The sequence below is a fragment of the Dasypus novemcinctus genome, chromosome 8 (genome assembly GCF_030445035.2).
Source record: "Dasypus novemcinctus isolate mDasNov1 chromosome 8, mDasNov1.1.hap2, whole genome shotgun sequence".
NCBI classification, from domain to species: domain Eukaryota; kingdom Metazoa; phylum Chordata; class Mammalia; order Cingulata; family Dasypodidae; genus Dasypus; species Dasypus novemcinctus.
This window is the reverse complement of record NC_080680.1, coordinates 82,872,227-84,018,700: the sequence shown is the minus strand read 5'-3', so window position 1 is coordinate 84,018,700 and position 1,146,474 is coordinate 82,872,227. Positions and strand designations below refer to the sequence as shown.

The window sequence follows — 1,146,474 nt, the reverse complement described above, 5'->3', positions numbered from 1 at the left end:
GGCCCTTCGCTCTCTATCTACTAAGCCCCGCTGCCCCAATCTCAGTGTGATAGACACAGCCCCTGAACCCTGAAGTGGACAGAACCTTGATGGGGAGCTCTGCTTCCACTGCCATGTCCACTGCTACTGGCTTGTGGGCTGGCAAGCTTTCTTCAGAGTGCCAGCTCTGCATTTGAAACCCATCCTATGACAGCCCTAGGATTCAGGCAACCCCAGAATTATTCGGCAGTAGAGGTGTGTGTGGGGGTGGGGTAGGAGTGAGCAGGGACAGTGGCATTGCTTCATGGTTCAGGACACACTCTGAGCAACCCCTAAGCCCCCAGACCATTGCCTTGTCTAAGCGAGGCCCTTCCGGCCAATGCTGAATCTTTCCCTGGAAGCAGGGATTTCGTGGACTTTCCCACACACCTGCCCACGCACCTGGCCCCCGTCTGTCTCTGCAGTATGCAAACGCACTTCCAGCCCCCGCTGCTCTGAGGCTGCCAGGACACCCCATGCCCACCCCCCCGCACTCAGAAGAGGAGCCAGGCAGCCTAAACCCTAATCACACCTATCTTCAATCAAGGAAGAAAGACACATTGTCTGGCTTTCCCCTTGCAGCTCAGCTTCTCTTCCTTGCCCCAACCAGAAAGAAAAAAAAGTCCTCTGCTGCAGAAGCAGTTAAAATCCAGATATTAGCTTAGTTTTGTTTAGCAAACGAGGAGCATGCAAAGCAGTTCCCTGATCCCTGAAAATGTATGTATGTGACTATGTGTGTGAGAGACGCTGGGCCCCCCCACCCCCCTCTACCCACCCTGAACCCCCAGCACCCACTCTGTGCCCCCTCCCCCAGTACCCACCTGGCACCTACTCCCTGAGCTGGGAGGTGCACTGCAAAGTCCCTCGCTTGAAAGTCAGGAGTCTGTTCCCAGCCTGGTCCCTGGCTGTGTGGCTGTGAACACGTCCTTCCCCTCTCTGGGCTTTGCTGCCCACATCAGCAGGAGGAGAGGCAGGAGCAGGTGGTCTCCCAGGCTTTGCTGACTCTGATGCCGGTAGAGTCCCTCCTCCCCCGGGTCCAGGAGCTGGCCTCTGACCCCTGCAGGACAGGAAGAGGGAGCCTACTGAGGAAGCCAGACCATCCCTCCCGTGCAAATCACAAAGCCCCCCTGACACCTGAGAGGCTTGCCCAGGGAAATTCTGACTAAAGCAAATAGAGAACTCTGGAACAAGGTGTACTGTCAGGGCCCTACCCAGCCAACCCCAGAGCCTGAGGGTCTGGGGACTCACCATTTCCCAACAGGGGCTTACTGGGAGGAAGGGTAAATGGAGGCAACCTCAAACTTGGAATCTGATCCAGAGCCCAGCTCTGCATTTGCCTGCTGTGTGACCTTGGGCAATTCAGCAGATCTCTCTGAGCCTCAGTGGCCCCTTCGGTAAAATGAGGTTTTAACATATGCCATGCAGAGGGCTGTGCAGATTAGAGATGCTGTATGGAAACCCTTAGCCCAGCTCAGTACCTGAGGGCTGCTATTTTCTGGCCTGAGGAAGTCACGCTTCTGAGAACAGGCTCCGGTGCCTTACAGAGAGAAGTGATTCTCTCAGAAGTTTTCACTGCTGTGGGTCAGGGCCTGGGCTTGGCACCAGTGGCTAGTGCCCAAGGAATACCTTCTAGTAGATGGGGGAATGTCACAGCCACAGATTCCTGCCCTTCAGCGTTCACTGGGGTCCTAAGCTGTAACAGAGAAGCCCCAGGACCTCGGTATTCTGAGGAGCGAGAACTTCTGGCTGGGATGACCAAGGGAGCACTTGAGTGGGCCTCGTGGGATAGAGGATTTCAAAAGGGGACATCCATGACTAGTCAGCACTTACAGTGCTGGGCCCTGCACACTGCTTTACACGGAGGGTAGCAGGGAATCGATACGACAACTCCACAAGGCAGGAACTGTTATGCTTATCATTTTACAGAGGAGGAAGCCGAAGTCCAGAAAACTTCAGGGACTTGCTTGAAGTCGCACAGCTGGTAAGCGGCAGGGTCCGTCTTCACAAGGCGTGTCTCTCTTTAAACCTCCAGAGTCTACTCCAGATGGAAGGAACAGGATGGGCAAGGCAGGGGGGTGGAATTAAAAGACATAACTGGAGAATGGTGGCCAGAAACATGTGGCGCTGGAATGGCCACCCAAAGTGGGAGAGAACATGGGTGAGGCGGGGGGAGGCGGGGAGCCCCAAGACCTGAAGGAGTCTTCTAAAGGCAAAGGGAACCGTTGACTGCTTTGGCTTTGGGGCCAAGGGAGGAGCTGAAGAGGCATCAGGGCTGAACTTCAGGAAGATGACCTGTGGTGGGTGCCCGTGTGGACTGGAAGGAGGGGGGGCACTGGGGGCAGGAGGCCTGTTCAGAGTCAGTCTCCGGAGCCAAGGCTGCACCGGCCTCAGCAGCAGACATTGCTGAGCTGAGGAGTCAAAGACCGAGCAGGAGGGGCAGGGCTTCCTGAGGTGGAGGCAGGCGGGAGTGGAGAGGAGGACACGCAGAGGCTGCTCCTGGGCCTGCTTCCCCGGTCCCCTGCCTCCTGGACAAGCAGGAGGAGCTTTCCCATCCTTCCTCCAGAAGCCTTTAGGGAATTCTCAAGGCTATTTTCCACCCTTGTTCCTTTGCCCGTGGTGTTCCCACCACCTGCGATGGCCTCTTGCCTCTCCCGAAAACTCTCAGCCTTTAAAACCAGCTCAAGTGCATGTGAGAGCTTTCAACCTGTGCTCACGCCAGGAATTTCCCTTCCACCACTAGGAATTTACCTTAAGGAAATAGTTATGGATGGGCACACAGATTGAGCTACTAGAGCAGTTTCTGTTTGTAATGGAAACAACGAAAACCCCAAAAAAAGAACCGCCCTAAATGCCCCCGGCAGGAGACTGGCTAAGCCCCTGCACTGGCATCATCCATACAGTGGATGCCCGGGGGTTGCTTTATGAGGGCTGAGCTGGAAAGGAGCTGATGATCATGTAAAGTGAAAATTCGCAAGACATGATATCATGCAAGTTTGGTGAAAACAACCCAATTTATCCTCATATAGGCTGAGAAACACAAATCTGAAGAAAGGACACCAGACTGTTGGTAGCAGTTATTTCTGGCGGCTGCAAAAGAGGGTTGGATTTTACTCTCAAAGCTATCTATAAAAGAGATGTGGATTCTTATTTTAACTGAAAAACTTTAAGGGAAAATAGATTTTTCAGAATAAACATATGGGCATAAGGAGCTGTTCACGATAACCTAAAAATCTGTGCACAGGAGGGAGGACTTATGGGCCGATGGCAGAGTAGGAAGCTCCAGGAATCAGTCCCTCGACCAAGACAACTTGAACTGGCCGGACTGTCTGAATCACTGGAGTTTAGTGGAACACTGTGCAGCACCCAAGGGGGCCTGGACAAAGAGGCTGGTAAATGTCACTGAATTTCACCCTCTGTCTAAGCATGGCCACCTCCCAGCCACCAAATGCGGGCCAGGCAGCAGTGGGGACTGCACGTCGGATCCTGGTGCAGCTCGTTGGTGCCAGGGAGGACTATAAGGACCTAGCCCTCCAAGATCCAAGGGTGAGTAGTCTGATTGCTGATCACTGCTTGACCAGCTACTTCACATCACTGGGAGTCAGCTCTGGGTGCCCTTTGCTCCAACCACCTCAGGCAAAAGAGAAAGAGGAGCCTTAAAGAAGCAGTACTCTATTTGATTTTTTAATTCTCCTTTTTCCTTTCCACTCCCCATTTGGGAGGAAAATAGTTTGGAAAAGTCACAAATTGATTGCTCCAGCCCTCAAAAGCAAAAATGAAATCCAGCAATCTCGGGGATTTGGGAGAACTAGATTTCCAGAGTTTTACCATAATCCTCAAAGTGTCCAGTTTTCAATGAAACTTTACAAGACATACAAAGAAATAGTAAATTATGGCCCATTCACAAGAAAATAAGAATTTTCCAGAACCCATCTCTGAGAAGCTCATATACTGGAACTATTAGTCAAAGACTTTAAATCAATTATTTTAAAAATGTTAAATGAGCTAAAGGAATCCATATACAAAGAGCTAACAGAAATTAGGAAAACACTGGACAAAATAGAGAGTTGTAAATTACAAAAAGGAAACAGGGAAATTTTGGAGCTACAAAATACAGTAATTGAAATTAAAAAAAAAAACTCAGATTCAAAGCAGATTTGAATGGGCAGAAGAATCAGTGAACTTGAAGACAAGACCATTGAAATTACCCAGTTTGAGGAACAGAAAGAAAAAGTAATGAAGAAAAATGAACAGAGGCTGAGGAACCTGTGGGATACTATCAAGAATACCAACATATACATGATTAGAGTCCCAGCACAAAAGAGAGAAAAAGGGTTAGAAAAAGTATTTGGAGAAATAATGACTGGAAATTTCCCAAATATGATGAAAGACATAAACATACACATCCAGGAGACTCAAAGAATTCGAAGCAGGATAGACTCTGGGAAACTCATACCAAGGCACATTACAGCAAAATTGTCAAAGACAGAGAGAGGATTTTGAAAGCAGCAAGACAGAAGCCACTTGTCACAAACAAGGGATCCCCAGTAAGATTAACAGTGGATTTCTCATCACAAACCCTGGAGGCCAGAAGACAGTGGGATGGCAAAATTATCTTTCAAAAATGAAGGAGATAATAAGACAGTTAGAGATAAAACCTGAAAGAATTCATGATCAGAAGACTTGACCCACAGGATGTGCTAAAGGGAGTCCTTCAGATTGAAATAAAAGGGCACTACACACCAACTCAAAGTCATGAAAAGAAATAAAGAACATTGTTAAAGGTAACTAGAGAGGTAAATGTAAAACCCTGTATTACTGTACTTTGGGTTTGTAACTGCTTTCCCCCCACTATATGACTTAATAGGCAAATCTGTAATTCATACATTTTAAATCCATGAACATACTATGCATAAAGATATAATCTCATACAATAACAATATAAAAGGGGGGAAGGAGATATAAGGGACTAGGGTTTGTATACTATAGAAACTAGGTTTGTACTAGTCAAACAAGGCTATTACTAGTTTAAGAGGCTCATTGTAATTACAAAGGTAACCACTAAGAAAATAATTTAAAAATATAGAGAAAAGGAAAGAAGGGAACCAAAAACCAAAATGGTACACTAAAAAATAGTAACTAAGTACCAAAAAAGGCAGTAATGGGGTAATTGAAGAACAAAAAGCATGCAAGAAGTACAGAAAACAACTAGTGAAATGGCAGAAATAAATTCTTCCTTCCTAGATATTGCTTTAAATATCAATGGACTCACCTTTCTCATTAAAAGGCAAAATTTGGTAGCTTGGATACAATAGACTTAGATTTTACACCAAAAGCACAAGCAACAAAAGGAAAAAATAGGTAAAGTGGACTTCATCAAAATGAAAAACTTTTGTGTATCAAAGACATGATCAAGAAAGTGAAAAGACAACCTAGAGAATGGGAGAAAAAAATTATTACCCATATATCTAATAAGGGTTTACCATGAGAATATATTAATAACTCCTACAACTCAATGCAAACAACCCAATTTAAACATGGGCCAAGGGGGAAAAAAAAAGGGAAGAGCACTAGCTTCCCATGTACAAGGTACTGGGTTCAATGTCCAGTATCGCAAAGAAGAAACAAAAACAAAAAGCAAAACAAAAAAAGGCCAAGTATTTATTTATTTATTTTCAAAATACATTATTATTTTTTAAAGATATATTTTATTTATTTCTCTCCCCTTCCCCCCTGTTGTCTGCTCTCTGTGTCCATTCACTGTGAGTTCTTCTGTGTCGGTTGGCATTCTTGTCACATGGCACCGGGAAACTGTGTCACTTATTTTGTTGTTGCTTCATCTTGTTGTGTCAGTTCTCCATGTGTGCAGTGCCACTCCTGGGCGGGCTGTGGTTTTTTTTGCGTAGGGCGGCTCTCCTTGCGGGGTGCACTCCTTGTGTGTGAGGCTCCCCTATGTGGGGTATACCCCTGTGTGGCACAGCGCTCCTTGCACATGGCAGCACTGTGCATGAAAAGGCCAAGGGATTTGAATAGACATTTCTTCAAAGAAGATATTTAAATAGGCAGGTATATTCAAGTATATGATAAGATGCTCAACATTATTAGCTGTTAAAGAAATACAAATTCCTACAATGAGAAACCATTTCACATCTAATATGATACATATGAATTAAAAAATGAAAAATAATAAGCATTAACAAAGATGTGGAAAAATAGAAACCCTCATATATTGTTGATGGGAATATAAAATGTGTGGCCACTACAGAAACAGTTTGGCAGTTCCTTAGAAAGTTAAATATGGAATTACCTTATGACCCAGCAATTCCACTCCTGGTTATATAACCAAAAGAATTAAAAGCAGGGACTCAGATAGATATTACTACACTAAAGTTCACAGCAGCATTATCCACCATAGCCAAAAGGTGGATGCAACCCAAGTGTCCATCAATAGATGCCTGGATAAACAAAATGTGGGCTAGCCACACAATGTAATATTATTCAGCCATGAAAAGACGTGAATGCTGGTACAGGCTGCAGTATGGGTGAACCTTGAAAATATGATGTTGAGAGAAATAAGCCAGCTACAAAAGGACAAATACCATATGATTTCTCTTAAATTAAATATTTAGAATGAGCAAAGTCACAGCAACAGAAAGCAGAATAGTGGTTACCATGGTGGGGAGATAGTGGAAATGGGAGTTACTGCTAAATTAATGAGTTTTGGTTTGGGATGATGAAAATAGTCTGGAAATAGATAGTGGTGAAAGTTACACAGTATTGTCAAAGAATTGTTCACTTAAAATGATTAAAACAACTTTTACATTAACTGTATTTTACCAGAATGAAAATTAATTAAAATTTAAAATTAATTAAAACTTAACATTAATTAATTTAAAAATAAGAAAAACTAAGACTTCCTTTACTAGAAAAATGAGCAAAGTCTATGTGAACAACTGATAAAAGATACATACTTGAAAAAAATAATCTAGAACCTTGGTATTAATGAAATAAGTATAAATTAAAACAATGAGATACCAGGTCCAGATTTAGACACACACACACCCATGCACACACACGCGCGCATGCAGGCACAAATCAGTATCCAGCATATGATTCCATTTTGTTAGTCATATATATATATGTAGAAGGAAGTTTACAAGAATAAAAAGCAGCATATCAATGCTGGCTGTTGCCTAAAAAAGGGGGTTGCATGTATTTTTTTCTTCTTATTTTTCAGCGTGCATGTTTCATTTTTCTGTAATGGGCATGTATGATAACATTATCACTGGCATTATAAAGACTCCCTCGGCTCAGTTATCATTTCCCTGCCTGGAAGCTTACCTCTTCGTCTCCCCTTTCACAGCTATTGGCCCCTCCCAGCTCCCATAGTGCAAAGCTCCATGACATCTGCTTCCTTTCTGCTTCAGGAGCACTGGTTGACTGTCCCCGTCCCCCAACCCCATGAGCCACTTCCTGGCAGATGACGGGTCCCATCTTTTGTGTCCCAACACCTAGCTCAGGATCCAGCACGTAGTCAGTCCCCAGTAAGTGTGGGATGTGCTCCTTCCTCAGGGCCCTGGCTTCGTCTTGGCAGGTGGGCCAGGACCTCCTGGCTTGGGAGCAGGGAGGGCAGACACTGGACATGGCTCTTCCCAGGCGTCACCTCCTGGCCCTGGTCTGGGGTGGCCTGTACCAACTGCCTGGATGTGCAGTTCAGGCTGAGCCCTGGGTGGGAGCCAGGCAGGGCCTGGGGTTCCAATGAAGGGAGTGAGGACCCGGTCCGGGGGCTGCAGGGAGGTAGCAGGAGGAAAATCTGAGGCAGGGGCATGTGCTGAGCAGGCCACTCAGGTTTGGCCTGATAAGTTTATCAAACTGTGCCGTCTGCCAACTGCCAGCATGGAGCAGGCCAGCGGGCCAAGCAGGAGGACTCTCCTGGGCCGATAGCGCCTTCCAAGTGTTATCAGGAACCTGGTGGCCCCGAGAGTGGGAGAGAGGGAGTGAGGGAGAGGGAGAGGTACTTCCAACCACTTCACCCAAACGACAAGAGACAGGGAGGAAGGGGCCTCCGAGCAGTTTCTTAGGGGCCTTGTCTTCCCGGCCGAGCAAATGCAGTGGCCATTAGCCCCACGCAGGTGTGGGCTGAAGACCCCGTGTCCTCCTGGTCTTAGCCTTCCAAACGACAGGAGGGTGCAGATGCTTCCCAGCTCTTCCGAGAGGTCTAAAGGAAAAGTGCCCTTTTCTGGAAGGTTCTAGTTCTCCAAAATGCGTGCAGACAGCTTGTGGGGCAGGTTTTGCCTGTGATTTAGCCCCTTCTTCCTTGTTCTTGCCCCACTCCAGCCATTTCTCTGCCTGCTCCTAAAGTCCTGGGTAAGAGACACTCAGTCAACACTTAAGGAGACTCTACCAATGTTCGGCCTCGCACTTGCCACCGTCCTGGGAGTCACAGCTCTGAGAGACAAGAACGTTAGTATCCCCGCCCTACCACTAAGTAACCAAGATTCAGAGAGCACGTGGGTGAGCAGGAAGGAGACAGAGGACCCAGAAGACCAAGCAGGAGGAGGCAGAGGGGAAGAAGGAGGGACCGGAGCCCCCTCCACCCACCACCCCTACTCCCACCAAGGTTTGGAGAGTTCTCCACGACAGTGCTTTGTGACCTCCAGGGACAAGTTGCTTCCAATGTGACGCTACAGGGGAAAAGCCCAGTTGTAGACACAGCCTGGCCTCAGTGGTGGAGAACCATCTGCCGTTGGGAGAGACAGCCACCGATGTCCACCAAGTCACCTCTGAGTGGTGGTGGCATCGCAGCAGGTTTTTGTATTCCTTTTTTATACTTTTTTTCCAGGTTTTCAACGATTTCCACCATGACAATGGTTTTTTCGTTTTGGTTTTGAGAAAGGCAATTATTGTTTGTTTTACAAGGGAGAGAAGGAAAGAGGATACTGGATGAGGACCTCGGGCTTGCCTGTGTCTGCAGAGCGGGCAGCCATGTCCCCAAGGGTCGTGAGTGGCAGCCGGGCCCAGGAGCCTGACAGAGGTCCTCGGGTCACCCCACGGGCTGGGAAACATTCCTTCATCAACTCTATTTCGTGTGCACCTGCCACACAACTGGCGTTTTAAGAGCTGAGGACCGTGGAGAAAACAGACAATGTCCCTGCCCTCTTGGAGCTCAGGGGGGAAGCAGAGAATAAACAAAGTTCAGACGCGAGAAGGGTACGCAGAGGGAGAGAGTAGGGATGGACATATTAGATCTCCATGTCAGGTGGGATGGCAGGGACGGCCTCGCTGAGAAACACCGTGTCCTCCCACTGGGGAGCGGTGTGGAAGGAGGGCGGCTGGGACGGGGACGTCACCTGCCCCTGCTTGGCTGGGTCACTTTGGTCAGACCCGTCCTTTCTGGGCCTCAGTTTCTCTCATCTGTCAACTGTTGAACAAGGGACAGGAGGGTGGAGGTGGTGACCATGGCAGGAAGCCATGGAGTGTGCACCTGCTGCCCGCCAGCACACGCGTGTACACGTGCGTGTCCGGGCAGTTTTGGTTGCACGGGAACACGGTTTGAAAATTGGGACGAGTGGGACCTGACGCACTGCCGCAGCTTAGGCCCTGCCTGTCGTTATGAACAGCTATAAGCTAATATCTAGTATTTATCGAGAGCTGGTGAAGCACCAGGCACCGTTGCAAGCGCGATACGTGAATTAACTCTTTGAGGGAGGTATTGTATTACTCCCACTTCCTGATGAGAAGCCTGAGACCAGAGAGGCAAAATAACTTGGTAGGTGCACAGATAGCTCCCTGAACCTGCACCTGTCGACACCCCTTGACTCAGAGCCGCTGCTCTTTCTGCGCCCTCTCCCTGGAGGGGCTCTTCTCCAACCACTCTGCTCAGCTCTCAAAATCACGCCGGGCTCAGCTCCAATGCCACCTCCTCCCGATGCCTCCCAGACGGCTCACTCTCCCCTGCCCGTGTCTGTGCCACGATCACAGTGCGCCCCACGGGCAGCGCTCTGTCTGAGGACGCATTATGGACACAATAAATGACATCGATACTGTGTCACAACACGCCGACCAGGAGCCGGTGGGGCCCAGACCCTGCGCCGCGGTCTCAGGGTGTAGGGTCCTTGCAGTGCTGGGCTGGCAGGGAGGGGCCCTGCTACCACGTGAAGAGCTGAGCCCTACTGCACCCATCGGCCGTCCCCACCGACAGCTGGGACCACAAACGCCAGGTTGAAGCTCCGAGCTATTTCTGCAAGGGTGACTTAGGACTTCCTCCCGGATCTCTTAAAAATAAAGGGGTTATCGTGGCCCTCAGGCCCCTTCCTCCGCGTGGGGAACTCTGACATGATTTCTGGGGAAGGCCTGAGCCCCCAGGCCTCGCTCAGCCCAGCCAGGACTTATCTCTGGGCTCAGTTGGGCAGCAGGAAGGGAGCAGAGCGACCACGGTGGGCAGCTCTTCCTGCCCCAGATGCCCCTTTTGGGAGCAGCAGGGGATGTGGCCACTGACTCAGGGGCGTCAATCACCCCTCTTCCAGGGGCTGCGGTTGCCCACCGGCAACAGGGGGGATTCAGAAATCAGTCGGGCAGAGCATCCTGGGGAAGCCTTTGGCACAGTCCAGCCTGATCGCTCTGCTTTGGGCCCTCCCCCTCTGTGCCCGGGGCCCACCACCCTGCGGTCCCTAGTGGGACATCTGTCTCTGCTGGACTGCCAGCCCTGGGGAGACAGGCACCAGGCAGTGATCCGTACAAAAGCCCCCCCCCCCCCCTCCAGAGGCTGGGGGCCGGGTGCCTGAAGGTCAGGCCCACTCTGCGGGAGGAGCGAGGGGCAGGGCAGCTGGAGCCATGGGAAGGCAGCGGAGGGGCTCGGGGCTGGGGCCCTTTTCTCCCCGCTCCTGAGTTCTCTCTGCAGCAGCCCACTCCTTGGGGGATTTCTTCCAATCCGCAGGTCCCAGATTTTTCATCCCAGTAGAGGTTGAACCATCACTGGCGGGTTCATGCTGAGCCCTGGTGGGGCAAAATCTGGCAGAGAGGAAGCCTGAGGGGCTCTGTGAGCCTGAGGGTTCACCAAGCCCACCCCGGGGGGTCAGGGAAGTCTTCCCGCGGGAAGAGGACTCCTGAAAGAGAAAAAGAACGTGATTGGTCAAAAGTGGAGAGGGCCGCCCCAAGCCAAGAAAACAGTCAGTGCGAAGGCATGGCGGAGACGAGAGGCCAGCTCCACTCCCAGCTTGCTGGGGGACTGGGACTCGTCAGCACTCCTCTTGGGGCCTCAGGGCCAATTTGCAAAATAAGGGCTCAGCCAGCAGCCCCCCAGTGCCCTCCCAGGCTCCCTGTCACGTCCCCTCGCTGCCAGCACCTGCCAGCTCATGGAGTGCCCATCTGGGCTTGCCTGGCCCAGGCCATCTGCGGCCCTGGCCCACCAAGACTCCTCTGGGAGGAAGGTTCACGTGCCCCCGTCCCCCAGCCTCCACAGAGCAGCTCTTCAGAAGCCTACAATCTTAGCTGGAAACGGTCACAGTTCGGGGTTTCCTCCCCGAGCCAGCTCCCCAGCACCCCTCGGCCCAGCCTCAGACTTATCACTGCCCTCCAGCTGCCTCACCCCCAACCCCCTCCAACTACCTCCCCCGAATGATTCAGCAAATCTTCCCTCCATTTGGGGGGGCGGAAAACAAGGGTGAAAAAATCACAATGTCAGATTACAAAGCCCCAACTGTAGGGCAGGCCCCACGCAGGGAGATAAGGGTCCTGCTCCCCACCCTCAAAGCCCCTCTGGCAGATAAGCCTTCGTCGAAAGCAGCACCCACTGCTGCAGGTGTAGGGTGGAGAGGCCCGCACACGAAGTCCCAGCTGCGGGGAGAAAGGGCCGTTGCAATGCTGGGGCCGCGGGCCCAGGGCTCAGCCACTGTGCAGCACGCAGGGCAAAGAGGAAGCACCCACAGCTGGCTCTGGGGTTACCATCCCAGCCCAGGCCTCAGAGGGAGAAAGAGAAGGGTGGAGGCCTTCTCAGAAAGTTCGAAGTGAGGGTGCCCCACAAATGCCCTCCGCTCGCAGCCGTGTCTCGCCAGCTCAGCCTGCAAACCATGCTCCGCTGCACAGCTGAGCTGCAGCAGCTCCAGACAGCCCGGCAGCCCAGCCCAGCCTCTCTGTTGAGGAAGCCAAGGCACTGGTCCTGGCAGGAGGAAGGAGGAGCCAGGATGCCTTTCCCAGGCCCAGAGCCTCCTCTGGAGAGGACTGGGTGGGTCCAAGGCCAGCTCAAGAGGAATCCCTCTGTCCTTGTCCATAGGCCCCAGGCCAGTCAAGTTAGACGTGAAGACCAGCCCTGGGACATCAACTTGTGCCCAGGAGACCCTCTGGACCTGGGGCAGAGGGTAAGGGTTGGGAGTCAGACCTCTGGAGAAGTGGGGACAGACAAAGTAGATTTGACATTGAGCCTTGAGCTGGGCTCTGTCCCCCTAGACAAGTCATTTCTCTACTCTGGGCCTTGTGTCATTATCTGTAAAATGAGGGTGACAAAGCCTCCTCTCAGGGGTGTGCTGACACATGATGTGCATGGGCAGGCAGAAGCAGCCCCAGACACCCTCTGTTTCCTGGGCTTGGGGGCAGCACTCTGGTTGGAATGGGGGTGGCCTGGGGAAGTGCTTGTACAATGCATGGTGCACAGACCCATCCAGGTTCTGGAAACTCTCCTCTTTATCTGGGGACGCTTTCCAAGGTTGTCTCCCCAGAAACCATTGGGGTGGCAAGAGTGGAATAATCATAACAGAGAGAACATGCACTAGGCTCCATGGTTCTAAGGACTTTACACATATTTAAGTCCCTGGAGCCAGACTTGGAGCTCCCGCAGTCCTCTGACATGATGGTAGTGAAGTCCTCTTTCCCTTGGCCCCTATTTCCCAAGTTGCAAAAAGAAATGAACTGGCCAAGTCGAGGTCTATAGACCTTCCAGTCTAGAATTTTGTAAAATATGAACTGCTCACGGGGACTGTACTTGGGGTAAGATGCTGGGCCAAAGAGGCATGAAATGCCATGTGGCCTTGGGAAGTGTTGGCTGAAGAAAGGCTGAGAACCAGAGCCCAGCCTCAATAAGCTCCCCGTTCAGGTGGACAGACAGAGCGGACAAGGCTGACAGTGCCAGGGCGCCTGACTCTGGGCGGAGCAGACGGGGACCTGCCGGCCGAGGGAGATCTGGCAGGGAGAGGCCGCTTCTCTATGAGGGAAGCTGTCTGAGCACCCAAGAGGCAGCTGCACCCAGAATCACAGCATCTTTCTCTCCCCTTTTCTTCCGAGCTGGTTTTGCCTGCCTCTGGGCCTCCGAGAATGCCGCTCCCTCTGCCTGGAAGGCTGTTACCCTCAATTCTTCACCAGGCTCACTGCTACTTCATTCCAATCCCAATCCACATGCACCCCACAAGGAATCCCTGTTCCCCAGTTAGAGACTCTCTCAGCCCTCATAGCACCGCTGCTCCCCAGTACTGATCATAATTGCCATTCAATAGCTATTGTGTCATCATCTGAATACTGTCTCTTCCCAGAAAGTTCATTCTTTGAAGATTTCCATTGCTTCCCCAGAACCCAGGAAATAAATATTTTCCAGAGCATGGGTGGGTGGGTGGATGACAAGTTAGTGGGCCTAATTCCTCCCCACTCCAGAGGGGCTGATGCCCAGTGAGGACCCCGGGCTAAGTAAGAGCTGGGGGGTGAGGATGATGAACTGCAGTTCAGAACCACTGTCAGTCCTGTCTGAAACTGGGTGGATTGTGAACCTGTTTGGGAATTGCTTCCGGAGCCATCAGCAACGGGAGGCCAGGGACTGTCCAGAGCTGAGCTTGCAGACCTGGAGGGTGCTGCCCACTTCCCAGGGGAAGAACAAGCCCTGGATTTGGTCTGATGGGCTTAGAAGGTCATCGCCAATGGCACGGCCATGTTTCGAGTGCTTACTGAGACTGGGCTCACTTAAGCACCCATAATATCATCTGATCCTCACCCTGCAGCCAGAGCTACTTATCCTTTACAGATTTGGAAACTGAGGCATGGAGGATGACTTGTCCAAGGTTTGTCTGGATTTAAAGGACCTCTGCCCCAAGGCTTTTTAATCCCAAAGGAATCTGCCCTAAGGAGTCCACTTCTGGGTCCTGGGCCCTTTGGCCCACTCTCCTCCCAGGACCCCAGTCCCGGACAGCCAAGTTCACTTCACGGTGCAGCTGGGCAGGCTGAGGTGAGGCCAGGAAGGGGGTGTCCCAGAGCACCAGCCCTGCCCTGCAATCCCCTCCCTCTCCCCCCTTCACTTTCTTCTCTCCCCATCTTCTTCTCCCCACCTGCTCTTCCTCTTACCTTCCCCCTTTCTCCCCTTTCCTCCTCTTCCTCCTTAACTCCCTCTCCTTATCCCCTTCCGCTCCGCCCTCTTCTCGCTCTTCTTTGTTCTCCTCCATGCCACCCCGCCCCCCTCTCCCACAGCGGGTCGGGTCCTTGGCCCTGCAGGCCCTGCCGCCAAAATTCTTCAACTATTTGATGCCCTTATCCCAGCTTCTCGCGCCCCCTGCTTCTCCTCTGCTGTACGGGATCCAGTCGCTGTGGCCGCTGGGGAGAACCCACCGGTTCCCTGCCCCGCGCGGAGCCCACCCGGCTCAGGGGCCCCAGGCGCGGGGGCAGCGCTCGGGCGCCCCCTGGTGTGGGGCGGGCGGCGTGCCCAGGGCGGAAGCGCCCGTTACTCCTCCGCAGCGCTCTGCGCGCGCTCAGTGTTGTACTCACTCGCTCGTTAACCACAATTTAATTTGGTTTTCGGTCTGTGCTGGGTGCGGGAGCAAGCCCGCCACCGACAGACAGGGCGGGGTGCGGGTGCACTGTGTTGGAGCAGCAGGTGCGCATTGGTGGAGGAGCCTCTTCAAGGCGGGGGAGGGCGGGGAACAGATACACCTCCCTAGAGGCTACCCGGGGCTGAGAGGCGCGCGGGGAGCTGCGAGGACAAAGGCACGGAGGTGCCTGGGTAGGCCCAGCACCCGCAGGGTTGGGAATTTAGAGGTAGGGGGCAAAAGGTTGGGAGGAGGCGAGAGAGGGGTCCGGGGGCGAGGGATCCCCAGGATCTGTGTTGAAGGGTTTGGGTTCCCTCCCCGGAGCAAAGGGGCGCCACGGCCCCGTCTGAGGCTGGGTGGGAGGGATCGGGTTTGAGTTTTAGGGAGAGAAGCGCCCCCTGGCTGCGGTGGCGGGGAGGCCAATCCCGAGGCCCTGGAGGGCGAGTGAAGCCCTGAAACTGAGGGCGAGGGGGGTGGGCAGTCCCTTCAGGACGAAGCAGCCCCCGGTCTAGGGATCGGCGGCGGGTCAGTGCTGGAGCACGATGGCCTGATGCCTCGGAGGCCCTTGTAACCCGGACGCAGGCCCCGTCTCCTGTGGGGAGAGATTAGAAATGGTCGGTGGAAAAACTTAGTGGCGCGTGACAAAATCACAGATGCACATACCTTTGACCCACCAATCTCTCACAGATGTTTAGCCCGTCTGTGAAATGACACAGCCCGATTCATTGCACCATTGTATTTGCAAAAGATTGGAAACAACCTAAGTAACCATCAAAAGGGGCTGGTCAAATAAATCATGATCTAGCCATACAATGGAATAGGGCGTGTCTGCCAGAAGAAATGAGGAAGTGCTCAATGAATTGATTTAGAGTAATTTCTATGATATATTGCCTAGCAAAAAAAAAAGGAAGATATAGAAGGGAATGTGTAGTAAATTACCATTTGTGGTCAATGAACTCATGGTTAATTTTAGGTCAGGGATTCATATTATAATCTCCAGATATACAGCTATTTATCAGAGGGAGGAGAGAATAATAAAAACCATTTTCTGACTCTTTTTTTTTTTTTGAGATGATTATATATAGCCATTTTGCTTATAAATATGTAGCCTGTATCCAGAGAGATAGACAAGAAACTGCTATAACCTCCTGAGAGATCTCAGTGCCTGGGAAAAAGAAGAGGGAGGGAGACTTTTCACTGTGTACCTCTCAGCGTCTTTTGAATTTGGAATCATATACATGGAATTACCCATTCCCATAACAAAAAAATATAAAGGTGGATGTGAGGTGGCCAGTTCACAGGCTGTTCACAGCAGGGAGGCTGAGCCACGATGGAGACCCAGATGAGAGTACAGACGCAGTGGGGAGAGAAGCGTTTGGATACATTTAGGAGATGGAGTGAGTCGTAGGGCAATGGATCCACGGAGCCAAGGTGGGGTTTTGGCGATTCAGGATGCCCAAGTCTCTGGTGCTGCCATTCTTGAGAAAGGGAATCCTCGAGAAGGGTGGGAGGACTATCCAGGGTCCCTCCATCTCCCTTTTGGAGAACCTTGTCCCTGTGGGTGGACTTGGGAGGGCAGTTCTCAGCACCTCGCCTGCCTGCCTGAGTGAACCCTGGGTTCGGATTCTTCCTCTGCCACCCCCTAGGAGGGAACCCCATAACCTACGCCCCGCCCATCAAATGCTTTCCCAGTTCTAGCGGTGAGCGAGGCAAAGCACCTCTGACCTTTGGAACCCCAGGGCCAGCTGTCTTTTCCTCGCCTGATGGGGGTGTGTGAGACTGACCGTAGAGGGCCCCTAAGGAATTCTTCAGGGTGATCAAAATATTCTGTATTGTGACTGAGGTGATGTCTACATTTATATATTTGGAAAACTTATCAAACTGTACATTTAAGATGGGGATATTTTATTGTATGTAAATTATACCTCAGTAAAGATGGTTTAGACTGTGCATATTCACACTTATACATATATACATATGCACAGATCTATTTAAAATACATGGTAATAATAGCACAAAAGGCAGGAGTCTAGATGTGTCATTTATCGTCATGGAAGTGGTAAAAGTACTACTTTATGCTTAACTTTAACAGATCCAGATCTATATTATAATCCCTAAAGTAACCAGCAAAAGCATGTACAAGTATTTTTAGAAGGGAAATAAAAAAATAAATCTTAAAAAAAAAGAGAGAATGGAAAGATAATTCAGTATTTAACATGGCTCATCAAAATTTGGTTTTTGTTATTGCTAGTTAAGAAAAGATTTTTTTCAGCATCACAAGCTATGCTTGGCAATTCTGTGCTAAGACACAATAGATTAGGTGGAGGTGCATAAAGCATGCTACTTTGTACCCAGATTCCTTGCTAGCTATAGTACTGCTACAGATCTGAGCCCTACCCAGAATTCTAATAAATTCATTTTGTGTGACTCCCATCAAAAACGAAAAAAGAAAAAGTAAAATGCATTTATAATTGTACATGCTGCACTCTCACATTTATTCCCAACAGGAGGTAACTTCCATTTTGACTAAGTGTTGATGAGAACTGAATCCTTGGCTTATACTTTGGCACATCTGGTGTTTGGAGGAATTTCCCACAGGCTAGCTTCTGGCCCTGAGCGCGATGCCACCTCTGGCCCTGCACCTTCATGTCACAACACCATGTCAGAGAATGGTAGGTATATTCCTGGAAGCCATTCTTACACAGGATGGACAGCAAGAACCTAACTATATACTGAAATGACTGCAGCTCATGTATATATAGTCCCCTAAATCCAAACTAAATCCATTTCTCAACTCAACTTTCCCTTAGCCAAATTCCCAGGATACCTTTGGCTATTCAATGCCTCTCAACACAAAGGGAAGTGATGGAGAGCCAGCCAGCACCCTTAACCAATTGCAGTTAAATATATTATTTTGTCCATTTTTATAAAGACATATATGCCCATGTGAACACAATCATAAGGCACCTTCTAGGGCCTTGAAAGGACCCCATGCAATTGAGGGAAGTTGACACTTAAATTTTATTAGCTTTATCATAGAGTTGCCTCTGCCTGGCACATTTCTGAAATATTTAACTCGGCAACATAAGCTCTATTTACAAACAACCTTTGAAATTCAGTCCTGAATAAATTTAATTTTGCTTTGAAATGACAAGTTGATTAGGAAGGAGAATGTTCCTTGGGACAGTTTGTCCTACTTGGAAAGATGAAAGAAAATTGTGAAACGTCTGTATAAACCACCATTCCCCATGTCCCGGTCATTTGCCACTCTGGGGTGGGACTGTGTGGGAGGACTCCGTCCTAGGAACGGGGGTGTGGGTGAGGGGAGAAGGCGTGAACACCTGCTCCAGCAGAGACCTTTCGGCAGAGTCTGCTCCCTGAGCCCCCCAGCCGTTCACTCACTCTCCAGAGACTTCTTCGCCCTTTCTTCCAGGATGTCATGAGTACTGACGACCACCAGAGGGCGGTGTTGCACACGAAGGCGCTCTGTCGCCATCTCGTGGTTGAAAGTGAACACTACGCCCTCATTCCGCCCTTAAGGCCCCTGAGGACGTCTGGGCTAGGGAATATTAAATGCCTGCCACGTGCTTCCTAGACTGACCTAACAGCCCACGAAGAAATATTCAGATCCTGGGGCCCAAAGAAAACATTTTCCAAAATCCCCTTTATCTTTGGATAATAGAGGATCAACAGCCCCCACTCGAAGTTCCCTCACACAAGGAGCTTACCAGCTAGTTTTTAGCACTCCAGGCCCTGGACAGGAGTCAGATGTGAGTCTGTGGGGTGGGGAGGAGTGACAGGCTGATTCCCATCCCCACCCCAAAGAATTTGTACTATGAGCTGGAGGGAAGCCAACGAGCCAGCAGCCCCTTTACACTGCTCTGGGACACCTTGGAGGATGCAACAGCCGTGTGTCTGAGATATCAGAGAGCAAGAGCTGGAGTTTGGCTGGACATCAGAACAGCCAAGGGCTAGGTCTAGCACATCCTTAGTGCTTAGGGGCTGGGAAGCAGGTGAAGGGGCATCTGGCACCCTGGCCACCCCACTCACTGGGGTGCCAAGCTGCTCCTGGAAGGAGCTGAGCCTGTGAGGACCTGGATGAGAACTCATGATTTTTCTGGGGTCTGGGAGAATGGGGTGGGGTCATATTGAGGAATGCACCCAGCAGGACCAATTGCAGGTAAAGTTAAAATATACTGGGATTTTGGGAAGCAGCTGTGGCTCAATTAGTTAGGCTCCTGTCTACCACATAGGAGGCCCTGGGTTCGTGTCCTAGGACCTCCTTGTGAAGACAGGCTCACCCGCCAGTGCTGCAGAGAGCCGACCCAGCAAGGTGATGCAACAAAAAAGGGAGACAAGCAAAAACATAGAAGAGTGAGCAACAAATGGACACAGAGAGCAGACAAAAAGCAAGCGCAAGGGGGAGGAATAAATAAAAATAAATACAGACACAAGAACGCACAGCGAATGGACACAGAGAGCAGACAGCAATAAAAAGCCACAAAGGGGGGATAAAAAAATATATACTGGGCTTTATTTTTCCTCACAGTCCTCATCACCTGGCATTAAATTAGATATTGATCCATGTCTACATAAAATACCATGACTTTAAAATGCTGTTTGACCTAAAGTAAGGGGGAAATGGAAAGGAGAAATGAGTTTATATGGCTACGAGTTTCTAAAAAAGAGTCTGGAGGCTGGCAGAAGGTTTGCCCTCATGCACAACTGAGCAGAGTCAGAGAGACAGATAAAGCAGATACAACCCCCAGATATTGGTTCCTTTGAGGGCTAAAGAGACCCATGGGAGTTATGGTCATGGCCGATGGGGTTAACTACCAGGGCAGATGGCCCCTCTTTGGAAATGGTGTTTATGTGTGATGAATCTGGACTCAGATGGGATCTCCCTTCATAAGACTTTCATGCTAATGTGCTGGAGGTGCAGTTAATGTTGGGGTTTAAGATATATTTAGGGGATTTGAATCTCTGGACTGACAATGTGATAGCTAGATCCTGAGCCTCAACAGACTCCAGCACCTACAATCTGATTTATTGGACTTACCACACTCAGCTAAGATGGAGTTGAAGAAGGACAACCACCACACCATGGAGCCTAGAGTGATTACAACTGAAAATGGGAGGATTGCATCCAGCATCCAGGTGGAATCTGAGCCTCCTCTTGACATAGAGGTGCAATGGACACAACCAATCCAATGTCCACATAGAAGAGGTGGCATTGGATTGGGAAAAGTGGACATAATGGACAAAGGGTATGGGGAAAGGCAGGAAGAGATGAGAGGTGGAGGCGTCTTCGGGACATGGAGCTGCCCTGGATGGTGCTTCAGAGGTAATCACCGGACATTGTAAATCCTCACAGGGCCCACTTGATGGAATAGAGGAGACTATGGGCCATGATGTGAACCAATGTATATGAGGTGCAGAGGTGCCCAAAGATGTACTTACCAAATCCAATGGATGTGTCATGATGATGGGAACGAGTGTTGTTGGGGGGGGGGAGAGGGGGGGTGGGGGGGTGGGGTTGAATGGGACCTCACATATATATTTTTAATGTAATATTATTACAAAGTCAATAAAAAATAAAAAAATTAAAAAAAAAATTAGATATTGATTTGTCTTATTTGCTTACTGTCAGTTTCTACTAATAAAATGTGAGCTATGTGAGGCCAGGAACTAGTGGACTTTCACTGCTGCATCACCTGAGCCTGGCACATTGTCCAGCAATAGTACAAAAAAATGCCCAAAGAACATTTGTTAAACGGACACCTGCATGGTGTCCATTGCCTCACATTGCAAGGCACATGGTGGTGAGTGACGGTGACTGGTCAGCTCCTTGGATAGAGCCCCCAGCCTGAAAAGCCATGGTCTCTGACCTCATGAAGGGGTGAGGAAAGAGAGGGGAAACTGCCATGAAGTGAATTACTTTCAGTAACTCAAGAGAGAAGAAAAACTGCCCCATTCATGACAGAAGCCAGAGTCACTCTCAGAAATTATTCCTGAGAATGCTTTAGAAACTCAAGGACACCATGTTGTTCTGTATTAGTTTCCTATGGCTGCTGTAGCAAATAACTGCATAGCTTAAAACAACAGAATCATGTTCTCTTGCTGTTCTGTGGACCAGAAGTCCACAATCAAGATGCTGACTTTCTCAGTTGGGAAAAAATAGTTTCTTCAAAAATAGTCTCTTCAACAAATGGTGCTGGGAGAACTGGATAACCATATACAAAGAATGGAGGATCCCTATGTCACACCTTATACAAAAAATGAACTCAAAATGGATCAAAGACCTAAATATAAGAACCAGGACTATAAAACTCCTAGAAGAAAATGTAGGGAAGCACCTTCAGAATCTTATGTTAGGCTATGGTTTCTTAGACTTTACAACCAAAGCACAAGCAACAAAAGAAAAACTAGATAAATGGGACCTCATCAAAATTTAAAACTTTTGTGGATCAAAGGACTTTATCACATAAAGTGAAAAGACAGCTTACTCAGTGTGAGAAAATATTTAGAAACCACATTTCTGAATGTGGTTTAACATCCACGATATATAAAGAAATCCAACAATTCAACAATAAAAAGACAAAAATCCCAATTAAAAATGGGTAAAAGACTTAATAGACATTTCTCCAAGGAGGATAAACAAATGGCTAAAAAGCACATGAAGAGATGCTCAAAATCACTAGTACTAGGGAAACATAAATCAAAACTATAGTGAGATACAATTTCACATCCATTAGAATGGCTAGTATTTAAAAAAAAAAGAAAAAGAAAATTACAAGTGTTGGAGAAGATATGGAGAAATAGGAACACTCATTCATTGCTCCTGGTTATGTAAAATGGTACAGCCACTGTGGAAGACAGTTTGTAGGTTCGTCAGAAAGTTAAGTATATAATTACCATGTGACCCCGCAATCCCTCTACTAGGAATATACCTAGTATATACAAACTGAAAAGCAGGGACTCAAACAGATATTGGCACATGAATGTTCATAGCAGCATTATTCACAATTGTCAAAAGATGGAAGCAACCCAAGTGTCTATCAATGAATGAATGGATAAACAAAATGTAGTATATACCTGTTTTAGTCTGCTAGGCTGCTGAAAGCAATATGCCAGAAATGGGTTGGCTTTACAATGTGTATTTATTAGCTTACAAGCTTACAATTCCAAGGCTGAGAAAAACGTCCAAATCAAGGCATCATTAGGCGGTGCTTTCTTCCCAAAGATTGGCTGCTGGCAACCCTGGATTCCTCTGTCACATTGCAAGGCACATGGTGGCATCTGCTGGTCCTTGCTGCTTTCAGTCTTGCTTCTGTGGCTTTTCTCTCTTTCTCTCTGTATTCATACTGTTTATAAAGGATACTAGTAAGAGGATTAAGACCCACCCTGGGCCTTGCCTTAACTGAAGTAACCTAATCAAAAGGTCCTACTTATAATAGGGTTACACCCACAGGAATGGATTTGCTTTAGGAACATGATATTCTGGGGTCAATACAGCTTCAAACCATTATAACATATGATGAAATATTACTCAGCCATAAAAAGGAATGAAGTCCTCATACATGCAACCATATGAATGGACCTTGAGGACATTATGCTATGTGAAATAAGTCAGACACCAAAGAATATTGTATGATCTCATGGAAATGAAATAATTAGAATAAGCAAACTCACAGAATTAGAATGTGAAAAATAGGGTATCAGAGGCTGTAGAGAATGGGGAGTTGATGCTTAATGTGTACAGAATTTATAGTCAGGTTGATTGTAAAGTTTTGGAAGTGAATGGTGATGGTAGCATAATATTGTGAGTGTATTTAACAGCTCTAAATTATACATGTGAATGTGGTTAAAAGGAGAAATTTTAGGTTATATATATGTTAGTAGAATAACAATGAAAAGATAAACAGGAATGTAACAACACAGTGAACCCTATTCTAAACAATGGACTAAGCTAATAGTACAACTATAAAAATGTTCTTTCATGAGTTATAACAAATGTACCACACTAATGTCAGGTGTTAATAATGAGAGGTGGATATAGGAAAAATACACCTAATGTAAATTATGGACTAAATTTAGTAGTATAGTTTTAATATTCTTACATAAGTTGTAACAAAGGTACCACACTAATGCAAAGTGCCAACAACAGGGGGTATATGGGGACACTATACTTTGTACGTGATTTTTCTGTAAACCTACAACTTCTATAATTAAAATAAAAAAAAGTGGGGGGAAGTTCATGTGGCTTGGGTAACTGGGCTCCCACCTAACACACGGGAGGTAGCTGGTTCAGATCCTGGTGCCTCCAAAAGAAGACAGTGAACTGGCGCGACGGGCAGGCATGGCAAGATGACACAACAAAAGATACAAAAAGAAAAAACATAATGAGACACAACAAAGCAGGGAGCAGAGGTCTCCGGTGCCTCCTAAAGAAGACAGAGAACTGATGCAACCAGATGATGCAACAAGAGCTGCAGGGAGGAAAAATATAATGAGAAACAAAACAAAGTAGGGAGTGGAGGTGACTCAAGCGATTAGGCCCTCCCTCCCATATAGGAGGTCCCCAGTTGGGTCCCGGTGCCTCCTAAAGAAACAAAGAAGACAAACAGATGCAGCAAGTGAAAAACAACAAGGGGGTGGGGAGAAATAAATAAATAAAATAAATCTTAAAAAAAAAAAAACTAACTAAATGGGGAAACAAAAAGATGTTGTCAGGCCTGCACTTACTATGGAGGCTCTGGGCAGAAACCATTCTTTGCCTCTCCTAGCTCCTGGTGGCTGCTGGCATTCCTTGATTTGTGGCTGCATCACTCCCATCTTTGCCTCTGCAATCCCACTGCCTTGTCCTCTTGTGTCTAATCTCCCTCTGCCCCTCTTGGTTAAGATATGTGTGACAGCATTTAGGGTCCATGCAGGTAACCCTGGATAATCTCCTCATGCATAAATTTTGAAACCAAGCAAGCCAGTGCCCTTGCACCCAAATGAGGACTGGTGGGTGAACTGGGTGACACAAAGGGTGTGGCTGAGCCTCTGCTTCTTGCAGGCTCAAAGTTTTGTGATGTCAAATCTCTTGGCACCTGGGATACCTAAACTCACCCCATGATGCAGCCTGGAGCACTCTTAGCCCAGGCTAAGGCCAAGATTCAGCCCAAGACCCAAGTCATACCTTAAGAGGACTGGTTCCTCAGCTTCTCTCAGAAAAAGGGCATTCAAGTCTAGGAAGCGTTGCTCAGCCCCAAGGGTTGGCAGTGGAAGGTGCACCCCTTCCATGTATTGCACCAGGGGTCGCCACCCTTGCCCTGGGCAGCCAACCCCCATCACCAGCACCCAAGCATCCTTCAGTCTCTCTGCAGCTCTGTGAGGGAGCCAGCCCAATTCAGACCACAGAAGGTAGTAAAGGCTGCTGACTTGGCTGAGCCCTTCTGTTCAACAGGGACAAAACCACCCACCCTGCAGGGGGACGAGGGTGGGGAAAGGATGACCTAAAGCCAGGTGACGGCACCCCTAAGCTCCAAGTAAAAATATTAGGCATTGTTATTGCCTGCTCTCAATGCCATGGTGTTTTGGGGAAAATCCTACAGCTGCTTCTTTTAACTAGGTTCCTGAGCTTTCTCAGCCTCTCTGCTCCCAGCCTGGCCTCACTGCCCCTATCCCCTGCTTCTGACCTCTCTGCCTTGGATTCTGTCCTCCAGAAGCTTGGTCTGATGTCCTAAGGTTGGCCCTTTATCTTCTTCCTCACTGCTGGTCCTTCTCTTCAACCTCTGTATTCTTTGGGAACACTCCTCTAGTTGATGAACTGATGGACTTTGACCCAGTAGCCCCATGACCATGCCCTGACTTAAGAGCTGGACAGAACTGAAAGCTCAGATGAGTCAAGCAGCCTCATTCACTTGTTCAGTAAGTATTTTTTGAGTACCAGACCCATGCCAAAACCTGAAGAGAAAGACACGGTCTGTGCCCTCAGGAAGTCACCACTCCAGTGGAGGAGAAAGGCCTCCACTAGAAAGTATGAAAGGAATGACAAGAGTGCTCCAGGTTCCATCATGGGTGAGTTTGGGTATCACAGGCACAGAGGATGACACCAAACTAGTCTTATGCCATCAAAGAGGACTTCCCAGATAAGGTGAAGTCTGAGCTGAGACCTAACAGCTGGTGAGGAATCAGACAGGTGGTTGTAGGAGAAAGGGGGGAGGGGCGTCACTGGAGGCAGAGACAGAGTGAGATTCCATTCTAGAAAGATCACTTTTGCTTCCCTAAGGAGGACAGAGTAGAGCAGACAATTACAGGGGCAGGGACTCCAGTGGGGAGGGAGGGCGCTGTTGAGCAGTTGAGGAGATAATGGTGGTCTGACCAAAATTGGTGCCAGGAAGCCAGGAAGAGTGGGCATGTGACAGACACGCAGGAAGCAGGATGGACAGGACTTGTCTACTAACTGGATGTGGAAACTGAGGAAAAGTGAGGCACCTGAACAGTTTCTTTCCAGAGCATGACGTGGATGGAGACCAACCACTCACTGAGAAAGACCTGGCTGGCCAACTGGGGGGCGATTTGGAGGGGAGGGGACAGAGTTCCTTGTTGGAGGCACCTGAGGGACATCCAGGTGGCTATGTCCAGTAGGCAGCTGAGGAGAGGCCTAGGGCTGGAGTCAAGGGAACCTACGTGGAAGTCAGGAGCATGGAGGGGTCCAGTGTGAGCCTCAAGAGTGAGACCCAGCCCTGTGGGACACTGACATGATGGTTGTTGAAGCTTTCCAAGGTGTAGGAAACTAGAATTCTTGTAGGAATTGGAATACCAATGGTACAGGGAAAAGATCAATGCAAACAGAGGAATGTTGGCCTCTCAGGAAGAAAGCCATGGGATTGGCAAGGGTGGTGGGGCTCAATATGCTTCCAGATGGTTTGGAATCAGTTTTGTAGTTCAGAAATTCAGTTTCTTCAATACCTAGAGTTAGGGATGTCAGATTTAGCAAACACAAAACAAAACCAAAACAAGATATCTAGTTAAATTTAAATTTCAGAATAACAATGAAATTTTTTTAAAGTATGTCCCAAACTTTGCATGAAATTCAAATTTCACTGGGAATCTCATACTTTACCTTTCAACCATACCTAGAGGTTAAAGAACCATCAGGACTGACTCACATGTACCTAACCCATACGGCTCTGATGTAAAGACATCAACTTATTAATTTACAATTGCAGGCAGGAATAAAGTACACCTGTTATCCAGATCCACCTTTCTGGAAAACTAAACAATTATCAGAAGATTGCTTGGTGAGCACAAGAATAAAGCAAAAGGATAGAAGTTTGAAGGCACATTTAATCTCGAGGTGTAGAAAATTTTGGAGAATTATCCTGGCCCCACTGCAAAGAAGTCTTCTGTAGTGGCAGAATGTAAATATACAATCTTACTGAAGGAGATAAGTCAGGCACTGCCAAACCCTCAGATGCAACTCCCTGTTGAAATGTGTCATTTCTCTAGCTGTCGATTCCTAATTGCACTCTGAGTTTTCCAATTACAATATAGTAAAATATATTTCACATTCAAGTTACACTTTTTTCTTTTTAAAATGTATTTGGTGGTTTTACGATCAAGTAACCAGTCTTGTATCCATCTAGAACAAAGAGGTCATCTTTTGATTCAGATATAATTTCAGAAACTTGGGATACCCAAAGCCAATCCTTCTCTTCCTCTTACCGACTTTTATCTCCGAATACCCTCAAACCCAGTCCCTTCTTTTCATTTGGCGATGTCACTATCCTCTCGCCTGGATTAGGCAGTCTCCTAGTTTCTCCGAGCCCACTTTTGCCCTTTCCAATCCATTCTCCACACAACAGCCAGAGATCCCTGTTTAAATCAGATCGTGGAACTCACTGTATAAACACCTTCCAGGGCTCTACTTCCATGACACTCAGAAAAAGTCAACCCATAGGTAAGGTACCTCCTTTTTATGATGTCTGGCCCAGGTCGACCTCTGACCCCTCATCTTCCCCCACTTTGCTCCCTACAGTTTCTTGTCTTTTATAACTTCTAGAACCAGCGATGCTCTGCTCCTCCTCGCTCCAGGGTCTTCGCACCAGCCATTCCCTCGGCTCCTCTCACACAGCTGCTTACTTAATGTTTTTCTTCCCTGTCAGGGTTCTGAGTAGTGCCCAGCACACAGTAGGCGCTTAATAGCTACCTAACAAACGAAAGATGAACGTCCACATTCTGCATCAAGGTCCCAGGTGAACGGCACTTGGGGTTTTTCTATACACAATTCCCTCGCGCTCGTCACTTCCGGATCGAACGGCGCCAGGCCTGCCCGCCCGGCCCTACGGTAACTGGAAGAACGTAAAGCGGCGCCGGAGGTGGGAGGAAACCCCTTGCCGCGTTTCGGCTCCCGGAAATCAATTCGCCTCTGAAACTTTTCCTCACGAAAGGGTACCGGTAGGATGTCTGTCCTGGGCCCGCCCCCGAATTGTCATTGGGTGGGATCTGAGTTAGGGGGCGGGACCCTCCCTAGTCCAGGTTCACAATTGGCTGAAATCTATAGAAATAGAGGGGCACCTGGGGCCCTCCTGACTTCTCATTGGCTAAAATATAACTCCGACCAGGGGTTTTCATTGGCTACGGTCGTGGGCGGGGATGGTGATTTACAATCCTACCCGTCCCTCGTACGCTGGTGTTGGAGACAAGCCCTTGCCACGCGCCTCGGGCTAACCCTCTTTATTTTAAACAGTTGAGGCCGCCACGGTTGTTTTGCCCAAAGCCCTGACGGCGTCCCTCGGGCGTCTGTTCTCTCGAGATTTTCGGGGGTGGCGGAACCCGGAGGTTTAGGGATACGCGAGCGGTGTGGGAGCCCGGAACGATTCCCTCACGGAACCACTTTAGTGAGACCGTGGAGAGCGCGGAGCCAAGGGCCGCGGCGGGCTCGGCCAGACTGTCAGGGATGGCGGCGGAGGCGGGGCTGGGAGCCGCTGTCCCGGTGGAGCTGCGGCGGGAGCGGCGCATGGTGTGCGTGGAGTACCCGGGCGTGGTGCGCGATGTGTCCAAAATGCTGCCGACTCTGGGCGGTGAGGAAGGCGTTTCCCGGGTAAGGAACTGGGAGGCTTCGGAAGCATGGGGGAGAAACGGAGTTGCGGAACTGCGGCTGCAGGGTAGGGACCGCGGGGAGGGGGTGTGGTTTCCTCGGCAACAGAGAACTAGGCGGGCCCTGAGCAGCCAGTGGGCGAGGCTTTGCCTTCCCGGACTACCGGGAAAGGGCCGCTATTTCCCTGGGAGCGCAGTGGGGGAAGCTGTAGGGGGGATATTTTCCATTCCATTCTCACCTACGAAGCGCACCCTGCCTTGAACGCAGCTCCATTGCAGCTCGGCCGAGTGCCCTGGGATGTCTTGTTCTCCTTCCACGGACTAGAAACCTGAGGCACCGGGTCATTAAGGCCATTGACCTACCTGAGAGAGGGCCGGGTGTTACGTTAGTTAGGATTAAGAGTAGTAATCTTATTCTGAGCCTGGTGAGGATGTAGTTTGTTTACTTTTGGTCCTTGTTAGAACCCTACCCGGTAGGAACTGCTATTATCCATATTTTACCAGGAAATCGAGGCGGCTTGTTCAAGATCACACAGCAAGTAAGGGGGCTGGGATGAGCTCTTACATTGCGCCAGGGTCTGTATAAGTACTTTTTATGTACCAAATCTTGACAGGTCTCTTTTTTCAGAGAGACTTGCCTGGCTACCCTAATGTGGCCTCTAGCAGTTAATACCTGCCTGCTCATCCTGTTAATTCCAATCTGAAATTAAGTTTTAACATATTGTCTGTCTCGGCTCCTTGCCCCTGTGACTAAACACCGCGAGAACAAGGATCTTGTCTGTTTGGTACGCTACTGTACTCCTAACATCCCTAACAGTGCCTCACTACATAAGTATTTGTCAAATGCCTGATTGGGTCTTCACAACAATCTTGTAAGTTAGGTACCCTTATTATCCCCCTACCTCCCCCCCACTTTTTTTTCCCAGATAAATAAACAGGTAATAATGGTTACGCCACACAGACCATACATGATAGAATGAGAATTTGAACTCGTGCATGCCTGGTTATAGAGTCTGAACTTCCTTATCCTTTATGCACATTGAAGAGCCTTGTGCTCATCATTAAGCACAGGATGCCAGGAGAACCCCAGCCCCTTGTGTTTTGTTCTTTTAATGCTGACTTAGTCGCATACCTTGTGCCCTTGACAAGACCCTTATTCTCCCTAACCCCAAGGCTATCTGTACCCAGCTACAGTGTGAGTCCTTTGGGAAGGGAACCTGGTCATTCATTCATTCCACTGTTTTCTGAGTGCCTCCTCTGTGCTAGGCCCGTGTCTGCGGTTATTCCCACCTAGCAGAGCTCAGAGATGTGAGAAGGGGATTTCTGGGGTTTGGGGTTCCTTTTAACCATCATTCATTCACTAGATATTTCTGCAATACCTACTAAGGGTCAGTCCCTGTCCTGGGTATTGGGGAGCCAGCAGACTAGCAAATAGATGATATTGTTGCAGTGCATGTGGTTGGTGCTTTTATACACAGGCATCTGAGGCTCGATGAGTCCCTCTTACCTGGTATAGGACAGGCATTCATTCATAATATACGTGACATGTGTCAAATGTTTACCACAAGGCACCAAGCTAAGTATTTCACCCATACTTCCATTAATCATTGTAATGATGCTGTGAGATCTGTACTGTTCATCTCTCTATTTTAAGGGGAAGGAACCAAGGCATGGGGAGGATAGGTAACAGCTAGTCAGAGACAAAGTGATTACTACTGATTCTTTTAATCTTTGGACCTTGAAACATTTGCATATGAGACTGAATACCAAGACCCTTTGGGGTGGGTAGTTCCTAGAGTAGGTAGCTTTGGCTAAGTCATTCACCTCCCCAATCCCCCACCCCTGCCAAACATCAGTTGTCTCAAAGGTAAATGCAAGGGTAATAAATAATACCTCCCATGAAGCATTGCTAGAGAAGTCACATAATGCCCCACATTGAATAGGTACTTGCTAAGTGGTAGCTTTTACTTTGGTGGTTATTATAGCCAATTGAACCTCTTCAAAGGAAAAGACTATTTGTCCTCATTTTCTCCACTTAGATACTTGGATTTATTTTAAAAAAAGGAAAAAGAATTTTAAAAAGGGGTCTTTGGGAAGTAAGAGCTCAGAATAAAACATGAGCCTTCTGGTGCTTCCTGGGTTACCTGTATCATGATGAGATTTTTGCTAAGAGAGGAGCAGCTCCCTGCCAGGCTCTTATCATGTCACTGCTTCACTCCCATCTTCTTTGGCCTCTTACCATAGATCTACGCAGACCCCACCAAGAGGCTGGAACTGTATTTCCGGCCTAAGGACCCCTACTGCCATCCTGTATGTGCTAACCGCTTCAGTACCAGCAGCCTGCTGCTCCGGATCAGAAGAAGGACAAGGCAACAAAAAGGGGTACCTGGGGCTGAGACCTCCTCCAAGGTCACCTTTGAGATAGAGATCCTCGGCATCATCTCCACTATTTACAAATTTCAGGGTAACTGTGCAATCTATTCTTGCTACATCTGTTTATTTCAGGGTCTCTTGTCCCAGCTGCCTGCAGGAGTTGGGCAGATCATCACCACGAGTGAAGCAGGCTGGGATATGCCCAGGTGGTAAGGGGCAAGGGCTGTGTGGAACTGCAGAGCACAGGCCTCATCCAGGAGGCAGCCTCTCCTCCCTCCAGGCAATCAGTTCCCACGGGGACTTGGGCTTATTGACATCCAATCTTCTTAGTTCTTAGGAGAAACTAGAAATCTAGAGTTCTGTCGGACATCTCCAAATTTGTAATAAAACTGTTGTGAGGGGCCAAATAAAACTAGTTGGCATTCTTTGTGATCTATTAACTTTAATTTAAAAAGTGTAAATAAATAAATAAATTTCATTAAAAAAAAACTGGTTAGCAAACCTCTAATTTTCAACACCTGTTTCTTAGACACCTTCTCTTGGGTTTGACAGCTGCTGATCTTGTCTCCCCTTCGAAGCCTTCCAAGATCACCTCTGCTCCTTGGGACCTATTGTCCTTGGAACGCTTAGCAGACTGGATGTCTCCTGTGGGGTCCTCAGTTGAGTTTGTTACCTACAGAGAGCCCTAGTAAGGAGGCAATAAGGTGGGGCGGGGTAGTGAGGGGTACTGGGGGACATGTGAAAGAGCATAGGCTTTTTGGAGTTGTACCTACCTGAGCTCTGCCTATTTCTTTGGACAGGAAATGTAGCTTCTCTCTGCCTCAATCTCCTTGAGTGTGTATGTGTTTGGTAGGGGCCAAGGAGCCCTGAGTTCATTAGGTCCTCAGGAAGATTCATTGAAATGATGCCCATTAAAGGGCTGGGCCTGGGCACATGAGAGGCACTTGAAAAATTAGTAACAAGTCTTAGAATTGTCTGTGGTGGCCACTGACAGTTCTAAGACAATATAAATACAATAAAGATTGGAAAGGGGAAATAGAGAAGAGAGGGGAGAAGAAAATGGAAACAAAAGGACCTGTGGTCACATGAGGCTGAACATTTTGAATGTCATTTGTTCTGGTGGAAGGTGGTAATCACGAAAGAGGACTCTTTCCCAGTACAGGGGTTTCCAAGTGATTCGTAAAATGTTGTACTTCATATTTTTAACTCTCCAATTGAGCTAGCATCTCACTACCTCACTACCTGGACCAGCAGCTTCAGTCTCACCTGGGTGCTTGTTAGAAATGCAGCCTCTCTGCGTCTGATCATATACACATTACATTTTGAGAAGTACTGACCGAGACTTTATGTTCACGTATCATGTACCTCCCCCAAAAGATTAAGTTGCTTAGAAGGGCATGAGCCATGTTTTCAGAAGCATTTCTGAAGGTAGTGTTTCAGCTCCTGCCCTTGAGTGCCCTGGCATAATCGACCACACCCACTTGCTCAGCACCCTCCCAAAGGAATGTGGGGCTTTATGTGTGGTATTTGCCAATTCCTGGATAGTGTCTCTAAAATGTGGCTTTCCCTGGCTATGGCAAGTACCATCTATCTGCCTCTCTTTCTAGGAATGTCTGACTTCCAGTACTTGGCTGTGCACACTGAAGCAGGTGGCAGGCACACTTCAATGTATGACAAACTGCTCATGCTTAAGCCTGAGAAGGAAGATTTCTTCAACCAGGAGCTGCCGCTCTACATCCCACCGCCTATCTTCTCCCGGTTGGATACCCCAGTGGACTACTTCTATCGACCAGAGACACAGCACCGGTAAGGCCCTCCTACTTCACATTACAGTGTCGGGGCTCAGAGCAAGGGCCCTGGAGTTGGAGGGTCCAGTCTGAGGCTTGACTCTACTACTTACAAGTTGGGAGGCCTCCAGCACACCACTTAGCCTTTTTTCGCCTCAGTTTCCCTGTCTTTAAAAATGCATTAGCAATTCTACCTACCCAACAGGGATATTAGGATTAAATAAAATAAAGCATGCAAAGTTTTCAGAACACAACTGAGTAGAGAAAAAACCCTCAGCAATTGGTGGTCGATGTGAAAACAAACTTGGCTTCATTCCTATGCCCTTTAAAGTACAGAGAACCTGGCTGCAGAAATGGTCACTTTGCCATAATCCTCTGGTCACTGCTGACCAGCTGCTCTCTAGCCTTACTATAATGAGACCAACGAAGAAATGTTACTTGAACCTCCCACATGGACCCCTTTCCTCTCTTGGGGGTCCCATGCCAAGTGATCTCATAGCATGTGTTCTTGGATCCAGCACTTGCCTACCTCCTCTGCCCCTCCTGGCCTTAGGGTCCCCTCTGTCCCCTGGGAGAGATTGCATGACATCTTTACAATCCCTCTGCCCCCTCTTCCTCTGCCACACACACTTGCACAACTTCAGCCCCAGTTCATCCCAGCTCTTTGCCATCTCTTGGTTTGCCTCCATGTAGCCGGAGGTTGCTGCAGAGAACCACCCAAACCCAGACCCATCTCTTGGTGCCATTTCCCTCAAAGTGGTTGTGACTGTGAACAAATCTTGCTTGTTTGTTGTGTGCTTCTTTTTTTTTTTTTTTTTTAAAGATTTATTTATTTTATTTAATTTCCCCCCCTCCCCTGGTTGTCTGTTCTTGGTGTCTGTTTGCTGCGTCTTGTTTCTTTGTCCGCTTCTGTTGTCATCAGCGGCACCCGCTTCTGTTGTCGTCAGCGGCACGGGAAGTGTGGGCGGCGCCATTCCTGGGCAGGCTGCTCTTTCTTTTCACGCTGGGCGGCTCTCCTCACGGGCGCACTCCTTGCGCGTGGGGCTCCCCCACGCGGGGGACACCCTTGCGTGGCACGGCACTCCTTGCGCGCATCAGCACTGCGCATGGCCAGCTCCACATGGGTCAAGGAGGCCCGGGGTTTGAACCGCGGACCTCCCATATGGTAGATGGACGCCCTAACCACTGGGCCAAAGTCCGTTTCCCTGTTGTGTGCTTCTTTATGACCTGTGTTGTCCTCTAGAGCATTAGCTCTGTGAGGACAGGCTCTTGATATCTCTTGAATAAATGGTGGATTTCTTCCACATTAAGGTTTGTGAAAAGCCAGGTATATGTGTATCATAACTCATCTCCCCACCCCCCCTTCCCCAGAATATGCTTACCTAACAAGGCCATAGGCAAGGGTTTGCCTTTTTTAAAAAAATGAAATGAATTATTTAATTTATATAATTGTGAAATAATTAGAGATCCCAAGGGCTGTTAGAAAAGCAGACCTGGACATTGTCAAAAGTTGGTTTTGCATTGGATTCCAGCTACACATACACATGAGGAAATAGGGGTTCTTTGAGTAAAGCCCAAGACCCAATGGTGTGAAAAAAATGAAAAAATTAATTTGAAAATACCTAACTTGATAATAATAACATCTACCCCTTCCACATTCCTGTAAGAGAAATGCTGCACATACATTTTATGCCAGTCCTTACAGTGACTCTACATCCATCCCCATTTTATAAATGAGGAAGCCAAGACCTGGGTTAAGTAACTGACCCAGGTCACATAAGCCAGTACATGAATCCAGGTCCAACTCTGCAGGACTTACTCATTGCTCAATACCACACTGTCTTTACTTTTGTTTGCTTTTCTCAAATTACACATAAAAAGACAAAAATAGAAAATGTCTTAAATTTTAATGTATTCTCCCTGAAGGTCTCTTGTTCTCTGCCATAGCTCTAAACCTAGAACAAGGCCTGGCATGGGAGAGGTCCTCAGCCAGTATTTGTGGACTGAGTGAATGAGTAAAAATAAACAAAAGGAAAAAAGTTTTGAAAAATGGTCCATAAGAGGTGATCTTTGTTGAGGAATTTTACTGTAGCATGTTTTTAGCTTCCAAAAATATGGTGAATTACAGGCCTGCTGACTTGGGTGGCCGTGGACTGTTTCCCTTCTGACTGGCCAGGGACTGCCAGCTCTTCTCAAGCCCACAGCCCCAGCAACCCCATGTTTAGCCCAGTGCTTCCAGAAGCAGAGCAGCTGGTGATAAGGGGTCCTGACTAGACACTTCAGGAGCCAGGCCAAGGCCTTTTGCCTTTCCTTGGTGGCCTTGCTCAGATCTTTCCCCATACTACTGAGAATGAATTGGGGATATCTCCTTTGGACTTGAAGACCCATCCCCAAAAGCACTTACCTAAGGTGTAGAGAGACAGGCATCCTACGGGAATGGGCACCATGAACAAGGTTGACTCTTCAGCCTTTAAGGGAGTCAACTTTATGTACTGACATAGGATGTATCCATGATTCCTTGTCCTATGACTCAGGCAGGTTTTCAAGCAAATGCAATGGTATAAAAAGAAATTGTAGTGTGATAATAGATGTCTACAAAAACCTGGAATGTTAGGCCCTGAACATTTCTCTCTGGAGAGGTGGGAGGATGGGAACTTCTTTCCTATCTAAATATTGCCTTCACTAGTACTTCATGGCCTAGGGCACTCCCTGGAGCCCAGCATGGATAGACAGTGCAACAGAGAAGTTGCTGGTCTGGGGCTGGGAGTTGGGAGTGGACAGAACACAAGTAAGCAGATCAGTGCGTCGTGTCCAAAGGAGTGCCATGGGACAGCAAGCACGACTGGGGCTTAGTGGTGTCAGGGAGGGGCCTCTGAGGAGGTGATATTTGAAACTGACACCTGAATGATGACAGAGTCAGGCAGGTAAAGATCTGAGGGAGAACATTCCAGGTCAGGGGATTGGCACATGCAAAGGACTTGAGATGGAAGTGTGTCTGGCATGTTCAGAGAACAGCAGAAAGGCTCGTACCCCTGGAGCACAGTGGGCATGGGGAGGGTGGTAGAAGTAAGTGTCTTTTAGCCCCTGGAAAAGGGCTTAGATTTATCCTAAGGACAAGGTTTATTCTATACTTAAAAAAAAAAAAAAACTTGCATTATGGCAAGTTTCAAACATAGACAAAATAGAATTGTTTACTAGACCCCCAGGTACCCATCACCAGCTTCAATAATTAGCAGTTTTCTGCTGTTTTGTTTCTTCTTTCCTGATTCTCCCCGTGCAACATCATAGGACCTCAGTGAGAAATGTATTAGTGTATATGTCTAACAGACTTTTATTTTACCAAAATGTGATACTATTAGCATACTGAACAAAATTACAAATGTTCCTTAATAACCATCCAGTACCTGATACTTGTTCAGTTTTCCCCATTTGTCTCAAAAATGATTCAGGAGCCAAACAAGGGCTACAGGGTGCTTTTGATGGCTGTCGCTCAGGTCTGTTTAATCTACAACATTCCCTCTTTCTCCTTTTTTGTTTTTCTGATTGCAAGAGTAAATTATGCTTGTTAGGGAAAAAATAAAAACTTTATAGGTGATGCATGTGACAATGTGGATGAACCTTGAGGACATGATGTTGGGTGAAAATAAGTTAGACACAAAAGGAAAATATTGTATGATCTCACTATTATGAACTAAATATAATGAACAAACACACGGTGTTAATATCTAGAATGTAGGTCGCTGGAAGATAGAACAAGGGTAGAGAATGGGGGCTGGTGCTTAATTTGTGCAGAGTTTGTAAGAAGGTTGATTATAAGTGTTTAGAAATGGATAGAGGTGATGGTAGCATAATATTGTGAGTGTAGTTAACAGTGCCGATACCTAGGTGTAATTGTGATTGAAAGGAAAAATTTAGGGTTGGGTTTGTCACTAGAAAGAAAGCTAGGGGATGAAACATGGGACTGTATAACATGATGAACCCTGTTGTGGACAGTGAGTGTGATAGTACAAATATAAGCCGTGAATTAGAACAAATGTATATCACTCTTATAAGATGTAAATAATAATAGTGGTATATAGACAAAACTACACTGAAAGCAACTATGGATTATGGCTGGAGAAGGACAAAGGGAGTGAGAGGTGACTGCTAAGACTTGGGTGGGGAGGGGTTTTTTTTTTTGAGAAATGAAAATATTCTAAAATTGATAGTGGTGATGAATATATAACTTTATGATTATACACTTTGTTGTACACTTTGGAAGGATTTATGGTATGTGAATATACCTCAGTAAAATTGCTTTAAATAAAAAACAAACTTTATAGAAATGTATACCTGAGAAGAATCAGGTCCTATCACCTCCCTGTGTCTGCACATGGAATGATTCCTTTGGCATTGAATTTCCCATTAACATCTTCCCTAAGCGTGGTACATTTGTTACAATTGATGAACACATATTAAAGTGTCGCTCCTAACCATGGTCTATAGTTTACATGATGGTTTATACTTTGCACCACATAATTTTATAGGTTTTGACAAAATATGTAACAGCCCGTGCCTGTCATTGCAATGTTATGCAGAACAATTCCAATGTCCCCAAAATGCCCCATGTTACATCTATTCTTCCCTCTCCCTCCCCTCAGAACCACTGGCGACCCCTGCCTTTATTTCAGTGTTACAAGTTCTTCCATTACTAGAATAATTGTAAGTCTACTTTAGTCCATAGTTGCACCCCTTCCTTATATTTGTTGATTCCTCAATCTTGAGAATTTGGGGATGGTGATGCCCACTCTGCTTCTGATAAAGCTATGTGTTTCTGAAATGTTTTCATTCAGTTCCCCCCACCCCTGCCCACCCCACCCTCACCCCCACCCCCACAAGCAAATTCCTTTTGTCAGAAACAGACAAAAATGTATCAAAGAAACTAGAGCATCCTTCTGCCCTGCTGGTTTCTGGCACTAGATGGCAGGGTGTGAGACACTTCTCTTCCCCATAGGGCCAGCTGGCAGCTATTCCCAAGCCTCTGGGGTGAAAATGAGGTAGGAGGGCCGGGCTGCCCTTGGGCACACAGGCCCCTCTTTCCTCCCCATTTGATTTATCAATTTTCCAGCATGTGGAAAGAACCTGCCTTTTCTCCCAGGGCTGCTATTGATTTTTCTGCTTTGCTGGCCTTCCTGGGTACAGAAGTACAAGGCAAGGTCTATCTAGGCTTGGCCGCTGCCTCACTGGACCTGCCTCTGTGTCCCCTGCATCTGGATTTCCTCCTTCCACACCTGTGAAAACCCGCTTTTAATTAACTTGCGGGTCGCTGGGACTCCTTACTATCTTTTGGGGGAGAGTATCTGAAAAAGTTTTTAAAAGGATAAAGTAGCATTTTATTTTGTATCATTGTTTGAAACTATACACACAGTTTAAGTTGTTCGTTCTTTTTTTTTATATTAAAAAGCAATGCTATCAGTGCTGGATCCACAGGCTGGGTGGGCAGAGGAAAGACTGGGAGGCTGGCCTGGTCACATCCCTCCTTAAGGCAGTTCAGCCCCTCCTACTCCTCAGGTGAACCCTCCAGGGTGGTCCCGCTGACTTTGCAGTCGGCTCCCCTCACCACCTGCCAGTTCTCTGTGCACTTTAGAATCATGGTGACTGCACACAGATGTCTGAAGCCCAAAGCTGTGGCAGTGGGCAGGGGGCCAGTGGAGGGAGCCCCAGGACCCTGAAACCACAATGCCAGGCACAGGCAGGCTGCCCAGCTCCCTTCTGCTGCTCTACACAGATGGGCTGCTTGGCCCTGAAGCAAGTCACTAGGGGCTTTCCTGCGTGGGGTTGTCTGGGATTTGGGAGAGGTGGTTATTGAAACAACCTCTCCAGGATGGTTTCTCGTGGATTTGCATAAAAGCAAAGACACAGACTTGATCCCATCTTTTTGTTTTTCAATGTGAAAATCACTTTGTTGTTCTAAATGTGAAGATGGTGTGTACTTGTGGGAAATTAAGGCAAAATGGAAACACATTAAAAGTCATATAATAATCACCTGTACATAATTGTATGATGTCCAGGATATACTTTAAAATATACTTGAAAATAATTCAGTGGGTTTGGGGCAGGATATACATAAAACAAGATTAGCTCTGTGATGAAACTTATTGAAGCTGCTAATGAGGTAATGTTTTGTTTTAATATATTTTTCTCTGCTTTTATATAATTTGGTGTTTCTGAAATCCCACCATGAAGAGGTAACCACTATGTGTATTTTGGAAAACATTCTCCTAGGTGGGTTTTGTGCTAACACAGAGAGATAGATCTGAGAATGCCTGAATTTAGAACCCTTGCTTTTTATTTATTTATTTAACCTTTTCCAGAGATTTTTTTTTAATTATCTTTTTTTTAAAGTTAATAGATCTCTCTTTTATGACGATACCATTGGTAATGTCTTTTGTTCATTTAGTCACTTACATGTTGTCAAGATGCTCCCAGACCAAAGACTTGATGTTGTGTGTTTGACAGGTAGCAGGGTGGGTGGGTGGTTAAGAATGTGGACTCTGCAGCCAAACTCCCTGAGTTGGAATCTCAGCTCTTCAGCTTCCTACCTCTTTGAATTTGGGTAGATTTCCTAATCCCAGTGTCCTCAGTTACTTCATTGTAAAATAGTTCTTCCTTATGGGATGATTTTGAAGGTTAAATAAGTGACTCATGTACAAGTTAAGTGTTAGGAAGCTTAGACCTTATTGTCATTGTCCATTTTGACAGCTGACCATCTTCTGTTTTGTGGCTGTGCCGTAATTGATTTCATCATTTCCTGGCCGATGGGCATTTAAACTGTCTCCAGTTTTCACTAGCTGGACAGTACTGTGCATGATCTGATGCCATTGTAAGGCCACCAGCCTTATCTTAGGATGTGCTTCCCCATACCCCAGCCTCTGTGAGGGGGTGAGGGGTGAAGGGGGTAGATTCTGTGGTTCATCCAGATCTAGATGGGAACTTTTGGCCTTGCCCAGCTTCAGAGCTGCAGGCTCCAGAGCTTCTCTGAGCCCACCATTGGTAGTCACTGCCCTGTTCTCCTGCCTGGTCATCAGCCTGAGAATGTAGGCTCCTGCCTTTGGCAGTCAGCTCTGAGATCCTTTCCCTAATCCAGATTGTCAGGAAAAGGCACACAAAGACAGGTCCCTGGTGTGTCAGGCTTGGTGGGCTCCAGTCTGCTCTGGCCAGGCCTGCACTTGTGGTCATCCTCTGTGCTCCAGCCCTCACTGGCTCTCTCTGTCCCCAGGGAAGGCTACAACAACCCCACCATCTCAGGCGAGAACCTGATTGGCCTGAGCAGGGCCCGGCGCCCCCACAATGCCATCTTTGTCAATTTTGAGGAGGATGAGGTGCCTGTGCAGCCGCTGGAGGCTGCAGTCCAGACGTGGAAGAGAGTCTGTACCAACCCTGTGGACCGGAAAGCAGAGGAGGAACTGAGAAAGGTGAGCCCCCCCCCCATCCTGCCCACCCTCTCTATCCTGCCCACCCACGGGTATCCAGCCTCTGGCCACCTCATATTTACTCAGCTGTTCCCTGTCAAACCTACATCAACATGGATTGGCTGTGCTTACTTTTTTTAAACTGGGTTAATTTAGTACGTGGGAAATTTTTACACCCAGATGTCATGTCTAAAAGCCATGTGAAATTAAGCTCTGCATTCCTGAGATTGAAAACACTTCTTAGATTTTTTAAGAGGTCCCTTTGGGATGGTGAAAAAGTTGGTGTATTGTCCAAATGCAACTTAAATTTGGAGCTCTGGAGTCCAGTAAGTTTTCATTTCATTTACCCATTCATTCATTCCAACTAACCAAAGGGAGCATCTGCTGTGGGCCACTCCCTGGCACTATCTTCCCTCTTCAAGTTGGAACTCTGTCCATCTGCACTGCCCTGGGAAAGAAGCAGCATTCTGCCTTCTCTGGCTTGCAGGTTCTGTGAAGACTGGGTTTGAGGGGGGACGGGCGGGTCCTCTCTTCTTTGTGTCTCCCACAGGCCTGAGCAAATCACTGGCTAACTGAGGCATAGGACCCTTATGATGTTAAGTTGAAGTTTAAAACTATTCCCTTAGAAAGGCTTTTATTTTGCAGAAATTCTGTGTGGATACTTTATTTAATTTCTAGCAATCACTCCCAGTTGAAAAAAAAACAAAAGCAATAAAACCCCACTGTCCATGGCTCCTCATTATCCTCTGGACATAGTCTGCATTCCAAACATGGCTCATAATGCCCTTTCTGCACCAGCCGTCTGCTCTCTAGCCACACTGCGCCTTTTGCCCTGGGCAAGGCCGGCTCAGGCATCCTGCCCCCTAGGTTGGGGGCTGCTTGGGCTCCCAAAGCTCCCAGAGCTCCACCACTTCCCTCTGAGGCCCTGCTCTAGCTCCTCTGACTATCTGCCTCCCATGCTGGACTAGGAGCTGCACGAGGACAAGGGCCTTGTCCCCTGTGGTCATTTCACTAGACCCTGGCAGCTGCAACTGACACATCCTGAGAATGCAGTCCCTGTTTCTGAGTGAAGTGGTGAGTGACTAAGTGCCACAGCTATGGAGCGATTCATCCCTGCAGAAGCCTAGGGAGTAGGTTGTTCAGGCCATTCCTCTTCTGAAATTGCCCACATGGGCCCACATCATGCTGGGGAGCCTGGGCAGGGGGCATAGCAGCATGTTCTCATCTTAGCCTCTGTCCTTGACCCTCCCCAGCTGTTTGACATCCGTCCAATCTGGTCACGTAATGCCGTCAAGGCCAACATCAGCGTCCACCCTGACAAGCTCAAGGTCCTGCTTCCCTTTTTGGCCTATTATATGGTGAGTGTCAGCCTACCCCTCCTACCTTGGCTTCCACCCAGATTGTCCTTGATCACTGATGTGACGTCTAACAGTGACAGCAAGAGCAGGTGGTTCTCTGTCCTAGCACCCCATGAGATGGCTTTTTAAAACTAGTAAGATTTTCACCTCCCTGTGTGCTTTTGGAAAAGTTTCAGTACTCTTTCTACCACCTCCTCAGTAACACACTTGGCCATAATTGGATGATTTTAGGATTAAGATGTATTACCTGACTTTTAAGTAAAAGGATTATATGCTTTTAATGGCCTTATATTGAGAACTTCCTAAGAATTAGGCCTTGGGTTAAACACTATATTTGCAGATATTGTGATTTTTACAAATTGAAGCTTTGTGCAACCCTGTATCAAACAAGTCTATTAGCACCATTTTTCCAACAGCATGTGCTTACTTTGTGTCTCTGTGTCACATTTTAATTGTCTTACACATCTTTTCTTCAGACACTAACTTATTGTACACTTAATAGACTACAGTATAGTATAAACACAACTTCAATATGCACTGAGAAACCCAAAAATTTGTGTGACTTGCTTTCTTGTGATACTTGCTATACTGTGGTGGTCTGGAACTGAAGCCACAGTATCTCTGTGGTATGTCTCTACATCATCTCCTCTATTCCTCTCTGGGAAGGTGGTGACAGGATTCTTTTTGTATCTGAGGAAAATCCTAGGTTTAGAGAGGTGATGTGATTTTCCAGGGTTCTACAGTAGTGGGTGACAGAGCCACACAGTGACTCTGGCCTGTCTGGGTTTAGAACCTGGACCCCTAACCATAGTGCCCAGTGGGTAAAGGTTTGGAGGGTGGGGAAGGCACAGATCCACCTTTGATTCTGTCCAAGGGCTCGGGGATAGGTGTGTCGTTACTGAAGTTCCCTAAGTTGCTGGTAGGACAGGGATCCTGTGTGCCTTAGGTCCCTTCACTGGAGTGTTAGGGAGGCCAGCATAGATGTGTACGTGAGGGACGATGACAGGTGGTGGGGCACAAGAAAGGCTTGTCACTTTGGAGATCCCTCTTGTCCTGTCAGACTCCAGACAGCCAACATCTGCCTTTTAGCAATGGCTTTCTAGATAGAAAGACAGGACTTTAGGAGTCCTTTGGGGAGTGGAGATAGCTCAAGCCATTGGGTACCTCCCTCCCACATGGAGGGTCCCGGGTTTGGTTCCCAGTGCCTCCTAAAAAACGGAAAAACTAGCATGCAGTTAGTGGACACAGAGGGTGAACAGCAAGTGCAAACAACAAAGAGGGGGAGAAATAAATTAAATCTTAAAAAAAAAAGAAAAAAGGAGTAGCATTTCGGGGCAGAACATAGTCAAATGATTTATCAAGCATTTATTGTGTGCTAGGTGCCATGGAAAAGACCGCTGGCATTATCTCAGTTAAACCTCACAAAAACTATGAGAATAGGTGCTGTTATCATCGCCATTTGATGGGAAACCCAAGGTCTGGAAAGGTCCAGCAACCTGTTTGAGGTGACAGAATCTGCACGTGGCCGAGCTGGGTGTGATTCTAGGGCTTTGTTACTCTTGGGGTACTTGACCTCTCTGTGGGGTTCTGCCTCCACCTGACCACTATGGGACCTGGGCCTATGTCTTTGAGGAAGCCAGGGATTGGTAGATGTTCACCAGGGACACCTCAGGATGCCATGTCCTTGACCCCACTTTATCTCCAGATAACAGGCCCCTGGAGAAGCCTGTGGATTCGATATGGGTACGACCCCCGAAAAAACCCAGGTGCCAAGATTTATCAAGTCCTTGATTTCCGAATCCGTTGTGGAATGAAATATGGTAAACATCACTAAAACCTTTGCTTTCTATCTCTTTCATTATCTTTCAGTTTCTGGCATTCTCTTTTGTAGTAGGAATATATCCATATAGTGAGAATAAAAAAATCTTTTTCTCTCATGTTGAGAATCTGTTGGCTACAAAGTAGCATAGAAATTAAGATCCAAACTTTATTTAGTCCTGGCTCAACCATTGACCAGCTCTGGGACCTTGCACAAGTTACAAAACCTTTCTGAATCATTCATTCGTTTATTTAACAATTACTTATGGCTCATGTAATATGTGCCAGGAATCTAATAGATTCCTGTCCCTACATCTGTGGGACATTAATGCAGACAAAGCCCTAGCACCCAGCCTGAGGTGTGAAGTGTTAGAAAGTGCTGGCTTTCTGCTACTCCCAGTGGCATGGGAACCTGGAATCCCCTTTCTGAACTGTCCCCACCTCAAACATGAAGCCAGGCTGTTTGTCAGATCAGGGTTCTGTGCCCACTCGCACTTGACACAACCTCCCTCGTATGTAGGTTATGCCTCCAACGACATGCCTGTCAAGGCGAAACGGAGTGCCTACAATTATAGCTTCCCCGTCACTGTCAAGAAGACACGTAAGTGGCTCAAGATTGTTTTGAAGAAGGCCACCCTGCAGATGGAGGAGTGATTTCACCTCACAGTAACACCGAGGAAGCTGGAGCATCTGGATAGCCAGAGGAGGAGAGGCTTCCCAAGGAAGTACCTCCAGGAACCTGCTGGCCAGCTCTCAGCGAGGAGGGGAGGGGTCGGGCAGGGGGGTGCAGGCAGGGTAATGGGGAGGAACACCTTCCACCCCCTAGTCTGCCATATTCCAACAAAGTGCCCTTGTCCCCTCGCAGCCGGTCAACTTGTCACCATGCATAACCTGAAGGAGGGCCTGGACCAGTCAGGAGTGGCTGGTGCATGGAAATCGACCTCCAACAAGTACAAGCTCAAGGTGGGTGCCCCTTCAGCCCTGGGAGATAACTGCTGGGGAGGGAGGCGGGAAAGGGAGAGCCGATGTTGTTCATCTCCTTTGTACAGGGCCGTTCACCCAGTGTCACAGTGCATCCCCGAGAACCTTGTGAATCACACCAGGTGGGGGGCTTTGATGGAAGGTAGCTCTGCCCATCCAGTGCCTATGTATACCACTTCTACCTTCAGGAACAATCACCAAAAACTGAGGGTGAAAATTCAGGTGCAAACCACCTGGGCCAGCAAGTACTGAGACCCTCCATGCAAAGAGGTGGCAAGCCACAGAGAGGGTCTGACACCAGCTGCACTGTGTGGACGCCCTTCATGTGCCTGGCCCTCCATGAGGCACGTGGTTATCACTGGATGATCAGAATTTGGCACATACATGAGGGCAGAGCCAAACCAGACCACCTGCACCCCAGCTATGGGCTGGACATGTGGTGCTGTGGTGGACAAGGAACCTAGGGCCGTGCCCTCTGGGTTCACTTTTCATTAATACAATTGCTGGCAGTAGTTGGCAGTTTCCAAAGGCCTTCCCCACACTTGAGCTCCTGTGAGCTGCCCCAAAGTCCTAGGGGAGGTAGAGCAAGTCTTGTCCCCTGCCCTGAAAGCACCTGCCTAATATATTGGGTGGTACAGAGTGTCAGTGCAGCAGAAGGAGGACAGGGAAGAGCAGAGACAGGCAACATGGATGGACATTCTGTCTTTCAGTCTTATCCTAGGTCCTGTGTCTACTCTCCCAGGTTTTTCAGACCTTTGCTCTCTTCTAATTGAGTAGCTACTGGATCGTTGTTTGAGTGACCTTCCTTCTCTTCATGGACTCTAATTTCTAGGCAGTTATTCCTATCTCTAGTACTACCTATCTGGGTTGGGATAAGAGAACACTGATACTCATTAGGCCCTACTTTCCTCTGGAGAAATATGTCAAGGCAGCTTGCAGGTATACATGCAATGACCAATTAGTAGAAGTTGGCAAGAAATGAAAGGGCAGATGCTGCAGGAAGGCACAGAAGGGGGAACCCAGCATAAGAGTAGTGCCAAGCTCCATCCCATAAACTCCAGAGCCTGCCACACTTGACGGTCTCAAAGCCCCTGGTGGCTCCAGAGGACTCTGGCTACTTCTTCTGCCCCTCCCAGAATCTCCTGGGGGAATTGGTGCTTGTTTACACCGTATCTTCTCACTGACCTCTGGCCCCTGGGACAACCTGCAATTGGGGATCTCCCCACGACCCCACCTTAAAGGAAAATCTGCTTACCTTGCCTGTCTCTCACCCCTCCTTTCCCCAGGACTCCGTCTATATCTTCCGGGATGGGGCCCTGCCACCTTATCGACAGATGTTCTATCAGTTATGCGACTTGAATGTGGAAGAGTACGTATACGAGAGAGCCCTCAGACACTGAGGTGGGGAATGTGGGATGGGGAGTAGTGCTAGGGACTGATGTGTTTTCTAAGTGTTCATTTTCTCAGCTTTAATTTCTCAGCAAGAAGATGCAACTATCTAGGAGTTAGGCTGCTGCTGATAGATTCTGCTGTGTTTGAATTGTTACTGCCCTCAGGAGCAATTTCCAGTGTCTACCTTGAATTGTACAGCTAAGCAGCCAGTTAATTCTGTGTAAAAAGCAGCAGCACTGGGGCTTGGCATAGGCATTTCTTGCTGTTGACTTTGGCCCTGATCTCCTCTGTTGCCACATGAGCATTTGGGGGTGCAAATCCTACTCTTCCCAGGGCTGACTTCCCCTTTGCAGACACAAAAGGGCCTGGGCCAATAGTTCTTAACCTTTTTGAGTCACAGGTCCCTTAGAGAGACTGACATTCATGAACTACTTCCCCACAAAAAAGTATAGATACCCTGCAGGTGGCATATACTTTGGGGGAGTTCATAGACTTCCTAGGGAGAACTCAGCCATGGAGGGGGAGGGGCCTTAAACCTCAGCTGAAATCTCCCTATGTTACTAGAAGATTCTAAGTCAGAATCCCAAGAACTTTTAATTGTTCATAGTGATGTTTTAAAAAATTGGTGGATGGTGATGGATTTGGGTTGGAAGAAAGTGAAGGAGGTGAGAGAGTGTATGAAATACTCCTTAAAAATCTGGTGAATGCTACGAACCTATATTCACCAGAAAAGTGTGCATGTATACACCCCCATCTTTGTATCCAGAGACCACCTAGTGTTAGGACCCATTGGGGGATATAAGCTTGAACAGATGTTCTTCGTAATCATATTCATCTCCATAGACTTCTCTTTGAGTGTTGTTTTCTAAACTCTACCCCACGTCTGCCAAGACCATTTACTGGTACCTATTAGCAGATCCCACCCTGGAATTTCATATCTCAGCCCTTCTCCCCTGCCCTCAGGTTGCAGAAGATCATTCACTGCAATGACGGAGCAGAGAATTCATGCACGGAACGGGATGGGTGGTGTATCCCTAAGACTGGTGACGCCCTGCGGGATGCCATGTCTCTCATGATCCAGCAGACCATTCGCTCCAAGAGGCCTGGTGAGAACTACTTGTGGTAAAGGGAGGCTTCAGAAACCTGGGACCCATTCCCTGAGAAATTGCACCCAGGTGGGACCATCTTACCCCTGACCCTGCTGCGAGGGTAGCCTTGTGAGCTCAGCCCAGGAGCCAACATCCCCTTGAGCTGCCAACTTGTTCTGTCAACTTAGGCTTCCTGAGGTGGGAGTCATGGCATGAGGACCTGTCTTAAGAATGTAGACAGAGGCCCAGAAGAGAGGGACTGGAGCAGAGCAGGTGTTTCGAGCCAGGGCCTCCACTTTTTGCCCTGACACTAGCCCACGTCCTCCAGGTGCATGTGGGCACAGTCTGCCTTTGTCTTCTTCCCCTGGGGAAAAGCAGGGACAGAAGGGATCCGTGGTCCCTGTTGCCCTGAATTGCATAGTGCTGATAAGGGAAGTGAAAAGAGCAGTGAGCAGCTGCTGGGCTGTGGGTATTATGAGGCTGGGAGGAGGGAAAACAGGAGGACCTGTCTCTCAGGGGAGTCCCAGAGCTAGCCATACCTCTGTGCATCTGGCAAAAACAGGAATTCTTAGCCTTGGTTAGGACACAGCCCCAGTTTGAGTCCAGTCAGGGGTATAGATCCTCTACCCAGAAAAATACCTTCATAGAAATGGTGTAGGTATTTTGGGGGGTCATGGAGCCCTTGAAGCCCATTCATGGCTCTCCCACAGGAAGTGGTTTTCAAACCTGTCTGCTTCAGAATCCCCTAAAGTGCTTCTTAAACTAGAGATTACTAGGTTCTACCCTATACATCTCCAAGTAGTTTCTCCAGGGCTTGAGCCCTGACACCTGTTGTTTTAAGCAGGCTCCCCAGACCCCTTGGGGGCATGTTCTAGGGGCCCTGGGGACTGCTCAGGAAACCCTGCATTACTACATACACGACCTTGTGTCCTGGCCCCAGCTCTCTTCTCCAGCCCTGCCAAGGCTGATGGTGGGAAAGAGCAGCTGACGTACGAGTATGGGGAAGAGGAGGAGGAGGAGGAAGAGGAGGAGGAAGAAGAGGAGGAGGAGGAGGAGGAAGAAGAAGAGGACTTCAAGCCATCGGATGGGAGTGAGAACGAGATGGAGACAGAGATTCTGGACTATGTGTGATGGGGACCTGAACTCAAGATTTGGGCCTCCCTACCTGAGCAAGGCAGGTGCCTGGGCCTAAAGTGGAAGCCAGGGTGAGCCATGGGTGTATAGTGCCATCCACCATAGCAGAATGACTTTGGGAGGTCCCTCTCTGAATAGCTGGGGTCCCAGCAGTGGGTACAGCTATCTCTGGCCCTGGCCATGACCTGATGCATGGTGCTTCCCTCTGGCTCTGTTTCATTGGGTACATTCCCCAAAGATTGTGCCCTGGCTTGGCACATCTATAAACCAGCCCATGGTCCTGCTGGCTGAGCCAGCTGAGTTGGTCCAGCTGGGGAGGGTCTGGGTTTGTCTTGGGTCTCCTGCTCAGGTGGCAAGAATGATATGAAGAGCCTGGTCCATAGTAACAGATGGTCAAAAACTGTCCTTGGTTTTGGATCCCATCCATTTGGAGTAGCTTTGGCAAAGGCCAGGCCCAGCTGAAATTGTCTTTATTAAATAAGTTTTCCTTAGAAGTCTTGATGTCTCATTGGGAGTGTTGGAGCCAGAGGAGAGTTTCCTCTTGCCTTGGACCATAGAGCTTCTGTGGTACCATCATTCGTTCATGCTTTCATTCATTCACTGACCTCAGAGTGGACAAGTTGGGACGATGGAGAACAGACCTGCAGCCCCTCCCTTCCAGTCATGTAGCATGAGGTCAGCCAGAACTAACCCCCGATCCCCAGTCCCAGTGAATCCTGCTGCCTTCTTTCACCCCATGCTTTTCCAAATAGGTGAGTTCATGAGCATTTCACTGTGCATCATACTCTGTTGTTTCGTGGATTTCCGTCTAAAGCACAGAGGCATGTGTTCCTTGATGGGTATAAGCTTGCCAACCCCTGGAGACCACTCAGGCCTACAGAGTGGTAATGCCTATTTCCTTGCAGAGGGAGCCTGAGACAAGAGATAAGCCCTTTACCCTCTTCCTCTGTCCAGCAGACCAGGGAAATTTGTGTGACCAAAAGTCTCTTCAGTAGCATGATAAACAAAATAAAGTCATGTTAATACCCAAGTCCAAGAGCCTCAGGCAAACTCCATCTTATTGATGGGTGCTTCCTGGAAGCTCTCTCCCATGATAAGGTCAGGAACCCCAGTAGCTTACAGTCAGCCTGAAAGGACCAGTCCTGGGTACCTGCCTTGGAGAAGAGAAGTTGCTGAGCCTGACAGGCCCCTTGAATGCCCCATGCCCCCTGCTGTTGCCAAGATGATGGGACCTTAGCCAGAAGCAGCTTTCCCTCAAGGAATGCTGGGCCCCCTGCTTAGCCTTGCTTCCTTCTTCATCTTTTTGATGACTTTTCCTGCAGGGACCCACTGGAGTCCTCTCTGCCAGTGGATCTCAGTTTGGACGACTCCCACTCTGAGCCATGCTACTAACACTGAACCTCAGAGGGAGAGTTATCTAGGTTCTAGTCCTGTCTTCCCAGAAGCGCCCATGGTCCCTGTAAATCTGAGAAAGGTGTGTGTGGGACAGGGACACTTCCTCACTTTACCTAACCTCTGCAGCTAACCCTTAGCTTCATCCAGAGTTCAGGACAACGGGTGGGTCCTTTGCCTTAATAGCTACCTAATGAAAAGGACTTCTTGAGCTCTTCCCAGATTTAAACACACACACACGCTGGTTCCCCTGTTAGAAACCTAAATACCTGCATTTTTAATAGCTTTTTAAATTATGGGAAATGTTAAATGTACTGAATATAATGGGCCCACTTTTAACCATTACCCAGCTTCAATAGTTAGTATATTTTCCAGTCTTGTTACATCTATTCCCATGTTTTGTTTTTGTTTTCCTGGGATTGTTTTAAGGAAATTCCATACTTCAGTATGTCTCTCTAATGCATAAAGACTTTTCTTCTAACAGTATCACAGTGCTGTTGTTACACCTAAGAAAATTAACAGTAATTCCTTAATATTTCATTCTGGTCTGCATTCATATTTCCCTGATTGTCTCAAAAATTGTCTTTATGGGAAGCGGACTTGGCCAAGTGGTTAGGGCGTCCATCTACCACATGGGAGGTCCGTGGTTCAAACCCCGGGCCTCCTTGACCCATGTGGAGCTGGCCCATGCGCAGTGCTGATGCGCTCAAGGAGTGCCCTGCCACGCAGGGGTGTCCCCGCATAGGGGAGCCCCACACACAAGGAGTGCGCCCAGTAAGGCAAGCTGCCCAGCGCAAAAGAAAGTGCAGCCTGCTCAAGAATGGCGCTGCCCACACGGAGAGGTGACAACAAGATGACGACGCAACAGAAAAAGAAAAACATTCCTGTGCCGCTGACAACAACAGAAGCAAAGAAGACACAGCAAAATAGACACAGAGAACAGACAACCGGGGTGGGAGGGTCGGGGGAAGGGGAGAGAAATAAATAAATAAATCTTTAAGATTTATATACTTTTGGGTCCGAATTCAAATGGCTCCAGGCCTACCCAACCTTGTTCTACCAGTATTTTACTTTTATAATGATGCACATATATTACTTTGATAAAAATTAAAACTAAAGTAAAAGAAGAGGAAGATTTTCTTCCGAGTAATATCATCTATAACTTTAAGGGTAATCGTTATACATACTTATCTGGCAGGGGAGATACCATGATCACGAAGGTGGTTTTCCCATGGCGGGGCTTAACCTCAGCACTCTGAATGTGCTGACCCTGCAATTTCCCAAAATGTGGGAAACTGTGGGAAACTCGTCTGCATAATTTGTGGTAGTGGGGGACTGCATTTGCAGTCTCCCCAAAAATTTAAAGTTAAAAATAAAAAAAAATAATAAAGGTACTGGTCTACTCAGACATTAATCTTTTGAACACTTGATGACTGTTCAGAAATGACTAGAGGTGAAGAGTCTGACATGTTAGGGCATTAAAGAAAAGTTGGCTTTAAGAATGAAACCATTACATGACTCTTCCAAAAGGCAGAGATCCATTCAAAAGCAACTATCCCAAATGCCTTATGTTAAATAAAGCACTTGAAGGAAATGTTTCAAATTTTATATTTAAGGGGGAAGGGGTGGTGGGAGAGAAGGGGGCAAGTAAAGATTAAATGAATTTAGTAGCAATAACAGTAAATCATGTTTACATATGAGATTTATAGTCATGGGAGGGAATAAAGTTGTTATATTTCCTTGCTCAGGTTTCATACCAGATGCATTGGTCCATAATGGATTTTGTATCACAATAGATGGGACAACCTTCTGCTCTGTTCTAAAAGTAATTCTTTAGAGACGTAAATCTGCTTACCAATACCTGTCTTTCATTCATATTCTACTTTCAATAAAGCATGAAAGTGAAGAACTTGCAAAAAATAGTAATTCCTATGGTCCCAAGCATTACCTTTGCCTGATGTGTCTCTTGCATTTCCTTTAATCTTTGACAGAGCTCCACCCCCCATCCCCGTGTGCATGCCATTTATTAGTTGAACATGCTATTGTCCTCTAAGAACTCGCCCATTCTAGGTTTGGCTGGTTGCTTCCTTCCTGGTGGTGGTTAACATTCCTCTCTCCTCTGCATTTCCTGTGATCGGGGTGGGGGGTGGGGAGGCTTGATCAGATTCAGGTTCAGGAACTCTTCCTGAGTGGTGCTGTGCACGCCACTTGGGGGACACGCAGCACTTGCTCTGTCTCCCTTAGCGAGGGACGGATTGACCAGGGGGTTCAGTGTTGTCAGCTTGATCCATTGGTCTTTTATCTACTGGTTGTTCACAGACCACTGATAACTGCCTGGATCTGATATTTTCTTAGGGACTGCAAAATGGTGATTTTTAGAATTCTGTCACTCTGTGTTTATTAGTCAGAATTATATTAAGGACTTTTCCTCATCCATTTGAATACTCAGAAATACCACTTGAAAAAGAAAGGCAGGAAGATGCTTGACTCCCTTCCCAACCCTTATCAGTTTTCAGGATGATGTGTTGGTATCATAACAACTGCCAGTGATGACCAGTGAGGATTTTTTTTTTCTTTTTAAGCTTCATGATGAACTCATTGATTTGCTTCACTCAGTAGTAGTCATGCGTTTTGTTGCAAAACTTGTCTCATCTTTAGCCAGAAGGTGGCCTTTTGGTTGGCTTCTGTAGTCTTCTGACCCCATGCCTGTGCTCTTGGCTGCCTTCCTTGCTTTCCCCATCCCATGACAGCCCGGGCTCCTCTGGCATATTTCTGCTCCAGTGCTTGACTCAGTCATATCTCCAAGGTACTCTCCTTCCATTTCATGGAAATAGGGTTCAAAGACCAAAATCTGGGCACTAAGGTGGTTGTTGCTACTAGGTTTTCCTTATCTTTAGGTCTTTTCAATAGGCAGAAATAGGAAATATGTATTTTTACAAATAAATTATAAGTTCATACAAGTATTTCCCAATTAAAATGTAAGATTACAGAGCTTTGCTTCTCTGATTTTTATTCTTGTTTCTTTTTTCACCTATAGTGAAAATCTTGATTCCTACTATTAACATAATTATTTTCTTTCTCCTATAACATACATATATTTTCAAAATAGAAAATAATATATAATAAATTATAAAGTATATAAGGTTACATAACTCATAATAAATTATATAAAATAATAAATGAAAAAATAAGACTCCCAAAGATCATTTCTGATTTCTTTGTAGTTTCTTTTTTCTGTAGGATAAATCCTGCTATAGATAGTCATGCTTTCAAGTCACTTGCAGTAACTGTTTTCTCTTTGTGGGTAGGCCATTAGCTTGATAATCAGTTAGGTTCCCTACAACCTTTAAATGGATGTTTCTCCATCTGAAAACAAATTTTAAGTGTTCCTTTTGGAGTCCCTAGTAATCAATAAGAACTATAGATCCTGAAACTTACTGTGCTATGAACTTGTCATACATAGTCTTTCTGGTAACAGTATCAGTGATCCTGTTATATTGATGGAGAAACTTGTGGTTCAGAGAGGTGAAGGCATATGTCTAAGACCACACAGCTGATGAATGGCAGAGTCAGGATTGGACTTGTATCTGTCTCATTTTCAAGGTCTCCCTTTTAAGGTATGTTTGCACTTACAGGATGTACTCCAGGTTGGCAAAAAATTTTTTATTTAAATTCTGTGCTTTTAGGGAAGTGGATGTGGCTCAGGCAACTGGGCTCCTGCTTACCACATGGGAGGTCACTGGTTTGGATCCCAGTGCCTCCTAAAGAAGACGGGGAGCTGGCACGATGGGCAGGTATAGCAAGCTGATGCAACAAGATGATGTAACAAGAGACATGGGGAGGAAAACCAGAATGCGAGACACAACAAAGCAGGGACTGGAGGTGGCTCAAACGTTAGGCACCTCCCTCCCACATTGGAGGTCCCAGGTTTGACTCCTGGTGCCTCCTAACGAAACAAGGAAGACAAACAGACTCAGCAAGTGAAAAACAAGGTGGGGAGGGGCGAGAAATAAAATCTTTTTGTGTGTGTTTTTTTCAAATTTTAAAACATTTATTTCCCACCCCCTTGGCTTGTTTGGTGTCTGCTCTCTGTCTGTTTGCCGCATGCTCTTCTGCGTTTTTTGCTTGTCTCCCTTTTTGTCGTGTCACCTTGCTGAGTAAGCTCTCCACGGCGCTTGTGGGCTGGTGGCACTCTGTGGCGCCTGGGCTGGCTCTCCGGGCGAGCCCGCCTTCACAAGGAGGCCCCAGGACGCGAACCCAGGGCCTCCCATATGGTAGACGGGAGCCCAACTGGTTGAGCCACAGCCACTTCCCAATAAAATATAATTTTTTAAAAATTCTTTGCTTTTAGACCAGTTGGGTTTTCTACTTTGTCAAAACTTTGGTACTTCCCACTGAGACTTTTAGAGAAGGCCAAATAACTCTCCAAGTGTACGGTGGTAGCCATGGAATCTTTCCACAGAAAAATATGCATACACACAAATATGTCCATTCAATCTCAAGTTGAATCACATGCCCTTGAACTTCTGACAGGTTCAGGGACCTGGATTCAGAGCTCCTCATTCTGGGTTTGAATTAAATAGTTTCCACTAGAGTGATGATTAAAGAGTTGACATGTGACCACCACACAGTTCCTACTTTTATCTGATTTCCCCTCCAGCCTTTTGTAAAATCTCAGGAGCCAGAAGATAGCCCAGGAGAGGAAAAGCAGCAGCCGAGGTGGTGGTGTAGCAGCTGGCCCCACACAATGCCTGCAGAAACAGGGACAGTAGAGGCGAGGGACACAAGTTGGCCACCTGGTGCACGTTGGGGTCCCAGGGCTCTGCAGAAGTCACAAGACCTCAGAAACTGACCAATCCTTTTTTGTTGAAATAAATTCCCCTAAAAGTTTACTGAAGCAGAATCTACTGATGGACATGCTTGACAAATGTATCCAGCTGACATTCTATTATTGGATGGACAATGGTCATCTCTCTGGCATTTCTGGGAACACTCGCTGAGTTTTGTCAGTACTGATGGGACTCCTGCGCTGCACAGGATGGGGATGCCCTTAATGGTAAAGTGTTGGCCCCTTCTTTTCTCTCTCCACCCCCCTCTCACCCCTATCCTCCTTCTCAACCCCAGCCTCTCCCCACCTCCTTTCCTTTCCTTTTTTTTAAATTCTTATGCCAAAAAAATGCCCAATGGTCCTTCTATTCTATTCTTTCCTGCCCCTTCCCTCAGGACCTATGGTAACACTGTGTTTCAATTTTTGAAGAATAAGATTCATAGTGACTTGCAAAAATATTGGGGACTTGACATACTGCTTTCCTTTCCCTCTGAGCTATTATAAATAACACTGCATTGAATATCCTTGAGCACAGAGATTTTCCCCCCTTGTATTTAGAATGACTTCCTTTAGAATAGGTTCTCAGAATTGGAATTCCTAGGACAAAAGGTGTGAGCTGACAAATGCCTTTCCTCCTCCAACCCAGTTCCATTTGGGCAGCACCCCTCAAACCCTTTGCTCCTCAGTCTTCACACCCCCAGCTGAACCCACACTTGCCTCACCTGCAGTATATATGGACCCTTTCTTCCTTGTGTCCCCACTCCTCTCCCAGCTCTAGGCTGCCGCACCCCTTGCCACCGTTTCCCAGCCTCTCTCTGCCCACTGTGTATGCCAAAAGATCTGAGAACCTAATGCGGTAGACAGACCATCAGACGAATGTTGACCCTGCCCCTGCCATGGGGGTTTGGTGGGGGCAGGGTGGAGGCGGTGGCACAGGGAGCTGTTGGAGCCCAGCCTGTGGGGCCATTGGTCTGGGGAGGGTGACGGCTGCTCCTGGAGCTGTCACCGAAAACTGCTGTGCAGCATGAGGAGGAGCCGTTTGTATGTCCTCTGGTGAGAGGTGACACTCAGCAGCAGAAACTTGGGATGGGTGTGAACTTGTAACCAATAGTTAAGAATCAACAAATGGCTTTGATGACTGAGTCATGATATAGATGGCTTTTTACTTTCTAATATATTGTAGAATAGCCAAAAGTAAATACCTGAAATTACTGAAACTTGCTAAAATAGAACCCAGATGCCTTGATCTTTAATAATGATTATAACACTAATTAACCTTCATCTTGTGATTGTAAAAACCTTGTGACCTGGCCCCCACTTGTACCCTCTCCCCATCCTTTGAAGTTTTATGATCACAAGATAGTCTCCTAATATAAATCAATGAAGGAACTTGAATCAGCCCAAAACCAACCCACCTCAATTTCTAAACTATCTTACTAGACAAAGCCAGATCTAACTAAAGTTTGTCCGACTGACATGCCCAGTAACTTCATGTGAAACAATCCGTGCATGTTCAATATTTAGATCATCTCTAAATTGAGATTATAAGAATACATGAGGTGTTGGGATTCTTTGATGTATGTTGCAGGATTTTCAGAGAATGAACTTAACTGGTTTTCTTTCTTTTTTTTTTTTTTGACACAGTATCCCTTCAGATGCACACGTGGGATTTTTAAAAAAAATTTATTTATTTCTCTCCCCTTCCCCCCCACCCCGGTTGTCTGTTCTCTGTGTCTATTTGCTGTGTCTTCTTCTTTGTACTCTTCCGTTGTCAGTGGCACGGGAATCTGTGTTTCTTTTTGTTGCATCATCTTGTGTCAGCTCTCCACGTGGGCAGCGCCATTCCTGGACAGGCTGCACTTTCTTTCGTGCTAAGTGGCTCTCTTTACAGGGCGCACTCCTTGCGCGTGGGGCTCCCCTACGCGGGGGACACCCCTGCATTGCACGGCACTCCTTGCACGCATCAGCACTGTGCGTGGGCCAGCTCCACACAGGTCAAGGAGGCCCAGGGTTTAAACCGCGGACCTCCCATGTGTTGACAGACGCCCTAACCACTGGGCCAAATCCACCATCTTAACTGGTTTTCTATCTGACTCAAATCTGAGAGTGAAAAGGAAATGTGTACTTTATTCTTTCAGCTTCTGCTAATTCTCTGAGAAGTAAGAGTGGTGTTGAAATTCGTGTAGAATTAAGAAGCAGAGAGGGATTAACTCTTGTGTTTATGGAGGTGGAGGAGGACATTGGGGATGTGGGAGGACATAGTCCTCATGAATGAGTATGAAGAGGGGAGAAAGAGGCAGAAGATGGCACGGTGGAGAGCTGAGGGGTGGAAGTTGGCGATGAGGGTGAGGACAGAGACAAAGTCGGAGGCACATAGGGAGGGGGTGCAGAATGAGCTTGGTTTGTTGGATCAAAGTTGAGATTTTCAGGAGATTTGGGAGGTGGGTGAGAGGGAGATGAAAGTTTTTGAGGTGGTTTCTGGTGTAGAAGAAGATTTTGGAAGGAAGAGCAGGACTGGCAGAGGGAGGGGCAGTTCACTTACTGGGACTGCAGGCAGAAACAAAGGAAAAGGAAAGCCTGAACGTAAGGAACATCAGACTACCAGCCACTGCGCTGGACATAGTTTTCTAAGTTTTGGAAAATTTGGAAATTGGAAGTGCTGTGTTCTGGCCATTGACTTTCATTGTTTGGCCACACAGAGGTTGAAGAGAAAATGAGTTTTTTAGGTCTGATGTTTCCTTCTGGGTACAGAGTTTTAAGGCTATGAAGGGAAGAGCCCAGAGGTATGGTTTTGGGGGAGGGGGGCAAAATTGATTTCCCTGTTTTAGGTGGTGTAGGCGAGACTAAGGATCTCTAGGAAGGAAAGAACAGGGAGATTTCGAGTGAGACAGGTGTCTCTGAATCAATCAGAAATATCCAAGGAAACAGGAAACCATGTTTGGAACCGGATGTCCCCAGAGCCAAGGGATTTCTTCCCACAAGGACGCAGGCCTCCTGCCTGCTGTGGCCCTTAGCGACAGTGAGGATCACTGAGCTAGCGCTAGATTTTTTTGGTGGGTTGTCCTAGACCACGGAAAAAGGAGAGAGCGTGAGACCAGGATCCTCTGTTGGAGAAATCTTTGACTCACCCAGCTATGATTCAGTGTCTGGTATTGGATGGGTTCTCAGCAGCAGCAGGGGGAGATTTCTTACCAGTCAGTCAGTCTCAATGTGACCCTAGTCCCAGGTTTTCAGCACCAAATGTTAGAGAAAAAAATGGCACTCACTGGGGCATGGAGATTGGCATGATTGCAGGCAGAACGTTTATTGGGAAGCTCTCCCAACAGAGGGGGTCTGAAGAACAGACTTCAGCCCACCTCTGGTAGAGGCAGTCATGAATTTAGACAGTACATCTAGAGGTGGGAAAATATTTAGTCAGTGGGATGGGACTGGGCTTGGCCAATAGGGATGGCTAGGGGGTGGTGGGCTAGGGGTAGTGAATTCTAGGGATGCAGGAGGGGTTGGTGGTGTCATGTGGCTTCTTGGTGTATTCTTGTGAGGAAATGAACTATATCTGAACATGTAGGCTCTGGATGGGGGGCTGCTCTCTGTCATGGGAATGCAAATCACTGTTTGTTAACCACTGTAATCCTTGTCATCAGTTAATTATAAACCTTGTAAAGGAGAGACCTCTAACAGATGTGGTTCAATTTTTCAGTAACCTCTTTTTCTGGTTACCAAAATAATATGCCCTCACAGAAAATATTAATGGATTCTTGCATTTATCTCATCCCTCTGTGCCCAATTCTTCCTTTCCCAGAGTCTTTGCTTGGGTCATTTCTTGTGACCTGAGAGCCCTGCCCTTTTCCTCAGGGAAGTCCTCAAGGCTGGGCTGGACACTGCCCTAACGCCTCATCCCAAGGTCCAGAGCCTCTTTTTTTTTTTTTTTTTTTTAATTCTTTTTAAAAAAAATATTACATTAAAAAAATATGAGGTCCCATTCAACCCCACCGCCCCTACCCCCCACTCCCCCCCCAGCAACACTCTCTCCAATCATCATGACACATCCATTGCACCTGTTGAGTACATCTCTGGGCATCGCTGCACCCCATAGTCAATGGTCCACATCATAGCCCGCACTCTCTCACGTGGTCCAGAGCCTCTTGTCCTTCCCCATTCCAGAACTCTTCGTGCTCAACAGTGACGGCCACCCCACACTTGGAAAGCTCCTTGAAGGTGGCCTTGTCCCCACAGTCAGCACAAACTACCTGCCCAGTGGGCCTTCAATAAATGCTCATTGAAATAATAAGGGCTAGCCCAGTAGCACGCGGCCATCCTGTCCTGGGAGTCCCTCACTGTCCCCACATTTGTGGAATTCCTATAAATGCACAATTGGCTGAGAGGTGGGCAAGGGCATGGAGACAAATCATGTCTGTTTCTCTGTCGGGGACACCAAGACCTTGTAAACTAGCCAGAACTCAGGGTACTGTGCACACTGCCGAGCTGCCAGCCTTTTCACCCCCTCCCACCCTCTACCACCTGCCTCTGCTCCCAGGTAAACAGTCCTGTAGAGGTACACCATGCACACCAGGGTGCTCAGAGCAGCTGGGGAAGTGCAAGTGACCCTGCACAAACGTATGTGTATGTTGGCCCAGCCTGAGGCCCCTCTGAGAACAGCAGCTGTCTCCTCACCCAAGTACAAAGCCTTGGCCTTGGCCAGCCTGGGGGAAGGGGCAGAGTTAGGAAGAGGGGGAAAGCATTCCTCCACAGACGACTGCCAACTCAGGGTCTCTTGGGCCCTATAAATACCTGCAGGTGTGTTTATAGACAGCAGAAGGGCCACCCAAAGGAAAGCACACATCATGGGGCGCCTGGAGCTGGCAGTCTTGAGCCTCACCTGCTGTCTAACAGTGGCGAGTGCAGCAAAGGTAGGCAAGACGGAGCAGGAGGCCAGGGCCGGGGCCCCTCTATTTCCTCCCATTAAATCCGATCTGGAAACTGTGGGAACCAAGCATGGAGGAAGGCAAGATGGAGACACAGGCAGAAAGAGCCAGCCCAACAAACCCCACGGCTGGAATAGCAGCTAACATTTACTGTGCCGTTTTCTAGGGGTTATCTCATCCAGCAACTAAGGTTGCCAGATGAAATATAGGATGATGCCCAATTGAACGTAAATTTTAGGTAAGAGATGAATAATTTTTAGTATAGCTATGTTCCCCACAATATGTGTAACATGCTTATATTAACTACAAAAAAAGAAAGTATTGTTTGTTTATCTGACATTCACAGTTGACTTGGCATCCTGAATTTTCATTTGCTAACTCTGGCAACCCTATCTGTAGATGTAGATGTGGATGCTATTCCCATTTTTCCAAAGGGAAAACAGAAGCCCAAAGCAGATAAGCGATTTGCCCAACATCACGCAGCCACCAAGTGGCTGAGCAAGAATCTGAAACCTGGTCTTCTCCACCGGAATCGCTTCAGCTCCTGTTCCTCCTGAAGGGGTGCTTTCAAGCACCTTCTGGGGTCCTCCAGAGTGCGCGGACCCGGGCCTGGTAGTCAGGAAACCTCTCTCCTGGGGCACCTCTCAATCTCCCCTTTTTAACCATCCTCCCGGGAGGGCGTGAAAATCAGAACCGGTGCGGTGAGGACAGAAACCCCCACAGAAGGCGCAGGAGCCAAGCCCAGTCTCTGCTCCCAGCAGGTGGGCGCCTGCGACTCAGGGCCCAGGAGAGGCAGGGGTCCCAGGAAGAGCCCCTTTGTTCCCAGGTGGAGGCTGCTGCTCCCGGGCCCGCCGGGCCTCCACGCTCCTCCCTGCTCTTCTGGGCCTTGGGCTCCCTCCACCTGGCCTCAAAATGCTGCAGCCCCAGGACCTGCACCTGGTTCTTCTTGAATCTGGAGGTCCAGGCGCTGGCCCGGGGAGCCCTTCTGCCACAGAGCAGAGGGATGCTCACTTTTTTCAGGAGGCAACTTTTCAGGGGTGCCTCCTCTGAGGTAGCCAGGGTCCTCCCACCCTTGGACAACCCCCCTTCCTGGGGCCCTCAGGTCAGTTTTTAATCTCACCAGACATTTCTGGGTGATGAGTTCCTGGTCCCTTGGGCCCTGACCTGGCCTGCCCACTTCCTGCAGAGGAGAGAGCTGGATCAGGAGCTGGACCTGGAGGCCTGGAACCAGGAAGCTCATCTTGAGACCAAAGAGAGGCCTGCCCTGGGCTGCCCTCTGGACCCTCCCCAGCCCACCCCCAAGGCAGCCTGGCAGGGGTTGCTTCTGGGTCCTCTCTCCAGTTCCAGCCCACTCCTGCTCTCCCCACCCCGGAGGGGCTGGGGGCACTGCCAGCCTAGACTTCAGAAGGCAGCTGGAATCCCACCGGGGCCTGGGGGTGTGGGGCTGACATGCCCTTCCCCACCTTGGAACCTGGCACAGGCGAAAGCCAGGAAGCAGTTAACTGCCACGGCCCCTCCTGGGCAAGTGGACCTGCTCCTGTGCCCAAGGGGGCAGCTCTGGGAGGGGGGAAGAGCATGGCTCTGAAGACAAACAACCGCCTTCTTCCCTCTGTGGACAAAGGGCAGGCGAGGGTTCTGACTGCCAGGGCCCTCGGGAGGATGGCATGCCTTTACCCCGGTGAAACCAGCTCAGAGCCAGCCAGGCTGGAGAAACAGGTCCTGTTCTGATGGCTCGGGTGTGGGGTGGCCTTGAGGGAAACCCACATGTTGAGGTCTTTCCCAGGAGGCCCAGGGGCTGTGGGGACTTGGCCATCAGCCACCGACTCTGTGCGGCATCAGCTCTGCACCAGGGTGGGGAGACAAGAGAAGGAGAAAGAAGGGCCCAGTGCTCAGGAAGCTCAGGGCTGGGAGTTAAGCAAACATTCATTCGTTCCACCAGTGGATGCTGGACATCTACCACCGGTGGGAGCTGGCCAAGCCTCCCGTCTAATCACACACAGGCCCACGAGGGAGACAACATTGTGGCGCATCTTACAGATGGGAAAACTGAGGCTCAAGGTGATGGCTAGGCAGCCACAGGCAGCACCCAAACCCACGCCCCACCTCACCAGGCCTTCTCCAGGCTTCACAAAGTGGGAACAGAGGGGTGAACGGTTTCCTGTCTGATTCAGTGAGCAGGACCCCCAGTGGCTGGGGGGAAGTAAGGTCCCTTGATGTGGGCAAGAAGTAGGGGGCCCTGCCTCGGCCTCTGATATGGATTTGCCCCAGCTTCCACCTTCCAGCTGTGTCCGGGGAGCTGCCGACACCCCGAGGCCTGCTCGGGCTGGCCCCGGCCGGTGTGGAGCCTGACTGCCCACGTCTCACTCACAGCTGGGCGCGGTGTACACAGAAGGAGGCTTCGTGGAAGGCGTCAACAAGAAGCTGGGCCTCTTTGGTGACTATGTCGACATCTTCAAAGGCATCCCCTTTGCCGCCCCTCCCAAGGCCCTGGAGAACCCGCAAAAACACCCCGGCTGGCAAGGTGCTCGGGGACGGGTGCTGGGCAGGGCCCTCCGCTGGGGCGTGCAGCACGGCGGTTGTCCTCACGCCAGCCCCTCCTGCCACCTGCAGGCACCCTGAAGGCCAAGGACTTCAGGAAGCGATGCCTGCAGGCCACCATCACCCAGGACGACACCTTTGGGGAGGAAGACTGCCTGTACCTCAACATCTGGGTCCCCCAGGGCAGGAAGGAAGGTCTGTTTCCCCTCCAGCTCCCCGCTCCCTACAGAAATCCCCCTCCCTTCAGAAATCCCCCACCGCCCACCCAAGCAGCCAGAGTCCCGGGCCATGCCCCCCGGTCGGGCCTGGGGGTTCCAAAGCCGACCTTTCCTGAGATCAGCGCAGAAGTGGGGAGGGGGACTCTGCCCCTGGTCCCGATGCCTGCAGCAGGGCAGCTCCTTTGAGCGCCTCCCCCCCCAGGCCTCAACCACGGCCAGGCTGCCCGGAAGGAGGGGTTTCACCGGGGAGCCTCCCGCGCTCACCGGACCCTCTCCTGCCTCAGTGTCCCGGGACCTGCCTGTCATGGTCTGGATCTATGGGGGCGCCTTCCTCATGGGGGCTGGCCAAGGAGCCAACTTTCTCAGCAACTACCTGTACGACGGGGAGGAGATCGCCACCCGCGGCAACGTCATTGTGGTCACCTTCAACTACCGCGTCGGCCCCCTCGGCTTCCTCAGCACCGGAGACCCCAACCTGCCAGGTTTGCTTGACGCCTTGGGGCACGCGGGCTGGGGGGGGCCGTGTGAACCCAATCCCATGAGCTCTGACTCCTCTGTGCCCCTCTTCCCCAAGTGACTCCCCACAGCTCTACAGAAATGCCCGGAATCCTAGTCACAGAACCAGGACGCTGGAGTGGAATTGTGAGACACAGGGGCCCCTGGGCAGCTGTAGCAAGTAAAAGAGGCTGCCAGGGAGCGCGTGGCTCAGGAGGTGGAGCGCCTTCTTCCCCCGTGGGAGGTCCTGGGTTCCCCAGCCTCGTTAAAAAAACAAAACAAAGCATGAAAAAACCGACTCAGGGGAGCCCATTTGGCTCAGTGGTGGAGCACTAGCCTCCCACATACGGGTCCCGGGTTCAATCTCCGGCCCCTGGTGCTTCAAAAGTAAAATAAAATAAAATGGCTGTCAGACAGACAGCAAGCCAGGTCGAGCCCTAGAGAGATACCAAGGGAAGCAGGGACAGTGAAATAGAGACAGAAAATGACCTGCCGAGGTGGAGACACAGAGGCCCAGAAGCCAGCAGGAGAGACAGACGACAAGAGGGGCTGTGGCAGAGAAGAGCCGAGCAGGGGCCCTGGCTGCCCTGCCGCCCTCCTCTGCACCAGCCTCCCAACTGTCGCCGCCCCTGGGGCCCACCGTTTGCCATCCGGGCCTCTGCCAGGGTCTCACGGCCGTTGAAGACTTCTTAATCCCCCAGCCCCCGGCCCCCAGCCCAGGGTGCCTGATGGGCGCGTCCCCCCGCCCTGCTCCCAGGTAACTTCGGCCTTCGGGACCAGCACATGGCCATCGCGTGGGTGAAGAGGAACATCGCGGCTTTCGGGGGGGACCCCAACAACATCACCATCTTCGGGGAATCAGCTGGAGGCGCTAGTGTCTCTCTACAGGTCTGGGGACCCCTGGAGGGGAAGGCCTGCACCCCAGGGTTTGAGAAGGAGCCCATGGGGGGAGGGAGGAGGGCGGGGCTGGAGCTGACTGGCTTTGGTGGCCCCCGCTAAGCGGGGGGCAGAGGGCGGGGCGGAACAAGGGCCTTGGTGACCAGGCTTCTGTGTGTCGCAGACCCTCTCCCCCTACAACAAGGGGCTCATCCGGAGAGCTATCAGCCAGAGTGGTGTGGCTATGTGTCCCTGGGCCATCCAGAAGAACCCACTCTTTTGGGCCAAAAGTGTAAGCACTAGAGCTTTGGTGGGCTGGGTGTGGCGGGGGAGGGGGCTCGGCTTAGAAGCCTGGGTGGAGGACCTTCCTCATCAGCATTCTCTATCCTGGACCCCATCCTTGCCCCCAACTCCTGCTCCGCCCTGAGCACTGGCCTCATTTACCTGCCTACTTCCCGCTTCCCAGATCGCCAAGAAGGTGGGCTGCCCCTTGGATGATACCGCCAAGATGGCCAAGTGTCTGAAGGTTACCGACCCCCGGGCCCTGACGCTGGCCTATAAGATGCCACTGGCCGGCATGGAGTGTGAGTGGGTGCTGCCGGGAGTGAGGGGAGAGGGGCTCCAGGAGCCGGGAGAGGACTGCCGGGCAGGGCCCTGCTCCTGGAGAGGAGAGGTGTCCTGTCTCAGGCTCGGCCTATCACTAACTTGATGTTGTCCCTGGGCAGCTTGATGCCACCACCTCCCTCCAGGTCTCGGTGGTCCCAGCTGTAAGGGGAGGAGAGGGGCCATCTTTGCTTTTTGTCCTCTGTGGGTCAGGGATCCATTTGAGAAACTGATGAATGTTTGGGCCCCACCCCCCAACATTACATACTTATCATTATTGTATACCTATAAAATTATACACAATTTTAGGGAGTTTCATAGGCCCCGAAAACCCACCTGGGACTCCACAGATGGTAGACTGAGAATCTTTTTACTAGATGACCATTCATTCATTCAACAAACATTTGCTGACCACCTACTTTAGGTAGCATGTGACCCTCCGAGCTCTAATATTCAATGCCTCTGGGACCCCATCAGCAAAACCCATGGGTGTCAACCTTGTCAGCCCCGTAGGCTGGAATTCTCTTGCTCATTCTTCTAAGGCAAAGTACAGTGGGGCCCCATCATTTGCTCCTTTAACTTATAGGAATTAACCTATAAGTGCTTGGCAAAAACAAAACAAATAGTTTTCAATCAATATGGCCCCAAATTCAATCCAATAATTTCATTAGAAGCTTAGGCTGTCCTACACCTGATGAAGGAAAACCAGCCATGCACTAATGAAAGCTGGTGCAGCCAAATACCTCAGCAAGCTTTAGGGGTCAGTTGAGGGGTTCTGGGGGGCACTGTGGACTTCACATACATTTTGGCTAACAGATTAGAACTCAGTCTTTCTCCATTGGTCCCCTGAATTGCTTCTAGGTCTTCCTCCTTCCTGATTTTACCCCAGAGAAGAGAGGGAGAGGAAAGGGACTCAGATTGCTGCAAGAGGACAGAACTGGCCTCTAGACAGTGGTTCTCATTGGGGTGATTTTGCATCCAGGGGATATTTGACAATGTCTGGAGACATTTTTCATTGTGAAAACTGGGTGGGGGTTGGTACTGGCATCTGGGGGGTTGAACATCCTACATGCCCAGGAAAGCTCCCTTAACAGAGAATTACCTGGTCCAAAATGTCAGTAGTGCTGAGGTTGAGAAACCCCATTCTAGATCAAAGAAGAAAAGAGGATTCCACTGCATCTCCGTAGGGATGGGATCAACTTGGGCCCCCAGAAGTCTGGGGGAAGTTCAGGTGGATACTGGAAGGTACAAGAACCTATTGGCTCTCCCACCCAGACCCCATGCTGCACTACCTGGGCTTCCTCCCTGTCATTGATGGAGACTTCATCCCTGATGACCCTGTCAACCTGTACGCCAATACTGCTGACATTGACTACATAGCAGGCACCAACAACATGGATGGCCATATCTTTGCCAGCATTGACATGCCAGACATCAACAAGGACAAGAACTCCATCACGGAGTAAGCAGGGGGTGCAGGAGTCAGGGACAGTAGGCATGAGCAAATGGGTGGGAGTGAGGAAGTAAGCAGTGTGTTGGGGGACTGCCTAGCTCCTTCATTACCTTATTCTGCGTGGGTGTGCAGGTACCCCCTTTTTGGCACTGGGTAGAAGGGCCAATGATTGACCTTCCAACCTTGATGGCTGCTTGGTTCCTGCAGGGAAGACTTCTACAAGCTAGTCAGTGGACTCACCATCACCAAGGGGCTTGAAGGTGCCAATTCAACCTACAATTTCTACACTCAGCCCTGGGCCTCTGACTCATCCCAGAAGGCCAAGAAGATGACTGTGGTGGACTTTGAGACTGACATCCTCTTCCTGATACCCACGAAGATTGCCCTGGCCCAGCACAGAGCCAATGCCAAGTGAGGATCTGGGTGAGGGTGTGCCTTCTTGGGGCAACCTGCCTGGGATGCTTCTCCCTTCTGCAGTGCCTTGCCTGAGGGCAGCTCAGAGGTGTCTGTGATGCTCATGAAAGCCTTTGGCAGGTGATCACATGTTCCAACCATATTTCTGCTTTGCCAAGGCCTGACAACACTTGTGAGGGCCCCACTTACCTCCCAGCTTCAGGGGGCTTTACAAAACGCTTCCATGATCTTCCATCTGCCCAGCCCAGTACCCTCTCCTATATCCTACAATCCTTCCCACTGGAAAGTTCTTAAATCGATCATCATCCATCCCTAATGCTGTGCAGGTGGAGAGAACAGTGGAAGATGGCCTCTGTACAATGATTCTTTGGGGGCTTCATCTTTGCCAACTCTCCAAATAACATACACCTGTGATCACATTAAAGCTCTTGATATAATAAGGACCAATTAAAGTAAAATAAAAAATAAGGAAATTTAGGAATGTTTAAATGGTGGGAAGACATAATTATACTTAGACATCTAGGATGAAGGCTTTGCAGCAACTAAGCAAAAAATTTAGCTCTGAGCTTCCGGTCAGCCAGGGCAAGCAGGGAAACATCTGAGGGCATATACCTTGTCCAATCCAATGAAGAAAACCTATTTTCATTTGGAATAAAAAAAGAAGAAAAAACTTTCTTGGTACTGAATTATAAGAAGAACACACCTCAAAATTTTTTTGTGGAGGTGAGGAATAAGTAAAATTAAAATTGTAGAATCCATGAATCCATAAATTTTACCTCAGCTATCCCTTCTACAGGCATAAGAATTGTGGTTTCTTTGTGAGTCTTGTGGAAATTACCCAGAACCTTCCAGGCCCCCTCCATGGCCTCCCTCCCAGGTCCATCTTTGGTCCATCTTCTCATCCTCAGGAGCGCCAAGACCTACACGTACCTGTTCTCCCACCCCTCCCGGATGCCCACCTACCCCAACTGGGTGGGAGCCGATCATGCAGACGACCTTCAGTATGTCTTTGGGAAACCTTTTGCCACCCCCTTGGGCTACCGGATTCAAGACAGGACTGTTTCCAAGGCCATGATTGCCTACTGGACCAACTTTGCCAGATCGGGGTAAGGTGTGGGGGTTGAACCCAGTTGCGAGGCCTTCTGCCCCCTTGGCCCTGCTGTCCTGGGGTTCCAGTCCCCATTCCGTACTTTACCAGCTGGGAGATTTTGGACAAGTCACTTAACCTTCCTGAGCCTCGGTGTCCTCATCTGTCAAATAGGGATATTGGGTCTCTGACTGAGCCCACTCTCTTTTGGGCCCTAGTGTCGCATATATACTCAGGCCAGTGCCCAGTATAAGGCAAGGTGGCATTATTAAGAATTAGCTCAGAGTGGGGAGGACGGCCCCAGGCATGCTGGGGGCAGAGCCAGGCAGGCGCACAGGTCTCCAGCCTCCCATGGTCCCACCGTGCCCAACCTCGGTTCGTTCTGCAGTGACCCCAACATGGGCGCCTCGGCCGTTCCCACACACTGGTATCCCTACACCACGGAAAACGGCAACTACCTGGAGATCAACAAGAAGATTGATGGCAGCTCTCTGAAGCAGCACCTGAGGACCAACTACCTGCAGTACTGGACCAAGACCTACCAGGCACTGCCCACAGTGGTCAGTGGAGAGACATCCCCCCTGCCCACAGTGGACGGCCAGGAGGCCGCAACCCTGCCCCTCACGGATGGTTCCTAGCCTGCACCCCTGCTCCCGACAGAGGAGTCTGAGGGGGCTCAGATGCCCACAGTGATCGGCTTCTAATATTCCATGGGCCTTGGCCCCAAGAGGCCACGACGGTGGGGATCTCAGGGGGCCCCTCCCAAGCTCCTTCTGAATAAAGCCTCATCCTTCTGTTGAGCATCTTTCTTTGCTCCAAAGTCCCAGCTAGAGGAAGAGGGGACTGTCGGTTATAGAGTCCCATAGCATCAGGGGCTGGGCTCAACACCTTACACCAGGATTTTGGTCCATCCTCGAGCTCTCGGGAAGTCATTATGGCTATCCTCAATTTGGAGAGGAAGAAACAGTTTTGGAGAAGAGGCAGACCCTGGATGGGTATTCAGGCACTGGCCCTTCCAAAGCCTGATCTCCGCTCCTGCACCAAACTGCTGGCCCCGAAGGACTGGGCTCTGAGCCCACAGGTTTGGTGGTGGAGGTAGCTACAGAGGAGAGCCAGGCTCTGGCAGGTGGTGGCTTCCTCTAGAGCAAGTGGGATTCAGCCACCCCCAAAGCCCGCTGTGGAGGGTGGGGGTGACCTCTGTGTTCTGCCATAGTCGGGGGAACCAGCCAGGGAGGAGGAATGGATTCAGCTGGTCCAACTAAACCAAGTCAAAGAGAGAATACAAAAACACATGGAAGTTCAGAAGCAAAGGGTGTTCACGGCTGGGTGTTGGGTACCACTGTCAGCTGGCTGTGCATTGGGTGCCCAATCCTCTGGCACAGTCAGAGGGGCAGGTGACAGAGGAAAGAGTTGGGACCCAATGCCACTCTACACCTCATGGGCTGGGGCACTGAGCCAAGTGCTGGACAAGCCTGGCCTCGCTGTAGCCACACGAGGTGGGCACTGAGGTGTCCATTCTGGGTATTTATTGGTATTTAGCAGAGACCAGGTCCTGAGAGAGGCATCACGTGCCCTAGGACACTCAGAGCAAGGATTCGAATCCAGCTCTGAGATACCACAGCCAGCGTGCTCAGATGTCAGGTTCTTCTTCCTCAGACCCTCTGAACAGTCACCCAGCGGGCTGTGGGTACTGAGGGAAGTGGGGGAAGATCCTAGAGTCCTGAGCCAGCTCGGTGTTGGGGGAGACATGAGCACTGTGGAGACTGGCTGGGCCACTCTCCCAGTGGGATTTTCAGATACAAACGCCAAGTTTTAAGTGCCCGTAGTTGATTTCTTAGCATCCTATTCTGCCTTTTTCCTCCCATACCTTAAAAAGTTTCGGTGGCTCAGGACTCCTCTCCTACCTTGGGGATTCCAGCACTAGGCCTTGTTGTGAAAGAGGCAATATGACTAAATGTTCTGTCTTTTTCCCCATAGCTGCAGGGGAGGAGTTCTGCTCTGCCTAATAAACTGCCCTTGTCAATGTCATTCCTAGCCAAGGAGTCCTGTGAGACACTAGACCTCAAGAAGATGGTTACATCCCAGAAAGAAAACCTTTAGCCTCTCAACCACTGTCATTCTAACTAGTTGTCATAACTGCTAACTCGAAGCCCTGGTAATAATATTTAAATTAATATCTTGATTTCTGGAAAGATGCACAGATGTTGAAAAAACACATGGTTCTACTAGATTTTTAAAATTTTAAGTTTGAAGACTTGTCCTTAAGGTGTAAATGGTGCTGTGACTTGCCTCCTGGCAGCAGTGATGTGCTGCCTCCCTGGCTCGTGTCACCCATGAAAAGGCACATGTGACTCACAAGAGGATTCCAGGATTTGCTAAGAGTGATTATTAGCTCCAGATCATTCTGGAGTTAGGAACTGCCAAGAACTGTCCTGCCGGTTAGGCCCTTTGAGGGTAAAAGTGCTGAGCAGGCGCTCCCCTTCCCCTTGGGGACCCATCTCCCTCAAGTTTGGATCCTTTTGATGCCAGTGTGTGTCCTGAGCCTCTTCAGGGACCACATAAGTCTCTTCAGGAGGGTGGAGCAAGCCCCTGCGACCCAGGGCCATCAGCCCAAGGCAGCCAAAGCTGAATGGGCCTCCCAGCCCCAGCTCTTTACAGATGTCTGCTTGGACCCTTTACGAGCAGATGGGAGAGGACACTTTTAAAGCCTTTTGGGTTCACTTACGCCTTCACTGCCCTCTTTGCCCACACCAGTTGGGGAGGGGTATTAGAATCATATTCTAAAGAAAGGGGAAACCGATTGCCAAATTTTTGCAGAAACTAGGCTGACCATGTCACCCACAGCTTGGGACCCAAGATCCACCAGAAATGGGAAGCACCTCTTCCCGTGAAACGCAGCCCCGGGGCCTCACACCACCGCTTCCCATCTGCCAGGCCAACGGCCACTGCCCGGACATCTGCTTTTGCCAAGAAATGACTTAACGCCTTCCCAGGGGGTTGAGGTGCAACCCAGAGTCCTGCTGCCCCCTGCAGCAGGGCTCGAGCTGAGCGCCAAGTCCTCTAACCTCCACCAGCCGAACCTGAAGGGTGGCCAACGGAAGCCCACGGGGTGACCTGAGCCCTCTACTGATAGTCCTCCGCCAACGTGTCTCCCTGCTGGATCTGCCCTCAGGAGCCTCCCAGGCCCCCCAGACACCAGCGCCTTCCTCCCGGCCCTCGACTAGCCCTGGGAGCTGGCACCTCGATTTTTTGGGGGGTGGGGTGGGAAGCTTTCATTCAGCAAGTCTTCCATTTCATGCCTCACACCCTGAGACAGCGGTGCCATGTCGGCAAAGTGCTGGGCTGTCAGGGAACAGGGCTTACGTGCCGCAAAGGCCCCCTTTGTGCCTGGGAGATCCCTGTGGGCGTCGTGAAGGAGGGGGGATAACCCAGGATCCGTCCCTCCACCTGGCTCTTGAAGTTGCAGGAGGGGTCCAGGGATGATGTTCACAGAACCTGACCTGCCCAGGCAGGAGGCTGGTGCGGGGCCTGGGCTGTGCCAGGGGTTAGGCCTTTAGCTCTGATCATGGGGAATCCTGGGGAGGGTAGGCGGGTAGCTCAGGACAGGGCCTGTTCACCGGACAGGAAGCCCATGAGTAATTTAATTTGTGGTGAGGCTCTGTCTGTGCAAGTCTGAGGGTCATTAATCTTTGTAGCAATCCCTGCCCCTGCCCCATCATGCCCTGTCTTACACGCCCCCCCCCCCCCCACAGGAAGAATGGTTTATCCCCCCAGGCCCTAGATGTCGGGCAAAGCACAAGTTTTGGACAATGGAGGCGGCCATCTGGAGGGGTGGGGGCTGCAAGCTCTAAGGGCTTAAGGAACAACTCCCCTTGAGGACAAGTCGGGAACTACACGACTCAGTGTAAACTGGAGATCCCCGAAGATGGCAGACCTCACGCCACCCCGCCCAAGACTTCACCTTGACCCACAGAAAAGAGCACCTGGAGTCTCTGGCTTACCAGGGACGAGTACTCTTGTCTTGGCTTTCAGAGCTCATGCCTGATGCCTCAGGCCCCAGCCAGGGAGGAGCAGCCCCAGGTACCAGACACAGAGGCCAGGGCCTGCCAAGGATTTCCTGGGTTATGAAATTGCACAAGGAATGGCAGGGAAGTGGGAAGACTTGTTCATAGGGAGCAGTCGTGCTTCTGAAAGGGGGCCCAGCCGGAGCCTTAAAAGTTGCACTGGAAATCTTTTTCCTCAGATGTAAACAAGCAGGAAAAGAATTCTGGTGTCAGAAATGGAAGATAAAATTTAAGATAGACCCCAGGGCCCTAGAGGGGCACCGAGGCAACCAAGTCCCGTCTGCCCTTGTACTGTTCGCTAATCAACTTCTTCTGTCCTTTTCCTTTCCACATTGTAAGTTTAGATATAATTTCCCCCTCACTTAGTGCTAATGTAATTCCAGTTTGCCTTTGAAAACTCTAAGTTCCTAACTGGTGGTCAAAAAAACCTCAGCAAGAGAAGCAAAGGAGGTTCCTTCTTCCTGGAAAGTGGCAGCCACTGTCCTATCTTGGGTCAGAAAATGTTAGAGGCAGCGGACTTGGCCCAGTGGTTAGGGAGTCCGTCTACCACATGGGAGGTCCGTGGTTCAAACCCCGGGCCTCCTTGACCCGGGTGCAGCTGGCCCATGCACAGTGCTGATGTGTGCAAGGACTGCCCTGCCATGCAGGGGTGTCCCCTGTGTAGGGGTGCCCCATGCACAAGGAGTGCACCCCGTAAGGAGAGCTGCCCAGGAATGGCGCCGCACACACAGAGAGCTGACACAACAAGACGACACAACAAAAAGAAACAGATTCCCACACCGCTCACAACAACAGAAGCAGGCAAAGAAGACGCAGCAAAAAGACACAGAGAACAGACAACCGGGAAGGGGGGGGGGATAAATAAATAAATAAATCTTTGAAAAAAAGAAAATGTTAGAGATACCCAAATGAGAGGTGGCTGCTGGGCCCTGTGCAAGTACCTCGACATCTAAGTCCAGGGAGTTCTGTCGGGCCCAGCTCCTTGCCTGGTCTATTGACAGACATACACTCTGTGAAAGGGGACTTCCGTGTTTGCTTCACTAAGCCAGGGAAGGGTGGCTGGCTCTTTTCTGCTTCTCCCTTATAAAATAAACTGATGACCCTGCGTGACTTGTTATTTGAATGATGAATGTGAGAGACTGTATCTTGTTTAAATTAACAGAGTAAATGAAAGAACCAAACACGTCAACTTCCAGGCTGTAGTAGAAACAGAGTTTTAATATAATATTCAAGTCTAACATTTGCTATTTACAACAAATAAATATTGCCCCTCCCCACTTGTAAACTTTTTTTTTTTTTTGCTTTTCATACAAAAATTTGATCACCCTCCCAACTCTCCCAAATCCTCCCTCCCATTAACCCCGTCTTGCGAGGTCCCATAAAGCCCAGGAAGTAGTGGTGTGTGGCACTTGCAGTGGCATGAGATTCAACATCGGTGGGATGCAGCTGGGCCCCTCCTCTCTCACTGGGTGAGGAGTGGGTTCTGTGAAACGGGTCTCTCTCCTCTGCCTGGGGTGGAGGTGGGTGGAGACTCCCTCACTCCTGGTAGGCCCTGATGGTGGATCTTTGGTGCAGCCTGAGAAAGGCTAGAGTGGAGGGAGGAGGGGCTGGGACCCCTGGGAATGTCATGGGTGGGCGCCCTCAGGCCCAAGGAGAGAACTGCAGTGGTCAGACCCAGTGGATGAGTGGTTGCCCTGGGGTGCCCATGGGCACAGGGGGCAGTGCCCCGCACCTGGGTAAGTGCAAGGGAAGGGTAGAGAGGGCAGTGCCCGCACTGGGCAGGGCGCCATGCCCGTCGGCAGCGCTCCTTGGCAAAAGTCAGCTAGTCCTCTGGTTCCCACAGGGCAGAAGGCACCTAAGGCAGCAAGTGGTCCACGGGAGTCCAGGTCAGCCTGTTGACAGGCAGGCGTCATGCCTGGTAGGAGGAGAGTCGCTCGGTGGGAAACAAGCCTGGGGTGGCCTCGGCTGGGAGGGTGGGACCTGCCTGGCCACCATCCCAGTCCGTAGGTGCTAGCCGACCCGGCCAGCCACACCCTGGGAAGGGTGGCCCTCTGGCTGGCTGGCACCAGGGGCTGGCTAGAAGATGCCCTTGGCAATCTTGAGTCCCTTCTGCTTCATGCGCGGAAGGGTGGAGCTGGCTCCATGCTTGACCTTGGCCCCCTTGGTGAAAGTTCGTTTTTTCAGGACAAAGTCATAGTTGGCAGTAGAGTTCATGGCGTAGAACACATTGGCGTTGTCAGGGATCTTCAGCTCTGGTGGGTGGGGCAGAGGGCGGTCAGCTGTGCTACCAGGGACCACAGGCCCCCCCCACCGCTGAGAGCCCCCACGAAGGCGGGCCTCAGCCACAGACCTGAGAGCTCCATCCAGCTCCAGGACCAACAACCCTTCTGAATGACTCCTGCCTGTGGCATGACACTGCAGAGGCAAATTAGTCTGGACAACTGTTTAAAAGGGGACTCTGACCCCACAACTCTCAACCTCAGACCCGAGCTGTCAAAGGGTCACCACATCCCGCCCCTGCAACCTGCGCCCATCAGGATCTCAGAGCTGGAATGAGCTTCCTAGAATCCAGACCGTCTCCTCCGAATTCCGTACTACTCAGGATTCCCCTTGGGTATCTGACACCCAGTGAGTGTTTATTCTTTGCTGCCATTTCTGACCCGTGTCCTCTGGCCTGGAGCCTGCTAGAAATCAATGCTAGGCTGGAATCCCTGCTCTGGCCTCAATGGTGTGGATACTCATCTCCTTTCTTAACTTCCCCAGTCTTCCTTTTCCATAGGACAGGTCCCAACTGCCCTATCAATCTGACAGGTCACATCTCTCATTTACCATCATGAAGACAAGAGAGGACTGAAAACTAACTTCTAGGGGTGGTGGAAGTCATGACTATTTGCCTGTGCTGTTCTTCTGGATTCTTTCCCTTTCCCAGTTTCTAGAACTGAGTTGGCTCCTTAGAGTCTCCAAAGGGGATCAAGGAGATTTTGTCTTGTTATCACTGCCATAGAAGCATGGCCAGTAGCATATTAGGTGCTGGTGTCCACCAGTCATGACGCTTTTGGAGGTGCACTCACCCCCTCTGTCCAGAGGACGCACTTCGAGTTGAGCCCCTATCCTTGGCCATCTCGCCCATAGACGGAGGTAAAAAGCCCTTTATGTGGGTACCTCAATGACGTTAGCTTTGCACTTGGTTTCCAATGGCAGAGATTTGTCCAGGAAAGGGTACATAACAGGGGAGGTGGAGCAGGCAGGGAGAAGGTGCTGTGGGCACTAAGGAGCATCGGGGAGAGCTTGGTGTGTGGACAGGGTGCCCACCCACCCTGCTGTCAGGTTCCCTGGGGCCAAGGACCTCGGATCTTTGGACCGGGTGTGTGGTGCTCACACCTACCCCCTCTACCAGCCCCTCTCCAACTCGCCTCCTGACTCACTTCGATCCTCTGAAATAATTTGCACCAGCTCATAGTCCTCTGGCTCATCCTCATCCAGGTGGTGCTTGTCCAAGGCCTTGCGGATCACAGTTGGAGCCTTATCTTGGCTGGTCACCTGGGGTGGGTCAGAGGAGAGACCATCAGGGCATGGGTGCTGGAGCTGGCTCCCCCAGAGTGCAGCTGCCAGAGACCCTGTGGAGCCAGTAGAGGGTAGGGCTGGGTCTAGAGGGGCCTCCCTATCTTCTCCTGCTCCCTCAGGAAGACTTCCATGGATTGAGGGGGGACTTTTCCCATTCCTTACCCCATCTGCTACAAGAACCTACACCTCCTTTCATGCCACTTTGGGAAACAGCTTACCAGGCAGAGAACTGCTTCCCCCAACCTGTCCCTCTAGGATAGATACCTCCAGGCATCAGTGAACCCCAGAACAGACATCTAGTCCAAGCTAGTCCAAGCCCGGATGTCAGAGAGGAGTAGGGGCTAGACACCCATGGGCCTGCCCTAGGTTTGAAGATGCTGTGGTGCTCAGCATGATCCAGACCCCAGCTGCCTCAACCATGCGATCCCGGGCACAGGCAGGGCTCAGGCCAAGGGACGAACAAGGGGCAGCTTAGTACAACCACACCAGCTCCTGGTCCCAAGAGAAGGGTGTCCTGGGGTGGGCGTGTGACATGGCAGCATTGCCAGCCTCTGTGCAGATGGGGCTGGGGTGACTCCATCTGCACGTCACATCCAGGATCAGGCCCTGCTCGTGCCTTCACAGCCACTGCCCAGGAGCAGCCCCCGCCCTCCCTTCTAGGTCACGGCAGCAGCCCCTCACTGGCCTGGCCAGTGTCTCCACACCATGGCCCAACCTCCACTCTGAGGCCAACGTTCCCCAGCTGACCCTGCTGTACTCTGACCCTGCAGTGGCTCTTTTCTCCCCTCATGAGAAAGTCAGTCTCCATCCAGCAGCCCATGGGCCAGATGTGATCCAGCTCCCAATACCTCTCTGACCTCAACTCTCCCCCTTGACCCCTGCTCTTTCAGCCCTGGCCTCCTGGCTGCTCCTCGGGCCGGCCAAGCACACACCTTCCTTGGGGACTGGCAGGCTGTGCACCCCCCTCCTCCTCCCCGGGGCTGCCTCAGCAAGCTCTTCCCAGGTCGTCCTCGCTTGGCGGGCCAGCCTCGGCCCCTCCGTCCACCATCCTGAGCCCTGCCCACCACTGACCACATGCTCTTCTGGCCCTGGTAGTTGACTGTCCTTCCCCACCCACGAGGAAGTCTGCTCCAGGATGGCAGGGAGGGAACACGTCGTTCCTTATGTGTCTCCTGCCAGAAATCTGAGGGGCCAGGGGACGCGCCCACCCGGCTCACCAGGATGCTTTTGTACATGTTGCCGTTGTCCACGTCCAGGCTGACGCGGATGATGCAGCAGTCGCCCACCTGCTGGTTGTAGAGTGGCAGCGAGGAGTTGTAGTTGGTGACCCCTGAGATGGAGCGCTTGTGGGTGCGTGTGGTGGCCACGGGGGTGGTAGAGGCCGAGGAGGAGGAGGTGCTACTAGAGGCTGAGCTGATGCCGGAGGTCTCTGGGGATGACTGGGATGGTGACTCCCAGAACTGTGGGGACATTGAAATAAGCAGAAGCCATGGACTTTGCCGTGCACCCCGGGCTGGTGTAAAGAACTTGGGGGCTTCTGGAAGCTCCATTCTAAAGCCAGAGCTTCTTGGCTCTTTTTGTGGGTGTGGAGAGGGAAACAAAGGCACTGGGAAGGGAGAGTATGGGAAGGGCCGTCAGGGAGAAGGCGTGGGCAGGCACCTTCTTTTCCTGGCCGTCGGGGGACTCTGGGACAAAGCTCATGCTGATCTCCTCCACGTCGGAGTTGGAGGAGCCGGCCGAGTGCACGCTGAGCGCATCGGCTGCATCCCCGCTGCTGAGGTAGGGGCCATACTTGAGCTGGTCACAGGACTTGGAGTGGGAGCTGCCGCCGGTGCTGAAGTCTGTGTTGGGGGCCTGGCGGCTGGAAGGAAGGGCCCGCTTACGCTGAGGGCCTCCCCAGGGACACAGCCAACCCCTGCCCTGCTGCCATTGCACTCTGTGCACAGGCACCCTGCTAAGTGCTCGCTCCATCCACCGCAGCCCCTGGGCTCCCGCTGCCTGAGAGATCACGCGGCATCACCCCATTTCACGGAAGCAGAAACAGAGGCCCAGACACGAGGCAGCTCTCCCCAGTCACAGGACTGGTCAGGAGTGGGGCTGGGACCCCAGGGCCACGCTGTCCGAGTCCCCGAGCCCACGCTTAGTGCGACGCTTCCCTGTGCCTCGGCTGCCTGCCCTTGCTTGTCCTGCCCAGGGGACTCACTCGCTCCAGCGCTTGATGATGGCCGCGTTCTTCTTGGCCTTCAGCGTGTTGCTGGCCGGCTCGGACGGTGGCTCCAGCTCACAAGACAGCTTGTAACTACGGGAGAGCGTGGTGGCTGTGAGGCCCCCGGCTCCCCCCCAGCGTCTACCCAGAAGTTGGTACCCATATGCCCCCGTATCCTGGCAACAGGTGCAGTGCTGACCAAGAAGCCGTGGCCACCACGGCAAGCCCGTCCCTGCCACTGCCCGTTTTCTGTCCCGACCTCACCTCTCAGTCTCGCTGAGCCTCTCCATCACCCGGAACCAGCCCACAAACAGCTCCTCAGGGGCGATGCTGTAGTTGTTGCAGGCCGACTGCAGCAGCTTGATCTGGGCAATCACTTCGAACTCCTGGCCCCGGGAGGAAGGGGCAGGGTGTGGATGAGGCCTGGGGGGGCTCGGTGGGTGGCACGGGGGCCAGCAGCTGGGTCTCGGCTCCCACAGGGCCCCTCTTCCCCACCCTGCTCCCATCCAGGCTTCCCCTGATCTCAGGCTGAGTTCAAACAGCTCGTCCACCAGAGACTTGTTCTTGATCCCACACACTACCCGCCCTCCAGGGGAGGGCCTGCCCCTTCTGTGTCAATCAAATGCTCCCCACAAATCTGAGAGGAAGGGGGATAGTCTCCTGCCCAGCTGGGTCTCCAACTTCCACCACCCCCCCCACAGGAAGTGCCCCAGCTACTCACCTTCCTCCTCTTTTCAAAGTTGATCAGTCTACCCTGGAAGGTGCACAACCGATGTCCATTAGAAAGGGACCCCTTAGGCCATTACCAGACCCCCTCACCTCCTCATGCTGCACTGCCGTGAGGGACCACCAGGGGGCAGGGCAGCACACACGCCAGGCCTTGGATCAGAGCAGGGTTCTGGGCCCAAGCCGGGCACCTGGTGCAGGGGCTAAGGGACCTCCCGGCACAACGCTCTCTGGTGTCAGATGGAGAAAGTGTAGGCTGGAAGGGACTGCTCGGCCACTCGTGGGCTGCCTGGCCTAGAAGGGGCCCTAGTCCACCCTCCTCTTCTGGTCTTGCCTGCGGAGAAGCTGTGCACAGCTCAGCCAGGGCCTCATGCGCTTCAGCAGTCGGGCGGCTCTGCTGCTTTAGCTCACGGGGACCTGAACTGGGGGCTTATGCCCAGCCTCGGTTTACTCATCTGTATGAAAGCCGTGGCCCCCCTGTTTCCGGGGCGGCCGTGAGGCTCCCAGAAGGCGCGGTGTGCCCTCTGCTGAGAGCTCAGGGCTCGGGGAGGGCCTCTCCTCCCAAGCCTCAGGGACCCTTTCCCACCCTGCCCGGCCCCCAGGCTCACTCACATACAGATAATCCTTCATGGCAGTGTCCAGCATCACCAGGTCAGTGAGGAATGTCCCGAGGTAGGGGACAGTGCCCTGGATGACACCCTGTGGCAGGGGATGAGGGTGAGGTGGGGATGAGCACAGGCTCTCAGGTATCCCCAAGACCCTGCCCTGAAAACTTCTCAGCCTCCAAAGAACATACAGGCCCTGACCCTGAGAACGCCTGGGATTCAGCTGCTTCCCCCCGAGTGTCCTGGCTAGCCTTCCAGGACCCCAAACTCCTTCTAAGACTGACTCTTGTGAAATCACCCAGTTTACCCTCCAATCCCCAAATCTATGCTGACTTGGCTTTTCCAGGCTCTTGCTGTGACTGGCTGCAACTAGTCCCCCCAGGATCCCAAGGCTCACAGCCCTAAGGGTTCCAGGGGAGGCGACACTGAAGGGAGGCTTTCCAGGCTCCATGGTGCAGGAGGGACGGGTTTGAGGGGGGCCCCATCCTCACTTGGAAGCCATCCCCCACCCCACCCCGACCTTCAGGCGCACTCACCCTCTCCTGCTGCTGCTGCCTCTTCTGTGCTCTCTTGGGGTTCATCTCCAGGGTAGCAAACTTGGAGGTCCCCTCCTGCCAGGGGTGGGGACGAGGTCAGTGAGGCCCCCTGCCCCTCATCTAGGGTCCCTGCGTCTTGGACATCTGGACCAAGGCGGCAGGTGCCTATCTGCTGCCACCACCAGCGTGCCCCAGTCTCCCCTGCATGACCTGGGCATGCGGCCAGGCCTCTCTGAGCCTGTTTGCTCGTCTGTAGCAGTGAACAGGCACCTGACCCCCTCGTTGGCATCCAGAGGCCTCAGTGCTCCATGCTAGCAGTGCGGGTGCCCTGGCCATCACTGTTTCCCCCACAAGCCATGGGAAAGCTCGCCCATGTTCCTTTTGCGCTTGAACCTCGCTGGCTGCTGTGAAGTCAGCACCACTGGATGGCCAAACCTCCATTCAGCATGAGGACAAAGAGGCCCATGGGGCCTGCCAGAGTGTCCTGGGTCACACAGGGTGTTGGAGGACAGGCTGCTCCCTCCCAGGCGGAGGCCTTGTCTGAGCTGACGTCACCCCACCACCCACTACTACTAACTGGTATCTGGTTCTCCTGGACTCTGAGTGTGTAGGGGGGCCTTGTCATCCCAGTCATGGAGCTTGAGGATGGGGTGTCTCTGGGGGCCTAGTCGAGCAGCTCCTGCCTGCCCGAGCCCAGTGGAGTCTTAGTCCCCAAACTCTGACCGAAGCCATAGCAAAGGCATCCCCTTCCCCTGTAATTCTCAGGAAGTTCTCAGAGCAGAGGCATGAATTCATGAGTCCCTCCAGGGTCCTCATAAGCCATGTGAAGTAAATGACACTGCCTGCTAGGCTCCTTATCAGAATCATGAGGCTGTGATTGGTGGGCAGCTTGTTACGGAGGCACAGTGGGAGAGCTGCAGAATACATGCTCATCTACCTTCCGGGCCTAGCCATTTGCACCCAAGGCTGGTCAGGCCCTTTGGCCACCTGGCTCCTGGGAATCCCCCTGCAATACTCCACAACCACATATTAGGGTGTGCTGCCCCTGCAATATACCACCACCGTGTGGCAGCACCTGCTGCCCTACAGCTGCCCCTCCACCTGCACATGAACCGAATAGATCTGTCTTCCTCTTCATCCACACAAGATGAGGCTGGAATTTTCCAAAGAAACTAAGAAAACCACATTCCGTTCGGATCCCCAGTCTCCTCTTTACCTTGATGAGCAGCTCCCTGCTCAGTGAGTAGTTGTTCTCATCCGAGAAAATTTCAGACAGTTTCTGAAATAGGCGGAAGCTGTCCCTGGGGGAAGGCAAGAAGGAAGAAGAATGGTGGGAGTGGGTGGGAGGGTGTAAGGGCTAATCCACGTTATTTTAGCCACCTAGGAGCTGGACTGCCTGGGTGGGTGGTGCTGAAACTGGGTGGCTCTGAGCACTGCAGGATGTCATGGGACTTGGGCACTGAGCTCTTGTGGGAACAACAGGGATCCCCATTCCCATTTCATGAGCAGCTGGTTTTCACATGTGTAGATTTCAATTGGACAGTGTGTTGCTGAGAAGCAAACACTTGACATGCTTCCATTTGGCTCATCTCTGTCTCTGACTGAGGGGGGAACCAGTGCTGAGGTAGAAAGCTGACCTCAGGTCACGTGGGGACCTAGAGCCCCACCCTGCCAGGCCCCTGCTCGGGAGCCGCTGCCTCCCAGGCTCCCTGGAGGGTGATGCTCAGCTCCCGTGGGGTCCCTGGTCCACCCTGGTGCCCCCTGGGGTGAGGCCTGCCCACCTGGAAACTTCCTCCCACGTCTTCTTCAGACGGTGAATTGAGTTGCTCTGAAGAGCAGAGAGGATGGCGTACAATGAGGAGAAGTTCTTGAGGATTCTGCACTCCTGGGGAGGGAGAAAGAATGAACCGTGAGGTGGGGTTGAGCACCCCCCTGCTCCAGCTTCCACCCCCTCAGCTGACTTCTCCCCTCTTGGATTAGACAGACACCCAGGAAGCCCCCGAGAGCCTGCTGTGGGCCTGGAGAGTGACACCCACACTCAACCTGAGGTAGCAGCCTGGGTGGGAAGTGAGGACAGTGCAGGGCTGTGCTACAGCCAGGGAGAGAGCTGATAAGACAAAGAGGGGTTCTGGGACCCCAGAGAGGGCCCCTGAGCCTACCCTGGCCACCTCGATCCAGTGCTCCACCACCCTGGCCCTGTCCAGGGCCTTCATGCTTCGGTCCCCGAGGCAGGTGGTGATGACGCAGTTGGTCACACGGTTGAACTGGGTGACGGTGGCACGGACGGTGGGCGCCAGGTGCTCCTTGCCTTTCTTGTCGCGCTGGGACCAGATGGAGCCCAGACAGTGATAGGGCACCACCTTCTTGAACAGCTCCTGGGGAAGAGGGGTGTCAGCAGGCCCCACACACCCAGCTCAGACCCCGCAGGCCCTCAGGACGCAGGCCAGGGTCCAGTGGGCAAGCTGGAACTTGGCAGCCTGAGGACAGGGTGAGTTCTCGGCCCCGAAGCATTCAAGTGACCAAGAGCCCAGGGCTAGCAGGGAAGAGAGCGCTACATTTTCAAGTCCATCTCACAGACCCCAGCACCTGGGGGCCTCATGCCTCCAGAGGCCCAGGAGGCACCTTTACACCTCCTGATAACGCTTCCTGTCCCTCTTACAGTCAGGTGCACAGTCCCTGTGGAGACCAGAGGCTTTGGGTGCTGGCCAAAGGATCCAGTGCACATCAGGATTTTATTAGTGTTGATGCTGGTGGAGACCCCCACTCAGAGTGGGCCACCCATGGAGCTGGCTGCACCTCAGTGAGCTGCCTTGGACCCCCCAAAGCCTACGCCCCTCAGGCTTTCTATTTCTTTGCTCTTCTGTGGTCTTCACAGTCAGTGCATGTGGCAGGTAAGGCCAGTGTCCCTTATCTCCCCTCCAGAGGGGCAGTGTGGGCCTGGGGATTAACACACTTGCCAAGGCTTCACTGCTGGGAGTGGAGCCGGGTTTGGACCCAGATCTTAAGAATCTGGATCAGGGGATGGTACGGCTGGGGCGGCAGGTCCTGGGAGGATGATCCACCCAGCTCCACCCTGCCGAGCCCAGGTGCTCACCGCATCCATCCGAGTCAGCTGCTCTGCCACCAGCTCAGGAGGGAAAGCCAGGAGGTCAGCCTTCTCCTCACTCAGTCCATTCTCTGTGGTCACAGGCCAGGGGCAGGAAGTGTCTGGCACTACAGCTGGTACTGGCTCTAGCTCTATCTCTGGGGCTAGTGTTGAGGCTATGTCTTGCTCTGGAGATGGTGCCAGCACTGGCTCTACCTCTGAAGCTGGCACTGGAGCTGCCTCTACTTCTGGAGCTGGCAGTGGAGCTGGCTCTAGCTCTGGAGCTGGCAGTGGGGCTGGCTCTAGCTCTGGAGCTGGCACCGGGGCTGTCTCTAGCTCTGGAGCTGGTGCTGGAGCTGGAGTTGGTACTGAAGGTGAAAGAGGAGAAAGGTTCAACAACAGGAATGGCTTTCTTTGTGCTTTTCCAAACACAAAGACGATCCCACTGCCTCTAAGCTGCCTCTAAGGGAAGCCCCAACCCAAGAACCCACCCACAGGAAGTCTTCCCTGATTGCAGTCCACTGGATAAGTTATCTTAGGCTACTCTTTGCTCCTGGCCCAAGGGCAACCTCTGGAGGTCTGCCCAGTCCCACGCACCTCCCTGCACACTCACGTGCGCCTACACACTCAAAGTGCACCCACACCCAGCCCTCCTCACCCAGTGGTTCTGCCTCGATGAGCTCTGAGTGCTCCAGATGGGCAAGGAGAAGGTGGGCACGGCGCTCCAGGTCTGAGCCAGGCATGTTAAGCTGCACATAGGCTACCAGCTGCTTGAGGCAGGGAAAGTCCGGGGGCTGAAAGAAATCCTCCGAGTACTGATCCAGCCAGGTGCCCAGGATGGACGAGATGGTGCTGGGGGTAGGCAGGCGGGCAGCGGAGTTAGGGAACGGGCCTTTCCTTCCCCACTGCCCTCGGTTGGGGGCTGAGCACCTGCACCTGCCACTGATGCCCGGAGGCCAGGCCCTCCCCACCCCATCCCCCTCGCTCTGTCTTGGCAGTGGCAGGCCGGGTCCGAGGAACTGCTCTTGATCAATGGCCTGACCAACTTCCTGTTCTGCAGGGAAGCCTGTCACCCTGCTCTGTCTGTCTCCCCTGGGACCCAACTCCCATAAACTCCACAAGGTCAGGGAGGGAGCGTGCCTGCTTTGTCCACTGCAGAGCGCCGACACAAAGTAGGAGCTTATAAATATTCGAAAATATCCTCCTGATGAAGGAACAGAGTCTGTCCTCCTGCCCCAGTCTTTCCTGGCCCCTTGCAGCCCCCAACTGTAGCCTCTGCCGCAAGGTGCGGCCTCATTCTCTGCTTGTCGTGTGTGGGCCTCCTCTTCCCACTGACACTGCCCTCCCACAGCACTGTAGCCAGCCCAGCCCTCTCAGCAGGAGGCGGGCGAGTCTGAGGTCCACAGCCCGTTCTGCGTCCCCACAAGGTGGTGGCTGGGGGCCAGGTGAGCTGGGCTGGGGCTGGGGTGGGGGCTGCTTTGCTGAAGGGCCGGCTCTGAGCTCCTAGGGTCCTCTCTGCACCCAGTGCCCCAGGAGCCCATCCACAGCTCTGTTTGACTCTTTTCCGACAGGAGCAGGGGGACGCCCCCTAAATGCAGCCCTCCAGGGGAGCTCATAGGGTGGGTGGGGCCCAGGGTTCTGCCCAGCCCCTGCCACAGGACCCAGGTTCCTCCACTGGTCTGTGGAGACAGGAACCCTCCCCCTTGACCCAGCGTCCACTCACTTTTTCAGCTGGTCCTCAGGTCCACCATCCTCATCAGAATAAGGGAGGATGCATCCATATCTAGAGGAGGCCGTGAGGGCGTCACATCTACCGTACCTGCTTATGATGTCTAGTGTTACTGACCTCCCCACTAGAACAGAAGCCCAGGAAGGCAGGGACTTTTGTTTGCTTTGTTCATTGCCTAGAAAAGCGCCTGCACACAGTGGGTGTTTAATACACATCTGAAGAATGAATAAACCCTAACCAGTCCCTTCCCCAAGAGCTGGCCCCTCTGCCAGCCCCCAGCAATCCCTGCTCGCTGCTCTGGCCACACAAGGACGGGGCTGCCTTGGTGCAATCTCAGACCTCCTTTACAAATGGAAAAGAGGTTTACACAAGGTCACTCTGAAGCAGAGCTTCTGCTTAGAGAAGAGGAAAACAATACTCTGAACAACTCCAGCCCCTCCAGCCGCCCTGACCCTGAGCCAGGCTCTGGGGAAGCACCTCCCATGGATCCTCCCAGTTAGTCCTTACACAGTCACCCCTGGAGGCTGGTCCTCTTCCTGCCCCACCTTTCAGAGGAGCCAACTGAGGCCCGAGGGTGAAGTGACATTCCTGGGACACACGGCTAGAGGGGGGCAGAGCCACCAGGCGCCAGGGGTAGGACGGGCGCTCACCTTTTGAACAGCAGGTCCAGGACCTGCTGGGTGGTGGTGAAGGCGCGGTAAGTGCAGAGGAAGATGGTGACATAGGAGAGGTCGCTGCCCTGGAAGGCGGGCACCAGGTGCTCCACCAGCTTCTCCAGCGTGCCTGCCTTGACCGTCCGCACCTTGCAGGTCTCGTACAGGTTCAGGCCTGGCTCATTTTCAAACTGCAGGGGGGACAAAGGGAGAACACGCGGTTGGCCGCAGCACCGGGAGCCATCAGGAGGCCCTGGGGCTGCAGCTCAGGGCCCTCAGTCTATTGCGGCAAGAGGTGGGACCTGAGGGCCTCCAGCAGCAAGAGATACTCAGCTATAGAAGTGGAAAGGGGAGGGAATGGTTTAAAATATTATTGCCATCAAGTCATATTGTTAGCTGAGCAGTAATAGTACAGGCCTGTGTTGAGAGCTTGTTTTTAGAGCATTATCCCAGTGAGTCATCAAACATCGGCCACAGGTTTGTTTTGTTTTTGAGGCTATGGATGAATTATGATGAAAGCATTTTAATTTGATTTTAGTATCAGTGGAAATTATAGATTTAATTTTAAATCAAGAGTCCTATTATATTACTCATAATTTTTTTTTTTGAGGTACCAGGGCTGGGGATTGAACCCAGACCTTGTATATGGTAATCCAGTGATCAACTATGGAACCACACTGGCGCACCTGAGTTGGCTTTTTAGTTTGTTTGCTTGTTTGTTTTTGTTTTAGGAGGCACTGGGAACTGAACCTGGGACCTTGCATGTGGGAAGGAGGCGCTCAACTGCTTGAGCCACATCTGCTCCCACTCATAATCTTTTAATAAGGACCATTTCTAGAGACAAGGACATAGAAGAAAGCCATTAAACATGAAATACCACATTAGGTAAACTAAAACTAACATGGGGATATTTGTATGAAAATTGACTCTATTTGAAGGACACTCGTGGGGGAAAAAAGCTGGCTCAATCTGTTTTCAAAAAATTTTCTCTAAAATTTTTCTATTCATGGTAACCTGGCCATGACAGGGTATTCAAATATTAAGAAAACAGTAAACAACGTCTCTCTGTCTTTCTGGGAGAGAGCCCGGGGCAGTCACCAGCGTGTGTCTGGCCATCTGGGGACCCTGGGTGGGTGACGGCTGCGCCTGCATGCACTCACCCCAAGCCAGCGCTGGCCCTTGTTGACGGCGTGGTGCACCTGCACCTTGCGCAGGGAGACAGTGTAGATGACCCCGTTGACCAGCTCCTCGCCGATCTCCTGCGTGGAGCTCTGCAAAGACAATGCCCGGCAGCCAGGCCAGGAGGCATCAGGGAGCCGCTGGGCGTCGCCACAGGGGGCGGCCCCATGTGACCCCGTGTACCTCAGGCCCGAGGGCGGCCTGCATCCATCTCCAGCCCGGGAAGAAATGAACCAACAGATCAGGGCCGGCGGGTGCCGCCCCCAACAAGCGCCTTTCTGCCGCGCCAGCCACGACCCGGGTGTCAACATGAAGCGCCCACCTGGCTTTAGCCCGACACCCTGCTCCGGTCAGGGTCAGGCTTGACCCTCACACGCCACCCCACCCCAACGTGAAGCACATCTCGGAGGGGAATATGGAGGGGCCACCTGCCGCAGGTACACGGTGGAGCTGGGATCCCAAGGCCCCAGCAGGGCGAGGGCCAGGCCTGATAGGAAGGCACCTCCCCCACGGCCAGAGGGCCTGAGACCATCTTCACGCTGTCCCCACACCTGCAGGAGCGGGTGGGCAGATCCTACGGGGTCAGGCTCTGGGGTTCTTCCTTCCCTTTCTGCTCATTCATGCCCTTGGGCTCGCTTGGGCAACAGGGGAGTTCCCAGCTCCCCTGGGTCATCACGTGCATGGGGCGGGGAGTGAAACGTGACAGGGCTGGGGTTCCTCTGAACTCCAAACCACAGAGCTGAGACGGGAATGGGGGATCCCCGGCAGAAAAGAAGGGCCCCTGTCTGAGGAGGCAGGGATTCCTCCCGCTGGGCAGGCTGCACCATCAAGCCCTGGCCACGTCCAGGCAGGCCGTGGCTGCTGCGAGCTTTACGGTCCCTTCTCCCGCCTCCCAGAGAAGAGCACGGGGGGTGCCCCAACACAGGGCGAGCGCAGAGCTCAGAGAAGGCGCCAGAGACAGTGCCTTCTGGGCGAGTGGCCGGCTCCCCGTCCTTCCCTAGAGCTCTGGGCCTAGGCAGGGCCCCCTGGGGAGGGAACAGGAGCCCTGCGCACTGTGGGTTGTACCTCCCAGACATGGTCAGCACCGCGGGGGTCAAGCCCCAGGGGCCCGGGCTCCTCGCCCCCTGCCCACCTCCGGGGGCCCTGAGAGGCCCAGAAGCCTTCCTCCGGAAGTCCGTTTCCTCTGACCTGAGGCTGCCCTCCCACTCTGGGCTGCTCACCAACAGGAAAGCCCCCGAGATAACACTCAGGCTCCTGGCCCTGGGGGCCTCTGGAGAGAGAACCAGCCCCGTTTCTTGGAAGCTCGTGAGGAAGCCACAGGCAGAGGTCTCCTGAGCGGCGCCCTCCCACGCACACGTCCCTCAACAGCCCGCGCTCGGCAGAGGGCCAGCTCTTCCACCGAGGCTGGGAAATTCCTCCTTCTGAAGCAAAAAAGCTGAAACAGATGCTGGTGTTCCTTTCCTCACCTCACCCATCCCTCCCCCGCCTAGAAAACCACCCCTCAGAGAAAGCAGCCTCAGCAGCCAAGGGGAGGCCGGGAGGGCTGCCAGGCACCCGCTGGCCCGGGCCCGACCACCCGCGTCTCCTCAGGGCCCGGGCTGGCCTCAGGGCCCCCGGCTCGGCTGGGGGGGGCTTCCCACTCTCCTAGGGCTTCTGGCTGTATCTGAGCGCCCGAGCTCACTGGCAGTGGTTTGGAGTCCCACACAGGACCCACCTGCCACGGAGCACCCGGACCGTAGCCCCACGGGAGCTGAGCACGGGGCCTGGCTCCCAGCCCAGGCTCCATCGAAGCCCATCTGACAGAAGCATTTTCCCGGCCAGGCAGGGCCAGGCCAGCCCACGGGAGAGGCTGGGACCGGGTGGCCTCAGCCACGGCCACGCGGAGCAGGACGGGGGGACTCCTCAGGGAGCCACGGGCCTCAGCCAGCAGCCCAGCAGATGGCCGCCCTGCTCAATGTCATACGAGCCCCACACGCATCCCCCACTCCATGGTGACCTCCTTCTGCCAGGCTGGCGGGGGCAGGGAGGGACGCCAAGAGTTACACGTGTCTGGGATGGGAGAGCTTGGACGGGAATCCCTACCACCCTGTGGCACAGATGGGGAAGCTGTTCTAGTCTGCTGGGAGCTAATCCTGTCCTCTCTGGTTCCCTGTACAGCAGTGGCAGCACCAACGAAAACGTGTCTGTATGGCAATGCTGAGAGCAGGCACCGTTTAACTGTCTTCCCCAGAAGCAAGAAAGGCACCAGGCTCCGGAGCGAGTTGCACCGACATCCATGGACAGAGTGGTGGGGGAGGGGACATCTAGCCCCTGCTCCCGCCCCTTTCCAGGGACAGAAAAGCAATACAGGCAACAGCCCTGGCATCTGCACCCAGACCCCCAGGGCAGGGAGGCAGGGCCCTGGCCCCTGCAGGCCACCCCGGGCCACTGGGCCAGCCTCTACCAGCAAAGCTGAGTGCGGGTGGGCCCAGGAGCAGGCAGCCCATCTGGCCAGTGCCAGGCCCTCCAGGGTGCTCAGGGAGTGGCCAGGCAAACAGCTGAGGCGGAGAAAAGGCCTTCCCGCTGGGGGAGGGGCCCACAGGCAGCCTGCCGAGCTGACTGTGAGGGGAAAAGAATGTCACATGGTCGGTGGGGAGTGTCCTCAGGGGCTGGACCCTCCTGTCCCCCCTCCCCCAGAAGGACCCACTGATGTGCGCTGGGCCTGGGACATGGTGGGCAGCCGTGCCTGGCCTCCAGCCTTTGGGTCAGGTGGAGTGCAGGGGCTCTGGCAAGGCGCTCTGGTGCCCCCACACGCCGTGCTTTCTTGGAGCACAGCCCGGAGCCCCGGGGAGGGGGAGGGGAAGCAGGGCCTGGGTGGTGTCTGGTTAGCGTGTCACAGGATCTGCCTTCTCATGGTGACCGGCCAGAAGGCATGCCGTGCCCCTGGCTGGCAGAGGGAGGAGGCTGCAGGCCTATCCCCAATTCCCTCAGGGTGGAACAGGAAGGTCAGCAGGGGCCCTCACTTCAGGCCAGTCCTGACATGGCCTACGGGCTTCTCCCCCAGAGGGCAGCGCACGTGCCAAGGCAGCATCTCCTGCCCTGATTCATCTTACTGTTCAGGTGGTACAATCAGAGGCCCACTGGGGCCTCCAGACCCACAGGCTCCTCTAGCTGCAGACTGGCTCCTCCTCAGGAGACCTGGCCCTGGGCTGAAGCAGAGGGAGGAGAAGGGCTCGAGCCTCCACTGCAGTCCCCTCCCACTGAGGCCCTTCCAGGGCTGGCGCGTGGGGAGGCTGGGCCTCACTAGGGAGGGACAGCAAGAGGCTCAAATCGAAGAGCCTCCATTTGCATGACCTCGCTGGCTCATGGACCTTGCTGCACCCTGTGCATTTGATGCCCAGGTCACCCAGAGGTCAACCTGGGGCCCTCACCCTGCAACCTGCCAGCACCCAGCAGCTCTGGCCTTATGAGGTCCCTCCCCAGACCCGCCAGACCTCAGAGCTCTGTCGTCCGTGGAGGGCTCTGCCTCCCAACTCTGCTGAGCCCCGAGCTCTCGGCCTCGGTGAGCTCATCTGTGCAATGGGCAGAAGAGCCGCAGCTCTCTACGGGGAGACCATAGGGTCAAGAGAGAACGCGGGCAGCACACCCAGCACGGCAACGGCATACGCAAGTGCCCAGTGAAGAGGACCTCATGGTGGTGGTGGTGCTGAGTGATGCTGACACACCCACAGCCCTCACTAGCTCTGACACCCTGAGAAGGGCAAACCACACAGGTCACCTGTCTGAGACCCTCCGGAAGGCTCCGGGCACCTGGAGGAGAGCCACTTTCAAGAGACAGCACTGTCATCATAAACCACTGCGGGTGGGCAGCTAGCCCTGCAGCTCTGACTTTATAGGCCATTGCTAAAACAAGAAACCAAAACATGAAACCGAGAGGGCTATTTGAACAGACACTCAGAGAAGAGTTTAAACTGGAAGATGTAAACACCCTCCCCATTTTACAGAGGCAGAGATGGGCCCAGGGGTGGTGGTCAAGGAGAGGGTGCCCAAGCTGAGCCCAGAACCAGAACGTCTGAAGTCCAACTCCTGAGTCTCCCCTTAGACCATGAGCCCAGATACAGAGCCGGCCCTATCCCTCCAAGGGGAGAATTAAAATGCCCAGCGTCCTATGCCACCGCCCACTCTTCAGGGTGCTTCCCAAGCCCTGGAGGTCAAGGGCACGGACAGGACCCCAGCCAGGATGTGAGGTCTAGTCCTGGATGGAGGTGGGCCACATTCCTAGGCCCTAGAGGTGGCCTTGGCTGGGAATGGCCCAAGGAGCCTCGTTGCCAGGGAAACCAGAGAGTATGGGGACCCCAGAAACTGGAGTTTAGAGACCAGGCTACGTTGAGCTCCGGAAGAGACTGACCCAAGTCCTGCAAGAATCATCCCTGTCAGTCTGAGACAAGCTACTTGTCACTTCAGCATTTAAAGAAGAGGAAAAAAACACAGCTCCAGTCGGGGAGAAAGACCCATCCCCTCCTGGGTGGCGACTGCTAGGCCCTCTCCACCTGCGCATGACCTGTTGTGCCCCGTTCATGACGGCATTCTGCCTGTCAGGCCAGCAGACCAGCAGGGGACTGAGGTGGGACCCAGGCATGGAAGGGGTGGTGGGTGACGGCTGAGGAGGAGGGTGGCCTGGTCCTGAGAGAGTGTAGGGAGGGACCAGCTGAAGGTCCACCACCACCACCATCAACCACCTGTGTCCAGAATGTGGTGGGCACTTCCTGGGTGCCGGGCCCTTCACACACTCATCCCAACTAATCTGGACAGATAAGGAAATGACCGGTCAGGGAACTCTCCCAGGTCACTGAGGCTGGAAGCAGCAGGCAGTACAGAATCTGAACCCAGACCTATGACTCCATGGCCTGTGGGGACACACCCAGGGGTGGCCTCTGCCTTGCTCTACAGGTGGCTGCCACCTTCACACTCAGAGCAGAGTGCAGCTCAGCACGTGGGTGTGGCCAGAGGAGGGAGGCGGCCACCTCGGATCACACAGCAAGGTGGGAGATGGTGGGGCCGGGACAGAACCGGGGTCTCTAGCAACTGCATCCCTCTGCTGGGAGGTCTGGGGATGTGCCCTGGGAAAAAGTGGTACACAAGGCACCTAAGGGGCTCCGGACAGGACAGGCAGCGTGCCCACGGGCTCTGAGGACAGCTGTGAGAACAGGGCCCACGAAGCACTGTGCTGACCTGGCCAGGCAGCAGTGGCACCAAGCGCAAACTAAGTGCCCCCCAAGCCCGGGGCACCAGGTACTCCCAAGGCGCAGGCCCACCACTCTGCCCACCAGTACTGACAGTTACCACGTGCCAAGGCTTCTGGAACCTAGGCAAAAAACACAACCATGGCAGCCACCACCTGTCTGGCTCTGTCTTTGTACCATGCACTACGCAGACTGCTTGTCATGCTGCTTGCCTCACTCAGTCCCCACCAGAACCCTAAAAGGAAGAATCAGCATCGCGTTTATTTTAGAGGCGAGGAAACCAAGGCTCAGAGAGCTGGAGCAGGGCTAGGCCTGACAAGGGCCAAGCTGGCATTCCAGACCAAGCACTTGACCACCATACTTGACACTGCCTTTTTGATTCAAAAGGATAAAAATATGCCTCTAGATGTGACTGCAGAGAAGGGGATGGAAGTATTAATGATTCCCTGTAGAGAAGAGGAAAGTGCCAGTAACTTCAAATGCAGTCCCTCACTCCGAGGCCTCCTGTTGTGCTCGCCAATGTCCTTCACTCCTCAGCCCTGAGTGCCAGCTGGGAAGGTCTGCTCAACAGTTTGCTTCTCACAGTCAACTCCTGTAGTAAGCTCCTGGTTTTATCTTCTGTCTCTGCAGAATCAGACTGGTGAGAGTTGCTTTGCTGGAGCTGTGTGTCCAGGAACACGGCGTTTCTGGACCTACGAGGCCGGTCCCTGGAACAGGGTGGCCACACCATAGCAGAGCCATGCCGTGGGAGCTGTCTGGGCAGCCAGCCAGCAGCCCTTGGGAGCCAGTCCTTCAACTGCCTGGGTGCAGCCTCCTGAAACCACCCCCACTTGCTCCTTCAGAGCCTGCTGAGTGGTTCCAAATCCTTCTACCGGCAGCAGGGCCAGGTTGAGGGGATGCAGGAGCTCCCGGGGACACCGAGCTCAGACCCCAGTCCAGTCAGTCAGTCCAGCATCTCCCAGCACTGGCCCCCTACCACCCACTCCTGCTGCAGAGTGCCCTGAGCCTCCCAGGAAACAGCCCAGCATGCCCAAGTGTCCCTGACCTAGAGGCTCCTGGACTCTCCAGGAACAAGCCTGGCCCCTGCCCTCCTCTTCTCCTGGGCCCTTAGAGGGGTAACTGAAGAGGGGAGCCTGAGGGGACATGCGGGCCCAGTGGGCAACAGCCCCCACCTGAGCTGGACAGGCCGGGCAGCTCCTGGAGGCTGCCCCTTTGGAGCTGGCCAGGAGGCCCTCCTTGAAGATTACAAAACTTCTATACACACATGCAGGGACACGGCCACCCCTCCTGGGCCTCCAGTGGCCAAGGTGCTCATGAGCTCTGGGAGTTAAAGTGAAGTCCTTGTACATGGTGAGGCTGGGAGACCAGCTAACTGGAATGGAGACCAGACGGCTGAAGGGAGACTCTCTGCCCTGGGCATCTCCATTCTGAAAGACAAAGTAGGCCCCCTCACTCCAATCTACTGCAGACTGTGCTCAGGCCTTGCGGTAAACACTGCCTGGGTTGGAATCCTGCCTCTGCCACTTACAAGCTCGGTGACTTTGTCTAATCTAGTTACGCTCTAGTGCCTCAGTTGTTTCATCTGCTAAATGGGCTATTACTGGTACTGACCTCAAAAGGATGCCAATTGCTAAGTAAATACATGCAAATCACTTAGGACAGGATCTCCCACAAAGTGTCGGATCATATTAGTTATAATTTTTTTCTTTTTTTAAAAATGTGGCTATTTTTTTCTTTTTTTAAAGATTTATTTATTTATTCATTTTCTCCCCCTTCTCCTCCTCCCGCCTTGCTGTTTTTGCTTGTCTGTCTTCTCTTCTCATTTTCTCTCCTCTAGGATTCACTGGGATTCGATCCTGGAGACTCCTGATGTGGAAAGAGGTGCCCTGTCAATTGCGCCACCTCAGTTCCTGGTTTCTGCTGTGCTTCATCTTGACTCTCCCCTGGTCTCTCTTTTGTTGCATCATCATCTTGCTGCGTGAACTCACGTGGGCACTCACGCGGGCACTGGCTTGCTGCACGGGCAGGCTTTCTCTTCTTCATTTTTACCAGTAGGCCCCCGGGATTCAACCCAGGTCCTCCCATATGGTAGGTGGAAGCTCTATCACTTGAGCCATATCCGCTTCCCATTAGTTATAATTTTAAACCTTTTGGGAGCCAGCTGTAAGCCTACCTCTTCTTTTTTTTTTTAAAAAAAAAAAGATTTATTTATTTATTTATCTCCCTTCTCCTCCCTTGCCCCAGTTGTCTGTTCTCTGTGTCTATTTGCTGCATGTTCTTTGTCCGCTTTCTGTTGTTGTCAGTGGCACGGGAATCTGTGTTTCTTTTTTTTGTTGCCTCATCCTGTTGTGTCAGCGGCGCCATTCCAGGGCAGGCTGAACTTTCTTTTGCGCTGGGCGGCTCTCCCTATGGGGCGCACTCCTTTCGCGTGGGGCTCCACTGCGCGGGGACACCCTGCGTGGCAGGGCACTCCTTGCATGCATCAGCACTGCGCATGGGCCAGTTCCACACGGGTCAAATCGCGGACCTCCCATGTGGTAGATGGACGCCCTAACCACTGGGCCAAGTCCTCTTCCCTCTGCCTCTTCTTGGAAGCCCTCTCTGATGTCCTCGGCCGAAAGCACTCTCACTTTCCTTTGGACTATAAACATTCCTACTATGCACCCAACCCACAGCAGTTATGGGCTGCCTCAGCCTGGTTTTGTTTTCCCTGCAGCTCTATGGTCATCCCATGCATTTATAATATCCTTGATAGTGAGTGCGGCCCTATCTTTTTCTGATCCCTGCAGGATTTTGCTCATAGTAGGCATGCAATAAAGAACGCAGCTCCAGGCTCAAATCGTGACTGTTACTTCTTTAGGGCTGGGACTTTTTCTTTCTGACCCCCAGTTTCCTATCACGTAGGATTGGCACCTACTTTGCAGGGTTGGTCTAAGTGAGATGGAGTGAGTTGTAGAACCTGCAGGCAGCGGGTGCTACCAACTTGAGGACTCCTCTCGCCCATCCAAGGTAGTAGCCTGCTCGGAGTTAGGGACACTGACTAGGTCACCTTTAGAAAGCAGAGAATTGTGCATGCCAAGCTGGGTCTGCGGTGCCTTGGCTTAGACTTGAAATGAAGAGCTGATGTCCAGATGTGCGATGACATCTGGCAGTCTAGAGACAGAAGGACTGGGTGGAGGCTTGGTAGGGAAATGGGGATGGGGGTAGGGAAATGGGGATAGAGTAGGGAAGCAAAAAAATGCCTGTTATTTTCCCAGAGAGGACAGGGACCACAAGCAGGGCCGCTTCTGCTCTGGCATGCTACACCAACCAGGAAATCAACTCCAGGATGGGGAGGCGGGTGTTGCTGTTGGCAGGAGGGACAGGGACTTCCCCGCCCCCTTCCCCAGGCTGATGGTAAATGGTCATTGTGTTTAGTTTCCGGCAGTGGCCTCCTCTCCTGCCAGGACCCTGGTTTTCCTGCTCCAGCCAGAAGCTTCCCCTTTCAAAAGAGCGACCACAGCCTGGATCCGGGTGCTGAGGCTAGATGAGGGAGTGCAGCAGCGACAGAGCTGAAAGATAGATCCCTGGGAAGGAATGGGAATCTGTCATTCCTCTAGCCCCTCAGGGATGCAGATGCAGAGAGCGCGAGAAAGATCGAGAGCGAAGGAGAGAGGAAGAAGCGGTAGTCCCACCCGGGTCAGGAACCTGCCTGGCCCCTCTGAAGGTTCAGGCCCAACCTTCCCAGCACACAAAGCCCAAGTTGCTGCCAGACATAATGGAAGCCAGATGAGCCTGAGGCTGGTGTCAGGCCTCCCACCCCCACCCTCCTAGGCTCCAGCGGCCAAGGAGGAGAGCTCTGGGCAATTAGGGCCTGGGGGCGGCGTGGGGGGCACACATCTGGCCCAGCTACCTGCCAATTTCAGGAGGAAAGGGTCTCTTAGCCCCAGGGTTCCCCTAGTAAGAGCCCTGGACACCTCCTGACCAAAAACTCCTCCCATCCCTGCCAGCCCCCCAAGCTGGACAGGGAAACATATTTTAATTTACCCTTCTGCAAATACGCATCTAGGCAGGCAGGCAAGCAGAAGCACGAGACCCAGGCTGGGCCACCTCACCAGGAATTACAATGCACCTTGGCTTAGAGTGGTCAGAGGCGAGGGGAGCACCAAGGTGGGGGGTGCGGGGTGGGAGGGTGTTATTGACCAGCCTAGAGGGTCAGGAAGTTTACTGCTAAGGCTTTGGCCCCTCTTGTCCAGGTTCTATGCCCAGGCAGAGTGGGCAAGAGGGCTCTTTCCTATATTCTGACTCACGTGTTGCACGGAAGTCAGGTGCACTGTTGGGAACCCTGCTCAGGGCACCCTGTAAACAAGAGGCCCGGGATTCACCCAGTTACTCATCCCCTTCCATGGCAGGCACTCATACACCCCCTCTTTTGCCTAGTTCCTCCCAATCCTTACAAATTCAGGGTAGTGGCACATTTTCTAATCGAGCAAAAGTGAATCACTCCCTGCACTTGAGAGGCGCTGGTCCAGCCCTCACCGATGGACACCTGAGCCCACATTTTGGAGTCCTCCCTCCCTCTGAGCAGCTGTTGTCTCCCTGGTCATCAGATCCTCCATGATCCCAACCACTTCTGAGAATTCTAGGATTTTGTCATCCTAACCACTTGTCTCTTCACACCTTCACCGTGAAGTCTAACAGCGCTGGGTGCTGGCCCCCGGCTGGCACCAGAGGTGAAACGAAAGCTGATCTCTGCTGGTGGGAAGTTCAGAGACCAGTGGAGGGGCCACAGACAAAACAGACAACGACGGTGCCTTGGGAAAAGCTCTACGCCAAGGCTGCGGGCGAGGGCTGGCACACCTGCGCTGTGAGGGGACATGAAACCCCCCCCCCCCCCTCTGGTCCCTAACCTGTGGATGGGGCTTGCTGGCAGCCCTCAGGCCGCCTCGCTGCCTGGGGGTCGGAGCGAGGAGCGGGATTTCTGTGGGACTAAGCCGTTAAGGGGGACAGACCCCCAGCCACACCTCGCCCGGGCCCGCCTCGCTCTGCCTGTGGGTCGCTCTGCTCTGGACGCGAGTCCGCCCCGGGTCACCCACCTCCAGACGCGGCAGGTCAGGGTCGAGCTGGGTGAAGCTGTGCAGCACCACCGCGCAGCTGTCGGGGACGCCCACCTCCAGGCGCACGGCGTCCCACACGCTGCGGCTCCGCCGGGAGCCGGGAAATAGCGGCTCGGCGCCGCCCGCAGGCCCGGCCGCCTCGGCCCACATGCGCTGCACCATGGACGGCGAGCAGCGGCGCGGGCGGCCGGCCGGCCGGGGCCGGGGCCGGGGCCGGGGCCGGGGCCGGGGGCCGGGCCGGGCCGGGCCGGGCGCGCGGCGGGGGCGACGGCGCGGCCCGCGCGGGTCGGCGCTGCCAGCGCTCTGCGCCGGCTGCCTGGTTGCCTCTGATGTCAGGCTGGGGGCGGGGCCAGACTGGGGGCGGGGCCGGGCTGAGGGGCGGGGCCCGGGAGGCTGAGAGCGGCACCGCGGAGCCGGTATGTGTGTGTGCTGAGTGTGCGAGCGTGGTTCTGTGTGTCTTATGGAGTAGTCGTGTTGCGTGTGTTGTGGTGGTGTGGATAGCTGTTAGGCACCTAGTATGCGTCTGTGTGCTGGGGCAGCGCATGTGTTGTAGGGATGAGTTGGGTAGGAGTTGATGTGTGGTAAAGCTGCGGCTAGTGCCAAGCCCTGCAGTAAGATAGACTTCACGAATTCCAGTCCCGCCCCTCTGTGGCCTTGGACAAACTGCATAACCTCTCTGAGCCTGTTTCTTCATCTGGGAAATGACTTCCTCACCAGTGTTGAGAGGATCACGAGGAAACTGACGTAGGCACCTCTGGGTGCCTGTGCCTTGGCACTGGAACAGCGACCACGTCGCTCAGTGTCCTTGTGCATCTGCAAGTCCTGAGCCTGATGCCCTGGGTTTGGTGTTGATCTACAGTTCAGGGAGCAGGCAGCTACCCCTGCCAGGGGCTTTACCTGCATTACCTCCTTTCAGCCCTACAGCCACCCTGAGAAGTAGGTACAGGCAGAAAGGAGAAGTGGGGGGAGCTTGGAGTCACCAGGGCTTGGGGCCTACAAGAGATTCAAGGAGGAGGGGAGGGTCAAGAGGGACAAATGCCAGGTGGAGCACCTGGCCACCGGCCTGGTCACCGGAGCCTCTGGTGACCTCGGCACCCACCCACCCTCTCAGGGCAGAGGTGAGGGTGGAAGCGAGGCTGGGAGGGGTGAGAGGAAGCGGGGCTGGGGAGCCTCAGCTACTCTTCCCAGAAGTCAGTGAGGAGAGGAGGAGAGAGCCTGGGAGTTAACAGCGGGGCCGAGAGAGGTGTTTTAAGGATGTCTGCAGAATGCAGGCATGAACGGGGACACTTCTGCACACCTCACCTGCTGCTCAGGCAGCCCTTGGCCTCAAAGAGGTCAGCGACTGCTGGCAATGCCACCAACCTCCCCAGAATCAGCCCAGACCCCTTGGGCCTCAGTTTCTCCATCTGTAAAATTAAGAGCAGGTGCACTTAGGCACCCACCCTGGCAGCTTGAGCACACACTAGGTTTTCTGTCCAGGCATGAGGCAAGACGGGGTGAAAAGAAATTGGCAGTTTATATTGAGTACTAAAAATGCTCATGCCCTTTTACCTGAGCCCACTCTTAGGAATCCATTCTAAGGAAATAATCAAATATTTGGACAGGGATGTCTATACACGATGTTTATAGGACTGATTACACCTCTGCAAAATGGAATCAATTCAAATGCCAACTGACCAACTGATGGAATAAATGGTGGGACCCTAGGTGCTGTTACAATCCGTAGAGAAAAGCACACTTTTGTTATGCAGGAAAATGCTTCTGAACAGTTGTCAGGAGAGAAAGTCAAGACATAGAATATGCTTTTAAAACTACATACTACACATATGCATAAGACTAGAAGGATCTACTTCCAAAAAGTAATGGTTATATGTACATATATAAATGTATTTTTTTCTTTTTACTTCTCTGAATTTTCTAATTTTTCTAAAATAAATATTTTTATAACCAGGAACATTTCATAAATGCAGGGTTTTTAAAAAAAGACAAGACGGGTGGAGTTGGTCTGGGGTGGAGGTCCCTGGGAAGCCCTTCAGGAAACGTCCGTGCCTGCTGCCCTGGAGAGGAAGGTGGATGGGGAATTTAGAGGAAGGAGGTCCTCAAAGAGCCACAAAGGGGTGACCTGGACACGGCCCTTCTGGCTCCAGGCTTCCCCTCCCATTCTTTTTTCCAGGGCAAAGCTCTCAGCACCTCTGGGAATTTAGAATGTGCCGTGGAGAGAACCTGGCAGCTGCCAGCCACTCACCTTTTCCTTCTGTGTTCTCTTTACCTTTCTGCAAATGAGGGGTCTGGAAAGCAAGCTCATGCCCATTTTACAGTTGGGAAAGGTGCACACAGAGGCCAAGTCACTCAGAGGGGCACAGAGAAGTGCTCCCAACACCACTGCCTCTCTAGCCTTGTAGGTTAGTGGTGCATGGTGGGGGGCAGGGGTGGGGGGGGAGAGGATCTTCCCCCAGGAGACTGGAGAGGGGAGGAGCTGGAGTTAATCATCAATTCCTCCACCAACATGGCCGGCCAGCCTGGCCACATCCCTTCTGACTAGTGGACACCACCTGTGTGGTACAGGGATGAAGATGGGGTCTCATCAATTACCAAACCAGACCTTTTGGTCAGTGTCTCTCTGCTTTTAAGAAGGTCTCCTGTCTGCCTCGTTCTTCCCCTTTGGGGCTCCACTTTTGCAAGCCTGCTCAGGGCTCCAGCCTCACGTACCCACGTGCTCCATCACTTTTAGTTCATGAAGGGCAGGATCCACCTTCCTAATGCCTGAGTTTGAATCCCAGCTCTGCCCCAGGCATGTCACCTCACCTCCAAGTTAGGAGTTTTCTCCTTTGTAAAGTGAGAATAATAATGTGACCTAATGAGATGGCACAGGGAAAGCAGCTCCCACAGAACATACGTAGCATGGTGCTTGGTGCCCGCGGTCAGGCAGGTCTGGTGACTCCCCTGTTGGCAGCAGTGGCTGTGACTTCAGGGGCGCCTCCTGCAGGCAAGGCACCCTTCCTGAGCTTCGGCACAACTCACGTCATAAACCCTGGACAAGCTCTGGGGTAGAAAGCTTAACAAGGGCAAGGCCAGCCCCAAAGCGAGAGGACAAGGTCAGTAGCTGTTGCCTGATGGAAGAAAACTGCCATCCATAAGTGCTCTTGCCAAAAACAGAATCTGAATCCAGCCCCACCTCTGTATGTAACTACCAGTCTGGGGGAAACTGGGGACAGAGTACCTCTCCCTGAGGAGTGCCTCTGCCCTTCCTCGGGGGTCATGACAAGCCCCCAAGAGCCACCTGCATGGACAGTTCCACACACAGGACGCTCTTTGCCAAAGCCTGTTAAAGGGCAGGTTGCAAACTGATAGTCAGGGAATGAAAGCCAGGCTAAATGTAGCCTGGAAATATGTTTAGTTTGGCTTGCAAAGTGTTTTTAAGTTTTTGAGCCAACAGTAAAGTCAGGTGATTTCATATAAAAATCCACATTTCTGGATTCTCCTGTAAATTTGGAGGACCTGGCCACAACAGCCTGCTTTCCTGCTATAGCTCACCGGCAGTGGCCCGCTTTAGAAAAGGCATGAGCTTGCAGGTTTGCCATAGACCCCACTGGCACCTCGCAGTTCACATCACTTCCTAGCTCGGAAAGGCACAACTGAGCAGCCACCCCTTGCTTTAGCAGAAAGGTATGCTCAGACCAAACCTCTGTGGTCCCTTTTCCTCCCACCCCCCTCCCAGCATTGTTCCTCCCAGACACAGCAGTCAGAGGGGCCCTGACCCTTCAGTGGCTCCCTGCTACCCTCAAGCAAAAGACCAATTGCCTGGGGCAGCCCTAGCTTATATCTCCAGGCTCTTCTCACCACACCCAGCAGTTCCCCAGAGCGCCAAGTCATCCCCTTTCTGGGCCATTGCTCCCGCCGTCCCTTCTGCCTGAATGGCGCGTCACACCTTCCACCCTTTGCCGGGTACAAAATAGGTGATTCATAATCTCTGTATATACGGATGTTCAAGTCAGGACCCAGCCCCCGTCTGTGCCCAGGACTCCCAGGGAATGGGATACAGTTGTGGGGATGTCTTCCAGGCACACGGAGGCTCAGACCAAGAACTGGGCCCCAAATGATGTCCCGCTACAACACATCTTGGCAATCACCTCTTCTAACATGAGTTTGGCCAAGGCCACAGAGGGAGCTGATGGTTGAGTAAGAAAGAGTAGTCCAGGCCTTGGTGGAAAACCTTTCACCTCCTGTCGGGCAGATGGAGGTCACCCATCTGTCTACTGTGGTCTATATTTAGAACCCAGGGAGGATTTGGGAAGGGTGTGGCCTGGCCAGGCTCCCTGGTCATTTCCCAACACGGACGTCACCATTCCTTGCCTGCCTGGGTCCTGGGGTGGCCCTCTGTGGGCGGGTGAGCACACACCTTGGCAGGAGGTGACGTGCCTCGCCAAGGGTGTGAACTCCTGGCACAGTGGATTCCTGGGAACCTCCAGTGGCCTCCTCCTCTGGGGGCTGTGGTGGTGGGTAGGGATTTCTCCACTGGCTGGAAACTGATTTGAGAGTCAGTCAGAGGGCAGGAAATGGAGCTTACAGCGCTCCAGGAGCCCACACTGGGCAGGAATGTGACATTGTGCATCAAAAATCTCTGACCTCAGAGGGTGTCACTGTCCCAGGACAACCGGAATGAGATGCAGCACAGTCTACAGCAGTGGAAACGGCTCGGGATGAGGACTCTCGGGGTCCCGGCCTGGCTGTGGCCTCGACGCGGGCCCTGCTGTCCTGCCCTGTAGAGCAGTGCTCGTGGCCTCCAGCTCTGTTACCCTCAGGATATTGAGGTGACGGCCCTCAGGGAAGCAAACGTGCAGTGCAGGTTTCATAATGATCAACACCATCCACCGACCAGGTCCTGGGGGCTGCTCTGACATCTCTCACCACCCACTCCCAGAGTGCTCAGTGCCCGACACCCCTGAGGAGTCACCAACAGCCCCAGCACCACCGATTCAACAGGAGTCAGCCCAAGGAAGCAGAAGGAGAGCGGAAGAGAAGCAGAAGGGGACAAAAGCAGACTGAAATGGATACTGAGACTGAAACACAGAATAACAATAGACATAGAAATGGTGAGAAAGGGAAACAGGGTTGGAAGAGATGGAGACAGAGGGGCCTGTCCCTGGCAAAGGCCAGGCTGGTGGCCAGAGCTCTGGGCACTCATGGCCTCTCTGTACATGGCTGAGGCTGAGGATCCAGGAGCCTGGCCCATGGGAAGGAAAGTACCAATGAGCCAGCAGGTCTTTCTCATAGTCTCAGCCCTGCGCTTTTCTCTAAACCTTGCGGCCCCAATGGGGAAACAGCAGAGAAGTCCCACACCTATGCTAGGTGGGAGATACCATACCCTGCCTGAAAAGCTCCCATCACACCTAGAGGACCCAAACATCTCCAGGGAACCCCTGCCTCTTCCTGCTTATCTCCCCATCACTGGTGGGTGGCCAGTTAGCTGCCGGCCCAAGCGCCTCTTAAACATCCACGTAAGTGCTGGCTGAAAACCATCATAGAGCTGTGTGGCCTGGGACGAACTGGTCCTGAAGGGTCACTCTTTCCTGTAAGTTTGGGAAATGCTCGCTTGCTCTCTAAGATTTGGAGTTTAGATTCAGGTTCAAGCTCCTGCTCTGCCCCTTCCTAGCCTCAGTCTATCTCCCTGAGCCTTAGTTTCTCCATCAGTAAGATGGGAATAACAACAGTACTAATAACACCTGGCGCTCAGAATTCTCCAGGCGAGGAGACAGTAGAACAATACACAGAAGTCTTTTGTAATCAGAGCAGCACCACCTGGATGGGAGCAGCTCACAGCCCACAGCTGCCCCCCCACCGACCTGCCCAGCCTTGGGGACAGGAGACGGAACCTGCGCACATCCGCAGAGCAACGCTCAGCCCCGTCTCTGGCACCTGGAATGGGAGCCGGAGACTCCTGGGGCAGCTTCCAGCCAAACTCCTTCAACCAGTTTCTCCAGGGAAGCGGCCCTGACCCTCCCAGTCTTTCCCTGGCAAAGGCTCCAGTTGCTCTGGAAACTCACCTCTGTAGCGGGTGCCGGCAGAGGCGACGGCAAGGGTGTAGGGCTTCGGAGGGTGGCGCGGCGGGCGACGGCCCGTCGCCTGGTGGTCACCACAGAGACACAAGCCAACAGCACCCAGCCCTTCCTCCCCCTGGGCTCGGCAGGCCTGACGGGTGCTGAGACTGCTTCCCAGGCCATGGTGGGGCAGGAGCCAGGCAGGGGGAGTAGGGTCTGCCGGACATCCCCTGTCGGCCTGCCCGCCTGTCTGAGTGGAGTCGAGCACCTGAGTGCCTAGGCAAAGTGTCACCTGCGTGGCTGTCATCGTGCTCCCGTGATGGGCAGGGCCAGGAATTCCCGCTCGGAGCAGGCCACAGGCCAAAGATGTGCGGCCGGGGCTCGGTCCTGAGCCGGGTCAGCAGCTCTAGCTCAGACCCACTCCTGCTGGGGTGCGCCAGCTCTCTCCTCCAATATCCCGAGGCCCCGGCCCCCACCCCCACCCGGGGGCGCCCAGGAATCACCACACAGTCGGAAGGGCAAGCTGGTGCAAGTCAAGTCACTCAGCACGTGCCGCACAAAGCACAAGACTGTCCCAATGGCTTGGTCGGCAGAGGCCGGGGCTGAGGAGCCACCCGCGGTGTGAGCCCGGCCAGGGGCCGTGGGAGGAGCGCACGGCACCTCTGCACCCACCATCTCATTCAGCAGCCTTCCCTGACCACCCGGAGCCCTCGGCTTCGGAAACGTGGGCAGCAGGGTCTCGGCCCTTCTAGGCTCTGGCACCCAGACTCAGGATTTCATTTTAAACTTGGGGGACCAACCAAAGGGTGGCCAACTTCTTATCTTGCCAAGTAAATTAGTAAAAAAAATAAAAAATAAATAACGCTACCAACTAGCATTGCCGTCACTTCAAAAAATAACAAGGAGGCGCACACCATCAGAGGAAAGGGCAGTTGTGAAATTAATACATTTAGCCTTAAGAAAAACTCCCTACCTTGTCCTCGTTTTTCTCACTTTACTGCAAACCAGACAATGGAAGCTACTGACCGAGTCCAACACGTCCATTTTACAAATAGAAAAACCGAGATCCCAAGAGAGCTGTGACTCAAGATCTCACAGAGACAAGCCTGGACCCACGTCCATTGGGCAGCTCCGCAAGGACCATAGGCTCTGGGATCCCGAAGCCCAGAGATCTCGGGGCAGTCGGAGGCCACGAGGCGGCTTCCCTGCCCTGTGTGTGGAGAGCAGTGGCCTGGGGGCTGGGGGGGCGGGCTGTGGAGCCAGGGAGGGGAGGGGGACAGCAAAGGGCTCCGCAGCCGCCCCGCATGGGCCCCGGGGCCTGGTCTGGGCCCAGCATCCTGCCCTGCCGTGGACCCCCGCCAGCCCCTCGCTCTCTGCCCTTGCCCTGCCTCTCGGAGGGCTTCACATCCTCTTCCGATGGCTTTGTGCGGCGCAGGGGACCCAGCTGTGTAGCAGCTCAGAGCCTGGGAGCTGAGGCCTGGTTCCTGTCCCCGCTTGGCGTCGTCTCCCTGTGGGACTTGGGAGCTCCCCCTCTCTCTGGGCCTCAGTTTCCTGATTTCCTGTTATTTCAAACCCAAATCCTTCCCTGCCTCCAGCCCCTCCAGGGCTTCTCTCAGAGCTCTTGACCTTGAACTCTCTCACCTACTGGCCTCCTGCAGAATTTCTTTCCTGGAAGAAAGGATTCAGGGATATGAATTAGGAAACCCCTGGGGTGGGGGTTCTCTAGGGGCCTGTGGGTGGTCCAACCAGGCATGGTGGGAGAGGCCTCGGGAACACCCACTGAGTCAGCCAGGGAAGCCCACAGCTGCACCCGCAGTGGGGGGTGAGGAGGGTGCTGGGGGGGGGAGGCGGGCTCCAGCTGGGCCCTGCAGCAGCCACCTCACTGCCTCCCTGCGCCCACCCTCACCCCAGCGGCCAGATCACCTCTACCCTCTACGAAAACCCCACCTACAGCTTCCATCACACAAGAGAGTCCCAAGTCCTTGCTGGCTCTGCCAGGCCCTGGGGCCCCAACAGCGTCCCTGCCCTCGCCTCCAGCCACCGCAGCCCCTGCTGCTGCTTCCACAACGTCCAGGTGCTCCACCTCGGACCTGTGCGGTGAGTCCCGTGCTCCGAATCAGGCCCTTCCTCAATGTTTTCAGTCTTCAGGTTTTTCCTTAGGATGGTCTCCTGCCTAGTGCCTTAACACAGCAACACCGTCCCCGACTGTCCCCCTGGCCAACCAGGCCTCTCCCCCTTTTTCTCCTTTGCCATATTTCCTGCTCCAAGCCAGGCTCCAAAGCCCTACCCTCTGGGGAGTCAAGTCTCATCTCTGGCTACTTGTCACGTGGCTGATGCTCAACCCTGACCTTCGAGAAAGAGCAGAGCAGACCAGGCTCTGAAACCAGCCCAGACGTTCTAATCCTGAATCTTCCACTTCCTCAGTGCCCTTGGGCCAGTGACTTAGCACCCCTGTACCTCAGTTCCCTCATATACAAGAACTCAGCGTGGGGGCCTGGCTTGTGGTCCCCACTCAGCAGGCATGAGCTCTTTTTTTTTTTAATAATTAATTTATTTTTAAAGAAGTTTTAGATTATATAAATGTAACATAACACATTGTATGATTCAACAACAACAAATTTATAGGTATTCAGTACATTTAATTGAGAAATGTATGTTTTTATTCAATTGTGTTTTCTTTTTAGTTTTTAATTGTTCATATTCTCAATTATGTACAAAATAAAGTTAAAAAACATTACATAAAAAAGGGATTCCCATAAGCCCCACTCCCTCCCCCACTTTCCCACCTTAATAACATCCTTCAGGTGCAGTGCATTTGTTATAACTGATGAACCCATACTGAGGCATTGCTACTAACCATGGACTACAGCTTACATTACAGTTTACACTTTGCCCCGCACAATTTTGTAGGTTATAACAGAATATACAATGGCCTGTATCTGTCACTGCAGTGTCATGCTGGACAAATCCAATGTCCCCCAAATGCCCCCACATTACAGCTTTCTTCCCTCTCCCACCCCTCCGAACCTCTGGCGGTCACTCAGGCATGCGCTCTTAAGATGTCACACGGGTACCTGAGGAGTAGAGGCGGGGACGGGGTAACGTGCCAGCGCCAGGCGCATGACAGAGGCTCTAGCTATGTCGGCAGAGTCTGCCCATTTCCCAGGAGTGCGTGGCGTGGCGCCGTGCCCGAGATGACAGTCTGGGGGTCTGCCCGACACGGGGCATGGGCCTTACAACTGGATCTCAGGAGGAGACGCCTAAGAGTCAGCTGATGTAAAAGCAGCACACGGTGGCACGCTGCAAGCAGCCCTCTGGTCTTCCCCGGGCAGGGCCTGGCACAGCAGCCCTGACGAGGCTCAGCTGCCCCGCCTCCCCCAGCCTTGGTCCCTCACCCCCAGGCCCTTGATCTTGTGGGGAGAGAGGTCCTGGGTGGGCACGAACTTTGAGGAGTAGGGACCGTCCACAACTTTGTCTCCTCACTCCTGTGTTGCCAACTGTGTGGCCGTGGGCACTGCTGTGTGGCCGTGGGCACTGCTGTGACATGTGACACTGTTTGCCGCTGTGCATTCGATGGTGAGTCCTCCTGAGGCCCTGGGGCCGTTATATGAAACGAGGGAGGAGGGAAAGGCCTTCCCTGAGCCTGTCTACTGGTCTGCAAGGTGGGGCTTGCAGGGACCAGAGCAAATGAATGGGAGTTTCCTGCAGGGTGAACATAAGGGTGCAGCATGTTTGTGGGGTGGGAAGGGCGCTTAAAAAGACCCTTGGGATTTGGCTCTGAATGGACTGGGGGGAGAGTGTAAACTACAATGTAAACTATAATCCATGCGGTATAGCAGAGCTCCATAACGTACTCACCAAATGCAATCAATGCACCGCAATGGTGAAAGAGGTTGTTGAGGTGGGAGGAGGGGGGGTGGGGCGTGGGGTATATGGGAACCTCATATTTTTTAATGTAACATTTTTTGTGATCTATGTATCTTAAAAAAAAAAAAAAGACCAAAAAATTGCTAAAAAAAGTCTGTAAAACTTAATATTGCGAGTGAATAATGACCAAGATAATGAACAAAATATATTAGTATTTGAGAAATATTATGACTTAATTGAATAGATTAAAAAAAAAGACCCTTGGAAGAAATGCAGCGGAGGGGGAAGGGGTCGATGGGAAACCAGGCTGCCCTGGGAGGGGGGCTATGTGTTTTCACCTCTTTGATTCAACAATTATTGAGTGCCTACAGGGTACCAGGCCCTGTGCAAGGTGCCACATCTCCCTTCCACAGCTCCCAAGTGCCAAATTTTGGAGGTTTCCTCTGCTCCCCTCTAATGCACCCCTGAACCTCCAGAACCTGTTAATAAACCCACGCTCCCATGCCCGTTGCCCCCCAGCCTCCAGCTGAGCTCAGTGGGGCTGGTAAAGAGCTGACTTCAGGGCCTCCCCCGGGGTCTACACCTTCCCAGGCCGCCCAGAGCCAGGGCCGGGCAGGACAGCCCCGGGCAGTGGGCAGTGAGCTCACCAGGGAGGCCGAGGGCCCGAGCCGCGGGCGGGCAGGACCAGCTGCAGCCCAGAAATACGGGCGGGCCCCGTGAGGGGGGTGGGGCCGGCGGGAGGGGAGGAGCAGGCCGCGTCCACCCCTCCTCCTGCCCACGTGGTCCCCAGCCGCCTGCCCGCCCGCCCTGGGGGCCAGCAGAGGCGCCTTTGTTCCCTACCGGCCATGTCGCCACATGATGCACCGCATCACTGTCACCGCCTGGAACGAAAACCAGCCACAAAGAGCCAGGGCTTTGGGGGCTGGGCGTGAGGACAGCTAGGGGAGCTCCACCAGCACCCCTGCCCCCCCACCATTTCAGAAGCTCTCCAGGGCCGCTCTGCTCGGGAGGGAAATGAGCACAACCACTTCTCGTGCATCTACCGTGCGTGGAGCTCTGTGTGGCCAAAATCCCTGTGGGTGCTCACGAGAGCCCCGAGACAGGGACCGCTGTCCCCCACGCCTCTCCCAGTGTACTGCCACCACACCAGGGGGCCCTGGAGTAACACCTGCCACCCCACACAGGCCCAGACGCACCAAACCCAACTCACAGACACAGGTGTTTGCACAGACACGCACCCGTGCGCCCCTCAGCCTCAGGCTCGAGACCTTTCCGAGTGGAGAGCGGGGCTCGTGGAGGCCTGCTGCACCTGCAGTGCCTGCTGTGTGTGTATGGGAAGGGTCCTTTCATCCTTTCAGGCTCCCTCAGGGGACAGGCCCTGGCTGGGTGCAGGCACACTGTTTATAAACACTGCGTGGCTGTTGCTAGGAGTTGTGACTCAGAGCCAGAGTGGTGACTGGGACTCGAGGCTGTTTACTTAGCATGACATCCTGTACAGGAAGCAGATAGGAAAGGCCGTGGCCCTGGCTCTTGCTCCTCTTTCCTGTAGCCTCCTGACCTGGCTTCGGGTCCTGCTGGGGGGACAGCCCAGCTCTCCTTCCACTTTGTTTCTGGGAATCGGAGGCCATCATCGAGGCGCTCAGCAGGGCCACTGCCAGCCTTCTGTGCACCTGGGTCTGTGCTAGGGTTGCTGATACCACCACGTGCAAGACAGACCAGCCTCCAGAGCTCAGGGTCTGGCACCTTGGCCAAGGCAGCCTGGAGAAAGACTGAGGCCCGGGGTGTATCCCTGCCTGGCACCTCTTCCTCGGCTCTGACTGTGACATTCCCTGCGACTGGGGGCAATGCAAATACCTGCCACCCCACATCCCCAAGGCCAGCACTTGCCCACAACTGGAAGGCTTGGAGGCAGCAGCAGCTCCGGACTCCTTGCCCCTCTCCCCCTGAAACCCCGCATCAGAGAGTCCAGCTCCTCCCTGCCTTTAGCACTCTGTGGTGGGGGCAAGCCACTTTCCATGCAGCATCTGCAAGGCAGATGAAGCCATGGTGCTTTTCTGTTATAAAACTGAGAAAATTGAGGCTCAGAGAGGGCAAATGACTCACTTAAGGTCACACAGCAGGTCAGTGCCAAGGCCAGGAGCGTGCCCAAGCCTGCTGGTCCCCGGGGTTGCATGCTCTCTCCAGTTCTACACCACTACCCCTCCCCCAACCGGTGCCAAGGCCAGAGCTAAGAACCCACCATCACTTCTACTATTCACTGATGTGCTGGTGTGGACATCATCTCATTACCATGCTATGTGAAGTAGGTTTTGCAGGTGAGTTCAAGGACAGACGCTTAGAGACAAGTCAAAAGTAACACAGCAGAACAGGGTGTCCGACCTGAACTGATTATGAGGCCAGTGGCCCCAGCTGCTCCTTTCCATGAACTCCTGGCTTTTCACAAAAAGAGAGCTGAGGGTGGTTTAATCCTCACAACACCCTTCGATGTGAGAGCAAGTACATCAGCTCTGCTTGGTTTACAGGAGGGCCGAGGGGAGCCCAGGGCCCAGGCCCTCAGCGTGACTAGTGGAAGGCCACACACCTGAAGATGGAGGCCATTTCCTCTGCTCCAGGCTGGGGCGAGCTGGGGGCCCCAGGGAATGGCACAGCCACAGGAAGCACCTGCCAAAGGGTGGGGAAGGTGGGCCACTTGGGGACCGAGGGGGAGGGAAATACAAAGAGGGGCCCTGCTTTTTTTGGCAACAGCTTGGCTCCATCCTGGGCAGAACAGTAACTGAGCAGTCTGCTTCTCCTGCCTCTGATTCACACACCGCAGGGCTCCCCTGCACTGACCGCCCGCCTGCCGCTCCTCATTTCCAGTCCATGGAGTCATGCAGTCACGCAGGTTGCCGAGAAGCTAAGGATCCCAGAATCCAGGCCCTGCCCCAGCCACTCCCCAGGGCCTCAGGCCCCAGCAGGATCCTGCACTGCCTGGGGGCCAACGTGCAGTTGAGGACGGTTCCGCCTTCCCTGCCCTGGGCCTGGCGCCACTTCCGGCTCTGCGAGGAGCCCAGCGTCCAACTGTACGCCGTAGGGCGGTAGCTGGGCGCTGGGGCTGTGGGTGGAGGCCAGGCTCAAGTCCCTAGCTGGCCACTGACTGGCCCGTTAGGTCTCCGTTCTGAGCCCTGGTTTCCTGGCCCATAAATGGGGGTGACATCAGCCTCAAAAAGGCTAAAGGATTAAATGAACTATTGGATGGGAAGCACGTAGGACAGGGCCTGGGCATCTGCTACATGTTCAAAATATGCTACCTCAAAGAAACCTGGGGGAAGGAAAATGGGGAAGAACCAGTGCTTTTCGTTTTCAATCCCCAATTCAGGGCAGACTGATAATCTTTGTAAAATGCCATCAAAATGTCACAGCAATGTCAAACTGCTGTAAAAGTTTCTGAACAATTCCAGTTTCTCTACTTACGTTGCTGTGGACCTGTAACAAAGCTTACAGCCTACACCCCCGCAGACCACAGCGTGGCCCTGGGGCACAAACCACAGCAGCCACAATTCAGCCCACACGGGCTCACTGCATACCTAGGACTACTGCATACCTAGGACGTGCCAGGTACTGCTCTAGTGCTGGTAACACACCAGGGAACAAAACAGATAAAAATCGCCCTTGGGCCCTGGAGAAGAATAAGTAAAATATCTTTTTGAAGGTGAGAACGCTGTGGAAGAACAGGACAGAACAGGCTAAGGGGGATTGGGCATATGGGTATGCTAGAGCGGGGCGTGGTGTGGTTGGAAATCAGACAGGCAAGTTGAGAAAGTAGCACGTGAGTGAAGACTGTGTCACGCCCATCCCCCTCCTACCCCCCCCCCCAAATGAAGCTCTGAGCAGCCTGCGGGCAGCAGCCACATCTGTCCTGCCACCCCTCCACACCCAAGTGCCCCGAACAATGCCCTGCCCATCCTAAGTTCCCCTGGCAGCTCATGGGGGGATGAATGGACACCCATCTTGCACACGCACACTAACACGTGTGCACACACACTGTCACACGAGCGGTATCGGGGCTCGGAGGAAAGGTGCTGTTGTTCTAAGTCACGCTCCCCCGCCTTCTTAAAATGGGAAGGGGTGGGGCATTTGAATATAAGTTCCTCAAGCGCAGGGACTCTGTTCCTTGATGCAGCGACACCTAGAATGGTACCTGGCACATAGTAGGTACTTAAATACCTGAACGAAAAAATGAATCGATGGTCCCCATGGCGCTAAAATATTCAGGGAGTTCAGGCCCAGGGGTTCCTTGTGGGGAGGATCACCAGGAAAGCTTCCTGGAGGAGGGGGCAAGGAGGAAGGGCACAGGAAGGGCAAGGCCATTTCTGCCAACCTGCCTCCCAGCAAAGTGCTTTCCAGAGGGCAAGGCTGGGATCAGAGGCGGGAGGCGAGCCCAGGGAGGGGGCAGTGGGGAGCGAGGGAGGGAGCCAGGCTTTCTGGGAAGCAGGAGCCCTTTTTCTTTGAAGCAGGGACCTGGAGGTTTCCAGAAGACAGCCTGCCCCTGGGATGCTGGTGGGGGAAGGCGGGGGGTCAGTTCAACTCTGGGTCGATCCAGGGCTTTTTCCTTTCCTGGACCAATAAAAATTCCTTGGGAACTGGTCTCTGCTCCTCAGGTAAGTCGAAGGTGCTCTGGCTCTACAGTGGTTTGGACTGGGCCAAGAAAGCCCTCCCCAAAGCATGGGCCGAGGCCTGGTGAGGCCGGGGTGGTGGGGGGTGGGGTTAAGCCAAACCCAGGCCCCTGGGCCCAGCAGGTCCTGGCCGCCCAGGGTCCCAGGGAAAGGGGAGTTAGGACAAATGAGTCCTTGTGCGGGAGGCTGCCTGCCGTGCCAGGAACACTGTGTCCCTGGTGCCACCACCCGCCTGCCGCCTGCCTGAAGGGCCGAGGGCCTGGGAAGCAGGGTACCCTTTCAGAGAGGGACCTTCTGAGCTGCCTGGCCTCTGGAAAGGGCCTGGGGCTCCAGGCTGCTGGGGGACACGGGGCTAGTGCCCGCTGCCCTCTTTCCCACAGTCCATCTCCAGCAAGGGCGGGGGGAGGCAAGGCCTTACGCTTCCAGGGCCCTGGGGCTGAGTGATGGTTTCAGAGACACTGCCTTTGCTGCACCCTCCTGCCACCGACTGTCCCTCTGCCAACTCCTTGGGCTTTGCTCTTTCTTTGGTTTCTCCTACAGAAGCCGATGCTCAAGTGTCTCTCCTCTCCATTTTCACTTGCCTATACCTAGGATGCCTAAAAAGGGGACGACAAGTGCTCTCCCCTGCCTGGGACCCTGAAGGAGCGGATCTAGGTCTCCATGCCACTGTCAGGGCAACAGAGTGACCGTGTGTGCCAGGCACCATGCTGGGAGTTTTAAAACCACAATAATCCTGCGGGGTGGGTATGGTTATCAGTCCAGTTCACGGATGAGAAAACCAACACTCAAAGGAGACGGCTGGGCCACAGGCGCTCAGGCCTCCTCATGGTCAAGGCTTCAACCCGGTGCTTCGGGAAAAGCAACATACAAGCACCCATCCCCGCACACCTCATTACATGTGCCCTCCCTCACCCAGGCACCAGCCGTGCGTTGCCACACTCAGCCATGCACGCCCTTTCACACCTGCTTGCTCGGCCACAGTCGGGCTTGTCCTGTCCAGATGCGTGCCTGCCAACGGTCACACAATCACCCACACAGCCACATACCTGCTCAAACGTGAACATGGTCATCCAAAGGTAGGGAGATGCTCCCAAGACAAGTACACACAACTCGTGTTCACGCAACAGGAGACACACACAGCCCACCGTGCAGGCCCAGAAGCCCTCTCCTCGAAAGTCTGCCCAACAGGAAGGCCACCCCGGGGGCTCCAGACCCTAGGGGAGCACGGGTCACTGTGGCCTGGACGCTTGCTTCCGTGCCTGCTCCTGTGCCCATCCCGGGTCTGCTGGTGAGAGGAGCAGGCTGGTGCTCTATGCAGGGATTTCCTGGCCCAAGGGGCTGGGAGGGGAAACTTCTTTTGAAACCCCCACAGAACTGCATCTGCTGTGAGGGGGAAGAAGGGCCAGAGGGGGGCAGACGGGAAGGCTGGCCACTGCTTGCCTGCTCACTCCTCCCCTGCCATCCCTTCTTCCTCCTCACGCCACCGCAGCCCCGAGCCCACAGCCACTTCAGTCGCCTCCCTGGCCACCGAGGCCTCAGGTGAGGTGACCACCTCACCCTTGAATGCCGACTCTGAGCAACCAAGGGTCAAAAGGCACCCCCAGGCCACTTCCTGGTCAGTGCACCCTGTCTGGAGGGAGGAAGGGTCTGGAACCTGGTCTCAGGGAGGAAGGTCTAGGGGGGCTCCCATATGGCTGAGGCAATTTAATCTCGGGCACCATTCCCCACCTGGATAAACCTGTGGAATCCACTCAGGGCCTCAGGTGCCTCAGTCTCCCCACCTCTCGCCCCTGGTCGCTTCCCCATGGGCAGTCAATGCTACCTGACTTCGTGGCTGGTAGGCCACAACGGCCGCGTGCTTTCTGCGTGTGTGTGTACGTGGAACAGACATTTCCTAACATCTCCTGGAGGGCTGCTTGTGCCAAGAACCATGCCAGGGGCTTTGGGAACATTCCAGACATGTTTACATCCAGTTCAAGCCACAGGTGAGGCAACCCAGGCACAGAGGTGCTAAGTCACCTACCTGTCTGGGGTCAGACAAGCCAACAGCAGAGTCAGGATTCCAACCCAGACAGATGCCAGACTTCTCGGTTCCCCTTGACCTCTAGGCAACCCTGACCTTCGACCCCACTAGGGCTCAGGCCCACTAGGGCTCAGAGCCCCTAGGCTCTTTCTCAGGCCACAGTCCAGCCAGGTGGGGGTGGGATGGGGTAAGAATTCCCCCCCACTAGCCCCTCCCCACCCACGTTCTTACCCTCCCATTTTTGAGCTGGACAGTTATAGGTGGAGGGACTGACCCCCCCCCTCCCCACCCCCAGTCTCCTGGGACAGACATTCTAGGGCCAAGATGAAGTCCCAAGAGGGGGTGGGGGTGAGAGGGGTGGCTAAGTTCGGGGACCTAGGGCCACTCACTGGTCACAGGTCCTCTGACTCAACTGGGCAGGACCGTCTACTCCCTGTCCCCACAAACACAAGCCAGGTGGGCACACCTGGGTTCTGAGGTGGTATCCAGAAAAGAGACCCTGTGCCCTCTCGAGGGGAACCAATTTTGGATCTCAACCCAGAAGGGGTGCCCTCCAGCCCCAGGGCAGACCGCTCGCTCTCTTCTCCTGCAGGCTCCTTTCCATGAACTAGGAGCCCGCAGGACAGGGAGAACAGGCGGGGAGGGTGGGGCTGTCCTGGGTGTCCCCGCCACGGCCCATGGGGGACTCTGCCCCCTCTTTGTTCTTCCTGCTTCTGTGGATTCTGGCCCCCTCCTCTCTGCGCCCCAGGCGGGAGCTGCGGGGACCCCGGCCGTGCCTGCCCATCCCGCCCGCTCGCACGCCCACGCGGCTGTCCAGCACCAGCGCCTCGGGCAGGCAGAACGCCGCCTGCGGGGCCGCCCGTCCCCCCAAAGCCTTGGGCTGGGCGGGGTGAGCGGCGCAGCTCGCCGCCAAACGGGCTGCGCGCCCCCGCGCCCCCGCGCCCCCGCGCCCCCGCGCCCCCGCGCCCCCGCGCCCCCGCGCCCCCGCGCCCCCGCGCCCCCGCGCCCCCGCGCCCCCGCGCCCCCGCGCCCCCGCGCCCGCGGAACCCAGGAGACGCTCGCGGCCGCCGGGGCCATTGTCTGCACCGCCTCCACCCCGCCCCCTCTTCCTGCGGCGCTGGGCAGTCGCCGGTGGAATCCACTCCAACCGCCGCAGGCCCGCAAATGAGCACAGCCGCCGGCGACTGAGCAGTCACGACAGGCCAGCACGAGCCCGCGAGGGCCTTCCCCTTCCCCCGTTTGTGAGGGCGACTGAGGTTCAGAGAGGTGAAGTTATGGCCCAAGGTCACACAGTGAAAGGTAGAGGTCAGACTAGAGCCTTGGCTTCCTGAGGGGACCCAGAAACCTCTCCTGGAGGGGGAGGGTCGCCAAGAGGCCCTCCTCTCATGGCCCTCCCAGAGAGAACTTCTGAGAGCAGCTGGGCCTGACAGCCTTCCCCAGGCTCCAAAGTCCACCCCGCCTCACGGTCCGGCTCCCACCTGCCCTCCCCCACTCTCCAAAATGTGCCCTGTCCTGGTGTCAAGAGGTCCATCATTTTGCTCCCTCCCGGGCTGGACACAGCTCTCACTTACTCCGTTGCTCTCTGCAGTGCCCTAGCACCGGGGCCCACAGACTGAAGCAGCCACTAAGGGGGTCCAACTTCCTTAAACCCCAACTATAACTTGGAGGCGGGTATTTTTCTCATAGCTGGGGAAACTGAGGCCAGCGAGAAGGGGCTTAACAAGGTCACACACAGCTCGTGAGTCTCCAAGCTGGCCTAGAACGGCAGTTCCCTATTTCAGAGTTTACCCACCCCAGCCCCACGGTGCCCCCCCCTGCCATCCTGCCTCAGGGCCAAGGGAAGGAAGGGGGGGCTGCAGGGTTCAGGGGTGTGAAGCACTAGGCACTTCGCCTGGCCCCTCCCACCGCGCTCTCTGACCCCACCTTCTCTGACATTCTGCTGACAAGTGTCATTCGGGTATCCAGGAAATGGCTTCTGTTGCTAGGGGGCTGACAGATGCCTGGTGGCTGGTAGGATGGGGTGGTGGGGAGGGGAAAGGAAATGAAGGGGGAGTGGACTGGGGTTTCCCTGAAGAAGGATCCAGGGGGTGGGGGCTGTTAGGCCCTGGCAGGGTGGGGGTGGGAGAATCAACCCAGTGAGTTCACGGAATGACTGTGGCAGCGAAGGGCCACACAAGCTATCAGAAAGCACCTACCCCAGTGCCTTCCTGCAGCAAGTATTTTGGGGGCCCTACTGTTGCTATGCAACTGCTCTGGGTTGCCATGGGAACTCTCCCATCTTCTGGGGCTTGTCACTTTTAGGAGGATGCAGCAGAGCTTCCCATGCCCTCTCTTCTCCAACCCTTCTCCCTGGCTTGGTGGTCCAGGAGGGGATATCAAGGTTCCATAAGCTGTACCCACCCTATCCTAAGGGCACAGCTGTCTATTCCCCTGCCTCTGCATAGAGGGTGGCAGGGAGAATATTTGGGATTAAAAAGCCCAGAATGCCCCCAAAACTGCAGAGACCAGAGTCCAAGTCTTTCTTTAAGGCAGGGAGAGGACAAAAGGGCTCATTATACTGTTGTCATCTTCACTTTCACCCTTAACCACCACCTTGGGCCGCCCAGCCCAGCCCAGCCCCACCCCGCCTGCTGGAAGCCCCTGGTAACTGGGAGGAATGTAATCCCAGCACCCATGCCCAATCCCTCCCAGGCTTGTCTGCACAGGCGAACGTGCCCCCACCAGCCCCTACCACTAACTAGCTGTGGGAGTCCCGTTAGCTTTCAGTGCCTCAGTTTCCCCACCCATAAGCGAAGGAGGTAGTGGTACCTACCTTACAGCGTGCTGGGCGGATGCAGTTAGATACAGGAAGGTAAACACCTGGCACGAGCTGTGTGTGTGGCTTGGGAAGGACTCTGCAGAGGGGGGCCCCATAGCTGGAGGGGTGACAGGGATTCACCTCAACCTGCAGCCACTGAAAACCAGACCCCCAGGCTCCCAGCCCGGGGCCCTTTCCATAATACCTGCTGCCCTCCCATGCCCCTGCTCTTGGCCTTCCTTTTCTATGGCCTCATCTGTCCGCCCCCAGGAAAGCACTGGACTGGGCCAACAGAAGCCCTCAATATGTGTCTGATGTGTGAATCAGCCAGTGAGTGCCTGACAAGGACTAGAGGCTGGTGGGGGCGGGCGGAGGGTCCCAGGAGCTCAGCATGGAAGGGGCCTCGTGGGGCTTAGAAGCACCCTGGAGCTGACAGTAAGAAAGGGCTTCTGTTCCCTAGATCAGAGCCACAGCCAGCACTTTGCTCCATCTCACGGAGCCCACACTGCAGTGGAGGAACCTAGGTGCCCGCTCCTCAGCCCCAGAGTGCCCCTTCTCTCATCTTCATATATCAAAAGACGAGTCTAAGAGGACAATGCTGAACCCCGCTGGGTGCGGCAGTGGTGGCGCGCCAAGCATCCCCGGTCCTCTTATGGCCAGTCTCTTTAGGGAAAGGCATCCCTCCAGCTGCCTAGCACGTGGCCCCCTGACCTGGGGCCCACAGTCTACCTTGTAGTAACAGGAGAGCTGTTTTGAAATCACACGTGTAACCCTAGCTGAAAGGGCCCCAGAAGTCACTGAGAAGGGCCATCTCAATACCCAGGTGAAGAATGAGATGCAAACTTCCGACCCCTGAGGGTCTGACCCCGGCACACCTCCCCAGTGCCCTCTACCACTCTCCCCTGCTTTTCTCTTCATTCCTGACACCTCGTAACTCCATATGTGTTCCTCTTCGTCATTCAGGTGACCCGCTCGAGGACGCCTCCAGTCCTCCAATCCACCGTAGCCACCGAGTTACTCTCCCATGGCCCCACTCTGTGTGATTCTACCCAGAGCATGTGTCGCTCCTAAAATGATTGCTTGCCTAGTCTGTTCACAATTGAGTGTTGTGTCATCGCCTCCTCTCTTTGCAACGATAAGGTGACAGTCTCTCTTCTCTACTGCTGAAGCCTGTGCTGAGAGCAGGGCTTGGCACACAGTAGGTGCTTAATGCAGGGCACAGCATGTTCGTGCAGGAGGTCACAGCACCACCTGCTGGTGCTGCCACCAGAACAGAACAAGGAAAGCAGGGCTGTCCTTCACAGGACAACCCCAGACTCCACTCACACAGCCCATACCCTGGCTGGGAACAGAGTTCCCTGAGACAGTCTCAGGTGCCGACAGCTCTCCCCCACGCCCGGGGGCACTGAGAAGTTGGCCTTTGGGAGAAAAATCACTCCAACACCTCTCCCGAGGCCAACCTGAGCCTCTGCCACCCCCGTCAAGTGCACACAATGCCATGTTCCAGCAGAGCCCCAGGACCAGTGATGACGAGGGTGGCCTCCTGGGGTAGTGAAGCTGGAGCTCCGGGCAGTGTTTATAGCACCAGCCCTGAAGCATATCCTCACCTTCATCATCACACCTTCCCTCCCCATTCGACAGAGACCAAAGAACACCTCCTTCCAGGACCGTGCTCTGCCCTGCCTCCCCACCCCCCAATCCCCAAACGAACACCGTCTCATTCCCTGCCAGCTTTCTGCATTGTCCTTACTGCCCCCTGCCCCACGACTGAGGCAGGAAGCAACCATTAGAGTTCTTTATATCTCCTGCCCCCATCCAAGTGCCAATGGCAGGAACCAACAGATTCTCTCCTCTGCCACTTCTCCACATTCAGAGGTTTGTAAAAATCAGGGGGCAGCAGTCCTGGGGTAAAATGAATCAGGGAGAGTGACCCCCAGTGATCCCAGTCTGATATACACATCCTTGTGTAATCCCCTCCCTTTGAGTGTGGATGAGACTTAGTGACTTGCTGTAATGAACAGAATACAGCAAAAGGGATGGCATGCCCCTTCCAAAACAGAGTTGCAGAAAGCCTGTGACTCCCACCTTGCTTGCTCTCTTTGGTGTTCTCCCTCTCTCGGAGCCCTCACCCTGGGGTAGCAAGCTGCAGTGTCATGAGCTGTCCTGTGGAGAGACCCACAGGGCAAAGAGCTGAGGGAAGATGCTAGCCAGCAGTCAGGAACTAAAGCCCTCCGTCCAACAGCTCACAAGAAACGAAAGCCTGCCAATAATCTAGGAGTTTTGAAGCAGACCCTCCCTCAGCTGAGCCTCTGGGGAGAATGCAGCCCCAGTCCCGTGAGAGACCTTGAGGCAAAGGCACCCAGCCAAGCTGAGCTGGATTCCGTAGCCACAGAAACTGAGATAATAAATGTTTGTTGTTTCAAGCTGCTAAGTTTTGGGATGGTATTTTTGTCCCACAGCAACAGATAACTCACCCGATCCACCTGGTTCCAGGACCTGGCCCTGCCCCCCCCTGCCCCGCCCCTCCTCCAGGGCCGCTCCTCCCATTCCACTGCCTTCCTAACCTCCTCTCTGGTCCAAGTCCCTCTGCCTCCGACTCTGCCCCCACTGTGCCTTTTCCCAGGCACCCTCTTCCCACACGTGCACAGCGCTGGCTCCTCTTGTTGTTCTGGTCGCAGTACGTCACCTTGGTGTGTCCTTCTGAGCCCTCCCACCTGGTGGTCCCCTAGCCCTCCTCCCAGCACCCTGCTTAGCTTTCTCTATTGCGCTTGTTCTTTTCTTGCACTTGTTTGCTTTCACATTTTTGTCCACCTCTCCTTGCAGACAGTGAGCTCCTGAAACGCAGAGCTTGGTGCAGGGTGAGGGCTTGGGGCACAGTTGCTGAATGAATAACTGAGGCGATCTTGGAGGCCTTTTACCAGCCTCTGCCCAGCTCAGATGGTGGAGATGGACTCCAGTTGCTTCAGCTGCTCCAGCAAAGCACAGAGGGCACAGTTGGGAGAAGAGGCTGCCCGCCCCCTGGTGGCCAGAGTTAGCACTGCATACCCAGACAGGAAAACCACAAAACAAAACACACACCTTTGTTCCGGTGTTGTCAAGGCAGCGGCTCTCTCTGGCCCCAGGGGAGCAAAGGAGCAGGACATGCAGGCTCCACTAGTGATGCAAGGGACCTTGGAGGCCTCTCTTGGCCCCCTCTTTGCCTCCACTGGCACTGGGGTGCCGAAATCACTCATGAGGTATCCTCATCACAGCCAGGGCAATGATTTCAGTCTCACACCAAATGGGGACCTCCAGGCTCAACAAGGACTGGCCTACCCGGACTCGTGGTCCAGTGCTCTGCCACCTGCTCTACCCCAAGTCCTTAGTTCCCAAGCCCCCAAGCCTCTCTCTGTTTGGAAGACCTCAAGGGAGTAAAAAAAAAAGGTAGAGTGCAGCGGGTCACTGATGAAAAGCCAAGGACCAGTCATGTCTCTGTGCCTGTGGAACCCGAGGTCATCCGTTCCACCACCCCAGTTTTTACAGAGATGGAATCTGAGACCTCTCCTGTAGCCCTCTTCCACACTGGGGGGAACTCTTCCTAGTTCTAGGTGCCCAGGGCCATGGACAGTATGCCCCAGGCCCTGTCCTCTCATGGGGAGGACATGGGGATGGCCCTGGCCCAGGAGGACCCCCGGAAAACCTTGGGGATCCGCCCCTGCCCATCAGCTTGGCACCTCTCTCCTCCCTCATGCTACAGGGTCCACTGACATGTTGCCAGGGGACTGGATGCAACTGTCCCATGGCAGAGCTGCCTCCAGCCTCTTCTTTCTTCCTTGTCACTTCTCTGGTATCCACTTCTCCTCTGACCCACCCCCGTGGTCCCCGCCTGAGAAATCTTTGTACATGTGTGTGCATGGATGCACCTGAGAATATTTGGGAATGCCAAGAGGAAAACGGCCTCACCTGGAAAGGGGGTGAATAGGGGTCCCCCAGGATGCAAGCAAGCAAACCCTACGGGAAAGCACTGAGCCCAGGACCTAGGAGCCCGGAATCCTACCTCTTCCTCTGGACTCTGCCACCTTGTGCGCCCTGGGCCAGTCTGCCTCTCTCTGGACCTTAGTTTCCCAATTGTACAATGAGGGGTTAGACACGGAATCGGTAAGCACGCACTCAGCGAGGACGCGGTGCCAGACCCCTCCACATTGGATGGCGGGGGGCGGGCACCGGGCATGTGGGCCTCCCCCCATCTCCGACCACAGGCTGGGTCGGGCGGAGTACTTACCTGGCAATCTACCATCATCCTCAGCCTCCGCAGCTCATCGCCGGCCCAAGGGAGGGTCCCCTGACTCTCCGCGGCCGTTCGCCTCGGCCCGCGCGCGGCGCAGCGGGGCGCCCGGCTGCCGGACTCATGGCGCGGCCTCCCGCCCTGGCTGGACCCGGGGCTCAGCGCCCCTCGTCGCAGTCTGAGCCGCCGCGGCTCCCAGAGCCAATTCCATTGTCTGCGCGCCGCAGCCGGTCGCTCGGGCCCCACCACTCGACTCTGCCCGGGCTCCCCGGGCGCTTGCCCGGGTGGGCGGGGAGAGCCGTGGCCCCGCCCCGGCCCCGCCCCGCAGGTGCGGGAGGCGGGGGCCGCGCTGAGCGGACTCCGGGGAGAGGCGTGGGAAACGCGCACGAGCCTCCCCAACGCAGGCACACCGGGTAGGCACCGCGGGTGGGGCATCCAGAGTCTCGTGGCCACAGCTGGGCGCGCAAACGCGGCCGTGAACCAGCCCACGGGCCGTCCGTGGACTTGAGCCCCGCCTCGCTGCGCACGCGCAACGCACCGACCACCGCCGGCGGGTCCCACGCAATCCCTCTGGCCCTGGCCGCTGCCCGCAGTGTCCGCCACACCACCTGGGACTCCAGGGCCACGCCCCACACAGCCAGGCAGGAGCCCCCGGGAGCTGGGCCGGTGGGCCTGGACGGCCTGGAGAAGCCGGAGCGGTCGAATTTCTCCTGCCCCCACCTCGCCGCCCTGGCATTTCAGGGCCACTTGCAGGTGCTGGTGTCAGGGCCGGCTTGGATGCAGGCAGCTGCCAGTGAGTCTGGGCTGGGGACGCCAGGCCGCCCCTTTCCCGCCATTCCTGACAGGACGCAGGGTATGTGAGAGCCAGCCTCTCCATCGCTGAGCCCAAGCTGGTGTGAGAGGGGCTAGACGGAGCCCGGGGTGAGGTAGGCAGGACCACTGGGGCTGAGTGAGCAGTTGGTGGGGGCAGCTGCTGTTTTAGGAAGCCCCTCCTGGGCCCTCAGTGATAGACGCTCCATTTTCTAAGTGGGCCCACGCCCCTCCTGGGCCCTCAGTGATAGACGCTCCATTTTCTAAGTGGGCCCACGGCACCAGCACTCAAGGTCCCCAGATGTGGGACTCAGCCGCCTCTTTGCCCCGTTAACCCTTCCTGCTGCGGATGGTTGGAGGGCTTGTACAGTGGGGTGTGCTTGCTCAGCCAGGCAGACTTCCCCAGGGCCAAGCTGTTTAGGTGCCTCCAGCACATCCCTGTGGTCAGTCACTGACCCCATGTTGCAATCAGGGACACTGAGACATCACAACATTACTTGCTTGTCACAGGGCTATGATGTGGACCGGCCGTGGGCTTGAACCCAGGTCAGTCTGACCCTGAAGGCTCTTTTCCTCAACTGACCTGATGTGGTGGTCTGAGCCCAGCCTTGACGGCAAGTCCAGCATGGATGGGCTTCAGGGAAGAGCAGTGAAGGCTGAGGTGCGCAAGGGCTTGACCTGGTCCCACGGTGAAGAAGGCTCGTGAGTCAGGGGTCTGGGAAGGGCGTCTGGACCAGATCACACAGGCGGGTTCAGAGTGCTAGGCGGAGGCAGGGGGTCACAACCCGGGCTGTCTTGTCAGAGCCTCGGCCTCCCAGAGCAGGCGGTAGCTTAGTGGGCACTCTGTCCCCTGCCAAGCATGGATCCCGAGCACCAGTCGTGGATAAGCAGGCCTGCCCCAGTGTCCTCCTTTTACAGTGTGGGTGCAGTGGTGGCTGTTTGCCTGCTCCCAGGGGTGGGCATGTTGGCCGGAAGGCCCAGCGCTGACTACTTGTCAAAAGAGCTGTCCAGGAAGGGTTGATGCCCAGGAGGCCCCCAGCCCCAGTCATTTAGTCCTTACCCCTGGGACTCAGGGAATGACCCCTAAGTGTGTTTTTCCCCCACAGCTGCCTCACATTCAGTCATCCAACAAACCTTCGTGGAGCGCCTTCTGGGTGTCAGGCACTGTCCATGCCCTCTTGGAGCTGACAGCTGGGAGGGGTAGAGGTGGGCACACCACCCTCCACCTCCTCCTTCCAGTGATGATCCTGTCCCCAGGCAGCCATGCCCTGAAGCCTGCCAGGCAGAACGAACCACTGTGGGCCTCTGAACTCTCTCCTCTCTTCTAATCCTGCACTCAGCACTACCTGGGGCCACACCCACGGGCTTTTATCTCCAGGCAGTGGGTTCTGCTTCCTTTCACTCAGCTGAGAGCCTGGTTAGTCAGCTAGTTTTCACTTCTTCCAGTCCCGCCCGCCCCCAGGCCCAATCAGAACTAAAGCCCAATCAAACAACAGTAAAGCTTTACTGCTTAGCCCAGATTTTCCATAATAACTGTACACCCTCCCCCAACACACACACTTTAGGTTAGCTGCGTTTGAAATCCAGGCTGCCTGTGTCTCCAGTTGCTGGCAGAGCAGACAATCAAATGTAAGGCAGACAAAGCCCCGATTAGGGTCCCTAGCACAGGCCACCTTTATTACAGGTGATGAGGGGATTATCTGCCTGAGCTCCCCTTACAAAGGCAGCGGCTGGTGTTAGGGAGTGTGGGTACCATTGGGTACAGGTGGGACTCGAACCCAAAGAAAGCCTAGACCTTGCCTATTTCAAAGGCTGCTTCCAGGATACTAGGAGAGCAACTGGCCAGATGTAGCTTGGGGCCTCAGAGTTCTCTGGATCCCTTCAGCCAGAGAAGGTGGTCAGGATCCTTTCATACCAAGGCGTCAGAAGTGCACCTAACTTGAAGGTGCAAATGAAGGAGCGAAGTGGATTGTCAGGTACTGTGAGTAGGGCTGGAGGCTGCCCCTGCACCCCGCAGCTGGCACCCCGAGGGCACCGCTGCTCTGGAGGCCTGCCTCCTACCCCCTCCTCCTGCCCAAACATTCTAGTGCCTCATTACTTCTCATGGCCTTCTCTTGTGTGCACAGCCCTTTACAGCTCACAAAGGCCTGTCCACATCCACTTCCTGACACACTGAGAGGCCTGCAGGGCAGGGCCGGTCCCCACTAAGGCTCGGAGAAGCGAGGCATCAGTGCAAGCAGACGTTGCTGGGATGCTCGGGCTACAGTGTTTTGGGTCCCGGCATATGGCAGCCCCTGCTCTGCTGTCAGCTCCTCAACCAGTGGGTCTCTTTGTCCAGTGTGGAAAAGCGGATCAGCTTCAGGCTGGGAGGCTGAGGTTTCTTGTCATCCCAGATGTACTCAGGAGATAGCACCTTGGAGGGTTTGTGAGAGATGAAGCGGCGGTTCAGGTGGCTCTCTTCCTGCCAGGCTGCCATAATGCCATTGGCCTTGTCTGCCAGGATGCCCATGTGGCAGCCCCTGGTAAACTCGTACACGCTGGCCACGCGCCCTCCAAACACTGCCCCGCCATAATAGAAGTCCCCCTCGCTGTCCGCCACAAAGGCAGTGGAAACACGCCTGCGCTCGTAGGGGAACTGCTGGTGGGATACAGCATAGTAGCCAGGGTGAATGGCAGCCACCAAGTCCCCCAAGGTCTCAGCACCCCAGGGGTTCTGGAACACCATGTCCACCGCCAGGCAGAAGAGGTAGTCCACTTCCCGGTGTGCCCTCTTGGCGATGTGCTGGCTGATGGTCCCCATCTGGCGCACCTCCCAGCGAGAGTGGCCCTGGATGGGGACGGTGCTGAGGAGCCGGCCGGGGCCCAGTGCGACGTGGGGAATGGCCTCAGGGTTATCTGTGAAGATGTAGTAGTGCACTCAGTACCCCTGCATGAAGAACTCCTCCGCGGACTCCAGGAAGCGCTGGACGCAGCAGGTGTGCCTGGTCAGAATAGCCCCGTCAACACCCACCGCCCAGAGCTGGACGCTGACTGGGTACTTGCTGCGTGCTGACCCCGTGCTGAGCCCCTCTCCTCCAGGAAGGCCCCCAGCCTCACTGCCCCCACCACACTCTCCGCCTTCCCATGTGCCCAGCACTGGTTCAGAGCCTCCATGGTCTCCTAATGGGGCGCGTGTCCCAGCCCTGTCTGTACGCTCTGGTGACTCAGGAGGGACATCCCCACCAACTGCCCAGGACTCACTTCCCGACAGCGAACGCTATGACTCCAATGGTCAGGTTCAGCAGCTGATACATGTGCTGCAGGAGCTCCGGGTTGAAGGTTCCCTCGGAGACGATCGGTGCTAACCAGGGCATGAGCGTCAGCAGCTCTGCGGGCCTGGCGGCAGGGAGGCCACGGGGAGCTGAGGTCCCCCCAGACCCACCTGTCCCCAGAAACCCTGCGTCTCAGCCTGGCTCTGTCTTTCACGCTCGGTGTGTCCTGGGCCAACTTCGTCCCTGTCCATGGGCCTCAGTTCTCACATGTGGAAAGTGGGGATAATAAGAGCTACTCCTAGCACGGCTGGGAGGAGCAGGAATTAATGCACATACAATGTCTAGAGAGCCTAGCAGCTCGTGGCGCTCATTTAAAGCGTGTTATCATCACCCTGTGGCCCCCACAAGAGGACTAAATGGTGATGCACGTGTTTCACATGCCTAGTAAGTGCTTAATAAATGGGGGTTATCAAAAAGAGCCCTAACAATGTTAATGCCATCATTAACAAGCCACTGAGTAGCTACTATATGGCAGCATTTACCTGGTCTCCTCATTATCTACCTTGTACAGAAAAAGTTCAGAGTAGTTTAGTAACCTACCAAAGATCACACAGTGAGTGGCACAGCAAGGATAGGAGCCCACCCAAGTCCCTGACTCCCACCCAGCCTGTGTCCTTCTACAGTTCCAGACTCCCTGGGCCCCAAGGCTACCCTTACATCTCTGTCTCTATCACCCCAGTTTATAAATCAGAGCTCTGCTGACCCTCATCCTCCCACATTCCAGGACTCACTGTTCAGTGGCCAAGCCCTCATCAGCACCTACCTCTGCTCCAGCAACTTGGGCTGAGGGTACTGTGACCTGCAATCAAGAAGGGCCAATGGTAAGAGGAGATGGCTCTCATCCCCGGGGCCACAAATGGAGAAAATAACTGCCTCCTTACTGTGCCAGGGACTGGAATGGCTTCTCTCCCACGTACTGAAGCTTCATATTGCTGGTAGCAGAAGCAAAAGAGAGATTAATGCAGGGAGTTGGGGGAGATACTCAGCACACAGATAATGGTGTAGCTGAGATTAATCCCCACCTCCCCCCACCGTGGGGCAGGCACCCCAGGTTCCATGTGAACTCTCTTGAACCCTCCACACACTCTTACAAAAGACGGTGAAGTGGTAAGTCCAGGATCACTGACAGTGAGTGGCAGGGCTGTGATTTGAACCCAGTACCATTTGGCTTAAAAACAGATGCTTTGGGGAAGCGGCTGTGGCTCAACCGCTTGGGCTCCCATCTACCATAAGGGAGGCCCTGGGTTTGCATCCTGGGGCCTCCTTGTGAAGGCAGGCTGGGACCGTGCCGTGGAGAGAAGAACATGCAGTGAATGGACACAGAGAGCAGACAGCAAGCAAGCAGCAAGGGGGTGGGGGGTGTAAATAAAATAAATCTTTATAAAAACAAAACAAAACAAAACAAAAAACAGATGCTTTGTCAGCTGTGTTGATCTGTAGGAGCCCAGCATCAAGGCTAGAAGGCTTGAGATGCCGTAAAGGCCCCGTGAGCCTGTTCTCGTTCTTTCTAGCCCAGTTACTTACTCTGACTCCAGATTTCCTTATCTGTAAAATGGGGCAACCATTCTTAACCCTGAGAGCTGCTGTGAGAATTAAACTAGGTACTGAGGAACTCTTAACCCATGCCCGGCATGGAGCAAGTGCTCGGGAAAGCTGGGCTCCCTGACTCCCTCTTGGCAAGCAGACTGCTTTGGTCAGCCCCCACTCAGGCTGACAGATGTCAGACTGACAGCAGAGGAAGTGGGTCCCTGAGGAAGTAGGTGGCCAGGGCTGCAGGGACAGATGCGTGGGCTTGCATCCGGTTCTGCCACCTACTGCAGAGGGACCCCCATCCAGACCTTTGACGTCTCAGCTTTAGCTCCCTTAGCCTTAAAACAGGGACAATAAACCCTTCGGCAGAGTCATTCCACAGTGGGGAAACTGAGGTCCAGGAAAGGGAATGGTCTGCCCAAGTCACCTAGCAAGCAGTGCCAGCCTCAGAAGTGACCTGAGGTCAAGGGTCCCAGGGCAGGTGCTCTCAAGGATTGGACCACCTGATGAGAGAGTTACCTTCAATTTATTTGCTAATTTCCAATGTGTCCTAGATGACGGTGTGATGGATTGAATGTGGTTTCCAAAGAGATATGTCCACATTCTAACTCCTGGAACCTGTGAATCTGATCTTATTTGGAAAGAGGGTCTCTGCACATGTCATTAAGGTCTAAAGATGAGATCATCCTGCATTATCCAGGGGGGCCTAAATCTAATGACAAGGGTCCTTATAAGAAACAGAAAAAGGGAGCGGGTGTAGCTCAGTGGTTGAGGGCCTGCTTCCCAACTATGAGGTCCCAGGTTCAATCCCCTTCAATCCCCTATACCTCCTAAAAACAAACAAACAAACAAAAACAGAAAAGGAGAAGATGCAGAGAGAAGAGGAGAAAGCCATGTAAAGATGGAGGCAGAGTTTGGAGTTGTGTAACCGCAAGGGCTGCGAGCCACCAGAAACTGGAAGAGGCAAGCTTTCTCCCCTAGCGGCTCAAAGGGAGGGCAGTCCTGTGGACACCTTGATTTCAAACCCTTGGTCTCCAGACTATGGGAAAATAAATTAAGCTGTTATAAGCCACCCAGTTTGTGGTAATTTGTCATGGCAGACCTAGGAAACAGATGGGATGGTTTACCACTCCACCTTCTTCAGTGTATACTCTTTTTTTTTTTTTTAAAGATTATTTATTTAATTCCCCTCCCTCCCTCGGTTGTCTGTTCTCTGTGTCTATTTGCTGCGTCTTGTTTCTTTGTCTGCTTCTGTTGTCAGCTGCATGGGAAGTGTGGATGGTGCCATTCCTGGGCAGGCTGCACTTTCTTTCGCACTGGGCGGCTCTCCTTATGGGCGACTCCTTGCGCGTGGGGCTCCCCTACGCGGGGGACACCCCTGCGTGGCAGGGCACTCCTTGCGCGCATCAGTACTGCGCATGGGCCAGCTCCACACAGGTCAAGGAGGCCCGGGGTTTGAACCACGGACCTCCCATGTGGTAGATGGACGCCCTAACCACTGGGCCAAGTCCGTTTCCCAGTGTATACTCTTGAACCAACAATTCTTTTAAAGTCAATTATGAAATTGGCCCTCTGCCCTACTATCACAAACAAGAACATTTTGAGTCACTGTTCTCTAGGGCTCCAGGAAGGTGGTCAGAAGCAAGAAGGGGAAATGGCCCTGGAGGCCAGCCCAGCATTCTACACTTCCCTAGCAATTAGCTGCCCACAAGCCCACACACTCCAGCTGCATTAGAGTTTAAACTTCAACCAACAACAACAACAAAAAATAATCATTCAATTCTGAAGTAAAATATAAACAAACTGGAAAGGAAAAAAAAATTGCAGCCAATATGCTAGGCCAGTGGTGATGATCGAGAACCCATACACATATCAAAGAGAAGGTGGTTGAGCAGGCACATCATTGAAGAGGAAATTCACTTTATGGGCAAACGTATGGGGAAACGAGGAACTTGCTAGCATTCAAAGAAATGGAAGTAAAACAAAGCGGTGCCCTTTCCTGGCTCTCAAATCAGCATGGTAGCTCGGTTTGTTTTCCATGAGGACACCCAGTACCCCCCAGCACTGCCGAGGTGCAATACAGTGGCACTTCCATTCTGACGGGCACTCCTGGGGTGGGCATGGATGTGTGAGTGTGTGATGTGCTAGATCCTTTTAGAAAGCAATCTAATGATATGGCCTCAGATCCTGTCCATACCCTCTGATGCATCTACTGAACAAATCAGAATGACATTTTCTTTAAAATGGAAAAGCTTTACATCCAAACATCTAAAGCTGCCCATCACAAAGTAATTTATAACAATGGAAACTGGAAACAAACTAAATGCCCTGCACTTGGTGGTGGGGACAGGGGTGGGGATCAAGAATCATGACCAGCCCCTAAGAGGAATAAAATGAAGAGTGTGAACACACACCAAAAAAGAAGTCAATTCTGGAAACACAACATAAACATTGCAAAAACAGTATAATCACAACTATTTTGAATAGCAGGCATTTTGCTTTTTGAACCATGTAAATGTATAATCTGTTCAATTAAAAAGTAAAGCAAGCAACAATGAATTTAGGAATTGAAGTGTAAATTAGAGAAGTGGGACTCAGAGTTTGTTGTTTTTTTCTTTCATCTATTCTGTTTTCCAGCTTCCTATTTTACTATATTCTGTATTAATAATGATAAAACATGTTAGTTACTAATCTATAATTCAGATTTTAACTTTACCCTTTAGCTGTCATAAGAAAACAAGGTCATGGGGCCATATGCCCCTTTGCCCTGTTTTTTCACTCTCATTGTCAAAAAGCCAAATCCATTATGTAGGGAGCTCTTTAGTCATATGCTAATTTATTCCTTAAATACACTTAGTACACACAATTGAGCAAAATGGTCTGCTTACTAAGCACGTACTATGTGCCAGGTGCCACACCAGGCTACTTGCACACATCACTCACTCCATCCTCTCAGTGACCCAAGAGATAGACCTCTACTATCCCATTTTATCAGAGCAAAAGTGACACTCAGAGCTATGCAAGGTCAAACTGTGCCTCATGCCTGGAATGCTTATCAGAGCATTAAGGTCACTGGGTGACCTGAAAAACTCTTCTGTCCCAGGCAGTCTGCAGGGCTCCCAATTCTCCCATCCCCATACTCACAAGATCTCTGGGCAGGGGAGGAAATAGGGGACGTAGAAGACTGGAAGCCAGCCCTCAAGGTACATCCTGGGAAAGGAAAAACATTTATTGACTTGACTTCCTGCCCTAGACGTTAAAAATCCACTTAGCACAATCAGTGGGAGTGAAGGCCCCCGAAGGTGCATCTGGAGAGTCCCCCTCCTTCCTTAGGTCTGGCTGAACTCCGAGCCGGCAAAGCCTCCCAGTATTCCCTGCATGCACCCTATGGCCTGGTGCCCAGGCCTGCACTCTCCTGCCAGGCTGTGTTCTTGACACCTGGGCCCAGAGCGCAAACAGAGGGGTGGGTGGGGCATGGGCGTCTCCCAACCTGGGAGTCCCAGGAGGGGCAGCCCCAGGAGCTCCACACACAGCAACATTCAAAAGCAGAAACCAGTTCAGTCTGGCTGGGGCTGGGGGTGGAGGAGGTTGAGCCAGACGAGGTGTGTGGGACCTTGGAATTCCAAGAAGGAATGGAGGTTTGGGGGTTGAGATTGGGGAGAAAGGAGCCCTGAAGGTGGGGGTGGAGGAAAGGGGATGCCGCAGGGTATACTCACCACAGGGCACAGAGGCCCAAGCCAGCCAGCAGGCAGAAGCCCAGGCCCAGGCCCAGCCTCTTGCAGCGCATGGCTGGGAGACCGGAGAGCAGCGCCCGGCGCCCGTGGGATGCCACCCAGCTTGGGCCCACCAGTCTCTCGCCCTCAGGCTCTGAGCCTGCCCCTCGGCAGTTGCCTAAACACCTCCTGCAAAGGAATATTCCTTACCCTGGGGAAGGTGGCCCAAACCCGCCGGTCCCACCCCTGCTGCCCTGCCCCGTGGAGGGAAGGTGGATTCCGGGTCTCGCAAGCTGCTGGACCCCGCACCTGGGCGGGGCTTGGAGGAGGAGTCCCTTCTCCCCCAAGGGGCAATGGTGACGTCACCAGAAACCAAGCCCCCGCGGCCCGCACGGTGAGGACAACTCCGGCCCTGGTAGGCGGGGGCTCACAGGGAGGGGCGCCGGGATTCCCGGGAGGAGTGGAGGTGGCAGCAGCGCCCCGCTCCGGGAGGCGGGAACTGGGCTTGCCCCGGGGCAGCGGGAACAGGTCTCGGCTCTTTCTGTCACGGCGACCGTGGGCAAGTCCCTTTCTGCTTTGGTCCTCCTCGGCTGAAGGCTGAGGGAGGCGGCGTACTGCTCCGGGCCGGTGAGGATGACGCGCGGGAACCGCTTGGAAGGGTTTGGCAGAGGTACCGGTCACGCGGGCGAGGGGCCCCCGCAGCTCTGGGGCTGGCGGCCTGGGACGGAGAAAGCTGGGCTGGAGTGCGCGGGGTTTGCCCCTGCTCACTCAGGCGTCTCTGCCAAGCCGGCTACCCCCGCTCTCCCCTCCGCGGGCCTCAGTTTCCCAACCCGTACCAGCCGGCACAGCGTCCTTCCAGGCCCCACCTCTTCCTTCAGCTCCACTAACCCCGGTCTTCCGTGGGGCCCAGGCCGCCGGGGCCACCCCCGCCGACAGAGTCCGGCCCGCGCTCTCCGCTCCAGCCCGGCGTCCGGAGCCAGAAAGCTGGGGCCACGACGCGCACCTCGACTTCCTCCGGCTCGAGGGGGCTCGGGGCACTCCTCGGCCCCCGCGCGGCGCGGAGGAGGAGACAGGGCGGGGTAGGGGGCCGCCGCCGTCCTCGCGGGTCCTGGGCCTCGCACTGGTTCCGGGCGCGCGGGGCTGCGCCTGGCGCAGGGCGGCGGTGGCGCTCCCCCTCCCGGCGCGTGGGCGGAGCCGGGCGGGGACCGCGGCGGGGAAAGGAATCGCCGCGCGTCGCGCGTCCCGCCTCCCCGGCCTCCGCCTCGGGTTCCCGGGGGTACGAGCCCCCAGCGCCCACCCCTGTGCTCGCCGTGGGGGCGCGGCCTCGGGCGCAGCCGATCGGGGACCCAGGGAGTAGAGAAATGAGCGGAAAGGTCTGGGGGACGGGAGGGGGCGCGGAGATGAACTTTTTTAGTGGTAGCGTTGGAGCAGCCTCGGGGAGGAACGTGCCGGACGTCGCCCTTCCTTTCTCCTTTAGGGTTGTTCCTCGGGGCTGAGGGCTTCTGAGCCTGGCAGCCTCTGCCTGGCTGGCGGACTATGGAAGGTTCCCGGGATCTCCCCGAGCCCCCGGGTCCTGCTCTGTGAAATGGGTTTGGCCTTACTTTCCTCCAAAGAGCCTGTCGGGGTGGCCACGAGTCTTCCACAAAGGGCTGCCTGTCTAATCCCAGGGACCTTGGGGAGCCTCGGGGAGGACCTCCTTCCGTCTCACCTCGAGTCCGGCAAGCGCGGGGGTCAAGGGCGTGGGAAGCAGAGGCCTCTGTGAGGGAGGGCAGAGGACGGAGCAGAGAAAAAGAAGGAGCTCTGAAGGCAAATAAGGGAGGGGGGACATTATCAAGAGTGGGGTATGAAAGAAGCCAGGGACAGCAAGACAGCCTTGGAAGATAAAAACACAGAAATGAGCAACAACAGTGAGGGTCTGAGAGGTAATGGATTTACTGAAAGTCACACGGCAGCTGGAAGTTGCAAACCGGGATCTGCCTGCCCTGGGCACAGACTTTCAGCCTCCTTGGGGTGTCGTTGCCTGTGTCCTGGGGGTTTCCTTTGAGGACTGAGAGTTCCTGCAAGGCAGGGCCTGTTCCCCAGAGTCAGCAGGTGCCTGGCACAGTCCCTGGGAAGCTGGCAAAGCCTAGTTTAAAGGTCATGCTTCCATTTTTAGCTAACATTGGCTCCCTGGGGTCTGGTGTGGGACCAACCAATTTGTTTTCCTTACTCAGTTATGTTTGCAAAGTTCCCTGGTCTACCTGCTGGGTGGCAGTGCCTTCCTGGTAACTGTTCTCTTATAAAGAGAAGAGCAAGAGAGGGCAGACCCATCCATCCCTAAGGCTCTGGCTGGCAAGTGCCAGAACTTCCTGCCCAACATGCATTCTCTCCCCTTCCCACCTCCGGGTGGACAGTCAGGCTAAGGACAGCCTAGGGCTGGGTGGGAAGAGGTTGGGTGAAAAACCAGAGGGAAGACAATAGAGACTTCCACTATTTAAAAATAGAGCAATCAAAAATTGGGAGGGAAAAGGAAGATGGGAGAAAGTGCTGATGTGTGTGTCTGGGCCTCTTTTGCATTGGATAGCATAAGGTGAACTAACAAGGAAAGGAATTTAAGCATATCCTTGAGGGCTCAAGGGAACTCACAAAAGAATCAGGAAAGAACAAAGCCAAAAAACCCCTCACTGGGAGAGAAAGTGGTGGGTAAGAAGTGTGCCAGTCATACATATTTAAAAATTCTTATTAAAGATTACTTAAATATCCTTTAAGGAGGAGGAGGGGGCCACAGAGAGTGGGCCAAGATCCAGAGTTCCACTTAATCAGTTGGATGTTACTCAGATGTTGCTCCATCCATTGGGCTATGAGCTCCCAAAGGCCAGGGCTGGTGTCTGGGCTTCCCCTCTGTGTTCCTGGGGCCTGCACACAACAGGTGACCAGTGTACAGGTGCTGAATGCATGAATGAATGAACAAACAAGCCCAAGATTTGTGTCATCTGTAAAATAATGGTACCTAACTCATAGGATTTTTGGGAGGAATACATTGACTCATTTATCTATTCGATAAAAAATTAAGTGCCTTCTATGTACTAAATACTGTTCTAGGGGACCACAGCATTGAACAAACCTAATCCCGGCTCACATGGAGCTAACTCTAGCAGAGGGTTAGAGTGTGCGCCGTGTCGAGATTAGAGCTCCTGTTACACCATCCTTGTCCAGTGGCTCCGCCAACCCTGGTAGTGCCTGTAGCAGAAGGAACCGGGAATCTTTCATCTGAAATCCCACGCTATCCATGATCCCCATGTGGCCGTTCCCCTCATTGGTCCTCAGTTGTCCCATTTGTCAAAGAGAGGTGTGAGGAAACCTATCCCTTGTCTCCTCTATGAAGGTGATCCTCAGAGGTAAGCAAAGAAGAACTCCCTGTGGTCTGTCTGCCCACTGGTAACACCAAAAAGCCAGGTCTGCATTCACCGAAGGAACTGAGCACTGTCCCCCAGAAAACTACCTAAGGTCCCTGTGGTGGTTTGAAGCTGTATATGCCCCAGAAAAACACATTCTTAAACCTAATCCAGTCCTGTGGGTGTGAACCCATTGTAAGGAGGCTCTTTTGATGAGGCCATTTCAATAAAGGTGTGACCCACCTCATTCAGGATGGAAGTGGTCACAGAAGAACACACAACGAATGGACACAGAGAGCAGACAACTGGGGTTGGGGGGAGGGAAGGGGAGAGGAAATAAATAAATAATAAAAATAAAATAAAATAAAAAAAACACATTGGAGGCATAAACAGGAGACTTGAAATGATAAAAAAAAAAAAAAAATAAGCGATACCAGGAAAAAACAGCTGAAATTAAAGAGAGAAAAAAAGAGAAAAGAGTGGAAAAAAATGAGCAGAGGCTCAGGGAATTGAATGACAACATGAAACACAACAACGTATGTGTCATGGGAGTTCCAGAAGAAAAGAAGGGAAAAGGGGCAGAAAGAGTATTTTAGGAAATAATAGCTGAAAATTTCCCAACTCTCACGAAAGAAATGAACTTATATGTCCAAGAAGAGTAGTGTACCCCAATGGGAACAAATCCAAATAGACCTACTGCAAGGCACATACTGCTCAGAATGTCAAAGGTCAAGGATAAAGAGAAAATTCTGGGAGCAGCAAGGGAGAAACCAAACCATCACATACAAGGGACCCCCAGTAAGACTTAGTGTGGATTTCTCATCCAAAACCGAGAAAAAAGTGGTATGATACACAATTAGGATACTGAAAGAGAAAACTGCCAGCTGAAAATTCTTTATCTAGCAAAAGTGTCCTTCAAATATGAAGGTGAGTATAAAATATTCACAAACAAACAGAAACTAAGAGAGTTCATAAAAAAGAATCCAACTTTGCAGGAAATAGTGAAAGAAGTCTTAGAGCCTGAAAGAAAAAGACAGGAGAGAGAGGCTTGGAGGAGAATATAGAAGAAAGAATAGCAGAAAAGATAACCAAAAAAGGAAAAGGAGTAAAAAATTAGATATGCCATATGAAAACCAAAGAATAAAAAGTTGGAAATAACTAATGCATTTGCAGTAATATCATTGAGTGTGAATGGATTAAACACCCCAATGAAAAGATCAGGCTGACAGAATGGGTAAAAAAACATGAGTCATCCATATGCTGCTTACAAGAGACTCACCTTAGACCCAGGGAAACAAACTGACTAAATGTGAAAGCTTGGAAAAAGATACTCCTTTCAAATAGTAACTGAAAAAGAGCAGGGGTGGCTATCAAAAAAACCAGAAGACTGCAAATGTTGGAGAGAATGTGGAGGAATGGGAACACTCATCCACTGCTGTTGGGAATGCAGAAGGATCTACCATTCTGGAGGACAGTTTGGTGGTTTCTCAAAAAACTAACTATAGATTTGCCGTATGACCCAGCAATTCCACTGCTGGGTATATACCCAGAAGAACTGAAAACAAGGACACAAACAGATATATGAACACCAATGTTCATAGCAGCATTATTCACTATTGCCAAAAGTTAGAATTCTACCCAAATGCCCATCAATAGGTGAATGGATAAATAAAATGTGGCATATATACACACAATACTACTCAGCTATAAGAAAGAATACAGTGTAAACACATGGGTAACATGGATGAATCTTGAGGACCTTATGTTGAGTGAAGCAAGCCAGGCATTGAAGGACAAATACTACATGACCTCTCTGATATGAAATAAGAAACCAAGCTGTCTCAGAGAGCAAGAGACTGGATGATAGGCTTAAAGGAAGTTGGAGGGGAGAGGAAGATTGCGAGCTGACACCTACATGGGTGAAATCTATGATAAGCTGGAGGTAAGTATTAGTACAGAGAAGGGATAAGATGGAGGCATAGGGATACCTTTGGCTGGGGCTTTGTGGGCTTGAGGGGAGCTAGGGTTGGGAGGATGGCTCATATGACCCAAGGAATTGGGGGGAGTGCTGGGGGGGAGCATTGGAACATGGGAGATTTGTCAGGTATGTGATTGAAACTATAATGTTGAGAAAACTCTTTAGAAAATATAGTAAGGAAGGATTACCCATTTAAGATGTTTAAGGGGGGGCATCTGGCACAGAGGCAGGCTTCTAGGGAGTGTGTGAGTGCTCACTTTTTCATAGTGTATTATATCATTGGGTGGAAACCTATACAATAAGTGTGAAGGTGTACCCACATCCTGAGGAGACCTGATGTTCTCAAACAGAGGAAATTGTGTCTCTCAAGATAATTGGTGGCTCCCAGTGGGTTAGGGCAGTCTAGTATGTCAAGCCCTCAGCATTGTTGTGTGTGTCTGTGAATCTGGTCCTTCAAGTAATGAAGACTGATTGTCACTGTGGGCCCTGAGGGGAGGGGAGAGGTATCAAATAGATGGAATCAGGGTAACTGGGGGGGCAGTGGAAGTGTTCCACCAGATCATGCAGTGATGAATATACAACATATTAAATTATACCAAAAAGGTATAAAAGTCTATAGGCTAAAATATAAACCATAATGTAAAACGTAAGGTAACTAAAAATTTTAAAAATTGTACCGTCTAAAATATAAACCATAATGTAAACCAAAATGGAACCATGTTTGAAAGCCATGTTTCAATATCTATACAATAGCTGCAGCAAATGTAACATGAACATGTAAAGGGATCATTGCTGGGGAAGGGGGAAAAGGGTTTGATGTTGGATATATGGGAATCCCCTATATTGCATATGTGAATTATTATGATCTAAACTTTTGTAAAGACAAAATTAAAAATGAGAACAAGAAGAAGGAAAAAAAAAGCAAGGATGTAGACACTGAAGAAGAAATTAAAGAAAGTGCCTTGCCACTGTACCTACAGGGCAACACCTATTGTAGTGATGAAATGCAAAATGTCAAAAACAAACCTTTATAATATTTTCCATTATTTAATACCCCAATTTATTTTTACTCTATTTTAGTTTTTCTGAATTAGGATGTATTCTATTTCTAATTTTTAAACCCATCACTATATTTCATTTTCCTATTAATTGAATTTGGCAATATATTAGGCTTCATTTTTGAAGAAGTATTTGACCACAGAGAGGTTCAACTATGGCAGGGGAGGAACACTGGTGTAGGGTGTTATTGATAGGGGGCACATGGTTGGGAGGGAGTTCTCCAGAGCATGTGTAAAGGGTACACAAAAATGTTTGGATACATGTTAAGTATTTTCATAGTAGTTACAGTTACAAAAGACAGCTAAGGGAGTGCTGAGTTCCTAGCCAGAGGAGCTCTATCACATTCCCCAATGAAACAACAACAATCCCCCAAGTGCAATGGCAAAGACCAACAAAGAAGGGTGGTCCAAAAATGAGCCCTTGATACTGATGACTATGCTTATGAGTCTGTGTGCCTGAAATATGAACTAGGCCTAGAGTTGCAGGGTGCCTAACAGTTACCTCCAGAGAGTCTCCATGTTGCTCAAATGTGGCCACTCTCTAAGCCAAACTCAGCTTGTAAATCTATTACCTTCCCCCCAGCATGTCACATGACTCCCAGGGATGAGTCTCCCTGGTGCCAAGGGATTACTACCAAACACCAGTTGGTAATGTAACTAGAAAAAGACCTTGAATAAAAGGGTCAACTCAGACCAACAGAATATCTCAGCCTACATGTAGGATCACATGTTAAAAACTGCTTTTGACCTTGAATAAAAGGGGGAAATTTTAAAGACAAATGAGTTTATATGGCTAAGAGTCTTCAAAAAGAGTCAGGAGGTCATAAGAGGAGTCGCTCTTACACAAGCCTCAGCAGGACCCCAGAGACAGCCAAAGTAGATACAACCCCAGGTACTGGTTGTCCTGAGGGCTGTGGAGACCCACAGGTTCTATGGTCATGGCAAATGACTCTGGAATTCAGTGCCGTGTCAGTTGGCCCTACTTTGGAATTTCTGTTCCTGAGTATGATGGATTTGGACTTAGAGGTGACCTTTCTACACATGCCTTTTCTGTCACTTTTACTGAACCTGTGGTTGGCGCTAGGGTTGGTGTATACTCAGGAGACTTGAATCTCTGGACTGTCATGTCCATGGGCCAGCTGGACCCTGAGTCTCAGCAGTTTTGCAACTCCTACCCTCTGGTTCATTGGACTTACCCAGGCCAGCTAACAAGGAGGTGAAGAAGGTCAGCCACCACAACAGGGAACCGAGAGTGCCTATAACTCCAAGCATTGGAGAATTGCATCCATCATCCATGTGGAATCTAAGCCCCCTCTTGATATAGAGGTAAAGTGGACATTACCATCCCAGGGTCCACAGGATAGAGGAATAAAGTACAGATTAGATTGAACTTACTGATATTCTACTATGGAACTATTGTGACTAGTAATGGAAGAAATTTTAGTATTGATGACGAGAAAGTGGCCACAGTAGTTGCTGGGGCAGGGAGAAGGAAGAAGAGATGTGATGTGGGGGCGTTTTCGGGACTTGGAGTTGTCCTGAATGATGTTGCAGGGAAGATGCTGGACATTATATATCCTGCCATATCCCACTGGGTGGACTGGGGGAGAGTGTAAACTACAATGTGGACCGTTACGCATGTGATGTGGCGGTGCTCCAGGGTGTGTTCACCAAGTGCAATGAGTGTGCCGGGGTGGTGGTGGTGGGGGTTGTTGATGTGGGAGGAGTGGGATGGGGTGGGGTGGGGGGTATATGGGAACCTCCTTTATTTTTTGAATGTAAAATAAAAAAATAAATAAAGGAAAAAAAACTTTTTCCAGATATTTGTATTACAAGTATTTTTTCCCATCTGTTGCTTGCCTTTTTATTTTCTTAACAGTGCCTTTCAAAGAATAAAACTTGTAAATTTAAAATTAACAAAATTTTTATGAAGTCCAGTTTAACAATTTTTTTCTTTTGTGGTCTGCACTTTTTGTGTTCCATCTGAGAAATCATTACCTAATCCAAGATCATAAAATTTTTCTCCTGGTTCTTTTTCCCTCAAGTTTTAGAATTTAAGATATTAAATTTAGGTAAATGTGTCATTTTGAGTTAATTTTTATATATGGTAAGAGGTAATGGTTGAATTTCATTTTTCCACCCATATGGATATTGAGTTATTGAAAATATTATTGTTTCTCTGTTAAATGACCTTGGAAACTTTGTGAACAAATAAATTGACTGTAAATGTAAAAAAAAAAAACAAAAACTAAATATTGGAAGATCCTACCCATACTGATTTATAGCTTCAATGCAATGCCAATCAACATTCCAACAGCCCACTTTACAGAAATAGAAAAGGCAATTACCAAATTCATTTGGAATGGAAAATGCACCCAAGTAGCCCAAAGCATAATAAAAACGAAGAGCAATATGGGAGGTATTTCACTGCCTGACCTTGAAACATATTACAAAGCTACAGTGGTCAAACAGCATGGTATTTGCATAAAGATAACACATCAGTCAGTGGAATAGAATTGAGAGTCAAAAATAAACCCTCATCTCTATGGCCAACTGGTTTTTGACAAACCTAACAAGTCCATGTTAATGGGACAAAACAGTCTCTTCAATAAATGGTGCTGGGAGAACTAAATCTATAATGAAAGGATGAAAGAGGACTCCAACTACTCCCTCTACAAGAATCAATTCAAAATGGATTAAAGACAAAAATATAAAAGCCAGGACCATAAAACTACTAGAAGGAAATGTAGGGAAACATCTTAAAGACCCTGTGGTAGGTAGGGGTTTCTTGGACCTTATACCCAAAACATAAGGAACAGAAGAAAAAATAGATAAATGGAACTTCCTCAAAAATCGAACCTTTTGCACCTCATCAGGCTTTGTCAAAGGATGAAAAGGCAGCCAACTAATGGGAGAAAATATTTCTAAATCATATGTCGAATAAGGGTTTAATATCCATGATATATAGGGAGATGCTACAACTCAACGATAAAAAGACAAACAACCCGATTAAAACATGGGCAAAAGACCTGAATAGACATTTGTCCAAAGAAGAACTACAAATGGCAAAAAAAAAAATATGAAAAAATGTTCAACATCACTAATGATTAGGAAGATGCAAATCAAAACTTTATCACTTCACACCTATCAGAATGGCCACTATTAAAAAGACAGAGAACTACAAGTGTTGGAGAGGATGTGGCATCATGGGAATGTAGAATGATACAGCCACTGTGGAGGATTGTTTGGCAGTTCCTAAAGAAGTTGAATATAGATTTGCCACATATCCCTGCAATACCACTACTGGGTATATACCCAGAAGAACTGAGAGCAGTGACATGAACAGACATCTGCACACTGATGTTCATAGTTTTGCCATTCATGATTGCCAGAAATTGGAAACAGCCCAGATGTCCATTTATCCAGGTGTTTCATCAGAAGAAATGAAGTTGTAAAGCATATGACAACATGCATGAACCTGGAGGACATTATGTTGAGTAAAGCAAGTCAGATACAAAAGTAAAAATACTGTATGATTGTGCTACTATGAACAAAATATATTGTGTAACATATTATATGATTCCATTTATATAAAATATAAATAGTAATCAAGTTTATAAAGATGAAATAAGAGTAGTGCTTATGTAGAGCTGGGAAAGGTATGCTAAGGGATTCATGCTATGGGGTATAGAGTTTTTCTTCTTGGAGTAATGAAATGGTTCTAAATTTTTTGTGGTGATGAATGCACAACATTGTGATTATACTAAAGGCCACTGATTGTAATCTTTGGATAGATTGTATGGTATGTGAATATATCTCAATAAGACTGCTTAATAAATAAATAAATAATTGTGCCGAATAGCCAGAAATAGCAGCTATGTGCCATAGGGAAAGCAGAGAGAGATTGAGTGGGTAAAGAGTTTTCTTGTTTATTTGTTTGTCTGTTTTACCTTTATTATTATTATTGAAATAATGAACATGCTCTAATAATGACTGAAGTGATGAATGCACAGCTATGTGACTATACCAAATACAATTGATTGTACACTTTGGATGGATTCTATGCTTTATTAATATGTACCCAAAAAAATGGAAGATGAGGAGGAGACACCCAAACAATGAAGTGTACTGGGGCTTTAAGTCCTGGTAGATGCTGATGTGAGGCCAGAAGCTGCTGCTACAGAGAGGGTGGAAACCAAGGCCGGATTTTAAGCTATGACCTCTGTGATCTATTAGACCAGGAAACACCACACACAGAAAGGAGGCAGAAAAAATAGCCAAAGAAGATGTACTCGCTCTTTATGTCCAGAGGTCAAAAGTGAGGCCAGCTTCCATGCTGCTTCCTTAGGGATCTCCAGACTGATCTCAATCCTCAACCCCAACTTTTAGAGAAGGAGGTTTCATCTGCTCATCCTGGTCCCAGCCCGTCCCTTCTGGAATCAGCCATTTCTGTAGCTGCTGCTATGGAGCTGAGCAGTGGTGACTGGTCACTGATTCCTGCTTTTACTTACAAAATCTGAGCTCTCATGGTCTCCCACTTCCTCTGACACTCTTGAAATTGTTCTACATTCCCATTGTGGTTCAGCCATTTTACCCAGTAGTGTGTTTTAGAGATGATCCCAAGAAGCATGTATGAGGAGATGGGGAAAGTGAGCCTGGAAGGAGAAAAACAACAAAAGGTCCTTAAGGAGTGGCCACTGCTCTGGGCAACCAGGCTCCTTCTGTCTTGGAAACCATGTCCCTCCCAGACTGACTTCTGTCTCCACTGGTGGAGGATTCCCCCGGGGCATTAGTGCTCCAGTACCACTGCCTTGTGCTTAACCTCTCATGGTGCCCAAGAAAGCCTTCAGGCAGAGCAGGGAGATGCTGTGGGACAGGATCCCCCAGATGCAGCTAGACTCAGGCCTGCTCAGGGGACATGAGCGTGGCCAAAATTAAGGCTAGGAACCTTTGTCTCACTTTGTCACACCACATTCTTTTCTCAAAGCAACAGCTCCCATCTGCATAGCCCTCTTCAGCTTGCAGAGTGCTCTGCAGGTATGCGATCTAGTTGAGTCCTGCCTGCGTCGGGATGGCCATCACTGTGTGTCTCCTTTTTGTCAACAAAGCAACAGCAGCTCAGAGAAATAGAGGGACATCATTGCAAAAGCCACTCAGCCAGAGAGAGATGCAGCTGTGACTCCAGCCTGTGGTGGTTTGAAGCTATATGGACCCCAGAAAAATGATATTCTTAAAGCTAATCCATTTCTGTGGGTATAAACCTATTGTCAGTGGGAACTTTTGATTAGTTTACTTCAGTTAAGGGCCTTTTGGTGGTTACTTCGGTATAGCATGGTCCAGGATGGGTCCTAATCCTCTTACTAAAGTCCTTTATAAGAGAATGAAATTCAGACTGAGAGAGAAAGTCACAGAACCAAGAAGCAGAAAGTAATGAAACCAGGGAGAGAAGGAAGAAACTAACAGTTGCTGCCATGTGCCTTGTCATGTGATAGGAATCCAGGATCACGGGCAGCAGGTCTCTGTAGAGAAAGCATCACCAGGACCACTTAGGATTACAAGCTCGTAAACTAATAAATCCCTAATTGTAAAAACCAATCCATTTCAGGTATATGGTTGTGAAAGGCAAACAGACTAAAACCCCGCCCTTTGGGCTGCCCCCAGTGCATCCGCCCCCATGACATAGCCTGGGGTGTCTGTCCAGGGTGCTTTGTAAGTAGTGAAGCCCCATGCACAAGGGTTACTGACTCTCCCTCTGCCACAGTGGCAGTCTCTGGACATGTCACACCGTACTGCTGGGCACTGGGCACACACAGAACAGGGACACAGACAGGATATAGGACAGCCTGTGGTCAGTGGAACTTAACCTCGTCTGGTGGGTGAAAGAGGCTGGAGGAAGCAGCTTCAGAGGAGGTTCCGACCAGCTCAGAGGAGAGGGCACTTGGCACCCTGCAAGATAATCCAGGAGCCTGGCCCATCTCAGAGCAGCTTGCTGGGGTGAGGGCACCACTTGGCATGGCCAGACCCTGGGGACTGGAGAGTAATCATACACAGAAGTCATTTAGCCCTTGGTTTTTAAACCCCTCTTTTTAGGGGAAAGAGAGGACAGGGAATCTTTGTTCCAATGATATCCCATGCAGAACCCCAATGTATGAAACACAAGACAGAGGGGTGCCCTGGGTGAAATTGGGATGTGGTCTGGACTCCTTCCTCATCTCACCCTTCCAAACGAATAGCCATACCCCTGGGACTCCCTTAGGACTCTGAGAGGCATAGCTGGACAAGCACTGAAGGAATCCAAAACATCTTTCCCCACCTTTTGGCTATTATGAAGAATTCTGCTATGAACATTTGTGTATAAGTCTTTGTGTTGACAAAGTTTTCATTTTTGAGCATATACCTAGTTGTGGAATAGTTGGATCATAAGCTTTAACTTTTGGAGGAACCGCCAGACTGTTTTCCAAAGTGGCTGTACCATTTGACATTCCCACTAGCATTGAAGTAGGGTTCCAACTTCTCCACATCCTCACCAACACTTGTTATTATCTGACTTTTAAAATATAGCTATCCTGATAGAGATGATATGCCATCCCATTATGGCACTGATTTTCATTTCCATGTTTACTGGTGATAATGAGCATCTTTTCATGTGCTTTTTGGCCATTTGTATATGTTCCTTGAAGAAATGTCTATTCAGATCCTTTGTCTGTTTTTTAAATTTATCTTTTCATTATGGACCTTTAAGAGTTATTTATATATTCAGGATTCAAACCCCTGAACAGATATATGACTTGCAAATGTTTTTTTCTCATTCTGCAGGTTGTTCTTTCATTTTCTTGATAGAGTCCTTTGAAACACAAAAGCTTTAAGTTTTGATGAAGTCCAATTTATCTATTTTTTTTCCTTTGGTCAGTTGGGTTTTTTGGTGTTATATCTAAGAATTCAATGCCAAATCCAAGATCACAAAGTTGTACTCCTCTGTTTTCTTCTGAGTCTTTATGGTTTTGGCTCTTACAGTTAGGTCTCTGATCCACATTGAGTTAATTGGTATATGGTGTTAGGTAGGGGTCCAATTTCATTCTTTTCCATGTGGCTGTCCAGTTGTCCCAGCATCATTTATTGAAAAGACTATTCTTTCCCCCATTGAATTGTCTTGGCACCTGTCTTAGCTTACTATGGCCACCATAACAAAGTACCACAAATTGGGTGGCTTAAAAAAACAAACTTATTTTCTCGTGGTTGTGAAACCCAAAAGTCCAAAATCAAGGTATTATCAGGGCCATGCTTCCCCTGAAATCTGTAGGGTCTGGCACTGGCTGACTGGCAATCCACGGTATTCTTTGGCTTGTGGGATAACTCAATCTCTGCCTCCATCACAAGGTTGTCTACTCTGTGTCCAAATTTCCTCTCCTTATAAGAACACCAGTCATATTAGATTAGGGCCCATAGAAATCCAGTTTGGCCTAATCTTTTTTTTTCTTCCAGAATTAAGCCTGTATTTATTTCAGTTCACTGAAATGGTACAGCACTCTTTGCCAATAAGCCATAATGGAATTATTGGCCTCTAACAGTATATACAGAAAGTTAACACACCCAAGTTTCTCTTTTTCATTAAACCATATCACATTTGGTAACCAATACATTTTGAAAATTTAGACCTTAGTTAAAATTTAAACAAGAACTGAACTTGCACCAGGTTTTCATGAAAAAAATTAATATTCAACCAGTTTATTGCAAATACAACTTATGCAAATATTGTCTTGAAGTTTTAGTATTTGTATACAATTTGACAACTTGTTTACATTGACACCTCTGTACAAATACTTCAGGGACAAATTTTATAAATACATAATGCATCTTAACTACATTTCTTAATGTAGTTAAGAAACTGAAGGGAATATATACGCTTGAACCCAAAACCCAAACCCAACATTATATACATTATATACAACCTATTTACAAATACATACGGACAATGTATGTACCTAGATTATCATAAATACGAAAAATAATATTTAGCTATAAAGGATTAATGCTGTTCTATAATTAACATTACAGTTATAAATGAAACATCCATGAAAGACAGTAATGCAAAATGAGGTGACAAGACAGTGGTTTTAATACTGAAGACTGCTCATTAATGGGAACTCACTGTTTTAAGAAACTCAAAGCAGCAAGACAGCTCCAAGAAAATCATGCACTGGAATTTACCCTAAACAGTTTATTTTGAATGTTAAACAGCAGTTCAGCCTAATCTTAACTAATAACATCTTTAAAGATCCTATTTTCAAGTAGGATCAGATTCACGTGACCAGGGATATATTTTGTGGAACACAATTCAACTCATAAAAGCACTCTTGTCAAAAATCAATTGACTATAGATACATGGGTTTCTTTCTGGATTCTCAATTCTGTTCCACTGATTTGTATGTCTATCCTTATGCCAGTGACATATGTCTTTTTTTTTTTTAAGATTTATTTATTTCTCTCCCCTTCCCCCTGCCCCCGTTTGTCTGTTCTCTGTCTATTTGCTGCATCTTCTTCTTTGTCTGCTTCTGTTGTTATCAGCGGCACGGGAATCTGTTTCTTTTTGTTGTGTCATCTTGTGTCAGCTCTCCGTGTGGGCAGCGCCATGCTTAGGCAGGCTGCACTTTTTTTCGTGCTGGGTGGCTCTCCTTATGGGGCGCACTCCTTGCACGTGGGGCTCCCCTACGCAGGGGACACCTCTGCGTGGCAGGGCACTCCTTGCGCGCATCAGCACTGTGCATGGGCCAGCTCCACACCGGTCAAGGAGGCCCGGGGTTTGAACCGCGGACCTCCCATGTGGTAGATGGACGCCCTAACCACTGGGCCAAGTCCACTTCCCATAATGTCTTGGTTACCATTGCTTTTTGGTAAATTTTGAGATCAGGATGTATGAATCCTATAATATTGTTCTTGTTTTTTAAGACTGTTTTGGATATTCTGGGTTCTTTGAACATCCCTGTGAATTTTAGAATCAGCTTGTCAGTTTCTACAAAGAAGCTGGCTGGGATACTGATAGGGTATGTGTTGAATCTGTACATCAATTTAGGGAGTATTTTCATCCTAGCAATATTAAGTATTTGTATTAGTCAGTTAAAGGGGTCCTGATGCAAAGTACCAGAAATCTGTTGGCTTTTATAAAGGGTATATATTTAGGGTAAAGCTTACAGTTATAAGGTCCTAAAGAGTCCATCTCAAGGCTGCTTTCTCACCAAAGTCTGTTGCCACATGTTGAAGCAAGATGGCAGGCGATCTCTGCCTGGTCTCTAGGGCCTTCTCAGCTGCTCAGCTGCTCTGTTCTTCAGCTGCAAACTATCAGGTGAATGGCTCATCTCTCTTCCCAGGACTTTAGCTATTTGAGCCTTCTCCTTTCTGTCACATGGTAGGACTGAAAGGACCAAGTTCTCTCCTCTTCCATATCTTCTTCTGTGTATCTTAAGTGAGTGTTGTCCATTTATACCAGTCCACCATGGACTCAACCAGAGTCATGCCCTACTGATATTGAGTCAAAAGCCCTAAATTGATTTAATCAAGTAACCTTAAAACCTTTGAATTTAATACAATCAAAGGGTATCATACCCAGAGGAACGGACCAATTTACAAATATAATCTTTCTCTTTTTGGGGATTCATAAATGATATGAAACTGTGACAGTATTTGATCCATGAACATGGGATGTCTTCCCATTTATTTAGATCTTTAATTTCTTCCAACAGTGTTTGGTAGTTTTCAGAGTAGTTTTTCCATTTCTTCTGTTAAACTTATTCTTATAAATATTTCTTTTTCTATTCTATCATAAATGAAATTGTTTTCTTAGTTTCTTTTTTGAATTGTTCATTGCAAGTGTATAGAAATACAACTGATATCTGTATATTGATTTTGTATTCCACAACCTTGCTGAAAATATTTATTCTAATAGTTGTTTAGTGGATTCCTTAGGATTTTCAATATACAAGAACATGTCATCTATGAATAGAGATGATTGTATTTCTTCCTTCCCAATCTGGATGCTTTCTATTTTATTTTCTTAGCTCATTGCCCTGACTAGAACTTCCAGAATTGAAACTGTAAGAGCAAATATCCTTGTCTCATTCCTGATCTCAGGGAGAAAGCATCCAACTTTCACCATTAAATATGATGCTAGCTGTGGGTTTTCTATAGGTGCCCTTTATTGGATTGAGAAAGTTTTCATCTATTCCTAGTTTGTTCAGTGTTTTTATCATAAAGAATACTGGATTTTGTCAAATGCTTTTATTCATTTATTAAGATAATCATGTGATTTTTGTTTTTAATTCTATTGATATAGTATATTTTATTGATTGACTTTCACTCAACAGCATGAAAAATTGATATTTTGGCCAAGGTCACCTAGAAAATCAGGGGCAGAACCAACTTGGGATCCAGAAGCCCCTGGGCAGTGAGGCCGAGATAGGTCGTCAGGGACCTGTTTTCTGTTGCTACTCACCCCAGGCCCCAGTAGGGCCATGATAAATGTCCACTCTAAATTTACCTGTACAGAGATGCCCACTTTGAATCCACAGTGCTGGCTTGGGGACTAGACAGAAGTTTGTCCCTAAGGGAAGAAGGTGAGCCCCATGGTGCTAGGCTAGGACCTTCTTCCTGCAGAGCCCTCACCACCAGAGGCTCCAATGCCAGGGCAGCTCTGACATTCCCTTCCAGATGTGTGAGAAGCATTCACCAACAATGGTCTGGCAAGTCCTGCAGCCCTCAGGGCTCCTAGACTTACTTAACCATGGAACCCCTTATTTCTAGAAAATGCTCTGGCGCATACTCTGGGAAGCCCAAGGTGGGCAAACAGCAGGGGAACTAATTGTGGCTGCCTGCTGAGGAAGGGAGAGCACACGGCTTGAGAGCTGCAGACCAGGGCTCCTGGCCCAGCTCTGCCACTCACCAGGATGGGGACTATGTTAGTGTCCTAGCCTCCATGAGCAAATACCATGAAATGGGTCGGGTTAAACAATGGGAATTTATTCACTCGTGGTTTGGAGGCCAGAGAAACTGTCCAAATCATCATCAAGGCAATGCTTTCATCCCAAAGACCAGCTGCCAGCAGTCCTCAGTCCTGTGACAAGGCACAGGATAGCATCTGCTGGTCTCTCCCTTCTCTTCCAGGTTTTGTTGATTTCAGCTTGTTTCTATAGCTTTCTCTCTCTCTGCCTGAATCGCATTCTTGTTGTGGGAAACTGGCTTACCTGTTTGTTATTGTAAATATTAAACGTAGCAGTTGGTAGATATTGCAGTTGTTCCCTGTTATTGTAAATGATGTTGCAGTTCAGATAGCAAACAGCTGCTTGGTAGTCCCAAGAAATGCGATGGGAAAACTACAGTTGAGGCGCTCAGTTCCAGAAGCTGTGAGTCCCCTAGTCCCAGGTTTGTCTCCCCTCTTGTGTCTCTACCTTTCTTTCTGCATTGCCTTCCCTTCCAGCCAACCTATTCTGAGCTGAATGCAGCACATTCACTTATAAAGGACTCAAGTAATAGGATTAAGACCCATCCTTATCAGCAGCACTGGGAATCTGGAATCTGTGTTTCTTTTTGTTGTATCATCTTGTTCTGTCAGCTCTCTGTGTGTGCGGCGCCATTCTTGGGCAGGCTGCACTTTCTTTTGTGCTGGGCGGCTCTCCTAACGGGGCACACTCCTTGCGCGTGGGGCTCCCCTACGCGGGGGACACCCTGCGTGGCAGGGCACTCCTTGAGTGCATCAGCACTGCGCATGGGCCAGCTCCACACAGGTCAAGGAGGCCCGGGGTTTGAACCATGGACCTCCCATGTGGTAGGCGGATGCCTTATCCATTGGGCCAAGTCTGCTTCCCTCCAATGTGTTTTTGATCTCACCTACCATGTCTTTTGTTTCCATGAGGCCCGTTACTTTTCTATTCAGGTTTTCAAATTCTTCTTTGTGCTTGCTCAATGTCTTCCTGATGTCATCCATCTCTTTAACCATATTGTCTTTCAAATCATTAATTTGATATTGGAAATTTGAGTGCATCTAGTTAATTGATTCTCGCAATTACTGCATCTCTTCTGGGGCTTTGATATATTCCTTTTCTTGGGCCATGTCCTCTCTTTTCTTAATATGGCTCAAAATATCTAGGCATCTGATTAAGATGGTGAGTTTACTCAGATGCTCAATTTCTCTCTCTTTCATAAGGATTTAGTGGTGGGAATCTGTGTTTTACTGCTGTTCCTTAATTCTTGGTTCAACCTCAGTGTTTAGGATTGTCCCTCTTAGTTGCTCAAAACTGGGCTCTGGAACCAGTAATGGCTTGCAGGCCTGTTTCCTAGGGCCTTGGGGAGGGAAGCTATAAAGGCTGGAAAAAGCCTATTTACTTTTTTATATTTTAGTCCCCTCCCCCCCCCCCCCCCCCCCCGTTGTCTGTTTTCTGTGTCTATTTGCTGTGTGTTCTTCTGTGTCTGCTTGCATTCTTGTCAGGCAGCACTGGGAATCTGTGTCTCTTTTTGTTGTGTCATATTGCTGTATCAGCTCTCTGTTTATGCAGTGCCACTCCTGGGTGGGCTGCACTTTTTGCATGGGGCAGCTCTCCTTGCAGGGTGCACACCTTGTGCATGGGGCACCCCTATGCATGTGGTACCCTTGCATGGCACGGCACTCCTTGTACAGGGCAGCACTGCGCATGGGCCAGCTCACCATATGGGCCAGGAGGCTCTGGGTATCAAACCCTGGACCTCCTATATGGTAGGCGGATGCTCTATCAGTTGAGCCACATCTGCTTCCCCCTATTTACTTTTAATTTTCTTACATGTACTTCCTTGGTCTGCCAGCAGATGGTGCGCTTTCACAGCCCTCTCTGTTCAATGCCTGGTCAGACTGCATTTGCTGCAACATGGATTGGATCAATGTGATATAGTTTCCTGACTGTAGGCTAAGGGCCTTGTAATTCAAACTTTCTCAGAGAGAGTTCTCTAGTCTTCACTGGCAGCCTCCTCCCTATTCCCAGGAAGGAAATATTTCCACTCACTTCTCTGTCCTCAACAATAAGTCCTGGTTAGTAGAGAGGGAGATTGAAAGGGTTGGATCTCTTTAGTCCCGAATCTTCCAAGGCAAATAGTGGTGTGGCCCCACCCAGCCTGGAAAGGTGTGGGGCACAGCAGACAAATTTGTGGGTCAAAAGCTGAGTCAGCTTTAGGCTGTGTCCCTTGGGAGGTGGATCCCTGCAGTCCCCTTTGCCTGCAGCCTCCAGCCCAGAGGCCTGAGTATTCAAAAGTGTCTTTAGTAGGGAGGAGGGTGCTGGCAATAGCAGCTGCCACTTTTAACTCTCAGTTTGCTGTCATGGTTTTCCTGTGTCCCCTTTTCTGGGCAGTGTCCAGCCTATCCCTGGTGTCCTAAGCCCTAGAAGAATTTTTTCCAGGCTGTTTCTGCCTGTCCTCTAGCTATTTTTCAGGGCGAGAAGAGAATGCCATGTCTTTCTAGTCCACCATCTTTCTGGAAGTACCTCTCGGTTTCTTCTCTCTTTCTTGTGTTGGTTAGTCTGGTGAATAGGCATGCACTAGCCTCAGTTTCTCTCACAAGCTGCATCTTCTTGCTTTATGCCAGCATCTACAGAGACATAAAGAGCCAGCGTACCTCTTTTTTTTTCTTTTTTTTTTTGGTTGGGTGTTTTTTGTTTCTTCTTTCTCTGCTTTATATTTTTGGGTCCAGTGAATCCTAAGGATGAGCAGGAATAGCGGCCAAGGTTTTGGCCTCAAAAGCAGTAGCTTCTGGGTTCCCACTAAAATTTGACAAGAGACTTGGAGAAGTAGTGCCCTTCATTATTATTTTTTTGCTTCACTGCCCTCCCCACCCTTTTTGAGTGTGGGTGTTTTTGTCTGTTTTTAAAATTATTTTCTCCCCCAATTTCTCTCTCTCTCTCTCTCTCTCTCTCTCTCTCTCCTTATTCTTAGGAAAGTATATCCTGATTACAGGGAAAAGGAATTAGATGGAAAATATTCCAGAGGAAGTGCAATCTCTCAAAAATAGGATCAATGAACTATAGGGCAAAGAATTAAAAGAAATCAGAAAAACAATATATGAACAAAATTAGATTTTCAATAATGAGATAGAAATTATAAAGCAGAACCAAATGGACATTCTTTATTCCAAAGGTACAATAACTGAAGTGAAAAATTCAATAGAAGGATTCAAGAGCAGATTTGATGAGGGAGAAGAAGGGATCTGAGAACTTGAAGACAAAACTGAAATTCAGATTGAGCAGCAGAAAGAAAAAATTGAACAGAGCCTGAGGAACCTGTGGGACACAATCAAGTGTAACAATATATATATGGCATAGGAGTCCCAGAATGAGGAGAGAGATAAAGGGCCAGAAAAAGTACTTGAAGAAATAACAGCAGTAAACTCCCTAAATGTGTTTAAGGATATGAATATACAATTCCAAGATGCCCAACAGATGCCAAACAGGATGAACCCAAACAGATCTATACCTAAGATATATTATGATCAGGGGAGCAGATGTGGCTTAAGTGATTTGAGCACCTGCTTCCCACATGGGAGATCCCAGATTCGGTTCTGGATACCTCCTGTAAAAACAAAAACAAACAACAAGCCAAACAAACAAACAAACAAAAACCAACTCGGAAGCCGATGTGGCTCAGTGGTTGAGCGCTGGCTTCCCACATATGAGGTCCTGGGTTCAATCCCCAGTCCCTGGTACCTAAAAAAAGAAAGAAAGAAACTGTCCAATGCCAAGGACAAAAACAGAATCTTAAAAATAGCAAGAGACAAGCAATGTGTCACATACAAGTGATCCCTAATCAGATTAACATCTGATTTCTCAATAAAAATCTTGGAGGTTAAAAAGCAGTGAGAGGACATATTTAAAGGGCTGAAAGAAAAAATTCCTATTAGCTGAGAATAATATCACCAGAAAAGATGTCTTCAAAGATGAAGGAGAAATCAAGACATTTCCAGTCAAATAAATACTGAGGGAGTGCATTATCACTAGACCTCCTTACAGGAAATGCTAAAGGGAGCCCATATTGAAAGGAAAGGACAATAGACAGTATCTCAATGCTGGATGAAGAAATAAAGATCTCTGGCTAGGTAACTATATGGGTAATTAGAAAAGCCAGTATTATTTCATTTTGTATTTATTACTGTAATGCATTATTTTACTTCATATAAGGCTTAAAATTCAAATACATAAACTACTGTAAATCTTTGTTGCTGGACATATAATGCATGAAGTTGTAATTTGTGACAAGAACACCATAAAATGGAGGTATGGAGAAATATAGGTACTGTGAACATGTAATTAATTAAAGTCAAGTTGGAGTCATCACAACTAAATTATAATAGATTTAATATGTTAAATGTATTCCCCATAGTAACCATAAAGAAAGTATCTAAAAAATCTACAGAAAGGAAAGGATAAGTGATTCAAAATGGCTCATTATAAAAGATCATCTAAACAAAAAGGAAGACCATAATGGAGGAAAGGAGGGTCAAAAAAGGCATTAGGACTGAAAAAAAATGAGCAAAATGGCACAAGTAAATCTTGCCTTGTCAACAATTTCCTTCAATGCAAATGTATTAAACTCTCCAATCAAATGGCAGAGATGGGTGGAATAGATAATGAAACATGACCCAACTATATGCTGTTTACAAGACATCCATCTTAGATCCATAGATACAAATGGGCTGATTGTGAAAGGACGGAAAAAATATTTCATGCAAATAGAAATCAAAAGCGAACAGCATGGCTATATGACTATCAGACAAAACAGACTTTAAGTAAAAAAAACTGTTACAAGAGACAAAGAAGGATGTTAAATATTGATAAAGGATCAATTCAACAAGAGGATTTAACAATTATATTAATATACTCCTAACAGTAGAGGGTCAAAATGTAGGAAGCAAACATTGACAGAATTGAAGGGAGAAATAGAGAGTTCTCTAATAGGTGCTGGAGATTTCAAGACACCACTTTCATTACTGGAGGGAACATCTAAACAGAAGACAAGTAAGAAAATAGAGGACCTGCACAAAGCTAGAAACCAACTAGTTCTAGCCGACATACATAGAGCACTTTACTCTCCATGGGTGGAATACACATTGTTTTCTTTTTAAAAAATATTTTATTTTTTAAAATTTTTTCTTTTTTTCTTTCTTTTGTCCTTTATTTTTTTAATAGTACATTCAAAAAATATGAGGTCCCCTTATACTGCCCACCCCCCTCACCCCACTCCTCCCCTCGTAACAACAATATCCTCCATCATCGTGAGATATTCATTTCATTTGGTGAATACATCTCTAAGCACCACTGCACCTCATGGTCAATGGTCCACATCATAGCCCACACTCTCCCACATTCCACCCAGTGGGCCATGGGAGGACATACAATGTCCGGTAACTGTCCCTGCAGCACCACCCAGGACAACTCCAAGTCCCAAAAATGCCCCCACATCTCACCTCTTCCTCCCACTCCCTACCCCCAGCAGCCACCATGGCCACTTCCTTCGATTACACCAATTACACCAATGCCACATTTTCTTCGATTACTAATCACAATAGTTCATGAATAGGATATCAGTAAGTCCACTCTAATCCATACTGTATTCCTCCATCCTGTGGACCTTAGAATGGTTGTGCCCACTCCACATCTATATCAAGAGGGGGCTTAGATTCCACATGGATGCTGGATGCAATCCTCCTGCTTTCAGTTGTAGGCAGTCTTGGCTCCCTGGTGTGGTGGTTGACCTTCTTCACCTCCATGTTGGCTGAGTGGGGTAAGTCCAATAAACCAGAGAGTAGGAGTTGCAAGTCTGTTAAGGCTCAGGGCCTAGCTATCACATGGTCAGTCCAGAGATTCAGGTCCCCTACACATTCTCTTCAAGTGCACATGGATCATTCTCCAGGATAGACTTTACATTGGGGCATCAGAAGAGTCTAAATAATTTTAAAATATTGAAATCAAAACAAAGGACTTGCTCCCAAGTTCTTGTCTACTTTTGGGTAACCCAAACAATGGGAGGTTCTATGATGGCTGTGTGATTGTGAGCAGGTAGTCCCAATCTTCTGGACTTAAGTCTCCTCACCAGTAAAGTGCGCACAAAAGGCCTAGCTGAGATTGAAGGAAGGGACATTGGCAGCCTGTCCAAATGACACAGAAAGTGACAGATGAATGAGACCCTGGCATGGTTAGGCCTTTTGATGATTGAGGACAAGAAAGATGACAAAGAAGACATTATCATGGTTTGCAAAGAGTATGATCTCAGAGTCAGAGGATTAAAAGAGAATTAAAAGTTAATGACAGAAGCACATGTGGCTCAAGTGATTGGGTTCCCATCTCCCATATGGGAAGTCCAAGGTTTGATTCCTGGGGCCTCCTGGTGAAGGCAAGCTGGCCTGTGTGGTGAGCTGGCCCGTGCAGGGAGCTGGCCAGAGTGGAGTGCTGGCTTACGTGACAAGCTGACCCAAGCGGAGCGCTGATGCGGCAAGATGATGCAACAAAAAGAGACACAGAGGAAAGACAGTAAGAGACACAGCTGACCAGGGAGCTAAGGTGGCACAAGAGATTGAGCACCTCTCTCTCACTCAGGAAGGTCCCAGGATCGGTTTCCCGTGCCACCTAAAGAGAAGACAAGCAGACATAGAAGAGTACACAGTGAATGGACACAGCAGACAGTGAGTGCAAAACAATGAGGGGTGGGGAGAAATGAATAGGTAAATCTTTAAAAAACAAACAAACTCAGGCATAGAGACATTGAGAGGTGATGATTTTTTTTTAAAAGTTAATGAGGCTTGGGAATATTTTTGCCAAAAAGTTATAATTTGTTCAGAAAAATTGTGTCACAAATACCCAATCAACACTGGATTCTTTGCTGGTTCTAGGAATCAGTGCATAGTTGCAATTATAATCCACATTTTGTTAAAAATAAAATACATTTTTTCATATTTTTAATTACTTTATTTTTCAAGATGAAGTGCCCAGCATGCCTTTTCTCTGTTATCCTGTTGAATACTGGACACTTCACACAGCAGGGATCAGTGAATATTTACTGAGTGAATGAATGAGTGAATGAAACCCCAGCAGCATGAGTATCTACAAAATAAGCCTTTATTTGGGCTTGGGCCCCAGGGCGTCACAAGTACAGGCCCCGGATGGTGTGCACGGAGCTCTTCCAGCTGTCTTTCCAGCGCTGAGCTGCCTTCGCCTGGGATGCGTTGTCCTCCTGGATCTTCCTCAGCTCCTCAGCGAATAATGCCAAGTATTTCTGGGAGGAAGGCAGCAGGAGGGGCCACGTGAGGAGGGGTCCTGTGCCCTAGACGGCGCTGTGACTGGCTGGCAGGGAGCTCTCACCCACTCCAGGCACCCAGCAAGAGCTCCACAGTCATTTCTCACACCACTCTCCCAACAGCCGATGGGGAGACAGGCTCAGAGCCTTGCGTGGGGCCACCCAGCTAGAAAGAAGCTGGGTAAGGGCTGACTTTGGACTCTGCGCTCCTTCTTCCTGCACTGCGACCTCTCTGGAGCTCAGGGGTCCTGGCTTCCTCCAGGCCTTGTGCACCCACTGAACTGGCTGGGTGGGCAGAGCTGTCCCCTCTGCCTGAGGCTTGGCGTGGTGGCCCAGGAAGGACCTGCCCTGGGCAATGCAGGTTCTCCCAGCACTGGGACCAGTCTATTTTAGGCAGGACAAGGTTTCTCTCTGGGCACCAGGATCAAAGGTCCACAGGACTGCAGAGTTGAGAGGCTGGTCCCTCAAGCAGCCTTTGGGTGCAGCCCCATAGGGGTCTAATAGGCACTGGGTTCAAATCCTGACTTTGACATTATGTAGTGGCAAGTTTCTTTAGGCCTCAGTGTCCTCCTCAGTGAAATGGGGTAACAGTTCTACTTATGTCTGGAGTTGTTAGGAGAGTCCATGGAGGCCCCTGTAAGTCCTTGAGAACTGTGAGCTGTGACTCCCCTTTCCCCCACTGCAAACCCAAAGGCCTCTATACCTCTGCTGATGCTGCTCCCTAGTTCTGACTTAGCAGATTCTCTGGACTGCCTTTCTTCACCCTCTAGTCCAGGTGGGGCATCCCCCAGCTGGGCTCCTGCAGTGCTGGGGACCATGCCACTGGACACGTGCATGACGTCCTTGTGCCTGGGGACATCCCACTGTCCCAAGGGTTGAGACCTGCAGTACTGGGGTACCCTGATGTGTCCTCTGTTCCTAGAAAAAATGTCAGGGTGCCCTGTGATGGGGAATTCCCTCCTTTTCAAGGCATCTGGAGCTAGGGAAAACGTTGCCTCAACTGGGCTGTTGTATGCTCCCTGGGCACGCCCACCCACCCCTCCCTCCACGTACCAGGTAAACAGCGTCTCGGGCTTCCACGGCTGCCTGGTGGCCCAGGGTCGTTTTGGTGGTGGTTGTCGATGGCATTTTCCGGAGAAGAATCTTGTTCTCGATGGTAACTTCGGTGGGTTTGATTCCCGGCCACTTCCTACCAAAAAAACATACATGTGAAAAGTTCCACAGGCTTGGCTTCATCATTCACAGTCTACCTGCCAAGCCGGGTGGTAAAGCAGAGTATTTCTTTAAAAAAATGACCATGGCTTTAAATGTCATAAAGAAAAGAAAAGAAAACTCCTACTGAATATTTGACTCTGCTTCAAATTGCCTGTTTCATATTTCCATACTGTTTTAATCAGGGTACACAGACAGTCTTGGGTACTGGGTGGAAAGTGGGAATGCCATACCTCTGGAGTCAGCCAGATCTGTGCCTGGGGCAAGTTCCTTCTCTTTTCCGGGCCCTAGTTTCCTCACATGTAAAATGGGGCGACAACAAAACCTTTCTGATTTGGAAGTAACCTGCCAAATACCTAACTTGGTACCTGGCACATGGTAGGAGTTCAGCAACGAGAGTTAGCAACAGCATCAGCATCTGCATGACCCCAAGAGGGCATTTCCCAGCTCAGAGCAGACTCTCTGGTCTGGTCCCAAAGGCAGCCTGCCAGGCAGGCAGCAGGCATGGCCTCTGGGCTGTTTTCCAATGGTGCCATAAACCCCCACGGCTGAGAACATTGCTGGGCAAGCCACTGCTTTGCTTCTTCTTCCAGGGTTGCATTCTTGGGGCAGAGGGAACAGGCACTTTGGTAGCTCTTGCTGCCCATGACAGCAGCTAGAGTGGCACACAGGGCCAGTAGTGACCCGAGAGGGTACCTTCTGCTGTGACAGGACTCCCTTTCTTTGTTGGCCCCTTTGTTGGGTCCTTATTAAGTGAACTAATAGCTATGGAGTGCTAGTATGTGCCAAGAGCATTCCAAATCCAATCTCATTGAACTCATTTTCATGTCATGAAAGGCGGCTGTTATCCCTATCTCACAGATGAGGAAACTGAGGCTCAGAACAGTAACTCCTGTCCAGGGTCTCCAGGCCCTTCTGACCTCAGAGCCTGCATCCCTAACCATTCTGTGGCACTGTTCCCCCACCCCCAGCGAATGGCAGCCATTCAGTGTGCTCCTCTTTGCCCTCCACTCTCACCTGCTCCCCCGCTCAATCAGGGGCTTCTCTCTCTCTTCCTCCAGGGGAGAGCCCAGCAAGTTTCCTCCGTATAAGGACTGATGTTCTCTGCTTGGGAGGCTCCATATCTGGGCAGGCAAGAGACAGGTTACCGACTGGCCTTACCAACAGCCTCAGACCCAATGGACTCCACCTGACCTTACGTTTAGGGAAATGAAGGCTCTCTCCCTTACTGCCTCACTTGGAATCTTGGGCAGAAGACAGAGCCCCCTCCCCCCCAGAAGCTGATTGTGCCTGACATGGGGGCTGGGGGCTGATGCAGTGGTAGTGGCTGAATGAGTGTTTTGGGGCCTGTCTTAGCTCCAAAGCCCTGAGTCTGCTGCTCCAACCTCCTACAGCTTCTGTGAGCCTCCTAATATGCTTCTTAAAGCCCTTTTCTGCTCACACTAGCTCAGGTGGGTTCTGCTGTGTGCAACTAAGAACCTCAACTGGAATGAACACACTTGAGGTTGTCCCCCTAACTCACTGACTGGCTCTCTGAGATGCTTGCTGGTCTGAAAGAAAGGGGCTTGTGTTTGCAGTCAGAGCAACAGCCCAGGAGGGACCCTGACCTATGCCATCATCTGCCGTGGATGGCAGGGCCACCTGGATCTGGTGCAAAGCTGCACTCAGAAGCCTGGTTGACGGAGCAGGCAGAGGCTGGTGAACTCGCTGGGCCTGGTCTCCAGGTTCTTTCCAGTTCTGCAGTTTACTCCAAGGCATGCCCAGTCCCCTCCACTGCCCCCTTGTCTGCCTCTCCTTAGGGCTCAACCCTGACTCCTCTAAAACCCCTGCTTCCTTAAACAAGGCTCAAACTTGACATAGAGACCTCTGTTATGGAAACTATGGCCAAAACCTTAAAAACATGTATACATTTTGACAGAGAAATTGCACTGCTAGGAATCCAACCTAAAAAAAATAGAGATTTATGGATATATATGTACTCTCCAATAAGATCATGGGAGTGAAAAATTAGAAATGGCTCAATGTTCACCAGCAGGGGGGCTGCTTAGTAAATTATGATGTGTCCTAAATGAAGTACAAACATAATCAGTTTAGAAAAGAGTCCATGCCCTGTAGTCCATCCTCCCTATATTGAATTTCTTATTTCGCTATAATAAACATTTATTATCTTTATAATAAAAAACTTAAAAAAAGTAAAAATAATTCAATTTAATTACAGAATAAATTAGAGATAAGTGGATAACATTTAATATGTGATTTAAATCTTTTGTAAACGGAAGCGGACTTGGCCCAATGTAAACGGAAGCGGACTTGGCCCATGCGAGGTCTGCGGTTCAAACCCCGGGCCTCCTTGACCCATGTGGAGCTGGCCCATGCGCAGTGCTGATACGTACAAGGAGTGCCCTGCCATGCAGGGGTGTCCCCACGTAGGGGAGCCTCACATGCAAGGAGTGCACCCCATAAGGAGAGTGGTCCAGTGCGAAAGAAAGTGCAGCCTGCCCAGGAATGGCGCTGCACACACGGAGAGCTGACACAAGAGGATGACGCAACAAAAAAGAAACACAGATCCCCAGTGTTGCTGATAAGGATAGAAGCAGTCACAGAAGAACAGGGGGAGAATGGACACAGAAAGGAGACAACGGGGGGCGGGGGGGAGGGGAGAGAAATAAAAAAAAAAAAAAATAAATCTTTCCTAAGTATAAAAGTTACACACACAGTACAAAGAAATATAATTACCACCTAATGAGGAAAAAAGATTTTGAAAGTCTCCCCTAATCTCACCCACAGTGGTGAACATCATGAACAGTTTGGCACATATCTCTCCAGCACTATCTCTTTCATTTTCTCTCTCTGAATTCTGTCTTTCTTTCTCTTACACAGTCATTTACACATAGGTGTGTATGCATGTTATATCATATATATGTTTTTTAAGGGCTCCTAGGTACATAATGTTTGTCGATTTTTTTTCACATAATAGTATTATTTGCAGCCATTCTAAAAGCTGCCCAGCATGCAACTGTATATTTCTGTAATAATTAAATAATAATAAATAATAATAAATAAATAACTTATTTATCCCATCCCTTGTACATGGATATTCATGATGTTCCCAACTTTTTTTTGTAGTTGTTGTTATTTCAACAAATAAGTGCTGTGATGGATAGTTTTGAAAAGATATTTTTGAAGACGTATGCAAGTATTTCTGCTAGATAAATGCCTTGGACTAGAACTGCTAGGACACAAGTATATATGTTTAGAATTTTCAAAGGCTTAGCCAAACTATTTTCCAAGAGTGTAGTAGCAACGCCCATTCTGCCAAGGGCAGCTGGTGGTAATTTCTTAGATTGGCACCAGGGCTGAGCACCAGTAAGCTTGAAACCCTTGTCAGTCTGTGGGGGAAACAACATCTCCATAATGTTAGCATTTGTATTTTTCACTGTCTGTGAGTTGGGCATCTCTTAAATTTCCTGGCTGTAAGTATTGATTCTCTTTTGAAGTGTATGTATTTGTCCTTTGTTCTTTTCAAAAAAAAAATTTTTTTTTAACCTGTAGGTTCTTGGAACACTTTTACCAGTTTGTGGTTTGTCTTTCCATCTTTCAACTTTTTGTCTTTGGCCACAGAAAAGTGAAAGTTGTTTCCTTCAGGGCTCTCACTCTCATGTCATACTTAGTCTACTCCAAGACTATGAAAATATTTACTCTCAGGGTTCCATTTTTAAAAAACATAACCTTTCAGATATCTGGGAGTTGCCTTTTTAATGAAACATGTTATTTTTAATGAAAACAAATTTTAAAAACCAAAAATTAATCAGTCACTTCAATGGAAGAATCTGTTTGCACTCTGGTAGAGTTTGGTGCAAAGCAGACCTCCCACCCACCCTTCACTGACACCCTGGTCCAAGGCACGAGGATGGCTGTGCTGCTTACTTGCCACCTGGATGTCATCAATGGTGACCACTTCATCCAGTTGCAGCAGGAATTTCTCGGTGAAGGCAGCCAGACTGGTAATGAAAGCCCGGCCGCACCTCCTGGTGGCTTCCTGGAGGAAACATGGGTTAGACAGAGTACAGGAGAGGAAGTCCCTCAAAAGGCAGTCTGAGGAAGTGGCTGGGTATATTCTGAGAGAGACAAGACCAAGGTCCTTGTGTCCAAGTGAACCTAGCACCTGGCCCTTTGCCAGAAGGTGTCTCCCAAGAGGTGCTTGGCTTGAAGATAAGAATTCAGAAATGAACAAGGGACTCAAACAGACATTTCACAGAAGAGGAAATAAAACTAATCATGGATCTTGGACAAAAGATGTTCTCCTCTTTCATAATTTTGCCATTAATTAATTTAGAAATCAAGGAAATGCAAGTTAAGGCAGACAATAATGATCACTTTCACTTGAAAGACTTGCCCTTTTTATGCTCCACTGGGGTGAGTCTGTGCCAGCACTGTGGGTAGGCTGACAACTGGGCAATCTTTCAGGTCTCAGAGTGCAGACCTGAGGAGTCAATGGCACCACTGACCTGCAGCTTCTCCCTGTTCACCCCAATCATGATCTCTAGCTCTTTCTGCCTTTTCTCTTCCTGTTGGCATAGAGACTCCATTTCTTGGGCATTTGTGGGGTGTCCAAGATTTGGATGGAGCTTCTGGGCATTTTCATCCTTAAAGCAAACAATCCAGAAATCAGTGGGAATTTTGATCAGGTCATAGGGTCAGGACCAAATAGTTACTGGCTTATGTCATCTGACATTAACAGCCACAACCAGATTGATATGGCCCCCAAACGGGGTACATGAGGGGCTAAGGTGGGCAGAAAAGCAGTGGAGAAGGCAAGATGGGGGCATGACCAGAGCCAATTCTGAAGGTTGGGGAGAGGGGAAGCCGAATATCTCCCCCAGCACAATCAGGATTTTAGTCCAACAAAATCAATAGCATCCATGTCCCACAGGCTCCAAGGACCATGGGAAATCATCACTGCTCTCAATGTGACCATGGCCCCATGGAGACCAGGAGACCCCACCCCCACCAAGCAATTCAAGTTTAGTAAATAAATGCTATGAAGAAGCTGTTGGCTCAGTTCTCATTTCTCCAATGCCTTGCATCCCTCAACCCACATCAAAAGTCCCAAGCCTGCCCATCTCCTTCTCAGGAACTTGGCACTGCACATGTCTTGCCTCCAATAACTCCCCAAGTCCCTGGTTGGAAGTACCTGGCCCTGGGACCCTCACCTTAGTTTTTTCCAGCTGCTTCTGCTGTAACTGGAAGTGCTTCTGGATCTCATCAATGGAGGCATAAAACTTTTTCCAGTGGTGATCTTTGAACTTCTCCATCACCAAACAACACACCTGAGGCAACAGCTCCTCAAATCTCCTCAGTTGGCCTCGTAATTCTGCAGGAATTGGGGGTAGGGGCATAAGGGAGAGGACAGGGCAGAATTGAGTTGCTGAGGTGATCTTTTCAATGACGGCCCAAAGCAGTTTCCCAAGGAAAAGACTTGGTCTACAGTATGGCAATAGCTATTCCATCAGGTGGTCAGTGTAGAAAATATGAGTTAAGTTCAAAAGGCTTTTCTTCCTCTAGACTCTATAAGACCTGTCAGCTCGTTTAAAATGCATTGTGCCTTTCAGCAGTTCTGGAAGGTTCTCAGTCATTATCTCTTCAAATACTGCCTCAACGCTAGACTCTTCTCTCTTCCTCTGGACATCCAAATAGTGAGTTCACCAATTCTACCTTTGGCTGTGTGTAACCTGGTAGTAAAGTCATTCATAATTTAAAAATTTCAGTTATTCTATTATTCCTTTATAGAAATGATTTGGTTCTTTTTCATATCTACTCGGTCATTTTAATAGTCTCTTGTTCCTCACTTGTGTTTTCAATCCCCTCTTTTATTTTATTTATTTATTTATTTTAAAGATTTATTTATTTATTTATTTAATTCCTCCCCTCTCCCCCGGTTGTCTGTTCTCTGTGTCTGTTTTGCTGCGTCTTGTTTCTTTGTCCGCTTCTGTTATCGTCAGCGGCAGGGGAAGTGTGGGCGGCGCCATTCCTGGGCAGGCTGCACTTTCTTTCGCGCTGGGCTGCTCTCCTTCCGGGGTGCACTCCTTGCGCGTGGGACTCCCCTACGCGGGGGGAGGGGGGGGACGCCCTAACCACTGGGCCAAGTCCGCTTCCCCCCTCTTTTATTTAACTATATTATTTGAGTGTGTGTGTGTGTCTGATACTCTCAACTAAAGCCTTTGCTGCCTCTTGCTCAAGGTGTCTTGTTTCTTTGTGTTTGTTTTTACTCTGAGCTATTATTCTTGGCTTTTTATTTGTGGGAGTTCATGGAGGCCTGAGTTGAAGGTGGGTTTTTTTAGAGAGAATTTGCATATGTCTTTATCAAGCATCTGGTCACTATCAATTAAAGTTCATTTTAGGAAGCAGACTTGGCCCAGTGGTTAGGGCGTCCGACTACCACATGGGAGGTCCGTGGTTCAAACCCCGGGCCTCCTTGACCCGTGTGGAGCTGGCCCACATGCAGTGCTGATGCGCGCAAGGAGTGCCGTGCCACGCAGGGGTGTCCCCGCGTAGGGGAGCCCCACGCGCAAGGAGTGCACCCTGTAAGGAGAGCCGCCCAGCGCAAAAGACAGTGCAGCCTGCCCAGGAATGGTGCCACACACACGGAGAGCTGACACAGCAAGATGACGCAACAACAACAACAAAAAGAAACACAGATTCTGGTGCCACTGACAACAACAGAAGCGGACAAAGAACACGCAGCAAATAGACACAGAGAACAGACAACTGGGGCTGGAGGGGGGGGCGGGGGAAGGGGAGAGAAAAAAAAAAAAAGGTCATTTTAAACCGAAGTATCAGCTTGATGTTTTTGGATATCTATAAAGTATGAATTCAGATTTAGAAGCCATATAAGGACAGGTTTGTGCTATCGATTCTCACTAGAATTTTTTTTTTTTTTAATCTCTTCACCTAGAACCAAAGTTAGTGATTCTGGTCTCAGTTTTCCTTATAGTTCCTGGAAGGAAAGATAGAAGAAGCTCAGTTTAGGTCTTTTCTTTTTTTTAAAGATTTATTTTATTTCATTTCTCCTCAGCTCCGCCCCCCCCACCCCCCCACCATTGTCTGCTCTCTGTGTCCATTCACTGTGTGTTCTTCTGTGTCTGCTTGCATTCTTGTCAGGCAGCACCGGGAATCTGTGTCTCTTTTTGTTGTGTCATCTTGCTGTGTCAGCTCTGTGTGTGTGTGGCACCACTCCTAGGCAGGCTGCATTTTTTGCATGGGGCAGCTCTCCTTGCGGGTGCACTCCTTTGTGCGTTGGGGCACCCCTACATGGGAGAAATCGTGTGGCAGGGCACTCCTTGCGAGCATCCACACTGCACGTGGGTCAGCTCACCACACAGGCCAGGAGGCCCTGGTATTGAACTCTGGACCTCATATATGATAGGCGGATGCTCTATCAGTTGAGCCACATCTGCTTCCCCATTTAGGTCTTATTCATTTTACTCTGCAGGCAGAGCCCAGTGGGGTCCCAGTTTTAAGTAGCTTGTCTCCCTTAGATTTCCCACTTTGTGTGGCCTTGGGCTGTGTCTTTTGTTCCCAGTTTCCTTCAGGTTATGAAAACAGAAGCTTAAGCTCACCTGGGAGTCAGCAAGTGCCCTTAGGGTAAAAGCCAGGTTACTGCTTAATTGCTCTCAGGATTCCTATTTTCACTTGCTTTTTGGCCTTTGATTATTTTTCACTTTGTCCCTAGTGTATCAGTAAAAAGTTTTATCCAGTATTCTCTTAAGTTTTCACTCAGAAAGTTGGTCAGGATACATGGACTGACAAACCTAGGCAAATGGAAGGCTCTACTTAATGTGAATTGTAAATATACCAGAGAGGGACATAATCTGCAGCATTTGCCCTCAGAAACAATTTTTTTTTGTTTTTTGTTTTTTTTAGCACTGAGTTCACCTGGGGAAATCCTGAGCTAGAGAAGAAAATACTGTTAGTAGTTTCAATTCCAGTCATTCAAGAACCACAGTAGTAAGAACTACCACAGATTATTTCTCCTGTGTATGGCTGGTCTGTGCAAGGGCTGAGTCATCAAAAAACCCTTCCACGGTAGGTGTTATGGTCTCCAGTTTACAGATAAGGAACCTGAAACTCAGAGAAGCAAGGTGATTTGTCCAAGATCATACAGCTGGGGAAGGCAGGGAGAAGGCAGTGCAGGGTCTTAAACCCAGGTTCCGCTGGCTCCTAATCCTCTCCTACTTCTACCAGATCTCCTCTCATAAACAGCAGGCCTGTGTGATGGGCTCTGGGGTACCCTCACTAGAAGCAGGAATATTTAGAACTTACAATTGCATAATGCACACCTGGCTGTGGACAAAGGTTGCAGAGGGTCATGGAGAATGGAACTGGTGGTGGGACCATGAGTGTGTTTTCACAGATCTTTTGTCATTATAATCAATATAAATGGCAAGATGCATTCAATCGCCCACTCTTTGGCCCCCATTCTTCTATGGGGTTCATTGTAGCTCAGCTCAGACTTGGCATACAGAAGGTACATAACAAATACCCGTGGAAGGAACAAACTATTTTCAATGGTATAATGTATTTTGCAAGAAAAGTGGACATTTGTTGTTGTTGTTTATTTCATGTTAAATCTGATTAAGGTTTTTACCTATTTCAAGATTTTGGTTTTTCACAGGGAGCTCTCATCTGCCTCCTCCAGTGACCTCCAAGTCAGGAGGGTATTACCCAGGCAGTGAAGCCTCCTCCTAGCTCTACCTGGACACTGGCTGCAGGCCACACTGCACAAGCCGCCTGCTCGCTGGCACTCACCTATGAGGCAGGAGTTGTGGTACTCGTCTGTCTGGTACTGGTAATCCAGGATCTTTTTGTTGATGTTCTCTGCACACTGGTCGAAGGTTTCATACATGCAGTCGGGCCTGGTGACTGGGCGCTTCTCTTTGCGGTAAAATTCCTGCAAGAGGGTTGGACGGTGTGTGAAAGGACCCTCCCCGTGGGACTCTGACCCAGGCTGTTGGCATCCCCCACCCTCCTCTCATCTCAACACCCCTGGGCTATCTCCTAGACCAGGGAAATGCTTTCTTCCCATCTGCCCTTTTCAACACTGTATCCCAGAGACCACCTAGCTGATGCGAAGTCCAGAGCTGGCCTCTCAATAAATCTTGAGTGAATGAATGGCAGATTCCAAGACCCAAATAAATGGAATTTCAATTCAATGGCCAGGTTTGAGAGCTTACTATGAAGCACAAAGCTGGGTTGAATGCCATGGTCCACAGAGGTGGATGAGCTGGAGGATTCTACCCTGGAGGACTCACAGGCAAGGTGAAGGCAGATGGGAAAATGCACAAATACCCTGTGTCGGGGGGGCTGGAATGGGGTGCTGGGCAGCTCCTCCAAGGGCCCCCCAGGGGACTGCTCCCATAGCCCATCTCTCTTCTGTGCCTTGCTGCACCCTACTTGGGACTTGTCTTGTTCCTCTTAGGACACCCGGTATCTGACATACAGTCTATGTCCAAGAGATGTGTGGCAACTGAATAAATGAACAAGTGAATGAATGCTAAATGAATGAGGTTTAGTTTCTAGGATGGAAAAAAACACCCCATGAGGTAAAAGCTGGTAGCTGTGATGGTGGGGTGGCAGGGAGCCCCCTTTCCTCCTTTGCCCCTGCCCTTAGGGGACCTTAGGAGGCAGAGGTAGCTGGCAAAGTGTGTGCAGCGTCTGGCAGGAGGGCAGGCAGAGGCCCACCCATGGCCACCCTCACCTCAGTGATGGTCAGCAGCTGCTCGTTGCTCTCCCAGAGGAGGGTCAGGATGATCCCTTTAAAATGCCTGCAAGACACACGAGAGGAGCCCTGAGGAGCCTTGTCTAGATGCCCCACCATGGACAGAACCAACAGGTCCCTTCTGAGCACTCAGCTGCCCAGCCAGAATTGGAGTGGGCAGTATATCTGCTTCCTAAGGGTGAACCTACCTTACATTTGTCAAGTTTAATGCTTCTTTTAAGTCACAGCCTGGGTCTGGGCCCTTTCAAACTTCTTTGCTCTATTTTGACCTTACTTCAGCCTATTCACTCCCAGTCATTATTCAGTCCTGCCCCTGGGGCTTTGGACTGCTAGCCCCTCTCCAGAAAACACTGCTCAATTCCTCTGGGTCACTTCCATTCCTGCTCTTTCTTGGAGCCAAGCTCAGCACAGCCTCACAGTCCCCTCCTCCCTGCCCCCTACAGGTGGATTTGGGGTTGATTTGTGTGACATGCTGATTCATTTCCACCTCTCCCAGTAGACTGCAAAGTCCAAAGAACAAAGACTGTTGTATGTCTTATTTCTTTGTCATGGTCATGACCTGCAGCCTCCAAGAGCTCAGTATTTGTTGAAAGAAGAAAAAAAGTTTTCTTATAAATATTAATCAAATGGACACTACTTCATGTAGGTCCAAACACCTTCCTTTTAGGAATCCTGCTCTTTAGGCAGACTCAAGTGCACCAGGGCTTCATTAAGCAAATTGGTACAGACCCAGTGGATATTCCAGCGCAGTTAGGGCAGCCATTTCAAAGGTCAGAGTGAAGTAAGGGACAGATGCTCTAGAACTGCTTGTACTCCAGAACACTTAATTTTTCATGATCTCTAATTATAAAGTGCTGCAAGTGACTGCTGTACACACACATCATTGCTGGTCAGATCTCTAAAATACATGTATATAGGTCACTTCATCTTGCATTTTAAAATTCATTCATCATAATTAAAGAAAAGTAGAAACACAAGGCAGGAATACTAATATCAAGAAAAGCTAATTACCTAGAGAAAATTGTGGTTGACATTTAAAAAACTTTTTTTTAAATTTTAAATTTTATTTTTAAAGAAACTAGATAAAATAAATGTTCCATTGAAAATATAAGGGTATTCCCATATGTTCCTCCCCCCCCCCCCCCACTTTTCCCCATCAACAACATCTTTCATTAGTGTGGTATTTTGTTACAATTGATGACAAGGCTGACTTTTTTTTTTTTAAAGATTTATTTATAGGGCAGCTGAGCAAGTCAAGCCCTCAACATTGTTTCAAGTATCTCTGAACATGTCTCCTCAAGAAATGAAGATTGACTGTCACTTGGGCCCCAAGGGGAGGGGGAAATAGATATTGAATAGATGTAACCAAAGTAAATGTGAGGGCAAAAGAAGTGTTTCACAAGAGTACACAAGGATGGATATAAAACATGTAATATTACACTAAAAACATATAGGGGATGACAGACTAATAATGTAAACCATAATGTAAAACAGAGGATAACTAAAAAATTTAGAAAACTATATAGCCTAAAGTATAAACCACAATGTAAACACAAATGTTACCTTGTTTGAAAGCTATTGTCTCAATATCTGTACATCAGTTTCAGTAAATATGATATAAGTTAAAAGATTATCGCTGTGGAAGGGAAAAGGTTTTATAATGGATATGTGGGAGTACTGTATATTGTATATATGAATTACTGTGATCTAAGGCTCTTGTGAAGAGAAGCTCAATAATTAGGGAAAAAAGAAAAGAAAAAGATAGGATGTAGAATTTTTCCAAATCAATATGTATTCTATATCTAACCTTTAAACTCATCGCTATATTCCATTTTACTAGTAAGGGAACCTGACATTATATTGGGCTTCACTTTTCAGGAAGTTTTGGATCACAGAGTGGTCCAACAATGGCAGCGGAGGAATACTGGTATGGGATGTTATTGACAGGGGACATATGGTTGACAGGGAGTTATACTGGGCATGTGTCCAGGGTGCATGGAAATGTTTGGATATACTCATAGTGGAAACAATTAAAAACAACAGTTGGGGGGGTACTGGGTTCCTGGCCAGGGGTGCTCTGTCATGGTCCCTAGGGGAGCAGCGGCAGTCCCCCAGGTGCAATGGTAAGGACCAGGAAGGAATGAGGGTCCAACAGTGAGCCCCTGATACTAATGACTATGCTTGTGAGCCTATATGCCTGAAATAAGAACAAGGCCTAGAGCAGCACTGTGCCTAGGAGTTTCCTCCTGACAGCCTTCATGTTACTCAAATGTGGCCAGTCTCAAAGCCAAACTCAGCGTGTAAATGCAATGCCTTCCCCCCAGCATGGGACATGACACCCGGGGATGAGCCTTCCTGGCACCGAGGGATCACTACCAAGTACCAACTGATGATGCAACTAGAAAATGACCTTGAATTAAAGGTTCAACGCAGACCAGCAGGATATCCCTGTCTACATATAATAACAGGAGTTAAAAATGCTGTTTGACCTAAATTAAGGGGGAAATGGAAAGGACAAATGAGTTTATATGGCTATGAGTCTCTAAAAAAGAGTCTGGAGGATGTCAGAAGGATTGCCCTTATGCACACCTGAGCAGAATCTCAGAGACAGATAAAGTAGATACAACCCCAGGTATTGGTTCTTTTGAGGGCTAAAGAGACCCACAGGTTCTATGGTCATGGCAGATGGGGTTCACTGCCATGTCAGTTGGCCCTTCTTTGGAGCTGGTGTTTCTGTGTGATGGAGCTGGACTCAGATGTGATCTCTTTTCACAAAGCTTTCATGCTACTTTACTGGAATTGTAGTTGGTGCTGGGGTTTAAGATATATCTAGGGGATTTGAATCTCTGGACTAACAATAGGATAGCCAGGCCCTGAGCCTCAACAGACTTCAGTTCCTACACTCTGATTTATTGGACTTACCCCACTCAGCTAACATGGAGTAGAAGAATGTCAACCACCACACCATGGAGCCTAGAGTGCCTACAACTGAAAGCAGGAGGATTGCATCCAGTATCCATGTGGAATCTAAGCCCCCTCTTGACATAGATGTGGAATGGACACAACCAAGCCAAAGTCCACAGGAAGGAGGAATACAGTAAGGATTAGAGTGGACTTAATGATATTCTATTCATGAACTATTGTGGTTAATAATCGAGAAAATGTGGCATTGGTGTGGAAAAAGTGGCCATGGTGGTTGCTGGGTGCGGGGAATGGAAGAGATGAGATGTGGAGGCATTTTTGGGACTTGGAGTTGTCCTGAGTGGTGCTGCAGGGACAATTGCTGGACATTGTATGTCCTCCCATGGCCCACTGGATGGAATGTGGGAGAGTGTGGGCTATGGTGTGGACCACAGGACATGGGGTGCAGTGATGCCCAGAGATGTACTCACCAGATGCAATGGATGTGTCATGATGATGGGGGAGAGTGTTACTGTGGGGGGAGTGATGGGGTGGGGGCGGTGGGGGTGAATGGGGACCTCATATTTTTTGAATGTAATATTTAAAAAAAAATGAATAAATAAAATTTTTAAAAAAAGAGAAAAAAAGATTTATTTTTCTCCCCTTCCCCTACCCCCCACCCCAGTTTTCTGTTCTCTGTGTCCATTTACTGCGTGTTCTTCTTTTTGTCCGCTTCTGTTGTTGTCAGTGGCACAGGAATCTGTGTTTCTTTTTGTTGTGTCATCTTGTTGTGTCAGCTTTCTGTGTGTGTGGTGTCATTCTTGGTTTTGTGCGGGGTGGCTCTCCTTGCGGGGTGCAGTCCTTGTGCATGGGGCTTCCCTACACGGGGGGCACCCCTATGTGGCACAGCACTCGTTGTGCGCATCAGCACTCTGTGTGGGCCCGTTCATCACACAGGTCAGGAAGCCTGGGGTTTGAACCGCGGACCTCCCATGTGATAGACGGATACCCTATCCACTGGGCCAAGTCCGCTTTCCATGGTTGACATTTTATGTATTTTCTTCTGCTATTATTTCAGGCTTTTAAAAATTGGCCCTAATTAGGATATTGTGCATTGAACATTCTGTTTGGCTTGTTTATTAAACTATCTGATTTCTGCTGTGTTATGACACAATTTTAAAAGGCCGTGTAACATGGTCACGTATGTAGTCACCATAGTTTACTGAAACAATCCCATATTTTGGGACCTTTAACTTTTATTCCTACATTTAACTAGCATAAAAAGCATCGCATGGATTATCTTTGTGCAGGAAGTTTTTTCTTCTTGGTGGGATTATTTCCTTGGGAGAGAGACCTAAAAAGTTGCACCAAGGGCATGATCTTTGTGGCTTTTACTATACCTTGCCATACTGCTTTCTGGAAAGATAGTGCACTGTTGACCTCCCACCCAGAGTAAGTGGTAGAGACCCCCTCCACCCTCCCCCACCACCCAAGCTAGGAGTTTCCACTAAAATCCACTCATGTCCAGGCTATTCTCAGGACAAGCATGGAATGGATGTGTTCACCTTTCATTTCTTCGTATCCTAATAAGGCTGAGTGTATCCCCGTGAGTTCCTTCCTAATTGCATTTCCTCCTTTGGGCGTGATCTCAAACCCTCCCTCCCCCCTTGCCTTACTGTGTCCTCACAATTTCCTCAGCAATTTGCTAGGTCCCAATTTGAAAAGGCCCTGATCCTTTGTTGGTCTTATTTACTAGAAATGTTTTCTTTTCTTTTTTTTTTGGCTAGTTATTGACCCATTTTTAACCCAGAGAAATTTCAAAATTTATTTGCCTAACTTTCCATCTTCTGTTTTGCCATTTTGCCCAGTGCTGCTCAGTGTGGCGATCCCGTGTTACTGCAGGGAGCCCAGCATGAGCCGGAGGAATGTGCGGCATCCTCTTCAGGGCTCTCAGGGGAGGCTTTTATCCACTGTGCAGAGGGGGAGGCTGAGGCTTGGGGAGAGGTCACTTACCGGCCGTCGCAATATGGGAATACAAACCCAACTGGTTTGATTCTATTTTCTGAGCAGTTAACCACTGTGCTATGCCAGAAAATCTTTCTGTATTTGTAAATTTAATAAATGCTTAATTTTTTTGGTTTAGCCTCTGATTTTTAAAAAGTCAGCAAACAAACTGTGATAGGTTCATACCATGGAATACTGCTCATCAATAAAAAGGAAGAAACTATTGATACACACAACTTGGATAGATCTCAAGGGCAATATGCTGGGTGAGGAATCAATCTCAAAAGGCACATATTGTGTAAGTCCATTTATGTAACATTCTCAAAATGACAAAATTATAGGGATGTAGCACAGATTAGTGGCTGTCCAGGGTTAGGGATGGTGAGGGGTAGGTGTGGCCCTAGAGGAAGTGCAAGGGAGATCTCTGGGTGATGGGGTAGTTTTGCACCTTGTGATGGTGGCTACACAGATCTACACATATATAATAAAATGACAATGAACAATAAAACATATCCCTAGTCAAGGCTTTGATGGCACAGGGAGATCTTTGGTATGTGGGATGAAACCGAGTCTAGACGCTGGCTTGTACCTGACTGGCAGGGACACGTGCGCACTTCTGGGCCGCCTGGATGTAGCAGCCATACTTCTCTGTGTGGTTCACAAAACCCAACAGACCCACGGGGTAAAAGGGCTGATGGGAAAAGGACTCTCTGACAGTGGGCTTCCTATTTAGAAGGGGTAGGGGCTTTCTTTGTCAGCCTTGACTTTCTCTGATTGTTTTTAATTTCTGTACTTGAAAGTTTGCTTGTTTGCTTGAAATGAAACTTAACTAAGTGAACCAGATTTTTTTTAAATCACCAAAATTTAAATAAAGGAAAATAGAAATGGGGAAAAACATTGAAAAATTTATATAAAACAAACCTCCAAGGGATGTACTGCCCTGTTACCACCTATGAAATGCATAGCGTGGAAAATGGGCGATTTTGGTGAACATGTCACACAACCAATTTGGGTGAATTGGCCCGAGGCAAACTGACTGTGACCCTTAACTGCCCCCGCTGCCCCCCTCTGCTTCTGCACCGGCCCTGTCTTATTTCTCTGCAGCGGAGTCAGGCTTAGCCACCTCTTGGCTGAAACAACAGGTTCAAAGGGACTTCAAGGATAGGGCCCCAGGTACTCACTCAGCTGGAGGAGGAGGCTTCTCCCCGAGCACCTGGTACTTCCTGTCCATCCGGTTGGGCTTGGTGTATCTGGTGATGCTGTGGGACAAAGGCAGGTCAGTGCACTGGGGACTTAGGACAGACCCCAAGGGGATGGGTCTACCCAGGGGACAGCCTGACTCTCATCTTGGGGGGACCAAGCACTTGCTTTGTTGGTCTTATTTACTAGAAAGGTTTATTGCTGTCAGATAAATCTTAATTTGCATTTTCACCGGAGAAGTTAAAAAATTTATTTGCCTAAATTTCCCCTCTTGTCCCTTGCCATTTCATCTACAGTGGCAGGTATGACTGAAGGGAGCCCAGATACCCCCCTACTCTCCTCCCCTGAAGACATCCTCATGGGTAAAGACAAAGCCCTTTTCCATAAACCCCATGGAGTGTAGCTGAGCGTGAGGATTTCGACCTCGCTCAGGCCCAAGAGTCGGGGGGGCTTGCTCCTGCCGATCAGCCGGCGGGGGGTGCCCCAAGAGGGAGCACCGGTTCTCCAGGTGTGGGGGACGCGCGGTTGGGGAAAAACCACGGAGACCGCTTGAGCGCAAGAACAGGTCTGCTTTATTACGGAAGTACACTTAGCTATATAGGGTTGGGTAGAGGGAGGGGCGTGATGAAGGGAGGGTTGGCTAAGGGGCGGCTGTGGACAGGCTGAAGCTGATGGATAGACCTGAGGTAAGCAGTTACTGGGGAAGAGGGCAGATTGTGGGTTGGCAATATGGGCGGGACTGGCGGGAAGGACGGCGGGGGCTGGAAGGGGAGGAGGGGTGGAGAAAGGCGGCAACAATGGAGGCCACTGGGTGGCAGAGGGGCAGAGGAGCTCAGCACCCAGAAACTTGCAAAGAAAAACAAATTGGGTGACATCTAATGTGGCCAGACTTAGCAACGAAAAATACATACAGACTGTCCAATTAGGTGTGAGTTTCAGATAAGCAATGGCTAATTTTTTGTGTATATCCTAAATACTGCCTGGGGAGAAGCCCAGCAGCATGGATTTCATTTTCTAATTGCAGACAGCAGGTGTGTTCACAGAGACCTTCTGGAGGGAAAAGCCAAGCAGGAATTTCTCTTACTTCCATTTCCACAAAACTTTGTGTTAAGTCATGTCAGCCATGGTTTGTAGAAGCCCCATGTCAGTTCAGTTATGGGGCTCCTCTTCCTACCTTCTAGAATCTCTACCTGCCTGGCCCTAAGTCTAATAACCCTGATGGGCTGGGTGGGCAGAGGACAGCCAGAAGCCGAAGCACAGGGTCCTTCAGTGGCTCCTCCTGTCTCCCAAGGAAAAGAGCTGCTTGTGGCTCCATGGTGGCATGTGGGGACGTGGCAGGAGCCTGGATCCACCAGCCATCACCACCAAGAAGCACTAAACTCCCAGACATGTTCTCAAGGCAGGAGCCCTGCATGAAATGTGTTGCTCAGCAAGAATGTGGTCAAACCACCTTGTAATAGGAAATGGCTTCATGAATATCACACCAAAAGCACAAGCAGCAAAAGAACTAATAGATAAATGGGACTTCCTCAAAATTAAAGCCTTCTGCACCTCAAAGGAGTTTGTCAAGAAAGTAAAAAGGGAACCCACACAATGGGAGAAAATATTTGGCAACCATATATCTGATAAGAGACTTATAACTTGCATATATAAAGAACTCATGTATCTTGAAAATAAAAAGATAACCCATTTAAAAAATGGGAAAAAGATTTAAACAGACACTTCTCCATAGAAGAAATATAAATGGCTAAAAAGCACATGAAAAAATGCTCCAAATCTCTAGCTATCAGGGAAATGCAAATCAAAACTACAATGAGATACCATCTTACTCCCATAAGATTGGCAGCTATGAATAAAACAGAAGAATACAAATGCTGGAGAGGATGTGAAGAAAGGGGAACACTCATCCACTGCTGGTGGGAATGCAGAAGGATCCAACCATTCTGGAGGACAGTTTGGCGGTTTCTCAAAAAACTAACCATAGATTTGCCATATGACTCAGCAATACCACTGCTGGGTATATACCCAGCAGAACTGAAAACAAGGACACAAACCGATATATGTACACCAATGTTCATAGCAGCATTGTTCACTTTTGCCAAAAGTTGGAATCAACCCAAATGCCCATCAACAGATGAGCGGATCAATAAAATGTGGTATATACATACAATGGAATACTCCTCGGCTGGAAGAACAAATACACTACAAACACACGTGATAACATGGATGAATCTTGAGAACCTTATGTTGAGTGAAGCAACCCAGGCATTGAAGGACAAATACTACATGACCTCAATGATATGAAATAAGCAAGCTGCCTCAGAGAGCTAGAGAATGGAAGATGGGCTTACAGGAAATCGGAGGGTGGAGGAAGGATGTGAGCCGACATCTGCAGGGGTGGAATCTATGATGAGCTGGCGGTAAGTATGAGCACAAAGAAGAGATAAAATGGGGGCAAGGGGTTGCCTTTGGGTGGGGCTCTGTGGGTTTGAGGGGGGCTGGGGGTGGGCAGATGGGTAATATTGCCCAAAAATTGGGGGGAGGGAGGGGCAACATACGAACATAGTAGAGTGTCAGGTGTTGGTTGAGAGTAAAATGCTGAGAAAACCGTATCAAAATATAATTAGGAGGGTTACCTGTTTAGGATGCTCGGAGGGGATGGTCTGATGCGGGATGGACTCTTGGGGAATGTCTGAATGCTCATTTTGCCAGGGTGGGTTGTACCATTGGGTAGAGACCCAAGTAGTGAGAGTGGGGGTGGACCCACATCCTGGGGAGGACTAATGCCATCAAATAGAGGGAACTGTATCTCTCAAGAGAAAGGGTGGCTCCCAGGGCATTAGGGCAGTTGAGCATGTCAGGCCCTGAACACTGTTGCAAGTATCTCTGGACGTGGCTTCTCGGGAAATGGAGGTTGGCTGTCACTGTGGGCCCCAAGGGGAGGGGAAAATGGATGGTGAATGGATGGAACCAAGGTAAATGTGGGGGTAAGAGAGGAGTTTCGTGAGAGTACACAAGGATGGATATAAAACATGTAATATCACACCATAAACATATAAGGGATGACAGACTATTAATGTAAACCATAATGTAAAACAGAGGATAACTAAAAATTTAGAAAACTGTATATCCTAAAGTATGGACCACAATGTAAGCACAGATGTTACCTTGTTTGAAAGCTATTGTCTCAGAGTCTGTACATCAGTTTAAGTAAATATGATATGAATAAGTTATAAGAATATCACTGTGGAAGGGAAGAGGTTTTGTGGTGGATGTGTGGGAGTACTGTATATTGTATATATGAATTACAGTAATCTAGGGCTCTTGTGAAGAGAAGCTCAATAATTAGGAAAAAAGAAAAGAAAAAGATAAGATGTAGAATTTTTCCAAATCAATATGTATTCTATATCTAACCTTTAAACCCATCGCTATATTCCATTTTACTAGTAAGGGAACCTGACATTATATTGGGCTTCACTTTTCAGAAAGTTTTGGATCACAGAGTGGTCCAACAATGGCAGTGGAGGAATACTGGTATGGGATGTTATTGACAGGGGACATATGGTTGACAGGGAGTTATACTGGGCATGTGTCCAGGGTGCATGGAAATGTTTGGATATACTCATAGTGGAAACAATTAAAAACAACAGTTGGGGGGGTACTGGGTTCCTGGCCAGGGGTGCTCTGTCATGGTCCCTAGGGGAGCAGCGGCAGTCCCCCAGGTGCAATGGTAAGGACCAGGAAGGAATGAGGGTCCAACAGTGAGCCCCTGATACTAATGACTATGCTTGTGAGCCTATATGCCTGAAATAAGAACAAGGCCTAGAGCAGCACTGTGCCTAGGAGTTTCCTCCTGACAGCCTTCATGTTACTCAAATGTGGCCAGTCTCAAAGCCAAACTCAGCGTGTAAATGCAATGCCTTCCCCCCAGCATGGGACATGACACCCGGGGATGAGCCTTCCTGGCACCGAGGGATCACTACCAAGTACCAACTGATGATGCAACTAGAAAATGACCTTGAATTAAAGGTTCAACGCAGACCAGCAGGATATCCCTGTCTACATATAATAACAGGAGTTAAAAATGCTGTTTGACCTAAATTAAGGGGGAAATGGAAAGGACAAATGAGTTTATATGGCTATGAGTCTCTAAAAAAGAGTCTGGAGGATGTCAGAAGGATTGCCCTTATGCACACCTGAGCAGAATCTCAGAGACAGATAAAGTAGATACAACCCCAGGTATTGGTTCTTTTGAGGGCTAAAGAGACCCACAGGTTCTATGGTCATGGCAGATGGGGTTCACTGCCATGTCAGTTGGCCCTTCTTTGGAGCTGGTGTTTCTGCGTGATGGAGCTGGACACAGATGGGATCTCTTTTCACAAGGCTTTCATGCTACTTTACTGGAATTGTAGTTGGTGCTGGGGTTTAAGATATATCTAGGGGATTTGAATCTCTGGACTGACAATAGGATAGCCAGGCCCTGAGCCTCAACAGACTTCAGTTCCTACACTCTGATTTATTGGACTTACCCCACTCAGCTAACATGGAGTAGAAGAATGTCAACCACCACACCATGGAGCCTAGAGTGCCTACAACTGAAAGCAGGAGGATTGCATCCAGCATCCATGTGGAATCTAAGCCTCCTCTCAACACAGACGTGCAATGGACATAACCAATCCAAGGTCCACAGAGAAAATGTGGCATTGGTGTGGGAAAAGTGGCCATGGTGGCTGATGGATGCGGGGAATGGGAGGAAGAGATGAGATGCGGAGGCGTTTTCGGGACTTGGAGTTGTCCTGGGTGGTGCTTCAGGGACAATTACTGGACATTGTAGATCCTCCCAGGGCCCACTGGATAGAACATGGGTGAGTATGTGCTATGATGTGGACCACTGACCATGAGGTGTAGCGATGCCCAGAGATATACTTACCAAATGCGATGGATATGTCATGATAATGGGAGAGAGTAGAGTGTTGCTTGGGGCGAGTGGTGGGGTGGGGGTGGTGGGGTTGAATGGGACCTCATATTTTTTGAATGTAATATTTTTACAAAATGAATAAAAAAATTAAAAAAAAAAAAAAAAAGAATGTGGTCAATCAAACAAAAGCCAGTGCTGGAGTCTCAGAACTGAGCACAGATGATGCATTCAGAGGACAAAGCCTGGGGAAGACATGGGGACTTCTCTGGCTTCTGTTTATGGGGGCCAGGGTGGGGGTCTAGGAAGGGGAGACCTCAGTGTGGATTTGGCCAGGAGAAGGGGCCCGTCACACCCAGTGCACCTACCTCCCAGCTGAGGTGGCGCTGGACAAGGCCTTCAAGGAGTTTTCTGTCCGGCGCCTAGGTCGCTTCAAGCCTTGGGGTGATGAGCACCCAGGATGAGAGCGGAAGACAGGAAGTGAAGGTAGGCTGCACACAGTGCCTGCTCCCCCACTGCTGGCTGCCCCAAGATCTACCAGTCTGTTCAACTTTACCTGTCTGAGACCAATCTTTGTCATAATGCTGAGGTGAGTGTTTTGTGTTAGGAAGTCTGAAATCAAAGGAACGGATGTGAGCTTTGCTGCACTGACCACGAGGACAGCTCAGGTCAGGCAATGGGCCCCATCTCATTAGTTCTCAGCACCCCATGAGTTGGTCTGATCATAACCCATTTCAGATAAGGAAAATGAGGAGCTGAGAGAGGAGCTTGCATGAGGTCTCTGTCTATAAGCAGGGCTTACCTGGGACCACAAGTCTATGGGACCCCAAAGCCACCCTTGCAGGCTCAGGGTTGGGGGCTGCAGTGGCAAAGCCTCTGTGTGCCCCAGGGCCACTCACTGCAGGATCTTCTTCACCACCTCCACGGCTGGGTCTTCAATCAAGGGCTTTCCCATGCGGCTCGGCTGGGCGAAGGATTCAGGGGTGACTAGGTCCAACTTGGCCTCTTCTTCAGGGACTTCTGAGGACACCATGATATCACTCTCCACCTCTAGGACGGCCATAATGTTGTCCTGTGGGGCACAGAGGAGAAGCTGAACATGTGGGAATCGTCCCAGTTGCTGGGGAGGCAGGCAGGCTGGGGTTTACATCCAGCCCCAACATGTGTAAGTGCTGCAGCTGGAGGCAAGGCCCAGTCCTCTTGGTGCCTCTGTTTTCTCTTCTAGAAAATGGTTGTGGTCATACCATCCTTAGAGGATTGTCCTTCCTTCCTTCCCTCCTTCCGTCCCTTCTCCCTTCTCCCTTCCCCCTTCCGCTCTTCCCTCCTTCCTCCCTTCCTTCCTTCCCTCCCTTCCTATATCCTTCCTCCTTCCCTCCTCCCTCTTTCTCTTTAATGCACATGTGAATGCCTTCAAAAATGGTTCCTGAATGTCTCTTTCCTAGCATCTCCTCTCTGCAAGGGTCTGTCCTGGGTTCTAGGGACAGAGTGGTGCAGGGGTCACAGATGACCCTTTTCCTGACAGAGCTGATGGTCTAGTCAGGGGAGACAGACATTTAACACACTTACATAAAGAAACATTTTGTCAGAACTATGGTCAGTGCTACGAAGGATCTGCTCCAGCGTCTCCCAGATATGTGCCCAGAGAAAGGGTTGAATTGGTAGCCCACACATAGTGCTTATTTGCCCTGTTCCCTATTTTATTTTTGTTCCCTTTCAGCGATGGACTGTAAGCCCCTCGGGGGTACCCAGGTTGGACTCCTGGAGTCTCCCGTCTTGTCTGGAGCAGCACTGAGTGCATGGAGGCTTAGTGCTAGTTGCATGGTGGGAAGAGACTCCCCATGGAAGGGCTGGCTCAACCCTGACTGTGAGAGGTCAGGGTTGCAGGGTGGTTGGTGCAGAACTTGGGGAGCATCCACTTGGGTACACCATTGGCTCTGTGGCCCGCCCCTGGGAGACCGAACACCTCCTGTGTACAAAGGCAGATGTGAGCGGCTGGGCGTGGTGTGAGGCAACGAGGGCTCTGCCTCCTGGTGTTCAGTCTCAGGATAGACAGACAGCCCGTGAAATGGAGAATTTACAGCATGGTCTGTGTGGTCATGGGGGGTGTAGGGGTGTCCCCGGGACCAAGAGACCTTAACCCAGACCACTGCATGCGAGAAGGCTTAGAGAAAGTGTCATTTAGGCAAAATTGTGTGTAGGGATGGGGGTGGGGGAGGGGCTGTGGAGAGCAAAACTCTGAGGCTGGGTGTGTACAGTTAAGGGGTTCAAGCTTTAGCCTGAGGCTAGGGGAGGGACACAGTCAGAGCAGCCTTTTCTGGTCTTCCCTCTGGCCACAGTGTGGGAATGACTATGGGGGGATGTGAGAGGACAAGGGCAGCCTCGTGGGGAAGACACGGGGCCTTGGATGAGGTGCTGGTGGGGTGGGGGAGGTAGGGAGAAGAGGGTGCTGCTCATGGGTGCTGTGGGAAGGAAGAGGCCGAAAGTGGGGCTGGCCTGGGAGCAGGGTGGGTGGAGTGAGGTGAGGGCCCTGATGGAGACGAGGAAGGGGTGCTGGGAGGTGAGGGACCTCCTCAGGGCCCCGTGCAGGGAAGTGGCCCATCTGGGAGGTGGAGCTAGGACTGACAGCCTGTGCTCTTTCCATACTTTTGCCTGATGTCCAGCAGGGCCCCTCCTCCCTTAGGCTCTGCCAGGCTCTGCGAGTCTCCTGGTAGGCCAGACTCAACAGCTCATCCTCTCCTTTTCCTTCCACCCCCTCCCGTTGTTTATAGTAAAGACCACTTGAATCACCGACATCGTGTCCAGGCTACAGTTGAGGTATTGAATCCTCTCTCTCAGTTTTTCGATCCAAGTTCGAACAAAGCCAAGGACATCCTCTGTGGTCACTATCTAATGAGAACACAGAGGAGAAAAGCCACAGTGATGCAGCCCTCATGGAGAAGCCCCGTGAACCTGACCGTGTCTGGGTTTCAAGTTGCAGCTGATTGCACCTGCACCGCAGGAAAACGGCTGGTCTAGTGAGCATGCCTCTTGCTTGAAGAGAGCCCCTCACTTGCAGGGAGAGCACTGGGGTGAGAGGGGAATGTCACCTGGCTGTCTCAGGCAGCTGTACTGGGGTAGCAGGGCCAGCACCGAAATGGGCATTGGGAGTTCTATTCCTGGTCTGTGGGCAAATGATTTAACCTAGGTGGACTCAGTCTCTCCATCTGCAAGATGGGGACATAAAATGTTCCCTAGGATCTCTTCCAGCTCTAACAATCTATATTTGTTCTTTCAGTAGGAAACATTTGGCCCAAGGCTGGTGAGGGTGCTTAGTAGTGAAATTGTGACAGGAGAAGCAAGGTCAGATAAAGCCAAACTCAAGGCTCCATACTCAATGTATTCTACATGCTTGCTTGGCTTGGAGGGCAGTGAGGGGTATAGCTGATTTCTCTTCTATGCCTTAATTCCAGGGAATAAAAGAGAGGCTAAGAAGGAAGGCTCAGAAGGTCCTTGGTGCTGGAGACCCTCTGAATACAGATGCAAGTCAAATCTCAATTTCATGATTCTAGCAGAACCCATCATTGCTATTCACAGTTTGGTATCTACCGACCACTTACTTTTTTATCTTCACTGGAGTTACGACAGGTTTCTATCTTGCTTTGAAGTTCTTCCAGAGAAGAATTTAACATATCTGTTTGTGAATTGGATTTTGCCACCTAGAAAACCAGAGGTTCTGAGACTTTGTTTCTCGAATACTTATTTTGATCAGGAAAATGTTTAGCAGAATATGTTATCTGAGAAATGAATTAAGCACTGGCGAGTGTTCAAGTCTGACTAAGCTTCAGGAAAGGGTCTTGGCTGTGTGCCTAAGGAGCCTGAAAGGTGCTCATGGTCAAACGGTAATTCTGGCTCTCAGAAGATATCCTAAGGACATAATCACAGATTCCTGAGCAAGTATACTTATTGCAGCATTAGGTACAATAATGAGAAATTGAAATCAACTAACTTCTTCCAATTAGGCATGGTTACATAAAAATGGCAACATATCCCAAAAAGAGAAGTCAAGAAAAATGGTGCTAAATAAAGATAAAAAAAAAAAAAAGAAATGCGGCACGTTTGAAGAATCTTTAAAGATGTGTAACACTATGACTGGCAAGAGGCTAAGTTTGATAAGTATATGTCTCTCAAATGTATATATTTTCTATTTTTGCATGTATAGGAAAAAATTAAGAGTAAATCAAAATATATATAGGGCTTAGCACCAGGTAGTTAAATTATGGATTAATATCCACTTTATTTAATTAAAGTAGTTATAGGTTTACAGAACAATCATGCAAAAAATAAAGAGCTTGCATACCTCCTGTAACTTTATCATGGTGTATAATTTGGATTTGGTTTGCAAGTATTTTGTTGATGATTTTCTCATTTATATTAACATTGTATATTGGCCTGTGATTTTCTTTTCTTGTGGTATCTTTATTTGGCTTTGGTTTTAGGCTTCAGAGAATGAGTTAGGGAGCATTCTCTCCTCTTCAATTTTCTGGAAGAGTTTGAACAGGGATGGTGCTAACTCTTCTTGGAATGTTTGGTAAAATTCACCTGTGAAGCCATCTGGTCTGGACTTTTCTTTGTTGGAGGTTTTTGATTACTGATTCAATCTTTTTACTAGTTATTGGTCTGTTGAGATCTTAGATTTCTTCTTTTTCTTCTTTTTTTTTTTTAAAGATTTATTTATTTATTTAATTCCCCCACCCCACCCTGGTTGTCTGTTCTCTGTGTCTATTTGCTGCGTCTTATTTCTTTGTCCGCTTCTGTTGTCATCAGCGGCACAGGGAAGTGTGGGCGGCGCCATTCCTGGGCAGGCTGCACTTTCTTTCGCTCTGGGTGGCTCTCCTTACAGGTGCACTCCTTGCGCGTGGGGCTCCCCTATGCGGGGGACACCCCTGCGTGGGGGGGCACTCCTTGCGCGCATCAGCACTGCGCATGGGCCAGCTCCACACGGGTCAAGGAGGCCTGGGGTTTGAACCGCGGACCTCCCATGTGGTAGACGGACGCCCTAACCACTGGGCCAAGTCCGTTTCCCTTAGATTTCTTCTTGACTCAGTGTAGGTAGTTTGTGTGTTTCTAGAAATTTGCCCATTTCATCTAGGTTATCTAATTTGTTGACATGCAGTTGTTCATAGTGTCCTCTTATAATCATTTTATTCTCTATTGCATTGATCTCTGCTCTAATCTTTGTTATTTCTTCCCTCCCTACCTTTCTTTTCGGAATCTGCTCACTTTGGTTTTGGTTTGCTCTTCTTTCCTAGATCCTCCAGGTATGAGGTAAGATCACTGACTTAAGATCTCTTTTCTTTTCTTTTTTTTCTTTCCCCTCCCTTGGAGCTTTTTGAGAGCTGTCTGCTCTGTGTCCATTTGCTGTACGTTCTTTCCCCTCCCCCTTGTGGCTTACTTGCTGTCTGCTCTCTGTGTCCATTCGCTGCAGGCTCTTCTGTGTTCTTGCTTGTCTCCCTTTTTTTGTTGTTGCGTCACCTTACTGAGTTGGCTCTCCATGGCATCTGCAGACTGGGTGGCATTCCACTGCGTGCAGGCCAGCCTACCTTCACAAGGAGGCCCCAGGATGCAAACTGAGGGCCTCCCATATGGTAGATGGGAGCTCCTCTGATTGAGCCACAGCCACGTCCCTCTTTGCTTTTTTAATGTAAGCATTTAGAGCTATAAATTTCCTTCTCAGCACTGCTGTTCTTGCATCCCATAAATTTTGCTATGTTGTGTTTTCATTTTCATTTGCCTCAAGATATTTCCTAATTTCCCTTGTGATTTCGTCTTTGATGCACTGGTTGTTTAAGAGTATGTTGTGTTGTGGATTGTAGTAAAAGCCATTGATTATACACTTTAGACAGATTGTATGGTATGTGAATATATCTCAATAAAACTGCTTAGTAAATAAATAATGGTACAAGAATGCCAGAAATAGCAGCTAAGTACAGCAGGGGAAACAGAGAGATTGAGAGGTGAAGAATTTCTTGGTCTTTTCTTTTTGTTTATTATTATTGAAATAATGAAAATGCTTTAATAATGATTGAAGTGAAATGCTCTAATAATGACTGCACAACTATGTGATTATACCAAATAGCATTGATTGTACACTTTGGATGAAGTGTGTGCCTTATTAATATCTATCAATAAAATTGATACATTATATTAAAAAAAGAATGCTTAGAATCAAAGGTTGGTTTCTTTTTTTTTTTAATTTGTCTTTATTTTTTTTAAAGGTTGGTTTCTGAAGCCATTAAAGCCTACAGTCTACTTCATGTACTTTATATTTAAATAAATACTTCTTAAAGTTTAAAAAAAAGAGTATGTTGTGTAATTTCCACATCTTTGTGAATTGTACAGTTCTCCCTGTTATCGATTTCTAGCTTCATTCCATTATAGTCCGAGAAGAAATGTTGCACAATTTCAAAATGTTTGATTTTGAGACTGTTTTGTGACTTAATGTTTGGTCTATCCTGGAGAATCATCCATGTGCACTAGTGTGTAGTCTGCTGCTGCCTGGTGAAGTGTTTTATATGTATCTGTTAGGGTCTCTTTGGTTTATAGCATCCTTCAAGTCTTCTAATTCCTTCATGTCTTATCTAGATGTTTTATCCATTACTTAAATTGTGTATTGAAGTCTTCTACTGTTTATATCTTCTGATTGAATTGACCCCTTTTTCAGTATATAATGATATATATACTTCTTTGTTCCTTAGTTTGACAAAGGGCTGCTAATGCAAAGTATCAGAAATGGGTTGGCTTTTATAAGGCAGATTTTATTTGGGGTATACAGTTCTGAGGCTGTGAAATGACAAATCAAGGTGCCATCAGAGATGCTTTCTCACAAAGTCAGCTATTGGTGGTCCTGACGTCCTGCCACATGGTGGTCAGGCATATGGCAGGGATCATCTCCTCAGCCTTGAGCTGCTCCTTGGCCAGGCCTCTTGGGGGCCTCTTTCAGTGCCTCTGTGCTCTGCTGATGCTAGACTCCAGGACGTCTCTCAGCCTCGCAGGCTTATCTGCCTTTCTGCAGCTGTAGGCAAACCTGGAGTCCTCTCTTTTACATGGCTGGGCCAAAATGGCAGAACTCCCTTTTCCTGTGTGACTCTTCCTATGTGTCTCTGTTTATATAAGGCCTAACAAAAGGCTGGAAACCCAACTTGTGTCACGTCTCAGTGACATAGTCCAATCAAAAGGGCTCTACACTCACAGGAATGGATTACTTCAAAAGCATAATTTTTTTTTTTTTCAATTCACTAAATTCAAACTGTCACAGTAGCACTTAATAGTTTTTGACTTAAAGTCTATTTTATCTGATATTAGTATAGCTACCCCAGCTCTCTTTTATTATTTGTGATGTATGTATATTTTTTTCCATCCTTTGACTTTCAACCTACTTGTATCTTTGAATTTAGAGTGAGTCTCTTATAGAGAGCATATAGTTGGGTCATGTTTTTTAAAAAATCCATTCTGCCAATCTATACCCTTTGACTAGAGAGTTTAATCTGTTTACATTTAAAGTAACTACTGATAATGCAGGACTTTGTTTTGTCATTTTTCTATTTTGTCTTTGTAAGTCTTTATACTGTTTTTAACATAATTCTTCTAATACCCACTTGCTATTTATTTGACTTATTGTATTATGCCATTTTGAGACCCTTCTCATTTCTTTCTATACATATTTTTCATTTATTTTCCTTGTGGTTACCATGGGTCTAAAATTTAACATCCGATATGTATAATATCACATTTGGTTAAATTATCTTAACTTCAATAGCAAACACATACATTTTCCCTATATACCTCCATCCCCCTGCCTTTTTGTTTTCCTTGCTATAAATGATATCTTTTTACATTGTATGTCAAAACTATAGATTTATCATTATTTTTAATGCATTTGCACTTGAGAACCTGCAAGAAGTAAAAAGTGGAGTTACATACCAAAAAATACAATATCATAGTACTGACGTTTACCATTATCTATATGGTTACCTTTACTGGAGGTCTTTATTTCTTCATGCCATTTCAATCCAATGTCTAGTGCCCTTTATTTTTAGTGTGAACTGCCTTTAGCATTCCTTATACGGCAGGTTTCATGGTGATGAACTCCCTCAGTTTTTGTTTAACTGGGAATATCTCAATCTCACCCTCATTTTTGAAAGAATGTCTCACCAGATGTAAAATTTTTGGTAACCAATTGTTCTCTTTCAACACACTAAATATTGCATCTCAATGCCTTCATGGCTTCTGATGAGAAATCAGCACTTAATCTTATTGGGATTCTCTTGTATCTAACTTATTGCTCTTCCTTTGCAGCTTTCAGAACTCTCTCTGTCCTTGGCATTGGAGAGTATGATTATTATGTGTCTGGGCACGTTTCTTTGAGCATATTGAGGATTGTTTTTAAAAAAAGTCTTTGTCCAGTATACCCAAAGTCAGGTTCTCTTCATCACTGGTTTCTGGATTTTTATCTTGTTCTTTTGGCCAGGCCATCATTTCCTGTTTCTTTGTCTTGTAATATATTTTTTTGTCCTTTTAATATTGTAAAGTGTTAACCCTGGGATTTCAACTCTGGGTTGTCTGTTCCTTAAGTTGATATCCAGCTAGTGATATGTCAGGGAGTTCCTTGAGTGCCAGTAGCTAACATAAACAGACTATACAAAGGAAGAAAAAAAACCCACTTAAATTGGCTCTTCTTTGGTTCCTCTAGAACCTAGCCTTCCTATCAAGAAGATCAGCCTGGGCTGAATAAGAAATTCAGGGTCCTCTCTATCTTATTTGAGCCTATATGGAGCCGGCTTCTTGTCCTGGTCTGATACTTGCTCGTGGCCTCAGGAATTTCCAGTTTATAGGAATTCGAATGCCTCCTCTGCTCCTTTCGAAAAAGAATTTCACCCCATCCTTGGTGCTCTATTGAATGACTTAATGCATGTAATTCTTTGTCCCAAGCTGCAGCAACTTAATTATTTCATTGCTTTAGCTGTCTGCAAGCCGCTATCTGCCTTCAGAACAAATTGTGTGAGGGAGAGCCCGAGACAGATTTCTTAGCTTGGTCTTTTAGGCCTCCACCTATAGTGGATAGGCACTGACATACAGGCACCCCAATATGCAAATAGGGGTTACTCTGTGCTGGCTCCACACTGTGTTGGGGAGGGATTAAGGGAGGGGCTAGCAAGGGCACTACAAAGTTTGCCTACCTTTTTTCAAGCTGCTTTTTCTTGATTTGGCTCTTGCCCTGTTATTGCAACCCTTTAACTGTATTCTGGAGTTTTAAGGAAGATGAGTCTGCCAGTTTGTGCTAGCTGTTCAAAGATCCGTGTGGGAATGATACCCTGGAACACCTTACGTCACCATCTTGGCTTGTCCAGAAATTCTGATATCCACTTTTTGTATATGTTCAATATTTTCAAAATTTTCGACAATGAAAATGTGTTTTATCATAGCTTTAGTATATTAAAAAACGACTGGATATTATTTAATCCAAAATGTCAGCTCAGAGAGGCATTGCAAAAGGAATCTGTGACAGCTGCAGCTGGAGGGCAATCAGGAATGTGCTCCTTAAACAAGGGGGGAAGGACATGTGCTGGAACTTTTGCCTCTCTCCATGAAGCTACCTTTCCTCCTCCTCTTTCCTTTACTCCCTTCCCCAACCCGCTCTTCATCCCTTCCCCCCTTTTTCCTTCCCCTCCTTCTCCTGGAATGACTGATGGCTCCTCTGCCAGGCAAATCGCTTGGATCTCCATATAAGCATTTACTGGGGATTCACTATGAACCAGAGACTGTGCCAAGAGCTTAGCACATTCTAGTCCATATATTCGTGCAACAGGCTTCTAAGCTAGTTTTATGATTCTCTTTTCACAGATGAGGAAACAGAGGTCTATCAGCAAACTGAAAGGTTGCTTGAGACCACAGGGCAGGAGGCTGCACCCCTGGGACTAGATTCCACATTTCTCTGACTGACTCTAAAGTCTGAGACCTTAGCAAACCCTTCTTTCATTTGACTGCATCTGCCTCTCCAGGGAGACCATAAAGCCTGGAGAGCAGGAGTGCCCTGCACATTTCTGCTCATCCTATACCCTCTGTGTCCTCAAACACTGTTTCCTGAATTGTGCAGTGAGCTGGGCAGATGGCCCAGACCTGGAATAAAAGTAGTACTTGCCTCATATGCTTCTTGTGAGGTCTAACACAGCTAATCAAAATATGCCAGGGAAGCAGACATGGCTCAACTGATAGAATGTCCGTCTACCATATAGAGGGTCCAGGGTTTGATCCCCAGGGCCTCCTGACCTGTGTGGTGAGCTGGCCCATGCACAGTGCTGCCTTGCGCAAGGAGTGCTGTGCTATGCGGGGGCACCCCCGTGTAGGGGTGCCCACGTGCAAGGAGTGCACCCTGCAAGGAGAGCCATACTGCATGAAAAAAAGTGCAGCCTGCCCAAGAGAGGTGCTGCACATGTGGAGAGCTGATGTAGCTATAAGACAACAAAAAAGAGACACAATTTCCCAGTGCTGCCAGATAATGCAAGCGGATGCAGAACACACAGTGACTGGACACAGAGAGCAGATAATGGGAGGGAAGGGGAGAGAAATAAATAAATAAATAATAACTCTTAAAAAAAAAAAAGCCAGTTAGCATGATGCACGGTGCACAGTAACTTGACGAATGTTAGTGACTACTATGATTTAACCACTGTCTTCCCAGCTGGTTTGCAAGTGCCAGGGGGCAGAGATCTCTCAGTATTCCCAGTACCTGGGACAGTGCTTGGCTTGCAGGTGGTATGTGAAAAATATCCCCAGGATGAAGAATGAATCTGCCCTACCTCACACTTGATGTTCACTTGAAGATTTGTCAGCAACCGCTGGATTTTCTCTATGAAAATGAGGTCCACAGACAGGTGATGGAATTTACTTTCAAACTTATTGATGACATCAGTGGCCTGTAGAGAAAGATCAAAAGTAAAGAAGAGTGGCTTAATCTGGAATTTTTGTGCTTTGGGAGTTGGAATGGAGATGTTTAATTAATGGTGGAAAAGAGATTTGACCCTCCTCTCACGTACTGGAAAGGGCTAACTACCTGGGGACTGAGTGTTCTGGGACCTGGCTGGAGGACTGGGGGTGGTGCTCACCCACCTGGTCCAGGTACTCGCTCTCCATCTTTTCCATGTTCATCATGATTAAATTTTCAACTAACTCTATCCGGGCAGCTTCCTTCTCCAGTCGATTACACAGTAAGTTGATTTCTTCAGAAGAAAAGTTGCCTCCCTCTGAAAATAATCTGAAAATAAGTTGGGAGAAATAAATACCACTGTTCAGATCTGAACCTTCTCACCTGTCTTGAGGTACTATGGTCATCAAGATTTTATTTAGATTAAAATTATGATAACATGGAAAAATGGGTGCATGTAGGAGCATGAATAAATAAATGATATAGTTTCCATTTCTGTCAGTTTGTTAGATTATATATCCTGACAGACAACTGAAGCAAATACAATGCTGGATCAAATTAAAAGTAATAATAGTTTTCTCTGCTCTGCATGAAGGTAAAAATTCTGCAGAGATCCCAGATGAAATGTAATATTGGAATGAGAGTGGGTGCTAAAACTGACTTTTTGCCCTAAAGACTTTGAGGTTCAGTCTTAATGACTGAACATGTAGAGGAGGATGGTGTAAAGTTGGATTCCAAAGGAATGAAAGAGAAATAAACACCACCAGACAACAAGGAAATTGATCTGTTTGGATCCAAAGGCAGGAGGGACAGAAAGAAATCTCTCACCTGAGAATTCATAATAAAAAATTGTCCTTCATACTTATTTGCAAACTGAATTCATGTTCTCCTGGGTGATCCAAAAATCAAGCAGAGAATTTTAAATCCCCCCTGCCTGCACCCAGTTTCCAGGCAGAGGCAGATAAGAATGCCCTTTGGATGAATTCAATCTCAGTCCAGGCATCAAAGAATCCCACAGAAAAATTCCAAACAAAATGAGTAGCTCATGGGGAAAAAGTCACAAGGAAATAAGATGCCATTGATTGAGAACCAACAGAAACAAGAGAGAGCAGAAACAGACCCACAAAGACCTCAGATGTTAGAATTATCAGACATACTACAAAACAGAAAATAACTAGGTTAAACATCTTTAAAGAAATAAAAGAGAAACTTGAAAATATTTTCAGTGAACAGTTTTTAAAAAAATCAAATGTAATGTAATAGCTAAAGTTAAAAACTCAAGGAATGTATTTATCAAGAAATTAAACACAGTTAAAAAGCTAAGCCATGAATAAGAAGGATGAACTGAAGAAATTATGTAGTATGAGGCTAAATTTGAGAGTGTTGCAGCGATATAAAGGATAGAGTGAGATGCTTAATACATGTCAAATTATAGTTCTAGTTTTCATTACGTTCCAAAAATTTCTACAAAAATCATGCATTTATTTATTTATTGTTTTAGGAGGTACTGGGGATTGAACCTGTGCCCTTGTACATAGAAAGTAGGCACTCAACCACTGCTCCCTCATGTATTTTTTAAACTTTTAAATTTGAAACCATTTCAAACTTACAGGAAAGTTGCAAGCACAATACAGATCCCATACAGAGAATTCCAACATATCTCCACCCCACCACCAAGATTCATCAATATCAACATTTTGCCTTGGCCACTGTCTGTCTTTCTGTCTGTCTGTCTATCTATCTATTTTATGAACATTTGAGAGCAGGATGCACACACCATACCTCTTTTTTTTTTTTTTAAAGATTTATTTTTATTTATTTAATTCCCCTCCCCTCCCCCGGTTGTCTGTTCTCTGTGTCCATTTGCTGCGTCTTGTTTCTTTGTCCGCTTCTGTTGTCGTCAGCGGCATGGGAAGTGTGGGCGGTGCCATTCCTCGGCAAGGCTGCTCCCTCCTTCGCGCTGGGCGGCTCTCCTTATGGGTGCACTCCTTGCACGTGGGGCTCCCCCACGCGGGGGACACCCTTGCATGGCACGGCACTCCTTGCGCGCATCAGCACTGTGCATGGGCCAGCTCCACACGGGTCAAGGAGGCCCGGGGCTTGAACTGCGGACCTCCCATGTGGTAGACGGACGCTCTAACCACTAGGCCAAAGTCCGTTTTCCCACCATACCTCTTGAACACATAATTCTTCCATGTACATTTTCTATGAACAAGGATATTCACTTATGTAGTCACCTTAAGTGCCCGTTAAGTTTCAGAAATTTAATTTTGATATAAAGCTTACATTCTATATTCTAAATTCCTTAGTACCAATAATGTCCTTTTGAGGTTTTTCTCTTTCATTCTTAGATCCCATCCAGTAACGCATATTGCAATATTTTTAAAATTAAACACTTTTTAAAAAAAGATATGTTTATTTATTTCTCTCCCCTCCCCCCACCACCCCACCACCCCACCACCCCGGTTGTCTGTTCTCTGTGTCTATTTGCTGTGTCTTGTTTCTTTGTCTGCTTCTGTTGTTGTCAGCGGCACAGGAATCTGTGTTTCTTTTTGTTGCGTCATCTTGTCATGTCAGCTCTCCATGTGGGTGGCGCCATTCTTAGACAGGCTGCACTTTCTTTTGCGCTGGGCAGCTCTCCTTACTGGGGCGCACTCCTTGCGCGGTGGGGCTCCCCTATGCGGGGGACACCCCTGTGTGGCAGGGCACTCCTTGCACGCATCAGCACTGCGCATGGCCCAGCTCCAGATGGATCAAGGAGGCCCGGGGTTTGAACTGCAGACCTCCCATGTGGTAGGCGGATGCTCTAACCACTGCACCAAGTCCGTTTCCCACATATTGCAATTAATTTTCATTGATTTCTTTAGTTTCTCTTTCTTTTTTTAAAGTTGTGGAAATATATGTACATCATAGATCTTCACATCTCAACCCCTCCCAAGCATACCATTCAGGGGGGTTGATCACATTCACAATGTTGCAGTACCCTTACCACCATCCAGTACTAGAATTTTCCCTTCACCCCAAACAGAAGCCCTATGTTCATTTTCCATTAACTCCCCATTGCCTGCTCTGTCCCCATAACCTGTACTCTACTTTCTGTCTCTATGAGTTTGCATATTCTCTTATATTTTCTTCGTGTTACCATGGGACATAAATTTAACATCCTACCTCTTTAACAATCTCATGTGATACCAACTTACAAATTTAAGAGCATACATAAACTATGTTCCTATACCCCTTCTGTTCCACCACCTTTATGTAGTTCATCATAAATTATATATTTATACATTATGAGTCCAAAACATTCATTTATTATTACGTTTTATGCATTTGCCTTTTAGATCCTGTAGAAATGGGGGATCTTTATTTCTTTGTGTGGAGACTTTTATTTCTTTATGTGGCTTTAGTCAATTGCCTAGGGTCTGTTCCCTTCAACTTGCAGAAATTCATTTAGTATTTCTTGCAAGGCTGATCTAGTGGAGACAAAGTCTCTCAGCTTTGGTTTGTCTGGGAATATCTTAATCCTTCACGTATTTTTTAAAGACCATTTTTCTGGATACAGAACTTTTGATTGACAATGTTTTGCTTTCAGCACTATAAATATTTCTTCCAATTGCCTTCTTATTCCCATGGTCTCAGATGAGAAATTAGCTCTTAATCTTAATAAGGTTCCCTCATATATGACATGTTACTTCTCTCTTGCAGCTTTCAGAATTCTCTATTTTTGGCATGTGACAGTTGTTTGCTTTTTTTTTTTAAATAGTGATGATGTTGAGAAACTCTGCTCTAGGAGTTGTGTGTGTATGTGTTTAAGATTTATTTTATTTATTTCCCCCCAACCCCCGCCACTGTTGTTTGTGCTTGCTGTCTGCTTGTCTTCTCTTTAGAGGCACTGGGAACTGAACCTGGGACCTCCCATGTGGGAGAGAGGCACTCAATCGCTTCAGCCACATCTGCTCCCTGCTTTGTTGTGTCTCTCATTGTGTTTCTTCTTTGCATCTTCTTGTTATATTATCCTGTTGCATCAGCTCACTGTGCCAGCCCATCATGCAGCTTGTTGTCTTGCTTGTCTTCTCTAGGATGCACTAGGAACCAAACCCAGGGCCTCCCCTATGGTAGGTGGGCACCCAAATGCTTGAACCACATCTGCGTCCTGGGATGTGACAGTTTGAGTATAACATGGTGTGGTGTAAATTCTACTTATGTTTATCCTGTTTGGAGTTCGTTGAGCATCTTGGATATATATATTTATCTCTTTTATTAAATTTGGGAAGTTTTCAGCCATTATTTCTTTGACTATTCTCTCTGCTTTGTTCTTTCTTCTTCTGACACTCCCTCAATGCATATATTGGCATCTTGATGGTGTTCCAAGGGTTCCTCAGGCTCTGTTCACGTTTCTTCATTCTTTCATCTTTCTCTTCCTCAGACTGATGATTGCACTTCTTTTATCTTCAGTTCATGGATTCTTTCTTCTGCCAGTTCCAATCTGTTGCTGAACTCCTCAAAGGAATTTTAAGTTTTTATTACTATGATCTATAGCGCTGTTTGGGTCCTCTTCAAAATTTCTCTCTATTGACAGTCTATTTCTGTTCATCTATTATGTTTTCCTGATTTCCTTTAGTTCTTTGTCCATGATTTCCTTTAGTGTTTTGAGCATATTTAGAACTATTTTTTTGAAGTCTGTCTGGAATGCCCCAGGTCTGATCCTCCTCATTGATAGTTTCTCTTTTTTTTTTCCAAAGATTTATTTATTCCCCCTGCCCCCCTGCCATTTTCTGCTCTCTGTGTCCATTCACTGTGTGTTCTTCTGTTTCTGCTTGTTTTCTCTTTAGGTGGCACCGGAACTGATTCTGGGACCTTCTGGAGTGGGAAAGAGGTGCTAAATCTCTTGCGCACCTCAGCTCCCTAGTCTGCTGCATCTCTTATTGTCTCTCCTCTGTGTCTCTTTTTGTTGCACCATCTTGCTGTGTCATCTCTTTGCTCGGGCCAGTTTGCCTTCACTAGGAGGCCCTGAGAATCAAACCTTGGACCTCCCTTATGGTAGACAGGAGCTCAATCACTTGGGCCACATCGCTTCCTGATAGTTTCTTTAATCTCCTTTGCCTGGGTCTTCATTTCCTGTTTCTTTGAATGTTTTTTTGTAATCTTTTGTTGAAGCCTAGACATTTTGATATTTTAGTATATTATCACTGGAATTTAGACTCTGAGGCATCTGTTCCTATATCTTGTATGCGGCTAGTGTTAGACTTTACCTTGACCTCCAAGAGCTAACCAAAAAAATAATAAAGAAAAGAAAAAGAAGAAGGGGAAAAAAGAAAACATCCTTCCAGTGTTTGTAGATTGACTGACTTATGCTCTCCTTCAGGGCTTATCCATACAATGAATTTGGAAAATAGCTCCTGGCCAAAGCTGGACTTGCCTCTTGTTGTCAGCATGCATATGTGTACACCTAGGAATTACCACATTTACACAGATACAAATGTCTCCTCTTCTCCAGGAAACAGCTTCCTCTTAACTGCTCTCCCACTGTATTCTGTAGGAGAGCTCAGTGAGCAGCCTTCCACCTGCAGGTCAAGTTCCAGGTCAGCAAGTCTCTCAGACAACACCAGACAAACTGGGCCAAGCATACATGCTTCCAGTATGTGCATGAGGGTTACTCTGCTCCCTCCAGGTCTATGACGCAGTATTTGCACTGGGAGAGCAGCCTGCTCCTCATAGTACCAGTAAGGGGATGAAGGAGGGTCAGCCATTAACTGTTTTCTGGAGCTTTTAGAAAGATGTTTATGATAGTTCTTGCTGGTGGTTCAAAGTATCTATAGAGGGATGGAAACCTGTAGTGTCTTACTCTGCCCTCTTGATCAGGGAGGGTCTCCATGTACAATTTTTTAAATTTTTTAGGTAGGCCAGTAGTTTATTGAGAAAATGAGAGAAAAGAAAAGAAATGAGAGAAAGTAACAGAATACATATCCCCAGGTGTAGGTGCAGGCTCTTCCAGGCAGAGCATATTATTTTTATAATCAGAAAATTTTCAATGATTTTTAAAACAAATGTGATATTTTTGGATACTGACATAGAAGGTGTCTACCATGAATTGTTGTTGGTGAGCATGTGTACTAAGATTCCATTTCTTGGGAAAACTAACATTTTTTTGTTTAGGTACACATATATATGGGCCCACAGAACACATGCTTAGAGAATGCATTTGGAAGGGCTTCTACTTTTTACTTTGTATACTTCCATGTTTGATTATGCTGCAATGAGTATAAGATTTGTGATTTTAAAAATAATATAACTTTAAAAAATGAATATAGCCTGTCACAAACATCAAAGACTAAACCTAGGATTATTTTCATTTACAAATGAGTTAAGACCATTAGGGCAAAAAATAAAAGGGAAACAAGACCACCTTTCTACAGAGAAATGTGCCCCCGGATACTGGTTCTCACTTGCAGTTCTTGACAAACTCGACGTTGGTATAACGGAGCTTGCTCAAATTCTCCTCCAAGTACTGCCGGAAACTGCGCAGGGACACCTGGATGACATCCACATAGCTGAGCAGCTCCCGCTGCAGTGTGCTGCTGAGAACAACCAGCCTGCAAAGTACAGGAGAGCAAGTGATGTGGACTATGGGTGGGAGGCTCTTTGTCTCTTCAGAGATAACCTAAGCTGTCTGGCTTATGGGTGTGAGATGGTAAGAGGCTGCAGTCCTGTCCTTGGTGACCATGGCAACAACTCCAGTCCCAGGAAACAGTTTAACAATGCAAGGTCTATAAACTTTAAGTATTCAGGGGAAATGCAAAGAAAATATGCTAAAAGCTTACCTAAGATGTGGAAGATATATATGCTAATTCAAGCCTATTGAGAACTGAAACAAAGGGACCATTTAACCTTTCCTCTCTGTATAAACGGAACTCGAAAGTCTTGTTCGGGGCTCTCGAAAGTCTTGTTCGGGGCTCGGGATTGAAACAGAAAGCTCCCAAGTCTGGCCGGCCATCAATAAACCATTTTTCCCTCTCAAAATCATTCCTGGCCTCTCTATACGCAAATAATTGAACCTCTATCAAATTCTACAACACAAGGATGGTGATGTGGGTGGGCCTGAGAGGCCCCCTCCCCAGGCTGCTTCAGCTCCACACACCACCAGTGGTGGGGCCACCAGAACCACAACCTGGCCTCTCTGGATAGAGAGAAGGGCATTAGAAGGAAGCCTGAAAGACTGGCACTGTGTAGGATAAGGCAACTCTCAGCATGCTGGATCAGAGAGCATCTCTGGCCCCTACCACCAAATCTGTAAAAGAATCCCTACATTCTACTAGATCTCTGTCCTTCCTCCAACATGCCTTCTCTTCAACTCTGCCAACATGGCACCTGCAACCCAGGTGCTCTCTCCTAAAACAGTATCCTGGCACCTCCCACTTCATGACGAAGCCTACCTAACAGGCTGTACCTGATGCTGCAGAGACACCTGTGAGGGCTCCCCATGCCTTACCTGGCTGATTCCCCATGGACACTCAAGTCCCTCCAACTCAATTCCCTAAATGGCCTCCCTGGACCCCCTTGATCTACTGTGAGCGTAGCCCTACCTTGAACATTGCCAGTGCTCCTTCTCTGATAGGAAAATTCTGCACCCTTCTCACCTGTCTTCTTCCCACACCAAGTGGTCTTTCATATGCCACATCCTGATTTCCCCTGATGGGGTGTATTCTCTCGCACCATTGACCTTTCAGGGCAAGCTGTTTATACCCTTGTACCCTGGCTATTTGAACCCTGATCTCTTTCCTGGCTGCTTACTCACCTGGTTTACCTCACAGCCTCTGAAAGGCAGATTGTTTGGACTTTCCCTTGGTTCTCCCCAGAGGCCTGCCCCATAGGTTTGCTAAAGATAATCATCTTGGAATCTGGGGGGTGATTTCAGACAGACCCCTGGGGAAAGGCACACATCACATAGGAGTTCACTCTCCTCCTCGTGGCACCTGGAACACTCTGCTACTTTGTCCATTGGGAGCAACTGGTCCCTGGAAAGCACAGCCTACCTGGAATTCTAGACCCATGCTGCGGGGATCCAGACTCCCAGGTCTCTTACTTGTGACTCCTTGTGGCATTCAGGAAAATGTGCTCCATGTCATAAATCTTGCGGCGGAAGTTTTTGCTCCTTGTGTTTTGCTCTTCTTGGAACTGGCAGAACATCATCCTTTCCTTCTTCAGCATCTCGCTCACCCCAGCACAGTGCCTGTCGATCCGCTCTTGATGAAACAAGAGCTCAGCTGAAAACAGGTGAAGGGAGCTGGGTTTCTTGGAGTCCTGAATCACCCAAGGACTTGGTTTCCTGGAACAGTGACCAGCTGCTGCAGGGTAGAGGGTCCCTGATCCTGCCACCACTGCCCTTGCCAAGATTTTGGCCTGGGAATGGCATGGATATTCCTGGCCAAACTGAGCCTACACCAGGGTATCCCATTGGAGAGGAAGCTCTGCCCAACTGTGGGTAGAGAGCTCCCTGTGGTTGAAGAAATTCTGCTTGCATCAGGAGGGAACACAGCCAGGCAGATGGAGAGTCCCCTGGGGAGGCCATGGGAAGGGAGCTGTGGGGGAGGGTTGAGATCCAGGGCAGAGAGGCTGCAGGGATAACAACAAGCACCAGGCTGGGCAGTCTGGATCTCACTCCTTTCTATCAGTGAATATTCATTTTCAATGGGCCAGAATTCTCATGAACTTTCTAGGGAGGGGCAAAAGGAATGAGGCCTCAAGAGGCTCTGCTCAAAATGAGTAGTGGAACTCTGGGAAGGGAACCAACCTTCAGGGAGCACCTACTTGGTACACACATACCTCAGCACATTCAATGCTCACATTTTCCAGATGGGGACAATAAGGTCTGCAAAATGAAGCACCTTGTCCAAGGTCACAGAGCTAGTTGGGGATGGGGTGGGATTGGGATTCAGGGCCTGGTTATCTGATTGCACATTGCTTTCACTGCTGCAGGTAATAGAAAAGTCAGATGGGATGCTGTGAGAGATCTCCAACAGCTCGAAAGGACTATCATGGAGACTGAAATGTGAGTATGATGAAAGGGAAAAAAATGACAGCCATCATTGATAGTTCCAATTAAGATCGTGCCTCCCATCCACAAAAATGGAGCTCACTGTCTAAGAAAAATGGCACATCTTTCTAAGGATCATGGAGCATAAATGGAAAATAATGGCTTCCATTTGTGGAGGTTCCATCTTGCACAAGGTCCTCTTGGATTCCTCACTGTATCAATCCCAGGAGGGTTTATTGTCTGCCCCACATACTTTGGTAGGTGAATGAGGATCAGAGAGGTTAAGTAAGTTGTCCAGAGTCCCTTAGTAAGAGAGGGTGAACTTGACAGTTCCAACCCAAGCTACAGGCTCGCCTCTGAGCACCCACTGTGCAGATGGGTCCGTTAGCAGATCTGGGGTCCTTGGAGCTAAAACACTCTTCATTCCAGCATATGAGACCCTTGTTTCTTTTAAAATATTCTGGAATGTGGATTCTGAGTACCACATTTCTCAGCAAGCCTGGAGGGTGTGAAGCCCCAGAGGCATCTTCACAGTTTAATGACCATGTGCTAAATGCTATGCGTGATGTAAAGAGAGCAGCCCATCAATGTGGAGACACTCTGGTGCAAACCCTGTGGGAGGATCTGGGGCCCCCAGCGGGGTGTGTACCTGCCCTGACGTTGTGGACATCTCTTTCAATGCACTGGGCTCTTGGCTTGTGCAGGTACAAACGCAGCTCCAGTTCTGAATCCACCTCCTCAATCTTGGAGGCCACAAAGACCCGGGAATTGATGGTACACTGGTCAAACCATTTCTCCAGGTGCTCGAAAAAGCCAGCCCGAAGTCTGAGGGAGAGAGACCAGAGGGGTCAGCTTTTCTAACAATCAGGACCAGCAAGAGGTCCTTCCACAAGAGGAAGAAAGAGCTTCCTCATTTCACTCCTATTTTCCCCAACCACATTGTATTTTCATCATTCATTCAACCTGACCCTCCTGGGGGAAACTGGGTTTCCCAACTTTTGCTCTTGCAAAAAAAGTCTGCAATCAATAACCTGTACATGTGTCAAGTGGAGAGGTGTTTCTACCTCAATTCAGTTGGAATTGCTGAATCAAAGGGTAAATACATTTATAATTTTGATAGATATGATGAATGGCCTCCATTAGAAGGCAATTTGTATTTCTGCCAGCAATGAAAAAAGTTCCTATTTCTCAACAGCCCCATTGTATTGTCAAACTTTTGGATTTGATAATTGTACCAAACTATGACTGATAGTGAGCATATTTTGATGTGTTTGAGGCTATTTGTATTCCTTTTTCTTTCAATTGTTCATTAATGTTTTGTCTAGTTTTCTATTGTGTGGCTGCTCTTTTGCTTGTCAATTTCTAGGAGGTATATTTGTTCCTAGTTTACCATTTCTTCCTTTTAAAATTTGTTTTGTTTATTTTGTTGCCATGATGGTGGGTTCGTGTCCTAGGGCCTCCTTGTGAAGGCAAGCTGGCCCGCGCACCATGGAGAGCTGACTGCCTGTGTGCTGCGGAGAGCTGACACAGCAAGATGATGCAACAAAAGAGAGAAAAGCAGACACAGAAAAAAAAAGAAAACACACAGCAAATGGACACAGAGAACAGACAGCAAAAAACAAGCTGCAAGGGGGGGAATAAATAAATCTTAAAAAAAAAAAAGATGTCACTTCTCCCCCAATAGATCTATACATTCAATAACAATCACAATAGAATAGCTCAGCAGACATCTTTTTTGTGGAAACTGATAAGCTGATTTCAAAATTTATATAGAAATACCAAGGGCCAAGAAGAATGAAGACAATCTTGAAGAAAAACAAAGTTGGAGAATTTGTATTATAAAGCCACAGTAGTCAAGGCAGTATGAGGGAGTGGGACAAGGATAGACTCATAGAGCCATAGAATAGAATAGAGAGTCCAACACAGCACCATACATACAGACATTTATGACAAAAGAGGCATGGTGGAACAGTGGGGAGAGGGCAGTCTTCTCAGTAAATGGCCTGGGTCTAGTGGACATCCATTGGGGAAAAAGTTCATCTTGACTCCTACCTCACATAACAAACAAAAGCCCATTCTAGATGGAATTTAGATAGAAATGCCCAAATTTAAAACAACAACATTTCTATTATACCACATAGGAAGGTATTTTCATGACCTTGGGGCAGGCAAAGATTTCTTAGATAGGACACAAAGCAAACTAACCATAAAGACAAAAATTAATAGATTGAACCTTATTATAATGTAGAACTTCTGCTCATCATAAGATACCATTAAGAGAGTAAAAAGTCATGAACAGAATGGGGATAAACATTTATCATATATTTTTCTGACAAAAGACTCATATCTAGGTTATGTAATTAACTTCCTATAAATTAACAAGGAAGAAAGACAGGCAATCCACCAGAAAAATAGGCAAAAGTTTTTAGCAGACCCTTTACTAAAGAGATAACCAAATAGCCAGGAAAACGCACATAAAAACCACAGCGAAATACCAGTATGTACACACCAGATGGATAAGATAAAAACCACTGATAGCACCAAGTGTTGGTGAGGATGTATTGTAGCTGCAACTCTCATACGCTGCTGTGTGTGTAAACTGTTAAAACCACTTTTGATAACTCTTTGGCGGTATCTCCTAGAGATGGATATTCTCTATGACCCAATAATTCCACTGTTAGATACCCAACAGAAATGCATATATGTTTACCATGTACAAATTGGAAACAACTCAAATGTGCATCAAGTGGAGAATGGATAAATAAAATGGGTTATAGCATTTGTAGTGGAATACTGCACAGACATAAAAATGAACCACAGCCATGTTAAAGAGTACCTTGACTCTTACAAACATAATGAAAGAAACCAGGCATAAAAGATTCCATTTAAATTAAGTTCGAAAACAAAATTCAGAGGTTAGAATGTTGGTTATCCTTGGGGAAGAAAGGGAAATGACTTGGGATGAGCATGTGAGGGAGGCTCCTGGAGTGGGTAATGTCCTTTTTCTTGTGAATACTGATTACTGGTATGTTCCCTTTGGATAATTCATCCACTAAACATATATAATTTCCATGCTTTTCTGTATGTCATGCTTCATCACACAAATCCCATCAGACAATTATAAAGTATTTTCTGGTTAGTCCCAAGGCCAAATAGCATAATGGCTGGTACAAGATTCTGGAATTACAGAGTCTGGATTCACATCCTGGATCGAGCCATTTCCTATCTCAGAAATCTTGAGTAGACCTCACTCAAAGATATTGAAATGATAACATTCTTGTTGGCACAGACTGAGAACTCAATAAATAAAATCTCTTTTGGCTGTTCTTGTTCTGCTTTGTGGTATGGGATAGAGAGAAGATAGACAACGCCCTGTGGCTGAGGGAGGAGAAGGATGAGGATGGAGTAAAGAGACATTTTCAGGGTAAGCAGTGAGGGGGAAAGTTCAGAGATGATGCTAGGGTGCAGGAGAGATTGAGAAGGGCTGGTTTTTCCTTCTCTTCTTGTCTCATCCCCTGCCCATGTGTAAACATGGGAGGTGGGTTAGCCAGGTGCTCTCTAGATCTTGTAGCTCTTATAGAGTCAGCAGGCAAGGGACATACCACCCAAAAGTCAAACACACATTTGCCAGTTTGATCCAAACTCAAACACGAAGACCCAGAAACTTGGGAGTTAGGGGAGGTAAATTCTAAGTGGTAGGATTATGGGTCATTTCCTATTCTTATTTGTACTTTTTTCTATTTTCTGCAATAAATGTGTTATTAATCAGAACAAAATAACTAATACCTCTATATCTATACAGTTAAAAAAATAAGAAACTCTAAAATTATAGATGTGTCAGGAACTAGAACCCAGAAAGCATCTGGGCAGGGCAAATATGGATTTTCATGGGCAAGGACCAAGACAACAGGGCCTCTGGGGTGGGCCAAGGGTGTCACCTCACAGAGAAATCAGTGAATTAAAAAAATTCTAGGACATTGGTTGTTGTTGATGGTTTCTTGGCCCTCCTCTCGGTTACCTATATTTTTCTTTTTCCAGATGAACCTAGTTTAATGTTTTGTTACAGTATTTCACCTTGCTAATGAAACCCAGGACAAAAAATTAGAATAAAAGGTTGTCCTACTCACTGTTTCTTAATTTCTAAAATTAGACTGGATGGAATGATGACTTGTTCTTGGAACTTGGTATATGAAATGTTGTCGACGAGGATGGCAGACAGGCTGGAATGAGGCCTCTTGCGATTCTCTTCTTCTTCTTCCAGGGGTAGGAAGACAAAGTACGTGTTCCCACTAGAGGTTGTAAAGGACTCCATGTCCTTGTGGGAGATTTTCCCCAGACTCTCTTCCTTGGATTCAGCCTAAGCAGGTAACAAGCCTTTAGCCTTGATATCATCACATGGACACTGGGATCCCAACCACAAGTTTCTTGGGATCAAAAGTAGATGGTGACCTATGGGCCAAATCCTGCATAAATTTCCCACCCAGTTAGTGCTCTTAAAATGGGGAAATCTCACATGATTCAGATCTCTGGTTTCTATTAAAAAATCAGAAGATCTGGCAATTCTGAGCCTGCATTCCCACGTGTTAATGTTGGCTAGAGCTGACTAAGGATGGCAGTCTCCTCATCACTTTACACTTGGTCTCCAGCCCTCTTTTCTCAAATGTCCTGTGGGCATTTGAATTCAGGATCCTGGATCAAATATAATCCTCATGTACCAAAGCCCCAAAGCAATACAGAAAAAGTAACTTCTGCAATTTCATAATTTTGAAATTTAAGTTACTGTTTTGTGAGTTTGAATGTGTGTTGAGGGCAAGATTTATTATATTAGGGTCACTTCTCTGGTCTCTAAGGAGTGTTCTCCCTGTAGCATGGCTGTGGGTTGTTTGTGTCCTGCAACCAGGAAATGTAAAGAGAGGAGGAATGGTGAGGCTGGGCAGAAGCAGGAGGCTCCCGTTTAGAAAGGCTAAATTGATCTATACAATCAAGAACAGCTGAGGAAGAGAAAGGACCAGGAAAAGATGAGGACAGCCATGGGGTAGCAGGGTGACTCCAGGGTAGGTTGCAAGACGGGCTGTGAGGAGAGGAAGGGAAATTTTTATAAAACATTGCTGTGAGTTAAAAATTGGAACCCTGTTGACAAAAATTAAAAAGTCATAATTACCTTTGGAATTCTTTATATGCACCTCTATGGAGACTGGGTCATGAAGGACCCCAGCTTGTATGAGGGATACAGGAATGAACAGAGCAAAACTTCTCCATACCCAAGAGCAACTCTGCTGGTCTGCCTCATCCATTGACGAAGTCTCCTCTTTTTCCTTTTGATCCTCCTCCTCCTCCTCCTCCTTCTCGTTCTCCTCCTTCTCTTCTTCCTCCTCTGGGACTGTCACATTTTCCTGGGTCATGGATGATTTTAAGGAGCTTTCTCTTTGAACTTGCATTTCCTCTAACTCCTGAATAGATTCTTCTTTGGATTCATCCATCTCATTGCTTGGCAAAGAACTTTCTGGCTGACTCAGGACTTCTTCACTTATGGAAGACAGGATTTCTTGATCTTTTTCTCCTTCCACCTCTTCTGCTGTCTTGGGGGAACTCGCCCCTCTACTTATACTTTCCTCACATTTCTTCATTTCCACCTCAGCCCTTTGTTTTCTCCTCAGTTTCATTTTCTCTCGGAAGTGCTTTTCATGTACTTCTGTTGGTGACAACAGCAGAGCACGAGGAGGACAGGTTACCAGTGTGACCTGGATTGGGCTTCCCCAACCCAGAAAGAGACAAGAGCAAGTCAGTATGAAGAAATGTGAACCGTAAAGGGTTACCTGGTTCCCTGAGTCTGAAAATGACTTCCCCATCCAAGTTCTAAAAAGAAAAGAATGACCAGCATTACCTTTCTCCAGAGGGCCACTTCCAAGGGCATCTTTTTATTCCTAAGTAGAAGGACCCAATCCTCCCCTGCAACATGTGATGCAGGCCTTGTCTGACTTATTTCAGTGTGGTAATCAGGATGTTCCCCACCCAGGGAACCAGATTTCCTTAATCACAAACAGACAAGCAAGCTTATTCAACACACAATGGGCATTAATGGAATAAAACTGCTTTCTAACACTTTTTGTAGTGATCTGGGACAAAAAAGCAAGGAAATATAAACTGAGGGATACAAACAAAGGTGCCAACATCTTCTGTATCTGGAACTGCATATGAACAGACATAAGAATGAATTAAACCATCCTGAGAACTCTTTTTAACCCTACAAGTTTCCTTTATTTACAGCTTGTGGTAAAGTTGTGGCTATACTGTGTTATGGATAACCATGTAGGCTACAGAATCGGCAGGTCAAGATTTGAATCCCAGCTCCCTGGCCCTTAAATCCAATAGTGCCCCGTCCACTCCCCTGTGAAACTGGATCAAAATAGTGCTCAGCCCTTCAGCCCAAATGACCAGAATGGTATAGCTTGAGCCTCGGCTTCTACCCAGAAAGCATCATAGTGAGCATTTATTTGCAATCAGAACCGGGACTGATGCTGATAGGAGGGAATCTGAGAGGAGCTGGGGATCCCATTTATATGGGAAGCCTTGGCCAGGTTGGGTGCCAACATTTTCAGCTGTTTGGCCACACAGGACCTGTGGAAGAAAAAGCCAAACTTTGTAAGAGTCAAACCAGGACGTTTCAGGTGTTCATGCTCTCACCCAGGTACACATATTGAGTCTGAATTGGGTACAAGGCTGTGAAGGGCAATCAAAGTTAAATACAAATTACTAAGGCATACCTGCCTTTAAGGAAAGACATTCTAGTCAGATGCTTGGAATTCCTGTATTTTGACATCAACTAACATACATACATGCTGAGATAGGAGAGGTGTTGGCAGGGCAGGGGGTAAGGAAAGTAAGCTGAGGGGTCAGGCACAGTGGACAGGAAAAGTGCTACTGTAAGTGGACTGGAAGTGGAGGTGGGTATCGGGCAATTGGAAACAGAAGGAAAGGACGACAGGAGAGGGAGCAGGATGATGACAAGCAGGCAGGGGGCATATATGGGGACAGTGATGAGTTTGTTAACTGAGAGTCAAGGTGGAAACCAGAGTGGAGGGCCTGTGTGGTCATCTAGGGGCAGGGAGGGGGATTTGATAGATGCTGGAGATCTGGGGAGGGACTTCTGAGCAGCAGAGTAGGTCAGAGTGGTAATTTAGGAGAGTTATGTGGTAGTGGTGGGTACAAAGAATAGAATTCACAGCCTTTTCATTATCATTCCATTCAAGCCTTCATTCCTGAATGCTATGCCTTTCACCCTCTTTTAAACTGAGAAAGTAACACTGTCTTCTAGAGACATTTTCCATTTCTTGCTCCTTGATGCCCTGTCATGGATTCCAACTGGAGCTGCTAGTTTGTAGCCTAGGCAGATCAGAACAAGAATTCATTCTGTGCCTTTGCAACTTCATGAGTGGTCAGGTTTGCTGGATCCTCTCCATACCTGTTCAAAGATTTCACGGACGAAAAAATGTTGGCTGAGGATGGAGCTGTAGGAATTGAGTTCTTTCAGTATGCCTCCTGGGTACTCCATCACTTCCTTCATCAGGATGACATGAAAACATTCATACCTGTGAGATGGGCAAGACCACTGTCTCAGGCAGGGGTTGTATGGATGAGAGTGGGAGACCTGGTGCCAGGAGTGAGCCCTCTGACTCGAGGACACAAGATGGAATCTGGCATTTAGAGCTGCATAGACCTGTTGCGTGGATTTCCCTTCTACATAACAATCCTTGGTTGTGCTTTGTTCTTTTTCTGATTATTGAAGGAATACTCTCTCAGTGTAAGAACTTTATAAAACACATGTGTGAACTTTTCTGCTTGTTGATATGAAACTCCCATTTCCTGTCCATTGTCCCAAACCCTGTCCTCCAGCTTCATTTACATTAGCCCAGCAAATCCTAAAAACTCCCTAAGACCCGGGCTTTTGTCTGTTTTCCAGGGAAGGGGACCAAGGGCCGGGGTTCCTTATTTGCCTAAAAATATACTTTGAATCTAAATATTTCAGTTTGGTAGAGCAATTCCAATTCTGTGAACAGATCTTACAAATTAGTTGTACAAAGGCACAAAGAAACAAGAAAGTTCACATAGAACTGCATATAATACTGAGAAATTTGGAACCAGTTAAAAAAACAACTAAACAATCAGGAGACAGTTAAATCATTGTGAAGCATCCATAATGGTCATTTAAAAATTGAAATATTACATGTATATTGTATATACACAATTTGCATAATACTATCCAACTTTATTTTAGAACCACTGTACATGTGTATATATCCATGTATATAAACGTTTATGAGCATAAGAAGAAATGTCCAGATAGGGATGAGGAGAAAATTTCTACATGTTTGCATTGGTTAACTTTTTGTAAGTATGTTTTACATTTTTAAAAATGAGGGAGGGAACCATGCTGTTGACCTTTAAATTACATTGCCTTGAAACCTCCTACCATAAACTTTTCAGATCAAACTGGAAAGCTCTCCCCAGAAGTTTCTATGACAGCTGATAACAGAGCTGCAAAGAATCACAACATTCTCCAAGGTTATGGGCAAAATTTTAATCTTGAGCTTGCTGGGCTCACCCTTGGGCTCCTGGCAGGCTGCTTGAACCCTTGAACAGGAATTCCATACCTTTGGGGTCTGGTTTGCCTACCTGGACTTGATATTCTTCAGAAAATCTTTGGTCTTTCCTAGGTACAACTTCAGTGTTTCCTCATGGCTTTGCTGCCTCAGCTGGTCCACAAGCATATCCAGGTGGGCCTCCTGGACCTGGCAGCCACTCCCCAAACAGGAGGAAACAGACATGAGCTAGGGGGCCACAGGAACAGAGACAGGCAGAGAGCCTGCTACTGGAACCGAGCTCCAGCCTCTTGGCCAGGATCCTGCCACACCTTCCATTGGCACCTGCTCCCTATTCTCTTCACCAATCACATTCAAAATCAGATGCTAGGGTAGCGGACCTGGCCCAATGGATAGGGCGTCCGCCTACCATACGGGAGGTCCACGGTTCAAACTCCATGCCTCCTTGACTCATGTGGAGCTGGCCCATGCGCAGTGCTGATGCGCGCAAGGAGTGCCCTGCCACGCAGGGGTGTCCCCGTGTAGAGGAGCCCCACACGCAAGGAGTGCGCCCTGTAAGGAGAGCCGCCCAGTGCGAAAGAAAGTGCAGCCTGCCCAGGAATGGTGCTGCACACACGGAGAGCTGACACAACAAGATGACGCAGCAAAAAGAAACATAGATTCCTGGTGCTCCTGATAGGGACAGAAGTGGTCACAGAAGAACACACAGTGAATGGACACAGAGAGCAGACAACTGGGGTGGGGGGAGAGGAGAGAAATAAATAAAAATAAATCTAAAAAAATAATAAAAACGCTTTATAAAAAAAAATCAGATGCTAAGTGAGGGCACGTAGGGGAGGGGCACCACCATTCTCCTCAGGGGCAGAGGACTGGCTAGCGGCAGATGCTCCATAACCCGTCTGTCATGCACACTCTCCTACAGATACTTTTGGTTCTAGAAACCACTGCACAGCCTGGACCTGACTTTGGGAAACCTCCTCTACTCCCTATCTATTCCCATGACCAGCAGAGCCTCAATTTCTCCATCTGCACAAGTTTTATAGCTTGAGGTTTTACAGTTGGGTTTATGATCCGTTTAGAATTCATTTTTGCTCATGGTGTAAAGTATGGTTTGAAGTTCTTTTTTTCCCTATCTAAATATCCTCAATTTCCCCAGCTTTAAAAGGGGGAACCCTTGATTCTATCACAAAGCTAACTTTTCTCCCTATAGCCTTCCACGATGCAATAACATATTTCTCTTGGATAGAGTGATTTATAGGGGAAAAAAATTACATGAACTCTTAGAATTCATGAAATACCCATCAAGCATGTTCAGATCCTTTCCAACCTTCCTTGGTTTCCTGAGTGGCCTCTGCTGGGAGGAGGCTGCTGGTCACAGTTTTGGGTGTTCTATTCTGGTGGTGACCACTGCCTGCTGTCCCCTGTGTCTGACCCATGCACGAACCACCCCCCTTAAAGGACAAGGCTGCCTAACCCACATGCTCTGGCACTTGTCTGCCTGCTCCCACCTACTTGCTGCCCTGGAGTTTCCCCTGGGCTAAGTGTCCGTCTGGCCCCCAATTCTGTGGAGCTGCCCCAGGTCATGATGGCAGCACCTGGTTCTCCAGGGTGTGTTTCTGCCGCTGCTGTTCCATCCTCTTCTCAAGTTCCAGCTCCTGCACTGACAGTATGCTCTGGTGTGCCTCCCATGGTTGAACGGCCTCCTGGAAGTAGCTGAAGAGATCCAAGCTCTGCCACTCTGTCTGCTTTGCCAGGGCCTCAAAGGATTTCTGCAGAGATGAAAAGCAGAGAAAGGGCTTTGAGAACAACCCAGCCAGGGTGAGGAGGAGGACCCCACTCATGGGGTGCTCTCGCTAGCCAAAGGGAGCCCCATGTCTCCAACTACTGGCCATCACTGCCTAGACACCACCCCTCAAGTCAACTCTGGGCCACACCTTGACTCACAGCCCTCCATACTCAGGGTGTGTCTCTGGTCTGTCCCAAGACCAGGCCCTCAGTCAGGCTAACCCTGAATTCTGGTCTCTAGATTGGTCCCATGTCCCAGTGAGGCCTCTGACACACAGAAGGTGAAGTCTGGGGCCTAGAAGAAAGAAAAACCACTGCCAGAATCCACCCTGGGCACATAGGCATGATCCTGGCCAGCAGCATATTTCCTTCTTTGGAGTTCCTTTGACTGACAACATCTGAACCAAACACCATCACCTGCTATTAAGTCCCCCTGCCCCCAGCTTTATTTTTCTTTTAAATATTATGTGTCTTATGCCCTTACCTGGATCAGGGGTTGGAAAACTATGGCCCACAGGACAAATATGGCCCTCCACCATTTTTTGTATGGCCGTGTGAGCTAAAACATACTTTCCTTTTTTTTTTTCTAAACAGCTTTATTGAGATATAATTTACATATATTACCATTCAACCATTTAAAGTGTTCAACTCAATGTTTTTTAGTATATTCAGAGGTATGTGCAACCATCAGTACATTGAATTTTAAAACATTTTCATCACCTCTAAAAGAAACACCAAACATGTTAGTTACCCACTCCCCTTCCCTTCATCACCCCCAGCACTAAGAAACCATTAATCTACTCTCTGTCTTTACAAATTTCCCTAATTCTGAATAGTTCATGAGTAGAGTCATAAAATATATGACAGTCTTTTGGTACTTGCTTCTTTCACTTCTCATCATATTTTTAATGTTCATTCATGTTGCAGCATGTCTAAGTATTTCATTCCTTTTTATGGCTCAGTAATATTCCACTGCAGGACTACTGCACATTTAGTTTATCCATCCCTCAGTTGATGGGCACTGGTTTGTTTCCACCCTGTGGCTACTGTGCACAGTGCTGCTGTGAACAGTCATGTAAAAATATTTGTTTGAACACCTGTTTTCAATTCTTTTGGATATATGGCTAGGAGAGGAATTGCTGGATCATATGGTGAAACTCTATGTTTAACTTTTTAGGGAACCGTCAAACTGTTTTCCACAGCATTTGCACAATTATACATTCTCACTAGAAATGTATGAGGGCTCTAGTTTCTCCACATTGTTGCCAACAATTGTTATTTTCATTGTGATTTTTAAATTTTTAATTTATTTCTCTCCCCTTCCCGACACCCCCACACACACGGTGTGCTCTCTGTGTCCATTTGCTGTGTGTTCTTCTGTGGCTGCTTGTTTTCTTGTCAGTGGCACCCAGAATCTGTGTCTTTTTTTGTTGCACCATCTTGCTGCGTCAGCTCTCCGTGTGTGCAATGCCATTCCTGGGCAGGCTGCGCTTTTTTCGCATGGGGCAGCTCTCCTTATGGGGTGCACTCCTTGCGCATGGGGTTCCCCTACGCGGGGGCCCCCCTGCGTGGCATGGCACTCCTTGTGCGCATCAGCACTGCGCATGGGTCAACCCACCACACAGGTCAGGAGGCCCTGGGTTTGAATCCTGGACCTCCCATGTGGTAGGCGGATGCTCTATAAGTTGATCCAAATCCTCTTTCCTTCACTGTGGTTTTGTTTTGCATTTCCCTGATGAGAGTGATGCTGAGTATCTTTTCGTGTGCTTAACAGTCATTTGTTTATCTTCCTTGGAGAAATATCTATTTAGAGCCTTTGTGCATTTTTCAGTTGGGTTGGATTTTTATTATTGAGTTGTAAGAGGTCCTTATGGGAAGTGAACTTTGCCCAATGGATAGGGCATTTGTCTACCACATGGGAGGTCCGCGGTTCAAATCCCCGGCCCCCTTGACCTGTGTGGAGCTGGCCCATGAGCAGTGCTGATGCGCACAAAGAGTGCCCTGCCATGCAGTGGTGTCCCCCGCGTAGGGGAGCCCCATGTGCAAGCAGTGTGCCCTGTAAGGAGAGCCGCCCAGCATGAAAGAAAGTGCAGCCTGCCCAGGAACGGTGCCACACACACGGAGAGTGGACACAACAGAAAAAAGGAAAGAATATTCCCTGGTACAAAAAGGGAAAGAGACTTCCTCTTTCCTTCTTTTTCTTACAGCAATTATTTTTAAAACGTATAACTAAGTTTTTTTCTCTGTCCCCTTTGAAACATATGTAAATATTTTCTTCAAATGTTAACCAAGCACCTAGCAAATTTCACCAGTCAAGAATGTTCCCTCGAGTATGGGCCATGATGTGGACCATTGACCATGAGGTGCAGAGGTGCCCAAAGATGTACTTGCTAAATGCAATGGATGTGTCATGATGATGGGAAGGAGTGTTGCTGGGGGGGGGGAGAGGTGGGGTGGGGGTGGTGGGGTTGAATGGGACCTCATATATATATATTTTTTAATGTAATATTATTACAAAGTCAATAAAAAAAAAAAAAAAAAAGAATGTTCCCTCAAGGAAGGAAACCATTTCTCTGAAATGTAATCAAAGAGGGTATCTCTCAGTTTCCTGGAATAGAGGAGCATAACTTTGAAGGAGTGCCTGGATTTAAAATGTAACCCTACCTCTGGTCTTAAAGATATGATATATCCTGACAATACACATGTAATGAGTTGCAAATCCTTAGGTACATAAAAAGGGTCGACTTTCTTCCTGTCTTTACAATTTTATTGGCAGATTGCCTATGATATATCACATCCAGGCTTAATGCTTATTCAGTAATAACATTGTTATTTTTCTTTCTCTTCTACTTTTTGGGTAGGTTTTTTGGGTCGGGGGAAGGTATTGTTTTTAATTATATTTCCGCATTACCTGCATGCCACCACCAGAATGCTACAGACTTTGGAGAAAGCATGGCCTTGTTGACACCTTGATTTTGGGCTTCCAGCCTCCAACAAATTCCGGTTGTCTCAGCCAACCAGTCTGTGGTATCTGTTATGGCAGACCTGGCACACAAAGACTCCATCTTAACAGTATTAAGTCTTCCAATCCATTAACACAGTATGTCCTTCCATTTATTTAGGTCTTCTTTAATTTCTTTCAACGTTTCCTCATTTTCAAGATAATGTTTTCCATTTATTTTCTCAGATTTATTCTTTTGTATGTGTGAGATTAGAATGGTAAGTGATTTTACTAACCATCTTGATTTGCTTGAGCTTCCATTTTATCCAGGGAATTACAGAGAAGAAATGGAGGGTAACTCAAGTAAGCTGACATACCAACAATCCTTTGCAGTGGTGATAAAATCCCCTGCCCCAGCCTGGGAGGAAGAACTGTAACAAAGAGTTCAAACTGACACCAACAAGGCCTCCTGACCTTCACCAGATGATTACAATCTTATAGCCACATCCTGCTTGATTAACAAACTGGGCCTCAAGGACACCCTGCCCAAACAGCCCCCATAGCTCCCGTAGCCCACACACTTTACAGAACACATGTACTAACCATAAATCATGTCCTCTCTCTTCCATTCCTCTACAACCTCTCCTTTGTCTCAAGCAGCCATATAAGCTCCCCCAGCTCACCCTTTTGAGCAGAAACCTTTTTGGTGCTGCTCCTGCATTAATGCAACTTTAGCTCAATAACTTCCTCTGCACCCCTTTTAAAGTCTGTTTGTTTTATTTTAGTGTAACATACGTTATTCATTTTGATGCTATTGAAATTTTAATTGTATTCCTAATTTCCTTTTTTGATTGTTCATTGCTAGTGTATACTACAAGTGATTTTGTACATTGATCTTGTATCCTACAACCTTGATGAATTTATTATTTTCAGTAGGTTTTAGTAGATTTTTTTGGACTTTCTATATAAAAGACCACGACTCTGTGGATAGAGTTTTACTTATCTAGATGCATTTATTTTGTTTTGTTGCCTAAATGCTTTGGCTAGAACCTCTAATACAATACTGAAGAGAAGTTAAGAGAGCAGATCCTTGTTTTATTCCTGATCTTAGGGGAACATATCCAGTCTTTCACAATTAAGTATGATGTTAGTTGTGGGGTTTTCGTATATGCCCTTTATAAAGTTGGTTCCCATTATTCCTAGTTTGTTGAAGATTGCTTTTATCATGAAAATGTTCTGGATTATTGTCACATTCTTTTTCTGTGTCTACTGAGATGATAAGTGATTCTTTTTATTCTATTTATATGATGTTATGTATTAATTTATTTTCTAATGTCAAACCAACGTTGCCTTCCTGGGATAAATCTTACTTGGTCATGGTAATTCCTTTTATATGTTGCTGGATTTGTGCTAGAATTTTGTTGAGGACATTTGTGTCCACATTCACAAGAGATATTGGTGTGCAATTTTCTTTTCTAGGGATGTCTTTGTCTAGTTAAATTAGGGTAATATTGACCCCCCAAAATGAGTCAGAAATGTTCCATCCTCTTCTATGTTTTGGAAGAGTTTGTGAAAAATTGGCATAAATTCTTCAAATGTTTGGTAGAATTCAGCAGTGAAGTCATGAGGCCTTGGACTTTTTTGTGGGTAGCGTTTTTCTTTTATTTCCTTTTTTTTTTAAATAATTCAAAATCTTTCCTTGTTATAGGTCTATTCAGAGATTGTCTATGTCTTCTTGAGTCAGTTTCAGTAGTTTACATCTTTCTAGAAATTTGTCCATTTCATCTAAGTTATCTAATTTATTGACATATATTTGCTCATAGTATTCTCTATGATTATTTTCATTTCTGTAAAGTCAATAGTAATGTTTCCTCTTTCATTTCTGATTCCAGAGAGTTGAGTCCCCTCTTTTTTTCTTGATCATTCTAATTAAAGATTCATCAATTTTGTTGATGTTTTCAAAGAACCAGATCTTGTTTTCACTGATTTTTCTCTATCATTTTTCTATTCTCTATTTATCTCTACTCTCATCTTTATATGTCCTTCCTTCTGCTTGTTTTAGGTTTAGCTTGCTCTTTTTTTCCAGTGTCTTGAGATGGAAGGTTAGGTTATTGATTTGAGATATTTCTTAATATAGGCAATTATAATTATACATTTTCCTCTAAGCACTGCTTATGCCAGATCCCATAAATTTTGGGTTTATTGCCATTGTTCAGAAAGTATTTTCCAATTTCCCTTTTTATTTCATCTTTAACCCATTGGTTAGTTAGGAGTTTGTCATTTAAACTCCACATATTGGAATCTGAGCCTCCTCTTGACATAGAGGTGCAATGGACACAACCAATCCAATGTCCACATAGAAGAGGTGGCATTGGATTGGGAAAAGTGGACATGGTGGACGATGGGTATGGGGAAGGGCAGGAAGAGATGAGAGGTGGGGGCGTATTTGGGACGTGGAGCTGCCCTGGATGGCGCCTCGGGGGTGATCACCGGACATCGTGGATCCTCACAGGGCCCACTGGATGGAATGGAGGAGAGTATGGGCCATGATGTGGACCATTGTCTATGAGGTGCAGAGGTGCCCAAAGATGTACTTACCAAATCCAATGGATGTGTCATGATGATGGGAACGAGTGTTGTTGGGGGGGGAGAGGGGGGGTGGGGGGGTGGGGTTGAATGGGACCTCACATATATATTTTTAATGTAATATTATTACAAAGTCAATAAAAAAAAATAATAATAGTAAAAAAAAAAAAATAAACTCCACATATTTAAGAGTTGCCAAATTTAAAAAAATTACTGATTTCTAGTATTATTCCATTGTTATCAGAGAACATAGTTTGTATTATTTATATCCTTTTACTTTAATTTATTGAGGTTTCTTGTATGACCTAGCATATGGTCTCTTCTAGAGAATGTTCCATATATACTGGAGGAGAAGGCATATTCTTCAGTTACTGGGTGGAGTATTCCACAGATAACTGTTATGTCTAATTGGTTTATAGAGTTGTTCAAGTCTTCTAATTCCTATTGATTTTCTTTCTAGTGGTTTTATCTATTATGGAAAGGGGAATTGAAGTCTCCAACTACTGTTGTTGACCTATTTCTGCCTTCATATTTGAAACTGTGTGCAGGAAAAGTTGGTTTGTGGAGATATCCTCTGTTCCTATACCCTTTTCTTCTGAGCTTAACAGCAGGGCATATAACCTGAGCATGTGCAGAAAACTGACTCTTGTCCTTTAATGACCTTTGAGACATCAGGAACACAGGTCACCTCCCTTGGAACCAAGATTATGAGGACGGGGAGACATTGGAAGTGAATCAAAGGTGAGGTCCTTCAGTAAGGAATACCTGGTCTAAGATTCATTCTATCACTTATGCAAAGCTCTATACTTAACCAATTGGATTATGCTAAGTCAAACCACGCCAATTCTGTCCCCATCTCTTACCTCTCATTTCCAGAAACATTCTCCCTTAACCATTAGATTGGGGAGAGAGCTTTGAGTGTGGCCTCCTGTCTCCATGCTGGTCAACCCTGCATTAAAGCTCTTTCTTTAGTCAAAATCTTAATGTAATTGCATTGGTCTCTACGAAGAATGGGCAACAAGCCCTTGCACGGTAATAATTCCATCAGTTTTTGCTTCATGTATTTTGATTCTGTCATTAAATGCATACGTGCTTATAAAGATTATATCTTCCTGAGGGAGTGACTTTGTTTATACTTATTAAAAAGTCTTCAGTAACATTATTTTGCCTTAAAGTTTATTTTGCCTGATATTTGTATAGTCTTTCCCATTTTCCAGTGTTTGCTGTTTCAATGATACTTTTTGCATTTTTTTAAACATACAATCTATTGGTATTTTGACTCTAAAATGTGTCTCTTGTAGATATCATGTAATTTGGTCTTGTTTTCTTTTTTTTAATCTAGTCTAATGAATTAAATTGTTTAATCTATTGACAATGCTAATTTTGTTTTTATATTCCTCTTTTGCATAAGTGGACATTTACTAATGAAACTTTTACATTTCTTTGATTTCTTTCTCTATATTCAAAAAAAATTTTTAGGGGTTGCTCTAGGCTCACCGTATATTGGCATACCTTGTTTTATTGCACTTTGCAGATACTGCATTTTTCAGAAAAGGAAATCTTGCATCAAGCAAGTCTATCGGCACCAATGCTGCATGGAGCAACTTCTAGTGGCGCCATTTTTCTAAGACCATACTTACTTTGTGTCTCTGTGTCACATTTTAATTAAAGTATGTACATTGTTTTTTAAGACATAATGCTATTGCACACTTACATGCACTGGAAAACAAACTTGTGTGACTTGCTTTATTGAGATATTTGTTTTATTGTGGTGATCTGGAACTGAACCTATTATATCTCTGAAGAATACCTGTACATCTTAACTTATCAGAATCAACAGCAGATTAATATCTGCTTAATTACAATGAGAAATAGAAATGTGACTCTTCTACAGTTTTGCTCTCTTTTTTCTACTTTTATGGGATTATAAAATATTATACATTATAACCCAACAATATAGTGTTATAATTTTTATTTTACCATCTGTAGTCATTTCCTTAGCACAATACAGCTTTGTTCTACCCATTTCCTCTGTGGAATTATTGGCAAGTATATTACACTTCTATATGTTATAGGTTCAGTAACACATTGCACACATATTTTATGACATTGCTCTTTAAATTGGTTAAGAGAAGGAAAGCGAAAATATGAATTTATACTTTTATAATTACATTATTTCATGGTGTTCTTCTGTGTGTGTGTATGTGTGTATTTTAATTACCACCTGGGGTTATTTGCTTTCACCGTGAAAAATTTAATATTTCTTTTTTTCTTTTATTTGAGGTACTGGAGGCTGGGGACTGACCTTGGAACATTGTTTGTAGGAAGCTGGGACTCAAGCACTGAGCCACATCAGCTCACCTGAGTTGCTTTTTATGTTTACTTTGCTTGGTGTTTGCTTTTGTGTTTTCTAGGAGGCACTGGGAATCGAACTTGGGACCTCCCATGTGGGAAGCAGGTGCTTGGTTACTTGAGCCAAATCTGCTCCTCTAATATTTCCTGTAAGGTGAGTGTGATAGCTCCAAACTCTCTTTGTGTTTATCTGAGAATGTCTTTATTTCATAACCATTTTTGAAAGACAGGTTTGCTGGACATCAGACAAATTTTTTCTTTGAGCACTCCATTGTTTCTGCTGAGAAAACAGATGTTAGTCCTATTCAGGTTTCTCTGTTAAGCCAAGAGACATTTTTGTCTTTCAAGATTATCCCCCTTGTTTATTATTTTCGGCATTTGTACTATGATGTGTCTATTTGTAGATCTTTTTATTTATTCTATTGGGAGTTAATTGACCATCTGGATGTGTAGATTATTGTTTTCTCAATAAATCTGGGAAGTTTTCAGCCTTTATTTTTTCATACATGGTTTTCTACTCCTTTCTTTCTTACCTTTCCTTTTGGTTACTCCCACGATATATATGTCTGTATGCTTGGTGTCCCACATTTCTCTGAACCTTTTTTATTTTCTCATTTTCTTTTTTTAATTTTTTTAAAATATATATTTTATTTTTTATTTTATTTCTCTCCCCTTCCTCCCTCCTGCCCCAGTTGTCTGTTCTCTGGGTCTATTTTGTTGTGTATTCTTTGTCTGCTTCTGTTGTTGTCAGCGGCACTGGGAATCTGTGCCTTTTTGTTGCATCATCTTGATGTGTCAGCTCTCCGTGTGTGCAGTGCCATTCTTGGGCAGACTGTACTTTCTTTCACGCTGGGCGGCTCTCCTTACAGGGCGCACTCCTTGTGCGTGGGGCTCCCCTACAAGGGGGTACACCCCTGCGTGGCAGGGCACTCCTTGCACTCATCAGCACTGCATGTGGGTCAGCTCCACATGGGTCAAGGAGGCCTGGGGTTTGAACCACAGACCTACCATGTGGTAGACGGACGCTCTAACCACAGGGCCAAGTCTGCTTCCTATTTTCTTATTTTCTTTTCCCTCTGTTCTTTGGCTCATATAATCTCTATTGATGTACATTCAAGTTTGCTGATTCTTTCTTCTGCCAGTGAAAATCTACTGTTGAGCCCCTCTAGTGATTTTTTTTATTATCAGTTATTGTACTTTTCAACCACAGATTTTCCATTTGGTTCTTTTTAATAGTTTCTATTTCTTTATTTATATTCCCTAGTTCCTGTAACATTGCCATCACCTTCCTGTATATATTTATTCAGGATTTCCTTCTTTAGTTCATTCAGCATGTTTATTTATTAAATCTGACATGTCATCTCTCTCACAGGCAGTTTCTACTGTCTACTTTATTTCCAGAATATAGGACATACTTTGTTTTTTTGTCCATGTCTCATAATTTTAAGTTGGAAATGACATTTTAGATTAAAAAATGTAGCTACTCTGGGTACTGGACCTCATCCCCCAGATTTGTTATCATTTTCTTAATTATTTGTTTAGTGAATGGTTGGATACATTTAGTGAAGTCTATTTTCCCCTACAGTGTTAAGGCTGGGATGTTGCTCCTGAGGGAGCTGCATCTTTGGGTATACCCTCAGTAACTCTTGGAAGACAGTGGTTTAGGTAGGGTTATCTTTGTCTCTTTTACTGGCAACATGCAGCTGTTAAATTCCAGTACTTGCAGGCCGATTGATATATTGTTTTCACCAATTCCAGGGGTACAAGTCATTCATTATCCAGGGCTCCTTGATTTGTATCATTGTTATATTTCTCTACCTTCTGTTGCACATGTGGTCAGTTCTTTTGGGAAGAGTTGAGGAGCTCTCTGCTTTATGGCCAGCTTCTCTCTTCAAACCAAATTTCTGGGACAGGGATCTGAAAATCGGAGTGGAGATAATGGCTCCTCACTTTAGAAGCTGAGCCCCTGTGTATGTGCAGAATCAACCTTAGGTCCTCTCAGCTTGCCTCTCCTAGAATGGAACCACTGACTGATGAGGTGAGGTAAGGGTGGTTGTGAACCCCAGTATTCTCAGCAGGCTGCATTTAAGGCAGAGTCTCTATTCCATGAGTGGGGCCTGAGTGGAAGCAGAGAGCTCCCATCTTTAGACAGCACCTGGAATTTAGCCTCAGCGACAGCAGGTAGCTGGGGGCAATATGAGAAATGCTGACCCTGCTCCTGATAGGGAGCTGTGGGGAGAGGAACTTCTGTGTTATTGGCTCCAGCAGTCTAGAGCAGTTTCCACCTCACTGAGCTAGGCAATGCGAGAAAGTGAGCAAAGACTCTCGGTTTTCTCACCTAATTCTCTCTCTCTGTATATATATATATACATATGCATATATGAAAGAAGTCATGAATTTACAAAACGATTCTACATATTGTGTAGAATTCCCATACAATATCCCTCCATCAACACATTACATTTTTGTGGAACATTTGTTATAGAATATGAGAGAACATCATCAGACTATTACCATTATCATCTATAGTGTACGTTTGGTATATTTTTTCCATACCCCCCTATTATTAACACAGTTCCTTCTTTGACACTGATGCAGGAATATTACAATATTGCTGTTAACTATGGTCCATAAGTTACATTAATGGATTTTCCCCATGTTCTCCATATTCTTACCACCTTGTAATAGTAATGTACATTTGTTCTAGTTCATAGGTGAACATTCTTGCATTTGTACTATTAACCACAATCCTCATCCACCTCCAGGTTCAGTCTTATTCATTCCCTAGATCATTCTCTTGCTTTCTTTAACTGACATTTACATCCCTAGACTACCCCTTTCAGCCACAATTCCATTTATAAACGAGCTGTGTTAGTTATACTCACTATAATGTGTTACCACCAACTCTATCCATTTCTACACTTTTACAATCAAGCTAATTAAAAATTCTATGTACATTAAGCATCAGTATCCCTTCTCAGCCCTCATTCTATTTCCTAGTAAGCTATAGTTTAGGTTTTACCTCCATGTGTTTATTCTTCATATTTAGCTCATATTTTTGTGTCTGGCTTATTTCACTCAGTAGAATGTCTTCAAGTTTCATCCGTGTTTTCATATGTGTCCCAATTTTGTTTTTTCTTACAGCAGCATAGTATTCCATCATATGTACATACCACATTTTGTTTATCCATTCATCAGTTAATAGCCACTTGGGTTGTTTCCATCTTTTGGCAATTGTGAATATGCTGCTATGAACATCGATGTGCAAATGTCTGTTGGTGTCACTGTTTTCAGCTACCGGATCATATGGCAGTTCTCCATTTAGCTTCCTGAGGAACTGCCAAACGTCTTCCACAGAGGCTGTGCCATTTTATATTTCCACCAACAGTAGAGGAGTGTTCCTATTTCTCCACATCCTCTCCAGGACTTATTGTTTTCTGTTTTTTAAATAATAGCCATTCCATGAAGTGTGAGATGATATTTCATTGTGGTTTTGATTTACATTTCTGTAATAGCTAGTGATAGAGTAGTTTCTTATTTAATTCTTGCAACTTTTCCTGAATAGGTATTCCTTTCTTTGTTATCTACCCTTAGTACCAGTTCTAGAGGCTTTAAATAATTGCTTTTATGTAATTTTCACCAGTTTCACTGAGCAGTCTCCCTAGCTCCTTAACCTGTCTACTAGAAGTCTCTCTACACAGAGTTTTTACATTTTTAATGGCTGAAAATATCAAAAGAAGAATATTTCATGAGATGTGAAAGTCATATGAAATTCAAATTTCAATATCCATAGATGAAGTTTTACTGGGAGCACGGCTATGCCTATTTGATTTAGTGCTTCCTATGGCTGCTTTTTGGGACAACAGTAGATTTGAGAAGTTGCAACAATGACCATCTGACTCACAGAGATGAAAATATTTACTCTCTGTACAGAAAGAGTTTGCTGACCCATGTTCTAGGGCATAAAAATATCTTGGTGGTGAGGGCTTAGTGCTACTATATAGCCCTTCAGTACCCAGGGTCAGCAGAGCTGGGGGAACACGCACTGCCTGACATTGTTTCCCAGTCGGCTCTGTGTAGCACAGATAATGGCAGGCAGCTGCAGGAGTCAGAGAGATCAGCCCTGGAGGGCCCGGCACAGAGGGATGGCTTCAAGAAGAGCTGGCAATGACAATGGTGAGTGGACACACTAGTGACACACTGGGTCAGAGGCCCCAGACTCTACTCTCCAACTCCAGTGACCCGAGGTGCCCACCGCCTGCTATGCTGATCCCCAACATGGGTGTCCGCAGCTACATACGTCCATCAGCTCCAGCTCCTCCTCCACCTTGCTCTGGAGCATTCCCACCATCTGGAAGAAGGACGGGCTCACCACGTTCTCTGCCTCTTCCTCTGTGAAGGCTTTCCAGTCCAGCAGCTGCTTCTGGAAGATGGACCACAGCAGAACCTGGCTTAGGGCTCAGAGGTAGGAAGCTTGGCCTTCCCCACAGGCCTGTCCCTGTCCCATTCCTTTCATCCTTCCCATAACAGTACTGGACATAGTCCATCTTTATGGGCTTTGCACACGTCCAGGTGCTGTGAACAGGCTGCACACAGCTGTCTCACTGAATCCCATGGTGGTGTGCGCATGAGCCCTGTTTGCCCACATGACTGGTACGGGGCAGGACTGGGATCTGAACTGGGAACAGTCTGACTGTAAACCCTACAGGCCATAAATTGCTGCCCTACATGGTCTCAGTATTGCTGAAAGTTGGACACAGGCTTACGTTTCCTGCGGCTTTGAATTATGCCAATTGAAAAGTGGGCTCTCTAAATATATCAATTAAACCTTGAGTTATGCACAAATTTAAAAAAGAAGCATCCTTTCCAGGTTAAAGAGTTGGTCCACAGTGACATATTTCCAAAGCGGATGAAGGATTCCCAGAAGAGGGGAATGTTGGGGCTAAACCTGGAGGGATGAGAGGGACTAGCTGGGGTGGGGGTGGGGGGGTGCGGGTGCAGTTTGGGCAGGGAAGGAAGAGCACTCAGACAGAGGGAACAACTCATCAGGAGGCTCAGAGGCCAGTAAGAGCCAGGGTTGGGTGTGGAAGGGAAAGCAGAGGAGTGAGGTGGGCGTGGGCGAGGGCAGGCCGCAGAGGACCATAGGGCCCATTCCGGGACTCCTGTGGAGGGAGGTGGAGGGTGCACCCACCTTGCACTTCTGCACCTCGGCCAGGCCCTCCTGCCAGGTCTTCTCGTACTGCAGGCGGATCCGCATCATGCAGTTCATGTGGAACGTGTCTCCATGGGCAGAGAGTGTGGAAACAAAACATGTCAGTTTGCTCTTCCAGAAGGAAGAGTGAAATGAGAAAGAGGAGTTTCCCCTCTGTAAAGGCAGGCAGCCTCTCCCCAGCACAGTGCCTTGACAGCCAGATTTATTCAGGTGAACATCAGTGGACCTCATTCAGACCAGGTGCTGGTATCACTCTCCCAATAAAGTTCCTGATGCCCAAAGGGAATGGCTGCAAATGAGAGCTTATCTTTTCTTTTCTGAATCCATTCTGACTCTGATTCTTGACTCAGTTGTCAGGCTGATGAAATTCTTTGGGGGAGTTGTGCCATGTCATAAAACATTAGCCAGGGTGCAAATTCATGAGGGTTCACAGAGAGTGTCTGTGGTTAAATCTCTGCAATGTGAATGGACTCAGAATGCTCAGGAGCTTCATTTCATTTCTCCCCATCCTCTTTCTTATTGTTTCTCAGTTTATAATAACCTCACTGTGACTTTTGGTGTGCAGATTTTTGCGATGGTTGTTCTTTGACAAAAGCTGGGTGGATGGCAGCTGGGTGTAGATTTTTGGACAGTGCAGAGGGTAGATACACACTGGAACTGCCAAGAAGAAGCTCTAAAGCCACCTCGTCCCATCCCCAGGGCCACTTCCTAACCAGAGCATCTGTCCCTTCTTGTGAGGTCACTGGCATCGACCCTCCCATAGTCCACAGCTTGCACTCCTGTTTTCTGATCCATTCACCCCCTCTGACACCATCATCCACAGTGCTGAACCCTCCACTGGTTTCCCACTGGCCTGAGGATAAAGCCCAGACTCCTTCACACGGCCGATGTAGCCTGCATGGTCTGGTCTCTGCCTCTTCCAGCTTCTCCTGCCACCTGCTCCTCTCCCCAGATCTCCTGCTTCTGGTCACCCCACGTGCTGTTCCCTCAGCTTGCAATGCTTCTCCCCACTTCCTGGCCTGGCTAACTCTTGCTTGCCTTGCAGCTCTCCACTGGAATATCACTCCTTGATAATGTCTTACACTGCCACTGTGCAGGCTGTGCCTCCCACTACATGCTCACATAGCTGCTGACCTGGCCACTTCCTGCTGGAACATTCCACACAGTCAGACTTTGACCCTGGACTGGAAGGACCTAGGCAGAGCCACATGCTGGCCAGGGCCCAGCACCAGATGGACAGCAGCTATGGCTATTATTCAGGGCCTCGTGCATCTTACAGAAACAGCCTCAGTATTTGAGACTTGAGAGAGTCCTAGGTGTAATGGTGCTGCTTAACCAAAGTGCTGGGGCTAAATCCAGCTGTGACTAGCTGTGTGACTTTTGGCCAGACGCTGCACCTCCCCATGCCTCTGAGTCCTCAATTACAAGGGACAGTGATACCATCAGTCATTTATTATTGAGCACACTCCACATAAGGCAGGCACTGAACTATGACTTGACCACTGGATCTCCCCTAATTCTTGCAACAACACTACAAGGTAAGTACATTATTGCTCCCCTTATCACCCCTAATTTTGGGATGAGGATACTAATGCCAAGAGAGACCATGACCTCCCCAAGGTCACACAGTGGGGACAGAGCAGAGCCAGGTGTCAAAGCCAGGTCTCTGGCTGCAAAGCCTGTGTGCAGAAACCTGCATGCCCAGGACCTGGTCCCGGAGCTTTTGTCCGCACACAGGTGAGGGCAGCCATCCTCTGGTGCCCTGCTTTGATCAGGGGCGAGGGTAGGGGTCACAGCATGTGTCTGGCATTGCTGCTGGTGGCCAGCACCTTGGGGAGACTGAGGACAGAAGGTGGAAGGGACCTTGCCAGGGTGGACTAAGGTCTGAAAGGTCAGATATGCTCAGCTCACTCTTCTCTCTGCACCCCTGTCCTTGTCCCCCAGGATGGGCACATCACCCACTTTCTGAGTTTATAACATACGGTCAAATAAGTGATTGGCTGAAGCTACTCCAAAGCTACTATTTGAACAGAGTCCTGGGGAGACCTGAGTGGATTCCCAAAATACCACTCACCGATCTTCTTATTCAGGGCGATGAGGGAAGAATACCATTCAGATAGCTGAGCTTTGCTGTAAACAGGGGGCAGAAGGTCACTGGGGAAGGAAAATGTGACAAGTAAGGTACACTTGAATAAAATGTTTACTTACAAAAAAAGATACATAATTCCTGGGCAATATCTATTTAAAGCCTGATGAAACGAAGTGACCTGCTCGGGATTTCTTGTAACCCCTTGTTCCTGCAAAAATACCTCACAAAGAGGCCTTTTAATATTAAGGAGCCTATTACTTAGCAATATAAAACTGAATTTTCCTAATGGAATATTAGGTATCCACGTCACTAGACCAGGAATTCTACTTCCATGAACCTACTTTGAGATAACATAAAATGCAGACTAAGTTTTTATGCATTCAGATGTTCACTAATAATATTGCTGATAAATACCAAAAAAATCCTGTCATATCCCATAATAAAGAATTATCTAAATAAGCTACAGTAAAACCTATTCTGAAGCCATTAAAATAGTAGCATGGCAGATTGAAAAATGGTCAAAATATCATTAGATCCCATCCCAAGGTGAAGTCTAATTCTCCATCCCTTGAAGCTGGACTTGGCCATGAGGGCTTGCCTTCTCTTGCTTCAGGAAACTCTTCTGCCACTTTGTGAATGAGCCAGATAGCCCCTGGAGGCCAAGACCCACATGGGAAAGGCCCCATCTATCTCAGCAGAGGCCCCAGACATGAGGAAGCATTTAAAAATGATAAGCACATAGACTTGCTGGGGCCAGAAAAACTCATGGGATTCTCCTGGGGCTTTGGATATCACCCTATCAGGGCCTCAGAGAATCTTAGCAAAATTAGCAACTCCTCTGCCCTCCGTGCCCACATGCCTACTGCAGGCCAGTGTATGAGCTGAAGGAGGATCCCCGGCAAGTTTCTGGGACATGTGTGACTTCCCATCCTCTCCTATGAGGCAGTTGTCTTGAGATAGCTCCTCTGGCTCATAGAAAGCTGCAGTAGGAATAGGTGGCTGCCTGCACAGGGTGCTCTGTGGGTGCCCTCAGGGTTCCGTGCACAGACAAACTCAAATGCTCCCTCTTGAAGTTCGCTGGAATTCTAAGATAAAGGCTTCCCTCCTTTACCTTAAGTATGGCTCTTCAAGCCCTGTGCTCAGGTACACATTTCCAGACACTCGGTATGTGCCAACTCCCCCTCTTTAGACATCCCATGAAGGGCAGTTGCTTGTTCCCATAAACAGGCACTCCTGCCTCTGGTTTGCAAAAACTCCACCTCAGGCCTCCTTCCTCCATGTCAGGCCAAATCCACCCAACTCGTAACTCCACCTGCAGATCTGTGGCCCAAGAATCCATGAGTGCATTCTCCTCCATGGGTTTGGCCCTTTCTCCCCACTCCATCCAGGCAGGGAGCCAGACAGGCCCTAGTTTACAGTGTGGGAGAAGGACATGGCAGGGCAGAAAGAAGTCTAGAAATCTCCATGGCTTTTGTTTTCAAAAGCCAAGCTCTTAAAGCTTCTAGAGCACTGATGAAGAGATAAGAAGGCATTTGTGGGAGTGACTGAGCTGGAGGATATGGGTCTCCCCCTTCCCAACCAGAAAGGTGAGGGCAGAGGGTTGTTGGGTGCTGGGCAGTGGCAGTCTGGGCCCTGCTTCCTGGCAGGCCTGTGGGAGTTGGGTGGGAGGGTGCTGGGCAGAGCAGCCTTCTTGAGGCTCCTACATCAACCGTGTGGGGGCCACAGGGGACCAGAGGCATCGAGTGGACCAATGATTGAGGGCCAGACCCCCAGCCCTGGCACTGTGTGAGACCCAGACCTTTGCCTCTATGGAGGGGACCCCAAAAAAGGGTTTAGCCCAGCTTGAAGAACGGGGCTGTGGTAGATTGAATCTTGCCTACCACATACCACAAAGACATGTTTAAGTCTAATCCCTGCTACTATGGGTGTGAACTCATTTGCAAACAGGATCTTTGAAAATAAGGCCACACTGCATCAGGGTGGGCCTGATATCCAATCCAATGTGACTGGAGATCTTAGAAGCAGAGAAGACAGGACACAGTGACTGAAGCCACGGGAGGAGATATAGAGACAGATGTCCGTGGACAGAGCGGGAACTGGTGGCAAGCCGTCAGCAGAACGCTACAGATGGTGGGAAGGCTTGGCCTGTCAGGACCTTGATTTTGGACTTCTAGCCGTCAAACTATAGCCTATAACTTCCAATCATTTCAAGCCAATCAGTTTGTGGTATTTTATTAGAGAAGTCCTAGCAGGATAAGACATGGCTCAGAATCAGAAAGGAGGTGAAATGTGGAAAACAATAAAAGCACTCTTCCTTGCTCTGAGATTTTTATTCACTGTGTTAATTTCCTACCTGGATCAAAGTGTAGCTGCACATGGGGCAGGTCTATGGGGTTGATGTCATTTACATCTTAAGAGACATCAGGTTCTGGGGTGGGGAGAGGGGAAGAGACTGTGGAGCCTACAGACTTGCCAGGCAGTGGGCTTCCTTGTCTAGAACATTTAGTGTGCACTCTGCTGGACTGCTTTAGGGTGGGTTCAGATGGGTGGACCCAGCTCCGAGGGAAGCACCCAGCCCCACAGATCCAGTCTCCTGGGAGCAGCCTTCACACTGGCCTCCAGGCCTCTAGCCTCAGATCCCTACAGTCCACTCTTTGAAAGCACAAGGCCGATGGGTCACTCTGCTCCCAAGGACTTCAGGCAAATGTGCAAACCCTTAACTTGGCCCCAGGCCCTGTGTGCTCTGCCCCTCCCACCCCAAATTTCCTCCTTTCAAGTTCTTTGGCACAGTCACACTAAACTCCTTTCTGTATCAAATGTGTCATGTTCTTTTTGGTCACCATAGCTGGAATGGCCCAGAATGTGGCCCAGGTGGCAAGCCCAGGACCAGAGAAGCAGGAGATGGCCAGGTCTAGAGGATGCCTTAGGGGAGAGGTCTCTGCAGAGGGCCACACCCCCACTTCCCTGACCACTCATCCCCCAAAGTGTCCCATCCCTCACAGGATGATTCCTGCACATACCAGAGGGTGCAGAGATGTGCCAGCCGCTCTTGCTGCAGGGTTTTTTGTTTTTCCAGCAAGACGTCCAGCTCCTTTTTCACGCCTGGAGGAGTTTGGATCCTCTCACTGGCCATGAACTCACTGGGCAGCCAAACACAATTGTACCATGGAGTAGAGGTGAGGGGCAGGGCAGGTGGGAGAGAGAGGAGACTGAAGTGAAAACGGTCAGAGGCCCTACCACCCTCTCCTCTTACACCACCCTCAGCCCCTTCCTCTGCATCCTCAGGCTCAGGGAAAGTGATGAAAGAAGTGAGAAAGGGAGGGAGGAAGTTAAGGTGGGAGGAGAAGAGGAGGGAAGGAAGGAGGATCCCCCAGAGAGGCTCAGGGGCTAAGGTAGGGGTGGGGGGAATCAGGCTCAGACCGGGGTAGGGTCCTGACTGCTGCCTGCCAGCTCTACGACCTTGGGCAAGATGCCCCCCACCCTGAGCCTGTTTCCTCTTTTGTAAAACAGAGCTAATGATAATACCCTCTTCATAAGGTACCTCTGGGAACTCAGTAAGGCAAGGAAAGTCCTTAGCCCCATGCCTGGCACATGGAAATGCTCAGTAGTTGTCAGGTATTGCAGTCACTGTTGATATTTCTGGAAGGATATAAGAGCTCCCCAGTTGCAGACCTAGAGCCAGGACATTCCATACAGTATCTTCTGGGCCCCTCACTGAAACCCTATCTCTGGGCCCGTTATTATTATGCCAATTGTGCAGAGGAAGAGACAGGCTCAGAATGTTCAAGAGGCTTGATCAAGGTCACATGGAGAGCCATAGTACAGCCTAGACTTGGGATACTTTTCCTTTGGTCCCAGCACCAGACTCTGGTAAAAGTCTCCTGTTCTTCTACATATGCAAACGTACAGATGGGCCTCCCACTTGTCTCACACCAAGTACCTATAGCACAGAAAGATACTCCTTGGTGTCCTTCAGACATCTTGGTCCAAGGCGCCCCTTCCTTTGTAATAGAAAACCTTTCTGTGGGTGAAATCTCCAGGAGCCTTGGGTAGGTACTGGCACATGGGTGGGGGGAGGTGTGGGGTCTAGCCCTCTTGTCACCCTCTTCCCATGGGTGAAACTTGCCACTCACTCAGGATGTTTCAAAGATGTCCCTTCTCTCAGACCCAGTAACCACAGGGTTGTATGAAATAGTAAAAAGGGGAAATTATGTACATATTTAGAATAATGTTTTTGAACAGTTTGTCCTGAGCTGAGAAAATACTTATAAAATCATGTTAATGAAGGAAACAAGATATGAAGCTACACATACAACACGGGCCTACAAAAGCCTGGGAGAAAAGATTCCAAAATGTTAACTGTGCTTCTCCCTGTGGGAAGGGTGTGGTGGTGGGCATTCACTTCTTCTTTATGCCTCTATCTATCTCTAACATTTAAGAGCACATACTACTTTTACCACTAGAAAACCAGGGGCAAATTTGAGCAACAATTAAGAGAGAGAGTGAGAGAATGCCCCCAGCCCAGGCCTGCTCCCGGGGAGCTGTGGACGTGCAGGCAGCCCCCGACCTGAAGCTCTGCACCAGGGCCTCCTTCTTGAGAGCCTTCCAGGTGTCGACCAGGGTCTGCCAGCGATGGTGGCTGCTGAGCTCCTGTTGCAGGGTGGCCTCCATCAGGTTGACAGACAGCTGGGCGATGGCCCTGCGATTGCCCAGCACGGCTTGGTTTATGAGCTGTGGTCACAGGAGACCAAGGCTTTAGATGGGGTGGGGCCTCTCAAGGCTCAGGAGGGGGGTGGGGTGGGAGGCTGGAAAAGGGCTGGAGGTGCAGCCCAAAGGTAAGGGTCCAGGGCCAGGGGATGAGGGGCAGAGGCAGGTCTGAGTGATGCGGAAGAGTCCTGAGGGGTCAATGGGTGCTCCCAGGAAGCTGCCTGGCACTGAGCAGGTATCTGTGGTGATGGGGTCAACTTTCAAGACTTAACCTGGCTCCTGAGTGTGGTGAGCTACACCCCAACTTCAAGGTCACATAAGCGTTTGTTAGAGAAGGGGAAAGGAGTCAAGCACCCCAGTGGGGTGGAAGGGTTTCACTGTGTTTTATAAATTTGTTCCAAAAGCAGAGTACTCCTGTTGCCCGACACCAGTCATATATGGTTGTTAAGAGTATGTTCTTTTTTCCCATTACCAAGTATGACCAGTGCTAGAATATTTGTTGGCAATCCTCCCAGTGATTCTCACCTGTATCTGTGGCAAGAGGGGATGGAGAGGAAACGGGACAACTCTTCACTGTGTGGTGCTGTTCTGTCACTTGGCATCCCTAACCCTTCTTAAATAAGGGTGATCTTTCCAATCCCCTCTTCTCCTAGCCACTGAAACAACCAAATATGCCTCCACAGATTTCCCAAAGCCCTCTGGGGACTTGGCTTTGCCATGGGGCAGGGGTGAGAACCCTGGCAAGCTCTGAGGGTAGAAATCCCAGTAACAATAGCTTTTCAACTGATCCTGAGGTTTATGCCAGCTGTCCTTACTAGCTGGGGGGTCAATGGCAAGTACTTCCTAAATACTCCAGTCCCACAGCCAGGGTGTGGGGAAAATTCTCTTACAATGTTGGGATTTTGTGAAATCAATTAATATAAATGCACACAGACCACACAGCACAGCGCTGGTAGTTATGATGAGTAAAATAAGCACAGGAACTCAAACACTGCAACAAGCAGAACACTGATGGCTCAGAATCTCATAATGAATAAAATGTTATAAAACTTAGGAACTGCTCATTTGTCTGAAAATGAGAGCAACCACTGCTGAGGCCTCTTTTCTTGTCCTTCCAATAACCACATGAGTGTTTCATTCCCGTTTGATGGACTTGGAGTTCCAGGCTCAGGCTGAGGCATTTCCAGAGCTTTTCCATGTGGGCAGTGTGGAGACGGTGGGCTGTTCTCATCTCTAGTCCGTGCTTTGCCCATGACACCAAGGAGCAGAGTGGGGCTGAAAGCCACCTGGGATTCTGACACCAGACTCCTTGTGCCCTGCTATGCTGCCAAGATGTCTGTTATCTGGCAGGCTCAGCTGTCTGCACACGGTCAGGAAAACAGTGCACGTACAATACACCCCTGACAAGTGTTCTTGGAGCAGAAGGGTTGGCCTTTACCTTTGGAGACGTCATTAACAACCTGGAATTTCTTATTTTCCACCCAAAAGAAAGCAGCTGGGGGAAGACAGGGATGTGGACAGGGGGAAGCAGTGGGGACAGAAGCAAGAGGCTGCTGTGGTTCCGCCACAGGAACTGAAAGCCATCGAAGAGATGAGAACTAGAAAACAGGACACAGCAGATGGGGGTCACTTAAGATGGTGCAAACCACCCTCAGGTCTCGATAGCCCCAGGAATGGTGACCCATCGGGTAGCTCCTTTTGCTCTGAACACAGTGGCTGAGCCATGCGAGCCTCAGTGAATGGTGATGATCTGCCAATATGCCTGGTTCCCGTGAGACTATGAACTTAGTCCCCTTGCCTTAGCCCCTATGCAGCAGGCATTCGGTACAATCATCAGCGCTCAAGACAGTGACACTATGTCAGGTAGGCATGGTTTAAGATGGCAGGGAAATAGAGTCTTTTGTTGAAAATGCACACAATCATAAAGATGCTGATTCTGAACCCTAAGTGGCTCAGTTACTTGGAAATGTTACCCACGAGAAGCTGCTGGGGCGTCACGGGGTCCCCCCGCTCCTCCCATGGTCCAACCTCCTGATGATGAAAATCACTCACCATGGCTTCTTTATGTATCAGCCTGTACACATCAGGTTGCATGAGGTAGGAGGTTTTTTCTATGATTTCCACATATTTCTTCAACACAGTTTTTAGCTAGAATCGATAGGGCACCATTTAGTGACTCTTTCTTTTCTTGGAGAAATCAAAAGAAACAGAAGTACTTGGGTGCCCTTCTGGGCAAGCAGAAATCACCAAGGAGCCCATCCACACACCAACTCACTTTATCAGCTCGCAAGAACTCAAGTGAGTGCAGCGCTTCATCCAGCTCCTTAATCCACTGCTTCCAGAGCAAGAACTTCTTGGCCACTTTGTCCCAGAGCTCTGACAGAGTCTACACACAGAAGCAGGGCCAGGCTGGGAAGCAGGAGGGAAGGGCAGGAGCAGAAGCCAGGCAGAGGAGAATGGGGAAGAGTGGCTGTGGGGTTCCTTACTTGGATGGTGCAGTCCTTGAGGTTGTAGTCATTGTCCACCTCTGTGAAGAGACGGCTGATGTCATCCTCAGACTCAGCCAGCTTTTTCAAAAGAACCACTCCCGGCTCCACGATGCGAGGCTCCATTTCCTAAAACAGGCCAGGAGGGTGACGGCTACAGCACTCATGCCCCACTGCAACAGGGCAGTGCAGGGCTGGTCTCCAGAAATGATCTTCACCTCCTAGCCCTAAGAAGCTGAGCCACTGACCCACAATTACAGCTGAGGACAAGGCAGCCACCTGCTTCCCATAACAGCCTGGCAATGGCAGCTGCTTATTAAAGAACTGGCCGAATGAATTTCCAGTGTATATCAAACAAGGAAACTGAGTCTCAGTGAAGCCATGTGACCAAGGCTTCAGCACTCATGAGTGGCAGTTGAGCTCATGTATCCTTGGGATGCACATGGCAAGGTGGTGAGCTGGCGTCAGGTACCGAGCCAGTTCCAAGAATCTAGAGCAGGTGAATCCAGGCAGGGAATACTAGGGAAGAAAGAGATGAGGGACAATTGGGGTCAGAGAGGACTGGAGAGGACAAAGGCAGGAAGGCTGGTCTCATTTAGGAAACATTCTGGAGAGCACTGTGACTAGGGACATGGTCTCTGGAGTGGAATACGGGGAACAAGTATGGGGGGTGGGTAAGGCCAGTGGCGCTGAGCAGTCAATGGCAGCACCTAGGACTGAGCAGGGAGGTCACTGGTTGAGTTTTGAGATCAGACCTGGGGTCCATCTCCCATTTGGCCACCTCCATGCTGTGTGACCTCAGGCAAGACTCTCTAGGCCTCAGCAGCAAAACAGACAATAACAGAACCTAACTTCTGGAGGTGTGCCAAGAATTAGGGGACCTATGCTTGTCACAAGCTCAGCACCTAGCCAGCATGAACTAAAAACTCAAAAATGGCTGCGGTGTCGCACTGTGGACCCGTAAACTGCGGTGGAGAGTGAGGTGTGTGTCATGACGAACATGCCTTGGGACAGGCATGTGAAAGGAAGAGGAGGGACAGGGAGATCCTCACCATCCCGATTTGCATGATCTCCTCCTGAAAGTTCACCAGAGCTTTCTCGTAGCTCTCCTTCTTGTGGCCTCTTTGCCTTTGAAGGACGATGGTGCTTATCTTCTCAGGCACTAGAGGAGAAACAATGGAGGTGATGAGGCTGCCCTCAGAGCTCCACGGTGAGGGAAGAGGTCCAGGAAAAGGCAGCACAGGCAGGTAGCACCTGTACCCTGTGGCCTGTCTTCCCAGGATGGAGCACAAAGAGAGGCAGCAGTGATAGAGGCTAATGGAGAAAGGAAAAGGGAACAAGGTCTCAGATATACAGGTAAATGCAGAAAAGAAGTTCCAGAATGGTATTTCATAGATGCAAACACATATAAAATAACAGTAACCAACACTTACATAGCACTTACCATGTGCCAGGTATTGGTCTAACTCAGTTAGTCTTCCTAATGCGGCCAAAAGGCAGGTTCTATTATTATGGTTCTTTTTTACAAGTGAAGAAACTTAGGATGGGGATTAAAGAACAAAGATAGCAAGTGGCTGAGTAGGGCCTTGAACCTGGGCAGTCTGGTTCCAGAGTTCCCACTCTAACCCTCTTAGCTCACGATCCCCTGCATATTTGTGGGAAGATACGTTCTGGTTTAACAGTGACCCTCCCTTGAGAGGAGAACAGGTGCTATTACAGAGGGGGAGTTTTTACTTTCTACCTTATCTCCCTCCATACTGCTTAAATTTTGTATGGTGAGCATATATTACTGTTTTTAATTATAAAGAAAAAGAGCCTTCAATATTGGGTAAAGGAATGCTAGGAGAATGTAGTATGAAGGAAGAAAATGTAGACTGTGAAATACTATAGTGAAACTCGCAGAAGGTGAGTGGCATCATTTGGACACCTGTTTTTGCATCAGTTAACCCCGACTGTGCAGGCAGCACCCCAGCACAAAAGTGAACCTCATATACTTCAGGCTAGACGAAAGGACCCCCTTTCCTCAGGAGCCTTTCCATGTGGCCTGCTTCTATATAGGGAAAGTTCATGGACTTGGGAAAAGTGGGGGGTATGGGGAGTGGGGCATATGGGAATCCCTGTATTTTTTAATGTAAAATTTTGTGTGATGTATGTTTCTTTTAAAAATAAATAAAAAATATATTTAAAAAAAAACAAAAAAAATTTGGCAGAATTGAAGGGAAAAATGGACAGTTCTACAATAAAAGATATTTCAATATCCCACTTTCAATAATTGCTTGAACATCGAGACAGAAGGTCAATAAGGAAACAGAGGACCTGAATAACACTGTAAACCAATAATACCTAACAGCCATGAACAGAATACTCCACCCAACAACAGAAGACCATACATTCTTCTTAAGTATATGTACAGCATTCTCCAAGATTGACCACATATTGGTCCATAAAGGGTTAGTAAATTAAAAAGGAATGAAATCATACAAAGTATGTACTTCACCACAAGGGAATAAACCTAGGAATCAATAAAAGAAGTAAATCTAAAAAATTTATAAATATTTGGAAATTAAACAACACACTTTTAAACAATCAATATGTCAAAGAATAAATCACAAGGGAAATTAGAAAATATTTAGAAATGAATGAAAACAAAAACACAACATACCATTAACTATGGGATGCAGGGAAGACAGTGCTCAGTTTATAGATATAAATGCCCACATTTAAAAAAAAGATCACAAATCAATAACTTAAATTGACAACTAGAGGAATCAGACCCAAAGTTACCAGAAGGAAATAAAGATCACAGTACAGATAAATGAAACAGAGAACAGGAAAACAACAAAGAGAATCAACACAACTAAAGGTTGATTCTTTGGAAAGATCAATAAAATTGACAAACTTTTAGCTAGGCTGACAAAGAAAAAAAAAAAGAGAGCACAAATAACAAATATCAGAAATGAAAGAAGGGTCATTATTACTGACTTTAGAAAATAATGACTATAAGAGAATAATATGAACAATTGTATGCCAACAAATTAGATAACATGGATAGAATGGAAAACTTCCTAGAAACATACAAATTACCTAAAGTGATCAGGAACAAACAGAAAATCTCAACCGAAGTATAATAAGCAAAGAGATTGAATTGATAATGAAAACCTCCCATCAAAGAAAAGTGCAGGACTGGATAGCTTAACTGCAGAATTCTATCAAACATTCCACCAATTTTTCTCAAACTCTTACAAAAAAGTAGAAAAAAGGAGGAACCACTTCAGAACTCAGTCTATGAGGCCAGTATTATCTGATATCAAAGCCAGATAAAGACAGCAAAGAAAATAAAATTACAGACCAATATATCTTAAAAATATAGATACAAAAATCTTCAACAAAATACTGGTAAAATGAACCCAAAAGTATAGTAAAAGGATTATACATACATTGCTGGGATTTATTCCACGAATGCAAGAGTGGCTCAAGAAATGAAAACCAACTGAACAACAACAAATGAAATCAACACAGTACACCACATTACTGGAGAGAAGGGGGAAAAACCACACATGATCATCTCAAGTGATGCCAAAAAGGCTTTTGACAAAATCCAACATCCTTTTTTCATGATAAAAACACTCAGAAAACTAAGAATAGAAGGGAACTTTCTCAATATAATAAAGGGCATTTAAGGAAAATCTACAGCTAACATCATGCTCAATGGCAAGAGAATGAAAACGTTCCTCCTAAGATCAGACACGAGACAAGGATGCCCGCTGTCACTATTGTTGTTCAAAACTGTACTGGATGTTCTAGTCAGGACAATTAAGCAAGAAAAAAATAAATACAAGGCATCCAAATTGGAAAAGAAGAAATAAAACGATCTCTATTCAGAGATGACATGATCCTATATATATAATATCCTAAAGAATTCCCAAGAAAGCTATTAGAGCTAATAAATGAATTCCGCAAAGTTGCAGGATACAAGATCAACAGGCAAAAAATCAGGAGGGTTTCTATACACCAGCAATGAACAACTGGAAAAGGATATTAAGAATAAAAATTCCATTTACAATTGTATCTAAAAAAATAAAATATCTAGGAATAAATTTATCTAACGAGGTGAAAACTACAAAACATTGCTCAAAGAACTTAAAGAAGAGCTAAATAAATGGAATGCACCCCATGTTGATGAACTGGAAGATGTAAGTGTTAAGATGCCAATACAACCTAAAGTGATCTACAGATTCAATGCAATCCCTCTCAAAATTCCAGCAGCCTCTTTCTGCAGAAATGGAAAAGCCAATCCTTCAAATTCATATGGAATAGCAAGGAGCCTGAATTGTCAAAACAATCTTGAAAAAGAACCAAGTTGGAAGACTCACACTTCCTAACCAAAACTTACTATAAAGCTATAGGAATTAAAACAGTGTGGTCTGGCACAAAGAGAGATATATAGACCAATGGAATAGAATTGAGAGTCCAGAAATAAACCCACACATCTATGCCAGTTGATTTTTGAGAAGGCCCCAAATCCATTCAATGGGAAAAGAATAGTCTCTTCAACAGTGGTGGTGGAACAAGTGCAAAAGAATGATTTTGGGTCCCTACTTTTTACCATATATAAAAATTAACTCAAAATGAATTTGCAACTGGAATAAAATAGCTAACACTATAAAATTCTTAGAAGAAAACAGGAAAGTACCTTCAGGACCTTGTATTATGCAATGGATTTTTAGATTTTACAAACAAAAGCACAAGGAGCAAAAAAAAAAAAAATTGGATCTCCTCAAAATGAAAACCTTTTGTGCACCAAAAGACATTATCAAGGAAAGTGGATGTGGCTTACCATTGGGCTCCTGTATACCATATAGGAGGTCCATGGTTTGATACCCAGGGCCTCCTGGTGAAGGCAAGCTGGCCCTTGTGATGAACTGGCCCACACAGTGTGCTGGCCTGTGTGGAATACTGCCCCACACAGGAGTGCTGGCCCATGTGGGGAGGTGGCACAATAAGATGATGCAACAAAAAGAGACACAGAGGAGAGATAACATGAGATGCAGCAGACCAGGGAGCTGAGGTGATGCCAAGAGGATGATCGCCTCTCTCCCAGTCTGGAAGGTCCCAGGATTGGTTCCCGAAGCCACCTAATGAGAATACAAGGAGATACAGAAGAACACACAGCGAATGGACATAGAGAGGAGACAATGGAGGGAAGGGGGAGAAATAAATTTTAAAAAAAAGAAAGAAAAAAAACCCCAAAACACATTATCAAGGAAGTGAAAAGACAACCTAAAGTATGGGAGAAAATAGTAGCAAGTTACATATCTGATAAGGGTTTAGTATTCAGAATAAAGAAATCCTACAACACAACCCTAAAAAGACAAACATAATTTTAAAAAGGGCAAAGGATTTGAAGAGACATTTCTCCAAAGAAGATACACAAATAACCAATCAGCAATGAAAAGATGCTCATATCATAAGCTATTAGAGAAATGCCAATCAAAACCAGAAGGAGAGACAACCTCACATCCACTAGGGAGGCTACTACTAAAATAACAGATAATAATTAGTGCTGACAAGGATGTGGAGAATTAAGGATACTTTGTACACTGTTGATGCGAGTATAAAATGGTGCAGTCGCTGTGGAAAACATTGCTCAGTGGTTTCTCATTTAATTTAAACACAGAGGGAAGTGGATTTGGCTCGACTGATAGAGTGTCCACCTACCATATGGGAAGCCCAGGGTTCAAACCCAGGGCCTCCTGATTCGTGTGGGTGAGCTGGCCCACACGAAGTGTTGACGAGTGCAAGAGTGCTGTGCCACGCAGGGGTGTCCCCTGCGTAGGGGAGCCAAATGCGCAAGGAGTGCGCTCCACAAGCAGAGCCGCCCCATGAGAAAAAAGTGCAGCCTGTCCAGGAGTGGCACCGCACACACAGAGAGCTGACACAGCCAAGATGACACAAAAAGAGACACAGATTCCCAGTGCCGCTGACAAGAATGCAAGAGGACACAGAAGAACACACAGTGAATGGAGAGTAGACAACAGGGCGGGGGAGGGGGAAGGAGAATAAATAAAAGACAAAAAACAGAAAAACAAAAAAACAACAACATAGATTTATCAGATGACCAGGGGATCTCACTTCTAGTAATAAACCCCAAAGAACTGAAAATGGACTCAAAAAGATATTTTTACACCAATGTTCATAACAGCTTTATTCACAATAGCCAAAAGGTGGAAGCAGCCCAAATGCCCATCAACAGATGAATGGATAAACAAAATATGCTAGTATATACAATGGAATATTATTCAGCCATAAAAAGGAACAAAGTGCTGGTACATGCTGCAACATAGACGAATCTTGAAGACATCTTCAAGTGATAAGCCATATGCCAAAGAACAAATATTGTATGTTTTTTCTTGCATGAAATATTTACAATAAGCAAATTCATAGAGATAGAAAACAGAATAGTGATTATCAGGTGCTGGGGGGGAAGAATGGATCAGGGGAGTTTTTGCTTAACGGGCAAGATGTTTTGTTTGGGTGATGAAAATGTTCTAGAAATGGACTGTGGCAAAAGTTACACAACATTGTCACTGTATTTAATGCCACTGATGCTACACCTAAAACTGGTTTAAGTGATTTTTACATTATATTTTACCACAACCTAAAAAATTGTGGAGTTTAAAAAAAAATTTTAAAAAGACATATCACTTTTGAACTATCTAATGAAATTAAGAGGTCCTTTTTGATCACAAATCCCGAAACCAATCATTCATGATTAAAAATTGTAGCCCTTTGCTTAAATTTCAAGTAATTGTTTCACTCAAGACCTGGGAAGCTAAAAGTCCTCCAAATTCCATTTTTAGGTGGTGGGGAAGCAACCCTGTCCCAAACAAAACAAGCAAACACAGGTTATCTCTGAGTTCGCAGTGTGTAAATGTGCAAAGCCAAGCTAACCTGTGAAGGCAGCTAAGACCACAGAGCTGGAGAAGGTTCCTGCCCCTGCACTACCACAGCACCCACTGGGAGCCTGTTGGAGGGACCCAATACACAAACAATGGTCAGGGCTTCTGCCACTGCCCTGCCACCTGCCACCTGCCACCCAAGGGGAGAATACTCTGAAGGTTGTTGCTAAGCAGAAAGGACACACTGGGAGAAGCGGGTGCTTCCTCCAAAGAGCTCCCAGGAGACCTGCCCACAGGGTTGGCTCTTGCCCAGACCAGGTCTGCCCTTCCCAGAAGGAACAGAGGCTCACCGATGGTATCCCTGAGGCCCCGGACTTCTCGGGCAGCGATGGTGCTCTCGCTCTCTTGGGCTTTTTTCCTCTGGGCTGCTTTCTTTTCCCTGAAGCACAAGCAGAGAACAGAGCAGCTCTTTGTCACTTAGGAGAGTCTCCTATGAGCAGACACAGGGCTCTACAAATGAAGACACTGTCGCTGCCCTCAGGGAGCTGGTCATAGTTCTGGTGCACAAGAGGAAACAGGATCTGAGGGGGCATGACCAGCTGCATAGAGCTAGGGCTTTGCTAAGTGCTCAGCATGTGTCATTTGCTCAGGCAGTGTCTTATGAGGTAGTTGGGTGGCTGTTTTACAGGAAGGGAGATAAAAGCTTAGAGAAGACACTCTAAGTAGCAGCCCTGGCACTCCATGACAGGCCCCTGTGATTCCAAGGCCCAGAGCATCAAGCAGGGGTGGGGAATCTGAACTCAAGCCCCATCAGAGTGAGGTGGGTTTGGGTGGGCCATGGATTTGCCCATCTATAGGTAGTTAAGGGTCCTGAGAGTCAGAAGCCTCGGGGCAGGTTACCCCAGAAAGTCGAAAGGGCAAGGCAGAGAACTTTACTCAGCATTGGTTCAATCCCTGACCCTAAGCCAAGAATTGTCAAACCACAAAAGGGAAGAAGGGGAAACAAAAGGCTGGTGGAGGAGCATTGCCTTCTCTTCCCGAGTCCCAGACTGGGCTATGGCTTGTGCAGAGCTTGAAGAGGCTAAGGGAAGCCCAGCTCAGCCCCCTCTCACCAGAGCCCTGAGGAAGATGCGGCTCCTCTTTTCCTTTCCTTTTACCTCAGTTGAGGAGTCTGAGCAGGGGGAGCGGAAATGGCCTGCTTAGGAATCTCAATCTACCATGTTCAGAGCAGAGCTCTGGTCCCCCTGCCTGGGACTCCCAGGACCCTCTTCCCCGTCGAACCATCACTAGAGTTCTCCTGCCCCCTCTATCACAGCCTCTACCTTGGCTTTGGAACCTTCCCACAAGTTGGGATGAGGGTGCTGCTTATTCACTCACCATCAAGGCCTCAAGCTCCCTGACTGTGGGGCCTCCATACCCAGTGCTTGGCCCCAGTTGCTCAATCAGTAATTACTGGCAAGGGGGAGAGTGGAGGAAGAAGCAAACACTTCTGCAAGCAGTGTTAAGGCCTCCCTCTTTCAGGGGAAGGACCTGTGGCTTCATTCACACCTAGGACTCATCCTGTAGGAGCTCCGGTGTTTTTTTTTGTTTTGTTTTGTTTTTTTTAGGAGGTACTGGGATTGAACTCGGGACCTCGTACGTGGAATGCAGTCACTCAACCACTGAGCTACATCTGCTGCCGTGATGAGTTCTTTTTGAGTTTCTGAAGTCTCTGAGGTACACACTGGGTGTGGGGTATGGGGTGTGGCTGGATAGCGGGACATACCTGTAGAGCACAGGGTTTTCCGTGGCCCAGTTGTTGGGCAGGCTGTGCACCCAGTTCTGCTGCCGAGGAGACAGCATCTCTCCTTCAGGAATGTCCCCCTTCTTCATCAAGGGTGTCCTGCCGCTCTTTGGGGTTGCAGAACGTTCCACCGCCCGCTTCCTGCTGACTGCCAGGGAGTGGACCAGCTGCACCTGAAGCCACAGAAGACCAGGGGGCATCATCACCCACTCCCTGGCACCCTCAGGCCCACCCTGCTGCTCTTAGAAGGTCAAGTGGTTGCTGTCCTTAGGAAGGCTCTTTGCCTGCACCACACACACCCTGGAAGAGGGTTCTCCCCCTCCTCAGACCATCACTTAAACGAGGCCAAGATGTTCATCCTGGGCTTTATTTTATATTCATGAGTAACTGGAAAAAATGAAACAGTCTAATAAGAGGGGGTTGGTTGAGTAAACAGGGTATAGCCATTCAATGGAAGGTTATAAAGTTATTTAAAACGAGACTGACAAAGAATTATGACAAGGGGAAATGCTCGTTTGATGACATAGTGTAAAAATATAAATTAAAATATTTTAAAAATTATACAGTATAATTGCAAAATTTGAAAATGCACAGAAAAATGACCAGAAGGATATAAACCAAAAGACTAAGAATCGCTTGTTGCAGGATTGTGGGAGTAGTTTCTTTAATCATTTCTTTGGCTTCTTTATATTTTGTTATTTTCAAACCTTCTATAGAGGACATTATTCAGGACAAATTAGGAATGAAAATCCTTTTTAAATAAGTACTGCAGAACTTGCTTTTTCTGTACAGCGCTTTAAACATCACAAGGAAATTTCAACCTCAATGGCCATCAATACAGGCATCTTTAATTGTTAGGGGAGAACAATGGCCATCAATACAGGCAACTTTAATTGTTAGGGGAGAACAACAGAAATTTGCTCACACTGCCCTGGGATAGGGTCTTCAGATACCAGCGAGGGGTAAAAGCACATTTAAAACACTGGTAGAGAATCAAACCCTTTTCTGTTTTTTTGTTTTTTGTTTTTAATAAAGAAAACAAAAACAAAACCAAAAAACCCAGTCATGTTTTTATGCTTGCGGGAAAACCTGGGCACGGAAAGATTAATTCTGGCTATCTTTAACTCTTTAAATTTTAATTTAAATGTTCTAATCTTCAAGACACTTTTTTCTTTCTCCACACATTTTAAAAGCCATGAAGAAGTAATTTTAAATTCAAAGCAATGTCGAAATCCTTTATTTTATTGGCTTCCCCGCCGGGAAAGCCTTCAGAGCACGGGGAATTTGGGGGCGGGCTGGGAACGGGGAGGAGCAGAAGAGCGCCCCAGGGAAGGCGGCGCTGGGGCGGCGGGAGGGAAGTCGGGGAGACGAGCAGGAAGGCGGGGCCGAGGGCCAGCGCCTACCTCAGCCTGGAAGATCTGCTGGTAGACTTTCCCGCTCGGAGCCTGGGTCACCCGCCCCACGGACGGCATCTCGGCGGCCAGGTGTGACGCCGCGGTCTGAGAACTTCGTCTGGGCCGTGGCCTCAGGTCCGACCCGGGAGGCGGGAAGGGCACGGCCGCGCCTGGAGGGCGAAGGGGCCCCGGAGCGAGGGGCGGGGAAGCGCAGCTGAACCCAACCTCCCGCCGCGCGGAATGCGCCCAGGGGGCAGGCTCCTGCCCCGCGCCGGGCGCCGATCCCGGACGGGCTTCGGGAGCGGAGAAGGAAGGACTATTTCGTGCTTCACTCTTTGAAGCTTTCCTGGGAAAAATGAAGGCGCCCAAGGTGTCGGCCCGGACTTGAACCCGCCCTTCCTGGAGCCCCCGACCCCGCGCGCTGGACTCGCCATCATTCATGACTCTCCGGACACCGGGAGGAGACGGAGATCGCGGGAGCAGGCAGAGTCCCGCGACACTAACTAGGCGCCACCTGTGTGTGAAGAAGACCCATCCGCCCGAGGCCGTGCCCCGCCCCCGTCCCCTCGCCCTCGCCCACCCCCACCCCCACCCGCACGACTCCAGGACGTCCGCGGTTGAAGGGAAGGCCCTGCGCCCAGGGGCCCGGCTCCCCCACCTTCTGGAAGCACCAGTCAAGTCCTCCTCAGGCCTCCGGCCGAAATCGGTGCACAACGCCGGGCGTTTCCGCGTCAACACTGTGGGGAGACGCGCTCGCCCCGCCCTCACCGCCCCGCCTAATGGCGGGCGGTTGCCGTAGCAACCGAGGCCCCCCTCTAGAGTTAGGGGGATTCCCGCCAGCCTCTTTGCTGGGAGCGAGGCTCTCATCAGTAGGAGGGCGGGGAAGCCCACAGGTCCCTCTGGAGGGTCAGTTAAAGGTTTTGAAAATTAGGAGCTAAATCAGGCAGGACGCCCTTATGTTCAGGAAAATCCACCCTATCTTCTTTGCCTTGGTAAAATCCAGCCTCTGCTGGAGGTAGCAGAGGAGAGTGCTTGGCCTTTTAAGTTAGAGGAACCACGTTCAAACATTTACTCACTGCCTCACCACAGCAAGTTACTTAAGTTCTAAGTCTCTGTCTTACTTGTAAGAGAGGAAAAGGCCCACCTGACTGGATTTTTGGTCAGAATCCATCCAAAGCTACAGTAGTCTTTCCTCTGTCTAGAATTTCTTGAGCACCTTGTGTGATGGGCACTGTTGTAGGTCCCTGGAATACAGTACCTTATCTCATTGAGATAGATTCTAATGGGGGGCTAGAGGGTAAACCGATATTGATGTCACACCAGATGATGATAAATTGCCATGGAGAGCCTTCTGGAGTCAGGCAAGATGGCAAGCCAAAGCGCAGCCGTGGTGCTGAGCCCCTGGGTCTTCTATAAGAACCTGTTATTCTAGGCCAAAGGGTAAGTGCGGTGGGCAGCTAACTCCCTCCTAGATGGCCAAGACGTGGGCTCCTCCATGGATGATACCTCCAAGTAACTGTAGGTTACCGACCCCCATGCATTGAAGGTGAACTATAGATGCCCCTGGTTGGTGAGTGTGAATGAATATACTTCTGATTATTGGGGTATAGGGGCTTAAGTGGGGGGAGGGAGGCTGCGGGGCACAGTGGTTCTCATTGGGGTGATTTTGCATCCAGGGGACATTTGGCAATGTCTGGGGACATTTTTCATTGTGAAAACTGGGTGGGGGCTGCTACTGGCATCTGGGGAGTAGAACATCCTACATGCACAGGAAAGCTCCCACAACAGAGAATTACCTGGCCCAAAATGTAGTATTGCGGAGGTTGAGAAACTCCCCCTAGATCAGGAAGAAGGAGCATTCAACTGAATCCTTGTAAGGATGGCATCAACTCGGGCCCCCAGAGGCCTAGAGGAAGTTCAGGTGAACACTGGATGGTGCATTAACCTGTTGGCTCTCACACCCAGTGCTCATGTTGCACTATCTGGGCTTCAGTCCTGTCATCAATGGAGACTTCATCCCTACAACCCCGTCAACCTGTACGCCAATGCTGCTGACATTGACTATGTAGCAGGCAACATGGACCAACAACATGGATGGCCATATCTTTGCCAGCATCAACGTGCCAGCCATCAGTAAGGACAAGAAGGCCATCAGGGAGTAAGCAGGAGGCATGGGAGCCAGGGACAGTGCTGCAGGTGTGCTGCTAGAGTTAGCCTGGGCGAGGCAGTGAGGAGACATAAGCAAAGGCATAGGAGTAAGGATGCAAGCAATGAGTGAGATGAAGGCTTGGTGCAGATGTGGTCTCCTCTGGGTACTGTCACTGCACTTTTGGCCAATGGAAGCCCAAAGGGTGACATGAGTCCCCCTCTTTCATATTGGTGTGCACAAGATATATTAAATCTGCTCTCAGGAGCTCCCCAGGAGACACCCCTCAGACACCAGTGCTTTGCTCATGGCCCAGGACAAGCCTGGGACCTGGCACGTCCCTTTCTCTTGGGGAGAGTCACATTTCATTTAGATTTCATTTACCTAATGGCTTCCATTTTGCCGCTCTCCTCCCAGGACAGCTATGTGACATTAGCCACAACCTAGACTGTGGGGCAACCAATGTTGTACACAGAAGAGCCTGCACTGAAAGGCCTCCCTGGAAGGAGAGAAGCCAGCTTTGTGCCTGGGAGACCCCTGTGGGCATCGTGAAGGAGGGGGATAACCCAGGATCTGTCTCTCCACCTGGCTCTTGAAGTTACAGGAGGGGTCCCGGGGATGAGGTTCATAGTACCTGACCTGCCCAGGCAGGAGGCTGGTTTCGGGGCCTGGACTCAGTGCTGTGCCAGGGATTAGCCCTTTAGCTTCTGATCATGGGGAATCCCGGGGAGGGCACATGGGTAGCTCAGGACAGGGCCCATTCACCGGACAGGAAGCCCATGAGTAATTTAATTTGTGGTGAGGCTCTGTCTGTGCAAGTCTGGGAGTCCTTAGTTTTACTGGTAGTCCCTACCCCTACCCCATCATGCCCTGTCTTACATGCTACCCCCTACAGGAAGAAAGGTTCATCCCCCCACACCCTTGATAGAAGCAAAGCACAAATTTTGGACAATGGACACAGCCCTCCCAGGGGCTGCAAGCTTTAAGGACTCGGGTCCTAACTCCTTGAGGACGAGTTGGTAACAATTTAGACTGTAAACGTGTGATCCCCAAGATGGTGGACCTGGAACCACACGGCCCCAGACATCACCTACCCCCAGGAAGGAGTCTGTGGGTTCTCTAGGGGACAGGAATAAGTACCCTTGTCCTGGCCCCCAAAGCTCATGCCTGATGCCTCAGGCCCTAGCCAGGGAGGGGGACCCCCAGTTACCAGACACAGAGGCCGGGGCCTGCCAGGGATTTCCTGGGTTATGAAATTGCACAAGGAATGGCAGGAAAGTGGGAAGACTAATTCCTAGGGATCAGTTGTGCTTATGGAACAAGGTCCCACTAGAGCCTTAAAAGCTGCATGTCAGCAACCCCCGACCCTTCATAAGGAAAAGGATTTCTGGTGTCAGCAATAAGGATCCAAAGCATGAAATCTAAGGTAAAGATTTGAACATGGGGCCCTAGAGGGAAACTGAGGAGGCAGAGTCCTGGCTGCCCTTGGACTGTGTACTAATAATCTGTTCTTTCCCTTTTTACATTGTAAGCTTTGTTCTAATTTTTTCCCTCTGTAGTGCTGATGTCTCTAAACCCCATAGTCCTCATGGGTGCTCCAAGCTCCTTCTAGGTGTATTGATACTGAAATGCACATTTGCTCTGTGAGAGGGAACTTCTGTGTTGGCTTCAGTAATCCAGGGAAGGATGGCTGGCTCTTTTCTCCCGTATAAAATACACTGATGACTCTGCGTGATTTCGTCTTTGAATGAGCAATGTGATAGCCTGCACCTCATTTCAATTAACACAGGAAGTGAAAGAACCAAACCTGAACTCCTAGGCTCTAGTAGAAACAGGAAGTTTAATAATAAAATATGCAAATTTAACATTAACTATTTACTATAGAGAAATATTGTCCGTGCCCAATTGGTGTGTGTATGTATATTGTCTTTCTTGCAGAGTCACGCCGGGCAGCAGGATAGGTTCAGTGGTTCCAGTGGAGTCTGGGGATGTCCCAGGCTGCCTGAGAGGCAGGGGGAGGGGAGGGAAGTGCCGGCCTGGCCTGGTCCACTGTGGTTGGGGTCAGCCAAACTACTTGGCCAGGCAGCCTTGGGAAGGGGGACCCTGAGGCTGGCGGGCACCAGGGTCCAGTTAGAATTTCCCCTTTCAGATACCCAGCCCCCACATGGTCTCTGGTCCACCCTAGTGTTTCCTGGGGTGAGGCCTGCCCACCTGGAAACTTCCTTCCACATTCTTCAGACAGTGAATTGAGTGGCTCTGAAGAGTAGAGAGGACGGCATAGAGCGAGGAGAAGTTCTTAAGGATTCTGCACTCCTGGGAATGGAGAAAGAATGAACCGTGAGGTGGGGTTGAACACCCTCCTGCTCCAGCTTCCACCTCCTCACCTGATTTCTCCCCTCTTGGGTTAGACTGACACCCAGGAAGCCCCCGAGAGCCTGCTGTGGGCCCAGAGAGTGACACCCACACTCAACCCGAGGTAGTAGCCTGGGTGGGAAGTGAGGACAGTGCAGGGCTGTGCTACAGCCAGGGAGGGCCTGTGGTCCTGAGAGCTGATAAGACAAAGAGGGGTTCCAGGACTCCAGAGAGGGCCCCTGAGCCTACCCTGGCCACCTCGATCCAGTGCTCCACCACCCTGGCCCTGTCCGGGGCCTTCATGCTTCAGTCCCTGAGGCAGGTGGTGATGACGCAGTTAGTTGGTCACACAGTTGAACTGGGTGATGGTGGCACAGATGGTGGGCGCCAGGTGCTCCTTGCCCTTCTTGTGCTGGGATCAGATGGAGCCCAGACCGTGACAGGGCACCACCTTCTTGAACAGCTCCTGGGGGAGAGGGGTGTCAGCAGGCCCCACACACCCAGCTCAGACTACGCAGGCCTCAGGACGCAGGCCAGGGTCCAGTGGTCTCAGCTGGAGCTTGGCAGCCTGAGGACAGGGTGGGTTCTCTGTCCCCTGAGGGACCTAGCACACAAGTGATGGAGAGCCCAGGGCTAGCGGGGAAAAGAGCACTGCATTTTAAAGTCCATCTCACAGACCCCAGCACCAGGGGCCTCATGCCTCCAGAGGCCCAGGAGGCACCTTTACCCCTCCTGATAACGCTTCCTGTCCCTCTTACAGTCAGGTGCACAGTCCCTGTGGGGACCAGAGGCTTTGGGTGCTGGCCAAAGAATCCAGTGCACATCAGGATTTTATTAGTGTTGATGCTGGTGGAGACCCCAAGTCAGAGTGGGCCACCCGTGGAGCCGGCTGCACCTCAGTGAGCTGCCTTGAACCCCCCAAAGCCTACGCCCCTCAGGCTTTCTATTTCTTTGCTCTCGTGTGGTCTTCACAGTCAGTGCATGTGGCAGGTAAGGCCAGTGTCCCTTATCTCCCCTCCAGAGGGGCAGTGTGGGCCTGGGGATTAACACACTTGCCCAGGCTTCACTGCTGGGAGTGGAGCCGGGTTTGGACCCAGATCTTAAGAATCTGGATCAGGGGATGGTACGGCTGGGGCGGCAGGTCCTGGGAGGATGATCCACCCAGCTCCACCCTGCCGAGCCCAGGTGCTCACCGCATCCATCCGAGTCAGCTGCTCTGCCACCAGCTCAGGAGGGAGGGCCAGGAGGTCAGCCTTCTCCTCACTCAGTCTACCCTCTGAGGTCTCAGGCCAGGCGCAGGAAGGCTCGGGTTGTGCAGCCCCTGGTGCTGATTTGTGCTCTGGCGGTGGCTCTGGTGGTGGTGCCACACTTGTCTCACACTTGAGAGCTGGGGCTGCTGAAGGGGGATAAGAGGCGGTAGCTCCAAATGGGCACTGGTGTGAACTGCGCAGGTGGCACTGGAGGCACTGGCGGGATGGCCTCCAGCTCGGGAACTGGTGATGATGATGGCGATGTGGCTTTCTCCAGCCTGGGTGTAGGTGCTCCATCTGGGGATGGCGCCGGGTTTACCTCCAGAGTGCTAATTGGCACGACCTCCCTAGGTCGCAGTGGAGGTGGCACCAAGCCTTCTTCCAGCTCTAAAGCCAGACCTCCTGAAGTTGAAGGAGCAGGCTCTACCTCCAGAGTGGGCAGTGCAGATACATTTCTAGGTGACAAGGTAGGTGGAGCTACACTGGCCCCTGGCTCTGGAGCTGGTGCCTCTGAGGGTGATGTGGGTGCCTCTGGCTCTGGGACTTGTGCTGGTAGTTGTGATGCCTCCAGCTCCTGAGCAGGTGCACTGGATGATGAATTAGGATGGTCTTGCTCCAGGGCAGGCAAGTGCCCTAACTCTATAGGTGGCAGTTGTGATGTTGTGAGAGCCCCCTTCAGCTCAGGAGCTGGTGGTACAGCAGGTAATGTATCAGCTTCTATTTGCAGAGCAAGCACTGGCACAAGTTCAATAGCAGGAGATGGCGCTGGCTCAGACTCCAGAACTGCCCTGTGTTGGTCGCAGCTGGTGGAGCTGGTGCTAGAAGTCACAGTGGAGACATTTGCAGCTCTGGAGCTGACAAAGGACCTGGAAAAGAGGTAAGTGCCACACCATGGATGGCACCAAGTGACTTTCAAATACAGAGAAGATCCCACTACCTCTACGGGAAGATGCAGCCCGAAAAAGTGTTCCCAGACTGCAGTCTCCCAGGAGTCTTGTCTGGGGCTCCTCTTTGCTACCAGCCTAAGGACAACCTCTGGTAGTTCCTGCCTATGCGGTCCAGTCCCAGCCCCTGCCCCACAAGCTCACGTTCCCACCCCCAGGCCTCCTCACCCTCTGGGTCTGCCTCCATGGGCTCCGGGTGGCCCATCTGTGACAGCAGAACCACAGGGCAGAGCTGGGTAGATGCACCCAGGGCAGAGCTGGGTAGATGCACCTGGGTGTGGGCCACCAGTAGCTTGAGGTAGGGAGAGTCTAGTGGTTGTAGGAAATCTTAGAGTACTGGTCCATCCAGGTGCCCAGCAGGGAGCAGAGGGCGCTGAGGGCAGGTGGGTGGGCAGCAGAGTCGGACACTGGCCTTTCCTTCCACACTGACCCCCAGGGCCCCCCAAGTGGAACATGAAATCCATAAAGTCAGGGAAGGTTTAACTGGTCCATTCATAGCCTGGAGCTGACACACAGTAGGAGATTTGTCAATACGTGTGTGATGAGAGGCAGGGTGTGTCCTCCTGCCCCGGGCCCTTGTGAACCCCACCCAGTAACTTCTGCCCCGAGGAGCTGCCTCATCTGCCCTGTGTCGTGTGTGTGTCTCTTCTTCCCACAGATTCTGCCCTCCCAAAGGCCGGGGGTGCAGCCTGCCCTGCCAGCCCTGCAGGAGGCAGCAGGACTGAGGTCCACGGCAGATTTGGGGCAGGCGGCTCACCACCTCCTGTCGTGGGTCTGGGCGAGGTGGAGTTTGGGGCCCTTGGGGCTGTGCTGGGGCTGTGGTGGGGAAGGGTTCTCTGGGGAAGCAACAATGAGCCCCCAGGTTCCCAGCAGACAGGCCCCAGGACCCCCCACAGCTTCCTGTAGTACCTTTCCAGCTGGAGGGGGAAGCCCTCTGGACTCAGGCCTCCAGGGGTGACAGGATGTGTGGGGCCCAGTGCTCTGCCCAGCCCTTCCCTGCCCCCTGCCACCCACTGGCCAAACGGTCTCTGGTGAGGAGAGCACCTCAACTTCCCCAAGTTCACTCACTTTTTCATTCCAAGGCATCCGCCCTGCCTGTCACTGCCACCAAAGTCACGTCCATATCTAGGGGAGACCGTGAGTGTGTCAGAGCTAACTTACTGTGTGTACCCCCTTCTTAGGATTGCCTGTGGCCCCAACTCAAATGGACCCACAAGGGCACGGATTTTCATCTGCTTTGAGCACTGCATGAAGCTACATGCATAAGAAAGTGCCTGTTCCTAGTAGACACTTGATGTATACTTGGTGAAGGAATGAGCCCTAAGCGGAAATTTCTCCAGCATAGGGTGGGCCTGGAGTTCTCTGTTGGCCGACAGGCTGCTCCTGCTAGACCAAGGTTTGGGGTCCCAAATGAGATCTCAAACCTCCTTTATAAATGAGACAGCTGGGGTCTGTGAGGGGGGAGGCTGAGAGCTTCTTCACTGGGAAGAGGAAATCCTGCCTAGGAAGAGCCCCGCCCTCCAGCCGCCCTGTCCACTGAGCCAGGCTTGGGAAGCACTTTTCCTTGGCTGCTCCAGGGAGTCCTGTCAATCAACCTTGCAGTTTCGTGTTCTTACAGCCCCCCTTCTCAAGATGGAAAGGGAGGCCAAGGGGTGAAATGACTTGTCTGGGACACGGGCATGTTGTGGGCAGAGCAGCCCAGGAGGCAGGAAGGGGCGGGGCCTCACCTTGGGAACAACCGGCCCAGGACCTGCTGGTGGTGAACACCCGGTACGCCCCGAGGAAGACGCTGACGTAGTCGAGGTCGCCCTCCTGGAAGGCGGGCACCAGGTGCTCGGCCAGCGTCTCCCCAGGGCCTGCCTTGACCGTCCGCACAGGGCGGCTCTCCTCCCTCACGAGCGCGGAGCCATTCTGCCTCTGGGTGGGACAAGGGGCCCATGCGGGCAGAGGCTGACCCCCAGGCCCCCGGGTGGGGCTGGAGCCGAGGGCAGACCTGCTGCCCTCAAGCCCTCAGCGCTGGAGCCAGAGGGGGACGTGCGTGCCTCCAGCAGAGAAAGGTCCTCGGCCTTCAAGGGCATTTGAGTGAGGGAATAGTTGAGAGATGAGCCCAGACCCCGGCAAAGGGCCTGGAGTGTCCCTGGGGGAGGAAGCCCCCTGCAGGGCCGAGGATCTGGACAGACGCCTCCTGCAACACAGACCCTCATGGTCAGTGACGATTTTTGGGACTCCTCTGCTCTTGGGGACAAAACCACAAGGTGATGCCTTTTGCCACCCTGACCCCCGATGAGGTAAATGAAGGACAATGCAAAGAGCCAGTTCCAGGCAGGGTGCGGGGAGGCTCCCACCCCCAGACAGCCGGTGGTGAGGAGCTGCCTCCAGCCTTAGGGAACTTACGTGGCCCTTGCTGGGGAAAGGGTCGTCTGTGTGTGCTCGACCCAGCCATCCCTTTCCTGGGAGCCTCTACGAGGGGCGGGAGGGATCAGTGCCTTGGGGCCCACGGGAGGTGCTCAGGGCAGCAGGGCTGACAGGGCCACAGGGAAGGACCGTTCGAGGTCCACGGCACTGGAGGCAGATGGCTGCACTAAGCCACCTTCCTTCTGGAATATTGGGCAGCCGAGTCAGGCCTCAGGTCCCGGCCTGGGAAGGTCACAGGGATGGTTATGGGAGGCGGCAAGAACCCTACTAAGCCAGAGGAGCTGCATGGCTTGGAGCAGGTGTGGAAGGACAGTCCCCAAGACTGCTGCCCGGGGACCTGGGGCCGGGGATGGAAACAGCAGCAAAATGCACACGTGTCTGAGGTGAGCCCACCCTCAGCCTGCCCTGAAGGGAAACCCATGAGAGAGACTGCTCTCTGACATTCCTTGAAACTTTTGAAGTGCCCGGCCCCCTGGTCTGAGGAATGGCAGTGTGGTGGGTGACTGGGGGGACCCAGTTCCTGGGGAAGAGGGATCTTGGGCCACCCAGGCATGGAAGCCCTGGGAGTAGAGTGGGACAGTGGCCAGGGAGTGATACAGGCCCTGGGGTGCTCCCACGCCATTTGGGTCCCCCATCGGCATGTGCTCCCACCTGGAACCAGCGCTGGCCCTGGCCGGGGCACTGATGGCCCTGCACCTTCTGAAGAGAGACGGTGTAGACGAGCCCCTCCTCCAGCTCCTCGCCGACCACCCGCGTGGAGCGCTGAGAACACAGTGCCCGGCAGCTGGGCCACGACCATCAGCGAGTGGCCTGCCCTACTCCACAGGGGAAGCAGCACCTCTTTTGGGCTGGGACCCAGTTCAGGCCCGGTTGGGTGCCTGCTTTCCACTCCAGCTCCATTGGAGAGGAGATGACAGCTTGCAGACTCAGGATTAACACTGGCAGACGTGGGTGCCACACTCAAATGCTGTGACCTGGCAGGTGACAGGACAGGACCTCCTGGGTTCCCTACCCTGATGGCCTGTTCCTTCCCGGGATGGTCCCCTGCTCATGCCTCCCTCACCCTGGGAGGTGGATGGGACGTGGGGCTGCCCTGGCAGGAGCAAGGAAGTGGCATGTGCTGAATTGGCTGCCCTGGGCAACTCCGTGTTATGTTTGGGTACTTCCTGGACAATGGCCAGGACTTTGAGACTGAGGCCTGAGCCAAAGTCCAAAGTGATGGGAGGGGGACTCAATCCTGGTTTGGTTGAGGCTGGAGCCTCGGGATTTAGGAACACAGCAGGAAGCATTTGCTCTCTCCAGTGTCCCCTGCCACGTGAGCTGGGAAGGGGGCTGCCTTTGTTATCTGGGTGCCTGGTTGCCAGGGTTCCAAGTTCTGTTGGGGTCTGTCACCAAAGAAGCGAGGTCACCTCCTTAGGTCCCTCAACTGCTCAAAGCTAAGAAGTCTATGAAATTGTCTCTGCACATCTGTCTGCCTATCCTCCTCACCTAGGTCATCCTGCTAACTGGGCACAGTTCTGCCAACACGTCCCTCCCCACAGCTACCTGGAAGGCCCCGGCTATGAGGACACCCAGCTGAGCTCAGACCCGGCTACTCTATCTTTTCGTTTTGTGACCCCAGAGTAGTCCCTGAGGCCTCCCCAGGCTCCTCACAACACCGTGGGAATTATTCTAGCCTCTGCTTCCCGGGGACGTCATCCAGTCCATATGGGGGGAACACCACAAACACAAGTCTTGTTTCACATGTAGCTAATACACATAGACATGGAATAAACAGGAGGGGATGGACGTAACCTCGATCCAACTCAAACAGGGCTGGGTAGGGCAGTGTGATCTTGGGAAACTCACGTTCACCCCTGGATGCTGTCTCAGTCTATACCGTGCTGAGAAGAAATGAGGTGAAATCCAGGCTTGTGGCTGTGCCACGAATCCTCCCAAAGGCTCCCCGTTGTATTTGGGGTCAGATGCAGGTGCCCGTCTCACCTCGGTGTGGCTGCCTCGCCCTGCTGCCCTGCCATCTCTGCTTCCAGGAACAAGCAGCCCCCAACCCCCCTTGGAGTGAGTCCTGGCCTAGGGATGCGCTGCTGAACAAATACTCCGGCTGAATGTGGGACACCCTTCCTAGATGTACACCACCTGCTTTTCTGTCTCACCACTCTGTCTGGGGAGTGAACCCCCCTATCTCTATCTCCATCTCCATATGAATCCTGCAGATCAACAGGGCAGAGCCAGGAAGCAGCTCCTCCCCCAGCTGAGCCCCAGCCGGGCTCTGCCCCCAGCAGCGCCTTCCTAACCCGCTCCCTGGTCAGCGTCCTCTGCGCCCACGGCTCCTCCCCTGCTGTGCCTTCTCCCCGTGCCCTCTTCCGCCCGTGTGCAGGGCTGGCTCCTCTAGTCTACTGGTCACAGTGCAGGTGTCACCTCGATGTGTCCTTCCGGGACCCCCACCTGGTGGTCCCCTAGCCGTCCTCGCAGCACCCTGCTTCGCTTTCTCTGTAGGGCTTGCTCTTGTCTTGCCCTTGAGTTTGCTTTCATGCTTTTGCCACTTCCCCTTCCAGAATGTGAGCTCCTGACGGGCAGGGGCCACAGGGATTCTTTCTCCATACCCAGACTGAGCACAGAGCTTGGAGCAGGGTGAGCGCTTGGGGCACAGTTGCTGAATGAGTAATTGAGGTGATCTCAGAGGCTCTTTAGCAGCCCCTGCGCACATCAGAATGTGGAGATGGATGCTAGTGATAGGAGGTGCATGTTGTGTCTGAGGCAGGTGGACACCCAGGAGTACCCCTGGATGCCTCTTCCCAGTGTCCACTGGCTGCAGCGGGCACAGTGGGCGCAGCTGGGGGCATGACAGCCCGCCGCCTGGTGGCCAGCGTTAGCGCTGCAGCTCCTGGCAGGGCATACCCAGAAGTGATCCCACACTTTGAGTTTCCTTGAGGCTCCTGCTCTCCCAGGGCCCCCAAGGAGCAGTGAGTCATCGAAGGAGCACCAAGGTGAAGGGACCGTTGCCTACACCTGTGGAATTCTTGTGGTCACCCATTCTAAACACAATAAATAGAGGAGGGACTGCGGCCCCCTCCTGGAGCCCCTTCCACTTCGGGAGGGGCTCATCCCAGCTCCAGGTGACCAGAGGCCCTCTGGCCCCAGGCCTGGTAAATCACGGCTTTCCTGTATCTGTCACCAGCCTGTGGGCCCCTGGCACCTTTGGGATCCCCTTGCTAATCAGCTTGTCATGTTTCCCCAGCCCCATGTATGACTCTGCGGTGACAAGAGTGGGGGTCACTGCCCCACAGCAGAGCCGCCTCCAGCATGTTCTCGTTCCCTCCTGCTCAGCCCTGTGGTGTCCTCTCCTCCTCTGACCCCAGCTCCACGGTCCACAGCTGTGACGTCACGTGTGTGTGGGCCCATGTGGGATGCCAAAAGGAAATCGTCCATGAGGGAGAAGTCAGCGCAGTGGGCCCAGGCTGAAGGGCACTCATTCTCATAGCAAATGAAGGGGCAGCGTGGCCCTGTGGCTCTGTGGCCCTGACGGGAGCTGCCCTGTTGCTCTTGGTGCTCTGCAACCTCAGAGGCCCTGGCTGTTCCTGTGTGCCTCAGGGCCTCAGTTTCCACATGGTGCCTGGCTGGTTGGAGGGAAGTGCACAAGCTTGTGCTCACGCAGGACATGGAGTCCGGCCTCCTCCAGGGGCAGACCTGGAGGTGGGCAGAGGCCTCTGAGTCTGCGCAGGGGAGAAGGAAGGTGGGCCCTCCAGCCCCTCCTGCTTTCTGCCTCAGTGTGAGGACGGGGGCCCCTGAAGTCCAGGCTGTCCCTAGCAGAGCCCAGGAGGCTGAGAGGGGCAGGAGAGACCCAGGCTGGACGCAGGCCACAGCGCCAGGGTTGAGCTGGGGGCTCTCCCTGCTGCTAAGGAGCCGCTCCTGGCCCCCCCCGACTTTGCCCCACGTTGGTGGGCGAGCGGCAGCACCAGCGCTCACGCCCTGCAGCTCTAAGGGAGCAAGCCCAGCCTCCGACGGGGGCTCTTGTCCGCTGCTCTCGCCCGTTCATCTTCCTGGCTGGGGCCTTGTCCCCTGGCATGCTCGGTGGGCAGGGGAACCCCTGAGTCCCAGCTCCCCTCCTTCAGCCCCCAGCACATGCTCCAGGGGTGAAAATCCCAGGGGTGAAAATCAAGAAAATGAGCATCTGGGATCCTGGCACAGGGCTGTGACGAGCTCCAGCTGTGGGTTTCTACCTCAGACACTTTGACCCCAAAGTCCATGCTTTACAGAAGAGCCCAAGGATGTCGGGGGTGGAGGTGACAGGGAACAGCCACGCAGGCAGGGGGCTCTTGGCATGGCCTTGGCCTGGTTAAGGCTGAAGGAGGCTCCCGTGAAGCTGGAGCACAGGGTGGGGGCACATACTAGGGAGGGCTCTTTGGCCACAGCACCCAGAATGACCAGAGTTGGCAGGAGCTGTGGGGCGCCAAGAACTACCCCCACCCCAGCCTAGATCGCTGAGCACAAGCCATGGATGAGGAGGCTTGCCTCAGTTTCCTGCTTTGAATTTGAACATCTGGGTTCTACAGTGACCTCCCTGGCTTGACAGTGTTGCCCATAAATCCCAGGCCTAAGAGTGAAGCAGCTGTTCAGGAAGGACAGTGCCCTGAGAGACTTCTTGCCTTCTTGTTCTTTAATCTTACCAGTGGCTCAAGGGGGTACAGTGACCAGCCTGATGGCCTATAGCTCAGAGGCAGTGCTGGAAATGCCTTCTAAATGTTTTCTTTCTGCTGCCTCACAGTCATGCAGTCACTCAACAAACCTATATGGAGTGCCTTTGGGGGTCTGGTGCCATGGGAGAGGCTGTCCTTGACTCTTGTTTGCCCTGCCATAGTTGACAGTTGGGGGTGGGTAGAGTTGGGCCTAACAGCATGGGAAATGCTAACAGAGAGACAAGGAGGAGGTGTTATGGGAACATGGAATGGCACCCACTCCAGAGGAGGCATATCAAGGTAGGCTTTCTGGAGGAGCTGACAGCAGAGTGGGTCACTGGGAATTGTGCAGGTGGTGGGGCGGGCATGAGGGAAGAGCAGCCTGACTGGTGGGCAGTGTGAGCACGGGTGTGCTGGGCCAGGCCCATAGGCTCGTGTTTATTTGCCAAAGGGCTGCCAATGCAGAGTACCAGAAATGGGTCGTTTTTATTAGGAGATGTATTTGGAGTAAAAGCTTATGAGACCATGAAAAGTCCAACTTGAGTCCCCATAACAGGGGCTTTCTCACCAAAGGCAGCTGCCACGAGATGACACACATGGCCACCGATCTCTGCCGAGGTCTGTGCCTCTCTGCAGCTGTAGGCAAACCATTCATAGGACTTGTCTCTTGCTGGTCCTCACACTCAGTCTCGCATGACAGGAGTTCTTTTCCTGTGTCTGTCTGTGCATCTCTCTCTGTGTTTCCATTTATATCAGACCCAGCAAAGGGGCAGAGACTCAACCTGACTCAAGCCTCACTGATGCACTCAATCAAAAGGCCTGATCAATCTTATCAAGTAATCTCAGCAAAGGATACCCAACTGAATTTAGCGCAATCAAAGGGTATCACACCCCCAGGAACAGATTCTTTTAAAAATATAATTGTTTTCTATGTGGGATTCATAAAGTAATTCCAAACTGCTGCACTATGGGTAATGTTGGACTGTAACTTCATGGTGGGAGGAGGCCCTTGACCATGAAGGGAGAACCTGGACAGTCTATTACTTATGGATTTCATTTTTGAAAGGAAGTTTGCATCCTCTCTATGGAATTCTGAAAGTGGTGCCCAGGGCCCTGGTGTACAAACCCGTGCTTAAGTCTTCACCAGCCCTGCGACTCTCTCATCTTTGTCTTGAGAAAGCTCAGACTGCTCCAGCCATGGAGCTGAAAATGACGCTGAAGAATCCTAGAGTCAAAAAGACCTGATATGATTGTCCAGATTGTGATGGTGCAAATCCTGGCTCCTTGAGCCCCTATGGAGCCTCAAGCTTTTACAGCAGAGCCTGGATGGCCTGGAAGGATTTGTCCTGGCCAGGCCTCTGCACATGTGGCCTTCAGAGGGGCTGGTGGCTCTGCAGGGCAGCTGGGCCACAACAGGCAAAGGTGCAATGCTCTGGCCACCTTTTTGACAGCATGGAAATGGGGGACTGTTTACTGAGCCAGATGTGGGCAGCTGCTCTGGTGAGATGTTAACTGGATAAGGGGCCACAGTCTGCTGTGTGGTGGGGCCCCAAGGCCAGGGGGGTCCTTGACAACCCCTCCCCTGCTGGTGGCCAGGGACTCAAGCCTGACTGACCATGACGTGCCCCAGGCTGAGGCCTGGAGAATGGAAGGCAGGTCCTGTGAGGGACGCTGATGCTACCACTGCTCAGCCTGCGAGGGGCTGACCTAGATACTGAGGACAGAGGAGTGGAAGCTTTGGGGTCTGAGGAGGTGGAAATGCCCCCAGGGAGGACCTGTTTTCTTTGGCAGAGCTGTCCGGAAGCAGGGAGGGGTGGGAAGAGAGCATTGTGCTGGTCAGCCCCTGCGCCGGCCATGACTCTCCTCAAGTCTAATTCACGGCACCCTGGTTGGAGGCCTGGGAGCCGTCGTGAGGATGAGGAGAGGAGGCCCACACCCTGGTGAGGGCAGAGCCTGGACTCGCCCTCAGAGCTGCCAGCTGCAAAGCCAAGGCTTTTCCAGAACCCTGGGCCTCGCTGACTCAGTTAGAGGAAGGGTCTCCTGGGGAGGGAGAGGGTCCGCAGTGGGGGAGGTGCCCAGTGGGCTTCGTGGTTGCCCCGTGTGTGTGCAGGAGGGGGTCGTGGAGGCTCTCAAGGTCAGAGGAGCTGGACTCAAGAGCCTCTGCGTGACCCGTCCTGCCTCTAGGATTCCCTGGCCGGGGTGGAGGAGGGTGCTGTGCATCACGGGCGGGCAGGGTGCAGCTCAGTTCACACAGTGCCTGTGTCTGCCCTCCTCCTCCCTCTTCTGCCTCCTTCCTCCCTCTCCCTTCCTCCTGCCCTCCTGTCCTTCTGCCCTTCTCCACTCACTCACTCAGCAGGCGCTTGACCTTGTTATGTTCCAAGTCCCAGGGCAGCAGCCAGGGTGGACGTGGGCGGGAGTGGAGGTCAAAGCTGAATAAAACCTGTTTCTTGATGTTGAAAACGCACAGCCTAGAGGTGAGAGACTCGACAAGCAGCAGAAGGGGTCGGAGCTAGAGCGCTCTGCAGGCGTCTCTAACGAGGGCAGCCGTCCCTTCCGTGTGTGGGGCTGGAGAGGGGCATGACCCGGGGGCCCGGGGGATGAGGGGGCAGGCGTCTGCCGCCGTCCAGGGTGGGCGCTAAAGTCCCCAACTGCCCTGACCTGCCTCTGAGCAGGCCCTGGGCTTGAGCCCTGCAGTGCAGAGACAGATGCCCTGAAGGTGTCCCCACAGCAGAGCCCGCCAGGGCTAGAGGGGCCCCAGCCCCCACCTGCTAGTCAGCTGTTTACAGAGAGCTCCGTACCACGTACCAGGGGGTTGTAAGGGTGATTTAGTGGGTTGAGGCAGAAGAACAACGAATGGAATCGAATGAAAAACGCTAGAGGGTACCATGCCTATGACGGGCATTGTTTGTGAAAGAGTGTTGTACACACACACTCACACACAGACTGACTGAACTGGGCCATGGTTTTAATGTGCATTTGACCACAGCTGTGACTTGTAGTAAAACCCCAAAACACTGAACTGGTCAAATCACCTCAATTACAGAGGAGGGAAAGGACTCATGCAATGCAGAGCTTTGGGGGAAGGGGGGGGAGGTGGTGGCATTGCCTCCTTCTCTGTTCTTTTTCTAAAGCATAATTGATGTCTGCCTCAGTCCTCCAAACTTGGACGCCCTCGTTATTTCAGGCCACATCCAGAACCAGGGCCACATCTGCCCAGTGGTGTACTGGGAGATGTGTAATTACTGGCTCTTAGAAAAACATACAAATATGTACATATGTTTATTATCAATTAAGCTGGTATTAGGGATGTGTAGCACACAATTTACAAATAAAATAGATGAAGCTCCTGACTGTAAATTCCATATAGCCAATTAGTTATCACAGGGAACTTGCATTAACTTTTGCTAAACTCATTTATCAGTAGCCAACCTACCAATTGAAACATGAATATAGTTCGGACATGAATGTTGGTTGATATTTTCAGTTACATTAATGAGCAAGATAAATGTGAAATAATAAATAAGTGTCAGAACCTCACCCATTCATCTTTGTTCAAGTGGGTAAAAGTTTCTGAATGCTGGAATAATATCACCCCACGTATTTTTGTTGTTGTTGTTGTTATTTACGATATAATAGCTACAATTATAGCACATGCCCAAGTTTCATCTGCATTCTTAACATTTCATCCTTCACTTTAGATACAGTGAATCCAGCCCTAACGAGCAGTGCCTGCCTAGTTCCATGGTGTAAGTGCTCCACTGTGGCTGATTTTAGGGTCCCAACGTGAGGTCGCTGAACAAGGAGTTTGGGAGGAGAAGTGCAGCAGCGCACCTCTGTGGAGTATTTCCCACCTGCAGACACGATAGATGCAAATAGCCTTGAGGGTAGTAAAGATCACAAAATAATTAGGAAGTGATGCGTTTGGAGTCTTTATCATCTTTATTTAATGGTAAGCGTATATGATTTAATTGTTGAAATGACCGTTTAACAACTGCTTTAAACTCCCTGGTAACTTGGTTGTTGGTTCTTCCAAGTTGGCCCGTCAGCGCCCACTGCCTCCGCCTCCGAACGCCAAAGCGGGGCTCTAGGAGGGGCCTGAGCAGGCCTCATGGGATTCACCGGGGCAGGCGGGCCTGGGCCAGGCTAGACCCTCCACCAGGCAGGCTCCTAGATGAGTCACACGCAGCTCAACAGGCCAGGACCCTCTGGGGCGAGAGCTCCCCGAGCGGGGAGGAAGGGGACAGCAGGGAGGACGGCTCCCTGCCTGGGCAAGCCACCTCCCCTCTCCTGGCTCCCGTTTCCTCATTTTAAGAAGGGGGTGAAACAACCTACCTCACAAGGGAGCTGTCAAGATTAAATTAGATAATATGAAATAGCAGAGGGCCAAGAACACGTGTCACACGATAAAGTGACACCAATTGATGGACGCTTTGATCGTGTGTTAGCTCATTGCTGTGGAGAGGTAAGGTTCAGGCCAAAGGAAGCCGCGGATTGTGGGAGCACAGGTCACCCCCACGCCCACCACAGCACAGCACAGGGGTGCTGGGGCAGGGAGCGGGAAATGCAGAACCTGCGCTCTGAGCTCAGAGCTCTAGGCCTCTCCTCAGTTTGATCCCCATAGATTCGTTTATTCCACGAAAAAATCTTAATAATGAAAAATCTGTAAGTTTTACCCTACCCCAGAGCAGACCTTGCCTGCTTTCACCTTCCACTGATTTCGTGACGTCTTCCCTTCAGAATGGACTTTTATTGCTTCTGGACACATTCCTTCTTCTCCTTGGTTGGAGAGCAGCCCAGTCCTTCATTTAACTCGCGTGGATCGCTGCCTGCACATGTCAGGCACGGAGCTAAGCACTGGGGAAGAAGATGCATCTGTCAAGCAGTACAGCTCTCTTGTACCAAACTCAGAACAAGTTTAAAAAGTCAAATGACCTCTGTTCCCACCACTCAGAGGTCACCACTGTGAACAACTGGGTATCATAGTGTTTTAAACACAGGTTTTTTTATGTTTGTTTTTACTTAAAGGTATACCATTAGCCCATTTCTAAAGCATCGGTTTTAGGTGGGTTTCTAAAATTGGGGAGCACAGCTTTGCCATTGCCCTGTAGATGCTGTTTCTGCTTCAGCCAATCCGCCTGGCCAGCCCTGCACTCACCAGGACACAGTCTGGGTCTCAAAGCTCAAGAAATGGATCTTGGTGGCCTTCTGCTTTGGGCTGACTCCAGTGCTTGCTCTACCAGTTCCCTGCAGTGGTTGCTGGAGCAGGTGGTTAGCTCAGGGGGCCAGACCCCACAGCTAGAGACCCTAATTTAGAGAGTTACACTGCAGCTCTCCTGGAGCTCACCTGCTTGACTGCCCAGGCTCCGCCCTGGCCCAGCCACTCCAAGCAGGAGACAGGCCCAGCAGCAAGGTCATAAAAAGAACCGGGGGGGTCTGTTTAAGCTGATATGAGAAGGTTCCTTTATCGATTAAATGAAAAAAAAAATTAACTTTAGCCTGATTCCTTTGTGCTTAAAACTTTTATAAGTTATAAACATGTAGAGTTATGGCAGAGAAAGGACTTTCATTTTCTACATTATTCAGTTGTAAATTTTTTGATGTTTTACAATGAACATGCAATACATTTGAAATGTTAGACACATGTATAAAGGAGAAATTGAGAGCAAGAGTGAGCAAAACGATTCTAACAACTTCGGGCACCCCCTGCATATTTGCTTAGCTTGTATTCTAGAAGTAGAATTCCTAGAAATGGTATTGCCGCATTTTAAAGGTTCTTAGTGTATATTACAAAATTAATCCTCAGGGTGATTATGTCTGCTTCCCTCTTACCAGCAGTAAGTCACAACTAGCTGTCTCAAGGCTGACTGCTGGGAGCTGTTTTCAGTGTCTGCAGAGGGTGGGGACACTAGGACAGGAACATGCTGGCTTATGCTCCTGAGACACCTCAATTCATCCTTCTGTTTCTGGGGCCAGCCGCACCCTCCCTCAGCTTCTGGCACAGTGTAGGGTCCTCTTGAGTGGCCATGCTGGGTGGTGTGCTTCTCTTTGACCTTGTCCCAATTGTTCTTATCTGTCAGCGTCCTCTAGTAGTTTCAGGGTCCCTGATAGCCCCTTCTTGGCTTTCAGGTGTGGCTGTGTTTCTGAATTTTCAAGCATCTTTTCTATCATCTTGAGGTTTGTGGATGAGAAGGAGAGACAGACATGAATGTTGAGCTGCCCCCTAAAAGCAGCATTCTGGCTTCCACTCTCTCCCACATTTCCCACAGCTTGGGTCCTACCCAGCCCCATCCCACCCCTTCCCAGCGGCTTCAGGGGCAAGGTTGGGAGTTCCCTGGAGATGCTAGGATTTTACAGATTGTGGAGGAAGATACCGTGCTCAGGGCTTCCCAGAGGAGAGCTTGCCCTGGCACTTCTGAAGGAAAAGTGGGAGCTGGATCCTGCAGGATTAGGGGACAGTGTGAGCAAAGGCTGGAGGTATTGTTGAGAAATAAAAAGCATAACCTTACAAAAATATCTAACAAGTCCCTCCTGCCCCTGCTTCTGTAAATCAGCCTCTGAAAACATGACCTTGCATGAAAATATCAAGGGAATGACTCCTGCTCCCTCCTTCTTAAATCAGCCCGTGAAAACATGGTCCAGTAGGAGAATATCTACCAAGTAACTCCTACCCCTGTGCCTGTAAATCAGCCTGCAAAACACAACCTTCACCTGCATTCTGCTTCTGTAACCCTGCTTGCAAAATTTTGCCTAGCAGTGCATTTGCCAATGAGCAAAAGTTATGCTGATCCCACCTGAAATCTTATATAAATCTATGGAAACTGAAAAACAGGGTTCAGAATTTAGAGACTGACTCTCCTCTGGGCCCACATGTAATAAATCTGTTTCTCCACTTCTCCTGAATGCTGGATTTGGGTTTCTCCGCGATTCAGTACTCCTGGCTTTGCTGCAACATTTGGTTCCCTGACCGGAAAACTGAACGGCGCTGGCCCCTTGAGCTTCTGGTTTGGGACTGGGGGGTGTGGTCGGCGGAGATCTCCACACAAATGAGGTGGTGCCACCTATCCCCTTGACAGCCCCTTTTTCAGGGGAAGGATCCCTGTGGGCGGTGTCCTCCACCCCGGCCTGACTGGGTGGAGAGGTGGATTGAACAACATCAGAAAACGTTGGAAAGGTAAGGCCCCAGGGTTCTGAGTCCCAGTCAGGCCCGTCTCTGGACAAAAGGGGAGACTGATCCCAAAATCTTGAGATTTGCGATTTCAGGATAGGGCAGTCTCTTGGGTGGAACTGTGTAACTTCTGAGTGATTGAGTGAACGAATGGGGACTGCAGAGTCTTGCCTCTGCTGATCCAGTTTGTGGCTCCATGGCCTGTGCTACAGAGTCCGAGTGGGCCCAGCCTGCACTCCGCGGCTACGTCATATGGTGTAAGGGCTAATCTGGACTCTACACAGATGCCTTAGCTAAGACAAGCCTAAGTTCTCACGAGAGACATGGACAGGCAGGCATCTGAGTGGCCTCGTGAGAGGCTCCCCTCCTTTGTTTGTCTTGTGACACCGGTTCAGGGATGGGATCATCACAGTCCAAACTCACAGTTTTAGACTGTGTGTTAAAAAACTTCAAGAAAGATTTTTCCAGGAATTATGGTGTCTGTATGTCCCCCAGAACTCTCCTGACCTTGTGCGAGTTGGCGTGGCCCATGTTTGGTGTAGACTGGCTCTCAGAAGGAACCCTAGATGTAACCAAGATTCATGCAGCTTGGCATGGAGTCAATGGGACCTCCGGCCACCCTAATTCAGTTTCCCTACATCAATTCTTGGTAAGAAATCATCCAAACCCTGCCCCCTTGGGTCCAATTCTGTGTCGGAAGGAAGGGTCAGTGTAGGGTTGTAGTAGCGCAAATAGCCAGACCTCAAGAACCGATTATTCTACAAGGACCTCCGGAGGAAGACACTTTACCCTGCCATATGTTTCAGTCGTTCCAGGGTATCTCCCTGCCCTGGAGCCTCCACAAGCAGCTGTCCCAGAGACTCCTCCACCTTCAGTCTCCCTGGGCCTGTCAGCCTCCCCCGAGGGGGATCCTGAGACCCCTTTGGCAAGAAGACTTGGTTCCGCACAGCCTGCACTTCAGATGCCCCTCCATGAAATACAGAGCCCAGCCCAGGTCAGTGCAGATGGGACTGTCCAAGCTGGGGGGCCAATCTTGTTTTATCAGACTTTCACAACTACAAATCTTTTAAACTGGAAGCACCACACCCCTTCATATTCAGAAAAGCCTCAGGCTCTTATCGACCTCATGGAGTCCATTTTCCAAACCCACCGTCCCACTTGGGATGATTGCCGCCAACGCCTCCTAACCCTATTCAATATGGAAGAGAGATGCTGGATCCTCACGGAAGCCAGAAAGTGGTGGCAAGAACAGGCCCCTGCAGGTGTCTTGGAGTCAGAGGAATGGGCCCAAAAGGTGGCACCAGAAGCCCAACCGGCCTGAGACTTTAACACAGATCAAGGATGGGCTGCTCTTCAGTGGGATCGAGAAGTCCAAAACAGCCTGAAGAACCTCTGGGAGATTTCTATGAGCAACTCTGAGAGGCCTTCAGGATCTACACCCCCTTTGACCCAGAAGCCCTGGAAAGTCAGAGGATGGTCAATGCAGCTTTCATCACCCAGGCTGCACCAGACATCAGACGGAAACTTCAGAAGCTAGATGGATTCGCGGGAAGGACGTCTCCCAGCTCCTTAGAGTCACAGAGTATTCATCAATCGGGATGAAACTGCTGAAAGGGAAGCAAAAAAAAACAAATGAAACAGCAGGTCTCCCTGTTAGTAGGAATCCAGACCTGACCAATTGAGGAGGGCCACCCTGAAAAGGGGGGAATACCTACAAGAGGGCTCCCTTGGTCAGGGATCAATTTGTCTACTATAAAGAAACTGGACACTGGAAAAAACGAATGTCTGCAGAAAGGCCGGACTAACAAGGGAAATGCTCCCAGAGGACAATACCGGCCTGAACCCCAAGACCACCTGGTAGGGCAAGTGGGACTCAACTCCAAGTAGGGGTGACCAGGCTCACTAGAACTCAGCCCCCATGAGCCCACGGTCAATGTAAACATTGGGGGCCAACCAATGACTTTCCTGGGAAATATTGGAGCCAAATATTCGGTAGTAACCACGCCAGTTGCCCCCTTTAGCGGAAAGACTGTTAACATCATAGGGGCAACTGGAAATCAGTCCAGCCAGTGGCCTTTCTGCCAGTCCAGAACCTGCCAGTTGGGTGGCCGTGAAGTAACCTATGAATTTCTGTATCTACCTGAGTGTCCAGTTCCACTGCTGGGCAGGGACCTTCTAACTAAACTGGGAGCCCAGGTCACTTTTAGACCTGAGGGGTCAACAAGTTTAAACTTCAGGACCGGCCTCAACCTCCTTGTCACTTTTCCCCAGATTGAGGCCTGGAGACTGCACGAAGAAGTAAAAATCCAGAGAGACTATTAGAACTGTACCCTGAGGTCTGGACTGAAAAGAATTCACCAGGAATGGCCCAGAACCATGCCCTTCTCATCATAGACCTAAAACCTGGGGCCACCCAGGTCTGACAAAGGCAATACCCGACCCCCTGTGAGGCGCAGTTGGGCCTGGCTGAACACATAAACCGCCTAAGAAAAGAAGGGATCTTGATCGAATGCCAGTCGCCCTGGAACATTCTGCTGCTGCCAGTGAAAACACCTGACAGGATGGAATATTAACCCATCCAAGACTTGCAGGCCGTCAACAAGGCTGCAGTCACCCTGCACCCAGTAGTTCCTAACCCATACACCTTAACCCGGCAATTACCGCCTGGGGCTGCCTGGCTTACTCGTCTGGATTTAAAGAATGCTTTTTTCTTCCTGTGGTGGCTCCCCAAAGCCAGTCACTATTTGCTTTTGAATGGGAGAATCCCAGAACTCAACAAAAGACTGAATTAACTTGGACTTGACTCTCGCAGGGCTTCAAGCACTCTCCCACCCTTTTCGGAGAAGCCCTGGCTGCGGATCTGGCTTCCCACCCACCAGAAAGCTTAAATTGTACTCTCCTTCAGTATGTAAATGACCTCTTGCTGGCTAGCAAGACAAAAGAAAATTGCTGGGAAGGACCTTGAGCTCTTCAACATCTAATGCAAACTGGCTATAAAGTATCTTGGAAAAAGGCTCAGATTTGCCAGCAACAAGTTAGGTATCTAGGGTTCATCATTTCAAAAGGGCATTGGACACTAGGACTGGAATGAAAGAAGGTAATTTACACTATCCCAACACCTACCATTAAAAGAAAGCTCTGTGAATTTCTGGGAGCAGCAGGATTCTGTCACATCTGGATTTCCGGTTTTGTGGCTATGGCTAAACCCCTTTACGAAGTCCTCACGGGCCCAGAAAAAAAAAACAACAACAACAAAACCCTCATCTGAAGTATAACCCAACAGAAAGCCTTTGAAGAAATTAAAAAACCATTCAGCCAGGCCCCTAGAACTTCCGGATATATCTCGGGACTTTAACTTGTTTCTGAGAAAAGTAAGGTGGCCCTAGGAGTCCTTGCTCAAACAGTCGGCCTGTGGCAGAAGCCTATTTCCTGTCTATCAAAATAGTTAGATCCCGTAGCTGGGGGGTGGCCTCCCTGCCTGAGGGCTTTAGCAGCAACAGTAGCCCTTGTCAAAGAAGCCAACAAGCTCACTCTTGGGCAAGTCATTCATGTCATGGTGCCACACGCTGTCACCCCTTTAATGAACTCATATGGTCACTGCTGCCTATCCAACCCCAGGCTTCCTCATTACCGAGGCCTGCTTTGCGAAAACCCCAGGATAACAGTAGAAACCATGTGCACCCTGAACCTTGCCACTTTCCTGCCCACCAAAAAGTGGAACCCCTGAACATGACTGCACAGAAGTAACAGAAGAAGTGCATGCCCAACCTCCAGGCTTGCCCACGCTAAACCCTATTCACAGACAGCAGCAGTTTTATCAGAGATGGAGAGGCTTGCTGGATGTGCAGTGCCACAGCTGAACAAGTAGTAGAAGCAGCTCCCCTACCTAAAGGGTGGTCTGTACAGCGAGCAGAACTCTGGGCGCTATTTCAGGCCCTACAACTGGCCACTGGGCAAACAGTAAACATTTACACTGACTCTTAAGTTTGCATTTGCTACTATATACATCCATGGAGCAATTTATAAGGAGAGGGGATGCGTAACTGCAGGGGGGAAAGAAATCAAAAATGAAAAAGAAATCCTTCAACTATTAGAGGCAGTCTGGAAGCCAAGCTGGGTTGCCGTCATCCATTGCCAGGGACACCAGAAAGAAAAGGATGTGGTTACTAAAGAAAATACACTAGCTGATGAAGCAGCTCGATGGGCAGCCAAGGAAGCCCTCAAACTGCAAGCCCCTTTTAGGGCAACACATTGAAAAGCTAAACTATACCCGGGAGGAACAGGCATGGGCAAAGAGAGAAGGAGGGCACCAGACCCCAGAGGGAAACTGGCTACTCCTGGATAGCCGAGTCTTCATCCCAAGTAGACCGCCTACACCCTGGTTCAACAATACCACCAGCTCACCCACCTGGCAAAGACTGCTTTAGGAGCCCTGCTCGGAAAATATTACTACACTGCCCGGATGACCTTGCTCTGCACCACTGTTAGCAGCCATTGCCAAACCTGTGCTAAAAACAACCCCTCCCGAGGTCCCCAGACCCCGACCGGCATCCAACACACAGGAACTGTACCTTTTGAAGACTTAACAACCGACTTCACAGAAATAAAACCAAGTCGAGGGTATAGATACATACTAGTAATAATGTGCACCTTCTCGGGCTGGGTCGAAGCCTTCCCCACCTGCACTGAAAAAGCAAGAGAAGTAACTAAAGCTTTGCTTGGAGAAATAGTTCCCTGGCACAGGATACCCTTGTCCACAGGCAGTGACAAAGGTCCGGCTTTCATAGCAGCCATCGTCCAAGAGCTAGTGAAAATGTCAGGAATTAAGTGGAAGCTCCACACAGCATATAGGCCCCAGAGCTCAGGGAAAGTAGAACACGTGAATGGAACCCTCAAAACCACCTTCGTCAAGTTCTGTCAGGAAACTGGCCTCCCGTGGATGGATCTGCTCCCATTAGCCCTCCTTAGAGTCAGATGCACTCCCAGGCGCTCAGGCTATTCGCCTTTTAGAATTCTGTTTGGACGACCACCCCAATTATTCAAACCTTCAAGAGAAAGCTCAGACTCCTAGGAGAGACTGGCCAGGATTCCACTCTCCAGCAGTGGCCCAAATACACAAAACTATCCTGTCTCAGGATCCCATCCCATTAAGCCACCCAGTACACCCACACTTACCCGGAGACCTAGTTGGGTAAAAGACTGGAAAAAGGAGCCCCTCCAGCCCACCTGGATGGACCCAAATACTCTTATCCTTGTAACCCCCACTGCTTTCAAAGTTTTAGGTAATGCCCTTTGGATTCATCATACTAGAGTTAAAAGGGCACACTCCAACAAAAAACAAGAGGACTGGACAACTCACCCTGCACCTGACCCTTGAAAATCCGAATTGCCTGGAGCCACTGAGACTCACCATCACCTGACTAGAGGGACTCCTGTTCCCTGTGGTTCCTACTCCTCTTTGGACCACTCAGCTTACTGTTTGGGACTGGACTGGCAGCTACAGCTCCCAGAGACTGGAGTGCAGCTGAAAGGATACTAATCTTAATAGTGTATTTGTGTCTTGTAGAAAGCTTTGCTACTTTAAGTTGTTTTTCTTCACTTGGTTTGGGGCCACTGCCAACCCCTACCCCCACTGTCCTGGGTGCTACAAGGCCCTGCTATCCAGGGGCTAAAGCAGCTTGAGGGACAATGGTCTCCTGTCCTTGCCTTTAACAATCACACCTATGTGCCAGCAAAATGTTATGATATCCGACCTTTTACCCTATGTTCAGAAAATGGGCAAAAGTACTGGACGGGTGCAATGAAACACTAGGGTAACTGCAAAACCTGGGGTAACCCAGGGGAAACTATATGTTGGACCTATCTCCCACAAATAGGCGTGTCCGATGGGGGCGGGGTACAGGACCAAGCCCAGGAAAAAGTCTTAGAACAGGTCTGCACCAAACTTGTCTGACTAGCCAAAGGCCCCAAATATCAGTGGGCAAACCTCACAGGACTCCACCAACTTACTCAGCTCATAGTCCCCGTTTGGCAGGTGGAGTGGCTAGTCAACACTTCTTATACCCTCCTCCTTAATGCTCGCCTGGATGCCAACATCGTTGACTGTGCCTGCCCCTCTCAAGAAAAACCTTTATAGGCACCCCACCTCCTCCAGGGTGGACCCCCAAACAAACCTTAGCTAAAATTAGAAATGAAATTGCCCCTTTTGGTCCCATGGCTCTCAACGTCTGGCTAGTTCTGTCAGAAAACAATAAAAACAATATAACCTGCTATCTGGGTAAAAACTTCAATCTAACATCACAATTGGCTGGGACCATCCCTGCAAACTTATGTACTGCCAATAAACCCTAGCAATCAACTTGACCCGGTGTAACCTCCCAGGATTGTTCTTCCTATGTGGAAGCACTGCATATAGATGCTTGAAAAGGCAACTGGACAGGAAGTTGCATCATGGTGTTCTTAACACCAAAAGTGTTGGTATATACTGAAAATGAGCTGGAATAAGTCCTAAACCTGCACCAAGAGCGGGCCAAATGAGCTCTGCTCACCTCTACCCTTATAGGAGAAGGTATAGTCATGGGAATAGGAATTGGACTGGGAAGATTAGGTTCTTCCTTCGAATTTTATTACAAACTCTCCTGAGAATTAAATAAGACATAGAATGAGTTGCTGACTCCCTAGTCTCCCTCCAGGGCCAAGTCAACTCACTAGCCACAGTAGCCCTGCAAAACAGACCTATTAACAGTGGAAAAAGAAGGAACATGCATCTTCCTTGGGGAAGAATGCTGTTATTATGTCAACCAATCAGGAATAGTTTATACCGAAGTAAAAGAGCTAAGAGACTGGATTAAAGAAAGAAAAAAGGAACTAGAGGAGTCATGGAGCTGGAATCTGGGACAATGGTCCTCTTGGCTCCTGCCCCTAGCAGGTCTCCTAATCACTTTACTCAAGTTAGTCACATTTGGGCTCTACATTGTCAATGCCCTTATCAGATTCATTGAAACAACAGTAATCCAGAGAGCAACAGCAGGAGGTCTGGCCCTAAGAGAATATAAGCCACTTAGCATGAGTGACACCCTATGAAAAAAACTTTTAGGGGCATCGAAGGGGGGGATATGTTGAGAAATAAAAAACATAACCATGTGAAAATATGTAACAAGTCACTCCTGCCCCTGCTTCTATAAATCAGCCTGTGAAAACATGGCTTTGCACAAAAATATCAAATGAATGGCTCCTGCTCCCTGCTTCTGCAAATCAATCTGTGAAAACATGGCCTAGCAGGAGAATATCTAACAGGTAACCCCTGCCCCTGCATCTGTAAATCAACCTGCGAAAGTACAGGCTTGCACCAGCATTCTGCTTCTGTAACCCTGCTTGCAAAATTTTGCCTAGCAATGTGTTAGCCAATGAGCAAAATTTTTGCTGATCCCACCTGAAATCCTATATAAACCTATGTAAACTGAAAAACGGGGCTCAGAATTTGAAGACTGACTCACTTCTGGGCCTGCGCATAATAAATCTGTTCCTCCACTTCTCCTGAGTGCTGGATTTGGGTTTCTCTGTGATACACTACTCCTAGCTTTGCTGCAACAGTGTGAAAGTTGTGGGCTGCTGGGGTGGCAGTAGACATCAGAGTAGTTTGGGCACAGCACGGGGGAAGCCCCAGAGGAGGAGGCCCCTTTAGAAGAGGAGCCTTGAAGCCTCTGTCATGTGGTTTAGACATGAGACCGGCCTGTTCTGTCCTGAAGGTAGAGAGGCCTGCAGAGGACAAAGTCTGCAGTCTGTGTCCAATTGGTCCAGCAGTGGGACCAGAGCAGCTGATGCTTCTCGACTTCTGATCCTGGAAAACCATCTCCAAAGGCTGATTTCCCATGAAGCTGATGAAAGTGCCTCAGAACCTTCACTTGCCACAAGGTCCCTCTAATGGCTCGGAAAGGATGGGCAGGACCCTAATCATGTGCTGACAGGTTCACATGTTTTTGTGAAGTTTGGAAAAGAATGATAATTTTGCAGTTTAGTTAAAGAGGGACCCCCAATTTTTGGTCTCACAAAACTTGAATCCACCCTATGTCACCAGGAATTAAATGAATTAGTTCCAGTCATCAAGGCCCTTGGATAATCAGGCTAGAAAAGACATAAGAAAGATTAATTCCATTGGGGAATGTGACAGAGCTCCCCTGTTTAGGAACTCAGCACTCTCTCAGTTGTCATTTGTGACTGTAACTACTATGAAAATACCCAACGAATATCCAAACATTTTTGTATACCCTATATACATGCCCTGGAGACCTCCCTCCCAACCATGTGTGCCCCATCAGTAACACCCCACACCAGTGTTCCTCCCCTGCCATAGCTGAATCCCTCTGTGGTCCAAAACTTCTTAAAAAATGAAGCCTAATATATTGCCAAATTCAATTAGTAGGAAAATGAAATAGCAATGATAGGTTTAAAGATTAGAAATAGAATACATGCTAATTTAGAAAAACTGAGATAAAGTGAAAAATAAATTGGGATATTAAAATATGAAAAATATCATAAAATTTGTTTTTGACATTTTGCTTTTCATCACTGTAATGGGTGATGCCTTGTATATACAGTGGCAAGGCAATTTCTTTCATTCCTTCCTCAGTGTCTACATCCTTTTTTTATTTTTATTTTTAATTTTGTCTTCAAAGAAGTTTTAGATCACAGGAAAGTCAAATATACAATATAGGGGACTCCTATATATCCAAATCAAATCCTTTTCCCCCTTCCCCAGCAATGCTCTTTTTACATGTTCATGTTATATTTGCTGTAGCTGATGTAAAGATATTAAAACATAGCTACCAAACATGGTTTCATTTTGGTTTACATTATGGTTTATAATTTTAGACTGTACAATTTTCTAAGTTTTTAGTTACATTAGTTACATTACCTTTTAGCCTATGGACTTCCATACATTTTTGGTGAAATTTAACATGTCCTATATCCATCATTGCACGATCTTTTGGAACAGTTCCATCGACCCCCAGTTACCCTGCTTACATCTATTCTGTTTCTCTCTCACCTTCCCCTTAGGGCCCACAGTGACAACCAAGCTTCACTGCATGAAGGAGCAGATTCACAGATACTTGCAACAATGCTGAGGGCTTGACACACTAGACTGTCCGCTTCCATTGGGAGCCACCAATGCTCTTGAGAGACACCCTTCCCTCTGTTTGAGAACATCAGGTCCCCCCAGGATGGGGGTATACCTTCCCACACATTGTATGGGTCTCCCCCCAATGACATAACACACTATGACAAGATGAGCACTCACACACTCCCTAGAAGCCTGCCCCTGTGCCAGATGCCCCCCATTAAGCACCTTAAAAAGGTAACCCTTCCTTATTATATTTTCTAAAGAGTTTTCTCAACATTATAGTTTCAAGCACATACCCAATAATCCCCCAAGTACAAGGGCAAAGACCAGTGAAGAAGTATGGTTCAATGATGAGCCCTTGATACTGATGACCATGCTTATGATCCTGTGTGCCTGAAATTTGAACGAGGCCTAGAGCTGCAGGGTGCCTAAGAGTTACCTCCTGAGAGCCTCCATGTTGCTCAAATGTGGCCACTCTCTAAGTCAAACTCAGCATGTAAATGCATTACCTTCCCCCCAGTGTGGGACATGACTCCCGGGGATGAGCCTCCCTGGCACCGAGGGATTACTACCAATCACTGACTGGTCATACAACTAGAAAAAGACCTTGAATAAAAGGGGGAAGTGGTAAAGACAATGAGTTTATAAGGCTAAGAATCTTCAAAAAAGAGTCAGGAGGTTATCAGAAGGCCTGCACTTATGCATGCCTCAGCAGGATCCCAGAGATGGTTAAAGCAGGTACAACCCCAGGTATTGGTGCTACAGAGACACACAGCTTCTATGGTCATGACAGATGGCTCTGGATTTCAGTGCCTTGCCAGTGGGCCCTACTTTGGAATTTGTGTTTGAATGTGATGGAGTTGAACTCAGATATGACCTTTCTATACATGCCTCTTCTGTCACTTTTACTGAATCTGTGGTTGGTGCTAGGGTTGGTGTATACACAGGAGACTTGAATCGCTGGACTGGTCATGTGTCAGCTGGGCTCTGAGCCTCAGCAGAGTTGCAACTCCTGCTCTCTGGTTTGTTGGTCTTACCAGGTCAGCTAACAGGGAGATGACAATGGTCAAGCACCCACCAGGGAATCGAGAGTGCCTACAACTAAAAGCAGGAGAATTGCATTCATCGACAATGTGTGATCTAAGCCCCTTCTTGATATAGAGGTGGAGTGGACATCACCATCCCAGGGTCCACAGGATGGAGGAATAAAATATGTATTAGAGTGGATTTACTGGTATTCTGCTATAGAACTATTGTGACTAGTAATGGAAGAAAGTATAGCATTGATGTGCAGAAAGTGGCCATAGTAGTTGCTGAGGGCAGGGAAAGGGAAGGAGAGATGTGATGTAGGGGCATTTTTGGGTCTTGGAGTTGTCCTGAATGATATTGCAGGGACAGATGCTGGACATTATATATCCTCCCATAACCCACTGAATGTACAGGGGGAGAGGGTAAACTACACTGTAAACTATTATCCAAGCAGTGCAGCAGTGCTCCAAGATGTATTCACATTTGCAATGAATGTACCACAATGATGAAAGAGGTTGTTGATGTGGGAGGAGTGGAGTGGGATTGGGTATGGGGTACATGGGAACCTCTTATATTTTTTAATGTAACATTTTTTGTGATCTATGTATCTTTAAAAAAATACAATTAAAAATAAATTTTGGAAGCAGATTTAGCCCAAGGGATATGGCATCCGCCTACTACATGGGAGGTCCAAGGTTCAAACCCAGGACCTCTTGACCCATGTGGTGAGCTGGCCCAGGTGCAGTGCTGATGTGTGCAAGGAGTGCCATGTCACACAGGGGCATCCCTCAAGTAGGGGAGCCCACACGCAAGGAGTGCGCCCTGTAAGGAGAGCCGCCCAGCGTGAAAAAAGTGCAGCCTGCCCAGGAATGGCGCTGCACACATGGAGAGCTGGCACAGCAAGATGATGCAATAAAATGAGACACAGATTCCTGGTGCCACTGACAAGAATACAAGTGGACACAGAAGAACACACTAGCAAATGGACACAGAGAGCAGACAACTGGAGGGGGGCATGGAGAAGGGGAGAGAAATTTTAAAAATCTTAAAAAAAAAGTAAAATTCACTTAGGGAAGACACACCACAGGTAGGCTAGCATGGCTCTGAGAAAGCAAAGTAAGAAGATCACATGGTCTTAATGGGCTACAAGCCAGAAACCTGAGTAGGATGTGCAGGGCTGAAGTGTCAATGATTGCAGCAGTGACTGACCATGTGAATGTTTTGTGCCCATTTTTCAGAACCAAGCAGCTAAATGGCACCTGTGTCAGCTCAGTGGACATGGAGCTCTTCCTTCAACACTCACTCATCACATCAGCAAGTAAAGGAAGGGGAGGGAAGGGGAGTGGGGCTGCTGCCACTCACAGACTCCCAAAGAAGCCTGAATAGGCGAGGGGAGAGACATCAGCTGAGTTTCCTTCTAAACCCTTGACTTGCTCTCCTCCATTATGCATCAGATGTGCAGCCAGAGGCTGGAGAAGAAGGCTTCCAAGGGCCCAGGAGTCAGGGACACTTGCTTTTATTTTTTAACAAATCAATTTTATTGATACATATTAATAAAACTTGCAATTCATCCAAAGTGTACAATCAATGGTATTTGCTATAATCACAGAGTTGTGCATTCATCACTGCAATCATCTTTAGAGCATTTTCATTATTTCAACAGTAATAATAAACAAAAATCAAACTATAAAGAAAATTCTTCACCCCTTGATCTCTCTGTGCTTCCCTTGCTGTACATAGCTGCTTTTTCTGGCTATTCTTGAACAATTATTTATTTATTATGCAGGGTTTTTTGAGATATATTCATATACCATATGATATATCCAAAGATTACAATCAATGGCTTTTAGTATAATCACAATGTTGTGCATTTTCACCACAAAACATTTTAGAACAATTTCGTTACTACAAAAAGATAAACTCCACACCCCTTAGCAGTCCTTCCCCAGCCCTATATAATTACTAATCTAGCTTCATCTATATTTCCATTTTATATAAATGGAATCATACAACATATAATACTTTGTGTCTGGTTTCTTTTACTTAGTATAACATTTTTATTTGTCTGACATTAACATCTTGTAGTTTTGACATATATTTGTTCAATTATAAAGAAAATAGTCATATATGCAATTTTACCCATGTTCATATGCGATTTTTCTATGCTATACATTTCCATGTTACTTTTCTTATCTTTCCTTGTAGTAATATGCATGACCTTAGACTTTCCCTTTAAACCCTTTTCATACCCGCAAAATAGTCCTGCTAATTATAGACATTATGCTAGGCTTTTGCTTTTTCTCTTCATTTCCAAAGATTAACAAACATCATTTTACCAACTCTGCACAAGTTAACCCTGAACTTTCCATTCTCTATCCCCCATTCCATTTTCCAGTGGCCCATATTCAAATTATTAACTCCATGAGAATATAGTTTATAGTAGTGCAATCATACAGTACCTGTTCTTTTTTGTCTGGCTTGCGTCACTCAGCATAATGTCAGCCAGGTTCATCCACAGTGTCATGTGCTTTATGACTTCATTTATTCTTACAGCTGCATAATATGCCATCATGTGTATCCACCATCATTTGTTTATCCATTCATTGGTTGATGGACACCTGTGTTGTTTCCCTCTTTTGACAATCGTGAATGATGCCACTATGAACATCGATGTACAGATGCACGTTCCTGTCACTGCTCAGATCTTCTGGGTATATACCTGGTAGTGGTATTGCCAGTTCTCACGGCAAGTCTTTATTCACCTTTCTTATTAACTGCCAAACAGTCCTCCACAGTAAGGACAGAGGACGTCCTCACACATCCTCTCCAGGACTTGTAGTTCTCTCTTTTTTTTAGTGGCCATTTTAATAGGTGTGAAATGTTAATCATCATAGTTTTGATTTGCATTTCCCTAATTGCTAGTGATGTTGAACATGTTTTTCACGTGTTTTTTCACCATTTGTATTTCATCTTTGGACAAATGTCATTCAAGTCTTGTCTATTTTTTTAATCGGGACATTTATCATTTTCTTGTTGAATTGTAGACTCTCCCTATATACCATGGATGTTAAACCCTTATTGGACATGTGATTTCCAAATATTTTCTCCCCTTGAGTTGACTGCCTTTTCACCCTTTTGACAAAGTCCTTTGAGGTGCAAAAGTGTTTAAGTTTGAGGAGACCCCATTTATCTATGTTTTCTTTTGTTGCTCGTGCTTTGGGGTAAGGTTTAAGAAACTATCGCCTACCATAATATCTTGAAGATGTTTTCCTACATTTTCTTCATTAGTTTCATGGTTGTTGTTTTTATATTTAGGTCCTTGATCCATAAGTTAATTTTTGTATAAGGTGTGATATAGGGGTCTTCTTTCTTTGTTTTAGATATGGATATCCAGTTCTCCCAACACCATTTATTGAATAGGCTGTTCTGGCCCAGCTGGGAGGGCTTGACTTCCTTGTGAAAAATCACTTGACTGTAGATGTGAGGGTCTGGTTCTGAGTTCTCAGTCTGGTTCCATTGGTCAAGATGTCTGTCTTTATGCCAGTACCAAGCTGTTTTTAAGACTGCAGCTAGTTAACATGATTTAAAGTCTGGACGTGAGAGTCCTCCAACTTCGTTCTTCTTTTACATTCCAATTAAATTTTATAATAGGTTTTTTGACCTGCAAAAAAGGTTGTTGGGATTTTTGGGGGAATTGCTTTAAATCTATAAATCAATTTGGGTAGAATTTACATTGTAATGATATACCATGGACACGGAATGTCCTTCCATTTATTTAAGTCTTCTTCAGTTTCTTTTAGTAATGTTTTGTAGTATCCTGAATACATGTTTTATGTCCTTGGATACATTTATATTCTAAAATATTTCATTGTTTTAGTTGTCCTTTAGTTTTGCCAATGTGTGCCTCATGTATCTTGTGGCACACAGGCTAGGTGCATAAGTATTTACTATAGTTATTTCTTCTTGGTGATTTGTCCCTTTTAATAATATATATATAATATATATAATATATAATGACATTCTTCATCCCTTATAACAGTTTTGCATTTGAAATCTATTTTGTCTGATATTAGTATCACTACGGCAGCTCTTTTTTGGTTACAATTTGCATGGAATACTTTTTTCCAACCTTTCACTTTCAACCTGGTTGTATTCTTACATTTGAGGTGGTCTCTTGTAGACAACATACACATGGCTCATAGTTTTTTAATCCATTCTATCAGTAGATGTCTTTTGATTGGGGAGTTCAATCCATTAACAGTTAATGTTACTACTGTAAAGGTGTTACTTACTTCATCCATTTTGTCCTTCAGCTCTTTGTTGTCATATCGTTCTATTTTCTGTCTTCTTGTCCTTTAGTTAAGCTTTCCTAATTATCCTCATTTCTAAACATTTCTCCAAGTCTCTCAGCCTTGGGTTTTCTGTTTAGACTGCAGTACTCCCTTTGGTATATCTTGTAATTCTGTTTTTTTGGTAACATATTCTATCAGTTTTTGTTTGTCTGTGCAGACTTTGAACTCATGCTCATTTTTGAAGGAATGTTTTGCCAGGTACAGAATTCTTGGCTGGCAGCTTTTCTCTTTCAGTACCTCAAATACATCACACCACTTTTTTCTTGCCTCCATGGTTTCTGATGAGAGGTCGGCTCTTAATCTTATTGAGTTTCCCTCATGTGCAATGCTTTGCTTTTTTCTTGCTGCTTTCAGAATCTTCTCGTCATCTCTGATATTTGTCATTCTGAATAGTAGGTGTCTTAGGTAGGTCTATTCAGATTTATTCTTTGGAGTGTGTTGTCCTTCTTGGACATTGGTTTTTCTGTCTTTCATAAGGGTTCGGAAGTTTCCAGTTATTATCTCCTCAAATATTCTTTCTCTCCCTTTTCCATTCTCTTCTCCTTCTGGGATAATGATATTGTGATGTTTGTATATTTTGCATTGTCATTCAATTCCCTGAGGATCTGTTCTATTTTTTTCCATTCTTTTCTCTTTCTATTCTCCTGTCTTTTCCAGTTTAGATGTTTTGTCTTTGAAACCACTCTGTCTTTGAGCAATTCAATTTTGTTCTTGTTTGTCTCTAACGCATTTTTTTTACTAAGATGGTTACATTTTTACTTTATTTTTTAAAATTTTAAAAAAATTAATAGATCAAAAGGAATGTCTAATGCATTTTTAATCTCATCCATCATGTCTTTCATTCCCATAAGTGCTGTTACTTTTCTTTGCAGGCTTTCAAATGTTCTTTATGTTCTCTCAGTGTCTTCTTAATATCCTTTATTTCTTTAGTCATATTTTCTTTAAATTCTTTGAAGTGATTTAGGAGAGTTGTGTGATTGTCATTGATTAATTGTCTTAAATCCTGTATCTCTTCAGAGTATTTAATTAGTTCTTTTGGCTGGGTATCTCTCCTGTTTCCTATTGTGGCTTGTAATTTTTGGCTGATGTCTAGGCATCTGAATATGTTGATGAATTTACTCATGGCTAATTTCCCTCACTTGACTATTATTTTTTATTCACAGCTCTTCTTTGATATTTGGTTCAACTTATTCTGTCTTTAAAATTGCCTGGCTGAACTTATCAAAATTGGGCCAGAGTCTCATTACTGGGGCACAGATTTTCTCCCAGGATTAGGATACAGGTAGAAAGTTTTTGTCTATGCATTTTCCCAACTGGCCAGCAGATGGCACATGTCAGTGCACCTTTCCAAGGATGTGTTTCAGTCTGGGCTTCCCTGTGTTCCTATGCTGAATCTCTAGGGTGAAATCGAAGCAGGTTCTGCTGTTTGAATTCACTGAAGGAAAGTAAATGTGCTTTCCCCTGCCTTTTCCCTTGAAATAGCTGACAGCGAAGAAGATGTCACGTCCACTCTCAGTCGGCTGCAATGAGCTGGAGGTTTACCCCAGCTTAATACCTTGGGGGTGGGAGAGAGGAGCCCTTCCTGGCCTCTGTGGGGGCTTGGTAACTCACGTTTGTTGTCTGGCTTCTTCATCTCTTTGTCTCTCCCTCCTGGGAACTGTGCAGCGCAGTCCTGGTCTGGTGACCCTCAAAGCAGGTCCGTTGGAAGCTTTTGGCTCTTTCTCTGTTTTTGTGAGATCATTGAGCTCTGCCTGTCAGTTCGATGACACCTTCCTGCTGCTCCCCAGCCTCTATCTTTTGATTCGGGAGTTTAATACATTTACATTCAAAGATATTAATATAAATGCATTATTTACTTCCACGATTTTATTCTTTGGTTTACATATGTCATCTTATTTTCATTTCCCTTTTTCCTCTTGGTTATCTTTTCTGTTATCTTTCTTCTATACTCTCCTCCAGCCTTCTCTCTCTCCTGCCTTTTTCTTTCAGACTGTTAAGGCTCCCTTTAATATTTCCTGCAAAGGTGGATTCTCTTTTAACAAACTCTCTTGGTTTCTCTTTGTTTGTAAATATTTTAAACACACCTTCATATTTGAAGGACAATTTTTTTTTAAAGATTTATTTATTTATTTAATTCCCCCCCTCCCCTGGTTGTCTGTTCTCTGTGTCTATTTGCTGCGTCTTATTTCTTTGTCCGCTTCTGTTGTTGTCAGCGGCATGGAAGTGTGGGCGGCGCCATTCCTGGGCAGGCTGCACTTTCTTTCGCACTGGGCGGCTCTACTTACGGGTGCACTCCTTGCGCGTGGGGCTTCCCTACATGGGGGACACCCCTGCGTGGTGCGGTACTCCTTGTGCGCATCAGCACTGTGCATGGGCCAGCTCCACATGGGTCAAGGAGGCCTGGGGTTTGAACCACGGACCTCCCATGTGGTAGACGGATGCCCTAACCACTGGGCCAAGTCCGTTTCCCTTGAAGGACAATTTTGCTGGATAAATAATTGTTGGCTGGCAGTTTTTCTCTTCCAGTATCCTAATTGTGTCATTCCACTGTCTTCTAGCCTCCATCATTTCTGATGTGGAATCTGCATTAAGTCGTACTGGGCATCCCCTTGTATGTGTTGGTTTGCTTCTCCCTTATTTCTCTCAGAATTTTCTCTTTATCTTTGATATTTGATATTCTGAGTAGTATGTGTCTTGGAGTAGGTCTATTCAGATTTATTCTGACTGGGTACGGTGTGCTTCTCGGATATGTAAGTTCATTTCTTTCATGAGAGTTGGGAAATTTTCATCAATTATTTCCTCAAATACTCTCTCTGCTCCTTTTACCTTCTTTTCTCCTTTTGGAACTCCCATGACACATATGTTGTTACGTGTTGTGTTATTCAACTTCTTGAGCCCCTGCTCAAAATTTTCCATTCTTTCCTCTGTCCTTCTCTCTCTTGAATTTAAGCTGTTCTGTCTTTGGCATCACATATTCTTTCCTGTATCATTTTGAATCTGGTCTGCTGTTGTATACCTCTAATGTGTTTTTGATCTTACCTAACATGTCTTTCATTCCCAAGAGCTCTGCTACTTTTCTATTCAGGTTTCAAATTCCTGCCTGTACTTACTCAATATCTTCCCCACCCTGCCCCTGATTTGTCTCCTTCATCTGTTTGCTCATTGTTTGCTCATTGTTTGCCCTTGTTGTCTATCATTGCTTTTGCTCATTGTATGCTCAGTGTCTCTTTTTTTTAGGAGGCACTGGACACTCATGAGGGAGGCAGGTGCTCAACTGCTTGAGCCACATCTGCTCCCTGCCTGTATTTTTGCTCTGTTGTCTACTCATTGTCTTCTTGTTTTTGCTTGTTTCCTGCTTGTTTTTTGGTTGTTGTCTGCACGTTGTTTTTGCTCAATGTTTGTTTGCTAAATGCTCACTGTGCTCATTTTCTTTAGGAGGCACTGGAAACCAAACCCAGGACCTCCCATGTGGGAGGTGGGTGCTCAACTGTTTGAGCCATATCCACTCCCTCGATGTCTTTTTGAAGTTGTTTATCTCTTTAACAATATTGTTTTTCAGCTCCTTAATTTGACTTTGGAAATTGTGTCAATCTCATTGAGCAGTTGTCTCAAACCCTTGTTTCTTCTGGGCCATTGTTATATTCCATTTCTTGGGCCATGTCTTCCATTTTTATAGCATGGCTCATACTTTTTTTACAGATGTCTAGGCATCAGACTAGGGTGATGAGTTTACTCAGTTGCTCATTTTCTCTCTCTGTCATAGGGATTTAGTGGCAGGAGGCTGTGTCTTACTGCTGTTCTTTGGCTCTTGGTTCAATCTGTTCTGGGTCTTTACAATCATCCCTGTTAATTTTTCAAAACTGGATTCTGGATCCAGGGATCGAGGAATGGAGTGCAGACCCACTTCCTAGGGCCTTGGAGAGAGAGGCTGCTTAGGACTGAAAAAGCCTCTCTAACTTACTTACTTTTAATTTCCTCACATGTACTTCCTTGGTCTGCCAGGAGATGGTGCTCTTTGGCAGCCCTCGCAGTTCAGTGCCTGGTCAGAGTGTATTTGCTGCAACTCAGACCAGGTCAAAGTGATCCAGGTTCCTGCCTGGAGGCTATTTCAAACTTTTCCTGAGGCAGTTCCCCAACCTTGTCAGGCAGTCCTCTCCCTTTTCCCAGGTATGAGACAATTCCACTCCCCTCTGCCTCCTCGCAACCAGTCCCAGTCCCTAGAGATGGAGATGAAGAGGGCTGGATCTCTTTAGTTCCCAGCTGGCTCCCAGCGTAAACTATGGCGTCACCCCACCAGGCCTGGAAGGGCTCGTGGGACACAGCAGACCAAACTTGCGAGTCAAAAGCTGAGTCAGCCTTAGGCTGTGTCCCTCTCTTGCCCCTTTCATAAGGAGGTGGGTCCCCGGGGACCCCTTTGTCTGTAGCCGCCAGCCCCGAGGCCTGAGAATTTAAAACTATCTACAGTGTGTGTGTGTGTGTGTGTGTGTGTGTGTGTGTGTGTGTGACCGGCAGTAGCAGCTGCTGCTTTAAACTCAGCATCTCAGTTGCGATTCTTTTCCTTTGTCCCTCTCTCTTCTGGGCAGTGACAAGCCTTCACCATGGCGACCTAAACCCTAGAAGATGTATTTCCAGACCATTTCTGCCTGTCATCTAGCTATAGCTCTGGGAAAGAAGAGAGTCCTGTGTCTTTCTTATTCACTGGGGACACTGTCTTTTAGGGAAGTAAAAAGGAAGTAACAATGCAGTTGAGGTCTGTTGGAAGATTTGGAGATAAGTAGACAAAGAGAGGAATAAAGAGCATCCAGGGAGAGGGGAAAGCACAGGCAAAGGCTCTGGGAGAGAGGGAGAAAAGAGTGTGAAGAACTGAGAAGGCCAGCCAGGCAGTGTGAAGTTTGTCTTCATCCTAATCACAGTGGGAAGTCATTGATGTGTTCATAGCAGAGGGTCACGTGATTCATATTTTTTAAAACTTTGTATCAACTTAAAAAAATAAAATAACACACAAAAGGCAGCTCAAGAAACCACGGAAGCATCACCTTGGATCATCCTGTCCAGGCACATTCATCCTATCCAGTCCCCCAAAACAGTCTCAGCTGTTTCTTCAGGGTTCTGAAAGCAAACGAATGAGCAGAGACTGGTCAAATGACATGACCAAAGGAAAAAAAAAAGCTTGATCATATTCACATCTTTTAAAACTGTACCCCACATTCTATTTTTAATCTTTTGCATTGATATAGTCCTTCTTTGCCTTTGCTACTAAAATATTACAATATTACTGTCACTATAGTCTATAAGTTACATTAGTGGTATTTTCCCCCATTTATCACCATATTCTTTATTTTAATATATTTTTTCTTTATTTTTAATAGATACATAGATCACACAAAATGTTACATTAAAAAAATATAGGAGATTCCCATTGCCCCACTCCACACATGCCCCCATATCACTATATGTCCCACTCCCTACATTTCCCCATATCACTATATTCCTACCACCTTGAACTAGAGGAACGTTCTTGTGTTTGTGTTAACCACTGTATTAGTCAGGGTCCTCTAGGGAACAGAATCAACAGGAGACATCTGTAAATAGTATGAGATTTTATAAGAGTTTCTCATGTGACCATGGGGATGCACAACTCCAGGTTCTGCAGGCAGGCTGGAAAACATGGACACTGATGAAAGTCCAGTGAAGATCCTTGATGAGTTTCCAGGAAACGTTGGTTGTCCAAAGACAGCTGAAATTGTTTCCCCTTTTAAGGCATTCAACTGATTGGATAAAACATCATTCATTGCTGACAACCACCTCCCTGGTTGATCGTAGATATAATCAGCCATCTATGCCGTAAACTCAATGATGACTAAGGCTCATAAAAGACCTTGTATTACAGTTCGCCCAGTGCTTCCTTGACCAAATAACTCAGCACAATTACCAGGCCGAGTTGCCACATTAGTCTAACCATCACGACCACAATCCTCATCTACCACTGAAATTACTATATTATACATCCCTAGATTTTCCTCTAGCTGTCTTTCTTTTTTTTTTTTAAAGATTTCTTTTTTTAAATTTATTTCTCTCCCCTTCCGCCCTTGCCCCCCCCCCCCCAGTTGTCTGCTCTCTGTGTCCATTCGCTGTGTGTTCTTCTGTGACCGTTTCTATCCTTATCAGCGGCACCGGGAATCTGTGTTTCTTTTTGTTGTGTCAGCTCTCTGTGTGTGTGGCACCATTCTTGGGCAGGCTGCACTTTCTTTCGCGCTGGGCGACTCTCCTTACGGGGCGCACTCCTTGTGCGTGTGGGGCTCCCCTACTCGGGGACACCCCTGCATGGCAGAGCACTCCGTGCGCGCATCAGCACTGCGCATGGGCCAGCTCCACATGGGTCAAGGAGGCCTGGGGTTTGAACCACAGACCTCCCATGTGGTAGGCATATGCCCTATCCATTGGGCCAAGTCCACTTCCCTAGCTGTCTTTCAATTAACATTAACCTCTGTAGACTACCCCTTTCAGCCACAATACCATTTATAAACCAGCAGTGTTATACTCACTATGTTGGGATACCATCAACTCTAGGCATTTCCTCATATTTATAATCTCCCTTCTTAAACATTCTATGCACATTCAGCATCAGCCCTCCCTTTTCAAATCCACATTTTGTCTCCTACTATCCTCTATAGTTTAACACCATAAGTTTACTCACTGTATTTATAGATTTATGTATTAAGGATCACTCTGGTTGCAGTGCAGTGTGTAGATCAGGTTGGAGATGGGCAAGAGAGGGGCAGGAAGTCCAATCAAGAGACTGCTGCAGGGGCCCAGGTGAGAGGTGATCTAGCTTCTCTGAGGTGATGGTGGTCACCTGGAGATGGTTAGGAGATAAAAACAATAGGACTTGGTGAGGAGATTAGGGAGTGGAGAGGTCAAGAGTGACTCTGGGGTTTCTGACTTGCACAACAGGAAGGATGGTGGTGCCTGTCATTCACCGGCTGAGCAAGTTGAAAGAGTGGGGTGGAGTGAATGAATAAACAATGCAGGGACTAAAATGATGAGTTCCTTTATAGACACATTGAAGCCTTCAACACATCGAGAAGAAGTGTCACCCCTGTAGTTGAACATGCATTTCTGGAGTTCATGGGCAAGTTCTAGGCTGGAGATTCAAGTGAGTGAGTCTTCTGGACGTAGAGCAGGGCAAGTACTGAGGTCACAAAGAGTGAGAAGAGGAAAGGCCTAAGGGCTGAGATGCCACTGGAGGTTAGGGATGCTCCATTACTGGTGATTCCAGGGTTCCCTGGGTGCTGATTCTGTCCAGCAGTTCTGCTGCTCAGGTGCCAGGAGGGAGGGAGTTGAAGAAGAGATGGACAGGCTGTCTGTCTGCAGATCTCAATAGGAGAGATGGAAGGAGCAAGGGAAGAGCAAGCCTTACAGAGCACCTGCAAAGGCCGGACATCATAATATAAAACTCACCCTTCTCCATTCTGGCATTTGCTACCAACTTCCCTGAAATTCTTCTTGTGGGGTAACCATTACCCCCTTTCTGTTAAACCCAGTTGAAGCATTCCAGTGCTCTTCTTACTGATATGCTGGCCGTATTTGGAGTGATTGACAGAGTTCTTCTTTCCGGCTTTATGAGGCCCCATATCCAGGTTTTCACCAACCTTGATGGCTTCTTCTCAGTCTCCAGTGCGGACTCTTCTTTCTTCAATCATTCTCCATATTAATGTTTGCCAGGAAGGTTCTGTCTCCAGCTCACAGCTCTTGTCTCTGTCCTTCCTTCCTGGATTAGATTTCTCACAAACTCCTTGCCAAGGTTAGTACTTCATTTTTACAAATAAGGAAACTGAGGTTCGGAGGAGTTAAGTCCTCTTCCTAGACAGTATGTAATAGACTAGATTTGAAACCAGAACACAAAGGGAAGCTCGGGGCAAAGCATTCTGGGAGCTCAAGTGTACCCCCAGGCTGCTCCCTCTCCCTGGGCTTTGGGGAATTGAAGACATTCTGTGTTCTTTGCCCCCACCTTCCTTTCCTGAGGCTGTGCTAAGATGCATTTCCCCACTTACCTCTCATCTTCTCATCCTGAAGCTCCTCATCATCTTGGTCCTGTCTTTCCTCCAACAGTGAGAGCATCGTAGGCAGAGAGATGACACTTCTCACCTGGGGAACCGCTTTGGAATCATCGTGTGAGTTGTTCCTGGATTTACTCCTACAGCTTGGGGTACCTTCTGGTTGGGTCAATGTCAGTTGTAAGGCCAGGAATGTTCCCAGGACCCTCCTCCCCACCTACCTTTACCCCATGTGGACAATCTGCCCCTTCCTGCCCCACATCAACCAAAGCTCTGAGTTCGGAATTGTCTTCAAGTGACAGCATCATCTGCATCCAGGGCAGTTCAGCAGTGCTTAAAACACCACAGGGAGACTTGGACGCCTGGGGGAAAGGCTTCCTACAGTCGGGATGATGGCACCTCTGAGGCTGGAGGGAGAGAATAACTCATCACTGGAGACAGCAGGGCTGGGGACCCTTCTGGTTGTGACAGTGCCATGAGCATGTACCGGGAGGTCCTACTGGACTGCAGGGGCTTTACAGACCTTTCTATCTCTGCTATTTTGAGTCTCTGCATTCCCTTCTAGACCTTATCACATTTTTCCTTGAGTGCTGATGTTTCATATCTGTGCCTCATCCCCTAATAATAACATAATAATAATAATGCAGGTAATACCTATGGCATACCCTCTATGAACCAGGCACTGAACCCTTTTCCTTGCTACATATTTAAATGAATCATCTTGCCAGCCTAGCTTGGTGGAGGTAATGGATGAGCAAACTCAGACTCAGAGAGATTAAGTGACTTGCCCAAGACAAGACAGGTAACAAGTGACAGGAAGTTTAACTGAAGTTGGTTCAATTTCCTCTCTGATCCCCTCACTGTCATAACCTGAGCAAGGTCAAGCTGTGGACATGCCGAAGTCTCAGATATGGGCTCTGGAGTAGGGAGAGGAGGCCAAGATGTCAGGACCAATTGTAGGGGTGACCTGGGAGGCAGGTGGGAGAAGTCCAACCACGATGTCCAGGGACCCTCAGTGCTGGCTCAGAGCAGCAGCTGGACTCAATCTGGATACCACCCACTGGTGCAGACAGAGCTCCTCTGCCAGGTCCAAGCTGCATTGGTTGGGGCACAGAGAGAACCTGGGCCAGGTGGGTAAGAAGTTCTTCAGACTCTGTCCTCGACATCTGGTTAGTAGGGCCTGGAGCAGGCCTTCAGAGGAAGTAGGAGTTCCTTATCTACCACACTAAACTACTTTGCATTAAATGAGCAATGGCACAACTGACTTGTTTCCTTGCCACTTTCCCATTAAAACCCCTGCTTCTCTGAAAAGTTGTGGACCACCATCTTCAGCAAATAATAACCCCTCACAGATGCATAGCACTGCTCAGTTAATAAAACAATTCCTCATGTGTCATCCACAATGGCTCTGTGATATGAGAAGAATAGGGCATGCCATCTCTGCTTTAAAAATGGGGTAACCAAATGTCACAAAGTTCTGAAGTACTACAACTGGGGACTTGACTAGAATTCAATATTTTTCAGCAAAAGGCATATCCACAAACGTGCATCGTGCACCTCGTAAAGCCTCTGCTGACCCTTATTAGTCAGCCAAAAGGGGTGCTGATGCAAAATACTAGAAATTGGTTTATAAAAGGTATTTATTTGGGGTAGGAGCTTAGACATACCAGGCCATAAAGCATAAGTTATTTCCCTCACCAAAGTCTATTTTTACGTGTTGGAGCAAGACGGCTGCTGATGTCTGTGAGGGTTCAGGTTTCCTGGGTTCCTCTGGGCTCAGCTTCTGTTTTCTTCACAAGGTCAGCTGTAGACTATGAGGGTCTCTAGACTTTGCCTCTTTCCACAAGGTCAGCTGTAGACTGCCAGGTGAATGACTCTGTCTCTTTCTCTGGGGCTCCAGCTTAAGACTTCAGCATCAGACTCCAACATCAAAACTCCACCATTAAGAACCCTCAGCTCTGTCCTTTGCCATGCCTTTTATCTGTGAGTCCCCACCCACCAACAGGTGGAGACTAAACTCCCTGATCATAATATGGCATAATAGGGCATAATCATGCCCAGGTTACAGCTCAGATGTACAAACATAATCCAATATCTATTTTTGGAATTCATAGCCATATCAAACTGCTACAGCCACCCAGGAGGTTACTGTGGACTGAACAAGCCATTACACAGGTAGGTGCTGTGACAGGGGCCTGAACTTAGTGCCTTCAGGCACAGATGAGGCAGCACCTTGGTGTGGGTGATCAGATGGTGTGTGGGTGTTCAGAGAGGCTCATTGGAAGAGATGCTGCTCCAGCTGAGCCTCGAAGGTGAAGAAGAACGAGCCAAGTGGCACAGGAAGGGAGGCTGGGACCCCCTCCCAGACCTTCCCTGCAATGCCTGGCTCTCCCTACCCCCCACCACCACCCCCATTTTCTCATTAAAGACCCAGCTGTAAAGCTTTCCTTGGAAAAGTCTTTCCTCTTCTCTCAAATGCAATTATTTACTCTGAACTAGTCAAACCTCTTTCTGTTTCATGAAACAGATATCTGCTTCAGCTTAAAGGGAAAAAAAAAGATTTTTTTTGGTAAAGTTACAGAGACCTCCCAGAAACTGTCAGTGCAGCTGTGAATTTTGAAATGGGCATGTGTGGGACATTGACTCTTTCCCTCTCTTTATGCCTATCTGTGTCTTTAGGACCCCCTCAGCACCATTTTTCCATTTTCCTCTTTTTCGTGTGACTTTACCATCTGATTTAGGATCTCTTTTTCCCTCTGACCTTAGCTAGCCTCTAGCACTGACTCTGATCCCAACATGGCATTATTTTCCAGAAAGAGCTTTCTAACTAGCTCAGGTCCTCTGGGACACAAACCCAAAATAGCAGAACAAGTATGTGATTGATCCTTCCCAAGTATAGTGGCCACCCATAATCCAATCAGCTGAGGCTAAGAAGGGGTGACACATGGAACAAACAGAGCCAGCAATACCCAGATCTTCATCGGGGCCATTGGAAGGACAATTCTTAGAATGGTATCTGGGTGCAGAGCAGGCTTCCCCAAACCTGTCCAGGACCTACTCCTTGCTCTGGGCTCTCAAGGCATACTGCTAGTGGCTCCCATAGATGGAACTCATCCCGTTCACCCGATGTCATCTTTACTTTATGTCATTGCCTGTGCAACTCCTGGAATTAGATCTCACTAAGGACAAGCATTTTGCCTTCCTCTCTTTGTACCCTGAACTCATGCCTAGCCCAAATCTGGCACAGAATGCATCAGATAATGTCAGATGAACCAAAATATTCAACGCCCAATCGTCCCTCTGCCAGGAGGGATAGCTACTTTGGAGGTAAACTGTGGGAATGTCTCAGAGATGCCTTCTGGTGTCACAAGCTGTTTCACTTTTTCACAGGCATCTGGACTTTTTGAGCACTTTAGATAACTGATGCTTCTGTGGAATCACCTTCGTAGGCACAGTCAATAAGGCCATGTTCTTGTTTTCAGAAGGCTGCCAGCCCCTCCACTTCCTGCAGTGGACCAAGGTGCAAGGGCTGTAGCACACCTGCTGGGAATTTTGCGAAGAGAAATCTTGTTCTCAAAGACTCCATGGCAGGACTTCTCTTGGATCAGGGAATAGACTTTGTAAAATGTCATTGTTCTTTCCAGTCTGTCATGCACCCAAGGTCAATGCTTAGCCCACAAAGCCTCGAAGTCTATTTGGGGACTTTTTCCCAGGCAGATGCAGAGGTGCCTAGGATATGGTAGAACAAAGGCTTGTGAAGAACATTCTCTATCACTCACTGCCCAAAACCTCTTCTGAGTCTGTAACCATGGTGGCCTTCTTGATATCACTAAGGCCTAGAATTCCTCCACAAAGAACAACCTTCCTTTTTTGGCCATCTGCCTGATGCTTCTTCTTTCCCCATACCTCATGCTCTTCCTGAAGTAGGAACTCGAATCCATAGGCTCAACCATCTCTTACACAATGACTTCCAAGCCTCTCCATGCAGACTAGATTTTTCTCATGGGGTCCAAGGCTGTAATGATCCCAACCCCTCATTAGTCATGAGGGAAATGCAAATTAGAATCACAATGATATGCCACCACATGCCTCTTAGAAGTATACAATTTGATAAGTTTTGACATATGCCTACACCTATGAAATCATCATCAAATCAAGATAATAAAGATGGGCATAACCCAAAAAGTGTCATTTTGTCTCCTTGTCATCCAACCTTCTCATTCCTTTCCTGTCACTACCCCATCCCCAGGCAACCTCTGATCCACTCAGTTTAAATTTTCCTGATTTCATAAAAATGGAATTGCACAGACACTCATTTTTTGGTCTCTCTTCTTTCACTCTGAGATTCATTCATCTTGTAGTGGGTATCTGTAGTTCAATCTTTCATGTTGCTGAGCAGCTTCTCTTGTATGGATAAACATAGTTTGTTTATCCATTCACCTGTTGATGGACATTTGATTGGTTTTCAGCTTTTGGCCATTGCAAATAAAGCTGCTATGAACACTTGTTTGTAGACTTTGTATGGACAAATGTTTTCATTTTTCTTGAGTAAATACATTAAGTGGAATGGCTGGATCATATGCCAATCATACTTTTTAAGAACCCCTCAAACTGTTTTACAAAGACGTTGTGACATTTTAGAGTCCCACCAGTAGGTATGAGAGTTCCATTTCTCCATATCCTTGTCAACACTTGGTGTGGTCAGTCTTTTGAATTTTAGCCATTCTAAGAGGTATGTACTGATATCTCACTGAGGTTTTAATTTGCATTTCCATAATGACTAATAATGTTGAATATATTTCATGTGCTTTTTTGCCACTCTAAAAATTGTTTTTTTCTTACAGAATTTTTAATTTTTAATATATTCTGGATACAAGTCTTTTATTAGATACACAATTTTTTTTTTGCAAACACTTTCCCCTAGTCTGTGGCTCTATTTTCATTTTCCTAAATGTCTCTTTTTAAGAACTAAAAGTTTTAATTTTTATTTAATCCAAATATGAATTTTTTTTTCATTGTGGATCATACTTTTGATGTTGTATAAGAAATTTTTAGTCTAAGCTAAATTGTCTCCTATGTTTTAAAGAACTTTATAGTTTTATGTTGTGTATTTTGGTCTATGATACACTTTTAATTCATTTTTGCATATAGTGCGAGGTCTGAATTAAAGTTGATTTTTTGCATTTGGATATCCAATCAGATTTTCTATCACCATTTGTTACAAAAAACTATCTTTTGTCCATTGAGTTTCTTTTCACTTTTGTAAAAAGTTAATTGGTCATGTATGTGTACGTGTATTTCAGGACTCTCCATTCTGTTCCATTGATATATTTGTTTATCTTTGCACCAATACCATGCTGTCTTACTTATTATAGCTTTATAATAAATCTTGAAATCAGGTGGTGTTAGCCTCCCACTATAATCTTCTGTTGTAAAGTTGTTTTGTCTATTCCGGGTCCTCTGCATTTCTCTATGAATTTTAGAATAAGCTTTCCATTTTCTGAACAAAAATGTGGGGACTTTAATTGGCAGTACATGGAATACGTAGATCAATATGTGGATAATTGGCATCTTAGGCAAGTGAGCATGCTGACCCGTGAACTTATTATATCCCTCCATTTATTTTGATATCCTGTAATTGATCTCCACATCATTTTGTCATTTTCAGTGGACAGGTCTTTCACATCCTTTGTTGTATTTTTTCCAATTTCAAACTCTTAGTTTAGTATTTAGTTTTTCACTACTAATAGATCAAACTTGCTAAATTCAGTTATTCACTCTAGTAAGTTTTTGAAGATTTGAAAAGATTTTCCATATAGATAATCCTGTTATTTATGAATATAGTATTACTTCTTCATTTCCAATCTGGAGGACTTTTATTTTCTTTTTTTGCCCAATTGCATAGGCTAGAACCTCCAACACAGTATTGAATGGAAATGATGCAATAACAAATACTTGTCTTTTTCCTGATCGTAGGAGATAAGTTTGATTTTTTTCAAAACACTAATTTTGAGCTATTTACATTGTGACTTGGTAAAATTATTTTCATATTCCTTGTTCTCGGGGTTTATTGATATTCTTGAATCTATATATGAATTCATACATTTTATTGAATTTGGAAAAATTTTGGCCCTTATTTCTTTAAGTAATTTTTCTGCACCCCACACTTCAGGGACTATAATTACATGTATTGTAGATCACTTGAAGGTGTCCCACAGCTACATCACTGGCAATCTGTTCATTTTAAAAAATTTTCTATTCTGTTTCATTTTGGATAGTTTATATTCTTGTATTTTCAAGCTCACTAATCTTTTCTTCTGTAATATCTAATTTGCCGTTATTTCATCTAATAAACGTTTCCTTTCACACATTGTAGTTTTCAGCTCTAAACCATTCGAAGTTATTTTATATTGCCCATTCTCTACTTAAATTTTGGAACATATGGAATACAGTTGTAATAGATGTTTTCATCCTCTTGTCTGCTAATTTTTACATGTGTGTCATTTCCGATCAATTGATTAATTATTCTCCTCATTAAGGCTCATATTTTCCTCCTTCTTTGCATGCCTGGTAATTTTTTATTTGATGCCAGAAGTAAATTTTACCTTGTTGGGTGGGGGATGTTGAAACATATTTTAGAGGTGAGGAAACTGAGGCCAAATATATTAAAGAACTCTTAGGAAGGCCAAAGGTGAGAGGTGAGGCCAGGTCGATGTGTCTCCGAGTCTCCAGAGCCCATTTCTTTCATGGTGCCTGAATGTCTGGGCCTCTAAACAGGAGACTCCACCTTGACGAAACCCAGGCAGCCTTGCCATGCATTGTTCTTGGAATAGGGGAACAAGGTGGGCTTCTTTAGTTCTTTATTCCATAAAGGGGAATGCCGCACTTCACCTGCGCCTGAAGCGTTACTAGGTGGGTCAGGGACACAGGGAGACCACGTGGGCCAGGAGCCCACCAGAGACTTTCCAGAGTCTTTCCAGACTGTAATACCTGTTGAGAAACAGAGGGGTGTGATGGAGAGAAGTATGGTGGGGACTGACGGAAGGTAAGCTTGGAGGCCAGGCCTTCCCTGCACATCTGCACTGGATTGGGGGTGCTGCAAGCCTGGATGCAGGGCAGGCCCTCTTACCTGGATCGCAGACCTGAGACCCCAACTCTGCATGTTCATTCTTTGGGAGCTTAGCGATCCCTCTGTCTTCCAGGGGCTCTTTTGAAATTGAAAACGGGGGGAGAGGTTCAACCTGACTACTCCATTCAAGTCACCACCATTTACCAAGGCCTGCAACACCTGTAGCAGTGATGAAAGGCAAAATGTCAAAAACACTGTATTTTTCACCCACATAGCAGGGCTTGTTGGGTGTCCCAGGTGTGGAGTTAGCACTCCTCATGGTGTCATTTAGGAACCCAGAATTCCTCCATCCTGTGCCTTCCACTTCCCCAAAGACAGCACCATCTGCATTCATTCAGTAAAGGGGATAGAACAGGAGAAATGCATAGGGGAGGTTTATGTGGGCAGCACCTGGATATGGTAACAGTCCTTCCATTCCTCTTCCATTGGCAAGAAGCCAGTCATGTGACCATACCTAAAGCAAGGGAGGCTGGGAAATATAGTCCAGTCTTCATCCAAAGAGGGAGACGATGGATTTTGTGGACAACCAGAGTTTTCTGCATTAGTGAACAGTCATTTGGACTTCCTGTGTTTCTCAAATCTTTACTTAGTATTGATTGTAGGCTAAACATTGTGCTCAGAGCTGGAGAGGGACAGGGAGCTGACTCAGCAAAGTCTTGGCCTGGGAGACACCCACACTATAAGAGAGGAAAGACATGTATGAAGTACCTGTCATTCTAAGGGAGGAAAAGGACAAGGTGGAAGTACTTTGGTCGTTCTGCTTACTGTTCTTGAGTGGGAAGCTGCCCAATCAGGATAGCATCTGAGCTCCACTATCAGAGTTAAACAAGATGTAGTTGATGGAGAAAGACGGCAGCCAGAATTATGGAAATACTGGCATGAGGAGAGGAAGGTGATCAAATATGAGATTTGTAGAGGAAGCAGTACCTGCTCCAATTCGGCTATTGCCCAAGATGTATGGAGGGCATTAGTGGGAGATATGGCTGGAATCATCGCCAAAGCTTACTTGATATTAGTCTTTCATCTGACTCAGATTTCCCTGAGCAGTTGTGAGGCCTAGTCTCTTACACTGTGGGGGAAGAACAGAGTTTGGGGGTGACTTCTGTCTCCAAAGTACTCACAGTCTAGCTCTCTTTGGGATAGCCAGTGAACAGAGACAATTCCAGAGGAGTTTCCCAAACCCGGGAAACACTGACTTCTGAACCACAGAGACCCGTATGTTGTTTACATGGTGAACTGGAGGCAGGTGAGACCTCAGAACATTTTCCTATGTTCCCAGTTTATTGACATTGAGTTCTGCATATTCGTGAACATGAGAGATGAGCTGAACGTGTTGGAGGGAGAGTTAGAGAGCTACGTCACCTCCACGAACGAGACAGGAGCTCTGACCCCGCTCATCCTGCCAGTGAAAAAACTGATCGGTGTCACCAAAGGTAGTCGTCCTGTCACCACTTTTCCTGTCACTTGTGTGGGAAACAACGAGGTAGGTGGTGGCAATTGTACTTCTGTACAGCTCACTCTTGCTTCCCTGGTCTGCCAAGAAGCATGAATGGGCTTCTGTTAATACTTATTTGGGACTGAACTGAAAATGGCAACATGCCCTGAGAATTTTCTTAAATAGCCTATTTTGTTTCAGTACCAGTGGGAAAAATTGAAATTATCCTAGATTTTTTAACTTTGAAAGAAAACACTAAAACCCGGCTTTTCTTTAAAATGATATGAAAAATTTATTTATATCTTTAAAATATTCCTGAAAGTCACATATATGTTAAAATGGCATCTTTCTTTGAAAATGACATATTTTAGTGCTAAATCCATTACCCATGGAGGAGTGCGTTTCACTCTCTGCTATGATGTGTGTACTTGGAGAAGTCATGTCCCCGCTCTGGGGACAGTTTCCTCATGTGTAAACTGGAGCTAGATTAAGGATGCTAAGTAATTTCAAAAGTTCTTGCAGCTCTGACAGTTGATAACTCTAAGTACCAAAACATACCTTAAACCATGGAACAGGTCATGCAAATGGATTTTTTTTTTTCGCTTAAGCCTCACAAGCTAGCATATTTTAATAACAGAGAGGGTGGGAAGTGGGGAGTGGGTTATATGGGAACATCTTACGTTTTTTGTTTTTTTATGTTTTTTAATGTAATGTTCCTTGTGATCTATTAACTTTAAAAAATATATTAAAAAACAGAGGGGGCAGCTCTAAAATGAACCATTTGAGTGAAATTCTTTCATATGTGTACACATCTTAGGAAATTACCTATTATGTGAACAGATGGCAGGTACTGCTCTTTCCATGTTACCAGAGTTTATTGTTAACCTTGAACATCTTTATTGCTCTTTAGTGCATATTTGTGTTCAGTCTCATCAGTCCCCAAATATAGCACCCAAAGAGCAAACTCGAATTTTCAATCTCAATAATACTCAATCATTTCAAGTTTGCATCTTTGAAAATCTCTAGGCAAGTTTTCTAAGCAAACCTCAGTTTCTTGGTCCAAGTGAATTGTTGTAAATATATCACCGTATTTCCTTGCGTTTAGTTCCCTTTTTTATTTCTTGCAAGTACAGCCACTTTGAGAATTAAAAAATAAAATTTGCCTCATATTCTGTTCCTCTTTCCCCTTTAATCCAGCTGCCCTCTTGCCAAGAGAGACTCTTCAGGCTGAACATGCCTCACGTCTGTGTGGGAATAGGAGGCATGAAATGAAAGCTGTGCAGTCGGGTTGTGCTGTTGGGACACGTCTGCACTCCTCTTGGGCTCAGCATCTTCTCGTCCTTTCCTCCCACAGCAGTCTTCCCACTTGCCCTGGATTGGGGTTGTTGGGCTGTTCACCATGTTCTTTGCACTTGTCAGAGTTTGGGGCTTTAGCATTTGCCTAGTCCTGGTTATCCTAGGACAAAGACATATCTGAAACTCGAAAGGAAAAAATCAGATTTTTTTCCTATTTTGAGAGGTTTATTGAGGTGTAATTCACATACTATAAATCGACCAACTTAAAATGTAAAATCCAATGGATTTTAGTATATTCACAGAATTGGGATTCTATCAGTACAATCAATTTCAGAACATTTTCATAGCCCCAAATAGAAACCCCACATCAATTAGCAATAACCCACCATTGTCCTTCAATGTTCCAACCTAGTTGCAGGCAACCACAAAAATAATTTCTGTCTTTATAGATTGCCATTCTGGTCATTTCATATAAAATAATCGTGTAATATGTAGTCCTTTGTGACTGACTTCTTTCAGCTAGCATATTTCTTTCTGTGTTTATCCATGTTGCAGCCTGGCCCAGTATTTCATTTCTTTTTTTCCATTAAAAACAGTTTTTTAGAGGGGTTGAGGTTTATAAAGAGTCAGGCAGAAAGTACAGCATTCCTATAAACATCCCTTTCACCCATACAGTTTTCTCTATCATTTACATTTCAGGTTAGTATGGTGCTTTTGTTACAATTGATGAAACAATATTATTAGAATTATGCTATTAATTTTATCCCTCTGTGTACATTAGGGTTCACTTTATGCGTTGTATATTTCTAAAGTGTTTTTTTTTTTAATGTGGGTAACTTACATACAACATAAATTTCCCTTTTTATCCCTTATTCAAATGGACAATTGAGTGGTATTAATTACAATCCCAAAGTTCTGCTCCTTCACAATCATTGCCCAAATTTTTCCATCACCCCAAACGAAACTCTGTACCATTTAAACATTAACTCCCCATTCGCCTCCCCCACCCAGTACCTGGTTACCTGTATTCTAGTTTCTGAATTTATGACTTTGCTTATTCTAATTATATCATATAAGTGAGATCATACAGTATTTGTCTTTTCGTGTCTGTCTCATTTCAGTCAACACGATATCTTCAAGCCTCATCCATTTTGTAGTATGTATCACAATGTCATTACTTCTCAGGGCCAACTAGTATTCAATGGTATGTAGATACCAAGTTTTACGTATCCATTTATCTGTTGATGGACACTTGGGTTGCTTTCCTTTTTTGACAATTGTGAATAATGTTGTTATGAACATTGGTGTGAACATGTCTGTTAGAGTTCTTGCTTTCAATTCTTTTGGGTATATGCCTAAATATGGGATTGCTGGGTCAGATGGTAATTCTATACTTAACTTTCTGTGGAACTGCCAAACTTTCCCTGAGTCTGCCCCATTTCCATCCCCACCAACAATGAATGAGTGTTCCCGTTTCTCCATATCCTCTCCCACATTTGCTATTTTCCATTTTTGAAATATTATCTATTCTTCTGCATGTGAGATGGTATTTCATTGTGGGTTTATTTGCATTGGCTAATGATATTGAGCATTTTTATGAATTTATTGGCCATTTTGTATATATTCTTTGTAGAAGTGTCTATTCAACTCCTTTGTCCATTTTTGAAATGATTTGTTGTCTTTTTCTTGTTGAGTTGTAGGGTTCTTTATATATTCTGGGAATTAAGCCCTTACCTGATATACGGTTTCCCAATATTTTTTTCCCTTTCTGTAGGTTATCTTTTTACTTTCTTGATAGTCTTTGATGTATAAAAGTTTTAAAGTTTGATTAAGTCCCATTTATCTACTTTTTCTTTTGTTGTTGTGCTTTTGTGTAAAGTGTAATAAACTACTACCTAACAGGTCGTGAAGATGTTTTCCTGTTTTTTTCTAGGAGTTTTATAATTTTAGCTCTTATTAGGTCTTTGATCCATTTTGAGTTCATCTTAGTATATGGTGAGAGGGAAGGGTCTACTTCATTCATTTGCATATGGCTATCCAGTTCTCCCAGCACCATGTGTTAGAACTTCCTTTCTTTTTATTATTAAATAATATTCCATTTTATGGTTGTGTCACATTTATTTTTTTATTTTTTATGTTTTTTAAAGATTTATTTTATTTCTCTCTCCTTTCCGCCCCCCCTGCCCCGTTGTCTGTTCTCTGTATCCATTTGCTGTGTGTTCTTCTTTGTCTGCTTCTGTTGTCAGCGGCATGGGAATCTGTGTTTCTTTTCATTGCATCATCTTGCTGTGTCAGCTCTCCGTGTGTGCGGCGCCATTCCTGGGCAGGCTGAACTATCTTTCGCACTGGGCGGCTCTCCTTACGGGGCGCACTCCTTGCGTGTGGGGCTCCCCTACGCCAGGGACACCCCTGCGTGGCACGGCACTCCTTGCGCGCATCAGCACTGCGCACGGGCCAGCTCCACACGGGTCAAGGAGGCCCGGAGTTTGAACCGCCGATCTCCCATGTGGTAGGCGGACTCCCTATCCACTGGGCCAAGTCCACTTCCCACATATTTTTGTATTCATCAGTTGAGGGACATTTGGGTTGTTTCCACTTGTTAGCTAATATGAATAATACTGCACTGAACATTGATGTACTATTTTTTGTGTGGAAATATGTTTTCATATCTCTTTGGTATATATACCTAGGAGCAGAGCTGCTGGGTCGTATGGTAACTCTATATTTCACTTTTTTGTGTAATTGCCAGATTGTTATCCTAGGTTGTTGTACCATTTTTCATTCTCACCAGCAGTGTATAAGGTTTCCAATTTCTCTACATTCCTGTCTATATTTGTTATTATCTACCTTTTAAAAACATATTGTACCTGTCCTAGTAGGTTTGTTATCTCATTGAGGTTTTGATTTGAATTTCCTTTTTGGCTAATGATGTTGAACCTCTTTTTATGTGTTTAATCATCACTTGTATATTGTCTTTGTAGAAATACAGTTTCAAATTCTTGCACATTTAAAAATTGTGTTGTCTTTTATTATTGAGTGTTAGAATTCTCTGTATATTCTCTATCCAAGTCCTTTGTCAGATATATTTGTAAATATTTTCTCCCATTCTGTGGGGTGCCTTTTTACTTTCTTGATAGTGTCCCTTATTTGACGCGCCAAAGTTACTAAGTTTGAGAAAGTTCAATTTAACAATTTTTTTCTTCTGCGAGTTGTGGTTTTGGTGTCATATTAGATACAATTGTCAAACCCAAGGTCCTAAGGATTTTGTTACATATTTTCATGTAAGAGTTAAAAATTTTTTAAACTCTTACATTAGGACTATATCCATTTTGAGTTAATTTTGTATATGTTGTGAAGAAAGGGTCCAACTTCATTTGTGTGTGGTTATGCAGCTGTCCAAGTACCATTGTTCAAATGCTCTTTTTCCTCTATTGAATTAGCTTGGGAAACCTCATGGAAGATGAATTACCTGTCAATGAGAAGGTTATTTCTGAACTCTCCACTCTGTTCCATTGAACTTTATGTCTATCCTTATGCTCACACTATGCCATCTTCACAGCTGTAGCATTGAATTAAAACTTTCAAATTGGGACATGTGAGTCTTCCTCCTTTGTTCTTTTCAAGACAGTTTTGGCTATTCTAGGTCCCTTGAATTCCCAGATGAATTTTAGGATTAGCTCATCAATTTCTGCAAAAAATAACAAGCTGGGATTTTGATAGTGGTTGCACTGAATCTGTAGGTCAATTTGGGGCACATTGATCATCGTAACAATATTAAGTCTGTAAATCCATCAGTATGAGCATCTTCCCCTTTATCTAGGTCTTCTTTAATTTTTTCAACAATATTTTGTGGTTCACATTATACACATCTTGCATTTGTTTTAAAAAATTTGTTCCTAAATATTTTATTCATTTTTATGACATAGGACATGGAATTGTTTTTCTTACTTTCATTTTCAGATTGTTTATTTCTAGTGTACAATGTAAAACTGATTTTTGTTTATTGATATTGTATTCTACAAACTCACTGAACTTATTTATTAGGTATAATACTTTTTCAATTGATTTCCTGGGATTTTCTACATAAAAGATCATGTCATTGGTCAAGAGAGAGAATTTTTCTTATGCCTTTGCAACCTGTATATCTTTTATTTTCTCTTTTTCTTACTTAATTACCATGGCTAGTACCTCCAGAACAACATTGATCAAAATTAGCAAGAGCAGACTTTGCTTTCTTGTTCTGACCTTAGGGGATAACTTTAAGTCTTTTTACCTATAACTAGGATGTTAGCTGACAGTTTTCCATATATGCCCTTTATTTCAGGTGAGGTAGTTCCCTTCTATTCCAAGTTTCTTGAGTGTTTATTTTTTTAAATTTTTTATCATTGAAAGGTGTTGGATTTGGTCATGTGCTTTTTGTGCACCTTTGAAAATCAGATTTTTGAAAAGCTTTTAAACCATCCATGTTTCTTTCTCTCTGCTGCTTTTGGTGCTGCTGCTGCTGCTGCTCCTCCTCCTCCTCCTATTCCTCCTTCTCTCTCTTTCTCTTACAAACACACTGAATATCTTTTAAAGTAAATTAGATTCTCAATACTAAAAACATCCTGAAAGATGGATGAATGAATACCCAAGGGCTCTCGAGTCCAGTCGTCCTGCACATGGCTGCTGTGTACCTAGGGGTGGGTCACCACCCAAAACGTTCACATGGGAATGATGTTTTCCAAGGCCAGTGGCCCCTATGGTGTGTACACTCCACCACTTTCTCCAGACTGGAGAGTCAAAATATTAGCATCAAGTAGAGGACTGTGTAGCAAATAATGTATATCAAGGGGGTGCATCTAAAATGTGCAAGAAAAACAAGCCAAAATTGTATTTACCACAAGAAGTCTTAAGGGATTATGGTATCTTCTGTCCTACCTTCCTGATGTGATGTTTAGAAAATACTGTTTCTGGTCCATTTTCCAGGGTCCCCCATGTCACCCTTTGCCTTTCAGGAGTCTGGGTGGTGACCATTTTGCCTGCCTCCCTCACGTGGTGAATTATCTCTTCCAAATTATGGCCTTTTAAAGATAAGAGGTCTCTGGGAAGCCTTTATGTGTCTCCAGCAGAAAGGAGTGTGCCCAGTTTTTCTTAGAATTCATGGCAAAGGACAGGGTCTAGACTTTGTATATTATGTACACTTCTTCTATAGAATGTCTATGGCACTGAGTATCCTAAACTCAGGTAAGAGTAATTGTAAGGTGTAAATGGGCAGGACAAAGGACTCTGAGCAAATATATGGTGGACTCTGAGTAATGGCCTGGGGAGGGAGTGGAGACGGGCTTGCAGTGGGCAGAGGAAGGGGAGGAGCAGGTGCTACAGAGCAGGGGCAGGTGCCCAACGAGGCCCCACGGGGACTTTGGTACTTACCAGATGGGAAAGGGAGATAACATAAAATTCGGCCGACCCCCAGATTATGGGGAGCCCCATCTGCTTGGGTCTTTTTTTGGTGTCAAGGATAGTGGTTGGGTGAGGGACAACTAAATCTATTGGCAGGAATAGAGGAATAAACAAATATTAATAAATATATGCATGTAGAACTGAGCTCCTATGATGAATTAGACTTTTTTAAAATTTAATTTTTTGAGCATATATTTTTATTGTATTTTTTTAAAGATACATAATCACAAAAAATGTCACATTAAAAATATAAGAGGTTCCCACATACATTAAATCTTTGTTTGATTTTCACCACGACCCTGAGGAGTAAGCATTGTCATCTCCATTTTTACAGTAGAGGAAGTGATACCCCTCCAATATTAAATAACTGCCCAAGGAATGTGCTGCAGAGCACGTCTTTGTGACCCATTGACCTTGTTATCTGCTGTGCACACCCAGCTTCTCTAACCTGTCCTGTGCTCAGGGGTGCAGGGCATTAGGAAATCACACTGGGCCCCCAGCCGGTGAAGCAGGCTCAAGGGCACACCAAGGGGACTCAAGGACACCAGGAGCATCAACCTCAAGGACAACAGTGCAAAGAGCAGATGGCCCTACATGTTTAGGGAGCACTTGCATACAGGCACCAGTTGAATTTTAGGGATCTAATGCATTTCTCTCGCACGTGTACACATGTTCTCTCTCTCTCTCCACACACATACACACACACACTTACAGGAAGCCCAGGCCGTTTCCCACCTGTCTGGACCATCTGCCTTTCACCTTCCGCATCTGCCTGCCTAAATCATGGGCCTCTTGCAGATGGCACCCAGGAGCAGTCCCTCCTGGCAGGAAGGGCCCCCAGCTCGTGACAGTCCTGCCTCACCCTCTCTCTTCTTTCATCTCCCTGGGCCCAGTGGCAGGTGGGCGCTGCCTGCAGCTGACGACACCCACGGTCCACCGCGGTGCTGAGCAGGCGGTGGAGACGAGGGTGAGGGCACGGGGGAGGGGGAGTGTGGAGCGAGGAAGCCTGCGCTCCTGCCCTTTCTCACAGCCCTGGGGCCAGATCCACTTCCTTCCCTGGTCTGAACCTCAGTTTTCACACCTGTCACATGAGTGATGACCTGCTCTGCCTTCTTTCCAGGATTCATGGGACTGGAGGAAGGCACAGCACCATGCCACCTTTGAAATTTCCCTTGACATTATTCTAATGTAGATACAGGCCCTTTCCTTTTGTAAACACGGCTACATGGGGAGGAGAGGTGCACCAGGTGCAGCCCTGGCCCTGCTGACAGGGACAAGCAGGATGGGGGAGAACCCCACAGTGAAATAGGGCATCACCACTCCTGGCCTGACCCAGGACGTCTAAGGGCAGAGCTGACCCAGGGGTGCAAGGGACTCTCCATGCCTAGGGCAGGCACGAGTGCCTCACAGAGGAGTTGCCATTTGAGGTGGACTGGGAGGGCGAGGAGGAGGTCAGCAGGAAGGAAGGGGAGGTCACACCACATGGTGGAGAAATGCCCTGAACGAATGTGCCAGGCAGGAGTCTGCACGGCCGCTGAGGTGGGGGAGGTTAGGGTGGTCTACAGGGCGGGCTCTCCAAGGGCCCCTGTGAGCACCGGCTCCCCTGCCCACAGGCTACCTCGTCATCCACGTGCTGCAGAGCCTGTGTGCCCTGGTGGTCACGTACAGCCTGGTGTTGCCCGTCATCCACAGCCAGGGCCTGGAGATGCTCCAAGGCCTGGGCATCGGGACGTAAGTGCTGGGCGGGCTGCCCACAGTGGCCCAGGTCCTGGGAGCTCGTGTGCCCTCCTTGCCGCCGCTCTCCAGCACACGCCCTTCCCTGCTGGGCTCGCGCCGACCCCTGGGCCCATGATCCCAGCTCTGACTTGCTATGGCTCATCCAGCCCCACAGAGCACGTGGAGCCTGACGTTTACGCAGTCACACTTACTGTGCCATGAATTTCACACGACTGCGTGCTATGCATATTTTACACCTGGGAACCTGAGGTTTAGGGGAGTGAAGGGAGAGGCAGTCAAGTCTATGGAGGGAATCTGAGCCCTGGGTTTTGACCTGCTCCCGGCTTGTTGTGGGCACTTCCTGCCCTTGTCTGAGCCTCATTTTCCCACCTGGTAGTTAAACTATGAATGATGACTCACTGATCTTTTACTAGGTGCCTATTCTCTTATCCACCCTAGGAGGCTGACATATCTAGTATCTCCCCTTTTAGGACTAGGAAAGAGGCACAGGCAGTCCAAGAGCGAGGGAAGATGGGACCATCTCATACCAACGCTGCTTTAACCACTCCCTCCATCCCGCTCCCCAGGAGATGCTCACGTCGGCGTGGAGCTCTCGGGGGCCTCTCTCCTCTGAGCTCCTCTGCTCTCATACTTGCTTGGGCAGCCTGTGAGTTTGCCGCTGATCCTGCCCTGTCCAGGCTCTTTCAGTCTTCTCAGACACTTCAAAAGGTCATTGACTGCTTCAGTCTCAACCTGTTACCACTCTCCCAGCTGCCACCCTGTAACTAAAGACATCAATGAAATCCTGGAGTATTAGGCTGTGATCTGCAACCAGAAGGCCTAACCATGTGTCCTTGGGCGTGCCACCTCCACTTTGTGAGCCTCAGTTTTCTCGTCTGCAAGCCCAGGGCACAGAGTCCACGGTGGTGAGGGTCGTTGTCGTGCTCCTCTACCACTGGGTCCAGGAAGAGCCTGGGAGAGCGTGAGAAAGCCCAGCTCAGGGCCGGGTGTGACTCAGACTCGCCCTGCTCTGTGTTCCAGCCTCACCATAGCCATCGTGGTGGGTCTCATGATCCTGCAGGTGTGGATCGCTGCCACCTTCTTCCTGCAGCCCAGGATGAGCACAGCTGACAAGCAGAAGCCCTTGGCTCTCCACAACAGGTGGGGGGAGAGGGATGACCTGTGGGGCCCCTGCGTGGCGTCTCTTCTCCCTGCCCCCTTGCTCCTGTGAGGGTCCTGGGGGGCCTTGTCTCTCTGAGATGAGGTGTGGGGCCCTGCTTCAGTGGGGGGCTCTGGCGCCGGGCTTCAATTCCTGCGTCAGCCCTTACTGGCTGTGTGACCTTGAGTGACCTTGCTGCACACCTATGACTTTCAGTTTCTCCATTTCTCAATAAATTGTACTTACCAAGAGAGTGGTTGTGAGGATGAATTTCATTAACATCTGAAAACTGTTTAGAGCAACAGAGCCTGGCACATGTCATCTCTCCTGATTCGTTCATTCAGAGAAACTTAATCAGGGAGGAAACAACAAGGGCAGTGAGGTCCAGAGGGAATCCCTGCATGACAAGCTCTGAGGCCCCTGGAGTAAACAGACATCTACCCAGAGAAACACAGAATCCAGAGGGCGCCAACAAGTAGAAAAAATAGGAATAACTGGGAGGGGAGGGAGGAGTGGTGAATTCATCGGCAGGTAGGACGTTGCAGTCGAGGGCATGGGATGGGTGGGATCTAAAGACAGAGGAAGGAGGGCATGGCTGGGGGCTGCACAAGCCTGGGGAAGGCTGGAGGGCACAGAAGGGCGGAGCACCCAGGGTACATTTGAGGGATGATAGCCATCTCATTGGGAGGGTGCAGGGTCTGGAGGGTTGGTTAAGAAGACCCAGATACCAGACCTTGAGGCCTAGACTTTTCCTTAATGGAGGAGTCCCAACAATTACCAAATTCTTGACCTTCCAGGATCAAGCCTCTGGTGGCCCAGGTCCTGCACAATGGCTGATTACTATTTAAAATCCCTCCTGAATCCACCGCAAGGCCCTGGGGGTGCACAGCAGCCAGGCATGCTCTTCCCACCATTCCCATCCCACCACCTGCACAATTCCTGATGACTTATCCTGATATCACCTCCTCCAGGATGCCTGCCTTAGTTTTTACTCTCTCTGAACTGGGTGACTTTCCATGTTCCCAGAATACCCGTCTCTGTCAGTATTTACCACATTGCTATGCCCATCTCTAACCCCTCCCTCACTGTGAGCTCCAGGAGGACACAGATGGGGCTTGATCTATCTCCTCAGGTACCTGGCACCCAGGTGGCCCCCTGTACATGTATGTTGAGTGGCTGTATGAATGGAGGCAGCTCAATGTACACCTGCTTAGGGTGCAGTCAAAGCACCACTTGTGAGCTGTGGCACATCGGGCAGGTCACTCCACCCCTCTGAGACCCAGGGGTGGAGATTAAAGGACATAATGACATTGGGGCTAGGAAGCCTCCCTGGACATTGACACTGAGCAGCTGTTTTGACAAGGAGCAGCTCTGCCTTCCAGTCAGCCCTGGGAGCAGACCGACGGCTGCCATAGCACCCACACTGTACAAAGGAGGGCACTGAGGCAAGCCTGCTTATCCACGGCTGGATCCCGGGAATCTGTGCTTGGGTGGGGATGTGGGCCACGTGCCCGCTAAGCTTCTCCAGCCATGGGTGCCTTGGCTCTCAGGCTGCCGGATCCTACCACCTGACCATGCCAAGCTCCAGAGAGAAGCAGCCCCAGCCTCGCAGCACAAGGAGGGGTGCAGCCCTTGCGTAGAGTGGGTCCGGGCTCTGACCTTTGTGACCTTGAACAGCCCCTCGAGTCCCTTCTAATGAAAGGGGATCATTTGTGGGGACCGACTGGGATTGTGCTCTTCCCACAGTCTTCCAGTCCAGGCGGTAATCTATGCAGAAGGAAACGGACTCCAGTTCTCTCAGAGAACCTTCTGATGCCGGAGTCCATCATGCCCCATTTCTTGCCGCCTGTCACCGAGGGCTTGGGAGTGCCACTCTGAACTCCAGTCCCAGCCATCCTGTGGTTCAATTGTCCCTCCTTTGACCCATACCCAGTCTGAAAATGAACTGACCCTGAACTCAGCTGAGACCTGCTCAGCGCAGACCGTCCAGGCAGGCATGCCCGAGAAGCTGGAGGCCCACGTGGTGTCTGCCTTCCCGGACAGCGACTGCCACCCCAGCCAGCTCCTGTGACCCCACTGAACCTACACCACCACTCAGCGTGTCCAAAAGATCAGTGCCTGCCCCCTGCGCAGCACAGCGATGGACCTGCCACCCACTAGCATGTCATTTAACCCTCTAGACTCTCTTTGCACCTCTGAAAAGCAGGAGGGTAAGAAGACCTAACTCCTAGGGTTTTTGTAAAGGCTGAGTGAATAATCCACGGAAACGCCTCCCTGGAGCCTGGCTCAGGGGGAAGGGGGCCTGGAGGGGCAGGGGAGGCTGATACGTGGTGTTTTTCTCTATCCCATGAAGAAGCTTTCTGTATTCTTCCTCATTGGCCCTTGGACCTTGGGGAAACCTGTTTTTCCATCTGTAAAGAGGGTTTGAGATTCCAAGCAGGAAGTCCCATCCTGGGTTTAGCTAGAACAGGGATCACTATGGGCTGGCAAAGCCGCACCCACCCCCCCACCAGATATCTGAGAAGGTGTAGTTCAGGGTTCATTCATTAAAAAATGTACGTGAAGTACTCACTGTATGCGAGAACATTCTTAGGCACTTAGCCTAACTCAATTAACAAAGCAGACAAGAGTCCCTGCTTTCCTGGGTGCCATTCTTGTCAGCGAGCCAGAAAGGAACAGGGGCTGGGCCCCCTAAGTAAAACAAGACACCTTCGTTGTCTCCCGTAGAAAATACATGAAGTCTCCCGTATTTGATGGGGATGGCAATGACACCAACGAAAAACAGTGCATGGGCTCTGGGTGCGGAGAGCGGGGAGGGACTCGTCTTACCATAGACCACTGTAGGCAGTTGGGGGTTGAGGCAAGAGTGGCGCAGGGCAGAGCTCCAAGTCCACACATGCCATGTTTCCAGCGAGGGGGCTGAGGTCTAGGGGCCTCCCCTCACAATGAAAAGAGTCAGATGGGGTGCGAACGGGGACCTGGGTGCCACAAGACGTTCCTTAACTGGGAAAGCCTTTGGAATGGCTGCAGGGGCAACAGGGTGGCCAGGCCGGTGCTCAGAAGGGAGCCAGCTCTTCTTCCTAGGCTGCTCCAAGTGGGAAGCTGGGATGGGTGGTCCCAGGGCTCTGAGGCTGAGGAGTTTTCAGGACTGGGCCTTGGGGGCTCCTGAGAGCCTGTGCTCATCCCCACCTCACCCCCACCCCCCAATGCCAAGGGTGTCATCCAGGGCACTTTCCCATACATGGGGACAATCCTCATACAGTTTACACCACTTTACCTGTGCCAGGTAATTTGTAAGGTTAAATTGATGTGGGCTATGGGTGGCAGGCTCTTTGTTTCTTCAGAGATAATCTAAACTATCTGTGACTTGTGGGTGTGGGATGATAAAAGGCTGCAGTCCTGCCCTTGGGGAGCAGGAAACAGTTTAACAACGCAAGGTCTATAAACTTTAAGTATTCAGGGGAAATGCAAACCAAATATGCTAAAGGCTTATCTAGAATGTCTGGAGTCCATGCTAAAAGCTTACCTAAGATGTGGAAGATATATATGCTAATTGAAGCCTATTGAGACTGAAACAAAGGGACCTTTTGGCCTTTCCTCCCGGTATAAAAGACATTTGAAAATCTTGTTCAGGGCTCGGGATTCAAACAGAAAGCTCCCGAGTCCGGTCGGCCGTCAATAAACCATTTTTCCTTCTCAAAATCATTCCTGAGTCCTGGCCTCTTTATACACAAATAATTGAGCCTCTCTCAAATTCTACAACATTTTTGGTGACCCAGATGGGACAACAAACGAAGGCCAGAGACGGTAGCATTTTGCTGCCCCTTCCAAATCCCCGAGGAAGCCGGGAGGACTCGGGAGAAACCCAAATCTGGGCGCCCCTGGGTTAAATTTAATCCAGAAAAGATGTGGGCTCCTCCAGAATCTTCCCAACAAAAATCGAGGGCAATGGAAGGTCTGAAGAGAAAGATTCTGGGAACGAAAAAGAACTCCGAACATGGAAGAAGGTAAGACTCCCCGGGTGAGCACAGTCTGGAAGGCCCTAGCTTTAATTGCTAGGAAGGGGAGGCTGATCACCTCCCGAGAGAACCCTAGTAGGCCCAGAAAATTGGGGGGAAGCCGTTCTCTCTAGGCTTGGGAAAAGGAGAAAAACCGGGGAAAGCCCTGGTGTTTTGGGTTTGTCTAACTGCATGTTAGAATCTGGTACTAGTTTTATATCCACTAAAGGAGTGGAGTCTTGATTTTAGTAAAAAGGGCTATTTATAGGTTCAAGTCCTAATGTCCTGGAAATTGGTCTAGATTAAGAAAAACAAAACTTGGTTACAGGAAAATGGATCGGCTTTTCTGGTTGAGCTTGGTCTGGGTGTAAAGTTTAAACAGTGGAAAGGTAATAACTGAAATTATAGCTGGGTGAATTTAGCTTGAAATTATTAAGTGTAAACTCTAAACTTTACCTTTCCTTAGTTTATGGTTACTTCAAGTCTAACCTCACCCCTTCCCTTTGCCTATGGTTATTTCATAATAGCTTCTGCCCCTATAGGCCAGAGAAGAGCTGGGACATCACTGTCTCCTCTCCTGGTATTAGTAACCCTTTCTCTCATGAATTCAAGTGTAAACTAAATAAATTGCTGCCTGATAGAATAAGGTTAAATGACCACTGGAGTTTTATTATCTCCAAAATCAAAAAGGGGGGTGGAGGGGGAGAAGTCTCCTGCCTTGACGGTCAGTGTTCCTAAGAGTGGCAATTCATGAGAGAAAGCAGTCTGTCTCCCTGAGGCTTCAAATAGCCTCAGTAAATATATATAAAATTAATCTTGTTGCTTATCCAAAATTCTGCTAAATTCAAAGTAAAATATAAAGTTCTGAAACAAAAAAATAGTGCTAATGCATTGAGAACATTTTGGTTACAATCCATTAAGAAAGAAAATTCTTGTGTAAAACTGCATAGTCATAGTATAAAACTGCACAGTCATAGTGCAAATTAACAGTTTCAAGAGTCTTTGAAATGTTTTGCAGTCACACTTGTTTTGTAAGAATTAGAAGTTTAAAGTAACTAAAGTTATGGTGTTGTGTCAAACTATTCATGTCTGCCTATTTGCTCAAATTGTTGAGGTTAAATATGCAGTTATAAGTAATATATATTTCAGGACCCCAAATTAAGCTAAACAGTATATAAAATAATGCAAATTATAAATAATATCAATGAGTTTTGTTTCTGTGTCTCTTTGTGTCTGCCCATTTGCTCAGTGTATGTCTTCATACATCAGGATAATAATATCAATTTAACAAATGAAAATTCTTAAAAGAACTCTATTCAAATTGTTAATTGAATATGCAGTTATATATGTAAATAAATATTCTTAAAGCCAAAATTAAACTAAGCAGGATGAAAAAGTCATAGAAATCTGATTATAGAAACAATTGGGAAAGGGCCTCCTCTTTGCAAGAGCTTTAAAGGCAAGACTAGGTGTAGCAGATTAAACCTATCTACTAGGCTAAGGAATTAAGAATCAGTTTGCCTGGTAATTTCCCAGTTTAAACCTTTTGTCAGCCATAAAATGCAAAAAAACAAAGATTAGGTTAATTTTCACATAAGAAAAATGATGTAACCTGGCGGCCTGCTGCCTCAGTCTCCCACTCCCGGGTTGGACAGCAGTGGAGGAGACCAGTTTAGGCCAGTCCTATGGGCAGTGGAAGGATGCCCAAGAAGGAGCTAAGTCGGTGCCATTTCAGCACTAAATTCTATTCCTTATTTGACAAAGGGGAGCAGGTAAAAACTAAAATGGTTGGAATGTGATAGAGGAAGCAGTTAAATCAATCTTTTGCATGGAAAAGTTAAATCTCAGATAAGCTGTAACTTCTGAAATATCCAATCTATGGAAAAACAGAGGAAGAGCTTGCATGCTAGGCTTAAGGGTATAAATTGTGTCATTTTCCTTTGTTCAGGGCACCAGCCATATCTGGCTCTGCGCCCCTTCTTGCAAGATTGAGAATAAATTATTTTCTTCTCCACAATCTGGTGAGCCTTATTTTCTTCCAGAAGATTTCTTTCCAACAAAATAAAGGTAACTAATGGCTCTATTAACAAATTTCAGTAAGTAAAGGAAAGTCCATAAAAACTATGGAGAGATCTTTCCTGGGTTATGATTTTAAAAAATTAAGAAATTGTGTAATGTGTTTTAAAACCTGATAGTCAGTATGCATGTGTTTTAAAACCTGGTAGTCAGTATGCTTTTAAATTAATAATTTTCATAACTTAAAGAAAAGAAGTTTTTAGCTTCCTATAAGGGAAAAAGAGAACATTCCTTGCATAAACTATTATGGTTTCAATTTTATTTAACTTGAGTGTAATCTCCCATAGTTAATTTATAAACTAAATTAACATTATATACGAAATCTTTAGAGTAATGAAAATTGTAAGTTCACAATGGTGAAATTAGGCTAAAGGAAAAAGATTGTAGATATGCTCTCTTAAATAAATAGAGTAAATTTCTTTGGTAATTGTAATTTAATAAGTTTATTTAAACATGAGGTGTCTAGTCAATGTGGTTATAGTCAATTATAAGGAGTTTGTAAAACATCTGCCAAACTGAAAATGTTTAAATAGTTCTAGTTCTAGAGAAGTCATTGTTAACTAAAACTTAGATTGGTATTGGTAGCAGAAATAACTTAATGATAATAAAACCTGTCTGAAGGCCACCGCAAAGAACATATTTAAGTAAATGGTAATAAAAAGTTATCTTGATTATATTGGAAGTCTTCTGTTTTCATTTTAACAATGAAAAATAATATTTTTCCTCTATTACTAAAGTAAAGTACCTACTGTTATCGTCATAATAAAATTGTGTAAGTAAACATTTAATATATGATGTGATGCATTAAATTGTTTAAAATATATATATATAAAAACAAGGAATAAACGTTAACATTATCAAACTCTTGTGCATTCGAACCAGACCTTGTATACATTATAGGTGGCCTCTCCATGTGAGTTACTGGCTAGGCTGGTCACTGACCCTCAATTAAAAATATTTGCTATATCAGCCTCTGGTTCTGCTCCTGAAGTCGATGGAAACTACGTTGCAGTTTCAAGCTCCTGCAGCAGCCAATGATGACTCGGTACAGCCAAGTGTACAATGGATATCGCCTCCAGACTGGCACTGTTCCATAGTGCCAGAGAGCACTATGCACCAGGATAGTAGAATACTGGAAAATCTCTCTAAGATCAAGGATGCTGCGACTTGCTCACTGCGTTGAAGAACATGCTAAGTGGAGCCATGATACCAGGATACTATAAGTGAAACCTAAACACAATTGGCATTATGGCCTGCTCTCATGGAGAGATAACATGTAAAGTATTACAAACCTGAAACTCAAAACTAATAATTGCAACTCCGAATCCTTATGCATTAAGTAATACATTAGTTAATATTAAGTGCTGTACTTTTATCCTGTACTAAATATATGCCTAATAATTATAACATTATCTTTTCTATTTTGGATCAAGAGCAGAAGTATATTAGACATGTTAAATTCCTAGTAAAATCATTTTCTAAACAGTTAATAAACATGTCTATAGAATAAGGTGGCAGTCTCAGCCAGTCTCAGCCAACTTCTATATTCTGCTGTACTCTGCTGTGTAGCAAAAGTAAGGCTTGCTTGCTGATGGTGAGTCACCTATTGAACAAGTCAAAATTGCTAGAAATTGTACAATGAAAACCAAGGTGTAAAAATCTTTATTCTGTAGTTCTGATCACTCCCACAGGTGAAAACTAAGAGAATTTCCAACTTAGTGTTCTAATCCTAAGTGAAGCCAGTTGCCCAAGGAGTGCCAGTTCACCAGGAGCATCTGACAGAGCGAATGAGTGTCAATCATTGAACAGCTTGGAATGTGTCTTCAGACAAAGCTAAGTGTCTGTTGCAATTTCTCTCTAAAGATGGAAAACTTAAAAAAATATATATATGCTGTTCCCACCAGCTTTTAAGAAGTGCCATCTTTATAGGCACCTAACCTTGTCTACCTCTGTAATCCAATGTGTCCTCTTTTAAAAACGGGTATTCCAAATTTTTAATTAAGTTTGTTTCTTTCAGAGTGAACATCTTATTAACCATATGAAAACTTCATCCAACTTCGTACAGAATGCCAGATCCATCTTCCTCCAGTTAGAATAAATTAAGAGTTTTACACCTTATTAGGCAATGACTACAGCCCATGGCCAGCAGGAAGCAGTTACAGAAAAGAGATCCATCTCCCTTCAGCACCCCTTTTAAATTAAAGGTGTAAACTCTTCAAGGGTAAAATAAAATTAATAGATCGATCTGGAACCTGACTGGAAATCCATGTGAACGCCGGTGGCCACAAGATGACTGCAGGAGGCTCCTGCCCCAGGATTCTGCTGTCCAGAATGAAATCTTCTAAACTCTTAAAAACAGTCCTGGATGCTACACTAAAGATTGATAAATAATCAATCAAAACAACAAACAGCCATCCACCTCATAGCTCCAACAATAATTATGCCAAAGCTTAGCAAGTTAAACTTTGGCAAAGGGGGGAAATGATGTGGGCTATGGGTGGCAGGCTCTTTGTCTCTTCAGAGATAATCTAAACTATCTGTGACTTGTGGGTGTGGGATGATAAAAGGCTGCAGTCCTGCCCTTGGGGAGCAGGAAACAGTTTAACAACGCAAGGTCTATAAACTTTAAGTATTCAGGGGAAATGCAAACCAAATATGCTAAAGGCTTATCTAGAATGTCTGGAGTCCATGCTAAAAGCTTACCTAAGATGTGGAAGATATATATGCTAATTGAAGCCTATTGAGACTGAAACAAAGGGACCTTTTGGCCTTTCCTCCCGGTATAAAAGACATTTGAAAATCTTGTTCAGGGCTCGGGATTCAAACAGAAAGCTCCCGAGTCCGGTCGGCCGTCAATAAACCATTTTTCCTTCTCAAAATCATTCCTGAGTCCTGGCCTCTTTATACACAAATAATTGAGCCTTTCTCAAATTCTACAACAAAATGGCCTCTCATTCTTGTGAGATTTTGCAAGTTTTTGGGTGCCTGTGAGGCTGCCCACCTCAAGTCTCTTGTGTTATCATCCACAAGGACATCTGCTTCTGCTCATGATGGAGGAATAAGGGCTGGTTTTCTCCTCCCACCTTAACTAACTACAAACACTGGACAGAATATGTGAACCCACAGTTCTCAGATGCTGGATGCCCTCAGTGCACAGCGAGATGCCTGAGGAAGGGAGGCCGTGAGGTGATGGCCCCAGCCTGTGGACAGTTCACCGGCTGCAGTGCAGCCCAGAGGGGCTTAGCAGCGTCCTGAGCTGCGGACACGCAGCCGGGAGTCTGGGAAGTTACGGCAGCTACTTCTGCAGGAGAGTGCAGAGGACAGAGCTGAGCAGGAAAGACAGCCCCAGAGCAATGCAGAGGCTCCCCTGAGTCACACATGAGCAGACACAGCCCATGTCCGAGGAAACTACCAAAGGCCTCTGGAGAAAGAGGAGAAACCACAGGCAGTGCAGCCCTAAGACTCACCAGACACTGGGAACAGGTCAGGTTTCCACCAGTCACCATGGGAGACACTAACAATTTACAGAAGTTTGGGTGTTCAGAGGGTATTGTCTCTGTAGTGGGGAATAATTAGTCCTTAACCAAAGGTTGCTCTGGTCCCACCTAACAGAGTAAAAGCAAGCCTCAACGGAACCAAACTGCAGCCCAGAACAGAGCTCCAGGCTGTTGAAAGGAATACAAAAGTATCTAGCATCCAGTGATATACAATTCACAATGTCTGCATCCAATAAAAATTTCCAGTAATGTAAAAAAGCAGGAAATACTGCCTATAAAGAGGAAGAAATGGAATCATCAGAAACAGACACTAAAATAACACATATTGTAGAATTTACAGACAGGGACATTAAAAACCTTATAATTATCTTCCCACTTGAATAACTTTATGAATAACAGAAAACTGCCTCCAAGAGTGTCAGAAACAAATGGGGTCATTGTATGAATTCTCATCTCAATCCTGAGAGGCAGTATTTTTATCTCGGAATTCACAAATGAAGTAAATTCTTTAAAATCAAGAGTTGGGAAGAGAATTCATCTTTCTGTGGGGAGAGTCCATATTCTTTCCCGGATTCCTTGACCCTCTAGGGCAGGGGTTCTTAACAAGGGGTCCGTGAACTTGAATTGAAATTCAAAAAAACATTATTCTTGTGGGGACGAGGTAGAGCAGGTGTGATATCTTGATTAAACAACAGCATGGTGTGGACTTAGGAAGGGGTCCGTGGTTTTCACCTGACTGGCAAAGGGTCTGTGGAAAATAAAGGTTAAGAACCCCAGCTCTAGGGGCCAAGTCACCGTGGCCAGTGGAGCAGGCCCTTGTGCAGCCAGGAGAGTCCCACGGGACCTGAGAGCCACGTGGCAGGCAGACCTCAGGGCTGGGGCCAGAAGGTAGAACTGGACATTTCACCCTCGGAGAGAAGATTAGGTACCGGGGCAAGGGAAAGGGGCTGGGGTGTCGTGGGAACTGACGGACAGTTTTTGTATACATGTTTATTAAGAAAACTGTGAAATAGTCATGACCTTTTACTCTACAATTCTAATTCTAGCAGCTTATCTGAAGATAGAATTGGAAAGGATTTGCGTAAAACAAAGAATGTAAAATATCTCATTAATATACTTAATATTTATGACATTTCAATATATTTTTGATATATTGAATTCAATACAATATATTATTATAACCATTCTTACCCATTTTTCCCTTTTTAAAAATAGTAGCTCCATGAAATGTCCTATGTATGTGTGCAACCATTTTATTTCTCTGGCAGCGCAGCAGTAGGGTGTGCTATCACAAACACATGCACACACACACTTGTGTTATGCACTGAAAATTTCTGGAAGGATACACAAGCAACCATTAACACTGGTTAGCTCTGGGACAATATACTGCGATCTGAGTGGGAGGAAGAATCACTTTACACTATTTCTTTGCATGTTTACAAAAGGAAAGAGCCTGTATCTACATTAGAATAACGTCAAGGGAAATTTCAAAGGTGGCACGGTGCTGTGCTTCCCTCCAGTCCCACGAATCCTGGAAAGAAGGCAGAGCAGGTCCTCACTCGTGTGACAGGTGTGGAAACTGAGGTTCCGACCAGGGAAGGAAGTGGATCTGGCCCCAGGGCTGTGAGAAAGGGCAGGAGCGCAGGCTTCCTCGCTCCACACTCCCCCTCCCCCGTGCCCCCACCCTCGTCTCCACAGCCTGCTCAGCACCGCGGTGGACCGTGGGTGTCGTCAGCTGCAGGCAGCGCCCACCTGCCACTGGGCCCAGGGAGATGAAAGAAGAGAGAGGGTGAGGAAGGGCTGTCACGAGAGCTGGGGGCCCTTCCTGCAGGAGGGACTGCTCCTGGGTGCCATCTGCAAGAGGCCCATGATTTGGGCAGGCAGATGGGGAAGGTGAAAGGGCAGATGCTCCAGACAGGTGGGAAAGGCCTGGGCTTCCTGTAAGTGTGTGTGTGTATGTGTGTGGAGAAAGAGAGAGAACATGTGCACGTGTGCAAGAGAAATGCATTAGATCCCTAAAATTCAACTGGTGCCTGTATGCAAGTGCTCCCTAAACATGTAGGGCCATCTGCTCTTTGCACTGTTGTCCTTGAGGTTGATGCTCCTGATGTCCTTGAGTCCCCTTGGTGTGCCCTTAGCCTGCTTTACCGGCTGGGGGCCCAGTGTGATTTCCTAGTGCCCTGCACCCCTGAGCACAGGGCAGGTCTTGACACAGTAGAGAAGCTGGGTGTGCGCAGCAAATAACAAGGTCTGTGGGTCACAAATGCTTGCTCTGCAGCACATTTCTTGGTCAGTTATTTCATTTTTGGGGCATATCACTTCCTCTGCTGTAAAAATGGAGATGACAATGCTTACTCCTCAGGGTCGTGGTGAAAATCAAATGACGATTCTATGCACAAAGTCTAATTCATTGTAGGAGCTCAGTTCTATATACATACAGTTATTAATATTTGTTTATTTGTCTATTCCTGCCAATAGATGTGATTGTCCTTTCACCCAACCACTATCCTTGACATTAAAAAAAGATCCAAGCAGATGGGGTTCCCCGTATCTGGGGGATCTGCAGAGTTTTATGTTAACTTCCTTTACCATCTGGGTAAGTACCAAAGTCCCCGTGGGGCCTTGTTGGGCAGCTGCCCCTGCTCTGTAGCACCTGCTCCTCCCCTTCCTCTGCCCACTGCAAGCCCGTCTCCACTCCCTCTCCAGGCCCTTAGACATAGACCACCTTTTATGTGCTCAGAGACCTTTGTCCTGCTCATTAACAGTTTACAATTACTCTTTTTAAAAAAAAAGATTTATTTCTCTCCTCTCCGCCCCCCCACCCCCACCCCGAGTTGTCTGCTCTCTGTGTGTTCCTCTGTGCCCACTTCTATTCTTGCCCGCAGCCGGGAATGTGTGTCTCCTTTTGTTGCATCATCTTGCTGCATCAGCAATCTCTGTGTGCGGTGCCATTCCTGGGCAGGCTGCACTTCCTTTCGCACTGGGCATCTCTCCTTACGGGGCACACTCCTTGTGCGTGGGGCTCCCCTACGTGGGAGACACCCCTGCATAGCATGGCACTCCTTGCACACATCAGCACTGCACGTGGGTCAGCTCCACCCGGGTCAAGGAGGCCTGGGGTTTGAACCAGGACCTCACATGTAGTAGGCGGATGCTCTATCTGTTGAGCCAAGTCCACTTCCCTACAATTACTCTTACTTGAGTTTAGGAGTCTCAGGGCTATAGACGTTTTGTAGAAGTGCACATAACGCACACCATCTGGACCCTGCCTATTCCAATGGAATTCTGAGTAAAGCAGGGTGCACGTTTCTCTGCTGAAGCCACTCAAAGCCTCCCAGAGCCCTCTTACCTGTAACAGGCCATAACGTGGAAGAGATAACTCACCCATGTGAGGGAGGCAGGCAAAATGGGATAGAGTGACATAGAAAGGTCTAGACACAGATGTCATAATCCCGTAAGACTTCTTTCAGTAAATAAAACTTTGGCTTGTTTTTCTTGCACATTTTAGATGCACCCCCTTGATATACATTACTTGCTATACAATCCTCTCCTTGATGCTAATATTTTCACTCTCCAGTATGTACAGGAAGAGAAAATGATAGAGTGTACACATCATAGGAGCCACTGGCCTTGGAAAACATCATTCCCATGTGAACCTGTTTGGGTGGTGACCCACCCCCAGGTACACAGCAGCCACGTGCAGGATGACTGGACTCGAGAGCCCTTGGCAACTAGTTCATCCATTTTCAGGATGTTTTTAGTATTAAGAATCTCATTTGGTTTGCGGGCTTGAGGGGGGATAGGGATGGGAGGATGGGTAAGATGGCCCAAGAAATAGGGGGAGAGTGGGGGAACATATGAACATAGGAGATTGTCAGGTATGTGGTTGAAAGTATAATGTTGAGAAAACTTTTTTGAAAAATATAATAAGGAAGGTTACCTGTTTAAGATACTTAAAGGGGAGAATTTGACACAGGGCAGGCTTCTAGGGAGTGTGTGAGTGCTCATTTGTCATAGTGGGTTATATCATTGGATGGACGGGGAGGACTGATGTTCTCAAATAGAGGGAATTGTATCTCTCAAGAGAAATGGTGGCTCCCAATGCATTAGGGCAGTCGAGTATGTCAAGCCCTCAGCATTGTTGCAAGTACCTCTGAATGTGGAGCTTCAAGCAATGAAGAGTGATTGTCACTGTGGGCCCTGAGGGGAGGCAGAAGGAGCTATTGAATAGGTGGAATCAGTGTAAATGTGGGGCAGTGGAAGTGTTCCACAAGATTATGCAAGGATGGATATAGGACATGTTATATTACACCAAAAATATATAGGGGCCTATAGGCTAAAATGTAAATCATAATGTAAAACATAAGATAACTAACAATTTAGAAAATTGTATAGTCTAAAATATAAACCACAATGTAAACCCAAGTATAACCATGTTTGGAAGCTATTGTCTCAATATCTGTACATCAGTTGAAGTAAATATAGTATGAACATGTAAAAAGATTATTGCTGGGGAAGGGACAAAGTGTCTGATGTTGAATATGTGGGAGTACTGTATATTGTATATACGAATTACTGTGGTCTAAAACTTTTGTGAAGACAAGCTTAATAATTAGAAAAAGAAAAGGAAAAGAAAGGATGTAGACACTGAGGAAGAGATGGAAGAAGTTGCCTTGCCAATGTGCATACAGGGCAACACATATGCAGTGATGGAAGGCAAAACCTCAAAAACAAAGCTTTTTCATTTTTTCATTTTTGATACTCCAATTTATTTTTACTTAAATTTTTCTAAATTAGTATGTATTCTACATCTAACCTCTAAACCATCACTATATTCCATTTTACTATTGATGGAACCTGGCAATATGTTGGGCTTCATTTTCAGGGAGGTTTTGGACCACAGAGGAGTTCGATGGTGGCAGGGGAGGAATACTGGTGTGGGGTGTTATTGGTGGGGGGGTGCATGGTTGGGAGGGAGTTCTCCAGAGCATAAATGCAGGGTGCATAAAAACGTTTGGATATTTTCATAGTGGTTACAGTTGGGAACGATGGCTGGAGGAGTGCTGAGTTCCTGGCTGGGGGAACTCTGTTGCATTCCCTGATGGAACAGCAACAATCCCCTGAGTGCAATGGCTAAGACCAATAAGGAAGGATGGTCCAACAATGAGCCCTTGATGCTAATGACTATGCTTGTGAGCCTGTGTGCCTGAAATAAGGACTAGGCCTAGAGCTGCAGGGTGCCTAAGAGCTACCTCCTGAGAGCCTCCATGTTGCTCAAATGTGGCCAGTCTCAAAGCCAAACTCAGCATGTAAATGCATTGCCTTCCCCCCAGTGTGGGACATGATTCCCAGGGATGAACCTCCCTGGCACCAAGGGATTGTTATCAAGTACCAGCTGATGATGTGGCTGGAGAACGACCTTGAATAAAAGGGTCAGCTCAGACCAGCAGAATATCTCAGCCTACATGTAATATCAGGAGTTAAAAATGTTTTTTGACCCTGAATAAAAGGGGGAAATGAAAAGGACAAATGAGTTTATATGGCTATGAGTCTCCAAAAAAAGAGCTGGGAGGTCATCAGAGGGGTCTCCCTTATGCACACCTCAGCAGGGTCCCAGAGACAGCTAAAGTAGATACAACCCCAGGTATTGGTTCTTCTGAGGGCTACAGAGACCCACAGGTTCTATGGACATGGCAGATGGACTTCAGTGCCATGTCAGTTGGCCCTACTTTGGAGTTTGTATTCCTGAGTGTGATGCAGTTAGACTCAGATGTGATCTTTGTTCACAAGCCTCTCCTGTTACTTTTAACAAAACTGTGGTTGGCACTGGGGTTTAGTGTATACCCAGGGGACCTGAATCTCTGGACTGTCCATCTGATAGCCGGGCCCTGAGCCTCAACAGACTTGCAACTCCTACCCTCTGGTTTATTGGACTTACCCCAGCCAACTAACAGGGAGGCAAAGAAGGTCAACCACCACACTAGGGAGTCAAGAGTGCCTACAACTGCAAACAGGAGAATTGCAACCATCATCCAAGTGGAATCTAAGCACCCTCTTGATACAGAGGTGGAGTGGACATAACCATCACAGGGTCCACAGAAGGGAGGAATAGAGTATGGATTAGAGTGGACTTACTGATATTCTATTCTGGAACTATTGTGAATAGTAATGGAAGTAATTGTAGCATTGAGATGGCAAAAAAACCCCACCATTAATTATATATGGGTGGTGGATATATGGATGTTCACTGAAATTATTTCAACTTTTTTTGATGATAAATGTTGGGAAGCAAAGAATTAGCCCAATGATCTTCCAAGAAAAAAAAAAAACAGGGGTCTTCAAAATGTATTGGTGTTTGAAAGGATATTTCTAACAAAGCAGCCAGAGGTAAGCTTTTGCAAAAGATTTATAAGGAGACTAAGCCTCAAATAGTTAAAATATCATCCCATTTTATTTTTCAAACAATTAGCAAATTAATAGAAATTTTGCTGAATTCAAAATATGAATGAAAACCAAGTAATATCTTATATGTGAGCCATTATTTTATTTTCAAAAGGGAAGTTGCCTCCAGAAAAACTGACACAAAAACCTAATGCTGTCTCATGTAATTGTTTTTTTTTTTAATGAAAATAAACAAATCTACCTCACTTTTAAACAAACAAACAAAAAAAACCCCAAAAACTATGGGATGCAGCAAAAGCTGGGAAGGAAAGTCATAGCCATAAATGTCTATATTGAAAAAGAAGAAAGAGCTAACATCAAAGACCTAACTTCACACCTGGAGGAATTAGAAAAAGAACAAAAACTAACTGCAAAGGAAATAGAAAGAAGGCAATAACAAAGATTAAAGTAGAACTACATGAAATTGAAAATTAAAAAGCACTAGAAAAAATAAACAAAACCAAAAGTTGGTTCTTTAAGAAGATTAATAAAATTGACAACTCCTAGCTAGACTAACAAAGACAAAAAGAGAGAAGATGCAAATACATAAAATAAGAAGTGAGGAAGGGCATATCACCACTGACCCTACAGAAATAAAGAGTATCATAAGAGGATACTTTGAAAAATTGTATGCCAGCAAGATAGATAATTTAGAGGAAATACACAAACTCCTACAAACATATAAGCAGGCTACATTGATGAAAGAAGAAATTGATGAGCTCCAGACCAAACACAGGAACGAGATTGAATTAGTCATCAAAAACTTTCCAACTTGCATCCAGCATCCAGGTGGAATCTGAGCCTCCTCTTGACATAAAGGTGCAATGGACACAACCAATCCAGTGTCCACATAGAAGAGGTGGCATTGGATTGGGAAAAGTGGACATAATGGACAAAGGGTATGGGGAAAGGCAGGAAGAGATGAGAGGTGGAGGCGTCTTTGGGACATGGAGCTGCCCTGGATGGTGCTTCAGAGGTAATCACCGGACATTGTAAATCCTCACAGGGCCTACATGATGGAATAGAGGAGAGTATGGGCCATGATGTGAACCAATGTATATGAGGTGCAGAGGTGCCCAAAGATGTACTTACCAAATCCAATGGATGTGTCATGATGATGGGAACGAGTGTTGTTGGGGGGGGGGGAGAGGGGGGGTGGGGGGGTGGGGTTGAATGGGACCTCACATATATATTTTTAATGTAATATTATTACAAAGTCAATAAAAAATAAAAAAATTAAAAAAAAAAAGAATATAAAAAAAAAAAAAACTTTCCAACTAAGAAGAGCCCAGGAACAGATGGCTTCACAGGTGAATTCCACCAAACATTCCAGAAAAAATTAACACCAATCCTGCTTAAAATCTTCCAAAAATAGAAGTGGAGGGAACATTACTTAACTCATATTATGATGCCAACATCACCCTAATAACAATGCCAAACAAAGATGCCACAAGAAAGGAAAAGTATAGGCCAATCTATACTCCTAGGGCTTTACACGATGTCAGTAAAGTGGCAGGTGATAAGATTAATGTGCAAAAATCAGTAGCATTTCTTTTTTTTAAATTTTATCTTTTTGTTTTTAAAAGGTACGTAGATTATATAAATATTACATAAAAATGTAGGGGATTCCCATATGGCCCACTCCCTATCCCTAGCACACATTCCCACATTAATAACATCCTTCATTAGTGTTGTACCTTTGTTACAATTGATGAACACATACTGGAGCATTGCCACTAAGTGGGAATTATAGTTTACATAGTGATTGAAACTCTCTCCCACACATTTTTGTAAGTGATGACGAGATATACTAGGTATATCTCTGCAACATCATTCAGGACAATTCCAGTATCCCAAAAATGTCTCTATATTACACCTAAAAAATCAGTAACATTTCTGTACACCAATAATGAGCAATCTGAGGAGGAAATCATGAAAAAAATTGCCATTTAAATAGCAGTTAAAAGAATCAAATACCTAGGAATAAATTTCATAAAGGTATAAATGAATTGTATGAAGAAAACTAAACAATACTGTTAAAGGAAATCAAAGAAGACTAAATAAATGGAAGAATATTCCTTGTTCTTAGATAGAAAGACTAAAAATCATAAAGATACCTATCCTACCCAAACAGATTTACAGATTTAATGCAACCCCAATAAAAATTACCACAGCATTTTTACTGAAATCTATTTGGAATGGCAAGACATATTGAAAAAGAAAAACGAAATCAGAGAAATCATGCTACCTGACTTTAAATCATGCTAAAAAGCTACAGTACTCAAAACTGCATGATATTGGCATGAGGATACACATACTGACCAATGGAACCAAATTCTGATATAGATCCTCTCATCTACTGTCAACTGATTTTCAACAAGGCCAGCAAGCCCATTCAACTGGGAGAGAATGGCCTCTTCACCAAATGGTGCATGGAGAACTGGATATCCATATCCAAAAGAATGAGAGGAATACCATCTCACACTTTATATAAAAATTAACTTAAGATGGATCAAAGATCTAAATATGAGAGCTAAGAACATAAAAATCTTGGAAGATAATGTAGGGAAGCATCTATAGGATCTTGTATTGGGAAATGGTTTCATGAAATTTTTATCTAAAGCATGAGCAACAAAAGAAAACAGATAAATGGGACCTTCTTCAAATTAAAAACTTTTGCACCTCAAAGGAATTTGTTGAGAAAGTGAAGAGGCAGCCTACTTAATGGGAGAAAAAATTTGGTAACCATATATCTGATAAGGGCCTAATACATAAAGAAATCCTACACAATGAAAATAAAAAGACAGCTGTCACGTGATCTGAATAGGCACTTCTCCAAAGAAGAAATACAAATGGCTAAAAAGCACATGGAAAAGATGCTCAACATCACTAGCTGTTAGGGAAATGCAAATCAAAACTACAATGAGATATCATCTTACACCCATTATACTGACAGCTCTTAAAAAAACAGAGACTACAAATGTTGGGCAGGATGTAGAGGAATGAGAACTCTTATCCATGGCTGGTGGGAATGTAAAATGGTGAAGCCATTGTGGAGGATAGTGTACCGGTTCCTCAGGAAGCTAACTATAGAATTGCTGTATGAACTATACAGTTGCCACTGCTGGGTATATACCCAGAAGAATTGAAAGCAGGGACACAAACAGATATATGCACACCAATGTTCATAGCGGCATTATTCACTATTGACCAAAATTGGAAACAACACAAATATTCATCAACAGATGCATAGATAAACAAAATGTGGTATATTCATGCAGTGGAATATTACTCAGTTCTAAAAAGGAATGCTGTATTAACACATGGGATAACATGGATGACAATTGAAGACCTTATGTTGAGTGAAGGAAGCCAAGCACTGAAGGAGAAATAGTATATGGCCTCACTGATATAAATTAAGCAAATTGAGCAGAGTCTAGAAAATAGGTTTATAGGAGACAGAAAGGGAGAAGAAAGCTGTGAGTCAATGCCCACATGTGCAAAATGTATAATAAGGTAGAAAGGTGTAGTTGTGCAGTGGATGGGCACGACCATGGTGCAGTGATGCCATTGAGTTGTGTGGTGCTGGGTTGTGAGGGGTGATAAGGTAGGGAGGTTTGGGTGGACTGTCCATGGAACTAGGAGGAGGGTTGGGGGAGGAATCAAGTGAACACTGGGGATTTGCAGGTGTGTGGATGAAACTACATTAGGAATGATCTTTAGGCAATATGGCCGAGGAGGGTTACTGGTTTAGTGTGTTGAATGTGGGGGCATTCAGAACAGGGTGCGCCTGTGGCAGGCTTCTAGGGAGTGTGTGAGTGTTCATCTTGTCATAGTGTGTTGTATCAGGGGGTGGAGACCCACACAGTGAGCAGGAAGGTGTTGGACTCCCATCCTGGGGAGTCCTGCTCTGTTCTCAGATTGAGGGTCTGGAATGTCTTGAGACCATAGGCAGGGCCTGATCGGGAAGGGCAGGCCAGTATGTCAAACCTTCGAAGTTTTTGCAAGTAACCATGAATCTTGTTCTTCAAGGAGCAAAGACTGGTGTTTGCCATGGGTTCTGAGAGGAGGGTAAGGGAGGAATAGAATAGATGGAAAAGGGGCATTTTGGGAGCAATGGTAGTGTTCTACATGACCTTGCAATGATGAGTGCTGGTCATGCTAAATTTCATTAAAATTTATAAAAGTGTATGTTCCAAAATGTAAACCATCCTCTAAATCATTGACCGTGGATAGTAGCAATGTTTCCATATTTATACATCTATTGTGACAAATGTACCATCCACTTGTAAAATGTTATTAATAGGGGAAAGGGGAAAAGGGGGAGGATGTTGGGCTTATGAGAATCCCCTATATTTGGTACATGGCTTTTTTGTAACCTAACGCTTCTTTGAAGACAAAAAAAATTAGATGCTGCAGGAATAAACAGAAGAAAATGTCACTGTACATCCAAGATAACAGATCTTACAGTGATGAAAGTCATAATGTCAAAAGGTTTTAAATTTTATATATTTGATTATTTTTTATCATTCCTAATTTAAAAAAAATTTATTTCATTTCTTGTTTTTAAAACTGTAATTATTTTTTTTCTTATTAATTACATTTCGTTATTTTCTTAGCTTCATTTTTGAAGAAGTTTTGTGTCACAGAAGGGTTACAACTGTGGCAGGGGAGGATCATTGGTGTGGGGTGTCAGTGATGGGAATGCACGGGAGGAGGTTCACCTGGGGCACACCTATAAGGCATATGAATGTATTCGAGCGTTCATGGGACATTGTCCCAGTGGGTGAAAAGTCACACTATAACTGAAAGAATATGGAATTCCCACCTTGGGAAGCCCTGCCACATTCCCTAAGAGGCCAGCAAGAATCCCCTGAGCACATGGGCAGTGACTAGTGAAGGAGGAAGGACTACTGACCTCCCCATGATATTGACTAATGTACTAATGAACCTTTACTTTTGAAATTGAAACTTAGCCTAGCATTATAGGGTGCCTGAGAGTTACCTCCTCTGAGCCTTCTTGTTGCTCAAATGTGGCCTTTTTCTAAGACAAACTCAGCACATAAATGTATTACCTTCCCCCCAGCGTGGGACATGACTCCTGGGGATGAGCCTCTCTGGCACTGAAGGATTACTACCAAGTACCAACTAACCGTACAACTGGAAAAAGACCTTGAGCAAAAGGAGGAAAGGGTAAAGACAAATGAGTTTAAATGGCTAAGAAACTTCAAAGTGAATCAGGTGGTCATTCCTGAGGTGATGCTTATGCATGTCTCAGCAGGATCTCATTGATTGTCAAAGTAAATATTGCCTCAAATAGCAGAGACATCTAGACACTACAGGCAGAGCAGACAACTCAGGAGTTTGGTGCCCTGCCAGTGGGGCCTACTGGGAACTTATGCCCCGCAGTGTGACAGAGCTGGACCCAGGTATGATTTCCTTACACATGGCTCCTCTGCCCTTTCTATTTGAACCTATAGTTAGTGTGATAACTAAGTCCAAGAGACTTAAATCTTTGGACAGTTCATGTGAATCTCAACAGAGTTGCAATACATACTCTAGAAATCACTGGACTCACCCAGGAAAACTAACAACGAGATGATGATGGACAACGACCATACCAAGAAACAAAGAGAGTCTGTAACTGCAAGTAACATAGTCCCATCCATTTGCCTTGTGGGATCTAAGGCCTCTTTCACTTAGAGGTGGGGTGGACATTACCAACCCAGAATCCTCAGGATTGCGGAAGGAATGAAGGACTAGAGTAGACTTACTAGTATTCTAATATAGATTTATGGTGCTTCTAGCAATGAAAGAACTTTTATCACTGATGTGGAGGTGGTCGCCACTGGAGGTTCTGAGGGGAGGAAGAGGGAAAAACAGGTGTAATATGGGGGCATTTTCAGGACATGGGAATTCTCTTGAATGACATTATAATGACAGATGCAAGCCATATATCTATCTGGTCATAACTTAGAAAATTGTGTGGGAGAGAGTACAAACTACAATGTAAGCTATAATCCACAGTTAGTGACAATGCTCCAAAATGTGTTCACCAGTTGTAACAAATGTACCACAATAATGAAGGACATTGTTAATGTGGGGAAATGTGGGTGGTGTTGGGAGCAGGACGTATGGAAATCCCCTATATTTTTTATGTAACATTTATGTTATCTAAGTATCTTTTTTACAAACTAAGAATCATATATATATATAAAAGACAGTAAAACAACAAGAAAAACCCCTACCCATTTCTGGTTCATTGCAAAAGTAGCCCTTTGGCAAACAAAGCACACAGGCTATGGGTCCTGGCCCAGCACACCCGTGCTCGCAGTGCCCACAGCCAGCAGCTCTTCCCTCTTGCCCGTCCCACCACCTGCACAATTCCCAGTGACTCACTCTGCTGTCAACTCCTCCAGGAAGCCTCCCTTGATGTGCCCCCTCTGGAGTGGTTGCGTGACCATGTCCCGTGACACCTCCTCCCCGTCTGTGTCAGCATTTCCCATGTTGTGATGCCCACCCTCCCCCTCCCCCGCTGTCATCTCTAACGGGGCACGGGCAGTCAAGGACAGCCATGCACCAGACCCCCAGAAGGGACTCCATAAGGTTCAGCTGAGTGACTGCATGACTGTGAGGAAGTGGAAAGAAAACTCTTAGGAGGCATCCAGTCACTGCCCACCTCTGAGCCCCTGGTAAGGATGAACAACACGAAGGCAGAAGCCCGCTCTCCCTTCCCGAACAGCTGCTGGGCTCTTAGGCCTGGGGCCTGCGGCAGCACCGTCACCCCAGGGAGGTCACCGTAGAACCCACAGGTTTCTGTTCGGAGCAGGGCGCTGAGGCAGACGTCCCCTCCCATGGCTTGTGCTCAGAGAGCTAGGCCTGGGCTGGGCATGTGCTTGCGCCCCCACAGCTCCCGCCAGCTCGCGCCATTCTGGGTGCTGTGGACAAGGAGCCCTCCCCGGTGTGCGCCCCCACCCTGTGCTCCAGCTTCACGGGAGCCTCCTTCAGCCTTAACCAGGCCAAGGCCATGCCAAGAGCCCCCTGCCTGCGTGGCTGCTCCCTGTCACCTCCACCCCCGACATCCTTGGGCTCTTCTGTAAAGCATGGACTTTGGGGTCAAAGGGTCTGAGGTAGAAACCCACAGCTGGAGCTCGTCACAGCCCTGTGGCAGGATCCCAGATGCTCATTTTCTTGATTTTCACCCCTGGGATTTTCACCCCTGGAGCATGTGCTGGGGGCTGAAGGAGGGGAGCTGGGACTCAGGGGTTCCCCTGCCCACCGAGCATGCCAGGGGACAAGGCCCCAGCCAGGAAGATGAACGGGCGAGAGCGGCGGGCAAGAGCCCCCGTCGGAGGCTGGGCTTGCTCCCTTAGAGCTGCAGGGCGTGAGCGCTGGTGCTGCTGCTCGCCCACCAACGTGGGGCAAAGTCGGGGGGGGGCCAGGAGCGGCTCCTTAGCAGCAGGGAGAGCCCCCATCTCAGCCCTGGCGCTGTGGCCTGCGTCCAGCCTGGGTCTCTCCTGCCCCTCTCAGCCTCCTGGGCTCTGCTAGGGACAGCCTGGACTTCAGGGGCCCCCGTCCTCACACTGAGGCAGAAAGCAGGAGGGGCTGGAGGGCCCACCTTCCTTCTCCCCTGCGCAGACTCAGAGGCCTCTGCCCACCTCCAGGTCTGCCCCTGGAGGGGGCCGGACTCCATGTCCTGCGTGAGCACAAGCTTGTGCACTTCCCTCCAACCAGCCAGGCACCATGTGGAAACTGAGGCCCTGAGGCACACAGGAACGGCCAGGGCCTCTGAGGTTGCAGAGCACCTAGAGCAACAGGGCAGCTCCCGTCAGGGCCACAGGGCCACAGGGCCACGCTGCCCCTTCATTTGCTATGAGAATGAGCGCCCTTCAGCCTGGGCCCACTGCGCTGACTTCTCCCTCATGGACGATTTCCTTTTGGCATCCCACATGGGCCCACACGCATGTGACGTCACAGCTGTGGACCGTGGAGCTGGGATCAGAGGAGGAGAGGACACCACAGGGCTGAGCAGGAGGGAACGAGAACATGCTGGAGGCGGCTCTGCTGTGGGGCAGTGACCCCCACTCTTGTCACCGCAGAGTCATACATGGGGCTGGGGAAACATGACAAGCTGATTAGCAAGGGGATCCCAAAGGTGCCAGGGGCCCACAGGCTGGTGACAGATACAGGAAAGCCGTGATTTACCAGGCCTGGGGCCAGAGGGCCTCTGGGCACCTGGAGCTGGGATGAGCCCCTCCCGAAGTGGAAGGGGCTCCAGGAGGGGGCCGCAGTTCCTCCTCTATTTATTGTGGTGTTTAGAATGGGTGACCACAAGAATTCCACAGGTGTAGGCAACGGTCCCTTCACCTTGGTGCTCCTTCGATGACTCACTGCTCCTTGGGGGCCCTGGGAGAGCAGGAGCCTCAAGGAAACTCAAAGTGTGGGATCACTTCTGGGTATGCCCTGCCAGGAGCTGCAGCGCTAACGCTGGCCACCAGGCGGCGGGCTGTCATGCCCCCAGCTGCGCCCACTGTGCCCGCTGCAGCCAGTGGACACTGGGAAGAGGCATCCAGGGGTACTCCTGGGTGTCCACCTGCCTCAGACACAACATGCACCTCCTATCACTAGCATCCATCTCCACATTCTGATGTGCGCAGGGGCTGCTAAAGGGCCTCTGAGATCACCTCAATTACTCATTCAGCAACTGTGCCCCAAGCACTCACCTGCTCCAAGCTCTGTGCTCAGTCTGGGTGTGGAGAGAAAGAATGCCTGTGGCCCCTGCCCGTCAGGAGCTCACATTCTGGAAGGGGAAGTGGCAAAAGCATGAAAGCAAACTCAAGGGCAAGACAAGAGCAAGCCCTACAGAGAAAGCGAAGCAGGGTGCTGCGAGGACGGCTAGGGGACCACCAGGTGGGGGTCCCGGAAGGACACATCGAGGTGACACCTGCACTGCGACCAGTAGACTAGAGGAGCCAGCCCTGCACACGGGCGGAAGAGGGCACAGGGAGAAGGCACAGCAGGGGAGGAGCCGTGGGCGCAGAGGACGCTGACCAGGGAGCGGGTTAGGAAGGCGCTGCTGGGGGCAGAGCCCGGCTGGGGCTCAGCTGGGGGAGGAGCCGCTTCCTGGCTCTGCCCTGTTGAGCTGCAGGATTCATATGGAGATGGAGATAGAGATAGGGGGGTTCACTACCCAGACAGAGTGGTGAGACAGAAAAGCAGGTGGTGTACATCTAGGAAGGGTGTCCCACATTCAGCCGGAGTATTTGTTCAGCAGCGCATCCCTAGGCCAGGACTCACTCCAAGGGGGGTTGGGGGCTGCTTGTTCCTGGAAGCAGAGATGGCAGGGCAGCAGGGCGAGGCAGCCACACCGAGGTGAGACGGGCACCTGCATCTGACCCCAAATAAAACGGGGAGCCTTTGGGAGGATTCGTGGCACAGCCACAAGCCTGCATTTCACCTCATTTCTCCTCAGCACGGTATAGACTGAGACAGCATCCAGGGGTGAACGTGAGTTTCCCAAGATCACACTGCCCTACCCAGCCCTGTTTGAGTTGGATCGAGGTTACGTCCATCCCCTCCTGTTTATTCCATGTCTATGTGTATTAGCTACGTGTGAAACAAAACTTGTGTTTGTGGTGTTCCCCGCACATGGACTGGATGACGTCCCCGGGAAGCAGAGGCTAGAATAATTCCCACGGTGTTGTGAGGAGCCTGGAGAGGCCTCAGGGACTACTCTGGGGTCACAAAATGAAAAGATAGAGTAGCCGGGTCTGAGCTCAGCTGGGTGTCCTCATAGCTGGGGCCCAGATGCACCCGGGCCTTCCCAGGTAGCTGTGGGGAGGGACGTGTTGGCAGAACTGTGCCCAGTTAGCAGGATGACCTAGGTGAGGAGGATAGGCAGACATATGTGCAGAGGGTTCTGTGGCCTTATCATTGAAGGGAATGAGTAAGGAGACCTAAGGAGGTGACCTCACTTCCTTGGTGACAGACCCCAACAGAACTTGGAACCCTGGCAACCAGGTGCCCAGATAACAAAGGCAGCCTCATTCCCAGCTCACTTGGCAGCAGACCCTTGAGAGAGCACAATGCTTCCCTGCTGTGTTCCTAAATCCCGAGGCTCCAGCCTCAACCAAACCAGGATTGAGTCCCCTTTCCATCACTTTGGACTTTGGCTCAGGCCTCAGTCTCAAAGTCCTGGCCATTGTCCAGGAGGTACCCAAACGTAACACAGAGTTGCAGGGCAGCCAATTCAGCACATGCCACTTCCTTGCTCCTGCCGGGGCAACCCCACGTCCCATCCACCTCCCAGGGTGAGGGAGGCATGAGCAGGGGACCATCCCGGGAAGGAACAGGCCATCAGGGTAGGGAACCCAGGAGGTCCTGTCCTGTCACCTGCCAGGTCACAGCATTTGGGTGTGGCACCCACGTCTGCCAGTGTTAATCCTGAGTCTGCAAGCTGTCATCTCCTCTCCAATGGAGCTGGAGTGGAAAGCAGGCACCCAACCGGGCCTGAACTGGGTCCCAGCCCAAAAGAGGTGCTGCTTCCCCTGTGGAGTAGGGCAGGCCACTCGCTGATGGTCGTGGCCCGGCTGCCGGGCACTGTGTTCTCAGCGCTCCACGCGGGTGGTCGGCGAGGAGCGGGAGGAGGGGCTCGTCTACACCGTCTCTCTTCAGAAGGTGCAGGGCCATCAGTGCCCCGGCCAGGGCCAGCGCTGGTTCCAGATGGGAGCACATGCCGATGGGGGACCCAAATGGCGTGGGAGCACCCCAGGGCCTGTATCATTCCCTGGCCACTGTCCCACTCTACTCCCAGGGCTTCCATGCCTGGGTGGCCCAAGATCCCTCTTCCCCAGGAACTGGGTCCCCCCAGTCACCCACCACACTGCCATTCCTCAGACCAGGGGGCCGGGCACTTCAAAAGTTTCAAGGAATGTCAGAGAGCAGTCTCTCTCATGGGTTTCCCTTCAGGGCAGGCTGAGGGTGGGCTCACCTCAGACACGTGTGCATTTTGCTGCTGTTTCCATCCCCGGCCCCAGGTCCCCGGGCAGCAGTCTTGGGGACGGTCCTTCCACACCTGCTCCAAGCCATGCAGCTCCTCTGGCTTAGTAGGGTTCTTGCCGCCTCCCATAACCATCCCTGTGACCTTCCCAGGCCAGGACCTGAGGCCTGACTCGGCTGCCCAATATTCCAGAAGGAAGGCGGCTTAGCGCAGCCATCTGCCTCCAGTGCCGTGGACCTCGAACGGTCCTTTCCTGTGGCCCTGTCAGCCCTGCTGCCCTGAGCACCTCCCGTGGGCCCCAAGGCACTGATCCCTCCCGCCCCTCGTAGAGGCTCCCAGGAAAGGGATGGCTGGGTCGAGGACACACAGACGACCCTTTCCCCAGCGAGGGCCACGTAAGTTCCCTAAGGCTGGAGCAGCTCCTCACCGCCGGCTGTCTGGGGGTGGGAGCCTCCCTGCACCCTGCCTGGAACTGGCTCTTTGCATTGTCCTTCATTTACCTCATCGGGGGTCAGGGTGGCAAAAGGCATCACCTTGTGGTTTTGTCCCCAAGAGCAGAGGAGTCCCAAAAATCGTCACTGACCATGAGGGTCTGTGTTGCAGGAGGTGTCTGTCCAGATCCTCGGCCCTGCAGGGGGCTTCCTCCCCCAGGGACACCCCAGGCCCTTTGCTGGGGTCTGGGCTCATCTCTCAACTATTCCCTCACTCAAATGCCCTTGAAGGCCGAGGACCTTTCTCTGCTGGAGGCACGCACGTCCCCCTCTGGCTCCAGCGCTGAGGGCTTGAGGGCAGCAGGTCTGCCCTCGGCTCCAGCCCCACCCGGGGGCCCGGGGGTCAGCCTCTGCCCGCATGGGCCCCTTGTCCCACCCAGAGGCAGAATGGCTCTGTGCTCGCGAGGGAGGAGAGCCGCCCGGTGCGGACGGTCAAGGCAGGCCCTGGGGAGACGCTGGCCGAGCACCTGGTGCCCGCCTTCCAGGAGGGCGACCTCGACCACGTCAGCGTCTTCCTGGAGGGCGACCTCGACCACGTCAGCGTCTTCCTCGGGCGTACGGGGTGTTCACACCAGCAGGTCCTGGGCCGGTTGTTCCCAAGGCGAGGCCCCGCCCCTTCCTGCCTCCTGGGCTGCTCTGCCCACAACATGCTTGTGTCTCAGAAACGTCATTTCACCCCTTGGCCTCCCTTTCCACCTTGAGAAGGGGGGCTGTAAGAACACGAAACTGCAAGGCTGATTGACAGGACTCCCTGGAGCAGCCAAGGAAAAGTGCTTCCCAAGCCTGGCTCAGTGCACAGGGCGGCTGGAGGGCGGGGCTCTTCCTAGGCAGGATTTCCTCTTCCCAGTGAAGAAGCTCTCAGCTCCCCCCTCACTGACCCCGGCTGTCTCATTTATAAAGGAGGTTTGAGATCTCATTTGGGACCCCAAACCTTGGTGTGGCAGGAGCAGCCTGTCGGCCACCAGAGAACTCCAGGCCCACCCCATGCTGGAGAAATTTCCGCTTAGGGCTCATTCCTTCACCAAGTATCCATCAAGTGTCTCCTAGGAACAGGCACTTTCTTATGCACGTAGCTTCATGCAGTGCTCAAAGCAGATGAAAGTCCCTGCCCTTGTGGGTCCATTTGAGTTGGGGCCACAGGCAATCCTAAGAAGGGGGTACACGCAGTAAGTTAGCTCTGACACACTCACGGTCTCCCCTAAATATGGACGTGACCTCGGTGGCAGTGACAGGCAGGGCAGATGCCTTGGAATGAAAAAGTGAGTGAACTTGGGGAAGTTGAGGTGCTCTCCTCACCAGAGACCCGTGTGGCCAGTGGGTGGCAGGTGGCAGGGAAGGGCTGGGCAGAGCACTGGGCCCCACACATCCTGTCACCCCTGGAGGCCTGAGTCCAGAGGGCTTCCCCCTCCAGCTGGAAAGGTATGACAGGAAGCTGTGCAGGGTCCTGGGGCCCTGTCTGCTGGGAACCTGGGGGCTCATTGTTGCTTCCCCAAAGAACCCTTCCCCACCACAGCCCCATCACAGCCCCAAGGGCCCCAAACTCCACCTCGCGCAGACCCACGACAGGTGGTGGTGAGCCGCCTGCCCCAAATCTGCCGTGGACCTCAGTCCTGCTGCCACCTGCAGGGCTGGCAGGGCGGGCTGCACCCCCGGCCTTTGGGAGGGCAGAATCGGTGGGAAGAAGAGACACACACACGACACAGGGCAAATGAGGCAGCTCCTCGGGGCAGAAGTTACTGGGTGGGGTTCACAAGGGCCCGGGGCAGGAGGACAGACACTGCCCCTCATCACACACTTACTGACAAAGCTCCTACTGCATGTCAAGCCCACCCCGGCCTCAGCAGCACCTCTTCCTTCCCTCTGGCCCCAGGAATACCAGATGGTGGCTGAGTTCCAGCAGCTCCAGGCAGGCTGCTGCTACGACTCCCTTGGGCCCAATGAGCCATTTGCAGCCTGGTTTGGGGCCATGGAGCAGCTCAGCGAGGATGACAGGTGAGGCCAGGACAGAATCAGGGGAAGTGGAAGTGGCTCAACTGACAGAGCGTCCGTCTACCATATGGAGGGTCCAGGGTATGGGAGGTGAGTCAGCTGCATGCCCGTGTGGTGAGCTGACCCATGTGCAGAGCTGCCACACACAAGGAGTGCCATGCCACGCAGGGGCGCCCTCAAGTTGGGTGCCTCACACGCAAGGAGTACGCCCTGCAAGGAGAGCCAGCCCACGTGATAAAAGCGCAGTCGGCCCAGGAGTAGCGCTGCACACACTGGGAGCTGACACAACAAGATGACGCAATAAAAAAGAAAACACAGATTCCCAGTGCCGCTGATAAGGATGGAAGCGGTCACAGAAGAACACACAGCGAATGGACACAGAGAGCAGACAATGGAGGGGAAGGGAGAGAAATAAATAAAATAAATCTTTAAAAAAAGATACAATCAGGCCACGGTAGGGGCAGGATCACCGGTGGCTCCTGGGTAGCATAGGACCTGTTCCCTGAAGAGAGCTGGGGCATGCAAATGCCACTGCTGTGTGTACACTGGCAGGGAGACCTGAGGTGTGGCTCCCGGGGGTCTCACAGCCACCGCTCTGTCCTGCGGCTACCACCTGTCTTGTGAGCTGGAGCCCCCATCCCAGGTGGCCTGTAAGAGCTTAAAGGCTGTACACTTCCCAGAAGGCATCAAACCTTGGAGTGAAGCATGAGTTTCCCACCCAGGGTGGCAAGTGTGGACTGGCTTGGGGCTCAGGGAAGCCTCAGGCTTAGTGTGGGATTTGGAGTCTGACCGTTTAGCAGTGGGATCCCCACTCCACTCCGACCGACCCTGTCACTGGGGTGAGTCACCCCATTTTGGACCTGGTTCCTCGTCTGTGAAATGGGGTAATGCTGCCTCATCTCTCAGGCAATCCGAATCCACTGGCCACTACTGAAGGGCTGAGCACTTAGCAGGGTGCAGTGGTGGCAGGGCAGGGGTTTGTTGCGTCCCCGGGGAGGCTGCCAAGGTAAGACGGCCCATCCATGCAGCCTCCTGGCCCCCGACACTGAACCCCATGGTAGCAGCACCTCCCACTCCAGTGTCCAGCTCTCGTGTGGCCTTGACCTCAGCCCTGGGGATGCAGCTGACTCACCTCCCATACTCTTGACCGGCTCCTCAAGCTCTGCTGTGGAAATCCACAGGCCAGGAAATGAAGGTGACTGGAAACAAAGGGGATGAGGATGTTTGGCTCCTACAGACATTTTAGAGCAGAGTTCTTAACCTTTTTTGTTCCACAGACCCCTTTGCCAGGTTAAAACCAAGGACCCCTACTCAGACTGTAGCAGCAATGAGTTTTATGACATTCAACATCAGCATGTCTTTCAATTAAATTTTAGGATTATACAAAATTAATTAAAATTATTTAAGCTCATAGACTCCTGTTTAAAAACCCCTATTCTAGAGCCTTCCGGAGCTTCCAGAGCAGGCCTGGGGCACCCTAAGGTTCCAGGCCTTCTGCTCGTCTTGTCCCCACAGTTTGAGGAGTCCACCTCAACATCGACGCACACTGCTCCATTGTCACATCAGCATCTGGAGGAGCGTCCTCTTCCTCCTCCATCAAACCCTGGGCCACCCAGATGAGCGACCGCCCCGCGGCTCAGGCCGCTCTACAACCGGCAGGTGGGCGACTGCATCGTGCGCGTCAGCCTGGACGAGGACAACGGCAACAGGTACAGAAGCATCCTGGTGAGCCGGGTGGGCACATCCCCTGGCCCCTCAGATTTCTGGCAGGAGACACATAAGGAACGACGTGTTCCCTCCCTGCCATCCTGGAGCAGACTTCCTCGTGGGTGGGGAAGGACAGTCAACTACCAGGGCCAGAAGAGCGTGTGTTCAAGGGCAGTCAGTGTCGGGCCAGTGGACGGAGGGGCCGAGGCTGGCCCGCAGAGAGAGGAAGAGCTCGCTGAGGCAGCCCCGGGGAGGGGGGCGGGCACAGCCTGCCAGTCCCCAAGGAAGGTGTGCGCTTGGCCGGCCCGAGGAGCAGCCAGGAGGCCAGGGCTGAAAGAGCAGGGGTCAAGGGGGAGCGTTGAGGTCAGAGAGGTGTTGGGAGCTGGGTCACATCAGACCCGTGGGCTGCTGGATGGAGACTGACTTTCTCATGAGGGGAGACAAGAGCCACTGCAGGGTCAGAGCAGAGCAGGGACAGCTGGGGAACGTTGGCCTCAGAGTGGAGGTTGGGCCATGGTGTGGAGACACTGGCCAGTGAGGGGCTGCTGCCGTGACCCAGAAGGGAGGGCGGGGGCTGCTCCTGGGCAGTGGCTGTGAAGGCACGAGCAGGGCCTGATCCTGGATGTGACGTGCAGATGGAGTCACCCCAGCCCCCACTGCACAGAGGCTGGCAGTGCTGCCATGTCACACACCCACCCCAGGACACCCTTCTCTTGGGACCAGGAGCTGGTGTGGTTGTACTAAGCTGTCACCTGTTCAACCCTTGGCCAGACCCCTGCTGTGCCAGGCCATAGTGTTCGAAGCAGGTGGGACGTTGCTGTCCACAGCTACACACTGGAGCCCAGGGCAGTCCTGGTGTGCAGTGGGTTGTCACCAGCCCCTCCCCGTCTCTGACATCCGTGCTTGGACTAGCTGTCGTGTGCTCTGCCTTGAGGTTTCACTGCTACCTGGAGGTGTCCTGGAGGGGCAGGGCCCAGGCTGGGGAACTCCCGAGGACAAGCTCTCTAGCATGATTAGAGGCAGGAGGTGACCGATAAGGGCCCAGATTTCACTCCCCAGGCCCCACCCTCTGCTGCATGGTCACCCTTTGACCCCTGGGCCCTAGGAGCCCAGAGCACTTGTGGAGGCCAAGGACCCAGGGTCAGGGTTCAGCCTCAAAACAGAGGTGTAGGTTCTTGCAGGAGATGGGGTAAGGAATGACTGGAAAAGTCCCCCCTCAATCCATGGAAGGCTCCCTGGGGGAGCCGAAGACAGGGAGGCCCCTCTAGACCCAGCCCTGCCCTCTACTGGCTGCACAGGGTCTCTGGCAGCTGCACTCTGGGGAACTCGCTCCAGGACCCGTGCCCTGAGACCCTGCCCCTTGACCCACCCCAGGTGACCAGCCAAGATAGGCTCCAGCCGTGATCCACAAGGCCATGGACAAACACAGCCTGCATGAGGACAAGCCAGAGGACTACAAGCTGGTGCAAATCACAGGGGATCGAAGTGAGTCAGGAGGCGAGGTGGAGAGGGGCTGGTGGAGGCGGTAGGTGTGAGCACGGTGCACCCAGTCCAAAGATCCGAGGTCCTTGGCCCCAGGGAACCTGACAGCAGGGTGGGTGGGCAACCTGTCCACACACCAAGCTCTCCCCGATGCTCTCAGTGCCCACAGCATCTTCTCCCTGCCTGCTCCCCCTCCCTGTTGTGTGCCGTTCCCTGGGCATGTCCCAGCCTTTGGAAAACCAAGTACAAAGCTAACGTTGAGGTACCCAGGTGAAGGGCTTTTCACCTCGGCCCGTGGGCGCGACGGCCAATCAGTGGGTTCGACTCGAAGTTGTCCAGTGGACAGAGGGGGTGACTGTACCTCCAAAAGCATCATGACTGGTGGACGCCAGCACCTAATATGCTACAGGCCATGCCCCTAGGATGGTGAAAACTAGACAAAATCTCCTGGATCCCCTTTGCAGGCTCAGGAAGCCAAGTCAGTTCTAGAAACTGGGAAAGGGAAAGAATCCAGAAGAACAGCACAGTCCCAGAGGCAGGCGTCCTGGGCTCTGAGCCCTTAGGTCAGGTTCTCAAGTATTCGAAGGGGGGAGAAAATTAGCCAACACATGCACAATAAGATTGACTCTATTCTTGTCAGTGAGCTGCTCCCCGTCTGCCGGCCATTAGCCCATGGAAATTAAAATGACTCTCCGTTCCTAGGAGGGGGTTCTAAATGCCCCAGAGCACAGCTGACCACCCCGTGCCCCACCCCCCAGTGCTGCAGATCCCGGACAGCATGAATGTTTATTGCACTGTGGACCCCTGGGACAATTGTCACTTCCTTCTCATGAAGAGGACCACGCCCAAGGATGCTGAGGTCAAGAATAGAGCTAGCTCAGCCCTTCTGGGGATGAAGCAGAAGGGACCCAAGCCCCGAAAGGGGAAATTCTAACCTGACCCTGGTGCCCGCCAGCCTCAGGGTCCCCATCCCAGGGCTGCCTGGCCGAGTAATTTTGCTGCCCCAACCACAGTGGACCAGGCCAGGCAGGCACTTGCCTTGCCCTCCTCCCCCAGCCAGCCTCGGACACCCCAGACTCCACTTGAACCTGTCCTGCTGCCCGGCGTGGCTCTGCCTTTGACAGGCTGCCCTGGGGTCCCGTGAGCTGTCACTCCACTGGGGGACTCCTGGGGGTCTCCCTCTAGGCCTTGGATGCCATCCGTGACATTTCAGGGCCCCCAGCTCAGCCCCCCACATGCCAGGCTTTTTTAGGAGTGAGGGAGTCCCTGCTCACTCCCACCCCTGTCCCCCCACTCCTCGGCAGCACACGCACAGGCCCCCTCACAAGGTCCACCCACTCCTCACAAGGTGGGTGAGGAGGGCCCAGCTGGGTCCCAGTTATCTCAAATTTCATGCCATTGCAAGGGCAACAGGCCCCTGCCTCCAGGGCTCTAAGAGAGTGTGCAAAGCCCAGTCTGAGGGAGGATTTGGGCAAGACTGGAAAATAATTGAATTGATGAATAAACAGTAGAAAAAATTATATATATATATATATAGGGGAGGGCCACTATTTATCTACGATAAATGCCAAGTGTTAGATGTGAACAGTTTACTATTAAAGACCTTTTCTAGAGAGCCTGGAGTTCAGGTTTGGTTCTTTCACTTACTATGTTAACTGAAGGAGGTGCAGGCTCTCACTTTGCTCCTTCAAACAAGAAATCATGCAGCAGCATCAGTGTGTTTTAGAAGGAAGAAGCAAAAGAGCCAGCCACCCTTCTCTGGCTTACTGAAGCAAACACAGAAGTTCCCTTCACAGAGCAAATGTGCACTTCCGTGTCGATACACCTGGAAGGAGCTGGGACCACCCATGGGGACTACCAGGCTTAGACTTTGAAGGATCTTCCATTAGCAAGCACCGTTTTCTGGCCCTGGGCAGGGCAGTGGCTGCCTTTCTACAGCTTTGGAGGAAAAAGATCATTTTCTTCTTCTTGGTTGGTGTTTCCTTTGAGCGCCAAATAGAAACACATCATTTTCAAGGGCAAACTAGATTTACATCAGCACTAGGTAGGGAAAAAATTAGAACAAAGTTTACAATGTGGAAGGAAAAAATCAGATTATTAGCTCATGGCCCAAGGGCAGGAGGTCTCTGCATCCTCAGTTCCCCTCTAGGGCCCCATGTTCAAATCGTTACCTTAGAGTTCATGCTTTGGGATCCTAACTGCTGATACCAGAAATCCTTTTCTTTGTAAGGTGGCTGGGGGTAGTTTAGATGCAGTTTTTAAGGCTCCAGATGGGCCTCGTTTCAGAAGCACGACTGCTCCCTATGGACTAGTTTTTGCACTTCCCTGCCATTCCTTGTACAATTTCATAACCCGGGAAATCCCTGGCAGGCCCCCGCCTCTGTGTCAGGTGCCTGGGGGCCCCTCCTCCCTGGCTAGGGCCTGAGGCATCATGCATGCGCTCTGAAAGCCAAGACAAGAATATCCATTCCTGGTAAGCCAGAGACCCCATGTGCCCTTTTCTGTGGTCAAGGTGAAGACTTGGGCCGTGTGGTGTGAGGTCCACTATCCTGGTATCTCCAGTTTACACTCAGTTGTGTGGCTACTGACTGTCCTCGAGAGGAGTCAGTCCCTGAGTCCTTGGCGCTATAGCCCCTGGGGTGGCTGCATCCATTGTCCAAAACCTGTGCTTGGCTTATGTCACGGGGATCTGGGCAGATCCTGTGGGGAGAGGGTTGGACGATAGAATGTGAGGGACCTTAAGAACAATATGTTAAGTGGAAGAAGCTGGACACTAGAGGCCACTAATTACAGGACTTCATTTATGTGAAGGATCCATACTAGGCAAATCCATACAGACCACAAAGGGAAGTGGTTGCTAGAGGCGGGTTGAGGTGAGTTCAGGGAAGTGACGTCTGTTGGGTCAAGGATTTCATTTGGAATTGTTGAAAATATTCTGGGATTAGACAGTGGTTAGGACTTTACAGCCTTATGAATCTACTAATAAGCACTGAGTATGGCACTTCAAGAGCCTGAAGTTTAAGGCATGGTTATATCTCAATAAATAAATGTTGTCAATATTGGAAGTCCGTAATGTTGTTTGCCTCGAGCAGGGCCTTGACAACTGGTATAGTAGAGAAACTATGATATGTGTGAAGGAGGAGGATGCAGGGGTCTATGGGGTGGGATCAACCATAGGTGTCCTGAGACCTTTCAAGGGTTGGTAAGAAATAACGACCACTTTCACTATGAAAACGATTAAATGTAAGTCTTCCCGTTGTCACACTAGATGGTCTCTTGTCAGGCTGCTCATGAGGTACCCGTTAGGAAGGAGTTTTAGCTCTCAAAAGAGACAGCAAGCCGGGCTAACTCAGCCTTGGCATTACTTTCTGCGTATTGAAAACCACATCAACAAGGGTCCAGGTCCATGGATATACAGATAACTTGATCTAGTGAAAGGAAACTGATTCTCACAAACTCAATATGAGAGCTAAAAATCTTAGGAAAAAACACAAAAAGACCATTCACATAATCCAAATTTAACTGGACACAAAGAAAACGATAGAGGCAGGTCTTCTGCTCCTTATACAAACTTTGATCTATCACATGAAGAAGTAATAATCAGGCATCCTTAGCCTGTATAAACGTGGTAAGAAGCTAACTGGTTCTGAATGACATCCCCTAGGGCAGGGCGTCTCAACATTTTTGGTCCATGGACCCCTATGACAGTAGGTGAAAGCCATGGACCCCTTAAGAAGTCCACGCTAGACTGTGTATTATTTAATCACCCACACCAACAGGTCCCCACAAGCATAATCTTCCCTTGAATTTCAGTTCAAGCTGATGGACCCCTGGTTAAGAACCCCTGCCCTAGGGAGGTAGTGTGACTAGAGGAAGGGGACGGCAGGAATGAGGCCAACGGGCATTCCCACCGGGAGAAAGAAGCAGCGGAGCACAGCCTGCCCAAGGACACAGACGGGAGGGTGTGGACGCCCCAGCAACCGGGTTCTCTGAGGGGATTTGAAACCTGACATTTTGACCCAGTTAAGAGCCTCAGTTGAACCGGAAAAGCCACAGAACGAGAGTGGCTATAATGTGAGGACTGGGTGGGGGCAGGGAGAAGCACGTCAAGTGAGCATGGCCTGCAAGTCGAGGTGAAAGGGAGCAAAACCAGGAGTAAGCTGAGCAAGCCAGTCAACACAGAGCAGAGCTGAGGCCCAGAGAGGAAGGGCACAGGGAGGGAGGGAGGGGGAGGATGGGACTGGGAGTGGGAGAGAGGAGGCGAGCTGCTGTCCATGGGATAGGGAGAAAGAGAGGAGCAGGCACCACTGCTGCCTCCCTCTGTCATCTGCTCTGTACTTACCCCAGGGCTATAGGAACAAGTTTGCCTGGGCCCCTGGTTCGTGCAACCACATTACTGAGCAGCACAGAATTTGACATAGAGCAGGTGCCCAGGGACTGCTTGAAATCATGCTCCTGGGTGCTGGGTTTACCAGGTGAACCTATCTGTGCATGTTCCAAAGGTCAACGTTAACAATAAGAACCATGTGGCTTCTGAGGTTCAAGAGCAGTGATCCCAGGGATGCCTGCATCCTGGAGGGACCCAGGGTCTCTGCAACAGCCTTAGGGCCATGTCTGAGCCTGGACTCAAGAGGCAAGAGCTTGGGACACAGAACAGGCACGCATGGCTCTCCACTTCCTGAGATTTGGTCAGTTCTTTGAACGGCCATCACACTTGTCTTTATTCACTCCACGTGTGCCCTTGTCTGGATCACTGGAAAAGGTGAGGCTGGAGGTACTGAGACGAGCTTCCTCCTTGGTGAGAGCCTGGTCTAGCAGGCCCAGGGATAGTCATACATTATCCATGCAAGCCCACCTGTCTCTTCTGTGTACCAGGCATCAGCTGAGCTCTGGAACCAGAGCTGAGTCGGGCTGGATCCTGCCCTTGCAGAGCTCAGAAGCCATTTGGGGAAAGATAGATGCTGATGGACAATTGCAGCAAGAGTTCTGAGAGATGTGTCTGCCACATTCTGGGGGCAGGACCAGGTCTTGGCAGCCATCCTGTACCCATGAAGAGCCTGCACGGAGCAGGAGCTTGGTCAGCCCTGGCTGGTGCAACTGAGGAGGCTTGGTGGCAGGGGCAGCCCTAGCTCATTTAGGGAATCTGAGACCCGAGTTAGGGGCAGTGATGGAACCTGAACCAAGTGCTCCTGTCCAGTCTAGTGACCTGTCATAGTGACCACAATGGGTTTTGGTAAGTGATTTTTTATGGCTCAAAAACTTACTCATCATTATCTCATTTGACTATTCCTTCCAGAGCCCTACATGTTACAGCCTGGAGATGGGCAGGCAAACTGGAGATGGTCCTTTCTCCATGGAACTGACAGTTCAGAGAAGGGCAGGCAAACACTGCACAAGGCATCACAAATTATCTCATCATAGATACCAATGACTGATACTTATTGGGAGGTTAGGCTAAGTCAGGCACTAGCTTTAGACTTTTTGTATGTATTACCCTATTTTATGCACAATTTGGGAGCAAGAATATTTTGCCCTCTTTTATAATAAATAAGGAAACTGCAGTACAGGAGGTAAAGGAACTTGGCCAAGGCACACCCTAGATCGTGGAGTGTGGGGGTCTGAACACCATAAGTCCAAGTTTTCTAAACTTATAAGAGCAGGATGACCATGGATAGGACTAGTTTACATCAGTGCTCGATAATGATGCTGGAATTTCAAACCTCTGGTAGCCCTGGCCCTTGCACAGGCTTCACGAGGGGTTTTAAGTAGACAGACATTGTTCAGGGCCTGGGCCACCAGAGGATTTATGCTGGAGGCTCAGGAATTTGGGAAGCGCTGGGCCCTCTCCATGAAAGGAAAAGACCAGGCCTCGTGGTCAGATCTGGCCCTCCTAACCTGCCCTCCAGGCCCTGCAACCCCACTCCAGACGCCTCTCACCCCTCAAACGTGCCCTGGGCCTACCCGTTCCTCTGACTTAGCTCTTGCAGCTCCCCACCTGGGATGTGCTCCCACCCATCCCGCTTCCCTCCACCAGGCAGCTCTCCCGGTGAGCCCACCTCTTCAGGGAGCCCTTGGGCATCTCCTTTGTGCCCACACCCAGGTCAGTCTGACCACTGGCCATGGGGAAAGAGGGCTCGGTTCCTGCCTGCTTGTCCTCCCGGGTTGGTGGCCAGGATCTCAGATTTCCTCCCTCCCACCAGCCGTGAGACTTGAAAGGAACAGCAAGGAGGACCTTGATTGAAGGCCACCCTTAATTTCCAGGGGACATCCTGGCCTGACAGTTAAGCTCTTCTGGCATTGCAATTTTACCATGTTCTTCAGGGACAGAAAGTGCTGCCTTGTAGCCAATTTACATTAAGACCCCAACGCTGCCTGCCCACCATGGAGAGTGCAGAACATTTCTTGAGTTTTTTATTTTCCCCCCAAGGCTGTGAAATCATCCTGACAGTCCCCCAGGTAGGCTGTCTCCCAAGTGACCGGTGCCGCCTGCCACCTGCACGTGCAGTGCTCACGCCCCTCACATGGCAGGGACAGCTCCTCTCTGGCCTGGTCCTTCTCTCTGGGCAGACGGCCCAACCTGGTCCTGGAGCAGTTGTTGGCGGCCAGTGTCAACTCTCTGAGCTCATCAGTGAAATCTGGGAAAGCTCTCGGGACCGTGGGCCTTCTCTGGACTTTCTGAACACGACGATTGTGGGGTTGTTGATGAGAGTCTGCAGCAGAAGCCACCTCGTCCTGGACCTCGGTGAGACACGGGGCTCTAGGACAAGTCGGCAGAGAGACGGGGCTCAGGCAGCAGACTCTGCCCATCAGAGAGGCTGTGGCAGACTAGACCAGAAGGCCTGAGGTGTGGTTGGAGCACCTGGACAGGGACTTCAGGGACAGGAGGGTGACTGGAGGGATGGGAGATTGTTCCACAGATGGGCACCTGCAGTGTTTGGGGACAGTGATGAAGACCATGCACTGAGGCCAGGGGAAGGGAAGCCTACTAACGGGGTGGGGGCTGGGACTGTGCATTCTGGAGCCTGAGGAAGCTCGAGGTGAGGCCCTGGAAAGCTTGTGCTGACTCCACGAGGAGGGCACCTGGCACGGGGCCTGGGATGGCAGGGGGACCTCAGGAAGAAGGGGAGGGACGACTCAGCCTCTGAAGAAGGGAACAGCCCAGTTAGCAGGACAAGGACACATGGGCTGGAGGGTCCCCTGGACAGGCTGCCCGGAGCTCATCCTCCTGAGCTCGTGGGGAGAAGGGCTTTCCAGCACAGGGTGGGGAGCGCAGGGCAGGGACGCTGTACCTGGGCCACCTCAGGGTTCCCAGGGAGGCCTTAAGGGATCCATTTCCTGCTGCCCAAGCCCAGGGCAGCACGAAACGTGAAAAATTACCTGCTGATTGGTGTAGGCACCAGCATGTGACGGCCTGCTGCAGCCTCCTCTCCCTGTGGCCTGCCATCAGGAGGTGACAGAAGCTGACGAGCACAGGGTTGGTGTGATAATGGTCCATGTAGAGCATCCCAACCCACGCCCCGAACCCTGGAATCCAGAGCACATGTCAGGCCAGGCTGCACCTCCCAGGACTGCCCGGGTTTCGCTTATATGACATGATTGCTGTGTCAGATGCTTGCCAAAGGGAACCTTGTATTTTCTGAAATACTTATAAAATGAGGTATAAAGAGCTGCAAAGAACAAAATATACAAAGATCCTTTAATACTCAATAATAAGAAAACAATACAGTTAGATATCAGACCAAAGAGCTAAACAGACCCTTCAACAAAGAAGGTGTATGGATGGAAAAATGTAAGAAAAGATGCTCAACATCCTATAGCATTAGGGAACTGGAAATTAAAACAATTAGATTTCCTGATACTCCTTTCGGGTGGGCTAAAATCCATAACGCTGACAACACCGAATCCTGGCGACACTGTGGTGCAACAGAAACTCTCATTCATTGCTGCTGGGGATGCAGATGGTACCGTCACTTTGGAAGACAGCTTAGCAGTTTCTTACAAAGCTGAATCCAGGCTTACCATGGGACCCAGTGATTACACTCTTAGGTATTTACCCATAGTAGCTGAAAATTACATCCACACAAAATCCTGCAGAGGAATGTTTATAGCAGTTTTATTAATAATTGCCAAAATTTGGAAGCAATCAAGATGTCCAATCATAGATGAATAGATAAACAAACTGCACAGCCATGCAATAGAAAGAAAACAGGAATCAAGCCACAAAAAATATGGCGGAAACTTCAAGGCCTATTTCTAGATAAAAGTAGTGAGCCTGCAAAGGTTCAATACTGTATTAATCCAACAACAGGAAAAAGCAAAACTATAGAGAAAGTAAAAAGTTCTGTTAAGTGTGCCAGAACCTTCTGAACAGTAGTCTTGATCACCCACCTGTGCTTTTTTCCCAGGGTTACAGCCTGGCTCTGGAGATGAGATCTAAGTGTTTAAGCGCAGGATGTGAACTCAGAGCCCTGCTGCTGGTCCCCCAGGCAGCTCCACAAAGGTGGCTGGCCCAGCCCTCTCCAGAGGGTGGCGTCACTCAGGGCTGGTCTCTTACCCATGTCTGCTCCCTCGTAGCCTTTCTGCATGATGGTCCTGTCGAGGCGTGCAATCAGCCACGAGCCCAGGATGCAGCTGATGAACAGCCTGGAGAGGCACGTGCCCAGGCCCAGCAGCACGTTGTAGAAGAACAGAAAGTAGTTGAAGTTGTGGAACGCTCTCCTGCAAGCGGAAGGCAGCCCAAGGCGGCACCCTTTGAGCATGGCAAGACCAGGCAGGTGGGATCTGGGGTGTCCCAGACACAGGGTCACATCCCACCCATCCCGGGGCCGAGCTCGGTGACCTAGTGGGGGAAGCGAGTGCCAGGTGCAGCCACCTCTCACCCCTGGGTGAGGACCGGCTCAGACACGGAGCAGAGGGCGCTGAGCGCAGCGCAGGAGCAGGCTAGTGGTGCTGTCATGGTCATGCGGCCCCCGGGAACTGGGGTTTCCTGTACAAGCAATCTCAGGGGGTTCCCCTAGTTTTATGGGTGCAGTGGAGGGAGGACCTTTCCCACTGTTGGCTTCAACAGTGACCTGCCTCCAGCTGGCTTGATTCAAGTGGAATCACAATCTGGCCTCATGGGACCCATTGCCTGTCTGATCACACCTTTCTGACCTTGTTACCTCCTGCCCTCCCTGTCTCTCCCTGCCTAAGGCCGTGCAGGGCTGCCATGTCGGGTTCTCACCTTCCCCTACAGGCTCTGCCTTCTGTGACCGCCAGCCTTCCCCAGGCTTGTGCAGCCCCCACCATGCCCTCCTTCCTCTGTCTTTAGATCCCACTCAGCCTATGCCCTCCACTGCAACGTCCCACCTGCAGATGAATTCACTACTCCTCCCTCTCCTCCAGTTATTCCTATTTTTTCTACTTGTTGGCGCCCTCTGGATTCTGTGTTTCTCTGGGTAGATGTCTGTTTACTCCAGGGGCCTCAGAGCTTGTCATGCAGGGATTCCCTCTGGACCTCACTGCCCTTGTTGTTTCCTCCCTGATTTTCTCTGAATGAATGAATCAGGAGAGATGACATGTGCCAGGCTCTGTTGCTCTAAACAGTTTTCAGATATTAATGAAATTCATCCTCAAAACCATTCTCTAGGTAAATACAGTCATTTGAGAAATGGAGAAACTGAAAGTCATAGATGTGCAGCAAGGTCACTCAAGGTCACACAGCCAGTAAGGACTGAAGCAGGAATTGAAGCCCAGCGCCAGAGCCCCCCACTGAAGCAGGGCCCCACACCTCATCTCAGAGAGACAAGGCCCCCCAGGACCCTCACAGGAGCAAGGGGGCAGGGAGAAGAGACGCCACGCAGGGGCCCCACAGGTCATCCCTCTCCCCCCACCTGTTGTGGAGAGCCAAGGGCTTCTGCTTGTCAGCTGTGCTCATCCTGGGCTGCAGGAAGAAGGTGGCAGCGATCCACACCTGCAGGATCATGAGACCCACCACGATGGTTATGGTGAGGCTGGAACACAGAGCAGGGCAAGTCTGAGTCACACCCGGCCCTGAGCTGGGCTTTCTCACGCTCTCCCAGCCTCTTCCTGGACCCAGGGTTAGAGGAGGACGACAACGACCATCACCACCGTGGACTCTGTGCCCTGGGCTTGCAGACGAGAAAACTGAGGCTCACAAAGTGGAGGTGGCACGCCTAAGGACACATGGTTAGGCCTTCTGGTTGCAGATCACAGCCTAATACTCCAGGATTTCATTGATGTCTTTAGTTACAGGGTGGCAGCTGGGAGAGTGGAAACAGGTTGAGACTTAAGCAGTCAATGACCTTTTGAAGTGTCTGAGAAGACTGAAAGAGCCTGGGCACGGCAGGATCAGCCACAAACTCACAGGCTGCCCAAGCAAGTATGAGAGCAGAGGAGCTCAGAGGAGAGAGGCCCCCGAGAGCTCCACGCCGACGTGAGCATCTCCTGGGGAGCGGGATGGAGGGAGTGGTTAAAGCAGCGTTGGTATGAGATGGTCCTATCTTCCCTCGCTCGTGGACTGCCTGTGCCTCTTTCCTAGTCCTAAAAGGGGAGATACTAGATGTGTCAGCCTCCTAGGGTGGATAAGAGAACAGGCACCTAGTAAAAGATCAGTGAGTCATCATTCATAGTTTAACTACCAGGTGGGAAAATGAGGCTCATACAAGGGCAGGAAATGCCCACAACAAGCCAGGAGCAGGTCAAAACCCAGGGCTCAGATTCCCTCCATAGACTTGACTGCCTCTCCCTTCACTCCCCTAAACCTCAGGTTCCCAGGTGTAAAATATGCATAGCACGCAGTCGTGTGAAATTCATGGCACAGTAAGTGTGACTGCGTAAACGTCAGGCTCCACGTGCTCTGTGGGGCTGGATGAGCCATAGCAAGTCAGAGCTGGGATCATGGGCCCAGGGGTCGGCGCGAGCCCAGCAGGGAAGGGCGTGTGCTGGAGAGCGGCGGCAAGGAGGGCACACGAGCTCCCAGGACCTGGGCCACTGTGGGCAGCCCGCCCAGCACTTACGTCCCGATGCCCAGGCCTTGGAGCATCTCCAGGCCCTGGCTGTGGATGACGGGCAACACCAGGCTGTACGTGACCACCAGGGCACACAGGCTCTGCAGCACGTGGATGACGAGGTAGCCTGTGGGCAGGGGAGCCGGTGCTCACAGGGGCCCTTGGAGAGCCCGCCCTGTAGACCACCCTAACCTCCCCCACCTCAGCGGCCGTGCAGACTCCTGCCTGGCACATTCGTTCAGGGCATTTCTCCACCATGTGGTGTGACCTCCCCTTCCTTCCTGCTGACCTCCTCCTCGCCCTCCCAGTCCACCTCAAATGGCAACTCCTCTGTGAGGCACTCGTGCCTGCCCTAGGCATGGAGAGTCCCTTGCACCCCTGGATCAGCACTGCCCTTAGACGTCCTGGGTCAGGCCAGGAGTGGTGATGCCCTATTTCACTGTGGGGTTCTCCCCCATCCTGCTTGTCCCTGTCAGCAGGGCCAGGGCTGCACCTGGTGCACCTCTCCTCCCCACCCACATCCAGGACTCTGCAGGGCCCAGGGAATGGGGTTGACGGTGGCACTCACCCCACAGAATATACGCTATCTGCCACCCGGAGTACCTTGCTATGGCCGCCTGAGATGGAAAGAGCAGAAGTGGCGTCAGAGGGGAGGAAATCTTCTTTGTCCCCAACACATCGCCCAGGAATCCTGTCTCCCTGGGTTCACCCAGCCGCCCACTGAAACAGGGACCACACGTCCTCATCTCATGGACGAGGGAACCAGGGCCAGATGGGGACAGAGACGTGCCCGCGTGGCTCAGCAGCCGGCGGGACTGGCCCGGAGGCCTCTGGACCCAGCCCGGGCCCTCCCTCCAGGCGCTGCCCCTGCCCACGGGCGGTTGGGCCTGCTGTCGGGAGGCAGAGGTGGCTGCACACTCACCACACTCTCCGAGGGGGAAGGGCAACGGAACCTCTCAGGAAGAAAGTGCTTTTCTCCTGACCACAGCCTCTTCATGTGCATTCTGGGGAAAGAGTGGACAAGGAATGGTGTTAAAACCAGGGCTCCTTCTGCAGGGTCAGAGCTCGACAGTAACAAAGAGAATGGCCTGTGGGGCCAGGGCCAGGCAGAGCTCAGGGCCCCCGGCTACCTGGTTTCCCTCAAAAACCATAAAGTACACAAACTTTTTAAAAAAATACTATGTATTTAGTAGTTGGCTGCCTGAAGACTTTTTCTCAATCTACTCATTCCTTTTTTCCAATGATTTCTACAGATAATACAGATTGCATGTATAATAAGATTTGAAATCCATTTTCAAAGAGGAAACCAAATTTACTGATAATATAGTTATAACAAAGTGAAGAGAATTCCAAAAGGTATACAATCCTCAGCATCCCACACACCAACAAATCCTCTGCTTCTTTGTCCCATGTTCTAGACTAGTCCTCAGTCCTGAGCATATTATGTTTATATAATTATATTAATAGTCTACATTTACATTTCTGCTCTGCTCTTTTTATTTAACATTTTATCTTCAGCATTTTTCCAGGTTGTTTTGCAATTTTTAAAATCAAAACTTTTATGATAGTGGAGAAAGGTATACGCCACATTTCATTTAATCATTCTGCTGCAATGTTATATATTGACTTCTTACTATTCTTACTATGACAAATAAGATATGAGCATATGTGTGTGCACTGAGAAATATTTTCTTGGTGTTACTTTCCTGGAATAAATTAACAGGACTGGAGTACTTAGGAGCAGGGCAAAGGATGAACCCTTATTTGAATTCCTAACTGCCTGATCATTTTCCCATGACTCTTCCACTGTTGTTGACAGTGGCAGCGCGAGTATGCGAATTACTTGCCACTTTACCTGTGCAAGGTAATTTATAGGGTTAAAAGGCCTCTCATTCTTGTGAGATTTTGCACATTCTTGGGTGCCTGTGAGGCTGCTCATCTAAAGTCTCTTGTGTTATCATCCACAAGGACATTTGTTTTTGCTCATGATGGAGGAATAAAGGCTGGTTTTCTCCCCCCACCTTAACTAACTACAAACACTGGACAGAATATGTGAATCCACAGTTTTCAGATGCTGGATGCCCTCAGTGCACAGCGAGATGCCTGAGGAAGGGAGGCCGTGAGGTGACGGCCCCAGCCTGTGGACAGTTCACCGGCTGCAGTGTATCCCAGAGGGGCTTGGCGGGGTCCTGAGCTGCAGACATGCAGCTGGAAGTCTGGGAAGTGATGGCAGCTACTCCTGCAGGAGAGTGCCAGAGGGAAAGAGCTGCAGGCAGAGGACAGAGCTGAGCAGGAAAGACAGCCCCAGAGCAATGCAGAGGTTCCCCTGAGTCTTCAGCGGACACAGCCCATGTCCAAAAAACTACCAAAGGCCTCTGGAGAAAGAGGAGAAACCACAGGCAGCACAGCCCTAAGACTCATCCGGGACTGGGAACATGTCAGGTTTCCACCAGTCACCATGGGAGACACTAACAATTTACAGAAGTTTGGGTGTTCAGAGGGTATTGTCTCTGTAGTGGGGAATAATTAGTCCTTAACCAAAGATTGCTCTGGTCCCACCTAACATAGAGTAAAAGAAAGCCTCGATGGGAACAAATTACAGACCAGAACAGAGCTCCAGGCGGTTGAAAGGAATACAAAAGTATCTAGTATCCAGTGATATACAAATCACAATGTCTGTCATCCAATGAAAAATTACTAGATAGGTAGAAAAGCAAGAAATACTGCTTATAAAGAGGAAAAAATTCCATCATTAGAAACAGACCCAGGAACAAAACAGATTGTAGAATTTACAGACAGGGATATTAAAACCATTATAATAATTATCTTCCCACCTGAATAATTTTATGAACAACAGAAAACTGCCCTTCAAAAGTGTCAGAGACAAATTCATTGTATGAATTCATTGTATGAATTCTCATCTCAATCCTGAGGGGGAGGTATTTTAATCACTGAATTCACAAAAGAAATAAATTCTTTAAAATCATGAGTTGGGAAGAGAACTCCATCTTTCTGTGGGCAGAGTTGGCAGCGCAGCAGTAGGGTGTGCTATCACAAACACATGCACACACACACTTGTGTTACTCATTGAAAATTTCTGGAAGGATACACAAGCAACCATTAACACTGGTTAGCTCTGGGACAATATACTGCGATCTGAGTGGGAGGAAGAATCACTTTACACTATTTCTTTGCATGTTTACAAAAGGAAAGAGCCTGTATCTACCTTAGAATAACGTCAAGGGAAATTTCAAAGGTGGCACGGTGCTGTGCTTTCCTCCAGTCCCATGGATCCTGGAAAGAAGGCAGAGCAGGTCCTCACTCATGTGACAGGTGTGGAAACTGAGGTTCCGACCAGGGAAGGAAGTGGATCTGGCCCCAGGGCTGTGAGAAAGGGCAGGAGCGCAGGCTTCCTCGCTCCACACTCCTCCTCCCCCGTGCCCCCACCCTCGTCTCCACAGCCTGCTCAGCACCGTGGTGGACCGTGGGTGTCGTCAGCTGCAGGCAGTGCCCACCTGCCACTGGGCCCAGGGAGATGAAAGAAGAGAGAGGGTGAGGAAGGACTGTCACGAGAGCTGGGGGCCCTTCCTGCAGGAGGGACTGCTCCTGGGTGCCATCTGCAAGAGGCCCATGATTTAGGCAGGCAGATGGGGAAGGGGAAAGGGCAGATGGTCCAGACAGGTGGGAAATGGCCTGGGCTTGCTGTACGTGTGTGTGTGTATGTGTGTGGAGAGAGAGAGAGAACACGTGCACGCGTGCAAGAGAAATGCATTAGATCCTTAAAATTCAACTGGTGCCTACATGCAAGTGCTCCCTAAACATGTAGGGCCATCTGCTCTTTGCACTGTTGTCCTTGAGGTTGATGCTCCTGGTGTCCTTGAGTCCCCTTGATGTGCCCTTGAGCCTGCTTTACCAGCTGGGGGCCCAGTGTGATTTCCTAATGACTTGCACCTCTGAGCACAGGGCAGGTCTTGACACAGTAGAGAAGCTGGGTGTGCGCAGCAAATAACAAGGTCTGTGGGTCATAAAGACTTGCTCTGCAGCACATTCCTTGGGCAGTTATTTAATTTGGGGGGGTATCACTTTCTCTGCTGTGAAAATGGAGATGACAATGCTTACTCCTTAGTGTTGTGGTGAAAATCAAATGAAGATTCTATGCACAAAGTCTAATTCATAGTAGGAGCTCAGTTCTATATGCTTATATTTATTAATATTTGTTTATTTTTCTATTCCTGACAATAGATGTGGTTGTCCCTTTAACCCAACCACTATTCTTGACACCAAAAAAAGACCCAAGCAGATGAGGTTCCTGTAATCTGGGGGACCTGCAGAGTTTTATGTTGTCTCCCTTTACCATCTGGTAAGTACCAAAATCCCTATGGGGCCTCCATGGGTGCCTGCCCCTGCTCTGTAGCACCTGTTTCTCCCCTTCCTCTGCCCACTGCAAGCACATCTCCATTCCCTCACCTGGCCCTTGGACATGGATACCCTTTCATGTGCTCAGAAACCTTTGTTCTGCTTGTTCACACTTTATAATTACTCTTATTTGAATTTAGGAGTCTCAGGGCCATAGACGTTTTATAGAAGAAGTGTGCAAAATGTACACAATCTGGACCCTGCCTGTTGCAATGGAATTCTGAGTAAAGCCAGGCACAGGCTTTTCTGCTGAAGCCACTCAAGGCCTCCCAGAGCCCTCTTACCTGTAACAGGCCAAAATGTGGAAGAGATAACTCACACATGTGAGGGAGGCAGGCAAAATGGTCACCACCCAGACTCCTGAAAGGGAAAGGGTGACATAGGAAGGTCTGGACACAGATGTCATAGTCCCTAAAGACTTCTTCAGGTAAATAAAACTTTGGCTTGTTTTTCTTGCACATTTTAGATGCACCCCCTTGATATACATTACTTGCTATACAATCCTCTCCTTGATGCTAATATTTTCACTCTCCAGTATGTACAGGAAGAGAAAATGATGGCCTTGGAAAAGATCATTCCCATGTGAACTTGTTTGCGTGGTGACCCACCCCCAGGTACATAGCAGCCACATGCAGGATGACTGGAATCAAGAGCCCTTGGCAACTAGTTTATCTATCTTTCAGGATGTTTTTAGTATTTAGAATTTCATTTGTTTTGAAAGACATTCAGTGTGTTTGTAAAGGAAAGGGAGAAGGAGGAAGAGGAGGAGGAGGAGGAGAAGCACAAAAGTAGCAGGGAGAAAGAAACATGATGGGTTTAAAAGCTGATTCTCAATGATACGCAAAAATCCAACACCTTTTCATGAAAAAAATCCAACACCTTTTCATGAAAAAAAACAAAACACCCAAGAAACTAGGAATAGAAGAGAACTTTCTCACATGATAAAGAGCATATATATGAAAAACTCAGCTAACATCCTACTTAAAGGTAAAAGACTAAAAGCTATACCCTAAGATCAGAACAAGAAAGCCAAGTCTGCTCTTGCTAATTTTGTTAAATGTTGTTTATGGTAATTAAGCAAGAAAGTGAGAAAATAAAAGATATACAGGTTACAATGGGATAAGAAAAATGGTCTCTATTGATCAATGACATGATCTTTTATGTAGAAAATCTCAGAGAATCAACTGAAAAATTATACATGATAAATAAGTTCGGCAAGTTTGTAGCATACAATATCAATAAACAAAAAACAGCTTTATTTTGTACACTAGCAATGAACAATCTGAAAATGATAGTAAGAAAAAGAATTCCATGTACTATGGCATAAAAATGAATAAAATACTTAGGAACTAATTTAACAAAAGAAATGCAAAACTTGTATAATGAGAACCATAAAATATTGTTGAAAATTTAAAGAAGACCTAGATAAAGGGAAAGATGCCCCTTGCTCATGGATTAACAGACTTAATATTGTTACGATGATCAATGTGCCCCAAATTGACCTACAGATTCAGTGCAACCACTATCAAAATCCCACGTTATTATTTTTTGCAGAAATTTTTGAACTTGCAGAAATTGATGAACTAATTCTAAAATTCATCTGGAAATTCAAGGGACCCAAAATAGCCAAAACAATCTTTAAAAGAACAAAGTAGGGAGACGCACATGTCCCAATTTCAAAATTTAATTCAATGTTACATTTATGAAGATGGTGTACTGTGAGCATAAGGATAGACATAAACTTAAGTGGAACAGAATTGAGAGTCCAGAAATAACCTTCACGTTGACAGTTAATTTATCCTCCATAAGACTTCCAAGCCAATCCAATGAGGAAAAAGAGCATTTGAATAATGGTGCTGGAAAGCCGCATAACTACATGCAAAAGAATGGAGTTGACTTTCATTACTGCAATAGGTGCTGCCCTGTATGTACAGCGGCAAGGCAAACTCTTCCATTTCTTCCTCAGTGTCTACATCCTTTTTAAAATGTTCATTATGTCTTCAAAAAAGTTTTAGGTCACAGTAAAGTCACATATAAAATATAGGGAACTCCCATATACCCAACATCAAACCCTTTTCGCCCTTCCCTAGCAATGATCTTTTTTACATGTGGATGTTACATATGCTGCAACTGATGTACAGATATTGAAACATAGCTGTTAACCACGGCTTCCTTAGGGTTTACATTTTTATAAATTTTTGGTTACATTATGGTTTACATTATGGTTTACATTTTAGACTATATACCTTTATAAATTTTTGGTGATATTTACCATAGCATGTATCCATCATTGCAGGACCATGCAGAACACTCCATGCCCCGCAGTTATCCCTTCTTCCAACTATTCTATTCCTGTCTCCCCCCTCTCCCCTCTGGGCCCACAGTGACAACCAAGCTTCACCGCTTGAAGGACAAGATTCATACACACTTGCAACAATGCTGAGGGCTTGACACACTAGTCTGTCCTCCCCCTTTGGGAGCCATCCATGCTCTCAAGAGACACCCTCCCCTCTGTCTGCAGTCTACAACTGCAAGCAGGAGAATCCCATCTATCAGCCATGTGGGCTCTAAGCCCCTCACGATTTAGAGGTGGAGTGGACATCCCCATCCCAGTGTCCTCAGGATGGAGGAATAAAATATGGATTAGAGTAGACTTACTGGTATTCTACTATAGAATTATTGTGACTCTAGCAATGGAAGAAATTATATCATTGATGTGGAGACAGTGGCCACAGGAGTTTCTGAAGGCAGGGAGAAGGAAAAAGAGTTGTGATATGGGGCATTTTCGGGAATTGGAGTTGTCCTCAATGCTATTGCAGGGACAGATGCAGGAGATTATATATCCTGTCATAGCCCACTGAATGGACTGGGAGAGAGTGTAAACAACAACATAAACTATAATTCATGCTGTGTAGCAATGCTCCAAAATGTACTCATCAAATGCAATGAATGTACCACACTAATGAAAGAAGTTTTCAACGTGGGAGGAGTGGGGGTTGTGGGGAGTGGGGTATAAAAGGAGCCCCTTATATTTTTTAATGTAACATTTTGTGTGATCTACATATCTTTAAAAAATGCAAATATCAATTTTCTGTAGGTTGGAGATCAAGCACAGGATGTAGGCTGATTTGTTTCTTTTAAAGGACAAGTAATCATTGCTGATTATAGATGTAGCTTGAGATCTGGTGGTCTGATTTGAATGCGAAAAATTTATATCCTGATCTAGAAATAGTTTTAGCATTTAAAGAAAAAAAGAGAACAGCATAGAATAATTTACGATATGGTAGCCTACAATTTATGCATATACCCAAAAGAATTGAAAGCAGGAACTCTAATAGACATTTTCTCACCAAAGTTCATAACAGCATTATTCACAATAGTCAAAAGAGGACAGTAACCCAAGTGTCCATCAACAGATAAATGGATATGTAATACTTGGCATCTACATACTATTGAATGCTATTTGGCCATGAGGAGTAATGACATTATGATACATGCTACAACATGGATGAAGCTTGAAGACATCATGTTGACTGAAATGAGACAGACACAAAAAGACAAATACTGTACGATCTTACTTATATGATATAATTAGAATAAGCAAAATCATAAATTCAGAAACTAGAATACAGGTAACCATGTACAGAGTGGGGGAGGGAAATGGGGGGTGTAGCAGTTTGATATAGTTACGAATTCCAAAAATAGATATTGGATTATGTTTGTAATCTGGTCTATTACTAGGTATGATTGAGTTATGATTAGGGCTTCAATTGGGCCATGTCATTGAGGCGTTGAGTCTCCATCCCTTGGTGGGTGGGGACTCACAGATAAAAGGCATGGCAAAGGACAGAGCTGGGAAAGAGAAGCCAGCCCCAGGAAGGAAGGAACCTTGAAGCCAGAGTAAAGCAAGCCCCAGGAACATAGGAACCCAGGAAGCCTGAACCCTCACAGACATCGGCAGCCATCTCGCTCCAAATAGACTTTGGTGAGGGAAGTAACTTATGCTTTACGGCCTGGTATCTGTAAGCTCCTACCCCAAATAAATACCCTTTATAATGCCCAGCAGATTTCTGGGTATTTTGCATCAGCACCCCTTTGGCTGACTAATACAGAATTTGGTATCGAGGAGTGGGGAAGTACTTTTGTAATTACCAAAATGCTGGAATGGTTTTATAAATGGGTAAGGGGTATTTTTTGGAGGAATTGTGAGATGCTTGGAAGAAAAGACCTACAGTGCTTTGAGGAGACTGTTGATAGCAATATGGATGCCAAAGAGACTTTTTATGATCCTTAGAAGAAAATGATGAAACTATTATTGGAAACAGGAGGAAAGGCAATCTGTGTTTTAAAGCTGCAGAAAACTCATCAAGATTAACTCCTGGTATTTTATGGAAGGCAGAATTTGAAAATGGTGAGCCTGGTCATTTAGCTGAAGAAATTTCCAAAGTAAATCCGGAAAATGAAGCTTGGCTTCTGCTTGCAGCTTATAGCAAAATGCTATACAAGCGAGATAAGCTGAGAACTGAATTGTTGGGCACAAAGAAAACAGAAACTGATTCTGAAAATTCCAAGCCTCTGGAAATCAAGCTCCCAGATGGAAGTGCCCCACTGGAAGACTTAACTAAACTTGGAACTTGTAAATCAGGATGGAAGATGCAGTTATGTTGGAAAGACTTGTGGAAAGTCTTACTGTCTGATGGCTTGGACCCCTGCTTCCTGCATGACAAATCAACAAGGTTTTTGAGAGAGCTGTATAAACAAAACCACTGTCAGCATAGAATAAAAAGGACATGGAAAAGAGAGATTGAAGAAGAAACAGTTGTAAGAGGAAAACCATGGAAGTGAAGATCTGGAATTCGAACATCATCTTGGGCCAAGAGAGAAACCCCACCCATGTGTACAGAGAGGGTGAGTTTGCCCCAGCAGTTGAAGAGGGTGGATGGTCCTGTCCAATGTTCTGGGAGAGTTTTACTGCCCCAGGGTACAGGGAGGGTGGAGCACATTCCCCAAGGATTAAAGCAGTTAAGGTCAGCACCCGAAAGGTCTGAGAGGGGTGGACCTGTCCCCCAAAGGTTAGGGAAGGCCAGGTGGTCAACTCGTTGCTCTGAGAGGTTATGCCAAAGGTTAGGGGGAATGTTGTCTTCACATCACTGTACTAGGGAGGTTAAGACTCTAACCCAAAGTTTGGGTAAGGTGTGGCAATCACCCCAACACTCTTGGAGGGAGAGGTCTGGAGCTTGGTCAACACCCAGGCGCTTGATGAGAGTGGAACCAAGAAAATGGCCATTGGGCAAGACTGTGGAAAGAGTGAGTGCCCATATGGCCCCAAGGAGAAGAAACCATCTTCTTAAGAATGACTCTCAGACTTTGAAATCCAATGAAGGATGCCCTGCAGGTTTACTGAAATGTACAGGACAGGCGACTCATGTTTCTCTCCCAATTTCTCCTTACTGTAATGAAAATGTTTATCCTATGTCTGTCCATTTGTGTACTGGAAACAGAAAAATTGTTTTGTAAGTTTCAGAGGTCTATAGTAGACTGGATTTTGCCCCAAGACGAACTGTATTTCTTTAATTTGATTGTGATATTATTTAGTACTTGCATTGTTACTAATTTAAGGTTTATTTGAATATTGTAATGTTATTTTGGAATTCAGAAGGTAGAGTGTGATATAGTTTGATATAGTTATGAATTAACTATATAGTTATGAATTCCAAAAATAGATATTGGATTATGTTTGTAATATGATCTAGTACTGGGCATGACTGAGTTATGATTAGGGCTTTAATTGGGTCACGTCATTAAGGCATTGAGTCTCCACCCTTTGGTGGGTGGGGAGTCACAGATAAAAGGCGTGGCAAAGGATAGAGTTGGAGCTTCTGATGTGGGGGTTTCTGATGTTAGAGTTCTGATGTTGGAGTTTGATGCTGAAGACTTAAACTGGAGCCCTGGGAAGTCAGCACACAAAGGAAAGAGAAGTCAGCCCCAGGAAGGAAGGAACCTTGAAGCCAGAGTAAAGCAAGCCCCAGGAATATGGGAACCCAGGCAGCCTGAACCCTCGCAGATGTAGGCAGCCATCTCGCTCCAAATAGACTTTGGTGAGGGAAGAAACTTATGCTTTATGGCCTGGTAAGCACCTACCCCAAATAAATACCCTTTATAACACCCAGCAGATTTCTGGGTATTTTGCATCAGCACCCCTTTGACTAATACAGGGAGTTAATATTTAAATGGTACAGTGTTTCTGTTTGGGGTGATGGAAAAATCTGGGCAATGATTGATGGTGAAGGAGCAGAAATTTGGGATTGTAATTAATACCACTCAATCGTCTATTTAAATAAGGGATAAAAAGGGAAATTTATGTTGTATGTAAGTTACCCACGTTAAAAAAAAACACTTTAGAAATATACAACGCATAAAGTGAACCCTAATGTACACAGAGGGATAAAATTAATAGTATAATTCTAATAATATTGTTTCATCAATTGTAACAAAAGCACCATTCTATCTGAAATGTAAATGCTAGAGAAAACTGTATGGGTGAGAGGGGTGTTTATAGGAATGCTGTACTTTCTGCGTGAATTTTTATAAACCTCATCTCCTCTAAAAAACTGTTGTTAATGAAAAAAAAAGAAATGAAATACTGGGCCAGGCTGCAACACGGATAAACCCAGAAAGCAATATGCTAAGTGAAAGAAGTCAGGCACAAAGGACTACATATTATATGATTCTTTTATATGAGATGCCCAGAATAGGAGAAACTATAGAGATACAAATTATTTTTGCAGTTGTCTACAGCTAGATTGGAACACTAAAGGACAAAGGTGCCTGACTGCTAATTGGTGTGGGGTTTCTAATTAGGGCCATAAAATGTTCTGAAGTTGATTGTACTGATGAAAGCCAAACTCTGTGAATATACTAAAAATCCACTGGATTTTACATTTTAGGTAGGTCAATTTATAGTATGTGATTTACACCTCAATAAACCTGTTAAAATAGGAAAATAATCTGTTTCAGATATGTCTTTGTCCTAGGATAACCAGGACTAGGCAAATGCTAGAGCCCCAAATTCTGACAAGTGCGAAGAGCATGGTGAACAGCCCATCAGTCCCAATTCAGGGCAAGTAGGGGGAAGACTGCTATGGGAGGAAAGGAAGAGAGGATGCTGAGCCCAAGAGGAGTGAGTGCAGACGTGTTTCAGCAGCACAACCCGACTGCACATCTTTCATTTAATGCCTCCTATTCCACACAGACATGAGGCATGTTCAGCCTGAAGAGTCTCTCTTGGCAAGAGGGCAGCTGGATTAAAGGGGAAAGAGGAACAGAATATGGGGGAAGTTTTATTTTTTGATTCTCAAAATGGCTGTACTTGCAAGAAATAAACCACAGAGGGGATGAAACACAAGGGAATATTGTGATATATTTACAATTCACTCGGACCAAGAAACTGAGATTCGCTTAGAAAATTTGCCAAGAACAGAGATGGAAATAGAGATTTTCAAAGATGCAAACTTGAAATGATTGGATATTATTGAGACTAAAGATTAGAATTTGCTCTTTGGGTGCTATATTTCAGGACTCATCAGACTCAACACAAACATGTACTAAAGAGCAATAAAAATGTTCTAAACTCTGGTAATATGGAAGGAGCAGTACCTCCCACTCCATTCATATAAAAGCTAACTTCCCAAGACATATACACATGTGAAAGAATTTCACTCAAATGATTCATCCTAAAGCTGCTCCCTTTTTTTAAAAATTAGGCTAACTTGTGAGCCTTAAGCAAAAAAAAAAAAAAAAAAAAATCCATTTGCATCACCTATTCCATGGTTAAAGAAATATTTTGGTACTAGAGCTATCAACCGTCAGAGCTGCAAGGACTTTGGAAACCACTTAGCATCCCTAATCTAGACCGATTTTACAGATAAGGAAACTAAGGCCCAAAGTGGGGACCTGACTTGTCGAGGACACACAGTTTCTCCTGACATCTACTCTAGTGTCCACACTATAGGGGAGAGCAAAGAGCACTCCTCCATGGGCAATGGATTTATCACTAAAACATGTCATTTCCAAAGAAAGATGCCATTTTAACATATAAGTGATTTTCAGGAATATTTTAAAAATATAAATAAACTTTTCATATCACCTTAAAGAAAAGTCGGGGTTTAGTGTTTCATTTCTTTCAAAATTAAAAAAATCTAGGATAATTTTTACTCTTCTCACTGGTATTGAAACAAAATAGGCTATTTAAGAAAATTCTCAGGCATGTTGCCAATTTCAGTTCAGTCCTGAATAAGATTTAACAGAATAGGAAGCAGAAGGGCTCAAGTGATAGGGCTTCCACCTACTGTATGGGAGGACCCAGGTTGGATCCCTGGGGCCTGATGGTGAAAAAGAAGAAGAAAAAGCATGCCTTCGTGGTGAGCCAGTGCCCGCGCAGCAAGCTAGTGCCCACGTGGTGAGCCCATGCAAGTGAGTCACTCAGCAAGATGATGATGAAACAAAAAGAGAGATGAAGGGGAGAGGCAAGGTAAAGCACAGCAGAAACTAGGAACTGAGGTGGCAAAGCTAACAGGGAATCTCTCTAAAAATTAGAGGTCCCCAGGATCGAATCCTGGGGAAGCCTAGAGGAGAAAAAATAAGAAGAGAAGACCAACAGAGAAATAGATACAGAAGACCACATAGCAAATGGATACAGACAGAAAAAAACAGGAGGGTGGGAGGTGAAGGAGAAAGGGGGGAACTAACTAACTAAATAAATCTTAAAAAAAAAAAAGATTTAACAGAAGCCTGAGTCTTGACTCCTTTGTGTTTCTTGGCAGGCTGGGGCAGCAAGAATGAGTTGTAACTCATTTTTCTCCAAGACAAGTGACCTCAGCAGCAAACATCTATATAAGCAGCAATAATTGCTACAGAAGTGTACCTGCCACCAACTCCCTCTTTGTTTCCCACACAAGTAACAGGAAAAGTGGTGACAGGATGGCTTTACCTTTGGTGACACTGATCAGTTCTTTCACTTGCAGGATGAATGGGATCAGAGCTCCTGTCTCGTTCGTGGAGATGACGTAGCTCTCTAACTTGCCCTCCAACACATCCAGCTCATCTCTCACATCCATGAACATGCAGAACTCAATGACAATAAACTGGAAACACAGGAAAAGGTTCTAAGGGTTCACCTGTCTCCAGTTCACCATATGAATAATATATGGGTCTCTGTGGTTCAGAAGTCAGTGTCTCCCTGGTATTGGAAACTCCTCTGAATTGTCTCTGGTCACTGGCTATCCCAAGGTGAGCAGGACTGTGAGTTCTTTGGAGACAGAAGTCATGCCCCAACTCTGTTCTTCCCTCCACAGTGTACAAGACCAGGTCTCACAACTGCTCATTGAAATCTGAGTCAGATGAAAGACTAACATCAAGTAAGCTTTGGCAATGATTCCAGCCATATCTCCCATTAATGCCCTCCACACATCTTGGGCAATAGGTGAATTGGAGCAGGTACTGCTTCCTCTACGGATCTCATACTTCCTCACCCTCCTCTCCTCATGCCAGTGTTTCCATAATTCCGGCTGCCATCTTTCTCCGTCAACTACATCTTGTTTAACTCTGATAGTGGAGCTCAGATGCTATCCTGATTGGGCAGCTTCCCACTCGAGAACAGTAAGCTGAACGTCCAGAATACTTCCACCTTGTCCTTTTCCTCCCTTAGAATGACAGGTACTTCATACATGTCTTTCCTCTCTTATACTCTGGGTGTCTCCCAGGCCAAGACTTTGCTGAGTCAGCTCCCTGTCCCTCTCCAGCTCTGAGCACAATGCTTAGCCTACAATCAATACTAAGTAAAGATTTGAGAATAGTCCAAATGATTATTAACTGCTGCAGAAAACTAGTTGTCCACAAAATCCATTTTTCCTTCTTTGGACAAAGACTAGACTACATTTCCCAGCCTCCCTTGCATTACGTGTAGTCACATGACTGGATTCTTGCCAATGGAAGGACTGTTACCAAATGCAGGTACTGCCCACATAAACCTTCCATATGCATTTCTCCTGTTCTTTCCCCTTTACTGAATGAATGCAGATGGTGCTGCGGTCCTTGGGGAAGGGGAAGGCACAGAATGGAGGAATTCTGTGTTCCTGAATGACCACCGTGAGGAGTGCTAACCTCACACCTGGGACACCCAACAAGCCCTGCTATATGGGTGAAAAAAAGTGGTAAGCCACTGAAATGTTGAGGCTTCTTTTATATCAAGCATGACCTAAATAATACATCCGCTTCAAAATATAACCATAGGATTAACTTGAATAGGCATCTTTCTAGTATATTTTAAATGAGAAAAAGAGAATTTGACCTTGCTGTTTTTATCCCTTTGTTTTTATTTAACCCTACTATTCTGACCTAGCCATTTTACCTAAGAGAACTTTTTACCACTAAAATGTCTTGATTCTGTGCTTAATAAAACATTGAAATCACGTTATGTCAATATCATAAATGTTTCTTGAAAAAGTATTTTCCTAAGCTGACTTCAGTAAGACATTTTAAATCCTTGACTTATTTTTAAGAACTAGCACAGAAAGCCAATTCTAGTCCATCCACTTTTACTTGTAATCCACTGAGGTCTTTTATATCAGGATCATACATTTTTATGTGGATCACTTCATTTATTTAGTCCACATCATAATTTACAGACTATAGATTTTCCTATTGTAAGTTGTCTTTGGAGAGCCTTATTTCTATGAAGTCACCTTTCCTGAGTCAATTTATCAAAATGTTTTCAAAAATCTTTTTCTTCCATCCATTTTTAATTAATAATAAGTTTTCCCATGGGCAGTTTTAACCATTATCAGTTTTATTTTTTGTGGATTATTTTTACTAGTAATAGTCACCACAGGAGTCAAAGTGTCCTTGGGCTCAGATTCTGGGCCCAGAGCATCCTACTTTGATTTACAGAGATTTGATGTTACCCAGCTTTTAAGGAACACATTTCCAGCACAAAAGGCTCCAGAATCCCCCACACAATCCTGCCCTATTTCTGGATCAGAAAAGAATTTTCTCAGAGCTACTTACTAGATACAGGCAGATGAAAGCCAACACGGTGGTCCCAATCATTCTGCTTGGGAACTGGAAGCAGGGATCCCACTCGTAAATCCTGGTTTGGAACCAAGACTTTTTTTTCTCCCTGGAAATGAAGAAACACAAGAAGAGGGAGAGGCTGTAGTAGGTAAACAATGCCAATCCATCTGATTATAATATCAATTCCTCCTCTTCATCTCAGGGTTTAGTATAGAGAAAGAGCACTGGTAGTTTCCTACTTTTATTCTTCCCTTTGTTTTAAGAAGAGAGATTCGTTTTCTCTGGTGTAGCAAATCTCCAACCCAAAAGACTAGACATCCAAACCTCTCTTACAGCTACGAGTGCCCAGGGAAACTTCAGAGTAAATAGATGAGAGGGGAAATACGGGGTGGGGCTTTGGGAAGGCTGCGTGCGATGTGACACAAGCTGGAATTTCGTGCACGTTGGTTAGGATTACATTCCTAACCTGGCCTAGAGGTGAGCCTGTGACTCAGACCTAGCCAGTCAGGCCCTGGCCACAGTAACTGGTTCCAGGTCCGACCAATGGAATGCATTCCTGGAACTTCTCTTTGAATATTTGAGAAGAAAGTTCACTTTCCTCCCTGGGAAGCCAGGAGGGTAAAAGCTGAGAGATTCGGGAGGCTGTCATGTGGAGGAAGCCACCTAAGGGTGAGGCCGATGCAGAGGAAAGCAGAGCTCAGAGGAGACTGGGACAGAGACCTACTCCCGTCAACATCGCTCAAGCCCTGGAACTCAGCTGTGCCTGAAAGAGAACTAGCTTTAAACATTTCGGTTACAGGAACCCGTAAATGTCCTCTTTTGCTTTCAGCCAGTTTGAGCCAGGAGCAAATGAAAGGTCCTGACTCTCCTAATGCCCGGCAGTCACCGCAGGGGCAGCCAGGGCTCCTGGGGCCCGGCAGCGCTGAGGTGAGGGAAGGTAGCTGCGACTTACTGCAGAGGGCCCTTCCTCAGGAGCTGTTTGACGTGCTCGGCCTGGTGAACTTCCAGGAAAGGCGTTGCTTCCTGGGAGGAAGGGGGAGATGTAGGCTTTAACCCGGGGAGTCCTGGGAAGGTTTAGTTCCCTGAGAAGGGGCTAGAGCCACAACCCTGACAGGAGTGGAATTTGGGTATGAGAAGCCCTTCTGTGTTAGCCATTCCCAGGCTCCTGTCACTTCCTGGAGAGAGTGAGAGGCAGGTCCAGCTTCCTGACCACCAAGTATTCACTTTCTGAAATGTCTGAGGTCTGGCCTTCCACGACTCTTCTATTTACTGACTGTGCAGTCATTGTGTACTGGAGACTTTTTTCCCCTTTGGAATTTAGTGACTTCCCATTACGGTCCAAGCTGTTATTTCAATACTGATGCAACCAAGATCCCAGCAGTTTTACTTTTTATGAAGAGCGATTTCTTCGCTCATTTCTTATATTTTTAGCATTAAAAAAAAAAATAGGAAACTTTGTTTGGAAATGTTTTCTGGTACAATGATCTTTTCACAAGTCATCTATCTATCTTGCTACCTAGATAAGAATGTGTGACTTTTACATGTTATAAGATAAAATCTTATATATTAAGATCTCAAATGGAGGACAAAAGATCTGATTAGACTCCTGATTGGCTACTTACAAACCATGTGCCTCAGGCAAGTTACATCTTCTGCCCCAGGCCACTGATAGGTAAATAGAAAAACTAATCATACACACATCTGAAAGTAACTGAGCGGATTAAATAAAACCATATCTATAAAGCCCCTGCACAGGCCTGCCACGGCAAGTTCTCAATAAGCAAGAGCTGTTAACATTAAAATGAGGGATTTTTCCCTTTTCTTTTCTCCAATCATTAGTTAAGGCACCCAGAATGGCCTTTTATCCATAAAGAATTCATATATATTTAGATAAACTTTTGTATTGGGGGAAAAGCTCCTCACCACTTTCTGCGATCCACCTTAGGTCTCTGGGCTCCAGGTTCCTAACCCAGAGTGTGGGAAGCAAGAGGAGTTCCCAGCACTCGGGGTTGAGGTGAGGATCGCCCCTGTCCGTGCACACATAGTGCTTGGCACTTGGTACTCACGGCCTGCAGCTCCCAGCCCAGGTGGACCCTCAGGGACTTGACAAGCATGTGCAGGAAGCGGCCCAGCAGGAAGGCAAGGCACAGCAGGGAGGGCCAGTAGAACACGATCGCCTCGAACCTCCCCAGGAACTGCAAGGGAAGCAGAGCACAGGTGCGGCTCCGGCCGGGCAGGGCCACCTGGAGAAGCCGCGACGCAATCTGCCGCAATCTGCCTCCACAGGTTCAAGTCAGGATTTGATGATGTGACGTGTGGGTGAAATAAGGGGGATTTTGTCCTCCCTCCAACTTCGTCCCCAGGGTAAACTTATGGCTTAGACGCAGCCTCTGTCTGTATTTCAGTGTATTTCATCTATGTCTATGACCAATAGAGGTTTTACCAAAGATAGAGGTCTGCGTCTTTTTCACGTTATCATAAACATTTTCCCACATGGTTAGAAATTATTTGTAATGTCAGTTTTCATGCTGCAAATTAGTATACTATTTGGATGAATCAGAATTTATTTTCTTTCCTCTAATTGTTGATCTCTTAAGCTCTTTCCAATGTCTCATTTTTATAATAACAGCACGTAAATATTTTTGAATATATGAAACCAAATCTTTATTAGGCTGGATCCCACCCCCATAATTTTTAATTCTTAAGTCATATTATTCCCCAGGACCTCAGTTTCCTTAGAGTGAAATAGGGAGAGCACCAACACACCATCTTCAAAGTCATCATGAGGAGCTGTGGTGCCCAGTACCCCACCTGGCGTGTGCAGGCCTTGGTAAACGGTGGTGACTTGAATGCAGTAGTCAGGTTGAGCCTCTCCCCCCGTTAGGCATGGCTCTTTCCAATTTTTTTTAAAAAAAGAGCCCCTGGAATACAAAGGGAGCTCTAAGTCTCCAAAGAATGAACATGCAGAGCTGGGGTCTCAGGCCTGCGATCCAGGTAGGAGGGCCTGCCCCACGTCCAGGCTTGCAGGACCCCTCAATCCAATGCAGAAGTGCAGGGAAGGCCTGGCCTCCAAGCTTACCTTCTGTCAGTCCCCACCATACTTCTCTCCATCACACCCCTCTGTTTCTCAACAGGTATTATAGCCTGGAAAGACTTTGGAAAGTCTCTGGTGGGCTCCTGGCCCCTATGTCCCTGTGTCCCTGACCCACCTAGTAACACTTCAAGAGCAGGTGAAGTGTGGCATTCCCCTTTCTAGGATAAAGAGATAAAGAAGTTGGCCTTGTTCCCCCTACCCCAAGAAGAACAACGCATGGCAAAGCTGCCTGGGGTTCATCAAGTCAGAGTCTCCCATTCATAGACAGAGAAATTCAGGCACTGTGAAAGAAATGGGCTTTGGAGACACACACCTGGCCTTACTTCCTGCCTTTGAGCTTCTTAAGAGTTCCTTAATATACTTGGGCCTCAGTTTCCTCACCTCTAAAATAGGTTTCACCATGCAGGGCTGTTGACAAGATCAAATCAGTGAAGCCCCAGCTGTGGATGAGCACCTTGATAAAAAAAAAAAGGGGACTAAACAAAATTAAGCCATCACAAATGGCTTCAACTCCCCTTGTTTTGTTTTACAGATGAGGAAGCTCAGGCCCAGAGAGGACAAAGGCTTGTCCAAGGTCACACATCAAGTTGGCAAAGATGATAGCAACTGAACACCCCAAAAATGGTGCAGTCTGGACTCACCTGCCCATGGGGACACTCAACAACATGAAGGAGGGTGACAACAAACCTGCAGAACAGAAACAGGGCTTAGGGCACCTGGGTGTCCTCCCAGCACAGCCCCAGATCTGCCTTGTGACAATGGCACAGAACCCACCAGCTGGGAGGTACCCTCACCCCATCCCTGGCCCTCTTGAGAGGGCAGGTTCCCAGGCCTCAGTGTACATCCCACCCAGACCACAGGCCCTGCTTGTGCCTAAGCAGGTGCACACTTACTTCATTTACGAGCCCTCTTTCAGGACACAATCTCGGAATCCACAGAGAGCAGAGCAGGAGGGACCCTAAGAGACCCCTTCTCCTGACCCCTCAAGGCTCAGGTATGGGGCTGGGAGTTCAGAGAGGGGAAGGGATGCATCCAGAGCCACACAGCAAGGCACTGGCAGACTCAGGTCTCCTGACTCTGCCCCTACAAACCGTCTCTATAGACCCTGCTCTGAATAAAGAGCCTCAATGCCTGTCCCTTCTCTCCTCACACATTCCTGGTGATGGTCACACGTGGGTCACACTCTCAGGGCACATGCTGTGAGCCAGTCCCACCACCGTTTTCTCTCCAGCTTACAAAACCTATCAGCAGCTGAGAGATGAGCTTACTCCACTCCTAAATCTGGATGTGCTCTCTTGTAAATTTTCAAAAGCACACCATTTAGGACCTTTGGAATTGTAGCCATTGGCATGTAAATTGGTTGAAAGCCAACTATCCTTCATCCCTGATAGAGAGTAGAAAGTTCAATTAATTGTTCATCAACAACTATGCCTCAGACCAGCTCTGTGCCAGATGTGGGGTCAGGTCCTGAGGACACAGAACTCGGCATGAAGGTCAAGAGGAGCAGTCCGTGGATGGTACAGGACACATGAGCATATATTTATCTTTCCATGGTGTGAGAAAGATGGTCATATAGAGACTCACAACATAGAGAAAAAGAGCCGGGGCACATGCTCCATGAGTCTCCGTCTTGCTTTGCAGTATTCCCTGGGTCAGGTGGGGACGTAATAGAAGGATTGGCTAAGTGAGAGGAAGGATGAATGTGGGGTCTCTTACGACAGGAGGGGGCATGTGTGCTGGGTGGGAACAGACCGTGAGGACACTAAATGCCACTCTAAGGCTCAAAAAGTGGTCCTGGGCTCCCGAGGGAAACCTGGACAGTGGTGAGCAGAAGCATCCAGATGGCCCTCCTGCTTCCCACTGTGGGACTCTCCACAGTTTACAGAAATGAATTTTCTAATTCCCCAACTTCTAGGAAGAGTCAAACTAAGAGAGGCCGCCTGTGAAGCAGACTGGAAGGTGGCCAGACCTTCTGAAGCTGCAAGTGCAGTCCCAGGAAAGGAGCCATTATGGACCTTGGACAAGTCCCCCACTCCCATCCTGAGCCTCAGTCTCCCCTTTGATGCAGGGTTGCCAGTAATGGTTCAGCTCATGTGTCAACCTGGCTGGCTTATGGTGTGCAGTTGTGCAGTTGAGCCAGCACTGGCCTGATTTGTTACTGTGAGAGTGCTTTGAGGATTTAAAATATCAGTTGATTGCATCTAGGACTGATTACATCTACAATCAACTGAGGAGATTGTTTTCAGAAGGCCTTGAAGGGAGAACTGAGGATTTCAGCAGTCAGGAAGAAGAATGTCTATCTCTACTTCAGCCAGCTTTACCTGAGGAAATCCAAACGCTGATCAGAGCTCCCAGCTTATAGCCTGCCCTATGGAATTTGGACTGGTCAATTGCTGTAATTGCATGAGCCAATTCCTAGAATAAATCTCACATTTACATTTCACACACGCGCACACACACACACCCATCCCGATGGGTCTGTTTCCCTGGAGAACCCTGACTAATACAGTGCCCTGTTAGGGGAGCTCTTGGGTCATTCTCAGCCCTTAGCTCACAGTTCACTCAAACCCAAAGCATTCACAGGAGTGCAGGCAGCCAGGGTCCGTCTTACCAAATCAGAGAGTAGCTGAAACCAAGGATGGCACTAACCAGCCGGAACTGCGAAGAGAGGCAGGCGAAGAAGGGAAAGTGGGCTAGACCAACTTCGAAGCCTCCAATCAGAAGCACAAAGGCTGGGGAGACAGGACAAGAGAAGCTTGAGTCCCTCTTCTCACCTGGATTCAGGGGAGTCCTAGAGAAGATGTGGGGCTTCAAGCTAACTTTCAGTCAGGGTTCTTGGGACCCAATGGCTGAGTGTAAAATTCACAGTTTAGCACAAATCGGAATAATAAATCTTGTCTTTCTCTGATCCAGGCACAAATCAGACTTTCCCTGAGTATCTATGCAATGCCAAGAACAAGTCTGACTACTGGGGTTATGAAGATGATTAGGATTTGGTTCTTATATTTGATTAGCTCACAATTTGATGGGTGGAGACAACCATAAAAGCAAAGAAACAAATAAAAATTGCACAGAGAAAAGTTCTTAACTAACTTAGCAAATGGACCACAGCAACACAAAGGAGAGGTAACTATGATATGTGCAATAGCCTCTTATAAAGTATAAACTACTTTTGAAAAACATAAGACAATAATAATAGTAATTCTGGAGAAGTGGACTTGGCCCAATGGATAGGGTATCCACTTACCACATGGGAGGTCCGTGGTTCAAACCCCGGACCTCCTTGACCTGTGTGGAGTTGGTCCATGCGCAGTGCTGATGCGCGCGAGGAGTGCTGTGCCACGCAGGGGTGTCCCCTGCGTAGGGCAGCCCCACGCGTAAGGAGTGCACCCCGTAAGGAGAGCCGCCCAGCGTGAAAGAAAGTGCAGCCTGCCCAAGAATGGCGCCGCACACATGGAGAGCTGACACAAGATGACACAACAAAAAAAAGAAACAGAATCCTGGTGCCCGCTGATAAGGATAGAAGCAGTCACAGAAGAGCACACAGCGAATGGACACAGAGAGCAGACAACTGGGGTGTGGGGGGGGAGGGAAAAGATTTTTTTTTTTTAATTTTAAAAAAAATAGTAATTCTGCCACTAACTCACTCTGAGATGGACTATCAGGATCTAGTAAATCTGATCATTCAAGATGAACCTTACTCTGAACTAGGTCCTGGGCCAGGCACCAAGGACACAGAAGGAATGAAGATAGTTCTTGCAATGAGGTGGTTACAGTTCAGTAGATAAACAGGCAGGATGCTAGGTGGTGAAATATGTGCTGTAACTGAGGCATATTCTACCTGCTGTGGGAACACAGAACAGAGAGCCACTGATCTTGCTGCAACACGTATCTGAGAAGGCTTCCTGGAAATGGTGACATTTAGCAAGGCCAGGAAGTATAAGCAGCAATTTGTAAGACAGAGAGAAGGGAAAGGAAGGGCATTCCTCACCCAAGGGATAGGAGAGAGCTGGTTGTGACAAGTCAGTATTTGTGCCGTTGTGAGTTATGGATGAAGGGAAGGTAAAAACAATTCAAAGGGGAAGCGGATTTGGCCCAACAGATAGGGCATCCACCTACCACATGCGAGGTCCAAGGTTCAAACCCAGGGCCTCCTGACCTGTGTGATGAGCTGGCCCATGTGCAGTGCTGATGCGCGTAAGGAGTGCCATGCCATGCAAAGGTGTCCCCTGTGTAGGGGAGCCCCATGTGCAAAGAGTGCACCCCATAAGGAGAGCTGCCCACCATGAAAAAAGCGCAGTCTACCCAGGAATGGCACTGCACACATGGAGAGCTGATGCAGCAAGATGACGCAACAAAAATGAGACACAGATTCTGGGTGCCGCTGACAAGAATACAAGCGGACACAGAAAAACACAAAGCAAATGGACACAGAAAGCAGACAACTGGGGGAGGGGCAGGGAAGGGGAGAGAAGTAAAAAATGAAAAAAAAAAAAAAACAATCCAAAGAAGTCATTGCTGCAAGAAGAGCAGCTGTTGCAGCATAATTTTTTAAACTCCCTGAATTCCCCCAAAGAAGAAAACAGAACTAGGAAGACAATACCAAGAACCCACAGATAACACCTATGAAAATGTCTAACAAGACCTAGTCAATATCAGCATTTGAGTAAAAGGAAGTAGAGGGAAGGCAATAGGGTGTCTTAAGGTTCAAGAACAGAAGAACCCCAAGTTGCCAGCAGGTAGCCAATGGAAATTTAAGCTGAATCAGCAGCTGGAACTGAGTGAAGTACTGAAGCCCTCAATTCAGACCTGAGTGTAAGCAGATCTTAGTAAGTTCTGGAAAGTCAGCAATAATGGTAGGAATGTGAAACCATCCCACACCCAACAAGGTAAAATTTACTTCTGGCCTCAAGTAAAAAACTACCAGGCATGCAAAGAAGGAGGAAAATATGACCCTTAATGAGGAGAATAATTAATCAATTGATCAGAAATGACATACATGTAAAAATTAGCAGACAAGAGGATGAAAACCTCTATTATAATTGTATTCCATATGTTCAAAAATTTAAGTAGAGAATAACCAATATAAATAATAACATCAAAATTTAGAGCTGAAAACTACAATGTGTGAAAGGAAAAGTTTATTAGATGAAATTTATGGCAAATTAGATATTGTAGAATATAAACTATCCAAAATGAAACAGAAAAAACAGAAAATTTTAAAAAGTGAACAGATCATCAGTGACCTAGCTGTGGGACAACATCAAGTGATCTACTACACACGTAATTATAGTCTCTGTAGAGTGGGGTGCAGAAAAAATAAATAATGGCCAAAATTTTTACAAATTCAATAAAATGTATAAATTCATATACAGATTCAAGAATATCAATACACCCCAAGAACAGGAAATATGAAAAAATTTTGCCAAGACACAACATAAATTGCTCAAAATCTGTGTTTTGAAAAAAACTAAGCTTAACCCCTAAGATCAGGAACAAGACAAGTATTTATCTCATCATTTCCATTCAATACTGTGTTGGGGGTTCTAGCCTATGCAATTGGACAAGAAAAGAAAATAGAAGGTGTCCAGATTGGAAAGGAAGAAATAAAAATATACTCATAAATGACATGATTATTTATACAGAAAATCCTATAGAATCTTCAAAAAGTTTATAGAGCAAATAACTGAATTTAGCAAGTTTGATCTATTCGTAGTGAAAAATTGAATACTAAACTAAAAATTTGAAATTGGCATAATTATGACAAAGGATGTGAAAGACCTGTCCACTGAAAATGTCAAAATGTTGTGGAGATATATTACAGGAAATCAAAATAAATGGACCAATATATTATGTCCATGGGTCAGAATGCTCACTTGGCTAAGATGCCAATTATCCACAAATTGATCTACATATTCCATGCAATGCCAATTAAAATCCCCACATTTTTGTTTCAGAAAATGACAAGTTTATTCTAAAATTCATACAGAAATGCAGAAGACCTAGCATAGACATAACAACTTTGCAAGAGAAGATTATAGTGAGAGGCCTAACACATACCTGATTTCAAAATTTATTATAAAGCTATATGCATTCACCAAATGCAATGAATGTGTCACACTGATGAAAGAGGTTGTTGATGTGGGAGGAGGGGGTGGTGGTGAGGGAAGTGGGGTATATGGGAACCTCTTATATTTTTTAATGTAACATTTTGTGTGATCTATGTATCTTTTAAAAAAAGGCAATAAAAATTTTTGCTAAAAATTTAAAAATAAAAAAGACAGCATGGTATTGGTGCAAACATAAACAAATATATCAATGGGACAGAATGGAGAATCCTGAAATACACACCCACACATACATGACCAACTGATTTTTGACAAAGGTGCAAAAGCAATTCAATGGACAAAAGATAGTCTTTTGTAACAAATACTGATAGAATACTGGATTGGATATCCAAATGCAAAAAAAAAAGAACTTTAATTCAGACCTTGCACTATATGCAAAAATGAATTAAAATTTATCATAGGCCAAAATACACAACATAAAACAATAAAGTTCTTTAAAATATAGGAGAAAATTTAGCTTAGACTAAAAAATTATATATGACATCAAAAGGGTGATCCATAATGAAAAAATTAATAATTGGACTTCATAAAAATTATAAATTTTAGTTCTTAAAAAGAGACACTCGAGAAAATGAAAATAGAGCCACAGACTGGGAGAAACTATTTGCAAATTGTGTTTCTGATAAAAGACTTGTATCCAGAATATATTAAAAATGTAAAATTCTATAAGGAAAAAAAACAATTTTTAAAGAGTGGCAAATAAGCACATGAAATATGCTCAAATCATAAGCCACTATGGAAATGCAAATTAAAAGCACAATGAGACACCAGTACATACCTCTTAGAATGGCTAAAATTCAAAGGACTGGTCATACCAAATGTTGACAAGGATATGGAGAAATGGAACTCTCATACCCTGCTTGGTGGGAATCTAAAATGTTACAACCAATTTGTAAAACAGTTTGAGAATTTCTTAAAAAATATGATTGACATATGATCCAGTCATTCCACTCAATGTATTTACTCAAGATAAATGAAAGCATTTGTCCATACAAAGTCTACAAGCAAGTGTTCATAGCAGCTTTATTTGCAATAGCAAAAAGGTGGAAGCCAGTGAAATGCCCATCAACAGGTGAATTCATAAACAAACTATGTTTATCCATAAATAGAAGCTGCACAGCAATAGGAAGGATTGAACTACAGTTACCCACTACAACATGTAGGAATTTCAAAATAACTATTAAGTGAAAGAGAAGAGACCAAAAACTAACATTCTGTGCAAACCCATTTTTATAAAATTCAGAAAAATGCAAATAAGTGGATCGGGTATTGCCTGGGGTAGTGACAGGAAAGGAATGGGAAAGAGGGATTACAAAGAAAATAAAGGACACTTTTTGGGTTATGCTCATCTTCATTATCTTGATTCTGATGGTGATTTCACAGGTATAAGCATATGTCAAAACTTATCAAATTGTATTACTTCTAAGAGGCATGTGGTAGCATATCATTGTGATTCTAAGTTGCATTTCCTTCATGACTAATGAGGGGTTGGGATCATTACAGGCTTGGACCCCATGAGAAAAATCTAGTCTGCACAGAGAGGCATGGGAGTCATTGTGTAAGAGATGGTTGAGCCTGTGGATTCGAGTTCCTAATTCAGGAAGAACATGAGGCATGGGGAAAGAAGAAGCATCAGGCAGATGGCCAAAAAAGGAAGGTTGTTCTTTGTGGAGGAATTCTAGGCCTTAGTGATATCAAGAAGGCCACCATGGTTACAGACTCAGAAGAGCTTTTGGGGGGTGAGTGATGGAAACCTACTTTGCAAGCCTGTGTTCTACCATATCCTAAGCACCTCTGCATCTACATGGGAAAAAGCCCCCAAACAGACTTTGAAACTTTGTGGGCTAAGCATTGACCTTGGAAGTAGAGCAGATTGGAAAGAACAATCACAGTTCACAAAATCTATTCCCTGATCCAAGAGAAGTCCTGCTATGGAGGCCCTGAGAACAAGAATTCCCTTGGCAAAACTCCCAGCAGGGGAGCAGCACCCCTTGTACCTTGGGCCCACTGCGGGAAATGCAGGGGCTGGTAGCCTTCTGCGAACAAGAACATGACCTTATTGGCTGTGGCTCCAAAGGCGATTCCATAGGACCACCGGTTACTAAAATTGCCGACAAAGTCCAGAGGCCTGTGGGAAAGTGAAACATCTTGTGAGACCAGAAGGGATCTCTGAGACATTCCCACAGTTCACCTCCAAAGTAGTCATCCCTCTTGGCAGAGGGATTACTGGGTCTTGAATATTTTCGTTCATCTGGCATTGTCTGATGCCTTCTATGTGAGGGTCTGGGCTAGGCATGTTTCAGGGTACCAAAGTGCGGAAGGCAAAATGCCTGTCTTCAATGAGCTCTAAGTCTACTAGTGGCACAGGCAATGACTAAAGTAAAGATGACATCAGGATGAGTTCCATCCATGGGAGGCACTAGCAGTATGCCTTGAGAGTCCAGAGCAAGGAGCAGGTCCTGCACAGGTTTGGAGTAGTCTGCTTTGCACCCAGATACCATTTGAGAATGTCCCTCCAATATCCCTGATGAAGATCTGGGTATTCCTGGCTCTATTGATACCATGTGGTCACTACTTCCTAGTCCCAGCTGATTGAATTATGGGTGACCACTAGACTTGGGAAGGACCAAACATACACTTGTTCTGCTATTTTGGGTTTGTGTCCCAGAGGACCTGAGCCAGTTAGAAAGTTCTGTTCTGGAAATTAATGTCAAGTTGGGATCAGAGTCAGTGCTAGAGGCCAGCTAAGGTCAGAGGGAAACATCCTAAATCAGATGGTAAATTCAGGTGACAAAGAGAAAAATGGAAAAATGGTGTTGAGGGGTTCCAGAGACACAGAGAGGCATAAAGGGAGGAAAAGAGTCAATGGCCTACACATACCCATTTCAAAATCTCCAGTTCACAGTTGCACTGACAGTTTTTAGCAAATCTCTGTAACTTTACAAAAAAAAATCCTTTTTTTTTCCTTTTATGTCAGCAAGCTGGAGCAGATATCTGTTTCATGAAACAGAAAGAGGTTTGACTAGTTCAGAGTAAATAATTGCATTTAAGAGAAGAGGAAAGACTTTACCAAGGAGAGCTGTAGAGCTGGGCTTTAAAGAGAAAGCAGGATGGCAGGGGTAGGGAGAGCCAGCATTACAGGGAGGACCTCGGGGGGTGGGGGGAGAGGTCTCAGCCTCCCTTCCTGTGCCACTTGGCTCATTCTTCTTCACCTTCGAGGCTCAGCTTGAGCAGCACCTCTTCCAATGTGTCTCTCTGAGCACTCACACACCATCTGATGGCACTAAATTCAGGCGCCTGTCACAGCACCTACCTGTGTGATGGCTTGTTCAGTCCACAACACCTCCTGAGGGCAGCAGAGGCTTTACAAAGAAGAGGTGCACAAGGCACATTTATGGAAATGCCTTTTGCCGAAATGTGTTGAATTCTAGTCAAATCCCCAGCAGTATACTTAAGAGCTTTATGAAATTCAGTTACCCCATCTTTAAAGTAGAGATGGCACCCCCAACTCTTCTCATATCACAAAGCCATTCAGATGACAAACGAGGTACTGCTTTATAAACTGAGGAGTGTCACGCATCTGTGAGGGGTTATTAATTGTTGAAGACGGTGGTCCACAACTTTTGAGAGAAGCAGGGATTTTAATGGAAAAGTGGCCAGGAAACAAGTCAGTTGTGCCATTGCTCAGTTAATGCAAAGCAGTTTAGTGTGGTAGATAAGGAACTCCTACTTCTTCTGAAAACCTGTTCCAGGCTCTACCGACCAGATGCCTAGGACAGAGTCTGAAGAACTTCTTACCCACCTGGCCCAGGTTTTCCCTGTGCCCCAACCAATGCAGCTTGGACCTGGCAGAGGAGCTCTGTCTGCACCAGTGAGTGGTATCCAGATTGAGTCCAGCTGCTGCTCTGAGCCAGCACTGAGGGTCCCTGGACACCATGGTTGGACTTCTCCCACCTGCCTCCCAGGTCACCCCTACAATTGGTCCTGACATCTTGGCCTCCTCTCCCTACTCCAGAGCCCATATCTGAGACTTCGGCATGTCCACAGCTTGACCTTGCTCAGGTTATGACAGTGAGGGGATCAGAGAGAAAATTGAACCAATTTCCATTAAACTTCCTGTCACTTGTTACCTGTCTTGTCTTGGGCAAGTCACTTAATCTCTCTGAGTCTGAGTTTGCTCATCTATTACCTCCACCAAGCTAGGCTAGCAAGATGATTCAACAAAATATGTAAGCAAAGAAAAGGGTTCAGTGCCTGGCTCATAGAAGGTATGCCATAGATATTAGCTGCATTATTATTATTTTATTTTTATTAGGGGATGAGGCACCAATGTGAAAAATTATCACTCAAGGAAAAATGTGATAAGGTCTAGAAGGGAATGCAGAGACTCAAAATAGCAGAGATAGAAAGGTCTGCAAAGCACCTCCAGTCCAGCAGGACCTCCTGGTACATGCTCATGACACCGTCACAACAAGAAGAGTCCTCAGCCCTGCTGTCTCCAGTGATGAGGAACTCTCTCCCTCCAGCCTCAGAGGTGCCATCATCCTGACTGTAGGAAGCCTTTCCCCCAGGCATCCAAGTCTCCCTGTGGTGTTTTGAGCATTGCAGAGCTGCCCTGGATGCAGACAGTGCAATCACTTGAAGCCAACTCTGAACTCAGAGCTTTGGTTGACGTGGGGCAGGAAGGGGCAGACTGTCCATGTGGGGTAAAGGTAGGTGGGGAGGAGGGTCCTGGGAACACTCCTGGCCTTACAACTGATGTTGATCCAACCAGAAGTTACCCCGAGCTGTAGGAGTAGATCCAGGAACAACTCACACGATGATTCCAAAGTGGTTCCCCAGCAGGTGAGAAGTGTCATCTCTCTGCCTACGATGCTCTCGCAGTTGGAGGAAGGACAGGACCAAGATGATGAGAAGCTACAGGATGAGAAGATGAGAGGTAAGTGGATAAGCGCATCTTAGCACAGCCTCAGGAAAGGAAGGTGGGGGCAGTGAACACAGAATGTCTTCAACTCCCCAAAGCCCAGGGAGAGGGAGCAGCCTGGGGGTACACTTGAGCTCCCAGAATGCTTTGCCCCGAGCTTCCCTTTGTGTTCTGGTTTCAAATCTAGTCTCTCTCTAGATTTGTGTCAAGAAATCACCAGCCCTGCCCCCCAATCACTATACACAGAGATAAGGGGTCCGCTTGGGTCACCTTCAAAACCATCTGGCAGAGGTCATGGGGCTGGGTGGTGTCCGAGCTCCAGAGGGAGTGCTGGACCCGTGACCCCTCTGGGGACATGGGGGCTCCCACTGGTTGTCTCAATTCTGGTCTGTCCCCCACCCTGCAGAAGCTGAGGAAGCTGTTATGGCAGGGAGAACTGAGTGGTGCCAGCTTCCTGCAAGCAGCCTGTCTCTGCTATTCCTAATAAGAGGGAGATGTGCTAATATGGAGTGAGGGCCTGGGCAGAGGCTCTTCTGAGCCCCAGGCAGTCCTACAGCCAGAGCCACAACACTGAAAGCAAAGAGTCCCCAGCCCTGCTACAGAGAGCAGTCTCAATGAGCCCACCTGGAAACAGCACAAACACTTCTCTCTGTTCAGGCCAGGGGACCCTGCAGGCTGCTCGTCCCACCCCCCGCTGGGACCCCCACTCCCAGTCTAGCCCAACAGCTGGGTCCCTGAGTTTGGAGCTCTCGCAGGAGGAATGAAGAGTAGTTGTGGCTTCTTCACGATGGGAACAGTCTGGCAGCTAGGGTGAGAGCAGCAGGGCCCAGTGCCTACCCAGGCCCCAACCGGGACCCTGCAGTCATGACCCTAGCATGAAGCAGGGACCTGGGCCCAGTAGGATGACGGGCTAGGAGGGAAACATTCCCAGCTATGTCAACACGGTGGTGGCAAGATGGATTGGAGCCCAGTAAAACAGATGTCCCTTGTAGATAAAATATATTCTGCTTCCCAAGGCATAAGGGCCAGGTTCTGTTGCTCCACAGCCGGCTGTGGACGTAGCTGCAGCACATTGCTGTGCCTCAGCTCCAGCTGTCAGCACTAAGGGCTGACCACCCCTGCCCCGGGGTGCAATGCAGGGAATCCCCAGCCCAGCTCCCACTCCCAGGGCCTGGGTTCTCTAGCTGAACTATTCAGTAATACTGGGAAAAGGGGAGGAGGGCAGAGAAGGGGGACCCCAGTGAGGGCCACATGGCAAAAGCAGGCTGCAGAGTCAAGGCTAGTGGTCCTCACTGGCACTTGGCCTTGTAGGGGCGTGAGCATTTCTATCAATCAGGCTTCTGCTGCTTGTGGAGTCAGCCAATGCTGACCCCCAGGCACCACCGCACCGAGATGTTCTGCTCCACCAGGTTGGCCAGCATGCCTTCCTGAGATGAAGATGGAGATGAAGGTGCAGATGAACTCATCGTAGATATGGGTCCTTCTCTGGTCATCAATCTTGAACTTCTCCTGTTTCTCCACCTCTTCCTTGAGGCAGGCTTCATAGTTTGCAATCTCAGCCTCCACACACTTTAGCAGTGCCAGTAGTCCTTGGGTGAGTACTTCTCCCCACTTACAGGCTCACCAGGCCTGGTCAGTCCAGTCTTCTCTCTGCTGTCCACTGCTTCAGACACCTTTATCCTCTGGGCTGCTGGACCCCTGGTTGCCTTGGCTTGGTCTGATGGTAGGTGAGGAACCCTTCACACCCTCTGTCAGTGCCAGGGGACTCAGCACACCATCTTCAGCCAGATGCAGCAGGCCTGTGCTGATGACAGGACCCAAGTCACGTACAGTGCGGTTGTAGCATATGCAGTCAACATGCAGTAAGCTATCATCCTCGCCAAAAAGCAACTTAGATATGTGGGAGGTGACAAGGCTGGAAGGCTGTGTGGGGTTGGCCGAGTGAATAGGTAAGCACAGTCGCATGTTGAAAGCACTGCCGATCTCAGAGGCTGTGTCCATGCTCTCACTGCTTGGGGTGGGTGAGGGCTGTGAGTGTGTGGTCACTGCCACAGCCAGACTCCCGGCTCCGCTGCTGGTCTTGATGGATGGAGGAATTGAGAAGTCTTTCTGACTCTCTTTGAGCTTCTCAGCAGAATATTGATGGTTGGGTTGCAGCACTGACAGCTGCCCATCTGCGGTGCCACTCGAGGACCCTGGCTTTCCTGACTCCTTCCACTTGTATCTGATGGCAGAGTTGGTGTTCTGCACATCCGCCTCCTCATTGTCCTCATAGACATCCTTGTCGTCTGAGTACTGCTGGGGTGGGCGGACTGGGACTTTGCTGTAGCCCATGCCTGCTGCCAGGTCTTCTTCCTCCTGCATTGGGAGGGCTGTGAGTCAGGGCTGGTGGGCATGAGCCAGCCCCCTTCTCCATGCCATCTGTGTGGGTGCCCTCGGAGGCTGCAGGGGCCCTGCTTGCCTCCAGTGCCAAGGGGTTTTGCTGCTGGCTGTCTTGGACTCCTCAGGCAGCTGTGACTCTTGAGACTTAAGGGTCTGAATCAGTTTCAGCTGCGTTACCCTAATCAGCTGCTGCAGGGCCTCCAGCACCGTCTGACGGTTCACCTTTAGCACATGCAGCCTGGCCTCATACTTGATCCTGCGGTCCAGCACGACTGCCATCAGGTTGAAGCGGATGTCGTGGTCAGACTCCCCTGCAGTGGTGAGGCTGATACGCTCCGTGATAACCCGCCAAACCTTGTCTGTCCACTCCTCATCCGCCCTGCAAGGCCCATGATCAATGGGGTAGAACTTCAGTCCATCCAGCTCGAAGAGCCAGCCTGTGATTGGCACATAGCTGACAAGGTGAAAGGCCTCCATGGTCCATACTACACTAAGGCCATTCTGCTTCCCGGGGAGGTGGTGCGGCTCGGGCCTGACATGGCTATTATGTGCCTTGGCCAAGTCTGGGGCATTGCCAATTGCACATCCTTTGCTCTCAGGACTGAAGCCTTTGGTGAATTCCTTCATGCTCACGTGACTCAGCGCGGGCCCCAGGTCCACAATGCTGCAATTCAGGAGCACGCTCAGCGGGGTAAGAGTGGCACTAGAGTTGGGGATCAGCTTGCAACCAACCAGCGCTTTTCAATCCATTTGAGCAGGAAGATGAATCCATATACAGAATCCTGGCATTTTGCTCTGAAGGTCATATACCTCCTTCACCTGAACCCCTTTAACTCCAAAATCTTTCACCAGAAGAGTGAAAAGACCCCGGTCACTCTCCAGCTGCAGCCAGCCAGCATTCATCTTTCCACATTAAGACACCTCAGTGCCAAGTCCAGGCCCTCCCGCCCCACCGCCGCCCTCGGGGCCCCTCAATTCCACACGCAGACATCGGGCCCCGCCGCGTCACCCGCCGCGCCGGCGGCACACGTCATCAAAGCGCGACGGTCCCGCCCAGGGTTCGTCTTCCGCGGATGCCCCCAATGATTTTTTGAGAAGATTTAATGAGAAAATTATTATGAAGAGCCTGGTGGTGTTTGTGATATAATATGCCCTCAGTTAAAGTTACCGGTTTTTATTGTCTCATCAGGTGAACAAGTATATAGAGATAAGTCAGTTTGCTTCTCTAAATAGAAGTGACTGAAAGAATTTGATAGTGTGGCAACTGATACATCAGACTATGAAAAAAACCAAGTAGCTTCCTCCTTAGAAAAATAATATTAAAGTGTAGCATGCAAAACAGAGATGGGGAAGATGATACTGGAGAGGCAGACAGTAGCTTCAAGCTGTTACTGAGCTTCCACTTCATCCTCTGATTGATGGGCACCACGGAATGGCGGTAAGTGAGGCAGGGGTACCTGATGAGGTTTGCATGTCATCAGACCATTGTGGTGGCTGGTGTGGATGGGTCTGAGTGGGAAAGAGTGGAGTTAAGGGGAGCAACTAGTAGGCTAGAGCAGAGGCCTGTGGGAGAGAGGAAGAGGCCCATACTGGGAAGTGGTAGGGGGAATGGAGAGAGGAGGATCGACCAGGGAGGTATTCACACGGTGAAATCTGCAGGACAGATGACTGACTGGATGTGGGGGTAAAAATACAGAGGAGAAAAATTATGTGCCCAGGTTTCTTGATTGGGCAGCTGGCTAATTAGTGGTAACTCATCCTGACATTGGGACCACAAGAGAATCATTTCTGTGAGAGACACTCAGGTGGTCATGTGGAATTAAAGGGCCTGTGCGTCCTCCAGGCAGAGGTGTCCAGGAGGCCTCCAGAGCTCTGAAGAGAAGCCTGGACCTGAGAAGCAGACCTGAGAGCTGGAGGCAAGGAGGTCATGAGAGATCAAATCCAGGAAGGGAGGACAGTTAGAAGAGCCATGAGCTGGGGAAGGAGCCTGCCTGGGGAAGGAACATCAACATGGAGAATGGCTGAAGAAAGAAGAGCCCACTCTGAAGACTGAGAAGGAGAAAATCTGGGTATGAAGTGTCATGGAGCTGGAAAGAACACTGTCAATCACTCCAAATACGGCCAGCGTATCAGTAAGGAGAGTGTTGGAATGCTTCAACTGGGTTTAGCAGAAAAGGGGTTATGGCTACCCCACAAGAAGAATTGCAGGGGAATTTGGTAGCAAATGCCAGTTTGGGGAAAGGTGAGTTTTATGTGATGGTGCCTGGCCTTTGCAGGTGTTCCGTAAGGCTTGCTCTTCCCTTGCTCCTTCCATCTCTCCTATCGAGATCTGCACACAGACATCTTGTCCACCTCTTCATCAACTCCCTCCCTCCTGGCACCTGAGTAGCAGAACTGGTGAAGAGAATCAGTGCCCAGGGAACCCTGGAATCACCAGGAATGCAGAATCCCTAACTTCCAGTGGCATCTCACCCTCGGGCCCTTCCTCTTCTCGCTCTTCCTTGGTGACCTCAGCCCTTCCCTTGCTCTTAATGACCTTCTACATGCAGAAGACTCACTCACTTCAATCTCCAGCCCAGAAATTGCCTGTGAACTCCAGAACTGCGTGTCCAACCACAGAGGTGACATTTCTTCTCTTTTGAAGGCTTTGATGTGTCTACAATGGAACTCATCATTTCCCTCCCTGCTTTCTTTCTTCCTCCATCCCAATCCCACTTTTCTAACTTTCTCAACTAGTGAATGACAGGCACCACTATCCTTCCTGTTGTGCCAGAAACCCCAGAATCGCCATTGACCTCTCGCACTCCCTAATCTCCTCACCAAGTCCTATTGTTTTTATCTCCTGACCATCTCCAGGTGACCACCATCATCTCAGAGCAGCTAGATCACCTCTCACCTGGACCACTGCAGCAGTCTCTTGATTGGACTTTCTGTCCCTCTCTTGCCTGTCTCCAACCTGAACTACATATGGCACTGTAAAAAGAGTGATCCTTAACACACACATCTATAAAACTATGAGTAAACTTAACGGTGTTAAACTATATATGATACACATTAGTAGGAGACAAAATGTGGGTTTGAAAAGGGAGGGCTGATGCTGAATGTACATAGAATGTTTAAGAAGGGAGATTGTAAATATGGAGAAATGCATAGAGTCAATGGTAACACAATATAGTGAGTGTAACACTGCTGGTTTATAAATGTTATTGTGGCTGAAAGGGTAGTCTACAGAGGTTAATGTTAATTGAAAGACAGGATAATCTAGGGACTGTATAATATAGTAATCTCAGTGGTAGGTGAGGATTGTGGTTATGATGGTTGGGCTAATGTGCAATTCAGCCAGGTAATTGTGCTAAATTGTTTGGCCAGGCAAGCACTGGCCTATTTGTAATACAAAGACATTTATGAGCTTTAATCATCAGTGAGTTTCTCATAGATGGCTGATTACATCTATAATCAGCCAGGGAGATGGTCATCAGCAATGAATTATGTTTTATCCAATCAGTTGAATGCCTTAAAAGGGGAAGTGATTTCTGCTTTCTTTGGCCATCCAACATCTCCTGGGCACTCATCAAGGACCTTCATTGGACTTTCATTGGAGCCCCTAGTTTGCAGCCTGCCTGCGGAACCTGGACTTGTGCAAGCCCACCGTCACATAAGAGACTCTTATAAAATCTCATACTATTGACAGATACCTCTGTTGATTCTGATCTCCAGAGGACTTTGACTAATACACTGGTTAATACAAATACAAGAATGTTCATCTATTTCAAGGTGTTAAGAATATAGTGACATATGGGAAAAAATACAACAAATGTAACTTACAGACTATAGTTGACAATAATATTGCAGTAATTTTGTAGTGATGGCAAAGGACTATATCAATGCTAAGGTTAAAAATAGAATATGGGGTGTAGTTTTATAAGATGTGACTATGATTGTAGCAGTTTGATATGATTATGAATTCCAAAGATGTCTATTGGATTATGCTTGTAATCTGCTCTGTACCTGGGTGTGATTAAGTTATGATCAGGGCTTTGGTTTGCCGATGTCAGTAGGGTGTTGAGTTCACAGATTAAAAAACATGGCAAAGGACAGAGTTGACAAAGGACAGGGTTTTGCATGTTGGAGTTTTTATGTTGCAGTTTAATGCTAAAGCCTTAAGTTGGGGCCTGGGAAGTAAGCGCACAGAGGAAAGAAAAGCCAGCCCCAGAAGGTGAGGGACCCTGAGCCTAGGAAGATGCAAGCCCTGGGAAGAAAGGGAACTTGAACTTGGAGAGAAGACCCTGGAAGGGAGGAACCCAGGAAGCCTGAACCCTAGCTGACATCGGCAGCCATCTTGCTCCAACATGTGAAATTAGACTTTGGTGAGGAAAGTAACTTATGCTTTATGGCCTGGTATCTGTAAGCTCCTACCCCAAATAAATGCCCTTTATAAAAACCAACCAATTTCTGGTATTTTACATCAGCACCCTTTTGGCTGACTAATACAATGATCAAGCTTTTTTTTCTTTTTGTTATTTGACTAGTCTCTGCTCATTTGTTTGCTTTCAGAACCCTGGAGAAACAGTTGATTCTGTTTCAGAGATTGGATAGGATGAATGTGCCTGGACAGGATGATCCAAGGTGATATTCCATGGAGCTGCTTTTTGCCTGTTATTTTTTGAAGTTGAAATAAAGTTTTAAAAAACATAAATCAGATGACCCTCTTGCTATAAACACGTCAATGACATCCTACTGTGTTTAGGATCAAGACAAAACTTCACACTGCCTGGCTGGCCTTCTCAGGTCTTCCAACTCACTGTTCCCCCTCCCTCCACAGAGCCTTTGCCTGTGCTTTCCCCTTTCCCTGGATGCTCTTTATTCCTCTCTTTGTCTACTTATCTCCAAATCTTCCAACAGACCTCAACTCCATTGTTACTTCCTTTTTACTTCCCTAAAAGACAGTGTCCTGGGCAAAAAGAAAGATATGGGACTCTCTTCTTTCCCAGAGCAATAGTTAGAGGACAGGCAGAAATGACCTAGAAATCATCTTCTATAGTTTAGGACACCAGGGGAAGGCTGGACACTGTCCAGAGAGAGAGGGGGACAAAGGAAAAGAATCAGAACTGTGATTCTGAGTTGAAAGCAGCAGCTTTGAACTAAGAATCAAAGAAAAGCAGTAACACACAACCTCCTGCCACTAAATCCCTATGAAAGAGAGAAAATAAGAATCTGAGTAAACTCACCATCCCAATCAGATGCCTAGACAACTGCAAAAAAATTAGGAGCCATGCTAATAAAATGGAAGACATGGCCCAAGAAAAGGAATATATCAATGGCTCAGAAGAGACAAGGGTTTGGGACAACTATGCAATGAGATTGACACAAATTTCCAAAGTCAAATTAATAACCTGAAAGACAATATGGTTAAAGATTAGCTAATCTGTAGCTGGAATTTGGAAGCTCCATTTCCCAAAAATGGGAGGAGGAGACAGTTTGCTGTGATTTCAGCTGCTGATTGGTAGACTTGACTGGCTAAGACATAACCCTGGGAACAGCTGGGGTGTGAATCAACCCAAGTTGGGAAGGTGATTGCCATTTTGACTCCACCCCCAGCCTGAGGGGAAGCTGGGCTGGCCAAAAATCACAGTGAGGTAGAAACCAGTTTCTTCCACCCAGATCAGCCCGCAACACTAGCCCAGGCTTCAGCCCCACCTCTGGCAGGGATGAGGCTGGCAGGCCCTGCACCAGCCTATCTAGGTAACTGCAGGTAACTTTGGCTGGCACAGACTGAAAATCAGAAGTCTACTGGGGCAACTGTGGTAATCTTAGACCTGCACTGCCTAGATTGCTGTCCACAACTGCAACTTCATCCCTGCCCCAGGCAGGGAAGAAAGGGGCATGAAGCTTCATTAGTCTCTCTGGGCAACTACAGTCTAGGCCCGCACAACTAGGATTATTCCACAGAGCTGTGATTCTGTCCCTACCCCTGGCAAAGGAGAAGTTGGAAGAAGCTTCATTGGTCCCTGGCACAATGAGGATAGCTTGAGCCTCAAAGCTTACAGCACCAACTAAATGTTTGGCTCCTACTGTACCAACAGCAAGGGAGAAAGGACAGGAAGCCCTAAACTAAAGAGAAAAATTGCAACCAGAATAAATACTCTACTAAACCAGATGACAAGACAACAACAAAAAAATTACAATCCACACCAAGAAACAGGAAGCTATGGCCTGGTTAAAGGAAAAAGATAAGGCTCCAGATGACATAAAGGAGTTGAGACAACTAATCATAGATGTTCAAACAAATCTCCTTAATAAATTCAATGAGATGGCTAAAGAGATTAAGGATATTAAGGAGCTATTGGATGAGCACAAAGAAGAATTGAAAGCATACATAGAAAAATGGCAGATCTTATGGGAATGAAAGGTGCAATCAATGAAATTAAAAAAACATTGGAATCATATAATAGCAGATTTGAGGAGGCAGAAGAAAGGATTGGTGAGCTTGAAGAAATGGCCTCTGAAAGTGAACATACAAAAGAACAGAAGAAGAAAAGAAGGGAAAAAATTGAACAAGTTCTTGGGGATCTAAATGACAGCAAAAGATGTGCAAATATATATGTCATGGGTGTCCCAGAAGTAGAAGAGAAGTGAAAAGGGCAGAAGGAATATCTGAAGAAATAATGTTAGCAAATTTCCCAACCCTACTGAAGGACATAGATATCCCTGTCCAAGAAGCACAATGTACTCCCATCTGAAAAAACCCAAATAGACCAACTCCAAGACACATATTTATCAGAATGTCAAAGGCCAAAGACAAAGAATTCTGAAAGGAGCAAGAGAAAAGCAATGCATAACATATAAGATACATCCAAATAAGATTAAGTGAGATTTCTCACCAGAAACCATGGAGGCAAGAAGAAAGTGGTCTGATATATTTAAGATACTATGAAAGAAAAACTTCCAGCCAAGAATCTTATATCCAACAAGACTGTCTTTCAAAAATGAGGGCGAGATTAGAATGTTCACAATAAACAGAAATTGAGAGAATTTCTAAGCAAGAGACCAGATTTTCAGGAAATACTAAAGGGTATGCTAGAGCCTGAAAAGAAAAGACAGGAGAGAGAGGCCTGGAAGAGAGTCTAGAAATGAAGATTATATCAATAAAAGTAATTAAAAGTGTCAAAACTGCTGAAAATAAAATATGAAAGATAAAACTCAAATAGTCAGGAATAAATTTAACCAATGATGTAAAGCACTCGTATTCTGAAAATTGCAACCCAGTGTTAAAAGAAATCAAAAAAGGCCTAAATAACTGGAAGAACATTCCATGCTAATGGATTGGAAGACTAAATATCATTAAGATGCCAATTCTACTCAAATTGATACAGATTCAAAGCAATCATGATAAAAATTCCACCAATATATATTTTTTTAATTGAAAACACAATCATCAAATGTATTTGGAAGGGTAAGGGATCCTGATTGGCCAGAAACATCATAAAAAGGAAAAGTGAACCCTCATCTCCAGACTTTAAATCATATTACCTAGTTATAGTGGTAAAAGCAGCATGGTAGTTGCCTAAAGACAGACACATAGAACAATGGAACCAAATTTATGATTCAGAAACAGACCCTCACATGTATGTTCAAGTGATTTTTTACTATGCTGTCAAACCCACACAGCTTGGGCAGAACAATCCATTCAACAATAGCTGAAAGAAGGAAAGAGGACCCCTATCTCACACTTTATCCAAAAATTAACTCAAAATGGATAAAAAACCTAAAAATAAAAGCAAGAACCATAAAACTTCTAGAAGAAATTGTAGGAAAATATCTTCAAGACCTGGTGGTAGGTGGTGGATTTTTAAAGGAGATAAGAGGAGGACTGAGATGGACTGCTGATGTTTAATGTATGTAGAAGTTTTAATTAGCTTTACTGTAAAAGTGTGGAAATGTATAGAGTGGATAGTAACAAATAGTGAGTAACAGCTAGTTTATAAATGGGGATGTGACTGAAAAGGTATGTAAATGCCAATGACAGAATGCTAGAAGATAATCTAGGAACTGAATAGCACAGTAAACCAAAATGTGGATGAGAATTGTGGTTGATGGCACAGATGCAAGAGTGTCCTTTGTGAGCTAGAGCAAATGTACATCACTACTGCAGGGTGTTTGTTGGAAATGTGGAGAAGCATGGGAAAAATATAGCTGGAGCAACCTATGGACAGTGGTTAGTAGTAATAATATAATATTCTTGCATATATGTGAAAGATGTACTGTGTTGATAATGAGGCAGTATGGAAACTGTGAGTCAAATATACAGTATGGACATGGTAACAATCAGATGATATTATCTTATCTGTAGCAAATGTTCCACCACAGTGTGGTGTGTTGATGGAGGGTTGTTGTTTGGGAATTCTGGACATGTGCATGATTGTTCCATAAGTTTACAACTTCTGTTATAAAAAATATATTTAAAAAAAAATAGGTGGGTTGGGGGGGAAACACACCAAATGCAAGATAAGGACTATGATTAGTAGTAAGATTTTGACAATATTCTTTCACAATTTGTAACAAACATTTCATGACAATGCAAGGTGTTGGTGGAGGGTTGATGTATGGGACCCCTGTGTGATGTTATGCATGTTTGCTTTGTAAGTTTGCAACTTTTACCATACACTTATTGTTTATGAATATTCATACATAAATGATATAAAAATAATAATAATAGGGTTGGTTGGGGGAAAATACTTTGGTTAGTAGCAATATTTTGACAATGCTCTTTAATCATTAGTTTAAAAGGTTTAACGATAACGCAAGTTATTGGTGGCAGGGTGAGTTATGAGAGTCCTGTATAATGTTATATGTTTGTTTTGTAAGTTTGCACTATTATATGCTTATTGCACTTACTGTTTATGTATGAGTGCTATACTTCAAAAAATTAATTTAAAAAAAGACATTGAGGGAGCAGATGTGGCTCAAGCAGTTGAGTGCCTGCCTCTTAATGGGAGGTCCTGGGTTTGGTTCCCAGTGCCTCCTAAAAAAAAAAAGAGCAGATATTAAGCAAAAACAATGAGCAGACAGGCAAAAACAACAAGAAAACAACAGAGCAAAAAAACAAAACAAGCAGGGAACAGATGTGGCTCAAGCAGTTCAGCACCTGCCTCCCACATGAATGCCTAGTGCCTCTTAAATAAAACAAGCAGACAATGAGCATACAATGAGCAAAAGCAATGATAGACAATGAGGGCAAACCTGAGCAAACAATGAGCAAACAGATGAGGGCACCAAATCAGGGTGGAGGGGAAGATGTTGAGTAAGCATAGAGAGGAATTTGAAAACCTGAAAAGTAACAGAGCTCATGGGAATGAAAAACATGATAGGTGAGATCAAAAACACATTAGAGGTATACAACAGTAGACTCAAAATGATACAGGAAAGAATATGTGATGCTGAAGGCAGAACAGCTGAAATTGAAGCGAGAAATGAATGGAAAAAATTGAGTAGGATCTCAGGGAATTGAATGATAACACAAAACTTAGCAACATAGGTGACATGGGAGTTCCAAAAAGAGAAAAGAAGGTAAAAGAAGCAGAAAGAGTATTTGAGGAAATAATAGCTGAAAATTTCCCAACTCTCATGAAAGAAATGAACTTACATGTCCGAGAAGGTACCCCAATCAGAATAAATCTGAATAGACCTACTCCAAGACGTATACTACTCAGAATATCAAACACCAAAGATAAAGAGATAATTGTGAGGGCAGCAAGGAAGAAGCAAACAATCACATACAAGGGGATACCCAATAAGACTTAATGCAGATTTCTCATCAGAATGATAGGGGCTAGAAGACAGTGGAATGATATAATAAGGATACTGAAAGAGAAAAACTGCCAACCAACAATTCCATATCCAGGAAAATTGTCCTTCAAATATGATGGTGAGTTTAAAATATTCACAAACAAACAGAAACCAAGAGAGTTTATAAAAGAGAATTCACCTTTGCAGGAAGCGTAAAAGAAGCCTTACAGTCTGAAAGAAAAACAGAAGAGAGAGGCTTGGAGGCATGTATGGAAGAATGGCAGAAAGGATAACCAAAAGAGGAAAAAGAGAGACAAAAATAAGATATGAAATATGAAAACCAAAGAATAAACTGTTGTAAGTAAATAATGCTTGTATTTTAATATCATTGAATGTAAATGGATTAAACTCCAGAATCAAAAGTTATAGGATGGGGATCAGTGGGAAGATGGTATCAAACTGACAGGCAGAGTTCAATGATCCCACAAAAACAACAAAGCCAAAAGCTGTCCAATGGGCATGCTTTGACAGTCACCAGACCAGGACTCTGCTATACAACTCCCAGGAACGTGAGAGACAAAGAGATGAAGAAGCCAGAACAACAAATGTGAGTTATCAAGCCCCTACAGGGGCCAGGAAGGGCTCCCCTCCCCACCCCCAAGGTATTAAGCTGTGGTAAAACCCCTGGCTCATTGCAGGTGACAGAGAGTAGAACAGATATCTTACTCCCTGTCAACTATTTCAAGGGAAAAGGCCGCGGGAGTCAGGGTGCTTTCCTTCAGTGAATTCAGATAGCAGAGACCACTTTGAATCTTCACTCTAGAGATTCAACAGGGGAACACTGGAAAGCCCAGACTGAAACACCTCCGTGGAAAGGTGCATTGACGAGTGCCATCTGCTGGCCAGTTGGGAAATAACATAGACAAAAACTTTCTGTCTGTATCCTACCCCTGGAAGAATATCTGCACCCTAAAAGTGAGTCTCTGGCCCAATTTTAATAACTTAAGCCACGCATTTTAAAGACTTAGAGTAAGTTGAACCAAATAACAGAGAAGAGCTGTGAATAAAAAATAATACTCAAGGAAGAGAATTTAGCCATCAGAGTAAATTTATCAACATATTCAGATGCCTAGATATCAGCAAAAAATTACAAGCCATACTAGAAAAGAGGAAGAGATGGCCCAGCCAAAAGAACAAACTAAATATCCTGAAGAGATACAGGATTTAAGACAATTAATCAATGACAATCACACAACTCTCCTAAATCAATTCAAAGATTTAAGGAAAACATGATTAAAGAAATAAAGGATATTAAGAAGGCACTGGGAGAATATAAAGAACAATTTGAAAGACTGCAAAGAAAAGTAACATCTTTTGGGAATGAAAGACATGTTGGATGAGATTTAAAATACATTACAGGCACATAAGAACAAATTTGAATTGCTTGAAGACAGAATTAGTGATTTCAAAGACAGAACATCTGAACTGGAAAAGATAGGAGAACAAGAAGAGAAGAGAATGGAAAAAATGGAACAGAGCCTCAGAGAAACTGAATGACAATGGAAAATGCACAAATATTCACATTATTAGTAACCCAGAAGGAGAAGAGAATGGAAAAGGGGCAGAAAGAATATTTGAGGAGATAATGACTGAAAACTCCCCAACCCTTATGAAAGACATAAATATCAATATTCAGGAAGGACAACACACTCCAAACAGAATGAATCTGAATAGACCTACCCGAGATACCTACTATTCAGAATGACAAATATCAGAGATAAAGAAAAGATTCTGAAAGCAGCAAGAAAAAAGCAAAGCATCACATATGAGGGAAACTCAATAAGATTAAGTGCCAATCTCTCATCAGAAACCATGGAGGTGAGAAGAAAGTGGTATGCTTTATTTAAGCAACTGAAAGAAGAAAACTGCCAACCAAGAATTCTGTATCTGGCAAAACTTTCCTTCAAAATGAGAGTGACAGAAGTGGACTTGGCCCAGTGGTTAGGGCATCTGTCTACCACATGGGAGGTCTGCAGTTCAAACCCTGGTCCTCCTTGACCCGTGTGGAGCTGGCCCATGTGCCTTGCTGATGTGCGCAAGGAGTGCTGGGCCATGCAGGGGTGTCCCTGCATAGGGGAGCCCCATGTGCAAGGAGTGCGCCCCATAAGGAGAACCACCCAGTGCGAAAGAAAGTGCAGCCTGCCCAGGAATGGCGCCACACACATGGAGAGCTGACACAACAAGATGATGCAACAAAAAGAAACACAGATTCCCGTGCTGCTGACAACAGAAGCCGACAAAGAAGAACACGCAGCAAATAGACACAGAGAACAGACAGCTGGGGTGGGGGGGAGGGGGGGAGAGGAAGGGGAGAGAAGTAAAATAAATAAATAAATCTTTAAAAAAAAATGAGAGTGACTTCAATGTCTGCACAGACAAACAAAAACTGATAGAACATGTTACCGAAAAACAAGAATTACAAGAGCTACTAAAGGGAGTGCTGCAGCCTGAATGGAAAAAACAAGGGTGAGAGATTTGGAGAAGTGTTTAGAAATGAAGATAATTAGGACGGGTAAACTATAGGACAAGAAGATAGTAGAATGATATGACAACAGAGAGCCAAAAGACAAAATGGATGAAGTAAGTAATGCCTTTACAGTAATAACATTAACTGTTAATGGACTGAACTCCCCAATCAAAAAGACATAGACTGATAGAACAGACTTTAAAAGTCTGAGCCATCTATATTTTGTCTACAAGAGTCCCACCTCAAATGTAGGACACAACCAGGTTAAAAGTGAAAGGTTGGAAAAAATGTATTCCATGCTAATAGTAACCAAAAAAGAGCCGGAGTAGTGATACTAATATTGGACAAACTAGATTTCAAATGCAAAACTGTTATAAGGTATGAAGAACATCATTATATATTAATAAAAGGGGCAATTCACCAACAAGAAATAACTATATTAAATATTTACGCACCTAACCTGTGTGCCCCAAAATACATGAGGCACATACTGGCAAAACTGAAGGGCAACTAAAACAATCAAATACTTAGAAATAAACATAACCAAGGACATAAAACCTGTATTCAGAAAACTACAAAACATTGCTAAAAGAAACTAAAGAAGACTTAAATAAATGGAAGGACATTCTGTGTTCATGGATTAGAAGACAAAAGATCAATAAGATGTAAATTCTACCCAAATTGATTTATAGATTCAATGTAATCCCAATAAAAATCCCAACAGCCTTTTTTGCAGAAGTCGAAAAACCAATTATAAAATTTAATTGGAATGTAAAGGGCTCTTAATAGCTTAAAAGATATTTAAAAAGAACAAAGTCGGAGGACTCCCACTTCCAGATTTTAAAGCATATGATCTAGCTGCAGTCATGAAAACTGCCACCTGAGCCATGAGCCTCAGCAAAGTTGCAACTCCTACCCTCTGGTTTGTTGGTCTTACCCACGTCAGCTAACAGGGAGGTGAAGATGGTCAACCCCCACACCAGGGAACCGAGAGTGCCTACAGTTGCAAGCAGGAGAATTGCATCTATCATCCATGTGGAATCTAAGCCCCCTCTTGATGTAGAGGTGGAGTGGACATCACCATCCCAGGGTCCATAGGATGGAGGAATAAAATATGGATTAGAGTGGATTTCAATATTCTACTATGGAACTACTGTGACTAGTAATGGAAGAAACTGTAGCACTGATGTGGAGAAAGTGGCCACAGTCATTGCTGAGGGCAGGGAGAGGGAAGAAGAGATGTGATGTGGGGGCATTTTTGGGACTTGGAGTTGTCCTAAATGAGATTGCAGGGACAGATGCTGGACCTTATATATCCTGTCATGACCCACTGAATGGACTGGGGGAGAGTGTAAACTAAAATGTAAACTATAATCCATGCAGTGCAGCAGTGCTCCAAAATGTATTCACCATTGCAATGAATGTGCCGCAATGATGAAAGGGGTTGTTGATGAGGGAGGAGTGGGGTGATGGGGGGTGGAAGGTATATGAGAACCTCTTGTATTTTTTTAATTGAACATTTTTTGTGATCTATGTATCTTAAAAAAAAAACAATTAAATAGTTGATGGGAGTGGGGGGGTGGGGTATATGTGAACCTCATGTTTTTTAATGTAACATTTTGTGTGATCTATTAACTTAAAGAAAGATAATTAAAAAATAAAACAAAAACAAAAAAACACCAAAAAACAGCATGGTACTGGCATAAAGACAGACATATTGGCCAATGGAACTGAACTGAGAACTCAGAAACAGACCCTCACTTCTACAGTCAAGTGATTTTTCACAAGGCAGCCAAGCATTCCCAGCTGGGCCAGAACAGCCTATTCAATAAATGATGCTGGGAGATATCCAAAACAAAGAAAGAAGACCCTTATATCACAACTTATACAAAACTTAACTCAAAATAGATCAAGGACCTAAATATTAAAACAACCACCATGAAACTCTTGAAGAAAATGTAGGAAAACATCTTAAAGATATTATGGTAAGCAGTAGTTTCTTAAACCTTATACTCGAAACATGAGCAACAAAAGAAAATATATTTTGTGTGGTCTATGTATCTTTAAAAAAAAAAAAAGATAATAAAAAGACAAGAGAAAAAATAGATAAATGGGGCCTCCTCAAAATTCAACACTTTTGCATGTCAAAGGACTATGTCAGATGGTGAAGGCAGCCAATTCAATGGGAGAAATTATTTGGAAATCACATATCTGGTAATGGTTTAATATTCGTGATATATAGGGAGATTCTACAACTCAACAATGAAATGACAAATGAGTAGAGAGTGGGGTATATGTGAACCTCAAGTTTTTTAATGTAACATTTTGTGAGATCTATTAACTTTAAAAAAAGATAATTAAAATAAAAATAAAATAAAAAAATGGGCAAAAGATTTGAACAGACATTTGTCCAAGATGACATTTGTCCAAGATGACAAATGGTGAAAAAAACATGAAAAAATGTTCAACATCACTACTGATTAGGGAAATGCAAATGAAAACTACAATGAGATATCATTTCACACCTATTACAATGGCCACTATTAAAAAGACAGAGAACTACAAGTGCTGGAGAGGATGTGGAAGGATAGGAATGCTTATTCTCTGTTGGTAGGAATGTAGAATGGTACAAACCCTGTGGAGGCTTCCTAAGGAAGCTGAACATAGAGTTGCCATGTGAACTGGCAATACCACTACCCAGAAGATCTGAGAGCAGTGACATAAACAGACATCTGCACACCGATGTTCATAGTGGCATTATTCACAATTACCAAAAGATGGAAAAAACCCAGTTGTCCATCAAATAATCAATGGATAAACAAACTGTGGTGTATAGACATGTGGCATAATTTGCAGCTGAAAAATTAAGAAATTAAGAAATTAAGTCATAAAGCATATGACAACATGAATGAATCTGGAAGACATTTTGTTGAGTGAAGCAAGCCAGACACAAAAGGACAAATACTGTGTGATTGCACTATTATGAACTAAGTATGTTTTGTAAACTCATGGAGTTAATAATTAGAATATAGGTCACCAGAAAATAGAAGCAGAGTAGAAAATGGAAACCTGAGGGTTAATCTGTGCAGAATTGGTAAAAAGGTTGTTTGTAAATCTTAGGAAATGAATAGAAATGGTTAAAGCATAGCATGGTGTTTGTAACTAGCAGTGCTATTGCATGGATATGAGAGTGGTTGAAAGGGAAAACCTAAGGTCATGTAAATTACTAGAAGGAAAGCTAAAAACTGCAACAGGGGACTGTATGAGATAGTAAGACCTCATGTAAAATACAAATATGGGTGATATTGCATCTATAAGACTGTTTGGGCAGATGGCTCTGGAGTTCAGTGCCTTGCCAGTGGACCCTACTTTGGAATTTGGGCTCCTGAGTTTGATGGAGTTGGACTCAGATGTGACTTCTCTACACATACCTCTTCTGTCACTTTTACTGAACCTGTGGTTGGTGCTAGGGTTGGTGTAGGCTCAGAAGACTTGAATCTCTGGGTAGTCCATGTGCCACCTGGGTCCTGACCCTCAGCAGAGTTGCAACACCTACTCTCCAGTTTGTTGGACTTACCAAGGTTAGCCAACAAGGAGGTGAGGATGGTCAACCACCACACCAAGGAACGGAGAGAGTCTACAACTGCAAGCAGGAGAATTCCATCCATCAGCCATGTGGGATCTAAGTCTCCTCTCGATTTAGAGATGGAGTGGGCATCGCCATCCCAGGGTCCACAGGATGGAGGAATAAAATATGGATTAGAGTGGACCTACTGGTACTCTTCTATAGAATTATTGTGACTCTAGCAATGGAAGAAATTGTATCATTGATGTGGAGTCAGTGGCCATAGGAGTTGCTGAAGGCAGGGAGAGGGAAAAATACGTGTGATATTGGGGCACTTTCGGGACTTGGAGTTGACCTCAATGATATTGCAAGGACAGAGGCAGGACATTATATATCCTGCCATAACCCACTGAATGGACTGGGAGAGAGTATAAAGTACAATGTAAACTATAATCCATGTTGTGTAGCAGTGCTCCAAAATGTATTCATCAAATGCAATGAATGTCCCACACTAATGAAAGAAGTTTCGATGTGGGAGAGGTGAGGTTCTGAGGAGTGGCGTATATGGGAACCTCTTATATTTTTTAATGTAACATTTCGTGTGATCTATGTATCTTTAAAAAAAACATAATAAAAAATGAAAAAATATATAAATACAAATATATTAGAGACAAGAAAAAAGAACAACAGCTATGTACCAGAGGCAAGGCTCAGAGAGAAAGGTGAGAAAGTTTTGTTTGTTCATTTGTTTGGTTTTTGTTTATTATTATTATTGGAATAATGCAAGTGCTCTGGAAATGATTTGTGTGATGAATGCACAAATATGTGACTACACCAAATACCAGTTATTGTACTCTTTGGAGGGATTTATGCTTTATTAATATATATCAAAAAATTGATTTTAAAAAATTATAAACAAAAATATATAGGCTAACAGAATGGATAAAAAAAAAACATGAGCCATTCATATGCTACCTACAAGAGACTCACCTTAGACTCAGGGATTCAAATCAACTGAAAGTGTAAGTTTGGAGAAGGATACTCCATGCAAGCAGTAAGCAAAAAAAAAAAAGCAGGGGTAGTGATACTAATAGTGGACAAAACAGACTTTAAATGCAAAAAAAGTTATAAGAGATACAGAAGGTCATTATATATTAATAAATAAAAGTAACAATACACCAAGAAGAAATAACAGTCATAAATATCTGTGCACCTAACCAGAGTGTCCCAAAATACATGAGACAAACACTGGCAAAACTATTAAAAAGATGGAGAACTACAAGTGCTGGAGAGGATGAGGAGAGATAGGAATGTTTATTCACTGTTTTTGGGAATGTAGAATGATACAGCCACAGTGGAGGACTGTCTGGCAGTTAATAAGGAAGTTGAATATAGATTTGCCATGAGAACCGGCAATACCACTGCCAGATATATACCCAGAAGATCTGAGAGCAATGACAGGAACATGCATCTGTACATCGATGTTCATAGTGGCATCATTCATGATTGTCAAAAGATGGAAACAACACAGGTTTCCATCAACCAATGAATGGATAAACAAATTATGGTGGATAGACATGATGGCATATTATGCAGTTGTAAGAATAAATGAAGTCATAAAGCACATGACAATATGGATGAACCTGGAGGACATTATGCTGAGTGAAGCAAGCCAGGCACAAAAGTACAGATACCGTATGATTGCACTACTATAAACTAAGTATATTGTGTAATTTGTTATGGAGTTAATAACTTGAATATGGGTCACTAGAAAATAGAATGAGGTTGGAGAATGGAAAGCTGAGGGTAACTTGTGCAGAGTTGGTAAAACGATGTTTGTTAATCTTTGGAAATGAATAGAAAAGGCAAAAGTCTAACACAATGTCTGTAATTAGCAGTACTATTATGTTGGGATGAAAGAGGTTTAAAGGAAAAGTCTAAGGTCATGCATATTACTACAAGAAAAGATAAAAATGTAACATGGAACTGTATAACATAGTAAAACCACATGTGAAATATGAATATGGGTAAAATTGCATATATAAGACTTTCTTTGTCATTGAACAAATATATGTCAACACTATAAGATGTAATATTAGACAAATAAAAACATTACAATAAAAGAAACCAGATGTAAAGTATATATTGTATGATTCCATTTATATAAAATGTAAATATAAATGAATTTATGAAGATAAAGCTAGATTGGTAGTTATATAGGGTGGGGAAGTTATATAGGGCTAACGGGTGTGGAGTTTTTCTTTTTGTAGTAATGAAATTGTTCTAAAATTTTTTGTGGTGATGAGTGCACAACATTGTGATTATACTCTTGATAGTAATCTTTGTATAGATCATATGGTATATGAATATGTCTAAATAAAACTGCTTAATAAATAATTGTGCAAGAATAGCCAGAAATAGCAGCTATGTAAAGCAGGGGAAGCATGGAGAGATCAAGGGAAGAAGAATTTTCTTTTTAGTTTTTTTGTTTATTACTATTGAAATAAGAAAATACTGTAAAGATGATTGAAGTAATAAATGCACAACTATGTGATTATACCAAATACCATTGATTGTACACTTTGGATGAATTGCAAGCTTTGTCAATAGGTATCAATAAAATTGATTTGTTAAAAAATAAATAAAATAAAAGCCAGTGCCCCTGACCCTGGGCCCTTAAAAGCCTTCTCAAGCCTCTGGCCAATCATTTGGTACATAAAGAAGGAGAGCAAGTCAAGGGTTTAGAAGGAAACTCAGCTGATGTCTCTCCCCTGGCCTATTCAGGCTTCTTTGGGAGTCTCTGAGTGGCAGCAGCCCCACTCCCCTTCCCTCCCATTCCTTTACTTACTGATGGGATGAGGGAGTAGTGAAGGAAGAGCTCCATGTCCACTGAGCTGGCACAGGTGCTGTTTAGCTGCCTGGTTCTGAAAAATGGGCACAATGCATTCACATGGTCGGTTACTGCTGCAATCATTGATGGTTCAGGCCTGCACATCTTACTCAGGTTTCTGGCTTGTAGCCCACTAAGACCATGTGATCTTTTTTTACTTTGCTTTCCCAGAGCCTTGCTAGCCCACCTGAATGTGTCTTCCCTAAGTGAATTAATCTTTCTTATGTCTTTCTCTAGCATGATTATCCAATGGCCTTGATAAGACTGGAACTAAGGCGTTTATTTCCTGGTGACACAGGGTAGATTCAGGTTTTGTGGGACCCAAAGTTTACTATGGGGGCCCCTCTTTAACTAAATTGCAAAACTACCATTCTTTTCCAAACTTCACAAAAGTATGTGGTCATGTCAGCACACGACTAGGGTCCTGCCCATCCTTTCAGAGCCGCGAAAGGGACCTGTGGCAAGTGAAGGGCTCTGAGGCAGTTTCATCAGCTTCCTGAGAAATCAGCCTTTGGAGATGGTTTTCCGGGATCAGAGGTTGAGAAGCATCAGCTGCTCTGGACCCACTGCTGGGCCAATTGGACGCAGACTGCAGGCTTTGTGCTCTGCGGGCCTCTCCACCTGCAGGACAGAGCAGGTCAGTCTCATGTCTAAACCACATGACAGCGCCCTCATGGCTCCTCTTCTAAAGGGGCCTCCTCCTTTGGCCTTCCCCACGCTGGGCCCTCGTGGCTCTGACGTCCACTGCCACCCCAGCAGCCCACACCTCTCACACCTCCAGACTTTGTGCACACTGTCCCCTAATCCTGCAGGTGCCATCTCCCAGGCCTCCTTCCCTGGCCAGCTCAAGCTCTTCCTTCAGAAGTCTCAGGGCAGAGCTCTCCTCTGGGAAGCCTTGAACACAGTATCTTCTTCCACAATCTGTAAAATCCTAGCACTGCCAGGGGATGCCCAACCTCGTCCCTGAAGGTACCCGGAAGGAGTGGGGTGGGGATGGGTGGGACTCAAGCTGTGGGAAATGTGGGAGAGAGTGGAAGCCAGGTTGCTGCTTTCAGGGGGCAGCTCAGCATTCATGTCTGTCTCTCCATCTCATCCACAAACCTCAAGATGATAGAAAAGATGCTTGAAAATTCAGAAACACAGCCATACCTGAAAGCCAAGAGGGGGCTACCAGGGACCCTGAAACTACTAGGAGACCCTGACACATGGAGAACAATTGGGACGAGGTCAAAGAGAGGCGCACTACCCTGCATGGCCACTCGAGAGGGCCCTACGCTGTGCCAGAAGCTGAGGGAGGGTGCGGCTGGCCCCAGGCACAGGAGGACGAATTGGGGAGTTTCGGGAGCATAAGCCAGCATGTCCCTGTCCAAGTGTCCTCACTCCCTGCAGACACTGAAAACAGCTCCCAGCAGTTTTGAGCCTTAAGACAGCTAGTTGTGACTTACTGCTGGTAAGAGGGAAACAGGCAAAATCATCCTGAGGATTAATTTTGTAATATACACTAAGAACCTTTAAAATGCGGCAATACCATTTCTAGGAATTCCACTTCTAGAATTCAAGCTAAGCAAATCCGCAGGGGGTGCCCGAAGTTGTGTTAGAATCCTTTTGTTCACTCTTGCTCTCAATTTCTCCTTCATACGTGTGTCTAACATTTCAAATATATTGCATGTTCATTGTAAAACATTTAAAAATTTACATGTGAATAAAGTAGAAAATGAAAGTCCTTTCTCTGCCATAACTCTACATGTTTATAACTTACAAAGTTTTAAGCACAAAGGGATCAGGCTAAACTTGATTTTTTTTTTTTTTCATTTAATCGATAAAGGAACCTTCTCATATCAGCTTAAAACAGACCCCCCCCCTCCCCCCCCCCCCCGGTTCTTTTTATGACCTTGCTGCTGGGCCTGTCTCCTGCTTGGAGTGGCTGGGCCAGGGCGGAGCCTGGGCAGCTCAAGCAGGTGAGCTCCAGGAGAGCTGCAGTGTAACTCTCTAAATTAGGGTCTCTAGCTGTGGGGTCTGGCCCCCTGAGCTAACTGCCTGCTCCAGCAACCACTGCAGGGAACTGGTAGAGCAAGCACTGGAGTCAGCCCAAAGCAGAAGGCCACCAAGATCCATTTCTTGAGCTTTGAGACCCAGACTGTGTCCTGGTGAGTGCAGGGCTGGCCAGGCGGATTGGCTGAAGCAGAAACCGCATCTACAGGGCAACGGCAAAGCAGCACTCCTCAATTTTAGAAACGCACCTGTCGCAGTTTGATATAATTGATGAATTCCAAAAAGAAATACTGGATATGTTTGTAAACTGATCTTCTCCTCTGGGCATATTAGATTAAATCGGATTCATAGGTTTACTTGATGAAGTAATTATGTAAACCTCTTGTGCCAGTAGGGTGTTGAGTCCCCACTCACAGATAAAAAGGCATGGCAAAGGACAGAGATGAGGGCTTTTAATGCTGGAGTTTTGATGTTGGAATTTGATGCTGAAGCTGGAGCCCCAGGGCAAGAGACAGAGCCGTTCGCCTGAGAGTCTGCAGCTGACCTTGTGGAGAAAACCGAGGAGCTGAGCTCAGAGGAACCCAGGAAGCCTGAACCTTGGCAGACGTCAGCAGCCATCTTGCTCCAACATGTGAAAATAGACTTTGGTGAGGGAAGTAACTTATGCTTTATGGCCTGGTATCTCTAAGCTCCTACCCCAAATAAATACTTTTTATAAAAACCAACCAATTTCTGGTATTTTGTATCAGCATCCTTTTGGCTGACTAATACACCACCTAAAACCGATGGTTTAGGAATTGGCTTATAAAAATAAAAACAAAAAAAGGGGTTATTAAACACTATGGGAAATGGACATGGCTCAATTGATAGAGCATCTGTCTACCATATGGGGGATCCAGGGTCTGATCCTCAGGCCTCCTGACCCGTGTGGCTGGACCATGAGCAGTGCTGCCACACACAAGGAGTGCCATGCCACACAGGGGTGCCCAGGAGTGGCACAGCACACGGAGAGCTGACACAACAACAAAAAAGAGATACAGTTTCCCTGTCTGCCAGATAATGCAAGTGGATGCAAAAGAACACACAGTGAATGGACACAGAGAGCAGACAAAAGGGTGGAAGGGGAGAGAAATTAAAAAATAAATTAAAAAAACAAATAAACACTATGATACCCAGTTGTTCACAGTGGTGACCTCTGAGTAGTGGGAACAGAGGTCATTTGACTTTTTAAACTTGTTCTGAGTATGCTACAAGAGAGCCGTACTGCTTGACAGCTGCGTCTTCCTCCCCAGTGCTTAGCTCCGTGCCTGACACGCACAGGCAGCGATCCACGCGAGTTAAATGAAGGACTGGGCTGCTCTCCAACCAAGGAGAAGAAGGAATGTGTCCAGAAGCAATAAAAGTCCATTCTGAAGGGAAGACGTCACGAAATCAGCAGAAGGTGAAAGGAGGCAAGGTCTGCTCTGGGGTAGGGTAAAACTTACAGATTTTTCATTATTAAGATTTTTTCGTGGAATAAACGAATCTATGGGGATCAAACTGAGGAGAGGCCTAGAGCTCTGAGCCCAGAGCGCACGTTCTGCATTTCCCGCTCCCTGCCCCAGCACCCCTGTGCTGTGCTGTGGTGGGCGTGGGGGTGACCTGTGCTCCCACAATTCGCGGCTTCCTTTGGCCTGAACCTTACCTCTCCACAGCAATGAGCTAACACACGATCAAAGCGTCCATCAATTGGTGTCACTTTATCGTGTGACACGTGTTCTTGGCCCTCTGCTATTTCATATTATCTAATTTGATCTTGACAGCTCCCTTGTGAGGTAGGTTGTTTCACCCCCTTCTTAAAATGAGGAAACAGGAGCCAGGAGAGGGGAGGTGGCTTGCCCAGGCAGGGAGCCGTCCTCCCTGCTGTCCCCTTCCTCCGTGCTCGGGGAGCTCTCGCCCCAGAGGGTCCTGGCCTGTTGGGCTGCGTGTGACTCACCTAGGAGCCTGCCTGGTGGAGGGTCTAGCCTGGCCCAGGCCCGCCTGCCCCGGTGAATCCCATGAGGCCTGCTCAGGCCCCTCCTAGAGCCCCGCTTTGGCGTTCGGAGGCAGAGGCAGTGGGCGCTGACGGGCCAAGTTGGAAGAACCAACAACCAAGTTACCAGGGAGTTTAAAGCAGTTGTTAAACGGTCATTTCAACAATTAAATCATATACGCTTATCATTAAATAAAGATGATAAAGACTCCAAACGCATCACTTCCTAATTATTTTGTGACCTTTACTACCCTCAAGGCTATTTGCATCTATCGTGTCTGCAGGTGGGAAATACTCCACAGAGGTGCGCTGCTGCACTTCTCCTCCCAAACTCCTTGTTCAGCGACCTCACGTTGGGACCCTAAAATCAGCCACAGTGGAGCACTTACACCATGGAACTAGGCAGGCACTGCTCGTTAGGGCTTGATTTATTGCTTCTGAAGTGAGGGAGAAAATGTTAAGAGTGCAGATGAAACTTGGATGTGTGCTATGATTATAGCTATTACATCGTAAATAGCAAAAAAAGAGAAAAAAGAAAGAAAGAAAAAATAATTGGTGGGGTGATATTCTTCCAGCATTCAAAAACTTTTATCCACTTCAAAAAATGAATGGGTGTAATTAAAAAAAAAAAAAGGTTAAAAATACAAAAAAAAAATAAAAGAATGGGTGAAGTTCTGAATCTTGTCTTTGTTATTTCACATTTCTTGGTCATTAATGTAAATGAAAATATCAACCAATATTCATGTCAGACCCATATTCATTTTTCAGTTGGTAGGTTGGCTACTGATACAAGAGTTGAGCAAAAGTTAATGCAAGTTCTCTGTGATAACTAATTGGCTATATGGAATTTATAGTGAGGAGCTTTATATATTTCATTTGTAAATTATATGTACAGAAGTTTGATATTATTGATGAATTCCAAAAAGAAATAATGGATTATGTTTGTAAACTGATCTTTTCCTCTGGGCATATTAGATTATATTGGATTCATAGGTTTACTTGATGAAGTAATTATGTAAACCTCTTGTGCCAGGGAAAAGAACAGAGAAGGAGGCAATGCCCCCATCACCTTCCCCCAAAGCTCTGCATTGCATGAGTCCTTTCCCTCCTCTGTAATTGAGGTGATTTGACCAGTTCAGTGTTTTGGGGTTTTACTACAAGTCACAGCTATGGTCAAATGCACATTAAAACCATGGCCCAGTTCAGTCAGTCTGTGTGTGAGTGTGTGTGTACAACACTCTTTCACAAACAATGCCCGTCATAGGCATGGTACCCTCTAGCGTTTTTCATTCGATTCCATTCGTTGTTCTTCTGCTTCAACCCACTAAATCACCCTTACAACCCCCTGGTACGTGGTACGGAGCTCTCTGTAAACAGCTGACTAGCAGGTGGGGGCTGGGGCCCCTCTAGCCCTGGCGGGCTCTGCTGTGGGGACACCTTCAGGGCATCTGTCTCTGCATTGCAGGGCTCAAGCCCAGGGCCTGCTCAGAGGCAGGTCAGGGCAGTTGGGGACTTTAGCGCCCACCCTGGACGGCGGCAGACGCCTGCCCCCTCATCCCCTGGGCCCCCGGGTCATGCCCCTCTCCAGCCCCACACACGGAAGGGACGGCTGCCCTCGTTAGAGATGCCTGCAGAGCGCTCTAGCTCCGACCCCTTCTGCTGCTTGTCGAGTCTCTCACCTCTAGGCTGTGGGTTTTCAACATCAAGAAACAGGTTTTATTCAGCTTTGACCTCCACTCCCGCCCACGTCCACCCTGGCTGCTGCCCTGGGACTTGGAACATAACAAGGTCAAGCGCCTGCTGAGTGAGTGAGTGGAGAAGGGCAGAAGGACAGGAGGGCAGGAGGAAGGAGGCAGAAGAGGGAGGAGGAGGGCAGACACAGGCACTGTGTGAACTGAGCTGCACCCTGCCCGCCCGTGATGCACAGCACCCTCCTCCACCCCAGCCGCGGAATCCTAGAGGCAGGACGGGTCACTCAGAGGCTCTCGAGTCCAGCTCCTCTGACCTTGAGAGCCTCCACGACCCCCTCCTGCACACACACGGGGCAACCACGAAGCCCACTGGGCACCTCCCCCACTGCGGACCCTCTCCCTCCCCAGGAGACTCTTCTTCTAACTGAGTCAGCGAGGCCCAGGGTCCTGGAAAAGCCTTGGCTTTGCAGCTGGCAGCTCTGAGGGCGAGTCCAGGCTCTGCCCTCACCAGGGTGTGGGCCTCCTCTCCTCATCCTCACGACGGCTCCCAGGCCTCCAACCAGGGTGCCGTGAATTAGACATGAGGAGAGTCATGGCCGGCGCAGGGGCTGACCAGCACGATGCTCTCTTCCCACCCCTTCCTGCTTCCGGACAGCTCTGCCAAAGAAAACAGGTCCTCCCTGGGGGCATTTCCACCTCCTCAGACCCCAGAGCTTCCACTTCTCTGTCCTCAGTGTCTAGGTCAGCCCCTCGCAGGCTGAGCAGTGGTAGCATCAGCATCCCTCACAGGACCTGCCTTCCATTCTCCAGGCCTCAGCCTGGGGCACGTCATGGTCAGTCAGGCTTGGGTCCCTGGCCACCAGCAGGGGAGGGGTTGTCAGGGACCCCCCTGGCCTTGGGGCCTGACCACACAGCAGACTATGGCTCCTTATCTGGTTAACCTGTTGCCAGAGCAGCTGCCCACATCTGGCTCAGTAAACAGTCCCCCATTTCCATGCTGTCAAAATGGCGGCCAGAGCATTGCACCTTTGTCAGCTGTGGCCCAGCTGCCCTGCAGAGCCGCCAGCCCCCTCTGAAGGCCACATGTGCAGAGGCATGGCCAGGACAAATCCTTCCAGGCCATCCAAGCTCAGCTGTCAAGGCCTGAGGTTCTGTGAGGGTTCAAGGAGCCAGGATTTGCACCATCACAATCTGGACAATCATGTCAGGTCTTTCTGATTCTGATTCTTCAGTGTAAAATTCAGCTCCCATGGCTGGGGCGGTTTGAGCCCCTTCAATACAAAGATGAGAGAATCTCAGGGGCTGGCAAAGTCTTGAGTGTGGGTATATATACCAGGTCACTGGGCACTGCTTTAAAAATTCCTTTGGGAGGATGCAAACTTCCTTTCAAAAATGAAATCCATAAATAATAGGTTCTCTGGGGGAGAGGAGGGGCTGCGGGAGAGCTGAAATAAGACTGGCCAGGTGTCAGTGATTGCTGAAGCTGGGTGATGGGTACCTGGGGGGTTCTCTCTCTGTATATATTTGCACTTTCTCATAATAAAAAATTTTAAATATATAGGCTACCCCTTTGTCTCTTCTTTCCTTCCCAGTTTCTTCCAGTCACCCTTCAGGCCTCTCATTGTCTGGTGCTTTGTCTCTGTATCTGTCACTTTCTGGGACTCTCTGAGAACTAGGGGAAAGTTCTACAAAGAAATATTCATATAAACCCTTTATTGCATTTCTTTGAGGGTCCCTCTCTTTCCTTCCCTGGGTGTCTAAATCTGTTTTCTTGTCTTGATGTCTACTATTATTTTGACCTTAAAGTACAGCTAGGAATGCTCAGCTCTGGGTGGTGATTCCTATAGAGGGTACATGTGTGGGTATTTTCTACTCGTGCGTGTCCTCAGGCTGACCTTGAGGGAAAGAGCCTGGGCCAGGACTCTGAGACACTGTGATCTTGGGTGAATCATTTCTCTCCTCCCCTGCCCTGAAGCTTTGGTAGCTTCCTCTACAGAATGGCACCATGCCAACACCCCCCAGACACTAGAGAATGGGTGTGCATGCTGGTTCTCAGGCCTGCTTCCACCTTCCCCATGGCTGCTTCCCATGGACACCGTTCCTTGAGTTCAGGACTGGAGGATTCCAAGCAGTAGCCTTGGTCCCCAGCTGTCTCTGGGGACACTCTCCTTGGGGGGCAGTTGGGCTTTGTGGAAAGACACAGGGGTCACGGTGGCTGGAGCTGGGTACTCTGGCTGGGCACCCTGGTCCACCAGTCAACCAGCCCAGAAGGACAGGCTTAGCCCTGGCCATCCAGTGAAACAGCTCTCCACCAGGGCAAAGAGCTGTGGGCACTGTGGGAAAGAACGGTGCTTTACCGTTGACACAGCATTCTCATTCCCATGGTCTCTTGTATCCCCAGAGAGTAAGGTTCAGAGAGAGGATGCCATGTGTCCACAGTGGCATAAATAATAAACAAGACTCAAATGCAGGTACTAATTTTAAGCTTTGATGATCAGAGGTGTGTCATTAATCAGCCTTTCATACCTGACTGTCTTTATTCCAATTCTCTGTACAGCTAGGAATGGTCAGGTCCAGGTAGCTGCCCTCAGTTAAAGAGGGGGTATGGGAGGTGGTTCATATGTGTCAGAGAGAGATACCATGAAAAAGAAATTGGTTAATGAAGAGGACAAAAGCCCATTTTTCTACTCCCAACTACTCTTAACTGTCCAGTGAGGCAACATCCATTTTAACTACTTTTCATGTAATAAAAGTTAACAGTAATGATAGCTATCATGTACGGAAGGTTTTCCTGAGTCAGACATTACATAGCCTCTTTATAATCATAGATCACTTAGGCCTTTCACAACTCTGCAGCAGGTACTATACTGCTTCTGCCTTACAGATTAGGAAACAGGCTGTGGGAGATTAGGTAAACACCCAAAGTCCCAGCGCCCGTGACTGGTAGAGCTGGAATTTGACCTCTTTTTAGTAATTTTTAAACAAAAAACATTTTCAGGGACTAAACTTAATTATTAAGGCATTGGTAGAGGCTCCATGTCTGGGTCTTCGGAAGGGACAGTGACCTCCTACTCTGTGCTGGTCAGTCCATCCAATCAGCATGCTCAGATGCTGAGCAGCCCTTCCCTGTGAGAAGGACACTGGCAGTGCAGCCAGAGCCCAGGGAGATGACCAGGCTGGAGAAGAGGCCCTGGGAGGGATGCATGGAGGCCCTGAGGGGGCAAGATATGGACTTCAAACAAACGTCAAGAGCCTAGAAGGCACAGGCGGCACCAAGGGCTGGGCTGTGTCCTCTGTGCCCGGACTTCTTTTCTGATTCCAGACCCCTCAGGCCAACTGCTTGCCTCCTGGCCATCTCTTTTTGGATGGGGACACATGCACGCCAAGTCCAGCATGTCCCAACTGCATGCCGCTAACCACCTGATTCTCCCATGGGGTGTCATCATCTCAGGTATGACAGCTGCAACCACCCATTAGTCCAAGTCAGAGAACCAGAACTGGCCTTAACTCCTTCCTCTCCAATTCACCCCAACCCCACGTCCAGCCCAGTCAAGTCAACCTCTCTGACGCCTGCCAAATCCAGCCATATCCCCATACCCACCAACTCGTCCTCCACCATCTGTGCCTGGACTATTGCAGTAGCCTTCCTTCTGGCCTCCTCCCTCTAATCCATTCTCCACCCTGTGACCGGAAGGCCATTCCTAAAATCCACATCTGATCATATCTCTTCCCTGTTTCCTCTTAGTTTTTCCCTTTCTTAGTCCAAGGAGCCCAGGCTAGTGAGAAGTGGGAGAAGGGACCAATTCTCTCAGGCTCTCCAGTTCCATGTCTTCCTGCCCCTCTCTGGCCACCTGTCCTTCAAGCTGCCCCTCTGGTCTGTTTTCTGTCACATGTCTTTTTCTATCCACCACTCTCAGAATCCTCCTTTCCCTGGGCCTCTCATGTTATGCCTGCCTGTGTTTTGTTTTAATGTCCTCTTTTATTTCTTTTTTTCCTCCATCTCATCCCTCAGCATTCTGAAGAGATATAATAGGACACACAGGGGTGAAAGGTCTATTATTTGTTATATTTTGGAATAGCATTTTCAGTTCTCGGATCTTAAATTTTTAAAGATTTGAGTATGATTCTTAATTCCTGCCATCTGGATATTCCTTCCATGTTCTTGCTCTCATATGATCCTCATGACACTGTGGGTTTGGTAAGACAAGACTTATCGGACTTGATTTAGAGAGGAGGAAACTGAGGGTCTGCACCTAAGATTTGCTAGAAACTGCAGATCTAGTACCTGACAGAGGCAGGATTCAAATCTGGCCCTCTAACACCATTCCTGGCTATTTCCATCCACTCCGAGGTTTCCAACTAAAGACAAACAGAAGCCGGCATTCAAGATCTCCACACATAGCTCTTTGCTCTTGGCAGGACCATTTACAAATTAACTATACCTTGCCTTTCTCGGTGTCCATTAACCAACGACCTCAAAGAAGAAAGTTGCCAGGAATATGTGGTCATCCCGCATGACCAGTCTCAGGTCTGACCCTTAAAACTCACCTTGCATTGGTGGACAGCATCTTGGAAGCACTGCAACTCCAGTGAGCAATATGTTGGCAAACGAAGTTTCTCTGAATCCTTTGGGCTCCTCCTGGCTCTCGCTTATAACTCCTTCCCGTGTCTGGTCTTCTGCCCTGTTCTCCTCACAGCACACATGTACCCACACCTACACACAAAATCACACCAGGGAAAGACAAACAATCAGTCAAAGATTTACCAGCAAATTGAAGCAGTGCCCTCTTCCTCATTTAAGAACACTGGTTGCTATTCTTCTGGCCTTCCTGCTCTTAATGCAGGAACTCTGCTTTCATTTCCCTCGCCTGGGCTCCTGCTGTGTCTTTGATCCCCTTCCAAGGGGCCCCTGGGCTGTCTGAACTTTGCCCAGCAGCTGAGGCTCCTTTTGGTAGCTGAAAAAATCATTACGGGCAGTACTCCAGGACTCTGCCTCAACCCAATAAACTAAGACCACTGGTTTCAAGATTTTCCTCTGAAATAAGGCAGTTCATTTGCTGGGAGAAGGGGCTGAGGGTGAGCTCCAAACAGAAGCCCCCCTCGGGGTGGGCTGGCTAGCAGTCCACCCGCCATTCCTGCTTCCCTTGCATAAAGTAAGGCTGCTGCTAGGAGGGATCTGCCCAGGCAGAGTCGGTTCTCCCCCACAGCCCCTCTGTCCACCCCCCACCCCAACATCCAGGAGCAAACATGGGAGCAGGTCTCACCATTGGAATGTGAGCAGAGACAGGAGTTACTTCTGTGCCAAGGCAGTTAGGAGGCGAGTATGTCTTTTCTATCTTCTCTTTCTCCATCCACTGACCAGGCTCTAAGATCCTAAAGGAAGTGGGACCAGAAGGTGGAAGGAGTCTGGGTCCCTGAATGACCCTGTAGGGGAAGCTGTCCTCTACAGACTGTCCTCTTCATGGGCTGCTCTGTGAGCAAAAAATAAAGATCTCTTATAATAAGCCAGCAAAGTGTGGGGCTTGTTATGGTAGCTAGTGTTACTCTGGTTAGCACAGCAGAGAAAGTGGAGGGCTGGTATGTGTGTATGGTCCAAGGCCTTTATTTTAAGGATAAGAAAGCTGAGGCTTAAGGAAAGGAAGTATATTAATGGGATTGGCCAAGCTTCAGGAAGCCTGCCATGCCCACAGAGAATTCCTTCTGATAAGCAGGGGCCATGTGACTCTCTGCCCCAGACCATTGCTCATGGGCCCATGGCCAATCACAATCCATTTCAACTGGTTATCCATAATGCACACTCTGCCCAACAAGAGCAGTGGTGATTAACTGGGCCCCTTAGATCTGCTCTCTCAGAACTCTAGAGATACTGGGAAAGAGCTGAGTAGTCACTAGTGGCACCAAGAACCAAATAACAGCCAGGAAGATGCAGAGACATGAGGAATGGTCACCCCAGCCACGACTCCTGCTGCTGAGGATGTGATGAGCTTACCCAGCTACCAGAATGGACCATGGATCCTAAATGGCCTCCTTGTTTCCCACCAAGTTCCCAAAGCTGAATGAGATCGAGAACCAGGGGTCCCTGACTGTCAGTTCCCTGTATCCATCGGCTCCTGGGCCTGTTAATGGATGGCACTGTCACACTTTTACCACCCAAGAGGCATCTGTAGTTTCTCGCCTTTTCTCACTCCATCCATTCTGCCTCCCAGAGCTTCTGAGCCTTCCCTTTACCTCTATGTCAGGGGCTCGAGAAATGGAAGTGCCTTCTCCACTCTCTCTTTTACCTTCTGCCAGCTTGAAGCTGGTATTGAAATGATGATGTCACAACACAGAAAGAGCCCGGGTCCCAGAATCGATACTTGAGGAGAGCTGACCACAGCTTGGGAATACCTGTTTGAGATTTTACATGAATGAGGACTGAGTTTCTATCTGTTAGAGCCATCATACATTTCAGGGTTTGTTATTGTAGCAGCTAGTCCTTATTTTAATCAATACATCTTCCTTATGATTCACACTGCTATCGTGTCTGTTCCGGCCCTCACCACCTCCTACCTGGGCTATCATAACAGCTTCCTAATGGCTCTGCAGCCTCTAGTCTCCATGCTTAGTGCACAGATACAGCTCCCGAATGCACAGCTCCAGGTGTGTCCTGCCCCTGCAGAGCATCCTTCCATGGTTCTGCACTCCCTACTCTGGTATTCCAAGCCTCCTAAGAAGTAGCCTCAACCTTCCTTTCCAGCCTAATCTCCACTGGTTGCCTGCAAACACCCAAGATTTTTTAAAAGTTGCTTGCCCATCCCTAAACATAGTATCTGTTTTAGCAGCTGGGAAACCACCCTCAATGCTCACTGACACCATTCCAAGGTCTCCCCCAATTCTAGGAGCTAAGAGCAAAGCTCTCTACTGACCAGCCCACAGCATTTTGCCCTTGGCTCAAGCATCCACCTCTGGTTTAATCAGCCTTGATGGAGGGGGAGAGTCATGGAGGCAGGGGACAGGCACCGTAACTGACAAGTCCAGGCCACTTGTGTTTGCCCATCTCTATCCCTCTACTCATGCCTAGAACATCTCCTCCCACTTCTACCTATCAACACTGATTTTGTTCATTAAGTCTTCCTCAAGCATACCATCTGCCATGGTCAGATCTTATTTCTCTTGGCTTCGTCTAGAGCTCCATTATGGCATATATTTGAACCTTCTTCCTTTCTTCATTTAACGCATGTTTATTGAGAAGCAGCATGTACAGTAGTTCAGAGGGTGGACTTTGGGATCAACTCCACCATTTACTAGCTGTGTACGTTACATTGTTAACCTCTCTGAGCCTCCGTTTTATCTGAGCTAAACTATACCTCACATGGACGTGTGAGGTTTAAAAGAGGTAATATACATAAAATGCTTAGAAGGGTGCCTGACACACAGTGAGTGCTCAGTGAGCATGAGCTATTACTAGGCACCTCTACATGCCAGGTGTTGACTGGCATGCTGAGAAGACAGTCACATAACAATTCATTTTGTCCAAGTCCCAGCTCCTCTACTAAATCAGAGAGGCTTGGACCCCGGGACTGGATCTGCTTCAGTATGATGTCTGGGTCACAGAGGAAGCCCATAAATGCCTGTTCAGGAAATTGAAAATGATGAAAGAAAAATGAAAAAGAGGGAGAACTATGAAGACAGAGTACAGTATACTCCTGACTAAGTGCTTAGAAACAAGGAAACACTGTAAATGCACTTCTTCTGAAACCAGGCCCTCTCAGTCACTGGAAGAGGCAGTTCTTGTGCATCTATGCCACATAATTCAGAGAAAGGAATTGCAAAGCTCATTTTCCAGGTACATGGAGATGGCTATCTCTTCCAGGAGTGAACATCTGCCAGGTGCTGCCTGGTTCCCTTGCCCAGACTTAAAAGGATATTTTAAATTCTTGGCTGATGATGGTTTTATTAGAAAAGACAATGTTGCTCACAATTCTACAATCCCTTCTTTCACACCATTAAGGACGAGTCATAATTCACTCTGGGGGTGGTAGCTACTTTAAAGTGAGAGAAAAGTTGAGACATTTGTTTTAAAATGTGTACATTCAGGAAAACCCCATCCATAGTAATAAGGATTCAATTCTGAGGGGCTACCATGTTCCAGATATGGTCTCTTTAGAATTTGGCAGCAACCCCATATAGTAGATTCCTTTTCCCCTCTTTTATGCCTTCTCAGTTTAGTGTTGTCTAGATGGAGACTTTTACACATATCCCTAGAACATTTTAACACTTACATATTTATAACCTGCATGCGTCTTTTTGGATATTGCTAATTTTATCCAATGTATGATACCTCCTTTATTCACCTCAGGGACCTCTCAATATGCTTCCAGAGTTCACGTGGGCTATTGACTAGAACACAGCCCTACAACTCTCCACTAGACACTCCTTCCAGGAGCCTTGTATTGATGCTGCAGTTAGCGGAGAGTGAGGAAAGAGATACTGACTACACCAGAACTCAGGTTAGAAGACTTACCATATTTGAGCCCTGAAATTAGCAGGATTCAAAGCTCTGGTAACATGACAGAAGGAAATTCAGCAGGGCATCACAAAGACATACTTGTTTCCCATGTGTTAACCCAAGAAGAGTTTATCACAGGATAGCCTCTATTTACTCTAAAGAGATATGGCTTAATTTAAGTTTAGAAGCAAAGGAACCCAGATGTTTGTAAAGCCTAGAGCAATTTCTTCCATTTCAATGGCTTTCTGGGGTGGCTATGACTCAACTACAGACTTTCTCTCTCTTTAAAAAGGAATGAAACTGGAGTGTGGGAAGATGGTGACGAACTAACAGGAAGAGCTGAACGCTTTCACAAAAACAACAGAGAAACAGCGAAAAGGTATACAAGTATCTGCTTTGGGGGTCAGCAGACCAGGACAGTGTTATACAACTCCTAGGAGGGTGAGGGACAGAGAGACAAAGAAGCTGAAATGACAAACATGAGTTAACAAGCCCCCATGGCAGCTGAGAAAGACTCCCCTCTCCCACCCCAAGATACTAAGCTGGAATAAAAATGCCTGGCTCACTGCAGCTGACTGAAAGCGAAACAGTCATCTTCCTCCCTGTCAGCTATTTCAAGGGAAAAGGGAGGGGAAGTTGGGGTGCTTTTCTTCAGTGAATTCGGCCAGCAGAGCCTACACAGGAAACATGGGAAAGCCAAGACTGAAACACTTCTGTGGAAAGGTGCACTGATTAGTGCTTTCTGCTGGCTGGTCTGGAAATTGCATGAACAAAAACTGTTCATGGGAAGAGGACTTGGCCCAGTGGATAGGGCATCCATCTACCACATGGGAGGTCCACGGTTCAAACCCTGGGCCTCCTTGATCCATGTGGAGCTGGCCCATGTGCAGTGCTGATGTGCGCCAGGAATACCCTGCCACGCAGGGGTGCCCCCTGTGTAGGGGAGCCGCACGCGCAAGGAGTGCACCCCGTAAGGAGAGCCGCCCAGCGCGAAAGAAATTTCAGCCTCCTAGGAATGGCACCACATACACGGAGAGCTGACGCAGCAAGATGACGTAACAAAAAAGAGACACAGATTCCCGTGCTACTGACAACAGAAGCGGGCAAAGAACACGCAGCAAATGGACACAGACAACAGACAACCGGGGTGGTGGGGGGAGAGAAATAAATAAAATAAATCTTAAAAAACAAAACAAAACTGCTCGCACTCTTTGCATCCAACCCCTGGGAAAAAATCTGCACCCCACTAGTGAGTTCCTGGTTCAATTTTGAAAACTTAAGTTAGGTAATTTTAAAGACCGACAATAAGTTGAACCAATTTTCAAAGAAGAGCTGTGAGAAAAAAAAGGCAAGAGAGAGAAATTAGCCATCAGAGAAAATTCACTAACATATTCTGATGCCTAGACATCAGCAAAAAATTACAAGCCATACTAGGAAAGATGAAGAGAAGGCCCAGCCAAAAGAACTAATCAAATATCCAGAAAAGATACAGGATTTAATATAATTAATCAGTGATAATCATATAACTCTCCTAAATTACTTCAAAGAATTTAAAGAAAATATGACTAAAGGAATAAAGGATATTAAGAAGACACTGGGAGAGCATAAAGAACAATTTGAAAGCCTGCAAAGAAAAGCAACGGACCTTATGGGAATGAAGACATGATGGATGAGATTAAAAATACATTAGAGGGAAACAACTGTGGCTCAAGCAGTTGGGTGCCCACCTACCACACGGGAGGTCCTGGGTTTGGCTCCCAGTGCTCCCTAAAGAAGACGAGCAAGACAGCAAGCTGATGAGGCAGACTGGTGCAGCGAGATAAAACAACTGAGAGACACAGCAAGGAAGCACAATGAGAGACCCAATAAGCAGGGAGTGGAGGTAGCTCAAGTGATTAGGTGACTCCCTCCCACATGGAAGGTTCTGGATTTGGTTCCTGGTGCCTCCTTAAAAAAAGAACAAAGAGCAGACAGTGAACTCAAACAACAAGGGGGAAGGGGAGAGAAATAAATAAAAATAGATCTTTTTAAAAAATACATTAGAGACACATAAGAGCAGATTTGAATTTCTTCAGGACAGAATTAATAATTTCGAAGACAGAACATCTGAACTAAAAAAAACAGGAGAACAGAAAGAGAAAAAAATGGAAAAAATGGAATGGAGTCTCAGGGAATTGAATGACAATGTGAAATGCACAAACATTCACATTATTGGTGTCCCAGAAGGAGAAGAGAATGGAAAAGGGCCAGAAAGAATATTTGAGGAAATAATGACCAAAAACTTCCCAACTCTTATGAAGGACAGAAATGTCAATCTTATGAAGGACATAATTATCAATCTTATGAAGGACATAAATATCAGTATGCAGGAAGGACAATACACCACAAATAGAGTAAATCCAAGACATCTGCTATTCAGAATGACAAATATCAGAGATACTGAGAGAGGATTCTAAAGCAGCAAGAGAAAAGCAAAGCATCACATACAAGGGAACCTGGATGAGATTAAGTGCTGACCTCTCATCAGAAACCATGGAGGCAAGAAGAAAATGGTACGATGTATTTAAGGCACTGAAAGAGAAAAACTATCAGTCAAGAATTCTGTATACAGCAAAACTGTCCTTCAAAAATGAGGATGAGGTGGCGGACTTGGCCCAGTGGTTAGGGCATCCGTCTACCACATGGGAGGTCTGCGGTTCAAACCCCGGGCCACCTTGACCTGTGATGAGCTGGCCCATGCACAGTGCTGATACACGCAAGGACTGCCCTGCCACGTGGAGGTGTCCCCGTGTAAGGGAACCCATGCGCAAGGAGTGCACTCTGTAAGGAGAGCCACCCAGCGTGAAAAAAGTGCAGCCTGCCCAGGAATGGTGCCGCACACACGGAGAGCTGACACAACAAGATGACGCAACAAAAAGAAACACAGATTCCCATGCTGCTGACAATAACAGAAGCGGACAAAGAAGACGCAGCAAATAGACACAGAGAACAGACTGTGGAGAAGTAGGAGCCTGTGACCACCCCCGCCCGAGAGGGAAATTCCACAGCCCCCTAACCGCATATATCTCGCTTCTATAACAACTTGCTCAACTGTAAAACCTTATCTCAAGGCCTCCTGTAGAACGTGTCATCAGCCCCTAGACCAACCTGGCTCAGACCCTTATAAATAACAAAAACTCCCCAACCGTTTATCTCCCCTGATACAATTCCCAGCGCTTGATTAACCGCAAACACCTGCTTCTGTACATGCTTGCTTGCTGAGCTATTGCCCCTGCCCTGAACCTAAAAGCCTATATAAGCAAACTCCCCCCATGACTCGGGGCTGCTCTCCCCTCTGCATAGGACGAGGCAGTCGCTGCGCGGCTAATAAAGGTCTCAATTGGAACTTTATTCAGAGTCTGAGTCTGGTCTATATCGCTAGTCTATAACATTTGGAGGCCCCCAGCGAGATAGATCGACAAGATCCCCCACTCCAGCGGGGTTGATCTCCTCAGACTCAGGGAGACAGATATGTTCTGGGGACGGGCTGGCAGTCTAGGGGAAGGCCTCAGAGAGACGTTCCTCCACCCCAGACGTCGCCCAGCCCTGGAAATTGTCTCCACCTAAATTCTATCTGGAGAGCGTCAGGAGTTCCTGGGCCCAGGGTCAGCAAACGGGACATCCTTTAGTAAGTCTGTTTTCTGGAAAACCTCTGCAGAGTATGTAAATTGTGGGGAAGTGGACGCAGCAGATAGATCCCACCACCAGTCAGAGCGAGACATCGCTCTTGACTCCGGTTCAGGTTGTCTGGTTTGTCTCTTCATCTGTCTTAATTGTTTGTCTTTCTGTATTTCTGTTCTGTGTAATTTGTGAAGAATTATGAGTCAATTGTAAACTGTGTTTCTGCTAGTTTGTTGTAATTGTTCTGAATTTATCTGTTTGTTCAATGTCAGTGTGTATTTTGATAACTCCGGATGGTGATATAAATTAATGAATAAGGATTTTTAGGAGAGCTCTATTCAAATGGCCAAATATTAAATGAGCGCTTATATTAATACATAAGTTTTAATGTTAATGGGATTTCTACAATGACAAAAATTGTAAGTCTTAACAAAATTCCTGTGTCCTTTCATTAAAAAATAGTTCTTGCCTAAATTAAAATGAATAGTTTCTTTTTCCTTACAGAATAAAATGAACGATGTGAAAAATGAATATTAAAGAAAGTTAAAAATTTGTGGAAATGCTAACTGAAATTTAATAAGTTTTTCAAAAAGGTGTGTTTTGCCCTAAAATAGGATGGCTAATTTTTATAAACTTATGAAACTTAAATGCATGTGGTGAATTGTAGAAGATATTGTGGTAATTTTAAGTAAGAAAATGTGTTCTGTGAAATAAAATTTGTCTTAAAGTGATGTGGGCTATGGGTAGGAGGCTCTTTGTCTCTTCAGAGATAACTTTAACCTAGACTGTCTGTCCTGACTTGTGGGTGTGGGACGGTAAGAGGCTGCAGTCCTGCTCTTGGTGACCATGGCAATGACTCCAGTCCCCGGAGGCAATTTAGCAATGCAAGCTCTATATACATACCAGTCAGTCCAGGGAAACTCTGATGGTGGTAATGCCAAAACTTAAGGGAACTTGGACTTGGCCTCAAATAAAAAATATAATATAGCCTATGCATAAATTCAAAATCATCTAATTCTATATCCAAATGTGCCTAATCTCTAGAAATCCAGTTAAGTAATATGGGCTTTGAATTGTTCAGAAAAGATGTAAGACTGAATGTGTATTCAAAGTTGCATCCAGACGGAATGTGGGTAAGATGCTAATTCAAGCTCACCTGAAGTGTGAGTGATATGTTAACTGAAAACCTACCTGGTACTCAGGCAAAGACTTAACTAACAAAGAAAGTAGTTTTCTTTGATTAAAAGCACCATTTAACTCCCCACCCTGTATAAAAAGAACTTAAAAATCTTGTTCGGGGGCTCGGGTTTGAAACAGAAAGCACGCGAGTCCGGCCAGCCATCAATAAACCATTTTTCCTTCTCAAAATCATTCCTGAGTCCTGGCCTTTCTGTACGCAAATAATTGAACCTCTCTCAAATTCTACAACAAAAGTAGTAAAATTATAGTCTATATAGTTATAAAGAATTATAAGAAGTTTAACGAAGCATTGTTTAAATTAAAGTGTTTAAATGGCTAAATCCAGAAAGTCACTATTAAACAAAAACTGAATTAATAATAATAATAAAAGGTAATTTTATAACAGGAGGGCTTGTCGGCGGCCAGCCTCCCCTGCCAACTTGCTTCTGGGAGACTGTTTTTGGTATTGCATGCTACTAAGTTTAAAGTGAAGAAAAGTTTAATGTAAATGGTAATTATATGTTATAAGAGGTTTGCCTGGTAACTTGTGTATGTGGGATGTGTGGAATGTGTTTTTGTTGTTGGGGAAACGGGAGAAGATTTTGTCCTGAAATGAAATGATTGATTATTGGGAACAGTAAAGTGTGAGACAAAGCCTGGATGAATGCTGAAAGTGTAGAAAGTTTGTGAAAGGGAAATTTTTGTAAGTAAGGTTGAGTGAAATTTGGTGGGTCTGTCCGTAGAGTTTTGAAGAGTTTAGTATCGAGTAGTGTACTGATGCAAGGTTGGAAATTTTGTTTTTTCTCAAAATCTCTCAAGTCATTAGTCTGTTTTGGTAAAAGTTTTCTGAATAATCAGTAAACAAAGAAAATCTGTTTTATCAAAATAGCTTCTTGTGCTTTAACCTCATCATTTCCTCAGTGTTTGAGGAAGAAAAGGTCTTATCTCTTTTAAAGGAACATAACGTTCAAACCTGCTTTCTCAAAATCAAATCCTGAAAAGTAACTTTTTATTTCAAACTAATTGCGAGAGATTTGTTCTTTTACCTTAAAAGAAAAATTAAAGTAATATTTGAGTTCATTTAATATGTTATAAGCTGAATGAAAGGTGTTTAAAAGTGTTATAAAATTAACAGGTTTTTTTCTTTAACCTTCTGTTTAAGTTGTATAAGTAAAAGGTTCAAATGAATACTTAAGAGTGTATAAATTCACCAATATTTCAGCATAATATTAAACAGAAGTACAATGTGGTTAATTATGGTTTTAATTATTATAAAAAAAGTATGTGTCACTTTGATAACAACCTGTTATCATAAATTAAAATAACAACACTGTAGTATGCAGCAGTCCAAATATTGCTAGTTTGTTGCAAAAAAGTTAATGTCCGGCTGTATCGCTATCACTTTGTTTTAAAACTTGCTAAAACTTTCTTTAGTGTCTTCTTGGACAGGTCAAGCCAGCCTGCATTCCTCTATCTGTGAAAAACCCAACAATGAAATTTTGCAGTGCTTTTTGGGGCTATGTGCATAGCCCAACCATCTCTCCTGGCATGGTAATAATAATCTGGCTGTGTAGAAAAATCTGTGGCTAAAACCCTACTGATAATGTTACTAACCAGTAATCCTTTTTTTCAAAATTAAAGGAAACATCAGAGACAGTAATATCTTATCTTAAAAGCCTGAACTACGCAAACAATTAGAACAAGCTGCAAAATACCTGCTGCTCTATCAAATTCTTGTTATTTGGTTGAGTAAAATAAAACTATACTTTCTGCTGTAATTGATAAAGTACAATGTTTTCTCATGTTAATAGAATTTGTAATATTAGTAAAATACTAAAAATCTTTCATCCTTCATTTAGCTCAAATATTGAAGCCATTGTTTGTATTAATTGAGAAAAAATCCTTCATAAAAGTGAGAAAACCTCCAGCAAGCTGCTTTAAATGATAGAAAGAAAGTAAATTGTGGACATTAACTTAGCCTATGAATTAAGTGTAGCAAGCATCAATATTTGGTTTGAGTGGAGTTTGTGACAAAGGCAAAATTCTTAACAAGTACCCTTTGGGTTTTCATCACAATTCTAGAAAAAAGCCAAAAGTACAATGTAAAAAAGCAATTATGTGCAGCATAAGAGGTCCTGCTAAAAGTGAAAGATTTAACCCAATAGTGTCTAGTCACTCTGAAAACTGCCATCCCTATCCAGGGGTGGATTGCAGGTACTGAAAGCAAGACAGAAATAGTAAACTGTTGTAAATCACCCTAAAATCTATGAAAGAACATCCAGGATGCCTGCTAGTAGTAGCAAGTGACTGTCTATCATGTCCCTGCCCACCCCACTAACATTCCTTTTAAAACTGTTAATGCAGATGCCTTTATAAAGATCCAGGGCCCTACCGCTGAAACCTGGAAAAAGGAAGGGTGGCTCCACTGAAAAAAAACAGGCATCATGAGTACCAAACCTTGTGGTGCCTAGCCCAGCAGTTCTAGCTGCCTGTTACTCGCCAATGCCAGTAACTAACGTCGAGTCCCTCCTGCTCTAGAGAAGAATGAGCCCTCGGATAACCCATGGCAATTACTGCCATGCGTCACATTGGCTTTGCAGATTCTGGAACTGTGAGCTTGCAGCTTGTGTCTGCCTGCGGGCTTTGGGCCTGTGTGCTCTCTCCTTATGCTATTGTAGCAGGAACTGTTAACATTGCAAAGAAAGGTAAATACTGGCCCCTTGAACTAATAGCACTCATAATCATGAACTGCAAAAGAGTTTGTGGAAAATATTTCTTGGAATTGCCCCTCCGTATGAATGGCTGAAAAATATAAATAAAATAGAACAGTATTTAACCCTTAAACATATCATTTTAAAGCCTTGTTAAGGATCCATGTGTTTTCATGACTCGTAAAGTAACTATTAAGAATAACTCATTTTTTAATGAAAATGGTGCCTTGTATACATATCTACCAGAAAGTGTGTTGCAGGATAGAGAAACAATAACGATAGCCAGAAGAAGAAAAGGCATCTGGATACCTGTGAGAATGATGCGGATTTGGCAGTCGTCTCCTGAAAGTCAGTTATTGTACATATGGTACAAGAATTCTTAAAACGGACTAAACGCTTTATTGGACTGCTTATTATAAGCATTTTGAGACTGATTAGAATCATTACAGCTGCTGCTACTGCTATGGTAACTTTACGTTAAAGTACAGACTCAACAATACATGGCATGATTAGCATAAAATGTTAGTGATTTATGGCATAGCCAAGATCACATTGATAAACAGTTAAATAATTGAGTTAATGAATTAGAATTGGCTGTTTTGCATATTGAAGATCAATTGTATAGTTTAAACTTGTTTAAAAAATTGAAGTGTAATTGGAATGAAATTTTCTGTATAACTCTGCATGTAATTCATCAGATATAGTGTAGAAAGAGTTGGGAATAATTTGTTCAGCCATGAAAGTAAAACCTCTCTGGAAATAGTGGAATTACAAAGGAAAATATTTTTAAAAGTCTCAAAATCAAATTCATGTAGCCAACAGTAAGAATATTTTCTCAGATATGATTTCACATATTGCAGGGTTTAACCCAGTTAATTAGTGGAGGTCACAGCATTTCCTGTCAGCTTTGAAAATAGGGCTGATCATGTTTGTTCTGTTGCTCATAATTTTCACCTGTGCCGGACAGTGTTTTCAGAAAAAATTGCAAAGAATAACAGCCATGGGACATGTAAGTGATCTGGTGCTGGCAAAAGCACTTCAGTAACTTCCTCTAGTCGAAGAGCTTGGCCGGTAGCCAATGACGGGTAAGACTCTCAAAGGAGGGCAACCTAAGACAGGCACAGTCACCTCGACTAAAACAAAAAGGGGGAAATGTTAAAAACTGAGACATAGTGGCCCATACATTACCTCTCTGAAAAAACTGAAAGAGAATATCTTGAAACATCAAGTCTTAAGCACCACTGGTACAAGAGGGCCCCAATCCTAGTTCCCCTTCTATTGGGCTGAGCATTGCTGGGTCAACCACGGTAAGATCAGCAGCTCTTGTAAAAAGTCACTCTGATTTCAGCCAATTGTCAGCCCTAGTTACCCAGGACCTCAAGAACCTTAAATATCAAATTTCACATTTAAAAGAGGCACTTGATTCCTTAGCTGAAGTAGTCCTCCAGAACCAGCAGGGACTGGACTTATTATTCCTCAAACAAGGAGGCCTCTGTTTAGCTTTAGGAGAAACTAGTTGCTTTTATGCTAACCATTCCGGCATTATTAAAGAAAGCTTAAACTTAGTCTGGAAATGATTTTAAAAAAATGAGAAAAGGCTCAGTCAGCTACCAAAAAATTGGTATGAAAGTTTATTTAATTGGTCCCCATAGCTTACAACCCTTATCACTGCCCTTTCAGGCCCCTTTCTTCTCCTATTATTGCTGTTAACCTGCAGCCCACTCATAATCAATCGTTTAGTTCGATTTATCCGAGAGAGAGTGCAAACCATTAAGCTCTTAATCCTGAACACCCCATACCAAAGCTTGCCAATGCAGGACACTGGAGAGTACTCAAATTCAAGGGTTTGAATCTCCCCAAAAGAGAAGTAGGGAATGTGGAGAAGTAGGAGCCTGTGACCACCCCCACCCTAGAGGAAAATGCCACAGTCCCCTAACCGCATATATCTCACTTCTGTAACAAGCTTGTTCAACTGTAAAACCTTACCTCAAGGCCTCCTGTAGAAAGTGTCGTCAGCCCCTAGACCAACCTGACTCAGACCCTTATAAATAACAAAAACTCCCCAACCGTTTATCTCCCCTGATAGAATTCCCAGCGCTTGATTAACCGCAAACACCTGCTTCTGTACATGCTTGCTTGCTGAGCTATTGCTCCCTGCCCTGAACCTAAAAGCCTATATAAGCAAACTCCCCCCGTGACTCGGGGCTGCTCTCCCCTCTGCGTAGGACGAGGCAGTCGCCGCGCGGCTAATAAAGGTCTCAATTGGAACTTTATTCAGAGTCTGAGTCTGGTCGATATCGCTAGTCTATAACAAGACAACCGGGGTGGGGGGAGACGGGAGAGAAATAAATAAATAAATAAATCTTAAAAAAAAAATGAGGATGAGTTCAAAGTCCCCTCAGACAAACAAAAACTGATAACATATATTACAAAAAGACAAGATTTGCAAGAGATACTAAAGGAGGTACTACAGCCTACAAAGAAAAAATAAGGTCAAAAGATTTGGAGAAGTATTTAGAAATGAAGATTATTAGGAAGGGTAAACTAAAGGATAAGAAGATAGACAATAGAATGATATGATGAGAGCTGAAGGACACAGTGGATGAAGTAAGTAATGCTTACTGAATATTAATGGATTGACCTTCCCAATCCAAAGACATAGACTGATAGAATGGATTAAAAAAATATGAACCGTCTATATGTTGTCTACAAGAGACCCCCTCAGATGTAAGGACACAGCCAGGTTAAAAGTGAAAGGTTAGAAAAAGGTATTCCATGAAAATAGTAACCAAAAAAAGAGCCGGAGTAGACCAGGTAAGTGTAAAATAACAACTTTATAGTATATGAATAATAATTACTCAATCCAACTGGCAAATTGTTCCTGTGATCAATATTCTATAATTTTTTTCAATACAAAATAAACACATGCTTTTAATTAAGGAGAACTGGAGAAGAGAGATATTTTTGGATACTTCAGTTTTCTTTAACCCTTTCTTATTCATACTCTTTAACTGAAATAATCTATCTGGGTCAATAACAAATTTGCATGACTACTGTTAAACAAGATTTTGAGTTTTTCTGCTTCATAAAATTATGAGTTGGCAAATTGTTTTCTGCTGTAGTTCATTCCAGTCAGATGTGAAGAATCCCCAAATAGAAATTTGATTATCTAGAAAGAATTATGGTCTAAATGGAAATTAAATAACTAAACCAATACTCTATTTCATTCTTAGAGACTATTATGTCCAATAGTTAGAGGTATAATATAAAAATTAGAAATATGTTATAATTAATTTCTATTATATTTGAATTATTATTTACATTTATAAATGTTTGTTGCTATTCTATTTTTTTATAATTGATTATATTAAATCTAACCTGGTCTCATTTAAAAAAAAAAGCAATGAAACCAACCTACTCCAAACCTGTCCCTCATCTGTTCACAAGAGCCAAGGCTTCTCTTCCTGGGAGAATAAAGACAAATTCCCTAGCCAGATGTTCAGTGCCCTCTGTGATCTGGTCCCAACTTATTTTTCCAGACTAGATTCAACTCTGGATAAGCCACAGGAGAGCTGGGACCAGACTGTCAGGACCCATTTACCCCCCTCACTCATTCATTCCTGTCAAAATATTGACAAAGCACCTAGGTGCCAAAAACCATCCCTGAGGATAGATGCCTTGGGGATACCCTTTGTTCCTTCTTTCCAGGCAGGTCAAGATCCTAGCTAAAGCAGTGTTTTAGTGGAGAGTTTTGGTGTTTTGCAGTTTCAGAGAATGAGGGAAGATATTACAAGGACACCAAATATCAGGTGGGACAAGGTACTGTGATGGGGCTACAGAGCACACAGAGGCCATTTCTAGAACACGAGCTGTAGGATCCTTTTAAGCTGTAAGACTGGCCCTGCCCAGGAAAAAGAGCCCTGTGCTGAGACACCTAGAAAGTAGGTCCTCCCTCTGCTGTGCCCCTGCAGTCCTGTGTGACCTTGAGCAGCCCCGTCCTAGCCTGTGCTGCAGTCTCCTCCTCTGTGAAATGAGGGTATCAGAGGTGGTCTCTAAAGACCCCTTCTCCCTACCTACCCCAGCTCTGATGTCATTCCTATGAAAACTTCCCTGACCTCTCTCACCAGCCCTCACTGCTTCGGGCAGACTCCTACCTCCAAGCATTCAGTGATTACTGGATATATTTCTGTTTTCTTGATCAAGAGTTTCTTCTGCCAATATTTTAACTCATTCGATCATTAGGAAATATTGCTTAAGGTATGAATAACACGTCATTTCTAGATCTGTATTTCCGGCATTGTCCAAAAGGTGGCGATCTCTACAGGCAGCCGCTGCCCAAACCTTGCATTTTGGTGAAAGCTGCTGGGAAAAGACACTGAAGGAAGAGAGAAGGAGGAAATACTTTCCTCAAAGACTTACCCTCTAGCTCCCCAGTGAGTGTGCTGTCCCCTTCCCTTCCCCCATAAAGTGTCAGTCAGTCAGACAGCAATATGGACCTGAGCTACCATGGCCAAGCCTGGGTTCCACCTTTCCAAGCTCAGATGCTTGCTGGGCAAGGCCTGTATCTGGCCCCCGCTGGCCCCTCCAGCCTTGCCCCCCAGGCCTCCCCGGCCCCACTCGGCACTGCAGCCGTGCTGAGCCTACTCCTCTCTCCCGGATGGGCCTGCCTCTCTCCGGCCTTCGTGCCTTCAGACACACCGTTAACTCCATCACTGTCCTTCTAGGCCAACACCTGCTGGACCTTCAAGACTGTTAGGAGAGGCTTTTCCCAGAAAGTCTTTCTAGACCGTCCTTCCCCAGCACTTCTCTAATGTAGCATTTATTGCACTGAAAGATGGCCACGTGCTTCCTTTACCTCCTACAGGCTGCCTTGCTGAGCCCACAGCAGCTGCTTTACATCTTTCTTCAGGAAAGCAACGAGGTGGGATCACTCTAATTTGAATTGGGCCCTGACTGCCAAAAACCCCACTTGTGAGTGTGGGCCACAGTGGTGTTTTGGGTCCCCAGGAATTAACATCCACTTCAGAGCCAGGGACTCGTAATCCCTGGCCTTGGCACTTCCTTTTCCTAAATGCATCGTTATTCTAGTAAGGGGTCAGAGGTCCCTTTGAAGAGGGCTTAGAGGAGGATTTACAGCACAGAGAAAAGGACCTGGTCTCCCTTTCAAGCAAGGGGCTCTGGGTTTGGAGTCAGTCTGGAAACTGGGTAAAAGTCCATAGTTCTTCATGATGGTGATTCAGGTCATATTTCTAAACATCGGAACTGGAGGTTTTCTTGCTATATCAGGCAGATAACATTTTTATAGGCTGCTCATCTATTTAATTCCTAGGGACACCATGGCAGCTAGCCAATGCCAAAGAATCTCTGTGTGTCAAAACACTGTGACGACAACTTCATTTCACTGTCCACTGTGTATGGTTATGTTCCCCACTATGTCTATGGCATATAAATAAATTTGATTTCACCCAGAGTTGTATTCCATCCTTCTTGGTCTAAAACTCTTAGAATTCATTCCCACACATATTCCCCTGGTTTCTGCAATCTTTTGGCGTAAGAGTTATATCTTCCCAGGTCAGACTTTGGACCTCCCAGCTCGCTCAGGTGGAGATCTGACACCAGAGTTGGTTGGGGTAGGTCTTAAGGAGAATAGCTACCCCTTACAAGGTAACTGCCCTGGATGAGCATATTACAGTCTTCGAGCAAGGAAACATGGATCATCTTACACACAATAGGCAAACTTCTTGCACTGGCAAGGGAGGGTCAGGATGGCTCTTAGCTTCATCTGAACCTGCCCAGATATCCCCATCCTAAGTCTCAGGTTCTCACACCTTCCTAATCAATGCCCTAACTTTCACACAAGAGATTGGCAAGTCTGTGAATTCAACTTAAACATTGTAATTATGCAACCCACCCAATTTAATTTTGTTTAATTTTCAGCAATATTGAGCCCACATCTATAAGAAATATTTTTATTTTAGCAAATAAATTGATATTAATATTAGAGCTTATTTCTATTTAAACTTTCTAGTTCCCTGAGTGTGACTGTCTTTCAGGGTTGTTAGCTGGGACCACTCCCAGCATTACCTCACTCAGGGGCCAGTCTGGTAACAAGGAATTTAATATAAAGAATTGTTAACTAGGTTTCAAGAAGGTAGCAACCGCAGGAAGCAGCTGCTTCCAATAAGCCTAGGAGAGCAAAGAGAAAGGTTGAAAGTATTAACATTTAGAAGCAAGTAGGAGAATATTCTTGGAGCTGAAACTCAGACATCTGCAGAGGGTTGCTGCTCAGCTGGTGCTGGTGTCTTTGAGTTTGGAGAAAGGCCCTGGGATGCTGGAACACTGTCCTGGGTGGGCCTGAACTTCAAGATCCTGTCAGCACTATGCAAGCCCCAGAATCTCCCATCAGCAACCAGCCTCCCAGCAGCTGCTCTCTGCCAGGCCTCCCCAGGCTTGCCCTACACTTGCACAGCCCAGGGTCAGACAAAGTTCTCAAGGGGAATTTCCATACAAACTTGCAAGGTTCACTCCCTGTGGCTGCTCATTCTTTGTGCCCTGCCTCCTCCTCAAATCCCATTTGCCTTAGCCAGGAACTCAAAGCTCTGCCTTCTCTGTCCATTGAAATCTGAGCTTTGGGTCTGGGCTGCCTAGAAAACACCCCCAGAGAGAAAGCCAAGGCAGATGTGGGGGTCACATTCTGTGCTTCCCCCTCTGGGGGATCACAGCCCTGTGTTGGATCACTGTTCAGTGCCTGCAAACTGTGGTTTTATTTTTTTGGTCAGTTTTTGGAGCTGTTTACAGCTGGAGGGCAAATCCTGTCATCCTTTCTGGCTGCCCAGCCTCTGAATTCCCATCCTTGCAGAGATCTATGTCTTGCTAAGTTCCCTCTTACACAGTATTGGACTGAAAGCTGCCCCCCTGGAACAGCTTTCCCCCCTGGACCATTCCCCCATTGTGTATGGTGCTTCCCTCCAAAGGCCACCTCTCCCTCTACTCTGGAACTGGAGACAGGGATTTATGCTCTCTCATCCTCGAGAGCCTTCTGTGAAGAGCTATGTTTGACATTCAAACCCATGGCCCGTTTGTGGAGAGGTCTCCGCTGGCCTTAGTCCCTCTCCTGGCCTCCTCTGCAGGAGTAGGGATTGTCTGCCACTCGTTCATGGGAGGAATGAATGAAATCCGGCATTCACACCCACTTTGGCAACTGCTGGTGTGTATGCATCTGCTCAGAGTGGGGCACCAGCTAGCCTCCCCTGTGTGCGGACTGTGACCATGGCAGGTGGAAAGCCAGCTCCTCCTTGCTCTTAATTGCTCTACCGGCAGCCCAGGTGCATGGAGGTTCACCACCTGGCAGACAACAGAAGCACCTCAACCCCCTTCTCTGCCAAGAAAATTCAGTCCCCACATTTTCCCCATCGTCCTACAGGACCCACAAATATTGCTCAGTGTTAACGGGCACTCTGAGAAGCAGAAGGGAAAAGAACCGAGGTATTGACTGGGCTCTGAGGCTTTGGGACAATTTTTAAAAGGAAATGGAGGCTGATCACCTTCAATGCTTTGGAATGTTTTCTCTTTCCAGATTTTGAGACTTTAATGCCACAGGTTCAGTGTTAGAATTCTGCTTTAATTCTTAAAGCGTCACTGTGCATATTTAATGCACACTCTACCACTTACAAGATCACATGTAAGTGTGCCTCTGTACTGATTGTGTATCCCCTGCCTTGGTTAGGCACACATTCATTTCACAATAATGATATCATTCAGTTACTGCTCTTTCAGTGTTTGCATAAAATACAGGCAAATCATTCCTCTATGGATTATTTGCCAATCATGACCATGCTCTGTCCAGCCTGGGTCTCAAGTGTGAGGCTCTATCTAGGAATGGTGGCTCAGTTTGAGGGATTTAAGGGTCATTTCACCCAACCCCCATTTGATGCTTTGACACACCTCCACACTCCTTGCCAACGCTTGTCCTTGAAATCCTCCACTGACGGCGCTCACTACCCCTGGTGCAGCCCATTCTCTATGGACAGCCATGGCCATGAGAAAATGTGAACTCCCTAGGAAAGACGTCCCTGACAAGCAGCATGGAATTTGTTTAATTTATCCCCTTTGTTTTCAAATCCTGCTTGTTCGTTTACTGTGACTGTCTCTTTCACATCATTAAATAACTTTAAATTTCTGAGTGTATACACATCCATATATTTACAAATATGCCACCACATCAGATGTGTTTCATAATTACTATTTTTCACTACATATTATAAACATCTTTTCATTTCCATTAACCTACATCTCCTTCCTTTTTTTCAACGTCCAATCTATTGTTGGATATAGCATAATTTATTTAACCACAGCCTATCCATAAGCATTTAGGTGGTTTCTGATTTTTCACTATAGTGACCAACTCCAGGATGAAATCTTTGCACTTAGTGATTATTTCCTTAGGAGAGATTCAGAGAAGGGCATAAGATGGCCAAGGCGCATGAATACTTTAAAAGGCCATTCCAGGTAAAGACAGTGGCCTCCTGGTTGAAAGTAATCACTAATAAACACTTAGACCATGCTGAGTGCTTTACTGATGCTATTATATTTAATCCTTACCCTACTATCACCAAATCTGACCATCCCATTACTCGGTGGAACTGCTTGTAAGGTGAGAGCTGGAGCAGGGCCAGCACCTGCCCCAACTCTGACCACATAATGAAAGGGCCTCACAGGGCTTCCTTTCTGAGGGTAAGGGAAGGATGCAAAATGGAAAGGAACTGAGCTTGAAATGCAAAATGGACACCACCTAAGACACTGTAGCTCATCTTTCCAGGCTCTAAGAGGCTTTCTCCATTAAAGGGAATTCAGCAAAGGAAGAAAACAGCACAGGGCACTTGGCCACATACCAAATTCCAGCAATGAGGACTCCTTTGGGTTTCTTGTCTGGGTCCCCTACCAGGACTGGGACAAGGATGGGGTAAAGCAGAACCTAGCCTGCAGCAGGCCTAGGGGCCACATGAATAAATAACTGACTGCAAGAGCCTGCATCTTTCCAACATGCACTCCCCACAGAGCCATGGATATGCTGACACTGTGCACCAGGACGTGCCTCAGAAGACATTCATTTGTAGTGAAAAAAGACCCAAAAGAATTACTGTTTAAATAAACTGCAGTTTTTGTATAAACACTGTGCAACCTTAAAAAGCCCAAGGCTACTCTACATGAGCTCCAAAATACATTACAATATCTTATCACAACTGAAGTCACTGTTAAAGGTAAGATGCACCATGACTTTGTGTAGCTTTAAGAGGAAAAAGAAAAAAACCCAAAAAACCCACTGCCAATTAAACTATGCTGGCCATTGATTGTGAAAGATACCCAAATTCAGAGATGATAAAAGTTGGGAAAACTACGTGAAATACCATAGGTGGAAAAGCCAAGTGCAGAATAACTACATGTTACTGTGTCTGTGTACAACTTTTTTTTTTAGAAGGAAGGGGCTATACAATTATAGATGCTTTTATAGTCATAGAAAATACCTGAAAAGACACACAAGAACCTGCTAACAAGGGGTGTCTTCTAGGGACCGGAGTGAGGGATGGGGATACGGGTGGGAAGAATATCCTCTTTTTTGCCATCATATCTATTTGTAAAATTTTAAAATTTAAACCACATAATCCCTTTTAAAAATAAAACGACTAAATGCAAAACAAAATAGTGCGTTCTACTGGGAGGATTAAGGGGCATAAATGTCGGAGCTAGCCTTGGACCTGCACACCAGACAGCCTGTCCTGCTTCTACCATGCCGACGTCGGAGAAGTACTCGCCCCGACTAGGCCTCAGTTTCCCCAGGATTCCAATGGGGTGTCGGAAAGCAGGTCTCCGGTCGTCACTCCTTCTCGGGGCGCGGGCCGGGAACCCACCCCGCCCGGCTCGTCCCTGGCCGGGGCTGCCTTCTGCGGGCGCCCCGCGGTGCAGGGCCGGCCAATCAGCAGCCGCCGGGCGGGCGGGCGCGGTGGCTGCGCCGCGCGCGCAGAGCCGAGTGCAGAGCTGAGGCGCCACTGCCGTCCCGGAGCAGAACCATGCCGCGCGTCCCAACGCTCCTCCCGCTGCTGTTCCTGCTGCTGCCCCCGCTGACCCCAGGCGTCCGGCTCCGCGACGTAGACGGCGACTGCCGTCCGTGCCGGCCGGACCGCTGCCCGGCGCTCGCTCCGTGCCCGGTGCCCGGGTTCGCGGCGCGCGACGAATGCGGGTGCTGCGCGCTCTGCCTGGGCGCCGAGGGCGCGAGCTGCGGCGGACGGGCCGGCGCGCGCTGTGGACCCGGCCTAGTGTGCGCCAGCCGCGCCGCGGGGCTGGCGCCCGAGGGCACCGGGCTCTGCGTGTGCGCGCAGCGCGGCGTCGTTTGCGGTTCCGACGGCCGCTCCTACCCTAGTGTCTGCGCGCTGCGCTTGCGCGCCCGGCTCGCGCCCCGCGCGCACCCGGGCCACCTGCACAAGGCGCGCGACGGCCCCTGCGAATTCGGTGAGTTGAGATCCTGCTCCCGCCGAGAGAGGTTGTGTGGCAGGTGGAGAAAGGAGAACCCCAGCCTGGCTTGGGTGTGGGTGGAAGGGGTCTTAGCGCAACTGTGAACAGTGTTGCCTGAGCCACAGTTTCCCTGTCGCGAGCAGTATTTCTTATTGTGTCCGGTGCCCTCGGAGACCTGGGCAGGAATTCACACCCTGCACCCTCCCTTTGGAAGCTCATGGAGGCACTGGCCACGGAGCTGTTTGGAATTTTGGTGAGCCTATTGTCCTTTTTAGTACTTAAGTACCTGCAGTAATTTGCAGGCCTGGCATGTTTGTCCCAGTGAGGAGTTTCTGGGGGGTTCCACTGGGTCTGACCCAGTTCTGTATCCTTGGACTTGTGCACCAGGGCTGGCCTGGGATGGGTTGCTTGAGGGAAACTGAGAATGCTGGGGGAGATCCAGGCTGGAAATCGAATCATGGGGCTGGAGCAACCGGGCTGTCAGTGATGGAGGTGTGGAGCCCAGGGGGTGGGCCTGAAATTGCTCCCACCCAGGATGGGTAAGACTTTTGGAGACGTAAGCTCTGAAAAGATTATGTTGCCATCAGGGACAGATGGAGGTTTTGTGGGAATGGACTTATATAATTTGGAGGGTCCCTGTTTAAGTAAAAGAATGAAAAATTATGACTGGCTAGGGACCTGGAAACTTAAGCTTCTGTAACATCACAGCAAAGCCAACTCTGTGTTTCATCATTGCCCACCCTCTGTATGTAATTAAAAAACAAACAAAGCAACAAAAATAAACCTAAACATTAGAATAAGGGTGCCCAGCCAGGTGCCATGCTTTGCTAGCTCCCTAAGCACATGCATGGCTGTCCGTTAGGTTTTGGAGAACTGCCCTTCTCTGCACAGCCTGGATGGAGCAGTAGAGAGTTTAGAGTGAGAGAGCCTGGCCAGTCTCAGGGAGCCCAACTTGGGCCTGGGGTTCAGGTATGGGGAAGAATTCTGGCCTGGGCCTGGAGACCAGGACCAGACTGAATTGCCTAATTGGTGTGATGGCTTCAGCTCCAACAAAGAAGCCTGGGGTGGGGAGATGGGAGGGGGAGGAGGTGATGTACTTCGTCCAGCAGATCTGGCTCACTGGCTCACCTTTTGCCTCGAAAAGTGTCTAGTATTATTTCCCCCGATTATTCCAGGTAGTTGTACTCGAGGCCAGGAGACTCTACCAGTTTTCAGAGATGGAGCGGGAAACCTCCAATCCAGGGAAACATAATAATAAAACAGTGTGTGGCCGATCCAGGGGATGGAGACAGACCCAGGAGCACCGGAAAGTAGCCGGCGGCTCTGCCTGCTGGGCTGCCAGTGGCTGGTGCTTCCAAGGCTGCAGCTGATTCTGATTGACCTTGGGCCCGTTCCTTCCCCTCTTTGGGCCAGGTCAGCCCTTGTGGAGCCGTTGTTGAGGTCCCTTCCACTGTGAACCTTTGCTTCTGCCCCTTTCTCTCCTTCCTCCTAGTTCCTGACACGTGTTTTACAATCTGCCTTCCTCAGCAGTTAATTTGCTGGTAGTTCTCTTTGTCTCCAGACAGGTAATGCTTTAAGACTTCTGTGTGCAGGATACAGAAGGCATGCCGACCAGATCTCAGAGGCTGGGAAATCTAACCGGTGCTGATGGGCTCTGATAATTTCCCCCTGGAGTATTACTCTGTTCGGAAGCGAAAGATGCCTTAAACGCATTTAGACCGTATCTGTTACTATGCAGAAATCCAGCGAGGGCTTGCTCCCAGGTCCCTGACACCCTGCCCAGTGCTCTTTCAGGACAGGGCTGGATAGTTTGAAGTCAGGCAGATGGCAGTTGCCATGGTTACAAGTGAGACCAGATGGCAGGTAGAAACCCCATACCCCTAATTTACTGAAAATTACCAAATGACAAGTAAATGTGACAGCCACTCTGCTCTGATCTGTGGGCTCTGAGGCCCACCCCAGGCACAGGCCCCGGGAGTAAAGATGGACCTCCAAAGGGGAGGTCATTCAGAAGTCGCTTTTAATGATCCCATTAGTGACAGTGTCTGGCCTCCCGGAGTTCAGCTTCCCCACCTGCGCTTCCTATAGCTTTTTGTCCTGAGATGCACTCCTGTGTCCTGCTGAAACATGAAGGTAGGGGCAGGGGGGTCGCCTTCTAGCTGAGAGGCAGCCCCTCCTTCTGAGCTGCCCCGGAGCCATCCTCGATTCAGGTGGCACAGTGGGAGCACTTTTAACAGTGCCGTTGGGGACCCCAGGGGAAGGAAAACAGACTGTGTGGGAGCAGCAGCTGTTCTGTTTCAAGATGGGTAACACATTCCCCCCCCCCCCCCCCAGCCCCTCACCTGCTACTTCAGAATGAGGCCTCGGTAAATATTTACTAGGCTTCTCACGGTGTGGTGAAGTGTTCTTACCCATTCCTCTGAGGGGAATTTGGAAAAAGTTTTCAGGCTTAAATTATGACCTTCCTTGCTATGATCGGAAACGTCCCCAAATGCCTACTAATCCTTTGATCAGCACATGTTTATTGAAGACCCACTACATTCCTGCATGTGAATAATTCTCGAATGTTGGAAATTGCTTTTGCATCCCTCTTCCTGATATTTACCACTACCCTGGCCAGTTCTCATTCCTGTTTAATAGAAGGGGAAACTGAGGCAAGGAGAAGGGAATTCCCTGGAGCTCCAAGGCTAGTTTTGGACTGCCTCCGGCCCCGTGTATCTCCAGCCTGCCACCACCTCTGGGCGCAGGTGTGCACGCGTTGGTGTCTGTGTGGAGGCTCAGATGGTAAGGGTTTCTCAATGTGGACCCACCTTCCTGTTTTCCCCAAGGCTTGCCGAGTGTCCCTCTGTTTAGCCCTGGGTGATGGCTCCTGCGAGGAACAGGGGCAGTTTCAGAGAGGGGGAGGCCTCTGAGCGGAGCCTGGGAGGAAGGGGAGGAGATGCCCAGGCTGAGAAGGGATAAGGTCTCAGCTGAAGGGAGGCGTGAAGGTGAGAGGAGACGAGGGCCTGTGGAAGTGGGAGACGGTGGGGGGAGATGAAGCCCAGGACTTGGGCTGAGGTCCTTGCGGGCCCTGAAGGCCACCTTCAAGGGTGGGGCTTCACTCTGTCCTAAATTGTTGGTTCAGTTTCTCACCTCCCAATGGCATGACCTGATTCTGCTGCAGTGGCGGCTATTGTTATTGCTATCACTATCACTTTAAAAGGTGGGTTTTGCAGTGTGTGTACCCCAGACTGTGTGCTGACATTGGGAGGGGGTTGGGTCCTGCCCAGAGCAAGCCGATGCTGAATTGTGCATGTCAGCCCAAGCGGGCATCGGCCCCAGCAGCTTCCATGAGCTCTTTTTTTTTAAAAAAGATTTATTTATTTATTTTCCCCCCCACCCCAGTTGTCTGCTCTCTGTGTGTATTTGCTACGGTACGTCTTCTTTGTCTGCTTCTGTTGTCGTCAGCGGCAAGGGAATCTGTGTTTCTTTTTGTTGCGTCATCTTGCTGTGTCAGCTCTCCGTGTGGGCGGCACCATTCCTGGGCAGGCTGCACTTTCTTTTGCGCTGGGCGGCTCTCCTTATGGGGCGCACTTCTTGTGCGTGGGGCGCCCCTACGCAGGGGACACCCCTGCGTTGCAGGCACTCCTTGCGCGCATCAGCACTGCGCATGGGCCAGCTGCACACCGTCAAGGAGGTCTGAGGTTTGAACCGCGGACCTCCCATGTGGTAGACGACGCCCTACCCACTGGGCCAAGTTCACCGCTCTCCATGAGCTCTTGAGAGCTTGAATTCTTAGAGAATTCACCCGGGTTGGAATTCCAGCTCACTGAGCAACCTGCCTCTATGCTAGGCGTGTGTTACGGGGAAACCAGGAGAGGCACTGAATGCCACTTTGTGAGAGGATCAGAGAAGGGAGGGGGCCTTGTGTTCACAAGCCTGTTATACCGGGGGCGGGGACAGCAGAGGAGGCTGCAGGGGGTGGGATTAAACTGTCTCTTGTTCCGCCTCCTAGCATGACTACTAGCAGGAGTCATCAGGGCTGTTCAGTGCGTTGATTATGAAACTCTTTGGTTGTGTGCTTTTTAATGCAAGCAGATGGGGTCCTGGGGATGCCTTTTGATCTGCTTTCCTGCCTTTGCACCATTAACTTTAAAGAAACCTCAGAGGCGTTGGGAAGATTTTTCATTGTGTCCGTCAGGGGCCGATTTAGTTCACCGGGTGGGGGGACACTCCACACCCTGTCATAATAATATCGATCCCTTTCATTTGTGGAGAGCCACACAGTTAATAACGCAGTCACATCCATTATCTCACTTCACCCTGGAGCCTGCAGGGCAGTGTCATTATCTTCATTTGCAGACAAGGAGGAGATGGTTAGTAACTTCCGACCCAGGCGCCCGAGCCCCCTCCCTGCTGTTTTGCCCCCCTGTGGTGCCACCTCCTGGGCAGTGCACGCGTGGGGAGTTTTATGTGTGGCTGTGCCCAAGCCCTGTGTGACTTGCTGGTCGCTCCGTGCATAGATGCACGCACCATCCCATCCTTTCCAGGACTGTCGTTGGCATATGCAGCGGGGAACAGCTATTAGCAGGAAAGGGCTAGAGACAAAGCTGGCACGTTTGGAGACTGGAGTGACCGGGAGCCTTCCTCCCTCCTGAAAGCCATATGACCCTTGTCACGGGCAGGTAGAGGAAAGCCACGGCTCTGGCAGAGTGAGGGCTGAGGGCAGTGGCTCCTGGCCTGAGGCCTACCCTGGACTCTCTCCCAGACAGAGGCTCAAAACACTCAGCCACACCTCAGAGGAACTGCCCCAGGGCCTGAGCCGTGGAGGGCTGGGGCCCTCCGTGGAAGCCTTTTACCCTTTGCAGTGGGTCTCAACCTCCCTAGGTTCTTCATAGCTGCCTGGGAGGGAGGTGCCAGACGGGGGGCAAGGACTCCTGTGCCCAATTTAAAGAAAAGCAACCAAAGACTCTACTCACAACCGTGGGAGGTGGCAGAGACAGATTTGAACCTGGGTCCCCCTGCCCCAGCCTCTTGCCTGGGATGGTTCTGACCTTGAGCCCTCCAGCTGCACACTTGAGTCACACACGGGCAGTGCCCATCCCAGGTGGTGTCTTCACAGGAGCTGCCCCCTGTGGGCTTGATATGTGGAGTTCCAACCCCGTCTTTGTGGGGGCTGCCGTAGCAAAGTACCACAGACTGGGTGGCTTAAAAGCACAGAAGCTTATTGTCTCACAGCTCTGGAGGCTGGAGGACTGAAATGAAGGTGTCGGCAGGGCCGCGCTTCCTCTTAAAGGGGAGAATCCCTTCCACGGGTACACTCGCCCCCTCCCCACTGGTTCCTGGAGGGAGGCCGGCAGTCCTCCCTTGCTTTGTGACAGCATAACTCAATCTCTGCCTCTGTCACTCCACCTCCGCCCCCCCCCCCCCCGCCATGTCTAAATTTCCTTTCCTTAAGGGACGCCAGTTATATAGGCTCAGGGCCACCCTAATCCACTTTGGACTCATCTAATAACATCTTCAGGGATCCCATTTCCAAATAGGATCATACTCACAGGACATGGGGTTAGGAATTGAACATATCTTTTGGGGGGACGCAGTTCAATCCTTAATCCCTAAGGAATGAACCTTTTTCTCTGGAATGGAATGCACACAGACAACGGGTATTTCACTTAAAAATCATTACTCTAAGTCGGTGTGGAATTTAGTAGCAGAGGGCCTGCGTTTGAGTCCCAGCACCGTCAGGCTGGGACTCAGGTTAACTCATCTTTAAAATGAGGTCATAGACACCTCCCTCACAGGGCGGGTGTGAGGACAGGAGAGCAAGCGTGGAAGCGTCCTCTGAGGAGGAGGCAAGATGGCGGAGGGCAGCGTTGGTGAGGAGCGTGGGTTCCAGAGCCACCGTTGAAGGCTGGGTCACCTGGGGGGCTTCCCCACCTGGCAAATGGGAATGAAAATAGTCCCTCACTGGTGGGATTGCTGGGGCGAGCCCGTGGGTTAAAACCCATAAGCACGGGAAGAGCACCCAGCATACAACAAGCACTTGGTGTCAGCCGGGGGTGTTGTTACCTTTCTTACTCTGTATATTACGGTTATTGATTGTAAGGTGCAATTATGGATAAAAAACGTTCTAAAGTTAAAGGCAGATATGTTCATATTTTTAAAAAATATTATTATGACAAAGGGGCAGCAGGCAAGAATTTTTTGAGATAACGGAACTGTTCATATCCTAAATCTTGGTTATGGTGATGATTTCATGACTCCGCATTTGTTAAGACTTATAGAACTGTATACCAGAAAGAGTGAATTTTACTGTATTTAAATTTTTAAAAAAACAAATAATGGAAAAAATTGTAAATGTCACTTTAACACCAAAAACAGGGGTCTCTTTTGTAAAAGAAATAGTATTTTCTGCTGGGAAGTCAATGACAAAGGCAGTATTTCCAAGACAGTTTTTCTTAATTGTAGTTATTGAAAGAGAGGGAGAGGGAAAAGCGAGGAGAGATGAAACGTAATTTACTGGCTTATTCATTTAGGTCTGAAAGGGATTGATGAAATCTAATTTAAAATTGATGACTTTACATGAACGAAAGTAAAGCACGTTGATTGAGTGTCCTTTTGGAATCCAGAGAGCTTTGGTGTAAAGTGCGGCTTTGATTGTTCTCAAAGCAAGCCATTTGAGGACTAGTTTGGGCTCCTCGGGCTGCGCAGCGCCTGTTCGACTGAAGAGGCTGATGAGGCTCTGGCGGAGGATGTGAATAAATTAGACTTTCTTTGTCACTGCAGATGGGGCTCCTGCTGGAGAACAGGGTTTTGTGGCAGCTGGTTAGGGGGCTGTGGTGTGTCAGGCAATGTTAAAAGCCTTGGGGGCTTTGGCTGCAAGGGGGTGTGGGTAGGGGTGTGATCCTTTGAGGACAGTTAAGTGTGCACAATTGAAGGAGTGGGCTGATCAGGCTAGGCGAGCAGCCTGGGAGCGGGAGTGCAGTCTCTGCTTTCAGCTCTCCTGACAGGCTCTGGGAGCGTAAGGGGCTGTGGGCTCCAGAGGGCAGCCCTGGGATCAGCAGGGAGTTACAGGGAGGCAGGCGTTAGCTGTAGGTGAGGACAAGCTTTATCACAAGCAGAGGCCTCCAAGGATAGACGGGCCTGGCTCCAAAGGTAGTGAGCACTCCGTCACTGGAGATGTGCAAGTAAAAGCTGGATAAGCACATGACAGGTGGTCAGGCACAGAATCTTGAGGAGTTGGGGTGCTAGAGGGCTCTCCAGTTTGAGACTGTGACTGTAAAACAATTTCCCAAAGATGTTTTTTGCACTGGCTTAATGGGGTCTCCTTCCCAGTCTGTCTGGAGGTGCCAGGCCAGTCTCATTTCTGGTGTATCCTTCTTCCAGCCCTGTGCCTTTGGATCTGACCCTGTCCCTCATCCCTTTCCATCTCCTCTCTGTCCCTCTCCCGTGTTCTTTTCTCTTTTTTTGCAACTTCTCCCAGGTGGCCTTTTTCCTCTCTGGGACAGGCCTGTGGAGATCATCTGGACTCTCCTTGAGTCACCAAGCAAAGGCCTGTAGGAGTCACAGACTTTGCAGTTTGATGGCCCAAGAATGAATGAGCTTGCTCTTTTATTGTCATTTGTTACTTCAGCCAGTCATCTGGTTAAACAGGCCTGCTCCTGACCCACTCTTCTACATCATGCTAATTAAACCATCACATTCACACTGTTACCTTGTTAGGTCAACTCACAACTGTGAGGCATGGGGCATTTCCCCTCTGTACAGGTGAGGAAATCCGAGCTGAGAGCCTTTCCCTGGCCAGGCCTCCATGTGGCTCCTTCCCCAAGATGCTGTGGAACTGGACACGTGGAGGAGCAAGTGTGCAGCCTAGCGCAGGGCGGCACCAGACAGAAGCACCTGGACTGCAAGGCAGGCCGTGCTTACGTAGGCCATGCAGGTACAGCCCACTACTTCCTGGGCGAGGCCCTGCAGGACGGGTGAGATGGCCATCGTCGGGGGATGGGGAGTAGTAGAGGATGGCGGACCTCGGATGCCAGGACATGACTCTGTTAGTGTCAGGGTGAGCAGAAGAGATGCCAAGCCCAGGGACGAAGCAGACTCTGGACTATGAGTGAAGAAGTTCTAAACTCAGATGCCCGCGGTCTCTCTGGTCCTGTCCACGAGCCCACACCTCCTGCTTCCTGTGATGCCCTGGCGTGGGAGAACCACAGCTGCGGACTGGCCTCTCTTTGGCAGCCTGGCTCAGCCCCTTCACCAGTTTTGCCCTGGGGGGTGTGGAGGTGTGTGTGGATTGGAGTCTGCGCCTCCCCCGTATGCAAATGGGCGTCTTGAATAGGCCACAGCGGGTCTTAGCCAAAGGGCGAGTGCAGCTGCTCCTTAGGGCATTATTCTTTGAACGCCCCTGGGAGTGGAAGGAGAAAAGCCCCTCTATTCTCGGGGAGTCTGCACCTTGCTTCCTTGAGGCAGTGTGGCAGGTGGCAGCTGGGGTCCTGGGAGGAGCCCGGGGGGGAGCCTGGCAGGACCCCTCTCTGCCACAGACTTGCTGACTGACTCCAGGAAGTTGCTTTTCCTCTCTGAGCCCCTGTGCTCACGTTGGTAAAACAAGGCGATGGATGAGAAAACCTGGGGGCCTCCTTTCAGGTGTGAGGAAGATTCTCTTCCGTGATTGCTCGCCTAAGACTGTGTTCTTTATGCGTGGAGGGGTGTTGTCTGCTGCTGCCCTCAGCCCTTCAGGGCCCGGAAGATGGCTTTCCAGTCCTGAGGGCACGGAGGCCCCACTCGGCGCCCGGCAGGGCGCCGGCTGCCCGAGGCGGGGTGGTGGAGCCCGACGGGCGAAGGTGTGCTTCCTCGTCTTCCCTCAGCTCCTGTGGTCGTCGTTCCACCTCGGGGTGTGGAGAATGCCACCGGAGCGCAGGCGCACCTTTCCTGTGCGGTGAGGGCGGTGCCTGCCCCAGTCATCACGTGGAGGAAGGTATTTCTATTCAAAATTTGTGTGCGTGAGAGAGACTGACAGATCAGGGTGGCAAATGTTTTTGCTTTCTTTTAAGTGTGTGTATATGTGTATCTTTATATATGCGCTAGAGGATTAAAACCAGGTATCTCGGGGAGCAGGTGTAGCTCAGTGCTTGCGCACCTGCTTTGCATGTACGAGGTCCCAGGTGCAGTCTCTGGCACCTCCTAAAATAATTAAAAAAACAAATAAAAAAAAACACACCACAGCTATCTTATATACCACTGGTTATGGTTTGAATCATGTCCCCCACAAAAACATATTCAAGTCCTAAGCTCCAGTGCTGTGGATGTGAACCCGTTTGTAAAAATAATCTTTGAAAGATATTGTTAAAGTGAGGCCACATGGAATCAGGGTGGGCCTAAATCCAAGATGACTGGAGAGGTTGGGGCAGTCAGGGGAGACCGGAGGAGACAGTGGCTGAGTGACAGCGCGGGCACTGCGCTGTGGACTGCTGGCTGCTCACCACCAGGAGGCCGCAGACCTTAGAGGAAGTGTGATTCCACCAGCACCTTGATTCTGAGCTTCTGGCCTCCCGAATTGTGAGGCAGTAACTTCCTGCCGTTTCATCCAATCAGTGTGTGGTGTTCGTTGCTGCAGCCCTGGCCAACTACGACACCACTCCTCTGCCTCCAGGTGTATACCTCACAACTTGTGGTCCTTCCTATGCCCTTGGCTCCCTTGTCTGCTCAGGTGCTTAGAAAGTTCTGCTGTTTATCTAGCTGAAATCAGCTGCAGTGAGAACCAAGTTCACTATGGAGCTAGGTTTTAGAAACACTCAGCTGTACAGTCCTATTACAAAACGCATCATCCTGCTGATCAATTTTGAGAGACTGGCCTGTGTTACAGCATATGCTGTCCCTGTAGCTCAGCGGCCCTGAGACGGGAAGTGACATTTTGAAATGCTTCTGCAAGATGGTGGTGGCGTCAGATCTCCACTGTCCGGCAGGGGCTGCTGTCTACACATGCATTTAAGATTAAAAAGACTGAAATCTGAAATCATTTTAATAGCAATAAGAGGTCCTAGGGTTTAGGCCTTTGAGCCAGTGGGAGGATAAGGACAGTGCGGCTGTCTGAGGGACGGTCCTTATGTAGAAATGCGTTTTCTAAACCAGTCCTGGCTCTTCTGCTCTTTACAGGTCTCGCTGTCTCCTGGGGGTACCCAGGTGCTGGAGGAGATGCCTGGGGACCATGTCAATATAGCCGTTCAGGTGCAGGGAGGCCCTTCTGATCACGAGGCCACAGCCCGGATTTTGGTGAGGGTCCTGTTTGTTTAGTGTTACTGGATATTATTAACTGACACCCACCCTAACTTTTTTTTTTTAAAAGATTTATTTATTTATTTATTTATTTATTTATTTCTCTCCCCTCCCCCCCCACCCCAGTTGTCTGTTCTCTGTGTCTATTTGCTGCGTCTTCTTTGTTGGCTTCTGTTGTTGTCAGCGGCACGGGAATCTGTGTTTCTTTTTGCCACGTCATCTTGTTGTGTCATTTCTCTGTGGGCGGCGCCATTCTTAGGCAGGCTGCACTTTCTTTGGCACTGGGTGGCTCTCCTTACGGGGCGCACTCCTTGTGCGTGGGACTGCCCTACACAGGGGATGCCCCTGTGTGTCAGGAGCTCCCCTACGTGGGGGACACCCCTGCATGGCAGGGCACTCCTTGCGCTCATCAGCACTGTGGATGGGCCAGTTGCACACGGGTCAAGGAGGCCCGGGGTTTGAACCGTGGACCTCCCATGTGGTAGACAGATGCCCTAACCACTGGGCCAAGTCCGCTTCCCATCCCCGCCCCCCCACCCTAACTTTATATTTCAATAACGTGTTATAATTTTCAAAGCTGCTTTTACCTGTTGCCCATTGGACCCTGCAATGATTGTGATGTAGGCAGGGCAGGTTGTGTATCCCCTGGGAAGAGAAGTGGCTTGCTGTGGAAGGCAGAGCGGTGGTCCCGCCCCTGGAACCTGTGTGTGGGTCAGTGGACACAGTGAGGGGGAGGGAAGGTTGTCACACAGCTGGCCTTAAAGGAAGCGGAGTGTCTTGGATTGCCTGGGTAGGTCCAGTGTCAGCGTCCTTTCAGTGTGAAGGCTGGAGGCAGAGGAGGGAGAGCGAGGCTGTGTGGGGTGACTCAACCAGCCACTGCTGGCTTTGAAGATGGAACAAGGAATGCGGGCAAATGTGTTCTCCCTGGCACCCCCTGAGGGAGCACAGCACCCTGACACCTTGATTTTAGCTCCTTAAGTCCCATTTCAGACTTTGGACCTCCAGAAGTGCAGATAATAAAGTTGTTTAAAGCTACGAAGTCTGGGGTGACTTGTTACAGCAGCAAGAGAAAACTGACACACCTGTCTAAGACCATATGACTGATCAAGAGGGAAGACAGCACCTTCGAGTCCTCCTGTGGGGCCTTTTGGCGAAGACGAGGGGAGACCTTGTGGTTAAAAGAGCGATGGATTGAGGAAATGGGGTTCATGTGGGACCAGTCGCTCCTCTCTAAGCTTCAGTTTCCACAGTTGTAGAGACGGGCTTGGACTTGTGGCCCAGCAGTCTTTGGTTAACCTGTGAATCACCTGGAAAAGGAGGGTAATACTGCTCACCCTTCACCCATGAGACGTGTGCGAGAGCCCTCTCCAGGGTGTGTGAAGTGAATCGCAGTTGATAAGGGCTGTTAGAAAAGAGAAGGCCACAGAGACCAGAGCTGGCTGTGGCCTGATTTGCAGAGGGCGTGAAAACCAGACGCTGTCAGAGGAGGATTCCTGCTTTTCACCCAGATGTCTTGGAGATTTGGAGACTCCTTTCCAGGTAGCTGAGAGATTCAGAATGCAGTTGGATCTGTGGCTTTTTCAAATAAAGCACATTTTCCTGCATTTTCTTATGAGGAAAGATAGCGGGGGGGTGTCTATCACTGATGTTATTTTGTAAAGGAAAGGCTGCCTTCATGGAGAGCACTTTATAGGTAATTCCTTGGGTCAGCAGATTTTGGTTCTTTTTAAACTTAATTTGCAGTATTTTCCTGATAATTATATTTATCACCTTCAAGAAAAGGACCAGGTAGCTCAGAGTAAAAGGCAAGAATGCCGAGGAATCGTTAAAAGGAAAGCCACAAGAGAGGATGCCCTTAAAGATGGTAACCGAGAAGGAAATTGAAGTCTGGGCTTCTTGGCAGTCAAGACAAGAAGAGAAATAGACTGCGCTCTAGCTTATTCTGGAAAGGAGTATGTGTGCAAACGCATCCTTAGTAGCTAAAGAAGCAAGTAATTAGGTTGCACCATATATAACTTTCTAAACTTGCCTGTTCGTTCTCTTGCCTGTTTTATTTCTAGATCAGCCCCCTGAAAAAGGAAGACGAGGGCGTGTACCAGTGCCACTCCGTCAACTCGGTTGGGGAGGCCCAGGCCCACGGCACAGTGACGGTTACGGAGCTGAGCAGACACAGAGCCCCCCTCTTCCCAGGCCTGGATGACCACAAGTGATGGAGTAATGCACACCCCTACGTCATTCCCAATAATTATATACTCATGGCACAGATATTTGAGCTGGTTTATAAAATCCATAATTTAAAAAAATGCATTAATCAAGGATGCCAGAGGGAAGACAAAACAAGGGTAGGAGCAGATTAAGATTAGTAGGCGGAATCTAAAATATGTTCTGTACAAATACTACTCGGAGCCTCCTAGCATGGGAAGCCAAGAGCTGTAAACATTGTGGTGTCCACAAAATGAAAAAGTTGTGTTTTTCTCTTTCTGAGGCTGATGGGAATATGTCCTGTGGGTTTTTGTAGAGAGGGCACTGAGTGATGTAACAGACAGCGCCATGTGAAAACCTTCCTAACAAGAAGATGATCCGGTCTTCATTTTCTGTTCTGGGTTTTCCTCAGGACAGCTTTGCTGTCCCCAGTCTTGGACTTTCTGTCCCCAACATTGAATGCTGATGAGCAGCTCGCCTCTGGAGGTGGGGGGGCAGAAGGAATCTCTGCATCTTCTCGGGCCAGGGGGCTCTGAGTCCTCACAGAAACACGGGTGGGAGCTGGAGCAGCCACTGTCCCCTCCTGCAGGAGGTCCTGCGAGCGCACTTCATTAGCCAGCTTCTGCTATGTCAACCCGCAGACCTCACTGGTTTCCAGCGCGTTTCCTCCTTACTCACGTTCTGTGTCACAGCTGTGGGTTGGCTGTCGCTCTGTCCCCTGTGTCCTCTCATTTCGAGACCCAGTGGAAGGAGCAGCCCCCATGTGGATGTGCCTGGTCTTGTGCCACAGGGACTAGCCAGAGGCCCGAGCTGACGACATTATCTCATTACGTGGCATGTATCACGTCTGCTTACACTCCATCCATTGAACAAAGCAAGTCAGTCAGGGCCACACCCAAAGTCAATAGAGTTTTTAAAGTAGCGCTCAAAAGGTTAGAACAAGTCTGATAGTTTGTTTAAAGCAGAAAGAGTTGCTGTTATTTTAATCATACTACTTTTTTAGCCACTCGTTGCTGCACACCTGTGGACAAGGCTGTGCATCAGGTCTGTAGAGGGCGCCCATAAAAACTACGTGTGCACATCATGAGAATACAAGGGATGCAATGTTACAGGATTAGCAGGGTGCGGGTATGAGCTGAGAGGAGCAGCTGAGGCGGTGGCACTGGGTTTGACAGATGGGTGCATGTGAGTAGTTTGAACACCTAGAAATGGGGAGGAAAGTAGGAAAGTGTAAAACTGTCTAGGAGTAAAGAAATCAGATCTTAAAGTTGTCTTCCTGATACTCAGCTTTTTTTTGTCTTTACTACTTTAAAGAACTAATACAGAATATATATATTTTTAAAACATAAATGATTCCAGGGTATGACAAGGAAGCCACAAAGGAACTGTGGAATTTTAAGACCATCTCTACCACCCAGGTCTTGAGTTCTCTCTTCAGCATGTAGAGTTGGCCGGCTCTTGCTTGCATACTCCCAGGGATACAGAGCTCACTACCTCCAGACAGCCATCTTAGATTTTCTAATGGTTGAAAGTTCTTCCTCCTATTAAGTGGGAATGCACCCCCCTGAAACTTCTACCCAGTCTTAAATGAGCTTCTCTGGTCCCCATGGGGCTCCACTGCTCCCCACCAACCATTCCTTGCCTGGAGAGATTTGAAGTTAAGGATCCTTCCTCTTACTATCCATTTAACACACAGTCGAATGTAACAGGTAATGCTTGTTTTCTCTAAATTTTTTTTCCCCTTTTCTTCCTAGGGACTTAGAAGCATTGATCACAGGATGATGGAAAAACCAAGTCATGGATTGTTTTGCTTTGTGAAGAGTTGTAACAACTGTGTTTGTAGATGATGCCTTTTGTATGTTTTGTAAAATTAGATGCAAAAACTAGATTCATATGCAGATGTAGTTTTTAGCTGGGCAAACACTGGGAAAACAGAAGTGCATGCAGTTTTTTTTATACTTTTTGAAATGAATTGCACTGTGAGAGTTCTTTTTTTAAATATTCCCAGGGAAGACCACATAATAGTGTACTTGCAGTTCTAAAGGGCTTGAGACAGGCATGTGTCACCTGAATCTTACCTCATTCATCTGTAACTGTTGTGGGTGCTTTGTTACTTCCACGTGCTGTAGGAGGGAGGACTGTCCGCTCTCCTCTCCTGCCTTAACTTGCTGTGTGGCCTGCGCAGGTCCCTCCCCACTCAGGGCCTGGGCTTCTTCCCTGTGAAGGTGGCTTTTGGACTAGATGTTACCAATATCCCTTCTGGCCCTGCCATCCTAGAGCAAGATGGCCCTAAGGAAAAAATACAGGAAGCATGGTCTTATTGTTCTTTTTAAAATGTTATTCCTTCAAAAACAAATACCATTGCTTCTTGCCAGGGTGTGGACAGCTGGCTGGAGCTGTTCAGTTCCTGCCTTTTCCCCATTTTAAAGAGATTTAGTCCTAGATGGGACTGTTTGCCAGGCACAGGTACCCTTTGGCTTGGCATTTGGGGACCCAAACGTCCACTTGTTAGCCCAGCATTCTCTAACCAGGATGGGCAGTAAACATCTCGCTTCTGGGCATCACGTTGTAAAAAGCACATCGGATACTGTCTGTAGGTGGTAGAATTGGCGTAGAGAGAGATACGTTTTATTTATGCATGTTTTGACCTCACCCAAGAATAATGAAAAAGAAAGAAGAATAGTTATTGTCTGAGCTAAAAGTAAAAATAAAACTTGACATCCCCTGCAGGGGATTAAAATTGTATAAAGTCAGAATTGGGATCCCTCACGTGTGGATAGTCTTTTAGGTTGACAGAGCACTTTCCCACCTATGACCACTTCCCAACTTGGGGGGAGGGCAGGGTAGGTGTTAACACCCCCGTTTTACAGATGAAGAAACCAGGCTCCGAGAGGTAAAGCCGCTGCCCGAGGTCTGAAGGTGTCTGAGTACGACTCAAACTCAGTGCCTGGCCCTCCCTGGCACTCTTCCCACTGTCCAGTGCTGCTGCTCGGGATGGCCTCAGAACCATGTAAAGTAGGTACTGCCGTTCCGCAGATTTTAGGGCCGCTTAGGAAGGCTCGGCTCAGGTGTTTGAAGCACACCTCATTCCCCTCAGGTTGGCACTCCATTTGGGAGTCCTTGGTAGATGTGGATTCTCTGCCTTTCAGCCTGGCCCTGCTGTATCTGAAATGCCGGGATCTGTCACCTGGCAGGCTGCACGGCAGACCTGGGAATCTGGAGGCATGAGGTCCATTTTGAATCATCTCTGACTTGCTGTGGGACCCTGAGCAAGCCCCTTCCACTTTCTGGGCGCTGGTTTCCTCATTCAAATAAAAAGGGGGTGACTATAGACAGGTGGTTTTCCATCTTTAAACATTGGATGAAATTAGAGTAAAATTAGAATTGAAGCTGATCCAGCTGGAAGCTGCTCCGGGCTGTTAGGAGCTGGTTGCAGACCCTGCCAACCTATCACCTCCTGCCCGCCTCTTCTTCCCCCACTGCAGGGCGTTCCAGATCTCAGGGTCTGCAGAGAATCACCCTGTGTTTGGAACGGTTGGGAGATGACATGGTAAGACACTCAGTGAAGCTGTGTCCAGGGTGGCTGGGAACCTCAAGGATACTGTGGTTCTGAAGAAGGCAGTAGAAGAACGTGGCTCACCTGAGAATAAGCACATCCCACAAAATCTGTTCAGTCCTCTCATATTTGTCTGGTCAAAACTGCAGAGCTGGCTCTGGATCCGGAGTGCAGGGTGGACGGAGCCCGTCGTGGAAGAATGACCATCACAACCCGTGGGGCTGGTTTTAACGTCCTAATCGTGTGCAGAGAATGTTAACACTGTCTGAAATTTTCACCAAAACCAAAAAGTGGACTAACATGATTATTTCTACTGAATATGTTCAACTGTGAGAGCCCAAAGACCTCATCAGAGGCTATGAGCACTTATGTTGTGGCAGCTGTTATCATTTGGAAGCATGATTCCCCAAAGCCTGTTTTTTTCTCTCTCATTTTCATAGATGTCATAATGTCATGTGAACCCTGTACCCTGAAAATAAATGCTTTTTAAGGACAGGCTTTGTTGTTGCTGTCCCTGGAACTCTGTTATAGGTGAGTGCAGGTCCCATTCATTATCCCCTTTGCATTCAGCCCTTTTTCTGGCTCGCCGTCATTGGTGCCTTCAGCTTGAACTGTCCTTGCTCTCCCACCTGGGCTGTGGCCACAGCCTGTCCTGGTCATCTTGCTTGTGACTTTTAACCAGCCCAATCATTGTACGCTCTGCTCCCAGCCTGTTTCCTCTCCCTGCCCCCTGAACCTGAGTCGCCTGCTCAAGCGTTCTAGTTTCATTCACCCATTTGAGTCTGCACTCTGCCATCACCCACACCCACTGAATAGCATTCTCCAGGTGCCCGAAGGTTGGGGCACAGGCCCTGCTCCCGGAGTGGGAGGTGGAAGGGATGAGGTCACCATCCTGAGCAGCACCAGCTCTCCGCTTCGTCAGCAGGGTAAGGGGAAACCAGGGAAGACTTCCCAGAAGAGCTGACTGCAGAAGAATCAGATTGGAGTGAGTGGGAGGGGTTCTGGGCTAAGGAAAGCATCCTCAAAGGATGGGAGACAGAAAGTGCAAGGTGGTCTGTGAACCGGGAGTAGTGGGAGGACGGGCTGCATTTTTTAGGCTGCACCACTAACTGCCTTGCGAGGAGTGGAACTTGAGGCTCTTAGCCGCAGGGAGGCTCGATCCATTTTTTGAGTGGGATGTGGATGCCAGCAAAGTCATAACAACTTGAGAACAATGATTCTAAAGCCAGTGTTAATTCTTTTTTTTTTTAAAGATTTATTTTTTAGTTATTTCTCTCCCCTAACTGCCGCCCACCCCCCCACCCCCCCAGTTGTCTGCTCTCTGTCCATTTGCTGCATGTTCTTCTGTGTCCCCTTGCATTTTTGTCAGGCGGCACCAGGAACCTGAGTCTCTATGTTGTGTCTGTCATCTTGCTGCATCAGCTCTCCATGTGTGCGGCGCCACTCTTGGGCAGGCTGCACTTTTTTCGTGTGGGGCGGTTCTTCTTTCGGGGCACACTCCTTGTGCGTGGGGCTCCCCTACATGGGGGACACCCCTGTGTGGCACAGTACTCCTTGTGCGCATCAGCACTGCACATGGGCCAGCTCACCACGTGGGCCAGGAGGCCCTGGGTTTGAACCCTGGACCTTCCATGTGGTAGGTGGACGCTCTATCAGTTCAGCCAAATCTGCTTCCCTGTTCATTCTTAATATATCCGCTTTCCACCTTACATGCATATGAAAGCCTGGTGTTAAATTTTTTTTTCTCCAAATTTTATTATGACATTAATTTCTACATCTTTAAAAAACATTGCCCTGCCCTGTACCCCAAGGATGTCTGACAGGAGAAATGAATGAGAAGAAGCAAACCAATCAGCAATGAAGTCTCCTCTAATGAATGGCTTCATTCAGCCTTTACAGGGCCTTGAGAAACCAGGCCACATGACTATTATGTGATATTTTAATTAAGGGAAACCCAAGTGTCTTGGTGTCTGCCGTGGAATAATGAACTCAGGAGATGGGAGCCCATCCCCGGGAGATCTGGATACCGACACTTGCCCACTCCTGTTCAGGGGAGCTGACCTCTCCCTCCTGGGGGGTGACCACCTCTGCAGTCAGAGCTGCTGCTGAGTGCAGCCTCGGTTGTCCCAGGGCATGAGGGGCCTGCAGTGCCCAGAGGCAGGGAGGACCTGGGTTTCCTTTCGCTTTGGCGATCTCTTCTTCCTGCGTAAATCTCTGTGATGCTAGGGAGTGGGTGACTGTCAAGGGATTGTAAAACTCAGTAGTATTTGGGAAGGGGGCCAGAAACCCCTTTCCTCCATAAATCCACCCTCACATTTGCAGGACACCCACTGTGTGCCAGGTACTGCTAGATGCCCAGGTTGCACTGATGCTCACAGCCCCAGAGAAGCAGCCCTAGGACTGAGAGCTGCTCGGGCCATGGCCGTGGACCTGTGTGGGCTGCTGAGGGTGCATGCAGTCATCGCGTGCATAGAATAGGCTTTAGCTTCAGAGGTGGAAGACCTAGGACCAAGGGCCGGCCCTGCCGGGGTCCCTGGGCCTGAGTCGCTTCCCTCCACCTTCCGAGCCTCCGTTTCCTAAGCAGTCTAGGGAGGTCAGCATCCCTGTCCTGACCTGCTGCCTTAAGGAGCCCGTGAGTGAGTGAGTGCACAAGAACTGCCTTGCAAATGGTAGGGGGCGCTGATGGCTGTTTGCTGGGTACAGAGGGGCAGCAAGATAAATCGGACACACCAGAACCAGAAAGTACACCCATTTCATCATATGCTAATTAACAAGAACTGCCACAGAGCAAGACTGAATGGAGGATGCCGTGAGCTCAATGGGGTCACAGATAGTGTATTAAGGTTCTCTAGGGAAACAGACTGACAGGAGATACCTGTAAATATTATGAAATTTTATAAAATTATCTCATGCAACTGCGGGGATACACGAGTTCAAATTCTGTAGGGCAGGCTACAAAGTGGGAACTCCAATTAAGGTTTTCAGTGAACTCTCCAGGAGAAGTGCGCTAACTGAAGCAGAGATGGAAATTCTTCCTTCTAACTGCTGAAATTGTCCCTCCTCTTAAGGCCTTCACCTGATTGGATGAGAGGTCTCATTGCTGAGGGCAATCTTCTCAGGTGATTGTAGATGTAATCAGCCAGAGATGCAAACCACTTCCTGATGGTTTAAGTCCACGAAATGTCCTCACAGTAATGATTAGGCCAGTGCTTGCTAGACCAAAAAACCAGGCGCCATTACCTGGCCGAGTTGACGCACGAGCCTAACCATCACAGATGGCTAAATTGAGATGGTCAGAGAAAGCATCCTGGAGGAGGCGGGCCTTAAGCAGGATACCAAGAAAATGGGCTGAACTGGGCAATGAAAGGAGCAGCCTGAGCAAGGCTGGGAGGTAGGGAACAAACGCCATGTCGGGATTAGGCTCTAAAACACCTCTTGTGGGAAGCACTCGCTGGCCATCATGCATTCCTGCATCTTGGGGGCAAGTGTGGCAGAGCCACCTAGCTATCCACTAAAAACTGGGGCTCCCCCCCTCCACACTGTTCTGCCAGTGATTATATCTCCCCGCTCCCTTTCCTCTCCATCTGGATCGAGTCTTTTGACTAGTTTTTGCCAATGCAATCTGAGTGAGTGACGTGTGCCATTCTGAGCCCAGGGCTTTTATGTAGCTGCTGTGCCTTTTATCACCTATTTATCACCCTGCCTTCCAAATCCCCCTTCCCAGCACAATTTTTTCCCCAACTAGCCTTGACCATCTGATGGACTAAATTTTACTTATTTTGTTTATGGTCTGGCTCCCACATGAAAAAGAATGGGCAGGATTTTTGTTTGCTTCACTGCCGTATCCCCAGCACATAGTCAGTACTCAATAAAACATATTGACTAAGTAAGTGCATAAACAAACACTGTCTTGTCCCTGAACCTGCTCTTCCAGCTGGGTTCCGTTTTGCCGTGACTGGCACCACCATCCACTCGTGTACCAAGCCAGGAACACGGGGGTCACCCCAGCTTTCATCCTGTCACCTCGCCAATGGGTATCTGCACTGACACCCTCCCCTGCTCCCCAGGATCTCCTTCCCCGGTCAAGCTCGCACCCTGGTTTATGCCAGCATCACACTGGCTTAGGCAGCAATTCCTGAGTGGCCTCCAGCTCCTTGATCCGTCTTCCACATTGGAGCAGAGCCGGCTTTAGAAACCAAGATGTGATTCTATCACTTTCCTTTAAAAGGGGCTTCCCTGCAAGACCCCTCCAGGATCTAGCCCCTCCGCAGCCTTTAATACCCTCCTCTCCTTGCCTCACTTGAGCAACCTGCCATTCCTCTCAGCCTCCAGCCTTTCTCTCAGGCTCCATGCCCTTCCCTGCACCAGGCACACCCTTCCCTGTTTCTTGGCCTGGCTACTTCTTTCTCATCCTGGGGTCCCACGCCCCACTCCCACCAGGCCTTTCCCTGGGGCTGAGCTGGGCGTCATGGGAGGCAGGGGTGTGCAGTAAAGAGAAGACCTGAGTCCTGGCTCCACTTCCTGGCTGGATAAGGAGCCAGAGCAGACCACTGACCACCTCTGGGCCTCAGTGTCCCTGCTTATCAAGCATGGAACAGTAATAGTCAGTGCCTTGAGGGCAGGCAGAGGGATGTTATGTGCTGTAGTACGTAAAACGCGGGGCACACTATAAGTGCTTTAAAAGGTTATTTCTTTCTTTCTGAGATCTCAAGGCTCCTGTGCTTCTATTTGCCATAGCACTTTTCACCCTGTTGTCATCGTCTCCCCAGCCACACTGGTGGTTGCTGGAGGACGGGAACAGTTACATGTTATTCTCTTTCTCCAATCCCCTCCCTAGAGCCAGCACCTTAGCCTTTTTTTTTTTTAAGCTCCATTAACCAGCAAGCCGAAAAAGTAATTACCAAGGCGGCCACCAGGGGTCAGGCTCGCACTAGAATGGAGGCTACTGAAAGGACACTTGCTCAAGGGCTTCTTCCCAAAGGGCTTGGGAGCTAATGAAGCCGACAGGCGTCAGAGCAGCAGCCATGATGGATCCAGCAAAGGGGCTGGGTATTTGGGCTTGTCCAGCCCTGACAGGGGTTCTTCAGGCTTAGAGGCTCGACCAGAGGTGCTCCTCAGTGCACCCCCTTTCTGACCCACAGTGTGTGCAAACAAGGTGGGTTAATCGCGGCGACAGGAGACGCCAGGAGAGCAGAACTGCTACTTACTCTACCCCAGTTTGAATTTGCCACTGTGGCTCGGACACCAGCAGGATGCTGGTTAAGCCCGCGTGGCAGGTGGACTAATCCCCCACCCGCTCACCTGGATACCAGGTCCTAATCCCTGGGACCTGTACAGGTGCCTTACTAGGAAAAGGGGTCTTAATGCGATTAAGTTAAGGATCTGGAGGCAGATTGTCCTAGACTATCTGGGTGGGCCCTAAATGCAATCGGGAGTGTTAGAGGGAGGCAGAAGGGGATTACACACACTCGGAGGAGAAAGGCATGTGAAGACGGAGCAGAGAAACATGGGAGGGCACTGGCCTTGCTGGAACCACAGCAGCTGGAAGACGCTCTGAAGGGGGTTTAGCCCCCCCCACCCCCAATGCCTTGATTTCAGTCCTGTGAGGCTGATTTTGGATTTCTGGCCTCCAGAACTCTAAGGGAATAAATTTCTGATTTAAATCACTTCGTTTGTGTTGATTTGTTACAGCAGCCACAGAAAACAAATACAATCCATTTCCCTTCTCTGGACACGTAGCATAATTACAGATGCATCCAGGTGAGGCTGTGTGACTAATTCTTACCAACACATCATTTTGTGCCCGAGGCAGTTAAGGGCAGGTATGTTTTCTTCATAGACTTTCTCCTTTGCCCCCAGCGTAGTGGAGCCACAGCATGGGGGGTGCCAGCTGCCTTGAGCCACCACTTGGAGAGCTACCCAGGAAAGCCTCTCTGACCAGGAATGGGCACACTTAACTTGGTGTGAATGAGAAATAAACTTTAATTGGGTTAAGCCACTGAGATCTGGACTTGTTACAGCAGCTAGCATTAGTTACCCTGACTAATACACCTGTCCTAGAGAAGCTGGAAGTGGCAGCATCCTCACACCGTGCTCCTCCCTACAACATATACCGCTATAGCCGTCACATTTGGGGGACGATCTGCCTTGTTTTGTTCACCAGAGGGTGGCAGGAAACAGAGGAGGACATGCTCCACTTAAAGGCTACCAGGTGCCAGGAAGAGACCCCATTGCCTTCTCAGGGCAGTGGCCCTGCCCTCTGGTGAGCATGGCCCAACAAAAGTCATGTTTCCCCTAATCTCACTAATGGAATCAGTCACCTCTCTCCCCACGAGGATGATACTATGGAGACAGGCTAAGGAGAGGGCCTGGGAGTGTCACACTTTCTTCTGGGAATTGGAAGTTATCTCCTCCCCTCTATATAAAAGGCAGGGTTAAGGAATAAGCCTTGCCCACTGTTGGGCATTGAATCATGTCCCCCATAGAGACATGTACAAGTCTTATTCCATATTCTGCGGGAGTGAGCCTATTTGTAAACAGGACCTTTGAAAGATGTTGTTAGTGGTTAGGATGTGGATTCATTTACAAACAGGATCTTTGAAGAACCTTCTTAGATGAGGCCAGACTGAATCAGGGTGAACCTTACTCCACATGACTGGAGTCCTCACAAGGCAGAGGAAATTTGGACACAGTCAATCACAGGAGAAGACCAAGGAGACAGATGGCCATGTAACAGGCAGAGATGCAAGCCAGGGAGCCCCAAGGGAGCCCCAAGATCGCAGCAAACCAGCACAAAATGCTACAGATGCTGGGAGAAGGCACAGCCTGTAGAGGCCTTAGACTCCTAGCCTCCAAAGCCATGTATGATGGTTGAGAGCTGTATGTACCCACACAAAGCATGTTCTTAAACGGAACGCATTCCTGGGTGCTGGCATAGTAAGAACCCTTTGACGGGGTTACTTCAGTTAAGGTGTGACCCATCTCAATTAGGATGGGTCTTAATCCCATACTAGAGTCCATTATAGGTAGAGTAAAAGTCACATAGAGATAAAAAGCCACAGAGGGAGCAGCCAGAAGCTGAACAACTATGGAACCCAGAAGAGAAGGGAGAGACCAGGAGATGCTGCCATGTGCCTTTGCCTTGTGATAAGTTAAGGACCAAGGATTGCTGGCAGTCAGCCCCAGAACACCACAATCTCCAGGGAGAAAGCATCACCTAGATGATGTCTTGATTTGGACTTTCTTTTAGCCTCAAAACCATGAGCAAATAAAATAAGTTCCCACTGTTTACTCCAAACCATTGCATGGTATTTGCTTAAGCAGCCCAGGACACTAAAACATCATGAGACAATAAATTCCAGTTGCTTAGGCCAACCAGTTCGTGGTATATGTCATAGCAGCCCTGGCAAAATAAGGGATTCACCATGGCAACAACCTTTGCAGACCCTAAACTTGGAACCACTGATCAAAAGCAAGCCTTTCGTGATACAGATGGGCAAACTGGAGCATAAACAGGCAGACACCTGCGTGACTCATGGCTTTGCTCACAAATGCAGTGGTCACTTGCTCATTTGATGACGAATCTGGATGCCCTCAGCTTAACAGGTCCGCCCTGTGGACTTAGTTAAAACCAGATGTGCAGCTTCTGGCAGAAGTCCAAGGGAGGGAGGTCCTGGAAGCTAATCAGGGCGTTTCCTACAACACTGGCTTCTCAAGAGCAGAGGTGTCCACTGTGGCAGACTGCTGTTCTTCACCCGTATTTGGTGCCTCTCTTTGGTGGCTATTATACATCCTTGGGTGACCAAGTGTTGTCTAATAAAATGCTGGACAGAACCGTTAAGAGAGAGATGGAATGAGCCTGTTTCCAAGGGACCATGTGAAGGGCTCTCGCCTATCACCACCACCTGCACCCTCTCCACCAGTGGGAAAGAGAAACAAATTTCTGCTGTATTGAATTACTAACATTTTGGGGTAGTTTATTGCAGAAGCCACTGTCATTTATTCTAATTTAAGTGCTGCCCTAACAAAAATATAAAATATATGGCATCGGGAAGTGGACTTGGCCCAGTGGATAGGGCATCCACCTACCACATGGGAGGTCCATAGTTCAAACCCCGGGCCTCCTTGACCCGTGTGGAGCTGGCCCACGTGCAGTGCTAATGCATGCAAGGAGTGCTGTGCCATGCAGAGGTGTCCCCCATGTAGGGGAGCCCCACGCACAAGGAGTGCGCCCTGTAAGGAGAGCCACCCAGCGCGAAAGAAAGTGCAGCCTGCCTAAGAATGGCGCCACCCACACGGAGAGCTGACACAAGAAGACGATGCAACAAAAAGAGACACAGATTCCTGTGCCGCTGACAACAGCAGACAAAAAAAAAAGAACACGCAGCAAACGGCCACAGAGAACAGACTACTGGGGGGGGGGGGGGTGGGGGGAGAAATAAATAAAAATAAATCTTTTAAAAAGTAATAATAAAATAAAATATATGGCATTGGCTGAAGGGTAGGGAAGTGAATGGTGAGGAACAGATTACAAGCTGGAAAGCTGACAACATTTGCTAAGCTATGGTAAATATTTGATGAAACCATGACCTTCGATATTTTGGAAACTAGACCACTTACATACTTACTAATTCTAGGAAGAGTGGTGGGAAAATATCAGAATTCTGGTGTGTGAGAGCTGCTTCTTGCTGCTTTTAGTAATGTCCTAAAAGGTTCTATCAGAGGTCTGTAACCTAAATTGAATGAGCACCCTCTCCTAGTACCTTGTTTAAGTCACTATTATTTTGGGGTCTCTTTGTTATAGCTGCTTGACTTATGCCCTAACATAGCAGAAAATGTCTTATCTCATCTTGTTCAGCACTTGGCATATAGGGAGGCGTTCTGGTATGGTGAAAAGGACACCAGCTTTCAAGGCAGATCTGAGTTCCAGCACTTGTTCTTGTTCTACCACTGACTATATGTGGGCAAAGTACTAAACCTCTCTCAGCTTCCATTTCCTCATCTGGGAAAAAAACAGTAACCCCATTACCTATTTTATAGGGCTTTTGTAAGGATTCAAGAGCATATAAAGGTGCCTGGCAGAGTAAGAGCTTGGTGAAAATTTGTTGAATGGATGAATGCCCCAGAATTATGTCTACCACCAAGGGTAAATCATGTAGGCCAGTGTTTGGGCTTAATAATGCTGCTCAGTTAAATCTCCCAGCTCAAAAGTCTCTGTATTAGTATGATGATAAATAGGTGGAGAGGGGCCGTGAGGAATGAGAGCTATCTGATCCCCCAGCCTCAAAATTCCAGGGATCGAAATAAGGGACCTTGAAGATTGTCTTTTCCCAGTCCCACCCCATACCAGGACATCCTCAACAAAGTTCCTCTTTGATTTTAAAGTACTGAGAAACAAACAAGGAATGGATTTGTCAAATGTTGTGATGTCGCTTGTCAGTTATTAGAGAACTCATCCCCAGCCCTGCCATTCCTGTTTCCCCAGCCCACTGGCTCCTGAGAAACCTTCACTGTGCAGAAAAGAAGTGTACTTAAGGTGACAGTCAGGGTCACGTCAGCCTGGAACAGAAGGGGCTAAAAGGAGGTCCTAGAAGGGGAGATAATGTGACCAAAGAGATCCTGAATCCTCATGAAGCAGCTTCAGATGAAACCCAAATTCAGATAACGAACAAAATCACCTCAGTGCCCCGGTGAGATGACAGGATGTTTAAGAACTGCTCAGAATGGCATGCACAAGACTGAGTGGACCCAGAAGTAGTCATCTGTGAGCAGTGTGGGATGGAAGGATGAACGACGAGCAGATGAGGCCAGCATTCAGCTTCTGGATCTTGGCCTGGCTGACTTGGATTTAGCTTTATTCTCATCAGGTGGGGGAATAAAAAGAGTAAGTCCAACAACAAGCATAATGAACTCTTGAGGTTTGAAAGTCTGGGAACCCCCAGCATGCCAGGATGGCCCGGGTGCTGGGCTGGGCTTGAGCGGGTGGTGTGGGGTTGGTGAGGGTCAGGGGGGCAATGCCAGCGGAAACATCAAAGTGAAATCTGAACTGGACTTGGTCGGGGCAGGAACCAGAGCTTTTCTCTGAGGGTCTTAAAGTCACCCTTCCTCACCCAGCCAAAAGAAAACAGAAACAAAAATGGAAATACAGTGGAAACTTTTATACCTAGGCTGGACATTGACTAGATGATGACCAGGGTCCTGCTATATATTCTTAACACAGTGAAACACTCAGCAGCAACAGAATACTGAGACAAAAATGGCTTTGCAGGCGGCGGACTTGGCCCAGTGGTTTGGGTGTCCGTCTACCACTTGGAAGGTCCGCAGTTCAAACCCTGGGCGAGCTAGCCCACGCGTGGTGCTGATGTGCGCAAGGAGTGCCCTGCCACGCAGGGACGTCCCCCGCGTAGGGGAGCCCCACGCGCAAGGAGTGCGCCCCGTAAGGAGAGCCGCCCAGCGTGAAGGAAAGTGCACCCTGCCCAGGAATGGCGCCGCACACACACAGAGCTGACACAGCAAGATGATGCAACAAAAAGAAACACAGATTCCCATGCCACTGACAACAGAAGCAGACAAAGAAGACACAGCAAATAGTCACAGAGAACAGATAACTGGGTTGGGGAGGGGAAAGGAGAGAGAAGTAAATAAATAAATCTTAAAAAAAATGGCTTTGCACACAATGTATGAGGTTATTTTGACAATATTAATTCACATACTGTTAAATTCACCCTCTTTAAATGTAATTCAGTGGTTATTTTTATAAAGTTGTGCAAGCCTCACCACTATTTCCAGAACACATCCATCACTCTAAAAAGAAATCCAATACAAATTAGCAGTCACTCCCAATTCTCCCTAACCCCAACCCCTGACAACCACTAATCAATCTACTTTCTGTCTCTATGCATTTGCCTATGGTGGACATTTTATATAAATGAAATCATACAATATGTGGTCTTTTCTATCTGGCTTTTTCATTTAGTATGATATTTTCAAGGTTCATCCATGTTGTAGTAGGTATCAGTACTTCATTTTTATGACTGAATAATATTCCATTGTATAGTTCTACCACATTTTGTTTATCCATTCATCATTTGATGGACTTTTGCGTTGTCTAAGTTTATTTTTTAAAGGTATGATTATGTAAGTGCATCCTTGACCCACTCTATTCCATGAATTAGAGAGAATCAATAGTGAAATGAAGTGCAATCAAGCAATATAGCTAGAAACTGGTATTTAGAAAAGGAAAAGAACCTTAATTATCAGGTTAAGTCAATGAAGAAGGGAGCTGAGATTTGGTTTCCACCTAGTTCAAAACACCTAATGTCCGATCCTTTGTGAGTTGAATCCATCCACTAAGCCATCAACTTGACCCACTGGAAATCCTTGGATCAGGCAGGAAGAACTAAAATCTACTGTTCAGATCAGGGGCTTTAATCTATCTTCTAGAGGCTCCTAAGGTTTCATGGCAGTAACTTAGGGCAACCAAGGAGGCTGGGGCACCTGTGGATAAGACTCTGGGCCTCCTCTTCCCTGTCATTGCTTTATTTGTTGGGCTTTCCTCTAAGAGTCCAGATATAACAAAGAAAGGGGGTCCATGGCTTTAAAAAAATATTGGCAACCACTGGTCCAGGCACCTGGGGAATCCCTGGACTGGTGCTAGTTCTCCTGGTGGCCGTTCTTACGAATTCTTCTGGGGAACCTTGATAGTGACCGTCTTCACCTCTGTGTAGGCCCGAAGTCCATCCTCCCCCAGCTCCCTTCCACTGCCAGATTCCTTGAAGCCTCTGAATGGCGTGTGGCAGGTGACGATGTTGTAGGTGTTCACCCACACCGTCCCGGCTTGGAGGGCCTGAGTGAGGTACATGGCCTTGTCCAGGTCCCGCGTGAGCATGGCGGCAGCCAAGCCATACCTGGTATTGTTGGCCCTCTCAGTCACTTCCTCAACCTTCCTGAACTTGAACAGCGGCTGCACAGGCCCGAAGATCTCCTCCTTGGCAATCCTCATGTCATCCTGCACGGCCCCAAAGACCGTGGGCTTGATAAAGGAACCGCGCTCCCCAAAACGCTCCCCGCCACAGAGAAGCTTTGCCCCCTCTTTCTGGCCAAGACGGATGGAGCCCAGGATTCGCTCAAACTGCTCCTTGTCCACCTGGGGTCCCTGCTGGGTGTCCAGCTCAAAGGGGTTCCCAACTTTCCTCTGCTTGGCTTTCTCCACCGTTCTCTCGAGAAACTCATCATAAATGGATTCCTCAACAAAGGGGCGGGAACCGGCGCAGCAGCACTGGCCCATGTTGAAGAAGGGGGCCTCGTGGCACTGCTCCACGGCATGGTCCATGTCGGCATCGGCCAACACGATGCTAGGGCTCTTCCCGCCCAGCTCCGGGGTGAGCCTCTTGAGGTTGGAGTCGCCGGCCGCCTTCTGGATAAGGTGGCCCACCTCGGTGGAGCCGGTGAAGGCGACTTTGTCAATGTCCACGTGCTGGGCGATGGCCGCTCCTGCCGTTGGGCCGTAGCCCGTGATGATGTTCACCACTCCCGGGGGAAAGCCTGCCTCCTTGATGAGGGAGGCCAGGTACAGGGCAGACAGGGGCGTCTGCTCTGCCACTTTCATGACCACAGTGTTGCCCGTGGCAAGTGCTGGGGCGAGCTTCCAGCCTTGCATGGCCAAGGGGAAGTTCCACGGGATGATCTGGCCACAGACACCGACGGGCTCGTGCCGAGTGAAGCAGAAGTGCTCACCGTCCATGGGGATGGTCTTGCCATGCCATTTGTCAGCCCAGCCAGCAAAGTACCGATACACCTTGATGACCTCATCCAGGTCTAAGACATAAGACTCTTGGAAGGGCTTCCCGTTATCCAAGGTCTCCAATGAGGCCAAGTAGACCCGATCCCGCTCCACTAGGTCGGCCAGCCGGTTCAACAGCCGACCCCGCTCGGAGGCGTCCATCCGGCGCCATGGAGACCCCAGGCGGAAGGCCGCACGGGCTGCTTTCACCGCCAGGTCCACATCAGCCCGGTCCCCTTCAGCAACGTGCCCGATGACCTCCCCCGTGGTGGGGGTGACTGTCGGGAAGGTCTTCTTGCTGACTGCATCTTGCCACTCATTGTTGATGAAGAGCTGGTTGTAGCGGATGTCTGGGTTCAGGATGGGGCTTGGGAGCGCAGCTGCGGAGGAGTACGAGGCAGTCCTGCCATGGAGGCAAAGCAGCCGGGGCACCAGGACATGAAGCATGCCGGGTACTCTGCAGGAACCAGGGAGAACAGATGAGAGGTGCCAAGGTGGTCCCCCAAAGGCCCACCAGCTCAGACATGCCAAGGTACTAGCAGGAAGGGGTGACCCTCTAGAAGCCTGCATTGTATGGGGCACAAGAGCCCTGAGGATTCTCCAGCCCATCCCCTTTACACCCAGTCCATCCTCTGGCTCCCTTCCTCCCTCATCTTTTTCAGGTCTTTGATCAAGTGGCATCTTCTCGGCAAGGCCTCCCCTGACCACCCTTTATCAAAATGGCAATTTTCCCACTCCGACACTCCCTATCCCCCAGACCTGCTTTATTTTCCTCCATCAGGCACACCAAATACTTTTTACATGCTTATGGATTTATTTTCTGACTCCCCCACTAAAATGTAAGCTCCATGAGGGCAGGGATTTTTTTCCCCAGACTCCTTGCTATGTCTCTGATGCCTACAATTATGTCTGCTACAGAGCAGCTGCTCAATAAATAGTTACCAAATGATGTTCTGAGAAAAAACTCAGAGTCCCACAAAGGCCGTTTAAGAATTGACCTAAGAATTGAGTGGAAACCAAAGGGACTTTAAGACAGAGTTGCTTTCTCTGAGAGAGTGGTTGCCCTCATCTCGGTATGTTTGCTTTGTGACCCTTGGGCAACTCACTTCACCCCTGAGATTCTGTTTCCTCATCTGTGAAATGCCTCAAGGGTTATTTTGAATGAGGTCGTGCACCCCAGAACATCAGAGCTGCCAACAACCTCAGAAACCAACCTAGCTCTGCCCCTCGGCTTTTCTTTCCCAGGGATGCAGCAAGTCCCTCATCAGTTGGGAGGCCTTAAGGCTCTATTCATTCTTGACTGTGACTCTGAGAACACTGAAGTTTATAGATCAGTTGAAGCAAAGTTATTCTCCACCAGGATTTAAATCATTCTGCCTTGCCCTCTCACTTGCCGCTTGCTCTATTCATCAGTAAAGATAGTTTGCACAGCCCCCCCCCCCCTCAACCCACAGCCTTCCCAATCCACCACCCCTGGAGGGTAACTAAGAATGCATTCAGGGAAAGCGAGGCCCCAGCCAGGTGTCCCAGCCCTGAAAAATCATTGCTAACAGGAAAGCTGCCCTTGGGGGGAGCGAAGCCGGCCGAGCAGGGGCAGGTCCAGGTTGCTTTCTGCTCAGGGCTCTGTGGGATGCTGGACAGAAGCAGCCTGGGGCCCAGCAGGCCTGTGTCTGAGGCAGGAAGGGTGGGGAGGGGAGGTTGTAGGGGAAATGGGGAGTCACCAATCGATGGGGTGAGGTGGAGGGGCAGCAAGCAGGGGGCTCTGAGAAAGGCTGGCAAACCCTCTTGAGTTCACTGAGGCCATTCCTTCTCTAGCGACCTGTCTAGATCTGCACTGGGGGCTCCACAGAAACCACTCACAGACCTACGGCGCTTTACTGTCTGCAGGCACCTTCTCATCATTTAACTCACTGGGCCTCACAGCAGCTGCCGGGTGAGAAAGGCAGAAGATGACCCCCATTCTGGAAGAAGGCTGGAGATCAGAGGGATTCAGGGATTTGCCCAGGACACACAGCAAGGAAGTGGATTTTCAGAGCCCTAGCTTGGCTTTGCTTCCTGAATATGGACACTTTCTTACAGATCCCCCTGTATTAAGGCCCATGTGAGAAGAAACAGGCCCTCTCGATAAGTTGGGACCCCGGCGGACGCCCACCTCACCCTTGGCGGAAGTGGGGAGGGGGAGCGTGTCCAGGCCCTCGGCTGCAGCCAGGGTCCTGGGCAGCATGGCCCAGGGCGGGGGCAGAGGGGGGGAAGATTTGGGGGCCTGGGGTCTGGGTGAGGGGGTGGGGCGTGGCGAGGGTCCTGCAGTGCGGAGAGGCGGGTCCCCAGGTGGGGAAGCTGGGCCCCGGCAGGAAAGCCTCCACCGTGCGACAGCCGCTGCGGCGGGCCGCCGGGCCCGAGGGGGAAGGGCAGCTATTACCGCCGCTGGCTCAGACGCGAGGTCAGGTTCAGGTTCTCCCGGGTTTGCCCAGGCCACCGTCGGGCGCTCGCGTCCGCGCAGTCCGCAGGCTCAGCGGCGAGACGCTCCGCCTGCTTCCCGGCGCTCTCCCCGCCGCCCAGCGGTCAAGGCCGCCCCGCCCACCCTGGCGCAGGCAGGTCGGGGCTTCCGCGGGAGCCCCAGTGCCCTGCGGTTCCGCTGCCCCAGGGGCAATCCCGCACCATCCCCCCAGCGCTCCAGGCCCCGCACCTCCCAGCCGCTCCGAGCTGGGAAGCTAAGGAGCTCGTTTGAGAGGGGAAACAGACCCAGACAGGCCAAGGACTTCCTCAGATCACACAGCAAGACTTCCAGAGGCTCGACCCAACCACGTTTTGCGATTCTCCCTCCTGGTCGGACTTGAGCCTCTCCTTAATCCTCTTCTCTGCCTCGCCTCTTGCTCATTTTCACCCTGGATCTACTAATTTCTGTCTTCCGTTTTCAATGCTCTTTCTCCCAACTTCTTTATGAAGATCTTGTATTTGTGCATTTAAAAAATATACTTTGCCTAAGTACAAAAATAAGATATATGCATAATATAGTTTTGAAAACGGAAAAAGATGAAAGAAAAAAAAATACCACCTGTGATTCCTTCACCCAATGACAGCCATTTTTAATGGGCTACTATTTATCCTACCACATCATTCAAAAAATTATTTTAATAAATATGAAATCTTATGGGTGAACTTTATTTCACCACCTGCTTAAAAATTTTTTTTCTTAAACTTTGTGTTCTATTCTGACCCTGAATATAGCATAATCATCCTCAGCAAGGCAGCATAAAATTCCCTTGGAGGGGTGACCTGTTGCTGGACGTTTAGAAGGTCTCCATCGTTCTGTTGCCAGCAAGGATACTATGATAATAAACATCCTGATCAAACATCTCTGTGCACACCCATGGTGTAGAGCCAACCATGGCACGGCTCACTGGCCTTTCATTGCCCCTCCTTATGGTTGGAGAGTTTTGACAGCTATAATCTACTTTGCCCAGGCTCACTCCTGGCAATGGTTCTGCCTGTGGACTGGGTGCTACCAGTAGCAGTACTCCTGCCAGATGTGGAAGGTGGAAGGGCGTCATCGGGTATTGTTCTGCCCTTTTGCGCTGTTTCCCCTCGTGAGCATGATGGTAGGAAAGTGCGGCTTTTCAGAGATAGTGTTCCTCCTCCCTTCTCCAGTTCCCTGGATTTGGAGTGGCAGCTGTGGCGCAGAGCTTCTTGACTCCAGCTACCTGCTCTTTAAATGGTAGCAGGAAGAGTGTGTCTTGAGCAAATTAGCTCCTCAAAGGCCAAACCAGGCCAGTGGGGGAAGAGTTACAGGGAGCCAGAGGAAGAACTTTCTAACAAGCAGAACTAAGGATGGAGAGAGCTGCCTTGAAAGGTGGTACAGCCCCATCTCCATCAACTGGGGATAGTTAACCATTTGGTAAAATCCTATAGAAGGAGTTAATGATTGGACTAGACGAGTGACTCCCAAACTTAATTGTGCATTAGAATTCCCTGTGGAGCTTCAATCAACCAATAAATCCATAAATGCAATCTCTCCAGACCTTCAGAGATTCTAAATTGGGATGGGTTGGGTCCCAGGAATTTTTTTAAAGCTCCTGATATGCTTTTGATGTGTAACCATGTTTAAGAAGCACTGGAATAAGTGGTCTTTGGGGATTCTATGATTTCATGATGGATGGTTTTCAGAAAATGATTTACCTTTTGAATGCTTTGTCTGCCTCTAGATTCCATCCAGCACGTCCACCCCTGACATTTCATAAATCTGTCGCTGGCATCAGGATCTCATCAGTGTATTCCTGTTGCAAGGCCTTTGTAAAAGCATCAGCAGCAACAACAAAAAAGGCAAACCTTCCACAATGCATCGCTTTTATGGTTTGGAGAGAAGGGATGAGAATGCAGTGGCTGAGAGTAAAATGCACAAATTATTTTCTCAGTGGGCTGACTCTTTTTTAAAAATATTTGTATTCAGCTTTTTAATTGGCAAAAGAAGGGGGGCGGGCAGGCCTCTGTAACAGACATTGGGCCTGAAGCCACTGTGAGTGTTTGGACTAAAAAGATTGAAGGGGACATGGTGAGATAACACAAGCTGTTGTCAGGTCACTGTCAGCAGAGACTGTCGCCCAGGAAAGAGTTTACACAGGGCTGGTGGGGAGGAGAAGCTGTTTCTATCCTTCAGCATTTTAGAGCCTTATATGTCGAAGAAATTACTGAAGAAGATCTCTGGCTCTGAGAATAAAGAACATATCAGAAAAAAATCCAAAAAAAAGATATATGGGCTGAAATGAGTGTTGATTCTACACGGAGCAAAATGGATGCCTCCATTCTCTGCATTTGAGTTGAGGATAGAAGACGAGGTCAAGACAGAAGGAGCTGCGTGGAATGGAAATATAAAAATCTTATGCATGCAGAAAGCAAAACAAAAGGTTTCTCTCTCCCTCCCTCCTTCCCTCTGTTCTTCCTCCTTTCCTTCTTCCCTTCCCACTCCCTCTCTCCTTCCATCCCTCTCTGTCTCTCCTAAGTGATCCTGTGAGTGAAGTTTACATTCTCAGAATACAAACTGAACATTGTCAGACCAAACCAACCCTGAGAATTTGCCCCAAACTGAGTTCCTTTTCTGGCCCCTGTGTTCGTTCCTCTTTCCCTCCCTCTGAGTCTCATTTTATGGTTTAAACTGAGACCCAGAGAAGGAAAGAGATTTGTCCGAGGTCACACAGGGGATTAGTATTTTCATTCAGACTAGAATCGAGGCTCTCACATAAACGCACAAATAGCACTGGGAAGGGAACAGAGCCCAGAAGTGTGGCAGGTGCATTGGCCTCTGCAGATGTGGGTTTTCCCCGGTGACTTCGAGGGGCTCCCTGAGAAGTACCCAGCTCAGGTCTGTGGGCAGCAGAGAACACGGGTGGTGGCCTCCCTGTCCTCCTAGCATTTCCAGACTTTTTTGTTAACAGATTTCCTGACTTCTGTGAGCCTCCGATTCCCTGTATTAAGTCTCTTTCTACTTAAAACACCTAGAGCAGCTTCTATTTTCCCACCTGCACCCAGACTCATGGCACCAGTAAGATCAAGGAAGCTACAACTGAGGCGGCGGACTTGGCCCAGTGGTTAGGGCATCCGTCTACCACATGGGAGGTCCGCGGTTCAAGCCCTGGACCTCCTTGACCCGTGTGGAGCTGGCCCATGCACAGTGCTGATGCATGCAAGGAGTGCCCTGCCATGCAGGGGTGTCCCCCACATAGGGAAGCCCCACGCACAAGGAGTGCACCCCATAAGGAGAGCCGCCCAGTGCGAAAGAAAGTGCAGCCTGCCTAAGAATGGTGCTGCACACACGGAGAGCTGACACAACAAGATGACACAACAGAAAGAAACACAGATTCTCGTGCCGCTGACAACAGCAGAAGCAGACAAAGAAGACACAGCAAATAGACACAGAGAAGAGACAACCGGGGTGGGGAGGGAAGGGGAGATAAATAAATAAGTAAATCTTTAAAAAAAAAAAAAAAAGGAAGCTACAACTAAGATTGGGAGGAGGAGGCAGCTGCAGAGGGTTGACATGCAGTAATGGCCCCACAGCTGGGGTTTACCTGGCAGAGCAGACACCCAGCTATGTCTGCACTGCCGCGGTTATGGTGCCCTCCTTAGGGCAAGGTTAAGGAGAAGTGCCACGTGCAAATGAACTAAGCCATCAGCGAGAGCAGTGCCACGTGTGGCCATGGGAGCTCCCATCATGGAGATGGGATGAGGTGGAACTTTCTGGGAGAGGACAACTTTTTAGCCTGGTTAGGTGTCAGAATTAGTTCAGCCCTTATAACTAAACAGTTGTTCTCTACTGTGGGTGTACCTTAGCATCACCTGGAAAGTTTTTCAAACACAATGACGCCCACTCAACCCTCCAGGCCAATGGCATCGGAATCTCTGAATGCCAGTCCTGGTTATGTTTTTGCTGTTGTTTAAAGCTCCTCAATTGATTCCAGTGTGTAGCCAGCCAGGTTTGAGAATTGCTGGTGTACGAGGAAACCCAAAGAAAATGGCATAAAGAAGAGAGACGTGCGTTTTGCCCTCTCTTAAAAGAAGTCGGAGGTAGGCTTGCCAGGACTGGGGTGGGAGCTCTGCTCACGTCCATTCCAAGAGCAGAGGACCTGACCGGAGGATTTTGAGGAAGAAGGAGGTGAGGTTGACATGATCCAGTCTGCAACCTGAAAAGATCATTCTGGCCATAGTGCGTGTCTCCTTTAGTTTCCTAGGGGGACTTATGATTCCTAGTTAAGTTACCAGAAGCAGCAGGTGCTGATAATTATTCGAGATGGCTGATGGGCACAGGGGGTTCATGATATTCTATTTTTGTGTTTAAACTTTCCATAATAAAATGGTAAAAGATTTTTAAAAGATTGTGCTACCTGGTTCAGAGGTTCTGTAATGGGCCTGCCCCTTTGTGAACCTGACAGTTTTGCCCGAAGAGTCCATGCCCTTATCTAAAACTACAGTTAATTACTGGAAAGCAAGCACAAAACCCGGTAGGTGCTGTACAAAGGGCACGGGGCAGGGTTCCTGTCCCAACTCCAGTCCCTCTTTGTGACCCTGGAAAACTGACTTTATTCAGCCTCAGTCTTCCCCACTGTAAAAGGAAGGGGATGTGGGGTGAATGAAAGGGCATTCGGCGATCAGGAAACGGGGACCCAGAAAACTGTAGTAAAGCTGTTGATAATGTTCATCGTTAGCAAGGTCCTTGGGTCATAAACTTTGGATGCCAGTGTGTGCTATGTGGGAAAGCCAGTCAGTTGATTTTCCTACCTGGTTATCTTCGCTGGTGATTGGGCCGTTGGGAGGCAATGGTTGAAGAACAAAGTATTGACAGAGGCCCAGTGTATCTTCACACATTTGCTGGCTGAAATGCCGCCCCACGGTTAGTGACACCCAGTGTAGATATGCCAAGGGCAGCACAGGGCCTCGTGGACCCAGCAGGGCCGACTCCCAGGTGCCGGGAGTAGGTGAGCAGGGCTGAGCTGTGCTCAGGACACCTTTGCCTTTCAGCCGTCTCCAGCCTGTTCTTTCTGGTTCAAAGGCCATTTCTTCAACACATCCCCTTGCCCTGGCCTGGCCGTTTCCACATTAGCAAGCACCTCCCATCTGTCGTTCTTTCCTTCCTTCAGCTCCTGTTACTGAGAACTCTGCCTCTGCCCAGGTGGAGAGGAATCAGGCAGTATGCCTGACCTCAGACGGCTCCCAGATTGGCGAGGCAGATAGACGTGGAAATGCATGTTGCTCCCACACAGTGTGAGGAAGCCCGGTGGTGCCAGCAGGGCAAAGTAAAGCAAGAACCAGGACAAAACAAGGCTAGGAGGGATGGGTGGGAGGTGGTGACTGAGCTAATGCTTGAAAGCTGAAAAGGGCCAGGGGGAGAAATGACATTTGTGGAAGCCAGAGGGGCATGTGCAAAAGTCCAGAGATGAGAGCCGGGCTTGGTGCCTTGGGGAACTGTGAGCTCTCCTTCTGGTTGGTGCCTGGGAAACAATAGGCAGAGTTGGGGGCAGAGAGAGAGCAGAGATTGGAGTGGCAAAGGAGGGACAGCTCATGAAGGGCTTTAAGTGTTATGCTAATGAGGAGGCACAGGTTACCTTTAAGGCAAGGGAGTGACCTGGCAGTGAGAACCATTTGATTTCCTTGGAGTATATGGCAGGGAGAGAGGGTTCAGCTCTGAAAAACAGCCCAACGGTAGCAGCTTACATAAGATGGAAGTTCATTTCTCTAAACAAGTAGAGGAGCCCAGAGGTAAGCAGTCCAGGGAAGTGGCTAAATGACCCTCACAAATACAGTCTCCTTCCACTTCTCCATTCAGTCATCCTTAGCATAGGCCATTGTCTTCACGATCCAAGATGGCAGCCACCATATCCACTATCCATGGGGGGAGGTGGAGATGAAGAAGACAAAAGGCAAAGTATGTATGCCAGGTGGTTTTAAGGAAGGGTCCCCAAATCTGACCCCAAACACGTCCATTTACATCCCCTTGGTTAGAATTTAGCCACATGGTACAACTAGATGCAAGGGAGGTTGGGCCATAAAGTCTTTATTTGGGGTGGCCATATGCCCAGCTAAAATTTGGGGTGTCCATTTCTGTTGCTCAATAGAAAGACATACCATGGGGATAACTAGGAGGCTCTGCCACAGATCGTTTCAACTCTGCTATAAGGATACGTGTTATCCTCGGGTAAGGACACAGGCTCAGAGAGAGAAATGATTTGCCTGTAAGTGGTTAAGTCGTAAATCTGGAACTACAAAGCTTGGCTTCAAATGCCATACTTTTAAGCACTAGGTAATTAGGGGAGCAACTGACATGGCACTGAGTCTCACATCTTGAATTCTGGTTTCAAAGGTCCCACAATACTTCTGCCTCAGTGGACCTAGAAGGAACAGCCCCATAGTCATATTCATTGTTCACCTGGTGTTGGGGGTGGTGTTTAAACAACTTTTTCAGATAGGCCACATCCCACTTGGGGCATCAGCTGCAGACTGGTGGAAGAAGTTGTCACAGGGTTGGAATAAGAAAAACGTTCTCCATTCCCCATCTGTTCAGGTAGATTATTGTGTCATAGATTTATTCCTTCCCCTGAACAAATTGACTTGTCTCCATGATAGGGAGGGTGGAACTCCAAAGGAGCCGGGAGATAAGAGGCCAGCTCCTTGGCTGCCCACCTCACCTCATGCCCTCTGGACCTAATTGTCTGTATAATGAGGGGATTTGGCTAGACCACAGACCCAAATGATCCCTACACAGAAGGCTAATATCAAGCCAGGTGGAGGGTGCTGCTTGCTGGGCTCCCCCCATTCCCTACCTCCTGGTGACCCCTGAGACAGCCCCAAGGGGCTCTCTGGCTCTGTGGTCCTCAGCTCTGCCCAGGGATGGAGGTGCCCGGGAATGTTCATGAGGAAGGGGTGGCATAGAGTGATTCAGGGGCAGGAGACCAGGGAGGGTCACCACCACCCGGCCAGGTAAGAGACCTCGAACACCTGGGCCAAGTCGGTCCTCCTGGGGTCAACTTCTTAGACCACAACTAAGTGCTGCCTGCAGGCAGGTTGGGACTCCCTGACTCAGAAATGTCTCCATTTCCAGCTCTACGCCTAAATCTCCCACAAGCTGGACCTGACTCTGGTGGGGTCCGAACAGCTCTTCAGGAAGCTTTTAGGGAGACTGGGACTGCTCAAGCCTCCCAAGGGGCCCAGGCTCAGGGGTGATATCTCAATACTGAGCAACAGAACAGCTGGTGCTGCCAGTCAGCATGGAGCCTGGCTGTAACTGCTGGTCCTTGGTGTCCCTTCTGCTAGATGCTGGGTCATGGGGAGGTGTGGGAGATCCCAGGGAAGGGGCTGGGAGGCCCGAGTGGGGTAATGGGAGGCTGGGGCAGCGATTGTTTAGAGGAGTATTTCATATTAAAGCACCTTCAAGCGGTCCTAGTGCATTCTTACTTAGGATTTGAGGCAGAGGGGCTCATTACTGGGATGTGAACCATAGTATTTTTAGCCTGATGTCCAGGAGAGGAAACCGAATCCCAGGGAGAGGCAGGAACTTGCCCCAGGCCAGGCAGAGGGCCCCCAGCAGGGTGGAGTGGGCTCCAGGTCTCCTGCCTGGACGTCCCAATTCCACTGTACCTGTGGCCTAGGGGGTGCAGTTATACTGCCTGCTGGGGACAGAGCAACCTCTTTAGGGGGCTGGATTAGTTAACGGGATTTCTTATTCTCAACAAGCCAGAGGGGGGAAGAAGATCTTTCACTCTCGTTTTCAAGCAAAAGGAAAACCAAAGAGGGGGGTGTAATGAGAGGGCAACCCCTCTCCAGCCCACACACTCCCACCAGAGCTCATCTCAGATGACCAGGGACAAAGGAGCTGTTGTGCTAAATGGGGTGCTTATTCACCAAACGACACTTGCAAACTTGTTTAATCATTACCTTCCTCTAATCATTACCCATCTCCGCCTCATACTGCGGTGGGGTGTGCAAGAAAACCCCAGCCCCCTCAACGTAGAGGCGTCAGGCCCCCCAAAACCTGGCTCCACCCCCGCTTGCCCCCGTGGCTCCTGCTCCCTTTGTTTCCAGCCCCCTGGGTTCCATTCCCAGTGCTCTCCAGAGCTAGGAAACAGTTTCTGCCTCCAGCCAGAGAGTATGGCTGAGCACAGAGGAGGAAAAGCAATTATTTTCAAAAGCTCAAGGCCACCCCCTCAGGAAACCCTCAAGTCCAGAGCAAACCAGGTTCCCAGGCTTCTCTATGAGAAACCTGAAGAAGAACTTTTTAAATTCTGGTCTGCCAGTCAGAGCAGGCTCTTCCCCTCCCGAATATGTATAAATGGGTAATTTCTTGCAACCTTCAGGCATGCTGGGAGCAAGACACTCACCTGTGTGACAGTGAACCAGGCGCCTGCCACGTGCCTCAGGTGTGAACTGGATCCCACAGACAAAGCATGAAGGACGGGGACTTCTGATCAGACCCGCCTTGTGTCTCCCTGGAGTTTGAAATGCTTGGTTTAAGTGTACTAGAAAATGTCACCATGTTAGAGAGCTATTGAACCTTTTCTATGCTGAAAATATGAAGATGGGATAGAGCAGGGGATGCCAAAAAATGATCCATCTGCCTGGATTATGAATTATTATGGTAATATCTGTCAAGGGTTTACATGGAATTCCTCGCTGCAGGCTCACCACAGCCAGGTGATGGCAATGTACCAATGTGCTGAAAATAGACTTTTAAGAAGGGGGTGCAGAGCAAGTTTATTGAGTAAAAGTTGCATTAAGCAGGAGCAGCACAAAAAGAAGTTTCTGCTCAAAAGGTCGAGTTGGGGGAGCCACTTCCATGGCTGCTTGAGACCAAGGGAAGGTGTGGGGAGAATGGGGAAGGATAAGGGGGACGTGATTTATGCCTGGCACACGCATTCCGTGTGTTCCGTGCTGGGAGGCTGGGGCTGTTGAGCAGGGTGTCCCCAGGGCCCAGGTCATTAATCAGCAAGCGGGATGTTGATGTAAATTGGTGACTATCTGGTGAAGCGCAGCAGACCTTGCTGGTGCCGGCTAGAACTTTTGTTTCAGTTCTCCCTTCCAGGTTGGGGCAGGGGGGTTTTATCAGCACGACAAAGGATTATTGGTATGTCAACCTACTTCAGTTAAGCTCCTTTTCCTTTTTATAATTCCCTGGATAAAACAGAAGCACAAGCAAATCAAGATGGCTAGTAAAATCATTTGTCCTTCCAATTTCACAGTAACTATGGTTCCCATCTTAGAGGAGACGGTGTAGAGAGGTCACTCGGTGTTCTCAGGTCTAGCCCCACGTCACCTGGGAGGCTTTAGAGGACAACACTGAGCCCCAGCCCACCCCAAGACCACCTGAATCAGAATCTCTAGGATAGGACCAGGCTGTGGGTAAGTATTTTGAAGTGTCCCCTGGTGGTTCTAAAGTGCAGCCAGAGTTGAGATGATAGGGTTACGTAATTTACCTGTCACACTTTTAACGGGTGGTTGCTTCTCACTCGGGAGATCTAACTCTGCTAAGCCTCACCTGAACATGTTGGAAATCAGTATAATTCATAGAAGTGAACTGGGACTTTGGTACAGCACACTCTCTTCCCTTAACAACAAAGGCTTGTACAAGACTGACTCCTTTAGCACATACAGCTCTGGAACTAGAGGTGTGATCGATTTCCTGCTCTAAACTTCCCTGATTGTACCAAATGGGCATGGTACAGTGTACTAGTTTGCTATTGCTGCTGTAACAGATTACCCCAAATATGTGGCTTACAACAACACACACTTTTTCTCTTACAGTTTAGAGGACAAAAGTCAGAAATTATTTTCACTGGGCCAAAAATCAAGGTGTCAGCAGGCCCAGGCTCCCTCTGGAGGCTCTAGGGTAGAATCTGCCTCCTTGACATTTCCAGTTTCTAGAGTTGCTTCCCATCATTCCATGACTCTTCTCCCTCCATCTTCAAAGCCAGCAGCACATCATTTGCTTCTATATTCCATTGCTGTCTTCTGCAGTGTCAAATCTCCTTCTGCCTTACTTTCATGAGGACACTTGTGATTGCAGTTAGGGCCCAGCTGGATAATCCTCAGCTCGGATCCTTAATTTAATCACATCTGCAAAGACCCTTTTCCATATAAGGTCACAGCCACAGGTTCCAGGGCTTAGAACCTAAGCCCCCAATAACGGTATCTTGGGGCTGTTATTCAGCCCATCACACCACACTCAGGAAAAAGAGAGAGACAGTCATTCAGGTCCCAAAGCCATGTGTGAGCCAACTGAAGGCAACTGGGCTGAAAGTAAGCTGGTTAATATTAGTTTGGTCCAAAGATGATTTAGTGAAAACCGAGCATGAGAGCCTCTAATGTGGCCCCGATGATGCCCACCCCTGTGCTCTCCCTCCCCTATGTGATCCTCTCCCACGTGGGGCCAGGCTTGGTCTGTGTAACCCACAGTATACATAGCAGCAATGATGACTGTCACCTTCAAGATTAGATTGAGGGAAGCGGACTTGGCTCAACTGATAGAGCGTCCACCTACCACATGGGAGGTCCAGGGTTCAAACCCAGGGCCTCCTGACCCGTGTGGTGAGCTGGGCCACGCGCAGTGCTGATGCGCGCAAGGAGTGCTGTGCCACGCAGGGGTGTCCCCCGCATAGGGGAGCCCCACGTGCAAGGAGTGTGCCCGTAAGGAGAGCCACCCAGCGTGAAAAAAGTGCAACCTGCCCAGGAGTGGCACCGCACACACAGAGAGCTGACGCAGCAAGATGATGCAACAAAAAGAGACACAGATTCCTGGTGCCACTGACAAGAATAGAAGCGGACACAAAAGAACACACAGCAAATGGACGCAGAGAGCACACAATGCGGGGGGGGGGGGGGAGGGAAGGGGAGAGAAAGAAATAAAAATAAATCTTAAAAAAAAAAAAGATTAGACTGAGCAAGCCCGAGGCTTCCCCCTGGAGCTTTTCTTCTCTCTGACCTCTGGCTCTGGAGAAAGAACCAAATATCTCTGAGAGCGAGCTTGGGAGGGATTTCCACAGCCCCAGTCAAGCCTTCAGAGCTAGCAACCCCATGGGAGACCCGGAGCCGGCACCACCCAGCTAGACCCACCCCTGTGTTCCTGGCCCCCAGGACTGCCTGAGCTAATAAATGCTTGTTGTTTTAAGCTACTAAAATTGGGGCTAATTGGTTAGGCAGCTGCAGATAACTAATACTATGAATATTCCCCATCTCTCTCTCTTTTTTTTTCTCTTCTGGTTATTGGTATTTTAAGTTCCTCTACCGGGGCAATTTGCAAACTTTATGATACCTTGAAACATTCTTGCCCACTTTCCAGAAGTGCTCAGGGTTCCACTTCTCATCTTATAAGTTTTCAGTTTATTTTTAGCTCCATAGGGAGCTCTGCATCCCCATATTTTAATATGAAAAAAAGGCAAAGAGAGGATGGCTTAGGACCATCCGATGTCTACAGTCGGGGGATTCAGTGGGGCAAACCACTCGGCTTGTCACTGGGGCTTCATCGGCGTGGGGGGCAGGGACCTTGCGGATCTGTTGGGCCAGCGGTTACCAAACAGTGGTGTGGGCTCCTGTCTCACAATCACAGGAGCACTTGTCAATTGGCAGATTGCTGAGGTGCCATGCCCAGGAACGGAACCCCGGGTGACTCAGGGATTCTCCTGTCTTGATGAGAGCCACAGGGATTCTGGAGAGAATTCATGGTAGATGCCTCTGCTCCAGGCATGCTCGCCTCTGCTGTTGAATGGGAGAGAGAGAAGGAGGCTCCCAGGGCAGAGTGCATCATTCCCAGGGGGCTCTCTCTCCAAGGTGAAGGCAGCAGTGGAGCTGGGCTTTAGGTTTTAGAGAAAATAGTTTACTTAAATGTATATATACATATATATATTTCTGACTATAGGAGTAATTTGTGCTCATTGTAGAAAAACTAGAAAATACATAAAAGTAAAGAGAAGGAAAAAAATCCAGCAATTGATAACCACTATTCCTATTTTTTAGGTACTTCCATCCAGTTCTGTTTTCTAAGCATATAGACAAGATCCTATGGTTTGAAATGCACATTTTCATAGCTTTCATATGAAAAGCAGGCTCTTGAGGTGTATTAGAAAGAATGCTGAACTTAAAACCTAGAGACCTGTGGTTCCAGTCCCATTCTCTTTTTGTGATTCTTTTTTAAAAAATCTACTTTTTCTGAGCCTCAGATTTCTGGCCTGTAAATTAGGAATAAACAGTACTCAACTCACAGGGCATTATGAGCACCAGAAGAGCTACGGCTGGGAAACTGACCAGCACATTAAAGGGCACAAGGCAAGCCGCAGTTATGTGTTGGTTGACCTTGCATCTGAGAGGCAGGGAGGGGGATGGGCCATCAGCCCAAGGAACAGCTGAAGCAAAGGCCTGATGGTAGGAGCCCAAGGGGCTGGGGTCTCTGAGATTAAAAAGGCTGAGGACTCCTGGGCTAGGAAACTCTGAGGTCCTATCTTGTAATGACAGTCCGTGAGTCTGTTGGATTTCAGGTCAGCTTGAGAAAGTACTTTCTAAGCAGCAGAACTGTCCCAGGATGGAAGGCACTGCCATGGCTGGGAATGAGCTCCCCATCACGGGGGTGTGCAAACAGGCTGGATAAGGCTGTAGAGCAGGGACTGCAAACTGAAATGCTCCCAGGGGCCACGCAGATGCCCAAACGTGTGAGTGGACTTGTGTATTGAAGATGCAAAGGCTGCCTTCACCCCTACAAGTGTGGAGGGTCTCTCCTGGTTTTCCTGGTGATTCTCTTCGCCTGCTTTTTTCTTTTCCTATTTTTAATAGATGTAGAAATACAGAGATACTGCTCTACTTTTGAAAAACACAGGTGCAATTGGAATGATGAATGGCAACTAGTCCTCGGCCTCGGCTGAGAGTGGTTGTGGACGGCGGTCAGCAGACACCACACACCATTTCTAGAAGGGTTCTCAGGTCCAGCCAGGCATGCTCAGAGGCCAGAGCGGTCAGTTTCCTATCTTCCTGGGAAGCAGAGGGTCTGGATTGTCATAAACAATCTCCCTCTTTTCTTGTCTAATTTTAAAAAAAGTTTCCCTGGTTTTTAAAAACTTGTCTTTAAAGTTTAATATTAGCACATATGAAAAAGTGTACACATCATAAACACACAGCTTGATGAATTTTAACAAAATGAACACACCCATGAAACCACATCCAGCTCAGGAAACAGGGCATTATGTGTACCTAGAAGCCCCGCTGCTCTGCTGTCCCTTTCCAGCCAGTACCAGCCCTAAAGGGAACCGTTGTCCTGACTTCTGACACCATAAACTAGTTTTGTCTGCTTTTGAGCTTTGTATAAATGGGAATCCTACGGTTTTGCCTCTGACTTCTTCCACTCAACGTGCTGTGAGATTCATTCATATTGCTGCATGTAGCAATTGTGTTGTTTTATCCTCATTGCTGTACTGTATTCCTTTGAGTGAGTATATCACAAGTTATTTCTCCACGCCACCGCTGATGGGCATTTAGGTGGTTTCCAGTTTTGGTCTACTACAAATCATGTATGTGTCTTTAGGCGCCCACATGCACGCATTCCTGGTAGATATATACCCAGGAGTGGACTTGCCAGGGCAGGGGGTAAGCATGTGCTCAGCTTTGGTAGATAACGTCAACCAACTTTCCTTAGGGCGTGTACCAATTTAAACCCCATAGCTGTGCAGACTTCCAGTTGCTCCATTAAACACCCTTTGCGGGCAAACAAAATACACATTTGGCCTCTGGCTGCCTGTTTTCAGTCTTTCCAGTGGAGAGAATTCCAGCAACAGAGCAGCTAAATGTTATGCAAGGGCATTTCTACCACCCTTTTTAGCAGAGAGTCCAGGGTTGGCTATTGCAGGGGGCCCAAGTCTCTCTGGTTCCTCTACTCCCCACCCACCCCCTCCCAAAGGCTCATAAAATAGGCCTCAGCTACCCAAGGAAACTTCCCAGAGGACTTACTAACTAATGTCTACAAATCACCCAGAAGAGAAATACGGTGGTAAGTCTACAATAAACATGAGATTAATTAGCATCATATCCAAGGGGTGACTCCATTAGTTCAACCCCCTGCCCTGATACTAATCCTTTCCCTCCAACCTCTCTGTAAGCACTTCACTCAGCTAATCTGTAAGCATTCCACAGCTGTCTGCTCCCGGCTGGGCCCTCAACTGGAGGCCGAAGACCCAGAGAAGAGATTTGAAGGGCTCTTTAATCTACAAAATAAAGAAACTGAGGCCCATCAAGGGAAAGGAATCTACTCAGGTGGGTGGATAGGCTATTATTATTATTATTTTTAATGCGGTTGCTCCAACCATGCCAGTACTGAGAAATGGGGATAGATAGGCTATTTAAATGGGTAGTCAAGTGTGGCAAGGATGAGTGACATCAGAGATGTATGAAAGGGAAGTTTGTTAGTACTCACAGGTCCTGGAACAGAGAGGGACAGCACATCTTGCAGGTCTACACAGGGAAACACATCAGGTACATGGGCTCAACTAAACAGGTGGGGAGCGAGAGGTTATAGTGGACCTGGGGACTCTGCCTTTATAATGTTACCTGGGTGGGGCTCTAGAGGTTGGTAAAGTGAGAGTGGGGATTGGTGATTTGTATTTGACTTTCGTGGGGCGTGAACCTGGGCAGGATGCTGGGAGGAGAGAGAGAGAAGCTGTCTATCTTATATAAGCAGGTGTCAGGTTGTTGTCTAAGATGCTGAGTACTCGGCTGTGCAAAGCCCTCATTTCAGTGTAATTCACTAATCAGGTCACAGTGCCCATCAGAAACAGAGGGGAAGCAGATGTGGCTCAAGTGATAGGGCTTCCGCCTACCAAGTGCAGTGAAAAAGAAGAAGCGAAAGTGTGCCTGCGCAGTGAGCCAGTGCCTGTGTGGCGAGCCTGTTCCCCACGGCAAGCCAGTGCCCACGTGGCGAGCCGAGTGCCTGCACCGTGAGCCAGTGTCCACGCAAGTGAGTCATGCAGCAAGATGATGACACAACAAAAGAGAGACGAAGGGGAGAGTCAAAGAGAAGCACAGCAGAAACCAGAAGCTGAGGTGGCACAATTGACAGGGAACCTCTCCATATCAGAGGTCCCCAGGATGGAATCCCAGTGAATCCTAGAGGAGAAAAAATAAAAAGAGAAGACCAAAAGAGAAATAGATGCAGAAGACCACACAGCAAATGGATACAGACAGCAAAAAACAGCAAGGCGGTGGAGGGGAGGGAAGGGGGGAAATAAATACATACATGCATACATACATAAACAAATCTTTTTTAAAAAAGAAAGAAAGAAAGAGAGTAGGGCCTGAGCCCAGATGTTCTAACTTCAGCCCAAGCTCCTTTCCATGCTCCCAGAAACTCCCAAAACAGCCTCTCTGCTCCTGGTCAAGGCCTCAGCTCCACCCGTCCTCCCCCAGCTGCCTCCCATCACACTAGCTCCTCTCCTTGCAGCTCCCAGGTTCAGTCCCCAGTCCCAACATTTTTTCTCCTTTGCCTTCTCCTCAAACCTGTCACAGCCTGGCATGCTCACCGTCAGCTTTCCCACTTCTGCTCTAAGGTCCTCCAGGACTGACACTCTCTGGAGGCTCTGAAGTCAGACAGACCTGGAACTGAATCTTGACCCTGCCTTTAACTATTTGTATAAACTTGGGCATATCACGTAACCTCTCTGGGCCTCATATGGGAATGCCAGGTAGGAGATTTGAGGCCCAGAGAAGTGAAGGCACCAATCCATGGTCACACAGCATATTTGTTGAAGAGGTAGGAAGAGAATCCAGGATTCCTGGGTCCTAGGCCTGGGTTCAGTGCATTGCCTGGGAGGGATTTCGGTGGGTTGTGCAAACCATTTAGAGGCTTGAAGTCAGGCCCGAGGAGGCAGCCAGAGTGAGCACATAAGAAGCCCATTTCCATCCTAACTAAAGGCTGCCCTCTTTTTAATGTGAACAAACCATATACTGGGTGCACTGCATGTACCTGGTCATGAATAGTCTTCCCTAAAAAGGAGATAACCATTTTCCAGGAGAGAGCACTGAGGCTCAGAGAAGTTGACGAGCTTGGTAAGGGGTAGAGCAGGCTTGGAATGCAGGTAGAGAATATTGACTTTCTAAGACACGAGTCTGCCACTTGCTGTAGGGTTTGATTGCTCGTCTGCTTAAACCAGGGTCTTCAGGCCAGTGTGTGGGTCTGAGGGCTTAGCCTAACTGCTATCAGGATGAGCAGTTGAGTTCCAGGTAGCCCATGGCCCCTTTCAGAATAATCCTTTTCTTCTGCAAACCTCTGCCTTCCCTTTCCCACCCCATCCCACCGCCTTGACCTTCACCATCACCAGGGCACTTTGGAGGGACACACTTACGGTAGTTGAGAGTCACCTTTCCTATTCCTGAACTTGGGTCTCAATCTGCCTGCTTTCTAACCCAACCTCTGGGCACTCCCCTTTCTGGCTCTTGACCCTGTTCTCCAGCTGAAGGCTCATTTATGCAGGACACTGTTTCCTCCTTTCTCTGCTGAACATAGGCCACCCCACCCCCGGATCTAGGTATGTTAGCCTCAGATGGGGTGGAATGCAGGTTGGGTGCAAATTTTGGAAGCTGAGTGTTGGCTGCAGGACAGGTGTGGGCTCTGGGGTGCCAGGCAGAGCAGTGGGAAGCAGCTTGCTGCAAAGGGAAGTTTGGCTCCATCTGCTGCATTGTTTAGCTCCAAACAGTCAACTTCTCACTTCTATTTGAAAACCTGAGTCTGACATGTTGGCTTGGCAGCTGGTGAGAAATGTGGTGATTTGCATGTGGGTCGTCAGAAGATTTGGCTGTGTGTGTGACAGAGCTCATTCATTCATTCATTTGTTCATTCACTTATTTATTCATCGAATATCTATTAGGTGCTACTGTCTCCCAGGTCCCATGATAAATGCTGAGATACAAATGGTGAGCAAAATTCACACGGTTAAATGAAGCACACAGACTGGTGTAAGGTTAGGAGTCCAATAAGTGTTCTTAGGGACTAGAATCTGCTGCCATCATCCTGGGTAATGGGCATTAAGCAGGTGGAAGAACAATTGGATTTAAGAGTTTCTACCAATCAATTCAGCCAACAATTTTTTGCATCCCTTTGTGCCAAGCACTCTACCCTTGATGGGATTGTTTCCTGCCTGCTGAAAGCTCCTCAAGAGCTGTGTTGAGGTGTGATTGTCTGGCCCCTCTGTGCTAGACACAGGCGTGATTACACAGTAGGGGCTCAGTTACCATGACTGGGATGGAAAGTCAAGTAGGAAAGCAGGGAATCCTTTGCATCTGAACAGGGATTTTGGGAAGAAGAGTCCCAGATTATTGCTGACCTTTCTTTGAAGTCTGGAGAAGCGAGAGAGTCAGGTTCAATTTCTGCTACTCATGGCTGTGTGACCTCAGGGGAGCCCTTTTCCCTCTCTGATCTTCAGTTTCCCCTCCTGTACAAGAAAGAGCAGGTCAACTCCAAGTCCCAAGCTACAGAGCATAGAACAAAGTCTGGGGCAGAGCAGGGGCCTGGAAATGCTCATCATTTGTTGGGTGGGGGTGGGGGGGCACGGGTTCCAGTGTAGCCAGGGTTGATAACAAACAGCACTAATTAGCACGACTAATACTCATTTTACCCATTCCTAAATCTGGATTATTTTGTCATCTGAGGGCACAGCATAACATTTTTATATAAAGTCCAGGATCATTGGGTCTGACAGGCAAATTTCCTTTTAAAGCTTGATGTTAAATGTATTTTAAAGTGATCATAGTTCATTGAATTTTACTTTAAGAGGAACAATTATATAATATGGAAATAGGGCATGAAGATAGGATCCTAGATCAATAAGAAAGGAGAGACTTGCTTCCAAAGAACAGAGCATGGAGAGGGGAGAATGGTAACTTTACAGTAGAGAATGCTGGCAAATACCACCTTAGCCAAACGACCAAGGTCAATGTTGACAGCGATGCCACGTGGATAGCGCGTGCCCCCCAATACGATATGACAAGAAGGGCGCTTCACCTCCACAGTGTTCCTTCTCAAAACCCATAACCCTAGTCTAAGCACGAGAAGAACATCCACCCCCAGTCTGGGAGACGTTCTACAAGAGACCTGCCCAGCACTCCTCAAGCCCCTCGAGGTCATGAAAAGCAAGGAAAGGCCACGCGACTGTCACAGACCACAGGAGCCTGGGAGGCAGGACAGCTAAATGTGACAGGGTGTCCTGGGCTGGACGCTGGAGCAGAAAGAGGACAGAAATGGAAAAGCTGGTGAAATCCAAATGAAGTCTGGACTTGAGTAATAGTAGTGTACTGATGTCAAATTCTGGGTTTTGACAAGAGTACAATGACTATGTAAAATGCTAACAATAGGAGAAGCTGGGTGACGGGGATATGGGAAGTCTCTGTCCTATCCATGCAACTTTTCTGTAAATCTCAAATCATTCCAAAATTTAAAAAAAAAAATTTTTTTTAAAAGGAAGCAGAAAGAAATATTACAGTCAATTCACTAAAATCAATATAAGCATTTGGGGGGGGAAATGAGGGAAGGACATCTAATAAACAAAATACCTTGTCTTTTAGGAAATGCTATGGAAAAACTTGCTTTGTCCTAAATGATGGGATCAGGATTTTAGATAGTTACAAAATTCCTAAGGAAAATTTCAGAAACTGAACAATGAGGATTTGTGGAAGGTCCTACAACTACCAGACCTTGGCTCCGTGGCCTATACAAGGTGGAGTAAAGGGACAGGAAAAGAATCACTAACACTGGAAGGGTTGCAGGTTTCCCAGAGGAGGGGGCATTTGCATAGGATCTTGAAGGATATATAGGAGTTTATCAATCCAATGAGAAAGGGTATGAATCCCCATAATTATATTTAATGGATGTTTATTGATTATTTACTAAGTGCCAGGCACTAGGTTAGGCTCTGGGAATCCAACTGTGAACAAAACCAGAAATGGTTTCTATCCTCATGAAGTTTTGTTTCCTGTTACTTTCCATAACATATATAATTACATAATTGTAATTATGGAGTGTTTGTGTATGTTTACGTCCATGTATCTTAGATATATGGGTCTGGGTCTGCCCACCCCCCACCCCCAACTTCTAAGGGATACTACCCCACTTTCAGCCTCTGCTATCCCGGCTACCCTGTTTTGTACAAGGCTGGCTTATGGGCATGTGATCTGTGCAGTTGTCCAGGGTACTTAGTTTAATGCCCTGCTGTTGCTTTGTTGTTTGCTTTTGAACTTGTGTTTTGTAGGTGAAGTCTAATGGGATAATCGAGCATGCACATAAGCAGAGGAGCTATAGCAGCAGGCAGCTTGCCTAAGCATGGGCTCAGGCCCTGCAGGCGTGGCGAGCAGCATGCATACCAACCAGTTGGCCTGGCCACCTGACGTGCACGTGCCTACCTGGGGCAGTCCAGGGCACAGTGAGGCCCTGAGGGAGCTGCTAGGGCTGGGAGGTTGGCGCAGTGATGGCAGCACCATCAGTAGAATCAACAGTGGCGGTGGTGGCAGGCCCGGGGGAGGAAGGTGCAGCCCCCAACATTCCCACTATCGATGGCCAAGTGATCCCTTTGCCTTGCAGCGATGCCACCAAGCCAGGCACCGTGTAGAGTCTCAGTGAGGAGCTGCTTCCTTTCCCAGGGTGACTACCCAGCAGGGAGAATTCATTGTCGCGTGACGAGCAACACCTTCAAGTTTTGACTGAATGCAAAGTTGCTTAAGGTAGATATTTTGATGAATGACCTAAAAAAATGCATTTGCAGAAAAGCAAACAAAAAATATTTTATGATCTAGGTATCACAATAATAAAGTATCATTTTATGATATAAAATTATGACAAGAATATTATTTTTTGCATTTGTAAGTGTACATTGTTACTCATATATCATTCTTACCCCTATTATATAAGTAATGAAATAGTTTTAAAGGAAAACGCTTTTGATTTTTAGTGCTCTTAGGTGCCCTCTTTTTCCCTCCTTTTGACTGGGGAGGACACGGGGGCACGTTTTCACTGTGCACTGGGCCCTAGCAAATGGTGTAGCTGACCCTGCCTAGGAGGCCCAAAGCAGGAGAGTGTCCAGTAGGAGATTCAGGACTTGGAACCTCCCAAGCCGGAGGGAAGAGTCACCCTGCCCAGGGCAGAAAGTAGCACACCTTGGGTAAAAGGATAAGGGAATTTTTCAGAACCTGCGGCAGCTGCCTCCTTTCTGTCACCCCTCACGCCTGGAAGACACAAGATCTGTTCCTTCCTTCTCCTGGCAGGGGGAGGGACAGGAAAGGGGCTGACTATCAGGCAAGTTCAAGGTTATGGTATGGATTCTGGCTCTCCCTACTCACTCTGGGTAGGTCCTTTACATTTGTGGCAGGACAGTTTGCCCAGCTAAAGGAGATACCTAGAGAAATGAAAAGATAACTTCGTCTTCTCTTCCAGGAAAGACTGGGCTTTGGGTCTCAGAAGTGGCTTATAGGTCCCTTGGACCAAAAACAGAATTGCTGGGCATCTACTCAGCCGTCCTACCCAGGCTCTCGTATGGGAGGGGAATTTACCTGGGGGTGCCTTAGGGGAAGGCGATGGAAGGGGCAGTCATTTGAAAAGAGTAAGTTTCCCAAGGTTAGCCAGGGCTTCAGAGGTTGTGGTGATGGGTTCTGGATCAGAGTCCCTCTGGAAGCTGCAGAGCTTCTGCTGGGGTGAGCTTGTGTGACTGCTGGGAGATTAAGCATCAAGCACCAAACTCATGGCAGCTGCAGCCAAAGATACCTGTGACCACACCTGGCACAGGCCATGGGTTTACCTGCCTTTGGTCAACTGGGCTTTTATAATGAACATTCCAGTGGCAACCAGTGTTCCCTGCCAAAATTTCTTTTCCATATTTCTAAGGAAATTTATGTTTTTCCAGATCCTTAATCCCAAGAAAAATCATTTGGAAAGTGGGATAAAGTAAATCTGAAAGAATTAAAGCTTAGCAATCAACATGGAGACATTTCTGGTTCAAAGGAATCCATTGATGTTAAGTCAAAAGCAAGAGTAGTAAATGCTGGCATGAGGCATTGAGGGATTAAGCTGCACACTTCCGTGAAACAGGAGAGGAGCAGGTAGGAGAGAAGTGGGCACAGTCTAATCCAATAGTCTTGCTTGCAGTTGCTGCCATTTTATAAGTGTACATTTGTGACCCTGTTGAATCAAGTAAAATGAATATTAATAAGTCTATCTGCATAGAATACTTTATACAAGTCCTATGAATGGTCATGTTCCAAGAAATAATACGTTTTATGTGGAAGTAAAATAAGCCTTTAAATTGGCAATTTGGACACATGATTTTATGGAGTGCTAATAACCTTGCTAGGAAATCTGAATATTACATTATTTGAATATTAATTAATGTTTGCTGTTGTTTTCCCATGTTATAGGTTACAGTTCTTTGTAAAAATTACTAAATGTAATGTTTCTTATGCATTAAGAAACATACAAATAAATTGTTATGGAAAATACAGTATAACCTGTGATTTGGGAAATTTCCTATAATGTTCAGGAATTCTGAGTTCTCATTCCTGAATCCTGAAAATTAATATCTGTAGGGAATTAGGAAACACTAGTGGCAACCATAATGAATAAAGTCTATACACATTCCTAAATTTTTTAGTGACATTAATTTACCCTAAAGAGGGAAAAGTGTTCCCAATAAGTGGTGGATATTGGGTGTCTTCTCACCATATTAAATGGGGTTTAGAATCAGATTTAATTTAACTAAGAAAAATTAAGTTTCTTGCACCTTTGTGTTATGAAATGAATTCATGCTTTCAAATGTATCATCCCATTTAATTTTTACAACTCTTTGAAACAGGTATTGTTTATCCCCCTTTATAGAAGGGCAAACTGGAGCACCAAGAAGTTGATAGATATTCAATGAGATAGAACAGAAGAACAAAGAACGGGCCAGGATGGAAAGCCCTCTTGTAGTAGGAGGAGTCATTTGGATATAAGTGACAGACAGACTACACCGCTCAACTGGCTTAAAGAAACGCATTGACTTCTGTGACTGAGAAGTCTGGGAGCAGGTCTGGCTTTAGGCAACAGGATGGACACAGGGATTTAATTCATGTCATCAGGATCCAGTTTCTTTTCATTTCTTGACTTTCTGTCTTCTGTGCTGACTTCATTCTCAGGTTTTGTGTGGTGTTAGGATGCCTGCTCGTGAATTTACAGTTATATCTTCCTGGGTGCAAATGAAGCTGAAAATGTGATGTCACTCTGCAAAAGTCTTGTTTTGCCCACTGGGTTCGGGTAGGTCATGTGGCCATCCCTGAACATCTCCCTGTGGCCAAGGGGATGGAATGCTTCTTTTGATGGCATGAATCACATTCAGGCCCTAGGAATAAGGGGGCAAGGCCACTCTACCTGTACATGGACTGAGACTAAAGAAAGGGCTCATAGTAGTTTTTCCAGAAGACATAGAGATATGGTTTTCAGAAAGTGTATAAATGTTGGGTATCAAAACAAACACTCAAACAGATATCTGTGACAGCCCCTTCTCACTGCCCATTCTGTTTTCAAGGGCCAGAGCCATACCATTGCCAGTTCAGGGCCTAAAGCTTAGGTTGAAGGGTGAATGCAGATCTTCTGCAGGTCTTTGAAGGGGTCCAGGGCAAGGATCTTGAAGGGAAGAATCTCTAGGAGACCAAACATCTGTGTATATAGATGACTCAGTGGCCTGCACTCTCAATTCCTAATCTTCTCACCTCAGAGTGAAATAGAGTTCCAGTCTTGCTCTCACCACATCCTAAGCCTTATCATCAGGAACTGCTCTGCCTTCTGAGGTTGTACAGACTGGTACCCGACCTTCTGACCTTAACTTCCAGCCTTGCCCTCTAGGTGCCAATTCTTCAACCTTATCAGGGCTTCCAGTCCATTGATTCTTACACTGAGCTACCTCTTGTCTTCACTTCCTCCTTTTCCATGGTAGATAGTGTAGTCCATATCTTAGTATTCTGAAGACCCCCTCCCCATTCTCCATCCATCCTATCTAGAAAAATCCCAGCCCTTTGCCCACTAGGAATTAGTTCAGTCATGTGATAAACTCGTACATATGAATTTGTTGGTGTCACCATAAACTCGTGGTCTACAACTAACTGTCTGCTCCAGCATCACTTGAAAATCATTTGCTCATGCAGTCTCTCTTTATTTAAGTACCTGATACGTTATAAGTACTGTTCTAAATACTTTGGATACCTCAGTGAACAAAGAAGTTCCCAGCCCATGGAGCTTACATCATTTATTCTTATCCCACCCTACTCAAAATTAATTCAAACTTCCCTTAATGTCTACTCCTCCCCCTTCCACTCCAAGTGCAGACTCCCAGTTTTCAGAGGAACCAGAAGATAAGAACTTTTCATCATCAAAACCCATTGCATCCCACTCCTTTCATCCTTCCTGTTACAGTGAAAGAAGGTCCCTTCTGGGAGACCTTCCCTGAATCTCCCAAGCTGGGATAGGTTTCCCTACTCCCGGGGTCACAGCACTTGCCGCACTGAGCTGTAACTCTAACTGTAACTGTCTTAATCACCTGTGTTCCCTGAGGACAAGGCCCTTGTCTGCACCATCCACCACTTTTACGCCAGCATCTGGGCTGAGCATCTGGTTGACCCCCAATACCCTCTAGAAAAATATGTGAAAGATGGAAGGGATTCCCGGCAAGAGGCCCCGCCCAGCGCCATCTGGAGGCGGGCCCTGCTGGGGGCGTGGAACCTACTGACGCAGGGACGGAGCCCCCTTCCGGCTTTCTCCCGCCGGCCAGGCCGCCTCAGGAGGCGTCACCTCAGGCCCTGAAGTCTGCCTCCTTTTCTCCTCCTTCGGGATTTAAACTAACGGGAGGTTCTGCTGCGCCTTCCGGACCCCTGAGGCGCCTTCCCGCCTGCACCGCGGCGCAGGTCGCCTCCGGCCTCAGGGTGGGGCTGGGGGTGCGCCTTTGGGCGGCAGAGTCAGGGCGGGCTTCGGTGCCACGTGGGCTTGGAGCGGCAGCCCCGCCCAGCGCCCCTCAGAGGCCGGGGGTCCTGGAACTAGCAGGACCCGTCAGAAGGCCGAGGAGAGGCAGGGAGCCCCTCCACCCTCGCTGAGGGCTCAGCTCCTCAGGTCCCCGCGGCACCAGCCTGCACAGGGGGATGGCTCCGCAGTCCCGCCGGAACTGCTCCAGAGACGCGAGAGCGTGGGGCCGACTTGCCCGCAGGAGGCGAGGACGGGTGTGCGGGCCGAACAGGCCCCTCAAGGCGCAGGTCAGGGGCCAGAGATGAGGCCGAGGCCCGAGGGGCAGAGGACCGCGGGGCCGCCCTGCGGACTCCAGGGTGGCATCTCCGCAGGCCGGGCCGCGGGGCAGGCCTCCAGCAGCCAGGCCAGGCCGCCGGCTTGGCAGAGGCGGAAAATCTGAGGCCACAGCCTTCACATGTCAGGTATCGGGGGTACATTCTGCTGCGTTCGTTGAGGTCCTGTTTTTATTGAGGTACTACTACGTGTCAGGTCCTGCCACCAGAGATGGAAGGAAATGTTTTTTTTCCTTAACAGTATCCTGTTTTAAAGGTATTATATAGCAAATTGGGAGGATATGAATGAGGAGAAGAAAGGGCCTCATAGACTCAAAACCTCAAAAAATAACATATTGGTATATTTATTTCTAGACTTTGCTGTGCATATTTTACACTGTTTTAATAATATAAAATATATAATCTACAAAGGGAATATACCATAGTAACTTTCTTTGACATTTTTGTGATTTCCCATTTTTTGGTATTATAAAACTTTGTGCATAATTGTACTTTCTTATAAACTGTCTCATTTCAAAGGCATAGGTTCTCCTGAATTTCAGATAATTTCCTCTGCTCTTCTTTATCTATGATATCCTTTGTTGAGTCATCTACTCATATGTTTGGTTATTTCAGCACCGACTTCTCAACTTTACAATCATACTTTTAATAACTTAAGCAAAATGGACAAATTACTTGGAAGACATAAACTACCAATGCTTCACTCAAGAAGAAACAGATAACAAGAATAACCTTAGATTAAATAAATTGAATTCATGATTGAAAACTTCCAACGAAGGAAACTCTGGACTCAGATGGTTTCACAGGTGAATTCTACCCAACATTTGAAGAAGAAATAATACCAGTGCTAAGAAACTCTTCCAGAAAATAGAAGAGGCAGGAACATTTCTCAGTCATTTTAAGAAACCAACATTTCCCTGATATCAAAAATAGACAAAGGCATTACAAAAGAGCACTACAGGCCAATATTCTTCAAGGATGTAGATAAAATAATCCTCAACAAAATATTATAAAGGGAAATCCTGCATTGTATACTACCCAGATGCCCTTCAATTGGTGAATTAACAAACTGTGGTACATCCATACAATGGAATAGTACTCAACTATAAAAAAGAATGAGCTACTGATACAACAACGATGTGGATAAATCTCAAATGTATTACAGTAAGAGGAAAAGGTAGATGCAAAAGGCTAAATACATACTGTATAATTCTATTTACATGACATTCTGGAAAAGACAAAATTTTAGGAATAGAAAACAGATCATTGTTTGCCAGGGTCCAGGAAGTGGACAGAAGGGGCGACTCCAGAAGTATAGCACAAGGGAATTTTGGGGGTGATAAAACAGGTCCATGTCTCCGTTGTGGTGGTAGTTACCTGACTTTGTACATTTGTCAATACTCATAGACAAAAAGAATAAAAGGGTCACCTACTTCATGCTTCCATGAATGACATTCTGGAAAAGGTAAAACTAAAAGAACATAAAATAGATCAGTGTTTGTAGGGGTTGGGAGTAGAGGGAGAGATTTGACTGCAAAGGGACATTGAGGGAACTTTCAGAGGTCCTCGAACTATGTGATTTCTTAGTAGTTATACGACTATATATTTTATCAAAATTCATAAAGTCGTACACTTAAAAAGGTGAATTTTACTGTATATAAATTACAGTTCAATACATCTGACTTTAAAAAATGTTTGTGCCCTGGATCTCACGTGACGGCTTGGCTCATCTATGACAGCCCTTAAAAGGACATCGATACAACATTTTTCCTAACGTATTGATTTATGTCACATGGTTATCAACTGCCCTGCCTCTAGTTTTCAGTTTTCTCCTGTAAAATGGAGACTTAGCCCTTGTAATGTCCTTTGGTAGTAAAGAGCATGGCTTTGAAGTTGGACAATCTGTTTCTACTACTTTCCAGCTAAGTGACTTTGGGAAGGTTATTTAACCGTATTTAGGCCTCAAATATAATTATAGTATCTCATAGAAATACTGAGCAGATAGGAGGAGATAGTGCATAAAGAATTTAGTACAGTATCAGGCACAGAATAAACATCCTATAGACAGCACCTGTGTGCTCAAGTCCAGTCAGGCCCACAAGTACAAAACTGTGCAGGGAGATGAAGGATTCTGGGACAGGTTCTGTAGTAGGCAGAATATGACCTCCCAAGGATATCTGTCCCAGACCCTATGACTATGTTACCTTACCTAAGGCAAAAGGGACTTTGCAGATGTGATTAATTAAGACTCTTCCAATGGGGAGATTTTCTGGGTGGTGCGAGATAAGTACAAGGGTCCTTATAAGGGAAAGAGGGAGGCAAGAGGGTCAAAGTCAGAGAAGGAGATGTGACATCAGGAGGAGAGGTTGGAGTGATTCAGGACAACAAGCCAAGGAACATGGGCAGTCTCTTGAGCTAAAAAACACAGATTTGGCTCAACTGTAGTGCATTCACCTACCACATAGGAGGTCCAGGGTTCAAACCCAGGGCCTCCTGGCCCATGTGGTGAGCTGGCCCATGCACAGTGCTGATGTGTGCAAGGAGTGCCATGCCACGCAGGGGTGTCCCCTGCATAGGGGAGCCCCATGCGCAAGGAGTGTGCCCCTTAAGAAGAGCCACCCCATGTGAAAAAAGCACCGCCTGCCCAGGAGTGGTGCCACACACAGAGCTGACACAGCAAGATGATAAAACAAAAAGAGACACAGATTCCCAGTGCCACTGACAAGAGCGTAGGTGGACACAGAAGAACACTGAGCAAATGGACAGAGAGAAGACAATGGGGGGAAAGGGGGAAGGGAGGAGAAATAAATAAATAAATAAATCTTAAAAAAAAAAGAGAGAGAGATCAGCTTTAACAAAACAAAACAAAACACAGGGAATAGATTCTCTGCTAATGCCTCCAGAGGGAAGACAGCCCTGCCAACCCATTTTGGACTTCTGACCTACAGAACTATAAGATAATAAGTTTGTGTTGTTTTAAGCCACCAAATTTATGGTAATTTGTTACAACAGCAATGGGAAATTAATAAAGCATCTCAGATGTAGGGATTCTACTTCTCAGACCGTTGGGGTTTGGCATGGTAGATGAAGGGAATGGAACCGAACCTTTTCCTGGAATTGGGCCTGACCTGGCCAATTGGGGATATTGGGCCCCAGCAAAACTAGAGTCTCTGAGTAAGGTTCCTTCCCAGTATTATCCGCCATTGGGCTGGCTGTCTTCCTCTTGGTCCTCTGACCGCTAAGTGACCACCAAGTGGTCACCCAGTGATCCTGCCTCCATACCCCACAACATTAAGCAGCTGCCCAGGGGCTTGATCCCCCTAGGTGTCCTTGGCTATGTGGGTTCCTGACTTCAGAATCTAAAGGACCATCTTAGAAACTTCACCCTATATGTGGTAACGACTAGTATTGAATTACTGAATTAGAGGTGATTCAGACGTTGCTTTTTGTTTGTGGTCTTGGGGAGTGCGTTCTTCTGCTGGCCACTAGGGGGTGCTGTGTACATTTGTATATGAGGCTCGGAACACAGAAATCTGAGCATCCTCACCTGCAAATACTCAAATAGAAAATCACGGACAAAGACATACCCCCACACGTGCCTACATTCAGGCATATGGACACACGCAAACCCCTAAATGAACGTGTGCATGGTACACACACCCCACCCATGGATGCACATGCACACACCAGCACATACGCATGCCAACATGTATCATAAACAAAATCACATGACCGTGAAACACACACAGACAACAATGCACACATCCACAGTAAATCTTTCAAGTACACGCATACAGATTCTCACATATTCATCTACACAGACCATAATCTAAACCTATTTATAGCCAATGATAGTTTGGCAGACAAACACAGCCATGTGTATAGTATCATATATACATGTTCAGACACAAGCATGAAAACACTGGCGTGCATATACATATAAACACCAACACGTGCACAAGCATGTACACCTCATCTGAGTCTTTATATTTATATAAATATATCAGAAGTTCTATATATATATCACTGTGGAAAATGCAATCCCTTGAGGAATAATTAACACTGTGGTGTTTTCTAAGGAAAACAATGGAAATGTCTATGTCATGGTCATGCTGGAACTGTTCATTTGTTAAATGTTAATGAAAGGCAGTGCAGATAATAAACTAAGTTTTTTAAGCGAAAAAAATTGCAACCCTGCTCTGACAAAGCAGAAAATCCAAGCCACGGTTTTGCAGGCACCTTATTAACATATATAGAGCTCCGAGATACCCTAAAAGAGATCCTGGTTTTAAAAATATATCTCAAGGCATTTCAATGGAAAAATCAAGATAAACCAAAAATTATGTAAAGATGAATAGTAAGTCCAAACAAGTCCTTCCTTCATAGAAAGTGTGAGAAGGAAGTGTGGAGCCTTTGCAAATGATAATCATATGGCCAGGCCTGGGAATTTGCCTTTGATAAAACAAAGGTATAAAAATAGAGGAAAACATAAAAAGAAAGAAAAAGAGTAAGGAAAAGGACTACAAAAATAGCTGATTGGATAACAGCTTGGTACAACTAGTAAAGACAACTGTGAGAAATGAATCCCCCTCTGGCAGCCAAGACCTGGCATGAAGCAGGCGAGTGTTCTCTGGACAAGGGATGGGAGATGAAATGGGGCCATGAGTGGGTTTGCACAGACATGCCTTGTCCACTGCTGTGTCTTCCTCCACAGAAGCCTGAATGGCAGGGAAGAGACTTCCTGGACCCTGGAGCCCCGGACTTCCCAGGTCCAAGTCCCACACCTGCCACCTCTATGTTGTGGGATCGTGGCTGGCCCCTGCCCCTCCCTGGGCCTCTGTCTCCCCAGGAATACAGTGAGGAGGTTGCTGTGTCTAATCTCTAAAGTTCCTTCCTTCTCTGACACCTTGGGATGAAAAACCCCAAATTGCATCTTTCCGAGACCCCATCGCACCCCCTGGCCGGAAGCACAGCAAGTGGCTCTGTTTGTGAATATAACAAAGTGCCTGTTCCAGCCCATCAGCTCCATCCCAGCGAACAATAGCTCAGGAATAGATAAAAGGCATTCATCAGGCAGCCAGGCCCAATTATCATGTCACACTGAATGAATGTATTTTAAAATCTTATCTGACAAGAAAATGTACCAAGTAGGTACCTTCAAATTAGCTGGAAAATCCAGAAAATTCGCTATTAAGCCTTCTTTGAAGAACCTTTATTCCCCCCCACTGTTCCGGAGGAATTCCTTGGATATTATTAATTCCTTCTAAGAGTCTGACCTTGTGCCTCCCGCTGGGACTGAAACACTTTGTCTGTCTGCCCTCCTCCCTGGGAGTCATTGCAGAGATGATACACACCACAGCCTTTGCAGGGTCACCTGTCCATCAGGTTTAAGTGTCAGATGTGCTTGGGTGGAAATTCCATTCGATTCGATTCAAATCTGCCAAACTTGGCTGAGGACCTGCCCCAATGAAAGGAGCTGAGTCTACCCGGCTCTTTGTCCTGAAGGAGACTCCACGAGAGGAGACATGCCTGTTAACAGACCCGTGTCAGGGCCAGATCGCATAGTACAGTGGGAAGACAGACTTCACTGTGAAGCCGGGTTCCGTCACTGGCCGTGTGACCTGGGACAGGTGGCTTTACCGCCTGAACCTTGACTTGATGTCTAAAGTGGGGGAAATGGCGCCTCCCTGCTGAGGTGTGTGAGGGGGGAGGGTTCACGGGCTGTGGCCTGTCCCTCCCTCCTCTGTCCAGCCTTCCAACAGCGTCTAGGCTGGCGAGGCGGAGGGCCTGTCGCTTTGTCTCTGACCTCTCCTCCACTCCCGACACACAAAGCCGCCTTTCTGTGGCTGCATTTCTGGCTTCACGGCACAGATGGCTCCATTTGGCTGTGGTCTGGGAGAGGAGATTACTCCGGCCTGATGAGAAATTGCATCCAATGCAAAGATACCTGAAATCCGCGGCTCTGGTAAGGCTATCTGGAAAGATAATGGCAAGGGCTTGGTGGAGAATAGATTGATTCGGGGAATTAGTTTCCAAATGAATATAGAGCAATCTGCTTTCATGCCTTCATGTGATTGTGAGTTTGTGCAGGAGCAGATTGCTAAGTAGGGGAGATTTCTCACTGCCCCCAAAGAATTTCAGGGCCAGAGAGGGATTTAGAGACCAGCCAGTTCTTGTTTTACAAGTGGGGACCCCGAGGCCCAGAGAGGGGAAGGCACCTGTCTAAGATCACACAGTGAGCCTGCTGCAGAGCTGGGCCTCGATGCTAGATGTCCTGTGTCCCTGGCCTCTGTCCCTCCTCTTATCTGGCTGTGTCACCTACCACCACCCAGAGGACTGGGCAGAGGCTTCTCTCTCTAGCCTTCTTCCCCTACTGCCAGAGCCCCTGGCCCTGGACCCCTCACTCTGCCCCACCCTGAGCCTACAGACCTTCCTGTTCTCAGTGCAATAGCATGGGAACCTGCCCCAACAGGCCTGTGGACCGCCAGGCCTCAGGAGTTCACTGGCATCTCTTCAGTGGGATTGCTCCAACTCCTCCAGGTCAGACTCTGCTGTGAGGAGTCTTGCTCCCTGATTGCCCTCCTGGTGGCTATCCTTTGTCCAGGGGGAAAGGGCTTAGAGGTTGCTAGGACCTCCTGCTGGTGGAAATAAGAAAAACAACCTCCCAAGTGGGTTTATTTCACTTGAACTACAAAGCGCTTCCTCATCTGCCACCTTGGACTGGGTGGGCTCGTCAGTTCCATTTTGTAGATGGGGAAACTGACATTCCAAGAGTGCATGTGTCTCCTCTAAGGCCAACCAGGGACAGATGGTAGAATTAAGATTGGATTCCAAGTAAGTTTTCCACAGAAGGGGGAGCATTCTGTGAAGGCAGACAAGTTGCTGTCTGTATTTACTTTTGCCATCACCATAGTCATTGGATCAAGTCAGTTGTAGTTCTTGGGAAGAGCAAAACATCTACCCACATTCTCACCAGTTCTTTAATTGATCGTGTGTTGTGCACAGGAGACATTCAGACCATTCTGCCACCGTGAATGCCTCTCAACAGCCAGGGAAGGAGAGTGCGAACATGAGAGTATTGCTGCAGAAAACCCTCACATCTCCACGGCCTTCCCACCAGAGAAACAGACAAAGGAAGAAGGAAGCTGGCCTCCGATTCACAGTTTCCAAATTGACACCAGCTGCTGAAATCTTATTCACATCCACAACCCTAGCTGCAGGGAGTGTGGATAAGATGGCATTTAGCCTTGTAGCCTCTCTCCAACAGAAAGAGGGTAGAATGGCGTTGAGTGAGCTCTTCCACAGTATCCACCTCAGCAATCTCCTCAGCCCACAGGACCAGCAAAGGGGGTTCAGGATTCAAACCCACATGCCTGGATCCTGAACCCCTGCTCCTAATCATTAAGTGCATGATATTGGGTGAATGATATTATGGGATAAATGGCTCAATGAGAAAGTTTTTGATAGGTGGAGGACAGGGTGCCTTAACTGGGTTCTCCAGAAAGTGGAACCCAAGGTGGTAGAGGGAACACTCCCAGAGAGCATGGGGAGCGGGGGGAGGCAGGCAGGGGGAGAACCAGGATGAGGATGGGTTTTTGATCTGGCCACTGCTAACTACCTTCCAAACTGTAATCTGGTCCATCTCTCCTGTTGGCCTGAAGGAAAGGGGGAGAATTTATCCACTGGCTTCTGCCTCCATTGGTCAAATGTTCATCCCCAAGAGCATTAATCCCAGCATCACTTTCCAGAGTTGGGAGGGAAGCACAGGCATGCAAAGAGCTGTCTGCAGACTGCATTAAAAGGGTTTGCTTTTGGAGCAGGTGTAGCTCAGCAGTTGAGGACCTGCTTCTATGTATGAGGTCCTGGGTTCAATCTCCAGTACCTCCTAAAACAAACAAACAAATAAATAAATGAGTTTGCTTTTAATGGGCCTCAAATTCCTACTCAAGGTTTTTTAGGTTTTATTTTGTAAGCACTGGGGAATTGCAAGGCCTTTTTGAAGAGAGGAATGGCATGGTCAGAAGGTGTCTTCTTTAGTTACATGGTCTCCCTATTAAGTCATCATTTCCAGAAGGGAAACCTTGGTGGAAGTGCCCAAGCAAGCTCTTGGCCTATAGCAGATGCTGTACAAATCTTAAATTATTTTGAATCCTCTTCCCTGATAAAATACTATCCCACCATGGCTTATTTGCCCCTCTGCATGGCAGGGTGGGAATGGATCACCTTCCCATTTCCAGAAGAGGCAGCATCCAGAAGGACCAATTGAAGGTGGTAAAATGAGGGTGTTGGGATCTGAGCATGGACAATGGCCTCAGAACACAAATGTGAACTAATGTTGATTGAGACAAAGACAACTTTTATGAGACCTGTGCTGTTTCTTTGGTTCCATAAAAACTTGGAGACTCAGGGATTATCTGTGGGGAGGTTCTGTCTTCTCTCCCACCTTCTTACCCACCCAGGGCCCAGCTTTGCCTCACTAAGCCAGTTGGGAGATAGTTGCTGCCAATGTCATCCAGAGGGGCAGAGCAGAGCTCGGGCTGATGGGGGCTGTGCCTTGTGCCCACAGCTGGGCCAGCACCTCCAAACCCATCCCTGGCCTGCCAGGCACATGCCGTCTGTATGCTCTTCATGCTCGCTTTACCTGAAAACCCTTGCAACTGTTGTAGTTAGGGAAGCATTCAAGAGAGTGAGATCTTTTTCTTCTCACTCCCCACTATTCCAAGGAAAAGAAAAGGCTGGTTGAAAGAATCTGGATTCATGGCCCAATTTACTGTCAAAAAATAGCCATGCCTTCTGCCAGACTTGCTTAGAAGCCATGTAACTAATTTGAAAATGGGAAAGGCAGAAGATGCCCACTCAGAAAACCCCAATGCAGAGCTTCAACAAACATTCCCTAGTTACCTGCCGGTGGGGCATGGTGCTGGGCTCTAGGAATGTCCAGAGGAACCTGATACTGTCCCTGCTTTCAGGGCCTTTAAAGCCCGAAAGGACAAACAGATACACGGAGGCATTAATGAGAAGTGCTGGCTTCAAAACAGCTTGAAGAAGAGGCACCAATTATACATTCCAAGGGAGGGAAGAGGGACAGGCAGCAAAGGGTGGGAAGAGAATTCCAGGCAGAGGGGGCAGAATGGGCAAAGGCCTAGAGGAAAGAAAACACGTGTCTGGAAACAACAGAACTTTGTTCAATGTGGAATGCATGACAGTGTGCATGTGTGAGTGCACGTGTGGCTAGTGGGGCACTGAGGCTGGCAAGGTGGGCTCCAGCGAAAGGCCTGGGATATGAGAATGAAGAGTTTGATGTTATCTTCTAGGAAGTGGGAACTGGCAGAGTGAAGAGATGCTATGCTTGGACCTCCATGTGAGCTGTGTTGGATGGAAATGGACAGGGATCAGATGAAATTCATACCTCCAACAACCACTCCATGGGCAGCCCACTCTGGGCCTGGGCCCATGCCAGGGTCAACCAGCGCCCACCATGGTGGGAGACAGCAGAAGAAATCCTGAAAGCAGAGGGAGGAGACCAGCGCCTCAGCCTCAGGGCATCTCCACCTCAGACTGTTTTTGAGGCAGTACCTCCTCAAGGCAGCCACAGAGGCCCACAGCTGCCAGATTCCTCCTTATCTCCCTTGTAAACACAGCTGTTTTACTATCTTGTCAAAGCAACATTCTTGTAGTGTGCCTTGGGAAAAACTGAAATTTCAACCCCTTCAGCCTCCTGAAAAAATGCCATGGTGAGAGGTCTGTGGCTTAAATGCAAAATTGTAGGGAATCTCCTTTGAAAGCAGAGGAGAGCCTCCCCTCTCTGGACCTCAGTTCCTTCCTGTGGTAGGGAGGAGTGGGACCAGAAAGCCTCTTACCTGTAGTTTTACCACCCTGTCTCCCCCATGCAACTGAGTCCCAGAGGCTAAGGACCTCAAGCTCACCACATTGGCCAGGTTCTCAGAAATGCTTGTTGAGTGTGTGAATGAATGAATGAAAGAATGAACAAAGGGCAAAGATGCCTTCTTGCTATGCTGTCCTAGGATTTCAAAGTAGACTGTGAAACACGACTTGAAGCTGTCCAGCACCCTGCTTGGGAGTCTACTTCAGGCAAGCCCTGGACCCTAAGAGAGCTAAAACTCGGTGTCTGCTCCAGAGATTCAGGCTCTTCTTTTTGCCACCAGGTTCAGGGCTGGGCATGGATTTCCCATTAGTTACCTCAAATCAGAAAGGGCTGGGAGCTGCTCCCAGTGGACACACATTTCTCAAAGACAATCGGGTCATTCATTTCACACAACAGCTGTTGTCTGGTTAAATGCCCACTCTCCATCACATGCGAAATAATGATCTAGGAGATGGTTCCCAGGACCCAAAGAAGAATGACTGCCAAGGTCAAAGGGTAGCTTCAACTTAGTCTCTTTATGGACACCTCAGAAAGGCAAGTTGGGATGTGGGAGAAGGAGATTTGGACCTTGAGCCACATGGATTTGTTTCTGTACAGCTCTACCACTCAGTAGCTTTGTGACAGGCAGGTTCCTTGACCTCTCTGAACCTTCATTTCCTCTTCTGAAGATAGGAGAGATAACACGGATCTTGGGAGCTGTTTTCCCAGGCCGCAGGAGGTGCTCAGTTTAGCTGGACTCAGTACCACCTCCGCCCCTGCGCGCCTTGGCGGAGTCCCTCTCTACTCTGAGCCTCCGACCCCTGGTGCCTAGAAGGGGGATAATACGTACCTCACCATTGTGGTGAGGATGAAATGAAACCATCCACCTGAAAAGATCTGTAAAGGTGAAGTGGCATACAATGCAAAGGGACCAGCATTACACTTTGAAAACCCTTGGAGCCAGATGGCTAGTGTTATAAAAATGTGTGGCACGTCTGTGGAGGTGCTCTGCTCTGAGTCCAGCTGTGTGATTTAAGTCACTTTCTCTTAGTAGGTCAATGGCTGGAGTTTGGGGTGTATGTAATGCTGGGACTTCGGGGTAGTAGGGATTAGGGGTGTCATGATAGGAACTAATGTTAGAAAATTAGTGAATGATTTTAGGCTGTATCTGGTAGGTGAGGAGGAGCATGCAATGTCTTTAAAGCAAGACATGATCAGAAAATTGGAAAGAACATTCTGGTAGCCTATGTGGAGGGTGAGTGGAGAGGGCAAAATTGGTGGCAGGGAAACGGGATACACAGTTGTTGTGAGATCCGGGTGAGGGACAGCAAGACGGGAATAAGGTCTGCCTGACTCCAAGTTCTAGGCCCATGGCCACAGCACTTTATTGCCTCACTAATTAATTGAAAATATGATGGGAGACTTCTTGTTAAGAGCAAAGCCGAGGATAAGAGCATTAACCTTTTGCAGGAGAGGTTAAATGTCACAAGCAGGAGACAAGAATTGGTGAAGCATAGTCTCACCCCCAGCTTCCCAAAAGACCCATCTTTGGCTCAGTAATGATTTCTTTGAAGTCCATCAAACAGGGGGGAAAAAAACCAAACAGGTTTATACTTCGCTATAATTGTTTGAGTGAATATTTTTATTTTTAAGGCTATAGTCTTCCATTTAAGAGGGGCATGGTCCCCATAATGGAAGTGGTACTTTCCCATGAAACTCCCATAGCCCCTGGTGTGCAATGGGGTCTCGCCTTGGGCTGCTTGGAGGGAGTGAGCAGCAAGCTGATGTCCATGGAGGTCAAGATTGACCCCAGCCCCACTTTTGTCAATATATTCCCCTTAGCATCCTCCACCCTGTCGCTGTGACCACGGAGTCAATATCTGCTTTAATGTGTTTTGGTCTCATTAACGTGGACTGGATTAGCCAGCCCACATGGGCTTTTCAATTAGGAAGACAAGCTTCTGACAGTGTTTACAAAGGAATTAGATCCCTGCTTAGCATATGACAGGCCTTACCTTTTCCTTCCTTCCTTCCTTCCTTCCTTCCTTCCTTCCTTCCTTCCTTCCTTCCTTCCTTCCTTCCTTCCTTCCTTCCTTCCTTCCTTCCTTCCTTCCTTCCTTCCTTCCTTCCTCCCTCCCTCCCTCCCTCCCTTCCTTCTTTCTTCCCTTCCTCCCTTCCTCCCCTCCCTCTTTTTTTCCTTCCCTCCCTTCCTTCTCCTTCCTTCTTTCTCTCCCTCTTACCTTCCTTGGAAAATTTGCCTTGTTTTTCTTTTGGGGCTATTTGGCCAGATAGCCTGGTGTAAGTCAGGTCACCATCCTAAGGGACATTTAATCCAGCTGTCCTGCCAGTGCTCAATGCTGCTTCAGCCTTTGCTTGCGTACCTCCAGCTCCTGGGAGCTCACTACTGTGGGAGGCAGCCCATTTCACTGTTGGAAGACCCTGACCACAAGAAGGCTCTTTCCCGAGCTGAGCTGCCATCTGCCTCCTGGAAGAGTTTCCCCTCACACCTACACCTGCTTTCCAGGGCCCATCAAATTCCATCTTCTCTTGCTTTTGCTGTTGGGACAAACTTTAGCAATTTAGAGATCTCATCTGGCAGAGTAGTCTTCCCTCCTCGCTCAGCACCTCACGTCTCTCATCACCTGATCCTCTGTTTATCTCCCTTCACACATTGCTTCTCATATGCTCATGTGCGTATAGTTCCAATCATGCCATAAACAGCACTTTGTTCTTTTTTTAAAACAAAAAATATACTGTAAATGTTATTCCACATAGTATACTTGCTCCTCAAAACATAACTCCCCTTTTAAGAGGGTCAGAGTACTGCATATAGAAGCGTCAGGACTTGCTTTGTCACCATCGTTAATGGATGCACACCCTGCTTTTTATTTTTTCACATCTTTGTTCATTTGGCATTTTCTTTCTATTGAGTGATTTCCTCGGGAGAAATTCACATTAGTGAGATTCCCGGATCATTTATCTCTATTTGACTTTTGGTATCTATTGTTAGACTTCTGGTACATATTGTTGTCTGTGTCAGTATAGGCTGCCATCCCCGTGGCTAAATGCATCACTTTCATTAGAAACTCTACCTATATCAGGTATTCTCTTTTTAATATTTTCCCTATTTTTTATTGGAATAAAGCCATCTTGAGGTTGTTTTAATTTGATGTCTTCCACTAATGATTAAAGAAGAAAAGAAAAAAGGTAAAATAATACATTTCCTGTGCTTGATATTTGTCTTTTTTTTGTTGTGAATTATCTATTTGTGCCCTTTGCTCATTTACATATTGGGGTATTGAGGCTTTTCCTACAAATTCGGAGAGCTCTTAGAAAGATAGTAACACCGTCTGCCTTCGCGCAGATATACTCCATTGCACCCCCACCCCCACCCCAGCACTCTCACTTTTATTTTCATCATTTTGTGTTTCTCGTTTTCTTTGAGACGTCCTACTTTGACAACCAGGGGGTGGCTCTGGGGCTGACTGTTCACCCCTCACAACTGGCCCCTCTGAGTTCTGAGAAAATAAGGCAAATCAAAACCCCATGCTGGGTGCTCTGGATATACCTTCTTTAATACCCAAACAACCCTGGAAGACATTCTATCTCTTCTGCAGATGAGGAGGCTGAGGCTCAGCAGGGTTGAGTGGCTCCTGCCAGGTCGCAGCATGCAGGGAGAGGCAGTACAAGGTAAGCACGGTCTCTGGGCCCCCTTGCCTTTTCCACAATTCCAGCCTCCTCCAGAGAGGAAAAGAAAACATCTGCCAATGTGTCCAGGTTTGTGACTTCAGACTCCCCTGGCAGAGAGGGGAATTACCATATTTGGGGGCAATTTACATCAAATTACCATGCCCCAGCCAATAGCTGCTGCCAGGAGTGGGAGGCTGGCTGCTGTGCGGCATCATACTCTTCCACGGGATAATGGAAACCACACTTGGGCCTCTATACTCTCCCATAAATGTGGCCTTTAGAATCTTGTTGGCCTTGCTTGTTGTATCCCATCTTGCAAATGGTTCCCTGGTTCCTTGGGGTTACTCAGTTGGGCTCTTTTCTCTAAGGTGCGCCAGTGCTTTGGGTTCACCTGCTCTCCTCAGCCCCTTATCTGCCACAAGACTAAAGATTCCGAGGGCAGCTTCTATCCTGTCCAATGCCTGGGACCATTCATTGAGTGCCTACTGGGTGCACAGTGTGTGGGATAGAAGGAGAAGAAACAGCAGGGCTGAGAGTGCCCTCAGGGCAACCCACAGGGCCCGCTTCCTCATTTGCAGGAAGATGCTGCCCAGGCCTGGGGTTTAAAGTCCAAGACAAAAAGGGGCCCTTTATCTCCTGCACTGGCCATGGAGGGGCACCCAGACTTCCCCATGGCACCTGGGTAGAGGGCGGGCCACAGGGGCTCTGATCCTCGCACTCTCCCTCTGTAGCAGTTAGGACCTCCTGGTTGTAAATAATAGAAATCCTTTTCAGCTAGTTGGAGGATAATGCATGGGGAGGGAGACTCCAAAGGCTAGACATGACCATGCCTCTGGAAGGAACAGAAACAGCAAGTGGAGCTGATAGGAACGCAGCTCTTGTCTGCTCTCTACAGAGGCTCTGCTCCCCTCTGCACAGGAGCCTCCTCCTGGACCACTCGCCTGTAGCAAAAGGGGGTAAACTCACCTCATAAAGCATGGCTGCTGAAAGCCCGCCCTTGTGGGCAAGCCTGGGAGACTCCAGAGAAGAGGAGCAGAGACGATAACCATGTTAGTTTCTGCCATACCCTCAGCTAAATATTCTTTTTCAATTGAAAATTTTATTGCGATGATTGTGGATTCACATGTAGTTGTAAGAAGTAATGCAGAAAGAGCCTGGGTATTTTGACCAGTTTATAGTATTAAATCATAGCCAGGACATTGACATTGATACAATTCATGATCTTACTCAGATTTGCCCAGTTTGACTGGTCCTCATTCGTGTGTGATCATGTGTGTGTGCACACAGTAGGTTTGTGTATCTCCTGCCAGTCAGGATTCAGAGCTGTTCCCACACCACAAGCATCCCTTGTGTTGTCCTTTGTGGCTGACTGTATAATGCATCCCCACGTCCCCCAAAGATTGCTGGGTCCTAAGTCCCCAGGACCTGTGAATGTGTCATCTTACATGGCAAAAGGGACTTCGCGGATGAGACTAAGTTAAGGGCCTTGAGATGAGGGGATTATGCTGGATTATCCAGGTGGCCTCTAAATGTAAGCTCATGGGTCTTTATAAAAGGGAGGCAAGAAGTTAAAAGAGGAAGTAGGAGACGTGAGGATGGATGCAAGAGGTTGGAGTGATGCAAGGAAGGGGTTACTAGCCCAGGAACACTGGTCGCCTCCAGAAGCTGGAGAAGGCCAAGAAAACATTCTTCCCAAGAGGCTCCAGAAGGAACCATCCCTGTTAACACCTTGACTTTAGTCCAGGGAAACTGATTTTGGACTCTTGATCTCTAGAGCGGAAAGGGAATAAATTTGTCTTGTTTCGTACCATTGAGTTTGTGGTGATTTGTTACAACAGTAGGAAACAAATACACCTTTTATAACTACATTCACCTCCGTCCTGCTCCACCACCATGGAACCATTACTCTGCCAGCATTTCTACATTTTCTTAGTTTCAAAAAAGTTATAGTATGCATGCGTGTGTGTGATATGAGAACTTTGTACTTTCTGCGTGATTTTTCTGTAAACCTACAACTGCTCTAATAAAAAGAAGAAATTAAAAACTTACATAAATGGAATCATGCAGCATGTATCTTTTTGAATTTGGCTACCTGCCCCCAGCATAATTCCCTGGAGAGTCCTCCAAATTGTTGCATGTATCAACAGTTCATTCCTTTTTATTGCTGAGTCCTATTCCACAGTATGGGTGTAAGTCTAGCACTTTTTAATGCCTGTGTATTTTCTCTTTATTACCACATCTAATTAGGGGTATTGTGGTAGAGTCTCCTGGGGCAGGATGCAGGAAGGAAACCTAAAGATCATCCATCCTCCCCATCAGCTCATCAGAGGCCCAAGGCCCTCTAGAGCCAGCCTCCCAAGTGGCCACCAGCCTCTGCTTGCATACCTTCTTTGACCGGCAGCTCACCACCTCCGAGGCAGCCTATTACAGTTGCACAGCTCTGCTGAAAGTTCTGGTCTCGAGCTCAGCTGGGTGCCTCTCTGACATTAAGATTTTGAGAAAGGGGAACGATATCAGATCCAGAGACCCTCCCAAATGAGAGCATCGTCAGCTGAAAGGCTCCTGACGGGACCACCTGGGCACTAACTTGGGCATGACTCATATGTGTTCAACACCCCCTGCCCCGGCCCATGCCAGCCACCTCCAGAAGCCTTGTCCCTTGTGGACCACAGACACTCCTCTGCCAGGGCTCCACTGTGCCACGACCACCCTCCAGAGAGGGGTCTGGCCACATCTGGCTGTGTCCTCCTCTGTCTTCCATGCCTCTGTGGACATTGTCCTGTCTTTCTCCCAACAGGATGACATGACAGTCCAGCTGGGCAGGGGCTGCTGGACTAAGAAGAGGGGACATCCAGTAACCATAATAACAATAGCTAATGGCAGTTTTTAGGCATACGTAAGCTGTGCTGCCACGCTGCATGAATGACCTCCATCCCAGCCTCTACAAGATCAAGGGTGTCATCTCCCCACCTTTCAGATGGGGAAATTGAGGCTCCAGCTCACACAGCTTGAAAGTGACAGAGATGACATTGAACCTGGGCCCCCTGGAGGGACTTCAGGGATTGAGTGGACAATGGTGCCATTCCCTGAGTCAGGGAACTCAGGAGGAGAAAGAGGCTTGAGGGAGAAAACTGTGCACTCTGTTTGCAACTGCTGAGTTCAAGGTGGCTCTGGAAGGGTCTAGCTCAGCCTGCACTCAGGAGAGAGAATGGCGATGCAGGCATGGCTGTGGTGGCCAAACGACGGCTGTCACTGCCCAGAAAGAGCAGAAAGAAGGTTCAGAGGAGGTCCCCAATGTTCAGGGGGTAGGTGGAGGAGGTAGGTCCTGTGCAGGAGACTGAGAAGGACTTTGGAAATTTGCATCATCCACCAGGACGGAACAGTCGGGCTGAAGCCATGGTGCCTGTGACATTGACAAGAACAGGCCACTCCTGGCAAGGGCCACCTCTTTGAGGAGCATGTCCCGTGTGCCTGGCCCTGTTTGCGCACTTCTCAGTCATCCCCTCACCTACGTCCTTTTAGGTGAGGCAGCTGTGGCTGTGAGGGGTAAAATGACCTGCCCAAGGACCCGGGTCTGCTAAGGGGCAGAAAAGGAATTGGAATCTGGCTGCTGTCAGAGCTCTGTGGATTGTGTGTTGAACGCTTCAGAGTCAGGGAAGGTGAGGACAAAGAGAAAGATTGGCTTGGCAAGAGGACGGGGTGGGGGTGCCAAGGGAGGGAGGGCAGTGCTTTGAACCCAGCATCCTTGGTGTGGACGGCTCTGGGGCTGGGGCAGGGTCGGGGCAGCTGGGCTGCTGAGGAGGTGCCAGTGCAGAGGGCAAGGCAGGGGCGCTCAGGACAGAGAAGGGAAGGCAGGAGGAGCGAGAACCGGAACCCAAGGAGCAACAGGGTGGGACCCCACGCCCAGGCGGAGGTGTACTTAGCTCTGGCCCCTCTCTTTTCCAAGGTCTCCCCTGTGAAGGAGGGGAGCTGGCTCCTCCCAACCCTGCCCCTCTCTGAGCTGTGCTCCTCAGCGCCTGGGGAGCAGCAGCCCCGGGGACTCTGAACAAAGACATCAAGTGAACAAGAACATGAGCGGATTGAAAGGCACCCCAGGAGCTGCCAAGCCCCCCCCCCTTTTCCACACACACCCCTGCTCAGCCCCCCTGGGCTCCTGCAAACACTCCCTGGCTCCAGCCCAGCACTGGGCCTTCTGGTGAGACCCTCCCTGGGAGCTCAGCCTTCTGGGCCGCTTTCTTCTCAGAGGGACTGAGCTGTCAGGCGCCTCTCAGGATTTCAAGACGCCGCCCCTCCCCCAAGGGATGCCTTTGTCTTTGTCTCGGGAAAGGAGGCAGTGGCCGGGGATAGGGTTTGGAAGACAGGGGAATCAGAAGTGTCCTTGTCCCCTTCTCGTCCTCTCCCCCTCCCTGGGGAGCTCACACTGGGGAGTGAGAGGACACCGACGCCTTTTAAGCCCTTGAAGCAAAGCCTTTGTGATGCTCGTTCAAGCCAAGCGCCTGGGCAGGGGGAGGTAGGAGGACGGGAGCAGCCGAGGTCCTGGAAGGACTGTCAGGCTAGCCGGGCTCGAGGTGAGAGGAAGAGCGTCCCAAAGAGAGGGAGCCCTCGGCCACAGGCCCGGGGTGGGAAAGTGCCCATGCGAGTGGCCCTCAAGAACGTGGGGGAAGGTGATGGGACATGGGGGAGGAGGCCAGAGGAGCCGCCAGGGCCAGCCAGGCTGGGAGGGCCTTGAGAGCCAGGCTGAGGAGTGTGTGCTCGCTTCTGTAGGTGACGGGGAGCCACTGAAAGTTCTTGAGCAGGAGAGTGACTTGATAAGAAGGATGGCTCTGGTCCCTTGAGTGGAGAATTGCTTGAGTAGTGTGAGGGGGAGGCAGGGAGAGCACGGAGGAGGGGAGATTTGGCAGCCTGGCTGGGGAGGTTGGGGTGGAGAAAGGGGTGCATGTGTTCCACCTTCACCAGAAGGTAAAACTTCCCCAGCATGGGACTGACTGCGGAGGGCTGAGGAAGGTGTCAGGAATGACAGCCAGGCCCCCCAAGCAGGTCCGCAGAGAGGCGGGTGGGTGCGGTGGAGAGGGGAGAGGGTGCAGTGGCCTGATTCTGGGCACAGGTGTTTGCGCCCCTTTGGCCGCACGCATGAGTCTGGGAAGTGGCTTCGCTCAAGACAGGGCTTGGCTTCACAGGCTTTCTGCCTCCCACCCACCGCCCCCAAGTGCCTGTGGGTGGCTTAGAGAAGGTGCTCAGAGCATATTATGCGGCAGGACTGGGGTCCTGTCTCCAGGCAGCCGAGGGCCTGAAGCAGGAGAGGTGACTCAGGGAAGGGTGAAGGGGGTGTGGGTAAAGGGAGGGCCCTGTTTTTCCTTTCCAGTCAAGGTGATGCTGACCTTGACCTTTCTGTCTGTCATTCCAATGTCGACTGAGCCTGTCCCAGGCGCCAGGCACAGGCAGGAACCACGGGGGGCTCCAGGCCCAGCCTTCACCCTTGCAGAGCTCTCAGGACATGGTGGGCTCCACGGTTAAGGCCTCAGGGCTCAGCGGCGCCTGAGCGTGGAGGATTCTGGGGAGGCACAGGTCAGGGAAGGCGTCCTGCAGGAGGTTTGAAGACAGAGACATGGGGGAAAGGGCAACTCCAGGAGAGGAAACGGCCTGAGCAAAGGCTTGGCGATCAGAGCCTTTGGTGCAGACCAGATCCTAGGAGGACTGGAAAAGGGGAGACAGGAGACGGGGGTCATGGAGGCAGCGCAGCAGTACAGGAAGATGCAGGCACCTGGGCTCTCCCGCACTGGGGGGGCTGCTGAGTGGGCGGCGAGAAGGGAAGGATGATGGAAGATTTTCATAAAGCAGAGGCTGTGATAGTTGCTGGACCTGAGAGGTCACTGGGCCCCAGCCACTCGCCTCCCTAGGACCTCTCAGTTTGCATTACTGTCTGGGTCCTGACTCCTTTATATTGCGTTTCCGGATCACCCGCTCATAAATCCCCATCCTGCCTGGGGCCAGGAGGCCCAGAACAGAGAGCAGCTTTGAGCTAAAGACAGGAATAGTAGTAAAAGGGGAACAAAAGTACCCAGAGAGGAGCACAGGCCTCCCTGAGGAAACGATGGGATTAAAACGGAGCCATCCTTTCCCGGGACAGGGACGTCCGGCCCAGGCTCCCCGCCTGGAGAGCGTTCCTAGAGGAAGGACAGAAGGAGGATCTACCTGCTCCTCCTCACATTCCCAGGTCCAGGAGGAAGGGGCTGAACTCAGAGCTGGACTCGCCAGCCTCCAGCCCGGTGCCTGCTCCTGGGGTTCATGTTCTTGTGTAATCCCCTCCCCTTGAGCAGAGGGTGGATGGAGTGACTGGGTTCTAGTGGCTAGAAGATGGCAAAAGCGGTGGGATGTTGTTTCTGTGATTAGATGGCCAACGACTGTGACTTCCTCCTTGTCACCAGACTCTATTGCCTTCTCGGCTTGCACACTTTGACAAAGCAAGCTGCGGTGCTGGAGAGGCCATGGGCCGAGAGAGCGAGGGGCTTCTCTCGTCAAATGCAGTAAGGCCCTGAGGCCTCCAGTCCAACAGCCACAGAGAACATGCTGCCAGCAATCCTGTGAGTGAGGCTGGAAGCGGGTCCTTCCCCGGTTGAGCCTTCAGATGACACCGCGCCTCCTGGACCACATCTTGACTGCAGTCTCGTGAAAGGCCACGGAGCAGAGGGCCCAGCTAATTCAGGCCCAGGTCCCCGACCCACAGATACCGTAAGATAATAAATGTGCATTGTTGTAAGCTGCCAAGTGTTGGGGTAATTGGTTGCATAGCAATAGGTAAAACATACCTCCAGTGACTCACTGTGAGACCTTGTGCCTGTTCATTCCTTATTCTGAATGCCAATATCCCACCTGAAAAAATGGCCTTCTAGCACTCAGGGATTGTTGCTAGAGTCAGAGACAATGACAGATGGCAAAAAGCTCTGCAGACCACAAAGTGCTGTGTCCAGGGGCTGAATTATTGTCAATGTGATTATCTCAGTTAAAGGTCCAGGAAAGTGTGGCTGCCATCTCAGCTTCTCAACCTGCAGGCCAGGTGCCCTTGTCTGAGTCAATTGGCCTACCTGGGCTCAGTTCCCTCATCCTCAAACCAGCCCCAGAATACCCAGGAAGTCCTCGACAGGAAACTCAGGTCTCTGAGCAGGCTAATGAAGTTGGAGAAACGGTCCGGGCCTCATGCACAGTGTCCTGAAGATGCAGATTGCTAGTAGGAGGCTCAGTGGAATCAGAAAGTCCTGCAGCATGGAAGAGGGCAGCAGAAGAGGAGGTCAGAGTGATGTGGCACAAGGAGGACCCAAAGTGTGTTGCTGGCTTTGAAGGCAGGGGAAGGGGACCATGAACCAAGGGGTACAGGCAGCCGCCAGAAGCTGGAAAAGGGAGAAAGACTCGACCTGCATCCCGCAGAGCTGTTAGATAATGAATTTGCGTGGGTAAGGCACTGAATCCGTGGCAATTGTTACAGGAACAACTGGAAACTCACAGTCCCCATCTTCCCCAAGGGCAGCCTAGAAGCAACAGGCACCACCCCTGTGTGGACTGGCGGCTCATTTTCCCCCACTGGGGCACAGTGGGAGGGCACTGGACCTGGAGTCTGGAAACTGGGGTTCCATCCCCTGTGGCTTTGTCAACCAGGTGCAGGTCCCTTCCCTTCTCTGCCTCCTCCTCCTCTGCTCCCTCCCTCCTCGGAGACCAGCTCATTGGATGAAGAGAGAAGAGCTGTAGACACCAGTAAGGATAACGTAGAGTAGAAGAGCCGCAGCGGGCTGTGAGCAGGGGGCACCCACGCCAAGCTGGGGGCCAGGCAGCACCGAGCAGGTCTGGGGAAGGATGTGCTGCCTGCTTGGGCGCGAGCCTGGGCATGTGCAGGGCGTGGGGACCCAGGCTGGAGAGGCAAGCTAGAGCCTGGTTCTGCAAGGCCTCGAGTGACAGGGCAGCCCAGACTTGGCCCTGCAGACAGACCCCGGGAGCCCCAGCAGCTTATTGGAAGGCCATGGCTGGGGCCTGGGCCACAAGGGCCACCCAGGAGACTGGTGTCAGAATCTTGCCTCTGAGGGTCAAGAGTGACAAGTCTTCACCCCCATTCTTGCCCTCACAAGCTGATTGACCTTGGGCGATTGCTTGACCCCTGTGATCTCGGTTTTCCCACCTGAACAATGGGGCTGGTAATGACAACTACATTAGTGGTGTCGTGAGGCTCACACAAGCAAACACACGTAAAGCATTGGATACGGACTCCCTACGTGCTGCACAAACCAGCAGGCTCGCTATCCCGGCACTTCTACTCCATTCGAGTGGGCGTTTGGGGCCCCTTCCCCCACCCCCACCCCAAAGCGACTTTTCTTTCCTGTTGTCTGCGTTTCCTTTCCCAGCAAGGGGTTCTGATGTCTGGGCAGAGTATCCGGGCAATCTCCAAAAGACGTGTTTGGAAACACGCAATTGCTAGAGAGATGATTCAGTCCTTGGCCTCAGATTGTGTCTGGACATAAGCAGGCCCATCTGCGGAACCTGCGCTGCCAAATTCTGTCACTCTTGCTCCATATGGTTGTGCCCCCCCGCTTCCCGCCCAGGAGCTGCAGTCTGCGTCTGTCTCTCACCCCACTTAGGTGGCTACACAGAAAATTTAAGGGGGGGCGGTCCTCGGCTCCAGTGGGTGGGGTGCCTCTGCTCCTCGCCTTCCTTCCGGGGCCGCTGTGGGGGCGAAACCTGGGAGTCTGGCTCGCCGCCCTTCCCGGCCGCACAGAGCGCCGTGAGTCCCAGAACTCACACGGGAGGCTGTCGGGGTTTCTGGTGGACAGGAGCTTCCTGGAATGCCGGCTCTGTTGTTGGCCCATCCAGCCCCGGTGTCTAAGCAGGACGGTGTTCGACGGCTGGACGCGGCGTTGGAAGAGAGCGATTCACGTCAAGCTCTGGCGAGGGACATTGGTTAGCCTCCCTGAGCCGCCCTTTCCTCGTCTGTGGCCTGGGGATCGTGATTCCTGCGCTGTTCACCCTGACGGTCACCGGGCTCTAATAAGATGATGGTGGTGAAAGGACTTTGCAAACTGTAGAGCAGCGCCTCTCAAGGCGTGGCCCCTGGACTGTTGTTAGAAATGCAGATTCTAGGGCCCCACCCCAGACCTCCCGACCCAGAAGCTCCCGGTGGTGCCAATGCTGACTAAAGCTTGAGAATCACTGCTGCACGGGGATGGTGAAGAGGAGCTGGTGGGCAGGATGGGCCCCAGCTCACGTCAGCGCTGGCTGGGGAGCAGCCCTAGACATCCGAGGGCCGGTGCCACATTTGGCTCTGCGGGTATTTCATTACACACGGCCTAAGGCTTCAAGCCCTGCATCCTTTCTCAGCCAGGCAAATCCATTTCAGAATAAATTCATGATGCTCATGGTCAGATTGAAACAGCAGCTTCCCAGGGAGATTTAAACCAGGGATGGCAAACTCAAAAGCCTTCAGGAGCTGAACTGGTGAGCAAATGTGTGACAAGGCTGGAGGAGAGATAGTGAGAGGCAGAACCTGCTCACACTGCCAAGTTCAGGCCCTAACAAAGGCCTTAAAAATTAAAAATTAAACCCTCGTACTGGCCAAACAAAACACATATGTTAGACAGATCTGGTTCAAGAGCAACCCGCATGTAACTGGTATAAATGTTGAGGGGGGAAAAAGATTGTCTTAATAAAGCTATGCCTTGGCCACAGAAAGCCTTGGAAGGGAGTGTCTGGCACACAGTCTTGATTCCCAGGTTCAGCCTGGGCTAAAAATGGGATGAATTCATTTGTATGATCATTTACTCATCAACAAACTCATTTTTCTAGGCCCTGGGCTAGGTTCTGTGGCCCTTCTTAGATACTGTCTCTCTCCTCCAGGGCTGGCCGTGGCTGCAAATGCCTCCAGTACATCACACTCCCACTGTTCATAGAATGCTCCTCTGTGAGCTGATGGAACTACGTGGAAAAGGGCTCCAGGGTTAGTTAAGCATGGAAAGTATCAAGTTAAACACATTCCTTTACAGCAGGACTTCTCAGAGCCTTTACTAGGCTAACGTGCATTGCCTATGAAATGACCTCAGAGTATCCGGGGTCCCTAATGGATCTGGATGTCCTGACCTGCCCTGGGGGCTGGTGAGTGAGCAGAGGTGGGACCCCGAGGCGGCGTGGCTGGGTCAGGGCTACACTTAGGCTTGGGGGACCTTCTTCCCGGGGGCCCTCTTGATGGGAGGTGGTGGAGGAGGCACCGCTCCCCTCAGGGTTCTGCACTTGAGTACTGCGGGGACGGTCTCCAAGCAGCAGGAGAGCCTTGGAGGGTTTAATCAAGGGGTCCCCCGCACTTTTGCGTTGCAAGGTCACGGTGCTGGGCTGGGAGGACCGGCCCACATGGGAGAGCCGCACCTGTTCTCTGAACAGGAATGCTGAAACCTACTCCCCTGTCCGCCTTTGGGCTTTATTCTCAATAGCGGGAGAGGAAGCAATTCCAAGTTTACAAACAAGGCTCGCGCTCCCTCCTGGAGTGAGCCTCTCTCTGCCCAGGAGTGGGAGGACGCTCAGATTGAAGGCTGCAGTGACATGCCCAGCTGCTTGGACAACCAAGCCTGGCTCTGGCTTCTCTGAATACAAGCGAGAGGCTCAGGACACACCTGAGAGCCAGGCTCCCCATCTCTTCTCTCCTCGTGGTCTGGGCACACACGCATTCTTGTTCTCCCTCTGGAGTATAGGAAGTCAGTCCAGTTGGGGACTTGATAACCCTTTGTTCTGGAAATCTGGAATTGCACTTGGTCCAGGATAATCTTTCACAGAATTAGGAGGAAAGCATGTTCATATTAAAAAAAGAAAGAAAAGAAAAACTCCCCTGAAAACATAATTCACGGAGATGATGTCCATGAAACAGAAGTCTTGTGCTCAGCGAAATGGGTGAGAAAATCTCACTTTCTTGATAAAGCAGGTCATATTTTAGAGAGGCTTGGGGATGGGAAAGTTTACTTTGGAAGAATCAGGAGAAAAGCTGGAAGCAAGGAAGAGGAGGCATTTGCAACATCCATAAATCATCCTCCCTGTGCTCGGCATGCTGTGGTTTTCTTGCTTCCCTCCCAATAACCCAGGTCCTCTGTGGTCCGAGAAGTCTGAGAGGCTTTGCCAAGGCCACGCCAGCAGAAGGGGGCAGATCCGTGATTCTCAGGCCAGGCTCTTCTGTGTCTGCGATGGACCTTGAAGGGTCTGGGTATGTGGGGAGAGGGCAGGGGAGAGAGATTTCAATTTGAGGAAACAGCAGGAGGCACCTGCTGCCGCTTGTCTTTGTGACAGAAGGGAGAGGGATTCTCCCCCACAGACGGGTCTTGGGAATTTCTTTTTCTCACGTTGTCTTCAGTCCCTCTTTGGCAGCCCCTGGTCTGTCAATTTGCAAGGGATAAGCCAGCCGGTAAGCCAGAGCTGTGCTCCTGGGCCAGGAAAAACATAACTGGAACCTTATTCTCAGACAAACCTGCAGGCCGGGTCGCCCGACTTCAGCAGGCCTGCGGGGATCTGCTCGGTGGACCCCTAAGCAGCTGTGACAGCCCACTCAGTCGCATGATTCAAGAGCAGGGCTCGGGTTTCTCAGACTGTTGGAGGAGGTTATAATTCGCAGAGGGCCCTGGCTTCGATCTGGCCGAGGCTGTGGAGAGCATCTCTTCCCGAGTTTACTTGGAGTTTTCTAGCTTTCATTCTCATGCCATCTGATTTGGGTGGAAGGCAGGTTTGAGCCTGCAGAAGCATCCAGCAGGAAGCCTTTCTCTTCTTTGGGGTTTACACCATGGCTATTCCCACCAAAAACAGACCCAGACCTCTTCCCAGCCTTCCCATGAAAGAGACAAAGACACAGATGACTTTTGCCTGCATCAGAACATGGGGTCTAGAAAGGGGGCGGGGGGCACGGTCCCACCTGGCCACAGCTGCGACGTCGCGCTCTAGGTACGCCAGCACCGAGCAGGCCCTCAGGGCTGGTGACAGGGCATCCAGGAGCGAAGCTGCTGAAATGCCCTGTTCACCAAGCAGTTTCCACGGCCACGGCTCCCACTTCTGCTGTTGTTCCTCTAAACCCGCATTTCCAAAGCATCTTCCGTGTGGGATGTCAACAGGCTTTGCGTGGGGAGAAAAGGGGTTTTTCTATGGTAAAATAAGGGAAGAAAGGCTGTATTAAAGAAAGTTAGCTCGACTTCTTTGGAGGCCTTTTAGAGCCTTCGCCATGTGAATATGCGCTGTGCGTCTCTAAGAGGGGAGAAGGGTTGGCAGCATTCCCCAGGCCTATCACAGATCTAGTTCTCCTCCAGAGCACCCAGGAGACGAGTGCTCCATGGAGCACACTTTTGGAGAGGTGATTTTCATTTTACATCCACTACTTTTACAAGGATTGATATTAGCCAAACTTGGAAAAAGGACACCACAGAATGGGCTGAGGCCGCACCCTCAAGCTGCTGAGAGCTTCCTAATGGCCAAGCTGGAAAGGAGACACCGAGCTACTGTAATGGCTGTTGTTGTTTCCTTCCCCCCGGGATGCTTTCTCACCAGCCCCTTCTAACTGATGCTCTCCCCCACCCCCAGCATGAATTGTATATCATTTAGGATCAGAATCAACTGCAAATAACAAAACCCCCCACAATAGTGGCTTAAACAAGATAAAAAGTATATGCTTCTTCATTCAAATAAAACCATCCAGAGGACACAGTTCAAAACTGGTAGGGCATGCGTTTCTATGGAAAAAGACCCAGACTCCGTCTTGTTCCTCTGCCATCGGTGGCTTTCGTTCCCAAAGCCACTTCATTGTGCAGAATGGCGGCTGGAGCTCTAGCCGTTGCATCCACATTTCAACCAACAGAAAGGAGAACAAGGCTCTCTCTTATAAAAGTTTCCAGAAATGCCTCCCGACACTTCTGCTTATATCTCATTGATCAGAACTTGGACATGCAACCACAATTAATTGCAAGGGAGACTGGGAAATGTATTAACTGGGCAACAATATGCCCAGCTCAGAAATGGGGATTCCAGCAAGAAGGGAAGGGTGGATATTGGGAGAGAATTAGCACTTTGCCACACATCAAATATTATTTCCCGGCCTGAGGATTTTGCTCAAGGCTAACTGGTCTGAGTTCTACCCCAAGATGTTTTAGTTTGAAGCTGGAGGGGAAGATTCTCTTTCTTCCACAGTTACTGAGCTGAAGAAAGCCTGAAGGGTTTGAAGCTGTGCTCCCCAGCATGTGGAAAAGCATGTGCAGATGGAAAGAACAAAACCCACAAGGAGAGAGACACAAAAGTGAGAGACGAGGGGAGAGAATGGAAGGAGTGACTATTAATCCATCCCTGGTTCCAGCCATCCCTAAATCCAGCAATCAGCCCTGCCCTTTTCTGATGACATGAGCCTGGAAGTCCCTCTTTTGGCTTAGCTGTTTCAACTTGGGTTTCCATCACTTGCAATAAAAGAGCCCTGGCTACTAAAGTTATCATCTTTCATTTCTGAGAGTAGGCACCATGTGGATCATATTTTTGGCAGAGAGAGGTTTTTTCCTGGAACTAAACCACAGAAGGAATTTATTACTTGATTTCATTTTTAAGGACACTGAGTAACATAATTATACTCTCACATGTCTGTGCAGCTCTTTACAGTTTACAGAGTTCTTTTAAATCCATTAGCTCATTTGAGTTTCACAGTCTTTCTGAGATGTAGGTTTTAATTCCTCCCATTCTACAGGTGAGATAATCTGGCTTAGCTATACCCCAGGTCACGACAGCACCACGCACTGCTCAAGCAGCCACTTCACATACAACCTCTGTAAAGATGAGGGCAGCATGACTTGGTTGTAGATTGGAAAACATGTTTTGTAGAGAGGATGAGCCAATAAAACCTGGCTCAGATACCTTAATTCAGAGAAATAACTCAGGGCCCAGGGTTGAAGTGGGCGTGACCGTTGGGCTGTCTCAAGTATCAGCGTTTGCATCGAGGCTTGGGGAAGTGTGGTTTGCAGTCAATGCATGGCTCACACCGGTTGCCTTGAACTCTGCTTCTCTGACGAGGGCTGGCAGCACAGGCTTCTACTGCAGCTGAGTAAAGGGGCAGCCATCGCTGCAGGTGCCCGATCGGAGGGATTATGAGAACTTCAGGGGTCACTCTGCATTCCCATTCAGAGCAAAGGCCACCTGCCTTCAGTCAGGGTGCCCTGTACCTTACAAAAGAATTTAGATCATTTCAGAGCTAGCAGTTCCGCTTCATGTAGCATAGAAGAGACAACTTTAGTATGGCAGAGGCTTAGAGCAAGAGTTGCTGCCTCTACCGGGATTCTCGGTTGCAGGAAAAATAAACTGAGCCTTTAGCAAAAATATTTTAAAAGAACGTTTATTGGAAGGGGATAATTAGGTTTGTAGAATCAATGGGAAGCTGGAGGAGCGTGTTTGGAAAATGGGGCAGGAATCAAGGCCATTGTGGAAGGTCACGAAGCTGAGCAGAACAATCGCATTGGAGTCTGGCCAGGAATGACTGTCCACCAATGGCCACTTCAGCTGCTTCCAGGAACCATTTCTAAGTCTGCGTCATCTTTATATCGTTTACTCAGGAGTCAAGCTTCCAAGTGCCGTGGCTGCCGGGGGCGGGAAGCAGGGTCCCGGCTCGCTTCCCCTCCTGTAGAGGAGGGTCATGGAGGGCACCCCCAGATAGGCAGGCCTCTCCGCACCCCAAGGCTGCTTCACTGACTTAAAAAGCTGTCCGGGCGGCCCTGTGGAATGCTGGCTTTGAGAGCTGGAGAGAGAAATGAAATGGCAGCCATGTTTCCACTTTTGCCCTAGCTACCAACTCTCCAGAGCCAAAGTCAGTGGGTCTGCAGGTGTCATGAGGCCACCCGGGCCAGCCCGGTCCTGCCCACTCAGCCCTCAGCGCATCTTGAGGGGAGACCCTGGCGATGGTTCCCAGCCTCAGGGCTCCGCAGAGGGAAGAGATCGTGGATGTCACAAGTGTCTTAAGTGGATCTTTTTTTAAAGAATAGAATTATTATTATTTTTTTTTAGATTTATTTCTCTCCCCTTCCCCTCTCCCCCCCCCCAGTTGTCTGTTCTCTGTGTCCATTTTGCTGCATGTTCTTTGTCCACTTCTGTTGTTGTCAGCGGCACGGGAATCTGTTTCTTTTTGTTGCGTCATCTTGCTGCGTCAGTTCTCTGTGTGGGCGGCGCCATTCCTGGGCAGGCTGCACTTTCTTTCACGCTGGGCGGCTCTCCTTACGGGGCGCACTCCTTGCGCATGGGGCTCCCCTACACGGGGGACACCCTTGTGTGGCAGGTCACTCCTTGCGCTCATCAGCACTGCGCATGGGCCAGCTCCACAAGGGTCAAGGAGGCCCGGGGTTTGAACCGTGGACCTCCCATGTGGCAGACGGACGCCCTAACCACTTCCCTCAAGTTGATCTTAACTGTTTTCTTGATGAGATGGAGCAGGACAAGTTTCATGCCTGCAATTTATTGAGAGAAGAAAGGTGGAAGGGTTTTTTTGTTTTGTTTCTTGTTTTTTCATTTTTTTAAAAAAAAGATAAATAGATCACATAAAACATTACATTAAAAAACATAAGAGGTTCCATATACCTCACTTCCCACCCACCCCCTGCTCCTCCCACATCAACCACCTCTTTCATCATTGTGGCACATTCGTTGCATTTGGAGAATACACCCTGGAGCACTGCTACACTGCATGCACCATAGCTTTAATTGTAGTTTACACTCTCCCCCAGTCCATCCAGTGGGTTATGGCAGGATATACAATGACCTGTATCTGTCCCTGCAATATCATTCAAGACAACTCCAAGTCCCCAAAATGCCCCCATATCACACCTCTTCTCCCTCTTCCTGCCCTCAGCAACTCCCGTGGCTGCCATCTCCACATCAATGATACAATTTCTTCCACTGCTAGAGTCACAACAGTTCTATAGTAGAATATCAGCAAGTCCACTCCAATCCATATTATATTCCTCCATCCTGTGGACCCTGGGATGGTGCTGTCCACTCCACCTCCAAATCGAGAGGGGGCTTGGATTCCACATGGCTGATGGATGTGATGCTCCTGCTTGCAGTTGTCGGCTCTCTTGGTTCCCTGGTGTGGGGGCTGACCATCCTCACCTCCCTGTCAGCCGACCTGGGTACATCCAACAACTTGGAGAATAGGTGTTGCAACTCTGCTGAGGCTCAGGGCCCAGCTGGCACATGGCCAGTCCAGAGAGTCAAGTTTCCTGAGTATGCACAAACCCCAGTGTCAATCACAGGTTCAGAAAAAGTGACAAAAGAGACGTGTAGAGAGGTCATATCGGAGACCAACTCCATCACACCCAGGAGCACAAATAAGTGGAAGGTTTTAAAGATTGTCCAATAGTCCAACAACGTGTGGAAGTATTAAACCCGGTGCTGGCCCTTCAGCAGCTTGCAGTCCAATGGGACACAGACACAGCCCAAATAATTCCCAAGAGGGTGCTGAGGGCTACAAGAACCGAAAAAGGGCAGGAGCTACTCAGAGGAGGGAGATCACACTGCCAATTTGTTGGTAGCAGAGGAGAAATGGAAAAGAGGCAAGAGGAGCTCCTGGAAGGAGGCCAGAACATTATGACAATTTCATTTTGTCTGTGTGACGTGGTATTTCTCTGTCTTTTTTTTCCTCTGTCTTAAAAGTGAAGTGAGGGAAGCAGACATGGCTCAACTGATAGAGCATCCACCTACCATATAGGAGGTTCAGGATTTGAACCCAGGGCCTCCTGGCCCATGTGGTGAGCTGGCCCACACGCAGTGCTCCTGCGCACAAGGAGTGCCATGCCACACAGGGATGCCACCTGTGTAGGGGTACGCCATGCACAAGGAGTGCACCCCGCAAGGAGATCCGCCCTGCGTGAAAAGTGCAGCCTGCCAAGGAGCGGTGCCGCACACACAGAGAGCAGAACCAGCAAGGTGATACAACCAAAAGAGACACAGATTCCCCATGCTGCCTGACTAGAATGCGAGCAGACACAGAAGAACACACAGCAAATGGACACAAGAGAGCAAACAACAGGGGAAGGGGAGAGAAATAAAAAAAGTGGAGGGAGGGGGAGCGGATGTAGCCCGAGCAGTTGAGTGCCTACCTCCTACTTGGGAAGTTCTGGGTTTAGTTCCCGGTACCTCCTAAAGAAAAAACAATGATCAGACAATGAGAAAAAAAAGCAAAAACAAAAAAAAAACAACAAGCAAACAGATGAGGGAGCCATCAGAGGGGGTGCGGAATATTAAAAAAAAAAAAAGTGGAGTGAACCTCGCTTGGTGCCCCCAAGGACATAGTCCTTTAGAGTTAATAAGATAATCAATGATGCCAAAATTTTCTTCCCCTCCACAAACACGTACGCTAGACAGATTCCCAACAGGAACTTTCCAGGCCCTGCTGACCCCGGCAGGATACAGAGAGGCATGCAGTTGCTGGCTGACCGCAGTGGGGCTTATCTGCTGGAGTGCTGGAGCCAAATCATGTTGATTCACCAATGCCGATTGTTAGATTTCCAGTAATTTTGCAAGTAGGTTGTTAAACACCTGTTATTCCGATTGTTATTAAAATTTTTAATTATATAAACTTACAGTTAAAAAATATGAAGAGTAAAGGCAATAAGTACTCAAAACTTATCTCCTCCTAATTATTTTACTGTTATCTATGTTCTTAAAATTATTTACTTTTATACTCATGCAGTAAAATTACTACATAGTGATGCACTGCTAGGCATCTCTTCCCAACTTGGTGTTCCCTGATGTGGCCATGGTACGGATATTTACTCCATGGAAATCTACAAACTATGGATTTTCATGTGAAAGCTTGATTTATTGTTTTGTGGATTGTCTAAACCTAAAGTCATGGAGAAAATGTTTGTAATGCTTTTTCTTAAAACTCAAAAGTATGTCACGTCTGTAGTCATTACATTGTAATTAACACAAATTGAAAAAGAATTCTTCCAGTATTTAAAAGCTACTATCAGATGCAGCAATGAAGTTGCACATGTCATTGATGAACAAGTGAAGTTTCAACATGTGTGTTCATCGTTTCACTTTCATCTTACTGCTGTCATCAATGAAACTATCCACCGATACTCAGGGCAGAATTGCCCTGGGAGAACTGTTTGTTAACTAGTACCAGCTCACCAGCCCAGGCAACGCCCATGATTCTGACATCTCAGTCTGGGACTGGTTGCCTCTTTGCCTTGAAGCTGTTGGGATTCAGGCTTTTTATAAAAAATGAACTGTTATGAAAGGACTGGCCTTTGTCAGAATGGGCTGGAGCTGCTTTCCTTGGGGGAGGGGAAGTTCTCAACCTCTTCGTTTGTTTGGAGACAATCCCCGTGGCTCGCACAGACAAGGAAAGCCTACATTATTTATCTCCTTTCTTCTCTCCCTCCCACCCTTCCTTTCCTTCTTCCTTCTCCCTTTGTCCCTCTCCTTTCTTTCCTTTATTCTCCTGTCCCTTCCTCCATCCCCTTTTCCTGCCTGATTTTCTTTCCATGTCTTAGGCCAGAGGAGATGTGAGAAGTGCTCAACCTGCCACTGCCAGATTTGAAGATGAAGGAAGGGGGCCACTAGCCAAGGAAAGCAGGCAGCCTCTCGACAGATGCTGGGAAAGGCTAGGAAGCATGCCCTCCCCTAGAGCCTGCAGAAAGGAATGCAGCCCTGCTGACTCCTTGATCTTAATCTGGTGAGACCCATGTCAGACTTCTGACCTACAGAATGGCAGGCTAATAAGTTTGTGTTGTTTTAGACTACTAAGTTTGTAGTAATTTGTTACTGCAGCAATAGTAAGCTAATACACATATTCAAGTAAATTTTTAGGAAGATCACGGGAATGCTACATTTTCTGAGAATTTGCATCTTGAGAATGTCTGTCGTTTGCCATAGCCCATGAGTAATAATTTGACTAAGTTTAGAATTATTGGGCCATACTCTTCTAAACACAAAAATGGCAGATGCTGTTTCATTGTTTTACAGAAAAGAGTGAGCACGGCAGGCCGGAGCAGGCTATTCTTAGAAAAGCTTGCTTGCAAGGTTGACCCTTGGCTGGCATCTAGGAACTTAGATTTGGGGAGGAGTCTCACAATTCCCAGAGCTCATAGGAATGACTTACTGTGCCTCAACTGTGCAAACAATGTAGATTATGCAGAATACCCGCTTTCCTCTGGGAGACTGGAATTTGGTATCTGCTAGGTAAAGCATGCCTACATGCCTCCACTAAAAACACTGGATCTCTAATGAGCTTCCCTGATAGACATTTTGCATGTGTTGTCACAATTCTTTGCTGGAGGACTTAAGTGCATCCTTTGTGATTCCACCGGGAGGAAACACTTGGAACCTTGTGCCCTGTTGCCTTAGGACTTCATCCCATGCACCTTTTTCCTTTGCTGACTTTGCTTTTCATCCTTTTGCCGTAATAAACTGTAGCCATTTTTTACAACTATATGCTGAGTCCTGTGAGTCGTCCTAGCAAATCATAGAACCTAGGGGCAGTGCTGGGGACCTGCACCACAGCTGTCTATCCGCACGTAGTATTGTGGGGAGAAATCTGCTGCCTCTAATTCCACCCACAGCTGCATAGGTTTCCATTTCCTTTTTCTGTCTGAACAGTTATACGAATTTTTCCTTATCCTCCAAATTTAAAGTATATCACCAAAGTAGGTCTATTGTGCATTCCTTCCATCACTTTTCCCTGGTAGTCAGTGAATACTTTCTATCTAAAGATGCAAGTCTTTAGCTCAGGGAAGTTTTCATCCAGTGTAGCAGGTATCACTGTCAAAATTAAACTTCCTCTTTTTCTGACCTAAGAGAGAGGTGGCACAGAATCACCTTTATCACCCTTGACTCCTCTAAGGCAGGGAAATCCTTTGTCCAGCAAGAGCTACACGCACCACTGAGATGACTTAAGTGTGTCAGCTGGGTGGGTGGCACCAGTCCTCTGTGTCTGGGGGCAAGGAGCTCATCAGGATTTGAGCCCATCGTGACCCTGGGGCCTTGAGGGTAGACCAGCTGGAAGGTTCAGTGGTTCTGTCTTACTCTCTGTTCCACCCTGAAACTGAATTCATATAACCTCCACCAGCCTCCCCACTCCCCATTCTTTGATGGGTTTAAAGTGTTTGTAAATTTTATTAAAGGAAAATTTAGAAAACATTTAAGGTGAAATTATGACTGTGATAAGCAGAATAATACAATGAATCCCAGTCACCTTCACTCTTGTATAATCCCCTCCCCCTCAAATGTGAGTTGAACTTGCAATATGATAAGATATCATTCCCCTGATTATGTTACATTATATGGTAAAAAAGGAGACTATTCTGAGTCATCCTGAACTAATCAGATGAGCTCTTTTTTTTTTTATTCATTTTTTAAAAATATTACATTAAAAAAATATGAGGTCCCATTCAACTCCACCGCCCCCACCCCACCCACTCCCCCCACAGCAACACTCTCTCCCATCATCATGACACATCCATTGCATTTGGTAAGTACATCTCTGGGCATCGCTGCACCTCATGGTCATTGGTCCACATCATAGCCCACACTCTCCCACGTTCCATCCAGTGGGCCCTGGGAGGATCTACAATGTTCGATAATTGTCCCTGAAGGACAACTCCAAGTCCTGAAAATGCCTCCACATTTCATCTCTTCCTCCCATCCCCCGCACCCAGCAGCCACCATGGCCACTTTTCCCACACCAATGCCACCTTTTCTCTGTGGACCTTGGATTGGTTGTGTCCATTGCACATCTATGTCAAGAGGGGGCTTAGATTCCACATGGATACTGGATGCAATCCTCCTGCTTTCAGTTGTAGGCACTCTAGGCTCCATGGTGTGGTGGTTGACATTCTTCAACTCCATGTTAGCTGAGTGGGGTAAGTCCAATAAATCAGAGTGTAGGAGTTGAAGTCTGTTGATGCTCAGGGCCTGGCTATCATATTGTCAGTCCAGAGATTCAAATCCCCTAGATATATCTTAAACCCCAGCACCAACTACAATTCCAGTAAAGTAGCATGAAAGTCTTGTGAAAAGAGATCCCATCTGAGTCCAGTTCCATCACACAGAAACACCAGCTCCAAAGAAGGGCCAACTGACATGGCAGTGAACCCCATCTGCCATGACCATAGAACCCGTGGGTCTCTTTAGCCCTCAAAAGACAGGTGAGCTCTTTAAAAGCAGAGCATTTTCTCTGGCTGGTCAAAGAGGAGGAAGCCTACAAGACATGTTCCTGCTGGTCTGGAAGAAAGCAAAATGCTCTACTGTGAACCACCTGTGGACAGCGGTGGCCTCCAGCTGCTGAGAGCAGACCCCAGCCAACAACTAGAAGGAAAGCAGGGACCTAGTCTTAGAACCTCAAGGAATTGGATTTGGCCAACAACCTGAATGAGCTTGGAAGTACATTCTTCCCCAGAGCCTCCAGAAAGGAATGCAGCCCACCTGACCCCAGTAGATGCTCTCTGAGAGAATCACCCTAGGAAATATTTCAGGAAAAAGAAAATACAACCTAGAAGGAAGAAGCAGACTATAAGAAGATATAGGGAGAAAAGAAATAGTCAACATGTAGTTAAATCTAAACAGGCATTGAATGCATAAATTACTACTTATAATCTGGAGGATATAAAAATAAGATAAAAAGGATACAGGAGGGATATGATAAAATCCTAGGTGTTCTAAGGTCCTTATATCATTTGAGAGGAGGGTAGAAGGGTATAGATAGTGATTAACTGGAGACTATCCAGCAGGCGTATTAAAAATCCAGTGTTAACTAATAAAGACAAAAACACTACATGTTATCTCTTTGGTGAGTAGACAAACTCATTAAATGATATGTAACAAAAGTAGATTTTTCCACATTGACAGAAGGCATTTAAAAAGGTCAAAACAAAGGCATGGTAAATACAACGCACTAAATAAAGTGGTAGAAATAAATCCAAGTATATTGGTAGTAACAAATGTAAATAAACTAAAGTCTCTGACAAAAGAACAGAAATTCTTAGATTGGAATTCTTATTAAAAGTCCTATAATATGTATTCTAGGCAAATATTGACCAAAAGAAATGTGGTGTAGATATTTTGACAAAATAGACATTAGGGCCAAAAGCATTATTAGAGATAAATGTGGTCACCACATAATGATAAAAGGAACAATTGACACAAAAAATACAAAGCCTCAGTTCATAAAGGCAGGAACAAGTCTGATGAGTTGAAAGGACAGACAGATGGTCAGTATGGCTCTTAACTGCCCCATCCAGGGGAGCCCTCTCCTCTCACCCTATATCCTCTTTTAGTGTCATCTCATCCAGTGTCTGACCTCAGTGGTCACCTACAAGCCAGGACACCCAAGGGCTTTCCCAGATGTCAGACGTGTACAACTGACCACCTGCTGACCTTTTCCTTCAAGGTCCCCAGGCATCTCCCACACAACATATCCAAAGTCGTGCTCCCCATCCCTACCTCCTCCACTAATCTGCTCTTCTTCTTGTATTCCCCCCTCTTTGTGAAGGTGGCCTAAGACACTCATCACTCGAGCTGGGAAACGAGGCATCTTTAAATGCACCACAGTTGGGGGTTCACAGATCTTTGCATGGAAAATCCACATGGCAGGCAAAACGGTGTTTGGGGAGTGCTTGGAGGATAGGAATCAGCAAGAGACATTAGGCCATCTCCTTTCAAAATTTTGTGATTTTTCTAATTAAAAATAATTCAAATATGAAGTAAGTACAGTAAACCCTGAAAGTTGTTCTAGATCCCAGATCCTCAAAGACAATCACTGTAATAGTGCACATCTTTCCAGGCCTTTTAAATACCTATGCAAGTATATGTATATTTTATGTTTTAGATTTTTGTGCAGTTGTGAACTTATTTTATATACTGTCAGCTTCTTGATTTTTTTCTCAATATATTTTGGTATCATTTCATATCATTTCTTTTTCCTTAACATGTATGTAATATTACGTTTTATGACTGTACCTTAATTCATTTAATAAATCTTTGAATGGACATGTAAGACATAGATATTTCACATTTTCCTCTTGTACAAACAGTTGCAGTGAAAATCCTGGGACATAAATCTTGTGAATTTGAGTGAGGACATCTGCAGAATACGTTTCTAGTAGTGGAATGGCTGGGTCAGGGGAGATTCACATTTTAAACTTTGATGTGTTCTGCCAAATTACCTTTAAACATGTTTTCCCAAATTACCCCCTTCCCAGCTGGATATGGATTTCCCTACCATCTCACCTACCTTCAACATTATCAATCTTTAAAGTGTCACGGCAATCTGATAGGTGAGAATGTATTTTTGTTGTTTTAATCTATATTTCTGTGTCATTTCTACTTCTCTTTAAGCAGATTTCTAGTTTCAGTCTTCTGCACAGTTACTGCTGGGTTGCTTTTCTTTCTTTTGTATTGGGTTGTAGGACGTTCTTTGCATATCAACACAATTAACCTTTCCTATGTCATAAATGTTTTTCCTCAATTTGTCATTTGTACTCTCTCTAGATTTGTTTATGTCTTTTGCATAAATTTTAAATATTTAAGTGGCCTTATTTCTGGCCTTATTTTCCTTTTCCACCCTGTTTTGAATGATCTGTTAATGATTTTACTCTCTAGTTAACCATGAGTACCTTGAGGTCAAGGGCTACATTTCATTCATATCTCTAGACCCTTGCTCCAGAATTCACTCACCCATGGGCCTTGGCTACTGTAAGTGCCCAGTGAATAAACACATTTTTAAATTTTATAGAATTGACAGAATTCAGTCTGCTATAAAATAAGGAAGAATAAAAACAATTCCGAGATTGAGGCTGAGGGAAAAGCTCCATGGTGCCCTGGCCTACAAGCCAAAACGCGTGGTGTGTTAGAAGATGTAATTTCAGTCAGTATGTGGAATAAGGGCTGGGTTGAATTCAGCTGGTAATAGAAAATGGTTAGAAAGATCACAAGAAATATGTTCTGCATTTGTTTCATTTTAAAATTTGTGTTTTTTCCCACCGAATTATCAGCTTTCAGAATCAGATGTTAATATGAAAATCATAGTTTAATATAAAAATAGTAATGGTTTTGCATAAGAAATCAGAATTTAATAGAAAAAATGAAGTGGGGAGTTCAGACGGTAATCTGGATCTCATGTAAACCACATGCCTTTCACCAAGTTAACAGCCCCATGTCTACCCCCACCTGGTAGCAGCGACACTAATTGCAAGACACGTGGGCAAGAGCAGTAGAGGCAGAGTCTTGGGTTGTGGGAACTGAACCTGAACACTGAAAACTGTGAAATGCTGCCGTCGTCTACATTCTTGATGCTGCGTCATCAAAACTTGGGAAAACTTCGGGGAAGTCCCTGGGCTTCAGTTCTGCTGTTTTAAAAACAAAGGAGGTACTGGGTGATCCTGGCAATTCCTTTTTTTTAGTTCTATTTTTTTAAAGATTTTTAAAAAATTTCTCTCCCCTTCCTCCTCCCCGCCCCCCTCCCAGTTGTCTGCTCTCTGTGTCCATTTGCTGTGTGTTCTGTGTCTGCTTATATTCTTGTCAGCAGCACTGGGAATCTGTGTCTCTTTTTGTTGCGTCATCTTATTGTGTCAGCTCTCCGTGTGTGCAGCACCACTCCTGAGCAGGCTGTGCTTTTCTTGCTCTGGGTGGCTCTCCTTGTGGGGGCACACTCTTTGTGCGTGGGGCTCCCCTACATGGGGGGACACCCCTGAGTGGCAGGGCACCCCTTGCGCACATCAGCACTGCGCATGGGCCACCTCCACACGGGTCAAAGAGGCCCTGGGTTTGAACCCTGGACCTCCCATGTGGTAGACGGACGCTCTACCAGTTCAGCCAAATCCGCTTCCCCTGGCAATTCCTTTCACTGCCGAGGTCCAGGGAGTCTGCAAGCCTTTCTGTGAAGTGGTTCCCGGAGCCCTGCCTTTGTGGGATTCCCTTGCGACTCAATCCGAGGTGTGAAGTCAAACCCATCACGGCTGTTACCAGCTGTTCTGTGAGGCTGCCCTGGGAGCCCCCAAGAGCGTCAACACCGATGTCTGTATGAGTTAAATTAAATTCCAAGGTCTGGTGTGAAGCTGGAACAGGCCTTGATGTTTTTATCTGTCTGCTGCCGGGTTCCTGTGGGGCCTATCGCTGCAGCCGAGAGAGCATGCGGGAAGGGGAATGGAGTGGAAGGGCCGTCCTCTCTATTTCATTTGTGTATGATTCATCATTATTTTGTTATATAAATAATACCCTGGTTACTTCCCCAAAAGCCTCAATGACTCATTAATTCACTTGAATAACAGGTACTCTATGCCTAATCTGAGCCGGACCTGAGGGCTGGGAAGGCAGAAATGCATGGAAAAAAATGAATACTGTTGACTTAGATGGTATTATAGAGGCACCGGAGGTACAAGGGCTGTGGGATACACAGGAAGGAGTGAGCTATTTGGGTGGTCCAAGGAAGAGAGAGGAGAAAGGGAATGATAATTTCTCAAGTGCGTTCTAGAAGACACTATGTCACCATGATTAAGAGTGCTGGTGTTGTAGACAGACTGGGGTCATCCTCTCTAAACCTCAGTTACTTCATCTGCAAAATGGGGTAATAATAGAACTCCCTTCATGGCGTTGTTGGGGAGATTAAATGAAAACAACACATATAAAGCACTCAGCACCCAGCCCAGCACTTTACAGATACTCAGTAAACACTTGGGTGCTGCTTGTATTATTATTCTGTAAGTTAGTCACTTAGATGGGTGTTGTCAACAAAGACTGCATTGTTTTCATTTTGCAGGCCAGAAATGAAGGCTCAGAAAACTTACATAATTTTCCCAAGGCCACACAGCTTGGAAGGGCAGAAAAAAATTTCTAACTAACTTCAAAGCCCTTCTCCTTTCCACTGCTGTGCAGTGCTGCCTTTGAAGGAAGGTACCATGGTTTGAAGCTATTACATACCCCAGAAAAGTATGTTCTTAGTGTTAATCCATCCCTGTGGGTATGGGCCCATTGTAAGTAGGATCTTTGGGTGAGAAGGATCTCAAATTAAGATGTGACCCATGTCACTCAGGGTAGTCTTAATCCTCTTACTGGAGTCCTTTATAAATGGGATGAATACAGAGAAAGAGAAAGAGAAAGCCACAGAAGCAAGAAGCTGAAAACAATGAAACCTAGAAAAGAGGGTAGAGGCCAGCAGATGCCACCATGTGCCTTGCCATGTGACAGAGGAGTCCAGGATCCCTGGCAGACACTCTTCGGGAAAAAACATTGCCTGATGCCTTGATTTGGACATTTTTCTCAGCATCACAGATATAAGCTTCTAAGTTAATAAATTCTCATTGTTAAAGCCAACACAATTCATGATATCTGCTTGAGCAGCCTAGCAAACTAGAACAGCAGGTTTCCCAGAAAACGTGATATTTGAGTTGGGTGTCAAAGAATAAAGACGTTCTTTGGTGGATGTTAGGGAGAAGAAACTGCTGGGCAAAGGGAACAGCATGTGCTAAAAGACAGAGGCCAAGCTGGAATGGCTGCCCTAGGCTGGGGGCAGGGAGTGGGGAAATTCTGGGTTTATGAAGTGAAGTTATTTCCAGCAGAATAGGATGGGGCAGAGGCCTTGAAGGTAGACCAGTTGGAAGCTTCAGTGGTTCTGTCTTATTCTCTGTTCTACCTGAAATCGAGTTCTCACAGGAAATAGGAACCAGAAACTGACCCTGTCCCATCTCCTGGAGCATGGCTTAATGGCCCTCGTAAGTCCTGAGAAACCCATTTGACCAATACTATGGTCGTTGTTGGAGCTTCTCTGGACTCTTTCTCCAATGTGCCCTACTCCCAGACCCAAGAGGGTGCTGGTAAGTGTCTTGTTTTTATACCAATAGAAGAGAGAATCAAGATAGGAAAATAAAAAACTAAAATTTTCTCACACGCAGACTCCAAACCATTCACCAAGGCTGCAGATCGGGATTGAGACAGAAGTAGGATTAGGCTCCTGCTTTAAAAGAGTTCTTGATCCGACTGGGGAGGCAGATAGCCAAATTCAACCCCATTGTCAAGTCGGCCGTAAAGCAGGTCAGGGCTGGGGTCAGTGGCACTGCCAAGGGTGGCCAGCAGAGGAGAGTTTTAGCATCTTTATAACTTCTACCACCCCCTCAACTTTGATAGTTTTAAAGTCTTTGTAAATTGTATTAAAAGGAAAAATTTTTTTTAAACAGTAAGGTAAAATTATGACTATGACAAGCAGAATTATAAGATGACCCCCAGTTAGCCTCACTTTTATATAATCCCCCTCTTCAAATGTGAGTTAAACTTGCAAATATGATAAGATATCACTCCCCAAGGAGATTATCCTGGGTGGTCCTGAACTAATCAGGTGAGCCCTTTAAAAGCAGAACATTTTCTCTGACTGGTCAAAGAGGAAGAAGCCCATAAGACATGTTCCTGCTGGCCTGGGAGAAAGCAACATGCTCTGTTGTGAACCACCAGTGGACAGCAGTGGCCTCCAGCTGCTGAGAGCAGACCCCAGCCAACAACTAGAAGGAAAGCAGGGACCTCAGTCTCACAACCTCAAGGAATTGGACTTGGCCAACAACCTGAATGAGCTTGCAAGTAGCTTCTTCCCCAGAGCCTCCAGAAAGGAATGCAGCCCACCTGGCACCTTGATTCCAGCTTGTAAAACCCTGGGCAGAGAATCCAGTCACAGCACGCTCGGACTTCAGACCTACAGAACTGTGAACTAATAAATGGGTGTTGTTTTAAGTTGTTAAATGTGTGGTAATTTGTTATGCAGCAGAAGAAAACTAACGCGACTCTCCTACAAATGTAAAATGAATGTGTGCCAATGATTTTATCTAACTCATTAATTAATGAGGGAATCCATAAGATGTTACAACCAGTTCAAGGAACTGCACATATGGGCAATCAGGAATGCTGAAGTAGAGGCACCAGTGGTCAATATCCGCCGAGCAACAATCAATTGATTGCATTCCGTTGGACAAAATTCATTTGATTTCTATAGACAAGGATCATTTGCATTGCTCTCAGTTTTCTAGTTTAAAGAGTTCTAAAACAGCTAAAAAATAATGAAAAGAGAAGATAACCAGGAAAGGTACTCTAGAAGGAAGCCCAGTACTCTTCTTTTGGTCCATTTCAAAGTCTTTTACAATTCTTCCTCGTAGGTGGTATGGAAACACGGTTTCAGGAGAGGTCACTGCGGTCACACACGTGTCCTCCCAGCTCCACTGCCACCCCTAAATCCACCCCACAGAGATAGCAGGTGGCCATGCAGGAAGTGGGGAGGCCAAGGGCTGGAAGGGCTCAGCTCACACGGGCAGTTTCCAAGCCCTTTCGCACCATTATCTGGTCTTCTTCAAAGACCCCTGGGGGGGAAGACAGAACAGGTACAGTCGCCCACCTGTGCTAAGGATATGGAGGCCCCGAGAGGAGAGAGCATGCCACAGGCCGCCCAGGGAGGCAGCGACAGGATCAGATCAGGGCTGTATTCCCTGCTCCCCTGCCTCCGTATCCTCAGGTGGGTGAACTTTCACCCCCCTTCATCCCCTTCCCTCTAACCTAGTGGGCCAGCCTCCCCTCCATGCTGCAGGGCTCTGCACTGGACGTGGCGGTTGGTCTGGCCTTGGATGGCCCCAGCAAGGTCTGCAGACAGCACCCCCAGGGCTGAGAACCAGCCTACCCGCCCCCCCCGCCCCCACGCCCTTTCCCCTTTGTGCACGGAGCATATGATGCCCATGTCCCCTCCCCTCGCTCCAGCAGCCTAACAGCCCCAGAACAGTGCCCAGACAGGACTTGCCCAAACCTGCTGTGCCAGGGCCACCTGCTCTTCCTCCCGGGCTGCCCACCCTGGCCACCCGCCTCTGTTCGTTTCCTGCTGGCACGTTGGGCTGGGACGTCATCTGTAAGGCCAGGCATGCCAGCCTGCCGGAGCCTCTTCCCAAACCCTCCTCCCGCCCGGTGCCAAGTGCTCGTGCGGGACAAGCCACTGATGCCAGGTCGGGCAGCTGGCTGGCAGGCCGGCCACCTGCTCAGCTCACAGAGTGAAAAGTTTTTGTTTTGCTTTGCCTTTTGAATCCTGGAGCTGAGACTGTCAGGGCTGAGAGGTTTGGAAGGGAGGCTAGTCCAGCCCTGCACTATTCAGACAGGGTTACTGAAGCCCAGAGAGGGGTTGGGCCCCACCCAAGGACCCACAGCACCACTGGGGCAGGGCAACCGAAATGTCCAGACTTCCAAGCCCGGATCTCTCCATTCCCCTTGGCTGTCATTCTCTCTGTGGGGGTGGCCTCGATGCCTCTTGGTGGAGGGCTGGTGTGGGACAAGACGGGAGGACCCCTAGGCTGGGGAGGAGTGTGCCCCTCCTCGGTGACACCAGCCATGGGAAAATCTTTCCTCAGGCTAATGCTCCTCACACACCTGGTCTCATAGAATTATAGCTGGGCCTCACGAGGCTTCAGTCTGTCCAGAGAGGTTCTCACCAGCCTCGCACTCCCTGCCCTGTCCAACTGCAGAAGCTGCTTCATCCAACCCACGTGAGGGCTGAACGCTAGGTAGGACCTTTTGGTCTTCTCACCAGGAGTCCCTCAGACAGCAGGGTGCCAGCGACTCCTTCCTCAGCGGCTTGGCTGCTCCACCCCCGCCACTGTGAGCAGTGCAGCCCTCTAGGGTATGAACTCTCGGGACCTTGAGGCCAGCCAGTCCTATCCTTGCCTCGAATCCTGGTCATCCTTGGTCACTGCCTAAGGTGTAGCGTCTCTGTCCGTTTGTCCTCCGCCGTGAACTCACCCGCTGTGACTCAGCACCCCGTGGCAGCCCTCTGCCAGGTACCCGCCGCTCCATGCCTACCGGGTGCCGGGCACTGCAGCCTCCCTGGCCACACCCACCCTCCACCTCCCACCTTGGCCAAGCCTGGGTGCCCCTGAGGACGCTGCTTCCCTGCAGCCCTCCCACGGGGAGGCCGCCCACTCGCCACGCCCCACTGGGGGCCGGAGGGCGGGGCTGGCATTCCCTGCCTTGTGTGAACACCCCTTGGGGCCCACACTCTGGCACCTGCTCTTCTCATCAAAGTCACCTGCCCTCGTCCTCCAGGATGTGAGCCCCGGTCTTTCTTCCTGCCTCACCCTGGGTGACTCCAGAGTCCATGAGGGTGACGTGGCCACACCCCAGCCCCTCAGCCTCTCCACCTCCTCACCTCTGGGGCGTTCCTCTCCACCCCTCCTCAGCCCTTGCCTGCAGACCCAACCCCAGGCCCATGCCTGGCACACGCGCCCTGACCCGCGCAGCCCCGGTGTTGTCTCAGCTCTGAGATCTCAAGTCCGAGCAGCCGCTTCCTGACCACACTGCCAAGTCCTCACGCAGTCACCGCACGCCCTCTGCCCTTCAGTTCTACGAGTACGCTAGCCCCTCTCGCCCTCTGCGTTTTTCCCACCCGCTCAAGTCTTGTGTGCCTTCGCTTCCTTCCTGTGAGACAATGTGTTCCACAGACTGTGTCCTCCGTCTTTCTGGTCAAGGCCCTAAGTCCACTTGGCCCTTGGGCACCCTTCCCTGGACACTGGAGCCTGCCCTTCTCTGGACAGGCGCACCTGTCCACCTTCTCCATACCCAGCTCCTACGGGAGGCCGGGGGCTGTGGCCTCTACCCAGGTAGGCAGTCAGGAGGAGTACGAGGTGGAGCAGGTGTGAGTGACAGGAAGTCAGCAACGTGCTGCCCCCAAGACAACATGGTCTTTAAAGTCAGATCTGGCCTAAACACTGGCTGGAAGTGTTTGTCACGCCCGCTGAGCTCTCCGTACCTCCGCTTCCCAGGCAGCACAAGGGGACTGTAGCTCTACTGCAGGGCTCAGGTGAGGACAAGAGCTGAGGAATACATGGCATGTTCCCAGCACAGCAGTTTGCACACAGTAGGTGCTCTGTTAACATGCTTTGCCTTTCCATCTTTGCCCCGAAACGATTTTGAAGACCCCTGCCAGGGGATGTCTCCCATGTAAAGGCACTGCAGCATCATTTGAACATCAGCCATGGCGCACGGGCTGGGTGCTGGGCTTGGCACTGGATCTGCCAGGGCAGGCAGGCATCTCGTGCTGACCCCTCCTGACAATGTGCTCCTGGGGGGCCTTTGTGGGTGTGGTTGCAGGGGGCTGGGGTGCAGATCGTTCAGGGCATTTTGATGTGCTCATGAGGCAGCAGTGCCTGGGAATCTGGGTCCTGGACTCAAGACAACTCAGAGGTGTGACATTAGTGCCCGTGTCCTCCCTGCTCGTTGCCTGCTCCATCCCTGTGCATTGTGCTCTAGGCCCACGACGGCATCACATGTGGTTCCCAGGCAGGCAAGTTTCCTCAGCATCACAGAGCCTCATCCTTCTGCTCCCCACGCCGGAGCTGCCCTTCCCGACTCCCACTGGTTTTAAGATACCGGCCAAGCTCCTACATGAATTTTGGAGCCCTTCTTCCCTGCTCACCCCTGCTCCCTGCCAGTGGAATTGTCCTGCCTCTGCTTTGCACGCCCCTCTCCCATTTACAGAGTCACAGCACCTGGGCCACCTGGCCCCTGCCTCCTGTCCCATGTCCATGCACTCTTCGGCTCATGAGCCCCTTGGAGAGGGGCCCCAAGCCTTACCCACTCCAGCTCTGCACACCTGGACAAGGCCTGGCACTTGGAAAATGCTTGGTAAAATGTTTGCTGAATAAGTGAATATAGTGGGTAAGGCACACTTCTGTGGGCTACACTTAGAAAACAAAGGGAGACAAATACCCTCTGTGATATTTACTAAGGCTTTCAGAAGAATCAAATGTGTGCACTTATGGAGAAGCATATGGAAATAATAAACCCAAACTCAGAAATTTACCTGGGTTAAAAATGTCACCATGTAGAAATGATCTTAACAAGTTACTGACCTTTGCAAAATGGAATCTCATTTTAAAATACTTAAGAATACATCTTATTTGTTCAAATTGTAATAACGTTTAAAAAGACCCAGATGTCTTGGGCAACTCTTGAGGAGGAATAGTTTTGAAATGTGTTCAACTTTTTGTTCCAATAAAGAGAAAGAGAGAGGGGGAGAGAGAGAGAGAAATGGTCAGAAAAAGCCCTTTGACTCCTTCCGGGGCTCGTCACACTCATTATGCCATCGGGCCACGTGTCGCCACCTCCCTGGGTCCCAGCTCCGTCAGTGGTTATCCCTGGCAGAGGTGATTTACCAGCGCTGGGGCTGGGTGCTATGGTGAGAGACATGCTGGGGTGGGCGGGGTGATTGCATGATCTAGTTTTTGGTTACCCGGGACCCATCTCTGAGAGAGAAAGCTTTCTCTTTTAAGCAGGGCTTTGAAGGTTTTAGCCATGAGAAAAATCTAGGACGAGGAGCACATCCGTGGACACCGGGCGGGCCTGAAGTCGGGAAGCCTTTGGGCGCTGACACGGGAAGTCAAGTCTCTCCCTCACTCTGAGCTTCAGTTTCCAAAATGGGGGACTTGGACCAGATGAGTCTATGGTCACTTCCTACGTCCACAATCTGTGAATTAGCCTGTGGCAGGCAGATTGCAAAGAACAAAAACATCATATCAGGGCCAGAGAAAGTTCCAGTGTCCAGCCTTTAAGGAAACATCTTCCTCTTTCTCAGTTTCCCCAAAGCTACATCCAGAGAATCCGACCAGCATCTGGGGACCTCCGGTTACCTGCTCCCTCCACATTTTGGTTCTTTTTGGTCCTTTGCCTGGAGGTCATCCAGCTCGTCTTTGACCCTCTGCCTGTCGTTGTGCCCCTCATATAATCGAGAAGCCATTGGAAAGCAAAATGGCTGGACCAAGGCACCTGGGGAAGAGTTGTTTGTTTTAATGCTGGGGACCAAGAACTGCACACAGCTCCTTTTGTGGGTTATATTAAAGTGTCCCTGCAGGTCTTTGTGGTTGCTAATGATAAAGTAGCTTAATAGTGTCTCTGAAGAAAAGGGAGTGTGAGGATGGCCAGAAGTCCTGAATTCATGTTGTGGCACAGCTGGAAAAAAGAAAGGCCGCCTCTGCAGGGATACGTAAGCATTCAAACTGGAAGCCGAGGAGGCAGGGTTTACAAACCCATGCTCAGAAACAGCCACTTACCTTGCATCCACAGCCCATGGCTGAGTCCCATCCCTCGGTCTTTACAGACAGGGATTTTCTCAAGAGCACCTTCGCTGTCCCAGGCCTCAGGCTTTTGTGAGGCAGTTCGGCTGCAGCGTCCTAAGTGAGACTGTGATGGTGGAGAACCCGTGAAGCATTGAACATGCTCAGGGGAGCTGGCGCAAGACCGCTCCCATAAGCTCGGTGTGCAACCGTAGCAGGCCCCTGTAGACTTGGGCTTTCTCCTTGTTTGTGCCCAGGAGGCCAGGAAACCAAATGAATGCCTCAGAGGCTGGCTTCTGAGGCCTGTCACCTCTCAGATGGCAGGTGGGAAACGAGGCTTGTACTGGGACTTGCCTGAGGACCGTTGGCTGGTCAGGGGCAGCCTGCTCCTCTCCCTGCCCTGCCACGCAGCCGCCTTGGGCTCCCTCCTCAAGCCGCAGGCAGCCCTGGCCTGGACGAAACACAGCACTCATTGAGGGAAGATGCTGCAGTGTCCTCTGAATAGGTCCAGGCTCTTGGGCCTTTTAGCAGGAATCAAGAGACTCCACTGGGCCAAGAAGTGGGCTAAGCAGAGAGTTGTTTTGGAGGGGGAGGAAGGAGGGTGATGCTACATATCTTGGACCAAATGCACATTTGATGTCCTTTCTAGAGCTCACTATTTGGCAAATGCTGACATTGGCAGGGCACACAGGGCCAGGCTGAGGAGAGCCCTGGCCTGCGGGCAGGAACCAGGGTGCTGGGTGGGGGTCTCTCTCAGCCTCACAGCCTCTGCCTGTTCCGTGTCGGGCGCCTGCTAAGTGCCAGGCACTACACGAGCGGCCTTCATACACTTGTACAGACGCCGAGAGCCAGGCTGCCTGCAGGGCACACAGCCCCTGCGAGCTCAGGATGTGCGCAGGGGCCTGGGACACTCAGCCTCCCTGCCAGTGACGCTGACGGGAGGAGGAAGAGGGACGTGTTAGAGGACTCCCGACCAACCCGGAGCCCAGGCTAACTGCTTGGACGAGGGCGCCGTAGACCACGCTTCCTCAGTTTCCAGTCTCTGGCATATGAGGTGCTGGAGTCTGCAGATCAATAGGCGCCAGCATTCTGCTGTGGGAGTGGAGGCCACGGAAGCACAGCTGTGACCACGAGGCATCCAGATGGAGAGAACCACGGTCACTGGGGAGACTTGTGCCTCGGGTCATGGGAGCACCGCGAGGAGGCCCTGAGCCAGGGAGGGGCAGCGCCTGAGCTGGGGACGAGCGCTCACAGCGGGGCTGGTGAAGCAGGAGCCCCCATCTCAGTGGCTGTGGGTGGGACAGCCATTTCTTGGCTGGCTTTGATGATGTGGAGGCCACAGTAAACAGGAAGGGAAGGTGGCATTGAGCCACCCTTGAGCAGAGAAGCTCAGCTGGCTCTTCACCCACCCCACTCCCCAAGGGCAGGGATGTTGGGGGGAGGGGCAGGGAGGCCCCTGGAGCAGGGGCTGGCACTACCCCTGCCAAGTGCCACCCAGTCTGCCCTCCGAAGAGCCTCTAAGGCGTTCTGCCTCGTGCATGCCCATGCCCATGCCCACACCGAGAAGCAGAAGGGTGTCTCAATAGCAGCAGGGGCCTCCCTTTCTGACTTGGATAGGATCACGGATGAGCCTAAATCAGGGACTGACTGGAGGTAGCTGGGAGCAAAAGCAAGGCCCTTGTTCCTGTGGCCTGGCCACAAACGCCCCAGCCAGGGCTGCTCTCTAGGCCATCCAGGACCTGGCAGAGATGTCCGGGGATTCTGGTTAGCTTAGCCTGACACAGGGTCCCCTCTCTTGAAGGAGCTGGACAAGGCACGGAGGACCTGAAGGGGTGCCCCCATATTTCTCCTAACTTATAAGGTGCCTGGTGAGTTGGGGACAGGCATAGTTAGGTAGGCAGGTAGGTAGCATATTGTTAGGTAGCATATTGTTGCTTTGCCTTCACTGCACCTGAAGAACAAAATTAGGGACAAAAGCTTTTCTAGAGATTTTGGAAAGACTGTCATTGGAAGAAGAGAAAACAGATGAAAAAAAGAGCATACAAATCTAAAACCATATTTGCTTTGTCAAAAGTGAGCGGAGACCATCAAAATCAAAATCAAAAACTGGCCCATGCTTTCTGCTTATAGAGGGTGGTAGTGGAGGAAGCACAGCTTTGCTGACTTTATGCCCTGCCTAGTATAAAGGAATCATTATTTTTTAAAGGTAATTTTGGAGTTCATGCCCATTTTTTACATTCCTAAGTAGGTACCTGAAGCAGTCTACCCTTGCTAAGGAGACATGTTCAAGGTCTTTTACCTGTGAAAGTTAAAGCCAAGGGTACAAATTGGAATGAAAGGGTTTGGTACTAAGGGAACAAAATTTCTCTGTATGTGAAACTAATAGATATTTCCAATTTTTCTCTTAGCATTGAGAGTGTGGAGACGGGAGAAGGACTCAGTACAGACAAGAGTCCCCCTGATATGGCAACAGACAAGACTGGTCTGTAAATGTAGTTGTCCTAAAAAACCAAAAGCAGATCAAAATCAAAAGAAAATTTAGCACTTAAAAGCAGATCTGATGCAACTCTAGTCTGACTACTCTACTCAATTTATTTGCTTGCTTATCTCAAGCTGCCAATATAACCAAGGCAGGATACTCAGGTCAAGGGAGCATAATACACTTTTTTTTAATTGTCTTTTTTTAAAGATACAGAGATCACACAAAATGTTACATTAAAAATATAAGAGGTTCCCATACACCCCACTCCCCACCCCCACCCACCCCCACTCCTCCCACATCAACAACCTTTTTCATTAGTGTGGCACATTCATTGAGTTTGATGAATACATTTTAAAGCACTGCTACACCACATGGATTATAGCTTATGTTGTAGTTTACACTCTCCCCCAGAACATTCAGTGGGTTATGGCGGGATATATAATGTCCAGCATCTGTTGCTGCAATATCATTCAGGACAACTCCAAGTCCCGAAAATGCTCCCCTATTACACCTCTTTTTCCCTCTCCCTGCCCTCAGCAACTCCTGTGGCCACTGTCTCCACATCAGTGATAGTTTCTTCCATTGCTAGAGTCACAATAGTTCTATAGTAGAATACCAGCAAGTCCACTCTAATCCGTATTTTATTCCTCCATCCTGCGGACCAAAGGTGGAGTTTACAGAGCCTGGGGCCTGGGGAGGAGGGGGGAGGAGGCGGCACCTTTAGCAAGGGGACCATGGACCAGGTCTGACCATGTTCAGCGGAGGTTACAGAGCCAACCGTGGAGGCCGGATTGGTCGGAGTCCCAGCAGCCTTGGTCAGCCTGCCTCTTAGCTGGTGCTTGCCAGAGCGGTGTCTGCTCTTCATTTTATAGGAAGGGCCCCTCTGGCTGGCATCGAGCTGGTCCACAGCATAGTCTTACATAAGTGTCTGTTTTTCACTTTACAAAAACACCTTCTTCTCCATTTGTTTACATTCTCATTGTGGTCAACATGTTTACCATGTGTTTTGGGATTCAAGATCATTACTGTCATTTCAATACACAGCAGGAACCACGGAAAGAAGAGGCTCGAAGGGGCCTTCCTATGGCCGAGATGGTCAGTGCACTTGAGCATGAGCTGTGCCTTGGTAGGCCGTGTTGGTCCTTGTTCTGTGGTGTTCATTCCAGCCTTTGTGTTCGTGGTGTTTTGGAGAATGATAGAAAGAGGGATGTGTCAAAACTCAGTGGACCACGAGTGCTGGAACATGATGGCAACATGGTGAAGGGGTAGCCAGAGGCAGCTGTGTGGAAGCTATTACAAAAGTTTGGAAAAGAATTGGCAAGTAAGTACCAGGGCATGTAGATTCCCTGCCCACAACAAAAATATTTAGGAGGAGATGGAATTTCTTATCAAATGCCAGATAGAGGCATATCAGGCAGGGAACACAAGCCACTCAAGGCATTTTAAGCAGGAAGGGATTTAACACAGGGCACTGGGTGCTTGCCCAGTCATTGGAAGGGTTAAAGGAGTGGGCTCCTTGGCTGGCTACCACAAATAGCTCTCAGAACAATACAGAACTGATCCATTGGGGGTGGTAATGCCGCTGAGAACACCACTGGGGCTCTCTGTTTAAGGAAAAAAGCTGAGGCTCAGCAGGCTTTATCTGGGAATATACAAAAAGCTATTTCCCCAATATAACATACTTAATTCATTTATAAATCCCCTTGCCGTGACTCTTCTACTTAATTTTTTTGAACCCATAATTTTCAATTTACCTGTTAAATTTATGTCTCATTGACTTCAAGCCCTCGGATTCCCGTGCTGGTTAAGCCCTGAAACCCAGCCAAGTTGTAGTCAGCTCCTCCTCTCCAGTTCTTCGGGCCTGCTCTGGACAACTAACAGAACGAGGGTGATGTACCAGCTCAGGCCAAAAGCAAGGACTATTTTCAATGATGAGCAAAGCAAGTCCATTCCTCTGTCCCATAATTTCTACATCCTTTCTCAGCCTGAAGCAGTCAGAGTGGCCATGGCCCCAAATCCCTCAAGACTGAGGAATGAACAAAAATAAGGGGGAGTGTAACTACTGATGAAAGCAGATTTATTGTTATTTTAGTTATTATTTTATGTTAACTGAGTAACTTGTAACACTTATATAAAAAACTATTTTTTTGGGAAGCGGACTTGGCCCAAGGGATAGGGTGTCTGCCTACCACATGGGAGGTCTGCGGTTCAAACCCCGGGCCTCCTTGACCCGTGTGTTGCTGGCCCATGTGCAGTGCTGATGCGCGCAAGGAGTGCCCTGCCATGCAGGGGTGTCCCCCGCGAAAGGGGAGCCCCACTTGCAAGGAGTGCACCCCGCAAGGAGAGCCGCCCAGTGCAAAAGAAAGTGCAGCCTGCCCAAGAATGGCGCCGCACACACGGAGAGCTGACACAACAAGATGACGCAACAAAAAAGAAACACAGATTCCTGGTGCCGCTGATAAGGATAGAAGTGGTCACAGAACACACAGCGAATGGACACAGAGAGCAGACAACTGGGGGGGGCAGTAGGGGAGGGTAAGGAGAGAGAAAATAAATTAAAAAATTAATCTTTAAAAAAAACCCTGTTTTTAAATTTAAGAAGAAAAGCTGAGACTACCACTGTTGCTGCTGTCACTGCAAGAGACTCTGGATGCGGGGAAGCTGGAGAATGGTCAGGGAACCCAGCTGCAGGAAGAGCTCATTACCATGACCTTGCTGGCCAGAAGAAACAGCAAGCAGAGGGCAGAAAAAATGCATCTATCTCAATTCTCTGACTTCGAAAAGTCATGCAAGCGCATCCCATAGGTGGCACCTACTTCACAGCCACAGCTTTCACCCCGAGGGAGGATGGGAAATGAGATCTTAGCCTTTCCAACCCCTCCACCTAAGAGTGCAATGGATGCTGACGAGCCACTCCACAGAGTTCTCCAGGGACCTGTGTTCTGGAGAACGTGGGAGCTTTTAGGATGCCACATAGGTGGAGAAACTGAGGCTCACACAGATAAGATCAAAGAGCACAGAGCAATCAGTGACAGAGAGCAATCAACCAAGACTTTAACCAGGACCACCTTCTCAAGGTGCAGGGGGGAAAGAGCACAGATGCTTGGAGCCAAAAAATGTTCGCTGCTCTATGTGGAGAAGGTGGAGAGCATTCACAGGAGATGGGGAGTTTCACTCCAAATGCAGCTGAGATCATATCTTGGCTTTGTTCCCCGTGATGCACAGTTATTTGTATTTCAGCCTAAAATCCTAACTCGCAGGACCTGACTAACAAAGGCAGTGCGCAACGCATTCCCCCAGAGGCCAGCCAGATGGAGCCCGGCGGAATTTCACTTTGAAGTGTTCCGTGTTATCTGACTCATTTGCAAAAGAAATGAGCTTCATGGGATGTTCAAATGTTTCCAGACATAACCAGTTGCCCCCAAGCAAGAATCAAGTTATAATCTCTCCTTCGCTTTGCCCGCACACAGGCGGGCACAGATCGGCACGGCGCCATCAGAATCAAAGTGGGTCTCCTTTTCAGGGGGGCAGGCGGGAGGGGCGATCAGATTGTAAAATACCCTCGGATCAAGAAATGATGGATCCGTTTCCACCCCCCACCCCCCACTTTGACAGTGGATTAGAGCGACTGTACAGCTGATCTCAGGAATCACACGCCCATTTGTCATTAGGAGAATGCAAACTAGGTGGCTAGCTCTCCTACCTTGTGCAGCCTCCCAGGCTCAGTGGTGTCAGGAAGAACAGATAGCAGTGGGTTCAAATGTGAGCCCTGCTGCTTCTGGAAAAGCTCCTGCCTTCTGAGTCTCAGCTTCCTTTTCTGTAAAATAAGCCTAAAAATATTGACCTTGGGGTGCGGTTGTGAAGAGGGTGTGAAAGGGCTTCGGAAACCAAGTGTGGCGCCCTTATTAAGCTCTCTCCTCTGCACGCCCAGCCACCCTGTCACTCTTACCTGAAGAAAGCGAGCCAGTCCTTGCCCCACACCTTTACCTGCACCTTCCCTCTGCTTGCAAAGCCTTCTTCTGCCACATCCCCTTGCCAAAATCTTATCCTTGCCCACAACCGGTGTTATCCTGGTTGGGAGGGGAGGGTCTTTGGTGGGTGGACAGTGGCGTGGAGGCTTGTTCACATCACAGAAACTCAGCGCCTCAGGACTCCTGGGACGTTAGAGCTGACAGGGCCCCCAGGGAGCACCCGTCCCAGCCCTCGTTGATTGGACAGGGCAACACAGGCCCCCAGGGTCTGGGCGGACCCCCGCCCGTGCCAGGCGCCTCAGCAAGGTGGGCACAGGAGCCCACAGCACCTCAGGCTGCTGGCAGTGCCTGTTTTGCAAAGTTCTTGGACCTTTTTCTGTTCTCCTCATGAAAGGTGAAAACAGCAGTTAAGTAGGCAGGGATGTGTTCATAAGAATGATATTTAAAACACAAAAGGCTTTGGGACAAGTTGTTTAGATTTTTAAATTTAAATATTTCTAAGTGAGATTTCCTGTTTAAAACAGCACCTGGTTAATTGCCCCACCCCTACCCCGCACGTACACACACACCCCATCGTGTCGCTAATGTAACGACGAAGACCCAGCACCTCCCACAAAGGCAGGGGAGGCTAAGGGAGACAGAAAACTACTCCCGGCCAGCTGCTGAGAGGACCCTCCACTGATGACAGGACAGGCAAAGGAGTCAGGTTCATCTCAGGAAATAAAGAACAACTTAAAACAGACAGGAAGCCCCTTCATTCCTGCTCCACTCTCTAATCCTGGACAAACAGTCAAACAACAGTGGGGGCTGCTTTGGGGGAGTGGCCACATCCTCAGTGCCCCCTCCCCAAAGTCCATCTTCTTAGTCATATTCATGACTGTTCCTGCCAAGAATCTCAAAGAAAACACCTGCATCAACCTTACGAGAGATAAAGCAACACTGAGCTATGACTCGCCTCATCAGATTAGGGGCAAGTCGAACAATACCAAGCATTGGAGAGCATGTGACCTCACCAATAATCTTCCGCCTCAAAGACAAACTTACTGGCAAGTGCTTCATCCTCTCCTGTGACTTATTAACAGTATTTGGCACCTTGATTGTCCCCTCCTCTTTGAAAGACTTTCTTCATTCTGCTTTCCAGAAACCACACTCTCCAGGTTTTCTCCCCTCGCTGTATTCTGCTTCTCAGTCTTCTTTCCTGGTTCCTCCTCTTTTCCCTAGGTTGCTACTATTGACTTGCCCAGGACTCCAGCCTTGGACCTTCCTCTTCACTATCGACACTTTTCCTTTGGTGATGTTCTCAGTCTTGCGGCTTTTAATACCAGCTAATTGCTAACATTCCCAAACTACATCCAAAGCTTTTCCCTTGAATCCCAGACTTGGATTTCCAATGGCCAACTCAATGCCTCCACTCAGATATCTAAGAGTTATCTCAAACTCCTGTTGCCCATAATCTCCTCTGGACCCCCAAATCATGCTACCCACAGTCCTCCCTCTCTCAGTAAAAGGCAATTCCAACTTCCAGTGGTTCAGACCAGAAACCTCAGACTCAACTTGGACTCCTTTTGGCAAATCCTGTGGGTTCTTCTTTCAACATCTATCCAAGATTGGACTCTTCTCACCTCCCTCGCTACCCCTCAGTCCAAGCCACCACCTGTTGCTTGGAATATTGCACTGACTTATGAACCAACCACTCTGCTTCAGCCCTAATCTTCCTACTGCCTGTTCTCCACTGACACTCAGGGTGATCCTCCTAAAGCACAAGTCAGATCCTGGCACTTTTTGCTTGAAACCCTCTGTGGCTCATCATTTCACTCTGAGTATAAGTCAAGGTCCTTACAATCACCTAAAAGGCCCACCTTGGGCTCCTGGTCATCTCTCTGACCCATCCCCACTTCTCTCCCCCTCACTCACTCCACTTGAACCATGCAGGTGTCTGGTATGTTCTCTGAGCCTCCAAGCACTCCCATCTCGGGCCTTGGCTCCTGCTGGGCCCCCAGATACCCACATGGCAACTTGCTCACCTCCTTCCAGTCCTTGCTCAGATCACCTCTTCAACTGGGCCCCGAACACCCTCTAACCCCCACACTTCCCGCCGGCCTTTCCCTGCCTTATTTTTCTTCATAGCATTTCTCATTTTTGAATGTACTATGTACAATTTATTTATATTTGTTTTTTTGCCTCCTCCCACTGACATCAGGAAGAATCTCAATCAGGATTGGAAACCAGGCGAGGAAAAGGAAGGCCAGGCAGCAGCCGGGAACTCAGCAAAATGTCACCACAAAGGGAACACCCAGGGCCACCACCACTGACGCTGCACGTGGCCCCTGCCCATTCGGCCTCAGGCCTTGCCACCGCTGCTGGCCCTGGAAACTCAGTGTTGCCACAGCTCATGGCCAGGGGGATTTTCAAGGCTCCTACCTCTTCACATCAATAGGTCCCATCAGGGCAGGTGCATCGACTGGCTGAGCCTGGGCTCTAGTGGCAAGCAAGCCTGGGAAGCAGGTACCAGGTGCTGTGCTGCCAAGGCTAGAAAAGGGGTTCAGACACTAAGCAGCAAAAACAAACAAACAAATGTCTACTCCATTGGGGTACATTAAACCATGAAGGAAGCCCAAGAAGTTCCAAAAAGAAGGAATGCTACAGGCCATCTTCTCTTAACATCAAGTTTTATTAAACAGGCCAAATTCAAGTGATGCAAGCAGAAAATAAGTTTATTCTTCCTCCTGCTGTCCCTTCAAACAAGCTCAACAAGCTCTGTGTAGACCGTTTCTCCTCTAATACTTGGATGAACTCCCAGATGTGTCCTACAGCCTTTCCAGTTATCTTTGGATTTAAAAAGAATAATAAAAATAATGAACAAAATTTTAAAAATCCTTCTGGGGAGCAGATGTGGCTCAAGCCGTGGAGTGCCTGCCTCCCACATGGAAGGTTCTGGGTTCAGTTCCCAGTGCCGCCTGAAAAAACAGAAACAAACAACAAGCAAAACAAACAGAAAAACCAAGTCAGCGAAGTCAGTGTGTCTCAGAGGTTGAGTGCCAGGTTTCCACATATGAAGTCCAGTACCTGACCCCAGTACCTAAAAAAAAAAAAAAAATCCTTCTAGACGTTTTTACCTTTAGTCACCAAAAAAATAGCCTTCTTACTGCAATTAACACACTCCCTGTTGTTCAAGTGAAAGCATCTCCTCCCTGTCAGCTCTGGCCAGCTGGGGCTGGGAAGGCTGCAGCTGGGTGGTGGACAAGGGGGGCTCCTGTCCAGCTCCCCCCTTGCCCTGCTCCTGCCCGGCCTCCCTGCCTGAAGTCGCCCACCCTTTCAGGTGGGGCCCAGAAGCAGATGGTGTTGGGGCAAGTGCACAGTCGGATGGGGCTGGTCCTGCTTGGACCTGGCGTTGGTGTTCTCTGGGCTTGGTGGCACCTTTGTGAGCCACACCGATGTCCCCCAGGGGAGCTGTAATCACAGTCCCCAGGCCATGACAGAGCACATGGCCAGCAGCTGGCTTACTTCTCCAGCTGACTCTGACTTCACCACTGAGCTCTGGGCTTTCCAGCAGTCTGCTTCCCCCACATTATCTCTGTTGGGTTCCTCGACCCTCTGGGTGGCCCATTTGAGCAAAGTCCTTGTCAAGATGGCCCTGGAAACGACGGTTCCCACAGCAGGTCCGTAGGAAAATGTGCGCAGCCTTGTCCCGGCTGTTGGTGGATGGGTGACTTATTCTCTGTGTAATCCTTTCCCTCCACGTCTGGTGGACAGCCTCCGGCTCGTGCCCCTGAATCTGTCAGCCCACCCGCCTCCAAACTCTAAGGGGCACCTAGGAAGTTGTGGTGGAAGCATCCCCAGACCCCCTTGGGTGAGAAAAGGGTAAATGCCTCGGTATACCAACCACTTTCTCCAGAGATATGTTCTCTCACAACTTCTTTATTCCCAACCCCTTTTTATACTTGAGGTGGATTTTAGGCTAAGGTGGCCAAAATCGATTTCCAGATGCTTCCATTGCTTGACCTGCATAGGTGGCTTGGCTTCTTGCCTCAAAATGTGGGTTTTTTATTTACAGCCTTTAGGTCTTCCAAAACTGAGAGAGAGTCACTATGGCAAAAGAAGATTAATCTTGGTAAAAAAAGTTTAATTTGGAAAATAATGACTTAGAAATTTTAAGACAATCTAAATAATTCTTGAATAAAATAAGAAATCAAAACTATAACACTAGGCAAGGGAAAGAGAAAAATGAAAATACTTTATATTAAAATGTATGGTCAATGTTGTCCTCGGAGAAAATTTCATAGAATATTTTAAAAATAAACAATAAAAATTAGTCAACTGAGTATTCAACTCAAGAAGTTAGGAAAAAAAAGCAATAAAATTAACCTGCAGAAACAAAGGGAAAAAAGTAATAAAGCTTAAAATGAAATGAATACATTCAATAATAATGCAGTAGAGTGATTAATAAAACTAAGAGAAGTTTCTTAGAAAAGCCCAGTAAATTAGACACAGTTGAGGAAAGATAAAAAGAGGAAACAGAAAATACGACATTAAAATTGAAAAGGGAGACAAAGCAAAGGACACTGATTTTATAATTATAGGAAGACACTATGTATGTCTCTGCTAAATATCTTGAGAATTGAAGAAATTGATAATTTATGAAAAAATATAAATTGTTAAAATTAACTGAAGAAATAAAGAAAGAACCATGGATGAAAACAACAAAATTATTGAAGAAGCACTATCAAATAAGACTAAGAGCTCCCACTGTTTTATAAGCAAATTTTTCTAAACTGTCAAGAAACTAATTCCCATGCTATTTAAGCAGCTCTAGACCAAAGAAAAATATGGAAATCTTTTCAACTCCTTTTACAAACACAACATATTGATTCCCAAGCCTGACAGATATCACAATAGAGCATGCTGGCTTATAGATTTTCTTTAAATTCTAAATAAAGCAATAGCAAATAAAATATAGCAGTGCCTTAAAATGATAATTTGCCATGCCAAATAAGGTTTATCTCAAGAATGCAAGAATGGTTCAATAGTAATAAACTATTGATATGATACATTATATTTAATAGGTCAGATGAGATATACCACATGATTAACTTGAAAATGCAACGAAGAGCACTGAACACAATTCAACTTCCATTCCTAAGTTTAAATACTCTTAGTAAATTTGGATTAGAAAGGTATTTCCTTAACGAAATGAATATCTATCTCCTACCTATAGCCAGCATTGTACCCAGAATGAAACATCAGCCATATCCCCTCTTTGGCCAGGAACAAGACATAAAAGCTGGCGATGACCACTCTCATTTAACAGAGGACAGCTTATTGATTTTACACAAAGGTAGGAATCGTAGAAAGAAGAAATCAAAGATGTTCTTTAAAGATGATATGATTTTCTAGTGTGAAAACCTGAAAGCATTAACTAAAAAAAGCTATGCTAGAATGAATGAGAATATTCAGTAAGATTGTCAGTTACAAGATAAAAATACAAAAACCAGTCACTTTCTGTATACTAGCAATAACCTGGGGGGGAAAATTCAGAGGGCAAAAATATCCACTCACAATGTAGCAAAACTGTGAATGATCCAGAATGTTACAAGAAATGTACAGAATCGACATGAAAAAAATTATGTTTTACTAAGAGATTAAAAGATTTCTTGAACCTTGAATAAATGGGAAGATATATCCACAGCTTCTTTCCATAGCCACACAGTCTGAATACTTCATAGCTGCAATGAGAGAGGGGATCCTGGACTTATGTCACGGTCTTGGGTAGAAAAATAAAAAAATGTGAAGTTTTCAGTTTTCCCCAAATGAATTTGCGCATTTAATAAAATACCAATCAAAATCCAGCAGGATATTTGAGAACTTGGCAAAATGATTTTAAAGTTCACAATTGTGCAAGGACAGCCAAGAACCTCTTTAAAAGAAATAATAAATGCGGAAACTTGCACTACTAGCATTAAAATAGATTCTAAAGTCACAATAAAGAAATTAAGGAGGTGCTGATTTTTTCAAATGTACACTTTGCTCAATGGAACATAATCGAGAGTTCCTAAGCAGACACAAATTTAGGTGCAAATTTAGTATTTGATAAAGGTAACTTTTCAAACGTGTGCTGGGGGTGAGGTAGGAGAAATGCATTTCATTATAAGTGGTGCCAGCACAATTGCTAGCCATTCACAGGGGGAAAACAGCATTTTAAAAAAAACAGTGTAGATGAAAATAAATTTCAGTTGTAGAAAAGATCTATATGGGAGACATGAAACAACAAAAAATTGTATCTGGATATTTACATTACCCTGGAGTAGCTTAGGATTTTTTTAAGGAAAAATATCTGTATTAATTTAGGGATGGACAAATCATGAGTCATTTTCCCTGTGTGTAAAGACAAAAACATACAAAACCTTCTAAATATTCCTAATTTTAAAATATCCATGCAATGGAGCAGACGTCCTATTGAAGCTCACATGGAAGATGAGGTTATAAAGAAAAACAACTTGGCTTTGGAAGGACATATTGAATTTTTTCTAAAATTCACTTCGTTGAAGAATAATTTACATACAATAAGATTTAGCATTTTTGTATGTACGATTTAATGTGTTTCTTAGTTGAAATTCTTAATGAAATAATTGTAGCTTCACGGGCAGTTGTAATACTTAAAGCAGGGCGATCCCAAGTACCCAATACCCAGTTTCCCCCAAGGGTGACATATTGCAAAACTGCAGTACAGCATTAAAATGGGCATAGTAGCACTGATGTGCTCCACAGATCTTACTTGGATTTCCTCAGTTCTACAAGTGTGTACTTAGTTTTAAGCAGTGTCATCACAGGTGTAGCTTGGTGGATCCACCAGCACAGTCAAAACGCTGAGCAGTTGCATCCCCACAAACGTCCTTTGCCTTGTCCTTCTACACGCACGCCTACCTCTCTTCCCTTCCCTCTGCAAAATGCAAATAGTTTTGACAAGTGCATACAGTCATGTAATCATCCCCACAATCATGACCTGGAACAGTTCCATCACCCCAAAAACTCCTCTGTGCCTCCATGCAGTCAGTTCCCTCCCCCTCAGCCCTCACACCAGGCAATCACTCATCTGCTTTCTATTACTAAATAGAAAGTTTTGCCTTTCCTAGAACTTCATAAAAATGTAATCAGCGTAATGTCCTGGGGATTTATCCAACTTGTTGCAAGTATCAGTAGTTTATTCCTTTCACTGCTAGGTATGGATAAATCATTGTATGGATATATCACATTTTGTTTATCCCTTCATTTGGGTTGTTTACCATTTTTTACTGTTATGAATAAGGCTCTTAAAGTTTAAGTCTATGTGATCAAATGTTTTCATTTCTTTTGAGTGGATTCAGCCATTCATTTTGGATAGTTTCTAAAGTTTATCTATGAGTCTGATCCAGTGTTAATCCCATCCTGTATGTTTTTCATTGCAGATATTTTCCATTTCTAGAAATTCCATTTGGATCTTTTTTTTAAAAAACCTCTCTTCATCATGATCACATTTTCCTCTACCTCCTTGAACATAAGGCACATAACAGCTGTTTTAATGGTTTTGTACTCTAATTCAATCGTCTCTGTCATTTCTTGGTGTCTTTTTGTACTGATTAGTTTTCCTCCTGATTTTAGGCCATATTTTCTTAACTCCTTTGCCTGTGTGGTAATTTTCATTGGATGCTGGACATTGGAAATTTTACATTATTGGTTGCTGGATTTTGTTGTGTTTTTTTTTTTTTTTAAAGATTTATTTTTATTTATTTAATTCCCCTCCCCTCCCCCGGTGGTCTGTTTTTTCTGTGTCTTTTTGCTGCGTCTTGTTTCTTTGTCCGCTTCTGTTGTCGTCAGCGGCAGGGAAAGTGTGGGCGGCGCCATTCCTGGGCAGGCTGCTCCCTCCTTCGTGCTGGGTGGCTCTCCTTATGGGTGCACTCCTTGCGCGTGGGGCTCCCCTACGCGGGGGATACCCCTGTGTGGCACGGCACTGCGCATGGGCCAGCTGCACACGGGTCAAGGAGGCCCGGGGTTTGAACTGCGGGCCTCCCATGTGGTAGACGGACGCCCTAACCACTCGGCCAAGTCCGTTTCCCTTGTTGTGTTTTTTAAAAAATCTTTGGGTTTGGTTCTGGAGCACAAATCAGTTGGATCCTTTCGAGGCTTGCATTTTTAAGCTTTGTTTTGGCAAGGCAGGAGAAGCCTTTTAGTCTAGGGTTAATTTGGGCTCACTATTATGGCAACAGTCCCCTGATAACCTGTAGTCCTTCAAATTGTACACCTTAGCGTCTTTGCAGAGATGATCAAGTTAAGGGTTTCAAGATGAAATCATGCTGGATTAAGGTGGGCCCAAAATCTAATGACTGGGGTCCTTACAAGAAGAGGAGATCACAAGCAGGGAGGGCCATGGGAAGATCGGGGCGATGCTGCCACATGTCAAGGCATCCAGGTGCCTCCAGAAGCTGGAAGAGGCCAGAAGGGCCCTGCTGGAACCTTGACTTAGAATTTCCAGCCTCCAGAATTGTGAGAGAACAATTTCCATGGTGGTAAAACACTGTGTGTGGTGCCTTGTTACAGCAGCCCGGGAAATGAATATAGGACCCCACTCATTGCCCCATGCATTTGGAGGTCTTTGGACTCTGGCTGGTGGAAACTTTAAGAATTTGGGTGGGAGTTCCAGGGATTATTCAGCCCATACCTTGGCTGGAAGCAGACACCTTCGACGAAGACTTTTAGAGCATCATATAAAAGACAGGACAGCATGCAATTGGTAACGACCGATTTTATTTTATTCTATTTTATTTTATTTTATTTTTAAAGATTTATTTATTTATTTCTCTCCCCTTCCCCCCCACCCCTGGTTGTCTGTTTTCTGTGTCTATTTGCTGCGTCTTCTTTGTCCTCTTCTGTTGTTGTCAGCGGCACTGGAATCTGTGTTTCTTTTTGCTGCGTCATCTTGTTGTATCAGCTCTCCGTGTGTTTGGCACCATTTCTGGGCAGGCTGCACTTTCTTTCGTGCTGGGCAGCTCTCCTTACTTTATGGGGCGCACTCCTTGTGCATGGGGCTCCCCTCTGCGGGGGACACCCCTGCGTGGCACGACACTCCTTGTGCGCATCAGCACTGTGCATGGGCCAGCTCCACACGTGTCAAGGAGGCCTGGGGTTTGAACCGTGGACCTCCCATGTGGTAGACGGATGCCCTAACTGCTGGGCCAAGTCAGCTTCCTTGACCGATTTTAAACCTATCTCTTTGGCCTCCTCTTAAACCCCTTTCAATCCAGCTGCTGTTGCGAACTGACCTGAGTATCCAAGTAGTAGAGAATATTAGTGGGTCCCAGGGAGGCCCAAAGCCTGAATTGGGAGCAGCTCTGCCTCTCATTGTGCAACCAGAGTGGACATTCTCCTACTGGGCTGGCTCTTCTGATCTGTAAGGTAAGGGGGCTGGAGAGGGAGCTCTCCGAGGCACTTCCAGCTCTAACACAGCCCTCTGGCTGGGAAGTACCAGTTTCTCACTCGTTGGTTGCCTCTGTGATCACCAGTTCCCAGGGATTCCAGCTCTACCTCAGAGCAGCCTTCTTATTCCTAGTTCCGTTTTTAAATATAAGTTAGCTTTTATTTGATTTATGGACTCAGTCCCAGTCCCTGAACTTCATTCGGCTTAGACAGATTATTGATTTTCAATAACTGTGGAGCAGAAGAATAAAGAGATGACAGCAGCACTTGGCTGCAGACCCAGGGCTGGCAGAGGGATGCAGGAATTAATCATCTCCAGGGTGATCACTCAGCCTGGCCCTGTCAGGGCAGCGACCCAGGGAGCTCAGCCAGCCTGGGGCGCCCTGCGAGTCACCTGATGATTGTCTGCTGCTGATAATATGAGCTCACCAGGCTGCCCGGCCTGGGTTCTCCTACCAACATTACCTGGGCCAAGGCACATACCCATCCAGCTTCTCTACCCGTAAAGAGAGGGGCTGAACAAGTCCCTGAGGCTAGCTGGAGGGAGGTTTACCATTTGGACCAACAGGGAGGAGGAGATGGTCAGGTATGGAGGCATCACCATGAAATAACTGAAAGCAAAGAAAATGATGAAAAGTGAAGGGATGCAGGTGTGCTGGACATGCATGCTGAGTTTAGCATGGCTGCAAGAAGCTAAAAGGAGCAAGGCCAAATTTTTTTTTTGGTAGGGGGAAGAAGGGGATGGAGTACAGGGTAATACTGATACATTTCACTAGGAGGGGAACAAGCTAGAAGTAGGTTTGGGTGGTGGGGTGGGAATGGGGCTGAGGGCAAGGAGATGAAGGATTTTGTTTTGGAGATGTTGGCTGTCCTCCCTAGAGAGTGTTGCTGCTTTAAGGCTGAACCATTTTCACTCCCCTAAAGAAAGGCAGCAAGCCTTTTCTTGCCTCTGAACTTTTGCACATGCTGTTCCCTGGAAATTGATCCAGTCCTCTCTTTGCCTGTCTAACTCCTGCTTTTCCTCCAGATCTCAGCTTAGCTGCTTCTCCTCTGGAAAGCCTTTCCTGATTACCCCACCCCACCGCAGGTGCCCCCATCCCATGCTCCCACAGTGTCCCATGCTCATCCTGTTATGACCCTGGTCACATGGTGCCTCAACATTTACAAGGTAATAGTTCATTGTTATAGCAATTACAATGATCTGTTTTCTTACCTGTATCTCCTCCTTAACTGCCAGCTCTGTGAGGGCAAGACTGTCTGCCTTCTTTGTCCAGAGTCCCAGTATATCAGAGATACTCAATAAATATTTGCTGAATGAATGATAGCTTAAAAGAATGAAGTTATTTCATGATTCAAAGAATACTTATTGAGCACCAGTTATATACAACGTTGTGGGTAGGCATTGACAGTGCACTGATTTTTTTAATGTAATCCCTTTAACAATCCCTTAATTTCATATATCAGAAAACCCTCAGATAAGTGAGGTGGCTAGCTCAAGGTCACACAGCCAGGACCTGGTTGTGTCTCCCAACTCATAATCCCTGTTCTACCTCTTTTCATTCTAGGGGAACTGGGCTGGTCTGTTCTCGCTCCAATGACCTCATAGTTCTTTCCTCTGTATGGTGAGAGAGTTGAACTGGACCAGTGGTTCTTAAGCTTTGAAAATTGATGGAAGCTATGAACTGTAACCCCAAGAAATGCACATTAGCACAGAAAAACTTATACACAATTTCAGAGGTTCATGGGCCCCCATAAAACCTACCCATGACCCACTGGTTAAAAGCCCCCAAACTCACCAATCACACAAGCTTTGCCAGCTCTCACATTCTTTGGATGGCTTGTGATCCACCCACCAATATCAGTTTTATACAGTGGCAAAATTCTGCCATCCTTTTTTCAAGGTCCCAGTCTCACCTCCTCTCCTCTTCTGGCAAACAGCTCCTCCCTGCTGTGAGACCTTACTAGCCCCCCAAACTCCAGGGTCCTGCTCAACTGTGGCTGTCATACTGTGTCCTGGTCCTGATTTATTCTCCGTGGTGTCATTCTAAATATGAAGTTATACCTCACAGCAAGGCTCAGTCCCCTGATAGAAGAAATGGCCAAGGTCAATCCTCAACAAATAAAACCACAGCCATTAAGTAATTCCTGTGGTTCATGAAAAATGTGATTTCCTTGCTCCAGCCAATGTGGAGGGCAGGAGATATAAAGATGCTCCCACTTTGGTCTGTGGAAGAAACTGTGAAAATATAAATCAGCAAGATGTATAGCCTTCTCCCCTAGTCATTATCTGGGCAGGCCAGAGCTAATGTATTTGTTAGTTAAATCCTCCACAATCAGCTGCCCATTCCCCTTATGGATGGCTGCACTTTTCTGAAACCCACCAAGGAATATTGTGGCAAGGAAATAGACCTTTTAGTTTATGGGGATTCTTCCAAGTCTCCAGGACCCTGATGCCAGGCTGAGGATTTTACCATGTAGACTAGTGTTGAGTTTTTATGTTGGGGCATCCAGAACAGATATTGGCGAGGGTGACCCTTCAGAGTCTCACGCTAGAAAGACCACTCCAGCTGTGGGTGGGTATCCATCAGAGGGGTCGTCAGCAGGGCCGAAAGCGATGGAACTGGCATGGGAAAAAGACTAATGAGGCCGTCTGGGGAAAGGCCTCCTCTTGCTCTTTAACTTCCCACAATGGGGGTGGCAGCATGCTCAATAAAATTCTATACAGACAGAACACACTGCCACCCTGCAACTTGGAAGGTCCAAGGAGATGAAGTGAAAGTCGTTGAGTAGAGTTTCTTGGAAGACTCTGTTCTTTAGCTATTGAGGCCCTTCTGCCTTTTTACATGTCTTCTTTCTTCCTGTCTAGAAGGCAGATGAGATGGTTGGTGCTACAGGTGCCTTCATGCACCCATAAGGAAAAGGCCAAGAGAACCAGGAGACCTCAGTTCTGACATCCTTGAGCTACTGAAACACCGCCTGCTTCTGGACTCATTATATGAGAAAAATCCACATGGAACATCAAGTGAAGAAGTTATGTAGGTAGGTGAATGTACCAGTCTGGAACTCTGGAGAATCATCAGCGCAGACATGGGGATAATAGAAGTCAGAGGAGGGTGGGTGAGATGACCTGGGGGTGGCTAGATAGATAGATGGATAGTCAGTAGATGATAGGTAGGTATATAGATAGATAGACACATACATACATGCATACATATATACATACATAGCTGATAGATAAATGGTAGATGATATAGGTTAAAAAGAATGAAGAACATCAACTAACTTACAAGGAACAGGCTGAGGAAAATTTATCTGTACAGGGTAGCACCCAGAATAGGGGGCACCTGGCGAGAAGGGCCCCCCGGGGGTCCAAGGGAGGAGAGGGACTTCAGAAGTGGTGAGTGGTCAATGGCACACATGAGAGGGGACCTGTGGCTGACACCAGAAAACGGGACTTGGCAGTGACCCTGACAAAGGGCTGAAGAGAGAGCACTGATCATTCGGTCGTGATGTGTGAATGCCAGTCTGCCTGAGAGAACCACTGGTTGTCCTATGCCCTCCAGGTCCCTGCTGTAGGCCTGTGGCATCCCTCAGCAACCAGAAGTCCACACAGAGAACAAAACAGTGGGAAGGGAATGTTTGCTTCCTTGGACAACTCCACCAGGAGATATATTGCGCATGATTACTGCACATGTGCTTAGACTTTCTCCCTGTTCATGGTCTGTGTCCAGCTGCGCTTGTTGGTCTTGTTACATTTGATTCCTCTTTCCTCAAGGATGTATGGTATGGAGGAAAGAGCACTGTGCAGGGGCCAGGATGGGTGTTCAATGCCTGGACAAGTTATGTGACCTCAGTCAACTCCCTGGACAAGTTGAATGCAGAGGAGAGGCTAGAGTTCAGGGCTTCAGATTCCAGTTTCGTTAGGCCTCAAAACCCATGCATAAAACGTTTCCTAGGTCTGGGTTTTAAACACATTGGAAGTTGGCTTGCTGCCAATGTTTCACTGGCCCAGGGTGGGCACTAGGACATTTTTTTTGCAAATTGGTTACTCCATCATGTAGAAAACCAGATCTTTGCAGGAGGTAAAACATCTGGAATTACATAGCATGAAAAGAGACTAAAAGGCCAAGTTACAAACTCAACACACAGTTCTCTGGGTTTCAATGATGCTCAAAGATTTGAAATGTTCAGTAAATCTGTTTGTTGCTGCTTAGACTTTCAATGTTTCCCTGGGGAGATGCTGCTGGTTTGTCTGTCCCGTTTAAACCGGCAGGATTCGCAGGGATGGATGTATCTTCTGGAGCTTAAACAAACTCCCCAGGAAAGCTTGAGATCTTACAGATTCTAAGCCATAAAAATATGGTTCTCATCATAGAGATTGCCTGGAAAGGACAACTGCCCCAGCACACTCAACTCAGTCATGTCTGGAGCTTTTCTGGATTCTAGGCCTTAAGAGTCCAGGAAGAGCAGACCATAACAGTATAGGGACTTCTCAAGGGTGTAACTGTGGCCAGGAAATCCAGCGATGAGTCAAAGACTAAAAACAGAACAGGAGAATGACCAAGGGGGCATGTTTCAAAGCTCATGGAGCCAGGACTTTCAAACTTCAGCTCCAGTTCGCCACGGATTATCTGGCTTCTGTTTGTGAGCCTCTTCCCCTCTCTGGACCTCCGTTTTCTCCTCTCTAAGGAAAGGGTGGCAAGGTCAGAGCCACATCTGCTTCCAGAGGTGCTGGGAGAGAACAGACTTGAAGGCTGTGTAGAAGCGAGGCATCAACCCATTAAGAGAAAGCGATCAGCTGACGCAGGGGCTTGGCCAAACACATCTGACAGCGTGGGGCTCTATGCGCAACGACGGAAGGCTCTCCCATGCCCAAGCACATGCCTCCCTTCTTCTTGTGCTTGGATGTGACTCTCCTGTTTAAGTGGGGGCTCACAAGGCTCCCGACAGGTGACTCCTCCATGCCTGGAGTTAAAATGGGAGCCGTCCCCTTCTGTTCTCTAATCGTCAAAGGGTTGGGTTTCAGAAACTTAAATGTGGAAGGGAGATACCTAACTTTCCTCAGCTTCGGGGGCTACTGTTGATAGTCTGTATTTGGTGTGATTAAACACACCAAAAAGGAAGAGATTTGTCAGTGGACTTGTGTCCACAGTTTTAGAAATCAGCTGCATCTTCAGAGGCACTGGTTCGAGTCCTCTCAGCGCTTTTGTGTACAGGGGCAAAAACCAGTTCATGTGTTCAGGAAACAACTTGCTTCTTGGGAACTTCTGTACCTTGTGTGTATGTGCATGTGCACGTGTGTTAGTGCATGTCTACGTAGGGGTGTGCTTTATGTGCGGGTGTGCATCTGTACGCACCTGTGTGTTCAAGTACGTGTGTGCAGTTGTGTGTCCGTGTGTGCACGTGCACATGCTATATACCCAGCTTCTCTCAGAAGGAGGGAGGTTTGCTCGATTGTACCATACCCGGGCCAGGGGGTGACTCCAGCAGCCCTGGGTCCCCTGGTCCAACATGCTGAGCTGTGGAAATGTCAAAGCCTTTCCAAACCTGAAAGACAGATGAGTTCATTTTCAGGTTTTGCCGTGAATCAGTGGTTCCCGGAATGGCTAATGACTCAGAGGCAGCATTTGCATCCAGCAGTGTCAGAGAGGCTGTGGGATTAGTGGCTGGGGGGTGATTTAGGATAGCCATTTGGGAACATCCACCATTTTCCAATAATGCTTGAGAAATTGCCTCTCTCGAGAAGAGAAATTTCAAGAGGGCCTGGGAAGGTGGTGGAGGAGGCCGAGGAAATGCAGAGTCCTCTGGTCTGAGCAGCAGGGCTGCGGGCCCCAGAGCGCCGGAGGCTCCAGACCCTCGAGGCAGATGTGCCATCGATCCCAAGGCCGCCTCCCCACCCGCCCCATCTGTGCCCAGGCGCTTCTCCCTCACCTCCCCTGGGTCACCCCCAACATTCATCTGATGAAATTAGTATTTGAAATACAATAAAGTGATTAGTTCACTTGACTGTGACAAACGTATTTAATCTTGGCCAATCGATAGTGTCAGAAAACCAGCACCATTAGTTAAATTATCCCCTGGATTCAGAAAAGCAAACGGCCTAATTGAAGAAGGCAAACTCTGCAGGCCTCTTTGCAGTCCATGCACTCCCCACCTTGTGGGTTGAAGGGCTCTGGATTTGAACTTTAGCCAAAACCTGCTTCCTCTTCAGCCACCCCTCGCTGGTCCCTCTCTGGCCTCAGTTTCCTCATCTGTTCAGTCTAGGGTAGAGATTAAGAGACTCTGGAGCTATGGCCAGATCAAATCAGCACCATTTTCTCTCTGACCTTGGGCAAGGGATAACCAATCTGTGCCTCAGTTTTTTCATCCTTAAAATGGGGCTGTTGCTACTAGTGTCTAGGGTCGAGGGCCAGGTGAACGAGCCCTGGCCTGGGTGCTCGTCCTGGTTCTGCAGTGCTGCAGTTGGACCACTTTGGCCTCTTCTCTCTCGTGGCCTCAGTCTCCCCATCTGTAAGTGAGGAAGTGAGGCGGATCATTTTGTAAGGCTCCTGCAGCTGTCATGTTCCACAAGTCCCTGACCCTGATATCCTCACTAATATACTTGGAAGTTACTCGAAGTGAGCTGGGACAGGAAGGCTAAGGGATCCTGGTAATACAAGGGAGGTCGTCTTCGAGGCAACACATATAATGTTTTAGGACATAGCAGGGCAGGGGGGTGGGGTAGGGTCAGAAACAATGGGAGCTGTGCTTTCTGCCTGTGAAATAAAATCAATTCCATTTAGTTTCAGCCCAGGAAGCCTCCGGGCGTGCTAGCCACTGTGGTTCTGCTGATGGATGCAGGGAAAAGGAGCGTCTCCTCCCTCCGTCACCCATCCAGCGTGTGCCACGCACCATCTCTGTGCCACACCTAGCGCTGGGGGCTCGAGACACAGGGCAGGACCAGCCCCCACCCTTGTTGTCCAAGGACTCACAGGCGCGTGAACAGTCAGCTCTAATGTGATGTAAAAGTCCCAACGCCAGAAGGAACAGAGGGCTGAGGAGTTCCTCTTCCCGGGAAGTCTTGAAGGGGCCTTTCGAAGCAGCCCTTGAAGCCTGAGTGGAATGCAGGCCTTTGGAGAAGAGGGAGAACTTCCAGGCCACAGGATCAATGGGACCAAAGGCCTGGAGGTGTGAGAGGACATCGGTATGTGTTTGGAGAACACTGTGGCTAGAAATACAAGCCGAGACAAGAGGCGGAGGAGAGACCTGGACACAGAGGCCTTGCCTGCCATGCTCCAGGGATGGGCAACCACGGCAGGTCAGACCTGAATTTCATAAAGCAGGAACATGCATGTGCATGCGTGTTTTGTGTGCATGTACGCTGCCGCCTCCCCTGGACGGAGGCAGAGCCCGGCTGCCCCTCTCCAGACCAGGCTGCTGCTCCCCTACAGAAGAAAGCACCCATGCTCGGGCCCTCTGGCTGCTGGAACACTGCCAGGGCCTTCAGAGGCATTTCCACACGCTGTGCGCTGACAAATGCTCTCCAGGACTGATCCTTGTTTGAGGAAAATCCACCTGTTTTCAATTCGGCTGTGGGTCAGGCTGATAAAATGTTGGACTGAGGGTAATTTCCATTGACTAAAATGTGTAGGGTACAAGTGTTGCTTAAAGAGACAATTCAGGGAAGCAGATGTGGCTCAAATGACTGAGCGCCTGTCTACCACATGGGATGTCCCAGGTTTGGTTCCCGGTGCCTCCTGGAAAAGACGAGCAAGACAGCGAGCTGGCGCACAGGGCAGGCGCAGCAAGCTGACACAACAAGATGATGCAACAAGGAGACACAAAGAGGAAACACAATGAGAGATACAGCAGAGCAGAGAGCTGAGGTGGCTCCAGTGACTGAGTGCCTCTCTCCCACATGGGTGGTCCCAGGTTTGGTTCCCAGTGCCTCCTAAAGAGAAGATGAGCAGACACAGAGAGCACACAGTAAACAGACACAGAGCAGACGGCAAGCACAAACAACGAGGGGGGGAGAATAAATAAATAAAAATAAATCTTTAAACAGACAATCCAGTACTAAGCCCTTGGAGAGAGGGGAGAACATCCCATCGCAGGCAGTGGGGACGATAGTTCAGAAGCCTGGAGGTGTGATACAGCGTAGATATCTTTAGAGAGAAATAAGGAGCTGGGACAGGAGGCTGAGGCCGAGGGACACAAGAGACAAACACTTCCTGAGGGGAACTCCACGGCGGGAGGATCGGACCTCACCCTGGTGCATCGGGCAGAACTCAATTCAGAAAAACTGCAGGAAGCACTGGAGCTCATGCCTGCTGTCCAGTCAGGTACGTTCACAAAGAGACAGGCACCACGGTGAGCAGGCACCAGCTGAGCAGTCGCCCAGCTCTGGTTTCTAAGCCCCAGCTCTACCGCTCACCAGCTCGGGGACCTGGAGCTAGTTCTTCACGAAGCTTCTGCTCCTCGACCTGACCCTCTTTCAGGGAAAGGGTCTTGGGACCCCTCCTGGATGTTCTCTACCCTGAGAGTTCCCTCCTTAACAGGAAGCCACCTCGGGAAGGGAAAGAACAATTAACACCTTCCCATTCCCCGGGTGACCCCCTGCCAATTACTGCAGCAGGACCCACCTGCTGTCGAAGTGGTGCCCAATTATCAGGAGTAAGTGTGAAAGCCAGTCACTGCCCCAGAGCCTCATTACCTGCCCCTCGTCAGCCTGACGGGGACAGGGAGGCCCAGGCCCTGCTCCTTCCAGGGGGGAGAAGCAAGGAAAGATGACAGGTTTCCCAAGTGCTCACCCCCCCAGGAAGCAAGGAGGCTGGCTCCGCGCTGTCGCTGTGAAGAGGCAGCTGCTTGTGTTATTTGTTTATTTTTTAATAATCTAGTGTATGTATTAGTCAGCCAAAGGGCAAAATACCAGAAATTGGTTGGCTTTTATAGAGGGTATTTATTTAGGGTAGGAGCTTACAGATAGCAGGCCATAAAGCATCAGTTACTTCCCTCACCAAAGTCTATTTCCACATGTTGGAGCAAGATGGCTGCCAACATCTGCCAGGGTTCAGGCTTCCTGGGTTCCTCTCTTTCCGGGTCTTGCTTCTCTCTGGGCTCAGGGTTCCTCTCTTCCCCGGGCTTGCGTCTCTTTCCTCTGTGAGCTTACTTGCTGGGGCTCCAGCTTAAGACTTTAGCATCAAACTCCAACATCAAAACTCCAACATTAAAAACCCTCCAACTCTGTCCTTTGTCACGTCTTTTATCTGTGAGTCCCCACCCACCAAGGGGCGGGGACTTAATGCCCCACTGACTGACCCAAACAAAGCCCTAGTCATAATTTAATCACAGACCAGTTTACAGACATAATGCAGTATCTATTTTTGGAATTCATAACTATATCACACTGCTACGGTGTACTTCTGGGAGACGAGGTATTGGTGCTTGTCTGTATTTCTTCTAGCTCTTCCAGGAAGGACTCAAGCCTTTGCTGTCCGTGGACTAAGAAGCTGTTGCTTGCAGGCACCAGTTCCTTCTTAGCCTTTGTTTTCCAAAAGCCTGAGCTGCTTGCGGGGGTTTGTACAAGGGAGGAGGGGAGAGAGGAGCTGCTCTGGGAGATTGCCCATGGCCGGAGGGTGGAGGAGCCTGCAGGGCCTGGGCAGAGCTGGGGCGCTGGCCAGCGGGAGGTGGCAGCCCTCAGCGAGGAGGGCTGTGTGTGTCCCCAAGGAGTCGGACTTTGTCTCCACACCAGAGGTGGCACGGGGGCCACGGGGCTGCTGGCCGCGACCACACCCAGGCCAGGAGGGGCAGCCACGGCGGACGGGGCCGGCAGCCGTTCTCCAGCCTGCCCGCACCTGGGGGCCGGGGCTGGCCCAGTGCTTGCCCTCCTCAGTGGGCCCGAGCTCCCACATCCCGGCAGGGTCCAGAGCTGTGCTCTGTGTGCCGGATTTGAAGAAGATAAAGGAATGAGATTTATCTGACACCTCCACATTCTTTGCAAGAAGACACAGGGTGTGAAGGAAAGAAGGACAGGCACTGCCAGGACTCTGGCTTGGTGACTGGGTGCCTGTCCGAAAGAAATCCACTAGATGTTGCAACAGTTTTTCCTTTAGAGAGAAATTAGGAGGTGAGTAGTGTTCTGGCCTTTTTGTTCATTGATATTTTATAAATTTTCTCTAATAGGATGTTTTACTTCAGTAACAAGAAAAAGAACTAAAGTTTATCCCAGCCCCCACCCCTTCCAGTAGCCACTCATTCCCCGCAGGCTGACCTTGAAACTGCTTGGCAGAGCTTCCAAGGGTTTTCCTGCTCCCGAGGCTACCCTCCCTGCCACCGGCCCTGCCTTCCCTCCCCTTGCCTGGCTACTCATCCTTCAAGACTCAGCTCTGAATCTCCTCCTCCAGGGCCCTTTCCCTCCTTGCCTCCTTCACCAGGACCCTGGGCTCCTGCGAGGAAATGCCCGTGTCTGTGTCTGCCTCCCCAGCCAGCCTGGGAGCTCCTTGGGGCAGGGACTGGGCTGGATTCCTTTCTGTCCCCAGTGTCCGCTTGGGCCTGGGCACACAGTTGGCACCTATTAAATGCTGGCTGAAGGAAGAGTGTAGGACCTGGGGTCCTTCCCTCTCTCTACACGCAGCTCCTTTCCTGCAGATGGCAAGGGCTGAGGGGGACACATGACAGGCCAGCTCGTCTCTGAGATCTGGTCATCCCTGAGGCCAATGGGCAGAGAGCAGCCCCATGAGTCCAGGCGCAATGGGCTCTGAGCAGAGCATTCACACTCTGCAGGGACGGCTGCTGCCATGCCACAACCCCGCGCGGGCAGACCAGTTCCGAGAAACTCAGCCTCTCATCCTCAGCCTTGCCTTGTTTGAACCATCCCACACCCAGGAGCCCAGAAGACGTGTGCGCAGAGGGTGAGGCTGCACGTGAGGAGGCCCAGTGATAGCACAGTCTCACCCAGAACAGTGTGCAAAAACACCCAGAGCACAGCTCCTTACAGCTGCCCACGCCTTATACACCCCCTGATAGATGCCTTCTTGGGAGAGAATTCACGTGGACGTCTCGAGTTTCGGGGTGTCTTGCAAAGCAAGGTGCTGACAACTTTTGGTACAGACTGTGTATTCATGAAGGGATAGAGTTTCTCCCTCCAGAGCAGAGGGCAGGGTTGTTTGCTGTCCAACATATAAAGACATCTTTTTCTGAGGCAAAGATAGACCTGTGTTTTCTAACCTGAGGACGCCTCAGTTTTGATGTACACCCATTGCACATGCAGCTTCCACCTGGTCTGCTCTACATCACCCCCATGGGACTTGGGGGCCAAGGGGAGCCGTGTGAACATGCAGCTCATGCTGCTTGCTGTACTGCGAGTCATAAACACCTTTGGCCCTGACCCAGAAGTCTCGTGCCTTCTGCCAACATCCATGAAACTGTGGCAGGCTTACATGGCAGCTTGCAAATGGGGCGAAATCTCAGACCCTGCACAGCGCTTGACAGGACTCATTCAAAGGAAAGGTTGAATCTTATAAGAGCAGGATCCAATTTTCTTAAAGTTTAATGAAACCAAGAATGGGCCTAGCACATGTGCAGCTCCTGGACTCCAGCCTTCTACATACACCATCTCACTGAATCCTCCCCGCAGCCCCACAAACTGTATGATGAACCCCATTTTACAGATGAGGAAACAGTTTCCAAGAGATGAGGGGACTTGCCCTGGGCAGACGGATTCAGAGGCCCAATCCACTCTCACTCCCCCTGGCTCCTCTCTCCCCGGTCCCGGCAGTGCAGTCGCTCAAAGCAGCCACGAGAAGCCCACTCTGTAGCAAGAATCTAGGGAGCAAAAGGTGTTCCTATGGCAACCAGCCTCCTGGGTCCACATCGGTGCAGATGCCTCAGCCTCAACCCTGAGGTCTCTAGGTTTCAGCCCTGGGAGGATTCCAGCTGGCCTTTCCTTGGTGGGATTATTGAGCTTAGGGGAGTTCTCAGTGCTGGCGACCACTGGAGCTGAGGAGGTACAGGATCGTGTATGCCTTCCTGAAATGATTCAACACAGCCGTGATGGAGTCCAGCAAAAATATGAATAGAAGACGTTGTGTAGCCAGACACTGTTCTAGGTATCAGCCACAGAGCAGGGAGGAAGACAGAGAAGTCCTCCGCTCTGAGGGTTCTTCGCTTATCAATGGGTACACAGAAAACCAGATAAATATAATTTAATTAGAGTCAGTGATAAGTGCTACCAGTAATAACAACAAGAAAAATAAACGGAAGTGGATTTGGCTCAACTGATAGAGCATCCGCCTACTACACGGGAGGTCCAGGGTTCAAACTGGGGGCCTCCTGACCCGTGTGGAGCTGGCCCATGCGCAGTGCCAATGCGTGCAAGGAGGGCTGTGCCACGCAGGTGTGTCCCCCACATAAGGGAGCCCCATGTGCAAGGAGTGCGCCCTGCAAGGAGAGTCACTCCTCGTGGAAAAGCGCAGCTTGCCCAGGAGTGGTGCTGCATACACAGAGCTGACGCAGCAAGATGATGCAACAAAAAGAGACACAGATTCCCGGTCCACTGACAGGAATGCAAGTGTACACAGAAGAACACACAGCAAATGGGCAGACAACTAGGGGGAGAGTGGAGAAGGGGAGAGAATTTTTTTTTTAAATCTTAAAAAAAAAGAAAAATGGGCAAGGGGACAGTGAGTGAAGAAGAGGTGCTGCAGGGGGTGGGAGTGGGGATGTCAAGAAAGGTCGCTCTGAAGAGAGGAAATTTGAGCTGAAATCTGATGGAAAGAAGAAATGAGCCAGATAAACAGATAGGGGAAGGGCATTCCAGACAGAGGGAATAGCAAGTGCAAAGGCCCTGGGGCAGGAGTGTACCTAGTATGTTCAAAGAGCACTGAGATGGCTGGGTGGCTGGAATGGAGTTGCCAAGGCTGAACCAGGTAGGACATGAGGTTGGACTTGGGGAGATGAAAGGAAGGACTCTGGTACTGAGGCCAGACAGGTCTCCATTTATATCCTGAGGGATGTCACTTTCCATCTTTGAGCCCGAGTTTCCTTACCTGCAAAAGGAGGCCAGTGACACCTACCCCAGTGAGATCATGGGTCTAAAGCATGACGTCCAGTGCTCAAGTAGGGGCTCCTGTAATTACTGTGCATTCATTATTGTTTAATTGAGGGTCTTCTCCTTGCTCCACTCCCATTCCTGCACCACAAGAATTAGATGTAGTCGCTGCAGCAACTTTGGACCTGTGAGCTGGGGTGCCAGTGGAGTGGAGGTTTAAGCCTTTACCAGTAATTACCGCTCCTGAGAAGCCCTCTTGGCTCAGCGACACGCTCAGCGTGGCGAGGACGACAACCACTTGTCAGAGGCTTCCCAGAGAGACCACCTGGAAATGAGAGCAGCCCTGACTTGGGGAGCTGTGCCACGGGGGAAGGGCGGTGCAGGCCCCTTTGTCATTAGGCAGCCAGAGCTGGAGGGATCGCTCCGGTTTAAATTAAGGATTTAATGAGATGAGGCCAAATTAGATGCAATTAAAAAGACACTTTAGAGCTGGCAGACGACCAAGAGAGGCAGTAATGACTTTCCTAGAAGGAAATCCCACAGGCTGGGGGTGGCTGGGGTGGGGGTGGGGCACCAGAAGGGCTCGTTTTTCACTCCTGGAAACTTCCAGGGGTGGGCGGAGGGGAGGACAAAGTAGAATTAACCATCCGGGCCCAGGTGTGCGTGAGGGCCACTTGGCCCTGGCAGGTCAGCACAGCAGGGGCTCAAGGAAGACCATAAGTAACTTCGCCAAACGTTGCCTAAATATATATATATATATATAGTATATTTTAAATCTTGAAACAAAAATGCTGTGCCCTCTCCTTCCAAATTTTAGCCCACGGGAGCCCACCGACGGGAGCACTTGGGCAAGGGCGATGCCTCGCAGACAAACCTGGGTAAAGCTTCCCCAGCCCTGGGCTTCCAGGTGGATTCTATTTTTTTTTTTTTGAAGATTTATTTTTTTATTTCTCTCCCCAACCCCTCCCCATCCCCCCCCTCCCCACCCGTTGTCTGATCTCTGTGTCCACTCGCTGTGTGTTCTTCTGTGACCGCTTCTATCCTTATCAGCAGCACTGGGAATCCATGTTTCCTTTTGTGGCGTCATCTTGCTGCGTCAGCTCTCCGTGTGCGCAGCACCATTTCCGGGCAGGCTGCACTTTTTTTGCGCTGGGCGACTCTCCTTATGGGGCACACTCCTTGCACGGGGACACCCCTGTGTGGCACAGCACTCTTTGTGCGCATCAGCACTGCGCATGGGCCAGCTCCACACGGGTCAGGGAGGCCCGGGGTTTTAACCGTGGACCTCCCATGTGGTAGACGGACGCCCTAACCACTGGGCCAAGTCCTCCTCCCTGAAGGTGGATTCTGAGGGGCGCAGCCTGGCCTGGGAATGCTGCTCTCTCGCATGGGTCTCCTCTGGGGAGTCATACTCCGAGGCAACTGCCCTGGGTCCCTGGTCGGCCATAACAAAGCACCACAAACTGGGTGGCTTAAAATGACAGGACGGGAAATCAGACTTGGCTCATTCTTCTTCTCCCAGTTCTGGAAGCTGGAAGTCCAAGAGGAAGGCGTCTGCGGGGCCGCCCTCTCCCCTCCCTTGCTTCTTGCCAGCTTCTGGGCAGCCTTGCCACGCAGCCCTCCCTGGCTTTCAAGCTTGTGGCAACACAGCTCTAGCCTCTGCCTCTGCCTTCCCGGCACCTCTCTGACCCTGAGTCTGAATTACCCTCTTCTTACAAGGACACCAGGCTCCACCCGCATCCAGCAGGACCTCATCTGAACTAATTTCAACTGCAAAGACCCTATTCCCAAGCAAAGTCACAATCACAGGGACCAGGGGTGAGGACGTCAACAGGCCCTTTGGAGGGATCCAGGTCATCTCAGTGTCAAGAACAGGTCCGGTGCTCCCAGAGGCCTGCGCTCAGCACAGCCGTAGGGCTGGGCAACCGCAACTGGAGGTGGAGACCCCGCGAGCTGTGCCGCTTCCAAACCCTTGTCATGCTCTGTGGAAGGCTGCGTACTTTTGTCTGACTTTTGCTAACTAGAATGGGCTCCGTTTGACAATGTAGGGTCATACTCTGGCCTCACTTACAACTCTGGACAGTATTTAGGATAAAACTGACTCCTAAAGCTTAGATTTAACATGCAAAACAAAATAAATTTGCTCAGAAAGTCTAAGCGAAGAGCTGTCAGAGATGGGCAGTGAGGCATGAGATTCACTTACATGATAATTCTGAACACCCTACAAGCTACATTTGAAAAGTATTATTCTGCCAAACAATGATTACTTAAACTAAGAAGCCTATTCATCTTCCTCCAGATTTAATACTCACAGGATAAGGAAGGAGAGCAGGGCTTAGATATCATTAATAATTCAACCCTGAAACAAAATAATTGCCTATTATTTCTCTTGAAGTTCCTGAAGCAGACGAATTGAAGAATGTTCTGATGCCATAAGGTAAACTGTTACCATCTGCAACTACCTTTCAGGGCAGAAGAGGATTTTCATGATACAGTAAAACCAAAACAAAATACTGAAATAAAATGGGTCTTGGTGTTGATACTGGTCTACAACTATTATTCAGAATGCATAATTACAAATTATTTGGGTTATTGAAATAGACTCATTCTTATTCACTAATTTTATATTAACTAGTGTTTCTAATTTTGAACTGAAACATAAATTTGCACAAACGTCACTCTTGTCAGTTTACTTAATGGACTTTCATTCACAAATGTGTTTGAACACTGCTGCTGTAACAGTTGGAAACGGCTGAGCTAGTCATTGCACAACTGGGATAAGAATCCCCAGAGAGGGACAGGGGTTTGTTCAGGGCCATAGAATGAGCCACAGCCAGGGTGGGCTTAAAAGCAGGGCACCCTTCAGCGGTTCAAACTCCGGGCCTCCTTGACCCGTGTGGAGCTGGCCCATGCGCAGTGCTGATGCGCGCAAGGAGTGCCCTGCCACGCAGGGGTGTCCCCCGCCAAGGGGAGCCCCATGCACAAGGAGTGCGCCCCGTCAGGAGAGCCACCCAGCACGAAAGAAAGCACAGCCTGCCCAAGAATGGCGTCGCACAAAGAGCTGACAGAGCAAGATGACCCAACAAAAAGAAACAGAGATTCCTGGTGCTGCTGATAATAATAGAAGCGGTCACAGAAGAACACACAGCAAATGGACACAGAGAGCAGACAACTGGGGGGGGGGGGCGGTGGAGAAGAGGAGAGAAATAAAAATTAATTAATTAATTATTTAAAAAGTGGGGCCCCCTGACCTCCAGCCCAAGGCTAGAGACCTAAAGAGGCCATCCCGTCTCTGCCTCAGCTCCGTCTCCTGCCTCTGCCTGGTCCACCCCCTCTCACTCCCTGGGACCCCTGCAGCTCTCTTTTCTCTCCCAACCCCCCCGCCACACCCCCACCACACTGAGGGGCACATCACAACATTAAGTTATAACCACTTCCCTCCTTCCAAATCCTGGGGCAGATGCAGATGGCAGTTTCATCCCCTTCTTCCTCTAGCCACCACATCATCTCGGGGAGCCTCGTGGACTACTGTGCAACGGGAGTCTGAGCAGACAGAGCGTCAGCCCCCAGCCCCACTTCAAAGAAGGCAGTCCTGCTCACGTGGGGTAAGAGGGATGTAGCCAGCACTCGAGTGCAGAGGCTCTGACACCAGGCTGTGCAGGTTCAAAGCCCACCTCTTAGCAGACTTAGAAGCCCTCTTAGTAGACTTCCGCCCACAACGGACTTCATAAGTCAGTTCATGTGAGGCATGTAGACAGTGGTCGATAAGTGCTAGCCATCCTTATCTCTTTTATTCATAAGGGATTCATGTACGATTTTTATTTTTTAAAAAAGGATTTGGCTGCTAAAGAATGTGGGACAAATACGGGCTTAGAAGGCAACTTTTAGGGGAAGCGGAATTGGCTCTACTGATAGATTGTCCACCTACCACATGGGAGGTCCACAGTTCAAAACCAGGGCCTCCTGACCCGTGTGGTGAGCTGGCCCACACGTAGTGCTGATGTGCGCAAGGAGTGCCATGCCACGCAGGGGTGTCCCCACATAGGGGAGCCCCACACGCAAGGAGTGTGCCCCTCAAGGAGAACTGCCCCACGCCAAAAAAGTGCAGCCTGCCCAGGAGTGGCACCGCACACATGGAGAGCTGATGCAGCAAGATGACTTAACAAAAAGAGACACAGACTCCCGGTGCCACTGACAAGAATACAGGCAGACACAGAAGAACACACAGTGAATGGACACAGAGAGCAGACCAGTGGGGGAAGGGGAGATATAAAAATAAATCTTTTTTTTTTAAAAAAGAAGGTAACTTTTAAATGTTCTGCTGTTCTGCCCAGGTGCTGGAGGCCCTTTCTATCTGACCTGCCTTTGGCCATTTCCATTCCTCTTCATACACCCACGTGCCTGCCACGCAGTCTTCTCATTGCACCCAAATTGTGTCCTGCCCCTCGGGCCTCCATCCCTGGGCCTGGAAGACTCCTGCTCACCTCCCAAGGCCTGTGGATGATGCTAGCCCTACCCAAGACCCTCCAGACTTCCTGGAGGTGAGGTTTCAGGGCAGGAGGGGGACGAGCACACCGAGGGCTGGAGGCTGCATTTGCACGGCTAATTCACCATTTTCATTTGGAGCGTGTGCTTATTTAGGCTTTGTAAGGGCTGAAGGAGATTGTGGGGGAACTCAAGTGCTTCCCACCCCATTAGAACAGAGTCATGCTGCTTCTGTTTGCTCTCCCATGTGGCTTTGGCAGAGCAGAGTTTTGCCCCACGGGCCCTGGCAGTGTTCTTTGCCTGCTCTCTGCCCCAGCATTCACTCTGGGCTCTGCCCCCGCCAAGCACATGCGCAACCAGCTCGTCAGCCCTCTCAGAGCAGTGGCCGGTGTCCAAAGCTCTCGTGTTCCTACACTTAACCCCCCCCCTTCACCCCTGACCCTGGTCCCTACCCCCTGCCCCAGCTCATTTCACAGATGGGAAAACTGAGGCCAATAAAGGATAAGGGTGCTCAAAAACACCTTATGTTTGGGACCACAGGGAGGGGGGTGCTATGGGGCCAGAAGTCAGCAACAGTTGGACCACTAAATCAAACAATAGATTCTGATCTATAACAAACCCCAGAATTCATTGAACTAATCAGTAACACCTGATTGCCAGCATAATACTAAAGACTGATTACCAAACCCTTCAGCCAATAGACAATTACGGTCTCGTGCAGCAGTTTTCAAACTTTAGCATGCAACAGAGTCAACTGGGCTCTATCCTCAGAGTTTCTGATTCAGTAGGTCTGGGGTGGAGCCCAAGAATTTGCTTTTTTTTCTAACAAGTTTCCAGGTAATGATGATACTGCAGGACAGGGCACCTCTAAGAACCCCTGATCTCATGGTTTGTCTTCTCCAGCCTAAAGGATTTCATGTGGACACCAGAAGCTTGATGGTCCCCACAGCCTCCCATCCTCATCCCTGTTGGTTTCTACTCAAACCTGGCCCATACTTCATTGTGTTGAAACAAACCATTGCTTGTCTCCCCTTTGGCCTGGGAACCCCTCCTGGGTAGAGATCCAGGCTTGTTCCTCTCCAGATTCCCAGTGCCTAGAACCGGGTCTGAGAGCAAGGGCTCATGAAACATTTGGAGGCTGAGTTTTGAGGCCACTGAGGCCCATATAAGGGCAGGTTTGCACCCAAGCTCTTACCAGGCAGTCAGCCGAGGGAGCCAGAGCCAGAAAGCTTGTTCCCTCCTCTGCAGCCGATCTCTAGATGCCTCCAGGTATGGCCTGCTCTCTTATTTCTTCCCACTGAGAAACAGGGAGAAGAGGTTTCCCAGCCACCCAGCTTCCTATTCAGGCCCCCGCTGGGATCCTCTCTGCCTTCTTCTTTCTGCTTTTGTCAAGTCAGAAGAGTCAGAATCCTCTCTGAAGGACACCTGCCAGCCTTCCCTGCCCCAGTTGCAGACCCTTCCCTCCAGTGAATGTAAGAAGACTTTCCCTCCTCTGGGCCGTTGGGTGAATGTTGTTGACTCAGTGACCCTAATCCTAGTGATGGTTAAGAAGGTCACCATGGAGTTACCCTCCAGCCCCTTCACCCTGACTTTTGCCACCATTCATTAGTTTGCCCCATGTTCTCAGCCATCAGGCTCTAAAGTCAGATTCACTCTCAGTGACAACACACCAGGGCAGACTCAGAAGACAGTGCGGTTGTAGAAAGAGCATCTTCCCTGTTAAAAACAGGCCAGCTAAGGCCAGGACAAGTGATCCAAACCTGGTAGTTCCCTCCATGCTGAGCTCCATGAAAATGGCTCTACCACCTATTTCACTGACTAACAACTCTAACAACTCTTGGTCAGGAAAAAAAACACTTGAAACTAGTATTTTAGTTATCTATTGCTGCAAAACAAACCATGCCTAAATGAAATGGCATAAAACAACCACAACTGGTTATTTTTCATGATTCTGTGGGTTGGCTGAGCTCAGTTGGGTGACTCTTCTGCTTTGTGTGTCATGTGAGATCACTCAATTGGCAGCAGTCAGCTGATGGCTAGGTTGGGCTGAAAATTCCAAGAAGACTCACTCCCCTATCTGGTGCATTGGTGGTCCTCCATATAGTTAGCTTGGGCTTCTTGGCTGCATGGCAGTCTCAGAGTTACTGGAATTCTTACATAGCAACTGGCTTCCAAGAGGGAGACAGTGAAAGCTTCTAGAACTCTTAAGGCTTAGGTTTGGATGTCTCAGAACATCACTTCTGCCACATTCAATTGGTCAAAGTATATCAAAAGGCCAGTTCAGATTCAAGGGGAAGAGAAGCAGACACCACCTCCTGATGGATGGAGAAGCATACACATACCAGGAGGGAAGGGATGGATGGCAGCCATCAATGTCACCAGGAAAAATGTCAGAGGCCTTTCTCAGCCTGGTCAGCCCCAGTCATCACAGCTGTGGACATTTCTGAACTATGTTACCCTGTCGATCTGGGTAGTCCCAACCTGAAGAGGCTTTGAAGATGAATTACAACAGTGATCTGAGTGAGAAATAAAAGGACCCTAGCCTGGGAGATAAGGGAGCTGGGTCCTTCCATGGCCTGGCTCCTGATTTGGTATGAGAAACTGGGCAAGACTCTGCCCCTCCCTGGGCCACCAAACTCAGGACTACCTTTGTCCATGTGTCATTTGTCCCTAACACTTCCATCAGAACTAAGATCCTTTTTTTTTTTTTCACTATTTCCTAGGTTTCATAAGCAGGGCAAGGGCCTCCCTCCTCTCCTCTAGCTTTAGCAATTGAAAAATAGTCCCTCACCCTTGGATGTATAACCAGAAACCCTACTATTACTAAAGTTAGCCCAGTTCTAGGATGTTTGAAGGAGATCTTTTAGAACTGCAGCTAAAACACAAAACAGATAACTGGAACTGAATGCCAGAGAAAGGACTCAAATTGCACTTAGTTCCTGCCCCCATTATACAGATGAGTATATTGAGGCAGCCTGATGTGGAGAGAAGGGCATGGATTTAGAGAATTGATTCCCGAAAACCTTCTTCCTTGGCTATAAAAGGATTTCTGGGAGCATGGTGGTTCAGCAATGAGACAGCCCCTGGACCTGTGAGTTAGGAAACCAGGGTTCAAGTTCAGCTCAGACCTTGGGGAAGCGCCTTCTCTCTGGGCCTCAGTTTTTTTTTTTTTGGTCTTTATTTTTTTAATGTTACATTCAAAAAATATGAGGTCCTTATGTACCCCCCACCCCCCTCACCCCACTCCTCCTTCCATAACCAAAACCTCCTCCATCATCATGAAGCATTCACTGCACTTGGTGAATACATCTCTGAGCACCGCTGCACCTCATGGTCAATGGTCCACACCAGAGCCCACACTCTCCCACAGACCACCCAGTGGGTCATGGGAGGACATACAATGTCTGGTAACTGTCCCTGCAGCACCACCCAGGACAACTCCAACCCCCGAAAATGCCCCCACATCACATCTCTTCCTCCCATTCCCTACCCCCAGCAGCCACCATGGCCACTTTCTCCACACCAATGCCACATTTTCTTCAATTACTAATCACAATAGTTCATGAATAGAATATCAGTAAGTCCACTCTAATCCATATTCTATTCCTCCATCCTATGGACCTTAGAATGGTTGTGTCCACTCCACATCTATATATCAAGAGGGGGCTTAGATTCCACATGGATGCTGGATGCAATTCTCCTACTTTCAGTTGTAGGCACTCTTGGCTCTCTGGGGTGGTGGTTGAACTTCTTCACCTCCATGTTAGCTGAGTGGGGTAAGTCCAATAAACCAGAGTGTAGGAGTTGCAAGTCTTTTGAGGCTCAAGGCCTGGCTCTCACATGGACAGTCCAGAGATTCAGGTCCCCTGAGTATACACTAAACCCCAGCACCAAATACAGTTCTGGTAAAATTAACGGGAGAGGCTTGTTGACAAAGATCACATCTGAGTCCAGCTCCATCACACAGAAACACAAACTCCAAAGTAGGGCCAACTGACATGGCACTGAAGTCCATCTGCCATGACCATAGAACCTGTGGGTCTCTGTAGCCCTCAGAAGAACCAATACCTGGGGTTGTATGTACTTTATCTGTCTCTGGGACTCTGCTGAGGTGTGCATAAGGGCAACCCCTCTGATAACCTCCCAGCTCTTTTTGGAGACTCATAGCCATATAAACTTATTTGTCCTTTCCATTTCCCTCTTTGATTCAGGTCAAAAAGCATTTTTAACTCCTGGTATTATATGTAGACTGAGATATTCTACTGGTCCGAGTTGACCCTTTTATTCTACGTCATTTTCTAGTTACATCATCAGCTGGTACTTGGTAGTAATCCCTCAGTGCCAGGGAGGCTCATCTCTGGGAGTCATGTCCCACATTGAGGGGAAGGCAATGCATTTACATGCTGAGTTTGGCTTTGAGACTGGCCACATTTGAGCAACACAGAGGCTCTCAGGAGGTAACTCTTAGGTACCCTGCAGCTCTATGGGCCTCAGTTTTTCTATCTATGTAACGAGGAGGTAGACTTCATCTCTAGTGTCCAACTTCTTTTGTTTGCTCTACCCCATAATAATTGGCCTCTATACCTGGCCCTGTTCTAGGTGCTGGGGTCACAGAGAATGTCTTGGGTCAAGTCCTCTAGAAGAAGTCTCTGAGACAAGGATTTGTGTGCAGTGTTTTATTAACAAGGTGTTCCCAGGAGAAACCATAAGGAGCTGGAAGCAGGAGAGGGAAGAGCAGGAAGCCTGCGAGGGAGCCACTTCAGTCCACACTGGGTGCTCGGGAGTATAAATGACCCCTCATTGCTGTCCTGTCCTGAGTCCAGGCAGGGGCCTCCACCCCTCTGCACCTGCCGGTCACTGGCTAAGGCACTTTAGTCTGCCTGTGGTGGCGGGAAATGAGTTTCCAGTGGCCTGGAGGAGCCCGCTGAAGGGTCATCACAGTTGTCAGCCACTGGAAGCAAAAGACCACTGAAGCCAGGGAGGAGCCCCCAGAACCAGGCAAGGGCACCTGAGGGGGCCCCTGAGGAGCCCTGGTGGAGCCTCTCTGGTGTCCCTATCCTCAGGGAGCTCACCCAGCAGAAAACGTCCAAGCAAACAGGCAGATTCATGGTTACCTGTGATGTTGGATAATCATCTCCACTTTCCTAAAGACCACCTGCAAAAATGGGGAGTTACAGTTTGGGAATTGGGAGGTAGGGAGGGGCTGAGCTTGCACTATCAAGCCCCCTTTGCAGCTCCCTTTCCCCACTCCCCAGAAGGGCTGCTGTCTGTGCCATTGCCAGGAGCCTCGCTCAGACGGCTGAGGTGCTGAAGACAACCACCGGGCTCTGGCTCCCCACAGACTAACTGCTAGCCCAGGGGAGTGGAACAGACTGATTTCCCAGGGGCCCAAGTGTGTTTTCATAATTCTGACCACCTCCTTTCACCCCACATCTCTGGCAGATCCAGGGACATTTATCAAGTCATTTCCTGTGCAAATCCGCACTCCCACCCTTGACTTTCAGGGCAGAGGAGGTAGGATGGGGGATGGACCAGGGGAGGGCTCTGGGAGGGCTTCCTCAGGGTGAGAGAAGTTCAGAGTCTTTTCAGAGGAGGACCAGTCCTCCCTGTTGTACTTGGAACCCAACCCTAATACTTGCGGAAAGCCTGAGGCCCGCCGGCCCTGGAGGGCCCTTAGTTTCTAAGCCATGCTTTCCAAACCATGTTCCTCCAAGTCCTACTTTGCAAGAAGGGACCCCAAGGTCACCAGGAGGAAAGGGGCCAGTGACTCTGTCCATGTCATCAATGTATGGCCCACCACACAAGAGGCCAACTGCAAAGGCGTCTGCAGCTGGACAAGAGCTCCCAACACGGATCCTGTGAAGCCGCTGTCGGGCTGCAGAGCCTAGGGCTGGGGGGAATGGGGCAGACAGCCCAGGAGCTGGGCAGAGCCAGCGCTGACCCGTGGCGCCTGGTTCCAACTCCAGGTTTCACTTCTTCCCCTTTAGCCCACGCGGCCTCCCACCAAATCTGAAATTCAGAGAACATGGACGGAAAAGAGATGCAAGAGGCGATTCAGACCAAACCTCCTTCTTCCATCCCATGCCTGGGTTCTCCCACAGCATCACTGGTGATTGCTCCTCCCACCTTAGCTAAGACACATCAAAAAAAATCTAAAATAAAAATAAAATAAAAAAGGAAAAATATATGAAAACAAAGAAAAAATATTAAAAAAGCAAAAGGAAAAAAAAGACACATCCAGGGACAGCAAGCTCACTGCCTCTTGTGGCAGACCCTTCTGTCTTTGTAATCCCCCTGTGGGTCCCCACACTGCCTGCTGTTCAACTGCCTCACTCTGCCTCTGGGGCACATGGAACAGGTCTGTTCCCCTCCCCTGGAAAAGAGTCCTTTTAATTGCAACAACCAGAAGCACAGCCATAACAGCAACTCACTCCTTAGAAAATATTTCTAATTGCTTTTCCCTTTAACTGCTACCTGATGGCCCCGTAGCAGTAACTGCAGCATCTTTTCACCGTGCTATTGTTCACAGACGATTTTCATCCTCGTCATCACTCTCATTCTTCCCAAACACGGTCTGATACGCAAGGTACAGATGCTGCCCATCCATTTAGCAACAGTGGCCAAGAGAGGGCTGGGATTTGCTCCAGATCTCCTAGCACAGCTGGACCCCACAGTTTCCCATTTTCCTTAGAAGCTGGCTCAGGAGCTGGGCCCCTGTGGCTGCAAAGTTCTCATGCTCTCATCCAGCACACTTCCCTCAAGGGCCATACAACCTTGCAAGCCCCATAATTGGGGTGACATTGAAACACGTGTCTGGCTCCTGTGCTGTGATATTCAAATGATCTGAGTCCCGTGTGAGCCGGTGGCGAGGTGGCAGCACACTCTTCACGTCCGGAACCCTGAGTCTGCATGTATCCACTCCACCCTCCTCGGTCTGGCTGCCTGCAGTTGTGGGGGCCCTAATGGTTAAATTCCATGTGGGGAGCTGGAGTTCTGATGTCTGACCTTCAAATATAGGGCAGCTCTCGCCCGCGGGAGGCTGCTGGGAGCCGCTAACTCACGATGCCAGCTGACTCATTTTCTCATTCGCTCGGCCAGTCGGTGGATGAATTAATTAAGTGATGCTGCCAGAAAGAAGCTACAGGCTTCACTTGGCCAGCCTGAAAATCCCCCTGTTTTGAGCAGGATGCAGAGAGGTTGGGTGTGAGGAGCCCTGGGTTGTGATTTAGGGTGAACTGGGTTCGAATTCCCATTCCGCTACATTGGCTTGGGTCGTATTACTTTGGACTCGAACACCTTACTGGGTCCAGGCTTCAGTTTGCTGGTCTTTACGATGAAGGGATTGGACTTGGGGACTAGAAAGAGGGCCTTTTCAGGCTGTCACTTTTCGGAGCCTGTGCATGGACGAGCTGGGTAAAGGGCAAGGACCAATGCAGATGTCACAAACTCATGGCTCTAGGGTTGCATCTGTCCCATGGATGTGTTTTATTTAACAAACATACAGATATATAGAGATGTATTTTGGTTTTGAATGTATTGAGATGGGAAGTATATATTCCTGGTTTGGCCCAGGCCCCACCATTTCCTATTTTCCTACCTCTTTCAGTCATTTTTATTTCCTATCTGTCCTCAGTAGATATTTGAGTTTGCAACTCATGGGCTGGTTGAATCATTTTCTATGGACAAGATCATAAAAGTGAAGACAGTAATGGTCACACTTGTTTTAAACTTCCAGTTTAACCAAATCATTTCCCATCCATCAAAGTGTTTGAGCTGATGCTAGAATCTCTATACAATCACATAGGATTGGGGGAAGAATCAAGAAACCCTTGCACAGTGGGGATTAAATTTGTTATTCTAAAAGCTGCTTGCCAGAGTCATTGCATTTTAAAGATGAAAGCTAAATTCTCCTTAGTAGGATGCTTGCTTTGTTTAGGAAAACACACTATTGGACCTTGTTAGGTAAAGGCAAGGCCCAGAACTTGGTTTGGAGGAGCAGAGTATGGTGGGTCGAAGTTGTGATGTATGGGAGCAAAACGACTCCAGGTAGTAAAGTAGAATTGGGTTTACTTGGGTCAAAGCTTATGATGTTGGGAAGCAGACTTGGCCCAGTGGATAGGGCATCTGCCTACCACATGGAAGGTCCACAGTTCAAACCCCGGGTCTCCTTGACCCGTGTGGAGCTGGCCCATGTGCTGGGCTGATGCGTGCAAGGAGTACCCTGCCACGCAGGGGTGTCCCCTGCGTAGGGGAGCCCTACACACAAGGAGTGCACCCCGTAAAGAGAGCCACCCAGTGCAAAAGAAAGTGCAGCCTGCCCAAGAATGGCACCACACACACGGAGAGTTGACACAGCAAGATGATGCAAGAAAAAGAAACACAGATTCCCGGTGCCGCTGATAATGATAGAAGCGGTCACAGAAGAACACACAGTGAATGGACACAGAGAACAGACAACTTGGGGGTGGGGGGAGGAAAGAGAAATGAATAAAAAATAAATCTTTAAAAAAAAAAAAGAGCTTATTATGTTAACTGATTAAAGATTTCTTGAGAGTTAAAAAACAACGGAGGAGGATCTTACGACCTAGGAGCAAGGATATGAGAAAAGGTCTGTCTCCAAGCAGGAGCAAACCTTAGTAACATGGACCAAGGGAGACAGAGTCAGGCAGGGACTCCCCAGGATATTACTTCTTTGTGGGTAATATTATTTTTAATTAAAAATTTAAATTGGTAAATGATAATTCATTAGAACAACAGTCACCCAACTATGGCCTGTGGGTCTAGTTCAGTTCACTACCTGTTTTTGCATGGCTCACAAACTGAGAATAGTTTTTACACTTTTAAATGATTGAGAAAAAAACAAAAGAAGACTATTTTATGACACTGGAAAATGATATAAAATTCGAATTTCAGTGACCATAAATAAAGATTTGTTGAACACAGTCACAGCCATTTGTTTATGTTTTGCTACCATGCTGCAAGAGCAGAGTTGAGTAGCTGCAAAGGCTGTGTGCGGCATTCCCCAGTGTGCAATCGCCTGATCAAATGAATTCTTTGGAGGAGGATTCAGGGCATCCACACAGTATATGCTTGCTGTGGTGTTTTAGGCTCTTTCCTCCTAGGGACTGGCTACCTTTTTGGGCAGTGAGGTCCTCTTAGGAAAACTGGCTCAGGTCCAGGTGTGAACTGAGCACGGGATCATGCCTTTTTATGGAGCCAACCAACCTCAGCCTTCTGCTCCTGCCTTCATGTCTTCACCTCATTGTAGATGCTAGGCATCACTCTTTCTGGCAGCTTGTCTTGGGGACTCTGCTTTGTTGACCATCTGCACCACTCTAGGTCAACCCCACTGGACTGCCACTGCAGCCTGGCTGGTTGAAACTGCAAAGCACCCCCTGGTGGGTATCTCTGCCTTCCCCTACTGGCCTCTATGACCCAGGAGGCCCCATCCTCCCCATGGCTCCCCAGGAGAGCCACCACCCTACTTAGGGATATGGGTGCCCACTCACCAGCACATGCTTAAAGGTTTGGTGAATGGTGTGTTCTTTGGGCCTCTCTTGGAGCCCAGTCCTCCAGAGGATTTAGCCTCATATAATAAACCCACTCCCACAGGGCTGCCACTCTGAGCCTTCCTGTTCTTCCTTCTACCGTCTTCTGGGGAAACCACCTTTTCCACTTTGCTCATGGTGGACCATCGTTTTTGTCAGGCTTTTAAGAGCTGCCCTAGCAGTCAATTTGCCTCAAACCCTGGAGTCCTTGCCAGGGAGTTAAATCTCACGTCCAGGAAAAGTGCCCCCAATTCAGTAAAGTCTTCTGGCTCTCATACTTAGCTTTTAACTGTTTGCTAACTGTCCTCAGTTCCTCACCTTAGTAAAATCCAGCCAATTCCTCTGTCCTTATAGGCATTATTTCCTCCATGTTTTGTTTTGTTTTTAAAATTTTCTATCCCCCTTAACCTGCCCCCCCTTGCTGCTTGCACATGCTGTCTGCACTCTGTGTCCATTCACTGTGCATTCTTCTGTATCTGCTTGTCTTCTTTTCTCGTCTTCTCTTTAGGAGACACTGGGAACCGATCCTGGGACCTCCCAACCTGAAAGAGAGGTACCCAATTGCTTGAGCCACCTCAGCTTCCTGGTTATTTGTGTGCAACTAACTTTTTTGTTGTTTCATCCTGTTGTGTCAGCTCACTGCACAGGCCAGCTCGCCTTCACCAGGAGGCTCCAGGAACCAAACCCAGGACCTCTCATATGGTAATGGGAGTCCAATTGCTTGAACCACATCCACTTCCTTCCTCCATGTTTTTTAGATGCATGTATCATTGCACCAGCAACAGTGTTATCCTCCACTGGGACATTTCCACAGGTGGCCACCAACTTGTGCTAAGGACTATTAGTGTGTCACATTCCACTGGGGGTGGGGTCCTCTCAACACAGCCATCTGGTGAGTAAGCCAGTCCCAAAGCCCCATCACCTTACTGCGCATTTTTTTCATACTCTATTTCTGGCTCCACCTCTGTTAGTTCTAATTCTCCAAGAATCAGAGACAATGCGGGATTAGATGCACAAGAGATTTGTCAGGAGAAACACCCAATAGTGAAGACAATGGGGGAGGGAGCAGGAATAGAAAGGGAAAGGCTTCAGACCACGAAGCACATCTAACACCTGTGGAAGGAGAGAGCGAACCAAGGGTTTCAGGAAGGAAGACTCCAATGCAGTTCCAATACGGTCTTGGCCAACACTGAGGAGAATTCCCAAGCAAAGATGACCTGTTAGAGTGGTTCCATGATGGGCAAGAATGGGTCAACACCAGTATCCCACCATGTCCAATCTTCAGCTGAAAGCAGCCCTGGGGAAGCCTGGCCTTGGAGTGAACATGACAATGGAAATGGTCAGTCAATGATGGCCCTGCCACAGGTTCTCTTAGAGGAAGATCCAAATCCACGCCACTGCACCATCTCCATTGCTTGTCCCATCTTCAAGGCAATGCCTTTAAAATTAGTTACTGATGGATAGAGCCAGGCAAAGACATGATAGTTAGGTAGAATCCAAATTGGCATTATTTTAAATTTTGCTATAAGTGGTCTTCCTGTTCAAAAAGGGAAAAATTAGAAAAGAATGGAGAATTCAATTAGCAGGCCATAAATTATTGACCCTAGGAACTTCGCCCACTTGAAATAAGGGAAAGTCTTGCTAGGGTGGTGACCTCAGTTCTCCTGGGATAAGAAAACAGTTCTTTCAATGAAATCTGTTTAATCCCTGAAAGGTATAAATTAAATATGGAAATAATGAAGTATATTAAGCCCATAATATATATTAAATTAAGCCATATTAATACATTTTTGTTAAATTTAGGAATGGTCTACACATATGTGGTATTTGCAGGGTTTGTGATATATAAGAAAATTTGGCATATCTGAGAGTACCTTGTAAATGTGTAATTGAGTAATTAATTTTAGACTTGGGATTTTAAATTAAAAGTTAAGAGAATTTATTTCATTTTGTCAACAATATTGGAATATTTATGAGAACTCTAGATTCACATATTTATTATTTTGATTTATTATAAATTTACAAAAGTAATTTAAGTGCTCTGAAAAGTTTTGCTTATTAGGTCAGGCATGTGAAGTGCTCCAAACAAATATAGAACACATCAAATTTATCGATGCACTTTCAAATGCTTAAAGGAATTTAATAAGATAAATTGTAAATGAGACTTTTAAGGGAATTTAGATTGAAAATTAGAATAATAAATTTTAAATTAAAGGCTTAGGGGAAAAGTTTCTTTTTTAATTTACTGTCTCTGCACCGAAAAAAAAAAAAATATATATATATATATAATAAAATAAAGGAAAAAAAAATCCTGGGTCATCAAGAACTCCTTTTGAGGAAGCAGACTTGGCCCAATGGATAGGGCGTCCGCCTACCACATGGGAGGTCCGAGGTTCAAACCCCAGGCCTCCTTGACCCATACGGAGCTGGCCCACGCGCAGCACTGATGCGTGCAAGGAGTGCTGTGACACACAGGGGTGTTCCCTGCGTAGGGAGCCTCACGTGCAAGGAGTGCGCCCCGTAAGGAGAGCTGCCCAGCGCGAAAGAAAGTGCAGCCTGCCCAGGAATGGCGCCACCCACACGGAGAGCTGACACAGCAAGATGACACAACAAAAAGAAACAGATACCCAGTGCTGCTGATAAGGATAGAAGCAGTCACAGAAGAATACACAGCAAATGGACACAGAGAACAGATAAATGGGGGAAGGGGAGAGAAATAAATAAAAAATAAATCTTAAAAAAAAAAAAAGAACTCCTTTTGGCACTTAGTATGTCTAAAAATCAATGCATCATCATTCCCTACTCCAAATGTCCTTCCCTGAAGGGCGACCAGCTCCATCATGCAGATACTGCTCAGATGAGGGTCCTGGGAGCCCTCTTGCTCCTGCTCTTCTCCTCTGTGCATTGAACGGCCCTTGTTTCTTAGCCCTGTGTCATATCCTCGGGTCTGCCCCCCATCTCCCCTGCCCTTCAGGCTAAGTCACCTCTCATCCAGGGCCCCAGACGCGGATCTTATCCTCTCCCTTCCCTTTTCTTCTATTATGAGAAATTGTAAGCACCCTGGTAAGTGGAGAGGGGAGCCCCAGCCTGCTGGGCCCAGCTGCCTTTGTGCACAGCTGCCCCCTTGGCAGCCCCAGAAGCCTGTGGAGAAACATTCTCTGAGCACCTGGCCCCTGGGGCGGTGTCCTTCCAGGCCAAGTCCAGCTCCTTGCCTGGACCAGCACTGTCCTCTCCACACGTCAGGCCTGCTCTCCTCTTGGCAGGCATCGGCCAGGGCTGGGAGGAGAGCGGTGGTTAGGAAGGTGCAGCCTCTTCTCTCTACTCATCTGCTTGTCCATCCTGTCCCCTGGGACCACCTCTGAGGAGGCTGAGGGTGACCGCGTCCCTGGGCCTCTCTCTCTGATCACTTCCTCTACACATCTTGGCACCCTCGGCTAACTCCAGACTCTAGAAAGGCAGGCTCGTATCGCTGTCATTTCCATCTGCCCCAAGGCAGAGATGGGCACTGGCAGGAAGCAAAGAAAGATCTCCACCTTTTGCAGAACAAGCATGGGAGCAGGTGCCCCTTCCCGCTCCACCGCTGACTTCCTGTGTGACCCTGAGTAAGTCATCCTCCTCCCGGGCTGGCCTCCCCGGACCTCTTGTAAAGTGATGGAGACCTTTTGACCCAGGAAAACCACTTCTCCGTGTTTATCTGAGAAATGTACTCCCCCGCGTGCATAGAGAGGACAAGTAACAATCGCAGTCTTGCTGATAACAGTGAAAATTTTCAGTCTAAATGTCAATCGATAGGAGAATCTTGAATAAATTACAGTACACACATAGATTGTGTCAGTCAGGGTCCAGTCAAGAAATAGCACTCACACCAGTTATTCTCCCCACCCCCAGAAGTCTATTAAGAAAAATTTTAAACATACAGAAAACCATACAATATTGTAGAGTCAACGCCCAAATACTCACTGCAACGAACATTTGGCCTTCCATGCTTTATAGCATATCTATCCATCTATCCATCCTTCCACCCATTCATTTTTTGGATGCATTTCAAAATAAGGTGCAGGCATCAATATGTTTTACTCAGAGACACCTCAACATGCATATCATTAACTAGAGTCCCATATTTGTTTATAGTTCTCTTTTTTACAGTAAATTTTCATGTAATCAAATGCACCAACCTTAACTCTACAATTCACTGAGTTTTGCCAAATTCATCCACCTGTGTAAACCAAATCCCCATCAAGTTATGAAACATAACTTCCCCACCAGAAAGCTCTCTCCTGCCCTTTCCCAGGTGATTCCTACTGCTGCCACTGCCACCCATAACCACTATTCTGAGCCCCGGTACATGGAGGACCCTCCCACACCTAGGCAGTCCCTGCCCTTGGGTGTTGCAGTGTCCAGCCTGCCTTGAGAGGGAGGGCGACTGCACAGGAATTAGGAACTGCCTTCATAGAGGAGGCCATTGAGGCTGACGGCAGGGAATTGACCCCTCATGACCCCAGGAGGGACGCTCCGCTTTCCGACTCTTTCTGTGCTTGTCCTGCTATTTAACCTATTAATTCGTGGTGAACTCACCCTTATGGAGAAGATGGGGGTGCAGCCAACGGGGGCTCAGACCCCCTGGGTTCCAATTCCAGCTCTGCACCTAGTAAGGCAAGTTACCTAACCTCTTTTTTTTTTTTTTAAGAGAGACAGAAATAGTAGTTTTACAGAAAAAATCATGCAGAAAATACGAAGTTTCCATATAGCAACTTCTCTCTCCCCATTATTAATATCTTAGTGTGGTGCATTTGATACAATTGATGGAAGAATAGTATTTTTTTAAAGATTTATTTTATTTATTTCCCCACCCCCTTGCTTGCTGTTTCCTCTCTGTGTGTTCTTCTGTGTCTGCTTGTCTTCTCTTCAGGCAGCACTGGAAACCGATCCTGGAACCTTCCAGAGTGGGAGAGAGGTGCTCAATCTTTTGCACCACCTCAGCTCCCTGGAATGCTGCGTCTCTTATGGTCTCTCCTCTGTGTCTCTTTTTGTTGCATTGTCTTGCTGCGCCTCCTCTCCTGTGTGGGCCAGCACTTCTGTGCAGGGCCGCACTCCATGTGGGCCAGCTGGCTGCACGGGCCAGTATGCCTTTCACCAGGAAGCCCTGGGAATCAAACCCTGGACCTCCTCTGTGATAGTCGGGAGCCCAATCGCTTGAGCCACGTCCACTTCCCAGGATGGCATTATAACTGTACTATTAACTGTAGCACATGGTTTACATTAGGGTTCCCTGTTTGTGCTATATGGTCCGTTGGCTTTTTCTTTTTAATTTTTATTCTAGTGCGATGGTTTGCTCAGTCGGTAGAGGTGGGGTCTGGCTGCGGACGAGGGGTCGGTCCAGCTTAGGACGAGGGGTCGGTCCCACTTGGGACGAGGGGTCGGTCCGGCAGCAGACGAGGGGTCGGTCTCACAGGGGTTGCGCGGTTCGGCTGATGGGGTCGCCCGGCAAAGCCGGCGACGAAGGGGTCGCCCGGAGAAGCAGGCGACGAACTGGGGACAAGGGAGGCCAGGCCCTTGTCAGGGGCTCTCAGGACTGGAGGGTGCACAGCAGAAGAACTACCGTGGAGACAAGGTAAACATGCAAGTCCACTTTATTGAGGGAGAGGCAACAGTTTTATAGGGGCTGGGGAAGGCTGATTGGTCGAAGCCACGCCCTGTTCTGATTGGTTGCCGGAGAAAGGTCAGTGGGAGGTACTGGACGGGGGAGGGGTGGTGATTAGGGATTGGCTGTTGCTGTTGCTGGGGGAAGTGGCAGGGTTTAGGGATTGGTGGCTGCTGTTCCTGGGGTAGAGGGCAGACTGGAGTTTCCCGCCCACGCCTGGCTGTTGCTGCTGTCGGGGGGAGGGAAAAGGGCAGACTGGAGTTTCCCGCCCACGCCTGGCTGTTGCTGCTGTTCGGGGGAGGGAAAAGGGCAGACTGGAATTTTCCGCCCTGCGCCTGCGCAGGGAGAAAGAAGGCATCGTGTGGCGCTATCTGGGAGGAGGGGTGGCCACGGAAGCATGGCTGCCGAGAAGGGGAGACCCGAGGGCACTCTGAGCCCATGCCAAGCTCCCTTCAGGGGTGGCGGTGAGTCCGACCAACCACCCTATTATGGGGGCATTAGGCCTACCGCGGCTGCTCCCCTGCCAGGCCAGCAAACCACACTTCAGCCCGAGGGGTGACCGCATTCTAGCAACACATCCAACCTAAAATTTCTCCTTTTAACTACAATCAAATATAATTCAGTGCTGGTAATTACAGTCATGGTGTTGTGCTACCAGCACCACCATTCATGACCTAAACTCTCTGTGCCTTGGTTTCTTCATCTGTAAAATAAGCATACTGAAAGTATTTATACTGTTAATAATAATAAATAACCATATTAATTTTAACTTTATTATTATTTATTATTATACCGCATTGTGAGAAGTAATGAGTGAACATAGGTAAAGCGGTTAGAATACCACCTAGCACATAGTAGGTGTTCGACCATAAACATTAGCTATTGTTACGAGCTCTCCCTCTTAGTCTGGAGGGCAGGAGCTGTGTCCAGCCCCTCTCCCACACGCGCCGCTGGTTGGAGCCTGCTCGGTGAGGAGTGCACCGACGCAGTTCTGCTGTTGGAAGAGGCGAGTCTAATGGAAGAGGCGAGTCTGGCCTGCCCGCGTGCCACATATTCGGAGCTGCCCCTCCCTCCAGCCACATGAAGGTGCCCACCCCAATTTGCTTCCTAGTTGCCCGACGAGGGCCCTGTACCCCGGCAGAGCCCCTGAACCCCGGCAGCATGAGCACAGCAGGCGGTTTTGGAGGCGGTGCTCCCCCCGGCTCACAGGGCCTCTCCTGCGGCCTGCTTCAGATAACCTTCTCTTCGTTAAAACTCCATTTCCCAAGTCAGACCTCCTCCGCCCGTGGTGCTCCTGGGCTAATGAAGTCCGTGGAGACCGAGTAGCCTGCGAGGTATGGCCTGGCCCCAGGAGTCGGCCTGGCCCCAGGAGTCGGCCTGGGGTGTGCCGTGGGCCAGGGGCACTGTGGCCTGGAGTAGAGGGAGGCGGCCGGCGCGCACATCCCGCGCAGCACAGAGGCCTGGAAGGCATGGCCAACAGGGCTCTGCGGAAGTCAGAGCCCCCACCCTTGGGTCTCAATCTTGAGCAGGCCTTGGAAGCAGCTGGAGGGCTTGTTAGATCACCATCGATGGGCCCCACTCCAAGTTTCTGATTCAGTAGGTTTGGGGTGGGGCCTGAGAACTCATCATTTAATTAGTTCCCAGATAACGCTGATGCCACTAGTTCAGGGACCACACTTTGAGAACTATTGCTTTAGAAATTTGCCTTGTGCCTAGGGGCATGGAAACGAACCCAGGGATGAGTGCTGAGGAACTGGGCCTTCTGGAAGGACAGGGAAGACAGAGGTGGCTAAACATGAGGCTTCTGTGACAGGCAGGCCATGTGGCAGGTGGAATGCAGGCAGGGGCATGGGGTCCTGCGCAGGTCTGAAAGGCCGGTGAGGCACCTGAGGTGCCTGGGAGCAACACTGCATGAGATGCTGGTGCTCAGCACAGTGCAGGTGCAGGGTCAGCACTTGCAAGAAGCTCTTGAGAGAATCTCTTTAAATTCTCTTTAAATACTGTGCCCTAGCACCTCGCTTGCTTCGCCCTCGTCCCAGTGCTGGTCCTGAAAGTCTGTGCAGCATTTCTCTGCTCCTGGGAGCCGGATAATTGTTCCATATGTCAGGGCAGGTTTCCTCTGCGTAGTCCTAAAGGCTTTCTTCAAGAAGAATTGACTTCAGGGAGAAGAGTCACCCTGGAATGAACCCTGGGTATAAACCCAGAACCCTGGAACAATGAGAAGGCTGCAAAGGGTCTTGAGTGTTGTTGGTTTTTTTTCTCTTCATTAGAAAAGTGTGGGTTTCCAGAACAATCATGCTTTAAATGCAGGTCCTGAGTATTTTCAAGAGCAGCTACATTTTGTGGGCTTCAGTATCCCTGGTAGAAAATTCCTCTTAGTGTGAAGCATGGGACTTAAAAGCCCAGGCCACGATGAAGGGGTGTGAATGTGTGTGTGTATGTGTGTGCATGTGTGTGTGTCAGAGAGAGAGAAAGAGAGAGAGAGAGAGAGCAAACAGGGAAAGGGGACAGAAAAAGGGACTGTCAGGGCAAACAGCAACATGTTAAATCCTTGCTAATCAAGTGTGGTACCTGGACCAGAGGCATCAGTGTTAGCTTTAAAAAATTCCCATACCCAAGTCATACGTTAGGATTTGCATTTTAACAAGATAAACAAGGGATCTGAACACACATTTACATTGGGATAACCTGGAGGGTTTTTAAAAATACTGATGCCTGGGTCCTCCCCTAGAGATTCTGATATAATTATTCTGGCTACAGCCTGGGCATTGGGGTTTTTTAAATCTCCCCTGGTGGTTCTAATGTGCAGCCAGGTCTAAGAACCATTGGTCTAGACAGTCTCCAAGGTCTTCAGAATCAGTTTTGGAGGCAATATGACATAGTAGAACTCACGTGGGAGTTTAGTATCTAGGGGTCTGAATTCTAATCCGAGCTCTGCCACTAACTAGTCATGTGACTTTGGCCAAGTCATTTTATCTCTCTTAATTTTCTCAGTAGTAAAAAAGGAATATTAACCCTCTCTGGAGACCAAAATATTAATTGTGATAATTAGAGTACAAATGAACCTTCGTTAGCAATTAGGGCACCGATTCTCCATTTTACCATCTAGAAAGCTCAAGACAGCTCTCAGCCTCAGTTTCCCTACTGTAAAATAAAAGATTGGACACTCAGGGCCTCCCTCCAATACACTGTGCACGACTCTGTCTTTGGACAATTGTCCCTGTTGGCAACAATCCCATTTGATTGGCCTGGGCATGCAATAGCTAACCTGGTATAAGATGTATACTCCAAAATGTGCTTTTATGCCCCCTCTGCTCATAGTTACACATCTTTTAAAGGCTGGGTGATGGTGGCCAAGGCCGGTGCCTTCCATTCTCCGTTGAGTGTATCCTGTCTGTCCACCCAGGTGGGCTCCCTCCACTCCCACCTACTGAAATGGAGTTTAATTCCTATAGAAAGACTTCCCAAGCCCGGGCTAGGGGCCTTGTATCACCTGAATTCCCCTGCCCCCTCCTGCCCTTACCGTACAGTATTGTAATTAGCTAAATACTTATCTGCAACTAGACTGTAGTGCCCTGCAGGCACTGTCCACATCTACCTTGAATCCCCAGTAGGCACTCCCCAAATACGTGCCTGAAAGTTGAATGAATGTCATTGGGAGATGACAATCAATAGACCTCACAGCTACTTCTTGCTCCAAACTCACCGCTACCAAACATGATTCAATGCAGTGTTTTAGAAGGCAATTGAAGCATGAGGAAGGCCTCTTTAATTTAAGTCTCTCTTCCCCTCCTGACATTATCCTCAATCATTCAAATGCTGGAGGAACATAGTTTTTGGATTGGCTAAAGATGAACTGATTGACAGGGCCTGGGTGGATCCAAATGGCCCCTCACAGGCACACCACAGTTTACAAGGCACTTTCCCATCTGCTGTCTCCACCCTGTGACAATGCCAGGCAGGAATGATCGCCATCACCTGGAATATGAACTGCTTTAGGGCAGGTCTTTTGTCTGTTTTGTTCACATGGTAGGTTCTCAATAAATATTTGTTGAATGAAGGAATCTCTTATCATACAGATAAAGGAAAGAGGGAAACAGCAGAACTGGGTGGCTCACCCAAGTTCACAGCATTAAGCTGGAGTTTCAGAGGTTTGGGGTCTCAACGTCTAGTAGAGACCCCCTTTCCCCTGCCCTGGGCATGCAATAGCTGACCTGGTGTAAGACGTATGCTCCAAAATGTACCAACGCATTATGCCCCCTCCATTCATACTTATCACATCTTTTCAAGGCTGGGTGGTGGTGCCCAACATCAGTGCTTTGCACAAGTCCTGGGAGCACATTTTTCTACAGTTCAGAATCTTCTCTGCCTTTGAAGTCTGTGGGGCTGATTGCAGGTTTGTTTGTTTTTTATATTTTTATCCTTTTTTTTTTTTAAAGATACATAGATCACACAAAATGTTACAATAAAAAATATAAGAGGTTCTCATATACCCCACTCCCCACCCACCCGCACTCCTCCCACATGGACAACTTCTTTCATTGGTGTGGTACATTCATTGCATTTGATGAGTACATTTTGGAGCATTGCCACACAGCATGGATTATAGTTTACGCTGTAGTTTACACTCTCTCCCAGTCCATTCAGTGGGTTATGGCAGGATATATAATGCCCTGCATCTGTTCCTGCAATATCAATGAGGACAATTCCAACTCCCCTAAATGCCTCAGTATCACACCTATTTTGCCCTCTTCCTGCCTTCAGCAACTCCTGTGGCCACTGTCTCCACATCAATGATACAATTTCTTCCATTGCTAAAGTCACATTAATTCTATAGTAGAATACCAGTAAGTCCACTCTAATCCATATTTTATTCCTCCATCCTGAGGACCCTGGGATGGCAATGCCCACTCTACCTCTAAATCGAGAGGGGACTTAGATCCCACATGGCTGATGGATGCAATTCTCCTGCTTGCAGCTATAGATTCTCTCAGTTCCCTAGTATGGTGGTTGACCATCCTTATCTCCCTGTTAGCTGACCTGGGTAAGTCTAACAAACCAGAGAATAGGTATTGCAACTCTGCTGAGGCTCAGGGCCCAGCTGGCACATAGACAGTCCAGAGATTCAAGTCTCCTGAGCATACACCAACCCCAGCACCAACCGCAGATTCAGTAAAAGTGACAGAAGAGGCTTTTATAGAGAGGTCACATCTGAGTCCAACTCCATCACACTCAGGAGCACAAATTCCAAAATAGGTATCACTGGCAAGGCACTGAACGCCAGAGCCATCTGTCATGATCATAGGACCTGGGTGTCTCTGTAGCCTAAAGAGCACCATTACCTAGGGTTGTATCTACTTTGGCTGTCTCTGAGATCCTGCTGAGATGTGCATAAGTGTGACCCCTCTGAGGAACTCCTGGCTCATTTTGAAGTCTCTTAGCCATATAAAATCATTTGTCTTTATCATTTCCCCCTTTTATTCAAGGTCTTTTTCTAGTTGCATCACCAGCTGCTACTCAACAGTAATCCCTCAGCTCCTGGGAGTCATGCCCCACGCTGTGGGGAAGGTAATGCATTTATATGCTGAGTTTGGCTTAGAGAGTGGCCACATTTGAGCAACATGGAGGCTCTCAGGAGGTAACTCTTAAGCACCATGTAGCTCTAGGTCTAGTTGAAATTTCAAGCACACAGGCTCATAAGCATAGTCATCAGTATTAAGGGCCCATCATTGGATCATCCTTCTTCACTGGTCTTTTCCCTTGCAGTTGGAGATTGTTGCTACTCCACTGGGAGGTGCAATAGAATTTCCCGGAATGGGAGCTCAGCACTCACTCAGTTGTCGTGTGAAACTCTACCCACTATGTCAATACCCAACAAACATCCAAACATATCTATATACCCTATATGCATGCCCTGCAGAACTCCCTCCCACCCATTCATCCCCCATCAATGACACCCCACAGCAGTGCTCCCATCCTGCCATAGTTGAACCCCTGTGTGATCCAAAACTTCTTAAAAAATGAAGTCTATTATATTGCCAAATTCAATTAATAGGAAAATGAAATAGCAATGATAGGTTTAAAGATTAGAAATAGAATACATAATAATTCAGAAAAAATAAAATAAATAAATTGGGGTATTAAAAAATGAAAAATATCGTAAAAAATTTTTTTGACTTTCTGCCTCTCATCACTGTAATAGGTGTTGCCATGCATGTACAGTGGCAAGGTAAACTCTTCCATTTCTTCCTGGGTGTCTACATCCTTTTTTAATTATTATTATGTCTTCAAAAAAGTTTTAGGTCACAGTAAAGTCACATATAGAATACAGGGAACTCCCATAAACCCTTTTCCCCCTTCCCCAGCAATGATCCTTCTACATGTAAATGCTATATTTGCTGCAACTGATGTACAGATATTAAAACATAGCTACTAACCATTGTTTCATTATGGTTTACATTATGGATTACATTCTAGATTATATACTTTTATAAATTTTTGGTGATATTTAACATGGCCCGTATCCATCATTGCAGGATCATGCAGAACACTTCCACTGCCCCCAAGTTACTTCCTCTTCCAACTATTCTTAAGTGTGCCCAGTGACAGCAAGCTTTTTTCTACCTCCAGGCAGATTCCTAAATGCCCATCCCACTGTAGGCACAGAGCAGAGTGCCTCCCTATTCCCACCCCACTCCTATCCCAGTCCAGCCCTCAGCTTCGCATCTGGCAGGTACACTTAAGCTCAAAGAGAACAATAAAGAGAAGCTAAACCAGGCACTTTGCACCTGCCTCTGAGTCAAGCAGGGACAGATGGTAACTGGAGCTGGGGTTGCTGAGACATGGCAATGGCTGCGGGGAGCTCAATCAGGGGTAAGAACCACTCCCTCACCATTACCTCCCAGCAGCAAGTGATGTGAAGTCACAACACCTGCCCAGATAAGTCAATGACCAAGCTCCCAGCTGCATTGCCTAGTTTCTCTGAACAGTCGCTGTAACAAGACAGCTGATGGCCTATAGGGAGAGAAGGATTGGATCTTAGCCATGGCTCCACCACTAACTCACCACACCATCCTGAACATTCAGGAAAAGCTGCCCCTAAAGGAATGGAAATTAGCAACAACAGTATCATTCACCTAGTTCTTTATAGTTTACAAAGCACTTTCACATGCATCATTTCATTTCATCTTCACAACAGCTCTGTGTGCCCACTTTATAGATGAACAAGTAGACAAATGAATTAGGACTTGCCTGTAATCAGTCACACAGGCTTAAGAGGCAGAGCAGGTCTTGAATCCTTATTTTCTGGCTAAAATCTTGGTTTTCCTATTCATCGCCAGTCAAATGGCACCAACACATTTTCTGATCAAATACTCCACGCAAGGCCCAATGGACAAGCCAACAAATCAAGAAGCTGTGGTTCCTGCCCTATATAAGTCTGGAGTCCAGGGGCAGAGTCAGACACAGGCTTTAGAACGACCCTACATTGAGGGTCCAAGTGGGATCCCAACAGAAAAAGAGGCAGATGACCCTGTTAGGGTGAGGTGTGTAAGGCTTCATGAAGGAGGAGACATTTAACCCACCCTGGAAGGATGAACAGGGACTTAGTAGGAAAGAGAGGGGGTAGGAGTGACAGAGGCACATATTGACCAAGTGCCCCAAGGATGTGGAGGGGATGGAGGGCCCTGAGTGTCCAGACAAAGATGCAGCAGAAGACAAAGCTGGGAAGACGCTGACTAGGGTGGAAGGACCTTGACCTGCAAACTAAAGAGGTCAAGTTTTTTCCTATGCATGCCTAGGAAACTTCGAAAGGCTTCCCAACAGTCAGCTCTCTCAGATTTACTTTAAAAATTGATTTCAAAAAGTAATTTTCTTCCTAAATACGCTCCTTGTTTAAAGAAAAAAATGGAGACAAGTGAAGAAAGAGATTAAAATCACTTTTAATCATACCACACAGAGATAACCAATGTTTTCTGTTTCATTTTTTTCTAAAAGCTCATCAAACAATTAATATTCTGTTATAATGTTTCTCCTCTGATTATTTCATGAACATCTTCCAAGTCATTAAATATTCTTCTTCAACAGTGGTTCTAGTTTTTGGAGGGGTCATGGACCCCTCTGAAAACCTGATGGAAGCACAGACCCTCTTGACAGGAAATGCACATCCCCAAACACATACCAGTTGTGTTTGCCAGGCAGAAATGCAGGCCCAGGGTTGCCAGCTCTTTGGATTTTTCCAGAGAGCTGGAAATCCATTTCTCATGTGAAATCCTCTGATTTTTAAAGATTGGCAATTGCGATGGTTAACTTTGTGTGCCATCTTGCCTAGGTTATGGTGTCCGGTTGTTTGGTCAAGCAGGCATGATCTGATTGTTACTGGTGAAGGTATTTCATAGATGGATTTGCATCTATTGTCACTTAATTTCATCTACTTGCTGATTGCTTCTTATAATCAACAAGGGAAATTGCTCTCTGCAATGAGGGGGGGTCTCCTCATCCAATCAGTTGGAGGTCTTAAAGCCAGAACTGAAGATTTCAGAAGTCAGAAACCTCTTATTCAGCCAGCCAGCTTCTCCTGGGGAATTCAGCTTCACCGCCATCAGAGTTCCCAACATGTAGCCTGCCCTACGGAATTCAGACTTGCCAATCCCCATAGCAACAAATATCATATATATATCCTACAGGTTCTCTTTCTCTGGAGAACCCTGAGCTGAAATCTCTGTGACAGCCATAACCTCTGGGCAAGGCCAGGGCCATGGTCAGACCCCAATTCCTGTTTGCAACCTCATCTCACCACTTACCTTCTTACACAGCCAAATTTCTCTCTTCAATTCCCACCCCCATACCTTTGCTTAAGCCATATCCACAGGTGAAATACCTGTCCTGAGGCCCCTCCTCCACCACCTCACTGCCCATATCCCACCAGAAGCTGTGCAAACTTTCATGGGTCTACTCCTTGGACACCTGCCCTGTCACTCTCTGGCCCTACCTGTCTCTGTCTCTGGCCCCATCCCCAGTCCCTGTTGGACGGGAACCTCCTTAGGATCCATCTCTGTGTCCCCACCTAGCACCCCCACATGGTCGGTAGTAGAGTGGGTGCTCAGCCAACACTACAGGGGACAGAGCAGTATTCATCCTGGTGCAAGTGAATTATTTGAGCAGAAGGAGGAATAACCACAGCGTGGCTTTAGCAATCTGTTATGCATTCACCCCTCAGGGTGTGTGAATTGCTGTGAAATTCTTATCAAGGGGAAAGCAGAAAGTGACTCTAAAAGGGAGATTTAAGCGGAGGAGGAGCAAAGCAAGAAAAGGCTTTGTAAGCCTGGAGCTGTGCCGGTGGTGACCTTTGAGCCAGGCAGAAAAGGTGGCAGAACCGGCCTGGTGCGGAGGTGGAGGCCCACAGAGGGCCCCAGCCCTGCCCTGGTGTGACTTTGAGCAGGAACCTTCTCTCTGAATGGTGAGAGGGAGAACCAGGTCATCTCCCGGGCCCTTCCTTTCTAAAACACTCCGATTCTGTGCAGCTGAATTCAGGGGATTTCGTAGTGCTTGCTAACCCAATCTGGGGGCTATAGGGGCTGACTTCGGTGATCTGTCCCTCCAATGGGTCTCCAGCAGGGAGAGAGCTAAGCCCAGAGCTGCTGCCCAGAGCCCACCGCTTCCCCAGGGGTGGTGGCTTGGCGAGGTCCTGCACGTTCTGGCCAGTGGAGAAGCAGCCACCGGGCAGCCCAGGACCACCTCCAAGACACCTCCTGGGGCAGTGAGAAGCAGGGCTGAGGCAGTTGGTACCTGCAGGACCCACCACAGTGACAAAGGACTAGACCCAGGGAATGGAGGAGGGAACAGGTGGGCTCCCAGAGGGTGCTCTGACCTAGAGGGCAGGATCGGGACTAGGCCGGGGTCTGCTCCACACTTGCTGGGTGACCCTGAGCATTCACTAAAGCTCCCTGAGCCTCTGTTTCTCCATCAGCAAGATATGAACACTAAATCCGATTTGGCTGTGTAGCTGTGATTCTGGCCGGCACAGAACCGAGCCGTGGGAGGTGCCCAGTCAGTGTCGGGTCTCTCCCTCTTATGAGCCTCATGGGACATGAGCAGACACGAGGAACCTGGATTTATCTTGAATAGGAGCCTGGCCCCACCTTAATATAATCCTATGGAAAACCATCCCAGCTGGACAAGTAGGTGAATGCAGAAGGGAGGGTTTAACAGAAGATGGATGCAGTGACTGTGGGCCCTGAAATCCCTCCCTGGGTTTCAGAGATTGTGAGTCTTCATGTGCGCCAGCCACGGGCAGCCTCAGTTGTCTGGAATCACCCCTTAGCTGGCAGGCCCTGGGTCCTAGGAGTCAAGGACAAGGACAAATGGACTGAGCCCCAGACTCTGAGCACGATCCAGCTGGTGCTTCCCGATGGCAAGGACGGGCAACCCGATGAGACAGAGGCTCTGGACAGAGGTAAAGTAGAACCTCCAGTTTACAAGTGGGGAAACTGAGGCCCACGGTCAGAAGGAGAGCACTCAGAGGCAGGGCCAGAAGCTGAGTTTCCCAAGTCCTTCCTGGCCTCCTTGGAGGTAACAGCTTTGGCCATACAGACCCAAGAGCTGAGAAAGAAGAAACTATTGCAAGAGCAGGGTCAAGTCTCACCCCACCAGGCACTCTGCTTGCTTGTGCCACGTGCCATCTGCCTTCCAACGAGCCCTCAGTTTAGCATCCTTGGCTTCAATCTTACAAATAAATTACTGAAGTCTAAACTACTTTTATTTAAAATCTGAGTTTTTGTGCTTGCTTCCTCTCCCCTCTTCCTCCTCATTCTCCCACTGTGCTGCATCCTCAGATCCTAACTGTCCATGGGACAGAGTAAAGGCTATCTAAATGCTCATGAATGAGATGGACAGAGCTGCTCAGCCACGAGCACGTTCCCCGTGAGGGTCCCTGCGCCAGGTGCTGGGGCCCAGGCGTGCATCCGCCTCTGCCTCCACGTGGGCTCCTTTGACTGGGCACCCTGAGGACAGACGCTTTACATGACTCAGCCCTGGTCCCCACTGCACAGGACCCAGCTCTGAGATGTGGGAGTAGATGAGCAGAGTGCCAGAGGCTTTGACTCTGCCCTTTGACCCCAGACATCATGGCCCTGATAGGTCAAAGCAGAGCAGCCAATCAGTTAGGCTTGCTCCGGTCTCTCTGTCGTCTCTCAGTCTCTCCACCTCTCCGTGTCTCTCCGCCTCTCCTCTACTGCTTCCTCTCTCTGCGTAGCTCCCTCTGGCTCAGCCACTCTCCTCCCCCACTCCCTGCCCACCTTCCCTTTCCTCTCTGCAGTCCCCTCTAGTTTGTAAGCTTTCTCACATTTTTGGCATGGGTTAGCAAAGAAATGAAGCTAAGCTCTCAGTCTTTTACCCAATTTATGAAGAAGATTACTAGTGGTAATAATCAGCAGAAAATAAAATTCATGAGGGCTTAAACCTCACATGGTGGAAATTCTTATCGACTAAAAATTGACCAAAGATGCAAATCTTCTTGACACTGTAGATTTACGAAATGTGACCCAGGAAAGTTGGGCTCAGTAGAAAGAGTGGCCACAATTATAGATGCTACTGTGAGTCAGTGTTAATATGCCCTCCCTCCCCACCCCCCCAAAAAAGCCAATTTCTAAACCAGGTCTTCATGGTGTAACAGCCTTGAGTGAAATAATTTCAGTAAGATTAAAATGAGAACTGGAAAACTTGGGGAGAGATCAACTAAACCGAAGAGAAAAATGACGAAGAAGATCAATCAACTTTAGGGTACATCCATATTGATGTGATCCTTGTTAAAAAGTTCCCTCGAGCAGAGCCCGGTGCCCAGGCCTGGGCTTTGGGGAGGAGTCGTGAACGAGCGGGCTTTGCTCTACCTCTCTGCACTCGCTAACACACGTGCAGCCCCCAGCTGCCTCAGAGGCGCTGCTCCCATTCCCCCTGCTCTGTAACCATCACTGTCTCACCAATCGTTTCTGTACTTCCAAAGGAGTTGAGTTTTTACACTAATTGCTGCCCCCTTAATCAATTAATGAGACTTAAAAGGTCATTTATCATTGGAAATTGCAACTGGAATCACCAGAACACTCCACTGGCCCACAGATGCTAAGGAATTGCATCCTGCATTGATAATTGTAGCCTGACTTTAATGAGATTCTTATTAACATATACATTATTAATTAGACCATTAATGCAGATGTCATTTTGAGTCACACTAGGATTCCCGATGGCTTGCATGGTTATTAAACCTCACTAATTTGCACAATGAATTAATATTATATTAAAGGGTCTCTCCACTGTGGATTCCAAATTAAATGCTTACTTTCAACATCTCACCCACAGCATCCACCCATGCTTGATAGGGAGAGGAATAGAAGAGAGGCATTTTCATTCCAGGACCTCAGAGCTTCCTAGCTCACAAATAACTATGGTGTCTGAAAGCGGATGCCAAACGGGGAAGGAAAGCCCGAAAGAGTGGAGAGAAGAAAGAAATCTCTCTCCCCCACCCCTTCATTGGAGAGGCCCACTGTTCTTTAGTTAGCAAGATTTCCCAATGCATCTAAAATAGAATACGTACATTTTTCTTATTATAAAGAATCACTTATTCATTATAAATAATTTAGGAAACACACATAAGCCAAAGGAGAAATTTGCATCACCCATTCTCTCAGCACTCAATTACCACTCAACATCCTTGTGTGAAGATTTCTCTCTTTTGTCCATGCCTAGAGAGACATCCTTTTTTCCTAAAAGATGTATTTTTTTAGTTCTCCCTGCCACCCACCTCTGTGTCCATTCGCTGTGCTTTCTTCTGTGTCTGCTTGTCTTTTCTTTAGCCGGCACCAGGAACCAATCCTGGGTACTTCCAAAGTGGGAGAGAGATGCTTAGTTGTTTGTACTTCAGCTCCCTAGTCAGTTGCATCTCCTATTGTCTGTCCTCTGTGTCACTTTTTGTTGCATCATCTTGCTGCGCCAGCTTTCTGCTCAGGCCAGCTTTCCGCTAAGGCCAGCTCACCTTACAGGCCAGCTTGCCTTCACCAGGAGGCTCCAGGAATCAAACCCTGGACCTTACATATGGTAGATGGGAGCCCAATCTCTTGAGCCACATCCACTTCCCTAGGTAGACATCCTTTTACAGAAATAGAAAAATACTCCACATATTGTTTTATTACCTGAATTTTCAATCTAGTATTTCATGAACACTTTTCTATAGCATTAAATATTCTTCTATAGCATCATTCATTGTCACATTATACATATAAATTACTTCATTTTTTAAAAAATGCCTATGGAATGGTCAGTTTTGTATGTCAACCTGGCTAGGCTACAGTCTCCCATTATCTAATCAAACACTACTCTAGGTATTGTGGTGAAGATATTTGGGAGATGTAATTGAAGCCCATTACATTTTTTAACTTTTAAGTAAAAGAGGGAGACTTTTAAGTAAGATGAAACTGGTGGGCTTGATTCAATCAGTTGAAAGGCTTGTAGAGTATACTGAGGCTTCCCTGAAGAAGACATTCTTCTAGACAGCAGCTTCAGTCAAAAGTTCAGGCCTGCTCTGTGAATTTTGGACTTCTCTGGTCAGTCCACCACAATCACATAAGCCAATTCTTTGCCATCAGTCTCTTAATATACCCACTACTGTTTCTATTTCTCTGGTTGAGTGCTGCCCGATAGAGGCTGCATAGTATTTTATTATATGGATGTGCCATGATTCATTTAACCAATTCTCCATGCTAGACATTGTGCTGGAATGGCTTGCCATCAACTTGGCACTATCATTCCTGTCTGGAACTACACTTCCTAGTATGCCATTTCCTGTATGGTTTCAAGAGAAAGATCGCCAATTTGGAAGGGAGACATGAAGGGAAGCCATTATCTTCAGGAGGTCACCGAACGTGGCACTTCCAACAGGTATAGTGGCTTTAAAGACCTCCCATTCCATGGACCTACTTTGTGGCCAGATGTGTGTGCAACTTCTCAGACTTTCCTGCAAGCTTGGTCTTTTCCACCTGCAGTGCCTGTGCTTCAGGAAAAAAATGCTTAGTAACTGTTTTCCAACACTTCAACTTTTTCCTTCTAGAACTTCACTCCCATACCTACTCCAAGATTTGAGTAAGCCCTAACTCATATGTTAAACCCCTATTCTTTTAGTCCTTGTAATGGCTCTGTTTTCCTGACTGAAACCACCAGTAGTTCAGCGGAACAGATCCTTAAGAACAGGAATGGAAAATTTTATTTCACTAATATTAGAATTAAGGTAGATGACACCATTGTTAGATCATGGTAGTTCATGGCATAAAGTGACAAAATGATTGCTTACATTATTACCTGTAGTCGTCCAAAGTAGGGTGTCTGTAGAAAGAAAGTGAGGTGACCAATTAGCTAGCTGCTGCAATAGAATATAGTGGAAATGTAGAGTATAAGGACTTTGAGGTTATTTGGACACTTCAAACTGCTAAAGATTTTGGAGGAGGAAGAAAGAAAGAAGGAAGGAAGGAGGGAGGGAAGGAGGAAGGAAGGAAGGAAAGAAAGAGAGGGAGGGAGGAGGAAAGAAGAGAAGACCCAAATACGGAAAGATCAGGCAATCAGGCTTTGATGACCTCTCTGAAATAATCCTTCGGTTCAAGCTCATAGAGTTCACTAATCTCACCATGTTCCCAAAAACCCAGGAACAGTAGGCCTGATAAAACAGTAGAATGACCTTAACCAGGCAACATACTCGTGGAGGGCAAGAAAGATTATGGAATGGGTAGTAGAAGAAAGAAGTCAAATTCCGGCTACAACCACATGTCCAGTTGCCAAAAGAAATATTTGCTTTACTGTTTCCTTGTTTTGGTATGAATAGACTTACATGTATTAACCACTTTTTCTGTTTCCCCCTCTTCCATTTCCCTGCTATCTAATATAAAGTGTATTAATAATGGTTAATTAATTAATTCCTATAGTTAAGTGTTTAAGTTATAGGGTATAAAAAGGAGAGGATAATCCAGCTAGAGGAGGAATAAACACCATCCAGAGAGATAAAATGACAAATGGGACTTAGTGTTTTCTCTTTTGGGGAGACAGCATGTCTTCAGTTGTAAGACGGAAGTTGTGTTGTTGTAGGTGGGAACATGCTGTTACTACTGACTTTATTAAGAGTCAGTCTTGGCTAAAATGGATCTGCATGGATGCCAAGTTGACAAAGGGGCAGACTCTACTGGATTGTCTTGGCACCACCACCTGTGTAAAGATAAGAACTATGTTTCCCGGAATCTTCTTCCCTGTTTAGTTTAGGATTTGCCAAAGTGAAGAAATTGCACACAGTTTGGAAGGTAGAGATGAGGCAAAGACCATTTTTCTTGGGCCATCACAACAGCAGATGGTGGTGATCAGGTGTGGCAGCTTCACAGAACTTTTCGTGAGTGATCACATCATGGTCCCCCTTTGGTGGTCAGACACACTAGCTTCCTTGATCTCCCAACCCACACCCTTGCTTCAGGCTGAAGAGACTAGTGACTAAGTCTCTGGTCCATCAACTCCCCCTTTCAGACCCTCACTGTCAGCACCGACGCCCAGAAGACGAGAATGACTTGGCCTTCTGCCCAGAAGATGAGAATGACTTGGCCTTCTTTTCAGCTCTTACATTCCTAAATTAAATCTCTTGTTTTAGTTTGACCAAGGGCTGCCTGATGCAAAGTACCAGAAATGTGTTGGCTTTGATAAAGGGTATTTATTTGGGGGAAAAGCGTACTTTCCCAGGCCGTGAAAAATTCAACTCAAGGCACTGTAAGAGGTGCTTTCTCACTCAAGTCAGCTGCCACATGTTGAGGCAAGATGGCGGGCAATCTCTACCTAACCTCTGCCTTCCCTTCTGGGCTGTACCATCTCCCAGAGCTCAGATGAGGGCAACCAGATATAGGGCTTGTCTCGTCCCAGGCCTCCTGTATCAGTCTCAGCTGTTGCACTTTCTTCCCAAGGTCAGCTATAAGTTATCAGGCACGTAGCAGGGCTGGTCTCCCCTTAAGCCACTCCAAAGGCCCAGCCTCTTGGGGGCTTCATGCTCAGTCAGTCCTCTCTCTCACTGCAGGATCAAATATACTGGCTTGCTTTTTCCTCTGTTCATCTGAGTCTCTGTATCTCTTTATATCAGACCCAGCAAGAGGGCAGAGACTAAACATGACTCACACCCCACTGGCATAATCCAGACAAATGGGTCTCACACCCACCAGAATGGGTTAGTTTAAAACAGAATATTTCTCTTTCTGGGATTCATAAAATCTCAAAATGCCACACCCCTTATTCTTATATTACAGAAACAAAAATATAGGTTGTTTCTGATTTTTTGCTATAATTGATACCATAATGAATGCTCACTGGCAGGTAACTTTTGAGTGGTAAAATAGACTTTTTAAAAAAATTTAGTTTAATATTTTAATTCTTTTTTTTAAAAGTTAATAGAGCACCCGAAATGTTACATTAAAAAACATAAGAGGTTCCCATATAGCCCTCTCCCCAGCCACCCACCCCCATCATTTTTTAAATTGTAATTTTTTTGAAGATACATAGATCACAAAAAATGTTACATGAAAAAATGTAAGAAGTTCCCATATACCCCACCCTCCACCCCCACCCCACTCCTCCCACATCAACAATCTCTTTCATCATTGTGGCACAGTCATTGCATTTGGTGAATACATTTTGGAGCACTGCTGCACTGCATAGATAACCGTTTACATTGCAGTTTACACTCTCCCCCAGTATATTCAGTGGGTTATGGCAGGATATATAATGTCCAGCATTTTAATGTTTTATTTTAAATCCAGCCATGCCTATTGAATTCTCTGCTAAAGATACATTAGTTCAGGATCAAAAGACCTGTGTTGACATCCTGACTCCATTATTTCCCCTCTTGAAGGAATGCCCCCCCCATTCTGAGTCTCAATTTCCTTTTCAGGAAATTGGGGGAAACATCTCCAGACTTTTGCACCTCATTAGGTTGTTTGTGGGGATCAGGTAAGTGAGTGAATGTGAAGGACTGGGATAATTATAAAGCACTCTGACACATGGGAGATTCAAGTCCTGCCTGTGCTATTTGAGCCCACACCGTTAGCACTGTGCCAGGCTCTTGTGTCCTCACGGGGCAGAAGAGGTCACTGAGCTTCAGACTTGAAGAACCAGGGGCCATATCTGGTCAGCCAGCTCTGCTCCGTGCTGCCTGATGTTAGCCCCACAATTCGTATTGTTGCTGTACCACGGCACACGTTCCTAACCAGTGTTCCCCCGTCCTCCTCCAAATCAGTTCCCACCACCCACGTGCTAGGTCGAGCTGTGAGTGGGAAGTAGCCTTGTGGTTGGAGGATGTGATCCAGCATCCAGCAACTCTCAGCCCTGGCCTGGCCATCCCATCATTTAGACCCCAAATTGTGTTTTTTTCATTGAATCCTCAGGACTGGGGAAATAGTAAACTATCTTGTTTTAAGAAAACCAGAACTTAATGAACAGAATTCTTGGAGAGAAAGTATTAGCTTTGCATCTTCTAAAGCAGTGGCTCTCCAGGGATTTTTGGCAATGTCTGGAGACATTTTTGTTCGTCACAAGCAGGGTGGAGGCAGGGGAAGTATATGCTCCTGGCATTTAGTGGGTGGAGGCCCAGGATGCTGCTACAATGCACAGGACAGCCCTACAAACAAGAACTACCCAGCCCGAAAGGTCCAAGCGCCGAGACTGAGAAACCTGCTCTCAAGCAGTTCCCTTATTATTGTATTTTTAAAATAACAAGTTCTCCTAATTAAGGCTTTTAAAAATATTCCATTTAAAAAAAAATCAGCTTGGCCCCAATTTTTCCAATCTCAACCACTGAGTGAAGCAGGATCCATCTTTATCACGTTTGGGACTGTTGCTCAAAGATCCACCTGTGAGTCCACATGGCATCTTGGTCTAAACTAGAATAAGTCACCCTCTCCTAAGGAAAATTTAAATGAGTATGGTTTTATTTTGCTTAACGCTGCTAGTAACAATATACCAGAATATAAAATATAAAAGGAAATTTCAAAATCATTGAGCTGTCCTTGAAGATTTGTGTACTATATGTCCAGTGCTACTTTTATTCACAATAATTAGGCCTAGAATATAATTATGTGTTTTAAACCTGTTCTGTGTTGTATTAGATACCTCTTGTGTCCTACCTCACATCCCCTTGGCCTCCTTTTTCACTCCACCTGTTTCTGAGACAATCCAGTGGGTACAGGCATAGTCTGACAACCCTTCCCACAGCTGCGCCCCCTCCTCCCCATCTCATGCTTTCTGTTCTGGAGTTTTTCTTCTCAGCCAGGGAGGACATTGTGGCAAATGGGAAAACTGCAGTACAAGGACATTAAGCCCTCATAGAGCGACAACACTTGGCCAATGGGGGATGGATGTCAGAAGAGAATATTCCTTTTTTCTGCCCCATGGACAGCCAATTCCAGGTACATTCAACTCCAGCCAGTGGGGGCCGGCTGGCTAACTATGACGGCTAATTTGTGTGTCAGCTTGGCTAGGCCTTAGAACCTAGTTCTTTAAACACTAATCTAGATGTTGCTGCAAAGGTATTTCATAGATGTGATTGTCTGCAATCAGTTGCCTTTAAATAAAGGCGATGACCCTCAATGATAATGGGTGGGCCTCATCCAATCAGTCGCCTTAAGAGCAAACAGAGAAGAAATTCTGCCTCAAGACTGCAGTTTAAATTCCTGCCTGAGTCTCCAGCCTGCCTGCCCTACAGATTTCAGACTTAACAGTCCCCAAAAGCATGAAAGGCAATTAAAATAAACACACACACACACACACATATATATACACACACATCCATACATATTCTGTTGGTTATGTTTCTCTAAAGAACCCTGCCTGATCCAATAACAATGCCTTAGATTGACTTTCCTTTCTGTTTCGCTCTTAAAGTTCCTTGGGACCATTTTCCTAAAATGAACCATCTGCACACAAACCTTTGTCTCAGGCTCTGCTATTCCAGAGACTCTAAAAACATGCTTCTTTCCTTTATGCATTGTGCCTTCATGGAAACAAAATGTGTATGATCATTTTAATCCCTTCTTGTTTTGATATCTTGAGATGGTTGTTAGATTTGACAGATTATAATTCTTAAGTGATTTTAAATACATTTTAAATTCAAGAAGTTATGTTCTCCATTGGCAACCAATATTGGCAAAGTTAAATATATTCTGAGAGCTGCAAAATGCATCCAGTAAATTATTGATGCAAGTGTATTGCTAATTGTCAATTGGAGAGTTTAAAACCAGTTTAAGGTTTTCAGTTCTTCACAGTTCAATGCCCTATCAATAGCATGGCAGCCAATTTCTATTGTAAATTTTCACATAGTTATAATGGTTCGAAGTTGTCATAATTCTTCAAATTATTTATATTATTCAGAAGAGTAAAAGGTTAGGATATTTTTCAGTATTACAAAACTTGCTTTTAAAAACAACGTTGTTTCATCCAATATTTTTTAAAAGAAGTTGATTTTGAATTTTTATTTGGATCATAAATTGCTGATCAGTTAAAATTCATCTTCTGACTTTTTTTTCATATTCCCTTCTTTGGAGAAGTTAGTATCAATGATCTGCAATTTGTTTAAACGGATGTAGTTCAACTAATTGGGCAGGGTTCAATGCCCAGGGCCTCCTGGTGAGGGCAAGCTAGCTCACACGGTGAGCTGGCCCACACCAAGTGCCGGCCCACGCAGGAATGCAGCCCTGCACAGGAGTGCCGGCCCACGTGGAGAGCTGGCGCAGCAAGATGATACAACAAGAGACACAAAGGAGAGAAAAATAAGAAGACATAGCAGAACAGGGAACTAAGGTGGTGCAAGAGAGTAATCACCTCTCTCCCACTCCAGAAGTTCCCAGGATTGGTTCCCGGAACTGCCTAATGAGAATACAAGCAGACATGGAAGAACACAAAGCAAATAGACATAGAGAGCAGACAACAGGGGGAACTGGGGTTGGGGTGGGGGAATAAATAAAATAAATCTTTAAAAATATTTTTTTTCCTTTAACATTATCATTTAATTTTTCTTCAAAGAATTCATTCATTCCTTCAATGCTTTCAGAGGCATTTTATACGCTGTTTTGGTTACCCACATTGTTTTACTTGTAATACTAATTTTACATAAAGCATCATGTGAAATTGGTACAGAGAAAATTAATTTAAAACTGGATATTTTTCAGAGTATGTCTTAGGTTTGCATTCTACAGTCTATATCTTCAAGAACTAGGTCTTACAATTATCAAATTTATTCCTCCTGCAAAAGTAGAAACAGGAAAGCGATGTGGCTCAAGTGATCGGGCCTCCGCCTACCATGTGGGAGGACCCTGGTTTGATCCCTGGGGACTTCTGGTGAAAAAGAAGAAGAGAAAGCGTGCCTGCACAGCAAGCCAAGTCCTCATGCAAGTGCCCACATGGCAAACCAAGGGCCCACATGGCGAGCCAAGTGCCCAGGCAGTGAGCCGTGTCCGCACAAGTGAGTCACACAGCAAGATAATGATGCAACGAAAGAGATGAAAGGGAGAGTCAAGGTGAAGCACAGCAGAGACTAGGAATTGAGGTGGCACAATTGACAGGGAATGTCTCTCCACATCAGAGGTCCCCAGGATCAAATTCTAGAGGAGAAAGATGAGAAGAGAAGACAAAAAGAGAAATAGATACAGAAGATCACACAGCAAATGGATACAGACACCAAAAACAGCAGGGTGGGGGTGGGGGTAGGCAAGAAAGAAAAAAAAGTAGAAACAGAACAATTTGTATCAACCCATTTAGAGTAAAACACTTTCCTTCCATCTGCCAGAAATTGTCATGATAAATGTTCAAACCACCCTTCTTCAGAATGAACAGATTTATAATAAACTTTCAAAATAATGACGATGCCTGAAATGCAAATGTCTCCCTGAGACTCAGCCTTACACAGTGCACAGCCTGGACAACTGCACATGGGAGCACCATAGACAATGCACCTTTTGGCATTTAAGGCTAACCATGCTCTGGCTCCAACCTACCTTTCCTGCCTCCCTCCCACTCCACATACCCTCTGCTCTGACCACAGAACCATTCCCTATACCATTCCTTTGCTCGTGCTCTTCCCCCTGCTTTGGATGTCAACCCTGCCCTGCCCCTGCCTAATGACATCTACCCAGTTGAGGTGCTTCTGGTTCCTCTCCCCATGGAGTCGGGACACATCACCATCCCAGGATGCTGATGTGCTGACCAGTCAGGGAGGCTCACCCGAGCTTCAGTGTCCAGAGTTTTTACTGGAGTCTCATTACGTAAGCAGGATTGACTGAATCAGTACCCAGGTGGTTGAACTCCAGCTCCACTCCCGGCCCCAGAGTCCAGCCATATGAAGATAGGACATGGCTCAAAGCCCCAACTCCCTGGTCACATGATTGGTGTTTCCAGCATGGCCAGCCCCCACCCTAACACTGCAGTGGGACTGGTCCCAGCCTGAGTCATCTTGTTAGCATGAACTATCAGGTGTGACCATGACACCCACCATAAATAACCAGACACTCCCATCACAGGAAATTCCAAAGATTTAGAGGGTGTCTCCCAGGAACTGGGGATAAAGACCAGCCAAGTTCTTTATTATACATGTTTTATTTTAAGTCCAGTCATGCCTGTTGAGTTCTCTGCTACAGATATATTAGTTCAGGGTCAAAAGACCTGTGTTGACATCCTGGCTCCTTTATTTCCTTCTGGAATGAACACGGGTCACACCCTGGAGGTTGAGTTAAGCAACATCACCCTGAGGTTCATAAAGGGCAGATAAAAGCAGTAGGATAACCCAGAAATCTTGTTAAAACACAGATTCTGATTCAGTAGATATAGGGTGAGACCTAGGGGGTTTTTTTCATTAAACTTTTTATTTAAAAATAATTTCAAATTTACATGAAAATTGCAAAAATAATACAAAGCCCTATACAAAGAACTCCAGCATACCCCACCCTTACCCAGATACCCAAATTCAGCAAATGTAACATTTTGGGGCTTGACATTTTAAACTTCTGGAAAAGCTCCCAAGTGCTGCTGTACTGTTTGTCCATGGACCACACATTGAGTATCAAGAGATGGAAACTGAGTGCTGTGAATTGAGAGATCCTCTTCTGTATCACTGGGTTTTCATTGTGCCCTGCCTGTCCCACCCCTCCCCCTCATATATGGATGAGTCAGGAGGTACCTGTGTCCTTCAGGGGGAGCAGGGGTCATTAGTAGATGGACTTTGGGTCACAAGATCTTGTGACTCAGGACAGGCAGCTCCTGCGATAAAGCATTGAAGGGACGTGGACATCACAGGATTATGTCCTGCCTTCAATTCTGGAGTGCTGTGCTGAGCTCTGTGAGCACCCCAGTGCATCAGGTGTTGGGAGACAACATGGGAAGAGGACCAGTTCTGGTCCCAATGGCTGAGGAACCTGAGGCACTCAATTGGACAAAATCAGGCTCAATGTCATGGTCACCTCTAAGTCTCTGAGGGGATTTCACAGGCCAAAGGGAGCAGACATGATCTGTGGGTCCCAGGGTCTTTGGGTCCACAGCATGAGAGACCTCATCTCATTGTTAAAAAGCAAATCCCAAAAGTCAGGGCTGCCCAAATAAGGGATGAGCTAACTTGGATGGTAGGGAGCTCCTCATCACGGGAGTTGTACAAGATTGTTTTAAATAGTAGAAGATTGAAGGGGATGACCCCTGAGTCCTGAAAGTCTGTCATCCACTTGTCCACCTCAAGAGACCCTGCATAGTGTGGTGAGCCCAGAAAACCTGCCGCCCTCAAAAGGACTCCAGAGCCAACCCCGTTGTCACTCCTCTGTGCAGATAATCAAGTGTGCATCAGAGACACGGCCTCAGTGAGCCGGCGCGTGGGTGTGGGCACGGCGCGGGGTCCCGCCCCGAGCACTGCCCGCCCCCACCACCCCGCGCTGGCCAGAGCGCGCTGTGGCCCCTTCTCAGCCTCTGGTTCCTGACCCGCTTCTGCCCGGGCCCCACCGAAAGGAGCATTCCCCCAGTTACAAGAGGCGCCACACGGTGAGGATTTCAACAAATTCTGCACCCTCGTCTTGGCCTTCGCCGGCTACATTCCTCGTTCCAAGGAGGAAGTCCCTTTGAGGCGCAGCCCCAGCCCTGCCAACGGCTCCGCGGGGACCCACGACAGTGGCAGCTGGGAGGCCAGCTTCACCGACATCTCCCCGGGGCCCTTGCCAGCCTCAGAACGCTGCCTGGGCCACCTGCAGCCCACCCTCTTGCAGCGAGCCAAGCCCAGTACCTTCTTGCTGGACAGAAAGAAAACTGACAAGCTGAAGACGAAGAGGAAGCGAAGGGACAGTGATGTGCCCGCAAAGGAGGGGTATGTGGGGAGCTTGCTGGAGCCGGGGGCAGCCAACCCATACGGAGAGACCCCCACCAGCCCCACCCTGCAGGATATCCCCAGGCCCCCGGCGACCCCTGCTCGGGGGGGACTACGACACTCGCACGAGTGGCTCCTGTGCCACGGTGTTGCCCAATCAGGCCAAAGATATAACACCAAAGGCAAATGGACTATCGTCCAGCCGGGGAAGCAGGTTGTGCTCCAGGACGAGGACAGCACCAGCAACGACAAGGACATAATGGTGGACTCAGATGACGATTCCTGGGACCTCTCACGTGCTTCTGCATGAAGCCATTCGCCGGCTGCCCATGATTGAGTGTAACGAGTGCCACACCTGGATTCACCTGTCCTGTGCAAAAATCTGAAAATCCAATGTTCTGAAAGTGTTTGTCTGCCAAAAGTGCTGGGACTCCAAGTTTGACATCTGCCATTCCAACTGTTCCCGAAAGGCCTTCCAGAAGCTGTTTCTGGACTGACGGCTGGCGAGTGAGGAGACTGGCGAGGAATTGGAGGGACCAGGGGTTCTCCGGCCCCTTTCGTAGTTGAGCACGAAACTCTGAGCTCTGGTGCCGGCAGACCTCTGCCATCCAGGTGCCTACGCAAAGGACAGGCTGTCTGAAGTAGAAACTATGCATGGCCAGTGACCGAACAAAAGCTTCATTGGCCAGAGCTGCTGCTAGAGCTGTGTTCTCTGCAGTGGAGGCAGACTGAACACCCAGGCTTAGTGGGGTTTAGTTCAGCTGAAAATGAGGGTACGTGGTGGTTGTGGACTTTTTTTCCTCTCCCCTTCCCCCACTCCCATCCCCACCCCCGATTGTCTGCTCTTTGTGTCCATTCGCTGTGTGTTCTTCTGTGACTGCTTCTATCCTTATCAGCAGCACCGGGAATCTGTGTTTCTTTTTGTTGCGTCATCCTGTTGTGTCAGCTCTCCATGTGTGCAGCACCATTCCTGGGCAGGCTGCACTTTCTTTCGTGCTGGGCGACTCTCCCTACGGGACACACTCCTTGCACGTGGGGCCCCCCTACACGGGGGGCACCCCTGTGTGGCAGGGCACTCTTTGCGCGCATCAGCACTGCACGTGGGCCAGCTCCACACGGGTCAAGGAGGCCCGGGGTTTGAACTGCGGACCTCCCATGTGGTAGACGGACGCCCTATCCATTGGGCCAACTCTGCTTCCCTGGTTGTGGACCTTTGTTATCATTGTTAACCAGTTGCCGCCGATTGGAACAAGTGCTAGCGCTTAGTCCCTGCTTCCTCTGTCTCAAGGGGCAGGCTCTTGGCTCCCCCTCCTGAACGCGTCTGAACAGCCATCCCTGTAAGCTTCTCCTGGAGTGTGTCTTCCACGTGTGTGCAGCCAGCGTCCCCCACTGGCCCGTGCCCTCTGTCCTTATTAGGGGGACCCTGGGCCATGGGCTGGTTGTGATTCCAGGTTTCCTCCTCTTCCTTCAAGGGACAGTTCTCCGTGGAAAGGGGCTGGTGGGGGGCGGTGAGTGGCCAGGGTTCATCACATGGTTTCCTGTTTCACACGATGTAAAAAACACGTCTTTTTGCAAAATGCAGCCAAGAGTGTTGGCAGATTTCCTGCTAGATGCCCTTTCTCTCCAGGTCCTGCAGGGCGTCCAGGCCAGCAGTCTTCCCGGGGGGAGCACATAGGTGCCCTCCTCACCTCGTCCCAGGAGAGGAGAGGGTGGGCAGTCTCTGGGTGGGGATGGTGTGACCTGAGGGCAGTTGGGAGGGGAGGCCCCTGGGGTGGCCGTTGGGGCACCGGCATCCAGGCAGGTCCCGGGGCAGGGGTGAGCTTGAATCTTTTGGTTTGAATTGTTGAGTGAAGGTACGTGCCCTCGGCCCTCAGTAACGTGTCATCGCCCCCCAGCAGGCCCCTTGGACCTGAATTAGGGTCCTTGGCTGGGGAGGCCCCTGCAGGGCTCGGCTCGAGGGCAGGGCACCCCAGAACGCTGGCGGCTCTGGGGTTCCGTTTGAGGAGGGCTCTAGCCTTCCCTGTGAGAGGTGGCACTCCAGCAGTTCAAGGCCTAGCTCTCAGAAATGTCTTTTGTGAGTGGATGGGTGTGTCTTCCTAAGTGTTGTTTCTGTAAGGCCTGCCACGGAGGGGTCCACATTAGGACCCCCCACCCATGCTGTCCCCGGTCCACGGGGCAGGTTCTGGGCAGGCCGAGCCGCTCCCCCCATTCCTCCCCAGAGTGCCACGCTGGCCTCGCTGTAATTTGGCTAGTCAGAGCCCGTTTCTTGTCCTTGTCCCACTCGTTCAGCCAACTGCGGCTTTTAAAAAAATTCTATTGTTTCTGTTAACCCAAGAGTAGGGAAAAATAGTTTGAGACCCATTTGTTGTGAAGATCCCCAAGGGGAAAGTTGCGCAGTAGAGAAAAATAGTAAAAAGCTAGTTTGGACACAGCCTTCTCCGCAGATGACTGGCTGGCTCTGACGAGGGCAAACTTCCCAGGACAGGTGGAGAGGAATTTGCCAAAGACCTGCCCCGGGCTGCTGCCGGTCCTGCCCCGGGCTGCTGCTCGTTTTCACCACGAGACTAACCAAAGTTCCAAACTGGTTTCCATCTTTTTTTTAATGTCACAGAGTGCTGAAAGTGCATTTTTTAAGAATCCGCATGTTTTTAGGGCCAAAGAGCCCACACTGGCCATTCTCCTGCGGGCTGAAAGGTGGAAGGCGCGTGGCCTGGGGACGCCCCATGGGAGGCATCAGGTATTCATCTCGATTTTTGTTTCCTTGATTCTCTTTTTGTTCTTCGAACAGGTTTATCCCTGGGGGTGGTGCTCCAAGTTGGACAGGTTTTGTGTTAGATTGAGCTGTGCAGCTGCAGTCAGCTTCTTCATGCAAATTAGGTGTGGCCAGGCTGGAGGCTCCTGGTTGGTGGCTAGTGAAATGAGGGAAGGGAGAGACGTCACCCCAAAGTAGGCCCCTCCCACTGGTTTTGGCCAGGCGGGACACTTAACATCATTTACATGGTTCTGTGTAATTATAAAGTTTATGTGTGTAAAGCGAAGCTCTTTCTGTGAAACTGTATATTTTGTAAATAAATATGTTTTTACTTTGAGGTTAAAAAAAAAGTGTGCATCATATTTTCCCATTGTCTTGTTCACATTTACCACATTTCCCAGCTGTACCATGCTGGGGATTCCCACACTGGACTGACTCAGGAGTCGGCTTGGGCCACTTGCCACCGTTTGGCTTTGTGACTTCGGAAATGGTGGACTTCAGTTTTCTCACCTGTTTTGACATTAAACGTCACACCCTGATCCATTGCCAAATATGACAAGTAGAAGTCCATTCAGGATGAGGCCTTTAAAGGCTCACTGATATAATTCTACAGCCTAAAACATAGTAGGTGTTCAATAAAGAGTTTATGTATTGAATTGTGCTCAGAACAAAAACTGGGGAAAAAAGTCCTGGAACTGCTCCTGAGAGTAGGAAGCAATGACTGATTTCTGAGTTTCTAATTTTTACATCAGTAATAAATTCAATTTTGCAAGCTTGGAAAAATAATTTTGAAAAGGCACAGTGCAGAATTGATCTGAAAGTGCACCTTCCAGCAAAGCACACAAATATTTGCTGAAATAGCCCAATTATAAATTCCATACTCATCACAGTTTTCTCCAGAAGCACTATCCCCTCCTCACCAGGTGGACCTTGCTGGCAGCCAAGCTGGAACCTGCTTTCATGCCTAGAAGGGTAGAATCCTTTGGAAGTTTGCAGAGAGGCTATTGAGTAGACTGCTACTCTGGAGATCTCGGTCCTTCTTTCCCCAGCTCCTCAGGAAATTGGATTGGAGCATCACAGGAAATCCCTGGGCATCGCTATGCAGTAGATGGGACCCTAGAATGTTCATTTGTAAAAGACTCTCCAAGTGATTCTGAGGCAGTTGGTTCACGAGCACCATTGTGAAAAATCACCCAACTAGACATCTCAAGGGATCCTTCTACCACAGAGGGGTTCGATGGTGGTGGGGTAGGAATACTGGTGCGGGGTATTATTGGTGGGGGGGTGCATGGTTGGGAGAAAGTTCTCCAGGGCATATGTGCAGGGTGCATAAAAATGTTTGGATATTTTCATAGTGGTTACAGTTGGGAATGATGGCTGGGGGAGTGCTGAGTTCCTGGCCGGGGGAGCTCTGTCGCATTCCCTAATGGAACAGCAATAATTATCCGAGTGCAATGGCTAAGACCAATAAGGAAGGATGGTCCAACAATAAGCCCTTGATGCTAATGACTATGCTTGTGAGCCTCTGTGCCTGAAATAAGAACTAGGCCTAGAGTTGCAGGGTGCCTAAGAGTTACCTCCTGGGAGCCTTCATGTTGCTCAAATGTGGCCAGTCTCAAAGCCAAACTCAGCATGTAAATGCATTGCCTTCCCCCCAGTGTGGGACATGACTCCCAGGGATGAGCCTCCCTGGCATCGAGGGATTACTACCAAGTACCAGCTGATGATGTGGCTGGAGAATGGCCTGAATAAAAGGCTCAACCCAGACCAGCAGAATATCTCAGCCTACATGTAATATCAGGAGTGAAAAATGCTTTTTGACCTTGAATAAATGGGGGAAAATGGAAAGGACAAATGAGTTTATATGGCTATGAGTCTCCAAAAAAGAGCCAGGAGGTCATCGGAGGGGTTACCCTTATGCACACCTCAGCAGAGTCCCAGAGACAGATAAAGTACATACAACCCCAGGTATTGGTTCTTCTGAGGGCTACAGAGACTCACAGGTTCTATGGTCATGGCAGATGGACTTCAGTGCCATGTCAGTTGGCCCTACTTTGGAGTTTGTGTTCCTGAGTGTGATGGAGTTGGACTCAGATGTGATCTTTGTTCACAAGCCTCTCCTGTTACTTTTACTGGACCTGCGGTTGGCACTGGGGTTTAGTGTATACTCAGGGGACCTGAATCTCTGGACTGTCCATGTGATAGCCAGGCCCTGAGCCTCAACAGACTTGCAACTCCTACCCTCTGGTTTATTGGACTTACCCCAGCCAGCTAACAGGGAGGCAAAGAAGGTCAAACGACCACACCAGGGAGCCAAGAGTGCCTACAACGCAAGCAGGAGAATTACATCCATCATCCAAGTGGAATCTAAGCACCCTCTCAATACAGAGGTGGAGCGGACATAACCATCCTAGAGACCACAGAATGGAGGAATAGAGTGAACTTACTGATATTCTATTCTCAAACTATTGTGATTAGTAATGGAAGTAAAGGTAGCATTGAGATGGAGAAAGTGGACATAGTAGCTGCTGAGGGTAGGAATGGGAAGAAGAGATGTGATGTGGGGGCATTTTCAGGACTTGGAGGTGTCCTGGGTGGTACTGCAGGGACAGTTACTAGACATTGTATGTCTTCCCATGGCCCACTGGGTGGACTGGGGGAGAGTATAAACTATAATGTGGACCATTGACCATGTGGTGTAGCAGTGCTCAGAGATGTATTCACCAAGTGCAATGAATGTCACATGATGTTGGAGGAAGTCGTTGTTATGGGAGGAGTGGAGTGAGGGGGATGGGGAGTATATGGGGACCTCATATTTTTTTAATGTCACATTAAAAAAAATAAAGACAAAGAAATTAAAAAATTAAATTAAATTAAAAAATAAAAAAATTAAAATTAAAATAAAATTCAGAAGAAAAAAAAAGGGTCCTTCTAGGGCTGACACCTAAGAAACTATGGACAGATGCCCCTCCGGTGCGAGACTCAGAATAGAAGTGGGTTCTTGTCATACCTGACTGAAGCAGCCACAACCACAATTATGTGGTGTCCCAACACAACTTCCTCCTGACGTGGGACCAGTCGGGCTCCGACCAGATTAAAGGATGGACCAACAGGACTGGTGGTCATTTATAAGGGGCACTAAAATATTCCTGGAAAAGTAATGAAGTGTATTTCCCAGGATGCCCTCAAAGATAGAGCTAAGCATGGCTGGAAAGAATTCCCTGACCACCTGCTTGGTCTGGGGTGATATAACCAGCAGGGCTCCCACTGGCAAGCAACAGAAGCTGCCAGATGCAGAAAATAAATTCAGTGGAAGTATAGGAGCAACTCACAGGATGATACGGACAGAGGCAGAAACAGGATTAGAAAATGGATAGGTAAAAGGGAACCTGGGCAGGGCCAGGACCACAGCCAGAATGGCACCACAGCCAGGGCGTCAGGGGCACCACACAGAGCCTCACACAGCCCTGCTGTTGATACCCAGCCCACAGCCACACCAGTCACTGGAGGGGGGTCTGATTGCCTGTGACCTAGCTGCAAGGGAGGCTGGGAAAGCACATGTCCAGTCTTTTCTGCTCCTATGGTGAGAGTCAGGCTCTGCATCAGCTCGATGCCAGGAAGCTTCCCAAAGGACCAATGTGCACTACAGGAAAATAGGTTCCCTACAGAGCTCTGATCTTGCAGAGTAGAATAACTAGGTTTGGAGCCAGAACAAAATATCTTAGGATAATTTAAAAAAAAGAGAGAGAGAAGCGGACTTGGCCCAATGGATAGGGCGTCTGCCTACCACATGGGAGGTCCACAGTTCAAACCCCAGGCCTCCTTGACCCATGTGGAGCTGGCCCACGTGCAGTGCTGATGCGTGCAGGGAAAGCCCTGCCACACAGGGGTGTCCCCACGTGGGGGAGCCCCATGCACAGGGAGTGCGCCCCGTAAGGAGAGCTGCCCAGTGCAAAAGAAAGTGCAGCCTGCCCAAGAATGGCACCACACACATGGAGAGCTGACACAAGAAAATGATGCAACAAAAAGAAACACAGATTCCCAGTGCCACTGATAAGGGTAGACGAAGTCACAGAAGAGCACACAGTGAATGGACACAGAGAGCAGACAACTTGGGGGGGCGGGCAGGGGAAGGAGAGAGAAATAAAAATAAATAAATAAATCTTTTTTTTAAAAAAAGAGAATTAGTATTTCTATAAGCTATCTCATCTCTCTAAATAAAAGTCAAGGCTTTCCTCTTGAAGCAGAGTTAAACTATTAACCTGCCAAGGGTATCTCTGTGTCTCAGTTAGACCCTGGCCAGTCCTGATCCTGAGTTCTACTGGGTCAAGTCAGAAGGGAATGAATTAGACCTTGAAGTCCAGGAAGGTCTAAGTTGACATCCTGGAAATGAGTCCTGGAGGCCTCTCTATAATTGCAGGTCTATGGTTTGGAAACGGAGTGGCCAGGATAATTGCAGTGGTATGATCTGAGGCATGTCAGAAGATTAGGGATGGTGTGATGCTGAGAGCAAAAAGAGACTGTAACAACCATTACCTTTCATTTTTGCCACATATATGCCTACCCTTTGAGATCCTCTGGGACTGCAGGAAACACGTTTGTATGGCCCTTCACTCTCTCCCTCTGTTGTTGACTTTCACTGGTCCATGCCCAATCATTTTTTTTTTTAAAAGATTTATTTATTTATTTAATTCCCCCCCCCTCCCCTGGTTGTCTGTTCTTGGTGTCTGTTTGCTGCATCTTGTTTCTTTGTCCGCTTCTGTTGTCGTCAGCGGCACAGGAAGTGTGGGCGGCGCCATTCCTGGGCAGGGTGCACCTTCTTTTCACGCTGGTCGGCTTTCCTCACGGGCGCACTCCTTGCGCGTGGGGTTCCCCCACGCGGGGGACACCCCTGCATGGCACGGCACTCCCTGCACGCATCAGCACTGCACATGGCCAGCTCCACACGGGTCAAGGAGGCCCGGGGTTTGAACCGCGGACCTCCCATATGGTAGACGGACGCCCTAACCACTGGGCCAAAGTCCGTTTCCCCATGCCCAATCATTTTGAAGACAAAATTATGGAGCTCCAGAGAGTGCCAGACACCAGCCCAGGTGCCCTGCCTAGCAAAGATTTTAAAAATTGCAGAGATCCAGGGAGGAGACCTGTACCCATTTTCCAAAGTGTAGCTGAAAGACCAACCTGGATTTGTAGGGTCCTTTATCAGTCAGCTTTTGCTAGGTTTTGCTGCAGTAACAAATGACCCTAAATTTTCAGTGACTCACAACAAAAATTTATTTCTGGCTCACATCTGTATCTTGTATGGATCAGCTTTGGCTCTGTTCCACATTATCTTCATTCTAAGACCCAGTCTGAATGAGAAGATCTTATTTTGGTCTCATGTCAGACGGGTAAGTACAATAATGGAAGTAAGTGATGGCTCTTAAAGCATTTGCTCAGAACAAGAATATGTCATTTTCCTCACTTTTGATTGGCCAAAGCAAGACACACAGCCAAATCTGATATCAGTGGGGTGGGAAACGTATAATATTTTCACAGGAGTACAGAAAATAATGGGCAACAATAGCACAATCCACCTCAGAGCCACCCCATGGAAAGCCACGGCAGATGCCCCCTTCCATGGCTACTGCTTCTCTGACCCCCATGTCCTCCAGGTTCACCCCTCAGCTGTCCCTTTATTCCTGCTCCTTCCACACTTCTCTTGGAGATTGGCCCCACAGTCCTAGTCCCATTTTAGAGATGAGGAGGCTGAGGTCCACAGAGGAGGTCCAGGTCACCAAACTCCTCCCTGACGTTCCTCCTTGGACAAGTGGCTTCAGATCTCCACCCCCTCCTATCATCTTCCTTGGGTATCTGGCATCCTCATGCACCTCAGTGTATACCTGCTATCAGTCTATATGCTTCTCACTTAGTCTCCCAACCACTCTTACAGCAAGTAATATCGATTATGCCCTTTTCATTGGTGAGGAAACAGGTTTACAGGGAAAAGGCTTCCCCAGGGTCATACACATAGAAGGCAGCCCACCAGATAGGAACCCAGTCTCTGGACTCTGAAGCCAGCATCCTGCCATGGCATCCTCATGCTGGCTCAAATCCCTTCCACCCCAGCGCCACCCATCCTGTCATCCATAGTCAGGATCTCACAGCCATGGGACTGTTCCCTTCTCCACCATCTCTAACTAATCTTTCATTCAGACCCACGTAACCCCTCAGCTCCCATCGGCAGCCACCGAAATGAGGATAGATGCGGCTGTCAGCAGCTTCCTGCTTCTTTGTTTTTCAATTTACTTGGAGTTGGGCAGCAGAGATGGCAGGGGAGGAAGCAGATGGCTCAGCATGACAGATGGGATCCTATCCAGTGACACAAGGACAAGGTGAGGAGAAAGCGTGCGAGAGTATGCGCACACAAGCACCTGCTCCAGGACATCTGCGCTGGGGCCAGCTGGTCAGGCTCCAGGGTACCAGGGTGGGGCTTCTAGGGGCAGGGCTGCTGTGGGGACACTGAGGCTCAGAGAAGCCCAGCCAGTAAGTCATTTGCAGGGTTGAAGTTTGACCCCAGGTCACCTGACTCCTAGCTGCAATCTCTGCTATCAGGGTGGTAGGTGATGCCCATGAGCTGTCTTCACTGGCCATCCCCTACTGCAAATTTGCACATAGAGCTCTACCTTCAGCGTCTGCTTGTCTGAGCTAAAGACACTCAAGTTGGGCTCTTCAAAGGAGAGCTGCACATCTAGAACATCTCAAGGTCGCCAGCACCGAAGTCAAACCAGGACTGGGGTGTTGCAGTGGGGACCTCTCGTCCCACCTCTGTCCCAACCACCTATGAAGGAAAGCCAGAGGAAGAGAGAGCTACCACGTAGGGGCTACCAAAAGCAGCAGGGTTGGGGACTTCCCGATGTCCCACAATGGTTATGGAATGGAGAAAAAAGTCATTGTTTACGTGCACTGCTGTACTCCAAGCTTAGTGGAGACAGTGAGATGAAAGACCCTTTTGTCCTGAGTAAACTTGATAGATTCTACCAGGCAAAGGTGGCCTGCAGCAGAGTTTAGGGGCAGGGGCTGGACCAGGCTATAGAGTCCAGCCCAAGAGAGAGGATTTGGAACTCCCAGAGGCAAGGATGGGGGGCCTGCTGAGGGGGATGGACGCTCAGAGTCTGCTGTGGTGAGGTGCAAGTTTTGTTGTGTTTTGGAGAGGTTTGTTTTCGCAGAAATAGTGAAAAGAGCTACATTTTATATCTCATTAACAGTATAGAAAAGAGACAACACTGGTGAAATCCAAGGATGATCCAGAAAGAAAACTAACTCAGAGCCAAAGACGAACACTGGGGAAAAAAGTCCCCTGGGAATGTTCAGAAATCCTGGCGAGCACTAGACTTCCATTAGAATGGGGGTTGAGGATTTGAGTCAGTCTTGCCACCCTCTCCTAGCGTAGAAGGCCACAATTGAGATACAGTGTCATAGAAGTCCTCTTATAGGGAGAGAGTGAGAGAGAAGGTGGAGATGGGGAACCTGCCTTACCCCTGAGTGTCCTACTCAAAAATGGGGCAGATCTGAGGAAGAACAGGGACCATTCCCAAATCCTGCGTAATCCTCCTGGTAACCTCAGCAGCTGAGAACATTGCTGTTTTACATAGGAGGAAAGAGACTCAGAGAGGTGAAGAGACTTGTCCGAGGCTACCCCATTGTGAAAGAGGAAGACCCCATTCCAACCTAGTCCATCAACCCCAAAGGTCAGCTGTTTCTGCTCCTCGGGAGCCTGGTTTCACTTGGGCAAGCGAAGCTTGAAGGTGGAGTGGGGTGTTCGTTCTCACTGATGGACGTCTTCCTCCTTTGCTCTCATGCGCGCAACATGGAGCACTTGCCATTCCTAGAAACCCCAGAAACTCAGGGGTGCTGCCCCTCCACCCCAAACCAGTAGCCAAGAACTTCACCACAGGGCCCTAGAGGGGTGAGCATGTCAAGCCAAAACCCTGATGAGCCCAGGTACTCTGTTACAGAGAAGGAGCTCACAGGCAGGGCCACCCTCACAGGCTGAGAGATTGAGGCAGATGGGGGTACACAGGGATTCCCTCAAATCTGGGGGGCTCCTGGAGGATAAAGATTTCTCTATCTATTTACTGAGGGTCCTGAAGCCAGATCCTGCAATCAGACCAGGGGAATGCAAAGAAGAACCAGGCAGGATTCCTGGTCCCCAGTTGGGAATCAGCCAGCATCTTGGCAGGAAATGAAAATCCATTCTTTAAAGAGACTTTAACAAAAGTACCACATCCAGAGGTGTGGCCACAGCAGGAACCACTACCACCCCAGACCCGCAGGAGGGAAAGAGGCGGTGAGAGCCCAGGCTGCAGAGGGACCCAGATCCTGCCAGAGCTGTGATGCCAAAGCAGGAAGGGAGCCGCGGAGAAATACCCTGGCTTCTCTCTCCCCTGTCCTCCCATTTCCTGTGGTGCCTTCCATTGGCTGGACCTAACCAGAGGCCAGAGCGCAGGGGTGGTGCTAGTCCACAGGGACGAGGCACAGAGCAGGAGAGAGAGTTGGAGAAGGAATCTATAAGGGAATTACGGGTGGAGAAGATGGGAGTAACCATCTAAGCCTGGAATGTGACCATCGGATTTCTCCAACTGACCAGCCCCTGATGAGGGTTTCACAAAGTCACTGCTGCTTTTAGATTAGATGTTGGAAATGGTCATTCTATAGTCAGGTGCAGGGAGATTTTCTTCACCTAAGTGAACACAATCTGCCTCCACCTTTTCGTGAAGTTGTTGGTCTTCCCATTGCCGGTGAGCCTGTCCCGCCCACTCGTGTGAGACCCCAGGTGTAAAGATCCTGGTGCAGTGCTAGACATGATGCCTTGTCCTCCACCCCTTCCAGCTCAGAGTGGGGAGTTGAGGGGCTCCTCCCAGGTGGTACCAGAGCATCGGCCCTAGCACTGGACTCTCCCTCCCAGGCTGGGAGGTGTTCTCCCTTCACAACAGTGTGTCTTGAGAATTCATGGCTTTTTACTGTACACTGAAAATTATGAGTCCTCAATTAAACACAGACCTTTTACCTTCCCCTGAGCTTGTCTCCTCTCCCTTTAGTCCTGCCCCAATCTGGGACAAGTCCCAAGAATTTAAAATCATTCTTGGAAAGAGAAACTGATTTGAAACCTCTGTCACTGGAAGAGGCACAGATGGTTTTTGAAGCAACACTTTCAGTGACTTAGAGAGAAGGGGGGTGTGAATGAGGAATCTGATTGTCACCCTCCAAGAGACAATGCTGCAAAGACTTGGTGCTCTTCATCAGATTAACAAAACCACACAGTTAACATGAGCGAGAGCTTGTCTGTTCTCAGCTTGGATTCAGCAAACCCAATATTATTGCTATCTCGACATCCTACAATTTGCAAGCTCTAGTCTGAGATCAGTCATTCCCAACACTCTTGCTCTCCAAAGCCCCATCTAACTCTACCAATAATCTTTACATCCTTCCATGCCTAATTCAAATGGCATCACCACCCCTCATTCATTAATCAAAAGCTGTTCTTGAAACCTACTTTGGGCCAGCACAATGCTTGGATGCTGGAGCTACGACAACAACGATCCAGACAGACCTGACCTTGGCCCTTCACCCTTCCTCCTGAACTGCCGCAGCCCTCCCACCTCCCGCCCGCCTGAGCACGCTGCTCCCACGGCCCCATCACACTGTGATAAGGAGCAAAAGCGGGTTCTTTTCTGCTACGCACTTTAAAGACCAATTCCTGAGATACCAGGGGTTTCAAAGAGAGAGAGTTTATTTGCCTGCACAGAGCATAGGAGGTCAGTGGCTGAGGGGAGCCCAAAATCTGCCTCCCAGGACTGCAGTAAAACTGATAGGTTTATAATATCCCGGCCTAGCAGTTTATGCTAATGAGTAATTGGGGTGGGACTGGCTCCTTCATGATTAAACATTAAGGGGCAGAGCAGGGTGGGGGTAGGTAAAAAGCTGGGGTCAGTTGCAAGGTTATTACAATCAGAAGATAATCATCAGATATCAAGCCATCTGGGGGTAGAAGGGTGCAGAAGAGAACGAGTGTCAGTTACAAGGTTTTCTTACAGATTTCAAACTGAGGAGCATGGGGTGGTTACCATTTCAATAGAAATGTTCACACACGAGGGTGCGATCAATCTGGGATAATCACCGTGATAGCAGTTCTTAATAGAAGTGACCATATACAAAGGTAAGATCCATCTGGAATAATCATCACAATGGCAGGTTTTAGTTGGAAATGACCATGTACAAAGGGTGAGGTCGGTCTAGCCAGTTTCAGTAATTTCAGATACTAACCTTCAGCTCTTTTATAATATAATGGAAAGTAAAAGGCATCTGTGTAATGATTCAGTTGTCATAATTATTTAACCCTCAATTATAACTTGACCTACAAATTGTCTAATCTTCCCCACCAGGATCCCAGTTCCTGAGACACTGAGGCGGCTCCTACCTGGCTCTAAATTAATCACCCAATCAAGCGACTGTCTTTCAACTAGTTAAGCCTAATCCCTTAACCTCGGCCTCTTTATCTGTAGAATGGGAGACATTATCTAGGGTTTTCTGAGTCCTTTCTGAGCTGACGCATGTGGAAGCACTTTGCGAATTCAATGTCTAAGCACCAGAAGAGAATAAACCTTTATCCACAATCACTATCACCGCCCCCAAAGCCCTGAGCCAAAAAGGAGCTCCATCCAGCTCTTCCCCAGCGGCTACAGAGCCCCCAAGAGAGTCCCTGCAGAAGCTGGAACCAAACAAGGGCTGAAGCTTCTCCCGTGCACCCTGTTGCCACCCAGCATCCCTCCCAGCAGTTAAAAGGCAGGTTAATTACCCTGGACTCATTTGTAATCATTACAGTTGTCTGGCGTTTTCTCTGCTGATTGCTTGGGTTAAAAACCCCTCTTCAGCGGAAGGGGCTGCAGGGGCTTGAGGGCTCCTTTTGCCTGCCAGCCCCATACAGTCCCTTCCTGAAGCTGCGGAAGGGGGTGCCCGCTGCCTTCAGCATCCAGTGGCTTTGCGGGGCCTCGGAGGTGTTTTGGGTCGACCTCTAATGGAGGAGTCGGGAGGTAATTCCATTATGGCAAAGGACTCCTGGAAATTTTCATTAGGTTGATGGATACCGTCCATATTTCATCATCACCAAGGCAGGTTTTCTCACTCTTTTGACATGAAAACAGACAGGTGGGGCCTTTTTGATTTGAGCGACTTGGTTTCTTCCCCAGGGAAGCTGCTTCCTCTGGCTTGCATGATAATTGAATTTCACGGATGGAATCTTCCACGTACTTCTCAATTAGGGATGTGTACAGGCAGCGAGATTTTTCAGGTGTTGATCTATGATTGGAGCTCTTTTTCCTCTTCTTTTTTTTACCTTTAAATTAATCTTAATTTCTGCCAGCTCTAAATCTGGCTTTGCTAAACAGCATTATTCTGATTTAAATGGTCTAATCTGTTTGTTGCAAACTGGGTACAGCTGAAAATCGTGTATGCAGGAGGCTTCCTCATTAATCACAGCTGACAAGAAGTCAGAAATCAAGACGCAAAATTGTCTCCGAAGGCGAAGTGGGGAAGGAGTGGGAGAAGCAGGGAGCGCACCAGAGAGGGCTGGTGAGCCCCAGGGCTGCCCTTGCCTCTGGATGCTTGTTGCTTCCTCTATAAACAAACAAGCCAAAAGGCCAAGGGCAGGGAGGACAAACCAGTGGGTCCTCAGGGACTTTGGCAACCATAGCCCGGTCCTCTCCCACCCCACCACCCCCTCAGAAAAAATGCCGCAAGGATTAGCTCTTGGAATTTGAACGTACAGCTGTTATTGGCTCAGGAGAACACTGTGGGAAGCCACTGCCTCAAGCACTTTCCAAAGTGAGGGAGGCAAGATGATTTTAGGGAGCAGAGGAATACATAATCCAACAACACAGGAAAGTGTGGCCCTTTCAAGATCCGGTCCTCCTGAGGGCCTTAGGAGAAAGGCACAGTTTGGGTGCTTGCGCATCTTAAACACCTCTCTAGGGGAGCACATGTGGCTCAAGCAGTCAGGCACCCACCTTTCACATGGAAGTCCCAGATTTGGTTCCCATTGTCTACTAAAGAAGATGAGCAGACACAATGAGTTGATGCAACAAGCTGACACATGAGCAGAGACAATAAGCAGGCAGATGAGGGAGCCATCTGTGGGGGGGAGTGTTAAAAAAACAAAAAAAAATACCTCTTTAAGCATCTCCCAGGTAAACAGAGAGGGAACAGCCTTCAGCCAGGCAGTTGATGTAGTTAGAATCCAATGCCCGTTGTGTGTGGGGAGGAGGGGGGCAGTTCTTTGTATTTTTTTCCATATAGGGTAGAGGTTGCTTCCTTTTAAGATACACTTATTAAGGAGCTTATTTTCAAGAATATGAAGTCAATACAGAAGCTATGTGGGTGTAGCAAAAGTTAAGAGAGGTGTGTGAATGTCTGCTTTGCAGTCCCTGGGTAAACATTTGTCTCATGCCAGCTGGGGCCAGATGCTGTTCAGGTGCCAGGGAGACGGGTGGGTGAGGCTGTGGGGCCCTCAGCCCCTTCCTTCCATGCCCCTGAGGGTGCAGGCCTCTTCCACCCCCCACCTCCCGCAGCATAGAGCACTGATACCCCTTAGATCCCAGGGCTGTCGGCACTCTGCCTGGTCGGGGGGTGACCAAACCTCCTGGCTTGCCTGGACCCAGGGGGTCCTTGGGATGAAACTGCCAGTTTTTAAACCGGAACCAACAAATTGATCATCCTCTGCCCAGCTCCCCAAGTCCTGAGGCAAAGCCACCCTCCAGCTTCGCTGTCCCCCACCCCAGTGCTGACTGCAGGAGACACCCTCGCCACCCCCCCCCACCCCCCACCCCCGCCTGCAGACTGGCACCCTTCCAAATTCTGGTCCCCGCCTGGCACCGCCTGGCACAGTCTTTTCTAACTCTCCCCTCCTCTTGGCCAGCTCCCACCCCCACTCCGCGCAGGAGCTATTTCACACTCCCCCTCTCCCCAAGCCCCAGCCTCCACCTTTCTCTCCCTCCGCGGAGGAATTTGCTCCAGGAGAGCGCCAGCTCCCTCCCCTCACCCCCCACTGCAGGGACCTCGTGGACCTCACCACCCCAGGCCTGGGGAGGGGCCGCGGCGCCCCTCTCCCCTCCTATCTTGCAGGCACTCCCTCCCTGCCGCCCCCTTCCCCCCAGCTTATTAACACGCTTGCCCATCCTCCCCGTCAAGCTGCCACCCTCCACCTCCTGTTCCATCCAATGGCGCGAAGGCACAGTCTCCACTGCCAGTCCTCCCTTCTCACCCTCCGGTCGCTCCACCTCCTGCACGCCGGCTTCCTCTGGAACAGCTCTCTCCCCCATGCCTGATGCCCCTCCGATTGCCAAATCTGTGGCCACTCCACACCCTTTGTCCTGAGTGTTTTAAAGATATTAGCACATTTGAGCAAGCACGATCTGTGTGTTGAAATAAAATGATACAATGACTTGGGGAGATAGGTATGAGTTGCCTTGCATTTTATAGCTGAGGAAATTCAAGAACAGAGGAGTTCAGTGACTCGTTCAAAGTCACACAGCTGCACGGGGCAGATCCAAGAGTCAGTCCACACAGATGGCTCAGAAGTGTGTGTTCTCACACTTCCTGCATGCACCTCTTTGCTGCCTTTGCCTCTGGTGTCCATTGTCTTGTTTTTTTAAAAAATAATGATTTTTTTAAAAAGATTTAGTTCTTCCCCTTCATTGTTTGCATTCACTGTGTACATCTGCTATATGCTCTCTGTGTCTGTTCATCTTCTCTTTAGGAGGCACTGGGAACCAAAACTGAGACCTCCCATGTGGGAGAGAAGAGCTCAATCACTTGAGCCACCTCAGCTCCCTGCTTTGTCGTGTCTCTCATTGTGTTTCCTCTTTGTGTCTCCTTGTTGCGTTAGCTTGCCATGCCAGCTCACTGTCTCCAGGAGGCACCGGGAACCAAACTCAGAACCTCCCATGTGGTAGGTGGGAGCACAATTGCTTGAACCAAATCCGCTTCCCTTTTTTTTTCTCCAAATAATGATTTTTTTAAAAAAAGACTTATTTGTTTACCTTGCCTTCTTCAGAAGCTTTGTGTTCTGAGCATCTGGAACACAGCCTGTCACCCAGAGGGTGCTCAACAAATGTTTATGGGCCCAACTGAGTGGATACTATAGCATGCTTCTGCCATCGGGGGTGGCACAGCGTCGGGGAAGAGGCAAGCAGGAGCAGCAGGTGCGTGGTGCTGCATGGAGTGTGCTCAGAGGCTCCTGCGCCAAAAGAGCAGCAGATGACGGCAGCAATGACAAAACGTAACAGCAACAACCATGAGGACAGTGGACAAGGTTTGCTGAATGCCGATATGTACCAGGAACTATGCGAAGTCGTTTATATGTTATCTCTTTGAATCACCAAAACAACCCTGGAAGGGAGGTAATATTTTTATAGTCATTTTACAGACAATGAAACAAGTTGCGAGAGGTCCCCAGGAAAGATCACTGGTATGTGGTGGACGGCCAGGTTGGGGAGCAGGTGTCTGGGAAGGCTTTCCAGAGGAGGTGACACCTGAGCTGGGTTTTGGAGCACAGGTAGGAATCATGAAGAGCAGACAGGTGTTCCAGGAAGAGGACAGGGTGTTTACTCAGGCCCGGGGCCCAAAAAACATAGATCCTGCAGGGAACCTCAGGCAGCCTAGGCTGACTGGGGGTCGGAGACTGAAATGGGAATAGGGAAGAGTGAAGCATGCCAGAGAGGCAGGGAGCAAGAGAGCAGAGCACGCAGGCCAAGCTTCAACCTCATCGTGGGACCAGAACTGCAAAACTGCAGTGTTGGGACTCATCCCCAAATAATCTGAATCAGTAGATCTAGAATAAGGCATGGTAACATGCTTCTCTCTCTAATCTATCTCTTTCAATATTTACCTTACTAAGCGCAAATGCATTTTTTATAAACAATTTAGGAAACATAATTAACATACGGTAAACTGTAGATATTTAAAATTTGAATTCGCTAAGTTTTAACGTGTCTACACATGCCTGAAACCATCACCACAGTCAAGGGAATAAGCATGTCCATTTTCGCCAAAGCTTTCCTTGTGCTCTTTGTCATCCCTCCTTCCCGCATCTCCCTGCTCCCTTCATCACTGGCTTTCAATTACCAAAGATCAGTTTGCGTTGTCTAAGATTTTATAAAAACAGAATCATACAGGGTATATTCCTTTTTGTCTGCCTTCTTTCACTCCCCGTAATCATTTTGAGATTTGCCCAGGTAGTATGCTCATTTTTGCTGTTGTTGAATAGTATTTCATAGCATGGATATACCATTTTTATTTATCCATTCACCTACTGATGAACATTTGGGTTGTTTTCAATTTGGGGGCTTTACAAATAATGCTGCTATGAGAATCTATGTTTCTTTGAATAGATAGATGTTTTTATTTCTTTGCAATAAATACCTAGGAGTAGAATAAATGGATCATTAGGTAGAAGTTTAACTTTTTAAGAAACGACCAAATTATTTTCCAAATTTTACATTCAAACTAGCGGTGTTTAAGAGCTCTGGTTTCTTCATGGCTTTACCCAACTGATAAGGTCACTCACTTTCATTTTAGCCATTCTAATAGATGTATAGTGGTAGATCATTGCGGTTTCTAATTTGCGCTTTCCTGATCACTAATGATAATAAATATCCTTTCTTGTGCTTGTTTGCCATTTCTCTGTCTTCTCTGGTGACGTCTCCATTCAAATCTTTTGTCCATTTTATTTTTATTTAAATTTTTTGGAGGTACCAGGAATTGAACCCAGGACCTTGTACATGGAAAGCAGGCACCCAACATCTGAGCTACATCCACTCCCCACTTTTGTCCATTTTTAAACTGGGTTGTTAATTTTCTTATTGTTGAATTTTGAGAGTTCTTTTTATATACAGGATACAAGTCTTTTATTAGATATATGCTTTAAGAATATTTCTCTCCCAGTCTGTGGCTTGTCTTTTTGTTTTCATAATAATATCTTTTTAACTTAAGTCTAATTTATCAAATTGCTGTTAGGGATTGTACTTTTGGTGACCGGGTATCTAAGAAATATTTGCCTACTCCAATGTCACAAAGATTTTTTCTGTTAGGTTTCCTTCTAAATATTTATAGTTTTAGTTTTACATTTAGGTTTAGCATCCAGTTCATTTTTGTATATGGTATAAGATATGGATCTAAGTTGTTTTGTTTCTCCATATGTTCTAGCAATAACTGAATATCCAGGTGTTGAAAAGATTTTCTTTCCTCCACATATTATCTTTTCACGGTTGTCAAAAATCATTTGCCCATGTATGACTGGGTCTATTTCTGAACTCTTTGTTCTGTTTCATTGAACTATTTGTTGGTCTTCGTGCCAGCGCCATGCTGGGTTTTTGTTTGTGTTTGTGGAATTTTTTGCTGTATGTTTATAAATAAGTTTTGGGATCAGATAGTATCAGCCTTCCAACTTTGTTTTTTTTTCAAAGCTGTTTTGGGTATTCTAGGTCTTGTATATTTTCATCTGAATTTTTAGAATTAGTACATCAATGTCTACAAAAAAAAAAAAAAGCCTTCTGAGATTTTGACTGGGATTCCATTGAAGCTATGGATCAAATTGGGAAGAACTGACATTTTAACAGCATTGAATCCTTATACTTGACTACATTGTGGTGTCCAGTTGTTTGATCAAGCCAGCACTGGCCTGATGGTTACTATGGGGGTATTCTGTAGGTGGGTTAGCATCTATTGCCAGTTGGTTGCATCTACAGCAGATTGAGTCTCCAGTCAACAAGGGATATTGCCCTCAGCAATAAGGAGAGTCTCCTCATCCAGTCAGAGGTCTTAAAACAGAACTGACAGGCCCTTGATATTTACAGCTATCTTTATGAACCTTTGTTCTTGGAGTTGTAATGGAGCCTAGTGTTGTAAGGTGCCTAAGAGTTACCTCCTGAGAGCCTCCTGTTGCTCAAATGTGGCCTCTCTCTGAGTCAAACTCAGCATATGAAGATATTATCTTCCCCCCCAGCATGGGACATGGTTCCTGGGATAAGTCTCTCTGGTACCAAGGGATTACTACCAAACACCAATGACCAATGCAACTAGAAAAAGACCTTGACTAAAAGGGGGAAAAAGTAAAGAAAAAAGAGTTTATATGGCTAAGAGACTTTAAAGTGAGTCAGGAGGTCTTCCCAGAGGTAGTGCTTATGCATGTCTCAGCAGGATCTCATAGGCAGCCAAAGTAGATACTACCCCAAATAGTGGGGCTCCTGAGGGCTCTGGAGACACCCAGGTCCTACAGTCATGGCAGATAGCTCTGGTGGTTGGTGGCTCACCAGCAGGCCCACTTTGGAGTTTGTACTCCCTAGTGTGACAGAGTTGGACTCAAATATGCCTTCTCTACACATGCCTCTTCTGTCCCCTTTATTTGAACCTATAGTTGGTGCTGGAGTTGGTAGGTGTATGTCCAAGAGACTTGAATCTCTGGGCTGTCCATGTGCCAGCTGGGCCCTGGGCCTCAGCAGAGTTGCAGCACCTACTCTCCAGTTCTCCTTAATTGACTCACCCAGGACAATTAACAAGGAGATTAGGATGAACAACCACCACACCAAGGAACCGAGAGAGTCTACAACTATAAGCAAGAGAGTCCGTATGGGACTGAATCTCCCTCTCAATTAGAGGTGAAGTATGCATCACCATTCCAGAATCCTCAAGACTGGGAAATAAAATATGGACTTAAGTAGACTTAATGGTAATCTACTATTGTGATTCTAGCAATGGAAGAAATTATATCATTGATGTGGAGACAGTGTCCACTGCAGGTGCTGAAGTCAGGGAGAGGGGCAAAGAGGTATAATACATGGGGCAATTTCAGGACTTGAAATTGTCCTGAGTGACATGGCAAATGACAGATATGGGTCACTATATATATATATATGGCCATAACCTATAGAACTGTGTGGGAGAGAGTGTAAACTACAACGTAAACTATAGTCCATGCTTAGTGGCAATGTTCCAAAGTATATTTATCAATTGCAATGAATGTATCACACTAATGAAAGAAGTTGTTAATGTGGGGAAGGGTGGGAGTGTGGCGAGCGGGGTATATGGGAATCCCTTACACTTTTTTATGTAATCTTTTTAAAATAAATAAAAAATATATTTTAAAAAAACAACAACAACAAAAAAACAGAACTGAGGATTTTAGCAGTCAGAAAGAAGGATTTCTGCTACTTCTTCGGCCAGGCAACTTCACCCAGCAAATTACAACTTCACCTTCAGGAGGGTTTACAGATTGCGACCTGCCCTCTAGAATTCACTTGTTGATCCCCACAGCCGCACGAGCCAGTTCCTATAATCAACCCGTTAAAAGTGCATGTATGAAGAACCTGACTAATAACAGGGCTTGTGCATTTTCATGTGAATTTTAGAATCAGATTATCATCTTCAACAGGAAAACCTTCTGCAATTTGGACTGGGATTGTGTTAAATCTATAGATCTATTTGGGGAAAACTGGCAGCTCAACATTATCATTATTTTTTTAGGTTTTACTTCATTTCTCTCAACAATATTTTGTGGTTATCAGGACCTAGGTCTTTTGTAACTTTTCTAAGATTTCTCTTTAACTATTTTTATACAGGGATACTGATCTGTAGTTTTCTTTTCCTGTAATATCTTTGTTTTGTTTTTTGTTTTATTTAAAGATTTATTTTATTTTATTTCTCTCCTCTTCCCCCTCATTGTCTGCTCTCTGCGTCCATTTGCTGTGTTTGTTCTTCTGTGTCCGCTTGCATTCTTGTCAGGCGGCACCGGGAATCTGTGTCTCTTTTTGTTGCGTCAACTTGCTGCTCCATGTGTGTTGCTCCATGTGTGTGGCACCACTCGTGGGCAGGCTGTGCTTTTTTCACAGAGGGTGCCTCTTCTTGCAGGGAGCACTCCTTGTGCATGGGACACCCCTACAAGGGGGGCAACCCTGCATGGCACGGCACTCCTTGCACACATCAGCCCTGCACATGGGCCAGCTCACCACACGGACCAGGAGGCCCTGGGTATCGAAACTTGGACCTTCCATATGGTAGGCAGGTGCTCTATCAATTGAGCCACATCTGCTTCCCAATATCTTTGGTTTTGATATCAGGGTAATGTTGGCCTTATAGAATGACTTGGGAAATTTTTCCTCTTTTACCACTTTTTGGAAGAGTTTGTGTTGAACTGGTATTATGCCTTCTTTAAATGTTTTGTAGAATTTACCAGTGACGCCATCTTGGCTTGTAGTTGTCTTTATGGGAAAACTTTTAGTTAAAAATTCAGGATTTTTTCCTTTCCCTCCCCCTCCCCTTAACCTTGACTCTTCCCTTCATCTCTCTTCGTCGCATTATCATCTTGCTGCATGACTCACTTGCATGAGCATGGCTCACTGCAGGGGCACTGGCTTGCCATGTGGGCACTCGGCTCACTGCGCAGGCACTGGCTCACCATGCAGGCACACTTTCTCTTTTTCTTTTTCACCAGGAGGCCCTATGGATGGAACTCAGGTCCTCCCAAATGGTAGGTAGAGGCCCTATCACTTGAGCCATATCTGTTTCCCTAAAACTTCAGTTTTTAAATGTAGACATAGGAGAGTCAAGGTGAGGTACAACAGAACCCAGGAATGGGGTGGTACAAGTGACAGGGAACCTCTCTCCACATCAGAGGTCCCCAGGATCAAATTCTGGTGAATCCTAGAGGAGCAAATGAGAAGAGAAGACAAAAAAAAGAGAGAAACAGACACAGAAGATCACACAGCGAATGGGCACAGACAGCAAAAACAGCAGGGAGAAGGGAAGGGGGAGAGGGAGAAAGTAGATATAGGGGAGTGGTTGTGGCTCAAGCAGTTGCGTGCCTGCTTCCCACATGAGAGGTCCTGGGTTTGGTTCTTTATGACCCCTAAAACAAAAACAAAGCAACAAGCAAAACCAATGAAAAAACCAACTCAGAGTAGCTGATGTGGCTAGAGGCTTGAGCACCAGCTTTCCACATAGGAGGTCCTAGGTTCAATCCCTGGTCCTCAGTACCTGGAAAAAAAAAAAAAGAGTAGATAGAGTTATTCAGGTTAACTATTTCTCCTTGAGTGAATCTTGGTAGTTTGTAGCCTTCCAAAATTTGTCCATTTATCTAAGTTGTTGATGTGTTTAGTAGAAAATGTTCCCAAAAGTCCTTTAGTATCCTTTTATTATCTGTAAAATCTATAGTAATGTCACCTGTCTCATTCCTGATAATGGAAAATTATCTGTCTTTTATTTTATCCTTATCAGTCAGGCTAAAAGTTTATCATTCTAACTGATGTTCTCAAAGAACCAACTTTTGATTTCATTGATTTTCTCTTTTGTTTTCTTACTTTCCAATTCATAAATTTGAACTTTGGTCTTTATTATTTCCTTTCTTCAGCTTATTTGGGTTTCATTTGTTATCATTTTATAGTTTCTTAAGGTAGGAGTTGACATCATTGACTTTAGCCCTCTCTTCTTTTATAATATAGTCATTTAGCACTATAAATTTTTTATAAGTACTCCTTAAGTGGCATTCTGTAAATCCTGATGTTGTATATTTTCATTTCATTCTTTTGAAACTACATTCTAATTTCGTTTTTTTATCTTTCCTTTTAATGTGGGTTGTTTGGAAATGTATTCTCAAATATTTGGAGATTTTACAGAGATCTTTCTGTTACTAATTTCTTTAACTTTATTGAGATCTGAGAACATACTTTCTATGAAGGGAATCATTTTACATTTTTGAGACTTGTTTTACAGTCCAGAATATGGTCTAACTTGGTAAATGTGTTGTGCACTTAAAAACAAAGTATATCCTGCTGTTGTTGAGTAGTCAATAAATGTTAAGTTGCTTGATAATACGGTTCAAGTCTTCTAGATTCTTGCAGATTTTCTTTCTACCCATTCTATACATTTTTGAGAGAGGGTTACTGAATTCTCCTTTTTTATTTCTCCTTTCAATTCTATCAGGTTTTGCTTCATGTATTTTCAAGCTTTATTTTTAGGTGCATAAGCATTTAGGATTATGCCATCTTGATAAGACGAACTCATATGATAAGTCTTCTTAATCACTGGTAATATTCTTTACTCTGAAATCTGCTTTGTTTGATATTAATATAGCCACTTCAGCTTTCTTCTGACTAGCATTAGCATGGTATATCTTTTTCCATTTCATGTGCTTTTAACCTATTTGTGTCTTTAAAGTATGTTTCTTGTAGACAGCATGTATTAATAGCTGGGTCTTGCTTTTTTAATGCAGTCTGACTATCTCTGCCTTTTAATTGGGGTATTTAGACCATTTACATTTCATGTGATTGTTGATTTGGTTAGGTGTAAATCTATCATCTTGCTTTCTATTTAACCCAGCTGTTCTTTGTTCCCCCTTTCTTCTTTTCTTGACTTTTTAAAATTAATTAAATATTTTTATGATTCTCTTTATCTCCTTTGTTGACTTCTTAGCTATAACTCTTTGTTCTGTGGTTTTAGTTTTTAGTGGTTGCTTTAGGACTTACAGAATACTTCTTTAATTTATCATAGTCTACCTTCAAGTGATATTATACCACTTCATGTATAGGATAAAAGCTTTACAGTAGTCTACTATACAATAGTATATTTCCATTTCTCCACTATTGTGCTATTGTCATACATTTTGCTTTTACATATTATAGCAGTTTGATATGGTTCATGAATTCCAAAAATAGATATTGTATTATGTGTGTAAACTGGTCTGTACCTGGGCATGATTAAACTATGATTAGGACTTTGATTGGGCCACATCAGTAGGGTGTTAAGTCCTCGCCCCTTGGTGGATGGGGATTCACAGATAAAAGACATGGCAAAGGAGGGTTGGAGTTTTTGATGCTGGAGTTTTGAGCTGAAGCCCCGGGAAGAAAGCACACAAAGGAGCTTGGTCACGGGGAAAGAGAAAGGCCGCAGGAAGAGACATAAGCCATTTGCCTAATAGCCTACAGCTGCCCTTGTGGAGATAACCAGAGGAGCTGAGCCTAGAGAGAAGCAAGCCCTGGGAAGAGAGGAATCCAGGAAGCCTGAACCCTGGCAGAATTGGCAGCCATCTTGCCCCAACATATGGCAATAGACTTTGATGAAGGAAGTAACTTATGCTTTATGGCCTGATAACTGTAAGCTTCTACCCCAAATAAATACCCTTTGTAAAAGCCAACAGATTTCTGGTATTTTGTACCAGCACCTCTTTGGCTGACTAATACACATATGTTATACATCCCACATTATATTGCAATTATTTTTATTTAAACAGCAAGTTATCTTTTAGAGAATTTTAAATAATAGTAAAAACTTGTATTTACAATGTAGTTAGTATTCTAGTGCTTTTACTACTTTCTGTGGATTCATAACTCAATCTGGTATCATTTTCCTTATATCTGATCAATTTCCATTAGCATTTCTTATAGTGTTGTACTGGTAATGTATTCTCTCCACTATTTATATCTTCAAAAGCCTTTATTTTACCTTTGTTTTTAATGATATTTTTGCTGAGTATAAAATTCTAGGTTGACAGGCTTTTTTTTTTCTTTCAATACGTCAAAGATGTTTTTTTGCATGCAGAGTTTCTGTTTTCTTTGTTCTTCTGAACATAATATGTCTTTTTCTCTTACTACTTTTGAAAGTTTCTCTTTATCAGTGGTTTTGATCAAATTGAGTATGATGTGCCTCAGTATCATTTTCTTTGTCTTCTGTGCTTGGGGTTCATTGAACTACTTGAATCTGTAACTTGAGTCAACATTAGTTGTTGTCAGAGAACATACTCCATAAGTGTTCAATCCCTTTGAAATTTATTGATGCTTGTTTTGTGGTCCAGCATATGGTCTACCCTGATAAATGTCTCCTGGGTACTTGAAAAGAAAAAGAGTATTCTACAGTCATTCAGGGTCAATATGCTTGATGAATGTTGTTCAGATCTTTTGTTTCATTAATTCTATCAATTCTATTAATTACTGAGAGAGTAAAAAACTGTGGTTGTAGATTTATCTGTTTCTCTAATTAGTTCTGCTAGTTTTTGCTTCACATATTTGAATATATTAAAATTCTGTTATTACACAGATTTTTTTTTTAAATTTATCCCCACTGCCACCACTTGCACTTGACATCTGCTCTCTCTGTCCATTCGCTGCACATTCTTCTGTGCCTGATTGTCTTCTCTTCTCATCTTCTCTTTAGGAGGCACAATGAACCAATCCTGGGACCTTCTGAAGTGGGAGAGAGATACTCAATTGCTTGAGCCACCTTAGCAACCTGGTTTTCTGTGTCTCTCACTGTCTCTCCTCTGTGTCTCTTTTTGTTGTGTCACCTTGTTGCATCAGCTCTCTGCGCCACATGGGTTAACTTTCCATGCCATGCAGGCCAGCTCACTTTCACCAGGAGGCCCTAGATGTCGAAACAAGGAACCTCCATACGGTAGACAGAAGCCCAATCACTTGAGCCACATCCGCTTCCCCAGATTCACATTTATAACTGTTTGTACTCCTGATGAACTGACCCACTTTGCACTATAATATGAACTTTTTGGTCTCTGATAATACCTGTGGTCTTAAAGTCTATATTTTCTGATATCAAGAGGCCCACTTTCTTATGATTGGCACTTTTGCATAGTAAACCACTTTCCTTCATTTTACTTTCAACCTATCTGTATCTCTGTATTTAAAGTGTCTCTTATAGACTTTCTGCCCTTTAAATGATATGTTTAGTTCATTTCATTTACATTTAACTTTATTTTTCATGTGGCTCCCTATAGGACTGCCACTTTATTATTTGCTTTCTATATGTCTCTTTTCTTTTTTTCTGTTTCTCCTTTTGTCTTTGGGGTTAATCAAATGTTTTTTAGTATTCTATTTCAATTATTCTCTTTTCTCTTTCCAACATTTTCTTAAGAAGATTTTCACATATACCAAAGAGTTGAAAAAACAAACTACAGTTATTCCCCATATATCTATCCCTAGACTCTATCATTAAAATTTTATATACTTGTAGGAAAGAAAAGGAAAGGCCTCAACTGGTTAGCCCACGTTCCTTTACCTTTTGATTTAAACAGGGTAAAGACTAGTGTATTTAGAGGATTGCATTAATGGAAATGGAATGCCCAGAATGTGGGCAGCAAGAATCCCATCTTTACAATCTACTAGGCCTTCACTGAGAGAGGGACCAGGACAAGGAAGCAACTGGATACTGTGTCGTAGAGGGAGGAACTTATTGTGATATACCCAGGGAAGAACAGGGGGGACTATGGAAAGGAATTTTATAGATCACAGCCTTCCAGCCCTGGGGGATAGGGTGGGGAAGGGGTTATCTTGTGGGAGACTATGTGGACCCAGGAGCCAGTGCTAGGTGAATGCTCCAGGTAAATAAATATAACTTCAATAAAAGGAAGAACAAACAGGCAAAGTTGCCAAAGATGGGCAAGACTTCCTAAGGAGATAGTGAACTCCCCATCACTGGAGGTATGTAAGCAATCATTCATTCAAAAAATATTTCTTGAGATTTTATGTGCCAGGAACAAGGCTAGGCACCAGGGATAGAGTGGTGAACAAAACAGAGCTGGACTCTTGTCCTCATGGGGGGAGGTACATATTAAATAATCCCACAAATAAATACATAACTATCATGATGATTCACGCAGGAGAATTTGCTCTGGCAAAGGTGGGAGAACAGAATACAATGTCTTCTAACTCTAAGACTAAACAGCGTAGACCAGAGTCCATCACACAAGAAGCCCTGTATAACAATGGCTTTTATTATTATATTATTAACATTATTATCTATTCAGTTACTCATTTCACATTTCCTGGCCAGCTGCTTTGGGCTGTGCAAGGAGACAAAGCTGCTTGAGACGGAACCTTTGTCCTGCAAAGGGGAAGGGTGCTCCAATCAAGGTGCAGGGTGGGAAGTAGTCATTAGAAATCAGGAGCCCAGAGAGGGACTGTGTGCCCAGGATGCAGTGACAGGGAGGGGTTCCGGGGGGCTTCTCGGAGGCAGTGGAAGTGAGTGGGATGGTGAAGGATGAATGGGAGGAAAGGCCAAGGATCTAAAGCAGACAAGGCACGGAGGAATCCCTCCACCAGGCAACCCCCTCCTCTTTCTAACCCATCTCCCGCCCCTCCCCCTTCCCACTTGGTGGGTGAGGGTTCCTCTCAGCTGGGCCCCTTAGCCAATTAACACTCTTTGCATCTGAAAAGCTCAAATCAGCTCCTCTGAGGTGTTAGGGATCAGAGTAATTAAGGTCTCTTTCTAATGCAAATCTAAACCAGATATCCAATGTTTGTTTCCTTGGGAAATTTGGTCTCGAGTTCTACGTGGAGGTAGTGAAATGCAGCCTGGGGGAGGTGATGGCTTCAAGAACTAGATGCCAATTTGTTAGGACCCTTTCCAGAAACTGGATTCAGTTAAATAAAAATTCACTCCGCACGGCAGCGGAAGTGATATTCTTTCACTGTGAATCGGATCACATCCGTCCCCTGCTCTCCCAAACTCCCACAAGAAAATCCAAACCCCTTCATTGGGTCGCAAGGCCCGTCACCAGCCGGCACCTGCCTTTCCCCCAACCTCATCTCAGGCTCCTTACAAACGGCTCATCACGCTTTGTAATTATTTTATTTACTGGCTGGCCTTCCCCACATCACTAAATAAATACATCCCTGTTGCTGTTCACCCTGGAGCACAATATATAAAGTTGTCCAAGTGAAAAACAGCTCAATTGCAAATCAGCACGTGCAGTTTGGAACGTGTCCTAGAGCCGCTGGGAACGGGGCTCATCCTCGAAACTCCTGCTGTTTCCTCCTCGGCATCGCCTCCCCTTCTCTGCCCACACGACACGTGGCAGGTGCCCTGGGCTCGGCTGGCACAGACCTCTGGTCAAATCTAAGTGTCCACCCTTGTGGAGAACAACTGCTTCTCTCTTTGGAATGCCTCTCAGCTTCCCGAATACTTTTCACATAGAGCTAATTATTAAGTCCGACACTCACAAATATGCCCTCCAAATGCAAAGAAAATTCCTCCAGACATGGGAACAGACAGACGAGGCATTTTACTGAACGAACCTGCCTCTCTGCTTTTCCTGTCCCCCCATTTGGAATGCATGTGTCAGGAGGGCAGGGACCCGAGTCGATCTTGGTCACAGCACTATCCGCAGAGCCCAGAGCAGCGCTTGGCGCTTGATGGGTGTTCCAAAAATATAAATATTTTGAATAAATGGGCTTTCTGAAACTGTTTGTACATGGGCTGGGTGCTGGCACCCTGGGCAGAGGTGGACACACCCAGATTCAGCCTGCAAGGAGCCCAGGCCAGGGCAGACCAGCAGGCCCACAGCCACTTTTGCACGCCTCTTACAGTGGCGTCAGGCCAGAAATGCAATGGCATAAGCAAATGCCACCATATGAATTTGGGGGAAGGAAGGAAGTATGAAAGGACCATCTTCTCATTTTGGGCAATTCCACACAATGAGACTACTCCCCAAAATGGGCACAAAATAGGAGATGTAAACTGGGGTCACTCCAGACAGAAGGAAAAGGCTGTGCAAAGGCACAACGGCATAAAGCAGTCTGCCAGGGTGGGGCTTGCAGAGAGAAGGAAGAGGAGAGTAATTAACAGTAGTTGTCATATCATTCACAATAGCCAAAAGATGGAAACAGCCCAAATGTCTGTCAACAGATGAATGGACAGACAGAGGGTGGCATATCCATACAATAGAATATTATCCAGTCATGAAAAGGAATGAGGAACTAATACAAGCTACAACCTGGATGAACCTCAAAAGCACGCTGGTGAATGAAAGAAGCCAGACACCAGAGGTCACGTTTTGTATGGTTCCATTTATATGCACTCTCCAGCTCGGGGAATTCCAAAGACAGCAGACTGGTGGTTGCCTGGGCTAGAGAGGAATGGAGAGTGACTGCTTCGTGGGTGCAGGGTTTCCTTTTGGGGTGATGAAAGTGTTCTGGAACTAGGTAGGGGTGAGGTTGTGCAACACCGTGAACGTACCAAAAGCCACTGAATTGTTTACTTCAAACCAATTAATTTTATGTAAGGTGAATTTCACCTCCATTAAAGAACTAGCTGTAATAACAGCCATCATTTATTGCGTGGTTTTGAGGTACTGGATGAGCTATGTGCTAAACGCTTTGTATTAAATATAAACGATTGCAGTTAATTCTTGTAACCTGGACATAGAATCCTCTTATCCTCAAAAAAGTTGGTCGCAGCCAGACTGTGGGGAGCCTGTAGCATCGGGTGAAGGAGGCTTGGTGGCCCCTGATGTCGTTGCAGGGGGTGGATGCAGTCAGATTTAGGTCTGACATTGGGGATCCTTATAAAGCTCTCCTTTCTGTCCCGGGGGAATGTACCCCCAAATCAGTGTGCATCAGCATCCCACAGGAGATTCTGCAACTGCCTGCCTGGCGCAGGTGGCTGGGGAAGGTCTTGAGATCAAGTCACGGCCTCCCTCCCTCCCAGTGTCACAGACTCTGGCTCTCAGAGGCACCTGGCAAGAGGAGGGACACTGAGGCTCCGGTGAGAAAGGCCACAAGGAGTGCAATGGGAGCAGCAAATGGAAGAATTCTTTCAGAGTCCCAGGAGCAAATTTTCTGTACCTTGTCTGCCAGCTCGACACCGTGTCAGATGACTCAGGGATGGGCGATTCGATGCCAAGGTCTCCTCCTCTCCACCACACCTGCCTTCCTACCTTAGCCTGGGTGAGCAGACAGTGACGCCACAGTCTAGAAAAGCAGCCTGTGTGGTCTCCCCAGGGGCCACCGACTGGAGACAGGACAAAAACGAAAAGAATGAGAAGAGATTTTCTCAGCACCCACGGCCCTGTGAATCAGGCAGCCGCGCTTGTCCTCTGGCTGCGGCTTCCTGTCCACCCCACCAGGCTGCCTCACTAGGCCTCCAGCTCACCCAGTGTCCCCCTGTCAGAGCGGGCTCTGGTCTAAACTTCCTGGGCTGTGTTTGGGTGTTTGCTTGCTTGCTTGTTTTTAGGAGGTAGTGGGGATTGAACCCGGGACCTCATACATGGGACGCAGGTGCTCAAATACTAAGCTACAACCCCTCCCCGTGGGCTGTGATTTTAACAGAATATCCCAAGAGTTCTTACAATGTTCAAATATTTTAACCCCTAGCTGGAAATCTATCCTAAGAAAATCATTTGAGAATAAGCAACCCCTGATACGTAAAGATGCCTTTACCACCCAGATACTTAATCTGGGAGAATTATGAAAATGTGGAAACAATATAAATACTCATCCATAGGGTGCTCCTATGTGATGGGAAATTATGCAGCCAATAAAAATGTTATTTGTGAAGAATTATTTTAAAGATTTCTTTTATTTCTTTTTTTCTTCCCTCTCCCTCATTGTTTGCACTTGTTATGTCTGTTCATCTTCCTTCTTTCTTTAGGAGGCACTGGGAACTGAACCCAGTACCTCCGATGTGGGAGGAAGGTACCTAATCTTTTGAGCCACCTCCATTCCCTGCTTTGCTGTGTCTCTCATTATGTTTTTCTTCTTGTGTCTCTTGTTGTGTCATCTTGTTGCATCGGCTTGCCATGCCTGCCTGTCACACCAGCTCACTGTCTTCTTTAGGAGGCACCAGGAACCAAACCAGGGATCTCCCATGTGGTAGGTAGGAGCCCAATCACTTGAGCCACATCTGCTTCCCATGAAGAATTTTAACGACGTGGCATGAGAGCTTATTGAAAGGGAAAGCTTCATTTGAAAGTATAGAAATATATATATATATATTAATATATACATACAAAAATGTGGAAAGAAAATTTCTAAAATGTTAGCAGTGGTTGCTCTGGATGTTGGTAGAGCAGGTGAGTGTATCTTCTTTTTATTGTTCTGAACTCTGAACAAATGTATTCATTCAACAACTCTCAGTGCCAAGCCCAGTACCTGATCCATGGTGAAATGTGCAGAGCAATTCTCTATCCCAATGGAGGTAATAGTAGCTGGGCAATCATCGATCCTAGAGATAAGAGCAAACACTGCCAATACAAAGCAGAGACACACATTTGTTATATAATTGAGGAAAGATAATGTTTAAAAATCCCAACCCATTATAATGCCAATGTTTGAATTATTATTATTTTTTAAGAGTTCCATGGTGGCAGAGACAGTGGTTGAGGGGGAAGCCCTGTGTAGACAGAGGCCCTTGGCAAGGCCCTTTCCCTTCTCTTGAGGGCCGAGCACTCACCATCTCAGCTTCCAGGCCACCAAACTATGGGTTAACATGACCCAAAAGCATTCCTCCAGCCAAAAAGCAGTGGGATTAGCCTTTCCAAAGGGGCCAAGCAACAGATGGCAACTCAAGGGTCCTTTCTACCACCCAACGGTGCAGTAAGGAAGGAGATGCCGTGGCGGGAGCAGATGCGCCCAGCTGGAGAGCTTTCACCCTGCCCAGGTCCCCCCATCAGCTCACTACTCAAAGGCTATTTGGCTTTGGGTGGGACACAGCCTTGCATGTTCTCCCGGTAGGTGAGTCCTCTGGGAAGACAACATTCCTTCATTCTACTTACGTTGACTCAGTTTTTAACTACGTTAAACTATAATTTTTGCTGCTCCTTCTTAAACAGTGGGACTCAGGCCCAAATAAAACATGGTCACCTATACTGTCTGGCCCCTGAGTCAATTCGTGCTAGCCCTCTTCCTGGGGTGTCTTTCCCTATCTGTGTATCCAAATCCTACCCCTTGGTCAAGGTCCAGCTCAGCTACTGCCTCTCTCCTGATACTCCAGCTAAGAGTGATTCCAAAACCTCAGGTAGTCATTAAGCATTCTTGGAGCCAAGCATCACTGAGAATACATTGATGAGTTAAGGCTGTCCTTGTCAAGTGAATCCATTTTATAGAGGCAAAGAATGGACAAAAACAAAAAGAACATGCATTATTATACCATGTCATATATGGTAACAATGGACATATGAGTCCAGACCTCTCACAGAAGTGGGAACGATTTACTACAGGGGAGAGGAGAGGTACAGGGGGGCTTCCTGAAGGAAAAATGCCCTGAGCTGGGTTTTGACAGACGAATAGAAGTTTTCAGGCAGATAAGAGAGAGAATGGCATTCCAGGCAATTGCAAAGGCATAAATATGTGAACCAGTGTGATGTGTTTGAAGAACTGCAAGTCATGTGGGGTCATTGCTAAAGTGTAAAGTAAAAAGGAGGTCATGAGACAGGAGAAAAACAGCAAGGACCAGACGATGACAAGTTTTGCCTGGACTTGATGCCTTAAAGCTGCTGGGTTTAAGCAGAAGAATGTCGATCAGCTTTTGCATGAAGCAAACCACCCCCAAACTCAGTGACTCAAACTGACACTCACCATTTATCGCTTAAGCATCTGGGATCAACTGGAGGTTGGCTGATTCAGGCTGTGCTTCATGCAGATGGTTCAGCTTTTGTCCACGTGTCACTTAACTTCCTCCTGGGACGGCCAAGCCAGCCCAGGCTTAGTCTTGCTCAGGGCAATGGGTGAGGCACAAGAGGACAAAAGGAAACACACAAGGGGTCTTCAGGCTGGACCCAGAACTGGCCTGTCGTCACTTCCACCTCATTCTGTAGACTCAAGGAAGTCACGTGGCCTGGTCCACCATCAAGGAGAAAGGACTAGAGAAGAAGCTGCAAAGTCCTATGACAAAGGGCTGGGATATAAAGAGAACGGAAGAATGGGGTCCACCACAAGGTGCAGTAAGTCCATCGGTAGCAATGTGGAAAGGGGATTAGAGGGAAGGAGGCAGTTTCAGAGATTCTGGCATGAACTAAACAAATGTCCCCAGATCCCACAATTCTCTTTTTCTCTATTCCACATGCTGGGATTTAGCCAGATGAGGGAAAGGGAAGCTTATCTTTAGCCTTTTGTTCAATTCTAACAGCTCAGCCTGAGCACTTGGGTGCTGCAGCAGTGAAGAAGGAGTCTTAGAAATAAGCAGATAAAGGCTAATATTCAATAAACTAGCGAACAAGGGTTTTCTTTAACTCTCTTGGAAAAGACGTCTCTGAGACAAAAACAGACCTGAGCTGCTATATTGGATAAGCCCCACTGATCACAAGAAAACCTAACATAGGTAATTGACTATTGGCAAACGCAACAGAACCAAATAAAGCAAGTAATTAACAATTATTGTGCTCGGAGGTAATGAAACTACAAATCCAAGCTGTCTAGGCATTTGTCCCAGGCATCAATAAAAACAAAGTGTTTGTTAGTGAGTGAGTAACCCAGGTGTGAAATTCATTTTATTAGACTAGATCTAAAAATAGGTTTGAACCAGACAGTGGAACAGAACAGAACTCATCCCCCCCCCCACTTGTTCACTGAGGCACAAAGAGAATAAACTCAAGCTCTGTTTTTTATTTTAAAATGGGGAAGTATGGTAGATTGTTTGCAAAAATAGCCACAGTTATTTCCCTCACTGTATCTATGCTGCTTTGCAGATGTGACTTTGCAGTCATTACCATCAAGAGGTAGAGTCTATTTCCCCAACACCTGAAACTGTGACTAGCTTTAACCAATAGCATGCGGCAAAAGTGATGTGCTAGTTTCAAGCCTCAAGAGGCCTGACACCCTGCTCCTTACTCTCTTGGGACACTGTCTCTTCCATGTGAAGAAGCCCAGGCTAGCCTGCTGGGGTGGGGAGAGGGAATGAGTCAGCCCAATTACCCAGCTGAGGCCACAAACATATGAGAGAACTCAGCCAAAATCAACAAAGGCAACCTGCAGCTGACCCACAGCTGACCACAGCAGCAGCAGAATCCCAGCTCAGAGCAGAAAACCTGCCAGCTGAGCTCAGCCTAAACGGCCAACCTACAGAATCTTGTGGTAAATGAATGGTGGTGGTGTGAAGCCACTAAGTTTTCTGGATTCAAATAGTGGGAAATAAATTGGTACTTGGATAAAATAATGATAATCATCACTACCTATTACTGGATGCCCACTGGGCATCTTGAAAATATGAACTTTTGCTAGGTACTTCCCATATATCACCTAATTTCACCTTTGAAACTCTGCAAGGTAGAGTTATTTTCATGATTTTGCCAATGAGGAAACTGGGCCCAAAGAGAGAGTTTAAACAACTTGCCCCAGGTTACAGCACTATTATACAGAATCGCATACACGTGCACTCCCAGGCCACAGGGGTCTCTCACAGACCTGGACCACTTCCAATTTTTGAGGTGCTAAATGAAAATATAAAGAAATGGTGACAAAAATTGTGACACATTTTATATCTTTGCATTTAACAATCACTATTACTAGCAAAAGAAGAAAAAAAGGCAATGGAATGCAATTGCTAATCACGGGATAATTAAAGAATTTATTTTGAAAGCATATTAATTTATAGTTGGCATGGTTCAATAACAGGATGCAAATGTTACTCTGGTGGACATTTTCTTCTTTTGATTCAGTTGGCGCGCCTCTGAGATGGGACATAAAACCTCCTTTGGAGATAACTTGAAAAGATTAACACGAGGCTCTCCGTGAGGTCAGCTGTGTGTCCCTCTTGGCCATTCCCTGGCCCCAGCCCAGCCTTTAAGACAGGCCTGTGCGTGGGCCAAAGCAGCCTTGGCTGAGAGGTGAGCTCCCAGGGAGAGTTCTGATGGAAACTGGATTTCCTGCTTTGATCAGCAAACTGTCTTTGCTTTCTGCCACAAAATGGCTATGTTCCAGGATGTTTCACTTCACTGTGGCCAGGCTTACAGAACCTAGCAAAAATCCAGCCCACATTGCCCGTATAGACACACAGAATGGGATACAGGACTCTGTCATTCAGAAGGTTGGGAAGGCACCTCCGAGATAACTATGAGGGTGGAGCCTGACTCATGAATAAGAGTCTGCCAGAGAGAGAAGGGGGCCTGCTGGGCGGGAGGCTGGAACAGCGTTGGCAAAGGCATGGGGTTAGGAGAGCATGCGGTGCATGAAGGAATGTTGCAGAGGCCAGTGTAAGTGGGACCCAGGGAGAGGCTGGAAGGTAAGGGAAATGGTAGAGGCTATTTTACCAGAGAGGGCCAACCTGGGTCTCTCTCTCCCTTGGAGGGTGTGGTGGCCTCTTTCTAGCAAAGAGGACTCTCAGCCCTGGAGCACAGCTGCGCACCCAAAATAAAATCCAACTGGGTTAATTCTCTCCACTCTTGCAGAGGTTCATCTACTATCCCCTTTTCAAAAACTCCAACAGCCCCTTGTCTGCATTTGGCTCTTTCGCTGTAGGCCAGGTGTTCCTTGAAATTGAAATCCTGCATTTCTCCGTTAATCTGTGTACCTTACAATCCAGCCCCCACCCACCCCCTCCTTCTAGACAAACTGAGGTCTTTTACCACAGACCACTCTATGTAGGTCAGAAAACATAATGAGGTTTCAAAGCACCAACGTCACAGCCTCCTCAGAGACCCAGGAGTAGAGAAGGGCCAGATGGTTGACTTCAAGGCAGAGGAGCGGTAGTTGTGAACTGAAACGTGTACCACAGAAAGACATGCTCACAGATGTCCTGAGATGTTCACAGAGTTCGGTCCTGCAGATGTGAACTCATCTGAAAATAAGAGATCCTATTTAGATGAGGCCAAACTGAATTGGGGTGAGCCTTAATCCAATATGACTGGAGTTCTTACAAGCAAAGGAAATTTGGACACAGGGGGAGTGAATGAGGAGGGCGAGACAGGAGACAGATCACGATGTGACAGAGGCAGAGATGGAGTTAGAGATTGCTGGCAAGCTACCACTAGAACGCCACAGACTCTGCCAATACCTTGATTTTGGACTTTAGGCTCCAAAATTGGAATAATAAATTCCAGGTGTCTAAGCCAACTAGTCTGTGTATTTGTTATAGCAGCCTTGGCAAACTAAGACAGTGGTCTAGGATCATTAAGCCGTGGCACCTAGAGCCAGTAAGACCTTCCAAGGCTACCCAGTCCAGGAATAGCAAATACATGGCACATGTTCCACCCTTCTGTCTGGTGCCAGGGCAGACATTACTAATCCATTACCACACACTCTTCAGCTGAGCCCAGAAACAACTTTTGAACCCTTCTGTTCACAGGGCTGCCCATCAGCCAGTCAGCCTGTGAGTCAAACCGGTTGGGCATTCCTGATGGTTTCCATTACTCCCACCTCCCACATAAGAAAAGAGACATAGAGAGGTTAAGAGGCTTGTCCCAGGAAGGTTTCCCTATCACCTTGGTCAGAGCTTTCTCCCACAGCACGTGGCCTCCCTGTCATTTCCACATGTTCGTGGAAGACAAACAATCTCATGCTCCACCTGTAATTCAGGGAATGACTCCAGCATGTGGGATGAGCTTTCACAAGTACATTTTTATCATCAAAATAAGAGAACACACGAACAGCTAATAAATTGTGCCAGCACACTTAATAAAGCCTAAGGAATTTTTTCATTCACCAGCAGGCCAGACAGGTACTGGGCATTGAGTATATGAGGTGACAAAGGACATCCCAGGGTCCCAAGGGGCTAAAATGCCCACATCTGACCTTCTGCTTTGCTGGGGGAAGGTGGAAGTGGTCTCACAGGTAGGCCTGGCTCAACTCCCCAATCCCAGGGCTAGAAAGTCCAGAGGTCCCGCAGTACTGCACATCACCTCCTCCTCGGCACAGTCCTCTCTGGAGTCCCCTGACAAGCCCCTACTCACACACCTCCAAGGATGAAGACATCACTACCTACCAAAGCTGCCAGTGGCATTTTTGGATTGTACTGCTGGCTATGACTTCTGCCTTTTGCTGAAAGGAAGCGAGATCTTCCCGTGGCTTTACCCATTGGTGCCGCCTTTGTCCCATGGAGAAGGAGCATTTCGGAACCCAGAAGAGAATGCTGAGTGGGAGGGGTGTCTGGTGAAAGAGAGACAAAGAAAAGGGAAGAGGGAAAGCACTAAAACAGCCCTTGCCACTTTATGGTGTGTGGAGACCGTTTCATATCCCTGCTCATAATTCTTGCTCCTATCAGTTGAATATCTTTTTGCCCACTCTGCCTTGGTATAAGCTGAGATCCTTGTAAATCCCAGCTCCTTCAGAAGGCCCAAAATGCATTTTCTATGGGCTCCTGCGTGAGAGCTGGTTGCTATGGTAACAACCGAATGCAAATTTCCCAGCACCCCCAACTAAACTATTAATCAAAAAGATGAGGAAACGGCCAGGGTGGTAAATAACTCAGGTAAGAAACCGGCTCCTGCTGGGAAGGTCAGCAAGCAGCCTCCCCTCCACCCACACCCAGGAGTGCAGTACTAACTCGTCCTTCTCTTTGAGGCTTTGAGGCTGAAGGCAGGGCCCCTGGGGCCCAAGGAGGAAGCTTCCTCAGCTCCCTCTACAGGTTTTCTCGCCCTCCTCCCTGTAATGTCAGGAAGGTTTGAAAGCGGAAGGTGTACCTGGCACCTGATCAGTGGAGAGGACCCTGTTGGCAAGAACAACAAAGGTAAAAACGCTAGAGCATGAAAAAAAAAGTTCTGGCCGGCTTGAAAGACGTGTCCACTGAAGTGTGGTGATAAGAGTGGGATTAGGTACGGCACTGATGAACTGCACAAGGATTAGAGCGACAGGTGCCAAATTTTAACAAGACTTTTGAGGGGAGTTGTTTGTTTTCTCGAGGACTTCATGTTCCTTTTCTCAGTGTTTATATTTGGATGCCTTAGTAAGAAACAGGAGGGGAAGGCTTGCTAAGCCTCCTGGAATTAAACTAGATCCAGCAGGAACCTGGCGGGTCCCGCCCTGCAGCCCTCTGCTGCCCTGGGGCAGCTTGTCCTGCACCGGAATCCTGGGAGGGAGCCCGACTGTGACAGAGAGGGGCTCTCATGCCTCAGGACTCGGAGTGGGGGCTTCCAGACCAGGGCGGAGGGCTCTGCTGGGACCGTGTCCCTTGCTGGCCGGGCCATTGGGTGGCACGGGACCCCTGGCTGGGGTAGTGGGGTCTGAGGCGTGGGGACAGGGAGGAAGTGTGCTGGGAGGACCAGCACCGGCTCGCTGAACCCACCTTGTGACCTTAGGGCAAAGCCCTTCCGGCCTCTGGCCTCAGTTTCCCGAACTGTACTGTACGAGGAAGGGCCTGGGCCAGCTTAGGTCAAAGTCTCCAAGTCTAACCTGAGGCCCCTTCCCCTCCACCCATCCTCCTTGGGGAAAAGTGGATTCAGTCAAGGATGTCATCACCCAGCAGGAGAAGGTGGTGGGGGCGGGGGGTCAAGGAGAGGAAATCCTACTTAAAAACACGACAAAACAAATCGACAAGAAAAACAACCCTGGAGTGGCCATAGCCAAGAGAGGGGTGCTTCAAAGACTCCAGCGGAGGGGTGTCCTCCAAAAGTCTTTGTCCTGTGGGGTACAAGCTTTTCAGCACGCACGAGAGAATGTGGAGGGGAGGGGCTGTGCTCAAATTTAAGTTTCTCAAGTGGAAAATGAGGAAGGGGAAGCATAAGAGGACAGAAGGAGCTTTCCATCCAGGAGGAGAGGGCAGAGGTTAAATTAAAACCACGGAGGAGGCGGCAGACTTGGCCCAGTGGTTAGGGCATCCGTCTACCACATGGGAGGTCCGCGGTTCAAATCCTGGGCCTCCCTGACCCGTGTGGAGCTGGTCCATGCGCAGTGCTGATGTGCGCAAGGAGTGCAATGCCACGCAGGGGTGTCCCCCGCGTAGGGGAGCCCCACGCGCAAGGAGTGCACCCCGTAAGGAGAGCCGCCCAGCGCGAAAGAAAGTGCAGCCTGCCCAGAAATGGTGCCGCACACACGGAGAGCTGATGCAGCAAGACGACGCAGCAAAAAGAAACACATTTTCCCCTGCTGCTGACAACAGAAGCAGACAAAGAAGACGCAGCAAATAGACACAGAGAACAGACAACCAGGGTGGGGGGGAAAGGGGAGAGAAATAAATAAAATAAATCTTAAAAAGAAAAAAAGCCCACAAAGGGAAAATAAGAAGGTACCCTCCCCTCCCCTTCCTGCCCCCCACCCCCAACACCCACCACAAAGTGCAGCCTCCCTCCTGCGAGTCCTAACCCTAGGAGAAGTCACGGCTACACGAGCCTGCCTGCTGCCTTCCGCCAAGCATCTTCAGAGAACAGTTGTTAACTCAGAGCAGGGACGGCCTTGGAGGCCCAGAGGCCAGGCCCCAAGATGTCACAGGGGTCGGGGGAATGGCAGGGCTCACAGCCACGTCCCCCACCGCCTCCCCCAGACCTGCACAGTTTTCACTGCCCGTGGCCGTGCATCCTTACACTGCCTCTCTTGCCCTTCCTATGATTCACGCACATTCTGTAGTGACAGTGGCAGAGCTAGATCCTGCCGGGACTGGTAATTTTTCACCATGGGTGGCACTGAGGCCTCTCTGCTCTCTGGAGGAGGGAAATGAAGAGTTGATTAAGTACTTGAAGCATCCCTGCCTGTGGACCGTTTAATAAGTGCCTCGTCCATCTCTCAGCCATTAGAGTAGACATTTGGTTCGCTAATCCAATTTGGCAAGCCTCTCCAAGGCTGGGATTGCTGGCTGCTGGGCACCATTTTGCTTGATGTGTTAGGAATCAATGAAATCTCTCTGCCCTTGCTCTCACCACAGCTTGATTAATGACAAATGAGACCTCTTGCTTTGCACTAATGTTCCATCAAGAGAGCAACCCCCACCCCAATGTCCCAAAAAGCTCCAAGGCCCTGGTGATGACCCAGCCATTCCCCCTGATTCTCTCAGCATAATTCCTGGAGCTGAATAAATCAGCAGAAAGCAGGTCTATGCCGTCGTCACTCCCTGAACAATTTCAGCTCATCCTAATTTCGTGATCTAATGCTATGCACTCCGCTTAGCAGGAGGAAGCCTATAAGGAGAAGCCACAAATGAACATTTTAGCATCTTGCATAAAAACAATGACACCATTTTGTTATGCCATGACCCTCAATTGCGGGGGGAGGTATGTGGAATTAGTGCCCAGTGCATCTGTTTCTCTCAGGCAGCAAGATCTGTGTGTCTCTTTGCCTTGGCCACCAGGAAGCGCAAAGCTAAAGGCAGCCCCATGGTTCCAGAAGTAGGTGTTTTTCTGCAGACTCAGTGTGGTCTCCCATCTCCTTTTAAATACATACTTTAAACTATTGTATCATGTGTGTTCCTTTAACAAAACAACTATGAATTCATAATTTTGTCCTGCAAACTTGCTTGAACCTGAAACTTTTCTTCTCTCCTAAAAGAGAAGTCTTTGGGGAAAGAAAGATTGAGTGGACATTTATTTTTCCCTCCAACAGCACAACCAGGATTTTCCTGTGCTGTCCACCCCTCCTCCACTCGTAGTCCAGGTGGTCTGGTCCGTTCCTTGGGTCACCGTGATTAGGGTGCAGTGACCCTTAACCTCAGGTGGTCCATTCAGAGTGAAAGTCAGAACTTCTGCTGGGAACTCCAGAGCAGATTCTTATCCCTTTCTCCTGGGTTTGAACATGAAAGGATATAGTTCCAAGAACTGCTGGAAGTCATCTTGCCACCAAAATGGGAGAATGTGTCTGAGAACAAGTCAGGTTTGAAAAGAAACTGAAAGACAAGAGACAGAAATGCACGCTGACAACATGACTTGAGTTCCTCTATCTAGCTACTCCTGGATGTGCAGTGACATAATCCAATACATGCTTTTTTGCACAAGCTAGTTTGGATCACTTTTCTAAAGACTTGCAGCTGAAAGTCCTGGGAGTTTCGGGGAAACTGGGGTTGTGGACATTGCTCCTGTGCCTCCAAGTCATCCTCTCCCAAGTCCCCTCCCCAAGAGACTGCAGGTGCCCTGTGACCAGTCCCATGTCCACCCCAGGCTGGTGAAGATAGTTGTGGTGGTAATAAACGTCTCTAGCACCCTGATACAGGAGCCGTCAGCCCTTGGCTGACAACTTTCCGGGCTCTCGTTCCCGAGCACGCTCTGTGGCTTCTCCTTCAGTGCAGAGGGGAAAGAAGGCTGTGTCCTCTGCTGTTCCATTTCCTCCCCTCCCGTGGCATCACTGACCACCTGTCTGCTGATGGCTTCCACGGCTATCTCTAGCTGAGCATCTCCTGGGTGCCTCCTGGGTGCCTCAGCCTCAACACCTCCCACCTCTGTGGGGCACCCCACTCCATGGCGACTTGAAGACTCCAGGGCATCTCTCTTCTCACTCATCCTCAGCCTCTATCCAGTTGATCACTGAGACCCAGCAACACCACCCGATGTCCCTGGAATTCACTTTGATTTCCAGTTTCCCCTGATTCTGCTTCAATTCAGGTCAAACCTGGTTCCCACACTGCTGGTCTCTATCCCTCCAATTCACTTCCCACACTTCCATCCAACAAATCCTCGTAAAATGCTGCCTCACCTTGCAGCTTCCTTGCTTCTAACCCTCAATGGCTCCCTATCACCAAACTCTTCACCTGGGTTTAAGACTCTGTATGATCTGGTCCCACACCCCAAATGTTCCTGGTAAAGTACATCTTTCCCCACAAATGCCTCACATTTCCCTACCTCCATATCTTTGCTCACATAGTTCTATCTCTCTCAGTCTCAACCTCTTGAACTCCTACTCAGCTGTCAGCTCTAATGCTTCCTCCTCCAAGAAGTCTTTTTCACTACTCCCCACCTTACAGGTAGAATCATAGACTCCCATAGACATTCATGTACTCAATTTATTGCTAGAAAAAACTATTTTATAAAAGCACCCATGGGGATTTCCAGGGTGGAGCCAAGACGGCAGCAGAGAAAGGAGCTCCTGGAGTCAGGTCGTGCAACACGATGGTTGGTGGTCACTCAGAGCTACCTAAAGCACCTGTTTGGAGGACCCAGGAGACCAGAGGAGCATCCTGCAACATTCTTGAGAGGGTGGAAGGAGGAGACTACCCATCTGCACAGAGAAATCGTGAGTAGAGCCCTCCACGCCGTGGAGGTCGGTGCCTGCGGCAAGCCAGCCACCTCGGGAACTACTCCGTGGTTGGAGTTGAAGTTCCATCTCCCCCAATAAAAATGGGAGGAAAACACGGTGTGGCACCAGCTTCAGCTACTGATTAGTGGATTCGGCAGGCTGATGTAGAATCCTAGGAACAACTAAACTTTGAGCCTGTCCAGGTCCAAGGGAAGCCAGTGGCTGCCATTCTGACTCCGCCCTGGGCATGAGGGGAAGAGGTGCTGACTGAAAATCACAGCACTTGTAAGGACCAGCTTCTTTCCACCCAGGTTGGATTGCAGGTCTAGCCTAAACCCCAGTCCCACATCCAGCAGGGAGGAAGCTGGGGGGACCTGCACCACCTTTCTGGGCAGCTGCAAGTCCCGCCACGGAGGCTGGTGCCCATCTTACTCTGGGGGTACAAGCCGCCTCAGGAGCTATTCTGTGCCTGGAGCTGGAAACTCCATTTCCCATAAACAGTGGAGGAAGAGACAGATGTCCACTGACCACAGCTACTAATTAGTGGACTCAGCTGGCTAAAGTATAATCCTAGAGTCAGCGAGGGTCTGAGCCTGTCCAAGTGGGAAAGAGTCCGGTAGCTGCCATCTTGACTCCGCCCCTGGCATGAGGGGGAGCCTGGCTGACTGCAATCCAGTGAAGTTAGGGGCTAGCTTCTTTCCACCAAGATCAGACTGCAGCCCTAGCCTAGGCTCCAGCCCCACCTCCAGCAGAGAGGCAGCTGGCAGGACCTGCACCAGGTTCTCCAAGCAATTGCAAATGCTCTCCGCTGGCAGAGGCTGAATAGTCAGACACCTGGGACTGCATCCCTGCACCCCAAAAGAATAGGAGAGGAGCTGGGTATCCTCAGCCTCTCTGGGCAATGGCAAGAGTTTCCAACACAAACTCAGGTTTGTCGAGTGCCTTTGAGCCAATCTCCACCTCTGTTGTCCCACAGGATAGGAGGGGGCTGGTGTTGCCTCAACCTCTCAAGGCAACTTCAGACAGTTTTGGGCTGCACAAGCCTGACTGTTGGGCACCTGTGGCGCTCCTTCTCCATCCTCAATAGGGTAAAAGAAGGACTGCATTTGCTCAGCCTCTCTGGGTAACTGCAGGTATTTTTGGCCTACACAGCCTGGTCTGGTGGGTACTTGTGGACCCACCCTCACCCCCCAATAGGAAAGAAGGGGACTGGTCTTTCCACAGCCATTTTTGGGCAAAGGCAGACCTTCGGCCTGCATGGACTGGACTATTGGATGCCTATGAATCTGCCCCAATTCCCAGTCAAATAGGAGGGGTCTGGTGTCTCCACAGCCTCTCTGGACCATGGTGGGTACTTTCAGCCAACAGAGATTAAACTCTCAGGTGACTGTAGATCCAACCCCATGCCTTAAGAGGATAGAAGGGGCTGGTGTTTCCTCAGCTTCTCCAGGCAATGGCAGATATTCTTGGCCTAAAGGGACTAAACTGTTGAGTGCCTATAGAATCACCTCTACCACCCAATAGGATAGGAGGGAGCTGGTGCTTCCTCAGCCTCACTGGGCAACGGTGGGTATTTTCAGCCTAAAGGACTGAACTGTGGAGCATTTGTGGTTCTGTTTCTATCCCCTAAAGGGCAAAAGGGACAGCACTCCCTCAGCCTCTCAGGGCAACTGCAGACATATTTGGCCCACAGAGATTAGATTTTTTGGCACCCCAGAGGGTCCATTCCCACCCCCAGCAAGGAGAGGGTCTGGTTCTACATCAGTTTACCTGAGAAACTGTGGTCATTTTGGACCCACACAGCATAGATTGCTAACCAAAACTATAGCTCCATCCCTGCCTAAATTAGGGGAGGAGGGGGGATGTGAAGCTCCATCAGTTTCTCTGGGTGACTACAGACAGTCTTGTTGTGCCCAACTTGGATTATTATACATGGCTGCAGCTCTGTCCCTACCCCAGGCAGAAGAGAAAAGTGGGAGAAGATTCATCACATCCTGGGGCAATGTGGGCAGCTGCAGCCTCCATAGCTTATGGAATCAACTGCATCCTTGGCTCCTACTACAGCAAGGGAGAAAAGATAAGAAATCCCTAAACTAAAGGGAGAAACTGCACCCAGAGTAAATACATCTAGCAAACCAGATGCAGAAATGCCAACAAAAAATTACAATCCATACCAAGAAACAGGAAGAGATGGCCCAATTAAAGGAACAAGATAAGCCTGCAGATGACATAAAGAAGTTGAGAGACAACTAATCTTAGCTGTTCAAACAAATCTCCTTAATAAATTCAATGAGATGGCTAAAGAGATTAAGGATATTAAGAAGACATTGCTGGGAAGTGGATTTGGCTCAATGGATAGAGCATCCACCTACCACATGGGAGGTCCAAGGTATAAACCCAGGGCCTCCTGACCCATGTGGTGAAGCTGGCCAATGTGCAATGCTGATGTGCGCAAGAAGTGCCGTGTCATACAGGCGTGTCCCCCATGTAGGGGAGCCCCATGTGCAAGGAGTGCACCCTGTAAGGAGAGCCACCCTATACAAAAAAAGTGCAGCATTCCCAGGAGTGGGACCGCACACATGGAGAGCTGATGCAGCAAGATGATGTAACAAAAAGAGAGACAGATTCCCAGTGTTGCTGATAAGAATATAAGCAGACACAGAAGAACACAAAACAAATGGACACAGAAAGCAGACAATGGGAGGGGGGGGAGGTAGGGAGAGAAATAAATAAAAAGAAATAAATCTTTAAGAAGACATTGCATGAGCACAAAGAAGAATTTGAAAGCATACATAGAAAAATAGCAGGCCTTGTGGGAATGAAAGGTGCAATAAATGAAATTAAAAATACACTGGAGGCATATAACAGCAGATTTGAGAAGCAGGAGAAAGGATCATTGAGCTCAAAGACATGGACTCCAAAAGTGAACAAACAGAACAAATGAAGAAAAGAATGGAAAAAATTAAACAGGGTCTCAGGGAATTAAATGATAGCAAGAGATGTGCAAACATACATGTCCTGGGTGTCCCAGAAGGAGAAGAGAAGGGAAAAGGGGCAGAAGGAATATTTGAAGAAATAATGGTAGAATATTTCCCAACCCTATTGCAGAACATAGATATCCATGTCCAAGAAGGACAATGTACTCCCATCCAAATAAATCCAAACAGACCAACTCCGAGACACATACTAATCAGAATGTCAAATGACAGAGACAAAGAGAGAATTCTGAGAGCAGCAAGGAAAAAGCAATGTATAACATATAAGGGATACCCAATAAGATTAAATACCAATTTCTCATCAGAAACCATGGAAGCAAGTAGGAAGTGGTATGATATATTTAAGATACTGCAGGAGAAAAACTGCTAGCCAAGAATTTTATACCCAGCAAGATTATCTTTTTAAAATGAGGGTGAGATTAAAATATTCACAGATAAACAGAAACTGAGAGTGTTTATAAAAAAAGACCAGCTTTGCAGGAAATACTAAAGGGAGTGCTACAGCCTGAAAAGAAGACAGGAGAGAGAGGCCTGAAAGAGAGTCTAGAAATGACAACTGTATCAGTAACTAAAAGTGTCAAATATAAAATAACAGATAAAACACAAAGATCAAAATGGATGAAATAAGAACTGCCTTTACAGTAATAACATTGAATGTTAATGGATTAAACTCCCCAGTCAAAAGACACAGACTGGCAGAATGGATAAGAAAATATAAGCCATCTATATATTGTCTGCAATAGACTCACCTTAGACTCAAGGATACCAATAAATTGAAAGTGAAAGGTTGGAAAAAGGTATTCCACATATGCAGTAACCAAAAGAAAGCTGGGTAGCTATATTTACATCAGATGATATAGACTTTAAAAGCAAAACTCTTATTAAAGACAAGGGAGGACATTACATATTAATAAAAGAGCTGATTCACCAGGAAGAAATAACAATCATAAATATATATGCACCTAACCAGGATGCCCCAAGATACATGAGGCAAACACTGGCAAAACTGAAGGGAGAAATAGACATCTCTACAATAATAGTTGGAAACTTCAATACACCACTCTCAGTATTGGATAGAACATCTGGGCAGAAGATCAAAAAAGAAACAGAGAGCTTGGATAATATGATAAATGGACTAAACCTAATAGACATATATAGAACATTGCACCCCAAAACAGCAGGATATACATTCTTTTCAAGTGCTCATGGATCTTTCTCCAGGATAGACCATATGTTGGGTCACAAAGCAGATCTCAACAAATTCAACAATATTGAAATTACACAAAGCACTTTCTCTGATCATAATGGAATAAAGTTGGAAATGAACAAATGGCAAATGAAGGGAAAATTCACATATATATGGAGATCAAACAATACACTCTTTTTTTTTTATTTTTTATTGACTTTGTAATAATATTACATTAAAAATATATATGTGAGGTCCCATTCAACCCCACCCCCCCACCCCCCCTCTCCCCCCCCAACAACACTCGTTCCCATCATCATGACACGTTATTTTCCTTACTCATAAGTTTAAGGCATAAACAATACACTCTTAAATAATCAGTGGATCAAAGAAGAAATTTCAAGAGAAATCAGTAAATATCTCAAGACAAATGACAATGAGAATACAACATATCAGAACCTATGGGATGCTGAGAAGTCAGTGTTGAGAGGAAAATTTATAGCCCTTAATGCTTATGTTAAAAAAGAAGAAAGAGCTAAAATCAATGACATAACTACACAGCTGGAGGAACTAGAAAAAGAACAGCAAGCTAATCCCAAAGCAAGTAGAAGGAATGAAATAACAAAGATCAGAGCAGGAATAAATGAAATTGAGAATAAAAAAACAACAGAGAAAATTAACAAAACCAAGAGTTGGTTCTTCGAGAAGATTAACAAAATTGACAAACCCTTAGCTAGGCTAAGAAAAAAAGAGAGAAGAAGCAAATAAATGAAATAAAAAAATGAAAAATGGAACCTTACTACTGACCCCAAAGAAATAAGAGAGATCATAAGGGGATACTATGAACAACTTTATGCTAAAAAACTAGACAATGTAGATGAAATGGAAAAATTCCTAGGAATGTACAACCTACACTGATGCTAAAAGAAAAAGAAGACCTCAACAAACCAATCACAAATAAAGAGACTGAAACAGTCATCAGGGAAACGGACTTGGCCCAGTGGTTAGGGCGTCCATCTACCACATGGGAGGTCTGCCGTTCAAACCCAGGGCCTCCTTGACCTGTGTGGAGCTGGCCCATGCGCAGTGCTGATGCGCGCAAGGAGTGCTGTGCCATGCAGGGGTGTCCCCCGCATAGGGGAGCCCCAAGCGCAAGGAGTGCACCCCGTAAGGAGAGCCAGCTAGCACGAAGGAAGGTGCAGTCTGCCCAGGAGTGGCGCCGCCCACACTTCCCATGCCGCTGACGACAACAGAAGCGGACAAAGAAACAAGATGCAGCGAAAAGACACAGAGAACAGACAACCGGGCGGGGGAGGGGGGAATTAAATAAATAAATCTTAAAAAAAAAAATACAAAGAACATGAAAAAAAAGAAAAGAAATAGTCATCAAACACCTCCTCAAAATGAAAAACCCAGGACCAGATGGTTTCACAGGTGAGTTCTACCAAGTACTCAAAGATTTAATACCAATCTTACTCAAGCTTTTCCAAAAAATTGAACAAGAAGGAGTGCTACTGAACTCATTCTATGAAGCCAGTATCACCCTAATACCAAAGCCAGATAAAGATATTACAAAAAAAGAAAATTACAGACCCATTTCTCTAATGAATACAGATGCAAAAATCCTCGATAAAATACTTGCTAATCGAATCCAACAATACATTAAAAGAATTATCCATCATGATCAAGTGGGTTTTATACCAGGTGTGCAAGGGTGGTTCAACACAAGAAAATCAATCAGCATAATACACCACATTAATAAATCAAAGAAGAAAAATCACATGATCTTATCAATTGACACAGAAAAGGCATTTGACAAAATACGGCATCCTTTCTTGATAAAAATACTACAAAAAAATAGGAATTGAAGGAAACTTTCTCAACATTATAAAGGCCATATATGAAAAACCCACAGCTAACATTGTACTCAACGGTGAAAGACTAAAAGCTTTCCTGTTGAGATCAGGGACAAGACAAGGATGTCCACTGTCACCACTGTTGTTCAATATAGTGCTAGAGGTTCTAGCTAGAGCAATCAGGCAAGAAAAAGAAATAAAAGCCATCCAAATTGGAAAGAAAATATTAAAACTTCCACTATTCACAGATGATATGATTGTATATCTAGAAAGTCCTGAAAAATCTACAACAAAACTGCTAGAGCTAATAAATGATTTCAGTAGAATGTCAGGATACAAGATCAATACACAAAAATCAGTGGTGTTTAATAATGCACAATCTGAGGATGAAGTCAGGAAAACAATTCCATTTACAATAGCAACTAAAAGAATCAAATATTTAGGGGTCAATTTAACCAACGAGGCAAAGCACTTGTATTCAGAAAACTATAATGCATTGCTAAAAGAAATAAAAAAAGACCTAAATAATTGGAAGAACATTCCATGCTCATGGATTGGAAGACTAAATATCATTAAGATGTCAATTCTACCCAAATTGATATACAGATTCAATGCAATCTCAGTAAAAATTCCACCGGCATTTTCTAAGCAAATGGAAAACATGATTATCAAATTTATCTAGATGGGTAAGAGACCCCAAATAGCCAGAAACATCTTAAAAAAGAAAAGTGAAGAGTTGGAAGACTCTCACTTTCAGACTTTAAATCATATTACCTAGCTACAGTGGTAAAAACAGCATGGTACTGGCATAAACATAGACACATAGACCAATGGAACCCAGCTGATGGTTCAGAAACAGACCCTCTTATCTACGGCCAAGTGATTTTTGACAAGCCTGTCAAGCCCTCCCAGTTGGGGCAGAACAATTTATTCAATAAATGGTGTTGGGAGAACTGGATATCCATAGCCAAAAGAAAGAAGGAAGATCCCAATCTCATACCTTATACAAAAATTAACTCAAAATGGATCAAAGACCTAAATATAAAAGGAAGTACAATAAAGCTCCTAGAAGAAAACGTAGGGAAACATCTTCAAGACCTGGTGGTAGGTGGTGGATTCTTAAACCTCACACCAAAAGCACGAGCAATGAAAGAAAATATGGATAAATGGGACTTCCTCAAACTTAAACATTTCTGTGATTCAAAGATCTTCATCAAGAAGATGAAAAGGCAGCCCAGTCGATGGGAGAAAATATTTGGAAACCACTTATCCGATAAGGGTTTGATTTCCATTCTATATAAGAGATGATACAACTCAACAACAAAAGTGCAAGCAATCTGATTAAAAAATGGGCAAAAGATTTAAATGGACATTTCTCCAAAGAGGAAATACAAATGGCCAAAAAGCAAGTGAAAAAATGTTCCATATCACTAGCTATTAGGGAAATGCAAATTAAACAACAATGAGATATCATCTAACACCACACAGAATGTCCATTATTAAAAAACTAGACAACAATATATGCTGGAGAGGAAGTGGAGAAATAGGAACACTCCTTCACTGTTGGTGGGAGTGTAAAATGGTGCAGCCTCTGTGGAAGACAGTTTGGCGGTTCCTCAGGAAGCCAAATATAGAACTGCCATAGGATCCAGCAATTCCTCTACCAGGAATATATCCAGAAGAACTAAAATCTACGACAAGAACAGAAATCTGCACCAAAGTTCATAGTGGCATTGTTCACAATTGCCAAAAGATGGAAACAACCCAAGTGTCCATCCAACAATGAATGGATAAACAAAATGTGGTATATACATACGATGGAATATTATGCTGCAATAAGAATAAATGAAATTGGAATATATGTGATAACATGGATAAGTCTTGAAGACATACTAAGTGAAGTAAGCCAGACACAAAAGGACAAATATTGCATGGTCTCATTAATATGAACTAAATACAAATAATAAACACATGGAATTAAAACCTGGAGTATAACGTTATTAGAAGATAAGAGGAGGGTTGGGAGGAACTATGGATGCTTAATGTCCATAGAAGTTCTAATTAACTGGACTGTAAAAGTGTGGAGATGGATAGAGTTGATAGTAACACATTATAGTGAGTAGCAACTGGTTTATAAATGGGATTGTGGCTAAAAAAGGTAGTCTGGGGAATTAAATGTCAACAGAAAGAAAGTTAAAGAATAATCTAGGGACCGAATAACACAGTGAATCCAGAAGTGGTTGAGAATTGTGGTTAAGGGTACAAGTGCAAGAGAGTCCTTCTGTGAGCTACAGCAGATGTACTTCACTACTGCAGGGTGATGGGAATATGGAGAAGCATGGGAAAACTACAATTGGTGTGGTTAACAGCAGTACTGTAATATTCTTGCATCAATGCCAAAGCTGTACTGTGTTGATAATGGAGGTATATGGAAAAATTGTGCCAAATGTATGCTATGGACCATGATTGGCGGTAGTAGTCTGATGATATTGTCTCATAATCTATAACAAATGTTCTACCAGGGTGTGGAGTTGTATGGGAAATCTACACATCTGTATGATTGTTTTGCAAGTTCACACTATCTGTAATAAAAATATATTTTTTAAAAAAATAGTATGGGTTGAGGGGAAGATACACCAAATGTGAGAAAAGGATTATAATTGCTAGTAATATTTTGATGATGATCTTGCATAGTTTGTAACAAATGTTTAACAACAATGCAAAGAGTTGATGGAGGGGTGATGTATGAGACCCCTGTGTGATGTAAAGTATGTTTATTTTCTAAGTCCACGATCTTTACTACACACTTAGTGTTTATGTGTGTTCATGTAGGAATGATATACTTGAATAAAAAATTTAAAAATAAAAAATAAAAAAATAAAAGCACCCAGGGGAGCAAATGTGGCTCAGGCAGTTGAGTGCCCGCCTCCCACATGGGAGGTCCCGGGTTCAGTTCCTAAAGAAAAACAAACAAACAATAAGCAGGCAACAAGCAAAAACAACGAGCAAAAACAAAAAACCCAAGCCGACAACAAACAAAAACAACATGGTCAGAGCTGAGGTGGCTCAAGCAACTGAGCCTCTCTCTCCCAGGTGGGAGATCCCAGGTTCAGTTCCCAGTGCCTCCTAAAGAGAAGACGAGCAGACAGAGCACACAGCAAATGGACACAGAGAGTAGACAGCAAGTGCAAACAATGAGGTTGGGGGGGACAAATGAATAAAAGTAAATCTTAAAAAAAAACAACAAACAATGAGCAGACAGGCAAGGGAGCCAACTTGGGGGGGCACTCAGGCCCACCTGTGCAAATGTTAGGATTGAGGACAAGTAAAAGAGGAGCCCTGCAGCCCATAGCTGTGGCCTGCTCCCCTTCCCTCCCTCCATCCTACAACAGGAGGTATTTGTGCACACAGGTGTGGAACCTCAAGCCTACATGTCCAAACTCCAGCCCACACCCCCCAATCACCCTTTGGGAGAGGCCAGTGCAGACCCTGGAAGCAGACTTGGTCCCTTTTAGGCAGGAAACCCCAGGGTGCCGAAGTGAGGTCTAGAGGAGGGATGGGTGCTGGGTGGGTCCTTGGCCCTGCCCTCTGAAGTAGAGCTGCTCACTAGCCATTGCACACACAGATCTGGAGACCCTGCATCTCTAACAAGCACCCAGAGCTGGCGGTGCTGCTGGGCAGCGGACCATGCCGCAAGTAGCTCGGGACTAAAGCCAAGGCCTGGGTCCAAGGGTGGCAGAAGCTACTTTAGCTACAGCGAGTCTGCTTTGCCAGTTGGTAAGTAAAATAAATTTGGCGCTGTGGTTCTCCAGAAATAGAGAAATAACTTAAGAAAAGTAAGTTTGCCATAAGGACGTTCGAGTCTCAAAGCTGTGCTGTTCTTCTTCATTAACTCCCTGGCCCTCCCAGCAGCCCTGGAGGAAACTCCAGTCCAGACAGGGACCGAGAGGACTGGACGGGCTGGTGGATCTGGACCTCCTGACTCTAAGCCCAGGCCCTTCGTCTGGACTCAAATCACTCAGAGCAGGTGTGCGAAGGGAATGGGGGTCACTTCATGGGTTCCTACGGCTCTGCCAGTGAAAACCAACATCACCATCAAAACTGCACGGCTAGAGCTCTCCGAGTTGGCATCTCAGAGATGGGGAGGTGGGAGATGAGTTCTCCCCAGGGGTCTTCCCTTCCCCTGTACCCTCTCACACTTCTAATTTCACATCCTACCTAATTACTCGACTTGCTCCTCATCTCAGCAATCACTGACACATCTGGGCCTCCTTCCAGCTCTACTGGCCCCAGGGCAATAAGATCTGGCAGGGAAGCAGGGAAGCAGGGAAGCAGGGGTGAAGGGTAGGGAGGGCAGCGTTGCCTTTCTTCTCTGTTGTTCCAGGAGTCTTGATAGACCACTTGAATTTTTTAATGCATTCCTTGTCTCAGGGTCTGTGAGCATCAGAGCTGAAAGAGCTCTACAATTCACTCACTTTAAAGATGGGGAAACTGAGGCCCAGAGAGGGAAGGTGACTTGCGTGAAGTCATGCAGCAAGTTACGTGGCACCTCGGCTAAGACCCGGGTCTCCCCACTCCCAGCCCAGCCCGTCCCACTGCCCTTATGGCCTCTTTGCAAATCCAACGCTTGCCCCATCCTAGGCACATCACAGACCTCTCCCATTAAATGCCTGAATGAGCCAAGCAAGCCACTGCCTCCAGCTTAGCCTCCGTTTCCTCAGCTGGCAGAAGAGAAGAGCGATTCCGCCCTGCTGGGGTCTCAGTGAGGACGAAGGGAGGTGGTGCGCGGGAAGGAGCCAGCTCAGCGCCGGGCCCTTTCTTTGCCCAATGCAAGAATGAAGGAATAAGTCAGTGGTCCTTGTGTCAGTTTCCTCCCACTGCCCTGACAAATGACCACAGACCAATGGCTTAGAACAACACGACTTTATTATCTCACGGTTCTGGAGGTCTGAAATGGGTCCCACGGGGTTCAAAGCAGGGCTGTACTCCTTTCTGGAGGCAAAATCCAAATGGGGAGAATCCATTTTCTTGTCTTTTCTTGAGGCCCCTCACCTGCCTCGGCTCACAGCCCCTTCCTCCATCTTCGCAGCCAACAATGTCTTCCTCCCTTCTCGCCACGCTGACCCTCTCCCGCCTCCCTCTCCCACTTATCAGGACACTTGTGATTACATTAGGAGATACTGGGATAATCCAGGATAATCTCCCATCTCAAGGTTAACTGATTACAGCTGAAATCTCCTTTGCCATTCACAGGAGTAGGCACAGTTCTGGGGATTCGTATGTGGGGGGTGGGGCATATTCTGCCTCTCATCTTCCTTAACCACCTGGGGCCTTGGAGAAACTGAGGAAAGTGGGGCTTTGCTCCCAGAAAAATAGACATGCAAAATTTGGGCACATAATCGCAGGGGATTCACAGACGCCCAAGCACAGGTGAACTCTTGGGCTAAAGGGATAGTGTGAGTCCCCACCCGTTACGACATTTGTCACGGTTGTGTTAGCCATATGCACACACATGCACTTATGTGCGTGTAGGCACACATACACTCATGCAGATGCACACAGAGTGACACACACACGCCACACAAGTTTTCTACAGAAGCGGCAAGACTCTTTAGCTTCTTTTTGTGTGAGACGCAGCGGGAAGGCCACAGGGAAAGCAGAGGCTTCCTCTGCTTCTGCCACCCCAACCCTACTCATTTCACAAACATACACAGAGAACCCAAGTCTGTCCGGTCCTTCACTGTAGGTCAAGCAAAAATCCGACCTGTCAAAGTCCATGGAGTAGGGAGCTCGTAGGCAGGGCCCCGTGGACCCCCAGACCTTTGAGGGACCCCGAGTCCCCTCACCCAAGGGAGAGGCTCCTGCCTTGGCCCCCAGCCCACAATCCTCCCCTTCTCTCCCCCAGTTCCAGGCTCCTTGAGCCAGGCTTCTTCCCCCAGAGTTCCCGCCTCATCCTGCATCCCAGCCTCCAGGCCGAGCTGTCCAGTCATCATTTACGCCAAGTCCTGAAGGCAAAGGGTGAGGTCACTGTGGTCTGGCCCAAGCAAGTGTCTAAAAAACTGTCAGACTTCCTGGCCCACAAAAGGCCATTTCTTGCTGGCATAGTTCCAGGAACTGATTAGGTAAAAAGAATATCTCTCTACTCTCCTGTCTTGAGTCAACTCCGAAAAAATCTCCTCCCATTTATTACATTAGCTTTGAAAGGCAGCGGGTCCAGGATGGGAGGGGGAGCTAGGGGGCAGCCAGCGCTGGACGGCTGTGATCAGTGCGGGCTCCGGTGGGGCCCTCTCGGCTCGCAGAAAGACGCCACTCTCTGCTACCTAGCAATGCAGCGAGCCCTGCGGCTCTTCAGAGGACACCAGCCTCCAAGCAGTTGGCAGTGCTTGGCGAGCCGGGGGAAGGGGCAGCAGGGAGGAGGCCCCCTGGCCCCCCACTCTGCTCAGGCCAGTTAGCTCTGTGACAACAACTGGACCAGGACCCTGATGTGCTCCTGGAGGCCTGGCCTGGAGGAGCCCAGGGAAGCCCCCTAGAGCTTCCCACTCTCAGCCTCTCTCACCACAGCACAGCAGCGCTGGCCGGGAGAGGCATGGCGTGGGAGGCTCTCAGCTCCAGGTGAAGGCACGGCAGGAAGGACCTGCACAGGTCGAGGGTCAAGGGAGAGAGAGCAGGAGGAGGGGACAAGGCATGGTGGAGCCCACGGGTGGCCGACTGGATCATCATCCCCCTTCTTCCTGCGTGCCCAGGCTCTACTGCAGCTACCGGTGGCCACAAGATCCAGTTGTGGCCAAGGAGATGGAAGCTGAAGCCACACGGGTTAATCAGGGAAAGCCTGATTAATACCGTCCTCAGACCCGGCGCTGGGCTCCGTGCTTTAGAGGGCCTTGAATAGCAGAAACACACACTCGACTATTTCTTAACGCTCGAATGTCTCTCTATTGGGGATCAGTACCCAACTCTGACACAGCACAACCCACACCCCACACATCCATCTTGTCACTCAGGTCCAGGGAAATGCACTTCAACCTCTCTCGTTTGTATTCTTAAAACATGTTGAGTCTGAAAGTCTTGTGCTTGTGTTCCTGATGACATTGGAGATGAACTTTGCATCAGAGGAGAGGAAAGATTTGAATGCAAGAGCTGAGGTAAGAGAAAAGCCAACCTTGTTACATTCCTCCCAGGCAGAGAGATGAATGTAATATTCTTATGCAACAAAGAATCATTTTTCAGTTGTGCCAAGCATTCATTTTCTTGCTCCTCCTCAAGCTCCCATCCAGTGTTCTGGAGATCTTCACTACTAATAGGCTATTCACAATAGCTGTATATGGTGCCTGAAGAACACATCAAAATTTCGACAATTCATATTACTCTCGAATATGTATATATGTCAGCCTAGACAGAATATGCATGTAATACAATATGAACTATTTATTTACATCAGCAAAATTACATGGATGTTGAATAGAAGAATATAAAGTTTTATTTTCATAGAAATACTTAATAATATTTAATTTTTTAATTAAATAGAATTTAGATTTATTTAAATAATTTTGATATCCATGAATTATAATATGTGTTTTACCTTTTAATTTATTAGCTGATTATGAATTCTTTAGAAGAAAATAACTTCTCTAGAAAAAGTAAATGAAAAATAATTTTAGTTCTTACATTTTTACGCTCACTTCAACGTACATTTTGCTGAAAATATATTCAAATTCTGTACAATTTCACTACAATCACATTTTATTTTCATACTTCTCTAGATCAGGTTTGGCAAATTTTTCTTTAAGGTCACATGGTAAATATTTTAGGCTTGCAGGTCATGCAATCTCTATCACAACTGCTCAACTCTGCTTGTAGTGAGGAAAACAGCCTTGGACAATAAGTAAAATAATGATCATGGCTATGTTCCAGTAAAACATTATTTACCAAAACAGGCAGCTGGCCCATAGGCTGTAGTTTGCCAACCCCTGCTTTAGATCCTTAATGTCAATTGAATAGAAATTATGTGAAAATCTTGATGAAACATAAACTATTGAATTTTGCTGAAATGAAAGCAAGAAAAATAAACTTATGGAATAAATATACAATAATGTATGAATTATGTATGCCTTGATTTTATTACTCATTCAGGCTTTGCCAGCTCATCAACAGAATACCCACAAATATTGTCATAATTAAATTCAACAAATTCATCTGTCTTTGGTGTTTTGCTGATTTCCAGCCTCTAAAAATTATAACCGTACGTAGATTTTTTATTTTGTCATTTTGAACGTACATTTGTCAAGGTAGGAAGACGAACATATGTTGCTTGCCTGTTACCTTGAATGATTACCTTTAAATGTAGAAGCATATGGTTGCTGGGCCTCCTGAGTCCACCTGTCCTGGGCTCTGCCAGCGTCAGGAGCAGCCCGAGCCCTGCAGGAGCGGGCGGCACACCTGGCTTTCCCCTTTACCGCTTTGACTTTCCTGCCTCCTCCTTCCTCTTCCCTGAATTTATGGACATGACCGTGGGAGTGTGGCCGCCATCTCGTGACCACGAGGAAGAGGCCATGTGAGTGGCAGACGCTTTAGCTTGGATGCCCCTGAGCCCTCAAACCCAAATCAGAAACCACCCGCCCGGCCCTCGCCCAGTGTCTGGGCTTCCTGGGGCTTCCATCGCAGAGTCCAAACAACAGATAGGATTCCCTCTTGGTTCTGGAGGCTGGAAGTCTGAAATCCAGGTGCCTGCAGGGCCTGCTCCCGCAGAAGCCCAGGGGAAGAACGCTCTCCTGCTTCCAGGGGCTTCTGGAGGCCCAGCAGTCCTCGCCTCAAGGCTGGGAGCTGCGTCTCCCAGTCTCGGCCTCTGCCTTCCCGGGCCTTCTCCCCTTGGTCTCTGTCTCTGTGTCTCTCTTGGAAGGACCCCCAGTGGTGCTGGATCAGGGCCAACTCTACTCCAGGACGACCTCCTCTTTACTTAAGTATGTCTGCAAGCACTCTACTTCCAAATGAGGCGACGTACTGCGGTTCAGGCATTAGGACTTCACCATGCCTCCTTGGGGGACACAGCTCATATTGGATTGCATTACAGGACCTGAGGAAAACGCCTCCCTATTTGGTTAAGTCAGTCGGGTTTTCTGTGGCAAGCATCTGAATGCAACTCCCAAAGATACGAATTCCAACTGGGAGACAGCTCCCCCTCCACAGCATTTCAGAAGCATCTAGCACAGCTTCCAGCGCAGGCTGGCCTGTGTCCCAGCACACTGGTTTCCTTATTCATTCATTCAATGAACATTCACAAGAGCCACAGAGGGCCTGAGGCAAATAGGGGAAGGAATCCTCTTGAGGAGCTCACAGCCTAGTGAGGAAGATAAGCATGGAAACAATTACAGTGGATCCTTGCCCTACCTACCGTGTCAGTTAGGACATAGGTCCAGGTGCAGGCACAGTGGCTTCAACAAGAGAGAAGGTTACTTCTCTCATGTGCAAAAGTCTGGGCTGGTGGGGTGGCTCTGGCTGTGGGACTGCCCGGGGCCCAGGCTGCTTCTCTCTGTTGCTCTGCAATCCCTGGGAGTTTCCTTGTGCACGTGGTCCAAGATGCCTCATTTCATGCCCACATTCTAGCCAGGGGGAAGGGGCTGGAGAGAGCATCTTGTGCTTTTTAAGGGTACAACCCCCAAGCTGCGCTCATCACTTACCTCCACATCCTGTTGGACAGAACTTATTAATAGCCATAACCAGTTGCAAGAAAGGCTGGGAAATGCAGTCTTTCTTCTTAGAAACTACGTACTCAGAAAAAACTCAACCCTCTGTTACTTTAGAACAGGGGTTCTTAACTTTTTTTTCCCCACAGACCCCTTTGCCAGTCAGGGGAAAACCATGGACCCCTTACTAAGTCCACACTACACTGTGCGTTATTTAATACATATACCATACCTGTACCAACATGTCCCCGTAATAATGGTTTTTTATAAAAAGATTTATTTATTTATTATTTATTTCTTCCCATCACCCTCATTGTTTGCACTCGCTGTCTGCTTTCTGTGTCTGTTCGTTGTGTGCTCTCTCTGGCTGCTCATCTTCTTTTAGGAGGCACTGGGAACCAAACTAGGGATCTCCCATGTGGGCGGGAAGTACCCAATCACTTGAGCCATATCTGCTGCCTGCTTATTGTGTCTCTCATTGTGTCTCCTCTTTGTGTCTTCTCGTTGCGACATCTCATTGCATCATCTTGCTGCACCAGCCCTTCACATCAGCTCACTGTCTTGCTTGTCTTCTTTAGGAGGCACGAGGAACTGAACCCAGGACGTCCCATGAGGGATGAGGGTGCCCAACTGCTTGAGCCACGTCCGCTCCCCAATAATGTTTTTTTAAATGTTCGATTCAGCTCAGGGACCTCCCTGAAATCTTTCCACGGATCCCCTGGTTGAGAACCCCTGTTATAGAAGAACGGGAAATTAGCCATTGCTGCCACACTGTTATAGAAGAAAGGGAAATTAGCCATTGCTACCAAAACATTCCTGAACTACCAAAACAATGAGCTCAGATGTGTAGGCTCCAGATTTCTGGAATCACGTTTCCCCAAACAAATTGATGTTTCCAATACGCACTACAACTAGTTAACTGCCTTTTGAACATGTCATTAAAATTTTGTTTATCTCCATTTATTACACACACACACAATTTATCACTTAAGTAGAGTCCCTCCCTATGTGATGAGTGGAGAACACCAAACTTCAATGGGAACTGCAAGCTGGGTAGTCCGCTAGGGTCACTCACTACCTCGGTAGCTTTGTTCAGCATGCTGACCTCACAACTTGATTCAAACCCATGGACTTTTGGACCTTCAGAAAGAGCTAAAACCCTGCATATTACACCTGTGAATGCCCAATTCCTTTGATCTGGGGCAAGAGTTATGATATGAGTTTGAATGATGCAGTCCATTTTGGTCTAGCTATTTTTGTTCAAAGAACATTTTGTTTTGTTTTTCTTTGCTTTTTCTTTGCCTTTTCTTTTTTTTTTTTTTTAAGATTTATTTATTTTATTTAATTCCCCCCCTCCTCCCCTGGTTGTCTGTTCTCTGTGTCTATTTGCTGCGTCTTATTTCTTTGTCCGCTTCTGTTGTCGTCAGCAGCACGGGAAGTGTGGGCGGCGCCATTCCTGGGCAGGCTGCACTTTCTTTCACGCTGGGCGGCTCTCCTTATGGGGCGTACTCCTTGCGCGTGGGGCTCCCCTACGCGGGGGACACCCCTGCGTGGCAGGGCACTCCTTGCGCTCATCAGCACTGCACATGGGCCAGCTGCACACGGAGCAAGGAGGCCTGGGGCTTGAACCGCGGGCCTCCCATGTGGTAGACGGAGGCCCTAACCACTGGGCCAAGTCCGTTTCCCTGCCTTTTATTTCTTAAAGGACTTTTTTTTTTAAAGATTTATTTATCTATTTATTTCTCTCCTCTTCCCCTTCCCCCCCCCCCCATCCTGGTTGTCTGTTCTCTGTGTCTCTTTGCTGCATCTTCTTTGTCCACTTGTGTTGTTGTCAGCGGCACGGGAATCTGTGTTTCTTTTTTGTTGTGTCATCTTGTGTCAGCTCTCTGTGTGGACGGCGCAATTCCTGGGCAGGCTGCACCTTCCTTCGCGCTGGGCAACTCTCCTTATGGGGCACACTCCTTGCGCGTGGGGCTCCCCTACGCGGGGGACACCCCTGCGTGGCAGGGCACTCCTTGCGCGCATCAGCACTGCGCATGGGCCAGCTCTACACGGGTCAAGAAGGCCCAGGGTTTGAACCGCGGACCTCCCATGTGGCAGCGGACGCCCTAATCACTGGGCCAAGTCCGCCGCCTTAAAGGACATTTTAATGTGGTACTTTTTACCTGGGTCATTTTGAGCTGTATCAAAATATAAAGCCTGTTTGTTTTCTGAGCAAGTCCCACCTTTAACTCTACCTTATTTCTCAGCCTCAGTCCACTCTAGGCTGTATTCTCTCCTCACTGTTGGCATTCAACTGCAAAATTTATGGCCATAGCAAATTGCCCATAATAAATGGGCCCTAGTAAAATACCTCTAAATCTACCATTCTTCTCCCAAGGGAGATTTAATAAAAATGAACTCAGATAAAAATACTCATTAAGAATTGAAACTAAAATTGATAGACAGTGTTTAATTTATAATTAATACATGAGAAAATGATGATCCCTTTCTCCAGGGCATTTGAAAATATTTTCCCGTAATTTTTGACCAGTATTAAAAATTGTTCCATCAATTCCCATATTTTAGTAATGCCGGTGGTTTGTTTTTTCCTTTACACACAGAGATCATTTTCTAAGTCTCTTTGGGGTTAGTCCCTGCACTGACAAATTTCCAGATAGCTTTGACCAGGTTGACATTTTAGTCATTACTTTTCATTTTCATCATTCCCTTTCATTTTCCTTTCACAAACTACTTCACGGTTAGAAATAATGGTATTTGATAAGTTTTAATTTTGACAATTTTGGTGGTTCTAAGTAAATACCTTTGACCTGATTTTTTTAAATTATATATTTTTTATTTTTTAAAAGACACTTAGATTACATAAATGTTACACAGAAAATATAGGGATTCCCATATGCCCCACTCCCCACACTTCCCATACCCTTCTACATAAACAACATCCTTCATTAGTGTGGCACATTCATTGCAATTGATAAACGCATCCTGGGGCATTGCCACTGAGCATGGACCATAGTTCATACTGTCGTTTACACTCTCTCCTGCACAATCCTGCATGTTATGGGAAGATATAAAATGGCCTATATCTGTTGTTGCAACATCATTCAGGACAATTCCCAAGTCCCAAAAGAGCCCCTGTATTATACCTCTTTTTCCCTTTCCTTGCCCCCAGAGCTTCCAGTGGCCACTGCCTCCACATCAGTGTTGTAATTTCTTCCATTGCTAGAATCACAATGTCTATAGTAGAATACCAGTTAAGTCTACTCTCGTCCACAGTTCATTCCCCAACCCTGAGAATTCTGGGATGGTGATGTCTACTCCACCTCTAACGGGAGGGGGTTTTGATGCTCCCATATAGCCTATGGATGGGCCTCTCTTGCTTGCAGTTGCAGGCTCTCTCGTTTCCTTGGTATGACCTGATTTTTAAATGGCTGCAGATTTTAAGGTGTATTATCTACTAAAGCATAATGGAAACTCTGGTTCGTTAGTTGCCACAGAATCATTTCAGCTACAGGGGGAAATTTCAGATCACTTCTGTTTGGTGCTTTTAACTCTTCCTTGGCTAGTGCTTTTACTTTTTTTTTTTTTTTTTTTTTTACTAAATGGAAGGGGAAAAAGTGTTAGTACTCAAGAACATTGACTAGGGGTCATCTAATACCTCCTGCTCCAAATCTGTCATCACAGATAGGTCAATTTTCTCATCCATAAAAGGGAATAATAATGGTACCTAACTCACAGGGTTTGAGAATTAAATTAAGATATGTAAAGTGCTTGGCTCAGCACCTGGCACATAATAAGTGCTTGCCAAATGATAGCTGTTGTTATAGTGTTATCATTTGGACTGTGTCAATACTGACATGGTCTTGGAGCACATTCCCACAAAATACTGATCAGTTACAAAGAGGGAACCAGTGCCTGGACGGTGGAGAAAGTGGGCATACGACTCACCCAGGAGGCTAAAATGAAATACCTGGCAGTGCCGCAGGCGGACACCGCGTGCTATCTGATGTGGTGCACTGAGGAGTGCACTGGTATAATTCCTGCCGAGAGAGCATGGTCTGAATTTGGACATGTGAAAACGTCGGGCAGACCCAGATTGAGCAACCTGCTATAGAAGGAAAGTCCTGTGACCTTTAAAGCTGCCGAGGGCAGCAAAGACCAGGAAAGACCAAGGAACTGTTTCAGACTGAAGGAGACTAAAGAGACGTGACAACCAAGTGCAACGTGTCACCCTGGATTGGATCCTGGACCAGAAAGAAAAAATGGGACACTGTTGGCAGAGTTGGCAACAATGGAGTTCATTGTACTACTGGTGTTGCAACTATTCACTCAGTTTGAAATTATTTCAACATGAATTATTAAAAAGGCATCTGCAGCGGAGCAGGTGTGGCTCAGTGGCTAAGCACCTGCTTCACAAGTACAAGGTCCTGGGTGTAATTCCTGGTACCTCCTTTAAAAAAAAGGCATCTGTCATAGCCCAAGTATCCATCAACAAATGAATGGATAAATAAAATGTAGTATATCCATACAATGGAATATCACTCAACAGTAAATAAAAGTGAAGTGTTGGTACATCCCACCACATGGATGAGCCTTAAAGACATCATATTATCCTTGTTTATTGTGGGAGGAGTTGGGGGGGACATGTGGGGTTTATGGGAACCTCTTAAATTTTTTTTGTAAGATTTATTTATATATTTATTCCTCTCCCCTGTTCTCTGTGTCTATTTGCTGTGTGTTCTTTGTCCGCTTCTGTTGTTGTCAGCGGCACAGGAATCTGTGTCTCTTTTCATTGCGTCATCTTGCTGTGTCAGCTCTCCATGTGTGCGGCACCATTCCTGGGCAGGCTGCACTTTCTTTCGCACTGGGCGGCTCTCCTTACGGGGCGTACTCCTTTCGTGTGGGGCTCCCCTACAGGGGGGACACCCCTGCGTGGCAGGGCACTCCTCAGCTCCACACGGGTCAAGGAGGCCTGGGGTTTGAACCGTGGACCTCCCATGTGGTAGACGAACGCCCTAACCACTGGGCCAAGTCCGCCGCCCTTAAATTTTTTAATGTAACGTTTTTTTGTGATCAATGTATCTTCAAAAAAATACAATAAAAAATTTTAAAAAGAATGATATTCACCATCAAAAAAAAAAAAGACATCAGATTGCCTGAGTTAAGCCAGACATAAAAGGACAAATATTGCTTTCCACGCTACCCAAAGAGGGGTCCATACGGCGTTGACCTGGGTTCCCGTCGTAACTTAAGGGAAACTTAAACAATGTCCGGAGCCCTTGATGTCCTGCAGACGAAGAAGGAGGATGTTCTCAAATTCCTTGCAGCAGGAACCCACTTAGGCGGCACCAACCTTGACTTCCAAATGGAACAGTACATCTACAAAAGGAAAAGTGATGGCATCTACATCATAAACCTGAAGAGGACCCCGGAGAAGCTTCTGCCGGTGGCTAATGCCATTGTCGCCATTGAAAACCCTGCTGATGTCGGTGTCATATCCTCCAGGAATACTGCCAGCGGGCCGTGCTGAAGCTTGCCGCCACCACTGGAGCCACACCCTTTGCCAGGCGCTTCGCTCCTGGAACCTTCACCACCCAGGTCCAGGCAGCCTTCCGGGAGCCACGTCTCCTGGTGGTGACCGATCCCAGGGCTGATCACCAGCCGCTCACAGCGGCGTCCTATGTCAACCTGCCCACCATGGCCCCTGCCTAACACAGACTGTCCTTGGCGGTACGTGGACATCGCCATCCCGCGCCACAACAAGGGAGCTCCCTCGGCGGGTCTGACGAGGTGGAGGCTGGCCTGGGAAGTCCTGCGCATGCGTGGCCCCACCTCCCGTGAGCACCTGGGGAGGTCCCCTGCCTGACCTCTACTACAGGGATCCCGAAGAGATTGAAAAAGAAGAGCAGGCCGCTGCTGAGAAGGCCGTGACCGAGGCGGGGTCTCAGGGTGACTGGCCCGCCCCTGCTCCCGAATTCCCTGCCCGCGCAGCCCGAGGTCGCAGACTGGCCTGAAGCCTGCAGGTGCCCCCCCGGGCTCAGCCTGCAAATGAAGGACTGGTCTGCAGCTCCCCCTGCTCAGGCCACTCAGTGGGTGGGAACCACCACCGAGGGGTCCTGAGATGTCCTGCCACAGGCTTCCACAAGAAGTGGAAATGAGAGTGCCGGAAAATAAACATCAGTTTCTATCATTTACAAAAAATGGACAAATCTTGGGTGAATTCTCTAATATGAATACTTAGAGCCAGCAAATTCAGAAAGACGGAAAGCAGAATAGTGGTTACAGGGGGTAGCAGGAGTAGGGAATGGGAGTAATTGTTAAATGAGTATGAGTTTTGGTTTAGGATGATGAAAAACAGTCTGGAAAGAGTGGTGAAAGTGCCTCCTCGGTTCCCGGTGCTTCCTAAAGAAGACAGCGAACTGGTGAGACGGGCCCGTATGGCAAGTGATACAACAAGATGACGCAACAAGAGACACAAGAAGGGAAACGGATATGGCTCAATCAGTTGGGCTCCCATCTACCATATAGGAGGTCCAGGGTTCGATACCCAGGGGCCTCCTGGTGAAGGCAAGCTGGCCTGAGCAGCAAGCTGGCCCACGTGGAGTGCCAGGCTGTGCTGGAATGCCACCCTGCGTGGGAGTACCACCCAGCACAGGAATGCCACCCCGCATGGGAGTGCCGCTCAGCACAGGAATGCCACCCCCGCATGGGAGTGCCGCTCAGCACAGGAATGCACCCCGCATGGGAGTGCCGCTTAGCACTGGAATGCCACCCCACGCAGGAGTGCCAGCTGACATGGAGAGCTGGCACAGCAAGGTGACACAACAAAAGACACAGAGGAGAGAAACAAGAAGACATAGCAGAATAGGGAGCTGAGGTGGCGCAAAAGAGTAATCACCTCTCTCCCACTCAGGAAGGACCCAGGATCGGTTCCCTGAGCTGCCTAATGAGAATACAAGCAGACACAGAAGAACACACAGCAAATGGATACAGAGAACAGACAAGGGGGGGAAGGGGGATTAATTAATTAATTAAATCTTTTAAAAAAAGAGAGAGAGACACAAGAAGAAAAAAAATACACAATGAAAGACACAAAGCAGGGAACAGAGGGTGGCTCAAGCAATTAGGCACCTCCCTCCCATACCAGAGTTCCCAGTGCCTCCTAAAGAAACAAAGACAATGAAGAAAGCAAGTGCAAACAATGAGGGGGTGGGGAGAAATGATTTTTTTTAATTGTGTAAGACATCTCTTACAGAGGGGATGCAGGTCTGTGGTCCCTGAGAGAGGGAAAACCAGAGATGAGGCCCCACAGCCGCCCAGCTGACTGCCTGGAGGGAGGTTCCCGGCCCCGGCACTGTCCCAAATCCGGCCGGCAGACCCACTCAGTTCAGGGACTGGGATCACTGTTCAGGAAGGCCGAGACAGCAAGAATTTTCAGGTAGAACGCCAAGGATGAACTGAGAAAGAACTCCTGAGGCCTGCAGGAGGCACAACCAGAGTAAGAAAAAGCAGATCAGTGGCTGCCCATGTGTGTGTGAAGGGAATTGACTATGAACAGGCACAAGGACACTTTTGGGGGTGATGGAAAATTTTATGTATTGATTGTGGTGACAATTGCATAGTGAAAACATCTCTCAAAAACTTATTGGATTGTACACTTAAAATCGGTGACTTTTCTTTTGAGTAAATTATATCTCCATGGAACTTCTAAAATTGGGACCTGTCTTGAAGAACCAAACCCATCACAGATGGTCTTGAGATGTCTAGACCCTACATCCAATGTTTGTCCCGACACCCTGTGAATCATCAGCCTCTCCTTCATTGGACTAGTTTTTTGCTGCTCCGGTGTTTAGCAATTTCCCTTCCCTGGCCTTTGAAGTGCCTTAATAAGTCTCATTGAGAATGACAGATGGATCCCTAAGAGTTTCTCAAATACAAGTCTTGTCACCTTGAACTTTGGGACTCCCTACCACGCTCAAGAAATCATCCACCCGTGGCTGAACTTCCTCTGTTGCCACAGAATGATGCAACATGGCGTTTCAGTCACACAAAGCACACTGGTCACCACCCTAGACCAAGAGGCTTCTTGGAGGATAAGTCTATCAAAGCCATCCTGGTCAGACGTCACCTTGTCCTATTAGCTTCTGCTTGGCACTTGTCCTAGAGTAATAAAAAGGCTTTGTATGAACAGCTTCCCCAACTACTGCCAAAGATTTTCCTTTTGACCTGTTGCTGTGATAAATTCCATTAATGCATTTACTAATACTGAGCCATCTTTACATTCCCCAAATAATAAAACCAACTTGTTATAAGGCATTGTTCTTTTAATATACTACTGATTGAGAACTAGTTCATCTGGGATTTCCACATCATAAACATAAGTATATAAACAGTTTATTGAATAGTCTGAAATCAGTGGTACCCAATAAATAATTTTTTTCCACCAATCACTTGTCGTCAAACAAATTCTGTCAAATCTCTTCTTTTTGCCCCATAATGACATTTGAGCAGATCACATGGTTTTCTGGTCACTTTTGGTTATTAAAAGTCCAAGTCCACCTGGTTCAGTTTAAATAGTCACAGCACTGGCATGTCAAAGGATGTCAAAACATTTCTTCATCCAAAATTGCCAAGAAAAGTTTAGAATTCAAATAGAACCCCACAGAAGGGCCTCAAATATGCACAAACATCTACAAGGAGCTTTTGATCCCCTCCATGGCCAGCATGAACTATAGCTGGCTATAGGACATCTGAAACACCTGCAAATACAGCAGATGTCCTTAGGCAAGAAGGTGAGGATGGTGGCCTGGGTGGAAACCCAGCAAATGAGTAGGAAGACAACGTGCACCAGGGAAGCAAGAAGTTAAAGGAAGGAGGAGTTGGTTTCTAATCCCCAACTACCTAGGGAAGAAGAAAATTAATATCTCAGAAATGAACCAAGTCCAGGCTGGAAACAAAACCATGTTCACCTTTTGCCTGGACTTGGTGTCTCTGCAGCCTTTTCCCCACCCTGTGGAGCCACAGCTTGGCCTGCCCACCACCCTAAAGAGAGGTGTGAAAGGAGTAAGTGCTGGAACACACTGGAAAACACAATGCCAAGTCCAAGAGGCCAGGCACAAAAGACCACATATTGTATCATTCCATTTATATGAACGGTGAGACTAGGGCAATCTACAGAGAAAGAAAACAGATTATACAATGTAGACCACTGTTCATGTGGTGCAGCAGTGCTCCAAAATGTGTTCACCAGGTGCAGTGAATGTGCCACGACGATGGAAGAGGTTGTTGACGTGGGAGGAGTGGGGTGAGGGGCATATGGGGACCTCATATTTTTTTTAATGTAACATTTAAAAGAAAATAAAGAAGAAGAAAAAAAGTAGATTAGTGGTTGCTTAGGACTGGGGTGGGGCTTGGATGGGGGAGTGATAGCTAAAGGGTACAGGATTTCTTTTGGGGTGATGGAAATGTTCTAAAATTGCCTGCAACGCTAGTTGCACAATTCTGAGACTATATTAAAAAACCATTGAATTGCACAGTTTAATTGGGTGAATAGATTGGTATGTGACTTATATCTCAGTAAAACTGTTAAGGGAAAGAGAGGAAAAGAGAGGTGGAGACTGATTACAGAGGGTGCCAGATAGGCGAAGTGTGGAGGCAGTGCAGCCCCTGTCCCTTAGCTCTGACGAGCTGGTGACGTTTAAAGTGACCGTCTGACTCAGGCAGCATTCGCACTTGGGAAGGTTTTAGTCCATGAGTCATGAGGAGGCAGTGAGTGCATTTCAGTCCTCGAAAGTCTGGGAGGAAGAGGATGATGCTTAGCGGGGTCCCTACACCGCGAGTCACAGGACTCCTCTTCTTGGTGCCCCCCCGCCCCGGGAGGGAAGCATGGACTTCTTTTGCTTTGATCTATACAAGGAAGGGAGACCAGGGAACTGACTGTTTCTGTAGAAAAGAAAACCCTTATGTGTGGTAGCAAAAGGAATTTTCCTTAGAAAAGGACTCTCTGGAGTCATGCCTGCCTATGGATTTCCAAGTTGAGGTAGCCCGTTGCCGATTTTCAGAGCCTCTCCGCGGGACGCACACTGCGAGCCGCTGCCCTGCGCTAGGAGTGAGCCCCGGAAACGACCAGGAGGGGCCGTCTTTTTTTCTTTGCCGCTAGTTGATGGATTCGCCGAGGGACCCAATTCTCTTCCCAGGCCACCCTCGCCCTTGCGCCACCGGGAGGAAGCCCGTGTCCTGCTTACCCGCGAGCCCCGTGAATGTCAAGTAGAAGAGAGAAGAGCTTAGCCCAGGCAAGAGTGAGGCCACTGCTGGAGCTTAGGGGGCGCAGGAGGGCTCAGCGGTGTTTTTAGAGCCAAAGGCGATCTAGGAAGTTTTACTCTCCTTGGTGGTGACTCAAAAGGCAGGTGTTTGCCTAACTTCTTCTATTCACAGGATGGAGAAGTCTTGGGCAAAAGCTCTTCCAGTGTATTGCGCATTCTTAAATTTAACCCATTCCTGTGGGTGCGAAGCCACTGTAAGTAGGACCTTCAGACGGGGCTGCCTTAGTTAAGGTGTGCCCCACCTCAATCAGGATGGGTCTTCACCCCGTTACTGCAGCCCTTTATGAAAGAATGACGTTTAGACAGAGTGAGAGAAATACAGAGATGGAGACACCAGAACTGAAATCAGTGGAACCTGGAAGAGAAGGGAGAGACCAAGAGATGGGGCCAGTTGCCTGACGTGATAAACTAAGGACCAAGGATCGCAAGCAGCCAGCCCAGGATGCCACAGTCTTTGGGAAGAACACATGACCTCGATGATGCCTTGAGTTGGATTTTCCCTAACCTCACAACCATGAGCAAATAAGTCCCCACTGTGTAAGCCGAACCATGTCATGATATTTACTTCAGCAGCCTGGGAAACTCAAACACTTTGCAACCAGAGAAGTCTCTCTTTCCTTCTCTCCCTCTCCCTCTCCTTCTCTCTCTCTCTATCTCATTCTCTTTTCTCTCTCTCTCTCTCTCTCTCTCCCTCTCTCTCTCTCTCACACACACACACATACACACACACACACGCACACCATACTGGTCTCACCCCTGCCAAGAATGAGATCACTTGTTTAGTGTAGTTAGGTCCTGCTTTTTCCAGAAATAATTTAAGGAGGTTTCAAACATTTGCAGCTATTTGGCTGGAAGCCTGGGCTTTCCCCCTGTGCCATGTCTAGTCCTCCTGGCTCCAAGCAGATCAAGAGCCCCATCCTGCTACTCAACAGTTGCATGGACTTGGGTCCAGTTCCTCACCATGCTGAGCCTCCAGGTTCCTCCCCAATGCAAAGCCCAGAGCAATCAGTGGAAGCTACTTTGATTTTAAAACATACTCCAGGGAAGCGGATGTGGCTCAAGTGATTGAGCTCCTGCCTACCACAGGGGAGGTCCCACATTCAGTTCCCAGGACCTCCTGGAGAAGATGAGCAGACACAGAGAGCACACAGCAAATGGACACAGAGAGCAGCCAGTGAGTGCAAACAATGGCGAGGCAGGGATGGGGAATAAATAAATAAAAGAAAGCTGAAAAGAAATTTAAAAAATTTTTAAATTAAAACAAACTCCAGTATGTTTCTCAATCTGAAGCTCTCTCTCTTTCCCTGCTCCCCAGTTCATAGACGAGGAAGGAGGCTATTTCTGCCCCTGATGAATTATTTCCTTCCCTCCATTTTTAAGAAGCAACCCCTATGTTGGTTGGGTCTGGGAGCAGGGAGAAGTGAGCTGTCTGGACTCCCTTCCCAGTGCTGGCCATCTCTTAGCAGTGAGGGACACCCAGGTCTCGCCTGGCTACAAATAGTTCCGTCCATGGGCAACGGCTTTCATTAATGTGGTGTTCTCCATGGAGAGGACGGTGGACTGTTTCATGTGGGGTGGTGCCAAGTATCCCACCCCAGCCTCCTCTGTCCCCAAGACCCCATCTGCCTCCACCAAGCAAAGGCAGCCACATCTCCCTGCTGCTCCAGCAGCAATTCATGCCAACTCCTGCTAGCCTTGTGGGCCTCAGGTGGCCTAGCTGTGACAACCGGACGTCCCACTGCCTCTGCCCCTCCTACTCTCTCCACATTCCTTCACATGGAACAAGGAGGCCCTCTTCTGCACACCCTGAAAGGCTTGGCCATCTGGAAGGGCTCCCCATCCAAGTCTCCCAGGCACTCTGCACCTACTTCCCCACGTCCCTACTCCCTCTACTGGCCCAGACCCCTCCAGCAGTCTCCAGCCTTCAGGACTCTTCAGAGGAAGCAGGCACAGTTCTCTATGTCCACAACCTTTTCATACCCCATCCCAAGGTCCAGGGGCCCCTGCCAGGCTCTCCTGAAGACTCGCTCATCATCTGGCCATCTTCTCTGAGCCCTATTTTACAGATTCACAGCTCTGCTAATATCCAGCCAAAATATGAGACAACAATCTTCCTTTCTTGCAGACACCCCCAGACTCTTAAGAAGGATTTTCTTAGCCCTTCTCCCTTGCCTTCTTGTTGGGAGATTACACTCTTCTCAGTTCTGATTCAGTGTTCTATCAAATACCTTGTCTTCCCCAGTCCTTTGGCCTTTGGGTGGCGAGGCAGCCGAGTGATGATAAGGGGAAAGTAGCCCGTTCAGCCACTTCTTAGTTAAGTCCTGACGTGGGCATTGGGGCCACTGTTTCTTTCTGGCTTTCTTGAGAAGGTGGCTTTCTTTAATTCCTCCACTTTGGGTTCCAATTACTAATTCTGAGGCAATTGGAAAAGTCTCACTCTATATCCCACTGAAAATGAAACTGGATTGTAGTTTTCTGGGATATCTTTCTCAGATTTTGGTGTAAAGTTGTGCTACTGTCATAAAATAAACTTGAAAGTATTTCATATTTTGCTCAGAAAGCTATCTATTTCCTAAGGATTTAAAAGCCTTCAGGGAAGCAGATGTGGCTCAAGCAGATTGGTTCCCATTTACCATATGCGGGGGTCCCAGGTTTGGTTCCCAGGGCCTCCTGGTGAAGGCGAGCTGGCCCGCACGGCAAGCTGACACAACAAGATGACATGACAAAAAAGAGACACAGAGGAGAGAAAATGAGAGACACTGGCAGACCAGAGCGCTAGGGTGACTCAGGTGATTGAATGCTTCTCTCCCACACTGGAAGTCCTGTAATCTGTACCCAGTGCCTCCTAAAGAGAAGACGAGAAGAGAAGTCAAGTAGACAGAGAAAAAAGTGCAGCAAATGGACACAGAGAGCAGACAGTGAGCACAGGCAGTTGGGGGGAATGAATAAAATAAAAATTAAATCTTAAAAAAAAAAAAGAATCCACTCATAAAAACCTAATGCCTTTTCTGGATGCAGTTCTTTAATGACATACTCAGTCCCTTCCATAGCAATTGCTTTCAGATTTAACAGGCTTTGGGGGACAACTTGCCAATTTAGTTATTTTACTTTTCCATTTTAACCAATTTTCATGCTTTTAGCATAGAATTATATAAGCATTCTCTTTTCATTAAATAATCTTACGTCTCTGTACACATTTCTCTTTTCTTCTTCCCTATGTTGACTACTTGCTTTCTCTCTTTTCCTGATTACAATTGCCAGAGCTCGCTCTCTTTCTCTTGCTCTTCGCATTTCCTCCAAAAGCTATTGGGTGGGGCAAGTATCTGCAGGGTCGCAGGGAGAGCCTTGGTAGCCTACAGCAGGATGTTGGAGCCCGCTGAGTATGAAGGGCATCCATGCAGGGGTGCTACCGGCATGGAGAGGCAGAACCTGAGAGGAGTATGCAGAAGTGGAAGGTATCAGAGAGGGGTGGACAGCCCTGGGGGCAGGGAGGGAGGTCCAGCGTGGGGTGCCAGAACCAAGCAGGGCAATGACAGTGTCCATAGGGAAAGGGAAGACTGTGTGGAGAGGATGGCATCCACCTGGGGAAGAAGCTGCCATGGGAGATTGGTTAATATAGAGGATTGAACAGATAAGTAAATACATTAAGGATAATGAGATCCAGGGCCTCCCTGCCAGTGAAGGGTGTTACAAATATGGAAAAGAAGAAAACTAGAATGAATCTGCAGTGGTAGACTGGAATTGGGATGTTCCTGTGAGTGCACAGTTTTCAAAATATAGAGATAGACTTAGAAATATAGACATAAATGGCCTTTATTAGGGAATATATATCTTTTGAGGAAATACATGTATAAATATATTCCCTAATTCTGTACACTGACAGGGGCCTGGGAGCAGTGATACCTCAAAAGTAATGAGCACACCTAGTTCCCATATCTTGGATTCTAAATACCATTTTCCAATGAAAGGAACAATGGCCTCTTGGAGAAATGGCTAATTCCACGGTTTAGGAAAGGAAAGTATAAGATGAGCCTGGACTGTCCTGTCACTCTAGAGAGCAAGAAAGTGTTCAAAGAATGATCAGGACATGTTTAAAGGACACAGGCGCCAGCTCAAAGGAGGTACTAAACACCAGATCTGAGACAATTTGTGCATCAGAATAAATAATGACAGTAATAAACTATAATCCATTGAATAAAACCCATGAGTCTATCTAACATAAATGAATAAATGGAAAGTTTAACGAGGAATAGGATATTTACATACTCCCAAAGTATCTTCCAACAAAATACGTATTAATTACAAAGGAGAAATGAGTACATTTACAATGGAGAAGGGATCAACATGAACATTATGTGAGTAATGGGACAAGTTGAAATCATGAGGCATCTGAAAGATTGCAGTGAGAATATCAAGCATAACATCTGTGATACCCTTATGTGCAACCTGAATCTAATTGTGAAAAATCATCAGAAATGCCCAAATTAAAGGGTATTTTACAAAACAATTGGCCTGTAATCTTAAAAAATGTCAAGGTAATGAGAATCAAAGAAAGACTAAGGAACTGTTCCAAAGTGACATAGCCTGAAGAGACCTGGAACTAAGCACTAAAGGCAATACATGATTCTGAACTGACTCTTTTTGCTATAAAGGACATTATTGGGACATTTGGTAAAATGTGAATAAGATCTGAGGATTAGATAGCATATCGATCTGAATTTCCTGATTTTGATGGTATGGAAGATTGGTGAGGAGAGTCTGCTCCCAACACACTCCTCCCTTCTATCCTGTGCTTTCTCTCAGGTTGGGGCAAGAAAAAGGGGAGATGGCAAAAGCAGATGTCTCATTAATTAGATGGACCTGTTATCTTTTCCTTGGTTAATAGTAGCTGGTATGTGTATATGTGCATGTGTGTGTGTGTGTGCGCTTTATATATTTTGATTGTATGTTATTTATTGCATAAAGTGTCATGACAGTTTTATCTCTAAGGACATTGTACCCCTTATCAAAGAAAAACCTCATATCACATTTAATCTGTTTGATCCTGAATCCCGCTTAGCCTGTGATAAATAACAGGGGCCCTGCTTTCTTTCTATTTGTATATGTTTAATGTATGTAGCAGTTTGATATGGTTATGAATCTCAAAAATAGATATTGGTTATGTTTGTAAACTGGTCTGTACCAGGGCATGATTAAATTATGATTAGGGCTTTAATTCGGCCACATCATTAGGGCGTTGAGTCCCCACCCCTTGATGGGTGAGGAAAGGCATGGCAAAGGACAGAGTTGAGGGTTCCTGATGTTGGAGTTTGATGCTGAAGTCTTAAGCTGAAGTCCCAGGAAATCAGCACACAAAGGAAAGAGAAGCAAGACCCGGGAAGAGAGGACCTGAGCCAGGAGAAGAACACAGAGGACTAGAGACGGCTCCTTAGACATGGCAGAAACCCCAGGGAGAGAGACAACGCCGTTCACCTGATAGTCGATAGCTGACCTAGTGGAGAAAACAGAGGCACTGAGCCCAGAGGAACCCAGGAAGCCTGAACCCTCGCAGCCATCGGCAGCCATCTTGCTCCAACCTGTGGAAATAAACTCTGGTGAGGGAAGTAACTTATGCTTTATGGCCTGGTATCTGTAAGCTCCTACCCCAAATAAATACCCTTTATAAAACCAACCAATTTCTGGTATTTTGCATCAGCACCCCTGTGGCTGACTAATACAATATAATATAACCTTGCCCATCTATTGACTTTTGCATTTCTGTCTCACTTTGTTTTGAATGTTTCTCTTATAGAAAGCATACGATCTACAAATTTATCTTTTAAAACTAAGGAATGTAACCCACTTACACTCATTTTATAACATATATTTCTATCACCTTAAGTTTTTTTTTTTAAGATTTATTTTATTTATTTCTCTCCCCTTCCCCCCATTGTCTGCTCTCTGTGGCCATTCGCTGTGTGTTGTTCTGCGTACACTTGCATTGTCAGGCGGCACTGGGAATCTGCATCTCTTTTTTGTTGCGTCAGCTCTCCGTGTGTGCGGTGCTACTCCTGGGCAGTATCACTCCTGGGCTTTCTATATGCGGGGTGGCTCTCCTTGCAGGGTGCACACCTTGCACAAGTGTACACAGCAGCACTGAGCGTGGACCAGCTCACCACAGGGGTCAGGAGGCCCTGGGGATCGAACCCTGGACCCTCCATATGGTAGACAGATGCTCTATCAGTTGAACAATGTCCGCTTTCCACCATAAGATTTTTTTAATGATTTATTCCTTTTTTCAGTGTTTTCTGTTTTTTTGGTCAGTGGACCATGTATTCTTTGCTTTTTATCTTCTCCAGAGTATTTGTGTGTGTGTATGCATTACACTATATGTTATAATTTATAGACTACTTAATATAACTTATCTTTATATGTGTCATACTAGGTATTATATCTACAATTCTACAAATAAAGAATTTTAATTTTTCAAAAGTAGTTTTAACACATCTTTTTACTAAATATCAGTCAAGAGTAAATCAGTACTTCTGATTCCTCTTTGTTGCTTTCTGAGAATATTTTTAACTTTTCATTAAATTTTATAACCACTTCTACAATTTCTTAGATTTCTCTCTAACAGGCACCCATCCCCTGTCTTTTTGTACCATAACTTCCCATTCTTAGTTCTTAAATTATTTTCCTCTCTTGACAATTTTGAATACTTCTTCGGATTCTTTATTCAACAAGGGTACAAGGTTGATATGTTTTCTGAATCTTTCGTATTTGAAGGTATCTGGTTTGGGATTTCAAACATTAAATGTACCTTGGTTGGACATCAAATTACAGGATCATAATCTTTTTCTTCTGAAGAAGAAAGATTCCTTGTCTCTTGGAATTGAGGGCAACAAGAGTTTAAAGTCAGTCTGATTTGTCTTTCTTTGTAGGTCCCTCTATTCTGCATATATACTTGTAGGATTTTTAAAATACTGCTTCTGCTAACATTTTTGTGAGGTGTCCACGTATAGGTTCACTCTCAGAGATTTTTGCCTGGCACAGATGGTCTCATGAGCTGTGCTCTCAGAAACTGTGTGGTGTCCCCTTTGCTGCCGAAAGGCTGCTGCTTCTGGTCTCACCTTCAGAAGTACCAAGTATCTCCTTGTTGCTTCTGTGTTCTCTGGGCTCCATATCTATAATCTTTCCTCTGGTCATTTTACTTTCTTTATCCTTTTCTCTGCATTTTTGATGAGCTTTATTAACCTTGACCTCTACAGCACTGATTTAATATTTTACAGCACCAATCCTGTTCTTAAATCTTACTGTGGGATTAAAGGTGGATTTTAATTCTGTGATTACATTTTCAGTTTCTCTTACGGTGTTTCCTTTTCTCATCAATTTCCCTTTTCATTTGAACTTAAAACCTTAATCTATGCCTTTTTAAAAGAATGGCTGTCCCTTTGTCCTTATGGCTTCCTGCCTTTATTTCATAAGGGCCGTCTCTTCTCACGTAAGGGCCGTCTCCCCATTGACCCAGTGTTGATGGGAAGACTCCAAATGAAGACAAAGGGGTGGGTGCCCATGTCCAGGTTCTAGTTCAAGGGAAGCCTCCAGTGTGGACCCCAGGGCTTGAGAACGTGAAGCCTCCTCCTTGGGGTCTCCAGGCCACACCTGGGGCGCCCGCGTCGCCAGCCGGGCCTGCGCGGCTGAGAATGCTAGAACAGGGGGACGAAGCCCGTCGGCGCCGGGAGCTGCAGAGGCAGGCCCGCCAGAGCCCGGGAGACTTCCTTTACAGCCACAAGGCTCCGCGGCTTAACCCGGGCAACACTGTCCCCTGCGGGAACTCAGCCTCCCAGCCAGCTTCAAACCATAGCGGAATTCCTCCTTCAGTTTCCTCCCCACCGCTTCCTGCCTGCCTCAACCTGGCATCAAAGAAACGTGAATAAATGCACAGGCTCAGGCTAATTGGCAAATAACTCAGACTCCCATTGCCCCGAGGGGGTCAGAGGCCCGTGGGCACAGCCAGGGGAAGAGGGAAAATGAACGCCTTAGCGCTGGCATCCCTCCCAGAGCTTCACGTATTCAAATAAGCCCTTCAAGTCGTTTGCAGGCCCTGAGGGGTTCCGGGTGTCTGAGTGAAACCATTTCTCCTAATTGCTGAACCAGACACCCAAATAGAATTCTGGGTTGAAGACTCCCAGGTGAAGATGCTCTCGTTCCGGTTTCAGGGTCTGCCGAGACTCTGCTCTAAACCAGGTCGTCCAAAGTGGGTTTCTCAGAGCAGTTTCCACACGATATTAATAGGTATTCCCCCAAACAGGGTTCCCGTTAAAATTAATGTGAAACACAGAGTAAGCGACGTGGCAGGTTTCTTTCCGGCAGCACTTCCTGGAGTCTTGTGTGCTGATTGCCTATCGTTCAGTCAATCATTCTGCCAATACCGAAAACCTACTGTGCACCCAGCATTACAGGAGAGCAAGGATCTTGGCATGAGTCATGCCACCAAGCAGTCCACACCTTAGCACTCAAAACGTGGTCTGGACCTCTAACTGTGACACCACCTGGAAGCTTGTTAGACATGCACATTCTCAGGTCCCACTCCCAGACCTATGGAATCAGAATCTGCATTTAGCATTTAGCATGATTCATGTGTACATTAAAGTATAAGAAGCTCTGGACAAGACTGCTAGGGAAGAAAACAAAAACAAGGAGAAGGACTGCCCTGGGAGCCTGGGGCTCAAATAAAACAGTGGGTAGCCGAGTTGGGGAGGGGCACACTGACCCCACTTCAGCCTGAACTCAGCAAGGCTCTAGCCAGGAGGACTGAGGAGAGTGAAGTTCCATTTTGGCGATAGTGCTAGATAAGTTTGGGTTCAGCTTTGATGAAATGAAGAACCTCAAGCAATAGTATCTTTAAAAAGATGGAAGTGGGAAGCGGACTTGGCCCAATGGTTAGGGCGTCCGCCTACCATATGGGAGGTCTGCAGTTCAAATCCTGGGCCTCCTTGACCCGTGTGGAGCTGGCCCATGTGCAGTGCTGATGCGTGCAAGGAGTGCCATGCCACACAGGGGTGTCCCCCGCGTAGGGGAGCCCCATGCGCAAGAAGTGCACCCCATAAGGAGAGCCGCCCAGCAAAAAAGAAAGTGCAGCCTGCCCAGGAATGGCGCCGCACACACGGAGAGCTGACAAAACAAGATGATACAACAAAAAGAAACACAGATTCCTGTGCCGCTGACAACAACAGAAGCAGACAAAAGACACAGCAAATAGACACAGAACAGATGACCGAGGTGGGGGGGAAGGGGAGAGAAATAAATCTTTTTTAAAAAAAGGAAAAAAGTAAAAGAAAACACAGATTCCCAGTGCCACTGATAAAGATAGAAGTCACAGAACACAGCAAATGGACACAGAGAGCAGCCAACTGGGGGGTGGGGGGGGGGAGGTAGAAAAATAAAATAAAATAAAATAAAAATAAATAAAAAATAAAAAGATAGAAGTTTATTGTTTTCTTACTTTTAAGAAATTCAGCAATAGAAAATACTGTATTAGGATGGCACGCCACAGTATCAAGGACCCAGGGTGCTTCTATCTCATTGCCATACTATTGCATGGTTTCTATTTCCATAATTAACTCATGGTCCAAGATGACTGCTGGACCTCCAGCCATTACAGCAGCATTCTAGCAAGCAGGAAGTAAGGAAGAAGAGCATCTCTTTCTGCTTTTTTTAAAAATAAGATTTATTTTATTTACTGTATTTTTTCTTTTTATTTATACTTCGCTCCCTCAGATGGTTCTCTTATCTGTATGCTCATTGTTTGCTCACCTTCTCCAGGAGGCATCAGGAACCAAACCCAGGACCTCCCACAGGAGAGGGAAGTGCCCAACAGCCTGGCACACATCCACTCCCCACAGGCTGCAGCATCTGCTGGCTTGTTGCAGCAGGAGGTGGCACCTAAGCTTATTGTGGCAGGAGGCAGCATCTAAATTCACTGCAGCAGGAGACAGAGTCTGTTCATCTTCTTTCAGGAGGTCTCGAACCGGACTTCCCATGTGGTAGGTAGGCAGCCAAGGGCTTGAGCCACATCCACTTCCCTCTTTCTGCTTTTAAAGGCAGTTCCTGTAAGGTTTATACCAGCTCTATTTACATTCCGTATGCTTAAATTTAAGCACATGACCACACCTAGCTGCAAGAGAGGCTAGAAAATGTACTCTTTATTCCAGTATTCCAGGTGGCCATGTGCTCAGTTGAAAATTAGAGGTTCTAGTACTTCAAGCTACAGAACCTCTCAGGATTGCACATTGGAAGCACCAAGAGACAAAACTCTGGACAGGAATCAGCTCTACCACTGAGGACACCAGCAGCAGACTCAGGGATGGGACACCTCCTCCAAAGGCCCACGTGGTTGCAGATACCACTGGGGAGGTCAGAGCAGGGAAACACAAGAAAATTGTGAACATGTGGTACACTCATAGGGAACAACCTGGAGAGATTTTAGGAGGCGGCTGAAAACCTGGCAGAATTTAAATTATGATTGTTAATATAAACTCATTTGCACCCACGTGGATGAGGACCAGGGAATTCAGAATACAACTGTTTCTGAATCAGAGAGAATGAGACAGTTGGACACCTTTCTCCAAGACTGGTACTTTGGTAGCTAAATGGGAACATCCCACTCAATGTTGCCAGTCATTTTTCAACTTCCAAATAATGATAAGTTCATGGAAAAAATTTTTCTGAATTTAAAATTTTTATTGGATACAATTTATTTAAAATTCTAGCACTTGTAACTGCTTGTCTACTTTTGAGCAGAGAATTTTTTATGTGAACAAATGGCAAGTGGCAAAATGAATATTAATGGGAGACAATAAAATTGCAAATTCAACATCTTTATTTTCCCGTGTGTGGCTTTTGCTGTAATTTCATACATGGAATAGAGTTGTGTTTCCTATGGGAAAACTGCTTCAGGGTCTCATTTGCATGGCGAACGTAAACCTGTTGAAATCTCCTAAAGAACTGCAAATGGTACAGTGATGTCCAGAGTCCCATCTCTGAATGGAGTTGAGGTCCACTGCTCTAGGAAAAGGCCAAATACAAGCCCTGGAACCTGAAAGTCCACATCAAGTGACCCAACTGTCCTCCATGTCCCAAGCCAGAAACCTGGGATCACGTAAGATTCATCTTCTCCCTCACCCTCTCACCTCCTCGCCACGGCAGTCACAAGCCCAGCTCCGGGGCAGTGCCGGCGAGTCACAGGAGGGAGCCCAGGCAGAGAGCACGTGGGGGGCAGGCAGCTCCAGCACCTCCATTTCTCAAAAGCAAAACAAAGCTGCTCGCACTCCACTGAAGTACTGTCTTCCCTCCTGCCCCTGTCCTGCCCCCTCCAGCTGCACCCGTTGCCTCTGCCTGGTGTGCACAGGGGCTACTGGCAGGAATCAGAGCTTGGACCCCCTGCCCCTGCCAACTCCCCCCATTACAATCCAGTGCGGGGGGGACTTAGGAGGGGCACCTGGCCCTGCCCAGCAGGGCCTCCCGGAGGACAGGACCCCATACCACTGAGCCAGAAGGCGGGTAGTGGGGAGCCCTGGAGGGCATTCCAGGAGGGTGAGCCTGGCGGGGAGAGCGTGCAGGCGGATGGCCCGGCCTGAGTGGGGCAAAGCTGCGGGGACGGCGGGGCGGGCGTTAAGGCCACAGAAGAGCATGGAGGCGGCGCCTGGGCGCCCGGGGGGCACGCGGGTCATGATCAGGCTGCATGGGGTCCCAACCAGCCTCATCCCCAGGCTGCCAAAAGCAAGCACGGGAATAGCAAGGTCAGCCCTCTCTGTAACAAAGGGGAAACTGAGGCCCAGAGAGAGGTACAGACTTGCCCAAGGCCACAAGGCTGGCAGAAGCAGTATGAACACCAGAGCCGGGCCCTCATTAACAATCTGATTATCAGGTCAAATCGCTTCTCATTCCTTGGAAGTTCTCCCCATCCCAAGCTGGGGCATCAAAACCTTCCCTGGTGAGAGGCGCTGATAAGAACCTCAGGCTGGGGTTGGGGTGGTGCCTCTTTGCAGGAAAGCAGCCTGCTGAGAGCAGGGACGGAGCCTGGGCTGAGCAGGACTCAGGTACCAAATAGGACGGCACTGGCTCCCACGGGGCAGAGCCCCTGGCAGTGCATGCCCCCGCATCTGTGACAACCCTGACACCTGGGTAGAAGGCTCAGGGCCCTGCTCTGGCCTCCCTCTCTTCCGCACAGTGGGGAGACCACACGGCCTCTTCTGCTCTGAGTCTGGGTGAGTCACCAGGCCCGGGGAAGCCTCTGCAGACAGACAAGTAGCTTCAGGTTCCGCCTGCCGCTGAGTGTGTATTTGGTCAGGAGTGTGATCTCAGGAGAGAGAAAGCAATTATATTTAGTATTTTCTGCCCTATACATCATTCACCTTGGCTGCAAAAATCGACTGTAATAAGGGAAATATTTCTATACTCAACAAAATTCTCAGCTCTGGGACAGACAGGCATTAATTAATACTGCTGCTGCCCCATCTTACCCATCGCCTCCCTCGCCCCGGATCCCAATGCAGCAGGAGGCCATAGTGTCGAAGAATCCCATGCTGGAGGGACAGGAACCACCCGTTAAAGAGGTCACTGTGCTCTGGTAACGAGCCACCCCAGCTATCAGACAGCACCAGCCTAGCATGAATCTGCAGCCATGGGCAGAATGGAGCAGGTCACCCCAGATGACAGGCAGACAGGACTGTGCTGAGACCCAGGCACGGGCTCGGAGTAGGTCCCAGAATGTAGCTTCTGCCCGAAGAGCCTCAGTTTCCCCATCTATAGAATGAATACGTTGGCTCTTCGGCTATGATGGTTGTGATTCTAGAGTCTAGACAAGGGTTGGCAAACTGCAGCCTGTACACCAAATCAGCCTGTTTTTATACAGCCCATGACTGAGAATTGTTTTTATATCTTTAAAATGTTGAAAATGAACAAACAAAAAAAGGAAAATATATGACCTGCAAAGCCTAAAATATTTACTATCTGGCCCTTTGCAGAAAAAGTTCACTGGCCCCTGCTCTAGACAGTTAGATCTGCACTCATGTCCCATTAGATATTCACGAAATTCTCTGGAACTTTTGGAATAAGTAGGGTTTATCACTAGATCTTCAATAACTATTTGCTGGATGGCTGAATGAGTGAAGTCTGTGCGTGCCACAATCACGTCTGCCTCATGTAAGCTGTCACCGTATGTTTGTTTTATCCCATTAACCATCCCCGAGAGCTTTACTAGGACAAGGCTCCTTGCAAGGCTGGCGCCCAGGCCTGGCTCTGCCCACCAGGAGCTCACAGTCCAAAAAGAAAGATCAGACGTGAACACAACCATCAGACAAGACAAAGTGATCCATGCCTAACAGAAAAGTAGAGAAAGTACAGGGCATACACAAGGGGAAGAAACAATGAAATCTGAATCGGGATTAATACTCCACTAGATAAATGGACAAAAGCAGGGAAAGACAATTCACCAAAGGGAATATACTCTAATAAAAAGTATATGGGAAAGTCTTCAGCCTGCTATTAACTAGGAAAACGCTAATAAAAGTTACAATGTGATATCCTTTTACAATTATTAAAAGAGTAAAAAATTTATTTCAAGTCCTAGTGCACAGAGCCAATCAAACAGCTCTCTCACACACTACTGGCAGGTAGGAGTAAAGTTGAATAACTCTTTGAAATCAATTTGGCTATCATCTCAAGCATTATTAAAATGTACATACTTTATGACCCAATCATTCCGCTTCTAAGAATTAACCCAAAGAAAATAATTCAAAATAAAGAAAAGTTTTTATATGCTAATTTGTGGGACTACTACTACAGCAGTCATTATTTGGGAGCAATATAAAATCTCACTGTGGAATTATCATCTCAGGTCCCAGATCAACACCAGCTACCTGGTGGCTTGAGGAGCACCCCCGTTAGTGGAATGTGACTCTGCCCTCTAGCCACACAAGATGAGCCTGCTCCTGGGAAAGAGGGACCAGTCTCTGGGAGCCTGGAGTGAGACACAGAAAGCTTGGGTACGATCAGCAGGGGTTTTCCACTACATGAACAGGAAAGGTGAAGGAAGCCAGTCTGCTGAGGGAGAGGGGAAAGAATGAGGCAGGCACAAGATATACCTCATGGTATTTGCATCCCTGTTCCAGGGGACCCCCCCAAGACCCAGCCACACATTCTACCCTTGGCTCCTGTGAGATGCCCCAATATTCTCTGCACAAAGTGTCCTGTTTTTGCTTACACTCTTTCAGGTTGAGTTTCCTGATTACAACCAAAGATTACTAACTAATGCACAATAAGGCAGTGTGTAACCACAAAAAATTGGGATGAAGACAACAAAGCAATGTGGGGGAAAAAGTCATTTGACCTAATAAAGGTTAAAAAATCAGGAGCAGGGAAGCGGACATGGCTCAACTGATAGAGTGTCTGTCTGCCATATGGAGGGTCCAGGGTTCAATCCCCAGGGCCTCCTGACCCACGTGGTAAGCTGGCCCACAGGCAGTGCTGCTGCGTGCAAGGAGTACTATGCCTCTTTGTGGGGCTGTCCCACACACAACATGTGCACCCCGCAAGGAGAGCCGCCCCACATGAAAAAAATGCAGCCCGCCCAGGAGTGGCACCACACACATGGAGAGCTGATGCAACTAGATGATGCAACAAAAAAGAGACGCAGTTTTCCAGTGCCGCTGGATAATGCAAGTGAATGCAGAAGAAGAACACACAGTGAATGGACACAGAGAACAGACAACGGGGCGGGGGGGAGAAATAAATCTTAAAAAAAAAAATCAGGAGCAGATGTGGCTTGAGTAGTTGAACACCTGCTTCCCACACGAGTGATCTCAGGTTCGGTTCCCAGTGCCTTCTGAAAAAATGAAAACAAACAACAAGCAAAACAAATGAAAAAAGCCAATTTAGGAATGCCAAAGTGGCTCAGTGGTTGAGCACTTCCCACATATAAGTCCCAGGTTCAATCCCTGGCCCCTGGTACCTCAAAAAAAAAAAAAAATCAGATTCAACATCATTTGGGTGCTAAATATATCAAAACATGCAGACAAGAACTAGACATGATGAAAGTTGTGCCAGAAGTGGGATTATACATGATTATTTTCTCTATTCCCACACTGGTGCCTTACTTTTTTAAAAAAGATTTATTTTTTTAATTTTATTTCTCCCCACCCCCTTGTTGTTTTTCACTTGCTGAGTCTGTTCATTTATCTTGTTTCTTTAGGAGGCACCAGGAGCTGAAACTGGTGCCTCTGATGTGGGAGGGAGGTGCCTAATTGCTTGAACCAGCTCCACTCCCTGCTTTGTTGTGTCTCTCATTATGTTTTTCCTCCCCATGTCTCTTGTTGCATCATCTTTTTTTTTTAAGATTTATTTATTTATTTCTCTCCCCTCCCCTCTCACCCCAGTTGTCTGTTCTCTGTGTCTATTTGCTGCATCTTCTTTGTCTGCTTCTGTTGTTGTCAGCGGCAGGGGAATCTGTATTTCTTTTTGTTGCTTCATCTTGCTGTGTCAGCTCTCCCTGTGTGTGGCACCAGTCCTGGGCAGGCTGCACGTTCCTTTGCGCTGGGCGGCTCTCCTAACGGGGCACACTCCCTGTGCGTGGGGCTCCCCTAAGCGGGGGACCCCCCTGCGTGGCATGGCACTCCCTGCGCGCATCAGCACTGCGTGTGGGCCAACTCCACACGGGTCAAGGAGGCCTGTGGCCTGAACCGTGGACCTCCCATGTGGCAGACAGACGTCCTAACCACTGGGCCAAGTCCACCGCCTGCATCATCTTCTTGAGCCAGCTCACTGCACCTGCCTGTCATACCAACTTGCTGCCTCTCATACCAACTCACTGCCTCCATTCCAGTGTCAGGAGGCACCAGGACTGAACCAGCAACCTCCCATGTGGTAGGCGGGAGCCCAGTTTGCCTCAGCCACATCCACTTCCCTGTTACCCTTCTTAAAATGTACTTCTGAGTGAGGAAATAAGTTGTAGACCAAAATAACTGTGATGCAGAGTGAATAATGCCTGTTGTCCAGAGAGAGGACAGACATGGAGCTATGGAACCCAAGGGAAGGATATTTTTATTGCCTCTAGCTAGAGAGATCACAGAAAACTCAGGAAGAAAGCAGCATTTGTAATGGGCCTTTGACAATGAGACGAGAGCAATGTATGGTGGGGTGGGTGGGGTGAGAGAAAAGAAAGGAGAAATGAAGGTCTAGAGGTAGAAAAAGGCCATGATTGGAAAAGGAGTTTTCTGCGGCAAGAACAGAAGGCACAACAAGGAGATTAGCAGGAAACATGTGTACATGGCCACATTGGCCCAGTTGATATTTTATTCTGCCAACACAGTGATCATATATTTTTTAACTCATTGCTTTGCCTGTCGTCTCTAACCCTAGCCCTCTAAATTCTGCTTTGTGGTGCCAGAGCTGATTTGGCCACCCGGCTCCCTCTTTGGCTCTGCTAATAGAGGGTACTAGAGGGAGGCCGTAAGGTGGAGGAGCAGGGAAACACCACCGGTGGGATCCTTCACTCATGCGGCTTCAGATGATGAGGGTTGACTATCCACATACCATGTGATCCAGCAGTTTCACCCCAAGGTATGTATTTGAGGAACTCTTCCTTGGGCATCAGGAGACATGTCCAAGAATGTTCATAGGCAATGTACAGGCAAAGGATTCCTAGATATGACACCTAAGGAACAAGCAACCAAAGAGAAAAATAGATGATTTTGACTTCATAAAATTTGAAATTTTTGTGCTTCGAATTTTGGACACTATCAAGAAAATGAAAAGGCACATCACAGAATGTGAGAAAATATTTGCAAGTCATAAGTCTGACAAGGGTCTAGTATCCAAAAAAAAAAACAGAGAGGGAAGTCTTACAACTATAAAAAGACAACCCAATTTTTAAAAAAAGATGGGCAAGGGATTTGAACAGACATTTCTTCAAAGAAGAAACACAAATGGCCAATAAACAAACAAAAATTTGCTCAAAATGATAAGTCATTAGGGGGCAGATTAAAAAGCAATACTACTTCACACTAGGAGAGGGAGAATGAAAAAAATGGACAATAACAAATATTGGTGAGGATGTGGGGAAGCTGGAGCACTCGTTCACCACTGGTGCAACCACTTTGGAAAATTGTTCGGCAGTTCCTCAAAAGGTTAAACATAGAGTTACCATATGACCCAACATTGCCACTCCTACATATATACCCAAGAGAAATGAAAACATATGCTCCCCCAAAAACTTAGACACGAATGTTCATAGAAACATTATTTGTAATAGCAAAAACAGGAAATAAGCAAAATGTGGTCAAGCCATACAATGGAATATTGTTCAGTGGTAAAAAGCAATAAAGTACTGATATATGCTACAACATGGATGAGATTTGAAAATATTGTGCTATGTAAAAGAAGTCAGAGACAAAAGGCTATACATGGTATGATTCCATTTCTATGAAACATCCAGAATAGGCAAATTCATAAAGACAAAAAGCAAATTAGTGGTTGGCAGGGGCTGGGGAGGGAGAAGAATGGGAAATGATAGCTACTGGGTACATGGCTTCTTTTTGAGGTGATGAAAATATTCTGGCATTAAACAGCAGTGATGATTGAACAATTTTGTGAATCCACTAAAAACCACTGACAGAACAGTTACTTTCAAAGGGTCAATTTATGGTATGTGAATTAAATCTCAATAAAAATAGTCAATAAAGCAAAAGACCAATTAATTTCTCGATAATTCTGTCTGTTACATATCCAATGTTAGCCAAAATTCAAAACAGCCTACTTGAAAAGAATAATTCTTATCTCCCCTGTCCCACAAGATAGGAACGACACACAGTGGGTAAGTAATGCTCTCCAGTATATCCTGGACTCAGAGGAAAAGGCCCTGGAATGGGCCATAGGAAAAAGTCTGTCTTGTCTGCGAGAGCTATTGAAATTCACCACGCTTCCCTTTGAGCCCTGACTGCCAGGAAGTGGTGACTTCAAGCGCTGCGGCCTTTCAGCCTGGGAGGGGGAGTAAGTCGGGGTCCCCTGCCTCTGAAGTAGGGTTTAAATGGTTTGGGCCTGGAAGGTGGGAAGTAAAACTGTACAAGTAAACTCAGGAGGCCAAGCTGTAAAGTCTTGACGGGACAAGCTGAGCACTTTGGACTCCTCCCTGCAGGTTCTGGGGAGCCTCAGAAGTTTGGGGTAGGGAAAAGGTATGAACAGATTATTTTTTCAAAGTATCCCTTCACTCCGTAGAGAAAGGAAAGGGAGGAAGCAAGACTCTCTGCAGGGAGACAGGGAAAGGCAATTGCCAAACGCAAGGAAGACGAGGCTGAGCAGGGGCCAGGCCGGGAGCAGGTGACGGCCTGGAGATGCCAGCCGGAAGACGAAGGATGTAGAAAGAGAGCAGGTGGTTTTCAAAATGGACAGTCCAGCTTCCTTCTTGTTTGGATGGATCCATTATAAGAAGAGGAAGGCATTTGATCGCACCTCTCTGGATAGATTTTTAAGTGGCCAAAGTCAACCAAATTATTCATCTTTTTAAAAAAGCCAACTGTTCTAAATCCTAAGAAGGCTAGTACAGTTCTGTCTAGCACACTGGTCAGTGATGACGGGGTCATTTTGAAGAGCAGCCAGCTCTTCCCATTTCCCACAGGGCCAGGATGGGAACGGCCTCCAGAAGTGGGACTTCTGGGGAAGGGAGACGGTCAGGCTGGAGGCAGGAGCACCTGGGTTCCGGCGTGGCCTTGCTGCGCAGACAGGCGCACACCCTTCTCTGGGTCTCACTCCCCCCCGGTCAGCAGTGCACAAACTAGGTGGCAGAGCTCTTAAACGTGAGGAGAAGCCCACGGGCCACACGGGATAGGGAGAGCAGAGGGGTCCCCTCCGCCTCCTGCAGGAAGCCTGCTCAGACTCAGTGAGTTTTTGTAGGTTTCTTCCTTCGGCTGATAGTTATTGACTACTGGCTATGAGCCAAGCTCCATACCAGGGCCTGACTTGTAATACTTCTCTTACAGATAAGGAAACTGAGGCACAGAGAGATTAAATAGCTTGCTCGAGGTTGCGTAGCTAATAAGTGAAAGAGCTGGGATTTGAACACGCGTCGTCGGGCCCCAGGGCCTGCAGCTTCAGAGGCCTCCTGCCCTGGCTGGTCTCTCCCCGTGTCCCCACTGCCCCCTGGCCAGCCCTCTGTCCACTCTGACTCCCGGTTGGCCTGTCAGGCTCTCCCTGGCTAGCCTGAGCGTGCCTTGAGGATCAGGACGGGCAGTTCCAGCTCCGTCTCCCTAGGAGCACAGCCTAGCCCAGGTCTGCGTGGCTCTCAGGGACGGTTAGTGGGGACTGTCCAAATGGGGGGGAGTGGGAGTCAAGCCCAGCAAGGGAGGGGCCCCTCTGCCCACTGAGTGGGCAGCGACTCTGCAGCCCCTGCCCCGAGTGCTGCAGGACACCCGTGGATGCAGGCGGAGCCCCTGGCCCCTGATCTCCGACAGCCCAGCCTGGCCAGGCAGACCTGCAGAAGCCCCTTGCCCTCCTGTCCAGCAGCACCCAGACTTCCTCATGCTGGGGAAAGCCACGAGGTCACACACACCTGCCCGTGTCCCTGTCATGGTTTGAATCGTATCCCCCAAAAGGACATGTCCTTAGAAGAAGAAGGAAATTTGGACGCAGAGACATGGGGGAGAATGCCACAGGAAGACGGGGGCAGAGCCCAGTCAGAGCGTCTCCAGCCAAGGGACACCACGGATTGCCGGCAACCACCAGAAGCTGGGAGACAGGCACGGGGTGAACGCTCCCTCGGAGCCTCCGGGGGACGCAATCCTGCTGACACGCCTGTGATTTGGGGCCTCTGGCCTCAGAGCTGTGAGAGACTCCCTGCCTGCTGTTTTGAGCTTCCAGCTCTTGGTAATTTATCACCGCAGGCCTAGAAAATGCAGGCAGCCCTGGCAGCCAGGCTCCTGCTCCCAGCCTTGGAGCCCCGTTGGGGAGGGCAGGTCGTGGTGACACTGGCCGGCAGTCCCCACCCTCCAGCTCCTCCTTGCCTCGCTCGGTCAGACATGGACAGAGCCACTCTGGGGGCTGGCCCTGGAGGGAGGGTGCAGACGCGCTGAGCCAGGCATGGCCCCTGTCCTCGGGGGCTGCACGGGCCAGTGGGCAGGTGAGCCACAGACCCAAAGACCATCCCCACGGGTTCCGAGACGCAGGCAAAGCCCCCGCGGGCACCAGGGGAGGGTGGGGGCAGACTGGATACTCCTGAACTCGCACCAAACCAAATCCTGATTTTACAGGCATGGAGCCTGAGGGCCACATTGAAGGGCCTTGCCGGGGGATCCGGAGCCCAGGGCAGAACCAGGAAGGAGCCCAAGCGTTCTCTCTCTTCACGCCCACCCTTTGGCAGCTAGAAATCTTAGAGAATAATGATGTACCTGCGCTCCTAGGCAGCTGCTGAGATGCTGGTCACGACAGACAAAGAAACTCGATGCTCCCATTACCAACATTTAAAAAAATAAAATCGAAGGAGCAGATGTGGCTCAAGCTGCCTCCCATGTGGAAGGTCCCAGGTTTGGTTCCTGGTGCCTCCTGAAAAAAATAAAAATAAACAACAACCAAACCAAACCAAGAAACCAACGCAGGGAAGCCAATGTGGCTCAGTGGTTGAGTGCCGGCTTCCCACACATGAGGCCCTGGGTTCAATCCCCACCCCCGGTATCTAAAAATAAATAAAATAAAGTAGAAAACCATTGAGCTGGTCCGTGCTCCCCCTTTTACAGAAGGGGGGACGGAGCGAGGCGGTGCGGAGTCCGTGAGTTCCCACACACTCAGGCTTTCTCCTCCACCTGGCCGGGGCATCTCCCAGGATTTGGAGGCTGCGGGACCAAAAGCCCGGCCGGGATGGGCGCTGCCACAGCTGCAGGCTCCCGGCGTCTGGCGCGGGAGGTGCCGGGAGGCTGAGGAGTCTCCACCGCCAGCCGTTGGGAGCGAGCCCCAGTGCGCGGCCAGAGGTGGCATCCAGATTTATGCCCAGGACGTCTATCACCATGCTATTTATAATACTGAAAAGCTGGAAATAACCTAGAAACAGTTTACTAATTCATGTCACAAATTTTCAATGAAACAGAAATCAGCTACCTAAAAATCACCTCTCTGGAGACTATTAAATGGTCAGTTAGAATCAAGGCAAAATAAAGCTGATACCAATTTGAAAAATACATATGTAGCAAAAAGGAAAAAAAAGAAAAGAAAAAGGCTTGTTGAAAACATATCCAATGTTAAGAATGGTTCTTTCTGGGGGAGGGAGAGTGTGGGGAGGGGTGATTAATGGGCGAGACTTTGGCTTTCTTCTTTATTTTTTCCAAATTTTCAAGAATAAGCATATTAACTTCAGAATCAGAAAGGAAAACAATTTTAAGTCTCCCTGACCACGGGCAGATCACTCTGAGAGGGCCATTCCCACTCCTCCTCTGATTCAGCAAACATCTACTGAGCATTTTGTTTCTGGCCCTTGCGTTTCCAGACACTGGAAATCTCTCAAAGGCACCTAGGTGCCATTTTTAATCAATTTCAAGAGTTGGTTGACACATGCATAGTTTAACAGGCTAGCTCTTCATTGTTGAATCAATCAGTAGAGAGTCTGAATATGTAACTCCACTTCATGTCTTACATCTAGAAAAGCAACTTAAAATGCTCAAGCTTTAAATCATCAAAAGTTGCTGTTTGTGTATTTTGCACCCTACAGGTTGCCCTTTGCATTCTACGAAAGAATCACATCAGCTATTTTCCCTTCATAGCTTTAACTGTTCCTTTTTCCTTCCAGCTCACCTTATCACTGATACAAATGGTCCCCAGTGCACTGTGTGACTTTGAACAAGTCACTCAACCTCTCTGGGCTTCAGCTTTCCCCTCTATAAGAGCCTATCCAGCTTGAGAGTCTTAGCTTCTCCCATTCCTTGGTGGTAGCCAATGGACAGTTTCAGGATGGATCCCCAGCAGGGTGCCTTACATCATCCGCCTTAAACGCTGGGTCAGTTATTTCCACATCCAGACTCCTGAGCACTTCTGGGAAGAAGCTGCATCCTTCAGGGCCAGTGCTAAGATACAATTCGACATCCTAAATGGACAAATCATTCTGATCTAAATCTTTATGGCTTCCCAGTGCCTCATTAAACACCCAGGCCCCAGAGGCTCTGAATCACAGCTCCTCTTCCCTCACAGCCTTTCAGGAGGAGTTCTGATTACCCCATAAATTACATGGCGTCGGAGGGTATCTGCAGGCCCTTCATTTTGCAGTCCAGCCGCCAACGTTTTTATGGGACGTGGATCCTGCAAGGCTCAGGCGTCCTTCCATCGCCATGGTTACGAGGGAAGGCCCAGCGGACCAGCCTCCTTGGAGCACTAGATCAGTCTCCACCAATATTTCTCCCCTCTCGGGGACACATTAAATTCTCCTGAATGGCGAGTTTTTTCTACCAGAAGCCTTTGTTCTCAGCTGTCCTTCCCAAATGAGGTCTAGGTGGCCTAAGTAACCCGCTGCTCCATGGAATTGGACAAACAGCATTCCAGGCGGCCCACGGTCCTCCCTCCTAGAAGCTCAAGGGGCTTGCCTGGGGCCAGAGCCGCTCACAGAAGCCAACCCAGGGTCAAGGCCAGACAAGGGCGTGTCAGGGGAGGAAGGGTCCCGTGGTCCAAGGAATGGGGGGGGTGGCCTTTTCGTTGTTCATTCACTCTATTAATGTAGTAAATCACATTCATTAATTTAACCTTGAACCCCTCTTGCGTTCCACAGATAAATCCTACTTTGCAATGGTGTAATATTAGTTTAATAGGCTGCTGAATTCTGTTTTCTTTTTCTTTTTTTTTTTTAAGATTTATTTATTTATTTAATCCCCCCCCCTCCCCTGGTTGTCTGTTCTTGGTGTCTATTTGCTGCATCTTGTTTCTTTGTCCGCTTCTGTTGTCGTCAGCGGCACAGGAAGTGTGGGCGGCGCCATTCCTGGGCAGGCTGCTCTTTCTTTCACGCTGGGCGGCTCTCCTTACGGGGTACACTCCTTGCGCGTGGGACTCTCACGCCGGGGACACCCCTGCGTGGCAGGGCACTCCTTGCGCGCATCAGCACTGCGCATGGCCAGCTCCACACGGGTCAAGGAGGCCCGGGGTTTGAACCGCGGACCTCCCATGTGGTAGACGGACACCCTAACCACTGGGCCAAAGTCCGTTTCCCGAATTCTGTTTTCTTGTACTCTGTTAAAATTATTAAATCTATAATCCTTAAGAGAAAACAACAACAACCAGGGGTGAAGCAGCGGGGACTCGCAGGGCTGCAGCCAGGCTCGGGTCTCGCCACTCAGCGCGGCGCCGCCCGCCTCCGTCCCGCTCCTCGGACGCCCGCCCCTCGCCTCGCTGGCCATCTAGGCCCGTCGCCTGCTGTCTTAGTTTGGGGTCCACCGGTTGTTGCCTGTGAGACAAGGGGTCAGCTCTAAGCATTGACTGAGGGGGCAATCCCAGCACACACCTGTTGGAGAGTGGGGAGATGAGCCAGAGGAGGGAGGGCAGCCAAGGAAGGCCCCCAGCCCCCCTCCCAGGGCAAGGGCTGAGGTACTTACACACCCACCTCGGTCACACAGAGGCCCCCGCGGGCAGAGGCGCAGGTGCTGGCGCCTCATCACGAGGGCCAGCAGGAAGGGGTCCCGGGTCAGCCTCTAGGCTCTTGGCTGGCGGCTCCCCTTCTCTGGGAGGCAGTTCAGTGCAGGATGGACCCCGTTTCCCCTGCTGTCGTTTCACCTTCCGGGGAGGAGGCCGGGCACGATGGGGACATGGAGGCTCAGGGCAGGGGAGTGGGCTGCCCACACAGGCCGCAGCTGCAGAGACAGGACCCGCCTGAGGCTCTCAGCGGGTCTGATCCCCTCCGTTCCCGAAGCTGGGGTGGCGTGTTCGCTCCCCGGAGCAGCCCGGGTGGTTCCGGGGAGCGCCTTCTGCACGAGCTGCCAGTTCCCAGCGGGGTTAGGCTCCAGGCTCCCACCCTGGCCGCTGGCTTGACAACGCAGCCTCTCTCCGCTGCTTTCCCTCCCCTGCCTCGCCTTCTCCCTCTCCTGCAGGTGCTTCCTGAGATCCCCTCCCAAATAAGATATTTGCACTCAAATCCTTGTCTCAGGGCCTGCTTCTGGGGAACCCGAACTAAGATTATAGGAAATGGGCAGAAAAGGGCAGAGAGGTGAGAAGGGGACACTTTTCTGGAGCAGTCCAGGTAGCAAGACTGAATCATATAAACGTCAGGTCTTCTCAAATGAAATTCTCTGCTTGGTACAATTCCAATCAAAGCCACAGTGGGACAGCATTTAGAACTGGATTTTTAAAAATAACTTTGAAGGTAGTGTATTAGTCTTCTATTGTGGCTATAACAAATTACCACAAACATCATGGCTTAAAATAATATAAATTTGGGAAGCAGATTTGGCTCAATGGATAGAGCATCCACCTACCACATGGGAGGTCCAGGATTCAAACCCAGGGCCTCCTGACCCGTGTGGTGAAGCTGGCCCACGCGCAATGCTAACGTGCGCAAGGAGTGCCGTGCCACGCTAGGGTGTCCCCCGCGTAGGGGAGCCCCATGTGCAAGGAGTACACCCCGTAAGGAGAGCCACCCCATGTGAAAAAACTGCAGTCTGCCCAGGAGTGGGGCCATACCCATGGAGAGCTGAGGCAGCAAGATGATGCAACAAAAAGAGACAGACATAGGTTCCAGGTGCCACTGACAAGAATACAAGCGGACACAGAAGAACACATAGCAAATGGACACAGAAAGCAAACAACTGGGGGGGGGCAGGGAAGGGGAGAGAAATAAATAAATAAATAAATCTTTAAAAAAATAATAATAATACGAATTTGAGCTCACATTTCTAGAAGTCAGAAGTCTAAGATGATTATTTTTTCTTTTTTAAAAAAGATACTGAAATTACATAAATGTTACATAAGAAGCGTAGGGGACTCCCATATGCCTCACTCCCTCCCCCTCCCACACTTTCCCACATTCACAGCATCCTTCATTAATGCGGTACATTTGTTACAATTGATGAGCACATACTGGAGCATCACCACAAAGTGTGGATTATTGTTTACATTATAGTTTAAACTCTCTCCCACACATTTTTGTAAATTATGACAAGATATATAATGGCCTGTATCTGTCACTGCAACTTCAGAGCAATTCCAAAGTCCCAAAAATGGCACCATATTATCCTTTTTTTTTTTTTAGATACTTAGGTTACATTAATGTTATATAAAAAATATATAGGGGATTCCCATGTGCCCCACGCCCCACACCTCCCACCATTTCCCACATTAGCAACATCCTTCATTAGTGCGGTACATTCATTGCAATTGATGAACACATTTTGGAGCATTCCCACTAAACACGGATTAAAGTTTACGTTGTAGTTTACACGCTTACCCACCCAATTCTGTAGATTATGACAAGATCTATAATGGCCTGTATCTGTCGTAGCAATGTCATTCAGGACAATTCCCAAGTCCTGAAAATGCCCCCGCATTTCACCTGTATTTTCTCTCCCTGCCCTCAGAACCTCCTAAGATGAGTCTGAAGGAGTTAAAGTCAAGGTGCCAGCAGGGAAGATCCAGAGGAGAATCCACCCTTGCCTGTTCCAGCTTCTAGCGGCCGGGACACCCCTCAGCGTGCGGTCACGTGACTCCACGGCCACCTCCGTCCTCTCCTCTCTCTCCTCCTTCTGCCTCCCTCCTATCAAGGCCCCCGTGATTACGTTGGGCCCATCCAGATAACCCAGGCTAACCCACCTTTCTATCCCCAGATCCTTAATGGAATCACTTCTGCAAAATCCCTTCTGCCGTGTAGGGCCCAGGAACTAGGATGTGGACGTCAGGGGGCGCGGGCATTATTCAGCCCGCCACAGTTAGACAAATAAATAAATGGAATTTCCAAGAAATTTTCGAAGAAATAGAGCTATGAAGGTAAGCTTGCCTACTTGATAAATAAGCTCTAAAATTCTAATAATTGGAACAGTTTGCTATTGGTAGATAAAGCAACGGGAACATAGGGGCATAGAAATTATATGTTTAAAGTGGGTTTGAAATAAATGTAGTAAATCAAGTAACTGGAGAAAGGAAGAACTGATTATTCAGTATATAATTCAATTGGTTAACAATGTGAGGACAGTTTCCTCACCACTATATTTATAGATAGATTAAAGAGTGTTATGTTTAACCAGTAAAGTGCTAGAAGGCAATGTAGGTAAAAGTATCTATCACTTTTGGTAGTAAGAAGAATTTTTCAATGTAAAAGCAATATAACTTATAATAGAGAAGATTAATGAATTTGACACCATAATTTAAAGCCTCTAAGTCAAATATACAATAATATGAATGCACAATAAGCATTGAAAAAGGTTCACTATTATAAGTCATCGGGGAAATAAAAATTAATATTATGTGTCACTACCACTAGAATGACAAAAATTAAAGACTTCCATCACAAAGTGTTGACAGGACTATGGAGCAACTAGAACTCTCATACTTCAATCATGAGAATGTAAAATGGTACAATCACTTTGGAAAATGGTTTGGCAGTTTCTAAAAAAGTTAGATATACTTACCATATAACTCAGCAATTTCATTCCTAGATATTAACCTAGGGAGCATGATTCATAATAGCCAAATATTAGAAACCCCCCAAGTGTTCATCAACAGGAAAATGGATAAACAAACTGCTATATTTGTACAATGAAATATCACTAAGCAATAAAAAGGAACAAAGTGTATCAATATTAACAACATGAATAAATCTCAAACACATTATGTTGGGTGAAGAAGCCAGGCACAAAAAAAGAACATGCTTTATGATTCCATTTATATAACATGTTAGAAAAAGCAAAGCTGATCTATGTTGATTTTTTTAAAAATGAGAGCAAGGGGAGGGTGGGAATTGATTGCGAGGGAGCTCAGGGAAACTTTCTAGGAACAGAAATATTTTATATTTTGATAGGAATGTGGGTTATACAGATATACGCATTTGTCAAAACTCATTGAACTCATTTTTAAATTTGCATACAATAAGCTCACAGTGCGCAGTCCTGAGGTATTTGACAAATGTAGTGTCATGTGTCTACCACCACAGTAACATAAAGAACAATTCCATCACTGCAAAATTTCCCCCGTTCTACCCCTTTGTAGTCAACCCCCACCACCCCCACCACCAATTTCAAGCACCTGTAACCACTGGTCTGTTTTCCATCTGTATACTTCTGCTTTTCCAGAAAGTTGAAAAAAAGAAGAAGAAAAAACACCTTCATTGAGAATTAGAAAGAAAACGGAAAATGTTTGTGAAAAACCTGATAAAAGCTTTAGTATATAAAGATTATTTGAAAATCAATAAGAAAATACTAACACCTCCCCCCCAAAAAAAACAAAATTGAACATGAATAATCAATGTTCCAGGAAAGCGAGGAATACACACACACACTTGAAAAGTAGTAATAAAATGGTATGTATATATACTATACTTACATATGTACATATATAGTATATATACATATGTATAAAGATATCAAAGAAATCTCTTTATATGAAAAATAATGATAAAAGAAATACAAATTAAAATAATAAATCTAGATATGAAATTAATTAACAAAGACTGTTTAGCAATGATAAAACGAAATGACTATCTGGAAAAAAATTTGGGGAAAAAAAAGAAGGGCAATGTGTTGAATAAGCTGGGGTTGGGGTGGAGAACTGCTTACCCAGGGCCAAACAAAAGTCTCCCTCATCCCAGTCTCTTTTCTACCATCCAGCTCTGGCCTTGGGAGAAGGCCCCACCTAGCAGAAATGATGACACCCAGGTTGGAATTCTGAAACAGCCATGGCAGTACTGGTCACCCCAGATTTCCATTTGGAAGCTCAGAGCCCAAGAAATATCTGCATGCTCTCTATACTGTTCGTGAATTTCATCCTGATTTTCAAATTCTTTCTCTCCTCCCTCTCATCTCTACAACCACAGTCGTTGCCTAGAGTCCTATTCAGTTGGTTCTTCCTTCTTCATCCAGTGTTGCCTGAGCTTTTCGGCCACTCCCACCCACATGTTCTCCTGTAAGGGAATGACTTTGATAGTCTGACAGCAGTCAATCATTTCCCAGAAGGCCTGAGCAAACAGGGGCTTCCCTGAGAAGACGTCATCCCATTTCCTTTGTTTAAGAATGTGCTGTTGGTTAATTGAGCAGAGGAGAGGAACAGACAGTTCAGAGAGGAGAAAAGGCAGTTAAGAAACATAAATATATTAAAATGTTCAACCTCATTGATAATCAAAAAATATATAAATGAAAGTAAGGCACCATTTTTTATGTACAAAATTAGCACAAAAAATTTTTTTATTAACAGTGTTCATTGTTGTTTAGAATATGATGAAATTGGGGGTACTGAGCCTTGAGAAAGTAATTTGACAATATGTATCACATCATAAAAATGTCCAGACCACTGACCCAGCAATTCATCTTCTGGAATGGTACACTAAAGAAAGACATCTAAAAGGAGATGAGAAAAAAAGCTTTATAGGCAAAGATGTTTGCAGCCATTTGGAAACAGCATAAATAATGTACAATAAGAAGATAGTTAAACTAGGGCACATACATACAATGAAATAGTCTGCAGCCATTAAAGAAGCATGACCCAGTAGAAATGGAAAAAGCAACACTGAAGAAATGATCAGCACCCTCATGATTAAATAAATGCAAATTAAAGCTATAGGGATATACCATTTTTCCACCCTTCAGACTGGCAAAGACTTTAAATTTCTAAATGTCCTGTTAGAAAAAGTGGGTAATACTCATTCACTCTTCACAGGAGTGTAATTATGTGAGCTCTTGTGCATATGTGTCAACTATCAAAGCAAATAGAAACAGGGACAATAATATAAGGAACACCTGTCTGTCTCCTACCCAAGTTTTGAAATCTTAGCATTCATGAGACCACTTCGAAGAACAATTTGACATAGTCACACTTTTAAATATATATACACTTTAATCCCAATAATTCCATTTCTAGGAATTTTACTTACAGATATAGTTCCACCTGTGCCCAAAGATGAATGTACTAAAAGACACACTGAGGTATTATTTTTAATGACAATAGTCTGGAAGCAACAGAAAATCCACACAGTAGAAAACTGGTTAAACAAACCCTACTCTACCCCCACAGGAGAACACCATCCCGCTCTGGAAAAGGAATAAGCTATATCTATAAACTAGTGAGAAATTCTTTCCAGGATGGAAGCGTGGAGTGAATAAAGCAAGGTGCAGAAGATTATGTACAGTAGGACCCACTTGTCATTAAAATATATATGTACAAAGATGCTTACATGTTCATGAATAGTTTTTGTAAAATTCCCAGGAAAACTATAGAAAGCAGTTACCTCTAAGGGCAGGCTGGGGGAAGATGGAGGAGACTTTCACTTTTCGCCTTATTCTTTTCTGAATTGTTTACATTTCGTTTTACTATGTACACGCATTACTTTTATAATTTAAAAACTAATTTTAAGAGATAAGTATGAACACTAGATAGCAAATGGGAAATGCATATGATACAATATTAAGCGACCAAAATGACATCAGAAAACAAAGGGGAGTGTGCATGCTGCATATCATCTATCTGTGGGCAGGAGGTTCTTCTGGAACCAAAGGAAATCCTGCTGCCTCTGTCCTTAACTTCAGCTCTGCCCATCTCTTCCAAATCTCTTCCCTCTCCCAAAACTTCAGCCTCTACCTTAAGCTTTAGCAGTGATCAGGTGTCTCCTCATTAAAACCAAAGCATAAACTAAAAAACTTCTCTGGCTACTGCCCTCTCTTGTGCCTTTCATAGCCACTCCAAACTGGATTCCATCCTTCCTGAAATGGCTTTTCCAAGTTCACCAATGACTTAATCGCTCAGCCAGGGGCACGTTTCCTCTCTTGTATCACTGGAGCTCTCTGCAGTGCATCACCTCATTTCCTCCTTAAAATGTCTGCTCTTGGGTCTGGGGTTGACCTTGATGCTTCCTGACTCTCTCAGCTGCCAAAAGGTCCTTTCTGGCTAGTCTTTCACCTGTCCTCCCACCACAACTCGGGCTGGTTATGAATTAGCCCTTTTCCCTTCCCTTTTCCTCATGGTCACAGTGGCACGACCAACTACAGTGGTCACTCTCCCTGGGCCTTCAGCTGAACTATCCTTGTTGGCACACAACCCAAGCCAATCAGAGTTCTCCCAGGACATTGCTTCTGGAGCTAGTAGTGAAATTAGCCTTTTTCCACTGGAAACGCTAAGCATGTCTTGCAGAGAGAACCTAGATATAGAACCAAGATGTGGAGAGTTAGACAGATACAACTCTGGTAGTATTATTGAACCCCCATGCCTAAAGTAAGGGCCAATCGACCCCTGGACTTCTCACTTACATAAGCCAATATATTACCTTTTAGACTTGGAACCCTTGGTCTTCTCTTCCCAACAGACATGGTCCTACATCTGTGTCTTTTTTCTCAGAGAATGCAATGCCAGCCACTAGACACAGGCTGGCACTGAACCAATAAACAGGAAGAATAACTTTTTCTACCTTGTTTGAGATTTTCCATTCAATTCTAAAATTATCAAGTATTTAGTGGTAGGAGCACCTGGAAACTAGGTCAAAATGGCATCCTTAGAAAGACCGAGGATCAGCTGAACAGGAGCTATTTGTTGATGCCTCAAGCAATTACCTTCCAAAAGGTTAGACTTCCTCCTGCTTCCCGTTAGTTAGCCTAGAAATCATTGCTAATGAGACTACGCAGATTGGATTTCACTTTTCCCAAACCAAATACTTTTTCTAATAGCAGTTTCAACTCTGCCGTTAGAAGCAACTTGCCAATCACTACACACATCCAATCCCATCTCTCCATCAAGGACCTTCTGTGGCTTTCCATCACCAAAACGCTCCAGCCATCCCAGAGTTTTTGCCATACTCTGAACATATTGCACACTTTCCTGCCCCTGGGACTCCACTCATTCTCTTTTCTAGTCATTCTATTTCCATTTTATCTTTGCTTCCATTCTGCTAAGGTTTGGATCAAACTTGGTGCCACCTTGATCCCTTGGTAGGAAAAAAATCTCTTCTTCCTCCAATGCCTAAAGTCTTTGTATCTCTGAGCCTCTGAGAAACATATAGGATGGGCTTTTAGCTTCTGTGTGTGGGTTTGCTAGCTTACCTTCCCAGCAAGTTTGCCAAGTCTACTTGAAGCCTTGCCTGGAGGCTGGTTGACAGCTTCCTTCTCTCGGCTCCCATAGCTGTGGAGCAGTCTCTCCAGCCCTGCCTATCACAGTGACTGTAACAGTGTCTTCCAAAATCTGGCTCCCCATTTGAGTGCGGGTCCTGGTGGGCTCATTTCTATCTCTCTCAGAAGACCAGAGGCAGCGAGGACCCTGCCGCCTCGCGCCGATGCTTTCAGGCACTGTCCCCTTAACTGGATATCCAGGTGCTCTGGGAGCTGGGATCCACTGAGCCCAGCCAGAGAGGAGCATTTGCTGTTTTATCTCAAGAGAGCGGAGAGGGAAGAGTGGGATTCCTCTAGGGGCATCAATAACAGAGATTAAATCCACAGGACAGGTCTCTCTCTCTCTCACGCACACACACACACACACACACACACACAACAGGTGATAGCACCGTCCTGTGCTGGCAGGTATTGCATGAGGACATCATGTTCAGCAAACTACCAAAGATTCTCCCTTGGAAACACTTCAAGAACTGGAAGAAGAATCAGAGACTTCTGAATGGACTGGGGGAGAGTGTAAACTACAATGTAAACTATAAGCCATGCGGTGCAGCAGTGCTCCAAGATATATTCACCAAATGCAATCAATGTGCCACAATGATGAAAGAGGATGTTGATGCGGGAGGAGTGGGGTGGGGAGGGGTGGGGTATATGGGAACCTCTTATATTTTTTAATGTAATATTTTTTTTGTGATCTATGTATCTTTAAAAAAAATAACTAAATAAAAATTTTAAAAAAAAAGAATCAGAGACAACAAGGAGGAGCAGTTCAGAAGAGGAGAAAATGCAAAAAGGGCAGATGTCAAGGAACCAAGGGAAGAGAGTTTCAAGAAAGAGGGGGTGGTCTCTAGGACCAAATGCCACCAGATAGGCAGAGGACCAGAGAGGAGCTGGAAGAAACCAGGTGCCCTGGCCATAAGGAACATGCAGCTTGGCTGGTGAACTGGGGAGGGGGAGCCCACTGGAATCCTCCGATGTGCTCATGTGACTGATGAGAGGAAAACCCTCTTCCTTCTCAACCAAAGCTGGCTCAAGCAGCCACAGGCCTTTGCATAGGTGTGAACTTCCTTCCTCACCTCCCACCAGCCAAGTCCCTCTCCATCTTCAAGGCCCAGCTCAGGGTCAGCCCTCCTTGCAGCCGCTCCCGGGACGTGCCCAGGTGGGAGTGACTGGCCCATTCTCTGAGGTTAATGCTCTGACCCTTAATTAAGGGGGGTTTATTCTAGACTGGGAGAGCAAAACAGGAGGCAGGGAAACTATTCCTGCAGACCTACTGTGTGCTGAGCCCAGGCTTGGGTGCTCTCCCTACTTCTGCTCTAAAATGCCCTGAAGCCGAGGCGCATGAGTGACACCCAGGGGTCCTGAGGAGAGGTTCAGAAGAGCCAGCAGAGGCGAGAAGTTTCTTTTCCTTTTAAAAATGGATGCGAAATTTGCACTTTACTCTATAATATATCCCTCTGATTTCAATATTTTAAAAATGATCCAAGATTTTCTTTCTTTCAAAATCTTTGATAACTATGGACATTCCAGGAAGATGCCCTACATTTATCCTGACCCCAGGGAGGGAAGCTCAGAGACTCAGAATCCCTGTGAAGGGAGGTATGTGTCTGACCCTTGTTGGCTCTCCTTCCCCAGGGACACACGCAAGACCGACATACTCGTGAATCCAGCAGCTGGCCCTGAGCCTCTCCTGTCACCCACCGCACTGCCAAGAGCTGCCTGCTCACCACAGCGAATGACTTCAGATTACCCCAGGCACCAAAGAGCAGAACAGAACTCACCTTCCTGCCTCAACTTGGCTGATGGCGGAAGCAGCCTCCTCTGGAGGATGACAAGATTTTGAAGATCAGCATTGGAGGAAAGAAAGCTAAGTGATGTTGGAATTAGACCAAGGGGGAAGCGGATGTGCCTCAAGGAATTGAGCTCCCACCTACCACATAGGAGGTCCCAGGTTTGATTCCCAGTGCCTCCTAAAGAAGACGAGCAAGACAGTGAGCTGGCACGATGGGTGGAAGCAGTGAGCTGATGCAACAAGAGACATAAGGAGGAAAACATAATAAGAGACACAACAAAAGCAGGGAGTGAAGGTGGCTTAAGCAATTAGGTGCCTCCCTCCCATATGGGAGGTCCCCAGTTTGATTCCTGGTGCCTCCTATAAAAAAAAAAGAAGACGAGCACACAACGAACAGACCATACCAAGTGCAAACAATGAGGGGTGGGGAGAAATAAATAAAATAAATCTAAAAAAAAAAAAAGATGAAGCACAGTGCTTGTAAATTTATTAGAATTAGACCAAGAGCACTTTCTTTAGCTGATGGACTAAACCTCATGGAGCAAACCTGTGGGTGTCTCTCTCCTGGCTCGCATGGAGAAATAGCCTCTGCACAGAGCTGAGGCGCTTGATTGCACTTACAATAGCTGTTCCATATTGTGCGTTGCAGTGCTGAGGACAAGGCAGGAGGAACCTGCGACTTCACTGCTTCTCGCTCCCCTGCCTTCAATCTCAGCGCCTCCTCCACGTACATCACTCAAAGGGCCACTCAGCAACCCTGTGCTGGACAGAGCACTGGACTCCATAGGGCAGAATCAGACATTTTTCCCCTCTTGCTTCCCTGCTTACAAGCCTTCCACGGCACCCCACTGCCTCCAGGATGAAGCTGAAGGTCTATAGCCTTGCTCAAAAGCCCCATCGCCCACTGCCCAGGACCTTCACAGCCCCCTCCAAGCCTTTGCACGTTCTGTTCCCTCCATCCATTCTAAAGTGACGCTCACCTCAGAGCACAAGCTCTGTCTCTATTTTAGGCCCGGGAACTTCCTGCCTTGTGCTTTGCTCCCCTGTTAAACCACGATCCTCCAGAGGACGGCTTCCTCGCACCTCGGGCTCTGGACAGGGCGGGGCACACAGGAAACAGTGATGAGCCTTCTAAACAGACCAGCCAGAGCCACTCTCATGAAACCGGCTCCCTGGCTCGCGGTTCTTTTCTTTTCTCTGGGGACAATTCCCCGCACCCTGTGGTCCGGGCTGTGGGTGGGCACCTGACCCAATCCAGGCCATTTTGAGTCGTTCTAGGGATTTCCCCAGTGGGACCTGGGGAAGAGGCGCTGTCCATCTCCTGGGGCAAAGCTCTGAGCTGTGGGGCCCTGGAGAGCAGTCAGCGCAGTGTCACCCAGGGAGGAAGGAGCACAGAGGATGAAGTTGACACTTAGATAAGCAGAGACAAGAGGTGGGAAGAGGGCCTAGGCTACACGTCAGTTCCTGATCCAGTGTCTCTGAAGGCAACAGGGACAGGAGGTGTTGAAATGAGAAAAGCCATCTCATGATTTGGAGCCAAGGGAAAGCCCAGTGCCCCGGCAATAAATCTCCAGTTGGCCCAAGCTTGTTTGAGTTGGGTCCTGACCATAAATGACTGAAAAAGCACGTTCTGAATTTTGCGTCTGCTCTAAGAAATTCTGCAGTTAAACCTGGAGGACTCCCTATAGGAAGAGGCCCCAAGATAATTCCCCATTCACCTGGGGCAGCAAGAGGCCTCACCCTTGCCCTTTTTCCTTCTATTTTTTTTAACTGTGGTAACATATGTACAACATGAAAGTCCTCGTTTTAACCACTTTCAAGAATACAATGCAGTGGTGTTAATTACATTCACAGCGTTGTGCTACCGTCACCACTATCAAGACTTTTCCATCACCTCAGACAGAAACTCTGTATCCACTCAGCATTAACTCCCCCATTTCCCCTCCTCTCCCACCCCTAGTACCTTGTAATCAACTTCCAGTCTCTATGAATGTGCATGTTCTAGTTATTTCGTATAAGTGAAATCATACAATGTCTGTCCTTTTGTTCTGGCTTATTTCACTCAGCGTGATGTCTTCAGGTTCATCCATGCTGCAGCATGTCCCACCACTTCATTCCTTTCTAAGGCCTAATAATATTCCATTGTACGGATACCCACATTTTGTTTCTCCAGTTACCTGTTGCTGGACACCTGGGTTGCTTTCTCTGCTGCTTCACCAGCTCCAGTCTCAGGTGCTTCCCTCCCTCCACCTTCCCGACCCTGACCAGGGACTGCCTCCCCCTTGGTTCCAGGAGCACAGCCCAGCGCAGTTTCCTGCCTCAAAGGAGTAGCGAGCTCACCCCCACTTCTCTCCTGCACTCTGTCCTGGGACCCCCGTGCAGCCAGCCTGGCTGACAAAGAGGAGACCTGCCACAGGGGTGGTTCCCAGTCCTGGGCTAGGGGAGGGAGATGGGAACCAGGAAGGGTTTCTCTCTGATAATATGCGACACCAGTCAAAAGCTGTTTAGGTTGATTTGAAGATCCCATCTCAGAGCTGCCTCTCAGCCCCAATCCTTAATGAGACAAGATAAGATCCTGTGCAGGAGACAGGCTGATGCACTGGAAGACCCTGGCTGGTTCAGAGGCCTCACTCTGTCCCAGCTCTGCCCACACTGGCCGTGGGCTGATAGAAGCCCCTTGCGTCTCCGGCCCTCTCCCCAGCTGTAAAATGAGAAGGTGGGACGTTTCTAAGGGCCCTTCTGACTCTGATGTTGGCAGATTCCCTCTTAGGCAGAAAGGAGGAGAGAATGTGAAATTCCCAGGGGTGGGAACAGAGCACGCGGCACACACATCAGGGATGTGCAGCCAAATGGCAGCTTGACACCGCCACCCCCCAGCCCCAGCCCCAGGTTGCCGCGCTGCCCGAGCCCCCTCACGTCAGACAGTGTGCGGACATGTGGGACCCAAGTCCAGAGATGAGGACGTCATCGACAAAGCCCCTGGCTCCAGCCTCCAGAGCGGGGTTCCCCGCAGCCGCAGAAGGCATCCTCACTCCTCCAGCTTCATCTCGGTCCTCTTTCTTGGTAGGGAAAAGGGCAGAGAGGGCCCAGGGGATGAATCCCAAGGACAGGCACGTTTGCACAAGGCTGCAGGGATGGAGGAGAGTGGGAAAGCTTGGCCTGGAGTCAGGAGACCCAGGCTCAAGGCCCAGCTCTGCCACTGCCCACTGTCCCCTCTCGGGGCCCAGGTCGGTCCTCTGCAGTGAGGGGTGGGGCCATTCGACCCCTGAAGACTCTTCGCCTCTGACATCCCACCTTTCTGGGAGCCACCATCCAGGGACTCTGATGTGTCCCTCATCCTCCCAGGGATGGCAGAGCTTGATAATCCCTTAACCTCATTCACCTGGGGCTCTTGATGCCAGCCTGTGACGGGGAGAGGGAAACAGGCCTTTTCATTCCTCTGACGAGTCCTCGGTCATCCATGGGCAGGAAGGATCCCTGCAGATGAGGCCTGAGCCACCTCACCACGCCAACCCTCCTGCCACTTCCCATCCTCCGGAGTCAGGCCACGTCTTCCATGCAGCCCAGGAGAAGCAGAACAAGGAACCCAGGCAGCTCCTGCCCCAGGAAAGGTGCTGTGGGAAGACCCTGGCATCGAAGCATCATCGCCTGTGCTGTCTCAGGTTGGCACAAGTGGAAGAGGAACAGATCGGGTCCTGGAGGGGGGGGGGCGGGTCTCAAGGCCTCCTGGCTTCTCTGCACTCAGAACACCCACCACCCGGTGCACCCCTTATAAATTCCCTGAACAGACACTCCTACATGTAAAGGGGGGCCTCAAACACAGCCCCACGTTAGAGAAAACTGATCTATGGCTCATCTCAGCTGCGCCTTTGCTCTGTAAAGATAGAGGACAAGTCTGTTCTATCACCGTTAGACCATGCCCTCCAAGGCCAGGGCCCTGTCCTGGGGACTCACCATGGTAAGCCATTGAGATCTTGGGACTGTTTGTTACTGTAGTTAGTCTACCCTGACTAATACAATATCCAAAATAAATAACCAAAGACCACCTTTTGTAACTACAGGGGGCCTGAGATTTAACCTGGTATTTTCAGGGTCCCCAGGAAGTGCTCCCCCTCCTTTCTCTGTATGTCTGCACTCAGCTCAATTCTCCCTCACCCCCAGCATTTCATCATCATCTCCCAGGCCTCTACCATCTCCTCACAATTCTTTTTTTTTTTTTTTAAAGATTTATTTATTTATTTAATTCCCCCCCCCCCCCTCCTCCCCCGGTTGTCTGTTCTCTGTGTCTGTTTGCTGAGTCTTGTTTCTTTGTCCGCTTCTGTTGTCAGCGGCACGGGAAGTGTGTGCAGCGCCATTCCTGGGCAGGCTGCTCTTTCTTTCACGCTGGGCGGCTCTCCTTACGGGCGCACTCCTTGCACGTGGGGCTCCCCTACGCGGGGGACACTCCTGGGTGGCAGGGCACTCCTTGCGCACATCAGCACTGCGCATGGGCCAGCTCCACACGGGTCAAGGAGGCCCGGGGTTTGAACCGCGGACCTCCCATGTGGTAGACGGATGCCCTAACCACTGGGCCAAAGTCCGTTTCCCTCCTCACAATTCTTCACCCCACCCACCCTACCCCAGTGGAGCTTCATTCCCCAAAGAATCATTAACAATAGCCACACACGTTAGTTCAAGGTTTGAGCTGAGCAGCAGGGAATTGCTTTACAGAATAAGAAAACCATTTAAGATTAAAAGTCAGGTGTCACTCTTGATAAAGCTCATCAGCTTTACTGCTTTGGTTTCTGTCTGATAAGACTCCAGCCTCTTTATGTTTATTTATTCATTCTACAACTCTTTACTGTGCACCTGCTATGCCCCAGGCCCCCTGGTAAGTGCTGGAGAGGCATCAGAAAACAAAGCAAGTTATTATGATGCTGACTTTCTAGTAGGAACAAAAAAGTAGGAGAAAACAAACATATAATATGATGTCAGTGTGAAGAATAATTATTCAAACATGAAAAATAAGGCCTTTTGGGAAGCAGACGTGGCTCAAGCAATTGAGCTCCCATCTACCATATAGGAGGTCCAGGGTTCAATACCCAGGGCCTCCTGGTGAAGGCAAGCTGGCCCGTGTGGCGAGCTGGCCCAGGCAGAGTACTGGCCTGCACAGGAGTGCTGCCCTGCACAGGAATGCTGGCCCTGCGGAGAGCTGGCACAGCAAGAGGACGCAACAAAAAGAGACACAGAGGAGAAACAATAAGAGACACAGCAGATCAGGGAGCTGAGGTGGCTCAAGAGAATGATCACCTCTCTTCCACTCTGGAAGGTCCCAGGATCGGTTCCCAGAGCCGCCCAATGAAAATACAAGCAGATACAGAAGAACACACACTGAATGGACACAAAGCAGACAAAGGAGGGAGGGGGCAGAAATAAATAAATAAATCTTTTTTTTAAAATGTTGCTAAAAAAAAGGTGTTTTTTTAACACCATACAAGAGCATTGTCTAACAAACTACGTAACGGTCATCTGACTTTCTAGGGCTGTGCTTTCCAGTATGGTAACCACTAGCCACTTGTGGTTATTTAAATTTACATTTTAACTAAAGGGTAATTTGGCAAGGAATTAATTAACTATGTATTTCATATAGAATGAATAAATCAATTAAATATATAAATTATTTACATTGGTTTTAATTTATTTTAGATTATATTTATATTATAATCTATTCTATAATACTCTAAATTATATTAATAAGTAAACAAATATAAGAGGTATTTTATAGCTGTTTACTATACTAATTAAATTGATTAACATTTAATTTAATAAAATTTTAATTCATTAAATTTTAGAACTTCATTTCTCAGTGACATCAACCACATTTCAAGACCTCGGTAGCCCCATGTGCTCGTGGCTTTCAGAATAGAAGGCACACTGCAGCACATTTCCATCATCACGGCAAGGCCTGTTGGACAGCACTACACTAGGGGGTAACTTTTGTTTGACTTACTATTTACTATTGATTAGGGCCCAGACTCCAAGAAGCTAAATGTTAATTTAAAGAAGATTGATACACTGCAAATGATTTTTGTCCAGCCAAGATGCAAATGATTTCTGTCTGGAAGAAAAGATCACTCCAAGGGTTGAAGGTTGACTGTCCTCCTAGGCATGAACCGATTTAGCATCTACCTGTGCAATCTTATTCCAGCATTCTTTTTCCCATCAATTACACATATCAGTTTCTCATATCCCCTTTCGAGCCTGCTGGTATCCACACCACTAGAGGCTTGGATGAGAGTCATGTTTTTGACGTTTTGAAAATTATACGTTGACATCAGGTAATGAAGAGTGCTATGAAGAAAATCAAGCAGAGCGAGGAGACACCGAGTGACATGCATTTTCAGCTAGGCGGGTCAGGGAAGGCCATTCTGAGGAGGTGACGCTTGAGCAGAGACTGAATGACAGGAAGGAGCAAGCTGTTTGGCTAAGCTAAGGAGGGCCTGGAGACTGGATGGCGCTTGGGTGTGGGGAACCCTGGAACCCAGTGTGGCCAAGCCCTGGTGTGGGGAAGGGTGACGAGCTGGGAGGAAGGCTGAAGCAAGCGTGCACAGAGCCTTGGGTAAGGGCTCTGGATTGCTTTCTAAGGTGGGTGAGGATTTTAAGGTAGGGACTAACTACTCCTTCTCATGCCCGAGGGGCAGAATTGAAAAATGCCCTTTTGTTTTTGGTACACAGAGTACTGGGTCCAGCTCAGGCTCTGGCTGATGGGAAGAGGGAGGGGGAGGCCGCTCTTCATAGGATGCTGAGAAGGAAGGTGAGTGGCCCCCAGAGGTGCGCACGGCAGAAGAGGGGGCCACGCTGCTGGCCGCGCCTGCAATCCCCACTCCCCTAACCAGAGAGCTTTAGCCCTCACCCAAACACTGCGCCTTGCCTAAAAGCTCTCTCCAAGGAACTTTTCTAAACAAAGGAGCATTTTTCTCGGACAGTGTAATTTTTCATCTGTCCTGCAATATCATTAGACTTTCCAGAAGGTTCCCAAGCAGCCAATGTTCAAAAGCAGTATTTCTTCTCATTCCAGAGAGCTGAAGAAGGGCTAAGCTGGGTTTTAGCAGACATAGGGGCAGGATGAGGACTTCAGAAAAGTTGCTAGTGCGTGTCCAAGGGTTTGAGCTGGTAAATAAGCAAAGCCAGGAAGGGGCTAAGAGACTGAGTGAAAATGGAGGAAGAGAGCAAAAAGGGCCTGGAATTCTCTGTAAGGCTGAAGAGCAGGGGCAAAAGGAAGCTGTGACCAGGGAGTGAGACGTGGCAGATGAGATTTCAGGCATGGGGAAGCCCCAGGTGGGGTTCAGGGTGTGGATTCTGGAACAAAGGTGCCGGAGTCAATTCTCAGCTCTGCTACTTATTACCTGTGATGCAGTTTCCTTGTATGCTAAATGGGTATAACAATAGAATTCACTTCAAAGGGCTCTTGTGAGCATCATATGATATAAGGTGTGTTGAGACCTTGGCACAATGCTTAAACTGAGACAAACACTCTATAAGGATCAGCTGGCACTATCGTTATCAAAGGTGATCCTGGAACTGAGGGTCTGGAGTGAGAATAAGTCTCGGGGACACCGAGGCCACCTAGGATGGTGGTGAGACTTGGATGGAGAGGAAGCAAGTGCTTCCTGCGAAAGGCAGGAGGGGGCCAGCTGTGGGGATGACCAAACTGCCTGCCTGCGCACCCTCCAGGCTGCCCTCCAAGCTCCACCCTGGGCCCATCCTCTCAGGCAGGTTCAGGGTGAACCCCAAACTGTTCGGAAGCCGGCAACGCCTCCCAGCGCACGGAGCCCTGAGATTGGGGTGCTTTCATGCCACATCCCACGTAGTTCTCCTACCAGCTCTGAAAGGTAAGTGTGATCACCCTCGTTTTACAGATAAGTAAACCTAGGCCCAGGGTGACTTGATCAAGGTCAAGGTCAAGCTAGGCAGAATCTTCTTCCTTCAAAGCATCCTCCATAAAAGATGCTCAACATCACTAGTCATTAGGGAAATGCAAATCAAAACCACAATGTGGGGGAAGCCATTCTAGTGGGTATGAAACGGTATCTCATCGTGGTTTTTATGTTTTTTTAAAGATTTCTTTTATTTATTTATTCCTCTAGCCCCCATTGGTTGTGCTCGCTGTCTTCTCTCTGTGTCCATTTGCTGTGTGCTCTGTGTCTGCTTGTCTTCTCTTTAGGAGGCACCAGGAACCGAACCTGGGACCTTCCCTGTGAGAGAGAGGCACTCAATTGCTCTGCTCCCTGCATTGTCTTCTCTCTCATTGTGTTTCCTCTTTGTGTCTCCTTGTTGAGTCAGCTCACTATGCCAGCTCACTGTCTTGGTCGTCTTCTCCAGGGGGAACCAGGAACCAAAGCCGTGACCTCCCCTGTGGTAGGCAGGATCTCAATTGCTTGAGCCATATCTGCTTCCCACATAGTGTTTTTTTTTTTAATTTTTAAATTTTTATTTATTTCTCTCCCCTTCCTCATGCCCCCCCACCCCCACCCCAGTTGTCTGCTCTCTGTCCATTCACTGTGTGTTCTTCTGTGGGAATCTGTGTCTCTTTTTGTTGGGTCATTTTGCTGTGTCAGCTCTCCTTGTGTGTACGGCGCCATTCCTGGGCAGGCTGCCTTTTTTTCACACAGGGTGGCTCTCCTTACAGGGTGCACTCCTTGCTCATGGGGCTCCCCTACGTGCCTGCGTGGCACGGCACTCCTTGCACACATCAGCACTGCGCATGGGCCAGCTCATCACACGGGTCAGGAGGCCCTGGGTTTGAACCTTGGACCTCCCATGTGGTAGATGGACGCCCTATCCATTGGGCCAAATCCATTTCCCCCCACATTGTGGGGTTTTTTAAAAATTTTTTTAATTTCTTTCCTCTCCCCCTGCTCCAGTTGTCTGTTCTCTATTTTGCTGCATGTTCTTCTTCATCCGCTTCTGTTGTTGTCAGCAGCATGGGAACCTGTGTTTCTTTTTGTTGCGTCACCTTGTTGTGACAGCTTTCCATGTGGGCGGCACCATTCCTGGGCAGGCTGCACTTTCTTTCACACTGGGCGGCTCTCCTTACGGGGCGCACTCCTTGCGCGTGGGGCCCCCCTATGTGGGGGACACCCCTCGTGGCACGCATCAGCACTGCGCATGGGCCAGGTCCACACAGGTCAAGGAGGCCCGGGGTTTGAACCACGGACCTCCCATGTGGTAGACGGATGCCCTAACCACTGGGCCAAGTCCGCTTCCCTGTACTGTGTATTATTAATAAATATATCACACCCGCACCAACACATCTGCTTCCCTGACATTGTGGTTTTGATTTGCATTTCCCTAATGACTAATGATGTTGAGCATATTTTATGGACTTTTTGTCTAACTGTATATCTTCTTTGGAAAAATGTCTATTCAAGATATTTTACTATTTTTTACTTGGGTTGTTTGTCTTTTTGTTGTTGAGTTGGAGGATTTCTTTTTATATTCTGAATATATGTAAGATATGTGGTTTCCAAATATTTTCTCATTTGGTGTAGGTTGTCACTTTAATTTAATGATAAAGTTCTTTGAGTCAAAAGTTTTTTAATTTTGATGAGGTCCCATTTATCTAGTTTTTTCTTTTGCTGCTTTTTGTTTTGGGCATAAAGTCTAAGAAACAATTACCTAACACAAGATACTGAAGATGCTTCCCTGTATTATCTTCCAGGTTTATAGTTCTGGCTCTTATATTTAGGTCTTTGATATTTTGAGTTGATTTATTTTAAAAAATATTTTATTTATTTATTTCCCCTGCCCCCTTGTTGTTTGCACTTGCTGTCTGCACTCTGTGTCTATTTGTTGTGTGCTCTCTGTGTCTGCTAGTCTTCTTTCTTTAGGAGGCACCGGTAACTGAACCTGGGACCTCCCATGTGGGAGGAGGTTCCCAATTGCTTGAGCCACATCCACTCTCTGCTTGCTGTATCTCTCATTGTGCTTCTTTGTTATATCATCTTGGTGTATCAGTTTGCAGTGCCAGCCCATTGTTTCAGCTTGCTGCTCAGCTCATCTTCTTTAGGAGGCACTGGGAAACAAACCCAGGACCTCCTGTGTGGTAGGTAGGTGCCCAACTGCTTAAGCCATATCTGCTTCCCTGAGTTTTTTAAAAATTTTATTTTATTTATATCCTTCCCCCATTGTCTGCTCTCTGTGTCCATTCACTGTGTGTTCTAAGGAGTCTAATGCTTGTCTTATCAGGCAGCACTGGGAAACTGTGTCTCTTTTTGTTGCATCATCTTGCTGCATCAGCTGTGTATGTGTGTTGCCATGCCTCGGTGAGCTGCGCTGTTTTCATGGGGGCGGCTCTCCTTGCAGGACGCACTCCTTGTGTGGGGGGCTCCCTTATGCAGGGGACACCCCTGTGTGGCAGGCACTCTTTGTGTGCGGCATGCACATGGGCCAACTCACCACATGGGTCAGGAGGCCCAGGATATAGAACCCTGGACCTGCCTTATGATAGGTGGATGCTCTATTGATTGAGCCACATCTGCGTCCCTGATTTTTATATATGATATGAGGTAGGGGTCCTCTTCCATTCTCTTGCAAGTAGAGATCCAGTTTGCCCAGTACCATTTGTTGAAGAGAATATTCTTTCCTAATTAAATGGTCTTTACCCCCTTGTCAAAAATCAGTTAGCCATAAATATGAGAATTGATTTCTGAGCTGTCTGTTCAATTCCATTGGTTTATATGCCTGTCCTTGTGCCAGTTCCATCCTATTTTGATTAATGTGGCTTTGTAATAAATTTTAAGATTAGGAAGTGTGAGTCCTCCAACTTTGTTCTTCAAGATACTTTGGCTACTCAGGTCCCCTTTTTCTTCCATTTAAATTTGATGGGGAAGTGGATTTGGCTCAACTGATAGAGCATCCATCTACCATATGGGAGGTCAAACCCAGGGTCTCCTGACCCATGTGGTGAGCTGGCCCACACGCAGTGCTGATGCATGCGGAGTGCCATGCCACGCAGGGGTGTCCCCTGCGTAGGGGAGCCCCATGTGCAAGGAGTGTGCCCCACAAGGAGAACTGCCCTGTGCAGAAAAAAAAGCGCAGACTGCCAGGAGTGGTGCCGCACACACAGAGAGATGACACAGCAAGATGACACAACAAAAAGAGACACAGATTCCCAGTGCCACTGACAAGAATACAAGTGGACACAGAAGAATACACAACAAATGGACACAGAGAGCAGACAATGGTGGTGGGGGGAAGAGAAATAAATAAAAACCACGATGAGATACCATTTCATACCCACTAGAATGGCTACTATTTTTTTTAATGGAAAATTATAAGTGTTGGAGAGGAAGTGGAGAATATGACCCTTCATTCATTGCTTATGGGAATGTAGAATGGTGCAGCCACTGTGGAAGACAGTTGGCAGCTCCTCAGAAAGTTAAGTGTAGAATTATCCTATGACCTGGCAATCCCACTTTTAGCTCTATACCCAAAAGAATTGAAAGCAGAGACTCGAATAGATATTTTTCACACGAATGTTCATAGTGGTATTATTCACAATTGTCAAAAGATGGAAGCAACCTAAATGTCCATCAACTGATAAATGGATAAACAAAATGGGATATATACATACAATGGAATATAATTCAGCTTTAAAAAGGAATGGGGAAGTAGATGAAGCTCAAGTGATTGATCGCCTGCTTCCCGTGTATGATGTCCTGAGTTTAATCCCTGGTACCTCCTAAAAACAAAGCAAAACAAACAAACAATAGCAACAACGAAAAAACTCTTATTGGGAAACAGATGTAGCTTAGTTGGTTGAGAGCCTGCTTTCCATGTACAAGGTCCTGGGTTCAATTCCCAGTACCTTATAACCAAAAAAAAGGAATGAAGTTCTGATACATGTGACAACCTGGGTGAACCTGGACGACTCCATGTTACGTGATTTAAGCCACACATAAAAGAACAAATATTGCATTATCTCACTGACATGAAATAACTAGAAGAAAACTCATAGAGCACTGGGTTTATATATACATGTGGTTTCTAACTCCATAAAATTAATACACATTGCTTATAGAACAGTGTAATCAGTGGCCTTGTAAATATTTTCCATAGTTTGTTTCTTTAGTTCTCTGAATAAACATTTTGAAATCAAAATGGTCAAAGAAAAAAAGTGGTTCAGTGAAACTGTATCAGTAAACACTTGCTTAAAATGTTAATTTAATAACGCTGGTGGCAACGATATCTGACCTTTTCCCCCAAAATACTGAAACTTACTTGCTAAGGACAGCACTGCATAAATAAAAATGCCTTAAAAGAAAAAAACTCATAGAGTCAGAATCTAGAATATAGGGTACCAGGGGGACGGGGTAGGGGTAGGGAATAAGGAGTTAAGTTTTAAAATGTATAGTTTCTATTTGGGATGATTGGAAATTTTTGGTAATGATAGTGGTGATCGTAGCTCAATTTTGTGAACATAATTAACAGCACTGAATTATATATTTGAACGTGGCTACAGGGGGAAATTTTAGGTTGTAAATACGTTATTAAAATTTTTTGAAATTAAAAATCCATGGAACTGCACAACACAAAGAGTGAACCCTAAGTTAAACCATGGGCTACAGTTAATAGTAAAATTATAGAAATGTCCTTTAGTCAATTAGAACAAATGTACCCCACCAATGCAAGTTGTTAAAAATAGGGTGGTATATGGGAATCCTGTATTTTATGCATGATTCTAAAAACCCTCAACTTCTCTAATAAAAAAATTAAAATTTAGAAAAATTAAATAAAAAGAAAATAATACATGAATTATGCATCATGCAGCTCTTAAAAATAAAGTTGCATCTTTGCTGTCAACTTGAATGAATTTCCTTGATACATTAAATATTTCCAAATGGGAAAAGGAAGATGCACAGGAGAATTTGTATATACACTTTTGCAGAAGAAACTAGGATTAGAAGAGATTATGGATGCATATCTACTCATGCTTGTTTAGAAGTACATTATCAAACAGAAAGCTATGGAAGTAACATGTTGCCATCAACAGCTTCTTGGTTGGGAGAGACAAGGGGAGGAAAAGGGAATTATTAAAAAAGAGACAGAGAGAATCAATGATTCAAAAAATTGTATATGATATTCAAATTCTATAAAAGTAACTGTGTGTATGAGTGTTCTGTATGTAGGCATTAAAAATTTCATGAAAATATGAGCACTATAATCTCAAAATGAGGAAATTTAGGGCTTTTTTACCCCTACCTTACATTCTTCCATATTGCTTAATTTTTTTCCATCAAGTATTAAGTTTTACTATCATATAAATAAACTGCTTTCAATAAACCACAGAAAGAAATGCTACTTTTAACAGTTGCTAGTAAAATATTCTAGGCATAGATTTTGAATCAATTGATAGTTTATACAGTTTGCTATGAAGCACCTAACAATGGATCTGTTATGGGCTAATTTAAAATTTACACTGCTCTTGCCATTTTCTTCTCTGTGGCGATAAATTTCTATTAATAGATGGCATTTCTTCCAAAGAGTATGACTTTAAAAGGGAATCAAAAGGCAGTCTGTTAGAAAATTTTCTCATTTAGCTAGATTTATTTGTTATTTCTGTGAATAGGCTACCTTTATGTAGCAGTTCAATTGAGATTAATAAAATGACAACATTTTATTTTTTTAGCCCTATTTTCAAATGTATGTAATAAATAAATAAAATGTATGTAATATGTTCAGGTTATAAGCTTTTCTAATATGTTCTTGGTTTCTTTTAGAATGTGAAATATTTCTGCATAATTCCAATGACCTGCGGTCAGAAAGTGACTTGTTCTAAGAGAGCCAACACCACCGTATCTGTTCTATGCTAATATTCTTTCAGAAGTAGCATATGGACTATTTTTACATTACAAACAAACCATATGCATTTCTCCCACATGCAAAATAAAATCCAGATAAAACAATCCTTTCAGCATTTAAAAGTAAATAAACAAGGTAGAAAATGACTGAAAAAGACCTTTAGAATTGTGACATTTTTGGGAGCCCAAAATTGCACCAAAACTCTCAGTCGCTGTAGGACCCAAAGAGGTCTTGTTCCCCAAGGTCATTGTCAAGTGTGCTCCTGCAGGGGGAGGCACGGTGCCAGAGGGAGAGAGACAAGGAACATGAGCTCATTCCTTTCTGGGCCTTCTCTTGCTCATTGAGATTCTGCATCAGCTGCCATCAATACACTTCAATACACACTCCCCCCGGTGACACACAGAACGCAATGATCCATGAAGCTTATCTGCTCACCCAGGCGGGTCACAGACAAAGGGAGGGTCCTTCCCGCCCACCTCACCCCTGCCCAACTCTGGGAGCGGTGTGCACAGCCCTTCCTCCAGGCGGGCAGGGCCCTGGCCTCTGCTGATGGACAGAGCTGTGCTGGAACGAACCCTACTCTCTGACACCTCCACGGCACTGCTCACCTGGTTCCTCCACCTGGGGGGGGGAATTCCTCCCTAAACAGGACTTTCCTCCCCCATCTTTATGTCTGGGAAGTGAGATATTGGTTAATTTTGCATTTTTCTTCTTCCTACTTTTCTGTATCGCTTGGCTCTGTTTAACCGGCAGGTATTGCAAATATAAAAGGCAGGAAGCTATGCAGCTTTACGTAGATTTCTCTATTTTTATGGCTACCTTCCCTTTGGGGTCCAGGAAGAGCTTCCTAATCTCCAGCCAACAAGAACACCTCCCTCCTCCCAGGCCCCACAGTTTCTCATTTTCCCTCTCCATGAGCCTGAGCCCTGGGCATCCGCCGTTGGAGGTGTTGTGCCCTGGCCATGCCTCCTTCCCGACCAGACTGAGCGCACTGAGGACCAGAAGGAGATTTGTCTCTACCACCCGACTGCCCACCTGAGCAGCCACCACCACACCCACCAAATCAGCAGCACCACTTCCACCCAGTCACACAACCACCAACCCCACCCCCTTCTCCATTGCCCCACTCGACTCCTGCAGTAGGCAGGAAAAGGTCTCCTCCCCAGTGCGCCCATGCCTTAATCCCCGGAACCTGTGACTATGTTACCTTGCATGGCAAAAGAGACTTCATAGGTGTGTTTAAGGGCACAGACCTTCAGATGGGAGATTTTCCTGGTGGATCCAATCCAATTACATGAGTCTATAGAAGCAGAGGACCTTTCCTGATTGGAATAAAAGGGTCAGAAAGACGCAATATGGCTAGCTTTGAAGATGGAAGGAAAGGGACAATGAGGCAAGGAATATAGTAGATGAGCTCTAGAAGTTGGAAGAGGTGAGGACATAGAGACCCGTCAGAGCCTACAAAAGTCTGCAGACACTTTGATTTTAGCCCAGTGAGACCTGTGTTGGACTTCTGACCTTCAGAACTCTAAGAGAATAAATTTGTATGGTTTGAAGCCACTAAATGTGCGGTAATTTGTTATAGCAGCAATAGGAAACTAATACAACTTCCATTCACAATACCATCACACCCTCCACCGCCACCACCCTCCATCAACACCATTTCCATCATCAACAACCACCACCAGCCCTCAACCCACCACTACCTCCATTACCATTACCACCAAAACCACACTCCAACAACCATAGCACAATCACTGTTACAATTATCCCCATCAACAACACTGCCCTGACCCCCCAAACAACACCAGTCAGCACTCTCCCCGTCACCACCACCACCATTATGTATCTCCCACCTCTAACACCACTACAAGTGACCGTGTACACCAGGAATAATTGGCTGGTTGGTTACACGGGTGAATGAATAAGCGGATGAATAAAAACTAAAAGAAAAAGAAGAGACAACCTCAGAATGTCTATGAAAGAAAGTTACCTCCACTACTTGGTGATTCGTGGCGTGTGATGTAGATTTACGTGTCTGACCTTCATCTTTCAAACATCCCTACCTCCTTCCCAACTTACTCCCGCCTGCTGCCTCTAACAGCCTTTATCCTACACCCCCTGAAAACTTAGTCCTGGTGGAGCAGGTGGAGCTTAGTGGTTGAGCATGTGCTTCACATGCTGGGTTCAAACCCCAGTACCTCCTACCAAAAAAAAAAAAAAAGCCGAGTCCCGGGGCAGGTCCTCTGGAGGTAGGACCCATAGGCCGGCTCAGCTGCGAGGCACAGCTGCAGGAAGTCTTTGTTTCTGCCCATGGAGGTCAAGTGTGCAGCCAGCTGCCTCTCAGATGCTGGGGCAATGAGGTGGACTCTCTAAAGAGCTCTGAGTAGCTGCCACATTTGAAGCGGGGAAGGAAAAAGGAGAAGCAGTGTCACCACACCCCACATTCTGGGGGTGTTTCTGGGGTCTTGGCTGTGCTCACTGACTACAAAACCCCAGTCTTGCCCTCCCAGCTTCCCTCCCTGCCCCTCAGCATGCAGCCCGATGCCCTGGGATACACGGCTGGGAGCCGGCAGGCCCAAGTTCTGCCTCCAGCTCCTGCCCTGATGCGGGGTCTTCCCACCCGAGCAACGAGGGCGCTGAATAATCTGTGCCCAGTGCCCCTCCTGCTCTGATGGTCTGTAACATAACGTTTCTACCAAGACTCCATTGCTGGAGGGGTTGCTAGCTGGAGTTAATTTCCTTGGAGTGATAATCCCTCTGTGTTTATAGCCTTGATAGCAGACAGGACCCCAAAGTAGTGGGGGGGGGGGGAAGCATCCAATAAGAAGCGATGGGACCCTCTCTCTTTGGGGCCAATGGGCTCAGCCGGTCATGGATTTTGAAGTGAGAAGGGCCTCAGGGATCAGCAAGTCCAAACCCTGGGGCGAAAATCTGCCCCAGACCTCCCACCCCACCCCCAGGCAGACCCCAGGAGGAAGCTGCTGGCTGATCCAAACCCCCCCTCCAAGTCCTACCTCTTACTCAAGAGCTGCTGCAGCCCACGCTGATGAAAAGCTGAGGCCCCAGCCCCCAATAAAGAATGCCTGGGACAAAGGCCCGGGGGCACGACTGTGCAAGGCCTACGGGAACCCACAGGGGCGGCAGCTGCACTAGCAGAGGGGGGGCCTGGGGGCAGGGGTGCTCCGCTGCTGTACCTCGCCCCACCTCTGCTTCCTGTCTCTTCACATGCCGTCTGCTTGTCTCTCTCCGACTCTCTTTTTTGTCTCTTTGTCTGCTGGTCTTTGAACATTTTTCACCTCATCTCTTTCTGTCCGTCTGTTTTTCTCTGTCCCTGTCTCGTGTCCTCTGTTTCTTTTTGTCTCCGTCTTCCTTCATCAACCTCTCTCTCAGATTCCCTCTCTCGCCTACTCTCCCACCAGCGATTTTGCTCTTGGAATTTCAAAGATAGGTGCCAATTTCAAGGTATTATTAATCCAGATCTAGGAAAATCCCTGTTGATAAATTAAAACACCCAGGACTTCCAACAATACTTAGAAAACTGAAACGCCACAGCCTGGTGGAGGAGGGTGGGCGCAGGCCTGGGAGTGGGAGCCCGGGGTTTCTCTCCCAGCCCTGCCCAGACTCTCTGGGTGGCCTTGGGAGGGTTCTCAGGGCTTTGGCTTCCGCATCTATAAAATGAGGGGATTGGGACACCTCCAGTTCAGACATTCTAGGATTTGGAAAGATGTAGATGTTCAGATTCCCCAGCTCAACCAAATGAAAGCCCTGCCTGTGCACATTACTGACCACTTGCTTTTGTGGCTACTTGTTGGGAAGTTCACCAAAACGCATTGTGTCAGCAGGTGTCGGTGCTCAGTGATTAGGATCTTGCACTAATCCTTGCTTCTTGCTGTCATCGACCCTTCGTTTAAACGTGGTTGAACACGAGTTGCGTTTGGCAGCAGATGAGCCCAGCCCTGAAGTGCGATGGAGAAGGTCTTACATCAGACAGGAAGCAAAGTTCTGGGTTCGAATCCTAACTGTACCAAGTTCTAGCTGTTTGGCCTGGAAGCAGAAGCCTCACTTCTCTGACTCTCCAGTGCTAAATCTGTAGAATGGAGACAAGAGGCTACCCTGTGGAGCTCTGCCTTTGTATTAACGTTGTAGTAACATGGTTCACAAGCTCACACACTGAACAGCATGGTATAGGGCAATGGAAGCTGGGAGGGGGTGTGAGGGGTGAGGCGACCCTGAACTGCCCTTCAGGAAGATTCATCAGCGGTGGAGAGATCAGAGGGGGCCTCTTCGAACAGCCCAGGTGGGAGGGAGGCTAAAGCCAGGAACTCAGGGAGAAGGCACTCTCTTATTCAACAAGCGTTTGCTGAGCACCCAGATGCTGGCGCCTGACCTGAATCAGACATTGACCTGCCTTCTTCCATACGAAGAAGGAAGAAAATGAGTCTTCTCTGCCGAATGAATAACATTCTCTGAGAATCCAGAAGAAACATGGTTTTGCTTTGAATGAGCTTTTGAGGAAGTCTTCCCCAAAAATGTGGCAATTGATCTGAGGCCTGGGGGATAAGTAGGATTTCAATGGACAGAGAAGTGTGGAGAAAGGCACTCTCCAAGATGAGAGGACAAAATAAACAAAAGCACAGAAGGACTTTTCCTGCAGGAAAGCTGAGGAGAGCAACTGGGTTGAGAACAGATTACAGAGGGGAGCAGGAGCCTTGTAAAGGCTAAGGAGATGACCTTATCCTGGGGTGCTGGGGAGCCACTGAAGGTTTGTCAGGAGAGAGTGACAAGCTCAGATTTAGGCATTAGGAAGACCCTGCTGGTCATCATTGTGGGAACTGGGATGGAATAGAGGAAGCAGAAGGGAGAAAACTCTCTGAAGAGACCAAAAGAACACAGAAGTAGGAGGTGTGCCAAGAATCAGAATAAATTTGTAAATCAACACACACCCCCGGGGCCAGAGGGTAGGGGAATAAGCTGAGTGGATGAGTCAGGGACAGGAAACAAGGGCTGAGTAGGACCTGGCAGAGGAGTACCTCGTTTTAGAAGAGAAAGCTGTCCCGGTGCCGGAGAAGAGAAGAGTTTCTCAGAAGCCCTATGAGTGAAGCCCTTGTATGTGGAAGAGACCACAAGTGATAAATCTCCATCCCTCAGGGCTGCAGGGGCCTCCGGGACTGTTAAATTCTCCATCCCCAAGGCACGGATGGGGAAAACAAAGCCCAAAGTTCATGAAAGGCTTGCCCGGGTGCTCCAGCCAGCCAAGGGTGGCTAGAACCTACAGATTCCACCTCCAAATCCTCCCCCACATTTCACCAGGACAGTGCGTGGCTCCACATTGTCAGGAAAAGAGCCAGAGCCACAGAGAAGGGCAGAAAATTATCTGAAACCCCAGATCCTGGGAGCATCAAACACAAAGGCAAGAGAGCCAAGGTAACTCTGGTGTCAGGGGCTGTGACCCACCCAGAGCTCAGGGAGGGCAGACCTAGGGCAGGGTAGTGAAGGCAGAAAGAAAAGATGGCAGAAGGGGTATTCTGAAACAAAAACCAGCAGGCCAGGTGACTGATGCCCCAAGATGGAAGCAAGCAAGAACCTGGGTGTGAAAGAGCTCTGGCAATATTGGACCCATGTGGGATGTTACCGTCATTAGTGCCAGGTCAGAGATGGCCCCAAAAGTGAGGGGGCTGGAGGACTGGAGGTGGCAGAAGGCAGAAAAGCCTGGTTTGGAGGAGAATGATGGACCTAGTTTGGATGGTTTGAGTCTGAAGGGAGGGCAGAAGCCCTATAGCTAATATTTTGGAGCACTTTTATCACAGGCACAGAGTATCTATGCTAACTCATTTATGCCTCACAAGAACATCTTGAGAAGGCATATTATTATCCCTATTTTATAGATGAGGAAACCGAGGCACAGAGCTGTAAACAAATGTGTCCAACTTCCTCCAGCTCATAAATGTTCAAGCCAGACTTCAGACCTAGGTCCACGTAACTCTGAAATCCATTGTCATTGTTACAGCACTCCATTTCCATCACCAAGGAGCCACAGAGAGGAGAGTTGAAGTAAGAACTGGTAAATAAGTGAAAGTAGAGAGGAGAGTAAGAGAGTGAAAGTGTGGCAAACCCTGTTGGAAAGGAACTGACAGAGGCTGAGGAGAAGACAGTCTTTGTCATAGAAGCCAAAGTTGGAGAACGTTACAAGCCAAACGTCAAGGCAAGTCTTGAAGTCAATCCAAAGTGTATTGCGTGGTGAAAATGTGTCATCACAGTAAACAAAGAAAAACCCTGAGTAACAAGAAATCCCAGTATTGGCAGGTGCCCAGGCTGCCAAGCAGCCTTAGAAGGTACAGATGAAAGCTTCTGTTGGGGCAGGGCTAGAGCAACCAAACTGACCAGAACATGTCAGGAAATGTGTCCCAACACGCTCCAGGAAATGACTTCCAGGACTTCCTCAAAAGTCCATCTGAGACTGCTGGCGAAAATGGCAAAATAGGACCTCTGAAAATTTTCTCCTTCATAAAATCAAGGAGAAAACTGGAAATTGTCAGAATCAATTCTGTCAGAACTCTGGAAATTAACCAAAGACTTAGAGCAATCCTGGAAGTGTTTGTTCAAGAAAAATCGCTAAATCTCTGTAAGAATAGTGAGCTTTGTGGTAAATCTTCATGACCGTGGACTAGGCAGCAGTTTCCTAGATATGACATTTAAAGCACAAACAACCAAAGGAAAAATAGATAATTTGGACTTCGTTAAAATTAGAACTATACGTGCCTCAAAGGACACCACCAAGGACATAAAAAGACAACCCATAGAAAGGGAGAAAATATTTGTACATCATATACCTGCTAAGGTTCTAGTATTGAGATATATATAAATAACTCTAAGAACTCAACAACAAAAAGACAAGTAACCCAATTTAAAAGTGTGCAAAGGATATGAACATACATTTCTTCAAAGATGATATGTAAATTGCCAATAAGCATATGAAAAGTTGGTTAACATTATTAGTCATTAAGGAAATGCAAATCAAGACCACGATGAGATACAGCTTCACACTGACTAGGATTACAGTAATAATAATAAAAAAACAGATGATTTGCTATATTGATAAGGATGTAGAAAATCGGAACTTTCGTGCATTGCTGGTAGGAATGTAAAATGGTGCAGCCACTTTGCAAGATAGTTCAGCAGTTACTCAGAAAGTTAAATATAAAGGAGTGGATGTAGCTCAAGTGGTTGGGTGCCTGCCTCTCACATACAAGGTCCTAGGTTTAATCCCTGGTACCTCCTAAAAACAAAACAAACACACAAAAAAACAACTGTAACTGGGGAGCAGATGTAGCTCAGTGGTTGAGTGCCTGTTTCCCATATGCAAGGTCCTGGGTTCAAGTCCTGGTTCCTCCAAAGATGTGGGGTAAAGTTTAACATAGAGTTACCAATATGACCCAGCAATTCCCCTCCTAAGTATAATATATACTAAAAGAATTGAAAATTTTCACACACACACACACAAAAAAAGGAAACAACCCAAATGCCCATCAACTGATGAATTGAAAAACAAAATGTGTTAGATCCCTATAATGGAATATTATTTGACCATGAAAAGGAATGAAGTGCTGGCACAGCCTACAAAATGGATGAACCTCGAAAATATTATATGAAATAAAAGAAGCAAGAAACCATCATGTTGTATAATTCCATTTTTATGAAACGCCCAGAATGGAAAAACCATAGAGACAGAAAATAGATTAGTGGTTGCCAGGGCCTGGGGAGAGGGGAGAAGCAGGAGTGGCTACTAACGGGTGCAGGATTTCTCTTTTTTTTTTTTTTTTTTGGAGGGGGGTGATGTTGAAAATTATCTGGAATTAGGTAGTGGTGAATATCCTAAAAACCACTAAACTGTACATTTTTAAAGGTTGAATTTTATGGTATGTCAATTATATCTCAATAAAAGAGAGAAAGAAAGATCAGACAGAACCTCATAAAGCAAATATCATGTGGTTTTTCCATCCCTCAGGGACCATCAGAACTCATTTAAAGAATCTAGGGGGGAAAAACAGATTTTATTCAATTGGTAAATTCTTTTGAACTTATTTCTCTGAGGGCTAGCTTATGTTGCATTTTTTACTATGTTCTGATAAAGTTATAAATTAATAATAGATACATAGAGAGAGCAAAGTCTGGAAGGTTGCCCTCTGAAATGTTAACAGTGGTTCCTGCTGGGAGATGGTACTTTGAATGATTTTAAATTTATTCTTTATGTGTTTATATATTACTCACATTTTCTATATATATGCATATTAACCAAATTTAAAATCAGTAAAACCATAAAGCTTTTTTGTTTTTGTTTTTTTTTTGGAAAAAATAGCTGGTTATGTTGAAAAAAAATTAGCTGGTTATGATAGATAATTTTTAAACTTCTTTCTACATGCATGAAACCAATATCATTTGGCTAGTTGCTCTCAAGGGGGTGAAATCTGTCCAATTAGCTCAGTGGTCACAAGTCAACAATTATTTTTCTGAACATTGAAAAAGGCCTTGTGCTAAGCCATGCTGGGGGACAGAGAAGGACGTTTAGAGCATGGTTCCCACATTCAAGGGTTTATGATGTAGTAAGGGAGTGCAGGTGTGAAAATACGTAACTGAAAGCAAGGCGGAACAGAAGAAATCTAGAAGACAGCCTCCTGTACGATGCTGCCGAATCCCTGAGGACGCTGTGGTTTGCCACTGGGGGACTCGAAAGCACAGAACAGCTTCTTCTTTTTTTTTTAAACCTTTCTTTTTTAATAATATATATTTTTTATTTTTAAAGATGCTTTAGATTAAATAAATGTTACTTAAAAATATAGAATATTCCCATATGCCCCACTCCTTCCGCCTTCCACACTTGCCCACATTAACAACATCCTTCGTTAGTGTGGTCCATTTGTTACAATTGATTTGAGCTTGGTCTTTTTTTTTTTTAAGATTTATTTTATTTATTTCTCTTCCCTTCCCCCCTCCCCCTGTTGTTTGCTCTGTGTGTTCTTCTGCATCCACTTGTATTATCAGGCAGCACCTGGAATCTGTGTCTCTCTTTTTTTTTCTCTCTCCCCTCCAGCACCCCCCCACCCCGCTCCACGCCCCCCCCCCCATTGTCTTTTCTCTGTGTTCATTTTGCTGCGTCTTCTTTGTCTGCTTCTGTTGTCAGCGGCAGGGGAATCTGTGTTTCTTTTTGTTGCATCATCTTGTGCTGTCAGCTCTCCGTGTGTGCGGTGCCATTCCTGGGCAGGCTGCACTTTTTTTTGCACTGAGCAGCTCTCCTTATGGGGTGCACTCCTTGCGTGTGGGGCTCCCCTACGCGGGGACACCCCTGTATGGCAGGGCACTCCTTGCGCGCATCAGCACTGCGCGTGGGCCAGCTCCACACGAGTCAAGGAGGCCCAAGGTTTGAACCCTGGACTCCCATGTGGTAGGTGGATGGATTTGGCTCAACTGATTATGTTCTTGAGCTGAGTTGGATTTCCCTCTGCGGAAGGCAGGAGGGAGGGGAAAAAGCAGGGCAGGAGGCATTTCCGAGCCCTGCCCGCCTTCCCTGGCAGGTGGCACCACATCCCCGCCCCCTGCCTTCCTGAGCTGCTGGAACACACCACCAGGCTGTCGTTCACCAGGAACGCCCTGCCCCTTCTTCACCACTCCTGCTCCTCTACAAGACTCAGGGTCCTGCCAGTCTTCCAAGAAGACTCCTGGACTCCGTGGGCTGAGTTCAAGGTCCCCCACCTGTGCCGTGACACTGGAGTCTGTCTCTCTTGCCAAGCTCTACACCCCACACAGCAATGGGTGTCCGTTTCCTCAAGCGGAGTGGGAGCTTGGGCAGCGGCTCAGGGTCGGTCCCGGCACACCTGGGCTCAGGACCTGTTTAAGTGACAGGGCTGTGGCTGGAGGGCCACACTTCCAGGCCCTGAGATCCCGAGAGCTGGCTGCTGAGGCGGCTCTTTCTTCAAGCCTGCATCCCACGCCAGGACCTGTCTGCAAATACCCTGTGCTAGTTAGGGTGGTTTCTGTCACTTGCCTTCAGAATATCCCTGTCCGGGGCTGGGGTCTTCAGTAACATATCGGACTGGGAAGATCAGCCAAATCCAGATTGGGAAAGACTCTAAATGCCAGTGGGGGTGGGGCGAGGTGGGTAGGAGTTTATATTGAAGGTGCAGTAATGGGTCGTTAGAGCACATGAGAGGACACCCGCAATGTGCAAGTTTGGGATGAGAGTGGGAGGCAGGGGGGAGGGGTGGCAGGGGGCCGGCAATCAGAAATGCAAAGGGGCGGCGGACTTGGCCCAGCGGTTAGGGCATCGTTTACCACATGGAAGGTCCGCGGTTCAAACCCCAGGCCTCCTTGACCCATGTGGAGCTGGCCCATGTGCAGTGCTGATGAGCGCAAGGAGTGCCCTGCCACACAGGGGTGTCCCCCACGTAGGGGAGCCCCACGCGCAAGGAGTGCGCCCCGTAAGGAGAGCCACCCAGCGTGAAAGAAAGTGCAGCCTGCCCAGGAATGGCGCTGCACACACGGAGAGCTGACACAACAAGATGACGCAGCAAAAAAGGAAACACAGATTCCCGTGCCGCTGACAACAACAGAAACGGACAAAGAAGAACACACAGCAAGATAGACACAGAGAACAGACAACCAGGGTGGGGGAGGAAGGGGAGAGAAATAAATAAATAAATAAATCTTTAAAAAAAAGAAAAGAAATGCAAAGGAAAACCATCTCCATATATCACAGAGGTCAAGGAGAAAGCAGATTGAATAAACCCAGCATGTGTCATGTAGAAATGAACAGCCAGGCTTGATGATGAATGGGGAAGTAAAGGAGAAAGGTGGTCATGTCGAATAAAGAGTCAGTGCTGAAACACTGCAAACAGCCCTGTGCGCAAGCATTAGTCACTGATACAAATGGGATCTCGTGGGTTTTATAAACAAGCAAGATGTTGCCAACACTCACATCTGGCAGATGACACATCCATCATGTGTAAATAGTTCACATAGCATCGATTACCCTGATCAATTTTAGGCATCTATCATTTTCCAGGCCTTCAACCCAGCCCAGGGAAATTACAAAGAAAGAGCGTGTTCTGAACCAGACAGCAACTCATAGGAAAATTGAATAAATCTGTGGCCAAACTCAGATAGTTTATAAGGCATAAAGAAAAAAAAATGCCACTTAGTTTTCCCTTAGAATTGTTTCTTAAACAATCAAGAAATCATCATTTTCAAAATTTACTATTAAAACCCACGTCATCTTGGGAAGGAGGGAACTCAATAATAGCATACAAGAAATCTAGACCAGAAATGCTTAAAACTGGGAGCTGCCGTCATTGAATCTTGTGCCGCAGCGGAACACCTGCTTAAAGGAAGAAAAAGTAAGGGTGGAAGGCCTTGAGAGCCAGGATGAGTTCAGGTTTTAGGTTGTAGGAAAAGGGGAGTCATAGAAGCTTTTAAGCAGGAAAATAGTCAAAATGGGTTTCAGAAAGAACCTTTCCCCGCAGGTGTGGAAGGCAACTTGGCGCCTAGTTGGAGAGAAAGTCAGCCGATTCATAATTGTCAATCAGGAGAGAGGAGGGGCGCGATGTGGGTGAGGGGCCATCAGGACAGGGGGCGAAGCCAAGGCCCTGCCATGGGGCAGGAGCGAGGGAGGGGGCACAAGCTAAGAAGGGGAGAGAAAGGAGAGCACGACGACGGGGCTCTTACTGTGTGCCAGGCAGAACGCTGGGCGCTGTCTACACGTGATCTCACCTAGTCCCTCAGAATAACCCTAGGCAGAGCTTACAAATTACAAACGAGAGAAAGGACGCTCAGGGAAGTTCAGTCGCTTGCCCAACATCACCCAGGTCTTTTGGACGCCCCAGCCTGTGTCCTTTTTGACGTGGGGCAGTACGTCCCTGAGTGTACTCTTTACTCCTCTCAACCTCATCAGGCAGGTGCCGAGACCCAGAGATTAAAACGAATGTACTGAAGCTCCCCCAGCCCTGAGCTGAGCCTGAGCCCAGGCCTGACTGGCTCTCGTTCCTGCATCCCCGCCCTAACCAGCTGGTCCTGAAAAATGCACCTGCTCTGCCACTCTGTGTGGCTGCCATCATATCCACTGCTAGGACCAGAAAGTCTTACTGGGTGCATGTTAAAAGGGACCATAGAAAGGGGCCTGGGGGAGAATGTGGGAGACCGTGGGGTGGGCATGGGCTTCCCAAAGCCCAGAACATGCTCTTCCTCTGTCCAGGAGGAGCCTCAGCACCTTTAGAAAATAATTCCCCCGAAGTCTCCTAAAACCCCAGGTCTCTATCCGGTAGCCCCAGTCAGTGGCGGTAATTTTCAAAGCCACTGCCTTGAAAGCTCACAAATCCTGCGTTCATGCTCAGACATATAAATTGCATTAGCAGAGAGGAGAACTGTGCGCTCTCCAAAGAAGAGAAGGAGGCTGGAGCTCGAGTGTACACACGTGAGCACACCCGGGCCACCGGCTCCAGCTGAGCCCGAGCAGGAGGGGGGTGCCTCTCCAGGCCTCTTCAGGCTGGGATGCGAGGAGCCATTTCCCTCTTAAGAGAGTCCCAGATGTGGAGGAGATGGATCTCCCACACTAGCATGCACACCCCGGGTCATTTCCACTGGAATTAACCTACAGGCTCTGCGGCAGTATGTGGGGTTAATAGCTTTTCCTGCAGACAGCCCAAAGTCTCCTGCTTTTTTATCTTTAGTGCTTCTAATTAGTAGTTTATTGCAATGCCACCAAATGAAGTATTTTTCAATCTATCAACATTTATCTTGAACCCTTGCTTTGTTTTGGGTCCTGTACTAGGTTCTGGGGACCTCGAGATGAATTGGAAATGACCCCTGATCTCAAGTTCTCAGTCTAGAGGGGAAGGCAGACTTGAACAGGACCAAAGACATAAGAAAAGGGTTCTGGGCAGATTTGGAGGCAGACATACCTGGGTCAAATCTCAGTCCTCATGCTTGCAAGTTGTGTGGCTTTGGGAAGGTCACCTGACCCCTCTGTTTCTTCACCGATAAGTTAAAATATATTCGTCAGGGATGGTGTGTGATGTGTGTGTATGTGTTTATGTGTACATATATAGCTATATATATACCCCATATATATACCTGTGTATATATATTTATTTCCTTTTTTAAATTTTTTTCATATTTAATTCTTTTTTTTAAAGATACAAAGATCACAAAAAAGGTTACATTAAAAAATATAAGAGGGGAAGCAGACTTGGCACAGTGGTTAGGGCGTCCATCTACCAAATGGGAGGTCTGCGGTTCAAACCCCAGGCCTCCTTGACCCGTGCGGAGCTGGCCCATGTGCAGTGCTGATGCGTGCAAGGAGTGCCATGCCACGCAGGGGTGTCCCCGCACAGGAGAGCCCCACGCACAAGGATTGTGCCCAGTAAGGAGAGCCGCCCAGCGCAAAAGAAAGTGCAGTTTGCCCAGGAATGGTGCCACACACATGGAGAGCTGACACAACAAGATGATGCAACAAAAAGAAACAGATTCCCATGCCGCTGACAACAACAGAAGCAGACAAAGAAGATGCAGCAAATAGACACAGAGAACAGACAACCAGGGTGGGGGAGGAAGGGGAGAGAAATAAATAAATAAATCATATATATATATATATGAGTTCCCATATATCCCACGCCCCACCCCCTGCCATTCCTCCCACATCAACCCCTTTCATCATTGTGGCACATTCATTGCATTTGGTGAATACATCTTGGAGCACTGCTACACTGCATAGATTATCGTTTCTGTTGTAGTTTACACTCTCCCCCAGTCCTTTCAGTGGGTTATGGCAGAATATATAATGGCTGCATCTGTCCCCGCAATATCATTCAGGACAACTCCCAGTCCTGAAAATGCCCCTACATCATACCTCTTCTTCCCTTTAGCAACTTCAGCAACTCCCGTGGCCACTGTCTCCACATCAATGACACAATTTCAACCATTGCTAGAGTCACAATAGTTCTATAGTAGAATACTAGTAAGTCTACTCTAATCCATATTTTATTCCTCCATCCTGTGGACCCTGGGATGGTGATGTCCACTCCGCCTCTAAATAGAGAGGGGGCTTAGATCCCACATAAGAGAAAGAGAGAGAGCCAGATGGGCAAGATATCCTGGGGTAGTCTTGGACTGGACCTGGTGATTGACGGATTGGTTTAGTATTGATTGAGTGATTGCCATGGCTGGGAGATGGGGAGGTGTCTAGGAGAATGCCCAGGTTTCTAGCTTCTCAACTAGGTGGGTGGCAGGGCCACTCTTTCAGAGCTCTGAAGACACGATGATCTGACCAGGTCTAACATCTAACACGTCTCTGAGAGAATATCATTGCGGAGGCTGTGCAAAATGTTCTCTGGAATTAATTCTATGCTGGCCTTTTAGCACTAGGGATTCACTGCCTACAGACTTGAATCCAAATTTGCAAGCTTGGACACTCAGGCTGTTAGTAAGTTATTTCCAGTGCTGAGCTGAGGTCTGACTCACTGTAGCTTCCCCAGCTGGGCCTGACTTTGCCCTCGGGGGCCCCACATACCTGCTCTCTCTGCCCCAGGACAGCCCTTCAGAGATATGCAGACAATGCCCAAATCCCTTGAGTCTGTCCATCAGCTGCAGAGAGCCAGCTCCTTTGCTTATTCTAACATTATAGTTTCCAGGCCTCCCTCCCCATTCCAGAATTACTCCAGGATATAAAACCTCAGGAGTATCTGATACAGGCCAGAATGAGTAATACACTGAACTCCCTCCTTTTAGAATTTATTCCACTATAAGAGCAGTCCAAAATCTTAGCCCCCAAGGGTGGCCCCTTATACTTTCCACACACCTCCATCAACTCAATCATCTGAATCTTTCCCTCACTTATCTCTGTTGAGCTGGAAATCTGCAATTGGCTTTTTGACTCCAAGAGCAAGACTTGACATTGATCCTGGAGGTCAACTCATACATCCCTCTGCTGCTGGACACCATCCCACATCTACTTGTACAGAAAGTCCCACAGAAGCGATGGTGTGCCAGAGCAAATGCAAGCAAATGTCTCTATCACTCAGTAGCATGCGGCTTTCTCAGGGTAGAGCACCTTGGTGGCTGCTGGGGACCCGTGGCCATGAGGAATTACACAGCTGGGGATTCGAGGCCTAGAAGAAAGTCCCACAGGCTGTTGGGGCCATGCCAGGCCTCCACCCAACAACCAAGGGCTCCCAGCACTTCCCAGGTCATTCCCCATCCCTGCAGTTTTGGTCTGTGGGAACCCTGCCATCTCCAAGAGACATACTAGTGCTGCTCCCAGCCCTGAAGCCCTGTCCAGAGGCTAATTAAATGTCTAATTTTTTCAGTTGGCCCCTTATCACATGCAGCACTTGGCCTGCTAGGAAAAATTATTGTAAAAAACAGAGGCAGGTGGTGTTGCGGACCTCAGCAGTGATCTACAAGACAAACCTCAGGGCAACTTACCTTCAAAATTCTATTCATTTCAGTGCATCAGATACTAATCCAGGGGGAGCAGGTGTACTTCAAGTGGTCGAGTGCCTGCTTCCCATGTATGAGGTCCTGGGTTCAATACCTCCTTTAAAAAATGCTAATACAGGGTTTATAATGAAGTGTTCCAAAAATGTCAAAATAAGGACCTCAGAAAATCCTCTCTTCCATAAAAGCCACAAAAACATTGGCAAAAATGGTCAGAACCAAATATTCCAGAACTCAGGAAATTAACCAAGGCTTACAGTAATCTGGAAGTGTTTACTCAAAAAAGCATATGTCCATCCAAAAACTTGTACATGAATTTCATAGCAGCATTATTCAAAACAGCAAAAAAGTGGCAACAACCCAGATGCCCATCAACTGATGGCGAGATTAACAAAAAGCATTATATCCATACAAGGGAATATTACTTGGCCATAAAAAGGAGTGAAGTAATGATACATGTTACAACAGGGGATGAACCTTGAAAACACTATACTAAGGGAAAGAAGTCAGACACAAATATCACATATTGAATGATTCCATTTCTAAGAAATGTCCAGAATAGGCAGATTCATAAAGACAAAGAGTAGATTCATAGTCGTGGGGGGCTGGGGTGGGGGCAGGAATGAGAAGTGACTATAACAGGTACAGGGCTTCTTTTTAGGGTAATAAAAATGTTCTGGAATTAGATAATGGTAATGGATGTACAACCTTGTGAATATACTAAAAACCACATATACTTTTTAAAAGGTAAATTTATGGTATGTGAATTATATCTCAATTAAAAAAATACCCATTAAACAAAAACAAAACAACATAAACCACGTATGTTCCTCTCCTGTTTAAAACTCTTGCACAACTCCCAACTGCTGTTAGAATGAACAAGGCCTGGTTTGGCCCCTCTTCCACCTCAGCCTACAGCAGTTTCCTGTCACACACCAAAGCCACACAGGCCTCCATTCTGTTCCTAGGCTGTTCCCTCTCCTGAAATGCCCTTCCCGGGCCCTTGGCATGGCTGGTCCACTTTCGGTCTTCAGGTCTCGGCTCACACTCCCCTCCTCTGAGAGACCTGCCCGGAGTGCCCCGCTTCATCACCTGCCTCCCACCTCTTCATCTCTCCACATCACTCCCCTCCACCCACACCCACTGTGTTTATTATTTGCTTCCTTGCTTGTTGTTTTTCTCCCACCCGAGAAGGTAAATTCCGTGAGGACGGGGACATGGCCTGTCTTGTTCAGTGCCAGCACAGGGCAGCCACTCACTCGATACTTGCTCTTTGAACAAGGAGGGAATGAATGTCCTCTGAAAGCCTGCCGAGATTTGGAATGAAGTATTTCCCAGCATTTTCTTCTATTCTTTCCAAAATTTCTCTTTCTGAGGGAGACATTCACTCTGATTGGCCCCTGATCAGGAATTTTTAATTGTGAAAGATGTTTTCTGTCTCCTCATCATTCAAGTTTAGGGGGTATATTAGTTTCCTAAGGCTGCTATAACAAATTACCACAAACCAGATGGCTAAACAACAAAACAAAACAAAAACAGTCATTTCTTCTCTCACAGTTCAGGAGGCCAGAAGTCTGAAACCAAGGTGTCAGCAGGGTAGGCTTCCTCGGGAGGCTCTGAGGAGAATCCCCTCAGCGCCTCCCTCCTGGCTTCTGCTGTCCTCGGCTTGCTGATCCCTCCAGCCTCTGCCCCCATCATGGCATGGCCCTCTTCCCTCACGTGTCCTCACACAGCTTTCCTGATTATATCTAATTCTATCTGCAAAGACCTGATTTCCAAGTGAGGTCATATTCTGGGGTTCTAGGTAGACTCGCATTTTGCAGGGACACTTCAACTGAGCACAGGGTGTTAGACTGACTGAAAATGGGATATTCCCATTCCCTATTGGAATGTTTAAGGCTGTCCTACTTGCCCACAGTAGCCTGAGGGGCACTGAGAGGAGCCGGCAGAGTGACTTCTCTCCCTGTGTGTGGAGGCAGACGCCGTGGCCTGGTGCCCTTCCTGCGGGGCGGCCCCCTGCGTTAGGCGCAAGCCATCCATTGCCTCACAGGCTGTCACTGCCAAGTGTGAGCTGGGAGGAAGGACCACGCAGACGCTGGGCAGGGATCCTTCCAGATCCTTTTCAGTTTATTCTTAACTGATGTTGTCCCTTTCCTCATCTCAGACTTCCACACAATTTCTCACAAAAATGTCTCCATTTTCCAGACGCTTGGACATTACCCACTTAGGTTGTTTCCTTTTTTGGTCACTAACACCAACAATTCTTCATTCCACAAGCATCCCATTTTTTTTATCTTCTTATCTATTTATTTCCTCAGATACATTCGTAGGAGTAAAATCATTGCGTTAGAGAGTATTCATACTTTGTGTTATGAGACAGCTAACCAAACCCTCCTCCAGAAAGGCTGAACCAAATTATGTTCTCTCCAGTAATATATAAAGTCCTGTTTTCAAAGGAATTTCCCAAGAATTTTCTTTCCCCAAACCCACCTGACCATATTTCACTTTTCAGGGAGAGGATGAAAGCAGATTCCCTCCCTCCCTGAGGCCCTCTGGCCCGGTGGTATCTCCCTAAGGGAGAGCAGGGGAGAGTAGCGTCCTGGGGGCTGAGAAGGCTCTTGCCTCCAGGGCTCACCCCGGGTGCCTCAGGAGGCCGCCCTTCCTCTGGGTAGAGCCATGGCCCCACTAAGTGCCCAAGACCGCACGGGAGGAGCTCCTGAGGAGGGGCAGCCCTTGCCCGATTCCCTCAAGACCCCAGGCCCCCCACGGAGCTGCCTGGGGAGGCGCAGCGCCAGGCCCCTTCTCAGACTGTTCCTCTCTTCCCTTCTCCACCCGCTACGCCCCCAGTTCTGCTGGTTAAAGTCAGACTCATCCTTAATCAGAGCCTGGAAGACATCATGTCGAGTGAAAGAAGCCAGACCCAAAAGGACAGATACTGTATGAGCTCATGATGGGAAATAACTAGAATAAGCAAAATTCATAGACTCAGGAACCAGAATACAAGTCACCAGGGGCCCGGGTAGGGGAAGGGAATGGGAAGTTAATGCCTGACTGGTACAGAGTTTCTGTGTGGGCCAATGGAAAAGTTTTGATAATGGACAGTTGTGATGGCAATGCAACATTCTGAATTAATTAACAGTACTAAATCATATATCTGAACGTGGTTAAAAGGGGAAATTTTAGGTGGTAGATATGTTGCTAGAACAAAAATTTTAATAAAAACAAACTATAGGACTGTACAGCACAATGAACCCTAACATAATATAGCTAAAATTTCAATTATAATGTTCTCTCATCAGTTGTAACAAAGGTCCCACCCTAATACAAAATGTTAAAAATGAGTGCAGGTATATAGGAAACCTGTATTTTCTGCATGATCTTTCTGTAAACCTACAACTTCTCTAATAAAACAAAGTCAGAGTCATCCTTAATCAAAGGAAGGCATGCTTAAACAAGATAGCATTGTTCTCCTCCATCAAAATGGCAAGTGCTTTTTTAAAAATAGTGTTGGCAAGTGTGCAGTGAAATAGAAAAGCATCCGTGTGCTGTTAGGTGTTGTCAGTCAATGGGTACCCAAGGCCATGGAAATGTTCACAGCCTTTGGCCCCACAAATCCATTCCTTGGAATCTGTCCTAACAAAACACCAAGATGCTGTCACAGGCTTTACATACAAAGATGCTAATTTTAGCAAATTTGGAAATTGCCAAAATAGCCAATGATAGAGAAGTGGTGTCACAAATGAAAAGAATGGACTATTGAAAGCCATTGAGTATCATGCTTTTGAAGAAAATTTAATGATGTGGGAAAAGACTCGATATTTAAAAGGACAAAAAAATAATAATAAGAGTGCTACCAAATTGTACATATACAATGATTTCAATTTTGTTAAACATAGGTAAGAAGCCTGGAAGGATATCATGAAATGTTTACGGTGGTTTCTCTGCATTAAGGGTGGCTATATTTCTTTTGTTTTCCCTTTTATGTATTTCTCAAATTTTCTTTTAGAGCATATATTCTTTTTTAACTTGAAAAAAAAAGACATATTAAAAATAAAAAGCTCTGTGCATTGTTCAAGGCTCAGTCCAAATTGTACTTTGTCCTAGAAACCCCTTCACATGGGTGTGACAAGGTTACAAAGATGTGGCCATCAACATGACGAGTTCTCTTCACTGTCAGATCCGGTCCTTGAGCCTTGGCCCTTGCACTTTTTTCACAGCACCCATCCCAATCTGCCCTGCTCAGAGTTACTTAATAAAGTGTGTGTCCTGCCTCTGCCTTCCTCGTATCTTGTACCCCGGATGGAGACCAGAGGGGCAGGGACAAAGGCTTTTTATTTTTATCTGATTTTCTAGAACTGAGTACAGCAAATATTTATTGAATTTGTTGTATGTGATAAATCAGATTGTCCAGAAAACAAGAAATTCTAATTATATTCAGAGGTGCTAAGTCAGGGGAGCTCATGTTCTAAGATGAAAAGAGGCCAAGGTTAGGACAAGCCCTCTGCTCCTGGCCGTGGCCTACGAGAAGGGGCTCGGCAGCCCTCCTGGGTTTACCACGCCTTGTATACGCCAGCTTTCTCTCCAGTTTCTAGATCATGCCTTCTCCTTCCCACCTCAGGTGTCCCCTCGACATGGAACGTTTGTCCCTTTCTAGCTGGCCATCTCCTCATCGTCGGTCAAGTTTCAACTCCATGTGCTTTTCCTTCTTATTTACCACAAGTACAATTCTGTATTTGTGTGGACATTTGTTTCATGCCAGCCTCTCTGGCTTCACTGTAACCCCCAGAAAGCCAGGTCTATCTTGCTTGCAACAAGCACCTGGCACAGAGCTTGGCAACAATCCTGGGCCGAGTGAAGGAGCTGGATGACATGGAAAGGCCCTTAGTGGGCTCCCAATGCACGCTGGTTTTTTCCATTTCCATCCTTTCCCAGTTTCCACAGTTGATCCAACTCTCTGCATTCAAGCCGATGATGTGCCATCAGAATATTAGAGCCAGCAAAGCCCAGAGAAGCTAAGTGACACCTAAGACACACAGCTCATCTGTGGCAGAGTGGGAGCCCAGAGCCCAAGAGCCTGCCTCCCGACAGGAGCGCCAAGGACCTGACATGAGGGCTTGGGAGCAACTCCAGGCTGGGGTTGATTTCCCGGCTGCCCAGAACCCTTCCAGGGAGTGAGTCTTACTATGGTGGAAGGAAACAGATTAAGTTTTTCATGGTACCATTTATCACCAAGGCAGGGATCCTAGGGCTGCTGCCTGCTTGCATTAAGCTCAGTGTAAATGTCAGTAGCCCCTTACATATTTACACTGCATTGTTATTTCCAAAGAGCTGTCACTGATCTCTTTTTAACTTCACAGAAATCCTATGTGATAGGCAAGCTGTGTGAATAACCCCATCTCACAAATAAGAAAACAGAGGCTCAGAGAGGTACATTGCCTCGCTCAAGGCCACACAGCTGGTTAGTGAAAGAGCCAAGCCTGGAAGCCGGGCCTCTGGACTCCTGATCTTTTTGGTTTGTGTAATATAGCATCTTGACACACCAGTGTTGGTTTGTTATATTAATTTTTAGTCGATGGCATCTCAGCATTGTTAGTTGCTCCATAAATACCTGGGGAAAGAGATGACGGGTGATGGCTGTGTTGGTATGGCCCTCGTGGCCTCTGACCTGGCTGTGGCAGGGCCCTGGTTCCCATCGCCCCCGTCACGTGGCCTGATCTCGTGGCTCAGCGGTCCTCTCCCAGCCCTCTGCTCTGATCCTGACTCTGCTTAGGGCCAAAACCGCCGCCATGCTCTCCCTCCACAGACCGCGCCTGCACAGCAGGCAAGGCAGGGACGGGGGAGCTGAGGGAGCATTTTTGATGTCATCAGGAGCAGGGATTACTTGTACTGGGGAGGGAAATCAAGGCGTTTCTGGTTGAGAAGAGTTTTTGGTTGTTGTTATGGAGGGAGGAGTGGGGTGAGGGGGGTGGGGGGTATATGGAGACCTCATATTTTTTGAATGCAACATTAAAAAAAAATAAAGACAAAAGAAAAAAGAGAAAGAAAAAGAATTCAGAACTCTCCCAGTCTGATATGAAGGTTGTTAAGAACAAAGAACCGTATACTGGAAGAGCCCCGCCTGGGTGTTACGGGGCTGCTGGAACCTTAGGGAAGCCACTGTGCCTCTCTGGGCTTCTGTTTCCTCGTGTGTACACCTGCGTGGGAGGGTAGAGAGGGGTCAAGATGTCAAGCATCCCAGGTCTTCCCTGTTTGTTCTGAAGGGCTCCAAGCTCTCTGTGACCCTTCCCACCTCTACCTTATGTGAGTGATCACCTGGTAAAAAGTCCAAAGAAAGCAAGTGCTCGTTATCCAGACATCCTAGAGCATAGTGCTTAAGAGCACAGGATTGGGAGTCAGATTCCCTGAGTGCAAATCCAAGTTTGCCACTTACCAGCTGTGATGTTAGACAAGTTACTAAAGCTCTGTGCCTCTGTTTCTTCATTTTAAAGATGAGACTAATATGTGTGCCATGGCATAGGGCTGTTACGTGGGTCAGAGGAGTTAATGCGAGTAAAGCCCTTAGAACAGGACCCTGAATATGGAAAACACTCACTGGATATTGACTCTTAGCATTCCCTAGCAAAATCAGGTACTCTCTGCTCCACTTACATAAAAATTACTGGTAACTGAAGCTTTCCCTTAGCCAAGAAGTTAAAAACTATAATTATTTTAGGGACACATTCAGAACTGTGATCATTTTGAATGTACATCTTTCTAAAACACTATGGAATTTCTTGCTCCCTTAAACAGTATCTGTTAATTACAGTTCATCTCCGCTCCTGGCTCCGGTTTGACAGGAAGGGGAGCCCCACACGGGCAGCCATCTCTGTCCCGGGTTCACTGTTACATCCTCAGGGACAGAAGAGGGTCTGGCACAAAGCAAGTGCTCGGTCCGTTACCTTTAGGGAGTGAAGAAAGGCCGTGGGCGTTCCGCGGGGGGGTGCGGGGCAATGGTGCTCTTGGAGGCTAGGGAGGGGTGCTGAGCTGTTGCCCCTTCCCTGAAGGACCCAGGCATTGGGGTCAGCGCCTGCGTTAGCCTGCCTCTGTCCTGACTCTCAGGCTGCCCTTACCCTGCAGCTATCTTCCCAAACCCCGCCCTGGAAAGCTGAGCCTGGCTAAGGAAGTCCTCTGGGGACCACATAGACTGGGTGACTGTGGTGCATGCAAACAGAAGTAGGATCGTCAGAAGGGCTGCCCTTTATTGACTGCTTATCTCTCCACCCACACCTCACTTCTTAGGCTCACATGCTAACTTGTGAGGCTGGTATAATTGTGACCCCATTTTATAGATGGAAAAATAAATAAAACAAAAAGCAAAGCCTAATGTGGTTAAGGAAGTTGCTCGGGGCACATAAGTGAAGAGCCTGAATCCTAAGACATGAAGAACATGTTCAAAAGCTGGTGGTCAATTGAAGTGGCCAGGTATGGGGACAAAATGCCAGGCAGTGGGAGATGGACAGAATTCAAGAAAACCGAAGGTAAGGAGTAACAGAGCAGACAGTTTGGGGCTGGCCTAGAGCAATTTCAGAGACAAAATGGGCACCAATAGCAAATTTGTCTGTGATATTAAATGGGTGGACCAGTTGGGTCCTTTCAAAGGGGCTGGAATATACAAATTTACAGAGACAGAAAGTAGCCTGTAGGTAACCAGGGGGGGAAAGGAAGGGACAATGGAGACTTAATGCAAAATGAGAATAGGGTTTCTGTTTGGGATGAAAGGAAAGTTTTCGTAATGGACGGTGGAAAAGGTACTGCAGTGGTGTGGATGCGATTAATCCCACTGAATAGTATGCTTGAGAGGGTTGGGACATGAAGATTTATGTTGTATATATGTTTCTACAATTAAATTTTTAAAAAAGATAATGACAATTAAATGTAATCCCTTCATATACTGGAAGGGATCTAAGAATGGAAGAGAAAAGATTCCAAGGGACATTATTGGGACATAAGAAAAAGTTGGAATGTAGAATGTAAGCTTTATATCAACGTTAAATTTCTTGAACTTGATAACTCCACTTAAGGTAATTTCATAAGTAAATATCCTTGTTTGTAGGAAACGTACATGGCATTATTATGTGTTGAAGGAATATGATGTGTGTAACCTACCTCAAATGTTCAGGACATCGATAAATAGATGATAGATAGATAATAGATAGATGAGAGAGAGAGAGATTAGAATCAGGGGATCTTAACAAGGGGTCTATGGGCTTGAATTTAAATTTTAAAAAGCATTATTCTTGTGGGGACATGTTGTTGCAGGTGTGGTATATTTATTAAATGATACACAGCATAGTGTGGACTTAATAAGGTGTCTGAGGTTTTCACCTGACTGGAAAAGGACCCATGGAACAAAAAATGTTAAGAACCCCTGGATTAGATAGATTAGATAGACAGAGAAAGAGAAAGAAGGAAGGAAGGAAGGAAGGAAGGAAGGAAGGAAGGGAGGGAGGGAGGGAGGGAGGGAGGAAAGGATGGAAGGTGTTTTAGTCAGCCAAGCGGGTACTGATGCAAAATACCAGAAATCTGTTGACTTTTATATAGGGTATTTATTTGGGGTTGAAGCTTACAGTTACAAGGCCCTAAAGAGTCCAATTCAAAGTTACTTCCTCACCCAAAGTGTGTGTCACGTGTTGAAACAAGATGGTGGGCGGTGTCCTTCTTTCCTGTTAAGGCTCCGTGGTACAGATTCTTTTGATCTGAGCTGTAGGCTGGCATAAGGCTCATCTCCTTTCCCAGGGCTCGTTTCTTTCTGGGCTTAGCTGCTCTGCTCTCTCCACAAGGCCAGCTATAAACTGTCAGGTATACAGTTCAGCTCTCTCCCCCAGGCTGCAGCATTAAAATAAAACTCTCTCCTCTGCCCTGTCATTTTCTCTGTAAGTCCCCGCTCACCAAAGGGGTTGGGGACTCAGTGTCCTACTGCCTGGTCAAATCAAAGCCCTCATCTTAATATAATCAAGTAAAAGTGAAACCTCTGAATTTAATACAATCTAATATGCCCAGAGCAACAGACCAGTTTACAAACACAATCCAATATCATTTTTGGAATTCATAAACATGCCAAATTGCCACAGAAGGGAAGGAAGGGAAGGAAGGAAGAAAAGAAGATCTGGCAACCAAAGGTGGTAAAATGTTAAAATTCGGTCTCTGGGGTTGTGAGGGTAGTGGCATGTTGGAGTTCTCTGTATGGGGTTTGTGTTATTTTGCAATTGCCCTGTAAGTTTGAATTTTTTCAAAATAAATAAAAAGTTTTAAAAAATCAATTGAGCATACATATATTTATTTCTGGACTCTCAATTCTATTCCATTGATTCGTGTGAATCAAGACTATATGGCAGAGAACAGACAACTGGGGCGGGGGGGCAGAGAAATAAAATAAAATAAATAAATCTTTAAAAAAAAAAGACTATATGGGACAGTCTTGATTTCTGCAGCTTTCTAGTAAGTTTTGAAATCAGAAAGTATGAATCCTCTAACTTTGTTCTTGTTTTTCAAGATTGTTTTGGCTATTCCGGGTCTCTTGCATTTTCATCAGCTCTTCAATTTCTGCAAAAAGCTAGCTGGGATTTTGAGAGCAATTGCACTAAATCTGTAGATCCATTTGGGAGTATTGTTATTAATATCTTTACAATGAGAAATCTTCCAAGCCTTAAGCATGATATGTCTGTCCATTTATTTGGATCTCCTTAATTTTTCTCATTGATGTTTTATATTTTTCGGTGTATGAGTCTTGCGTGTCTTCCGGTAAATTAACTCCTAAGAGGTTAATTCTTTTTTATGTGACTGTAAATGAAACTGCTTTCTTAATTTCATTTTTGGATTTTTTGTTGCTAGTGTATAGAAATATAACTTGATTTTATATATTGAGCTTATAGCCAATCATCTTTACGATCTCATTTATTAGCTCTAATTTTGGGGGATTTGTGTGTGTGTGTGTGTGTGTGTGTGTGGACGGGGGGTGTTCCTTAAGATATCTTCCATATAAAGTCATGTAAAATGGAAATATAGTTTTACAACTTCCTTTCCAATAAGAATACCTTTATTTCTTTTTCTTGTCTAATTTTCCTGGCTAAAATCTCTAGGACAATGTTGAATAAAAGTGGTAAGAGCAACATCATTGTCTTATGTCTACTGTTTCCATATGCTTGAAACATCTATAGGCTAATCAAAGCAGAAGAAAAATAACAGGTATCTTCCAATGAAAATGAACAAACCAAATTTCATCAGAGGTCTCTGAAACAGTAAACCCAAAAAATAAAGTAACAGCCAAAGAGCTTGAAGGGAAAAGATTATAAACCAAAATTTCTATATAACTAGTCAAGCTGTTATTTGCAAATACAAAGCATCGGGGTATAGCAAAAGCTCCACTCTGGGAAAAATTCTTTGGTTTAATTACTTTTATTTTAAAATAAGAAAAAAAATGAAAAGAAAAAAGCTCAGCATTCAACTCAAAAAAGGTAGAGGGGTATATTAGGCAGGGTTCTCTAGGGAAACAGAATCAACAAGAGATATCTGTCAATAGTATGCTATTTTATAAGAGTCTCTCACGTGACTGTGGGGATGCACAAGTCCAGGTTCCGCAGGCAGGCTGCAACCAGGGGCTCCAGTGAAAGTCCAATGAGGGTTCTTGATGAGTTCTGGGAGACAGTTGTCTGTCCAAAGACCAGCTGGGAAATTTTCATTCAATGCTGGAATCACTTCCACTTTTAAGGCATCCAACTGATTGGATAAAGTGTCACTCATTGCTGATGGCAATCTCCCTGATTGATGTAATTGTAATCAGCTATCTATGATTTACCACTGCAGTAAAGTCAATGGTGACTAAAGCCCATAAATGCCCTTGTATTACAGTTAGCCCAGCGCTTGCTTGACCAAACAAATAAGCACAATTACCTGGCTGAGTTGACACATTAGCCTAACCATCTGGGGGTGGGGGTGGGGGATGGAAATAACCCAAGGAAAGACAGAAGAAGGAATTAGCAGATGGTAAAGGTAAAATAGACATTAAGGAACTAACCACCACCCCGCCCCCCCCCACAAAAAAGTAGAATTCATATAAATAAATCAAAGAGTAAATTCCTTGAAAAGTCCAACAATAGAGACAAATAACAGTAATATCTAATTAGGAAAAAAAGAGAGAAATAAACACCTATAAATAATAATTGAAATGACAAAGGAGATACATCCAGAGGTTCTGAGGAGACTTTAATATTTGAATTAAAGCAGACAGTTTTCTAGAAAAATACAAAATTACCAGATTTTTCTAAAGAATATATAGCAATAATAATAATTTTAAAAATAGAGAAAAGCCTAGAAATGTTATTTAAAAATAGCACCCCAAATAGGAAACAGGCCCATAAAGTTTTACAGGTGAATTATTTTAAGCAATAGATAACAACTATGCTTTTTATGTAATTCTACAAAATAAAGTTGAAATACTCTTTATTTGTTTTACAAAGCTATATCGCCCTCAAAGTAAACCTTATCATTTGTTCATATTGAGCACATAAAAGGCTAAATATTAGTATCACATTGTAGCAGTTTAATACTGATGAATTCCAAAAAGAAATATTGGATTATGCCTGTAATCTGATCTGTACCTGGGCATGATTGAACTATGATTAGGGCATTGAGTCCCCACCCCTTGGTGGGTGGGTACTCACAGATAAAAAACATGGCAAAGAACAGAGTTAAGGGTTTCTGATGTTGGAATTTGATGCTGAAGACTTAAGCTGGAGTCCTGGGAAGTCAGCGCACAAAGGAAAGAGAAGCCAGCCCCAGGAAGAAAGGATACTTGAATCTGGAGAAAAGCAAGTCCCCAGGAATGTAGGAACCCAGGAAGCCTGAACCCTCACAGATGTCAGCAGCCATCTTGCTCCAACACGTGGAAATAGACTTTGGTGAGGGAAGTAACTTACACTTTATGGCCTGGTATCTGTAAACTCCTACCCCAAATAAATACCCGTTATAAAAACCAACCAATTTCTGGTATTTTGCATCAGCACCCCTTTGGCTAACTAATACACACATAAATATACTTGCAAAAATACCATGTTGCATACTGGCAAATCAAATCCAACAATATATTAAAAGAATAATACTTCATAATAACTACAAGGCTGATTCAGTATTAGAAAATCTATTACAATTTATTGCTTTACTAGGTCAAAAGGGGAAATATACAATCACTTTGATAAATGCTAAAAAAGAATTTTATAAAAATCCTTAACAAGATAAAAGATATATAATTCCAGCAACACTTCACTTAGCAGTAAAACTCTAGGAACCGACCTCTGAAAAATCAGAAGAAGAGAAAAATGCTTATCACCTCCATTGTATAGTATAGGTTTGAAGGGCCCTAGCCAATGCGGTATACAAAAAATAAGAAAAAAACTTTAAGAGCCTAACTCTGGATAATTAATTAAACAGACTTTGGCAAAATCATACAAAGGAAAACTCTATAACATGTGTCAGAGAAGAAATAATGACATGGAAAAAATATTCACAAAATAGGGAAACGGACTTTGGCCCAGTGGTTAGGGCGTCCGTCTACCATATGGGAGGTCCGCGGTTCAAACCCCGGGCCTCCTTGACCCGTGTGGAGCTGGCCATGTGCAGTGCTGATGCGCGCAGGGAGTGCCCTGCCATGCAGGGTGTCCCCCGCGTGGGGGAGCCCCACGCGCAAGGAGTGCGCCCGTGAGGAGAGCCGCCCAGCGTGAAAAAAAAAAGAAAGAGCAGCCTGCCCAGGAATGGCGACGCCCACACTTCCCGCTGACGACAACAGAGGCGGACAGGGAGACAGGACGCAGCAAGTAGACACCAAGAACAGACAACCAGGGGAGGGGGGAAATTAAATAAATAAATAAATCTTTAAAAAAAAAAGAAAAAAAAAGAAAAAATATTCACAATGATATAAGAGATCCAGAGATAGATATTACAGAGATACAAGCAATGCACTGGGGACATATACATCAAAATATCAGGTAGGAAATGTTCTGTTGGTCAGGACAATGGCTTGGCCTGTTGAGTTGGCTTCGCATCCACCATTCACTGGAGTTTCACGGACTTTTGAATAAGTAGGGCGGTGGGTGGCCAGGGAAAAAAGGAGATCCAACCTAATCCCCATTCTTTTCATCAAAAAGAAGGCTATAATTCCCTAGTTAGTTGGAAAACCCTCAAAACTTCACAGAGTTTGTTGAACAAAAAAGGGCTCTCTCAGGAGAGCAGCCCCATACAATCCCGAGCCCTTTATAATTTCACATTTGAGAGGACCAAGTAGAATGGGAAGCAGAAAGGAAACTGCATTGGGTCCTGGTCCAGTTCCACCACCAGCTCTAAGTCCCTTCTTCTTTCTGGGGCTCTGTTTCCGCATCTTACAACAAAGGAGTTAGACTAGACATTTCCAAAACCTTCCTGGCCTAAGTTCTGTGATCTCGCAGGTATAACGCCTGACAAGCGCTCACTTCCACCCCCTGGCATGGCTTGTGAAATGTTCCTATCACTACCCGGTGCTCTGTCTGGAAAGGCTGCTCCACATCCCCCCAGGGAGGGCTTTGCCCCCAGCCTCGAGTCCCCAGGAGCCCAGTGAACGGGCCCTGTCTCTTCCACCTGCTGTGTTACTGGACTCTCTAGGGTCTTCTTAGGCCCAGCTTCAGGGTTGGCAGCAAAATTATGCTCACAGACTCCTGTGCTCACCCAACATTTTGAAACTAAAGCCTATTTGGCAAGAAATTTGGCCCCAGTGGTGCCAAGGATGGCAGCCTGCCCACTGTCCACCGGGTGCCAGGCCTGGCCTGCAGGCTGGAGCTTGCACCCCTCCTCAGGACCTGAGCTGGACCAAGCCAGGGCCAAGGGCCTGCTGGCTTCCCGTGTGGCTCAGGAGAAAGTTGCTGGCAAGCCCACACCCGCAGCTTAGGTCCCTCTCTGGCCCTCCGAGGAGAAGTCCTGACTGCCGGAGGAAAGCCAGGGATGATGATGGTCTTTGGCATTGACAGAAAGTGCCTCCAGGTCACAAAAGGGCAAATCTACGATTTTTTGTGAATTGGGATTTTTGCCTCTTGAAATCTTACCCGAAGCAAGGTTAGTCCTGATCCCTTAAGAAACTTGGCAAAGGATATTTTTCTCTAGGTCCACAGGAAGTGAAGAGGATGTCCCTGCTCAGGATTTAGGGTCAGGCAGACAAGTTGGTTCATACGCTTGGTCAAGTCACTGCACCTCTATTGCAAGGTTGTTTGGTTTTGTTTTTTTAAAAGCTTAGCTTGGTGGCTGGTATACAGTTAGTGACCAATAAATATTAGCTGACTCTTTCTCATCCCTTAGCCTTCCCCACCTTTCATGCCCCAACACATACACACACACACACACACACACACACATACCCCTTTCCACCCAGGGCCCTGGAGGTGTACATTAAGAAAGAATTAGACAGACGGTAAAGGGACTAATCCTTTCCCCACTTTCTCTCCTTTCCAGGTATGCCTCCCACCCCTGCCCCAGCCCACCACTGAGAGAAGGCCCAGGTGCCCAGCCCCTTCCCCACCCAGATGACAGCAATTAGAACAAACACGTGTGGCGCCCAGCTCTGCGCCAGGTGCTGCGCTCAGCACCTTCGGTGCGCTATCCACGCTGCTCAGCGGCCAGGCCACCCTCAGAGGTCCCAGCCAGGCCCAGGCTATAAAGACCCCTTCTGGGACTCCTGCAACCCCCAAACCCACCCGCCTCGGGCAACGCCAGCCCCTAAGGTCCCCAAGCATCATTTCCTGAGGCTGGAAACTTCTTGAGAGGGCAAGACAGACAGGTGGCGTTCACGCCCCAGATACGAAGCCTTTATACTCAGTGCTCTCCCACACATCACCATTTTTATCTTCAGATTATAATTAAAATTTTTTACCCTGAATTGATACAACAGGGTTCTTTTTAAAAAGCCTTTCAAATGACATTTACCAAAGTCATTCCCTTGTCGCCTCTCTGCTGGTTTTTCAACTTTGCTTTTTAGTTAGATTTCACTGGTTTTGACAAACTGGAAGTACTATAATAGCTAGCTTTCTGTTCCTTTCACAAAATATTTAAGACCCCAACTCTGAAACTTGAAAGGAAAAGAAAGTATCCTCTTAAATAGATTCAGTTGTTTTGCCCATCAGCTAACTTTCCCCTTCCTTTTTCTCTCTCAACCTATTAACATAATTTCATAAGGTGTCTCCATGCAGCATTTCCACTGTAATTAATTGCTTTTCACTCAAAGTGACACATCTAAGAAGCAAACGAACACAATGAAAGATACAGTTAAGAAACTGAGCACTCATTTAGCTTTGCTACTGATTGCTGTGAAGATGACTAGCTCTTCTTCAGTAAAGGGAGACTTAAGGATTAAAGTAGATTGTCTCGCTTAGAAAAAAAGACTATAAGAAACAAACCAAAATGTTATCAACCCCTGAGCCGTGGAATTATGCATAAATGTTTCCCCACTTCTAATTCCTTTTTTGAGCTTTCCAATTAAAAAAAAAACACAAAATATTTTGATAACAAAAAAAAAAATAAATGGCTGAGGGTGATTAAGGCATATATCTAAAAAGTCATTTCCTATCTCTTCCTGCCTCATAAAGTAACAACATCAGGGCAAACGAGGGAAGAAGTTGTGTCATCCAGAAGGCTCTGCCCCCAGTGAGCAGATGGAAATTCCGAGGTTGCACAACTCCTTCAAAGTCACAAATCATTCGCAAAATTAGGATTGGCCTCTAGGTTAAAAGGTTATCTGCCCATAGAATGGTGCTATAGTTTCCCAGTTGCTCAATTCCAGATTGCTCAAGGCCTTTTTAGAAACACAGCCTCCTAATAAAGAGCAGGTTCAAGACACAAGCAGGCCACTGTCTACTATTCCCATGGGCTCAAAGAGGAAGGGGTAACTGTTTCTAGAACAACCCTGGCAGTGCTCTGACTGCAACCCATGGCCACCCTCCGTGGACAACAACGGTTCCTTCTCATAATACTCAGGTCACACCCGCGGCAAGAACAGGCCAAGGTCCACTAGGCCTAGAGGAACTGGAGTCCAAGAAGAGAAAGGGCCTGCGGCATGCTGGCTTCTGTCGAGGCCCTTTATTCGCCCGGCGGGTCAAGGCCTGTTAAGAAACCAGGGTCCCAAAGAATTGAAAGCAGGGACTCAAACAGAGACTTGCACACCAATGTTCATAGCAGCATTATTCACAATGAACAAAAGGCAGAAACAACCCAAGTGTCCGTCAACAGATAAATGGAAAAACAAAAAGTCATGTAGTCATACAATGGAATACTATTCAGCCATAAAAAGGAATGTTCTGATACATGCTACACCATGGACCAACCTTGAAAACACTATACTAAGTGAAATAAACCAGACACAAAAGAACAAATACTGTACGATTCCACTTACATGAAGTATCTAGATTATGCGAATTCAGAGACAAAGTAGATTTGGTTACTAGGGGCTTTTGGAAGGGGGCAATGGGCAGTTATTGCTTAATGGGCACAGAGTTTCTGTTTTGGGTAATGAAAAAGTTTTAGTAATAGAAGGTGGGGATGGTAGCGCAATATTATAGAGGTGATTAATGCCACTGAATTATAGTCTTAAAAATGGTTAAAATGGCAACTTATGGTATATATATGTACCACAATTTTTTAAAAATCAGTAAATTTAAAAGGAGAGGTTAGGTTCCACTCTGGGAAGAGGAACTATAGTCAGGCCCCTGCAGCAGGAGCAGGAAGAGATCGGCCAGCCCTGCTGCGGAGCTCCCTGCTGTGTTCCAGTCCCTCGGCTTCACCCAGGTCCACTCCTCAGCTTGCCTTCAGGGGTCTCTCTGACTCCCCAGTCTCTGATCTCCTAGTCCCCACCTGGACCCCCACATCTTGTGCCATTCTGATCTTAACACCTATTCGCTCCCTTGGTTCTTGCATTCCTGCCTTTGTTCTTCCATTAATTCTTTTGCTCATCCATTCACTCAGTATATTACAGAGGTTAAGAGCACAGACTCTCGAGACATACTGCCCGGGTTCAAATCCCAGCTTTGTTCCTTACTAGCTCTGTGACTTGGGAAAGTTACTTAGCCTCTTTGTGCCTTCATTTCTTCATCTTTAAAATGGAAGTGAAAATGGTACCTACCTCAAGGGTTATTAGAGAATTAAAGGATTTAAATCCATGTGTATTTCTCGGAAGCACACCTGGCACACTGCACTCAAAGTATGCTAGCTATGATCATTCATTCATAACACAGAGTACCCACTACCCTTCAAGCACAGACAAAGCTATACTAGAGACAATGGGAAAAAATTCTAGATTAGTCCTTGCCTTCGAGTTGCTCCCAGTCTAGTGGAGGAATGAGCTTACAAGCAACTAAACATAAATGAAAACAGGAGAATAAACAAAGTGCTGTGGGTCAAGGGGACCAAAAGGAGGAAAGAATTGATTGGGAGGAAGGGGGGGTCTTCACTGAGCTGAGCCTCAAAATGGCCAAGGTCCAAGAAAGTGATACTGGAGAGAGCCTCTTCCTGTGGAGGCATGAGCCTGGAAATGTGTTTCCTTGAGAAATGATGAGAAGTGCTGTACCTTGGGGTAGGTTTGCCCTAGAAAATATACGACGCCTGCTTAAATTTGAATTTCAGATAAGTCATGAATAATTTTTTAGTATACTTGAGACATACTAAAAAAAATTTGTTGTTTACCTGAAATTCAAATTTGACTGGGTTTCCTGTCTTTTTATTTGTTAAGTCTGGCAACCCTCCCCCGGGGTGAGAATAAACTAATTTCGAAGCTTGTGACCTGGGCTGGACCTCTGAATCCCCCATCTCATTCAATGTCTGGTTTGCCACCTTCACGAGTCACTTGGCATTTTTCACTCTGGGCTTCACAGGGACCCTGATGAACTGTCAGCAAATCATTCAGCCCGTTTTCTTATTAACCGTCACCCTTCCCACCCCCCAGGCAGAACTGAATGGAAAAATTCCACCTTTGTTCACTTTGTTACTGGTGCTGTGTCTTCCATTTTATACTGGCTTCTTTATTTTTCTGAGATCACATCACTTTTTCTTTTTGTGTCCTTTGAGAGTCGTTAACATCACAGTGGGAAGGAATTCATTCCCTTCTTTAGCTATAGAGAGGGAGCAAAATCCTACATCCTGAAGCATCTGAAGACTGCAGCACTGGCTGTGAAAGGCACGCAGGGACCTGGGTGTTCAGGATGGATCCAGAGCTGTTACAAGTTCATGGAGCTTTGCACCAACTCTTCGAAGGTCTCTATAACTTCCACCCAAGCTGGGCCTTGAAAGCATCAAATCAGCAGCAGTGAGAGGAAGAGCTGCGAAACCTCCTCCTGCATAAGAGGAACCTGGGCAATCTGCTCCCAGGTTAGAGGCTGGGGAAATAAAAGGTGGTCCTCGGGACCCCCATTCCATAAAACACGCAGGCCCCTTGCAAAGCCACCTCACCTAGTCATCAAAGATTCACCTATTCATCTAGCTCAGAAACGGTCATGGAGAAAAATTATCGGCAAGAGAAAACAGATTCCCAGGTGAAATGTTACCCTTGGTGAGATACCCATTTCTGTGGGAATGTTGTCTGGAATGAATACGGTTGGTGAGAAATGGGGAGAAACTGTTTTTACAAAAATCCCAGACAGTGGAAATTCTGCCACCTAAATGCCTGCCTATATGATGGTGCTGGACTGAAAGATATGTGTTAAAATGAAGTTTTGAGATTAAAGGGAAGTGGGAGGGGGCATCTTTTCCTTGCTGAAGCTCGCACAGCTAACTCAGGTTCTCAGGCTGGAAGACACGAGGTAAAATGAAATAACTGAAAGAGATGATGTCCACCGCCCCCCGCCCCCATCCCAGCTGCCTCAGCAGGAGGATGTTCTCCGTCAGGTGCTGTAGACATAGTGCTGAGGACTTACCAGCTTTCCAAGAGCCTCCAAAAAGGTCGGTCTACCGCAGAAAATCATGCTGACCCCAAGATACAAAATGAAAACTCCAAAACTGAAATTGAACCAAATGTCTACAGAATACATTATGCTAACTCTGTCGATTGTTAAATTTAGAATCTATAAGAAAATTTATCACATTTGAAAACAATTAGTGGATTACTTCACTTCAAGGAATTTCTAACTACACACAATGATTTCTGAGAAATCATAGCTACTAAGAACGGAATTAATTAGCAAAATAACCTAGGAAGCAAAATTATAAAACTGCCTTCAGAACTATTCTAGAGCAAAAACAATTGCATTTATGGTGGGATGTGGGACCATTTTGACATGAGGTATGATATAGGGCAGTGCCTCTAACAGGTGTAGCATAGTGATTGCTTTGCACATAAAAGGTCCCAGGTTCAATTCCCAGTACCTCCAAAAAAAAAAAAAAAAAAGTAAAAATTAGGCTGCTTAGCTCCTATAAAGGTCTTTGAACATCCCTGGTCCCATGAGTCAGGACCCATCAAAAGTTTTAGAGAGAGGGAAGTGGATGTAGCTCAAGCAATTGGGCTCCCAACTATCATAGGAGGTCCAGGGTTTAGTTCCTACGGTCTCCTGGTGAAAGCAAGCTGGCCCATGTGGCAAGCTGGCCTGTGTGGTGAGCTGGCTTACATGGAGTGCTGGCCCAAGCCGAGTGCTGGCACAGCAAGATGATGCAACAAAAAGAGACACAGAGGAGAGATAATAAGAGACACAGAAAACCAGGGAGCTGAGGTGGTACAAGAGAATGATTGCCTCTCTTCCACTCCAGAAGGTCCCAGGATCAGTTCCCAGAGCCGCCTAATGAGAATACAAGCTGACACAGAAGAACACACAGCAAACGGACACAGAGAGCAGACAATGAAGGGAGGGGGAGAAATAAAATAAATAAAATCTTTATTTAAAAAAAGTTTTAGAGAGCAGGGTGTTCATAGACAGGGGAAATGAAGAAATGTCTTTGCAGCCAACTGAACTGCTTGGTTCACATAACCCCTGAGACCATTTAAGCTGGAAGGATCTCTGGCTATCATGGAGCCTACTGCAAAGATGAGATTGGTCAAAGATGAGACAAGACACCCAAAGCTCAGAGAGGGGAAAAATCATCCCTCAGGTCACACAGCAAAAGCACAGAGATGGGGCTCCCAAGACACCTGCCTCTCAGACTTTGCCCTTCCCACCACGCCATGCCTGGACCTCCTCCTTCGATTACCAAAGCATCGAGATACCCCTGTTACCCCTCATCCTGAGCAAAGTCCCCTCACTGCCTTTTTTTTTTAAGATGTATTTTACATATCCCCCTCCCCCCAATATTTGCAGTTGCCATCTGCTCTCTGTGTCCATTTGCTGTGTGCTCTCTGCACCTGCTCATCTTCTCCTTAGGAGGCACTGGGAACCGAACCCAGGACCTCCAGTATGGAAGAGAGGCGCTCAATCACCAGAACCATCTCAGCTCCCTGGTTTGTTGTATCTCTCATTGTCTTTCCTCTGTGCCTCTTCTGTTGCGACAGCTCGCCGCACCTGCCCACCACACCAGCTTACCTTCTCCAGGAGGCACCGGAAACCGAACCCAGGACCTCCCATGAGGTAGGTGGAAGCCCAATCGCTTGAGCCACATCTGCTTCCCCCCTTCAGTGTTCTTTTTTAAAGATTTATTTATTTATTTATTTATCTCCTCTTCCCCTCTGCCCCACCCCAGTTGTCTGTTCTCTGTGGCCATTTGCTGTGTCGTCTTCTTTGTCGGGTTCTATTGTGTTTCTTTTTGTTGCATCATCTTGTGTTAGCTCTACGTGTGTGCGGCGCCATTCTTAGAGGGGCTGCACTTTCTTTCACACTGGGCGGCTCTCCTTATGGGGTGCACTCCTTGCACGTGGGGCTCCCCTACACGGGGGACACCCCTGTGTGGCACGGCACTCCTTGCGCGCATCAGCACTGCGCATGGGCCAGCTCCACACGGGTCAAAGAGGCCTGGGGTTTGAACCGCGGACCTCCCATGTGGTAGACAGACACCCTAACCACTGGGCCAAGTCCACTTCCCCCATTCAGTACTTTGATTTCAGAGGCTCCAGCTCATGACTTTGAAGGCCTGTTGATGTCAGCCATCCATTTGTTCATCTTTTGGTTTTGCCAACCCTGGCCCAGGAATTCACACTGGCTGATCCAGCTGCCATAGCAACAACCTGGCACCTGACCATGCTCTCTGTTGCCCTCTTGTGGCCACTAGGAGAGATGCAATGCCTGGGACTCAGGGCTACCTACCTCCTGAGTGCCAAACACACTTGAGCCACCTTGTTATTCTTTCTGAAAAGGCTTCCTTATTCCTGTATGGCTGATATCTAGAGAGCATTCCTCTCCTCCTACTCCTCCAATTAATTGCCCATTGCAAATTCAGCCTCCCCATTGAGCAGTTGGTCTATCAATTTCCAATTATTAATTGAGAACCAGTCAATGGTGATAGACGTAGACATGGGTAATGCGGCAGAGATCTAAGATGTAGCCCATGACCTCAAGGAGTTCACAGTCAACAAAGGGAGTCAAAATATGAAAAATATATATTTTTTAAATTGACGTTTACCCGTTCTATGCTAAGTACATCAAGAATTCAGAAATGAGGTGATGTCAGGGAGGCTCTCGGAGAAAGCAGGTGTGAAATGGCCTTTGTAAGACAGGCAGGATTTTTAAAAAAACAGAAGGAAAGGAATAGGAGCATTGTGTAAGGGAACAAAGTCCCTGAGACATAATAACTAAGAAAAGTTATGGCTACAATAACATTTCCAAGATAAAAGAAAAAATGGAGATACACTCTTTATTATCTTCTTTTGTAGCTCATATCACTTTTTAGTCCTCATGGCAGAGCCCATATCACACTCTGAGTCTGTAATATTTACATGTATCTCTTCTGGTATTCATTAGGACTCTTTTGGTTGCAACAGAAATCCAACTAAAATTAGCTGAGGCAAAAAAAAGAAATTTATGGGCTGAGATAACTGCGAAGGACGTAGATAACACTGGCAGAAGGTATGACTCAATTCCGGGCTAACACTCTGTCACCAGGTCTCTTCCTCTTAGTCTCTCTCTCTTTCTTTCTCCTTCTCCATCTCTAGCTCTGTTTTTCACTCTGAGTCTCACCCTTTGAGGACCTCATTCTCTTCTAAATATCTGGGCTGCTTCTAAGAATTGGGGAAGGGAAGTGGATTTGGCCCAACGGATAGGGCATCCGCCTACCACATGGGAGGTCCGCGGTTCAAACCCTGGGCCTCCTTGACCCGTGTGCAGCTGGCCCACGTGCAGTGCTGATGTGCGCAAGGAGTGCCCTGCCATGCAGGGATGTCCCCTGTGTAGGGGAGCCCCATGTGCAAGGAGTATGCCCCATAAGGAGAGCCGCCCAGTGTGAAAAAAAGCACAGCCTGCCCAGGAGTGGCGCCACACACACGGAGAGCTGACACAGCAAGACGATGCAACAAAATGAGACACAGATTCTGGGTGCTGCTGACAAGAATACAAGCGGACACAGAAGAACACACAGCGAATGGACACAGAGAGCAGACAACTGGAGGGGGTGGGGGAAGAGGAGAGAAATAAATAAATAATAAATCTTAAAAAAAAAAAAAAGAATTGGGGAAGATGGCCTTCACAGTAACTCATTTCATGTCTGTCCAGCTGTGACCTCAGAAGGCAGGGTCCATCAGAAGAGTCTCAGGGAAAGGCTTTCACTGACCCATACCCCTTCTAGGCCCTTCCTTGTATCACAAGAGCTAGAAGCCTGGAAACCACACACACCAGAATCCCTGCCTATAGGGTCCTAGATTAGAATCCACTGGTGAGAAGCATTGCCAAGATTTAGAAGACAGAAGAAAAGCAGAAACCATATTTTTCTTCCTCTGGCAGTGCCAAACTTTGGCTTTAGACAGACATGACTTTTTTTTTTTAAAGATTTATTTTTAAAATTTATTTCTCTCCCCTTTCCCCTACCCCCAGTTGTCTGCTCTCTGTGTCCATTCGCTGTGTGTTCTTCTGTGACCGCTTCTGTCCTTATCAGCGGCACTGGGAATCTGTGTTTCTTTTTGTTGCGTCATATTGTTGTGTCAGCTCTCTGTGTGTGCAGCACCATTCCTGGGCAGGCTGCACTTTCTTTCACGCTGGGCGGCTCTCCTTATGGGGCACACTCCTTGCGCGTAGGGCTCCCCCACGCGGGGGACACCCCTGCATGGCAGGGCACTCCTTGTGCGCATCAGCACTGCACGTGGGCCAGCTCCACACGGGTCAAGGAGGCCTGGGGTTTGAACCGCAGACCTCCCATGTGATAGGCGGATGCCCTAACCACTGGGCCAAGTCCGCTTCCCAGAAATGGCATTTTGCAGTGGCCTCTAAATGTTTCCCTGAGGCTCTTGGGCCTCAGTACTGGAGCCAGCTGTGATCACCTTAGTGGTTTCCTGAGTTCCTCCAAATTCTGGTCTGTGAATGTTATAGCAAAAACAAGAGCTAGTGATGACCTTCCTTGATCTTTGTTCATCTAGCTTTTCCAGAGATGTTGCAAGCACCTAACTCTCTCTATTACAAGGAAGGAAAAAAATACTTGAAATACTTAGAGTGGTTTCTGTTTGTGACTGGCCACACCTTAATGGACACAAGCATACACCCCTGTGGTGGAGGTGGGGGAAAGTTCTGTTGCTTTAATAAGGGAAGAGGGGGAAGAATGTGTTGGCAGCCAAGTCAAGAGCAAACACACTTCCCCAAGAGAAACAGTGGCAGGTAAATTCAGGTAGGTGGGATCAGGTGAGACTATGGAGAGCACTGACTGCCCAGGCAAAAAGACTTGATGTGCTAGGGAAGGAGGAAACCAGGTGAGCATGATGGCAAAGGTCACATTTTAGGGCAACCACTCCTCCAGCGGGGGTGTCTATGGGACAGGTTGGGGTGTGGGCAACAGGAAAGGGACAGTGACAGTGGAAGTGCCGTGAGTGGCAGAAATGTGGACGCACAGAAAAGCGACGTGCTGGAAAAGAAGTAGGACATTTTGGCACACTGTATTTAAGGACTTAATAATATTAACAACAGCTGTCATTTGTGAAGTTCCAATTAACTATACATCAGGTAATTTGTTAGGTTCTTTATTTATGTTAGTTATAATTCTGCAGGACAGAAATCATCTACATGATTTACAAATGAGAAAACCAAGCTTCAAGATTAGACCCTGAATCCCTCCCCACCCCAATCAGGGGGAAAAGGCTATACAGGACATTTTGTAAACAATTGGGAAAACAAAGCAGATATTAGTTAAACAGTAACATGTCAATGTAAATTTTCCAAGCGTAATAATTTTATTGAGGTTATGCAGGAGAATGCCCTTGTTCTTTGGAGATAAGCTGAAGTTATCTAGGAGCAAAGCAACACAGTCTTTCCGAGTAATTCTCAAATAGATTAGCAAAATGATAGATAGATAATAGATGATTGATAGATAGAGAAAATGTGGCAAAAAGCAAACAAAGAGTCTATGGGGGCTCAGTGTACTTTTCTTGCAATTTTTCTGTAGGTTTCAATTTTTTCAAAAAAAAAAGAAAAATTTTAAATGTGTCCCACCAAACCATCACCCCCAAAAGAAAAAAAAAAGAGAAAGGTCTTTAAATTGAACATACTTGAGTTCTTTAAAAAGGGTCTACCCATCAGAGGGGTAATACTTATGCACGCCTCAGCAGGGTACCAGAGACAGCCAAGGCAGATGGAAACCCAGGTGCTGGTTCTCCTGAGGGCTGCAGAGACCCACAGGTTCTATGGTCATGGCAGATGGCTCTGGAGTTCAGGGCCATGTCAGTTGGCCCTACTTTGGAGTTTGTGTTCCTGAGTGTGATGGAGTTGGACTCAGATATGACCTTTCTACACATGCCTCTTCTGTTACTTTTACTGGATCTGTGGTTGGCGTTTGAGTTGGTGTATACTCAGGAGACTTGAATCTCTGAACTGTCCATATGACAGCCAGGCCCTGGGCCTCAGCAGACTTGCGGCTCCTACCTTCTGACTTCTTGGACTTACCTTGGCCAGCTGACAGGGAAGTGAAGAGGGTCAACCAGGGAGTCAAGAGTACCTACAGCTGCAAGCAGGAGAATTGCATCCATCATCCATGTGGAATCTAAGCCCCCTCTTGATGTAGAGGGGGACTGGACATAACCATCCCAGGCTCCACAGGATGGAGGAATAGAGTATGGATTAGAGTGGATTTACTGGTGTTCTGCTGGGGAACTATTGTGATTAGTAAGGGAAGAAATTGTAGTAGTGATGTGGAGAGGGTGGCCACGGTGGCTGATGGAAGAAGAGATATGGTGTGGGGGCATTTTCAGGATTTGGAATTGTCCTGGGTGGTGCTGCAGGAACGGATGCTGGATGTTGTGTGTCCTGTTATGGCCCACTGAATGGACTGGGGGAGAGTGTGGACTACAATGTGGACTCCTGTCCATGTGGTGCAGCAGTTCTCTAGAATGTATTCGTCAGGTGCAGTGGATGTGCTGCAATGATGGAAGAGGTTGTTGATGTGGGAGGGGTGGTGTGGGTGGGGTGGGGGGTAAAGTGGGGACCTCATATTTTTTTGAATGTAACATTTAAAAGAAAATAAAGAAGAAAAAAAAGGGTCTGGCAGCGGACTTGGCCCAGTGGTTAGGGCATCTGTCTACCACATGGAAGGTCTGCGGTTCAAACCCCGGGCCTCCTTGACCCATGTGGAGCTGGCCCATGCGCAGTGCTGATGTGCACAAGGAGTGCTGTGCCACTCAGGGGTGTCCCCTGCGTAGGGGAGCTCCACGTGCAAGGAGTGCACCCCGTAAGGAGAGCCACCCAGCGTGAAAGAAAGTGCAGCCTGCCCAGGAGTGGTGCCACACACGGAGAGCTGACACAACAAGATGACGCAGCAAAAAGAAACACAGATTCCCGTGCCGCTGACAACAACAGAAGCGGACAAAGAAGACGCAGCAAATAGACACAGAGAACAGACAACCGGGGTGTGAGGGCAGAAATAAATAAATAAATAAATAAATAAATAAATCTTTTTTAAAAAGCGTCTAGGACTCACAAGGTCCAAAGCTCTATTTCCTCACCAGGAAAAAAACAATGGGAAAGCCCTCCTGGGAGTTCCAGGACAGTACACCTGTGAAGCCCGCAGCACGCTGCCCGGCTCAGTGTTGGCTTTGCTCTGTGTGCACTTGCGTTTTCTTTCTTTTCCCCTTCTCAATCCCCGTTACATGTGCAGAACCCATTCAGCTAGGCACTGAGGGAGACTTCCTCGTGATGCACCAGGTAGTGTGCACAGTATAGGCAACAGGAGCGCCCCTACCCCTTCCCACCCCCCTTAGGGGCAGGGAGGGCTGCCTGCCCTGGACGCCAGCTGGCCGACCCTGTGAACATCTGACCACGGCAACGCCAACCCGTGAAGAGTCAGAAATGCCTCCGCCCGCTTTCTGTCCCCCACCAGTTGCTGGCTCCTGCCAGGGATCAGAGCTCAGATCCAAGCCAGAGCTGTCCAGAGTGAGGTCCTGGGCCCATCTGCAGCAGAATCATGTGGGGCAGGTGGCCATACGGTGCCCCTCGGAGGGAATGGACCAGCCTCTCTGGAGCAGGTCTTGGGAGCGTACATGATAAGAGTTTCCAGGCGGTTCTGAGGAGCACCACTGACCCACGGCTGTGGGAGGTATGTGACTTTAAAGCAAAATCAGTTGGTTGAAGGAGAGAATTCCAGCAGTTAGTGCCTACTAATAACATAAAAATGGTATCTCCACCAAAAAAAAATATGAATTGGGTTGTGCATAAAGCTAAAAGCAGGAGGCTTGGGAAGAAAGCAGTGTTTCTCCCTGGGCTTTGCTAGCTCCAGACTCAGAGTGTGTGGGTAAAACCCTGCCCCAGCCCTGGGGGTGAGGGAGGTCCACCGTCTAGAGCCCCCAAAGCTCTACATTTAGGATCAAAGGCTGTTCTGGGCGGGGTGGAGCGGGGCAGAAGGAGCCTTCCACCCACCATGACTCGGGACAGCAATTCCATAGAGTTTTTTGTTTTGTTTTATTTTTATATATTTTTTTCTCCTTCTTTATTTTTTTAAATGTTACATTAAAAAAATACGAGGTCCCCATTTACCCCCCTTCCTCACCCCACTCCTCCCACATCAATAACCTCTTTCACCATCATGGAACATTCATTGCATTTGGTGAATACATTTTGGAGCACTGCTGCCCCGCATGAATGATAGTTTACATTGTAGTTTACACTGTCCCCCAGTCCACCTAGTGAGCCATGGCAGGACATACAATGTCCAGCATCTGTCCCTGTAGTACCACCCAGGACAACGCTGAGTCCTGAAAATGCCCCCACATCATATTTCTTCTTCAACTGCAAGAGCTCCAGCAAATTCTAGTGGCTGTGATTCTGCCCCGCGTCCATGGATACCTCTGTACGCTGTGCCCACTGGATTCTCTCTTTGGGACAGATCCAAAGAGGGTAAAGGAAATGGATGGTCGGTTTAGAAGGTGGCAGAGCTCCTCTGTCAGCGCAGAGGATCAGACCACTTGGTCCCTGAAGTTCCCTGGTAATCCTGAGAATCTGCTATCCCTAGGCAGCCGCTGCTCACCGCAGGCCTCTGCTCGCAGGGTCTGAGTTATTTTGGGAGACTCAACACTCATCACACAGCCTTAGAAAGGGGAGGGGAAGACCAGACAATTGGACTGTCCCCACCCTCACTTCCCCCCAAACTGAGACAATAGCCATTTGCAACTTTCAGTCCGTGGCTCTGGCAAAAACCAACTCATTCCACTTAACAAAGCCTCAGATGGTAGCATGGTAACCATTTTAATTCACGGAAAAAAATGAAAGAGTGGTGGGAGAAAATCATGCTGGAAAATCACTTTTAAAAAGTGCTTTAAGTATGAGAGCCAAAGTAAGAGGATGGAAATGACATCAGAAGAACATTTTGTGTGTTGTGTGTGGTTTTAAATAGAAAAAGTAAACCACTTTCCCAACTGCCTAAAGTCATATTTCACCTTTTCAGGAACTCCACAGTTTATTTTGGAAATGAGGAGAACCCAGATCAAACTATTTCATACACTGACACACGAAGCCATTCTACATTTAAACCCAGGAAAGTCTGATCGTGTGATTTTCAATGTCTGGAGCCTTTATGTGTCTTCCTTTTGGATTGTCCTCTACTGTGTGCAAAGCCCTTGGAGGGAGCTGGAAGGAGGTGGAAGAAGGGACAAAGGGAGCAAGCAAGGAGAGACATTGCAATGTTTCCACAAGGAAGAAAAGTGTCTCTGCAGGTCGAATGACTGATTTCACAGGGTGGGCTTTATTAAAGGCGGGTGATAACTCAAAGATTTAAGGAGTGTAATTTGGTGGATCTTATTGGGTTCGATTCCACAGAGCCACTCAGGGCCCAGCATTTGGCAGGCACTGAATGAATGCCAGGGCTAGACAGGCCCTGCTCCCTGGCCTCCAGATGTCTCTCAAGGACAGGATGGTCACACAATCTGGATACCTGGCATCCCTGAAACCAGTCAACCTGTGAGTTCAAGAGCCCCAAGAAGACAGCCTTGTACTTCAGTCCTCCACGCAGCTCTGTTCGTGATCGCCACTTGCTTATTGAAACAAGCACAGCCTTCCTTGACATCCACCTCCTCAGCCTGCCTCAGCTCTGCCTGCCCTGATCCTATCAGGACTCCTCCCAGAAGCAGGGGCCGTTCCGGCCAGGCAGCCCTGGAGATCCACCTGAGGACCTGGTTCTCACCGGCCACCTCGGAACCTAGGCTGACCCACTGCAGCCTCTGACCTAGCCCTGCCCCTTGTGTCCGGGCCTTCCACATCCTCCTTGCCGGCAGGCTCCAAGCCCGCCTGCTAGTCCTTCAGGCTGCCTGGCCAGGCCCTCAGACCCTCTGGCCCACCTTCTGGCTCCTCAAGACCTATCAAGATCCTATTGCAGTAAACACCGGTGGCAATGGTGTCCTTCAATGCTGCCATCAGAATGACGTGAGGACTGCCGAAGGCCACTGCTCCCCGTGGATTTACAACGTCTACAATTTATGCTGAAATTTCCAGATGGCAAGCAGTTTGATCAATAAAACGCATCACTGGCAAAGCAATTCAAACTAATTTGCTTTCCCAGCACCTATTTGTAGATCAGGCCCCAAGGTATAGAGCCCCACTGTCATCGAAGAAAGGTTCAAGATACCTTAGTCCAGTGGCTCTCCAGAGTCAGAATCCCTGGAGCACTTGTTAAAATACACATTGCCGGACCCCACTCCCAGTTTCCAATTCTGAAGGTTTGAGGGTAGGACCTGAGAACTTGTATTCTGACAAGTTCTCAAGTGAGGCTGATGTGCAGGTCCAGGGACACACTTTGAGAACCACTGCTCTAGTTCACTGGTCTTCAAGTTCGGCTGCATGTTGGTCTTACCTGGGGGTTTAAAAGCAAAAACACCTGACCAGGAGCACCTGATTTAATTGGTCTGGGATACAGACTGGTCACTAGGAGTTTTTTAAGCTCAGCAGGTAATGGTAGTGTTCAGACAGGGATAAGAACCTCTCCTCTTGGGCACTTCTTCAGCAGAGGCTGGGTTAGGAGTGGGGAGTTATTATTTCCCCATAGTACCCCTTGAGCAGTGTCACCAGGTAGAATATAGGACACCCAGTTAAATTTGAATTTCAGATAAATAACGCATAATAATTTGGTCTAAGTATGTCCCAAGCGTTGCATGGATATCTGCATTTTGGTTTGTTTTTTCCCACTTTGGTCACCTTACCTTTCAGACACCTCCATAACCCAGAATGACAAGCAACAATCTGCCACTCCCATTTTACAAATAGGAAAACCGAGGCTCCAGGGGTCACGTAGGAAATTGGGATAAGGGCCCAGGAATCTCGACCCAAGTCCAGAACTTGTTCCTTCCACTGCTCTCAACTGCTTAAACTGCACTAACACACAAGCACCCTCATCTTGTTGGGCGTTACTTGTCCGTGCCTGGAGGTGACTTCAAAGGGGACAGGGTGATTTAGGTCCTTTCTGCTCCTGCCCCAGTTCCCACCTCTGCCCCCCATTCTATTGCTGCAGGTATCACAGGCCGTCCCGGGGTCTGGCCAACCCCAGGGCCATCTCGCCAGTGGCCACCTCGGGGAGGAAGAGGGCTGGAAGTGGTACTGCCAGAGGCAGCTGTAAGCGAGAGCCCCTTAACTGGGCAAGACCAGGACAAGTGGGATTTGGCACAGGCAAACAACAGGCAAAGCATGTTGGGAGAGGCCCACTTAATTCGCAGAGACACTTGGAATTAGTTATAAATTCTCTGGGAAGAGATCAAGGCAGTGGCATAAACAGCTCAATTAAACTGTCGGCTCAATGCTCAATGCACAGTAATGGGCAAAACACAGTCTTTAATCTAGATATAGAGGATTATCTTCCGACCTGTAATGAGATTCCTAAGATCAGTTGTACCTGATGTGGAGAGAACAACGGAGCGGCTCAGTGACCCGATGCCAGCCTGCATGTCGACAGACCCTGGCCTGGATGCCACGCTCTTCCTGGAGCCTCCTCCGCCTTCTGGGAAGACCGGGATGAATCACTTCCACTTAGAAGACAGCAACTGGGAACAGAATCTCAGGACGCATCTGCTTCAGAAACAGCACGAGGCTGAGCGCCCCCACCTCCAAGCCACAGCTAAGAACGGTCATCTTGCCCAATCTGGAACAGATAGAGAGTCAATCTTCAGCTCTTAGCTGTTTTAACTTCCATGATCTCAACTACTCATATTCACTCATTCATTCAACAAATTATTTATGGTGTGCCTATGATGGGTCAGGCATTGTTCTGAACACTGGGGACAGAACAGTGACAGAAGAGCAAAGATCACTTGCCCTGTGGAGTTCACATTGTGGGGTGAGTTGAACTAGAAAAACAAGTAAAATACAAGAAAGAGTGATGCTCAGAAAAATAAAACAGAGAAGAAAGAGAGTGTTGATGCAGACTGCAATTCTAGAAGGGATGTCCAGGGAAAGCCTTGCTGAGAACAAGACATTTAAATAAAGACTTGAAGGAAGTAAAGGGCAAGCCAGGGGGAAAACTGAAGGAAAAGCAGTCAGGTAGAGGAAACAGCAGTGCAAAGGCCCCGAGGCCCCAAGGACTCCTGCCTGGAGAATTCCAGGAAAAGCAAGGAGGTGGTGTGGCTGGAGCAGGATGAGAGTGGGGAGGGCAGGCGAGGAGGTCAGCAGTTTAAGGAGCCAGCTCATGGAGGGCCGTGTGGGCCACTGGAGGGATTTGGCATTAGGGACATGGGGATTGAATAGGGAATTTGAGAGGAGGACAAAATCAGATTCAAGTTTAATAGGCTCACTGGCTGCCATGTGGAAGCAGGGAAATGGGTTAGAGACTCCTGCGGTAACCCAGAAGAGAGAGGGTGGAGACTTGGAGCAGTGTGGGAGCAGCGGAGAGGGCAAGAAGTGGTCAGATTCTCCATGGACCTTGCTGATGGGGTGCACGAAATGAATGAAAAAAGGGGTCAAGGATGCCTAAGGTTTTTGTTTCATAGCCACTAAATACTAAGGACTCCCAAATCTGTGCATCCAGTCCAGACCCCGGCCCTGCACTTCACATCTGTTTATACAATTCAATCCTTAAACACAATGTGGCTAGTGCCCAGCTCACCATCTTCCCAAAATACCTCTTTTCTTTCCTCCAATATCACCCCTCTCTGGGAAGGCGCTGATCACATTCACCAAGAGGCCCAAAGTCAGAGAACTTATGTCATGCAGCATCCACCCCTAACATGGCTTAACACTCTTCCACTACTCCACTGTGACTTGTTCATCCTACAAATACGTACTGAGTGCCTACTGTCACTGGGTTATTCTAGGTATCATTTTCTGGTCCTTTAATATTCTTTTAACCGTTCTGCCTATTTTTTGTTTCTCGGCATGGATTTCATCCTCCATGAATTCCATGGAGGCTTTCCAAATGATCTTTACAAAATGCAGAAATAATCTGGTTACTTCCTTGCTCACAGACCCTCAATAGCTCCCCATTGCCTACAAGAATGAAGTTCCACTCCCCTTTGTCTGGCATGCAAAACTCTTCCTGTCGGGGCAGAGCCTATCTGTCTACCCTTACTTGCCATTTCATGCCCTCACAAATGCTCAGCTACCCACACTTCACTTAAACCAGACCACTCACCATTGCCAAGTGGGCCCCCACATGTTCCTGCTTCTATGCCCTTACTAATGTTGGCCGCTCTGCCTGGAATCCCTCTGCTACATTTCCCAGGTCCAAATGCTACTGATTCATCAAGGCCTAGCCCAGACAGCACCTCCTCTACAAAACCCCTGTGATCTACCACCTTCAAAACGAAACTCCCTTCTCCCTGGCCCCAGAGCACTACGTACCTGTTCTGTTCTGGATTGCTCATGCTTTGCCTGGTACAATTCTTGGTGTGAGACCTGCTACCCAGACAGGGAACTGACTTTAACACGTGATGGACCTAAATGAATGTTTCCTAAAAGGAGGAGACGAGTCTGTAGGTGGATGGCACCATTGTTCCAGGCCTCTACCACTGGCATAGCCTTCTTCCACATATCAGAAGGAGGTGCAGAGAAAGGAGCTGCCAGGTCTCTGCCTTGGGGAGTTGTCAGTCTAAAGTAGGAAGTGGAGAACAGAGCAGAACCAGGGACAGGGATGTATTCAGCCTTTCCTTCCAATAAGATACTATCGCAGGCGGTGGGGGGGCGGGAACATAAAACTCGAAAATGCCAAGAGGAATGGGCATAGTTAACAAAATGGCATGGTGTTGGGTTTGCGATGTCAAGAGACTGGGTTCTGATCCCTTCGCTGGTCCCAGACTTCCCTCTGTAAAGAGGATGGCTGGATCTCTGCCGGGAGAGAGTAGCCATGGTAAGGTGGGGCTTACAATGAGAATGACCTTGGCTTTCAGATGTTCTATTTGGACCTCTCTTTCATGCAGGATAATTAAGTGCTTATACAGCATAGGAGCAATTTAAAGAGTAATTTGAGATATTTATGTCTAAAGATACCCAAAATAAATATCTTAACATCTTACTCTTTATGGGGCTCTGCTCCATTTCCTACAAGTTCCCCTCTTCCCAAATCATTTGACACAATTGTTTCTCCACCATCTTCCTCAGGAAGCTTTTATATTTCATTTTTCAATGATTATTTCTGCTTCTAAGTCTTGTAAGGTTTGGCTCTACTAATTCCCAAAGGAAAACATTCATGTGGTTTTTTGCCTGCTTGAAGTAAACACCACCTTAGGCTAGTTACCCCATCTGTAAACTGGGAATAACACCGGATTGCAGGGACGCTGGGGAGGGTTAATTATATACAGAGCGTTTGGAGGTTGAGCAGATACCCTAGTGCTTTGGAAGGTCTTGGCATAATGCTATAGCATTACAATAATTCTGGCTTGCAAATTATAACCTAGCAGAGGCATCACATGGGCAAGTGGGTCTGACCCCATGTCCTGCTGCAAGTGAAATGGAAAAAATAAGTTGTGAACTTTAACTTCTCTTCCTAAATCTTTGGAAAAGGCAGAGATACTCTTCCACGTGCAGCCCACATACAGGGAACAGGCTTCTAGATCCTGGAGAGGACTTTCTTGTCCCAGGGGGCTTGGCCTGTTGCTAGGATCTGGCTGCTCCTCTTTCAAGAGACTGGCAGCAGAGATCAGAAGGGAAGAAGCAGATTTGTGGCTGATTGAAAGGTGGGGCTTACTGTGAGAATGCCCTTGGCTTTCAGGTTTTCTATTTGGGCCTCTCTTCCATGCAGGATAATTAAGTGCTTACACAGCAGAGGAGCAATTTAAAGAGTAATTTGAGATATTTATGTCTAAAGATACCCAAAATAAATATCTTAGTTCAGGTCAACTTCTGGATCTTCCCACTATTTCCTCAGATACATCAAACACAAACACCCACAGGCACCTTCGATGATTTCTTGTGAAATGCTAAGTAAGTAGATCTCAGGCAATGAAGGGGCTGTGTGGGGGTCACGGAGAGAGTTTGGAAATCCAATTGGCCCTTAGAGAATGACAGTCCAATCTTACCAAAGAGGGAAAAGACAAACAGCTTGATCCTGAAGCCCATTCCACTGCATCACAGTATGTGGTTGAGTGGACAGTGCACAGGCTTTAGAGTAAGACCCAGGTTAGAGTCCTGGTTCTGCCATTCCCCCAGTGATCTCCAACAAGGTTGTCAGTGGGTTACAGAGGGAAGAGGCAACAGTCCGTAGGGCCCTTCTTGGCCTTACTGCCTGCCCAAACAGGTTCCACTCTTCTTGCAAGCTACAGGAAAAAAGAGAACCCCCGAAAGCCCAGCTGACATCTATACGATACAGGTGGCAAATGTAGATTATTCGTGATTCAGGCCATGATTTTAATAAATCAGCATTCTTATAGAACGTCTCAGTTCTCAGCTACCCAGACCTTGGGTTAAGCTATTATCCTGGGGCTCGCGGAGCCCAATTCAAGGGAGCAGGTTCTAGCGGCAGCAACCTCGCTTTCCTGCAGCTCCAGTGTTTCAATTCCCAGCATGCCGCCTCGCCTCGGTGCAGACCCCAGATAAAGTTACTCCGAGCAAGCTACGCCCCTCCTTCGGCCTGTTTCCTTATTTTTTTTTAATGTTACATTAAAAAAATATGAGGTCCCCAAATACTCCTTATTTTTGATTAATAATCGAAGGATCGCCTGAAGTTGCAAAGAGCAGATTCGTGAAAATGACATCACTGTGTCGGCCCAGACCAGGGAACGGGCCCCCACGCCCACCTGTGTGATTTTCCTCTGGGTCTCAAGCTTCTCCGTCTGTAAAATGAGGGCCCTGAGTTACATGGAGCCTTGCCAGCTCCCACCAACCTTGATCTCAAACGCTCCCACAGCTCGTTCTGCCAGGTTGGCAGCGAACAGGGTTAAAGCCACGACTTCCTTAGAGGTGAAAAGCTAAGCAAACATTCCGACCTCCCCTAAACCTCGCTCTCGGATTGGAGCCGGGTCGGGTCCCCGCCGCCCATCCCAGCTGCATCCTTCATCTGCAATGCTAATACACTCGTTAGCATAAAAATTCCGCTGAAGACCCGGTGCTCGCCGGTTGAACTGAAGTCTCGGTTCCTTTAAAGGTGAATGGGAACCGGCGTCCTGTACCTAAGGGCACTCGGCCGCGCGTTTCCTCCGCGCCGGCAGCGCCGTAGGCTGCGGAAATGTCCCGTGTTAATCCACTCCCGCACCCCACCTCCCACAGCAGAGAGGTCGCCGGGGACCGCGGACAGTCTAGGCCTCTGCGCGCTGCCAGCTCAGCCTGGCAACCTCTTGCCCGAGGCGGCGGAGGGCCGCGAGCCAGGCCGGGTGGGCCGCGCCAGCTGCGCCGCGGGACCCCTGCGTACTCAGGCACCCTCGGGGGTTGGCGCCGCGGCGGCCGCAGGAGGCGGCGCGTGCTGAGGAGGAGGGGCACGCCCGCCAGCCACCCACCTACCAGCCCGGCGCCCGGGGAGCGGGGCCCGAGGCGAGGTCCTGCGGCCTCGCTCGTGGGGGTGCGCGGGGCGGAGCCTGCGGGCGGGCCTGGAGGCGGGGCGCGAGCGGGCCCGCGGAGGGCGGGGCGGCGGGCGGGCTCTGGCGGCCCGGGTGTCACACACGCGGCGGCTCGGGAGGCGGCGGCAGCGCCGGCGGCGGCAGCAGGCGCCGCTGGGACGGGCACGGGCGCGCGGGCGCCGTTGCCTCCCTCGACGCTCGCTCGCTCGCTCCACCGCCCGCCTGCCCGCCGGCTGCTGGGGGAAGGAAGAAGAGGGGCCGCGGACGCCGACAAGTTCCCGCAGGAGCCGCGGAACGCGGCGGAGCCGGAGGCTGCGTCTCGGACCCGGCAGGAGCGGAGCGCGCGGCGGGCCACCCGGCCAGAGAGTCCGCGCCGGAGGGCGCTGGGACCTTCCGCTCTCCGCGGGACCGCGGACTGGGACCCCATGAAACTGGCCCGCGGGGGGCGCGAGATCCGAAGCCTCAGCGGCGCGCGGCGGAGGCGCGGGGAGGCTCTGTAGCTGCCGGAGCCGGGGAGCTGCCGGCAGGAGGCGGCGACGAGAACTTGAACTTGGCGTCTTTAGCGGGCGCCCCGGACGCCCCCCGCCGGGGCCGGGGCGCCGAGGGGCCTGGGCGGCAGCGCTGTCCCCCGGATGGCCGCGGCGGCGGACGGGGCTCCCGCGCCGCGGCCCTAGGCGGCCTCTCGCCATGGCCAAGTGGCTGAACAAGTACTTCAGCTTGGGCAACAGCAAGACCAAGAGTCCCCCGCAGCCGCCGCGGCCCGACTACCGCGAGCAGCGGCGCCGGGGCGAGCGGCCCTCGCAGCACCCCCAGGCCATACCGCAGGCCCCCGCCTCGGCGTCCTGCGGCCCGGCCGCCGCCTCCTGCTTCTCGGCCTCGTCGGGCTCGCTGCCGGACGACAGCGGCAGCACGAGCGACCTCATCCGCGCCTACCGCGCGCAGAAGGAGCGCGACTTCGAGGACCCCTACAACGGGCCCGGCTCGTCGCTGCGCAAACTGCGCGCCATGTGCCGCCTGGACTACTGCGGTGGCGGTGGGGAACCCGGCGGGGGCCAGCGCGCCTTCTCGGCCTCGTCCGCGTCGGGTGCAGCGGGCTGCTGCTGTGCCTCGTCCGGCGCGGGCGCCGCTGCGTCCTCGTCCTCGTCCTCCGGCTCCCCGCACCTCTACCGCAGCAGCAGTGAACGGCGGCCCGCCACGCCGGCCGAGGTGCGCTACATCTCTCCCAAGCACCGCCTCATCAAGGTGGAGAGCGCCGCTTGCGGGGGCGCGGGAGACTCTCCGGGGGGCGCCTGTTCCGGCGGCCGCACCTGGAGCCCGACGGCCTGTGGAGGCAAGAAACTGCTCAACAAGTGCGCCGCTTCGGCCGCGGAGGAGAGCGGGGCGGGCAAGAAGGACAAGGTAAGGCGCTCCTCGGCCTCACCCTGAGGTTTTAGAGCCACTGTGTACACGGGGAAACCGAGGCACTGTTCTGGTTCCGACTGTGTATATTACCTTTGGGCTAGGACCCTCCGGGCTGCCCTGTGCTTTTCCCCGGTCATCGGCCATTTGACAATGTTCTGTTTCGCTGCTGCTCCTGAACGCTCCTTCTCCGCGTCCAGAGCCGGGTGCCCGCTTGGGAAGCAGCGGGTGCAGGAGTGCCCTGCCCAGCCTTGCCCCAGGAGAACACCCAGACAGCTCTCCCAGCGCCGGAGAAGTATATAGTCTTGGAGAGGAAGAGTAGTCATGGACTTAAAACATTTACTCTAGACTTGCTCATCTTCCTCCCCCCACCCCCCGCACGCACACTCTAGAGGGGGAAACTGAGGTCCAGAACTGGAAAGGCACTCGCCCGAAATTACACAGCATTATTGGTGGCAGATCCGGACTGGGTGTCAGTAAAAGAGTATATGTAAATCCCTCTAAACGCCCTGCCCTACCCCACCCTCCCCCGCGCCAGGTTTCCAAATCTGGGCGGCCTTTTGTGCCGGCGCTGCACTGGGAACCCCCACGCGTGCTTTTCCGGTTGAAACTGCACTGCCTCCTAGAGCACTAGGCTTCTGACGGAGGGGATCCGCGTATCGGGCGGGGCTGGAGGGGGACCCAGCCCCAATTCCTCGCCTTCTTCCTTCTTGACGCCCCCCCCCCAAAGGTATCTGGCCATCTTGACACCCTCCCTTTGAAGCAGGCCAGATAATTATAGCCAGACTTGGCCCCCTCCTCCTCCTCTTTCTCCTTCACACTCCCGTGACGCCCTCCCTTCCCCCATAAAATAATACTTGTTCTGTCTACTTCTGGTGGAGGGCAGTGTTTTGATTAAATCAGGGCCCAGTGGGAGAGCTCCATCCTGTAGGCAGTGCCTTGCGCTGGCTGTCAGGCCACTGCCCCTCTTGTTCTCCCTCCTCTAACCCCCCTTCCTCCCACAGGTAAACTTTTGCCCAGGCTTTGGGCTGGGGGAGACTGATAAAGAGCCTGAGTTCCTTTCAGGACTGGATGTCCAGACAGGAGGGAGACAGGCTCCTACCTGCCAGCTGGTGTTTGAAAAGAGATCTTTTTTTGTTTGATTGCCATGACAGGGGAGTAAAAGGATGCTTCTTTAATTTTTCTGCCCAGCCCCTCCCCCATGTCCCAAGGGTATATCCGTTCCCCTGCTTGGTCTGCCATGGGTAGGGTGGGCATTCTGTGGAGTATCCCAGCTTTCCCTGTGGGTAGTTTCAGGACACACCCCGGAAGCATGGACTCTGGGCTCCCTAAGCTCCCCAGATGCCGCACCTAGATGGCAAGGAGCTGAGAGCCTGGTGGCTGCCCCCGGAGCTGCCCGGGGGAAAGGAGTAAGGCTTCCGCAGGGAGCCACCGGGTTGGTGGGCTTAGGGTTGTACTGGGAAGGAAACCCGGAGGTTTCTGTGGCCTTGTGTGTGGCCCAAGCTTGGCTCGGTGTGGACTGGGAGAAGCTGGGGTTCTAGGGTATGGAAGGCCCGGTGCAGGTCTCCCAAGAGGTTCCCTCGGTGGGCAGATCTCCATTTCCTCACAGCCTGTTTCTGCCTCCTCACCAAAGGTTTCTTTTATAGCTTTTAAAACTTCAGTAAACGTTTTTTCCCAATTAAAAATATTAAGACTGTGCCCAGTACTGAGGGATAATGTACTGTGTTTTATAGCTGGAATGTCAAGTGTGTTTAAAGCTTGGCTGCCTTCCCTCACCACATATTTCTTGTGGGTCTTCTCCATGCGCTCCTGAGCTGAGGTCTGCTGGGGATGCTGTGACAGAGGCTGCTATGCAGGGTGCCGGATGCTGTGATGGGGCCTGTGTTTCAGGAGGGCCGAGGAGGCGTGGTGATTGGACAGGGGCACGGGAACCACCTGGAGAGGAGCCCCTGGTGCTTTAGGGACCTGAGGCTGGAACTGAGGGGTTAGAGTTGGGCAGGGCCCCAGAGGAGCGGTGGGGCCCAGGCCAGGGAAGACCTTGTAAGCTAAGCGCGCTGGGGGCCATTGGAGGGATTTAGCTGCTAGGGTGATGGGATCAGATACGGTTTTCAGAAGAGCTCTCTCTGGGCTACATTTCACTTACTAGGTTGTAATTTTGAGCCCTTTGATCTTTTGAGATGTTGTCCTTCTTTCAGAGACTTGAGGGGTTGTGGTTATCGGATGTTCTTTCTAACAGAAGGAGGGGCGCAGCCAGGGGGTACAGCAGGATGTTCTAGCGCAGTGGTTCTCAACTTTTGGCACACCTGGAAGACTGGTTGAAAAAAAAATTGCTGTGACTCATCCCCAGAGTTTTCATTCAGGAAGTCTCAAGTGAGACCTGAGAATTTGCATTTCTATTAACTTCGCAGGTGATGCTTTAGCAGCTGATCCCGGGACCACACTTGGCAAACCACTGTTCTAAGGCAACAATGGCTTCTCCTTAACCTGCCGTCTGGGTCTTCTGGTCGGAGCTGCTTTGGGATGCAGACTGTGGATGAGCTCATCTCTGCCACTGTATGGGGGAGGGGGATCTCCTGATCCTGGGCCAACACCCACCCCATTCCTGGTGAAAGGAGGCAGCCTGGTTTTTACATTATTTCCAGCCAGCTGGATTCTGGAAGGTTGGGCATACTGTAGATCCATCCCCAAACACCCCAGAACTTTCCTCCTACTCCTCACTCGTAGATCCAGGAAAAGCCATGTTTGGCACCCCACTTAGTGTCAGGCCCAGCTTCCTTTTATCAGTCGTTAGGGAGTAGGATAAGAGCCCAGGTCTATTGAATGCCAGGCCCTGTGCTGGGTTCTTGCCATACCTTCAGCATCTGGGCTTGTTTTTAACACCGAGCCTCTGTTGAGAGGTCATGTGCTGTGCAGCAGGAGTTGTTGGTCCACATAACCTTTCACTGCTTCCAGTGCCACCACCCACTATGGCTTATCTTTGGGGGCTCCCTCCTGCCTCCCGCTGTCACTCACTCAGGCAGACACCTGTTCTCCCGGATGAGTCCTGGGGTGTGCGTACTTGGTCACCCCCCTCTCCCCCAGCATCCAGTCTTGGGCATCTTCCCTTTTAGAATCATTTGGAAGAGGGACTGTGTTTTAGTGTGCTAGTTTCTTCCCTAACATAACACTAACTTCAATTTAGCCAACTTTCACCCAGCACTTACTTTGTGGTCAGAGATGTCATGGCACAGGGCTGAACTAGGAGGAGGTAATCAAGGCTTCAGAGGACTTGTTAGTAATCTCTGGCCTGAGCCTCTCACTTTCTGAAGGAGATGGACACATTGTATTTTAACTATTTGTTTCACAGTGGGTTTGTCATGGGGACTCTGGGGAGGCCTTCACCCAGGAGGTGGCTTTTGAGTTGGGCCTACAGGCAGAAGTGGAATTTCCATGCAAGGGAAGAGGTGATTACAAGCTAAGGGAACGCTTATGTGTCAGTGCTCTGTGTGTGTGTGTGTGTGTACACAAGTATAAAACCTCAGTGGAGGGTTCTTGGAAACCAGAGCTTTCTTGCAGTGGGTCTTTGTGGGGTCAGGGAATGGGCAATGATGCTCGAGGCCTTCAAGATTGGTGAGCCAGGGAAGGAAAAGGCTCAGAGTCAAGGCTGGGGAGCATTCCAGGCTGTAAACAGCTGCTAAAATCTATGGGAGATGGGCTTGGAGTTAGGGGACAATTGCCCTACAGTCCAGCTGTGAGAGATGGTGAGGGCCTGAGCTCCTGCAAAGAGAAAATGAAACTGCAGTAGTGTTATTCCTTCAAATGATTTATAAATAAAATAATGATGACAAAAGAGGCCAATTATTTGATAGGTTTTGCACAGCCAAACAGGTCTCATCTAGTTATGTTTCCTACTGAAGTCTTGTTTCTTTTGTCCTAATTAAGTAAATGTTTCCACCACAACTGAGAAAACTCAAGATGCATTGTGACATCAGTTTCCTGAGTTTTAAATACATGCTAATGTGTACTTTATATTTTGTCAGCATCCACAGAGTTGAGTAAAATAACACGTTTCCCATAGTTAAGAAATAAATATCATGCCTAACTTTTTTTTCTTTCTTTTTTTTTTAAACATTCCACAAACTGTTTCTGAGCTGCTTGCTAAACAGAATTCAGAGAGAAATAAGTGGTGACCATCTTTCCAAGAAGGAAGCTTCTTAATTTGTAGTTGAATACCAGCTTCTCATGGTCTAGCAGGGGAGACAATATTGCAACCTGGAGAATACCAGACCGGAAATGTGTGCAAAGTTCTGAGAGGGCCTTAACTCTTCCTGCAAGTCAGAGAGGGCTTTCGAGGAAAGGTGACATTGGAGCTGACACTGGAAGGATGAGTGGGAATTCCCCAGGCAGGCAAGTGGGGAGGAGGGGACAAAGCAGCTTGTGCCAAGGCCTGGAGGTTTGAAGGAGAATGGTTGACGGTTCATCAGGGCAGGTGTAGCAGGAAGTTGCAGAGGGTGGCTGGAGTCCACCAAGGAAGAGGAAAGTATCTCTTTCATGGGCCTGGTAGGGGAGTTGCAACTTATCTTTGGTCCTTTCCATATAAAATATTTGATGTAGGTAAGGCTTGATTGAAGCCAGGGGCAAATATGAGTTGTTAGTCATTTCCATTTGATTAATCACCACGTTCTGCAGTTCTTAAAAAAAGAAAAAGAAAAAGAAAAAAGATGAGTCAAACGGTAGTTATGAATTGTCCTCTGGGACACTTTCCCCTTTGAAAGTCTTTCTCTTGAAAGTTGTGTGAGAGAAATGCTAAATATCAAAATCAGTTTTCCCATTGATTCTCCAGAAAAGACATATTTTCTGTAGGCTTCATGCTAATCACTTCATGCATCATTTAATCCTTATAACTACCATGGAAGAGGCTTGGCTACTGTATCAGTTAGCTATTGCTGCATAACACATCACCCTAAACCTCAGTGGTTTTAAACCAGGGATTAGAAAACCTTTCCTAAAGGTTCAGGTAGTAAATACTTTAGGCTTGCTGGTCTTAGGGTCTCTGCCACAACTATTCAAAAGAGCAATAAACAGTACATAAATGAATGGGCTTGGTTGTGTTCCAATAAAACTTTATTTACAAAAACAGGAGGTTAGCTTGCAGGCTGTAGTTTGCTGAGCACTGCTTTAAGTGGTAAGCCTTTGTTATTTTCCTTGAGTCTGCGGGTCAGCAAGTATTTTTCTGCTCTTGCTCAGCTCACCCATGCTTCTGCAGTCAGTAAGGGATGGGTAGACCACTGCTGATGCTACATGTTTGAGGTCACTGGTTTGGGATGGTCTTGCTTGGGACAATTCACCTTTATTCCAAGTGGTCTCTTATCCTTTGGCAGGCTAGCCCAGGCTTATTCGCATGATGGTGGCAGAGTTCCAAGAAAGAGCAGAAACTTGTAAGGTTTCCTTTTTGCTGCATTCTGGTGACAGAAAGCAAGTCACAAGGCCAGCCAAGATTCAAGGAAGTGGGAGGAGCTGCGGAGTCCCCTGGCTAAGGGCAGGGATACAGCCAAGCCATTAATTGGAACCATCAGTGCTATCCATCTACTGCAGGTATTATTACCCCATTTTACGGATGAAGAAACTGAGGCATGGAGAGGTTAATGACCTGCCTAACTTTAAACAGCTACCAAGTGAGGGGGCCAGGATTCACACTTGTGCAGTCTGAGTTCAAAGCCTATGTGCTTTTGGCCAATTTGTTCCACTCTTTTCCAGGATTTAGATGGAGATAGTAGGGTGCTGATCATCACTGACGTGTGCCTTCTCCTCTCCTGTGTTCAATTATCCTCTTCCTGCTTGCCTCTACTGTAATCCCCCCTTTCAGTCTGGGCTTTACTAGGACCCAGAAGCGGCCCCAGAGCCGTCTCTTCTCTCTCCCTTCCCCATCTGCCTCTGAGTTCCATAAATGAGATCTTATTGCAGCATTTGAGTTATTTTACAGAAAATTTCTATAGAATACAGTTGGCGCATCCTAAGGGACAGCTGCGCAAAACTTGTATCTTTTAACTGTCACGGCTTCCCTTTCTAAAGCCAACTGGTCCTTTCCTCCAGGCATTGCAGAGGCTGTGTGTGCTCTGATCTAAGAAAAAACCAATTACTACCTTGGCCCTTATCAAGGAGGAACTTACGTTTCCGTAAAGGAGATCAGGTGACCGCCCTCTCTAATCTGACAATCTCAGAACATGACTGATTACCCCAGGACTTAACCCCCAAGACTTGACCCTGTCTCCCCACCCCCACCCCCAAAGCATTTCTGACCCATAAAATTGGCTTTAAAAGGCAAATCCGAAACAGGTGTGGCTTCCTCTTTCGGTCCTCGAGCAAAGCTGAACTTGCCCTTGGTCAAGCCTTGCCCTGGTTCATGTTGCTTGGAGCTGACTTTTCTATCTTAGGCTGGGGAAACTCTGAGAGGTAGCAGGGAGGGATGGGGGCCGGCTTAACCCTAGAAAATAAATAGGGATTTGTGGCTTTCAAGCAAAGAGCTGGGATGCTGACTGGCTTTTGGAGGCTTGGTGGTGTCGATGTGGGGTTTCCCGCAGGGTGGAGAAGGCACTGGTCCCTGCCTTCTGACCTCGCACCTTCCCTTCTGCTGGTGTTGACTGAGGAATTGCTATATGCAGGTCGCTGTCAGGAGCCTTGGGGATACAGGGAGGAGACGTGGTATGGGTAAGTCCCTGCCCACAGGGAAAGAGTACAAGGCTGGAACACGGCATGAGCTGTAATGGCAGAATTTACCTCTAAACACACAAAGTGCTGTGGAGGGGCACAGAGCCATGCTGGAGCTGGCACAGAGGCTGTTCTGGTAGGGACCTCGATTCCACGGAGTCTGAGGAGAAACCAAGTGAGGAGGAGGCTCGTTTCAACTAAGGAAAACGGAAGAGACTTCTTGAGAGAGGCGGCACTTGAAGAAAGAAAAATGTCAATTGAATTAAGGTGCTTTCCACAAAAGTAATATTAGCTGACACTTCTATTGCAGAAACTCTGAGCCAGGCACTGCTCTCTATACGTTATAGGTGTTAACTCCATCCTTCTCACCGCACAGTACTTTGAGGTAGGTGCTACTGTTATTCCCATTTTACATATGAGAAAACCAAGGCACAGAGGTTAAGTAACTTGTCTAAGGTCACACAGCCAGTAAGTGGCAGAGATGAGATTTGAACTCAGATCCAGAGTCTGCATCCTTAACCATTATGCCATACTACCTCATTATGCTGTAACTAATTTGATTCTCACAGCCACACTTTGTGAAGGTGCTGGAATCCCCATTTTACAGTGGAGAAGTGGAGGCTCATGATGAGAAATGGACTCTGCCCCGGGGCTGCCAGGGTGGTGTGGAGGTGGCTTGGCTGAGGCTCGAGTCCACGGGAAGGGTGACAGTCTGATTGATTTCCGTTTCGTTCCATGTTTTGATTCAGAAATGCTTTACTGAGACCGTTAAGGAGCAGTGACTGAGGGACCTTGCTTCCACAATGGAATTTTCCTTCTCTTCCTGTTTGGTATTTTCCAGTAATATTTCTATTAATGTTTCACTTTCAGAGGTACTAACTTCCTGACAGTTGGAGCTTTCTCAACTGCTGAGCCAGGAAGAACTGAATTTTCCTCTAAATCATTTAGTTCCTTTCTGTTTTCTCCACGGGGAGCTCTCTCTGGTTTTCCCATTATGCTGTGGAGGAAGGATTTTGGAGGTGGGTCCAAGGGCTGGAGAGAGAATTAGTCAGAGCTCTGGGGGATGACTCAGGTCCAGTATTTTCCAAGCAATGCTTACGAGTAATGGTCAGAAAGGACTTCCCGAGGCCAGTGAGGGGAGCAGTGGCTTGACGGGGGCAGGGGGTGGATACCACTGGCCTGTGGCCAGGTCTTGACTTACAGGCTGCACCCGGAAAGCCCATGCCAAGGCCTTTCTCTTTATTCATCCATTTGCTCATTCAACAAATATTGTCGAGAGATTACTATTGTTCGGTCAGGTGCTGAGGACACAGCAGTGAGCAAAAAGATGAAAATCCCTGCTCTCTTGAGCTTGCCCTCTGAGGAAAGGAGTGAAGCAAGTACAGTGCGGCAAGGTTAAGGATGATGGCGAAAGGTGGAGCAGGATGCAGGGGTCTGGGTTTGGGATGGGGGCCTGAAGGGTGTGAGGACGGGAACCACACTGTTCTCCAAGAGAAGAGCCTTCTAGGCGGAGGGAAAAGCCAGGGCAAATACCTGCGGCAGGGGCGTTCCTGCGTTGGTTCAAGGAATGTTCCAGAGATCAGCATGACTGAGCGGAGAAGGTCAGAAGAGCTGGAGCAGACCGTGTAGGGCCTTGACAGTGTCCGGGTCTTTGACTTGAGGTCTGAGTGCGGTGGGAAGCCAGAGGGGCTTCTGAGCAGAGGAGTGGCATGACCCGACTTGGGTTTAAGGAGATCGCTCTGGCTGCGTGGTGGAGAATCGACTGGAGGGGACAAGTGAGAAAGTGGGGAGAGCAGCTGGTGGGGGAGGGGGAACCCGCACCACCTGAACCAGGGTGTTAGCAGTGGGTGGCAAGAAGAGGTTGCACTGGACGTGTGAAGGGAAGCCAGCAGGTGCTCCTGCCAGATAGGGTGTGAGGTGGGAGCCCAGGACAGGAGTCAAGGTTGATGCCAAGGTTTTGGCCTCAGCAGCTGGAGGGTGAGTTGCCATTAGGCATTGTGGAGAAATAGAGGCACAGCTGTGATCCAGCTGATGGAGCTGGTTTAGCAGCCGAGTCCTAAGTCCTGGAATACGCAGCCCTGGAGGAACCCCGAGAAGACGTGGATGGGCTTGTGCCTGGGACTGGGGCGGGGGAGGTGGGTCCAGATGAGGCCCCCGCGGAGTCCCGGGCAGAAGGGATCCTATCCCTGGTGACAGATTGACGGGGAGCCCTGCCATGTGCACAGGTGCAGTCAGGAGCGAGGCTGCAGGGGCTCGCTGTGAAGGCTCGCCTTCAGGGGAGGGATGGCCCCTGCACGAGAAGCCGTTGGTTGTGTTGCGTGCCTGTGTGGGGCCGCAGGACGGTAAAGATGAGCGTTAAGTCTCTACCGGAACACACTCTAGGGACAGGGTTGGAGCCTGCGCTGTTTTGCTCAGCGGGGCATTTCCTTGTTGACCACTTGTGGTTGTTGGAAGAGTTCTCCCTTATACGCGGTTGGCGGCGACTCAGGTTACTGGGAGGAGGCAAGCAGAGGGTATGAGGAATGGAGCGTCTGGCTTTCCAGGCCGCGACTGATTTCTGAAAGGGAAAAGGACCAGGAGGTTCTTCACAGTGGAGCTTCTTTGTTTTGCTGGACGTGCTCGTCCAGAAAGTCAGCTAGCCCCATAAACCCACACATGCCGTCTGGGGCCAGGTGGCCTCCTTGGGTTGCTCGGCCCTACCTGTCCTTCCGTGTCAGGGCACTTTCCTTCCCCAGAAAGGGGCGGGCTTGGACTTGGAGGTACTGCCTCAAAGTTTATCTCTGTGATAACTGCCCCCTCCTTAACAAAATTAAAGTCTGTGTGGTGTAGAAGAAAGATAAGCAAAACAAAAACTAACCCTATTCTATAATCCAAAGAAACACCATTAATATTCTACTGTTTGACTATCTAACCTTTTTAAAAATGCATATACATTTTCCTTCTACAAAAATTGAGTCATAGTATGTGTATCTTTTTTTCCATTTTCCCTTAAAGACTTGGCCAGATGGCTACATTATTTTAGACAGTCGTAGTTTAAGGGCTGCACAGTGTATTTAGGCTCTTCTGAGCTTTCACTAATTCAATAGTGCTGTAATGAACACCTTTGTAGGTAATTCTTTGCATAGATGTATGATTGTTTCCCTGGGATTGATTCTGTGATGGAGAATTGTTGGGCCAGAAGGTACAATTTGGGGTACTGCTTTCAAGTCATGTTGTAAAAAGATCCTTCAGGTTTATGCCTGTTTTACCCTTCTCTCACTACTGTAATTTCATTTAATTTGCAATTTCTTGGATTACTGATATGCATGTTCCTTAATGTTTTCTGTTTCTTTTCTGCAGTTGTTTGTTTACTGTCTTCTGTCCACCTTTTCCCACTGCAAGCTGTCTTTTAATTGATTTGTAAGAATTCTTTGTGGATTAAGAATGGCAACCCTTCAATGCCATATGGGTTGCAGAATGTTGTTGTTTGTTTTTTAAGATTTATTTCTTTCCCCTTCTCCTCCATTGTCTACTCTCTGTGTCCATTAGCTGTGTATTCTTCTGCGTCAGCTCTCCGTGTGTGTGGTGCCACTCCCGGGCGGGCTGCACTTTTTTCATGTGGAGTGGCTCTCCTTGAGGTGCGCATTTCTTGCATATGGGGCTCCCCTATGCAGGGGACACCCCTGCGTGGCACGGTTCTCCTTGCGCGCAACAGCCCTGCACATGGGCCAGCTCACCACACAGGTCAGGAGGCCCTGGGTATAGAACCCTGGACCCTCCTTTTGGTAGGCGGATGCTCTATCAGTTGGAACCACACCTGCTTCCCAGAATGTTTTTTACTTGTTTATAATCTGCCTTATGGTTCTGTGACTGGTGGTGGTTGTTGCTTAAAAGAATTTTTTCCTGTTGTTGAATCAGTCTCAACGAGTTCTGAGTGTGCTGCTTAGAAAAGTCTTCCTTACCCCCCAATATTTTCTTCTATATTCTTAATTTTCTAATAATGATAGTTTTGTTGTTGCTGCATTTTACATTGAAATTTTAATCTGCCTGGAGTTTGATTTCATGGTGTGGCATAGGGTTATGAGTTAATTTTCCTGAATGGCCTGTGTTTGGGGACTTCCTCTCCTCTTCTTGATCTCGATCTGTCTGTATTTCTTCAGGTGCCTTTTTTAACTTTTTAAGGAGGTACTGGGGATTGAACCCAGGACCTCATACCTGGGAGGGAGGTGCTCAATCGCCAATCTACATCCCCACCTCAGGTGCCCTTTTGGACTTAAATGTTTTGACTACATCTCAGCCTGACTGTGTTTAGGTCTTGTCAGCTATTACTGGTGAAGCCTTGTCTTTATAAAATGACACCTTTCATCTACAGCTATCCATGCACTTATTATTATACATTCACCCTCCTGACATCAGAGAGAAGCAACTAGGTATTAGCACTTCATCCTTGGATGCCAGACCTGACCGGATGGGTGGGATGTGACTAGGAAGGCCTCCGCTTGTGTTTAGGGGAGTCTGCTACCCCCTTGGATCGTGGGGCCAGGCCGGCTAGAGGTATTGGGATAACCAGCTTCCGCGGTCTGCCCTTCCATGTGACTTATCCAAGTGTGTCTGTTTCAGCTTTCATGTATTGCAGTGATTTTTTAATTGAGAAAGGGAAGATCGGGTATTTAGAAATCAGAGGTCTCAGGAGGGGGACTGTGAATGGTCGCAAGTGGCTGAAGTAGAAGCCTTGAGAAGACGTGAAGGAGGAGATGCTGTAACAGGAGATGGGCTGGGGGTCAAGGCCTTAGAGGGCCACAGAATTTGGACTTTATTCTTTAGATAATGAGGAGTCATCAGGGACGACTGGGCAAGAGAGTGAGGGGTCAGATCTGCGCTTTAGGAAACCCGAGTGCTCGCTTGTTAGAGGACGGGTGGGGAGGCCTGAGCTGAGCCTGGAGGTGGGAATCCTGGTCAGGGGGCAGAACGCCAGGTGCTTTAGGCAGAGGCAGCGAGGGCCTGACCCCAGGCTGCGTCCTTAAGCTGCTCTCAGGTGACATTAGCCATGTGCGGGACATTGACGGAGCACTTGTCAGAGGGATGGCAGAGATGGCCTCTGTGGGAGTTTCTAAGTGAGGGATTTTCGGTAGGTGAAACAAAACAATACATGAAGGTCATACATTCTTGTATCTCTCCCAAATTTTTCTTTTAAAACACATTCAAGAAAGGAAATCAGGATTTCCTTTGTTGGAAGAGGCCTGGCTTCCTTAGAAGATCCATATATTTGAATTTCAAAGGCCCATTTTGAATGTGAAATCTAGGGTTACCTTGCATTCACAATCTAAAAATGAGAGACAAGTGAGTTAGATTGTCATTATCAAGTCTATGCCTGTACCTGTTAGGAGGGTGATGCGTTTACTCGTTGGTTCTTTAGTAGTAAAAGGGAAGCTTCCTCGTTGCAGAATGAAAAGCTGCTTGAGTGCTTTTGCTGAAATACGGTGACAGTTCCCTGAGTCAATCTAGGGTTGGACCGTCAAGGCTTTGACACGTGTTACAGGTGGACCCCAAATCTGATAAGGCCAGAGACCCACGGGATATGACATGGGGATCGTAGCAGGGAAAAACACCAGCCTAAGGGCACCAGAGCAGCACAGGGGCAGTGGAAGGAGCGCTCTGCTCGGGGTTAGTCTGCGTTCAAGTTAAGGATCTGTGACCTTGGCAAGTTGACCTCTCTGTGACCGGTTTCCCATCTTTAAAATGAGGGCATCCATCCCTATCATGAGGTCAGGTGAGAAGGCAGCTGTGGAAGGACTTTAAAAATCAGAATTGCCGTAAAAATGTCCTAGACTTGGCTCCAGGTCAGGAGTGACAAAAAAACACTGAAAGAGCAACCTGAAGATGCTTAAAGCTTGCTACTGTGACCCAGCAAATACTACACCTAGGAATTTCTCCTAAGGATAGAGTGGAAAACGTCATGATGATTTGGTTCCAAGTCACCTACAACACTGGGGAAGAAGAAAATAACAACAACTGGAAAATACCTAAATATCCAACATGGGAAGTGTTCAAGTGTTGTGCAGTGGAAAGGATTGCACCAACAAAAGCTGGGGACCGCAGAACAGCAAAGAGAAAAAAAGCTCATTACTTAATCCTTTTTTTGGAAGCAGGATATAAGAAAACTGTGAATGTTTGAAATTTCTCCATACCTCATTCCCTCATGCATGTGTAGGAAAAAGGCTGGAAGGAAATACAGAACAAATGTGAAGAGTAGAATATTTTTCATGTTTTAGGAACAAGCACATATTATTTACTTTATCACAAAGGTAAATTAAAAAAAAAAAAAAGCCGTCCCTAACCCAAAGTGAAGGGGAACAAGAAAGTGAGGAAATGTAATATAGGCTGTCTGCCCCCCAACCGAGTTCTTGCCTGGCTGTGAGTTGTTGAACTTCAAAGCCAGGGCTGAGTGTCTCATTGTATTGGAATGTAGGAGATGAGGCTCACAGGAAGTGGTGACATGCCCTTTGTTACATAAGCTCACCCAGCCTGCTGGCTTGCTCATCGTGCCAGCATTGGCCCTTGGCACTTGGACATCACAGGTCTGTATCCGTGGCCACGGAGCTGGCCTGGGCAGAGGTCTGTGATCGGAACCACACCGCCCAGTCCCAGGAAGCTGCAACACGCCCTCTCTTGCTTCACTCCTTCCGGCGTGTTGGGCTCTTCCATGAAAGGTTAAAGCACCGACTGGAGGGATTTACTGGCGTTCCATGTCCATTCCCGCCCCGTGGAGGTGTGGGGATTTTCCCTGACCTCTTTGGGAGAAATCTGTCTTGGCTGTCTCCCAAAGCAAAAGCAATCTGCTCTTTATCTGCGCCAGTTTCTCAGTTCACCCCCATTTGTCCCGTGTTTACAACTGTGGTCCTGCCCAAGGAGTTGGCCACCAAGAAGAGGGTGGGAATGTTGCTATCCCAAAGGCAGATTGCAGTTTTTCCCCTCTGTTAACTTCCCGGTAGGAGGCAGGCAGGAGGACAGTGCCTTGCACATGACAGGAGCCGAGCGAAGCATGCAGTCATGAAGTTTCCCGTGTGGAAGGGCATGTGTGTGCATGTGGGCAGGGCTGGTGGAATACTGCAATTAGTATCTCACCCTCGTGCCTGAGGTCATTGACTACTTTTTATGGAGAGCACCCACTCCTTGCTATACTCCGCTGGGTGCTTTAGCTATCTCACTTCATTAGAATCCTCACAGGAAACTCTGCAAGGAAGGTGTTCTATTTTTTTATATAGGAGACTGAGACCCAGAGAAGTCAGGGGACGTGCCAAGGCCTGCCCGACTCCATTCTCTGTTTTATTGGCATGCCTGTCTTACCTGGATACTAGGGACTCCTTGAAAACATGGGTTCTTTTCTGATGGACCCCCCACAACTCCTGGCATAGAACCTGGTCAAGTCTGGGTAATTGAGCCTTGAAGGTCTGGCTCCACCACTCAGTAGCACTGTGACTTTGGGGCAAGTACTGTCCCTCTCCGGGCCATAGTGTCCCCATTTGCAAAGTGACCAGATGTTCTTCTCTATTACCTGATCCTGTCTTTTCCAAAGTCTCTTTGACCAGCCCCAGCCCATAGTAACCACCCGCAGGCCCACAGGTTCCTGTGGAATGTGGCTGGTCTTGTAAGAGGCAGTCACACAGGAGATGAAGCGCAAAAGCAGCCAAGAGTTTTATCATCAGGAGGCCAAGGCCCAGACACGAGATGACTGTTGTCCCCAATTAATGAGACACGAGAAATAAAGTTGCACAACTTTGTAATGAAACCACATCTCTCACCACAATTTCAATCCATCCAGGGTTTAAGGCATGGATCCGGCCCCACAGGCTTGCACGTTTCATTCCCTGGCATGATCACCCACCTTTTCACCAGAATTGGTTTGGAAGATACTTGGTCAGCTTCCAGAAATGAAGCCTACTCCTGGAGGATGTAAGATTTCCCTATCCCAAGATGCTCAAAGAAATGTGTGGCCTCTTCTGGGGGTCCTACTCAGAGAAGAGCCCATGGGGGCTCCCAGGGTGACCACGTGGAAGGGGCACGGTGTTGTTGCATGTGTCTGTTCTAATGTGTCTAAGACAAGGGTCAGCAACCTTTTCCTATAAAGGGCCAGATAATAAATATTTCAGACTTGGCAGGCAACAAGGTCTCTGTTGCAACTACTAATTCTGCCTCTGTGAAAGCAGCCATGGGTAATATGTGAGTCCAACTGTGTTCCAATAAATCTTTATTTACAGAAACAGAGCTTAGCTGACCCCTGGTCTAAAACATTGGGATACCTCTTTGTAGGCGCAGCCCATGTTGACTTGTTCTCTCCGTGTTTCCATGTAAGGAACCCTCCCTTCCTGGGTTTCTTGCAAGCTGTCTCTGGCCCAGACATACTAGATATTTGATCGAAGCTTCTTTGCACAGAAGGTGACCACATTCTCATTGTCAAAAAGTGTGTGTCTTTTAAAAATGCATCGTTTTTTTTTTCCTCTGGTAATTGCAATACCCTGTGTAGGCTCCCTTGTATAATCTGGTTCATTATAAGGATGTAAGAGATCGATATTTTGCCAAATTGCTTATTGTTGTGGCTGTTTCAACTGCTGTCAGAAGAAAAATCCCATACTTGATCTCCCATGTTAATTGAGTCTTGACCTTTCTGGTCCATCCTTCATCTTCTGTCCTCTAAAAGTAACTCTGGACTTGTCATTACTTAAATACCCCTCTTGGTTTCAATAATATCCAGACTCTAGCATGACGTTCAAGCTGACCCTTACCTTTGTATAAGGCTTCCTGTACTCCATTGCTTCTCTGCCAGCCGGCTAGAAACCAGTTGCCTTCTGCCAGGATGCCAACTGTATACATGTGCCTCTGTGTCTCCAATATACCACACCAAACACTTTGTCCTCTTTGTCCTTGCATGTCCAGCTCAGCTGTCATGCCATTGAGGAGGCTTCCTGATCTCCCTCCCTTCCTTTCTCCAGGACACGTGTCCATGCCGCCACTGTAGGAGTGTTCAGATATGCCATCATGCCTGAGCCCGTTGTCCCTCTGGGCCCAGCCTCCTGGAGAGCTGGAATCAGCCCCTGCACCTCACACAGGGCCTGGCCCAGGGTGGGCCCAGGAGCGCTTGCCAAATAGGTGACCTCAGAGAGATTGGTTGAGGGAGGGCCTGGTATGCTCAAACTCTTGAGAGTCCCCAAACCTCCGGTGAATTCAGGATAGGAAAGCACCTATAACCTTAGCACCCATGGGAGCATCCAGATTGTAGACACCTGGTGGGCCTCCAATGGGTTAAGTGGCCTGTGGTGCCTGCCCTTCTGTTTGGGGAGAGTCTGGGGCAGGTGGGCAGGTAGGCACCTGGGGAGAACAGCTTCCTCAACTGAGCACCTCCTGTATGCAAAGCTCTGGGCTAGAGCTTTGTGATCTGTATAGGGTTCAGTGTGAGTGGGACTTAAGGATCCTAGCACGCGGTAGATGGTCCAGGAATATTTTATGAATGAACAAATGAAGTAAACTAGGAGGAGACTTTTCTGGAAGGATTTATTGTGGCCAGATGGAAGGAGCTCGAATACCACACTCAGCTAATTGAGCCTTTGCCCCATAGGCAGTGGGGACGCAAGGACAGGTTTGTGCAGGGAGGGACGTCCGCACAACATGTGTCGTGCTCACCCCATTATTTGCTCTTTCCGGTGGAGCTGAGATGCCAGATAATGAGGTGTTGCGCTGCACAAAGCGCTTCCTTGTGCCGGAGAGAGGCAGGGCAGGCCTTGAAGCCAGCTGGCCACCGGCCTCTCCTCCCTGTAATTCATGTGCAGCGGCAGGTTGGAGTGGGCTGTCTGGCAGAGCCAGGGCTCACCCGCCTCTGCTGGTCGCTGCCTCAGCTTGCTGGCTCCAGCGGAGGGCTGTGGCCCTGACGTGTGGCCTGTCCCTCTGTGCTTTTCCTGCTGCCAGCGCGTTCTGGGAGGATGAAAGGCGGCTGGCCCGGCTTCCCAGGACTTGCTGACTTAGTCGTTGGTTCCTGTGGTGGTTGGGTGGGATACCGCTGACCATTGATTTCCTCCCCCCTCCCCTACTACCTTCATTCCAGCTCGGGTGACCTTGGGACTCTCCCATCCAGAGGCCTCTGGCTCCACAGCTAAGTGGTTTTGCCCCCTCAGCCCCCAGAGACGCTGTCAGGGAGGTTGCAATGTACTGCTTTCAGGTTGGGAAATGACAGGTGAGATGTCAGGCCCTAGAACCTAAGCACACAGAACAGTCACCTGTTTAGAGGGTGCTTTAGCAGTTAGTTCCCTGTGAGCTGACTGGGCAAGTCCCCAGCACTGGCACAGCGGAGAGTGCAGAGGAGGGGCCCTCTAGGGTGGCGCAGTGAAGCTGGGGGCAGAGTGGTGTATAAAGGCGTTGCGCTGACCCCCCCGAAGCTGACAGTAGGACGGGGCGTCTGATTGGCTGATGCTGGGGAGGGAGCTCCAGGCAGGCTCCTTGGGGGAGGTGGGGATGGCTTTCAGTCTGCCTGAAATGTGCCTGGGGACACAGTTTGGACCAAATCATGGAAGCGGACCTGTACGGGTTGGGTGTGGTGGGAAAGGTGCCGGCTGGAGCTCAGTTGGGAAGGAGGGGCTGTGGGTAGGGTCTGGAAGGGGAGGGGGGCGGTCTGAGCGTCTGAGGGCTGCTGCTCCAAGACCTGGCCTGGCTGTGAGGTTCCATCATGCATCATGGATCTGAGGGGCCCCCGAGAAAACCCAGGGCCTGGCCTGGTGAACGGTGGACATTTGGCAGGTATGACAGGAAATAACAGGAATTCAGCTTCCAGGCTGGGCCGGGGAGCCCCAGGAAAGCCCACGCTTGGCCAGGCTGGAAACGGGCCCCTGCTCTTCCGGTGTGGCATCTGCTTCCTCAGCCCAGCCTTCGTAGAGCCAGCGGAGAAGATGGCAGTGCCTCTCCCATGGAGGCAGGTCCCTCCCAATACTCCCAGCTGAAGGTGGAGGCTGCGGGGGACCACTCACATAAGCACTTTACAGTTTCCTTTGGGCCCTCAGATTGGCATTGTTTCAGCTGCTCCAGAACGCAGACAGAGCCAGGAGGCAGACAGAGTGGGGATTTCCAATGCCCATTTTAGGAATGGAGAAGGGAATTACACAAAATCCCATAACTCAGGGAGCACCTGAACGGGCTTCCCCACTCCCAAACCAGTGTATTACTCACGGCGCAGCACTGCCCCTCAGCAATTAAAGGGCATGTGCACATTCGGTAGGTGCAGTGTGCAGCAAAACGAAAACTGGATTCACTGACTCACATTAGCTTCCTCCTGTGTGCCAGGTGCTACGCCAAGCGCTTCTTGACGTCATTCTCAACTAAGACAACCCTTGTGGTAGGGACTTTTGTGGTCTCCGGCCCAGAGGGTTTAAGTGACGTACTTGGGTGACCCAGCACAGGACGGACATGGCATTTGCTCCCAGGCGATCTATGCCAGGGCCTGCACTCTCCACCTGGACGTCCTGGTACCTGTGAAGCCAGACGTCAACGTGTTCTCTCGTCTGCCTTGGCACTGTGGCATGTTTTATATTTAGAACAGATTGCAGCTCCGGCTAATGACTTGCTCACAAGATTAATATTCGGAAACTTGGGAGAAGATTATGAACGAGAAAGGAAATAAGTAGAGAATGAGGTAGTTTCCACCAAGGCCCAAGGCACAAAGGACATTTGAAAGCAGGCTTTGGATATGTTATGGCCATTGGAGGCTCCTACCATGACCTTCTCCCCTGCCATGCCTTGTGCTTTGGGTACCGGCCCCACCTGCTGCCTCTCTGAAAGACAGCTGGCATCACCTCCCTCTGGGAGCAGCACAGCTCTGAGCCAGTCACTTGGCTTCTCACAACCTCTGGTGGGTCTCTTGGGATAATGTTGAGTTGCTTTAATCTGGCATTCAAGACCCATCTCCAACCCCCAAGATGGTCCCAGTCTTTTCCTGCTATGCCAGAGAATGTCCTTTGCTGAACTCACTGTTTGTTTTTTAAGGAGGATTGAACCCAGGACCTCCTACAAACCCAGGACCTCAACCACTGAGCCACAGCCGCTCCCCCTCACTGGGTTTTTACAGCTCTGTGCCTTTGTCCTGTACCTGGCTTGCCTCTCCTCCTTCCTGCCCTCCCTAGCCCCTCCAGTCTGCCTAGCAAATCCAGGTTCAGCTCAGATCCTGACCCTTGGCAAAAAGCTCTCCGACCCTGATGTCTCTCTTTCCTTACCTGTGGGTCATGCCTCTGGGCTCTGCTCATGACTCCCTGGCACGTCTCATGCGTTGAATTGTACAGTTTTATGTCTGTGCCTGAGCTCCATTCAGAGCTGCTTTCCTGAGGTGGGATCACTAATACATGCACACTGTGATGCAAAAAGCAGCTAAAACAGAACCTTTACTGGGCACAGGTAAAGTGCGGGTTCTTGAGTAATGATAGGGCTCTAGGTATAAGGCGTGAAGGGCCTCTTTCAAAAACGAGACCTGGTGGTGCATGTGCACTAAACTTCTGTCCCTGCCTGAAGGAAACCCAGCAGCGGGTTTCTAGCGTGGAGGAGAGAAGCCTCGGATCAGGATTTATGTCCTCAGACCTTCCTCTGTTCCAGTCCTGCCAGGGAGCAGGTCCTGCTGGGTAACTTCCTTCTCGACCTCTCTGGAGCAGGTGCCTTTTCTCTCCAGGACCCTGTCACCTCTTCTCAGGATGGCAGGCTTTCTGTCCCATCCATCCTGTTCTGTGTACTTCATCCCCCTTACTCTTGCTGACCACATATTATGCTTCTGTTTCAGAACTTTGATGGTTCCTCTTCACATAGAGTAACGCTCCAAGTCGTTGTGCGCCCAGAGCCCTCCGAGTCCGCTCCTAAATGTCTTTGCCTCTACACCTGTCACTCAGACCCTCCAACATTGCAGACTGGGCTGTTTACTGCCCCCCCCCCCCAGGCATATGCCTTATTGCTGACACTGCCTCAATTGGAGCCCCTGCACCCCAGCCTGGGGCACCCTCTGCCACTCCAGCAGAGCCCTTGCTTCTTGGTGGGGAGCACAGGGACTGGGTGGCTTTTCAAGAGCGCGGAGCCTGTCGCCGCTGTACCTCCTCCTCCACCTCACACCACTGCTAATTTGTGTCTGAGGAGGCACTGACTTAGTGAGAACAGCCGACCTTTGTGTGAGGCCTTCGCACACATGGTCTCATTTCCCCCTTCCGGCAGGTGACCCTCATCTCATTTTACCCTTGAGGTGGCTGAGACTTGCCCAAAGTCAGCCCTTTGCCAGGTGGTGGCCCAGCCAGCACCAGGACCTGGGCTTTTCCCTGTCTGGCCTTGTGCTCCCCGTGCCTCTCTCAACCACCTCTCTCCCACTAGAGAACCTGGAAGTTCAGTCACCAGAAACCGGGAGGAGCCAAGCCTCTAAGGGAGCCGCCCTTCCTGCAGCAAGAGCCTCTGGGGAAGAGAGGGCTGTGGTGGTCCGCAAATTTCTGAGGAGGAGAATAACAAGTCTTGTCCTCTGTGAACAATCGCACTGCAAGAATTAGGCAGCTGTAAACACTCCTGTCTGTGGTGCAGTTCTAGAATGTGTCTTCAGAACTCAAATCATTGATTCTGGCTCAAAATAAAACTGTAGCCAAGGGGTTTGTGGCAAGCAGGGCGTGGGCTGCCAGACCCCTCCGTCGGGAGGCAGCCTGGCAGAGTCCCCCACCCACCCACCCCGTCAGCCGGGAGCTCTCTGGAGAGGGCTTGGCCTGTCAGAGCCGAGTCACCGACTGGGTGTGCGCGGCCACTGCCCTCCCTGAGGCGAGAGGTCCGTGGCAGGCCCTGGGCCAGCAGTTGGTTGGACTTTGGAGATAGCCGAGCTTCCCTGAGGTAGCTCTTAAATCAAAGCTGGAATGAACTGCTTGTTAAATTTTCAAACTGTGGGTTGTGTGGCCAAGTTAAAGAGGCTGCAGGAATAGGATTACAGCAGGGCCTTGTGGTGGCTTGGTGGCCTCTGCTCGATAAACGGTGGGGGGTGGGGGTAGGGAGGGACAGAGGGTCATAAAATCAGAAGGTGTGAGCCAAGAATCATGGGACCCATTCCTTCACATTCTCCTTTGTCACCCAACAGGACAGAATCCATGGCCCTGGGGCTGTGACCCCCTTTCACTGCATCTTTCAACCTCACAATCCACAGCAGCACAAACAAGCTAATGACAGAGTAATTCCATACTTTAATAAACTTGGCTCTCTTGTTGGCTAATAAGTCAAAATGTACTTTTTTGTCTGTTTCCTTCTGGCTTGGATGCAATGACAAAACAAAAGAGTTTTTGCCTTTCTTTTTAAAGGTTCCAGTTGCCTGGTTGGGGGGTGGTATTGACGTAAAGGCCCAACTGCAGTATTTGACAGCGCTTTATCTTAAGAGTGCTTTCCATCATTCTAACAATAAATTATCCACATTTTATTGGGGGGGGGGACAGTCCATGGCAAAATCTTTCCTGTGCTGTACTGTCGTGTGCCGTCACACCCTCCTGTCAGCCCTGCCTGATAAGCTTCAGGAGTTCAGAAACGTGTTCGTCTTCATGCCTGGCGGTCTCTCGACAGCTTCCGTCTCACTTCCGCAGCTCTCCACTCCGGCCCACTCCCCGTTCCTGCCTTTGTTCTCTCTCCTGCAGGCACTCCCTCTCTGGGGCTTCAAGTGCCCTTCTCCATTCCTCCTGTCACTTTCTAGTCACCACTGGCTGAGGAGGGGGTGGCCTCTGACCTCGGTCCTGCTGTCCACCCAGTCCTCCCTTGTCCCTTGCAGCTCCTAGATGGTCAGCCAGCTCATGATCAGCAGGATAGCTGGGCAGGCTAAGGGGGGGCGGGGGGACGGGAAATGGGCAACATTTTATGTTCTGAGTCGGGGAGAGCCAGCGGTTGGGGCAAGAAGGAGGCTTGGAGTCAGGCATACCTGCTGTTCTCCTTTGCTGTGTGGCTCTGGGTAAGTTTCTTAATCTCTCTGAGCCTAGTGTCAGCATGTCCACCGTGTTCTGTGGCTGCTGAGCTCTGGTATGCGGGGACTGCGAGGGTATGCCTGGGGTGGGGAGAGGGCAGGAGCTGGATGACCTGACCCAGACTGTAAATTAAAGGAGGGAGAAGATTTGGGGAGCTGCTTGGCATTCTCTCTCTCTGTCTCTCTCTCTCTCTCAACTCTGATACAACTTGTCAGGAGTTTGTGAAACTGCGTCAGTTAGTGGGAAGAGAGTCACATGTTAAAACAAAAATCCTGTTAGAATGTGACGGAGTGTGAAATGTCACTTTTTGCCCCACTTCTAACCCAGCCACCTGTGTCATGACTCTGGGAGCCTGTGTCTGTCCCTTTGACTAGCCTGGGAACTCCTGCCCGACAGTGCTGGAGTCTCTTTCTGCTCTGTGTCCCTGGGCCCAGCCTGAGACCTGCCACGGAGCCAGCCCAGGGAGCCTGGATTGAGGTGCAGAAGCACTCTGGGCCTCAGAGGACGTGGGGTCTCAGGAGGGTGCTGGGGGCCAAGTCAGGGATGATTCAGTCCCTACGCTTGCCAACCACTACAGGGAGCTCTGATATCCCCATTTTATAGGTGAAGAAACTGAGGCCCAGAGAGCTTAAGCAAGCTTCCCAGAGCCATGCAGCCAGTAGGAGGGGAAGCCAGGGTTTGAATTCAGATCTTACTCCAGAGCTTGTGTTCTCAAGCACATGCTGGAGGCCAGTCCCCTTCGGGTGTGCAGGGATGAGGGACGGGAGCTCCTGCCAAGGCACTGCCTGAGCAGAGGCTCACAGGTAGGAAGCTAGACGCTGGTGACTCCTGGGGGTGGGCACCTCGGAGGGTGAGGCTGGGAGCAGGCACATAGCCCTCTCTACCATGGACCCAAACCAAGGTGAGACAGGAAACTTCCGGGTGGCACTGGCTCTCACAGTGGGTGGCACTCCACCCAGGCCGGCAGGCCAGAGCTCTGTGAGCTGGCCCTCGGCACCCTTGTTTGAACTCATTTTTATGTGCCTTTAGGAGGTTGCAGGGCCCTTCTCCAGGAAAGGGGAGAGGGTTGGGTTGGCTTAGTGGGGCCAAAAGCCCAGGTGGCTCTCTAAGAGGTGCTACGTCTGCCTCCCCCATGTGGCGTGGCCCCACACTGGCCCCTTCCTGTCTTTGGGTCTATTTTGCCATCTCTACAGGAAAGTTCATTAGGAGACATCACTTTGAGCCTCAAGCATGACATGAAGAGCCCAGGGTGTGGGACAGGGTGCCCGAATTTGCATCTTAATTCACCTTAATGCCTTGTTACCCACCCACCCAGTTTTTTCATCTGTGGAATGGGGATGATCCACAGCCTTGATGCACAGGGTTGGCAGAAGCATTCAAAGTCCTGAGCACAGTCCCTGATAGCTGCTGTCAGCATTTACTGTATTGTTGTTGGCAGGTCCCATCCTTGCTCTCTGTGGCTCCCGACTGTCCCCAGGGCTCAGTGGAGAGAAGGAAAGGTCCAGGGCACTGGCCACCCGCAGAGCTTCTGCGAGCCAGCGGACGGCCCTGTGGGTGCTGGGTCTGCCCCATCTGCTGATGCTCGTTTGCTCTGCAGACGTTGAGATCATCACCCTCAGTGGACGCTGAGCCCCTGCCAAGCTCTTGCAACATTCAGAGGGCTCTGAGGGCTCCTTGTGTCCCAGTCCTGCGTGGGCAGAGCTCTGGGCAGGCAGCATGTTTTGCCAGGTCCTTGGTGGTGTCATTGATTTCCTGTGGCTGTGCTTGTCTGGACCGAAGAAATACAGTTTTTTATTTTTTTCCCGTCTAGATACTAATCAAGGTGAAAATTTGGGTGAAATGCTGCTTCCTCAGAGAAAAGGGGGATGTTTGGGGAATTCTGATCCCATGTTAGTTTGAGATCATTGAGGTTTTATCTGCGGAGAGGGCAGTGACTGATGAATAAGCCTGGCTGGGGTGAAGATGGCTGGTGTTTTTCTGAGATCCTTGCCTTCCCAAGGTAGAGGGAGATGAGCAAGGAGATGCCTGCATCACAAGCTCTGGGTCAGGACTTCGGCCCATCTGCATCTGCGGCGTGGTGAGAAGATCACCAGCTGAGAGACTTTTTTTTTTTTACACTTTTTAAATTAAAGTTAATAGATCATAAAGAACGTTACATTAAAAAACATTTAAAAAACCATAAGAGGTTCCCATATACCCCGCTCCCTGCCCCCCACCCCATCATTTTTGTAAATTGTATTATTTTTTGAAGATATATACATCACACACAAAAAATGTTACATTAGAAAATATAAGAGGTTCCTGTATACCCCCCACCTAGCTGAGATTCTGCAGGCCCAGATTCCGTGCCTCTTGACTCACTGCATGATGACCTTGAGCAAATCGCTTCTCTCTCTCAGCTGGGTTTGTGAAATCATGTGGGATTATAGTGAGGTGTCGACGTGCTTCTCTTCTGCTGGAGAGTGGTGATTCTTTTACCCTTGTAGAATCACCAGTCGCTGAGGGAGCTTTTAAAAAACAGTGTTTGCTGGGCGCCATCTTGGACCACTTGAGCGTGGGCCCAGGTATTGGTGTGTTGTGGAAGCTCCCCAGGTGGCTCTAATGTGCCACCAGGTTGGGAACCAATCGACTAGACCAGGAGTAGGCCAACTGCAACCCTTAGGTCAAAGCCAGCTGCTGTCTGTTTTTTAAAATAAAGTTTTATTGGAACACAGCCACACCCATTAATTTACATAACAGGTCTGTAGTTGTAATCACACTACCATGAGCGAGTTGAGTCGTTGTGACCCAGCCTATGTGCCATAAAAGGATGTGGTATTATAAAGTTGGACTAACTCCTTCGACCCTGACTCCCCTGCCCCCAGTCCCATGCTTTGGGGTACCATAAAAATCCAAGGAGGAGCATGGAGTTTCCAATGACAAGGGATCTTAGACTGGGTCCTCCTACCTGCCGTATGCTTAAGCAGTTTCTTCTTGGAGATCCCCAGTGGCAGGGAGCTCACTACCTCCCAAAATAGCCTGTTCTATTTTTAGCAGTGCCGTCTGATAATTAAACATTCTTCCTAAACCTGCATTGAAATCTCAGTAACTTCTGACTCGTCCTCATTCTATCCTGGCTGTGACCCCACAGGACATGCCTGCATCCCGTGCCAGGGGTGAACCCCCTGCACCATACCACAGGCGCAACCCTGAGTCTTCTCTGGGCCATCTCCCTTGGTCCTTTCAGGTAGGCTTATGAGACCTGGAGTCCAGGCTCTTGTCATCCTGGTGACAGCTCTTAATTAAAGTGCCAGGGCCCAGAGCTGAGCATGGCTTCTCCAGGAGGCCTCTGATTTGTGCAGAGAGGAAGGAGATAGGCACTTCCCTGTTGTGGATGTCCAGTGCCATTACCACTGCCAACCCAGCCAGTGGTCAGGGTGGCCTTGGCTGTGAGCACAGCAGCATTTAAAGGTCCCAGGCCGCTGAGACCCTGAGTTTCTGCAGACCTGTGGCAAGTTACGACATTCTTTCCCCTGCTTCTCCACCTGCCGTTTGCTTTGCCAGGGTGTCACTGGATACCCCAAAGTGCTCTGTACCTTCCTGGCACATGGTCAGCCTTCCCAGCTGGCAGATGGGAAGTGTGGTCATGAGAGCGCTTGGCGGGCCCTGGGTTTTTGACATTGCTGAGCCAGGAATGAGGTTAATACTTTTAATGGCAAAGGGTGAGCCCCATTATTACTCCAGCCCATTAATCAATGGCAGAACCCGTTTTACCAGTTAGGTGCCCTCGGTGTGGGGAGTTCATGAGTGGGAATCTAATTTTCTGTTTAAAATCCAAGCCACCTCTCCCCTTCTTAAATCCAGGAGGTGGTTCTGGGGTGGGCATCAGTGTCTCACAGCAGCTTTTTCATGGGTGGAAAAGGCTGTGGGCAGTCTTGGAGGGCCCTTCCTGCCTTACTCACCATGCTTGCTTGTTGGCCAGGGTTGTGGGCAGAGGTGGCAGGGGCTGTGCAGCTCGCCTGAGCCAGTCCAACAGGCGGAGGGCTGGGGCCATGGCAGCTCCAGTTAGGGGAGCCAGGGTGAGTTGGTTGCTTGGGACCATTTGTTTAATCCTGTTGCCCACGGGTCAAGATTGGGCCTGGCAAAAATGTGGCAGGGACAGCAGGTGTAACCAGACTGCTCAGGTGGGACCCGGTCCAAGCCCTTCCAAAGTGTCTAGTCAGCTGGTTTAACCTGTGTGCTGGAAGGACCACAGTGGTCAGCAAGTCCACCCCCAGCCAGGTGGCCCAGGCCCCCTGTGATATCCCCCAGAAATGGGCATGATGGTGACCCATGAAAAATGGGGTGCTCAGTTTTATCTTTAAGAGCACTGCTTGGAGTTCTTCCTGGACCCCCTCTCTTGTTCCAGCACCATCCCAAGTTGTGAGGGGCCCAGTGCAACCCCGGAGTTTCCTCCTGGAGGCCCTTCAGCCCTCGCACTGCTCGTGTGACGCTTGGTTTTTGCAGCTCCAACTGGGCTCACCTTAAGATGAGAAATGATCCCGCTCTACCAGAAAACGCCCTCCCATTTTACAGTGAGAAAAATTAGATTTACTTGACAGTCATCTTTGAAAATAACCACAGCCAGCCTGTTCTAAGTGCTTACTTTATGCCGGGCCCGGGACAGTTATTAACCCAGGTGTCACCCACCTTCTCCGGGAAGCAGGGCTGATGCTTCTAGCTTGCATTCCCCCGCTGTGCTGAGCGCATGCCTCCACCTGCAGAGGTGTGGGCATGTGGGGAAGGTGGCCCCAGGGCCTCTCCACTGCCTCGTGGGCTGCTGTGACGTTTTCTAAACAACACTGGTGTTAACTCCCACCAGTTTAAGAATGAGTCCTACTGCCCGATTTTTGGTGGTGGGGAGGGGGAGTGGGAAGACGGTGGGGAACCCCCCAGGCAGGAAGAGAGAGGCCATCCTGAGAGCTGGAAGCTGTGTAGGCTGCAAGCGGAAGTGGCTGCTTCCCAGGTGTGGCCCGGGCAGGTAGCAGGTGAGTTCCAGTTACCTGGCTGCAGTGGAAAGAAAGGGAGACTTCCAGCATCTGACTGAGGGAGTGTCAGGGGTGGCCCTTGTCTGGGGTTGGCACATCGTGAGCCAAATTGGCAATGCTTCCTTTCATCTTCCTTTCAAACCTCGCTCTAGAGATTCCCTCTCCCCTGTCGGGAAGGAACCCTGGATATCAGAAACACACGCCGCACGCTGTCGGCAGCATGGAAGGAGCCTGGGCTTTGGGATGAGGCGGGGTTTGAGCCTCTACCATCTATCCCCTCAGAAGCACTGGGGAAATGACTGAGCTTCTCTGAACTTTGGTTTTGTCATCTGAACTTGAAGTAATGAGGAAGATTAAATAAGACGGTGTGTAAAAGCACGCAGCAGGGGCTTCCCCCCGGCGTGGCCTCCGAGACCCTGGCCTGTGGTCCTCTGGGCTCCAGGAGGAGTCAGGACCTCACAGTGATGTGCAGGACCGGAGAAAGCTGGGTAGTGGGTAGGAGCTATGTTATCAGGGAGGGGCCGGGCCTTCCTCCTCATTTGATTAACTTAGCAACAGTGGATCAAAGTCTGCTCAACGATTTCGTTCCAGATACCTTTGCCTCCCTTTAAGGGTAGAACGTTTCTGGTGGCAGGTGATTTATAGCCTTCCATTTGGAAGGAGATCATACAACGTGCTTTAATAAATAGGGGCTGTTTGGGGTTGATGCACGAAGCTGGCTATGATCAGGAGCTGGGTTGGGGCAAAGATGTGTCAAAGATCTTTGGTTTGGTAGGGCCTAGATTCTGGCTCCCAGTGGAGATACCTAGAGGGGCAGGAAGAGCCAAACCTTATGCCGGAGGTGCTAGCCAGACCACAGAAACCCAAAGGCGGGTTTGTAAAATAATACTGGGAGGTCCCAGTGCCCATGAGGTCCAGCACATCCCTGAAAGGCATGCTGGTTGCCAGTGAACTTCAGAATATGAATGTGGGTGTGTCTTTTCACAAAGCTAAATTTATTTGCTTTAAAGGACTATTCTGTCTTCTCAGTTTCTTTTTTTACCATTTGTTATTGTTCTTTCCTTTATAAAATGTTAGTGAGAACAGATGGTTTTTGGATTTCTTTGAGTGTTAGCAATCCTGTCTTTCTCTTTCCCTTTTTTTGCAATTACAGTGGGCTGTGAAATCTAGAATTCTGGCCCTGTTAACCCACTCTACCCTTCCCACTCTGCAGATGGGGAAGCTGAAGCCCTGAGAGGGTGTGTTACTTAGCTAATAGTGCACAGCTGGAGAGAGGGAGGAGATCAGAGTTGGAACCTCAAGCTTCCATGGAAACTCCTGGACGTGGGGGACTCAGAACCAGCTACATAATATGCAAAATGCAGTGCAAAATAAAAACGTGGGGCTCCTTTTTCAAAAAGTATTGAGAATTTCAGGACAGGAATAATCGAGCATTAGACCAAGCAAGGAACCCAACACGACCACGTGAGCTGTGGCCCAGGAAGCCCTGGGGACCATAAGTGTGAAACTCCTGCTGGTCCTTGCATTTTAAAGGAAGAGTAGGGAGAGAACCTGTAGTATTTAACCTGAGAAATGAGAAACGTTGGGCTGGGCCTTTTGATACCCCCAAGCCCCTCTCTAAGGCACTGTCTGTACTCCCCGCATTCTGTGAAGGTGCTCGGCCTAGGAGCTGCCTCTGCTAGGGAGGGCGGCTTCTGGGGCTGGCCTTACTCTGATGCTCTGCAGTCTCTTTTGTATTTGCAAAACCGTTATCTGCTCACGATCCTGGGAGAGAGCATTGGCAAGAAGATTGCCATTCCCATTTCAGAAACTCCCAGCAAGGCCGTGATGTGGCCAGGGCTGGGCTGAGCAGGACAGGTACTCGCGCCAACTACCTGGCCCTCCTGTGGCCTCAGGACCAGACAGGACCTCTGCTCACCGGTCTCTCCCCACGGCTGCTTCAGGCCTAGACAGCAGGCTGCCAGGGCCCACCCGAGGTGCTCCTGTCTTGCCACTTGGGTGTCCTCCAGCCACCTTCCATCGCATCTCCATGCCCACGGGACTTGTCCAGGGCCTGTGGGTGGGAAAGTACACATGTGGCAGGCTATATGATCCCCAGCTGCTCGCCCTTGGTAAGGTCATTCTGGGAGTGGGTCTGCAGCCATTTCCCAGTTTCTCAGCTGCAGTAAGCTCCAGTTGCCCACCTTAAATGCTGGCTTCATAGCCCAGCTCCCCTGGCTGCCTTCCCTTCCCTGGCACATTTCCCCACCCCACCCCACAAGGGTCCTCTCCAAATAGACCACTTGTAGGTGAGTCCCTGCTTCTGGGGGAACCCACACAAAGGCATGGCCTGTGGCATCTTGGGGATGAAAGCAGCGTCTTTCTTATATTTTCCCATGCCTGTGCCCTCATCCGTGCCAACTCAAAGTGCCAGATGTTACATTTACCCCCAATTCACTGGCTTGGTCTCCTCCGTAACCCTGAGAGGAAAGTGAAGGAGAAGGTAAGAGTTGTGCCTAGAGCCCCACAGCTAATGAGACTCCAAGGAGAGCTGAACGCTGTCACACCCCATGTGTCCCGGCACACCTTGCTGGCACCCTGCTGCACACAGGTGCTCTGCTGGGATGTGAAGCTAAGCGAGCTCCAGAACTCTGCCCTCCCCGCTGGGGCAGATGCAGACAGACCTACAGGGAGCTGTGCTTGAAGGCCTGCGTGTGCCTTTGTCCCTCTGCTGGGCCCTGGCACATGCCTTCCTGCCACTTAGCCGCCCCTTCCCCTCCAGGTCTGTTTACCCTACAACATGGACCTTCTAGAGCAGGGGTTCTTAACAAGGGGTCCATAAGCTTGAACTGAAATTCAATAAGCATTATTCTTGTGTGGACGTGTTGGTGTGGGTGTGATATATTTATTAATAATACACAGCACAGGGAAGCAGACTTGGCCCAGTGGTTAGGACGTCCATCTACCACATGGGAGGTCCACGGTTCAAACCCAGGGCCTCTTTGACCTGTGGGCCACGCGCAGTGCTAAATGTGCGCAAGGAGTGCTGTGCCACGCATGAGTGTCCCCCGCGTAGGGGAGCCCCACGTGCAAGGAGTGTGCCATGTAAGGAGAGCCGCCCAGCGCGAAAGAAAGTTCAGCCTGTCCAGGAATGGTGCCGCACACACGGAGAGCTGATGCAGCAAGATGGCACAACAAAAAAGAGACACAGATTCCAGGTGCTGCTGATGAGAATACATGCAGACACAGAAGAACACACAGTGAATGGACACAGAGAATAGACAACTGGGGCGGGGAAGGGGAGAGAAATAAATAGATAAATAAGTCTTTGAAAAACAATAATAATAATAACACACAGTACAGTGTGGACTTAGTAAGGGGTCAGACCGGCCCTCGCTCTCCTCCGTCACCCCAGCGCAGAGCACGTTTTGGGCACAAGGTAATGTGATCAGCCCAGCAGTGGACTCAATTGCTCGTGTGAAATTACAAAGCTCTGTCCGTAAGACCTTCTCCTACACCTTAAAAAGAGCCGAGAACACGAGCGAGAAAGTGCTCTGGGATTTGGGGACGGTCTCTTAGACTGGATGACTGCACAAGAGAAAGAATTATGCGAGGCCGGGTTGCTGGAGGAGCCGGGTAGACAGCATTGTTTTAAAAAGCGAGTAGGTGTCGGTGTTTATTGAGCACTTTACTGTTAACTTAGATATAATTGGGTACCCTCAAAGAGGGTGGCGACTGTTGCGGCCAATGCTGCTAGGAGTCTTCATTAAAAGAAAGCGGCCGTGGGGAGGACGTCAAAAGCTGCCCGTGTGGTATGGGTGCTCTGCCGTGGCCTGCCGGGGCTCCCGAATTGGAAATGGGCAGGAATCCTCTCAAGGGGGCCCCATTCTGAGGGAAGCGGCCCTTCACTTGGCAGGGCCCCCACGCCGTGTGCTCACCAGGCCCGAGTCCTTGCTCCTGGCTGTGACCCAGAAAGCATGCCTGGCCCCACTGGCCCCCCTCGAGGTGAGAGGCTGCAGCTCCCAGCTCCGGCTTCCTGGGCGTCCTGGATGGGGCAGAGGCCTGGTTTTTAAAGGTACTGTATTCCACAGGAAAAGCCTTGGACTTCTAGACGCTGCCGTTTTGCTCTGCATACTTTTCCTGTGAGCACGCTGCAGAAGTTTTTCCGACTGTCAAGAGCCTTAAGTTACCATGAGAAAGCCTCACGGCATTCCTGGTCCTTTCTTGGAAAAGGGGGGTGGGGGAGACGGGCCATGCCTATCAGGAAAGGAAAAGTGACTCAAGTTTAGCTGTCTGAAACCCATTTTAGAAGCAGGCGGGCTATAAATACGGAGATCGACAGATGCTGTAGGTTCCCTCGTGGCTGGGATTTGGTGGGAGTCTGTTTTCGCCACCCTGTAAGGAGTGTTCTGCTTGGCAGCCTGAAGTGGCGCCTCGCGGGCGTGGTGGGGGTCTGGAGACCTAATTCTAGGCCTGGATCTGTTACTGAATGTCCAGGTGACCTTGGCAAGACCCTTCCCCTCCCCTGACTCAGTTTCCTCCTCCAGGTGTTGCATTGGTGAGGCTGACACCTGGTGTTTATGTGCCAGGCCGCTTCCAAGCACATTTACATACACTAACTCATTTATCCCACGCCCAGTTGTCATTTTATTGATGTGAAAACTGAGATACCGGAAGGGGAACGCTCATGGAGCCTTCTGGCACCTGAGTCCTTGCCCTGGACTGGCACGTGTGCCTCCCCTTCCAGCTCCTATCCCTGCAGGAGGAATTCAAAGAAAACCGTGGTCCCTTAAGCTTCCTGGCCCAGGGCTAGTCTGAAAAAGTTTTCTAAGCAATGGCCCCAAACCCAAAGAGGAACATTGGTTCCCCTTGAGCCGGGAAGTTTGGGAGAAAGAGCTGTCTGGGAAGGTGGGCACAGGCTGGTGGGATCTGCAGGAGGGCTGGGCTGCTGGTGACCCCAAGTAGGCTGAGCCTGGTCGGGGTTCCACCCCCCACAGGGAGCTGTCTGCGGGGATGAGTGGTGGTCTTTGCAAGAGGAGCTAGGAGGATTTTCTGGTGGTAGCGAGAGGGGGTGGGGATCGATTTCAGTGGAAATGCCCAGAAAACTTAGGGCTGGCTTTAAAAGAGAAAAGTGGGTAAGCTACACAGGTATTACAGAAACAATGTGGACCTGCGAGTGAGGAAGCATGGGTTTGATTACCTGTTCCTGGCATTGACCTTTCTAAGTTCATCGGAACTCCCTGGTTGAGTCAGAGTTTTCAGACTGTGGTTGTGGCACCCAGGAGGGATGCCGCTTTCTTTTTAATGGTGTCTGTTGGGGTTCCATGCAAGGTTTCATTTGCACAAATCTCAGAAACAAAAGAGTTTGAACCCACTGGATTAGACTGTCTCCCACGGGGCCCTTTCAGTCTGACCTTCCATGTCCTGACTCGGCAAACTTTGTTTTCTGTCCTCATGAGGGATCTGCTGAATTCTCCGTCCCTAGGCTCTTGCTGAAAATAGTTACGAACTTCTAGGATTGAGCTACTTCTGAGTTCAAAATAGACCCTCCCACTGCTCCAGAGATTCTGGAGTAAATAGGGGCTGGCTGGGCTCTGTTCCAGCAGCCTCGGGCCCTTCCCCGCAACCTTCTCTGAGGGGTTAAACTGGGGGAGAGGGAACGAGCAAGCTGGGCCCAAGAGGCCCGAGAGGCGAGAGGCGCTGACAGAGGCTATAATTTGGAATGCGTTTTTCCTAACAAGTTGGAGCCTGTAGGTGTCTAAGCAAGCAGCTGTGGCCGTGGGAGGGGCGGGACTGGAAAGACCGCTTTAAACACCCCTCTTCTCCCTCCTGTGGAGCAGGTACCTGCAGCTGGTCTGTGGAGGAGCATTTAAGAGAGATCACATGAGGTCATTGAGATTCTGGAGTGTAAGGATGTGGTCGGTGGCTGCTGGGAGGAACCCGACACTGTCCCGAATGCCTGAATTGCAAACAGTGACCTCCCCACCACTGCAGGGGTGTGGGCCGTTGGCGTTGGCGGGGGCCTTGATTGTTGCTTGGAGGAGGGAGCATAGAACTTGGCAGTGACTCTGCATGGGCCGAGTTAGACTTCCTAAGAAAGAAAGGCAAGCAGTGAAGTCAGTGGGGAAAAGTGCCCTCCCCACCCTCTGATTTCCAGGAGTCGTGGCTGAGTGCGTGAGTGCAGCTAATTAATCTTTCCCAATTAATTTCCTTACCGTGTCAGAAGTGATTTATTGGTGAGCCTGTAAGGAGAGTTTGCCTGTGATCGTCAAAGCCGAGAACCAGGAGAGGAGAGCAGGGGCTGTATGCCTGTGTGTCCAGGCATCTTCCCAGCCCTGTGGCGGAAGGCCAGGGCCTGGTTCTGTGACCACTGTGGAGCGCCAGACCTTGGAGGGCGCTGCCGTCCCCCGGCCTCACAGGTGGACTGGTCTTGAGGGTCCTGGGAGGTAGGTTCTGTCCCTGGCTAGGTGCCCTGACTAGGAGGTGCTTTTATGCAAAGCGTAAAAGGGGAAAAAAGAAGGCCCTCAAACCTTTTTCTTTTCGTGGTTGAGAAATAGGACAACCGATGTCATGCCTACTTGCGACCGATTTTCTCCGTATAGTCACAGGGACCTTACACGGCTTTCTTCTCATGTCTTTTTCTTTGTCCAACTAGACTTTCAGCTTCTTGTGGACAGAGGCCCTGCTAAGCAGCTTCTGCTCCTCACAGCACTTAACTCGGTCCTAGGCAACCAAGAAGTGCCACCTGCTTTGTCACAAGAGCATTGTTTTTCATTATAAATGACTGACACTTCCCCAGATCCCTTTGTTATTTGCTCCTCACAACACATGTGAAGCTGAGAAGGAAAAAGATGCCTCCCCAGTTCACGGAGGAGTTGCTGAAGCTCAAAGAGATAAAGCAGGTTGCCTGGTGTTACCCAGTGCGGGTGTGGCGGAGCCAGCTCCAGGGCCCTGCTTGTCTAGAGTTTCTCAGCCAGGCCGTGTCCTTTCTGTGGTGCCTCCGCCTTTCTGTGGATTTGCACAGCCACAGGCACCTGCTGCATCCTAGCCGATACTGGTCAGTCTTGGGGCTTCGTAAATGCCACCTGCTTTTATGCATGCCAGGTGCGTTCTGCACTGAGAGAAAGAACACCGAGCACACACAGGACGTGCCCAGGTAGCCTGCCTTGCAGCCAGAGCAGAAGACCCACTTAGGGGCAGGAGCTCGCCCCTTTCCCTGGTGGCATGTCCCCTTGTTGGTTGGCTAATGCCCTCTGTGAATCACTATCCTGGCCTCTGAATAGCTTTGGGGGTCTACTCAGAATATCAGCTCCTTGCCTGGCCCCCGGGGAACCCACTGGAAATTTGAACCCCCCCCCCCCCCCCCAGACCCCTCAGTCCTTGTTCCTTTGTGACATGGGAGCAGTTCCATTCTTAGACTTCAGGCCTGAGGGCCTTTGTCACAGTGAGACCCACGGGAGGACCAGGGCTCCACACTCTTGACAGAAACAGCAGAAAGGCCTCAGCCCACCAATGGGACACAGAGGCACTGAGCCTCTGTCTTGCCTTCAGGGAGCCCTGCAAGCTGGCGAGCCAAGACAAAGAGCTCTGGGCCGTGCCACCTGCACAGCTGAATGGCAGACCAAATGCCACCTGGTATTTTAGTCGAGTGCATAGTGTGTTGATTTAGGATGGAGTCGCACACCTGCTGCTTGGATCAGAAGGCAGAGGGGATGGATTGCTAGTCTTCACTGTTCTTTACAGCGGCTCTAATGCCAGGGAGCCTTGGTCTCAGCCTGGGGTTCATGACCTTCCTGAAGTGTATGCCCAGCACTCCAGAGGTGTGTATAAATGTGATGGAGGGGGCACACCTCTCATCAGTTATCAGATTCCCAAAGAGATCCCTGACTCCAGAACTGTTAAGAAAACTGCTCTTAATATACTGTCTTGATGGTGAATCAATGAGGAAATGGCCTGTCTGGGGCCATTTAGAACATTCCCAGATTGTGTTCACATGCAGCTTGCTTTAGAGTGGAGCAGAAAGAAGCCATGGGCCTGGAAAGGATCTGGGACCTTACGGGGTGCCAGGGGAGGGAAGAGCAGGACAGAGAACAGAGAACCTGCCTTGACCACTGAGCCCAGGGCTGAGCCAGGGCTGCCCCAGTGCTGCTGGGTCCCACAGGCAGGAGGGCGTGCAGAGGTGGCTGGTGGCCCCCAGGAGGGCCCCGCGGGGCGGTGGGGCTGGTGTGGATTACCCACCCCTAGAAAATGGCACTGCCGCTGCTCTGCCTCTCTCGTCCCTCCTTTGCCCCTCCCAGCAGGGCTGGCTCCTCTCAGCAGTCCCAACATCTCCTCTGGAGTCAGGTGGGCTTCCTGGAGCAAATTTACTCAGAGCCAGGTTGACTTGGCCTTGAAATGTCTGTGCTTTAGAACAGAGAGCCTGTCCTCATGGCTGGGACCAGCTGGACTTCCCTCTTGGTAAGGGCAGGGGTCTTGCCAGCAGGGCCCTCTCCCCGCCCTGCAGGCCACAGTGCTCAATCCAGGCCAGCCCTCAGGATTGCAGAGGGTGCCACTGTTTGCACATCTTAGGTTCTGGAGACGGACCTAGGCATTTTGGGTCATCCAGTTGACCCCCAGGGAAGAAAGCAAGAGAGGCACATTTAACATAAGCTTCTTGCTTCACTTTCATGAACCGGGCTGAGAAACTTATAGGAAAAGAGAAATTCCAGTGTACTATCTGGAGGCTTGCCTTTAGTCTTTCTGGGGGAGGAGAGATGTCTCTAAGCATAAGGTTCCCAACGTTTCCTGATAAGAATCACCTGGCTTGCTTATTAAATATACAGATTATTGGGGCTAGGAATCTGTTTTATTAACAAGCATTCCAGGTCATTCTTATCTTTAGGCAAGTTTGGCCCACAGCCTGTCTACTACACCAAAAATAGCCTGTGCAAGAGGAGTGCTTTTAAAAGAAGTTCAGTTTTAAATGTGAGACAAGATTTAAGAATAGGTTCTTGTTTGAAAGATGTGTGACCGTTATGACAAGACTCCATTGACTTGCCCTAATCATCCCATCCCCAGGCCCTTTCTTTTCCCCAGAGGAGATGTCAGTTTGGGGTGTATAGCTTTCCAGACCTTTTCCTTTACTTGTACCTAGAGATAGAAGGTTTCTGTTTTGTTTTTCATAAATGGTCAGCACATTGTGTTTATCATCCTACAGCTTGCTTTTTTTCCACACAAAATTATGTCATGGAGAAGTACGTTAGTTCATATAGATGAACTGCTTTTTTAAAAAAACCTGCTGCATAATATTCCATAGTAAGAAACTAACATGGTTTATTTAGCAGTTCCCCAATTGGTGGATACAGTGGTTGCTTGCAGTTTTTCATTCTTTCTGACTTCATTGAGCATTCTTGCCCATGTCTCCTTGTGCACATTTGGGGGTAAATACTGAGAAGTGAAATTGCTGTGTCAAAAACTGCGTTTTTGGATTTTAATAATTCTGCCAAAAATTATCCTTTCAAAGGACTCTTCCAATTTACATTTCCACCAAGAGCATGTGGGAAGGACTCACTTCTCCACAGAGAGGAGCAGCTCCTCTGGCCTCAGCAACTGAAGCTAACAAAGTATATAATATGACGTGGAGCTGAATGACAGCTCCCGCCACCCCTCTGCTGCTTCTCTTTGGGGATGAGCTCTTTGGCCACTTCCGGTCACAAAGCTAAATCCCTAGGACAGAAATGCCGGGGCCGAGGTCTTCTGTGTGCATGACAGAAAAGAGACTTCTGGGCCAAGTCTCGGGTCAGAGGGGCAGTGAGGGCTGGCCCCGAGGCCCTGCTGCTGGTTTGCGGGCCGAACCCTCCGGGCCACAGTGGGCCGGGCACTGAACAAGGGGATGGAGCGGGCTCTCCAGGACTCCAGCTCTGTTGCTTTATGAGCCTGTGGAAGTCCGTGAGGGCTAATTGGCTGACCTCGTTTGCTTTAAGAGCAAGGGAAGGCCTCGCCTTGGGGTTAGCTACAACCCTGCCCCTTTTCCAGGAATGGGATGGGCACGCCTGTCGGGGGAGGCCATAGAAGCGGAAGGAGACGTGGCCCCCCGGATAAGCAGCCGTGCTCGCAGAGCCCACCTCTGCTGCTGCTGGGCTCCTTCGTGGAGCGGGGAGCAGCAGCCAGGCTTCGCATCTCAGCTCTGTCCGTGCCCTGCATGACGGTGAACAGGCCGTGCCAAGGGCTCGGATTTACTTCGAGCAGAATCGAAGGAAAGCTTCTTGCGTGCCCAGGTGGTCTGGCTGGCAGAGAAGTCCTGCTGACTCCTTCTGGTTGAATGGTTCCATTCAATGTAAGGGGCTTGTCCCCTCACTGGGACCTTTTAAAGCAAAGCAAAAGCACTCGCAGCAGGAATCCGGGCGCTCATCTGGGGAAGCGCAGTGCCTTTCTCAGGACAGCAGCCCTCCTCACGCAGACCCGCCGTCCCGGCCATCTTGTCTTACCGCTTGGACGGCGGTCACACTGCCCCGTCCCTGTGGCTGGGGCCTGTGGCACTTTGCCCAGCACTCTGGTCGGCTGCCTGCTCAACTCTCCTAGCGCCTGGTTAAATTTTTACTCCAAAAACTAGGACACGATTTTGCAAAAGGTCAGACAGTTCAGTGTAGTGTTTGCTGAGTGTCACATTGCTCAAACCTCAAAGTCCCCCCTCTCCACCAACTTCACTTTGAAGTCTGAAAGCAAATTGATTAAATATACATTTTAGGATCCTTCCAATTTGCTTCTTAACCTAACGGAATTCTAAACTTTTTTTTTTTTTAAACGGAAGGATTTTCAGCTGTCAGCAGGTATAACTGGAACCATATGTCAGCAGAGACCGGGGGCTTTTCCTGATTTTTAGGACTTGTAAATTCTTAGTGAAACGGAAGTAAGCGGGGCAGGCAGCTGGGGGCCCTGTGACAGCCTGAGCTCAGATCTCATTTTAATTAGAAAATAGAGATAGCGCCTGCTGAATCGCTGGCCTCCCAGGGCTCCTGTCCCAGGGTGAACAAAGGTTTGGTTTATATCCTGCAAGCCTCACGTTTGCAAATTACAGAGCACTTCAGAGAGGGCGGGAATGTGGATTTCTAGATTACAGCAGACTGTACCCCAGCCCTCCTCCCCCACTCTCCCCATGCCCCAGCTAATCCCTGAAAATGATTTTGTTTTCTTGGGAAAATGTGCTCCCCTTCCTCCTTGCAGAATAAAAGAGAACGTTCATGTTGAAAAGAGACAGAAAGGAAGGCTGGGATGAGAGGCGTGAGATTCAATGTCATCCCTTGGCAGGGGCCTCGTTTTCTCTCTTTGGACTTCTCCAGTCCCTTGAACTCTGAGACACAAAACCCTAGACTTTATACCAGATCAGCGCCTGAGCTGTTCCGCTTGACAGTGGTTCACGTGTATAATTTTCTCCCTAATGTGTTCTGCAAATGGTGGAGTAGAAATATCAAATGAAAGACATTGCCAAGCCTAGCTGCCCTCCACCCCCTTCTTTCCCCTGCCTGGTGTCATTCGAGCTCAGTGAATCTCAAGAAAGGCCACGATTACGATGTCAGCAACTGGAAGCAGCCCCCGCTGGGACCCAGCAGCCCGTGAAGTAGTGGCAGCAGGGGCCGCAGCCGCTCAGATGGGGGGCGCTCAGACGCGGGTCTCTCGGTGATAAGCCTCCTCTTGCTGGGGGCACAGCGACCACTGTGCTTTGCTTCGCGTCGGCCCCCAGCCACGCGCCGGTGGCAGGGCCACTGCCCACTGTTCCCCCACGGGCATCACGTTCCCGGCAGCTGGAGGTGGGCTGTCGCCAAGGTCACCTGCTCCCTCCGCCAGAGCTGCTGCCACAGGCTTGCCATTTACCAAGCGGACAAAGGGGGATTTTTCCCTTCCCCTGGGTTGATAGGCCCCTAAAATGCCTTACATTCCAGGAACTGGGAGAGAAAGGAGGCTCCTGTGGCTTCTAATTAAACCCACAATTTAAATAACAATACCTGTAACCCTAAGGATTGAGAGAAATGCTAACCCAGCCCCCCTCGAGAGAGGAGCTGGGTAGCCCTGGATGGGAGACTGAGGACTTAGATTGGCAAGATGTGTGACCAGAGAGGGTGGAGAACCTGGGGGGTATCACGCAGCAAGTCCTGGCCGAGCCAGGGGGCACTGTGGGGCAATGGGTTTGGTGGTTCACGTCCTTGCCCCTCTCCCCTTGTCGGTGGGCCCCTAATAGACGGTTAGGAAGTAAGAAATGGCAGGAAAAGCTGCCATGTTTACTCAGCCTCCAACTGAGAATTTTTACCCTTTTCCAGGAAAAAGTGTAGAACTTTGTTCCTAAAGTCTTAGAATCCCAGATTCTCTCCTTCTCTTGGGAACCACCCCCTCAGCCTACCCCCAGGTGACTGACTCGTTGTTTGTGGTGAAGCTTTTCTCCAGGGGGCCTGGGTTCTGGGATACAGGCCACTGGGGCCCTGGGAGGCAGAGGATCTGGCCGTGGGTCTGGGTCGAGGCTCTGCCCCTCCTGGACTCAGTTTCCCCATCTCTTAGAGAAGGGTCTTCAGGTTTATTACCTGCAAGGCCTTTCTGGCTCTGGCTGTCTGTTCATCCACGCTGAGCTGCTTTGTAATTTTCCGGGGCCTGACTGGGGCCACAGCCCTCATTAGAATGCGTTGATCTCACCAAATTGTTGTCTGATTACTCGAGGCATGGTTGTGTTCCAGATCAGGGGAAAGTGGAGCTCTGACCATAATTATCTCTAGACAAGCTCTTCTGTGCCTCGGCCAGCACCATGAGAGCACGTCAGCATTTCTAGGCTTTCTGCGATCATTTCCAACTTTCCCCCGTTCCCATTCCATTTCACTGAGCAATCCATGTTCCCTGAAAACACTCTCACGGTTCTTGCCCCTGTGCCTCTGTGCACGGCGTTGTCTCCTGTGCGAATGCCCTTCCCACCTCCCACTTCACCGTCCCTCCCTCCCGGCCGGGCACTGCCCACCTGGGTCCCACTTGCCGCCTCCCAACCAGCCGTGGAGCTCCCCGAGGGCAGGCACCGGGTCTGGATCCTGCCTTCACCTCCCCTCCCACTCGCCCAGCCCAGGCTTGGCTCCCCTCTGCACTCTGTTTGCTGGCTCAAAGCTGTGCACGGAAGTGAAAAGGCACTGGTGCTGACAACCCCCATGTCTTCCTCCCTGCAGGTGACCATAGCCGATGACTACTCGGATCCCTTTGATGCCAAGAACGACCTCAAGAGCAAAGCGGGGAAGGGGGAGAGCGCCGGCTACATGGAGCCCTACGAGGCCCAGAGGATCATGACAGGTGAGTGGAGCCACTGGGTCTGTGCAGGGACCTGCTGCTTGACAGGGAGGTGATCCCCAGCCAGTCTGGGGGCTTTCAGTCCTCACCACAATTTATTTACTGCTTTCTATGTTTTGTTTACATCAGGAAAAAATTGACAAGTTGTAGTGAAAGACCAGATGTACCAAATGCAGTGAATAAAGTATAGGGGCCAGGAAGTAAATGGTGAGATGACGAGGGAAATTCTATCAGGAATTTTCTAACTGAAGAAGTGTATAACATTTAAGACAAACTTGGAGCTTCCTAGCAGCCAGGGCAAAAAGAGAAGTAGGCTGGATAATCTTGATTTCATTGCCTAGATCAGTAGCGGGTACAAAATTACTCTTGGCCAAGTACCCAGAAATCTTTGTTTGGGTCTGGTCTGGAAGAAGCATGGTCCACAGGACAGGTTTATGGGAAATTTGGAGGCATTTTCCTGTTGGCCCTATGTGACAAAACCCTGCCGTAGCAGTTGTGTGGAGCCCAGAAGAGTGCAGCTCCCTGGGGCCTGCCATATGCAGGATCATGCTTGGAGCATCTCTAAGCAGTGGGTGGTTACCAGACTTGGAGCATCTCTAAGCAGTGGGTGGTTACCAGGCAGCAGCTGCCTTGGACAGCCCGCCCACACACACCCCTACCCCCTGCCACCATCCTGGGCTCTCCTGGCTCTGGAGGAAACTTCAGGGACAGAGGAGCGGCCGTGTTGGTGGCACCCTCCGACCCTCATGGGGCAGGGGCACGAGCGGAGGCATGGCCTGCTGCAGAGTGCGGGAAGGTGGCCAGGAGCTGGTTTGAGCCGCCCGGGATCTTGAGGCCTGTTGGACTGGTGCCCCGAAGCTCTCAGGGTTTGGAGGACGCCTGTTTCTGTGGTCTCCTTGTTGTAGTTTTGTTTTTTGGTGTTCAGGTCTTCAAACACTTTCTCTTGATTTTTCTTGAGTTAGAGGGAGAAGGAAGGGAAAGGAGCGCCATGTGCTGAGCGCCTCGTGTGTGCTGCGCCCGTGGCTGACGTTAGCTCTCGGGCTGTGGAGTCCGCCGAGGACACGTTATTGAAGGGTCTGGGTGCGAGTCCAGCCTGTCTCCAGGACCTCGTCTTCCTCATGGAAGGCGACGTTGTGGCCACCAGCATGGCCTCAGCATGTGGCCACCTGTCAAAATCCGAGGCAGGGAGCAGTTTGAGCAGAGGGGCTTAGGCCAGATTTCTGGGGGGCGGTCCCTCATGCTCACCTCCCTCTTCCTAGGCACCCCAGCAAAGCAACCTCTGGGCAGCGAGGGCCAGCGAGCTGAGCCTGGATTTGGGGCTGCGTCCCCGTGCAAGGAGCCGCTCTCCTCCAGCGACTCAGGGAAGCGTGTCTGCTCCGTTCCCATCCTGGCAGAGGGTCTACCGGGGATGGTCCCCAGGCCATCCCCAGGCCCTGCGGTGGCTCCCACTCCTGCCACTGCAGCCCCTCGCCTCCACCTGGGGTCAGTGACGTGCTGGTTCTACAGAGCCCTGGGGGCTGCGCTAGCCCCGGGCCGCTCTGGCCTCAGTGCCAGCAGTTGTTCATTCCTTGAGTGTCAGTCAGACTTGAAGAAGCGGTCGTTACAGGAGCAACGACTCCTGGGGACATCACGATGTCAGGACAGACAGCAAGGAAACTTGGAGGTCCTCCGAACAAAGCAGCCTCATTTTATCGGTGGGAAGACTGAAGCTAGGGAGGGAGAGGGACTTGCCCAGGGACACACAGTGAGTTGGTGGCAGAATGCCAGGTATGGCCTGTGCTGAGCAGGAAGTCCTGGGGGGGACATTGAAGGGAGTGCAGTGTTTGTGGTTCAAGGGTCTCTGGGCTCAGGCCCGGTGCTGGGCTCTTGGACACACCTGCTCCTTAGACCTCACAGTCTCCTGCAAAGGTGAGGGAAACGGAGGGGACAGGTCACTTCCCCGGGGTCACAGGCAGAAGCGAGCAGCTCGGAGCTGAGAACGTGGAAGCAGGGACTCGAGCTCCTGCTGAGACTTGGCTGAGGCCCAGGCGAGGTGCTGCTGTAGGGGGCCAGGCTGAGGACGCTGGGCCCCGTTGGCATCAGGAACTGGGGAAGGGGGTGAGGAGGGGCACCTGCCGGGAGCCCAGACTTGGGGAGGGTCTGCCGCTCCTGGGAGGGAGCAGAGTCCCGCTGGGCGCCACCTGGGCCTCAGCGTGGAGAAGCTGGGCAGACTGGCCCTGGGCGCCCCAGGGCCTGGCCCGAGGCAGGGGAGCTGATTTCACCCGGCGCCTGGGAAGTCCTCTCCAAAGAAGCACCCGTGTACTTGCTGCTCCGTTTTCTTCTTAGCTTGGGACCATGCCCACATTGACCCCGGTTTTTTGTTTTTAAGGATAAAAGTGATTAAACGGGCCATTTTCTGGCTGTAAGGTTCTTTGACTCAGGATTTTCTGTGTGTGACGTCACCAAGGCGGTAGGTGGCGGGGGACTGGGGTGCTGGGGTGAGCCACGACTCTGTCGGCTTGTAGGAAGCAGCTCTCTGAGCTGGCTGAAGCTCTCCAGAGGAGAGTTGGAATGTGGGGGAAGAGAGGTTGGGGCTTGGGTGAGGCAGCGGAGCAGCAGTTACGCGTGACCCCTTAGAGTGACGATGATATAACATTTTATGTGAATGTGTGGCCATAACTTCTAATGACAGGGCAGGTGTCTTTGGTATGTAAAGCGGAATGCTGGCGAGAAGGGTGTGCCTTTCTGTGCCCGGGATGACGTAGTTGGGCCGAAGGAGCCAGGCTGGAGTCGAGTAGATGTGGGATGGCCACGGGCCACCTGCATGACCCAGGGGCCTCCGTGCCCCCATGGAGCAGTGACCTTAGGGTGGCCTTTTCAGCTGAGGGACTCTTGACCCAGCTTCGGAAGGGTGGGGTCAGTAACAGCAGTGACGTCATCAACAGTGGTGGCAGCTGCCAGGTCTGCAGCACTGGGCCTGAATTCTCACAATCATCCTTGAAGTGTAGGTGTCCCATTTTACCCCTAAGGAATCAGAGGCACAGAGAGGGTAAGTAGTCAGTTGTGAGACTGACTTCTGAGGCCCGGTTTTAACCACCAAGGACTAGGCCCCAGAGGGGCCTATTGCCCCTACTGCCCCTACTGCACTCACTTGCTGTCATTTTCAAATTGCCCAGCACAGCCTACGTGGGCAGTGATTGACGAGGTTCTGTCCTCTGCTCCCTCAGCTCCACGTGGGGAGCTTTTGTGAAGGGAGAACTCAGCCCCGCCCCATGGGCTGAAGCTTGGATGGAGGACTGTAGGGAAATGTGCAGTTTTCCCCATGGGCTCCTCTCACCACCTTTCCTCTGTCTGCCTCAACTTACCCTCTCGTAGAAGCCCCCTTGTGTCACCTGCAGGAATTATGTTCTGGCTCCAAGATGGAGGCTCAGCTCTTCACAGAACTTTAAATCCCATATGCCTGTGAATTGCCTGGGCCTCATTTTCCTCCCTCGCCACCTCTCTCACCCGAGCAGCAGCTCTGCAAGTGCATCTTTAAAACCCTAGGGCTCTGTGGAGCTCAGTTGGAAAAACTAGTGACCCACCCCAAGCACCCTGTGTTATAAAAGGCAAAGCTGAAGCTCAAAAACATACTCCTTTTGAGTTTACATTATTGTTTTTCAAGCCCATTGATTAAATGTGAAACTGCCTCCCTAGGCAGTGAGCTGCCCTTCACTCGAGGTATCCAAGCAGAGAATAGCCAACCAGCCTTGAGAAATGACCTCAGATGGGTGGGGCTGGCTCAAGTGGCCTGAGGTCTGCATCGTCCCTGAGCTCAGAGATGCCAGGATGCTGTGTGACCTGCCTTTCAGTACAGGGATTGTCAGTCCTCCAGGACCAACCCACAAAGGGAGTACTTGAAACCGACTGACCAGGAGGGGATCCAGTTAGGGTCCTCCTCAACTTCCTTGGCCCTCCTCTCATAGTCTATTTCCATGCCCTGCCACTAAACAGGCCTCAGTTTCCCCATCTGTAAACAGTTGAGAAAGGACCAGGGTATCTCTGGGTTTCCTTCCTGCCCCGGGATCGGTGTGTTTGGATACCCCCAGGCGCTGGGCCAGTCGAGTCAGGCTGCCTCCCTCCCATGCCTTGCTCTGCAGCCCATTCTGACCCCGCTTCCCCACACTGTGAGCCCCAGGCCGAGGGGCCCGCAGCGTGGGGACCAGCTGGAATGGCAGGAAGGGGCACTGGACTCAGGGTCAGGGAGGTGTGGCCCCCCAGTGGCCAGGTGCTGAAGCCTTTCAGGGCCGCAGCACCCGTGTAGGCACATGGCAGTGATGCGAGTCTCCTGTGGCAGAATGAGCCTTGTACAGGCGGGTGAGGTTGTTGTTACTGGGGGCATGGGGGGCCTGTTGGGTGCCTCACGTGGTGCTGGACATTGCTGAATCCTCTGGCCAGTCCCTGTAGAGACCCCAGTCCACCTGGAGGTGGGTGGCACCCTTGCAAAACCAGCAGGACACAGAAGCAGTGTGTGATGCACACGGTCAGCTTGTGCCGGAGCGACAGGCATGGGGCAGGGCGGCAGTGGGCAGGGCTCCGGGGAGGGCTGGGGAGACACCAGCGGTCCAGAGGAGGGACAGTGGCTTTCAGTTTGGGCCACCCAGGTCCGTGGGGCAGGGGCCAGGGCCAGGACTGATGAGAGCTGGGTCTGGCATTCCTGGCTGAGGCAAGAGCTTGAGCGAAGTCAGGGAGAGGAGTGGTGGGTGAGGAGGCTTTTGGCAGAATACTGACGGCAGCCAAGACGCCTGGGGCAAGGGCATGTAAGGTGAAATGGGAACTCCAACCAGGAAGCCGGCTTAGTCTGAGGATGCAGAACATTCCTGCACTGCGCTCCCTCCCTAGCCCTGCAGCCCCGGGCTTCTCAGAGGCACGAGATGGGGCCTGAGGTGGGGGCTGAGGTGGGAGCCGAGCTGGTGCCGAGGGCTCCCCTGTGTGCCACACCCTGCTCCCAGTCCCTTTCCATGGGTTCTGTCGTTTAATTCCCCCAACAAGCCTGCGAGGTGCAGGTGCCTTCACCACCCCCCTTTTATGGTCAAGACCCCGAGTCTTGGAGAGGCAAAACCAGGATCGAGCAGTGCCACTCTGTAGCCTTCTCTTGCCGCTCCATGCTCAGGAAGCCAGGACTCCCAGAGGGAGGGTCTGCGGAAAATAACTGGGAAATTTACAGTCACTTAGGCCCCCTGTTTAGGTGTGACTTTCCCCACATCACATCTTTTATAAAAATTTTCAGAGTGTCATCTCACGAGATGAATCACTTAGGCATTAATTAAAGTCATTTTCACATAATTTTTAATATATAAGCAATTACACATTAAAAAGTCCTAGGCATGTTTTTATTACTAAATCAACTTTATAGCATAATAAGGGGAAATTTTAAAAAACCTCTCACCCAGAGCCCCAGAGCCCTGACAAAGCCATTTCCCTTGCTTTACAACTTTGCCTTCTGCCCTTTTTAATTCCGTGTACTCATTGGTCGAGTCCGGATGAAGCCTGATGCCAAGTTTAAAAGCAGGAGTGGACATCCTTCTGTGTCTTCTCATCCTCTGGTATGGCTTCCTCGAGTGGTAACGTGCTTTCTGAGGGAGTCACGCTATGTATCATGATAAAATCTCTGTGTTCCAAATGTGGCCTCTCTTTCAGTAGAAAGAGGTCCAGGTAGGGAAGCAGGAAACCTGGACGTTTGCCCTGACTCTGCCTCTGACCTGCTGTGTGACCTGGGACAGGCTGCTTCCCCTCTCTGGGCCTCATTTCCACCTCTGAAAAATCAGATTCAGCCTCCTTCACTGGGTGTCATGAGGTTCCAAAGAGGTAGTGGATCACCTCCACATGATACCAGCCTGGGTCTTGTCAGGTAAGATGAGGCTGGGTTGTGAGGACGTGGTGGCTGGCACTCCACCCTCCCAGAGGCTTTCCTGCTGCTCTCCGGATGGATGGGGCTGGAAGCCTCAGCTCTGCGCCTCCTGGATAGCCGGGTTCCTGCGTTCCTTCCTGGAGCTGCTCTTCTCTCATTCCAGCAACTAGTGCTTCCCAAAGGCTTGCCTGGGTTCAGGAGGCCGTCTCCGGCCGTCCTGCTGGCACACCTGCCTTCCTGTCATGGTCACTGTCCTCGTTAAGGCAGAGCTGCTCTCCGTCCTCCTTTTTTTCTCAAGGTTTATTTTTTATTTATTTCTCTCCCCCCACCCGCCAGTTGTCTGCTCTCTCTGTCCAATCGCTGTGTGTTCTTGTGTGTCCGCCCGCATTCTTGTCAGCGGCACCGGGAATCTGTGTTTCTTTTTGTTGCATCATCTTGCTGTGTCAGCTCTCCATGTGTGCGGCACCATTCCTGGGCAGGCTGCACTTTTTTCGCACAGGGCGGCTCTCCTTACGGGGCGCACTCCTTGCACTTGGGGCTCCCCTACGCGGGGGACACCCCTGCGTGGCAGGGCACTCCTTGCGCGCATCAGCACTGCGCATGGGCCAGCTCCACACGGGTCGAGGAGGCCCGGGGTTTGAACCCTGGACCTCCCATGTGGTAGGCGGACGCGCTATCAGGTGAGCCACATCCGCTTCTCGTCTCCGTCCTTCTGGTAGCCGGAAAGCAAAGGTCCTTTCCCACTGGGCCTCCCGAGTCTGGGCCTTCCTGGCCCAGCTCCACAGGTCCTTGGACTCTGCTCCCAGAATGTCCCTCTGCTCCCCTGGGCTGCTCTCTGCAGCTCTGTGTTGAAACCACCCTGCGCCAGAGCCCCTCGGCTGGCCCTGGCCCTGCTGCCTCCGCCTCTGCAGGACCCTGCTCCTCCTGGCCCACCCTCCCCCCAGGTCACCTTAGCTTCAGCCCGGCTTGGTGGTCACAGCTCTCCCTAGCTGGGGAAGGTCAGGAAGAACTGCCCATGAGGAGCAGTTCTGTCAGCACAGCATCCTCTTCCTGCTGGAGGCCCAGAGAGGGACGTGTGCTGGCCAAGGTCACACAGCAGTGCGCTGCAGAGCAGCTCTGCCAGCTTCTAACCTAGGGCTCCTGGGCCTCGTCTTGAAATGTTCTGAAACCTGTTCTTCAATCCTCCCGCCTGGCAAATAGCTGGCTTGGTCGTGGACTGTTCCCTGACTGCTCTGTCATTTACCAGAATGACTTACCTACCAGACAGGAAGGAGCTAATCAAGAGTAAATAGGTTTTGCATTAGTCACCGGATGACTTTCCTGTTCTTGGGCCCCAGCGGGTGCACACACCCAGCCATGGTGCTCACCTGCCGCGCTGCAGGCGGGCGGGGAGACCTGGGCTTGGTGGTGACCAGGGGTGCGCTCCATCCCGGCAGCGCGTCCTCTCACCCACCCCCTCCCTCCGTGACCCTCGACACAGAGCTCGTCCCAGTTTTCAGGAGCATCGCAGCAGGACTGGAACGGGCCAAGGAAGGCCACACCGTGGTCTCTGCCCTCCAGGTGCCCCCGTCACATGGGGGAGGTTGATAGGGACCCAGACAAGCTCTTGACGCCTGTAATACAGAACAGCTCAAGGGAGGCGACACTGGTGACGGAAATCTGGTGGTGAGGAGGGGCCTCAGTGCTTAGGGTAGTACCTGGCACATAGTAGGCGTTCAGTAAACACAGTGAATGAGCGAATTAATTCCCAGGACGCGGGGCTGGCCTACAGAAGCGCTGGGTCCCGCGTCAGAGCCCAGGGACTTCCCAGGGACCGCGTCTCTAAAGTTAGCCAGATCTGGGAAATCTGGATTCAGCCACTGGCTAAGGGGTGGTGTGGAGTGGGGGGACTGGCTTTGGCCTCAGGTGGGACTTGCACGGAGACCCTTGCGAACGTCTGACCAATTTCATCTCCAAGAGCGCCTTGAGGGAAGGGACCACATCTTATTCCTGTTCGTTTCTCCTGGGCTCAGGAAGTAGTTACCAGTGAAATGAATGAGGACAGGAATGCAAGCCTGTGTGGCGAATAAACGAAAGAAAACGGAACAGATTGTCCCGCTTTGCCAAGAACCACTGGCCTTAAAGTCACAAGGTGCTAGTCAGGGAGCAAGTACAGTGCATTCATTCGCTGGGTGGGTATTTGCAGGCGCCTGCTGCGTGCTGGCCCTGTTCTGTGCTCTAGGGATTGTGAACAACACAAAGTCCCTGTTCTCGTGGAGCCTACGCTGGGCGCAGGGCCCAGGGCGCAGTGTTATCTCGCTGTGCTTCTCCTAAACTTATTTCTGAGAACTCCAGCGCAGGGAGGCCTGCCTCCAGAGCCTCCGGTCGCTGTGGCTCTGGTTTGCCGGGGCCTGCAAGGCAGGGCTTTCTCAGAGTCAAGAGTGGAGTGGACACTTGCCCCCAGGCCACTGCCGCTGCCTTCTGGAGGTAGGGTGGCCCCCGTGGTGCCTTCTGCAGAGCAGGCGTGTGCCTCTCTTCTTGGCTGGAGCGTGAGCACTGTCCTGGGCCGCTGGCGCCAAGCCTCACAGGTGTGAGGGCCTGGATGCAGATTGGAATCCTGCTGAGCTCTTGGCAGCCCGGCCCCCCCTCCCCGCCAGGAATGCAGCCCCTGACTCCTTCCCTTCCTCGGCAGCTGTGAGAGAAATGGGCATTCGACCAAAGGCAGAAAGGCAGGTCCGGAATGTGCAAGAGAGAGGCTCCCGCCCCTGCCCCTGCCCCAGCCTCGCCTTTCAGAATGCTGGAGAGACATTAAAAGCTCTGGAGGAGCGGAAACTGCTGGAAATAATTGTCCAGGAAAAGGCTCTGGGCAACTGCAGTTCTGCAGCAGCAGCTCTCCTGCCATCTCACCCAACAAACCACCCTCTGTGCTGGGCCGGGTGTGGAGGGGGCGAGGAAGGGCGCGACACAGTTAGGCAGGTGCTTTAGGAAGAAGAACCCGCCGGGCGTGTAGGATGAGCTGGAGCAGAGAAGCCAGAGGCAGGGGGGCAGGTTCTGTGGCCCCCGCAGTCGTCTCAGCCAGAGCCAGGAGCAGGGGCAGTGGCTGCAAAAGTGCAGTGGGTAAGGGAGGGGGGGAAGCTGGGTGGCACCGCCAGTGGCAGCGGGATCCTGGTGAGGGGGAGGCTGGGAATACCAGTTACCCCAGGAGGACTGTCCTCCTGGTAGAAGAAGGTGGCACATTCGAGTCTGAGGTTGGAACAGCTGGCCTGGTGCTTGGGAGAGATTTGGATGCGGTGTTTCCATCTACTGGTAGGTTAGAGCAGATGCTGGGGGTGGGTTGGAGGGCCGGGACTGCACTTGGGCCTGGTCTGCAGGGGCTGGGGTCTGGCCATGGTCCTGCCCCTGAGCAGTGCAAAGAGCCCAGTAGAGTGGTTGGCCCCATACACTATTATTTGACTAATTCTGCAGGCTGGCTCTCAGGAAGCTTCTAGAGATAGGAGAGTCTTACTTAAAGGAAACTTTTTATGGATTGTCCCAGGAATCTCCCTAAGGCTCTAGGAGGAAGCAGATGTGATTATTTCCATTTTGCAAATGGGAAAGCTGAGGCCCTCCTCTCCCTGTGGGGGTGTCTGCCTGGTGATGGTGGAAAGGGGCTGCTGGGTAACATCAGGCTTTCATTTCCACGGTGCAAGGTCCTGGGCTCTCCCCTGCCCTGGGTGCTGTGCTTAGCAGGAGCGCCAGGGTCCATGTGCTTCCTCTTCGCCTGGTGAGCCCTGCCTCTTACCTCCCTGCCAGCCGGCTTGGCCCCTGCATTTCAATGTGGTACGCTGCCGCCAGTTCTTTTCCAAAACAGGCTCGGTCTTGGCGATCGTCTCCGGCAGACTAAAACGTGATGCCCTGAAAGTGGTCATCTTGCGGCGGGCGCCCAGGCTTCAGTAGTCATCCTCCCTAGTTTGACTGCCACAGTCCCCCTTTGTCCCATGCATGCCGACACAGTACTTACATGTTGCTTTGTAATTTGTCTCTAGACTGGGAGCCTCTGGAGGGCAGGGACCCCGGGGCAGGGGGCGGCAGGGACTCTTGCCCTCAGACTGCCAGCCCCTCATGTTTGAGGTATCGTACCATGTTCTGGTGACATGTGACCCCGGGTTTTGACGGAGTGTTGAATGAGTGATCAGAAAACTCTCCAAAGATACAAGGCTGTCAGGTGCTGGAGCCAGGTCTTCTCCCCAGCTGGCTCTCCGCTGTGCCCCGGCCAGTGGGCCGCAGGCCCCCTCCCTGGTGCTGGTCTCATGCCCGCTGGCCCATGGCTCTATAGGAGCTCTCCGACCCGCCAGGCCCCCGTCTCCGTGTGGGGTCAGTCACATGCACTCGTGTTCCTGTGCCCCCAAGCACAGAGTCCTGCACAAAGCCGCCCTGCCAGCAGCCCATCATCAGAATGGGGGTTCCTTTCGAGTCTGTGCTCTCCTTGCCACCCACCCTTGCCCCAGTGCCCCCGCCCCTCCAGTGGGTGCCTGCGTACCTGAGCCCTCATCGCCCTCACGTCAGCAGCATTAGCATCTGCCCAGACCAGGGCAGCCTGCGGCCTGGCATCAGCCGACCTTCCAGCTGCCCACCCCAAGTTGACCAGCACAGCCCTGGGAGGGGCGGGGACTGGGGTGTCTTCGTTTCCTGGGGCTGCCACGGTAAAATGCCACAGACTGGGGGCTTACACAATGGAAAGATGTTCTCTTACAGCCCGAGAGGCTCGGGGTCTGAAGGCAGGTGCCGGCAGGGCCCGTGCTCCCGCCAGAGGCTCTCGGGAAGAATCCTGCTTGCCTGTCCCTCGCTTTGGGGGGCTCCTCGCATCCTCGGCTTACTCGGCATACTCCTTGGCTGCCTCCTTCACCTGGCTGCGGTCCCCGTAAGCGTCTCTGTGCTTTAGGAAGGACCCCAGCCATTGGATTCAGCGTTGACCCTAGTCCAGTATGACATCATAGTAACTTGATTACATCTGCAAAGATCCCATTTCCAAGTAAGATCACTTTCACAGGTGCTGGGCGTTCGGACTCGAATGTTTCTTTTGGGGGACACAATTCCACCTCCTTCGGGGGACCTGTCTCCTAATCAATCCCTTATTTACTCAGTTCTGCCCATCTTCATACGCTAGTTCCTTCCTTTCTACCAGCCCCAGCCTTCAAGCTCGGCTCAGATTCCCCCTTTCCACAAAGCCCCCCTCCCCCTTTTTTTATTTTATTTTTCCTCAAAGCCATTTGCATGCTTCAGGCCTCCCTGACCTGTTCTTTCCCCCAAACCCACAGTTCTTAAAATCAGAGCCAGACCTGGTAGCATTCCGTTTTCTGCTCAAGTGGCTATTCAGAGCCCTGGAACCTCCCGCCCTGCAGAGCGTCCTCTCCAGCCCCCCTGAGGCCCAGGGACGCAGCACGTGGGGGTGGCTCCATTTTGCTGGTGAGGAAGCAGGGGTGAGGAAGCCCAGGGCTCTGGGGGTTGCGTCCTGAAGGCCACACAGGACTTAGTCAGCAGGGGGGGCAGGCTGTGGGACCGACAGGGTGGGTCCAGGCCGGCTCCTGCCCGCCCAGCAGATGCCAGCACCGCGCCTTCCTTGTCCTCTTCTGGGCCTTTGTTTCCAGCTCCCGTGTTGTTTCTGCTTCCCTTGCTCAGCCCTGCAGCTGATGAGGGAATCTCCACTATGGGAGGGTGTCAGAGCCAGGCAGGGTGGAGGCAGGGCAGCCCTGCCGGCATCTCGTGTAGAAGGCACCTGTCCCTTCCCTTCCAGGCAGAGCCGAAGGGGGCCTCTGCCAGCAGGTGTGGAGCCCCTGCTGTGCTGGGCGTGGCTCCAAGTACAGGGGCTCAGAGGTGGGGCCTGGGCCCCTGGGGGGTGTACCAACAGTTGGGCAGGTGTGTCCACCGTGGGGATAGAAGCCTGCCCCAGTGGGGGGGGTGTTCAGGAAAGGGCAGGGTCTCTCTGCTCGGGGTGTGGGTGTCAGAAGACACTTCTCCACCTGGTGGTTGGTGCCTGGGGTGGGGAGGGGAGGGGAGGCAGAGCTGGAGGGCTGGTCCGGGGCAGACCCCAAGGAGGCTCCTGTGCTTTGCTCAGGGGGCCTGCGAATTGTGGAAAGCCCCCGCCTAGGGCGGGTCCTGAGACCCTTGGTTCAGCCACCCCTCCCCCAGCACACACCAGGCTGCTGCGCAAAATGAGCCTCGTCGACTTGGAGCCTCAGAGGAAATTAGGCGGCGTTTTCAGTATTTTCACAATTTACACCCAGAAATGAGGAGGAAGGACTTGTTCGTTTGTTATTAATATACTCAGCCCGTTTACCCCCTAGACTTGGAACTAATTTTCATCTGGACCAAGAGTTATTGTAAATTCCCCAGGCCCCCAGTGCTAATGAAGAGCGCTCAGCTGCCTTTCAGGCCCAAGCCCCGTGCCCTGTGCTGGGCTCCCGGACGTTTGCAGCAGTGTTTGCTCTCCTGGGACTGGGACCAAGGGTGAGTGACCACATGGTCTCATTGCCAGGACCTGACGCTGTCTCCTGAGGTCACCCAGAACCAGAACTGCTTAGTTTAAACCCCATGGTCTATTTTGAGTTGACTTTGCCTGAACTTATATATGGTACTTTTTTTTTCTTTATTCCCTACCCCCCACCTCCACCCGCCAGAAGCCTCCCTCATCTGTCTGCACGTTGTCTGCTCGTCTTCTTTAGAAAGCACCAGAAACAGAATCTAGCACCTCCCATGTGAGAGGCGGGTGCCCAATTACTTGAGCCACATCCACTCCTATATGGAACTCTTTTTGAAAGCTTTAACTCAGGCGTTTAAACCTTTCCTCTCTCCGGAAATCTTCCTTTGGGGCAATGAGAATTTCAGAGCTTGGCTAGACTGGGGGTGGGACAGGGGCGCTGGGGACTGCAGCTCAGTGATGCCCCAGCTGAAGTCCCAGCCCAGGGCTCCCTCCAGACATCAGCATGCCTCCACAGGCGGTGCAGCCGGTGTCACCTCGCTGTGGGGAGCTCACTGCTTATGGACCTCAGATGACCTCTCTCTGTCTTAATGTGGCTGGGGTCCTTGGGAGGTGTCACCTCTGTTCCGTCGTGGGACAGGCTGGATGGGAAGGAAGCCGGCCCACCTCCCGTCTTCTGCAGGAGCCGCGTAGGGCGACACAGGCAGGTAAATTGCTCTGATGCCAGGTCCCCTGGTCTGCAGGGAAGTGATGTCTTTTCTGGCTCTTGGACCTAGGAGTCTACAAGGAGAACTCCTTTGTTTCAGGAAGTCTGTGGGTATGCATAAATTAATTAATATTGTCAGATTAGTTGGCCTTACTCTAATTTTCCAAGACCTTGGCCTTCAGTTACACATGTGAGGTTATATTGGTAATAATTTATATTTATCTCTCCTCTTGAAGACCCCAAAGTGCTCTCTGAGGCATCTCATTCTGTCCTCAGAACTGCCCTGGAGGCAGCCCTCATTCTTCTTATTTTCAAGATAGAGAAGCCAAAGACTAGAGAATTTAGGCAGCCTGTGCAGGGTCTCCCAGCTGGGAACAGCAGTGCCACACCTTGAGGTTAGGGTCTCGGTCCCCTAGTCCGATGTCCTTTTTGCCCTGTCACATCAGGCCCTGTCCCCTCTCCCGTTCTTCCATCGACGTGAACCTGTGCTCTGAGCCAGGTCCTGCAGGGAGGGGTCAGGAGGGAGAAAAGACTGGGCCCCTGTCCTCCAGATTTCACAGGCTGGAAGGGAAGGGGATATAGTCAAACAAATGGTCTTTTGTCATCTCTCTTTTCTCCACTCTTTTCTTCATTCCCTTTGCATTCTTACCTATAGACGTCTGGCAGGGTAAGTAGCAGTGAACTGCCAGGTGCTTGAGTCACTGTTTTAACTGTCGATGGGCCTGGGGGAGAACCCCGCGGGGCGCCCTCGAGCCCGCCCTCCGCTCCCAGGGCTGCCTGTGGCCCCAGGGCCTCCGGCACCTGCCTGGCCCTGCAGCGAGCAGGTCTCAGAGGACCCAGCTCAGCAGGCCCGGCCCAGTCCTCCCTGGTAAGGCTGCCCGGCAAGCATCTGAAGTCCTCTGCAGACTCCTCCAGTCCGCAAAGAGCCCGGCGCATTGTCACACACAGGGCAAGGAAAGACGCAGTCATGTCTGGAAAGAGCCCTGGGTTTGACACTAGAGGCGGAACTGTAATTATCGTCTTTAATTACACGCTGGTGCCTTTGCCAGGGAGACACGCTTGATGATTATCTCCTCTGCTGACAAGGGTGGGTCCATCTCCCTTTATGAGACCGACATAAACACACCCGCTCGCTAGAGATTTCAAAATAAGGAAAGGACCATTCAGAGTTGCCTCCTGAAAACCCCTGCCCTCTTTTCTAGGAGAGATAACAGCAAGTGTTTTCTTGCCTGCTGCTGAAAAATAATGCCCAGTTACCTTTGAGTTGAGTTGATCTGTAAAACTGAATAAGAACAACAAAACTTTTTCTGATGCTAAAAAGAACAGGGGGTGGGGAACCATGTAACAATACCCCTTATGTTTACTAAGAAGGCATGCATGCCCCCTTGATGCTATCCCCATTATATAGCTGGGAGGGATGAAGGCTCAAAGAGGTTAAGGGACTTTCCAGAAGTCACATAGGAAACCAGGGCCAGAGCCCAGTAACTCCATCTTAAGCCGGGCTTCTGCACTCGCGCAGCCGTTTTTGTCGTTTATTTTATGCACTCCCTCCAGCCCAGATTCACTCGGGGTCACACATGAGGCAGGTGAAGCCCCTCGACCCTGAGCCTCTGAGGGCCAGAGTGCCATGAACCTTTTCAGGTTGTGATGAAGGGCAGCCTCCAAAGCCCTTGGAGGGCAGTCACCTGCGACCCCTAGACGGGCTGTACAAGTTGATTCAGTGTGTGGCCGCGCCCCCTCACCCCCACCCCCGCCCTCAGAGCAGGACCACCAAGGGTCCACACACATGCAGAGGATGGGGGGCTCAGGAGACACCCAGCCGGGGCTCTCTGTCCAGAGGCTGCTTCCTAGGTGGGTGGGACGCCACTCACCGCAGCTGGGGTTTAAGACCTGGAGAGTCAGCCCAGCACCCACAGGGTGCCCCGGCAACCCACAAATGCAGGACTTTCCGTACCACAGGCCCACGGAGGCAGGTGAGGGTGCACATTCCTGGCCCAGCCCCCAGAGGCTGTCACTGGGTAGACCTAAGGTGGCGCCGGGGAACCTGCCTCTTGATACAGGACTCCAGGTTCTGGGACAGCTGGCCCCATGGCCATGCTTTAGCAGCACCCCCGAAGGCCTAGTCTGGTCTGCCCCCAGCATCTTTCTCCCTGACTTCTTGCCTCAGTTCTTTTCTGTCCTTTTACAGAGGGTGGGCATCTCTTCTGTTCTCCACGCAGGCCCTGAGGGAGACACCGAGGGAGACCCCAGCCACACCCTGGAGGTCCACAGCGTCGAGGCCCTGGCTGGGTGGGCCTGGCATTGTGAGCTCTGCTCATCCACCTTCAAGAGCTGTGATGCTTACAGCGTGAACCCTGTAAACCTTTAAACAACGAACCAGAGCAGGCGGGGGTAGGATGTGGTGTGGTTTGTGGGGGAAGTCAGGAGCTGGAAGGGATCGGGAACTAATTCCAGCCCCACTGACTCCTGGTTTGAGCTTGGGTAAGGCACTGCCCCTCCCTGGGCCTCAGTTTCCCAGTCTCCCAAATTGAGCCTGCGACCTGCTCCTGAGGTGACTAGTACTAACCTCCTCTGGCGGTGGCACCAGTGGCAATAAGACACACTAGAAACACACGCATCCTACTAGGCTTGGTGACCCGAGCTCCCCGAAAATAAAAAGCCTGCCCCTGCTGGCTGTTGGGTTTGCCTGCAGTTTTAGGGGTGCATTTGTTCATCTGTCACCAGCCTCAGACCCACCTCCGCGCTGTACGTGACCCTTGGTGTCAGCACTTCCACTCTGTGCCCTAGAAACCTGTTTGCAAGCCAAAGTCTCACTGGACTCCCTGGGGAATGTCATTCTACAGGAGCCTGCTTCCAAAATGGAGCATAATTTCACCATGCCTACTTTAATTTTTTTTAGGTTTATTTTAAAGGGCTCTGATTTTGCCTGGAGCAAAGAGGAACAGCCATTCGCTCCTGGTACCCTGTGTCTGCACGTGTCTTTTCCACCCCTGCAGGGAAGAGTCCTGGGAAAAGCCCCTAGGAGAGGGGGGAACCAAGAAGGAGAGCCTGAGCTGAGGGAACTGGTAGGCCCGGCTCACACGTGCCCACCATCCCACCACCCCCACCCTGGACCCTTCCCTCTCACTGTCCTCAGACGGTTTCCCCAGGCATGGCCTGAACACATGACTCTCCAGCTCAGAGACCGTTGCTGGGTCCCTCCCATCCAAGCCCAGACTTTGCAGCCTTCCATGTCCTCCCTCCCCATCCCCTGCAGAGAGAAGCTTCCAACGCTCCAGCCAACCTACCCAAAGCAGCATGTGCTTCTGGAAGCCTCCAGGCTTTACTCTGTAAATTCTCCTTGTCCCCTCCTGAGCCTTCCCCAGGCTCCCTGCTCCCACGGGCTTGCCTAGCCCCCCTCTGCCCTCCCTTTGGTTGTACCTTGTTTTTGAGTGCTGAGCATCTGCCTCCTTCAGCAGCCGAGGCAGGCCCGAGTGGCGAGGCCTGGCGCCTGGGAAGAGCTCCTTGAAATGGGGTGCAAAGAGGGCCTTTCCTCTGCACCGGGTTAAGCCTGGGCTTTGAAGTTGGTGTAGTGGCTACAAACGAAAAGACCAGTGGACTGTTGGGTCTCCTGATGGTCCCTTAAAAAGGAATGTACACATGCACAAATGACGACTGTGACGCTATCGGAACACGTACTCTCCTGGATTCAAAAGTGGGCAGTGCAGAGACCATTTTTCTCACTGCGGGGAGATGCTGAGAGTCTCCTGGGCGTCTGTGGTTCTGGGAAGTTTCCAGTTTATGGAGCCATCCGTGGTTGGGAAGCCCAGGCCGGCAGGGTGACGGGCTGAGTGATGGGGGCCCTGGCCCCGGCGCCTCCCTCTTCTCCCTCCTCCCTCAGAGCTCTGCCGCAGGTCACTGGGGATCCATAACTCTGAGACTGCAGAGTGACAGGAGTGCTGTAAATCCTGCCGTGTTTCCTTACAAGGAGGCAGGCAAGCAGGGCCTCGCTCTGGGGGAAAGGAGGTGCTGCAGAACGCAGCGATCGCCTGTCCCGTGGCCATCTGCCTCCTGTCTGCTTGCTCTGTCGCACGTGGCGAGTCCCACCGGCTGGGAAGAAGCATGGCTGCGGTCTTCAGGGCCCTCTGTCCCTCAGCAGGGTGGCCTCCTGTGATCTCTGGCCCCCAAGGCTCTTGCCAGAACAATGAGGAGCTGCTGTCCACCCTGGACACCTGGTGTTTGACAGCGTGACCGCCTGGCCTTGGGGTCGGGGAGCAGGGATGCCTCACCTTCCATCTCTCCTTCTGGCCTGAAAGGCTCAGGACCCCAGGCACGGGCCTCGGGGCAGCAGGCCTTAAAAGGGGTATGAGGAGGGTGATGGCGGAAATCTCCACCTGCGCCTCTCAGGTTAGCCACACTGAGATGATTTGGGGGTGGGTGGCAACCCTCAAGGAGAGTTTTGTCCATCCAGCAGTCACTTAACTTGGCCCAAGCCTGGAAGTGGCTGCAGGGAGGCCGGGGGAGTGGACCATGTGGTGGCCCTGGGGGTCTGCCCGTGGGAGCGTGGGGCAGAGGGCGGCGCACTACACTCAGGATGAGGAGGCGGCCACAAGTGGCCAGCATGGCTGCAGCCTCTAGGGTTGCAGGAGGCGTGTGAGGAGATGCATGGCCAAGGGGTGTACTACGTGCCGTGAGGGCTTCCCACTCCCCCGGAAGGAGTTTGGGCTTTATCCCAAGGAGCTTCGGGAGTTACTGAACCTGAACCTGCCCCCCACCCATCATCCCCCCTTACTCACAAATCATTGAGCTCATTGAGTCACCAGCCAGTCCCTGGCCCACTTGGGCACACAGACCTGTCACAGAGAACCTCTGCTCTCAGAAACCTACCCTGAGTCAGGAAACTAGTCGAGGATGAGAAGTCGAGGACACGGCATCACGTGCAGTTCCAGCCAGCAGGGAGGCCGTCTCTCAGCCTCGGGCGACCAGCTGGTGGTGAGTGGACACATGTAGCACCGTCGTGGGGCAGAGCGGGGCAGGGGTCCTCACCACGTCAGGGGCGGCACTTGGACAGGCATGAGCCGTCAGGCTGGTCTTGACAGCCCACAGATGCGGAGAGAAATGTCATTTCCAGCAGAGCAGGAAAAGCAGGCTCCAGCCCTGACATGCAGTGGACACACAGTATGTGTGACCCGGACACTGTGGGAATTCAGGACGGGCAGCAAGCCGGTGTCCATGTCGAGGATTTTAGACTCTTCTCGCCTAAGAGTTATGTGACAGATAAATATTTTTAAAGCACCTGCTGTTTGTGTGTTTGAAGTAGTACCCTCAGAATTCCTTAAAGCAGGTCCCCGTGGTCTGGGCACCTGTGCACATACAGAATTCTGCACACATGCGGGCTCTGATGCTGGGCCCCTAAATGAGAGAACTCTCCACCCGAGGGCTGGACTGCTGTGAGGCCATCCTCCCGTCCTGCCAGTTCTCCTCGGCAGGCTTCACCTGGGAGCTCCACCGGAGGGCACAGGTCGTAACACAGCCCGGCTCGGTACTCGGGCAGAGCTGTGCCCTTCCGCCACCCACTGGGCTTCAGGGCCTCCTGGCGCTCAAGATGCCCGGTCAAACCTCGTGGACAGGTGGCCCAGCACCTTCCTTGGGAGGCTGCTCCACGTCTGTCTCCCTTCTACCCGCCCCCCACCCACGGCCGACGGTGGGCACACAGAATGGCTGCAGTCGTTTCAGCTTGGACGTTTGTCAAAACAGCCATTTCAGGTTGTCCACCACACAGACGCATCTCCATAACGCACCCCGGTACTTGTGATTTCCAACAGCAGGAGCTTCCTGGTGAACCTTGTAAGAGGAATTAGCTGCAAATTAACCCCCCAGGAAACAGAATGATCTGACCTTTTGTATGGACTGGTTGGCTGTGAGCCAACTGGATGGTGAAAGACATCTGCCGAGGATGACGATTTGAGTCTTAGAGTAATTGATCTTAAGCCATTCCTTCTGGCAGATGTAAGGGAGTGCAATCAAGGTTCTAATGACAGCAGCCTTCTCTACCAAGCGAATGAAGAATGATGTGGAATTAGCCCTCCCCCTTGTCGTGCGGAGCTGGGCCCCTGCAGGTGCTGGTGGTGCTCCGGGTTAAGTGTGTTCTGCTCGTTTTGAGTATACTCCCTTTCTCTCTGCTCCCCCTACCCCCCTTACTCTTACCCCCGCGATTAATGTACTCGGCACTGTCAGTGAGGAAAGCAAGCTAAGCAGGAGACCTCCCCAAAGCGGAGTCTGGATGAGTGAGATTTTAATGGACGTGGCGGTGGCAGCACAGTCCTCAGCAGGACCTCTGAGAGCCTGTCCTGCCCGGGCTGGGCGGGCTCTGGAATCACTGCCGCGGGGCAGCGCCTCCCAGACCGGCCATCGGCGGCCAGCAGCCGCGGAAAGGCTCGGCGGCCAGCCCCTCTGGCGGGCGATAGGACGAGCCTCCTCCTGGCCAGCATGGGCAGGCGGCTCCGTCGTGGGCCCGGAGGCCAACAAGTTTAAACACCGGGCAGAGCTGGTGCTAAAGGAGAGTCAGGCTTAATAGGGAGGCCGGGCAGGCGGGACGCCCCCCGGGAGGCGTCTTGCCTCTTTGTCTCACCAGGATGGGGATGAGCTGGAGCCTCGGCAGTCATGTGGCCTGTGGTCGGTGCCTCCGCCAGGGGAACGTGAGTGAAATCTGAAGTGTGCGACAGCTGCCGCCCGCCCGCCCCTTCTCCCTGGCTGGCTTGCGCCTCCCCCACCCACGTTTCCGAGCGAGGAAGCCTGTCTGGCAGCACCAGCTCAGCTGTCATACCACATCAGTTTCTGTAGGTTCCCAGCTAGTGGAAAAGTGCCAAATGTGAGCAGATGATATACTTAATGAAACAGACAGGAAGAAAGCTCTGGTTCCAGTTATTAGGAGGCGTACATAGAACATAAAGGAACTCATTTTCCCAGTGTTTCCAAACTGATGGGTGGTAGGTGCCATGCAAAAATATCTGTCATGCTTCTGAACCCTGGAATCAGATTTTTCCTTCTCAGAACCTTGTCACAGACCACAGGGTCCTTTCTTCTTGGGATAAATATGGAAATCTTGGAATAGTGTAATAGAAGGTGATTCTATTTGTTCGGCATCTGTGCAAAGCATGTGACTTATTATGAAAGGAAAATGAAATGAGATGCCTTTTCCTTGTGGATATAAACCAACTGAATGGTGAGTCATTGATATCAGATGTCAGCGAGAAATGAGGGTGCATATCTGTGCGCAGGTGTATGTATGTTCCTCTATAATGTATAACATCTGCCTAGGGCCTTACGGTCTGCAGAACTCTTTTATATCCTTTGCCTGGTTTTATTTTATAACAGCGCCATGAAGTTGATAGCAATATTCTCCCTACTCCACACCAGAGGATGTCCTAGCTCTCTTTGGAAATCTTTCATCATTCATAATGCTGAGAGCAACATCGATGTTCTACTTGGAATGAACTGGTAACAGGCAAAGCCAGGGTTTGAACCTGTGTTTCCCAAGTCTGGTTCCAAAATGTGCTTACCGATATATCGAGCCACCAACATAGTCGGTTCCTGGAAACTAAGCACTGCGTTGTTGGGGGATGTGGGAGGTTAATTTGAATTACGTTTATATTGTGTCTAAGATGACCAAGTCCTAAAACATAGCCGAGGGACAGCTGGGGCAGAAAAGAATAATATTTACATGCAGTCCGGTGAGGTCCAGTGATGTCAGTTGACCACTGAGGCGCTCAAGGCCCAGAGGCTGGGGTGCTTGCCAGAGTCACCCACCTTGAAAGTGGCCAGCGGAGAGTCAAGTCCAGAGCTCATAGACAAGTCTGCTCCCCTGTGTTATTGTGTTGCTATAGCCATATGTAGGAAACGTAGACATGGAAACATTGATTCTGTCAGCAAATGAAGTCGAGGCCCACTGGCCACCCACAGTCCAGGCACCTTGCATCTGGGCCAGCTGCAGGGGAGGGGGGAGCCTGGCCAGGTGCTGCTGGCCGCCAGCGCAGCCAGGCTTCTGGCCCCAGCCCTCTTGCCCTCTTCGGCCTCAACTTCAGGCATGCTGTGGGGTTCTGAGTTTTCTGTAGGTCTTTGGGCCGACAGACAGGAAGGCGCTGGGGTTTAATCTTGACCCTGAAACACCAGCTTCCTGGCGGGAAGAGAAGCTTGCATTCCAGACTGTGGGCAGCCCCTCCCTGCCAAGTGAGCCTGCCATCTAAGGCTCATATCGGGAATTCCATATTTCTCAATGGTGAGCCCACATTAGTATTCCCAGTTATTTTTAGGTGGGAACTTTAGTTTATATTTTCTCTTTCATACCACTTTGGCGTCCCTGCCTAGCTGGAGTTACATTTTCTGTCTCTAGCAATAGTACTAGAGTTGTCTTATTTTTAGCTGAGTTCATTTTTCTTCCTGTGATTTCCTTTTTCTACTAATTTCATACACGCACAGGCTTTCCATCCCATCCCACTTTCCCCCAGATTTCATTCACTGGGTCACAAGATTTAATCCAAAAGGCAACTGCCTTTTGGCAGGATTGAGGCAGGGGAAGAATCTTCAGTGCATCTCTAATGTCTGCTTGGAACATGTGCTTTCTCTTGTCATTTTATTAAACTCCCATCACCTGTCACTGACCACAATATCTGACTCCCGCCTGCAACACTCAACCTGTAGACACCTGATGAGAAATGCTCCCCTCCACACCCCCCACCCCTGAGAAACCTGCTGTCCTGAGCTGCTGGAGGGCCTGGAGTGTGCGTGTGTGAGTGTGTGTGTGCATATACACACGTACACACCTCTGATACTCCCCGGGCCCTGCTTCTCTCAGGCATCTATAGCCTTTGGTTCTGGACCAGGGGCCCTGCCCATGACAGCTGCCATTGGACCTGCTGTTGATTGAGGTGTGTTGGCATCAGCCAGTTCATTTTCACTGCCCTGTGTGTGGTGGCAGGGCTGGGGTGGCAGTGAGAATCCCAGTCTGAAATTTGAGGACACAGGTCAGCAGGGACCTGACTTGCTGAACCCGGACCTTCCCCAGCATTGGATAACATGCAGTGGGGCAAACCTGAGGCCTGTACTCAGTCCCTCAGCCTCCTCAGAAACCTCTGGCTCTTGTTGCCTCTTCATTAAAAACGTGAGCCCCTTCAGCCTGGCAGATGACACACTTAAGTAAATAGCCCCAAAGCAGACTATTTCAGGCTGTGAGCTTCTCTAGGGCAGAGGCCAGCAGTCCACTTCCCAAAGCACAATTCTTTTTCACTGTCGGAGCCTGAATCCTGTCAGTCCTGTGGATAAAAACTCTGCCTTCCGCTTGTAATCCCTTCCCAGCCCCTCGGTAAAGTCCGTCTTTCAGGAACTGCATCTTCGTTTCTTGGGTAGCCAGGCCTTGACCTTCATCCCTGAGCTCATCCCCTCCCCAAAAGGCAACCTGTAAACATCCATCTCAAGATACCTTGGGTTTTGGTTCAGGCAGGCTTGCTGGTCAAAGTTGGCTGATGGGAACTTGTGATTTAGAAAAAGGACATCAAGCTCCTGGGACAGTCAGGGCCTTTGCAGTGAAAAATTGATCATCTGTCCTCATAGCTCTCTTTCTTTGGAAATCTCTTGCCATTTGTGGTGCCATGACTGTGGCTTTAGTTTTAGTGTGTCTTTAAAAAGCCGATATGCTTCCATAGGTGACCAGGGTCATATTTAAAAGCCTTTTGTAATTACATTGTATGTCTTAGAGGTAAACACCAAAACATCTGCTCTGAACGCCATTTCCTAAATTTCAAATGCTAAAACATCATTCAAAATGGAAATTGTTTAGGAACAGTCACAAAAGGAGACAGTTGATCTAAAGCCAACACCACCGGAATGTTGAGAACACAAGGGAATTCCACAGCCACGGTGCTTCCCAAAAGCAGCGTGGAGTGACGAGGCTCGCGTGCACCGGCTCACGTAAAGGCGGATGCGGCTAAGGCCCAGCTCTGCCGCAGGATCTTAAGTGGTCTCTTCCTGCCTGGCCTCAGTTTCCTCCTCTGTACTGGAGTTAATGTGAAACACCTGGGTCAGGGTAAGCACTCCACCAGTGTTATTGCAAACAACAGTAATATTAAAGGGGACAGTTGTTATGTACCACGTTTACAACTTCCTTTTTCAGGAAAAATGTTTTAATTATGATATTGAAAATAAATACATGCTCTGGGTAAGAAATTCAAGATACAGAGTATAGGGAGTAAAAAATCTAGAGACAAGGATTGTTAATAGTCTGTTTTCTTTTATTTCTTTCTCCACTCGATTACAAAAATGTACATATCTACATATCCAGAATACAGAATTTGTTTCTAAATAAAAAGTTCTTCTAAACGTTGTTCTATATCATAGATAATGTCCAAGCTCGTTAGTTCTTTTGACTGATTCTCTATATAATATAGTATGACCATAGCACAGTGTATTCAATCATTCCCCTAGCCATAGACTTTTTAAGTTTCCAGTTTTTCATTCTCATCTTCTGCAGCAAACATCCATGTGCATTTATTTTAGGAGCATGTGCTCCTAAGTCTTTCTGTAGAATAGATTCCTAGAAGTAGAACGTCAGGTCATGGGCTAATTATTTTTTGTTAGATCTACTAAATTACCCTCCAAAAAGGCCATTTCCAGTTTGTGTTCCCTCCAACAGTCAGTGAGTGTAGAGCCCTTCTTAATTAAGTTAGAGAAATATTTTTAAAAATAATACTTTTGTTCTAAATTCTGAATTTGCTAAAAGTTGTTCATTTATGTTGTTCTTTGGACAGTATTTACTGAGCATCTTTTGACTTAGGTTCTGGGCTAGGAACCGCAGGGGATGTGTCAAGATGGAGTGGACTTGAACTATGGGCCCTGAGAAGCTGGGTGGGCATGGGGAGCTAAGTGTGTAAATAGCTAGAAACCCGATAGAGTGCCATGAACTGTGCAGGGAGGGCCTGTGGGGCTCCCACACCAACACTGGGGGGCCAGGGGGACGGGGGCTGACGGGTTGAAAGGGTATCAGAGGCACCTTCTCAGTGTCTAGAAAGAAGTACTGGTGGCAGGTTCCAGTTCATCCTTGAGCCTGGCACTGCCCCTACACTGTGGGTGCTCAGTACCTCGTGTCCCACACTGAAAAGAGACCCCAGACTTGCAGCTCTGGGCAACAGCAATCCCGGAGGGCAGCCAGCTGGGGGAGGCCCCGGCGGCGGGTGGCTGTGTCCTCAGAACCTCAAGGTGCCTCTGCACTCAGTGTCCGGGAGTTGACAGTCCCTCTCACACCATATCAGGTCCCTGCAGGACTCCTTTTTAGGATCCTGAGGAGGGACTGGCCTTGTTTTTTTCCAGCATAAAAGTATCCATTATCCAGATGTTTCCTTCCAAATAGTTCTCGGGATGGTTGTGTGGATGGTGTCACCTGTAATCGCCATTGACAGGAAAGAGCCACTCGAGAGTAATTTCGAACAGCTTTGGCAGTTTTTGGATTCCTGTTTCTTGTGTGTAGCACCTCACATACCTTTCCCTCCCCCATGCCTCTTTCAGACGAAACCAAACCACCAAATAGGATTTCCTGGGCTCTGAGCCTGAGACGTACAAGCGCAGCAGAGAGGAGTTGGAAAGTTCTGTCTCTGCTGACTTCCCACCCTGGGGAAGGCCAGTTCTGCCCACCCAGATCTGTCTGCAGCCAGGTGGTCATCGACATAATGGAACGGGTGTTTTGTGGGTTGTAAAGTGCTCCATGGTCGGAAGGAGCCTTTTTGGCAAATTTGGGTTGGCCCGTGGCAGGTGGTCACTGCTGGGCAGGGGTCCTCACCAAGATCCCTGGAGCTGGGTGGCTTTGCTGAAGATGGGATTATAGGTCCCCCTCAGGGAACTGCTGCCACGCCGCACGCCTGGCTCCTTTGGGTCAGGGAATGGCAGATCCCCACTGCGTTGTGATGAAGAGGTTTTCTTCCAGACCCAGGCCTCTGTGGCATGTCACGAACTCTGCAGCAGCTGTGTTTCTTGAGACAAGCAGCCTGTCCCAGGAATTGTGTGCTAGGTAGGCAGGGAGGGGCTCTTCACAGGCAGGAAAGCATGGTGCTTCACTGGCGTGGAGCTTCGACTGGGCAGGGTTCCCGGTGTATACCATGGCTGCATTTTGGAGGAGTCTAGTGGGAGGTGGTGTGAAGGCAGAGATCAGCATCACCTAGGGTGGGTATGCCCCCTTCTTCCACCCCCTGGCCCCACAGCACTGAAACGAAGAGCACACATCAGTTCAGTCCACCTACAGAGGATCCAACCAGACAGACGGAGGGGCTCAAGCCAGAAAGGCCTCCTGATCATCTGGTTAAGCCCCTCCCACCTCACCTACCAGGAATCTTAGCTCAGGTGGATCAGGCAGGGGTGGGGGGGTGGGGGGCGGAACAGGCCAGTCCTGGGCTGGCAGCCGCCTCCTTACCGTCCAGAAGGCTAAGGCTGGCCTTCAGTCCCTGGGGGGATTAGTTCCTCACTTGAAGCTGTTCCAGAGAGGGGAAGGCTGGGGCAGGGAGCCTGCCAGATCGCAGCGAGCCACTTCCGGTGGGGCAGCTGCACTGGGCGCAGGGCACGGTGCCAGCAGCGCCCCTTGGCACGAGGCAGTGACCCAGGGAGTCCCAGGGCTGCTGCCGCCAGATGGGGACGGGTGGGGTTTGGCCAGTTCAACTGGGAAACCTGGCACGTAGCGAGAGCTGCCCAAGTGCACGGACCGAGCGCCTCCTTAGGCCATTGGGTGGGGGAAGGGGCAGACCCTGAGGAGGGTCCTGGCCCTGCCCTTGGGGGTGGGCACCTGCACCTCATGCCAGTTTGGAAGCCCTTGCTTAGTGCCAGCCAGACTGGAACCAGCAACGTGGGTTGGCCGCCCCTCGAGAGCAGCCGGAACAGTCTTGAAGACGTGCTCGAAGGGCGGCTGCTCCCTTCTCCCGGCGCCACCCTCTGCCTTCCTCCCGGGCTGTCCAACCGTAACGATGCCTGTGAGGACCTGCGTGTAGTCCCAGTCAGGTCAAACGTCAAGGCTGGAGGGGGGGTCCCCCGAGGTGGCCTGAGTTAGTGAACCGACTGGTAACTAGAGCCCAAGGGGACTTGCCAGCATCCCTCAGCAGGGAGCACCCAGGACTGGACCTGGGTCGGCTCTTCGGTGCTTGCGCCCTTTGCTGACACCAGCAGGTTCTGGTGTTTTTATGCCCCGTGGAGGAGAGGCGCCGGTTCCGAGCATGGGCTTTGGGTCCCGGCGGCCTCCACCGCTGGTCGTGGTACCGTCTGAAATGGCAGTGTGTGTCTGTGGTGTCTGTAGCACCACTCACGGGGTTGGGGGCTTAAGTGAGCCTCAGTCCTGCACTTAGCACAGACCCTGCATAAAGGAGACGCTCAGCGCTCGGTGGTTCTCGTGGCTGTCATTACTGCGTTATTTAGAGTTGAGTCATAGGGACCTTGGCCAAGCCACTGGGCCTGCCTAAGGCACAGATCTCCTCTCAGGCAGGTGGGCTTTGTTCATAGCTCCTGCCAGCCCTGCTTAGAGTGCTCACCCTGCGAGCTTCCGTGAGAACATAGAGGCGAGGCGGCTCTTCAAGCGGTGGGGCCCCGGTGGGGTTGAGGGAGTGGCGTGACTGGTCTGGCCTGAACCCCAGTCCCCCATGGTTTCATCACATTAGATGTGGCCCAAGGCCTCCCTAGAAGCTTTCCAGCACCGCTTCCTTCCCTACCCCCCAAGCGGAGACCTACCGTGCCCAGCAGACTGGAAGATTGGAGCAGTGGGGAGGCTGTCCATAAGTACAGCCTGCCAATACTCAGAAGACACGAGGCTGGCCCCGTGTCTGGCTCTGATTGCCAAGGCTCCAGGGAGTCTCGGCTGGACCCTCTGTCTGCTTTGGGGGGGGCAGAGGGTGTTCCCCTCTTGGGGTGGACCTGGGGTTGCTGGCACCTCCCCACACCAGCCCGACCCCTACCCCTCATCCTATTGGAAATGCCAGCATTTCCAGATTTGGGGGCTGTTTACAGATCATGTTTTTCTTGAGCCTTGGAGTCCTCTGTCTACTTCTTGAAAGGATGGTGCTCTAATTATTCGAGCTTCATGCCCTCATCAGCTGATTGCCATACGCTGGTGTTTCCTGCCAGCTTCTAAAAGGACTTTTTTGTATGTGAAAGCACCATCCTGATCAAGTAGAATCCTTGAGTGGATTCTAGACCCGGGCCCACCATTCACTGTGACACAGAGGGGCACTTTGGTTTCTCTGACCCTAGCAATAATCCTCTCTTGAGGGCTTTCCTCATACTAGGACTTGGGGTTCTGTGCTGTGCCACCTCCTCCATGAAGCCCACCTAAGTCCCTGGTACTGGGTTTACTTTCTGCCTCCGCTGAGCTCCCACTGCACAAACCCTCCAGGGCACTTGAAGCGAGGCAAAACTGGGGTCGTCTAGGCCCAGCCTCTTACCCTGTCTGAGATTCAGTTTCTGTGTTGTAAAATAGAGACAATAGCACTAGCCTCTCGGGAGTGGGGATGAAAAGTAGCCTATATCCCATACCCAGGCAGTGCCTGGCAGGCAGGCTCCCCACTCGGCTATGAATTTGCGTCTTGCAAGTGGCGTGGAACTAAAAAGCCTGTCTCCTAAGAAAGTGGCCCTCATGGGGAGATGCATTCATTCCCTCACTGCCTTTGGTCCCAGAGGAGCCGGGTCCCTGGAGCAGCGAGTTCACCTCAGTGCATCTTTTCTGGGGATGGCAACTGAACACGGGCCTGCAGCTACACAGAGAACCCCATGTGCAAGGCTGTTGCTGGAGGAGCACAGATGGACGGCCAGGCTGACGGCCACAGCCATTATTGCAGAGAACACCCCTCCACCCCCAACCTCTGCAGCATCAAGATAAAAGCACATTTGTTACCATCATGCACACCAGATCCCGGCCTTTTCCTCACCCTGGATTGAGCATAAAAGAGCAAGCAGTACAGGTTCCGCGGGCAGCAATGGGCCCCACTCTTCTGGCAGAACCATTGTTACGTTTCACACCTCTTGCTTCCACGGAGCTCACCCTCTGCTTCTTGGGTATTTCTGTGCACGCCTGGAAAAGAGATGGTACAGGAACAATTAGTCAGTCTCCTGGCTTCTAGACAGCTCCGGAAACTGGACTAGATAAAGGGGGAGGCGGTGGGGCCTCCTGGCGTGAGGGCTGGGCTGTCTCCAGGCTCCGATGTGGGGCTGCCCTGCCCTTACTGGCCCGCGGCGTCTGCCCGGGAGGACTCCCACCGCCCGAGGCAGCCCCCCCACTGCCTCCGAGGGACACCTGGGTTCAGACATCTGTGGAAGTTCCCTGGTTGGGGGGAGGAGCTTTCTCCAGCAGATGTTGTAACATCTCAGATGGAGAGAAAGTCCTTGGTCTTCCTTTGATGTGGTGCCCTGGAACTTGGCTGGGTTTCATCTGCATGTCTAATTAGGAACAGCTGCCCGTCACTCCTGTGGCGCTCAGCACCCTGTCTCTGCACCGCATGTGTTTTTTAACACCTCCGAGACTGATTGAAATAGATGCCCCTGCCTCCAGAATATTAAAAACAAAGACAAATTGATTTTTTTTAAAAAGGTTGAGCCAGAAAGAGTCTGGGAAAGGCAGAAAGAGCCCTGATTCCTGCTACTTTCTTCTGGTCTCCAGACCTCAGTTTCCCCGTCTGTAAAATGCAGTCAGGTTCCTGATCACTGAGGCCTTCCATATGCTTCACTTTTTGCACAAGAGCCGACCCAGAACAGGGCTCCCACATGGGGGTGTCAGATTGCCAGAGCAGCAGCTTACACCGGAAGTTTTGGGCCCAGAAGTGGAAATAGGTCTAGAGGCTAGTGTTGAAAGCGAGGGTTGGCCTGTCAGGTCTCATTAAGCAGGGCTTCTGTCCACCCTGTGGCTCTGAGGGATGAAGGGCTGTTTCGCAGGAGATGGTGCTCCCAGGAAGCCCCCAGTGTGATTGCTCAACTAACAATAGTAACATTGATGGAGCGCTTCCTGCATGCCAGGCTCTGTCCAAACACTTACTGCCTCTGAATTAATTCATCTGGTCCTCGTAACATCCTTCTGAGGCACAGACTGTTGTCACCCTCACTCTGGTGCTGGGTCACCTCCTGGAGCCAGGATTCAGACCAAGCAGTGTGGTGGGATCTGTGAATTCAGCCACCAGACTGCTGCGTTTACCTGTCTGTTCACGTGGACCCAGGGGGCCTGGGTGGGGCCAGGACCTGCCTTGGTCGGTGGTGGGTGGGGTGTTCCAGCAATGCAACCCTGGTGTCTTAGGCATAGATCCTGGTGGCCATGGAGCCAGGTGGGAGAGGTCATCAGGGCTGGGCACTGATAGCTCACCCTTCAGTGACACCAAGGAGGCTATGCTAACGGCCCAGCCAGGCACACCCGCCACGGCTATGAGGAGGCTTCTTGGGCTGAGAGGTGTTGGCAGGGCCTGGGAATGGGAGGCTTCCAGAGCCACACATCCCCACTGAACTCTGTCCACCCTATGATTTGGGATCTGGTATGAGTTCCCAGACCAGCCTGGATGGGAAAATTAAAGGTGAGGGGCCTGCCAGCCAGCATCTGTCATTTCTAACCAGGATCCTGCACGTCTGTGCCAGCCTCTCCCTGCCCAGCTCCACCCTGCCCAGAGGTCCTCAGGCTCCTCTCCTAGAGACTCTTGGGGTGCCCTCCTGCAGCCTTCAAGGCGTCCGTAAACCGACTTTCACCTGCCTCCAGCTTTGTCTCCCACTGGATACCTCTGTGCACCTATGAGCCTTCAAGCCTCCTTGACCTCCTCACCTTTCCCCATGGACACTTCCCAGCCCCCGTGCCTTTGCCCCCGTTCTTTCCTCTACTGGAACGCCCATTTTCTCTGCCACACCACTGTGCCATGACCTCATGTCTAAATTCCTTAAGGCTCTCCCAGATTTTCCCCAGCTGAAAGCCATCTGTTAGTTCTATGAGTTCTAACAGCATGTCTGCTCCCCTGATAAAGAACCTGAGCTGCCTCTGCGCTGAGGCTCTGGCCTTTGCTTGCTAGGGGCTCCCTAAAGGAAAGGACTGTGTTTCCTTCATCCCTGCCTAGCTCTCGGGCTGGGCATCCAGTAGATACCTGGCTGGGTGTAAGGACTGGTGTTGGCTGACGCTTCAGAAGGCTGGGTGCATTAATACCTTTAGTCTCAATCTTTCAGCGTAAAAACCCCACTTTTCTGTTCCCAAAGGGTAGGTAAAGAGGTTTTTTGTTTTTTGGGTTTTTTTTTTTTTTTAATGTTTCTCTCCTTTTAGTCTTCTCACTGATGAAATACATTTACCACAAAGTATTATGTCTTTTTTCATTTAAATGCCTGTAAATCAGGTGTATTTTGAAAGGTGCTTTCAAAAATACAGATTTGAGGTCCATAATACAAAGAAATGTATATAAGGAGGCCATTATAATAGAAATCAAAATCCATATGGAGAAGTGGATGTAGCTCAGGCAGTTGAGTGCCTCCTTCCCGCATGGGAGGTCCTGGGTTTGGTTCCTGGTGCCTCCTAAAAACAAAACAAAACAAGCAAACGAATAAAAAAACCAACTCAGGGGAGTCGATGTGGCTCAGTGGTTGAGTGCCGACTTCCCACTTACAAGATCCCCAGGTTCATTCCCCAGCCCTGGTACCTCAAAAAAAAAAAAACAAAGAAACATATGGGAAGAGGAGGCAGTGAATCTGCCCAATACCTAGAGTAACATAGCTACTGAGGTTAAAACTTCAAAGTGAATTCCGAGCTTCCTAGCAGCCAAAGGGAGGAAAGGAAGGCCCAGAGTGGTACACACTGGAGCAAAGTGTAGCTTGTTGCCTGTGGGCTGAGGGACCCTGAGCCCTCCGCATCCCCACTCAGGAGGTTCCTGGCTCACCGTGGCCTCTGCCTCTGCCTCTGGGTCCTGTATTCAGATGGTCCCCTGTTCTCAGGCAGCAGCTCAGCCCAGATACCCTGCTCTGTGTCCTTTGCAAATGTGCCCAGAAGAATTCTTGGGCTCTCTTCCAGTTGTAACGTGCACTGATTCTAGAGAAACTGTTCTATTTTTTGTTCTTTCTCCGTATGTAATTCCACTTGAAAACCTTTCTACTCTAGAGGTCAAAAGAAACCCCCACTCTGTCAATTTAATGTTTCTGCTTACTGCCTAAGAGGCATGAAATCGCAGCCTGCCACCCGATGTTAAAGGTCATTTTCTGTGAATTTATAGATGGTGATGTCCAGATAACTTGTGAATGGAAACATATGGTCACTGGCTTCCCTATTAGATCCATCTCTGGATCGTCACGCATCAGTCCAGATAATAAGGAGGACGGATCTGGTGATTAGGCAGGAGATGGCAACGTCCAGAGAGCTGACGGGGGAGAGAAGATGCTCCCGAAACGGGCGTTTTCTCAGGGAGAGGCAGGTGCCTTCTGAGCACATGCAGCTCCTGTATGAGCACGGTGTGCTTAGAATCATACTTTCCTCTGTTCCTGTCTTAATTACATTTCTTAACTCATGTCCTTGTTCATCATTTAAAACAACTTTCAAAAATAATTATGCCGTCATCCCTTCTCCTATATACATTAGCCATTTATCTTCCCGCACCGTTTTTCACCTTGTTGTCTGTGTGTATCTATACTTACACTACGTTGCTGTCGTCAGGGGTTAGCTATCCTGGGTAGATTCTGCGTAAGCAAACCCAGCATTTCTAAGGAAGGGGTAGAATTCCCTTTGGAGTATTGTTCACAGGCCAGACCTTGTTTAGAAAGCCCACGTTATGCAGTTTGCCCTCAATTCATAAACAGGCTTGTATTTTACTTTTTAACTTAGCCTAATTTCATGCACGCGTTTCATGTAGCTACATAATCATCAGATTTATCATTTTAATGGCTGCTTAATATTCCATCCGGTTAACATGCCATAATTTACTTAACTGTTCTCTATTGTTAAGGCCTTAATGAAAATTTGAATTGACCGTGTAATACAGGGAAACTCTCATTTTAATGATTACCATGAAAACATCCCCTGTCCTAACCGCATGCATTACTAACACGGCTTTGGTAAAGTGCAGATGCTTTCGGAACAATAAATCCTGTGTGAGAAATACAGTCACAGGTTCCTATGATTTAATAGCTAATCTGTTCACTGCACGTTTTCCTTTCAGTCTTTTTTTTTTATGTAGAATATGTCTCTCCTGAATATTGTGTAATGCTAAACTGTACGCGTTTGTCATGTTGTTCCAGATACTTTATCATTGTTGTTGGGGACTTTCATAAATTAACTGGGATTTGGGTTAAAGAGTGGTTTCTGGCTGTCAGTTCTTGTTTCTTTATCCCACCCACATTCACCGAGTATCTCTTTGGAGCCGGGCTGCGTGAGAGAAAGTACGAGCGATCGGAAGGCGCCCTTGCTTATCGGGGGCCCACGGAAACGCATCCATGAATTCCTTTGTGGTGTCCTTAGATTAAGTGGCAATCCGCACGAAAAGTCCTTTGTAAACTGTAGCTTCCACATCGGTGGTTGCCGGGCCTGCTTGTGGGTTCCGTGAAGAGGAGGGCGGCTTTGCCAGGTACACTCCCCATATCCTCACCCGTCGGAACTCCTCAGAGGCAGGAGGCAAGAGGCAAGGATGATGAGGGTCCTGCAGAGCAGCGACGGCACAGCGGGTCGTTTGGGAGATTCAGAAGGGAAGACGCTTCCTCTCTAAACTAACAAGTGATGCCAGGTCGTCAAATCCAATGTAGCTCTGTTTTGCCAAATGTTGGACGCCTCCCGGGAGGCTGATCTTAGGTGCCTTGTGAACCACATAGTTCAAACGTCTTTCCTTTTTTTTTATTCTCTTGCTCACTCGCTGAGAGAATTATTCTTATTTGCCCAAGAAAGCATCTCCTTTTGGTGCTTGTGTCTCTCTTTAGCTCTCCACAACTTAGTTGGTAACCTCCGTTTTCAGCAGAAAGTGAGCAGTGCTGCCCTGAGCCAGGCCTCCCAGCTGGCAGTCGCGGCACCTGCGAGGTCGGTTCTGTTCTCATTTGTTTCTTTTTATGACTGCCATTTATTTTTGGCAAAGCATAATGGTTCATGGGCTGTTGATACAAGGTTTTCCTTTTTAAATGAATTTATTTCATTTTAAAAATGAGACAACATATGCAAATAAAAACGGTAAATAATAACACAGGTGGTACTCGGAAGCACCAAAAGGCATGAAGCCAGGGGACGCCCAAATGAAGTTTGGGAAATATACAATAAAGCTACTGAATGTAAACACGCGGAGGTGACCGGCACACCCTCCGTAGGCTTCTGTTTTATCAGGGTGTGTGTGCGTTTTATCAGGGTGTGTGTGCCGGGTGGGACTTTTCGCCACCCCTTCGAGCGGGCCTCAGATCCTAAAGCCCGGCCTAAAAGCAAGGGTTCTGGTTCGGAAGGGCTGACATCATTCGCGTCTGTGCTATCAGCTGCCCTTGTTCAAGACTGAGGTCCTGTGGCCTTCCGCCCTATCTTCATGCCCTGAGAACTCTGGCTTGGGTGAGGGTAAGCGGCTGCCTCTCCCGGTCCTCGCCCCCGTGGTATTGTCTCTCCCCTCCTTTCATCTCCTTGCACCCGCCGCCCGCCGCCCCGCCGCCCCGCCGCCCCAGCCGAAGCCGGCAGTGAGCACTCTCTTTCCGACGGCACGCCCGTCGCCTGCCCTTCCCGCTTGGTGTGCACTCGTCGGGCTGTCAGTTCAGGCGCCAGGCGCCGTCCCTCTTTCCCTGGGCCCTGTGCTGCCAAGTAGCATGTGACTTGCTGGCTCTCCTGGAAGGAGCGGGCTGAGAGCAGCCTCCACCGCAAGCCCTCTGCCTCCCCCACCGGCCCCCTGCCTGGTAGGTATTCGTGGTCAAAGCAGGGCCGTCTCCCCTTGGACTGTCAACCTGACCTGATCTTGGCATTCTAGCAAGCCCCCGAAACGAATGTGCCCTTTCTGGGCCCTCCTTTAGACAGCTGGTTGCCCCTCAGCCTTCACTTAGCATCCTCCGAAGTGAAACTCGACACCTGCTTCTGAAATCCCTTATGTGTGTCAGTGTGTTAGAAGATGGACAGGCTCTGGGGGAGATAGAAACACAGGCGAAGGCTCGCACCAGGGCCTTTGTGGGGAGAAAACAGCCACCCTGAGTCCCCTGGGACGTGCTTTGCATTTTAGCTCTTTTAGGTGAATGTGTGAGCTGGGGGAAACTTAAGGATCACTGGGTCCAACCACCGCTTACAGTCAGGGAATGGGAATCCAGACAGGGCAGGGAGCTGCCCTAGTGGAGAAGGCCCGTGCCGATCTGTAAGGCCGAAGGGAGCCCTGGGCACCCTGGACTGGGCTCAGCACACCTGGAACTTCACGGTCACCCCTGGGCCCCGCCCTTCAAGGCCGAGGCCAGTGAGGGAGGGAGGCAGTGAACCTCGTGGGTCTCCTCTCTATCCTGAGGTCAAGAGCCTGGGACCTTTGTGAGCAAGCCCTGCACGGGGTGAGCGGAGAGCAGTGAGACGCAGAAAGGTCTGCTGCCTGGGCTGTCCTCACCTCTGCCGCTGGCAGGCCCCGAGCTCTGCGGGTGTCACCTGGCATGAAGCAAGCCCGTGCCACGCATCATTACAGCTCTGCTTCCTTCCCTTTGGCCTGCAGAATTTCAGAGGCAGGAAAGCATCAGGTCCCAGCACAAAGGCATCCAGCTGTACGACACCCCTTACGAACCGGACGGCCAAAGCTTCGACTCCGACTCCGAGAGCACTGTCAGCCCCCGCCTGCGGGAGAGCAAGCTGCCGCAGGACGACGACAGGCCCGCCGACGAGTACGACCAGCCGTGGGAGTGGAACCGAGTCACCATCCCGGCCCTGGCAGGTAAGGGGGCCCACGGCCCTGCACAGAAGGCAGCTGACCGGCCCCCACTCGGCACCGGCCTTTGATAAAAGACAAGTACGGCATGCCCAGCTGTGCTCAGAAGAGACCCCACGGCCTTGCTTTATAATCCAGTTGGGCTCTCCTTTTCCTAGGACAACTGGGCCCCTCTAAGAAAGAACCTCAGTTAAAATATATAGATCTATAAAGCTGAAGGCCCTGGAAAAAAGGGAGGCTGAGTCGAGGGGAAATTCTGGCCATCTCCTGAGTCTTGGTTCCAGTCTCCTTGGCCTTCAGAGACGGCGCAGGGCTCTCTCTGCCTCTCTCTCAGTCCTGTTGATACTCTGTAGTTCATGAAGCCAAGGTTTCAGACTTCCACTTAGGATCTGAGGAAACCAGTCTTCAGAGTGGCTCCTCTTGAGCCTGTTGGGGCACGGGGCGTCTGTGTTTCCTGTCCCTCTAGCACGAGCCCATCCACAGACCACAGGCTCTGGCTCGTCCTGACCTCAGCCCCTCCCAGAGAGCCCCCCACCTGGCAGAGGGCCCTTCAGAGACCCAGGCCTCCCCTCCTTCCCACTCTGCTTTTCTAGATTCTGGTACCCATCGCCGTCAAGACTCCTTTCCCACATCCCTTTTGAAAAGCAGCGTGGCCACGTAGGCCACAGTCTTAATCTTCTGTGCACTCCCTTGGTTCAAATTCTATTCCTTAGAATTGCTGCCAAGGTTATGATCTAAAATTTGTGGTCACCAAGACTTCAGAAACACCCAGATGTCCAGTGATGGGGGTTGGTTCAGTGGAGTTCTGTGTGCCCACAGGGTAGAATGTTGCACAGCGACGAGGAAGAGATGTTTACAAAGAGTTAAAACCACCTAGGGAGGTGCTTATGTTTATTCAGTGTTAAGAGGTGAAAAGCCAGGTACAAAAGTTTCTGATGCATCTCAGAGTCCAGACATGAAAAATAAAGGGACATTGAGTGACTAATTTATTTCGTAGCACATCAAAGGTCATAAATGGAGAGTTTTCATTTTTAATTTGTTTAAAATTCACTTTGCCTTAAATCCTCTCTGCCCACCCTTCCCTGTCATGCCCAAGTGGGCGCTTACTGCTTTTCTAGACCTCAGGCTCCTCAGTAGATGTCCTCATTGCACCAGCATATCCTACTCACCGTTCACTGGATGTAGCATGCTATGCGCAAAGCCGATCTCTTCCCTGCCTTATCCCAATTGGCAAGATTCTGGCATGCTCACCACACAGGCTCCCTGCTGCCTCTCCGGGCCTGTCAAGCTTCCTGTGCTTGTCACTGGTGGTGCATTCCTCAAACCATGTCGGAGTTGGTCTCACCTCCAGGCTGTAAGCTCCTCGAGGAGGCCCTGTCCCCACACCTGGCTGAGCGCCAGAGCCAGGCCATCGTGTGGCTGAAAGTCCCTTGTCACTCTGGTCTCCCCATGTATATCCTGGCCTCCTCTCTTCGCTCGTCACAAGGGTAAACTAGAACTGACGGTTGGCATGGCCGATGGGAGGCCAAGCTCCTTCCGGGTGTGCGAGGAGCTAGAACGGGGCCAGAGCCACCAAGAGCCTCTCCCTGCCAACACCAGTTTGACTGGCAGTCTAAAGGGCTCTTGCGGGCAGCTCTCCCACACTCGAGGGCCTGGGGTGTGAGCTAGTTGGGCAGGCGGGTGTGGGGTCTCACCCCCTCCTGGATGGACCCCTTCAGCTCACCAAGGGTCTGCCCTGGTCTGGTCTTGGGCCCCACCCCAGGCCAACAGAGGCAAAACTGTTTTAACAAGATCCCCAGGTGAAAGAGAGAGGCACTTACCCTGCAGGGCCTCATCCCTTCAGAAGGCTCTCAGGCCACACCTCACCCCACAGCTCTGACCACCACACCGCTTTAGCCGTTTGGAAACACTGCCCAGGCTCCCTCATCCAGACGAAACATGCAGCACCAGAGAAGACGAGGGGTGAAGAGAGGGGAAGGATTTTGCCCAATCGTCTTCATCCCCCATAGACATTTCCCAGCTATGGGTTCTGTACCCTAGACTTCTGGAAAAAGCGTGGGGGCGGGTTTCAAACTGGCATCGTGGAAAGAACGAGTCCAGCTAAGCACTGCCTTGCCCCTGACAACACACATGCACACACGCACACAGACACATTCTCCTGAATCAGGAAAGATCCTTGCCTACTTTGGCCCATAGGTGGTCTTTGAGCTTCTTCTATTCAGGTGGTGGTTCACAAAGGCCCATAAGGTCTCCGGTGAAACTGCTGCAGTAAGTTTCTGAGCCCACATGTATCCGCGCTGAGCTGCAGTCAAAGCTGTCACCGTAGGCCTGGTTTACTAGGCTGCCACCAGAAGGCGGGTGCAGCATCGTGCTTGTCTGCTCAAGTCCCCTACCTGTTGTGTCCTGCTCCAGAGCGTACCACAGTCTTAAAGCAGTTGTGCTTTTCCAGGAAGCTTCTCGCTGTCCTGAGTCCTGGGGAACAGAAGGAATCTGTGATAACAGCCTTAGTGGCCGTCACTGGCAGGCGAGAGGCACCCTTGCTGTCTCCTGTCCCCTGATGGAGATGGAATGGGACACGGACAGGCCAGCTCTCGGGTAATGGGGACGAGTTCAAGCCATTGGATTGGATTGCTCTGGCACCGACACCAGGGAGCAAACCCAGTGTCCGCAGCATGGTCAGAAGTGAGGCTGCTCAGGAAGGAAGAACGCTTTCCACCCTGTTCAGGAGAGTGTGTCTGTGTGCATGTGCAGTGCATGTGCATGCACGTTGTCAGGGGGCAAGGCAGTGCTTAGCTGGACTCGGTCTTTCCACAACACCAGTTTGAAATCCCCCCCGCCCCGGCCCCAGTTTTCCCAGGAGTCTAGAGTACAGAACCCATAGCTGGGAAATGTCTGTGGGGGATGAAGACAATTGGGCAAAATCCTTCCCCTTTCTTCACCCCTCGTCTTTTCTGGTGCTGCATGTTTAGTCTGGATGAGGGAACCTGGGCAGTGATTTCAAACTACTAAAGCGGTGTGGTGGTCAGAGCTGTAGGGTGAGGTATGGGCCCACCAAGCAGGAAGTCACAGGGACTTAGGGCTCAGGAGAGTCGGAAGAATTTCAGACCTGAATACATATAGTGAGCTTCCCATCCTTGGGGGTGTGTAAACAGTAGCCTGATTGTGGCAGGATGGTGTCAGGGGTCACTGGCTGCGGTGACCTCAGGGATATGCTTCGTTTCATCAGGACTCCGGCATGCTGGTCAGAGATGGGGGGAGGGAAGACCCCTGCCCGTGTCTGATACAGTCCCTGAAGCGAGGGTGCCTTCCAGCTGAAGTGCTGCCCACACAGCGCTTCCCAAAGGGCCGCCCTGGTGGTCTCCGCAGAGGCACCCCTTCCCCAGCTGTGCTCCTCAAGGCTTAGGGTCCAGACCTTTGTGGAGGTCAGATGCTCTCCACCCCATAGTCCAGGGGCTGCAGCCTCGGCAGGGCTTGATTAGCACTTCCTGGCTGTCGTGAAGACAGCTATTGCAGGGTGTGAGGTGCTCCTCTTCTTGGGAATGAAAGTCTTCCCTTCTCTCAGAATTCTGCAGCTGCTGTTTAATTAAGGATTCACGGAGTGGGTGGGTGAGAAGTACGACACACTCTCCAAAGAGTCCGTGGGCCTGCAGCCCCTCCGGGAGGCTGCTTGTGGCCTCGGCCAGAACCCCCACCCCAGAGCCAGAGTCCCTTGGGACATGAGTGGCCCTTGAGGAATCCCAGCCCAGGACAGCTGGCTGCAGGGACTGGGCTGTGTGGCTTTGAGCAAGCTGTCAGTCCCCTTCCCACGCTGGAGAGGCACCTGCCTGTCAGAGCAGACTGGACCCTGTTCCTCGCCGGCTTTGAATCTCCCCCTGTGAGTCTTTACAGCCTCAAATCGCATGGCAGGCAGTGGGTCTAGAAATGGCCTTCCTGCCGTGCCCAGAGCAGGGCCTGGGAGAAGGTGCCCCAGATGCATGCACAGTCTCGTGGGCTTGTGAGTTGGTGCAGAGGGTCTGACAGGCTTGTCGTCTGCAGTCACAGCTGGTGGCCCTGTAGCTCTGACCCCTGGCTCTGACTGTGGGGTGGACAAAGGGAGCCTGCACAGGAGGTGGTCACACAGGGAGGGGCGGGGGCGGGGGCAGGGGCAGGTCGGTGACCCCATGGGCGGGCCTCACGGATTGTGCCTTCGCACAGACAGGGATTGAGCCTGACCTGAGCGCCTCGGTGCCTTCACCTGAGAAACGAGGCTGATAGTGTCTGCTGTCCACACGGTGAGGTTAGGGCACGTCAGGGGAGTGCTGACATAGTCACTGACATGCATTGAGCACCTACTGGGTGCATTATCTCATTTTATCCTCACAACAGCCCTCGGGGAGATTAGTGTCCTTCGTTTACAGATAAGGAAACTGAGGTCTAAAGAGAAGAAATCACTTGCTTGGAGTCCCCCAGCTCATCAGCAGCAGAGCCAGGCTTTGAATCTGTGTGGCCCAACTCTGGACCCCATGCCCAAAGCCTCCCAGTGCTATGCAAGATGCTGCATAAAGTCTGGCTTCCCTGTGGGGGCATTGGGTAGTTTTCACTCCCTTGCTCATGTTTCTCCCCCTCCTCTGCAACTGGTATGACACCTCACTGGACTGTGTTCCCCATGGGAAGTGCCAGTGAGGAGCTGTAGGAGACAAAGGTCCTGGAGGGTCGTGGCTGCACGGGGGTGACCCCTGCCATTCCACAGAGTGGTCGTGTTCCACTGCCACTCAGCACAGGGATGGGCTCTGTGATAGCGCCCACTCCTCCTTGCACTGGGGAAACTGAGGCCCAGAAAGGGGAGGGGAGTTGCCAGAGACCTCCAGTGCAGCCAGACAGGCCATAGTGGACGATGGAGCAGTGTTTCCTTTTACTCCAGTGAGTAGAGTTAAAAGCCGTGTTTCTGTAATTTGCACTTGCCTGTAAGAAGTAAATAACGGAGTGCTTGCTCGAGATGCCAAACGGCAGGAGTGTGTGTGAAAGCACCCTCGAGACCTGCTGGAGAAACAGAGTCCTTTTGTTTGCTACGCACCAGCTGAGATTTACCCCAGGTGAAGTTACTTCTCAGACCATGTCCTGGCATCCGTCAGCAACAGGCCTGCCTCCCGACAGTGGTGAAAGGCAGGCATGCGACTCCTGCATGCCCAGTGTGGTGGTTCTGGGTGCTGTCTCCCTGCTAGTACTTGGCAGGTGGCTCTGCCCTAGAAAGCTTAGGCTGGTGTCTTGTGTGTTGGAGCTCGATGGGGCAGTAGAAGGAGTCAGACAGTCCTCAGTTCACATGCCAGCTCCGCCAGCTGCGGGACCTCAGGCACACTGTTGAAGCTCCCTGAGCCTGGTTTCCCCACTGTAAAATGAGAGTAGTCATAAGTCCTGTCACGCCGGGACCTCGTTGACCAAGGGGAAAAGTCTGGATGGAAAGACTTTGTGAGCCGTAAAGGTTTGTGAAAGATTGTTATTGGTGTTCAGGGAAGGTCTGCTGTATTAAATATGATTTAATTTCATATAAAAGCAGTACTGCATAGAGAGGTACCTAGAGGGCACAGAGGGCCTGTTCACAGAGCTCATTCCCAGTTATACCTGGTGGTGAGAAGCATGGCAGGTGTAGAAAGAAGCACTTCTGTGGGGAATCCTCAGTCTCAGCTCCAGCAGTTATTCGAACCATGGGCCACATGGCTCTTCCTGTCTTCATTCATTTGCCCCCCAAGGATTGGGCCCCCTGGGTGTGAGAGGGTCCCTACTGTCTCTCTCCCCTCCTGCCTCCCTCCTTATTCTAGGTATGACGTATTTGTGGGTTGAGACTTCAAGTCTCAGACTTGACATGCATCAAGCACTAAGCAGATTGCTGAGTCTTTCCCTGAGTTCCTGGTTTGAAAGTTCTGGGGGCGAAACCTGAAAGTTCCCAGGTGATGCTGCTGCTTCTGCTGCTGGTAGGAAGCTCACACTTGGGGAGCCCCTGGCCTCAAGCATACCATGTTAGATTGTGGGTGGAGTGTGATGAGGGAGGAGATGGCCCAGCTCGGGGTATGCCAACGTCACCTCCTCTAGGAAGCTTTCCTTCATGCATCCAGTTCCTTCCCTACACTCTTCCAAGGTTGTGTTGGAACACACACACCCATTCCTCCCCCCCCCCATGCTCCTCCCACACCATACGGGTGTACATTGGCATATTCTGGAACAACCAGATACACACTTGTCACCATAAGCTCCAAGGGTGTTAATGCTGCAGTGTTTATTTCTTAGCCGGGCACCTTTTTGAGTTGTGACACTTCCCAGCCTCAACAAATGAGGCTAAAAAGGCAGAGGAAGGGCCTCAGTATTTCTGTTTCCTGAGCAATTTGAGTCACCCTGTTCAACTGGCAAATTTACAATACCTGATGCAGCAGCTAAAGGGGCATGAGCGTGAAAAGGCTGGTTTGAACCTTCCTGCATCTTTTGAGGTGGGCTTGGTTGGCAAGGAGGCAGAAGCGATTGAGCCCACTACATGTGGCCCTCGTGACTTGTCACTGTCAACATCGTTCAGGGACACATGCTCTGGATCTGGTGATGCTGCTCTTCCTCTGGACTTGCTGTTCCCACTGAACCCTGTGACTCATCCTGGTGTGCTCCCCATAAACAGGCTCGGCCTCTGCAGAGGGCCCCTCCGGGAACCTTCGTCCTGGCCACCAGCCGACTCCCCTAGCCGTACGCCCCCTCCTCCCTGGCCTGCCCCCTCCCCATCCCTGGCTCCACTCGGGTCCCCACGGTGCTTCCCGTCCCCTGTACAGTCTCCCAGAATGCCGTGGGCCTGTAAGGAAATTAACAATTGTGTTTGTACCGGGAGCTTTTTGCTATGTAATGAGTAACAGTTGTAATTAATGTTTAACACGTGTGAACAGCAGGTCCTAGAAAAGGGGGGTTTAAATGAGCAAACTGGGATCACTCGCTTCCTTTGGCTAATATGTTACTGAGGGACAGGTTTTTCCAGTTGGTTTTTCTATTTGACATATGAATGAATTCATTTAGTAACCTTAAAAAAAATGAAAAACACCAGCCTTTAATAGCTTTGGTTCATCTGCTAATTATATGGCTGGAAAAGCTCCTTCAACTGCCTTTGTCTTCTGTGTGTGGGGGGGAAACAAAGTCCTAATAGAATATCTTTGCTCTTCCGTTTGGCAGATCAGAGAAGTTCATGTGGGTTGAGCTAATAAGCTCCACGAGGAGAGAGACCCTACCTGCCTAGTTCAGACCTGTGTCTGAACCTACATCGGTGCACATGATAAACACTCAGATGTGTGTTAGATTAGAGGAGATCGGGTCTCAAAAAATCAAGCCAGATTTCTTTTCCGGGCATTAGTATACACAGATAGTCCCATGGCCTACTCATGAAGATGGCTTGTTTTCATATCCATTCTTTTAGGATGTATACCTGTCTCCTCTGCAAATGAGGCTTGCAGAGACCTGCAGGGGAGGGGCGTTTTCATTTGGCCATTGACTACCACGGGTAGCTCGGGAAGCTGGCTGCCACGCAGGGAGGGGCTGGTGAGCCGTGGGTGGCAGGCAGCCCCGTGACAGCCGCGTCTGTGCCCCTGGCTGGTCCCCTCTGTCTCTGCCGTCTTCCCTCTCTCTGGGGCAGCAGCAGAAACACACAGCAGGGCTGGGCTTTTGGGCTTTTGGGTGGGAGAGTCATTTCACAAATGTCCAGCCTGTTCCATGCAGGTCCTCTCTGGCTTGTGGAAAGAAGAAAAAGCCACTTTCCTGGGCTCTAAGAGCCTGAGTGTCTGTGGGTACAACTGTCCTGAGACCCAACTGCATCAGGCATGAGCAGACCCCCCTCTCTCTGTTGGACAGGTGGGCATGCCCAGAGCTGGCAGCGTGCACAGGAACTCAGGTCCTGAGCCGGGATCTGGGCCTAAATCCCTGGGCCACCACTTGCTAGCAGTGTGACCTGGGGCAAGTTGCTTGACGTGTCTGTGTCTCCATTCCCTCATCCGTGAAGTGGGTATGGTAACGGGCACTGCCTCGTAGGACTGTTGGATGTGATGAGATGTGCATGTGCAGTGCTTGGCCGAGACGGGGCACGGTGAGGGTGCAGTATATCGCTGCCCTTGTGACTCATTGTTGAGCACGTATTGCACTGCAGAGAGCATTGATGCTGAACTCACCCAGTTCAAGTCTAGCTGTTGACTTTGGGTGAGTCAGAAAAGGATCCATACCTTGGATTCTCATCTATAACATGAATTCTACTGCAATAAGAAGCTAAACAAAGAATATAGACAACAGGATCCTTTCACATGAAGTTCGCTAACAGGCAGAGTTCACCTGGATGTTAGAAGTCAGGGAAGCCCTCTCCTAGAGGTCTCAGGCCGATAACGTGCCATTTTTGCAACTGCACGCTGCTTACTTGGATGGGCACACTTGGTGAAAATTCACCAGGTACATACTTAACGATTTGTCTCTTTTTCTGAGTGAATGTTATATTTCAATAAGCAGCTTTCAGAACAAAAAGGGAGATATATGCATTGTGCCACGCTGAAACGTGCCCACGCACGTGAGTCACACGGCAAGATGATGACGCAACAAAAGAGCGACAAAGGAGAGAGTCAAGGTGAAGCGCAGCAGAGACCAGGAACTGAGGTGGTGCAGTTGACAGGGAACCTCTCTCCACATTAGAGGTCCCCAGGATCGAATCCTGGTGAATCAATCCTAGAAGAGAAAAAATAAGAAGAGAAGAACAAAAGAGAAATAGATACAGAAGACCACACAGTGAGTGGATACAGGACCGCAAAAGCGGCAGGGCGGGGGGAGGAAAAGGGGAATGGGGAAATAAATAAATAAATCTTTTTAAAAAAGTTATGGTGACGATTGCTTGCTTTGGCGACTGAGAGGTCTTCTGCGGTTGGGTTACCTAGTCATCATTTTGGTGAGAATCTACCTTCGGATTCCGTGTAACCTAGCAGCAGCCCCCGGGGCAGGGGCGTTGCAGCCAGCAGTGGGAGCACACTGCCTGTGGGGTGCTTCTGCCCAGAATGCGGCCGGCGCCTGCCCAGCCTTCCCCAGCCTTCCCGCGGATGGCCCACCCCGTGGGGAGTGGCCGGCCGCCTGCCCTCACAATGAGGACTCTGTTCTCGGCACCTCCCAGGCTGGGTGGCAGCGCTGTGCCCCGGAGCCCGCGTGTGTCTGTGACATGAGCACAGAGGCCTCTTGTTGGCGATCCTGGAAATGCAGACCAAACATTTGCTGAGCAGCCTGTGCTCTTCCCACCTGATTGCAGGGGAAGCGTCAGGCCCCCAGGCAGGCATCACCTCTGGGCCTCAGCGTCTCCATCTGCCGAATGGAAGGCTAACGTGCCCCTCGCTGTGTGTTTGTGGGGATCGGACAGGACGACACAGGCGTGTGTTCTGAAAGCTGAAACAGCAGAGAACCATTATGGGAACAGTTTTCATCTTCAGAAAGTTTGTGTGTTGCTGTGAAGATGTACGGCATTTTCATAGAGTGCAGTGTCCTGTGGTCTGCGCCCCGCCCCCCAACCGCAGTCTGGCCTCCTTGCCCCTCTTAGGGCCTCAGCACTGCCCAGGGAAGCAGCCCCCTCAGCCTCCCCACCCACAACCCGGGCCTTGCTCCCCACAGACACCCAGGGTCCTCGCCTGGCTGCGGGCATGTGGACAAGTTGAGCTCCACGGACTCCTTGGAGAAGGGCTGCCTTGGGCACCTCAACTCTGTTCTGAAGGAACCCTTGTTTCTTTGGAAAAAATGTGATATCCATGAACAAACAGCAGGCCTGGAAATCTCTCCAGGGCCCACAGTCATGTCAGGCTTTCCCACAGAGACTCGCTGTCTCCATACAGTACCTTGTTTTTTAATCGATGTAATTCTCATTGCCTCCACTTAAAAAGGACTCTGCCCTGTACTGGAGGACAGGGAGGGTCTTGGCGTCCAGGCTATCTGTCCCCGGGTAGGCAGGGTGCTGTTGCAGGCCTCTCCTGCCCTTGCTGCCCCCAGTTCCCTTGCATGGTCTCTGTCCTCAGGGCCACAGACTGCCCCCCGGACCTCCTGGGGTAGCCCAGGGGAGGGAGGGTGCCTGGGGCTGGAATCCCAAAGCAGAGGGGTCAGAGGCTGCGCGCTGGAGGCCGCCGCCTGGCGTGGCAGCCGCTCCTGTAACAGCTGGGGCGAACGACTTGACCGCACCAGGCCTCGTTAGTGAAAACGTGGACACTAAGTGCACCTACCGCATAGGGCCCCTGTGAGGGTTAGAAGAGAACACCCGCGTGAGGTCCACGGCCGCCGTGCACAGGAAGCACCCAGTAAAGGTGAAGCAGTCCCTTTGTTGATGGTGAATGGAGGTTTTATGGTCTCGGGCTGGGTAGGGAGTCATTCCCTCAACACACATTGCAGACGTACGATACAGGTGCAGGTGTAGGTAGATACAGATGGATATGGATATCGATATGGATGTAGATAAATGTGAAGTCGGGCACTATTCCAGGTACTGTGGACTCAGCCTTGAACAAAACAGAATGAAATGGGCTATCGCCGTGGAACTCCTGGTCTAGTCGGCAATTCCAGCAGGGGCCGGGGAAATAGAAGCTGGTTTCTGGTACAAGGCACTTTATGCTTTTGTGGGCCTGAAGGTGAGCTGTACTGAACATGGAGTGGAGGCAGGAAGGAGGGGACCACCGTTTCCAGGGGCCCAACCACCTCCACAGTCCCTTCAAGTGTGGGTAATGTTGGCCCTGTTTTACACACAAAGCAGCCAAGGCTCAGAGAGGTTTAAAAACTGCCCAAAGTCACACAATAAGTGGCAGGGGCAGGATTCAAACCTAGGTCTTCCTGTCTCCATAGCCCACATCCTTCCCACAATGCCAAACCTGCATACCTCACTGTACTAGACCAGAGCTGGGGACTGCGGCGTAGACAAGGGACCGTGGGGCTCGGGGGGGGGAGAAATATATTCTACTTGGGTCTAGGACAAAACTTCCCCCAGGAAGAAGCACTGGAGCTGAACTCACAAGAATAACTGGGATTATACAAACAGAGATAGCGAAGAAAGGGCTTCCAAAGGATGGGTACAGCCGAGGCAGAGAGGCAGATGATAGGTTTGGGGATTGGCCGTGCTTTGTGACTGGAGCTCAGAGGTGGAACGCAAGGGGTTTTTCTGCAGGATGATGCATCCAGAAGCACAGGTTGGAGCTAAGTCACTGAGGACTCTGCCTGAGTAAGGAGTCTGCTTTTCATCCTGGGGCACTGGGGAGCCAGCGAGGGTTCCTGAGTCTAAGGGACTTTGCTTTTTCAAGGCCTTTTGCTTTTTGGAGCTTGCTCCCTCTGGCAAGCTCCACATGGTGGTCAGGAAGGAGAAAGAACTTGAAGGAATGCATTTATTTCATCTTAGCAAGCATTTATTAAATACCTACTCCCCGCTAGATACTGTGGTAGGTGTGGAAGCAGATAAGAGACTATTTAAAGAGAAATAAAATAAATCCCAGGCGCTGCCGCCACAGGACCCCCTGGCTGATTCAGGGGAGAGTGCCCTGGGTGCTGGTTGAGCTACAAGGGAAGGGGCAAGTGCTCCGAGCCCCACCCAGAGGGAGAGGTTAGCTCTCAGCAGGCAAGACCAGGGGCAGCTTTGCTGGGGGGGGGGGTGTTGGCGCCAGACCACGAGCCTTCTAGACATCATGTCGATGAAGCTGGAGGGTGGTGAGTCCAGCCCTGGAGGGGCAAGGTCACTGCGGAGACGCCAGCTGAGGGAAGCACAGCTCCCTCCTGACCGCCCTGCAGAGGTCCCCGTGGGGCGGGAGGGGCGGCTCCCTGGGCCCTGAGGGCAGGCAGTCCCGGTGGGGACCTCGGCCTGCCCCCCAGCTGTGGGACCCTGGGGGAGGTCTTGCTCGCCTTCTCTGACGGGTTATCATGAGGGTTAGAGCCAACGTAGGTGCCTCAGATGCCATCTCCATGGTGGGCAGCGACCGAACCTCAGGCCTGACGGGTAGAGATTCTGTAATACAAGTAGAAAGGGGACCAGCAGCTTCGGAGGCCAATGCCTGGAGTTGGGGGCTTCACCAGGAATGCAGAATCTATCATCTTAGGGACCCAGGGAAAGCCTCCCCGAGGGTGGGGGTGCCTGAGCTGGGACTGCTCCAAAGGAGGCCTCGCGAAGGGCCCCCGGGCTGCCCCTGGAGTGGGGGGTGGGGTGGGCAGTGGCCCACCAAGCCCTGGAGGCTGTTGAACAGCCCCCCTCCTGCTCCCTCCTGGGGTCTGGGGTCTGGGCCCCCTCATCACAGCCAGAGGCAAACGGAGTTTGTGCCCCCCTGGCCGAGTCTCGTGCCCCTCCTGCAGGATTCCGACTTCCGTTTTTAATTGCCAAGAGATGGAAGCACTTAGGTTCTGTCATTCTAACGACTCACAGGAGTGACATTTTTTTCCCTCCAAATGCAGATATTCTTTTGAGGGATTGTGTCTTCATCTTTTGCAGAAAAATCACTAAATTAAGATCATTGCCGTTTTACATTGCAAATTAAAGAGAGACTTAATTAGAGGGAATGAAAGCAGTTGTGTTTAGAGCTTTTGTTCTTTAAATTTTTTTTATTTATTTTTGGCTGCTGAATCACTGTACTTGGAATCTGTATATTTTTATTTTAGGTGAAATGATTTGCCTAATTAAGCCTGTCATTCATCACCACCTGTTCTTGCTAAAATATATGGCTATATTATTAAGCTTGCAGGTGAATATATAAATTAATTCAGCGGGGAATTACAGTGTTGACTAGGATGTTATTAGGTTTTATCCAATTTATCTGGTACGAAAACTGATTTTTCCCCCCCAAAAAAAGAAAAATAGCAGCTCATTAAGTCATCCTGTTGAGCTCCTGTAATGTGGCAGGAGCTGTGCTCAGCCTGGAGAATGGGGGCAGATGTGGTACAGCCCTCAAGGGGTGTCAGGTCTCATGGGGAGCGGGACAAGGAGCCTGGGGGGTGGGCTACCTTGGACTGTGACCACTGTGAGTCTGGGGAGGGGATAAGGTCAGGCAAAGTTTCCTGGAGAAGATGAGGCAAGGAGGATGTGATGCTTGGGCTATTGTGTCAACTCGACCAGGTAATTGTGCCCAATTGTTTGGTCAAGCAAGCACTGGGCTAACTGTAATACAAGGGCATTTATGGACTTTAGTCACCATTGACTTTACTGCAGTGGTAAATTATAAACAGCTGATTACAATTACATCAGTCAGGGAGATTGCCATCAGCCATGAGTGATGCTTAATCCAATCAGTTGAATCCCTTAAAAGGGGAAGTGATTCCAGCATTGAATGAGAATTTCCCTGCTGGTCTTTGGATAGCCAACGTCTCCCGGAACTCCTCAGGAACCTTCATTGGACTTCCATTGCAGTCCCTGGTTGCAGCCTGCCTGCGGAACCTGGCTTGTGCATCCCCACAGCTGCGTGAGAGACTCTGATAAGTCTCTTATCAACAGATATCCCTTGTTGATTCTGTTTCCCTAGAGAACCCTGACTAATAGAAAGGAAGAGTGGAGTCAATCAGATGGACAGTGGGGTGGAAGAGGGGGCGAGACAGTCCAGGTGCCTCGGCACAAGCAGCGCTGGGGTTTCCCAGCCACTTTGTGTGAGCCTGAGGGTGGATTGGAGTGGGCTGGCTGGCAGCAGAGGGTGGCCTGCCGCCTCCCTGCGCCCTGCCGCCTCCCTGCGCCCTGCCGCCTCCCTGCTCCCTGCCGCCTCCCTGCTCCCTGCCGCCTCCCTGCTCCCTGCCGCCTCCCTGCTCCCTGGCTAGAGGGGAGATGTCTGCGCTTGTGCGGCAGGCCTGCAGCTGGGCACAGCCTCAGGAGCCTAGTTCTGCGGGGCGGCCCCGGGTGTCCATGGCAGCCTGGGGACGCAGGCAGTGTATGGGGAGCGGAGGCTCAGAGGGGTCGTGTGGTATCTTCCAAGGTGGGCCTCGGGGCATGTCTGCACTGAGCAGACACAACCCCTGTGAAACTCAGTATTTATAGTGACAACAGTAGCTAGCATTTACGGTGGCTCTGTGCTTCACCTGATTTAACCTTCAAGGCCCCACGAGGCACATACTGGTATTACCTCCATTCAGCAGAGGAGGAAACTGAGGCCCACAGAGAGAACTTGCAAGGTGGACTAGCTGGCCTCCGGGAACCCTTCTAACAACTGCAGTTTCAGCTCGGCGCTTTGTTCTCTGTGAGCTCCCTCACGGGTGTCCTCCTCAAGCGGTGGCGGTGAGCGATGCTCGCCCAGGCCCAGTGCTCCAGCCTCACCCAGGTGCTGGGGTCTGGGGCCCACTCAGGGGGACTAAATGAAGAACAGACTTTGTGGACACAGCGTGGCCCCCATCTGGACCTCTCTAAAGGGCTGTTCTAGGGGAAGGGGGCAGATGGGGCCATTGCAACTCCTGGTGGCTGGCAAAAAGAGAAGAACCGCTTGGACATGTGTTTTTGGCACAATATGAGGAGCAGCTTTCTCCCCAGAGGCCTGCCCAAGGGATTGAGTCCCCTTGGGTGTGCCAAGCCCCTCTGGAATGGGGTGTGCGGTAGAGGGATTCCTGCCAGATGAACTCGCCATCTGCCTTTGACAGCACCTGGATGACCTGTCTCAGGAAGCCAAATCTGTCGAGCCATGTTTTTTCATTGCCAGAAACTCCTGTTCCTGTGCACTGTAAAGTCCCAGCTAGCACGGCTGACCGTCACTCTGAGCTCTGACTGCCACCAGGGAGCTCCTGGGCTGAGCGCCAGGTAAGTGTGCCCTTTCTCTTTCTCCCCCACAGCCCAGTTTAATGGCAGCGAGAAGCGGCAGTCGTCCCCCTCGCCTTCCCGGGACCGCCGGCGCCAGCTTCGCGCTCCTGGAGGGGGTTTCAAGCCCATCAAACACGGGAGCCCCGAGTTCTGTGGGATCCTGGGCGAGAGAGTGGATCCTGCCATCCCGCTGGAGAAGCAAATGTAAGTTCTGAAGGGAGCAAAACCCAGCCTTGGCTCCCAGTTCATCTCATTACTGCTCTTTCCTTTATTTTCTTTATCATGGCTTAAAAAGTCACAGTCTCAGAGAATGTTGGTGCTAAGGGGTCTTTTATTCACCCCCCTTTGCTTCCAGATGGGTGGGTTGAGGCTCCCAGATCAAAGCCACAGCAAGTCCTTGGCAGGGCCAGGATCCCGGACTTGTGTCCCCTGATTCCTCGCCCTGTGCTTTTCTCTGTGTGCTGCATGGCCACCTTACCTTTGATGGCTAGTAACAGGGCTGCAGCAGCGTCTTTGCAGGTCACCCCTGCCTCTCACATTCTCATTGCACCTTTCACCAGGCAGCAAATAAGTTCTTAAGAGGCTAAGTGTACACTAAATCCTGTTCCCGGTTGATTTCTTTTCTAGCTGCAGAGATGCTTTTGTTCCACATCTGATTATCTTTGGGCAAGATGCTTTCAGTTAGGGTTTTCTCAGCCCCTTCCTTCTTCCAGAGAGTCCCCATCTCCGGTTGGCAGCCAGGTCTCATCCAGGCTGTCCCCAGCCCTCTCACCCCTTTGCCACCTCACCTCTGCCCATCCCAGCTGGGTTGGCCCTTTAGTGCCCTCTCTCCTCGGCTTCGGTTGCCACGCCCCCTCCCCTACCAAGTCCTCCCTGTGTGCAGCCCCCTCATGTCCACACCCACCTTACAGGGCTGCTCTGGCTCTTGAAACCCTGTGGCTCCCCATCCCTTCCAGGAACCCAGCAGTCAGTCTGCGAATTTGCCCCCCGATAGTTTTGCCAGTTTCTCCCCCACACCACACACCTGGGCTGCAGTGAGCTTCTGCTATTTGGTTTGCATCCCTCCCCCATACCCTGGTCTTTTAAAGATGCAAAAAACCTACACCTTTTGTATAGAAACATTGAAAGATTAAAAACAAGCTGGAAAATGAAGTGTTAGTACCTGGTGTGCTGGCTTGAAACTATATATATCCCAGAAAGTCATGTTCTTACAGCTAATCTGTTCCTGTGGGTGTAAACTTATTATAAGTAGGAACTTTTGATTAAGTCACTTCAGTTAAGGCATAGCCCAGGGTGGGTCTTAAGCATCTTGCTGGAGCCCTTTATAAATGGGGTGAATATGGAGAGAAAGAGAGAACGTGAGCCCAGCAGCAAGAAGCTGAAAGCAGTAAAACCCTGAAGAGAGAGGAGTGACCAGCAGGTGCCACCATGTGCCTTGGACAGAGGAGTCCAGGGTGGCCGGGAGCTGGTTTTCGGGGAGAAAACATCTTATGATGCCTTGATTTGGACAATTTTCTCAGCATAAAAACGCTAAGCTTTGTAAGCTACTAAATCCCCATTGTTCCAAAAAAAAAAAAAAAAAAAAAATAGAGCAGGGACCTCATATTGTTGGTGCTGGTGGGTGTGTCATCTCTTCACAAGCATATGTGCAGTAAGTCAGGTTCTCATCTCCATTTTACCGCTGAGGAAATTTTGGGCTCAGAGAGGTGCATTGCCTTGACTGGGACCTCAGTGTGCAGAGGTGGGGCTTGCACTGCAGCCCACCCTTGGACCCCTCTCTGTCCCGTGGCTTCTCTTTCCTCTCAGGCTTCTCATCCCCCACCCTTAGCACAACTCCCAGCCAGAGCAGGCCGTGGTGAGGAGCAGGCACTAAGCACAATGGGGCCTGTGTCATCTGTTGCCCTCCGGCTGGGGCTCTGGTCTCAGCATGACCAGGGGTGCACCCCTCCCAGGAAACGCTCACCCGGCAAGCAGCACGCAGGGTCTTGCAAAAGGTGTCACGTGTGCCCTTTGGAGCATATGCTGTAGTCTGCGGCGGCTGCAGCTCCCTTCATAGCGGCCCGACTCCTGCTGCACAGAGCGCATCGGGGAGCACGCCCAGCAGGTGTTGTGCTAGTCTTTTCTCACAGTCATGCAGATTGGGTGGCAGGCTTTGCTTATTTCCAATCAAACTGTGCACTCTTTAATCAACAAACAGAGTATGATCCAGGGATGGCTGCGAGCTGTTGCATGTGCATCCTGACCACCCGCTCCCCATCCCCAGGCCCATCCTCAGTGGGGGACCCCAGAGGGTGGTTCTGCTCCCTTTCCTTTCCCACTCCACCCTGACGAGGCCCGCAGCCAAGCCCAGGGTCCAGGCCGGCTTTCCCTCCCCGGCGTTTCCCCCCCGGGGTCATTTGGCCAGAGGCCCTGGCTCGTCCCAGGAGAGCGGTGCTTCAGAGCTGCTCTTCCACCCAGCTCTAACAGGCTGTTGGATGCCACGCGTCTGGCCACCACCTGCCTGGGATGGTGGAAAGGCTGCTCAGCCTGTCCCCGTGCCCCCACTCCCGCCTCCTCCCCCATCCCACATCATCATTTCATCAGCACAGAAACACGTTCCAGTCAGCAACTTCTTACAAGAAAATACATAAATAGGGTTGCCTTGATCCAGTACTACCCCCAGCCCCTTTTGGGAACAGAAGGTCAGTTCTGGGGTCCTTTGTCGGGGTCCACTCCCATCCCAGTGCCTAGATCATCCCTGACACCTAAGAGGTGCTCCGTCAGTATCTGGCAGCACTTCCTCACTGCCTCCCTCGTCCTCCATTCCCTCCTCTCCCACCACACCTTCTCCGCCCTCTCCCGGCTCACCTTTCCCAGTGGCACTTGGCCCCGTGGCAGCACGCTCCCTCTGAGACTCCGGCTGCTGTGGCGGTCGCAGCCACGCCTTCCTACTCTCCCTCCCACTTTGCCTGGAGGTTGGATTTCCCCATGCTCCGTTTCCAGTTGTATGCTTCCCCCAGGAAGTCTCTTCCAGGATCCTGGAGATGATTCACAGATGCACGTCCCCAGCCCACACCGCTCCCAGAACTACTTGGCAGCTCAAATGTAACGTGCCCAGAACCGGATTCCTGGTCTCCTCGAGGCCTGCTCCTTCCCGTCTCATAAATAGCCCCACATCCATCTAGCCGCTAAGCCACAACTCAAGTCATCCTGATGCCCTTTCTTCCCCTCATACCCAGCACCCAGTGCTTTACCAAGTGCTGCCACTTCTCTGAAACGCAGCCAGAATCCACCTGTTCCTCCCGCTGGACCGCGGCTGCAGCGTCCTACCTGGCTGTCCCCTTCCCGCTGGCCCCTCTTCAGGGCAGCCTGGTGGGTCTCTTGCAAGGTCATCCAGAGCAAGTAACATCTCGTCACAACCCACCATCACTGTGCTCGTGCTTAGAATGAAATCCAATCTTCTTCCCTTGGCCCCCAAGGCCTCAGGTAACTGGGCCTTGCCCCCCTTTCACCTCGTCCTGCACCCCACTCTCAGTGCTCTCTGAGTTCCCACCATTCTTGCCACCTTTCTGTCCCCAAACGCCCCCAGACCCTTCCCACCTCAGGACCTGTGTACTGGCTCTTTCCTCTGCAGAGAATGATTTTCCTTGGGCTCTCCGTGTGTTTGGCTCCTTCTCATCATGCAGGTCCCAGGTCAGATGTCATCTCCTGAGCAGCCCCCTCCTAATTGGTTCTTTTTTTTTTTTTTAATTCTCCCCCTCCCCCAGTTGTCTGTTCTCTGTGTCTATTTGCTGCATCTTGTTTCTTTTGTCCGCTTCTGTTGTCGTCAGCAGCACAGGAAGTGTGGGCAGCGCCATTCCTGGGCAGGCTGCACTTTCTTTCGTGCTGGGCAGCTCTCCTTACGGGGTGCACTCCTTGCGTGTGGGGCTCCCCTACGCAGGGGACACCCCTGCGTGGCACGGCACTCCTTGCGCGCATCAGCACTGCGCATGGGCCAGCTCCACACGGGTCAAGGAGGCCCGGGGCTTGAACCGCGGACCTCCCATGTGGTAGGCGGACGCCCTAACCACTGGGCCAAGTCCGTTTCCCCTAATTGGTTCTAAAGTAGGCACGTCCCCCACCCAGTCACTGCCTTCTCACCAGCCCTGTATTCAGAGCATTTGTCGCCCTTTGAAATTATTTCCTGTGTCCGTCGACCTGCCATCTCCCTACATCAGCCTCGTGAGCTCAGGGGTGCCATAAATGGTCCTGGATGGGCTTGTGGGTGCTGGGTGGGATGGATGACGGTGGCTTGGTCTCCAGACTCCTGCCAAGAGGTGGCTGCCCTGCCCAGGGCCCTCTGCTCCTTCACTGCCACCCTCTACCTGGGCCTCCTTTGATCCCTTGACCTCACGTCCCCTGGCTTTCTCTCTGGGTGGAGGAGCCAGAGCAGCTGGGGAAGGAACCGGGAGCTTATCCTGTTTACTCACCGGGGATCACCCCTAACGAGCACCCAGAGGCCTCCGGAGGCCCCCAAGAGCCCTGCTTGCCACTGCACTCAGAGGGGCGAGTGCTGGCAGCACTTTCCCCAGAGACCACTTCTGGGCCTCCCGGAGGATGGCTCAGCTTCAAGCAGCTGTAACTTGTGTTCCTTATAAAACATTTTTGCCAGCTCACTGGGGTTGTATTACACAGGGACGTTTCCTGGAGGCAATCTTACCAAATCTGTTAACTGTTATTTGAGCAGTTGGCTCTGCCTTTGTCTGTTTCTCCCAGTTGCAGTAATGTAGTCTTTCTATATCCTACCCGGGCCTTTCGTGTTGCTGGAAATTTAATTATGCAGCAACCCACGCAGACCTCCAACTTGATGTTCTGCTTCTTTCTGTACACCTTAGGGCAGGAAGGCGGGTCTGCGGTCTGCCCGCTCCCCTGCCTCCTCTTCCACCGCGTTTCCCTCCAGGTGCCCAGGTGTCCAGCTTGTAGCCCGGCCCACTGCGAGGGGCCGTGTCCTGGGCAGCCAGCAATGCCTTCACATCCCCCTCCGACAGGAGCCGGGGCTCTCCATGGGGACTCTCCCATTGGCTCTCCAGCCCTCACTTTTTAAAGCCAGGAGTGGTTTTTTAGGGACGGAGTCACGTCATCACCTTCACTGCCTTGTAAGTGGCAGGACATGCGTGGTAAGAGTCAGAGCCGGCTCCCCACAGCGTCGATTCTTTACCAGAACTCGCAGAGGTGCCGTATGCGGGGCACACCTGGGCCGGTAGCAGAAGGCAGCATCCCCCTCACACCCAGGAGTTTAGAGCGCGGCCTACACAACAGGCAGGGCCTGCCATCGTTAGAGACCGAGCCGTGTGCTCTTCCCAGGCCCCCGCAGGTTCAGTCTCTCACTGCCGATGCTCAAAGCTGCTTGTGAAACCCGTTCCTCACAGGCCCTGCACCAGTCCTTCCCTTGCATCGTCTCCTTTAATCAGCAGAGGGGGGCAGAACGGTCCTCACTCAAGATGGAGCTCCTGGTTCAGCAGCATGACCACTGGGAAGTGAGTGGCCAGGCCGGCGCCGGGGCCACGTCACCCCCCTGAGCAGGCGCTGCCAGCTGCTGCCCCCTCCAGCATCCCCGGTTCTCCTCCTAGCCCCATCACTCACCATCTCCCCCCGGCTTTCCCTGAGACACCATAATGTAGACAAATGCATTTGCGCTGACCCCACTGACTGGCACGTTAGGTCTTAACTCTTTCCCTGACACTCCACCTTCTGCTTCTCCAGTCTGGAACACCAGCGTTCCTTCCCGTTTCGTCAGGTGGGAGCAACTGTGCCCCCACCTCCCGATTCTGCCGCTCATCTCCGGCATGCGTGGTGTCCAGAGGCAGGGGTGCCGGCATGTGTGGTGTCCAGAGGCAGGGGTCCTGGAATCCCCCACGCCCGTCGGTAGCAGGCCCATCTGGCAGGAGCACAGTGCCTCCATCTCGCAGCACCTGCCCCACATCCTAAGCAGCAAGCACCACCCGCTGTTCTGCGGATGGCGCAGGAAGTCAGCACATGTCCCTCTTGCAGCATCCTCTGGTGACTTGTCCCACTCAAACTGAGAAATCAGGAGTTCCCACTGCTGCAGCAGGCTCTACCCGACCCAGCTCTGCCCCATGATCTCCTGGGCGTCACCTCCCTGCCTCCCCCCCACTGCCCACCCTCCCAGCTGCCTCCCTCCAGCCACAACGGCCTCCTTGCTGTTCCAGAATGCACCCGGCACGCTCCCACCCCAGGGCCTTGGCACCAGCTGCCTTGCCCCCTGCCAGCAGTGCTCTTTTCCAGCTGGTGTCTGCCCCACGTGGCTTCCTCCCTGTCCTCCAGTTCCACTCTGAAGTGTCACCTCCCCTGACCACTGCTTGGGATAGCGGTGCCCACCACGAGTGGCCGTACGACCTACTCCGTGGCTGCTGGATTATCTGACCTGTCTGACTCCCTGCAGCGACGCAGAATGTAGGCCGCGTGAGGGGGCAGGCTCTGGGGTCAGCAGGCAGGAGACACTTTAACAAACAAGCGCACGTCTGCCGTGTAAAGAGGCGGCTCGAGATGCTGGCCCTGAGGGAGCCGAGTGTCCGGCTGGGTGTCGGGGCTGGGGGAGCACTGCCCTGCCGAGTGTTGACCCCTCTGCTCTCCCGCCAGATGGTATCATGGAGCCATCAGCAGAGGCGACGCCGAGAACCTGCTGAGGCTCTGCAAGGAGTGCAGCTACCTTGTGCGGAACAGCCAGACCAGCAGGCACGACTACTCGCTCTCCCTCAAGTGAGTACGGCCCGCAGGGGCCTCGCGCAGCACAGCCGGCGCCCTCTGCGGTGGGGTGGGCCGCCGTGTCCCCCCGCGAAACTCGCCTGCTCCCGTTATTTCGAGCCTCGGTTTTTCCAGTTTCCTCCTGGCCCCCGGGGATGCAGGGCCGTGTTTGTGGTCGCTGTCCCTGCCTCTCCAGAGGAGGAGGGGCCTTTTCCTGGGGTTTATGTTAAACCTGTCACTCCTGCTGCGAGCTGGGGGCCCTGCAAAGTCCCCAGCGGGCTCGGCCCTCTCTCACACCTCAAGCAGCCCTCTGAGGGGGAACATTTTATCCTTGTTTTGCCGATGAGGAAACTGAGGGGCCATTGTGGCAGGGCCGGGGCTCGAGGCCGGCTGTCTGACGTGCCCCTGACCCGTGGCCGCCGAGAGAATGGCTTTTGCTCACGCTGTAGGTTGCTCTTTGGGCGGGAGTGATTTTTGTGTCTCTCAAAGACTGTGATGACTGGTGAGTGGGGTTGGAAAGAATCTTGCTGCTGTTGGCCGCTTTCCACACTGCCAGGTCATCCTGACCCACAGGCTGCTGTCAGGACGCCTGGGTCCAGAAGTAAGGAAAGGGTTTGGCGTAGGGTGCTTTGTCATTCAGGCTCTTGCTGGATGGGAACCCAAGGGATCACCTAAAACCCATTTTACAGGTGGGAAAACTGAGGCCTGGAGAGAGAGAAGGGCTCTCCCAGGACACACACAGTTAGGGACAGAATTGGGATATAAACCCCAACCCTCCAGCCCATGCCAACCCTCCTCCTGGCTTCCTCATCTACTCACCTTCGTCAGAGGCCACACTACTGGAGAGAGCCCACTGGGCTGTGGGTGTCGGCAGAGCCCAGAGAGGTGCCAGCTGGGCAGAAGGCGGGGTCGGTGCAGCCACGACGGTGACACTGGCCTGCACTCCCTGCTCAGGACGGAGCCCCTGGCCTGCTGGGCCCTGACCTGAGAGGAGCAGTAGTAACTGTGGAGTGTGGGCAAGGGCAGTGGGGACGGGGCAGAGATTGGCAGGACCAGGCCCTGGGCAGGCTACCTGGAGAAGGGGGGCGTGCAGGGACCACCGGTCTCTCAAGGACCACCCGAGGCAGAGCCAACAGGCGTCCCCAGGCAGGGGAGTTTGGGCAGGCAGGTTCCAGAGCAGTGAAAGGAAAGATTTTCAAACAGTCAGAGCTGTCTCAGAATTAAGGGGTGTGCACACTGAGGCTGGGGGGCACTCAGGACAAAAGGAAGCAGAAACATAGCCGTTCCCAGAGCAGCTGGCCTCGGCGTCCTGCATTGTCCCCCATCAGACCTGACGGGTTGACGAACCATGTGGGGAAGAAAGTGTATCATTGATGTGGAGACAGTGGCCACTGGAGGTGCTGGTCGGGGAGAGGGGAAAAGAGGTGTAAGATGGGGGCATTTTGGGGACTTGGAATTGTCCTGAATGACACCGCAACAACAGATACTGGCCGTTATACATCCTGCCGTAACCTATAGAATTGAGTGGGAAAGAATGTAAACTACAGTGCCATGCAGTGTGGCAGTGCTTCAAAATGTGTTCATCCATTGCAATGAATGAGCCACACGAATGAAAGAAGTTGTTAATGTGGGGAGCGGGTGTATGGGAATCCCTTATATTTTTTTATGTGACATTTTATGTAATCTAAGTAGCTTTTAAAAATAAACAAAGATATATTTTAAAAAAAGAATCAGGTGGGGCAGTCAGAGCTGCTGAACTGCAGCTCAGGTGGGAGGCTGGGCTGGAGGTTGCCAAAGCCAGACGAGCTGCAGTTGGATTGAGGAGAGCGTGGCAGGAGCAGAGGCGCACACCGCCGGCCCTGACGACAGGGGCCCTGGGGTCCTCCACTCCCCGCTGCTCTGTGCAGCACGGCCACCCCTCCCTCATGGCCCAGAGACAACCTTGCTGCCACCCAGGTGCCAATGAGAGAGATCTCTGAGCGCCACTTTCCTGCATCAAGGTGAAGCACGCCCTTCTGAGCCGAACTAGGTAAGGGAAGCAGGTGGTGGCAGAGACAGGACTCACCTCTGCAGAGTCCCTCCGAGACACTCACGGTCTCCTGTCTTAAGCTCCTCGGTGAGTCCCGTTCCTCCTGCAGTCCCCGTTGTCTGGGGCCTCGGTGAAGGATGGAGGGACAGAGCACCCCGGGCCTCGCCTGGCTGTTCACGCTACTGGAGCTTCCCAGCCATTCCCTGGGAGAGTGCCGAGCCCCTGCCCCAGGCCTGCCGAGAACCCAGGATGCGTCAGGGCGGAGGACCCGCCAGGGAGCATCTGAGCAGTCTCTGAGTAGTTGTGGAAGTAATTTTACCTGTGATATCCTGCAGGATCCCACAATCCCCTGTGCAAAGTGCTTCTCAGTTAAACAGGCCCAATGCAGCCTCAGAAGTGGGTCTTAGAGGAGAATTTTCCCATCAGAGTCAGTGCCGCCTTTGCCCCCTGGTTTGTGCTGTTCCCTGGGGAGCAGGACCACTCACCAGGAATGGACAGCAGGTCCCCTTGCATTCTTTTTTTTTTTTAAAGATTTATTTATTTCTCTCCCCCCCCCCCACCCCCCACCCTGGTTGTCTGTTCTCTGTGTCTATTTGCTGCGTCTTCTTTGTCCGTTTATGTTGTCAGCACCACAGGAATCTGTTTCTTTTTGTTGTTGTTGCGTCATCTTGCTGTGTCAGCTCTCCGTGTGTGCGGTGCCATTCCTGGGCAGGCTGCACTTTCTTTCGCGCTGGGCGGCTCTCCTTACGGGGCGCACTCCTTGTGCGTGGGGCTCCCCTACGCGGGGGACACCCCTGCGTGGCACGGCACTCCTTGCACGCTTCAGTACTGCGCATGGGCCAGCTCCACACGGGTCAAGAAGGCCCGGGGTTTGAACCATGGACCTCCCCTGTGGTAGACAGACGCCCTAATCACTGGGCCAAGTCCACCGCCCCTTTTGCATTCTTGATCCTGTTCTTGAACCAGTGGGTGATGGTCCAGGGGCCCAGAAGTACCGGCTGTGTACAGTGGAAAAAGCGTCACTTCCAGCTGGCTGGTGGCCTCGGCCAATCACTGCGCCTTCATGTGTACACCTATGCTCTGAGATGGCGATGACCTTACAGAACACTCCTATAACTGAACTAGGGCAGTGCAAACCATAGCTTGTATTATTCCTATCCTGCCTCTAATTTCTTGGTCAGCCCTGCAAGTTGATTGAAAGCCAGTACTGTGTGACCTTGGGCAAGTGCCTTCCCCTCTCTGGACCTGAGGGTTCAGACTAGAGAGTTGCTAAGAGAACCTCCACCTCTGACACCGAGGAGTTCTCTGACACTCCAGGTTGCTCCTGTCTGTGGTCTCAGCCTCCTGTGTCCTCAGAGAGCTCTGGCTCCATTGCCTGCTTCTTCCAGGTCATAAGGTAGGCGAGAGAGACAGAGCGAGACTTTGCCTGGACCCAAATAAGAACACTCGATCAGGCCTGAGATTTGACTCCTTGCACCCCTCCAGAGTGAATGATCAGGGGCCGTGGTTTGGGTGCCTGGTCTCCTCCCGTGGGGACTGAGAGGAGGATCTAGTGCTGCATCCTTGTCCTGAGCCATTAGATCCCCCCTAAAGGCCAGATGTTACTTGGTCGGCTTTCCCCCGAGAAGCCCAAACCCGGGGAGCTGGGCTAGGCCCTCCCGGGGCTGGGCGGGCCAGGCTGCCCCTTGGGGAGCCATGCGGGGGCATCACTTCCCTTGACCGCAAATGGATCTGCCCCAGGACAGAGAGTCCCAGCTGCTCAGGGCAAGCCCCAGCCGCCACCTGAGGAGCAGGCTTTGGCTGACACTGCGGGCTGCCTGGTGGGGGCTGCCTGGTGGGGGCTGCCTGGTGGGGGCTGCCTGGTGGGGGCTGCCTGGTGGGGGCTGCCTGGTGGGGGCTGCCTGGTGGGGGCGGTGGGGAATGGCATTCCCGTGCAGTGTGGTCAGGGCCTTGGAATTCCAGCTATGCTGCTGCTCCGCCTCCAGCCGCTTCCAGAGGGCCTTGGAACTGAGAGTCCTGGTGGAGGGTGTCCTGCGCGGAGAAGGGATTTGGGCGAGTCCAGCCCTCCATCCTCCCCTCAGCAGCCGGCTTATCAGAGCCCTCTGTACCAGGCGCTGGGCTGGCGTCACGGAGGTGAAGCCCTGTGGCATGCAGGGCTGCACAGCAGGCCTCGGGGGCCCAGGAGGGCAGAGAGTGGACAGTCCCTGGCTTGGAGCTCAGGAGTTGCTGCCAGGGAGCGGCTGCCGTGAGCCTGAAGGAGACGAGGGGACGGCTAAAGGGCTTCTTAAGCTGCAGGAGTCTACCCTCCGACTTCCCGCCCTCGGCACCCAGCCGTGTGCTTGGGCTCACTCCCACCTGACCCTCCCTCTGTGCTATCGCCTGCACTCTACAGTTCCTAAGGCCCACGTGTGCCTTAAGAAAGCCCCTCAGGGTGTCGAGGGCAGGATTCACATCCTCTACCCTTCTTAGGTCGGCAGCAGGGCCGGTGACTTTCCCCCCATCCCCAGCTGTCCTTACTCACGGGGAAGGCCCTCCGAGGTCAGACCCGACCAGAGTCCAGTCCGGCCCTACCCCTGAGCTCTGCAGATGGGGAAGCCGAGCCCCAGAGGGGATTCCGGGCTGGCCCAAGGCTCCGCCGCTGGCAGTTGGCCACACCGTTTTATTTGGGGACCGGGCGGGTCTCCAGGCCGATCTGCGGCCCGGCCCCCACTGCCACCCGTCCAGCCAGGTTCCCCGAGGCTCCCCGACCCCAGCACCTACGTGCCCTGCCCCACCCCGGAGGTGCCCTTCACCTGCGAAGGCCTCGCACAGCTCCTGCCCAGTTGCTTCTGAGCACGTCCCCACCCCCCTTCCCTCGCTGCAGGGCTGTCTCTGTCTGCCCCGGCTGCTACAGCGGGGGCTCCCTCCTGGCCCGGTTGCACATGTCGGCCCCTGCACCAAGCGCCACCCCTGGGCAAAGTCATTCCAGCCTCAAGGAAGCAAAGGTTGAGACTTCAGAAATTGGCAAAAAAAAACAAAAAAAAATTCTGACACAGTTTCCAGTCTCTGGAAAGGGGATGAAAAAGTCTTGAAAAATCTCATTAAAAGAGTTCTTCAGGCACTTTGGACTGTGAATGATTCTTTGCAAGTTCTAGTTTCATGAGTTTTTATAAAGGAATCGAGACCAGATGAGAGAAAGAGGGCTTCAAAGACTGTGGGTGTGCGGCTAGGGGTGGGTGGGGGCCGAGGGTCTCAGAGACTGGGGAAGGTGGAGTGGCCCGCAGCCAGCAAGGCCACTGCGCCTGTGACACAGTGGGGGAAGGGCCCGTCCAGCCCTCGCAGGAGGGTCTTTAGGTTTCAAATTGCCCAAGGCAGGCTGCACAGCATCCTCCCAGACAGGTTCCAGGAGTGCCCTCGGGGGACATTGTGGGGTGTCCTGTTTGTGTGCCCCGAGCTTGGCCACCAGCAGCCTCCCTTAGGGAGCTCATAGCCTCACGGGGGAGGGGGGTAGAAAACGTTTAGGACTACCTGGGGTTGGGAGTACTCAGGGCCGAGAAAAGAGGACCAAGAAGTGGGGCTCTTTGGAGAGTGAGGGGGTTCTAGGCCTGACCACAGGGCAGGGGGGCAATCCAGGCGGGGGGCCGGGGAGGAGAGGGTGCTGAGTCTGGGTGAGGACAGCGCGGAGCGGCTAGCTCTGCTGAGGAGCAGCTCTAACGGCCAGGCTTGGGAATTGGGACTTTTTCTCCTGCAGAACCGTGGCGAGGCTCTGTAGGTTTTGAGGAGGCTGCAGGGATGTTCTCAGAGCATCTGAGAATATGTTCAGAGCATATTCTGGAACTCTGTGAACTAGGGTACACCGTGAACATTGCTGAAGAAGGAACACAGCTTCTGCCTCCCTCGCCTCGCCCCATGCCCCATGCACACACACATGCCACTTGAGCTAGCACAGCCCAAGATCACTGGTTCCTGTTGTCAGAGGTCAGGAGGCAGCAGCATTTGGGCAGGCATCCCAGGAGATCTAGACGTTTTCAAGACGTAGAGGAAAAACCAAAGTCTCTGCGGTCAGAGAGGCATGGATTCAAATCCTGACTCCATCTTTTACCAGCTCTGTGATGGTAGGCAAGATACTTTACCACTCTGAGCACCACCTGGAAAACAGGGAAGTAGGCCACTCTCTGAAGGCTATTGTAAAAAGTAACGGTGCCACCCAGGCACCCAGCTCAAGGCAGGTGCTTGGCATCTGCTCTCTGCCCCTCCCAGCTTTCCAGACCTCTGGAAATTTCCCTGGAAGCAGCAGAGTGGACACACTACCAGGCAGAGCCAAAAGGCCTGGAGGGCGAGTTCAGGCTGTGCCTCTGCTACACTAGGTGATGTGGAAAAGTGTCTTTTCCCCCTGCATCTATAGAAGGAGGGTTTGGGGCTTGATCTGTGCGCTTGCTTCCAGATGAAGCATTCCACGATTGTTAGGTCCTGGAAGCCCCATCTCCTTCTCCAGGTGGGGGAAGAGGGGGCAGGACAGTTTGTCAAGAGCATGCCCCTGTGCTTCTAATTGCTTAGTGACAGCCATGTGTACCCTGCCTGGAGCCTGCAGCCTTCAGCCATCAGATGCCGCCTGAGACTCCCGCAGAGGGTGGGTGTGTAGCGGGAGCTGGTGGAGCTGCTGGGCTGCATGGCTGGGGACGCATTTCAGTTAGAGCTGTTTTTCTTTCTTCTCCTCTCCCCTTGTTGATTATATAGTGAGAGAGAGTTTTCAAACAGTAGGCAGGTCTGGGTCTGGGCAGGCTGGGAGAGTGATTAATCTTAGTTTGTTGCTGCTGACAGCCAGGAGCAAGAAATAATAAAGGCTTGCAGGGTGGGAGGGGGGGCGAGGGAAGGCTGCTGGGCACAGACTCCCCTTCCCTCTGCTCTGAGCACGGCGGCGTGGTGGCTGCAGCCGTCCCCTGCACTGTGCCCTCCAGCCCCAGAGTGCCGGGGCTCCAGCCAGCCACCTGCCTTGGCCCTGCCCTCCCCTGGGGGTGGTGGGTAGAGCCTTCTCAGGGCAGAGCTCCCTGGACGGGGGGCATGTCCAGCCCAGGGTCATGTCTGCTGCTCCCTCGTGTCCTCTCTACTGCCTCGCCCTGATCAGAGGGGCCTCAGGGTCCTGGCATCTGCCTGGGAGCCTCTGCCTCTCTCAGCAGCCAGGTGGCCGGGAGGGCTGGAGGGGGAGAAATTTAGCAGAAAGTAGTGGGGGCCGGGCTGACAGGCGCAGGGGAGTGACCAGTGGCAACAGGTGCTGTCACAGTGGTGGGCACGGGGGTGGGGATGGGCAGCTCTGCCTGGGGTGCTGGGGGATCCACCTTGGTCCTTGGGGAACGAGGAGGATCAAAGCAGTTGGGGTGGGAGGGTCAGGAGTCCTCCACATGGAGGGAGGAGCCACGCTGGAGCGGGGAAGCCTCCTGCTTTCCAATGTAATTTCCAGTCCACCTCACCACAGCCCACCCGGGATAGGTAGAGGCAGCTCTGTGCAGCAGTGAAGACATGGGCTCTGGACCAGTCTGGCCCAGGCATTGTTTTTGGCTTTTTTTAAGATTTATTCCCCTCCCCCCCTCCCCAGTTATCTGCTTTCTGTGTCCATTCACTGTGTGTTCTTCTGTGTCCTCTTGCATTCTTGTCAGCGGCACCGGGAATCTGTCTCTTTTTGTTGCGTCATCTTGCTGCGTCAGCATCTCCATGTGTGCAGTGCTACTCCTGGGCAGGCTGCACTTTTTTCACGCTGGGCGGCTCTCCTTACAGGGCACACTCCTTGCACGTGGGGCTCCCCTACAAGGGGGACCCCCCTGCGTGGCAGGGCACTCCTTGCACGCATCAGCACTGCATGTGGGCCAGCTCATTGCATGGGCCAGAAGGCCCTGGGTTTGAACCCTGGACCTCCCATGCGGTAGGGGGAGGCTCATCCATTGAGCCACATCTGCTTCCTTGGCCCAGGCACTTGAACCCCAACTCCAGCACTTACCAGTCGGATGGTCTTGGGCAAAGTGACAGTACCCCTCTGAGCCTTGGTTTCCTCATCTGTACAATGAGAACCTGTATTAACAAAGAGACAATGTGCCTGACTTACAGTGCGCGCCCCCTTAGTGGTAGCTGGCCATCTTCTTTTTAGAGTCGGAGAGCCCTGGGTTGCTGGGGAAGGAGCTCTGTCAGGCCCAAAGCCTGGGTCTGATGTAGAAGTCTCTGCTGCATCCCACATCCACCCTCCTTTACAGTGGCAGGAATTCATAGTTTTTGCTAGCTGAAACTCGAGAGAATCCTCAGTTCCTATGACTGAGACCTCACATCAGTCCTGGCTGTGCTCCCTTGGATTGGTCTCTTACCCTCTCTGATCTCCCCATCCCTCCTCAGCAGACATGGGGTGGTGACCCCCTCCACAGGCATTCCCTTTTGTCCTGCTCGCCATCATGCTGCCTCTCTAGCTTTCCCTTTATGTCTCCAGACACGATGAGTCAAGTACACTTTTTCCCCAGAGCTTGTTTCTGGTCTCGTTATCACCTCACAGTGAAACACTTGTGCAGCAAGCCAGGGCAGCAGCTCGGGGACCTTTCCCATCATCTGATATCCAATGCAGCAGAGAAACTGAGGCTCGGAGAGGGGACGAGGTTTGCCTGCCTTCTGGCTTCCAGCCAGACTCTGCTTTCTGCAGCGAGTCGGCCTGAGATGGGCAGGAGGAGGGTCTTGCTGTCCCTTGTGCTCGCTGCAGGGAGGGTTTCGTGTCCTTGGAAGCATGTCCTTTCAGGGAGGATGGAGGGAAAATGAACTTTCTGCTCAATTAGTGAGCAGCATGTTCTCTCCTTCTAAAAGGGTTAAAGGAAATGCCACAGTTAGGAGCTGCTGCTGTAGGCAAGACAATGAGCTCCTCACACACTCTTCGTAGGAGCTAAACAAGAACAGTGAACTTTAAAATGTGCAGCTGCCTTGCAGGATGAAAGTGGGAGCCATTAAGACACTGACGAATATTAGATGGCATTTCCCTTTATTCACAATGACTGAGAAAACGTGCCCCAGCTCCTGCCATTTCCAGGTCCCTCTTCTGGACTCCATGCCTGGCAGCCTGGTGGCTCTCGAGAGTGGGGGTGGAATGAGCCCTGGGCTTTGGGGCCCAGGAGACCCAAGGTGACACCCTGGCCCTGCCTCTGACTGGCTGTAGGGCCGTGATGAACACTCCCCTTCCTTTGAGCTACGTGACCCCACTGTGGGAGTCCAGTTTCTTTGAGTCAGTGCTCTAGCAACCCAGTGAAAAAAACACAGTCCTCGTTGCCCCCACCTGACAGAGGAAGAAACTGAGACTCAGAGAGATTCGGAATCTGCCTACCGCCGTGTACCAGGGGGGCAGAGGCAGGTCATGCCAACGCCTGGCCCGTTTCTTAGCTGGTGCCTTTCAGCCTCCTGCTCTAGCTAAGCTTGGCTGTTCTGTTTCCACCCAAATGCTGAAGGCTCTGGGGATCTGGTGGCAGAGGGGGAGGCTGAGGCCAGCTCAGCAGGGCCTGTACCCTCGAGGCCGGACTTCATCCTGGGAGGGGCAATCTGCGGCTGCTGAGATAGCTACTTGCGGTGGATGCGTGGAAGGTAGCTCAGGGGAAAGGGCTGGCTGCTCAGGAGGTTGGTTGACAATTCAGCGAGAGCCAAGGGCAGCAGGAGTAGAAAGAAGAACATCTGGGTAGAGCTGAGGAGGGCGAGGAAGAGCACATGGTCAAGGAGGAAGTCCAGCTTTCGCAGTACCTGGTGGGTGGCGGGGCTGCCAGCTGCCGCGTGGACCTGGAACTCTCCCTGACCCGCTCCTACTTCCCTCTGCACTAGACCTCAGAGCCATGCAGGCCCCAGAGCGCCCGGCTGGTCGAGCCCCACACGCCCATGGAGCGGGCTTGGGTTTCCTCGCCCACCCTTCTTGTCTCCCCTCCGAGCCCGCCACCCAGCACAGCCCTTTGCTCCCCCGAGAGCGCCCTGGTCCCATCCAGCATCTGGGCCGCCCTGATGACGTTGCCCGCTGGTTTTTTATTTTCTCATATCGGCCTGCATAAATCTGTGCGGCTCAGCCCACCAGGGCCGGCATTCCACCTGCCCACCCGTCACCCTGGAAACCTCTCGTGCCCGGGGACAGCTTCCCTTTGAGGCACTGGGTGGTCTTTCCAAATGAGAAAAACATTTCTTTCCCATCACATTTCTAACATCTTGCTAATATGACTTGTTAGAAAATATTTTTGCAAAAGCCATCTGGGAATGGACTGTCGGGAGCTTGCAGGGGGGCCCACAGGGAGCTCCAGGGATGGGCACAGTGACAGGCATGGGCCTCCTGTGTGCCCTCGGTAAAGACGCATCGGCACGGAGGAGGGTGCAGCGGGGCTGAGCGCCAGCCCGCTCCCACCCTCCCACCACCCACGAGGGTCCCAGCAAGTCGGCTCCCTGTCAGCCCTGAGGCTCCAGGATGCCATGGACGTGAAAGCTCTTTGTCCACTGTGAAAGTCTGTACAAGTGCAGGTGGGGTGGTCAGCAGAGCCCTTGTGCTTACCAGGTGAGCTCATCTTGGGTAAATGACCCCAAGGCCCAGAGAAACGATGCCTGGCTTCATCCAGAGGCGCTGGGCAGGGCTTGAAGTGACCGGCCTCATACAGTAAAACGCCACGTGCAGCAGTCGACTCGGGCACGTTAGGGCCAGAGGAAGGGACTTGAATCACTTGGGTCAAGGTCCTGCTTTCAGATGAGGAAACCAAGGTGTACAGGAAGGAAGAAGGAGCTTCCCCACAGCCCGTGGTGAGTTGCTGGCAGAGCCCAAATGTTGTGTCTCCCATCCCAGGGTTCTGGGCCTCAGAAACCTAGATTTTCTCCTCCTGTATTCTTGGTAAACTCTCTAGGAATTTGAGTCCGATTTATAAAATCAGATGGTGGATTTTATAGCCCTTGTCTTTGCTCCTGCCATTTAAATGCTAAAGCTATAAAAGTGCTGTTTTCTGCACGGCGATGTCTAGCACATACATGCACACGACTCTTGCACTCTCCTGGGGCAGAGAGGCCACTCCACCCACCCTGGGCTCTGAATGTCCCCAGTGGGCCCTTTTCTGGACAGAGACAGCTCCCCCAGTGAGCAGGCTCCGTCTTCCTCCCAGCTGTGGTGTTTTCTGCCACTTTTAATAATGTGTGCACTCTCTCTCTCTCTCTCTCTCTCTCTCTCTCTCTCAAGATTACTTCACCCAATGCATGGCAATGTTTGGATATACTCATAGTGGCAACAATTAAAAACCACAGTAGGGGGGGTACTGGGTTCCTGGCCAGTGGTGCTCTGTCGTGGTCCCTAGGGGAGCAGCAAAGTCTCCCAGGTGCAGCGGCGGGGACCAGGAGGGAGTGAGGGTTCAACAGTGAGCCCCTGACACTAATGACTAAGCTTGTGAGCTGATAAGCCTAAAATAAGAACAAGACCTAGAGCAGCATTGTGCCTGGGAATTTCCTCCTGTCAGCCTTCATGTTATTCAAATGTGGCCAGTCTTGAAGCCAAACTCAGCATGTAAATGCAATGCCTTCCCCCCAGCGTGGGACATGACACCCGGGGATGAGCCTCCCTGGCACCGAGGGACCACTATCAACTGCCAACTGATGATGCAACTGGAAAATGACCTCATACGGAAGGTTCAACGCGGATCAGCGGAATATCCCTGTCTACATAAAATAACATGACTTTAAAATGCTGTTTGACCTAATGTAAGGGGGAAATGGAAAGGAGAAATGAGTTTATATGGCTACGAGTCTCTAAAAAAGAGTCTGGAGGCTGTCAGAAGGATTGCCCTTATGCACAACTGAGCAGAGTCTGAGAGACAGATAAAGCAGATACAACCCCCAGATATCGGTTCCTTCGAGGGCTAAAGAGACCCATGGGAGTTATGGTCATGGCCGATGGGGTTAACTACCAGGTCAGATGGCCCCTCTTTGGAACTGGTGTTTATGTGTGACGAATCTGGACTCAGATGGGATCTCTCTTCATAAGACTTTCATGCTAATGTGCTGGAGGTGCAGTTAGTGTCGGGGTTTAAGATATATTTAGGGGATTTGAATCTCTGGACTGACAATGTGATAGCCAGGTCCTGAGCCTCAACAGACTCCAGCACCTACAATCTGACTTATTGGGCTCACCACACTCAGCTAAGATGGAGTTGAAGAAGGACAACCACCACACCATGGAGCCTAGAGTGATTACAACTGAAAGTGGGAGGATTGCATCCAGCATCCAGGTGGAATCTGAGCCTCCTCTTAACATAGAGGTGCAATGGACACAACCAATCCAATGTCCACATAGAAGAGGTGGCATTGGATTGAGAAAAGTGGACATGATGGCTGATGGGTATGGGGAAAGGCAGGAAGAGATGAGAGGTGGAGGCGTTTTGGGACATGGAGCTGCCCTGGATGGTGCTTCAGGGGCAATCACCGGACATTGTAAATCCTCACAGGGCCCACTGGATGGAATGGGGGAGAGTGTGGGCCATGGTGTGAGCCGTTGACCATGGGGTGCGGGGGTGCCCAGAGATGTACTTGCCAAATGCAATGGCTGTGTCATGATGATGGGAGGGAGTGTTGCTGGGGGGGGAGAGGTGGGGTGGGGGTGGTAGGGTTCAATGGGACCTCATATATATATATTTTTAATGTAATATTATTACAAAGTCAATAAAATAAAAAAATTAAAAAAAAAAAAAAAAAAGATTACTTCACCCAAGAGGAATATCAGAAACAATTTGGGTTTGGCAAATCCGGCTTATTAGACATGCTTTAATTAGAACCTTTTTTTTTCTCTTTGGCTGGCTTCCTTTTGAAAATCTGCATGCCCCTCCCAGCACCAGGCAGCTGGGGGATCAGCCTGCCATGTCCCCAGCAATGACTGCCACTGCTGTATTCCTGCTGGGCAGGGGACCTCAGCCGGGCAGGGAGACAGAGGTAGATAAGACTCAAAACTCGCAGTCTGGATAAGTTGTCAAGCAGGGAGGTGAGTGCTGTGATGGAGGGAGGTGTGCAGGGAAGGAACCGTGAACATCCTAGAAGGCTTCCTGGAGGAGACAGTATTTGAGTAGGGCCTTGAAGGATAAGGTTTTGCGTGGAAAAAACTGGGGAAATAGTTTTCCAACAGAATACAAGGATAGTTGGGTTTAGGATGAGAGGGAGGCCTCTTTGGGGTCCCCTCCACTTAAGCTCCCTCGGTCAAGGTGACCAGCTGTTTGCTTGTCCCTTGGGAGTGGTAGGGTCCTTCTCTCTATTCTATAAAATGTCACCCAGTTTTAATGTGCAGGTTAAAATTGAGGGACATAAGCTTAGGAGCCCTCCTTTCTGAAGCTGCTGACCTTGACCCTGGGGTTATAGCTGAAATGAGTTGGCACTTCCCTGCACCTTTCCTGGCCGGGGGTTTCTTTGGGGGTGTCCTCGGTCTCCCCACCGCCGGAGGGCCTGGCTTGAAGTAGGTTCTCAGGAAACATTTAGAGATTATGTTTAGGAGAAAGATAATCACAAAGAACATTCAAAGCAAGGCACGCTTATAATAAAACCTGGCTACGGCATTCACCCCAGGTCTGCAGCTATACGTCACACACCAGTGTGTGTGCACAAAGTGCAGGGGGGATTACGCCAAACTGTGATTAACAGCTCCCTGTGAGTGGTGAAATGGTGGTCAAATGGTGATCTTTGTCTTTTGTTCATCTGTGTTTTCTAGGTTTCCCACAAAGAATCTTCACGATAGGAATTCTATTTTTTAATGAGGCAGAATAGGAAACTCATTGGCGAATGGAGCCAGGAGGCCTGGCTCCGGCCTCACCGCTGACCTCCACTTTCTTGGAGCTTTCTCTCTGGGCCTCAGTGTCTTCATCTCTAAATGGTAGACTCAGACCATCCAGCGTCATGGCTGAGCAGTGAACTGCCTGGGGCCAGAATCCCGGTTTCCATCCCTGCCCTGCCTTTCCCTGGCCGAGTGGCCTCAGTTTCTGCGTCTGTAAAGGGGGACGGTAACAGCCGCGCCCTCCTGGTGTCGGCAGGAAGCATCCACGGGGCGGTGGACAGGGCCATGCCTCGTGAACTCTTACGCCCCGCCCTGCCCACCTCTCTTGAGCTCCCTGCAGCGGCCCCACTTCCCCCTCGTGGGTGAAGGGCACACTGGGCTGCGCTGGCACTCTGCCTCCTTCCCCGTCCTACACGCGCTCCGCACTGCCTGCCCGCCTGCCGGCTGCCCAGAGAGCCCGGGCCTGACCCTGCAGGCATGCGCCCGCGGGGCCCGGATACTGCTTTCCGGGAAGGAAAGCATTCCCTCAGGCCGGATGGCTCTTTGCAGGCTCTGGTACCTGGTGTTAGAAAGGTATTTGGACAGGTTTCTGCAGCGTGTCCTCTGAAGCAGGTAGAACTATACCAGTCACATTGATTAAGATCTTTGGGGCAGCACACGCGTTCTGACACAAGCGATGGCAAAACCGTTGAGGTGGAGGTTGCGTGAGATGGTGTGATCTGAGCACTCCCAGATTTCAAATTTAGGGTGTCCAGATAGTAGCATATTCCTATTTTGAGTTTAAATTCCCAGGATAAGCAAATATAATTTCCTTTCCTGTCAGGAATCATTGTAACCTTAAGCAAAAATTCTTCTATGAAAAAGCTAGGGTCAACTGTTTTTACTTCTGTGGGATTTGTATTTTTAAAAAGCAATCTGTTCTGATAGTAAGTAACTTTTTAGAACTCAATTACTTGCAGCCATGCTGAAAAAACCTATAATTAGTGTGGCCAAACCCTAGCCAAATAATAAAATGAAAGCTTTGTTGTGGAGTAGGGCAGAAATCAATTTCATTAGGGAGCAAAGAGCCAGAGATTTAATTTTGAGAAAATTCTCCACCTTGTGGAAAGAGGTTGTCAGGAAGCTGCCGGAAAGAATGCCCGACATGAAATGGCTTTGCCCTTCAGAGCCCAGATTACTAAGGCTGACAGTGACCTTTAAAAATTGCATTTCCAAGTCTTCCAAGTGTGGCCAAAGCCAGTCGGGTTTTGCTTCTTAATGTTGTTGGACCAGTGCCCCTTTTGGTTTTGGTCGCACGGTGAATGCTGTCTGAGTCTGATGACACTTGCATGTCAAAAAGATCCTGCCTTTGGAACTGGAAGGGGGAGAGGTAGACTCAGAAGGTCCCAAACTCCGCAGGGGAGTTCAGCGAGGCGCAGGCAGTGGGATGGTGGCCGTGCTGGACACAGAGGTGGACAGACCCAGCTGCCCAGTTACAGCCCCCACTGTGTGACAGGTGGTGACTGCTGGGCGTGAGCAGCAGGGTGGCCAGGACGGAAAAGGACAGGAGACTGTCCTGTGAGGTCAGCTTGAGGGGAGCCGCTTCAGCTTCAGGGAAGAGAGAGTGGCTGTGGCCTGTAGGAGCCAGAGCTCAGAGCAGGGGCTGCCGTCAGCAAGCTGCAGGGAGTCAGATTTCCACCCAGAATGTAGAAACCTTGCCTACAGGCAGAGCCTCCTAACGTTGGAAGCAGTTGTCTTGGTGGGGAGTGAGCTCCCCAACACTGGGAGTAAGCAACAAAAGCTGGGCACTAATCATTGTGAATATCATACAGCAGTTTTCCATCAACAGAGGGAACTAGAATGATGGTTCTCAAACTTAAACGTGTACCAGAATCTCTTGGAGAGCATGTAGAAAGCAGATTCTGCTTCCAAAGAGACCCCGGGAACTGCAGGCTTGACAAGTCGCTGGGACTGTGGTGCAGGAGTCATGGGGCCACTTGGAGAAACTCATGCTCCTCACGAAGGTGAGTCCTTTCGCTCAGTATCTGAACGTTCATGCTCTCCTCCTCAGGCACTGTGAGCATCTCCTGTGTGCCAAGCTTTCAGTAAAGGTTTAGAGGTAGATACAACCACCTGTCCCCTCAGGGTGTCGATGGGGAAACTGAGACCCAAGAGGGCTGGCGCCAGGGCTGAGACTCAGGTCCCTGATACCCAGTTGAGAGCTGTTTTCACCTGGTTCTAGTGGACTTTAGGCAACTTTGTAAACTGCTCCCCACTTCCCTTATAGAGATATGGGGGCTCAGATCCCCAGGGACCTTTGGAGTTTTCTGCTGGTGACCACTGTCATTCGTATGATTTGTAAAAGGCCCTGGACCAGGGTCCGGGTATCTTGCAGCCAACTATGTGTGCCTTTGAAAACTCCGTGGAGAAAACCACGTTCAGGTTAGATGCAAGCACAGCCAAGCAGGTAGATCTGTTTTAACTGCAGGTTTCAAAGGCCCCTCTGGATTTCCTTGGCTGTACTTTTTTTTGTAAGTAAGTCTGTAATTGGATCAGGTGCTTTGCGGGCACTGAGTCCCTTCGTTGCTGTGCCGACGGCTACCTTGGCCGGGAAGCGCAGGGGGCCCAGCCGGGTTGGGAGGACTGGCCCCCAGGGCGACTCGGCCCATGAGCAGGTGCTTCCCATCCTGAGGATGAGATGGGGGGGTTGCTCCTCCCTCCCCCACCCTGCATTTCCCCCACCCTCCTCTCCACATCCCTCGCTGCCGACTCTGCAGCATACAGAAGAGTCTGCTGGTAGGGCCAGAGAGCCACCTACAGCTGATAGAGTGGGGCATGGGGGGACATTCTGACCCCAGATTCACTGCTGGTTGGGAGCACACCTCTGCCCCTCCACCTGAGGAGCAGGTGAGAGCAAAGCCCTTGCCAGAACCCTGAGTCCTGAGTCCTGCACTTTCAGAAAAGGCCTGGCTCCTCTTCAAAAGAAAAAAAAAGTACATCTTGAGCTGAAGTCTGACCCCAGGCCCTTGTGTCATTCCATGCCAAGGAGTGAGGCTTCATGTCCAGCTGACCAGGCCTCCAGGGAGGTCCTCCCTGTTTCATTGGCACCTCAGCCCCCTCCCAAGATTTGTATACCTACTGTCCAGTTCAGACCTCAGGACAACCCAATGGGTGGGTGGTGAAAGCTCCATTTCACAGGTGAGGAAACTGAGGTTCAGAGAGGGACCCAGCCCAGAAGTGGCAGGGCAGGGTGACCCTCTGTCCTGAGTTGTTCCCACCCTATGCCCAGGCAGTGCCCCTTGCCCTGTTTCAGGCAGAGCTGTCCTGCCAGCCCCACCCAGCCGCCCTCCTCTCTGTCTCGCTTCCCAGCCTCACCTAGGTTGATCTTGGCTCTCCAGCTCTCCTTTGCCGGTGGAGGCTCTCGTGCTCCCACAGTCCTCTCCTGTGCCCTGATCTGCAGGGTAGGGGGAGGAGTTAGATCTGGGGAGCAGCCTGGAGCCAAGCCCTCTGGCACATTCTGTGTTGTGTCTTAAGCCCATAAATAAGGAGCAGGATGCCCTGACATCTGTCGAGCGCTTACATGTCACGTGGAGGTTTTCCTTGACTCCGTCCGGCAGCAGGGAGGGCAGGCTGTGGTGCTGCCGAGTCATAGGTGAACTGGACGTGCTGGAGGCCAGGGCGTGGTGCAGCTTCAGCCTCAGCACGATTGACGCTGTGGGCCGGTGACTCTGCTGGCGGGCTGTCCTGTGCCTCGTAGAATTTAGCAGCATCCCTGGCCCCTGCTCTCTAGGTGCCAGCAGTTCTCATGTCCCTGACGGGGCGGACCATCCCCTCTGCCCTGAGGAGCGCATGGCCTTGGGAGAAAGAGGCTACCCTTGGCCTGAACGGAATCTGTCCCGCCCCTGGAGCAGCCACCAGGAGCCTGCTTTTGTCATTGGGCCTCCCCCAATCCCGAGAGCCACCGTGGCCACCTCCCTGTCCTCGTTCCTCCTTGCTGGCTGCCCACCCACCCCGGGAGGTCCCTCCTTGCCTCGGGAACTTCAGCGCTGGAGGGACCCCCTCCACCATTTCACCCGGGGAGACAGGACTTGCCTGGCTGACATCGGTGGGGACAGAACTTGAACCCAGGCATGCGACTTCCTTCCAGGGTCTGCTCTTGTTCCAGCCACCACCTCTGGCCCACCTGTGCCAAACACGTGGGCCTCCGTGTTCCCAGAAAGGTCCTCGAAGGGGGAAAGAGTCGCAGGCCCTCGTTCCCATCTGAAGCCCTGCAGCACTTGCCACATCAGGCCCTGACTACCACTTCCGCCTCCACCCCTCCCTTGGCAGTTTTTTTATGTCCGGGTGGTCGTGGGAACATCAACCAGGAAGGACTGCAAAGGCCATCCAACCTGACTCCTCCAAGCATTGTTACCCTCCCACTTACACACCTCCAGTGACAGGAGGCTCACTCTGTCCTATGTCAGCCCTGACCATTAAAAACCTCTTGGTACCTTGTTACTTTTTTCTTGAGACAGTTGCCCACGATGGGTTTTTTTTTTTTTTTTAAGATTTATTTATTTATTTAATTTCCCCCCCTCCCCTGGTTGTCTGTTCTTGGTGTCTATTTGCTGCGTCTTGTTTCTTTGTCCGCTTCTGTTGTCGTCAGCGGCACGGGAAGTGTGGGCGGCGCCATTCCTGGGCAGGCTGCACTTTCTTTTCACGCTGGGCGGCAGCGCTGCGCATGGCCAGCTCCACACGGGTCAAGGAGGCTCGGGGTTTGAACCGCGGACCTCCCATATGGTAGACGGACGCCCTAACCACTGGGCCAAAGTCCATTTCTCCACGATGGGTTTTTTTGATCCACCCGCTATCCGGTGGGGCATAAAATAAGCCGTGTTCATTAGGAGAGGAATCTATCACCAGCTCTCCTTCTGCCTGGGGAAGACTTCTTTTTTTGAGGTACTGGGGACGAGGGATTGAACCCAGGACCTCATATGTGAGAAGTCAGTGCTCAGCCCCTGAGACACATCGACTTCCCCGAGTTGGTCTTTTCATTTGTTTTGCTTGTTTGTCTTTGTTTTGGGGAAGCACTGGGAACCAATCCCAGGATCTCCCAAGTGGGAAGCAGGTGCTCACCTGCTTGAGCCACATTTGCTCCCCTGGGGAAGGCTTTTTGTTGTGGTTTACTGAAAGCCTTCATCCTGAACTGCCAACTTAGAGCTTAAGAACTGCCCGGGCATCTCGGGAAGGCTATTCGCTGCTAGTGCTTTTAGTCAAAGTCTGACCACTTGGTTGTAAATCAGGTTTTTTGGTTCAGCAGCATTTACACTTACACATGTCTTTGCAGTAGCTTGGCGTGCATGTCTGGCTTGTCGTGGTGACGGCTGTTTCAGAAGGAGGTGGGTGGGATGGAGGTGACTCCTGGAACATCTTGGCCAGAGCGGGCCTCAGAGCCCACCCATGCATTGCACAGATGGGGAGCTCACAGCCCCAACTTAGAAGACGCAGCTGCTGGGGCCCCAGCAAGTCGCTTCTCCCTCCAACCCCTGGTTTTCTCGTTTGTGCAGTGGACTTCTTGCACGTAACAGCCAGCCACTTCCGGCATCTTAGGGAAGCCACGGGTTGGCCCAGTGACAGACTGAGGGAGTATTTAAGGTCTTCCTGGCCATGCCAGGCATCCACCCGTCTCTGCGGGCAGGATCTGCTTGGGCTCTGGGTGAGAAATCTGACTAGAGAGTTGAACTCTTTAAACGTTTATTTGAAAAGCTTCCGTGGAGTCACATCTTGCAACTTGGGGGGTGTCTACAGACAGCTGCCCGGTCCTGGGTGAAGGCTCTCCATGCATTGCTTTCCCCCAAAACCTCAGGGCCTTCTCTTCTCTGCAGAGCACTGTGCACCAGCAGCTAATTGTGTCCTTAGAGGGGCCCCATTTGCCCCTCCCGCTTTCCTGCACTGTGTTCAGCCACAAGTGGAGGGATGTGTTTATCAGGTCACCTGCCGGCCCGGGCCATGTCTGGAGGCAGGGACGTGTGTTCCCTGTCACTGCTGCCCTCCGTCCTGCACAGCCCCAGGCAGTGGCTACTTGAGCCCTCTGACTGTTTCCTCCTCAGTAGATTGGGTCCAAGGAGACCCAGCTCTTGGGGCTGCTTTGAGAATGTACCACAAGCCCCCAGCAGTGCAGGCACATGGTAGGAAGACTTAGTGGCACTGTGCTTCTTGAGTCACCTGGCACCCACCCTCACAGGAAGCCAAGTCGCAGAGAGCTTGGTGGGGGTTCCCACCACCCTGGGCTGGGCCCCTCCAAGGGCATTTGTTTTTTGTGGGTTGGGGGGGGGTGTAGTTTAATTTTTTCCCTACTTTACCTCCCCACCCCACCCCTTGGGGACAGTGTTAATCGGGGATGGGTTGCCTGACCTCCGGGCAGGGGGCGGGGGCCACCCCATGAAGATGGCGGCTGGGGTGGGAAGGACCAGGCTTTGTCTCCACCCTTCCCGTCCAAGGCATGAGCCAACTCCGCACGCCTTCGTGGACGGCACTTTGTACTCCTTGGCGTTGAGCGGATGGCAAGAAGGTGGGGCAGACCGACGACTTTGTGCCTTCTTGATGCCAGGACCACAGGCTGAGTGCAGCGGCCTCTGCGCTGCCCTGGAGCTCCTCCCTCCTGCCCGACCTGCCCCCGCCTGGACACTGGGTTTCCCACCGGGGCTTCATGGACGCCGCCGCCACCCAAGCGCTCACGTGCTGTTGGCCAACCGCAAGTCAGGACTGTCTTACTGAGGGAAAGTCATTCTCTGAGCTTGGTCCTTTTGATTTTTGCATACAGTGAATCAGTATACTGGTTCTCGGTCCTTGTGCACATAAGGACCACCTGGGGAGCTTTCAAACCTAACGGGAGAAAGCCTGGCCCCTCCCAGGCTCCGGTGGAATGGGCTGGAGCCAGGGCAATTTTTTTAAGCACCCCAGGTGAGTCTACAGTGCTGCCAAAGCTGAGAATCCTCAGTTTGGTACATCTCCTTGGGAAAGCATCCCCTGACTCGCCTCAGCTCTGAGGGATCTCTCCTGAGCCCCCAAGCCCTGTGCCGGTCCTTCCCGCAGGGATTCAGTGGTGGTGATGGCGGTGAGGGCAGCGCCTGTGGGCAGAGGCGCCTGCTCGACCCTCAGGGGATGCTGGTCACTGTCCCCTTCCCAGGAAGGTCCTGGTCACTCGAGATCTGGTTATTTATCTCTGGCTACAGGGTCAGCGCTCTCTCACCAGAGTTTCTGCGGTGGCTGCCCTCAGTCACAGGTGTGAGAGGAAGAGTTTCTCTGTAGACACACACCCAGCAAAACACCCCACCTCCCGATCAGGGAGAGGAAGGGGTGTGGGGCACAGACATTCTGGGTCACAAAGCCTTTTCTGCTTTCGGAGGCGATCACAGCCTGAGCTGCCCATTTTGCCAGCTTCCCGGTGGCCACAATCTTGCCACCGCATAGCTCTCACTGCTGGAGGGCTCACGAGGCCACCCAGAGTGACCTCCTCTCCATGCAGGTTTTGGACTCAGACATAGGTTCAAATCCTGGCCCCACCTTGTCCAGGGGGACAAGGCCTACAACCTTTCTGAGACTCAGTTTCCTCATCTGTAAACAGTGATGGATGTACCAGCCTAGCAGTGTTGCTGTGCAGCATGGTTGTGATGCTCGGTATGGGGCGCACAGTAGGGCTCTTGCAGTGCTGCATGTCATTTTGTCTTAGCAGTGGAGAGCCATGGATGACTTTTGAGCCAAGGGTCGACACTCTGGGAGCATCTCCGTGAAGAGTGCCTCTGCCCAGTGGCCTTTCAGGCTATGGTGAAGAAGAAATCACCTCCGGGTGTGGATTCCCATAACGGGGTCCCACATTGCTAGTCCCAAAGGGCAATTTCCTTACCTTCTTGCATAAATATGATATGCAAGTATTTTTAAGTATTTTATCATGAAAAGAAGCGATTTAACAAAACTATTACCCTGGATTCTTCATGAAATATGCATCAAGCAATTAGGTCTAAAAGCGAGAGGTGAGGCCTCACACCCCACTCTGCGGCCGGCAGCTGCGGGGCTGAGTGATGTTTTGTTAAAGCCTGTGATTACGAGGCGAGGCGGGGCCTGTCATTAGGGCCTGTGCGAGCACACGTTTGATAATCCTGGTGATGAGGAGGGGCTTTTTGTGATGATAATGAGCTATCTGAATGCGTGACAGCCCCAGTAGCCCTGGCCTCTCTGCGCCTCATGAGTCCTTAGACAGGTCATCCACCAGAGAACAGGGTCTTATCAAAACATGGGCTGACACAGAAGCCTACGCCACAGTGGTGGTGGTGGTGGCACTGCTGCAGCTTGGCCCACCAGGAGGGGTGGGAGTTGGTGCAGCCTGGACCGGCCCTCCTGGCCCTGAACACAGCTGCCCTGGGCCCTGGGCCAGGGTGTTGGACGAGATGATCCCCAGTCTGCTTCTCTCTCCAAAAATATTATGTATAGAGCAGCCTTTCACATGCCAGATAGAAGTTGTCCAATGCACCCCAATGCTCTCCATAGAAGTTTTAATTTCCCCCTGAATTAGTCAGCCAAAGGGGTGCTAATGCAAAGTACCAGAAATCTGTTGGCTTCTATAAAGTGTATTTATTTGGGGTAAAAGCCTAGAGCTACAAGACACTAAAGAAAGAGTCCATCTCAAGGTGACTTCTTCACCAAAGTCTGTTGCCACATGTTGAAGTGAAATGGCTGGTGAACTCTGCCTGGTCTCTCCTTCCTTCTTCCTCTTAAGGCTTCATGGGCCCAGCTTCTTCCAGTCTCAGCTGGGGGCTGGCATAGGGCTCGTCTCTCTCTGGGCTCAGCTGCTCTGTTCTCGTCACAAGGTCAGCTCTAAACTATCAGGTGAACTGCTCATCTCTCTTCCCAGGGTGGCAGGATCAAAGTCGAGAGAGTTCGGTCCTCCCGTCTGTGGAGCTTCTCTCTTCCTGTGTGTATCTTCTGCTGTATCTTCTCCTGTGCATCTTCTTGATTGTCCATTTATATAGCCCAAGGGGGTGGGACTCAACCCTGAGCCATGCCTCCTGCCACGGTTAAGTCAAAGGCCCTGAACTGATGTAATTAAGTAAACGTAAAACCTCAGCATTTAAATCAATCAAAGGGTATCAGACCCAGAGGAACAGACCAGTTTACAAATACAACCTACATCTCTTTTTGGAATTCATAAATAATAGCAAACAGCTACACCCCCTTCTTCTGCTCTACACCTTCTTTGGTGCAGAGTTGGCACTCATTAAGTCATCCGGCAGCTGTTTTTCAATCTTGAGCCGTGGTATGGATCCTCACTCTTGGGGGCCCTGTGGCCAGTCGGGTTTACCTGACGTTTGCATTGGTCAAGAACTGGCAGGTCTTGGAAAGAAAGCTCACTCTCCTCTTGGGACGTGTGAGCCCCATGTGATGGGTAACTGTGGCAGTGGGCTCCCCGAGTCGGGGGATCCCTGGGGCAGCCATGTATGCAGGTGCTGCACTTGGCCTCTGCTGTCTCCTTGACCTGCCATCAGCCCTGCAAGGTGGACATCGCAGAGACAGAGGCTCAGAGCCAAGGATTCGCTTGTTCCAGGCCTGCCGGCTCTCACTGCCACTCCCCCAGCCTGCTGTAGGTGTTGAAGTGTTGAGGACGAAGTGGGGCGCTCCCCTGCATCTAGGGAGTACTGAGGTTAGGAGCACTGGCTCTGGGGAGGGCCCACCTGGGGGGGACCCGGCACCACCGCTGACCGCTGTGTGACGCTGGGCCAGTCACTGCTCTGTTTAACCCTCGGTGCCCGGTTCAGGCCTGGCTCACAAGAAGCACCCTGGAAACACTGGCCTAGAAGGTCATCTGGCCAGATCCCCCAGTGAGATCAGGACTTGGGAGTGGGGACTTGGGGAGGCTGCCCCAGGCACCTTCCTGCAGGAAGCCCTCAGGGATTGGCAACAGGGGATGCTTACACCAAATCCAGGAGTCCAGGACCTCAGGGCTATGTGGGGTCTCAGAGGCCATCCAGTTAGCCTCCCCACGATTCAGGGGGCACAGAAAGGCCCAGGGAAAAGGGGTCCCTGCGATGGTGTTCTCATGCAAGGCCCAGCTCCCGGGCCTCATTCTAAAAGGAAAATTCCACCTTAACCTATGAGTTACTTACCTTGACACCTTAAAAATAAAATCCGCTCCCCCCAACCCCAAGCTTCACACCAGAGAGCCCCTGCCTCCCACATCCCACGCTTACACCCATGCGCAGAACGGGGAGAATCACAGAGCCGCGCGCTCCGGCACCCCAAAACATCTTCCCCCTGTTCACCTCGCACGGCAGTCACACGTCCACCTACCGCAGCTCCCACGTCTCCCGTACACAAAAAACACCCCTTCTCCAGGCAGCACCGCGCACAAAGCTTTTAACCCTTCCTACTTTTCATCAGCTACACAAAGTTCATTTAAGCAGCCACTTCCCTTCCAAGCTGACTGCAGACTTGTGAGCGCTCCAACGTAGAGAGATGTGTCTTTGCTCAAATGGGATTTTAAATTTTTCTTTCACTACATATACCCTATCCTTTTTAACAGCCCAAGCGAGCCGGTCCGCTTCTCAGAAGTGTCGAGGCAATTCTCCCATGAAATGACCCTTTGCTGAGGAGAACTTGCCACAGGCTCTATAATTAGAACATCTCCCGGCCTTAAAAAATCTTGATTTAAATTTCAATTCTTAACAGGAATTATTCTCTCTTGAAACATAATTGCTCTCCAAACGATTTCCTTTAAACCAGGGTGACATCTCTAAATACATTATTATGAGCAGATGCATTGCTCAGTATCTACTTCATTAAGCATCTGTTCTGCCCATTTGAAAATGGGCCTGAAGTCCAAATTAACGTATTAATACATCAGGGGCTCGGAGGCTGGGGAGCCCAGTCCTGGGTGGAGGAGATGTGTGTAAGCCCCTCCAGTGTTCCTGTGCAAATAGCAGAAGAGGAGGAGGGAGCTCGAGCTCGAAAAGGCTGCAGACCTTCTGTAAAGCATCTGACTTGGCAGCAGAATCACAATATTCGCCATAATCGGGTCGTGAAAAGCCAGGCTTGCTGCTGAGGGGGCAGGGTAGGGGCAGCCTAGCAAAGGCAGGCTCCAGAGGGCAGGAAACTCCGCGCGGCTCCCATCCCCGAGGACCCACTGCCCTTCCTTCAGCAGACGCTTCGGGTGGCCTTTGCCCAGCCAGGTCCGAAGCTGGGCCCTGCTCTCTGGAGCTCTCAGAGAAACTGGGGGGATGGGCAGGTAATTACAATTGAGGACGGTAGGTGCGGAGGGAAGCGTGAGTAGCCTTGGGGCAGGCAGGGGCAGGAAGGAGTCCTGGAAGACTTCCCAGCAGAGGGAACCCTTGGCAGGGCCTTGGAGAATGAGGCTGAGTTTACTGAGCCGAGGGGAGGGCAACAGGGAGGGGTGGAGAGCATACCCTCTGCCCACAGTCCATTGGCTAGAAATGATCACATGACTCCACTGACTGCAAGGGTCACTGGGAAATGGAGTCCCTGGCTGGGTAGCACCTTCCCAACGACAGTTGCATACTGTGGAAGGGGCAACATCAGTTTTCGGAGGACAGCTTGCCGTCTCCGCCACTCCGTTTCCTTATCTGTAAACAGGGGTAATGACCCCTGCCCTCCCCAATTGAGTGGGTGTTGTGGACCTGAATGTGCTTTGCATCTGCCAGGCAAGGTTTAAACAGGTGTGTGCACCAGTAATAGGAAGAGGGGGCTAGATTTTTTGTTGTTCTGGTTTTTGTTTTGTTTTGTTTCACTTTTCTGAGGAAGCTCCTGGAAGCTGACTAGCTAGTACTGGTTCCTGATCTGGTACTGGATCTTGTGGAGCCCTTGGACAGAGCTGCGTTTCAGCAGGTCCTGGGCTGGGTCTTGGCTTGGGGAGGGGTGGCTGGCAGCGGCTTCGTGCCCGGGGAACCCCTGTCTGAGCACCACAGCTGCGGAACTGCACATGAGAGGAAGTTGACCTCGGTGCAGTGAGGAAGGGTAGCCTTCCAGGGGGGGATATATACGGCATAGACTTGCTCAAACCAAAACTGAGAGGCTCTCTGGGAAAGCGCTTCCTGCGGCTCCACCCCATCCCCTAGTCTCCGGCAGCACAGCCGCCTTCGCCTCTGCCATCCTGCAGATCTTAATAATCTCTGTTTTTTGTTCACAGGAGCAACCAGGGTTTTATGCACATGAAACTGGCCAAAACCAAAGAGAAATACATTCTGGGTCAGAACAGCCCCCCGTTCGACAGTGTCCCAGAAGTCATCCACTACTACACCACCAGAAAGCTGCCCATCAAAGGGGCCGAGCACTTGTCCCTCCTCTACCCCGTGGCAGTGCGAACCCTGTGAGCAGACCTGCGCCACCCGCTCTGTGACCCAGCTCGAGACCTGGAGGCGCCGGAGGCCCCGCTGACCAGCCCCAGCCCCACAGCCGGCCGTGTCCAGTTCGTGTCGTGTGTATGGTCCTAGCACACCACTGCATGTCTCTAGAATGCTGTTGCCACTAACTGGGGTCTGGAGGAGGCCTGGATAAAGACAGACAGCCGGCAGGCCACCCAGCCCCCACCCCACCCCCTCCTTGAGTTTCTGTGAATTAAAATATTTGCAAATCCAAAGAGATGCCTTCCAGGATGAACAAAGGCAGAGCAGCTCCGAGGGGCGGGAGCTCCCTGGGTTGTGTCTCTTTGTTCTCCAGATGTCACGCAGCACACCTGTGTATGGGGCCGAGTTCCCCAGCCGGGCCCCACTGGTGCTTTGAGAGCCAGGAGCCCAGCACAGTGTTAGAAGACACCCTGGGGGTCCCGCCTCCCCTCTGGGGGTGGGGGGTGGGGACATCTGTGTGCGAGTGAGCTCGGAAGGAGAGGACATGGTCACACACAGATGTGAGTAAACCCATAATCTACTTTTAGTCAATCAGTGTAATCAGTAGGTGATCTCCAAGGAATCATTGTGCAGCCCAAAAGAGGATTCAATTATTTATGAATAGGGTGTGTAAATAAAATAGTCATTTAATATACATTTTTATCCTTCTTTTTTTTTTTTTACTACAACAGAGGGTTTTGTGGGAACAGTACTGACCTGGCTTCATTCCCGGAGCAGGGTGTGTCTTCTCTAGCAGGTGTGAGATGATGGGCCATGGGTGGGGGGACAGTGGGCCCCAACTGAGGCCCTGAGCAAGTTCTGGGCACCAGAGCAGGCTGTTCTGGAAACAGCTGAGGCAGGGGTCAGCCCAGGACTGGAGGAGCACTGTTTAGCCAGAGAGGTTTTCTTGCACCTGGTAAGTCATCCTGCAGGAAGGTGCAGGCAGACCCTGTGCTCAGGCTCCAAAAGTGGATAAAAACGGTCATCTATCAACCAGGCTTTCCTGCCTGCCAGCAGCAAGTCAGTAACAACCCCTCAGGAGCACAACACCTGGCAGTCCGCAGAGGGCTTTCCCGCCCATGATCTGGCCATTGCCAGCCTGTAAGACATGTATCATGTGGGGAAGGGGGTTCAGAGAGGGAAAGCGACTTGCCTAAGGTCACACAGCTCATAGCAACAGAGCAGGCTCTTGAGCTCACACTGACAGGTTCCCCCGCCCTTATTCTTTCATTAGCTTGGCGTGATCTCATTGTCACCCTGTGCGCAGAGGAAAGCAGAATCCTGACCTTCCCAGGACCGGGGGCCCTCCCGGCTGTCCACACTGCTTCCTCACAGACAAATAACACGCATACCACCTCCATCTTGCCCTGTGCTCAACCAGAGCAGAAGTTCCTCCCACACAATCAGGGCAGACCATAATAACGTTGGGAAGTTGCCTGTTACGCAGTTCCCCTTCCTTTTTCACAACCCCCCCCCCCCCCCCCCCGCCCCTGCCAGCCACACAATGGTTAAATGCAATTGAAGAAATAGAATTCTCACACTACTGAATGAGGTGCAGGGGTCCAGCTCCTACGGGGCGTGCGGAGCCTTTGCCACACACGCATCGCCCTGCCTGCCCAGCTGGCTGAATGGGCCTCAGTTTGGTGACCGTTGTCCCCAGTGCCCACGGGAAGAGCATGTGGCACTGGGTGTGAATATCAGCCGCAGAGCTAGACCACTTGCCAGGGCTTGAGAGACGGTTGAGGCTCACTTCAGAGGCACGACGGGGACCCAGAGAAGGCAAAGGACTTGCCAAGGACCCCCGTCCAGCTGGGGCGGGGCGGGACTAAAAGCCACACCTCTCGAGGTGGCTGCTGTGCATCTCCACGGGTTCTGGCCAGAGCCAGCGGCGACGTCTTTTTGGTGACCGTCTCCTAGGCGGCCTCTGGGCTCGTCCTCCTGGGTCCTGGCTTATAACGAGGTCCAGGAGCCCCGCGGCCCCCTCTCCCGAGAGCGGACCTGACGCCACACTGGCTCTGCCCTGTGACTTTTGAGGCAATGCACTCCTTTTCTGCGAAGGTGAAAATCAGTGAGGAGTTGGCACCGTGTCCTGTCACAGGTGCCAAGGAAGCCTGGTGGAGGTTGGGGCCGACGGGCAGCCCCTTGGGCCAGGGGGAGGGGGAGACCACCAGCTCCTCCTCGACCAGCCCCTCCTGACTCCCTGAGGCCATGGGTCGGGCTGTGCGGGAGCTGTGTGACCCTCCGCTGTAGACAATTTTCCAGAGCAAATTTCTCCTCAGAAAAGGCACCTGTGGCCTGAGTGTCAGCTGGGCTGCTTGGCCCTCTGGCCTTGCCTCCGCCCCTCCCTTCACCTTCCTGAGGTTTCCCCGGGAGACCAGCCTCCAGCTCCCCTCGGGCAGAGGAGCCCGCTCACAGGATGGGAGCTGCTGAAAGGAATTCTCTTCCTTAATTTTATGAACCGCTCCCTCTTCTTCCTCTAATTGTGACCGTTTCCTCTGTCAGCGTGGATTCATGTTTTCTTGGACATCTAACAATCGAAACAGCTTTTCCCTTTCAGAAACACTCACACTCAGGCTCCTGGCGTTGGTTCAGCTTTTGTTTTGGCTTTTTTTCCTCATCTGCTGCCAATTAATGCGGGGGGAGACTGCGCTGGATTTCTTTGAGCAAAGGAGAAAGCTCGCTGCCACACAGTACCTCACCCCCAGCATTCTGTCGTAGAACGCCACCTCCAGCCACTAACGGCCTCCTCGCCCAGAGCCACTGAGCTGCTCGTTCCGTTGTCTCCCTCCTGGCCGGCTTCATTATTGACCACAATGCACCCACCACTTCAGCCTCGTCCTTGAGCGCAGCAGAGTCGAGGGCCCTTTTGGCGACGCCCTCCCCCGTCCCCAGGCAGGAGGGCGTCCTCCAGGGAAAGGCGGCTTTGTGCGGCAGAGAGGGCCACCCGTCTGTGCCCGGGGTTCCGTGGGCTTCTGAAGCCCCAGGAGCTGGCCAGTGCCCACATGCTCTCGACAGGCTCACGAAAGCGGGGGGCAAAGGCGCCAAGCCGCGAGGGAGGCTGAGCCGTGTTTCCTCCCAGGGCGGCTCTGGGCCGGGCCCCTGGGGAGGGCTCGTCCAGCTTCCAGCAGGGGCCCCCACCTCCACAGGGGGAGCCCTCGGCAGCTCTAGGTGGATTCCCTCTAGGTCTTTTTTTTTTTTTTTTTTTTAAGATTCTTTTTTCTCTCCCCCCCCCCCAGGTTGTCTGCTCTGTGTTCATTCGCTGTGTGTTCTTCTGTGACCGCTTCTATCCTTGTCAGCAGCACCGGGAATCTGTGTTTCTTTTTGTTGGGTCATCTTGCTGTGACAGCTCTCCGTGTGGGCGGCACCATTCCTGGGCAGGCTGCACTTTCTTTCGCGCTGGGCGGCTCTCCTTACAGGGTGCACTCCTTGCGCGTGGGGCTCCCCTACGCGGGGGACACCCCTGAGTGGCAGGGCACTCCTTGCGCACATCAGCACTGCACGTGGGCCAGCTCCACACGGGTCAAGGAGGCCCGGGGTTTGAACCGCGGACCTCCCATGTGGTAGGCGGATGCCCTATCCATTGGGTCAAGTCTGCTTCCCCCCTCTAGGTCTTGAGGACCAAGGTCTGGCTGGCTCCCCTGCACGCTCCTGGGGGTGGCTGTTGCCACTTGGCAGGGAAGGCAGCCAGGCCTACAGTTTGCTCTCACAGACCCCCGGGACGGTGCGTACAACAACCCCGCAGACAGGGCAGGCCGCCATCTGGAATGAGCCGTGGACCAGGTGCCACATCTGTCTCCTCCCTTCCAGAATCAGTCAACAGCAAAGACCAAGTGGGGCACGTTGTCCTGAGGGACCCAGCACAGTCCACTGCCTTGGATGTAGGAGCACCTTCCAGAACTCCACAGAGATCCCTCTCGGGCCCCCTCTTGTCCCCAGGCGGGAACCTACACCTCAAGGCTGTTTGTATTCCTGCCAGGAGCTTCATATCGGCCCCCTGCCATTTAAAAGGGTTTCCTGTAAAGTTCTAATTGTGTGATACACTGTATAAAGATGTATGTTTAATGTGAAGCTTTTAATATACAAAGTGTCTTGTTTAAATGCCTCCTTGAGCATGCATGTTTTCTTTAGAATGCCACTGTGTGCCCCAGGAATCTAATTTGATTGCCTTCTGTTTGTAAAGTCTGAGATTCTGACATCATCCCCCAAAGGTGGACTGATACAGGGAAAAAAAGGAAACTTCTTGCTTCCTAATTACAAGAAAGATAGAGCCCTAATGAGCTTGTTAAATGGAAACAAAATTAATTTGTTCAGCAAACATTCATTGAGTGCCTACTAGGTCTGGTGGGACCCAGCCCCTGCCCTCAAGAAGTTTCCAGTCTATGGGGAAAAGCAAACACATAATTATGTGTACTATGGTAGAGGCCAGGCCAGGTTCCGTGAGAGCCCCGATGCAGGGGAATTGCATCTGCTTGCAGCAATCCGGGGAAGTTGGGTGTTGGAGGATGAATAGTTCACTGGGGAGTCTGGAGAGACAAGCATCCTGCGCAGCGGTAACAACTGGTAGGATCGTTAGGGAAGGTCGAATAGGCCTGCTGTGGCTCGGTCTGCCATCATAGATGACGAGGCTGCTGAATCTCCTTGGAGGCAGAAGCGCAGGGCAGGGGGGAATGGGGATTCATCTCCTCAAGCCAGCAAGTAATTCTTGGTCTTTCTGGAGACTGGGAGATGCTGTACTCCTGGTTTTTGGAGGGGCAAATCCTTGAGGAGAGGGGAGTAGTAGGGCATGACTCCTAGCATGTAACTCCCTTTGCTTGCCCTGATACCTTCATTGTCAGACTAGGCAGGGAACCTGGGATCTGAGGGCAGGGCCAGGGCAGGGAGGGCTGGGGGGCCTGTAGGGAGCATCAGCACCTGCGAAGTGCTTCAGGGAGCCTGCTCTGGAGTGGACCAGCCCCTGGCCCCCAGCCCTCAGCCCATGGCCCTGCCCACGCAGCCACTTATTAGGATGTGAACACGGGTAGAGCTGAAAGCAGACCGGGCCTGTGCCCTGGAGGTGCTCGCCTGCCTCTCCCATCTTCCCTGCCCGGCAGGGCCCCTGCTCCCCCAGGCCCCCAGGACTGTGGCTTCCATTCTCTCTTCCTCCTTCCCCTCCTTCCAGGGACCAGGAATCTACGTTTGGACGCTGAGGTCCCTGAGAGCACTCTGGCCTGTCCTCGCCCACGAATGCCTGTGTTCAGGATGGCCAAGCCCTGGCATGTGGTCCTGGTGTCTGAAAATGTTCCTGGGCCCAACCAGGACTCCAGGGCCGAGGACAACACCGGTGCTTAACACCCAGGAATTTCCAGAAGGGGAAGGAGATAGGGTTTCTGGCGGTTACCACTAGACTTTTATGTTCTGGAGGGTTATTTCTATTTCAGTAAAGTGCAATGTAACAGATGCTGCTCATCAGAGATTGGGATGAGCTGGTGGCCAGGAGGGGATGCTAAGCATGGGAAACGTCTTCCACAACCAGAGTGCAAGAAACGGCCAGCAGCGAGATGCCTGCCCTGCTTCATCTCTGCACAGGGACCCAGCAGGGTGGGCTGGAAACAGAGGCCCACAGGACAGTCTGGGGCTTACCAAGGCCACTCATCAAACCGGCTCCACGTGCCTCCGGGGGCTTGAAGGTGGCCGGCTCGGAGGGTCCCCAGGCCTTGACTAGTGCAGCTCTGCAAAGACTGGAGCTGAAGAATTTCTTCTCGGACAGTATATGACCTAGTTCCTCCTTGCTGGTGACCAGTGCCAGCTTTGGCTTTGGGCGACAGTTAAAACCGAAGGGGCAGTAGTCTGACCAGTGTGACTCTGGCTCCCTCATGTGGCTTCCTTTGACATTGCAGCCAGTCAACGGAAGAATGAAACGCAGCCTCCAAGTCACCTTACTGTGTAATGGAAAGAAACTGAGGCCTGGAAAAGGAAGAGGCAAGCAACGTGGTGTGGTGGATGACAGGTGTTCTAGCAGAGGTATGAACAGCAGAAAAACGGACAGAGGAAGTAGCATCTGAGCTGGGCCTCACAGGAAGTAGGGAATCCCAGGCAGAGAACATAGCAGGAGGCAAGAGCCAATCCAGTGCTCTTTCAACTTCGTTCTATTGTCAAGCCTCACTAATTCATGAAGACTGAGAAGGAAGGTCATGCTGAATTAGAACAGCTTAGTACAGGGCAATTTTATGCACTATTCTTTAAGTTGCCTTTTTATTATAAAATTAGCATGTACTTACTAAACCAATTTGTATAATAGAAAAATATAAAGAAAATAAAAATGGCCCCTAAATTCAAAGAAAATCACTGATGACATTCTGAAGTATTTCCACAGGCATCTCTTCTATGCATATATACAAGTTTTTAAAACAAAATTGGGCACATGCTGTGCTTAGTTTTATATCCTCCATTTTTCATGGTTTCCACAGCTACATGGTATTCTAACTCAATTCAACTTATCCAAAAATGTAACTTAGTCAATATTTTGTCTAAGTAGCACTTCCAGAAAGATCTTTATACAGAAATCGTTACCCATAGTTCTGGTGTTTTCTAAGGGGAAATTCATACAAGTGACATTGGCTCAAAGGCCAGGCGCATCTTTAATTAAGGCATCTTATCCTCCAAAGAGACATCAGTTTATCCACACCCCACTGTGGACTGTCCCCAAAGAAAAGCTGTTGGAAGACCTTCAGCAGTTTGGTCTTGGCCTAAAACGTGAGGCATAAAATAAGCAGTTTCCTTTCATCAAAGACAGCTTGAGCTCAGGCTGGGGGGCCGTGGGGGTCACAGGGGTAGGACAAGAGGCTGTCCAGACTCTGCGTGTAGCTGGCCCTTCATCCGGGGCTGAGGGGCTTCCCAGGACACGGGACTCTCAGCACAAAATCCAGGACAGTCACCAGCAAAGCGGAAAGGCTGGTCGCCCTTGCTGCCACTCCCTGCGTGACCTTACTGGGCAGCTCCGTCTCACATCCGCACACCATCCCTTTCCAGCCGTGTGACCTGGGCAAGCCGCACACCTCTGCAGCCTTCCATTTTCAACCCTGTAAAAGGGCCATCTCAGAGGGTTCCTGCAAAGATTACTGGCGGTATTTGATGAACGCCCCTAGGACATCTTGGCTTCAGCAACCTTCCCACGATGACAGGGTGAGTTTTCATGGGAAAGGCAGGGGCCACTGTGGCCACAGAATTTCAAAGGAAAGATAAGCAGAGGGTGTGAGGTTCCAGGGAGGCTTCATTTAGGAGGTGGGAGTGGAGTCCATTTTACAAATGAAAAATGTTCTAGCTCTTCTGAACATCTACTGAAGAAAGGTTCAGGGTCTAAGATCAATTCCCTCTGGATCTGTCTGAAGTGGTACTCAGAATTCTCTCCATAGCCCTCCTTTCTAATATCCTGTTACTTAAATTAATTATAACCTACTATCATTATTCCTTAGCATTTATTTTAAAGAATTACTGCATTTATTATTTCAATATTTAACATACTGTCTTTGCTGTTTAAATATTAAATCTATGCATTGTCTTTATAGTTAAATATTAAACATGTATCGTGTTTGTTCTTTATTATATTTCCACTCACTAGACTGTAATTAACATGTAGGCTCCATACAAGCAGGGATCCAGGAGGAATTCCTAGCACGTAGGGGGTGCTCAGTAAGTATTTAAGTGATGAAACAGGGATGAAAGGTCCCATTCACAGAGGGCTCACTGTGTGCCTTTGACCTTGTACGTGCACTGGTCTCCTACAACAAGAGAAACTGAAATGCAGAAAACCTAAGTGACCGCTAGGAAAAGCAGAAGCTGGATTTGGTGGTAGGGGCCCAGCGCTCGTTTTGTTCTCCACGCCTGGATGACGGTCACAGCCCAGAGGTAAGCAGGACCTGGACGGAACCACATGTTCCCTTCTTTGCCAGGACCAAGAGAGAAGGGGTGTTTAGAGCTTCTGGTGATCAAGCCCCCCTGCTCTGACGCCCCCTCCACACCCGCCACCTGCAAGAGGAGGCACTGCCGCCCTCTGCGTCTGCCATGCTGACGGGCCTCCCTCAGGTCTCAGACTGCAGGCACCAGGAAGGGCCTTATTCTGTAGATGGGGAAATTGAGGCTCAGAAAGGGGGTGGGCCTTGCCCCAGGTACATAATGGGGAAGTGGTGGGCCTGGAGTGAAGCCCAAGCAATCTGGCAACATGCTACATCTAGGTCAGTGCTTCCCACCTGCCTGACCATGAGGATCAGAACCGTGCCTGTAAAAATACTAACCCCTAAGGCCCTTCCTCGTGGAGATTTTGACTCAGAAGGTGAGGCAGGTTAATATAGGGACCTAGGAGAGTCATCCTGGCACAGCTGGGTAGAGACCGTGGCTTGGAAACCCCTGAAGGAAGGCCACTAGGAACAAAGCCAGGAAACCCCGCCAAGATCCTGGTCACGAGGCCCCATTCAAAACTCCTGGGCTCAAAAGGAAGCCCCAGATAACTCCAAACAGAAAGGCCTCCCCAGGGGGCCCTGAGAGCAAACAGGTGAGGATAGAAAGGTAACAATCAGAACCACCAACAGCTGGGGACCCTGCCCCAGCGTTCGGAAGGGGGAGGAGGGAAAAACAGCTTCAATGAAGGCAGCGCCAGCCCCCAGGTGCATCTCTGCCTGGAGATGTTCACATCCACATCTCAGGTGTGTACGAATTCTTTCCTCTTGTTTCTCAATAAGTTTTTTACTGGCATAATTAAACCAGCGTTTCTCCGAATTCTTTCTCATGATACAGCCAAGAACTCAGAGAACGCAGTGTGGTCTCATAGCAGTAGGTCCTGGATGAAGCTCAGGGGCCTGTACACAAGCTCCCGGAGTGTCTTGTGACCTGAGTTCAAGAGGCACTCCTCCAGACTAAAGGGTCAGTCTGCCTGCTTCTCTGCAGCTCACCACCTGCCCCCCATCCCCATCCTCTTCCCAAGAGCCAGGAAAGAGTAAGGCATCAGCTACTCAACTGTGCTTCTCCATCTAGTTCTGTTTCCAAAGACGATGCAAGTGGCAGAGTCCCTGCCTCACCTATAGCTAAGTGCATAAACCAAGCAGATCGTAGGGCTTCTCTGAGCACAGAAGTCATGTGAACATCAGAGGAAATAGCTTGGAAAACCCACAATGTTGTGCAAATGTTTTATTGACTCGGCCCTTGCTAGATAAAAACGTGTTTGTATTTCACAAGTATGTGTAACTCAGATATCAAGGTGTCCCATGATTCCACCCAGAGTTCAGCAACCTTCCTGAACCCTGGTTGCTGCCAGGGGACATAAGCTCTGCCCATAGGTGTGCCCGAGAGAAAGGCAAAGGTAGAGGAAGGGTCGAGGTCAGGGAGAACACAAGTAGCCTAGCATCTCATCTCTCTCTTTCCTTACACAGCCCCTCTGTCCCAAGTTTTCTCTGGAGCCCACCTTGTTTAAATTCTGGTTATCCTTGTGGGTCACCCCTTCCAGGTAACCTTCCCTCACTGCAGCTGGTCCAATTCCTGTCTCCCCTGAACCTCACCGTGCTTGGTTTGCATCTGTCTCCAAACCCTGGCGGGTTCTCCTAGGCTCTCTTTCCTGCAGGCACCTTCATTCACACATTCCTGAGGCCAGCAGGCCTCATGTGTTTCAAACTTTAGGTTGCTATTATGGGTCAGGATATCAATTTTGAGCTAGTTCTCAAAATTGCTTGAAAAGAATCACCTGGGGCCCATGTTAAATATATACTGGTGTCCCCTAGAAATTCTGATTTAGTAGTAGGTGTGAGTAGAAAAACTGAAATCTATTTTAAAACCAACCTTCTAGGACCTAGAATCTGGGTCAATGCATTTCAAACGGTCATGTGCACACACAGATCACTGGAGTGCTTATTCAATTCCACCTGAAGCAGTAGGTCTGGGGCAGGCCAGGACTCTGCATTTCTGATGCCACAGGTTCACGACCACATGATGCTTTGGCCATGTTCAGTGATTCTTATCTCCAGGCACACTGGGAAGGACTTAGAGCCCTTATTTCTCAACCTGGGAGCTCTTAAAACATACCAAGGTCCAAGTCCCTCTGCAGACCAATTAAATCAGAATTTGAGGATAGGCCCAGGTCTAGGGTTTTTTGGTTTCCAAAGCTTTCTAGATGATTCTAATGTGAAACAGGGCTGAGAATCACTGATTTAGTGGGACCCCACCAGCATTAAAATAAATCGGTTAGTAAAGGGATTAGAATTAGACAATCTTTCAGGCTTGCGGGGTAAAACCTTTGGGGTACATATGTTACATATACAGATGTATGCTAGGTTAATGTGGGTTTAAAAATGAGTGAAGAGGAGCAGATGTGGCTCAAGCAGTTGAGTGCCTGCTTCGCATATGGGAGGTCCCAGGTTAGTGCCCGATGCCTCCTAAAAACAAACAAACAAAAAACAAGCAAACAAATGAAAAAACCAACTCAGGGAAGCAAATGTGACTTGGTGGTTGAGCACCTGCTTCCCACATACAAGGTCCCAGGTTCAATCCCCAGCCCCACTACCTTAAAAAAACAAAAGTGGAGGAGCTGGTATAGCTCAGTGGTTGGGTGTGTGTTCAACTGGGGTTCAATCCCCAGTACCCCTAAAAAAATGAGTAAAGGAGAAAGGGACCACAGCCTGGAGTTCACAGACCAGCTAGGGGGACAGTCAGTTTGAACCCAGTTAAAGGACACCTGGGGAGAGGAGGGACTGACAGCACTGGAGAGGCTGCAGCACTGCAGGAGGAGGCAGGGATCAGAAGAGAAGCCTCTGTTTGAGCTGACCAATGAAGGATGAACAGGACTTTGTCACATAAGCAGAGCCTTCTACGCACAGAGGACAAAATGTACGCAGTTTTTGGGGTGTGTGAAAAGAACAGGGCAAGTTCAGGAAAGGGCACCTGCAGTGTGGCTGGAGCCCGGGGGTGTGAAGGGGAGTGGCAGATAGGCCAAGAAGATGGCAAGGGTCCAGGAAATGAAAGCTGAGGAAAAAGGAAGGTCACTGACCCCTTGTTAGGGATGACCTCGGGTGACCGATCTGGGCAGAGCTGCAGCCGGTACTCCGGACTATTTGCATAAAGCTGTTTTTGTGGACATAAGGGCCCATGGAGCCTCAGGGCACTAGACAACTTTCTAGAAAGCATTTTTGGGGAGAGTGGAGTGTACTTAAATTAAGCACAGATCCATTAGCAACATTCCCATGTTCCTTTTCCCAAGAACCCAGATCCTCACTTTTAACAGTTCCGTTCTCTAAGATTTCATTTCAGCAAACAGCTTTCATAAGCACCCTTTGTGCCAAGCACTAGGTTGGAGGGCCAGGACTGAATCAGTCAGTCTTGTCCTGGTGAGCTGGCAGTGGGAAAGAGAGACCCCAGTGAGTGACTATAACATAAGGCGGATTGCCAGGAGGCCCCCAAACTTTGTGGCACCGGAAGGCAAAGGCAAGTGCAATCAATTTTGCCTGGGGTGATTAGGGAAGGCTTATTTGGAGGTGGTGGTGATGGGGCCTCAAAGGGATAAGATGTTTGAAGATTTGATGGTGAAAAGGGGAAACAGGTCTAAGGATTCACAAAACATTGAGAGACTGAACCTGAGAGCAGCACAGACTAGTGTTGGAGATGAAGGCAGAGAGTGGGCAGAGAGGGGCCAGGGCACAGACAGCCCTGCGTGCCAAGCTAAGGGAACTTGGATTTACCGGGGTGGCAAGAGGGACCCATCAGAGGTTTTTAAGCAGAGGAGTGATGTAATGACGGCTAAGTTAAAGGACATTTTCTGACAGCTGATATGGAGGCTGGAGGTATGGAGAACAGTTTAAAAGACTGAATGATGAAATGAAAGAATGAATGGATAGGGACAGCGAAATGAAAGGCTGACTTTCTGATGAATTCTGAATCGAGAAATAGAGGGTTGTGATCACCAACATTCATATGGTCCCGACAAAATTAAGGGCTTGGGGGTTTCTAACAAAGAACAAAGAGCTGCTGTTGGCCTGAGGTTTCCTTACTCTTTTGTGTCTGTTGTGCCCCAAACCTGAATTTCAATCTTTTCCTCCTTTTCAGGTTTTACCACAGGAGAATAACCTCTCCATTCTAATCTGAAATGAATTATTTATGCTTATGAACATGCTGAATGCCTGTCTGGTTTGTTTTTTGAATAATACATCTGAGTAGGAACACACACAAGACAGGGCAGACATAACTTTGAGGAAAATACCCTTTCCGCCATTGTTGCCCGATTAGTCTTTCTAAACCATTGTAGGGCCCTGTCATTGGCCTGTCATTGGCCTGCGGAACTGTACTCCCCCTCAGGCACTGATTAGATACCAGGCACCTGTGTCTGAAAGTCAAGAGCCTCACTGTCAGGCCCTACCACCTGACCTATGCAATCTTATTTCCTGTTACTAGGACCTTCTCCACTGGTCCAATTTCCACTCATCTATCCTCCAAGGCCCAGTTCAAACACTTCTTTCTCAACGAAGCCAACCCTGAGTCTTTCCAGGAGGGAGGCCCCATGTAACCGACGGTCAAGAATGAATAAATAATTATGATTACTGAATCATTGTGTACATGCCTTTTCACTCCCAGTAAATTATAAAATAGCCAAAGGATTGCTCTCTGAAATTACTGAAACCGACTAGACTGACTTCACCTTTTGTATGTGCCCATTTCCAACTACAATCTTACCATTGCAATGGCCACTTATACCTGCTATTATAATGGTTACTCCAGACAGATCTTACCTTTGTATATGAACATTTCTATTGAAAGGGTGACCACTCTACCTTCCTCTATTTGATATGGTTTTCTATATGAAAAACCTTGTAGCTGACCTTTGTTTTTGGTATCCCCCTCCCAGAAGCCTTGATCTCTGATGATTGTAACTTTGTGACTCACTCAAATTTGGTACCCACACCGTCCTGTTCAGCCCCTTAATGTATATTAATGCAAGAACCTGTACCAACTCCATCCCAATTACTCATTAGCATCCTAACATTATAAAATATTAGAATTTCTGCACATCGGGAGGCAGTTTTGGGTTGTTAGGCCACTGTGCTCCTTTACTTATGCAACCAAATAAATTCTTTTTCTCTTTGAAACCCTGGTGTCTCAGAAATTGGTCTTTAGAGTGTGTCAGGGAGAAGGAACCACGTTTGCTCAGTATCACTCTTCTGAATTTCCAGAGCTTTTTTTTTTTTTAAATCCTTCACATGACATGGACAAGGCAAAACTTGAAACCTCAGTAGTGCTGAAATTGGGTAGTGTGGTCTCCAACACCATAAGCAGTTAAATACCCCAGCTGAAGCGGGTCTTGGCAGAACATGTTTTGGGAGTATCTACAAACTTGCTTTTGGAGGAAAGTGGGCAAGAAAGTCACTCACAGCTGCTCCCTGGAATCCCCCCAGGAATCCTCATTCCAGTGAAGTTCCTGAACTAACCAACTGCTCTTTACCACACAGACCTTTCACATTTCCGTTGTTAAAATAAAAAACTTGAGCGCATTTGGCTAGATCTCAGAGTTTTATCCAATCAGTTCATGACAATTGCCCTGAGGTAGAGAGGAGTTCCTCTGAACAAAGAGAAGAATGGAATTTTATAGGCAGAATAAGCAAGTACATTGGGAGAGTTTTTATTAGATAGTGCAGACTAGAACACTGAAGTTAGCTGGCCATAGGGGATTGGCCGTATTTTCTGGATGAGCCGGGTCTTTACAGGTAACAGAAACTAGCTAAGGTTTTTTGGTTTTGCTGAGGCGGGTTCTAGCACAGGCATCTCTGTGTTGGGCCTACTAGATTTTATTCCTCACCTTTGAGCCCTCACATTTGTTGTTTGTGGTCTGGTTTACAAATTAAGAGTGAGAACCATTACCTCCAGTGATCTTTATAACCGCCCTGGGTTGCAGGCAAGGCAGAAGTTACATTTCTTCTCCTATAGGAATTTAAGGCCCAGGGACCAGTTACTTGTCCAAGGTCAGGGTTGTGACTTTGACCTAGACTTCCTAACTCACTTGGAAGTGCTCCTTCCAAGACTCCGCAGGTGGTCTGAGCGAAGGGTGCTGGAAAGTGATCTGTAAATCCTAAAGTACACACAGAGGGTCTTCTGTGAGCTGCCGCACCGGTAGCTGACAAAAGGGCCCCTCCGAAGGTATGATGAAATCTAACAAGGGCTACACAGGAACGCGCGCAGGGCACTTGCAAGTCTTCAGCACACGCTGAACTTACATCTGAAAACTCCTGCTCCTGACGCAGCAGGCTAGAGAAGGCGTGCCCTGTTCCCGGCACGGTGAGGTCGCCGGACAGCACGACGGGTAAGCATTTGGCTTGCGGTGCCCTAATGCCTTACGACAGGTGTAATGGCGCGGCCATCGTCTACCTGTCCTCTCGCCGGGAACCGCAGCTCGGAGGAGCTGGCGGGCGTCACCTGACCGCGGGCGCGCGCCTAGGGAGCGGCGGCCGCGCGACCACGCCCTCACGTGACGGAAGGGGCGGGCCGCCGCCTCGGAGCCCGCGCCGAGCGCGTCACGTTACGCCCCGCCAGCCCGGGGTCGGTGGAGGTCTGCGCGTGCGCGGGCGCGGGCTTGGGCGCTCGCTCGCTCGCCGACCTGCGGGCGGGCGGCTCCAGGGCGTGGGTCGGACCCGGCGGCGATGGGTGAGTGGGTTGCAGCGTGAGACAAGCACGCGAGTCCCCTCAGTCTCTCGTTGGCGAGAGTGGGAGTATGAAGAAGGCTCTGAGGAGGCCGCCCTGCCATGAGTCTTACGGCACGGCCGCTGCGGGGGGCCCACTCCTCTTCGCGCGCTGAGCCGCCGCCTCAGCCTCTGCGGTCGCGGCCCCTCTCCCCGGGGCGGGGCGGGTTTGGGGGGTCATTTCCTCGCCTCCCGGCGCCGCCTCGGGCTGCGGGGGTTCGTGAGGCTGGGGGGCGCCGCCTGGCTGCCGGAATGACCCGTTCCGCAATTCCCTGCCCTGGGGGCTGGGGGCCGGGCTGGCGGCCTGCCTGCGGAGGGGGGAGTGCGTTCGTGCCGGCGCCGGGAGGTGGGGAGGCGTCTCCCCGGCGCGCGCAGACCGCGGGGCGGGGAGAGCCGGGCTCTGCCTGCGCCCGCGCGCCGGGTCCGCGCGGGGCCTCTGCCCCCGGAAGGCTGGGACTCCGGCCTCCAGCCCCCCCCGGGAGCTCTGACCGTGTTGAGTGTCAGAGACGGAAGGGGCTATAGCAATTTTTGTCCACCTCCCCTTTCACAGATCGGGGAAATGGACGCCCGGAGAGCGGTGAGTTCTGCCACAAAGCCCGGCACTGCCTTTTCTGCGACACCATGTTGTTACGGGACGCTCGGTTCTGCAAGGCTTTCTGAGGTGGGGGTGGGGTGCGATTGTTAATTGTAAAATTCAGTACCAATTATTTGGTTTTAAGCTTGCCTAATTGGAACCTGTAAAAAGCCTGGACCATATTTACCCCTTTCGGCATAATCTTTATTTTGCCCCTTGCAGCTCTTCCCAGCTGGTCTTAGTGCCCTCCGCGTTTCTCTACCTGTAAACTGATAATAGAAGCCCGTGAAAGAGTGATCTTGCCACTTTGAGTTTCTTTTGGCGATGGTTGGAAAGGATTCCGTGAAAATCAAAAGGTGCTGGGACTGCTGGTCAGGTCAAGTGGTGGTTGGTTCCAGAACGTGCATTAGGCCTTATAGAAATGGAATTGCCCTCAGAGCATCTAAGGGAAAAATTACAAGCTGTTACTTCTAGGAGGAGTTGAGTCATCTGGTCTCTCCTTTGGTAGATAAGAGTGCACTCAGAGAAGTGAATTATTTAATTCAGAGTCGTTGCTTTGTGTTTATAGTAGTAGCAAGATAGTGTCATAACGAGGACTAGAACCTAGGCTGATCTTGTTCACAGTGCTAACAGATCTGCTGACTTGTGGGAGTTTACATCCTTTGAGAATTAACAATCACCTTCTCCCCAGTTTTGCACAAAGAGCATTATGCTTGTGTCACATATGGATCCACATGGACTGTCTGTTACAGTGAGTATATACACTACCAGGGCACTTGCTTGAAAGTAAACTTTATTACCTTTGCTTCAGTATGTAGAATATTTTAGGTAGCATACAAGTGTAAAGTTATGGTAATTAAGTTTTGCAATAAATTGGAAATAATTCTGTGTTACAAAGTTTAAATATAGAGATCAGTTTAACAAAGAAGTCTGTGTTAACAAGGTAAACATGCAAAATTCCACTCTCCACTTGCCACAAAAGAATATTAGGCACACTACCCTTCTTTCTATTCCTGAATTAAGAACCTAGTCACACCATCCTGGTGTATAAGTTCAAACTAGAGGGAAAGTTTGCATTTGTGGTATGGGAGGGATTTCATGCTATTCCTTTTTCCTGTGTCTAAACTCATTTTTTTAACCTGAAAGTTGAAATATATAGTAACTTTTCTTAAAAATTTAAAAATTAGTTCAATACCATGGTCAGTAAATGACTGTCTAACACCAGTTAGCCAATTTTGTGATTTGTTTAATAACAGTCCTATTACAAAGAGTCAAGATCAACCCTAATTTGCAAAATTTTGGAACTTATGTGCTGTTCCAGAAAAATTGAAAGTGAACATGGACAAAATTCAGGTACATAAATAACAGGTTTGTTTTATCAAAGAATATTTGTTGATATAGTTAAACAGCTTGTAGGTGGTTACTTTTTAGAATTTTAAAAATGTTTTATTTATGAAAATGAAGTTTTTGACATTCATAAATTGTCAAAATATTTTTGTGTAGTCATGTGCACATATATCTTCTTATATTGACTTTAACATTCTCAATGTTTTTATGGATCTTGACATTGTTAGGTTCTGAAATTCTAGAGAAGAGCAAAATATTACGTAGCTATAAAGAATTCTGTGCTTTTTAAAAATTGGTTATTATATTAGAAAACATAGTACTAATAAGAGTTTTTAACTCATCAGCTGAAATATTAAGACAAAATAAGTAAGACTATAGTACACTGTGATTAATAATCAAATTCCATACCCTAGTAAACTTATTTTCAAGCATCTATGGAACACTTTTAAAAATTGATTATAGGGAAGCTGAGGTGGCAAGCCAGTGGGTGCCTCCCTCCCACCAGGGAGGCTCCAGGTTTGGTTCCTTGTTCCTCCTTAAAAACAAAATAAAAAACAAAACAGAAAACGAAGAGCACACAGTGAGTGGACAGAGAGTACCAAAAAAAATGGAGATGGGGGGAGATAAATAAGTCTTAAAAAAAAAAAAATTGGTCATATCATGGGAGCTGATGGGTTCAAATGGTTGGGCACCTGCTTGCCAAGTGGGAGGTCCTGGGTTCTGTCCCAGGTGCCTCCTAAAAACAAAGGAACAACAAGCAAACGAATGAAAAAAACAAACTCAGGGAGGCTGATGTGGCTCAGTGGTTGTGTGCTGTTTGCTGGCTTCCCACATGTGAGGTCCCAGGCTCAGTCCCCCAGCCCTGGTACCATTTAGAAACTAAATAAAACTGTATATTGTGCCTCAAAACCTCAGCACATTAGGAGTGAGGGAACAGGTAACATTCTGGAATCATACTTTTTTTTTTTTTATTGCAAATAACAGTAAACCACCTAATTGAAAATTTTAGAATACTTATAAGCAGCTAGAGTAAAAAAAATAAAATCACAGTATCTTAAAAAAGCTTTGCTCAAAGGAAAAATGTATAGTCTGAGACATTCAAACAAAGAAATAATTATAAGCATCTAACTTAAGAAATTAGGGAGATGAAAAACCCAGACAAAGCAGGAGGAAGAAGATAATACAGATAAAAAATTTGAAAACTGAAAAGTTGTAGAATTAGTAAATTCAAGAACTGGTTCTTTGCAGGGTGGTGGGTTGTAAAATAGATAAACTTATTAATTAGCTTGCTCAGAGGTAAGGGGACACAAATACACAGAATTAGAAACACTTTTAAAAAACAGCAAGTGCTTTATAAGACTAATGAACCTGGTTTTTTTGTTTTGTTTTGTTTTGTTTTGTTTTGTTTTGTTTTTAGGAAATTCAGTTACCACAGTTGTCTCCAGAAGAGAGAATCTAATAGACATTAACAATGGATGAAATTGGGAAAGATAACAAAAAGCTACCATCAGGCCCAGATGGTATTACAGGTGAATCTTTTAAACTTTAAAAAATATATGTATATATAACATTTAAATTATTCCATAGCTTAAAGAAGGAAAGGTCAGATTCTTTTTATAAAGCCAACAGAATATTGATAGTAGAACTTAATGAAGATCGTTCTAAAATGGAACCTTGATCTGTTACGAATAGTTATGTAAAAATTAAAAGTTAAATATTAGCAAATGAATTACAGCAACACATTAAAAGACAATCTCACCATGGCCAAGTAGAATGCATCCCAGTATTACAAGGGCGATTCATTATCAAGAAATATGTTGATGTAATAGACTGAGTACATCAACAGCAAAATATAGCTCACCTTTGTTGAATTCTGACTATGCTCCAGGCACTCCTGGGTGCTTTATATGCATTAACTGAATTAATTGAGCCAGGCTATGAGGCAGGTAACATCTCTATTTTATAGACAAGGAAACTAATGCATAGAGACATTGAGTAACTTGCTGAAGATCACACAGTAGATATGTGGGGGAGTCAGGGTTTGAACCCAGGTAGTTAGTAGGTTTAGAGGCTGTGTTCTTAAACATACTAATTCCATCTCCAAAATCCATATGATTACCTTAGTAGATTCTTAAAAGCATTTGACCAAAGTTCAAGATACATTCCTGAGTCAGTAGTGGTATGAAGGGGTAGAGGTGGTTGAACCTTAGTAAAACAGGAATAAATATATATTCTTTCACATATTAGAAAACTTATTAAGATGCCCTTATCATTGAACATTAGTACTAGAAAAATGGAATCTTATTTTAAATGGAAAATGTTTCCTAGTAAATAATGAGGGGGGCAAGGGTTTAAGTTGTAATTGTAACTAATCTTTAGAATGAATGCCAAATGAAATTTTGGATTTTTTTCCCATAATTTGTTAGGTGAAATAAAATAGCATTATTAAGGCATCCTTCACTTCATGTTTGTTTGCATCACAATCCAAAAGATAGTCAGGATAGGTGCTAGGTTTAAATAGGGAGGGATACTTGAGTAGGAACACATTTTATATGGGTCATTTAATCGGTGAACACATTTGTGTTGTGATGGCTTGTTTCCCTGTGTATCCTCTAACTACTGGGTCTGTGAAAACTCGGATGACAGAAAGCCAGCATCATTCTTAATCATCCCTAAGAGAATGCCCACAAATTGCAGGAAATATTCAGGGCTCTCCACTGTGACCATGATTTAATTTTGTTCAGAAGGTATTTGCCAATCCATTATAACAAGAGAAAGAAAGATATATGTTAAAAAGGGGAAGGCAAAATTATTTGTAAGTGATATATTATAGAAACTGAAACAAATTCACACACAGATATCTGAGTAGTAGGAGGATTCAATATGTTGGCTGGTTCTTTAATGCATAAGAACTGATAGCTTTTTTTTCATATGCAGACAAAAGCTTCTTAGAAAATATGAGGAAGGAAAGAGCCTGTTCACAATAGAAAAGGTAAAATACCTAGGTATAAGATATATTTCATATCTCTATAAAGAGGAATGTGGGAAGATGGCAGAGTAGGGAGCTCCAGGAATCAGTCCCTCCACCACAGTTTTTGAACTGGCAGAAATCAACTATTTTTGAAACTCGAGTCTAGTGGAAAACTGCAGCATACAGGGACTAGTTAGAGGAAGAGCCTGGAAAATATCAGTGAATTTCAACCTCTGTGCAGCAGCTACTATTTCCCATCCCCCAACCACAAGGCAGACAGTCGTGGGGATTGCAGCCCCAGCTCATGGTGCAGCTTGCTAGTACTAGGTTGGGCTATTAGGACCTAAACCTCCCAAATCCTGGGAAATGTGGTCTGATCAGCCATCATAGCTTTTGATCAGCTACTCCAGATCACTGGGAAGCTGGCCGTGAGGACAGGCATTGTTCCAGCCCCTTCAGGCAAAGTGGTACAGGAGCTGTGAAGAGTCAATACCCTTGTTCCTGCCTTTTTTCTTTCCATTCCCATTTGGAACAATAACAGTTTGGAAATGTCACAAATTGACTGCAGACCTCAACAACAACAAAACCTAGTAATCCCAGATGAATGTGAGAACTAGATTTCCAAGGTTACAGCAACATATAATACTTAAGACTATCCAGTTCTAATAAGAAATTAACACACAAACAGTAAAGTATGATCCATTCAAAGGAGTATAAGAGTTTGCCAGAAAACTTTGATGAGGGGCTTATAAATTTGAACTATTAAAGACATTAAATCAATTACTTTAAAGATGTTCATAAGATAAAGGAATCCATATACAAAGTACTTAAGGAAATAAGGAAACCATTTGAACATAATAGAGAAATTCTAAGAACTAAACAAATTTTGGAACTGCAAAGTACAATAATTGAAATGAAAAACTAAGCAAATTCAACAGATTTGAACAGGTAAAAGAAAAGATGGGCAAGCTTGGAGACAAGGCAAGTACAGTGTGAGGAGCAGAACAAATAAGAACAGAGCCTGAGGGACCTATGGGATACCATCAAGCATGCCAACTTAGGCATCATTTGTGTCCCAGAAACACAAGAAAAAGGGGTAGAAAAAGGATTTGAAGAAATAATGGTGACAAACTTCCCAAATCTGATGAAAGAGGAATATATCCAGGAAGTTGAACAAACTCCAGCAAGATAGACTAAGGAATTATCAAACTCCAAACACAGGATTTTGAAAGCAGCAAGAGAAAAGTCACTGTCACCTACAAGGAATCCCAAGTAAAATTAATAGCTAATTTCTCATAAGAACCATGGAGGCCAGAAGACAGTGTGATAGCATATTTTAAGTCCTTAAGGGAAAAAAATTGTCAACTAAGAATTCTATATTGGGCAAGATTATGCTTCAAAATTGAAGGACAAATTAAGATATTTATAGATAAACAGGCTGAACGATTACACAAAGCTTACAGGAAATGCTAAAGGGAATCCTTAAGACTGAAATAAAAGGATCCTGACAATAACTTGAAGCCATAAGAAGAAATAACATTGGTAAAGGTAATTATATAGGAAAACATGAAGTCCTGTGTTGTACTTTTGGTTTGAAACTGCTTCCCTCATGTCACTCCCCGATTTAACAGGCTTTTTTTTTTTTTAATTTTAATCTGTTAATGGATGTACAATGTATAAAGATGGAATCTGAGACAGTATTAATATAAAGGAACAGACATACAGGAATAGTGAATTTGTATACTACTGAAACTAGGTTGGTAAATGGCATCTAAAAGAGTAAAATATCTAGGAATAAATTTAATCAAGATGTCAGACTTGTACGCTTGAAAACTACAAAACATTGCTGAAAGGAATGAAAAAAGACTTAAGTGGAAAGAATCCTGCTTTCATGCATTGAAAGACTTAATGTTGTTAAGATAGTAATACTAAAAAAAAACCTATCAATACTGCCTAAAGTGACCCACAGATTCAGTGCAATCCCTATCACAATTCCAGCAGTCTTTTTGCAGAATGGAAAATGTTAGTCTTCAGATTCATATGGAATTGCAATGGGCTCTGAATAGCCAAAAACAATCTTGAAGATGAAAAACAAAGTTGTAGGACTCACACTTCTTGACTTCAGAAATTTTCTGTAAAGCTACAATAATTAAAACAGTGTGGAACTGACATAAGTTTAGACATATAGACTAGTATTCAGTAGTGTAAAATTGAGACTCCAGAGATAAATCCAGACATCTATGGTCAGCTGATTTTTGACAAGGCTGCCAAGCCCATTCAAAAGGGGAAAGAGAGATGTGGCTCAAGCAATTAGGCACCTGTCTACTACATGGTAGATACCAGGTTCAGTTCCTGGTGTCTCCTAAAGAAGACAAGACGGTGGGCTGATACGAGAGACACAGGAGGGAAACATAATGAGAGACTCAACAAGGCAGGAAGCAGGAGTGGCTCAGGCAGTTAGGTACCTCCCTCCCATACAGGAGGTCTCAGATTGGGTTTCCCTTGCCTCCTAAAAAGGAAGATGAGCACACAACAAACAGACACAGCAAATGCAAACAGTGACGGGGTAGGGAGAAATAAATCTTTAAAAATAAAAGAGAAAAAGCAACTTAAAACAAACTGCCCCCAACAACACTACAAAAAAAGGGATAATTTCCTCCACTTTACCCATAAAGAACGCTGGTCTCAGAGGCAGTATCTTGTTCTGGGGCAATGAGCAATAACTAAAGGGATGGTTTAAGGCTCAATATGATAGACCTTTGTTATACTTTCCAGGAGTGTATGTTGAGAAGGATTCTAAAGCTCAAAGAGGACAGCAGTCAACTAGTAATTTCCGCCACAGGTAAAAGACTGCCAGTGCTACAATAATTAATGCCTACCAAAGGGTTAGGAAAGCGTGCAGTGCTCAATAGTGTTTGCTTCAGAATGAGTCGAGCAAACAATGGTTGATTAATAATGTCTGTCATGGGAAGACAGTGATTATTACTGTCTGCTGTGGGCATGAACCTAGGAAAAAGTAGGGTGATTAGTAGTGTCTACTATATACCAAAGAGTGGGTCAGTGCTACCATAAGAGATTATTGGGTGATAAAGTTCTGAATGGTGGTAGTATTAGAGCAACATTGCAAATGTACTGAACACCACTGAATTGTTGCTTGGAAGTGGTTAAAATGCAAAATATGTTATTGTTACTGCAGTAAAGGAAATTTAAATATATGAAGAAAATTTTAAATCCTGTACTTTTTTAAAAGAAATGAGTAATGGGAAGACATGTCCTTGCAAAGTAAGATACAATTTTATATAAAATGACAGTTTACAAAGTTATTTCCACTCTTAAATATAGGATTTTTGAAAGGTATATTAAAAAAATACACTAAAGTTTACTTGAACAAAGTGTGAGAGCCGGAAAACTCTGATACTTCTGTTGCAAGTAAAGATGGATGCCCTCCTAGGTAATGAAATATATTTTGATGCTACAGTCAGTTAAAACAGGTTGTTGGTGGAGAAGAAATAATGGGTAATTGGTGGAACCAGGATGGAGAACTGAAATAAGTGCAAGTGCCTATGGGTATTTATATTATGACAAAGATAAATTGCAAACTGGTGGACAGAAAAAAAAAAGTACATTAGTCAGTGATGTTGGCAGTCTTTAATATTTGCTTCACTCTTTACATGGAAATTCCTTAGAGATTTAAGTGATAAATGAAACCATAAAGGTTGTAGAAGGAAGCAATGATTACTTGTTTATAACTTTGGAGTAATGAAGACTGCCTAAGTGGGACATAACCTAGAAGCCAAGAGAAAAAAAGATTAAGAACTTCAGTTCACAAAAATGGTAGAGATGAAGTGGGGAAATTATTTGTTGCAAAGTGATAATATACCAAGTATTTGATTTTCTTTGTTTACAAAGACACTCCTACAAATCAGTAAGAAGAAAAAAAAAGTAACAGAAAAATGGACAACATATGTGAACTCATTTTACAGTAAAAAATTTAAATGGTCAGTAAAAATATAAGTTGCATAATTTATTTGGAAATTTAAATGACAAAATAAAACAAGGCTTTTCACCCATTAGATTGGCAGGAATAGTTTGATATGTATTGTGGGCAGTGGTAAAAAAAAAAAAAGGCTGGTACTCGCATGTGCATAATGGAGATGTAAATCATAATCTTTCTGGAGGCAATTTGGCCTCATAGTATCAACATTTAACATGTATTACTCGTTGAACCAACAAATGGCGTTCTAAAGGTTTACCCTACAGAGAGATACACTTGTGAGAGATCACCCAGGTATAGGTACAACATTGCAAAAATCAGTGGCCATAAGTAGGAGATGGAGTAAGTTTGATAGAATACTATGTAACCATTCAAAACAATGAGGTAACTTTGTGCTGATAAAAGATTCCAGAATACATTGATAGTTACAGTTACACTTTGCTTTTTTCCCCCTACTTAATTGTGTGTTCTCTCTTTTGTGTATTTTTAAAATGAAGGATTGCAGGGGAGTGGCATGGAGAAAGTGTGGCCAGAGTCAGGTCGACTGGTTAAAGAGGTTTTTTCCCAGTGCAGGCAAAAGACAGTGAGGGCCTGAGTAAGGGCAGTGAGACCGGAAGAGAGAGTATCTATATGTTTAAGTGATTTACTACTGTGTTTTCATTATTACCTTTTTGTTAGTGGATCTATGAACAGGCAGACTCCAAGAACTATTTGGCATCTCTCAGTGACTTCATAATCTAACGGCATTAGAACCTGCCTAAATTAGAAATAATGGCTGTCTATGAGCCTTTTTTTAAAAATTAATTTATTGAAATATATAACCCACACACAAACATACATAAACAATAAGTGTATAGTAATAGTTGTGAACTTACAAAACACACATATAACACCATACAGGACTCTCATAACTCACCCTACCACCAACACCTTACATTGTTGTTAAATCTTTTTAACTAATGATTAAAGAGCATTGTCAAAATATCACTACTAACCAAAGTATTTTCCCCCAACCCTCTCTATTATTATTATCTTTATGAACATACATAAACAATAACTATATAGTAAAAGTTATGACCTTAAAATGCATACATGCATAACATCATACAGGGATCCCATACATCAATCCTCTACTAACACCTTGCATTGTCATGACATGTTTGTTACAAATTATGAAAGAATATTGTCAAAATCTTACTATTAATCATAGTCCTTATCTTAGTTTGGTGTGTTTTCCCCCCAACGCACCCTATTCTTATTCTTTAAATATATTTTTTATGACAGAAGTTGTAAAATTGTAAAACATGCACATGTGCAGAATTCCCAAACAACACCCCTCTGTCAACACACCACACTGGGGGAACATTTGTTACAGATAAGATAATATCTGATTGTTACCATGTCCATAGGATACATTTGGCTCATATTTTCTATACTGCCCCATTACCAACACAGTACATCTTTGGCATATGCAAAAATATTATTAACTGCTAAACACAGTCCATAGGTCTTTCCAGTTTATTTTTCCTATGTGTTCCCAACAACCTGCAGTAGTGATGTACATTATTCTAGCTCACAAAAGACACTTGCATCTGTACCATCAACCACAATTCTCATTCACCTCTTGGTTTACTATCCAGTTCCTAGATTATTCTCTAGCATTCTGTCAATTGGCATTTACATACCTAGACTACCATTTTCAGCCACATCCCCATTTAAAAACTAGCTATTACTCACTATTTGTTACCATCCATTCTATACATTTCCACGTTTTTACAGTAAAGCTAATTAAAAGTTCTACGTACATTAAGCATTATTAGTCCATCTCAGTCTTCTCTTATCTCCATTAATAATCTACCACCTACTGCCAGGTCTTGAAGATATTTTCCCACAATTTCTTCTAGAAGTTTTCTTTTTTTTTTTTTTTAAAAGATTTATTTAGTTATTTCTCTTCCCTCACCCCCCACCCCCCACCTCGTTGTCTGTTCTCTGTGTCTATTCTGCGTGTTCTTCTTTGTCCACTTCCGTTGTTGTCAGCGGCATGGGAATCTGTGTTTCTTTTTGTTGCGTCATCTTGTTGTGTCAGCTCTCTGTGTGTACAGCACCATTCCTGGGCAGGCTGAACTTTCTTTCGCGCTGGGGACACCACTGCGTGGCAGGGCACTCCTTACATGCATCAGCAGTGCGCCTGGGCCAGCTGCACTCGGGTCAGGGAGGCCCAGGGTTTGAACCGCGGACCTCCCATGTGGTAGACAAACGCCCTAACCACTGGGCCAAGTCTGCTTCCCATCTTCTAGAAGTTTTATGGTTCTTTTATTTTTAGTTTTTTTATCCATTTTGAGTTAATTTTTGCATAAGGTGTGAGATAGACGCCCTCTTTCCTTCTTTTGGCTATGGATATCCAGTTCTTTCAGCACCATTTTGCCAAATGGACTGTTCTGCCCCAGCTGTGTGGGTTTGACAGGCTAGTCAAAAATCACTTGACTGTACACAAGGGTCTGTTTCTGAGCCATCAGTTTGGTTCCACTGATCTATGTGTCTGTCTTTATGCCAGTACATGCTGTTGTTACCACTATAGCTTGGTAGTATGACATAAAGTCCAGAGATGAGGGTTCGCTTTTCCTTTTATGATGTTTCCGGCTATTGAGGACCCCTTACCCTTCCAAATAAACTTGATTATTGTGTTTTCAATTTTTTGAAATGGTAGTGGACTTTTTATCAGGATTGCATTGAATCTGTCTATCAGTTTGAGTAGAATTGACATCTTAATGATATTTAGTCTTCCAATCCATGAGGTGAGCATGGAATGTTCTTCCAGTTATTTAGGACTTTTTTCATTTCTTTTAACATTGGGTTGCAATTTTCTGAATATGAGTGCTTCACATTGTTGGTTAAGTTTATTACTATTTGAGTTTTATTTGTCATATTTTATTTTCACTACTCTTGACATTTTTAGTTACTTTTATTGATACAGTCATCATTTCTAGACTCTCTTCCAGGCCTCTCCTGTCTTTTCTTTCCAGGCTATAGCACACCCTTTAGTATTACCTGAAAATCTGGTCTCTTGCTTAGAAATTTTCTGTTTCTGTTTATCTGTGAATATTCTAATCTCACCCTCATTTTTGAAAGATAATCTTGCTGGATATAAGATTCTTGGCTGGAAGTTTTTCTCTCATAGTATCTTAAATATATCAGACTCCTGTCTTCTTGCCTCCATGGTTTCTGGTGAGAAATTAGCACTTAATCTTATTGGGTATCCCTTATATGTTATGCATTGCTTTTCTCTTGCTGTTCTCAGAATTTTCACCTTGTCTTTGGCATTTGACATTCTGATTAGTATGTGTCTTGAAATTGGTCTATTCAGATTTTTTTGGATGGGAGTACGTTGTGCTTCTTGGACATTGATATCTATGCCCTTCAGTAGGGTTGGGAAATTTTCTAGCATTATTTCTTTAAATATTCCTTCTGCCCCTGTTCTCTTCTCTTCTCCTTCTGGGACACCCATGACACGTATGTTTGCACATCTCTTGCTGTCATTTAGTTCCCTGAGACCTTGTTCAATTGTTTCCATTCTTTTCTTCATCTGTTCTTTTGTATGTTCACTTTCAGAGGCCATTTCTTCAAGCTCACCAGTCCTTTCTTCTGCCTCCTCAAATCTGCTATTATATGGTTCCAGTGTTTTTTAAATTTCATTTATTGTGCCTTTCATTCCCATTAGATCTGCTGTTTTTCTATGCATGCTTTCAAATTCTTTGAGCTCATCCAGTGTCGTCTTAATATCCTTAATCTCTTTAGCCATCTCATTGAATTTATTAAGGAGATTTGTTTGAACATCTATGATTAGTTGTTTCAACTCCTTTATGTCATCTGGAGGCTTATCTTGTTCCTTTAACTGGGACATATCTTCCTTTTTCTTGGTGTGGATTGTAATTTTTGGTTGGTATCTTGGCATCAGGTTTACTAGAATATTTTTTCTTGGTACAGTTTTTCTCTTTAGTTTAGGGCTTCCTGCCCTTTCTCCCTTGCTGGTTATGCAGTAGGAGCCAAGGATGTAATTGCTGCTGTAAACTGTGGAGGCTCAAGCTGCCCTCATTGCCCCAGGGACCAATGAAGCTTCTCCCAACTTTCTCCTTTCCCAGAGGTAGGGACAGAGTCACAGTTGTGTGGAATAATCCAAGTTGTGCAGGCCTAGACTGTGGTTGCCCACAGAGACTGATGAAGCTTCTTCTCCCCTGCCTGGGACAGGGATGGAGCTGCAGGAGTGGGCAGCAGTTTATGCAGCACAGGTCCAAGATGCCCGCAGTTGCCCCAGTAGACTTCAGATTATTCAGTTTGTGACAGCCAAAGGTACCCAACATTACCTGGATAGGCTGGTACAGAGCTAGCCAGCCTCCTCCCTGCCAGAGGTGGGGCTGAAGCCTAGGCTAGTGCTGCAGGCTGATCTGGGTGAAAGAAACGGTTCCTAATGGCAATGTGATATTTGGTGAGCCAGGTTCCCCTCAGGCTGGAAGCTGAGTCAAAATGGCAGCCACTGGCCTCTTTCCTTTCCAACTTTGACAGATTCACACCCCCACTGTTCCTTGGGTTATTCCTTAGCCATCCGAGTCTACCAATCAGTAGCTGAAATCGGCAGCCAACCATCTCCTCCTCCCCTGTTTTTGGGAAATGGAGTTTCCAATTCCAGTCACAGAACAGCTCCTCGGGTGGCTTGTGCCAACAGAGTAGGGCAATCACCGGCCTCTGCAGCTTGGCCTGCAGTTTCCCAGAGAGGCTGGCACAGGTCCCTGCAACTTCCTCCCTGTCGGAGCTAGCACTGGGGCCTAGGCTAGACCTGCAATCTGACCTGGATGGAAAGATGCCAGTCCCCACCAGCACTGTGGTTCTCAGTCTGCCCCACCTCCCCTCGTGCCAGGCGTGGAATTAAGATATTGGCTCCCGGCCTCTCTCTACTTGGGCAGGCTCAAACTTCAGCTCTTCTCAGGATTATTCTTTAGCCTGTTGAATTTACTCATCAGTAGCTGAAGTTGGTGCCCAACTGTCTCTTCCTCCCCCCGTTTTTGGGAAATGGAGCTTTCAATTCCAGCCGCAGAACAGCTCCCAAGGTGGCTTGTGCCTCCAGTGGAGGATGGGCACCAGCCTCCGTGGTGTGGAGTGCTCTACGTACGAATCTTATCTGCAAATTGGCAGTTTCTTCCTCTTGTTCCTTCAAGGATGTTACAGGATGCCCTTCTGGCCTCCTGAAGCCCCAAACAGGCACTTCAGCTAGCTCAAATAGCTCTGGGTGTTTACTAACTGCCCTGTAGCAGGAGCCAACTCTAGGAACTCCTTACTCCGCCGTCATCTTGCTGGTTGTCCAGGCCTTTTATTATTTAAATTGTAGTGAAACAATTTTTCATAATACCCAGAGGACAGTTTTTACTATCCCTTTATCCCCATCCATGATTGCGCTTAGTTGCATTCAGATAAAGTCCACTATTTCTAGTGATTCAAAGGTGAGGTTTCTTCAAGTGAACAAAAAGTTATGGGCCTCTGAAGTGCTATGGCTAACTTGGTTATGGAAGGGGACAATGAAAGGTTTGTACCCTGACACTGTCAAGCTCTGTGGGCACAAGCAGGTGGGCACAAGCAGGAGTAAAAAGTTTTCTGGCTCCTTTTATTACCTCCTTAGGGACTTAATTGAGCCAGTTGTAACTCTATTCAAGTGAGGGCAAGTTTATCTTTTCTAATAGAAATGTGGACATCGAGCCAGCTCAAACTCCAAAGAGCTAGAAACTTTAGACCAGGGATTGTGCAGGTGTTATATTTTCTTCTTAGAATGCTCTATCTTCTGGGAAAAGGGCACATAGATCTTAGCATAACACACTCAAAATAAATAATATAATTCCATTTACTTCACATGAAAAGGAAAAAAAAAATTGGTAGTGTCAAAAAGGATCTTGAGATTTTCTTGAGGGTTCCATATAAATTGGGTTCTAGCCTGCTTCTCTGTGCTCATTGGCCACCAGTCCATCCCCCACTCACATGCTCCAGCAGGATATACACAATTCCTGATGAATGTGATACTGCTGCTCCTGTAGCATAGGACCCAGGCCTTGGCCTGTGCTACGTTCTTATATACATAGCAAACCCTGTTCAGCTCTCAAAGCTCAGCCCAGAGATCATGTTCTGCCCTGTCATTCCCTCTATTCAGCTATTTAATGACCCTCTGGCCTTTATATACCTTGTACATCTTTCTGTGATTGCATTTCTCACACAGTAGTATAGTTATTTGCTTGATTGATCTCCTGTCTTAGCTATCTATGTAATATTTGATGTGTAGCAGAGTGCTTGGGACATTACAGGAGTTGAATAAGTTGGTTGGATTTAATTAAGTCTCTTAGTATAGGTCAGTGTAAAAAGCATAGAAGACATATTAGATGTTATTTTTCCCTTAGGTGTAAAAAGATTTGGTCAGAGAATATCCTTAAATGTACTTGGAAGTGACAGAATATCTACAAATTACTTTAAATAATTCACCAAAAAATTATATGTGTATGTGTGTACGCATGCATATAAAAATGTAAAGTAAAATGGTAAAATAGCAATTGGTAAATTAGGAAAAGGGGATACAAATATTCATTGTATTAATCTAACATTTTTATAGGTTTGAAAATGTTCTAAATAAAAAGTTGGGTGGCAAAAAAAAAAAAATTCCCAACAAAGGTAAATAAGTCTTTTCTTGACAGTGTCATACCATAAGATTGAATAAAACAGATAAAAAATATGTATTTTTTATTAAAAAGAATTAAGACAATAGCCAAAAGGTAGAAGTAACCTAAATGCCCATCAGCAGATGACTAGACAAACAAAATGTGGTATATCCATACAATGGAATGTTTTTAGCTATAAACAGGAATGAAGTTCTGAGATAATGCTTCTATTTTTGAACCTTGAAAGCATGTTGAGTGGCATAAGCCAGACACAAAGGGATAAATATTATGATTCTACTTAAATGAAATATCTAAAATAAGCAAATTTATGGAGACAAAGTAGATGGGGAGTTACCAGGGACTAGAGGAAGGGTGAGGAAAGAAATTGGAAGACTAACATTTAAGTCCACTATGACCACAGGGCTTATCATGTTCCCAGCATGGCATTAGGTAACCTCACTTACACACCAATTTTCAGTCTAATCTTAAAAGCTGATTGGTATTGGCCTCCATTTATAAATGTGGAGACCGAGGCTCAGAGGGGTAAAGCAGTTTGCTAAAGCCACTTTGAAAATTTGTCTCATCTGTCATTGTTAGCTTTTTGCCATCCTAATTAGACTTTCATTGTCACTGTTCATAAGTTTTGAAAACAAAGATTTGTATAGATTGAAACAAATATAACTTGAAAAATATAAAGGAATTTATGGCACTGTTGTAGAATTAGAAAATATAGACAATCCACTCATCTTAACTTTTTAATATGTATATATTTGATAAAAATAACGTTGTGCCATAATACTGTTACATGTCATTAGGAAGAGTTTTCTTTTTAATGTCTATAGGGTATTCCATCATGTGGATACATTATACATTGTGTCCCTTTCTGTTGAGTATTTTGTTTTATTCAGTGTTTGCTATTAAAAGCATTGTTGTGACTATCCTATAGCTGTGTACATCTTGTGTAAATATTATTTCTTTAGAATATATTATTAGAAGGAGAATTAGGGTTTTTGGTATGTTCCATAGTTTATCATACATATCTGTGACTGCTGCAGATTTAAGCTTTTCAAGGACTGATGCCTTTTCTTTTCTATGCCTCATCTTACCTTTGCAGTGATTGCATTTCTCTTTACAGCAGAACATGTGTGGTATGGGGAGGAAAACCATAAGAAACTCAGTTTTTATTCCAAAAAGTATATCACGTACATTTTATCATAGGTCAAAGATTTGGACAGTTCATCTGACCTATTTTGTTATTTCTCACTGAAACCCTTAAAATTGATCTTTTACTGCTAAGGAATTAAAATCACTTCTAAAATATTTAGCCTGATAGACCTAAAATATAATAAAATTACCATGCTATTCCAAAGTAAAGGTGCTTTTCAGGGCAGTCTCTGGGATTTAGGAATTGTTCTGGATGATCCAGCCATTTGATCTGTTTATTTGGAAAAGATCGGATTTAGATGAATGGCAAGGAAAGATCTATGGGGACAAAAAGGGAATGTGAAACTTTAAGGAATAGGATATTCTTTTGGGATTGGACTTTGCCTTGGTTTCATTCAGTGGGCCAAGGCTTTAAATTTAGGCCTCACATCTTTTTTCAGCACTAATGGTACAGCTGGTGCATTTTCCTCTTTCAGGAAGATAATGGATATATACTATTATGTAGTTTAGCTAATACATATAAACTAGTCCAGCAGTTCCAAGCATTTCTTGGTCTTAGAACTCCTTTATATTCTAAAAAAGGTTTATGTGGATTACATCGATTGATATTCATGGTCTTAGAAAAAAGAAAACAAAATTTTTAAAATTTTAAGTTATTTAAAAATAACGATTAACCCATTACATGTTAACATAAAGAACACATTTTTAAGAAAAATAACTATTTCCCAAAATAACAAAAAAGAGTATGTTTTTTAGTTTTATAAATCTCTTTAATGTCAAAAGGCAACTGGAGTCTCATTTCTGCTGCTGCATCCAGTCTATTGTTTTGGTTGAAGTATATGCAGAAAATCAGCCTCACACAGATATGTAGTTGGAAAAGGGAGGAACTCCCAGATCCCCAAAAGGGTCTCATGGACCTCTAGGGTCCTCTGAGTCCTCTGACTATACTTTTAGAACCACCAATCTAGTCTAAAAGGGAAAATGTAATAGGGTCCAGGAATTGGAGGGGATGTTAGGGGAAACTCCCATGTGTTTATCTCTAAATATAAAAGTTTTCCAATGTCATTTATTTATAGGTTAAAAAAGTCCTTCATGAAGAAGAAAGTTCTTAAGCAACATGATGGATTCAGAAGCCCATGAAAAGAGGCCACCAATCATAACATCTTCAAAACAAGATATATCACCTCATATTACAGGTGTTTGTGAAATGAAGCATTACTTGTGTGGCTGCTGTGCAGCTTTCAACAATATAGCAATCACTTTTCCTATTCAGAAGGTCCTCTTTCGGCAACAGCTCTATGGAATCAAAACCCGGGATGCAATACTTCAGTTGAGGAGAGATGGATTCCGAAACTTGTATCGCGGAATCCTTCCCCCATTAATGCAGAAGACAACTACTCTGGCACTTATGTTTGGTCTGTATGAGGATTTTACTTGCCTTCTCCGTAAGCATGTCAGCACCCCAGAGTTTGTAACTCGTAGCGTGGCGGCAGTACTTGCAGGGACAACAGAAGCAATTTTCACTCCATTTGAAAGAGTTCAGACATTGCTTCAAGACCACAAGCATCATGACAAATTTACAAACACTTATCAGGCTTTCAGGGCACTGAAATCCCATGGAATTGGAGAGTATTATCGAGGCTTGTTGCCTATTCTTTTCCGTAATGGATTCAGCAATGTCCTCTTTTTTGGCCTTCGAGGTCCCATTAAGGAGTATTTGCCTACTGCAACAACTCACAGTGCTCATTTGGTCAATGATTTTATCTGTGGAGGGTTACTGGGTGCTATGTTAGGATTCTTATTTTTTCCACTTAATGTTGTAAAAACTCGCATGCAGTCTCAGATTGGTGGGGAATTTCAATCTTTCCCCAGGGTTTTCCAAAAAATCTGGCTAGAACGGGACAGGAAACTGACAAACCTTTTCAGAGGTGCCCATCTGAATTATCATCGATCCCTCATATCTTGGGGCATAATCAATGCAACTTATGAGTTCATGTTAAAGGTTATATGAAAGAAGTCCTTACTTAGGTGTCATTTATAAATTGAACAGACACACCTAAGTAGAATGCGGTTTTTTGGCTTAGTTCCTAATTGGCCACATCTGAGTTGTTATAAGTCCATTGTACAGTGAACTATGAGCAAAGCTGTTTTCTTTACATAGCAGCAACAACAGAATAAAAGGTTTCAATAGGAAAATGAAAGCTTTCTTTTTTTAAAAAATCTTTATCCAAGAGTTTTGGGCTAATGGTCTGATTAATAGCTGTCTATCTGATGGCTTTTATCAGGAAACCTACTTGTCAAGGTGATTCTTTTCCCCAAAACAATCTAATCATCTGTCTTAAAACATAACTGGCCATGACCAGTCAGAGAAAAGACTTTCAGAACCAGCCCCCCCCCCCAAATTATTAGGCTTACTTTGGTTACTCCATTTCTCCTCTGCTCTTCAGAAGAGATGCAGAGGATAGTCTTCATTAAACTTGAGCACATTTGAACATTGCAAAACAGAGAAGAAAAACAGCTTATGAAGGATAGGCTTTTCATAATAAATAGCTTATAATAGTTTTGAAAATAAGCGCCTATTGAGATATTATCCAGACAATTTCTATTTAGGCACGGTAGAATCAAGCAGCTAATGAAAGGTAACCATTTTGCTTTCTAAGTTTGAAAGCTTTCCATGTCATTCTGAATGTGACCATAAACCCTTCTAAAGCATCCTCATATTGATTTCATTTATTTTGTTGCCAAAATATGGGCTTAAATTTTGTTATAGGCCTTTGATCCTGTTAAGAAGTTTCATATTAATTGCATATAAATCAAACTCTAGTTAGCTTTCTTTGAATTGGTGCCAACAGTCTTTGGTGTTTGATTTTTCCTTGGTAATTAGTTTATCATATTTGACTATTCTGTTCTGTTGGATTGTTCTCTAAGATAAAACCACTTCCATAAAATTTTATTTTCAAAGTCTATTAAAAAGAGCCCAGATTTTCCCCTCCTTGGTTTCTAAATGTTGCAGGAGGGGAAAAAACTCAAGATAGTTTCCACCTCACAGTGTTAGCTGTCTTTTTATGTTAACGCTTAGAAATAGAGGATTTTACAATTTTGACACTTTGGGAACCCACGTTTACAATTGTATCATTAAAATAAGAGTTTGGGAGCATAAGATTTATTTGAAAAGCTATTAAAATTTAGGAGTTGGCAATAGCCAGTATACTCCTTACCTAATACAGATGAAAATTTTTGTCAAAGGAATCATTTCACAGTATTTCAGATAAAAAAGCTAAATATCTTATATACTAGTCAGATAAATAATAAAATGAGAAACATCCTGGAGAAGTGGTTTATTACCTTTTGAAAACCCATGTGTAAAATATAGTTCAAATTATTTTCCAGCATTTGGCATGGCATAGAGAAATTCGCTTTCTTACCAGTTTTTCATATTTCTAGATAACTGCATGTGAAAATGTGCATATTCCCACCAAAATAAAATCAGGGTCTCAATTGATAATTTACTCAAAGATTATGGGCATATAGTCCAAAAGAACTGTTTACCTCTAACTGCTGTATCTTATAACTCTCAAGGATTGGAAAACATTATCAAACACTTGTCTGACACTAATGTAGCTAAATAGCTTTACAGCAGCTGTGTTTGGCTGTCTTTGACAGTTTTGTGCTGGAAATGGCAATTTATTTTAGAAACCAAGATGTAGATTTAGAGATTTCTGAAAATTTTGACACCAAATAAATGTTAGTGGCACCCTTTGGCTTATTAAATAAGATTTGAAAGGAGCTGAGTTTCAGAAATGAATGAGGAAGGCTCTGGGGTGCCCAGCTCCCTCATTCATGCCTGTGTGTCTCAGTATGCACGGGCATGCCGGGGTGGCCCAGTACATGGCAAGTGAGTCAGCCTGGGGTAATGCTGTGGTCTTGGGAATGAACTCCATTAGGCCTTGGTTGTATGGGCTTCCTTTTTTTTTCTTCTTCCAATTGGTAGCCACCACTTTATTTCATTGTAGCTTTATATATATATATATATATAACAGTTTCCCATTTTAGCCATTTTTTAAGTGTACAATTCAGTGGTATTCACAATGTTATGCTGCCGTCAACATCATCCATTACCAAAACTTTTTTTTTTATCACCCTACAGTATTTCCGTTTTTCTTTACACTCCATGCAGGTTGTAGAAATCTAAGTTCAAAAGCACTTTTGTGAATTCTAAGGAATATGCTTTGGTTTTTGCTGTCTCAAATATATGGCATTTAAAAACATTTGTATTGTTTTTAACTTGTATAATATCTTTGGATTTTCTTGTCACCTTTTACATCTTTGAAGACGCTACAGCAAGTACATTACCAGGAATGATTTTGTGTTATTCTGTAGACTCCTTAAATCTGACAAAAGACTGAACAGAATTTATGGTAGCCAAATGTTATGTCTGAACTTTGAAAAAAGTTATGTATTATGTAAGAGATTCTAGCAATTGTTTTTACCTTCACTGTAAACTAGTGTAATAATTTTGAAAAGGCAAACTATGTTGAATAACTTCATCTGAAAAGCTTTAAAAGTGGCCTTTCTGCCATACATACGTGGCACAGATGGCTCATGAGCACAGCACACTTTGGAATTTGCTTCCTATACTTTGTGTCTGATGCTACCAGAAATCTGTATGGATTCTGTATTTAAAACAGGTGGTATGAGCCCTCAGGACTGCACCACAGACTAAACACAACCTTTATTTGGTGACAGATGTTTGTCTTATTTGTTGCATTTCTGGATGGGACAAAGTTGGGTGTTTTTGTCTCAGTAGTGAATATTCATCTTAACTTATGGTTGGTTATGTAATCACATGCTATGTATTGTGAACTGTGCAATAAAACAGAATTGTGTATATAATCATCTTTGGAGACCTGAAATTCTCAATCTCACTGACTATGGTAATAACTCATTATAAGGTAGTGCAAACATCTAAGGTAATGGTGGGTGGTAGAGAGGGATATGAATCTAGAGGCCTTCACACTAAAGCAGTTGAACTGACACTGGTCCAGTGTAGGTGACATACTGTAGTGTGAGGGGTATGCAGTCATTAAGTGAGGGCTAGACAGGAGATTTCATTTGAGGAAAGGATAAACACTCAGATTTGGTTGGTTGGTTGGTTGGTTTTTAAGTGAATACAATGTATGTTTTTTTTCCTGTGCAAACAAAATTGCATATCAGGACTTGAAAAGGCATTTTCCATAATTTGAGCTTTTCTAGTTTTTAATGCTGTCCTTTTTCTTATTAAATATTTGCTTGCCTAAATGGCTCCCAGATTAGATGGGGGTCTCTGTTTCCTTTTTTAAAGTTCCTTTATTAAAAGTGGCTAAGCACAGAAAGCTATTTTTGTTTGCTATTTTGAATTTTGTGACTATATGAGTTTAATGAAATGTCTGAAGTGTCAGAATTAAATGTGCTTTTTTGGTAATAATTCTGTTTGGAATAAAGTTTTTTAGTTTGTTTGCTTGCTTGTTTTTTAAAATCGATCCTCCTCGATTTTCTCTTGTGGTTGGGTAGTTTCTTATTACTAGCACTTACCTTTTTTGTGGCAGATTAGTCTATTCTTTACATTGATAAAACATGTAGCATACTACTCTGACTCTTAGCAACTTCACCTGAGGACTTGTTAGGACTAATCCTGTTTATCCATCTTGTCTGGGTTCCACATAAATTAATTTTCCAGGCAATTTAACTGCAAAGCATTTTGGGTTTTTATAAAGCTCTTTCTTAAATGTAATTAACCTTTCCTTACTGAGTATAAACGTTCTTGATAAATTTAGCTTATCAGTCACTTATGTTCTAACAGTGTACAGATGCTTATTCCCAGGCTAAATGGTTTGGATGTCGGTGCTTCTAGAGTTTTTTTGTTTGTTCTTATCTACTTGTCTTCACAGCTGCTCCTTTTTAGTGCAGGTAACCTGTTAGGAGAGTGTGTAGTTATAATAGCCACACTGTTGGTTTACAGACACTTTTTTCTTTAGGAGATTCTGGAAACTAAAACCGGGACCTTGTATATGGGAAGCAGGCACTTAACCACTATATCCACTCTCCTACAGGCTAAATTTTAAGATCTTTCCTTGTCTACAGGGATACTTGAGGTTACCAATAAGAGATCTTTGAGTAGGGGAGCAATTGCCAGGTAATGCCTCTAAAATTCCAATTTAGTGTAGTAATTCATAATGAGAAAGTACACTATCTGAACTTTACATTTATAATTGATACAAGGGTTGTTTACTGTTGTACATATCATCTGGTGAAATGTCATTTATAGCAAATATAAAGCTTTAGATTGTAGAGTGAGGGGAGTATGTGGAGAGCGTTTGTCAGCACACTAGAGGATGGGGCCTAGGGGAGATGTGCACAGCTGCAGAGCACTCCCAGTCATCCCAGAGGCTAGCTCACATCTTAATCCATTTATCTGAACTTTCCAATTGGGGAACTTTTTTCCCCAGATGAACATGTTTGACTTTGAGATAAAATTAATCTACTACATTAATTCTCATCTCCCTTCAACCCATTCTTTATATTGCTGTCAAAAGTAATTTAAAAATTTTTTTTTAAATTTTTCTCTTCCCACCCCCTTATTTGCACTTGCTGTGTCTGTTCATCTTTGTTTAGGAGGCACCAGGAACCGAACCTGGGACCTCCAATGTGAGAAGGAGTCATCTAATCACTTGGGTCACCTCCATTTCTTGCTTTGTTGTGTCTTGTTAATGTTTTTCAAACACTTGTGTCTCTGTTGTGTCATCTTGTACCAGCTTGCCATGCCTGCCTGTCGCAGCAGCTTATCTTTGGGAGGCACCAGGAACCTCTTCCTGCTTTGTTGTGTCTCTCATTATGTTTTTCTTCTTGTGTCCCTCATTGTGTCATCCTTTTGTGTCACCTTGCCGTGCCTGCCCGTCATGCCATCTCTTTGTCTTCTTTAGGAGGCACCAGGAAATGAACCATGGACCTCCCTTGTAGGCGGGAGCCGAACAACTTGAGCCACATCCGCTTCCCTATTTTATTTTTAACAGTAATTGATAACACTGGGGTCAGCAAAACATTATCCCTGAACACACCTTGGTTTTAGATAAGACCTTGCTGTTACTTTGTGGTAACAAAGTATCACAAATTGGATGGCTCAAAGCAAGAAACATTGTTTCTCAGTTTTGGAGACCAGAAGTCTGACATTGTCATCAAGGTCACGCTCCCTCTGAAGGCTCTAGGGAGGACCCTTTATTGCCTCAGTCTTTCAGCTTCTGGGGGCTCCTGGCAGTCCTTGACACAGATGCCTCACTCCATCTCTGTCCCTGTTGTCACATTTGTCTTCTGAGTCTTTATCCAAATTCCCGCACCAAGTCCGCCAGTCATTGAATTTAGGGCCCGTCCTAATACAGTATAACTTCACCTTAACTAATGTCATCTGCAAAGATCCCATTTCCAAATAAGGTCACATTCTGAGGTTTCAGGTGGGCTTGACTTGGGGACACTTCAACCCAGCTAGCTGGGCCTCTGACCTCCACAGCTACCCATCTGTGTTACTGCCAAGACTATGATAATTTCTATCAGCAGCAAGGGAAAACTAATACATCAAGCTGTAACAGGTCTCATCTAAGTCCAGGCATGCCCAGGTATCCATTCCAAAAATAAGCATTAATATTAACATCATTTTAACCATTTTTAAGTGCACAATTCTTTGACATTAAGTATATTGACAATGTCGTATAACTTTTACCATCTAGCTCCAGAACATTTTCATCAAATGAAACAAAAACTTGTACCCATTAAGCAATAATGCCTACTCCCCTCTTCTCCCAGCCCTGGTATCAGCTGTTCTGCTTTCTGTTTCTATGATTTGCTTATTTTAAGTATTTCGTCTAAGAGAAACCATAAAATATTTATTTTTCTGTGTCTGGCTTATTTCACCCGCCATGGCTATCTTAAAGGATCATCCCTGCTGTACCATGTATCAGCACTTCATTTCTGCTTTTGGTTGATTATTTCATTGTATATATTCACATTTTTAAATTCATCTGTTGATGGACACTTGGGCTAGTGAATAATGTACCTATGAACACTTTTTTTAAAATTTCTTTGTCTTTATTTTTTTTAATGTTACATTAAAAAAATATGAGATCCCCATATATCCCTACCCCCACCCCCCTGAACACTTGTATAAATATCTGTAGAAGTCCATGTTTTCAATTCTTTTGGAGATATACATAAGAAATAAGATTTCTGGGACATGCAGTAAACCCGTGTTTAACTTTCTGAGGAACTGCTAAACTGTTTTCCCCAGAGCTGCACCATTTTACATTCTCACTAACTGATGGTTCTTGGTTCTTTCTCCACATCCTTACTAACACTTCTTTTATTTTTTTTAAACATTTCTCCCCCACTACCACCACCACTGCTTGCGCTTGCTGTCTGCTTTCTATGTCCATCCACTTCGCATTCTTCATTGTCTACTTGTTTTCTCTTTAGGAAGCACCGGGAACTGATCCTGAAACCTTCCAAAATGGGAGAGAAGCACTCCATCACCTGAGCCACCTCAGCTCCCTGGTTTGTTGTGTCTCTCACTGTCACTCCACTGTGTCTCTTTTTGTTGCATCATCTTGTTGGGCCAGCTGTCCTTGCTGCACAGGCCAGCTTGTTGTGTTTTTTTTCCTCACCAAGGAATTGAACCCAGGACCCTCCCTATGGTAAACTGGAGCCCAATCACATGAGCCACATCCGCTTCCCCCCTTTTTTTTTAATCGCCATCCTAGTGAATGTGAAATGGTATCTCATAGTTTTGATTTGCATTTCTCCAATGGCTAATGATGTTGAGCATGTTTTCCTGTGGTTATCGGTTATTTGAATATCATCTTTAGAGAAAGTTCTATTCAGATCCTTTGCCCATTTTTAAATTAGGTTGTTTTCTCATTGTTGAGTAATAGGCGTTCTTTATATACTCTTTTTTTTTTTTTGAGGAGGTACCAGGGATTGAACCTAGAACCTTGTACATGGGAAACAGGCACTCAACCCCTGAGTTATAACTGCTCCCCTCTTTGTATGTTCTAGATATTAAACCCTTGCAGCTATGTGATTTGCACATATTTTCACTCATTCTGTTTTTTTCCTTACCCCCTCATCTGTTTGCAGGTTGGTCTTTTTGCTTATTGTTTGTGCTCATTGTGTGTTTTCTTTAGGTGGCACCAGGAATTGAACCCAGGACTCCCATGTGGGAGGTGAGCACTCAACTGCTTGAGCCACATCTACTCCCTGCTTGTTTTTTGTTTTTGCTTATTGTCTATTTGTTGTTTTTGCTAGTTGTCTGCTTGTTGTTGTTTTGTTTTTGTTTTGTTGCTTGAGGTCTACTCATTGTCTGCTCATTATTTGTTTGTCTTTAGAAGGCACTGGGAAGGATCCTGGATCTCCCATGTGTGAGGTGGGCATTCAACTGCTTGAGCCACCTCTGCTTCCCTCTTTTTCTTGATAATGCCCTTTGATACAAAAAACTTTTAAATTGTGACAAGGGGAAACGGACTTGGCCCAGTGGTTAGGGCGTCCGTCTACCACATGGGAGGTCCGCGGTTCAAACCCCGGGCCTCCTTGACCCGTGTGGAGCTGGCCCATGCGCAGTGCTGATGCACGCCAGGAGTGCCCTGCCACACAGGGGTGTCCCCCGCGTAGGGGAGCCCCATGCGCAAGGAGTGCGCCCCATAAGGAGAGCCGCCCAGCACGAAAGAAAGTGCAGCCTGCCCAGGAATGGCGCCACCCACACTTCCCGGGCCGCCGCGGACAACAGAAGCGGACAAAGAAACAAGATGCAGCAAATAGACACAGAGAAGACAACCAGGGGAGGGGGGGGATTAAATAAATAAATAAATCTTTTAATAAATAAATAAATAAATTGTGACAAAAATCCAACTATTTCTTTTATTTGCTCATGCTTTGGGTGTAAAATCTAAATCCTTTGGCTAGTAAAAGGTCCTAAAGATATTTCCCTATGTTTTCTTCTAAGAGTTTTAGAGTTTTAGTTCTTATATTTAGGTCATGTATCCATTTTGAATAAATTTTTATTTCTGGTCAGAGATAGGTGTCAAAATTCATCCTTTGCATGTGGATTTCTATAATCACAGTACCGTTTTTTGAACAGATTATTCTTTCCCCATTTGATGGACTTGGTGCCCTTGTTGAAGATCAACTGGCCATAGATGTGAGGGCTTACTTATGGACTCCTCCCTTGGTATGATGTGTCTATCCTTATTGCCAGTACCATATTGTTGTTTTGTTTTTGTTTTTCCCACATTGTTTTAATTACTGTAGCTTTGTAAGTTTTGAAATCAGGAAGCATGAATTCTCCAGCTTTGTTCTTTCTCTCAAGATTGTTTTGACTTTTTGGGGCTCCTTGGATTTCCATATGAATTTTGGGGGTGGTGGTGCCAGGGCTGGGGATTGGACCTGGAACCTCGTATGTAGGAAGACAGTGTTCAACTACTGAGCCACGTTAGTGCCCCTGAATTAGTTTTTTTTGTTTGCTTGTTTGTTTTTTTGTTTTTAGGAGGCACTGGGGGGAGCAGATGTGGCTCAAGTGACTGAGCTCCTGCCTACGACATGGGAGGTCCCTGGTTCAGTTCCTGGTGCCTCCTAAAGAAGACAGCTAGATGGCATAACCATTAGGCATGGCAAGCTGACACAGCAAGATGATGCAGCAAGAGACACGAGAAGAGAAACATAATGAGAGATACAACAAAGCAGGGAGCAGAGGTACCCAGTGCCTCCTAAAGAAGACAGTGACCTGACGTGATGGGCAGGCGCGGTGAGCTGACACAAGATGACACAAGAAGCAACACAGGGAGGAAAAAACATGAGAACACAACAAAGCAGGCAACTCTGGCGGCTCAAGACATTAGGTGCCTCCCTCCCATATTGGAAGTCCTGGGTTCAGCTCCCAGTGCCTCCTGAAGAAACAAGGAAGATGAACAGACACAGGAAGTGCAAAACATCAAGGCGGGAGAAAAAATAGTCTTTTAAAAAAAAAGATGAATAGAGAGCAGACAGCGAGTGCAAAACAACTGGGGGCCGGGTAAAATAAATAAAATAAGAGGAACTGAACCCAGGACCTCCCATGTGGGAAGCAGGTGCCCAACCACTTGAGCCACATCTGCTCCCTCCATATGAATTTGAGAATTGGCTTTTCCATTTCTGCAAAAAGGCTGCTGGAAGACCTCATTGACTGCCACAATAAACAGGGCCTCAAACAGCAGGGAACCTGAGGACTCTACAGTCATCTAGATACTACAGAGGGCAGACATGCTCAGGAATTCAACACCCTGTCAGTGGGCCTTACTTTGGAATTTATGCTCCCCAGTGTAACAGAGTTAGACTCATTTATAGCTTTGCTACACATGGCTCTTCTGCCCTTTTCTTTGAACCTATAATTAGTACTATACTCATTAAATCTATGTCCCAGAGACTTAAATCTTTGGTCTGTTCATGTGCTGGTTGAGCCCTGAATCTCAGCAGAGCTGCAACACCTACTCCAGTTCATTGGACTCACCTAGGACAACTGAAAAGGAGATGAGGATGACAGTGCCCATCCCAAGGAACAGAATTTGTGCAACTGCAAGCAAGGTATTTCCATCCATCTGCCCCTCTCAATTAGAAACAGAGTAGGCATCACCATTCCCAAATCCTCATGACTGGGGAATGAACAATGGACTAAAAGAGACTTATTACTATTCTATTATAGATTTATTATTCTAGCAATGGAAAAACTTTTTTCATTTATATAAAGGCAGTGGCCACCAGTCGTTCTGAGGGGAGATAGAGGGAATAGGTCTAATCTGACGGCATTTTTGAGACATTGCAATAATGGATACAGACCATTATACATTTTGTCATAACCTATAAAATTGTATGGAGCAGAGTGTAAAGTATAAGATAAACTATAGTCCACAGTTAGTAACAATGCTTCAGTATGTATTCAATTGTAACAAATGTGCCTCACTACTCAAAGATGTTGATGTGGGAAAGTGAGTGGGAGAAGGGTGGAGCATATGGGAATCCCCTAATTTTGGATGTAACATATTTGTAATCTAAAAAAAAAAAAAAAAAAAAGGAATTACTCCATATTCCCAACTCCCCTAAATCTCTGTCAACCATCAATCTTCTTTCTGTCTCTATGGATTTACCTATTTCGGATATTGCATAAAAATGAATTTCAAAAAAAGTCTGCTGGGAGTTTGATAGGTATTTCATAGAATTTGTATATTGCTTTAGATAGTGTTGACATAAGCTTAAACATATTAAGTCTTCCAATCCATGAACATGGGATCTCTTACCGTTTATTTAGATCTCTTTAAATTTCTTACAGCAATGTTTTATAGTTGTCAGTGTATATGTCTTTTACCTCCTTGGTTAAAGTTATTCCAAGGTATTTTATTTTAGATGCTATTGCAAATGGAGCTGTTTTCTTAATATTCTTTTCTGATTGTTCACTAATAGTGTATAGAAATACAACTGCTTTTTGCATTTTGATCTTGTACCCTGCATTTTGCCAAATTCATTTCTTAGTTCTAGTAGCATTTTTTTTTTTTTTTTAGGTACTGGGCCAGGGGGCTGGTGCTCAACCACTGAGCCCCCTAAGCTGGTTTTTTCATTTGGTTGTTGTTTGTTGGGTTTTTTGTTGTTGTTGTTCTTTGTTTGTGTTTAGGAGGTGCCAGGAACCAAACCCAGGACCTCCCATTTGGGAAAGAGCATTCCTGTAGATTTCTGGGGGATTTTCTGTATATATGATCATGTCATTTGTGAATATGGGTAGTTTTGCTTCATCCTTTCCGTTTGGGATGCCTTATTTCTTTTTCTTACTTGATTGGAATAACAGTGATGATAGCAGGCATCCTTGTCTGGTTCTTGATCCAGGGGGAAAGCTTTCATTCTTTCATTTTTGAGAAAGTTTGTTGTCAGGATTTTTGTTTTGTTTTGCTTTGTTTTTTGAGGTACCAGGGCCAGGGATTGAACCCTGGACCTCTTATGTGGGAAGCTGGTGCTCAATCACTGAGTCACATTGGCTCCCCTGAGTTGATTTTTTCATTTGTTTGCTTGTTGTTTGCTTTTTTTGTTTGTTTTTTGGAGGAACCGGGGATCAAATCAGGCACTCAACTGCTTGAGCCACATCTGCGCCACTGTTGTTTTTTATAAATGCCCTTATCTCATTAAGAACATTCCCTTCTCTTCCTAGTTTTCTGAGTGTTTTTACCATGAAAGGATGCTGGATTTTGTCAAATGTTTTCTGAAGCAATTGAAATTGTTGTTTTGTTTTGTTTTTTCACATTTTCTTTCTTAATAAAAAAATAAAGAAAAAAATATTAGAAAATGACAATTAAGAAAGGGCATAAACAAAGAAAAAAACATTGTCTAGGAATATGCTAGACAAGAAAACTAAAAATGTCACTGGCTTCTTTAATTGGTTGAGCATAAAATGTAACAGTCAGAAGGTTTGTTTGTTGGTGTTTTAGGAGGTGCTTGGGATTGAACACATTATCTCATACATGGGAGGCAGACACTCACCACTAAACTACATTTGCACCTGAAGGTCTGGTTTAAACAAATTAAAAAGCTGTGCTTTTTTTAAGTCCGCAATATTAAATATATACACATCCACAAAAATGGTGTGTGAAGGAAAGCTGTCATACACAAGAAGTTTGTATCCTGAATTCCTATGGAGAACAACTTTTGAAATAGGAATTGACACAATAAATCCAGCAAAAGGTTTAATAATTTTAAAAACTGGTTCTTTAAATGTGACATGGCACAAAGCTATATTATATGAAGTACTGAGCGATAAAGGAAGAACTTACTGCTCTTTTTTCTTAAAGATGATTTTTTTTTAAGATTTATTTTTATTTATTTATTCCCCTCCCCTTGTTGTTTACATTCACTGTCTGCTCTGTGTCCATTCTCTGTGTGCTCTCTGTGTCTCTTGTCTTCTCTTTAGGAGGCACCGGGAACTGAACCTGGGATCTCCCATGTGGGAAAGAGGCGTTCAGTCACTTGAGCCACCTCTGCTCCCTGCTTCATTGTATGTCTCATTGTATTTCCTTTTGTCTCCTTGTTGCATCAGGTCACTGCACCAGCCTATCATGCCACCCTGTTGTGCTAGCTCACTGTCTTGCTCATCTTCTCCAGGAGGCACCAGGAACAGAACTCAGGACCTCCCGTGTGGTAGGTGGGAGCTCAATCATTTGAGCCTCATCCACTTCCCACTGTACATTTTTAACAAAAAATGCTTTTCTGGAAAAGCAAATTGAAACAATGTAATCAGCAGATCAAGAAGGCTACAGCCAGACGTCAGAACTACAACTTCTGATATCTGTGCTAGAAAAGCCTATTTATTCAGAACAGACTAAAATTGCAGGACAAAACAGGCTTTTTTAAAATTCTTACTGTACCCACTTTAAGTCCTCTGCTTGTTTTCTTCCCTACCCCATACATCAGCCTGATCCAGCAGAAAGACAGCTGTTTTTAGAATTGACTATTTTACTTTTTTTTCTGTAGCAAGACTGTCACAGAGCCTGGATATTTCAGGTTTTTACGCATCCATGACCAGTGCGCTGCTTTGGTTAAATAACCTAGCGATGGACTTGGTGGATTCAGTTTTCTTCTGCTTTATCAGTGGAAGATAAAGGTCAGCTTCAGGCTGTATTTGTCATCGAACCTTTTCAGACTGGAGGACTGTTGCCAGATATCATCAGGATCCATCCCTGTAGGATCTTTTCTACAGGCCATGAGAAAGATGCTCTTTTCCTTATATGAGGATATGACACACAAAGCCAAAATGGGCTTGGACCCTCAAAGGGGTGTGAATAATCCCAAATCAAAGCCACTGTGGCAAAAAACAAAACAGGAGATAGTACAAATGGTGAAGTGACAGTCAATTAGACCACAATTCTCCACATACTTGCACTTTCCCAGAAGAACCTTTTTGGCAGAATCAAAGAATTTTTCACAACTGATCAATCCCACTTGTCAATTTTTACCGGCTTGTCATCAATCTTCGATTTCTCCAACAAGCCACTGTGGCTATTGCCTGTCCCCCTGCTGGGGCCACCACCAGTTCCACCACCACCCCTACCACTTTCCTGCCATGTGCAGCTGCTGCCGCCATCTTGGCCGCCTCTGAGTGTGTGTTTTCGTTTCCTTTATTGTATTAATGTGGTATATTATACCAATTGATTTTCTTATTTTGACCCACCCTTGCATTCCTGGAATAGACCCCACTTGTTCATGGTATGTGATCCTCTTAATATATTGTTGGATTTGATGTGCCAGTATTTCATTGAGGATTTTTTTCTTCTATAATCATAAAGGATATTGGTCTATAGTATTATATTCTTGTGCTATCTTTAACTGACTTTGTTATTGGCATAATGCTAGCCTCATGGAAAGAATTAGGAAGTGTTCCCTCTTCTACAATTTGGAAGAGGTTGAGAAGAGATGGTGTTAATTCTTTCAGACTTGGTATAATAGAATTCAGCAGTGAAGACCTCTGGGCCTGGGCTTTTCTTCTTTGGGAGGTTTTGAATATGCTTACATCTCTTTATTATGGTTTTGTTGAGATAATCTATTGCTTCTTGAGTCAGTTTAGGTTATTTCTATGTTTCTAGGAATTTCTTTATTTCATCTAGGTTATCTAATTTGTTGGCATGCAATTATTCATAATCTCTCTTTTTAAAAAAATCTGTGTATTTATTTTTATAGGTTTAGTTTACGTTTTATTTATTTCCTCCTCCCACACGCCGCTTGCACTTGCTGTCTCCTCTATGTCCATTCACTGCACATAGTGTCAGCTTGTCTTCTCTTCTTGTCTTCTTGTTAGGAGGCACTGGTAACCAATCCTGGGACCTCCAACGTGAGAGAGAGGCACTCAGTTACTTAAGCCACCTCAGCACCCTGGTTTTTTGTTGTGTCTCTCATTGTCTTTCCTGTTTCCCTTTTATCGTTGTGTCATCTTGTTGCCTCAGCTCGCAGCACAGGCCAGCTCTGTGTGGTGTGGGCAGCTCACCTTCACCAGGAGACCCCAGGAACCAAACCTGGGACCCCCCATATGGTAGACAGGAGCCCAATCATTTGAGCCACATCTGCTTCCTTTATATTCTTTATAATCCTTTTTATTTCTGTAAGGTTGATGGTAATGTCCCCACTTTCATTCCTAATTTTAATTATTTCTGTCCTCTCTCTCTTTTTCTTTGTCTTTCTGGTTAAAGGTTAGTTAATTAGCGATCTTTTCAAAGAACCAACTTTTAGGTTCATTGATTGTCTCTATTGTTTTTCTATTCTCTATTTCATTTATCTCTGCTCTAATCTTTTTTTTCTTTTTTTAGGAAAAAAAAGGAAAAAATAGCTTTAATCAAGTAAGGAAGAAGAATGGACTATATAATTGGCAAATGGTATCTAGTACCTGCCACACGAGGCTGGTAAGAAAATCTCAACAAATTAATGTAAATTTTCCAATGGCCCTTAATTTACAGAGCAGTTAAAAATGATTTAGAAATTAAATCTATTTTTCTGCTCTAATCTTTATTATGTCCTTCCTTCTGATAATTTTGGGCTCAGTTTGCTATTTGTTTTCTAGTTCCTCTAGATGAGAAGTTAGGTTATTGATTTGTGATCTCTCATCTTTTTTAATGTAGGCATTTACAGCAATAACTTTCCCTTGGAAAACTCCCATAAGTCTTAGTATGTTGTGTTTTCTTTTTCATGCATCTCTAAATGTTTTTTAGTTTCTCTTGTGATTTCTTTGACCAATTGGTTGTTTAGAGTGTTTTATTTTCCACATATTTATAATTTTTCTAATATTACTTCTGTTATTAATTTCTAGCTTCATTCCATTGTGGTTAGAGAAGACACTTGGTATAATTTCAATCCTTTTAAGTTTATTGAGATTGGATATAGGACCTGACAAATGGTCTATATTGGAGAATGATCCATGTGTACTTGAAAAGAATGTGAATTCCGCCGTTGTTGGGTAGAGTGTTCTATACTTTTCTGTTTTATAATACTCTTTTTCCTTATTGGTTTTCTGTCCTGATGGTCTATCAATTATTGAAAGTGGTATATTGAATTCTTCAAGTATTATTATGGAACTCTATTTCTCCTTTTACTTTTGTCAATTTTTTTTAGATGACATAGACTTTATTTATTATCTTTTTTTTTAAAGATTCATAGATCACACAAAATGTTACAATAAAAAACATGAGAGGTTTCCATATACCCCATTCCCACTACCCCACTTCTCCTACATCTACATCTTCTTTCATTTGTGTGGTACATTCATTACATTTGATGAGTGCATTTTGGAGCATTGCTACACAACATAGATTATGGTTTTTGTTGTAGTTTACACTCTCTTCCAGCCCATTCGGTGGGTTATGGCAGGATATATAATGTTCTGCATCTCTTCCTGCAATATCATTCAGGACAATGCCAAGTCCCGAAAATGCCCCCATATCACACTTCTTTTTCCCTCTCCCTGCCTTCAGCAACTCCTGCAGCCATTATCTCCACATCAATGATATAATTTCTACCGTTGCTAGAGTCACAATAATTCTATAGTAGAATACCAGTAAGTCCACTCTAATCCATATTTAGGACCATCCTGAGGACCCTGGGATGGTGATGTCCACTCCACCTCTAAATGAAGAGGGGGCTTGGATCCCACATGGGTGATGAATAGAATTCTCCTTCTTGCAGCTGTAGACTCTCTTGCTTCCCTGGTTTGGTGGTTGACCATCCTCACCTCCCAGTTAGCTGACTTGTGTAAGTCCAACAAACTGGAGCATAGGTGTTGCAACTATGCTGAGGCTCAGAGACCAGCTGGCACATAGACAGTCCAGAGATTTAAGTCTCCTGAGCATACACCAACCTCAGTGCCAACCACAGGTTCAGTAAAAGTGACAGAAGAGGCATGCGTGGAGAGGTCACATCTGAGTCCAACTCCATCACACTCATCACAAATTCAAAGTATGGCCCACTGGCAAGGCACTGAACTCCAGATCCATCTGTCATGACCATAGGGCCCAGGTGTCTCCATAACCCTCAGGAACACCACTACCTGGGGTTGTATCTACTTTGGCTGTCTCTGAGATCCTGCTGAGATATACATAAGTGTGACCCCTCTGGTGACCTCCCAACTCATTTTTAATTCTGTTAGCCATATAAACTCATTTGTCTTTACCATTTCCCCCTTTTATTCAAGGTCTTTTACTAGTTGAATCACCAGCTGGTGCTCGACAGTAATCCCTTGGCTCCAGGGAGGCTCATCCCCAGGAGTCATGTCCCATGCCGGAGGGAAGGCAATGCATCTACATGCTGAGTTTGGCTTAGAGAGTGGCCACATTTGAGCAACGTGGAGGTTCTCAGGAGGTAACTCTTAGGCATCCTCCAGCTCTAGGCTTAGTTGAAATTTCAAGCACACGAGCTCATAAGCATAGTCATCAGTATCAAGGGCCCATCATTGGACCATCCTTCTTCTCTGCTCCTTGCCCTTGTACTTGGAAGATTTTTGCTGCTCCATTGGGGAGTGCAACAGAGTTTCCCAAAATGGGAACTCAGCACTCCCTCAGTTGTCATGTGATACTCTACTCTCTATGTCAATACCCAATGAACATCTGAATATATCTATATACCTTATATATGTGCCTTGGAGAACTCCCTCCCACCCATGCATCCCCCACCAATGATACCCCACATCAATGCTTCTCCCCTGCCATAGTTGAACCCCTCTGTGATCCAAAACTTCTTCAAAAATTAAGTTGAATATATTGTCAAATTCAATTAATAGGAAAATGAAATAGTAATGATAGGTTTAAAGATTAGAAATAGAATACATAATAATTTAGAAAAATTAAAGTAAAAAATAAATTGGGGTATTAAAAAATGAAAAATATCATAAAAATTTTTTTGACATTTTGTCTTTCATCACAGTAATAGGTGTTGCTGTCTATGTACAGTGGCAAGGCAATCTCTTCCATTTCTTCCTCAGTATCTACATTTTTTTTTTTATTACATCTTCAAAAAAGTTTTAGGTCACAGTAAAATCACATATAGAGTATAGGGAACTCCCATGTGCCCAATATCAAACACTTTTCCCCCTCCCCAGCAATGATCTTTTTACATGTGGATGTTACATTTGGTGCAACTGATGTACAGATATTGAAACATAGCTACCAACCATGGTTATATTATGGTTTACATTTTAGACTGTACACTTTTATAAATTTTTGGTTATATTATGGTTTACATTTTAGACTATACACTTTAATAAATTTTTGGTGATATTTAACATGGCCTGTATCCATCACTGTAGGATCATACAGAACACTTCCATTGCTCTCCAGTTAGCCCCACTTCCAACAATTACGTTCCTTTTTCCTCCTCCCCTCAGGGCCCACAGTGACAACCAAGCTTCACTGTTTGAAGGACAAGGTTCATAGGTACTTGCAACAATGCAGAGGGCTTGACAGACTAGTCTGTCCTCCCCCATTGGGAATCTCCCATGTTCTTGAGAGACACCCACCCTTCTGTTTGATAACATCAGGCTGTAGTATATTTCTAAAATTTTTTTTTTTAATGTGGGTAACTTATATACCACATAAATTTCCCTTTTTAGCCCTTGTTCAAATATACAATTCAGTGGTATTACTTACCGTCCCAAATTCTGCTGCCTTCACCATCAGTCATTGCCCCAATTTTTCCATCACCCCTACTCTAGATAATTTATTTCTGGACTCTCAATTTTGTTCCATTGAAGTTATGTCTAGCCTTATGTTCACACTATACCATCTTCCTAACTAGCACTGAATTAATTTTTGAAATTGGGACATGTGAATCTTTCTACTTTGTTCTTTTCAAGATTATTTTGGCTATTCTGGGTGCCTTGAACTTCCAGGTGAATTTTAGGATTAGCTCATTAATTTCTGCAAAAAATAACAAGCTGAGATTTTGATAGTGGTTGCACTGAATCTGTAGGTCAATTTAGGGCACATTGATCATCGTAACAATATTAAGTCTATTAATCCATGAGCAAGGGGCATCTTTCCCTTTATTTAGGTTCTTTAATTTTTCAACAATATTTTTGGTTCTCATTATACAAGTCTTGCATTTCTTTTGTTAAATTTTTTCCTATGTATTTTATTCATTTTTATTCCATAGTACATGGAATTGCTTTTCTTACTTTCATTTTCAGATTGTTCATTGCTAGTGTACAAAATAAAACTGATTTTTGTTCGTTGATATTGTATTCTACAAAATTTCTGAACTTATTTCTTAGATATAATAATTGTTCAGTTGATTTTCAGAGATTTTCTATGTTGGTCAATAGAGATATGTTTTCTTATGCCTTTGCATCTTGTATATTTTTATTTTCTCATTTTCTTGCTTAATTACCATGGCTAGTACCTCCAGAACAACATAAAACAAAAATAGCAAGAGCAGACTTTGCTCTCTTGTTCTGGGGGATAGGGGGATAGCTTTCAGTTTTTTACCTATAAGTATGATGTTAGCTCAAAGTTTTCATATATGCTCTTTATCAGGTGAGGTAGTTCCCTTCCATTCCTAGTTTCTTGGTTTTTTTCCTTCTTTTTCTTTTTTCTTTTTTTTTAATCATTAAAAGTTGTTGGTTTTGATCAAATGCTTTTTGTGCACTATTCAGCATCAGCTTCTACAGCAGCCTTTAAACCAATCATGTTTCTTACTTGCTGCTGCCTTTGGTGCTGTTTCTCCTCCTCCTCCTCCTCCTCCTCCTCCTCTTCCTCCTTCTCTCTCTTTTTTTTTTTTTTTTTTTTTTTCATATCATTTTTTTTATTGACTTTGTAATAATATTACATTAAAAATATATATGTGAGGTCCCATTCAACCCCACCCCCCCACCCCACCTCTCCCCCCCCCCCCCCCCAGCAACACTCGTTCCCATCATCATGACACATCCATTGGATTTGGTAAGTACATCTTTGGGCACCTCTGCACCTCATAGTCAATGGTCCACATCATGGCCCATACTCTCCTCCATTCCATCCAGTGGGCCCTGTGAGGATTTACAATGTCCGGTGATTGCCTCTGAAGCACCATCCAGGGCAGCTCCATGTCCCAAAGCCTCCACCTCTCATCTCTTCCTGCCTTTCCCCATACCCATCAGCCACCATGTCCACTTTTCCCAATCCAATGCCACCTCTTCTATGTGGACATTGGATTGGTTGTGTCCATTGCACCTCTATGTCAAGAGGAGGCTCAGATTCCACATGGATGCTGGATGCAATCCTCCCACTTTCAGTTGTAATCACTCTAGGCTCCATGGTGTGGTGGTTGTCCTTCTTCAACTCCATCTTAGCTGAGTGTGGTAAGTCCAATAAATCAGATTGTAGGTGCTGGAGTCTGTTGAGGCTCAGGACCTGGCTATCACATTGTCAGTCCAGAGACTCAAATCCCCTAAATATATCTTAAACCCCAACGTTAACTGCACCTCCAGCACATTAGCATGAAAGTCTTATGAAGGAAGATCCCATCTGAGTCCAGATTCATCACACATAAACACCAGTTCCAAAAAGGGGCCATCTGACCTGGTAGTTAACCCCATCGGCCATGACCATAACTCCCATGGGTCTCTTTAGCCCTCGAAGGAACCGATATCTGGGGGTTGTATCTGCTTTATCTGTCTCTCTGACTCTGCTCAGTTGTGCATGAGGGCAATCCTTCTGCCAGCCTCCAGACTCTTTTTTAGAAACTCGTAGCCATATAAACTCATTTCTCTTTTCCATTTCCCCCTTACTTTAGTTCAAACAGCATTTTAAAGTCATGTTATTTTATGTAGACAGGGATATTCTGCTGATCCGCATTGAACCTTCCGTATAAGGTCATTTTCCAGTTGCATCATCAGTTGGTAGTTGATAGTGGTCCCTCGGTGCCAGGGAGGCTCATCCCCGGGTGTCATGTCCCACGCTGGGGGGAAGGCATTGCATTTACATGCTGAGTTTGGCTTCGAGACTGGCCACATTTGAGTAACATGAAGGCTGACAGGAGGAAATTCCCAGGCACAATGTTGCTCTAGGCCTTGTTCTTATTTTAGGCTTATCAGCTCACAAGCATAGTCATTAGCATCAGGGGCTCACCGTTGAACCCTCACTCCCTCCCGTTCCCCGCCGCTGTACCTGGGAGACTGTCGCTGCTCCCCTAGGGACCACGACAGAGCACCACTGGCCAGGAACCCAGTACCCCCCCTGCTGTGGTTTTTAATTGTTGCCACTATGAGTATATCCAAACATTACCATGCACCCTGGACATATGTTCTGTACAGCTCCCTGTCAGCCATATATCACCTGTCATTGGTATCCCATACCAGTATCCCTCCATTGCCATTGTTGAAACACTCTGTGATCCAGAACTCCCCGAAATTTGAAGCCCAATATAATGTCATGGTCCCTTACTAGGGAATGGCATATAGCGAGGGATTTAAAGGTTAGATAAAGAACTTGGATAAAGTTAGATAAAGAACTTAGATAAAGAATGTTGACTTGAAAAAATTCTACATCCTATCTTTTTTTTTCCCCCCCCCCCCTAATTATTCAGCTTCTCTTCACAGGAGTCCTAGACCACAGCAATGCATATATATAATATACAGCACTCCCATACATCCCCCACAAAAACCTTTTTCCTTCCAGAGCAATACACTTACACCCTATTCACATCATATTTACTTAACGTGATGTACAGAGTCTGAGACATTAGGTTTCTAACAAGGTGACATCTGTGCTTACATTATGGTGCATACTTTAGGATACACAGTTCTTTACATTCTTAGTTATCCTATGTTTTACATTATGGTTTACATTATCAGTCTGTCATCTCCTATATGTTATGGTGTAATATTACATGTTTTATATCCATCCTTGTGTACTCTCAAGAAACTCCTCTCTTACCCCCCATTTACCTTGGTTCCACACATTTAACGTCCATTTTCCCTTCCACCTTGGTGCCCACAGTGACAGCCAACCTCCGTTTCCTGAGGAGCCACTTCCAGAGATAGATGGAATAGTGTTCAGGGCCTAACTTGCTCAACTGCCCCAATGCCCTGGGAGCCACCCTTTCTCTCGAGGGATACAGTTCCCTCTATTTGGTGGCATCAGTCCTCCCCAGGATGTGGGTCCACCCCCACTCTCACTACTTGGGTTTCTACCCCATGGTGACACCCACTCTGGCAGAATGAGCATTTAGACATTCCCCAGGAGCCCGTCCTGCATCAGACCCTCCCCTCCGAGCATTGTAAACAGGTAACCCTCTTTATTATATTTTGATATGATTTTCTCGGCATTTTACTCTCCACCAACACCTAACCCTCTCCTGTGTTCGTATGCTACCCCTCCCTCCCCCCACTTTTGGGCAATGTCACCCATCCGTCCCTCCCCAGCCACCCTCAAACCCGCAAAGCCCCAACCAAAGGCAACCCCTTGCCCCCCTTTTATCTCTTCTTTGTGTTCATACTTACCACCATCTCGTCTTAAATTCCACCCCTGCAGACATCGGCTCATATCCTTCCTCCACCCTCCGATTTCCTGTAAGCCTATCGTTCAGTCTCTTGCTATCTAAGGCAGCTTGTTTATTTCATATCATTGAGGTCATGTAGTATTTGTCCTTCAATGTCTGGGTTGCTTCACTCAACATAAGATTCTCAAGATTCATCCATGTTATCACATGTGTTTGTAGTGTGTTTGTTCTTACAGCCGAGTAGTATTCCATTGTGTGTATATACCACATTTTATTGATCCACTCATCTGTTGATGGGCATTTGGGTTGATTCCAACTTTTGGCAATAGTGAACAATGCTGCTATGAACATTGGTGTACATATATCTGTTTGTGTCCTTGTTTTCAGTTCTGCTGGGTATATACCCAGCAGTGGTATTGCTGGGTCATATGGCAAATCTATGGCTAGTTTTTTGAGAAAACGCCATACTGTCCTCCAGAATGGTTGGATCCTTCTGCATTCCCACCAGCAGTGGATGAGTGTTCCCCTTCCTTCACATCCTCTCCAGCACTTGTATTCTTCTGTTTTTTTCATAGCTGCCAATCTTATGGGTGTAAGATGGTATCTCATTGTAGTTTTGATTTGCATTTCCCTGATAGCTAGAGATTTGGAACATTTTTTCATGTGCTTTTTTGCCATTTGTATTTCTTCTTCAGAGAAGTGTCTGTTTAAGTCTTTTTCCCATTTTTTGAATGGGTTGTTTATCTTTTTATTTTCAAGATATAGAAGTTCTTTATATATGCACGTTATAAGTTTCTTATCAGATATATGATTGCCAAATATTTTCTCCCACTGTGTGGGCTCCCTTTTTACTTTCTTGACAAACTCCTTTGAGGTGCAGAAGGCTTTTATTTTGAGGTAGTCCCATTTATCTATTAGTTCTTTTGCTGCTCGTGCTTTTGGTGAGATATTCATAAATCCATTTCCTATTACAAGGTCCTGTAGATGTTTCCCTACACTGCTTTCTAAGGTTTTTATGGTCTTGGCTCTTATATTTAGGTCTTTGATCCATCTTGAGTTGATCTTTGTATAAGGTGTAAGATGGTAGTCCTCTTTCATTCTTCTACATATGGCTATCCAGTTCTCCAGACACCATTTGTTGAATAGGCCACTCTCTCCCAGTTGAGAGGGTTTGGTGGCTTTATCGAATATTATGTGGCTGTATATGTGAGGTTCTATTTCAGAGCTTTCAATTCGATTCCATTGGTCTATGTGTCTCTCCTTATGCCAATACCATGCTGTTTTCACCACTGTAGCTTTGTAGTATGTTTTGAAGTCAGGTAGTGTGATTCCTCCAATTTCGTTTTTCTTTTTCAGTATGTCTTTGGCTATTCGGGGTCTCTTTCCTTTCCAAATAAATTTCATAGTTAGTTTTTCTAGTTCCTTAAAGAAGGCTGCATTGATTTTTATTGGGATTGCATTGAATGTGTAGATCAGTTTTGGTAGGATAGACATCTTAATAATATTCAGTCTTCCTATCCATGAACAAGGAATAGTCTTCCATTTATTTAGGTCTTCTTTGATTTCCTTGAACAATCTTGTATAGTTCTCAGTGTATAAGTTCTTTACCTCTTTAGTTAGATTTATTCCTAAGTATTTGATTTTTTTATTTACTATTGTGAATGGTATTTGTTTCTTGATTTCCTCCTGATCTTGCTCATTATTAGTGTACAGAAATGCTACTGATTTTTGCGCATTGATCTTATAACCTGCGACTTTACTAAACTCATTTATGAGTTCTAGAATCTTCGTTGTAGATCTCTCAGGGTTTTCTATGTATAGGATCATGTCATCTGCAAATAATGAAATTTTGACTTCTTCCTTTCCAATTTGAATGCCTTTTATTTCTGGTTCTTGCCTCAGTGCTCGAGCAAGTACTTCTAAGACAATGTTAAATAGGAGCGGAGACAGTGGGCATCCTTGTCTTGTTCCTGAGTTTAGAGGGAAGGAGTCTAGGATTTCTCCATTGTAAACAATATTGGCTTTAGGTTTTTCATATATAGTCTTTATCATGTTCAAAAAATTCCCTTGTATTCCAATCTTTTGGAGTGTTTTTATCAAGAAAGGGTGCTGTATTTTGTCAAATGCTTTTTCTGCATCAATAGATATAATCATGTGATTTTTTTCCTTCAATCTGTTTATATGGTGTATTACGTTGATTGATTTTCTTATGTTAAACCATCCTTGCATACCTGGGATGAATCCCACTTGGTCGTGGTGTATAATATGTTTAATGTGTTGTTGAATACGATTAGCAAGTATTTTGTTAAGTATTTTTGCGTCTAGATTCATTAGAGAAATTGGTCTGTAATTTTCCTTTCTTGTGATGTCTTTGTTTGGCTTTGGTACTAGGGTAATGTTGGCATCATAGAAGGAGTTGGGTAATGTTCTTTCTGTTTCGATGTTTTGGAATAGTTTCAGCAGGATTGGTGTCAGTTCTTTCCGGAATGTTTTGTAGAATTCACTTGTGAAGCCATCTGGCCCTGGGCTCTTCTTAGTTGGGAGATTTTTAATAACTGATTCTATCTCTCTGCTTGTGATTGGTTTGTTAAGATCATCAATTTCTTCTTTCGTCAATATGGGCTGCTTATGTGTTTCTAGGAATTTGTCCATTTCCTCTAGATTGTCATTTTTGTTGGAATATAGTTTTTCAAAATATCCTCTTATGATAGTCTTTATTTCTGTGGGGTCAGTGGTGATATCGCCTTTCTCATTTCTTATTTTGTGTATTTGCATCTTCTCTCTTTTTTTCTTTGTTAGTGTTGCTAAAGGTTTGTCAATTTTGTTAATCTTCTCAAAAAACCAGCTCTTGGTCTTGTTTATCTGTTCAAGTGCTTTCTTATTTTCTATTTCATTTAGTTCTGCTCTTATCTTTGTTATTTCCTTCCTTCTTCTTCCTGTTGGGTCACTTTGTTGTTGTTTTTCTAATTCCTTCAAATGTGCAGTTAGTTCTTCAATTTTTGCTCTTTCTTCTTTTTTGATATATGAATTTATGGCTATAAACTTCCCTCTCAGTACTGCTTTTGCTGTATCCCATAAATTTTGGTATGTTGTGTTATCATTATCATTTGTTTCAAGGTAGTCATTGATTTCTTTTGAGATTTCCTCTTTGACCCACTGTTTTTCTAAGAGTGTGCTGTTTAATTTCCAAATCGTGGGGTGAAATCTGGGCTTCTGTCCCTTGCAAATCTCCAGCTTGACTCCACTGTGGTCAGAGATAATGTTTTGTATGATTTCAATCTTTCTTAATTCGTTCAGCCTTTCTTTGTGGCCTAGCATATGATCTATCTTGGAGAATGATCCATGTGCGCTTGAGAAAAATGTATATCCTGCTGTGTTTGGGTGTAGCGATCTATATATATCTATTAGATCCAGCTCCTCTAATATACTATTCAGATGTTTTGTTTCTTTGGTGATTCTCTTTTGAGATGTTCTGTCCAGAGTTGATAGTGGTGTATTAAAATCCCCCACTATAATTGTAGATGTATCTATTCTTTCACTTAGTTTTTCCAGCGTTTGCCTGACGTATTTAGAGGCACCCTTGTTAGGGGCATAGATATTTATGATTGTTCGATCTTCTTGCCAGATTTTCCCTTTCACTAAAATGTAGTATCCTTCTTTGTCTCTCACAATTGTTTCACATTTAAAGTCTATTTTGTCTGATATTAATATAGCTACTCCTGCCTTTTTTTGGTTATTGTTAGCTTGTATGATTGTTTTCCAGCCATTCACTTTCAATCTCCATGCGTCTCTGGGTCTAAGATGTGTCTCTTGTAGACAGCATATGGATGGGTCATATTTCCTTATCCAATGGCCCAGTCTGAATCTTTTGATAGGTGAGTTTAATCCGTTGACATTCAGTGTTATTACTATCAAGGAATTATTTGTGTTAGCCATATTTTGATTGGATTTGTGTTTGTCATATTTTGTTTGTATATTTTTTTTGTCTTTTTTGTTATTGTTGTTCGTCTTATACTCTCCTCCAACTCTGCCTTTCCTGTTTTCTTCTTTCTTCCTGTAGAACTCCCTTTAGAATTTCTTGAAGGGGAGGTTTCTTGTTGGTATACTCTTTCAGTTTCTGTTTGTCTGCGAATATTTTGAACTCTCCATCATGTTTGAATGCTAATTTAGCTGGATAGAGTATTCTTGGTTGGAAATTTCTTTCCTTTAGTACCTTGACTATATCATACCACTGCCTTCTTGCCTCCATGGTTTCAGAAGAGAAATCAGCACTTAATCTAATTGAGCTTCCCTTGTATGTGATGGTTTTCTTTTCTCTTGCTGCTTTTAGGATTTTCTCTTTGTCTTGAGCATTGGATAATTTGACAAGTATATGTCTTGGGGTGGGCCTGTTGGGGTTTATGACTTGTGGAGTGCGCTGTGCTTCTTGGATATGTACACCTGTCTCTTTCAGTAGATTTGGGAAGTTTTCAGCCATTATTTCCTGCAGCACTCCTTCTGACCCCTTTCCCTTCTCTTCACCTTCTGGAATGCCTATAATACGTATGTTTGAGCGTTTTGCATTGTCATTCAGGTCCCTAAATCCTAATTGGATTTTTTCTATCTTCTTATTGACCCCTTCTACTATCTGTTTGATTTCTGAAGTACTGTCTTCCACATCACTAATTCTCTGCTCTGTCTCTTCTAGTCTGCTGATATTTGCTGCTAGTGTATTTTTGATTTCTTGAACTGTGGTGTTCATTCCCATCATATCTATTATGTTTTTTCGTATGTCTGCAATTTCCCCTCCAAGTGATGTCTTCATGTTGTTAACCTCTTTCATTACTTCGTCAAATTTGTCGGTGATAAATGTTCTGAGATCTTTCATTGCTTGTGCCAAGTTTTGCTCCCCTTCGTGATTATTGGTTTGTTGACTGGATTCAGCCATGTTTTCCTGATTACTGGTTTGGTTTGTAGATTTTTGTTGCTTTCTGGTCATCTCTTTATCTTGACGGATTTAATCAGTTCCTTAGCTTCTTTGTCTGCTCTTGGAGGTTAATTAGCTGTTATTTTTGCATCGGTGTTATATCTTCTCTTTGTCACTTTTTTCTTCTTATTCTAGTTTCTTGTTGTTGGTTAAGTTCACTTTAAAGGAAAGTATTAGTGTTGGGGGAAGGCAATTGTGTAAGCAAGGGAAAAGTGTAAAGTAATATTGGTGATATATGTTAACAAAGCAAGAATATGAGATCTGGGAGGATGGAGGTTAGATTTATGTAAATTGTGTAGAGTTATAGCAGTAGGTAGAGTACCTATTATGAGGTAGGTGATTGAATATAGGAGGATTATGGTATGAGCTAAAAAGCTATTGATTTCGTGAGAGAGGGAAAGAGAAAAAAAGTGGTAATAGTTTCAAGCGTGGATAACAGACAGAAAACAAAACATAGATATTAGAAATTAAGACTTAGACCCTTCATGGATCGAAGAAAGGGAGGTGGGAGGTGGAATATGGGAGAGCCAGTAGATGGTGGCGGATATCAAGATGTAGGGGAAAGAGGATAGTGCAGGTAGGCTAAATCAGTTCACACAGAAATGAGGCAGTGGAGGATGGGAAAATCCAGCAAATATGAGGTGTTCCCTGTAGCACCTATTGTGTACTTGAATTAAAATAAAATAAGTGGAAAATGAGGGACAAGAGGGAAAGAGAAAACCGAAAAAAAAACACTAATTATAATAAAGAAAAAAAGAAAGACAAGAAGAAAGGAAGAAAGAAAAAGAGGATAGGTACACGGTGGGGAACAGATAGGGGGAAGAGAGACACAGGTATACAAGTGTCACAATTACAACACTATCTAAAACAACAAGCAAAAAAACCCCTAAATAACTGTAAAAAAAAAAAAAAAAGGGACTTTGGGGGGCACGCTAGGAGAAAAGACTAGGGGATAATGCAATATTAGCAATCAGGGCGTCAAAAAGAGTAAAAAATAAGATAAAGTGAAAATAAAAACAAAACAATATGAACCAATAAAGATAAAACGCAAACGTTAAGGTCCAGAGCATTCAAGGACCCCAGGTAGACCCCAGGGCGTGATGGATTCGGGGGTGGAAAGTCTGAGACACTGAAGACTCAAGAGGTGTGAGTCTGGGGTGTGGACCGCCAGAGTCCAGGGGACCCAGACCTGGCAACCTCAAATCTGGTCCACAGAAAGCTTAGGAGCCCCGCAGTGCAACACAGCCCTCAGGGATCCCCGTAGCTGGGTGCCAGCCCCGTGGGGGAAGATAGATCGGCGAATTCTATATTGAATGTCTGATCTCTGAAATTCACCTAATTCCTCAGGGTATCAGCGTTTGGACAGCTCCCTCCCTGTGCTCCCACGCAACGGCCACTTGAGGGCGCCTCTACACCACGGCCAGTTCAATGACCCAGATCCCAAGCCCCGCCGGGTGGGGTGGGCTTCAGCTGGAAACGCCGAAAACAGACTCTAAGATCCGAAATCCCAAACTTCGCAAAATATTCCCCAATCAGCTTCTAGACGTGTCTTCCTCCCTCACTGCACCCTACAACAGTCTCCCAATTGTGTCCCCTTATTGTCCAAAATCCAATTCCGTTGCAGATCGGCAGCCGGACCTGTGGGGATGGGGCTCCAGGCGGAAGCGCTACTCCCCCCCTGTCCGGAGACCAAAAACGTCCCCGCTTCACAGGGAAACACCGTCTGTCTCCGCAAATCAATCTGCAAAGGAGTCTTGTCCCAACAATCCCTCACCAGCCAGCCCAGTATCCGCGAATTTCTCAGCACCACAAAGCCTCTAGAATAAGGAAAAAAAAAACAAAAAACAAAACAAAACAAAAACCCCTGGCCGCCGCGGCTCCGGAGCTGCCGGAGCGCCCGCTACCGCGTCTCCGCCCACCCAAGGAGGGAACTTCCCGCACCCAGCTGGGACCTCCGTTTATATATTATAGACGTATCCTCTCTGTTACCTTCCCACCGAATTGACGTCCAGACACCTTCCAACCAGCAAAAATCCCCGAAACAACGCGGTCCCAAAGAGCCTTCAACGCTGCCCAGCCGCCCCCTGCAGAGACACTACCAGGCAAGCTCACGCAGCCACCATCTTCCTCTTCCCTCTCTTCCTTCTCTCTCTTTTTCTTACAACATATTGAATGCCTTTTTTTAAAAATCAAGAATATAAGGGTAATTTCTAATAATCATCTCCAAATTCATGTTTCCTCTTTCTTACCAGATGTTGGCTATCTTTTTTTTTCTTCTTTATTTTTTTTTAATGTTACATTAAAAAAAATACGAGGTCCCCATATGGCCCCCCCCACCCCCACCCCACTCCTCCCACATCAACAACCTCTTTCATCATAGTGGCACATTCATTGCATTTGGTGAATACATTCTGGAGCACTGCTGCAACACATGGATAGTGGTTTACATTGTAGTTTACACTCTCACCCAGTCCAACCAGTGAGCCATGGCAGGACCTGCAATGTCCAGCAACTGTCCCTGCAGTACCACCCAGGACAACTCCAAATCCTGAAAATGCCCCCACACCATGTCTCTTCTTTCCTGTCCGTACCCTCAGCAGCTACCATGGCCACTTTCTCCACATTAATGCTATATTTTCTTCCATTACTAATCACAATATTTCCAGAACAGAATGTCAGTAAGTCCACTCTAATCCATGCTCTATTCCTCTATCCTGTGGCCCCTGGGATGGTTATGTCTACTCCACCTCTATATCAAGACAGGGCTTAGATTCCACATAGATGATGGATGCAATTCTCCTGCTTGCAGTTGTAGGCACTCTTGGCTCCATGGTGTGGTGGTTGACCTTCTTCACCTCCATGTTAGCTGAGTGGCGTAAGTCCAATAAACCAGAATGTAGGGGTTGCAAGTCTGTTGAGGCTCAGGGCCTGGCTATCACATGGACAGTCCAGAGATTCAGGTTCCCTGAGCACACACCAAACCCCAGTGCCAACCACAGGTCCGGTAAAAGTAAGAGGAGAGGCTTGTGAATAAAGATCACATCTGAGTTCAACTCCATCACGCTCAGGAACATAAACTCCAAAGTAGGGCCAACTGACATGGCACTGAACTCCATCTGCCATGACCATAGAACCTGTGGGTCTCTGTAGCCCTCAGAAGAACCCATACCTGGGGTTGTATCTACTTTGGCTCTCTCTGGGACATTGCTGAGGTGTGCATAAGAGCAACCCCTCTGATGACCTCCTGACTCTTTTTTGGAGACTCATAGCCATATAAACTCATATGTCCTTTCCATTTCCCTCTTTTATTCAAGGTCAAAAAGCTTTTTTGACACTTGACATTACAGGTAGGCTGAGATATTCTGCTGGTCCAAGTTGACCCTTTTATTCAAGGTCGTTTTCTAGTTACATCATCTGCTGGTATTTGATAGTAATCCCTTGGTGCCAGGGCAGCTCACCCCTGGGAATCATGTCCCATGCTGGGGGGAAGGTAATGCATTTACATGCTCAGTTTGGCTTTGAGACTGGCCAAATTTGAGCAACATGGAGGCTCTTAGGAGGTAATTCTTAGGCACCCTGCAGCTCTAGGCCTAGTTCTTATTTCAGGCGCACAGACTGACAAGCATAGTCATTAGTATCAGGGGCTCATTATTGGGCCATCCTTCTTTATTGGTCTTAGTCATTGTACTTGGGGGATGGTTGCTGTTTCATTGGGAAATGTGATAGCCCCCCCTCCCCCCGGCTAGGAACTCAGCACTCCCTCAGTTGTCGTTTTTAACTGTAACCACTATGAAAATATGCAAACATTTTTATGTACCCTGTATACATGCCCTGGAGAACTCCCTTCCAATCATGTGCCCCCTATCAATAACATCCCACACCAGTAATCCTCCCCTGCCATCATAGTTGTACCTCTCTGTGATCCAAAACTTCTTCAAAAATGAAACCTAATATATTGCCAGATTCCATTAATAGTAAAATGAGGTATAGTGATGGGTTTAAAGGTTAGATATAGCATACATACTAATTTAGAAAAATTAAAGTAAAAATAAATTGGGGCATCAAAAAATTAAAAAATGAAAAAGCTTTGTTTTTGATGTTTTGTCTTTTATCACTGCTCTAAGTGTTGCCCTGTATGCACAGTGGCAAGGCAATTTCTTCCATTACTTCCTCAGTGTCTACCTCCTTTCTTTTCTTTTTTTTTTTAATTATTAAGTTTGTCTTCACAGAAGTTTTAGATCACAGTAATTCATATATACAATATATGGTACTCCCACATATCCAGCACTGAACACTTTGTCCCTTCCCCAGCAATGGTCTTTTTACATGTTCATATTATATTTGCTGCACCTGATGTACAGATATTGAGGCAATAGCTTTCAAACATGGTTACACTTGGGTTTACATTATGTTTTACGTTTTAGCCTATAGGTTTTTATACATTTTTGGTGTACTTTAATGTGTCCTATATCCATCTTTGCATAATCTTGTTGAACACTTCCATTGCCCCACAGTTATACTGATTCCATCTCTTCAATACCTCTTTCCCCCTCAACTCAGGGCCCACAGTGACAATCAATCTTCATTACTTGAAGGACCATATTCAGAGATACTTGCAACAATGTTGAGGGCTTGCCATACTCAACTGCCTTAACCCACTGGGAACCACCAATTCTCTCGAGAGATATAATCCCCTCTATTTGACAGCATCAGTCCTCCCCAGAATGTGGGTATACCTTCATTCTCATTGTATGGGTCTCCATCCAATGATATAACCCACTATGACAAATGAGCACTCACACACTCCATAGAAGCCTGCCCTGTGTCAAATTCTCTCCTTTAAGTATCTTAAACAGGTAGCCTTCCTTATTATATTTTCAAAAAAGTTTTCTCAACATTATACTTTCAACCACATACCTGACAATCTCCTATGTTCATATGTTCCCCCACCCTCCCCCTATTTCTTGGGCCATCTTACCCATCCTCCCATCCCTATCCCCCCTCAAGCCCACAAAGCAAATGAGATTCTTAATACTAAAAACATCCTGAAAATGGATGAACTAGTTGCCAAGTGCTCTTGATTCCAGTCGTCCTGCACGTGGCTGCTGTGTACCTGGGGGTGGGTCACCACCCAAACAGGTTCACATGGGAATGATGTTTTCCAAGGCCAGTGGCTCCTATGATGTGTACACTCCATCACTTTCTCTTCCTGTACATACTGGAGAGTAAAAATATTAGCATCAAGGAGAGGATTGTATAGCAAGTAATGTATATCTAGGATGTGCATCTAAAATGTGTAAGGAAAACAAGCCAAAATTTTATTTACCAAAACAAATCTTAAGGCAGTATGGTATCTTCTGTCCTACCTTCCTGACATGATGTTTAGAAAATACTGTTTCTGGTCTATTTTCCAAGGTCCTCCATGTCACCCTTTCCCTTTCAGGAGTCTGGGTGGTGACCATTTTGCCTGCCTCCCTCACATGGGTGAGTTATCTCTTCCACATTATGGCCTATTACAGGTAAGAGGGCTCTGGGAGGCCTTGAGTGGCTTCAGCAGAGAAGCGTGCACCCAGCTTTACTCAGAATTCCATTGGAATAGGCAGGGTCCAGATGGTGTACCTTATGCGCACTTCTACAAAACGTCTATAGCCCTGAGATTCCTGAACTCAAGTAAGAGTAATTGTAAACTGTAAATGAGCAGGACAAAGCTCTCTGAGCACATAAAAGGTGGTCTATGTCTAAGGGCCTGGAGAGGGAGGGGAGACGGGCTTGCAGTGGGCAGAGGAAGGGGAGGAGCAGGTGCTACAGAGCAGGGGCAGGTGCCCAATGAGGCCCCATGGGGACTTTGGTACTTACTTGATGGCAAAGGGAGATAATATAAAATTCTGCAGATCCCCCAGATATGGGAGCCCCATCTGCTTGGGTCTTTTTTTAGTGTCAAGGATAGTGCTTGGGTGAAAGGACAATCATATCTATTGGCAGGAATAGACGAATAAACAAATATTAATAACTATATGTATATAGAACTGAGCTCCTACAATGAATTAAACTTTGTGCATAGAATCGTCATTTGATTTTCACCATGACCCTGAGGAGTAAGCATTGTCATCTCCATTTTTACAGCAGAGGAAGTGATACCCCCCCCCAAATTAAATAACTGCCCAAGGAATGTGCTGCAGAGCAAGTCTTTGTGACCCACAGACCTTGTTATTTGCTGCGCACACCCAGCTTCTCTACTGTGTCAAGACCTGCCCTGTGCTCAGGGGTGCAGGGCATTAGGAAATCACACTGGGCCCCCAGCCGGTAAAGCAGGCTCAAGGGCACACCAAGGGGACTCAAGGACACCAGGAGCATCAACCTCAAGGACAGCAGTGCGAATAGGGGATGGCCCTACATGTTTAGGGAGCACTTGCATGTAGGCACCAGTTGAATTTTAGGGATCTAATGCATTTCTCTTGCACGCGTGCACGTGTTCTCTCTCTCTCTCCACACACATACACACACACACTTACAGGAAGCCCAGGCCATTTCCCACCTGTCTGGAGCATCTGCCTTTTCACCTTCCCCATCTGCCTGCCCAAATCATGGGCCTCTTGCAGATGGCACCCAGGAGCAGTCCCTCCTGCAGGAAGGGCCCCCAGCTCTCGTGACAGCCCTGCCTCACCCTCTCTCTTCTTTCATCTCCCTGGGCCCAGTGGCAGGTGGGCGCTGCCTGCAGCTGACGACACCCACGGTCCACCGCGGTGCTGAGCAGGCTGTGGAGACGAGGGTGGGGGCACGGGGGAGGGGGAGTGTGGAGCGAGGAAGCCTGCGCTCCTGCCCTTTCTCACAGCCCTGGGGCCAGATCCACTTCCTTCCCTGGTCGGAACCTCAGTTTCCACACCTGTCACACGAGTGAGGACCTGCTCTGCCTTCTTTCCAGGATCCATGGGACTGGAGGAAAGCACAGCACCGTGCCACCTTTGAAATTTCCCTTGACGTTATTCTAATGTAGGTACAGGCCCTTTCCTTTTGTAAACATGCAAAGAAATAGTGTAAAGGGATTTTTCCTCACACTCAGATAATAATATTTTGTCCCAGAGCTAACCAGTGTTAATGGTTGCTTGTGTATCCTTCCAGAAATTTTCAGTGCATAACACAAGTGTGTGTGCGCATGCGTTTGTGATAGCACACCCTACTGCTGCGCTGCCAGAGAAATATAATGAATGCACACATATATACGACATTTTCATGGAGCTACTATTTTTAAAGATTGAAAAATGGGTAAGAATGGTTATAATAATATATTGTATTGAGTTCAATATATCAAAAATATCATTTTGAAATGTCATAAATATAAAATATATTAATGAGATATTTTACATTCCTTGTTTTATGCAAATCCTTTCCCATTCTATCTTTAGATAAGCTGCTAGAATTAGAATTGTAGAGTAAAAGGTCATGACTATTTCACAGTTTTCTTAATAAACATGTATACAAAAACTGTCCGTCAGTTCCCACGACACCCCAGCCCCTTTCCCTTGCCCCGGTACCTAATCTTCTCTCCGAGGGTGAAATGTCCAGTTCTATTCTCAGGCCCCAGCCCTGAGGTCTGCCTGCCACGTGGCTCTCAGGTCCCATGGGACTCTCCTGGCTGCACAAGGGCCTGCTCCACTGGCCACGGTGACTTGGCCCCTAGAGCTGGGGTTCTTAACCTTTATTTTCCACAGACCCTTTGCCAGTCAGGTGAAAACCACGGACCCCTTCCTAAGTCCACACCATGCTGTTGTTTAATCAAGATATCACACCTGCTCTACCTCGTCCCCACAAGAATAATGTTTTTTTGAATTTCAATTCAAGTTCTCGGACCCCTTGTTAATAACTCCTGCCCTAGAGGGTCAAGGAATCCAGGAAAGAGTATGGACTTTTCCCACAGGAAGATGGAGTTCTCTTCCCAACTCCTGATTTGAAAGAATTTATTTCATTGTGAATTCCGAGATTAAAATACTGCCTCTCAGGATTGAGATGAGAATTCATACAATGACCCCATTTGTTTCTGACACTCTTGGAGGGCAGTTTTCTGTTATTCATAAAGTTATTCATGTGGGAAGATAATTACAATGTTTTTAATGTCCCTGTCTGTAAATTCTACAATATGTGTTATTTTAGTGTCTGTTTCTAATGATTCCATTTCTTCCTCTTTATAGGCAGTATTTCCTGCTTTTTTACATTACTGGACATTTTTATTGGATGCAGATATTGTGAATTGTATATCACTGGATGCTAGATACTTTTGTATTCCTTTCCACAGCCTGGAGCTCTGTTCTGGGCTGCTGTTTGGTCCCGTTGAGGCTTGCTTTTACTCTGTTAGGTGGGACCAGAGCAACCTTTAGTTAAGGACAAATTATTCCCCACTACAGAGACAATACCCTCTGAACACCCAAACTTCTGTAAATTGTTAGTGTCTCCCATGGTGACTGGTGGAAACCTGACCTGTTCCCACTGCCTGGTGAGTCTCAGGGCTGTGCTGCCTGTGGTTTCTCCTCTTTCTCCAGGGGCCTTTGGTAGTTTATTGGACATGGGCTGTGTCGGCTGAAGACTCAGGGGAGCCTCTGCATTGCTCTGGGGCTGTCTTTCCTGCTCAGCTCTGTCCTCTGCCTGCAGCTCTCTCCCTCTGGCACTCTCCTGCAGGAGTAGCTGCCGTCACTTCCCAGACTCCCCGCTGCATGCAGCTCAGGACCCCGCCAAGCCCCTCTGGGCTGCACTGCAGCCGGTGAACTGTCCACAGGCTGGGGCCGTCACCTCACGGCCTCCCTTCCTCAGGCATCTCGCTGTGCACTGAGGGCATCCAGCATCTGAGAACTGTGGGTTCACATATTCTGTCCAGTGTTTGTAGTTAGTTAAGGTGGGGGGAGAAAACCAGCCCTTATTCCTCCATCATGAGCAGAAGCAGATGTCCCTGTGGATGATAACACAAGAGACTTGAGGTGGGCAGCCTCACAGGCACCCAAGAACTTGCAAAATCTCACAAGAATGAGAGGCCTTTTAACCCTATAAATTACCTTGCACAGGTAAAGTGGCAAGTAACTCGCATACTCATGTGCTGCCAAGTCAACGACAGTGGAAGAGTCATGGGAAAATGATCAGGCAGTTAGGAATTCAAATAAGCGTTCATCCTTTGCCCTGCTCCTAAGTACTCCAGTCCTGTTAATTTATTCCAGGAAAGTAACACCAAGGGAATATTTCTCAGTGCACACACATATGCTCATATCTTATTTGTCATATTAAGAATAGTAAGAAGTCAATGTATAACATTGCAGCAGAATGATTAAATGCAATGTGGCATATTCCTTTCTCTGCTATCATGAAAAGTTTTGGTTATAAAAATTGCAAAACAAGTTGGAAAAATCCTGGAGATAAAATGTTAAGTAAAAAGAGCAGAGCAGAAATGTGAATGTAGACTATTAATATAATTATATAAACATAATATGCTCAGGACTGAGGACTAGTCTAGAACATGGGACAAAGAAGCAGAAGAGCTGTCGGGGTGTGGGATGCTGAGGAATTGTATACCTTTTGGAATTCTCTTCACGTTGTTATACGTTTATATTATCCATAAGTTTGGTTTCCTCTTTGAAATGGTTTTAAAATCTTATTATACATGCAATTTGTACTGCCTGTAAAAATCTTTGGAAAAAATAATGAGTAGATTGAAGAAAAGTCTTCAGGCAGCCAACTACTAAATACGTAGTATTTTTTTGAAAAGTTTGTATACTTTATGGTTTTTGAGGGAAACCAGGTAGCCGGGGGCCCTGAGCTCTGCCTGGCCCTGGCCCCACAGGCCATTCTCTTTGTTACTGTCGAGCTCTGACCCTGCAGAAGGAGCCCTGGCTTTAACACCATTCCTTGTCCACTCTTTCCCCAGAATGCACATGAAGAGGCTGTGGTCAGGAGAAAAGCACTTTCTTCCTGAGAGGTTCCATTGCCCTTCCCCCTCGGAGAGTGTGGTGAGTGTGCAGCCACCTCTGCCTCCCGACAGCAGGCCCAACCACCCACGGGCAGGGACAGCGCCTGGAGGGAGGGCCCGGGCTGGGTCCAGAGGCCTCCGGGCCAGTCCCACTGGCTGCTGAGTGACGCGGGCACGTCTCTGTCCCTATCCGGCCCTGGTTCCCTCGTCCATGAGATGAGGACGTGTGGTCCCTGCTTCAGTGGGCGGCTGGGTGGACCCAGGGAGACAGGATTCCTGGGCGATGTGTTGGGGACAAAGAAGGTTTCCTCCCCTCTGACGCCGCTTCTGCTCTTTCCATCTCAGGCGGCCATAGCAAGGTACTCCGGGTGGCAGATAGCGTATATTCTGTGGGGTGAGTGCCACCGTCAACCCCATTCCCTGGGCCCTGCAGAGTCCTGGCTGTGGGTGGGGAGGAGAGGTGCGCCAGGTGCAGCCCTGGCCCTGCTGACAGGGACAAGCAGGATGGGGGAGAACCCCACAGTGAAATAGGGCATCACCACTCCTGGCCTGAGCCAGGACGTCTAAGGGCAGAGCTGACCCAGGGGTGCAAGGGACTCTCCATGCCTAGGGCAGGCACGAGTGCCTCACAGAGGAGTTGCCATTTGAGGTGGACTGGGAGGGCGAGGAGGAGGTCAGCAGGAAGGAAGGGGAGGTCACACCACATGGTGGAGAAATGCCCTGAACGAATGTGCCAGGCAGGAGTCTGCACGGCCGCTGAGGTGGGGGAGGTTAGGGTGGTCTACAGGGCGGGCTCTCCAAGGGCCCCTGTGAGCACCGGCTCCCCTGCCCACAGGCTACCTCGTCATCCACGTGCTGCAGAGCCTGTGTGCCCTGGTGGTCACGTACAGCCTGGTGTTGCCCGTCATCCACAGCCAGGGCCTGGAGATGCTCCAAGGCCTGGGCATCGGGACGTAAGTGCTGGGCGGGCTGCCCACAGTGGCCCAGGTCCTGGGAGCTCGTGTGCCCTCCTTGCCGCCGCTCTCCAGCACACGCCCTTCCCTGCTGGGCTCGCGCCGACCCCTGGGCCCATGGTCCCAGCTCTGACTTGCTATGGCTCATCCAGCCCCACAGAGCACGTGGAGCCTGACGTTTACGCAGTCACACTTACTGTGCCGTGAATTTCACACGACTGGGTGCTATGCATATTTTACACCTGGGAACCTGAGGTTTAGGGGAGTGAAGGGAGAGGCAGTCAAGTCTATGGAGGGAATCTGAGCCCTGGGTTTTGACCTGCTCCCGGCTTGTTGTGGGCACTTCCTGCCCTTGTCTGAGCCTCATTTTCCCACCTGGTAGTTAAACTATGAATGATGACTCACTGATCTTTCACTAAGTACCTGTTTCTCATCCACCCTAGGAGGCTGATACATCTAGTATCTCCCCTTTTAGGACTAAGAAAGAGAGGCACAGGCAGTCCACGAGCGAGGGAAGATGGGACCATCTCATACCAACGCTGCTTTAACCACTGCCTCCATCCCCAGGAGATGCTCACGTCGGCGTGGAGCTCTCGGGGGCCTCTCTCCTCTGAGCTCCTCTGCTCTCATACTTGCCTGGGCGGCCTGTGAGTTTGTGGCTGATCCTGCCCTGCCCAGGCTCTTTCAGTCTTCTCAGACACTTCAAAAGGTCATTGACTGCTTGAGTCTCAACCTGTTACCACTCTCCCAGCTGCCACCCTGTAACTAAAGACATCAATGAAATCCTGGAGTATTAGGCTGTGATCTGCAACCAGGAGGCCTAACCATGTGTCCTTGGGCGTGCCACCTCCACTTTGTGAGCCTCAGTTTTCTCGTCTGCAAGCCCAGGGCACAGAGTCCACGGTGGTGATGGTCGTTGTCGTCCTCCTCTACCCCTGGGTCCAGGAAGAGGCTGGGAGAGAGTGAGAAAGCCCAGCTCAGGGCCGGGTGTGACTCAGACTCGCCCTGCTCTGTGTTCCAGCCTCACCATAGCCATCGTGGTGGGTCTCATGATCCTGCAGGTGTGGATCGCTGCCACCTTCTTCCTGCAGCCCAGGATGAGCACAGCTGACAAGCAGAAGCCCTTGGCTCTCCACAACAGGTGGGGGGAGAGGGATGACCTGTGGGGCCCCTGCTTGGCGTCTCTGCTCCCTGCCCCCTTGCTCCTGTGAGGGTCCTGGGGGGCCTTGTCTCTCTGAGATGAGGTGTGGGGCCCTGCTTCAGTGGGGGGCTCTGGAGCTGGGCTTCAATTCCTGCTTCAGCCCTTACTGGCTGTGTGACCTTGAGTGACCTTGCTGCACACCTATGATCTTCATTTTCTCCATTTCTCAAATTATTATACTTACCTAGAGAGTGGTTATGAGGATGAATTTTGTTAACATCTGAAAAGTGTTTAGAACAACAGAGCCTGGCACATGTCATCTCTCCTGATTCGTTCATTCAGAGAAACTTAATCATGGAGGAAACAACAATGGCAATGAGGTCCAGAGGGAATCCTGTGTAGCAGTTTGACATAGTTATGGATTCCAAAAATAGATATTGGATTCTGTTTGTAAACTGGTCTGTACCTGGGTGTGATTAAATTATGATTGGGCCATGTCAGTAGGGTGTTGAGTCCCACCCCTTGGTGGGTGGGGAGTCACAGATAAAAGGAATGGCAAAGGACAGAGTTGAAGGGTTTTTGAATGTTGGACTTTTGATGTTGGAGTTTGATGCTGAAGCCTTAAACTGGAGCCCCAAGAGGAAAGCACACAGAGGAAAAAGAAGCAAGCCCAGGAAGAGAGGAAACCTGAGCCCAGGAAGAAGTAAGCCCTGGGAAGAGAGGAATCCTGAACCCAGAGAGAAGCAAATCCCTGGAAGAGTGGAACCCAGGAAGCCTGAACCCTTGCAGACGTCGGCAGCCATCTTGCTCCAACATGTGAAAATAGACTTTGTGAGGGAAGTAACTTATGCTTTATGTCCTGGTATCTGTAAGCTCCTACCCTGTTGGAAACTGAGGCACAGTGGCCTCTCAAGTAGAGACGTGCTGTCTTCATGGCTACGCTTTCAATCTAAGGAATGTGGTAATGAAGAGTTCACAGCCAACAGGATGAAACTGTGAAAGGCTGAAAGAAAAGATGAGCAGATAACATTTGTGTAGTAAATAGAACACTTATCTTTGTACCTTGAGATAGGATTTTTTAATTCCTTAGACTGTGAGTAATGTTGATGGTTAACTGCATGTTGCTGCTTCTACGCATGTGGACTGGGATATAGAAAGCCCCTTGTGAACAATAAAGCTGTCTGAGGAATCATTACTCCCAGACGCCCTGATCCCAGCTCTCTCGTTCTTTCTCTTTGTTTCCTTCTCCCTTTTCTCTTTCTTTCATTCCCGATACCCTTCGGGTCCAAATCTCCAACACTACCCCAAATAAATACCCTTAATAAAAACCAATCAGTTTCTGGTATTTTGTATCAGCACGCTTTGGCTGACTATACACCCTGTGTGACAAGTTCTGAGGCCACTGGAGTAAACAGATACCTACACAGACAAACACAGAATCCAGAGGGCCCAAAAAAGTAGAAAGAATCGGAATAACTGGGAGGGAGGAGTGGTGAATTCATCTGCAGGCGGGACGTTGCAGTGGAGGGCATAGGCTGAGTGGGATCTAAAGACAGAGGAAGGAGGGCATGGTGGGGGCTGCACAAGCCTGGGGAAGGCTGGCGGCCACGGAAGGCAGAGCCTGTAGGGGAAGGTGAGAACCCGACATGGCAGCCCTGCAGGGCCTTAGGCAGGAGGGGCAGGGAGGGCAGGAGGTGACAAGGTCAGAAAGGTGTGATCAGACAGGCAATGGGTCCCATGAGGACAGATTGTGATTGAGGGGATTCCACTCGAATCGAACCAGCTGGAGGCAGGTCACTGTTAAAGCCGAAAGTGGGAAAGGTCCTCCCTCCACTGCACCCATAAAACTGGGGGAACCCCCTGATATTGCTTGTACAGGAAACCCCAGTTCCCGGGGGCCGCATGACCATGACAGCACCACTAGCCTGCTCCTGCGCTGCGCTCAGCGCCCTCTGCTCCGTGTCTGAGCCGGTCCTCACCCAGGGGTGAGAGGTGGCTGCACCTGGCACTCGCTTCCCCCACTAGGTCACCGAGCCCGGCCCCGGGATGGGTGGGATGTGACCCTGTGTCTGGGACACCCCAGATCCCACCTGCCTGTTCTCCTTGCCATGCTCAAAGGGTGCCGCCTTGGGCTGCCTTCCGCTTGCAGGAGAGCGTTCCACAACTTCAACTACTTTCTGTTCTTCTACAACGTGCTGCTGGGCCTGGGCACGTGCCTCTCCAGGCTGTTCATCAGCTGCATCCTGGGCTCCTGGCTGATTGCACGCCTCGACAGGACCATCATGCAGAAAGGCTACGAGGGAGCAGGCATGGGTAAGAGACCAGCCCTGAGTGACGCCACCCTCTGGAGAGGGCTGGCCAGCCACCTTTGTGGAGCTGCCTGGGGGACCAGCAGCAGGGCTCTGAATTCACATCCTGCGCTTAAACACTTAGATCTCATCTCCAGAGCCAGGCTGTAACCCTGGGAAAAAAGCACAGGTGGGTGATCAAGACTACTGTTCAGAAGGTTCTGGCACACTTAACAGAACTTTTTACTGTCTCTATAGTTTTGCCTTTTCTGCAGTGTCCTATTGTTGGAATCATATAGTATTGAACCTTTGCAAACTTGTTACTTTTATTTTTCAATAGGCCTTGAAGTTTCCTCCATGTTTTTTGTGGCTTGATTCCTGTTTTCTTTTTATTGCATGGCTGTGCAGTTTGTTTACCATTCATCTATGATTGGGCATCTGATTTCTTCCAATTTTTGGCAATTCTGAATAAAGCTACTATAAACATCCCTCTGCAGGTTTTTGTGTGGACATAATTTTCAGCTACTTTGGGCAAATACTAAGGAGTGTGATCACTGGGTCCCATGGTAAGCCTGGATTCAGCTTTGTAAGAAACTGCTAAGCTGTCTTCCAAAGTGACGGTACCATCTGCATCCCCAGCAGCAACAAATGAAGAGTTTCTGTTGCACCACATCCTCGCTAGCATTTGGTGTTGTCAGCGTTATGGATTTTAGCCCATCCTAAAGGAGTATCAGGGAATCCAATTTTTAAATTTCCAGTTCCCTAAAGATATAGGATGTTGAGCATCTTTTCTTACATTTTTCCATCCATATGCCTTCTTTGTTGAAGGGTCTGTTTAGCTCTTTGGTCTGATATTTAACTGCATTGTTTTCTTATTATTGAGTATTAAAGGATCTTTGTATATTTTGTTCTTTGCAGCTCTTTATACCTCATTTTATAAGTATTTCAGAAAATACAAGGTTCCCTTTGGCAAGCATCTGACACAGCAATCATGTCATATAAGCGAAACCCGGGCAGTCCTGGGAGGTGCAGCCTGGCCTGACATGTGCTCTGGATTCCAGGGTTCAGGGCGTGGGTTGGGATGCTCTACATGGACCATTATCACACCAACCCTGTGCTCGTCAGCTTCTGTCACCTCCTGATGGCAGGCCACAGGGAGAGGAGGCTGCAGCAGGCTGTCACATGCTGGTGCCTACACCGATCAGCAGGTAATTTTTCACGTTTCGTGCTGCCCTGGGCTTGGGCAGCAGGAAATGGATCCCTTAAGGCCTCCCTGGGAACCCTGAGGTGGCCCAGGTACAGCGTCCCTGCCCTGCGCTCCCCACCCTGTGCTGGAAAGCCCTTCTCCCCACGAGCTCAGGAGGATGAGCTCCAGGCAGCCTGTCCAGGGGACCCTCCAGCCCATGTGTCCTTGTCCTGCTAACTGGGCTGTTCCCTTCTTCAGAGGCTGAGTCGTCCCTCCCCTTCTTCCTGACGTCCCCCTGCCATCCCAGGCCCCGTGCCAGGTGCCCTCCTCGTGGAGTCAGCACAAGCTTTCCAGGGCCTCACCTCGAGCTTCCTCAGGCTCCAGAATGTGCAGTCCCAGCCCCCACCCCGTTAGAAGGCTTCCCTTCCCCTGGCCTCAATGTGTGGTCTTCATCACTGTCCCCAAACACTGCAGGTGCCCATCTGTGGGACAATCTCCCATCCCTCCAGTCACCCTCCTGTCCCTGAAGTCCCTGTCCAGGTGCTCCAGCCACACCTCGGGCCTTCTGGTCTAGTCTGCCACAGCCTCTCTGATGGGCAGAGGCTGCTGCCTGAGCCCCGTCTCTCTGCCGACTTGTCCTAGAGCCCCGTGTCTCACCGAGGTCCAGGACGAGGTGGCTTCTGCTGCAGACTCTCATCAACAACCCCACAATCGTCGTGTTCAGAAAGTCCAGAGAAGGCCCACGGTCCCGAGAGCTTTCCCAGATTTCACTGATGAGCTCAGAGAGTTGACACTGGCCGCCAACAACTGCTCCAGGACCAGGTTGGGCCGTCTGCCCAGAGAGAAGGACCAGGCCAGAGAGGAGCTGTCCCTGCCATGTGAGGGGCGTGAGCACTGCACGTGCAGGTGGCAGGCGGCACCGGTCACTTGGGAGACAGCCTACCTGGGGGACTGTCAGGATGATTTCACAGCCTTGGGGGGAAAATAAAAAACTCAAGAAATGTTCTGCACTCTCCATGGTGGGCAGGCAGCCTTGGGGTCTTAATGTAAATTGGCTACAAGGCAGCACTTTCTGTCCCTGAAGAACATGGTAAAATTGCAATGCCAGAAGAGCTTAACTGTCAGGCCAGGATGTCCCCTGGAAATTAAGGGTGGCCTTCAATCAAGGTCCTCCTTGCTGTTCCTTTCAAGTCTCACGGCTGGTGGGAGGGAGGAAATCTGAGATCCTGGCCACCAACCCGGGAGGACAAGCAGGCAGGAACCGAGCCCTCTTTCCCCATGGCCAGTGGTCAGACTGACCTGGGTGTGGGCACAAAGGAGATGCCCAAGGGCTCCCTGAAGAGGTGGGCTCACCGGGAGAGCTGCCTGGCAGAGGGAAGCGGGATGGGTGGGAGCACATCCCAGGTGGGGAGCTGCAAGAGCTAAGTCAGAGGAACGGGTAGGCCCAGGGCACATTTGAGGGGTGAGAGGCGTCTGGAGTGGGGTTGCAGGGCCTGGAGGGCAGGTTAGGAGGGCCAGATCTGACCACGAGGCCTGGTCTTTTCCTTTCATGGAGAGGGCCCAGCACTTCCCAAATTCCTGAGCCTCCAGCATAAATCCTCTGGTGGCCCAGGCCCTGAACAATGTCTGTCTACTTAAAACCCCTCGTGAAGGCTGTGCAAGGGCCAGGGCTACCAGAGGTTTGAAATTCCAGCATCATTATCGAGCACTGATGTAAACTAGTCCTATCCATGGTCATCCTGCTCTTATAAGTTTAGAAAACTTGAACTTATGGTGTTCAGACCCCCACACTCCACGATCTAGGGTGTGCCTTGGCCAAGTTCCTTTACCACCTGTACTGCAGTTTCCTTATTTATTATTAAAAGAGAGCAATAAATTCTGGCTCCCAAATTGTATGAGCATAAAATAGGGTAATACATACAACCACTCTAAAGCTAGTGCCTGACTTAGCCTAAACTCTCAATATGTATCAGTCATTGTTACCTGTGGTGAGATACTTTGCCTTGTGTGTTGACTGCCTGCTCCTCTCTAGGCTGTCAGCTCCATGGAGAAAGGGCCATCTCCAGGCTGTAACATGTAGGCCCCTGGAAGGAACAGACAAATGAGGCAATGCTGAATAAGTTTTTGAGCCATATATTCATTTACCAAAACCCACTGTGGTCGAGTGAGCACTAGACAGGAGGATAAGAGCACTCAGTTCAGGTCCCATCACTGCCGCTAACTGGGTCTGAGTTTCCCCAAATGAGACCTAGGGCTGCCCCTGCCACCAAGCCTCCTCAGTTGCACCAGCCAGGGCTGACCAAGCTCCTGCGCCGTGCAGGCTCTTCATGGGTACAGGATGGCTGCCAAGACCTGGTCCTGCCCCCAGAATGTGGCAGACACATCTCTCAGAACTCTTGCTGCAATTGTCCATCAGCATCTATCTTTCCCCAAATGGCTTCTGAGCTCTGCAAAGGCAGGATCCAGCCCGACTCAGCTCTGGTTCCAGAGCTCAGCTGATGCCTGGTACACAGAAGAGACAGGTGGGCTTGCATGGATAATGTATGACTATCCCTGGGCCTGCTAGACCAGGCTCTCACCAAGGAGGAAGCTCATCTCAGTACCTCCAGCCTCACCTTTTCCAGTGATCCAGACAAGGGCACACGTGGAGTGAATAAAGACAAGTGTGATGGCCGTTCAAAGAACTGACCAAATCTCAGGAAGTGGAGAGGCATGCATGCCTGTTCTGTGTCCCAAGCTCTTGCCTCTTGAGTCCAGGCTCAGACATGGCCCTAAGGCTGTTGCAGAGACCCTGGGTCCCTCCAGGATGCAGGCATCCCTGGGATCACTGCTCTTGAACCTCAGAAGCCACAAGGTTCTTATTGTTAACGTTGACCTTTGGAACATGCACAGATAGGTTCACCTGGTAAACCCAGCACCCAGGAGCATGATTTCAAGCAGTCCCTGGGCACCTGCTCTATGTCAAATTCTGTGCTGCTCAGTAATGTGGTTGCACGAACCAGGGGCCCGGGCAAACTTGTTCCTATAGCCCTGGGGTAAGTACAGAGCAGATGACAGAGGGAGGCAGCAGTGGTGCCTGCTCCTCTCTTTCTCCCTATCCCATGGACAGCAGCTCGCCTCCTCTCTCCCACTCCCAGTCCCATCCTCCCCCTCCCTCCCTCCCTGTGCCCTTCCTCTCTGGGCCTCAGCTCCGCTCTGTGTTGACTGGCTTGCTCAGTTTACTCCTGGTTTTGCTCCCTTTCACGTCGACTTGCAGGCCATGCTCACTCGACGTGCTTCTCCCTGCCCCCACCCAGTCCTCACATTATAGCCACTCTCGTTCTGTGGCTTTTCCGGTTCAACTGAGGCTCTTAACTGGGTCAAAATGTCAGGTTTCAAATCCCCTCAGAGAACCCGGTTGCTGGGGCGTCCACACCCTCCCGTCTGTGTCCTTGGGCAGGCTGTGCTCCGCTGCTTCTTTCTCCCGGTGGGAATGCCCGTTGGCCTCATTCCTGCCGTCCCCTTCCTCTAGCCACACTACCTCCCTAGGGCAGTGGTTCTTAACCAGGGGTCCATCAGCTTGAACTGAAATTCAAGGGAAGATTATGCTTGTGGGGACCTGTTGGTGTGGGTGATTAAATAATACACAGTCTAGTGTGGACTTCTTAAGGGGTCCATGGCTTTCACCTACTGTCCATAGGGGTCCATGGACCAAAAAAGGTTGAGACGCCCTGCCCTAGGGGATGTCATTCAGAACCAGTTAGCTTCTTACCACGTTTATACAGGCTAAGGATGCCTGATTATTACTTCTTCATGTGATAGATCAAAGTTTGTGTAAGGAGCAGAAGGCCTGCCTCTATCATTTTCCTTGTGTCCAGTTGAATTTGGATTATGTGAATGACCTTCCTTTTGTGTTTTTTCTACAAGAGTATTAGCTCTCATCTCCATTTTGTGAGAATCAGTTTCCTTTCACTAGATCAAGTTATCTGTATATCCATGGACCTGGACCCTTGTTGACGTGGTTTTCAATACACAGAAAGTAATGCCAAGGCTGAGTTAGCCTGGCTTGCTTTCTCTTTTGAGAGCTAAAACTCCTTCCTAACGGGTACCTCATGAGCAGCCTGACAAGAGACCATCTAGTGTGACGACGGGAAGACTTACATTTAATCGTTTTCATAGTGAAAGTGGTCGTTATTTCTTACCAACCCTTGAAAGGTCTCAGGACACCTATGGTTGATCCCACCCCATAGACCCCTACACCCTCCTCCTTCACACATATCATAGTTTCTCTACTATACCAGTTGTCAAGGCCCTGCTCGAGGCAAACAACATTACGGACTTCCAATATTGACAACATTTATTTATTGAGATATAACCATGCCTTAAACTTCAGGCTCTTGAAGTGCCATACTCAGTGCTTATTAGTAGAGTCATAAGGCTGTAAAGTCCTAACCACTGTCTAATCCCAGAATATTTTCAACAATTCCAAATGAAATCCTTGACCCAACAGACGTCACTTCCCTGAACCCACCTCAACCCGCCTCTAGCAACCACTTCCCTTTGTGGTCTGTATGGATTTGCCTAGTATGGATCCTTCACATAAATGAAGTCCTGTAATTAGTGGCCTCTAGTGTCCAGCTTCTTCCACTTAACATATTGTTCTTAAGGTCCCTCACATTCTATCTTCCAACCCTCTCCCCACAGGATCTGCCCAGATCCCCGTGACATAAGCCAAGCACAGGTTTTGGACAATGGATGCAGCCACCCCAGGGGCTATAGCGCCAAGGACTCAGGGACTGACTCCTCTCGAGGACAGTCAGTAGCCACACAACTGAGTGTAAACTGGAGATACCAGGATAGTGGACCTCACACCACACGGCCCAAGTCTTCACCTTGACCACAGAAAAGGGCACATGGGGTCTCTGGCTTACCAGGGATGGATATTCTTGTCTTGGCTTTCAGAGCGCATGCATGATGCCTCAGGCCCTAGCCAGGGAGGAGGGGCCCCCAGGCACCTGACACAGAGGCGGGGGCCTGCCAGGGATTTCCCGGGTTATGAAATTGTACAAGGAATGGCAGGGAAGTGCAAAAACTAGTCAATAGGGAGCAGTCGTGCTTCTGAAACGAGGCCCAGCTGGAGCCTTAAAAACTGCATCTAAACTACCCCCAGCCACCTGACAAAGAAAAGGATTTCTGGTATCAGCAGTTAGGATCCCAAAGCATGAACTCTAAGGTAACGATTTGAACATGGGGCCCTAGAGGGGAACTGAGGATGCAGAGACCTCCTGCCCTTGGGCCACGTGCTAATGTGCTAATAATCTGATTTTTTCCTTCCACATTGTAAACTTTGTTCTAATTTTTTCCCTACCTAGTGCTGATGTAAATCTAGTTTGCCCTTGAAAATGATGTGTTTCTATTTGGCGCTCAAAGGAAACACCAACCAAGAAGAAGAAAATGATCTTTTTCCTCCAAAGCTGTAGAAAGGCAGCCACTGCCCTGCCCAGGGCCAGAAAACGGTGCTTGCTAATGGAAGATCCTTCAAAGTCTAAGCCTGGTAGTCCCCATGGGTGGTCCCAGCTCCTTCCAGGTGTATCGACACTGCAGTGCACATTTGCTCTGTGAAGGGAACTTCTGTGTTTGCTTCAGTAAGCCAGAGAAGGGTGGCTGGCTCTTTTGCTTCTTCCTTCTAAAACACACTGATGCTGCTGCATGATTTCTTGTTTGAAGGAGCAAAGTGAGAGCCTGCACCTCCTTCAATTAGCATAGTAAGTGAAAGAACCAAACCTGAACTCCAGGCTCTCTAGAAAAGGTCTTTAATAGTAAACTGTTCACATCTAACACTTGGCATTTATCATAGATAAATAGTGGCCCTCCCCTATATATATATATATATAATTTTTTCTACTGTTTATTCATCAATTCAATTATTTTCCAGTCTTGCCCAAATCCTCCCTCAGACTGGGCTTTGCACACTCTCTTAGAGCCCTGGAGGCAGGGGCCTGTTGCCCTTGCAATGGCATGAAATTTGAGATAACTGGGACCCAGCTGGGCCCTCCTCACCCACCTTGTGAGGAGTGGGTGGACCTTGTGAGGGGGCCTGTGCGTGCGCTGCCGAGGAGTGGGGGGACAGGGGTGGGAGTGAGCAGGGACTCCCTCACTCCTAAAAAAGCCTGGCATGTGGGGGGCTGAGCTGGGGGCCCTGAAATGTCACGGATGGCATCCAAGGCCTAGAGGGAGACCCCCAGGAGTCCCCCAGTGGAGTGACAGCTCACGGGACCCCAGGGCAGCCTGTCAAAGGCAGAGCCACGCCGGGCAGCAGGACAGGTTCAAGTGGAGTCTGGGGTGTCCGAGGCTGGCTGGGGGAGGAGGGCAAGGCAAGTGCCTGCCTGGCCTGGTCCACTGTGGTTGGGGTCAGCAAAATTACTCGGCCAGGCAGCCCTGGGATGGGGACCCTGAGGCTGGCGGGCACCAGGGTCAGGTTAGAATTTCCCCTTTCGGGGCTTGGGTCCCTTCTGCTTCATCCCCAGAAGGGCTGAGCTAGCTCTATTCTTGGGCGTGGTCCTCTTCATGAGAAGGAAGTGACAATTGTCCCAGGGGTCCACAGTGCAATAAACATTCATGCTGTCCGGGATCTGCAGCACTGGGGGGTGGGGCACGGGGTGGTCAGCTGTGCTCTGGGGCATTTAGAACCCCCTCCTAGGAACGGAGAGTCATTTTAATTTCCATGGGCTAATGGCCGGCAGACGGGGAGCAGCTCACTGACAAGAATAGAGTCAATCTTATGCACGTGTTGGCTAATTTTCTCCCCCCTTTGAATGCTTGAGAACCTGACCTAAGGGCTCAGAGCCCAGGACGCCTGCCTCTGGGACTGTGCTGTTCTTCTGGATTCTTTCCCTTTCCCAGTTTCTAGAACTGACTTGGCTTCCTGAGCCTGCAAAGGGGATCCAGGAGATTTTGTCTAGTTTTCACCATCCTAGGGGCATGGCCTGTAGCATATTAGGTGCTGGCGTCCACCAGTCATGATGCTTTTGGAGGTACAGTCACCCCCTCTGTCCACTGGACACACTTCGAGTCGAACCCACTGATTGGCCGTCGCGCCCACGGGCCGAGGTGAAAAGCCCTTCACCTGGGTACCTCAACGTTAGCTTTGTACTTGGTTTTCCAAAGGCTGGGACATGCCCAGGGAACGCACACAACGGGGGGGGGAGCAGGCAGGGAGAAGATGCTGTGGGCACTGAGAGCATCAGGGAGAGCTTGGTGTGTGGACAGGTTGCCCACCCACCCTGCTGTCAGGTTCCCTGGGGCCAAGGACCTCGGATCTTTGGACTGGGTGCACCGTGCTCACACCTACCGCCTCCACCAGCCCCTCTCCACCTCGCCTCCGGACTCACTTCGATCCCCTATGATTTGCACCAGCTTGTAGTCCTCTGGCTTGTCCTCATGCAGGCTGGTTTGTCCATGGCCTTGCGGATCACGGCTGGAGCCTATCTTGGCTGGTCACCTGGGGTGGGTCAAGGGGCAGGGTCTCAGGGCACGGGTCCTGGAGCGAGTTCCCCAGAGTGCAGCTGCCAGAGACCCTGTGCAGCCAGTAGAGGGCAGGGCTGGGTCTAGAGGGGCCTCCCTGTCTTCGGCTCCCCCAGGGAGCCTTCCATGGATTGAGGGGGGACTTTTCCAGTCATTCCTTACCCCATCTCCTGCAAGAACCTACAACTCTGTTTTGAGGTTGTTTCTCAGTGTGGGTCCAAACCCCTGCCCTGTAGGCTGAACCCTGTCCCCTGGGTCCTCGACCTCCACAAGTGCTGTGGGCTCCCAGGGTCCTGGCGACAAAAGGTGACCATGCAGCAGAGGGTGGGGACTGGGGAGTAAAATCTGGGCCCTTATCGGTCACCTCCTGCCTCTAATCATGCTAGAGAGCTTGTCCTCGGGAGTTCCCCAGCCTGGGCCCTGCCCCTCCAGGACACCTCCAGGTAGCAGTGAAACCTCAAGGCAGAGCACACGACAGCTAGTCCAAGCACGGATGTCAGAGAGGGGGAGGGGCTGGTGACAACCCACTGCACACCAGGACTGCCCTGGGCTCCAGTGTGTAGCTGTGGACAGCAACATCCCACCTGCTTCGAACACTATGGCCTGGCACAGCAGGGGTCTGGCCAAGGGTTGAACAGGTGACAGCTTAGTACAACCACACCAGCTCCTGGTCCCAAGAGAAGGGTGTCCTGGGGTGGGTGTGTGACATGGCAGCACTGCCAGCCTCTGTGCAGATGGGGCTGGGGTGACTCCATCTGCACGTCACATCCAGGATCAGGCCCTGCTCGTGCCTTCACAGCCACTGCCCAGGAGCAGCCCCCGCCCTCCCTTCTGGGTCACGGCAGCAGCCCCTCACTGGCCTGGCCAGTGTCTCCACACCATGGCCCAACCTCCACTCTGAGGCCAACGTTCCCCAGCTGTCCCTGCTCTGCTCTGACCCTGCAGTGGCTCTTGTCTCCCCTCATGAGAAAGTCAGTCTCCATCCAGCAGCCCACGGGCCTGATGTGACTCAGCTCCTGGCTGCTCCTTGGGCCGGCCAAGCGCACACCTTCCTTGGGGACAGGCAGGCTGTGTCCCGTGCCCTCCCCGGGGCTGCCTCAGCGAGCTCTTCCCAGGCCGTCCTCTCTCTGCGGGCCAGCCTCGGCCCCTCCGTCCACTGGCCCGACACTGACTGCCCTTGAACACACGCTCTTCTGGCCCTGGTAGTTGACTGTCCTTCCCCACCCACGAGGAAGTCTGCTCCAGGATGGCAGGGAGGGAACACGTCGTTCCTTATGTGTCTCCTGCCAGAAATCTGAGGGGCCAGGGGACGTGCCCACCTGGCTCACCAGGATGCTTCTGTACCTGTTGCCGTTGTCCTCGTCCAGGCTGACGCGCACGATGCAGTCGCCCACCTGCCGGTTGTAGAGCGGCCTGAGCCGCGGGGCGGTCGCTCATCTGGGTGGCCCAGGGTTTGATGGAGGAGGAAGAGGACGCTCCTCCAGATGCTGATGTGACAATGGAGCAGTGTGCGTCGATGTTGAGGTGGACTCCTCAAACTGTGGGGACAAGATGAGCAGAAGGCCTGGAGCCTTAGGGTGCCCCAGGCCTGCTCTGGAAGCTCTGGAAGACTCTAGAACAGGGGTATTTATGGAAGTCTGTGAGTTTGAATTAATTTTAATTCATTTCGAATAATCCTAAAATTTAATTTTAAGACATGCTGATTTTGAGTGTCGTGGAACCATCTGCTGCTGCATTCTGCGCAGGGATCTGGGGTTTCATCACTGGCAAAGGGGTCTATGGGTCAAAATAGGTTAAAATGTCCTCCTCTAGACGGAATACAGGAGCCAGCAGTCCTCCAACTCTTTGTGGACACAGAGAGGGCAAAGCAGGCCCCAGAGAGGGAGGGTGAGGTTGAGGCCAACAGGGAGGAGAGGCGGACAGTCACCTTCATTTCCTGGCCTTCTGGGGCTCTGCGACACGGTCCAGGTGGATTTCTCCTGCAGGGCTTGAGGCGCCGGCCACGTGTACGGGAGGCGAGTCAGCTGCATCCCCAGGGCTGAGGTCAAGGCCACACAGGAGCTGGACACTGGAGTGGGAGGTGCTGCTACCACTGGACTCAGTGTCGGGGGCCAGGAGGCTGCATGGATGGGTCGTCTTACCTTGGCGGCCTCCCCGGGGACGCAACAAACCCCTGCCCTGCCACCACTGCACCCTGCTCCGTCAATAGTCAATAGTAGCCAGTGGGCTCCGACTTCCTGAGAGATGAGCCTGGATCACCCCATTTCACAGGACAGAAATATGCCCAGAGATGGGGCAACTGACCCCAGTCACAGGCTTGGTCAGGAGTGGAGCTGGGATCCCGGGGCTAAACTGTCAGGCTCCGAAGCCCACACTTAGCCTGAAGCTTCCCTGAGCCCCGAGGCAGCCCACACTCGCTGCCCTGGAAGGGGAACTCTTTGCTCCAAGGCCTGATTCCTTTTGGGTAGTGTTTAGCCTTCGATTTCCTACAGGCCGCCTGCGATGGGGGCTCCAGCTCACAAGACAGGTGGTAGCCGCAGGACAGAGCGGCGGCTGCGAGGCCCCGGGAGCCACACCTCAGGTCTCCCTCCCAGTGTACGCACAGCGCTTGGCATTTGCATGCCCCAACTGTCTTCAGGTAACAGGTCCTATGCTGACCCAGGCGGCACCAGGGTGGTCCTGCACCTACGGTGGCCTGATTCTGTCCTGGCCTCACCTGTCATCCTCGCTGAGCTGCTCCATGGCCCCAAACCAGGCTGCAAATGGCTCATTGGGCCCAAGGGAGTCGTAGCAGCAGCCTGCCTGGAGCTGCTGGAGCTCAGCCCCCATCTGGCATTCCTGGGGCCAGAGGGAAGGAAGAGGTGCTGCTGAGGCCGGGGTGGGCTTGCTGGGTGGGAAGGGGGCCAGGGGCTGCTGGTTTTGCTCCTGTGGATCCCCCATCCCTCCACTCCCATCAGGGTTACCTGCCCCAGGGCTGACTTCACACAGCTCATCCTCCAGGAAGTGTCCTTCATCCCAGGTACAGCCCCACCCTCCAGAGAGAGGGCTCAGCCCTGTGTTTTCTCCTCTAACTGTCCCCATCATTCGAAGAGGAAGCTGCCTGTGGCCCGGGGTGTCTTGCTCAGGAGGGTCTCTGTTTTCCATCCTCCATCCCACCCCAGCCCTGATCCTGCAGTGATGGCCACAGCTGCTCACCTTCCTCCTTTTGTAAAAATTGACCATCCTCCCCTGGAAAGCAAAGGGTTTGCGTCCATCGGAAAGGGGCCCCCAGCCATTGCCATGCCCATCGCCCTGGTCCCCTGTCACGCTGCACCACTGGGGGTCAACATGCACGGGGCAGGCCAGGGCTGGGCCAGGCAGGCTTCTGGGCTCCAGGACTGGGGACTGGGAGTGGAGACAGAGAACTTCCAGTCCCAGCTCTGAGGACAGTGGAGAGAAGGACCCTTTTACCAGCCCCTGATTACTCCTCTCTAAGAAGGGAATGGCACCCAGCTCCCAGGGCCGCTGTGAGGCTCACAGAAGGTGCGGTGTGCCCACCTCTGAGAGCTCAGGGCTCTCCTCCCGAGCCTCAGGGTCCCTTTCCCACCCTGCCAGGCCGCCAGGCTCGCTCACATCCAGATACTCCTCCATGGCACAGTCCACCATCACAAATTTTGTGAGGAATGTCCCGAGGTACGGGACAGTGTCCTGAATGACACCCTATGGCATTAGGAGGGGTAGGGTGGGGATGAGCGCAGGCTCTCAGGTGTCCCCAAGAACCCACATTGAAAACTTCTGAGCCTCAATTTCTCAGGACTACCCAGCCTTCCCTTGGGAGAGTCTAGGACCCTGAGCTGTCACCCCCTAAGTTCTGCTCCCCTGCCTCCAAGGACCCAAACACCCTCAGTCACCTCCCAGTAATGACTTTCCTTCCACCACCAAGTTACCCCCTCCCCCACCCCATCCACCCTGTCTTGGCTTTTCCCAGCTCTTGTTCTCGCTGGCTGCAAAGAGTCCCTCCAGTTTCCCCATGGCTCCTGGTGCTCCAGTTTCCAGGGGAGGGGACACTGAAGGGAGGCTTTCCAGGCTCCGTGGCCCAGGAGGGATGTGTTTGAGGGGGGCCCCATCCTCACTTGGAGGCCACCTGGCCTGACCCTCCCAGCATCAGGTGCCCTAACCCTCTCCTGCTGCTGCTTCTTCTGGGCCCTCTTGGGTTTCTTCTTCAGGATGGAAAACTGGGAGATCCCCTCCTGCCAGGGTGGAGGATGTGGTAAGTGGGGCTCTCAGCCCCTCACCCATTGTCCCTGGGGACTTGGACACCTGGCCCAAGTGAGCAGGCCCAGATCTGCTGCTACCGCATTCCTGATGTCCCCTGCCTGACCTTGTGCAAGTGGGCTGGCCTCCTGACCCTCTTTGTTCATCTGTGATGTGATGACAAAGACCTGACCCCCTACCTTGGGAGCCCAGAGCCCTCAGGGTTGCAAGCTAGCAGCGCAGATGCTCTGACGACTACAAACTCGCCCTTGGAGTCACAGGAAGGCTCAGCCACATTCCCTTTCTCCCTTGAACCTCGGCACCTTGCTGTGAGGTGGCACCACTGGATGGTCATGCCTCCATTCCACACGACGACACAGAAGCCCAGGACTGTGTTGACTTGTACCGATTCACTCAGGGTGTCAGAAGACAGCCTTCTTTCTCCCAGACAGAGGCCTCATCTGAGCTGACATCACCCACCACCCACCACCACTAACCAGGGCCTGGTTCTCCCATCCTCTGAGTGTGTGTGGGGGGGATCATCACCCCAGCCATGGAGCTTGAGGATGGGGTGTCTCTGGAGGCCTAGTTGAGTAGCTCGTGGCTGCCCCAACCCTCTGGAGTAGAGACACCAAAGTCTGTCCAAAGCCGAACCAAAGGCGTCCCCTCTCCTGAGTCAATGCAGGATGTTCTGTCCACAGCAAGTCCCTGCATCCACTCCCGGGGGCCAGCTCTGACAGTCCAGGTAGGGTGGGGGCTGCCTGGAGTACTGGGCATTGATGTTTTACTTCCTCTATTATCTGGACACTTCCAGTTACAGTCAGGAAGACCTGCCGTGGTTTCCTTTCTCCAAAATGTTTCTCCCAGCCCTCTGGCACACACGTCACTGACAACGTGGCACTGTTATGATATCCCACGTGGACAGACGCTGCTCATCCTGCCAGTTCACCATCTCCTCCTGGAACATCCCTGTGGCTACCACATACAGGAAGCACAGGCTACTGCCCTACGACAGCCCCCACCTGCCCATGGACCAAACCCATCGGTCTTCATCTTTGTCCAGAAGAGGCAAGACAATGCTTACAAAGAAACATTCAGTGAAAACCTGACAACCCCACCTCTGAGCCCTGAACCCCCAGGGCCCTTTACCTGGATGAGTAGCTCCCTGCTCTGTGCATAGTTGTTCACTTTTGATAAAATCTCAGACAGCATCTGAAAGAGGCGGAAGCTGTTCCTGTAAGAGGGCAAGAAGGAAAGAGAGATGGTGGGAATGTGTAAGGGCTAATCCACGTTATTTTAGCCACCTAGGAGCTGGACTGCCTGGATGGGCGATGCCCAAACTGGGTGGCTCTGAGCACTGCAGGATGTCATGGGACTTGGGCACTGAGCTCTTGTGGGAACAATGGGGATCCCCATTCCCATTTCATGAGCATCTAGTTTTCACACGTGTAGATTTCAATTGGAGAGTGTGTTGCTGAGAAGCAAACACTTGACATGCTCCCATTTGGCTCATCTCTGTCTCTGACTGAGGGGGGAACCAGTGCTGAGGTAGAAAGCTGACCTCAGGTCACGTGGGGACCTAGAGCCCCACCCTGCCAGGCCCCTGCTCGGGAGCCGCTGCCTCCCAGGCTCCCTGGAGGGCGATGCTCAGCTCCCGTGGGGTCCCTGGTCCACCCTGGTGCCCCCTGGGGTGAGGCCTGCCCACCTGGAAACTTCCTCCCACGTCTTCTTCAGACGGTGAATTGAGTTGCTCTGAAGAGCAGAGAGGATGGCGTACAATGAGGAGAAGTTCTTGAGGATTCTGCACTCCTGGGGAGGGAGAAAGAATGAACCGTGAGGTGGGGTTGAGCACCCCCCTGCTCCAGCTTCCACCCCCTCAGCTGACTTCTCCCCTCTTGGATTAGACAGACACCCAGGAAGCCCCCGAGAGCCTGCTGTGGGCCCGGAGAGTGACACCCACACTCAACCTGAGGTAGCAGCCTGGGTGGGAAGTGAGGACAGTGCAGGGCTGTGCTACAGCCAGGGAGAGAGCTGATAAGACAAAGAGGGGTTCCGGGACCCCAGAGAGGGCCCCTGAGCCTACCCTGGCCACCTCGATCCAGTGCTCCACCACCCTGGCCCTGTCCAGGGCCTTCATGCTTCGGTCCCCGAGGCAGGTGGTGATGACGCAGTTGGTCACACGGTTGAACTGGGTGACGTTGGCACAGATGGTGGGTGCCAGGTGCTCCTTGCCTTTCTTGTCGCGCTGGGACCAGATGGAGCCCAGACAGTGACAGGGCACCACCTTCTTGAACAGCTCCTGGGGAAGAGGGGTGTCAGCAGGCCCCACACACCCAGCTCAGACCCCGCAGGCCCTCAGGACGCAGGCCAGGGTCCAGTGGGCAAGCTGGAACTTGGCAGCCTGAGGACAGGGTGAGTTCTCTGCCCCGAAGCATTCAAGTGACCAAGAGCCCAGGGCTAGCAGGGAAGAGAGCGCTACATTTTCAAGTCCATCTCACAGACCCCAGCACCTGGGGGCCTCATGCCTCCAGAGGCCCAGGAAGCACCGTCACCCCTCCTGTCCCCCTTACAGTCAGGTGCACAGTCCCTGTGGAGACCAGAGGCTTTGGGTGCTGGCCAAAGGATCCAGTGCACATCAGGATTTTATTAGTGTTGATGCTGGTGGAGACCCCCACTCAGAGTGGGCCACCCGTGGAGCTGGCTGCACCTCAGTGAGCTGCCTTGAACCCCCCAAAGCCTACGCCCCTCAGGCTTTCTATTTCTTTGCTCTTCTGTGGTCTTCACAGCCAGTGCATGTGGCAGGTAAGGCCAGTGTCCCCTATCTCCCCTCCAGAGGGGCAGTGTGGGCCTGGGGATTAACACACTTGCCCAGGCTTCATTGCTGGGAGTGGAGCCGGGTTTGGACCCAGATCTTAAGAATCTGGATCAGGGGATGGTACGGCTGGGGCGGCAGGTCCTGGGAGGATGATCCACCCAGCTCCACCCTGCCGAGCCCAGGTGCTCACCGCATCCATCCGAGTCAGCTGCTCTGCCACCAGCTCAGGAGGGAGGGCCAGGAGGTCAGCCTTCTCCTCACTCAGTCTACCCTCTGAGGTCTCAGGCCAGGCGCAGGAAGGCTCGGGTCGTGCAGCCCCTGGTGCTGATTTGTGCTCTGGCGGTGGCTCTGGTGGTGGTGCCACACTTGTCTCACACTCGAGAGCTGGGGCTGCTGAAGGGGGATAAGAGGCGGTAGCTCCAAATGGGCACTGGTGTGAACCGCGCAGGTGGCACTGGAGGCACTGGCGGGATGGCCTCCAGCTCGGGAACTGGTGATGATGATGGCGATGTGGCTTTCTCCAGCCTAGGTGTAGGTGCTCCATCTGGGGATGGCGCCGGGTTTACCTCCAGAGTGCTAATTGGCACGACCTCCCTAGGTCGCAGTGGAGGTGGCACCAAGCCTTCTTCCAGCTCTAAAGCCAGACCTCCTGAAGTTGAAGGAGCAGGCTCTACCTCCAGAGTGGGCAGTGCAGATACATTTCTAGGTGACAAGGTAGGTGGAGCTACACTGGCCCCTGGCTCTGGAGCTGGTGCCTCTGAGGGTGATGTGGGTGCCTCTCGGTCTGGGACTTGTGCTGGTAGTTGTGATGCCTCCAGCTCCTGAGCAGGTGCACTGGATGATGAATTAGGATGGTCTTCCTCCAGGGCAGGCAAGTGCCCTAACTCTGTGGGTGGCAGTTGTGATGTTGTGAGAGCCCCCTTCAGCTCAGGAGCTGGTGGTACAGCAGGTAATGTATCAGCTTCTATTTGCAGAGCAAGCACTGGCACAAGTTCAATAGCAGGAGATGGCGCTGGCTCAGACTCCAGAACTGCCCCTGTATGGGCCACAGCTGGTGGAACTGGCGCTAGAGGTCGCAGTGGAGACATTTGCAGCTCTGGAGCTGACAAAGTAGATGGAGAAGAGGTAAGGTGCCACACCATGGATGGCAACAAGGGACTTTCAAATACAGAGGAGATCCCACTACCTCTAGGGGAAGATCCAGCCCAAAAAAGTGTTTCCAGACTGCAGTCTCCCAGGAGTCTTGTCTGGGGCTCCTCTTTGCTACCAGCCTAAGGACAACCTCTGGTAGTTCCTGCCTATGCGGTCCAGTCCCAGCCCCTGCCCCACAAGCTCACGTTCCCACCCCCAGGCCTCCTCACCCTCTGGGTCTGCCTCCATGGGCTCCGGGTGGCCCATCTGTGACAGCAGAACCACAGGGCAGAGCTGGGTAGATGCACCCAGGGCAGAGCTGGGTAGATGCACCTGGGTGTGGGCCACCAGTAGCTTGAGGTAGGGAGAGTCTAGTGGTTGTAGGAAATCTTAGAGTACTGGTCCATCCAGGTGCCCAGCAGGGAGCAGAGGGCGCTGAGGGCAGGTGGGTGGGCAGCAGAGTCGGATACTGACCTTTCCTTCCACACTGACCCCCAGGAGACCCCAAGTGGAACATAAAGTTCATAAGGTCAGGGAAGGTTTGACTGGTCCATTCATAGCCTGGAGCTGACACACAGTAGGAGATTTGTCAATACGTGTGTGATGAGAGGCAGGGTGTGTCCTCCTGCCCCGGGCCCTTGTGAACCCCACCCAGTAACTTCTGCCCCGAGGAGCTGCCTCATCTGCCATGTGTCGTGTGTGTGTCTCTTCTTCCCACCGATTCTGCCCTCCCAAAGGCCGGGGGTGCAGCCTGCCCTGCCAGCCCTGCAGGAGGCAGCAGGACTGAGGTCCACGGCAGATTTGGGGCAGGCGGCTCACCGCCTCCTGTCATGGGTCTGCGTGAGTTGGAGTTTGGGGCCCTTGGGGCTGTGCTGGGGCTGTGGTGGGGAAGGGTTCTCTGGGGAAGCAACAATGAGCCCCCAGGTTCCCAGCAGACAGGCCCCAGGACCCTGCACAGCTTCCTGTAGTACCTTTCCAGCTGGAGGGGGAAGCCCTCTGGACTCAGGCCTCCAGGGGTGACAGGATGTGTGGGGCCCAGTGCTCTGCCCAGCCCTTCCCTGCCCCCTGCCACCCACTGGCCACACGGGTCTCTGGTGAGGAGAGCACCTCAACGTCTCCAAGTTCACTCACTTTTTCATTCCAAGGCATCCGCCCTGCCTGTCACTGCCACCAAAGTCACGTCCATATCTAGGGGAGACCGTGAGTGTGTCAGAGCTAACTTACTGCGTGTACCCCCTTCTTAGGATTGCCTGTGGCCCCAACTCAAATGGACCCACAAGGGCAGGGACTTTCATCTGCTTTGAGCACTGCATGAAGCTACGTGCATAAGAAAGTGCCTGTTCCTAGGAGACACTTGATGGATACTTGGTGAAGGAATGAGACCTAAGCGGAAATTTCTCCAGCATAGGGTGGGCCTGGAGTTCTCTGTTGGCCGACAGGCTGCTCCTGCCACACCAAGGTTTGGGGTCCCAAATGAGATCTCAAACCTCCTTTATAAATGAGACAGCTGGGGTCAGTGAGGGGGGAGCTGAGAGCTTCTTCACTGGGAAGAGGAAATCCTGCCTAGGAAGAGCCCCGCCCTCCAGCCGCCCTGTGCACTGAGCCAGGCTTGGGGAGCGCTTTCCTTGGCTGCTCCAGGGAGTCCTGTCAATCAACCTTGCAGTTTCGTGTTCTTACAGCCCCCTTCTCAAGGTGGAAAGGGAGGCCAAGGGGTGAAATGACGTTTCTGAGACACGAGCATGTTGTGGGCAGAGCAGCCCAGGAGGCAGGAAGGGGCGGGGCCTCACCTTGGGAACAACCGGCCCAGGACCTGCTGGTGGTGAACACCCGGTACGCCCCGAGGAAGACGCTGACGTGGTCGAGGTCGCCCTCCTGGAAGGCGGGCACCAGGTGCTCAGCCAGCGTCTCCCCAGGGCCTGCCTTGACCGTCCGCACCGGGCGGCTCTCCCCCCTAAGTTATCTAAATTATTGACACGTAATTGTTCATAATATGCTTTATAATAATTTTCATTTCTGTAAAGTCAATAATAATCTTCCCTCTTTCATTTCTGATTCCAGAGAGTTGAGTCCCTCTTTTTTTCTTGGTCATTCTAATTAAAGATTCATCAATTTTGTTGATGTTTTCAAAGATCCAGATTTTATTTTCATTGATTTTTTCTATTATTTTTCTATTCTCTATTTCATTTATCTTTACTGTAATCCTTATATATCTTTCCTTCTGCTTGTTTTAGGCTTAGCTTGCTCTTTTTTTCCAGTGTCTTGAGATGGAAGGTCAGGTTATTGATTTGAGATATTTCTACTTCTTCTTTTTTGCATTTAGGCGCAATCAATCTCTTTTTCTTTTTTCTTTTCATTTATCCCCCCTCACCCCCTGTGGCTGGCTTGCTGTCTGCTCTGTGTCCATTCACTCTCGTTCTTCTGTGCTTGCTAGTCTCCCTTTGTTGTGTCATCTTGCTGTGCCAGCTCTCCGTGGCACACAGGCCGTCAGCTCTCTGCAGTGCGCCGGCAAGCTTATCTCCACAAGGAGACCCCAGGACATGAACCCAGGGCCTCCCATATGGTAGATAAGAGCCCAATCAATTGAGCCACAGCTGCTTCCCAGATGTTTTTTCTAAATATAGGCAATTACAGTTATAATTTTTCTTCTAAGCACTGCTTTTGCCAAATCCCATAAATTTTGTGTTTATTGTGATTCATTGGAAAGTATTTTCCAATTTCTCTTTTTATTTCATCTTTAACCCATTAGTTATTTAGGAGTGTGTCATTTAATTTCCATGTATTTATGAGTTTCCAAATTTTTTTAAATTACTGATTGCTATATTATTCCATTGTGATCAGAGAACATAGTTTGTATTATTTCTATCCTTTTACTTTAATTTATTGAGGTTTCTTGTAGACCTAGCATATGGTCTCTTCTGGAGAATGTTCCATATGTACTGGAGGAGAAGGCATATTCTTCTGTTAATGGATGGAGTATTCCACAGATAACTGTTATATCTAATTGGTTTATAGAGCTGTTCAAGTCTTCTATTTCCTGTTGATTTTCTTTTTAGTGGTTCTACCTATTATGGAAAGGGGAATTGAATTCTCCAACTATTATTGTTGACCTATTTCTGCCTTCATATTTGAAATTATGTGCAGGAAAAGTTGGTTTGTGGAGATATCCTCTGTTCCTATAACCTTTTCTTCTGAGCTTAACAGCAGGGCATATAACCTGAGCATGCGCAGAAAACTGACTCTTGTCCTTTAATGACCTTTGAGACATCAGGAACACAGGTCACCTCCCTTGGAACCAAAATTATGAGGACGGGGAGATATTGGAAGTGAATCAAAGGTGAGGTCTTTCAGTAATGAAAATCGGACATAAAATCCATTCTATCACTTATGGAAAGCTCTATACTTGATCAATTGGATTATGCTAAGTCAAACCATGCCACTTCTGTCCTCACCTCTCACCTCACATTTCCATAAACGTTCTGCCTTAACTATCAGATTGGGGAGAGAGCTTTGAGTGTGGCCTCCCGTCTCCATGCTGGTGAACCCGGCATTAAAGCTCTTTTTTTAGTCAAAATCCCAATGTAGTAGCACACTCTGTGCACAATGGTCTCTGCAGACAATGGGTCGAGCCCTTGCTTAGTAATAATTCCATTAGTTTTTGCTTCATGTATTTTGAATCTGTTATTAAACACATACATGGTTATAATTATTATATCTTCCTGAGGGAGTGATTACTTTATACTTATTAAAATGTCTCTAGTAACATTATTTTGCCTTAAAGTTTATTTTGTCTGATATTTGTACAGTCTTTTCCGTTTTCCAATGTTTGCTGTTTCCATGATACTTTTTTCATTTTTTTAAACTTACAATCTATTCATAGTTTGATTCTAAAATGTGTCTCCTGTAGATATCATGTAGTTTGGTCTTGTTTTCTTTTTTTAAAATATAGTCTAGTGGATTGGATTGTTTAATCTATTAACAATGCTAATTTTGTTTTTATATTCCTCTTTTGCATAAGTGGACATTTACTAATGAAACCTTTACATTTCTTTGATTTTTTTCCCCTACATTTAAAAAAAAGTTAGTGGTTGCTCTAGGCTCACCTCATATTGGCATACCTTGCTTTATTGCACTTTGCAGATATTGTGTTTTTCACAAATGGAAGGTTTGTGGCAATCCTGCATCAATCAAGTCTATCAGCACCAACTCTGCATGGCGCAAGTTCTATCAGCGCCGTTTTTCCAAGAATGGGCTTACTGCATGTCTCTATGTCACATTTTAATTAAGGTATGTACATTGCTTTTTAAGACATAATGCTATTGCACACTTATATGCACTAGGAAACAAAAAATCTTGTGTGACTTTCTTTATTGTGATATTTGTTGTATTGTGGTGGTCTGGAACTGAACCTGTTGTATCTCTGAAGAATACCTGTACATCTTAACTTATCAGAATCAACTGCAGATTAATATTTGCTTAATTACAATGAGATATAGAAATGTGACTCCTCTACAACTTTACTCTCTTTTACTTTCATAGTATTAGTTATAAAAAATTATACATTATAATGTTACAAACCCAACAATTCCTTAGCACAATACAGCTTTGCTCTACCCATTTCCTCTGTTGTATTATTGGCAAATATATTACCCTTTATATGTTATAGGCTCAATAACACATTGCACACATATTTTATGACATTGCTCTTTAAGAGAAAAAAGGGGAAAGTATGAATTTATGCTTTTATAATTACATTATTTTATGGTGTTCTTGTGTGCATGTGTGTGTGTTTGAATTACCGTCTGGGGTTATTTGCTTTTGGCCTGAAGAACTTAATATTTCTTTGTTTTATTTTATTTATTTTATTTTTATTTTTTTTAGGTACTGGGGGCTGGGGCTTGAACTTGACCTTGTATGTGGGAAGCTAGCACTCAAGCACTGAGCCACATTGGCTCCCCTGAGTTGCTTTTTATGTTTATTTTGTTTGTTGTTTGTTTTTGTGTTTTCTAGAAGGCACTTAGAACTGAACCAGGGACCTCCCATGTGGGAAGCAGGTGCTTGGTTACTTGAGCCATATTTGCTCCCCTAATATTTCTTGTAAGGCAAGTGTGATAGCTATAAACTCTCTTTCTGTTTATCTGAGAGTGTCTTTATTTCATAAGCATTTTTGAAAGATAGCTTTGCTGGACTTAGAACAATTTTTTTTCCTTTGAGCACTCCATTGTTTCTGCTGAGAAAATAGGTATTAGTCTTACTGGGGGTTCTTTGTTAAGTCAGGAGACATTTTTCCTCTTGCTTCTTTCAAGATTTCCCCCCTTGTTTTTCACTTTTTTATTGAAGTATATCATTCATACATGAACACACATAATAAGTGTATAGTAAAGATTGCAAACTTACAAAATAAACTTACACAACATCACACAGGGGTCTATACATCACTCCACCAACTCTTTGCATTGGTGTGAAACATTTGTTATAAACTATGCAAGAGCATTGTCAAAATATTACTACCAACGATATTCCTTATCTTTCATTTGGTGTATTTTCCTCCCAACCCATACTATTTTTTAAAAATATATTTTGCTACAGATATTGTGAACTTCCCCTTGCTTTTTATTTTCAGCATTTGTACTACGCTGTGTCTATTTGTGGATCTCTTTGTATTTATTGTATTTGGAGTTAATTGACCATATGGATGTGTAGATTATTGTTTTCTCAATAAATTTGGCAAGTTTTCAGCCTTTATTTCTTCATACATGGTTTTCTACTCCTTTCTTTCTCTCCTTTCCTTTGGGTACTCCCACGACGTATACGTTGGTACGCTTGGTGTCCCACATTTCTCTGAACTCAATTTTTTATTTTTTCCTTTTCTTTTCCCTCTGTTCTTTGGATCATATAATCTCTATTGGTGTCTGTTCATGTTTGCTGATTCTTTCTTCTTCCAGTGAAAACTACTGTTGTGCCTTTCTAGTGGTTTTTTTATATCAGTTATTATACTTTATATATGTATATATATAAATATGTTTTGGTTTTCTTAAGGTTTATTTTCTTTATTTCTCTCCCCTTCCCCCCCTTTGTCTGCTGTCTATGTCCATTCGCTGTGTGTTCTTCTGCGTCTGCTTTCATTGTCAGCTGGCACTGGGAAACCGCATCTCTTTTTTGTTGTTGCGTCATCTTGCCGCATCAGCTCTCCAAGTGTGTGGCGCCACTCCTGGGCAAGCTGTGGTTTTTTTCACATGTGGCAGCTCTCCTTGTGGGGTGAATCCTTGCACATGGGGCACCCCTATGCAGGGGTACCCCTGTGTGGCATGGCACTCCTTGGCGCGCAGCACTAGATGTGGGCCAGCTCATCACATGGGGCCCTGGGTATCAAACCCTGGACCCTCCACATGGTAGAAGGACACTCTATCAGTTGAGCCATGTCTATGTCCCTCGTACTTTTCAACCATAAACTTTCCATTTGATTCTCTTTATTTATTTTTACCTTTACTCAATAAATATTAAGACTTTTATTCTAGAAAGCTTTTTGCACACACATATACATTCCATTAATTTTCACAACAGCTCTGAAGAACTGAATATATATCTCATACTCCCATTATTGGACTAAAGGTGTAAGCCTCTGAATCAGGTGTGAAACTCTTGGGGTTCTCTGTGGATCCTGAGGGCAATCAAAAACAGTAATCCATGCTTCTGGATTATCCAATGGAGACAGCAGGCAAGGCTTTTTTGCATACAAATTCTCCATGCTACTTTTAAGAGAAAATCAGAGAGTATAATTTTTAAACAGAAACGATCAGGATATGCCATAGGTGCAGTGACCATATTTTGAACTAAAAAATGAGGTCACATTGTCTGTCAAGTGTATATATACACTGACAAGAACAAAAGCAAATTCTTGAAAACTTAAGATTTCTGGTCTCCACAAAACTCAACAGTCAGCCCAATATTATATATCTTCCATACATAGAGTACAGTGGTACAAGGGAGGTGATGTTCACAGAAATAGCTAATACTAGGACAGTTCTCATTGTGTACCAGGCAGTTTTCATTTAATCTTTATGACAACCCTATGCAGTTGATACCAATATTATTCCTATTTTTACACAAAAGAACCTGAAGAACAGACACATAAGGTAACTTAGCCAAGGTCACACCACTATGAGCCAAGCTGGAATTTAAAGGCAGCCAGATCTAAAGTCTGTAATCTTAAATAGTGTGCCATAGCGCCTTTTGTGAAGAAACTAAGATAACAGAAGATCCTAAAATGCCTATTGAATCATCTAAGAAATGCTAGATTATGCTTAAAAATAGCTTTAATATCCAGCGTGTTTTACTGAATTCAAATCCTAGGGAAATTGGTTCATCCAAATCCAGTTATTTTCCCAGTTTCTCCATTCCCAGCCATTCTGGGCAAATAAGAATTTTCATAATAAGACCTTCTTTGTATTTTCATGTTACATTCATATATGTGTGTGTATTCCACATGCTCCAAGATCATCCCAGAGAGAAAATATGAAATATGGCAGAAGGAAAAGACAGATAATTTTTTAGGGGAACAAAAAAAATTTCTACTTGCTACTTTAAAGTACCACATGAAAATAATAAATGATGTTTCATTGAAAACTGGAAACTGGAAGGTTACTAAAAACTACAGTTTTTCTTACTAAGTTAAATTTTTCACAGCTTATCATTTTTAAAGAATTTGTCTCTCACCTTCTTTTTTCCCTCTTTGGGATCGCACCAAGATGGAAATTCAAAATGTCTCTTCAAAATATTACCCCTGTCAAGGAGTTTCTTCTTCCCTTATAGCAATTTTACAAAAATCAAAATGAATACAACCAATAAATCAGCTCCAGCTGCGTTTCATCTACTTACAGAGCTGTAGCTTGTGCTACAAAGGAGAACATGTGATAGGAACCCAGACGATCTGTCAGAGCTGTCCACTAACCCATGCTCAATGGCGCTGGACCATCCACCAGCCCTGAAAGTTACCCAGTGAAAGGTTTGGAGCCCTCCATCTCCTTCGGATGCATTCAAAAAACAAAGTACGGGTTCATCTAAGAGATGATTGTCACTTAGGTGGACGTGGTCTTCTCAAGCCAACTGGCTTGTCACGTAGGGAACGCTGAATCTCCTCAGAAGCATTTTTATGACTTTCAAGATATTTAGGTGCTTCATTTCATACTTCCTTTCGAGACTGATGGATTCCACTGAGGGGAGCCAATTATCCTTCTAGGTTTTAAGGAGTTTAAGCTGTATGGGCCAACCATATGATATTTCTTTCAAGAAAGGCAACTTGTTGTCATCTGGGTTTCTGTCCCAGGTCTTTGTAAGAAGTGCAAGATCCCAAGGTCCCTGTACGTTATAACAACTACCCCGCAAAATGGTTTCCACTGTGTTCTTTCTAGGCAAGCCATAAGCCATGACGAGTTATTACAGCCCAGTTTTCTTACATAGGTTGTTGATGTACTAACACAGATCCCTGTTCACTCTGCCTGATGGGAGTCCGTGGATCCCCGCGGGGGGCGGTCCCCAGCGGAAAGAAGCGGAGCGCGCGCCCGGCTGGGCGCCCATGGCCGCGTGCACGCCGCGTACCCGCGCCGCGTGCCCGCGCCTCCCTTCCGCACGAGGCTGGAGAGACCGGCCGCGCTCAGGGCCCTGGTCTCTTGATTCTCTTTATTTATTTATTTATTTATTTTTCATTTTTGAATTCTTTTATTTCATCTGCCAAATCTGTTTTTTTATTTAATTTTTTTAAATTTTTAAATTCATTTTGTAAAAATATTACATTCAAAAAATGAGGTCCCATTCAACCCCACCACCCCCACGCCACCACTCCCCCCCCCCAGTAACACTCTCTCCCATCATATGACATTCTTGATTCTCTTTAATAGTTTCTGTTTCTTTATTTATATTTCCTAGTTCCTGTAACATTGCCATCACCTTCCTGTATATATTTATTCAGGATTTCCTTCTTTAGTTCATTCAACATGTTTATTTATTAAATCTGACATGTCGTCACTCTCACAGGCAGTTTCTATTATCTGCTTTATTTCCAATAGATGGGTCATACCTTCTGCTTTTTTGTCCATGTGTCATAATTTTAAGTTGGAAACTGGACATTTTAGATAAAAAATCGTAGCTACTCTGGGTACTTGGCCTCATCCCCCAGATTTGTTATTATTTTCTTGATTATTTGTTTAGTGAATGGTTGGATAAGTTTAGTGAAGTCTATTTTCCCCTACAGTGTTAAGGCTGGGATGTTGCTCCTGAGGGAGCTGCATCTTTGGGTATACCCTCAGTAACTCTTGGATGACAATGGTATAGGTAGGGTTATCTTTGTCCCCTTTACTGACAACAGCTGTTAAATTCCAGTACTTGCAAGCTGGTTGATATATTGTTTTTTATCAATTCCAGGGGTATAAGTCATTCATTAGTCCAGGCTCCTTGATTTGTATCATTGTTATATTCTCTACCTCCTGTTGCAAAGGTGGTCAGTTCTTTTGGGAAGAGTTGAGGAGTTGTCTGTTTTTGTTTTTTTTTTTTTTAAGATTTATTTTTTATTTATTTCTCTCCCCTTCCCCACCCTTCCCCCCTCAGAACACTGTGCTCTTTTGTTTCTGTTTATATTGTCAGCGGCACCAGGAATCTGTCTCTTTTTGTTGCATCATCTTGCTGCGTCAGTTCTCCATGTGTGCGGCACCACCCTGGGCAGGCGGCAAAGTTTTTCATGCTGGGTGCCTCTCCTTATGGGTCACACTCCTTGCATGTGGGGCTCCCCTATGCAGGGGACACCCCTGTGTGGCACGGCACTCCTTGTGCACATCAGCACTGCACATGGGCCAGCTCATCACACAGGTCAGGAGGCCCTGGGTTTGAACCCTGGACCTCCTATGTGGTAGGCGGATGCTCTATCCATTGAGCCAAATCCAGTTCCCAGAGCTGTCTGTTTTATGGCCTACTTCTCTCTTCAAGCCAAATCTTAAATGGGGGTGGAGATAATGGCTCCTCACTTTAGAAGCTGAGCCCCTGTGTATGTGCAGAATCAACCTTAGGTCCTTTCAGCTTGCCTCTCCTAGAATGGAACCACTGACTGATGAGGTGAGGCAAGGGTGGTTGTGAACCCCAGTATTCTCAGCAGGCTGCATTTAAGGCAGAGTCTCTATTCCATGAGTGGGGCCTGAGTGGAAGCAGAGAGCTCCCATCTTTAGGACAGCACCTGGAATTTAGCCTCAGCGACAGCAGGTAGCTGGGGGCAATATGAGAAATGCTGACCCTGCTCCTGATAGGGAGCTGTGGGGAGAGGAACTCTGTGTTATTGGCTCCAGCAGTCTAGAGCAGTTTCCACCTCACTGAGCTAGGCAACGGGAGAAAGTGAGCAAAGACTCTCGGTTTTCTTACCTAATTCTCTCTCTCTGTATATATATACATATGCATATATGAAAGAAGTCATTAATTTACAAAACAATTCTGTACAATGTGCAGAGATCCCATACAATATCCCTCCACCAACACATTACATTTTTGTGGAGCATTTGTTACGGAATATGAGAGAACATCATCAGACTATTACCATTATCGTCTATAGTGTACATTTGGTATATTTTTTCCATACCCCCCTATTATTTTTTTTTAATTTTTAATTGATTTTGTAAAAATATTACATTAAAAAAAATTATATGAGGTCCCATTCAACCCCACCATCCCCACCCCACCACTCCCCCCCCCCCCCAACAACACTCACTCCCTTCATCATGACACATCCATTGCATTTGGTAAGTACATCTCTGGGCATCTCTGCACCTCATGGTCAATGGTCCACATCATGGCCCATACTCTCCCACATTCCATCCAGTGGTCCCTGGGAGGATTTACAATGTCCAGTGATTGCCCCTGAAGCACCAGCTAGGGCAACTCCAAGTCCCAAAGGCGCCTCCACATCTCATCTCTTCCTGCCACTCCCCATATCCATCAGCCACCATGTCCACTTTTCCCATTCCAATGCCACCTTTTCTCTGTGGGCCTTGGATTGGTTGTGTCTGTTGCACCTCTATGTCAGGAGGAGGCTCAGATTCCACATAGATACTGGATGCAATCCTCCTGCTTTCAGTTGTAAGCACTCTAGACTCCATGGTGTGGTGGTTGTCCTTCTTCAACTCCATCTTAGCTGAGTGAGGTGAGTCTAATAAATCAGATTGTAGGAGCTGGAGTCTGTTGACGCTCAGGGCCTGGCTATCCTATTGTCAGTCCAGAGATTCAAATCCCCTAGATATATCTTAAACCCCAACACCAACTACAATTCCAGTAAAGTAGGATGAAAGTCTTATGAAGAGATCCCATCTGAGTCCAGTTCCATCACGCAGAAACAACAGCTCCAAAGAAGGGCCATCTGACATGGCAGTGAACCCTGTCTGCCATGACCATAGAACCCGTGGGTCTCTTTAGCCCTCAAAGGAGCCAACACCTGGGGATTGCATCCACTCCATCTGTCTCCCAGACTCTGCTCAGCTGTGCACAGGGGCAATCCTTCTGACAGCCTCCAGACTCTTTTTTAGAGACTCATAGCCATATAAACTCATTTCTGCTTTCCATTTCCCCCTTACATTAGGTCAAACAGCATTTTAAGGTCATGTTATTATATGTAGACAGGGATATTCTGCTGATCCGCATTGAATCTTTAATTCAAGGTCATTTTCTAGTTCCATCTTCAGCTGGTATTTGGTAGTGATCCCTCAGTGCCAGGGAGGCTCATCCCTGGGTGTCATGTCCCACGCTGGGGGGAATGCACTGCATCTACATGCTGAGTTTGGCTTCGAGACTGGCCACATTTGACTAACATGAAGGCTGTCAGGAGGAAATTCCCAGGCACAGTGCTGCTCTAGGCCTTGTTCTTGTTTCAGGCATATAGGCTCTCAAGCATAGTCATTAGTGTCATGCTCTCCCTGTTGGACCCTCATTCCTTCCTGGTCCTTACCGTTGCACCTGGGGGATTGCCGCTGTTCCCCTAGGGACCACGACAGAACACCTCCGGCCAGGAACTCAGTACCCCCCCAACTGTAGTTTTTAATTGTTGCCACTATGAGTATATCTAAACATTACCATGCACCCTGGACATATGCCCTGTACAGCTCCCTGTCAGCCATATATCACCTGTCAATAGTATCCTATACCAGTATTCCTCTGCTGCCATTGTTGAACCACTCTGTGATCCAAAACTTCCTGAAAATTGAAGCCCCATATAATGTCAGGATCCCTTACTAGTAAAATGGCATATAGCGATGGGTTTAAAGGTTAGATATTGAATACGTGTTGACTTGGAAAAATTCTACATCCTATCTTTTTCTTTTTTTTTTTCCCTAATTATTGAACTTCTCTTCACAAGAGCCCTAGTCCACAGTAATTCATATATACAATATACAGTACTCCCCCACATCTACCATTAAACCTTTTCCCTTCCACAGTGATATTCTTGTAACTTATTCATATCATATTTACTTAAAGTGATGTACAGACTCTGAGACAATAGCTTTCAAACAAGGTGACATCCGTGCTTACATTGTGTTCCATACTTTAGGATATACAGTTTTCTAAATTTTTAGTTATCCTATGTTTTACATTGTGGTTTACTTTATTAGTCTGTCATCCCCTATATGTTTATGGTGTAATATTACATGTTTTATATCCATCCTTGTGTACTCTCGTGAAACTCCTCCCTTACCCCACATTTGCTTTGGTTCCACACATTTAACATCCATTTTCCCATCCCCTTGGTGCCCACAGTGACAGCCAACCTCCATTTCCAGGGGAGCCCCGTCCAGAGATACTTGCAACAGTGTTCAGGGCCTAACTTGCTCAACTACCCCAATGCCCTGGGAGCCACCCTTTCTCTCGAGAGATACAGTTCCCTCTATCTGATGGCATTAGTCCTCCCCAGGATGTGGGTCCACCCCCACTCTCACTACTTGGGTCTCTACCCAATGGTACCACCCACTCTGGCAAAATGAGCATTCAGACATTCCCCAGGAGCCCGTCTCGCATCCGACCTTCCCCTCTGAGCATCCTAAACAGGCTACCCTCTTAATTATATTTTGTGCGGTCGGTACGTCCTGTCCGGTGGACGACGGGGCAGGAGAGGCCTAGGCTCCTGCGGGGGCTCGCAGGCGTGGAGGGCGCGCGGCAGAGAAACCACCACGGAGACGAGGTGAGCACGCAGGTCTAATTTATTAAGGGAAGTACATGTGTTTATACAGGGTTATGGGGGAGTGAGCAGGGGACTGATTGGCTGTGGCCAAAGGGGGATTGGATTGGCGGTGGCGAGCAGTTGGTGGGGGGAAGAGGCAGATTCTAGGTTGGTGAAGGGGCGGCACCGGCGGGAAAGGGGAACGGGGCTGGGAGTGATTGGTAGGGACTAGTTCCTTGCCTTTTATGGTGCGGCTTGTGCTGCGGCTTGACAGTGCCGGAGGGGGGATGTGAGCGTAGGCAGCTCCTGCTGGCTATCATCAAGCCGGTGTCGGTTGCCTGGGCGGGCCGAGGGCAGTGCGCCCGTTCCATGGCTGAGGGCAGTTCACCCGTTCCAGCCGCCCTACACCCGAGCGGTGGGCTGCGCATATCCCCCACTGGGCGCGGCTATGCTTGCCAGCCAGACTTCAGCCTGCCTCACCTCAATTTTGATACGATTTTCTCAGCATTTTACTCTCGACCAACACCTGAAACTCTCCTATGTTCGTATGCTACCCCTCCCTCCCCCCACTTTTGTGCAATATTACCCATCCGCCCATCCCCAGCCCCCCTCAAACCCGCAAAGCCCTACCCAAAGGCAACCCCTTACCCCCATTTTATCTCTTCTTTGTGTTATACTTACCGCCAGCTCATCATAAATTCCACCCCTGCAGAAGTCGGCTCACATCCTTCCTCCACCCCCCGATTTCCTGTAAGCCTATCGTTCAGTCTCTAGCTCTCTGAGGCAGTTTTCTTATTTCATATCATTGAGTTCATGTAGTATTTGTCCTTCAATGCCTGGGTTGCTTCACTCAACATAAGGTTCTCAAGATTTATCCATGTTATCACGTGTGTTTGTAGTGTATTTGTTCTAACAGCCAAGTAGTATTCCATTGTGTGTATATACCACATTTTATTGATCCACTCATCTGTTGATGGGCATTTGGGTTGATTCCAGCTTTTGGCAAAAGTGAACAATGCTGCTATGAACATTGGTGTACATATATCGGTTTGTGTCCTTGTTTTCAGTTCTGCTGGGTATATACCCAGCAGTGGTATTTCTGGGTCATATGGCAAATCTATGGTTAGTTTTTTGAGAAACCGCCAAACTGTCCTCCAGAATGGTTGGATCCTTCTGCATTCCCACCAGCAGTGGATGAGTGTTCCCCTTTCTTCACATCCTCTCCAGCATTTGTATTCTTCTGTTTGTTTCATAGCTGCCAATCTTATGGGAGTAAGATGGTATCTCATTGTAGTTTTGATTTGCATTTCCCTGATAGCTAGAGATTTGGAGCATTTTTTCATGTGCTTTTTAGCCATTTGTATTTCTTCTTTGGAAAACTGTCTGTTTAAATCTTTTTCCCATTTTTTTTTTCTTTTTTTTTTTTAATTGACTTTGTAATAATATTACATTAAAAATATATATGTGAGGTCCCATTCAACCCCACCCCCCCACCCCCCCTCTCCCCCCCCAACAACACTCGTTCCCATCATCATGACACATCCATTGGATTTGGTAAGTACATCTTTGGGCACCTCTGCACCTCATAGACAATGGTTCACATCATGGCCCATACTCTCCTCCATTCCATCCAGTGGGCCCTGTGAGGATTTACAATGTCCAGTGATTACCTCTGAAGCACCATCCAGGGCAGCTCCATGTCCCAAAGACGCCTCCACCTCTCATCTCTTCCTGCCTTTCCCCATACCCATCGTCCACCATGTCCACTTTTCCCAATCCAATGCCACCTCTTCTATGTGGACATTGGATTGGTTGTGTCCACTGCACCTCTATGTCAAGAGGAGGCTCAGATTCCACATGGATGCTGGATCTTTTTCCCATTTTTTAAATGGGTTGTTTATCTTTTTATTTTCAAGATATAGGAGTTCTTTATATATGCAAGTTATAAGTTTCTTATCAGATATATGGTTGCCAAATATTTTCTCCCATTGTGTTGGCTCCCTTTTTACTTTCTTGACAAACTTCTTTGAGGTGCAGAAGGATTTAATTTTGAGGAAGTCCCATTTATCTATTAGTTCTTTTGCTGCTCGTGCTTTTGGTGTGATATTCATGAATCCATTTCCTATTACAAGGTCCTGTAGATGTTTCCCTACACTGCTTTCCAAGGTTTTTATGGTCTTGGCTCTTATATTTAGGTCTTTGATCCATCTTGAGTTGATCTTTGTATAAGGTGTGAGATGGTAATCCTCTTTCATTCTTCTACATATGACTGCCCAGTTCTCCAGGCACCATTTGTTGAATAGGCCACTCTCTCCCAGTTGAGAGGGTTTGATGGCTTTATCGAATACTATATGGCTATATATGTGAGGTTCTATATCTGAGCTTTCAATTCGATTCCATTGGTCTGTGTGTCTCTCCTTATACCAATACCATGCTGTTTTCACTACTGTAGCTTTGTAGTATGTTTTGAAGTCAGGTAGTGTGATTCCTCCAATTTCGTTTTTCTTTTTCAGTATGTCTTTGGCTATTTGGGGTCTCTTTCCTTTCCAAATAAATTTCTTGTTAGTTTTTCTAGTTCCTTAAAGAAGGCTGTGTTGATTTTTATTGGGATTGCATTGAATGTGTAGATCAGTTTTGGTAGGATAGACATCTTAATAATATTCAGTCTTCCTATCCATGAACAAGGAATATTCTTCCATTTATTTAGGTCTTCTTTGATTTCCTTGAACAGTCTTGTATAGTTCTCAGTGTATAAGTTTTTTACCTCTTTAGTTAAATTTATTCCTAAGTATTTGATTTTTTTATTTACTATTGTGAATGGTATTTGTTTCTTGATTTCCTCCTGATCTTGCTCATTATTGGTGTACAGAAATGCTACCGATTTTTGTGCATTGATCTTATAATCTGCGACTTTCCTAAACTCATTTATGAGTTCTAGAAGCTTTGTTATAGATCTCTCAGGGTTTTCTATGTATAGGATCATGTCATCTGCAAATAGTGAAATTTTGACTTCTTCCTTTCCGATCTGAATGCCTTTTATATCTGGTTCTTGCCTCAGTGCTCGAGCAAGTACTTCTAAGACAATGTTAAATAGGAGCGGAGACAATGGGCATCCTTGTCTTGTTCCTGAGTTTAGAGGGAAGGATTTTAGGATTTCTCCATTGTAAACAATGTTGGCTTTAGGTTTTTCGTATATACTCTTTATCATGTTCAAAAAATTTTCTTGTATTCCAATCTTTTGGAGTGTTTTTATCAAGAAAGGGTGCTGTATTTTGTCAAATGCTTTTTCTGCATCTATAGATATAATCATGTGGTTTTTTCCTTCAATCTGTTTATATGGTGTATTACGTTGATTGATTTTCTTATGTTGAACCATCCTTGCATACCTGGAATAAATCCCGCTTGGTCATGGTGTATAATTCGTTTGATGTGTTGTTGGATACGATTAGCAAGTATTTTGTTAAGTATTTTTGCGTCTAGGTTCATTAGAGAAATTGGTCTGTAATTTTCCTTTCTTGTGGTATCTTTGTTAGGCTTTGGTACTAGGGTAATGTTGGCATCATAGAAGGAGTTCGGCAATGATCTTCTGTTTCGATTTTTTGGAATAGTTTCAGCAGGATTGGTGTTAGTTCTTTCTGGAATGTTTTGTAGAATTCACCTGTGAAGCCATCTGGCGCTGGGCTCTTCTTAGTTGGGAGATTTTTAATGACTGATTCTATCTCTCTGCTTGTGATTGGTTTGTTAAGATCATCAATTTCTTCTTTCGTCAATATGGGTTGCTTATTTGTTTCTAGGAATTTGTCCATTTCCTCTAAATTGTCATTTTTGTTGGAATACAGTTTTTCAAAGTATCCTCTTATGATAGTCTTTATTTCTGTGGGGTCAGTGGTGATATCGCCTTTCTCATTTCTTATTTTGTGTATTTACATTGTCTCTCTTTTTTTCTTTGTTAGTCTCGCTAAAAGGTTTGTCAATTTTGTTGATCTTCTCAAAAAACCAGCTCTTGGTCTTGTTTATCTTTTCAAGTGCTTTCTTATTTTCTATTTCATTTAGTTCTGCTCTTATCTTTGTTATTTCCTTCCTTCTTCTTCCTGTTGGGTTACTTTGTTGTTGTTTTTCTAATTCCTTCAAATGTGCAGTTAGTTCTTCAATTTTTGCTCTTTCTTCTTTTTTGATATATGAATTTATGGCTATAAATTTCCCTCTCAGTACTGCTTTCGCCGCATCCCATAAATTTTGGTATGTTATGTTATCATTATCATTTGTTTCAAGGTAGTCATTGATTTCTTTTGATATTTCCTCTTTGACCCACTGTTTTTCTAAGATTGTGCTGTTTAGTTTCCAAATCGTGGTGTGAAACCTGGGCCTCTGTCCCTTGCAAATTTCCAGCTTGACTCCACTGTGGTCAGAGATATTGTTTTGTATGATTTCAATCTTTCTGAATTCATTAAGCTTTTCTTTGTGGCCTAGCATATGGTCTATCTTGGAGAATGATCCATGTGCGCTTGAGAAAAATGTATATCCTGCTGTGTTTGGGTGTAATGATCTATATATGTCTATTAGATCCAGCTCCTCTAATATACTGTTCAAGTGTTTTGTTTCTTTAGTGATTCTCTTTTGAGATGTTCTGTCCAAGGTAGATAGTGGTGTATTAAAATCCCCCACTATAATTGTAGATGCATCTATTGTTTCACTTAGTTTTTCCAGCGTTTGCCTCACATATTTAGAGGCACCCTTGTTAGGAGCATAAATATTTATGATTGTTTGATCTTCTTGACAGATTTTCCCTTTCACTAAAATGTAATATCCTTCTTTGTCTCTCACAATTGTTTCACCTTTAAAGTCTATTTTGTCTGATATTAATATAGCTACTCCTGCCTTTTTTTTTGTTATTGTTTGCTTGTATGATTGTTTTCCAGCCATTCACTTTCAATCTCCATGCGTCTCTGGGTCTAAGATGTGTCTCTTGTAGACAGCATACGGATGGGTCATATTTCCTTATCCAATGTCCCAGTCTGAATCTTTTGATAGGTGAGTTTAATCCGTTGACATTCAGTGTTATTACTTTCAAGGAATTATTTGTGTTAGCCATATTTTGATTGGATTTGTGTTTGCCATATTTTGTTTGTATTTTTTTTCCCTTCTATTTTTGTCTTTTTTTGTTGCTCTTATACTCTCCTCCAACTCTGCCTGTCCTGTTTTTTCCTTTCTTCCTGCAGAACTCCCTTTAGAATTTCTTGAAGGGGAGGTTTCTTGTTGGTATACTCTTTCAGTTTCTGTTTATCTGCGAATATTTTGAACTCTCCATCATGTTTGAATGCTAGTTTAGCTGGATAGAGTATTTTTGGTTGGAAATTTTTTTCCTTTAGTACTTTGATTATATCATACCACTGCCTTCTTGCCTCCATGGTTTCAGATGAGAAATCAGCACTTAATCTTATGGAGCTTCCCTTGTATGTGATGGTTTTCTTTTCTCTTGCTGCTTTTAGGATTTTCTCTTTGTCTTGAGCATTGGATAATTTGACAAGTATGTGTCTTGGGGTGGGCCTGTTGGGGTTTATGACTAGTGGAGTGCGCTGTGCTTCTTGGATATGTACATCTGTCTCTTTCAGTAGATTTGGGAAGTTTTCAGCCATTATTTCCTGCAACACTCCTTCTGACCCCTTTCCCTTCTCTTCTCCTTCTGGAATGCCTATAATACATATGTTTGAGCATTTTGCACTGTCGTTCAGGTCCCTGAGTCCTAGCTGGATTTTTTTTTATCTTTTTATCGACCCTTTCTACTATCTGTTTGATTTCTGATGTACTGTCTTCCACATCACTAATTCTCTGCTCTGCCTCTTCTAGTCTGCTGATATTTGCAGCAAGTGTATTTTTGATTTCTTGAACTGTGGTGTTCATTCCCATCATATCTGTTATCTTTTTGCATATGTCTGCAATTTCCCCTCCGAGTGTTGTCTTCATGTTGTTAACCTCTTTCATTACTTCATCAAATTTGTCGGTGATAAATGTTCTGAAATCTTTCATTGCTTGAGCGAAGTTCTGTTCCCCTTCCTGATTTTTAGTTTGTTGATTGGATTCAGCCTTGTTTTCCTGATTACTGGTTTGGTTTGTAGGTTTTTGTTGCTGTCTGGTCATCATTTCATCTTGACAGGTTTAATCAGTTCCTTAGCTTCTTTGTCTACTCTTGGAGATTAATTAGCTGTTGTTTTTGCATAAGTGTTATATCTTCTCTTTGTCACTTTGTTCTTCTTATTCTAATTTCTTGTTGCTGGTTACGTTCACTTTAAAGGAAAGTATTAGTGCTGGGGAAAGGTAATTGTGTAAGCAAGGAAAAAGTGTAAGGTAGTATTGGTGATATATGTTAACAAAGCAAGAATATGAGATCTGGGAGGATGGAGGTTAGATTCATGTAAAATTGTGTAGAGTTATAGCAGTAGGTAGAGTACCTATTATGAGGTAGCTGACTGAATATGGGAGGAATATGGTATGAGCTAAAAAGCTATTGTTTTCGTGAGAGAGGGAAAGAGAAAAGAAAGGTAATAGTTTCAAGAGTGGATAACAGACACAAAACAAAACAAGGGTATTAGGAATTAAGAGTTAGATACTTTGTGGATCAAAGAAAGGGGGATGGGAGGTGGAATATAGGAGAGACAGTAGATGATGGCGGATATCAAGATGTAGGTGAAAGGGGATAGTGTAGGTAGCCTAAATCAGTTCACTTAGAAATGAGGCAGTGGAGGATGAGAGAACCCAGCAAATGTGAGGTGTTCCCTGGAGCACCTATTATATAATTGAGTTAAAATACAATAAGTAGAAAATGAGGGACAAGAGGGAGAGCAAAAACAGAAAAAGAAAAAAGAAAAAATGAAAGAAAAAAAAAAGAAAGAAGAGAAGAAAGGAAAAAAGAAAAAGGGGGTGGGCAAAGGGTGGGGAACAGGTAGGGGTAAGAAAAAAAACAGGTATATGCGAACCACAATTGCAACACCAACTACAACAACAACAAAAAAAAAAACCCTAAATAACTGAATAAAAAAAAAAAGACTTTGGGGGAATACGCTGGGAGAAAAGACTAGGGGATAATGCAATATTAGCAATCAGGACATTAAAAAAGTAAAAAATAAGATAAAATGAAAATAAGAACAAAACAAAATGAAACGGTAAAGAAAAAATGCAAAGGTTGAAGGCTAGGGCATTCAAGGACCTCAGATGGACCTCAGGGTGTGATGGATTCAGGGGTGGAAAGTCTGAGATATTGAAGACTCAAGAGGTCCGCGGTTCAAACCCCGGGCCTCCTTGACCCGTGTGGAGCTGGCCATGCGCAGTGCTGATGCGTGCAAGGAGTGCCGTGCCACGCAAGGGTGTCCCCCGCGTGGGGGAGCCCCACGCGCAAGGAGTGCGCCCGTGAGGAGAGCCGCCCAGCGTGAAAAGAAAGTGCAGCCTGCCCAGGAATGGCGCCGCCCACACTTCCCGTGCCGCTGACGACAACAGAAGCGGACAAAGAAACAAGACGCAGCAAATAGACACCAAGAACAGACAACCAGGGGAAGGGGGGAAATTAAATAAATAAATAAATCTTAAAAAAAAAAGACTCAAGAGGTGTGAGTCTCTGGGGTGTGGGCCACCAGAGTTTAGGGGACTCAGACCTGGCAACCTCAAATCTGGTCAGCAGGAAGCCTTGGAGCACCACAGTGTAACACAGCCCTCAGGGATCCCTGCAGCTGGGTGCCAGCCCTATGGGGGAAGTCAGATCCGCAAACTCTATATTATGTCTGAATCCTGCAATTCACTTACTCACTAGGGTTTATTTTTGTGGATATTTCGTCAATTCAGCTTTTGGACCGCTCCCACCCTATGATCCCACAAAATGGCCACCTGGGGGCACCTCTACACCGCAGCCAATTTAATGACGCAGCTCCGGAGCCTGGCCTGTGGGTTGGGCTCCAGTTGGAAATGCCGAAAACAGATTCCACAACCGGAATTCCCAAGCTTCGCAAAATATTCCCCAGTCGGCTTCCAGACGTGTCCCCCTCCCTTGCCGCACCCTGTAACAACCTCCCAATTACGTCCCTTTATTGCCAACAATCTGATTCCGTTGCAGATCGGCAGCCGGGCCTGTGGGGGCGGGGCTCCAGGTGGAAGCGCTATTATTTGTGTCTGCAATCAAAAATTCCTCTGCTTCACAACAAAACACCGTCTGTCTCCCCAAATCGATCCGCAAAGGCGTCCCATCAACCCGCCAATAGCCCGCCCAGGACTTGCGAATTCCCCAACACCGCAGAGCCACCAAAAAGCGCAGCCACAGTGCGGGTTCTGCAGCTCCACCCACCCCCAAGGAGGGAGCAACCCGTGTGCAGGTCTCACCTCCGGGCACTAGAACCCAAATTATATCTTATAGACCAATCCTCTCCGTTACCTTCCCACCAAATTGATGTCCAGATACTTCCTGCCCTTCAAAAATCCCAAAAAAGCCTGGTCCCAGAGAACCTTCGGCGGCACCCAGCTGCCTCTTCCCAGGAGAGACGGCAAGGCAAGCTCACTCAGCCACCATCTTGCTGGAAGTCCACCCCCCTATTATTAACACAGTCCCTTCTTTGACACTGATGCAAAAATATTACAATATTACTATTCACTATAGTCCATAAATTACATTAATGGATTTTCCCCATGTTCTCCATATTCTTACCACCTTGTAATAGTGATGTACATTTGTTCTAGTTCATAGGTGAACGTTCTTGCATTTGTACTATTAACCACAAACCTCATCCACCTCCAGGTTCAGTCTTATTCATTCCCTAGATCATTCTCTTGCTTTCTTCAACTGACATTTACATCCCTAGACTACCCCTTTTAGCCATAATTCCATTTATAAATGAGCTGTGTTAGTTACACTCACTATAATGTGTTACCACCAACTCTATCCACCTTTTACAGTCAAGCTAATTAAAAATTCTACATACATAAAGCATCAGTATCCCTTCTCAGCCCTCATCCTATTTCCTAGTAACCTATAGTTTAGTTTTAACTCCATGTGTTCATTCCTTTTTAAAAAAAAAAAGATTTATTCTTTTTTTAAATTTCGTTTTCCCCTTACCCCCACCCTGTTGTCTGCTTTCTGTGTCCATTCACTGTGTGTTCTTCTTTCTGCTTGCATTCTTGTCAGCAGCACTGGGAATCTGTGTCTCTCTTTGTTGCGTCAGCTCTCTCTGTGTGTGGCACCACTCCTGTGCAGGCTGCACTTTTTTCGCATGGGTGGCTCTCCTTGAGGAGCACACTGCTTGCGTGTGGGGCTCCCTTATGTGGGGTACACCCCTGTGTGGCACGGCACTCCTTGCGCATGGCAGCACTGCACATGGGCCAGCTCACCACACAGGTCAGGAGGCCCTGGGTTTGAACTCTGGACCTCCTATGTGGTAGGCAGACGCTCTATCAGTTGAGCCAAATCCGCTTCCCAGTGTGTTTATTCTTTGTATTTATTCATACTAGTGAGACCATACAATATTTGTCCTTTTGTGTCTGGCTTATTTCACTCAGTAGAATGTCTTCAAGTTTCATCCATGTTTTCGTATGTGTTCCAATTTTGTTTTTTCTTACAGCAGCATAGTATTCCATCATATGGACATACCACATTTTGTTTATACACTCATCAGTTGATAGCCACTTGGGTTGTTTCCATCTTTTGGCAATTGTGAATATGCTGCTATGAACATCGATGTGCAAATGTCTGTTCGTGTCACTGTTTTCAGCTACCGGATCATATGGCAGTTCTCCATTTAGCTTCCTGAGGAACTGCCAAACGTCTTCCACAGAGGCTGTGCCATTTTATATTTCCACCAACAGTAGAGTAGTGTTCCTATTTCTCCACATCCTCTCCAGGACTTATTGTTTTCTGTTTTTTAAATAATAGCCATTCTATGAGGTGTGAGATGATATTTCATTGTGGTTTTGATTTGCATTTCTGTAATAGCTAGTGATAGAATAATTTCTTATCTAATTCTTGCATTTCTGTAATAGCTAGTGATAGAGTAGTTTCTTATCTAATTATTTTCTTGAATAGGTATTTCTTTCTTTGTTATCTGCCCTTAGTACCAGTTCTAGAGGCTTTAAATAATTGCTTTTATATAATTTTCACCAGTTTCACTGAGCAGTCTACCTAGCTCCTCAAGCTGTCTACTAGAAGTCATTCTATGCAGAGTTTTAACATTTTTAATGGCTGAAAATACCAAAAGAAGAATATTCCATGAGATGTGAAAGTCATATGAAATTCAAATTTCAATATCCATAGATGAAGTTTTACTGGGAGCATGGCTATGCCTATTTGATTTAGTGCTTCCTATGGCTGCTTTTTGGGACAACAGTAGATTTGAGAAGTTGCAACAATGACCATCTGACTCACAGAGATGAAAATATTTACTCTCTGTACAGAAAGAGTTTGCTGACCCATGTTCTAGGGCATAAAAATATCTTGGTGGTGAGGGCTTAGTGCTACTATATAGCCCTTCAGTACCCAGGGTCAGCAGAGCTGGGGGAACACGCACTGCCTGACACTGTTTCCCAGTCGGCTCTGTGTAGCACAGATGATGGCAGGCAGCTGCAGGAGTCAGAGAGATCAGCCCTGGAGGGCCCGGCACAGAGGGATGGCTTCAAGAAGAGCTGGCAATGACAATGGTGAGTGGACACACTAGTGACACACTGGGTCAGAGGCCCCAGACTCTACTCTCCAACTCCAGTGACCCGAGGTGCCCACCGCCTGCTATGCTGATCCCCAACATGGGTGTCCGCAGCTACATACGTCCATCAGCTCCAGCTCCTCCTCCACCTTGCTCTGGAGCATTCCCACCATCTGGAAGAAGGACGGGCTCACCACGTTCTCTGCCTCTTCCTCTGTGAAGGCTTTCCAGTCCAGCAGCTGCTTCTGGAAGATGGACCACAGCAGAACCTGGCTTAGGGCTCAGAGGTAGGAAGCTTGGCCTTCCCCACAGGCCTGTCCCTGTCCCATTCCTTTCATCCTTCCCATAACAGTACTGGACATAGTCCATCTTTATGGGCCTTGCACACGTCCAGGTGCTGTGAACAGGCTGCACACAGCTGTCTCACTGAATCCCATGGTGGTGTGCGCATGAGCCCTGTTTGCCCACATGACTGGTACGGGGCAGGACCGGGATCTGAACTGGGAACAGTCTGACTGTAAACCCTACAGGCCATAAATCGCTGCCCTACATGGTCTCAGTATTGCTGAAAGTTGGACACAGGCTTACGTTTCCTGCAGCTTTGAATTATGCCAATTGAAAAGTGGGCTCTCTAGATATATCAATTAAACCTTGAGTTATGCACAAATTTAAAAAAGAAGCATCCTTTCCAGGTTAGAGTTGGTCCACAGTGACATACTTCCAAAGCGGATGAAGGATTCCCAGAAGAGGGGAATGTTGGGGCTAAACCTGGAGGGATGAGAGGGAATAGCTGGGGTGGGGTGGGGGGGTGCGGGTGCAGTTTGGGCAGGGAAGGAAGAGCACTCAGACAGAGGGAACAACTCATCAGGAGGCTCAGAGGCCAGTAAGAGCCAGGGTTGGGTGTGGAAGGGAAAGCAGAGGAGTGAGGTGGGCGTGGGCGAGGGCAGGCCGCAGAGGACCATAGGGCCCATTCCGGGACTCCTGTGGAGGGAGGTGGAGGGTGCACCCACCTTGCACTTCTGCACCTCGGCCAGGCCCTCCTGCCAGGTCTTCTCGTACTGCAGGCGGATCCGCATCATGCAGTTCATGTGGAACGTGTCTCCATGGGCAGAGAGTGTGGAAACAAAACATGTCAGTTTGCTCTTCCAGAAGGAAGAGTGAAATGAGAAAGAGGAGTTTCCCCTCTGTAAAGGCAGGCAGCCTCTCCCCAGCACAGCGCCTTGACAGCCAGATTTATTCAGGTGAACATCAGTGGACCTCATTCAGACCAGGTGCTGGTATCACTCTCCCAATAAAGTTCCTGAGGCCCAAAGGGAATGGCTGCAAATGAGAGCTTATCTTTTCTTTTCTGAATCCATTCTGACTCTGATTCTTGACTCAGTTGTCAGGCTGATGAAATTCTTTGGGGGAGTTGTGCCATGTCATAAAACATTAGCCAGGGTGCAAATTCATGAGGGTTCACAGAGAGTGTCTGTGGTTAAATCTCTGCAATGTGAATGGACCCAGAATGCTCAGGAGCTTCATTTCATTTCTCCCCATCCTCTTTCTTATTGTTTCTCAGTTTATAATAACCTCACTGTGACTTTTGGTGCGCAGATTTTTGCGATGGTTGTTCTTTGACAAAAGGTGGGTGGATGGCAGTTGGGTGTACATTTTGGACAGTGCAGAGGGTAGATACACACTGGAACTGCCAAGAAGAAGCTCTAAAGCCACCTCGTCCCATCCCCAGGGCCACTTCCTAACCAGAGCATCTGCCCCTTCTTGTGAGGTCACTGGCATCGACCCTCCCACAGTCCACAGCTTGCACTCCTGTTTTCTGATCCATTCACCCCCTCTGACACCATCATCCACAGTGCTGAACCCTCCACTGGTTTCCCACTGGCCTGAGGATAAAGCCCAGACTCCTTCACACGGCCGATGTAGCCTGCATGGTCTGGTCTCTGCCTCTTCCAGCTTCCCCTGCCACCTGCTCCTCTCCCCAGATCTCCTGCTTCTGGTCACCCCACGTGCTGTTCCCTCAGCTTGCAATGCTTCTCCCCACCTCCTGGCCTGGCTAACTCTTGCTTGCCTTGCAGCTCCCACTGGATTATCGCTCCTTGATAATGTCTTACACTGCCACTGTGCAGGCTGTGCCTCCCACTACATGCTCACATAGCTGCTGACCTGGCCACTTCCTGCTGGAACATTCCACACAGTCAGACTTTGGCCCTGGACTGGAAGGACCTAGGCAGAGCCACATGCTGGCCAGGGCCCAGCACCAGATGGACAGCAGCTATGGCTATTATTCAGGGCCTCGTGCATCTTACAGAAACAGCCTCAGTATTTGAGACTTGAGAGAGTCCTAGGTGTAATGGTGCTGCTTAACCAAAGTGCTGGGGCCAAATCCAGCTGTGACTAGCTGTGTGACTTTTGGCCAGACGCTGCACCTCCCCATGCCTCTGAGTCCTCAATTACAAGGGACAGTGATACCATCAGTCATTTATTATTGAGCACACTCCACATAAGGCAGGCACTGAACTATGACTTGACCACTGGATCTCCCCTAATTCTTGCAACAACACTACAAGGTAAGTACATTATTGCTCCCTTTATCACCCCTAATTTTGGGATGAGGATACTAATGCCAAGAGTGACCATGACCTCCCCAAGGTCACACAGTGGGGACAGAGCAGAGCCAGGTGTCAAAGCCAGGTCTCTGGCTGCAAAGCCTGTGTGCAGAAACCTGCATGCCCAGGACCTGGCCCCGGAGCTTTTGTCCGCACACAGGTGAGGGCAGCCATCCTCTGGTGCCCTGCTTTGATCAGGGGCGAGGGTAGGGGTCACAGCATGTGTCTGGCATTGCTGCTGGTGGCCAGCACCTTGGGGAGACTGAGGACAGAAGGTGGAAGGGACCTTGCCAGGGTGGACTAAGGCCTGAAAGGTCAGATATGCTCAGCTCACTCTTCCCTCTACAGCCCTGTCCTTGTCCCCCAGGATGGGCACATCACCCACTTTCTGAGTTTATAACAGACAGTCAAATAAGTGATTGGCTGAAGCCTATTACGAAGCTAGTACCTGAACAGAGTCCTGGGGAGACCCGAGTGGATTCCCACAAATACTACTCACCGATCTTCTTATTCAGGGCGACGAGGGAAGAATACCATTCAGATAGCTGAGCTTTGCTGTAAACAGGGGGCAGAAGGTCACTGGGGAAGGAAGATGTGACAAGTAAGGCACACTTGAATAAAATGTTTACTTACAAGAAAAAGTCTGATGAAACTGAGTGACCTGATTGGGATTTCCAGTAATCCCCTCCCCCTGCAAAAAATTCTTCACAAAAAGGTCTTTTTTTTTTTTTTTTAAGATTTTATTTTTTATTTCTCTCCCCTCTCCGTACCCCTCCCCCCCGCCCGCCAGCTGTCTGCTCTCTGTGTCCATTCGCTGTGTGTTCTTCTGTGTCCACGTGTATTCTTGTCAGCGGCACTGGGAATCTGTCTCTTTTTTGTTGTGTCATCTTGTGTCAGCTCTCTGTGTGTGCGGCGCCACTCCTGGGTCGGCTGCACATTTTTTGCACTGGGCGGCTCTCCTTACAGGGCACACTCTTGTGCGTGGGGCTCCCCTACATAGGGGACACCCCTGCGTGGCAGGGCACTCCTTGTGCACATCAGCACTGCATGTGGGCCAGCTCATCACATGGGTCAGGAGGCCCTATGTTTGAACCCTGGACCTCCCATGTGGTAGGTGGATGCTCTATCCATTCAGCCAAATCTGCTTCTCACAAAAAGGTCTTTCAATATTAATGAGCCCATTGCTTAGCAATATAAAACTGAATTTTCCTAATGGGATGTTAGGTATCCATGTCACCTGACCAGGAATTCTACTTCTAGGAACCTACTCTGAGATAACATAAAATGCAGACTAAATTTATGCATTCAGATGTTCACTAATAATATTGCTGATAAATACACAAAAAACCCTTTCATGCCCAATAATAAGGAATTATCTAAATAAGCTACAGTGAAACCTATTGTGAAGCCATTAAAATAATAACATGGCAGATTGAAAAACGGTCAAAATATCATTAGATCCCTTTGCAAGGTGGAGTGTAATTCTCCACCCCTTGAAGCTGGACTTGGCCATGAGGGCTTGCCTTCTCTTGCTTCAGGAAACTCTTCTGCCACTTCGTGAATGAGCCGGATAGCCCCTGGAGGCCAAGACCCACATGGGAAAGGCCCCATCTATCTCAGCAGAGGCCCCAGACATGAGGAAGCATTTAAAAATGATAAGCACATAGACTTGCTGGGGCCAGAAAAACTCATGGGATTCTCCTGGGGCTTTGGATATCACCCTATCAGGGCCTCAGAGAATCTTAGCAAAATTAGCAACTCCTCTGCCCTCCGTGCCCACATGCCTACTGCAGGCCAGTGTATGAGCTGAAGGAGGATCCCCGGCAAGTTTCTGGGACATGAGTGACTCCCCATGCTGATTGTTCTTTTCTCATTGTCTGCTCATTGTTTTTGTCAAGGTCTGCTTGTTGTCTGCTCATTGCTTGTCTTCTTTAGGAGGCACCAGGAACCATATCTGGGATCTTCCATGTGGGAAGCAGGCACTCAACTGCCTGAGCCACATCCACTCCCTTCGTGTGTTTTGTAATGTTGAGAACTGTACATCTAGTATTAAGTTGTTTAACTCTTGAAATCTTATTCTTCTACTCCTTGCAATTGCTGGTTTTTATCTTGTGGGGCTGTAGCTGTCAGTTTGTGAATTTTCCAAGCTAGTTTTGCTTCTAAATGGGAAAGGAAAGAAAGAAAATAAAATACTGTTTAAGACTCCTCTGCTGTACTGTGTTTGGGGTAGAAACAATGGCTTCCTTCCTTGCAGGTTCCCCAAGGATCAGCGGGAACCATCAAGAGCAGTAATAAGGGACGCAGATGTGACTCAGGCGATTGGGCTTCTGTCTACCATATGGGAAGTCCAGAGATTGATTCCCAGGGCCTCCTGGTGAAGGCACGCTGGCCTGAGGGGAGAGGCGGTGCAGGATGATGCAACAAAAACAGACACAGAGGAGAGGCAATAATAGACGCAACAGACCAGGGAGCTGCGGTGGTGCAGAAAGTTCCAGGATCAGTTCCTGGTGCTGTCTAAAAAGAAGACAAGCAGACACAGAAGAATGCACAGCAAATGGACACAGAGAGCAGACAATGGGGGGCGGGGGGGGGGGGGCAGGGATAAATAAATAAATCTTAAAAAAAGTAGTCAGCAGCCTGATTCCCCCTCCCCCCCTTCCCCCAGTGTTTGGAGGATACGGCTCTTATTGCCCTTCCTGGCATTAGCAAGCCACGCCAGGAATGTGCAGGCTGCAGCCCCCACAGCTGCCTGTCGTGCAGTTGTTGGGGTGAGGGATGGTAGCCACCATGGGAAGGTAAAATTCATCTATATTTACAGCAGTTTACCTGTCTTCATCTAGCTCTTCCTTGGATGCTGCAAGTGTTCCACTAGACTCCCTAATAATTGATTCAGATAGTTTTTACAAGTTCAATAGTTGTCTTGGTGGAGGGACTGGTTCCTTGAGCTTTCTTGCTTGCCATCTTCCCCCAGAGTAATTTTTTAAAAAAATGAAATATCACTTTCTTAAATAAATGTCTTCCTTTTTCTCTGCCATAAAGACCAAGCACCTTAATGACCTACTAAGTCATGGGCTTATCCAGCCTCTGCCTCTTTCTTACTCTCATCTCCAGCTAAAACTGCCCTGCCCAGTTGCTGCACACTAGCCACACTGAGTTCTTTAATTTCTTTAGACTTGCTATACTTTTTTCTACCTGGCCTTTGTACATGTAGCTTCCTTCTGCCCTGAGCACTGAACCCTTCCCTGATTTGCTTGGTTGAGCTCATCTCAAGTTTCACTTCCTCAGACTTTCAGGGCAAGGTCAGGTGCCCCTGTTATGTTACAATGTTTCTGTTTTTCAAGGCATGAACCTGTTTATTTATGTTGTGATTATTCGATGCCTTTTGCCCCCTTTGGACTGACAGATCCATTAAGCAGGAACTCTGCTTTAGTTCCCACTGTTTCCAGTGTCTGGCACAGTGCCTGACACTTATGGACATCTGATAAATATTTCTTAAAGAATGAATCAGGGAGTGAGGGGACACATGGATATTCATGATCATAGCATTATATATATTTTTAAATTGGGTTGGTTTTTTTTTTTTTTTTAATTCCCTCTCCCCATTGTCTGCTCTCTGTCCATTTTTCACTGTGCATTCCTCTGTGTCTGCTTGTCTTCTCTTTAGGCAGCACTGGGAACCCATCCTGCGACCCTCCAGAGTGGGAGAGAGATGTTCAATCTCTTGCACCACCTCAGCTCCCTGGTCTGCTGCATCTCTTATTGTCTCTCCTATGTGTCTGTTTTTGTTGCATCATCTTGCTGTGTCAGCTCTCCACGTGGGCCAGCTTGCTGCATGGGCCAGCACTCCTGAGTGGACCAGCACTCTGTGTGGACCAACTTGCTTTCACCAGAAGGCCCCAGAAATTGAACCCTGGACCTCCCATATGGTAGACGGGAGCCCAACTGCTTAAGCCATATCTACTTCCCTATCATAGCATTATTCAGTATCCTGCCTGACCTTCATTCATTGATGGGTCATAGAGGTTGTTTAAGGGAAAAGTTATTTTTACACTGATTTCAGAATAGTATTGAGGAGACTACTCATTATTCTCCTTTAACCTCCAAACACTGACAGTTATCCTTTACTCTGAAAAATGCCTCGCCAATCTGAGACAAAAAATTCTGTGCATGAGTCATGATTCAAACATAGACATTCCATTTTTCTTATACTTCCTGGTACTGTTTCTGAATTATGAAACTTAGCCAAATGAAAATGATTGAGAAGAAGAAGAAGAAAGTTATTCTTTAAAATAATTAGTGTTCCATTTACTGCTACTTTTTCTTTTAAGGAAATGAAAACTTAATTTTGAGGTTCCAACTACATATTTTAACTCTTTAATATTTTCAAGATTTACAAATCGATATTTCAGAGATGCTAAAGAAAGTTGAAATGAACAAAGCTCTTTTAAAGTAACATATTGTGACTTGTCTCTTTCAAAAAGCATGTACTTGTGCTTGGCATCATAGCTTTGGGAACTTTTGCGATTTGGAGCACTGATAAAAATAAATGCTGTCCTAGAATCAGAAATCAAATGAATAATCTCTCATTGTAACCATTTGAAATAATTTTGTGTGCAGGAAATAGTCTCATCACTGTCAAAGATGTCTTCATGTCCAGTCAGTGACAGATACCAGATTCCACAGGATAGCAGCACCACCCTACTGAAATAGATATTCCTGAAACCAAACTTACATTGCACACTGCTTCTCATCTTCTCCAAAAGCATACTTTAAATCTTCACATACAGTTTGACCAACAAACTGCAACCATCCATGTAATGTTGCTGTTTACTTGGGTATGCATCAGAGAAATAATTTTCAAAGTAAGATATTATTTTAAAATGCCAGTTTGTTCAAATAACTTTATCCTCACCATTTTTGTTTATAAGATGGGTTCATTTTATCTTTGGTGTCTGGAATCATGGGCAACAAAGCAGATCGAGGTGACATGTTTCTTTTTGGTGGCTATAAATGTCCAGCCAATAAGGCCTGCACATAGCCTGCCCTGGGCAAAAGGCCAAGCATACCCAGGAACCCAGCTGTGCTCTGTTGAAGGCTGGCCTATCAGAGTCAAGTTGCAAACCTTGTACACTTAAGCAGCCATCAGCCCACACAAGGATAATCTTAGTATTTTATTTTTGGTTACTTTTATTTCTTGATATTGTTTACAGCAAAGAGAAGTACATTTATTCATAATGTCTAGTTCACAGAGAAGTCACTGGATAGCACTACAATTTTAAAGAGGTAATTTCCTTCAACAGAAAGATAAACAGCTACTCTATAAGAAAAATCTATTGGCATTAAAGGAGGAAAATCTTTTAGATTTTTATCCCATTTGTGCAGCTGCTTCTTTTTTTTATTCATTGGCTTTTTTTTTTCCTCCCTCCCCTTCCCCCATTGCCTGCTGTTTTTTGCTGTCTGTGTCCATTTGCTGTGTGATCTTCTGTAACTATTTCTCTCTTTTTTTTTTTTAAGATTTATTTATTTATTTCTCTCCCCTTCTCCCCCCAACTCCGGCTGTCTGTTCTCTGTGTCTATTTGCTGCGTCTTGTTTGTGTTGTCAGCGGCATGGGAATCTGTGTTTCTTTTTGTTGCATCATCTTGTCATGTTAGTTTTCTGTGTGTGCGGCGCCATTCCTGGGCAGGCTGCACTTTCCTCCACGCTGGGTGGCTCTCCTTATGGGGTGCACTCCTTGCACGTGGGGCTCCCCTACGCGGGGGACACCCCTGTGTGGCAGGGCACTCCTTGCACACATCAGCACTGCACATGGGCCAGGTGTACACAGGTCAAGGAGGCCTGGGGTTTGAACTGCAGACCTCCCATGTGGTAGATGGATGCCCTATCCACTGGGCCAAGTCCGTTTCCCTATTTCTCTTTTTGTCTTCTCTTATCATTTTTCTCCTCTAGGATTCTGTGGGATTCGACTGAGGGGACCTCCGATTTACATATAGGTTCCCTGTCACTTGCACCACCTCGCCTCCTGGTCTCCATTGCACCTCGCCTTGACTTTCCCCTCCATCTTTGTTTGTTTGTTGCATCATCATCTTGCTGCATGAATTCACATGCGCAAGCACTGGCTCACCATGTGGGCACTCAGCTCACCACACAGGCACTGGCTTACTGCACTCACACGGGTGCTCAGCTCACCGTGCACGCACTTTTCTTTTTTTTTTTACCAGGAGGCCCCAGGGATTGAACCCAGGTCGACCCATATGGTAGGCAGAAGCCCAATGACTTGAGCCACATCTACTTCCCATACAGCTATTTCGATTCTGTCCATTGTGGTTTCAGTATTATATAAGTAATATGGCCCATGAGGCCATGAAGTTAGATCTGTACAATGAAACTTACTTAGGCAGGAGTGGAGGTAGTTTTCCATGTTGTTTGCAGCATCCTGCCAGTCTTCTCACTGGCCATTCCTGACCAGTTTTTCGTTGTAGAAGTATTGCAAGTCAGTGAATTGTTTCAAGTGTTTTTAGGATAGACCACCTCTATAGTTGCTCTGGCTTTCATCATCAACAGAAATAATAAAGGTCTCTTTCCTCTGCAGAATAAAGTTAAAAAGAAGTTATGAGATGAGGTCCTGACTTGGAGCTATAACAGGTTTTATATGCCTTGAGAAAGCTAAGGCAAGTCCAAGAAGATTAAAGATTTTCTGTTGCTTTTTGGAGCGTTTCAGAGTGCTACTTGTGGTCTAAAAACAGAAGAGCATGTCATTTATGTCAAATCAAACTAAGGAAAACAGAATCCTTTATAGTTTCAATTCATGCCTTTTATAGTTGCTGCATTGTTGATTTTGTTTAGAGAATTTGCATTACACTCAGTAATGTAAAACTTTGCATTACACTCAGTAATGTAAAACTGCCCTTTTGGGACAAATCAGTTCAATCAAGATGATTGACTTACGGAACATACAGAGCCTTGGCTACCCAAGGCAAGTTCCAAGGTAAAAATTCAAACCTTCTTCGATGTTCCTCCTTGCTCCCAGGCTGGATTAGGTCCTCTTCTGTGGCATGTGATGACTGTCTCATGCCTGGCTCTATCTCCATTATGTTTGGGCTGTGGCCTTCATGACAATGTGAATTTCTTGAGGGCAGGGAATGTCCTACAGACCTATCTACAAACTAGAGGTTCTTATAATAAATACCTGTTCAGTGAGTGAATCACAATCTGACCCCATATGTCATCTTTATCACTATTGTTCTTCTGTTTCAGAGATGCTTTTCAATTCCTTAGGAATTTGTCTTTTAAAAATCATGGAGAATGTATATAATTGCATATACAGAGAAATCTGTCTATGAAGGAAAAAAACTGGAAGGGGGCATGGGGGAACTTTCTGGAGTGATGCTAAGAGCTCTATCTTTTTCTTTTTCTTTTTTTTTAAAGAGGTACCAGGGATTGAACCCAGGACGTCACACATGGGAAGCAGGTGCTTAACCACTGAGCTACACCTGCTCCCTGAGGAGAGTTGTTTTTAGGAGGTACAGGGGATCAAACCCAGGACCTTATACATGGGAAACAGGTGCTCATCCACTTGAGCGATATCCGGTCCCCAATAGCTCTATCTTGATAGGGGTTTGGATTACACAGGTCCATATATTTGACTAAACATTTAATTTGTGCACTTCATTTTATGTAAATTTTACATAAAAAGAAAAATCACTCCCTCCCTCTCTTCAAGCCCAGAATATTCCACAGTTTGTGACTGATGGGTAAAATTATAGAGACTAATCTCCCAATCTTATTCTTTCCTTGTCCCAGAATTAAGGAGTTCTACTCACCTCCTGACTAGCAGGGACCAGGGTGGAAATCAAAATTTTGCTGCCAATCCACTGCAACTTTCAATAAATGCCAGAAATTTCTTTTAATTATATAAATTTATTAAGTACACAACAAGAAATTAGGTAATAACTGCTTAAGAATAAATGCAACATATTCAGAATATATCTGCTTATTTGTATTTCATTTTTAAAAAGTAATCCTTTCACGATGAAATTTGGATCCTTCATTTTAGCCAGACCAAAGCTAATTCTTTATAATGAAGGACTTTTGCAAATTAGTATCAATGTAGCAGTCTAGTGTGCTTTTTCTGATTTTAATAGCTTTTAATATAGACAGTTAAAAAAAATAAAAACAAAATAAGCTTAAAAAATGGTTTGAGTTGTCTAAACGCTGAAAGAAGTTTCAGTTGTTAGCGACAGTGGCAGCTATTTATGGCTCACACCAGGGAGTGTATTTGTATGGCAGCTCTCTTCTTTTTGAGCTAGAAGATAAGCCACAGAGCACCAGGTCTGTTCCTGAGAAGGTAAGATCATCTTAGCTTAACTAAACTGCTAATAACTTAAATATCGTGTTAAATTAGGGAAATCTTAGCTCTAGTTAAAAAAAATGTGCCAACCTGTATTGTGCAGAGTACGGCACAGTTGATGAGACATCTTGCTGTCCACCCATATCATTCTCAGAAAGTTAAGACGTTCTCTAAACTCACTTCTATATACATAGAGATCCATGAGGCCTGTCAAGCACGAAAAATCTAAACCCTAACTACCTATTCTATTTCAGAGGTTCTCAAACTGTGGTTCTAGACCGACAGCATCAGGGATAACAGGTTAGAAATGCAAATTTGGGGGTCACCAACTGAGACTTATGAAATTAGAAACTCTGGGTATGGACCCAACAATCTTTGTTTTAACAAGCCCTTCAGGAGATTCTGATGCACTCTAGAACTTGAGCACTCCTTTCATGTCCTCTGCCAGAAGGTAGAGGCTTGGAGGAAAACAGTGGACAAGACCAGTAGAGGTGTAACAGACTCAGACTTTCCCAAAAGGGAGGTGGGGTGAGATGGAGTGGGCTAGGGGAGAGTATGGAGCTTCTCCAAAGAATTGCATTTCATGCTTGGAATAAAGTCAGGACTAGTTAATGCTGTATTACAGCAGGCGGCAGTAATGCCCAATGAGAGGACAATGGAAAGACTATTTTGCCCCAGGACTACTGGCCCATTGTCTTAAGTGCTCCAGAAGGGTTGGGAGAGGCAAGAAAAAGAGCCTGATTCTAAGGCCTAAGAATGACCTTGAATATAAATACAAACATGTAGTCTCTCTGCTCATTGTACCTAATGGTGAACACTGCCAAATAGATGTGATACAGTTTTCTTACCCTTCAGACTAGAAAATCATGTTTGACCAATGACTTCCTTTAATACATCCACATTTACCCCATCATGGACTAGGCAGTCCCTACAATTATTCCAGTAATGGGGAAAGAATATTTATGATTAGGGGTTTCTTAGTTTCAGCCAAGCAGATCAAGAGAGAACACAATTCTGGAAGCACTAAGCCTTCAAAAGTTTTAAGTCTGTTTACGTTGCCTTTCGATAATATTGTGTATTTTTTCACAGCCCCTGTATGTCATTTTTGAGATGCAGCAATGTGTCATGATTTGAATACCTGTTTCAGATTGATATTCTAAATATTAGTTTTAAAAGCAGCATAAGACAGCTATTAAAAAAAGAAAAAAAAAGCTAACTCCTAGGAGAAAAATGTCTAGGGTGAGAAAAGCACTTATGCATTAGAGGACAATTCCATAAACATTACCGGATTTAAAAACATAAGCAGAGGCTTTTAAGCTTTTTCACTCTGACATTAGAACAATTTTATCTAATTATAGAGCAGAGCTGCAAAATACTTTTTTTACAAAGTAAATATATGACAATTTGCAATCACACTGTTTTACATAGTTTGCATGCAGTCATTCTCACGGAATGATCAACGCTGTATAGCACAGAGGTTAGACTATGAAGTCACACAGACCTGGGTACGAGTTTAGCTTTGAAATTTAATTATATGACTTCAGGTAAATTAATCTAAGCCTTAGTTCCTCCAGCTGTAAAATGTGAATAACAATAGCACCTGCCTCATAAGAGTGCTTTAAGGATGAAAGAATGCCCGTGAAGCACTAAGCAGCAAGAAGAATGGCCCCCCAAAGATGTCCACATTCTACTCTCCAGAAACTCTGAATATGTTATGTTACATGGCAAAGGGGAATTCAGGTTTCTTATCAGTTAACCTTAAAATGGGACATTATCCTGGATAATGCTGTGGGTCCAATATAAGACCAAGAGTCCCTGTAAGTGAAAGAAAAGAAAAGGCAGGGGATTAAGTGTCAGAGTTAGAGAAAGAGATATGAAGATTCCATGCTGCTGACTTTGAAATGGAGCGAAGGAATACAGGCAAGCCTTTAGAAGCCAGAAGAGGCAAGGAAACCGATTCTTCCATAGAGTCCCCAGAAAGAACAAAGCTCTGCAGACTTGATTTTATCTCTGTGAGACCCATTTCAGATTTCTTACCTCCAAAACTGTAAGGTAATAAATGTGTTTTTAAGCCATTAAATTTGTGATACTTTGTTACAGCATCAATAAAAATGAATACAAAGCATTAGTATTACTGCATGTCTAATGATCATTTCCTGTTAAAAATCTATTTTTAAATAGCATAAAAGATATCAGTCACAGAGAAAAGTAAAATAGTGATAACTAATGTTATGGTATAAATCAGTTTGTCTTTGTGATTCACTTCACAAAATAATGTGAATGAAAGGGATTCACTCTACTTTTTTCTTTAATGACATAAAAAAACAAGAGTCCCAAATATGACTGTCATGTTTAGGGTAATGAACTATTTACCACATTGTTACATAATGCAAGAAAATGTAATTCTAGGGAACACTGAAAAAATTAGACGTTTTAAGTTTTTATGAAAAGCAATCACTGTATACAGCTTAACAAGTAAAAATTAATAAACTATGTTTCCTATTGATATAAATACAATTTTCACTGAATAAAGAATTTATACAACTCTAAAAATATTATTCATACTAAATAAATTAGTAAATGGATAGAACATTAGGCAGTATATGTGAACTGATCAGATCTTAGTAAACATGTTTCTAGTGCAGTGGTCTTCATAAAATGAAATGTGCATTTACCAGCATAAGCACAAGGAGATCCCTGGAGGTAAAGGGAGAAAATTTTGAATTTTGATTGTTTTTATCATAACCTTTTAAAAGATTTCCTTTTCCTTTGTTTTATAAGGTGCACAATATATCAGTACAAGAGTGTATATGTAATTTATAAATAATCAAAATTTGGAGTGTATTCTCAATTTTTTTCTAATATGGATTGCACAATAAAAAAAAGTTTAAGAGTACCACTAACAAAAACCACAAGCCACTGCCTCTATCACAGCCTCATGCTTGTTTTTGGTCTAAAAATGCACACCTAGAAGGTTTAAACAACAGTTTTCAAACTACTACTAAATGCACATTTGCCATCAGCTTTTTTTTTTTTTTTAACAATTCCAAAGAGCCATCAACTTTTTCAACAGGTTAACCACATACAAAAAGTGTCACATGTTTGAAAGTACTATTTATTTTTAAAAAGCACATTATGAGGTAGACTTAAAATATTTAGTGCATATATTAATAATAAGGTTTATTAAAACCTTAAAATTTACGTAGGTATATATGTGGATAAAATAAGTTCACCTACAATTTTAAATTCATTCATTTGAAAGAGACTCAAAAACCAAATATACTTTTAGGAAGCATTTCAAGTCCTGAAATGAAGAACATCTGATCTGTCAAAAAGTTTGTGAAGGAATTTGTAGCTTTTTTTTAAATTGTAGATTTTGTTACTTTACTAAATCATTTATTTTGTAGCTAGTCCTCAATGAATGTGACTATCTTTACAAATAAGTAAAAGATACTATAATTCTAGTTATTTTGTTTTCACAATGTCAAAATGATTAACATCTAAGCAGGACTAGGAGTGCAAAATAAAACTATGGGCCCCTTACTCAATATATTATTAACAATTTCAATGGGAAGCAGATGTGGCTCAAGCCACTGAGCACCTGCTTCCCACATGGGAGGTCCCAGGTTATGTCCCAGGGCCTCCTAAAAACAAAAAAGCAAACAAGCAAACAAATGAAACAATCAACTCAGGAGAGCTGATCTGACTCAGTGGTTCAGCATGGGCTTCCCACATATGAGATTCAATCCCTGGCCCCAGTACCTAAAAATAAAATAAAATAAAATAATTTCAAGATGTCTACAGCAGAGTATTACTCCAAGAGCAGGGTCCTTCTAAGAGCAAGGCCTTATATGATCCTTCAGGCCACACAACTGTGAAGGCAGTCTAAGTCTATTTCAACTGCAGCTATGACTACCAAGACCTTAGTTATCATCTTTGTCTCTTGAGTTCCTAATACCAGGTTAGATTTATGGTAAAGATTCAAATGTTTGTTGAAATGCAGTTTTCCAAATCAATGAAAAATGATTAGATATCTGCAGTCAGAACAAATCTTACCCTAAAGAATATAGTCTGTTCATTATAATAATGAATTGTTCTAGTACTAAACAATTTACCTACCACATTCTGGCTTCATGAGAACTTGAGGCCACATATGGTGAAGGTTCATTTGAGTCATTTAACAAGTATTTATTGAACAACTACTCTGTGCTCGGTCCTGTACCAAGCACTGGGCATACAAGAATAAATAAGATAGTCCCTGCCCTCAAGGAGCTTACAGTCTATCAAAAGAATTTATAGCATCTCAGAACCTAGTGAGAAAAACTTTCTGGGTATCTAGTACATTACCTGGAATACTCCTAATTTCCTGAAAATGTGAATCTAAAATCTTCCAGAAAGCACAGTTTGGAAATGGAAGATGCAGCAAAATTTAAAAGAAAATTCAAATATTCAACCTTTAATGTAAAACCATGAAAGCCTAAATGAGCAAGAAACTTTAAAAAGCTGAAAATACTACCTATTTTAAAGACTTTGGACCAGATTAAAATTTTAAAAATGATTTTCTCATCTCTGGATGACATTTTCATTTATAGTTACACACACACACACATATATATATGTATGTATGTAAGTGCATGGTGTGTGTATATGTGAGATGTGTTCCTTGGGGCTTTTGATAAAACTCATATTTCTATCAGTAATTCATTTATAACTAAAGAAAGCAGCATAAACTGAAACTCTCCTTTTGATAATTTCCTTTATCTTCTGAATGGTATAAGTTTTAGAACATTATTTAGAATAATATTTTGGATAAAAATTTTGGCACCATCTTATTCTGCAATAAGACTAAACTATGTTCTAACAACATGTGTTCATTTAGGCATATATTTTTGTAGTTATTGACAATGTTTAATGTCATCTAAAATGCTATGTCTATTTGGATTTTGTTGTTGTTTTCTGCCCCCCTGCATTCCTCTGCTCTTTTTAAAAAAAGCATGAAAGACTCTGTGCAAATGTAGGTGCTTTGTTGTTGTTTTGCTTTACTTTGGTACACTGCTGTTTATTCCTTATTTTAGCAGCGTCTTTAGTCTGTAGTACTTTATTTAGTTGCAAGTGGAAAATCACCACTCTAGGCTATAAGTGGGAGTTTCTATTATCCAGAAGGTTGTTGTGAACCTGTAAGAAAAGTAGTAAGCAACCAAAAGAGCTGTTTCAAAGACTGTGCACCTAGAGTTCATCCAACCGCTTAATTTAGCCACTTTAAGAGGCTTGGTTATCTCATGTCCCAGCACATAACAGGTCAACACAACACTTTAGAAAGAAGTGGGGAGTCTGTTAGAGGCAAGCATATTGATAGTATGGTAGGAGACAAAACAACTTAGCAGATATAAAAAAACTAAAAATTAAAAAAAACATAGTAATCTGGGGCAAATGGTTGTACATACCTCAGGGCCGAGGAAATCACTTTATAATAATAATTGATATTAATAACATATTTGTTATAGCCCTTTACATTTTATGAAGTATTTTACATATATCAGAGCTCGCTGGACATTTATAATAATACATTATGAATAAAACTTTAACTTTTCATCATGAAAAAGTAAATTATTCTGAGCATGCTATTTAAGAAGGTGGCAGGGAGGTATATTAACATATCAGAAAGATTTTCATCAAAAATAACTACACATTTTAAATTTTGGCACTTAGAGATATACATTAGTTATCCCAAAATTCATATATATGGTTTACTTCTTGACCAACACAGGGTGTTACTGAATGAAATTTCATAGCATTCAGTGACTGCTGGTCATTAAATGGGGATGATTGTCACAGTAAGTTATCAGACTATTGTTCCGCTAAACACAAGCTTAACAGATACTTACAGATGCCAATACCATGTACTCTGACTAACGTGGGAAACATTAGACTTGTAAAAGATTCTCAGTGTGTTTTCCCTTTATTGCACTTTCTAGAGAACAAAACTTTATTAATGACATAATATGATCTCGGTTCTAGAGGGAAATATTCCCGACACAGGAGCAGGGAACATGTGATTAACCTTTTCCTTGCTTGTTTGCCTAATTTTTTTGGTATAGCATTTTTTCAGGGATGTAACAAGGAGAAATGACAAAATATACATGTGCTTTGGGTTTCTGAGTGAAAAAGACCACACACATTTTTAAAAGACTAAAATAGAGGTCTCTTCTGTTTGAGCCACTTCATTTTCACAATGAAAGTAAGAAACTACTGTATATTTGATTTCCCTAACTCATTCAACATAGCATTGCCATAAATACACTGTTGTGCAGAAAGCTTTTAAAAACAGGAGAACAATTTATACTAAAAAACCTTTTATTTTTACATTTACTATTTATCATGAATAAAAATGACTGAATAAAATTTAGAGTAAAAAAAAAAACACCAGATTAAACTCTAAGTAAAATAGGATCTTGAAATAAGATGTAATTCCTTCAACAGTATAGCATTCTTGATGCTCTTTAATTCCTTGGTAAGTATCCCTGATGACTTTTTGATCATGACCATACCTCAAGGAGGACAAAGGTGAATGTTTTGCTGTTTGCTGGCTGTTAATCTTTAATTCTCATCTCTGTGGTTATATAGTTATATAAGACTATTTATTAATTTTTCTTTTTATATTTTGCAGGTACTTATTCTGCTTGAGGTTTTTTAGTTAGGAATGGACTGCATGTATGTCCTGCAGTTTATGGTATTAATAGTAATTCTTATGGAAATTATCAATCTTGTGAATGCTCTTTTACATGGTACAGAAGGTAAGCCAGCTCTGTAATAAAGAACCTCCAAAGGATGCTAAACAAACAAATTAACAGGCTAATTTACCATCCATTACAAACAAAGGGCAAAATGGCAAAGTAGAAAGCACAGGCTTTGGACTCAAACAAACAGACCTAGGATTGGATCCCAGTGCTGCCACTTACTGCCTGCTCTGTGACTTAAGACAAGTCACTTAACCTTTCTAAACCTCCATTTCTTCCAAAGTAAACAGGACTATTTCCACCTACCTTGCAAGATTTTTGTGAGGGTTAGTACTAAGGTAAGTACATTATTTGACACATGACAGTCCTCTACAGTGGTTAAAGAATTACTGGCTAAATTTATATTTGGGCAACATGTGGGACCAGCGTCTGTCTGACATGGAACTCTCTCCAAGGGGGATGCATATTATGCATATTATGGATCCTTCTTTTAAATACCAATGCAGTCATTGTACTTAGTAGCTTCTTTTTAAAGATAATGTATGTTTGGGTATTTTTTCCTCTAACACTTTTTCTTTTAAATAGGTATTTTTTAAAAAGTTTATGGCAAGCCTATGTTTTCACTGTGCTTTTTGTTAATTTTTTGTAGGACTGAAAAATCTGTCCTACAGCCAAAATTGTTTCAATCTCTATACCTGTGTGAATGACTGTTTAGTAGGCCCTACTAATAAAAGTCCTTTTTATTCATGTAGTTGGGTTGTTTATAAATTTTTATATGTTTTATAACTTTTCTTCTTATAGCTGGAATTCTCAGCATCTATTCTTATGCCTTCCTTTTTAAATCTACTGGCCAGTTTAAGTGTATTCACAATAATACAATTTAAAGACAGAATAAAGTATTCATAAGTCACTGTTTTAACAGCCAGCATAATACAGTAGAAATTGCCCTGAGCAAGGAATTAGGAAATCTGAATTCAAGTCCTGGCTCTACCACTAACTTTGCAGGGTGCCCTTGGGCAAGTCACTTTTTAAGTTCTGTCATTTGCCAATAATAGGATTGATTCCATTTTAAGTTATTTTCTACCTCTTAAATTGCTTTTATTTAGTTATTATTTTTTAAATAATCAAAACACCTTCTGGGAGTTGTATTAAGCACCAGATGGGTATAGAATTATTTACTGCCTTAAGGTAGTGTTTTTCAAACTGTGGTCCACGGACCACCTTAATAAAGATTATTTGGTGTTCCTGTTAAAAGTACAGATTTCTGCCCTCTCCCTGGTTGAGTCAGTATCTCCTAGGGTGAAGGCCAGGTTTCTGTATTTTTTATAAGCTCCTCAGTGATTATTATGCACCCTAATGTTTGAGAACCACTGGTGTAAGAGAATGTGTTTTAAGAGGGAAAGCCTAGTGCATGGCTTAAATCAGTCTAGCCTATGGCAAATTCCTTCTAAATATTCAATGCCAGTCAGGGTGGAGAGGAATGGAAGAAAGCTGCTGATCAGGAGAGTAGTTAAACTGGTGCTTATGGAACATTTGCTGTGTTCCATAACAAAAAGCAAAAAAATGTCTTCAAATCAGCAATTCTTGTTGATATCCAGTCACTGACTACCACAGTTATGACAACAGCTTGCAAAGAGGACTGCAGTTCTCCCTTCACTAACAGAGAGGTGAGCTTGTGCCATTTGGCTCAAGGAAGAAAGATGAGTAAAACACAAATGCTTTACTCTTGATTCCCCCTCTACTCCAATACTATATAACATGTATTGCTGTGTGATTCAAATAATCTGGCAAAGAAAACACAGAAAATCTAAGTCACATTGTTCTTATCACTCTATGCCCAGATATTGTACTCATCTTCAATAAACAAACCCTCTTCCACAAAACAGAAATGAATAAAGTCCATTTCTTCCCCTCCTTTCCTTTTTAAGTCTGTTGGTAAGAACAAAACACCAAGTAAGAACACACACTAGCAATTTTAAATTCATATACGTAAAGCAAATTACAAAGAGAGGTGGCAATTTTTTTTAGAATTTCACAACAAGCAAAACCCCTCTCACTGTGGAAAATTTGTATAATTTTAACAGGAAACTTAAAAGACGTTTTGTGTAAGATTAACAGTCTGAGAATAATGCCATTATCTGTGCTCATTATATAGAAATATAACAGCAACTTTAAAACGCCAAGTATATTGATAAGTAAAGGTGAAATTTCTATTTCAACAAGTATGCCAAAATCAGACTTCTGGATTTTATTCAATTCTAGTGTAATGGGTTTCTCCTACCCCAACCAAAACTCCTATCAATTATCCACAAAATTCATACACACAAAGAAGAAGAAAGAGAGAGTGTGAGATAAAGGATTAAAGAAAGAACCTTGATAAGAGCTACCATGCAAAATAACTGGAGGAACTGGAGTTCAGTGGCACAGGATCAGCAGGAGCACAGGAATGCTGAAAAAGATGATGCTGCATAGAGTCTAACTTGGAGATGCCTTTATAATGCTGTCTCAGGTCACAGGTGTGTTCATGGACCCATAAGAACCAGGATCTTGACCCAAACTTCACGATCTTCTAAAAAGAAAGTACTTCACCTAAATTGAAGTAATTTATAAGTCAAACACCAGAAGAGTTCCTTATTTGATGTAAATTGTGCCTAAAACTTTGGCTGATACAAAGAAACCCGTCCACTAAGGCACCCTGAGGCAATCTGACAATGTGTTGGAGAGAACTTTGTTGTCAGTACCACATCATTGTGAGAGTACAGAGAACGGATCACACGCAGGGGGCTGGCTTCTTTGGGCAAGCAGTCAACAAGTTCACTACACTGTTTGTCAAATCCCAACAAGCGGATCCCGTAGCCATGTGGGGAAGAAATCATTCGCCCATCAGGGCTGAAGCAAAGTTCTTTGATATAACCCCTGCCTACATTGGCTTCTTCAACGTAATGAGTCAGTCGTAGAGAACAACGAGGGGAGACAGGTCGCACCGGAGCTCCTTCTTGGAATTCATAGACACAAGTCCACTAGGGGGAAAGAAGGGAAACAAACCAAAGTTATAAGTCCTGAATAGTGTTACAGGAATTCCTTATTTTCAAAAAGCTCAACAGAATACCAAAGCTACAAAATTGTTGCAGGAAACCAACCATAGGAATGTTACCATCCTCCTAACTAATAAAACATAGGCTCCATATCATTTTGTCTTCATAAGCTGAGGCTATTCTGCACCCTGTAGCATTAAATCCATTTGTTCCGAGGCTGCCTGTGACTTCTACAGTGATATATTCACTTTTTTGAGGGCAACAACCATATTTTAAAAACTCCTTGGGAACATCCAAGCCCTAGGGTAACTCTCCTCCTACACAGTTCAAAGGTTTTTCTTCTTTCCTTTCAGTGAGTCAATGAGATCCTCAGATGATTCCTGCTTTCTAGAGTGATGACAATCATAAAATCATTTAAAACTTTCTACCCTAATGATCAGATGAGCCCCTTCCTTTCCTAGAACTTCCCCTGGCTTTTAAAAAGAAAAACTTGTAATACTCAATTGGCATATAGCAAAACTCCACAATTCAATCAATTCAGAAACATCTCAGTTCTATGTTTACTAGATAAGGTTTTTGTTGTTGTTGTTGTTGTTGTTGTTGTTGTTTTAGGGTGAGATGAAGGAGGCAGAAGAACTAAGAAGCCGGGTATAATCTTAGCTGATGATGACTTTTAAAGTATTTCCAGCTTGCCCTATCCAGCAAAGCAGAGAGGAAGAAAGGTTTGAAAGGATAAAGATAGCAGGAAGCAACAGAGGATAGAGTTGGGAGAGTTGAGAAGCGGGATCACTGACAGTGTGCCCTTGTGGGCAGTGAGTCTGTCCAGTGATCAGCCTAAGGTCTGTACACAAGGCATTGACAGTTTCTTCAACAGGCCCTAATGAAGGTGGAACTCTGTTGCTCATACCTCCTGATCATCAGTGTTGCTTGAGCACCGAAGAAGAGTGGCCCAGCCTTTTGGGTGCAGCTGTAAGGATGTGATGCAGTTTCCACGGTCTCTCTCACCAGGAACTTCAGGAGTTAAGACTTCAAGACTATTTCGTGGTGAAATTCCTGAGATGAAAGAAAAAGAGATTTGTATTATTAAAGGACTAAGGCAGTTCAACAAAGCTTTGATTTCTGGCACCCACCTCCAATGCCTTCATTTTTTAGTCTGCCCGTTACGCTACCACATGTAAAAGAATATGATATCCTTCAATGTATGGGTTTTGAATGTGTCTTTGAGGATGGGGATATGGGGAAAAGGTATGAGCAGAATTGAAGAATCCAAGTTCTTGCAGCGGGAATCACCAGTGACCTTGGGCTAAGGCATGAAAAGCTGACTAAGGGTCTTTTCATTTGAGTCCACATCTCAGAAAGCTCTTTAGGGAAGAATCAAAGTTATGGACATAAAAGTTATGGACATCTAGAAAAGTACAAGATAACATTCTCATCTCAGAGGACCTGGTGCCATGAGAACGGCCTTTAGATACATTAAAGACTATCATGTGTACAAGGTTCTTAAGGACAGGACTATAAACAACAAATGGGTCTATAATTTTGGAGGTGGGGAAGGACATCTCACATGGAGATATGTCAAAACAAGAGACCATTTCACTCTACCTTGTCCCCAATGAAAATGACTGCTGTAGTAAACCACTGCTACTAATGGGAATATGTCATATCCCTCAGGTATGTAGAGAACCTCTCTTCATATACATTGAAAGAAAGCAACTTAGAAATTTAATATCAAGAGAAATATTGTAATATGGGAGGCCGCTTTTGGTGCGAATATCAGCCGCAGCCATCTTGTGAAATAATGCCTAACCCAGTTAAGTTACTATCCTCGCTATAGTAATTAAGTTTCTATTCTCACGCCACTCCCCCGGGCTCTGATTGGGCACTCCCTAAAGAGTGCGAAAGTCTTTCCCTCCTTGCACATCGGCAGACGGTTGTTTTGAAACGTCCGCGAAAAGACTCTGTGACGTGGACCAATCAGATCTGTGGCTCGAAACCTCATTCATCCCTGGCTATAAATACCCCTGATTGACCCTCAATAAACGAGACTTGATCAGAATCCTGTCTTGTCTCCATTCTTTGTGTCTCTTGTCCCTTTCATTCCCGCTCCCTCCCTCGGGTCTTGGTTTGACTGATCCACGGGTAGGGTCATTGTAACACTTCCTTGTGAAATGTTTTGTTTTGAAGGTAATGAACTCCTTTCTGTCACACTCTTTGTGAATTGTTTCTTGGGCAGATATATTATCTTTTTAAAGATTCCCTTTAGATTAAATGCAACATTGGGAGAAACTTGTGAGCTCTAAATTACATTGTTACAACTCAAATTATACCTAAATAACTCTATATGTGATTGAACTTTAACAATTTTATAGAAAAACAAATCCCTATGCAAAGAATTAATGAAACATGTAACAAAAGCAGAAAATAAACCCATTCTAAATATAAATAGCTAACTAGTGGTTTTCTAGCTGCGCTCCATGAAGTTCCTTAGAGCTGGCAAAGTGGGGACCAAAAAGGAACCTGGAATGTAGATGGGTGGGAATACTGGATGGTCAAAAGCCTTTCCAATTTCACTTGAACCAAAGCAGCTCCACTTTTATTAATATTTATGTTACATCCCCACAAATTCACAGCAAATTTCATGTGAAAAATAAAGAGATCTAATGCTACAATAAGTTTGAAAGCTTCTGCTCTACAGTTATTTTATCTGCCAAAGGATGGTGCTAACATACTGACACCTGAAAGACCCAGGATATCCAACTTTTAGAGCAATTTCACTTATAAATTCCACTTTCTCCCAACTTAATTCCTCTCTTTCCACCTCTCTGACTTTATTCCTTACTCTGCCCAGGCTCCCTGCACATCATGTCTTCCTCCATTTCCAACTGCCTATAACATGAAACTGCTGTATATTTTTTTCTGTGTTTACCACTGGTTAATAACAAGCATGTTAATTATTCTTTTCTTCTTCTTTTTTTTTTTTTTAAAGATTTATTTATTTATTTAATTTCCCCCCCTCCCCTGGCTGTCTGTTCTTGGTGTCTATTTGCTGCGTCTTGTTTCTTTGTCCGCTTCTGTTGTCAGCGGCATGGGAAGTGTGGGCGGCGCCATTCCTGGGCAGGCTGCTCTTTCTTTTCACGCTGGGCGGCTTTCCTCACGGGCGCACTCCTTGCGCGCGGGGCTCCCCCACGCGGGGGACACCCTTGCGTGGCATGGCACTCCTTGCGCGCATCAGCGCTGCGCATGGCCAGCTCCACACGGGTCAAGGAGGCCCGGGGTTTGAACCGCGGACCTCCCATATGGTAGACGGACGCCCTAACCACTGGGCCAAAGTCCGTTTCCCTCTTTTCTTCTTAAATTAAGTTTATTTTTCTTGTGGATTGCTTAATCACTAAATATTTTTCCCTGTGATTAGGAGTCCTTCCTTGTTTCCCTTGACCAAAGCAGAAGGAGAACAAGTAGGACCTAAGAAAAAAGTTTCTGCTACAAATCAAAGGAGAACTGTTATACCTCTGGCCTTGAATCTTTAAATTCAAGTGGAGAAATTTTTAACCTTAAAGTGAAACATCACAGTCTTCAACATCCAGAGAAAAGTAGATAGGCTACAGGTTAAGAAAGGCTTTCAAATGAAACTACTGGCATAAGTAGTTATTCTAGACCATCAAGTATGCATTTACTAAGCACCTACTAAATGATGTTATCCAGAGAGAACATAATTTTGAAGTCTAAAGTATAGTACCTGCCCTATCTATCGACTAGGAAACTTGCCTACCATTTTGGTAAGCCAAAATGACAAAAAAACAAAAACAAATACAACCAAAACATATCTGGCCATCAATACCCGGTCCACAAACAGGAGGACAAACAATAAATGTTATAAGAGTTTAAGTGTGGATTAGTATGGAGAGTGAAGATGGATGGAATTTGCACAGGTAGGAAGCATTTTAAATAGGAGGTAGAAGGGATAAGTTAGGGAGCTAGGCAGTGGACTTGGCCCTGTGGTTAGGGCATCCATCTACCACATGGGAGGTCCGCGGTTCAAACTCCGGGCCTCCTTGACCCGTGTGGAGCTGGCCCATGCACAGTGCTGATGGGTGCAAGGAGTGCCCTGCCACGTGGGGGTGTCCCCCACATAGGGGAGCCCCACGCACAAGGAGCGCACCCCTTAAGGAGAGCCGCCCAGCATAAAAGAAAATGCAGCCTGCCCAGGAATGGCGCCACCCACACGGAGAGCTGACACAACAAAATGACGCAACAAAAAGAAATAGATTCCCATGCCGCTGACAACAACAGAAGCGGATAAAGAAGATGCAGCAAATAGACACAGAGAACAGACAACCGGGGTGGGGGGGAAGGGGAGAGAAATAAATAAATAAATAAATCTTAAAAAAAAAAGTTAGGGAGCTAGTTCTACCAGATTGACTGGGAAAATAACTGAACAAACCAGAGGCTAGACCACAACCAGAGGCTAGACCACATCCCCTCGGACACTGTCAGACACTGCACAGATAAAGAAAAGGGAGGGCAAAAAGCCTTGAGGGCTGGAACCAGGCGACTTTAACAAGTACCTGATAAATTTATCCTCTTAAATTTATAAAGAATTTTCACAGGCATAATTTCATTTAATTTTTACAATAACCTTGATTGGAATCTACATTTCCTTACTACTTCCTCTCCAAAGCAGACCAAAGTAAGTCCAGAAAATAAAACCAACAAAAATATCCAAACCCAGAGACTCTGAGTAGTGTTTTGAAAATGGTAACTGCAGGATAAGGAAAGGCCTCATCTCTATTAGCTTTTATTTTTATGGATTAAAACCAAACCAAAGTAACCTATTTGAATGTTATCACAGAAGAGAGAGGAAGGGAGGGAGGAAGGGAAGAAGCTTTTGGAGGAATCCGCTGTTACAGGATTATAAAATTCAACTTTTAACTTACCTTCTCTTTGAGAGGCTCGTGACATGTGTTTCTCAGTAGATGAATTGGGATCACTATGAGGACAAGGTGAGCCAGAAACTCTAGGACCAGATGAACTTGATGAAGTGGTCAGATCTTGAAAATACAAAAAGTTCTGACATAAATCTAGCATAACTCTGACAGTGTCTCCTCTTTTTAATTATCTGCTTGAATGGTACTTTATGTCACTTTTACTGAACCTGTGGTTGACGCTGGGGTTGGTGTACAGTAAGGAGACTTGAATCCCTGAGCCTCAGCAGAGTGCAACTCCTACTCTCTGATTTGTTGGACTTACCCATGTCAGCTAACAGGGAGGTGAAGACTGTTAACCCCCACACCAGGGAACAAAGAGTGCCTACAACTGCAAGCAGGAGAATCACATCCATCAACCATGTGAGATCTAAGCCCCGTTTCGATTTAGAGGTGGAGTGGACATTGCCATCTCAGGGTCCTCAGGATGGAGGTATAAAATATGGATTAGAGTGGACTTACTGGTATTCTACTATAGAAATATTGCACCTCTAGCAATGTAAGAAATTGTATCACTGATGTGGAGACAGCGGCCATGCTAGTTGCTGAGGGCAGGGAGAGGGGAAAGAGAGATGTGATGTGGGGCATTTTCGGGACTTGGAGTTGTCCTAAATGATACTGCAGGGACAGATGCTGGACATTATATATTCTGCCATAACACACTGAATGGACTGGGGGAGAGTGTAAACTACAATGTAAACTATAATCCATGCAGTGCAGCAGTCCTCCAAAATGTATTTACCAAATGCAATGAATGTGCCACAATGACGAAAGGGGTTGATGATGTGGGAGGAGTGGGGGGGGGCGGTGCGGGGTATATGGGAACCTCTTATATTTTTTAATGTAACATTTTTTGTGATCTACGTATCTTCAAAGAAAAATCCAATTAAAAAAAAAAAGCTACCTGAAATGTGCTTAAGTTCTTGTCCACATAAAACTGGCTTATAACTAGAATGAGGAAGACAGGACATCTCTTTAAAGTGTTCTAAGGCCTAGACTCTTAGTAAAATCTTTTATACTAAATATTAGTGCAAGTGAAATAAAAATGAAAAATGAAATGAACAGAGGGGCATTTTGGGTTCCAACCACTATTTCTGTCCTGAAATGGAACAAGGAAACTCAATGAAAATGAAAACGGATGCTACAGTAGTGTCCAAACATCAGGCCCATTACTAGGAACATGAATGGATCCTTCTTAAAGCATATCAAAATCTCTATTATAATTTTTAAAATTAATTACATGACTACTACCTTTGAAATGCAATGCTATGCTTTACATTGAAATCTGTAGAAAAATGAGTATCAGATAGTTGAACTTCATATTATTACTTTAAATAGCAATCTCAATTTCATCACATTTTTGTGATGAAAATCACAATGGTCCCAACACATCTGTGGGTAAATCTTATTATCTAATTTCCTGTAATTGATGTTATGTAATATCAGACCCTTAGAAGACAAAAACCTTTTTTGTTTTGTTTTGTTTTTGAGTCAAAAAAGTATAACAAGACCTTCTAAATCACTATTTCTTACTAAGCTAAAAAGATGGTTATCAGTGTTTAACCTAAAAAAAGGCAATTTAAAGAATTTAAAACAATTATACTCACATATTTATGCAATCACTTGCAACTGAGTTGATAAAACTTAAATTTCTACTTTTAGCTTTGAAATTGGGCAACTATAGTACACTTATTCCTATACATTCCCCAAAGAGTCATCAAGAATGGCCCTCTTAGCCAGTGAATATACACTTTGGATAGAATGTACAAGGCATGGGACTGTATAACATTGTGAATCATGTGGTGGAAGATGGACTGTGGTTAACAGTACAAATATGAGAGTGTTCTCTCTTGAAATATAACAAATGTACAATAATCATACATAGTATTAATAATAGGGTATATATGGGAAAAACATACCAAGTGTACACTATTGACTATAGTTAGTGGTAAAAGTCTGATCATGTTCTTTCATAATCTGTAACAAATGTCCCACAACAATGTAAGGTATTCGTGGATGGATGATGTATGGGAATTCTGCACATTATGCAGAATGCAACTTCACTAATAAAAAAAAAATGGGAAAAAAAGAATGGTTCTCTTGCACTTAGGAGAAAATTATTATTTCAACTATTTGAAGCTGCCTTTTAATAGCAATTTATGAACATTTTGTGTTGTTGAGGTTTTTTTTTCTGGGTTCTTGTTGATAAACACAAGAGCATAAATGATGGGTATGTTTCCAGACCAGCCCCCTTTAACCTAAAGGTAGATAAAATATAGCCCCTTTATCACATAATGTAGATAAAATATAGTACTTAAGTTCTTCTGAGCCTAGTCACAAGATAATGTAAGCCTAATAGAGTCAATGACAGAAGGGAGAGGGCTTTAGCAAGAGGGTAGCTAGTGGGTCATGAGTTAAGATTTAGGTGCCAGTTACCTGTGTCTGGATGCCTGGAAGTGTAGAATATAGTATGAACTTAAAACTAAAAATCCATATTAACCATAATTTAAAAGCTCTGCTAGACTCAAAGAGGACTTAAATAGACAGATACTACTTTAGGTCATCACTAATTTTTGAAGTAGTGATGATTTCAGAAGTACTAATAGATTCTCTGGTTAGCAGAGAGCTAAAAGAAAATAGTTTTAGAGTCAGCAGTTCTTCCTAGATCATCATGATGCAGAGGCACACATTAATATTATGTGAGAGAGTCAGCAGTTCTTCCTAGACCATTATGATGCAGAGGCACACATTAATATTACGTAAGATATACTGTTGACAGTTTGAAGTTATTTTATGAATCCCAAAAAGAAAAAGATTAGGTTCTTGAACTAATCCATTCCTCTTGGTATGGGGCCCTTTTAATTGAACTGTGCCAGTGAGGCGTGACTCAGGTAGGATCTCTGCCATCTTACTGGAGCTTTATATAAACTGAGACACACACACAGAGAAGGGAATCTAACGTTTTTGATCCTGCCATGTAAGAGAGGACTTGAAGATCACTAGCAGCCGAAGCTTAAGCACAAAGACCCCAAAAGGCTGGGCCCATGGAAAAGCTCAAGGCTGAAGAGATGAGTCATATGCCTGATAGCCCACAGATGAACTCAGGAAGAAAGCAGAACACCTGACACTGAAAGAGGAGGCCCAGAAAAAGACAAATTCTATGCCTGGTTGCCCACAACTGAGCTCTGGGAGATGGTAAATTCTGGAAGGGAAGGCAGGGACCTCAGCAGAGATCTGCCACCATCTTCACCACATGACAGGACACCAAAATCACCAGTAGTTGACTTTGGTGAAAAAACATCTCTGATGGAGCTTTGATCTGGACATTTCACAGTCTCAGAACTGTAAGCTTTTACCCTAAATAAAATCCCACTATAAAGCTGTAGCAGTTTGATATAGTTATGAATTTCAAAAATAGATATTGGATTATGTTTGTGAGCTGCTCTATTCCTCTGGGCATATTAGATTGAATTGGATTCAGAGGTTTCATGTTTATTTGATTAAATAATGATTAAGGCTTTGATTGGGCCATGTCAGTAGGATGTTAAATCCCCACCCTCTTTGGGTGGGGACTTACACAGAAAACAAGGCAGAAGAGAAAGCTGGAGTTGGGGTTTTGATATTTGAGTCCCCAGGAAGTAAACATACGAGAAGCAGATTTGTGAGGAAAGAGAGAAGTCTCCTATAGCAATTTGATATAGTTATGAATTCCAAAAATAGATATTGGATTATGTTTGTAATCTGGTCTATACTGGGCATGATTAAATTATGATTAGGGCTTTGATTGGGCCATGTCAGTAGGGCATTGAGTCCCGGCCCCTTGGTGTATGGGGACTCACAGCTAAAAGGCATGGCAAAGAACAGAGTTGAAGGATTTTTGATGTTGGAGTTTTGATGTTAGAGTTTGATGCTGAAGCCTTAAGCTGGAGCCCTGGGAAGTAAGCACATAGAGGAAGGAAGCAAGCCCCAGAAAGAGAGGAACTCTGAGCCCAGGAAGAAGCAAGCCCTGGGAAGAGAGAAACCCGAGCCCAGAAAGAACCCAGGAAGCCTGAACCCTCGCAGACGTCGGCAGCCATCTTGCTTCAACCTGTGAAAATAAACTTCATAAAGCATAAAGACTTCATAAAGCATAAGAAAAGTAACTTATGCTTTATGGCCTGGTATCTATAAGTTCCTACCCCAAATAAATACCTTTATAACATCCAGCAGACTTCTGGTATTTTGCATCAGCACCCCTTTGGCTAATACAAAAGTTAACTCATTTCTGGTACTTTGCATCAACAGCCCTTTGGCAAACTAAGACAGATACATATAGATAATTATACTTCTTTGAAAAAAAGCTAACACTGATATTTAAAAAAAATGCCTTTTAATTTTCTTCCCTTTTTCTTGCTATCATCTCTAAATGAAAATATAAAACATCTCCATGTTTGAGATTCTTTAGAAACCCCTTTTTAATAAAAAAAAAAAAGGAAAGCTTACCTGAATTTGATGTAGTTCTTCTTGCTCTCAAAATGGGATAGCTGCCTACTTCTAAAGATTTGGTTAAGTCAAGATCATGCAAAATCAAAAGATATCCAGAGGAAGTTGAGATCAACATTTTGGAACAATCTGGTGTTAATCTCATTCGCATGAGAAAACGTGTGTGAAAAAATTTCTTATGTGGACATCCATCTTCTGTACACCTATGGAAGAAATCAAACCAAGAAAAAGTAGTTATCATAAATATAATGGCTCATATAGTTATTTATTATTTTAAATGACTATTAGAATAGTCATTTTTTTTACCCCTCAAACAAGAACTTATAGTCAATGTATATTTAATTTACACACAACTACCAAAATTTTTTCTCATTATTTCTTTTTTCATCTCTGACCCTTCCTTGTTTTTCTTGATAAAGTATATTCCTAGGATTTTTTAAAGAAAGACTTTGTTAAGGTAAATTCTCTCACTTTATTTTGGTCTCTTTATTCAACTCTTTTTGTATAATGTTTAACTGAGCATGTAACTTTAGGTTGATAGTTACTTCTTTCTTCATATTGAAGATAATATTCCACTGAGCTCTGGTTCCCATTGTGGCCATTTGTAAGACTGCTATTGTTAATTTGGATAAAATCAATCTCCCCCCAACCCCAGCTGTTCCAAGATGTTTTTTTCTTTTCTTTTGGAGTATTGCAGTTTCACTCTATGTGTAAGTTTGGATTTCGTTTTATTTTTACTGGGGTTCATTTGACTTTCTAAAGCTTAAGATTCATGTTATTTATATATTTTGGAAAATTCTCAGCCATTATTCCAATATAGCCTCTTACCCATTTTTTCTGTTCTCAACTTTTGGAGCTCCAAGATGTCTGAGATATTCACATTCAACCCTCCTTACCTCATAACTGCCCTTTCATGATTTCTATTTCCCCATCTCTCTATTTTGCATTTTGGGTCAGTTTTCAATCTCTCACTTACAATGTATTTATTTTTTCAGCCATGTCTAACCTTTTGACCTATCTTATGTTTTTGGATTTTCCAGAGTTTTGTTTTTTGTTTTTTTTACTTCTTTTAAGTTCTACGTGGTTCTTTTACAAACCTGCTGTATTAGAGTTCTCTAGGGAAACAGAATCAACAAGGGATATCTGTCAATAGTATGCAATTATATAAGAGTCTCTTACGTAGCCGTGGGGAATACAAAAGTCCAGGTTCTGCAGGTAGGCAAGTGAAGTCCAATGAAGGTTCTTGATGAGTTCTGGGAGATGTTGGCTGTCCGAAGACGAGCTGGAAAATTCTCTCTCAATGCAGGAATCACTTCCCCCTTCTAAGGGATTCAACTGATTGGGTTAAGCGTCAATCATTGCTGATGGCAATCTTCCTGACTGATGTAATTATAACCAGCTATCTATGATTCACAACTGCAGTAGAGTCAATGGTGACTAGACATAAATGCCCTTGTATTACAGTCAGGGCAGTGCTTGCTTGACCAAACAACTGGGCGTAATTACCTGGCCAAGCTGACACAATAGCCTGACCATGATATCTGCCTAGTTCTTTATTTGTTTTTTGATAAATTCCTCACCTGTTTTTAATCCCATTATTTCTCTTTGTTCATTACTTTACAAGTTGTAAAATATATCATACTTGTATTAGTTTGCCAAGGAGGTGCTGATGTAAAGTACCAGAAAGATGTTGACTTTTATAAAGGGTATTTACTTGGGGTAAAAGCTTATAGTTACAAGGCCCTAAAGAGCCCAACTCAAGATTGCTTTCTCAACAAAGTCATTTGCCACATGTAGAAGCCAGATGGTCGCTGATCTCTGTCTGGGCTCTCCTCTGTAGGCTGTGAGGCAAATGGCTCATCTCTCCCCAGGGCTTTAGCTGTTTGAGCTTTTTTCCTTATCTCACATGACAAAGTTCTCTCCTCTGGCATCTATGGAGCTCTCTCTCTTCCCATGTATCTTCTTGAGTGAGTATCCATTTATATTAGCACACCAAGGGGGTGGGGACTCAATCTGAGTGACATCCTATTGACAAGGTCGAATCAAAAGTCCTAAATTTATTTTATCAAGTAAACTTAAATCCTTTGAACTGAACATAATCAAAGGGTATCACACCCAGAGGAATAGTTTACAAATATAATCTTTCTCTTTTTGCAATTCATAAAATAATCTCAACTTGTCACTCTACCTTCTGAATCCCTTTTTATTGCCAAATGGTTTGCTATTGGACAGACATACCACATTTTGTTTATCTGTTCACCAGTTGATGAATATTTGAATTGGTTCAATTTTTTTGGCTATTATGAATGTTACTATAAACATTCATGTATAAGTTGCTGTGTGGATATAAGTCTTCATTTCTCTTGGGCAGATACCTAGGAGTGGAATTGCTGGATCATATGCTAACTCTGTTCAACATTTTAAGAAACTGCCAAACTTTTAAAAAGTGGCTGTACCATTTTACATTCCTACCATCAATTGGAGGGTTTCAGCTTCTCCACCTGTTAGCCAATACTTGTTATTGTCTTTTAAATTGAGTATGAAGTAATATCTCACTGTGGTTTTGATTTGCATTTCCATAATGACTAACAATGTCAGGCATCTTTTCATGTCTTTATTGGTCATTTGTGTATCCTCTTTGATGAAATATGTACTCCAATATTTTGGCTGCTTTTAATTGGTCTACTTAGGTATAATTGAGTTGTAAAGTTTTTTTTATATACTCTGGATTCAAGTGCTTTATCTGATATGCTTATAAATATTTCTCCCAGTATGCAGCTTTTTTTTCACTTTAATAGTGTCTTTTGAAATACAAGCTTTTAGTATTAATGAAGTTCAAACTTGTCATTTTTTTCTACTACCACTTGTGATTTTGGTATTGTAGTTAAATCTTACCCTAATTCAAGGTCATGAAACTTCCACATTTCCTTCTGAGACTTACACAGTTTTTGTTTACATTTACATCAAAATTCACTTAATTTTTGCATATGATGTGAGATAACGGTTTAAATTTCACCTTTTTGCACATGGTTATCCAACTCCCAAGCACCATTTATTGAAAATACTATCCTTTCTCCATCAAATTGCCTTGGCACTATTGTAAAAAATCAGACCATAAATGTTAAAGGTTTATTTCTGGACCCTTTAACATTTTGCTCCATTGATTTATATGCATATCCTTATACCAGTACCACACTATCTTGATTACTATGGCTTTGCATTAAGTTTTGAAACTAGAATGTGTGAATCTTCTAACTATCTTCTTTTTCAAGACTGTTTTGGCTCTTCTGGGTTCTTTGCATTTCCAGATAAATTTTAGAATAAGCTTGATAACTTCTGCCAAAAAAAAAAAGCTTGAATTTTATTGAGTTGAATTTACAAACTAATTTGCAGAGAATCTGCCAACTTAATAATATTAAATCTTCCAGGACACGAACATGGAATGTGTCTCCATTTATTTACATCTTTTTCATTTCTTTCAGAAATATTTTGTGGATTTCAGAGTACAAATTTTTTTTCTCTCTCTTTATTTAGAGTACAAATTTTATATTACTTTTGTTAAGTTTTTTTCTATGTATTTTATTCTTTCTGCTGCTATTGTGAATGAAATTGCTTAACTCATTTTTTGGATTGTTCATTGCTAACACATAAAAATACAACTGATTTTTTTTGAAGGTGGTACTGGGGATTGAATCCAGGACCTCATACATGAGAAGCTGGTGGTCAATCACTGAGCTATACCCACTCCCCAATGAGAGTTGGTCTTTTCCATTTGTTTGTTTTTCAGGAAGTACCGGGGATCAAACCTGGGACCTCGTACATGAGAAGCAGGCACTCAACCACTTGAGCTATAGCTGCTCCCCTATAATTGATTTTTGTATGTTAATCCTGTATCTTATGACCTTGCTGAACTTCTGTATTAGTTCTAGTTTTTTGTGGATTCCTTAAGACATGCAGAACCATTGTCTTCCGGGTATAACAACACTTTTACTCCTTCCTTTCCAATCCAGATACATTTTATTTCTTTTTATTGCCTGATTGTACCTCTGCTACAATGTTATACCACCAGTACAATGTTAAATAGATGTGATAAAAATAAGATATCCTTGCCTTGTTCCCAATCTTAGGGGGAATGCATTCATTCTTTCAATATTAAGTATGATTTTAAATGTAGGTTTTTTATGGACGCCCTTCTTAGGGCTGAGGAAGCTCTCTTCTATTCTCTTATATTACGAACAGGTGCTGGATTTTGTAAATGCTTTTCTGCATGTACTGAGATGATTACATAGTCTTGCACTTTATTAATATGGTGTATTACATTTTTTTTGGATGTTAAACCAACCTTGCATTCCCAGGATGAATTACACTTGGTCATGACATATATTCCTTTACATATGTTGCTAGACGCAGTTTGCTAATATTTTGTTGAGAATTTTTATGTCAATATTCTTGAGGGATATTGGTCTGTAGTTTTCTTATGATATCTTTGTCTGGCATTGGTGTTGGGGTTATACTAGCTTCACAGAATAAGTTGGGAAATGTTCTCTCCTATTCTCTAGACGAGTTAATGAGGGACTACTTATTCTGTTAATGTTTGGTCGGATTCATCAGTGAAGCCATCTGGGACTGGGTTCTTCATTGTGGGGAGATTTTTAAATTACCAGTTCAATTTCTTTACTAGCAATAAGTCTGTAAATCTATAGATTTTCTATTTATTCTTTAGTCAGTTTCAGTAACTTAGGTCTCTCTAGGAATTAATTTCATCTATGTTGTCTAATTTGTTGGCATAAAGTTGTTCATAAATTACCTTACAATCCTTTAATTCTATATGGTTGGTAATGATGTCCCCTTTTTAATTTTTAATTATGACTGAATGTTGAATATTATTCAATGCTTTTTATTGCTTGACTAAAATAATCATATGGATTTCATCTGTTAATATGATAAAGCATATTGATAGATTTTCAATTGATAAACCATCTTTTCATTTCTGAATAAACCCAACTTGGTAATATTTTGATTAGTACAAAATTCAATTTCCTAATATTTTATTTAGAATATTTGCATTTATATCATATTACAAATTGGCCTTTCATTTTTTTCCTACTAATATTATTCTTGTTGAGCTAAGGTAATAAGATCATATTCACTTCACAAATGAGGTAAGAATTCCCTCTTTTACTGAAATTGGAATAGTTTAATAAAATGTTTTGTTTCTTGCAATATAAAACCGACAAGCCTGCTGTTTTACTAGCAGATACGTTATAATACATTGTTTTCATTATGCTAATGGTTATGTTAGGGGTGATTTCAGAATATTTAAATAATCAGCACTATATAAGCACTGGCTAGTCAGGATTGATGTGGATGGATGGCAATGCTGGAGCAAAATCCTAGAGTAACTCTACTATGTAATTGGGGCTTTACCTACTGGATCATGGGATGATCTTGAGGGAGGCATCTGCTATTTATCAATTAGTATGGAAGAAGTTCAGTCTTTAATAACCACTTCAGCATATGGGTAAAATACTAGTTCTGGTAACAGGTCTACTTCAGGTTTTCTATTGCTTCCTTGGTCAGTTTTGCTAAGGTGTACTTTTTGAGTAATTTGTCAATTTCATCAAAATTTTGAAGTATTTGTAATAAAACTGGTCGTCATTTTACTCTAAGTTATATTTTTATGTCTCCTTTTTCATTGCTAATATTACTTATTTGTGCCTTCTCTCTTATTCTCTTGATGCATCTTATTAAAGAATTGCTTACTCAATTTTTTCAAAGATAAGGCTTTTACAATATCTTTATTATTGTACTTTTTTCAAGTCTGTTAATTTCTGCTTTTATCTCTATCATTTCCATGCATCTAATCTCACTGGGATTATAATTCTTTTGTTCCCTTTCCAATTTCTTGATTAAGATGCTTACTTCATTAATTTTCAACCTATCTTCTAACCTCTCTCTGATTTCTTCTTTGAACCATGAATTATTTAAAAGTGAGATTTAAATCTCCAAACATGGGAATTTTTAGCTACCTGTGTTAACTAAATTGTACTGTGGTCAGGAAAAATATCTGTATAATAACAATTCTTCAATATTTCTTGAGACCTACATTATGGTCCAGTACATGGTCAATTTTTACGCACATTCTAAATTTGATTCAGCGGATGTATTCACTATTTGTTGGGAGCACAGTTCTAAATACGCTTAATAAACCAAATTTATTAATCACATTAAGATCCTCTAGTCTTACTAATTCTTGTCTATTTTATCTATTAGTAAATGAGACTGGTGTTAATATCCTCCATTAAGATGAGGACTTTTTACTTTTTTCTTATAATTCTGTTCATTTTTGCTTTTTCCTTTTAAGATGTGTTTTTAGGTACATACAAAATAAGAATTCTTTTATGTTCTAGTGAAATTACCCTTTTAAAATTGTACCTTTTAAAAAAAATTAGTGCATTTTGCCTTACATTCTATACATTTTTTTCCCTTCCCCTCCCCTGCCCTGCTGTTTTTGCTGTGTCCATTAGCTATGTGGTCTTCTGTATTTATTTCTCTTTTTGTCTTCTCTTCTCATCTTTCTCCTCTAGGATTCACTGGGATTTGATCTTGGAGACCTCTGATGTGGAGAGAGGGTCCCTGTCAATTGCAGTTCCTAGTCTCTCCTGTGCTTCACCTTGACTCTCTCCTTTGTCTGTCTTTTGTTGCATCATCATATTGTTGCATGACTCACTTGCATGGGCACTCGGCTCGCCATGGGGGCACTCATGTGGGCACTTGGCTCGCCACATGGGCACTCAGCTCCCTGTGCGGGGACCCCCAAGGGTATTCAGCTCGCCACGCAGGCACGCTTTCTTTTTTTTTCCACCAGGAGGTCCCAGGGATGGAACCCAGGTCCTCCCATATGGTAGGCAGAGGGCCTTATCACTTGAACCACATCTGCTTCCCTATGTTAGCTATTAATGTACATATAACTGTTTTCTTTTGGTTTGAATTTGCCTATTATGTTTTTCCATCCTTTTACTTTTAACCTTTCTGGGTTTGTATGTTTTAGGTGTGTCATTTATGAAGAATGTCGAGCTTCTTTTTTTTAATTTTTAAAAATGTATTTCTCTTCCCTTCCCCTGCCCCCAGTTGTCTGCTTTGTGTCCATTTGCTGTGTGATCTTCTGGATCTGCTTGTATTCTTGTTAGCAGCACTGTGAATCCATGTCTCGTTTTGTTGTGTCATCTTGCTGCGTCAGCTCTCCGTGTATGTGGTGCCATTCCTGGGCAAGTTGCGCTTTTTTCGTGCTGGACGGCTCTTCTTAAGGGACGTACTCCTTGTGCATGGGGCTCCCCTACGCCGGGGACACCCCTGCATGGCAGGGCACTCCTCGAGCGCATCAGCAATGCACACGGGTCAGCTCATCACACGGGTCAGGAGACCCTGGGTTTGAACCTTGGACCTCCCATGTGGTAGGCGGATGCTCTATCCATTGGGCCAAATCTGCTTCCCTCTTTTCTTTTTTTCATCCAATCTAACACTATCTTTTAGCTAGCAGTTTAGTCCATATACATTTATTATTATCTGAATTGATATATGGAATATATGTCTATCATATTTTTGTACTTCTTTATTGATCTGGCTTTTTTATTTTAATGATTCTTTTTCCTGTTCTCTGCTTCTATTGGATTGATCATGTTTTATTAGGTTTTTAAATTTTTTTTGAGGTACTGGGACCTGGGGATTGAACTCAGGACCTCATATGTGGGAAGCCAGAGCTCAACACTGAGCAACACTGGCTTCCCTGAGTTGTTGTGGCTTTTTTCCCATTTGTTTTGCTTTTTGTTTGTTTTTGTTTTTTTAGGAGGCACAGGGAACCGAAAACGGGTCCTTTCAGGTGGAAGGTGGGCAACCACTTGAGCCACATCTGCTCACTTTATTAGCTTTTTAACCTTCTAATAAACTGGAAGCTATTGATATTCCTATTATAATTTTAATTTCTAAATTAAAAAAATAAATTTCTAAATTTTAAAAGGTATGCTTGTTTTAGTTGAAAGTAATCAATAGTTCTCTACTTCTCTCAAAGAATACGCATAGTTAGAACTCTTTCACTATGAATAGCCCCTCTTTTTAAATAAGACCTGAAATATTTCAGAATTGACCTGGTGTGTTACTATATTATTGCTTCACCACAGCTAATATGTATATTTTAATTATTTTCAAATTTCAACTTTTTAAATAATCACTTTCTCAATAAGGAGGCATTTTATTGAAAGGTTTCTAACAGAGGCATTAGTGGCACTTTAGATAGAATAATTGTTTCATTATACAAACTGTCCTATGTGCTAAATGCTTCCCCACTAAATGCCAGTAGAAATTCTCCCCTCTTCTCTCATCATTATGACAACCAAAATGGCCCCAAACACTATTTCCAATCATCCCCCAAAATCGGTACTACCCAATTAAGAACCACTTTTTTTAATGCATGAAAACAAAGAACAAAAATTACAAAATAAATAGAATTGAAGGAACAAAGTGAAAACATTTCAGTTCCACAAAGGAAGTAAAAATATGTTTTGTTTTATTCCTTAAATCCAGGAAACTGATTTTATAAACAGTTTTCATCTTTACCTATACTGCTTGGTCTCTTTTCTACATAATTCTCCCCAGTTTTTAAAATCTGTAATATATAACTAAATGCAAGATACAAAAAATGCAGTCACTCTTTGATTATTTTTCCCAAAGCCAATTTCTTTCACCTAAATAATTTCCAAAGCTAGGGCAGAATATTGAATTTGTTTATCATTGTTAAAACATTTTTTGTGTGTTCATAATCCTAACATGGTCTCCTAGTCACAAACCTGTTAGTGTCCCAAATAATGACATTTCCATCAAATCCTGATGTTACTAAGAGTCTTGTATTAGTATCATATTCGATGTTCTTCACCCAGCTAGTGTGACCATGTAAAGTGCATACTTTAGTGTTCAATTTTCTCAGATCCCATAGTGCTATTGTAGTGTCATCTGAGCAGGTAGCGAATAGCCGGTTATCAAGAAATCTAAAAAAGGAGAAAAGAAAAACTGGTTTATTTAATCTCTTATTAAAGAAAACTTAATTAAAGAAACAATTTCTATATTGCCTAATCAAGAAAGAAAGAAAATAAAAAGCACTACAAACTTACTGTACATACCCAGTGATTCTGATATATAATAAATACTAAGTATAATTCATATAATCAGAGGGAACTATGATTTAATGAGGACCACACTGCTATTTGATCCATTCGCTTTACATTACTGATTTTTACTTGGAACTGGAAACAGGAGTAGGTGTTTGGAGAAGCGCTAGAGGGAAAGAAAAGAGCTTTAGAATTTTTATAGGAAACATAAATGGTGAGGAGCAATTTAATTGGTGATAGAGGAGATTTTGAAGATTTGAATGCTGAGGAATCATATTAACCATGAAGGGTTCAAAATTATTAGAAATGTTTATTTTGCTACAAGTAACACCTCTTTCTAATAAGGACACATTCATATATAAAAATTGCTATTCAAATTGCTATCTATTAATCCAAGGGCATTCTCCAAATAATCTCACTTAGTAACATTTTATTAGGATTGGTCAAGATTACAAAATAGGCTTAATTTAAATACTATCTATTCAGACTATTGTTTTACACTAATTTCTCAACCTTTAATGATAAGATATTTTACACAAATACTTAAAAAATAATAAATCTACCATTCACACTTGAATTTCTGTCTAATCCAACATTAGAATATTTTTCTCTAATATATGTTGTTAAATATAACTTCTTTACCTCTTGCAGAAGAAATGAATTCTGGAGACTCTTCCAAGACAAAATCATATATAGTTCTTTTCTATCAGAGATCAGCCCCAATATCCACAAACACCATAAAGACCTTCCTGAAACTTTTAGTTTGAAAACTCCAGGCTTTTGTATAGGCTGTTTCTGCTACTTGAAACATCCTCTCTCCTTCCCTTTGATCTAGTTAACTCTTGCTTTTTAAAAAATATTCAGCTCAGATGTCCTCTCCTCCAGGAAGCCTTAGATTAGCCTGAGGAAGATCTATCGATCATGAAAACTATCAAAACACTTCTATTGGGGGCAGAATGGCTCAAGCAGTTGAGCACATGCCTCCTACATGGGAGGTCCCGAGTTCTGTTCCCAGTGCCTCTTAAAGAAAAACAAAAAACAAGCAGAAATGAGCAAACAGATGAGGGAACCATCTCGGGGAGGAAAAAACACTTCTATCATAACATTTAACTTCAAATGTGTAAGGAACAACTTTATAAAATATTAACTCCTTTTAGGCAAGAGGAATCTGTCTATTTAGTTTGTAGTTAAATCTGTAATACTCAACACAATGCCTGGCACATAACACACACTCAATAAATATTTATTAAGTTAATGAATGAGGCAGGAATTCACTGCCTACTGGAAAAGACATTATAAATAATTATACAAAATAATTATGTGGGTTAAGCAAAGAAAAGAGGGTGATTAGGGAAGACTTCATGGTATCATGTGAACTGACTTAAAAGATAAGCAGAAAGAGAGCACACTAATCAAAATGTTAATGGCAGAAACGGTTTAAGAGGGGATAATATGTGAACTCTGTACTTTCTGCATGATTTCTCTGTAAAACCTTTGACTACTCTAAACACAATTTAAAAAATAAAATATAAGCAAGCATGAATTCTCTAAAAGGCCAAGGTTACAGAGGCATGTAAGGGCATGGTATATTCTGAATAGCAGCAGCAGCAGAACTTTTCTATGGCTGGGAAAGTAGAAACAAGTGAGGAACACACCATGGATATATTCTACAATGATTGCCAATAACTATTTTTTAACTATAAAATATATTTCTATTGAAAATTTCTTAAAATGGAAAAAAATCCATCACCAAAAGAACCAGTTATTAATGCATAGCTTAATTTCTGTATTTTAAACCTAGTATTGTCCAATAAACATTTCGCCATGTCATTAAAGATTTATAACTCTACATTAAAGATCTACAAAATAATTTTGAATGGTTGAAGACTATTATTGCACAGATGAAACATATATCCATACAACTTTTTGCATTTTAAATTGATATGCAATTTTTTTCTTTTTAAAAGTGATATACAATTGTTGGACATTTAGATTTCTTCCAATTTTTGTTTTTATTATATAACACTATGATGAACATCTTTACCACTAAATATTGACCACATCCCTATTTATTATTCTAAGTACATTCCTAAAAAAATGTACTGGTAAGTAAAAATAAAGGGCTTTTGATACATATAATCACATTGTCCTCCGAAAGGACATCGCAATATATAGTTCCATCATCAGCTGGAAGACTATCCATCTCTTGAACCTTTGTCACACAGATTTAAAAAATAATTCTGCCAAGTGCTAGGTAAAATATCATCTTTCTTAAATTGAAACTTTTATTTTTAGTAAAATTGGCCTTTTGGCAGATTATATTTCTTTTGTGAAATTCATGTCCTTTGCTGATTTTTCAATTGCAGTATTGTTATTATTGAGTTTCTAAAATATCTTTATAAATTAAAGACAATATATGTCAGTGTTTCAAATACAGTATATTGCACATAATTTCCCCATATACTTTTATCTTTCACTGTGGTTTATATTTTTTAATATATCAAAATTTTCATTCTTGTATTGCCAAATCTATTTTCCCCCTTAAGATTTGCCTTTACTGATGAAGTTTTTTAAATAAAAAGAAGTTTGACTTTCACACCTGACAATTATGATTGAGTAAAATATATGACAAAAGGTTACTAGAAATTTAGAAGTCCAAATTTTAAAATTAATTCATCATCATGAGAGCATCTTCATACATTTGAAATATTTTTTAAAAATACATGTAACTATGATATTTTATGTAGTGGACAAAAAATAATTAATGCACATATGGATTCAAAATCCCAGTGGGGTTATACTGTTGTAGTGGGGTTATATATCTTGCTTAAAAACTGAAAGGTTTTAAGAAAGAGAGTGTTATGATTAGATAGGATCTATGAGATAGTTAGCTCCCCAAACTCTATTTTTTCTTTTTTCCATTAGAGAGGTCATGGGTTTATAGAGCAATCATACATAAAAATACAGGTTTCCCATATACCACCCTATTGTTAGTTAACACTTTATATTGGTGTAGTACATTTATTACAATTGATGAAAGCACATTTTTATAATTGTATTAACTACAGCCCATGGTTTAACCTAGGGTTCACTGTGTTGTACAGTTTCATAGATTTTTAAAAAACATTTATTCTAGTACCATTTATACTATACCTAATATTTCTCCTTTTAACTACATTTCAAATATGTCATTCAGTGTGGTTTGTTTTTGTTTTGTTTTTTCCCAGGTTTTTCACTTTTATTTTATATACAAAGAACTAGCATAGTTTTAGTCAGGAAGATGTCCTGGACAGTCCATTCAGGGAAAATTAGTCCAACTTGATGAAACCTATATCCTTCACATACTGACAGAAACACTGGCGGCACATACTGAGACCGTATTTCTGGATCAGACCATGTTGGTTTGAGCAGACCCGGCAAGGGCAGGAACCCTGGCTAAATTTTCGCGGATGGCTCCAGTAGCGCTGCCTGGTGACCCATCTTACTCTCAGGGCGCAATGAGGGTAAAGGCTTGTTGGTTTTTTTTTTTAAGATTTGTTTCTCTCCCCTTCATCCCCTCCCAAGTTGTCTGTTCTCTGTGTCCATGAGCTGTGTGTTCTTCTGTGTTTGCTTGTATTCTTGTCAGAGAAATCGAGAATCTGTGTCTCTTTTTGTTGCATCATCTTGCTGCGTCAGCTCTCCGTGTGTGCGGTGCCAGTCCTGGGCAGGATGCACTTTTTTCGCACTGGGTGGCTCTCCTTACAGGGTGCACTCCTTGCGCATGGGGCTCCCCTATGCAGGGGACACCCCTGTGTGGCACAGCACTCCTTGCGTGCAGTGCAACCATCTCATCACAGGGGTCAGGAGGCCCTGGGTTTGAACCCTGGACCTCCTATGTGGTAGGGCGGATGCTCTATCTGTTGATCCAAATCCGCCTCCCCAGTGTGTTGTTAATTATGTTCACAATATTGTGCTATCATCACCACGGATCATTATCAAAACATTTCCAAACAGAAACACTGTACATTTTAAACCTTAACTCCCTAATTCCCATATCCTGGTAACCTATATTCTAGATTCTATCTCTGTGAGTTTGTTTATTCTAATTATTTCATATTAGTGATACATACTATATTTGTACTTGATGTCTTCAAGGTTCATCTATGTTGCTGCATGTATGAGAACTTCATTCCTCTTTATGGCTGAATAATATTCCATCGTACATATATACCACATGATTCCCAAACTCTTTAATTTTAATTAAAAATAAAATAAAATGATTTTGGTGACCAGTTTCAATTTTATCATTAAGGCCATTAAAAAAAATTAAAAAACTATCATTGTTGCATGGAAGGATATTTTTAATACCAAATAGAAAATATATAATCTTGGAATAAAAGCTACTTATTTTGAATTGAATACATTTAGCTTAATAAAAATTTCAATACTCTGACTTGGGTTTTTTTCTTTTTGCCACAAATGAATTGCCTGTTGAAAATTTTAGTATTGTAGAATCACTGATAAAGTTTATAAATTATAGAAAATTAAGAATACAGATAGGAGATCTATGCACCTATGACAATTTTTATCCAAAAGCAAGCAGATACAAATAATGTAAAATGTTAGACAAGTCCTTGGAGATGTAGCCCAATCCTCTCAAATTAAAACTCAACTGTAGCCTAATACGTTAATAATTAGAAAATATTTATAATCCCACAGTTCCTAACAAACAGGAAATACTGCTTCATACACACTGAAATCTATGAGTCTTTGAATCACAGAACTTGTTCAAATGTCCTCCCATTAATCTCTGACATATAACTCTAACATCTCTGGATAAATTGATTTCTGAATAAACTGAGGTCTTCATTAGCTGAGAAAAACTGGTAAGGAATAAAGGCAGTAGAAAGTGAATTCTCTTAAAACAAGTACCAACATTTCATTGTACAAATGAAAGTGTTACTGAGACCTAATATTTATAAAAACTTCAACTAAAAATCATGAAAATAAACTCTTTAATTTACATACAAATTCTTAGAACAAAAACGTATGAAAGGTTTTCATTCTTTCTTCACATCTTTTTTCATTCTTTTCTTTCACATATTTCCAGTAAAATTCTGATAGCAGACTATGACACTGTTCCTTCATATTTGCATTTTGTAGTACAATCAAAAAATGGGTCATTGATAAATAAATATTCAAGAACTTTATCAGTTTTCCCAAGAGTCTTTCCTTAGTCCTATGAGATAGTCAAATAATTCTTTAAAGTGTCTATTATGTAATTGTTCTGTCATTTACTTTTCTTTAATTGGTAACTAACTCTGTGAGATCCTTATTTGTCAATGATTTTATATATAATTTGACATGTTCTCTAATATCATTTTCAGGATTTTGTGAAATTCTACAGCCTTTGCAAGATAAGAAATTCAATAGTATTCAGCCATAAAAAGGAATGAAGTTCTGATACATGTGACAACATGTATGAACCCTGAATATATGTTGAATGAATTAATCCAGACACAAAAGGGCAAATATTGTGTGATCTCACTGACATGAAATAATTAGACTAAGCAAAACCACAGAGACAGAAACTAGAATATGGGTTTTACCAGAGGCTGGGGTGGCGGCAGGGAATGGGAAGTTAATGCTTAAAATTATAGAGAGTTTCTATTTAAGTTTATGGAAAAGTTTTGGCAATGGATAGTGGTGATGGAAGCACGGCACTGAGAATATAATTAACAGCACTGAAATTATATATTTGAATATGGCTAAAAGGAGAAAATGTTAGGTTGTATATATGTTACTAAGTAAAAATTTAAAACGAACAAAAGAAACCTGTACAAAGACCTGTACAACATAAACAGTGAACCCCAGTGTAAACTATGGACTATTGTTAATAGTACAATTATAAAGATGTTCTTTCAGGGGAGTGGATGTTGCTCAAATGGTTGATTGTCTGCTTGCCATGTGTGAAGTCCAAGGTTAGAACCTGGTACCTCCTAAAAAGAAAGAAACAAACAAAAAACCAACTCTCATTGGGGAATGGATATAACTCCATGGTTGAGCACCTGATTCCCATGTACGAAGTCCTGGGTTAAATCCCCAGTACTTCCTAAAAATTGGAAAAAAAAAAAAAAGTTCTTTCATCATGTGGTACATTAAATGCACCAAATGAGTGCCCGGTATATGGGAATTCTGTATTTTATGCATGATTTTTTTGTAAACCTACAACTTATCTAATAAAAATAAATCTCATGTTCTCACTGATAAGCACTGCACATGTTACATTGTTTGAAACATAACATTTAGTAAGAGATTAACAAAAATGTGGGAGGAAGAAATAGATATTTTAAAGTATCAGTCCCTAGGTAAATAATAATATGCTAGATGACCTTGGGAGTCCCCCTGTAATTTCATCATTGGGGAATCTGGCTGTTAAATGGACTCAAACCCACATACACAGTCCTGAATGCCAAGTAAACCTGTATAATGGGCTAAAGTATTTAAATTACAGAATTTTTTTCATACCTTCCCCAAATATGAAGCAAGATAAAATATTCTCCACAACTACCAATGTTTTTACTTCACAAGATAAGCAAAGCACAAAATTAAGAAATGAACTAGAAGACATTATCAAATACAAAATGACTATCTAGAATTAAACCAGGAAATGCATGCCCATTTCTCTGAAGAATAGAGTAAGGTGGTCTAATGGAACTTAGCATGAATTCCAGCTCTACCATGTACTAGATATAAGACCTTGGGCAAATCTCTTTTTCTCAGTTGAAGTTTCTTCATTCTTTAAAATGGGTATTTTAGGGGTATTGTGAGAATTAAGCAATATAATGTATGAAAAGCACTTCACTGAAGTTTGGCACACGGTAAGCACTCGAAAAATGGAACTTAACATTATTAATAAGTAATACACACTAAAGCTCATGCACCACAGGACTCCTCATATCCTCACTCAAAACTCTTTAAGTTATGGGGAGCAGATGTAGCTCCAGTGGTTGAGCGCCCGCTTCTCATGTATGAGGTCCTGGGTTCAATCCCTGGTACCTCCTAAAACACAAACAACCAAAAACGCTTAAGTTATATGTATTTCTAAACAAGGTTCAAAATCTGTTTTTCTAGCCAACAGATCAAAAAGGAACAGATTCAAATTTGTATGTGTGGGGTGCTATGGCAGGCATATGTTAGCAACAAATGAGAGCTGTATTGATAAAGAACATAAATTCCTAACAGCTGTTAGTTAAAAGTCATTTCAAGCAGAATCTGACACAAGTCTTTTCTTTGTGAGATAAGAATTTTTAAAGTAAAATATTAGAAATACACAGAAAAATTATTAAGAATATAACAAACAGCTGTGATACCCTACTCAGTTTCGTCAAAATCTTAACAATTTATCTTTCAGATTTTTCTTGAATATTAAAACACAGTTGAAGTACCCTGTGTACCCCTCCCCAATCCCATTCCCCTCCCTCCCTCTCCAGAGGGAACCACTATCCAAAATTGTTGTCATTCCCCATGCAAGTTTTTAATACTGTGAATTCACATGTGTGTATCCATAAAAAAATTTATAGTTCTGTTGTGCATTCAATTCATGCAGTAAATTAAAAAATCTTTCAGTAAATATTTAATAAGCACTCCAACTATCTGCCAGGCACAGTTCTAGGTGCGGGAGATAGAGCAGGGAACGAAACAGACTTAAATACCTGCTCTCCTCAAGCTTATTTATGTACATTTTCAAATGTTATATAAATGGTATCACACTGTACTGCTCATTGTACAATTTGCTTTTCTGGCTTAACATTAAATTTCTGAGATATATCTTAGAAGCTAATGCTTCTAGTTCATTTATTTTTAACTGATGTATAGAATTCCATTGTACTGAGTCTACCATGATTTTTTAAAAATCTATTTTCTTCTTGAAGAACATCCACATTGTTTCTAACTTCTCACTATTACTGGCAATGTTATAATGAGCATTTTTTATACATCTCCTTGTTCACATGTGTGGTAATTTAAAAATATATATATTGATCTTCAACTTTACCAGATATTGATAAACTGCTCTTCAAAATAATTTTTACCAATTTATATTCCATCAATAATATCTAAGAGCTCCTATTTCTCAACAATTTTGTCATCCTTTGGCATTATTATTTTTATTTGCATTTCCATGGTACCTAGCAAGGTTGAAAATCTTTCTGTATTTATTGTTCATTGTAGTTTCTCTTACATGATTCTTTACCTATTTTTCTATAGGGTTATCTTCTTATAGACTCTAGATACTAGGCCTTTCTTGATTATGTGCATGAAAATATCTTCTCCCATAAGCCTATGGCTAATTTTTTTACATTGTTAGGATGTCTTTGGTAAAATGCAGTTTTAAATTTTAATACACTTGAGCTTATCAATTCTTAATAATTTAAGCTTTTTGTGCCTTAAAAAATCATTTCTTGTACTTAAAATTATATTCTATATTTTCTTCCAAAGCTTTAAAGGTTTTGCTTTCATAATTAGGCCTTTAATCTAGCTGGAAGTTAGTCTATATTATGATGTGAGGTAGAGATCTAATTTTATTTTGTTTTATTTTTCCATGTATACAATTGAATCTTTCTTTTCTATTGACTGAATAGTTCACTCTTTTCCCACTAAAGGGGTGCAAACTCCCACCATCAGTCTTCTTCAAAAATTTCGCAGGTATTTTTGGCACTTTGCTGTACAATATGAATTTTAATATCAATCTTTTAAGTTTTATGAAAATTCCATACTTTATAGACTATTTTCAGGAGAACTGACTTCTTTATGATACCGAGTTTTCTCCTCCAGAGAGGATTTGCATTTGTTTTCATAGCAGCATGAAACAACAGGATCCAATTTAAAATTGTTGGCTCAAGGGTTTTGGACCACATGCTAATGTGAATGTGGGCCCCACACACGCATGGAGAGCTGTGGTTAGAAGTTCACAGAGGAAGTTTTCTGATACCTCTCCAGCCAGTGCCACAGTCTACAGCCCTTTGGGGTCCCAGTCCAGTCTCAGGTAGAGTTTTCTACTAGACTCCTTTCACCTTGGTCTGGCCTCAGAATTAATTCTCCTGTCCCTAGTACTCCTTATAGCTGTCAAAACAGAAGCTCAAGGTCACTCCTGTCCCTAGTACTCCTTATAGCTGTCAAAACAGCAGCTCAAAGTCGCTAGGATTTGGCAGATGCCACCAGGGTGAAAGCCAGCTGAATACCTGTTTACTTCTCTGCATACCTGCTTCCACTTCACTTTTGGCTCAAGGATTCTTTTATCAGCTCAACTGTGCATCAAAATACATATTTTTTACACTTTAGCCAGCATTTCTATTTTTAGTAGGGAGGTTATTCAGGATATTTTAAAAGCTTGTATAGCCTCATTTTTATCTGCTTGATTTACTAGTTTTGCATAGATTTGTATTATAATCTCATTACAATTATAAACTTTAATTTCTTATAATTCTGGTCTTGCTTTGTATATTTCAAGGCTATGTTCAAGGTGCATACAAGCTCATGGTTGTTATATCTTCATGATGAATTTTTCCTTTTATTAATATGTATGTACTATTGTACTTTTATCTTTTTTAATAAAGCCTTTGACTTGGATTTGTATAATGATAATGTATACCAGTTTTCTTTTCCCATTTCTGGGTAGTTTTATTTTTAATCCAAACCACTATCTCTTTGTCTTTTGATAATACATGAATCCATTTATATTTATTGTGTGTTACTCATTATTTAGAAATATTTTTCTACTTCTTGTTTTCTATTTATCATACCTTTCCTTCAAATGATTGATTGAAAGCTTTCTTGTCTTCTACTGAATCAGGTTTCCAATATTCACTTTTCCCTCATTCTGCTGGTGTGGAAGCTATCAATTGAACTATTATTTTACTTAACTTTAGTTTTAAAAAAAATTGTATATATTTAACCATAAATTGTTCTGAAAGAGTCTGAAATTGCCCAGTATTTCTAATTCCTCCTAAATGAACATGAACATTAACATTCTATCCCCTCCCACTACACCAAATTCTCCATACATAAAACCAATTTGTTGTTACTATCTAGAGCTACTCCACATAATTAGGTAGCCATTAGCCACACTTGGCTTTTGAACACACTATGTGGCTAGTCTGAATTGAGATGTGCTCTAAGTATAAAATAGCACAAAAAAAGAAAGTAAAATTACTAATTTTTATATTGATTACATGTTGAAATAATATTTTGGATAATATTTTAGACATACTAGATTAAATAAAATATATTAAAAATTAAATTTTTAAAATTGTTTTTTTAATGTGGCTATTAGGAAATTCAAAATTATACATGTACTTAGCAATACATTTCTAATGGACAGCACTAGTGTTTTAGTTTTAACTTTGTTTTAAATGTACATCCCTCCAAAACCTAAATTACTATCTTTCTGCTTTTAATATTTAATAACATTTATCATTCCAATTAAAATTACTTCACTCTGGAATATCAGTTTACCTGCATATGATATGGGGTTGAACATTATTTTCTCTTACCATTTTGAAAATGCTAAGCATTTCTCTTAGCATTTTCTCTTTGAATTTCCTCTGGCATCTACTGTTGCTGATGCGAAACCTGTTAATTTAATTATTATATCTCCGGAAATAATTCGGCTTTTAACTCTAGTGACTTTTAAGATTCTTTTTGACATTCTAGAGTTTTAAGCAAAATCTGTCTAGATGTGGATTTACCTTTATTTAACCTGCTTGTAACTTTACAGTTTACTTTTGATTCAAGGACTCAGGTCCTTCTTTAATGCCAAAAATTAAGTCATTCTGTCTCCAAAATGAGTTCTCCACTATTCCCTGATTTTTTTTTTCTCTGTAACTCATAATGGATATATGCCCAATTAAACCTCTTTTAACTACTCTTTCATATATCTTTTTTATATGTCCAGGATGGATTTTGTTAGTACCATCTTCCAACCTACTAATTCTTCTTCAGTGGTGTAAATGATAAAGTTTATTCCATTTACTGAATTTTTTATATACTAATTTTTAAGTTCTAAGAGTTCTAATTCATTCTTCTCCATACTAATCTTGCTGTTCCTATTTCATCTGTTTTGTTTCATAATTTCAAGTTATCTTTAAATGGTATTTATTTCTTTGAGCATTCTAAAAATGTTTAAGTCTCTCCCAATCAATGGAATGCTATGCAACTGTTAAAAAGAATAAGATCATTCCATGAATATTGATATGGAATGATCTCTAATCTATGTTAAGTGAAAATGGCATGGTATATAATAGTATATGTAGAATGCTACCATTTATATAAAAGTGTACATGTGCATATGTGTGTATGTTTATACATGAATAAACTCAGAAAGGATGCGAAGAAACTGATAATAGTGGTTGCCTCTGGAGATGGGAATTGGGTGGCTAGGGGACAGAGGTGGGAGACAAGACTTACTTTTCACTGTTTACCCTTTTGTACCTTTTGAATTTTGTATCACGTGCATGTATTACCTATTCAAAAAAAAAAATAAATAGAGTAATTTATTTTTAAAATTAAAGGCTTTGTTGGACTACTCCATAAAATTAATTTCATCCAGAGAAAATGTCTGTTTTGGTTGATTTTATTATGACATTAATTATTAATTTATTCATGAATTTTAGAATTTTGGTTATGGGCTCATTTTGAATAGGAAGGTTTTTAATTTTTTATTTCCTCTCTCTTCCTATTTAATAGTGTTACTGTTGCCTCTACTAGGCCTTCTGGGCCCTCAGTCCAGAAACAGGCCTTGTGATATTTCAGGGCTCAAGTTCCATAATGATGTTGGAAATATCACTGAGTTAGTCACTGACTCAACAAGGGATTTCATTCTATATTTGGTCATGAGTGTGTCTAGACCTGCTAAAACATATATCCTCAGGTAGTGAATTTTTTTTCCCCAGCCTTTCACAAACGGGGCAGACATTCCAATCAAATCACTGGCTTCAATCAATGATTCTGGCTCTGGTTCTTGCCATATGTTGAATCCCTTTACCTGACAAGAACTAAACTACTAAATGCCAGGGACTGCCTGCTTCCAGATAGAAAAAGTGGGTCTGTGGTTTCAGGCCTGCTCACATGAATCTGAAGAGTTGCATTTCTGGACCACAAAGATGTTTATCTTGTTTTAGAGCCTGCCAATACCTTTTGTGCTATTTAATTTAATCTATTGTATGTTTTTAGAGCATAGGGGTTATATCAAAACTCAGTATGTTACTCTGACTAGAAGTAATTTCTACATTTCCTTTTTTTTAGACTATTACAAGTAATAATTATAAGAGTAACCTCACTTTCCAGGATAGGCAAATCTACAGAGTCAAAATATGGATTAATAGTTGCTTAGGGCTGGGGAAATGGGAAAATGTAGGAGCAACAGCTATTGGGTACAGGGTTGCTTTTTTATGTGTTCATGTATGTTTTAGGTCAGATTTTTTTTTAATATAGTTTTTTGGTTTTTTGGAAAGATACTTAGATTACATAAAAAAATACAGAATGCTTCATGAATTTGCATGTCATCCTTGCATAGAGGCCATGCTAATCTTCTCTGTATCATTTCAATTTTAGTATATGTGCTGCTGAAGCGAGCATGAGGGTTGCTTTTTTAGGTGATGGAAACGCTCTAAAATTGACTGTGGAGATTGCTGAATATATTAAAAACCACTGAATGAGAGGATGTAGTGCAAGTGGTTGAGTGCTTGCTTCCCAGGTACAAAGTCCTGGGTTCAATCCCCAGTACCTCCTAAAAACAAACAAACAAACAACCTATTGAATTATATACTTTTGAAAAGGGTGAATTGTATGGTATAAAAATTTTATTTCAATAAAGCTGTTAAAAAAGAAAAAAAGTCATTTTACATTATATAAATTTATGAGACAGAAAAGTATTCATAATCCATCCATTCTAACTCAGCCACGTGAAAACATTTTAAATATTTCCTTCTAATCTTTTACTTCTAGCTAATTTCATATTTGTATAATTTTTATCAAAATTTTAATCTGTATTATCCCAAGCATTTGTATATGTTGACATGTAGTCTGTGTTACCATCGTTTTAATGATTGCATAGTAATCCACCAACCTGTTCAACTATTATTTACATCTCACATTATTGAGAATTTAAGAAGCTTCCAGCAAAACTATAAATAACTTCTCTGGGTATGTGTTTTTTCCTCTCAATAGCTTGGATTTCTTTTTTCTTTTTTCTTTTGGTGGGGTGGTAGTGGTGAGCTAAGCAATAGGACTACTATAACTCTGCACAGACCATTAGCCCAAAAGCATTTCAGGAATAGCATAATACGTGGCTAAGGTTCATAATGATGATCCTGACATCTGAAGAGGATAGGTAAAATTATATGGAAGTGAAAAATGTATTTCAGAAAGATTCCAATCTGAAATGGTTAAGAGTAAGTTTTATAATTAAAGGGGTAAGTTTCACAATTTACAGGACCATCTAGCATTGCTGGACAAGGCATTACAAAATTTCACTAACTTTCAACACAGACTATGTTGGGCCACATTAATAGAGTTCACTTTATTTTTCACTACAATACTAACCTGATATTATTTACACAGTCTTCGTGCGCTTCAGAAAGTGTTTTTATGTGCTTTGAAGATATAGGGTCAAAAAGTAGAACTTCAGTCTGTTCACAAGCAACTGTCAGTACTGACCTGAAAACAAACACATTTATTTTGTTTAGTTTTCTAGAATTCTCTGGGTACTGATATTCATTTATTTATAATTACACAATACATGAATAAATTTCTTGGTCTTTGTTAGTAGCAGTATGTAAAAGATACCATTCAATGTTGACAATAGTAGTAGGAGATGTTACTCTTATTCATGATGGTGGAGTATAAACCGATACAGCTTCTCTTTGGAGAGCACCTCTGAAGATTCTATCAAAATTTTAAGTGTGTATCTTTTGACTCAGCAATTTTGTGGGGGAAATTAATCTAGAGAAATGGTCATGTATCTACAAAGAAGCACATATAAAGATATTGTTTCACTGTATGAAGGAAAAATTGAAAGTAACTTAATTGTACATAAGAGAGGCAATGATTGATTACATAAGCCATGGTACAACCATACTTTGGAATACCATAAAGCAGTTAAAAAGAAAGGGGTAGTTTTACACATATATCAAAGAACTTGAAAACATTTTTAAATGAGAAAAGCTGGTTGCAGGAAAACTTAGGGGGGAAACTCACATAGAACAAAATTATATATATTTTTTACCAGTATCTATAAAAATGTACTAGAAAATTTGGCATATATCCTACCAGACCAGTTTCATATAGACATATCAATCTTTTCCTTTATGGCTCTTTAGTTTTGTCTCACATTTCAGGTCTTCTGTATTGCAAATTTACATTTTCATAAACCTTCTACAAGTCCCATTTTGGTTTGTGAAAATCTATTCTTTTATTTCTATTAAGTCTTAGTATTCTGTGGGCCTTGTTCTTTCAGATTCAGATCTAGCAAATAAAATTTTGAGTCTTTAAAACCACAGTTCTTCTCAATTTACAATTCCAATAATAAATGGCATTTTGCACATTTAAGATGAAAATGCTAAAGACTGAATTTTAAATAAGCTATTCAGAATATTTTATATTTTAAAGTGTAAGTAAAAAACATCTTCTAAAGTGAAATCCTTTCTATATTTAGTAATCAAAGAATTGTCTTTTAAAGTGTGTTTACATAAACCCCTTATTGAGACACCTGGACTTCAAAAGGTTAAAAATATCTAAAGAGTATGATAGTGGTTAAAAGGGAGAGTCTAAGCTCATGTATATTACTAGAAGAAAGATAAAAAATGTAACATGGGACTGTATAGCATAGTAAAACCTCATGTGAAATATGAATATGGGTAATATTGCATATAGAAGACTACTTTTCTTTGAAATTGAACAAATGCATGTTAATGTCACAAGGCGTAATATAAGGCAAAAAAAAACCAACACAAACCACATTATGCTAAGTGAAAGACACCAGACACAAAGGACTACATAGTGTATGATTCCATTTATATAAAATATAAATATAAAGGGAACAACCAGCAAGATGTTGGTGGAGTAAGGCGCTCCTAGAGTCATCTCCTACTACATGGCAGTTAGTAAACACCCAGAACTCTCTGGAGCTAGCTGAAGCACCTGTTTAGAGGTTCCAGGAGGCCAGAAGAGCGTCCTACAACATCCTTGAAGGAATGGAAGGAGACTGCCCATCTGCAGAAAACACTGCAGATGGGCAGGAGAGCACTCCATGCCACAGAGGCCAATGCCCATCCTCCACTGGAGGCACAAGTCTCCTCAGGAGCTGTTTCATGGCAGGAATTGAAAACTCCACTTTCCAAAAACGAGGGAGGAAGAGATAGTTGGACACCAACTTCAGTTACTGATGAGTAAATTCAGTGGAGTAAAGATAATCCTGAGAACAGCTAAAGTTTGAGCCTGTCTGTCCAAGTCAGAAAGAGGAAGGCAGCCGCCATCTTAACTCCACACCTGGCACAAGGGGAAGCAGAGCGAACTGTAAATTACAGCGCTGGTGGGGACCAATTCTTTCCATCCAGATCAGATTGCATCTCTAGCCTAGGCCTGAACACCACCTCCAGCAGTGGGGGAGCTGTGGGGAACTGCGCCAGCCTCTCCGGGAAATTACCAGCCAGGCCTTGGAGGCCAGTGATTATTCTACTCTGGCGGCACGAGCTACTCCAGGGCTATTCTGTGGCTGGAATTGGAAGCTCCATTTCCCAAAAACAGGGAAGGAGGAGACGGTTGGCTGCTGATTTCGGCTACTGATCGGTAGACTCGACTGGCTAAGATATAACCCTGGGAACAGCTGGGGTGTGAATGAGCCCAAGTTGGAAAGAAGCCCGTGGCCGCCTTTGACTCCACTCCCAGCCTAAGGGCAAGCCCTTCTGACTGAAAATCATAGTGACAGTAGGAACCAGTTTTTTTTCACCCAGATAGTCCTGCAGCTTTAGACTAGGCCTCAGCCCCGACTCTGGCAGGGAGGAGGCTGGCAGGCCCTGCACCAGCCTACCCAGGTTAATTTGGCGGGCACAGATTGAAAATCGGAAGTCTACCGTGGCAACTGCAGTTATCTTGGATCTGCACTGCATAAATTGCTGCCCACACCTGCAGCTCCATCCCCGCCCCAGGTAAGGGAGAAAAGGGCAGGAAACTTCATCAGTCTCTCTGGGCAACCACAGTCTAGGGCTGCACGACATGTATTATTCCACACATCTGTGACTCTGTCCTACCCCTGGCAAAAGAGAAAGCTGGGAGAAGCTTCATTAGTCCCTGGCGCAATGAGGGCAGATTGAGCATCCAAAGCTTATAGCACCAATTACAACCTTGGTTCCTACTGCACAATCACCAAGGGAGAAAGGGCAGGAAGCCCTAAACTAAAGAGAAAAACCGCACCAAGAATACATACTCTACTAATCCAGATGCCAAGACACCAGCAAAAAATTACAATCCACACCAAGAAACAGGAAGCTATGGCTCAGTTAAAAGAACAAGATAAGCCTCCAGATGACATAAAGGAGCTGAGACAACTAATCATAGATGTTCAAACAAATCTCCTTAATAAATTCAATAAGATGGCTAAAGAGATTAAGGATATTAAGAAGACACTAGATGAGCACAAAGAATTTGAAAGCATACATAGAAAAATAGCAGATCTTATGGAAATGAAAGGTGCAATAAATGAAATTTAAAAAAACATTAGAATCATACAATAGAAGATTTAAGGAAGCAGAAGAAAGGGCTGGTGAGCTTGAAGAAACGGCCTCTGAAAGTGAACATACAAAAGAACAGATGAAGAAAAGAAAAAATTGAACAAGGTCTCAAGGAACTAAATGACAGCAAAAGGCCTGTAAGCATACATGTCATGGGTGTCCCAGAAGAACACAAGGGAAAGGGGGCAGAAGGAATATTTGAAGAAATGGTAGAAAATTTCCCAACCCTATTGAAGGATAGATATCCATGTCTGAGAAGCAATGTACTCCCATCCAAAAAATTCCACATAGACCAACTCCAAGACATGTATTTATCAGAATGTCAAATGCCAAAGTCAAACAGAATTCTGAGAACAGCAAGAGAAAAGCAATGCATAACATATAAGGGATACCCAATAAGATTAAGTGCTGATTTCTCACCAGAAACCATGGAGGCAAAAAGACAGTGGTCTGATATATTTAAGATACAAGAGAAAAACTTCCAACCAAGAATCTTATATCTGGTAAGACTGTCTTTCAAAAATAAGGGCAAGATTAGATTATTCACAGATAAACAGAAACTGAGAGATTTCTAAGCAAGAGACCAGATTTTCAGGAAATACAAAAGGGTATGGAAGAGCCTGAAAAGAAAAGATAGGACAGAGAGGCCTAAAAGAGAGTCTAGAAATGAAGATTATATCAATAAAAGTAACTAGAAGTGTCAAAAGAGTGGTGAAAATAAAATATGACAGATAAAACTCAAATAGTCAGGAATAAACTTGCCCAATAATGTAATGCACTTGTATTCAGAAACCTGCAACTCAGTGTATAAAGAAATCAAAAAAGGCCTAAATAACTGGAAGACCATTCCATGCTCATAGATTCAAAGACTAAATATCATTAAGATGTCAATTTGACTCAAATTTATATACAGGAACAATGCAATCCTGATAAAAATTCCACCAGCATTAAAAAAAAAAAAAACATGATCATCAAATTTTTTTGGAAAGGTGAAGGGTCCTGAATAGCCAGAAACATCATAAAATGGAAGAGCGAACCCTCATCGCCAGACTTTAAATCATATTACCTATCTAAAGTGGTAAAAACAGCATGGTACTGGCATAAAGACAGACACATAGACCAATGGAACCAAACTGATGGTTCAGAAACAGATCCTCACATGTATGGTCAAGTGATTTTTGATTAGCCTGTCAAACCCACATAGCTCGGGCAGAACAGTCCATTCAACAAATAGTGCTGAAAGAATTGGATATCCGTAGCTGAAAGAAGGAAAGAGGACCCCTAACTCACACCTTATCCAAAAATTAACTCAAAATGGATCAAAAATCTAAAAATAAAAGCAAGAATCATAAAACTTCTGGAAGAAATTGTAGGAAAATATCTTCAAGACCTGGTGGTAGGTGGTCTCCTCTGAGACAAAGGAGACAAGAGGAGGAGTGAGGTAGACTACTGATGTTTAATGTATGTAGAACTTTTAATTAGCTTTACTGTAAAAGTGTGGAGATGTAGAGAGAGTAGATGGTAACAAAGAGAGTAACAGCTAGATTATAAATGGGGATGTGGCTGAACATGGTAGTCCAGGGATGTAAATGCCAATTGACAGAATGCTAGAGAATAATTTAGGAACTGAATAGCACAGTAAACCAACAGGTGGATGAGAATGGTGGTTGATGGTATAGATGAAAGTGTCCTTTGTGAGCTAGAGTAAATGTACATCACCACTGAAGGGTGGTGGGAATGTGGAGAAGCATGGGAAAAATACAACTGGAGTGACCTATGGACTGTCACAGGAGTAATATGTACTATGCTTGCATCTATGTGAAAGATGCACTGTGTTGATAATGGCACTGTGGAAAATATGAGCTGAATGTACACTATAGACATGGAAACAATCAGATGATATTATTCTATCTGTAGCAAATGGTCCACCACAATGTGGTATGTTGATGGAGGGGTATTGTTTGGGAATTCTGCACATATGCATGACTGTTTTATAAGTTTACAACTTCTGTCATAAAAATATATATTTAAAAAATAGTAATAGGGTGAGTTGGGGGAAAAACACACCAAATAAAAGATAAGGACTATGATTATTAGTAAGAGTTTGACAATATTCAAACTCTTGTTCACAATTTGTAACAAAGGTCTCATGACAAAATGCAAGGTGTTGGTGGAGGGTTGATGTATGGGACTCCTGTATGATGTTATACATGTTTGCTCTGTAAGTTCACAACTTTTACTATACACTTGTTTATGGATATTCATACATAAATGATATAAAAGTAATAGAATTGGATGGGGGAAAAATACTTTGGTTAATAGTAATATTTTGACAATGATCTTTAATCATTAGTTAAAAAGGTTTAACAACAATGCAAGTTATTGGTGGTACAGTAAGTTGAGTCCTGTATGATATGTTTTGTAAGTTCACAACTATTACTATGCACTTATTATGTATGAGTAATATACTTCAATAAATTAATTTTTAAAATGTATATATAAATGAATTTATAAAGATGGAATTAGATTAGTGGTTATGTAGGGCTGGGGAAGGATCAAGGGATTGAGAGGTGACTGCTAAGTGGTGTGTAGTTTTTTTCTGGAGTTTTGAAATTGTTCTTAATTTCCAATTTTGTAAAATTTTTTGTGATGAATGCATTGTACTAAAAGTATAGTAAAAGCCATTGATTGTACACTTTTGATAGATTATATGTGAATATATCTCAATTAAACTGCTTTAAAAAATAAGTAAAAATCTAAAGGATTTTTATGCTGGCTAATCATGAGTAAGATTATTTAAAATAGTATGTATAATTTTAGTAGATACATACACAGCCAATTTTTTGTTAGTGAGAAGAGCAATGAAAGGAATTTTTCTCCTTCATTCTTGTTAAAGTAAATGTATCATTGATTCTGGGAGATTCTTAATCTTAAACATTGTAAATGAGAGATCTGTAAAATTGATAGTCTTTGTCTTGGTTTAATCCAATTACAATTTATATTTGTACACTGTGTGATGTGGAACTTTTAAAAATCTATAGTCATTTGTCCCAAAATCAAAACCTATCCTTTTCTCAATTGTTTGAAACACCATCTTTATCATATGTTCTATTAGTCAGCCAAAGGAGTGCTGATGCAAAGTACCAAAAATCTGTTGGTTTTTATAAAGCGTATTTATTTGGGGGAAAATATTACAGTTACAAGGCCCTAAAGAGTCCAAGTCAGGATATCATAAGAAGTACATTCTCACCCAAGTCAGTTCCCACCTTTGAAGTAAGATGGTGGGCCTGGTCTCTCCTTCCTTCTTCCATTTAAGGCTCTTTGAGCCCAGCTTCTTCTGATCCCAGCTGAAGGTGGGCATATGGTTTGTTTCTTTCCAGGCTTCCTCAACTCAGCTGCTCTTTCCACTTCAGCTGCAAACTTTCAGGCAAATGGCTCATCTCTCTTCCTGGAACCACAGGATCAAAGTTCTCTCCTCTGCTGTGTCTATGGAGCTCTCTTTCTTCCTGTGCCTTCTTGTGTCTTCTTGAGCAAGTGTCTATTTATAGCCCACCAAGGGGGCCGGGACTCAACTCTGAGTCATCCCCCACTGATGTGGTTGAATCAAAGCACTAATCTTTTTTTTTTTTTTAAAGATTTATATTTATTTATTTAATTCCCCTCCCCTCCCCCGGTTGTCTGTTTTCTGTGTCTTTTTACTGCGTCTTGTTTCTTTGTCCGCTTCTGTTGTCGTCAGTGGCACGGGAAGTGTGGGCGGCGCCATTCCTCGGCAGGCTGCTCCCTCTTTCGCACTGGGCGGCTCTCCTTATGGGTGCACTCCTTGCGTGGGGCTCCCCTACGCGGGGGACACCCCTGTGTGGCACGGCACTCCTTGCGCGCATCAGCACTGCGCATGGGCCAGCTCCACACGGGTCAAGGAGGCCCGGGGCTTGAACCGCAGGCCTCCCATGTGGTAGACGGACGCCCTAACCACTGGGCCAAAGTCCGTTTCCCCAAAGCACTAATCTTAACATAATTTAATCAAAGACATCACAGCTGAATCTAATACAATCAAAGGGTACCAGGCACAGAGGAGTAGATCAGTTTACAAACATAATCTTTTTGGAATTCATATATAACCTCAAACTACCACATATGTAAATTTTGTTTTTGGATTATCTATTCTAATATGTGAAATGATACTATTAATTTCTAAAAGGTCTATAGTATGTTTGGTATGTAACAAGGCAAGACAACTTCATTGCTTTATATACTTTTATTTTTTTTTTAAATCAACTTAGAAGCAAATAACACTTTAAATTTTAAAGTTACATATGTTGGTTCAGAATATATGTTTTTCACCTTTATTCATCTTTCTCATCAGGGTTGACCCAAGTGGCTTTTATCTGAATCAAAAATTAAATTCATTCTCAAAGGATTCAACATCATTTTGCTAATAGCAATACCAGAAGAGGGTTTTCCCAAATATTCTGGGAAAAGTCATTGTTCTGGTAAGTTTAATGCCCCCTGCCTCCCAGCCCACTTCCCCAAGTCTTTGTCAAAGGGAGAAATTGTACTTCTTTAAAGTAGTTTCTGGAGATTGCATAGGGAAAAAAAAAAAAAAAAAAAAACCACCCCAACTCAGTCACAATGCATTGACTCCTATAAACCTTTTATCTTGGCCAGTGTTGTTTCCTCTTTCAGATGAATTTTAGATTTAACATGTCAAATGATCCTAACTAAAATAATATTGTTGGGATTTTTTTGTGGGTAGGGGGTTGGGTACACTGACTTTACAGATTAACTGGGTAGAATTTATAACATACAATTTGAATTGTTCCATTTAATAGGATGCATACTTCCCCAATATTCAAGAATAACTTAGCAATTCCTGAATCTTTGAACATCCTTATATATTGAGAAACAACCTATCAAATTATATAATACAAACACAAATGCAAGGGTGGATATTAATAAAGACTGCATTAAAATCTACAGAAAAGTTTGTATATTATTGATGTCTTTACAATATGGAGTCTTCTACTTCAAAAATGATTTATCTCATTTATGCCTTCTGTAATTCTCTAAATAAAATTTTATAATTTTATCCATATGGTAATACCTATCTTTTGTTAGATATATTCCTGAGTACCTTAAGTTTTTTGATGCTACGGTACAAAAATGCAACTGTTTTGTATATTGGATATTTTATAGATCATTTTAGGTTTTCTTTGTAGACAATCATATCATCAAAAATTGTTTTGTTCCTCTTTTTTTTTTTAAAGATTTATTTATTTATTTTAATTTCCCCCCCTCCCCTGGTTGTCTGTTCTCGGTGTCTATTTGCTGCATCTTGTTTCTTTGTCTGCTTCTGTTGTCGTCAGCGGCACGGGAAGTGTGGGCGGCGCCATTCCTGGGCAGGCTGCTCTCTCTTTTCACGCTGGGCGGCTTTCCTCACGGGCGCACTCCTTGCGCGTGGGGCTCCCCCACGCGGGGGACACCCTGGCGTGGCAGGGCACTCCTTGCGCGCATCAGCGCTGCACATGGCCAGCTCCACACGGGTCAAGGAGGCCCGGGGTTTGAACCGCGGACCTCCCATATGGTAGACGGATGCCCTAACCACTGGGCCAAAGTCCGTTTCCCTGTTTTGTTCCTCTTTGTCCTTGCTGCCATGGGTAGGACTTTCTATAAGGTACTGAATAGAAAAGTTGTTAACTGTCACTCGTCTTGTTCCTGATCTTCAAGAATACTTTCAACATTTTACCGTTAGGGATGATGTCTGCTTATATTTTTCAGGTGGATATTTATTATTGGATTAAGGAAAGTCTACTCCAAGCTTGCTAAGTTTTTTTCCATGAATATATGTTAAATTAAGCATTGAGATGAACCTATATTTTCTTTCAATGGTTAAGATATTAATATTAATATGTTAATGTGTATAGTGATTTACATTGCTTTTCTAATGTTAAATCAACCTTTTTTCTATCACATTGCTAGACTGCTATTTTGTTTAGGAATTTCTGTATCTATGTTCTTCAGTGAGATTGCACTGTAATTTTCCTACCTTGTACTGTTCTTGTTAGATTTTGGATGAAGCTTATGCTAACCTTTAAAAGTGAATTATAAAACTTTCTGGGCTGGAGTCTATTTTGTGACCTATTTCTAACTACTGACGCATTATCCTTAATGGTTAAACTAATTGGGCTTTCTATTTTTTAATATATCACTTTCAGTAATTTCTCCTTTTCTAGAAATAGGTCTGTTTCATTAAGGTTTAAAAATTTACCAGTATAAAGTTGACAATATCTTCTACTTTTATTTTTTAAAGTTTTTGAGTATAAAGTACATGCAGAAAAGTGCACAAATGAAGAGTACAGCGCAAATTTTTCCAAAGGGAACACTCAACCATCAATTAAGTAAAAAAGTACAATGTTATCAACATCCCAGAAGCCCTCTTTTCTGCCTTTTATCACAACCCCTTTCTTACTCCCCAAAGGTAACCACCATCCTGATTTCTAATGTTACTTTTTAAAAAAACTTTTAATAATACATTAGCTTCTTTTGGGATATTCAGTCATACTGTTGCTAGAATTCTTGCATTTTCATTACTGTTATTCCACTGGACACATAAACTACAGTTTATTTACCCATTCTACTACTGTTGGTGGATATTTGTGTTGCTTTCAGTTGTAAATATAGCTGCTTCAAATTCTTTTACAAGTCCTGTAATGTACTTCTGTACACATTTCTGAGACACAGAACTAGGAGAAAAACTGCTGGATCATAGAGTTTATCAATTTAGAAGTTAGTGAGTTTTACAAAGTGGTTAATTTCTACTCTTTATTATTTCCTTCCTTCTACCTTCTAACTTCATAAGACAGAGGCTTACATAGCTTAATGACGTCCAGGATTCCTTCTTTTCTAATAAATACATTTAAAGCTATAGATTTTCCTCTATATATGGTTTTAGCTACATCTCACAAATTTTGATATGAAATATTTTCACTACTGTTTCAAATAGTTTATGATTTGAATGTGATTTCTTTGACCAATGGGTTGTTTGAAGGGTATTTCCAAACTAAGAGGATTTTCCAGTTACTCATTTATAGTTTAACTTCACTTTCACTGGAGAACATACTGTTTAATTTTAATCTTCTGAAATTTCATGAGATTTGCTTTTTGCCTTATCTGATATTAATGTAACTTTCTAACTTCTGATTTTAATATAGCATACCTACTTCTTTTAGTTAATGGTGCAGTGGTACACCTTGATATCCTTATATTGCATGATTTGTATAAGTAGGTTAATAAAATCTCGTGATCTTTCCCTTAATGTAATCCATTACATTACATTAATTTGTAATAATCTTTGGGTTTAAATCTTAATATTACCTTTACATTTGTCATGTCTGGTCTCTGTCCCTGTTCATCTCCTTTCTTGCTTTAAAAATTGTTATTATTCATATCTTTCCCTATATTAGTGTTTTTTATATATATTCATTATTCTTTCAGTGGTCACCTAAAGAATTTATAGTATGTATCCTCAACATTTTAAAGTGAAGTACAAATGACTAATTCTACCACTTCCTGGCTGATTAAAAAAACCTTTGAAGAGTTTAATCTCTTTACCTCACCCTAATATTTAATTTTTGACATATTTTAATTTTCTTATAAATTTCAAGTCCACTAAAGATTCTTATTTTTATAAGTTAATATTCATTTAGATTTACAAGTATAATTACCTTTCCATGCTTTTCTTTCTTCCTGCACCTCTGATCTTCCATCTGAGATAATTTTCCTTCTCCCTAAAGAATAACTTTGGTATTTGTTTCAGTGTAGGTCTGATAATGATGAAGTCTCTTAATTTTTATTCATCTGAAAATGTTATTATTTTTATTCTTGATAGATTTCTATATAACTCTAGGTAAGGAGTTATTTTCTTTCAGCACTTTTAATACATCGTCTTCTGACTTTCATCATTTTTATTTTGAATTTTAATCTCTAGGACTCCTTTGAAAGTAATCCATCTCTTTGCTCTAGCTGCTTTTAAAACACTCTTCTGTTGTTGCGTAAGCGTATATTGTTTTATTTTAGCAACTTTACTCATATCTAGGTGTGGTTTTATCTTTCTCTTGGGATTTATGGTCGTTGAATCCATGCCTTGATGTCTTTTGTCAATTTTTAAAATTTCTCAGCCATTTCTCTTCAAATATTACTTTATACCCATTTTCTTTCTCATATCCTTCTGAGATTCTATTTACATCTAAATTAGACCTTTTCACTATGTCCTATGGTTCTGTATATATCTTTTCTATGCTCCATATTACTGTATCCCAGCTTCATTCTGTGTATTTTCTTCAAGCTCATAAATTCTTCAGCTGTGTCTATACCTATTGTTAAATGATCCAGTATGTTCTCAGTGAGTTCTAGCTGCTAAGTTCATTTAACCCATATATAACTGAAGGATATGAGAAATTATCTTGTTTACCACAGATATATCACTTATCTGTAAATTTAAAGTCCTACAAAAATATTGGGCATTTTATTAGAGGACTTAAGAATACTAAAAACTGAAAACACTGAGCTGTATTCACCCATCATCTTGACAGAGATGGAAAACAAGGAAAATACGCAGTGTTCGCCAGGGTATGGGGAAATAAGCACTTTCATATGTGCCTGACAGAATAAGAATTGGTACAATTCTCACAGAGGGCAATTTAACAATAGGTATCAAAAACTTTCATAACTTTTGATTCATTCTAGGGATCTACCCTAAGGACATAAATCTAAAATATTGATCACAGAGTTCCACCAAACTAAAGAAAAACTGGAAATACTGCTGTAGAAGTATATTTATTAACACAAGTAGTTCACAATATACTGTAAGAAAAAAGCAGGCTACAAATAGTATGATTCCATGTTTACATTAAAATATACAAATACATACTAAGAAAGACTTTACTTGTATATCCATTCCGTCTCTGGAATCATAAGTGATGTTTTAACTTCTTTTTGCTCATTTTTTGCCTGTTTCCTACAATAAGCATAAATTAATTGTACCAGAGTATGTAGCCATCATTTACAAAATGCTTCTCTGGGAAAATTCAGTCCAGATTTGAACTAAAACTATTAGTAATATATCCCTTATTCTAATAGTACTGGAAGTGGGAATTCCTTCTTCTTAATTCATTTTACCCTTCCCAACCTATTCTTCAATTTTACCTCCAAAGAGTAGAAACAGCTCCTTTTGAAGTCCTGACAGTATGGGGCCAAGATATGATGGAGTAAGGGACTTAAAGCTTATGAAAAGCAGACTCTTGATGTTTGGAGGGAAACTTTAGGAAAAGGACTTAGTTGGAGCTCTAAGGAAAAGGACATTACCCTAAGAAACAACAGTTTCTCCACTCAGCAATTTTTCCCCTTATACAGGTGCATCTCCCCTGCTACAAGGTCCATACCAACTGCTGTAGAAACTCCAGATAGCATAGCACCAGTCTGATTAGAAAGTGCTTTCATCAGTGAAATGGAATACAGCCTGCCTGCTCATGATTCCAGATTTTCTTGCTTTGCTCCTTCCTTAGGATATTTTAAGGTCTTTCTTCAGTATAGTTTTTGCTAGGTTAACCTAATGTCTTTCAGCTTCTCTAACGTGACTTCTGCCCCTCTTACCAGCAGATCTTTTTTTTTTTTCAATAGACTTCTTAATTTTTTTAAAGATACATAGATCAAACAAAATGTACATTAAAAAATATAGGAGGATCCCATATACCCCCACTCCCTACCCCCTAATCTCCCACATCACCAAATTCTTCTATCAGTGTGGCACATTTGTTGCATGTGATGAATACATTTGGTTGGAGCAATGCTACACATCATGGACTATAGTTTACATTGTAGTTTACACTCTCCCCCCAAGAAATGGGGGGAGGGTTGAGGAAGAGCAGGTGAATACCATGGAGATTGTTGGGTATGTGGTTGAAACTATAATTTTTTTTTCTTCTCCCTTCCCCTCTTCCCACTCTCCCGTTTTGCTATGTTGTCTTCTCTTCTCATTTTCTCTCCTTTAGGATTCACTGGGATTCGATCCTGGAGACCTCTGATGTGGAGAGGTTCCCTGTCAATTGTGCCACCTCAGCTCCTGGTTTCTGTTGCACTTCACCTTGACTCTCCTCTTGTCTCCCTTTTAATGCCTCATCATCTTGCTGCATGACTCACTTGCATGGGCGCTGGCTCACCATGCGGGCACACTTTCTCTTCTTTTTCACCAGGAGGCCCCAGGGATCAAACCCAGGTCCTCCCATATAGTAGGGGGAAGCCCTATCACTTGAGCCACATCCCCTTCCCTTGAGAAAACTCTTTAGAAAATATAATAAGGGTTACTGGTTTAAGGTGTTTGACGGGGGTCATCGGCATCGGCACAGGGTGCACATGAGGCAGACCAACAGGTCTTCTGACATATCATGTCCATCTGAGATACTTCTTATCCCCTCCAATCCTATTCCCATTATACATTTTTAAAATCTCTGTTCAAGTATCTATTCCAGGGAAATCTCTAACACCCTAGTCTAGTCCACAACAGGTTTGGCCTTTATCCCGATTTGTACATACATATTATGCATTTTTAGTATATCTGACTAGTAACTAGTTGGACCAACAGATCCCAAGCTCCATGAATGTAGTGCCTTTAGCTCTTTTTGCTCATCACTGGTTCCCTGAATTTGGAACACAGTAAGTGTTAACAAGTATTTGCCAAACGAGATAATGAATCAATGAACTAAGAAAATGACCAGCAATCCAGAGGCCTTGGTGGGGTATAAATGTAAATTTTTTCCTGTGATGCTGTTAAACTTGTTTGTGCATTCACAAGACAAAGTGTTGAAAATATTATTTCGAAAATTTCCTATAGCCCATAGTAAACCACTGCCAAACATGAACAGTTTATTTAATTTTCCAGGAAAAATGCTAGATACACGTAACAGAGGACTGTAACCTTGCCCGGGAATCGCACAAATCCCCCCAAATCAGGAAAGACTCAAGTCTACCACATTTTAGTATCTTGCTGGGGGCAAAGGAACTCACACAACCCCTCAGGGAAAGTCAGGCACAGTATAAGGGCAATCTGAGGGCTCCCTAACCTTGAGAAGAGCGCAAGCCTTGGGTAATATATTAATGGGCAGTTATTCAAAATGCATTTACTGAACACCTACTATGTACCAGAAAACCCAAGCTCTGGGCTGGTTCTGATGCACTTGCTGCTTGGCTTTAAGCACTTCTCCTCAGAGCCTCGGGGTCCCCAGGGTGAGCAATGGAGGCCCGGGCGTGCCTACACTAAAGGGCCGTGAAGGGGGAATCCATCCGGATAAGAGCGATATAGCATTTCAGAAAGTGCCAGGAGGCATGAGGTCCAGCTGCCCGGAAGAGACTTGCAAACCCCAGCCCGAGCCGGGTGAGCGAGCCCTGGGCGCCGTCCGCTGGCGGCAGAGACCCGCGGAGGCGGATACCCGCCCTCCCAGGGGCAGCGCTTACCCGTCGGGCGAGTACTCGAGGTTGAAGACGGCACCGTGGGTGCGGGTACTGAGGTACACCGAGTCTGCGGGGTGGATGGAACCGTAGAGGTTAGTCATGGTGCGGAAATTGTCTCGCGCCGGGTCCACGAACAGTCCGCGACCCAGGCTGCGCTCTCTCAGCCACCCGAAGAGCCGGGCGCCAGGGCTACCCGGGCCCGCATTGAGGCCGTACCGGCCCCTGGTCCCGGCCCTGCAGTCTGGTCCGGACCACCGGCGCGGGGAGGAAGACGGCGACTGCTCCTTCTGGGCGGCTGCATTCGAGAACTCCGGAGCTCCGGGTGGTCCGAGCTCTCCTTCCCGAGCGGCCGGGGGCGGCGAGGGGGCGGCGGGGCGGCGAGAGGTCCCGGCGGGCGACGGGGGAGGGGCTGCGTCAGCCTCAGGATAGGGGGGCGCCGGCGGGAGAGGGGACGGCCGGGCTGCTGACGCCTGCTCCCCGTGGGGCGCCGGCTCCTCAGCCCGGGCTTCGGCCGCCCGGTCCCCTCCCGGGCTAAGGGGCCCGAAAGAAAACATGACCAACGCCCCCACCCCCCGCTCCCGGCCGCTGCCCCGCCAGCCAACACCTCAGCGCTCCCGCTCCGGCTACCACTTCCGGCGTGCGATGGCCTAACCCCGCCGGCTGGGAAACCTGCGCCGCCGCTCGTCTACTGCCCGCCGGGGACCCGGAAAATGGAGACACCGCCCCGCAGGGGGCGCCGCGTCCCCTGGGACAAAGATCTGGGTATGGATGAGCGACTGAATTGCCCAGGACCGGGGTTGTGTTGGACAAGGTTAATATCTTGGCGTCGCGTGCGACTGACAGTCGGTCTGAATTGTTAGCGGCCGTGAGTGTGTATGCCTGACTCATCAGTCGTTCGAGGCTCGGCGTGATTATTTACCTTGTCCTCACTTTACAGTCAGAATCAGCGATGGAAATAAACTAGCATATTGCGTGCAGGACACACTTAAGTGCATGATATACTACCTGCTCAGCCTGGGAGTCTAGGGACTCAGGTTAAAAACTATTACTAAAAAGCCCTAACCTATACAGCGACTGGAATATGGGGACCTACTCATGCCCTGAATATCTGTCCAAGTTCCAGCTACTGCCTAGTAAAGTTTTTTATCAAGACCAAAGCCGTCTTCTCTCTAGGGAGGGGCATATATCCAACCAGGAGTCACTAAAGGCAGCTGGAGACCTGAAAATCAACCTTTTAAGCAACAGGACCTAGGGTCTAGTCAGCAGAAAAGGGTTATCACGAACTGGAATTTTCTTGTGGGAAGGACCCTCAATAAAGGGAGCTTGAGGTTCAAGGAGATATAAAAACTGACACTTCTCTTCTGGACCTTGGTCAAGAGCTGTCCTGTAAAAAGCTCACATTAAGTGACTGTGAATTGATGCAAAGGTGGAGACAGAAAGTAGAGAATCAGATTCAGAGAGGGCTGAACTTGACAGTCTTCCCACAAGGAAACGTTAGTATTCCTTCTTCTGCCTATGAGCTGGTTGGGAAAAGGTCAAGAAGGACGGGGTCCAATTTAGGAGAAGATTAAAGCAGCCATTTATCACCAGCTTTTCCCCTTATCTCTCTGAGAGATACAGACCACTCATGCAGACCCCACAGCAAAAGGAGGCCTAAAAAATAGTTAGACATTTTTTGTTAATGATTAATATAACAACGAGAGTATTAATCTCTTAATGAGAGACGCACAGTTTCTAGCTGCAACAAATACTTTAGTAGAAGCCCTCTGTCCTCAAGTTGCAGTCAATGGCCAAAATTCTATGGTCTGCAAAATCTTGACTATTGATACATTCACCAATGCTATTAACTTATAAAGTAAAATCAAACTCAATTTTTAAATTATTTATTATAAATAAAATCAAACTCAATTTTTAAATATTCAGTTCCAACAGAAAACACAAGCTCTGTAATAAGAGTTTGTGCTGGCTTGAGATAATCAGATTTAATAATTTAAACAATTAAAAATTAAAACACTACAGCCCCAAGCTGATTAAGAACTGTTCAATGATAATTAAAAAGTCTAGAAAAACCAAATGGTAACAAAGACATTTTATAGATTTGCATGTAATGCTGTCAGTTAAATAATGAGAATGATTTTTGAAATGTTAAAATAGCCACAAACTTAAGGCAGTGGTGTTTGTAACATATTTTACAAGTCATCCCTTATGCACCTACTTAAAATGTGAGTGCTCATTTTAATCTAAATAACTTTTACTAAAATCCAAAATAAGAATAAATTAAATGGCCATGATTTTACAACCCATCAGTTAAAAAAAAAGTCACTGGGGTTAATTAACTGAGAGGGCATTGAAATACAGAATAACTTTAAAGTGAGCAAGTGCCTGTACCTATTTACCCACTGCCTTTGAGAGCCTTTAAATACAACCATCTTAAGGAACTGATTTCAAATTAGTCTTTATAGACCAGTGGCTATGTAACACCATTTCTAAAAGTTAAAAAATGTTCAGCTTCAATTACTGAAATTCAGTCAGAAATGCCTACAGCATCCTGTGAACCTCTTGCCCCTTATGCTCCTTTTAGATCACAGCAAAAATGAATGATTGGAGGGAGCGGGTGTAGCTCAGTGGTTGACTGCCTGCTTCCCACGTACGAGGTACCAGGTTCAGTCCCTGGTACCTCCTAAAAATAAATAAATAAATGATTGGAAAAAAATAAAAACAAACAAACAAAATGATTAGCAAAGACCTCCTGAAATATACTTCCCAGGCTCAGTATATGTCCTGGGATACTCCCAATATTTAGGATCTATCTCATCAGGCAGGGAGCAAATGTATTTCTTTTCTTCCCTATTTACTGACTAGATGTTTAAGAAAAATTATTTCCCAACTGATGTCCTATAATGCAATGTGACTAAAGTGATAAACACTGGTCTTTCCTTTTAGGCTTTTATACTTTGGGAACAGCAGGTTCACTCCTGGCACCTTTGATATCACTGGTTCTGCCTATGAAATAGAATTCTTTGTTGGGAATGAGATTGATAAAATGAGCAAGGCAGTTAGACATGGCAAAAAAAAAGCTGAAATGACAGCTATATCCCAGGCATCTTCTTGGTTGAAGGCAAGTTTTGTGTGTTTTTTTAAGATTTATTTATTTATTCATTTCACATTTTCGGCTTGTTCCATTCTTTTGCTGTCTCTTCTCTGTGTCCATTAACTGCGTTTTTTCTGTATCTGCTTGTCTCCCTTTGCTGCGTCATCTTACTGCACCAGCTCTCCATGGCACATGGGCCGTCTGCTCTCTGCAGCGCATGGGGCCAGTTTGCCTTCACAAGGAGGCCCTGGGATGCGAACCCAGGGCCTCCCATATGGTACATGGGAGTCCAACTAATTGAGCCACAGCTGCTTCCCATCTTCTAAGTTTTTGAAATGCTCATCTGTTATGTCATCAGCTCGGCAAACAGCAAGTGCAAACTCAAGCATTACCTTTTCCCGAGCAGAGAGATCAGCCTTTCTCCAGTTTTCACAGACCTGCAAGAAAGCACAAGGTCAGAAGCAGAATTTCTGTCTATCACAATACAGTCTATGAAACAAAAGGCCTAATGAAGTGGGCATTAATGAACAAAACCCAGATAGAATAAAGAGGCAAAGTCAGGCCAAAATAAGCTTTCTGGAAGAATAAGCATCTGGCCTGAGTCCAGCGGAATGTAGGACTGGAAGACTGGCTCCACACCAATGACAGGAAGCCTTCCTTGCTCACTCTGACCACAAGCAACCTTTCTCTTCTAAACACCTATGGCATCAAAAATCTCAGAACTGTTGAAACTGGAAACCTCATGCACAGCTATTAGGAATGTAAATAAAGCACAGCCACTGCAGAAACAGTTTAGTGGTCCCTCAAAAAGATAAGCACAGAATTACCATATAACCCAACAATTTCACTGGTAGGAATATACCCAAAAGAATTGAGAACAGAGAATCAGAAACTTGTATAATTGTCATAGTAGCATTATTCACAATAGCCAAAAGGTGGAAGCAACCCAAGCGTCTACCAATGGATAAATGGAGAAACAAAATGTGATATATACATCCAATGGAATACTACTCAGCTATAAAAAGGAATGAAGTTCTGATACATGCTACAAAAAATGCAGATGATCCTTTGAAGACATCATGTTGACTGAATTAAGCTAGACATAAAAAGACAGAAATTTTATGATTTCATGCATATGAAATAACTACAATATGCCAATTCCTAGAGACAGAATGAATATTCAAGGTTACTTGGCACTGAGGGAAAGGGGAAATGGGTAGTTATTGCTTAATGGGTTCAGACTTTCCATTTGGGGTGATGAAAAAATTTGGGTAATGGATTGGATGGTGGTGATAGTAACACAACACTTTAAATGCAATTAATGCCTCTGAAGTATACACTTTAAAATGGTTCAAGTAGAAGATTTTGTGACATATGTTGCCACAGTTTTTTTTAAAAACTGAGATTTTAAAAAATCTCAGAACCAAGATTCTTAATACATAAGGATCCAAAAGCCCAACATTTTCATGAGAAATGTGAAACACAGAGAATAATCCCTTTGTCTCCAATTAATCCCAAGTAAGACACAATATTTGCAAAATTAATAGCTGATATTTAGCAATCACTGTGTGCTAAGAATGTGCTCATTGCTTCATATTCATTATCTCATTTAATTCTTATAAAAACCAGAGGTGGTAGTATTATCACCATCCCATTTTATTAACAATGAGGCTCAGAGAGTGAAGCAGTATTTCCAAGGTCACACAGCTAAATGGCAGAGCAGGGATCTGAATCCAATTGTACTAGATTCTAAAGACTATACTACTAATCACTACTCTTGCTGATGCAAAATACTGGAAATCACTAAACATCTAAACAATAGAAGAACAACAACCAAAAATAGAAGAACAGTTAAAACAAACCATATGAAAGTACACCCTGTGGCTCAAAACAGACCTTCTGAAAGTACACCCTGTGGCTCCTTGGGAGGTAAAGCCTGGAGGACTGGATGAACAAAGGCCTGGTGACTATGCAGGAGGCACTCAGCAGGGCAAAGGGGATGATATATCTGTCTTGACAGTTATCTTCAGGCTGACAACAGAGGTGCTTGGGGGAAGTTTGCAAGGCCTCCACTTAGACAGGTTCAGGAGGGAAGGTTGGGGGATGGGGAGACTGATGAACCTCAACCACGAGTATAAAAGCAGCCCAGATAATTCCCTAGCCCAGATAATCAGGGATTTTGGCAAATAGGGATCAGTAAAAAAATTTAGGCTTGGTGACAAACCTGTGTTTGCTGTGTCTCTGTCCTCTGGAATCATCAAAATGACCTCTGACTCACAAAGATCTGATTCTGAGCAAAGCAAGAAGGTAAGTTCCTTGCTGAGGGATTGGGACCCATTTCACAACCAGGCGTGGTAGGAATTCCAGAATAGGAGGCAGACAGGCCACCCGACCAAAGCCTGGGGCCAGCAGCAAGATACAAAAGAAAACCTAAGAGATTGGTTTGGGCCCATTAAGAATAATTAGTGGCTGGACTAAATTCACACTGGAAAATGCAAACATTATAATGTGGTAGAAACAGTACAAGCTTTGAAAGTGAACTCTGCCACTTTGTAGTTGTATGCCCTCATGTTAAGTTCAATCTCTGAACCTCAAGTGTGAAATGGTTAAAAGGCTCAGTTTATAAGGGAAGTTGTGTGCATTTGAGAGAATATATGTCAAATATCTAGAACCATGTCTGTTATAAAGCTGGTGCTTAGCTAACCCCTACACCCAAACATGATATCCAGGCAAAGCAGGTGGGCACAGTGATAGGGACCAGGCAGGATCTGAAGCAATGGGAAAAGTTGGAGGTCTGTGTTTGCTGCACCATACAGTGGCACGGGCTTTGCCCTTTCTTCAGTTGTTTAGAGGTCCATAAACTGGCACAGGGGAAGCAGGCACTAACCTGGTCAGAAAGCAATGGATTCTTCGAATATACCCTGTGCTGGGCACTGTGGACAACCACACTGTATGGGCACCTGTTAGCCATGCCGGTCACCACAATGATGAGTTCCTTGTCAGCTCTGCTGAGATGACCTGGTGAAGAAGAGGAGAGGAGACGGGCCCATAAGCCCTGGACAGCAGTTTAGAAGAACCCAGACAGACTCAGCCAAGTTTTAACCACAGAGTCACCTACCCACCTAGTCATTCACTTATGCATTCATCCCCAATCCCTTGTGACCAACTAACCTCTTTGATTTTCTTCATGGTACTTAACTCTTTGAAGTCAACTTTTTCTTTTATTTTTGTTTAGTTATCCATGTTCTGTTTTCTCCCCTCCAGAATATCTTTGAAAGTTAAGGTTTTCTCTGACTTGTTCACGATGGCATCCCCCAGAGGATGGGGGCATACAGTGAGGGCTCAGAAAATACATTTTGAATGAATTACTAAATTCAAGAAACATGCAGAGTGCGTATAGTTCAGTAGTTTGAGTGCCTGCTTCACATACATGAGGTTCTGGGTTCAATCCCCAGTACCTCCAAAAATAAATATATAAATTCAAGAAACATTTTTCTGAGGCCCATCAAGTGCTGGGGTAACAGTTTTATGAGTGGAGGAGGAAGAAGAGAAGAGATTTCCTAACTTCAGGAGACTTGCTACGTGTGGGTAGAGACAGTCAGAGCAGAAGGGGACTCACTTTGGTACCTGGCACCATTCTGGGAACTTTACTTACATAATCTCATTTAATCCTCACACCAGCTCTGCAGAGTGGGTATTGTGATATCATTTTATGGGTGGTAAGGAAACCAAGGCTCTGAAACATCTAAATTCTTTGCTCAAGTTCACCTGGAGTACAGAGGAGGAAGAGTTCCTCCTAAGGCACGGGTTGTTAACAAGGGGTCCATGAGCTTGAATTTAAGTTTAAAAAAAACATTATTCTTGTGGGGACGTGTTGGTATGGGTGTGATATATTGATTAAATAATACACAGATTAGTGTGGCTTAGTAAGGGGTCCATGGTTTTCACCTGAGTGGCAAAGGGGTCCTTGGAACTAAAAAGGTTAAGAACCCCTCTCCTAAGGGAAGGTATGTGAGGTGGACTTGGAAGGAAAGCGCAGATTCTTTTAAATCAAAAGTCCAAAGGGAGAAAAGGCATCCCAAGGGCAGAGCAAAGTATGAGCCAAGTTAGAGTGGGGAGATATCATAAGACCTGAATGCTTTCGGGAGTAGAATGTAGCCCACGTTGACTCAAAGACAGAACATAAAAAGGGGCTGAAGAAGATGAAGCTGTGAAGACATGCTGCTGTCAGGCCATGATGACCCACTGTGACAGCCTATTGGCTGTTTCCCAATACCTGCTCTCCCCTTCTTCCTGCAGAAATACAATCCCTGAATTTTAGCTGGGCACAGAGCCACACAGCTTCCCTTGCAGCTATATGTGACCACATGACTATGTTCTGGCCATTGGAATGTAGGATGAAATGTCTGTGACAACCATGTCATGACCTTAAAGGGGTGAGTGTTGCCAGTACCCTTGTTTCTCTTGGTTCTGGCAGGCAGTGGTGAATCAGCATAAGCATGCAGGCAAGGGCAATTCCCAAAGAGTAAGCAACACATTGGCCCTGGGCAGCTCACATGGGTACTATTAGGTGAGAGAGAGAAAAAATATCTTGTTTAAACCAGTGTATTTTTGGGTCTGGGTAACAGCAGCCTAACCTGAACCCTAACTAATAAATCCATAAATGTCAGACTAAAGTCCATGAGCTTTACTCAGGGGATCATAGGGAACCATGGAGGGTTTTCAAGCGCCAAGTAAGAAAGGTGAGCTGGAGTTATTACCTAATTTATTTCAATTCCATACCTATAATCATAAAGTTCCATTGAAATCTCAGCCTCAGAATCCAGGGAATATTACAGCCACATTCAGCCTTTCCAATCTTCTCCCTAACTCTGCAGCACTCCGATCTGTAATTATGTGGGAAGGAACACTACCAAGCAGGAAAATGGATTTCATCCAAGAATGATTTAACACTGTCTTTCCATTTACCTGTTTCTTTCTTGAAGATTGTATTGTAATAAGAGAAGAAGGCTCTGAATTCTGATGGTCGGTGAGATAATGCTTAAAATACATTTGGTAAAAATCCTGCCTGCAGGGAATGAAAAAAAAAAACATGTAAAATTAAAACTAATACCAAGGAATTGCATATTAAAAGTGAGAAAAATGGGAAATTTTATGTTGCAGATATGTTAACACAGTAAAATAATTAAGTAAATAAATACATATTTTTAAAACAAAAACCAAGATTAGGGTAGACAAACAGTAATTGGGTACTGTCCCATACCATCTGCTGAACACTACATGTACTCTTAGGTAGGTCACAGCCTGGTTCTCAAAGTGTCATTCCCTTTTAGCCTATTATAGGTGTTACTTCTAGAGGTGTATGTGGGTTTTTTTTTTTTTTTAGTTCGTCATTTTATGAAATGTAGAAAGTGAGTGTTAAACTAAATGATATTTCTTAGAATTTAGGTTCCAGTATTTTTATGCCTTTTCACAGAAGGGCTAAGAATTTGTTAGTAACACACCTGGATATTAGTATAGTACTTTCAAAGTTCTTTTATATAGCCAATCTCATTTTTCCTTCTGTACAACCCTGTGAGCCAGGTAAGGCAGATACCATTATCTCTAGTTTATAGATAAGGAAACCAAGGCCCAGAGAGAGAGAGAAACTTACCCAAGGCCATACCAAAAGTAAAAGGCAGCCCTGGGATTTTAACATTGAGTTTTCAGTATCTTTTCTCATGGGAGGTTATAGCTAACACCTTTGGCTACTACGTGTAACAACCATTTCTTTCTTCCATCCTTGACAATAGAACCTGGATATCATTCAGATATCAGGGAAGACTGAGTCCTTTCCTCAACTCTAGTGGATGAATCCTGATTGGTCTAAACCAATCAGGGCGATTCCATTCCATTTGTCAGTGATTCGTTAAGGAATGGGCATGTGACATAGCTCTATCCAATGAGAAATGAGGGAATATAAGCAGGGAAGCTTCCCCGCTCTCTCTCCGAGAAGGCATGTGAGAAAGGGGTATGCCTTCCTAGCCACATCCAGGAGTTGTGCATGAATGTGATGTTTGTTTCTGATTTAGCCAGTTAGTGGCCATGAAGGAACAGTCTGAGGACAGAGTCATCACACTGAGGAACAAAGTCAAAAATGGAAAGAACCTGGAACTTGATGACATCACAGCCACAGGATTAAACAATCCTGGAATTACTCTATCCTTGGACCTGCTATATGTGACACATTAAATTGTCCTTAACTATTTAAGTCAGCTGAATTGGATTTTCTGTTACCTGTAACTGAAAGCACCCTCTCTGATAATAGATACTAATGGTGCATTACGATCCAGAAGACTGTATAAAGAACTATTCATATTAGCCAGGGGCAGAGGTCTGGGAGAATAGAAGGTGGGGAGGTGTGGCATGAGGGTGGTTCTGAGGGAGAGGCTGAGGGCTCCAAACATGTCCCACCAGAACAGCTGTGCTTTTATTAATATCTTTTTATGTGACGGATGTCTATGTAAGATATTGTTTGGAAAAAAATATATACAAAACTATACCACTAAGGTTGAAAAACAAAGGTTTAGAGCCAATATTTATGTTTAAAGAAGAGTTTTATCATTTGGCAGCATATATCACCAGCTCTAAAAATATATCCTCAGAAAATAACTCATTAGGATACACAGAAAGATAAATGTGAGCAGGCATCAATGGCAAATCCTAAATGTCCACAATTTGGAGATTGCAGAAATAAATTACATTATCTCTATAATGTAATGCTATATCATGCAGCCACTAAAAATAATGATTTTCATAATAACATGATCTCAAAAATTTATGTATATATTTATACAAAGAAAATAGGGAAAAAACCAAAATGCTAATAGTAGTTGACACTGGATGGTAGAACCACAGATTATTATTTTTTACCTTTCTGATTATTTAATTTTTCAACATGTAATTTCTAACAATATATAATGTTGTTTTTTACAGGAAAGAGCAAGGTATTTCCCATACTTGTTTAAGCACCTGGCATATATTCTTGATAGCTATATCTCCATACCATTTAACAGTGCTATAAAGAACTGTGTTAAACAGTAAGCATATCTCAATCACAAGTGGGCAGAGGACTGAGTGATAAGAGTCCTAGAACTTAAGGGGCTATGTCTAAGATGAGAGAAAAAATTATGTCTGGATTTCAAAGGAAGGATTCATCCACAGAGAAGAACTTGAAGAGAATGAGGCAACCAATTTCAGGAATTCCGCTAAGGCTGACAGAGGTTTGTGCAGTCTGTGACTCCCTGCACCAAGTAGGTATCTCACCTGCTTTTCTATTTCCTCCATGAGCTCCACAATGGCATAAGGCAGGTCCTTCTTGTAGGGGATTGAGTAACGGCTGATAGGTTTGGACATCTCTTCCTGCTGAGTCCTGTGAATTGGCACCACAGGCAACTCTTTCCAAAACCTATTTGTCAGGAATCGAAGAAGAGTCTAAAAGGAAACAAGGACAGGTTTTGAAGAGCTATGGAAAGAATGGCTTGGATATCTAGTCTGTATGTCTGGTCTTAAAGGAAAAATAGCAAACATGTTCCACCTCCAGCGCCAACTCCCACTGATTATAAGTCACTGCTTTAAGCACTCATGAAAGGGATCCTGGAATCAACACGAAAGAGATCTGTAATCAATTAGCAATGTCTGGCATGGAATGGGACATGAAGGCATGGTACCTAAGTAACTTATTTGCAACACTTAGCTTAAAAGCTCAGCTCAGTTACCATCTTATAGCAACAAAACCTCCTGGGGTTCTTCATGGTCATGAAGCCTTTCTATAGCTCTTTCAAGACTACCAAGTGATTGCCAGGATTTTATCATTTACAGCCAATCACAATGATGGTAACTATTATGTAATAAGTGCCTAACATGTGCCAGGTGTATTTTTTTTAACACATTCTCCAATATTCCGAGCAATCCTACATTTTATAGATAGGAAAACTAAGGATCAAGAAGGGTAGGTCACACAGAGATAAAGTTTGAATGTGGATTCAAATCTAGATCTTTGTGATTCTTAAAGTCTATATTCTTCCCAATATTTAGTCCTGTCTCTTTAAAAAAAATCTAACAACCCAATATTCTAAATGAAGAGCACAGACAAAATCTGAATAGGCAACCACTTCATGCCTTTTGCAGTAAAAGGTTCCAAGATATCAAGGAAATCAAGGCCATGCTCCCCCCACCTTGTTTGCACTCACTGTCTGTTTTCTGTGTCCATTCACTGTGTGTGTTCTTCTTTGTCTGCTTGTCTTCTCTTTAGGCAGCACCAGGAACTGATCCTGGGACTTCCTGGAGTGGGAGACACTCCGTGTCTCTTTTTGTTGTGTCATCTTGTTGCACCAGCTTTCCACGTGGGCCGGCACTCCTGCATGACTCTGCTCAGGCCAGCTTTCTGCTCGAGCCAGCTCGCCATGCTGGCCAACTTGCCTTCACCAGGATGCCCTGGGAATCAAATCCTGGACCTCCCATATGGTAGACAGGAGTCCAATGGATTGAGCCACATCTGCTTCTCAAGACCATGCTTTTCTAGGAAGCTCAGGCTCGTCAGGTAACCCAAGACAGTGAAAGCCTAACATAGGGCTGTCCGAAGCCAGCTTGCTGCTGCTTACTCACTGTGTGACCCAAGGCAGATAACTTCCCTTCGCTATGAGCTATGGAAAGAATGGCTTGGATATCTAGTGTGTATGTCAGTTCCTTCACCTGTAAAGTGTAGATGAAAATAACACCAAACTCATAGAGTTGTTATAAGGATTAGATGAGTAAATGTACATAAAGCACTTAAAACAGAGGCTTGCACTTAGAAAATGCTGTACAGGTATTTATTAAATAAATGTGTCAAATTTAAAATGAAAGTGTGATTAAGTGTATTGGGATGCACTGTGAATCTGTCAATTGACATTTGCTTACATGTTTAAATGCTGGACGCACAGGAAAGATATGGACTGCTCTGCTCACATTTCTCTAGCATCTGCTCAGTGGGCCCTATGTGCTGTAGAAGCCCATTTGCCTCGGTTTCTCACTTGACACTTCAACTCTGTGCCATCTTCCTCCTGAAGGGGAAAGCCTAGGCTGTGGAATTTTGCAGCACATTTACCTCAGCATTCTCTACCAACTAGCCAGGGCAGGGCAAAAATCTAAGTAACTAGGCCATTGTATGGCCACTGGTCTAGGAGGTTGCCAGGTAAAAAGCTCTGTCCACACAAATTCATATTCTTGAAGATATGAATCAGGAAATCAGAAGAAGCAAAGGAAATTGGCAATGACAAGGCTGAAAAGTCATGAGGCAGAGAAAGGCCATGGGGATCATGACAGGAGCCAGAGAGAAATCATGAGTAAGCAGCAGCTATGAGGGGGAAAAAAGACGCAGGGTAGAGAGTAAGGGAAAAATTTTGTGGTAGAAAGAGATAAAGATAGACAAAGAGACAGGAACTAAAAGCAGCTGAGACATGTTCATGGCAGAGCTCCCGAGGTCCTGCTGCAGAGGTCCCTTAGAGCCATCTGGGTACCAAAATAACCTCTCCGTTTCCATGTGGCATGGTTGCAACTCTGTCCCTGTTACTGGATTCCTAAAACCACTTGGTTTTGCAATATCTCTGAGACTGACAAGAAGAATGGCAACCAAGAAAGAAAATGTGTCCTTTCAACTAGGGAGTCTTCTGTAATCCAAGGAAGTCAATCTAGTCAAGGAGTGCTTTGCTCAAACGACAAGCTTATTAAAAAGTAAGTGAACAAGCAAACATTCCTAAGATACTTAGTGTGTGCCTGACATTATTCTAAAGGGGATATCTATATCTGTAGCATCTCTAGCTCTCTATATCTTTACTTTCTTAGTTTCCCAGATGCTGAAACAAATACCCAGATACCATACAATGGGTTGGCTTGAACAAAGGAATTTATTGGCTCAAAGTTTTGAAGCTAGGGGAAGTCCAAAATCATGTTATTAGCAAAGCAATGCTTTCTCCCCAAAGACTGGTTTTTCTGTCACATGGCAGTGCCTTCTCCTTTCGCTACCAGGTTCCATTGACTTCTAGCTTCTTGCTCTTCATGTGCCTCTCTCTCTCCATGTCCAATTTCCTTTGCTATAAGGACTTCAGCTCCCCGCCTCCCACCGCCCTGCATTCAGTTTGGGCATGTCTTAACTAGTAAGACCATCAAGTGAACGACTCATCTCTCTTCCTGGGGCCTCTGCCATGTCTAATGGAGCCATCTCTCTTTCCTCACATATCTGCTTCTCTGTTACCTCCTCGGCTCTGGGATCAAAATTCCAACCTCCCTGTCTCTGTGGTGTGGTTCCTCTGTGAGTCCCTGCCCAGCAAAAGGGCAGGAACTCAACATCCTACTCACGTAGCCCAATCAAAGCCTCAATCATTATTTAATCAAGTAAAAGTGAAACCTCTGAATCCAATAAAATCTAATATGCCCAGAGGAAAAGACCAGTTCACAAGCAATCCAATATCTATTTTTGGAATTCATAAACAGTATCAAGCTGCTACAAGGACCAAACCCAAATACTGGACTCCATTTGGTAAAGTCATCACAGAATGTCAGACACATCTCTGAGGAGGTGGGGAGGTATATCCTTCATTCTTTGCTCTGCTTGTTTGCTGGTTTGGTATTAACTGAAGTAAAGACAACCTGAAGCTGAACTCATTCTTGCCAATTGTGAACCCATATTGAGGGTTCTGGCCTAGCTCATCAAAAACGTGAATTTTCACATGAAATTTTTTGATTATTAAGTGCTGACTTAACTGTTTTTCCCATGGGTGTAGATGTGGTAGGACTGGTGGCTGTTGGGCTGGATTCTGGCTATATGGAGTTCTTTATACTAGGTCTGTCAACTATTATGCATTTGAAATTATAATAAAAAATTAAAAATAATACTTAAAAATTATTTTTAGAAAACCTGTGGGACAAATAAAGAAAAATCTCTAGGCCGTAAGCTTATAATCACTAGTTAAATTCAACTGATGGAAAACTTCAACTGTGTACATGAGCACAGTAACTGACATTATTATTAGCTGTGTGTATAACTGACAGTTCGTTATTTTTTGTTAGCTATAGACAGACAGTTCACAATTCTAAAATATGGAGACGGAGTTCCACTTCTAGTTTTTATACTTCATCACAATCCATAAAAGAAATATTGGTACACTGGATGTCATAAAAATTTAAAATAGAGGGAGCACATTGGCACAAGCAGTTGCGCGCCCGCCTCCCACACAGGAGGTCCCAAGTTCATTTCCTGGTGCCTTTGAAAAAACAAAAACAGCCACCAATACAAATGGAAAAAAAAACAAAACAACCAACTCAGGGAAGCTGATGTGGGTCAGTGGTTGAGGGCTGGCTTCTCACAAACGAGGTTCCCAGTTCAGGTACCTCAGTAACTGAGGTACTGGCTCCCAGTAACTCACAAAAATAAAAATAAAAAATAAAATAAAATACTTATGCTTCAAAATACACCATTAAAAATTGAAAAGACAAGCCACAGACTGGGTGAAAATATCTGCAAAATGTATCTGATAAGTGACTTATATTTGGAATATATTAAGTCCTATAATGCAGTAAGACAAGCAATCCAATTAAAAAATGGACAAGAGATTTGTATAGACATTTCATCAAAGAAAATAAATGAATGTTCAAAAAGCACATGAAAAGATGCTCAAGATCATTAGTCATTAGGGAAATGCAAATTAAACCCACAATAAGATAACACTAGAAATAGAAAATAGAAAATAGAAAATAGACAACAAGTGCTGGCAAGGATATGGAGAAAATGGAAACTTCATACATTGCTGGTAAAAATGTAAACTGCTGTAGCCATTTTAGAAAACAGTTTCAGGAACATATGTAGCTCAGTGGTTGAGTGCCTGCTTTCCACGTTTAAGGTCCCAGATTCAATTCCTGGTACCTCCTTAAAAAAAAAAAAGGAAAGAAAACAGTATGGCAGTTTCTGAAGAAGTTAAACATATTTATCATACAACCCAGCAATTCCACTCCTAAGTATCTATCCAAGAAAAAAGTCCACACAGACTTATATGCATTATAAAGACCTCATAGCATTATTTATAATAGCCTAAAAATTGAAACAATACAAATGCCCATCAACTGGTAAATGGATAAACAAAATGTGATACATCCATACAGTAGAAAACTATTCAAAATAAAAAAGAATGGACTATTAATACATGCTACACATGCTATAAAAAGCTTTTGCCAAACCCACAGAAAAACATAGTATGTTTTATACTATAATTTATATGAAATGTCCAGAAAAGGCAAACTATAGAGACAGAAAGTGTTTTCGTGGTTGCCTGGGGCTGGGGTGGGAAAGGGAATCTACTGCAAATGAGTATGAGGGATTTTTTAAGGGTGATGGAAACTTCTAAAACTGGATTGCAGTGATGGTTGCACAACCTGTAAATTTACTAAAAATCATTGCCCTGTGTATTTAAAATGGGTGAAATTTATGGTATGTAAATTATACCTCAATAAGGCTACAGGTATTTACAGGAACAAAATATCATTTGTCATTGTTGAATAAGGTTTGGGGAAATTTTCACAGTTAAGAAAGAGGAGCTAACATCTTAAAATCTTCAGATCCATGAGTGTCCTGCTGTAATTATTTTAAAAGACTGACAACTAAGAAACAACTAGAATCTGATTTAGGTGTACAGAAGATTTTAATTTGGTTTTCTTAGTTTGATCAACAACAAATTCGATAAATATCCGTGTTAAAGGCAACAACAACAACAACAAATGCAGTCAACAACACACTTTCCATTAATTAAAAAAAAAAAGGCCCATGCAGTGGTGGAATGGTCATACACTTAAATGATAGCAAAGGAGTTTTTTTTTAAAGGTATAAATCCACAGGACAATAACAGGAGACAGCAGATGAAAATTCCCAACAAATATATGTGACAAAATTGCAAGGGGGAAGCAGTAACAACTAGTGGAAAGCAGAGAGTTACCACCTGAAACAGCTGCGGGTGGAATTCTGAAGGCAGGTGAGCCTACTTGCCCTGCAGAACCCCTAGGAGGCTCCACCCTTAGAGCAGGGGTTCTTAACAAGAGGCTTGTGAGCTTGAATTTAAATTCAAAAAGACATTATTCGTGTGGGGATGTGTTGGTAGGGATGATGTATTTATTAAATAATACACAGTATTTTTAATATAAGGGGTCCCTGGAACAAAAAGGTTATTTATTTTGCTTTAGAGGTACATATACCACAGAAGGTAAAGGGCTAATTTCAGGAGAACCAGGGAATACAGGACGGCTGGACCACTTGGTCACCTCCCTAACCCACATGGCCAGGCTGCAATCCCCACCTCCACTACACTCAAGGCAAAGGCTTGTTATTTTCTGAAGAAATGAACGGGAGGGTCTCCATACTAAGGGAGACCAAGCATCATGGAGGGCATGGGTCAAGCATTAGGCTGAACAAGCAAGACTAAAAATAAATAAATTCTACTTAAAGTGTTTGGCAGCCACAAGGAAGACTGGAGGTTTCTTCTCTGGAAAAACTAATCAACCTCTAAGACTTCCAAAGTCTGCCTTTGGGGGTTGGGTCCCTCATGGAAAGTCACGTTGCTACATGAGCATCCTACAATGAAGCCATCCAGTCAAAAAGTCCTGCCTTCCTGTCGTCTCACCAGCCCCCTCAACAGGGCTTCTAATCAGCTTTTCAGTGTATCACTCTCAAATATAAACAGTCAAGGATACCAAACATTTAAGGATATGAAACAGAGAGAAAAAAGAGGAAACAGAGACAATGAAGGAAACAGAAGAAAACATCAAACTATAATTAATACCCTCTGAGGTCTGAAAACCATAAGGTATTCACAGAGAATATGCTATGAAAAAGAAAAAAATCAGACTCACTGGCCTGGCCCCTCTCACTTCTCTCTGATAACTCTGCCCTCGCTCTCCTCTCTCCAGCCATGATTGCCAAACAGCAGTGGGTCCGAGGCGGGTCGCGGGGCTTTAGCTGCGGTTCTGCCTCACGGGCGGGGGCAGGAAATCTGCCTTCAGCTCCTTCTCCGTGTCTGCGGGTGCAGGCCGCTGCTCCTCGGGGGGTTTTGGCAGCAGGAGCCTCTACAGTCTCGGGAGGAACAAGAGCCTCTCCATCAGCGGGGCCGGATCCCGGCAAGGCGCTGGCTTTGGGGGTGCTGGAGGTTTTGGGGCTGGTGGCTTCGGCAGCGGCGCTGGTTTCGGCGCCCGGCGGCTTCGGCGGTGCATTTGGGGGCTCCTTCAATGGCCGGGGTGGTCCTGGCTTCCCGGTCTGCCCCGCTGGGGGGATCCAGGAGGTCACCATCAACCAGAACCTGCTGACCCCACTCCATGTGGAGATTGACCCCGAGATCCAGAAGGTCCGGACCGAGGAGCGGGAGCAGATCAAGACCCTCAACAACAAGTTCGCCTCCTTCATCGACAAGGTGCGGTTCTTAGAGCAACAGAACAAGATCCTGGAGACCAAATGGAAACTTCTTCAGCAGCAGACGACCACCACGTCCAGCAAAAACCTGGAACCCTTGTTTGAGTCCTACATCATTATCTTGAGGAAGCAGGTGGAGGGCTTGAACAATGACAAGGGGCGCCTGCAGTCTGAGCTGAAGGTCATGCAGGACAGTGTGGAGGACTTCAAGACCAAGTATGAAGATGAGATCAACAAACGCACAGCTGCTGAGAATGACTTTGTGGTCCTCAAGAAGGACGTGGACGCCGCCTACATGACCAAGGTGGAGCTGGAGGCCAAGGTGGACGCCCTGACCGACGAGATCAACTTCCTGAGGACCCTCTATGAGGCGGAGCTGACCCAGATGCAGACTCAGGTCAGCGACACGTCCGTGGTGCTGTCCATGGACAACAACCGCTGCCTGGACCTGGACAGCATCATCGCCGAGGTCAAGGCCCAGTACGAGGAGATCGCCCAGAAGAGCAAGGCCGAGGCCGAGGCCTGGTACCACATCAAGGTCCAGCAGCTCCAGGGATCTGTGGACCAATATGGTGACAGCTTGAAGAACACCAAGAGTGAGATATCAGAACTTAATAGGATGATCCAGAGGCTGCGGGCTGAGATTGAGAATGTCAAGAAGCAATGCCAAACTCTGCAGGCATCTGTGGCTGATGCCGAAGAGCATGGGGAACTGGCCCTCAAAGATGCGCGCAGCAAGCAGACGGAGCTGGAGGTCGCCCTGCAGCAGGGCAAGGAGGAGCCGGCCCGGATGCTGCGCGAGTACCAGGAGCTCATGAGCGTGAAGCTGGCCCTGGACGTCGAGATTGCCACCTACCGCAAGCTGCTGGAGGGCGAGGAGTGCCGGATGTCTGGAGAATGCCAGAGTTCTGTGAGCATCTCCATGGTCGGTGGTGGCACCAGTGTTGGAGGCATCGGCGGAGGGCTAGGCAGCTGCTCCGGATTTGGCCTGGGCGGTGGCTTTGGTTCTGGCTCTGGAAGTGGCTTTGGGTTTGGGGGCGGTGTCTGTGGCAGCTCTGGAAGCAAGATCATCTCGACCACCACCCTGACCAAGAGATCCCAACGATAGACGACACAGGTCCCTGCAGCCCCCGAGCCCGCTGGGCCCACCCCTGGTGTCCCTGTGCTTCCTTCAGCCTCGTCTTCTCCCTCCCTTTCTGGGGCTCATCGACCACTATCACTTCCTCTCCCTCCTGGGCACACTCTGATCCCAGGAAGATCTTCTCTTCTGGGGCTTGGACTCTGCCCTCTTGGCATATTGTAGCTTTTTCTCAATTCTGGCCTGGCGACCCATCTGGAATGGCAGGGATGTTACCTGACCTTTCACCTCCCATGGATAGAGGAGATGACTACAAATACATGACCAGGAGCTTCATCTCCACAATTATCAGGGTCACTTATGTCCCCTCCAAGACCAACACTATCTCCCACCAGATCCTGGATATCCCACAACGTCAGGACCAAACTCGTTCTCCATCACCTGGCAGCAACTGGCCTTGCAAGGTCAGGACAAGAACTCCCAAGTGTCCCATTGTTCTTCTCATCCCCTATTTTCATCTTCTGGCATATCTTCAATAAAATGCTTGTGTCATTCAAAAAAAAGAAAAAAATCAGAAGATAATAAAGATCTCTCTTAAATAAACCTAGAATGAGCTAAACTTTCAACAGAAAGGTTGGATGATAAAATACTATCAAGAAAAACTTCCCAGAGGAGAAAAATAAGAAAATATTAAAACATAAGATCAATTGAGGAAGTTTAATTTCTAACTAACTGGAGTTTCAGAAAGAAAGGGTAAAGAAGGGAAAGAAATTATCAAAGAAAATGATAAGAACATTTCCCAAAACTGCAGGACATGAGTCTTCAGACCAAAAGAAAGAAAAAACAAGAGTTGAGCACAATCAAAAAAGACCTACCACAAATCATCCTTGTGATTTCATACAGGAACAAAGGGTCTCCTACATACAAAAAGAATCACCCCTTCAAAACCTCTGCCCAGATGATCCTTGATTGGGGAGTAAACTTGACTGAATGAGCAGTGCCTACGGGCACTGGGCAGTTGGGACTTCAGGCAGTTCCTCTGTAACTGCTGCTGGCTCTGTAACTCCTCCAAGGTCCCACCCTAAAACTCTGCACTCTCTGCCCCAAAACAGTTCTGCGGAGTGGTGAAGTTCACTTCTCTAGTTCTTCTCCAGTTCTGGCTTTTCTTTCCTTCTGGCTCCTAGATGCTCTGTGTCTGTCTGTGTGTCTGTGTGTCTTTGTATGTATTTGGGGAAAAGGGCAATCTGCAAACAATCAACTGAGGTTTCTTATCATGATCATATTTTGCAGGATGAGTAGGAAAGGAATAAGGATGTAGGTGTGATAACCTGGGGATTCTGGTTCACGCATTTCATGCTCTTCAGACAGAATGTATACCTGGGAAAGTACCAGCACATTTTCCCAGTGTTCTCATTGGGAAGACACCATCCAAGAAAGCTAGTTTTCAGTTCCCACTCTGCACTACCTTAAAAAAAAAATCACTGTGCTGCATGCATGTCTTTGGATGAATTTGAACATATTCTAATTTTTGTCTTAAAAATCGTAACACTAGTTCAGAGGAAACACATAAGGTCCAGACCCATGGTAAGGACAAGAGTTGGAATCCAAGGAGTATGTTAGTAACAGGCTAGAAGAGGACCTTTGGAGACTGCTTCCTTCAGTGACAAGGCAGGCAACAAAATTGTAGAAGCAGCAGTTTTTCTTCATTCTGGAAATAGCAGGGCATTTACCTGAGCGTTCATTCTAAATTTAACAAGAAACTGATTTCAAATTAAAAGGTCCACTCTTAGGATGGGATCTGCAGTGAAGGGAGATGCTGGTATAGCCATGTCCATGGCTCTGTTATGCAAGCACAAGTTCCATCTCCTAGATGGAGTCCCTGTTTTTCCCTTATGGCAGCACCACTGATCTCTAGAATTCCACACCCCAGCTACAACAAGTTGGAGTTTACTGGCCACCCATCCTTATGTACCTCCAGATTGTAGTTTTTTGTCATCTCAGGATATGGCTGGGGGGTGGGGTGGGACAAAGCAGAAGTATTTGGACAGGTTTAGTTTTTGAATTTTCCAACCAAGTTAGATGTAAGTTCGTTTTATAGAAAGCACAACTTCAGTTAGAAGCTATGTGACATACTCTTTCTAGGTCTGTTTTCCCATCTGCAAAATGAGGAGGTTGGACTGTCAAAGCTGCAGCAAGTGCTCGCTTCAGCACTTGCTAAAATTCACATATACTAAAATTGGAACGATACAGAGAAGATTAGCATGGCCCCTGAGCAAGGATGACACGCAAATTCGTGAAGCGTTCCATATTTTTTCTCAAAATCAAAAGAAAAAAAAAGCTGCAGCAAAATTCAGGGTGAATGAAAGTTAATCCTTGCTTTCATCACTACCTTTTCTAGCTCATCACTGTGCCTTTCTTCTTTCCTAAAAAAGACATCACACCCTTCCTTCTTCTGTGTTCTGTTCCTGCCTCCCCCGCCAAGGTCCAAGCAGAGCTGGAGATTAGGCTGGGACCCAGAGTTTCCTAGAGGGCAAATGGAAGTGACTGGAAAAGGAAAGCCTGACTCTGGCCTCTTTAATCCCACATTTGCTGAGAAAGAGGACTTGGTCAGGTTGGGTGACATTTCTCTTGCTGGGAAGATAATGCCTAGAATGTGTATGTTTAGTTGCACAAGATTGTCTTTCCCTATTTTGGTCAGACATTTTGTTTTTGTTCAAAGTTATCTGGAACTTTAGATGAACTTGCAAAACTGTGCTTTTATTAAGTGACTTTTTGAATAAACTCTTGGTATTCTGGAGCAAATGTATTTATTTATTTATTGGTATGTGCAACCATAAACTTGGTATTTTCCCATGTTGATGTTATGTATGTAGTAGAATTTAGTGTTTGTCTAAGTACAGAACATATACCAGGAAATTAAACTTGAATTGTTTAAAAAAAAAAAGAATCACAATACCAGTGGACTTCATTCCGGCAATACTGGATGGTAGAAGACAATGGAACAATGCCGTCAACATTCTGAGGGAAAATTATTTTCAACCCAGAATTCTGTATTCAGGCAAATTTTCAATTAACTGTAGGGAAAGTATAAAGATACTTTCAGAAATGCAAAGGCTAAAAAATATTTACTTTCCAGATTCCCTTAAGAAGCTACTGATGGTAAGGCTTCAGCAAAATGAACAAATAAGGCAAGAGATAAAAAAGCAATCCAGGTGGATCTAACAAGGAGAGCAGCGAAGGGAAGGTACAAAAGACTGCTGTGCAGCAGGCCTGGTGAGCAACTGGGCAAGTGGAGGAGGAGAGTGGGAAGTCTCCGGAGGGAAAATGGAACTGGAGTCTTGGACTCTTATTAATTAGGTGCAAAAGACAGATGTTGGAACATTAGGGAAAAATTAATAACTACATACAGAATACTGAACAACTAATTAAAATGAGGCAATCGTTAACTCCAGGAAAAACAAAGGATTATATAAAATGTATTATGTGGCTAAGCAGATAAGAATATTTGCATTGTTATAATACTGTAAAAAGTGGCTTCTGATTTAACCAAAATTTGTGCTGTAACTATGGTGTGTGTTGATAAGGGCAGAAAGAGTAGAGAGTGTGGAAAGAGGAAGAGCTAAGACTTCAACTACTGTGTCAGGAAACCAATGGCTACTTGTACAATTAGGAAATCAAGCAGTATCCATATAGTGTTTCAAAATACCAACATAAAAAATCATAGGAAAAAGCTCAAAATGAGGGTGATTGTCTCTGGGGAAGACTAACAGGAAGCAATGGGTGAAAAACGATCTGTTTTTCAAAAGTGCTCCAAAATGTATTTACCAAATATAATGAATGTACCACAACGATCAAAGTGGTTGTTGGATGTGAGAGGAGTGGGGTGGGTGTGGGGTATATGGGAACCTCTTATATTTTTTAATGTAACATTTTTTGTGATCTAGTATCTTAAAAAAAATACAATTAAAAATAAATAAATAAAATAATAAATTACATCTTCTTTTTAAAAAAAGCCTTGTAGACTTTTTTTTAAGGTGTATTTATTTATTTATTTTTTAAGATTTATTTTATTTATTTTTCTCCCCTTTCTCCCCCACCCCCGGTTATCTGTTCTCTGTGTCTATTTGCTGCATTTTCTTTGCCCGTTTCTGTTATTGTTAGGGGCACGGGAATCTTTTGTTTCTTTTTGCTGCGTCATCTTGTTGTGTCAGCTCTCCCTGTGTGCGGCACCATTCCTGGGCAGGCTGCACTTTCTTTCGCGCCGGGCGGCTCTCCTTACTGGGTGCACTCCTTGTGCGTGGGGCTCCCCTACGCGGGGGACACCCCTGCATGGCAGGGCACTCCTTGTGCGCATCAGCACTGTGCATGGGCCAGCAACACACGGGTCAAGGAGGCCCAGGGTTTGAACCGCGGACCTCCCCTGTGGTAGACGGACACCCTAACCACTGGGCCAAGTCCGCTTCCCTCTACACCACTTTAAATTATGAAAAATTTCAATTAAAAATATTTGAAAGAATAGCATTTTAAAAATAAACCCATATAATGAGTATGGGGTTTTTCTTTTGGGGTAATGAATATGTTCTGAAATGGTTTGTAGTTATTAATACATAACTGTGATTTATAATGAGAGCCACTGATTGTAGCATACTTTGGATGGATTGCTTGGTGCATGAATATATTTCAATAAAACTACTTAATAAATAAATAAATACCGACCATCCAGATTTAAAAATTAAGATTTTGCCATACAATGTTGCTTCTCTCCCTCTCCTTTTCTTGTGCAAGTATTTTAAAGCAAATCCAAGGCCTCATGTTATTTTGACGCTACATATTTCATTTTTTCGGTAACACCTTTATTGAGATAAAACTCATGTATCATATAATTCATCCATGTAAAATGTACAATTCAATGGTTTTTAGTATAGTCAGAGTTGTGCAACCAATACCATGATCAATTTAGAACATTTTATCATCCCAAAAAGAAACTCCATGCCTTTTAGTAGTCACCCCCAATCCTGGCAACCATTAAACTACTTTCTGTCTCTATAGATTTGCCTCTTCTGGACCTGTCGTATAAGTGGAATCATACAAAATGTCACCTTTGTGTCTGGCTTCTTTCACTTAGGATAATATTTTCAAGTTTTGTCCATTTTGTAGCATGTATCAGTACTTTTCTTTTTTTAGGGTTTTATTAGTTAGTCAAAGGGATGCTGAAGCAAAGTACCAGAAATCTGTTGGCTTTTATAAAGGGTATTTACGTGGGGTAAAAGCTTACAGTTACAAGGCCCTAAAGAGTCCAACTCAAGGCTGCTTTCTCACCAAAGTCTGTTGCTATATGTTGAAACAAGATGGTGGGCAATATCTGACTGGTCTCTCAGGCCTTCTCAGCTGCTCTGTTCTCTTCAGCTGCAAACTATCAGGCAAAAAAGGCCTGGAGCTTTAGCTATTTAAGCCTTCTTTCTGTCACATGAAATGACCAAGTTCTCTCCTCTTCCATGTGTCTATGGAGCTCTCTCTCTTCTTGTGTGTCATCTTGAGTGACTGTCTGTTTATATCAGTCCACCAAGGGTGCAGGGACTCAACCAGTCATGCCCTACTGATGAATCAAAAGCCCTAAATTGATTTAATCAAGTAAACTTAAAACCTTTGAATTTAATACAATCAAAAGATATAATACCCGGAGGAACAGACCATTTTACACACATAATCTTTCTCTTTTTAGGGTGTGAGTCATAAATAATATCAAACTGCCACAGGGGTGAATAATATTCAATTGCATGGATATATCGTATTTTGTTTATTCATTCATCAGTTGACAGACATTTGGGCTGTTTCTACTTTTTGGGTATTATGAATAATGGTGTTGTAAACATTTGTGTGCAAGTTTTTTTGTGTGGACATAGGCTTTCAATTCTCTTGGGTATATCCTTAGAGTAGAATTGGCATGCCATGTGTTGACTCTATGTTTAAATTTTCGAGGACTGTAAAACTTTTATCCAAAGCAGCTGCATCATTTTATACTCTCATCAGCAATATGTAAAGGTTCCAATTTCTCTACATCCTTGTCAACACTTGTTACTAGCTGTCTTTTTTCATTATAGACATCCTAGTGGGTGTCAAGCAGTATCTCATGGTGGTTTTAATTTGCATTTCCCTAAAGACTAATGATGTTGAGCCTCTTTTCAGAAGCTTGTTGACCAATAGAAATGTCTATTTGGTTCCAATGGCAGTTTGATACTGTTTATGAATTCCAAAAATAGATACTGGATTATGTTTGTAAACTACTCTGTTCCTCCAGGAATATTAGATTATATTGGATTCAGAGGTTTCGCTTTTACTTCATTAAATAATAATTAAAGCTTTGATTGGGCCACATCAGTAGGACATTGCATCCTTGCCCCCTTGGTGGGCAGGGACTCATAGAGAAAAAAGACATGGCAGAGAACAGAGTTGGAGTTTTAATGCTGTGGCCAGGAAAGTAAGCATACAGAGGAACAGAGAGAAGTCTTGATTATACATGGCAGAGGCCCATGGAAGAGAGATGAGCTGTTTGCCTCTAAGTCTACAGCTGGCCTTGTGGAGCAAGCAGAACAGCTAAGCCTGGACAGAAACAAGCCCTGGGAAGAGAGGAACCCAGGAAGCCTGAACCCTTGGCAGATGCTGGCAGCCATCTTGCTTCAACACATGGCAACAAACTTTGGTGAGGGAAGTAACTGATGCTTTATGGCCTGATAACTGTAAGCTTCTACCCCAAATAAATACCATTTATAAAAGCCAACAGATTCCTGGTATTTTGCATTAGCACCCCTTTTGCTGACTAACACAGATCCTATGCCCATTTTTTAATTAGGTCATCTTTCCTTTTATTATTGAGCTGTAAGAGCTCCTTATACATTCTTTATACTTGTTCTTTACAAGATACATGATTTCCAAATATTTTCTCCCATAGTTGGGAAAAGTCTTTTCACTTTTTTATTGGTTTTTCTTGAAACACAAAAGCTTTTATCTTTGAGCAAATCCAACTTATGATTTTTTTTTTTGGGTGCTTGTGTTTTTTGTTGTGTCATATCTAAGACTCCACTGCCAAATCTAAGATCTAGAAGATTTACCTCTATGTTTTCTTCTAGAAGTTTCATAGTTTTAGCTCTTACCTTTAGGTCATTTACTCATTTTGAGTTAATTTTTGTATATGGAATGAGGGAAGGGTCAAACTTCATTCTTTCACATATGGCTATCCAGTTGTCCCAGTACCAGTTGTTGAAAAGGCTCTTCTTTCCCCATTGAATGATCTTGGCAACCTAGTTGGAAATCAATTAACCACATATGTGAGGGTTAATTTCTGGGCTCTCAAGTTTAACTTACTGGTCTATATCCATATCCTTATACCACTTCTACATTGTCTTGATATCTGTAGCTTTGTAGTAAGTTTTAAAATTGCAAAGTGTGAGTACTCTAACTTTGTTCTTTTTGAAGCCTGTTTTGGCTGTTCTGGGTGCCTTCAATTTCCTTAAGAATTTTAGGATCAATTTGTCCACTTCTGCAAAGAAGCCAATTGCAATTTTGATAGGGATGCCTTAAGTCCTAAGATCAATTTGGGGAGTATTTCCATCTTAACAATATTGTCTTCCAGTCTATGAACATGGAATGTCTCACCATTTATCTAGGACATCTTTAATTTTTTTCAACAATGTTTTATATCTTTAGCATTTAAGTCTCTCACTTTTTTTTCCAATTTATTCCTTTATGTTTTATTCTTTTTGATGCTATTATAAATGGAATTGTTCTCTTAATTTCATTTCTGGGTTATTTCAAGTGTATACAAACACTACTGATTTTTGTAACATTGTTCTTGTATCTTGCAATTTGCTGAACTCAATTGTAAGTTCGAATAGCTATGTGTGTGTGTTCCTTAGGATTTTCTAAATGCAAGATCACATAACCTGTGAAAAGAGAGAGTATTATATTTTCCTTTCCAATCTGGATGCTTTCAATTTCTTTTGCTTGCTTAATTGTCCTAGCTAGAACCTCTAGTACAGTTTTAAATTCAAGTGGAGAGAGCCGACTTCCTTATCTTGTTCCTGATCTTAGGCAGGAAAGCTTTCCAGTCTTCCACCATTAAATATGGCATTAGCTGTAAGTATATCATAGATGCCTTCATTAGATTGAGGAAGTTCCTTTCTATTCCTAGTTTATTGAGTGTTTTATCACGAAAGGGTATTGGACTTTGTCAAATGCTTTTTCTGCATCTATTAAGATGATCATGTGGTTTTTGTCATTTATTCTATATAAAGTGTATCACATGAATTGATTTTCAGGTGTTAAACCAACCTTGTATCCCTGGAATAAATCTCACTTGGTCATGGTGTATAATTCTTTCTGTATGTTGCTGGATTTGGTTTACTGGTATTTCATGGAGGAATTTTGTGTATCTCTATTCATAAGAGATAATATTAATAATAGTTTTCTTTTCTTGTGATGTTTTTGTCTGGTTTTAGTACCAAAGTAATACTGGCCTCACAGAAAGAGTTTGTGAAAAGTGGGTATTAATTCTTTAAGTGTTTGCTAGGATTCACAGTGAAGTCATCTGGGCATGGCTCTACCTTATTATGCCACTTATTATTGTTGCTGTTACAATGTCATAAAAACTTAGCAATGAATTGCCTTTCAGTTGTAAATTCACCCTTCATTGCCTGCTCTAAAAAAACTGATCTGGGCCTTTTAAATATTTTTCCTTTGATATCTGTCAGGATGTTAAGCTTTGTAGTAGAAAGAGCTGGAGAGACATTGCAGGGAGATTGGATTTTGCTTCCTGCTTTCCAGTGTGCTCACTGGACACTCCAATAACATGGCATATTCGCCAGTATCTGCAAACTCACCTTCTCTGTACACATGGGTGAGGTTCCTCTCTTGGCCCAAGGTGATGTCTTAATTCCAGATCTCAGCTGCCATGGTTTTCCTCTTGAAGTCATTTCCCCTTCAATCTCTCCTTTCCACGTCCCTTTTATTCCAGACTGACAGTGATTTTGTTCATACAGCTCTCTCAAAAGCCTTGTTGATTTAGCTTGCAAGAAGCAGGGATCCAAGCCATCAGACAATAAGACTTTCCACATGTCTTTCCTAGATAACTGCATCTTCAATCATGATTTACAAGTTCCAAGTTCAGTTAAGTCCTTCAATAGGGCACTTTCATCTGGGAACTTGATTTCCGAGGCTTGGAATTTCCAGAATCAGTTTCTCTTTTCTTTGTGCCTGACAGTTCAGTCCTCAGTGTATCTCTCTCATCTAGCATTTTGCTGTAAGCTGCAAGCAGAAGCCAAGCCACATTCTCCGGGTTTACTTTGGAAATTTCTTCAGCTAAATGCCCAGGCTTGCCATTTTCAAATTCTGCCTTCCATAAAACACCAGGAGTTAATCTTGCTAAGTTCTCTGCAACTTTGAAACATGGGTTGCCTTTTCTCCAGTTTCCAATATCACTTCCATTATTTACTTCTAAGGCATCATAAAAAGTCTTTTTAGCATCTATATTGCTACCAACAGTCTCTTCAAAGCACTGTAGGTCTTTTCTTCCAAGCATCTCACAATTTCTCCAAAAAATACCCCTTATCCATTTATAAAACCATTCCAGCAGTTCAGTAATTGCAAAAGCTCTTCCCCACTCCCCAGTACCATATTCTGTATTTGTCAGCCGAAGGGGTGATTATGCAAAAATTCGTTGGCTTTTATAAAGGGTATTTATTTGGGGTAGGACCTTACAGCTACCAGGCTATAAAGCATAAGTTACTTCCTCCACCAAAGTCTATTTTCACGTGTTGGAGCAAGATGGCTGCTGATGTCTGCGAGGGTTCAGGCTTCCTGGGTTCATCCCTTCCAGGGTCTTGCTTCTCTTTCCCCTGTGAGCTTACTTCCTGGGGCTCCAGCTTAAGGCATCAGCATCGAATTCCAACATCAAAACTCCAACATCAAAAACCCTCAACTCGGTCCTTTGCCATGCCTTTTGATGTGGCCCAATCAAAGCCCTAATCATAACTTAATCATGCCCAGGTTCAGACCAGTTTTACAAACATAATCCAATATCTAATTTAGGACTTCATAACCATATCAAACTGCTACATATGGTCAGAGGTGTATTTTAAGATAGACAGTATCCTTGGGGAGAAAGGACTAAAGAATGAGGAGTGATGAGGGTGCCAGTTAGAAGGCTGCAAAAGGGCCTGGACAGTGGTCAGACATTCAGAAAAGCTTGATGAGGTGCAGGAAGACCCATCTCCTGGTCTCTCTTTGACAGAACTTTTCTGATGTGGTTGGGGAATTGAGGTTTTCTTACATAGCTGCCTATAAAATACAGTTCAAATGTCCTACTAAAATTTACACAAGACCTCATGCTTTTGCACATGCTATTCTTTCCTTCCTGTTCTTTCTCTGCCCTTCTTCACTCTTCTTAGAGGTAAGTGGGATTATCACTATTTTATCACAGAGCAGTTAAGTAACGTTGTAGATGGTTTATACAATCTACTGCTAATTGTGGTTATCCCCAGGGAAGCAGAGAGAAGGAAGGTTGAAGAGAAACTTTTTTTATCCACTTCTCAAATTGTTTCCTTTTAAAAATGTGTTTTAAAATTATTTTATATTATTTTAATTTGTTAAAAGGGGTAAAACATGACAACAAAGGGTGACATGACACACAGATTACAAAATGAGAGTAACTACAAACTAGAAAGATGTTTCCATATTTTAGAAATGCAGATAAATGGCAAAGCTGTTAAAAAAAACAGAAAATCATGTAGTTTTGAGTACGTAGTTCGTTTTATATTGTGATATACACCAGGACCAAACTTAAATGCTATCACAAATAAGGAAGAATCTAGCTTATAACAGAATGCAATTCACATTTGGGAGCTAGGGGGCACTAGACCATATAATATTTTATGGAATTGCTAGTAAACATACGAACAATTTGTTAAGGGAAAAAAAGGTGTTCTTATGTTTTACTTTCTCTAGTAAGTCCTATGTTTAATAAGTTATGATTCTTGGTGATTAAAAACACTTGTAGCAAGTAGACTGCTATTTGTACTGTGATAACTAGGAACATTTATATATATATTTATTAAATCCTATATTTGAAAAAAGTTACTAAGGATACTCCCACGGATTCTTTTAATATTAATCTGTGCGTACAAATCAATATGTATTTCGTTTGTAAATTTTAGAAACCAGTAAACTAAAAAAAATTTTAAAGTTCACTCAAGTACCTGGTGCAGAAAACCATTTCATCCTCTGTGTCCTCGGGGCTGACACCCTAGTCAAGTATTTGGGGCAGCCACCACACATTTTAATATTATTTGTAGACAGCGACCTCTCCTAGGGCAGAGATCTCGATTCAGCTGATTCCCCAGCTCAATTCCTGGTTCACAGCAGATGTTCAACAAGTGTTAACTGAAATGATAAAATGCCCAATCTCATCGGTCAAAGAAAAGCAACCTTAAGATCCAGCTTTACAAAGATTTTTAAAAAGTAACAAAGATTTCTAAAGTCATTCAGGAAGAGTCCGGAAGGACATGGTCCGGTCCCACCTTTCCGAAGAGCAATTTGGCAATTTCCCCGGGAGAAATCCTCAGAAATCGGGAGACGTGCGCCAGAAGGCACCCGAGGTGGGGCCGCCCCACTACGCTGGCTCCAAACCGACAGCCCCAGACAGAGAAGAGGCCAGAGCCCCCTGGGCCGATCTCGCCAGGAAACAACGGCCTGCTCTGCCTTCACCCTATCGCCACGGCCACAACCAGAAAAGGAAGCGCGCGGTGTTGGAAAACACCAGCTTGGTAATCGCAAACCCAGAGCAAGATCCGCGCGCCGCGGGCGTCCGGGGCGGCGGGTTAGAGCCGGGCTTGGCGCCTTCCCTCGCGCCTTCTGTTTCCCCCTGCACGCGGACGGATTCCCGCACCCTGGGTCCCGGTCCCGGGCCCCCGGCACCAACCCGCGCGCTCTCACTCGCCGGCGGCCGCAGATCGCCGAAGAGACCCAGCTCGGGCACGGCGGCACAAGGCGCTGCGGCCCGCGACCCCTCCCGCGTGCGTCTCTGGGCACGCAGTGGGGCGGGGGTCTCCGGGAGGCGCTGACGACCCGGTCCTACCGGCCCTGAACTTCCTGCCTCCAGGTGACTGTAGTCAAGGCCTCAGTTGCTTCGTTTGTTACTTGGAAGTTACTAAATGTTGTCCCCACAGAGAAGTGTATTTGATAAGGCTCCTCAGCCATGTTTAGACTGAGTTTCTTCCAGACACCCCACTACCAACGTGGGGTGTATGAAAGACAATCTGGGGAATATTTCCTGGGTCCCTCTGTGCCTCTAGTCATTGAGCACCCTCCGCGCATAACCTTGGGCCAGTGAGGATCAAGGCCTGTTTGGTCACAGAATACCTACTGGTTCCAGGCCCAGTGGAGTTAGGCTGGAGTGGGATGGAAAGAAGCAGAATCTACATGATCCCTACCAGGACCTCCCGGATCTGTCAGGGAAACTAACCAAAGATAGTTCTTACAGGAATCTGACTGCAAACAAAGTTACATTTTAGTCAGTCTATTAGTACATCCAAGGAAAATGGTTCACCAGCATCGCCATGTTTGGAGGGTGTTGCAGGCGGTCTTAAACATCCTAAATATCCTAAATATCTAAAAATTTGCATTGGAAGTTGATGCCTCAAGAGACATGGACAGCAGAAATGGAGGGGCAGCTAAAAGCCATAGGTCAGAACTTCGCTGTCCTAATGAGGCAGACTAGTTTAGGGAATGAAAAGATGAATCTAGGACCTGGCAGAAAAACACTGCCATGAAACATGTGGCCATGGAATTCCACCTGGAACCCCCCCTAAGGAAAAGACCCTCACCAGAAGGCTGCTGTAAGAATCCTCCATTTAGAAAGAGCTGTCACCCAGGATCAAGGAAAAGCCCCAGATATTCTCAAGGGGACTTCTTATTGCCGTCCCTGCCCCTGGGGAATCGATGGATGGGGTAATCAATCAAAACAGCCAACAACTGGGACCCCTACCCCAAATATTAGCAAGTGGGAGCAATAATGAAAGGTTTAAAAGGCAAGTGTGGAGGCTAAATCGACCCTTTTTCTCTTTCCTGCCTGGACCAGCTCACAAGTATATCTGTTATATCTGTTATTTTCTCCTCTTCTCTCATTTCCTTAATAAACTACTGGCCTAACTAAACCAGCATGTTCTTAAATTCTTTTTTGTAACATAGCCAAGAACCTAAAGAAAATCTGGCAGCACTAATCCTGGACAGTTCTGACCACCGCTTCAGTATCTGACCAAGTGCTAATTGAAGGTGCCAGTTGACAGAAAAAAATGGTGATTTCAAGTAAGATCCCTAGAAGTCGGAAGAGCAGACGTTCTGAAGTGCTATGGATTTGCAATTTAGCTGCTGCTCACATGGGCAACAAAAATGTCCTCAAAGGAAAGTAGAAGCAGGGATTTAAATATAACTACTGATTTTCTCAGGCCAGGTAGAGACAGTTCGGTTGTGAAAATGTGTATATGTGTATTTTTGCAGGAAAAAAAAAGTTTAGGGAGAAAGATACACTAAAACTTTAACATTCATTCGTTCATTGGATAACGCCTATTTCTTGCCAGATCCTGGGTTATAAAGAATCAACACTAGAGCTGAAAGCCTAGCAAGGGAAACAAACATGGACAAGACCAATAAGTTATGTTTATTTTCCCTTTTTATTCTTTTCTCTAGCAACAGCCAAAAAGGCTTAATTTTGAAAAAGAAAATACTTCGCCTGGTAAAAAGTCAGTCACCCTTCTGGGGGCGGAGTTGGGAATTGAGGCGGGGCAGTAAGGGCTCTTGAACCCACCCAACGCCCCGCTCCGGAAGCCCCTCTGCTCAGTTCCCAGAGTTCCTACGGAACCATAAGTAGGAGATCCTACATCCCACGGTGCGACCGGTCACAAGACGCGAAAACACAAGGAAGTGGCGGCTCCTCGATGGACTCAAACTGCGCGTTTCTCATACCCACCCGCGCACAGACTGCGAGACAGGCGGCCGGCCGGAGACACAATCATAGCCACCTGTGGGGACCCACCGGCTCACAGCGATTAGGCTTCGTAGGCTTAGATCCGACTCCAACAGACCGCCCCCGCCGGAAACGGAAAGCCCTGTGCGGACTGGCAATTGGAGGCGGAAGCAGAAGTGCAATATTTGGTGGTGCCTTCGATGGCTGCAGCTGCGGCTATCGCAGCCGAATCCCTTGCGGGCGGCAAGGCGCGGGCGGCGCGTACAGTGTTAGATCAGGTGGTGCTTCCGGGTGAGGAGCTGCTGCTGCCCGAGCAGGAGGACGCAGAAGGCCCTGGTGGTGCAGGGGAGCGCCCGCTGCGCTTGAATCCCGTGGCGCGTTCGCGGATGCGAGTAGTGTGCGGACCGGGCTTGCGGCGCTGTGGGGACCGCCTGCTGGTCACCAAGTGCGGCCGCCTCCGCCACAAGGAGCCCGGCGGCGGCGGCAGTGGCGGCGTGTACTGGGTGGACTCGCAGCAGAAGCGGGTGAGGTGGGGCTCGGGAGGGGCGGTGCGGCCACGACAGTGGTGTCCCTGTCCTAGAATGACTTTCCGAAAAAGGCAGGGAGGGGGCCCTGGAGTTGCGCCTCTGTTGAGGCCAGCCTAGAGCCATCCGTAATCTCGTGCCCCCTTCTGCATCTTAATTCTTTAGAGGGGTGGTGAACAACAGGGACGTGGCCTGAGAAAAGAGCCTGGAAATCTTGGCATAAGGACTGTGAAACATGGTCATTGTCTTCATAACCCCGAATGTCAGGGGGCAGTCTTGTTCTTTTGGACCCCAGAGGGCAGAACCAGGTTCAACGAGTGGATGTCACAAGCAGTTAAATTTCTCATAGAATAACTTAAGTACTTGCTTATGGATAAAACTGTCTAACAATGGATTGGGTTTCTTCAGTTGTACGGACTCCTCTGCCATTGTCGACATATGTGCAAGGAGAACCTAGGCACTTCCTGGTAAGGAGCTTCAGTTAACAGATTTATCACAAGCTGCAAACATAAGAGTTTATGATGTGATTGCTTTTCTTTTACTGATTATGATAATTTGTTCTAAGGTTTGTGTAAATAATTTGAGCTTGAAAATATTTCCTAAACATCTCATTAATGACAAACATAATAAAGTAACTTTTAAGGATGTGCAGGAGATATCTTCTAAGATATATTGGAAATGATTGTCATTTATGGCTATTTTCTTTCGCAGTATGTCCCAGTGAAAGGAGACCACGTGATTGGCATAGTGACAGCTAAATCTGGAGATATATTCAAAGTTGATGTTGGAGGGAGTGAGCCAGCCTCTTTGTCTTACTTGGCATTTGAAGGTGCAACTAAAAGAAACAGACCAAATGTGCAGGTGATGATGGGGACCTTTGGTTTCTGAAGTAAGGAAAATGTCCATTCATTAGAATAAGTAAATATCCAGAACACTACCTAAATTGTCTCCAAAGCATGACCTATTTTCCCAGTTCTGTAGGATGGTCTTTGAGCATCTATGTAATGATCCTAGGTCCCCATAGTCCTGCGGATGCTTCAGCTTCTGGACCAGAGGCACTTACTTGTGTTTGCTACAATGGCTTTGGGGATGTTTCCTTTCTATTGAATTGAATGGTTATACCTGTTGTCTTCATTATTATGGACACTGGACAAGGAAGCCAGCCATTAGCACAGGAACAGAGGTGGGACAAGTGGTGCAAAATGCCCTATCAGTCAGCCAGTCAACCTAATTATAGGCCCTGAGACTGGCATCTGTTTCCCAATAACCTTCCTGACAGAGGAGCAGTCTTGTTACCTCAAGTTTTCAATTTGAGCTTTTCAGGCAGCATAGCCACATTCTTCCCTTGCCCAAGCCAGAAATGTCGTGGTCTGTGTCCCTTTTTACTCACCTGTCATGTATTTTCAGTTGCTTAATCTTGTTTATTCTGTCTAATCTTCCACATGTCCAACCCTTTATCTCCCCTTTGCAGTTCAGGCCTTAGTTACCTCTTCACTGGACTTGGTTAACGCACCTCATTAACATCCCTGCCTCCACACTTTTGCCCCTTTACCCAGGCTTTTGGGAGTCAACTTCCTCACACACTCCCTTTCTCAAAACATACATGGTTCTTTAAAGCCTACAGAATTTCTTGGGTGACACTCTAGAGATCTTGCCTTATCCATAATTATATCCTTCATACAGCCTTGCTGGAGCCATACCAAACTACTTAACAGCACCTCTAAACTCCCTGCTTTGTACCTTGGCTCATGCTTTTCCCTCTGTCTGGATTGCCCTATCCCCTCATCATGCTTAACCTTTGGAACCCAAGCCAAACACCACCACCTCTGCAAAATTATCCCCAATCTTTGGTCACTTTTCTTATACCTTTGCTCTACAACTTCCTGGATTCAGCCTGGAATGAAGCTTGTTGTGTATATGTACATCCCCACTGCCCTCCAAGACCAAATGCTTCTGAAGGGCAGTATTTTATTCACCTCTAGTTCCATAGTCACCATCATATAGCCCATATTTAAGTGTTTTATTGAGCGAACAGAGTAAGTTCACTTTTCATTTCTTTAGTTTCATTACTTTGAAATTTGACTCAGGATCTTAAATAAACTTGCATGAAGAAGTATCAGTGAACTGCTCCAGCCATTTTGCTTGAATAATTTGCATGCCAGGAGTTCCTTCCTCTAGCCATAAATTTCCTGGAATCTCCTAGAGCCGTACTATCAGATGGGAATTTCTATGATGATGCTAATTTCTCTGTCTACATTTACCAGTATGGTAGCTACTAGCCACATGTGGCTTTTGAACATTTGTTGCTAATGCAACCCTAGAACTGAGTTTTAAATTTTCATTTAAATCTAAGATATAATTAGCCACACATGGCTACATGGCTAGTGGCTACCATATTAGACAGTGAAACCCTAGAGTATCATCTCTAGCCTTGAGATGGCTTCTAATCTGGGGCTTTCCTGGGGAGTAAAACAGGAAGTACACATTACTTTTACCTTTCAAGACAGAACTCCAGAGCTACTGTGGATCTTGGAGTGTAGTCAATCCCTTACCCACAGAACTGCAGGTAGTTAGCTTGCTGCCTATGGGAAAAAGCCAATAGCACCAAAAGTATGGTTTACTATGATGAAATGAACTGTTATTATCATTGTAGGTCGGAGATCTCATCTATGGCCAATTTGTGGTTGCAAATAAAGATATGGAACCAGAGATGGTCTGTATTGACAGCTGTGGACGAGCTAATGGAATGGGTGTGATTGGACAGGATGGCCTGCTTTTTAAAGTGACTTTGGGCTTAATTAGAAAGTAAGTTTTGATGTCCACTGGCTTGCCTACTTCCTTTCACAATCATACCTTCTTGGAAAGCTGACTTTGGAATTTGGATTCTTCTTAAGAAAGTCTGAGTTTCTCCTCAAAGTTAAAAGCCAGTGTTCCATTTTAGTACAGTTGTAAAGTCATGAATTTAGTCCCATTCCCTCTTAATATGACTACATAAAATTCATATATATTTGTGTAGTTTCTGGAGTTGATGCAGAGTCTGAGATATTTTGTGCGTCAAGCTCCTCTGCCCTTTTGTCTTTTCTCCCAAGAAAACCTGCTGTTCTTTATAGCTGATACACTTAGCCCAAATCTGAAAGTCAGCCTCCCCCCCCCGCATTTGAACCCATTTGAATACAGTTGCAATTGATAATTGCACAAAATCACTTGAGTTTTTCTAATAATGGGGTACCAAATGCACCTTGACTGGTGTGCTCTTAAACCTTGTGCAGACATTTATAGAAGGCTCCTGCCATCCTGTCCTGGTAGATGATGGCTCCACTGAGACAAATTCTCTTTGACAGATGTTTAGAACTTATCTACCCAAAGATGTACCACATGAAAAGGCTTTACTCTTAGAGCCCTTCAGAGCTTCTAGACTTCAGAGCTCTCTTGAATGCTTCTCCTGCTACCTATTCTGCAGATTTGGAGAATTAGTTTGGGACATTTGAGAAGCATATTACTGACCAAGCAGTATCCCTGGGGTTTGAAAGGGCATGTGCTTCTCTCCAAGTTTTGAATTTAATACCAGGAAATAACTTGCATGAAGGGGAAAAAGAATTTAAAGTGTTCTTTTAATATTGTAGACAATAAAAAAAAGCTACAATTCTAAAATCTAGAATTATTGCGCTCTGAAATTTATGGGAAGAACTTTATACATATTTTGCAAAGTAGGTGATACCCCTAGGGAGTTTGAGTTCTTTGAATGGGATAGCCCATTATTGGGACCTCAGTATACTGGTATGGGTAAAGCTTTGTGGAAGAAAGGGAGGTAGCAAATTTAGTCGTGTGCCTTGTTTCTGGAATAATTTTGACAGGCATGGGTGGGGGCCTCAAATAACTATGAAGAACTGTCCAGTAAAGGCATCTCCTTCTAGTGGAGAGTCAGGACACACTACCTCTTTACCAAATTTAATTTTCTTTCTTCTTCCCCACCAGGCTTCTAGCTCCAGGCTGTGAAATCATACAAGAAGTAGGAAAACTCTACCCACTGGAGATAGTATTTGGAATGAATGGAAGAATATGGGTTAAAGCAAAAACCATTCAGCAGACCTTAATTTTAGCAAACATTTTGGAAGCTTGTGAACATATGACAACAGAACAAAGGAAACAGATCTTCTCTAGATTGGCAGAAAGTTGACTTATTTATGGGTCAGTTGAGCCAAGAGACTATAGGCTTCCTGGGGAAAACTTGTCCAGGTCACTCTCTTCAAATCAGACTTTCAGAAGACAAGATGTGAATGTACTATTATCTCATTATAGTTCTAAAATAAAATATTTTGATAAGAAATTACTGGCGTTTCTTGTGGCTGAGAAAGTCACTATAAAATAATGATTTTTTTTGTTCTTTACAATGAAGTTTACTAATGTTATGTATGTACATATACATATAAATATATATATACGTTTATTTGGTGTTAGCTTTATTAGATGTTCTCTTAGTTTTAGTAGAGCACAGCTTCTTTAACAAACTGGAAGTCATCATTAGTAAGTTATTTCCTGATTAAAATAGTAAAACATTTGCTGAAGAAAATTTAGACTATACAGAAACTATAAATTATAGAGGCAAACAAAAATCACCTGTAATCCCATTTTTCAATGGGTGAGCATATAATAGCTAACAATTATGTATTTACTATGTGGCAAATATTGTTTCAAGTGTTTTCCATAGATTAACTTAACTTATTTATCCTTCCTAGTAACTGAAGAAGACACTTAAATCTCACAGTTGAAGAAACTGAGGCACATAGTTTAACTTACATTCTCAACCATTATGTGTCTATTTTTCAAATTATAATGATAGGTTTAGATTATATATTACTTTGTTCACATGATACACTGAATACATTCCAATAATGTTTGCTATTAAAAATTCAATAATTGCATAATTATTTCATTCTCATGTTATAGCATATTTTACATAAATCCAGTTTTTTTTGTTGTTACATAAATAACACTATGATGAGGATCTCTGAATCCAAATCTGACCAATCTCCTTTTGCTAACATCATTTCCTATAAGCCATACAGAAAAAAAATACTGCCAGGTTTTGAAAAAAAAAATCGAGTTTTGTGACTTACTTGGAAAGGAAATTCTTCCATGCTATTGGTATTTTAAGCAAAGTGTTACAGGTAAAAATGAAGACTGGCAGATGATTCAGGTCAGTCATGGCCCGCTTTGAAAATAGGCTGTACCCACTAAAGCCTATCCATAGGCAGTCCCTTTTAGAGAGAGATTACAGCAGTCATTCAACATGTTGATAAAGACTAAGGAGCACTATGTGTTCCTAGACATGTTCAGTATAAATCATCACACATCTGAGGTCTGGCCTGTTTTTAAATAAAAAAAAGTCAGTGATATAATTGTCAAGGGGCCATAGCTCCTGAAGATTAAATTGTGAAGGGGAGAGGATGGAGCAGAGAAGTGATCTTTTGGTTCTTTTGTGACGGAGAATACATTTTCTGAATTTGCCAGCATGCTTAACTCTCAACCTTACTAGCCCAAACTGGCAAGAGAACTGAGGCAAATATATCTAATTAGGACACAAGGAAAGGAGATGGAAGAAAAGGGAAACAATGAGGTTATATAGTAAGAGGTAGGTTATCCAACATGCTCATGAGCCAGAATGGAACCTATTTTCTATTTTCAAGTTAGACTTTTATCAGTACTGTTTTGTTTTTTTTTTCCCCAGGTCTGAGTCACTTTATTTATTTATTTATTTATTTATTTTTTATTGACTTTGTAATAATATTACATCAAAAATATATATGTGAGGTCCCATTCAACCCCACCCCCCCACCCCACCTCTCCCCCCCCCCCCCCAGCAACACTCGTTCCCATCATCATGACACATCCATTGGATTTGGTAAGTACATCTTTGGGCACCTCTGCACCTCATAGTCAATGGTCCACATCATGGCCCATGCTCTCCTCCATTCCATCCAGTGGGCCCTGTGAGGATTTACAATGTCCGGTGATTGCCTCTGAAGCACCATCCAGGGCAGCTCCATGTCCCAAAGACACCTCCACCTCTCATCTCTTCCTGCCTTTCCCCATACCCATCGTCCACCATGTCCACTTTTCTCAATCCAATACCACCTCTTCTATGTGGACATTGGATTGGTTGTGTCCATTGCACCTCTATGTCAAGAGGAGGCTCAAATTCCACATGGATGCTGGATGCAATCCTCCCATTTTCAGTTGTAATCACTCTAGGCTCCATGGTGTGGTGATTGTCCTTCTTCAACTCCATCTTAGCTGAGTGTGGTAAGTCCAATAAATCAGATTGTAGGTGCTGGAGTCTGTTGAGGCTCAGGACCTGGCTATCACATTGTCAGTCCAGAGATTCAAATCCCCTAAATATATCTTAAATCCCAACGTTAACTACACCTCCAGCACATTAGCATGAAAGTCTTATGAAGGGAGATCCCATCTGAGTCCAGATTCATCACACATAAACACCATTTCCAAAGAGGGGCCATCTGCCCTGGTAGTTAACCCCATTGTTTACTTTACAGTTTAATCACTGAACAAATGCATATGAAAAATATAGTTTGTACAAGGCTCAGAAGTGTACAAAGATTTTCACTTGAGTTGTCTTGTTAGGATCCTATAGGAAGACAAGTCATCCATGCCCATACCCAGAACAAGGGAGAACAGGGTAAGACCTACCAGAAGGAGCAAAGTGCTGGGTGGGGCTCAGAGCAGACAGAGGTCAGGACAGGCTGATCCTGCAAAGCACATGTATAGCAAGTTGGGGGGCGGGGAGGACAGAGAATCAGGGTGATTAGATGAAGATAGAAAAAGTCATCTAACTTTATGGCAATTTGGTGAAAAACTAGCTCTAAAGAGTAGGTCTTTCACAAATATAGATAAGTGTACAAAAGCTGAATTAACATATCCAAACACATGTAGTTTAAGGGATAATTCCTTGTTACATAAACTTACATAGTCTATATATCTGGGCACTTCCTGTGAGCCAGGCACTATGGGGGACAAAGAAGAGCTTAAAAGTGGTCTCTCATCATTAGTAGTATACATCCTAATGAAGATCCTAATGAAGAGTCAAAGAATAAAAGCATGTGTGTGCCACTGCCATCTTCTCTCTTCTTTGGTTAAGGTACCTTTTCCCAATGAATGCTCGCACTGATTCTGAAGACTTTACTGTGCTTAGCTATTATAGGTCAGAGATGGCACTTGAAATGACACTTGCAGATATTTGTCGATGTTCTATTTCTTCTCTTTGGTGTGTGTGTGTGCATTGTTTACATGCATAAAGTGTCAATAACAATACCTTTCATAGGAAAAGATGGATTTGGAATTAGGAATAAATCAAAGTTTCAGGAAAAATAGGAACTCTTTATCAGGAAGAGAGAGGCTAGATCACTACCAACTAACATAACACCCTAACCAGTAGTGTGAACTGCTAGACTGACCCAAATTTTCAAAAGGATACCAGATTGGGAAGACCTGACCTCTGGTCTGGCAAATGGAGCTCTATCCCACTTGCAGTGATATGGAAACAAGGCATAGTGAGAGAAAGAGTAAACTAAAGCAGGTCATCCAAGGGCTGTGACTTGATACACAAAGAGATTTGATAGACTTGGACATAGGGAAGGAGTGGAGAAGAGAAAATTAACTTTGCATTGCATATATGCCACACTCCTTGTTAAAGGGCTCTTAAGTGGTAATAAGGTGAAAGTATTTCCTTTAATACTGCTGGCACAGGAATGGATGACTGGGAACTAGTATTTTTCTTAGAATTTGATGTAAGGCTTTTGCAACGACTTAGTACTCAGTACAAAATGACCAGTTCAGGATAACCTATTTGACATCCTGGCCCTAGTTCAGCTTTTACCAACAGGAAGCTTTCATTTAAGAGTTTGATATTAAACAGAAGCAAAGAGTATGGCTACTTCTTTCTACTTGAGTTACTGGGGGCAAAATGGCTTCTTGTAGTTAAAATGTCCAGAAGACCATGACAGAACATGTTTTCTCCAAAGGACATACCAGGTCACCCACTGGGGTATGTCTCTAACCTGCCTCAAGGAGGCCAACTCAGTCTAAGCAATTTCAGAAAGCTCAGTGTTGCTCTAGCTCCTCTTAATGAGAGCCATTCATATTTTCATGTCTCCTAACCTCCAGAAAGATCAACTCCAGTGATGGTCTATACTAGAAATCATTCTTACTGTAGCCATAGACAGGAGGGAAAGAAAGAACAGGCTGAGGTAGGAGCTGCATGCACCCAAATATGGCATGCAGAAGGGTTTCTCAAAACATGGTCCTTATACCATCTGCATCAAAATCATTAGGGTAAATACCAAATACAAACTTCTGGACCCCATCTCACATCTACTCCAGACCTAATTTTATACTATGGATTTATTAATTAGGCAGGTTGGGAAAGGTCTGAAAGAAGAAAAAAAAACCAATCCAATATTAATAAGTAATGTACCAAATATCCATCCATCTTCTTCTGTGCTAGGACATTAATAACTGACCATTTACTGAGGATACCATACAGTATCACTAAATCTCACAACTCTGAAACTTAGGTAGTATGATTCCCATTTCAAATTTAAGAAAACTGAGGCTAGAGAGGAAAGATGAATTACTCAATGTCCCAAGGTGCCTTAAGTGGTGGAGCTGGGATTGGACCCAGGTTTTTCTGGTCCAAGGAAATTTCATCATACCATGCTGATTCTCATGTGATCAGGGGCCTAAAAAAGTATTACTAGAGTGAGCAGTGTGGCTGACTGTACCCAGTAAGAGAGGAGGTGCCAGGCTAGGCCGCTAGGGGCTGCCCTTGCCTCAAAAATACATCTTCCCAGTTCCAGCACTTCACCTTCTGTAGCTGTAGTCTTAGGCTGCCCATCATTCCACTGAATTCTGAAGAACATAGCCTTTTCTGGAAGAAACTCCTTTTTTCAGTGCTTCAGGCCAGTTGTGAGTCTCAAAGTAAGTGGACAGGATATCAAATACTGTTAAAGGATAAGCAGAGAACAAAGTGACCACACAGGGGAAAAAGAGAACTGGTAAATGACTAATGAGGAAAAAGTTACTCTGGAATATTTAATTTGACAAACCTACTCTGCACCAGATATGATACTAGTCCTGGGGAGACAGAGGCAAACAAAGACACAGGCCCTGCCTTGCCTGCCCTCATGGACCTCCACCTACACTGAGAGAGACGGCTTGTGAAGGGACAATGATGCCACTGCAAGGAACATACAGTACAGTGGGGACAAAAAGGAGCGCCCTTGACATGACCTGAGGCAGGGAGCAGGAACATCAGCCAAGATGCTCTTAAACTGAGCCCTGAAGGACAAATAGGAATCCTAGGCCATGGAGGCAATTTCAGTTATCTTTAACACAACTGGGAAGTAGGAAGGCCATGAAGAGTGCCTGAGTGACCAGAATACACGTCGCAGAGGATAATAAAGCCCAAGCACATGAGTCCTAGGAGAGACTGACTCAAGGACCATTTATACTTAAATGTAATGCAAAAAAGCAGCACCAGAACTAAAGCAGGTTACATGTGGGCCATGTGAGTAGTACCTTGATTGATGGCCAATATCTCTGAATGATAGTTTTTTCCATTCTGGCGTCTGATCATGTATTCCCGGATTGGCAAACGGGCTGTCTGGACAGAGTGTTCTTGGGCCTTTTGAAATGTCACCTTCTGTAAATCATGATGAGATATTTTTCTCATTATAGAAATACCAAATGAATATATTCTTGTAATAAGCATAGTAAGTCAGGAGAATTCCCATTTACCACCACTCCAATTTCCACCCCTTCATCATAATTTATGCTACTAAAAACACACCACCTTAAAAATAAGTAGTGTATGGTAGAATAAAGGAACTTCACATAATGAAGAGTATTTGCTTGTCCCAAGTAAAAAATGGCTTGCGCAGAAGCACCTCATTTATCTGGGGGGTCATTTATCCAATAGCCTCCACTTGCTACCACAATATAACCAAGAAGGAAAGAAGCAAACAGGCCATCTCAGCAGCCACAATTTGCAACACAAAGTCCAAGGAGTTCAATTGTTCACAGGATGGCATCCCTTGCCTTAATTCAGAAAGTAAGATCTAATTCTGGAGGTCTGGATTTTTTTTAGCTCATAACCAGGTGGCATCAGAAAATTAGAGAAAAGGGAGACAGGATGCAAGACAGGTACACCACTGGCAACAAGACAACGGTAAGGTATAAGACCAGACTGCCCAATTAAAAGCACTCTGAGGGAACCCGACATGGCTGAAGTGATAGAGCATCCACTTACCACATGGGAGGCCCTGACCTGTGTTCCAACACAGGGACTCCTGACCTGTGTTGGAAGCTGGCCCATGCGCAGTGCAGCTGCATGCAAGGACTGCCATGCCATGGAGGGAGCCCCACATGCAAGGAGCATGCCCCGCAAGGAGAGACGCATTGCACGAAAAAAAGAGCAGCCTGCCCAGGCGTGGCACTGCACACACGGAGAGCTGACGTAGCAAAATGACGCCACAAAAAGAGACACAGATTTCTGGTGCTGCTGACAAGAATACAAGCAGATACAGAAACACACACAGCGAATGCACAGAGAGAGAAGGCAATGGGGGGGGGGGTGAGGGGGAATGAAAGATAAATAAATAAAAATTAAGCTTAAAAAAAATAAATAAAAGCACTCTGAAAACTGCAAAACTGTCACACAAATTCAAACAGTTCAATAATCTGAGGCCATATAGGGTCACAGTACAGTAACTGATGTCCATTTATAAGGTGGCCTGGAGTCATGAACTGAAGTTTAAATTACATTCACTCCCTTGTAAGAAGCATGGGAAAGATTTCTACCGTTCTAAGATTTCATGATTAAAGAAAAGACTGAGATTATAATTTACTTACTTGGGTTTGGAAGGAGCCCCAAGGTGTATGAGACATTTTAATGTGGTGGTTAAGAGCACAGTCTCTGAAAGCAGTCTGCCTGAGCTCAAATCCTGGCTCTGCTTACGAGTTATGTGATCTTAAGTGAGCCCCTTAACTTCTCTGTGCCTTAGTTTCCCCATGTATAACCTTGGGAAAATAATAAGACATACTTGTATTTTATGTACCTACTCGGATTGTTCTGAAGGTTAAAATCTGTTACCATATGAAAAGCACTTAACACAAGTGCTAAGTAAATGTTAAAAAATGTTAAAAGTAAATATTACTCCCCACTCCAACCACCCATTCAATGTTTGTCTGTCCTGTACAATATCTTCTCCAAGTGATCATCTGGCCTCTAAGTGAACAACCCCCATGACAGGGAGTTCATATATCCTAGAGCAACCCATTCGAACTTTGACAGTACCAGTTGAGAGGAAACTTAAGCCAAATTTAATTTCCCCTGTGGCTTCTACTCACTAGTCCTAGTTCTATTCCCTCAGAGCCACATCATCAAGTATAAAGGCTCTTGCACAAGACAGGCATTCAGATGCTTGAAGGCAGTGATCATGTCCCTATGAATCTTCTTGTCTCCAGACTGAGAATCTCAGTTTTGTCAACTCTTCCTGATTATGACTTAGTTTTGAGTACTCTCCATCTTTCAGGTCAACCTCTTCTGAATTGTTATGGCTTGTCAATGTCCTTTCACTTTCAGTACCACAACTGACTTGCCATCATGAATGTGGTCTAACCAACTGAACAGTGTGAAACATGCCCAACACCTTCTCTGTTCTGCCACTGGATTGCCTGTATCTCAGACTTACATGGAACCCAATCCCAGGAGAGAATATATAAAAAAGTTTTAAGGGAAACAGTTCGGATGGGACGAGGGTATAGCTACTCAAGGGACTCATTTGAAGTACAATGTTCCTTTGCATTTATGAGCTATGATATGTTTGTATTTTTTAAAAAAAACAACACGACAGTTTTATTCCTTTACGATCACTCTGAACTACAGTACAAATTTCATTAGTAGGAGACATGCATGCCATCCTGAAGGAGCTTACAGTGTAGTTTCAGTTCTCTGCACATTTAAAGATAAATGACTCTCCTTGAAGAAATGTTGTTCTTAGAGTAATTTTGTGAAAAATGGCAAACTCTCCAATAACAACTAAAATGTTCTATATATCTGACAAATCTTTGGGCTGGTTATTTTTCAGTTTAAATGTTGGTGAAATAGTAAGAGAGGACAAGGCAAACTGAACATGTATAAGGTGCTCACTAACCTTCTAGACTTGACTGCCTCAAAAAAGGGCTGTTCCCCTGCTGTAGGAGAATGATACAACCCACAGGGTAAATGTAATCCTATACTCTGCAATAAGGCTACCTTCCTCCCTCCCAACTTTTTATTTTGAAATATTTCAAACTAAGAAAAGTTGAAAGAATAATACAAAGAATACTCATACCCTTCATCTAGATTTACCAAATGTTAATAATTTTTCTAATTTGCTTCTCTCTGTATATAAATACTTATTTTGATGAATCATTTGAAAGTAAGCTACAGGTGATACAATACTTCATCACTAAATACTTAAGCATGCATCTAAGAACAAGGATATCCTCCTGCCTTACCACACTACCTCTCACATCTAAGGAAATTATCAATAATCCCTTAATATCACCTACAACACAGTCCATGTTTAAATTTCCCCAGTTGTCTCTACCATATGTTTTATAAAGCTTTTTTCCCAATCCAGAATCCAATCAAGGTTCACATACGACATTTGGCTGTTACATCATTTTAATCTCTTTTAATCTAAAACAGACTGTTGTAGTTTCCATTACATGAATTTTTGAAAGTCCAGTCTAGTTGTCTTGTAGAATGTTCCATATTCCAGATTTGTCTGATTGTCTCCTCATGATTAAATTCAGTTTAATTATTTCCTAATAAGTACATTTCACAGGTGAAATAGTATACCTTTTATTGGATCACTTCAGGAGAGACCGAATGTCACTACTGGTGATGCTAAGTTTGATAATTTGCTTAAGATATGACTACCAGAGCTCTTCACAGTCATGGTACATTTTTGCCTTCATAGCCTGTGTGTGATATTTTGAGATCATACGTATAGCACATTCTCCCACAACCTTTCAATTAATCAACTGCCTGAATCAATTATTTCACAGGTGTGGCAAAATGATGATTTTCTAATTCTTTTATGCCTTCCTCATTTATTAGTCAGCATCTTTTTAAGAGCTTTCCCCTTTTCCCCTTATTTTTCAGATTATCACTATGGAGACATGGAATACTAACCTTTAAAAATAAATGCAATTCAGTTAAACTATCATCTGTGTTAAATAAGTATATGTACAAATCTTATAAATATATGAAACATATAAAAATATACCACATATATGAGAAAAAAATATATAAGTACACCCACAATCAAATACTTGCATGATCATAGACTGTCTCAAGAAGGACACAACAAAACAACTAAACAGTAGTTGCCTCTGGTGATAGAGACTCAGGGACAAAGGTGGGAGACTTACTTCATGATGTACTTATTTTTTATACATTTTAACTATTACATCATGTGCCTGCCTTTATTATCCATGCAAAAATAGGTTAATTAGTAAAGGTAAACAAACAAAATTATCTCAACAAATACTTGGATAATAGAAATATTACTTAAAAACTCCACTGACACCTCAGTTATTCCAATAAGATTCAATTCAACAAAAGAAATATGGATGTACCTATTGATTTTGAGGTTATGGGATAAGATTTATGTCAACAAGAAAGACAGCCTGAAAAAGAGGAAACTACTTGCTCACAAAGAACAAACAGCTGTTAAGAATAGCTGAGTCAATGCTTCCTTGGGCAAGGTCAGGATTATCCTTCCAAAAATTGAAGAGAAGAGAGAAGAAAGGAGCTCAACGATGGTTATTTATGTAATTACCAAACACTCCTCACTCTGATTCCTGGCTCTTGGTTCTGTCAGGCTCAGCACTGTCTACAATGCTTATGACAGAGAGGGTACTTCACAGGCAGGAGTGTCAACGCAGGGAGAATAGGCTACTTCTTCCTATTCCCTTTAAGTTTTTAGGCCCTTTTGGTAAAATTATGTCAGGGAAGATGCCTCTAAAAGAAAGCACCACTTTTCAAAATATAGTGTTGGGCCTAAAATGTACACTCACCTTCTGAATGCTTTCATCCACAAGTCCACCAAGGATGTAAACTCTGTTCAGATCAACATCTTTAAGAGCTAAGGAAAAATGAAGGACATCTAGATCAACTCTGTTTCATAATTTAGAAATCCAGAGAAAGCAGAAGGAAAGGAATTAATATTTATAAAAAGAGAAATTTAATGAAACAGAACAGATAGTAGACTTGCTTAATACCACCAAATGCTATAATAATTCTCTGATAAGACTGAGAAAATAGACAAACCTTTGGTACAGTCAATCAAGAAAAAAAAAGGTAGTAGGCCCAAATCACCATTAAGATTCAGAAATAAGACAAATTTAAAGATACTGAAGAAAATGAAATAAAAAGATAATAATCCTGTGGAGAGGCGGAGCAAGATGGCATCTGAGTAAGTACACCATCATCATCTCTCCTACAAAGGACCAGCTGTGTGGTGACAGAGTCCTGCCGGAGCAGGCTATTTCAGAAACCTGCAGGGCAGGAGGTGTCTGGATGTTGATCTGGAGAGACTGGAGCAGAACTGGTACTTGCTCAAGGTGGAACTGCAGGTTTCTAACACTGAACTCGGAAGCTGTGGAAAGGTAAATCCCTTCCCCTAGGGCTAAGAGCCATGGTGTTCACTGAGAACTGCCAGTCGTGGGGTCGAGTTTCCAAGCCCATGTTCCCCAAATGCATGAACCCCAAGCCTGTGTCCCCTGGACCCCCGCGGCCCACATTTCACAGACCTACATACCCTGAGTCCATGTTCTCCCAGGCCTCTATTACCCAAGCCCAGCATTTCCAGAAATCTGGCAGTCCTACCTCTCCGGTCTCAGATTAACTCGGGGAGTGGGAGAGTTTAGGTGGGAGGTGCAGAGGGGCCAAGGAGTGCAGGTTCAATTTTCTGGTCCTCCCATTTTATTGACTTTGGAGGACTGACTTAGGGAGAGCCTAGGAAGAGAGAAGAGGCAAATCTACTGGGAGAGCCCAAATTACCTAAATGCCCTGGCATAGGAAACTTGGTTTGGAAGAAGGTGGAGTCAGAAAATTAACTAGGCCCCCTGTAACACACCTAAGGGACAGGGATAGTAGGATGTGCTCTACAGGCTTCCAGTAGCATATCTAGGGCTCTTGGCAAGGAGTGGGTGCTCTCTCAAGAAATTAAGGGACATTATTTTCTGAGGTGGGATGGTTCACCAGCGACACATTTGAATCTCCTACATGAGCCCTCAAGCAGTCTTCCTGCTGCCTTATGAGAGAGGGAAGTCAGGAAGGGAGAAAGGGGGAAGGTCAGACTCCTAAGCAGTTTATTCAATTGCAAAAAGGATTTCTTGCCTGAGGCCTTCTCTGGTCTTTTTTGTAGGTTTGTTTTCTTGTTTTTCCTTCCTCTTTATCGCCCCACTGCCCCCCCCTTTTTTCCTTTTTTTTCTTTTTTTTCCTTTCTCTTTTTCTTGCTTGCTTTTTTTCCCTCCTTTTTCCTTTTTTTGTCCTTTTTTATATTAGGTGCTGCAGGCAACATTTCTTATTTGCTGTGCTTCCTGATCCTCAATTTCCTTTTTTCTTTGTGTGTACTGATTTTGTTGACCAATGCTATCTCCTTTCCTTTACATCATTCTTTCCTCCATCATTTATTGTTTCTCTTACATTCCACTTCTCTTTGTTTAGCCCCCAATATTTCTGACTTTTTATCTCTAATACCTCTAATGTTTTCTATCGTTTATTCAATCTTTATATTATTGTCCTTTCTTTTCTTTTTCCCTCTCTCCTGATCATGCTGGCCTTTCTTTTTTTAAAGATTTCTCTCCGTTTCCCCCCCTCCACCCTCTAGTTGTCTGCTGTCTATGTCCATTTGCTGTGTGTTCTTCTGTGACCACTTCTGTCCTTATCAGCAGCACCAGGAGTCTTTGTTTTCTTTTTGTTGCGTCATCTTGTTGTGTCAGCTCTCCGTGTGTGCAGCGCCATTCTTGGGCATGCTGCACTTTCTTTCGCGCTGGGTGGCTCTCCTTACAGGGTGCACTCCTTATGCGTGGGGCTCCCCTATGTGGGGGAAACCCCTGCGTGGCAGGGCACTCCTTGCGTGCGTCAGCACTGCGCATGGACCAGCTCTACATGGGTTAAGGAGGCCCGGGGTTTGAACCGTGGACCACCCATGTGGTAGGCAGACACCCTATCCATTGGGCCAAGTCTGCTTCCCCACACTGGTCTTTTAATTCATACTATATTCCTCCCCATATTCAGTTTACTATCTCATTATAGGTACTCCACTTTTTTACAGTTTTAACTATACAAAGCTTACATGAGTTCAATATCCATTCTCCTAGATCTCACATGGTTCTTCTGCAAACATTCACTATCAATACTACTATTATATTTTTCTTTTCTTACCTCTTTTGTCTTCTCTGGACCTAATAATTTCCTGCAAGGGAACACAGCCACCAACAAGGAAATAAAATGAACAAAGTGACAAAAAGAAGACTTAACATGCACACACACAAAAAACTAATTAAACCCCAAGACTAGACAAAGAATATAATGAACAGAATAAACCCAACAAGATAAAATGATGACCAGACAGCAACAAAAAACTACAGACCATACCAATAATCAGGAAAACATGGCCCAATCCAACGAACAAACTAAAACCAGGAAGAGAAGTGGAACATCGAACAAGTAAAGTTCTCAAAACGTGTTTCATGGACCAATTCAAAGACGTGAAGGAAGAGATTAAGCATATTAAGAAAACACTTGGGAGGAAGCAGACTTGGCCCAATGGATAGGGCATCCACCTACCACATGGGAGGTCAGCAGTTCAAACCCTGGGCCTCCTTGACCTGTGTGGAGCTGGCCCATGTACAGTGCTGATGCGCGCAAGGAGTGCCGTGCCATGCAGGAGTGTCCCCGCGTAGGGAAGCCCCACGTGCAAGGAGTGCACTCCGTAAGGAGAGCTGCCCAGCGGGAAAGTGCAGCGTGCCCAAGAATGGTGCTGCACACACGGAGAGCTGACACAACAAGATGACACAACAAAAAGAAAACAAAGACTCCCAGTGCAGCTGATAAGGACAGAAGCAGTCACAGAAGAACACACAGCAAATTGACACAGAGAGCAGACAATGGGGGGGGCGGGGGGGAAGGGGAGAGAAATAAAATAAAATAAAAATAAATAAATAAATAAACACTTGGAGAGCGTACAGAAGAAATTGTGATCATGTACAAAAAGATAACAGATATGATGGGGATCAATAGCACAATCCAAGAACACAAAAAAACACTCTCAGCAAATAACAGCAGATTCGAAGAGGCACAGGAAAGAATTAATGATGTGGAAGACAGTACATCTGAAATCAAACAGATAGTAAAATTAATTGATACAGAGATAGAAGAAATCCAGCAGGGACTTAGGGACCTGAATGACAACACAAAATGCACAAACATATACATTATAGGCATCCCCAAAGGAGAAGAGAAGGGAAAGGGGACAGAAGCGGTGCTGGAGGAAATAATAGCTGAAAACTTTCCAAACCTATTGAGGAAGATGGATGTACATCTCTAGGAAGCACAATGCACTCCAAACAGCGTAAATCCCAACAGGTCTACCCCAAGACATATACTTGTCAAATTATCCGATGCGTAAGACAAAGAGAAAATACTAAAAGCAGCAAGAGAAAAAAGAACCATCACATACAAGGGAGGCTCCATAAGATTAAGTGCTGATTTCTCATCTGAAACCATGGAGACAAGAAGGCAGCGGTATGACATAGTCAAGGTACTAAAAGAAAAGAATTTCCAACCAAGAATACTATCCAGCAAAGCTTGCATTCAAAAATGATGGAGAGTTCAAAATATTCACAGATAAGCAGAAACTAAGAGAGTATGCCAACAAGAAAGCTGCCCTTCAAGAAATACTAAAGGGAATTCTGCAGGAGGAAAGAAAAAAACAGGAGAGACAGAGTTGGAGGAGAGTGTAAGAACAACTAAAATGACAAAAAGAGAAGAAAAAAATTAAACAACATATGACAAACACAAATCTAAAGAAAATATGGCTAAAATAAGTAATTCCTTGAAAGTAATAACACTGAATGTCAATGGATTAAACTCACCTGTTAAGAGAAACAGATTGGAAGACTGGATAAGGAAATATGACCCATCTATACGTTGTCTACAAGAAACACATCTTAGACCCAAGGATTCAAGGAGATTGAAAGTGAATGGATGGAAAACAATCTTACAGGCAAACAGTAAAAAAAGGGCAGGTGTAGCTATATTAACATTGGACAAAATAGATTTTAAATGCAAAACTGTTGTGAAGGACAAAGATGGACACTACATATTAGTGAAAGTGATAATCTTTCAAGAAGAAAGAACAATCAAACATTTATGCCCCAACAAGGCTCCTCCAAATACGTGAGGCAAACACTGGAGAAACTAAGTGAAGGAATAGATGCCTCTACAATTATAGTCTGGGACTTTAACACACCACTATCACCATTGGACAGAACATCTCAAAAGAGAATCAATAAAGAAACAAAGACTTTGAACAACATAATAGAGCATCTGGACCTAATCAACTATACAGAACATTATACCCAAATACAGCAGGATATACATTTTTCTCAAGTGTACATGGATGATTCTCCAAGATAGACCACATGATTGGCCACAAAGAAAGTCTCAATGAATTCAGAAAGATTGAAATCATACAAAATAATTTCTCTGACCACAGTGGAATGAAGCTGGAAATCTGCAAGGGCCAGAGACCTAGAATTGGCACCAAGATATGGAAGCTAAACAACATATTCTTAGAAAAACAGTAGGTCAAGGAGGAAATCTCAACAGAAATCAATAACTACCTTGAAACTAATGAAAATGATAACACAACATATCAAAACTTATGGGATACAGCAAAAGCTGTACTGAGAGGGAAATTCACAGCCATAAATTCATACATCAAAAAAGAAGAGCTAAAATTGAAGAACTAACTGAACAAGTAGAGGAATTAGTAAAAAAAAACAACAAACTAAACCCAAAGAAAGAAGAAAGAAGGAAATAACAAAGATCAGAGAAGAACTAAATGAAATAGAAAATAGGAAGGCACTTGAAAAAATAAACAAAACAAAGAGCTGGTTCCTTGAGAAGATCAAAAAAATTGACAAACCCTTAGCTAAACTAACAAAGGAAAAAAGAGAGAAGATGCAAATACACAAAATAAGAAATGAGAAGGGTGATATCAGCACTGACCACACTGAAATAAAGACTATCATAAGGGGATACTTTGGAAAATTATATTCCAACCAGAAGGACAATTTAGAGGAAATGGACAAATGCCTAGAAACACATAAGCAGCCTACACTGACAAAAGAAGAAATCGATGATCTCAACAAACCAATCACAAGTAAAGAGATAGAATCAGTCATTAAAAACCTCCCAAATAAGAAGAGCCCTGCATTAGCTGGCTTCACAGGTGAATTCTACCAAACATTCTGGAAAGAAATATCACCAATCTTGCTTAAACCCTTGCAAAAAATTGAAATAGAAGGAACATTGCCTAACTCATTTTATGATGCCAACATTACCCTAATACCAAAGCCAAACAAAGACACCACAAGAAAGGAAAATTACAGACCAATCTCTCTAATGAACCTGGATGCAAAAATCCTCAACAAAATACTTGCTAATTGTGTTCAACAACACATTTAACAAGTTATACACCACAACCAAGTGAATTTCATTCCTGGTATGCAAGGATGCTTCAACATAAGAAAATCAATAAATGTAATACACCTCATAAACAGATTGAAGGAAAAAAATCACATGATCATATCTGTAGATGCAGAAAAAGCATTTGACAAAATACAGCACCCTTTCTTGATAAAAACACTGCAAAAGATAGGAATAGAAGGAAGTTTTCTGAACATGATAAAGGGTATATATGAAAAACCCACAGCTAACATCATTTACAATGGTGAAATCCTAAAATCTTTCCCTCTAAGATCAGGAACAAGACAAGGATGCCTACTATCACCCCTTCTATTTAACATTGTCTTAGAAGTACTTGCTCGAGCACTGAGGTAAGAATAAAAAATTTAGGATCCAAATAGGAAAGGAAGAAGTAAAAATTTCACTATTTGCAGATGACATGATCCTATACATAGAAAGCCCTGAGAAATCTACAACAAAGCTTCTAGAACTTATAATTGAGTTCAGTAATGTTGCAGGGCTTAAGATCAATGCACAAAAATCAGTAGCATTTCTGTACACCGATGATAAGCAATCTGAGGGGGAAATCAAGAAACAAATACCATTTATAATAGCAAAAAAAAAAAAAAAAAATCGAATACCTAGAAATAAATTTAACCAAAGATGTAAAAGATTTATATACAGAAAACCATACAAAATTATTCAAGGAAATCAAAGAAGACCTAAATAAATGGAAGAATAGTCCCTGTTCATGGATAGGAAGATTAAATATTATTAAGATGTCTATCCTACCAAAACTGATCTATACATTCAATGCAATCCCAATAAAATTCAACACAGCATTTTTTAAAGAACTAGAAAAATTAATTATGAAATTTATTTGGAAAGGAAAGAGACCCCAAATAGCCAAAGACATATTGAAAAAGAAAAATGAAACTGGAGGAATCACACTACCAGATTTCAAAACATACTACAAAACTACATTAGTGAAAATGGCATGGTATTGGCACAAGGATAGACACACTGACTAATGGAACCAAATTGAGAGTTCTGATATAGATCCTCAAATATACAGTCATCTGGTATTTCAGAAGACCACCAAGCCCACTCAACTGGGAGAGAATGGCCTCTTCAACAAATGGTGCCTAGAGAACTGGATATCTAAATGCAAAAAAAGGAAAGAGGATTACCATCTCACACCTTATACAAAAATCAACTCAAGATGGATCAAAGTCCTAAATGTAAGAGCCAAGACCATAAAGACCTTGGAAAACAATGTAGGCAAAGCATCTACAGGACCGTGTAATAGGAAATGGCTTCATGAACTTCACACCCAAAGCACAAGCAGCAAAATAGATAAATGGGACTTCCTCAAAATTAAAGCCTTTTGCACCTCAAAGGAGTTTGTCAAGAAAGTGAAAAGAGAGCCTACTCAATGGGAGAAAATATTTGGTAACCATATATTTGATAGGAGACTTATATGCTGCATATATAAAGAACTCCTACATCTTGAAAACAAAAAGACAAACAACCCATTTTAAAAATGGGAAAGAGATTTGAACAGATATTTCTCCAAAGAAGAAATAGAAATGGCTAAAAAGCACATGAAAAAATGCTCCAGACCTCTAGCTATCAGGGAAATGCAAATCAAAACTACAATGAGATACCATCTTACGCTCATAAGACTGGCAACAATAAAAAAAACAGAAGACTACATGTGCTGGAGAGGATGTGGAGGAATGGGAACACTCATCCACTGCTGGTGGGAATGCAGAAGGATCCAGCCATTCTGGAGGACAGTTTGGCAGTTTCTCAAAAAGTTAACTATAGGAGTTGGACTTGGCCCAGTGGTTAGGGTGTCCGTCTACCACATGGGAGGTCTGCGGTTCAAACCCTGGGCCTCCTTGACCCATGTGGAGTTGGCCCATGCGCAGTGCTGATGCACCCAAGGAGTGCCATGCCACACAGGGGTGTCCCCGTGTAGGTGAGCCCCACACACAAGGAGCACGCCCTGTAAGGAGAGCTGCCCAGTGCAAAAGAAAGTGCAGCCTGCCCAGGAATGGCGCTGCACACACAGAGAGCTGACGCAGCAAGATGACGCAACAAAAAGAGACACAGATTCCCGTTCCACTGACAACAACAGAAGTGGACAAAGATGAACATGCAGCAAATAGACACAGAGAACAGACAACTGGGGTGGGGGGGGGGAAGGGGAGAGAAATAAATAAAAATAAATAAATCTTAAAAAAAAAAAAAAGTTAGCAATAGATTTGCCATATGACCCAGCAATTCCACTGCTGGGTACATACCCAGATCTGAAAATAAGGACACAAACCGATATATGCACACCAATGTTTATGCATTATTCACTATTGCCAAAAGGTCGAATCAACCCAAATGCCCATCAATGCATGAATGGATAAATAAAATGTGGTTTATATATACAATAGATACTACTCAGCTATAAGAAGGAATACAGTACAATCACATGTGATAACATGGAAGACTCTTCAGGACCTTATGTTGAGTGAAGCAAGCCAGGCATTGAAGGACAAATACTACATGACCTCTCTAATATGAAACAAGCAAACCAAGCTGTCTCAGAGAGCTGAAGACTGGAAGATAGGCTTAAAGGAATTTGGGAGGGAGAGGAAAGTTGTGAGCTGATGCCTACATGGGTAAAGTCTATGATAAGCTGGAAGAAAGTATTTGTACAGGGAGGGAATAAAATGGGGGCTTAGGGATAACTTTGGGTAGGGTTTTGTGGGCTTGAGGGGGGCTAGGGTTGGGAGGATGGGTCAGATGACCCAAGGAATTGGGGGTAGGGCTGGGGGGAACAGTTGAATATGGGAGAATGTCAGTTATATGGCTGAAATTATACTGTTGAGAAAACCCTTTAGAAAATATAATAAGGAAGGATCGCATGTTTAAGGTGCTTAAGTGGGGGAATCTGGTACAGGGACAAGCTTCTAGGGAGTATGTGAGTGCTCATTTTGTCATAGTGTGTTATATTATTGGTTGGAGACCCATACAATGAGTGTGAAGGTGTACCCACATCCCTGGGACCTGATGTTCCCAAATAGAGGGAATCATGTCTCTCGAGAGAATCGCTGGCTCCCAATTAGTTAGGGTAGTCTAGTATGTCAAGCCCTCAGCATTACTGCAGCATCTGTAAATCTGGTCCCACAAGTAGTGAAGATTGATTGTCACGGTTGCCCTGAGCGGAGGGGGAGAAAGGTATAGCACAGATGGAAGCAGGGCAACTGGGGGACAATGGAAGTGTTCCACAAGATCATGTAATGATGGACATAGGACATGTTAACTTACAACTAAAGAGTATAAAAGTCTATAAACTAAATGTAAACCATAATGTAAAACATAAGGAAACTAAAAATTTAGAAATTTGTACAGTCTAAAATATAAACAATAATGTAAACCAAAATGAAACCATGTCTGATAGCAGTTTCAAAATCTGTACATCAGTTGTGGCAAATATAACATGAACATGGAAAAAGATCATTGCTGGGGAAAGGGGAAAAGGGTTTGATGTTGATATATGGGAGTCCCCTATATTGTGTATGTGAATTACTGTGATCTAAACTTTTTTGAAGACAAAATTAAAAATTAGAAAAAAAAAAAGGAAGTAGACACTGAGGAAGAAATGAAAGACAGTGCCTTGCCACTGTACATACAGGGCAACACCTATTACAGTGATGAAAGGCAAAATGTTAGAAACAAAGATTTATAATATTTTTCATTTATTAATACATCAATTTATTTTTACTTTATTTTAGTATTTCTAAATTATTATGTATTCTATTTCTAAACTTTAAACCGATCACTATATATATTTCAATTTCCTATTAATTGAATTTGGCAATATATTAGGATTCATTGTTGAAGAAGTTTTAGACCACAGAGAGGTTCAATTATGGCAGGGGAGGAACTCTGGTGTGGGGTGTTATTGATGGGGGGGACATGGGTGGGCGGGAGTTCTCCAGGGCATAGGGGACATAAATTTGTTATGATATATGTTGGGTATTTTTATAGTAGTTACAGTTATAAATGTCAACTGAGGGAGTGCTGAGTTCCTATCCAGGGGAGTTCTGACACATTCCCCAATGGAACAATAATCTCCCAAGTGTAACAGCAAAGATCGACAAGGAAGCATGGTCCAATAATGAGCCCTTCATATTGATGACTATACTTAGGAGCCTGTGTGCCTAAAATATGAACTAAGCCTAGAGCTGCAGGGTGCCTAAGTGTTAGCTCCTGAGAGCCTCCATGTTGCTCAAATGTGGCCACTCTCTAAGCCAAACTCAACATGTAAATGCACTACCTTCCCCCAGCATGGGACATGACTCCTGGGGATGAACCTCCCTGGCACCGAAGGATTACTACCAATCACTAACTGGTGAAGCAACTAGAAAGAGACCTTGAATAAAAGGGTCAATTCAGACCAGCTGAATATCTCAGCCTACAAGTTGGATCAAGTGTTAAAAACTGCTTTTTACCTTGAATAAAAGGGGGAAATGACAAAGATGAATGAGTTTATATGGCTAAGAGTCTTCCAAAAAGAGCCGGGAGGTCATCAGAGGGGTTGTGCTTATGCACAGATCAGCATGACCCTAGAAAAAGCCAAAGTAGATACAACCCTAGATACTGGTTCTCCTGAAGGCTACAGAGATCCACAGGGTATATAGTCATGGCAGATGAATATGGAGTTCTGTGCCATGTCAGAGGGCCCTACTTTGGAATTTGTGCTCCTGTGTGTGATGGAGCTGGACTCAGATGTGACTTTTCTACACATGCTTCTTGTGTCACTTCTACTGAACCTGTGGTTGGCGCTTGGGATGGTGCATACTTAGGAGACTTGAGTTTCTGAACTGCCCATATGCCAGCTGGGTGCTGAGCCTCAGCAGAGTGGTGACTCCTACTCTCTGATTTGTTGGTCTTACCCAGGCCAGCTAAGAGGGAGGTGAAGATGGTCAACCACCACACCAGGGAAACAAGAGTGCCTAAAACTGAAAGCAAAAGAATTGCATTCATCATCCATGTGGAATCTAAGCCCCCTCTTGATCTAGAGGTGGAGAGGACATCACCATCCCAGGGTCCACAGAATGGAAGAATAAAATATGGACTAGAGTGGACTTAACGGTATTCTACTACAAAACTATTGTGACTAGTAATAGAAGAAATTTTAGCATCGAGGGGGAGAAAGTGGCCACAGCAGTTGCTGAGGACAGGGAGAGGGAAGAAGAGATGTGATGTGGGGGCACTTTTGGGATTTTGAGTTGTCCTAAATGATATTGCAGGGTCAGATGCTGGACTTCATACATCCTGCCATAACCCACTGAATGTACTGGGGGAGAGTGTGAACTACAGGGTAAACTATTATCTATGTAGTGCAGCAGTGCCCCAAAATGTGTTCACTGAGTGTGATGAGTGTGCCACAATGATGGGGGAGGTTGTTCGGTGTGGGAGGAAAGGGGTGTGGGGGGGTGGAGGGTATACAGGAACCTCTTATATTTTTTAATGTAATTTTTTTGTGTGATGTATATATCTTCAAAAAAGTACAATTTACAAAAATGATGAGGTGGGGGGTGGGGAGTGGGTTATATGGGAACCTTTTATATTTTTGTTTTTTTATGTTTTTCAATGTAATGTTCCTTGTGATCTACTAAATTTAATTTTAAAAATGGTGAAAAAAATAATCCTATGATCAACTTGATACCCATAAATTTGAAAACTGTGAAAAGTGGTATTTTGTAGGAACATTATACATATTTTGTGTGTGTGTGTGTGTATGTAAACATTGACCAAAGAAGGGCTAAGAGGGGAACTGGGAAGGATCACCAGGCAGCAGAGAAAGTCTACCTAAGAAGGAGACCCTAATCCGTGCAGTTATGTGCACACAGTAGGACATATGTGGGAAGCGGCCTTAGCCCAATGGATAGGGCGTCAGTCTACCACATGGGAGGTCCACGGTTCAAACCCTGGGCCTCCTTGACCTGTGTGGAGCTGGCCCATGCGCAGTGCTGATGCGCGCGTGGAGTGCCCTGCACACAGGGGTATCCCCCCCGTGGGGGGACCCCACGTGCAAGGAGTGCGCCCCATTAAGGAGAGCCGCCCAGCGCGAGGAAAGCGCAGCCTGCCCAGGAATGGCGCCGCACACACGGAGAGCTGACACAACAGGATGATGCAACAAAAAGAAACACAGATTCCTGTGCCACTGACAACAACAGAAGCGGACAAAGAAGAACATGCAGCAAACGGACACAGAGAATAGACAACTGGGGCAGTGAGGGGAAGGGGAGAGAAATAAATAAAATAAATAAATCTTTAAAAAAAAAAAAAGTAGGACATATGTAAAGTATCTAGTGAGGTGTCTGCCCAAAAGAGATATGTAATACGTGGTCATTTCTGTTTGCTAGTTTTCTCGTTATTCCTTGGATGGCTTTAATAAATTCTGTCACAGGGAATAATGAAATAAAGAGCTGGGAACAATATGAATCCATGCATTAAAGTACATACCATGTCCTGAGTCAGGAGTCAGGTACACAAGGGTTTCCAGAGGAAATAAACTAAAGCAGTCTTCTTCTGTTATGTCTAGCTGAAACACACAAACAAGCTAATGTATTGCAACCTAGGTAAATACACAGCCCACAATCCCACAATGGAACAACTGGATATCTAGTTTCTATCAGACATGGCTCTAGATACAAGGGGCTACATATCTGTCAGCCTTTTCTCAGAAAGTGCTTGGTTGAGGAGCAATTGAAAGGAACTGACAATCAAAACTACAAAATGAGACAGAAAGTGATATGGGGCCCTAATAGAGTACAGAAAACATTCCGCAGGACTACAGATGATGCAGTAACAACACCAGGGACATCCTTCTGGTGAAGGGAATGCTGAGATGGGTTTCTGAAAAGAGTTAAGATTGACAAGTACACAAGGGAGAAGCATTCTAAGAGAGAATCGCCTAAGTAAGGCACAAAGATAGGAAAGCAAGGAGACTATGTGGCCCTATGAGGGGATCTATTTTGATTATATGCAGGAGTCATAAAAAGAAGTAGAGATGTAAAGCTTGAAATGGTCTCACTATATGAGAGACAAGACAGTAATAGCAACCACCACTAACTGCTCAGTACCACACTGCACACTCTTCCCACTTAATCACCTCCACAGACCTCCCCAGAGGAGGCCAGAACTGCTCAGTACATGCTTTATAACACAAACATGCAAGGGTATTTTTAGCAACATTTCTGAGGAATTTATCTGGATTCTCACCTAAATATCTATCACTACATTTATGAGATCCTAGAGAAAGAGTTGAAAGGTACCTTAGTACTCCTCTTCAGCCAATACATAGATAAAGAAACTGAGGCCCAGAGAAGTTGAGCAAATTAAGATCTGAGAACCCAGGCCCCCACCTTCCAGTGATGTTGAGCATGGTTCACTCAGAACAATCCCTCCTCCCTAAAACTCACATTAAACCCACAGCACTTCCAAAAGGATTCTTTCCCCCTTCCCCCCCAAGTTCAAGTTCTCTAATTCTGTACTACTGAGAACAAGGAAGGATTTATAGCATTTCCCCAAAAACTTCATACCCAGAATATACAGTCTGGTGTGAAATCCACAAAATACAGTCCTAGGTACTGGTTAATATGAGTTTGCCAATGTAATGAAAGGATGGAGAAAATTTTTAAGTTTATAATCTGATGAGCAGCTCTGAATTTTTCTATATTCCAGTAGTGAAAACATATAATGTAGGTTTTACTTCAAAATTCAAAAAAGTGAAAAAGGAATTCAAATATTTAATTTACTATCACCCTACAACCACTTTTTAGAAAACAATTTAAATAATATGCAAAAAGATTTACCAGGTAACTAGAAAATCCATCATTCATCCTCAAACACTCTTCATACAGAGGACTGTCCATTGTGAATCCAGTGAGGCAGAGCCAAAATGGCCTGTCAGCTTTTTTATTTGAACCATACAACCTTCGGATCTGTCCAGCCAGTCTACTTAATTCCTTAAAAGAAATAAGGACAACTCAGGGTAGAAACATGCCAACTCAGTCTAAATTCATTATTAACAAATAGTTACCCAGCAAGTTCTATGATGTTACTCCAGAAACTCTAATGAACTGGGATGGCCCCTTTTATATGAGGAGTGAGTACATGCAGGTATGAGCATGTACATGTGGACTCACCTTTTACCAATTAAAGTCAAGGTAATGATACTAGCCCAGAAATAGTGAGTTAATGGGAAAAAAACAAGATTCCTCCCTTCTTCTGGATCTGTTGTCATGCTGCTTCCCAATTACTGATATATGGAATTATTTTAAGCTTTTACCTAAAATCTTACCATGCAATATTTACTATTTATATGATTAGAATGAGGTCAGAATTACTACAAAGAGATTTTTATACTTTATCTGATAAACTTGGCAACTTTTCTCTAATTTAGGAGGTAAGGTTGGAAGTTTTAACTTTTCACTCTGAATTCAGAGGTATCATACTTAGAGAAAGATGGCTTCACAGTTTACCCTGATTTGGTTCAGCAGAGAAAAAAAGGCTGTCTGATTTAATGTGATAGTTAATCTGCAAACATAAACAGGAGAGAATTCTTGGCTGACTTCTTCATAGCGCTATAGCATAGAGGTTGGGTTGTAATAACATCAGATCTGCAGTTTTCCTAATTTCTCTGAAAAACATGCAAACAATAGTATATACAACCATCCTACAAAAGCATGTCTGTGGTTTCCCGTCCTTGGACACAGAAAAATTGGAGGCAAAGAGATGTGGACTTGGAGAAGTCTGTAGTCAGCTTGCTCCCTATAGGCTCAAGGTCACCCTTTCCCACACAGAAAAAAAAAAAGTATATACAACAGGGATGTTGGAAAACATAAAGATTCATTTAAAGTTTACATACACTGCAGGAAGATCCTCTGCCAGATAACCTCCCCACAACAAGCAAGAGGCAAATATTCTTCTCCCTAGCAGAAGATCAAAGGTTTAGTCTCTGAATAACTGAACCTGAAAGGGTCCATCCAAACTCGGGACACCACTAACAGAAATGGAAAGGTTTGGGCTCAAAACACAAGGTTTATAAGGTAAAATTTTCAATTTAAACTGGAGGATACCTATTCTCTTCCAGATTCTTTACAACAGTCATTTCAGAACTAAGTAGCCCAGTGTAGAAAAACCAAACACTTTTTGCTCTTCATGAAAGCTGCTCCCTTCTGGGCCACCCTCATGTGAGCAGGAATTCAGAGCTTAGTGAATAGTCTACCTTCTTAGACATGTGGTGGGTCATACTCAAATCAATACACAGTCTTGGTCCTGAGCGTTTGGCTTCCAAAAGTCTCTCTTTGGTTAAGGCTTTCAGAAAACGTTTGCTGTGCTGGGGGCGGATGCCTAGAGCAGAAATATAAGACAGGAATAAAAATAGAAAAACAGAGGAATCATATTTAGTAAGAAACTAATCTCCTAGCCAGGAGAGTACTTCTACATATAAAGAGAACCTTGAGACTTGCACTAAGCATTCATTCATGAGGAGATTTAGATAGAGTGGTAAAGAATATGGGCTCTGAAACTGACCACTGGGTTTAAGGGCCAGTGTGCTCATTTATTTGCTGCATGATCTTAGGCATGCTACTTAATCTCTCTGAAGCTGAGTCTCTTCACATACAAAATGGGGACAAAAGTACCTACCCCTATTTTATAATCCATATAAAATTCTTAGCACTGAGTTTAGCACTTAGCACTGAATAAATACTACCTGTTTTTGGTCTCACTTCTACTTTGGAACTTACAAACACATATGTTCACCAGACTGCTTATATTTGAAAGGAAGCCTTTAGTTTTGCTTTCTTTAATACTAGCCTCCCTTCAAAACAGGACAATGAGTTCCACCTCTTAAATGTTTTTTACTTAAAACAATATTCCTACTCTTCTAGAACTTGCAGACACCAGTTTGCTAAGAAATAAATATTATCACACAGGATTTGTTACCTGGATTTTCAGCACAATTGGTTTTTCTTCTTTCTTTTTCTTGCTTTCTTCTGCTCTTCTTTGCTGCAACTATCTTTTCCCAGTGTCTCTGTTTTCTTTGCACATTTTTCTTATGTTATCCAGAAAACAAAATTGTTTGAGAACTTCATAAGCACCAAAAAGGAAAATAAATATTACAAATAGTTACTTCATTATTTTTTTTCATTTAGACCGAAAGTTAGGAGAAAACTGACATCAGTCTTTTTTTTTTTTCTTTAAGAGGTACTGGGGATTGAACTGAAGACCTTGTACATGGGAAACAGGTGCTCAAGCACTCAGCTACATCTGCTTCCCAATGAGAGTTGGTTTTCTTGTTTGTTTTGTTTTTAGAAGGTACAGGGGATTAAACCCAGGCCTTCATATATGGGAAGCAGGTGCTCAACCACTCGAGCTATATCCACTCCCCACATTAGTCTTAAAAACAAACCTAGGCTGGACTATGTCGATAGAGTCACAGAAAAGAGACATGATGACCTGTCCAAGGTCACATTAACTCATTAAAAAACAAGGCCTTGGGCACAGATTTCATGACCCTAGGTTTATAAAAATTCCTCATGAACTCCATTCACTTTGCCTGTGTCTCAAATGGAACTGAAACTTTAAAGCAATTAACAGGAAATTCATCACCTGGAATACACAAAATTCATTCCATCTCTCTTTTTGTAACCACTACCTACTCTTAGAATAGGGGTCTCTCATTGCACAGCCTATGGCTAATAAACTCACTGCACTCACCGAGCACCATGTTGCACTGCCTGTAGGCAGGGTCTCTCCCTTCCAGCTCTCGCATTCCACATCAATCTGCAGAAGCTGGAAGCTTTCAGAGATGCTGTCTTCGCTTGTGTCCTGAAGGATGTCTTCTTGCCCTTGCAGCACATGTGACTCTGTTTTCTGGGCACTCCTTTCCAATTTCCAGTCCATAAGGTTAATTTTCTATCCTTTTCAACCAGTTTGGAAAAAGGCACAATTATATCAGACTTTCCAATTTTTCACTTACATAAAACCAAACGACAAATAGTGTTAATGTGTTACTGAAGGAACAGAAGCATGTACAATATTGACTCAAATTTATTGAACTATGAAATGCATGTGTGCCTTCCAGGGAAATGACTCAAATACAGAAACATTTACTCCGAACATCAGCAGTTACTCACTGCTGCAGTGACAGAGCTAACCAAATCATTTATTGCTTTCTTTGAAACATATTATTTGGTTTGCCTGTGGGACAGAGATGGGAAAAGGAACTTCCTCAATTAGGTCTCAGTTTATTTCCAAAATCAGACCTTTGCAATATTTATTAGTTGACCTTTAGCAACCATTTATACACAGGTGACTGAGGATCTGTTCGTTTCTATTTTTTCAGCATATTTTCTTTTTTCTGCACTGTGTGCTTCAGTTCAGAGAGTTTCTACCAACCAGTCTTCAAGTTCATGGATCTTTTCTTCTGCAGTGTTCAGTGTGTATTTAGCCTGTCAAGTTAATTTTCATTTCAAATGCTGTTTTTTATATTTTGTTGGTTCTTTTATAGAGATTCTATTTCTTTGCTGAGATTTCTCATCTACTTACTCATTATATCCATTTTCTTCCTTTAAATATTTGAATGTACTTATAGCAGGTATTAATATGGCAATACCTACTCTCTAGCTTCCTTGCACATCTAGCAATTTTTTATTTAATGCTGGACATTGTGGAGACTTCATTTTTGAACACCTTGAACACCTGCATTTTAGTTTTGGGAAGAAATTCATTTGCTGGTGGATTAGCTTGATTCTCTTAAGGCATGGTTTTAGATTTTGTTTGGGATGGTCTTAGATAGCCTTTGCCCTACAGCTAAAGTAGCCCTACTCCTTAGATATGGCCTCTCTGGGCTTTCAAACAAATGCCCAGGGTATTCAGTGAAGACTCTATAATTTCCACTTAGCTCACTCTACTCTAGTAGCTATTTTCAGCCAGGCCTCATAGAATTTTGCCCTGCTCAAGCAGCTTTGATTTCAGCTCAAGACTCAATGTGACCTCTACGCAGATTTCCAGTGCTCATTCTCTTCAAAGCTATCCCCTTTCCAGTACCCTGCTTCACAAATTCTAGCCACTTTAGCAGCCCTGAATTACAATCTCTGTTTCCTACACCAGTGACACTTCTGCTCTCTGTATAGGTTCCAAGTCTCTATGCAGTTGTTTGGAAATTGCCCTCGGACAGAAAGCCAGGGTGACAGTGGGGCTGACCTTATGTTTCTTTTCTCTCAAGGTTCATAGCCTTGTCCTAATTATTGTCCAATGCCTCAAAACAGTTTCTTCATATATTTTGCTCAGTTTTCATTTTTTATGGTATTATGGTAATTCAAATACTCATGCCTCTATCATGACAATGACCAGAAGTCATCTCTATCATTTTTAAGAATATTTTTTAACTTCTGTTTTTTGTTCAACAGTCTGATATTTGACTCCCCAATATGTGAGACTGGGAATATAAACAACCTTATCCTTCCCTCAATCTTCTCTTCTCCCTTTAATTTTCCAACTTTGGTCAGCTGGACTTTTAATTTTACATGGTAAAAGCAGGTTTTCCATTATGTTCTGTCATCATAACAAAGTCTTCTGTGCTTTGTTTATACCCTTGTTTCTAAAATTTGTAAACCAATAAATTATATTATAATTCTCTAAATATCATTTGCTACAGGTAAAAGAAGTGTTCTAAGATTATATTTTCTTCTCCAGGGTTTTATTGCTATGCCTAGAAAATATTTATAGAATTGAGTTCATATTGTTTTGATTTTATTTTCATACCCCATCAAATGCTCCAAATTGGACCAAACTTGTTCAGTTTTCAGTTTTAGACATACTTACATGGGCTGCTATAGTGGAAAAAGAGCAGTCTTAGGATTTAGCTATACTTTACAGCTTGCTGTTTATGAGTAGTGGGACAAGAGCCAAACCACTTAACTGTTTATCACAGATTCTTCCCATGAGATGGGATAATACCATTTCATAGGTAAAAGAGCTATATACATATAGAAGTAAAGAGTATATAACTGTAAGTCTTTTGAGTAGTCTTGGGTATTTCATTACACATCATGTAAACACTATGTGATCAAATATATTCCTGAAGATCAAAAAACTTTGACATTTAAAATTTGTGTCCACTTGCCTGTCTAGGCTAAAGTTTCCTTCTGCAAAGAAATCCTTTTTTTGTTAGTCAGTATGAATTAATTTTTAAATGTATTTCTTTTACCATTGACTGAATCACAAAGAATTTATGGCATATACAAAATTCAATAGTGTATACAATATTTCTAGAGAAATGAGGAAAGTACCAAGCTATTCTTAAAGATTCTTAAATATTTCAGAACTACTGCACTGTTCACATATGAATAGCAATGTTAATTATAAATATCTGTCTTAACACAATATTTCTAGGCTGTTATAACAGTTCTTTTAGATGACTGAACAAACTTTGTTGTGTCAACTACAAGTCATCTGCATTTAGGCATTCACAAAAAAACTAATGAGAACTTTAGACAAACTGATCCAACACCTAATAACTTCATTTTATCAGGGTGAGAAAACAAAATTTGTTAAATGAATGCTAGTTGGTTAATAACCATGAAATCTGTTCATCCTGTGAACTCCATAGTATTTTGTATACTTACCTGTGTTTGTCTATTTATTGAGTCAATAAATAGACACTCAGCTTCCTCTCTGTGCCAGGCCCTGCTGGGGAATGACTGGAAGGCAACAGATGTAGATGACCATTTAGAGAAGTCTAGCTAGGAAAGAGAAAAAAGAACTAGTGGTAGTAGCTAAAAGTGTTGCAAAGTATTCCATTATTGTTTAAAAATTTGGATGGTTAAAAAAAAAAAGTTCTGTGCTGATCTTTTCTCTAACCAAACTGAATGCCCTTGTAGGAGGGATTGTGCCACATTTACCTAAATACTGAACACCTCACAGTCTAGAACCCTGTAAACAACAGTACTTGATAAATGTTTGTTCAACTGAATGGAATTTTATCATCTCTAATTCCCTTCCTGCCTATTCCTTGCCTTCTACCTCAGGCCTCCTCAACTTCCTATAGTCCATGTAGATGTTTTTCAGACCAGGAACTTGGGATACAGTGATTGAAAATCAAATGAAAGTAACCCCAATCACTACCAGAGGAGCCTGTAATACAGCAGATTGCTCAGTCCTGAGGGTAGGGACCACATCATATTCATCTTTGTATCCTCAGCAATCAGCACAAGACCTGGCACAGAATGGAAGCTCAGTAAATACTTCCTAACACCTAGAAATCTAAAGAAAGCAAAGACGAAGTTGGATGTCACAGAGGCACAGAATTAATTAATCTGTGCAAGACATTATATATGTCCAGATATAGCACTTTCATTTCTTTATTGAAAAACTTCCTGAGCCTCTTTTATAGGCCAGGTCCTACACTGGGTATTAGGGCTACTCAGTTAATTATTCAACAAATAATTACTGAGCACTTGACATATTGTACATGCTGCCTTCATGGGGCTCCAATTAGCTGACTCTGCCTTGAACAATAGCTGGTCTGCCTATGTTTCCCCACTAGATTATGGCAAGGATGGAGAATTCACCTGCATGTCCCAGTGCTCACTCAGTACTAAGCCATGTAGAACAGGAATGTTCTACATGTTTGATAATCACATCATTCTTCTTCTGCTCAGAACTCCGAAGTGTTCTCCAAAGGTAACAAGGACGTTTCCGCCTCTGGACCTTCCCTTTTGCTGTTCTCTCTACCTTGAATACTCTTCCCTCAGAAATTTACAAGACCTCCTTCCTTCACTTCACTCAGGTTTTCACTATCCAACACGGCACATTATTTTATTTATCTTATTTTTGTTTTAACCTCCCCTATCCCTAGAATGTAAGCAGGTGTTTTCCTTTGCTTTGTTCACCGTTGTATCCTACACATTTAGAATACGGCTTGTTACACAGTACAAGCTCAAAAAAATACTTGCTAAGTTGATGAATCCTCCACCCCTACTCCCATCTCTGGAGTCTCATCTTGACAGAGGTCGCGGATCCTTTCTAGCTCAAGTTCCACCTGATGAGCCTAAATGCAGGCGCTAAATGATGGACAAGCCTCTGCACACTTCTCTCATTTTCTCATTCCACTCCTCTGGTATTTCCACATTAAAACGCTTAGTCCCCAGACCTGAGAGAAACTCGCCTGTGGGACACGCCTGGCCCACAAGCCGCGGGTGTGAGGGGAGGCAGGAAGAGAAAACACCAGGAAAGTGGGGTACCCCGGGCGAAGTAACTGTTAAACGCTATTTCCCTGGCGCCCGCCCCGCCCGCAAGAAAGGCCCCCGTCCGTCGCCGCACCCACCCAGACCCTACTCCCACCTATAATACCCCAGCCCCAGGTGTACCTGATCTCGTAACCTCACGCGGCCGCGCACTTTTGGCTCCGCCTCTGATCCACTTCCGTTTCCTTGTCCCTCTCCGAATGGGATCCTGGGAATTGTAGTTTTCAGGCAGGCGGGTTGCTACAGTGGCCAGAGTAGAGGCTGCAGTTTCCAATTACCGCCGTGGATGGAGCTTGGGGCGCTTAGTCTCCGTGTCACTGTCTTTTAAATGAGATTTACAGGCTCTGTCTCTTCCTAGAGGGGCCCGTACCAAGTCTTGGTGTGTATTTCCATCTTTCCCATTTCTCAGCAAGCTCCCTTCTTTCCCCCATATCACAAATAAGGTCTTTTTACTGGCCTAATTTAAAAAATAATAAGAAGAATTACAATCCCAGTGCCTTGCCATCCTCACAGGACTATTACAGACCAGGCCCAGTGTTGTCTGTAAAAGGCTGGACACTGAAAATGGAATGAAACCAAAACTTGAAGCATCTATCCCACAACCTGAACACCTTGCCCTCTCCCTGGCTTTCCCACCAGCAGGGTCCAGGAGCTGATATAACCCTTTCCCGAACACACAGCCCCTCTCCCTGCTACTTGCCTGTCTAGGCTCACAGCAGAGATATCCTGCCTGGGCAAGAAAGAAGTCTAGACTCTGTACAAACTCCCTCATCCATGTCTCCTCACATGTCAACCGGGAAACCGGTTCAGAGAGATGAAGCGACTTCCCCAAGTCTTGAGCTGAAGAAGACTATCAGCCACTCTTTCCTTTACACACGTAGTTCTAGGAGTCTCACCCATCAAAGAGGCCCTACCATGGCCTGAAAGAGCCTGAAACCTTACTCAGGAAATCACAGCCTAGTCGATTACTGCTTGATCCCATACTATTTCCCCCACTGGACTTTTCTTTCCATAGCTCTTCTGGCATCTACCACCTCCTCCCCAAACCATGCTTCAATTCATCTTTTATTTGCTAATGGACAACTTTTCAAATGCTAAAATTAAAAATTATTTTTCCCTACAAAGCTTTTTCTAAAACCCAGCTCTAACATCTCTTCCCTGCTCAGAAATTGACCCTGGCTTTCTGCAGTTTGCTGCAACTCCTCAGCGGGGCCTGTAAAATGGCTTAAATGGTCTCCAATGACCCTTGTTTTTAGCCCCATTACACCTACCAATTCCTGCAACTTGCATTCAGTCATACTCACAAAAGCCTTTTCCAGACCCTCTGTATCCTCTCTTACCAGTGCTTTATGTGTTCCTTCACCTCTGAATGTGCTAGTAGCCACTTCTCGTAGAAAAGGCCTCCTAACTGGTATTACTGCTTTCCCCACCTCTACCCCACTATTTGCCAGATGATTATATGTTTTCTCTACTCCAGCCCCCTCAGTGGTTTCCCATTATACTTGGATGTAAAATCTAATCCCTTTCCATAGACCTTGCATAGCCTGGTTCCTGTTTGCCTTTCTAACCTTGTTTCCTATCACTCTTCCTCCTGCTTGCTGTGTTCCAGCTACACAGAGCTTTTGAAATACTTCAAATCCACCAAATAACTTTGCAGATGCTGTTCCTTTTCTTTTCCCTTTTCCCATGCCTGGCTCCTTCTTATTCTTTGGTATCCTCTTAAACATTCCCTCTTCAGAGGCCTTTACTGAGTATTGTAGATAAGCCTGGCTCATTCAGTCCCCGTCTCGGTACCCTTTGCATTTTCTTTATGCCACCCATCACTCAGTGATCTATTTTTTTTTTTTCTGTGTCTTTCCTGCTAGATTATAAACTTCTTGAGGGGACTATGTCTTCCATGTCCATAATCATATTCCCAATGTCACTGAATATAAATATTTGTTGACAGAATGAGCAAATTATTTTTATCTTTTCTTGACACGTCCAAATCTGACTTTCCTAACAAATCCAGAGCCTGACACCCAGTAGATACTCAAGAAATTCTTCTTGATATTCTAGCTGATGCTTCCTCCTACAGAAAATCTTCCCTGATCACTACTCTGCCACCTCTCTCCTCCCCCAATGGCTTCTCCTTTGAGCTCTCATAGCATTTTATCTGCCTTCTTTGGTGGCCCTGAGCACACTGTACCTCATGTTATAAGTCTCTGTGTGTCATCTCATTTCCTAGACCAGGAGTTCTTGAAAATAGGATTCTTTCCTAATTATTTATGAACATAACCCTATGTCAGGCATCACCTGATATGGGTGTTCCATGAGTCAGCCAATATGATGGTGCATGGAAAAAGGAAAGAGGGTGTAAGTGTCTAGTATTTTCCTAGTCATTACATAATTGACTCTTGAGGGTAGACAGCTCCATCCTATCTCACTTGGGAGACTGTGTACCTCAAAAAACATGCTGAACAGGGCAAGCCCCTCCCCACACTTTAGCTTCTCAACAATGAGGGGATTCTCAGCACTTCTGGGACTTAAGGGCTCCTCATGGGAACTGCAGAACAAACTACCAGCTCCACCTAGAAGCAACCCCACAAAGTTAATGGATTTGACGGGAGGGGAAAGCAAAGAGAGAAGGAAACAAACATTCATTGTGTGCCTGTGCTGGAAGTTTCACAGTCTTCCTCCTGTCTTTGAAGATTTTTTACTTGGGAGCAGATGTGGCTCAAACTGTTGAACGCCTGATTCCCACATGGGAGGTCCCAGGTTTGGTCCCCAGTTCCTCCTAAAAAAGAGAAACCAATAATAAACAAACAAAGAAACCATCTAGGGGAGCTGATGTGGCTCAGTGGTTGAGCACCGGCTTCCTACATAAGAGGTCCTGGGTTCAATCCCCGGCCTGGTACCTCAAAAAAAAAAAAGATTATTTACTTCTCACAATAATACTGAATGTATGTTATATGACAATCTGAACTTCAGAGTGTTGTCATGTAGGTTAAATTTTAAAATTTGGTCAAAATGTGTAAGAAAGGTATCTGGCACATTGTAGGCTCTCACTAAAAGGAGACTAATATTATCTCCTTTGATAGACGGGGAAACTGAGACCCAGAGTGGCCTATGACTACTGAGGCCACTGCCAGGATTCAAGCCACAGCTGAGTTGAAGTCCTGAGCTCCTTTCTTTAACTTATGAACATGTAAATTGTATTCACCTAAATAAGTTTTGTTTTTGTTTTTCTTGAGGTACCAGGGCTAGAGACTGAACACAGGACCTCATATATGGGCAGCCGGCACTCAACCACTGAGTCACATTAGCTCCCCTGAGTTGGATTTTTCATTTGTTTGCTTGTTGTTTGTTTTGCTTTTAGGAGGCACTGAACCCAGGGCCTTCCATCTGGGAAGCAGGCGCTCAACTGCTTGAGCCACATCTGCTCCCTATAGCTTTTTTTTTTTAAGATTTATTTTTATTTCTCTCCCCTTCCCCCCCACCATTGTCAGCTCTCTGTGTCCATTCACTGTGTGCTCTTCTGTGTCCACTTGCATTCTTGTTAGCGGCACTGTGTCTCTTTCTGTCGCCTCATCTTGCTGCGTCAGCTGTCCATGTGTGCAGCGCCACTCCTGGGCAGGCTACAATTTTTTCATGTGGGGTGGCTTTCCTTGCAGGGCGCACTCCCTGCATGTGGGGCTCCCCTACACAAGGGACACCCCTGCGTGGCACGGCCCTCCTTGCATGCATCAGCACTGCACATGGGCCAGCTCACCACATGGGTCAGGAGGCCCGGGGTTTGAACCCTGGACCTCCCATATGGTAGATGTGTGCTCTATTAGTTGAGCCAAATTCACTTCCCTCCGAATAGCTTCTTGCTGGCAAAAGTATTTGAGTCCTGTTTAACATCATACAATTTCCATTATTTCCTATTTTTCATTGCCATGAAATCACTTCAGATCTGTGTTCAAGAGCTTTATTTAAATTTCAAATAAAATATTCTGTGAAAAGAAACAGGCCTCTGAGAAAATATATTTCTGGTAAAAGTACTGGTTAACTGGTAACTAGTTCACAAATTACTGGTAACAGTAGTTAGGAAGGATATCTCTTCCTCTCTTCTCTAGAAGTATTGTTTTCCTTCTGATTGGAGAGGAAACCCTAGCGTGACTTAACACCCTCATCTCTGCTCCTGTTTTTGCTGGGTGGAGGGGGGGAATTAGACAGCATCTGCACAGAAGAGCCACGGTGCAGCATGGAGCTCACAAACAGCCAGGAACACTGGGAGGACAAAGGGACTCCTTTCACGAACTCTAAGAATCTGTGTGCAACTAAATCACCTTTGGCTTTGGCAGAATAGCCAGGGGGAGAAGGCATCCTAGGGGTATCTTAAAATCAGTTAACCTGGAGTCTGAGAACAAAATGCCTGGAAGGATTTCAGGCTAGAAGAAGTACCCATAAAAGATGGGGATCATTATTACTAACATTTATTATTTACTATATTAAATACTTATTAGGTGTCCACTCTATAAGGTGGGCACTATTAGTATCCTCAATTTACAGAATAAACAACAAAACAAAACAAAGCACTGAGAGATTAAGTAGCTTGTCCAAGGTCCCACCAAGATTAAGTGGCTCTGCTGGGATTAGTAAAAAAGTTATGGAACATAGCTCTTTTGCACTACTATTATTCTTAAATAGCAAACCTATTTAAACTTTGGGTTACTTTTTTTTTTTTTTTTAAGATTTATTTATCTCTCCCCTTCCTCCCCACCCCCCTCCATTGTCTGCCCTTTGTGTCCATTTGCTGTGTGTTCTTCTGTGTCCACTAGCATTCTTGTTATGCAGCACCAGGAAACTGTGTCTCTTTTTTGTTGCTTCATCTTGCTACATCAGCTCTCTGTGTGTTGGCTTCACTCCTGGGTGGGCTGTGCTTTTTTCACGCAGGGCAGCTTTCCTTGTGGGGTGCACTCCTTGCGAACGGGGCTCCCCTATGTGGGATACACTCCTGCATGGCACAGTACTCCTTGCGTGCGGCAGCACTGCCATGGGCCAGCTCATCACACGGTCCAGGAGGCCCTGGGTACCAAACCCTGGACGTCCTATATGGTAGGTGGACACTATCAGTTGAGCCACATCCCTTTCCAGGGTTACGTTTTAATGTTTGCTTTGTTAGATGGTTAAAACTGAAATAGGGTACAAGAATCCAGGGTGCAATTTCAGACAAGCACAGAGCATACCTGAAT

General features: G+C 47.1%; 17 protein-coding genes, 5 long non-coding RNA genes, 3 other non-coding genes and 5 pseudogenes across 61 annotated transcripts; 16 read left to right on the top strand and 14 right to left on the bottom strand.

The window, feature by feature from the left end:
• Positions 1 to 21,933: 21,933 nt before the first annotated feature.
• LOC131279484 (uncharacterized) lies at positions 21,934 to 27,253 on the bottom strand. Its single transcript, XR_009186858.1, has 2 exons — positions 23,077 to 27,253; positions 21,934 to 22,156 (listed from the first exon to the last, which is right to left on the bottom strand). It is a non-coding gene; the product is annotated as an uncharacterized lncRNA (long non-coding RNA).
• A 174-nt stretch (positions 27,254 to 27,427) lies between these two features.
• GTF3C5 (general transcription factor IIIC subunit 5) lies at positions 27,428 to 47,757 on the top strand. 2 transcript variants are annotated; one of them, XM_004476002.4, is made up of 11 exons: positions 27,428 to 27,885; positions 30,126 to 30,345; positions 31,862 to 32,060; positions 39,300 to 39,495; positions 40,746 to 40,850; positions 42,556 to 42,670; positions 43,189 to 43,269; positions 43,534 to 43,631; positions 44,936 to 45,018; positions 46,005 to 46,147; positions 47,070 to 47,757. In XM_004476002.4, exons 1-11 carry the CDS (start codon positions 27,742 to 27,744, stop codon positions 47,258 to 47,260), a joined length of 1,575 nt encoding a protein of 524 aa, XP_004476059.4. In that variant the 5' UTR covers positions 27,428 to 27,741; the 3' UTR covers positions 47,261 to 47,757. The 2 variants fall into 2 exon arrangements, with proteins under 2 accessions (XP_004476059.4, XP_058158115.1); XM_058302132.2 differs by having other exon boundaries at positions 27,716 to 27,865.
• A 2,081-nt stretch (positions 47,758 to 49,838) lies between these two features.
• LOC111759854 (U1 spliceosomal RNA) lies at positions 49,839 to 50,009 on the top strand. The gene has a single exon (XR_002793715.2). It is a non-coding gene; the product is annotated as a U1 spliceosomal RNA (small nuclear RNA).
• Positions 50,010 to 58,324: 8,315 nt separating this feature from the next.
• On the top strand, positions 58,325 to 66,868 carry CEL (carboxyl ester lipase). The gene is made up of 12 exons (XM_071216526.1): positions 58,325 to 58,390; positions 59,592 to 59,708; positions 60,776 to 60,926; positions 61,016 to 61,138; positions 61,446 to 61,643; positions 62,414 to 62,544; positions 62,717 to 62,824; positions 62,999 to 63,116; positions 64,411 to 64,597; positions 64,796 to 64,999; positions 65,911 to 66,108; positions 66,478 to 66,868. The coding sequence occupies exons 1-12, from the start codon at positions 58,325 to 58,327 to the stop codon at positions 66,725 to 66,727; spliced, it is 1,851 nt and encodes a 616-aa protein (XP_071072627.1). The 3' UTR covers positions 66,728 to 66,868.
• Positions 66,869 to 71,343: 4,475 nt separating this feature from the next.
• On the bottom strand, positions 71,344 to 118,694 carry RALGDS (ral guanine nucleotide dissociation stimulator). Of its 4 annotated transcripts, none has more exons than XM_012518583.3 (18): positions 118,396 to 118,694; positions 84,418 to 84,528; positions 83,255 to 83,448; positions 82,599 to 82,694; positions 81,534 to 81,727; positions 80,885 to 81,243; positions 79,950 to 80,165; positions 79,572 to 79,675; positions 79,007 to 79,091; positions 77,791 to 77,865; positions 77,262 to 77,348; positions 76,645 to 76,677; positions 76,188 to 76,309; positions 75,921 to 76,016; positions 75,377 to 75,578; positions 74,935 to 75,177; positions 73,579 to 73,693; positions 71,344 to 72,405 (listed from the first exon to the last, which is right to left on the bottom strand). In XM_012518583.3, the coding sequence occupies exons 1-18, from the start codon at positions 118,411 to 118,413 to the stop codon at positions 72,230 to 72,232; spliced, it is 2,526 nt and encodes an 841-aa protein (XP_012374037.1). In that variant the 5' UTR covers positions 118,414 to 118,694; the 3' UTR covers positions 71,344 to 72,229. The 4 variants fall into 4 exon arrangements, with proteins under 4 accessions (XP_012374037.1, XP_012374038.1, XP_058158114.1 ...); XM_012518584.4 differs by having other exon boundaries at positions 82,599 to 82,658; XM_058302131.2 differs by lacking the exon at positions 118,396 to 118,694 and adding an exon at positions 94,734 to 95,053 and having other exon boundaries at positions 82,599 to 82,658.
• A 2,740-nt stretch (positions 118,695 to 121,434) lies between these two features.
• On the bottom strand, positions 121,435 to 128,890 carry GBGT1 (globoside alpha-1,3-N-acetylgalactosaminyltransferase 1 (FORS blood group)). Its single transcript, XM_071216867.1, is given in 8 exon segments — positions 121,435 to 122,189; positions 122,449 to 122,583; positions 123,283 to 123,318; positions 123,401 to 123,451; positions 127,194 to 127,259; positions 127,766 to 127,951; positions 128,194 to 128,480; positions 128,651 to 128,890. Coding segments are annotated over 6 exon segments (1,035 nt in total). The 5' UTR covers positions 127,837 to 127,951; positions 128,194 to 128,480; positions 128,651 to 128,890; the 3' UTR covers positions 121,435 to 121,513.
• A 23,380-nt stretch (positions 128,891 to 152,270) lies between these two features.
• Positions 152,271 to 238,052, bottom strand: LOC101414066 (coiled-coil domain-containing protein 180-like). Its single transcript, XM_058302126.2, is given in 39 exon segments — positions 152,271 to 152,445; positions 153,520 to 153,655; positions 154,696 to 154,739; positions 154,741 to 154,802; positions 157,606 to 157,717; positions 158,187 to 158,324; positions 158,892 to 159,052; positions 162,487 to 162,628; positions 163,436 to 163,502; positions 169,543 to 169,620; positions 174,845 to 175,006; positions 175,008 to 175,088; positions 175,376 to 175,548; positions 177,264 to 177,362; positions 178,073 to 178,171; positions 185,312 to 185,428; positions 185,622 to 185,766; positions 191,883 to 192,029; positions 193,520 to 193,700; positions 195,120 to 195,295; positions 198,598 to 198,827; positions 199,732 to 200,162; positions 200,287 to 200,326; positions 201,933 to 202,059; positions 203,144 to 203,259; positions 204,666 to 204,839; positions 217,035 to 217,157; positions 217,926 to 218,014; positions 220,021 to 220,100; positions 223,056 to 223,175; positions 224,603 to 224,766; positions 226,795 to 226,890; positions 227,018 to 227,128; positions 227,229 to 227,357; positions 228,281 to 228,390; positions 234,478 to 234,566; positions 235,893 to 236,083; positions 237,314 to 237,818; positions 237,963 to 238,052. Coding segments are annotated over 38 exon segments (5,304 nt in total). The 5' UTR covers positions 237,746 to 237,818; positions 237,963 to 238,052; the 3' UTR covers positions 152,271 to 152,313.
• A 100,011-nt stretch (positions 238,053 to 338,063) lies between these two features.
• Positions 338,064 to 425,623, bottom strand: LOC101437252 (stimulated by retinoic acid gene 6 protein-like). Of its 7 annotated transcripts, XM_004457232.5 has the most exons (20): positions 425,001 to 425,623; positions 404,415 to 404,621; positions 403,699 to 403,864; positions 393,415 to 393,490; positions 372,199 to 372,299; positions 369,380 to 369,510; positions 363,866 to 363,986; positions 361,896 to 361,941; positions 360,227 to 360,355; positions 359,113 to 359,183; positions 358,155 to 358,266; positions 356,080 to 356,233; positions 347,375 to 347,450; positions 343,597 to 343,678; positions 343,243 to 343,291; positions 342,684 to 342,801; positions 341,538 to 341,657; positions 340,220 to 340,383; positions 339,043 to 339,189; positions 338,064 to 338,422 (listed from the first exon to the last, which is right to left on the bottom strand). In XM_004457232.5, exons 3-20 carry the CDS (start codon positions 403,716 to 403,718, stop codon positions 338,274 to 338,276), a joined length of 1,866 nt encoding a protein of 621 aa, XP_004457289.2. In that variant the 5' UTR covers positions 403,719 to 403,864; positions 404,415 to 404,621; positions 425,001 to 425,623; the 3' UTR covers positions 338,064 to 338,273. The 7 variants fall into 7 exon arrangements, 6 of the variants coding, with proteins under 6 accessions (XP_004457289.2, XP_058158080.1, XP_071072970.1 ...); XM_058302097.1 differs by lacking the exons at positions 404,415 to 404,621; positions 425,001 to 425,623 and having other exon boundaries at positions 340,220 to 340,308; positions 403,699 to 404,047; XM_071216869.1 differs by lacking the exons at positions 404,415 to 404,621; positions 425,001 to 425,623 and having other exon boundaries at positions 403,699 to 404,046.
• On the bottom strand, positions 373,596 to 375,699 carry LOC131279480 (ubiquitin carboxyl-terminal hydrolase BAP1 pseudogene; annotated as a pseudogene).
• Positions 375,718 to 379,129, top strand: LOC139439509 (uncharacterized). The gene is made up of 2 exons (XR_011649432.1): positions 375,718 to 376,126; positions 377,545 to 379,129. It is a non-coding gene; the product is annotated as an uncharacterized lncRNA (long non-coding RNA).
• On the top strand, positions 402,181 to 411,028 carry LOC131279483 (uncharacterized). The gene is made up of 2 exons (XR_009186856.1): positions 402,181 to 402,601; positions 407,931 to 411,028. It is a non-coding gene; the product is annotated as an uncharacterized lncRNA (long non-coding RNA).
• On the top strand, positions 425,173 to 442,201 carry IGFBPL1 (insulin like growth factor binding protein like 1). The gene is made up of 5 exons (XM_004457231.2): positions 425,173 to 425,694; positions 434,541 to 434,650; positions 435,829 to 435,945; positions 438,009 to 438,162; positions 439,905 to 442,201. The coding sequence occupies exons 1-4, from the start codon at positions 425,256 to 425,258 to the stop codon at positions 438,156 to 438,158; spliced, it is 816 nt and encodes a 271-aa protein (XP_004457288.2). The 5' UTR covers positions 425,173 to 425,255; the 3' UTR covers positions 438,159 to 438,162; positions 439,905 to 442,201.
• A 7,455-nt stretch (positions 442,202 to 449,656) lies between these two features.
• Positions 449,657 to 766,575, bottom strand: ALDH1B1 (aldehyde dehydrogenase 1 family member B1). 4 transcript variants are annotated; one of them, XM_071216872.1, is made up of 6 exons: positions 766,501 to 766,575; positions 761,471 to 761,716; positions 476,391 to 476,729; positions 474,320 to 474,427; positions 465,350 to 465,457; positions 451,843 to 454,944 (listed from the first exon to the last, which is right to left on the bottom strand). In XM_071216872.1, exon 6 carries the CDS (start codon positions 454,932 to 454,934, stop codon positions 453,381 to 453,383), a length of 1,554 nt encoding a protein of 517 aa, XP_071072973.1. In that variant the 5' UTR covers positions 454,935 to 454,944; positions 465,350 to 465,457; positions 474,320 to 474,427; positions 476,391 to 476,729; positions 761,471 to 761,716; positions 766,501 to 766,575; the 3' UTR covers positions 451,843 to 453,380. The 4 variants fall into 4 exon arrangements, 2 of the variants coding, with proteins under 2 accessions (XP_004457286.2, XP_071072973.1); XR_188146.4 differs by lacking the exons at positions 451,843 to 454,944; positions 465,350 to 465,457; positions 474,320 to 474,427; positions 476,391 to 476,729 and adding an exon at positions 758,037 to 760,438 and having other exon boundaries at positions 766,501 to 766,565; XR_011649429.1 differs by lacking the exons at positions 451,843 to 454,944; positions 465,350 to 465,457; positions 474,320 to 474,427; positions 476,391 to 476,729 and adding an exon at positions 758,037 to 760,438 and having other exon boundaries at positions 766,497 to 766,564.
• LOC101443938 (PHD finger protein 13-like) lies at positions 522,297 to 600,423 on the top strand (annotated as a pseudogene).
• On the top strand, positions 663,556 to 664,409 carry LOC101443485 (small ribosomal subunit protein uS2 pseudogene; annotated as a pseudogene).
• A 116-nt stretch (positions 766,576 to 766,691) lies between the features above and the next one.
• On the top strand, positions 766,692 to 890,990 carry SHB (SH2 domain containing adaptor protein B). The gene is given in 7 exon segments (XM_058302099.2): positions 766,692 to 767,044; positions 767,046 to 767,954; positions 807,765 to 807,885; positions 842,526 to 842,741; positions 857,508 to 857,679; positions 864,094 to 864,213; positions 890,140 to 890,990. Coding segments are annotated over 7 exon segments (1,785 nt in total). The 5' UTR covers positions 766,692 to 766,981; the 3' UTR covers positions 890,324 to 890,990.
• Positions 798,251 to 800,943, bottom strand: LOC131279482 (uncharacterized). Its single transcript, XR_009186855.1, has 3 exons — positions 800,805 to 800,943; positions 800,434 to 800,680; positions 798,251 to 798,846 (listed from the first exon to the last, which is right to left on the bottom strand). It is a non-coding gene; the product is annotated as an uncharacterized lncRNA (long non-coding RNA).
• Positions 890,991 to 897,964: 6,974 nt separating the features above from the next.
• Positions 897,965 to 902,886, top strand: LOC139439508 (uncharacterized). Its single transcript, XR_011649431.1, has 3 exons — positions 897,965 to 898,219; positions 899,105 to 899,230; positions 902,741 to 902,886. It is a non-coding gene; the product is annotated as an uncharacterized lncRNA (long non-coding RNA).
• A 1,985-nt stretch (positions 902,887 to 904,871) lies between these two features.
• On the top strand, positions 904,872 to 926,648 carry SLC25A51 (solute carrier family 25 member 51). Of its 23 annotated transcripts, XM_058302109.2 has the most exons (10): positions 904,872 to 904,981; positions 905,567 to 905,593; positions 905,813 to 905,946; positions 906,215 to 906,341; positions 906,847 to 906,943; positions 908,355 to 908,466; positions 909,875 to 909,929; positions 912,684 to 912,750; positions 913,818 to 913,906; positions 922,832 to 926,648. In XM_058302109.2, the coding sequence occupies exon 10, from the start codon at positions 922,873 to 922,875 to the stop codon at positions 923,764 to 923,766; it is 894 nt and encodes a 297-aa protein (XP_058158092.1). In that variant the 5' UTR covers positions 904,872 to 904,981; positions 905,567 to 905,593; positions 905,813 to 905,946; positions 906,215 to 906,341; positions 906,847 to 906,943; positions 908,355 to 908,466; positions 909,875 to 909,929; positions 912,684 to 912,750; positions 913,818 to 913,906; positions 922,832 to 922,872; the 3' UTR covers positions 923,767 to 926,648. The 23 variants fall into 23 exon arrangements, with proteins under 23 accessions (XP_058158092.1, XP_058158083.1, XP_058158095.1 ...); XM_058302100.2 differs by lacking the exon at positions 909,875 to 909,929; XM_058302112.2 differs by lacking the exon at positions 912,684 to 912,750.
• A 9,643-nt stretch (positions 926,649 to 936,291) lies between these two features.
• LOC101417616 (signal peptidase complex subunit 2 pseudogene) lies at positions 936,292 to 941,491 on the bottom strand (annotated as a pseudogene).
• Positions 941,492 to 959,567: 18,076 nt separating this feature from the next.
• Positions 959,568 to 966,775, top strand: LOC101418084 (stimulated by retinoic acid gene 6 protein-like). The gene is made up of 6 exons (XM_058302123.2): positions 959,568 to 960,245; positions 960,551 to 960,599; positions 961,041 to 961,158; positions 962,180 to 962,299; positions 964,449 to 965,795; positions 966,416 to 966,775. Exons 1-5 carry the CDS (start codon positions 960,165 to 960,167, stop codon positions 964,756 to 964,758), a joined length of 678 nt encoding a protein of 225 aa, XP_058158106.1. The 5' UTR covers positions 959,568 to 960,164; the 3' UTR covers positions 964,759 to 965,795; positions 966,416 to 966,775.
• A 5,456-nt stretch (positions 966,776 to 972,231) lies between these two features.
• Positions 972,232 to 985,560, bottom strand: LOC139439383 (ral guanine nucleotide dissociation stimulator-like). Its single transcript, XM_071216525.1, is given in 16 exon segments — positions 972,232 to 972,392; positions 973,144 to 973,203; positions 973,206 to 973,245; positions 974,596 to 974,689; positions 975,652 to 975,811; positions 975,994 to 976,114; positions 976,472 to 976,504; positions 976,889 to 976,975; positions 977,434 to 977,505; positions 978,659 to 978,743; positions 979,215 to 979,318; positions 979,593 to 979,808; positions 980,515 to 980,814; positions 980,891 to 981,426; positions 983,243 to 983,406; positions 985,556 to 985,560. Coding segments are annotated over 16 exon segments (2,238 nt in total).
• Positions 985,561 to 1,004,852: 19,292 nt separating this feature from the next.
• LOC101440543 (coiled-coil domain-containing protein 180-like) lies at positions 1,004,853 to 1,014,825 on the bottom strand. Its single transcript, XM_071216866.1, has 4 exons — positions 1,014,303 to 1,014,825; positions 1,008,411 to 1,008,490; positions 1,006,316 to 1,006,404; positions 1,004,853 to 1,005,550 (listed from the first exon to the last, which is right to left on the bottom strand). Exons 3-4 carry the CDS (start codon positions 1,006,391 to 1,006,393, stop codon positions 1,005,389 to 1,005,391), a joined length of 240 nt encoding a protein of 79 aa, XP_071072967.1. The 5' UTR covers positions 1,006,394 to 1,006,404; positions 1,008,411 to 1,008,490; positions 1,014,303 to 1,014,825; the 3' UTR covers positions 1,004,853 to 1,005,388.
• A 984-nt stretch (positions 1,014,826 to 1,015,809) lies between these two features.
• On the bottom strand, positions 1,015,810 to 1,073,563 carry DCAF10 (DDB1 and CUL4 associated factor 10). The gene is made up of 7 exons (XM_058302095.1): positions 1,072,928 to 1,073,563; positions 1,058,238 to 1,058,351; positions 1,044,339 to 1,044,536; positions 1,035,496 to 1,035,698; positions 1,030,966 to 1,031,079; positions 1,026,939 to 1,027,084; positions 1,015,810 to 1,026,016 (listed from the first exon to the last, which is right to left on the bottom strand). Exons 1-7 carry the CDS (start codon positions 1,073,476 to 1,073,478, stop codon positions 1,025,648 to 1,025,650), a joined length of 1,695 nt encoding a protein of 564 aa, XP_058158078.1. The 5' UTR covers positions 1,073,479 to 1,073,563; the 3' UTR covers positions 1,015,810 to 1,025,647.
• On the bottom strand, positions 1,057,165 to 1,057,271 carry LOC111763878 (U6 spliceosomal RNA). The gene has a single exon (XR_002796621.1). It is a non-coding gene; the product is annotated as a U6 spliceosomal RNA (small nuclear RNA).
• Positions 1,073,564 to 1,089,988: 16,425 nt separating the features above from the next.
• Positions 1,089,989 to 1,091,716, top strand: LOC101441720 (keratin, type II cytoskeletal 4-like). Its single transcript, XM_058302094.1, is given in 3 exon segments — positions 1,089,989 to 1,090,046; positions 1,090,049 to 1,090,266; positions 1,090,268 to 1,091,716. Coding segments are annotated over 3 exon segments (1,599 nt in total). The 3' UTR covers positions 1,091,591 to 1,091,716.
• A 2,057-nt stretch (positions 1,091,717 to 1,093,773) lies between these two features.
• LOC111763876 (U6 spliceosomal RNA) lies at positions 1,093,774 to 1,093,873 on the top strand (annotated as a pseudogene).
• An 11,696-nt stretch (positions 1,093,874 to 1,105,569) lies between these two features.
• Positions 1,105,570 to 1,110,425, top strand: EXOSC3 (exosome component 3). The gene is made up of 4 exons (XM_004457245.5): positions 1,105,570 to 1,106,098; positions 1,106,810 to 1,106,959; positions 1,108,752 to 1,108,903; positions 1,110,074 to 1,110,425. Exons 1-4 carry the CDS (start codon positions 1,105,775 to 1,105,777, stop codon positions 1,110,273 to 1,110,275), a joined length of 828 nt encoding a protein of 275 aa, XP_004457302.2. The 5' UTR covers positions 1,105,570 to 1,105,774; the 3' UTR covers positions 1,110,276 to 1,110,425.
• Positions 1,110,426 to 1,111,837: 1,412 nt separating this feature from the next.
• TRMT10B (tRNA methyltransferase 10B) lies at positions 1,111,838 to 1,141,439 on the bottom strand. 2 transcript variants are annotated; one of them, XM_004457247.4, is made up of 10 exons: positions 1,141,379 to 1,141,439; positions 1,139,636 to 1,139,752; positions 1,136,724 to 1,136,926; positions 1,135,950 to 1,136,058; positions 1,135,228 to 1,135,352; positions 1,133,813 to 1,133,965; positions 1,132,461 to 1,132,539; positions 1,120,244 to 1,120,311; positions 1,115,693 to 1,115,816; positions 1,111,838 to 1,115,115 (listed from the first exon to the last, which is right to left on the bottom strand). In XM_004457247.4, exons 3-10 carry the CDS (start codon positions 1,136,907 to 1,136,909, stop codon positions 1,115,009 to 1,115,011), a joined length of 951 nt encoding a protein of 316 aa, XP_004457304.1. In that variant the 5' UTR covers positions 1,136,910 to 1,136,926; positions 1,139,636 to 1,139,752; positions 1,141,379 to 1,141,439; the 3' UTR covers positions 1,111,838 to 1,115,008. The 2 variants fall into 2 exon arrangements, with proteins under 2 accessions (XP_004457304.1, XP_012380137.1); XM_012524683.4 differs by lacking the exon at positions 1,120,244 to 1,120,311.
• On the top strand, positions 1,134,671 to 1,134,802 carry LOC111763872 (small nucleolar RNA SNORA38). Its single transcript, XR_002796616.1, has one exon. It is a non-coding gene; the product is annotated as a small nucleolar RNA SNORA38 (small nucleolar RNA).
• Positions 1,141,440 to 1,146,474: the final 5,035 nt, after the last annotated feature.

What these genes read in the sequence shown, in the direction of transcription:
- LOC101418084 (XM_058302123.2), top strand. Translation starts at nt 960,165, where the DNA reads ATGCACATGAAGAGGCTGTGGTCAGGAGAAAAGCACTTTCTTCCTGAG. An exon ending in GATAGCGTATATTCTGTGGG is followed by an intron (nt 960,600 to 961,040) that starts GTGAGTGCCACC and finishes CCCTGCCCACAG; the next exon opens with GCTACCTCGTCATCCACGTG. An exon ending in CAAGGCCTGGGCATCGGGAC is followed by an intron (nt 961,159 to 962,179) that starts GTAAGTGCTGGG and finishes TCTGTGTTCCAG; the next exon opens with CCTCACCATAGCCATCGTGG.
- EXOSC3 (XM_004457245.5), top strand. Translation starts at nt 1,105,775, where the DNA reads ATGGCTGCAGCTGCGGCTATCGCAGCCGAATCCCTTGCGGGCGGCAAG. An exon ending in TGGACTCGCAGCAGAAGCGG is followed by an intron (nt 1,106,099 to 1,106,809) that starts GTGAGGTGGGGC and finishes TTTCTTTCGCAG; the next exon opens with TATGTCCCAGTGAAAGGAGA. An exon ending in GAAACAGACCAAATGTGCAG is followed by an intron (nt 1,106,960 to 1,108,751) that starts GTGATGATGGGG and finishes TTATCATTGTAG; the next exon opens with GTCGGAGATCTCATCTATGG.
- IGFBPL1 (XM_004457231.2), top strand. Translation starts at nt 425,256, where the DNA reads ATGCCGCGCGTCCCAACGCTCCTCCCGCTGCTGTTCCTGCTGCTGCCC. An exon ending in CGACGGCCCCTGCGAATTCG is followed by an intron (nt 425,695 to 434,540) that starts GTGAGTTGAGAT and finishes GTCTTCCCTCAG; the next exon opens with CTCCTGTGGTCGTCGTTCCA. An exon ending in CAGTCATCACGTGGAGGAAG is followed by an intron (nt 434,651 to 435,828) that starts GTATTTCTATTC and finishes TGCTCTTTACAG; the next exon opens with GTCTCGCTGTCTCCTGGGGG.
- CEL (XM_071216526.1), top strand. Translation starts at nt 58,325, where the DNA reads ATGGGGCGCCTGGAGCTGGCAGTCTTGAGCCTCACCTGCTGTCTAACA. An exon ending in AAAACACCCCGGCTGGCAAG is followed by an intron (nt 60,927 to 61,015) that starts GTGCTCGGGGAC and finishes TGCCACCTGCAG; the next exon opens with GCACCCTGAAGGCCAAGGAC. An exon ending in ACCAACTTTGCCAGATCGGG is followed by an intron (nt 66,109 to 66,477) that starts GTAAGGTGTGGG and finishes TTCGTTCTGCAG; the next exon opens with TGACCCCAACATGGGCGCCT.
- ALDH1B1 (XM_071216872.1), bottom strand. Translation starts at nt 454,934, where the DNA reads ATGCTTCATGTCCTGGTGCCCCGGCTGCTTTGCCTCCATGGCAGGACT.
- DCAF10 (XM_058302095.1), bottom strand. Translation starts at nt 1,073,478, where the DNA reads ATGTTTTCTTTCGGGCCCCTTAGCCCGGGAGGGGACCGGGCGGCCGAA. An exon ending in ATTATTTGGGACACTAACAG is followed by an intron (nt 1,035,699 to 1,044,338) that starts GTTTGTGACTAG and finishes TTTCTTCCATAG; the next exon opens with GTGTACAGAAGATGGATGTC. An exon ending in GCAACACTGATGATCAGGAG is followed by an intron (nt 1,026,017 to 1,026,938) that starts GTATGAGCAACA and finishes CTTTCCCCCTAG; the next exon opens with TGGACTTGTGTCTATGAATT.
- GTF3C5 (XM_004476002.4), top strand. Translation starts at nt 27,742, where the DNA reads ATGGCGGCGGAGGCGGGGCTGGGAGCCGCTGTCCCGGTGGAGCTGCGG. An exon ending in CCTTTTTGGCCTATTATATG is followed by an intron (nt 40,851 to 42,555) that starts GTGAGTGTCAGC and finishes CTTTATCTCCAG; the next exon opens with ATAACAGGCCCCTGGAGAAG. An exon ending in CCGTTGTGGAATGAAATATG is followed by an intron (nt 42,671 to 43,188) that starts GTAAACATCACT and finishes CCTCGTATGTAG; the next exon opens with GTTATGCCTCCAACGACATG.
- LOC101437252 (XM_004457232.5), bottom strand. Translation starts at nt 403,718, where the DNA reads ATGCTGTCCACCAATGCAAG. An exon ending in CTGAGGAAGGGCCCTCTGCA is followed by an intron (nt 358,267 to 359,112) that starts GTAAGTCGCAGC and finishes CTTCATTTCCAG; the next exon opens with GGAGAAAAAAAAGTCTTGGT. An exon ending in GTGCCTACACCAATCAGCAG is followed by an intron (nt 338,423 to 339,042) that starts GTAATTTTTCAC and finishes GACTTGTCCTAG; the next exon opens with AGCCCCGTGTCTCACCGAGG.
- SLC25A51 (XM_058302120.2), top strand. Translation starts at nt 922,873, where the DNA reads ATGATGGATTCAGAAGCCCATGAAAAGAGGCCACCAATCATAACATCT.
- RALGDS (XM_058302130.2), bottom strand. Translation starts at nt 94,916, where the DNA reads ATGGTGCAGCGCATGTGGGCCGAGGCGGCCGGGCCTGCGGGCGGCGCC. An exon ending in CTGACCTGCCGCGTCTGGAG is followed by an intron (nt 84,529 to 94,733) that starts GTGGGTGACCCG and finishes TTGTCTTTGCAG; the next exon opens with AGCTCCACGCAGGAGATCGG. An exon ending in AGGGCCAGCGCTGGCTTGGG is followed by an intron (nt 83,449 to 84,417) that starts GTGAGTGCATGC and finishes TCCCCCCTGCAG; the next exon opens with TTTGAAAATGAGCCAGGCCT.
- LOC101440543 (XM_071216866.1), bottom strand. Translation starts at nt 1,006,393, where the DNA reads ATGAACTGCATGATGCGGATCCGCCTGCAGTACGAGAAGACCTGGCAG. An exon ending in CCGAGGTGCAGAAGTGCAAG is followed by an intron (nt 1,005,551 to 1,006,315) that starts GTGGGTGCACCC and finishes TCCATCTTCCAG; the next exon opens with AAGCAGCTGCTGGACTGGAA.
- TRMT10B (XM_004457247.4), bottom strand. Translation starts at nt 1,136,909, where the DNA reads ATGGACTGGAAATTGGAAAGGAGTGCCCAGAAAACAGAGTCACATGTG. An exon ending in GCAGTGCAACATGGTGCTCG is followed by an intron (nt 1,136,059 to 1,136,723) that starts GTGAGTGCAGTG and finishes GGATAACATAAG; the next exon opens with AAAAATGTGCAAAGAAAACA. An exon ending in GACTCCTGACTCAGGACATG is followed by an intron (nt 1,120,312 to 1,132,460) that starts GTATGTACTTTA and finishes ATTTTTCCTTAG; the next exon opens with CTCTTAAAGATGTTGATCTG.